This window comes from Anabrus simplex, chromosome 2 (genome assembly GCF_040414725.1).
Source record: "Anabrus simplex isolate iqAnaSimp1 chromosome 2, ASM4041472v1, whole genome shotgun sequence".
Taxonomy (NCBI): Eukaryota; Metazoa; Arthropoda; class Insecta; order Orthoptera; family Tettigoniidae; genus Anabrus; species Anabrus simplex.
This window is the reverse complement of record NC_090266.1, coordinates 703,985,687-705,115,465: the sequence shown is the minus strand read 5'-3', so window position 1 is coordinate 705,115,465 and position 1,129,779 is coordinate 703,985,687. Positions and strand designations below refer to the sequence as shown.

General features: G+C 39.8%; 1 protein-coding gene across 1 annotated transcript; it reads right to left on the bottom strand.

Annotated features, from left to right (window-relative positions):
- Positions 1-257,617: 257,617 nt before the first annotated feature.
- On the bottom strand, positions 257,618-930,816 carry LOC136863663 (rho guanine nucleotide exchange factor 11). The gene is made up of 16 exons (XM_068226029.1): positions 930,612-930,816; positions 637,964-638,098; positions 521,846-521,928; positions 504,713-504,894; positions 496,533-496,592; positions 472,579-472,703; positions 414,622-414,663; positions 383,879-383,928; positions 363,769-364,296; positions 333,441-333,536; positions 324,751-324,855; positions 299,550-299,666; positions 296,404-296,578; positions 278,472-278,767; positions 263,089-263,331; positions 257,618-259,398 (listed from the first exon to the last, which is right to left on the bottom strand). Exons 1-16 carry the CDS (start codon positions 930,814-930,816, stop codon positions 259,285-259,287), a joined length of 2,556 nt encoding a protein of 851 aa, XP_068082130.1. The 3' UTR covers positions 257,618-259,284.
- Between the last annotated feature and the right edge of the window lie 198,963 nt (positions 930,817-1,129,779).

Genomic DNA, 1,129,779 nt, shown 5'->3' with positions numbered 1-1,129,779 from the left:
CGGTGCATTGTTGAGAAATACGGAGGACTTTACCACTTTTCTCTTGCCGTTCACTGTACCTTTTAACACTGGGCTTGAACTCCTCTGCATACCATTCATAAAAAAAGCTGTGAATTCATCCATGTTCTTTTTGCCCTTTGTACACAGTAGAAATACAAGCAACAAGTTTAAAGTATTGAGGCTTCTTGCATTTTCCAGTCACCAGCAATGGTAACCGTTGTGTCCTTCTAGCATTCGCACAGACCATGACCACAATTCTTTCTTTACTATAAATCCTGGAGCTGCAGATTCTTGAAGCAAGTGATTTTTGCAGTATTGATTTCCAATTCAATTCTGTCTCGTCTGCATCATAATCATCCCCTTCAATATCCTTCATTTTCATTTTCTGCAATGTTGAGCAATTTTTGTTTCATTTTACTTGCAGCTCTATCATCACTAGACAAGAATTCTCCCTCAATCTGTAATTCCCTTGTACTGAGCTGTGATTTGAAATTTTTTAAGCAGCCACTACTGGCTTTGAAATCTGAAGACCTGCTCAAATTATTATAAAGTTCTAATGTGTTTTTGCACAGCAGTGGACCTGATATCAGTTCGCCTTTTGAACGCCTTTGCACAAACCACCATATAAACTGCCTGATCAAGAGAGGAATCATTTCCTTCCTTCATAGTTTTTCATCTTTTTGAACCATCCTCAGAATCAAGTTTCGACACAGTTTGCCAGTTTTGTTTTTAATCTGATATCGTGTATATACCTACGTTATTCTGGTTTAAAATTTCTCATTTTGTTGTGTCAATACGTTACAATTTCTTTTAATGGAAGATGCCATGTCTGATACACTATTGCTGTACTGTACACAAACAATACTCAGAGACCACAAGTTTATAAAACATAGAACACAGCACAACACAACTCTTCAACCACCTGTCACAAATTGAAACATTTATAAGAATTTATTGAAGTTTGTGATCAATATATGGTGTAAAACTACACGTAACCTGTACCTGTTCTAAGAGACTTGCATAGGAACTTGAACTTTCCACAAATTATAGATAGTGGGGAGATTTTAAGCAGTTCTTGCGAAAGTTTGTTGACCGAGCTGAAAGCTAATCAGCTTCAGATGATTGACTTACTGGAATCCAAAGATATGGTGTAATCCCACAAATGTACTGTTACAGAGTGACAGAGAGAATATTATTGTACCATCCATTTAACTAAGATTAAGAAAAAGTGCGGGAAATTTTGAGTTCGGATAATTGAAGTTTGGGTTATCGACGTACTAGTGTATTATGTTTAAAATTCAGTGCTTTCTCATCTCTCTCTTTGTACAGGCAAGAGTGAAATGTAGCTTCCTTCAAAGTCCCAGTCCCATTTATGGCTATGACAGTAGGGAAGCTGCTGAGGTATGAGTGGTGCTGAGCAATCAATCAATCAATACTGATCTGTATTTAGGGTAGTTGCCCAGGTGGCAGATTCCCTATCTGTTGTTTTCTTAGCCTTTTCTTAAATGATTTCAAAGAAATTGTATATTTATTGAACATCTCCCTTGGTAAGTTATTCCAATTTCTAACTCCCCTTCCTATAAAGAAATATTTGCCCCAATTTGTCGTCTTGAATTCCAACTTCATCTTCATATTGTGATCTTTCCTACTTTTAAAGACGCCACTCAAACTTATTCGTTTACTAATGTCATTCTACGCCATCTCTCCGCTGACAGCTCGGAACATACCACATACAATGATTCAAGAACAGTAAATTTCCAACTTTTTAATACTTATATTTGCATTAAGCAAATCAGTTAATCATATACAGTACAAGTTTCATTCCATTTGGAACATCCTCAGCTGTAATACAACGCTTACGTGAAATTACAAAGTATTTATTTTCTTTTTACTTAAAATCTACGTGAATTTAAAAATTGAATCAATTAAAATCAATGTGGATGGTTGAATGGGGTGGTGAAATGGGAGGGGAAAATGGATTTACTTATTTCAGCCTATTTTAAAAACTATATTTATTCACTTGAACAGATGTTATAAAATATGTTTTTGTTTCCAGCACTTTTTCACTATGATATATGAGATCCTGCTTGTCTACTAATAAAAAGTGTTTGAAAAATAATTTTCCTTTGTCACTACTATATTTTACAAGGATGTTCCCTTCACTTGTTCCTGCCAAGGCAAATGTTGATGTTTTAATTTTATATAAGTGTTTCTTGAATTCAATTAATTCAGGATCCCTGAAGCTGATTGCAGTCATACTATTATTAAAAGAGCTTCCCCAAAATCTGGAATGAAATAAAATAGGGGATTGCTTTTAAAAGCGCATTTTAACTCTACACAAGGAAACCTATTATATAAAAGAGTGGTTTCATACCTTGTTGTTGACTAAATCTACTGTGTTCATGGAGGAGCGACGGCTGATGCAGCCTTCCGTCTTTTGAAGTAATGATGTGTGTGTTCCAAAGCTTGCTCCATCTTTGGGGGAGGCAAGGCTGCGGAGCGGGAAGGAGGCGTGTATCGCTTATGGTCACGTTTTGGCTTTAGAAGAAGGGGTAGAGAGAGTAGATATACGGGAGGATGGAAGTTTGTTCATTTTCTTTCTTTTATTCTATGTATTGTTTTAATGCATAATGCTTCCAGATGTGATAATATCCCTTTGTTCCTATAATCAATTATACCATTCAGGTTATTACCCTGATTACTTAGTTGATCTAAATAAATATATATATTCCCTAGTGTATTTAGAAGACCACCTTTATTTGTTTTACGTAATGTCAAATGTTGCTCTGTAGTGGTGAACTGATGACCGGTTGCACTCATATGTTGGCCCATCGAGGAAAACATTTTATGCCTCTCGGCATTGACGTGCTCTAAGTATATTACCGTAAAACTGCCTCCAGTTTGCCCAACATAAGATTTTTTGCATTTTAATTTGTAAACCCCTGAATCTAAGTGTTTGTCTTTCCCTAGGGAATTAACACTGTTGAGTTTTAAAAATTTTGCTTAGTATTATTACTGGTTGAGTACGCAATCTTATAGTTACGTTTTCTGAACAAATTCGTTACCGCATATATATTAGGATTGTTGAAAGTGAACCTGGCATATTTATCTTCCTTCTTTATTTCGGGTGTTAGATTAGTATGAAACTTCTGTTTGAATTTTCTGATTATTTTATTTACCATATTAAGTCCAAAACCGTTATATTGCGCTTGTTTATGGATAAAGAGCAGTTCTTTTTCTAGTTCTACATGAGAGAGAGGTATATTAAATGCTCTGCATATGTGACTAGAGTAAGCCGATCTTTTTTGTGATTCCGGATGTAATGAGTGGTTCTTTATCGTAATAGGAGTAAAAGTGGTCTTTCTGTGTATCTTAAAAGTAAACTCTTCCTTATTCTGTCTTACATTTATGTCTAAAGAATTTATAGGACCTTCCTTTTCTTTTTCTACAGTAAACTTTACTCTGGAATCTAATGAATTTAAACTATTGAAGATGTTATCACTATTGTTCACTCTTTGATCTGTTACTATAAAGGTGTCATCTACAAAGCGTATCCATAGATTAAGACCCTCCATTTGTCCTATTATTTTGGTCTGTTTAAGATGATGCACATAAATGTTGGCTAAAATGCCAGAAGCGGGAACTCTGTATATTTTCTTGTTAAATGTGAAATAATTTTGTTCCGAAACAAATTGAAGTGTGTTAGCCTCTTCAGTCCCGAACCTGCTTTTTCATACGATGGGTTATATTTTGCTCAAATAACTTAAAATAATTCACTAAAGAAAAGAAGTATGTTTCAACAAGTTGTTTTATGACGTTTAGCATATATGCTACATCAAGACTCAGAGTTGACTTTCCTACCATTATTATATTTTTCTTTAAATTGTTTTGTATTATTGTAAGTAAACAAAACCACATGTAGTGCTTATGTTACATACGGACTGAGGATATTAATGATGTCTTCTATTTCTGGTAGTCTTGAGTTGTGTTCTATTAAATTCTTCCTAATGATTTTTATTGTTTCATCTACTGGAATATTTGTATACATGTCTTTGATATGAAAAGAACATGTTATATGATGTGGTGTTAATTTAAAACTCTGAAGTACTTTACAGAAATCTACTGAATTTTTTATTGGTGTCTTATTATGAAAAACGTAATGATTAGTTAAAAATGTATGTATGTATGTATGTATTGGGATGTTTTGTAAGTAGGACTGCTACGAAAGTTTATAACTGGTCTTAAGGGTATTCCTTCTTTGTGTAACTTGGGTAAGGCCCTTGCAGTTGGAAGAACATGATTCATATTTATCAGTTTCTGGATATCTTGCTCATTTAATATGAAGGTAGCACTTCTTAGTATTGCTTTTAACTTTTTCTGAGTACATATTGTAGGGTCTCGATCTATTTCTAAAAAAGAGCTATTGTTTAAAAAAATTTCAGTTTTCCTGATATATTCCCCCTTATCTAAAACTACTATTGTTCCCGCCTTATGAGCTTTAGTAATTACTATTTCTTCTTATTTTATTTTGCGTGATATACTCTTAGTGGGTTTAATACTACTTTCAGAGACTTTTAAACCTTTCACAAGGTACAGAATTTTTTTTTTTTTACTTCATGTCTGAGGTCATTTTGGATCTTGTTAGGGAGTTTTTGTATAGCCGTTTCAAATTCCGCAATGGTAGTTATCAATTCTTTTTCCTTGTTCGTTCCTATCCAATTGAAACTTTGGCCTTGACTTAAAGTTTTCTTTTCCTCCTCAGTAAGACTGACTTTAGAAATGTTCTTGACTGGTGTCGTCTACAAAGCGTATCTGTTTCTAAACTTGAAGATTGAGTTTTGCCTTTTTCTTCAATTGACCTGGCATTTTTTAACCGTGATAATTTGTTATTAATGGTTTCTTGTTTCCTACTTAGAATGATATCCATTCCTTCTTGGGTACATCATTGGAATGAATCCCACTCCAAGGGCAACAGTAGTGTTGGAGTTCGGAGATATGCTGAATACATTTTACCATTAAGAAATGCTTTCTTCCTATAAAGGTATTTTATTTCATTTTTCAGCCAAATTCAATTAATCCTTTTTTGTGTATCATAGTGATAGCTGGAGGGTAAGCGTTTCCTTTGGGTTTTATTTAAAAATTAAGGTACTAGGTTATCCTTAAGACAGTTCTTTAAAAAAACTATATCCTTTGCTAACTTAGCTACTTTCACCTTTAGGTTAAAATAGATGTTGACATGTGTATTTGCCTGGTTGGCCTTAAGATTGTGCAAGAAATCAGCTCATTTCCCATATCAAATCCTTTTTACATTGAATCAATAACAGTAAATTTCCACATTTTTGATACTTATATTAGCATAAAACAAATCAATTAATCATATACAATACATATTTCATTCCATTTGGAACATCTTCAGCTGTATTACAATGCTTCGGTGAAATTACAAAGTATTTTTTCTTAAGAACATCTTAATAAGTACCATGTTATACTTAAAATCTACGTGAATTTAAAAATTAAAATAAATTAAAATCAATGTGGATGGTGAAATGGGAGGGAATATAGATTTACTTATTTTAGCCTATTTTGAAAACTATATCTATTCATTGGGTTACAACAAATGTTTTTGTTTCCCGCCCTTTTTCACTATGCCATATGATATTCTGCTTGTCTACTAATAAAAAGTGTTTGAAAAATAATTTTCCTTTGTCTCTGTTCTGTATTTTACAAGGTTGTTCTCTTCATATGTTCCTTCCAAAGTGAACGTTGTTTTAATTTTATAAAAGTGTTTCTTGAATTCAATTAATTCAGGATACCTGCAGCTGATTGCTGTCATACTATTATTAAAAGAGCTTCCCCGAAATCTGAAATGAAATAAAATGGGGGATTACTTTTAAAAACTTTTAAATAAAATCCAAAGGAAATACTTATCCTCCAGCTGTCACTATGATGCACAAAATAGGATTAATTGAATTTGGCTGAAAAATGAAATAAAATACCTTTATAAGAAGAAAGCATTTCTTAATGGTAAAATGTATTCAGCACATCTCCAAACTCCAACACTACCGTTGCCCTTGGAGTGGGATTCGTTCCAAAGATATACCCAAGAAAGAATGGATATCATTCTAAGTAGGAAACAAGAAACCATTAATAAAAAATTATCATGGTTAAAAATTGCCAGGTCAATTGACGAAAAAGGCAAAACTCGATCTTCAAGTTTAAAAGCAGATACGCTTTGTAGACGACACCAGTCAAGAACATTTCTAAAGTTAGTCTTACTGAGGAGGAAAAGTAAACGTTAAGTCAAGGCCCAAATTTCAATTGGATAGGAACGAACAAGGAAAAAGAATTAATAACTACTATTGCGATAGTAGAAACAGCTATACAAAAACTCCCTAATGAGCTCCAAAATGATCTCAGACATGAAGTAAAAGAGAAAATTCCATACCTCGTAAAAGGTTTAAAAGTCTCCGAAAGTAGTATTAAACCCACTATGAGTATATCTCGCAAAATAAAATAAGAAGAAATAGTAATTACTAAAGCTCATAAGGGGGGGACAATAGTAGTTTTAGATAAGGAGGAATATATCAGGAAAACTGAGAATTTTTTCAACAATAGCTCTTCTTTAGAAATAGATCGAGACCCTAAAATACGTACTCAGAAAAAGTAAAAAGCAATACTAAAAAGTGCAACCTTCATTTTAAATGAGCAAGATATCCAGAAACTGATAAATATGAATCCCAGTCATCCAACTGCAAGGGCTTTACCCAAGTTACACAAAGAAGGAATACCCTTAAGACCAGTTATAAACTTTCGTAGCAGTCCTACTTACAAAACATCCCAATACATACATACATTTTTAACTAATCATTACGTTTTTCACAATAAGACTCATATAAAAAATTCAGTAGATTTCTGTAAAGTACTTCAGAGTTTTAAATTAACACCACATCATACAATATGTTCTTTTGACATCAAAGACATGCATACAAATATTCCAGTAGATGAAGCAATAAAAATCATTAGGAAGAATTTAATAGAACACAAAAAACTAAGCCTTCCAGAAGTAGAAGACTTCATTAACATACTTAAATTTGTTTCGGAACACAATTATCTCACATTTAACAAGAAGATATACAGACAGGTAGGCCTCCCTATGGGAGCTCCCGCTTCTGGCATTTTAGCCAACATTTAACTGGATCATCTTGAACAGACCAAAATAATAGGTCAAATAGAGGGTCTTAATCTATGGATATGCTTTGTAGACAACACCTTTATAGTAACAGATCAAAGAGTGAACAATAGTGATAATATCCTCAATAGTTTAAATTCATTATATTCCAGAGTAAAGTTTACTGTAGAAAAATAAAAGGAAGGTTCCATAAATTTTTTAGACATAAATGTAAGATGGGATAAGGAAGAGTTTACTTTAAGGTACACGGAGAACCCACTTTTACACCTGTTGCTATAAAGAACCACACGTTATATCCGGAATCACAAAAAAGATGGGCTTACTATAGTCACATACACAGAGCATTTAATATAAATCTCTCCCACGTAGAATGAAAAAAAAGAACTGCTCTTTATCCGTAAACAAACCCAATATAACGGTTTTGGACTTAAAATGGTAAATAAAATAATCAGAAAATTCAAACAGAAGTTTCATACTAATCTAACACCCGAAATAAAGAAGAAAGATAAATGTGCCAGGTTCACTTTCAACAGTCCTAATATATATGCAGTAATTAACTTGTTCAGAAAACGTAACTATAAGATTGTGTACTCAACCAGTAATAATACAAAGCAAAAATTTTTTAACTGCAACAGTGTTAATTCCCTAGGGAAAGGCAAACTTTTAGATTCAGGGGTTTACAAATTAAAATGTCATCAATGCGTAAAATCTTTTGTTCGGCAAACTGGAGGCAGTTTTACGGTAAGATACTCGGAGCACGTCTATGCCAAGAAGCAAAAAAATTTTCCTTGATGGGCCAACATATGAGTGCAACCGGTCATCATTTCACCACTATAGAGCAAGAAGTGACAATATTATGTAAAACAAATAAAGGTGGTCTTCTAAATACACTAGCAAATATGTATACTTATTTAGATCAACAAAGTAATCAGGATAAAAACCTAAATGATATAATTGATAATAGGAACCCTTTATACGAAGGGATATTATCACATCTGGAAGCATTAGACATTAAAAACAATACAGAGAATAAAAGAAAGAAAATGAACAAACTTCCATCCTCCCGTATATCTATTCCCCCTACCCCTTCTTCTAAAGCCGAAACCGTGACCGTAAGCGACACACCTCCTCCCCACTCCACAGCCTTGCCTACCCCGAAGGTGGAGCAAGGTTTGGAACACATGCATCATTACTTCACAAGACGGAAGGCTGCATCAGCCGTCACTCCTCCAAGGACACAGTAGATTTAGTCAACAACAAGGTATGAAACCACTCTTTTATATACTAGGTTTCCTTGTGCAGAGTTAAAACACGCCTTTAAAAGCAATCCCCCATCTTATTTCATTCCAGATTTCGGGGAAGCTCTTTTAGTAATAGTATGACTGCAATCAGCTTCAGGGATCCTGAATTAATTTAATTCAAGAGAGACATTTATAAAATTAAAGCATCAACATTCCCCTTGGAAGGAAAAAGTGAGGATGACATCCTTGTAAAATATAGAATAGTGAAAATGGAAAATTATTTTTCAAAACCTTTTTATTAGTAGAAAAACAGAATATCAGATATCATAGTGAAAAAGTGCTGGAAACAAAAACATATTTTATAACATCTGTTCAAATGAATAGTCCCAAAACAAGTAAATCCATTTTCCGTCCACCCCATCCAACCATCCACATTGATTATAATTTATTTTAATTTTTAAATTCACGTAGATTTTAAGTAAAACATGGTACTTAAGATGTTTTTAAGAAAATAAATTTCGGAATTTCACGTAAGCGTTGCTAACAGCTGAAGATGTTCCAAATGGAATGAAACATGTACTTTATATGATTTATTGATTTGCTTTATGCAAATATAAGTATCAAAAAGGTGGAAATTTACTGTTATTGATTCATTGTAAATAGGATTTGATACGGGAAAAGAAGCTGATTACTTGCAAACATACCATATAGTCGAGCAGGTCGTCTTCTTTTGCCCAAGTCTTCCCAGCCCAAATTTGCAACCTTTTTTGTAACGCTACTCTTTTGTCGGAAATCACCCGAAACAAACTGGGCTGATTTCTTTGGATTTTTTCCAGTTCTTGAATCAAGTAATTTTGGTGAGGGTCCCATACACAGGAACCATATTCTAGTTCGGGTCTTACCAGAGACTTATATGCCCTCGCCTTTACATCCTAACTACAACCCCTAAACACCCTCATAACCATGTGCAGAGATCTGAACCCCTTTATTTACAATCCCATTTATGTTGATTACCCCAATGAAATCCTTCCTACCGGGCGAGTTGGCCGTGCGCGTAGAGGCGCGCGGCTGTGAGCTTGCATCCGGGAGACAGTAGGTTCGAATCCCACTGTTGGCAGCCCTGAAGATGGTTTTCCATGGTTTCCCATTTTCACACCAGGCAAATGCTGGTGCTGTACCTTAATTAAGGCCACGGCCGCTTCCTTCCAACTCCTAGGCCTTTCCTATCCCATCGTCGCTATAAGACCTATCTGTGTCGGTGCGACGTAAAGCCCCTAGCAAAAGAAAAAAGAAATCTTTCCTTATATTAACATCTAGATACTTACAATGATCCCCAAAAGGAACTTTCACCCCATCAACCCAGTAATTAAACCTGAGAGGACTATTTGTGAAACCACAACCTGACGTTTAACCCCATTTATCATCATGCCGTTGTCTGCTGTCCATCTCACAACATTATCGAGGTCATTTTGCAGTTGCTCACAATCTTGTAACGTATTGATTACTCTATACAGAATAACATCATCTGCAAAAAGCCTTGTTTCTGATGCCACTTCTTCACTCATATCATCTGTATATATAAAATAACATGGACGGACGGACTGACTGACTGACCGACCGATTCATCATCGCCGAGCCAAAACTACTGGGCATAAAGAAATGAAATTTCTGGGATACATTTATATTAGAGTGTAGGTGCTCACAAGGGAGGTTTCTTGGATATTCCTTCGCTAAGGGGGTGGAAGGGGGATGAATTTTTAAAATGAGGATATCTGTATCTCAAGAACTTGAAAGTTTAAAGAAGTAAAAATTGGTATTTGGAATCTCCTTTAAAAATAAGGAAATATGTATTCTTTGGTTTTCAGAAAAAACCTTGATGGGGGTAGGGGTGGAAGATTTGAAAAATTAGTTCAATTTTTTGTATGATTATATCGTCGTTGCCGGTACAAAATTTCCAGTGTGATAATATTTTTGGACATAAACTGACCCGCAGCACATACATTATGAAGAGCGAGAATGCCTTGACAGTATTCACACAATATTGCACCTTAGATGACAGAACCTTACCGGCCAAAGTTCTAAGCTAAAATATTTCAAATAGGAGGTTTTGTCCCGGTAGCGACAGTATACTCGTGTGTTGTTGGGTATTCAGCCCAAAGGCTGGTTTGATCCCCTGCAGCTCCGCCAACAGCTGTCATAAATAGCCTAGGCGTCACTGAAGAGGCGTACTAGGGAAATGATGTTACAAACTTGAAAACTGGTATTTGGAATCTCCTTAAAAAATACATGCATTTTGGGGGGAATTAACTTGGTAGGGGAGGGGAAGAAAACTGATATGAGGATACATATAACTCAAAAGCTGAAGAAGTTACAGTCATGATAATTGGTATTTGGAAGCTCTTTTAAAGACGGCTACTGTCCGTTTTTGGAAAATTCACTTAATTGGGGAGTGTGAAAGGAAGTGAAAAAAATTGAATTATTTTTCTGGAGAAACTTGTATCTCAAAACCGATGATTACAGACGTGAAAATTTATATTTGGAATCTCCTTTCATAATAGAGAGACACGCATTTTTCAGGGGGGGGAGGGCCAATTTAACGGGCTGGGATGAAAAGGAGTTTTTTTTTTTTTTGCTAGGGGCTTTACGTCGCACCGACACAGACAGGTCTTATGGCGACGATGGGATAGGAAAGGCCTAGGAGTTGGAAGGAAGCGGCCGTGGCCTTAATTAAGGTACAGCCCCAGCATTTGCCTGGTGTGAAAATGGGAAACCACGGAAAACCATCTTCAAGGCTGCCGATAGTGGGATTCGAACCTACTATCTCCCGGATGCAAGCTCACAGCCGCGCTTCTATGCGCACGGCCAACTCGCCCGGTAAAAGGAGTTTTAATTCTTTTTATGAGGATACTTATATCTCAAAACTGAAGATGTTACAGATGTGAAAATTAGTATTTGGAATCTCCTTTAAAAACAAAGAAACACGCATTTTTTTTCTTTCGGAAAATCGACGTAAGGGGGTGTGGAGTAGAAAATATGTAAATAAGGAGTTTAAATATGTTTATGAGTATACTTTATATTAAAAACTGAAGCTGTTACAGACGTGAATGTTGGTATTTTGAATTTCCTTTCAAAATAAAGAAACATGTTATTTTTGTTTTCGGAAAGTCCACTTAATGCGGGAGAGGGGTGGAGAGAAGTGAAGAAGAAGTTGAATTATTTTTATGAGTATACATTTATCTCAAAAACTGAAGGGGTTACGGACATACAGTCATTAAAACTGATATTTGGAATCTCCTTAAAAATTATGAAACAAGTATTTTTTTGTTTTCAGAAAATCCAATTAAGGGGCTGAAAAGAATTGGAAAAGCGGGTAAGTTTTGTAAATGAGTACCGGTATATCTACATTATATGTCAAAAACTTAACATGTTAGAGACAAGAAACTTGGTGTTTGGAAAGTCTTTTAAAAAATACACCAACATGTACCTTTTTGTTTTCGGTGAAGGCACTTACCAGGGAGTGAAAAGATGTGAAAAATAGTTGAATTATTTTTTATGAGGATACTTATTTCTTAAAAATTGATGATGTTACAGACGTGAAAAATTGGTATTTGGAATCTCCTTTAAAAATAAAGAATTATGTGTTTTTGTTTCCAGAAAATACACTTAGATGGGGGTGGTGGAAGGACTGATGAACGGGTTGAATTCTTTTTATGGAGATACTTATGTATATCTCAAAAACTGAAGATGTTACAGATGTGGGAATAGGTATTTGGAATCTCTTTTAAAAATAAAGAAATGTGTATTTATTTTTTCGACTTGAGAGAAGACTGTACCTCACATGTACAGTTCTACACTATCTCGCGTGGTCGTCTTAAACCCTAAAGGTAACACCACAAACATGGTTTACAAAGAATTTCTGGGGTAAATGAAACTCAATTTTTGGGTGAGTTTTTATACTTTAGGAATTTTCAGATAATGTCTTAGTACAATGCCGGGGAATGATTACTTTGATCAAAGTACAAAATCCACGCGAGCGAAGCCGCAGATAATTGCTAGTATATCTTCTATATATATAACATGTCCTGACTGACTGACTGACTGACTGACTGACTGACTGACTGACTGACTGACTGACTGATTCATCATCGCCGAAACTACTGGACATAAATGAAATTTTGAGGATACATTTATATTAGGGTGTAGGTGCTCACTAAGGAAGGATTTTCGGGTATTCCGTCGCTAAGGGGGTGAAGAGGGGGGGGTGAAATTTTTAAATGACGACATCTATATCTCAAAAACTTCCAAGTTTACAGATGTAAAACTTGGTATTTGGAATCCCCTTTAAAAATAAAGAAACACTTTTTTTGTTTTTGAAAAATCCAATGCATAGGGGGTGAATGGGAGTGACAAACGGGGTGGAATTAAAAAGTATATATCTACGCCTACAATATATCTCAGACACTTAACATGTTACAGACTTGAAAACTGGTACTTGGAATCTCCTGTAAAAGTAAAGAGTCATAAATCATTTTTTTTAGAAAATCCACTTAAGGGAAAATAAAAAAGGGGGTGAATTTTTAGAATGAGCATATCTACAGTATATCTCAAAAACTTAACATGTTACAGAAGTGAAAATTGGTATTCTTACTCCCTTTCAAAAATAAAAAACACGTATTTTTTGTTTTTGGAAAAACCACTTGGTGGGGGGGGGGGGGGGTGTAGAAAGGACTGAAAAGTGGGTTGAATTCTTTTAATTAGGATACTGAAGACATCACAGATGTAAAAATTGGTGATTGGAATCTCGTAAAGAAATGCATATTTTTTGTTTTTGGAAAATCCACGTAGGCGGGGGTGAAAACATTGAATTAGTAAAATTATTTGTATGAGTCTACTTATATCTCAAAAACTAAAGATGTTGCAGACATGAAAATTGGTGTTTGGAATCCCCTTTAAAAGTAAAGTAAAGTAACACATTTTCCTTTGATTTCAGAAAATCCAATTAAGGGGGGGGGGTGAAAAAAATTGAAAAATTTATTGAATTATTTGTATGAGGATACTTATATCTTATGGGAACTAAAGTTGATACAGACGTGAAAATTAGTATTTGGAATCTCCTTTAAAATAAAGAAGCACACTTTTTAGGCGGAAAATAAACTTGGGGGGGAGGGGCTGAAAAGGAATTGAATTCCTTTTATGAGAACATATCATCTCAAAAACTGAAGATGTTACAGTTGTGATAATTGGTATTTAGAAGCTCCTTTTATAAATTAAACACGTATTTTTTTGTTTTTGGAAAATTCTCTTAAGGAGGGAGGGTGAAAGGAAGTGAAAAACCTGAATTATTTTTATGTGGATACTTATACCTCAAAAACTGATGGTTACAGCCGTGGAAATTGGTGTTTGGAATCTTCTTTAAAAATAAAGAAACACGCATTTTGGCGGGGAATCAACTTAACGGGGATAGGGTGAAAAAGAAGTTTAATTCTTTTTGTGTGGGTACTTATATCTCAAGAAAAAAAATAAAAGGATGCTACAGACGTGAAGATTGGTATTTGGATTCTCCTTTAAAAATAAGGAAACACGTCTTCTTTTGTTTTCGGAAATCCACTTACGGGGTAAAAGAATTGAAATATTCGTTGAATTATTTGTATGAGGAGGATACTTATATCTCTAAAAGCTAAAGATGTTACAGACGTCAAACTTAGTATTTGGAATCTCCTTTAAAAATAAACACACATTTTTTGTTTTTGGAAAGTCCACTTGAAGGGAGAGGGGGTGTAATAAAAGGGAAAAGAAGTTTAATTAATTTTATGAGGATACGTATATCTCAAAAACTGAAGATGTTACAGATGTGAAAGTTGGTGTTGTGTTTTGAATCTCCTTTATAAATAAAGAAACACGTACTTTTTTGTTTTTGGAAAATCCACTTAGGGATCGAAAAGAATTTTAAAAGTGGGTGAATTTTGAAAATGAGTACCGGTATATCTACAGTATATGTCAAAACTTAACATGTTACAGATATGAAACTTGGTATTTGTAAAGTCCTTTAAAAATACAGGAACACGTACTTTTTGTTTTCGGAAAAGGCATTTAACGGGGGGTGAAAAGAAGTGAATAGTTTTTAATGAGGATGCTTATATCTCAAAAACTGATGATGTTACAGACGCGAAATTAGTATTTGGAATCTCGTTTGAAAGGAAGGAACTTGTATTTGTTTTTGTTTTTGGAAAATGGGAAGGACTGATAAAGGGGTTGAATTCTTTTTATGGGGATTCTTATAGCCTATCTCAAAAATTGAAAATGTTACGACGTGGAGATAGATATTTGGAATCTCCTTTAAAAAAACTTTTTTTTATTATTTGAGAGAAGACTGTTTCTCATATGTACAGTTCTAGGTTGCATGGTCATCTTATCCCCAAAAGGCAATAACACAATGTGGTTTACAAACAGTTTCCGGGGTAAATGAAACTCAATTTGTCAGTGAATGTTTACACTTTAGGGATTTTCAGATAATGTCTTAGTCCAGTACCAAGGAACGATTAATTTTATTATTTTACGAAAAACCACGCGAGCGAAGCCGCGGGTAACTACTAGTTTATATATATAAGAAAACATAAAGGTCCAATAATACTGCCTTGAGGAATTCCCCCTCTTAATTTACAGGGTCAGATATAGCTTTGCCTACTCTAATTGTCTGAAATCTATTTTCTAGAAATATAGCAACCCATTGAGTCACTCTTTTTTCTAGTCCAATTGCACTCATTTTTGCCAGTAGTCTCCCATGATCCACCCTATCAACTGCTTTAGACAGATCAATCGCGATACAATCCATTTGACTTCCTGAAACAAAGATATCTGCTATATCTTGCTGAAATCCTACAAATTCAGCTTCAGTGGAATAACCTTTCCTAAACACAAAATGCCTTCTGTCGAACCAGTTATTAATTTTGCAAACCTGTTTAATATAATCAGAATAATCCCAAACTGACTGGCCTGTAAATTTCAGCTTTATATCTACCATCCTTTCCTTTATATGCATGGGTTACTATAGCAAGTCTCCATTCATTTGGTATAGCTCCTTCATGCAAACAATAATAAAATAAGTACTTCAGGTATGGTACTAGATCCCAACCCACTGTGTTTAGTATATCCCCAGAAATCTTATCAATTCCAGCTGCTTTTCTACTGTAGTTTTCAACTTTTTTATCTTATTGTAAATTTCATTGTTATCATATGTAAATTTTAATACTTCTTTAGCATCAGTCACCTCCTCTATATGGACATTATCCTTGTAACCAACAATATTTACATACTGCTGACTGTATACTTCTGCCTTTTGAAGGTCCTCTCATACACACTCCCCTTGTTCATTAATGATTCCTGGAATGTCCTTCTTGAAACCTGTTTTTGCCTTAAAATACCTATACATACCCATCCTTTTCACTAAAATTTGTATGACTGCCAATTATGCTTGCCATCACGTTATCCTTAGCTGACTTCTTTGCTAGATTCAATTTCCTAGTAAGTTCTTTCAATTTCTGCTTATTTCCACAGCCATTTCTAACCCTATTTCTTTCCAGTCTGCACCTCCTTCTTAGTCTCTTAATTTCTCTGTCATAATAAGGTGGGTCTTTACCATTCCTTACAATCTTTAAAGGTACAAACATCTTTTCACATACCTCAACAATTCCTATGAACCCATCCCAGAGTCTGTTTACATTTTTATTTACCTTTTTCTACTGATCATAGTTACTTTTTTTTAAACTCCCTCATGCCTGCTTTATTAGCCATATGGTACTTCCTAATAGTCCTAATTTTAAGACCTTCCTTTCTGTCACATTTATTTTTAACTACGACAAAGGCAGCTTCATGATCACTAATACCATCTGTTACTTCGATTTCCCTGTAGAGCTCATCTGGTTTTACCAGCTCCACATACAGGATATTTTTCCGTCTAGTTGGTTCCATCACTTTCTGAATCAGCTATCCTTCCCATATTAACTTATTTGCCATTTGTTGGTCATGCTTCTTGTCGTTCACATTACCTTCCTAATTGACATTTGGTAAATTCAGATCTCCCGCTACAATCACATTCCTTTCCATGTCGTTTACCACATAGCTGATTATCTTATCAAATAATTCTGAGTCAGCGTCAGTGCTACCCTTTCCTGGTCTGTCTACTCCAAACACATCAAGTTGCTTATTATATTTAGAAATGAGCCTTACACCTAGAATTTCATGTTTGTCATCTTTAACTTTTTCGTAGCTTACAAATTCTTCTTTCACCAGAATGAATACCCTCCCTCACACCATTCCTATCCGATCTCTATGATTCACACTCCAGTTACAAACCATTATTCTCATCATTATTCCATATTGAAAATAGCTAATGAAAAAGTTTACACAAGGAGTAATTTTAATACCACCTATTCAATACAATGTATTCCACTATTGTGTGGTCAAATACACATAGAAATTACCAGAATTCTGGTAATAATTCTGGAATCCCTATTTGACTTCCAGATCCCTGTACCCTTATCGCCGCTCCCTAGACCACCCCGTTTCCCTGAATGTACCTCCCTATTACCCTTCCAAACAAATTCCCTAACTTATACGTACCACTTCGGTTTAAGTGAAGGCCATCTGAGCGCAGATACCTATCTCCTACCCACCCATTAAGCCCTAGAAATCTCACTCCCAGTTTCCCACATACCCACTCCATAGTCTCTCTTAAATCCCCAATCACCCTCCAGTCAGTATTCCTTAAACACCACGCGTGCTGCATTTACTAGATTCCACACATCCCCAACTATGTTGGTACTTATACCAGCTTGCCTTACGTTGTTGGTACCAACATGAAAAACTACCACCTTCTCCTTCACCTCCTCCTCCTCCTCCTCTTCTACATTCCTCAATATCTGCCTCAATCTAATTCCTGGATAACACTCTACCCTGGTTCCCTTTCCTCCACACACTTTCCCCACTTGTCTAACAATGGAATCCCCCATGACCAGAGCGTCAACCCTACCCACCTCATTTGATCCCCTCATCTTCTGGTCAGCCCTATCTTTCCTGACAGCTGCAGGAGCTACTTCCTCCTCCCTTTTCTCCCTCCCATGACCCTGTTCCACCTGTCTTTTCCTATCCTCTACTGTACATTTCCCTTTTCTACCTTTTCCCTTCTTTCTACTTCCACATATCTCAGCAGCAGTTCCCTGTTCCTCATCTTCCCTCTGTTCTACCTGCAGTAACTCGTACCGATTACTCACAGACTCCTGTTCTGAATTCTGATCCTGAATAGAGCTCTTAGCCTGCAATCTCCTTCCCCTTAGAACATTAGACCACCTTTATTCTACAATTCCCCACTTTCCTTCCCATCCCTCTTTTACACCTACTGTATCTTGTACATTGTTTGAGGGAGGCTTACCTTCCTTCCTGTCTTCTGAGAGAATCGTAATTATCTGCCTCAAACTCTCCAACTCCTCCTTCGTATTCTTCAATGCATTGCCACACCCACAGTTCCCACACTTGCACTCCTTAGCCATTCTTTACGGGAAAATGAAAAGAATAGGAAAAATACAATAACTTCTTATGTGCAAAAAAATGAAAGGAAAGAAATATTGTGTAGTATAGTACACAAAAATTACACTACAATGAGGTAATTAATATACTACTACTCTACAATACTACTTAGTCGTACTCTATTTTTATCCTACAACACCCTAACAGGATAAAAACTGCCGTTAATTACTGAATACCAAAAGGAATACATAAGAGTTACACAATTCTGAACTGCAGTTAAGCCTATCCTAAATACAACAACAGAATTGTAGTAAGAGAGTTTCTATAGATACCTCTACTATGATACCCAAATATTTTACAATACTAGAATAAGCATGCTAATTTTTAATAAGATATTATTCGTGTACTACTGTACAGTACACTACAATAATTTTAAACTACGTTCAGATGGATCGTAATTACAGTATCGTATGTTACTACTAAGCACGAACAGAAATGAAAATTACAAGTTTGAAATTTGCAAGAACTACTCAAAGATTACCAACAAAGCTAAATTCTTTTTTTTTTTTTGCTAGGGGCTTTACGTCGCGTCGACACAGATAGGTCTTAAGGCGACGATGGGATAGGAAAGGCCTAGGAGTTGGAAGGAAGCGGCCGTGGCCTTAATTAAGGTACAGCCCCAGCATTTGCCTGGTGTGAAAATGGGAAACCACGGAAAACCATCTTCAGGGCTGCCGATAGTGGGATTCGAACCTACTATCTCCCGGATGCAAGCTCACAGCCGCGCGCCTCTACGCGCACGGCCAACTCGCCCGGTAAGCTAAATTCTAAAGACGGATTATTATTAGTACTGTGCTCTAATAGATACACACGAATATAGCAGCCGAGATATTGTACTATCTAAATATACCGTATCTACACTACAATTCTCAATTGAAATGTGGTTAAATTATTTTTACCGCTGGTGGATTACTATTATTTTCCCTACTACGCGGGACGGAGAACAAAAGTGTCCTTAAATACTGAAAAATAAGAGGTTGTCTACAATAATTTCTGTCAAAACTTAGCCGGGGTCTTGAACTTCAATATTATTGGGATATAGGAGTTTGATTTATGAAAAAACGAAGATGAAAAGTACAAAGTACTGTATGCCGGGAACTTAGACTACAAATTATCGGAATCAAATAATCAGCTGATTTTTAAAATTTGATTACACAACTACCATGTGCATGTACTCTTCGATCTCGTCGGAATGCAGCAACAATCGTCAACAATCCAAAGACTGTTGAGTACCGTAATTATCCAGTGAAATACCATGTATTCTCTTTTAACTTCTTTTTAAATCGAAGTTTACAGGCTTATCGTGTTATTTAATTTAATAAATTATTACTTTCATGATAGTTTGAACAGATATCTATACGAAATACCAAAAAGTTGTGGAAGTTACAACTTCTTATGATAATCTGCCTTTGTAAGTATTATACCAACGAACCTACATATATTTAAAAATATTTTTGAAGTTAATATTATTACCTAAAGTATTTCCTAAACCTAAATTCGAAACAAGGTGCACCTAGCTAGCCTACTTCAGCTAGGAAACATAATCTACTGCACACCAACTGAACTACTTGTTATAAAATTCAAATAAATATCGCTACTCCCATTTTCTACCAACAAGCACTAAACACCAATATATAAATAGCACTAAATGGATCACACACACAAAATTAAAAAATTTCAATAGGTTTTAACTACTAACATTAATAACATTCAGAGCACGATTAGTGCATCTTGAGTGTTATGGAAAGTGCTACACATAAGGTCAGTGCTGCTGCAAAGGCACTTCCTGGCCCAGTGAGGAAAGCAATGGCAAATTGTCACCCCTCATCCTGCCTATTATGCCTCGTGTTGGCAGCACCATCTGTTGTTGAGGATTCCTTACAACCTCAACCTTTGGTGATGCTATTTGTGGATCCAGTCATCCTCCAGGCTGATGACTTAATAAATTATGTTCAATTACGAAGGTTGTGATCATGGAATTTGCTTCATTCCAGTATCACCACAAACACACCTGCCGTATGCCGTATCTGTCAGCATACATCCAATTCTCTTTCACACTTTCATTGAATATCCCAGTGGTGGGGGATAGACAAAAATGCTGACCAAACAAGTCATGATAGCGTGTAAGTCCTTGGCACCACTGTGCTAATGGAGAATGCAGAACTTAATATATACAGTGTTAATTCATGGACTTGGGTGGTGGTGATGGTAGTGATTTATTTTTTAAAGAGGCAAAACAATAGCTCATGTCTAGTGATGACTGCACAAGTTTGTAAAGCTGGTGTTCAGTTGTAAATAATATTTTCATATTTTTAAAATTAAATGGTTTATTCAATGAGTACAGGACTTTATGGAACAAAATTTATTTCAGAGTTGACTTAAACATATTGCATATTAGTAATTTTAGTTTGTTAGGAAACTATTTATAAAATATATGCCAGCCCCATGGTGTGGAGGTAGTAGTAGTAGTAGTGGTGGTGTGCCTGTCTTTGACGGGGGAGGCCGTGGGTTCGATTCAATACCAGTACGGAGATTTTAAATTTGGATGGAGACGTGGAATGAGGTTCACCTGACCCTGTGAAACCAACTGAGGAGCTGGCTTATATGAGTTCATCCAGTCAAGAAAGCCAAGCAATGTGACTGAGGATGTTGTCGCGCTGACCTCGTGGACTCCTGTATCTACAGGCCATCTGGGTGGGCAGCAGTCATTTTGGCAGGCTAAGGCCCTAACGGGCTGTTGTGCCATGGGGCGTTATAAAATATACAGCTTTCTTTATAAGAATCCTGTTCTACATTTTTTTAAACTCTTTTTTGGAAGTAATCACATGGACCCCTTGTTGACCCATGAACACTGTTTGTTCCTGTTTTAGGATGACTGCATTTTACAAATATTAATATATACTTATATCACATACATAAAATTGTATTTTCCTGACATGTATGCCTGCATGATTGATTCTGTTTCAATCCAAATATATACCGGGTGAGTCCGCTGCGCCTTACCTTTTCTGTTGTTAGCACTGCAGCGAACGTCAGTGGTGTGATGTCATAGGTAATAAATTTCATATTAATCCGTATTGAAAGCAATATAGTGTAAAACAAAAGCTAAAGATTTCTACCTATTCATTACTGTTTGTTGTAACCTTTAAAAAGTTACATATATTTGTTAAAACTAGTTTTGGTCTTACCAGAGACTATCATCAGTCAAAATCAAAGTAAAGGCAAGACATGAATTTAAAAAAATAACAAATTTGAAATTCAAGGCAAGTAAAGATTTTAAAAACACTCATCACAATTACATGTCTTGTGCAAGCTCTCAGCTTTCCTCCAATTGGAAGACTGCACCTCACAGAAGACCAGGTGAAACACTAAAATATCAGCACTAGAGGAATCGTCTAGAACTCAGCTCATCGGAAACAAGTGTGAACACAATGATGTTGATGGGAAAGTGTTGAGATGTTCATTTGTTCCCAATAGTGATCATTGAAGAAGCACTTAAAATACCAGCACTTGAATAATCTTCTAGAACTCAGCTCAGCTGAAACAAGTACAGTATGAACAGAATGATGTTGATGGGAAAAAGTTGAGATGTTCATTTGTGTCCAACGTGGCAGAAACAAGCATGGAGGAAAAAATAATTTAAAAATAATATATAAAATAAAAAATGCCTAAGGTGGTGCTGAGGGATGTGGAATGGTGGGTGATGGCTGGAGGGAAAAAAGGGGTTTAGAGTACTTGATATCTTTTTATTGAAAATAGGAATTAATAGATCAAATAAAGATATTTCAGATATTTCATTAAGATTGAAATCGGGTTAAAGAATTGATCCAGTTGGATGAAACAATTCTCAAAGATATTGAGCAGAGTGCCCTTATTAACCATTTTTTAGATATTTAGATCCTGATCAATATTTGTGAATTTATGGTTTGAGTCCATCATATGTTTTCCCATAGCTGAAAATCTGTTATATTTACGTGAATTTACATGTTCTAAGTACCTTGTGTCCAAGTTTCTACCTGTTTGGCTGGTATAAGTGGATGGACAGCTACTACATTTAAGCGTATAAAACACCTGATCTATAGAATTTTTTATTATTAATACTAATTGAGTTTGTGTTGTGTAAAATTGATGCATTATTATTGTCTGTTTGAAAATATATTTTTACATCATGTTTTTTGAAAATGTTGGAAATCTGGCATATCTGTGGATTATTAAAAGTGAAAGTGGAAAATAAGGTTTCATTAATTTTTTCTTCCTTAGTGAGAGTTGTGGAATGTCGATGTCTGACTTTATTTATTATTCCTTCATTTCTGATGGTGTTTAATTCATGTATAAGTTGTCTGTTGTACGGATCTTGCACGTCAGATTTTAATCCGTATCGCCTGCAACTACTCAGGAGCTTCACGGACGAGATTTCGAAACTCTTGTTGATTTCTGTGCATGGATACTGATGCACGTGGCAAATGATCCCGCTTCTGCATCTCAATTTTTATTTTCGGACGAGTCACAATTTCATAATAATGGCTGTGTGAGTCGTCATGATATGTAGTACTGGAGTTTTGAAAATGCCATTATAAGCTTTTGATTGGATATGAAATTTTTGCTAAAAGCATGTCAGCAGATGTTCGCAACTATCTGAATGCTACACACCCTGGTCAATTGATAGGTAGGGGAGGACCTTGATTGCCTGATTTGATGCCACTGGACTCTTCCTATGGGGCTTTTTGAAGGATGTAGTGTACACAGCAGCCGGAAGATTCCGAAAGCCTTCAAAACCTTATTATGGAAGCCTGTGAATCTGTAACACCTACAATGCTATAACGAGCCCAAATGTTAGTTCAACGGTGTGCTTAAACATGCATTATTGCAGAAGGCCATCTATTCGAACACTTACTGTACTAACAGGCTGTTGCTCAGTCAAGCGGATTCAAACCCCCAATTATTCTTTCCTCGTCCAGCCCTGCTTATAAAACATCCACATAAACAGCCCTGATGGCCTAGAACAGTACCAAGATAGATGGATAAATAAATAACCCACGACGTGAGGGTATTCGGATACAAAGTACAAAATGCAAGTAAATTTATCAGGCTTGAGTGGGACTTGAACTCGCCTATCAATACAGTTCTATTAGCAGCACCCTGCTTAACCTATGACACCATGGCAACTCCAGCCAGCAGTTTACCAGAAAGCGTACTAGATGTACTACTTCGGCATCACAAATGGACAGGTGATAGTGCAGTAAGTGGTTAAAGGTGACTGTTGCTTGATGTACAGCAAAGGAGAATTGGTCATCACACCAGCAGCGATGTTTATTGGGATGCCTAACAACAGAAAAAGTCAGGCGCAATGGACTCGCCCAGTATATAAAACTCTTACGTTCTTTAAATAATCTTTCTGTATGACATTTCACAGTCCCATATGAAATTTTTATTCCACACGATGGTTGTGCTCATATTAAACCATAGTTTACAGTTGTCTGGCAGTTGACATGAAAGTAAATTAGATTTCTTTCAGTCTGTAGGAGGTTTTTGTTTTTGGTAGGTTCTCCTGCAAGTTGTATTAATATGTGCTTTTTCTGTTACCGTCTAGAGTAGTTATACACAAAAACGTTAAGTACGAATGTTTTGTAGTAGTTTTTGCTGGGTTTGCATTCAACAGATTGTTTTTAAATTACAAGTATTCTATTGGTTTACCAATATGTCCCAAGTTTTATCTAAAGCGCCTGTTATATCAGCATCCCATGTTGGTAGAGAACTATCAACAACTCAATAAGCAAAGTAATCTCAAGCTGAGGGATATAAACATGCAGATTAAAAAGTACCGAGCGAGTTGGCCATGCGGTTAGGGGTGCACAGCTGTGAGCTAGCATTCAGGAGGTAGTGGGTTCAAACCCCACTGTCGGCAGCCCTGAAAACTTTTTTCCGTGGTTCCCCATTTTCATACCAGGCAAATTCTGGGGCTGTACCTTAATTAAGGCTATGGCCGCTTCCTTCCCACTCCTAACTCTTTCCTATCCCATCATTGCCGTAAGACCTGCCTGTGTCAGTGCGACGTAAAGCGAATTGTAAAAAAAATTTTTTTTAAATAAATAAATAAATAGTAGAATACTAAGAATAAAATCCTGTGGGTCTTCATTTTCCACTAGTGATGGGGTTGATTGGATCTTGGTAGTATTTGTCTTAGTTTCTGAAACAGATTTCTGTTAATTACCTCCTGCTCTTCAGATACGATTTTTATCAGATGAAAAGCCACATCCCTGATGCTAAATGTGTGAACCTCATTCAATAACAGTCCTTGGTTTACAGTATCAAGAGCTTTTGATAGGTCTACATAAACACCTGTTGAATATTTGAAAGGAGTTTCTTAGAATTCACCTGTTGTAATTGTGGTTGAGTTGCTTCCCGAAGCCAAATTGCTTATATTTTCTTAATTTAGAAAGCCACTTTTGCCAATAACCTCTATTAATTTGTGGTAAAATATATACTCTGAGATTTTGCTAAATGTTGAGATAACCGTTAAAATGTTCGGTCCGACAGTGAAGAACCGTTGAGTTCCTTTTATATAAAACCTGACGTGTGCCATCGGTGGCACACAATGTGGTTCGAGATACATGTTGCTTTATATTGCAGTCGGCGTTTTATGCGAGGATATAGAGTAATGCTTCGGCTTTATTAGGATTGTGTACATTGTGTAGCACCGGTGGTTCATGATATAACAAAAGCTGGTGCACAAAAGGCTTGTAAATAACTGTCATTCAATAACCTCCTTTAATATCCAGAAAATTGGCATTTTATCTATTTAATTAAATTGTAAGATTACAAAATTCCATACAGCTATAATAAGCTTGATTTATTCAATTCCAATGCAAATTGGCCTTCATAGTGTAAGAACACAGGTTTTGATTTTTGCTAGGCCTGGTTCAACAATGGTTGGTTCCTCGTTATTATGGAAATTGCAAGTATTTCAGCAGGGTGTCAGATCGGTACCATAGTTTTCTTTATAATCTCATTTCCATACATAGGATTGTTAAACTAGTGCATTTTTCTTTGGGGAAGAGGACAAATGCCCATGATCATAATAATTCAAGGAGCAGCTTCTTTATTTCTTCTTTTGTGCAGTCCTTCCATTTAGTCATTGGTGAGCATATTTTTACTCTTCTAGAGGCAGCGTATTGCCATGCATATCTGTTGGGTTCTGAAATAGTTATATCAAAGATTTCATCATCTAAAATTGCTTATATACTGTAAAAGGCTCTGTTACATCCAAATTATACTGCAGCCCTGGCAGTCCAGAAAAAGGAAATCCCCACATGAGGCTTTCATGTCAGTCCACTCCAAAACATTGTTTATGTGGTCATTATGAATAGCACTTACTAATGTTTGTACTGGATCACCGTCACTCCTTTCTTCGTCACTTCGTTCTTCCTCACTTTCTTCTACCACACTTATGAGGTCACTATCACTTTCAGTATCTGATTAAAAATCTTCAAAATCTACTTCAGTGACCATGAAATTGCATGTACCACCGGTGGCACACAACGGCATGAGATTGCCACGTGATTACGAAATGCTGTTTTGCGTCACCAGTGGCGCACAAACTGAAGTGCGTAAAATGTCTCAATAACTGTTATAATATGCAAACTGACCGTTAATCGAGGGGTTTCATGTGAAAAAATGCATTCTTTGTATAACAATCCAATATCGTCATTCAAGGAATGCAATGCTAAACACAAAACAATTTTTTGGAGGTAAAATTTTCTAATCCTGTACCACTAGCGGCGTATGTTGGGATGAATGTGTTAAAGGCCTAAAATTACCTAATTAAAATTTGTCACCCTTTTTAAACAGTGACTTGATTACAGATAATTTCAAAATGTCTAGGGAATATACCTTCTAATAGATGCATGTTTACCATAGTATAGTTATGATGCCCTAGGTAAAATTCCATCTCAACCTATTGTTATTTTTTTATTTGAGATTATTGTATTTTGTACCTGGTTTCAGAATGTCAGTTTTATCACATGCTTTGTGTTCTGACATTTTTTAATGCTAATAAAGCTATTTATGATATAATTTACACCATTTGTTTGGAAGCTTGATAGCTGTCTTTTTGGTAGTTGCTTTACGTCACACCGACACAGATAGGTCTTATGGCGATGATGGGACAGGGAAGGGCTAGGAGTGGGAAGGAAGCGGCCGTGGCCTTAATTAAGGTACAGCCCCAGCATTTGCCTGGTGTGAAAATGGAAAACCACGGAAAACCAATATCAGGGCTGCCGACAGTGGGGTTCGAACCTACTATCTCCCGAATACTGGATACTGGCCGCACTTAAGCAACTGCAGCTATCGAGCTCGGTAAGCATGATAGCAGAGTGGCTTAGTCACTGGTTTCTCTTCAAGGCAGCCGTGGCTCGAATCCCAGTCAGTGCATTAGACTATTTGAAATGAAAGGTCTTGTCTCCATAATTTGGGTTCCATGTTAAAAAAAGCAAAGTCCCTTGGCTATGATGATGATATGAACAGTCACTTAAAAAGCATAAGCTACCGAGCTCGATAGCTGCAGTCGCTTAAGTGCGGCCAGTGTCCAGTATTCGGGAGATAGTAGGTTCGAACCCCACTGTCGGCAGCCCTGATATTGGTTTTCCGTGGTTTTCCATTTTCACACCAGGCAAATGCTGGGGCTGTACCTTAATTAAGGCCACGGCCACTTCCTTCCCACTCCTAGCCATTTCCTGTCCCATCGTCGCCATAAGACCTATCTGTGTCGGTGCGACGTAAAACAACTAGCAAAAAAAAAAAAAAAGCATAAGCTTGCTTGCTTTTTATTTATACTGTTTTGATTACTGACTATTATATTTAAAAATAAGATTTAACAAAATAATTATTGAATTTCAGTAGCAACTTCAGAAGTTCCTTTCTAAGTCTCATTCAGATCTAAGGAGATATTTTCATGCAAGCTACGTTGCTATTGTCAAGTCGTACATCCTTAGCTATTTTTCATACATCTGTAGCAAGTAATTTGACTCAGATATTCTTTTCTCATAATACCGTTGTTTATTTTTCTTAAGTTTATTGTGGTGTTATATCAAACTTCTTATAGGGTCGTCCCTGACAACTGTAAAAATAGTTAGTGGGACATAAAGCCAGTTTATACTTCCATCATACTCTTTTTGACATGTATCTGACAGTTTAGTTAGTTTAGTGCAGTAATGTGCAGATGCTGGGAAACTGGCAGTGAGCACATTGCATTAGCACAAGAGTGTGATGTCAACCCGCTGTGGTCTCGTAGTCTCAGTTAAAATAATGGAGTTTACTGCGGATGGTTCAAAGGGGAGACTTCAGACTTCATTATTGTTTTAACATGAATGGGAAGTATTGTACTTATTTATGTACGCTCAAGGGGAGGCAAAGTGTTTAATTTGTCATAAAACCTTGAACCAATTGAAGAGATTCAATCTAAAATGACCTGATATCTTTCTTATCATAGTAAGGATTATGATCAATATAAAGATGAAGATCACCTGGCACTAATAAAGCAACTAAAGGAGGAGGAGATCAACCAAGAGGTAGGTATTATACTCACATAATATTTCAGAGTTTATGATTAATTTATGCCTAATCATATTAGCCTATTAAATATAGTTCAAAACTGAATATGTACTGACTACGACGATATTCTGTTATGCATCATTAGCACTTTGCTTGATAGTTCGTAAATATGATTATTAAAAAACCTGAAATTTCCATATATAAGAATTATTTGAAGTAAGGGTAAGTTAAGTGTACGTCACTGTTTACTTTCAGGACAGTGAAATTGTAAATATAAACAATGAGCTAGCCGTCTGCCTCTCCTACAGAGTTTCTCTTCAAATGGCAAAACTCTTACGAAGTTCATCAGATGGAGATTTGATCAAAGACTGTTTAAAGATGGGGGCGAAAGAATTTAGTCCAAATCTGACACAGTAAACCTATCAAGATGGACTGTGAATTCAAGATCTTAGCGAGGATGTATGGGTTGTTGTTATCAGCCCGCAGGTGCACTGGCAAGCGGCTGCTCACGGGCTGTTCTAGCGAGCTAAGCCTGCGCATGCCTGCTTTTAGTGTGTTTTTAGGTTCCCAGGTTTTTTTTTCTTCTGTGGGACATTAATCATTCATTAAAACTATGGCAGAAATTTTCCTGCTATATCTAAGATCACCCTAGGCAATGCTTGCAAGTTTTTCTACAAATTTCTGTAAGTTACTGGTATTTTAAATCTTTCGTCTCCCCCTGCGGGTGGGGGACGCACATGTAGAATACACCCGCGGTATCCCCTGCCTGTCGTAAGAGGCGACTAAAAGGGGCGACCAAGGGCTGACTGAATTAGAACCATGAAACTAATTTTGAATCGTACCATCACGCGGGGAACACCATAGGTTGCCTGTACTTGCAAGTAGTACCACTAAATTCGGTACGAAATAGTTTGTGATTAGTAGCAGTAAAAGCCTGGCCTGGTGGATTCCAGTACCCGTGCGTCGTACCCATGTGTGCAACACCGCGGGTCTGGGCGTAGCCTGTGAGTTGTACCACTATATGAGCAGCACCGTGGGTCTGTGTTGCCTGTGATTAGTACCCACTATGTGAGGAACACCACGGGAATACCGGCGCCCGTGTTTAGTACACACCATAGGTCTGCGTTACTTGTACGTATTGCAATACTTGTGAGTAGTACCATCTTTTGTGGAACACCGTGAGTCTTAGCTACTTCTGATTAACCCATTAGCGCCCAGAAAAAAAATGTTCCTACTTGAATGATATTTTCATTAATTTGTGATGGTTAGGGTATATGAATTGGGAAAATAACACAATATTTTCAAACAAGAATTTATCTTACGAGATATTAGCTGATACCATATGGTATCACTGGGCGGTTACACTGCTATCATTGTACAGGGTACAATAAATTGTTAATATTGTTCCAAACTGTTGACACAGCTCACTGAGTATGGTGTGTAGCAAAACATGTTACGCATAAGCCTACATTACACTTCAGACACATTGTTCTGCCGAATGACTTGCACCCTTCATTGGCACATCTTCTCCTATTGCAGTTTGCAACAAAGTGATTGAGTCCATCAAATCTCAAAGCTGGCATTGTATTTCAGGCAACACTTACTCTCCCAGGAATCTTTTGTGGGACACAATTGCGTTTTAGATACACTTGAACAACTTCTCTACGGATGTCAAGTTGTGATGGGCCCTTGTAGTCAGGAGGAGGGCAGGGAACATCAACACGTTCTAAGTCACCGTCAATCCATTCATAAATAGCTGGATTGGCTAATCTTTCTAGAATCCACTCAGGAGCTTGTTTTTCAGGTTGTTGTTGTTGTTGTCGCTGCTGCTGCTGCTGTTGTTGATTTTTCTCCGTAGGCTGCATGGATGGTGAGAAAGTACTAGAGGAAATTTCAAGGGGTTCATAATCTCCTCCAATACGTTCGTTGTTTGCTAAGCGTGTTTCAGCTGCAGCACACAGCTGACGTCCAGTTAGGTTATGAATCATTCCTCCCTCATCTTCATTGGCTGAATCTTCATCTATGTCAACATTACCATCTGGTGGTTCAATGAAAATGTCCTCAGTCTGATGTCCTAACTCATCGTCTGCTTCCAACATATCCATCACTTCTGATAAGGTCAGTCCACCCCTAGAATAATAAAAGATAAATATGTAATCAACTACATTTAGCACATAAGTAACCTTTGAATGTACGATATAATATTTAAAAAATTACTGTATCAACGGCTTGATATCATAAACGCCCAGTGATACCATAAGGTATCACGCAATTAGAGGCATTGCTGTGTTGTCACAAATAACATTGTTGAAATTCAAATGTTACAGAAGGTTTCTTTGGTTCATCGTCAATGTTATAATATACTGATTAGAAAGGAATAATAGATAATAAGGGCAATATTATACTTACACATATCGAACGTTCATGATTTGCACTCCAGAGAATTACACCTGAATTCATGCAAGCGCTCCCGCCAACAAACCACTCGTAAGTGTCGGAAGCTTCTTCAGGCGCATGCGTCACTTCAAGCCAAAGAACGTATAAAGCTCCAACTAAACCCCTCTTGCGACTCAAGCCAGTACCAGCTCAGTTAAACTTCTAATGTCTCCTGATACCATATGGTATCAGTGGGCGCTAATGGGTTAATACCTCAACATGACACATACCATGGTTCTATTTTACTCGCGACATGTACCATTCTGTGGGGCCTTAGACGTGGATTTTGCACCCCCTTTAGACACCAAGCATCATTCTGCTTTATAAGTGGTTCCTTGGTCGGTAATAATGTTATTTTCGATCTGTATTGAGCCCGATCCACTGGTTTTTGTTTGTTTGTTTTGTGTTTTGTTGAGTTCCTGTCCATCCATTCATTCTTCATGCCATATTTTATTTTTATTTTGGTCAGTGGATGCCTTTGCAATTTTTGTTCTTTCATTTCGTACCATCAGGGGCCGATGACCTTCGATGTTAGGCCCCTTAAAACAACAAGCATCATCATCATCATCAATCTTTCGTCTGTACTTCTCTACAGGCTTATCTATTTTTTGGATGAGTGGGATAAACAGTCCCTCATTCTTGTCTGTGAACATCCCATAAAAGATACTCCGTTACAGTACTTTCTGCACATTTCACATGGGATGTTAGCAATAATAAGATCCAGCAAGGTCTGAGAATATTTTGTTACTCGTTAGTGAGGCCAAAGGATTGGATAGTGTCTTGGAACATCTCCTGTGTTTTGTTATGTTTATTGCAGTCTGTCTTGAAATAATTCATTTTTATATTTAATGACCGTGTTATTTACTGAATCATCATACTTTTGCAAGAACACATCAAAATCCGTGCTTGGTGATCTATGTATCACTGCTAAAAAGATTTCTCTGTCTTCATTGTATTTTATTTGTTGGCTGAATGGTCAGTGTATTTGGAGGGCTCCGGGTTTGATTCCTGGCTGGGTCAGGGAATTTAATCTTAAATGGTTGATTCCCTTGGCTCGGGGACTGGATGTTTGTGCTATCCCCAACATCCCTGCAACTCATACACCACACACAAGACTATCCTCTACCACAATAACATGCAGTTTCCCATACACTACAGATGCTGCCCACCCTTGTTGGAGGATCTGCCTTACAAGAGGCGGCACAAAGGTGGTAATAGCCACATTAAATTATCATCATCATTGGATTTTACCACAATTCCTGGACTTTTCAAAGTTTGGTTCCTTACTACATTTTTAAATATATTATAGTTCACAATTCAACACTTATATATATAATTTGAACGTGTAACACAATATTGTGTGAAAACTGCAATACTAATGCCTATGTATTATACATCAAAAGAAAGGTCTCCATCTCAGGATTACTAGAAAAATATTATTTATGTCATTCCTTTATTTGCATAAAATAGTAATTTATTCAAATAATACAATGATTAAGTCATTGCAGTTCACTGTGTTTGCTGATGGATGGCTTTGTGAAAGTTGTCTCCGTTGATCTTTCTATGCCAGCCCAGTAGAGAGCTCCGTGAAAGTTGTCTGTGCAGATCTTTCTATGTTAGTCCGATAGATGGCTATGTGAAATAAACTTATTACCAGAATGTTAGTTGTTGCTCCATATTGGTTCTAATAAGCGAGAAATAAATGAATCCATCTCAGGATAGTCTATTTCAAAAAGTCCTGTATTATGAAACTTACATTGAATTATTCAGTTTAGGGTTATTAAGCGAAATCTGTATGCACTGCCGAGCATGACATTTTGCTGCGCAAATGATAAATGGATGTTTTTAATTCCCATTCCCACAATGGTTTGGTTTATTTTCCACAATCTCAAATAAACTACGTACTTAAAGGTATGATGCTACATGATAATGATTTCATGAAGGCAGTATAACAGTACAGTGTCCTTTGCATCTTTCTGTGCTACAGAGACTTACAACAATAAAAATCTTCCACCTTTTTGATACTTTGATTTTTATTGTTGTAAGTCTCTGTAAATAGGATTTGATACAGAAAATGAAGCTGATTTCTTGCAATCTTTTTCTGCTAACCATAGCCACATTCTAGGATTAGGTCCTTACTGTTTTAAGATTCAGGGGATGATTCATAGGTATATTGCAGATTTAGTGTCTACTGAAAATTGCTGAGCATTATACAGCCAGCTTTATGTGATAGATTCAAGACTTGCAAACAGAAGTCATTGTAAAAATTCTATAAATTGCCAAGGTTCGAAAATTCCATATGTATAGTCACAATGGAAGTGTAAGATTAAAGGAAAATAAATGGTCTTCTGGAGTTCATTATATTTTCTGTTACTTTTCTCACACTTCCTTTATCATCAGTTCCATTTTTAGTCTTTGTTCTCAGCTATTGCTGCGACAGGCCACTAGTTTGTTTTGTGAAATTAATCCACTCCCTTATTTTTCATTTCTTCTCACAGAAGCAATTTGCTGTTACATAATTATCTACTTGTACTGTTAAATATATATATTTTTATAACCATGTTCAGTGAAAACAATAATACTGGGGTCTATTGAGTGTACTAGATTATTTTGTTGCTTTGTTTGGACAAAGTACTATTTCAGTATAGAAATCTGGTCATAAAGGTTCTGTCATCTATGGTTCAGTATAGTATCATTATATCAGAGAATTCTTCTTAACTTGGGAGAGGTTGCGTTGCAGTTTCTTAGACTAGGTTCATATTATTCACTTCACCAGTTTTATTTTTTCTGCACCCTTCCCACTATACTTCATCTGATCTTAATGGAGAGTTTCAGCAATACTTTCCTGCAGTCCACTGTTGTATGTTAAGTCCAATTACAAACTATTTATTTCAGACCAGATCTTCAGCACTGCACGTGACCAGTTGAATTGTTCATTTTATGATGGATCCTGAAGAAGATAATAGAATTAGGTAGCTTCTGGAGAGCGCAGAGAAAGAAAAGCACAATAGAAACCACAAGTGCATAGAGTTGAATAAGACAGAAAACAAGGAAAGAAAATTGCTTATCCAGGGAGTTGAAGATAAGTATACACAACATCCAAAAGGAATCCAGTGACCGGGAGTCATCTGGGTTGGAATGTCAACAGCCAGTACCATCGAAGTGGGGAAACAAGGCCTGGTCATTGCACCTACTGAGATTGGCACAAACACAGCAAGACCAAGACACAGAGCAGCCTATTTTGGTTGTACATCTCCAAGGAGTGCACATTTTCAGCTTGTCTTACTTGTTTGCAGGGGAAGGAGATTCAACAATGATAAAGGTGTTTTAATTTATTCCACCTATTCAATACTTATATTTTCACGTATAGTTGTTACATAATTAAATTCTTAGTTACATGGGACATGTTTCACCCTCAATTAAGGGCATCTTCAGCCTAAATACAATAATCAAAAATGTAACTAAATTAAAAGTGGAAGTTAAATACAATCATCAAAAATACAACTAAAATAAAAAGTGGAAGTTAAAAGTTTAGTCTGTTATTAAAATTAGGAACAATAAAATTGTGAAAAATGATAAAATAAAAAGATGCTAATGGAAAACTGTCTTATGATTAAACTATAATCTTGTCGGAGACTAAAACTTCTATTAAAATTCTAATTAAAACAGTTCATATAAAATAAAGATAGAGAAATAGATATCATTAACACAGTTGCAGAAGCGGAGGCGAACATATCAAAACTCCCACGCGATGTACAAGATGAAGTAAGATTGGAGTTAAAGAAGAAATTACCCAGACTGGCTAAAGAAATTTATTCCAATTTTGATCCCAAACAACAGAAAACAATAAAAAACATGAAATCGAAAATTGAAGATAACAATATTATAGTAACCAAGGCTGACAAGGGGGGTGCGATCGTTTTGATGGATAAAGATACATATATCAAGAAAACTGAAGATTTTTTTGATAATAACAAATACACATTAGTAACAAAAAATCCGCTAACTAAAATTCAACGCAACTTAAAAGCCTTACTAAAAAGATCCACATCTCTCTTTACTGCACAAGAACAATTAAAACTTGTCAATATGAATCCTAGGCTCCCGGAAACTAGAGCTATGCCCAAAATACATAAAAAAGATATTCCGATTCGTCCGATTATCAATTGCCGTAATTCTCCCACGTATAAAGTCTCCAAATACATTCACAATTTTTTGAAAAGACATTACACTTTTAATAATAAACAACCATTAAGAAATTCCATTGACTTGTGTGACATTTTGCTTGGATTTGGCGTACTTCCAAATCAGATGATGTGTTCCTATGACGTAGTGAATATGTTCCCGAATATTCCGACAGATAAAACTGTTAATATCATTCATGATAATATTTGTAAACACAGTAATCTTAGTAAAATGGAAGTAGAAGAATTCACTAGATTGTTAAAGTTCGTATTAGACAATAACTACTTCACATTTATCAATAATATTTATAAACAGAATGGATTAGCAATGGGTGACCCAATATCGGGCATCCTTGCCGACATATTTATGGATTCAATCGAACACAATGAAATAATAGCAAAAATTAAAGGAATAGATTTATGGTTGAGATATGTAGATGATACATTTGTAATCATAAACAAAGATGTCACTAATAGTCAAGAAATCTTAAATAAATTAAATGAAATCGAACCTAATTTGAAATTCACGAAAGAGGACGAAGTCGATAACTCATTGAATTTTCTAGATATAACAGTTACGCGTAAGGTTAACACTTTTGATTTCCAAATATTTAGAAAACCGACACAATCATCTACAACTATAAACAATTCCTCTTTACACCCGAGTTCACATAAACAAGCATCTTTTCACAGTCTAATTTATAGAGCATTTAGAATCCCTCTATCTCCCATGAATTTGAAGAAAGAATTAAATTATATTAGATACCTCGCTAAACAAAATGGTTTCAAAATAGAAATGATCAACAAATTAATCAATAAAATTAAGAACAAATTATCTACGAATCTGATACCAGAAAAGACCAAAAAAACTGAGTATGCTACATTCACTTTTAATAATCCAGCTATACACCAGATTACTAGCGTATTCAAGAAACATAATTTTAATATAGCTTTTAAAACTACTAATACTAACCAGTCCATATTCTTTAATCATAAAAAAATTAATTATGATAAGAATCGTTATTTAGGATCGGGAGTATACAGACTTAAATGTACTCAGTGTAATTTTTCATATGTTGGACAGACTGGGAGAAATTTTATGACAAGATACATGGAACATGTTAACGCGGAAAAACATAGGAAATACTCAGCGATGAGTTTGCATATGAGGGAGACTGGCCACAGATTTGAATCCATTGAGAAAGACTTAACGATAATTAGAAACATACAAAAAGGAAGAATGCTGAATGAATTAGAAAGTTTATACATCTATTTAGATCAGACGTACAATAAGCAAAAGAATCTCAATGAAACCACGGACAATAAAAGTATGTTACATGAATTAATGCCGAAATTATTAAAGTCAGTTAGTTCGAATAAATTTAGGATACCTAATATATTTAATTCTTCAAACCCTAATACTCCTCCCATACCTACAGATATTAGGCCTACTTCCAGCAATGCAGTTGACTCCGCCCCTTTGTCAGCCTCGCCACATTTGACTCCACCCATCCTCTCCTCCCTTCCGCACTCCCCTATTCCTTCCCCTCCGAGTTCGCTACCGCCTCTGCAGCACAGTTATAACACCAGACTTAGAGCCAACAGACGGGCAGCAACCAACTCAACAGTAGTTAACAAATAACAACTTCCACTTACATGTAAGTCCTCATCTGTTTCAAAATTATGTAAGACTGAATTCTCTCCTTACGTTCAATTTCTTATTTCTTCTTTTCCTTCTCTTACAGAAAACTTATTTCTGCATCTGTTGACATTTTCTGGCAAGGATTCAGCCATTTTATTACCTACCGGTGCTAACGGCCTCTTACAATTTTTCAATAGACGCTTCTGCCTTACTTACTACGAATTTCATCAGCGGCCTTGATAAGATTGTATTCATGACAATCAAGTTTATGCTTGTGTACACGCCCTCATGTTGTTGGCTTTTTATTACTACCACTTTGATTTTCCAATATTTTATATGAACTGTTTTAATTAGAATTTTAATAGAAGTTTTAGTCTCCGACAAGATTATAGTTTAATCATAAGACAGTTTTCCATTAGCATCTTTTTATATTATCATTTTTCACAATTTTATTGTTCCTAATTTTAATAACAGACTAAACTTTTAACTTCCACTTTTTATTTTAGTTGTATTTTCGATGATTGTATTTAACTTCCACTTTTAATTTAGTTGTATTTTTGATTATTGTATTTAGGCTGAAGATGCCCTTAATTGAGGGTGAAACATGTCCCATGTAACTAAGAATTTAATTATGTAACAACTATACGTGAAAATATAAGTATTGAATAGGTGGAATAAATTAAAACACCTTTATCATTGTTGAACTGTTAAATTTTCAATACGGACCTATAATGAGGTTTATAACATGTAATGGGGAAGGAGATGTCGAAGGCGAGTGTGTAGACTTATGAGAAATAAGTATTTACAGTCTGAACTAAAATTTTAAGTTAATTTTGTGATGTATGAAGTATAATGAACATCCACTGACAATTAAAATTTCCCATTAGTATTGCAATGTGTGAAATATTTGTTTTAATTAGCAAAAACCAGAATAATTCCATGTAAACAAAAACTGAATCAGAGAATAAAAATTATATAACAAATAATATAGAACAGTAAAAACAGTATGGTACAATACAGTAATACATCATTAGAAATGACCCAGTGTGAAAGACCTGGCATGACCTCACACATCTTAGAAGTAAACACAGCCTTTCCCTGGTTGTGTTTCTCCAATAACATCATCACGGGCGGTCTTTTCAAGACCAATAATGATTTACATCATTTCCTTTATGACTCATACACTTTAATAGTGCATTCCCCTCCAAAAAAGCATAGCACTTGATATTTTGGTAGAAAGCTCCATTAAATTCTACGTTGAATAGGATTACCATACTTTTTCTATTATTTATTGATTAATTGATTAGGTAGTGTTCTGTGAACATTACTGAGGAAGAACCAGCAATGAATAACATCAGAAAGCTTTTTATTTCAATGTTGTAATCCATTCAAACAGCGATGAATGCTCCCACACATTCCTTATTCATTTCGCGCCAATTATGAAAACAATTATTTCAGCATTGTAGTCTTTCTTGTACCTTTGATGCTGATAGACCAGTATCTGAGCATTACCTAACAGGTTTCTGAGCCATGGCTGTAAGTCCTATGGACTCAGCAAAAGTGGTAGCATTGGTGAATGATGGCTGTAGCTACCGGTATGTAGCATAGTTTACGAATACACCTTTCACAGGCATTCATCGGGCTGTGAAACATTTTCAGAATCATCGTACCTTTCACAGAAAACCTGATTTAGGCCGTCCTAAGTGAACTCCTGGCTTGCAGGATGGCTGTTTGAGGCTACAAGTTTTGAGGAGGTTGAGACTAGAATAGTCTGATGCAGATCCACGATGTAGCTGTGAGTGAGAACACAGTCGGTAGGAGGCTCTGTCAGGCAAACTTAACCTATAGAAGACCAGGTACAGGTCTTGCACTTCTGCCACAACACCGAAGAGACCGTTTTCATTTCGTGCAGGTGCATGAGCATTTGAGTGAGGATCAGTGGGGACACATACTCTTCAGCGACTAGTCCAGATTCAACCTGAAGTCACCTGATGGAAGAGACAGGGTGTGGAGAAAGGCAGGAGAACGCTTTGCCCCCTGTACCTTCGCCGAGATTACACCGTTTGGAAGAGGTTCCTTGATGGTGTGATGTGGCATAACTTCAGATAACCATACTGATCTTGTACTCATTGAGAACAGCTCCCTCATTTCACACAGTTACATTGAGGAGATTCTCATTAATCATGTAATACCATTTGCATTCTCTTTCGATGAAAACTTCTGCTTATGCATGATAATACAAGACCCCATGCTGCTCAGTGTGTCACAGTGTTTATTCGGGATGTCAACCTTCCCACTCTAGACTGACCGGTCAGAAGTCCAGATGTCAACTCTATTGAGCACATGTGAGGCACGATTGGTTGTCACCTTCGGTGCTGAGTTTGCTACAATCTGGCTGAACTAAAGGTGGCGGTGCAAGATTATCAGGAGAATGTACCACAAGAGGACATCTGGGGTTTTGATCAGGAGCATGCCCAGAAGACTTGCGGTGGTAATTGCAGGCAGGGATGGCAACACCATCTATGAATCACATTATCAACATCCAACAAGCTCCCAGTACATTTGCTTAAACTTACATCATTTAAATCAATAATTTACGTAATCAGAAAATCTGTCAGATTCTGCTTCATTTCATATTAAAAATTGTATGTTCTTAAATTGAAATGTTTTGAGCATTGTTGTCTTTGGAATGGGTATGTACTGTAATGATGATTTTAAAAATAAATTTTGCTATCTTAAACTGAGATTATCTTAAAATATCAAGTGTTATGTTTGTGTTTTTTTTTTTTTTTGAGCACAGTATAATTGGATATCTTACAGGAAGAAATACTCAACGAAGTGTGTTGTCCTGTTTTATTGTTTGGCTTAGAACTGAGTAAAACTTTAGACAAGCTGGCTTGATTTAAGTGTTTCCCTCATCAACAGTAAATACCAATGATATTGCTGCTTTCATTGAACTTACCTTACATTTCAGGGAATCAGTTACAAATGTACTTATCTCACTTAAAGTAGCTTATTGAGCTGAAGTTCATACCTCATGACAGTTCATTACCAGACTACTTTTCTAGTGTTTACAATTTACGAAAGCACCCTTGTTAACTTTATTTATCTCCACTTTAATATAGCATTTGATCATAATCTTGTGTCTCTGGGGCACATTAAATATCAGAATATTTGTACATGTTAGTTTTAGTGCTAGTTTGTTTTGCTCACACCATTGTCCCACTGATACCTACAACTTCATCGGTGCTTCCAAAATCCCATGTCTCCTCTTGAGTATTCTCCACAGTTTGCTAATTGATGCTCCAGGATAGACAATGACCAATACAGTAATTTATTTTCCTCATGATTTCTGCAGCATTTCTGCTGGGCTTCATTGTCACCAAATATTGCAGCTCCCAAAACTTCTTCCTTGCACCTGTGTGATGTTTTGGCCTAAATTTTTCTAGCTTCTCATCCTTGGTGTTTTAAGTTTCTTGTGGAATGTGGTCTTCCCATCTGACTATTGAAGCTCTGTGAACCTTATTCTAGTATCTGTATTGGAAAAAATGAAATGGCGTATGGCTTTTAGTGCCGGGAGTGTCGAAGGACATGTTCGGCTCACCAGGTACAGGTCTTTTGATTTGACTCCCGTAAGCAACCTGCGCGTCATGATGAGGAAGAAATGATCATGAAGACAACACATACACCCAGCCCCCGTGCCAGCAAAATTAACCAGTGATGGTTAAAATTCCTGACCCTGCCGGGAATCGAATCTGCGACCCCTGTAACCGAAGGCCAGCACGCTAACCATTTAGCTATGGAGCCAGACATCTATACTGGAGAGTTGCTTGCTTGTGTTCACAAATCTTATTTTGCTACCTTTAACATCTTAAGGGGACTTATGAGTGAGTTTTCATGAAAATACGACCAAGTTACTGAATTTTGTATTTTGCCGAAAATTAGGGCCCAAACCTTTTCTGAAATAAAGAATGTTGAAATTTTTCCCATAGTGCCAGTTTTAAAGCCCTGGCGGTGATTTAGAAATGGTTGTGCGTCATTATTAACTACCTAAGCATGGCACGCCTACCTGTCTCATGTACTGAAACACTTCGGATTTTGTTTTTCATGTCATTGCTAGCAAGTTACAACAAAATCCACTTGCAGAAATGATCAGGCAAGTGTATTTTAACATCTAGGAACAGAAAATTCTCATACTTTACAATTGTAGTCAAGTTATAACATTCTATACACGGGAATGAAATAACCTCTGTCATAAAATATTGAAATAATTTCTTTTAGATTTTGAGTTTTATTTTCTTCATGCCGTCCAATATATCTTTGTTATCAGTAATGAAGTAAATAGAAGAAACTAGTAAATAAATGAGTTGCTTATTCTAATACTATAGTTACTTCCTACCAATCCTTGTCGACATTCGCTCCATATGGGGTGTTTTTGAAATATTTGTCAGTGTATATTGAGCTATGATAAGGGTAATAATTTTTGGAGTGTGTCTTATTATTCCTGGTTTGATACTTCACGCTATTAGTTGTGTAAAAACCAAGTTGTCGTTTGAAAGTTTTGGAAAAATACTGCCTGTTTACCAGAGATTGGCCTCAGATGCCTTGGAGAGGTGCAAGAGAGGGAAAATTCAAAATGCTAATGAGAGTCTCCATAGCATTATATGGCATAACTGCCCTAAAGAAGTCTTCGTTTCAAAGAAGCTGGAATTAGCAGTTACAAAAGCAGTGAGTGAATTTAACATTAGAAGTGGTGCAAGGAACGGGAGAAAACTGCAAATAATCATAACTGATTTGAACCCATGCGAGTCTGATTCGACTACCATACAAAAAATGTGCTGAACAGGGCATTCAGATCTCGCACTGCTTCAACAATAAGATCTAGTAAATCCAGTGGCGGCTCATCGTCAATTCCGCCAGTGGGGCCCGATATAAAGTTTTTGGCCATGAATATGGGATTAAGGCAGGTGTTATTGAAGCGTAGGTTTCTATACTGTACTGTACTGTACTGTACTGTACTGTATTATACTGTACCACAAAACTCCAAAAGACAGTACATATTGTATAGGAAAATATCTCGGCCTAAATATATACGGTACACTAAATAGTTAATAATAAAGAAATAGAATTGAACTCACCAAATGGCACATTAGTTATACAGCAGTTGAGCATGCCTATTTTTCTGACTGGCAAACATTTCAATAACTGTGTTGTTGAAGTTGGGAATTTCACCAATTTCCTCCTTATGATTTGAACAAACAGCAAGTGAATTCAGATTGTTTTGACCCATACTATTCCTAAGATAATTCTTGACCACTTTTAGTGTGCTGAAACTTTGCTCTGCTTCCGCTGTAGAAACTGGAGTAGTTAGTGCAATTTTTAGAGTTTTGTGTACCTCGGAGAACAATTCTTCAAATAAATGTTTCGTGAAGAATGTGAACAAATCACAGGCTGAAGGAATATATTTAAAGGTATCATTGTGGTAAATCACTGAAAGTTCGTTTCTCAATTTCTCTTGAGAAATAAATGGGCTGAAACTCAAAAAAGTATTGACTAAATTCGTTGGGAAAATTTCTCTGAACGTAGCAAACTGTTTCGGATCAATAATTTTGAAACTACTAAATATATGAGACTGTTGGAATCGGTTTTTCATTTGGTTGATCACTATATCACACACTTCTTTGGCTTCTACAGTCATATTTACAACAGAGCTGTATTTAGATCTCTTTGTTGTTGGAGTAGAACATTTATCTTCATCTACCTGATACCTTTCAAGTGTTCTCTCTTATTTCAGAAACAGCTGATTCAAAATGTTGTAATACATTGGATATGATAACTGCATTGGCACTCTGCATCGGAATCGTGTTCTACAAATTATCAACATGTTTCATCATCTCATACAAGAATTCCAGAAAATACAAAAATTCTGAATTGTTAAGTATTATTTTAAACAAAACCACTCCCTTATTGTTACATCATCCCAACCATCTTTGTTCTCAATCTTCTATAAACATTCCAATAAATGTGGTTTGTTTTCATGAACACTACTCACGACCTGAGACTGAAAGTTCCATCTTGTTGAAGAACCTGATTGCAATAAATCACTTCTGTTAGGCGATGAAGAGAAAAACGAAGTGAATCCAGTAATGTTTGCAAAGAACACCCAAACACATTTTATGTTCTTGCTACAAGCATTTCGTATTACCAAATTTAGTGGATGAGCATAACAGTAAACGTACTTGGCATACGGAAAATAATTCTGCATCAGAGCCTGAACACCTCCCTTACTCTTGCGTCACTGTGGCTCCATCGAAGGCATGAGTTATGAGCTTTTCTTCAACACTGAAAGGCTCGAGCAGTATTTTCAGAACCTCGCTGAGATCATAGGCTGTCCTATAGTAACGTTTTCAAAGGAAAGGGATCTTTCAACAGGTTTATTCTTAATGGACCGCAATATGATAACAAATTAACTTTGGCAAGTAATGTCTGTTGCTTCATCTGCCTGCACAGAAACTAAAGTTGCAGCGTTGTTATCTTTGACCAAGTCTTCAATATACATTTGATACATACCTTCTAATCATTCGTTTTGTATAATATGTGACATATATTTAGAAACCGATGTGAGAGTGCCTTCAGATGGTCATCTAACGCACTGTCGAGATTACCAAGAAGATATAACACAAATCTAAGAAATTACACAGTTGACTGAGTCCTGTATTTCATTAAGGCCCCTCAGTGCTAAATCGTGAGTTCTACAAAATGTTAAGCACTCTACTACTCTCTTTGGTATGTGTCTATTTTTTGTGACTACTTCATTATGTTTCTGGACTGAGATTTTGTATGCAAAGTCAGTTTGTGCAGCAATGTTAACAGTCCCAAACATTTTGTATTTACAGGCATTTTCTAAGTGTAGCGCACCTTCCCTCATGTGTTCCAAATCTTTCACGTAAATATTATAGATCCTTACACCCGGTCGTTGACCACAATCCTTCACCACAGTAAAAACAAAATAGACTATTTCTCTTCACTCATTGTTAACCGTGAATTTTTACTGAACCCTGTATTACAGAAAGTTCTCTTTTTCTTGTCATCAAGTTGAGATAATTTGAAATTATTTGGTTGGTAAGCACCTAAACGTTTAACTTGAATCGTTTCTTCTAGACTGAATGAATTGAAGGGGTTTTTTAATAAACAATCCACTCATTTAATCTTAAATTAGACACTCGCTTGTCCAGCAAACAACTGAGAATTGCCATACTGCAATAATCACACTTCTGCGCAGTGGAGCCAACGTTGGGGGGCAGGGGTGGTAAGGCGTTTTCTGTCCCCCTCCACCCAAATATTCTCCTCCTAGATGTTAAGTCTCCTTAAAACGTAGAGTTTGGTAGTATTCGGAGGCTGCTAAGGCATTACATCTGGAGAAGGTGGTAGGTGGTTTTATGTCAAGAAATTAGATTAGAAAGTGGGCATTCCTTCAGAGAACTACATTTCCGAATGGAGACTGTTCAGGTGTACATCTGGTGCTAGAGCTTTTCACATTTCGTATCATGAAATGCATAAGAAGTTGTACAGTTCGGTAATAGGACATTCATTAAGGAAATGCATTTATGAAGCAAGTTCTATTTTTTTTAGTTGTGATTATTTTTGATAGCTTCGCACATAAAACATTCCTTCAAAATATTTATTTATGAATTAAATTCTATTTTTCTGTTTACTTATGCATATTATTGGAAACTCCATACATAAGTCTCGTTCAAAAATGTATTTGAGAAACAAGCTCTGTATTGTTCTGTTTTTTCTGTTTGTGAATATAGGAATGTATGCATTAATAGTTGTTCTTCATTTCACATGCCTGTGTTCAAGCTAATTATGCCCCCCCCCCCCCCATAATTACCCGAAGTCTGCGCTCCTGTGCATCCTGCCTCCACGCACAGCCAAATGAAACGTGAAATACAACCAGCGCTACGGTCCAGCTTCCTCTGGCCTCAAACGACATGAGAACTCGCCAGCAACACCCAGGAACACTGCCACTCTGCCAGGCAGCCGAAGCCTAGGAGGGGATGTAAGCCAGTCGACTAATGCGCCGCTGAGAGCACGTGGGGAGGCGAGGTGTTTGGGGCCAGCAGAGCCTGGCCCGTTCACACGGAACCAAGGCCATTGATGGACTATAGCACTGAATATCATACTCGCTTCATAGTGTTCGCAATAACTACTACAAATAATAAATTACAAAGGTGGGACCTGGCTCCTCTGGCCCTTATAGTAGATCCGCCCCTGAGTATATCTTTTACATAAAATAGCTGTGTCAGAAGAAAAGGTACGTATAAGTTAGGAAATTTGTTTGGAAGGGTAATAGGGAGGTACATTCAGGGAAACGGGATGGCCTAGGGAGCGGTGATAAGGGAACAGGGAACTGGAAATCAAGTAGGGATGACATAAAATTGTTAGTGTTGAACTGTAGAAGTATTGTAAAGAAAGGAATAGAATTAAGTAATTTAATAGATATATATTTACCAGATATTGTAATAGGAGTTCAATCATGGCTGAGAAATGATATAATGGGTGTAGAAATTTTCTCATGGAACTGGAGTGTGTATCGTAGAGATAGGATAGGAATGGTGGGAGGGGGAGTACTCATTCTGGTGAAAGAAGAATTTGTAAGCTATGAAAAAGTTAAAGATGAGACACGTGAAATTCTAGGTGTAAGGCTCATTTCTAAAGATAATAGGCAACTTGATATATTTGGAGTGTACAAACCGGGAAATGGTAGCACTGACATGGATTTCGAATTATTTGATAAAATAATTAGCTATATAGGAAACGACATGGGAAGAAATGTGATTGTAGCCGGGGATCTGAATTTACCAGATGTCAATTGGGAAGGAAATGCGAACGACAGTAAACATGACCAACAAATGACAAATAAGTTAATATGGGAAGGACAGCTGATTCAGAAAGTGATGGAACCAACCAGAGGGAAAAATATCCTGGATGTGGTGCTGATAAAACCAGATGAGCTCTATAGAGAAACTGAAGTAATAGATGGTATTAGTGATCATGAAGCTGTTTTTGTCATAGTTAAAAATGAATGTGATAGAAAGGAAGGTCTTAAAAGTAGGACTATTAGGCGGTACCATATGGCTGATAAATCAGGCATGAAGCAGTTTCTACAAAGTAACTATGATCGGTGGAAAATGGGAAATAAAAATGTAAACAGATTCTGGGATGGGTTTAAAGCAATTGTTGAGGAATGTGAAAAGATGTTTGTACCTTTTAAAGATGGCAAGGAATGGTAAAGACCCACCTTATTATAATAGAGAAATAAAGAGACTAAGAAGGAGGTGCAGACTGGAAAGAAATAGAGTTATAAATGGCTGTGGAAGTAAGGAGAAATTAAAGGACCGAGCTCGATAGCTGCAGTTGCTTAAGCGCGGCCAGTGTCCAGTATTCGGGAGACAGTAGGTTCGAACCCCACTGTCGGCAGCCCTGAAGATGGTTTTCCGTGGTTTCCCATTTTCACACCAGGCAAATGCTGGGGCTGTACCTTAATTAAGGCCACGGCCGCTTCCTTCCCACTCCTAGAGACCTTCCCTGTCCCATCGTCGCTATAAGCCCTATCTGTGTCGATGCGACGTAAAGCAATTAGCAAAAAAAAAAAAAAAAGAAATTAAAGGAACTTACTAGAAAATTGAATCTAGCAAAGAAGGCAGCTAAGGATAACATGATGGCAAGCATAATAGGCAGTCATACAAATTTTAGTGAAAAATGGAAGGGTATGTATAGGTATTTTAAGGCAGAAACAGGTTTCAAGAAGGACATTCGAGGAATAATTAATGAACAAGGGGAGTGTGTATGTGAGGATCTTCAAAAGGCAGAAGTATGTAAAGATTATTGGTTACAAGGATAATGTCCAGATAGAGGAGGAGACTAAGGCTAAAGAAGTATTAAAATTTACATATGATAAAAATGACATTTACAATAAGATACAAAAGTTGAAAACTAGAAAAGCAGCTGGCATTGATAAGATTTCTGGGGATATACTAAAGTCAATGGGTTGGGATATAGTACCATATCTGAAGTACTTACTTGATTATTGTTTGGTCGGAGGAGCTATACCAGATGAATGGAGAGTTGCTATAGTAGCCCCTGTGTATAAAGGAAAGGGTGATAGACATAAAGCTGAAAATTACAGGCCAGTAAGTTTGACATGCATTGTATGTAAGCTTTGGGAAGGCATTCTTTCTGATTATATTAGACATGTTTGTGAAATTAATAACTGGTTCGATAGAAGGCAGTTCGGTTTTAAGTAAGGTTATTCCAGTGAAGCTCAACTTGTAGGATTCCAGCAAAATATAGCAGATATCTTGGATTCAGGAGGTCAGATGGACTGTATTGCGATTGACCTGTCTAAAGCATTTGATAGGGTGGATCATGGGAGACTACTGGCAAAAATGAGTGGACTAGACAAAAGAGTGACTGAATAGGTCGCTATATTTCTAGAAAATAGATTTCAAAGAATTAGAGTAGGTGAAGCTTTATCTGATCCTGTAATAATTAAGAGGGGAATTCCTCAAGGCAGTATTATTGGACCTTAAATGATATGAGTAAAGAAGTGGAATCAGAGGTAAGGCTTTTTGCAGATGTTATTCTGTATAGAGTAATAAATAAGTTATAAGATTGTGAGCAACTGCAACGTGACCTCGATAATGTTGTGAGTTGGACAGCAGGCAATGGTATGTTGATAAACAGGGTTAAAAGTCAGGTTGTGAGTTTCACAAATAGGAAAAGTCCTCTTGAGTTTTAATTACTGCGTTGATGGGGGTGAATGTTCCTTTTGGGGATCATTGTGAGTATCTAAGTGTTAATATAAGGAAAGATCTTCGTTGGGGTAATCACATAAATGGGATTGTAAATTTAATGAATTTCATATGAAATACGACACTATGAATTCTGGTAATCACTTGTGGCATGTAGGACAAGAAGAAGACAATTTCATCCTGAATTTTGGCGCAGTTTTCATGAGTCCACATTTTGCAACTATTGCACTGAATCCAGTCGTCATCATAATACTTATCACATACAATGCCATCAGATAGCTCCTCAATTGTAATCACGTAGGCTAAGTGGACCTCGAACCAGCTCTCAGATCCAGGTAAAAGTCCCTGACCTGGTCGGGAATCGAACCCGGTGCCTCCGGTTGAGGGGCAGACACGCTATCCCTACACTGCTGGGCCGGCCTGAAATTACTACTACTACTACTACTACTACTACTACTACTACTACTACTACTACTACTACTACTATTTATTGAACATAACAGGCAAATTAGCCCCGATACATGTTCACAAGGACAACTAACAACAAAAGAATAGAAGAAAATTTAATATTAAGAGACAAAAATAAATGAACAATAAGGGATAATAAAATGAAAGAAGAAATAATATTAAACAAGAATCTACCCACAAAACAACTAATCTAGCCCTACCCTGACCTTGCATTCACTACATGACCGTCACAACAGATAGTTCTGCAAAAAAAACCGCTGACATTACGTTACAACAGATTCAGCTCCAGTCTTTGTATGCACAGTTGCTTACTTCGCAATCCTTGTTCCTTAACCTACTTATCCTGGAATTAAAATACACCAAATGGCAACAATCGCATGCTGACTTGCGATCTTGCAATCGGTAAGGCCTCTACCTTCTAACTATTCTTTTCACACACTCAGATTCCAAATCCTCCCCACACATTAATTCCGCTCCTGCATTAGCTGTGCACAGCGGAAGCCCGATCACTATCTTACCAAAATTACTAATAATTCATCTCAATTCACCTTTTTTCTCATCCAACCCCCATACTTCCGCACCATACAATACCCTACCGAAAATCGCCGATCTTAACACTAACCTCAAGGTTTTATAACTAATACCTGGATATTTAGCTAGCAAGTTTTTGACTGAGGCTAGGGCTGCCAAACCTCTGCTTTTTGCCCTACTAATCTGATCGTTTCAAGTTCCTTTACTGTTTGACTCCTAAATATTCCAACTTCCTTACTTGTTCCTACCTTTCTCCCTGCAGGACCCATTTCCCGTCCTCGCCTCTTCCTTTGTTTACCTGGGCTACTAGCATTTTAGATTTATTCCCATTAATTCTCAAGTCCCATTTCTTCGTGAAAACCGACACTGCATTTAAAGCTCTCTGCATCCCCCGTGAAGTTAGTCATCAATATCACATCATCAGCAAAAATCAATCCCAGTACCTCCAATCCATTAATTACCAGCACAGCCCAATTGCTCGCCCCATGCCGATTCAAGATATCGTTAATAAATAAAATAAACAATATTGGCGATAATTTGCACCCTTGCTTTAAACCCACCCTAGACTCTAAGGGTCTGCTCAATCTATCGTCTCCCAATTTTACACAAAACCTGACCACCCTATATATTCCCTCCACTGCCCTCGTCATGTTTTCCGAAACCCCCAACCTACCCAATTTCTCCAATAGAGCCTCTCTATTCACCTTATCAAAAGCTTTTTTAAAATCTATTGCTACCACATACACCTTACTTCTAGACAGGCTCCTATGCTTCTCTAAAACTGTCCTTACTATCATTATATTATCCACTGTTCTTTTCTTTTTTCTAAATCCCCCTTGGTATTCTGTCAATATTTCATTTCTTTCGGCCCATTCACTTAACCTGTTCGCCAACACCCCCGTGTAAATTTTACTTAAGGAGTCTAACAGAGATATTCCTTTATAATTGTTCAAACTGTTCTTACTACCCTTTCCCTTATATATTGGACATACAATTCCTATTTCCCATTCCTTCGGATATTTCCCCCCTCATAGATCTTATTGAATTGTTTAACTATGCCCTCTATCATTGTCTCATTTTTGCTAATTTCTTTTCAAAACTTGTTATTTATCCCATTACATCCCTCCGCCGACTTGCCCCTGATTCTTCTTATCACTCTCAGTGTTTCTTCCCTTGTCCAGTTCATAATAGGGAACATGCATGATCCGGGGTTTTAATTAAAAATATGCTAATCTGATTCAAAATTTCATGCAGAATTCAAAAATGTGATCAGAATGTACAAATAATAACTCCAAACATGATAAAAATCTAAATCAATGTACGAAACTGTCACGTGACGCAAGTACGTGATCTCATTGGTCATCATACAGGTTGACTGTTGACTGAATTAGCAGACGAAATAAGACATAGTGTGCTGTGAGAAGTAGGATACACTTCGCGTATTTCTACTTTATGTTAGTGTCTGGTATGGTTAAATTCGAGGTCTATACATTGGATAATAATGTGAGTGGTATATTTTAGACTTAAAATGAACCTTGCGCAGACAGTGAGGCAGAAAACTCGTAAATGGTGCAGAGTTCCGATGTGCAATAGCACATCGCATACCATTCCAAACAAATTGTTTATAAATGTTCCAAAGACGCTAAAACTAGGGAGAAATGGATTTTAGTGAGCCGGAGAAATGCTGGTGATATATCAGAAAAGTCTACAGTTTATTTTTTTGAAGATTTTAACGTAAGATGAATTTGTTTGAATTTTCAATCACTTTTCCATGTCAGCTGTTCTAGTGGTAAAACTTTAAATTTTAATGTATGATGCTTTATTTAAATGCTTCAATTACATCTTGGAATATGAAAGTAATAAACAGTGCATTAATTAATGCTGATCATTAAAGTATTCTCCAAACCTAACCTATGTTTTGGGTGATCCATGTCAAGATAATAAATCAAAGGGGTTATGAACCATTTTTACAGCTTTAATTCTACCAATTTATATTGGCATGTGACAGTTATTTATGTCTTTATTGAAGAGCTTAATTTGTAAAGAAATTTAGGCTATATCTAAATACTCTATAATATAACAAAGAATAGGCGTGTACATCATGAAAGGAAACAACGTGAATTTAACAAATGTATAACTCTACACAAAAACCAATGCTTGTCTGTTGGGGTCTTATAAGTTAACAATGCTCAATTATAATAATTATCATAATATTAATGAAATAAATAACATAATTGCACACAGGTGAAAATAGTGATGTTGGTGTTTAAAATATTATCCAACTTAGGCTAAATTTTAGGTTATACAAGCCAAGTCAATAAACCGAAGGGTAAAAATACCGGGCGAGTTGTCCGTGCGGATAGGAGCGCGCAGCTGTGAGCTCGCATCCGGGAGATAATGGGTTTCGAACCCCGCTGCCGGCAGCCCTGAAGATGGTTTTCTGTGGTTTCTCATTTTCACACCAGGCAAATGCTGAGGCTGTACCTAAGGCCACGGCTGCTTCGTTTCCATTCCTAGGCCTTTCCTGTCCCATCGTCGCCATAAGACCTATATGTGATGGTGTGACGTAAAGCAAACAGCAAAAAAAAATTTAAAAATTTAAAAAAAAAGTCACAGCACAAAGACATTCCTGTATTGAATGACTAAAATGTCACCAGGACACTTTTCTTGCCTGATATGCTCAGCTTGTTAAAAGCCAAATGTAATTAATGTTATTGGCTTTATGCCCCGCTAACTACTTCTACGGTTTTCGGAAACGCCGATGTGCAGGAATGTAGTCCTGCAGGAGTTCTTTTACGTGCCAGTAAATCTACCGACACAAGGCTGGCGTATTTCAGCACCTTCCACTACCACCGGACTGAACCAGTATCGAACCTGCCAAGTTGGGGTCAGAAGACCAGCACCTCAACCGTCTGAACCACTCAGCCCGACTTGTGAAAACTAGATGAAGTCATATTTATCTTTATCATGTTTAACTTTTTCCCTCCACAAAGATATTTAATGTTTCTCTTTCATGGGCCCCAGAAGTGGGTAGGCCAGTTGTCCCAACCATAAATATATATATTTTTTGGGAATGATAGATTATAGCCCTATAGTACTATGATCTTTCTTTCTTTCCTTCTTTCTTTCTTTCTTAATCAGTTTATCCTTCAGGGTTGGTTTTCTCTCGGACTCAGCGAGGGATTTCACCTCTACCACTTCAAGGGCAGTGTCCTGGAACATGAGACTTTGGGTATGGTGATGAAACTGGTGAGGAGGGCCATTACCCCGCCCAGGCGGCCTCACCTGCTATGCTCAACAGGGGCCTTGTTGGAGGATGGGAGGATCGGAAGGGATAGACAAGGAAGAAAAAAGGAAACGGCCATGGCCTTAGGTGCCTGGAGGAGAAGTGGGAAAATACGAAAAACCACTTCGAGGATGGCTGAGGTGGGATTCGAAACCCCTCCACTCAGTTGACCTCCCGAGGCTGAGTAGACCCTGTTCCAGCCCTCGTACTATTTGTTTTCAACTTTCATGGCAGAGCCGGGAATCGAAACTGGGCCTCCGGGAGTGGCAGCTAATCACATTAACCACTACACCACAGAGGCGGACTAGTACTATAATGCTACCTATATGTTTATGTTAGTGCTGAAATCCGATTTCGTACTTTACTAATGCTGAAAGCCCGAAAATGTAATGTTATTCTTTAATATGGGAATCAGTCTAGAAGGAAATGTTGAAAGTGATGTGATATCTATCCAGGTTCGTTGTTATCCTAATACTATGGGTTACAGTACATTGCACGTATATAGAAGACGCCAATTACAAACTTGCTTTTTATCCGCGAATTTCTGCGGCCACAAAAGTCACTATTTTTCAAGAATGATGACATCTACAGTACACATGGTAGATTGTCTGACTGTTCTGTTTTGAACCTTTCTTCTGTCATTTCGAAGTTATTTGCGATCATGAATAATAAACAATCGGCTTTTAGCAACGGCTGATGCACAACGGCTGGTAGAGCTGCATGCAGTACTGGATCGTGATGTCACAGCGCGCCGCTTACGTCAGAGGCCGTTTCACTCGCCTTGCGGAAAGGCACTATTAAACAATTTTTTAATGGTAGAAAACAAGGCAACTTACCACAATGTAATATATTTACGTACTATTTCATTGGTGTACTTTTCAAAAAGAATATTTTTGAAAATTATGCATGTTCCCTATTAGCCACTCTTCTATTCCTCCAAATTACTTCTTCTCCCATCCCTCTCCACCGTTCTTCCCCCTTATCCCCGAGTAATTCGCCTAAATACCTCACCCACTGAACTTCCTCAATGCTCATTCTCTCTATACTCCTTCCACCCTTAATTATTATATTAATCCTTTCCCATACTTTATTCAGTGCTGTTAGTCTTACAATCTTTATTTATGGCTTCAGTTTGTTCCTCTAACCATGCCTTTTTTACCTCACAAATTTTCTTTTTATACTCCTTCCTCAACTTACAGAAAACCTCCTTTTCTGCACTCCCACCTTTCTTTCTATACTCTCCTAATGCACCCAGCACCCACCTCCGCATTCCTTCACACTCTCTATTAAACCATTCTTCACCTTCTTTCTTTTTCCTCCTTCTACATTCTACATTCTGTGCTATCATCTTTATTGGATGTAGCAGCAATTCCAAGGCTTTATCAATATTATTCTCCTCTAACGCACCTTCCAACCATTTTTCAGAAATTGTAATTCCTCTTTTGCTACCCTTTCCCAATCCCATCCCACTTTCTCTGACCATTTATACTTTTTATATCCACTCCCTTGTTTATCCTTTGTCTCAACTTCCTTCCTTATATGCTTCTCTTCACCCCTTTTCAACATAACCCACACTGGGAAATGGTGTGATTGAATCCAGTCTCCTACTTCCATCCTTACAATATCCTCCAACACTCCTTCCGAGCTTAAAACCATATCTATCACACCCTCCCTTCTCGGTAACATAGGTCAATTTCCCCGTACTGTCACCCTCCATCCATCCATTCAGAAAATACAAATTTCCCGCAGCGCACATCTCTAGGAGTTTCTCCCCATAGCTGTTTATAATTTTATCCTCACTACTTCTACTTTTCAACATACACCTTCCATCCTCCCTACTATATACTGGGCTCTGTTCCCCTATTCTAGCGTTCCAATCTCCGAATAACAACACATCCTCTTCTCCTGCAAACTTCTCTCTTATCATACTAATATCCACAAATAGCTTTTCAAAAAGATACTTATTTTCATATGCTGAACTACTAGGATGGCAATATACGAACGCTAGATTTATTTTCTTCACCCTTCCCTCTACCCCTCCCATATTCAATCTCAACCATATGGTTTCTTTCATATCTGTCTCTATATCCACCAGTTCACTAATTTCTTCCCTAATTAGTACTATCATCCCTCCTGGTGCGCTTCCCTTAGTCCTCTCCTTTCTTCTATATTTATATTTAATCAGAAACCCCTTCCATGAGATCTCCCTCCCTGTTTCCAGCCAGGTCTCCAAGAGTGCCACAACATCGAAACTTTTTTTACTTCCCAAAATTTCTTATTTCCTAATTTGTTTATTAGTCCCTCAATATTCACACATCCTATTTTCCAATATAGTTATAACTTTCCCTCTCTCCCTTCTAAGTTTACCGAGCTCAATAGCTGCAGTCCCTTAAGTGCGACCAGTATCCAGTATTCGGGAGATAGTAGGTTCGAACCCCACTGTCGGCAGCCCTGAAGATGGTTTTCCGTGGTTTCCCATTTTCACACCAGGCAAATGCTGGGGCTGTACCTTAATTAAGGCCACGGCTGCTTCCTTCCCACTCCTAACCCTTTCCTGTCCTATCGTCGCCATAAGACCTATCTGTGTCGGTGCGACGTGAAGCAACTAACAAAAAAAAAAAACAACCAAAAAAACCCTAAGTTTCCTCCTCTAATCTTACTCCTTGTAGTTCTCACTCCCTCATCCCCTATCTCCATTCCTCCATTCCTCCTTTTCTTACCAACCTATTCCATTCCATGCCCTCCATATCCTCCATCCCTTTACATACTTTACCCCAAAGGTCTTTTAAACTCCTACTTCTTCCTTTGCTCAAAACTGCTTTACCTTCCTGTCGATCAGTCTTCTCATGTCCTTTCTTGCTCACTAAACCACTGCACTCTGCTCTCACAGTTTCTTGCTGCTCACCCCCACTCACCCCTTCACTGTTCTGATCTTCTGTATCCACACTGCACTGTCCGTTCTCACCTGAGTTGATCTCCTCTCCTTCCTCGTCTCCACTCCTCGTTCTTACTTCTTTCTTCCTTCCATCTTGCCTTGTCATCTCTCCTCCCTCGGAACTAATGCATTCGTCCATCTCCTTTAGCTTCGCCACTGAGTGCTCCCTAACCCATCTTCCGTTTGTCACCACCAACCTCTGACCTCTTATTCAGGCCTTTAGCCACCGATTTCTCACTCTCCACAGATGTCTGTTCAAAATCTTCATATTTTCACTTCCTTCCTTTCCCATGTCTCTTTTCACCCCTACTTTCTGGCCCTGTAAATTATTACCGTTTCTTATCATAATTTCTGCCATTAGGGTTGAGAAAAATTTTACCCTAATTGGCCTCCGTCCTTTAGTTTTTCCCACTCTCTCCACATCGTCTATGTCCACTTCACTGAAGTTTATCTTCATCATATCCCATATGACCTCTACCACCTTGGATATCAGGTCAATCTTGCCTTCCCTCGCACCTTCCTCCACACCATATATAAATATGGCTTCCTTCATTCTCTCCTGCCTGTACCCCTCCGCTTCTCTCTTCATCATCTTCACCTCCTCTTCCAGATTTTCACTTTCCCTTTTAATAGCTCTATTTCCTTCTCATTGTTGTCCACTCTCCTGTTCGATTCCTCAGTCTTCGTTTCTAGCCATTTCTTCATGTTCCCTATCTCCTTTGTCTGCTCCTCCATCATGTCCTTTATTTCCTGTACCTTATCCCATTGACACTTTTCCTGTATTACTTCACTCACTACCACCTTGAGTGCTGCCAAGTCCTCCATGCTGAATTTTCCGCTGATATTTGGGCCTGGGTTTAATTCCACCCCTCCAATAACCAGCAGCACCGCTATCACTGTCACTAACAGCACCGCTTCACCCATTTTTACTCCTTCTTTTCTTAACACCCGTCCATTCTTGGTCTCCTTTCTCTGCTTCACCTGCCATTTCCCAATCGCGGCCCGGTACTGCTCAATACCGACCATGTTTACGGCACGCACTGTACCACACGACTTCACTCCTCGGTTGCTCAAGCTAGACTGATAAATGGGATTGTAAATAAATATATTTTTAAAATAAATAAAAATACAGTCATCCAAACAGTACATACTTCACTTGAATATTCATATTTCTTATCTGGCAAGCTCTTGACATTTTTATGAGGGTGTTTAGGGGTTGCAGTAAGGATGTAAAGGAGAGGGCATATAAGTCTCTGGTAAGACCCCAACTAGAGTATGGTTCCAGTGTATGGGACCCTCACCAGGATTACCTGATTCAAGAACTGGAAAAAATCCAAAGAAAAGCAGTTCGATGAGTTCTGGGTGATTTCCGACAAAAGAGTAGCGTTACAAAAATGTTGCAAAGTTTGGGCTGGGAAGAATGGGGGGAAAGAAGATGAGGCTGCTCGACTAAGTGGTATGTTCCGAGCTGTCAGCGGAGAGATGGTGTGGAATGACATTAGTAGACGAATAAGTTTGAGTGGCGTTTATAAAACTAGGAAAGATCACAGTATGAAGATAAAGTTGGAATTCAAGAGGACAAACTGGGGCAAATATTCATTTATAGGAAGGGGAGTTAGGGATTGGAATAACTTACCAAGGGAGATGTTCAATAAATTTCCAATTTCTTTGAAATCATTTAGGAAAAAGGCTAGGAAAACAACAGATAGGAAATCTGCCACCTGGGCGACTGCCCTAAATGCAGATCAGGATTGATTGATTGATTGATTGATTGATTGATTGATTGATTGATTGATTGATTTGATTGAAAATGACTATAGTTAAAATCAATAATGAAGATTCTATTCTATTCGGTTCGTTACGACACCTGAGGATCACGAGTGACTTGTTCGGCACGTCTTCTTACTTCCCAATACCTCTTCATTCTCTCACTCCTCCTCTTTCTCTCTGCTTCTGTGATCTGAATCTGTATCCTGGTGTCCATTCATCTGTGACCTTCCACGAGCTTTCTGTATTTGGACCTATCCTGTACTGTCATCAGTGGATATTTTTCCTGTGTATGTTCTATGAGTACCATGACTGACATTTCCCGTACAAGGCTTGAAATAATTATCTCCATTACATTAAAATGCTTCTGTAAACAATTATTCATAGGAGACCAAACTCCACCCCGAAGACACAAATTCACCTCCTGTTAAAATTAATTGCTATAAAACATCCTAGCAAAAATGTTCATTTTTATAATTTTATAAAATTTATGAATTTCTGTTGATGCATGACTGACATTATTAACTACCTGTCCCTGATTTTCCACCATTAAACTCTAATTCATAGTTACTGTTGCATTTGCTATTACAAGTGGATTATACTAACACGCAAAAATATACTGCAACGCTGGTTAAGAATACTTCCAACACAACAGCAATATTGCCATACAACTATAGTTGATCAGAACAACTAATTTATGCCAAATAAAAACAAAATAACAACATAAATGTCTTTACTCCAAAAATTGCACCAATGCCAAATGAAGTGTCATAATGGAATGTTGTCATCTTGAAGGTAACACGTTGTATATGCATTTTATCCATGACTGAAAATCATATGATTATTATTTGTATAATTTGTAAAGACTTTGGACCTGTATCCAGTCCTCTCTTGAAATTTCTCCTCCCCAATAACTATCAAAATTATCATAACACACACTAGCATGACCTTTACTTACGTATATATTTTTAACATTCATTATCCCTAGGAATACCAATGGAGGGGGATTTTATACCCACCACCTGCTATTTTTTCCTCTATTTCGTTTAACATTTGAAATAAAAGGCTGTAAAATTTGTTTATTGTTACTAACTAACAATGACACCAAATGGTGTTGTTGGTTTGCTAATTTTTACCGTTTGACAGGGGCATCCAAACATGAGTGGACATGAAGTACATCCCCGTCAGTATTTGAAGTAACAAATGGACTTATTTAGTATTGGCAGTCTTTTTATTTACTTACAGCATTGTTGGCCACACACAGTAAAATTTCAATAGTTTCTCTTTTGTGAAACTCATTGTTGACTGCTACTAGGCATTATTAACTGGATATAACACACATAGTTCTGTGTCTACTCCAAAAGCATTCACAATGAGTAATTTGTACCTGATGGATGCTGAAATATTCTCCAAGATAACTAATTCATCTGAAGATGGTAATAGTGATATTACTGTTAGTGAAAATGGAACTGAGAATAACACAGCTCTATACTGTTCAAAAATGAAAAGTGTAAGAAAGTGAGCTAGACTACCATCACATGTTAATCATGCAAGAGATTCACAGAGAAACACAGTTACAAAACTGTTATCCACCAGACATGTAGAAAATGCAGCAAAAGTTATGATTCATCAGACTGAAAGTAGAACATTGAAAATATTTGCATTTTAACAATAGATCAGTCATCTGTTTATTTATAGGCAAGTCATTGAAAGTTTGACAGCTGATAATGTGACCAAATTGAAATAAGGTGTTCTTGTTGAATGATCTCTTTAGTTGACTGTAAGGAATGTAAAATATGTTAAGTGCTTTTTGTGTAAATATCTCCTATAATAAACATTATAGATTCCCATAAATGTTAAGTGGTGGTCACAAAGTACACCCCCCTCCCTCCCCCCCACTGTTGGTATACAATGAAATCATAAATAGGTTGGCATTCCTAGGGTCAGTCAATTAATTCACCAAAATTAATAATTATCCGTTCATCTACCTCTAGGGCAGGAATGGCGAACCTATGCCACGCGTGTCACTAGGTGACACGCGAAGACGATTTCGGTGGCACGCCACATGGAATTTTTATATACATCTTTTACTACAGACTATACGTATCTCATGTATCGAATAGTCATAGTGTTTTACGTGTAAGAAATAAATATAGACTATCTGTCCATTAGTCAGTTAGTTAGTGAAGTTTAACTTGTGTGAAGTAGCCAGTAGTGGGTAATTATTCTTTGTGTATAACTGTTTATTGAATGTCGTTTGTATACGGACCTCTCAAACATGTTTTGGGTGCCGAAAAAAACAACAGAAACTTAACAGTGGTAGTGACCGGATTCTTCAAGAATAGTGGACAAAGGAATTCGGAGTGATAGGAAGAAGCAATAAAGCTTTGTGTTCCCTGTGTTCGAAAACAGTTGTGGCCCGCAGATTTAATGTAAAGCGCTATTTTGAGACGAATCATTCAAATGTTCATTACATGCCAAATGAAGAAGGAAGAGAGCTTGTTTCACAAAAAATCGAACAAAACACAAAACAAACTAGTTGTTTTGTATCATCTTTCAGGCCAAGGAAAAGATCAGTGCGCAGCTGTTTCCATCTGTCTCACTGCACAGTACAGCATATGAAACTGCTTTCTGACAGTGAGTTCTTGAAAAAGACTTTCTTATTGACGTCTGACGCATTATTTGAAGAGTTTCCTAACAAAATACAAATAATTAACAGAATTAAAGATATGCCAGCCAACAAAAATACTGTCAGGCGTAGAATAATAAGGATGAGTGGCGATGTTTTGGAGCAATTGAAAGCTGATTCGGACGTCTCCCAGATGTATTCAGTATGCCTTAATGAAAGCACGTATGTGACCTTACATGCAAAGATAGCTGTTTTTGTCCGATTTCCTTGTTGAAATATGGTGAGGGAGGAATTACTTACAGGGAGCAGGGAGAACTCCCAGAACCCACGGACCCTATTTGGCTGTGTTTGAATGTTTCTCCGTGATTTAACAGCAGTATACAATGATATAAATAAGGAACTGCAAGGAAAGGGGCATACTGCTGATAGATTGATTGAGATCATAAAATCATTCGGGAAAAAACTTGAAGTATTCATCAGGGATTTTGAAACAAAGACGTTTAAGTACTTTCCTTTACTTAAAGTACAAATTGAATTGATGTCAAAATTTTCAGATCAATGAACTGTTGAAGACAAAAAGTATTTGTAAGAAATATGTGGACATCTCACAAAATTCAAAACAAATGATTTACAACAGATTTCTCCAATTTTGACACTTGGAGAATATATTACGTGTTTTGGTGATTTCCCTTCCGATATCCTGATGTCAGTTCGGCTTCTGAACTCTTTTCTGTTGTTGATCACATCTGCTGAAAGTCTCATTTCGCCTGAATCTCTCTTGACCTGTTCATGAGTGACACTAAGGTCGATTTTTTACTGACCATTTAGAAATGGAGCTGATTGAATTTCAAGAAAGCAGTACATGACTGAACACAGTCGTACAACTTGGTGATGCATTGGTGAAATTCGAGTGTGCTGTTGATGGTGAATACTCTCTCCAGAAGCCAGAGAACTTAATACCTGAACAGTGAAACCACCACCTACAACAATTTTCGGTCGTGAAGAAACTTGCTACAGCGCTACTTACTTTGGGTCATCGTACGCCTGGGAGTAGCTATTTTCTACAATGAACTTTGTGATGGCAACTGTTATAAACAATCTTGTTTCAGACCTAAGCGCTTCTTGTGTGGTGCTGAAGACAACACGTTATGAACCTAACAAAAATGACATGGCTACTAAGATTCAGCAACAAGTTTCACGCTAAATGTGAGAACAATATTTCACTTACAGTCCATTGACAATGTTAGTATTTTCATTGTTATATCTAACAACATTTAATGACGAAATGTGTTACAATATCAGCTTATTATTCTCAAAACTTACGTATCTAAAAATGTATTTTTGATAAATATGCAAAATACGACCACGGAACATGCAATAAAATGTATTTACAAGATATAAATAAATAAATAAATAAATAAATAAATAAATAAATAAATAAATAAATAAATATCATATTATGGAGCATAATTGCGAATTAGGTAAGGAAGTGGGGGGTTAGCCAGTCCTTAAAAGAAAATAAGTGGCACGGTGAACAGTTGAGAACAGTAAACAAGGCTTAAAATGGCACACTACCTGGGAAAGGTTCACCATCCCTGCTCTAGGGGATATAAAAGTACTTCAGTAGACTTAAAAGATGTCAACCTATACGGTAATCAGTTTTAAACTCAGAATAATAATAGTAATATTGTAACGAGTTGACGGGGTAGTATGATCAATTAACACTAGACTGGTAGCTTCAATACTAAGATTTATTACCTACGCACTAAACTACTCAAGACTACACACAACTTTTGCTCATAACACAGACTTATGCAGTTCGTGCGCTCTCTCTCCCTTCGTTTCTCACTTGTTCTCGCACTACACAGTTTTACACTCACACACAAGGTCCCGTGTCACACGGCTACACGTTCTCTCCTTCGCCGACAGTCCGCACTGTAGCACACTAGTCCGATAATCACGGCAGTTCACATACTCCACTACACTGGCAGTCGCTCACGACTGAACCAAACCAACTTCTAACTCAGTCTAACTCTCACTAACTCCAGGCAGGTCGTTCCTCTCTTGTATACCTGCGCTGGCTCTCCTAGAATCATCCGGATGCTGGATGGATCCAGGAACATCGCGAGATGGAACACTCCAGATTAATCGTGGAGTCATTTCCATACTCCTCTGCTACAGGACCGCGAGCGGATGCGAGTGGGGCTTGCCTAGCCTTTAGCGCTGCTAGTGATTGGCGCAGTTGAAGCATAAGGGGTGGGTCTATACGGTGCCAGGCCGGGCCGGGCCCACTGCCAGTTGACATGGCGGACGCTATGGCCATTACACTGCCCCCTCCTCAAGGCTGCTCGTCCCGAGCTGCTCGACGATACGGTGCCAAGCAATCCAGGTGAACAACCATCATCTTCCCTCGGGGTGGCCGCCGTATTCGGTAGACGACATCGTTGATCCTGGTGACGATTGTATACGGGCCTTCCCATTGTGGCTGCAGTTTCGGTGACTTCCCTTTCGTCCGCACCGGTCGGTACAGCCACACTGTCACCTTCTTGGAAACCCGCAGAGTTCACGAGCATGCCATAGCGGGCTTTCATCCTGATCAAAAATTAGATGTTGGCTTTTCAGGCGTTTTGCTCTATTAACCAGCATTTCATCTTAGGTCTGACACTAGACTCGTCAGAGTGGGATGTGTCAGACCCTACCCACTGACGCTGGGGTGTATGCAGGTGAACTTATCAGAAGCCTATTTAAGAGGCACAGTCTGATAACTGCATACGGGAGATAAAACTCCACAATGGAATTAATGCCCGCCTAGCAATTCCAAATGGAAATTCTAAGTTCCCATGGAGGGAATTAGATATTTTTCCACCAATAGAGCATATCAAATATCTGATCAAAAATTAGATGTTGGCTTTTCAGGCGTTTGCTCTATTAACCAGTGTTTCGTCTTAGATCTGACACTAGACTCGTCAGAGTGGGATGTGTCAGACCCTACCCACTGATGCTGGGGTTTCATCCTGTCACTGGCTACCCTTAGATGATGTCGGGCATAATTGTGGATGTCGTTGAGCCGATCCACCAACTCCCATGCATAGTCTGTCGCTGGTTGCTGCTGGTCTGGTGCAGACCCAAACATTAGATCGCATGGTAGGCGGAGCTCCCTTCCGAAGACCATGTTGGCAGGTGTCATGCCCGTCGTCTCATGGATGGACGCTCGATAGGCCATCAAGAAGAAGGGGACCCTCTCGTCCCAGTCCTTCTGGTGCGCCGAAACCACCTTCCTGAGGTGCACTTCGACGGTTTGCACAAAACGCTCCACCATACCATCTGACTGAGGGTGGAGAGGTGTCGTACATGTCTTCCGCACTCCTAAGCGTTGCAGAACCTCTTGCATCAACCTGGACTCAAAGTTTCTGCCTTGGTCGCTATGAAGTTCCCTCGGGACACCGAATCGACAGAAGAAGTTCTTGACCAAGACGTCGGCCACTGTCGATGCCTCTTGGTTCGGGATGGCGTAGACCTCCAGCCACTTTGTGAAGTAGTCCATAGCCAGGAGTAGGTAACGGTTCCCGGAGTCAGATTTGGGGAATGGTCTAGCAACATCAATGGCGATCCTCTCGAATGGTGCTCCAACATTTTACTGCATCATTTGGCCCCTACTCCTGGTACGTGGAACCCGGCTCACCGTGCAGGTGTCACACAAGCTGGCACATCCTCTCAACATCGTTCCTCAAGTGCACCCAGTAGTAACGCTGTTGGGCACGATCTAGTGTCTTATTCACTCCCAAGTGGTCGGCAGTAGCGCCCGCATGCAACTCGGTCAGCACCTCTTTTCTCATGTTCCTGGGGATTATCAGCTGTGCAATGTGCTTCTTTCCGTCAGTTGATTCCCACGTGCGGGTAAGTACCCCGTCACTAACCATGAGAGACGACCACTGGGCCCAGTACGCCTTATAGGTTGGACTGCGTTCTGCGATGTCTTTCCATTCCGGCCTCTATCCTGACTCTACTTCTCGTAAGATCAGCCCGATGTCGTCGTCCTTCAGCTGCTCCCTCCTGAAGGCGTCTCGAACCCATCCTTCAGCGGCGGTGACCCTCACGGCTCGGACGTCCACGATGCCTGCCTGTCTCTCCACTTTCTGGCAGTGTGTACAGTTCGCAGGGCATGGTCTTCTCGATAGAGCTTCGGCGTTGCAGTGCTTCTTTCTTTGTCAGTGCTCGGTGGTGAAGTTGTACTCCTGAAGGCGTTGCACCCAGCGAGCTGTCTGACCTTCCAGGTTTCTGAAGCTTAGGAGCCAGGTCAATGCGCGGTGGTCGGTACGCAGGCGAAAGGCTGCCCATACAGATACTTGTGGAAGTGCTCCAAGGTATTCATGATGGCCAGCAATTCCCGACGCGTCACGCAGTAATTTCTCTCAGCTTTTGATGCCATCTTGCTGAAATAGGCGATCACCTTCTCCTGGCTGTCTTGCGCTTGTGACAGTACCCCACCAATTCCCACGTCGCTGGAGTCGGAATCGACAATGAACTTCTCCCCAGGCTTGAGATATCCGAGGATCGATGCAGTACACAGCGAATCCTTCAGCTTCCGGAACGCAGCCACCGCCTCGCTTGACCATTGGAAAGACCTCCTCTCCTTGGTGAGCTGTGTAAGAGGCTTTGAGATGTCTGCGTAGCCAGCTATAAATCTGTGGTAATACGTGCAAAGGCCTAGAAAACTCCTTAGTTCTCGCTTGTCCTTCGGCACCGGCCAGTCCCTGACAGCTTCTAACTTCTCCGGATTCTTGGCTACTCCCTCCGATGACACGATATGGCCCAGGTAGCGGACCTCCTTCTGGAACAGCTGGCATTTTCCGGGATTTAACTTTAGGTGAGCCCCACGTAGCCTCTCAAACACTTTCCGCAGGTTCTCCACGTGCTCTTTGAACGTGCGTCCCACAATAATTATGTCGTCCAGGTACACGAGGCAAGTGTCGTGAGTTAGCCCTCTCAGCACGGCGTCCATCAGTCGCTCGAAAGTTGCCGGCGCATTGCAGAGGCTGAAGGGCATCACGGTGAAGTGGTAGAGCCCTTGGCCGGTTGAGAACGCAGTCTTCTCCTTGTCTTTTGGATGGAGTGCTACTTGCCAGTATCCAGACTTCACGTCCAAAGTTGAAAATCACTGGGCTCCAGATAATGTGTCTAGGGTGACGTCTATCCACGGTAACGGGAAACAGTCCTTCTTCACTGACGATGACCACGGTCTGTTCGACTCCTCGATGACCCCCCCCCCTGCTTCATGTCATCTAGCATCTGGTCGATTTCAAGCTTCTTCGCTAGGCGTACTCTACTAGGTGGCTGTCAGATTGGAGCGGCGGCACCGGTGTTAATGCGATGGTACACTCTGTCCGTCTTTCCGTAGTCACTTCCGGAAGCAGTGAAAATGTCCTGAAACTCGTGGATTAGTTCCTTAACCTCCCTGAGCTGTCTCGCCTCTAAATGTTTCCGGACCGAGCTCGATAGCTGAAGTTGTTTAAGTGCGGCCAGTATCCAGTAATCGGGAGATAGTGGGTTCGAGCCCCACTGTCGGCAACCCTGAAGATGGTTTTCCGTGGTTTCCCATTTTCACACCAGGCAAATGCCGGGGCTGTACCTTAATTAAGGCCACGGCTGCTTCCTTCCACTTCCTAGACCTTTCCTATCCCATCGTCGCCATAAGACATATCTGTGTCAGTGCGATGTAAAACAAATAGCAAAAAAAAAAATGTTTCCGGGCGTCGGATATAATCTTCCGGAGCTTATCCAATCCTTTGCCTCATTCCAGGCTCTGTGCGTCTTCGTCGTCCACTGGCACGACGCACGTGACTGGTTCACAAGTCCCAAGTTCGGTCCCGCTTGGTACCCTCTGTTCCGTACGGCAGTTCCTCCGCAGGTGGCCACGGTCGCCACAATTCCAGCGGGTCTCCGGCGCGTCCTCGCTTCTCACAGCTCGTATTCTTGGTGATGGTGCCGCTGTTCCCTTCACTGCCTCCATCCTCATGGCAAACGTCAGGGCCTTTCTGAGGTCATGCTCCCCGCTGAGCGTCAGCTTTTGACGGATCTCAGCGTCGCGGAGCCCATCAATGAATGTATAGGCTGCCTCCAGCTGAATGTGGTCCAGAGGCGGCCCATCCAGAACCTTGTGGGCTAGCTGCTCCACATCTTGCTCAAATTCTTGCAGCGTCTCATTAGCGCGCTGGGTCCTCTTCCTTAGCTGGATTCGGTAGGCGGCTGCCAGCTGGTGGTCACCGTATCGGCTGTCGAGCGCTCTAACGATCTCGTCGTAAGTGGCACCAGGCTGAAGGCTGTGTAGTACTTCCGCTGCTGGTCCTTGCAGTCCGGCGATTAGGTACACGGCCCTTTCCTCCGATGTCCAACTGTTGTGCCCGCACACGGTCTCGAATTGAGCCCTGAAGGTCCACCAAGATGTTGTCCCTTCGAAGCGCAGGGGTTTTACTTTCCCAGCGCTGGAGCCGCTGTCACTGCAGGTGGCCCTAGCACGAGTCTCCATGGCTGTCACTCTCGTACGCAGGGCACTTCTTCTTTCAGGTCTCGAACCCCTGACTCCACAACCTGCGGTATTTCTTTGATCTGTTTTCCAACCAGTTCCCGTACGTCCTGCATAATGTCACTCTTTAATTTTCTTTCGAGAGAGCGCATTTCGTGTTCTAATTTACCTTGTCCACTCTTAAGTTCATTTAATTCCAGTTTCATTGTGCTCTTGATTTCGTCCTGTTTGGATGAGAGTTCGGTGAACTTACTGAGTAGAGCCTGAAACTGTTCGCTATCCATTTTATGATTCCTAGTTACGAAATTACTGCTACCAGTCGATCCCACCTCTGACACCATTTGTAATGAGTTGGCGGGGTAGTATGATCAATTAACACTAGACTGGTAGCTTCAATACTCAGATTTATTAGCTACGCACTAAACTACACAAGACTACACACAACTTTTGCTCATAACACAGACTTATGCAGTTCGCGCACTCTCTCTCCCTTCGTTTCTCACTTGTTCTCACACTACACAGTTTTACACTCACACACAAGGTCCCGCGTTGCACGGCTACACGTTCTCTCCTTCGCCGACAGTCCACACTGTAGCACACTAGTCCGATAATCACGGCAGTTCACATACTCCACTACACTGGCAGTCGCTCACGACTGAACCAAACCAACTTCTAACTCAGTCTAACTCTCACTAACTCCAGGCAGGTCGTTCCTCTCTTATATACCTGCGCTGGCTCTCCTAGAATCATCCGGATGCTGGATGGATCCAGGAACATCGCGAGATGGAACACTCCAGATTAATCGTGGAGTCATTTCCATACTCCTCTGCTACAGGACCGCGAGCGGATGCGAGTGGGGCTTGCCTAGCCTTTAGCGCTGCTAGTGATTGGCGCAGTTGAAGCATAAGGGGTGGGTCTATACGGTGCCAGGCCGGGCCGGGCCCACTGCCAGTTGACATGGCGGACGCTATGACCATTACACTATTAATCATAGTCCAATTGAAATATCACCTTAACAACCAATAGATTACCATGACATGACCAAAATAATACATTTAGACATAAACAAAATATGCCTGTCTTGCTTTAAACATAATCTGAAAAGAATGTCATATCTTAAACTACTCTAAAAATGTTAGCAATCTAAAATAATGCTCTCTCTTTCTTCAGCAAAATTCAAACAATAAAATTACACTAAATTAATGGTCATACCTTCTACTGCATTACATACCACTTTAGTACGTGATCTATCTGAGCTTGAGATTAATTCAACACTTATTTTCCATCCTATTTTTGAGGTCTCCGAATATCTTTGAAGAACTAACTCTGGGGCCTTTTATCTCTCTCAATCTCTGTAGGCACTACTGTTAACCACAGTAACATTTCTGACAGGGAAATATCTAACTATCTGCCAGGATCAGTATCACAATATACTAGGACATCATACCTTCACGACGAAGATTTCCTTATGTAGTCAGATAAATATTCTCAATAACCTCATTGTTGAACATCATACTAGGCCTACATTATCAAGACTTCCCCCAAATATAATAATTGGACATGACCTCATCTTATTACAAATCTCACTTGGACAATGATTTAAATGCAAATATGCTGGATTACACACTTGTAGATTTATTTATTTATTTATTTATTTAAGGGAGAAAATTTCTCTTTGCATTGTTATTTCGACACAAGTCTTTAATAAATTTCTACGGAACACTTTTCTGCCTTGTCAACACTTTCCATTTTATTATAATTATCAACCGTACATGTTTTGAGAGCTCATCTGCTCTCTTTCTCAGCGGTGCAAAACATCAAACAAAATCCTTGGACTTGACACATAATTATGTACAATACAGTTATCAACAAAACAAATTATATATATATTGAAATCGTTAAAATATATCTTTTGTGTCTAAACTGTTCACTTACACTTTCTATGTCATTTAGTAAAAACTTTTAAAATAGAATAATTTTCAAATCATAAAATGAATAAAACGTTTTAAGTTGTCATTATATACTAAAATTTAAAGTGCTGTCTGCTCTGTTCTTGAAAACTTCTCCTTTCCTTAAATCCTTATTTACCCACTCCCATTTGACAGGCGAGGGACTACTTGGAAACAACTTGTTGAACAAAACGGAATTTGATGGAGAGCTATCAATCGTCGTCATCGGCCACTACTCGTTTCCGAGAATACGTTTTCCTCCTGCAGTTCTTCATAAAGTCTGTTGGCTCTGTCGAGATATCACTGATGACTGATCAAGCCAATCTTTACATGAAACATGCGGCCACACAAGTCACATCTAAAGGTGGGTGGAGGACGTGGTTGGATCTGACGTAGTTTCCATTTTTCATGTGTTTCAAGTTCTTGTCTGCGACGTGCCTGCTCAAAAAGTGAGACACCTTCTGCAGTAGCTTTGCGCCAGAGAACACGGTTTTGTGCAGTTGTTGCCCAGCTGTTAGCATTTATGTTGGTGCTATTCATAGTCTTCTTAAGCTGGTCTTTATAATGTTTCAAAGGAGCACCTTGAGGCCTTTTGCCATGATCATTCTCACCTTAGAAAAGTAGTTTAGGCAGTCTGCTATCATTCATACGCTGGATGTGATCGACCCATCTAAGCCGATGAGTGATGATGAAGGCTTCTATGCTGTTCATATGCACCCTGTCAAGAACTGTTGCATTGCTCATGTTGTCATCCCATTTGATGTTCATGATGGATCTAAGTTTCTGCTGATGGAAGCGTTCCAATTTCTTTATGTCACAATGGTAGAGTGTCCAGGTTTCACATCTATATAGTAATGTTGTTATGACTACAGCTCGGTACACCATTAGTTTGGTACCGTATATAATTTGAGATCCTTATTCGAGAAAATTCGGTGGGAGAGGCAGCCATAAGCTGCATGGGCAGAGCATATTCTATTTTCCACATCATTTTCTGAGTTGGAGTGTGTAGTTAGAATACTACCATGGTAGGTGAATTGGTCTACTTGTTCAAGAGGTGTTCCTGCTATTGTGACATTTAGTTCAGGGACAGTACCACCTGGTGCCAGCTGTGCAAATACTTAAGTCTTAAGGGTGTTGATGGTCAGACCAAATCGTTCATAAGCTTCCATAAAACAATATTATGGGGCTTATGGAAGAAAGAAAGTAGAACTGGCTGAGTCAGCAAAGAGGATGCATCTGCATGTGCTAGGAGTAAATGCTCTTCGGGTAAGGGGAGATAATGAAGAAGAGATAGGAGATTATAAAGTGTTTTTGATGGGTGTTAAAAAGGGAAGGGCAGAGTCTGGGGTAGGGCTGTTCATCAGGAATATTATTGCACGTAACATAGTTTCTGTTAAGCACGTAAATGAGTGAATGATGTGGGTGGATTTGGCAGTTGGAGGAATTAGGACGAGAATTGTCTCAGTGTATTCACCATGTGAGGGTGCAGAAGAAGATGAAGTTGACAAGGTTTATGAAGCATTGAGTGACGTCATAGTCAGGGTCAACAGCAAGGATATGATAGTGCCAATGGGCGATTTCAATGCGAGAGTTGGAAACAGAACTGAAGGATATGAAACGGTGATTGGTAAATGTGGGGAAGATATGGAAGCTAATAGGACTGGGAAGTGTTTGCTGGACTTCTGTGCTAGTATGGGTTTAGCAGTTACAAATACATTCTTCAAGCATAAGGCTATTCACCACTACACGTCGGAGGGTAGATGTACCATATGCAAAATAGACTATATCTTAACCGACTTTGAATTCAGAAAATCTGTTAGGAAAGTATTGGTTTTCTGAGGAATTTTCAATGATACAGACCACTGTCTGATCTGTAGTGAACTAAATACTTCTAGGCCTAGGATAGAGAAAGTGAAAAATCTGTCTGCAAATAAATAAGGATAGAAAATCTCCAGGACGAGGAAATTAGACACAAGTAAATGGATAGGATTAATGAGAAGTTCCTATCTGTGGACAGTAAGCAGTTTCAGGATATAGAAAGAGAATGGGTGGCATGGAGGGATGCTGTAATAGAAACAGCAAGTGAATGCCTAGGAACAACTGTGTGTAAAGATGGGAAAAATTAACATCTTGGTGGAATGTTGAAGTAAGAGCAGCTTGTAAACGTAAAAAGAAGGCTTATCAGAAATGGCTCCAAACAAGGGCTGATGCAGAGAGGGAATTGTACATATATGAAAGAAACAGAGTGAAACAAATAGTTGTTGAATTCAAAAAGAAGTCGTGGGAAGATTTTGGTAATAACCTGGAAATGCTAGGTCATGCGACAGGGAAACTTTTCTGGGCAGTAATAAAGAATCTTAGAAAGGGAAGGAAAAAGGAAATGAACAGTGTTTTGGGTAATTCAGGTGACCTCAGTAATAAAGAATCTTAGGAAGGGAGGGAAAAAGGAAATGAACAGTGTTTTGGGTAATTTAGGTGAACTCGTAATAGGTCCCGGTGAATCACTGGCAGGTGGAGGGAATATTTTGTAAATCTTCTCAACGTAAAAGGAAATATTCCTGGTGGTGTCGCGAACAACCAAGCTCATGGGGGAGGAGGAAAAAGATGTTGGTGAAATTACACTTGAGGAAGTGGAAAAGGTGGTAAATAAACTCCATTGTCATAAAGCAGCAGGAATAGATGGAATTAGACCTGAAATGGTGAAGTATTGTGGGAAGGCAGAGATGAAATGGCTTCATAAAGTAATAAAATTAGCATGCAGTGTTGGTAAGACACCTTCAGATTGGACAAAAGCAGTAAATGCACCTGTCTGTAAGCAAGGGAACAGGAAGGATTGCAACAACTATCGAGGTATCTCATTGATTAGTATACCAGGCAAAGTATTCACTGGCATCTTGGAAGGGAGGGTGCGATCAGTGGTTGAGAGGAAGTCTGATGAAAACCAGTGTGGTTTCAGACCACAGAGGGGCTGTCAGGATCAGATTTTCAGTATGCGCCAGGTAACTGAAATATGCTACGAGAGGAATAGACAGTTGTGTTTATGTTTCATAGATGTAGAGAAAGCATATGACAGGGCACCGAGGGAAAAGATGTTCATCATACTGTGGGACTACAGTATCAAGGGTAGATTATTAAAATCAATCAAAGGCATTTATGTTGACAATTGGGCTGCAGTCAGAATTGATGGTAGAATGAGTTCTTGGTTCCGGGTACTTACAGGGGTTAGACAAGGCTGTAATCTTTTACCTTTGTTGTTCGTAGTACATGGATCATCTGTTGAAAGGTATAAAGTGGCAGAGAGGGATTCAATTACGTGGAAATGTAGTAAGTACTCTGGCCTATGCTGACAACTTGGTGTTAATGGAAGATTGTGCCGTAAGCTTGCAGTCTAATATTTTGGAACTTGAAAAGAGGTGCAATGAGTATGGTATGGAAGTTAGCCTTTCAAAGACTAAACTGACGTCAGTAGGTAAGAAATTCAATGGAATTGAATGTCAGATTGGTGATACAAAGCTGGAACATGTAGATAACTTCAAGTATTAAGATTATGTGTTCTCCCAGGATGGTAATATTGTGAGATTGAATCAAGGTGCATTAAAGCTAATGCAGTGAGCTTGCAGTTGTGATCAACAGTTTTCTGTAAGAAGGATGTCAGCTCCCAGACGAAACTATTTTTACATCAGTCTGTTTTCAGTTAACTTTGCTTTATGGGAGCAAAATCTGGGTGGACTCTGGATATCTTATTCATAAGTTAGAAGTAACAGACATGAAAGTAGCGAGAGTGATTGCTGGTACAAAAGGTGTGAACAATGGCAGGAGGGTACTCAGAATGAGGAGATAAAGGTTAAGTTAAGAATGAACTCAATGGATGAAGCTGTATGCCTAAACCGGCTTTGTTAGTGGGATCATGTGAGGCGAATGGAAGAGGATAGGTTACCTAGGAGAATAATGGACTCTGTTATGGAGGGTAAGAGACGATGAGGGACACCAAGTTGAGGATGATTAGACTCAGTTTCTAACGATTTAAAGATAAGAGGTATAGAACTAAATGAGGCCACAGCACTAGTTGCAAATAGAGGATTGTGGTGATGTTTAGTAAATTCACAGAGGCTTGCAGACTGAACACTGAAAGGCATAATGGTCTATAATGGTGATGTATGTATGACTGTAAGAAAGCAGTTGAAAAATTCTGTTGAACAGAATTTGTCTAAATATTTTTGTTTTTAAGAAATCTTCTTCTGGATGTGTTTATAGTAACCCAGCAACAATGACAGTTTGCACCTCTGTTTACAGCAGATATGGTCTGTGCCCTCGCAGCCATACAGCGGAAGTTGTCACACCCTTCTTGATCAAGCAGGAAGACTTGTCTCAACTTTTGCCCATCCAAATATATAAAATAGTTCACTTATTGTCATGATGACTGCCACGAGGGGGCACGTCGAAACAATATATTATTATTTTTGATATGCATGTAGACTGAGTACCATTATGAAACTTTGGGAATATATTGTCAACATATCTAACTAAATATTAACAACACTGTTTTCAAAAAAATTGCATTTTCGACCCAAAATCTGATGTATCCACAAAGATGCACACAAATTGCTGTAATTTGGTACACTAATTTATTTAGAACTATTTATCCACACATTACACATTAAACATGCATATAACCTAATTAACTGCCATCACAACAAAACACCACATCAACAAACCACCATTTTAACAACTGCCTATCATGGAGCACATGGAGATTACAATCTTGAAACAGATGACTGCTGACAAGCATGTCATCCTCAACACAAGGTCAGAAGTACAATTCCTGTTAAACCATAACTCCAACTAAGCAATAACTCATCTCTGTCATCAAGATCACCTCCTTATATATGTGCCTGGCCAGGCTTCTAGAATGATATGCCAAAACAGACCTTCTTGTAAATTCTAGAGTACTTAAAGCCCAGATATAATTTAAAGAATATTCTCCGTAGTTTTCATCTACGTAGTGCCATTCTGGATGTTACAGTGTGTTTCACAATGCTGCAGTGGATTACGAATCATATATACAGGTAATAATAAATTATATACTATAAATTACAGGTTCTTACACTAACTAAACATGTACAGCACATGTTTCATGACATAACCTCACAAATAATTCGATCGTATCGTCTGTACATATGACATAAATAATAATAATAATACTAAATGGATGTAAACACTTCATAGCCATACATTACAAGTCATAATAATAATAATAAACATAACCGTTAAATAATAATAATTCGAGCTCGATACTTGCATTATTTACCCATGGGTGAGAGAATATTGTTTTCAAAGTATATTAGTTTATCATACTTGCGTCAAATCACATACATCTCCCCTTATGGATGTTTGCTAATGCAAGGCCATTAAGCCAGTTCTATCCCATTGTAATAGTAAATTTTAAGCTTACATAGGCCAGAAAAACTTCTCCCTGTAGAGGCTGTCATGACTGGTAGGGTGACAAATATTTGTAGCAATAGTCTAATATTGGGAAAGAAATCTTCATTACATAGAGCTAATATATGCAAATTTTGGCCGCCTCCTCTCTTGTGGGTGAGGCAGTGCCCAATTATCACTCCATAATGATATTTCTAATCTTTATTCAGCACTTGTTGATGTGCAATCTGCTTCATTCATTTCCACTGCTTTAATAATTTTGTCTACCAAGATGTTAGATATATTACTGGGGATAACCCCTCTTAAAAGGGACACTTTGTTAACATTATCATAAAGTCTTATTATGGAGTTGACAAAATGCAAGAATAGCCTACTACCTTCCTGAAGCATTCCTCAAGATCCTTAGTTTAAACATTCATTCTTTGAGTTTGCCTGCCACAGATACGTGGGAGATGGATTTCTTCACACAGTGAAGCAGCCATGTCACTTACTGCTATAAAAATGAGTTAACAGTATCCATCAGTATTTTTTCTCTTTATATTCAATCCTCGTATTACAGTGCCAATGTTTGACAGTGCAAGTGTTTCCAAACCAATGATAAATTAGCTTCTTCTCAAAGTCACACCTAAGTTAACAGCTTTACTTAACGTCTCACTATCTGGATCTTCTTTTGTTCAAGAAGCCTTACAACATGTAACAGTTGTTCCTGGAATAATTGAGGCTATCATGTCTTTCTCCCCAATAAGTGAGACAAAATGCTTTTAATTTGGTCTTTTTTTGACTCATTGATATCACGTTCACTAATGACACTCTTTGAAGAGCAGACATTCTTTTTGCCGAAGCAGACAAATGTTGTCATTGATGAGATGATCCCTACGATATTATTAATTTGCCTAATATCACGGTTTTTTTGTAATGCCAAAGTTCAGATGATGGCTAAAGTGCTGTGTAAAATGCCAGGGGTTGCTCTTTTAAAATCATTACTTGCGTTCCAAACATTTTATCTGATATATTTGATCCAACATCTAACACCCGAGTCCAAAAATCTTGAATGTTTAATCAAACTTTTGAACTTTCAACTTTTAAATGTAACTAGATTTGCCTCTGCATGTACAAGCTACTGTTATGGAATGTGTTCAAAAATGAGTTACCCCAAAAGGCAGTTCACTCCGATGTAGCATTTTTCAAAAACTTACAGAAAAGTCGAATACCATGGAAAAAAACAAATTATGAAGATGGGCATGAACATTCACAGGTTGCTTTCAGCGGTGTCAAAACTGAAGAAGCACTATCATTTTTCCGAAAACTATTAAAAGAGGAACATTTGAAAAATTATTACTGTGAACTCATTGAATTATGCATCATGCTTTTGGGGCCAACTGTGGACTTGAATCTAAAAGTATGTCTGCCTGGAGCTTTGCATCATGCAAGATGGATGGCCAGATGAATTTATTCATTAAAGATGCTCCTCTTTCATTCTCAGTTGTCCCTCAGTGTCAGTGAATTGGATGACAAACACACGTTTGCTTGTAATAAAATTATAAACAAAGTGATGGTTTCTGAATTCATCAGTAACTAGAACACCCAACAATGACTTGAGCTTGTTGAAAGTGTTAAACCATTATGAAAAAGGAAATTTAATGATGTCTTCATGTGCTCTAAAGAAATTCTATTCTATCAGCACTTACGGGTTTAAATGAAGAAATTTGATGACAAGGTTTGCAATGACACAAAAATGATGTATGGTTAGAAATCTGCAGCAGGAAACTTTAGGATATGCAAGGAGGTACACTCTTCTACCTGGTGTAGTTACAAACTTTTTGGGTAAGTTTTTTCACGTAGATAATTCTATACAATTAAATATATCAAAATCTATATTAACACTGTCAGTTGTAATTCAGCTCTCGAGGTGAAAGGACACAGTGTGCTGAGCTGGTGATAAGTAGATGAGTGCGCTAAGATGGGAGTTTCAATTAATCAATATAGATGTGCTATAGGCAGGTGGCAGAGCAGATGGAAAGTGAAATCTATTCAGATGATGAACAATAGCTTTAACATCACGCAAATGGTATCATCAGTTGTGGTGATGGTGTTACTAGTGATTGGTGGGGTGGAGTTAAACCTGGGCCCTGTGCTGTCCTGAGAAGATATAGAGAAGCTCAAGGAGGTCATGCAAGAATGTCATGTGAAGAAGACCAAGGAAATATTACTGGACCAAGAAAAAAAAAAAAAGGAATTTAAGGATTTGAAGACCTTCGTACAAACAGAACTTAACAATATCAAGGAGAGCCTACTGTAGAATAAGAACAAGATAGATGAAATGAGGAATAAAGTTCTTGATTTAGAAGAAAGGCTAACGAAACTTGAAGAAAGGTAACTGATACGAGTGAAGAAAGATAGGAAGAGGAACATAATAATCTATGGATTGGTAGAGTCAAACAAAGAGAACTTTAATGACCGTTAGAGATAGTACTTTCTTTAATCAGGGAGAAATTGAAGGTCGAGTAATGAAAGTGATATTTATAGTGCCTTTTGGAATAGGGAGAATCATAGGAAGAAGACTACTGAAAATATTGAAGGGAACAAAAATATGGATTAAAAAAGAATTAGACCAAGAAGAAATGGATAATATGAGAACATTACATTCAGGTCTGAAAGCATTTGTCCATGGAGACAGACTTATGGTAGCAGGTGATTCTTGGAGTAGGAAATGGACTGGTAATCAGCTACGGGAGCTGGAACATTACAGCTAACTAAACACTGACATCAGCTAGCTTTGACACAACCTTTTATCATTAGCAACGTCTCCACAAGAAGTCCCATCTTCTTTTCTACGACTTTCTGATAAATCAACCGTACATATTTTAACACATTTGTTCACACTTCTATTTTAATAACTGACATTGATTTTACTATTTTGAACTCATGCTATGGGAATGGAGCAAACATTCCCCTTGGATGATTGTGCTTTTACACTCAAGGCCGTCACAGTCCTTATGATGTATAAGAAGAGGATCCATTTTGGTTTTAAACACTCAAATGTTCATGATTAACCGCGTTATAATCTTCAAAAACTGTTAATTCGCGGTATTTTTAACGTACTTTCTGTGCAATGTCCCTATCTTAGATGTTATAGTATAACATTTTATGAAATCATTGTCCAACATTTTACTCTGTAGTTTATAAGATTAGAAAGATCCCATGTCCATTCATTTTTAAGATTGATATAGGCTGACGATGCCCATAAAGAAAGGGTGAAACATATACTTATGACTTTTATGTATTATGTATAAATTTTAACCACATGAAATAGTAGATTGTACTGTATTGAACAGGTGGATCTATAAATATTATAATAATATTTGTGATATACGTCATTTTCAATACGAAACCAAACTGAGAATAGTTACTTGTAGCTGGAACATTGCCGTGATGTGTCAGCTATACAGTAGGCCAGCAGCCTAGTGAGTGACTACAGCAGATCGAGTCAGCAGCAGCGTGTATATATAAGCAAAGCAGAGAGAGTGAACTGGATGACTCTGCGTTCAAAACCAGGCAACCCAAAACCAGAAAAACAACTGAAGAAGAAGAGGGGGTTTCTTGGAGGCAAGACAACCCAGGGAGAGAAGAAACATAAGCCAGCGCTAAATTTGAAAGACATTTGGACTGAAAAAGGATTGACAATGTCTGAGGAAGCCAGGGGGTTGGAAAAGGAAATAGTTAGCTCCCCAAGTGGATCTATTATACAGTCAGAAAAAGCATGAATGACGAGAAGTAAGGCCTTGGCTTCAGCAGATGTACCTCTGATTAAATAACTAGACTGGATCGTGGGATTAATAAATATCGAGGGTATATTGAGTAAACTGGGAAATGATGAAGTTAGAGATCTAATGCAAGGTAATGGGATTACTGGGATGGTTGAGACATGGTTGCCGATGGGGTGCAATGTACAAATACCAGGTTTTAAAGTCTGGAGTTGAACAAAACATAAAAGGAACATGAAAGGGCATTACCCGGGAGGGATATTAGTGATCGTAAAAGATGAAACATGTAGTTAGGTAGAGCTGTGGGAATCAGAATGTGAGGAAATGATTTGCGTAAAAATAAATAAAGGTAATCAGAGTGGGAGAGAGATTTTCATAGGTTCTTGCTACAGCCACCCATCGGGGTCCCTGTTTGAGGAGCAAAAAAAAAACTCATATGAAGATCTTATTGAAGTAGTAAACCAGATTAAATTAAAGAATGAAGAAGCGGGAATAATTATAATGGGAGATTTCAATGCAAGGGTGGGCAAGAGGAATCCATTATACAATAGAGAAATTGATGAAATATTAATAGAAGGAAGGAAAAGTAAAGACAAAGAGTTTAACAAAAATGGAGAGAAATTACTGGAAATGTGCACGATGGGGGCTGGTAGGGGGATGAATCAGGAAACTTAATGTACATAGTCTAGTCAGGAGGGAATGCTATAGACCTAATGTTAGCATCTTGGGACATTCAGGTAAAAAATTGGACAGTGTCTCATCATTTCCCAGTTGCTATTTGATTACTGAGAGGCAAAGGAAAACCTAAAGAAAAACAACATTTATCTATATACATAGAAAACTAGTAAGGTATAAATGGAGTGAGAAACATAGAAACAAATTTAAGGACTATGATAGTGGGGAAAACTTGAAATTTTGAAGTTAGGTATTGAGAATATGGTAGAGGGTAGTAACATAGCTTAAGCAATAAGAATGGTTGAAGATCAATAGAAGTAGCCAGCAAAATATATATAAATGCTTGTGAGAAAGAAAAGGGTAAATAAACAAAACTTATGGTACGAGGATAATCCCAAAAACAAGGTCTCCTATTTTTTTATAAATACAGAACTCTGTTCGTGTGGCTGTTGGTCACAATATTGTGAAGAGTGTTTCCCGCACACGCCGCACTGAAACACTCAGTCTTGGCTTGGCAGCCGTTGAGAATGGACCTCCCGTTGGATGTTACTGCCAAGTGCGAAGTGATACCAATATAAATGGTCCATTATTGGACATTATAAATTTTCCAGCTAACTCATTCCTGGTTGCCAGTCTTTCGCCCCAGTGTGCTAAGTTGGGCTTATCAGTTGGTAAATAGCACACCCACCAAGACTCATGGCTAGTGCATACCGTGGAGGCCACTGCGTAGGCTACTTGGAGACACCGGCTCTTTCGAGTTGCTGGGGGGTAAAGATACATGGAAAAGGAATAAAACTGAGAGTTCACTCTGCCTGTACTAGATGATATAAGAACCACAGATGAGGTATTAGGATATATTGAAAAGGGGAAAGGGAGGAAAATTCGGTATTGTCAGTGGAATTACGTATGAATTCTGGAAAGGGCTAGGGAATAATAGCCAGATGCTAGAAATAATAACTAAAATATTTAACAAAATTTTTGATGGCAGAAAAATTTCAAGGTGTTGGCAAGAAGGAATAATAAAAAGGAGGTCCCTGAGGACTGGCAAAAATGAATAGTCATCCCAATTTTCAAGAAAGACAATAAGAAAATATTGAAGAACTACAGGGGAATTGCTCTGATATCCCATGTTGCTAAGATAACGGAGAGGATGCTGGAAAGTAGGATAAGGTTGAGGGTTGAAAATCAGATGCAGGAAAATCAGTTTGGTTTCAGAAGTGGAAGGTCAAAAATAGAGCCCATTTTCATTATGAGACAACTAGTGGAAAAGCATTAGGAGTAGTGGAATGATATAGTGATGACATTCATTGACATTGAAAAGCCATATGACAGTGTCCCCAGGACTAAAGTTTGGGACAGTCTGGTGCAAAAAGGAATTGGACAGGTATTAATAAAAGTGATTGCAACAATGTACAAGGAATGTTGTTGTTGCGTGCAAATACAAGTTGGCAGGACAAGTTGGTTAAAAATCACTAGTGGGCTGAGACAGGGAAGTGTTCTTTCGCCAATCCTGTTTACAATAGTAATGGATGACATCATGAGAACAGCAAAAGCAGCATATGGAGCAAGGGAAATGAACATGTTCTTATTTGCAGATGATATTGTGATTTGGGGGAGCCTCCGTAGCTCAGACGGCGCGTGTCGGCCTCTCACCGCTGGATACCATGGTTCAAATCCCGGTCACTTCATGTGCTGGACAAAGCGGAGGCGGGACAGGTTTTTCTCCGGTACTCTGGTTTTCCCTGTCATCTTTCATTCCAGCAACACTCCCCATTCTCATTCCATAGCATCTATCAGTCATTAATATATCACTTTGGGAGTGGCGACCCCATCGTACTAACAGCCCCTATATATATATATATATATATATATATATATATACATGCTTCATTCATTACATCCCTGACCCGGTCAATGACTGGAAACCAGGTTGTAGGTTTTAATTTCATTTTCATTGCGATTTGGGGAGAAGACAGCATGAATGTTCAAGAACAGTTGGATGAGGTGAATGGGAAGATCGAAGAATGTGGATTGAAAATAAGTGTAGAAAAGAGTAAAATTCTTGTTATGACTAGAGGGGAGAAAGAAGGGAAAGGTCAGATTAGACTTACAGACAATCTCCTGTAAGTAGTGGAGACATTCAAATACCCGGGGAGTGAATTAATGGAAAATGCTCGACTGGATGCTGAAATTAGTAAGAGGATTCAAGCTGGAAACGGTTTCTATCATAGTGTAAGAAACATGTTATGGGACAAAGATGTGCCAATGGAAGCAAAGGAAACAATGTACAAGATGTTTTACATACCCATAACAACTTACGGAGCAGTAACCTGGGCATTGACAAAGAAGGATGAGAGTCGAATACAGGCAGCCAAAATTAAGTTCTTAAGGAGTATGATACAGAAGAGTAGAAGAGACAAAATAAGGAATGAGATAATCTGGGAAGAAATTGGAGTGGAAAAAATGGATGATAGAATAGAGAAGAGCCGATTAAGATGGTTTGGGCACATAAAGCGAATGAGTGATGAAAGCATGCAAAAAAGGTGATGGAAATGCAAGGAAGGAAAGGTCGCGGACGACCACGATTGAGATGGAAGGACACAATTCAATGCAGTATTAGAGAAAGAATCCTGGACTGGGACACAGTGTTGGAGGAGGAGTGGTGGAAAGACCAAAGAAAGTGGAGAGGAACCATATTTGCCCCTCCCTGGCTACAGCTAGATAATGGGAAATGGTGATGATGATGATGACAAAAGAAAGGGGAAAACACAAATAACTACCTTGTTTTATACACTCAGTAAGACTTACACCGGAATTTTGGCAAAAAGTATTATGAAAGCTTTTGATTCTGTGAGCAGGCAGGCTGTCGTTGCGAAGCTGGCTAGGATAGGGATGTCAAATAAAATGATTAAAGCCATAGAAGAACTATATGCAGAAGTGATATGCTCGATTAAAGTAAAGGAAGTTTTAATGGTAGGCAAGATACATTTGAATATTGGACTTAAGCAGGGATGTAAATCATCACCAATATTGTTTATAATTATTATGTAATGGACTGCCAAGGGAAGGAGGATAGGATAAGCCCCTCCTTAAACAACAAAGAAATTCCTGGCCTAGTTTTTACAGATGACATCCTTCTGCTTTCACTAACAACGGTCAGTATGCAAAACAGTTGTAAAAAACTCCTGAATATTGCAGAATATGGCACTTAAAATCAATATCAAGAAAACAAAAGTAATTGTTTGTAAAAGAGGAAATAAATTAAAAGCTTTTTGAAGATCTATTGCTGCAATATATATTCTACCTCCTTCCCTCTTTAAGTATTTATCTATTATTGTTTTAATTTAAATATATTATCCGTGTTCTCATTCCTTTCCTAAATACTGACTGGTACACTGAGAGTATAGTATAGTATACTGATCACTGAAATACCTCGAGAGTTGTTGCAATTCTTTCTGCTCTGTTCGCTTGTTCATAGGTAGGTGCAATTACTGCTTTCATACAATCATAAGGTACCTTACTTTAATTCCATGCTAAACTTACAACTCTGTGAAGCAATTTCATGCCTACATTCCCAATGTATTTCACCATTTCAGGTCTAATTTCATCTATTCCTGCTGTTTTATGGCAATGAGGTTTATTATTTTCCACTTCCCCGAGTGTAATGTCACTTAACATCATCCTCCCTGTGAATTCTGTTCACAATGTCTACAGAAATATTTTCTGTTAGGTTGAGAAGATCTTAAAATACTCCTTCTACCTGGCCATTAATTCACTGGAACCTACTATGAGTTTACCTGCTTTACACAAAATACTATTAATTTCCTATTTCCCCTCCATTTCTAAGATTCATGAACTAGGACATGACTACAGTATCACACACCATGAACCAAACTTGCATAAATAAGTCTTAGAAGGCATGAGTGTAATCAAATTCAAACACACATTGCTTCACTGGGAATGTGGTTTCTCCACTCATTGCATACCTCTAAGTAAGTATCATGCGTGAATAAATATTATATTCATTGAAGACAACTATCCCAATGGTGATTAGTACAAGGTGATAGAAGAATTTTGCTAATGATCATTTCACATTAAAAAAATCACAACCATAAAACTGGATCGCCCAAGATGAAAGGGTTTTATATCATAAACGCACATTCTAAGTGCTCCGTTGCTTTAAACAAGTGATTTTTATCGTATGATGTGTTCACTACTTTAGATGTTTATTGCTAGTTGATGAACGGTGAGCTATGCCATCATGAAAATATTGTCTAGCGCAGGGCCTCTCAGAGTGCACTGTGCACGGTGCAAAAGACGACTTCGCTTGGTTGACCAGAGTGCAGACCCCCACTCCTCGATTTGGAGCAATAGCGCTGTCTCTCTCTTTCCTCACGCCTATCTCGCTTGCTCCGCCTGTCTCTCTCTTCCTCACTTGCTCCGTAGCACTCCAAATCCGAGCCGAGCTTAGCCGAGTAGCCCAGAGACGAAGCATTGGTCCGAGCCGAATGGGACCGATGCACTGTGCACAGGAACTTTGCACCTCAATTTGTACGCGTGAGATTTTAGGCGTTTGAGAGGCCCTGGTCTAGTGGTTCTGACGATGGTGTTAAAGATTTTATCCACAGATGAAAAGTCTGTAAGTTACCATGTCGTAACTGGTTCGGCTTAAATTACTAAATTACTTGTTAAAATTATCTTTGCAGGAAATCAGTTCATATGTACTGTAGAATCATTGCTGCCACTAAAATTTGTCTTTAAAACTGGTGCTCACTCTGCTCAACTTTCACTATCGAGAATTGTACTAAAATGCAATTCCTGATTTGGAATGTCCAGTTAAAACCTCAAAGTCTTCACATAGAAGATGCTACTTTCACATTAACGTTTTCTACCAAAGACTGTCCTTTTCCATACAGTTTCAGTAATTTCACAGTGCTTGATTGCTAACTCAAACAAGCATTTTCAACTTTTCAATGAAGGCTGTCCTTTCCCATACAGCCTCTATCAATTCAAAACTGTATCAAAAAAAATATTGAGTTCATCCACAAATGTATTAACGCCATTACACAACGATAGAAAATTTTATATATAGAGCAATAGTTGATTCAGAAAAGGTTCTTTCTTTCTTTCTTTATTCATTTATTTATTTATTTATTTATTTATTTATTTATTTATTTATTTATTTATTTATTTATTTGAGCCTCCATGACCGCATGCCGGCCTCTCACTGCTGGGTTCTGTGATTCAAATCCCGGTCCCTCCATGTGAGATTTGTGCTGGACAAAAAATGAAATGGCATATGGCTTTTAGTGCCGGGAGTGTCCGAGGACAAGTTTGGCTCGCCAGAGGTAGGTCTTTTGATCTGACTCCCATAGGCGACCTGCGTGTCGTGATGAGGATGAAATGATGATGATGAAGACAACACATATGCCCAGCCTCCGTGCCAGCGAAAGGAACCAATTAAGGTTAAAATTCCCGACCCTGCCGGGAATCAAACCCGGGACCCCTGTGACCAAAGGCCAGCATGCTAACTATTTAGCCATGAAGCAGAGGTGGGACAGGTTTTCAGTTCAGTTGAATTGGAAGGAAATTTCATTATCAACCTAACCTAACCTAACCTAATCTAACCTAACGTTGTCTTGTCACGACTGGTACGGTTTGCAGACTTAGACTTTGTGTATTCTTATTCACTTATGGCAAATGCACATGTAATGAATTTGCTTTTATGTACTACTACAGCATGGTTTCACTTCAGTCTGACAAGTAATAGCAATTTTCAAGAAGGGAGCTGAATTATTTACACAAGGCACAAGAATATGGTTATAGTAATGAAAAAAACCCACAGCCTGTTTCCAGTCATTTGACCGGATCAGGAATGGAATGAATGAAGCCCCCATCTGGCAGCGAGAATAGGAATTGTGCCGATGCCGAAGCCTGTCGCACTTCTTTGGGGCTGACAGATGGAACGAAATGATATTGGAGAGTGTTGCTGGAATGAAAGATGACAGGGAAAACCAGATTACCTAGAGAAAAATTAGTCCCTTCTCTGCTTTGTCTAGCACAAATCTCACATGGAGTGACCAGGTTTTGAACCACGGAATCTAGCGGTGAGAGGCCAACGCGCTGCCGCCTGAGCCATGGAGACTGCAGGTTATAGAAATGCATATATCAAAATAAGGCAGAAATATATAACCATTAAATTGAGTGAGGGTGAGAGAGGTTGTTTACCTCTTTAGTTCCTCACTGAGCTTGAATACCAACTTAATATACTTGGGTAAGAGAACCTCCAATATTGATACCTCTAATGAGGTTTGTTTGTTGATGGTTATATCTCATGATTTCAATATTTAACTACAGTAGTCAAGTTGACAGCAGTGATGAGCGATTAAAGAAAGAGAATAAGGTGGCGAGATTTGCTTTTTAGTGTATAGCCTTACATGCCAAGTACTATACATACATCATCATTATAGACTGTTGTTCCTTTCAGCTTCAGCATACAAGTCTCTGTGTACTTTAAATAATTGTTAGAAACTGAATCTAACCATCATCGTCTTGGTCTCCCTCTACTTCTCATACGCTCCATAACAGAGTCCATTATTCTCCTAGGTAACCTAACCTCCTCAATTTGCCTCACACGACCCCCACCACCAAAGCCGGTTTGTGCACACAGCTTCATCCATCGAATTCATTCCTAACTTATCCTTTATAGTTTTATTCTGAGTACCCTCCTGTCATTGTTCCCAGCTGGTTGTACCAACAATCATTCTCACTAATTTCATATCTGTTTCTTCTAATTTATGAATAAGATGTCCTGAGTCCACCCAGCTTTCACTCCTGTGAAGCAAAGTTTTTCTGAAAACAGACTGATGTAAAGATAGTTTTGTCTGGGAGCTGACTTCCTTCTTACAATATACTGTTGATCACAACTGCAAGTTCACTGTATTAGCTTTGCTGCACCTTACTGTAGATATTACCACACTAGGAGAACACACGTCCTAAGTACGGTACTTCAAATTATCGACTTGTTCCAGTTTTATATCCCCAGTCTGAATTTCTTACATACTGACATCTATTTAGTCTTGGAAAGGCTAATTTTCATACATAATCATCGCACCTATTTTCAAGTTCCGAGATATTAGACTAGAGGCTTCTGGCACAATCCACCATCCAGACCAAGTCGTCCATGTAGGCCAAATTGTTAAATACATTTTCACCTAACTGAATCCCTGCCTGCCACTTAATACTTTGCAGTAGAAGATACATGTAAACTATGAACAAATGTGAAAGATTACAGCATTGTCTAACCCCTGTAAGTACCTTGAACCAATAACTCATTCTACCATCCATTCTCACTGTAGCCAATGGTCAACATAAATGCCTTTGATAGATTTTAATGATCTACCCTTTATCCCATAGTCCCCCAGTACAGTGATCATCTTTTTTCCCTCTGTACCTTGTCATATGCCTTCTCTAGATCTATAAAACATAAACATAACTGTCTATTCCTCTCGTAGCACTCTTCTGTTACCTGACGCATACTTAAAATCTGATCCTGACAGCCGTCTGTGGTCTGAAATCACACTGGTATTCGTCCAACTTATTCTTAACCACTGATCGCACTTTTCTTTCCAAAATGCCTGTGAACACCTTGTCTGGTATACTGATTAACGAGATGCTTGATAGTTGTTGCAATCCTTCCTGTTCCCTTGCTTATAGATAGGCTTTTGTCCAATCAGAAGGTACCTTACTAACACTCCATGTTAATCTTATTACTCTCTGAAACCATTTTATCCCTGCCTTCCCACTATATTTCACCACTAGCAGTTACCCGCGGCTTCACTCACGTGGATTTCGTGATTTGATAAAAGTAATCATTCCTCGGCACTGTTCTAAGACATTATCTGAAAATCCCTAAAGTATAAAAACTCACTGAAAAACCGAGTTTTGTTTACCCCAGAAACTCTTTGTAAGCCACGTTTGTGGCATTGTCTTTTGGGGCTAAGACGACCTTGTGACATAGAACTGTACATGTGAGAAACAGTCTTGTCCCAAGTTGAAAAAACCCCACGATTTTTTATTTTTAAAGAAGATTCCAAATACCAATTTTTCATGTCTCATTTTCATTTTCAAGATATAAGTATTCTCATGAAAAATAATTTAACTAATTTTTCACTTCCTTTCACCCTCGTTAAATGCCTTTTGTGAAAACAAAAAGGTACATGTTCTTGTATTTTTAAAGGACTTTCCAGATACCAAGTTTCTTGTCTGTAACATGTTAAGTTCTTGACATATGCTGTAGATATACCTGTACTCATTTTAAAAATTCACCTCCTTTTTCAACTCTTTTCAGCCCCTTAAGTGGATCTTCTGAAAACAAAAAAAAGTATGTTTCATTATTTTTAAAGGAGACTTCAAATACCAGTTTTCACGTCTATACATCTGTAACACTTCAGTTTTAGAGATTTAAGTCTTCTCATAAAAAGAATTCAACTTTTTCTTCACTTCTTTCCACCTGTCTCCCCCGTAAGTGAACTTTCCAAAAATGAAAAAAGAAGTATTTCTTTATTTTTAAAGAAAATTCAAAATACCAACTTTCACCTCTGTAACAGCTTCAGTTTTTAAGATATAAGTATTCTCATAAACAGAATTCAACTCCTCCTCTACTTATTTTCAAACCCCCTTAAGTCGATTTTCGTTAGTTTTTGAGTTATAAATGTCCACCGCTCCCATAAATGGATTATCCAAAGGCAAAAGAATACGTATTTCTTTACTTTGAAAGAAGATGCCAAATACAAATTTTCATGTATGTAACATCTTCAGTTTTTGAGATGTAAGTATCCTCATAAAAATAATTCAACTCATCCCCCCCCCCCCCTTGCCCATTAATTTTATTCACTGCCCCAAAAGAAGTGTGTTTCTTTATTTTTAAAGGAGATCCAAATACCAATTGATACGTCTGTAACCTTCAGTTTTTGAGATATAATTTTCTCCATAAAAATAATTCAATTTTTTTCACTTCCTTTCACTCTCCCTCTTAAGTGAATTTTCCAAAAACAAAAAATATGTGTTCCTTTATTTATAAAAGGGTTTCTAAATACCAATTATCATGACTGTAACATCTTCAGTTTTTGAGATATCTGTATTCTCATAAAAATAACGAAACTCATTTTCACCCCCCCCCCCCAGTTGATTTTTCCAATCAAAATTAATATTTCTTTATTTTCACAGGAGATTCCAAATACCAGATTTCATGTCTGTGACATCTTTAGTCTTTGAGATATAAGTATCCTCATAAAAAGAATTCAGCCTTTTTTCACCCCCCCCCCCCTTTTGCCCGTTAAGTTGATACACCCACCCTCCAAAAAAATGCGTGTTTCTTTATTTTTTTAAATTTTCCAAATACCAATTTCCACATCTGTAACCTTCAGTTTTTGAGATATAAGTTTCTCGATAAAAAGCATTAAATATTTTTCACTTCCTTTCACACTTCCCCTTTAAGTGAATTTTCTGAAAACAAAAAAATACCTGTTTATTTATAAAAGAGCTTCCAGATACCAATTATCATGGCTGTAACATCTTCATGTTTTGAGATAAATGTATCCTCATAAAAAGAATTCAACTCCTCCCCCCCACCACACCCCCATGTTTTCTTCACCCAAAAATGTGTTTCTTTTTTAATAGATATTCCAAATGCCAGTTTTCATGTCTGTAACATCTTTAGACTTTTTAGATATAAGTACCCTCATACAAATAATTCCATTAATTTTTCAATTCTTACACCCCTTAAGTGGATTTTCTGAAAACAAAAGAATATGTGTTTCTTTATTTTTAAAGGAGATTCCAAATACCAATTTTCATGTCTGCAACATCTTTAGTTTTTGAGACATATAAAAGGTATTCAACCCCTTTTCCCCCCTTTTTCATCCTTCTTTTTGTATTTTCCAAAGCAAGTTCATCTTGAAGTTGTTTTACAGACATATTTTCTAGTATCACTTTCATTTTCTTCTGATTTCCTCTTACACTCGTATTCACTACCGAAAATTTGTCTCACGGTCGCCATTTATCGTATTCACAAAGATCCACACATGAAAAGGTGTCAGTTGTGTACACTGTTTTATTTACAAATTATATACACATTATACACACACATTAATGAATTGCCACCTTGAACTGATGATGATGATGATGATGATGATGATGAAGAAGAAGAAGAAGAAGAAGAAGAAGAAGAAGAAGAAGAAGAAGAAGACTGCCACATTAGCATGTAATAATAATAATAATAATAATAATAATAATAATAATAATAATAATAATAATAATAATAATAATAATAATAATAATAGGTCTAATAATAATACCTACTAATCAAGCTTGATATTTCCACTATTTAGAGAATTGTTTCCAAGTTATACTAGTCCATTACACTTGCATCATCACATTGAAATCGCCCATTACCACTATCCCATTGGGCCGATGACCTTAGATGTTAGGCCCCTTTAAACAACAAGCAAGCACTATCCCATTCTCACTGTTGACCCTACCGGGCGAGTTGGCCGTGCGCGTAGAGGCGCGCGGCTGTGAGCTTGCATCCGGGAGATAGTAGGTTCGAATCCCACTATCGGCAGCCCTGAAGATGGTTTTCCGTGGTTTCCCATTTTCACACCAGGCAAATGCTGGGGCTGTACCTGAATTAAGGCCACGGCCGCTTCCTTCCAACTCCTAGGCCTTTCCTATCCCATCGTCGCCATAAGACCTATCTGTGTCGGTGCGACGTAAAGCCGCTAGCAAAAAACTGTTGACCCTGAATACAATGTCATTCAATACTTCATAAAACTTGTCAATTTCATCCTCATCTGCACCCTTATATGGTGAATACACTGAGACAATTTTAGTCTTAATTTCTCCAACTGCTAAATCTACCCACATCATTTGCTCATTTACATGCCTATGAGAAGCTATGTTGCATGCAGTAGTATTCCTGATGAACAGTCCTACCCCACCCTCACCCTGTTAAGTACAATTTATAATCTCTTATCTCTTCCTCATTATCTCCCTTTACCCAAATATGATTAACTCGTAATGCATCTAGATGCATCCTCTTTTCTGACTCAGCCAGTTCTAGTTCTACTTTCTTTCTTTCTTTCTTTCTTTCTTTCTTTCTTCCATAAGCCCCATTAATATTGATGGTTCCCCATCGAATTACATTTTGTTCGCCAAGTCGTTTCCAAGGAGTCCCTCATCTGTCAAATGGGAGTGGGACTCCATTACTCCCATAGATCCGAGGCTGGTCTAAAACATTCTTAGTGTGCTCTGTGAAACAGGATGCTGCCCTTACTTACACATAGTCGCGGTGAGTATCTCTCCTCTAGCGTATTAGAGACCACGGTGGATTGTAAAATTAGCTGTCGGAGCACAAGGAGGGCCATGACTCGGAACATGGCCGTGATGTCCACTCACATTCCATAGCATGTGGTATACCAACTCTCAGGACCACTTACTAGTCCACTAACTGTTGCCCATGGTTAACGAACTAGGATGTGACTATAGTAAACCACACCACAAACTATTAACAATGAAAGTTTTTATTAAATTATCCATCAGAGCTTGGATGATATCTCGCAAGTATTTCTATAGGATTCGCTGGTGGTACAATCTATTGAGCAGGGCAAACACTATGCTTAACCTTGGCCAGGACAAGGGAAGTAGACTGGTTTGTCACCTGTGCGATTGAGATCTTCACAGCAGCATGTGCAGAAGGCTACAATACATATATACCTAGGTACCTATATCGTCATTAGAGACAATTTTTTTTTTTCTTGCTATTGAGTATAGAAACATCTGTGAATGAAATAAATGTCTTCACACTGCTTGATTCCCTGTCATCTGGCCTAGCTTTTCCATATAAATTTCAAAGTCCACTTGTTTTTTTTTTTAAATCTACAGTTATTTATTTTGTTCTATTTCTTTCTGGTATGAATTCTTCCCTATTTACATTGCTTATTGTTTGGAGCCAGTTTTGAAACACCTCTGTTAAGTTCACTAGACTGCATCATTCCATCAAAATGTGCTCTTTTTCCCAGCTATACCCACAGTTTTTGCAAGACTTTTGCATTTCCATAACTCCCTTAATGCCATCCATTCTCTTCCTATATCCTGGACTGTCTTATTATCAATAAGTCACTATATAGCATGTACATGAAATACTTGTAATGAATGCCAGAGTGGGTATTCCTGAAGGACATGGAGAGCAAATTATTTTGCACCAGTGCAAAGAGATGTCTTGTTGCCAAGAAAATGAGGTCACTTGTCATGAGACCTATTTGCTTAGAGCATGCTTCAAATTTCCCGAGATGTGTTCTATGAATAAACACAATATACTGTTTTACACATGTACAGTAAACATACTTGTTTCATAATAGTGCAATTTGTAACTCTAAAACAGACTTGTAAATTGTAAAAGTATTGCGAGGTTCATAATGTGGCAGTATGTGTTGTGTCTTGTTCTCTGCATGCCGAATGAGTCAGAAGTTACGTACTCCTGTAAACAAACCAGTATAACCATAGACTGTGGTAAAGCATACACTTTGCTCCTTGCCTTGAAGTATTCTGCCTCTGAAGCAAATGATCATTACTGTAAATGCGTGTGTTGTCTCAGTCAGTGTACATGTCCTGTACCGCTGCCTTCTCTGCTCCCACTACTGGTCATGCATTTTCTATCGTGATGACTGAGTTTGCTGGTACAGTCATTCTAAGTGCCTGTTTCGGATGTTTTCTTGAATAGTAATTCTCAAGCCGGGCTGAGTTGCTCAGACGGTTGAGGTGCTGGCCTTCTGACCCCAACTTGGACGGTTCAATCCTGGCTCAATCCAGTGATATTTGAAGGTGTTCAAATATGTCAGTCTCGTGTCGGTAGATTTACTGGCATATAAAAGAACTCCTGCGGGACTAAATTCTGGCACCTTGGTATGTCCGAAAACCGTGAAAGTAGTTAGTGGGACATAAAGCAAATAACATTATTTTGATGATTATTATTATTATTATTATTATTATTATTATTATTATTATTATTATTATTATTATTATAAGTCTCAAAATAATTTATATTTGTCGGTCCAACATTTAATTATAAAAAAGACTAAAGCACTACCAGTAAATGGTAAATTTAGTCATAAAAAACAAGGTACATGTTTCAACCCTATTTGGGTCATTCTCAATCAACTATACATATTGTAAAGACATTTTAAACAGTTATAAAGTATGTTAAACAATTTAAATAGATAAAAAGATGAAGAACATGAAAAAACTAATTCAAAAGTTTTTAAAACACAATGCGCAGTCTGTCTTGTAGCATCTTCCTGCTTCAGATTTAATAAGAAATGACAAAGTGGTTTAGAACAAAACTCATCCAATGCCAAATCAAATGTCTATCAGGTTGGGTTTGAGGAATTTCTCTTGTTCATTATGGATTGTGGACTTCGATAGTAACAGAGAGTGCTTCAAATAGTAAAATAGTAAAATGTCAACATGGAACTTATCACTAGCAAAAGGTGGTGTAGTCTTTTTATGTTTGACAGAGAAACCTAAAAGGAAAGAAAAACTAAATTAGTATGCTATAGAGAAAAAATCAAGAAGATAGAAAAACAAATTGGGTAAGTGATAATATGAAGTATTCACTCCTCATCCCATTGGCCTCATCAATAGGGCTGTCATGTCATCACGTCACATTGACATTTGAACTTACACTGGCAGGCAGCCGCCAGGAGTTATTGTTACAGGGGAGGTGGCAGAGAAGGGGGACTTAAGACTTCTCTGTCAAACAGGGAAGACAAAAATGCTAGTGAAATCAAACGCATCCAGTTCAGTGTTGATATTTTACTATTCGAAGTGCTCTGTCTACTATCAAAGTCCACAATCCATAATGAAGAAGAGAAGTTTCCCCAACCCAGCCTGATAGACACTTGATTTAGTTAAAGACAAGTTTTGTTCCAAACCACTTTGTCATTTCTTATTATATGTGAAGCAAGAAGCTGCTCCAAGACAGACTCTGCGCATCGTGGTTTGAAAACTTTTCAGTGTTCTTCATCATTTTATCGGTTTAAATTGTTTAACATATTTTATAACTGTTTAAGATGTCTTTCCAATATGTACAGTTGGCTGAGGATGACCCAAAATAGGGTTGAAACATGTACCATGTTTTTATATGACTAAATTTACCACTTATTTGTAGTGTTTTAGACTTTTGTATGTTGAAAAGGTGGACCTGCAAATATAACTTATTTTAGAATTAATATTCAAGAATTGTCAAGTCAATACAGAACTGGTATGAAATTCGTTGTTTGTAATGTTTCTGATGTTTTGTAATACTTTTACAACCACGTTTGTTCTAAACAAAGTGTTTTCCTGTACTTGCACAGTCAGTCTTCAGTTCCTTTCAAGATGACTGTTGATTGATGACCAAGAAGCAACAAACAAGCAAGGATTATCAACCTGATATTTGTTAAAAGTGTTTCAGATCTACCCTATATAAAGGTACTTAAAATTTATACTTTGTTACAGTCTCTTTTTGTCAATAGATGGCAGTTGTCAAGTGGGCTACTACAAGAGTTTGTTTAGCCTTTTGAATTTTGAGTTTGGGTAATTTCATGTCAAGCTTTTAACATAAGGTTTTTTGAAATTTTTTTGTATAGGTCAAGGAGACCCATACATTTTTACATTGGAAAGTAACAACTTCAGCCAAGGGCTGAATATACGCTATCTGATCAAAATTATCTGGACACCCTTCTGTACACATAAAGTAGAAACCTAGACTACACCATGACCATTGCTGCTGCTGCTATCAAGAGTGGCTGAAGGTTCGATGTTGTTCAGAACTACAAGATGCCTGCAGAATGGAATGGAGTAAGTCTAGTGACTTCGAACGCTGAATGGTTATTGTCCCCACATCACTAAGCAATCAGTCTTGATGTGGTTTCAATGGTAATTTTTAAGAGGAAGAACAGTATTGCACTATCTACCAGTAATTTATATTTGTATATAAATTAATTTATTTCTTTAAATTTTGTTTGAAAATACAGTGGAATTATATTTTTCCTTAAATTTTCATCAAAGTATCACAGGGTCTGCAGCATCTTATGGTCCTAAAAATACAGTACATACGTTTGGTCTTATTTCGCATTTTGGGGGGTCATATTTAGCAATTTTTAGGATTATATTTGCATGCATATTTGGGTGATTTTTAGGTTCTAAACATCCAAACCCTCCTGATGACAGTACAAAGGTACCAAGTCTGGGCTATATGGTGTGTAAGAAACGTGTTGTCAATGTTGGGTTTGCAGCAAGACACTTGTCACTGGTGACGTGAGGCTTAGCATTATTGTACAATCCCACACTTCTTGTCCTTGCACGCTTCTTGTCCTTGCACACTTCTTGTTAGAGGTCATTGATGTTGAATGGCTTCATTAAGGTGATACATTCACATCTGCACTGTGGTCAATGAAATCTGCTAGAACCTCCATGAATATTCCAAAAGATGGTTACCATTACCTTTCCTCCCCATGCTTTATGCGTATTGGTATTGTATGATGTTTTCATTCCATGCTGTGCATTGTTAGTTTTGGATTAAAGTGGTCAACTCCTGTCTTGTCACCTGAGATGATATGTGGCAAAAAGATCATCACCCTCAGCAGCATAATGTGACAGGTTTGTAAGTAAAGTGGCTGTTCTCTTGAGATCTTGTTATTCAGAGAGTTTCTTTACAACCCACCTGGAGTATGCATTCTTATAGTCCAAATGCTCATGGACATTGTCCCACACAAACTACATCTCGTACTGTTTCAATATCATATGCTTATTTTTTTCCCCCCATGACATAATCGATGTTAAAATGTGTGCCATAAATCGCTGGATGCCCTCTCCATTCTTCGTCTTTCACAGTCGACCCTGTGCAAATTCACACCACCATTTCCACGCTTGTTGGACAGATATCGCTTTCTTTCCGTATACAGGCGCAATCCTTCGGTGAATGTTGACAGGCTCCATGTTTTCTGCCCACAGAAAACTGACCACTGCGCGCAACTCCTGTGACCACTCATTCAGTACCTTCACCATTTTGCAACTGTCACTGTGCCAAGGTTCTGCTTCATCAATTTGTGCAACTGTGAGTCATCTATCTGTGGGACTACAAACTAGTGGATACGTAAGTTGCTGTGAGCTCCAGAATGGAGCAGTTAATGTTTTTGAACAGTAAAGTAGGGTAACTTTCTTTCTGACTTACCCTTGTGTTATTCATCCATTGAATGGAATAAGAGAAATCCAAAACATCAAGGGCAAATTTTCTTTAAATTTGTTGGGTTTGACTTGGAACAATTCGGCATTTTGCAGTGTTCAAGCCCTTTCAATATAGTATTTTATAAGAAATTGCTAAAAAGAGAAAAAAAGAAATATTTTGTGTAATATTGCATGTAATTTAAAAATTGAGTACTTCCGTTACTTGATTTGACACTTTTGTGTTCCTTTCAAATGCCTATACTGTCCTCCTGGGATCCTTTTCTCCTATTCTCTTTGTTCTATCTTCCCAATCTTTTAAGTCTTGTATTTATCTGGCTTTCTTCTTATCCCACACTACCTGCATCAAGACAAGATCTGTCAATGAGTGTTGATGCCCTCCTGATGAAGCTGGGAAGCAGAAACAAGCTCGCCAGGTGTTGAGAAGAGGTGGATGTAGAAGAACTGGGATTGATGACGAGGGAGCCAATCTATTTGAAGATATGTTGATTGTCCTTGTCTAATCTTTCTGTTACTCCCTCATCCCATACTGACCTGCCATTATGTTCGTGTTCATCCTATTATGTATTCCTTTTCTTGTTCATATCTCTTTATATACCGGTACAACTTTATTTAACACTTGTGTGTTCCTTTCCAATGCTTGCACTGATTATTAACCAAGGACCTTCAAAGGAAATGGACACCACGAAGCACTATGAAGAATTATGAATGAAAGAATAAAGAATATATGAAGACTGCAGTACTGTATATTAAAAATGTTACGTGTGGTTGCATAGTTACATATGAGGTGGTCTGTTCGAAAACTCATCTTATCCAGCATAAGTGACATTTTCAAGAAAAGACAAAAACATGTAATTTTTGTAATGCAAGTCTCATTTAACTGTATTACCATACATTCAACTCAAAGGTCAGAGGGTTGTCTTATTGAATAGTTATAAATATAATTAGTAGAACATCAATAAATTAAATTTATATTTTGGATAAGACAAGTTTTAGACCATCCAGCAAGAAAATAAAATATTTTACCTTGCACAACTTACTTAAAAACTAGAAAAGAGGAAAAATTGTGAATATTATGTTATAATAAAGCACTCTAGTACAATAATACACCCGGCACTTCTCTCCTATCAGTATAATGATATTTACTAATACAGTAAGTTAAACACTCCAGTGGATTTATCACATTTACGTCCTATTGATCAACACTCGACACTTGGGGAAAACTCTTCCTTTATAGGCTACACTGCACTTATAATAGAACCAAATTCATCAAGTCATCAACTTCCTCAAATACACTGATAAATCTACTTACATCATATTTATATTTATTTATATTTTTCCTGACAGTTCCAATGTTATTACTCCGGAACCATCTGTAAGAGTCATGATAAGACCTTTGAGTTAAAGCGATTATAAACAACCCTAATAAAATGAAATAAATTAAAAAAATAATAAAACATCACTTTGTTGTTTTTAATAATGTTACTAATGAATTACAATCTCAAATCTGATCTCTGATGAAATCCATAACAAAGAACGTCTCCTTAACATGATTGTCTACCCTGGGATGGATGAAAGTTGCAAGATAACAAGTAGCTTGATCTTCAAGCTCATCAAGTTTGCTAATACTGTATGTAACCCGCTGTAATAACAATGTTCTTGGTTCTATGTCCCATTAACTACGTTTATGGTTTTTGAAGATACTGAAGTGCCAGAATGTTGTCCTGCAGGAGTTCTTTAATATGCCTGTAAATCTACTGATATGAAGCTGATGTATTTGAGCACCTTAAAATACCACTGGACTGAGCTGGGCTCAAACATGCCAAATAGAGCTCGGAAGTCCAGCACTCTACCGCTTGACTTACTCAGCCCTAACCCTTTGTATCTATGGGTTTGTATATTCAGTGTTCTGATGAGAAACTTGAGATATAAAAGAAAAAGTGTTAAATCACTAACTAATGAAGACAAAATTAAAATACTTCAAGTAAACACAATAAGATTGTCCCAGCAGAAATGTATTAATGAGATATCATTGTATTTTAAAGATGGTAACCCACAACTAGAATATTGGACTAGGCATATATGCCGTACTAGCAAGATACCCGTGCTTCGCTACTGTATTATACTGAAATTTATAATTGAATGCTTATTGTATTAGATATATAATCCGCTGAAATTCGCGATCTGACTCGTTTTCTGCGAGAATCCACCAAAATTCCCGATCTGACTGGTTTTCTATGATTTTACGGCACGTTTCCTCCCACTTTTAAATCTTCCTTTCCAGCAATCGATTTCGTACTTCCCGGGCTAGGCTCAGGTATTCCTCCCGGTCATTTGGGTCCATAAATCTTTGCCATCTTTTCCTATAATATTTTTAATATGGATAAAATCCTTCAGGAGATCCGGCGTGGTGTCATATTGGGTGCCTTGGCGGCACTGAACCCGCGGCCGGACTGCATTCTTAGTCATTACCCATCCAGGAGCCATTTCCAGCGCGGTCCGCACATTTGACGACGGTCCGGAATATTATTATTATTATTATTATTATTATTATTATTACTATTATGTGTTGCTGGAATAGCTGATGACAGGGAAAACCGGAGTATCCAGAGAAAAACCTGTCCCACCCCCGTTTTGTCCAGCACGAATGCCACATGGAGTGACCTGGATTTGAACCACGGAACCCAGCTGTGAGAGGCCGGCGCACTGCTGCCTGAGCAATGGAGGATCCTTATAAATACATTAATAACAGTAAAATCAATTGGTCACCTCCTTCTACACCCCACCGCCGTTAAGTTTATTTACCGCCACCCCCCCCCCCACCAAAAAAATTAAAAGAATGCTTGTTTCTTTATGTTTAAGGGAGATTAAAAACACCAATGTTCACGTCTATTACCTTCAGTTTTGAGATAAAAAAAAATTCACTTTTTTCACTTCATTTCGCAATAATCCCCCCCCCCCTTTAAATGAATTTTCCCGCAAATAATACTTGTTTCTTTAATAGTAAAGGATCTTCTAAATACCAATTATCACGACTCCAACTTCTTCAGTTTTCGATTTATGTGTCCTCATGAAAGGAATTCAACTCCTTTACACTCCCACCCTCCAAGATGGTTTCCCCACCAAAAACGCGTTCTTCTTTGTTTTTAAAGGTGGTCCAAATAAGAATTTTCACGTCTGTAACAACTTTAGTTTTTATTAGATGTATGTATTCTCATACAATTCAGACAATTAATTTTTCAATTCTTTCAAACCCCTCCCCCCCCCCCTTCATTGGATTTTCCGAGAATACGTGTTTTTTTCCTTTTAAAGCAGATTGCAAATATAAAATTTCACGTCTGTAACATCTTCATTTTTGAGATATCAGTAGCCTAATTAAAAGAATTCATCACCATTTTCAGTCACTTTTACTCCCCCTCCACCCAAGTGGTATTTCCGATAACTAAAAGTACATGTTTCTTTATGCTTAATAGAGATAAAAAATACCATTTTTCACTTCTGTAACATGTTAAGTTTTTTTTAGATATACTGTAAAAATTCTCATTTTAAAATTTCACCCCTTTTGAGTTCCCCTTAAGTGAAGTTTCCAAAACAAATCACCTATATTTCTTTACATTTACAGGAGATTTACACTCACTCTTTACTCTGTAACATTTTACGTTTCCAAGATATTCTGTAGATACAGTCTTTCAAAAAATTCACCCCAATTTGTCACTCCTGTTTAACCGCCATTAATTGGCTTTTCCAAAAACTAAAAAGTACGTGTTTCTTTATTTTTAAAGGAGATCCCATATGCAAATTATCAGTTCTGTAATATCTTTCGTTTCTGAGATATGTGTATCCTCAATTAAGGCATTCAACCCATTTTTCACCCTTTTACACCCCTCCTATTAGGATTTACAGGAAACAAAAAATATGTGTTCCTTAATTTTTAGAGGAGATTCTAACTACCAATTTTTACAATTTTAAAATTTTAAGATGTAGACACACTCATTTTAAAAAATTCACCCCCCAATATTTGGATTTTCCAAAAACGAAAAAATACGTGTTTCTTTACTTTTAAAGTAGATCCAAAATACCAATTTTCAGGTCTGTAATATCTTCAGGTTCTGAAATATAAGTAGCCTCATGAAAGGCATTCAACCCATTATTCACCCTTTTACACCCTTGCTATTGGGATTTTCTGAAAACAAAAGAATACATGTTTCTTTATTTTTAAAGGAGATTCTAAATACCAATTTTTACATCTATAAACTTTAAAAGTTTTGAGATATAGATACACTCATTTTAAAAAATCACTCCATTTTCACCCCCCCCTCCCATTAATTGGATTTTCCACAAAAAGAAAAATACGTGTTTCTTTATTTTTTAAGGAGATCCCAAACACCAATTTTCAGGTCTGTAATATCTTCAGGTTCTGAAATATAAGTAGACTCATGAAATGCATTCGACCCGTTTTTCAACCTTTACCACCCTACCTATTACGATTTTACGAAAACAAAATATAAGTGTTTCTTTATTTTTAATGGAGATTCTAAATACCAATTTTTACATCTGCAAACTTTAAAAGTTTGGAGATTTAGAGTCACTCATACGTGCTTCTTTATTTTTAAAAGAGATCAAAAGTACCAATTTTCAGGTCTGTAATATCTTCAGTTGCAGAGATATAAGTACCGGTATCCTGATTAAAGGCATTCAACCCATTTTCCCCCATTTTCACCCTTTTTCATCCCTCATATTGGGATTTTCTGAAAACAGAAAAATACGTGTTTCCTTATTTTTAAAGAAGATTCTAAATACCAATTTTTACATCTGTAAACTTTTAAAGTTTTGAGATATAGATACACTCATTTTAAAATTTCACCCCCATTTTCACTCCCTTACCGAAGGAATATCCAAAAATCCTCTCTTAGCGAGCACCTACATCATAACATGAATATATCCCCAAAATTTCATTTCTTTATGTCCAGTAGTTTTGGCTCGGCGATGATGAATCAGTCAGTCAGTCAGTCAGTCAGTCAGGACAAGCTATTTTATATATATATAGATGAGGGACACCAGGCTTCCTCCGGTGACACTTTGAAGCGTTATAATGACTAGCTTAAACAAACCATGAAGGTCACAAACATCAACCCTCAAACCTGGGACACACTTGGCAAGGATCATTCACTTTAGCGCCAAACTACCTTGACTGCTGTTGAGCTTTTTCAGCAAGAGCATCGCCAGCATCAAGAGGTTAAATGACAGGTACACATACTCCATCCTCCCCCATCCATCGAGTGCAAAATTTGTGGGCACATGTTTCACACTAGAACTGGATTGTTCAGTCATCAGAAGTACAAGCACAAACAGCATTGAGTGCTAATGGATTGTAAGTAGGAGAATTTGTTTACTTGGAAACAAGTAGTAGCCAACGACTTAAAGTGATGAAGATGGTAATTCTGTCTGGTGTAAAACCTCCAACATGTTATTTCCATCAATTCTCATTGTGCAAAATGCAAATGCAAGTACACAGTCTCAAGAATTCACTAATACAAATCACAGTATACACTCATAGATGCAAATAACTACTTTGGAGTCTGACAGAATCGTGTTCTATTACACCGCCACAACAATATGCTGCTGCACCCACGGATTACCTCTAAATGCTTATCTATAGCAAACAAGTCAGTATGGGTAGCTAAAACTTGTGTTATTACCATCTAGTAGATCATTCATGCCTATTTACAAAAGATAAGGCAAATACATGCCAAGCACTTTGTGATAACTCCTCGTCAGACAAATGTATCTTTCTTGAAGAAGTCTATTAGCATATCAAGGTCATGTTACATAGAAAACTTTATACAGGGTGTATCAGAACTATACTGATAAAAAAAGGTCAGGGATGCTCTTTGTGTTATGTTAAGAACAATGGTGCAATTTGATTGGCAGAGAAAATTAGGTTACTTTTTTACTTCCGGGCATGCGATTCAAATTGACGAACATGCAGTGTTTGCTATGCCAGAGAGCCAGACACTGCCTGTTGTTGTGCATCAGAGGAGGGAAGGGAAGACTGAGGTAATGCTCGGTGCGAATACACAAGTTTCTTGTTCGTTTCGCATAGTCTCTATCCTGCCTCAGTAGGCAGAGTACAGTTTGTTCTTCACAAATTGACTACTATGTGAACCCTGTAGAAAGAGATGTACCAAGAATACAGGCAGCTTTCCAGCTCATTCGTGACACCAAGTGAGTTGGCCGTGAGGTTAGAGTCGCGCAGCTGTGAGCTTGCATCCAGGAGATAGTGGGTCCGAATCCCACTGTCGGCAGCCCTGAAGATGGTTTTCCGTGGTTTCCCATTTTCACACCAGGCAAATGCTGGGGCTGTACCTTAATTAAGACCACTGCCACTTCCTTTCCACTCTAGGCCTTCCCTATCCCATCGTCACCGTAAAACCTATCTGTGTCGGTGCGACATAAAGCAAATAGCATTAGTGAAATTCGTGATACACCACACATTCTGAACCGAGTCCAAAGGTCGCTACTACACCGTTATGAACTGTGCATCGAAGTTGGAGCAGGAATATTGAACATCTACTCTAATCAAACCATTGGGATTGCATCCGGGAGACAGTGGGTTCGAATCCCACTGTTGGCAGCCCTGAAAAGAGTTTTCCGTGGTTTCCCATTTTCACACCAGGCAAATGCTGGGGTTGTACCTTAATTAAGGCCACGGCCGCTTCCTTCCAACTCCTAGGCCTTTCCTATCCCATCGTTGCCATAAGACCTACCTGAGTCGGTGTGACGTAAAGCCACTAGCCAGAAAAAAACCCATTGGGTGTATTGTTCCCTTCATTTAGCATTTAATTCCATTTAAAATGTTGTGAGTGAAGAGATACACAATTGTGGGGCGGCAGCATTGCATCTTCGAACAGGTTAAATAATAAAGAATGTTACTGCGACCAACAGACGAGAGGGGAAACAATCTGGTACATTCCTTGACTGACAAGTGTGTTATAATTTCAATTTGTTCTTGTACTGTGTGTGCAGTTATGTTTGCTTAATAAACGAACTGTGGATATTGCCTGTAAGATACAAGGGCAATCGCGTGCGACTTGAATGAGGAAACTTGTGCATACACGCAGTCTCTATCATACACATCACTTCCCCTCCCTCCCCTTCTCTTCCTTGAAGCATGGCAGCAGCTTGTGCTCTGGCATAGCAAATATACAGTAAGTTTGTCAATTTGAATTGTGCGCCCGGAAGTAACAAAGTAATGAGAAGAAAAATTTTCTCCGCCAATCCAATTGCATCATCCTTCTTAACATAACGTGAAGAGCAGCCCTGATTTTTTTTTGTCAGTATAGTTCTGATACAACCTGTATATGCAGGCACTTAATTTTTCTTGTAAACAGAATCAAGACCTTACAGCTTTCTTACACTAGTCCAATACAGTATGCAGAAAAATTAGTTTTATATTAAATTATTTCAGCTCTACTTTGATGAGAGGCCTTCCTGTGCTTAACTTTCAGGTTGCCTTAGACCTCTAAGAAGTGTGCTTTGCCACTTACATGTTTGTGGGAAAAATTACACTACAGTGATTGCTTAGTTTTTATTACAAAAATATCTTGCAGTTGTCCCCAGAATGTGTTTAAAACATCTGCTCTTAGTGTATGGTAAATCAGTAGCTTTTATTTTACATAGTGAAAAATGTCCAGAATTAGTAATAATCCCATTATGCTTAATCAGGATATGTATACAGTTTTCATTTTGTTTTACGTCGCACTGACACAGACAGGTCTTACTGCGACGATGGGACAGGAAAGATGTAGGAGTGGGAAGGAAGCAACTGTGGCCTTAATTAAGGTATAGCCTGGTGTAAAAATGGGAAACAATGGAAAACCATCTTCAGGGCTGCCGACAGTGGGGTTTGAACCCACTATCTCCCGAATGGAAGCTGATAGCTACGTGATCCAAACCACACGGCCACTTTCTCGGTGGTATGTATACACTTCTGATATTAAGTATGTGTGTTACGTTCAATAGGATGTTAACTTACACATGCATTATGAGAAATAGAAACAAAGAACAAAATACTATCATTTATGACATGTTTGTGTGTTCATGTGGATGGTTCTTTGGTGAATGAGACAAGCAATCCAACATTCTAGCAGTGAAACTTCAATTATTGCTCTGTCAGTTGGATCAATCAGTAGCCCATCATTATTACGTCTTATATATACAACATAATATTATAATATTACTAACTAGGATGAAAATATCTCCCTTTATTTTGAATAATAATAATAATAATAATAATAATAATAATATACCGGGCGAGTTGGTCGAGAGGTTAAGGGGGCGTGGCTGTGAGCTTGTATCCGGGAGATAGTTGGTTTGAATCCCACTGTTGGCAGCCCTGAAGACGGTTTTTCGTGGTTTCCCATTTTTACACCAGGCAAACATTGGGGCTGCACCTTAATTAAGGCCACGGCCGCTTCCTTCCAACTCCTAGGCCTTTCCTATCCCATCGTTGCCATAAGACGTATCTCTGTCAGTGCAATGTAAAGCCACTAGCAAAAAAATAAAGTAATAATAATTAATTTTGTGGTTATGTTGTCTATTATATAGTTCTACAGTTCTCCCTATTGTAATGTCATTATTTGTTCAGAGCACCTGTTGGCACAATAAAGAGGGTGGTGTTAAATTGTGGTCACTTCTTAAAGAGTAATTTGAATGGCTGAAGCATCTACGTAGTGATACACCATACTGGGAATTTTGTGCCTCTACTTTGCATTAGTACAGTACCGTGACAGGTGTTGCATGAAAATTTCACACAAATATCATATGCGCAGTAAAGAATACTGCATTTGATATAAGCTTCAGTTCAGCACTGTGTTTGAACATTGAACTTTGTTTGCTGTGAGCTGAAAGAGCTGAATGAATGTCTGTGAGGTGATTGTATATTTCCTGCGAGAAAGAATTTTGTTCAAAGTAACCATGTGAGTGCTTTACACATACTTCGGCTTCTTTAGTAGTGATCTTCTGATGCACTAGCTCATACCCTGCCAAACCGCGCTCATTGAGCCAGAGCACCCTGAAGCATCTCAGTGCTCGGCTCAGAGTAGTCCCCACCACTTGACTAGCCATTCCCTCTCTCTCACTTGCTCTGCTTCACCCTTGCATAGCTACGCTGTATGATGTGGCAGGTCGCATTCCAATGCAGTTGTTTAGGAAATATTGCGACTCACATACTATATGATCTAGATGTTGATTCCCATAGGGAACCTGAAATATTTGTTCTGAATGAGTAAATTTATAATACCAATATAGTTGATCCGTTATTGGACATTATAAATTTTCCAGCTAACTCATTCCTGGTTGCCAGCATTTCGCCCCAGTGTGCCAAGTTGGGTTCCTCAGTTGGTAAATGGCACACACACCAAGACGCATGGCTAGTGCATACAATGGAGGCCACTGCATAGGATACCTGGAACCACCGGCAGTTCGAATGCACTATGAGAGACTTTGTCTCATTTTCAAAACTTGGTGCCTGCCTGGCCATCAGATGATAAAGATGTTGATTCCCATAGGGAACCTGAAATATTTGTTCTGAATGAGTAAATTTATAATACCAATATAGTTGGTCCATTATTGGACATTATAAATGGCCAGGCAGGCATCAATTTTTGAAAATGAGAGAAAGTCTCTCATAGTGCATTAGCACTGCTGGTGGCTCCAGGTAGCCTACTCAGTGGCCTCCATGTTATGCACTAGCCATGCGTCTTGGTGGGTGTGCGATTTACCAACTGAGGAGCCCAACTTGGCACACCGGGGCAGAACGCAGAAGCTGGGAAATTTATAATGTCGAATAATGGACCATATATATTGGTATTACATACCACTTAGTCGAGCAGCTCGTCTTCTTTCTCCCAAGTCTTCCCAGCCCAAACTTTGCAACATTTTTGCAACGCTACTCCTTTGTCGGAAATCACCCAGAACAAATCGAGCTGCTTTTCTTTGGATTTTTTCCAGTTCTTGAATCAAGTAATGCTGGTGGGAGTCCCATACACGGGAACCATACTCTAGTTGGGGTTTTACCAGAGACTTATATGCCCTCTCCTTTAAATCCTTACTACAACCCCTGAACACCCCCATAACCATGTGCAGAGATCTGTACCCTTTATTTGCAATCATATTTATGTGATTACCCCAATGAAGATCTTTCTTTATATTAACACTTAGGTACTTACAATGATCCCCAAAAGGAACTTCACCCCATCAATGCAGTAATTGAAACTCACAACCTGACTTTTAACCCCGTTTATCATCATTACCAATGCCTGCTGTCCATCTCACAACATTGTCATTTTTTAGTTTGTTCACCATCTTGTAACGTATATATTACTCTATACAGACTAATGTAAACTGAAGCTAACAGATATGAATATTTTGAGAATGAGTGCTAGTATTTACTAACAGGATGAGTGCTAGGAATATAGGCCTACATGCTGTCAAGTTCCCAGACCTCTGACCCTGTCTTTGATTCCTCCGTTGAATTTGCAGAGCTGTTGCATTCATCACTATCACTATCGAAGTTCAGATCAATTAGATGCTGCCTATTATGTCTGAACTGCACCATTCTTTCTCCAGTTTCTGAACATGGTGGCAAAACCCACTCCACAACGGGTAGAAATTTGGGCACGGTTGATACTTATTTTTGATTCACATAAAAATCTAGCACTGTATTCGTTATCATATATATCAAAACTGTCTACTTTCAAAGCATTTCCATGTGACACTTTCAAATTATTAATCAGACACTAATTGTTCTCTTTTCTAACAGGCTTATCTATTGTTGCTCTAATTCCCAAGTAATTAGCAACTTTATCTGTAGATTTATTCAACAGTATTAATTTTTGTTTCTTCTTTTCATTGTACTTTTCAATTTACGATACAATAAACTCGTCACCCTCACTATGAAGTGTTGAATTTGCTTTCCATTTCTCCATTTTGAAAACACAAGTTATTTCTCATAGCCACTTCAGAATACAACACAAGGAATTGCCCTATATATGCTGATAATGGAGTACCTAGCAGTTCATAGAATCCTGTAACCCATCAATCCTGACAGACCATTAGAACTGTTCCTCATCCTCTACCCATGGACGGACTTCGGATCCCTGTCTCGAAGTTGAAGATCTCGGGGACAGTATAGAGGTTAAATTCAAGAATGAATATATTGAATGGAGTTGTACAAATACATATAGATATGCTTAGGTAATACAGCCGTGTAATGTTAATGAATGAAAAGAGATAATCTAGGAGACTAAAATATGTTAAGGTAGCAGAGGGGAACCTCAAGTATAATGGTCCAATAATTTTGAAGTCAGAGGTATGGGGAGAAGAGGGCTAACTGTGAAATGAAGATTGTGAAGGAACTTGGTTCATTTACAGGAACTTACAGACGGAATGTTGAGAAGTATGAAATTACAGGGTGAAGTAGAAATACTTGATGGTCTCTGATTTGAAAAAAAAATTGAAAAACAACCCATACACATATCTTAATTCTGAACATAAACGAATGTCTTACTTACTCTGTATCACAAAACATTTTCAACACACTTATTATCTTTTGAAAATGGTATCTTTGAGCTGGTGTCTGTTACAATGAATCCATTCACATAATCTTTTCCTTAAGTTCTCTCTCACTCAATGCGACATGGTGAGTTAAAATTCCTTCCTCTCCATTTCATACTTTCCTCTTTAATTCTCTTATTAATCACAGTTTATTTCAATATATGCTTGTCTTAAGGTAGCTTCAAGAATTCAGATGTATTTAAATTGGGGGATATTACATGCTGCTCACTATGAGGAAATAATGCAACCCAGGACTGCCATAGATGATGTTACATTTTACTAAAGTCAGACAGGACAGTCTAGGTTTCAATACCATGTCATTCCAGTTCCAGTGTGCCTGACAATGTATGCGTTCAAGGTCAGTGTCAGTTGTCAGATACTTCTGATGGACCCTTTATGAGAACGTATGTTGTGTGTGTACATATGTCATTTAGCACATAAGCTTGTTCTATTTATTAAAATTTCTGTTATAAATTCATCTTGGGAGTGAGATAGCTGAGTGGAATTGTCACTGGCTTCTCTCTAAGGTAGCCACAGCCAATGCATGTCATGTAATGTCCCTATGGTTCGGTTTCCCCATAAAACTGGAGGTCCTGTGGTTTTGATCACAGTATCAACAGCCATGTAAAACTATGAGCTTGCTTGCTTTTTTAAGTCCATCCTGCCTAATGCTGAGATATTTAGTGACTAGATATATTGAACTTTGCCAATGAACTATATTTAAATGTATGTAGATCACTTCTGCTTATGTAATATTCCTGCTTCTAACACTGTATCATGCCAGTCTTATTTAAATCTAGTAATCTAGTAAGTTATATTTTTCTTATTTCAGACATAACAGGAGTTGAGCCCTCGAGGTATCCTACTCTTAGCTAATAGCAGACTGAATGGCTGGCTGGATTGGTGGATGGAATAAGTCTACCTCCTGTTTGACTTTATCTTTTCCAGGTAAGGTTAAGTTCAAATTAGAGTTCAATATCATAAAATGTGTTATAAATAGCAATATTCAAGATTACAGATTCAGTCTTGACTTGGATCTCTGGATATTTTTATTATGGTAAAATAGCTTGCTGTCATTCATGGTGGCATATAAAAGAATAATTTCTAATTGGTCATCATCAGGGCAATAAAGGTGCTGTAGTTTTTATTATATTTGTGTGACCAAGGAATAAAAATAGAATATAAAAATTTGGAACATTTGTCACCAAGTTGAAATCATCTTGAAGGACTTACATTTGGCAATAAAATATGTATGATATTTTTATTGTGTTATTTGAGTCATCAGTCCATTGACTGGTTTGATGCAGCCCTTCATGACACCCTACCCTGTGCTAACCTTTTCATTTCTACGTAACTATTGCATCCTACATCTGCTCTAATCTGCTTGTCATATTCATACCTTGGTCTACCCCTACTGTTCTTACCACCTACACTTCCTTCAAAAACCAACTGAAAAGTCCTGGGTGTCTTAAGATGTGTCCTATCATTCTATCTCTTCTTCTTGTCAAATTTAGCCAAATCGATCTCCTCTCACCAATTCGATTCAGTATCTCTTCATTCGTGATTCGATCTATCCATCTCTCCTTCAGCATTCTTCTGTAACACCACATTCTCTTTCTTTCTGAGCTAGTTATCGTCCATGTTTCACTTCCATACAATGCCACGCTCCACACAAAAGTCTTCAAAAACATCTTTCTGATTCCGATATCAATAATTTCTTTTCTTAAGAAAGCTCTTCCTTGCTTGTGCTAGTCTGCATTTTATGTCCTCTTTACTTCTGCCATCGTTAGTTATTTTACTACCCAAGTAACAATATTCATTTACTTCCTTTAAGACTTCATTTCCTAATTTAATATTTCCTGCATCACCTGCCTTCGTTCGACTGCACTCCATTACTTTGTTTTGGACTTATTTATTTTCATCTGGTACTCCTTACCCAAGACTTCATCCATACCATTCAGCAACTTCTCGAGATCTTCTGCAGTCTCAGATAAAATAACAATATCATTGGCAAATCTCTAGGTTTTAATTTCCTCTCCTTGGACTGTGATTCCCTTTCCAAATTTCTCTTTGATTTTCTTTACTGCCTGTTCTATGTAAACATTGAAAAGGAAGGGGGACAAACTGCAGCCTTGCCTCACTCCCTTCTGGATTGCTGCTTCTTTTTCAAAGCCCTCGATTTTTATCACTGCAGACTGATTTTTATACAGATTGTAGATAATTCTTCGTTCTCGGTATCTGATCCCTATCATCTTCAGAATCATAAATAGCTTGGTCCAATCAACATTATCAAATGCCTTTTCCAGAAGTGCGAATGCCATGTACGTGGGCTTGTCCTTCTTGATTCGATTCTCTAAGATCAGACGTAAAGTCAGGATTGCTTCACGTGTCCCTACATTTCTTCTGAAGCCAAATTGATCTTCTCCCAACTCAGCTTCAACTTGTTTTTCCATTCTTCTGTAAATATTACATGTTAAAATTTTGCAGGCATGAGATACTAAACTAATGGTGCTGTAGTTTTCACACCTGTCAGCACCGGCTTTCTTGGGAATAGGTATAACAACATTCTGCCGAAAATCGGAAGGGACTTCTCCTGTCTCATACATCTTGCACACTAAATGAAATAACCTTACCATGCTGGTTTCTCCTAAGGCAGTCAGTAATTCAGAGGGAATGTCATCAATTCCAGGTGCCTTGTTCCTATTGAGGTCACTCACAGCTCTGTCGAACTCTGACCTCAAAATTGGGTCTCCCATTTCACCAGCATCAACATCCTCTTCATGTTCCAGAACCAAATTATCTACATTTTTACCTTGATACAACTGTTGGATATGCTCCGGCCATCTTTCTGCTTTGTCTTCTTTCTCTAGAAGTGGCTTTCCATCTGACCTCTTAATATTCATACACCTAGATTTCCTTTCTCCAAAGGTTTCCTTGATTTTCCTGTATGCAGCATCTACCTTTCCCAGGACTATACAGCCTTCGACATCCTTGCACTTCTCCTTCAGCCATTCTTCCTTAGCTACCTGGCACTTTCTATCCACTTGATTCTTTAATCGGCTGTATTCTTTGCCGCCCTCTTCATTTCTAGCATTCTTGTATTTTTGTCGTTCATCAGTCAGGTCTAGTATCTCCTGAGTTATCCACTGATTCTTAGTCGATCTTTTTTTCCTTCCCTAACATTTCTTCAGCAGCCCTACTGACTTCATTTTTCATGACTCTCCACTCTTCCTCTATAGTGTTTCCTTCAGCCTTTTCACTTAGTCCTTCTGCAACATATTCCTTGAAACAATCCCTCACACTCTTTTCTTTCAACTTGTCTAGATCCCATCTTTTTGCATTCTTTCCTTTCTTCAATTTCTTCAACTTCAGATGGCATTTCATGACCAACAAGTTATGGTCAGAGTCCACGTCTGCTCCTGGGAAAGTTTAGCAATCCAACACCTGGTTTCTGAGTCTCTGCCTAATCATAATGAAGTCTATTTGATACCTTCCAGTATCTCCAGGTCTCGTCCACATATACAGCCGTCGTTTGTGGTGTTTGAACCACGTATTGGCAAGGACTAAATTATGATCAGTGCAGAATTCAACCAGCTGACTTCCTCTTTCGTTCCTTTGTCCCAATCCAAATTCTCCTACTGCATTACCTTCTCTTCCTTGGCCTACCACTGCATTCCAGTCTCCCATCACAATTAGATTCTCGTCACCTTTTACAAATAGTATTAAATCTTCTATCTCCTCATATATTCTTTCGATTTCTTCATCATCCGCTGAACTAGTAGGCATATAGACCTGCACTATTGTGGTGGGCATTGGTTTCGTGTCTATCTTGACGACAATAATTCTTTCACTATGCTGGTCATAGTAGCTTACCCGGTGCCCTATTTTCTTATTCATTATTAAACCAACTCCTGCATTTCCCCTGTTTGATTTTCTGTTCATAATTCAGTAGTCGCCTGACCAAAAATCTTGTTTTTCCTGCCAATGTACTTCACTTATACCAACTGCATCCAACTTTAGCCTATCCATCTCCCTTTTCAGATTCTCTAACCTACCACAACGATTCAAACTTCTAACATTCCACACTCCGACTCGCAGAATGTCAGTATCTATCTTCCTGATGATCGCCCCCTCTCGTGTAGTCCCCACCCGGAGATCCGAATGGGGGACTAGTTTACCTCCGGAATATTTTACCCGGGAGGAAGCCATCATCAGTACACCATTCATACAGAGAGAACTGCATGTCCTCGGGAGGCAGTTACGGCTGTAGTTTCCCGTTGCTTTCAGCCGTGTAGCAGTATCAACACAGCTAAGCCATGTTGAGTATTATTACAAGGCCGTATCAGTCAATCATGTAGACTGCCGCCCTTGCAACTACCGAAAGGCTGCTACCCCCCTTTCAATGAACCATTCGTTAGTCTGGTCTCTCAACAGATACCCATCCGATATGGTTGCACCTGCGGCTCGGCTATTTGCATCATTGGGACACGCAAGCCTCCCCACCATGGCAAGGTCACATGGTTCGCGGAGGAGGGATATTTTTATTATTAATAAATAAATAAATAAATAAATAAATAAATAAATTTGGCTATTAAACTCCAAAGTATAGATGCCCATTGAAAAGTAATAATAATAATAATAATAATAATAATAATAATAATAATAATAATAATAATAATAATAATACCGAGCGAGTTGGCTGTGCAGTTAGGGGACGTGGAGCTGTGAGCTTGCATTCAGGAGATAGTGGGTTTTTCAGTTGCTTACTTCCCAGTCCTAGCCCTTTCCTATCCCATCATTGCCATAAGACCTATCTGTGTCAGTGCAACGTGAAGAAAATTGTGAAATAATAATAATAATAATAATAATAATAATAATAATAATAATAATAATAATAATAATAATAATCATCATCATCATCATCATCATCCAAGTCCTTGGTTGAATCGTCACTCTAATGGCCTTCAGTTCAGAAGGAAGGTTTGATTTTTGACCAGGTTGGGGATTTTAACTGCATCTAGTCAATTCATCTGGTTTGGGGGTTGGGTGTTTGTGTTTGGTCTTAACACATGTTTATCACTTTCCAAATAAAAAAAAGTTTTATGTAACACCCCTTTTCAATACAAAACACCCATCTATATTAGATGGGACGATATCTATATATGTTTCAGCCTATCTAAAAGCCATCCTCAATAGAAACTCAAATATTACATTTATGCAAATAAATAATAACACTGATGAAGTGTGTGGAATTAAAATACAATGATAAAAAGGATTAGCAAATGTTATGTCAACCAAATGAGTTTTTAGACGAGAGGATTTTCTACCTCAACATGTTTTTACTTTGTCAATCATGATCATTGCACCCTGCAATAGTATTTGCCTGAGAACACAGGTGAATGTCTGAGCAGATACCTTCTGTACATGCTATGGGGCACATGACTAAATGACATCGTTAAATGTCGGACCACAGGCAATACCTTCCAAGCTAGGTGGGTATTGCCTTGGCTGTGTGGCAGCTATAGAGTCTGCCCATAATCAGTGTTAGTGGCATTCAAGGAGGATACTTTTGGGCTTGGCTGCAAAATGATCAAAGCCTACCTAGGGTGGTCCACCACCCAACTTTTTAACTTTTGGTTCCATATGGGGTACAATCCCATGGGAACATATGCAGCATGCAAAGATGGGATCCAGCTTCCCCAGGTTCCTGGTTTCTACTCAAACTTATAGGAATGATTTTAAACCCGCAAAATTAATCCTGTTTAATAGACACATGGGTGTCTACAGCGAACTAGAAGATTTAATCAAAATTTGCAACAGAAGCTTGTAATCTATATATATATATAAAATAAGAGTTTTGTCTGTACATTGCTCAGAATTTGAAAAGAATGGTATTTCTGTAATGGTCATGTCCACAGTAACAAGAAAATGCATTTTTTACTTTTCCATAATTTCTGTCTGTCTGTCTGTCTGTACACGCATCACGAGAAAACGGCTGAAGATAATTTAATGAGAATCGGAATGTAAAGTCGGGTGATGAGCCGCTACAATCTAGGCTATAAATTATTTTAGTCACGCTGAGTGAAATGGTAGTTTAAGGGAAGGCCTGAAATTTAATTCTCAAATATTTATGTTATTCGTGGTCGTGTCTTAATGAAAATCACTAGACAAAGATGGGAAATAAGTCGCTACAATATAGGCTATACACGCTGAGAAAAATGGTAGTTTAGGGGAAGGCCTAAAATTTAATTATCAAGCATTTATTTTATTAGTGGTCGTATCTTCACGAAAATTGGTATGCAAAGTCGGGGAATAGGTCGCTATAATCTAGGCTATCAATACTGTTATTCACACTGAGTGAAATGGTAGTTTAGGGGAAGGCCTGAAATGTAATCTATATATCTATATATATATAAAATAAGAGTTTTGTCTGTACATTGCTCAGAATTTGAAAAGAATGGTATTTCTGCATCGGCCATGTCCACAGTAACAAGAAAATGCATCTTTTACTTTTCCGTAATTTCTGTCTGTCTGTCTGTCTGTCTGTCTGTCTGTCTGTCTGTCTGTCTGTCTGTCTGTCTGTCTGTCTGTCTGTATGTATGTATGTATGTACACGCATCACGAGAAAACGGCTGAAGAGAATTTAATGAAAATTGGAATGTAATGCCGGGTGAAGAACCGCTACAATCTAGGCTATAAATTATTTTAATCACGCTGAGTCAAATGGTGGTTTAGGGGAAGGCCTGAAATTTAATTCTCAAATATTTGTGTTATTAGTGGTCGTGTCTTAATGAAAATCGCAAGACAAAGATGGGAAATAATTCGCTACAATATATGCTATACACGCTGAGAAAAATGGTAGTTTAGGGGAAGGCCTGAAATTTAATTGTCAAATATTTATTTTATTAGTGGTCGTATCTTCACGAAAATTGGTATGCAAAGTCGGGGAATAGGTCGCTATAATCTAAGCTATCAATAATGTTATTCGCACTGAGTGAAATGGTAGTTTAGGGGAAGGCCTGAAATGTAATCTATATATAAAATAAGTGTTTTGCCTGTGCATTGCTCAGAATTTGAAATGAATGATATTTCTGTATCTGTCATGACCGCAGTAACAAGGAAATGCATTTTTTACTTTTCTGTAACTTCTGTCTGTCTGTCTGTCTGTCTGTCTGTCTGTCTGTCTGTCTGTCTGTCTGTCTGTATTTATGTATTTATGTACATGCATCAATAGAAAACGGCTGAAGAGAATTTAATGAAAATCGGTATGTAATGTCGGGTGATGAACCACTGCAATCTAGGCTACAAATTATTTTATTCACGTTGAGTGAAATGGTACTTTAGGGGAAGGCTTAAAATGTAATTCTCAAATAAGTTACTTATGTTATTAGTGGTTGTATCGATAAATACTACATAGTTAACATAACTTTAGTTATGTCGTAAGTTAGTAGTAGTTATGTAAGAAGTTATTAATGTTCCGATCACTTATGTTTTATACATTGTTACCGTACCGCATATAATCAAAGATATTCATGAATTTGGATTTTTGTTACTAAGTTCATATCAGCGCCAAGTCACGAGAAAATGGGTAAACAGAATTTAGTGAAAATCGGTATGTAAAGTCTGAGAATAAGGAACTACAGTCTACAATATAAATAATTTTGTAAGACACCCTAATATCACAGAGTCGAAAGAAAACGAATGTGAAGGCCTGCAATATAGAAAGCTCATAAACTTTATTAACAATAACATTACATTGACCATAGTTTGTTGTGATGTGCTTTTTGTCTTCTGTTTCTTCTCATCCCCGATAGATAGGATTACTGCAGCGTACCGTTTTTTAAAATTTGCTTGACGTCGCACCGACACAGGTAGGTCTTATGGCGACGATGGGATAGGAAATGAATTGTGGTGTGAAGGAAGCGCCCTTGGCTTTAAGGTACAGCCTAGTGTGACTGGTGTGAAAATGGGAAAACGCGGAATACCATCTTCAGGGTTGCCGGCAGTGGGGTTCGAATCCACTATCTCCCGGATGCAAGCTCACAGCTGCGCGCCCCTAACCACACGGACAACTCGCCTGGTCATACCGACTGTAACATCCTGCCTGTATATTGGCGGGAAGTAGCTGGGGAGTAAGATAACTTTCTTCTTTAGCATGCCCTTCCTCTGGTTCATACATTTTCTGATATATCTGGTACGTAACACACTGGTTCATTATAGTATTCGAGCTATTCAATACCTACTCTTGAGGCACTGATTGGAATGAGTAGTGTGCATATTTAACGGAATAATGACAGAGGAGCGTTCTCGGCAGTCTGCGACCTGGTTATTCCAGCTCTGGAACTTGGGACTCTTAGATCGGCACCATAGTACTGTTCGTTGAAAGTGAGAAAGTGTGTGGTTTTTCATTTGATCGGGTATTTTATATGATAACATATGCACAAGTCCCCTAGATGATTGGTTAGTTAAGTGCAACCATTTTGGCAAAATTCCCATCAAAATGGAAAAGGAAAATTTCTGAATCTAGTTCACAGAGTGATCTTTCACTGCCACCTGATCTTGAACACTGATGAGGAGCTGATGGAAGACATGAAGAATCTTGGTGGGACGCACATTAGGCATGTTAGAGTACTTTCATTGTCTTCCTCATGTTGTCAATGTTACAGAGAAAGTCAAGGTAACAAACTATTGTAGGGATTTGAGGCCATACATCCTTCTCCCCATGGGGTGCTATAACTGCCAGAGGTTCGTGGTATCTCATTGTTCAGTCTGTGCGTTATTCATATGGAAAAGAATCTCATGGTGCAAAGCAGAGCATACCTCCAAATAGGTGCACAAACTGCCCAGGTCTTCATTTCCCTTGGGACAGAAACTGTCCTGAATCTCTTAGTGAGAAGTCCAGGAGTTTGAATGGTCTTTCATACCAGAAAGTATACTATAAGTTTAATTCCTTGAATGCACCTGCCAAGTCACTAGACCTTATGATATAGTAAAGTCTTTCAAGTTCATCGTTTCTTCCAGCAACACCGCGTGAGTTGGCCATGCAGTTAGGGGCGTGCAGCTGTGAGCTTACTTTTGGCAGACAGTGGGTTTGAACCGCGCTGCCGGCAGCCCTGAAGGTGGTTCCCTGTGGTTTCTCATTTTTACACCAGGCAAATGCTAGGGCTATACCTTAAATTAGCGGATAGATGCTTCCTTCCCACTCTTAGCACTTTTCTATCCCATTGTCGCTGTATGATCTATCTGTACCATTGCGACGTAAAGTCAATTGATTTAAAAAAAAAAATCTTCTAGCAACACCTATGAAGATAGCTGTTCCTATGTTGGCAGTTGCTCAATCAATCAATCAATGATCCGCATTTAGGGCAGTTGCCGAGGTGGCAAATTACCTATCTGTTGTTTACCAGTCTTTTCTTAAATAATTTAAAAGAATTTGGAAATTTATCAAACATCTCCCTTGGTAAATTTCCAATCCCTTACTCCCCTTCCTATAAATAGATATTTGCCCCAATTTGTCCTCTTGAATTTCAAGTTCACCTTCATATTGTGATCTTTCCTAGCTTTAAAAACACCATCAAACTTATTCGTCTACTAGTGTCATTTCACGCCATCCTTCCCATTTTCCGAAAAAAAAAATACATGTTCCTTTACTTTTAAAGGAGATTCCAAATACTAATTTTCGCGTCTGTAACATCATCAGTTTGTGAGATATAAGCATTCTCATTTAAAACTATTCACTTCTCTTTTCACTTCTTTTCACCCCCGTTAAGTGCCTTTTCCAAAAGCAAAAAGAATGTATTCCTGTATTTTTTAAGAACTTTCCAAATACCAAGTTTCATGTCTGTAACATGCTAAGTTTTTGACATATACTGTAGATATACCAGTACTCATTTTCAAAATTCGCCCACTTTTTCAATTCTTTTCAACCCCTTAGTGGATTTTCCGAAAACAAAAAACTACGCGTTTTCTTACTTTTAAAGAAGATTCTAAATACAGTACCAAATTTCACGTCTGTAACATCTCCTGTTTTTGAGATATAAGTATCCCCATAAAATGAATTCAACTTCTTTCTCCCTTTTTTCCACCCCCTCTCCCTTTAAGTGGACTTTCCGAAGAAAAAAAATGTGTTTCTTTTTTTTTAAAGGAGATTCAAAATACCAATTTTCATGTCTGTAACAGCTTCAGTTTCTGAGATGTAAGTATCCTCTTAAACAGAATTCAACTCCTTCTTTACTTATTTTCACCCCTCGCTCCCCCCCTCGCCCCCAAGTAGATTTTCTGAAAACAAAAAATATGTGTTTATTTTTAACGGAGATTCCAAATACCAAGTTTCATGTCTGTAACATCTTTATCTTTTAGAGATATAAGTATCCTCATACAAATAATTCAACGAATATTTCAATTCTTTCCCTGCGTAAGTGGATTTCCGAAAAAAAAAGAAGATTCCAAATACCAATTTTCACATCTGTAACATCTTTTTTCTTGAGATATAAGTATCCTCACAAGAAGAATTCAACTCCTTTTTCACCCCAGCCCCTTTAAGTTGATTCCCCCCCCAAAAATGCACGTTTCTTTATTTTTAAAGGAGATTCCAAACACCAATTTTCACGTCTGTAATCATCAGTTTTTGAGATATAAGTATTCACATAAAAATAATTCAATTTTTTCACTTCCTTTCACCCTCCCTCCTTAAGTGAATTTTCCGAAAACAAAAAAATACGTGTTTATTTATAAAGGAGCTTCTAAATACCAATTATCACGACTATAACGTCTTCAGTTTTCGAGATATGTGTCCTCATAAAAGGAATTCAATAACTTTTCACCCCCTCCCCCAAGTTTATTTTTCCCCTAAATGCACGTTTCTTTATTTTAAAGGAGATTCCAAATACCAATTTTCACGTCTGTATCAATTTTAGTTTTCATAAGATACAAGTATCCTCATACAAATAATTCAATAAATTTTTCAATTCTTTCTCCCCCTTAATTGGATTTCCCGAAATCAAAGGAATATGTGTTACTCTACTTTTAAAGGGGACCCTAAACACCAATTTTCATGTCTGCAACATCTATAGTTTTTGAGATAAATGTAGAATCATACAAATAATTTAACTAATTTTTCAATTGTTTTCACCAACAAAAACAAAAACAAAAAAATATGCATTTCTTTACGAGATTCCAATCACCAAATTTTACGTCTGTAACATTTTCAGTTTTTGAGATATCAGTATCCTCATACAAAGAATTCAACCCAATTTTCAGTCCTTTCTACCCCCCCCCCCCCCCCCAAGTGTTTTTTCCAAAAACAAAAAAAATATGTGTTTCCTATTTTTGAAAGGGATTAAAAGTATCAATTTTCACTTCTGCAACATGTTAGGTTTTTGAGATATACTGTAGATGTGCCCATTCTAAAAATTCACTCCCTTTTTTTTGTTCCCCTTAAGTGGATTTTCCAAAAAAAAAAAAAAATCTATGTCTCTTTACTTTTACAGCAGATTCCAAGTACCAGTTTTCAAGTCTGTAACATGTTAAGTGTCTGAGATATATTGTAGGCCTAGATATATATATTTTTTTATTCCACCCCGTTTTTCACTCCCGTTCTCCCCCAGTTCATTGGATTTTTTAAAAACAAAAAATATGTATTTCTTTATTTTTAAAGGACATTCCAAATACCAATTTTCATGTCTCTAACATCTTCAGTTTTTGTAAAAGGTATTCAACCAGTTTTCCCCCCTTTTTCATGCCCCTTAATGGGATTTTGTGAAAACAAAAAAACACGTGTTTCCTTATTTTTAAAGGAGATACCAAATACCAAGTTTTACGTCTGTAAACTTTTAAGTTTTTGAGATATAGATATTGTCATTTAAAAATTTCACCTCTCCCTTTTCACCCCCTTAGCAACAAAAAAATATGTGTTTATTTTTAAAAGAGATTCTAAATACCAATTTTTACATCTGTAAACTTTTAAAGTTTTGAGATATAGATACACTAATTTTAGAAATTTCTAAAAATTCACCCCATTTGTCACTCCTATTTAACCCCCATCACTTGGATTTTCCAAAAACAAAAAAATACATGTTTCTTTATTTTTAAAGGAGATTCCAAATACCAATTTTCATGTCTGTAACATCTTCAGTTTTTGAGATATATGTCTCCTATAAAAGGTGTTCAACACATTTTTCCCCTTTTCCATCCCCCTTAATAGGATTTTCCAAAAACAAAAAAAATATGTGATTCCTTATTTTAAAAGGAGATTCCAAATACCAAATTTCATGTCTTTAAACTGTTCAGTTTACGAGATATAGATACACTCATTTAAAAAACACCCCCTTTTAACCCCCTTAGCGACAAAATATCCAAAAATCCTCCCTTAGCGAGCACCTACATTGTAATATGAATGTATTCCCACCATTTCATTCCTTTATATCCAGTAGTTTTGGCTCGGCGATGATGAATCAGTCAGTCAGTCAGTCAGGACAAGTTATTTTATATATATAGATGTCTTGCAGGAGTCCTCCAAGTTGAGCTTCAGTGGAATAACTTTTTCTAAACCCGAACTGCCTTCTGTCAGACCAGTTGGTAATTTTGCGAACATGTCTGATATAATCAGATAGAAGGCTTTCCTAAAGCACATGTCAAGCTAACTGTCCGATAATTATCAGCTTTATGTTTTTCACCCTTTTCCTTATACACAGGGGCTACTATAACAAATCTCTAGTCATTTGGTATAGCTTCCCATCAACATAGTAATTGAAACCGTGAGGAATTTTCCTCTTTGTGAAACTCACAACCTGACTTTTTACCCTGTTTATTGTCATACAATTGTTTGCTGTTCATCTCGCAACATTGTCGAGGTCTTTTTATAGTCATGCAGACAGTAATCATATAAGTACATCAGATATAGCACTATGTTCCAACCCATTGCCTTTAGTATATCCCCAGCAATTTTATCAATTCCAGCTGCTTTTCTAGCTTTCAAATTTTATATCTTTTTTTTTTTTTTATACATCGTTATGCCCTACTCAGGAGCACGGTTGAACTTGCTTAGCTGATGTGTTGGCCTTCTTTTCCTCCCAAAATCTCTTCATCCTCTCGCTGAGCTTCTTCCTTCGTTCTTCTGTCCAAGTTATAGTTTATGTCTTATTATAAATGTTTTTTTATCATATGTAAATTTCAATACTTTGTTAGTATTAGTCACCTCCTCTACATGGACAGTAACCTTGTAACCAACAATCCTTACATACTCCTGTCCGAATAATTCTGCCTTCTGTAAATCCTCACATATACAATCCCCTTGTTCATTAATGATTTCTGGGATGTTCTTCTTGGAACTGGTTTCTGCCTTAAAGTACTTATATATACCCTTCCATTTTTCACTAAAATTTGGTGACTGCCAGTTATGCTTGCCATTATGTTATCCTTAGCTGACTTCTTCACTAGATTCCATTTCCTAATGAGTTCCTTCTATTTCTCCTTATTTCCACAACCATTTCTAACTCTGTTTCTTTCTAAACTGCAGGCACGTAAGAATAGTATACTGTATAGCCACTATCTAGCCTAATAGCCTTGAGTCAGTCCCCATAAGTTAGGCTGATAAAGCTAATATAGCCTAAGTTACAAGATGTGAGCCCCTGCAGTAGCTCTCTAAATTTAGGTCAATAAGAATTGTATACAGCTGCCATCTCCACCCTACTGCACGTAAACTCTGGCTCAGGAACACCTCTGCGGAGGTTCGGACCTGCCTTTGGGCAGAATAACCCTTACCTACAGCTGCCATCTTGCCTAATAGCCCTTGCATCAATTTCCAAAAGTTAGGCTGATAAAACTAATAGGTCCTAAGTTACAGTTATGAGCCCCTTGGGTAGCTCTCTAAAGTAAGACCCGTAAGAATAGTGTATAGCTGCCATCTTGCCTAGTTAAGTTAGGCCTGTAAGGTTAAGATTGCACTCTTATGAGGTTAGCTCAGGTGTTGAACTTTGAGTCTGTTAGTTTAAGCTTGCACACTTGGGTATCAAACTTGGGTTTTGCTGTCCAGTTGACAAGACTGCACATGTAGCCAGCCATGCCTAGTTTTCAAATCGCTCGCCAGGTAGCCGTACATGCCTCCCTCGTGCGCAACTGCTTCCTGACCCGCACCCACCTGAGTTGCCCATCATTGGTCTGGAATGAACCTAAGTTTCCTACTGTAGGGACTCCATACACGTATAGTTATGAAAAAATATTACCTTCCAGTGTTGGTTGTTGTTATTGCTAGGTTGGAAATGATTGGGATGAAGGAAAGGCTACCAATCTGCATGAGTAAAAAAAAAAAAAAAAATTAATGTCTTTTATTTAATATTTTTACAAAATCACACATTTAAAAAAAACAATACATATCTTAAATACGTAAATATCACTGGTGAAATTTTTGTAAAACCTTCCTGCTAAATCCGTAGAGGGTGCAGAGGTTGCAGGGAATCCAAGTGAATGTCCATTTGTTTAATTTGTATGAAGTTCTGTGTAATTCACTTCCTCAGAGTTTGGATTGGTTTGCCAGGATGAACTGTTTGAATTAAATGGAGAGGATGGAGGTGGTGGAGTTTCATTAGTGCTTGAGTTTGAGATGAAATTTTTTAAAACTTCTCCGCATAGCTCATGAAAAGGCAATCGGTACTGTCGAGGCCTTTCCTCTGTTGTCTCCCTTTTGCTGTCCAAATAGTTTAAAATAGTATCGACATCGGGAGTGACTTCCTTTTGCTTGATTTTATTTTGGAGGTGATAGCATTTCAGGATAATCTGCTGCATCCCCATCACTGTCCACAGGAGCAGCTTCTGTCTCATTGGACTTCGGTAGATTTGACTCAATTAGCCACAGAGAAACATTATCCCAGAGAACTCCAAATTTGCAGCCAATGGCCAATTTTTAAATTTCTTCCCCCAGCCAGTGGTTCCTCTCAAAAATTAGAGATCAGTTAATCAATCAACCAATCAATCAATCAATCAATCAATCAATCAATCAATCAATCAATCAATCAATGAACTGCATTTAGGGCTATCACCCTGGTGACAGATTCCCTATCAGTTGTTTACTTAGCTTTTTCTTTAATATTTTCAAAGAACTTGGAAATTTATCAAACATTTCCCATGGCAATGTATTCCAGTCCCTTACTCCTTATCCTACAAATTAATATTTGCCCCAATTTGTCCTTTTGAAATCCAACTTTATTTTCAAATTATGATCTTTCCTACATTTAAGAGCTCCGCTCAAGCTTATTTATGTAATAATATCATTATCCACACCATCTCTCTCTGTTGACAGCTTGAAACATACCACTTAGTCGAGCACTTTGTCTCCTAACTCCCAGGTCTTCGCAGCCCAAAGTTTGAAGGATTTTCATAACACTACTCCTTTTTTGAAAATCACCCAGAACAATTCATGTTGCTTTCATACAAATCTTTTCTAGTTCTCATATCAAGTAGCACTGGTGTGGGTCACATAACTACTCAGCTTAAAATAACATAGGAATCCCTCAAGTTTTTCCCTTTGAGCTTCACAATTTCATCTGAAACAAACAGAACGAGACAGTATTTTGAAAGAAAGAAGACAATTATGGACAAGTTTTAAAACATTAAAAAAAAAAAAAGTTACCGGGCGAGTTGGCCGTGCGATTAGGGGCGCGCAGCTGTGAGCTTGCATCCGGGAGATTGTGGGTTCGAATCCCACTGTCAGCAGCCCTGAAGATAGTTTTCTGTGGTTTCCCATTTTCACACCAGGCAGATGCTGGGGCTGTACCTTAATTAAGGCCACGGCCGCTTCCTTCTAACTCCTAGACCTTTCCTATCCCATTGTCGCCATAAGACCTATCTGTGTCGGTGTGACGTAAAGCCGCTAGCATAGCGAGTAGAAGGAAGAAGTGTGATCACTCCCCTAGTTCATCGGTTCCTCCACTAGGCCGCTCTCCGAGCAGTATTTGAGCTTGAGCTTACAAGTCAGCATACGAATAAAAGACAATTATTGCATGCAAAATATTATGCTTTTGCTTACCATTCCAGAAGTCAGTTGTCAGGTAGTTTAGATAGCTTCCGGCTCGACTCTGTGGTCTTAGAAGATTTAAGTTCCTTCCTCATCTGTCTTGTTACAAAATAAAATTGACATTCCATATAATGTAACACAAATTTAGGAATAATGTCTGCAACATGGTCATCGCAGCATCCTAATTCTTTCAAATTAATAGTGATACTGTGCAAACTGTCCAAACACTCGTAAAATATATCGCCCCATAGACTATGTTCACAGGAGTGTTTTTGTTCCACTACACTTTCAACTTGCATGAACACATTGTGAACTGCTCTTGAAGGATGGTTGAGGAAAGTGCTGTCAGTGCTGTATTTATTGCTATAATCCCTAATAAATGTGAGGGCTGCGGCAAGTATATCTTCTGTAGGCTTTCCGGGAAGCAGGCTGACACATTTATGACATTTTGTGACCTTGGATACATTGCATACTATATATCCTCGTAGATAATAAATCAAACACACCTTTGCAAGACTGTGGCTATCACTGTTAATTAGACCTAAATTGTTCTCCCAGCCCGGTAAGAGGTCATCCATGTTCTCAGTGAAGTCTAGTGCTTGTCTTATTTTATTTTGTGTGTTTTCTACTACAGCCTTATTTGTCTCTTCTTTCTTCTTAGCCAGTATTCTCATTTGATTGACGAATGATGTCAATGCCAGTTCAAATTTGGGCTCACAATTACTACCTGATAACAGGGCAAGTTTGCTTGGGATATAAATAGACTGCAACATGTGTAAATTCAGAAAATCTGTTGTTGAAGGGTGGTCATCACAACTTAATGAGCGTAGTATACCAAAGTGGTGTTCTAGTGGATCTTGATTAAATTTGGCTGTGAGCACATATCGGAATCCATTATTCCATAAATACTCGGACACATGTATGGTGCTCTCAATTGTTACTTTTAGGGATTCAAGAGTTCTTTCTGAAGCAAAAGTATTATTCTTCCCACTGAGGTTATCTCTCCATTTTATTAAGGTTTGATGCCCTATTGAATCTTAACAAAGAGCCCCTGCTGGTGTAGAAGTATTTAATACATCTATTAGGATGTTTAATTCCCTTGTGAACGTTTCTGTCGGTTCGCTGTCTTCAAATCCCTCCGAGTTTATCTGTCTAAAGAACTTTATGCCATTTGCAACAGAATTACTAAATAACTGAAAAGCAAGTCTCACGTTCATGCACTGAAATGAAGTGGGGTCTATATGTGCAGACGTTAGCATGTGGCAAACTTTCAAACCTGCAAGTTTATGGCAATTATCCATTTCAAAAACTTGTCGATAGAATTTAAAGTCCACAAATTCATTATTGTCATAGACTTGCCTTTTGTCATGAACATTATTTCTGATGCACTTAATTATATGTACAGCATCTGAAAAGGCCCAAAGTCTCCTACTAGAATCAAAAGGATTAGAAATAGAGCTCCCCTTCTTTTCCATTTATTCCTAAACATTTTCACACCTTTTTATTAAACTGACTCCCATCTGAGGCGAAACCTATAATTCTGGCGCAAATTTGCTCTGTGTGATTTATTTCTTGAACCTTCCTCCATCTTTGGAGGCTGTCTTTTACGGGGTGACTTTTGTTTGTTTAATTGTTTTGTGAGATATTGTGGCAAATTGTGGAATATATGAGGGACAGCGCCAGTTTTCAGTTTCCACCTATCTCTAGGAATTTCTACCTGTTTGCCTTGTATTACAAATGAATCTGCTTTAACCCTCGAAATGGCGGTCATTTATCCTGTAGTGGCAGCGATATTTTACCGGTGTTGCAGACTCTTGGTATAAATTGTGTTAAAAATTGTTGACATGTTATACATACATAAACACCACACCCTTTTATCCTCAAAAGTACAAGGAATAAGATGATTATGATACTAAACCTGTTATTTATCATCCATAAAGTGTAAGACCAAAAATGTATTGAATTTGTTTATATTGTTTATTTTTGCAAAAGTTTTGCTATATATAATATGTGTATATTTAGGTAAATTTTAAAAAATAACATATACAAATGGAGCACCAGTTCATAGTAATTAGTTGCCTACAAGCATATAGTTTATAATACTGTTCTTAGCTGGAAAAATTATACTACAATGTATACAACAATTGTATGCTACCACTTGTACATTTCACTCAGTCACTTGGGTGGGTCTTTCTTTTTACTCCACGATTCTCAGGCCTCCAGAAGTGCACTAGTTTATGATAACACCCCTGGTGAATACCACCATTACATCCTGGACACCAGATTTAGACTTCTTCTTCTTCTTCTTCTTCTTTTCTTGCAAGCACACAACACATAGGCGATTGTTATTCTATGGCAACTTTTCGAGAGCATGACAGGGGCCTCCTGCATGACCTGTTGGCCTCACAACTGGAATTGGGAACTGTTCATTTAGCAATCCCCTAACTATACCGACCATGAAGTCTCATCTTGCTAAAGGCTTATCAGTGTTCTTTATGTACAGAATGTATGCGTCAAATAATGTCATATCTAGGAGATTTGAAAAAATTTTCTTCCAGCACCTTCTGGTGGGCCTGTAACAAGAGGCATGGAAAATGCACTTTCTTTATTATCTACACCTCCCGTGAAGGTATTGTACTTATGAATCAGTAGTGATTTCAACCCTTCATTTCCCTTTCGACTCCTTACAACATTGTCCTCAGTGTGACATCCCGTTGTGAGACAATAAGCTGGTTTCCGTGTTTTCGTCTCTTTATAAGCAACTAGTAGAACGTCACCTTGCCTGAAGTAAATGATTTGCCTAGGTTCAAATTTTGTACCAAAAAAAATCTGAGACAGTCCCTTTGAAGATTTATTCACTGTTCCTGTGAGGAAACGATTCAGTATTGCTGACATGAATGCATATCAACACTTCAGATTGATATGAGAAGGAAAACTGGCGACTAAATATAACTGGCTCAGCTGAGACATACGTGTGGCTGATCACTGAGTATGTAGCAGCTAGCACAAGACAGCAGGATTATGACGCTACTTTGGCATCGATTTACACTAGATTAGTGCAAGATGCTATTATACAAACTATTTCATGATTATGACTGAACATTTCTCCTTCAATTGATTCATAATTAGCACATTTCGGTAAATAATAATTCAATGATCGAAACAAAATAAAGAGCATGTCAAAATGCCCGATATCAGGCGTTGCCACTGGACAAACGCATAAAATGCCTGATATCAGGCGTTTGCCACTTGGAGGGTTAACAATAAATTCATCAGAAAAATATGAATTGCACGCATAACACTTACCAAAAAGCTTTTTGCCCTTTCTGGGAATCGCCTTTTCCCATTTTGAAAATTCTGTTTCATTTTTAGGTGGTTTGAAGAAGTGTTTACCTTTCGTAGTTTTGTAGCCAGACTTACATCCTGGAACAAAGCAAGTAGGCATTTTTTTTTGTCGGTATTTTTGTAAGTTTTATAAACTCAACACTATATTTACACTAAATAAGAGAATACCATCACCAAATCACATGCTCTTCACTTTCACGTAACAATAATGCACGACAGTTAAGTTTTTACCTTCACAGAACAACACTACCAAATATAACCATATTAAAACTACAGATACCAACCATCAGATAGCAACGGTGCAGCCCCTAGCGGACGATTCATCACAGTTCTTATACTAGCCAACAGGGAACAACTGAAGAGCTCACACTTTCTCTTCTACTCGTTATGCCGCTAGTAAAAAAAAAAGTTAGATTAAAAATAATAATTTTTATATTTAATGTTTGTGTTTTATATTTTTTAATGTTCATTGTTTGTTGTTTATGGTTTGTGATTTCATTGTTTCAGATATTTGGCTATAGGTGATTTCCACCACACTATAGCTTTCTCCTTCTGTGTTGGGTGCACTACCATACTGTTTCTAGCATAGTTAAAGAATTATGTGTGGAGATGTGGAATGTTCTGCAACCACTGTACTTGGCCGCTCCAGTGGAAGAGTTTTGGAAGAAATCTGAAATTGGGGATAGAGAGCGATGGAATTTTCCCAAGTGCATAGGGAGCATAGATGATAAACACGTGGAAATTAAATGTCCTAATGAGATCTGTTCAATTTTTTCCTGTTATAAAATTTTTTTTCGATAGTTCTCTTGGCTATAGTTGATCCTTACTACAGTTTCATTATTGTTGCTACAGGTATCTATGGGTGGCACAGTGATAGCGCCATCTTCGAGAATTCCTCCTTCTATCATGATTTTGTTGATGAAGGATTCAAATTACAAACTTATTTAATGCGTCCTGTCCCAGACATACAGTCATTGATCATTTTGAATGAAGAAATTATAACAAATGGCATTGTATAGCTCACTGTGTTGTTGAAAATTGGCGTGTAATTTTTAGACCTATTGAGTGTGATATTGATACTGCTGTTCACATTGTCAAAGCTGCACGTTGCCTTCAAAATTTTATCAGACCGAACACAGAAAATGTCACTACAGGTGAGAGAGAATTATCATTAGAAGAAACCATGAATCAACCCGCCAATACTTTCTCCCCTTCAAGGTGATTGAGTTAAAGATCGTGTGATGCTGCCCGTGCTGTACGAAACCGTTTTGTTCATTATTTCATGAATAACTGAGTGAATGCATAATTTATAAAGACAACTAAGATCGTGAATAGAGATGTTAAACATTTTACAAACATTATACTTCTTCTATACTGCATGTATTATTATTATTATTATTATTATTATTATTATTATTATTATTATTATTATTATTATTATTATTATTATTATTATTATTATTATTATTATTATTTTGTTTTTAGTTTCCAACCAAATTTATAATATAAATTAAATGAAACATTTGCTCATTGAAAAGAGCAACATATGGTCATGGTTGATTAAGTATCTTTAAATAATAAAGGTATTTTAAGATGTAGTTTACAAAATATATTTACCTAAGTAAAAATCTATTTTCAGCGATCCAATGTTTCCTTGAATTCACTTAATAGAAAAAAATAAATAAACAAGAGCCAACCATGACTTGCTTTGACCAACTACTGAATTACAAGAATTATATTTTATACATTTTTTGATTATTTGTAATGTAATTTGTGAATTTGCAATTTTGTATGATGGGGTCTAATATTAGTTAATAGAAATATAAATTATTTAACGCACTGCTTTGGCTGAGTGTTTCCCCAATCTCCCTCCATACTTCACCTTTCTTCACTACATATTTGTAGTCTTTATAGCTCATCTATATATATAAAACTAGCAAGATACCCGTGCTTCGCTACGGTATTATACTGAAATTTATAATTGAATGCCTATCGTTTTATGTATAACCCACCGATATTCGCGATCTGACTCGTTTTCTGAGAGATTCCGCCAAAATTCGCGATCTGACTCGTTTTCTGAGAGATTACGGCAACGTTCCTCCCATTTTTCAATCTTTTCTCCAGCAATCGGTTTCGTACTTCCCGGGATAGGTCCAGGTATTCCACCCGGTCAGTTGGGTCCCTAAATCTTTGCCATCTTTTCCTATAAGAATTTTTAATGAGCATCAAATCCTTGAGGAGATCCAGCGTGGTGTTGTCTTGGGTGCCTTGGCGGTACTGAACCTCTACTTTGCGGTAAATTACATCTGCTGCCGTTGTCATTGATGTCAGTATGACCACCACCATTATCGCCCGTAGGCAAGTGCGCAGGACTTCTGGCGATACGAATGACATACTTCCGTGCATTATTGACCTTATTACAGAGGTGAACAATTGCACGGTCATTCATATATGTATCGTTTATTTCAAATATGTTTAAATTTTTTTATATGCCAGAAGAATCTACTGTAATCTAAGAAGATTCTCCAAAGGAAAAGATGGCTCTTGAAAACGAACCCAGGAGGGATTAAAAATGATCGGTTTATGATCAGAATAAGTACATTGAAAATCCACAGCCTGTTTCCAGTCATTCAACCGGGTCAGGAATGGAACGAATAAGCCCTGCCGAAGCATGTCGCACTCCACTGGGGCAATGATTAAATGAATGACAAATGAAATGAAATGATATTGGAGAGTGTTGCTGGAATGAATGATGACGGGGAAAACCGGAGTACCCGAGAAAAACCTGTCCCGCCTCCGCTTTGTCCAGCACAAAACTCACATGGAGTGACCGGGATTTAAACCACTAAACCCAGCGGTGAGAAGCCAGTGCGCTGCCGCCTGAGCCACGGAGGCTCCTTATAAGTACATTAGGAACAGTAAAATCAACTGGTCTCACCTCCGTTTTCACCCCACCGCGGTCAAGTTGATTTACCTACACCCCCCCCCCAAAAAAAAAAACTTGTTCCTTTATGTTTAAAGGAGATTCCAAATACCAATGATCACGTGTGTTACCTTCAGTTTTGAGATATAAGTATTCCCATAAAAATAATTAACTTTTTTCACTTACTTTCACACTCCGCGCCCCCCTTAAGTGAATTTTCCGGCAAAAAGTACTTGTTTCTTTAATAGTAAAGGATCTTCTAAATACCGATTATCTTCAGTTTTTGAGATATGTGTCCTCACGAAACGAATTCAACTCCTTTTCACACTCGCCCCCAAAAATGATTCTCCGCCCCTCCCCCCAAAACGCGTCGTTTTATTTTTAAAGAAGATCTAAATACCAATTTTCACGCCTGTAACAACTTTACTTTTTATTAGATGCAAGTATCCTCATACAATTAATTCAATAAATTTTTCAATTTTAAACCCCCCGCCCACCAAACCTTCATTGGATTTTCCGAGAATACCTGATTCTTTACTTTAACAGGAGATTCCAAATACCAATTTTTACGTCTGCAACATTTTACGTTTCTGAGATATACTGTGGATATAGTCTTTCTAAAAATTCACCCCAATTTGTCACTCCTGTTTAACCCCCATTAATTAGATTTTCCAAAAAACAAAAAAATAAATGTTTCTGTATTCTTAAAGGAGATTCCATATACTAACTGTCTGGTCTGTAATATCTTCAGTTTCTGAGATATAAGTATCCTCATTAAAAACATTCAACCCCTTATTCACACTTTTCACCTCTCCTATTGGGATTTTCCGAAAACAAAGAAATACGTGTTCTTTTATTTTTAAAGGAGATTCTAAATATCAATTTTTACATCTGTAAACTTTTGAAGTTTTGAGATATGGATACACTCATTTTTAAAATACACCCCCCTTCACCCCCTTCCCCACTATTTGGATTTTCTAAAAAAAAAACACTTTTCTTTATTTATAAAGGAGATCCCAAATACCGATTTTCAGGTCTGTAACATTATCAGTTTCTGAGAAATAAGGATCCTTATTAAAGGCATTAAACTATTTTTCACCCCTTTCACCCCTCCTATTGGGATTTTCCGAAAACAAAAAGAATACGTATTTCTTTATTTTGAAAGTAGATTCTAAGTACCAATTTTTACATCTGTAAACTTTGAAAGTTTTGAGGTATAGATACACGCATTTTAAAAATTCACCCCCTTTTCAACCCTCCACTATTTGTATTTTCCTAAAACAAAAAGTACATGTTCCTTTATTTTTAAAGTAGATCCCAAATACCTTTTTTCAGGTCTGTAATATCTTCAGTTTCTGAGATATAAGTATCCTCATTAAAAACATTCAACCCCTTTTCACCCCTCCTATTAGGATTTTACGAAGAAAAAAAAACATGTTTATTTATCTTTAAAGGAGATTCCAAATACCAATTTTTACATCTGTAAACTTCGAAAGTTTTGAGGTATAGATACACGCATTTTAAAAATTCACCCCCCTTTTCACCCTCCATTATTTGGATTTTCCAAAAACGAAAAAATACCTGTTTCTTTATTTTTAAAGTAGATCCCAAATACCAATTTTTAGGTCTGTAATATCTTCAGGTTCTGAAATATAAGTAGCCTCATTAAAGGCATTCAACCCATTTTCACCCTTTTCCACCCTTCCTATTGGGATTTTCCGAAAACAAAAATTTACGTGTTTCTTTATTTTTAAAGGAGATTCTAAATACTAATTTTTACATCTATAAATTTTAAAAGTTTTGAGATATAGATACACTCATTTTCAAAATTACCCCCTTTTCACACCCCCCATTAATTGGATTTTCCAAAAACAAAAGAATACGTGTTTCTTTATTTTGAAAGGAGATCCCAAACAGCAATTTTCAGGTCTGTAATATTTTCAGTTTCTGAGATATAAGTATCGTCATTAAAGGCATTCAACCCATTTTTCACCCCTTTTCGCCCCTCCTATTGGGATTTTCTGAAAACAAATAATACGTGTTTCTTTATTTATAATGAAAATTCTAAATACCAATTTTTACATCTGTAAACTATCAAAGTTTTGAGATATTGATACACTCATTTTAATAATTCACCCCCCTTTTCCCCCTCCCATTAATTTGATTTTCCGAAAACAAAAAAATACATGTTTCCTTATTTTTAAAGAAGATCCTAAATACCAATTTTTACATCTGTAAACTTTTAAAGTTTTGAGATATAGATACACTCATTTTAAAATTTCACCCCCCCCTTTTCACCCCCTTAGCGACGGAATATCAAAAAATCCTCTCTTAACGAGCACCTACATCTTAATATGAATGTATCCCCAAAATTTCATTTCTTTATGTCCAGTAGTTTTGGCTCGGCGATGATGAGTCAGTCAGTCAGTCCAAGTTGCTTTATATATATATACTAGCAAGATACCCGTGCTTCGCTACGGTATTATACTGAAATTTATAATTGAATGCTTATTGTTTTAGATATATAATCCGCCGAAATTCGCGATCTGACTCGTTTTCTGCGAGAATCCTCCAAAATTCCCGATCTGACTCGTTTTCTATTATTTTACAGCACGTTTCCTCCCATTTTTTCAATATTCCTTTCCAACAATCGATTTCGTACTTCCCGGGCTAGGCTCAGGTATTCCTCCTGGTCAGTTGGGTCCGTAAATCTTTGCCATATTTTCCGTTAATCATTTTTAATATGGATAAAATCCTTCAGGAGATCCGGCGTGGTGTCATATTGGGTGATTTGGCGGCACTGAACGCGCGGCCGGACTGCATTCTTAGTCATTACCCGTCCAGGAGCCGTTGCCAGCGCGGTCCGCACATTTGACGACGGTCCGGAACGTTATTATTACCGGTATTATTATTATTATTATTATTATTATTATTATTATGTGTTGCTGGAATGGCTGATGACAGGGAAAACCGGAGTATCCGGAGAAAAACCTATCCCGCCTCCGTTTTGTCCAGCACGAATGTCACATGGAGTGACCGGGATTTGAACCACGGAACCCAGCTTTTGAGAGGCCGGAGCGGTGCCGCCTGAGCAACGGAGGATCCTTATAAGTACATTAATAACAGTAAAATCAATTGGTCTCACCTCCTTCTACACCCCACCGCCGTTAAGTTTATTTACCACCCCCCCCCCCCCAAAATTGAAAGAAGGCTTGTTTCTTTATGTTTAAGGGAGATTCCAAACACCAATGTTCACGTCTATTACCTTCAGTTTTGAGATGTAAGTATCCCCATAAAAGTAATTTACTTTTTTCACTTCATTTCAAACTACTCCCCCCCCCCCCCCCCTTTCCCTAAGTGAACTTTCCCGCAAAAAATACTTGTTTCTTTAATAGTGAAGGATCTTCTAAATACCAATTATCACGACTCTAACTTCTTCAGTTTTTGATTTATGTGTCCTCATGAAAGGAATTCAACTCCTTTACACTCCCGCCCTCCAAGATGGTTTCCCGCCCAAAACGCGTTTTTCCTTGCTTTTAAAGGAGATCAAAATACGAATTTTCACGTCTGTAACAACTTTAGTTTTTATTAGATGTATGTATTCTCATACAATTAAGCCAATTAATTTATCAATTCTTTCACCCCCCCCCCCCCCGCTTCATTGGATTTTAAGAGAATACATGTTATTTTACTTTTAAAGCAGATTGAAATATCAAATTTCACGTCTGTAACATCTTCTTTTTTGATATATCAGTAGCCTAATTAAAAGAATTCAGCTCCATTTACAGTCACTTTTACCCCCCCCCCCCCCCCTCCAGCCAAGTGATATTTCCGAAAACTAAAAATACACGTTTCTTTATGTTTAATAGAGATAAAAAATACCATTTTTCACTTCTGTAACATGTTAAGTTTTTTAGATATACTGTAAAAATTCTCATTTCCAAATTTCACCCCTTTTGAGTTCCCCTTAAGTGGAGTTTCCAAAAACAAATCACCTATGTTTCTTTACATTTACAGGAGATTCCAAACACCCACTTTTTACGTCTGTAACATTTTACGATTCCAAGATATTCTGTAGATATAGTCTTTCAAAAAATTCACCCCAATTTGTCACTCCTGTTTAACCGCCATTAATTGGATTTTCCAAAAACTAAAAAATACGTGTTTCTTTATTTGTAAAGGAGATCCCATATACAAATTTTCACTTCTGTAATATCTTTCGTTTCTGAGATATATGTATCCTCATTAAAGGCATTCAACCCATTTTTCCCCCTTTTACACCCCTCCTATTGGGATTTACAGGAAACAAAAAAATATGTGTTCCTTTATTTTTCGAGGAGATTCTAACTACCAATTTTTACATCTGTACATTTTAAAGTTTTAAGATGTAGACACACTCATTTTAAAAAATTCACCCCCCCCCCTTTTCACCCCCAATATCTGGATTTTACAAAAACGAAAAAATACGTGTTTCCTTACTTTTAAAGTAGATGCCAAATACCAATTTTCAAGTCTGTAATATCTTCAGGTTCTGAAATATAAGTAGACTCATGAAAAGCATTCGACCACTTCTTCAAACTTTCCTTCCCTTCTTATTAGGATTTTCCGAAAACAAAATATGCGTGTTTCTTTATTTTTAAAGGAGATTCTAAATACCAATTTTCACATCTATAACCTTTAAAAGTTTTGAGATATAGATACACTCATTTTAAAATATTACCCCCTTTTCACCCCCTCCCTTAATTGGATTTTCCAGAAACAAAAAATACGTGTTTCTTTATTTTTAAAGGAGATCCCAAACACCGATTTTCAGGTCTGTAATATCTTCAGTTTCTGAGATATAAGTAGCCTCATTAAAGGCATTCAACCCCTTTTCCACCCCTTCTCACTCCTCCTATTGCGATTTTTCCGAAAACAAAAAAATACGTGTTTCTTTATTTTTAATGAAGATTCTAAATACCAATTTTTACATCTGCAAACTTTAAAAGTTTGGAGATATAGATTCACTCATTTTAAAAATTCACCCCCTTTTCACCCTCCCATTAATTGGATTTTCCAAAAACAAAAAAATACGTGTTTCTTTATTTTTAAAAGAGATCAAAAGTACCAATTTTCAGGTCTGTAATATCTTCAGTTTCTGAGATATAAGTACCGGTATCCTGATTGAAGGCATTCAACCCATTTTTCCCCATTTTCACCCTTTTTCACCCCTCCTATTGGGGTTTTCAGAAAACAAAAAAATACGTGTATCCTTATTTTAAAAGAAGATTCTAAATACCAACTTTTACATCTGTAAACTTTTAAAGTTTTGAGATATAGATGTACTCTTTTTAAAATTTCACCCCCCTTTTCACCCCCTTAGCGACGGAATATCAAAAAATCCTCTCTTAGCGAGCACCTACATCTTAATATGAATATATCCCCAAAATTTCATTTCTTTATGTCCAGTAGTTTTGGCTCGGCGATGATGAATCAGTCAGTCAGTCAGTCAGTCAGTCAGTCAGTCAGTCAGTCAGGACAAGTTATTTTATATATATAGACTAGCAAGATACCCGTGCTTCGCTACGGTATTATACTGAAATTTATAATTGAATGCTTATTGTTTTAGATATATAATCCTCCGAAATTCGTGATCGGACTCGCTTTCTGCGAGAATCCACCAAAATTCCCGATCTGACTCGTTTTCTATTATTTTACGACACGTTTCCTCCCATTTTTCAATCTTCCTTTTCAGCAATCGATTTCGTACTTCCCTGGTTAGGCTCAGGTATTCCTCCCGGTCAGTTGGGTCCGTAAATCTGTGCCATCTTTTCCTATAATCATTTTTAATATGGATAAAATCCTTCAGGAGATCCAGCGTGGTGTCATATTGGGTGCCTTGGCGGCACTGAACCCGCGGCCAGGCTGCATTCTTAGTCATTACCCGTCCAGGAGCCGTTTCCAGCGCGGTCCGCACATTTGACGACGGTCCGGAACATTATTATTATTATTATTATTATTATTATTATTATTATTATTATTATTATTATTATTATTATTATTATTATGTGTTGCTGGAATGGCTGATGACAGGGAAAACCGGAGTATCCGGAGAAAAACCTGTCCCGCCTCCGTTTTGTCCAGCACGAATGACACATGGTGCGAACAGGATTTGAACCACGGAACCCAGCTGTGAGAGGCCAGCACGCTTGCGTCTGAGCAACGGAGGATCCTTATAAGTACATTAATAACAGTAAAATCAATTGGTCTCACCTCCTTCTACACCCCACCGCCGTTAAGTTTATTTACCGCCACCCCCCCCCCCCCCCCCCACGAAAAATTTAAAGAAGGCTTGTTTCTTTATGTTTAAGGGAGATTCCAAACACCAATGTTCACGTCTATTACCTTCAGCTTTGAGATATAAGTATCCCCATAAAAATAATTTACTTTTTGCACTTCATTTCACACTACTCCCCCCCTCCCCAAGTGAATTTTCCCGCAAAAAATATTTGTTTCTTTAATAGTAAAGGATCTTCTAAATACCAATTATCACTACTCAAAATTCTTCAGTTTTTGATTTATGTGTCCTCATTAAAGGAATTCAACTCCTTTACACTCCCACCCTCCAAGATGGTTCCCCCCCCCCAAACGCGTTTTTCTTTGTTTTTAAAGCAGATCCAAATACGAATTATCACGTCTGTAACAACTTTAGTTTTTATTAGATGTATGTATTCTCATACAATTAAGTCAATTAATTTTTCAATTCTTTTACCCCCCCCTTCATTGGATTTTCCAACAATACGTGTTTCTTTACTTTTAAAGCAGATTCCAAATGTCAAATTTCACGTCTGTAACATCTTCATATTTGAGATATCAGTAGCCTAATTAAAAGAATTCAACACCATTTTCAGTCACTTTAGCCCCCCCCCCCTCCACGCTCCACCCAAGTGGTATTTCCGAAAACTAAAAATACACGTTTCTTTATGTTTAATAGAGATAAAAAATACCATTTTTCACTTCTGTAACATGTTAATTTTTTTGAGATATACTGTAAAAATTCTCATTTTAAAATTTCACCCCTTTTGAGTTCCCCTTAAGTGGAGTTTCCCAAAACAAATCACCTATGTTTCTTTACATTTACAGGAGATTCCAAACACCCACTTTTTACGTCTGTAACATTTTACGTTTCCAAGATATTCTGTAGGTAGTCTTTCAAAAAATTCACCCCATTTTGTCACTCCTGTTTAACCGCCATTAATTGGATTTTTCAAAAACAAAAAAATACGTGTTTCTTTATTTTTAAAGGAGATCCCATATACAAATTTTCAGTTCTGTAATATCTTTCGTTTCTGAGATATATGTATCCTTATTAAAGCCATTCAACCCATTTTTCACCCTTTTAAACCCCTCCTATTGGGATTTAAGGAAACAAAAAAAGACGTGTTCCTTTATTTTTAGAGGAGAATCTAAGTACCAATTTTACATCTGTAAATTTTAAAGTTTTAAGATGTAGACACACTCATTTTAAAAATTCACCCCCCCCCTTTTTCACCCCCCAATATTTGGATTTTCCAAAAACGAAAAAACACGTGTTTCTTTACTTTTAAAGTAGATCCCAAATACAAATTTTCAGGTCTGTAATATCTTCAGGTTCTGAAATATAAGTAGCCTCATTAAAGGCATTCAACCCATTACTCACCCTTTTACACCCTTCCTATTGGGATTTTCTGAAAACAAAAGAATACATGTTTCTTTATTTTTAAAGGAGATTCTAAATACCAATTTTTACGTCTATAAACTATAAAGTTTTGAGATATAGATACACTCATTTTAAAAAATCACCCCCTTTTCACCCCCCATTAATTGGATTTTCCAAAAACAAAAATACGTGTTTCTTTATTTTTAAAGGACATTCTAAATACCAATGTTTGCATCTATAAACTTTAAAAGTTTTGAGGTATAGATACACTCATATTAAAAAATCATCCCCCTTTTACCCCCCACCATTAATTGGATTTTCTAAAAACAAAAAAATACGCGTTTCTTTATTTTTAAAGGAGATGCCAAATACCAGTTTTCAGGTCTGTAATATCTTCAGTTTCTAAGATATAAGTATTCTCTTTAAAGGCATTCTACCCCTTTTTCACCCCTTTTCTCCCCTCTTATTGGGATTTTCCGAAAACAAAAAAATACGTGTTCCTTTATTATTAATGAAGATTCTAAATACCAATTTTTACATCTCTAAACTTTAAAACTTTTGAGATATAGATGCACTCATTTTAAAAATTCACCCCCCTCTTCTCCCTCGCATTAATTGGATTTTCCAAAAACAAAAAAATATGTTTTTCTTTATTTTTGAAAGAGATCAAAAGTACCAATTTTGAGGTCTGTAATATCTTCAGCTTCTGAGATATAGGTACCGGTATCCTGATTAAAGGCATTCAACCACTTTTTCACCCTTTTTCACCCCTCCTATTGGGATTTTCTGAAAACAAAAAAATACGTGTTTCCTTATTTTTAAAGGAGATTCTAAATACCAATTTTCACATCTGTAAACTTTTAAAGTTTTGAGATATAGACACACTCATTTTAAAATTTCATCCCCCTTTTTCACCCCCTTAGCGACGGAATATCCAAAAACCCTCTCTTAGCGAGCACCTACATCTTAATATGAATATATCCCCAAAATTTCATTTCTTTATGTCCAGTAGTTTTGGCTCGGCGATGATAAATCAGTCGGTCAGTCAGTCAGGACAAGCTACTTTATATATATACTAGCAAGATACCCGTGCTTCGCTACGGTAATATACTGAAATTTATAATTGAATGCTTATCGTTTTATATACAACCCGCCGATATTCGTGATCTGACTCGTTTACTGAGAGATTACGGCAATCTTCCTCCCATTTTTCAATCTTTCTTTCCAGCAATCGATTTCGTATTTCCCGGGCTAGGTCCAGGTATTCCACCCGGTCAGTTGGGTTCCTAAATCTTAGCCATGCTTTCCTATAAGCATTTTTAATGTGGATCAAATCCTTGAGGAGATCCGGCGTGGTGTCCTCTTAGGTGCCTTGGCGGTACTAAACCGGCGGCCGGACAGCAATCGTAGTCATTACCCGTCCAGGACCCGTTTCCAGCACGGTCCGCACATGTTGACGACGATCATTATTATTATTATTATTATTATTATTATTATTATTATTATTATTAGGGTGGTTGAAATTAATTGAATTTAGGTATTATTATTATTATTATTATTATTATTATTATTATTATTATTATTATTATTATTATTATTATTATTATTACTACTATTATTGATGTTCTGGACCCCACAGCAATATGCAAGACTGCTACTTGGCGGTAAAATACATCTGCTGCCATTGTCATTGCTAACAATGTGACCAGCACCATTGTTGCGCGTAGGCAAGTGTGCGGAATTTCTGGCGATACGAATGACATACCTCCGTGTATTATTGACCTTATTATAGAGGTGAACAATTTGACGGCCAATCTCATTCCTATCGTTTATTTCAAATGTGTTTACATTTTTATTTATATGCCAGGAGAATCTACTCTAATCTAAGAACGTTCTCCGAAGGAAAATATGGCTGTTGAAAAAGAACCCAGGAAAGATTAAAAATGATCGGTTTATGATCAGAATAAGTACATCGCAAGTCTACAACATGTTTCCTATCATTCAACAGGATCAGTGATGGAATGAATAAAGTCCCATCTAGCGGCGACAATAGGAATTGTGCCGGCTGCCGAAGCTCCCCTCTGGGGCAATGATTGATGAGTGACAAATGAAATGAAATATTGGACAGTGTTGCTGGAATGAATGATGACAGGGAAAGCCGGAGTATCTGGAGAAAAACCTGTCCCGCCTCCATTTTGTCCAGCACGAATGTCACATGGAGTGACCGGGATTTGAATCACGGAACCCAGCTGTGAGAGGCCGGCGCGCTGCCGACTGAGCAACGGAGGCTCCTTATAAGTACATTACGAACAGTAAAATCAATTGGTCTCACCTCCTTTCACACCCCACCGCCGTTAAGTTTATTTACCCCCACCCTCCAAAAAATAAAAAGAAGGCGTGTTTCTTTATGTTTAAAGGAGATTCCAAATACCAATATTCACGTTTATTACCTTCAGTTTTGAGATATAAGTATCCCCTTAAAAATAATTCACATTTTTAACTTCCTTCCACACTCCCCCCTACCCTCCCTCACAAAGTGATATTAAAGCAAAAAATACTTCTTCCTTTAATAGTAAAGGATCTTCTAAATACCAATTATCACCACTCTAATCTTCAGTTTTTGATTTATGTCTCCTCATGAAAGGAATTCAACTCCTTTTCACTCCCGCCCCCCCCCCCCCCAAGATTGTTTCCCCCCAAAACGCGCTTTTATTTGTTTTTAAAGGAGATCAAAATACCAATTTTCACGTCTGTAACAACTTTAGTTTTTATTAGATGTATGTATTCTCATACAATTAAGTCAATTAATTTTTTCTATCCTTTAACACTCCAAATCCCCTTCATTGGATTTTCCGAGAATACGTGTTTGTCTACTTTTAAAGCAGATTCCAAAAATAAAATTTCACGTGTGTAACATCTTCATTTTTGAGATATCAGTAGCCTAATTAAAAGAATTCAACACCATTTTCAGTCACTTTTACCCCCCACCCCCACCCCCACTACCCAAGTAGTATTTCCGAAAACTAAATATACACTTTTCTTTATTTTTAATAGGATAAAAAATGACCATTTTTCACTTCTGTACATGTTAAGTTTTTTGAGATATACTGTAGAAATTCTCATTTTAAAATTTCACCCCATTTAAGTTCCACTTAAGTGGAGTTTCCAAAGACAAATCACCTATGTTTCTTTACACTTACAGGAGATTCCAAATACCCACTATTTACGTCTGTAACATCTTACGCTTCTCAGATATTCTGTATATATAGTCTTTCAAAAAATTCACCCCAATTTGCCACTCCTGTTTAACCGCCATTAATTGAATTTTCCAAAAGCAAAAATATACGTGTTTCTATATTTTTAAAGGAGATCCCATTTACAAATTATCAGTTCTGTAATATCTTCAGTTTCTGGGATATATGTATCCTCATTAAAGGCATTCAACCCATTATTCACCCTTTTACACCCCTCCTATTGGGATTTAGAGAAAACAAAGAAATACGTGTTCCTTTATTTTTAAGGGAGATTCTAAACACCAATTTTTACATCTGTAAACGTTTAAAGTTTTAAGATGTAGACACACTCATTTTAAAAATTCACCCCCCATTATTTGGATTTTCCCAAAACGAAAAAATACCTGTTTCTTTATTTTTAAAGTAGATCCCAAATACCAATTTTCAGGTCTGTAATATATTCAGTTTCTAAGATATAAGTATTCTCTTTAAAGGCATCCGAACCCATTTTTCACCCCTTTTCACCCCTCCTATTGGGATTTTCCGAAAACAAAAAAATACGTTTTCCTTTATTTTTAATGAAGATTCTAAATACCAATTTTTACATCTCTAAACTTTAAAACTTTTGAGATATAGATGCACTCATTTTAAAAATTCACCCCCCCTTTCACCCTCGCATTAATTGGATTTTCCAAAAACAAAAAAATATGTGTTCCTTTATTTTTCACAGCGATCAAAAGTACCAATTTTGAGGTCTGTAATATCTTCAGTTTGTGAGATATAAGTAGCGTATCCGGATTAAAGGCATTCAACCCCTTTTTCACCCTTTTTAACCCGTCCTATTGGGATTGTCTGAAAACAAAAAAATACGTGTTTCCTTATTTTTAAAGAAGATTCTAATTACCAATTTTCACATCTGTAAACTTTTAAAGTTTTGAGATATAGACACACTCATTTTAAAATTTCACCCCCCTTTTCACCCCGTTAGCGACAGAATATCCAAAAATCCTCTCTTAGCGAGCACCTAAATCTTAATATGAATCTATGCCCAAGATTTCATTTCTTTATGTCCAGTAGTTTTGGCTCGGCGATGATGAATCAGTCAGTCAGTCAGTCAGTCAGTCAGGACAAGCTACTTTATATATATAGATATATAGATATGACCGAGGTTAATACAAGAATATGCAAATATTTATTTCATGACAGTGTGAATAGTCCTTTTCTGCAGTATGAAGATATTTGTATTATGTGTGTTACTCTTTATACTTTCGTTGTTAAATACCCTCTATATTTCCTTGGCATGTATTATCAGTAATTGAATCTGTACTGGAATTAATATGTGCTAAAGGATTCTGTGTCTGTCAGGAAGCATTATAAATTTTATGGAACATCTTCATCCTGTAGAAGGAAACATTTTGCTCGTTACACCCACAGGTATGGAGTGGACCTAAGTATGTGTTTTAATTATTCATTCCAAATACCTTTGTTAAACAATAATGGTACTTAATGTACATACAATGGAATAATGTGTAAATAATAGTTATGCAATTTAGTTCTAAATAATATTTGAGTACAGAAGTATAATCTGTAGTATTATCTCTTAAGACTCAAGCTTAATAGACAATCACTCTAACAAAGGTTACCTAGGCTCGTATTTTAAGGTAAGGTAACCTTAGATATATATTGTTGGCATTTCTTTCTGTTGAGGGATATTGCAAAAAATGTCAGTAATTCTTTAAAAATCTATTAGCTATTCTAAACTTTTGCTTTGTTCTAAAATTCTGTAAAATTCAACATGTATACAATCGATATTACATATAGTTAAATATGAGGGAAATTCATTAAATAATATGAATTTCATTCAAAATATGAAGATTTTGCACTACAAAAAACTGTATATTTCCTAGACACTAGATGATACCTTAGCAATACATCATAAAGTTATTGTAACAATTGAACAGTATGTGCCTGTGCAGTAATTTGTACAACATGTCGATTTGCACCATCAAAGGGGGAGTATAACACTCTAAAATCTACACTAGATTGAAGGTTCAATATGAAGACAGTTGTTTAAGTCAGGGAAGAGTGTAAGAATTGGTTGAAAGATTTAGACATGGATGGTTGGATGCCAGTGATGAATGCCACCAGAGTGGGAGGCCTGTTTGTGTGGCAACTGAGGCAGTAAACAGCAGATCGAGCAGTGAATGAGTGGCAACAAGCAAATTGTTGTTGGGAAAATTGATGCAGAATTCATCATCAGTCACAGATCTGTGTATAATATCATCCATGAAGAGCTTAGGTATAGAAAATTATGTTATCAACGGATACAAAGACAGTTGTTTGGTAAACAAGTGAGCATGACTGACAATCTGTCAAAAGCCACAGCAATTGATGAATTTCATTCTTTCCATATACGTGTTGACACTGTTCAATTCTCAAACCAAAGGGTCCACCTGTTCAACACTTTATCTCATATATTGAGTTATATATTAGCGGATATATACTTATGTTTCATTCCCTATGGGGGAAATCCTCACTAACCTGATAAGCATAAGGTTACAAGGGTAACACTTAATCTGAAGATTGGGCTGATTGAGGAGCCATTTGGATCACTGTTCAAGGTGGCCTAAGTAGTCTGCTATCCACTGCTTCCATATTAGTTGATGACACCGCTGTACAGTTGCCATCTTGCGAGGCGTGATGATGGACCTAAGAGACAGTCTGGTTGAGGGAAACAAATCAATGGATTGGGCGAGTTGGCCATGCGGTTAGGGTCGCGCAGCTTTGAGCTTGCATCCGGGAGATAGTGGGTTTGAACCCCACTGTCGGCAGTCCTGAAGATGGTTTTCCATGGTTTCCCATTTTCACACCAGGCAAATGCTGGGGCTCTACCTTAATTAAAGCCACGGCCGCTTTCTTCCCACTCCTAGGCCTTTCCTGTCCCATCGTCACCATAAGACCTATCTGTGCCAGTGCGACGTAAAGCAAAAAAATATAAATAAATAAATTTTTAAAAAATCAATGGCTCTCTGATTAAGAAGTAATGAGGGGTTAGGAATGCATACTCATCAGGACAATTGTGTATGGTAATTATGGGCCTAGAATTCATACATGCCTCAATAATTATGTTATTGGCTTTACGTCCAACTAACTGCTTTTATGGTTTACAGAGATACATGCCTCATTTTGAGGGAGCAGTGTAATAATCTCTTCAAGGGTTGGAAGAGTATTCCCAGCTAATTTCCTCAGGTGGCTCTTCATGGACTTGATGCTGGCTTGCCATAGCCACCGAAATGAAGGGAGTGAAGAGGAATGAGGTGCCACTTGATTCCTTCCTGTGTGGTGAACTTTGATACAGTGTAAAAAACCTTTTCAGTCTGTCAAATACACTGAAATTACAATATAAATTATAACACTATAAACATATCTGTAAAAATATGCACTATTATACAAAGAATGACATGTTTTGTTTTACACGAACATCCTCAGATTCTATCAAATCACTTAAAACATGCTTATATATGTACAGTATTGTTTACATTGCATAAACTTATGAATGATAGAGAGTTTAGTGATAACATGAACCAGTAATGACAAAAAATAAATGTACAAGTATTAATATAATGAAAAACTTACGTACTTATCCAGACTACCAATGCTAAGTCCGTTGTCACGAACACTATTTCAGGACAGTGGATATGTGATCCTTAGAAACGTGATGACATGACATTTCACTCAGTTTCTTCTTTTCCCCAGTGAAGTATGTCCAAATTCTGCTGTAGGTGTGGCTGCACCGACCACTTCTTGAGATGAATCTTCTTAAACAGCAGCAATGAAAGCCTCGGTGGTTAGGTTGTTTAGGAGCTCAGTGTGGACTGCCTTATCCACATACATATAAACAAAGCCATACAGCACCTTTTCTGTGTTTTGCTGTGGGGGTTACCATATTTGATATGTGAAGGCCCTGCATAGTCTACACCACAGTGACGTGCTAGGTGTAACTCGAGGTATGGATAACTGTCCCATGAGTTGAGTGGTATCCTTGGCCATAGTCTTAAAGCATGTGATTCATTATGTGCCACATGTCTAATAACTGGCTGGCCATTTGATATCCAAAATCGTTGTCACAGTAAAGCTAAGAAAAGTTGGCTCCAAGCATGCGACAACCGTACATATTCATTCCAAATGAGCAGTTTTGCTATGTGATGCTTAACTGTGAGAAAGTATTGCCTTCCCGTGCTGCAAGGCTTGTACTTCCTGAGCATGAGATGAATGCTGTGCAATGCACTTGATAACCATTATCGACTCTTGCACTTTGATAATAGTCAGCGGTCCATACCACCTTGATGTTGCTACCGCCCTCACAGCGTGGTGAAGTCTGAGAACATAGGCAATGACTCGATGCAGTCTTGACTAAGTAGAAAACTTGATGAAGAGTTTCTCCATCTCTGCACGTGTAGCAATGATGCATATTTTTATTCCTCGCCGCTTAAGTATTTCCTAGGGATATGCCGTGGTCGCTGTTGGCCAGCTGGAGGGATCCATCAGTCGCCAGGAGGGTCCTGCCCACAGTAATTTGTTGTCTTGAAGTTGTTGTGGTTCCCTTCCTCTGGAAATTAAGTTTGCTGGATTGTCAAGTGATCCAACATGTCTGCAAGCTTCCTGAGTTGTAGTCACTGGATCTCCGAAACCCTATTGGCCACATAGGTTTTCTAAGATGAAGAGCATGCATCAATCTAGGCCAGAAAATGGTGGTGGAATCTGTCAAGTAATATCGCTGGCTGATTTGGAGATGGAGAACCCTGTAAATCTTGTCCATCAATTGACTTAAAAAGGGGCACCATTCAACACAAGTCCTGGGAGTGACACTTGCTTCAAAGGAGCAAACCTTGATTTGGAAGGTAGTGAATGCACTGATCTGTTTCCACTGAGGCTTGTTTGTCATTGTTATCCACATTGGCCCAGGCATCATACGTTCTTTCTGAGGCATCAGAGAATCCATGCAGTTCTATGCTTCTTTCTGAGGCATCAGAGAATCCATGCAGTTCTATGCTGACACTCATACAATCTGCTGTATCCTCTGTGGTATACGACTTTTGTTTAGTTCAGGAAATTGCTTGTGAGTTTCCAGTTTCCTTCTATCATGTCTGAAATTCTTGAGGCAATGGCTCATGCACTTTTGTAGACCTTAGTTGAATGATTTACATCCAACAATCACAAGCCCTAGGCCTTAATGGATCATAGATGGACAGTACACTAGCCAACATCATCCTATTTTGTCCATACTGCATTCTTATGGGTACAATCTGTGACAATGAATTGTAATAAATCTCTATTGTGGTCCCAGAGTAGGCAAAGAGTCTTCACCGTACCATCTTCTGGCTGCAAGGTACCTGGTTCTCATGAAGTATGAAAGGAATAGCCCTTAACATGTTGGGGTTGTTGGAATGCCATTTCTGGATATGAAACCTCCCCCAGTCTTTAGTAGTAAGGTGATACCATTGACGAGGTATTTTCAGTAGGTCGCTCACATAAAAAGTCTTGTTTAAAAACTTCATTTGCTGAAGGATATTTGTGTTGACCGTCAAGTGCGATCTGAAATAAGCATCAAGTGGCTAAGTATGGAGCTGCTCCAGTGCCATAGGTTACAGTGGTCAAGTGATAGATTTTTAATTGTTGGCTAGGACAACTGCACCACTCTAACCTTTGGAGATCTCTATCAGACTGATTAATTTGAATCTGTCTATACATTTTCTTAATGCAGCAGTCAATGCGTATTTGTGTGTATGGAAGCGAAGCACTATTGATAATAAATCCTGCTGAACTGTTGGCCCACTCATCATTTAGTTGTTCAACAAGAATGAGGAAGTGGTTTTAGTGGAAGCATTGTAGACCATTATGACCTTGGTAGTACTGCTCATATCCTTAATACTGTGTGGTAAGGCATGACTGTGACTAGTTGATAGGATTAATGAGTTCCATATGACCTATCATCCATGAATGCGACGTACTCATTATTAAGATCAGGTTGTTGCTGCAATCTTCTCTCCTAACCTTAACATTATTAAGATTGCCACCATCTTTAAAGGCATTTACAAATGAGCTTAAATGAGTCACACGTGATTTGATGACCGCTCATCTTTTTATAAATGCACGTTTGTCCTTGTTATCCTTATTGATCCAGGCACCGAGGAAATAAGGGTGGGAAGAACCAGATTGTACTCATCAGGTATCGAGCATTGTTGTGGATCTGCTTTGGCACTGTTTATCTTTCCACGATAACCTACTGTTGTCATCAGGGGAGGTTCTCCATCTCTTGTCTTGTGTAGCTGGTTTGCCGCCATCAATGTTGTCAGAATTTTACTTGCACTAGCTATGGCTATGGCTATTTTTTTTTTTTTTTTTAGCAAATGGCTACATGGCCCACATGGTCTTTGTTCAACATAATATACAGTCATTCCTATACTCTGGTTACGCCACACAGTTTTAATCACCAGCCGGTACCACACACCAATTCATAAGCGTCACTGTCATAGCACTTTGTCATGAAAACGATTACAGTAACAAATTTGTACGTATTACATAGCATGGCATTCTCTGTGAATTAAATTATATCCAGCACCAGAGGACCATAAAAGGTTAGCGCTGTACATCATTCTCTCTAGTAGTAATAGACAAAATTTACATACAACATGACCTATTTTATTGCACAAAAACATTAAAACAAAAATACATTCCTCGCTGCTCATCTTTCACACAGGTTACATTGTTTTCGAGTCCCCAAGCCAAGATGGTGCAGTGTCACACTGTGGCTGGTAACGTATTTGGTTCATGATGCTATCTGGCTAAACACATTTCTTTAAAGGGGGGGGGGGGTTGCAGACCACAGGGGGCTCAGATATCAGATACACCAAATAGATGGAATGAAAGCACCCATTGTCTCCAGCTAAGAAGAAATTCAAGACATAGGTATCACCTGGAAAAGTCATGCTGATGGTCTTTTGTGATGTCAATGGTCCTATCTTGATGCACTTACAAGAAAAATTTTGAACTGTGGCTATCGCTCCATACAGTTGGCGAGCAAGGTGTATCTTGGCATATGATCAAAATACTGGGTACCATACATCACTATAAAGGAGCATTGCTGCCTCAGGATAATGACCACCTAATATGGCTGCACACACAATGAATATAATACGTCATCTAAAATTTGAGGTGTTGAAACATCCACAGTCAGTATTTGGCACCTTTGGTTATTCATCTATTTGGACCTTTGAAAGAACAATTTGTAGGGTCAGAAGTTTGCTGGTGATGACAAGTTAATGGATACGATGTGAAGTTAGCTACAGGCTACACAAAAATATTCTTTGCTGAGGTCATCTGCAAGTTTGTGGACAGCTGTACCAAGTGCATTGCAAACCCAAGTTACTATGGCCAAAGTAAGGTAGAAATCCTTTCCATATTCACCCTTGTGAATGGTAAAAAATAAAATTCCTCTTATTTAATGACTAGCCTTTGTAACTGTTACTTTTGTATTTCCATCATCATCATCATCATCATCATCATCATCATAAAATGCACAAGGGTAGCTCTAAAAACAAACCTTACAGATAAGGCAGATCAATATTATTCTTGTCCGGCTCCATGGCTAAATGGTTAGCGTGCTGGCCTTTGGTCGCAGGGGTCCCGGGTTCAATTCCCGGCAGGGTCGGGAATTTTAACCATCATTGGTTAATTTCCCTGTCACGGGGGCTGGGTGTATGGGTTGTCTTCATCATCATTTCATCCTCATCACGACGCGCAGGTCGCCTACGGGAGTCAAATCAAAAGACCTGCACCTGGCGAGCCGAACCCGTTCTGGGATCTCCGGCACTAAAAGCCATATGACATTTAATTTCAATATTATTCTTAACCCTCTTGGAGCTAGGAGCCGATCTGGTCAGCCGTTGACCATCAACTAGAAGAGGCCAGAGCTCTGCCTCCGCTCTACTAACTACTGTAAAGTGCCAGGCTGCTTTTAGTGGAAATATGTGTATTTTAAAATTTGCATATATCTATCGGTGTATGGCAGATACCAGCAAGAAATTTTCTACATGTCAACTATGTAGAATAATCAAGTGATTCAGAGTGATGTAAAGAATTAAAAACATTTTATTGTTGATATTATAGTTGTCAATAATGTTTATTTTCAGGAAAAGAACAACATTTTTGCAGGTTCTGTCTCAATATCTACTTTGAAAAAATCATTTAGAATACAACAGTATATACATAATGGTATAGAGTGTATTTCTTATTGTAAGTCTATAAAATTACTCTGAACAAGAAAAAGTATAAACATTAAAAATAAAAATTCAAACATACGTCTCTAGTAAAAGTAAGATAATTTTAATCACCGATAAAATTTGCGTATATGTAATATAACCATTCGTGGATGTGGGTGGTTCGAAATGACATGTTTTGTTTTCAATTAAACCTCTGCTAGTGTCAACAGTTCGCAAGAAATTCCACTCACGGGCATGGTCATTCGGCGAGTACCAGTTATATCCCTTTCATTCAACGTCAGGCTCAAAACACAGAGTAACTTCTACGTCCTACCTAACTGCATAAGGGTATTAAATTATAATTTATGAAATGAGAAGATTGCAATATAATTTTGGAAGGATATTCCACTTTAATTAACTATTCATAAAAGAGAACTAATAATAATAATTATAATAATAATAATAATAATAATAATAATAATAATAATAATAATAATAATAATAATAACATCAACTTGACTAGACAACATGATGGAGAATAATAAAAAAATCACATTGAATAATCTTTATTGGTTTCCACTAACATATTATAAACATTATCTGATGTTAAATTCATAAAATTCATAAATAAATTAATCACAATATTTCTGAAATTCTTGTCCACGAAATAATGAATTATTAACAGTTCTCTGAAAAATCTGCCAGTCATAAGGTAATTAATTTGTAATCATTCACTTTGTTCATTCATCTGAGTCTTATATCAGCCCACAGTATGCCTTCCCATATCCTATCTGTTTTGATCGTTTAACTATCTAACATACAACTTGAATACCCCAACGATCCAGTCTTCCTAACGTTGCGTAAAAATATAATCACCTGTTAATCAGCCAAAGTGACCAAATAAATTCAATAAATAAACCAATCATGGTGATGACAGCACTCATCTGGAACTTCAGCTCCGCTGTACAAAATAAACAACATCTAACTACTGACATATTCAATGTATACGGTAATATCGGGATGTCCACACTGCGTCTGCTCTCCACCAAAAATTTCCTGTAAGTAACACTACTGCCCAAAATTAACTACTACAAACAGCTACTCTGAATGTAAACGTACTGCAACAGATGACGTTAATCTCTTAAACAACACATCTCACTGTTTGTTCATGTCATTTATCGAAGATCCTCTCAAATTCATCCATTAATACACTCGTCTTACCTTCAGGCCATGCCATAAATTCATATTTCGATGATTTCCACACGCTCAACATTTAATATCTCCGGGATACCTTTTGAAACACTATCATCACGTTGTATAGCTTGCCTATCCGAAAATCTTTAAAACATCGCATGATGAACATCTCATTTAAACCATTACCAATCTAGGTTCATCGACATTCTCGAAGACTCACTACATTACCGTAATATTAATCTCAATAAACCACATTATCATAATAATCACATTACATCACCATAATATACTCGACGACCCTAACATTTACCATATCTTACCTCAAAATGTGCACCATGCCTATATCATCATTCTAAATACACAAGCGCATGTATCCGAAGAACCTCAACTATTTACGTATAAAATCATTTCATAATTGGCAACATACTCGCACTTCACTAAATTATTACGCGACCAAATCATTCTATAGAAGATCTTGACAGTGACATTAGTTACGTGTAATCAGTCATTAGAATTACATATGCAGCACTCAATTTTACCTTATTTATGAATAGACTCTTACAAACATTCAGACAGTATCAGGAAATTCCATAAAAATATTACCACACTTGTATGCCTTCATCACCTGACATTCACGACAAACCGAATTGTTACTCTTACCAATGATCGGGTTATCACTCTCTGACAGATACACAATGACAATCACGTTAGGTTACTCAGGCTGTATACTCTTTAAGTCGCCTAAATCTTATGGTAACAAATGTAATAATACTACAAGCTCTCTACAGATAGAATAAAGGAAGACAATGCTTGGGTACTTATCATTTGACGACTCTGGTGTTCATCCCATCCTTTTGGTTGCGGTAGCCATGGACATTTATTTCCATATCATTGTGGTTATTCCATCTGAACTCGGACCCATCAAGATACCAGTCTTGACTTAGGCCCACATTTCCGCCTTGATTGAATTCATCATAATAATAACAGGTTCGTCTTTCTTCCACACTGAAACTCATACAAATGATATTAATACAGTGCAAAATAGGTTTTAAATTATCTCAGTTTTGTTTACGACACTCGCCTTTAGTATATAAACATTGTTCAATCTGTTATTGAGCTTTTAAAACCTTACAATATCATAAAATTCTTTATAATCTCATCAATTCCTTCTCAACGTGTACCAGAGCTGTTCTTTAGTCAACCTTCTTCGATGTTTTTTTTTTTTCATTCATTATCATAAAAACAAAATCTTATTTTATAATATTACAATAATACTTCGGTTCGCATTTCACGATTCCTACTAAAACTACTATGCTGTAATCTCCCTTACATCTGTTTTTGACATTTGAGGAACATTTTGTCTAACATAGTTGCTCTCTTCATTAAAGGAAATATGCAAAGGAACATACTCTGCCATTCATTCATCTTCTTAATGCATACAATCCATTACTGCGCATACGCCTTCTTGATGATTAAACTTGCACTATTCCAAACCGTTCCATGGCCTCCGCCACGTGACATTCCTAGATCTGAATGTTACATATGAGATTTAACTTCTTCACAGCTGTTAATGTAATCTTCTATTTGCTGGTCTCTATTCGTTTCACAACTCATGTTTTCTTAACTCAATCATCCGAATACCACGGGGTTCTGAGCTTATGAACTTCTCCTGATTTCATTCCATTAAATTTCCTCTTAAATGAGCGAGTTATCTCGGTTTACGTACGTAGTTGGACGTATAGATTGGACGTATTCCTGCTGGATGTGTGCTTCTGCACAGTTTCTGTTGATCTATTTTTATTATAACTTTCAATGGTTCCTTCATACTCGACCTAGAGACCATTGCAAGGTTATAGTATTGATGTATGGCAAATACCGACAAGAAATTTTCTATGTGCGGACTACATAGATTGAAATAAAATCTGAGTTATTAAATGAAATAAAAATTAATAGTTGATATTATAGTTTTTATTTTCAGGAAAAACCTTTTCTATTTCCAGTACCTATTTGAAAAAACATTTGCAATACAACACAATGTACGTAATTAAAAAACCTATGGTGCTACAGCCATGATGGGCCTTGGCCTGCCAAGTGACTGGTGTTCAGTCCAAAGGTCTACAGTTTACAAGGTGCCGCATGGTTAGTGCGACGAATACTCTCAGTCATTATTCTTGGTTTTCTAGACCTTGATCAGCATCTCACTTTCAGATAGCTCCTCAATTGTAATAAATTTGGCTGAGTGAACCTCAAACCAACCGTCAGATCCAGGTAAAAATCCCTGACCTGACTTTGTATCGGACCCATGGCCTCTGGGGGAAAGGCAGGCACGCTACACCTGGCCCTCAGGGACCAGCTTATGCATAATGATAGAGAATTCATTTCTAAACAGAATTCTATAAAATAATTACTCTGAATGAGAAAAATAAAAATTCAAATAATGTCACTAGTTATAGTAAAAAGAAGGAAGACCACAAGATAATTTTACTCACCAAAAATTGTTTAGCTGAAGACTTATCACCAGATACATTATTTTGTTGTCCAATACTTACTAACTGGATCACACAACATTGAAAATTTTCTCCCCCACTTATGAAGGTGCTTATTTGAAACATATCATTGTAGCTGTGTATGGCATTTAGTTCCAATTAAATTTACGTCTCACCGAGCTAGTTGGCCATGTGGTTAGGGGCGCGCAGCTGTGATCTTGTATTCGGGAGATAGTGGATTCAAACCCCACTGCTGAAGCACTTAGGAGTATGGTTGTATATTTACACTAATAGATAACTAACACTTATCACTAACATTAATTGAAACTATACTGACAATAAAAATATTTAAGGCTAATGCAACTTCTTTTGAAATCTGAGTCATCATCATTTCTTCGCTCCAGCAAGCCAGGTGCAGTTGTGTACGAGCCTCCTCCAGTTTGTTCTATCTGTCCACAGATGCTGCTCATACATGCGACACCAGTTCACATCTCTAATTTCAAGGTACTTCATTATCTGTTCTTCCCAAACATCACGAGGTTTTCCTCTTGGTCTCTTCCCAGGAATATTGTGGTCAAAGTATGTTCAAGGAGTCCTGTGAGGGTTCATTCTTTTCATGTGACCATACCATTGCATTCTCTTCACTTCTAGAGTCTCCAGCAAGCTTCTTTCCAATCCAAGCTGTTGTCAGATATCCAAATTCCTTATTTTATCCATTTTTGTTTTTTGTAGACAAGAACAGAGGAACTTCATTTCTGTTGCCTGAAGACGACTCTTTGTTGGTCCAGTAAGTGTTGCTGCTTCCAGGCCATACGTCAATATAGGTACTTGATATATTTTGTACAAGCTGATCTTGGAAACTAACGGAAATGTTTCATACCAAAGTATTTGACATACAGCGTGATAGAATTTGGAAGCTTTCTGTATTCTGTTACTAATCTCTTGATGTATGGTATTGTCTGATGACAGAACACTACCTAAATACTGGAAATTGTCTACAATATCCATCTCCTCATCTCCAATTCTTAGATGAACAGTTGGAGAGTTTCTACTCATCACCAAGCCAACTGTCCTCGTTTTGCTGATTTTGAGACCTAAGGTTGTAAAAGCTTCATGCCAGAGATCTAGTCTAGTTTGTACTTGCACTTCTGTCTCACCCCATACCATTACATCATCAGCAAAAACCAGGGCATTAGTTGTTGGATCCTTTCTCTTAACTGCTTTTAAAACTTCATCCATTATGATTATGAAGAGAAGTGGTGAAAGACAACTTCCTTGCTGGACTCCACTCTTCGTTTCAAACCAACCTGACCTTCCATCCTGAACCTGGACACAACACTTGGTTTCATCATATAATCATTGTACAGGTGCTATGATGTCATCGGGCACTTTCTTATGTCTCAAACATTCCCATATATGCCTGCGTAGTACATGGTCATATGCTTTCTCAATGTCCAGAAAAACAGTTATAAGTGTTTTACCTTTCTCCCAATACCTCTCGTAGAGCATTCTGATGGCAAAAATGAGGTCTATAGTTGATCTATGAGGTCTAAATCCATGTTGTTCCTCCTCAAGTGTAGGTTTAACATATTTTCTAATCCTGCTCTCAAGGATGGATTCGTAGATTTTGAGACCATGTGACAGCAGAGTTATACCTCTGTAGTTGGTACATTTCTTTCTATCACCTTTTATCAACAATGGGATGATGACTCCTTGCTTCCAGTCATTGGGTATTACATTCTCTTTCCAGATTCTATTTAGTACTCTGTACATCCACTGTTGTCCTACCTCTCCTAGTGCTTTGATCATCTCAACACTTAACTAATCTGATCCGGTTGATGTTTTTCAGCTTAGATATTGCTGTCTCTACTTCCAACCATGTCAGACTAGTGGTATTTGTGCTGCCAAAATCATAAGGTTTGTCGTCTAATGGAGTGATATTTTCGTAACAGTTCAGCAAAGTTTCAAAGTGCCTTTGGAACTCCTGTAATATTTTGGTCTTATCCCAAGTCACCTCACCATTAGGAAGTTCTACAGATTGGATAGATTCATTGTGAGTTCTTCTATTCTTAACAATACTGTATAAAAGTTTTTTTATTTCCATCCTGCGTTAATTTGGTAGCCAGATCTTCCTTGCATTTCTGCTTTTCAGCTGCAACCAACTGTTTGACCTGTAATTTCTTCTTTGTATAAAGTGACAGCTTCTCCTCTATTTCATGTTGATCTCCCCGCGTTCTTGCTTGATATAAGGATCTTCTTGCACGGGTTCTGTCATTGATAGCCCTTTTAATATCATCATTCCACCAGGCAGTTTCTTTAGGATTTCTTATTTGAGTATTTTGTTGAAATATAACTTTAAATATATTTTGTTTATCTAGGCCACTTATGAAGAGCTGCACATTTAGTATGTAGGCCTTTATCGCACTTGACACACGCAGTTTGCAACCTCTTCCTCTGTTGCGGAGAGCTAGATACAATGCACCATCATTCTAATTTATCTGACAAAAGTGTTACGCCACACACAGGAATATTCATGATAATTTTTTTGTCCGTTCTCAAACCAATCAGCACTCAGAGATTCAATTATACTGGAGTAGAACTTGAGCCTAGTCACTTTCTTCCTGCTACAGTTTTCTAAATACAACAAATAAGAATTTAAGATCATTCTCGACATGATATTGAATGCAACTTTTTTTCCAGAATTTCAAAGTCCTATGTTCATCTAAATAAAAATATACCATCATGTCATTTGTATCAATGGCCCGCATATAACGATTATAATCCAAGATCACATTAGGTTTTCTCTTGAGTTGATTTCTGTTTCTAGCAGTTGCAGTCACTTCTGTTTATATTGCAGCTCCATGTGTACTTACCACCTCATTTTCTGACATATTTGTTTTTCTGTTTAGATCACACTAGTAAAATTGACCCCTGTCTGAAATATTTATTACAAACTAATTTGAATGGCTTTTTCTCACAGCAGCTGGTAGTCCCTTCCTGTTTTTTCATATAGTGCTGATATTAAATTTTCCAACTGAATATAAATGTTTTGAAAGGGGATTGATGTAAAATAATTATCTGCATAAACCTGAAAATCTTTCATAAAATAATTCCCTAGAAACAGAAGTTTCATCACTACAGTGTAGGCTAGTTCATTATTTTAATTTCATTTTTGTCTTCAATTGATTTTGCTCCTTGGTACATAAAAAAGAAAATTCCAACACAATACTCACTAACTGCATCACACGATATCCAAAATTTTCTCCCCCACTTGTGATGGTGCTTATTTGGCATATATCATTGTAGCTGTGTTTGGCATTTAGTTCCAATTAAATTTTCATCTCACAGAGCTAGTTGGCCATGAGGTTAAGGGCGAGCAGCTGTGATCTTGTATTCGGGAGATAGTGAATTCGAACCCCACTGTTGGCAGCCCTGAAGATGGCTTTCCGTGGTTTCTCATTTTCACACCAGGCAAATGATAGGGCTGTACCTTAATTAATGCCATGGCCACTTCCTTCCCAATTCTAGCTCTTTCCTACCCCATCATCGCTATAAGACCTATCTGTTGGGCCAATGACCTTCGATGTTAGGCCCCTTTAAACAACAAGCATCATCATTATCAGACCTATCTGTGCTGGTGCGACATAAAGCAGATTCATCATCATCATCATCATTTTACAGTTCCAGATTCCCGGGTACTGTTGGCGAGCCTCTTCCATTCTGTCTTTTTGAGTATCATTCTGTTGTTAATGACGTCCTCCAGTGTCCTTCCCCAATCTGCAATGTCCATCTTTACGATGTCCATCCAGTGGGTTCTTGGTATTCCCACCATCTGTTTCTCTGCCACATGTCTCTTTAAGTTAACATATGCTGTCCTTGTTTGTTCCATCCTCATTACATGCCCAAACCACCTCAGTCTGGACATGTTGACCGATCTAACAATGATGTGTCAACCCCAGCTTCCTTCCTAACCACATCATTCCTTAACTTGTCCAGTTCTGCAACCTAGATGAGTCTTTCTTAGTGAGGGTGCAGGTTTCAATACCATAGGTTAAGATTGGTATGATGTACTGATTGAACATCACCAGCTTTGATTTTATTGGTACTTTGGGATCCCAGAGGAATGTTCGCACTTGCTGGTAAAAGTGAGAGCTCTTCTGCACTCTACTTGCCACCTCCTTTGTGGCTAGTGTATCTCGAGATATTACACTGCCGAGGTATGTAAAGCTTTCCATACTTTCTAGTGGATGGTTTCCTAGCATGATGTTCGCGGGTTGTCCCTCTCTGTTTATTGCCATCACTACTGTTTTGAGTTTGCTTATCTTGAGATTGAACTCCTGGAACTTAACCTTCCATTCATTGGGTCTCGACTGTACTTGTTCCTCAGTTCCTCCCCAGATTATAACATCATCAGCGAAGACCATTGCATTTAGTTCACCAGAGGTTTTCTTGATGTTCTTTATTATGTCATCCATGATGGTGATAAACAATAATTGGGATAGTGCACTGCCCGGTTGGACTCCACTTTCGGTCTTGAACCAGGATGAATGTCCGTCACCCAATCGCACACAGCTGATACAGTTCTCATACAGCATCTGAACTTTCCTCACCAGTCCCTCTGGCACATCCCTTTTTCTCAGGCATTCCCATATCTTCTCTCTTGCAATGCTGTCATATGCCTTCTCAATGTCAAGGAAAACCATAAACAGATCTTTGCCTTTTTCCCAATATTTTTCCATTAACATACGGACACTGAAGATTAGGTCTGTTGTGGACCTGTTAGGCCTGAAGCCATACTGTTCCTCTTCAAACTGTGGCTCTAAGATGACTCACAATCTGCTCTCTAAGATTTTTTCAAGAATCTTAAGCCTATGAGAAAGGAGTGTTATTCCCCGGTAGTTGGAGCATTTTTGGCGATTTCCTTTCTGAAACAGGGGTATAATGACACCCTTGGTCCAATCAGTAGGTATCTTGCCATCTTTCCAAACTGCATTGAGCACTCTATATAGCCACTGTAAACCCTGGACTCCTGCTGCTTTAACCATGTCCATGCTGACTTCATCGATTCCTGGGGATTTCCCTTGCGGCATCTTCTTAAGGGCTGTTTCTGTTTCTGCCCATGTAATGGGAGGTTCCTCTGTGCAGGTTTCAACAGCTGGATCTTTTGTTCTCTGATCTGCTTCTGTCCTGTTTAATAGGTGATCAAAATGATTCCTCAGAACCTCTCTGATGTCCTCTTTTTTCTTGGCTTTGCTTTGATGGTTTCAACTGAATTCCTTTTGTTTTTGATCACTCTGAACAATAGTTTCATATTGCCTCTGCTGCCATCCTTCAGTTTTTTAGTAAATTTCTCCCAGCACTTTATCTTCTCTTCTACTACTCTTTTAACTCTCAATTTCTTGTCCCGGTAAACTTGCTCGAGGTCTCCAATCTTCCCCACATCCCTTATCTGTTCTGGCTTGGATTTCTCTCTATCTCATTCTTTTTGTGCTATGTTCCTTACCTTTATTGAGGATCTTCCTCTTTCATTCCACCAGGGTGTCTTTTTTTCCCCTTACTCTCACACTTGTCTTCCCTCAAACCTCTATTGATTCTTTTATCAAGGTGTTTTTAAATCTTGTCCACTCTACCTCACCACTCTCCACTTCTTCTGTAGGCTGTTGTCCTCTTATATGGTCCTGATAGTGGACCCTTTTTCCAATCTGTTGTAGTTCCCACACCTTAATCTTAGGTAATTTCCTGGTTGTTATCTTTGGGACATTAATGTCTTTCAGATCTGCTACTAATAACCAGTGGTCGCTATTGAGGTTCTCACTTGGAATCACCTTGACATTAGTCACAAGTCTACTTCTTTCTTTATCTGTAATAATATAGTCAAGGACTGTCTTGTTCATTCCATCCCAGCTGTAACGGTTAATCTTGTGACTGACTCTTTTGTTGAACCAACTGTTTTTTACAACCGAACAGTTTCTTATGCAGAAGTCTAGGAGATGTTTCCCTTCTGAATTCCTTCTCCCATAGCCATGTGGTCCCATCACCTTCTCATAGCCATGCCTGTCTGTCCCGAGCTGAATGTTGATGTCCCCGATGATGATTGCCTTCTCTTCACCGATAGTTTAGGTCTTCGAGAAACTTGTTCTTTTCATCTTGACTGCAATCCGCATGAGGGGCATACACTTGCACTAGTATCAGCTTCTCTTTCCCAAGGTGAACTTTTGCCTTTATAATCCTCTCATTGATGTACTGGATCTCTGTAATACCATCTAACTCTTTAGATAATATCAGTCCTACTCCATTTCTCATCTCTATGTTGTTACCATTCCAGTAGAAGGTATAGTTTTTCCTAAACTCTTTCTTCCCTTTACCTTTCAGTTTCACTCAGACCTAGGGTTGATATTTTCCTTCTTTTCATGATGTCCGCTAATTCTTCACATTTCCCAGTCAAACTCAGTACATTGATTGTTCCTATTTGAGTGTGTTGTCTTCTCCAGGGGTGTTGAACAATCACAAGGCTTGGCCTATCATTAGGCTATAAGCCATCATACCTGGCGTGGGTCTGCGGGTGCTGTTGTCTACTCCAAGTTCTTTGTTTGCATCCGAGGCTCCTATAAGTGTTGAAAGCGATTGCAGTTACTCTCCAACTGACTTGCTAGGCCTAACATTAGAGAAGATTTTCTGTCAGGGTTATCTCCCTTAGCCTTTGGCAGTCCCCTGCCACATCTGCAAGGCAGCAGCTTCCAGTTGAATTTACGTGTCATTTCCTCCACAATGGCTTCAACAAGCCCCCTAAGTGTGAGGATAAAAAGAAAAAAAATATCATCTGTGGATATTTGCTGGTGAGGAGTATAATGATGTCTAAATAGCCTATTAGCATGGTCTACAAAAGTGTGGATTCGAGCATAGAGATCATAGTTTGGAGAGCCAGGAAGAGAAAGCTTACTGTTGTCAGCTAAATGAAAAAAAAATGTTAAAAGAAGCTGAAATCTATTACTTGAAAACATTTCACCAAACCAAGTGGTAATGAAATGATCTACAGAAATCTGGTAAGAAACAATAGTGAATTTTCTTATTAGTCCCATATTCAGGATGACAGCAATGCACCGAGCTCGATAGCTGCAGTCGCTTAAGTGCGGCCAGTATCCAGTATTCGGGAGATAGTAGGTTCGAACCCCACTGTCGGCAGCCCTGAAAATGGTTTTCCGTGGTTTCCCATTTTCACACCAGGCAAATGCTGGGGCTGTACCTTAATTAAGGCCACGGCCACTTCCTTCCCACTCCTAGCCCTTTCCTATCCCTTCGTCGCCATAAGACCTATCTGTGTCGGTGCGACGTAAAGCAAAAAAAAAAAAAAGACAGCAATGCACATCCTTATTTCATTAATTGTAGTGCATCTCCAACATCAATATCAAAATGAAATGAAATGGCGTATGGGTTTTAGTGCCGGGAGTGTCCGAGGACATGTTCGGTTCACCAGGTGCAGGTCTGTTGATATCAGGAACTGGGTGACAGTTCATTACATGTAAGGAGTTGGTCATTGTAGAGATTGGTCTTGTGACTATAAGATTTAGCAGAGAGAAAGTGAAAAATAATTTGAAGTATGATATGGGTTGAGAATCAGATGGAGGGGCATATTTAGGTCCGGGAAGTTCCTTGAAGGAGAGAGGAGATTGAGGAATGTCAGGTTCATTGGGAGAAATTTCCATAAAATATTCTCCAGAGACATTATCATCATCATCTTTGTCATCACTAGTATCATCTATCACCACATTCACAGTAGCTTTATTACCATTAGAAACAAATAAATGTCTTCTTTAGCTGCGGTGATCCAGGGGGCATGTCCAGTGTAATTTTGTCACTACTCTCTGAACTAAATTCACTATTGCTATCTGATAACAAAACATCTGTGCTAACTTTGCACTGTTCCAAACACTCCATTAATTTATCATCACCAACACTTGTTGAAACAAAATCACATGAATCACTTGACATATTGCTTTCACATATCCACTTGCTTACTGACCGGTTACAAGTAATGAACTTCATTCCAGTTCCATATTAACTTTAAATATCTAGAATAAAATTCTAAAAGAATTTAATTGTATAACGTCCACTTGTTCACTACATGTTTGCCACTTGATAAATAGCTGCCTCTATGGATCAGTGGTAGAGTGTTGACCTCTGGATCCCAAGATACATTCTCCATAGATAAGTTGCATTTCTACTTCCTCATTATTGTTGAAGTTCATTTCCATTACGGTACGACAATTCTCAGCGTACTGTACTGTATTCGACTGCAAATGGGTGACTGATTGAGGAGTCTTCACGTCATGTATTTTTCTGTCCGACTCGTTGGCTGAATGGTCAGCGTACTGGCCTTCGGTTCAGAGGGTCCCGGGTTCGATTCCCGGCCGGGTCGGGGATTTTAACCTTAATTGGTTAATTCCAATGGCACGGGGGCTGGGTGTATGTGTTGTCTTCATCATCATTTCATCCTCATCACGACGCGCAGGTCACCTACGGGTGTCAAATAAAAAGACCTGCACCTGGCGAGCCGAACCCGTCCTGGGATATCCCGGCACTAAAAGCCATACGACATTTCATTTCATGTATTTTTCTGCTTTTTTTTTTTTTTTTTTTCCTCTTAGCACAACCTCCATGAAATGGAGTATGCAACCTTGGGTACTCGCAGTGTTTACATCACCTGTACATCAAATGTAGAGTGTCAACATCATACTGCACCGTGCAACGCAACTGTGCTATAAGGCATCAAATAACAGGTCTTCAGGAAATATTTTAACCCCCAATTTGTGTGCTGGGTTTTAATTATCTGTTTATTAGCATGGTACATTGTGATACATTTTCGAATAGGTCTTGAACAGCTTCATTGAACTTTTGACCAATAAATACATAGTGCCATTAAAAACAAATTGATGTTAGTAGTCATATTTCATTAATAAATTAGGCTATAAGGTCAACTCCCCAGGACTATTTCCCTCTTCCAGTCATATAACTTTTGTATGAAACACTTTTTTGTTAGCTCTGGTATGGAGTTATTGTGGATGTTCAAGAATGAATGTGACACCCTGTATATTGTACATTCAAACTGATACTTGTTGAGTTACCTGGAATGCGCTTAGTAAGAAAACATTTCTTATGTCACTGAAATATAATTAGGCCTATTACCATACTGCAATAGTACAATATCATATGTGATAGACTTTAAGGAATGCTGATTCTGCTTTGAACTTGTTTTTTTCTTCATTGAGGATGTGTTGGCTCTGTATACGTTGTTTGAGGAAAGTACTATATAGAGAAAGAAATATATATTATGATATGAAATAATAATTCCTTTAATATGCAATGGAAAATGCTTGGAATGTTGAATAAGTGTCTTTTTTAATTTTATTATTGGCTTTACATCCCAATAACTACTTTTATGGTTTTTGAAGATACTAAGGTGCTGGAATTTAGTCCCACAGGAGTGCTTTTATGTGCCAATAAATCTACCAAAATGAGGCTGGTGTACTTTAGCATCTTCAAATACCACCAGACTGAGCCAGGATCAAACCTGCCAAGCTGGGCTCAGAAGGCCAGCACCTCAGCCGTCTGAACCACTCAGTTACATGTAATTAATCTCATAATAGAACCGTATTGAGGACAATATATTAAAATTATAAAATCCTTTTATTAACAACCACCTACTCAATACAATACATTACTCACTGAATTATAAAATAATCATTATTTAAGACACCTCATGATTATTTTATAATTCAATGAGTAATGTATTGTATTTAAGACACCTCATGATTATTTTATAATTCAATGAGTAATGTATTGTATTGAGTAGGTGGTTGTTAATAAAATGAACCACTCAGTTCGGCTGGGAGTGGGAAGGAATCGGCTGTACCCTTGATTAAGGTACAGCCCCAGCATTTAATTAGAGTGAAAATGGGAAAGCATAGAAAACCATCTTCAAGGCTGGCGACAGTGGGTTCCAACCTGAATGCAAGCTGACAGCTACGTGATCCAAATCACGCCGCCACTCGCTCAGTATAGATGTCTTTCATAAGGTATGGAAAGCTCACTTTGAGAAACCCCAGGTATATATTCGAATATCAGGAGGTTAAAAGTAAGATTTGTTTTGAGTTCCTGTGTTTAACTGAGGTGGAGGCATCTACAAGAAGTGTGTTCATACTTCATGTGAGGGTAGTTAGTTTCTACTGAAAATCTAATATTTCAGCATGTTGATGATAAAGTAATTTATAGTATGTCCAAGAAGTCATGCATTTCTAAGTCAAATACTGTCATTTGGGGTTATTTCGGACGCAGGAGGTAATTTCAGACAAAACGGTACTGTTTCGTTTCACGGTTGGTCACTCTGAATTTTCCAAGATAGAATTCCCGCGCTCAAATTTTTTGAATTCAAGACGAATTCCCGCGCCAATTTTAGCGTGTATATCCTGCGTTACTTACGACATTGTCACGTTAATAATGGTTGTTGTTGTCGGCTTCATTATAGCCTTGACAATTGGTACGGGAACTTCTTAGTGTACACAGGTATTAAAAGAGTCCAGCTGCTGTTCACTATTGTCTACCATTTGTTCTGTTGTGTTTGAAAGTATCTGTGAAGCTTCTACGAAGTTTATCTTTAAACACTTCGTTCTACTCACATTTTTCTGTGAATCTGTGCAAGGCTGGGGTAATTTCAGACTATTCCGTGTGTGTACAAGAGAAGATTAGGAGGACAGTTGTATTGCAACTACGAGAAAAGTAAACTCGATGCGGCAGTAAATGCCATTAAGGCTGGAAAAATGTCCTACCGCAAAGCCGCGGAGTATTTTCAGGTACCGCGATCGACCCTGGAGAATAAGGTGAGCCGCACCAACCCCAAAGCAATCGGAGCACCACCTGTCCTGGACACTGAAGAGGAGGAAATGCTTGTACACGGGATCGTCCGAGCAGCACACTGGGAATATCCTCTCACTTCAGGTGATATTCGATACGGTATATTGTAAAGGGGTACCTTGACAGGACTGGAAGAAAGGAGAGGAGATTTACCCAGAATCTTCCAGGTGTCGAATGGGCAAGGTCTTCCTGAAAGAAGCACTCCAGCATTCTCTCCGTTCGCCTCTCAGAGAACATTAAGAGAGCTCGTGCTGAGGTTAGCTCGGAGTCCGTGCGCGAATTTTTCGTTAACGTGCAACCCACTCTGGAAAACATTCCACCGGAAAATGTCATAAACTATGACGAAACCAACTTAAGTGACGACCCTGGGAAGAAACACGTGATTGTTAGGAGAGGGATTAAGCATGCGGAGAGAGTAATGGACTTCTCCAAGACAAGTATTTCTCTCATGATGTGTGCAAGTGGGGATGGAAAACTACTGCCCCTGTACGTTTTGTACAAGTCTGAGCATCTGTGGGATACCTGGCAAGAAGGTGGCCCTCCTGGTACCCGATACAACAGGAACAAAAGTGGATGGTTCGATCTACCGATTTTTGAAGACTGGTTCTTAACGGTGGCACTGCCGTATTTGAAACAGCTGGATGGACCAAAAGTCATGATCGGGACAATTTATCGAGCCATGTGTCTCTCTCAGTTGTTCAAGAAGTGAAAAACACAACATTTCTTTTATCCTTCTCCCATCAAATAGCACACACATTCTACAACCTTTAGACGTGTGCTTTTTTGGGCCACTTAAGAAAGCCTGGAGGGATGTGCTGACGAACTGGAAGAAGTGTAAACGTGGGCCTATATCTAGAGATGCTTTCTCATCTCTTCTGAAGGAGACCCTAGATAAGATAGAGGCGCAAAAAGCAGATAATATCAGAAGTGGCTTCCGCAGCACTGGATTAATTCCTCTTGACCCCCAGAGAGTCCTTAAAAGGTTTCCAGAAACATCAGATTCAAATGCAAAGGAATTGTCTTGGTCATCCACTTTCGAGACAGTACTATCTCAAGCTCGTTATGGCTCTGGTTCTACCGCATCATCTCGCCGTCATAAACTGAATGTTCCTCCGGGAAAATCTATCGTGGGTGATCACTTTCGTGACAGTGAAACTGCTGTAGAAAATCAGGAAGAAGTTCCACAGTTATCAGATGACCAACCATGCAGTTCCACACTTGGACTAGAAAGTTTCGTCGTAGTGAACTACGATTACGAGTCTGGGAGCAAGAAACAAACTAGGCAATATGTTGGTGTGACGGTCAACATAGGAGCTCAGGACGTCGTCGTAAAATTCCTACGGTCACGCAGGGGAAGCAAGAAAATGGTTGTGTTTCCGAGTGTCGAGGATAAGGACAAAGTTCTGAAGGACCAGATTGCCAAAATTCTACCGGCACCAAAAGAGAAAAGGGAAATATTCACCTTTGATACAGACGTGTAAATAATCCACACGAATGACTAAACTGAATAGAAAGTAAACTATATTGTATTTTGCGGCAAAGTTTTGTTTGTTTCGTTATGTAAATAAGGAATAATTCTGCTATTTCATGTTCGAAATAACCCCATACATGAGGTAATCGCGGACGGTAACTTAAAAACACTGCCTGTCCGAATTTATCCCAACATATGGGGTAACTTCGGACACATTTTAATATTTTTTGAAACACGACGATGTGCGTTTTCGTATTTCTTCCGGTGTTCATTTTCTCTCTTAGATATGTACCTAGACGTAGAAATTGAAATAATATAAATGAAATTCATTAATAAGGAACATAATAAAACAAAATGCTAAAAGTGTCCGAAGTTACCCCAAATGACGGTACCTTTATTTGCAAATACCGGTATGAGAAATACAGTGACACATGAATTGCAAGTCACTAAAATGTTTTATTACTTAGAGTTTTTATGTAGTCCTCATGACCAGTGGAATGATTAACTTTCCTTGCATAGTCCATTAGGCACTTTTCATACCATTCTACAATTGGCTTACCGATACAGAACCAGACACATCCGTATGCACGAAAAATATTGGACTTACCGGGTATTCCTATGTTCAGAATCCAAATGTTTGCAAAGTGCTCAATATTATTTTTGATTCCTCTTGCTTCTGTTATGCCAGGAGCATATTTTTATCTTCTTGAGGAATTCAGTCCTTTTTGTACCATGAAGTGAGTCACTCAAAATTTTGACATAATGATATGTTGCCAAATCACTCCATTTTGTACGATTCATTCTGGCTTGGAACATCAGCATGAGACTCTACCATAAATATGACTGACTTTCTGCATGGTAAGTATGGTGAATTAATCGAGCAGATGAAAACATGCCATGTGCTTGGGGAATCAAAATGTTTTAGGCAGTTTGGAGACTGTATTTCTAAACAGAGAATAAGCTTAAAACTGTTTGTAAATTCAAATGTACGGTATCTGGTTCCACATCTGCAAACAAATTCCAAACGAACATAGAAAAGTTTAATATACCACACATGGACCAACCATTCTTCTTGCTTCTGGTTACAAGGGTTTTCAAGTTATGCATAACAGAATCTATTAGCAGATAAAAGTTTCTCTTGTGATGAGCACTTCACTGCATTTCTGTATTTTTGGCTTACTAAAAGAGCTATAGCATTTCCAAAAAAAAAAAAAAAAAAAAAAAAAAAAATTGACTTTTTGGACAAACTTTAGATACAAGATTGATAAAAGGAACCATCTGTCTATCTAACTTGCATGGAGTAAAATTACTGCTATTGCTTTATTGCTTAATTTGTAGGAGCTTGAAATATCGTGGCCAAAAATCTCATCCGCTTATTGTGTTTGAAGAAATTCGTGTAACTTGTGTGGTTATTATGTTTGTACTGATGTGTATCCTTGTAATAGGTAAAATTTCTATTTGGTAATTAATTATAATGTATGTGTTCACAAACACTTTCTTGTTTTGATGTTTATGTTATTATAGAGTAAATCATTTGTACAATCATAGTTTATAATTTTTTCATTTGTACAACACTGTATTGTGAATGCATTGTTGTAAAGCAGTTGTGGGACTAGGTCTGTAATAGCTGTGAGTCATTTAGGAATTACATAATATGAAATTAATAGGGAACAAGATATGACTATGTAATAAATTGATAATAGTCACCTCGTCTCCACTGTTACATTATACAATCAAGGATGTCTAATAAAAGTGAAATATTTTTTGACAATTGTTTTCATGTTATTTTTAAACCACAAATGATGTTCTTTATTCTTTATGGCCTTATCAAGAGTTGCACTGATGTATTCACATCAATAGTTTATCACATTGGCTTTGTACTTCCCCAAAGAAAAACAGACATAAGCTATACAATTCTTAAGTACAAGATACTCTGAATTTAGTACAAGTAAAATCCTTTGAAAATAAAAACCACACTAAACCTAGAATGTTCAGTGGCAATACCATGATGTGAATTTATTACAAGAAACATGATAACATAAGAAAGAGTTTTTCTCACCATGAGAAAATTGCAAAAGAGATAAAAATAACTGATTACTACCCTTTTCCATGCAACAAAGATTACAAATGAGTTAAAATATAGTAAAAAAATTGAGAAATTCTCAACACAATATCAGTGCAAGCAAACATTGTAATTGGAAAGCAGTATAGGTTATTGTAGAATAGCAGAACATAACTTTAAAACTACAGCAGTGTAAGTATTACAGGGGCCGATGATCTGGATGTTAGGCCCCTTTAAGCAACAATCATCATCAACATCAACATCATCATTGTAGTTGTGGGTCATACATAGTTAAATCTAATCTTCCTGTATTAAGCAGAATTGATTTTCTGCAAAAATGTTATTGCAATTATTTATACTATATATCCTTCCTAGAAAGTCAGATTATCGTAAGCAACAGAAACACAGTTTTACAGGAGACGAGAAAAACTGTTTTATCATCAAGCAACTTATATTATTGGTACTCTTATATGGTACTTGACTACATAGGCCTACCATGTTTATTCGATTTCCTGTCAAGGAATTCTTGGTTCGAGAATAAATGGAATATTCTATGGTGAATTCAGTTATAAATGTTGTTTACGACAGAATGGTTTTCCTTTATTGGGATAGGTGGAAATGACCTTAGTTACTTACATTCAAACATTTGGAGGTTGCAATATTTATCAGGTAGTCTGAGAAGAAACTTATTATAGGGCTTGAATAATTTTAGACCAGCTTGCCAGAAACTATTTAACATAGATTAGTTATAATGTACATATGACTTCCATAATACTGAATGAACTGTCTCATAAACATTTCACAGAGTAACTACGCTATTCAGGTAATGGTAAATGTTCCACTTAGAAATTTCTCAATGTTAAGCCAGTAAAGAAAAAAATAGAACATAACTAATTTGCAAAATCATTCAAAATTCTTAAGAGCATCTTCAATTTGTACTTTCCTAGTGGTAGTTGCTTGCATACTTGTTTGTCTTCACGTATTGAGTACAGCTGAAGTAGTTTGTATCCTCTGGATTGTTTATTCATTTTTAAAATGCACACAAATACGACACACCAGAATACTGTCTACAATTGGCCAAGCAAGCTGTCCACTGTCAATAGTCCCTACTAATAAAAGTGGTTCATTATAATTTGTTTTCCTGCTTTTGAATGCTACACAGGGTGCTTACAATTACTCTACATTGTCGGTTATGATAGTTCAGAGTGTCACTTATGATAATATGTCGCTTAAAATGAATCGTGGTGGTTACGTTAATTCAATTTTCAGTCTTTTCCAGCCTTAACACACTATCTGCCGCTTACACTACTTTTCAAGTATGTGCAAATGGCTCTATTTGATGCAAAATTACCACTGGCTTTCTAGGGACAATATATACATGTAGATTGCACATTTTAAGACTGATTAATATTATATAATGGGCTTCTTATTTGGTACTACTTTAATTAATTGAGGGATGTACACTTAAGTAACCAAGGCATGCTTTAAAGCAGTGTATCTACCTGAACACTAATCAGGTCCATGTTGAACAAGCTTCAAAACCAATCAGTTGGACAACTTATATCATAATGTCTACTTGCTGGTTCATTATGAACAGCCAGTGGCTACATATTATAAGAAGAGGTGGTGTTGCATAAATGTAAATTTTTGTAGTAATTCAGGGCAATTTGTATTATCTACATATTTAAAACACTATGCTGTTGGGAGAATGGCTGAACTGATATACTTGGCAAAACACTGTAATGAAAGCTCTTGGTGTATAGATTTGCAGAGGGTCTTTAAAATTAAAAATATGTTGTCATACTGTACATTTTTAAATTATTAAAGAAAATATACCAATATCATTACTGGTAACAGGTGAACGTAATGACCATCACACATTTTCTGAACTAGCCAACACACGTTGGAGCCATTTTGTTAGTATTGTCTGTTAAGCTGCCCACACACAATCATCAATTTGTGCAAAGTGCATTTAAATAATTTTATGCTACACATGATGGTGTACAAGAGATGGCAGCATATATGGACGTGTTTGCTAGGTGTTTCACAAGCTATCCCCAGCTGAAGTGGAGCTTCCATACAGTTCACAAAATGGTATCAATAAATTTGAGTAGAGAATTCTGGAGAGATTTTTTTCACATTCTTATCAGCCTCTTTCAGAGTTGTAGCAAGTGAAAAGTGACACTGCACCCTCCAACAATGATGGTAGAATGACATTCTGAAGGGAACATCATAGGGAAGTGCGCACCAAGACAAATTTAAAAAGTAGCAAATGAAGCAAAACAGTAAATAACACCTCAAATTGAAAATAAGGAAACAAGGAAGAGTGCAGGACCTTACCCATAAAATAAGGTTAGAGGTGGGGGATCACTAGGAATTGCAATGGACAACACTCAATGACACCAACTTTAAAATTTTAAAATAAATATATATACTTAAAAGAAAATTCATTTTTACATGTTATCAAATAAAAGAAATATTTAGACCCCGATAAATAAAATGAACTAGAAGGAATGAAAATCTAAGTGGCATCCTTGAAAGTTGGTAAAATAAATAATTTAGTGATAAATAAAATTAATATACTTTAAAATAAAATCATTTCTTCATTTTTAAAAGAAAATCCTGGTGCACCAGATAGCTAAAACCTAACAAGTTACTAGTAAATATTCACAAACAAACTTAAAATTTTAATAAGAATAACAACAAATTATTTAATAGAGGGCTTCCGACACACCCTAGTGGAAGGATCATTCCCCGTAAAACCCACATAATGTAGTACAAACAACGCATCACAATAAACTGAAACTCCACACAACAACCGACCAATATATTAAACACATACCGCAAAGAAATTAAAATAATATCAACACAAATAAATTATGAATTAAATCACCCCACATAGTAGACGTGGTAATTAACAAAAACACGACCCAAAATAAATAATGTAATGAGGCAGGACATGCAACCACAAGAAAGAAAACACACGATCTCGCCTCAAAACCACAAACAATCCATCATTATATTCACAGCGGCACACACCAGCGGACACAAATCTCCACGAGACAATAATGCCCAATTTCAGTTGCGTAACTGCCACACAACGATAAGATAAGATAAGCAAATAACAATCAGAAGAGTAGATAAGGCCAAAGCTATGATCGCTCCACACTAGGGGTGCCCAAACCCTCAATTAAAACCCCAAACTTTACATTGTTAAGGAATTACATCTTTGAAATAAATGTGGGTATCCCCATTTCATAAAGCGATAATGAAATAAAACCACTCGCAGTAATGCAGAAATATACAATCCTAATCCCTAACCATACACGTATCAAGCAAATAATAAAATCTACGAAATATCCTACAAATAATAATAATAATATTTTTAAAAAACAGGGTGATGTTCAGTGCAAACGTAGTACTTAGGTTGGAACACGGGTAACAGGAAGCCGAAACACACAAAATGATGCACCAAACGATAATATGAGAATCACAACATCAGAGAAAAGACGATAATGTGCACCACATTAAACACAGCAATATAAATATGAAATTTACAAATAGAAACAGCACGCGTATCAAAAAACTCAGGGAAAACATACGTAGATACACCAGAAATAAGAATAAACAAAGGGAAACACTAAATTTAGAAAAAGCAAGGACAAATTTTGACGGTTACCTAGAGCAACAATGCACTTCGCTGTTACACTCCACACACTTCAAGTATGAACGCCATCATCAAACAGTGGCCTAATTTCACTTACAATAAATACACTTATAGAATACAGTAACCCACACCAAGAAGGTTATATACACAGTAATAAAACCTAAAGGCGTACATTCATGTTGATCTATTATGCCCAGGTAACCTCCTCGTGTTATACCTAATTACTACGGTACTCACAATTAGGAATTAAAAAACTTACATAATAAACACAAATATACTTAAAATACTGTACAACACATTTAATCTTCCTCGCTAGGTGAGGAATACCCTGTTTAATTATCCAATTCCAAGCGGTTCAGTCATAATAATAATAATTTGAGTAGCAGCGTAGCCGTTAGACATGGCGATTAGCTTCCAGTCACGAGCAAGTCCAACAACAGGAAGATACACTCCACACTTCACCATATGGCGCGACATAGTCTCAACACCGCTACACGCTCTGGCTGAGACTGCCGAAACACACACAGTAGTTGCTATGCACACTCATAGATGGTATAGAAGTCCATGTAGCTGTCCACCATGCAATGATACCTAGTAGGAGCACTACCAAACAGAAAACTATGTGACGAAAAGTCACAATTGCCACGTTTAGACTGAATAGATGACCAATGTGCAAACAGTTCTGAGTGCTCATGCATTAAAATAACCCAAGTCTACCAGATACAAGGTTTTAGTCATCCCATACTCCAAATGGTGTTGAATTCCAGTTTCATATAATCATGGTATAATCACAGCTCCATACAATAACTAGGCCGTGAAGACGAGGTCCACAGCGGAATGAAATAATCCACCAAAACTTACAAGTGCCGATAAGAGACACCATTTAAATATATGTCACGTAGACAGTAGATTGTCCAAAGTATATGACATAACAAGCATATTTAGTTAAATAATGCTTCAACACCTCTAGTAGAATCATAACTTAAAGAATGCTGGTTATGATATGATTGTGGATAAATTAAAAGAATGCAATGAGGATGTTAATAGAGAAATCATTCAAATGAAGATTAATGTACTTAGAACAGCTTACTGTAAGGACTAAAATAATCAAGGACAGTACAAAATTAAATCCTAGACCTGATGATATAAATGTACCTTCCCCATGGTATTTTGATGATACTGATTTTTTGTGAGACTCAAAGTACAAAACATACAAGGAAGCAGCACTATTGGAGAGGTGGATGAAAGTCAGATGAAGAAAGCAGCTTGGTAAGTTTATATTTCTGTTAATTCATAATTTTATTCCACATTTTTGCATTTATAGAAACATTAATATTTTATAGACATGATATAGGCTTTTTGGGCTTATGCATTGTCAAGAAAATAAGGTGAAATTCTTTGCTTTTTGCAGAGAACTTTGCTCTGTGTCTTTAGAAGAAAATCTCTACTGTTCACGAAGAAAACTTCTCCAAGAATGAAAGTTTGAATTTTACTAATAGAAGTATAAGTGGTACGTTCATTCATCACCAGATGGCTCATCGTACACGGTACAGCTCTAGCATTCGAAGTGGAAGCTGACGGCACCATTCAGAATCAGTCTGAGAGGGGGTCACATAACAGATGTAGACACATTATGAAAGTATGACATTGACACAAGCCTGGAACGAAACATCTGGTGATGAGGAACGTACAAATTTGGAAAACACCAAAATGAAATAACAATAGTGAAGGGGACAGAGAAGGGAACTACCTACGTAAATCCTTAATGGCTGGCAACCACGTATTACTTAATTGATAGCCAGTGTCCCTGTTGAAATTGTTAGGATTTCTACATATTTCCACAGCTTCCCATATAATCCTGGACCTGTAGTGTCTAGTGTGTGTAAGAGTTTGAGTATCTTGGAATACGACATCATGGCCCAATGATAGGGTGTGCTGAGCTATTGCTGATTTGCCTGGCTGGTTGAGACGAATATTTTGTTTGTGTTCCTTGATACGAATACCAATGGACCGGCTTGTTTGGCCAATGTATATCTTGCTACAAGTACAGGGAATTTTGTACACCCCAGGATGTATAAGTGGGAATAATCTGTCCTTGGTTTTACCTAGACTGAGAGAAATTTTAGTCACAGTGCCAAACACGGTTTTGATATTGTGTTTGTGGAGGACCTTGGCAATTCGACCTGTGGTGTTGTGAATATAAGGCAGCTAAGCAGTTCCCTTCACTTCTTCTTTCTGTGAGCTTTGCTTGGTCATCTCTCTGGGATGCAGGGCTCTATGAATGTGCACATCATCTAACCATTACCCTTGAACCTGACTTTTTGGGGGTCCATCTCCTCCTGGATATTTGATGGCTCACAAATTCATATCGCCCTCTTGGTGAGTGTCATGAGAATGCCTTGTTTTTGTGCTGGATGGTGATGAGAATCTGCATGAAGATAGCGATTTGTGTGGGTATGCTTACGATAGATGCTATGAACAAAGGAGCCGTCTAGTTTCTTTCTTACTAGAACATCCAAGAAAGGAAGGTATCCATCCAACTCCATCTCCATAGTGAATTTAGTTGAAGGATGTTGCTGATTTAGGTGGTTTCGAACTAGGCCAACTTTCTCAGGACCTTTTGCCCAGACCACAAATGTGTCATCAAGATACCTGCACCAAATCATAGGTTTGACCGGCGCTGAAGCAATAGGCTCCTCCTCAAAATGCTCTATAAAGAAATTAGCCACTACGGGCATATGTGGACTTCCCATAGCCACCTCGTCCATCTGTTCATAAAATTCCCACCCCACAAGAAATAGCTGGAAGTCATGCAGTGGCAAAATAGCTTAAGAATGTCCTCAGGGAACAGATGTTCAATGAGAGATGTGACCGAGTCAATCGGCACAAGGACTCCACTTCAAAACTCACCAAAAGTGCATTAGGTTGAAGGATTGTGGTTACAACTTGTTGACAAAATACAGAGAGTCCCTAACGTATGATTCAGTACGTCCTATGTGTGGCTGAAGCAATTTGCTTAGGTATTTAATCAGAGCATACATAGGAGAACCTCTCACAGTAACAATAGGTCTAAGGGGAACGCCTCCTTTATGGATCTTTGGAAGTCAATATAATCTAGGTCGCACTGCATCCCCTGGGGACAGATGTTTAGCCTTCTCTTTTTGAATTGAGGATTGCATTAAGAACTTCACTGTGGCATTGGACACAAGAGTGGTAGGGTCATGTGAGCACAGTCTGTAAACAGGCTCTGACAATATAGCCGAGATCTTACTTTTATACTCACCAGTGTTCATAACCACCACTGCATTACTCTTTAAGGATTGATGTAGGTAGTTCGCTTCCCTGTCCCCTTCACTATTGTCATTTTGTTTCAGTGTTTTCCAAATTCATACGTTCCTCATCACCAGATGTTTCATTCCAGGCTTGTGTCTGTGTCATACTTTCATAATGTGTGTACACCTGTTATGTGACCCCCTCTCATACTGATTCTGATGGTGCCATCAGCTTCCACTTCAAATGCTATGGTGAACCATCTGGTGACGAATGAATGTACCATTTACACTTCTATTACTAATGTCTAAATTCAAACTTTCATTCTTGGAGAAGTATTCCTTGTGAAGAGTTGAAATTTTCTTCTGAAAATGCACAGCAAAGTTCTCTGCAAAACATAAAGAATTTCAACTTATTTTCTTGACATGGCGTAAAGCAAAATAGCCTATATCATGTCTATAAGTACGGGCTGTGAAAGCATCAATAGTAACATTAATATTTGGTAGCACTGTTCATTTATTAAGAAAATGTATTGGAGGCATAAGAAAATGTATTTTACTTTTACAAGCTGTGTAAGTGGCTACCCCTTGCATTATGTATATGAAGGATGAAGTTACGTTTAAATTGTTCATTCTCAAAATCATGCACTGCATCATTATTGTCGCATATTTTCAAGAAGTCCCATTACATTCCTAATAGACCAAGTGCTGATTGGCTGATGGGCATGTCATGTGACAGGCATTCTGGCATTGGATTTACTGCACTGTGGGGTGTGGGCAGAGCTTGTCCATCATTTTAAGTGTTATTATGGTAATCTAGCTGGATGAGAGATGTGGGATGAATAGGCCCTACTGTACCTTTTATTGCTAGTGAAAGTGTGGTTGTCTTAATCGGTGCGTTGTTATGGTTACCCAATAACCATCCATGCTAGGTAGTTAGCTCCATCTTGTGCATGTTATGAAACATGTGGAGTTGTTTATAAACAAAATGAGCCATGAGCTTAAGTGGCAATTTTTTTTTTTTTTTTTTTTTTTAATTTTTTTTTTTTTTTTTTACATGAAGCGACATGCTGTTGCTGTTTGTGGTATGAACCTTTGGCTAAAATATGTATTTTCAATTGCATTTGGTAAAATATTTTTACCATTTGTTTTACGTTGTACCAAGGTCTAACAGTGACAATGGGATAGGGGCAGGAAAGAAGTGACTATGGTTGGCCCAGCATTTGCCTGGTGCAAAATAATTCAGAAACTGTCTTCAAGATTTCCCCAAGTGGATAGCTACTTGCTCCTCTTGGATTCAAAATATGAACTGCATGCGTGCATGCACAGAGCTTGTAGTTAAGGAGGTGAAGGATGGTTAGATGAAGGAACAGAAGTCAGTCGGTCGGTCCTGATCTGTATTTAGGGCAGTCGCCCAGGTGGCAGATTTCCTGTCTGTTGTTTTCCTAGCCTTTTCTTAAATGATTTCAAAGAAATTGGAAATTTATTGAACATCTCCCTTGGTAGGTTATTCCAGTCCATAACTCCCCTTCCTATAAATGAATATTTGCCCCAATTTGTCCTCTTGAATTCCAAGTTTATCTTCATATTGTGATCTTTCCTACTTTTAAAGACGCCACTCAAACTTATTCGTCTACTAATGTCATTCCACACCATCTCTCTGCTGACAGCTCGGAACATACCACTTATTACATGTTATAAAGCTCATTTTTGGTCTGTATTGAAAATTTACAATTCAAAAATAAATAAATGTATTCATTAATCCACCTATTCAATACTTTAATTTCCACTTATAGTGGTAAATTAGAATTTTTATGGAAGAAGTTTTAGTCTCTGACAAAATAGTTTTTTTTTTTTTGCTAGGGGCTTTATGTTGCACCGACACAGATAGGTCTTATGGCGATGATGGGATAGGAAAGGCCCAGGAGTTGGAAGGAAGCGGCCGTGGCCTTAATTAAGGTACAGCCCCAGCATTTGCATGGTGTGAAAATGGGAAACCACGGAAAACCATTTTCAGGGCTGCCGATAGTGGGATTCGAACCTACTATCTCCCAGATGCAAGCTTACAGCCGCGCGCCTCTACGCGCACGGCCAACTCGCCCGGTACAAAATAGTTTATAGTTTAATCATTGACAGTGTTTCCATTAATATGTTTGTATAATGTATCATTTTTCACATTTTATGTACCAAATTTTAGTAACTAGCTAAACTTTTAGCATCCAACAGTACTATTCTGTTGAAAAGTGTATAACAATAGATTAAATGCCACAGCTATTTAGAGGGAAGTGTGGGTTCAGGCAGTACATGAAATCTAAGCCATCACTATATGACTTGAAGATATAGCATCTATACATTTAAAACACTAGGCTGTTTTTTGTTACAGCAAGATTGAGAGAACAGCTGAACCGATTTACATCGCAAAGCCTTGTGACAAAAGTTCTTGGCCTGTAGATTTGCAGTGTGTCTTTAAAAGCTTAAAAATTTCTTGCCGTACATACATACATATCCCACGTCGTTCCATCGTAAGCTATGGGTCAGTGTAAGAGGCTTCTCCACTAGTTCCGATCTCTGAACTTCTCTCCTTTTTCAGTGCTTTCCAAAGTATGTCCTTGCTTTTCAGTGTCAGTCTTCACCATGTCATTGTACCCGAATCTTGGTTACCCTCTTGGTCTTTGGTCTTCAAGTTTTAGATCATACATTTGTTTTGGTAATCTGTTATCTTCCATGCGTCGCATATGTCCATACCATCTCAGTCGCTGAGATGTTATTCTGTCCTGCAGTTTTACAAATTGAGCCTCTTGCAGATTTCCTCATTACGGACTATGTCCCTCCATGTCTTACCGATCATGCTGCAGACAAATCTCATTTCTGCTGCCTGGATTCTACTGACATCTTTAATTCTCATGGTCCATGTTTCACAACCAGAGGTCAGGATTGGTACGTAACAGGTTTCATGTATGATTCTCTTAAATTTTGTTGGTATTTTCTTGTTCCATATTATGTCCTTAACTATTTTGTAGAATCTACCTGTCTGAATTCTGTAGGAAATTTCCTTGTCTATAGAACCAGAGATAACACTTCCAAGATATTTGAATTTATGGTTCATCTGTAGCCGTTTTTTCCTCCATTTCAATGTGTTCCGTTGGTTGTCCGTATCTTTTCAAGACCATAACATCACTTTCCTTTTAGCTGAAGATGAGTCGATATTCTTTAGCAGCTTCTGTCCAGGAGTTTGTTTGTTCTTGAAGGTCTTCTTTAGATTCTCCCCACAAGCATATATCATCAGCGAACAATAAAATTTCATTTTCTTACTTCCAATGGTTTGGTGTACATTTCTCTGAATCTCGTTCATCACCGTGTTGAAAAGAAGAGGAGATGAAATACCACCCTGTCTTAACCCAGATTTTATATCAAAGGTTTCAGTCATTCCTACGTCCGACTCATTGGCTGAATGGTCATTGTACTAGCCTTCAGTTCAGAGGGTCCCGCGTTCGATTCCCGGCCGGGTCATGGATTTTAACCTTAATTGGTTAATTCCAATGGCTCGGGGGCTTGATGTTTGTGCTGTCCCCAACAACCCTGCAACTCACACACCACACATAACACTATCCTCCACCACAATAACACGCAGTTACCTACATATTGCAGATGCCGCCCACCCTCATCGGAGGGTCTGCCTTACAAGGGCTGCACCCGACTAGAAATAGCCACACGAAATTAAGAAAAGTCATTACTACAGGTGTTTTGACTTGATTGCAGGTATCTTCATTCAAATTCTTGATCCTGTGTATCATGTCATCCTGAATTCCAATTTTCTTCAGTGTTTCCCACACCTTCTCTTTGTTCACAGCATCAAATGCTTTCTTGATATCCAGAAAGGCTAACCACAAATCTTGGTTGTGTTTGTAGTATTTTTCCATCAATTGACGGACGGTAAAGATTAAATCAGTTGTTGATCTCCCCTTCCTGAATCCATACTGTTCTTCGAAGAGGTCCTCTTCAATAAGGGGTCTGATTTTATGCTCTGTATTTCTTTCATAATGTTTACCAACTTGAGATGTTAAAATGATGCCTCTATAGTTTAAACATTTCTTTATATCTCCTTTCTTGAAAACTGGAATTATGATGCCTGTTTTACAATCAACTGGTGTGTCCCCTTCTTTCCAGATCTTACGAAAGAGTCTGTAGATCTAATGTTTTCCAGAATATTTTTCCATTTCTCATTTCTCCATTAATTTCCTCAGCACCAGCTGATTTTCCGGTTTTGATGTATTTCCAGGCATATTCCACATCATTCCATGTTAAGTCTGACCATTGTCAGAGGCAGATTTCAATGAGATACAGCAAATCCTCGATTATCCGTTCCTCGATTAACCGTTCTTGATTATCCATTGCCAAAAAAAAATCTTGATTTTTTAAAAGCAATGTACAGTTGCTCCAAAACTGAATGAATGTACTCTTGATGTCAATAATAATAATAATAATAATAATAATAATAATAATAATAATAATAATAATAATAATAATAATAATAATAACAACAATAATAATATTGGTTTTACATCCCACTAACCACTTTGACGGTTTTCAGAGACACCGAGGTACCAAAATTTTGTCTCGCAGGAGATCTTTTACATCCCAGTAAATCTACCGATATGAGGCTGACGTATTTGAGCACCTTCAGATACCACCGGACTGAGCTAGGATCGAACCTGCCAGGTTGGGGTCAAGAGGCCACCGCCTTAACCAAAATAAAGTTAATGTAATCGAATGGTTAAAGAAAGGTGAACTAGTCTCAAATTTAGCATCAGAGTTTGGTGTGGGTGTGACAACAGTGCAGGACCTAATGAAGAATAAAGACAAAATATTGCAGTTTGCCGCGAGTTCTGACAGTTCACATGGACTCGCTAAAAGAAAAACAATGAAAGCATCATCTTAAAAGAACTGGATGCTGCGTTATTCACATGGTTTCAGCAAAAGGGAGGCGAAGTTGTACCTATTAGTAGTCCGATGATAACAAGGCAAGCACAAATTTTTCACGAAAAGATGGGGATCTCAGGGTCCTCACCAGCGTCCAATGGTTGGCTACAGAGTTTTAAGGACAGACATGGCATTCGAGAATTAAACATCGAAGCAGAAAACTTTAGATATGAGTTAAAGCGCATAATTGAGAGATACAATTTCATTCCAAGTCGTACAATGCCGATGAAACTGGACTTTATTGGAAGTGCATTACCATCTTGTGCTGTGCAAACGCTAGTGGCGACCATAAATTAAATTTAGCTGTTGCCGGTAAAGCAAAACATTTGCATTCTTTCAAAGGAACAGTGCTGAAATATTTCCCAGTAGATTTTTGTCATACCAAATCTGCATGGATGACACGCAATATTTTTAGGACTTGGTTCCATAATAAGTTCGTTCTGCGGGTTCAAAATTTCTTGGCATCCAAAGGCTTGCCATTAAAGGCCGTCCTTTTTCTTGATAATGCACCCTCTCACCCTGTTGATACAGAGTTGAAATCAGAGGATGGAAACATTTTTGTTTCCTGTTTGCCACCTAATGTAACTTCATTAATTCAGCCGATGGACCAAGGCATCATCGCAACCTTTAAGGCGCATTATAAGTGGAATTGTTAGGCCTCTTACTTTCTGAAGAAATGTCGATGGTTGAGTTCTGGAAAAAACTCTTTCTTAAAGAAGTGCTTTATCTTGCCCAGAAATCATGGGATCTAGTAACCGCTCAGAACATCACTCGATCATGGAGAAAATTGTATGTTGATGTTGAAGAGCTCGCTGACAATTTTCATGGGTTCACTGATGAAGATGAAAAAAAAAAAAAATGAGGGATTGATGATCAAAGATATCCTGAAGACTATTGAAAATAACATTCATTTTGGAAAAGTGGATGGAATTAACATTGAGGAGTGGCTTCATACTGACGATGTATTGCCTGGGCATCACATTTTAACTGAGATAAAATAGTAAATAAAAGCGTGAATGGGAACTCGGCAGTCAGCTGCGAAGCGACGAGTGAAAGTGAGGGGGATGGGGAAGAAGAGTGTGTCACAATCGCGTACCACCTCAGACCGCACTGGAGTCAGCTGAAACGTTAATGGAATTCTTGGAGCAACAGGACAATAGGGATTTTTTAGACATTCTTGTAATTAGAAAGCTCAGAATGGGCAAAAAGAAGAAAATAAGTTGTAGGAGAGTGCAAAAAAAAAAGAAAAAGTAACATTTTTTAAAGCAGCTTGACACCAGAAAATAATTATTTGTGATCTGCTAGTAATTTAGGTGTATATTTAGTATGTATTGTTGTAGCTTTGGCTACATTTTTGTTTTAAAGAGTGTTTATGCACTGCATTTTAAGGTTATACGGTATATATTTTATGTACTTTAAAGTCCACTAAAATGAGTAGTATGGATTATCTGTTTTTAATTAACCATTCACCCCTTCCTGGCCATTAGAATGGATAATCGAGGTTTTACTGCAGTACTGTTTTTTTGTGTAGGCTGCATACAGTTTACATTTAGCAACTCATCAAAGTAAGTCCTCCAAGTCTTTTCGATCTCATCATCTTCAGTAATCAGATTTTCATTATCATCTCCTAGCTATCTATTTTTCTATTTTTAATTATCCCATATAACATTTTGTTATTACCATGAACATCGTCTTTCAATTCGTCACTCCACTTGTTCAACCACTTCTCTAGTTCTTTTGTAACAACTTGTTTTGTTTAGCAACCCTACATAGTTCCTTATTATGGTCAGTCCGGTCCTTGAAATATTTTCTACACATGTTGTTCTTGTTCAGGAAAAGCAGTTCCCTTTCTGTCATTCCACCATGGTTTCCTTCCATCTTCTTGTGCCACTGGTTTATCCACATACTTTCTCAGTTATCATTACTAGGTTTTCTTTCAGGTCCTTCCATTCCTCCTCAACTGTTTTATTTTTTGTCTGTCTATGACCGGGCGAGTTGGCCGTGCGCGTAGAGGCGCGCGGCTGTGAGCTTGCATCCGGGAGATAGTAGGTTCGAATCCCACTATCGGCAGCCCTGAAGATGGTTTTCCGTGGTTTCCCATTTTCACACCAGGCAAATGCTGGGGCTGTACCTTAATTAAGGCCACAGCCGCTTCCTTCCAACTCCTAGGCCTTTCCTATCCCATCGTCGCCATAAGACCTATCTGTGTCGGTGCGACGTAAAGCCCCTAGCAAAAAAAAAAAAAAAAAAAAAAAATGTCTGTCTATGGTAGTACTGTTTTGACGTTGTCTTGAAACTCTATTATTCTAGCATTGTCCTTCATCTTCCATGTCTTGAGTTTCTTTACCTGTGTGATTCTTACTTCTTTTAACTTGTTGAACTTGAAGTAGCCAATGAGGAGTCTATGATCACTTTCCAGGGAGACACTAGGAATCACTTTTATGTGTAACAGTCTATTTTGTAGTTGTTTCTCGATCAAAAAATAGTCTATAAGATATTCACTTTTTTTGTTTTTGACATCATGAGTTCCCTATTACAACGTTGTTCCTCATACAGAGATCAAGGTGTCTAGTTCCTCCTGCCTTTCATGGACCCCATCTATGTGCTACTAGAATACTTTCATATCCATCTTTCACAGTCCCTACTTGAGCATTCATATCCCCTATGATAATCGTTCCATCTCTTCTTATTCTTTCTTCTATGTCTTCAAAATTTTCTTTTTCTTCATCTTCACAACCAGTCTGTGGTGCATAGCACTGAATGATATTGATGTTCTGGGAAGAATACAGTTTTAGCATGATGTGAAGAATCCGATCAGAAACATATTTTACTTCTACTACATGTTCTTTCATTTGATGAACCATAACAACACCAACTCCAATTTTTTTGTTTGATCTCCACCTGACCAGAACAACACCAACTCCAATTTTTTGTTTGATCTCCACCTGACCAGAATAGATGATATCCCTCTCTGAGTTCCTTTGATACTTTTCCCTTCCACGTGGTTTCACTGAGTCCCAGTATGTTTATGGTCCTTGTTTTCATTAAGTCTACACATTCCTCTATTTTACCAGTTAGTGTCAAAATGTTTAGCTTGGCAATTTTGATTACAGTCTCATATCGAGTTTTGTGTGTTCTCCTCTTTGGTTGTGATGGAGTATCGGATGTTGAACCGTCATTAATATCATTACCAAGAGGGGAACTAGAGTCATTATTCTGGTGATTACATTATTTCCATTTCCGTTTAGTTTTGAAAGCCATATATTTCTAAATTATTAAAGAAAAATTTAGCATTCAGATTGGCCAAAGTGCTTGCCAGTTTTTCAAGGCCATCTGAACCATGAGAGCACCGAGGCATGTGGCACGATAGGGGAGGTTGAAGGGAGTAAGCATGTGTGCACAGACATCTTCCTGGTCAGTTCTATTTCGACTTCTTCCAGCCTATGTTATAGCAAGTTGCTTGGCCGAGAAAAAGCTATTCTGAGCAATTTTACTGTCTCTTCTGTATGTCTCCCTATAATTGCTAGCTTGAAGTGATTTTAGATCAATTTGAACAATTCCTTCTTTATGTCATCTCTCCCTATATTTGCTAGCTTGAGTGATTTTGGAGAAATTTTAACACTGAGGATGTGAACTTCTTCAACCTGGTAGTTAGTGAAGTGAGTCGACCCTCTACGTCATAATACTGTGCTAATTTTCAATTTTGATTTGGTCAACGTGGTACTGGTAACCAATCAGGAACAACGTTCAATTATTAATGAAATCATTTACATGCTCAAACAAAACAACACAAATGTCAAGGATGCATTTTCCATCAAAGACCCCGGGGGCACTAGAAAAAACATTTAGGATATATAATACAAAAGTGCTTCAATTTAGGGTTATATGTTATATCAGTAACATGGGCAGAAATAGCTGCTGTTTTGCTGCCCAGCAGTTGAACAGTGCACATTATATTCAAAATTCCTCTAAATTTAAATGAGAGTTCGGTGTCTGGATTAAAATTAAATTCCAAAGAAGCTGACGATATTAGATTAGAATGGCTCAGTGTGGGTTAAAGCCCCAATGGCAAACAGTCATTCATTAATGTATGTGAATTGTCTTCCTAAAACATATCATAGATAACAACATTCCATTCCTTCTGGTGGAAACATTATTGTTGTTGGGGTAGATTTCATAAATGTTTTGCCTGTTTTGCCACATGCTTACTGAAAACAATTATTTATTGTATTAAATACACTCCTCTTTGATCCTTCTTCAAAATATGCCACTTACATAAATGTAATCTATTAAATAAACTATTTAAAATAAATATATATTGAGTCCACCTTGTCAGTACACCTTATAATAATAGAAAATTATTTATCATACATGTTTCAGGAAAATCATCCATTCCCTTCATCAAAAGCAAAGAAATTTGCTGATTTTTGCAAAAAATTGGTAACCGCAACTACCCCTCTGTAGATGGTGATGGATCAAATGTTATTGAACTACCAGCTAGAATTTTAGCACATGAAGATATTGTGATTGAAATTTATATCAAAATATTCACTTCTGCAAAATATGTCATAATTTTCTCTAAAGTTGCCACCCAGTAATTCAAAACCATACACTAGCATCAACAGATTAATATTGAAGATGAATACTAGCTACTTCAGTTTCCTACATAATGGTTGAATTCCTTGAAATTTGTTTTTACTATTTGCGTTACGTCACACCGACACAGATAGGTCTTACGGCGACAATGGAATAGGAAAGGCTTGGGAGTGGAAAGGAAGTGGCCATGGGCTTAATTAAGGTACAGCCCCAGCATTTGCCCAGTGTGAAAATGAGAAACTACCAAAAACTATTCCTTGGAATTAATGATTTGCCTCCAGATATTCTTATTCTAAAAACTGGAGTCATAATTATGCTTCTTAGAAATCTGAACGTTTCCCAATGGCTCCTAAACGGAACCAGATTAGGGCCTAACTGTAAGAAGTATTTACAAAAATGGTTTAAATTTGGAAATAATAAGTGGAGATAAAGCTGGACAGAGAGCTCTAATCCGCCAAACTGACTTAACAACATCCGATAAAACATTTCCATTTTCTTTCAAGAGGCATCAATTTCCAATTTGCTTGGCATTTTGTATCATGATCAATAAACCTCAAGGGACATGAAGGTCTCTGTTTAACCTCAGCCAGTTTTCAACCATGGCCAGTTAAATGTTCAATGTCAAGAGAGTGATATTTTAAAGTTGCAATAGTGCCAAAATGTATTTGTACAAGGAATACACTGAGCAAGTGGCTGCACAGTTTAGGTTACGTAGTTATCATTTTACATTCAGGAGATAGCGAGCCTGAACCCCACTGTCGGCAGCCCTGAAGATGGTTTTCTGTGGTTTCCCCATTTTCACACCAGACAAATGCTGGTGCTGTACCTTAATTAAGGCCACGGTCCCTTCTTTCCCATTTCTAGCCATTGTCGCCATAAGACCTATCTCTGTTGGTGTGACGTAAAGAAAATTATCAAAAAATAAAGTACAAGGAATGTTGTATAAGGAAATCCTGCAATAAATACGTACCCCATTGACTGTCATGTCTTGATAGGTTTCAGCTAGTTTTGAGTTAATATCATCTCTGTGCTGAGCCTGTATCAATGGTCACTTGTGTTTTACATGAGACTAACCAGTTGCACCATTGTAGTAACATGCACTTTTCGTTGTGCCTTCCTGCCTCCAACATGGTTTAGTCCAAAGTGATTACAAGCACGATTTAAAGTATTCTCTCTGATGTCAGTGAGCAATTCTATCAGTATCCAATTTTTCCTTCTCCATCTTTATTACTTTTGTGTACACATTTTCACCTGGTTCTTCAGGGATGCCATGCAAAATGAGACAGTTTCAGTGGCTATACTTGTTCCCCTCATCCATATGTTCCCATTGCTCATCTAGGTTTTGCTCTAGTTTTACAATATTGTATTTTTATTTCTTCAGACACTTCCTCCTGGAACACACAGTACTCCTTCTCCAGCAGCTGTAGTTTCTCCTCTTGGCTGGTGCTGCTGGTGGTGCTGGGCACCTCAAGTTGGGCATGGAAATGCTAGATTGTATGTTCAATTTCTGATACCTTCTGTACTACATCCCACAGTGTCATGTTTGATGTCAGCATTGGACAATGATTATTAAAAATAACAACTTTTTATCACCAGTGGCACCTACCTGCTGTTATCTTGCAGATTTATGAGTTTGCCTTGACACACACTGTATAGTATAACTGAGCTGTCCACTAGATTGTAGAATGAACGTGTATATCACATTAATTAAAGACCTATGCTAGTGTTCCCAGAACATATGTTTGCCAAAATCTGAAACTGAAAAGCATCAGAAAAGTACACATGAACCTGTCTTAAGATGCAAGCAAGGAAAAGAAATGTTTGAAAATTAACCTGGTCTAATACATGGAAGTACTGTATGCCAGTGATGGATGACGTCTTGAGGGTAACATAAGTAGCAGGTAAAGTTACAAGAATGAACACAGTGCTCTTTGCTGATACCTTAGAAAAGGGATGTAGAGTGATGTGTAAAAACAGCCTGATGCAGGAAGCAGAATGACTGAAGAATATGCAAGAAGAATCAGTCTGATGAAAAGTACAAAAGGAAAATAATGGTGAGGACATGAGGAAATAGAGGATGAATGGGAACAATTAACATTTGCGGACACAAATACGGACATTATGGACAACTTCAAGTAAAATACTTTGGTACCAGTAGTGAATTAATGAGGGATTTAAAATGGATATGAAAGTCAGCAGGAGGATACAATTTGAGTGTAAGAGTATGTAGAACAAAGATATACTGTACCTGTTATAATTAGAGGATTAATGTACAAATAATTTTACGTGCCTATTGTGAGGTATAACTGGGACTTGGCCATTAAGAAAGAAGAATTAAAATTTATGCAGGTTTTTACAATAATAACTCTGCTTGCTGTAACCACTGGGTGGATTGAGTAGCTCAGTGCTTGCTGTTGCTGCTCCCAAGCCCGGATAAAGGAGGAGGGTTAGTTGACTATGTACTGAGTGAGTTGTAAAAGAGATATCAGCCACAAGAACACCACGAGGCACCTCTCAATCTGAATAATTGAGTTGTAACCAGGTAACCATTCAGCAGCGATCACTCCCACAATGCAATTTCAGCTTTCAAAGCTGGAATGATGGAACATATGCTATAAGAGCAACTACCCCAGGCCCAGGACGCATATAGTCTGGACTTTCCCTATCATTGGATTCCAGGGGATCGGGAATATCATACAGAGAAGGATTGGAGGTTCTCAAAATCTCTTCACCCCAAGAAAAAGAACTTTATGGATACAATCAAAATTAACACCCTGCAAAAACCATTTTGACTCAGAATATTAAGAAAAGGAAAGAAATGGTTAGGAGAGCGTAAGAAACAACTAGTGAAATCATGAAGATTTTTTGGAAGATAAGGTGAAAGCCATCAAGCCAATTAACAACCAACATGCTCTTTGAATGGGTAAAAAAAACAAACAACAACAACAACAACAGCAACAACAACAACAACAACAATAATAATAATAATGGTGCATCATGGCATCTGTACAGGCATGGTGGTGACCTAATGAGGATGAAATGAATGGTGAAGTTGTCATAAACATCCAGTCCCCAAGCCAAGGAAATTCAGTGTTCGAGGTGGTTGATTCTGAGAATTGAACTGGGGCCATCAACCTAATGGCAAGCATTCTATCAATTTAGCCACAAAGCCAGACTTTAATTTGCTAAACCTCAGGCTACCATCTCCACTGATCACGTGTTGAGTATTGATAGTAGCAGAGGCCAGGGCAGTACTTGTGAAGCAGCTTTGACAACACAGCAGGCTTCTCCATTGCCTATTGGCTGCAGCTCAAAACACTTAAGGCTTGATGTTCACTAAACCAACCGTCGAAATGGGGTAACGTAAGTCTAGTGGCAGCTCATGTCTTGCCCTCGAGTATTAAAATCACTTTAGTATTGTAATTCATTATTTTTTCTTTACAACTTGCTTTATATCGCACCGACACAGATAGGTTTTGTGGCAACGATGGGATCAGAAAGGCCTAGGAGCGGGAAGGAAGCGGCCATGGCCTTAATTAAGGTACAGCCCTGCATTTGCCTGGTGTGAAAATGGGAAATCACATTAAAACCATATTCAGGGCTGTGACAGTGGGTTATTCGAACCCACTGTCTCATGGATGCAAGCTCACATCCACACGCCCCTTACAGCATGGTCAACTTGCCCTGTATATTGTAATTCATTAAAGGCAGAGTTTGATAAAACAATTTAATAAAATGAATAAGAAACACTTCAAAACATAACACTGATCATTTTATTTATCACATTCTGTACAGTTATTTTGACAGTATATTACAGGATCAAACAATGTTCATTATAAAAAATTGAAGAAACTTCATTTCCTTTAGAAAATAGAGTTCCTGATTCTTCTGTGATAGTCTTTGCCAGCACATTTATCCAAAGCACTAATATTTTCTGTCCTTAGTGATTTATTTTTGAGGTACACACACACACTAATACCAAGTATTTGCACATTTTTACTGGTACATTATACACTGCAGACACATACAGTCTTTTCTCAGTCATTAAATTAGTTATTTTGTGCAATAGTTATACAGTTTATACAAAATTAGTTATTCCTTATATATATATATATATTTGAGTACTGAAACATCAGAACAACAGAAATTTACTTCACAAAATGTGTATCTTTATCCCCAGTTTAGAAGTTGTCCATGTCCCATCTACAACAAAGGTGTCAATCTCAGAGTGGTTTTAGGACCACAAGTAATGGATTGTATAAACATTTCATGAATGTTATGTATTATGTGTATGCAACCTTGTACTATATACACATTTCTTACATTTTTAGCTATTCATTGTGCATATTACTCATACATTTCTCTAGCCATTATTTCCCACATCTAAGATCTAACTTCTCGTTTCAAACCATAGCCTATGTGCCAATTACCATGCTAGAATTTTGTCAGGAAATAAAGCAATTGACTTGAAATTTGCCCTGACCAGGTTGTTGTTATTGATTCAGGTTAGGGGCTTGCATCGTCTTGAATAATCTCCTGATTTAATTATAGGGCACAAGAGGTTTGAATATCTGTATTATTTTTGGATCTTTGAAAATATGTCCAACTCTCTGCTGATAGGATTCTGTTTTTATTTTAATGAGGCAATTGTAAATAATCAGGCAGAAATTACAATAAAAGTAACCAGGTGTGGTATGAAGCGTATGAAATATTGCAGTTGTAATTTGAAATGCTGGTACCCATAGAACTCAGCAGAGGCAAATTTTCTTTTCTTTGAATTACATAATTTTAATTTTAATGTCATCTCATAGAACACAACCAATAGCCATATGTAAAAAGGTAAACTTTCTGATTCTGATTTAAGTACCAAGCAGAAAAATAGTGGTATGAAGGACTGATCGCAGCTAATAAGTTTGGACTCCATGGGGTATGATCTAATAAAGACAACATATGTCATTACATGAAATGGAAATGGAAATGCGTATGGCTTTTAGTGCCAGGAGTGTCCGAGGACATTTTCGGCTCACCAGGTGCAGGTCTTTTGATTTGATGCCCTTAGGCTACCTGCATGTCATGATGAGGATGCCACAGAAATTAACCAATGATGGTTAAAATTCCTGACCCTGCCGGTAATCGAACCTGGGACCCATGTGACTAAAAGCCAGCACGCGAACCCTTTAGCCATGGAGCCGGACATCTCATTACATAATAAATGTGAGTAAGCAGTTTCTCTCCTTTTTGAAGTACTAAACGTGATATTTCACCCATTGCTTGAATAATGAGCAGAATATTGAGACACCCTGGAAACAATATCTGAGAGAATGCTACGCATTTAATATGGTTTTTATTAATACAGAATATTCTAATTTGTCTGTCAAAATTTAGAGTTAACTATCATGAGGTACTGGTACCTCTGCAGCTTAGATGGTTTGAAGTAAGCCTTTCATTGCTGCACCTTGAATTCTAACAATCAGTCTGCAAAATTTCTAGACAAAGTAGTAGCAGGATGGGTTTTCTGTGGGATCACTAGCTTATTCCAGAACTTTCATTTTATTAATGCTCCATATTAAATTGTCATAACTGTGAAGTTTGTGGCAGATCTTTTGTGTAAAAATACTTCTGTATCTCAGTGCTTGCCTATATCTTGTACCAGGCCATTCCAACTCACCATCTGAGGGCTAGAGAGCCCTGGTGCTGCCCCTTGTCTCTCCAGGGCTGACCCCAACTACTCTCTGTTGCTGCAGCAGTAGTGATGTAAAGAATGCATGCACTGGGTTTCTGACCTTCCCTTTTCAATCATCTCTATCTCATAAAATATGCCATCCAAACACCTCTCTCCCCTCAAATATCTTTCCTAATCATTCCTTCTCTCTCTCTCTCTCCTTCAGGGCTTGCTCTTAGTCCTGAGAGCCTTGGGCTGCACTGGGCCAAGTGAAAATGGTCTGCTTTATACAACAACCCTGCATTTGGCTAGAGTGAGGTTGAGTAGCTCTCTTTTCATCTATTGTTGATTGAATATTTTACTGTTTACTATGTCTTGGAGTAGTGTGCTTGCCTCGTACCTGGAGGCCACAGTAAGCTTCCTGGTCAGGTAGGATAAGGGATTTTTACCTGGATCTTATGGCTGGTTTGAGGTTCACTCAGCCTATATGAATCCAATTGCCATACAAGGTACAGATCTGTATATTTATAGCCAAGGAAATAGGTTAAATATAGAGTTTTGGATTCATTTTCAGTTGGTACATCCCACTACCTACTTTTATGGTTTTCAGAGATGTAGAGGTATCAGAATTTAGTCCTAAAGGAGTTCTTTTATGTGCCGGTAAATCTACCTACATGAGACTGATGAACCTGAGCACATTCAAATGCCACCAGACTGAGCCAGAATCAAACCTGCCAAGTTGGGGTCAGAAGGCCAGCGCCTCATCCATCTGAGCCATTGAGCCCGGCTTTAAAAAAAATTTCAATTCCAGGAAGTTTTTATATTAAAACAATTCAATATAAGTATAGAGACATGAGGTCTTGACATTGTGTCTGGAAATAAAAGAAGATTATAAACTAAAATCTCAGTTATTTTATACTGTAATTATATTTCTGAAAAAATAAGCAAGTTTGTAGTTGTACGTGGCTGTGAAGTCATGACCGTAGCCATGAGATCTCCAATTTTATGTGGTATCTGAGCCACAGTGACATTTCTTTTCAAAAATCCCATACACATTGGCAGGTATTTCAACTCTGGCTGTCTTGGTGGAAAGCCAGCGATGTTGTCACTTGGCCATCATGTCCTCATTTCTGAAAATTATTTCCAGTTGATTACAATTCCTCTAACATAGTTCCTTTGAAATTCAATAAATAGTATGAAAGACTCATACTTCATACTTAAAATGTAATTTATTTTCTCGTACAATCTGAATAAAATTATCATTTCACCTGACTCACAGATATTGGCATTTAGTATTGCTAACACACTTGATTGTTATATAGAACTGATTCTCTACAAACTCTTACTGCTCTACATAATTTACTATGGTTCATGAAATGAATTAAGGTGAGGACAAAACAATAGATACTTCATAACAAATGCATTTTATATTATGAAGGATATGTTCCAAGTGATTTACTTAAAGAAGAAAGTTGTTTGCCTGATAAAACTGTTTATGAATTTGATTTCATTCTTGACAAGATGTTAAGGTATATGATTTGACTTCTGATGTACACAAAAATGAGACATCTATTGTACATATCTTTCTCTTGAAATGTCTCCTACCAATGTCTCATAACGTCCTGTATGCAAATTTTGAAAATATTTGTATGTTTATTACCAATTTCAGTTGTTGATAATTCCTAGGTTACAAGAGAAGAATGCTACCAAACAAAACCAAACCCCATGGCGCAACAGCCCCAAAGGGCCAAGGTCTACCAAGCAATGACTGCTCAGCCCAAAGGCCTGCAGATTGTGAGGTGTCGTGTGGTCAGCACAACGAATCCTCTCGGCCGGTATTCTTGGTTTCCTAGACCGGGGCCGCCATCTCACTATCAGATACTTCCTCAATTGTAATCACATAGGCTGAGTGGACCTCAAACCAGCCCTCAGATCCAGGTAAAAATCCCTGACCTGGCCAAGAATAGAACCCGGCGCCTCCGGGTAAGAGGCAGGTACTCTACTCCTACACCACAGGGCCGGCGAAGAATGCTACAGAATCACATAAATTATCTTCATTCAGCACTTTGTGTCATTGATTCACTTCAGAGGCTAGTGATTTAGTTCGACATCAGTGTTAATGAAATTGCACTTTTTTTTGGTGTTATATTGATGACTTGATATGTGTTGTAATTCCAATTACAGTATTAAAATAAATGGACTGTTTCACAATACAATTGACAAATTACTTGGTAATCCTGAGAACATCAGTTGATCACATATTTCCACTCAGAAAATTAAAGGAGTGAAAACGTATTCTCTTTATTATTAATGATGATGCTCATGAAATAATGATGTTATTGAATTTCTCCATCTGTCTGGTTCCTTGGCTGATTGGTCAGCATACTGGTCTGTGGTTCAGAGAGCCCCAGGGTCAATTCCTGGCTGGACTGAGGATCTGCAGAGTTTTCAACTTGATGCAACTTTTGTGATCTGATGGCATTAAATATAACAAAATGTTACTTCTTGTAAAAGATGCATGATACATGGTGAAAGCAAGGAATTCCCTCAATGCACTATATTCCAAATTCATGCATTCTTGCACATGCATGCCACCACATTGCAGGAGAAGTATGAAGCTACTTTCTGCCTGTACAGTATACAGATCAGTTTCAAACATAAGGGATTTTCTCAAGGTGCCATCAAAAGTTTTGTCTTTTAAGTTTAATTTTCCTGCCACCTGTCCCTGTTCTTACCAGAAGGGGAACATGAATAGAAGCTTGTGAATACTATTGTGGAAACTGTAAAGTAGTGAAAGATGTAGTAAATTTGTTTGACAGCAGTCGAGAAGTTTGCATACAAGCAGCACAGGACCCCAAAATGGAAGGAAAGTTGTGCTACATAAAGTCAAATTTTGGTTACCTGCCTTCTGTTTGAACTTTTTTGGAGGCATTTGGAGCTATGTAGGATTATCAAATTGCTACAATAAAAAAAATTCAGTCCATTTTAGAGGCATTTCCAGCTAAAGATGGAGGGTGCAAGTAAGAGGAAAGATGGGACAGGTGTTGGGAGAAAATGTAGGATGTATATGTTCTAGCCATGAATTATTGTTCATTTAGAAACAGTGAAATTGAATGAAATGAAATGGCGTATGGCTTTAAGTGCCGGGAGATCCCAGGACGGGTTCGGCTCGCCAGGTGCAGGTCTTTTGATTTGACGCCCTTAGGCGACCTGTGCGTCGTGATGAGGATGAAATGATGGTGAATACAACACATACACCCAGCCCCCATGCCAAGGAAATTAACCAATGATGGTTAAAATTCCCGACCCTGCCGGGAATCGAACCCGGGACCTCTGTGACCAAAGGCCATCACGCTAACCATTTAGCCAAGGAGCCAGACAGTGAAATTGAATTAGAACTAAGTAACATTTTATGTTTTAAATATACCCCTATTATGTCAGTTGATGTTGAATGCAGCTATTCAATGTATAAAAGTTTGCTAGATGATGATCGTCAGTCATTTGTTCTTGAAAACTTACAGAAAATATTTGTTACATCTTTGTTAAACAATGAAATTGGATGATAGGCCTAGATGTAACTGATTGTGTTTCGAGTATCAGTGAGAGAATCATTTATGATCAAACCCAGGCCTTTGTACAAGCTAATTTTTTACTTTTGGCAGGACATATTTATCTGCAATCAAGGTGACTGATTGAGGGAATTCCTTTTACGTCATAGGTCAAACATAGGCGATGAACTCTGATGACAGGCTTAGTTACAAGTGATTATATTTGTAGTAAAAATAAAAGAATCATTTATGATCAAACGCCATTATGGTTTATACGAGCTGATTTTTTACTTTTTGCACATATTAACCTGCAATCAATGTCTTTGCATGGGAAAATTCCTTTTATGTCACAGGCCAAACACAGCATTTATTTTATGGCACGGTTAGGTAATTTATATGCCAACTTATGAGTTGGCTGTTTAAAATTATTAATTTCTAGCGTATTCAATACAAGGAGAAATAATATTTTTAGATCATTTTAGGGCAATTTTTTATGTTTATTAGGTCATAAATGCCTTGTCTTTAGTGGATTTTGGGTAATTTATTGGTCTAAAAAATCCTAGCCCTAGTCATAAAACAACAGGAATAGATGATATTAGACCTGAAGGCAGTGATGGAATGGCTTCATGGAATAATAGAATTAGGAGGGAATTAGGATAAGGTACCTACTGATTGGACAAAAGCAGTTATTACACCTGTCTGCAAGGAAGGCAGCAGGAAGGATTGTAACAAGTATCAAGGTATTTTTTGATCAATTTACAGTACTATGCCAGGTCTTCACAGGCATTTTAGAAAATAAGATTCAGCCAATGGTGGAGAGTAAGCTGGACGAAAAATGAGTGAAGTTTCAGTACATAGAGAGGCTGTCGGTATGCATCAAGTAATTAAGAAGTGCTACAAGAGGAATAGGCAGTTATGCTTATACTCCTCAGATCTAGAGAGGGGTTGTGGCAGAGTATTAGGTGAAATTTTTTTAGCCACGCTGAAGGATTCTGAGATCAAGGCAGGTTACTGCAGGCAATCAAAGGCATTTATGTTGACAATTAGGCTGTGTTGTAAATTAATGATAGAAGCAGTTTTAGGTTCTAGCTAGTTGCTTTACGTCGCACCGACACAGATAGGTCTTATGGCGACGATGGGACAGGAAAGGCCTAGGAGTTGGAAGGAAGCGGCCGTGGCCTTAATTAAGGTACAGCCCCAGCATTTGCCTGGTGTGAAAATGGGAAACCATGGAAAACCATCTTCAGGGCTGCCAATCGTGGGGCTCGAACCTACGATTTCCCGGATGCAAGCTCACAGCAGTGCGCCTCTATGCGTATGGCCAACTCGCCCAGTGTTTTAGGTTCTAAGTAGTTACAGGGGTTAGACGAGGATGTAATCTTTCCCTGTTATCATTCATAGTTATGCAGGTCATTCACTGAAATGTATAAAATGGCAGGGAGGGATTCATTTGAGTGGAAATGTAGTAGGCAGTCTGACCTATGCTGAAGACTTGATCCTAACCCAATGAACTTGGATGATGAGGCAAGCCCGCTTGCGAGCACATGGACTACACAACTCAGATGACGAGCTGGGCTCATGCATTGCCAATGCTCAGATATCTTACTACAGTCCACCCAGTTTGTAACAGATGGCTCTTCCATTAAGATTTTCATATATTAGGAGTTTGAGGTGATGGTATGTCAAAGATTCCCTTGTTTGACCTTCACACCACGTGTATAGGGCGACTCGGAAATATTTCAAATTCCTTTCAAGCCTGTAGTCAAAAAAGAGAATAACAGCACACGCGTTTCTGAACACGAGAAATTAGTGAAGTTAATTAATAATATTTTAGATAGTGATTCCGATGATAGTGTAAGTGATGATCTTCAGGAATTAGAAGACGATAATTTGTATGAGGAAATGTTGAGTGTAAATAGTGTAAATGAGTCAGGAAATGTAGGTATCACTAGTGACTCAGAGTGTGATGATGAGCAAAACCTTCATGCCATGCCTCCACAACCAAAATATGCAAAACAGGATGACTGGGTATGGATAAGTGGAGATAATAATCCTACCATTCACCCCTTTACTGCACACAGTGGTGTTTCTGAGTTTTTATTTCAGAAATATGCAGCCACAGCTCCATCAGAGCTCTCCGTCTTCTTAGACTACATGGACTGAATATTTTCTGTAATTGCTACAGTGACAAATAATTATGCTCAGAAGAAACTTATGGATGAGAATAGGGAAAAGGCAAAAAGATGATGAGAAATGGTTTAACACAACAGAGGATGAAATAAAGGCGTACTTTGCTTTGTGTATCCTGATGTCCCAGGTTTGGAAACCGCATATCCAGTTATACTGGAGTAAAGATAGTTGTATTGATACTCCTATCTTTTCAGAAACAATGATCAGGGAAAGATTTCTCATTTTTTGTTTCCTACACTTCACTGGTGATGTTTCAGGTGGTGCTAGTGATAAACTGAAGAAAATTAGGCCTATAATTTCACACTTCTCGGGCACATTTTCTTCGTTGTTTGACCTGTCAGAAAAACATTGCCTTAGATGAATCCCTCATTAAATTTTGTGGTATGCTGCCATACGTACAATGTAATTGCAGTAAGATGGCCAGATTTGGCATAAAGATAGATAAAATTTGCGATGCAAATACAAGCTTCTGCAACACCTTTCATACATATACTGGAAATTATATGATTAACTCTTCCTTATCTGCGAGCACTAATGTTGTTATGAGCATGAGTGAACATTTGTTCAACAAAGGTCACACTCTGTACCTTGACAATTGGTACATGTCTCCAGTCCTTTGTAAAAGGGTTAATGCAAAGAAAAAAGTATTGTAGGAACTGTCAGGCCCAACAGAAAAATATGTCACCTGATATTTCATCTAAAGTACAACAAAGAAGTGAATACCAAATGTGGTTGTCAAACAACATTCTGTGCCTCAAGTGGAAGGATAACAAAGGTGTTCATTTCCTTTCTTCAAAACACACAACAGCAAATATTACACCAACAAGAAAACTCAGGAGAAAACGCAGACAAGTGCCACAGGAAGAAGTAAAGAAAACCAAAACTGGCCCTTGAGTACCAAGATGGGACGGAGGGAGTAGATTTACAAGACCAGGTCACTGCCTTTTTTCCCATCATGAGGCGAACAGTCTAAAGGTACAGAAAAATATTTTTCTATCTTCTAGACATTTTTATTTTCAATTTCTTTGTAGTTTACCATACTTTCTCACAGTCGGAGCACAAGAAACCCTACTACACCGACTTCCCTATGGCCGTAGTGACACATTTACTTGCAATCGTGCAGCTGCCTGATTACAAGGTCAGTGGACGACCTTCACCTAGTGCAACCCCTCTTAGGCAACAAGCTAGAAACAATCCCTCTAGGCAATGTTTTGTGTGTCCAAAAAAGAAGAAAAGAAGTGAGACAATGTGGCAATGCAAGAAGTGCACAATTCCACTACATCTCCCTGATTGCTTTGAAGTCTATCACACAAAAACATCATTTTAAGTGAGTAGATATATTCATTCACCTACTGACAATAGTTTAGGTTAATATCTTGTGTAGTTCTCTTTATGCAATATATTTTCCCTTATGCTGTACAAACAGCTTCTCCACTAGGATTTAAATCTAAGTCAGTGTGATATGCAGGGGTATTTAAATGAGAGTCCATTGGGTTAGTGGGGGACTGTACTTTTAAGTATGGAATCTATTACCTTGGAGCTTGAAACAAAATGAAGTGAGTGTGATATAAAGATTATCATTTCTGAGACTTAAATGATGTTGGTTTTGAAGAAACCTAACAGAACTGAATGCCTGGTAGTGAAAATATAACTGGAACAGTAGGTTCATTTCAAATACGAGGGTCGAGTCATAAGTCTCGCGAACAGGAGACAACACGGAAAATCTAAGATATGCATTTGGAAATATAGGGCATGTACTTATGCATAGTGCTTGAAGACAAATTCTGACTTCAGGAGATTCTCGTAGGAAAGTGACAGAACACAGGCCATTGGTAAACATCGTTTAATTATGGTATAGACAGCAAATACACAAGACTACGTACAAAGAAAAGGTCTCCACTGGTTACAGACCTTCGCAATTATCACCCAAGGTTTCCACTGTGCGTTGCCAGAGGTGAGGCAGGCGGTGAATACCATTCGTTGCATGTGTATCGCTAAAGTGTGACACCTCTCTCCGAAAGGCTGTTACGATGTAGTCTTTGTTAACAAACTGTTGTCCATGTAATGGCTTTCTGCAGCTCTGCATGGCATTGGCGTGCATTTCTGCTGCAGAGAACTGCTATTTTAATATACAATCGTTGCTCCTGCTTGTTGACTTCCATTTTGTGATGCTCTCACTCACCCACTGAACTTGGCGGCATGCTTAGACCCACACTGTTGTTTACATACACCATCTAGTGGTATCATACGCAAGTACATACCGTATGTTTCCAAATGCATATCTTAGATTTTCCATGTTCACAAGAAAAAATATATTTGCCATGACTTACTTCTGGACCTATGAACGTACAATGGTAGTATGTGAAATTGAATCATGGTGTAGCGAAGCTCAGTGAACTCATAGTTGTGATCAACAGTATTCCGTAGGGAAGAAGGGAGCTCTCAGAATTATCATTACTTTCCTCTGATTTCAGACTGACTTTATTGTGCATGAGTGAAGACTAAGTGGACTGACGATATCTTATTTATAATCTGGAAGTAGCAGACATGATAGTAGGGAAAATGATTGCTAGTACAAACAGTGAAGAGAGAGCACTCGCAATGAGAAGGTGAAGGCTATGTTAGGAATGAACTCAATGAAGTTGTGTATATGAACAGGTTTTGTTGGTGAGGTAATGTGAGCAGCGTGGACTTGGCTGTGGAAGGCTGAAGAAACAGAGGTATACCATGGCAATCCCATTTTTAATTACCTATTTAAAGGTAAAACAGGTGGAACTGAATGAAGCCACATAGCTAGTTGCAAACAGGGGATTCTACTTCAATTTTAAGGAATTGTTCTTTACCTTATCTATGTTGGATAAAATCCTGTGAATTAACCAGAGAGGGTAGATTCTCAATTAGGATACTGGTATTAGATGATCATGGTGATGGTTCTGAAGGGTAAGAATTTGCGATACCAAATATCAGGGGGATTTTGAGTATATTTCATCAAAAAATAAAAATGATACACATGATCATTCACATCTATGAAAATTGAAATGATTGTTGAGTGAATAAGTTCAAGAATTAGAGAGCTAAGTAATTATACTAGCAACTATGAACATGCTGCAAACTGAATAAATTGAATGTCCTCTCAATAGATCCTTATCTAAAAATAAATTAATATTATGATTAATTCTAAAAGTTATACATATTTTGTAAAAGAAAGTCCCTTGTGTTTAATTTTGTGTGTTAATGAATAAATACTGCAACATTTTATTCCCTCTGGAACATTAATCATGAAGGATGTTCTTGGCAGATCATCAGATGCTCGGTTTAAGTCGTATGTATTTATATATAGAGAGGAACATAATAGAATGAACACAATGACAGATAAGTATGGAAAGATGCAGTAAGAAAGAGAAGACAACAAACAATGAAACATAAAAGGTCAAGGGCAATCTCCACTTCTTCATGCACTGCTGTCCTAAAATAGAAAAGTATCCCAACAGGATAATTTAAGTACTGGAAAGGAACAACCAAGTGTCAAATCAAGTCAGAGAGAGAAAGAAAGAGATGAGGGGGTGGATGCCATGAAAAGGAACTCATAACAGGATGAACACATTATGAACAGTGTCATTAAAGCAGAAAGTAGAAGATTTGGGATTGATGAGGAACAGTCATAGTTGTTTGAAGATGGCAATATATAAAGTTGTGGAGATTGTTCTTTTATGTTCCCATGTTTGTCCTTGTCTCCTCTATCTATTGATCCTTTGTCCAGTTTACCATACATACCAGTAGGCAATACCAATGACAGAGTATTTATCAGGGGTTTCATTTGGTTTTGAAATCAGATGTGAGTTAGTTTCTTCAAGCAGTAAACATTTTTGTGTCACTTTTATCTCCATATACTGATGAATGAAACAGGCACATTAGAATTAAATCTCCATATTTTTACATGTGGACACCAAAATATACAATTCATGCACACATATCATACAGTTATTGAGTTTGTTTATAACTTACATGAGATGGAAAATACATTAATATAACTACTGTTGCAGAGTTACTCAACTTAATTTATCTTTCTGCAATTCTTATGTGTGTTATTCAGTTCTGTAAATCAAATCAATGTTGAATTGTGGCCAATGCTGTAGTGACAAGTGGTCATAAATATCCCATGTTATTATAGCTGATAAGGTAATAAAATAAGAAGGATCAAATTAATTCATCAATAAAATAGAATTGCAAGATATGGTAATATACCTATAGAAACATTCATACTAACATTCAAAATGTCCGGCCCTGCGGTGTAGGGGGCAACGTGTCCGCCTGTCACCCGGTGGCCCCGGGTTCGATTCCCGGCTGGGTCAGGGGTTTCTAATTGTAATGATTAATATCCATGGCCTGGGGACTGGGTATTTGTGGCATCCTTAATCTTCCTTTCCTCACACACAACATTCCACACTACCGCCATTCCAATTACATGCAGGTTCATACATTATGGTGCCAGTAGGGGCAAAAGATCCACATGGGTCGACGCCCCCCCCCCCAAAAAAAAAATTCAAAATGTAAAAAATATGAAAAAAGTAACTTCCATGTTCCAGTGTTATTCCTCTGACATGTATTCAGTTTTATAATATTAGGAAATGTTTAACATTATACAAAGTTCTCCTTTGCTCCTATTTGATTTATACATATATAACAAAATTAAACATCATGCTGTTCGATATTTCGGATATGATTCTAATTCTAATCTTTCATACATTTGACCTGTTATTTTAGGTACAGTGTTATAGTCACCATGAAGTCTTGTAGTTTAGGTTTTAGTAGCATGAATATTTATAAATGTTACCAAATATGATGAGGTGTCAGTTAGCATTTATGTAATAATTGTAATGTTATTGGCCTTATGACCCACCAACTACTTTTTATGGATTTTGGGGATGTTGGGGTGCCAGAATTTAGCCCTGCAGGAGTTCTTTTATGTGCCAGTAAATCTACTGACATGAGGCTGACATATTTGAGCAACTTCAAATACCACCAGACTGAGATCAAACCTGACAAGTTGAGGTCAGAAGGCCAGCGCCCCATCTGTCTGAGCCACTCAGCCTGGCTGGCATTTATGTCCTCCTTCTTACCTCTGTAATACTTTTCTTGGGACTAATGTGGTTCTTGCTGCCCAAAGGGCTGTACAGAAAATATTTATGTTATCAAAGTAACAATAATAAATATATGCAATGGTTTCATTACTTTTTGAAGTAGCATATGAGTTAGTTTCTTTAAGCAGTAAAAATTCCTCTGTCACTTTTTTATTTTCCATACACTGATGTATGAAATAGACACATTAGAATTAAATCTCCATATTTTACATGTGGAACAGCAAGATATTAAACAATTTACCTAAATTTAATTGAAGTTGGAACTTGTATATCTCTTTTCTGATGAAACTCATTGTATCATCAAACTCGGAGTTCAAGTTGTTCAGTTCTACAGAGAATACTCCTTTTCTTGCTATTTGCTTTATGTCGCACCAACACAGACAGGTGTTATGGCAACGATGGGATAGGGAAGGCCTAGGAATGGGAAGGAAGCAGCCATGGCCTTTAGTAAGGTACAGCCCCAGCATTTGCCTGGTGTGAAAATGGGAAACCACGGAAAACCATCTTCAGGGCTGCCGACAGTGGGGTTTGAACCCACTATCTCCTGGATGCAAGCTCACAGCTGCGTGCCCCCAACCGCATGGCCAACTCGATCGGTACTGAGAATACTAACATGACTGATGTGAAAAATCAATGTCCATATGACAGTTACTATATTTCTTTTGGAATTTGTACAGTGTTACATGAGTACAGCAGGGTTTCAGAAGTAGGTTTGCCACATCTCCTGTTAATGAAGTTTAACAGAGTTTTATCAATGTCTCCACCTGACCCTTTGTGAATAAAATTAAAAGATGAAGGAGCGGAGTTGATGCAGGCTGGAACACGAAACTAAAATTTACCCTTCCATCTTTCTCAGGCAAAGTATACTTCAGTTTCTATCATGGATTAGAGGGAAATGGAATCTATAAATAATTAATTACAAGTTATGTATATGGCTTTTATATAAAATCAGTCACCATGATGAGAAATATATAAAAAATAATGGAAAAAGTAAAAAAATCCTGAACTGTTCTCTATGGGCTGAACAGTTTCATGCCATGCCAGGTCGGATAATGACAGAAAAGACCAAAAGTTTTAAATAATCATATGGATTCAGCTACCCAGTGCAGGAATTTTGTGTAAATGCCACCTAGGCTACCTGCCTGTCAATTTCAATGTTCTATTTTACTGTACCAGATGGCAGTACAATAGATCTCTGTTGGGGAATCTATGGCTGAGTTTAAATAAATCTGTCAAGTAAAAACTAGACATGTCACCAGAGGTCTTTTACATGCTGACAACATAATGATGTGGAGTGTCAAATTAACTTTTTCCTGCCCTTCAAAAATCTGACTACACGTGCCAGGTTTGAACCCATAATCTAAGGTTCTGGATGTCAGCACATGACCACGGATCCACAGAGTTTTATGTTAGAAATAGTTCATGGATAATTGCTAAAATACTTTAAAATTTTCAATATCAATGCCCATAGACTAGCAATGTTAAAAAAATATGATGATTAACACTGACTTTACTATTGTCTTTCAAATGCAAATGGAAAAGTCCCTTTGAAATGTCTACTCAAAGAATAACAACATCAAATCTCAATCAAACATTTTTGAACAGTTGAAAGAACTGTGAATGATTGAAAGCACTGCAATAAGTCACTTCATTAACCATCAAAAGACAATGGCAAGTTGGTATAATTCATAATAATTTAAATTCTATTCTAGCAACATTTTAATATTGAGAGGTAATCAAAATACATTGCAAATGGAAAGTCCCTTCGAAATATCAATCTGTTGGACCTTACTTAATGCTTTTATTATGTTCCCTACTGTATTTCTAAGGTTTCAATGAGCCAAACCAGCAGCAGTTTAGTACCGGTAGTTCATATACATATACATATTTATATACAGTTCTTGAAATTGATGGAGAATTGCTTAATTAGCAGGGATGGTCACATATGTTAAATGATTCAGAAGCTCAGCTGAATACCATCAGAGTTTTTTTGTTTTACATTTAAGAATGTTATCCATAAACCATGTGTTGCATTAACCTGATCTTAACCCTCTTGGAGCAAGGAGCCGATCTGATTGGCTCCTCACCATCAGCTGGAAGAGGCCAGAACTCTGCCTCCACTCTATTGCTGTAAAGTGTGAGGTCGTTTTTAGTGGAAATACATGTATTTTAAAATTCGCATTTATCTACCGGTGTATAGCAAGTACTGACAAGATATTTTCTACATATCTACTACCGGTTCATAGAATAAACAACTGATTTAGAGTGATATAAAGAATCAAAAATGTTTTATTGTTGATATTATAGTTGCCAATAAGGTTTACTTTTAGGAAGAGAAAAACATTTTCACACTTTCTCTCTCAATATCTACTTTGAAAAAATTATTTATGATACAAAATAATATGCGTAATGATATATAATGCATTCCTAATTATAATTCTATAAAATAATTACTTTAAACGAGAAAAAAGCATAAAAAATTAAAGTTCAAACATGTCACTAGTACATAGAAGACAATTTTACTCACCGATAAAATTTGCATATATGTATTGATGTATGGCAAATACTGACAAGAAATTTTCTACGTGCGGATTATATAGTATAAAAATAATTCTGAATTATTAAAAAATTTAAAAAATAATAGTTGATATTATACAGTAGTTTTTGTTTTGAGAAAAAAACCTTTTCTCATTTTCGGTTCCAGAATCTATTTGAAAAAAGAACATTTTACAATAATACAATATACATAATATCGTAAGTTATGATCGTAAGTTATGATCTTCATTTGTGTGTTGACGTTTAACCAATAATGTAGAGTTTGAGGGATGTTCCACCATTCAACACAATATACAATTTATTCAATTATAAGAAGACCAGTTTCGACTCCATGGAGTCATCATCAGTTCTTGGCAAAAATTAAATTAAGGGGAAACTGATAACAATCATCATAATGAAAAATCCATGCACCTATAGGTGGTTACTTGGAAATACATCACTGAGTTGATAGATATTACCTAGAAATGTAACATACACTTGGCAAGGAGAACTTGGAGCTTACAAAGTTCCCAGTTCTGGCTCTAAAAGTCTTGTGTTCATAGAACACGGAACACTGGAATTAAATGTACTGGATTGAATATATATAGAAAACACAATAAGGACACTTATAATGGTGTGGAAAAGAGCATTCCTGGATTGGACAGTCCTGTTTCTGCCTGGAAAAGATTGGATGAAATATACACAATGAAGCAAAATGTATAAAGACATAGATCTAGTCTAAACTGTCACACGTTCATATACACGGAACACTGGGAACACTTGTATTGTTTGATAACACACTCATTCAAATGAAAACACTTATAACCATATGAAATATTGGTGTTACAAGAACGTTTATGGGTTTGACTGTCCTGCTTCCTCTGACTAAACTAGTGAAATAAATAAACATTGAATGTTAAAGATAAACTACTTGGTATTTAAAGTTCGACCAAATTATATCTAAAATCCAAAACAAACCTAAATCTACTCTTATCAAAGGAAAGAAACAAAAAGACAGCTTTTCAGTTTTTACCTTCAACAACGATTCAGTTTACCAAATAACAAACCTATTTAAGAAACATGGGGTAGAAAATAGCATTCAAAACAACCAACAACAATCGTTCTCATTTCCACAATCCAGGGATCATGAATAAATCGGCAAATTTGGCAAATCAGGCATCTACAGATTACAGTGCCAAACTTGTACAGCAATCTACATCGGACACACAGGACGGAACTTTAACACCAGGTACACCGAACACATTAATGCAGTTAAACATAACAGACATTCAGCCATGGGTCTACACATGCACGAATCCAATCATAAATTCTCCGACATAGATAAAGACATGCAAATTATTGAAACCATGGAAAAAGGACTCCTACTCAATATCAAAGAAATATTTTACATATCATTAGACCAATAAGTTAATTTTAATCATAATCTGAATGAATCCACCAAAAAAACAAACATTCTTTACGAGGCCATTCATCCCCTCATCATCAAGACTTATGTAAACAAATGGCTCGGCAACAAAGCACTTCCCCTCCCCCCCCCCCTCTCTCACACACCCATTCCACACCTCAACCAATCCAAAGCAAGCCACACCTTCCCTCCCCCCCCTCTCCCAACCAACAATAGCACCACACGCACGCATACGCGCGCGCACACACACACACACACACACAAGCACAGTTGAACAGATCGCAACCCACTCTTCAAACGGCTGGTCAGCATGAGCGGATACAGAGTGAGTAAATTAATTAAAACAACATTTCATTTTAACTCGAACACACACACAACAGTTTCTCATTCTGTCTTTCTCTTTTTCCTCAGACACCTTCAATGCACGTTTCCATAAGCCAAGGCCATACCATCACCATACTACAACAACAATAGCGACAACAGTAACAACTACAATAGCAAGTATTCCATATTGAAGGATGTTCCCCCAGCTCTTCAACCAGCTTAATTCTACTAATAAGTTCATTCCATCTATCATAAAACACTGCAAGCTCATGTAAACTAAAATCAGCAAGTATCTTGATTCAGGACCGACAATTAAGTTCCATGTTCCACTAACACACAGTAACAATTTTAATATAGACCCAAGATATCTCTTATATACTAAGCATCTCAGACCAGTGTGTAACTTCTGCTGTTCACCAAATGTTTCATGTGCTGTGTGGTTGTAATAGTCAACAAGTCTTTGTTTTTTTAATATATTTTTTTAAAAGGTTCACATATTCTGGTAGATTGTGACAAGACCGCTCGACCAGTCTATGCCAAGTTGTGTAAACATACAACGATATTTTACTCAGATCCAAGAATATTAAAGTGCCAAGTGTTTCACATTGGTGTATAAACTTTCAATCAATTAATTTCAACTGCATTAATGCATTAGTTTCCAGTAGACAGAAGCAGGACCAGCAGTTCTATTCTGTGCTCCACGAACACATGACAATTTTTGAAACCAAAAACCAGAACTTTAAATACCAAGTAGTTTTCACTAGTTTAGTCAGGGGAAGCAGGACAGTCAAACCCATAAACGTTCTTGTAACACCAATATTTCATATGGTTATAAGTGTTTTCATTTGAATGAGTGTGTTATCAAACAATACAAGTGTTCCCAGTGTTCCGTGTACATGAACATGCGACAATTTAGACTAGATCTATGTCTTTATACATTTTGCTTCATTGTGTATATTTCATCCAATCTTTTTCAGACAGAAACAGGACTGTCCAATTCAGGAATGCTCTTTTCCACACCATTATAAGTGTCCTTATTGTGTTTTCTATATATATTCAATCCAGTACATGTAATTCCAGTGTTCCGTGTTCTATGAACACAAGACTGTTAGAGCCAGAACTGGGAACTTTGTAAGCTCCAAGTTCTCCTTGCCAAGTGTATGTTACATTTCTAGGTAATATCTATCAACTCAGTGATGTATTTCCAAGCAACCACCTATAGGTGCATGGATTTTTCATTATGATGATTGTTATCAGTTTCCCCTTAATTTAATTTTTGCCAAGAACTGATGATGACTCCATGGAGTCGAAACTGGTCTTCTTATAATTGAGTAAATTGTATTTTGTGTTGAATGGTGGAACATCCCTCAAACTCTACATTATTAAAAATCCATAGTGCTAAAGCCCTGATGGGCATTGGCCTACCAAACGACTGCTGCTCAGTTCGAAGACCTGCAGTTTATGAGGTAACGCATGGTCAGTGAGACAAATCCCCTCTGTCATTATTCTTGGTTTTCTAGACCAGGGTCGTCCTCTCACCTTCATATATCTCCTCAGTTGTAACCACTTAGGGTCACTTAGGTTGAGTGGACCTCGAACCAACCCTCAGGCCGAGGTAAAATTCCTTGACCTGGCCAGGAATCGAACCCATGACCTCCGGGTGAGAGGCAGGCAGGCTATACTTGGCCCTTGGGGAGCGGCATTTACATAATGATAGAGGACTATATGTGACTAGAAGGTTTAGGAGAGAGAAAGTGAAAAATAAATTGAAGTATGATATAAGCGGAGAAGCAGATGGAGGGGCATGTTTAGGTCCAGGAAGTTCCATGAAGAAGATAGGAGGTTGAGAAATGTTGTCGGTTTCACTGAAAGAAATTTCCACAAAATGTTTTCCAGAGACATTATCATCATCATCTTTGTTATCACTAGTTTCATCTACCACCACAGTAGTTTTAGTGCTGTCAGAAACAAATAAATGCCTCTCTTTAGCTGCAGTGATCTGATGATGATGTTTGTTGTTTTAAGGGGCCTAACATCGAAGGTCATTGGCCCCTATGCAGTGATCCTGGGAGCATGTCCGGTATAGTTTTGTCACTACTCTCTGAACTAAATTCACTATCACTATCCAATACATCATCCGTGTTAACTTCGCATTGTTCCAAAGACTCCTTTAATTTATCATCATCAATACCTGCTGAAAAGATATCACGTAAGCCACTTTGCTGTGACAAATGCACTCACTGAAAGGAGCAATCTCTTACTGACTGGTTAGCAGTATTTTTAAACACAGCAAAAACAACTCCTGTGAAAGTTGTGTCAGGCACACAATAACTTGTAGCCCCTTTACTATAGGTTGTCACAAAAGTATGCACGTCACTATAGTTTGCCAAAAACTATGTATATCACAGAATTTTCAGCCAGCCAATGTAATCAGCTCTGGCAACTTCCGGCTGGATTTTTAAAGGCCAACCTGATTGGCTTTGGCAATTTAAAGGGTGGGTGCTCGCACTACCACCTGGCTCCAAGAGGGTTAACAAATGTTTCTTCAACTGTACTGTTCTCATGCATATTCTGTTACAATACATCAAGAAGGACTATTATATCTGTTCCAATGTTTAAACCTATACACATTTTGTAAGCCAGTGGCATTTTCAGTTATGACTGTTTTTGGTGAAGGTAATATGAAAATAAATATCTGGATTCTTTTTTCAAATTCATGCATTTCCATTTATTAAATACTACAAAATGTAATGTATTTGAAAATATGATTCAGGCATTCATTCCAGGATAACTGGTACCTTTTATATTTGACACAATAATGTAATAATGTTGATTTATTCCATATGATTGTCCTAAACTTTGAGGCTTTGTTTAGATTTGTTTATAAATCAGCAGTCTAGACATTAAGTACAGAGTCTGATCCTGTATTACCATCAACAGCGAACAATTACACACATATACACATACATATTAGTCATCACAATTAATACTTAAAACATACAAAAATAGATAGAAAGAGGTAGCAAACATTGGATTCTTAACAACCAGTGCTGCTAACATTTAAACATTTAATTCACTTATATTTACAATATTATAATATCACAACATTTAACCCACTGTTTCGTTGAAAAAGGGATTAGACGGGCTGAATTCGTGGTCAAATTTATTTTTTCTGATTTTTTTTACATCAAGTCATTTTATATCTCATGCATTTTTTTGTGAAGATTTTAGAATTATAAAACGATTCTTTTTTGAACAATGGCACATAAAGGTGCAAACTTTATCCTCAACATATTTCTTTCTTTCTCCTTCAGCCTAAGATACCTAGTGATTTCATCATCACAGGATCTTTAGAAACCTGTAATATAATGCCATTACAAAATAATGGCTGCAAAACTTAACAGCACAATACTATGATTAAATACTTTCTCATTAATAATAATTTCAGCCGATTTCTTGTTACGAAAAGCAACATCACAAATCTCTGTTTACATGTTTTAGTTACTAATATACCGGTATTACACAGTTCATGCAATGATGATATAATACTGAGTATTGGTTCATGAAAATAATGGCAAAATGTTATGGATGAAAAGTACTACCTATCTCAGAACCCTAACGAAGTACTGAAATTTACCTATGGTAATAAAGATATCTACAAAATGGTGCAAAAGTTGAATGCCAGAAAAACAGCTGGAATTGATATGATTTCTGGACATATACTAAAGGCAATGAGTTGGAATATAGTGCCATATCTGAAGTACTGTAATTATTTGATTAATGTTTGCATGAAGTAGCTATGTCAAATGAATGCAGAGTTGCTGTAGTAACACCAGTGATCAAAGGAAAGTGTGATGAACGTAAAGCAGGTAATTACAGACCAATCAGATTGACATGTGTTGTATGTAAGTTCAGGGAAAGCATTCTTTGTGATTATATTAGACACATTTGCAAAATTATTAACTGTTTGATAGCAGGTAATTCAGGTTTAGGAAAGGTTATTGCAGTGATGCTCAGCTTGCAGAATTCCAGCAAGATATATTAGGTATTTTAGATTTGGGAGGTTAAATGGACTATACCATTGTTAACCTATCCAAGGCTTTTGATAGGGTAGATCATGTGAGACTACCGGTACTGATGAAAATGAAGGCTGTTGAACTAGACAAAAGAGAGACAGTATGGGTGGCTAAGTTTCTAGGAAACAGGAAGATAATTAGAATAGGTGAAGGATTATCTGATCCTGTAAGGATTAAGAGGGTGTTCTGCAAGGCTGCAGTATTGGAACTTTACGTTTTCTTATATATATAAATGATATACTGTAAGTAAATAACTGTAATCACAGATAAGGCTTTTTGCAGATTATGTTATCCTGTATAGAGTTATAAGATCATGAGCAACTGTAAGAAGACCTTGACAATGCTGTGAAATGGTCAGCAGACAATGGTATGTTGGTAAACAGGGTGAAATATCAGTTTATAAGTCTCATCAAAAGAAAAGACCCTCTCAGTTTTAATTACTGTGTTGACAGATTGACAGCACCTTATGGGGATCACTGTACAGTAAGTGTCTAGGTGTTAATATAAGGAAAGATCTTCAATGGGGTAATTACATTCATAAGGTTGTAAATAAAGGTTACAGATCTCCTCATCATAAGATTTATGAGAGCATTTAGGTGTTGTAGATGTAAAAAGAGGGGGCATGTATATTACTGGTAAGACCCCAATTAGAGTTTGGTTCAAGTGTATGGGACCCTCACCAGGATTACTTGATTTGAGAACTGCAATATATCCAAGGGAAAGCAGCATGATTTATTCTGGGTGATTTGTGATGAAAGATAAGTGTTATGGAAATGTTGAAAACTTCGGACTGAAAAGATTTGGGCGAAAGGAGGTGAGCTTCAATGGAGAAGTTGCATAGAATGGCAATTGTAGATGAATGGTGTTGGAATTCAACAGGACAAATTTGTGCAAAACTCATTTATAGGGAAAGGAATTAGGGAATGAAATAATTTACCGAGGGAGATGTTGGATAAATTTCCAACTCCTTTGAAATCATTTAAGAAAAGACTAGATATATGAACTGATAGGGAATCTGCCCCCTGGGCGACAGCTGTAAATGCTGATCAGAGGTGATTGACTGACTGACTGACTGAAAGTAAATGCTCACCCATCAGTCATATTTACAGTTCAATGATGAACTACAATATGGAAAAGAATTGGTTCAAGTACTGTTCAGCTTCTGCTGCTAAGGTTTGATTATTTTTTTATATGAATCTAACCATTAGTTCTTTAGAATAATGGCTATAGTTGGATTGGCAAATATGTACTTCCTTCTTGAACATCATGTCCATTATGTAGCAATGATAAGGTACATATTCAAATTATGCTGACTTTATCGCACTCTCTGTACACCCAATTCTGTGTAATTGAACTTTTTCACTCTGGTGGACTGCTGTAGCAAACATGTGGGAGTGATACCACACAGCTGATGGACTGCTCTAGCAGTCATATGTAGTTCGGCTTTTCTGTGCTTTGCAACACTAGATTGCTGAAGAAATTCAACCTTCATGATATCTAGGAATTGTCTTATGAGTAAGTAGTTACTAGTAGAGTCACCAGATGTCAGGGGCAATCAGTTAGGATGTCAGGGTTCGAGTGACCTTCACACTCATCATTTGCCATGTAATTGCTGTTCCCTGCCAATGTATTCATGCTTCTATAGGTAGCTTCAACACATTGTTGTATTGTATTTCCTAATGCATGAGAAACTGTGTACCACAGATGAAGTTCTTATCTTCATATCGGGTAGTGAGTTTGAAGAAAATGAAGACCAGAAAGATTTAACTCTGCCAATGCTGTGACTGAACTATATATTTTAAAAAGATTGCCAACCTGCCGTGTCTTAACAATGTGAACAAATGTGAACAGTGGGCATGACAGCCACCGTAGGTACTCATCTCTGAAGCCATACGTCCACTCTCGCTTCGCTGGAGGGAAAAGGTTAAGAGTTTGAAACCTAAACATCCTTTGAACAAAGAGGTAAAGGACTGGAGGTATTGCCAATTGTCCTAAACTTACTAGCTGGGTAAATAACAGCAATGGCCCAACAACCTGAATATGTCATGCAATATTGTAGCTATCTGAACAGTTCCAGCTGGAAGCAACAATACAAACTGCTACTGCCATGAGGCTGTAGCAAGATAGAAACTATTCCTCATGTATTATGCATCTGCACTAAAGGTGAACTGCAAAGGAACACATGGCATCACAGAGTGCAGACTGCACTGGCCTCTTTCATGCATTCAAAATAATGACAAGTGTTTCAGGAAGCAGGAGAGTTGATAGTTGCTATTGTTGCAATCGGTCAGCATCACTCTACAGCCTGTGTGTCTGACCCAAGAGTCCAGTTAGGAACAAGCATAGTTCATGCTAAGATGGCTGACCAGAAGGAAAAGGAGATGTATGAGCTCTAGCTGCATACCTCTGTCAACACTACGACATCTCATTAAACAAATGGAAAGTGTGCGACTTACTCTTTGAAGCTAGATGTGGCATATAGTTGTCTGTCTACAAGATACTGACAGACTAGGTCTCCCTATAAATATCCTTAGCAGCATGACCTTAGATGTGATAAAAGACTCCTTAAGGACTCATCACCATCTCTACTTCTAGCCCTCTCTCAGCCCATCAATTTATGAACTACCTTTGGACATGGTAATAGTTACTGAAACTTCAAGGTAATCTTATTTCAAATAGCAATCATTTTACATTTTATTACCCATGATTTGGTATTCTGCATCCTTGTGGTCACCTGTGCTTCCAGGCAATCAAAAATAAAATTTATTTCCCTCTTTACTTATTATTAGAATGATAATACAGTGAAACATTTAAGGAGAACAAATAGGTAAGAATATTTTGATAAATGTAAGCTCTCTGCATAAATTAAGCAGAGGTGAGTGTAATTGATCCTTTCAGCTCTTATGTAGTGAAAGAAATGGTTTTTAGTAATGAATGTTCACAGAAAAGTGTGTTATTCAGCTACTATCTAAAATGTTTACTACTGGAAATCTCTGGTGCAGTTTATAAAAGCAAATATGATCTTTCTTAGACACTACCTGGAATCAAACCATTGGGAAAAATGTCTTATTTTGCTCAGAGCTTTGATCAAAACTATTCATTCCACAGGCTAGAGACCTAGCAGCTCTGATGACTCCCATAGCGTAAGAGACATTTAGCTTTGAGTACGTGCGTGCGTGTGCGCGCGCTGTGTGTGTGTGACCACTTCCGGTCTTTGTATCTGAATGGTGTTGAAAATATTTCTTGCAAGTACTGAGACAGTTTCACAGTAGAATTTTTGTAATAATAAAGTCCATGAAATTTGGTATGGTAGATGAATTACAGTTATGAAAGAGGGATCATTTTGTTTAAACACGGTCATAACCAGTCTGTATAGAGAGCATACATTATATGTGTGGGGACCACTGTAAAGAAGGTTTCGCTCAAACAAGGGATGAGGAGTGGCAACAAAAAGTTAAATTAGAGTTTGCTATACTTTGCTACCTAAATTACCAGGATGAAGCCTTGCATTCCTCTTATACTATTATTATAATACGCCAATACCCACAGAAAAATCAGTGGCTTTATTTAGGGCCCTCACCTAGGTAAATAGTCCTATTGGATGGTTATAGGGAATGGTATCATTTTTACAACTCTTGATATCAAGGTGGCAGTTTTCATATGAAGTATCTTCATAGGAAGTACTAACTTGATTATAAATAGGAAATTGCACTTCAGTCAAATATTTCCACGTAAACTAACTTTTGTAATACTTCTTCATTCTGTACAATATGACGTTATTTCTCGCTATCTTGAATAAAAATGTTCATTATACACTTTGTTGCTGTGAGTGTAAGATATAGCTGTCCATGGGAAAATACCAGCTCTGTGAGAAAAATCCTACATTTTTGAGGATTGACCTTGTGCTTTGTTGGTGGTTATAACAAAAGCTGTGAAGATGGGAAACTATCATCTTTTGTGTGCACTCTTGATGCTCAGTGTGTTGATTAAATCTATTCATTCCAGAGGCTAGAGACCTAGCAGCTCTGATGACTCCCATAGTATAAGAAAGGGACTTAGCTTTGAGTAATTGTCCTTTGTGTAGGTACGTATGAGTAACAAAGTGTACAAGGTAAGTTCATGAAAGAATGGAAAGAAATTATTTTGCAATTTCAGGTTTCTTCCCTGCTGTAGGGATCTCTAAGAGGATTTTTGTCTCCATACATTCCTGCACCCTTACAGCTTAGGGCAACATACATGCAAACTTACAGCTTTGTGGAATTCTTTGTTCATTTTCTTTGGAACAATCAAGTGAATTCTTAATTCCAAACTGCCCAGGTAGGTTTCCTTAAAAGAGAGTCAATGAATACAAAGTATGAACTCTTCACAATAATGAACAATTTCAGATTTTTCAGAAAACCCATTCTTTTCTGGGACCACAGAAGGAATTTCTGATGACTAATTATTTTTGAACTTTTGTGGGTCAATCTTGTAATTTCCTGGATCTTTTAGTCTTTGAGATTTTTTTGTACGAATAGAAGGTAGAGTAACTGGTTATTATTATATAATATATGATGGGTAACAGCAACATTATGGTACTGTAACACCTGTCTTCGGCAGAATAGAACGGAACTCAGAAATTTTTCCGTTAAAGGTAGGTTTCTGGTCAATGAAGGTAGGCCTATGCTATAATAGGTAATTAAATCATGAACATGCTGAGTAAAAAAATAAAATGGTGTACATACCTTATTCAGTATTGTATTTACATATTTCTGCAATGAATGAATACAGTAAAAGCAAAACTTACAATGAACAGAAAAAAATTACTGTACACACAATTCATTTATTATTTTCCAACAGTCAAGGAGAGTTTTCTGCACACATTACTGCTTAGTTGCTCAATATTCCACAAGCACTTTAGCCTGAGAAACCACACCAGGCACATCAGAATCATTTCATTGTAGGGAAAATTGCTGTAGTTCATTTAAACTCTTGACAGCATCTTGATAAGTCTTTAACTTACACTCTTCTTGCAACTCAGTGCTATATTCTTCTTCTTCCTGTGCCTCCTGTTCCCTTTTCTGACTTTCCGTAAAATTCTTAATTAAGCCATCTATATCCATTGTGCCTGTTCCAGGTACACATCACTCTATGTTTACCTAGTCCTCGGCATTGCAATTGGAATCAGCTTCATTAATGTAATTTTGTAATTTCTAGCTGTTCATCCTCATTTTCCTCACTGTCAATAAATTTTCTCATTGGAAACCCACCCTTTCTGAAACACTTTGCCACTGCTTCTGGTAACAACTTCTTTAAACCTTAGCTTATCATCTAGCACTGAGACAGTTTTAGCTAGTTCAGAGGCAGATGACATAAAATTCATGTTGGTGAGCAATGGTTGCATTACTAATGCTACTTACTTTTTTGATGCTGCACTAACACATTGAAGATTTTTGGCGATGGAAGGATGGAAAAGGGTAAGGATTTGGAAGGTAGCAGCCGTGGTCTTAATTATGGTACAGCCCCAGCATTTGCCTGGTATGAAAATATGAAAAACCATCTTCAGTGCTGTTGACAGTGGGATTCAAACCTATCATCTCCTGAATGCAAGCTCACAACTGCGCAAACCTAACCGCACAGCCAAATTGCTTGGTAAAGGTTGCATAAACAGTTTATGATAATGCACTTTAATGTTCTGAATGGCGCCCTGGTCCATTGGTTGAGAAACACTTGTGCTGTTTAGAGGGAACCAAGCAAGTTGTATGTTGGAAAGTTTGATGTGGGGGTGACATGTTGCCCTATCCAAAAAGAAAAAAAAAAAAGAAAAACATGCCAGTTTTGCCATTTCATTTTCCCATTAAATGCAGTTAACTATTCTTCCACGATCTGTGACATCAATCATCTACTACTGATCTGCATTTAGGGCTGTCACCCAGGTGGCAGATTCCCTATCTGTTCTTTTCCTGCGTTTTCTTAACCCGCGAGTAGTCGCTAGCTAGAATGTAACATGAGTGTTCGTGTGTGAGACTTTCTCTCACATTCAAATAATTATGACATTTTTCACAGTTTTGTGGAATGCAGGGCTGAAATTTACTACTGAAATGAAACGCAAGTTCTACCTTATATATTTCAGATAAAAATTAAATGATAAGCTGTTTATTAAAGGCACAAATTACTACTTAAAATAACATATGCAATGTACATAAAAATAACTTCCGTCCTGAAGTTGTAAAAAATAAAACCTCACACATGCATTATATCTAGTTATATTAATGTACAAAGCAAGGTTTCTGAACACAATAACATTTTCAAAAACAAGAAGTGCTCATAATACAAATACTAACACGCACAACAGGAGTAAGTTTCCCGCTCCACTTCAACATAACACCAACGTCATTAGTCGCGCGATGAGAGAAACTCTCATGCAGCGTGCACGGACATACAGGAACCTTTGTTCTGACTAGGGGAGAGGGTGCTTACCCTTCAAATGTGAATCGCTCTACTCACGACAGTTATAAAATCAGCTAGAAGAGGGAACAGTCACCTCCCTTTCATCACTGTGAAGTAATATCACAATAAAATATAATGTAAGAGAAAATCTCATATAGCGACCACTCGCGGGTTAAATGATTTTCAAAGAAATTGGAAATTTATTGAACATCTCCCTTGGAATGTTATTCCAATACCTAACTCCCCTTCCTATAAACAAATATTTGCCCCAATTTGTCCTCTTGAATTCCAACTTTATCTTCACAGTGTGATCTATCCTACTTATAAAGACTGAGCTCGATAGCTGCAGTCACTTAAGTGCAGCCAGTATCCAGTATTCGGGAGATAGTAGGTTCGAACCCCACTGTCGGCAGCCCTGAAAATGGTTTTCCGTGGTTTCCCATTTTCACACCAGGCAAATGCTGGGGCTGTACCTTAATTAAGGCCATGCCCGCTTCCTTCCCACTCTTAGCCCTTTCCTGTCCCATCATCGCCATAAGACCTATCTGTGTCGGTGCAACGTAAAGTAACTAGCTACTTATAAAGACATCACTCAAACTTATTTGTCTACTAATGTCATTCCCCGCCATCTCTCCACTGACAGCTCGGAACATACCGCTTATAATACCAATATAAATTTTCCAGCGAACTCATTCCTGGTTACCAGCGCTTCGCTCCAGTGTTGGGCGCATCAGTTGGTAAATAGCACACCCACCAAGATGCATGGCTACTGCATACCGTCGAGGCCACTGTGTAGGCTACATGGAGCCACCGGCAATGCCAATGCATTATGAGAGACTTTTGTCTCATTACCAAAAATTGATGCCTGCCTGGCCATCAGATGATCAGGTTCCCTATGGGAATCAACATCTATATCAACATATTGCTTAGTCAATGAGCTTGTCTCCTTTACCCCAAGTCTTCCCAACCCAAACTATGCAACATTGTTGTAACGTTACTCTTTTGTTGGAAATCACCCAGAACAAATCAAGATGCTTTTCTTTGGATTTCTTTTCCAGTTCTCAAATCAAGTAATCTTGGTGAGGGCCTCATACACTGGAACCATACTCTAGTTGGGGTCTTACCAGAAATTTACATGCTCTCTCCTTTACATCCTTACTAAAACCTGTAAACATCATCATAATCATGTGCAGAGATCAGTACCATTTATTTACAATCCCATTTACGTGATTACCCCGATGAAGATCTTTTCTTATACAGTATTAACACCTCGGTACTTACAATGATTCCCATTAGGAACTTTCATCCCATCAACTCAGTAATTAAAACTGAGAGGACTTTTCCTATTTCTGAAACTTACAACCTGACATTTAATCCTGTTTTTATACCATTGCGAACTGTCCGTCTCACAACATTATCAATGTCATTTTGCAGTTGCTCACAATCTTGTAACTTATTTATTACTCCATACAGAATAACATAATCTGCAAAAAGCATTATCTCTGATTCCATTTCTGTACTCACATCATTTATATATATAAGAAAACAATGGTCCAATAATACTGAAAATGAAAACCTACAACCTGTTTTCCAGTCATTGACCGGGTCAGGAATGAAATGAATGAATCATATATAGGCTATTAGTACGATGGGGTCGCCACTCCCAAAGTGATTTTATTAATGACTGATAGATGCTATGAAATGAGAATGGAGAGTGTTGCTGGAATGAAAGATGACAGGGAAAACCGGTGTACCCGGAGAAAAACCTGTCCCGCCTCCGCTTTGTCCAGCACAAATCTCACATGGAGTGACCGGGATTTGAACCATGGTATTCAGCGGTGAGAGGCCGATGCGCTGCTGCCTGAGCCACAGAGGCTCTTTCCAATAATACTACCTTGAGGAATTTCTCTCTTAATTATTACAGGGTCAGATAAAGCTTCGCCTACTCTAATTCTCTGAGATCTATTTTTCTAGAAATATACCCATTCAGTCACTATTTTGTTTTGTCCATTTGTACTCATTTTTGCCAGTAGTCTCCTATGATCCACCCTATTAAATGCCTTAGGCAGGTCAATTATGATACAGTCCATTTGACCTCCTGAATCCAAGATATCTGCAATATCTTGCTGGAATCCTACAAGATGTGCTTCAGTGGAATAAACTTTCCTAAACCTGAACTGCCTTCTATCGAACCAATTATTAATTTCGTAAACATGTCTAACATAATCAGAAAGAATGCTTTCCCAAGGCTTACATGCAATGCATGTCAAACTGACTGGCCTGTAATTTTCAGCTTTATGTCTATCACCCTTTCCTTTACACACAGGGACTACTATAGCAAGTCTCATTTGGTATAGCTCCTTCATGCAAACAATAATCAAATGAGTACTTCAGATATGGTACTATATCCCAACCCATTGTCATTAGTACATCCCCCAAAACCTTACCAATTCCAGCTGCTTTTCTAGTTTTCAACTTTTGTATCTTATTGTAAAGGTCATCATTATCATAGATAAATTGTAATACTTCTTTTGTATTAGTCACCTCTTCTAACTGGACATCATCCTTGTAACCAACAATATTTACATACCGATACTGCTGACTGAATACTTCTGCCTTTTGAAGATCATTGCATACACACTCCCCTTGTTCATTAATGATTCCTGGAGTTTATTTTTTGGAACTTGTTTCTGGAATGTCCTTCTTGGAACCTGTTTCTGCCTTAAACTGCCTTATACTGTACATACCGTTTTATTTTTCACTAAATTTGTATAACTGCCAAGTATGCTTGCTATCATGTTATCCTTAGCTGATTTCTTTGCTAGATTCAATTTCCTAGTAAGTTCCTCAATTTCTCTTTACTTCCACAGTTATTTCTATTTCTTTCCACTCTGCACCTCCTTCTTAGTCTCTTTACTTTTCTGTTGTAATATAGTGGGACTTGACCATTCTTTACCACCTTTAAAGGTACAAACCTGTTTTCACATTCCTCAACAATTGCATTAAACCCATCCCAGACTCTGTTTACATTTTTATTCAGCATTTTCCACTGAACATAGTTACTTTTCAAAAACTCCCTCATGCCTGTTTTATCAGCCATATGGTACTGCCTAATAGTCCTACGTTTAAGACTTTCCTTTCTATCACATTTATTTTTAACTACGTCAAAAACAGCTTTGTGATCACCAATACCATCTATGACTTCAGTTTCTCTATAGAGCTCATCTGATTTTCCCAGCACCACGTCCAGAATATTCTTCCCTCTTGTTTGTTCCATCACTTTTTGAATCAGCTGTCCTTCCCATAAAACCTTACTAGCAGTTATCCGCAGCTTTGCTCACGTGGATTTAATAATTTGATAAAAGTAATCATTCCTCAGTACTGTACTAAGACATTATCTGAAAAGCCCTAAAGTATAAGAACTCACCAAAAAACTGAGCTTAATTTATTCCAGAAAGTACTTGTAAACCACGTTTGTGGTATTGCCTTTTGGGGCTAAGATGACCATGCAACATAGAACTGTACAGGTGAGAAACAGTCTTCTCTCAAGTCGATAAAAATTATTTATTATTAAAGGAGATTCAAAAATACCTATTTCCACGTCTTTAACAGAATTCAACTCTTTCTTTTCTTATTTTCACCCCCTCTCACCTTAGGTCGATGTACCGAAAACAAAAAATGCATGTTCTCTTCAGTTTTTTAGATATAAGTATCTTCATACAAATAGTTCAACTAATTTTTCAACCCCCCCCTTAAATAATTTTTCAAAAACAAAAGAATATGCTTTCTTTATTTTTTAGAGGAGATTAAAATACCAATTGTCATGTTTATAACATCTTTAGTTTTGGAGATATAAGTACCATCATACAAAGAGTTCAAAGAATTCTTCAATTCATTCACCCCTCCCTTAAGTTAGTTTTACAAAAACAAAAGAATACTGCATGTGTTTCTTTGAAAGAAGATTCCAAATACAAATTTCCATGTCTGTAACATCTTCAGCTTTTGAGATATAAGTACCGGTACCCTTATAAAAATAATTCAACTCCATATTCACCCCTATCCCCCGTTAAGTTGATCCCTCCCCACAAAATGTGTGTTTCTTTATTTCAAAATCAAATCAAAATCTCTTTATTTGCAAATGAGGTGTCTACCTCGGTGGCAAATGGTACACTAAAATACATTATTGTCAAGCACTAAATATTAAATTAACAAGAGAAGAAAATTTTTCCTATAATACAATATTATACAATTTACGCTAACAATGTTTTCTATTAAACACACAGCTCATCCTTAATAAATTTATATTGTTTACAAAATTCTACTTATAATATATCCTGTCCTACTTACAAATATAGTCAACTGATATACAGTATGTGGAATTGCTTCAAATGAAACTATAAAACTGGTATAACATTAATATTTACATTGCATTTATTTATTTACTATTTTTTTTTTTTTACCCGTTTTATATTTATAAAGGAGCTTCCAAATACAAATTATAATGACTGTAACATCTTCAGTTTTTGAGATATATGTATCCTCATAAAAATAATTTAACTCATTTTTCACCCCAACCCCAAGCTGACTTCCCCCAAAAATGCGTTTCAGGCCGATGACCTTCGATGTTAGGCCCCTTTAAACAACAAGCATCATCATCATCGTCATCAAAAAGCATTTCTTTATATTTAAAGGAGATTCCAAATATCAAAATTCACATCTGCAGCATCTTTAGTTTTTGAGATATAAGTATACTCGTACAAAGAATTCAACTAATTTTTCAATTCCCCCTCCCACCCCATTAGAGGATTTTCTGAAAACAAAGAAATATTTATTTCTTTATTTTTGAAGGAGAAATATTTATTTCTTTATTTTTGAAGGAGACTCCAAATACCAATTTTCACCTCTGAAACATCTTCAGTTCTTCAGATACCACTATAGTAATAGAAAGATTTCAACCCCCTTTTCAGTCCTATTTACTCCCCCCCCCCCCCACAGTTTTTCTGGAAACAAAAAAGGCATGTTTCTTATTTTTAAATGAGATTAAAAATACCAATTTTCACTTCATTCGCATTACCTTCCCAATTGACATTTGGTAAATTGATATCTCCTCCTACAATTACATTCCTTTACATATTGTTTCCCACATATCTGATTATCTTTTCAAATAATTCTGAATCAGCATTAGTGCTACCCTTTCCTGGTCTTTATACTCCAAAGACATCAAGTTGCCTATTATCATTAGAGATGAGCCTTACACCTAGAATTTCATGTTTCTCATCTTTAAATTTTTTGTAGCTTACAAATTCTTCTTTCACCAGAATGAATACTCCCCCTCCTACCATTTCTGTTCTATCTCTATGATACACATTCTAGTTCCATGAGAAAATTTCTGCATTATCCACACTTTTTTGTTGAATCTCCAATCAACATGTAGGTTCCTTAGGTCAATGTTTTTGAAGCATTGTGGCTTAGCAGCCATACTGAACACCAAGGGTTTCTCCATTTCACTTGACATGAAGCCACATCCTTGAATTCAGTCTTACCTAGATTTTCAACTGTCGCTTTAGTGTATTCCTGTAACATTGGACCCAAAATGGAATGATTTTTTGCCCTGACACTAACAAACCACCGGGCGAGTTGGCCGTGCGCGTAGAAGCGCGCGGCTGTGAGCTTGCATCCGGGAGATAGTAGATTCGAATCCCACTATCGGAAGCCCTGAAGATGGTTTTCCGTGGTTTCCCATTTTCACACCAGGCAAATGCTGGGGCTGTACCTTAATTAAGGCCACGGCCGCTTCCTTCCAACTCCTAGGCCTTTCCCATCCCATCGTCGCCATAAGACCTATCTGTGTCGGTGCGACGTAAAGCCCCTAGCAAAAAAAAAAAAAAAAAAGGACACTAACAAACCACTCCCACACTATTTCATTAATGTCTTGGTTTCCAGTTTTCCTACATTCTCTCTTTATTTTTCCACTAGCACAGTTTTGCTACTGCTTCAAAATTTCTGTTTGCTTCTTTAAAATATCGTACACTTCTGTTTTACCTACGTTGAACGTCTTCATAATCTGCATTACACTCAGTTTATCTTGTTCACTAGTACACAATTTAATGTGTAAGATGGAGAACGAAAGAATGAAAACCTATTTGCCCATTTCTTGTTACCGGTAGCTATAGAATCAACTGTTACAACAGGCAAGGGAGACTTTCACAGGGTACCTGAAAATGTTCTAAACACTGCATTCCAGAACTTGGAAATTTTCCGTTAAAATGTGTATTTTGATTGACATTGTCTGTGTAAACACAGTTTCCATTTAGTGAGAGGAATTTAACAAGTTTTCACCTCGAAATTCACGGAAATGTAAAATATTTCCATTTAATCAAGGATCCGTTGAAGGCAGGTTTACTGTATATATTTCATATATTTAAATGTGTGCATGTTACCTGATATTTTGCATTGCTTATATGAGTATGTGTGGCTGAGATTAGGACTTATTCCTCAAGACTCAAGAAGTTTCAAGATGGCGACTACTGTGTGTGTGAGTCTGTGATATCCGTGGTGGATAACGGTATAATATGCAGTGAAAAATGTGGCAAATGCAGAAGAGTAGTTAAAAATGGGATTCTGTGTCGTAAGTGTGATGAATGGTACCATTTTCGTTGTGCAAATATTGTAAATAGGTCTGATATTGATGAAAGTGTGTGGCTGTGTCCCGAGTGTAAACAAACTGGTAGTGAGGTAGAACAACAAGAAAGAGAGACTTACGAATCTATGCTTAAGATAATAGGAGTGCTACAAGAAGACTTATGTGCTCTGAAACTTGAAAATGAAAGCTTAAAGGACAGAATAAAGAAATTGGAAGATACTTAAAGAAGACAGTGGAGAAGAAAGATCGCCGTGGACGGAAGTGACGCGTAGCCATTTTAGGCCTAATGTTAAACATATGGGAGAAACTACGTACAACTTAAAACCGGGAAAAAACTCTTTGCAGTGCCAAAATAGATTTCAGTCCTTGCAACAAGTTCCAGAAGAAGACACATCAAGTTTTCCGAGTAATTTTAAATCCAGTGGAGGTAACCTACAGAAGAAGAAAACCAACCGGAAGTCAAGATCGCCAAAAAATCATCTCTACGCAGACAGTCAAGGGCGGGGTATGGCAGAAGGCATCAAGGATGAGCTGCATAATCCAAAAATTGAGGTTTTAGGACTTATAAAACCAGATGCCAAAACTGAAGACGTCCTTTTAAGTTGTGACCCTGTGTTAGAGAAGGACAACTACCGGTACGTGGTGATTGTGAGTGGTACAAATGACATTGCTGCAAATGAAGGTGAGGAACTAATTACGACCCTCAGAGGTAAGATTTCGAAACTAACTGATTCAAAAGAAATTGTAGTTAATGTGCCACCCAGGTATGACCTTATAGAAGACTCGTGTGTGAACAAAGCTGTACATGATGTAAATATAAAAATCAAGAGATTAAGTACCAGTAAGAGTTTTAGAAATGTCTATATAGTAGGCAGGCAAATGTTCACTAGGCATGGGTTACATCTGAATGGTAATGGAAAAGCAACTCTCTGTAGACAAATTGCTACAATTATCAACAGAGATTTGCAAACTAATATGCACTTAAGAAAACCCATAGGTAGGCTACCACTAAATTGGCATATACAGGGAAACTTGCCAGAAAACCCAGATCCTTAAATCAAGATCTATGTACAAAGATCTGGGTTCCAGGGACGTTCTCAACTCGTGAGTCAAATGTTACCCAATTACAACAGTCAAGTTTTAGGGAGGAAGGGGGGCTGAGATTGCTCTTGGTAAACTGTCAGAGTGTAGTAAATAAACAAATAAAATTCAGTACATTGATGGAATCTTATGAGACTGATGTGGTGATAGGAGTAGACTCATGGTTGAGAGAAGGGGTGGGTAATAGAGAAGTATTTCCAGAAGGGTATACAGTCTATCATAGAGACTGAGGAGATAAAAAGGGTGGGGGGTGGTTATTCTGGTGAAGGAAACTTATTGTTCACATGAATGGTTTACCGATGAAAGGGATGAAATATTAGGGATAAAATTAGTTTGTGATAATATGAAGGAGGTGGGAATTATAGGAACATATAGGGCTGGAAGAGAGGAAAGAGACATGGAAATATTTGAGAAAATAATAGATTATACTCATTAAAACAATAATAATGATATGGTAATAATTGGGGGAGATCTAAACTTGCCTGAAGTTGAATGGAATGGAGCTGCAAGTGAAGCCCATGAACAGAAACTGGCAAATAAGTTAATTTAGGAGGAAGGATTTACACAAGTAGTACAAGAACCGACTTGTCTCAATAACTTACTAGATGTATTCTTGGTTAAACCATGGGAAATTGTTGATAAAACTGAGGTAATTGAAGGAATAGGTGACCATAAGGCTGTAATAATGGATGTAGGACTTGTACCAAAAATGTTTAATAAGAGGGTCACACAAGACAAGAAATTATACAGAAAAACTAAAGTTGGTGAATTTGGGACTTAGCTTAAATCACAATTCAGTTGTTGCATAAGTGAAGGGAGTAATGTGGATACACTTTGGGCTAAATTTAAAGGAATCATTTGGGAAGGAGAGAAGAGATTTGTACCTGTTAGGAAGGGTAAAATGACCTCAGACCCTGTTTATTATACAAGGGAAATAAGGAAATTAAAAAGAAAATGTAGAATAGTAAACAGGAAAATCAAAGAGGGTAGGGAGAATAGAGAAACTAGAAAACAGCTAATGAGGGAACTGAATAGAGAGAAAAAGGAAGCAGAAGAGAAATATATGAATGGCATACTTCAGGAGGGTAATGACCACAAAGGGGAATGGAAAAAGATGTATTCATATATTAGGAATCGAAAAGGAATCCAAATTCCTACAATGGTGGGAGAAGGGGGTGAACACTATTCAACAGATACTGAGAAAGCAAATCTATTTAGTAGGGAATTCAGAGATTCAGTAGAAGATTGTCAGGAGTTGGAAACAGTAACAGAAGATAGAGAGGGAGAGACACATAGGGAAACAAGAAGCTTCTCATTCACAAATGAAGATATTTTCAGAGAAATCCAACTGTTTCAGCAAGGAAGAGCAGCAGGAAGTGATCAAATTACTGGGGAGGTATTAAAGACAATGGGGTGGTACATAGTGCCTTATTTAAAATTTCTCTTTGACTATTCATAAATAATAGTGTAATACCAAAAGAATGGAAGGAATCTATAATAATACCAATTTATAAAGGAAAGGGTGATAAAAGGAAACCAGAGAACTACAGACCAATCAGCCTGACCAGTATAGTTTGTAAAATACTGGAGAGTTTAATAGCAAAGTACATCAGAGGGATATGTGATGATAAAAATTGGTTCATGAGGAGCCAGTATGGATTTGGAAAGAAATTTTCTTGTGAGGCACAACTGGTGGGATTTCAGCAGGACATATCAGATCAGTTGGATTCAGGAGGTCAGTTAGATTGCATAGCCATAGATCTTTCCAAAGCCTTTGATAGAGTGGAACATGGAATATTATTAAAGAAATTGGAGGGAATAGGATTGGATGTAAGGGTTATACGTTGGATAAGAACATTTCTAAATTCAAGGGTTCAGAAAGTCAAAGTAGGAAATAATATATCACAGGAAGGGAATCGCACAGGGTAGTATAATCGGTCGTGTTACTTTTCTTAATATACACAAATGATTTAGGGAACAATATAACATCAAAAATAAGATTGTATGCAGATGATATAATTGTTTATAGGGAAATAAATAACATTGAGGATTGTTCAGAATTACAAAGGGAACTTGAAAGTATCCAACAGTGGGTTGAAGAAAATAATATGAAGGTTAATGGAGGTAAATCGACTGTTACAACATTTACAAACAGGAGCTTTAAAACTGAATTTGAATATACTTTGGAAGAGGTAGTTATCCCAAAAGATGGCAAGTGCAAATATTTAGGTGTGAGATTTGAAAGTAATTTGCACTGGAAGGGTCATGTTGATGACATTGTTGGGAAAGCATACAGATTGTTACATGTCATAATGAGGCTACTTAAAGGATGCAACAAAGAATTAAAAGAAAAAAGTTACTTGAGTATGGTTCGTCCATTATTGGAATATGCGAACAGTGTCTGGGATCCTCACCAAGAATACCTAATAAAAGAAATAGATAGTGTGCAGAGGAAAGCAGCAAGATTTGTAACAGGGATTTCAGGAGAAACAGTAGTGTATCAGAAATGTTAGAGGAATTTGGGTGGGAAACTTTAAGTAGGAGAAGGGAGAAAACTAGACTTATAGGATTATATAGAGCCTATACAGGAGAAGAAGCATGGGGAGAAATCCGTGAGAGGCTTCAGTTGGAAAATAATTATATTGGCGGAACTGACCACAAGTATAAAATTAGAAGGAATTTTAGCAGAAGCGACTGGGGTAAATTTTCATTCATTGGGAAGGGTGTGAAGGAGTGGAACAGTTTACCAGGAGTAGTGTTTGATCCTTTTCCAAAATCTGTACAGATATTCAAGAAGAGAATAAACAGCAACAGAGAAAATAAATGAAGTGTTAGAGGGCATTCGACCAGTGCAAGTTATTGTAAATAAAAAATGTGTGTGAATAAATTAATTACATCCCCTGGTTTAAGCAGTTTGGACAGCCAAGGTAGGGGACTGCCTGTAGGGGTGAAGTACAGTGGGGACTTCGAAGGCCCTGGGACTGCTACGGTAGCTGTGAAGGCCCTTCAGGAACTCTGAAAAGTGGTGGCAAAAGGGGGCTCTAGTTAAGACGCAGCAGGTCGTTATGCTACTTAGGTTCCAAAATGGGTAAAAAGAAAGTAAATAAATGCAATGTAAATTTTAATCTTATACCTGTTGCATAGTATTATTTGAAGTAATTCCACATACTGTATATGAGTTGACTATGTTTGTAAGTATAGGAGATATTATAAGTAGAATTTTGTAAACAATATAAATTTATTAAGGATGATCTGTTTGTTTAATAGAAAAAAATTGTTAGCATAAATTGTATATTATTGTATTCTAGATAATTTTTTTTGCTTCTCTTGTTAATTTAAAATTTAGTGCTTGACAATAATGTATTTTAGTGTACCATTTGCCACCGTGGTGACACCTCATTTGCAAATAAAGAGATTTTGATTTGATTTGATTTGACTTGAAGTATGGCTGTTTCCCATTATTATTCAGGAATAAGAGTAATGATATATGGTAAAATCATATTCTGGATGCCTATTGTCAGTACTAGAGTTTATATCACAGGGCTATCGTCTCGTCCCAGGCCAATGATTGTTGTAGCTTCATGACAAAACAGGAATATAACAATTTTGGAATTACAGGCAAAACATGGCTACTGTTTTAATGTTGAAGGAAATAATTATTATGGCCTACTAGAGGAAATAGTTATCTTGATATAAATGAAGGATGTAATCAAGGAAATAAACTTTTATGCCATTTATGGAAGGAAATGACCACAATGACTGTGTTAATACTGGAGAAGTTACCCGTTATGGTGTTTTTGAAGGAAATAACTAGTGTAGTAATATAAATAATGGGACAAATAACTGTTATGGTACAGTATGCAGCAAAATAAGCAGTACTGAATTTACAAACATGCTCTGAACATCAAACAGTACTGAATGTTGCCAGAAAACTACCATTGCAACAACAAAGTATGCAGCAAGGTGAAGCTACAGCCCACACCAAGAGTTGGTCCCTTGTCCCTCTGCAACAACACTTTGGTGATAGCTTAATTTCTTGTATCCATCCCACTCACTGGATCTCATGCCCCCCAGATGCTTATATGTGGGACAAGAAAGAATCCGTTTTATGGTCAGGTGACCTACCTAGAAATATTTCTGAATTATGAGAGAAGATAGTTATTTGTGTTCTTGTGGCAACCCGTATTTATCAACGTGTTTGACAATCTACAACCGTAATGAACAATATATGAGACGTGGGGATGCTCAGTTTGAACACATGCTGTACCAACACAGTTCGATACATGTGGCCACCATCACCACCTTGCATGTTTTAATGACATATCTTGATGTTAGAGTACTGGAACTACTTGCTTTGCTATATATTCAAAGAAATAGCCACCGGGCGAGTTGGCTGTGCGGTTAGGGGTGTGCAGCTGTGGGCTCATATCCGGAAGATAGTTGATTCGACCCCCACTGTCGACAGCCCTGAAGATGGTTTTCTGTGGTTTCCCAGTTCACACCAGGCAAATGCTGGGGCTGTACCTTAATTAAGGCCACAGCCACTTTCTTCCCATTCCTAGGCCTTAAGACCTATCTGTGTTGGTGCGATGTAAAACAAATAGAAAAAACATTAACTAGCCACTATGATATTATTTAGAGAAGTTACCATAATGGCATTATAGAAAGAATTAACTATTAAATTACTATTGTAGTAGGTACAGAGGATGGCTGCCTAGTTTTACTTCCTCTTAAATAATCACCACCACCACTATTGTACTAGGTAACTAAGATGGTATTATTTGACTGGAGGAAATAACATAATATATTTTGGATTTTTGTTGTGTGAAAGAGATACACTGTAGGGATACTTTATGTTATGCAAATAGTGTACTTTGCTCCATTTCCTTAGAAGAGAAACTCAACTGATCAAGATTGTTTTAACCCTCAAACACACGCGTATGGGGTGGAATCCACCCCGCTTAATTTTATTTCCTAGTGAAATGTACAAATAACTTTCCTCTGCTCTCCCCGCTCTTGTATTTTTCTGGCTGGATCCCCGTAGAAAGAGTCATTCTTACATAATCTATCCTAAAATCTCCAATTAATACAGTAATTCATATTTTACAATACAATGATATGTGGGGTGGAAAGCACCCCCACGCGTGTGTCTCTGTCCTAAGATCTGGTGCGTGTGCTTGAGGGTTAATAATTCTGAAATGTTTGAATTCAATGACCATTACTCTATTAATGAAATGATACCCACAACTGAGAACATCAGGCCTAAAGTGAAAATGGTGACAAGAATTTCTTCTCAGATTATTGTAGCCCATATTGAGCCTACTGGTGATGAATGAAAGTATAATTTCATCAACAGAGGAATACCGTACAATGGGGTGAAGTCGATCATTGTGACATCTCGATGTTTTTTAATTGATGGCATCTTGTAGGTAGATGGAGAAGAAAGAAGAAGAGCTTCTTTGGAATGTGGAAGCTCCATGCTATTTAAGCGATATTCTTTAGATGTTATAATGATGACAAGTAAAGTGTGGTTATGTATTCAATAAGTGTCCGTGTTCAGCATAGTTAGAAAAGGGTCGTAAAAAATCTGTCATCCACTGGTACAATTAATAACCTGACCTCATCACTGACTTTCTTTGGTAACTTAATGTGTTGTTCTCTTTTCCTGCACTTTGGATTACATCCAATTTTCTCCGCATTCGGGCAATGATGCAATATGCTTAATGTTTACATTAGGGTAAAGTCGATCATGAGATGAATATACCAGAAGAAGCCAGGTCCTGTCAGTAAACAAAATTATAATATGGAAGATGAAGAAAATAGGTGTGTTACCCAAGTGTGAGTTTTCTTCCATGCTCAAGAAGGCATTCAGTGTTGTGGGAGCCCATGACAGCTCAACTATTCTTTCTGGATTCAAGGCTTGTGGGATTGTTCCAATAAATCGAGAAATGGTCTTGAAGAAATTGCCAAGCCTTAACCAGGATCCCGGAGATTCGCTAATAGGAGCAGAAAAGAGATGGAGTGATACACTTGTGGAACATCTGCACCAGTCACGAAATGGAGGAACAAGACCTAGTGAAAGACGTCCGGCAAGAGAAAAGAGAATGAATATTGCTGCTGGTAAGGGAATAGTGGTAAATGACCTCCTTGATTCTGATGAAGAAGAACTAGTTGAGACAGCAGCGTTGGAGGAATACTATGATGACGATCTTCATAATGCCGAAGATAATGAAAGTCACTCTGATGTGAACGAGAATACAATTGCAGTTTAAACAATCAAAGTGATGTCAAAGGTGAACTAGACATTTTTTGTGTTGATGATTTCATTGTTTCATTTCCCACTGAAAAGAGACAGAAACTTCGTAGGACAAATTGTAAAAGAAGTTGATAATGGCCACGAGATATCATATCTGAAAAAGGAGGTGTCAAGGAAATATATTTCTCATTTCCAGATGTGCCCGATATTCAAGAAGCATTTGGTAGACAAATAATAATGAAATTGTCCTCAAAAAGTTTGCAAAGGGGACGCTATATCTTTCCAAACATAGATGTCTCCAGTATTGAATGATATCGCAGAAATGTACGGTACAGAACATTAATTTAAATTAAATAGGGATTTTATTTTGTGATTTATATTCCATACTTGGTGTCAAATATTAGTTAAATGTAGTCATTTTGTCATTTTTTAAAATGTTAAATCTTTAACGAAACATTTTAAAAACTAAACTGATGATTGATGTCACCCCACATCATTTATAAAGTCGTTTTTAAGCTGGGTGAAGCTAGGTGGGGTGAAGTCGATCGCACTTTAGACAATAATAACTTCGTAATTTATTGAGATTGCCATGTTGTTATGCAACCTTTAGAAAGATAAAGATTCATTACATATATGTATGCTTTTTGAGAATTGCTTTACTCTATTTTCATCCCATAATATGCAAAAAACTATTTATTTTGATCGACTTCACCCCATTGTACCGTAGTTAATTGAATTTAACTTTTAGGCACTATTAGAATGGTAGTGGCCAGTCAAGTTTCTCTTCTGAGGAAACATTGTAGAGTCTTTGCACAACATAAATGTACTGTTCGCCAACACTTTGTCTCTATCTCAGGAAAAATTCTCAAGATATCATTTCCAGTAAAGCATTATTGGAGGATATGTTCATTATAGTATTGTTGAACGAAATAACCACTGTGATGTTGCTAGGAGATATAACCAGTAGAGTCTGACTGTTCAAATAATTTATTTCTATGTTATTGAGTGAAATAGCCAGTATGGCAGTGTTAGCACTTTCTTTTCCTCAATTTCTTCTAATTACCATCAGTCAATGCATTTATGAGCTAGTCATGATCTTGAGAAACATGTTGGATCAAATTCCACCGTCAGTCATCTCCTTTCAAAAGTATTTCTGGTTGGCCACTGCTGCTAACTTTCAGTTTCCATAATTCAACCATTTCTTCTCCCATTCCCACATTTTTATCACTACTTCTGAAATTACATGGTTGGTAATTAAATCACCTATCCCACTTGTATTTCCAATCAAATGTATTTCACACTGCCTGTCATAATAAAGGAAGTAACTCCAATAATATGAATACAACATCCTTCAAACTCATGCTCATTCTAAGGGAATCCATGTATTCTTGGGTGAGCCAGTCAGCTTGATAAGTGCAGAGTAAGGAATTTAGCCAAGGAGTGAAGCCAAAACTGAAAGATAGGAAAAGATCCTGAACCTCAAAACCATCCACACATGCAAAAACCTAATTGCCTCTCCCTATTTAGCAACCTTTATTGAATTCCAGAAGGCCTACAACTCGGTAAATAGGCAGTCTCTTTTCCAGGCACTCACTGAACTGGGACTAGGCAACACGACACTGAATCTTGTGAAAGCGACTCTGAGCAACACAACATCCAAAGTCAAATTCAGGGAAGACCTGTCAAAGAGCTTAGAGATCAGATCAAGTGTTCCTCTTCAACTGCCTACTATACAAAGTCATTCACGAATATATAAACACCCTAACAGATGACCCTGGGCTGTGAATCGGTTTCAAAAATGACAATCAAACAGTCAACTGCATGGCCTTTGTAGATGACCTTGCACTCCTAGCATGCAGTGTGGAGGAAGCTACACACCAGTTCTCCACCCTCAACCACATAGCAGTTGAAGTAGGGTTGAAAATCACATCAACAAAATGGAGATCATCACCAACATGATATACAAATCCAACTTTCCCCCACTGGAGGATACAGTAAAACGAAGGATTCTTTAAAATACCTCAAAGAATGGATAACCCTGAATATCAGCAAGGGCCTGGGCATGAATAGCAAGTGCACCAAGCTGAAGAGAGCCCTCATACCTGTGTAAGAATATGTACAGTTCTAAATTTTTTCCCCTTAACCTCAAACTTAGACACCACTGTACCATATTGAGATATGAGTACTGTGCACCTCAGAATGCCTAAACATGATCAAAAAGGGATAACTAAAAGTCTAGATATGAAGGATCGAAAGATCCTGAGAAAAATAAAGAGCCCCACCAAAGAGGATGGTATATACAGAATCAGGCACAGCAAGGAGATGTACCAACAACTAGAGAGCATTACAACAGCTAGGCTAATCTTCTACTGTCATGTAATTAGGATGCACAAACATAGACTCACCTTGAGAATCTTCAACACCATCACTAGAGGAAAAGAAGCTAATGCCAAATGAATGAAGCTAATTAGAAAATATCTAGAACAACTAGAAATTGACCCCATGAGATCCAAAACATAGCTAAGTAGTGAATGCTGATCAGAACATCAGACTCTCTCTTGTCACTATAGAAGTCACAATTTTGGAAGGCCCTTGGTCTCGTGTGCGCCTTGGCAAATCACGTGACTTTCATCCAGTAGCATGCAGTATTAGCCTGGTCACCGCTCTGTAATGTGCTGGTTCAAGTTTCAGTGATATTTCTCCACTCTGTCAGTTATAAGTGAATTTTCATAATTTGGAGTGTTGTGATGTTATTGTTTTTTCAACTGCGAGATGGCTGAAGAAATTAAAAGGCTTGCAGTATTGCATAGGCAAATGTGAGAGATAATTTATGTATTTAAATTTAAGAATTTCATCTTATGTTTGTATTTAACTGAGAATAACTGAGAAGTAAACTTAAAAGATCCACCTTTTCAATACAAAATACTGTATGTTATGCTGATCACAACATTCTACTTGGTACTAGTTTCGATGCTGATATGCATCATCTTCAGCCAATCTTGGGAAAAGGCATTTATACATATGTATATACATATAAAAATATAACATTACACTTGGAGACATAGTTAAAATAATATAAGTTACAGCTAAAATGAAACATAAAACTTCTTGTAATCACAAGTTAAAATCCTGATAGTTACTACTCAAGCAACACTCTGAACACTTTAAAAAGGTCATGTTATGCTATTTCATTCAAGTTAAATCCTTGAGAGTCTTGGGTTCAACTTTGAGTAACACATTTTTTTCATTAGATAAAAAATCTTTCGGTTTTGACTAGTATGTGGTGGTCAAATTACGTAAGAAATTCCTCTGCAAAGGATCAAAATCAATCTTGAAAAACTTGTGAACAGTCGCTTGCATTCAGATAATCAAAATTGTCAAGTCTGATGAGGTGGAAACCGTGTTACAACAAAATCCACAAGCCGGACCTGAAGCATGGAAAAGAAAATGTTTGTTTAGAATTGAAACGAAAGAAAAACTGAAAGAATTAAGTAACGTATGAGAGACTCACCTCAGAGGGCCTGTTATGTGACATGCATGCTGAGAAGAAAGAACTGGCATAATGACAAGCTTGAGTAAGCGGAGCGATGTAAGCTGACGTAGGAGGGGAGATGGAAGAGGGGTGGATGGATAGGCACGAGGAGCAGGAAGGGGAGGGGATCTAGGGAGGTTGATGTGGTGGAGGCACGTAGTGTAAGAGACTATTACACATGATACGAAAGACCGAGGTGTTATTTGGAATATTAATTTTTTTAAGAAACATAATAAGAAAATCGAATAAGATCTTTGGTTTTTTCAGAGATATCATTTAAATTTAAGTCTGAATTAAAATATTGATCTAAGTGTATGTAAAAATTTTCAGTAGCATCAAGCAAGGGACCTTTATTTAGAACCTCTAATACCTCGATATCTTGATTTATCTCAGTAGAGGTATGTTTCTTTCATATGTTGGCCCACTGCCGAAAATCTGTGTTCTGCATATCTGATTTTAATGCCATGTCTTGTTTGACCTGCATATGAGCAGCTACAGTCCTTGGAACAAAACCTGTAGACTCCTGATTTTGAAAAAGAATTTCACTTATTTATTGAGGTAGAGTTATGTAATATCTCCAAACTTCTATTGTTAGTACAAAAGGATATAGTAACATTATGCTTTTAAAAGTGAAAGTGAAGGTTGAAAACGTAATAGAACTAGGTTTTTCTCTTGGCAAGGTAGTTTTTATGATATAGATGTTGATTCCCATAGGGAATCTGAAATATTTGTCCTGAATGAGTAAATTTATAATACCAATATAAATGGTCCATTATTGGACTTTATAAATTTTCCAGCTAACTCACTCCTGGTTGCCAGCGTTTCACCTTTGTGTGCTAGGTTGGGCTCATCAGTTGGTACCTAGCACACCTACCAAAATGCTGGCTAGTGCGTACCGTGGAGGCCACTGCGTAGGCCACTTGGAGCCACCGGCAGTGCCAGTGCACTATGAGAGACTTCATCTCATTACCAAAAATTGATGCCTGCTTGGCCATCAGATGATATAGATGTTGATTCCTATAGGGAAGTGAAGTAGTTATTGTTGATTAAGAATCTTAAAATTGTCATGAAGTCATGAATTTCATGTTTGCTTAATTGACCGTTAGCATGTTGTTTTTTCAATAAGTGGAAAAAGTAAGCTGGTTTTTATACTCGGATACATGTTAATGATATCAAAGGAATGCATAGTGTGGTATGGTTGAAGTTTGAAGTTTTATAATTTCTTGACTAGTTCTATAGTATTCTTAATAGATTTATTTGAAGAAAACTTATAGTGTTTACTAATAAACTGCTGAATGAATTGAGACAATCTGTATAAGGGGGTTGGTCTGTAGTTAATAATGGGTCAAATGGGGATACCAGTCTTGTGGATTTTGCTGTTGGCAAACCCGGGTTCATATTCATTAATTTGAGATTTTCTTGTTCAGTAAAAAGAAAATATGTGTTCTTTAAAATCTGTTCTAAATTACATTGAATTGATTGTGTAGGATCTTTCTTAATTACTGAAAAGTTATCATTGTCAAAAAAGTTCTTAGTTTTTTGGAGGTAATCGGTTTTGTTGATGATGACTGTCGTGTTGACCTTATCGACCTTTGTAATAATAATTTGATTATCTTTAATTTTCTTTTTGAGTTTTAGAATTTGCTTTCTTTTGGTGAAGGATTCCTTAATATTGATAGTGTTAGAAGGCATGGTTCTGTTTTTGGAAAGAAATTTTTTATTTAACTGCCTTTTTTACATCCATTCTGATTTTGTTTTGTAACTTACAAGTTACAAGTAACTAATCTCATTTTGTTCCGTATTGAAGATACAATAAGTAAACTCTTTCAAGATTAAAATTATTGTGTCCACTTTTTCAATACAAATATATATTTTTAGTGGTTAAATTCTACATGAATGAAACACACCAGTTAGGGACATGCTTCGCCCTAGTTATGGGCATCTTCAGCCTTCCTAAGGTCAAGAATTAAAAATATAAACATTGGAACTTATAGTAAACTAACTTAATACTAAATACAATTGTCTTATGCTATTTACACAGTTTACAATATGTACAGTATGTACAATAAGTGCATTAACCTTGCCAGAATTATGAACAATGAATTACATTTTTTACAATGACCAGACCTCCAATTGCAGACTGGATTGATCACGACTTGAATTGGGGCTTTTCTATAGTATTGACTAGAATTTATCACTGCGTGAGTTGGGGTTTCTTCAGCTGTTATAGTCGCCTGAGTCATAAGAATTTTTACAACACCGGAAACTTGGATAAAATGATTATTTTTGGCCCAAATGTTGTCTTCGTTTGAATGGATTTCATTTCCAACTACATGTGGACTATAAATTGAATATTAACGATTTTATCCAAGTTTCCGGTGTTGTAAAAATTCTTATGACTCAGGCGACTATGACAGCTGAAGAAACCCCAACTCACGCAGTGATAAATTCTAGTCAATACTATAGAAAAGTCCCAATTCAAGTTGTGATCAATCCAATCTGCAATTAGAGGTCTGGTCATTGTAAAAAATGTAATTCATTGTTCATAAATTCTGGCAAGGTTAATGCACTTATTGTACATACTGTACATATTGTAAACTGTGTAAATAGCATAAGACAATTGTATTTAGTGTTAAGTTAGTTTACTATAAGTTCCAATGTTTATATTTTTAATTCTTGACCTTAGGATTAATATAGGCTGAAGATGCCCATAACTAGGGCGAAGCATGTCCCTAACTGGTGTGTTTCATTCATGTAGAATTTAACCACTAAAAATATATATTTGTATTGAAAAGGTGGACACAATAATTTTAATCTTGAAAGAGTTTACTCTTCGTTTTGTAAGTCGTGCGGCATTTTATTGAAAGCGACTTCCAACTCAACAACGAGCTTGGAAGCTACATTGGCTGAGTTGGAGAGCGACCAATTATGCTTCGGGCCTTTCGAAAGAATTACTTTTTCTTCATTGTTTAAATCAGTTTCAGAGAGGCTGACGATCAGTTGGTGAAATTGTACTAATGTTTCACTAGTAGAACTAGAATTTCTATTGATCTTTGGGAAGGGTTTGCCTAACACTACTTTATATTTGAGCGCTTCGAGTTTCTTTTCTAATGTTATCTGTTTTTTAGACAGTATATTGAATAATTTAAATTGAACTTGATCCTGAAAGATGTTCCACTGAGCTCTTATAAGTAAGGCCGTGGCCTTCAGGTGAGCCTCATACAGGTGGTGATTTAAAAATAATTTTTTCTTATTGAGAAAACTCATCTAATTTTTTAGCCAAAGTCTATTAGTTCTAAGTTGAACTCCATGTTGATGGGAAGGAACACGTCGTTGTTTCATGACACCTTTAAAAAGATTAGGTATCAGGTTTTGGGTAATATATTGTTTAGTGAATTTTATATCTTTGCCTAACTTCCCAATTTTGATTTTTAAGCCTAAATGTTGATAGGCTATCAAACTTGCCTGGTTGGCTGCCGCATCTAAATTTAAGAATTTCATCTTGAGTCTGTATTGAACTAAGGATAACAGAAGTAAACTTAAAAGGTCCACCTCTTCAATACAAAATATGTTATGCTGATTACAACATTTTACTTGGTACTAGTTTTGACGCTGACATGCATCTTCAGCCAATCTTCCCAAAATAATTTATAGGGTGCAATGTTGCCAAAGTTCAGGAGCATGCAACACATTCTTTTGAAGTCGGACTGAGAACTGTTAAGAGGATTGTTGACTCGTTTGTTAACATGACATCTTCTATAAAATGAAGCATTGATTGACATGTGTTTCTTTCTAACCTGAAGCTTTAGGGATGATTTTTCTTACTTATCTTTCTTTTTTACAATTTGTTTTGCGTCGCACCGACACTGATAGGTCTTATGGCGATGATGGGACAGGAATGGGCTAGGAGTGGGAAGGAAGTGGCCATGGCCTTAATTAAGGTACAGCCCCAGCATTTGCCTGGTGTGAAAATGGGAAACAACCAAAAACCATCTTCAGAGCTGCCAGCAGTGGGGTTCAAACCCACTATCTCCCGAATACTGGATACTGGTCGCACTTAAGTAACTGCAGCTATCAAGCTCAGTTACTTATCATTTTAAGGGCTTATTTGCCTCACTATTTTGGGGATGTTTAGAGCCATCAAATCCTCACCTTAATTATGAGTGACAGATGCTATAATTCAAGGGCCGTATAAACTAGATAGCAAGCCCACAATTCTGTACTTGTACTTGTATCGGATATATCAAAATGTAAAACAATCGAAATACAGGATCTCTCATACAGATTAAGACCGCTCAAGCGGCGATTTTATTTTCCGATACGTAAGCTCCAGTAAGGGAGGTGCGTGCAGAGTTCTTGACTTTGCAAGCAGCCTGCACATGTTCGACCTGGCAAGCATCAGTTGCCAATCTGAATCTCAGCTGTTAACATGGTGAGACAGTTATCATCGCAACACCGTATTTCCATATGTAAAAGTTCTGGTTTCAACTTAATGGGTGCATGAACAGTCACAACTCTTGCTATTGGTATGCAGAAGATCCTAATGGTGTTTATGAAGTTTCTCATTATGATAGGAAGATTGGTGTTCGATGTGTTGTTAGTGCATGACGAATAACTGAGCCTTTTTTTTAGAGACAAAGTAAATGCAGAGAGGTAGCAAGATGACATTCTGATGCCATTCTTCTATCAGTTAACGGAAGAAGAATCGCGTGGGTGGTTTCAACAAGATTTAGCCCCTGCTCATACAACAAACGATTCCTCAGGAATTTTTGCAGACAGAGTGATCAATGCTGGTCGGTTTCCCCCTCGTTCTCCAGATCTAACAGTGTGTGATTATTACTTGTGGGGTAAACTGAAAGAAAAAGTGTATCGAATAAATCCTCATACATTAGAGGAATTGAAAGAAAACGTTACAAATGAAATCAGGAACATTACAATGGCAGAACTCACTCACGTCAGCAAGAATGTGGTTACCAAATACAATGCCTGTATAACCCAGGAAGGACGACATTTCCAGCATCTTTTATAGGGTAAGATTTCGTATAAGATTATATGCATGCTTAAAGCAGGTTGGCCGCATGCGACATAGGTTCTGCTGAGGCGGCTGTCATAGTTCAGAGTACAAACACTGTGTGTTTGGTTTTAGTTTATATGAGAAACCCTGTATTAATATACACATGCCATTGGACTTCAGAATGTCTCCAGATAACACACATCATTGTTTTCATTGTTTACATTTGTAGTAATCATTTTTTTAATTACCTGTTAATTTTTTCCTTTCTATTTTAATTTTTTTTCTTTTTTTGACAGTTTGGAATGGACCTAGCATGAAATATTGTTTGTCCTAAGTTTGCTAAGTTTTCTAAGTTTGAACCCGTAAAGCTCGTCATAAGTTATGTAAAAGGTTTATGTTCTCAGAGGAACACATCAGCAGGTAAGGAAAGGACAGGTCTGTAACTCGAGACTCTGCCGCGAAAATCTCACTTGCTGTTTTGTCTCTCCCATTTGGTTCCAAATCTTTTCCCAGATTTGCTGCAACCATCACCTATATCGTCATTAGCCTATTGTTATTTATTTATTTATTTATTTATTTATTTATTTATTTATTTATTTATTTATTCATTCATTTCTTTCTTTCTTTCTTTCTTTCTTTCTTTCTTTCTTTCTTTCTTTCTTTATTCCCTGTAAGGTGGAAGATGTTATAACTCAATATTGCTTATTGTAGATCCTTAACATGCCAAAATTATCATAATAATTATTTTTATTAAAGTTAGCCTTAACAAGACACCAATTCGGCATTTGCCTGAAGTAGGTTGGGAAAGGTTTGACACAGAATGGACACTGAAACTCAACATGGACTGAGTTCGAACTTCTCAATGTTGCCTTCAGCAAAACTCGTAGATGCTTATTGAACACGCATGCTTGCTGCATTACCAGGCTTTTTGTGTTTGTCCTTATTTGTTAAAATTTAAGACAACCTTGATCATGTCAAATTTAAGCATTTCAACAAAATACCAAATACAAATAGAAACGCACCTCTGGTCAGCATGTGGTGAGGAATGGAGGGTTGGCAACATCGCAGTCAGAGAACAAGTAAAACAAACACTGTCGTCTTTTCTCTCTCTGTGCAGTCAAGGGCCTTCCCAAGTGGTTGACTGGTATAACAACCAAACACTCACATCGGAGTAGGGGTGAAACGGACACAGGAGTAAACGACACTCACACAGTGCGAGAATGATAGAGTACTGGGTTAAGAAGAAAGCTTACCAGAGTTAAGAACCATGCTGTCCACAGCTGGCCTAATTGAACCAAAAGAAAAAGGAGAAATTATCCTTTAAATCCTCAATTACATATCCTTATCCCCAGGATCCTTATCTTTGAACCTCAGGATAAATTTTGATGTGTGTACAATAGGTGTCTTTTGTACCTACAATATTTTCAAAAATCCCTATCACTAGAATCTTCATTCACATTTTTTTAAAGAAGACTGCTTAATTGGCAACAGATTATCCTTCAAATCCATCATTTTATTAAAAAAATGCAGTTTTGAAAAAGCTTATTTAATTCCTATTTATCACTAGGGCCGTGCAACAAATGTTTGTTTTTATATGTAGCACTATTATTAAACAAGTGTAAAATGGCTACATTATCAGTCATCTTTATTTTGAGCCTTAAGAACCTCACTATAGTCTACATTTCATTCAATGAAAGGTGAATGTTGCCAGACGAATGAATCGTTTAGCAAATTATTTTAATTAAGAGTACATTTTCTATTTATAAGTAATCTGCAAGTAAGAGTTCGTAGGCAAATACCGATAATTCAGTTGTTCATAACAAAGATGCCCAGCTTACAAGATCAAAAAGTGTTGCTTGTTAGTGATGAAGATTTGTTTCTTTAAAATATGGTAGCAATTTTGTAATGTTGACTTCTAAGACAATGAATGTTATACTAATTTAGTTGCTTTGGGAAATATATATATATGTAACAGGTTACATATGGTAATGTATCTAGATCCAACCACCTCATCGAGTTATCAGTTAGCTTAGCACACTGCTTTTCTAGAGGCCTCAGATGATTTGATCTATAACTCTATGGTACTCTATCTCAAATTTAAGATTGCATCTAGGTCTGAAGTAAGGCTTTTTTAAGCCTTATTAGCATAATAGAGGAGCTATCTGATCTCAAGAAAGAGTAAATTTAGTCTATTAAACTAAATTTTGTAGTAATGGGATCAATTATGTTGACCACAGCACCCAGTCTTAGCTCAAGGAGGGCAGTCAGTGGTCAGTAGGCCAAAATTTCTATGTTCAGATGTGATAATTTACTCTCTAGAGAATGACAATATTGGTGCAATCATCTGTGGGCCTTTAGTATGAAGAAAGATGTAATTAGTTTCCAGTATTTAGCTTGATATTTGGTACAAAAACTGTGCAGTCCTCACTATAACAACTTTGAGCAGAGTATCAAAATCTTTTTTGCCAGTACATGTTTATTAGAAATTTTGGAAAACTAATGAGTGGAAAATTATTTATTGTTTTCCATGAACTCATTATTCAACACTATATCATCATGTTATAAAGCATAGATGAATGTTATCACATTTCAATTTAAACCAACAATTTCATACATAGCATGACAAAATAGAAGTCTATTTACACAAACATTTCATGAGATCAAGGCATAAAAGACACACTCAGTCATTCAACATAGAAAATATTTATCACAAACAATAAGATGTAACATTGTGATTACATTTCATCATAGGATGACATCAGTAGGCTTAACATACAGTACAGCATCTGAAACAGCAAAGACTGGGAAGAAGTAAAGGCAATGCTTTAAGGAAATTTGCTGGTAAATATTATTCCTCTCTTTACAACCTCCAAAATGTTCTTAACTCTTAACCCACTTTACCATGTGCAAACATTTCTTTGAGCTATGGCGATCTTACTTTCTGGGTTCTGTACTTGGTTTCCTAAAAACATTATACCTTCACATCCAGTATATACTAATGTTCTGAACATTCAGCTTACTAGATCCTGCATTAAGCCAGGTCACTTGACGATGGTCATTCCGAGCCAATGCTTCCTCGGAATTTTCAAAACAAATTAGGTCGTATGTACATGATATACAACTGTAGATCTCAACAGACAAGGGAATCTTTTAAACATTATCATTGCAATGTTCAGTTTCAAGGTTAATACATTTCAGTGTATGTAAAAATTGCTATTAAAAAAAACTAGAGTACCATACTGCTAAAATAACTGATACATGTGAATGCCATAAATTTAACACACTTCAAACTGTTCAATGCACACACCTCTTGTTCTTGTTTAATGTTCTAAAACATCTCAATGAGTTATCCTCTGCTTAGATCTATTTTTTCTAGAACATCTGGGGGACTGTTTTGAAAACAAGGTAAACAAATACCAAATTTCCTTGAAGAAATATCTGAATATTCAGAAGAATGGAATAACAACATTTCACCTCATGGCTTGGCAGAAAGCACTCACTGCATTGTGCCTTAAGCAAAACATATTAAGTAAAAATATCTTACTTCTGAGAAAAGAAAGGTTTGAAAATGTTCAGTCTTTCATTGTCAATATCTGCCCTTAGAATAAGAATATTGATCTTTGAAATTATGTGAAGGTCTTGTTAGAGCATCTAGAACAGCACTGTAGGGTAGCGTGAAAATGTAAAAAAACTCAAAGAAATGACAATGTGTTTTGCTTGTAAACCCATAATACACCAAACTGAGTTTCTGCTTTTTGTCTGGTCACATCATGTATCAAGTTGGCACTTGTCTCGCTGGCTGTCATTTTCTTGTGTGCAATCCATCTGAGGGTGAAAATAGCATGTACAGGCTAGCAAAATCTCATCATTTTGCTACAGAAGACATAGCCCATGTATATCTGGTTAAGGATGAAGAAGGAGAACTGCTCCGACAACCTGTGGACGTCTTAAATTGCTGGTGAAAATATTTCAATGTGATTTGCAGTGAGGAATACCTGACATCACATGAACAAGTTTTACATAATGTGACTCTATGACAGATTAAATATGTTATTGGCTTTTGAAATGTATAAAAATGATTAAAATAATTTTTAAGAAAAGAATGTCTTTTCTTACTTTGAAAGTTTCTCAATACTTGTGCCAAATTTTGCATTGATTCACCAAAGAATGTGAAATTCATTTGTAAACATATGGCAGTGATAACAGAACATTAATAGCTTTAATATTAGTCTGGACTCAGAAATAATAATAATAATAATAATAATAATAATAATAATAATAATAATAATAATAATAATAATAATAATCTCTCTCTCTCTCTCTCTCTCTCTCTCTCTATATATATATATATATAAAATAAATTGTCCTGACTGACTGATTCATCATCGCTGATAAAAAACTACTGGACATAAAGAAATGAAATTTTGGGGATACATTCATATTACAATGTTGATGCTATCTAAGGGAAGATATTTTGATATTCTTTTTCAAAGGGAGTGAAAACGGGCGTGAATTTTTAAAATGAGTATATCTATATCTCGAAAACTGAACAGTTTAAAGACGTAAAATTGGTATTTGGAATCTCCTTTTAAAAATAAATACATATTTTTTTGTTTTTGGAAAATCCTGCTAAGGGTGGTGAAATAAAGGGAAAAGGGGGTTGAATCCCTTTTATGTGGATACTTATCTCAAAAACTGAAGATGTTACAGTTATTTGGAATAAACACATATTTTTTGTTTTTAGAAAATCTACGTAATGGATGGCGAACACTAGTGACAAATGGGGTTAATTTTTAAATCTCTACAGTATATCTCAAAAATGGAATATGTTACCGACATGAAAATTGATATTTGCCTCCTATAAAAGTAAAGGAACATGCATAATTTGTTTTCTGAAAATTCACTTATGGGGAAGTGTTAAAGGTGGTATATTTTTAAGGGGACACTATAGTGAAATTTCTAACTTCTACATTTTTAATTGAATTGTTACCAATTTTTTTTTCTGAAGTGTAACTCCTCGGATATAGTAATGCAGCCAACTTTCAATATTCTCCCTGTACAACTTTTTGAGTAGGAACTTTTTTGCTTTCCTTTTACCAACATCGTTAAAAAAAGTTCCCTTGCATCACAATATTTTTCCGTTTGGCACCAAATTTTGCACAAATATGCTGTATAGTTATGCCAACAAATATCAGTATCACCGTTTGTTGTTTGAGAAATATATTGGCCTGTAGAAGTTTTTTAAATGTAATGTTTATTTTTTTAAAAATATGTGTACACACAAAATTTTGGTAGGTCCAAAAAAAGAATTGAATTACCTTAAACATCAAAATGCACACTGACATTTATGCACCAACTATCTAACTACTACTGTGTAAAATTTCACCTAAATAAAACAAAAATTGCATGATAAGGGATTATTTTTCTGAAAGAAATCATGAAGATTTTGCTAAGCCATAAAATGTAAAATAAAAATCTACGCAACTTCACTCACTTTAGAACTGTCCTGCACAACAAGTTTGCCCTTCAGACTTCTTTCTTCTCTCCTCCAGTGATATTTTCATCACCTTATTCTTTTTCCTTAGCTCTATGGTTTCACCTAAGCTCCTTTTCCCGCTTTGCTGATGTCCACAGCAGAAGTTGGTACTGGCATCCCTCTGATGGACTGAACGACTTCGAGTGTTCTAACATATCCCATATTGAACTCGCTTACAGCACTCACAATACCAAGCTGAGGTTTATTCCTAGTAACAAATACTTCTTTTGGACATTTATTCCAAAGAACACTGTGAAGGCTCTCATTTGGATTTTGTGTCTTCCCTTTTGTGCACCGTTGAATAAGTGCATCTGATGCAAGCAAGTCTCTGATATGTTCGCATTATTTCTAAAACTACATCATACAGAATACCACATCTGCTACTCAATTCCTAGATTACATTTGAAATCTAAATGAGAGAGACATAAGAAAGGGAAAGCAGCTACTGGAGGGGCATGCCCAGTAGAGAATGGCACAGTTAAATGCTAGCGCAGCGCCATTTAAAGGAGGCGCTGTGGGCTTTAAAAATGGTGGCATTTAGAAAATGAAAGCATTTTTCGAAAGAACACACATCAGGGTATTTTTAAGAGTTCTAAACCCAATTTTGATATTTTCCTCGAAATTCATGAAATATATATAAATTTTATATCAAAAACTTAGCATGTTACAGACATGAAAACAAGGCGAGTTGGCCATGCAGTGAGAGGCGTGTGGCTTTGAGCTTTCCTATCCCATCGCTGCCCTATCTGTGTCGGTGTGACGTAAAGCCAATAGCAAAAAAAAATATTTAAAAAAAAAAGACATGAAAATTGGTATTTAAAACCTCTTTTAAACGTACAAGTAACACATATTTGTTTGTTTTTGGAAAAAACACTTCACTGGGGGGGGGGGGTTATAAAAAGTACTAAAAAGGGGGTTGATTTCTTTTTATGTGGATACTTATATCTCAAAAACTGATGATGTTAAAGTTATGAAAATTGGCATTTGGAATCTGCTTTAAAAATAAAGAAACACATATTTTTTGTTTTTAGAAAATTTACTTAAGGGGTGGTGAACACTAGTGAAAAATGGGGTTAATTTTTAAAACGAGAGTATCTACAGTATATCACGAAAATGGAATATGTTACAGATGTGATAATTGATATTTGGAATCTCTCATAAAAGTAAAGAAACATGCATAATTTGTTTTCTGAAAATTCACTTAAGGGGAAGTGTTAATGGTGGTATATTTTAAAAATGAACATATATACATTATATACCAAAAAATTATCATGTTACAGACATGAAAACTGGGCGAGTTGGCCGTGCGGTTAGAGGCACGCGGCTGTGAGCTTGCATCTGGGAGATAGTGGGTTCAAATCCAACTGTCAGCAGCCCTGAAGATGGTTTTCCGTGGTTTCCCATTTTCACACCAGGCAAATGCTGGGGCTGTACCTTAATTAAGGCCATGGCCACTTCTTTCCAACTCCTAGGCCTTTCCTATCCCATCGTCGCCACAAGACCTATCTGTGTCAGTGCGACGTAAAGCCAATAGCAAAAAAAAAAAAAAAAAAAAAAACCAGACATGAAAATTGGTATTTTAAATCTCTTTTAAACATAAAAGTAACACGTATTGTTTGTTTTTGAAAAAACAAACACTTCACTGGGGGGGGGGGGATAAAAAGTACTAAAAAAGGGGTTGATTTCTTTTTATGTGGATACTTTTATCTGAAAAACTGAAGATGTTACAGACATGAAAATGTGTATTTGGAATCTTCTTTAAAAATAAACATGTATTTCTTTGGTTTTGAAAAATCCACTTATTGGGGTAGGGTGGGTGAAGAGAAATGAAGAAAGAGTTGAACATGCATTATTTGTTGGGCGGGAGGGAATCAACTTAAGAGGGTCTAAAAGGAGTTGAGTTATTTTTATGGGGATACAAATGATAAGTGGATTTGAAACAATACACCCCTAAGGAGTTTTAACTGGGGGATGAGGAATGATAAAAAAATATACGTTTATATGAAACCGTTTGAATTACGAATTTAAAATGTCAAATGATATCCTAGGTGTTAAATAACAGAAGGTTTGAAACAAATTCATCCACTCAGAGAGTTAAATGGGGGTTAAGATCCAAAAACAAATACTGTATATTCATTCCTTCCTCCAAAACGGTTTAATGTATGAAGACAAAATTCCAAATAGCGGTATATATTTTAAATCCTAGGTGTGAAATAGGAAATATTTTTAAACATTCCACCGATAAAGTGTTAAATGGGATTAGCTCTGTAAACTAAATTATTCATTCCTTCGAAACTGTTTGGCGTACAAAGTTGTGATTTTACAAGTAGGGTCTTTTTTTATGTCCTAGGTATAAAATACCATATACTTCAAAATATTTCTCCCCTAAGGAGTTTAGATGGTAGTTGACTCTCAAAAACACAATATCCATTTTTCCAAAACTGTTTCAGGCATGAACATAACTTTTTTTAATGAAGGGTGATTGTCTTCTATACACTTGATATTAATACATATTTCAAAACATTCACCTCTTAAAAAATTATTCATTCCTCCATTACTGTTCGACATACAAAATCAATATTTCGGAGGTTGGTTGCTTTTACGTTCTAGATGTTAATTAAGATATGGTTTAAAACATTCAAATTCTTCCGTATGGGGTTCAAGTGAGTGGTAGATTATAAAATAAATAATAATTCCCCCAAAACCGTTTGACGTACGAACTGAGGACATACTTTACAGGCTCAGCTGACACTGGATTCTCCAAAATGTAAAATTTTGAATAATAACTTTCAGCTGTAGCGAAGCACGGGTATCTTACTATTTTTACATATATATAGATAACTAGTTCACTCACTCGGTGATCTGTGCAGGAATATCATCTTAACAAAGGGAGAATTTATGTGATTTAACCTTCTTTTGACCTACGGACCTGGAAATGGTGATGTTTATTTTGACTGCTGAATTACAGAATGAAAAAATAAACCATATTGTTTAAAATTTTCTTTAGGAATATTAGCAAATGATGGTGTCTTTTGTTTCTAAGTCGTGGAACATTCCATTGTTTTTATGATCAGTGTTGGAAGTGTAAGAGGACAGGGAGTTTTCTGCATTTTATATAATAATAATAATAATAATAATAATAATAATAATAATAATAATAATAATAATAATAATAATAATAATAATAATATCCTTACAGGCCACGAAGGCCCTTGGAGAGATGGAAGGTAAGGCTTCCACTATCTGCAACCTTGGCACTTGGTGGGGTAGAGTTGTTAGCCCCAGGAATTAACCTCATTCTCATTTTTGGTGTAGGGTGAGTGAACTCAGTGCCATGTGCACCTCCAGAAGTGGAAATCTCATTTCATAAATTTTTCAGCTTCCTGACTTCCTCTACAAATGATTAGACAGACCTGACGGTGCAAATGGAATGTACAGGCAAGCAGAATCTCTTCATCATGCTACCGAAGACATAGCTCGTGGATATCAGGTTATGGATGAAGAAGGAGAACTTCTCCGACAACCTGCGGACATTTTAAATCACTAGTACATATATTTCAATGTGATCTGCAATGAGGAATACTTGCATCTGCCAATCCCTTAAGCTAATCCTGTAGAGGGTGCGGTATCATCCATTACAGCTGTGGAGGTCCAAGAGCTCCAAAATCAAACCTCAGCTCCATGACTACCCACCATGGTCCTAACTCTTTAGGAACCTAGCTCCCACCATTTCCTTCTCAACACTTGATACAGCACTTCCCTATGAAATATGTACAAAATGATAATGAAACGCCAGCCAGTATCCTCTATGAGGGAATCTAGGGCTGCAGAGTGAGTGGTAAAAGTAGTACATCAGATTCTGGGGTTGCTACACCTTTTGCAAACATCAAGGATCAGTCGATGGGTCGCTCACCTCAAAGAATTGGGTCTAAACAGAAATTTCTTATAGGAACTCGTAATGTCAAGACACTTAGCAGAGTTGGCAAATAGACTGAGCTCACAAAAGCTCTGGATAAACACACTGTCAAAATCCTTGTAATTCAAGAGACATGTATCCTATCAGAAGGTATCTCAATGATAAATAGATACTGGATTTTCAAATCCAAGGCCAAAATTGCACCTGCTAATTTTCTATGCACAGTCTTCTTGGTACATACACCCATTATGGATTCTGTAGTGGATTTTAAAGGCATTTTTCCCTGTCTGGAAACAGTGGACTTTAAAGGCATTTTGCCCTGTTGACAACTCTTGCTATTACTGTAAGTGTGCTAACAAGGCTTATACCCTCATCAGTGCTAATGCTCCTTTCAATCAAAACAACTCCAGCAGTCTTGAGAAAGTTGAGACCTTCTGGATATAACTTGATAATGTTCTGTCTGGAATTAGGACTCCAATCATTGTTTTGGGTGACTTCAATGTCCAGTTAGGTAAGGATCAAAATTTTAGATACACCATAGGTGAAAATCAAGTTCATGCCTGAATCACCTACACCTGCAAACAGATAAACCTTTAAATTATGACCATCTACTTCAAAAAGAATCCTAAAAAGTGTATGATATGGCACTCACCCAATGAACTGAATGGTGAAAATCAGATGTTGCCATATTCCACCACAATTCCTGTGAGATATGCAATGTGAAAGTGCTTTGAGCTGCTAATATTGAAGGTTTAATTGATAGTAAAGTTAGAATGGGGTTTGTACCAAAGTCCACACACAGATCCGAAATGCAGAAGATCCATACATTTTGGATCAATGAACTCAAGATAAATCAAAATGTTATTCATGATTCTAGAAAGAGTTTGATTCTCTAGAATCACACAAACGAGAAGACATTTGCGAGAAGGTTCAGGATTGTGCTACTCTAATGATCAATTTAGCAGGAAGAAAGAAACATCCATGGTGGACTGAACAATGTGATAACTGTCTCAAGCCTGGAATCGCTGGAATGAAACAAGAAAATTTAAGGAATTCCTCATCCAACGTAAACTGACTACTAAAGTGATCCATAAGGCAAAATATGCTTATGGAATGGCTCATCTTGAGAACACCAAAGAAACCTATCAGAGGAACAACATTTGTGATTTTAACCATGCTTTCAAGTCCAAACTTTCCATCTATGAAGTCCCTGCACTATGTTTCCAGGATGAGAATGGTAATCTTATTCTTAATATTCATGACAACTATGAACGATTAGCTCAATATTTTGAGCCCATACACAACTGTCATTCTACAGCATCAAAGATTATAATTTCTGGTCCACCCACCATTCCTCCTGATTCTCTTCCTCCTGATCAAGAAGAAATCATCCAAATCTTAGCATCTCTCCCCAACAACAAGACATCAGGCAAGGATTCCATAGTAGCCAAACTTCTGAAAATAGTTGGTCACAAATTTGTTGTCAAAATGGTAGAACTCTTTCATGATATTGTAACCATTCAATTCCAGGCTAATGGGCATGTCATGAGGCCCAACAAGTAATATATGCCATTTTCCACATCATTCTGTGACATATTCGGTCATAATAAGAATTTTTCGTCCGGTCCGGGATACGAGCGGCGCTGTGCTATCTCGGAGGGCAATGCTCTAATTACGTGCACAAAGGGAAAGAGAGCTCAGTACAGCAAATCCTTGAAATTATACTCTCTATTCACCAAGCAATATGGACATAGCATGCCATACGCAGAGAACGCCTGGGTCAAGAGGTGGAGTTTGTTTTACAGGATTTTAACTTGAGAACTCGAGATTCTCAGTGATTTCCCTGTATATTCATGGATGCCAACTCACTATTTTTGTGCATCAATAGTAATAATAATAATAATAATAATAATAATAATAATAATAATAATAATAATAATAATAATAATAATAATTTTGGTACAAGCTTTAGAAACTTAGGAATAAGGATGCATTGGAATCAGCATAATTTGCACTATTTAATGATGTCAGAAGATGTTATACTTAACCCTCTAAGCGCCGACATACTTTTGAAAGCCCATTTGGTTTCCTTCTGAAAAATGCCAACATCCTTTCAAAAGAACGTTCAGTATTTATTTTTTATTATTAAAAGTAACAGTCATTTCCTTTCAGAATTTCCCAATATAGTTAGTTAAAGACTTACTATTTTTGCAATAAACAGCCTCTTTTATTTTCAAGGACATTGTTTCAGTATATCAGTCCAATCAGCAGGCATATTTATTGGCGCGCTTTACTTGGTACGGCAACAACACTAGCAGTTTCGCTGTGCATCTTGTCCACTCTGTGTCTAGTTGCTCTCGATCTTCTAGTTGTTCATTTATTGCTGTGAAAATGATTATATATCCACTCTCCTTGACAAATCATAAGTGTGTTTGAGAGGTCTTGGAAAATATACTTGTACTGAATTCTATTATTATTATTATTATTATTATTATTATTTGTAGTATGTTATGTAAGTGTTTTGTAAAAACGTTTGTACAGTATTTTGTTAGTACTGAAATATAAACCAAACGAGTGTAATTAGACTTGTATTTTTGGCTCATTTGGATGTGTAAAATCATTATTTTTACTACAGATTTATTTTAGGTACAAAATTGATGAAATTTTCAATATAGCTTCATAATAGGTTGTACTATTCAATAAATATGTTCGCGATGTATAAAAGTTTTTTTGTTCTACCTAAATTTTATTGCTAAACTTTTGTTTTGTTTTCTTTATAATTACTATATTTGGGATTTGGCTGCCAAATATTTACTAATGGTCATAAATGAACTGAGTAAGGCTTTATTCATATAGGCAATCATATTAGTAAAATAATAACAAAAATTTCAAATTTCCACCTACAATGACAGCTGAACTGTGAGTGATCAAACAAAAGCTTGCAAAAAATGGAAACTGGCCTGGCGCTCAGCAGTAGGAAAACCGTAATAGCATGCGACGCTCAAAGGGTTAATGAACATATTGGTAATGATGCACATTAGACAGATTTCCATAATGGGAACCAGATGCCGGGCACTCATATCGTGATGGTTAGTCCCCATCTTATACTGGCTCGCACACAAATTCCCAAGAGGAAGCTTGTAAGATTACTAGAGATTCACCGATGTGGTTGACACGAAATTAGATCAGTGAGAAGAAGAATTCAAGATCTACAAAATGAATATTCACGTGACTCTGAAGGATCATTGCTAACAGAGCGATTTGTCACCGGTGGGTGGTGTTTACCCTCTTTCCAGCCGGCGACCCAAATTTACTATAAAGGGAACGCAGACTAGCCCTGAGTATTCCATTCTTCACTCATTCATTGATGAGACTTCATCATTCATTGTGAACCAGTGTTGCTCATTTAGTGTGATTCAGTGCCACCCAATTAATACTCTGTGTTATTCAGTGTTTAAACAAGTGTGTTAGACAAGAGGTCTGTTCCAAGTCAAACCGGTACACGTATGACATAATCAGATATTTCTTGTGTGAAAGAATATCTGTGGTGTGTGAGTATAGGTGCTTCTAATCCCAATATCTATTAAAGGATGCAAACTAGTAAAGTTAGTATAAGCTCACACAAAAAAATATTCAAAGAACGGGTGAGAATTCCAATGATCGCCGTGGCGCTAGTGAGTTAATGACTATATTCTAACAATTATTCTTCTTCCGTAATTAAGGTATGAACAGTAATAGGAGATGTCATTTTAACCAGTTGGAAGTGTTAGATTAGCCAGGAAGTGATGTGTAATTGAACCAGTGACACTCACATAAGAATAATAGAAGTCAGTAATCGTGTCATCTTCTATAATTATATATAAAATAAGAGTTTTGTCTGTACATTGATCAAAATTTAAAAAGGATGGTATTTCTGCATCAGTTGTGTCCACAGTAACAAGGAAACGCACTTTTTGCTTTTCCGTAATTTCTGTCTGTCTGTCTGTCTGTATGTACACGCATCACGAGAAAACGGCTGAAGATAATTTAATACAATTCGGTATGCAAAGTCGGGGAATAAATTTGTACAATCTAGGCCATAAATAATTTTGTTCACGCTGACTGAAATGGTAGTTTTGGGGAAGGCCTAAAATTTAATTCTCAAATATTTATGTTATTAGTGGTTATACCTTAATAAAATCAGTATACAAAGTCAGAGAATAAGTTGCTATAATCTAGGACATAAATAATTTGATACACGCTGAGTGAAATGGTAGTTTAGGGGAAGGCCTAAAATTTAATTCTCAAATATTTATGTTATTAATGGACATATTATAACAAAAATCTGTAGGCGAAGTTGGAGAATAAGCCGCTACAATCTAGGTCATAAATAATTGTATTCACGCTGAGAAAAAAATAGTTTAGGGGAAGGCCTGGAATGGAATTACCAAATATTTCTGTTATTAGTGGCCCTATCTTAATGAAAATTGGTATGCAAAGTTGGGGAATAAGTCGCTATAATCTGAGCTATAAATAGTTTTATTCACGCCGAGTGAAATGGTAGTTTAGGGGAAAGCCTAAAATTTAATTCCCAAATAATTATGTTATTAGTGATCGTGTCGATAAATACTACATAACTAAAGTTATATAGTATTAAATTTCTGATCATTTATGTCTTATACATTGTTACTGTACTGGCTATGATCACAGCGATATTGATGAATTTGGATTTTTGTCCATATCAGCGCCGAGTCCCGAGAAAATGGGTGAACAGAATTTAATGAAAATCAGTATGTAAAGTCAGAGAATAAAGAACTACATTCTATGCCATAAATAATTTTATAAGGCGCCTTAATATCACAAAGTCGAAAGAAAACTAAATGTGAAGCCCTACATTATAGAAAGCTCATAAAATGTATTAACAATAACATTACATTGACCATTGTTTGTTGTGATGTGCTTTGTGTCTTCTGTTGCCACTCATCTCTGATAGATAGGATTACTGCTGCATACCGAGTAATTTTTTTTTAAAATTTGCCTTACCTCGCACCGACACAGATAGATCTTATGGCGACGATGTGATAGGAAAGGGCTAGGAGTGTGAAGGAAGCGGCCTTGGCCTTAATTAAGGTACAGCCCCAGCATTTTCCTGGTGTTAAAATGGTAAACCACGGAATACCATCTTCAGGGCTGCCGGCAGTGGGGTTCAAATCCACTATCTCCGGGATACAAACTCACAGCTGCGTGCCCCTAACCACAAGGCCAACTCACCCGGTCGTACCAAGTGTAACAGTCTGCCTGAATATTGGCGGGAAGTAGCTGGGGAGTTAGATAACTTTCTTCTTTAGCATGCCATTCCTCTGGTTCATAAATTTTCTGATACTAATGATACATAACACACTGGTTCATCATAGCATTTGAGCTATTCAATCCCTACTCTGAGGCACTGATTGGAATGAGCAGCATGCATATTTAATGGAATAATGGCAGATGAGTGGTCACGGCTGTCTGCGGCCTGGTCATTCCAGTTCTGGAACTTCGGATTATTAGATCGGCACCGTAGTACTATTTGTTAAGAGTGAGAAAATGTGCGGTTTTTCATTTGATTGAGTATTTTAAGTGATAACATTGCTTTTAATTGCTACTTTCCTACACATTTCTGTAATGACCTATGTTGACTTCAGTTAGGAAAGCTACAAAGTCAGTCTTTCTGAGAATCCTGTAGTGAAGCACGGGTACATCAGCTAGTGTTACAATAAACTGGGAATCGAGTAGCGATCTCCAAGGGCTACAACCACTACTTGGGTAAGCCATTCAAGTTTATGAGTGGGTCTAGTCATATTATGTTATCTGAAGGCATATAAACAGTATTTTTTCCATATGTATGTGAGTGCTCATTGAACCCTGGAATCTACTCTACCAGAGCGCGCCATTGTGCTTGAGGTGTGGGATTATACTAAACCAGAATGCACCATTGTGCCTGCAATATTTTATCCACGGATCATCCAGAACTTCTGACCATAGGTGATTGCAGATCAAGACATCATGGCGTGACCCCAAAGAAGATGAACCTAGGACTCTCAGCTAATGAGGCATCAGTGATGGAGGCTTAAACCCACAGGTGTCCCTTGGATGATGGCATGGCTACACGCAGCAATGATATTTCTAGGCGTGAAAATCATAAGAGTCGCATAAAATATAACTGTGTAAAGTATATAAATTTCCTGCATTTAATTTGATAATATATAGGTGATGCAATATGCGTGTTTCAATTGGGTAAAGTTGTTTTGTTATTAGTTTGATTTTATGGGTTTCATCTGTAATTGGGGAAAAATCACAAATTTTTCTGGGATTTTGTTTGCATGAATTAGTATGTAAGGCCCCATAGGTTTGTGCTTGAGTGAAGCATTTTTAAGGGTGGAATTGATACTTCAGCAGACTTCATAATTCATTCAAGTTTGATTAATTGAGATGGATCTTCATAAATTTCCAAACATATATTTTATCAATGCTTCAGAACTTAATGCATGCGTCCAGCTAACCCCCCTTTAAATATTAAGGATGCTGACACCTGGAAGAAGGAGATAATGGCTCGAGGTGCAATAATGATTAATATAGTTATGCAAGTGAATGCTACTAAAATTACCTGTCGATTTAGAGTCATCTTAATGCGTATATAACATGGGTATGAGATAGACGTGTGTAAAGTGAAGGGTAAAACAATCTGTGTGAAGGGGTTTAAGATGACAGAGAGAATATTAATAATAATAATAATAACAATAATAATAATAATAATAATAATAATAATAATAATAATAATAATAATAATAATAATAATAGTGATGAGGTGAATAAGGCTGAATATGATTGAAATATTGATAAAATATATTTGAAGTCAGCCAGGAATGAATATTTGCCTGGAGAAAAGCGAGGGAATTGAAAGAGATTTACGTACATATGTCTAGGGATGGAGTGAAAGCCTTCACCCAGCTGACGAGGACAGGCTGCTTCTTAGAGAAAGATTTATGGCCCTCAAAAGGAAAGGAATGTCAATTTTAAGTATCTTGTAAGTATAATTTCCTTTAATACATCGGAGAAAGAAGCTCTGAAATATCACAGTAAATGCAAGGAAACAGCTTTTCACCTCTACAAACCCACTTATCAGTCCTGATCGATCTCACGACAGGCTAAATACTGCTACTGTACCACTGTAGTATAACCTGAAGTCTTATATATTGCTGAATGCTTGGCCCTCACTCACCAAGGTGAGATAGAGAGGATACAAATGAAAGAGAGGGAATTGCTGAGGAAGATCCTCAACCCACATCAAAATTCTGAGAGCTAATATCACCTGAGGTCAAATGCAGAGCTGTACACTAAATTTGAAAACTTCTCACTTTTTCTCATGTTTTATGGCAATGCGTCTCTAATGTCTAACAACAGAATAATGCATCCTTGATCTTCCTATGACTTGTAAACATACACTCTGTGGGAAACTGAAAGGAGGATTTGGTCAGTATCTCTGAGACACTGGCTGAAGAAAGAAGAAAGTTCAGGAACTGGGTACATGGGTTAAAGGATCTTCTGGAAAGTGTGAGAAGACAGCCTGGTGTAAAGTGGTCCAAAGAACAAAGAACTGCATTCTCTTCCTTCAAGATAAAGGAATGCCGGAAATCCAAAAACGCTGACAAGCATTAACCGTAGTCCTAAGATCCCAAAACAAAATGTTTAAAAAATAAAATAAATAAATCATATTTAATGTCTTTTCAGTTACTATCAATTTTAAAACATAACAGAGTATCAGAAATTTTCCTATAAAGGGGCTATTTAACATGCCAGTAAGATTGCTAACACAGGTCTCTGAAGCACTCTAAAATGTCATTCAACTGAGGTAAGACTCAATCTTGCAGCCCTGAGTACGGAATGCAAGATCACAACCAATTGTTATACTCAGTTGCTGACAAAAGAAAAAAAAAAGTCAACATCTGAATTAAAGAGATAGATCACACTGGTGTGAAATTCAGCAGGAAATAAATAAAATAAAAATCATCAAGATGCTGTCAATCGCAAGGATTTAAAATAACAAGTATGTTTAACATAATTAACTACCAACTAATCAACTGTTTCAAACTACCACTCTACCCTATTATATAATTAAGATAAATGCACCAGCATTTCAAATTTTTTATTTTTCTTGTGTTCCTTCTTGTGGGGTTGAAGTAAGGGGATGTTATCCATAAAGGCCTTGTTTCAGAAATCAAAGCTCTTGCCTTGAAAGGGAGATTGGTAGATTTAAATTCAAGGGAATATTACCAAGATCATTAGAAAAATAAAATAATTAAAGAAGAAAAACAGAGGAGAGTAGGAATCAGGTAGTAAAAAGTGGAAATAATAAAGTTGATCAGCATATGGGACTGCAAAGGTAGAAGACAAGGAAATACACAATTAAATTATATAGATAAAAAGACAAGGATTGATAGGTTACTTAGTAAACTATACCATTCATATGTTTAAACTAGCTGTTACTCGCAGCTTCGCTCGCAAGGTTTTAGTAATTTGATAAAATGAATCGTTCCTCAGTACTGCACTAAGACATTATATGCAAATCCATAAAGTATAAAAATTCACCAAAAAATGTGTTTCATTTACCCCAGAACCTCTCTATAAACCACATTTGTGGTATTGCCTTTTGGGGCTAAGATGACCAGGTTACTGGCAGAGCTAACTCTGGAATATACAACATGGAAGTCCACATGTGAGAAACAGTCCTCTCTCAAGCTGAAAACAAACAAATATGTGTTAAAGGAGATTCCAAATACCTATTTCCATGTGTGTAACATCTTCAGATTTTGAGATATAAAGGGGAAGGGGAGAGTTTCTAAATACCAATGCCAGGTCTATAAAAAGAATTCAACTCCTTCTTCACTTATTTTCACCCCTGTTACATGACTTTACTGAAAGAAAAAAAATACATGTTCCTTTATTTTTAAATGAGATTCCATTACCAATTTTAACATCTGTAACATCATCATAAAAATTATTCTTTATTTTTAGAGGAGATTCCAAATACCAATTTTCACGTCTTTAAACTGTACAGTGTTTGGGATATAGATATACTCATTTTAAAAATTCACTCCCCCCCCCCCCCCCTTCACCCTCTTTGCAAAGGAATATCAAAACATCCTTCCTTAGTGAGCACCTACACTGTACTATAAATGTATCCCCAAAATTTCATTTCTTTATGTCCAGTAGTTTTGGCTCAGCAATGATGAATCAGTCAGTCAGTCAGTCAGTCAGTCAGTCAGTCAGTACATGTTATTTTATGTATATAGATGTAACACGGCACAGTAGCATAGCCAGGATCAGCCAATGAGGGGGGTTGTAGTTACAAAATGATGGTAAAACACAATGAAGGTGCATGAATGACTTGTCATTATAAGGACATTGATACAGTTGGATTACAGGTCTGTTGGTTCTACAATTATGTCTCTGAATGATTATTTAGTTTATTGTTTATTTTCAGTCTCTTTTTATTTTATTTTCATAAAAATTCCATGGTGTGGGGGGTTCTAACTCCCAGTAAACCCTGCTGGCTATGCCCCTGACATGGCACCAAGCATGCTTTATTTGTGCTTATTCTTCTATTCAGATTAGCTTTCTAACTTCAGATGACAATATATTCCACTAAATATCAGCATTCCAATTTGCTTACCTTCATTTTGATAAGGTGGAAAACAGATTTTTACACCAACCATGTCTATGGAGCAAAACTAAACCTTTTATAAAAATATCAGGGTATTTCAAAGACCGTGTTACAAATGCACTAAAACAGTCTTGTGCAGTTTCCACCATGATTTCCTTTCTACAAATCATTAACCTAATTTATTAATGGATTTATCAGGCAAGTTAGGTCCACAAGTTTATCAGATTTTGAAATCCAAATTGATGTTTTAAAAGTCTGGATAATTAGTTAAATAACAGTTCTTTTGGAAATTCACAACAAAACTTTCTCTGAATTGATGATTTGTGGAATGAATAGCATTAATACAAATAATGTCCGGTCCCGCGGTGTAGGGGGCAATGTGTCCGCCTGTCACCTGGTGGCCCTGGGTTTGATTCCTGGCTGGGTCAGGGTTTTTAATTGTAATGATTAATATCCCTGGCCTGAGGACTGGGTGTTTGTGATGTCCTTAATCTTCCTTTCCTCACACACAACATTCCACACTACTGCCATTCCAATCACATACAGGTTCATACAATATGGTGCCAGTAGGGGCAAAAGATCTACATGGGTCGACGGCCCGAACAGGGAAAAATAAAATAAAATTATTCACCTTCAGAACAATACTAAGAATCAGCATAGACATAAAATGCTTTTTCATGGACTACTGTATCCCTCAATCTGTATGATATTTAGCAATAGATATTCTGTCAATCCTGTTTCTTTTGCAACTAATTGTAATTCCAACACTCTTAAGCATGAATTATCAGAATAATCCTAAATCTCTAAAAAAAAAAAAAAAACAAGAGCTATTAAAATGAAATGCATCTCTTGTTTAAAAAAATTAATTTAATGTGCCTGTTAAATGATTATGACTACACCACAGCACTTTCCGCTGAACTTGCCGAGATGTTCGAAAATAGATCTATTATCATTTAAGTCAGAAGCAAGGAACTTGGAAATACCAGGTTGCTGGGGTGAACTTCTTTACTCGAATTTCTTAAAAAATAATTCTAGTTCTACAATTTGTCAGCCCCGTGGTGTAGGGGTAGTGTGCCTGCTTCTTACCCAGAGGCTCCGGGTTTGATTCCCGGCCAGGTCAGGGACTTTTACCTTGATCTGAGGGCTGGTTGGAGGTCCACTCAGCCTATGTGATTAGAATTGAGGAGCTATCTGACAGTGAGATAGCGGCCCGGTCTAGAAAACCAAGAATAACGGCCAAGAGGATTCCTCGTGCGGACCACACAACACCTCATAATCTGCAGGCCTTCGGGCTGACCAGCGGTCGCTTGGTAGGCCAAGGCCCTTCAGGGCTGTAGTACATGGGGTTAGTTTAGTAGTTGGTTAGTTAGTTTTGCAATTTGTTTGATTAATTCATTTTCCTGAACAGCCCTCTTTTGCGTGCTTCATTTTTTTCTGTGCATCACTTAATTTAACTCTAGAGGCACTTATTCTGCAACAGTTACTGTAACTTAAAATCACATGCCAACTGACCAGCTTACAATCACTCAGTGAATACAACTGCAAGATCACATCCTTCATCTACTTAAATTCAAAAGGATGCTAGGAGCAATTGTTGACAATATTGCTGACATGGAGATATTCAATAGCCAAAGCATGCCACCCAAGTGCCCAACACTTTTCTCTACGCATTCACCTACAGAATGTCAACAATCTGCAAGTGTTATCTGGCTGACATTAGCGATTATTGGCCGCATACACCCAATCGAGTTAAATGTTAAATCAGTAAATCACTACCTTATAATTTAATAGCAAAGCAAAACATGGTTTAATAGTGATTTGTAGTTTACTAGGTTCCATAATATCTGGAGATAGGAAATGATACCCTACAAAATTCGTTTTAACCTTTAAATGTATTTCTGATATCATTTTTCTATGTTTGAGAACAGCATTTCATAATAGTTTCTTGGAAGGAATTATATGATAAAAAGTATTAAGTAGCGATATTGAATTTTAAAAGATGTTTCCCTCTTTCATAACAAATTTATGAATGTTTTGTAGGCCTTTCAGGCCATAAAATGCTGCCCCCTAAATTCTAAATTGGTAAATATGGGTCTGATAGTGGAGTATTCCTGCCAGGTTTTTAATTCCTAATTTGTAGAATATAGCAAATTGAATTTCCTTAACTAAACAATAGAACACCCTTCATGGCAATTAATTAGCAAAATTTACAGTGTAATGTGTGTGAGCGGACTGTCTGAACCTAGATTAAGTTGATTGAGCAAATACTGTACTGGACCAGAAAACCTTACTATGAAGCATTAGATGAAATACTTTCTGTTGTATTCACTCACTGCTAATGTGTAAATCAAACTCCTAATAACCGAGTGAGTTGCCTATGCAGTTCAAGTCGTATAGGTATGAGCTTGCCTTTGGGAGATAGTGGCTTCAAACCATCCTGTTGGCAGTCTTGAAGATGGTTTTCTGTGGTTTCTCATTTTCATACGAGGCAAATGCCGAGGTCATACTTTAATTAAGACCACCATTGCTTCTTCCCTAGTCCTAGTCCTGGCCTATGCTATCATCACCATAGGATTTCTCCGAGTTGCTGCGATGTAAAGCAAGTAGCAAAAAGAACTCCCTATGGTCATCGACATATTTTTAAAATAAATTAAAATCACATGGAGAAACAATTAATCAAAAATAATGTTCTTGAAGGCTGTATGAATCTTGGATATGATCTACTAACACTGCTCATTAACACTGAATGTGCTATTATAAGTGAAGAACTGAGAGTTGTCAATATAGGAAATATGAATGTAATCAATGGAGCTTGTCTATGTTAGGTTGTAAAATAGATATATTCCAGTACACAGACACCTACAGAAACTTTGTAACCTGTTCAATAGCTTGGTGACTAACTGGATATCAAGAGGAGGAGAATGTTCAGCAGTCTAAAAGAAATACATAAAAATGGGTTGACTTCTCTACACAATTCGATATTCCTGTGTGTCCCTTATGACATAAGTTGCTCATTTTTTACTTGTTTTCAAAGATCATCTCAATCAACCCATAATTTAGACCCTACCTTGCATACCTGTAATGCCTGAGTGCAGAATTGTGGGCATCAATCTCTATACATTTGGTTGGCATTTGAGAATGGTAGAATACACGAGGCACCGTCTCAGTAAATTTAAATGGACTTTGAAGAATTCTCTTTAAAGGGCAGATTCTGGTATCATCCTCATCATTATTATTATTATTATTAAAAAACTTTGTTTTTGTTAGGGTTATTTGTCTCATCTATAACAATAGCTAATAAGGGTTATAGCAATGTAAGAGGAAAGTTGTTCATAGAACATGTACCATAATGTACAGAACATACAGGTAATCTGGCCTAAGGAGCACGCTCTAGGACTCCTTACTTGAATTTCATTAGTTATATACTGGATATGACATCTTTAGTGATCTTTGAATAGCTCCATAACATGCTATTATATAATAATTTGTCTTTGAGAGTCAAGTTAGGAACACATTGAGGACTCCGTTTTTAGTTATTCCAAATCAAAACTATTTTTGTCCCAGACTTAAGATGATGACAGCACACATTATAGTCAGTTGCTGTATTCCCCTCACAAACACTTGGTGCATCAACTAATTCAGCATGTCTGAAATAATAAACAGAGGTATACGAAAGTTTTCACTTTGAATTTTAAAGCGGAGAGTGGCTAAATAAAAAATGAATTCATTTAAAGAATTTAATCTCCATCATGTTTTATGCATTATGTTGACTGAATGGTTTCACACTTTCAATTATGTGGCTTAACTCATTAGATATATGCTAGTAAATTATCTAGATGGCCAAATATTTGTTTTTTAATGTTTCTGTATATTAGGCACAACTAGCAGGTAATTTGTGCTACCACAATAGCAATCAAATGAATGATACTTGAGGCAACCTCACATGGTACCTGGATCAGTAGCAGCAATTGGGAATTAGGAGTGGGTGGGGAATGTAGACAACAAAAAGTACCCGGGTTTGTGCGATATAGCGGGTGGGAGTGGGGTATTAAAATTGAAAAAAGCCACAAAATGGTAAGTTTCTTAATGCTTTCTGAGCGAATTTCCACAGAGAGGTAAAGGTTGACAGTTTACCAATTTAAGTGTGGTAATAACAGTTTTTGAGATTTTGATTCACTACTATGCAATAAAACTTTCACCAAAAGAACAATATTACTCATGTATTACAATTAAATAGAAGTACGGCATGATTATACAATTCAAAATTGTATAGCATTTGCTATAACTAGATCTGAAACTAACAGACACTAAAGAGACTGCCAGACTGATGAATGCATGCGGCAAGCTGGTGAATCATATCTCAAGTGTCCATGACCTTGGCAAAAAATTATACCCCTGCTATCCATCCCCAAAGCACATGCGAATTGTCCACTACTTGCTGTGGCACTATACAAATCGGTGGTTAGTTGCAACAAACATTTTGTGCCTATTTCCACTAATAAGTTTGTTAATAATAATTAAAGAAAATAATGAGCTGATAAGACAACAAGGCTTCTAAAAATTTCTTGTTTTAATAATTCATAGTTTCAGCCGGATAAAATGGAATAAAATGTAATGTTTTCTCAACAAAGTGCGTGGCAACTGCCCTTCCCCCCTCGCCCCTCCTCCCTAATTGCCGCAACTGACCTGGATAACTTTTCACCACTTAAAGAAAAAGATTTTCTAATCTGACTCACTCTCAAAAGTGTTCCCAGCATTATTACTTTTGTATCAACGATTTTATTTCCTTTCGTACAACTCTGTTTTAGGCAAATACTTAATTTTCGATTAACATGGCTGTTTTACAGCTTTGTATAAAAATAAAGTTGGCTCTTCTATTATTTTCATCAGTTCATGGTAGTATCTCTAATTAACACTTGACTGTAATGAGCAAATGATGGCTTAATAACTGTTGTACCAAGTGCAGGGGATAAATAGTTCATCATACACATGTAACCTCAGCAAGTCATCCTGAGCTCTGCCTTAAAGTACACACAAATAATCACACCTACATGCTTATTGATATCCTAGGTTTAGAAGAGCCCAATTTCCATTACAAGAATTTTTAACCCTTCCAAAGTGATTATGAAGGTGTGCCAAATACAATATGCTAGCATATCCTTTATGAAGAAGAGTGGAATACTGTAGTTAACAAATATATACCTTTTAACTTACCACTTCTGCTCTTAAGAGCAACCATTTCATGGTTCAATGCTCACATATCTGTGTGTCTCAGAGAATGTTTATTTTCAGTCTAAAGGCAAAAACGTTTTGGTTAGAGACTAAAAATATGTTTAAGGTCCCTATATTTCTTATTAATAAGGATTTCTAATACCAAACACTTCCTCTAGTTTGTGTTACTTTCTATGAAAATATTCATCAGTATAAAGTTACTTTGTATAATAATCCTAAATACCGTTTAACTAGATCTGAAAAGAACATTAGAATAATCTGTTTCGAATCTACACTTCAGTATTTCATTGAACCATTTTATGTAATCATTATTACAAAGATCAAAATATAGACCTCTCAGCTAATATCAGTGTTGGTATCCAACCTAACAGTTTGACTTGGGACGTTATTCTGGAAGAACTGTTCCATACATCACACAATAAGCAATACTGCACTGTAGACACCACTCACTGGTCAAGTCGAAGACTTCGCACTACACGTGGAGAGCCGTGGTGAGCGGAAAACAGTATGCTGAAGAGTCCGTTTCCATTTGTCCTGGGTATCACGAAGTTTTAAAAGCCATGTTTGCTGTGGAGGAACATATATTAATTAGTTTATGGTTAATTTATAGCAACAAAATATTTATTTCTCTGAACTCAAAATGGTCATAGCGGAGAGTGATGTCCTAGAGATTGACATCAAACAGGAAAATGCATTATCTGGAAAAAGATCATTTATCAGGAAAACTATAGCATGTTAGTCTCTGCTAGGCATGGGTAAATTTCATGCTTGTGATAATTAGAGGTACCTATTAGCCATTTGAAGGAGCAGATACGAATAAGGTTTAGGGCAGTGAGTTATGGAGCTATGAGAGTCAACAGCAAAGATACAATATGAGAATGACTGAGGTATGAGTGGTGCTAGTAACACTATTCCTCTTGAAGCCAGTTCCTGTGATGAATGGTGTGAAGGTGTTGCTCATAGAGCTGGTTGGTGTGTTCATCTTAGTGAGCTTGGTAGACTGAAAGGCAATGGCACCTTCTGACTTGGTAAGAAAAGCAATGTGAAACTACCTGACTCGTCTTTTCCCTAGCATGCCTTTTTAGTGATACCTAGGCTGTCTACGAAGGTGACGGTGGAGACATTAGAGACAATGTCAAAAAACTCAAATTGTCTTTGCAAATTTAGGCTATTATGTCCACCTCTGTGGTGTTGTGGTTAGTATGATAAGCTGCCACCCCCCGGAGGCCCGGGTTTGATTCCCGGCTCTGCCACGAAATTTGAAAAGTGGTACGAGGGCTGGAATGGGGTCCACTCAGCCTCTGGAGGTCAACCGAGTAGAGGTGGGTTTGATTCCCACCTCAGCCATCCTGGAAGTGGTTTTCTGTGGTTTCCCCCACTTCTCCTCCAGGCAAATGCTGGGATGGTACCTAATTTAAGGTCACGGCCGCTTCCTTCCCTCTTCCTTGTCTATCGCTTCCAACCTTCCCATTCCTCCTGCAGGGCCCCTGTTCAGCATAGCAGGTGAGGCCGCCTGGGCTGAGGTAATGGTCATCCTCCCCAGTTGTATCCCCCAACCCAATGTCTCATGCTCCAGGACACTGCCCTTGAGGTGGTAGAGGTGGGATCCCTGGCTGTGTCCGAGGGAAAAACCAACCCTGGAGGGTAAGCAGATTAAGAAAGAAAGAAAGAAACAATTTAGGCTATTATACTATAAATATAAGAGAAGAAAGCAGTTGCCTTCACTTCTTTATATTCCATAACAGTTGCTTATTCTTCCTTCTGGGATTCAGGGCTCTTCAAATGTAAACATTGAAATATTCAAGCTCTTTAAGATTTTTCAATCGTGAAACTACTGGTTTTTTGCCCCATGCTCATCAGTTGAATTGCCACATCTTTCCAAGGCACTGGCGGCTAGTGCACTGTTGAGACACCACTGCAGGCTTCCTTCGCAGGACAATGCGGTGACAGAACATTAGGAGAGATATGTACCTCCATTTTCATAACACTCATAATCAATTACTTTTTTTTACAAGGTGCTTTACATTGCACCAACACAGATAGGTTTTACGGTGACAATCGTCAATGAAATTAAATTATGGTCACTTTCTGGGAACCTAAATTTTTATGTAAAAGCCAAAGGCAAGCATTTATATATGTGGAGGTACATAGCCTAAAAAGCTTGAATATTTTAAAACTCGCAGTCAATGAAATTAAAATATGGCTTCTTTTCTGGAACTTAATTTTTGATAATTCATACATTGTTACAATCTTTCTTTTTACATGGATTTTGGTGTATCCATCTCCTGGATAGTTGAATACAGTTGAACCTGAGTTATTTGTTTATCAAGGTGAAGAGCAGATTGTACGTATTACTAAGAACAACTTACAAATCAGGTTTAGATATTATGTCATATACCCTAATTATTGAAATAACTTTATCTGTTTTCAGATATAAGGTTAAAGGCAGGTTATTTTAGAGATATAAGTTAACAACATAATATGTACTGATGGTTCTTTTAATATATTACATCTGCAACATTATTAATCAACATTTTTGATTTTGCACCCATGTTCTCAAAATTTGTCTAAAATAGTAATTCTTTTACTAATAACTGCACAAAGTGTGGTATAAGCAACTCCAAAATATCCAGCTATTTCAATTTTAGTGATATAAATTTCACTTTGTTATCCAGCGAGTAATTTTCCCTTTTTCTGTTTTCTATGGCCGACTGACAGCAATATAAAATTTCTAATGATAGAACCATAGTTTTTATTACTCATTGTGACAAATGTCAGCTGTCAGCATCATTTTATTGTGTCTTGTATAATTAATCTGCATACAGTTAAAACGGAAGTGTGTCCTGTCCTGAACACGTGCCTTGTAATCTTTCTACTTTAGCTTTATGCCACGTGGTCGCTTCCCATGACCTTCACTGTACCACTGCACTGCACCCTTCCGATATCTGCTGCTAAAGTCCCACTGCGAACAATGCCAAATCTAATGGCCGCATTTTAAACTCACTTGTATTTCGGTAACATCTGCAAATTCAAAGGTCTACAGCATAATTTGAACTCCATTACGTGCAAATGAACTGTATTCCACAAACAGGTGTCTGGCTCATAATGTTTCTCTTTTAGTTAAAAGTAGTGTGGTCACTTCCCATGACATTCATTACAGTACCGCACCGCATCCCTCTGACATCTGCAGCTAAAAGTCCCATCACCAACAGAGATACTTTAATACATCATATTTCTGATTCACCTGTGTTTTGATCAGAGGAATTGCATATGTCAGTGACATTATTTTAATTTATTACTTACAAATAAACTGCATTTAATGAAAATTAATACACATAACACCAAATTATGTATAAATGGGTGAAGTTTACGTAACATGTTTTTATGTTATAATTCGCCGTGATTTACAGAAATGTATGTATAAAACAGAATTATGCAGAACGAGTTATGTATAATCCAGTCTCAACTGTACTTACAAATTCAGCTTGCTCTTCTGCTGAGCATGGTGAGAACACCCTCATTTTTAGCTAGATGGTGGTGAGAATCTGCATAGATATGGCAGTTTCTTTGGATAGGCATGCAGTAGTAGACAGAACGTCCTAGAAAAATGTTTATATTTTTTCCTCATTATAACCTCCAAGAAAGGTAGGCACACATTCAACTCCATATTCATGATAAATTTCATTGACTGATGCTGCTGATTTAGGTGGTGGAAAAGTTTTTAAAACAATACTAAATTTGAATGAATTATGGAATTAAGGTAGGACAAGTATTTAGTATAAAGGTGATAATTTATCTCCAAAAGTTTCTAAAGGCTATTTAGTCACTTATTTGTCTACCTTATGCAGACATACACAGTATTAATTTCTGAAATGTAAATTAATTAGTTTCAAATCTACAGATCTCTGATCTTGCAGTAGAAAGTTATTCACACTTAACTGTATCCACAGCCTAGTCCTTTCGCTCCTCCACTTGTGTCATTCTTCCAAGACCTAGCCATGCTCAAGTGCTGTTATCTTTGGTGATTGATACTCTCCATTTTACCTCATTGTTTATAAATCAGTTTGTATATTTCAGATGAAAATATTAGAGGTCCTGTATAGTACTCAGGTGGGGAGGGGAGCAGAATAAAACTTAGAATGAAAAAGAAGGTTTCGTACAGTGCCTGAGCACTTGCTGTGAAATGTCTTGGGTGAACAACTTATCATTCCCTAGAGCTCAAAACTTATTATCAATAAACAGCAAAGACGTTCTAACCTTTAGTTGGTCTGTTGGTGCCTGGAACGTGTGGATAGTTACAACTTGCTGGAATCGATTTAAACTCACTAATACAAAGGCCGTATCCAATCTGCAGCTGGCACTCTCCGAGACTGTTATGTCATGGATGAAGAAGCGATCCAGAGAGAGAGGCTGCTTGTATACAATGTACCGCATGGATGACTCATTTGTCGATGAGCCTCTGCTACAGGAACTTGCCCAGTTCTCTGACAAGGAGGATTTCTATATGTGAAAGAAGGAATGAATATGTTAATACAGTAAACAGTAAAAGCCAGCTATAACACAGATTCAGTAACTGGGCAGTGGCAGTCTGTAAAAATAAATTCAGGCTAGTATTAACATACTTTGGTGTAAATAAAACATACATCATACATCATCATTATAGACTGTTATGCCTTTCAGCATTCAGTCTGCAAGCGTCTGTGAATTTACTAAACGCCGCCAGAATCCTCGATTTTCAACTAGTGTTGTGGCCTCATTTAGTTCTATACCTCTTATCTTTAAATCGTTAGAAACCGAGTCTAACCATCGTCGTCTTGGTCTCCCTCTACTTCTCTTACCTTCCATAGCAGAGTCCATTATTCTCCTAAGTAACCTATCCTCCTCCATTCGCCTCACATGACCCCACCACCGAACCCGGTTTATGCGTACAGCTTCATCAATTGAGTTCATTCCTAAGTTAGCCTTTATATCCTCATTCCGAGTACCCTCCTGCCATTGTTCCCACATGTTTGTACCAGCAATCATTCTTCCTACTTTCTTGTCTGTTACTTCTAACTTATGAATAAGATATCCTCAGTCCACCCAACTTTCGCTCCCGTAAAGCGAAGTTGGTCTGAAAACAGACCGATGTAAAGATAGTTTCGTCTGGGAGCTCACTTCCTTCTTACAGAATACTGCTGATCGCAACTGCGAGCTCACTGCATTAGCTTTACTACATCTTGATTCAATCTCACTTACTATATTACCATCCTGGGAGAACACACAACCTAAATACTTGAAATTATCGACCTGTTCTAGCTTTGTATCACCAATCTGACATTCAATTCTGTTGAATTTCTTACCTACTGACATCAATTTAGTCTTCGAGAGGCTAATTTGCATACCATACTCATTGCACCTATTTTCAAGTTCCAAGATATTAGACTGCAGGCTTTCGGCACAGTCTGCCATTAAAACCAAGTCGTCAGCATAGGCCAAAATGCTTACAAGGTTTCCACCTAACTGAATCCCTCTCTGCCATTTTATACCTTTCAGCTGATGATCCATGTAGATTACGAACAGCAAAGGTGAAAGATTACAGCCTTGTCTAACCCCTGTAAGTACCCTGAACCAAGAACTCATTCTACCATCAATTCTCACTGAAGCCCAATTGTCAACATAAATGCCTTTGATTGATTTTAATAACCTACCTTTAATTCCATAGTTCCCCAGTATAGTGAACATCTTTTCCCTCGGTACCCTCTCATATGCTTTCTCTAGATCTAGGAAACATAAACACAACTGCCTATTCCTCTCGTAGCATTTTTCAATTACCTGGTGCATACTGAAAATCTGATCCTGACAGCCTCTCTGTGGTCTGAAACCACACTGGTTTTCATCCAACTTCCTCTCAACGACTGATCGCACCCTCCCTTCCAAGATGCCAGTGAATACTTTGCCTGGTATACTAATCAATGAGATACCTCGATAGTTGTTGCAATCCTTCCTGTTCCCTTGCTTATAGATAGGTGCAATTACTGCTTTTGTCCAATCTGAAGGTACCTTACCAACACTCCACGCTAATTTTACTACTCTATGAAGCCATTTCATCCCTGCCTTCCCACTTTACTTCACCATTTCAGGTCTAATTTCATCTATTCCTGCTGCCTTATGACAATGGAGTTTATTTACCATCCTTTCCACTTCCTTAAGCATAATTTCACCAACATTTTCCTCCCCCCATGAGCTTGGCTGTTTGCAACACCACCAGGATGGTTTCCTTTTACATTGAGAAGATGTTCAAAATATTCCCTCCACCTCTCCAGTGATTCCCTGGGATCTATTATGAGCTCACCTGAATTACTCAAAACACTGTTCATTTCCTTTTTCCCTCCCTTCCTAAGATTCTTTATTACTGTCCAGAAAGGTTTCCCTGCTGCTTGACCTATCCTTTCCAGGTTATTACCAAAATGTTCCCATGATTTCTTTTTGGATTCAACTATTTGTTTCGCTCTGTTTCTTTCAACTACGTACAAATCCCTGTCTGCCTCGGCCCTTGTTTGGAGCCATTTCTGATAAGCCTTCTTTTTACGTTTTACAGGCTGCTCTCACTTCATCATTCCACCAAGATGTTTGCCTTTTCCCATCTTTACACACAGTTGTTCCTAGGCATTCCCTTGCTGTCTCTACTACAGCATCCCTGTATGCCATCCATTCACTTTCTATATCCTGAACCTGCTTACTGTCTACTGTTTGAAACTTCTCACTAATCATATCCATGTACTTCTGTCTAATTTCCTCGTACTGGAGATTTTCTACCCTTATTCGTTTGCAGACAGATTTCACTTTCTCTACCCTAGGCCTAGAGATACCTAGTTCCCAACAGATCAGATAGTGGTCTGTATCATCGAAAAATCCACAGAAAACTCGTACATTCCTAACAGATTTCCTGAATTCAAATTCTGTTAAGATATAGTCTATTATGAACCTGGTACCCCTAGCCTCCCGTGTTTAGCGGTGAATAGCCTTATGCTTGAAGAATGTATTCGTAACAGCTAAACCCATACTAGCACAGAAGTCCAGCAAACGCTTCCCATTCCCATTAGCTTCCATATCTTCCCCACATTTACCAATCACCCTTTCATATCCTTCAGTTCTATTCCCAACTCTCTCATTGAAATCGCCCATTAGCACTATTCTATCCTTGCTGTTGACCCTGACCACTATGTCACTCAATGCTTCATAAAACTTGTGAACTTCATCCTGATCTGCACCCTCACATGGTGAATACACGGACACAATTCTTGTCCTAATTCCTCCAACTGACAAATCTATCCACATCATTCGCTCATTTATGTGCCTAACAGAAACTATGTTGCGTGCAATGGTATTTCTGATAAAGAGCCCTACCCCAGACTCTGCCCTTCCCTTTCTAACACCCGTCAAGTACACTTTATAATCTCCTATCTCTTCCTCGTTATCTCCCCTTATCCGAATATCTCTTACTCCTGGCACATCCAGATGCATCCTCTTTGCTGACTCAGCCAGTTCTACCTTCTTTCTTCCATAAGCCCCATTAATATTGATAGCTCCCCATCGAATTCCATTTCGTTCGCCAAGTTGTTTCCAAGGAGTCCCTCGCCTGTCAAATGGGAGTGGGACTACATTGCTCCCATAGGTCCGAGGCTTGCTTAAAATGTTCTGAGCTCGGTAAATACATGAAGCAGGATGCTACCCTACTTACACATAGTCCAAGTGAGGATCTCTCCTCTAACGGGTTATGGACCACCGGTGAATTGTATAGTCCTAGCCGCCTGAGCACAAGGAGGGCCATGACTCAGAATGTGTCCGAGATGCCCACTCCCATTCCATAGCAACTGGTATCCCGACTCTCAGGACCACTTACTAGGCCACTCAGCCGTTGCCCATGGTTCACAAACTAGGACGTGACTACAGTAACCCACAAACATGAACCAATGTAAATAAAATAATGTAATAATAAACTAACACATCTAATTAGCATGAGTGTTAATTGATTTAGTCAAAGATCGAGTGCACAAAACATTTGGAAGTTTACCTTTACCCCTAGACAATGGATACAGATTATTTGTAACATTAACATGGGGTGCGATGTCTCTGTGACTACTTAAGGCTTGGTTTTTCAGGCCTGATGCATGTGAGCTCCACAGCTTGCTGCCTGCGTGCTACTTTCGGAAGAGGATATGGAAGGGCCTGTGCTTTCTTTGCGGGGATGACCATGAAATCTTCAAGAATAAGAAAACTGAGGGAGCCTACAATAATTGTGTTCACCATCTAATATACAGTGAAAATAGATTCAGAAGTTACTTTTCAGACTCCAGGGACTTTTACCACAGGATTCTGCATTTCATTAAAGAAGGTGTTAGCACGGAGCAAAGGAACAGATATGGATATAGTGAATTGAAACTTGGTCACTCAGTTTCGCATCCATTTCATTAGTCAAACTCATCTTGATGCTGGATGAAGAATAGAAACTACTTGCATAAGTCTTGCACAAATCTGGAGGAACAAATCTGTGTGAGATATCTCTGAAAAATTGAGCAGACCGCATACCTTTAAAATCCACTGTTCTTAGCGGCTATATTTTGGGTACGTGCTAACCACATTGATTAATTGGTGAGGTAGCTACACACCTCGTGCTTTGCATGTGTAAAATCTTATAAACGTGCCTTTAATGTTAATGTTATTCTCAATGATAAAATATTAACAAAAGGAGACAAAACAATTTTTATTTTCAAAACCTCCCTCAAACTATTAAAAAATCACATTTTCATTCTTCACTTGACAATTAATAGAGATTTTATGCTTGTCAAACTGCAGCTTTGAAAGACAAATGCTGAGAAGGATAATTGAGGAAAGGGACAGGTCACCTCGGCATGCTATGGGGATTATGAGCCAATAACTTGCACCACTGAGGCTGAAATGTTAGCAAAACTACAATAAAGAGGAAAATTGAGCTACTAATTTAAAAACTACCTGTGGCCTGAAAATTGTTTTGAAACCAGGGTGAAGTTGAAACAAGTCTGCACTACAAACTTGATTTCTTGGAACTGTGGAAGCTCTACCAAGTAGATTACAGAGAACCAAACTCGCAAGAAGTGCTCACATTCCTCCCCCTATGAAAACTCTGAAGAAAGAGATTACATGATGAAGAACTGGGATGCTGTTAAGAGGAATACCAAGAGAGGTCTAACAGAGAGGAAGCCAGTTTTAGGAAGGATCATGTTGGCACAATTCTGTACAATTGTAAGAAGCATCAATGGCCTTCAGTGCTATGCTCCAATAACTACTTCCCACCTGAAAACATTATTGTTGATTTTTCATTAAAAATACACTTTGAGGAAAAGAACCCACAAAAAACTAAAATAATTATTTCTGCCACATGTGTTCTGGAAAGGTACCAGCACAGTCATAGTGGTTAGGTGTTTGTTGAGCGAGTCACAAAAGAATGATAAAAGTGAAATATATTGAATGTCTCATAACTAATTCTTTGGGGCAAGGAATACTAAATACTGACAACAAATTATGTTACTGACAATTTTTAACTTAACTGGAGCAATTTGTATGAAAATAATTCAGTTAGATGTTCCATTTAGTCTGTTCTAGTAGGTCATTTCTCAACATTACATGTATGGAACATTTAAAGTAGTTGTTTGCCTTGGAGATGCACAGGTAGATATTATATTTGACACACCTAGTTCTGGTTCTCCTTTTGCATAAATAAATTCCTGGCCTGACACCTGCTGGTCAACTACAGTAAAAGAAACAATAAAAATACCCCGTGAGACCTGCACAATCACTGCAGTCCTGGATGGCACAGCAAAAGCAGCTCGTTATCACACCAAATTTTTTAAAATCTAACCCCCGCAATCATGTGGGCCAGGTGGGAGAGGGATAAACAGATCCTCATTTGATGACAAGGACAACTTCTACCCTTTTGTAAGGAACAAATTAGAAGGGAGACATAATCACCCTGACAGGCAACTTCAGTGTGAAGGTTGGTTCTGTATATGAGGGGATTGAATATGTGATGGCAATATATGGCACGGGTGAGGTAAATTACAATAATGAATGCTTTTGTGAATTGTGTACTGTACTGAGAGAGAGCTGGTTATAAGTGGGCCATCTTCCCACAAAAAAGTTCTGATAAAGTAACCTGCGTGCCCCTGGATTGCTAAACTAACAACCAAATTGATCACGTAGGCTTTATGTAAGTGGAGAAGATCCATGCTCCATATGCATAATGAAAGAAGAGTTAGTGTTGGAGGTGACTCTTATTTAGACGCAGCGCTCTTACATATGAAAATTAAAGAAGTGATATCAGAATTCAAACTTCATCAGAGAACATTAATTTCTCTAAATTTAAGAACCAAAACACAAAGAACAAGTTCAAAATTGAACTACGAAATCAGTTCAAAGCACTTCCAGTGGCAGAAGATGAGACAGCTGATGAGTGGAGCAATGTCAAGAACATCCTTGTTATGACCAATGGAAAGGTACTTGGCTTTAGAGAATGAGGCATGGAGGACTGAATATCAGAAGTATGGCTGAAGAAAATAGCTAGGAAATATACTCTACTGAAATTAAATCTATGCAAAACATAGCTCTCTCAGTGGATCGGTGACAGAGTGTCAGCCTTCAGGTCCCAAGATTGCAGGCTAAAACCCAGCAGAGATAGTTATTTGAAGGGCAGAAAAAAGTCCATTCATATGAATGGTGCTTTCACAGCTTTATTACATATTGCTAGAACTTGATGAGTTTCTCTATGTGTGTGTCTGGCAGACACTGTGCGATGCCACAACACTAGCTCATTATGATGCATCATTCTTGTGCACCATCCACTGCTGCCTTTGAAAGATCCACGAATTCCTCTTTGTTGCATCACTTTTCGAGCCTGCATTCATATCACATCTTGTGTTATGGCCATTCGCTCCTCGCGTTTTTTGCACACATACCTCACAATTACATCTTCAACTTTCTTTAAAGCATCCTTATTGTGGGCCACTGAATGCCTCTCTTGTAGAGCACATATTTTCTAAGGAATCTTTGTCTTTACAACAATTCTGAACATTGGGCAGTGGTGGACAGCCACCACAGCATTCACACTGCTTCCCTTCCCCTCCTCACCACCACGCGCACGAATGAAACTCATTGACCTCCATTGTATTTGTCTTTATTATACGCAACTAGCTGCTGAAGCCAGCCAAGTCCACTGAATGCTTCTCTTGTAAAGCATGTATTTTTTAAGCAATCTTTATCTTTATGCCAACTCTGACATAACCGTTATTGTTGTCACTTACACTCCTTTGCTTCTGACTGCCTCATTTACGATTATACAGATATTGTAGTGCTAACATAAAAATGCCTGTTTAATAAATAATATTATATTGAGAAATTTCTATTTTACTATTTTATTTCAAGAATGAAGGTATCTGAGTTTTGAGTATCAAGACAAAATGGATATATTGGTATCAACGTAACTAGTATTGACCCATCTCTAATATACACCATGTAACCGAAATTATTGGACCAGGAACACTGATACAGCACTCCGTCTCAAAGTATTTAAAGTTTAAAATACCCGTTGCATGCAAGATTAGCTGACCGCAGCTGGTGAATGAGTTGTGAGCTTGGTGCTGGTCGGTCAACGATAAGCTACGTTATGTAGAATGTTCTATAGTTCCATGCCTGATAACTCAATAAATAAAATTAGCATCACAATTTGGACTACATCACTGTGTAGCCAATGCTAAACTACACATAATTACCAAGTCTCAAGCATATCCATGGAAAGTGGATGAAGTTATTCCAAGTTGAAGTTATAGGGAAATCTTGTGACGTGACAAGCTGATTTCATATGATTCCACAGCCTAGCCATGCTGGCTGACTGTAGGACAGTCGACGATGGAATTCTATCAGTGTGTTACTATGAACTTCGACAGAAATCCATCGCATAAAGATGACTGAATATTTTCTATCAGTTCATATTCCGAGTAGTGAACGTCGGACTTATATTTTTCAAGTTATATTAGAACTGTACAATTGAACTTAGGTTTTGGAACTGTGAATTCAAAACAGATAGGTCTTATGGTGACGATGGGACAAGAATGGCCTAGGAATGGGAAGGAATCGGCCGTGGCCTTAATTAAGGTACAGCCCCAGCATTTGCCTGGTGTGAAAATGGGAAACCACAGAAAACCATTTTCAGGGCTGCCGACAGTGGGGTTCGAACCCACTATCTCCTGGATGCGAGCTCACAGCTGCATGCTCCTAACCGCACGGCCAACTCGCCCGGAACTAGGAATTCATAAATACAGCTCGAAAGCTGATTAACATTTATTCTACATTAGAGTTGAATAGACTTAAACAAGTAGTTCAAATCAAATCAAAATCTCTTTATTTGCAAATGAGGTGTCTACCTCGGTGGCAAATGGTACACTAAAATACATTATTGTCAAGCAATAAATATTAAATTAACAAGAGAAGAAAATTTTCCTATAATACAATATTATACAATTTACGCTAACAATGTTTTCTATTAAACACACAGCTCATCCTTAATAAATTAATATTGTTTACAAAATTCTACTTATAATATCTCCTGTACTACTTACAAATATAGTAAACTGATATACAGTATGTGGAATTACTTCAAATGATACTATACAACTGGCATAAGATTAATATTTACATTGCATTTATTTATTTACTATTTTTTTTTTACCGGTTCTGGATCCTAAGTAGCATAACGACCTGCTGCGTCTTAACCAGAGCCCCTTTTGCCACAATTTTTCAGAGTTCCTGAAGGGCCTTCACAGCTACCGTAGCGGTCCCAGGGCCCTCGAAGTCCCCACTGTACTTCACCCCTACAGGCAGTCCCCTACTTTGGCTGTCCAAACTCCTTAGACCAGGGGATGGAATTAATTTATTCAAACACATTTTTTTATTTACAATAACCTGCACTGGTCGAATGCCCTCTAACACTTCATTTATTTTCTCTGTTGCTGTTTATTCTCTTCTTGAATATCTGTACAGATTTTGGAAAAGGATCAAACACTACCCCTGGTAAACTGTTCCACTCCTTCACACCCTTCCCAATGAATGAAAATTTACCCCAATCACTTCTGCTAAAATTCCTTCTAATTTTATATTTGTGGTCAGTCCTGCCGATATAATAATTTTCCAACTGAAGCCTCTCACGGATATCTCCCCATGCTGCTTCTCCTGTATAGGTTCTATATAATCCTATAAGTCTAGTTTTCTCCCTTCTTTTACTTAAAGTTTCCCACCCTAGTTCCTTTAACATTTCTGATACACTACTCTTTCTCCTGAAATCCCCTGTTACAAATCTTGCTGCTTTCCTCTGCACACTATCTATTTCTTTTATTAGATATTCTTGGTGAGGATCCCAAACACTGTTTGCATATTCCAATAATGGACAAACCATACTCAAGTAACTTTTTTCTTTTAATTCTTTGTTGCATCCTTTAAGTAGCCTCATTATGACATGTAACAATCTGTATGCTTTCCCAACAATGTCATCAATATGACCCTTCCAGTGCAAATTACTTTCAAATCTCACACCTAAGTATTTGCACTTGCCATCTTTTGGGATAACTACCTCATCCAAAGTATATTCAAATTCAGTTTTAAAGCTCCTGTTTGTAAAAGTTGTAACAGTTGATTTGCCTCCATTAACCTTCATATTATTTTCTTCAACCCATTGTTGGATACTTTCAAGGTCCTTTTGTAATTCTGAACAATCCTCAATGTTGTTTATTTCCCTATAAACAATTATGTCATCTGCATACAATCTTATTTTTGATGTTATATTGTTCCCTAAATCATTTGCATATATTAAGAAAAGTAACAGACCGATTATACTACCCTGTGCATTTCCCTTCCAAACTTTCTCTTCCTGAGATACATTATTTCCTACTTTGACTTTCTGAACCCTTGAATTTAGAAATGTTTTTATCCAATGTGTAACCCTTACATCCAATCCTATTCCCTCCAATTTCTTTAATAATATTCCATGTTCCACTCTATCAAAGGCTTTGGAAAGATCTATGGCTATGCAATCTAACTGACCTCCTGAATCCAATTGATCTGATATGTCCTGCTGAAATTCCACCAGTTGTGCCTCACAAGAAAATTTCTTTCTAAATCCATACTGGCTCCTCATGAACCAATTTTTATCATCACATATCCCTCTGATGTACTTCGATATTAAACTCTCCAGTATTTTACAAACTATACTGGTCAGGCTGATTGGTCTGTAGTTCTCTGGTTTCCTTTTATCACCCTTTCCTTTATAAATTGGTATTATTATAGATTCCTTCCATTCCTTTGGTATTACACTATTATTTATGACATAGTCAAAGAGAAATTTTAAATAAGGCACTATGTACCACCCCATTGTCTTTAATACCTCCCCAGTAATTTGATCACTTCCTGCTGCTTTTCCTTGCTGAAGCAGTTGGATTTCTCTGAAAATATCTTCATTTATGAATGAGAAGCTTCTGGTTTCCCTCTGTCTCTCTCCCTCTCTGTCTTCTGTTTCGGTTTCCGACTCTTGACAATCATCTACTGAATCTCTAAATTCCCCACTAAATAGGTTTGCTTTCTCAGTATCTGTTAAATAGTGTTCACCCCCTTCTCCCACCATTGTAGGAATTTGGATTCCTTTTCCTTTTTGATTCCTGATATATGAATACAGCTTTTTCCATTTCCCTTTGTGGTCATTACCCTCCTGAAGTATGCAATTCATATAATTCTCTTTTGCTTCCTTTTTCACTCTATTCAGTTCCCTCATTAGCTGTTTTCTAGTTTCTCTACTCTCCCTACCCTCTTTGATTTTCCTGTTTACTATTCTACATTTTCTTTTTAATTTTCTTATTTCCCTTGTATAATAAACAGGGTCTGAGGTCATTTTACCCTTCCTAACAGGTACAAATCTCTTCTCTCCTTCCCAAATGATTCCTTTAAATTTAGCCCAAAGTGTATCCACGTTACTCCCTTCACTTATACAACAACTGAATTGTGATTTAAGGTAAGTCCCAAATTCATCAACTTTAGTTTTTCTGTACAATTTCTTGTCTTGTGTAACCCTCTTATTAAGCCTTTTTGGTACGAGTCCTACATCCATTATTACAGCCTTATGGTCTCCTATTCCTTCAATTACCTCAGTTTTATCAACAATTTCCCATGGTTTAACCAAGAATACATCTAGTAAGTTATTGAGACGAGTCGGTTCTTGTACTACTTGTGTAAATCCTCCCTCCCAAATTAACTTATTTGCCAGTTTCTGTTCATAGGCTTCACTTGCAGCTCCATTCCATTCAACTTCAGGAAAATGTAGATCTCCCCCAATTATTACCATATCATTATTATTGTTTTTATGAGTATAATCTATTATTTTCTCAAAGATTTCCAAGTCTCTTTCCTCTCTTCCAGGCCTGTATGTTCCTATAATTCCCACCTCCTTCATATTATCACAAACTAATTTTATCCCTAATATTTCATCCCTTTCATCGGTAAACCATTCATGTGAACAATAAGTTTCCTTCACCAGAATAAACACCCCCCCTCCCTTTTTATCTCCTCGGTCTCTACGATAGACTGTGTACCCTTCTGGAAATATTTCTCTATTACCCACCCCTTCTTTCAACCACGATTCCACTCCTATCACCACATCAGTCTCATAGGATTCCATCAATGTACCGAATTTTAATTGTTTATTTACTACACTTTGACAGTTTACCAAGAGCAATCTCAGACCCCCATCCTCCCTAAAACTTGACTGTTGCAATTGGGTACCGGTAACTTGAAATTCCTTACTATCCTGAGTTTCTTTTTCTAGTTGACTGAGCCAGCTTGAAGTACAGCTGGCTCTTTCTACCAGTTTTCCTGGTCAGTATTATAACTCAAGGGAGTTGCCTGTTTTACAGTACATATCTTAAGATTAATAAAATCTAGAACAATATTTGCTATCTTTCGTTTACCTGAATTGTTTAGATGGAGGCCATGTTTTGTATACCAGTATCTCTCAAAACTGCTGCATTCAATAACCTGAGTATTCCGAAAATGTTTACAAATTTTAACAATATCTGTATTGACCTTGTCCACTTGAATGTTCACACAAGAGTCTCTACTCAAACCATGCCTGTGGGGCACGTTCACTACAAAGACGTTAGTGTGGGTCAGCTTCCCTAGTGTATGTTTAAGTTGTGATCTTACATTCTTGGCGTCGTCGTGAGCTACGTCGTTCGTCCCACCGATGATAAGCACTGCATCGCCGCTCCCGAAGTTCCTAGTTGCTGCTTCTACGTTTTCCAGAACACTGCTGATAGAAGCTCCTGGATATATTTCTCCGGTTGCTGCTATATTCTCGTCGTTAATCACTCCCGCAATTCCCCTTCCTTGGCTATCACCAAACACAGCTACCTTCGCTGATTTAGGCCTAACTGGGTCTTGAATCTGAATTCTAGGCCTAAATTTTAAACTCGGCACGGCAACGGCAGCGGATCGCGATGATTTGGTTTTACGCGCGCGATCACTTTCTTCCGGAATTAAATTATTTAGGGCAGAAAACCTATTTCTGATGTTTATTTCCGGAAATTCAGTTGTAGATTTCTTCTTAGCCGGCCATCCGCGAACTACTTGACACCACGTGCTCGAGTTTGTTACTTGTACCGGTATATCACTCGAAGAATGGTCAGTCCCAAATTCTAGCGATCGCAGTCTTTCTTTTAATTCTTGATTTTCAACTTTAAGAGTCTCATTGTCCTTTTTTAGAATGTTTATAATTTCTAATGCACTTTTATATTCCTCATCGACTGTTTTCGGTGCTTCGTCAACACCGTCCCCAACAACTACATTCCGAACACACTCCTCAAAAATCCAGTCAACATTTTCATTAGTTTTTACGTCTCTAGGGCAATTTCCGCACTTATAATGCCACCATCGATCACATGAATCACACAACATTCCATTTTTCACTAATCTTCGACATTTTCCGCACTTTTCGTCACATTTTACAGTTAATTTACTCGGAGAATAAAACACTACGTCGTCATTACCGGGCGCCATTTTGAAAAAAAGAAAGAGAAATTACTTTCTCGTACAAGTGGTTGAAGGTCATGACAATACTATGTGTAGTATTGGACATAACATAGTGGTCTCAGTGAACAAAGCTTTATTTACCTTAATAACTAAATACCCCATATTATCAGGTGTATCATATTATGTAAATATCAAGTGTCATGTTACAATAGCGTGTGAACGGAACTAAATTCATAGTCTGTACGATACTTAACATGTTATAGTCTCACCAACTTGTAAATAATTCTGACAATAGTAGGACGTAACAAAACTTCTTACGCATTTGTGTTCTCTTACTTCATGTACTGTGAAACACATAAGTGAATTATTACTTTGAATTTATTTAAAACTGTGCCCAGTGAAACTTTCAGTTAAAAACTGTGCCAAGTGAATTATTTATTTTCAAAACTGTGCCAAGTTAAATGTTTCTTTTGAAACACTTTAAAAACTCTGTCAAGTGCATTTTGCTTTTGAGAGCACGTTTGATCCCGTTAACATTCAGACAGCAAAATAATCTCTTTATTTTCATAGTGCAGTTATAGTAAAGGAGTGTTTGTGATAGATTCTATTGACATTATACATGGTATGAACACATTTCTTTACTTCCTTCATGAGAACCATTCAAACCATTCAATTTAATGTCAAACTGCAACAATAATCAGCCAAGTGTACACAATCATACCGAATGGGTGAACCCTGGAACTTAGACTCCCCAGACCATCTGCGATCTGCCAGTACTTCCAGAAATTCTAGTCAACGTGGAAATTCATGTGGTCCCATGGTACAGAGAGCTGACTTATGGCATGGGGAAAGGGTACCAGCAGCGAGGGACATTGCCTGCCACAATACAAAGGATGTTCGCTACTGTTTTCCATCTTTGGCTGTATTAAAGGTGACATGCAACTTGTCTTCTTTTATGGATAAACAAACAGTTCATTTGAAATGTTTACTTATTTCAAAAACCTCTCTCTCTGTATGCATTCCAAGCATGGACTGTACACGCCTTGTGTAAATCCATGCTCTCCAAGGTAGCTAAGTACAGGTGTTCCTGGTACAGTATCCAGATACCTGTTTGAAATTGCACTTTCCCTTTACCCACGCCATGTTCCTTATTACTGAGCATTAATGTGGGTTGGGTCCACCTTTTGTCTTTATGATGGCTTTAGCTTTGCTGGGTACACATTCAATGAGGTGTCTGAATGTCTGTGGAGGAATATCAGTCCATTCTTCCACAAGAGCCGAAACCAGAGAAGGTAGTGATGTTGTACACTGGGGTCTTCCCATCCTCCTTTTAGATTCTTGTTATGGTAGACTGCTGGAGAAGTTTGACCTTCATGATATCTAGTTGTTTCCTCAGGAGCCTATAGTTACCAGTAGAGTCACGAGATGTCAGGGACAATCAGTTAGTAGGCAAGGTTTCGCATGACCTTCGTGCTCATCACTTGCCACCTAATTCCTGTTGACTGCAAATGTGCTAGCACTGCTGTAGGTAGCTTCAGAGGGTTCTGGTTCTGTATTCCATAATGTGGAAAAAATTGAATACTCTTACCCTCATAACAGGTAGTGACTTTGAAGTAGATGAAGATGGGGAAAATTTAACACCAACAGTGCTGTGTCCAATGTCACAGATCTAAAAGGAGGATGGGAAGCTTTCCATGAATGAAAATAACTAAACAATACAAAATGATTTGATCGAATTATTCTTTAGAAATTAGTCAACATGTTGTGTATTAACAATGTGAAAAAATGAAAACAAGAAAGTGGTCTGCAGAATATATCTCATACAGCAGGCAGGACTAGCTGCTCCTGGCTCTCGTCCTGAAGGCCTCACTGCAGTTCTAGCTTCGCCGGAGTGAAAAGGTTAACATGCTAGTTTATCATCTGTCTATGATTTTAGACATTTTTCATAGAGGAATTTCATCAACATAGTGTATAAGTTTGAACACAAACCTCTCTTGCTGAAACAGTTACAAATATTACCTATGTTACTGGTGACTGAATGTTAAAAAGCCATGTTTTCATGAATTCCAAATTTGCTGTACGTTAACTCCAATGGTTATATTGCTGATGAAGCAAAGAAATTAAAATAATATTGCAAATAATTACGTCAGCAGTGTATATGACTTCAAATATTGCTTTCATATCACCTGGGCATGTTTTGAGCTTGCAAGTGACATGTATGAATATCATACCAAATGAATTTAATCCAAGAAGATACAAAGCTAATTTTAAAACTGTTGTTGCCTAGAGCCAAAGTTACAAATTTATTCTTAAATAATACATAAGCAATATTAGTAAAAAAGGTTGCAGAAGGTCAGTTTCAGCATTAAGATCCATAGAGTTCATTCTATGATGACATCTAGGCCACTTTATATGGCAGTCTGAAGAATGTGTTGTGACAAATTGTGGAGATAATGGTCTGAAATAGGTAACAGTTCAAATATACTGGGAGAGACCTTCCTGTTCAAACATATGTAACTGATCGTTAGACAAAATTAAATATGCAGAGGTACTCTAACCTTTTTAGAAAGACCTTTCTTTCTTCTAGTGATGAGGAGCATGTCATCAAAAAGGACTACAAACATTTCTTGTGGCTTCCCTGTATCCCATAGCTGGAGGGAACCTTCAATGATTATTTGGCGCCTTGGGCTCACAATGATTCTGTCACATGGTTGTTTGGTCAAGGCTGGCTTCAGAAACTCTGGTACATAGATTTTGGGGTCCAGCTCAAATACTGATGGCCATACAATATTACGTTGAATTTCTAGTAGGCGTTCAAAATTCTTGAGCCATTTCATCTTGTCATCCAGTTCACCTGTGGAAAGATAAGATAACACAGTATTTGATTTACCTACATATTTGGTGATATTAATGACAAAACAACTTATATACTACATCAAAAGTTGATGGTAGTAATTTCAGTGGTTGATCCTTCAGATGGTTAATTTATGAAAACTAATAACTGATAATATTGAATGTGTATCACTACTGTACATCAGTTATTAACAAATAATACACAGTAATCTTCTGATTCCAGTAGAAAAAAGCCTGATGGTCACGACATATTTAATCCTTTGCAGACGATTATCAGGCTTATCCTAACATCGTACTTTTCCGTTCTGGTCGTATCTCGGATTATACCTCCCAGCTGTTTCCAAGGCAACTAACAATTAATAGAGAAGAGGAGCTAAATAAATATTTAATTTATACCATTTAAATATGGAAAGTTAAAAAAGGGAAGATCACAATTTGAAGCTAATGTTGGAAAACTGGGAAAAATATTCATTTATAGGAAGAAGAATTAGGTATCGGATTAATTTACTGAGGGAGATGTTTGATAAAATTCAAACTTCTTTGAAATCATTTAAGAAAAGAATAGAAAAAAAAAAAAAAACTGATATGGAAACTGCCGCCTGGGTGACAGCCATAAATGCAGCGTTTGTGACCCACACCAAGATTACTTGATGTGAGAAATGGAAATGATCCAAAGGAAAGCAACATGATTTGTTTTGGGTGATTTCCTACAAAATGGTAGTGTTACAAAAATGTTGCAAATTTTGGGCTGGGAAGACTTGGGAGTAAGGAGATGAGCATGTTCTGAACTGTACAATACTCGAAGCAGGTTAAAATAACTTATGACGTCAGCAATGTCGCTACTTACAGCGAGCAACACTCTCGCCATAAGGCTCCGCAGTCTTTTCTTAATGCTGGGTGCTCTATAGAGTATTATATATATTCAATAAAGTGCTGTGGTAGTAGATTTATTTTTACAAAAGCCATTTTGGCAACCTGCTAATATATTCCGATTCTTTAACTCATTGCGGACCGTGGACAGCGTAAGACGTTTAAGCTTGCTCCTATGCTGCGGGCCTTGGACGGCGTAAGACGTTTAATATTCCGCGCAAAGCAATGCTGTTTATATTCCTCATCTATGCATTCTTACACCTTAGTCAGCATTACTGATTGTAGCAGGAAGTTGGTTGACCTTTTTGAGATAACTCTCGCGTTGAGTGGGCTCATGTTTATCTTAGCTGTTTTAGCGGGAATATCTCAGCACTTCCTCGCGCTTCAAGACGGTACTTGAGATTCCAGTGCAGTGCATGTTGTTCTTACCGAGTGTAGTATAATGGCTTATAAAACAAAGTTTCTTACGGAAGATTAATTATTAGATATTGTTCACAATGATTATTCTGGTGATGAACTTATTCCTGAAATAGACTCAGATAGTGAAAGTGAGAGAGAGTGACGAGGAAATTCCGATAGGCCTATAGAGAAAAGTAAAGTGCCTGATACATATCATTCTAGTTATTGTCCAACCGTTCCACTATTTACAGAGAATTCAGGTATAAACGTTCAAATAGAAAATGAGCAGGCTATTTTGAGTTACGTGAGTATTTTCATGAATGACGAATTTTATCAGTATGCGTGTGAGCAGACCAATCTATACACGAGTCAAGTGCGGTGCCCTGGCCTTTCACAAAGAATATGATCATGCAATCGTGGAAACCGATTCGTCCAAAATCCTGATATAAAAACGTACTGGACTGAGGACCCTGTTTTTCATATTCCAATATTTTCTAATACAATGTTCTGAATACGCTTCCTTCGTATTCTTTCATTTCTTCACTTCGGTGACAGTAATCATTATGCCGAAAATACAGATAGGCTGTATAAAATTAGACGTATTTTGAAACCTGTGATACCAGATTCACACCCTAAATATTTACTAGAGGTAAGCACAAAGTACCTTTTTCCTAACATTTTATTTTAAGAGTAATTGTAAACTGTATTAAGTGATGCACGTCAAGAGGGCCGGGCATGAAAATGGCTGGTCCAGGCATTCATGTGTCCCGCTCAGGAGCAGGTACTGAACGTGTTAAGAAAGATAGTAACCTACTGTATATAATTCTTTCCAGTATTTTGGAGAATACACATGGGAGGGAGCCGCATAATATTCTTTCCAGTATTTTGGAGGATATAGATGGGAAGGAGACCAGTCTGTGATTCCCTGCATCTTTTTCAGAACCTTTTCATGTATCAAAACAAATTTAGTTTCGTTGAATTTTTCTGGAAATTGGCCACTGGATGTATGTATGGTTCCAGTGTATGGGACCCTCGCCAGGATTACCTGATTCAAGAACTGGAAAAAATCCAAAGAAAAACAGCTTGATTTGTTCTGGGTGATTTCCGACAAAAGAGTAGCGTTACAAAAATATTGCAAAGTTTGGGCTGGGAAAAATTGCTAGAAAGAAGACGAGCTGCTCGACTAAGTGGTATGTTAAAATTCTAAATTCCCATGGAGGGAATTAGATATTTTTCCACCAATAGAGCATGTCAAAAAACAGATCAGATGTAAGGCTTTTCAGGCGTTTGCTCTATTAACCAGTGTTTTGTCTTAGGACTGACACTAGACACATCAGAGTGGGATGTGTCAGACCCTACCCACTGACGCTGGGGTGTATGCAGGTAAACTACTACTACTACTAAACGTTTTCATTCCTCCTCTGAAGGCGAAGGCGGGCCTCTTAGACGGTGACGCCGTCTCTCAGACCGGGAGATTTGTTACGGTGAAGGAGATGTGCGGAGAAGGTGAGGGGGTAGGCGGCCGTCGCCTATACTATGAACTGTCCCGGCATTCGCCTTAGTGCAGGAGAATGGAAAACCATTCTCAGGACAGCTGACCGGTGGGACCAGGAGTGAAGTCCACGCTGTGCCCCAGGCCCATCTCCTGAATGCAGAGGCGCAGAGCCACGTTAGAGCCATGGCCGACTTTCCTCTGCTCGGTTGGCTGGTCAGAGTACAGGGCATATGGAACAACAACCCACTCTGCATATACCGACCGCAGGTGAACATCATTCATTCATTCATTCTAGTCTTTATTCCCCTCCCTGAAGGGGAGGGGCGATCCACCCTGAAGGTAACGCCTTCACTCTTGCCAGGAGTTTCGGCAGGTTGGAGAAGGAGTGATGGTACGGGGAGGAGGGTAATTTGATGTAGGTATGGGATTAGGAGGTGTGTGCGGATAGTATTTAATTATCGGGGATGTGTGCAAGGATTAAATATAATGGAAAAGGAAGGTGGGTAAAGGAAGTGAGAAAATGGAGATTGGGGGGGGCGGGGGGGTTGCCCTTGAGTGAAAGATTTTAGACTTTATTTTATTTCTTGCAGTAACAATAGCTATGATAGGGATTGATTGTATACATAGATTGTAATATTATGTACTCTATGTACTTTATGTACAAACAATGATCTACACATAGTGTACACTAATACAAAAAGAGATATGGGGTTTGAAAATATCCTCCGTAGTGTTGCACTCCGGTGAATTATGCAGGTCTTGTGCCGTAATCTTGGGGAGAATGTCCACTCTCATAGGCGCTATTTGCCGATAGTGTTGCACTGTCTCACATTGTGAAGAGTTGAAGTCTGTGAGGGAGGTTGGTCAAACTGCATTATACTTGGGTTCCTAAACGATGAAAGTGGAAATGTGTGTTTAATCCTGTGTGAATGGCCTGAAAATGAAGATTGAATGCCTGATTGGCTGCTGCTTTGAGATGGGATAATATTAAGGGGCGATGGTATGAAAAGATGTTCATCAAGGATGGTGTTAAAAACCGGATGAGGTCTTCTATGGTTGGTGCTGGGTAGATGGAGTCTGACGGAAGAGTGGGGTTATCTAGTGTGTGGATAGGAGCTATAAGATCTGGGCGGTTTGCAGGGGGAGCTGGGCGGGCTTTGCACTGTCTTGATTAAGTTGTGTGAGCAAGTCCACAGGTGTGGCACTGCGGAGGTTCTCGTTTGTTGGGGCAAGTAGGTGTAGAGTGGGACTGATTACAGTGGCCACAGTTCGCTCTATCGGCGCGACATTGAGCTGTGCAGTGGTCATTATATTGTAAGCATCGCCCGCACCTTATGGCTACAGGAGGAGAAGTACTTGAGGGTTCCACCCGATGATGTTGACGAAAAATGTAGACACCATGTTCCAGCAATCTGTCCAAATCATTGGTGGATGGTAAAAGGAGGCGAATCATGTAGGTCGGTCTGGTGGCGGTTTTAATTCGGATGGATTTCCGTACTACAATACCGTCATCTTGAAGTTCCTTGACTATAGCATCTTCCATGATGGCTGGGTCCACTCCCTTGATCACGCAGCTGAAGAGGTAGTTGCGAGGCGATGGTGAAATACTGACAGACTGGGGGACTTGTTGAAATGGTGCAGATGAACCAAATTGAGCGGGGCTGATGGTGTTGCAGATCTTGTTTGCAGCTTCTTCGCTGTTCACTTTGATGATGATTCTTTGTCCCATTGGGTGGATGTCAGCAATGTCGTCCTTCTGTATACTGAAGTGAAGGAGAGTAGAAAGGATTTTCGCAGGTGAACTTATCAGAAGCCCATTATAAGAGGCACAGTCTGATAACTGCATACGGGAGATAACTCTCCACAATGGAATTATTGCCCACCTAGCAATTCCGAATGGAAATTCTAAGTTCCTATGGAGGGAATTAGATATTTTTCCACCAATAGAGCATGTCAAATCCAGTACCACTCGCAACCTCAAAGTCCGGGACACCCGCATCCGCACCCAACCCACCTTAAAATACCTCGGCATCCTCTTTGACCAGCACCTAACCTTTCGCCCTCACTTTCAACACCTCAAGTCCTAGACGGCCTCCCGTGCCCGACTGGTGCGCTGCCTGGCCGGCACACGGTGTGGTCTGCAATCTTCCCTCCTCCTCCACACATCCAAGACATTTGTCCGACCTCCCATTACCTATGGACTCACCACCTGGGCAGCCATAGCTAAATCCAACCCTAACTTCTATCGCCCCCTCCTTTCTATAGAACGACGCACCTTACTCCATGCCCTCCGTCTTCCATTCCGCTATCCCACCTCGGACCTCCACGGCATATTCCCATTCCCCAAACTTGACGCCTATGTTCTCACCCAATTGCAGCATACCTACCGATGAGCCCTCAACCGCGGCCACCCCTCCCTTAACCACCTCCTCAATGGCCCCCCTCCCCCTCTCCACATTTCATCCAAACACCCTTCCACTTATACCGCTCCCTGCCCCCACCCTGAAGTGATGGCATCCCGAGGACTGTGACCACACTACACCACCTCCCACGCTCCAACCCAACCTCACCAACCACAATAGTCCCCATCCCCCATTAGAAATACTACATTACATGACACAATTGGGAGCACGCACACGCACAGTTAGTTTCTGTGTAATCATTTCATTTTCACTTTATAAACAAGAGTACTAATTCTGTATTTAATCAACTAACCACTGTACATAATGTAATATGTACTGTAATATAATGAACCCCTATGAACATACTGTATTCTATTTAATGCCTGTGTAATAAATTTATTGTTCCACTTTATATACAATCAAGTATTAAATTTGCATCATTCCATTGTGGAAACAATAAACAGCTGCATACATTGTAATGTAATGGACACTTATGACCAAGCACTGTATCATATAGAGCTATCTGTATATATTGTACTGTAAATATTGTAACACTTTGTATTGTAAAATGTTGTAATAGCGTTTTGTTAACCTACCAATGTACCTCCCCAACATCAATTTAAACAGTGAACTATTAATTGTTATTGTATTGTAAATATCATAGTAGCACACTGTACTGTATTATATTGTAATAATGTTTTGTGAACCCACTAATGTACCTCTCCAACACCAATTTAAAACTTTGTACTATCAACTGTAAATAACTAAAGAAAATAAATGAGAGGTAAAAATCCCCTCCCCTCCTCTACAAGTCAATCCTCACCTCCCTGCAACCTACTCCCACAACCCACCAAACTCCCACAAATCACCTGGCCAGAGAGAAGGCATCACCTTCTGAGTGGTCCGCCCCTCCCCCCACCAAGGAGGGGAATGAAAACCTCTCAAATTAAAAATGAGTTCACCTGCCTGCACACATCATATGACATACACAGCAGGCGGCAGAAGGCACAACGCACAAAAAGACATGCAGCAGAGATCCTCTATTTTCTTTTCGGCCGGGGTGATGCCTGATTTGTAAATTGCACCTCGCCCAGCCCAAGCAAAAAGGCTGACATCACAATTGGAAGTTGGCTATATTCACTTGCGTCCTCGATTCTCTCCAAATGGCATCACCACTGCATTTCTCCCGACCGGCCCACATACTGCCTTCACGTCTTCCTGCACAGCTGATGGACCCAGCGCCTGCTCTGACTATGCCTGTTGCACCACCGCTGACATCGTCTCCACCAATGCACTTCTCCCGACTGGTCTACATATATACATCACGTCGTCCCGCCCAGCTGATGGAACCACCGCCTGCTCTGTCTACACTTGTTGCACCGCCATTCGTCCCAGCTACTACCACCACTACCACCACCCCTATCACCACTACAGTCTTAGTTTCTGCCGTTTCTACCTTTCCTGCCACCACTACCATTATGTCTCATCCATTCACTGTCATGACGTTTCCTCCTCTTACCACTCAACACTCTGCTCAACGGTCCGACTCACAGCAACTGCCTGTTGACGAAGTTGCAACTGATTCCTCTACTGTTCCTGAGCATCCACCATTGTCATCGCTGTCTGAATGCACTGCCAATTATACTTGTGTCGCCTGTGGTGTTGATCCTGCTCTTCCAGTCAAAGTCATCACTTCTGCCCTTCATCAAGCTGGACTTTTTGTCACTGGGACCTCCAGGATATACAACTCCGCTGGACCTACATTTTCGGTACGTCTCCACTTCGCTACGCCTGAAGCTGTCAATCACCTGCTCACACATGGACTTCAACTCTTTGGCCGTACTTATTGTGTAAAACCATCTCGTTCTCCTCCTCATCTTCAATCTCTTATTCCCTCACCCCGTCAGCGTCCCCGGCCTTCTGCATCTCCTCTTCACTCACCTCGAAAACGTCTTTGGTTCACTCCACCCTCCCACAGCTCATTTTCCCCATCCCCGCCTTCAACCGATCTTGTCCGTCTTCTCTTAACCTCACTTGCTACATTCTCCTCTACCTTCCATCTCATTCCCTATCAATCCATGTAACTGTGCATTGTACAACATGCCTCTGTCTTTGTATCACTGTGCCTTTATGTAACTAACAAAATACCAATAATGTTATGAATCAATATTTTTAAAAAAATAAAGGGAGCACAGAAAGAGGAAAACCAAGATGCCCCCCAATCATATCTCCCATTTCCATCACCTCTATTTAACCTCTCCCACATAAAGCACATCACCTTTAACCCCGACAACTCTCTTGGCCATAGAGTAGGTGTTCCCTGCTAGGTGGCCCGCCTCCCCCTTCAGGGGAGGAGTGAAAGCATAGTTAGTTAGTTAGTTCACCTACAGGTTGGTAGAAGCAGAGTGGGTTGTTGTCCCATATGCTCTGTACTCTGACCGGCCAACCGAGCAGAGGAAAGTTGGCCACGGCTCTACCGTGGCTCTACGCCTCTGCATTCGGGAGACGGGTCTGGGGCACAGTGCCGGACTTCATGCCTGGTCCCACCCGTTGGCTGTCCTGAGAATGGTTTTCTGTGGTTTTCCATTCTCCTACACTAAGGCGAATGCCGGGACAGTTCGTAGTATAGGCCACGGCCGCCTGACCCCTCACCATCTCCACACATCTCCTTCACCACAACAAATCTCCCGGCCTGAGAGACGGCGTCACTGTCTAAGAGGCCCGCCTCTCCCTTCAGGGGAGGAATGAAAACGTTTAGTAGTAGTAGTTCACCTGCCATTCTCTGGGACTCACTCACAACCTCGCTGTACGTGGACATATCTTCGCAGCAGCACCTCCAGTGTTTTTTGATCGGCCGGGTGTCTTCTTCACATCTATAATAACAGCTCTTGCCGACCTGAATCAGCATATTGGTCGACTCCTAGTTACATGTCAGCCTCCCTATTACGCTCAACAATGACGACGACCACCACCACCACCACAACGACTTCCGCCCTCACCTTTTCCTCCCACCCTTTGACGACTGTTACGTCATCCCAATCCTACACCACTTATGTCCTCATCCTTCTCCGTGCCACACTCTTTTCCTCAGATCGGTGTACCACCTCCTTGCTTTCTGCGCCGCCGTTCACTACCTGTCTCTTCGTCTGCACAGCCACCATCTACGACACCGTCAACTCCAGCCACATCAGCATTGGCTGCCTGTCAACCAACATCAGATACCAACACAGTCTTCAGTTGCGTCGTTTGTGGCGTCGACCCACTCATCTCCGTTACAGAAGTCCAATGCCAGTTACGTTTTCACGCCATACCAGTCTGGAGGGCGTTTTGGATCTTCAACTCCACCGGCCCAACATACTTAGTGCGCCTACAGCTACCCACTGCATCAGCCGTCGACCACCTCATCGCCACAGGTGCCCCGATCTACGGTCGTCTCTATAACGTCGAACCCTCTCGTTCCCCTCCACAATCTAGACATCCCCTCACCACACCACGTTGCTGCACCCGGCCTGATCATCCTCTTTTCAATCACCCCACAACGTCCGTCCACCTTCTCCCCCAATTAATATCTCCTTCCCACTGCCGCCAACACTCGAACATCTCCTACACCACGCAACTATACTGTATCACATCGCTCCACATTTCACCACCTCACCCTTCCACGCAACTTCCAATTAAGCACTCCCATGTAAACGTCCATTTCTTCCCATCTCCATAACAAAGTAACCCGATCTTCTCTTCTCAATAAATATTCACATCGTTTTACCCATCCTCTTCATTCAGCCACACAGCACTGCTCTCTTCACACATCTCCCAGCCCGAGCGAGAGCGTCACTCTCTAGGGGGGCCAATGGGCAGGGAATGAAAACTTAAAAAAAAAAAAATGTTCACCTGCACCCTGTGACCTCGCACACAGGGGCACAGACATCAGATCTGGTTCAAAACACATCAACATCTCCACGCAAGGTCTCTGTTTGTTCGGCCGGGTGATTCCACACCTCTTCTGTTTCACCCCGCCGACTCCAAATACGCATAATGTCCGGACACCTCGTTGGAAGTTGGCCTCCCACCATGTATACCTGTATCATCGAAGAAGTCAACCTTGCACTCTCCGAAGATGACATCCAGACCGCCCTCTGCGGGACCGGCGTCCATAGTGCCATACTGCTGCCCTTCTGTATTTCGCCTTTGAAGACGACCGCAATTGCCTCCAAACAACCGGAGTGCTCATCGAACGCCGCCGACACCGAGTGACCTCTACTCCATCGTATGTATTAGACCAGCTGCCAGAAGATGAACCTGCTACGCCTGTTACAATTGCTTCGCCCGTCGTAACCACACCCCCTCCTCTGTCGCCACCGCCACCGTTGTTCCCTAGTCATACCAACCCTGTTACCACCACAACTACTACCACAACCACCACCACCACCACCACCACCACCTCCGCATCCACCTCCCCAACCATCCCTTTTACCACTATAACTCTATCCCATCCTTTACCCCTTATGATATCTACACTCCCCATTCCTCCCACCACTGATCAAATAAGACCTCAGTGTACAACCCCCCAGCCACCTGCCGAGGGAACAAACACCGGGACTTCAGCAAACACGGCCAATCCACCACCACCACCACCGTCGCCCAACCACACCAATAACTACAGCTGTGTTGCTTGCGGTGTGGGCCCAAGCATTCCTACTGACGACATTGCTACCCACCTCCGCCAGGCAGGACTACCCATACAACGAGCACTTCGGGTACACAAAGCTGATGGCCCAACGTTTTTAGTTCGCCTCCACCTGCCGACGCCCGAAGACGTGAACCGACTCATCACTCATGGGATCCAGCTATGTGGTCGTCACCATCGTGTTGAACCCTCCCGTTCACCTCTCCAACTACGACCCGATTTAGCTCTCCTCGTCGTCGTACCCAGCCGGACCCTCCTCCTGTTTACCCATCTCCACCAGTTTGTCCTCCCTTTCCTCCAACTGGTTACATCCCCCCAACCCTCCCAACGTTTGAACTCCTTCGTCTTCTCATCGCTTCTCTCAATCATATGACAGCCACCCTCCACCTCCTCACCTTGCACCTTTACCCCGGCACTTCCTTCCAAACTTCATCTCTCCCCTTTGCACACCACCTTTTTCCTCACACCCTTCCGTAAATCATCTATGTACTTATTATTATGTACTTATGAATTAAATAAAGCGTTTGTTCAATCCTTAGGCATAGACATAATTCCTATCCCATCTCCTACTTCTTCACATCCTTTACCCACCTCCTTCTTCCATCACATCTCCCCAACCCGCCCGCAGCTCTTGGCCAGAGAGAAGGTATACCCTCTAGGTGGCCCGCCCCACCCCTTTAGGGTGGGGAATGAAAGGATTGTTAGTTAGTTAGTTCACCTGCAGGTCGGTAGATGCAGAGTGGGTTGTTGTCCCATATGCTCTGTACTCTGACCGGCCAACCGAGCAGAGGAAAGTTGGCCACGGCTCTACCGTGGCTCTACTCTTCTGCATTTGGGAGACGGGCCCAGGGCACAGTGCCGTACTTCATGCCTGGTCCCACCCGTCGGCTGTCCTGAGAATGGTTTTCCGTGGTTTTCCATTCTCCTACACAAAGGCGAATGCCGGGACAATTCGTAGTATAGGCCACAGCCGCCTGCCCCCTCACCTTCTCCGCACATCTCCTTCACCGTAACAAATCTCCCGGCCTGAAAGACAGCGTCACCGTCTAAGAGGCCCGCCTCCCCCTTCAGGGGAGGAATTGAAACATTTAGTAGTAGTAGTAGTAGTAGTAGTAGTAGTAGTAGTAGTAGTAGTAGTAGTTCACCTGCATAAACCCCAGCGTCAGTGGGTAGGGTCTGACACATCCCACTCTGATAAGACCTAAGATGAAACGCTGGTTAATAGAGCAAACGCCTGTAAAGCCTTACATCTGATCTGTTAAGTGGTAAGTTCCGTGCTGTCAGCGGAGAGATGGCATGGAATGACATTAGTAGATGAATAAGTTTGAGTGGCATCTTTAAAAGTAGGAAAGATCACAATATGAAGATAAAGTTGGAATTCAAAAGGACAAATTGGGGCAAATATTCATTTATAGGTAGGGGAGTTAGGGATGGGAATAACTTACTGAGGGAGATGTTCCAATAAATTTCCAATTTCTTTGAAATCATTTAAGAAAGGACTAGGAAAACAACAGATAGGGAATCTGCCATCTGGGCGACTGCCCTACACTATGTGATCAAAAGTATCTGGACACCTGGCTGAATATGACGTACAAGTTCGTGACGCCCTCCATCGGTAATGCTGGAATTCAATATGGTGTTGGCCCACCCTTAGCCTTCATGACAGCTTCCACTCTCGCAGGCATACGTTCAATCAGGTGCTGGAAGGTTGCTTGGGGAATGGCAGCCTATTCTTCACGGAGCGCTGCACTGAGGAGAGGTAGCGATGGCGGTCAATGAGGCCTGGCACGAAGTCGGCGTTCCAAAACATCCCAAAGGTGTTCTATAGGATTCAGGTCGGGACTCTGTGAAGGCCAGTCCATTAAAGGGATGTTATTGTCATATAACCACTCTGCCACAGGTTGTGCATTATGAACAGGTGCTCGATCGTGTTGAAAGATGCAATCGCCATCCCCGAAGTGCTCTTCAACATTGGGAAGCAAGAAGGTGCTTAAAACATCAATGTAGGACTGTGCTGTGATTTTGCCCCGCAAAACAACAAGGGGTGCAAGTCCCCTCCATGAAAAGCACGACCACACCATGACACCACAGCCTCCGAATTTTACTGTTGGCACTACACACGCTGGCAGATGACGTTCACCGGGGATTCGCCATACTCACACCATGCCATTGGATCGCCACATTGTGTACGGTGATTTGTCACTCCACACAACGTTTTTTCACTGTTCAATCATCCAATGTTTACTCTCCTTACACCAAGCGAGGCGTTGTTTGGCATTGACCTGCATGATGTGTGGCTTATGGGCAGCCGCTCGACCATGAAATCCAAGTTTTTTCACCTCCCGCCGAACTGTCATAGTACTTGGAGTGGATCCTGATGCAGTTTGGAATTCCTGTGTGATGATCTGGATAGATGCCTGCCTATTACACTTGACAACCCTCTTCAACTGTCAGCGGTCTTTGTCAGTCAACAGATAAGGTCGGCCTGTACGCTTTCGTGCTGTACATGTCCCTTCACGTTTCCACTTCACTATCACATCAGAAACAGTGGACCTAGGGATGTTTAGGAGTGTGGAAATCTCGCATACAGACTTCTGACACAAGTGACATCCAATCACCTGACCACGTTCGAAGTCTGTGAGTTCCGTGGGGCACCCCATTCTGCTATCTCATGGTATCGAATGACTGAGGTCACTGCTATGGAGTACCTGGCAGTAGGTGGGAGCACAATGCACCTAAGATGAGAAACATATGTGTTTGAGGTTGTCCAGATACTTTTTATCACATAGTATAAATGCAGATCAGTATTGATTGATTGATTGATTGATTGATTGATTGATTGATTGATTGATTGATTGATTGATTGGATTGATTGTAATATAAACTCTGTATGTGACATGAAGAAACTGATTGCACAGTATATCTGTAATCTACATGAACAATTGGTCTAGAAAGGTATGATTTTATCTCCAGCAATTTAATTTAGTTTTATTTTTGTTGACTAGTGTTTATAGGGAAATATAAATGACTTAATGATGTTTCTGTTGAATAAAAAGCCCCACATAATGTTTAACTCAAATGACTAATTGATGCAAAAATCTTTCAAAATCTGCAACAGTTCACTAGAAATGACCTATTGATCATCTATTGATGGATAAACCTATGTCATTTGGAACTGTTCACAGGACATGTTCATATATCCCAATCACCAACTTCAATGCACTTTTCAGCTCTCCTGGTAATAGTACATATAGCTCACTGGCATTCTTTCATGAGGGTAGAACTATGAACAATGTGAGCAACTGATTTTTCTCTTGTGTTAAATTTGTTTCTGTAGATATCACTTTTCCTCCATCCCCTGAGACAAAAATCTACTGGAGTACGTTCTGGGGACTGAGGTGACCAATGAACATGACTACCATGCCCAACTCATCTTTTGGGGAATGTTAGATGTAGGTAATGTATCACCTCATTGCTGGAATGTGTAGGGTCTCTGTCATGTTGGAAGAACATGGCCTATCCTGGAGCCAAAAGTTTATGCATTAATATGTCTTTTGTTTCTCTTTAATTTTTGTAAAGTTGTTTGTATGTGTACCATACAAATAGCTGTATTTCCACACATATTGTAAATTGGACACATGTGTATATGACAATTTTTTGCTTGAAATTACTTGATACTTCTGGTACTCCTTATATCAAAACTCTGAAATGTAGATTATGAGAAAATTCCTGTCTGTTGATGAACTTCATTGCAGTACATGAAGTTACAGACATTGTTTTACTAACTTTTGTTATTGTAAAAATTATCAATAAAATAAAACTAAATCACCAGTACTATTAAAGAACTAATTAGATCAACACTCCATTTCAATAAGTTTGTAAGTTGTTCCTATTGGAATTTTCCGAAAACAAAAAAGTATGTGTTTCTTTATTTTTAAAGGAGGTTATAAATACCATTTTTTACAACTGTAAACTTTAAAAGTTTTGAGATATAGATATACTCATTTTAAAAATTCACACCTTTTTAACCCCCCCCCCCATTAATTGGATTTTCCAAAAAAAAAAAAAAAAAAAAAACATGTTTTTTCTTTGTTTTTAAAGGAGATCCCAAATACCAATTTTCAGGTCTATAATATCTTCAGTTTCTGAGATATAAGTATCCTCATTAAAGGCATTCAACCTCTTTTTCACCCCTCCTATTGTGATTTTCCGAAAACAAAAAAGTACATATTTCTTTATTTTTAAAGGAGATTCTAAATACCAATTTTTACATGTGTAATCTTTCAAAGTTTTGAGACATAGATACACTCATTTTAAAATTTCACCACCCTTTTCACCCCCTTAGTGACGGAATATCCAAAAATCCTCTCTTAGGGAGCACCTACATGTTAACCCTTTCAGTCACGCATTTTTTCTATTTGGCCAAAAATTCTAAAATTTGGCACACTTACTAAATGAAACCTTGTGATTAATTATATCTGAGCTTGCAACACCTAAGTCGAGCAGTTTTCGAGATTTTTAATATGCATTGTAATGTACATTGTGACTCGAAGGTTGCAGAGTTCAAGACACAGTTAACATTATTTTTACAGTTTTATTCAATCTCTCCAAGTAAACAGTATGGAAATTAGTCATAAAATAAGTTCCAAAACAATATACCAAAGATTCTAAATAAGAATATACCAAAATAATATTTCTAAAAATCTACCACAAAAGAAAAAAAAAAAAGAAAATTTTTGGAAAACGGCCAAGAAGTAACACAAAAGCTTGGTATTGGCAATTCAGCGCCTAGGATTGCCTTCTAGTTTTCTGGAGACACTAGTTAATAGCACAGAAACAGTGCCTGAAGAATGAAAATCTTTCTTCCTCTACCGATTTATGGAGTATGATAACTCTGGAAGGAATTGCGTTCCCTCTTTATGCAAAGATGAACTTGACATTTCAGATACAAGAAGTGCGTTCTGTTGTTGCATTCTGAAGCCTTGCATCTTGATGCAATTTTTTGTCATCGAACCCTGGCATGTGGTTAATTTGATCCAAACGTACTTCGTTGATTGGATGCTGCCCAGCTTGCTTGTGTCTCTTCACTTCTGGTTCATCACATTCTGTATTGGCACTTGGACGGCATCTCTTTTTAGGCCGCACTTTTTGAGAGAGGATCAAAGATTCACCGATGTGTTGCCTGAAGTGAACCAGGTCCAGAAAGTTCTTTCCTGGTACACTAAGTACTTCGGCATCCCTTTTATATTCCAGCCAGCTGTTGGTGCAAGCCAACCTTTGAGGCATAATGTACATTAGAATGTACATCCCACTTTATAAAAATCTCAGAGTGAAATAAACTAATTATCTGCAGTTTATTTCACATTTCCTAGCATATTAGTCTATTTTATTTAGAATATAATGTTGTATGAACTTCAATCCTCACGTATTATAGCAGAAATTTGCCTTCAGATAACACACTGTTCGCTGACGTCATAAACAGCAAATACGCGGCGGAGCAATTCCTGGTATTTTGCCGGTAAAACCGCCAGAGTCGGGCCAAGTTACTCAGTCGTGACACGGAAGATGTACATCTCAATGCAGATTGTGACTCAACGGTCACACTGCATCAAATATTTCCTAAACGGATACCATAATATCGATGTGCATTATAATGCACACAGTGACCGAACGGGTTGATTGATTGATTGATTGATTGATTGATTGATTGTAATATAAACTCTGTATGTGACATGAAGAAACTGATTGCACAGTATATCTGTAATCTACATGAACAATTGGTCTAGAAAGGTATGATTTTATCTCCAGCAATTTAAATTAGTTTTATTTTTGTTGACTAGTGTTTATAGGGAAATATAAATGACTTAATGATGTTTCTGTTGAATAAAAAGCCCCACATAATGTTTAACTCAAATGATTAATTGATGCAAAAATCTTTAAAAATCTGCAACAGTTCACTAGAAATGACCTATTGATCATCTATTGATGGATAAACCTATGTCATTTGGAACTGTTCACAGGACATGTTCATATATCCTAATCACCAACTTCAATGCACTTTTCAGCTCTCCTGGTAATAGTACATATAGCTCACTGGCATTCTTTCATGAGGGTAGAACTATGAACAATGTGAGCAACTGATTTTTCTCTTGTGTTAAATTTGTTTCTGTAGATATCACTTTTCCTCCATTCCCTGAGACAAAAATCTACTGGAGTAAGTTCTGGGGACTGAGGTGACCAATGAACATGACTACCATGCCCAACTCATCTTTTGGGGAATGTTAGATGTAGGTAATGTATCACCTCATTGCTGGAATGTGTAGGGTCTCTGTCATGTTGGAAGAACATGGCCTATCCTGGAGCCAAAAGTTTATGCATTAATATGTCTTTTGTTTCTCTTTAATTTTTGTAAAGTTGTTTGTATGTGTACCATACAAATAGCTGTATTTCCACACATATTGTAAATTGGACACATGTGTATATGACAATTTTTTGCTTGAAATTACTTGATACTTCTGGTACTCCTTATATCAAAACTCTGAAATGTAGATTATGAGAAAATTCCTGTCTGTTGATGAATTTCTTTGCAGTACATGAAGTTACAGACATTGTTTTACTAACTTTTGTTATTGTAAAAATTATCAATAAAATAAAACTAAATCACCAGTACTATTAAAGAACTAATTAGATCAACACTCCATTTCAATAAGTTTGTAAGTTGTTCCTATTGGAATTTTCCGAAAACAAAAAAGTATGTGTTTCTTTATTTTTAAAGGAGGTTATAAATACCATTTTTTACAACTGTAAAATTTAAAAGTTTTGAGATATAGATATACTCATTTTAAAAATTCACACCTTTTACCCCCCCCCCCATTAATTGGATTTTCCAAAAAAAAAAAAAAAAAAAAATGTTTCTTCTTTGTTTTTAAAGGAGATCCCAAATACCAATTTTCAGGTCTATAATATCTTCAGTTTCTGAGATATAAGTATCCTCATTAAAGGCATTCAACCCCTTTTTCACCCCTCCTATTGTGATTTTCCGAAAACAAAAAAGTATATGTTTCTTTATTTTTAAAGGAGATTCTAAATACCAATTTTTACATGTGTAATCTTTCAAAGTTTTGAGACATAGATACATTCATTTTAAAATTTCACCACCCTTTTCACCCCCTTAGTGACGGAATATCCAAAAATCCTCTCTTAGGGAGCACCTACATGTTAATATGAATGTATCCCCAAAATTTTATTTCTTTATGCCCAGTAGTTTTGGCTCGGTGATGATGAATCAGTCAGTCAGGACAAGTTATTTTATACATATGTAGTTTGGATACTGGTACTTGCACCCAGTTTCTCACTGTACATACCAGTACATCAAAATAAATCGTGGATTATGTAGTCAAGTTGAATTCATGGCTCTGGCTAAGATTTCTTTCCTTAGGTGTGAGTCTGGAGCAGGGTTGACCCTGCCTTATGAGCATAATCAAGACACTATTTCCTACTACAGGTAGTGACCGTGCTTCATCAGATCAGACCCAAGGAAAGCCATCACTAATGATAACTACTTGACCTTATTGATGTTTGTTTTGTCACATGTTAATTTGTGTGAACAAAAGTGGTCTCAACAGATGTTACAAACAAGCAGTGTTGATTCAAAACACAATAATGTCATTAGACAATCTTACTAACCGAGCTTGACAAATGAATAAGTGTATTTGCAAAGACTGGGAGTTTTAATTAGGTGTATGAAAGTTATCAGTCACAATCTTCAGAAATTACATACTTACGTATTGAGTTTTCTTCCGTTTCAAGAATCTGAGCAATCAGATCCCTTTCTGCAGTGTCTTCAGTGCGTGATTCCACTTCCTTGAGAATGAGAGGCACTTTCATAATGTGTTGAACAGGAGCTACTAAGAGATCTGTTAATTGCAACTTTTTACATCGTGGGTCACGACTGCACCACTGCAAGTGAGATGGAAACTGTGATTACTCTGCTCAAAGGAAGAAACCATGAAATGTGTGTAACATAATTGGTTTCAATATAGTTAATGAACTCACGTCTACATGCACAAATACTTTGCGGGGTTAATAGCCATAAGATGTACACACTAACTCACAATATAATACTGTACTTTAATTAATTGCTTGCTACAAGAGTTGATTGAAGGTCATTGAATAAAATGAACTCTGAATTCAATTACACCTGCCACCCTAAGGAAATAAATACATGTGATCATCCTCAGGAGTTATTGACTGTTCTTACAATGAAGGTTGTCTAACTTAATGCCACATGAACTTAGAATATTGTACAATTAGGTGTTCTTTTCATTGGATAATACTTGAAATTGATTGAGACTGACATACATTCTCAAATTTGAACTTTTAATTACCTACTTATGGTTTTCTTTTTAGCAAACTTGTATAACTGTGGGTTGTTAGATGGATTGGTACAAATTTACTTCCAAATAATTCCTTTATTTTGCTGTTGCTTTTTTCACTTTCTGTCTTTTTTTCTAAGTAATTAATTAATGCTGTTGGCTTTACATCCTAGTAACTACTTTTATGGTTTTTGGAGATGCCAAGGTGCCAGAATTTAGTCCTGCAGGAGTTTTTTTATGTGCCAGTAAATCTAGCGACATGAGGCTGATGTATTTGAGCACCTTCAAATACCACCAGACTAAGCCAGGATCGAACCTGCCAAGTTTGGGTCACAAGGCCAGCGCCTCAACCGTCTGAACCACTCAGCCCGGCCCTCTGTTTTCTGAAACTCTCCAAAGCAGTTATCTCTTTCAATAAGATGCTGGAAGTGGTTACTCAGACAATTAGTTACTTTTAAGGAAAGAGTTACAATGGCTTTCCTTCTTTACAAGACTTATATGATTTGGGACAGTGTCTGTAAAACTTCAATTAAATATGTGAATGTGAAAACTGAGCAGCAATGTTTTGTTACTGGATTTTTATAACATGATCTAAACAAATAAATAAAAATATACACTATGTATCAAAAGTATCCAGACCTCCCAAAAACATATGTTTTTCATCTTAGGTGCATTGTGCTGCCACCTACTGCCAGGTACTCCATAGCAGTGACCTCAGTAGTCATTCAACACCGTGAGATAGCAGAATGGGGTGCTCCGCGGAACTCATGGACTTCGAACGTGGTCAGGTGATTGAGTGTCACTTGTGTCAGAAGTCTGTACGTGAGATTTCCACACTCCTAAACATCCCTAGGTCCACTGTTTCTGATGTGATAGTGAAGTGGAAACGTGAAGGGACATGTACAGCACGAAAGCGTACAGGCCGACCTTATCTGTTGACTGACAAAGACCGCTGACAGTTGAAGAGGGTTGTCAAGTGTAATAGGCAGGCATCTATCCAGACCATCACACAGGAATTCCAAACTGCATCAGGATCCACTCCAAGTACTATGACAGTTCGGCGGGAGGTGAGAAAACTTGGATTTCATGGTTGAGCGGCTGCCCATAAGCCACACATCATGTAGGTCAGTGCCAAACAACGCCTCGCTTGGTGTAAGGAGCGTAAACATTGGACGATTGAACAGTGGAAAAACGTTGTGTGGAGTGACGAATCACCGTACACAATGTGGCGATCCGATGGCATGGTGTGGGTATGGCGAATCCCTGGTGAACGTCATCTGCCAGCGTGTGTAGTGCCAACAATAAATTTCGGAGGCGGTGGTGTCATGGTGTGGTCGTGCTTTTCATGGAGGGGACTTGCACCCCTTGTTGTTTTGCGGGGCAAAATCACAGCACAGTCCTACATTGATGTTTTAAGCACCTTCTTGCTTCCCACTGTTGAAGGGCACTTCGGGGATGGCGATTGCATCTTTCAACACGATCGAGCACCTGTTCATAATGCACAACCTGTGGCAGAGTGGTTATATGACAATAACATCCCTTTAATGGACTGGCCTTCACAGAGTCCCAACCTGAATCCTATAGAACACCTTTGGGATGTTTTGGAATGCCGACTTCATGCCAGGCCTCATTGACCGCCATCGGTACCTCTCCTTAGCGCAGCGCTCCATGAATAATGGGCTGCCATTCCCCAAGCAACCTTCCAGCACCTGATTGAACGTATGCCTGCGAGAGTGGAAGCTGTCATGAAGGCTAAGGGTGGGCCAACACCATATTGAATTCCAGCATTACCGATGGATGGCGTCACGAACTTGTACGTCATGTTCAGCCAGGTGTCCAGATACTTTTGATCACACAGTGTAGCTTTCATCTCTGAAAACCCTCATGCTTGTTTTTTCAGTAGAGAAACAATCAACAACTTAGCTTTAATGAAGGTTAAATTTATTATTATTATTATTATTATTATTATTATTATTATTATTATTATTATTATTATTATTATTATTATTATTATTATAGTATAGAATTTTGTTTTAAAAGAGGTTATATGAATGCTCTGTATACACTACCTCAATTTCACCTTCTTTTAATGAAATGTATCAAATATCTTTCTTTCCCAGATACTGTACCTAATTTTCATGATACAATTTATTTAATACCGGTACAATAAATTACATTTCTAAATTGCTGAGTCAAAACCAAATAAGCCACACTTTATGTGTCTGGCCCTGTTTAGGGATGGTAGTTGTTTCTGACTTTTAATGATAATGATAATTTAAGTTGCTGAGTGGCTCAGACAGTTAAGGCGCTGGTCTTCTGACCCCAGTTCGATCCTGGCTCAGTCTGGTGGTATTTGAAGGTGCTCAAATACGACAGCCCCGTGTCGGTAGATTTACTGGCACGTAAAAGAACTCCTGCGGGACTAAATTCCGGCACCTCGGCGTCTCCGAAGACCTTAAAAAGTAGTTAGTGGGACGTAAAACAAATAACAGTATTATTATTATTATTATTATTATTGATAATTTAAGTGCACGTTCTACAAGGAAAGTACTTACCTTTTCAAATTCACAGAATTCAATGTGTCTCCTTAAGGTTTCCAGATAGTTTAATGCATTGATATAGTTGAGAGCATAACAGTGGTATGCCTGAGACACGGAGTCTGCTTCAGAACTCTGGAAAATACAAAAATAATATTCTTGATCTTATGGATGTTATTACTGTTCCAATTGCATGTTCAAAAGGTTTGACTTTGTGTTCAGTACGAAGTTAGGGTTCATTGATCACATTGTGAGATTCAGCAGACTTCCTTGGTAACATGTTTAAAAGAAGAGTGGCTGAGAAGAGAGGAAGAAGAAAACCAAAAGAGTCTATTGTAATAATTTACTGAATAGAAAGAATTGCAAGTCATATGCTGAGTAGAAAGCTCTAGCTCAAGACCAAAATTTACGGTTGCAGCAACGAAGTCTTTAATAATTATGATGAAGTTGATGATGATGTTAATGTTTTATACAGGGTGGTTGGAAACAACGTAAACTGGGTATATGAGCGTTAGAGGATTGGCCATGCTGATAAATAATTTGAAAGAAATAGCTCGATATATTGCACCGTTGTTATTTTATTAGCTGCTTAATTTAGCCAATTAGATTGCTTTGCGGGCAAATTCAAATGCGTTTTGGGCAACATTGTTGCTAAATCTGTACATGACTTAAGACCGGCATGACAGCACCAGTCAAAGAATAAAACTTCACCAGATGAGGGATTTGAATACAGACCTCTGAACTGTCAGAATTGCTTCAAAGCAAGTACGCTACGGTGACACTGGCTGAAACCATCACTGTGTTTGTGTTTGATGCTGATTTCTCGCTAAGGCTCTCAAGCCGTTCTTAAGTTACGTGCAGATTTAGCAACACCGCCGTCCAAAACCCATTTGAATTTGCCTGCAATGCGATCTGATTGGCTAACTTCAGCAGCTGATAAAATGACAGTGGTGCAAGATAATGAATTATTTCTTTCAAATCATTTATCAACATGACCAACTCCCTAATGCTCATATGCCCTGTTCACATTTCTGACCACCCTGTACAGAACATTTGACCTATTAATGTACATTAAATCCTTTGCCCAAAGGCTGTTTGGATCATCAACATCTACACCCTCAGCTTTAATAGAAAGCTCAGATGTAACTGAAGAAACATACCAGGGAAGTGAGGAGCAATGTATTTTCCCATTAATTTTCTCACTCAGCTAGAAGGTGTCACTACATATCAGTCTGCCAAGTCCACTTAATGTATAAACTAACCAACCAACCATATACAAGATACAATGTTCACCACAAGGGCTGGCTGAATAAAGAATTGTTTACCCAGCAATGCTCATATCTCTGTTGCCAGGACAAACTTCTGTAAGAAGTTATACGAGACAATATTGATAATGTCCTGAATCCATGCTTCCAATTCTCCCAGTGTGTAAGTTTTGTATGGCACTCCTCATTTTTTGGTCAGCCAGAGAAGAGAAAAAGTAACAGGGTGAGAGATCTGTATTTCTTGCAGGCCATTTGTGAGGTAGGCACCGTCCCGGAAATGTCTCATCTAAATATGGAAGTATGGCATTTGCAAAGTGTGGTTGTGCCCCATCTTATACAAAAGCAAGATTATCGATGTTTGCTCAGGCAGATAACGTGGGCCATATGCAATAATCAAGCCTCTGAATGCAGCATCCAGAATTCATGAAGACATGCAGAAGATATGGGCTGATGACATTTGTGGCCACAATTCCACACCACACAGTCACGTTTGGATGATTTTACATCTTTTCCACCATCATTTCCGGATTGTATGCTGCCCACTAGCGGCAAATGTGTGCTGAGTGATGAAACTGCTAATATAGGATATGGCCTCATCTCTTCTCTGGATGTTTTGAAACAGTTGAGACCAATCCTCATGCAATCCTGACAACAATTCCCCATGCTCCATTTTGCAGTCACAGTTGCTGTCTTCTGGTGTCAGCTCCCGCTCATGATGGAGTTTCCATGGGCAGAAATACAATTCTTCTTTTAACATCTTCATATCATGTACCTTGAGAGCCTGTTTATGCAAGCTGCATGATGTGTTGATTTAGCTGAGCAGCAGTTGAACATTCCCCATACAATTGGCACATTTTCCTTCGATCAGTATATGGATGGGTGGCCACTTCATCCTGCCTCCTTAACTTTGCGTGACAATTCAATATTGTCTCTGGATGGATTGTGTCATAGCTTCCCTTCACTGTATACCACCATTTCTGAACAAGAAGAAGATAATTCCACCCTTCAGAGCGTGCAGCATTCTGTGCTCACTCCCAAACAGACAGATGGTCAGCCATCTTTTCTTTTGCTGCAGGTACACTCTCTGATGGCTACCACTTGTACTACCAATGTGTGCATGTCCTATTGAAATATATATGTGTGTACACTATTTTCATTATGATTCCAAAGTGTATCAAACAAATCCTCACATATTGGAGGAACTGAAAGAAAACATAATTAATTAAATCAGAAACACTACAGTGGCAGAATTCACTCACATCAGCCATAATGTAGTTACCAGATACAATGCCTGTATAACCCAGGAAGGACGACACTTCCAGCATCTTTTATAAGGTAAAATTTCAAATAAGATTGTTCACGCTTAAAGCAGAGCAGCCACACGTGAGGAAACTGCTGTAGTGCATAGTACAAACACCATGCTTTTGGTCTTAGTTAATATCGGAAACCCTGTAAATATATACTGAATATAATCAGAATATATCCCCATTAACTAGAGTGATTAAATCACATGGCCACACGATTTTACATGCTATGGCTATGGGACCAAGCTCTGTATTCGAGAGACAAGCAGGTTCGAACCTCACCACTGACTGTCCTGAGAACGGTTTTCTGTGGTTTCCCATTTTCACTTCCTGGCAAATACCGGGACTGTTCCTATTCATAGCCTGTAACCGATTCCTTCCACCTCCTTCCCCAGTTTTATTCACCATCATTCATTTCATCTTCGTTAGCTCCACAATTGAGGTTGAAGCCAGGAAAGGCATCTGGCTGTACAAACAAGCCATAAATTCACCTCACTCATCTCCAACCCTGTATCAGGAAATGGGACTTGGGGTAGATATACTTATATTTAAATATTTCTTTACATATATAAGTACATACATACTGCACCTCTCCAGGGCATAATGATTTATTGTAATTCTCACTTGCAATGGCTGAATGGATTATTTCAGATGGGGCCTTCGGAAGTAACCCCGGCATCGAAGTCCCATCACTCCTACTTGAGTGACATGTGCGGCTGAGCTCGAGAGCATATGGGTCAATGGTCTGTCTGGAAAGTAGGCACTAAATTAATTATTTCTAAAGTAGTGGAATCTTAATTATGAGAGGAATACGACTTCACTACTAAATGAGAAGACTTGTCCTATACTTTTAAAACACAATCTTTAATAAAAAAAAGAAAGCACATGTCAAAAATCTATGCGAAATATATCCCATGTAATTTCCGCATACGAGAATATCTATATATATAAAATAAGAGTTTTGTCTGTACATTGCTCAGAATTTAAAAAGGATGGTATATCTGTATCAGTCGTGCCCACAGTAACGAGAAAATGCACTTTTTACTTTTCCGTAATTTCTGTCTGTCTGTCTATCTGTATGTATGTATGTATGTATGTATGTATGTATGTACACGCATCACGAGAAAACGGCTGAAGAGAATTTAATGAAAATCAGTATACGAAGACAGGTAATAAGTCACTACAATGTAGGCCATAAATAATTTAATTCACGCTGACGGAAATGGTAGTTTAGGGGAAGGCCTAACATTTTATTCTCAAATATATTATTATTGGTCATATCTGAATGAAAATCGGTATACAAAGTCAAGGAAAAGTCGCTATAATCTAGGCTATAAATAATTTTACTCACGCTCAGTGAAATGGTAGCTTAGGGGAAGGCCTAAAATTTAAATCTCAAATATTTGTTTTTAATGGTCTTATCTTATCAAAAATCCGTAGGGGAAGTCGAAGAATAATTTGCTACAATCTAGGCCATAATAATTGTATTCACGCTGGGAAAAATTGTAGTTTAGGGGAAGGCCTACAATGGAATTCTCAAATATTTATGTTATTCATGGTCCTATCTTAATGAAAATCGGTATGTAAAGTCGGGGAATAAGTTGCTGTAATATAGGCAATGGAAATGGTAGTTTAGGGGTAGGCCTAAAATGTAATTCCCAAATAATTATGTTATTAGTGGTCGTATCGATAAACACTACATAACTAATGTTATATAGTATTACATTTCAGATCACTTATGTCTTATACATTGTTACCATACTGGCTATGATCGGAGATATTCATGAATTTGGATTTTTGTTACCAAGTCGTTATCAGCGCTGAGTCATGAGAAAATGGGTAGATAGGATTTAATGAAAATCCATATGTAAAGTCAGAGAATAAGGAACTACACTCTAAGCTATAAATAATTGTAAAGACAATATAGCATGCTCACAAAATTGATCAACAATAACATTACATTGACCATTGTTTGTTGTGATGTGCTTTGTCTCTGTTGCCACTCATCTCCGATATATAGAATTACTGCTGCATACCGAGTACTGTGTTATTTTAAAATTTGCCTTACATCGCACCGACACAATTCGGTCTTATGGCGACGATGGGATAGGAAAGGGCTATGAGTGTGAAGGAAGCGGCCTCGGCCTTAGTTAAGGTATAGCCCCAGTATTTGCCTGATGTGAAAATGGGAATCCACAGAATAACATCTTCAAGGCTGCCAACAGTAGGATTCGAATCCACTACCTCCCAGATGCAAGCTCACAGTTGCGCGCCGCTAACCACACGGCCAACTTGCCCAGTCATATGAGTGTAACAGTCTACCTAAATTTTGGCGGGAAGTAGCTGGGGAGTTAGGTAACTTTCTTCTTTAGCATGCCATTCCTCTGTTTCATAAATTTTACGATGCTACTGTCCGGCTCCATGGCTAATTGGTTAGCATGCTGGCCTTTGGTCACAGGGATCCCGGGTTTGATTCCTGGCAGGGTGGGGAATTTTAACCATCATTGGTTAATTTCGCTGGCAAGGGGGCTGGGTGTATGTGTTGTCTTCATCATTATTTCATCCTTCTCGATGCGTTGTTTGCCTACGGGCGTCAAATCAAAAGACCTGCACCTGGCAAGCCGAACATGTCCTTGGACACTCCCGGCACTAAAAGCCATACGCCATTTCATTTCTGATACTACTGGTACGTAACACACTGGTTCATCATAGCATTCGAGCTATTCAATCCCTACTCTGAGTCACTGATTGGACTGGGAAGTGTGCATATTTAACGGAATAATGACAGAGAAGTGTTCACGGCTGTCTGCGGTCTGGTCATTCCAACTCTGGAACTTTGGACTGTTAGATTGGCACCGTAATATTGCTTGTTAAAGGTGAGAAAATGTGCAGCTTTTCATTTGATTGAGTTTTTTATAAGATAACATTGCTTTTTATCGCTACATTCCTACTGAAGTTTTTGTAATGACGGATGCTGACTTCAGTTAGGAAAACCACAAAATCAGTCTTTCTGAGAATCCCTTAGTGAAGCACGGGTACATCAGCTAGTATTTATATATATAAAATAAGAGTTTTGTCTGTTCATTGCTCAGAATTTGAAAAGAATCATATTTCTGTATCGGTCATGTCCACAGTAACAAGGAAATGCACTTTTCACTTTTCCGTAATTTTGGGAACCATGGGCAACGGCTGAGTGGCCTAGTAAGTGGTCCTGAGTGTCGGGATACCAGTTGCTATGGAATGGGAGTGGGCATATTCTGAGTCATGGCCCTCCTTGTGCTCAGGCGCCTAGGACTATACAATTCACGGATGGTCCATAACCCGTTAGAGGAGAGATCCTCACTTGGACTATGTGCAAGTAGGGTAGCATCCTGCTTCATGAATTTACCGAGCTCAGAACATTTTAAACAAGCCTCGGACCTATGGGAGTAATGGAGTCCTACTCCCATTTGACAGGCGAGGGGCTCCTTGGAAACAACTTGGTGAATGAAATGGAATTCGATGGGGAGCTATCAGTATTAATGGGGCTTATGGAAGAAAGAAGGTAGAACTGGCTGAGTCAGCAAAGAGGATGCATCTGGATGTGCTAGGAGTAAGTGATATTCGGGTAAGGGGAGATAATGAGGAAGAGATAGGAGGTTATAAAGTGTACTTGACGGGTGTTAGAAAGGGAAGGGCAGAGTCTGGTGTAGGGCTCTTTATCACAAATACCATTGCATGCAACATAGTTTCTGTTAGGCACGTAAATGAGCGAATGATGTCAAAAAAATCAAAAATCTCTTTATTTGCAAATTAGGTGTCTACCTTGGTGGCAAATGGTACACTAAAATACATTATTGTCAAGCACTAAATATTAAATTAACAAGAAAAGAAAATTTTCCTATAATACAATATTATACAATTTACGCTAACAATTTTTTCTATTAAACACACAGCTCATCCTTAATAAATTTATATTGTTTACAAAATTCTACTTATAATATCTCCTGTACTACTTACAAATATAATCAACTGGTATACAGTATGTGGAATTACTTCAAATGATACTATACAACTGGTATAAGATTAAAATTTACATTGCATTTATTTACTTTTTTTTCTTTTCTTTACCCATTCTGGAACCTATGTAGCATAACGACCTGCTGCGTCTTAACCAGAGCCCCTTTTGCCACCACTTTTCAGAGTTCCTGAAGGGCCTTCACAGCTACCGTAGCGGTCCCAGGGTCCTCGAAGTCCCCACTGTACTTCACCCCTACAGGCAGTCCCCTACTTTGGCTGTCCAACTCCTTAGACCAGGGGATGGAATTAATTTATTCACACACATTTTTAATTTATATTAACCTGCACTGGTCGAATGCCCTCTAACATTTAATTTATTTTCTCTGTTGCTGTTTATTCTCTTCTTGAATATCTGTACAGATTTTGGAAAAGGATCAAACACTACCCCTGGTAAACTGTTCCACTCCTTCACACCCTTCCCAATGAATGAAAATTTACCCCAATCGCTTCTGCCAAAATTCCTTCTAATTTTATATTTGTGGTCAGTCCTGCCGATATAATTGTTTTCCAACTGAAGCCTCTCACGGATATCTCCCCATGCTGCTTCTCCTGTATATCCTCTATATAATCCTATAAGTCTAGTTTTCTCCCTTCTCTTACTTAAAGTTTCCCACCCTAGTTCCTTTAACATATCTGATACACTACTCTTTCTCCTGAAATCCCCTGTTACAAATCTTGCTGCTTTCCTCTGCACACTATCTATTTCTTTTATTAGATATTCTTGGTGAGGATCCCAAACACTGTTTGCATATTCCAACAATGGATGAACCATACTTAGGTAACTTTTCTCTTTTAATTCTTTGTTGCATCCTTTAAGTACCCTCATTATGACATGTAACGATCTGTATGCTTTCCCAACAATGTCATCCACATGACCCTTCCAGTGCAAATTACTTTCAAATCTTACATGTAAGTATTTGCACTTGCCATCTTTTGGGATAACTACCCCATCCAAAGTATATTCAAATTCAGTTTTAAAACTCCTGTTTGTAAATGTTGTAACAGTTGATTTGCCTCCATTAACCTTCATATTATTCTCTTCAACCCATTGTTGGATACTTTCAATTTCCCTTTGTAATTCTGAACAATCCTCAATGGTATTTATTTCCCTATAAACAATTATGTCATCTGCATACAATCTTATTTTTGATGTTATATTATTCCCTAAATCATTTACGTATATTAAGAAAAGTAATGGACCGATTATACTACCCTGTGCAATTCCCTTCCAAATTTTCTCTTCCTGCAATACGTTATTTCTTACTTTGACTTTCTGAACCCTTGAATTTAGAAATGTTTTTACCCAACGAGTAGCCCTTACGTCCAATCATACTCCCTCCAATTTCTTTAATAATATTCCATGTTCCACTCTATCAAAGGCTTTGGAAAGATCTATGGCTATGCAATCTAACTGACCTCCTGAATCCAATTGGTCTGATATGTCCTGCTGAAATCCCACCAGTTGTGCCTCACAAGAAAATTTCTTTCTAAATCCATACTGGCTCCTCATGAACCAATTTTTATCATCACATATCCCTCTGTTGTACTTTGATATTAATCTCTCCAGTATTTTACAAACTATACTGGTCAGGCTGATTGGTCTGTAGTTCTCTGGTTTCCTTTTATCACCCTTTCCTTTATGAATTGCTATTATTATAAATTCCTTCCATTCCTTTGGTATTACACTATTATTTATGACATAGTCAAAGAGAAATTTTAAATAAGGCACTATGTACCACCCCATTGCCTTTAACACCTCCCCAGTAATTTGATCACTTCCTGCTGCTTTTCAATGGTACCAAATTAAACACTTTTCACACTGGATACCATTCTTCACTCGCTTCCTGTTTACACCACACTTATTCCTGATTATTTCGCAAGAGAACCGGGAGCTATCTTCACTTACATCCTTCGCTGACGCCATCTTACCCAATGTGGGTAGATTTGTCAGTTGGAGGAATTAGGACAAGAATTGTGTCCGTTTATTCACCATGTGAGGGTGCAGATGAGGATGAAGTTGAAAAGTTTTATGAAGCATTGAGTGACATCGTGGTCAGGGTCAACAGCAAGGATAGAATAGTGTTAATGGGCGATTTCAATGCGAGAGTTGGGAAAAGAACTGAAGGATACGAAAGGGCGATTGGTAAATATGAGGAAGATATGGAAGCTAATGGGAATGGGAAGCGTTTGCTGGATTTCTGTGCTAGTATGGGTTTAGCTGTTACGAATATATTCTTCAAGCATAAGGCTATTCACCGCTACACATGGGAGGCTAGGGGTACCAGATCCATAATAGACTATATCTTAACAGACTTTGAATTCAGGATATCTGTTAGGAATGTACGAGTTTTTCACAGATTTTTTGATGATACAGTCCACTATCTGATCTGTAGTGAACCAGGCATCTCTAGGCCTAGGGTAGAGAAAGTGAAATCTGTCTGCAAACGAATAAGGGTAGAAAATCTCCAGTACGAGGAAATAAGACAGAAGTACATGGATATGATTAGTGAGAAGTTTCGAACAGTAGACAGTAAGCAGGTTGAGGATATAGAAAGTGAATGGGTGGCATACAGGGATGCTGTAGTAGAAACAGCAAGGAAATGCCTAGGAACAACTGTGTGTAAAGATGGGAAAAGGCAAACATCTTGGTGAAATGATGAAGTGAGAGCAGCCTGTAAATGTAAAAAGAAGGCTTATCAGAAATGGCTCCAAACAAGGGCCGAGACAGACAGGGATTTGTACGTGGATGAAAGAAACACAGCAAAAAAAATAGTTGTTGAATCCAAAAAGAAGTCATGGGAAGATTTTGGTAATAACCTGGAAAGGCTAGGTCAAGCAGCAGGGAAACCTTTCTGGACAGTAATAAAGAATCTTAGGAACGGAGGGAAAAAGGAAATGAACAGTGTTTTGAGTAATTCAGGTGAACTCATAATAGATCCCAGGGAATCACTGGAGAGGTGGAGGGAATATTTTGAACATCTTCTCAATATAAGAGGAAATCATCCTGGTGGTGTTGCAAACAGCCAAGCTAATGGGGAGCAGGAAAATGATGTTGGTGAAATTATGCTTAGGGAAGTGGAAAGGATGGTAAATAAACTCCATTGTCATAAGGCAGCAGGAATAGATTAACTTAGGCCTGAAATTGTGAAGTATAGTGGGAAAGAAGGGGTGAAATGGCTTCATAGAGTAGTAAAATTAGCGTGGAGTGTTGGTAAGGTACCTTCAGATTGGACAAAAGCAGTAACTGCACCTACCTATAAGCAAGGGAACAGGAAGGATTGCAACAACTATCGAGGTATCTCATTGATTAGTATACCAGGCAAAGTATTCACTGGCATTTTGGAAGGGAGGGTGCGATCAGTCGTTGAGAGGAAGTTGGATGAAAACCAGTGTGGTTTCAGACCACAGAGGGGCTGTCAGGATCAGATTTTCAGTATGCGCCAGGTAATTGAAAAATGCTACGAGAGGAATAGGGAGTTGTGTTTATGTTTTGTAGATCTAGAGAAAGCATATGACAGGGTACCGAGGGAAAAGATGTTCACTATACTGGGGGACTATGGAATTAAAGGTAGATTATTAAAATCAATCAAAGGCATTTATGTTGACAATTGGGCTTCAGTGAGAATTGATGGTAGAATGAGTTCTTGGTTCAGGGTACTTACAGGGGTTAGACAAGGCTGTAATCTTTCACCTTTGCTGTTTGTAGTTTACATGGATCATCTGCTGAAAGGTATAAAATGGCAGGGAGGGATTCAGTTAAGTGGAAATGTAGTAAGCAGTTTGGCCTATGCTGACGACTTGGTTTTAATGGCAGACTGTACCGAAAGCCTGCAGTCTAATATCTTGGAACTTGAAAATAGGTGCAATGAGTATGGTATGAAAATTAGCCTCTCGAAGACTAAGTTGATGTCAGTAGGTAAGAAATTCAACAGAATTGAATGCCAGATTGGTGGAACAAAGCTAGAACAGGTCGATAATTTCAAGTATTTAGGTTGTGTGTTCTCCCAGGATGGTAATATAGTAAGTGAGATTGAATCAAGGTGTAGTAAAGCTAATGCATTGAGCTCGCAGTTGCGATCAGCAGTATTCTCTAAGAAGGAAATCAGCTCCCAGACGAAACTATCCTTTACATCGGTCTGTTTTCAGACCAACTTTGCTTTACGGGAGCGAAAGCTGGGTGGACTCAGGATATCTTATTCATAAGTTAGAAGTAACAGACATGAAAGTACCAAGAATGATTCCTGGTACAAGCAGGTGGGAACAATGGCAGGAGGGTACTCAGAATGAGGAGATAAAGGCTAATTTAGGAATGAACTCGATGGATGAAGCTGTACGCATAAACCGGCTCTGGTGGTGGGGTCATGTGAGGCGAATGGAGGAGGATAGGTTACCTAAGAGAATAATGGACTCTGCTATGAATGGTAAGAGAAGTAGAGGGAGACGAAGACGATGATTGTTAGACTCGGTTTCTAAAGATTTAAAGATAAGAGGTATAGAACTAATTGAGGCCACAACACTAGTTGCAAATCGAGGATTGTGGCGACGTTTAGTAAATTCACAGAGGCTTACAGACTGAACTCTGAAAGGCATAACAGTCTATAGTGATAATGTATGTATGTCTGTCTGTCTATATGAACACGCATCACTAGAAAACGGCTAAAGAGAATTGAATGAAAATCGGTATGCAAAGTCGGGGGTAAAGTCACTTCAATCTAGGCTTTAAATAATTTTATTCACGCTGAGTGAAATGGTAGTTTAGGGGAAGGCATAAAATTTAATTTTTGAATACTTACGTTATTAGTAGTCCTCTCTCATTGAAAATTGGTACCGGTATGCAAAGCCGGAGAATGAGCCACTAGAATCTAAGCTATAAATAATTTTATTCGCGCTGAGTGAAATGGTAGGTTAGTGGAAGACCTAAAATTTAATTCTCAAATATTTATATTATTAGTGGTAATATCGATAAATACTACATAACCAAAGTTATATAGAATTAAATTTCCGGCCATTTATGTCTTTTATGCCATTTTTACCGTACCGGCTATGATAAGATATTAATGAATTTGTATTTTTTTGCTAAGTCCATATCAATGCCGAGCCACGAGAAAATGGGTTAGCAGAATTTAATGATAATCGGTATATAGAGTCGGGAATAATAAACTATAGTCTAAGCTATAAACAATTTTATTCATCCTTGATGAAATTGTAGTTTAGGGGAAGGCGCCTAAAAGGTAATTTTGAAATACCTATGTTATTTGTCCTATCGATATGTACCTATTACATAACAAATGTTATAGAGAATACAATTTCTGATCATTTATCTTTTATTCAGTTTTACCGTTCCAAGTGGTATTTCAGAGTCGGAAGAAAACTAAATGTGATAGCCTACAATATCGAAAACACATAACATTGATCAACAATAACATTACATTGACCATTGTTTGTTGTGATGTTCTTTGTCACTTATGCTGCCTCTCAACTCCGATAGATGGGATTACTGCTGCGTACCGAGTATAACAGCCTGACTGAATATTGGTGGTAAATAGCCGGGGAGTTAGAACATTTTCTTCTTTAACATGCCGTTCCTCTGGTTCATACACTTTCTGATACAGCTGGTACGTAACACACTGGTTCATCATAGTATTCCAGCTATTCGATCCCTACTCTGACGCGCTGTTTTGAGCGAGCAGTGTGCATACTTAAGACAGAGGCTCACTTAGTAGTAGTAGTAGTAGTAGTAGTAGTAGTAGTAGTAGTAGTAGTAGTAGTAGTAGTAGTAGTAGTAGTAGTAGTAGTAGTATGGCGCGGTCTAGAATAACAATTTATGCCTATTCCAAATTATAGCACCACAATTCACTAAATAACTCAAAATTCAACCCTGAAATGAGCCGTTTCTTAAGAAAATCTTCCTTCTCTTCACTTTTATTAAGTTCTACATTCATTTTATTCCAAATTAGCAGTGAAGAGGGGGTTTCCCCTCTGGCTCGGAGGAAAAATTTGCCTCCAAGTCAGATTGATTTTTCCGCCGGCAGTGTAGTGAATTGATATTTTCCGACTCATCGGGTACTCCTAGGAAACACATTAGTAAAAGGGCATCGTTTTTGCCCTGGGAGGCAAGCGGGCCTGCCATTACAGTGAAAATTCCCTAACTCAGTCTTCATATGAGAAAATATGTTTGGTGACTTCCCCGTCGCGTTTCTAGGGTGTCGTTAAGAGCTATGCAATTTAATATAATCTTGCTCACAACGTGTACACTACCTAACCTAGAATTCTGTATACAATGTAGAATTCCGTGGCGAAGCACGGGTACATCAGCTAGTATATATATATATATATATATATTGAGCGAGTTAATGTCTTTCACTTTATTCCTTAGTCACATTTTTCACTCCATAAATTTATAATATCGAAAGGGCGGCCCCTTTTGGACCACTTAACACTCGAAGACACTCATTATATAACACACTATAGCACTTTAAACAAATATAATTAAATAAAGGCATATCTCGAAATGGTTCATTATCTTTACATCATGAATTTATACATTCCAAATTATGAGTTGTGATGACCTAATATCATGTTGACTGAGGTGTATAACAAAGCTTTCTTGAGCGCATTTCAAGACATATGAAAGTTGTATCACAGCATTACCTTAGCAAACCATCCAACTATCTTATGAAGTATCAAATCATACATGACGCTTGTTTCATCGGGATATCACTAAGCACTATTTGACAATACATTATTTCAAAACAACGTTGCTTCCTGTAGAACAACACATATAGCGAAACAACAACCAACACAATATACGGCATAAATATTAACACACACTGAAAGAAAATACATGGAACAATATACTTCATATTTACAAGACGAATAATAGATGGAATAGTCTATCTACGGTCACCGACAGTGAGCATAGCCCTCACTGCCGCCTGGAAATGAACCCAAGCTCTTCTGACATGCGGAATGTACTACCTGCAATTCCCTATGGGAGGAATTCTCTCATCTAATGAAATCTTGAGTTTACACGACGGTGGTAATCTCTGAATTGTTGCATGTGATCGTTATATCGTAGAAAGGCAGAGTGAAGAGCCTGCATTACAGTCCCGAGAAGTGATAAAGCAAAACTCCGCTCAGGCTCTTCGCCTCATCAGCAAGCCATAAATCTATCAGGAAGGCCGGCTCATGGCCGCCTTTCACTCTCGTTCCCCAGGCGTAACAGAGCAGTCCCCGCTTCTTCTTCTTCTATTATTATTATTATTATTATTATTATTATTATTATTATTATTATTATTATTATTATTATTGCAGAAAATTATTTCACTTATTTAAATCACTGGATTCTATCAGCATCAATATCATATTCTGGTCCTTATCTACCCTCAATTATCATTTTCATGGTGCGGCATTCCACATCGCACTTAATACACAGTCATTTGGGAAAATTCACATTTTCATCTACCATCGCAACATTTAGGACAATAACCTGCAAGGTAAGCTCCACTCTCCTTCTCGGTATCTCAAACACATGCATGCTTAAAGAGAAGAGTCTACCCTTCGGGACTAAAATTCACTATAACACTCGTGATCTAAATAACACATGATTCACACCCCGCTGTCATATCTGCATCATTTGGTCCCGCAGTCTTCAAATTACAGATTGGAAGGATTTCCTATATTACGTGTGAAGTTCAAGATAAATAACATGAGAACTTTTAGACGACTCATATCGACTTATAAATTGATGATGGCTGGAAACATTCTAATGAATATTAGCCACTTTACATTATGTCACTTCACATGCAATTAATTCTAGGGTCTTATGAATACGTCATGCACTACATTTCCCTAATCATGAATGGAATAAATGGTTATCCAAACGATGAAGAAGATTTCCCTATAAAAATATAATAAGCTAAAATATTACCATACCTTTGAAACAGCGTAACAATTATTTGTATTCTGAAGTACTGACATTCAAAGTTAATTTTTTACAGTTATATCTGTGATCACAACTTTCATGCCTAAAATTTGAAATGTACTCGTCACTTCAGCATTGCGACCAGCTGTCATCAGGCAGGTACAACCATGAGTTTAGGCTGATATCGTGATGGCTTCAATGGTGTGGAGTCCCAGGTTCGCCCGCTGATGGATCACCTGCATGTTGATTGGATCCTTGTTCTGGAAGTTCTCTGCTGCGTAGAGGTGAACACAAGGCAAACTGCTCAAAGGCTCCTTCTGGGTCCGACGATCTCGCTGGTTCAAATATGCAAGTGAGGAAACTGATTTGTTGTAAATGCGTTAGTTTATGTCACACATTATAACTCGTTGCGACTAGAGCTACCTGTGGACTCGAGTACACTAGTCCAGTAACGGTATTATCCTGTAGCCCAGTATCGACGCTACACATTTGCTTATCTCGATTGTTCACAGCTATCATTTCCCTGAAGCTACACACGTTCATCTGGTCACAGTCACTGCATACACAATGTTTAATTATCTGAACATTTTACGTGTTAGTGATTTTTAATCCGCCTAATTCACGGCACTGGCTAATGGTAAGATAGGCTACCCACTGTATTTGAGGGTACCTAGCAGACGCTGCCCACTCTATTGACACGGTAAACAAGCCGCTCATTCTTTCATCAAGTTTACTCTCTGAGTGTACTGTTACAAAGTTATAAATTCTCCTATATCACTTTCCTCGCTTTATCTGACCTGTGCGCTCAGTTACATTACGTGCGTATTATAATAAAATCAAACTGCACTCACATATATCATTTACGTGCTTTCGCACATAGCATTACACTTCACAAGAGTAACCAAATTCACTGCTTCATGACGTTTTGACACGTAATCTGCACAAATCAATATTATTACAGTATTTATAAATTCACTAGCCTCAAATTATATGCACACTACACATTATGATCAATTCACTGAGAATATGATTTATTTCACAACAAATCACAACTAATTACTGAGTCACAACTGCATACTGTATAAAGACTGAATCACAACTATGAGAGACAATCAAACACGGCATAAAGTGCGAATGAATATGAAAGAATACCACAATCGGCTTCAAAGCTCTGTCTTTTTATGGACGGACCGGCCTGGCGCACGGATTAGGGGTGAACCACGCCTATTTGCCAAACATTGGTCCGTTAATAAGGGGTTCTCGACATTGCTTGAGGTATCAAATTAAAGCTTGAATATTCTTCTTTTTACTGATCGATTTTCATTCTGATCGCATCGTAGGTTTGTCTACAATCTCCAAAGCATCATCATATATTTTTCAGGGGGTGGTGCTAAGCCATGGGGGATCCTAGACTTCCCTCGCATTGTCAGAACTCAACATCTGTTTCCAATTTGGCTGCACCCTCGTACACTGCGCAGTTAGTGTTTTATTAATTATGTAAGATACATCTTGGCATTATAGTTCAGCATAAATTCCACTGATTCATATGAATCCTGACTCATAAATATCCATCATGTATTTCAGAACTTCGGTTGTTATTGTTATTATTATTATTATTATTATTATTATTATTATTATTATTATTATTATTATTATTATTATTAAAAACAACTGAAGACTGTATGTTGGTATCAGTGGATCTACAGGGAACTTACGGAGATATACTGTTTCATGTGTTGAGATGACTTCTTAAGTCCCTCCTAGCGACCTAGATCTTCGGTCAAGTGCCTCGTGCCTAGCCTGTTCTCTCTCCCACAGAAAGAGAGCGTTTTTCAAGTACAGGCGAGTGCAAGCCTTCCTTTTTCTAATTACACGCACTGAGACATCAGTCTCACTAGCCAGCAGAGAGCCACTTGTGTCCTAGAACTGGTAAAATATGCTGGTTTAACCTTGACCATGTGATGTATTTGTAGGTGGAGATGGAGCCATGTGTGGACACAGTTTTATTAATTTTATTGTGCTAGCAGCAAGCAGGGAACTGTATCACATGGCCAAGTGTAGCCTCATGGACAATATACACGCCCAGTTTATTCACAAACTTTTGACTGCAAGAGCGATGCACCAATGATCGCTAAGACTGAGTGCGATATCCAATGCGGGAATATCAGCTAAATACACCTCTCCAGGATATGATATGATATAAGCCAAGTGCAGTTAGCTACCATTTTCATACTGATAGCATTCTGATTTTGTCATTACACTGCTCATTACTACTACTTGCTCACTGCAACTTACATTTGCTTTGTTTGTGATACGAGTTAAGTATTATCCATGATGCAGGAATTAACATGGTATAAACTGGTTGAAGCACATTCTAAAATGTTTTATTAGTTTCAGCTCATAAAAGAAGAAACTCACAACTACGAGGACAACATTCTGCAGGAACATCAATGGATCACCATGCTAATCTCAAGAGTAGAATATTCAACCCTGCAGAGGCCTCCAGTGAGGGACTTAAACCTCAATATGCGTGCTTAAACAGATACGCGGCCTAAAATATAATGTGGAGCATCCGAAGAAATGAACGAGTAGGTTGAATAATCGACTCCCATCTACACGATTTAAGTACTTTAAAAAAATTTCTTCCTTCATTTCAGTAGAATATAGTACAGTCATCCTTGTAGAAGTAATATATTTTATTATTTAGAAGTACCGTCATTTAGTATTCTTTCCACTTCTATCTTTATTTAGGTGATGGTAGGATAGTGAATGTCTGCTGTAATCCTATGGTAAACTGTATGATAATAGCAATCATCAAACTTTAAGATTTCAATTGCAATGTTGTTACATAAAAATAATGTGACAAATAATCATGGCCTCTTCAATAACTAATTAATTAATTAAATAATTTTGAGAGTGATTTATGAATTTTAGTACACTCATGTGTGGCATTGAACTTAATTTTATTTATGAATTTTCCATGTGGTAAATGATATCTAGTCATCAACTTACTTTCATGACCTTTAGGATTAAAATTAAAAACCTAATAATAAATTATGAACCTTAATTTTCACGTTGGGATAAACAGTACCCATAAAACATGTTGAGATTGTTTAAATGAAATATGTTGTAGATACATTTGCTAGAAATGCAAATTAGATCTCAATTCAACTAGCTGAATAAACGGTATAGGGTGATACTTAATTTTCATAAATTTGGAGCAGGTAGATATTTACATGATGTGTAGAATGATTTTTAATGAGCACATGTTGCCAGATGAATGCAGCTGGTGGTAAAGTAAATTGTGTCATCATCTTGAGGTGGTGTAGCTCTTTTCAGGCACACCCCCAATGGAGGTGAGCTGCATGTACCATTTTAACCACATACCAGCCCTCGTGTCATTCTTAAATTTCTGGCAGTACCAGGAATTGAACCCAGGCCACTGAGGATGGCAGCTGATAGTGCTAACCATTATGCTATGGAGACAGACACCAGTGGTAAAAGGATAATAATTATCATTCTGGGGGACGCTCAACATACAATTAAATGAATTTGGGGGACATGTCAGCCCAGATACATGTTTTTGATAGGCAGCACTAGACATGAGCTACAATGAATAGCCCTGAAGTTAGCCAAAGCATTGTCTCAAAGCGTGTGGTTAAAATTTGCCATATATGGTAAGTTTTGAAGGGATTTTAATTTCATGATTTTGCATTTTAGATATAATGAACCTCAATGATCCAGCATATTTTGGTAACTACAATCTCTATAGCATCATTAGTGTAGATAGCCCAAGCTTATGTAATTAATGTAAACATCTAATTCGTAAGAAGTGCTTACGAAAAGTAAACAGCAAAATACATCAAGACAAGGAAATAAGTAAGAGTAGTCTGCCCAACACGTTCTTGAAGCAGTGTTAAGTTTCTGACCCATCAGTTCAACTAGCCTCCAGAACAGTACCATAGTGAATATCTTTTCAAGACAGTGTTTAATGTAGTTCTCTATTGTATCTGACATTCAACATCACAGCATTTGGCAGTTCCTTGATGCGTGTGTTGTGTATTCATTAGTGTGAAAATGAATACGTCAGTTTCTTCTAGAGAATAAATTTCCAACACTTGATATAAAAGAAAAGTGCAAAGTAAAGCAGCTTGGCAGGCCTCTCCCCTCCCTGCACATAGTTCAGAAGCAAATTTTTTCCCGTGCTTGCTTTTTGCTAAGGGTAAGGACACGAGTTGGACAACAACAGGAGTATCAGATCTCGGCCATTTAACAGAAAAGATCAATAAGCAAGAAACATCTATTGCACATAAGAGTGCATGTTTGGATCTTTCATTTCCAGGAAAAACTGAATTTAGGCAGCAGCTAACTAGTGCTTTCAGAAAGAATATTGAGAGAAAATAGATATGTGCTTTCGAAGATCATTGACTGTGTGAAGTTCTGTGGTGAATTTGAACTTGCTTTGAGAGGCATATTCAGAGGACTCAGTAATTTTACTTTCGCATTGGATACTACAGTGTTACAGTCTTCAAGGGTATGTTGAAGGACATTCAAAATGACATTCTGGAATGTGTGCTGCTTGTGTGTCGCGAGAACGCTTTAGCTGAAGTAGCTACTGCAGACTTTGTCTCCCAGATAGCAGATGGGATGCCTGATGTGTCTTCACGGAGTCAGTTGGTTACTTCGCTATATATTAGCTAATGGGAACCCTGTTGAAATGTTCTGGACTTTGTTAAACCCAGCAGGAAACGATACCTGCTCACTAGCCAGTTGTGTAAAAGGGGTCTTTGCTGAGGTAGTTGGAGAACACAAAGAAAAATTAATTTCCCAAATATACAATGGTGCCAATATCATGAGCAGCTGACACTCTGGAGTACAAACAATTGTAGGACAAGACTACTCATTTGTATACTTTGTGCATTGTTATGCCCATCATCATCATCATCATCATCATTATCATCTGCAGTTTCCAGCTGTTGGCTGGGTCTGCTTTGTTATGCCCATCAATTAAATTTTATTCTGGCCCAGGCTGATAGCCACAACAAAGAAGTGTGATTGTTCTGTTCCACTATTGGGGAGATCCCAGCATTTTTTTTCTCATTCTCCTTCGAGAATGGCCATTCTTGATGAGGTTGTGGGCAGAAGACTTCCGCAGAGCTCACCTATGAGATGGAACTTTAAATCATGAGCATGAGCATAAGGAAGTCATACTGGAATGCTTGGAGAAAAATTGAAGACACTAGCAGACAAGCAGCTACTATGAACCAAGCACATGGACTGTGCCTGAAAATACACAGCCAATGTTTACTTTGTAGCTGGAGTTCTATTACAGGGTTATGCCTCATGTGGACATTCTATACAACCAACTGCAAAAGCATTCTTCTAACCCTGTATCAGTGCAATGTGTAGAAAGCTCCTTTGAAACTGAAATTTCTAAAGTAAGGTACAGTACAATGTTGACAGTATCGCTTTGGACGAAAATGTGAAAGAAGATAGCAGAGGGAAAAGAAGAAGCAAAAATGGTTATTACTTTAGGAACATTGTGGCAAAGGATGTGTGTGATGTGGTTATAAATCATAGCAAAGAGAGGTTCAGCTTTCCCAACCACTTACTGGCCTCCATGTTCTTTAATCACCAACTCTTCCCATCCATCCAAAAAGGAGAGTCTTATGTATATTATGGAATCCTATCCTTCTCTTGACAAAAATAAACTGAAAACTGAACTGCAAGTGATTTACTGTACTCAAGAAGTGATTTTAAAGAAATGAACAATGCAGCTGACCTCCTTGTTTTATTTGATAAAGAACAATCTCAAGGAAACTTTTGAAATGAATTATTACTGTCCCCATGACAATTTCTGAAGGAGGAAGATGTTTTTTCACTTTAAAGTGGATTAGGACATTCCTTACGAGTAAAATGGATGAAGAAAGACTACCTGCTCTTGCTATGTTATTCATCGAGGAGATGGTCCATAGATTAGCGATTTTAATTAGAAGGTAATGGACTTTTTCACTGCCAGCAACATCAACAACATCAGACAAAACTGGATCAGCTTAAGTTAATTACACCTCATATTATTTTGGTAACTTCCTCAAGCTGCAGCCCTGTGCCTTCAAAGGAAAGTCACCTTGCTAATTAAGCAAATTTTACATCTATGTAAACATGAAGTAACAATAAATTTGGATACATTATTCATCAAAGTAGTGAATTGCCAGATGTTTAATCCATGTGCTACCACTGGACCTGGCAAGAGTAAATCAGCATTCCTCTACAAAACAGATCAAGAGAATTCTTAATGCAGATCTCTCTACCTTAAGTGAATACTTCAGAAAATGGTGTCTGAGAACAAATACCACCAAATCTTCCATCTAAACAACTGACAGGCAAATGTTACTTTAAATGTCTCACTTGATTGTATACCATTACATCACAACCCACACCCAAAGTACCCTGGAGTTAGTCTTGGACTTCCAAGAAATACCTGAACAATAGTGCTGCTAAACCACAGACAAGGAGCAACAAGTTCCACAAACATGCTGGTTCAACTCAGGGAGCTCATGCATCCAATCTGCAAACAATAGAGATGGTGTTAGTATACTCTGCAGAAAACTACTGCTCTTCGGCATGACTGAACAGTCCACAGGTTAAAAAGATCAAAGTAGTTTTGAATCAAACCATGCATATATCCGCAGCGCTGTTAAATCTACTCCTCTGTTTTGGTTTCCTGTGTTGAGTCATATTGAGCCTCCGAGAATAAGATGCCTTAACAACTTGCTAAGAGTACAGAAATATAATGCAAACACAGGTCTTCCAGTCCACCAGGACATTGCTGTAGAATTCAGGAGCCTGAAGTCAACATCACCATCAGTTCAGAGGGCACATATGTTCATCAGCGGGACCTATAACGGAACAGTGGAATGGAAATTTCTATGCACCAGTGCAGCTCTGAATGTTTGGCAAATATTTTTTAAAATCAAGTACCCTCTGGCTAGTTTTAATCTCCCATGAAGAACTTAGGTTGCCTTCAACATAATCTGAATCAACAACGGACACTGTGGCTTGCTACTTTATATGTGGGGTGTGAGAACTTGCCCCAACTGTGACTTTGGTGCAGTGATTTGAACCATCCACCATACTGTAGCAGAATGTTCAAGAAGAGCTTACTTTAGATCACTGGAGGACTTTGTGGTAACATCTACACAGGCCATACAGTGGCTAGACAAACTGGACATACACCTGTGAAATCTATAGGGCTTTGTTTGCTTTCAGTGCTTTGCCCCATTTGTGTACATATATATATGTGTGTAAACAGTGTGTCATGTCTTTGTGTACAATGCCAAAAACTTTTTAATAATGCTGAGAAAGATACGAAGTAATATAAACCATGCAAAATGCCTCTAGTCCTGCGCAATAAAACAGCTGATGTTGGGGTTATTGAACAGTTTTCTGTGTGTGTACGTTACATTATAGAAAAAGGGGGAGATTTGAATGTTCATGAAGACTTTTCAAATTTGATCCAGTTACAAATATAACAGGTTTGGCATTAGCAGGGTCTATTATCATAGACTTGTCAGGTTATGGTATAGACTTAAATTATCTTTGTGGATAAGGCTATGACTGTGTGAATATTACGAGTAGTGGTTTTAACATTAGAACCGCCGGAATATATTGTATACCTGGAACTGCCGATGCAGTCATTTTGACCGCTATTGAAATCATTATATTTTCGTTCTCGATACGCATGGTTACTCATAATTACCATTTTGCCTCTGTTTATGTACATTGCTTTATGATTTTCAATATGTATTTATCAATAAAAAGACGCCATGCACTCATTCCACTGTCGTCAGAAACATGCCGCTTTGAATATGGAGTGAGTCCTAGATTTTCTTCAAGGGGGTATGGCGAGCAATACAACCAGGTGTCATCTTCCCAATCTGCTACAGTCCACTCCCTGACGCCATCAGTACCTAATGGCGCATTATCTGGCAATGGGAGGCTTTTAACTTGGTTGTTGCGTCCCGTATGATACCATGTTTTACGGGTTACTGTGTCTACGGCTGTAATAGAATACAGTAATTGAAAACTCGTCAGTACCTAGCCTAAGAGAGGCATCATTATAATTTGAATACGGTATAAATAATTTGAATACGGTATAAATCAAGGAATTTCACCAAACTTGTTATGCTGATGGTTATAATAATACTAATATCAACTTGCCTTCAATCTGAAGAATCCAATTTTCAGCGTGATCTGAATCACTGTTTTCCGAGTTATCACTTGACTGGTAGTAATCTTCGTATGCATTTTCTATTTTTAGGTCCTTTATATCTGGACCGCATTCTACATCAGACATATCTTCAGGAATGACATGCAATAGACTCAGCAACTGATGGTTTACAACAAAATTTTACTGTAAAGTGACAAGCTGATAGCTGACGAATTATAACACTACCGCAGAAGCAGCGGTCATAATGCTCGTACAATTCATAATATATCCGAGTTCCATTGTTCTTTTTAACATTACTATTGTTGATAGGATAATTATAAGTAGATGATTATATCTCTACGAGAGATATGTGTTATAATACATTTTAATATGATAATTAATACAGCGGTCGAAGTGACCGCTCCGGCGGTACTAGGTATACCCGTTACTAATGCCTCATCCATTGATGAAAAATTAATTATACCTATTTAGTATGGATTTTCCTGTCCACTAATCAGGAAAAGTCACTGCAGCTCAATATCCTACAGTAAAAACTGTAGCCAAAATTGAGTTTGGAAAATGTGTAGCGGTCATTTTGACCGCCTCGGCTGTTTTAATGTTAAAGGAGTTCAAGCTGAGTTAAAGAAGGCCTACCCTCAGGCTGCTTATGTCAATTGTGTGAATTATGAGCCAAATTTGGCCCAATCAGAATTGTACAGAGTCATATCTATTTGAAATTCAGTTGTTATTGCTGAAGATGCTACAAATACTTTCTGCACTTCTGAACAAACAACCAATTTATTGAGAGGAGACGTAAACCATAGCTTTGACTGTAGTGAACGTTTAAATACCTCACAGACCCTACAACGATTGTATGGAACATGGTGGTTCATGGGATTCTAATTGAAAATGTTAATTTCCTTGGTTGCAGACATGAAGCACTTACTATTTCCATGGAACATTATTCAACAGTTGTAAGTAGCCTGCTAAGAATATAAGAAACTTTTGATAAAGACAAATCCATCAAAGCTCATCAATTATTGGCCAGTATGTTATGTGGTGACCTTTAAGTCAATTGTGAAAATGTTTTTTTCTTTAATATATCCATTGTCAATGTCACTGCAATCTATAGGATATGATTCAGTTATGTGTTTGGAACATGAAAATACAGTCCAGCAAACTCTACAGACAAATAGAGATAATGCATATGAAAATTTCAAAATGTTGAGTCTGCTGAAGGTGTTACCAAAGACAATGGAGCTGATTTATGAAAATTGCCAAGCCGAGTGAGAAACCAGAAAAATAGAGAAAACTATATGGAAAGATCAAGTGAAATATTACTGTATATCAGTGTTTATTCCTTTGTTAAATTCCATGTTAAGTGAATTGACTGAAAGGTTCAAATTACACAGGAACACAGTTCACATTGCTTCAAATGTTGGTACCAAAATTTTGTATTGAATGTTAGGGCAAAAAATTTCAGAAGCAGTGATGTTTTATAAAATTGATTTACCAAGTTCAGTTTCTGTAATCAAAGCCGAGTTTGAAATCTGGAAAACAAAATGGGAATCTGTTAAACTCGAAAGCCTCCTTTCAAGCTCCCCCCACCCCCTCATCTTCAATTCCTGGCTGGACTACTGTTGAAAACACATACCTTTATTTCAGAATGTATTACCTACTGTAGTTTACAATGAAAAAAAAAAAAAATGCTGCAATTATTGACTTTTATGACCTTAACACTTTTTATAAGTTATAAACACATCATTGAAAAAGTAATTTCCGCAGGCCGTGTAGGCCCTGGAAGGGGTGGAAGGTAAAGGCTTCCCATATCCGTAACCTTTGCACTTGGTGGGTTGGAGTGGTTAGCACTATGCCTGGTCACCTTTGCCCCCAGGAATTAAACTGGTACTCATTTTAGGTGTAGGCTGCGTGAATCTCAGGGCCATGTGGAATGGAAAATCTCATTTCTTAAATTTTTTCAACTTCCTCCTGGGGAATCCACCCCATGTCCTTACAAGTGAACCGAGCACACATTAACTGCCTTGGCCAGGAATCCCCTTTGGCCAGGCAGCCCCTAAAAATTTCATCTTTTCCCCAAAGGGAAAAATAGGTACTGAATTACTGAAGAAAAACAGGACATATTTCCTATAGTTATATTTAAAGTGAAAGATCAGACATCATCCTGAATATTTTTGGATATGTTGTTAATGTATGATTAGAATACTTAGAGTGGAGAATAACCCTGTAGTTTATGTAACACTAGCAGTTACCCGCGGCTTTGCTCGCGTGGATTTTGTAATTTTATAAAAGGGCAAATCAGTGGTGACTGATGATTTGAAGAAACAGAATGTCAATGAAACTTGCTCAAAATTTGAAGTGAAAAAAGATCACTTGTCAATAGTTCTACAAAATGATTTTGAAAAGTTAATTTATTCCGGGTTCTGTGAAGCTGACTTACCTTCTGGAAGAGTTTCACCAACACATCGATTGTTGAAAATTCTCCACCAGGTCCCACATGTTCCAGTAGTAGACTGATGAACTCCTTGCAAAAGGCATAGGTTACCTAAAAATATATAGGTAATTATATAAATAGTGTTTTTACATCTTGAAAAATATATGCACACTAGCAGTTAACCGCGGCTTTGCTTGCGTGGATTTCGTAATTTGATCAAAGTAATCGTTCGTCGGCATTGTACTAAGACATTATCTGAAAATCACTAAAGTATAAAAAACACCCAAAATTGAGTTTCATTTACCCCAGAAATTCTTTGTAAACCATGTTTATGGTATTACCTTTTGGCTGGGGCTAAGACAACCATGCGACATGTGAGAAATAATCTTCTCTCAAGTCGAAAAAATAAATACATGTTTCTTTATTTTTAAAGGAGATTCCAAATACCTATTCCCACATCTGTAACATCTTCAGCTTTTGAGATATACAGTACATAAGTATCCTCATAAAGATAATTCACCCCTTGATCAGTCCTTCACATACCCTCACCTTCATCTAAGTGTATTTTCCGAAAACAAAAATACATGTTCCTTTATTTTTAAAGGAGATTCCAAATACCAATTTTCACGTCTGTAACATCTTCAATTTCTAAGATATAAGTATCCTCATAAAAAATTAAACTATTTTTCACTTCTTTTCACCCCTTGTTAAGCGCCTTCTCCGAAAACAAAAAGGTACAGGTTCCTGTATTTTTAAAGGACATTCCAAATACAGTAGGCTACCAAGTTTCATGTCTACAACATGTTAAGTTTTTGACATATAATGTAGATATACCAGTAATCATTTTAAAAATTCACCTGCTTTTCCAATTCTTTTCAGCCGCTTAACTGTATTTTCCGAAAAAAAAAAAAAAAAAGTGTTTCATTATTTTTAAAGGAGATTCCAAATACCAGTTTTCATGCCTGTACGTCTGCAACACCTTCAGTTTTTGAGATAAATGTACACTTATAAGAATAATTCAACTACTTCTTCTTCACTTCTTTCCACCTCTCTCCCGCCTTAAGTGGACTTTTTGAAAAAAAAAATATACATATTTCTTTATTTTGATAGGAAATTCAAAATACCAACTTTCACATCTGTACCAGCTCCAGTTTTTAAGATAAAGTATCATCATAAGCATATTTCACCTCCTTATTTACTTATTTTCAACTCCACACTCCTTACATCGATTTTCCGAAAAAACAAAAACAAAAAACAAATGCGTGTTTCTTTATTTTTAAAGGAGATTCCAATACAAATCTTCACGTCTTTAACGTCTTTAGTTTTTGAGATATAAGTATCCTCATGCAAAGAATTTAACTAACTTTTCAATTCATTCACCCCTTAAGTGGATTTTCCGAAGACAAAAGAACACGTGTTTCTTGGGTACTTTGAAAGAAGATTCCAAATACAAATGTTCATGCCTGTAACATCTTCAGTTTTTGAGATATAAGTATCCTCATAAAAATAATTCAACTCCTTTTTCACCCCAGCCCGTTAAGTTGTTTCCCCTTCCCAAAAATGCGTGTTTCTTTATTTATAAAGGAGCTTCCAAATGTCAATTATCGTGACTGTAACATCTTCAGTTTTGATATATATGTATCATCATAAAAAGGAATTAAACCCCTTTTTCACTGCCCCCGCCATGCCCCCCGCCGCGCCCCTGCCCGGCCACCGCCCCGCCCCCGCCCCCGCCTCCGCCTCCGCCCCGCCTCCAAGTTGATTCCCCCTCTCCAAAAATGTGTGTTTCTTTATTTTTAAAGGAGATTCCAAATACTAATTTCCACGTCTATAACATCTCTAGTTTTTGAGATATAGTTATCCTCATTCAAAGAATTCATATAATTTTTCAATTAATTCGCCCCTTAACTGGTTTTTCCAAAGACAAAAGATTACTTGTTTCTTTACTTGGAAAGAACATTCCAAATACAATTTTTCATGTCTGTAACATCTTCCGTTTTTGAGATATAAGTATCCTCATTAAAAGAATTCAACTCTTTTTCAGTCCACCCCCGCCCGTTAAGTTGGTTTTCCCCTACCCAGAAAAGTGCGTCTTTATTTATAAAGAAGATTCCAAATACCAATTTCCATTTCTGTAACCTTCAGTTTTGAGATATAAGTTTCTCTACTTCCTTTCACACTCCCCACTTAAGTGAATTTTCCAAAAACAAACAGTACCCTTTTCTTTAAAAGATTTTCCAAATGCGAATTATCATGACTGTAATAACTTCAGTGTTTGAAATGTATGTATCCTCGTATAAGGAATTCCTCTGCGTTTTCATCCCCCCACCTACCAAGTCGATTCCCCCAAAATGCATGTTTGTTTATACCAAATACCAGTTTTCACGTTTGTAACATCTTTAGATTTTTTTGGTATATATATTCTCATACAAATAATTCAACTAATTTTTCAATGTTTTCACCTCCGTTAAGGTTCTTTTTATGAAAACAAAGAATACGTGTTTCCTTATTTTTAAAGGAGATTCCAAATACCAATTTTTACGTCTGCAACATGTTTAGTTTTTGAGATATACTGTAGATATGCTAATTTTAAATATTAACCCCCCCCCCTTTTTCAGTTCCCCTTGAAAGGAAATTATGTTTCTTTACTTTTACAGGAAATTCCAAATACTGGTTTTCAAATCTATAATATGTTATGTATCTGAGATAATTAGCAAAATATAATCTTTTAAAATAAAACACCCCGTTTGTCACTCCTGTGACACAAAACACAAAAAATATGTGTTTCTTTATTTTCAAAGGAGGTTCCAAATACCAATTTCCATGCCTGTGACATCTTCAGTTTTTGAGATATAGTCTCCTCATAAAAGGTGTTCAACCCCCTTTCCCCCTTTTTTCAGCCCCCTTAATGAGATTTCCCGAAAACAAAAAAAAGTGTTTCCTTATTTTTAAAGGTGATTCCAAATACCAATTTTCATGTCTTTAAACTGTTCAGTTTTCGAGATATAGATACACTCATTTTAAAAATTCACTCCCCTTTTCACCCCCTTAAAACCAAACCACGGGGCGAGTTGGCCATATGGTCAGGGGCACGCGGCTGTGAGCTTGCATCCGGGAGATAGTAGGTTCGAATCCCACTGTCGGCAGACCTGAAGATGGTTTTCCGTGGTTTTCCATTTTCACACCAGGCAAATGCTGGGGCTGTACCTTAATTAAGGCCACGGCTGCTTCCTTCCAACTCCTAGGCCTTTCCTATCCCATCGTCGCCATAAGACCTATCTGTGTCGGTGCGACGTAAAGAAAAAAATCCATGGCACTACAGCCCTTGAAGGGCCTTGGCCTACCAAGCGACCGCTGCTCAGCTCGAAGGCCTACAGATTACAAGGTGTCGTGTGGTCAGCACGACAAATCCCCTCGACCGTTATTCTTGGCTTTCTAGACCGGGGCCACTCTCTCACAGTCAGATAGCTCCTCAATTCGAATCACGTAGGTTGAGTGGACCTCGAACCAGCCCTCAGGTCCAGGTAAAAATCCCTGACCTGGCCGGGAATCGAATGCGGGCCTCCGGGTAAGAGGCAAGGTCGCTACCCCTACACCACGGAGCCGGCATTTTCACCCCCTGAGCAACAGAATATCCAAAAATCCTCCCTCAGTGAGCACCTACATTGTAATATTAACGTATCCTCAAAATTTCATCCCTTTATGTCCAGTAGTTTTGGCTTGGCAATGATGAGTCAGTCAGTCAGTCAGTCAGTCAGGGCAAGTTTTTTAATATACTGTATACTGTAGGTATAGATTTCTCATTATAATAAGAGGAAGAAAAGCATATTCCCTACTTGTGAAAACAAGGGGATGTTCCTTTGAATACTAGTCAACTACAATATACATCACCTCTAAAAATACAAATGAAATAAATAATATCAGTGTATAACATTGTCAACAATATGGTATAACTATTAAGGTACTGTACTCATTTCCTGTAGGTAGATGGCATTACAGGACTGAATTCTGGTACTTAAACATGAGACTTCAGCAGATTTATTGGTAGTTTACATACCTGCTTTTCAGTAAAAATAACAACATATTGGCCTAATTTAAAATTTTTACTTAAACAGATATTACTTTCAATCTAATTTTTACCATGATACCATACTGAAATTGTGACTTATATGCTTCTTCTGAGGTAAATTTTCTGAGGTCCTTTCTTAAGTAAGGAGATACGAGGGCTATTTCTTTCCTGTTGGCAACTATTAATTATAACTTATACAAAATAGATACCACAGTCTCTCAATGTAGTCCCCAGCATTTAGTAGAACCACTTGCCAGCAATGTAGAAGCCATAGTATTGATGTGAAGTAAAAGAGAAAGAGTTAACCTTTTCAATACAAGTTAATATTAAACAGTTACAAAATCATCTATAGTACTGGTACTTGTTTTGATCCTATGAAGGGCATCTTCAGCTGGGTGAAGATTAGTTGCAAGAAATCCATATACAGTAACTGAAGATACATATTAAAAATTGGCTACAAATGTAACAATAAACAAGCACTTATTGAAATATCCTAAAGAACACTGTATATCCATTATTGGATCCAATTGTTTTTGAATGCTTTGTCCTAAGGGAGTTAACACAAAATGCTAAACAGCCAATGAAGAGTAGAGTTAAAAACACACATTAAAAGTGAACAATATTATATGTCATTAAAACAAGCTTCCTTGAAATGATTGAATCTAGTTAAGGTATCATATCTTTAAAATAATACCTTAAACATTCAGATGTTGCATCACTTTTAAATCAGCCATCATACATACACCTAAATTGTCATGCAAGGTAATGAGAGACATATACAGAAAGTATCATCACTTCTTGCACAACACAGGTCATAAGTGATGTTCCATAAATGAATGGTTATACTGCAAATTCATGGTCTATCCTTGGGATATGATATGTGTTAAGACAATGCCATCACAATCCTACACCAGAATCACCATTATCTTCTCAATGCTGGGGTTCTGACATACTTTTGAGTTCTGTTGGGACCCGTTCTAATGCCATTTATTCTATTTGCATTTCAGTTTGGGTTCACGTCTCATCCAATGTTATGATACAGCATAGGAAAACATCCCCTTTGCATCATAGCATCCCAGGTGGGTTTGCACTGCTTCATATTGCTACCATTTTTACAATTCTGTCAAATGGTGTTGAACTCATCACAATGTCATTTTTCTCATGCCAAGGCTGTCTTTCAGGATATGAAACACTGTCGTAGGTACTATGCTTGTCTCTCAGGCAAACTCATGAACTGCTTGGGTTGAATCTATTCCCAGCAACCCACCAACAAGCAGCACGTCCTCATCACTAACCCCAAGGTGATCTGGCCGAGGTATGTCGATAGCTTTGACACAATGTGCCATGGTTCTGTAAGGCAATGCCAACTCTCCACATGCCTCATGAAGACCTTCATGACACTGTCATGCTATATGGCCACAGGCACATATAATTTTAATCCATCTAAGCTGTTTCTGTTTTGAGAATATCTTGGATAATAACCATTTGATCGGTCTCTCACAGAAGAACCTATTCTTCGCAGCACAATGCATGCATAAGAGCATTGGATGGATGAGGAGGTAGTATACGTGAAAAACACTGGTTCCATTTCCTCGTGTATGCCACTAATAAACAGCTCTTGTATTATAACACATGGAAATCATTTTCACATATACATTATGTTGCAATATGAGAAAATCATACATTTATAACTGAATTTATGGAACTGAAACTAAAAACTACTAAAGATAAAGGACATTTGAGCGCATTGTTGATATAATACTTTTACCATTTGAGACAAAATAAATCATTTTAATTGTAGATTATCATGAGATTTCTAAAACATTCATAAAGAATAGATTTTCCTTCTTCTGTAATGAACATGAATAGGGCCCACATGATAGATCACAACTTTTAGAAATTAATCAGAACTTCTTATATTAGAAATATGTTAGTGGCATCCTATTTGAAATATGAGTATTAGACTTCAAAAACTATAACAGTACTAAAAATGGAAATTGCAACACTAAAAATGAATCGATCATTCATGTTATTTTTGTAGGTATGGAATAATGGCCTTTAATTTCATAAATTATGCTTGTTACAGACCAACTGGATTGTTTATACAACACGTCCCATCTGACTGGTAACGAAGGAGCCACTCCAGTATATAGAACAGTGCAGCTTAGTTTCTGGCATTCTGTAAAATGAAGTGGTCCCTTATTAAATATGCCTTGGTGACAGAGATTAGCATGGTATCAATAACTGTTGCAGCTTAAGAGGCTTGGATCGTTGCTCTGTGTGAGAGTGGAATATCTCTAATGACAGTAACTATACATAGCCAACATGCATCTATGGCACATGTCTAAGGCAACAGTCAAGTGAAGGCACACATGCTCGCAAAGCTTGCACGAAACCAATGGATGGACAGGAGCTTTGCATCATTTGGATGGCCGTAGAGTGACTCCCAAACAATACCAGAGCAAATTAGAGCAATTGTGGCACCTAATGTTATGCATAAATAATTGCTGTCATCGAGGGAACCGGAACTGATATAAACAAATAACATCATGTACCGTATCCATCGCAGTCTTCACATTGATTGGAGAATCACCGGCCTACATCTGAGCACATGGCAAGAGCCGCAGGGGGTTTCTAGGAACTGTCATTACCTTGTCTGATTGCCATGTTTACATCAGAGTTTGCTATTTATAGACTGTTGCCAGATGCCATTGATATCAAAATGTAGATGAAATGCCATGATGATATGGATTATGATACAGATTATAGCCTATTCACTGTCCAAGGGACAGAATGAACAAATTGGCCATGTGTTTGGGGGGAGGGGCTTGCATTAAAGAGATAGTGGGTTCAAACCCCACTGCAGGAAGCCCTGAAAATGGTTTTCTGTGCTTTTCCAGTTTCACACCAGAAAAATGCTTTTTATTTTACAAGCTGCTTTACAATGTATACAAAAGCTAAAGGTTTCCACCTATTCAATACTATTTGTTGTAACCTTAGAAAAGTTACATATATTTGTTGAAACTAGCTTTGGTCTTACTAGATACCATCATCAGTCATAATCAATAAAAGTTAAGGCAAGGCATGACTTATAGACAAAATTTAAGAAAGAAGCATTTGTTGCTGAAATTCAATGCACGACAAGTAAATATTTGGATGTCAAACACTCATCACAATCACATGTCCTGTGCAAGCTCTCAGCCTTCCTCAAATTTGAAGAATGCACTCCCCAGAGCTTCATTAGTGTCCTGACTTCTATGAGTTTAAAGGTTTTATTATTATGCAAACTGAGCAAGTGACTGCATGGTTTGGTTATGTATCTATAAGCTTGCATTCAGGAGATAGTGGGTTTAAATCCCACAGTCAGCAGTCCTGAAGATGGTTTTCTATGTTTTCCTATTTTCACACTAGGCAAATGCTGGGGCTGTATCTTAATTCAGGCAATCAGCACAATTGTGGCCTAACCAACATGTTTGGATGAAGTGTGAATCGGGTGTACAAGCATGTTGATGTACTGAAACATCATGAATGTTGGCAGCGGATGGCTCTGGCCACTCTAGACACTCTAGACACTGATATTAGGCTAGTAGATATTAATACCACACTTCATCAAAACATATTGGTTAGGCTATTATTGCGCTGAGAGCTTTAATTAAGGCCATGGTCGTTTTTTCCCACTCCTCGCTCTTTCCTATCCCATCATCACCATAAGACCTATCTGTGTCATTGTGATGTAAAACAAACTGAAAAAAATCCATTTTATCTTATTACACACAACATATCCTGTTATGAGGTCCCACACCAACTCACTGGGGTACAGCTTCCATTTAGCCTTCGCAATATGGCAGCATGGTGTGAACGGATGGTATCATAGAGATTAGAGATACAACATGGCGGGTCAAGCATTAGTGCATGCGACCCGGCATTCTTCAATTTGAATTGATTGCTTGTATTAATACAAAGAATACAAATTTGTTCTTGCGTATTTTTCTGACAAATCATTTGAGAAATTAGATTTTTGACATTTTGAATGTAGGATTGCATTATGTCAAGACCTGACTAATGATCTACTTTGATGTTTCCACATATGTGTACTGCGGTAGCATCATGAGCCAATGCCTCCTGCATGAGCACCTGTTCATGTTTACAGCAAGAATGATTTTTTCGATGGCGGCTGTTGCAGATGTTTGAATTTAGCTGGATTCTGAGCTTGCATCCCTATCAATGTGTAAAGTTGACAAGGAGTCAAGAAAGATCACTCTGGACCAACAAGTGGCTTGTCCAACACTCACCCGGCATACTCAATTGCAGCTTTGCAGTCCCACCGCTTCATGATATTGCTATTTCCATTTTGAGTATTATCATTTGAATTATATTGGAACCTTTGTTATTCAGGTGTTGTAAGCACAGTCAGAAGCATAATTGCTCAATCAGAATGAACTGTTTATGGCTCTAGAAATGATTTGACTCCTATGGCTCAAGGAAGTCTTTATCATTCAACTCATGGCACCAGAATAGAAATTGAAATACATTACATGATATTATTTTGTCTCTTTAAGTAGTGATACAGAAGATGAGAAAGACATCTTATTTATTCACAAAAATTTCAGTGGTAATGCTATCTTACACAGCATAATTCATCCAAGTTTCCAAAAAGAAGTTCAGGCTCAGCAAACATGGCAAACCCTTCTACTTGAATTTTCTTCAACGGCTCCATAAATACCTGTTAAGGAAGGAAAGAAACTTACATTAACCATCAACAGAACTATGCATATTAACAATGTATAGTTTCAAGAGGAATATTTCTTTGCACTTATATCATTGCTACTTTGAGATTTATTCACTGAGAACATTAGTCATGAAACTCTGCAGTTTTTCAACACTACTCAGCATATAGATGATGACTAATTTCTACTGACACTTAAGAACAAGATAGTATTTTGGAATATTTGTGCACATTGTCAGAGATGGTTAGGTCATATCTTCCCTATCATTTTGACAATCATCTTTCAACCTCTATTAATGTAATGTACAGTCTAGTGTGTACAGGCCTGTTTGTAGTAAATATTTAAAAAAGAGATAGGAACAAGAAAAGGAACACATAATAAGACAAACACTAAAGCATGCCAGCATGGAAAGATGCAGTGGCGTATCCTGGAATCTCCACTGAGGCATGCAACTAGTAACCATGCAGTTAACACAATGTATTAAGTAAATTTCAATTCTACTCACCCTAATTACATGTAGGTGAACTCGAGCCAAACAGTTTTACTGTAAGTTTCTGGATTGAATGTGCGTACACAATTATTGTTTTCTGTTTTTAAATTTACGAGGGTCTGCCTCTGTGGTGTAGTGGTTAATGTGATTAGCTGCCACCTCCGGACGCCCGGGTTTGATTCCCGGCTCTGCCACGAAATTTGAAAAGTGGTATGAGGGCTGGAACGGGGTCCACTCAGCCTCGGGAGGTCAACTGAGTAGAGGTGGGTTCGATTCCCACCTCAGCCATCCTCGAAGTGGTTTCCCGTGGTTTCCCACTTCTCCTCCAGGCAAATGCCGGGATGATACCTAACTTCAGGCCACGGCCGCTTCCTTCCCTCTTCCTTGTCTATCCCTTCCAATCTTCCCATCCCCCGCAAGGCCCCTGTTCAGCATAGCAGGTGAGGCAGCCTGGGCGAGGTACTGGTCATCCTCCCCAGTTTCATCCCCGACCCAGAGTCTGAAGCTCTAGTACACTGCCCTTGAGGCGGTAGAGGAGGGATCCCTTGTTGAGTCCGAGGGAAAAGCCAACCCTGGAGGGTAAGCAGATTAAGAAGAAGAAGAAGAAGAAATTTACGAGGGAAGGTAGAGGTCTCCCGGCTTTAACTATTTGAATCTTTTCATCAAACGAACGGCCAGTAAATGGCTTTTCAAACTGATTTACAATTATATCCGTTTTAGACTCATCCATCGTTAATACCATATGTGCTCAAAATATAATAAAACACCGAAAACACAATGAATTAACTCACTAGTTAGCCACAACTCAAGCACTGGAGGTAAGTCACCCCAGTGGCATTGGTCAGTTTCGTCACGTTGGGTTCTCACTGGGGGGTAATCTGTGGGTCCCATTCGCTGTAAAGATGCCGACTTTCTCCAAGTTGCTAACAGATGGCAGAGGGTAGCACGGGTATGAGGTGACAAACTCTGACCAAGTTTCAATTGCAGCGACATCGTTGAGAGGGTTTCAGAACTATGTCTGCCACCGAATGCAATTTTAAGATTGAATGCCTTACATCCTTAACTCCTCCATTCGCTATCTCTTTCTTCCTAGAGTGGTGTAGACGGCGAGACTACACCAGCACCACACGTAGTCAAGCAATGGAACCAGTACAGTTGCGCGGACCTTTTGAACTTCTGAGAGATGAAATCGTTAATATTTGACTTGAAACAACCTAAAATGATACATCAGACAGTTCTTTGTGTTATCATAACGCATGCAATGAATGCCTTGCATTCAAGGAGAATACGCCCCTGGAAAGATGGAGCAACAGAAAGAGGAGACAAGGACAAGCACAGAAACAGCAAAAAAGAGAAGGACAGTCTGCACACCTTCATACACTGCTCTCTTATAGATAGGCCCTCCCCTCATCAGTCTCTGTTATTCTATATCCATCTCTTCCCAACCCCTGATAACTTATTTCCCCTTCACAGCTTCATCCTTGTCTCCTTTTTCTATTGCTCCATCTCCCCACACTGACCTTCCGCTGTGTTCATCCTACTACCAGTATATGTTCATACTAGCAGTTACCCGCAGCTCCGCTCGTGTAGATTTCGTAATTTGATAAAAGTAATCATCCCTCAGCCAGCCCCATGGTGAAGGGGTAGCGTAGCTGCCTGTTACCCAGAGGCCCCGGGTTCAATTATCGGCCAGGTCAGGGATTTTTACCTGGATATGAGGGCTGGTTCGAGGTCCGCTCAGGTATGTGATTAGAATTGAGGAGCTATCTGACGGTGAGATAACACTCCCGGTCTATAAAGCCAAGAATAATGGCCGAGAGGATTCGTCGTGCTGACTACACGACACCTCTTAATCTGCGGGCCTTCGGGCTGAGCAGCGGTCGCTTGGTAGGCCAAGGCCCTTCAGAGCTGTAGTGCCATGGGTATGTTAGTAGTAATCATTCCTTGGTACTGTACTAAGACATTATCTGAAAATCCCTAAAGTATAAAACTCACCGAAAAATAGTTTCATTTATCCCAGAAACTCTTTGTAAACAACGCTTGTGGTATTGCCTTTTGGAGCTAAGATGACCAAGCGACATAGAACTGTACATGTGAGAAACAGTCTTCTCACAGTTAAAAAAAAAAAAAAGCATGTTTCTTTATTTTTAAAGGGGATACCAAATATCTATTTCCACGTCTGTAACATCTTCAGTTTTTGATATATAAGTATTCCCATCAAGAGAATTCAAACCTTTTAACAGTTTTTTTTCATCCCCCCACCCCCAGCTAAGTAGATTTTCTGAAAACAAAAAAATACACGTTCCTTTATTTTTAAAGGATATTCCAAATTCCAACTTTCACGTCTGTAACATCTTCAGTTTTTGAGATAGGCCTATAAGCATCCTCATAAAAAAATTGTTCAACTCTTTTTTCACTTCTTTCACTCCCGTTAAGTTACTTTTCCGAAAACAAAAAATACATGTTTTATTTTTGAAGGACTTTCCAAATACCAAGTTTCATGTCTGTAATATGTTAATTTTTTTACATATATTGTAGATATTCCAGTACCCAATTTAAAAATTCACCTGCTTTTTCAGTTTTTTCAGCACCTTCACATTTCTTCATTTTTAAAGGAGATTCAAAATACCAACTTTCACATGTGTAACGTCTTCAGTTTTGGGGATATGAGAATCCTCATGAATGGAATTTAGCTTTTTCTTCACTTCTTTCCCCCCAATCCCCTCTTAAGTGGACTTTCCGTAAACAAAAATTACGCATTTCTTTATTTTTAAAGGAGATTCCAAATACCAATTTTAACATCTGTAACGTTTTTAGCTTTTATAGATATGAGTATCCTCATACAAATAATTCAAATAATTTTTCAATTCATTCAACCCTTTAGGTGGAGTTTTCGAAAACAAAGAAGATAGGTTTCTTTATTTTTAAAGCAGACTCCAAATACCAATTTGTAAGCCTGTAAACCTTTAGTTTCTGAGATATAAGTATCCTCATACAAAGAATTCAACTAATTTTCAGTTCATTCACCCTCCTCCATTAAGTGGATTTCTCTAAAACCAAAGAACACATGTTTCTTTACTTCGAGAGGAGATTCCAAATACAAATTTTCATGTCTGTAAAATCTTCAGTTTTTCAGATATAAGTATAGGCCTACTCAAAAAATAATTCAACTCCTTTTTCACTTCACCCCATTAAGTTGATGCCCCCTCCCCCAATGTGTGTTTCTTTATTTTTAAGGGTTATTACGAATACCAATGTTCACGTCTGTAACCTTTGGTTTTAGAGTTATAATTGTTGCCATAAAAAGCAATTCATTTTTTCATTTTCTTTCACCCGCCCCCCCCCCCCAAGTGAATTTTCTGAAAACAAAAAAAATCCCTGCTTCTTTATTTACAAAGGAGCTTCAAAGTACCAATTATCACGACTGTAACATCTTCAGTTTCTGAGATATATGTGTCCTCAAAAAAGAAATTCAACTCCTTTTCACCCCCCCCCCCCTTCTCACAAAGGAGATTCCAAATACCAATTTTCACATCTGTAACAACCTTAGTTTTTATTAGATATAAGTATCCTCATTCAAATAATTCCATTAATTTTTCAATTCCTTCAACCTCCCCCCCTCCCCCTGGAGTTTCCGAAATCAAAGAAACACATGTTTCTTTACTTTTAAAGGAGATTCCAAATACCAACTTTCACATCTGCAACATCTTTAGTTTTTGAGATATAAGTATCCTCACAAATAATTTAACTAATTTTTCAATATTTTCACCCCCCCTCTCCCTTTAGGTGGATTAAAACAAATATGTACCTCTTTATTTTAGAAGAAGATTCCAAATACCAATTTTCACTTCTGTAACATGTTGAGATTTTGAGATGTACCGGTACTGTAGATATGCTCATTTTAAAAATTAACCCCCTTTTTATTTCTCCTTAAGTGGATTTTCCAAAAACAAATTGCCTATGTTTCTTTTCTTGTACAGGATATAAGTTACCAAATGCCAATTTTTACGTCTGTAACACATTACATTTCTCAGATATAGTCTTTCTAAAAATTCACCCCCTTTGTCACTCCTGTTCACCCTCCATTAATTGGATTTTCAAAAAAAAAAAAAAAAAAAAGTGTTTCTTTACTTTTTAGAGGAGATTCCAATTGCCAACTTTCATGTATGTAACATCTTCAGTTTTTGAGATATAAGTATCCCATAAAAGGTATCCAACCAAATTTTCACCTTTTCTCACCCCTCTTAATGGGATTTTCCAAAAACAAAAACAAAAAATACATGTTTCTTTATATTTAAAGGAGATTCCAAATACCAATCTTTACGACTTTAAACTTTTGAGATACAGATAAACACATTTAAATAATTCACCCCCATCTCACCCCCTTAGCAATGAAATATCCAAAAATCCTCTCTTAGTGAGCACCTACACTCTAATATAAATGTATCCCCAAAATTTCATTTCTTTATGTCTAGTAGTTTTGGCTCAGCGATGATGAATCAGTCAGTCAGTCAGTCAGTCAGTCAGGACATGTTACTATATATATATATATATATAGATCAGGGCCTCCCCAACACCCAAAATCTCACCCGTGCAAATTGAGGTGCAGAGACTCTGTGCACTGTGCATTGGTCCAACTCGGCTCAACTCGGCTTGACTTGGATTGTGAAGTGTGCTGAGAGCGACGAAGCGTTCGGTGGTAGCCGGCTTGTTGATCAGTGAAATTGATAAGTGCAAGACAACAACATAATAATCGAGCAACCTGTTTCGAAGAAAGCAAAGACTTCCGAAAGTCCATTTCATTCGAAATGGGAACTTTCATATTTTTTTTCAGTCGTAACGATAAAGCCAAATGCTTAATCTGTGAGACAATAATTATTTGATAAGTTAATCAAGAAGATCTATTTTCCAATACAAAGGCTTTGCTCAAATTCTACAAGAATTTGCCGAAGAACGATTTTCCTAAGCTGCATCAAGAAGCAGCTAAGATTATTGCTATGTATGGTTCCACATGCATATGTGAAAGGTATTTTTTCCTGTTTTGACTTGTACAGAAATTAGATTGCATGCGAGTAGGCCTATTTCTAATTGTAATTTAAAGAAGGTCTCAGAATTGCTCTAGGCCGGTCCCTTGTTCCAGGCATAACTGGTATCATCACAAAGAATCAGCGGTGAAGGTGGAGAAGGCGAAGACAGGCCAAACAGGTGAGACAGGTGTAGGGGAAGTGGAGTAGTGGTTTGCAATCTGGTCAACCTAGTAAAATCATCTCCTGCACCTTGCACCGTGTAGTGCACGGGTGCATGCACCCTGAGAAGCCCTGATATAGATGACTTGATTTTGCACTTATTTGTTCTTTTCTGATACGTATATTAACCCATTGGGATCCTTTCCTCCTTTCATGTTGGTTCTGTGTTTCTAATCTTTTACCGTCTGTATTTATCTTTATCTTTTGTTTCTTCCCTTTTCCTGAATTTATCTAACTTTCTTCTTATCCTGTACTTCCCAGATGGAGACTGAAGATCTGTCAAGATGGCTCATCAATGAGTGTTTGATGAAGCTGGGAAGCCGAAATGAGTTTCTTTGTGCTAAGAACAGATGGCTGTAGAAGAACTGGGACTGAAGGGGAGAGAGCTCATCTATTTGAAGACAGCAGCATGTGACGATGTGGAGATCATCCCTTTCTTTTTATGTGTTTGTCCTTGTCTTCTCCTTCTATTACAACAAATGAATTAATTTCTTGTTCCGTACTGACTTACAATTTACAACCAAAAATGTCTACAGAGGAAACTTTGTTCAACATACGTCCACCTATCCAATACCTTAGTTCAACTCCAGCTATCATTAACATCAAGAATACAGGTTAAATAGGTACAAAGACATTTAAAATAAATATTTGGCACATGGATACATTAAGACCTTCTTGTAAAAATCTTGCTGTTTTTGCATCTAAAATGATGATAAAATTCTAACTCTTGATCGTGTTGTATAAAATGTTAGTAGATTCAATTATGAAGAGTGAACATAGAGGCTAGAATGTTCTCTTAGTGCATTGAACATTGTCAATAATATCTAAAGATATAAGGATATTGTTCATGCAAAGGAAGTAATTACAGTGATGCTCAACTTGTAAGATACCAGCAGGACATAGCAGATATTTCAGTTTCAGGAGGCAAATGCTGGGGCTGCACCTTAATTAACCCGCGAGTGGTCGCTATATGAGATTTTCTCTCACATTATTTTTTTATTGTGATATTACTTCACAGTGATGAAAGGGAGGTGGCTGAGTTTATAACTGTCGTGAGTAGAGCGACTCACATTTGAAGGGTAAGCACCCCCTCCCCTAGTCAGAACAAGGGTTCCTATGTGTCCGTGCTCGCTGCATGAGAGTTTCTCTCATAGTGCGACTAATGACGTTGGTGTTATTTTGAAGTGGAGCGGGAAACTTACTCCTGTTGTACGCGTTAGTATTTGTATTATGAGCACATCTTGTTTTTGAAAATGTTATTGTGTTCATATAATACATGTATGAGATTTTATTTTTTACAACTTCAGGACAGAAGTTATTTTTATGTACCGGTACATTGCATATGTTATTTTAAGTAGTAATTTGTATCCTTAATAAACAGATAATCATTTCATTTTTATCTAAAATATATAAGGCAGAACTTGCGTTTCATTTCAGTAGTAAATTTCAGCCTTACGCCCCACAAAACTGTGAAAATATCATATATATTTTAATGTGAGAGAAAGTGTCACGTGCGACCACTCACGTTACATTTCGGCTAGCGACCACTCATGGGTTAAGGCCACGGACACTTCCTTCACATTCCTAAGCCTTTCCTATCCCATCATTGTCATGGGACCTATCTGTGCTGGTGCGGCATAAAGCCATTTGGAAAAAAATAAAAAGTAAATACTAGGCGAAGATCGTCGAACATAGCTGATGGTGTTTACTTATAGGTTACTGTACGGTATTAAACATGAAAGCTGTCCACTGTCCATATTTCTCATGCATTCTCCCTGTATGCTGCCATTTTATTAATTTAATTGTGGTACTCTACAGAGTCCACTGAATATAGGTAGGGATGTGCCTCATATTTCACAATAGGGCCGATGACCTTCGATGTTAGGCCCCTTAAAACAACAAGCATCATCATCATCATCATCATCATCATCATCATCATCATCATCATCATCATATTTCACAATTATTACACATACAACATCCCTCGGTCATGAACACGAAGCCATTTTTGTCGTCTTGATTCCCGGCAATCCCAACATGCCTAATGGCTTAGTGCACACCGTTAATAGTCGAATCACATTGGTCAATTCTGTCAAAGACTTGGCAAATCTTTGATCGATTAGTACATGTTCCAATTCACTTTCAGGACTTTTGAAGACTTCTCAAGACTTCTCAAGTATTGCAAGTGATTTGACAAGTAAACTTGTGAAGTATTGAAAATTCTTGTGAAGTCTTGAACTTGACAAATATTTTATTGTGTATAACAGGCTTTAGAGAGAATGAAACAAGAAACGGCAATACACCCTATACCCTTCAGTAACGTTCAAGTGAAATCACCTGATGTTTCTATCATGGACTCTTGTGCTTTTGTACTTGTGAAAAGTGTATTGGGAAACAGGCATCTTCGCACTGTGGGAGACTTTAAGGAGGAGTGGGAACAGGTAGACATGTTTGTGTTTCATAAAAGTCTTCTTCAGTGGAAAGTGAGGTGCAGAGCTATAACTTGTATGATGGACATTAGAGAGATCATGATCGATGGTGGAGACATGGATTTTCTTAAGGTGAAATTCATTACCAGAGATTGGGAACAACCTGTGTAACTAGTAATTATACCAACTGCGTAAGTTTACGAAGGAAATTATGTAACTGATTTTTGTTTTGTTCCACGGCACTACTTAATAATGTTAAAAAGGTAATTATATCCGAGAATTGCAGTAAGAAAATGCTTTATCTAAAATTATTCAAAATTCCTGGAACATTCTTTGGTAGAATGCATTCAACAACAATGTACATAATAGTTGCAGCCAAGCACAGGGCAATAAGGCAGCAAACTGAGAATTTCCGAAGATTTCCATTTTTATGTTTGTATTTCATTTTTTAGATAATATTACAAAACTCACAAACATGATCATAGTATTTCTATATGGTGTATACTTGTCTATAGGCTGTGGTTACTTGCTGTTAGGTTTGATAACCTCTTTCTTTTGTGTTGCGATTCTAGTGTTATCTGCATCACGACCAGAGCTGGGAAGTAATTGAGTAAAATTTTATCAAATTACTTCTAACAAATACTTTTTTTTAGTAAATTTTATTTGTAATTGTTACTTTTTTTACACAGTGCAAATTTTACTTCCTGGAATAAAATTGAAATCGTTACATTCCAGTGATCATTTCTTTCTAGTAAACAATGTACAGTGCTCTCATTTTACCAGGAAACTTTTGGTTATTCTGCCATTGTCAAACTTCCAGCTCTCTCAACTGCAGAGTGGGAAGCCAGATGACAGGTGACAACAACATCTGTCACTGCTGTGGATTTTCCTCCTTGTATCCCTGTAGAGCAATTCTTCAGTTAATGCAAAGATGTACTCTCCCCGAAGAGGGGCTTAGTGATGAAAAAGTTAAGAACAATTATTTTGTAAATGACAAATTATTTGAAATGCTAAAAGTCACTAACTAAAATATGAATTATGGGAAAAAATAATTTTTAAATTCCCAAAATATTATGTTTAATCACAATGCTTCTATGTTAAAAGGAGATAAACACAAAACGAAGTGATGTCCTTTTCCTAGCAAAGTTTGGAACATACATGTGTATATATACATACTGGTACATATATTGTGTATCTTTGTGTGTGTACCGTAAAGTGGGGTAACTTCGGCCACTGACGAATAGCAATACTTATTGTCTCCTACCTCCTAAACTGAAAAAGATAAACCATTTGCAACAACTGAAATGCACGTACAATAGAATGCTCTATCAAAACTCGGTAGTCCAAAGAACATTGGCGGTCTCATTTTTGAGTCAATCCATTTTTTTTTGCAGCCCCGACTATTGTCTTGTCTGGTACCGGTAACAGCAGAAAACAAACTGTTCTCTAGCCCCAGCATTCGATTCTCCATTCCAGTGGTTTATGGGGTCAAAATGTAAGTACCTACGTCTGGTAACTGATCAACCTAATTTGATGCAGTTTATTCAAATAGGTTCTTCAGGGAATAGTTTTGTGATTAAAGTTGTCCACTTCCGGGGTAACTTCGGCCATGCCAAGAACGTACAGGAAAACATTACGCGGCCACGGGTTTTGTAATTACGAGCCTGTTTACTTCAAGAATGCTTTAGAAGAGATTAATAAAGCCACAATAACAATAAACGGGGAAGTTTATCCCGACAGGGAGGAGAAAGACGGTTCCTATTTTCAATGATAAATAGACGGACATCAGTTGACATGGATGAGGCGCAATTAAGAACTTGATTGACGGCCCAGATATTTTCTAATTTAGAAGACAGTGTATTATGAGAACAGTCTACAAGATTGCTTCTTTTTCGATCTCCTTTTCCCTCCATACTATTGGGCTTTATGATTTTCGTACTTTTTTTAATTATCTTTTGTAAGGTAATTACGCAATGCAACACGTAATTTGTAATATCATACAATGCTTGTATGCTTAGGCTAAATGAAATAGTTTCTTCTTTGTGAAAAATGTGAATTTGATCACTATACTTCTGTTTCACCACAAATCGTTTTAATTTGTTTGTGATTGTTGATACCGGGCTTTTTGCAGGCTTTTAAAAAACATTCACAGTGGCCGAAGTAATACTACATCGAAGAATAACTGAATAACAATTAGAATTATGTTCATATTTAGAAATGAAGAACAAACATGGCAGAACTTATATTATATTTTTCAGAAAATTAGAGGGAATATTTCACATTTTAATTTTAAAAATATACGAGAAAGTGGCCGAAGTTACCCCGTTTTACGGTATCTATTAGAGCATAGTAAGATAAAAGAGTACTAACAGTAATCTGTCTATGCATTTAGCTTTGTTGGTAATCTTTGAGTAGTTCTTACAAATTTCAAACTTGCAATTTTCATTTCTGTTTATGCTTAGTAGTAACAACCTTGTAATTAGGATACGTCTGAACGTAGTTTAAAATGATTGTAGTGTACTGTAGTATACAAGCAATATCTTACTAGAAATTGGCGTGTTTATTCTATTATTGTAAAATATTTGTGTATTATAGTAGAGGTATCCGTAGAAACTCTCTTACTAGAATTCTGTTGTTGTAATTAGGATAGGCTTAGCTGCAGTTTAGAATTGTGTAATTCTTGTGTATTCCTTTTGGTATTCAGTACCGGTAATTGACAGCAGTTTTTATCCTCTTATCTTTTGCACAAGACTGTCCCAAACTCTAGTCCTAGGTATACTGTCATATGCCTTTTCAATATCAATGAATAATATCACCATATCATTCCCATACTCCCATTGTTTTTCCATTAGTTGCCTCATAATGAAAATGGGCTCTATTGTTGACCTTCCACTTCTGAAGCCAAACTGATTTTCCTGTATCGATTTTTAACCCTCAACCTTATCCTACTTTCCATTATCCTCCCCATTATCTTAGCAACACAGTTCTTCAATACTTTCTTATTACCTTTCTTGAAAATTGGGATGATTATTCCTTTTCGCCAATCCTGAGGGACCTTTTTATTCTCCCAGACAATCCTGAGAACTCGATATGTCTACTGCAGTCCTACAGCTCCAGCTGCCTTTATCAACTCTACTGAAATTTCATCTATTCAGCAGTTTTTCCATTCTTCATCTTTCTTACTTCCATTTCAATTTCATTCATTGTAATTTCTTTATCCATTTATTCATCAACTAATTGCCTTTCCTGGTGGTCCGTCGAATGACTGTCATTAGTTCTCATGTGCAGCAACTTCTGAAAATACTCTCTCCATCTATTTCTTATTTCTTCTGGCTTTGTTAATATTATGCCGCCTTCATCTTTCACAAATCTGATGTTTACTTGATCTCTCTTTTTGTTTCTTAGGATACCATACAGTAATTTCTTGCTGCCCTGCATATCATCTCTCAATGTCTGTGTGAATAAGGCCCAGCTTTTCCTCTTTTCTTCCTCCACTACTTTCTTGGCCAAATCCTTTGCCTCCACATATTTTATTCTACTTTCCTCAGTCTTAGATGTTTTCTATGCTTTCCGTGCCTTTTCCTTCACTTTACTCCTTACCCTATCATTCCACCAATGTGTCTCTTTGTCTTTCACATTTCCTGATGTTCTACCACATACCTTTTCTGCACATCCAACCAGTGATTCCTTAAATCTTTTCCATTCATCTTCAACATTCCCTATCTCCATCCTGGGTACCAAGGGTATTATTTCCCTTTGAAATTCTTCTTGTATGCTTTTCTCCTTCAACTTCCATACCGGTACTTTAATTCTTTTCTCTCTTCTTAATGGGAGTTTTTCAATCTTTCCCACTTTCAGTTTTCCCATCACAACTCTATGATCTCCACCAAGGGCTTCTTCAGGCATGGCTGTAACATCTAAAAGGTCTGTCTGGTGTTCTTTCTCGATGATTATATAATCAATCATGGTCTTTGTTTGTCTGTCTCCCCAACCATACTTTGTAATCTTCTGACTGTTCTTCCTCCTAAACCAGATGTTTCCAACAATCATTTGGTTCCTCATGCAAAAATCCACCAACAACTCATCTTCTGGATTTACATTTCCATATCCAAAGGACCCTACAACATCTTTCTTTACTTGTCTTTCCATTCCAACTTGTGGATTTAGATCTCCCATCAATAGCACTTCCTCTAAAAAGTCCTCTAGATGTTCATATATGCAACCTGTTTGTGGGGCATACAACTGCAATAGATCTTTCATGCCATTTTCAAACTGGAGTCCCATCACTATCATCCTATCGCTGACACATTTTGTAGACTCCACATATTTTTGGATTTCTTTTCTAATTATGATGGCAACTCCATTTTTTCCTTCACGTCCCCCACTGTAATACAGCCTGTATCCTTTGTAATCTTCTGACTGTTCTTCCTCCTAAACCAGATGTTTCCAACAATCATTTGGTTCCTCATGCAAAAATCCACCAACAACTCATCTTCTGGATTTACATTTCCATATCCAAAGGACCCTACAACATCTTTCTTTACTTGTCTTTCCATTCCAACTTGTGGATTTAGATCTCCCATCAATAGCACTTCCTCTAAAAAGTCCTCTAGATGTTCATATATGCAACCTGTTTGTGGGGCATACAACTGCAATAGATCTTTCATGCCATTTTCAAACTGGAGTCCCATCACTATCATCCTATCGCTGACACATTTTGTAGACTCCACATATTTTTGGATTTCTTTTCTAATTATGATGGCAACTCCATTTTTTCCTTCACGTCCCCCACTGTAATACAGCCTGTATCCTTCTTTCAGAGGAATCTCTCCCGTACCCCTCTTCTTGGTCTCACACAGTCCAAGTATGGCTATATCTTTTTTTTTCATGAAGGCAACCAGTTCTTCTATCTTTCCTGTCATTGTCAGGACATTTACTGTTGCAATCTTGATGTAGTTTGGTGCTGGTTGCTGACTTATCACAGTTCTCCTAACACCCCAAAAGCTGCGCGTCCCTATTAGCAGGGGACGCCCTAACTTTTCCCGAGGCACCATATCTTTTTTTTCCATTTAGGCTATTGTTATGATGCGCTCGCCACACCCAAAGGCATTTTATACCTACTGTCAGGTTCAAACTTAGGCCGTTCCTAACATGGAGACAGATGCCTTTCGTAGCCACTCCTCTGGAGTACAGATGCTATGGGTTTGCCCCTTCCACCATCTCCACCGTACCGAAGCTCATCTTCTCGGCTGTAGATGCCGTTGACGATTTCACCCATAACCCAGAGCAGGGGCCCTCCATATTTATGACCCCTGGAGAGAGGCTGTCCCAGTATTTTAAAGCCCCCAGGAATTGAGCTACCTGTTGGTCCACGAGTTCTATTGGATATTTCAACCAGCCCTTCATACAGTGTAGGCCCCCTATCTGTCACCTGCGGACGTGTTCTGTAGGTGTCAGGTTCCCCTGGTTACTTTTGGAAGTTAACCTCACCCATATAGGCTGAGGTTATTTGCAGAGCTTTGTGTAATATCCTAGACAATATTTCTTTCCTTTCTTTTTTTTTGCATATAATAAGTTATTTTATTTCTCCTTTTCTTTTCATTTTTCTGTAAAGAATGGCTAAGGAATGCAAGAGTAGGAACTGTGGGTGTGGCCAGGCATTAAGGAGTATGAGGGAGGAGTTGGAGAGTTTGAAGGAGATAATTAGGATTCTGTCAGAAGACAGGAAGGAAGGTAGACCTCCCTCAGACAATGTACAGGATACAGTAGGTGTAAGAGAGGGATGGAAAGGAAAGGTTGAAATTGTAGAAGACAGGTGGTCTTATGTTCTAAGGGGAAGGAGATAGCAGGCTATGGGCTCTATTCAGGATCAGAATTCAGGGCAGGTGTCCGTGAAAAATCGGCATGAGTCCCTGCAGGTAGGACAACAGAGGGAAGATGATGAACAGTGAACAGGGAACTCTTACTGAGAAGTGTGGAAGTAGGAGGAAGGGGAAAGGTAGGAAAAGGAAATGTAGATTAGAGGATAGGAAAAGACAGGTGGGACAGGGTAAGGCGAAGGAGGAAAGGGAGGAGAATGTAGCTTCTGCAACTGTCAGGAAAGACAGGGCTGACCAGGAGGGGAGGGGAGGGGAGGGGAGGGGAGGGGAGGGGATCATATGAGGTGGGTAGGGTTGAGGCTCTGGTCATGAAGGATTCCATTGTTAGACATATGGGAAAAGTGTGTGGAGGAAATGGAACCAGGGTAGAATATTGTCCAGGAATTAGGTTGAGGCAAATGTTGAGGAATGTAGAAGAGAAGGAGGAGGAGAAGGAGAAAGTGGTAGTGTTTCACATTGGCACCAACAACATAAGGCAAGCAGGTATAACCAACATAGTTGGGGATGTGCGAGGTCTGGTAAATGCAGCACGGGTGGAGTTAAGGAAAAGGAGATTTTTATCAGTGGAATATGTGTAGGAGGGATACTGATTGGGGGGTGAGTGGGGATGTAAATGAGACTATGGAGTGAGTATGTGGGAAAATGGGAGTGAGATTTCTAGATCCTAATGGGTGGGTAGGAGATGGGGATCTGCTCTCAGATGGCCTTCACTTAAACCGCAGTGGAACGTATAAGTTAGGAAATTTGTTTGGAAGGGCAGTAGGGAGGTACATTCAGTGAAACAGGGTGGTCTAGGGAGTGGTGATAAGGGTACAGGGATGTCAAGTAGGGATGACATAAAAATGTTGGTGTTGAACTGTAGAAGTATTGTACAGAAAGGAATAGAATAAAGGAAATTAATAGATATATACCAGATATTGTAATAGTAGTTGAATCATGGCTGAGAATTGATAAAAAGGATGCAGAAATGTTCTCACAGAACTGGAATGTGTATCGTAGAGATAGGATATAAATGGTAGGAGGGGGAGTATTAATTTTGGTGAAAGAAGAAATTGTAAGCTACGAAAAAGATGACAAACATTAAATTCTAGGTGTAAGGCTCATTTCTAAAGATAATAGAAAACTTGATGTCTTTGGAGTGTACAGACCGGGAAAGGGTAGTGATGACGCTGATTCATAACTGTTTGACAAGATAATCAGCTATGTGGGAAATGACATGGACAAGAATGTGATTGCAGCAGGAGATGCAAATTTACGAAATGTCAATTAGGAATGTAATTTGAACGACAGGAAGCATGACCAACAAATGGCAAATATGTTAATATGGGAAGGGCAGCTGATTCAGAAAGTGATGGAACCAATTTAAGGGAAGAATATCCTGGATGTGGTGCTGGTAAAACCAGATGAGCTCTATAGAGAAACCAAAGTAATAGATGGTATTAGTAATCATGAAGCTATTTTTGTGGTAGTTAAAAATAAATGTGATAGGAAGGATGGTCTTAAAAGTAGGATATTAGGCAGTACCCTATGGATGATAAAGCAGGCATGAGGCAGTTTTTATAAAGTAACTATGATCGGTGGAAAATGGTAAATAAAAATGTAAACAGACTCTGGGACGGGTTTAAAGCAATTGTTGAGGAATGTGAAAACAGGTTTGTACCTTTAAAGGTGGTAAGGAATGGCAAAGACCTACCTTTTTATAACAGAGAATTAATGAGACTAGGAAGGAGGTGCAGATTAGAAAGAAATAGAGTTAGAAATGGCTGTGGAAGTAAGGAAAAATTGAGGGAACTTACTAGGAAATTGAATCTAGCAAAGAAGTCAGCTAAGGATAACATGATGCCAAGCATAATTGGCAGTCATACAAATTTTAGTGAAAAGTGGAAGGGTATGTACAGTATAAGGCAGTTTAAGGCAGAAACAGGTTCCAAGAAGGACATTCCAGGAATCATTATTGAACAAGGAGAGTGTGTATGTGAGGATCTTCAAAAGGCTGAAGGTTACAAGGATAATGTCCACATAGAGGAGGTGACTAATGCTAAAGAAGTATTAAAATTTACATATGACAACAATGACATTTACAATAAGATACAAAATTTGAAAACTAGAAAAGTGGCTGGCATTGATATGATTTCTAGGGATATGCTAAAGACGATGGGTTGGGATATAGTACCATATCTGAAGTACTTATTTGATTATTGTTAGCATGAAGGAGCTATACCAAATGAATGGAGAGTTGCAATAGTAGCCCTTATGTATAAAGGAAAAGGTGATAGACATAAAGCTGAAAACTACAGGCCAGTCAGTTTGACATGCGTTGCATGTAAGCTTTGGGAAAGCATTCTCTCTGATTATGTTAGACATGTTTGTTAAATTAATAACTGATTTGATAGAGGCAGTTTGGGTTTAGGAAAGGTTATTTCACTGAAGCTGAACTTATAGGATTCCAGCAAGATATAGCAGATATATTTTATTCTGGAGTTCAAATGGACTGTATAGCTATTGACCTCTCTAAAACATTTGATAGGGTGATCATGGGAGACTACTGGCAAAAATGAGTGCAATTGGACTAGACAAAAAAGTGACTGAATGGGTGGCTATAATTCTAGAAAATAGATCTCAGATAATTAGAGTTGGTGAAGCTTTATCTGACCCTGTAATAATCAAGAGGGGAATTCCTCAAGGCAGTATTATTGGATGTTTATGTTTTCTTATATATATATATATATAAATGATATGAGTAAAGAACTGGAATCAGGGATAAGGCTTTTTGAAAATGATGTCATTCTGTATAGAGTAACAAATAAGTTACAAGATTGTGAGCAACTGCAAAATTACCTCAATAATGTTGTGAGATGGGCAGCAGGCAGTGGCATGTCGATAAACAGGGTTAAAAGTCAGGTTGTGAGTTTCATAAATTGGAAAAGACCTCTCAGTTTTAATTACTGCATTAATGGGGTAAAAGTTCCTTATGAGGATCACTGTAAGTACCTAGGTGTTAATATAAGGAGAAATCTTCATTGGGGTAATCACATAAATGGGATTGTAAATAAAGGGTACAGAACTCTGCATATGGTCATGAGGGTGTTTAGGGGTTTAGGATGTAAAGGAGAAGGATATAAGACTCTGGTAAGACCTCAACTAGAATATGGTTCCAATGTATGGGACCCTCACCAGGATTACTTGATTCGAGAACTGGGAAAAATCCACAGAAAAGCAGCTTGATTTGTTCTGGGTGATTTCGGACAAAAGAGTAGCGTTACAAAAATGTTGGAAAGTTTGGACTGGGAAGACTTGGGCAAAAGGAAACGAGCTGCTTGACTAACTGGTATGTTATAGATGTTGATTCCCATAGGGAACCTGAAATATTTGTCCTGAATTGGTAAATTTATAATACCAATATAAAAGGTCCGTTATTGGACATTAAAAATTTTCCAGCTAACTCATTCCTGGTTGCCAGCATTTCGCCCCAGTGTGCTAAGTGGGCTCATCAGTTGGTAAGTAGCACACCCACCAAGACACATGGCTAGTGCATACCATGGAGGTCACTGCATAGGCTATTTGGAGCCGCTGATAGTGCCAATGCACTATGTGAGACTTGGTCTCATTACCAAAAATCGATGCCTGCCTGGCCATCAGATGAGACAAAGTCTCTCATAGTGCATTGGCACTGCTGGTGGCTCCAATTAACCTACGCAGTGGCCTCCACGGTATGCACTAGCCATGTGCCTTGGTGGGTGTTCTATTTACCAACTGTTGAGCCCGACTTAGTACAATGGGGTGAAATGCTGGCAACCAGGAATGAGTTACCTAACTGGAAAATTTATAATGTCCAATAACGGACCATTTATATTGATATTATAAGTGGTATGTTCTGAGCTGTCAGTGGAGAAATTGCATGGAATGACATTAGTAAACAAATAAGTTTAATTGGTGTCTTTACAAGTACGAAAGGTCACAATATGAAGATAAATTTGGAATTCAAGGGGACAAATTGGGGCAAATATTTGTTTATAGGAAGGGGAGTTAGGTATTGGAATAACTTACCAGGGGAAATGTTCAATAAATTTCCAGTTTCTTTGAAATCATTTAAGAAAAGGCTAGGAGAACAACAGATAGTGATCTGCCACCTAGGCAATTGCCCTAAATGCAGATCATTATTGATTTTTTGTCTGATTGATTGATTGATTGATTGATTGATTGATTGATTGATTGATTGATTGATTGATTGATTGATTGATTGATTGATTGATTGATTGATTGGTGTCATTTCAGTCCCCTGCAAATAAAAATGAGTGATTTCCTTAACACTGGTGTTCTGTAAGGTATTTGTGCCGTATATATCGGTAAGCAAGTAATTTCCATATATTTTGTTCAAAATTCGGCGGCAGGAATTTGGAGCGCGGCTATTATTTGCGTCAAGGACGGTACAGTATTCCTGGCTTACAGAAATCTGGAAGTTGGTATTTTTTCTGCCCATTCAATTGACAGATCTGTTCCCGCCAAAACCGAGAATCGTGCCACGTACATATCGCGTTATTTACTTGGCGTCACTTTCAGTAATATCACATGTTTAAGATTGCCGGTGTGAGTTCTCATTGTAGGTCGTTCACGGCTAAAGAAGAGCCCCATATCAATTGTACACCGGGAAGTAAGTAGGATAAGGTCGAGAGTTCCGTACGTAATTGGGGGGAAAATACGGCTCATCTGGAACGCACAAGCAATAACCGCCGTGCGTTTCACCAGTGACGTCCACTGAACCCGATCTACCCCAGCGCTGCTGGGTTGAAAGAAGAATTTGTAAGCTACGAAAAAGTTGAAGATGACAAACATGAAATAATTTTGTATTTACATTTTATTATTATGCCTTAGAACGCTTTCTGCAAAGTTTAAAAACCGTGAACATCTAAGCCGTTCTAAGTACAGCTGTCTCGACAATCCGGTCGCACTACGGTAGTTCAGCCTTTCCAGCGAGCTGGATTTCCTTGCCGGCGCGAAAGAGAGGTACCCCAGCGAAATTTAAGTCGCTTGGTTGACGCATGCACTTGAAGCTTCCTTGTGCTGGGAGTGGGGTGGGGCTGTGGGCCCTCCCCCAACAGCAATTTACGGCGACAGGCCAGCTAGCTTAGATAAGGGATGTTAGTTTCAATACTTGACACTCGAAGTGTTCAGCGCTACCAAATACAGTAGAGACAATACACGACACTTATGGATTTCGCCTTGCTAAAATGGGAGACAATTCGACGGTGGCGCTCCTAGTGACTTATATACGGAAATGGATAAATAAATTACGTCTAGAAAGAAAGTGGTATTGAGATATTAACTTGCTAAAGCAATTCTGGATAAATGAATGAAGAATTATTTAAAAGGTTATTATTCAAAGACTGAAATTAGACATATAAACAAGGTGTGAAATGGACTGCTGTGAAATGGCTTGATCTTTCATTTATGCATTACTTTTTTAGCTTTAGCATACCTGCCTGAAATCTTACGGTTGGATTTGTCTTTTTTCCTCATTTAAAAACATTGTATCATCACATTAAGACATTTGTCAATAAAAATATCGGCACATTCCTTACACATATGATGCAATGAATAAACATTTAATAGCTGGACAATTTTCCTCTTAACATGAAGCCTACTAACAAAAAGAAAATCTATAAAATCCCGGCTTTAATCTGAGAAGAGGGATAAAAGAAAGAAAAGTTTGAAAATGTTGTCGATAGTGATGCTTTGAGGAATATTTACGTACAATTAGAGTAAAAATGTAACATACCCTTGGCTGTATAGTCGAGGATTTTTAAAGTCGCTGGCCTGGAAATGATCTGAACAGATCTTATAATTCTTATACAAGCATAACGTCCCTTCTTTCTTGTACACTTTATCCAAATCGCTTCTGTGACATTTCAAAACCTACAGATCACACCTACAACAACACATCGGTATTGAAGGTTAACTGCTGCACTATACAATAAAATATGCGTATTATATTTTAAGCCCGTTAAAACATGGGTCGAGCAGGTCAGAAGATTATGAAGTACTATATAAATCTCTGTCACTGGAAGAATATATATGCAAACACAATTACTTACATGTTCTTGTCACGAGGGAACCTGAAGAACGACCGCGCATTTTTCTCTACTTCGTAATTACTGCAGCCAAACACAGCATATACCTTTCCCCTCATGTTGAGAGGAGATATCAAGGAATGACACACGCTACTATTTAATTATGTCAACTCACTGAAAACGCATAAATAACACCAAAAACTTCACACAAAAATACACGTGATCTTATGACAGAATCAGTACCGTTCAGGTCTATCCGCTAGAGTGCGCTCCAATAGCTGTCCCTCGATATCTCGCTCAGTGTCGCGTATTGTCTCTACTGTATTTGGCGCTACACACTAGAGACTACAAGAAAAATATCAACATGTTAACAGTATAGCCACTTGCACATCGTCTTACTAATAAAAATAGAGCCAGTTTATGAATTCAATTGTAATATAGAAGAATATATTTTATTTGTGGATTTCGGCATGTATACAGTTTCTTCGAGCAATTCATTGATGGCACATGTAGAGTATGTTTTCCGATAGCCGCAGAAAAATATTTAGGTTGCCCAGCATGAACACAGAGCTAGGCGCGAAGTAAAAGAATTTTGTATAGTGGTATATACTGAAGTTTTGTAGCGTTCTTCTTGGATTACAGGTGAAGATTTCGTGAGTTCTGTGCCATTCTTCATGATTATAACGTGTGTTAGACGTCGTGACGAATGTTTTCCCTCGTTTGTCGTTGATGCACGTGTACTCAGTAAGCGAGTGAAATTATAGAATTTTGGTGACGGTAAAATATCAGATAAATTTTGCTGATTCAGTTTAGGCAAAGCTTTTAAGTTACAAACAAATATTTACTCCCAATGTATTTTTGTGAAAACCATGACTATCACCGGGTGAAACTGTAAGTACATTGTTTAAAATCTGCTCTAGATTACGTTATGATGGTGTCGTCACTGCCGTGAATATCAATTTGGAAATATGTGCGAGTGTGTGGTTGAAAATATTCATGAAAGATCTTTCTCAGGTAGACCTTTCCACGAAAAACGCAGCCTTATAAAATGGTAATGTTGACTTTAGAGAGCGTAGTGGGGCTACGATTGCTTATATTTAAGAACACATTTTTGCTGCTGGGGTAATATGTTCACCGCACGCCACTGCATTTCACGGACAAAAAGCGATGTTTTCAGAAATCGAGAACAGGATATGCAAATATGCGACTGAAAAAATTCAGTTTAGATATGATGTCACGAGTGAAATCTGTCGCTTGAAAGCTCTAGCGAAAGCAAGAAGGTAAAAAATTACGGATTGTAGGACTAGTCGTGCACACGTGTTTCTGAACGAAATAACTCCAGTTTCCATAGAAAAACTAGCCCTGCACAATGTCTCCCAACCTATTATGAAGAAAATGCGGAATTGTGAATTTCCTCATAGTTGTTAATCAGTTTGTGGCAGTGAAATTATATTTAATTCGCAAATTGAGTAATGCAGATCAGGTATATTTATTGTAGTAGTAGTAGTAGCAGTAGTAGTAGGCCCTAGTAGTAGTAGTACCGAAATGGGAAAAGGAGGAGGGTTGGGTGGTCTGGCACCCAGCTGTAAAACTGGTAACGCCGAGTGCTGGGCGGCGGTAAATAACCTGACTCCCTAAAGGGCGGATGGACTCCCTTAGGTGGGATGATAGTCCCCTAAGTGGAGGAAATGACACTGGAATCCATCACTTGAAGACCCAACGGCAAACAAGCGGAGGAGTAACCTCCCACTTCGGTTCCCAACGATTGTGGAGGTCATGCCAGACAGACTGCCATGAAGGCGCTACTCATGAACTGGTAGAGGTTAGGGTACTCTCTTGCCTTTGGGGTGGGAAACTTCCCCTAAAGGCGGATGAACCACATGTGGTCAACGGCATGAAAAGTCCTCAACGACGGACGAGTCGTTCGGACAGTGTGTCCTTACTCGACTGGAATGGCGGACGAAGGCTGTAATGATTAGCAATCCTTCAATCGTCTTGCTTCTCCTTGCCATTAAACATATTTCCTAGTCTTCAAGTAAAGTGCGTTTGTTGATGTGCAACAACACACTCACTCTAAAAGAATTCACGCACAGCAGTCTTCCAACAACGTATGACTTCTTCCGAATGTCCTGCGGCGATCAAGAAGTTGCGACGGGGACAGGATTGTGATGTCTGGAAACCTCTAGTGATAACTTGGCACGTATGTGGTACATGTGTGATCGATCGCCTTGCTTAGGGCTGTGGCTGTAGATCAATTCGATTGCTGCATCTACGTCTGAGCAGTCCTATTTAGGACCCACTCTGCTCATAGTACATAGGGAAGGGGCCAGAAAATGTGCCCTGAACATGGTCAGCCTCTAATATTACCGATCGGATAGCTGCGTCCGATGGTATCACCTTTATGCGGTGGAACATTAAGAAATGATATTTTGCAATATGAAATGTAACAACACTCAATAATGACTCCGCAACGGAGAGAACAGCTACAGTGGGTAGAGAATTAAGAAGAAATAACCGCGACGTAGCAGCACTCCAGGAAACCCGTCCTTCTGGTGAAGGTTAGTTGAATGAACAAGGTGCAGGTTACAACTTCTTTCGGAAGTGGAAAGCTACCAGTGAGCGCCAACTGCACGGAGTAGGCTTTGCTATCAAGAATAATCTTCTCAAGGAACTGTCAGAACTTCCCACTGGATATAATGAACGCCTTATGACATTAAGACTTCGGTTAAATGGCAACCAACATGCCACGGTGATCAGCGCATATGTCCCCACACCAGATCCTGATGATGACATCAAAGAATCATTTTATTCAGAACTGGATGGCATCCTGTCAAACATTAATCAACAAGACAAAATAATCTTACTAGGCGATTTTAATGCCAGAGTGGGCAAGGACAACATTGTATGGAATGGTGTCATTGGCAAGGATGGAATTGGCAGTGAAAACTCTAATTGTATTCGACTTCTTTCAGTACGTGCTGAACATGATTTAACAATCACTAACACCATTTTTCGCCTGAAGAATCGCCTTAAAAATTCATGGCAACATTCTAGATCGAAGCGCTGGCATCTCATTGATTATATAATTGTCCGCAAGAAAGATCTTCGCGACGTTTTGATCACCAAAGCAATGACAGGAGCGGATGATTGTTGGACAGATCAGCGAATTAACAGATCAGTTATGAATTATTCACTATCCCCCCAGAGGAGAATACAACGGAAGAGCTTTAAACACGCTTTTGATACCATGAAATTAGGAATTTCAGAATATGCCTCACAATATAGAGAACTGCTTGGCCCGCCTGGTGGCCGTGAACGTGAAGGCGCTGAAGTCTAAACGGTCTGACACCGAGGTTAGCCTGGTCGAGTCCCGTTGGTAGAAAAAAAATCACCATCAGAATGTTGGCCGGCAGGGTAGGGGAGGTGGTGGTATACAATTTCTAATCACTAGGTTGCGTGCCAAAGCCAGGATTAAATTTCAAATCTCTCCGAAGTGCTCATATGGAGTGAGGGCATATGACGCTGCTGATGGTGATTCGTCCGTCGGATGGGGACGTTAAGCCTTGAGCAGACCCCTTGGTGCTGTTCGACAGGAATAGGCGATGTGGCGGCACCGGGTTTTACCCTCTCCGTACTATCATATATCACGTCATTGATTTCATCCCGTCAGCCTCCACCAAATACCCTCCAACACCTTCGCATTGCGCTTTCGTAGGAATGGTATCGACTGCCACAAGAACTCTTGGACCATCTAATAGAGAACATGCCACGTCACTGCGAAGCATGTGTGGCCGTTTGGAGTAACCACACACCCTATTAACAGCATATTTTTTTGTGGAAGACATTACCAAGTTTTGTTAGTTGCTATCAAAGGTGTGCCTTAGCTATCGGAACTTTTCTGACACTGTTTTATTGGACAAGTTGTGTGACTTAATTATGGTGTGTGTCAGCTTCCGTTTGTTCAGCAATCCGTCTGACATTCCTATCAGACGGTATGGCCTCGTTTAGTGATTATGCTTAACTTTTGGACACTAGTGTAGTGTACCTTGGCTGCATCCTCTCATCAAGCGCAAATATATATATTCGGAAATCCAATTTAGAATCAACCGTGCTGGAGCATCCTTTGCCAAACTACGATCCCAAGTGTTTGACAGTCATGATGTCAGTGTCGCAACAAAGATCCTCGTATAAAATTCGGTTGTACTTCCCAGCTTATTATATGGATCTGAATCCTGGACATGCTACAGGCGGCATATTAACAAGTTGGAACGCTATCAGCAGCGATGTTTAAGAAGAATTTTGCATATAACCTGGCAAGAAAGACGCACAACTGTCAGCGTACTTGAAGAGCCACAGACCACCAGTATGGTTTCAAGACGTCAGCTACGATGGACAGGGCACGTAATACGCATGCCCGACAATGGCATTCCCAAGCAAGTGTTTTACCTTGAGTTAACAGTGGGTAAACGTTGTTTGGGAGATCAAAGGAAGTGATTTAAAGATGTATTTAAGGCTAACGTGAAGGTGTGTAACATTGATGTTAACAACTGAGAGACCTTAGCCCTCAACCGTTCATCCTGGAGATCTTTAGTTCATCGCGGCACACTACTTTTTGAAGAAAACCGCAGGCGAATAACGAACGAAAAGAGACAACGAAGGATGGAAAAAGAACGAAATTCGAGAACAATGGCTTCTCCACCTGGGACTATCTGCCATCTCTGCGGAACATTCTGTGCCGCCCGTATTGAGCTCTTCAGTCACCTACGAACCCGCAAATGAAATGAGTTCTGATTGGAAGATCAACCTACTCGTTTTCGAGTGTTAGCTATTGTAGTACCGTAGTAGTAGTCTATAGCATAGCGAGTACGGCCTGTACTAAGAACTCCGTGGTGATGATATTTTCTTTTTCTATATGTAAATGTATAATATACTTAGATTGCACCGAGAACGCTTTCACTGTTTCTTCCGTTATTATAATAATTTAGCGCGCGTTATGTTTTCCGTCGTCGATATTTATACCTTACCTTACCTATGGCGCGACGGCCCGTTTTCGTGTCATGGCCTCCCCAGTTGCTCTCCGCCATACTTGTCGATCTCGTGCAGCTATTCTCCAATTCCGGATCTTGAAGATGTACACCATCTTCCCATCTGTTATGTGACCTTCCCACAGCTCTTCCTCCTCCAAAGTCTCCTAAGAATACCTTCTTTGGGATTCGGTGTTCTTCCATCCTAATTAGATGACCTGCCCATTTAAGTCTCTTCATTCGAATGGCATGCGACAGGGGTGCCTCCCCATACAGGGAATATAGTTCATTGTTATATCTAATCCTCCATTCCTCTTGCACGCATATGGGTCCATAAATTCTCCTCAGGGATTTCCTTTCGAAGGAATCTCTCTTCTCCACGGCTTTCTGTGGGAGGGTCCACGTATCACTTCCATACATCACTATACTGCGAATGAGGGTTTTGTATAGCATAACTTTTACTCTCTGGTTTATATCTCTACTTCTGAAAAGTGGTAGTACTGCGAAGTATGCTTTGTTGGCAGCTTGAATTCTTGCCTGTATTTCCACCATTTCCTCATTCTTGTTGCTTAGATGTACACCAAGATATTTGAAATCATCCACCACCTCCACTTTGGATCCTTTAGGGACAAGTTGGTCATTTGTATACTTCCTTCTCCAAGCCTGCACCATTAACTTCGTCTTTTGTTCATTGATCCTAAGTCCAATCTCTTTGCCTTCTCTACTCTGGTCTTCAAATGCTTCTTTAACTGTCCTTGTTGTTCTTCCCATCAAATTTATGTCATCGGCATATCCAACTAGTTGAGCTGTTTTGTATAGAAGTGTTCCACTGGTGTCCACCCTTAACTTTCTAATCACTGATTCTAGTGCCAGGTTAAATAGAATTGGTGCTAAGCCATCTCCTTGCTTCAATCCCTGATTCACTTCGAAGAAGCTGCCTACTTCAGTCTGAATTTTTACTCCCACCATCGTATTTCTCATAGTTAATTCCACCAGTCACACCAGCTTTTCTGGTATCTTGAACTCGCTTAATATCTTCATTAATTTATCCCTGTCAGTAGAGTCGTATGCTTGTTGAAAGTCGATAAACATCTGTACCACATCTATGCCCCGTTCCCATCACTTCTCCAACACTTGTTTCACAGTAAATATCTGATCAATAGTGGATCTTCCCTTCCGGAACCCTGCCTGGTATTCTCCTAGAATTTCTTCCGCCAGGGGTTCTAGTCTCTTCTTCAGGATTGAGGTGAACAGCTTATATATTATACACAGCAGTGTGATCCCTCTATAATTGCTACACACCAACTTATCCCCTTTCTTGTATATTGGGCATATGATGCCTTTGCGCCACTCTTCAGGTATTTCTTCTGTATTCCACACACTCACAATTAGATCATATATAGCTTCTTGTAGTGTGGTTCCTCCGTATTTCCACAACTCTGCAGGGATTCCATCGATACCTGGTGCTTTATTGTTTTTCAGTTGCTGTATGGCTTGTATCACTTCTTGCATAGATGGTGCTGTGACTTCTGATTCATTTGTCTCAGTGTTATTCCTTGAGGCAGTTGGTGTTTTCCCTTTCATTTCTACTGGGTTCAGGAGGTGTTGGAAATATTCCTTCCATCTATCTTGGATCCTTTCTTTATCTCCAAAAAGCTGTCCATTTCTGTCATTTCACATGTTTGTTCTTGCCTTGAATCCTTCTTTCACTTCCTTAACTTCTCTGTAAGCCATGTAGCTATTATCTTCTCTAAATTCCTTCACTATTCTAGCCATTTTCTCATTTAATTTTCTTCTCTTCTTTCTTCGACATACATTCCTTACTTCTTTATTCTGGTTTTCAACCTCTTGTTTCTTCACCCTTGTTGGTCTCTCTAGGTATGCTTTATATGCTTTATCTCTTTCTTCTATGGCTTTTTGGCATTCCTCATCAAACCATTCCTTTGTGTTCCTTTTGGGTACAATGTCTAGTGTGTCCTTTGCCACGGCCTTAACGCTTTCCTTCAGAGCAATCCATTTCTCTACCAGCACTTCTGCCATTCTTTTCCCGTATCTTTCTGATACTTCCTTATTCTTCAGTTCAGTAGTATTGTACTTTTCTATCCTATTCATTCCTTCCTTTCTTGTTTTCATAATGCGGCACCCTAAGATTGCCTTAACTAGAAAGTGGTCGGAGCCACAACTTGTTCCTCTGAATGATCTGACAACCATGATATTAGATGCCCATCTTTTCTCCATCATTACGTGGTGTATTTGATTACAGGTCTTTCCATCCGACGATATCCATGTTTGCTTGTGTACCTCTTTATGAGGGAAACAAGTTGACATCACTTTCATGTTTCTGCTGGTAGCAAGGTCAAGCAATCTCTGTCCATTATCATTAGTATTGTTGTGTAAACTATGGATCCCTATTATTCCTTAATATATCTCCTCCTTCCCAATTTGTGCTTTTAGGTCTCCTATTATCATCTTAGCATCGTTTGATGGGATTGGATCTAGCACTCGTTCCAGTTCAGCATAGAACTGATCCTTGACTATCTGTTCCTTGTCTTCCGTTGGTGCATATACATTTACGATTGTTAAGTTATAGAATCGCATTTTAATACGCAGTGTTACCAATCTTTCATTTACTGCCAAAAACTGTAGTACATCATCTTTGGCTTGTTTTCGTACTATACGATATTTATACATCGCATCGATCTTTACCCGTCAATGTACTCCAAACATACAAATTCGAACTAAAGGAAAGAACGTGTTTTCGCAATAAGTGCATAGCCTAAATAACGTGGCCGATAGCAGTTGTTAACTCGTTAAAAATAAAGGCTGAAGTAAGTCACCGCTTAGTTTTAATACTAGATACTGAAATGAAGTAACTGGGTGAGTTGGTCGTGCGGTTAGGAGCGCGCAGCTGTGAGCTTGCATCCGGGAGATAGTGGGTTCAAATCCCACTGTCGGCAGCCCTGGAGATTGTTTTCCGTGGTTTCCCATTTTCACACCAGGAAAATGCTGGGGCTGTACCTTAATGAAGGCCACGGCCGCTTCCTTCCCTCTCCTAGGCCTTCTTCAACCCATCGTCGCCAAAAGACCTATCTGTGTCAGTGCGACGTAAAAGAAATGAAGTCAGAATGTGATACTTTTCAAGATATGGCAGCGTGTATCACTGATTTTTTTGCTAGGGGCTTTACGTCGCACCGACACAGATAGGTCTTATGGCGACGATGGGATGGGAAAGGCCTAGGAGTTGAAAGGAAGCGGCTGTGGCCTTAATTAAGGTACAGCCCCAGCATTTGCCTGGTGTGCAAATGGGAAACCACGGAAAACCATCTTCAGGGCTGCCGATAGTGGGATTCGAACCTACTATCTCCCGGATGCAAGCTCACAGCCACGTGCCTCAACGCGCACGGCCAACTCGCCCGGTATCACTGATTTTGGAGGTAAGATTACAGGCCCTATAGCTTCGCGTCTGTTTAAATTTCAGAAAGGCTGTTCCCACCTAAAATTTTAGCGAAAAGGTGGTCATTACTCTACTGCGGCCTGAAGTATGCTTTTATGATAAACACATGCTGAAGTTATGTTAATTGACGCTGTTTGAGTAGTAAAAGTGAGATGTTTGCCACAGAAACCTCAGGAGTAATACTATTTTAATTTTTAAGAATGAAATTTAATATGCGCTTCACACAGTGTCGGAATTAGAAAATGACTAACGAGTATACAATATACAATCAATCACTTCTGATCTGCATTAAAGGCAGTCGCCCAAGTGGCAGATTCCCTATCTGTTGTTTTCCTAGCCTTTTCTTGAATGATTGCAAAGAAATTGAAAATTTATTGAACATCCCTTGGTAAGTTATTCCAATCCGTAACTCCCCTTCCTATAAACGAATATTTGCCCCAATTTGTCCTCTTGAATTCCAATTTTATCTTCATATTTTAATCTTTCCTACTTTTAAAGACACCACTCAAACTTATTCGTTAACTGATGTCCTCCCACGCCGTCTCCCCACTGACAGCTCGGAACATACCACTTAGTCGAGCAGCTCGTCTTCTTTCTTCCAAGTCTTCCCAGCCCAAGCTTTGCAACATTTTTGTAACGCCACTCTTTCGTCGGAAATCAACCAAAACAAATCGAGCTGCTTTCCTTTGGATTTTCTTCCAGTTTTACTCCAGCTGGGGCCATCTCCTTTACGTTCTCACTACAACCCCTAACTGCACTCATAACCACGTGCAGAGACCTGTAGCCCTTATTTACAATCATATTTATGTGATTACTCCAATGAAGACCTTTCTTTATATTAGCACCTAGATACTTACAATGATCCCCAAAAGGATATTTCACTCCATCAACGCAGTAATTGAAACTGGGAGGACTTTTCCTATTTGTGAAACTCACAACCTGACTTTTAACCCCGTTAATCGTCATACCATTGCCTTCTGTCAATCTCACTACATTATTGAGATAACAATCTTGTAACTTAATTATTACTCTGTACAGAATAACATCAACGGAGTTCATCCACGTAAACGTAAGTTTCGAACAGTTGGTAACGGATTATCGTTTAATACCGATTTTAATGCGTATTTTGGTATCTTTTCTGATCTTTACAAAAAATTGAAAATAACGACAACTTCTATGGCGAATACATTTTCCGCCCTTATGATTTCTTGCTTTAACGGACTCTACTGTATTATTATTATTCAACAAAGCCAAATGTCCAGTAATTAGAAGTTTTCTAAATTCTCCTTAAAATTAGGGTACGGGGATTATTCGCGTTTATACGGTAATTTTACTGATCACTCTTTGAAAAATAACTTGTGATTGTAATTAATAAAGTATTCATCAGGTACCATTCAGTCTAATTACTTTTTCTTGTACTTTTCCCATCACTGACCATGGCACTACTGCTGTTGCTATCATTGCTTCATTTATGAACAAGAGGCAACATTGACATTAAACCCCTATAAATGTCTGACTGTGACTTGATTTGATTTGTCGAACCATCTAGAAAATAAAAGAATGTACATGTAATTTGGGAGATTGTCACATCATCACATGCTTATTTAACAGTCTACAATATGTATTGAGGCTTCTTACATTTTTCAGAATCATGAGATGATCATAGAGGAAGGCGCATTCACTCTGGAAGAGGTCCCATACTGCTTCTCTTCTTTTGCTTTCTATTCGACTAGTGGTTGATACTGGAGACACCAGGAGATCCTTTTCGCTGAGAGTGGATACCAAAGGGCTAGGGCGCAGTGGCAAAGTCTTGTCCAAACCCCGCCACATCGCCTTCGCTCCTGTCAGACGACGCTCAAAACAGCGCTCGCTCTGGGCACGAACCAAGTTGCCTCTAAGCCGCCTGCGTGGTGGTGGTGATGGAACTGGTGGTGGCGGCGGAGGGGGAGGAGGTGAAGGCTCCGGACTGGGAGATGAGCTTGAGCTACCACTACTGCTGGGGCTTTTATGGCCAGCCTTCTCCTCTACATGAGCCACAAATTCTGTCCAACACATACCGCGATAACGGGATAGCTGCTCGTCGTCGAAATCTATAGGTTGCATGCAGCTGAGCACCTCTTCCAGTCCACAGAGACTGCCGGCCTTTCCACGGCTGGACCTCTCGAACTGGAACACAGACATCATAATTCACATAATTTGATTGCTGAATAGAGCCATTCCTTTTAGAATAAGGTAATTAGATTCCTTTTTACCTGAAATCTGGGGACACATTTCAGCTTCACACTATGATCGCTATATCGCAGGTACATGTAGTCATTATTGTTGTTTCTGATGCTATCTTTGGTATTTTTACAAATGTTAATATTCACTATCATTATATAATTTTATCAGTATATTAACTTAAATTATTACAAAATTGAAACAAATATTATTGTTCTGTATTGTCACTTAATCGTTATTGAGAAGTCCACATCTTATCCATATTCAAGAAAACTCTCTCAACAGAAATAGTACTCCCTGGTAAACAGAAACAGAACTTCTGGCAACATATTTTTTCTGATGTTTGGATCTTTTGTAATATGTCTTATCATGAAATAAGATTTGTCGCAAATTCCTGATATGTAATTGGAATGTTTGTGGTAACAATCAAACCTTGATTCTTAAGTAGTCCACATCATGTCCTGAGCCAAGGAAATTCTCTCAACAGTAGCATTATTCCCTGCTAAATGAAACAGAATTCAACAAGATTATGCAGTTGCCAGTTTCTTCTTGAAATGCGAGAAAACATTACTCCATTTTGCACGTATCATATGTTGCCATTGTTCCTTATCTTGATTTACGAATGCCTTCGATGAATATACTTCGTTGAACAGGGCATGTTTATCAAAGGTAATCAGTTTTAATTACTATGTTGGTGGGGTGGGGATCACTGCAAATACCTACAGTAAGTGTTACTATAAGGAATGGTCTTCATTGGGGTAATCATATTAACGAGATTGTTAAGAAAGGTTACAGATCGCTTCACATGGTTATGACGGTATTTGTGGGTTGTAGCAATGATGTAAAGTAGAGGGTGTATAAGTCTCTGGTAAGAACGCATTTCGAATATGGTTCCTGTGTATGGGACCCAACCAGGATTTCTTGATACGAGAAAGGAAAGCAGCACGATTTGTTCTGGGTGATATCCGTCAAAAGAGCAGTAGTGTTACGAAGATTGTGCAAACTTTGGGCTGGGAAGACTTGGGAGTAAGGAGGCGAGATGCTTTACTAAGTGGTATGTTTCAAGCTGTCAGTGGAGAGAAGGCGTGGAATGGCATTAGTAGACAAGTAAGCTTTTTAAAATAATAATGCTATTTGCTTTACGTCCCACTAACTACTTTTACGGTCTTCGGAGACGCCGAGGTGCCGGAATTTAGTCCCGCAGGAGTTCTTTTACGTGCCAGTAAATCTACCGACACGAAGCTGTCGTATCTGAGCACCTTCAAATACCACCGGACTCAGCCAGGATCGAACCTGCCAAGTTGGCGTTAGAAGGCCAGCGCCTTAACCGTCTGTGCCACTCAGCCCGGCCCACAACAAGTAAGCTTGAGCGGATCTTTTAAAAGTAGGAAAGATCATAGTATGAAGATAAAGTTGTTATTTAGGGGGAAAATTGGGGCAAATACTCGTTTATAGGAAGAGAAATTAGGAACTGATTGAGATTTTTGACAAATTTCCAGCTTCTTTAACATCTTTTAAGGAGAGATTAGGTAAACAACTGATAGGGTATCTCCCACCTGGGAGACTACCCTAAATGCAGATCAACAGTGACTGATTGATCGTACGCCGATATGGACACTTTCATTGTGGGAATCCTTCATCGTACTTCTCCGTAGTTGCACGAGCATTCTGTCCTACTTCGCCGTAAATTAAAATCATGTCCAAATATTCCCTTGATGTGAATTGTGCCATGGCTAACAGGTATGTGTTCATTAGCTACACTCCAGCCATGTCCGGGTTACAAACATTATATCGCTCTGCAACGAGACTGCTGACCCTGTGCACCGTTTGCTTCATTGCAAACTGCGTTGCCACATGTTATTTGCTACCATTCAAGTCACAATTTTTTTTTGCCGCTAAACTCATCGAGTCATAGGAAAAATAACCACTAAGAATTTGTTCTTACAGTTATTCCTCGATATTTGTATACCTACTCCATCTTCTTGCATTTGGTGCCATTAACCCTTTACATCACTGATTCTATTGTGATATTATAGCGTAACGGTGCAAGCTATAGACCTGAAACTTTCAACATTGTGATCCTATCCTCAAGATCTCCTAATTGTGTTAATTTGGTGCACCAGTTTCCTTTGACCCTATACATCTCGGCATTATTATCTTCCCTAACTTCGAAGTCACCACCTTGACTTTTGTCACTCACGCCGTATTTTGTTCTCTAGTGAAGTACATCAACACGATATGGAAGGTTTCCTAGTGCAATGCGATTGCTGGTAATTGTGGGCGTTCTTTCCAAAACTCACTATCTCCTATATTTCAATTTTTCAACTAAAAGTGCATGCGTTTTGAGATTAGGCATCCACTAGTGGCATTATTTAATACAAATTATATTAAGTCTCTGTTTGTGTTACTTTAGTCACGTCCTAGTTCATGAACCAAGGGTAACGGCTGAGTGGCCTAGTGAGTCGTCCGGGGAGTCGGGATACCAGTTGCCATGGAATGGGAGTGGGTATCTCGGACATATTCTGAGTGATGGCCCCCCTTGTGCTCAAGTGGCTAGGACTATTGCAATGCACCAAAGGTCGCTAACACGGTAGAGATGAGATCCTCACTGAGACCATGTGTAAGTAAGGGTAACATCCTGCTTCACAGAATTTTTACTGATTACGCTCAGAACGTTTTAAGCAATTCTCTTACCTATGGGGGTAACAATATCCCACTCCCCATTTGCAGGTGACGGAATCCTTGGAAACAACTTGGTGAACAAAAACGATGGGGCGCTATCAATATTAATGGGGCTAATGGAAGAAAGAATGTAGAACTGGCTGAGTCAGCAAAGAGGATGCATCTGAATGTGCTAGGAGTTAACTATATTGCAGTAAGGGGAAATAGCGAGGGAGAAATAGGAGATTATACAGTGTACTTGACGGGTGTTAAGAAGGACAAGGCAGAGTGCGGGGTGGGACTATTCTTCAGAAATACTACTGCACACAGCATAGTTTCTGTTAAGCACGCAAATGAGCGGATGATGCAAGTATATTTGGCAGTGGAGGAATTGTCTCAATGTATGCACCATGTGAAGGTGCAAATGAGAGTATAGTTGACGAGTTTTATGAAGCAGTAATTGACACCGTAGTCAGGGTCAACAGCAAGGACAGGACAGTGTAATGGGCGATTACAATGCGTGAGTTGGAAATAGAACTAAAGGATACGAAAAGGTGATTGATCAATGTGTGGAAGATCTGGAAGCTAATAGGAATGGGAAGCGATTGCTGGACTTCTGTGCTAGTATCGGATTAGCATTTCCGAGTACATTCTTCAAACATACGGCTATTCACTGTATCTTAACCAGATCCATAATAGACTATAAAATCTTAACCGACATTGAATTCAAGGAATCCGTTAGGAATGTACGGGTTTTCCGTCAATATTTTGGCTGATGCGGACCACCATCTGATGTGTAGTGAACTAAATATCTCTAGACGTAGGGTAGAGAAAGTGAAATCTATCTGCAGACGAACAAGGGCAGAAAATCTCCAGGACGAGAAACTTAGAAGTACATGGATATGATAAGTGGAAAGTTCCAAATAGAGCACTGTAATTATATTTAGGATACAGAAAGTGAACGGGTGGCATACAGGAATGCTGTAGGAAAAACCGCATGGGAATGCCTAGGAACAAATTTGTGTAAGGATGAAAAAAACGAACATCTTGGTGGAATGATGGAGGGAGAGCAATTTGTAAACGTGAAACGAAGGCGTATCAGAAATGGCTCCAAACTAGCACTGATGCAGACAGGGAATTACTTGTACGTAGATGAAAGTAACATACCATACCATATCTTTATTTCCTTCTACAACACTACAGATTTCTCCATCAGCTACGTAGAGGAAATATAAACAAATAAACACAAAAAGGATACACTAGTCGAGACTGACATTGCACTTACTTTAACTGTGTCAACGCAGTATCCCCTCCCTTGGATCATCCCCCACTTTCCAACGGCTAACCTGTTGTTATGCGGGGGCCGCGTTCCATCGCCTGTTCTCTTCTTTTCCTCTCTTTCCCCTCTCCCCTCACGGAAACCTGTACTTGAGTTAGGACACTGTCTCTTCTATAATTGCTGACACAGCTAGAAGAATTATCTTGCGGAGCACCTTCACAACACGTCCTTCTGTCTTTACTCTGTTCATTTTTTATACTCAGATGTCACAACAAGCCACCAAGTGTTTAGCATTACCTAACATATCAATAAGAAACAGACAGAAAATACCCCAACATTCGTAACCCCTGTTAAACCCATCACTCCTAAAAATATTTCCTATACTTAATTTCTTAACACACAATTTACTCACTGCACTAAAATATTTACATACACTACCTGCACATTTTCATTCTTTCACAAGCCACCAAATAATTTTTTGCTCATTACCAGTCTGTCTTAACTTGCTTATCTGGTTCTCGCTCAATACCCTTTCATCTCAATCATTTGGTTTCTTTACACTCAACTATCAGATGATAAAATACATACTATTGTACCTTTATTCCTTATCCATCCCTTATTCTTATACAAACCCGTCAACCACCATAAGAAACCACTTCTCGCCGATCTGCCTACATTACTAATTCTTATCCTATTAACTAAACCAATCCTATTAAATATATCTAGTGTCTCTGTTTTCCAACATTCCTCCCTCCAAGTTTGCAGTTGTATATCCCTTACTCTCCTTATGACAATCTTCCACAAACCTCTACCCCTTGTACTTCAGTCTTCATCCCATAAGTACCGTAATCCCAGACCTTCCATAATTCTTTCCACGTTATTAGCCCAGCATTCACTATACCTACTTGGAATCTGATGTTGGAAAGCTGCTTGCAACAGTAAGCCACCTTCCCCTCTCCTTAATCGCTACCAATATCTCAGTACCCTCTTCAGAACTTCTACTTCCATATACTCTCCGGAAATTACTAACTTCCCAGAACTGGCAGTGCAAAGCGGAACACTCATCACCGTTTTGCTGAATCTACTGGCTGTCTAATTTAGATTATCTCTATCTTTTTCAACCCCTCGCACCTCAGCATCATAAAGAACTCTGATTAGGACCACCGTTTTATAAACCATCCTTTTTGTTTCATACCTTATTCCCGGGAATTTGCTTTCTAAGATTTTTATGACTGACATAGTTGCTACTCCCTTCCACTCAACTCTTTAGGTCTGGTCCTCCCATCCCGCTATTTATTAATAATGACTCCCAGATATTCCAACTTATCCACCTACTAAATTATCTCGCCTTGCATGATCCACTTCCTTCTGCTCTCTCTCGTTTTATTTTTCCGGCCTACCAACACATTAGTCTTATTACAATTCATTTTCAACGCCCAGTTATTAGCATATTCTGAGACAGCATTTAGACCTTTTTTGCAAACCTCCCACCGATAACGTTAATAACAGACCCATTCATCCTCTCCATGTCCCTGCAAAATATCATTTATAAATATTAAAAGTAAAATAGGGGATAGTTTGCAACCCTGCTTCAAACCCATGTCACATTCAATCAGCTCACTTACCACTCCTTCCTCGACCAGAATACAGCAGTAAATAGACCCATATATAGCCTCTATCGCACGTATACTTTTTCCTGAGATCCCAACCATTCTTAATTTTTCAACCATCGCACTTCGACTCACTGTATCAAATGCTTTTCCCAACAATTTCCCCTTTAATTTCCTCAGGTTTTTCTCAAGAATCATTCTAACTAACATTATATTGCCAGTCGTCCTTTTATCCCTTCTAAACCCACCCTAAAATCGACAGTATCCCAAGTTCCTCAACCCAATCTCTCAATCTATTAGCCAAAATGCATGTATAAATCTTTCTCAACGAATCCAGCAGAGTTATTCCTCTATAGTTATTCGGAATATTTCTATCTCCTTTCTTCTTATATATTGGGCATATAATTACCTTTTTCCATTCTCCTGGGAACCTTCCATTCTCACACCCTTTATTAAATAACTTTAGTATACCTCCCTCATCTATTTATTTTTCACTATTTCTTTCCAAAATACGTTATTTGTCCCTTTCTATCTCCTGCTGACTTGATCTTCATTTTACCTGCCACTTCCATTATCTCATCCCCTGTTATCTCTTTATTGAGCTGATAGATCTCCACCACTAATCCCCTCTGCATGAACAATTTCCCTCTTTTTTCTCTCCATCTGTCTCCCCCAGGTAATAATTTACGAAAGTAATCCATTCAATCTTCACAGTCTTTGTTTTTACATACCCCTTCCCCTTGTTAATTTTATTCGCTCTTGTCCAAACTTTATCAGGTTGGTTCATTTCACATTGTCTATTTATTGCCTCCGTCTGCTCTCTCTGCCATGCTATCTTTCTCTCATCAATTTTCGCCTTATATTATTTCCTTAATTCACAAAACTGCTTTCTTCTTTCGCTCCCTCCACATTTTCTGAACTCCTTTAGCACTTTCATAACTACTACCCTCAACTTCTTGCATTCATTATTATACAAACCTCCTCCCCATTCCTTCTTCCTATTACTAACCTTTGCAGTCCAAGCTACCCTTTTTATCGGGCACTCGATTAACTCAGTTCCCTTCCGTTACCTTCCCATAACGCCACCTTTCATCCTATCTTAACCGTTTGCATATCGTTTTCTAGCAACTTTTTAAACCTCATTTTTACCTCATCCGACCATATATATTTAGGATACCTCGAACTATTACCTGAGCCTCTCTTACTGCCTCTTCTTTTTACCTCCCCCTCATCACTTCTTAACCTAATATATACCGGACTATGATGAGACTCGATCCAATCACCTACTTCAAGAGTCATAATTCTGTCAAGCATATCCTCCGTGCTGACTACCAAATCTATCACACTCCACCACTGTGGCGTAATATATGTCATTTTCCCTTCCCTATCTCCATTCCACCAACCGTTTAAGATATACATATTACCTGTGCCACATCATTTAAGCAATTTTAAACCATAACTATTGCACTCTTTATCTTCACTACACCTCGATCTCTTCATCTTCTCACCTCCCTCTTTATTATAGGCAAGGCTTAAGCCCCCTATTCTTGCATTCCAATCTCCAAATAAGATCTGTCCATCTTCTTCGTATTTCTCCCCAATCACGTTTATTTCATATAAAAGTTCCTCGAAAAAAATTTCATTCGCGTAGGGCGAATTATTTGGATGGTTGTACAAAAAGGCCAAGCATACGTTCTTCTCTTTATCCTTTCCCCCATCCCTTATATTCAATCTAATCCAGATCACCTCCCCTATCTCATTTTCGATGTTTGCCATTCGCTCACTAATCTCTTCCTTTATCAAGACCACAATTCCTCCGGGATTCCTCCCCATTGCCCTCTCCTTTCTTTTGGTTTTATTCTTCACCACAAACCCTCTCCATGTAAACACCTCCCCTTCTACTATCCACGTCTCTAGCAGGGCTACAATATCAAAACTCTCTACTAATTTAATCACTTCCTCGTTCCCCATCTTACCTAACAAACCTTCTATATTTACAAAATTTAATTTCCATTCTAGTTATGTATTTCTCTCCTCTATCGACCCTCTTCCTTCCTTGTTTTTATCCCCTTCGTTCACGTTACTTGCCCTACTTCTTGTTATTATCGCACATTCTCCTCTCGCGTCCAAACTATCATTTTTACTCATTTTTGAACTCTATTTACTTTCTCATCCCGACCTCTCTTATTCTTCCCCCACAGGTCTTTCAGACTCAAGGATATTCCCCTTGTCATAATTTCACTTCTTTTTTCACCTCGCTCCCCCTCTCTTCTTTCACGATACTCCTCACAGCAGACTCCGTTCCTTCCTTCATCGTTCCCCCCTTCCATCTGGCTTAGTGATCTCTGCTATCTCCATTAACGCCTTCATGTACCTTGGATTCGCTTGCGCTGCTGCTGCCTGCTTGATCATCGCAATTCGGCCTCTCTGAAACTTATTCACCTTGATTTGACACCAAACACCCTTCCTGTTTATGAATAATATCCATTTCCTGCAGCCTTTTCACAGACCATGTTCAAAACTAACTTCCATTCCCTACCACTAGGTGTTGTCCCCTAATGAAAGCACTCAGCCCTTGTTTCCTGGCTCTCATTAGGTGGTTATTTAAATTTCTAATGATTCTACTTCCGTCACTCCCCATGTCTCGTCTCATTCACACATTTTTTACCTCGTAGGTTTTCAAATTTCTAACCACAATATCCGCCATCAAGGTGGATAATAACTTCACTTTAATTGGCCTATGCCCTTTCACTTTACCTACTCTTTCAATATCGTCTATATCCACTTCACTAAAATTAATTTTCATTTTGTTCTGTATTACATCCATCGTCTTGTACACTATATCCACTTTATTTTCTTTCACTCCCTCCTGTATACTGTAGATGAAGATATTTTTCCTCGCGCATTCCTCGCAGCATGTTGCCCCTTCTCTCTTCACCTTCTCCAGCTCCTCTTTCAAAGATTTCACCTTCTTTCTGAAAACCACTACTTCTTCAGCATTATATTCTGTCTTCAGTCTCAGCTTCTCCATTTTCTCCTCCAGTGACCTCCTCATAACCTTAATTTCCGTCGACTATTCTTTCATTAGCTTCTTTATTAGCTCCTTTACCTGGTCAAGTGGACACGCCTCCTTCACAATCTCTTTAATAGTCTCAATTTCCATCCAACCGATGATTCCACTTGGACCGGGGCCTGGGTTCAATTCCACGCCACCAATAATTAGTAAAATTGCCACCACCACTGCCACCGATGCCACAACCATCCTCTTCTCCAGAAATCCTTTGCTTTTCGTTTTTCCTACCATTTTCATACTTCTGCATCTCTGGCATCCTCCAATAACTGCCGGATATGGCGCCAAGGAGATCGCCATCTCTCTCACTAACTGCTCCGCACATCCACCTTCCTTCGTTGCTTGCGCTCGACTGCCGATGAAGGAAACAGAGTGAAACAAATAATTGTTGAATCCAGTAGGAAGTCGTGGGAAGATTTTGGATATAACCTGGAAAGGCTTGGTCAAACAGTAGGGATATCTTCCTGGACAGTAATAAAGAAGCTTAGAAAGGGAGGGAAAATGGAAATGAGTAGTGTTCTGGGTAAATCAGGTCAATTCATGATAGATACCAGGGAATCACTGGACAGGTGGAAGGACTGCTTTGACAATCTTCTCAACATAAAAGGAAATTTTCCTTGTGACGTCGCACAAAACCGAGCTCACAGGAGGAGGAAAATGATGTTGGTGAAATTACGCTTGAGGAAGTGAAAAGGGTGGCAAATAAATCCCATTGTTATAAAGCAGCGGGAATAGATGAAATTAGACCTGAAATGGTGAAATACAATGGGAAGGCAGGGATGAAATGGTTTCATAGAATAATAAGATTTGCATGGAGTGATTGGACAAAGGCAGTAATTACACCTATCTACAAGCAAGGGAACAGGAAGGATTGTAGCAACTACGGAGGTATATCATAGATCAGTATACCTGGCAAGGTGTTCAATGGGATTCTAGAAGGGAGGTTGCGATCAGTGGTTGAAAGGTGGATGCAGGGTGGTTGCAGACCACAGAGGGGCTGTCAGTATCAGACTTTCAGTATGCGCCAAGTGACTGAAAAATGCTACGAGAGGAAGAGGCAGTTATGTTCATGTTCCGTAAATCTAGAGAAGGCACATAACAGAGTAATGAGGGAAAAGTTGTTCGCCGTACTGCGGGACTATGGAATTAAGAGTAGATTATTATAATCAGTCGAAGGCATTTGTGTTGACAATTGGTCTGCAGTGAGAATTGATGATAAGATGAGTTCTTGGTTCAAGTTTCTTACAGGGGTAGACATGGCTGTAATATTTCACCTTTGTTGTTCATAGTTTACATGGATCATCTGCTGAAAGGTATTAAGTGACAGGGAGGGATTCAGTTAGGTGAAATTGTAATAAGCACCTTGGTCTATGCTGACGGGTTGGTCTTAATGGCAGACTGTGACGAGTGCCTGCAGTCCAATACCTTGGAACTTGAATACATGTGCAATGAGTATGGTATGAAAAATAGCCTTTCCAAGACTAAACTGATGTCAGTAGGTAAGAAATCCAAGAGAATTGAATGTCACATTGGGGAAAAAAGCTGAAAAAAGTAGATAATTTCAAGTAATTCGGATGTGCGTTCTCCCAGGATAGCAGTAAAGTATGTGAGATTTAATCAAGGTGCAGGGAATCCAATGCAGTGAGCTCATATTTGCGATCGACAGTATTCTGTAAGAAGGAAGTCAGCTCCCGGCCGAAACTATCTTTATATCGGTCTGTTTTCAGACCAACTTTGCTTTACGGGATTGAAAGGTGGGTGAAGTCAGAAGTTAGAATTAACAGGCATCAAAGTAACGAAAATAATTGCAGGTAGGGACAGGCTGGAACAATGGCAGGAGTGTACTCCGAATGAGGAGATAAAGGCTTTGTAAGTTAGGAAAGAACTCGATGAATGAATCTGTACGCATAAACCGGCTTCGTTGTTGGGGTCATATGAGACGAATGGAGGAGGATAGGTTACCTATGAGAATGATGGACTCTATTTATTGAGTGTAAGAGAAGTAGAGGGAGACCAATACGACAATGTTTCCAGATATTGTCTATGATATACCCTGTAATTCTCTCGCCATCTGTTGAATTGCTTCTGATCTTGTAAGACTGTTGTTGATCTAAACAAAGTTTCTCGGTGGTACTGCGAGTATCACCTTATTCAGGTGGTGCTCCATTCCTGTGTGTAGCTTCAGCTATGAGCCGGTTCACTGAGTCAAAATCTTTAACATAATATATAAACAAAAAATGAAGTTTGCTTCTGGGATGACGGAAAGCCTCTCCTAATGTTTTTATAAGGCTCTGAATAGCGTGAACGTTTGGGCGTCCCTTCCGGAAGCCAAATTGATCTTCAGAAATCATTCGATCCGTTAAAGTCGTTAGTCTTTTGAGTGTAATGTTGGGCAAGAGTTTAAGCCCTGTATTATCTGAGGCTATTCGGTGGCAAGAGTTTGGATCTTCCATCTTGCTTTGCCTTTGTACGGGATTTGGATGATATTGTGGCTTGTTCAAGACGCTGGTTAAATAAGACTGTCCAGCACTCAACAAGGAATGCGCTACTCTGTTTGAGGTATTCATTAAAAGTTCGCCCTGCCACACAGGATTTGCTATATTTTGCATATTACTTCCTACACTTCATCAACAGTAAAACGTTCTATTTTTATTGCAGCGTCAAATACTGGAAGCATATTTGAGAACGTATCCTTGTTCCTCAGAATGGACCTGAAATGCACTATCCACTTATCCATGAATATTTTCTCACGGAATATTACACAAGATGGGCAGTGATGCATAATTTTTTACGAATAGTCCTCTTTTTGGATGAAATGCGATTTCACAAAACTCGCACTACGTAACATCCAACACAAACGAACATTTTCAGGGTTAAATAAAAAAATCCATTCTTTGAAAATGAGGAGATATGTGCCCGTACAATATCCACAGTAATAGCCAGTACGTAAAAAGGTACTGCATGAAATTTGAACCTGCCTCTCCACGACCTGGTCTCTTAACCACAGAGGCGCATGCTTTTGCCGCCCTAGCCAGGACGAGGCCTAGCGTTCAGTATGAAGTTCGCGGACTATACGGTATTTCGTGCTCGTAGGCTTAATGTACGCTTCCTGCTCTAACGTAAATCTTATTCACAGCTGTGATCGTTTCTCGCATTCATTCAGCTTCTATAGGCCTAATTGAATTACCATTACCGTTACCATTACCGCCATAAGACCTATCTGTGTAGGTGCGACGTAAAGCAACTAGAAAAAAAAAAACTAAATTATAAGGGTCTGGTGGACCACCATGTGTATCCTGCTTAATTTTCTTAATCAGATTCCTCTAAGTTACGGCCTGCACTTGCCTCTCCTTCACATTGTACTGTTTTCACTGGGAGAAGTAGAAAATAAGGCTTCTTTTCTCTTTTTACTGAAGGACGAGAACACGACCGTAATGGGCCTGAGGCCAATAATAATATGTTTAGTATATCCGTGTTACAGAACTTATTTTGGACTGAAGGATGTGTTCATTATCGCCTTCAGTTGCTTCTTCATAAAGGTGACTAGTTAGTAGAATGGCATGCCCCATTACTGATGACCCATAAAGCAATATTTTGTGAACAGTTTGTGTCACTGGATGCGCCCATAGAGTATCATTCATAGTTCTGCAGCTTCTCTTAGCAAGATCGTAGATTTGTTCATTTGTATTTTATGGCCACTTGATATTACTTCTAGAAGGGTATAAAATCTATTTATGAGATATGAGTCCACTCCAGTTATTCTTGAAACTGTCTTTAGAACGGAGAAGAATCGTCACTAAGTGTTTACATCGCTCGTATAACCGAGGCCTGTGTTTGGTATGTTAAATGGTAGCGACATCTCTTTCTTTACTGTTTGATGTATGAGCTTCGACTGCTTCTCAGATCTGATCTTGTTGGCCAGTTTTTTGATCATTCATATATTTAACTAGTCATCAAGTAATCGTTCGGCACACTGCTTGATTAAGCTGTACTATTCCCCTCTAGTCATCTCCTTAACATTTGTTTCGGTATCTGGAAAGGGAATAAGCCACTTAGTGACATTTAGCCCTTTGCATCCCCTCCTCTCTAAATCTGAAGAGCCATTGCCACAAAAAAAAAAAAAAAAAAAAAAAAAAAAAAAAAAAAAAAGTGGGAAATATTTCTTTTAAAACATATAGTTCATGAACGTTACTGCAACTTCCATAAATAATGTTTGCTTGACAAGTCCTGACAAATGTAAGAAACAAATTTCACTGTTAGCCCGTTTTGTAACTTCAACAAGCGTTGTGATACATTTTAGTACAAATTCCAACTTTACAATACAATAAATATTTTATTCTTATTCAGAATAACATTTTCTTAATGGAATGGGGCACGTTTCGTCCACTTAGGGCATAAATATGCGTGAAGTATTTCTTTTAAAACATATGGTTCATGAACGTTACTGCATCTTGCAAAAAATAATGTTTGCTTGAGAAGTCCTGACAATTGCAAGAAACAAATTTCACTGTTACCCCGTATTGTCACTTCAACAAGCGCTGTGATACTTTTTAGTACAAATTCCACCTTTACAATACAATAAATGTTTTATTCTTATTCATAATAACATTTACTTAATGTAATGAGGCATGTTTGGTCCATATTAAGACATCATCAGCCATAGTTGAACGATAAAGAAAACATTGAAACAAGGATACATTTAAACACTTTAAAACACTGGGTGATTCTGTTAAACAGTCTTTCAAAATGCCAAACGCTAAACATGCAAAATCAGTTAAAATATGTAAGGCTGGATACAGAAAATGTTTCCGAAACATGCATTTAACTTAAACACTGAAAGCACATTGATGATGGTTGAATTATGCAATTGTTGCGGTTGAGTGAGTTCTTGATGTGTTGATCTTGGGAAAATTCAAATTCCTTTTCAGTTGAAGGCTGATTCGGTTACATATTGAGAGCTGTAGAAGGAATTTATATTTTTTATTTGTCTTTTAACCATGGCTGTTGATGTACTAAAGTGGATGAACATGTCCCATTCTGTTAAGTAAATGTTATTCTGAATAAGAATAAACATATTTATTGCAGTGTAAAGGTGGAGTAAAATATCACACCGTCCTGACAATGTGACTAAAAACACAAATGTTTCGCAAGAGAACATCTGCAATTGTTGTTATGTAACACTTTTACGTTACACACTAAGAATATTAGCCTCAAATGTTTATGTTTACATTTAAAATATAGTACATAACTTGGTCTTGTAAATCATTACAAAGTATTCCACTTCATAACTCACAAAGCACTCACATAGCGAACAAAGTACATCTTTTGCAGGTAAGCCCCCAGAACACAGATGTGCAGTGCATTCAAATGCTAATTTCCGACTGTGGGCAACGCAAATATAATACTATTTTCGAAAGCATCTGAAAAGAGAGAGGCCATGGTAATTAATAAAGAACCGACTGAATAGTTTTCACTTCGTGGTTTTGCTTGTGATCCAGTGTGAAATATTGCAGTCAATTAATATTATTTCGAAACATTTGCAAGATAAATCCATTGACGGTCTGACACCTACTTGAATGCTGGAACAGGTTTAGAGCAGGATTGAGACTTAACTTATAGTGGGAAGGCAGGGATGAAATGGCTTCATAGAGTAGTAAAATTAGCGTGGAGTGTTGGTAAGGTACCTTCAGATTGGACAAAAGCAGTAATTGCACCTATCTACAAGCAAGGAAACAGGAAGGATTGCAACAACTATCGAGGTATCTCATTGATTAGTATACCAGGCAAAGTATTCACTGGCATCTTGGAAAGGAGGGTGCGATCAGTCGTTGAGAGGATGTTGGATGAAAACCAGTGTGGTTTCAGACCACAGAGAGGCTGTCAGGATCAGATTTTCAGTATGCGCCAGGTAATTGAAAAATGCTACGAGAGGAATAGGCAGTTGTGTTTATGTTTCGTAGATCTAGAGAAAGCATATGACAGGGTACCGAGGGAAAAGATGTTCGCCATACTGGGGGACTATGGAATTAAAGGTAGATTATTAAAATCAATCAAAGGCATTTATGTTGACAATTGGGCTTCAGTGAGAATTGGTGGTAGAATGAGTTCTTGGTTCAAGGTACTTACAGGAGTTAGACAAGGTTGTAATCTTTCACCTTTGCTGTTCATAGTTTACATGGATCATCTGCTGAAAGGTATAAAATGGCAGGGAGGGATTCAGTTAGGTGGAAATGTAGTAAGCAGTTTGGCCCATGCTGACGACTTGGTCTTAATGGCAGACTGTACCGAAAGCCTGCAGTCTAATATCTTGGAACTTGAAAATAGGTGCAATGAGTATGGTATGAAAATTAGCCTCTCGAAGACTAAATTGATGTCAGTAGGTAAGAAATTCAACAGAATTGAATGTCAGATTGGTGATACAAAGCTAGAACAGGTCGATAATTTCAAGTATTTAGGTTGTGTGTTCTCCCAGGATGGTAATATAGTAAGTGAGATTGAACCAAGGTGTAGTAAAGCTAATGCAGTGAGCTCGCAGTTGCGATCAGCAGTATTCTGTAAGAAGGAAGTCAGCTCCCAGACGAAACTCTCTTTACATCGGTCTGTTTTCAGACCAACTTTGCTTTACGGGAGCGAAAGCTGGGTGGACTCAGGATATCTTATTCATAAGTTAGAAGTAACAGACATGAAAGTACCAAGAATGATTGCTGGTACAAAGAGGTGGGAACAATGGCAGGAGGGTACTCGGAATGAGGAGATAAAGGCTAATTTAGGAATGAACTCGATGGATGAAGCTGTATGCATAAACCGGCTTCGGTGGTGGGGTCATGTGAGACGAATGGAGGGGGATAGGTTACCTAGGAGAGTAATGGACTCTGTTATGGAGGGTAAGAGAAGTAGAGGGAGACCAAGACGACGATGGTTAGACTCGGTTTCTAACGATTTAAAGATAAGAGGTATAGAACTAAATGAGGCCACAACACTAGTTGCAAATCGGGAATTGTGGCGACGTTTAGTAAATTCTCAGAGGCTTGCAGACTGAACGCTGAAAGGCATAACAGTCTATAATGATAATGTATGTATGTATGAGACTTAACTTCACGAATGCTGTTTTAAAGGAAGCGAAGGAAATTACAAATACTTGGAAAATAGACCCAGTTAAAATAGACAACGTCATTTCAAAAGACTCTTTTATGAGTTGGCGATTGATGAAATAATTTAAAACCCAGAAGAAAGATATGGAATATTTTTATTTAACTTTGGTCTGGATATAATAATCCAGCACCTTTTAGTACGCTATGAAAACATGAAAGATATATCAGCGAAAGTTTCGCCACTGCAGCCGAGAGAACTCGTCAGTTTAGAAGAGATGGACATTATGGAAGAAACAAACACACTTTTGGAATATTATCCAACCGATTTAGCTCCTACCCTTTCTGGGCAGATTATAAGTTTCCGATCTATACTGGCAAAAAATCGGTAACGACCGGCGTCTCAAAAGTTAAGCGGTACCTCTCTCGAATAGTAAGTAACCAGATGTATGACTATCTACAGTCACCTCCGTTGTGACCAGTAGCAGATGACTCTTGACCAATAGCACGTTTGCTTTGTCACTGACAGTCCACGTGGAGTATTTCAAAGGCGTGCCGGTCCTGAAGCTGGCTCGCTTGTCAGGTCTTTAGTGTGGTACAGCTGCACGCAGTTCTGTCCATTCTCACTGCTCGCTCTCAGTTAAAACGGAGAGTTGAAAACGCCGTATCTCAAGACGGGAAAATCCTGGCACTCCGCGGACAAGACATGTAAACACAGCTTGCCAGCTAGGCTTCAAAAGCGCGCCGGTCGTTAACGAGGAAATTCCAAGAACTATTCTTGATTCAAGAAATGGAGAAGATCCGAAGGAAAGCTTTACGATTTGCACTGGGTGAGTTTCGACGTACTGGTAATAGTAGTGTTACGAAAATGTTGCTAAGTTTGTGCTGGGAAGACTTGCAAATAAGGAGTCGAGCTGCTCGACTAAGCGGTATGTTTCGGATTGTCAATGGAGAGATGGCGCGAAATGACAGTAGTAGTTTTTAAAAGCAGGGAAGATCATAATATGGAGATAAATTTGGAATTCAAGAGGACAAATTCGTTTGTGAGAGGAATTGCGGACAGGGACAATTTACTAAGGGAGATGTTCGAATGATCTCCAAATTGTCTGACATCATTTAAGAAAAGACTAGGTAAACAACTGATAGGGAAACTTTCACCTGAGTGACAGCCCTAAATGCAGATCAGTTGTGACTGATTGATGGTTGGATTGATTGATTGATTGATTGATTGATTGATTGATTGATTGATTGATTGATTGATTGATTGATTGATTGATTGATTGATTGAACCTAAGAATACACGACGCAGCATTGGCCCGTTAACGCACTAGGCTGCAGACAAGTCGGTTGCAACTGTTCTTATACCGTCACTTTTTGACGTCAACGCATTATCTGGTCAAAGAGAAGCATTCATTTTTTGGTTTTATACGTTCATTCATTTTTACCTCCTTATTTCTGTTTTACTGCAACGAATACACGTATCCCGAGCCGTGTACCTACAGGAGAAATTATTATCGGACGGCAGGGTAGATATTTTCATGTTAGATTACAAACTGCGGGTTGCATTATCCGAGATGTACAGGGAGTCCCTAAAGTTCGATAACACTTTTATTAATTTATTACACAAAAACTGTAAATGATACAGCTGTCTATTTGAATTCAGTTTGTAAGAAATATATCTAGTGATGATTTGAAAGTACTTAAATAATTCCTTGAGTTTCAGCCCATAGAAGATATGAATGCTGAATCGGTCTGAACAAAATGTTTGAATATTTTTATCAATATCTGGTGTCGATTTAAACAAACTACGTATGTGGTCAACGATATGGCGGTTGTGTTAAGATGGCAGGACGTGAAGGTTATGTTGAAAAACGAATATAAGAGAGTACCAAAGGCTATCTTAGGTCACTGTGCTAGTCGTAAACTTGACCTGGTAATAAACGACCTCATTGAACACTCAGCTACCGGGCGAGTTGGCCGTGCGGTTAGGGGAACACGGCTGTGAACTTGCATCCGGGAGATAGTGGGTTCGAATCCTACTGTAGGCAGCCCTGAGGATGGTTTTCCGTGGTTTCCCATTATCACACCAGACAAATGTTGGTGCTGTAACTTAATTAAAGCCACGGCCGTTTCCTTCCCACTCCTAGGCCTTTCCTATCCCATCGTCGCCATAAGACCTATCTGTGTCGGTGTGACGTAAAGCATTACACATAGCATGGTTCTACTTTCCTAGCGATAAGTACCATTTTGAGGGGCCGATGACCTGGATTTTGGACCCGTTTCGACTATAAGCATAATAGATTCAGCATCGTGCTATAGAAGTAGTCCCTTGGTCAGTAATACTATTGTTTTGTGCCAGCTTCTGCGCATGATGTGAGGCACTGTGGGTCATTTCCACTGATCGTTTTAAATTCCTATCCGTCCGTCCGTTCATTCTTCGTCCTCACGCTTTGAATTCTGGTCAGTGGAGGATTTTGGACTTTTAAGTTGTCATTTCATTTCGTCTCATTTCTTACCATTGGGGGCCGATGACCTCGTTGTTAGGCCCCTTTAAACATCCATCAATCAATCAATCAATCAATCAATCAATCAATCAATCAATCAATCAATCAATCAATCAATCAATCAATCAATCAATCAATCAATCAATCAATCAATCAATCAATCAATCAATCAATCAATCAATCAATCAATCAATCAATCAATCAATCAATCAATCAATCAATCAATCAATCAATCAATCAATCAATCAATCAATCAATCAATCAATCAATCAATCAATCAATCAATCAATCAATCAATCAATCAATCAATCAATCAATCAATCAATCAATCAATCAATCAATCAATCAATCAATCAATCAATCATCTGGCGATGAGGAACGTACGAATTTGGAAAACACCGAAACGAAATACCAATGTGAAGGGACAGGGAAGGGAACTACCTACGTAAATCCTTGATGCCTGGCAACCAGGTATTACTTAATTGATAGCCAGTGTCCCTGTTGGAATTGTTAGGATTTCTACGTATTTCCACAGCTTCCCGTATAATCCTGGACCTGTAGTGTCTAGTGTAGGTAAGAACTCGAACATCTTGGAACACGACATCATGACCCGACGATAGTGCGTGCTCAGCTATTGCTGGTTTGTCTGGCTGGTTGAGACGAATATTTCGTTCACGTTCCTTGATACGAGTACCAATTGACCGGCATGTTTGGCCAATGCATACCTTGACGGCATAAGCCCTAAAGCCTATACCATGTCTATCTAGATGACTGTGTAATTTGAGACGCCATGATGGCTGCAATATAGTGGAAAAGACGAGGACGAAATAACATTAAATTGCTATCAAAAAACACGAAATGGAGTGGTGTATCTGCATTGGCGAACCTCTTTGAACATTTCCACTGAAATTGAAAGCGCGACATTATATCTTGTACATATACGGGTTCGGCAAAGTAGGCACTGCAACAAACCGCATATATCCGGGCTTGGTAGTGTTTGGGCTACCTGTGGCATCTCCCTGGCTTACATAAAATTGCTGTAAGATGTCCCGTAGGATACGACTAAGATACATTTAATTCTTAGCAAGTTGCAAGAAAAGATAAGCGTAGCAAACATCTCTTATATTTCCTAGGATGACATTGTGTAAAACAACTCAGAGAACAACAACGTATGTGGTAAAATAGTGCCTTCAAAGAAGGTGCTTCATGAAACCACTGTTGATCAAATAAATACACTTTCTGTCATGAGTTTTATACACTTAACAACAGAACATTCATGCTAACAACAGGAAAAACACCTAGTTGATGGAACTTACTAATCTGAGAAGAGACCATGTGTTCTTCCCTTTTCTGGAATTAACGCCATCTGGAAAAAGACAGAAACATACTTCAAAGGAATTATAAATATTTGTCTGAAACATATAAACAAATAGCATGCATTTAGTACACTCAAAATATTATTAAAAATATTCCAAACATGCGCCGAATTTTTGGTACAGGAAAATGAATAAACTCAATTTTGAAACATTAAAGGGCAGCGTACACGGCAATCATTAAAGAGGCTCCCGGAGGAGGAAGAGAGTCTGGTATTTTCAATTTGATTCGGCATTATAGTGAAGTGATAAAATAACTTGCATCTAAATTTCATTGCTGTATTCGAACTGTGCACCTCCTTACTATTGCCTTGGTTCTGCCGATGGGACACTAACTGAAAATTCACCATAAGTAGCTCACTTTATTGTGGTACGTTAGGCTTGTGCAATATTCTAGAGGGTAAATATGTGGATGTTATTCTGGTGCGAACGATAATCAATGTACAAATATATTGCATTAACTCTTGAGTCGGATGTTAAGTATACGATTTTCGTATGAAACAATTTGAAACGGTAGATGCTGTATTTCTTGTGGTGACCAACGCATATTCAACGGATAAATTGTCAAAAAATGCTCAGATTTAACCTTAAGTATTTGTTTCTTGAAATTTACTGCCAAATGATATATTATGTACGGAAATATGCATACCTACATATTATTATTTGAGAAATTATTGAAATATATGAAATAAACTTAACTAGAGGGTCCAGTGGAGAAGAGGTGATTGAATGTTAGAACTTTAGCGTGAAAAATACTAGTAATATAAGATATCCAGTTATGGTGGTAATGTGGCTACGACCAAAGGATCTTCCCAAGTGAAGATCATTGCGCGTTTTGTTAATGCAAGTTCTGCCCTCTCCATTGGCTGTAAAGGTAAAGCTCAATCCCAATAGAACAAACAACCGGTGTATTGCAAGGGGACCCCTCTAATCCCACTACTGTTCATCATCGCGACGGCAGATATCACACAGGTAGTCTCGAAGGAAGTAATTCTATATATGTACGCTGATGATATTGTGTTGGCCTCGAGTTCGGAAAGGAAGCTGCAATCTGCATTTGATCTGCTACTGAAATGGGCGGAAGAAAACGAGCTCACCTTAAACGAAGACAAGACTGTGTCAATGACTTTCAGAAAAGGAGGTAAACCAGCAGTTTTTCACACACACAGAAAAATCCTGGAGAGCGTCTCTAACTTCAAGTACTTGGGGGTGACACTCCAGACAACTGGCAACGTCTTTACGCTCCACGTTAACGATAGGATCGGCGCGGCTACGAGGGCCATGAATGACATCAGACAGCTGAGAAAACTCTCCGTCAAAACAGCATTGGAACTCTTTCATCTCAAGGTTACACCTGTCGTAACATACGGATTAGAGAATATCTGGACACACCTCAAGCTGAAACACCTGCAAAAGCTAGAAAATCTAAAGGCGACTTTCTTGAATAAGGTTCTGTGTGTCTCAAAATACACGCCATCAAGACTAGTTTACGAACTAACACGTGAATTATATTACGTGGAAGAGCTCCGCCTCCACCTGCCGCTACAGTCGACACCAGCATACGTGCAACTCATGCAGAACCTGCAAGCAAAGAAGAGAGACATCTGGTGGGATTTTTACATCACTGACGCAATGACCTGCAACGTTTGGAAACGGGGAAATCAGGAACTAAGACACAAGGTCACACGCTTCGCCGTACATGGCTTCCATCATAAGCTGTGCAGGTTGAAGAAGTTTCACCAACCAGACGCAGAATGTGTATGCGAACGCTGCGGCAAATATTGTGAAAGGTATTATGTGACGCACTGTACACATAGACTTGAATCCTTGACGTCTTTCTGTTGTAACGACTAGCCTGCTAGCACTTATAATGTACCTTGTCTGTATCATTCTCTCTTTTGGCTATTAGCTGCAATAAATATTTATTATTGGCTGTAAAGGAGAATTTATTTGGAATACTTTTTCCGTGGGATGTTAGAAGAGGATTGCGATTGAAAGAAACCCCGACGTCTAACTAACTTACGTGCTCTACTTGTCGAGATATTACCGACAACTTGACTCATAATGATATTGCAGTTTATGAAAATATGTTTGAACGTTGATGTTAATTATGTATTACAATTAGACTGATTTTACTGCATTTCTCTCAATTCTAAATTCGGGGGCGAATCAAATGAAAACCTTAAAAGTGTAATACAAATTTCAAAATATCGCGCTGCGGTTTTGTCTTATAATATTATAAGGGCTGTATCTGCTAGGTGGCAACACCGTGCAGACAAGCAAATACCATCGAAGTACCAGTGTAACAATGGTCACGCCATTTCAGACATGCATGAAAGAAGAACATTGATGTGTTATTAGATTTTGGGAAGTGAAGATGCGAAACCTATTGAAATTCATCGACGAACAACGATTCAGTGTGGTGAAGCATGCTTTTCACAGCAGCAACATGACAGTGCATGAAGGTGCTCAAGAAGAAGTTGAACGGAAAGACATTCCAGTCGGATGAATATGAGGTGTAAATGCGGTGCACGAGTGGCTGCCCAAACAACCAAAGGATTTATTTTTCTAGAGGAATCCATGCATTATTTAAGAGCTAGAGATTTGCAATGAACGAAACGGAGACTACGTAGAACAATGATGCAGTTTTACACTACCGCTCATTAATTTCAGTACATCCTGGCATTTAAGATTTACAACACAAATCAAACGTTATTTTTCACAAAAGATAATTATATTAACTTACACATATATAATACAATCACAAACATTATATTTTACTTTCATCAAAGTATCCTCCTTTGGATTTAATGACTGCCTCACAAACTCGAGGCATGCTGTCAATCAGTTTTTGTAGGTATCGTGAATCTATATGATTCCACACATCCTTAACAATATACCAGAGATGTTCCTTGCTGGATATATTAACTTCCCGGACACATCTGTCCACTTAATCCCAGGCAATTTCAATGGGATTATAATCGGGGCGTTGGGACGGTTATACCATATATTTCAGTACTTTCTGTTTTTCCTGTAGTTCGTACAGTATGCCGACCGATGTTTTGGGTCATTACCCTGTTGTAAGGTGAACCCTTTCCATATTAAGCGCAATCCACTTGGTATTGCATGATACTGGAGTATGCGGTGGTACTGCTTCTGATCCATACATCCTTCTATTCTCACAATGTCGCCAACTCTATCTCCGCCAAAACATCCACAAACCATAATAGAACCTCCACCGTGTTTAACTGTAGGTAGAGCACACTGCTAGGCTACCCTTTCCCCTACAAATCGGCGAACAAATATTCTCCTTTTGGTTCCAAAAATCTCGAACTTCGATGAATAACACCTTCGTCCACTTTTCCGATGTCCAATTACGATGTTTTCTAGCCCATTCAAGTCTCTTCTGTTTATATATGGGCCTTAGAAGGGGTTTTCTTGCTATGACACATCCTTTCAAGCCAGCTTCAATCAGTCTCCTTTTTATTGTTGCAACATATATCTTTGTCGTATTCATTTTTACCAATTCTGCACGAATTTGGGGCGCTGTTTGGAATCTATTCCTCTTACTGGTAATTCTGATATATTTATCATCACTTTTAGTTGTTTTACGAGGTCGTCCTGGTCGTGGTATGTCCTTATTGCTACCTGTTGCCTTCTGGCAGTGAACAGTGTATAGGGTGTATTGCACTCTCCTATAGACTCACTACACTGTTTCGCAATTTGGCGAAGAGATAAACCTGTTTGGCTAAGTGCTACAATTGCAGCACGTTTGTCTATGGATATCTTCACTCCTGGAGCCATACTAGCGATGTGCACACTTCAAATATCACGAAGGAACTGACATGCAGGAACCACATGTTATGTATCGTGGCAATGCTTGCCGTTCGCTGCAGATATCACATCACTACAGGGAACAACACAGATGCACCAAATGCGGCGTCCGTCGGCAAGTAGGTAAACAAACATATCCGATAGGTACATAACGTTTATGTACACAACATTGTTTGTTGGATACTATTGTATCTTGATGACCACAAACAAAAATCATGACCTGTGTACAACTGTTGTTGTATTCCTTTGCTTCCTCAACCATACCCACGGTATTAGACCTTATCTATAAAGAAGTAGTTGTCAATTATTGGGTGTATTGAAATTAATGAGCGGTAGTGTATATCATATTCACTCAATAAAATAAATTGAATGAAGTATAGGTTTTAATTTGACTCGCCCTCTTACTTTGCCTCGTTGGGGTGATTTCTGTCGTGCGACACTGCTCATCTTTAGTGAGTGATTCCTGGGACAAGGCCTTTTGATATCCTGTGTTAAAATTACGACCATAAGGTCTTTTCAGTATGATGTAATCGTACAGCGCATGGGATTAGACTATTAACGGTTTACTAAGAATGCTATTTTCTTGAGATAAAATGTGTTATTTACTGCTGAAAAATATGTAGTGAATTCAGTCTGATTTTCCATCACAGAATATGTGCAGTTGAAGACCAACTAATTTTGCAGAATTAACGTTAAACTTAGACGTAAGTATGCTCTTCTCTTTGTTAATTTTATTGATAATCGTAACAGTGATACAACTGCAAAGACTCAAACATTATAAATTTAAGTAATTTAAGGATTACGAACCTATAAGTCATGGGTGCATACATACATAGTTCACTTAGTGCTCTACAACGTGCACCAAAGGCAAGTATTAGGTAGTATCGAAATAGCAAGGACATGTCAGAAACAATCACAATATTACTCTAATATGCAACTGAAAGCCACCCTATGCGTTGCAATATTCAGCTGTGTCTAACGCTACAGAAGCCACACAAGATCAGTATGTTACTAAAAGAGGAGTTAGTACTGACATTTATGGGTTAGGAAGAGGACCATGCCAACGAACTTTTCTAAGAACAGATTAAGTTATAAGCTCACAGTGTAGGATGTAAGAACGAGGTAATTGCCATTACCTTATTCTTACATCCGGATCTTCAATTGAAACGAGTCTAAATATTTACGGGAATGAAGGGAATTTATGTAACATAGTAAGAACAAGGTTAGCATGGGGATTTGGAAATATTTTCTGCATTAATTATGAAACACAACGTATTTTGATTAGTAATAATCTAAGTACTAGAAGAAACTACTGTATCCTATAACAAATCGTGGAACACAGTTCGCATTCTATGCAGTCGCTATGCACTTTATAAGCTTGACAAGAAAGAAAACTAACCTTTACCTCTGTCATCCGCTATCTTGGAGAACAGCTTGATTGTTTCAGGTACACTGCCAGCCGGTCAGCATAAAGGTTTAATCCAGAAACAGTCCCCTATGCATGATTGCATGATATAATTGGGGAGCACATTCAACAACTGTTAAAACTTCCGGTTTGGCATTCTCTGTCTCCGCTCTCAGATGCTCTTACCCTGTGTGGGAAAATTCTGTCCATTTCAAGAAAGCCAACACTACCTCAAACGTTATGTACCATGTACCTCGTAGTTATCAACCGTCTCAGAGCACCCAACGTTGACAAACTATGTGATGCATGTGGGGCGCCCATGCAGCAAGTAGCTGTTGACGGCCAGTACTTCTGCAAGTAAGTGTTGAGTTTGTGAACATTCGTGAAAATACTATCGTCTGGATAATTAAGAAGCCTTACGGTAACGACCGAGAAAATAAGCAAAAATATAAGGCTCCTAAACCCACTCCAGAGACGTTAAATTGTGTCATGGTAACATCAGAAATTTGACTTATTACGATAAGCCAGAAGAAGGGACCTCAGATCACACAACACTACCATGGCCATTTTGAAATAATCAACAGGATGAAGACCCAGATACAAAGTACAATGACTACACCATGGCCACCCTGGCACGGTGTACCATCTGCGTTGGTAATGCTGAAGTGTTCAAATATTAAGACGATGCAATTGAGATCATTTGCAGACCTATAGAAGCTACATCGTAATGGGGCTACTGCCACATTTCTGGATGTTGAAATAAATACACCATTGTCGTCACCTGTAGTTAGTTTTCAGTTAGTCTGCATAATATTGGGTGGTACAACTGCCCCTGTCTTTACTCAAACATATGCAACCAGCTAGGAATTAAATGTCTCTTAGTCCTATCGTGTGCAACATCTTACAGCAATGTATGTGCAGTTAGTCAGATATAGACTTCCCCGTACAATGCAAAAACGCTACAAGAGGCAGTAAGTAAGGCCCATCTCAAAAACACTGTACATTTTTACGTAGAGCGGAGTCCAATACTCCAGTTATTTTTACGAAATGTTACTGTACCGTACAAATCATAGCCACTCCTTTAGCTGTCGGTAGAGAATTGCGCACCTGATTGGTTCAAGAGGCCATTTTATTTTGACAGAAAAGGGTGGTCACCGTATCATAGAAAACGTGATAGGTTAAGACCAATTACAGACATGTCAATTCACCACCATTTTGTATAGTCTCATCACATCGCAAATGATAGAAACGCGTTTTTCACAGTATTTTTATGATCCATGGCACGCAAATGCTGTACAGCAGATGTGATAGCTTACGCCATGTATTTACTACCGTTACATCGTTCAGTAAAGTCGTAAAATTGGACCATAAGGCTGTAACACATCAGTAACTTTATGAAGCGAGAACTTTCGCTCTCGTCGTGAATACAGAGTTGTAAGAGCTAGACGTTCCAGCTGGAAGTAGCTGCGCGGAATTAGGCATGTTTAGATTTACGTGCATAAGCTGCAGGGAGCAGTGAGGGTTCGAAACCTTACTGAGCCATGCTTTTTTTAAATGTTCATTTCGTACACTTCTAGGCATCCTTTACGACGAAGACTTGACTTTTCTTCTTCTTTATGTGTTTGCCCTCCAGGGTCGGTTTTTCCCTCAGACTCAGGGAGCGATCCCACATCTACCGCCTCAAGGGCAGTGTCCTGGAGCTTCAGACTATGGGTCGGGGATAAAACTGGGAAGGATGACCAGTACCTCGCCCAGGCGGCCTCACTTGCTATGCTGAACAGGGGCCTGTGATACCGAATTTTCACGATTCTTTACGATCATTCGGTATTTTATCATTAATGCTGATTTCGTTGACACGAATAAACGAATTAAAGAAAGCGTAGCAAGACCAGACATCGCTGTGAGTAGCCAAGGTAAATGTTTTTAGGTTAGGCTATAATCTGCGGGTTGCATAAAACTGAGTGAATAGGGACAGCTGCACGACTTGGTGTTTTTCCTACTAGCAAAGTTAAAATTTCATGTAAATTTCCGTCTTAAACAAGCCCGTAAAATATCGTGTGAACTTGTGGCGACCAAGGAAACACAAACTTATTAGCTGCACTGCAGTGTATGACTCTATGATCTACGACACTACCCTCCTTTAAATTGAATGGGTCATGACATTATGTAACATTGAATACGCTCTTATTATCCAGGGGTAGTGCGTGGTATCGTTGCGGTGTTGCACAACTCCCAATATTTTTGCACTTCATTTACCGTCTTTTCTTCTAACGTTTTATTTTGCGTGGATATTTTGCTTTACGTCACACCGACACAGATAGGTCTTACGGTGACGATGGGAGAGGAAAGGCCTAGGAATGGGAAGGAAGCGGCCGTGGTCTTAATTAATGTACAGCCCCAGCATTTGCCTGGTGTAAAAATGGGAAACCACAGAAAACCATCTTCAGGGCTGCCGACAGTGGGATTCAAACCCACTATCTCCCGGATGCAAGCTCACAGCTGCGCGCTCCTAACCGCACGGCACGTTTTAGTTTAATAAACCTAACATATATTCGAAAACTGTTAAAACAATCCATTTTTTCGTTCGTTCTTAGTAATGCTTCATAACGGACCAACAAACGCAGCTGGTTTCGAATCAAACTCAGGAGGTTTGCTTTCCTACGGCAACTCCCTAGCGGACAGCGCGGTGCAATGTACCTCAGCAAGGACGAGTCTAAGCCTGCATAGCATCAGGTAGCATGCTCGCCAGTATGGGTCTCAGGGAGTTGCACGAGACTAGCAAGTCCCCTATCCCCGTTAGCTTGCGCCACTCTGCGAAGATTACTTCATTCCTACTTTCTCTCCTCTCGCAAAGGTTATTTCATTTCAATTTTTTAAAGTTACAATTTTTTGCTTTACGTTCCACCGACGCAGATAGGTCTTACGGTTACAATGGGATAGGAAAGGGCTAGGAGTCGGATGGAAGCGACCGTGGCTTTAATTAATTGCCTGGTGTGAAAATGGAAAACTGCGGAAAACCCTCTTCAGGGTTTCCGACAGTGGTGTTCGAACCCACTATCCACCCAATGCAAGCTCACAGCTACGCGACTCTAACCGCACGGTCAACTTGCTGGGTATGATCGTCTTTCATGTCTCTACGAACAGTTCAACGTCACCGTCTCAATTCCTTCTGACCCATTTTCTCGAAAAGTAACGCAATACCTCAGGTCGACTGTCATTACAGACAAGAGAATTCTTTAGAACTACGTAATTGATGCCCCTTGTCACTGACGGAAATTTGTACTGTTTACTAGAATGGCCGACGTCCTTCGTGAAATTTAATATCAACGCACGGAATGTCGTCAGTTAAGCTACGTGTTCAAGTCTCGTCAGAGAAGATCACGTGATCCTAATGACGATTTAACTCCATCTCGGCAAAAGTCCGCCTCCGTAGCGTAACTGTTAGTGTTATTAGCTGCCGTCCTCGGGGGACCGGGTTTGATTCGCGGTACTGCCAAAAATTTAAGCATGGCAGTACGACTGGTATGTGGTTAAAATAGTACATGCAGCTCACCTTCATTGGGTGAAAAGAGCTGCACCACATCGGGATGAGGACACGAGTTTACTTACTTTACTTACTATCTCGGCAAAGAATCACCAATCGACCATATCGACCACCTGTTCATCGGAGAGAGACTCTTTGGTGGCAGCTTTCCTGCAGTGGAGCCCGGCTTCTCGTAATCGTTTACGGACCGTGTATGGACATCCAGGAAAATTGGTCGCCTGTATGAACTCTTTCGTTATTTCTTTCTTAATCTGCTTACCCTCCAGGGTTGGCTTTGGGAATCAGCGAGGGATCCCACCTCTACCACCTCAAGGGCAGTGTCCTGGAGCTTCAGACTCTGGGTCGGGGGATACAACTGGGGAGGATGACCAGTACATCGCCCAGGCTGCCTCACCACAGAGGCGGACTACGGTTCTGCCTTAAAATATATAATATTTGCCTAATGTTCATTCCTGAAAATTTATAGTTTCGTTATACTGAAATTTGTCTTAGAATGTTTAATTCTTCTTACGATTTGTGAACAAGATATCATACTGACCGTATCTCAGATATTAGGAAATAATCTTGGTGAATTCTAAGAAGAATATCTCTCTAACGACTGAGGGTCATTTTGGAAGAAAAGAGACCTACAACGATTTATTGAGCAGAAACAGTGTCAGTCTGAAGCTCAACGAAATGACAGTGATGGAGTGAGAAGACCCCTGAGGCCCTGAGGAACAAGAAGGACTTCTTAAGAGTTCTGACAGGTCTTTAGATATAAATTTATATGGCATGTTTGCATCAATATCTAACGTTAAAGATTTTTATTCTATCAGCAGTGGTCAATGAAAATGAGTCCCAGAGCATACGATCAGTGAACCCGCTAGATTGTTTGAACGTGAAGTGTTTATACTAGCCTGGTACTTCTAGTACGTATATCTACAAACTGCTAACAAGCAGTCTGGTATGTTCTGTCAGCTCTTGAATCCTAATATGATGATAATTGAATTTCTTATAAAGAGGATGTCTTCCTCATTGTCGATAAATTTGGGGTCATATAAATTACCTGGAAATTCTCAATTTGAAGTATAGGAATAGTTCTTCTCGTGAAAACGTTATTGATAGTGTCATCTTACGAGCTAGGGATATCTATATGGTCATTAGTCCTATTATTCCTGCGTGTGGTTTCTGATAATCTTTATAATTGTGGTGCTTTGGAAGTGCATATAGATGTGACTATATATACTTAGGTTTGTTATAGGTGACCTGTGACTTTAAATATTTATTATCATTCCGTCTTGACGGAGAATGAAATATAAATAACTTTTTTGATTTTACACCCCAATAACTAGTTTACGTTCTTCGGAAATTCCGACGTGCCCAGTTTTGTCACGCAGGAATTCTTCTACTTACTGGTAAATTCAGCGATACGTGGTTGGCGTATTAAAGATAGGTACCACCAAACTGAGCTAGGATCTAATCTGCCAAATTAGGCTCAGAAATCCTGCTGAGTTACTCAGCCCGGAAGTAAGAAGAAGACTTGGTGAAAATGCTCATTCATGGTGTCTTTCGAAAGTCACCCGGAACCAAGATCGAATCACACTACTGTTTTCTTCTCAGTCCTATCGTAGGAGTGTGATAGGAAGCTCAGGCACAGATGGTGGTGTTAGTGATAATAATTACGTTTAACACCCCTTCGACTATTATTGGTCTTAGGAGAAATTTAACTGAAAATTCTCTGAAAGTAATTGAAGCATATTTTTCTTCTGTACGAGGTAATTTGAGAAAGCTAGACATATTCGTACCCTAAAATATCTTTTCGGAGATTTCTGAAAAATACTTCAAGTTGTCTATTAAAATATGTTGTCCTGCGAAGAACATGCCAAGCATTTTCACCGGAAGCTAAGCGGAGGATTACTTCCAAACATGCTTGGTTTTAGCCTATTAAACACTGTTTATCAAACTTCGTACTTGTTCTTAGAAATGTTCATATTACCAAACCTATTTGTTGACGCTATGATTATTTATATCAAGCTTATTTTCTGTAATGCTTAAGTTCACCAGTTTACTGGTAGCAGTTACTGGTAGCAGAGCCGACTAGAATTGGAACAGTCGAAAGTGTTGTCTGTCCTATGAATTGTAATTATCTATATTTACCAGCACATTCTCCTGATTTCTCAATAATCGACCCTTTTACGAAATCACTGAATTAAGACATATTAACATACACCAACAGAAAAACAACAGTCTTTATATCCGATAAATTACTCCCCAAAACGTTCAAATTATTCTTTGCAGCTTACAGTATCGTAAATGTAGCGCCCTACAAGGAGAAGCTGGTGCTGTTTACGTCAGTTTCATCGGATTGTACTCAGAACTTATGTACTTATGGCTACATTTAGTTTGATAAATTACCTATTTTCATACCTTCGCTGGCATGACCTAGTGTCTAGAGTGCACTATGTCTTCTGGTGTGGGCTAGAACAAACTTGTTACTTTCATTGACCTGTCTCAGTCTCCTCCTTGGCTTTGACAACATGAAAGTGACCGAGGTAAGAGTGATGCCAGTAATGCCATTCCTTATGCAGCCAGTCCCCGTTATGAATGGTGTGAATATGTTGCTCATAGGGTCGGTTGGTGCAGGATTTTCAGTGGACTTAGCAGTCTGAGATTTAATAGCAAGTTATGGCTCAGTGAAGAAAGCAAAAGGAAACTACCTCACTGCTCATTTTCCTCTTCAGTGACGCCTGGGCCACCTATGAAGGCTGATGGCTGAGCTGTTGAGGTCCAAACCAGCCTTAGAGCTGAGCACTCAACATAAATACCTATTTTTGTAAAGACATTTCTGGTTAGAAGGACAATTATTTGTAACATATACACACACATTGTTCAAAACGACGTATTCTAATACTATGTAATTTCATCATAATAAGCAGTTTGTTTTATTTCGGATGCATATACTGTCTTCTAATCCTCACTGTACAGTCACCACGAAAATATAATCACGAAGAAGATCTTTGAATAATTTTTAAGTAGACAAACTGAGTAATGTGACCAATTAGTCTCTCATTTCTTGACTTACTGCGTGAATGTCTGCTGCAAGGTGAGATCAGTTGACTTAGTCTAAATACCTTTGCGAATTTTATGCTCAACGTATGTGTACTTAGAGACACATTTCTGTACAACTAAGGGCAATTCAGTAGTAATTTGGGATTCCATTGGCTCATTTACTATCTCATGAAGTTATATGTCCATCCTTACCATGATGATGTAATTTTTAATACTTTTTTCAACTAGACAACTTTAATCTCCTTTGGAACCATAAAAATGTATGTTATTCCTGGTAGAAAACAAGTCATTATAATATATTTTTTTTCAGCTAAGCCTGTTTTGATCGTCCTAACTTCAGCAACGTTTTCCTACTTTATGATCAGATCTTGTCCTGAACGATAATTTCTCCTCCGCTGAATGCTTTGTTATGTCATTAGTGGATAGACGAAAGAAGGCTCTGTACGTTTCTTATTCTATTTGAAAATGAAAAGCTTATTGCAGATTGAGGAACGAATTTGTGGCAAATGCTTGTAAATGAGCGGCCTTCCAAAGAAAATCACAAAGTTGAGGAACAAACTTAGCGGTGTTTAATGTTCGGGATAAAGGAATAAAGTAGAAGCATGTTGAAATAAAACATGGATTATTGTAACCAAGTGGCAATGCATTCCTTAACAAAAAAGTACTGTATCAAACTGCGACGAGTCTTAGTTTCATAAATGCGATCCGGTACAGAAATGTTTGAATATGACCACTAGAGATTATGTAAATTGGACAACCTTAATATTGTTAATATGATATGGACACAAAACGCAAGGGACATAAGAACAAAAGGTCATATAATCTGTCTAAAAGTTCTTCCTTTCGCTACTCTATTTGGGGTTCAGGTTATTTAACGCATATTTGTTTTCAAATTCGGTGAAGAGAGGTCCACACTCACGGTGGATGAGTATTGGTGGGATAAAAATACGAAATTTAAAAAGAGAATATAACACCGAAAATATCCCAACGACCACAAAACGGCACGAGATTATTTTTCTAATAGGTTCTGAACTAAGCCACAGTTTACATCAGAGAGAAATTCAGGGGAAGGAAATAAGTAGTTATGACCTTCACTTATCATCTACACAAGTATTACAGGCTTCATGAAGTTCGCTCAGTTGGTTACTGGCCAGTCTGAAAAGGAATAAATGATTATCTTTTGAGTAATGTTTGAACTGCAAATACAAATTTAACAGATCTTTTTGAAATGAGATTTCTCCAAATAGATAGCTCCAGTTTTTCTCTATTGAGAGATTTCAAGGTTCATCACACACAATGGCGTGAGAATGAAAGGTAATTTTCAATAACTTTCAAGCAAACGAAACGTTAAAGTTTAGAGATGTTTGTTTAATTCTATTCGTCAGTTTGAATTATTCAATTATTTATCATTCTCTCTGTACCTGCTCAGAGCTTAGTCCTTTTCGATATTTTGAAAGGACTTTTTATGTACAGTACAGCAGAATTTACAACAATATGTCAGTTTTTCTCTTAATATGAATTTCCACTGAATTAACTTTGTATACTTGGTCTAGTTATCATAAAACCTCGTACAATAAAAGTATTCCCCTATGAACATAGAAGTATTTTCGGCTGATGTAACAGTAACGCTGCACTTCTTAGTGTATATTGTTGCCGATAAAATATTCTAGCAATTCTTAATATCTTGTGGAAATGTAAGTGTTCCCGGATACACTGTGTGAAGATCTGAGACAATGTCTAACATGTTTTGATCAAATGGAAGTGGCACTGCTTAACGATCACTGAATTTTGTCCTTGACAATGCCCTGTTGCCAACCATTACAGCTGACCTTTGTTTCGACTTACCTTCTTAACTATTGAATAAATTATATCATATTTCATGCTGGGGCTTAAGAATCTACAAGGACCCTTATTTTCGGTAATTTATCGATAGCATAACAGCGAGTCACTCGAATGTGAGCCGGCCTTTCCTCCGCTGAGGGACGTAGCAACCTGTGTCAATGATGAAATAAATCCTTTACTAATATTATGTGCGTTATGGTACAGGGTTCTGGAACTAGTATATAATAAACACACGTTTATATGGCAATGGAAGCTCCAAAAGAAGAACAGCGTAACTCAAAGGTTATCAAAATCCTTCATTTCGCGAGACGACTAAGTATGCCTTCAACCTACCCTGGCACCGCATTTCTATCACAACAAAGTAGTAAGATTAGGCGAAGGACCTTGGTTTCTTTGTTTACGTAAAACATTTGCACTATAACAATATATTCATTCCATTGTGATTGTTAAGTCATGGTCATTTTACAGAAGAATGAGACAGAAAAACAGAGCACTATTGGCAAATTTCCTCAATCCGATGTCATATGCTTTACAAACATAGAATAAACGTTGTTACATAATGATGGTTGAAACTTATCAAAACGATAATAAGGTAGAACAAACAGAATAATAATAGTAATACTGACTCCATTAGTGGGAAACTTGTGCCTAGTGTGTTTTAAAATTTCGGCAATCTCATGTTGGATATTTGACAAACACACTCTCATATATTTTTCTACTTTTGTGGATGTCAGTTGTGCCTTCATTTTGTTTTATATTTGCCCAGGCTGATAAACCACGATAACACAGCCAGGAAGTTGAGAAATGAAACAAGACAAGGGCTGCTTTATTTGACAAACGTGGGTAATTTTTTTAGGGAGATCCAGAAGGGAGACATCTTTGAACTTCATCATGAGAGTACGATCATGTTTCAAATCCATTAGCTCTTCTTGTTCTAAATCTTTCATTTCCACAGTTTCTGAAAAATGATTCTGTATCGATTCGTACTTCTTGGTTTCCAAGTCCAGAAAGTACCGACTCAATGTTGACCACAGATTTTGCAATTAGCCTTTCACACAATAGAGTATAGATGAATTAGGATTCTCTTCACGTGTAAGAAAGAGAAACATTTCTGGGTTGCCCCTCCCGAATGGCAAAGATACACGGTAATTTCATCTTGGAGAGCAGCAATTTTGTCAGTTAAAGTTACTTTGCTTATGTGCTCCAAACATATCAGCGAGGTAAGCTAGTTTTGCACACCAGGCTTCATCAGAGAATTGGTCGGGATAGTTTTCGTCATGATCAGTCATGAAGAATACCACAGTTTCTTTTTTGAATTGATATACCTGTGACAGAAGTTTACCTCGAGGCAACCACCTTTCAACTCAAGGCTTTCAACTGTGTGGTATAAAAGGGATTTTAAGTCAGCATCTACAGACTCACACATCTGTGTAACGATACGACTTTTCGGGGAATTCCCTTTAATTCAGTTGACCGTGTGTACAGTATTCAGAACAGTTACCTGTAGCAATTCTTTTTTCCAGTGTTTTGGTCTTTAGAATTTCGCGCTGAATGAGACAGTATAGTAAATATATTCGTGTTCATATTTCTCGCCAATCCTAAAAACCCCTTGAGAATTCCAGTCATACTTGTTGTTGTTGTTGCTAGGGGCTTTACGTCGCACCGACACAGATAGGTCTTATGGCGACGATGGGATAGGAAAGGCCTAGGAGTTGGAAGGAAGCGGCCGTGGTCTTAATTTAGGTACAGCCCCCAGCATTTGCCTGGTGTGAAAATGGGAAACCACGGAAAACCATCTTCAGGGCTGCCGATAGTGGGATTCGAACCTACTATCTCCCGGATGCAAGCTCACAGCCGCGCGCCTCTACGCGCACAGCCAACTCGCCCGGTAGTCATACTTGGAACGAAATCTGTACAAACTTCAACAGATTTGCTCCAAAATGTTCCATGAGTTGTGAAGTTCGAGTCAATAGATGGAAGACTATATATGCCAGTGGAAGATCTTTTAAGTTCCTCGAGGAACAAGAATTGTTTGGTTTCCGAACAAAAGTAACAAACTCCAAATAGTAACATTTTCCAATTGTATCCGTTGTTTCGTCCACTTGAAGGGCATTTAAAACCTTCAGTTTTTAGAAATATTTTCTTCTATACATTTTGACATCTCAACACTACATACTGTCATTTGATTGTGGTATCTTGTCATTTTTATTGATCATCTCATTACCAAACTTTATTCGCAAAATATCTTTCCAAACAGGCTTGAAAAATTTTTTTTTAGTGCTGTGGGCTTTTATTTTATTAGCAATATATTATGAAGCTACCAGAATCATTTCGGAAATGTTTGCTTATTTTTGATGCAAGTAGAGCCTTGTCTTGTGAGATTTTTAGGAGCCTCTTGAAGAAACCAGCATACGTCCCAACCAAATGAGAGTATTTACTTGTGAAATGGCGCTGTATTGTCTTAGCATTAATGCTGAATTTATGTCCACAAACGAGACATTCACATCAAGTGAAACTGACTAACAGATAACATTCAAGTTACTGACTAGTTTTGCAAGCAGTTTTCGGGCACCTCGAGAGGTTGGTATTGATCGACATTGACTTTTATTCATTCACTAATTCACAAGGATCATTTAACGATGTAGAAAGGCTGTCTAATGCCGCACGTTTAGTGTCCGCTCCATAGTATCCTGTGAATCGCCCTTTCTTTACAACGAATCTATCCATTTTGACTAAAGTTCATTCTTAAACACTAAAATGAATACTCTGATAAAACTATTAAGAGTTTATTTCAATTTTCCGTGCAAATAAAGGACTGAACTAACTACAGACTGGTTAGCAACACCTACACGGGGTTGAATACTCGCAATACTACTTATAGGTTGTGCTAGTAACTACAATAAGTTCGTGAGATTTCCGCTGGTTGTTCTAGTAACTAGTCTGGCGAGATTTCCGTTGGGTTGTGCTAGTAACTAGGATAGCAAAATTTCCACTAGGTGGTGCTAGTAACTTCCAGGCAGAAAGTAGATTCCCTGTGAATAATGAGTCGAGATGCCTCAAGAGGAAAATATGTTGTCATTTGGCGGAAAATGTACTTTTTTGAAAATCTGTCGTTTCCCCCCTTATTATACACGGCTTTTTACTAAAAACAAAACCCATGTTCGTGGTTGCGGCACCCTTGTTCAGTTTTTGCGGCAACCCGGTTGAGAAACTCTGGTCTAACTAAACAAAGAAAGTCGTGTGCAATATTTTCAGCGTAAATTCAGTAGGTACACATTTTGAAGTAGTCTGTATTATAGTAATACTTTATTTGAATATATTATAATAGCTTTCTGCTCGAATTAAAGCACACTATTGAATGATTTCAGCAATGCTGTATTTAAATGTACAAAATAATTACAATTATTTGCTCAAAGCCAATGAGCATGCGACATGCAGAAATGTAATAATAATAATTTCATAACAAAATTTGATATCCATCAGGCCAGGAATAAATTAGCTAGAATACGCAAGCTGGGTAATCACATGGTCAAAACTACCATAAAGAGTAGAGAAAAGAAGCCAAAAAGTGTAATTTCTGATTTCATAGTCACATCTTCAATATTATTTCATTAAGTAAACTAACTGTGCATTGTTTATAGCATTAGGAAGTTAAGATAAAAATCTATTTAACTAGGCCTATATCATAAGGAGAGAGAACATTAATAATTAAGTAAGTAATTAATTAATGAATAAATAACAAGGAAAAGAACGAGAGAAATTAGGACAGAAAGGGGGAAAGAGGGAAAAAGAATGAGGAAAGGAACACATTTATAAGATACTTCGTTGCTTATCTTCCTGAGAATGGACTTACATTTACAGAACTTTCAGTAACAGTGTACTCGGTTGTTAATGGGAAAAAATTTAATTCCTTCATCACTTTACTTATTTCACGTGTTCACTTGGAATTCTTGTTATTGAATAGTAAAATTTTGTGGAAAACAAAGTACATTGATTATAATTAAGCGAGCCCTCTCAAAGGAAATTAGAACAAATGAAAGAGAGAAGGAAGAAGATAACACGTGTGGTCCTCTCTCATCTGCTTTTAATTTTACACACATATGGTGCTCATGGGATTCATCAGACGCAGTTACGGAAGATGGTTAGGTACGATTTTGGTGATAGCAAAAAAATAAGTAGCAACATAACATTTGTTATCGTAATTAAACGATTATATTGTGTCTAAGTCGTGTAACATAATAATTGATAGTTTGATGTAATCTCGTGACACCCAGTACTTCTCTTCACAGAGATGTGATCGGTGTTTTCGAGCTGCATCCCTTGCGGATTAAACTGTATCCGAATTGATTCCTGGACTGTTGTTGAACGTTGATCCGAGTTGATTGCCGTCTTGTTGATCTCCATCTGGTCTTTCTCTAATGTGACTTGATCAACTGGAAGACTGTTTTGTTGAAGACCTCATGGCTAACGAGTCTTCTCATAAACGGTTGGGTGGATATTTTGATTACTTGCTCGAGCACTGCGTCAAGGACGACAGTTATCCGTTGACAATATGGACAGAGTTCGCTAGTAGTTATGAGCATATTACTAACAGCTGAGAAGACTTCCACTTGAAATTTAATGCCGCGTTTTACTCCTCTCATTCAAACACATTCCACTTGAGAGACACTTTGAAGGATTTGTGAAGCTGCGAAGTAACAAGGAAAGAAAACCAAAAATTCTAGGTGACACAAGAAATAGAAAACCGGAATAATTACTCTATTGCATACCATGAGTTTTTTAAAAAAATCTTGAAGATTCTGCCACCTGAATAGTGAAATATTTATCTCTATTTCATCTGGCAGTTGCAAGTTTGAATTTTAATTGTGATAATCACTAGAAATCCATTCATTTTAACTATATGTACGGCATTTACAGAGTCGTAAGTCTGTGAAAGATGGGAAAGAAAGTATAGAAGCTCCACATATTGGTATTAAATCAGACGTATCCTTCCTTAAAATCTGGTCATCAATTCGGAATATCCCTTGTTAGAAGCCAGGAATCAATTTGGATGTTAGGGAATCAATTTAGATGCAGCCATGCGATCACTGAGAGCAGTGAAAGTTATGCCACGGCCAGTTTATGTCGAACATCATTTTTAGTTGGATTATAATATTTTGAGACCTTTTCCTTCTGAAATCTCTTCTCGTTCTGATTCGTTATATCACTGTAGAAGTTAACTACAGTTCTGTTTAAAAGTGGAGTAGCAGTGAGGTTTACGAGGCGAGTGGAATTGTGGAGAAGACATTAGAGACCTATTCTTGAGGTGCTTCCTTACCTTCAGGTCACCAGCACTTCGTCCAACCTATCTCAGCGTCATTGATGGGACTAGGATTTAAATTGGCGGAAAATTTGACCTGAGGCAAGGCTGGGAGCCCAATGATGAAAAATGTGCAATCAGGAGCCACTTGAGATAGCTCTGAGGTACTACTACCTTACACAAATAAATCACTAATATAGCAGTCGTTTCTTGTCATTCACAATAATGGACAGAATAATCACCGATCCGAAGAGTTTTATCGCATATATCACGAACGGTAACGGTATTATATTTTGTTCAAAGCGAGTTTAAATCAAATTTCTCTGTTTTATCAATTTGACAAACAATGAAGAAGTAAGATTTTTAAAATTTCTACTTATTTTGTGGTAAAAGGCTGGTTGAGTGTGAGAAAATGAAAAGAACGAGTGTTAGTTGGAACCTCATTTCGCTACTTGAGCAGTTTTTCCAGTTCTACCCGTACATTGCTGAGAACATCGATATTTTATTTCAGTACTAATAACAATAATATACTGAACCAAACTGCTTCGTGTCATTGGCATATGAATAAGATGTAATGAAAAAGTAATAGTTTGGAAAGAAGAGTTCGTATTGAAGCAGGATGTATGTGGAAATCCAGTGCTGCTGAATCATGTCTTTAACGATACATGTGTAGAGGATTGGCGGATGTTGCTTCATAGAGAATGTAATGAAATTTACCATTTGGCAAAGAGAGAAACTTGACACAGAGCTAATGAGATATGCTGGCGGAAATTTTGAACCGACGAATCACAAGGCAGCGCGCAAAGGAATAGCTGGTAGGGTAGCAGTAGCGCCAATGTGATAACACTGCGAAGAAAGGTAAAATCAAGAAGAGATGAATGTAAAACTTAAATAAGACTCTTATAATTCCATAAACATTATCTTGGCAAGCTTGTGAAGTTAAATATGTGTATACCAGAGACGGGAAGTATGGTGCAATTAAGACGGGGAATACCCGACGTATGTATTGTAGCCACACGGGCTGGATGACGCCACGCGCTGACTAGAAGCTTACTCTGAATATTGAAATTGAACGGGTCGGCCGTGTTTTTAAGATCGTCGCCAGAAAAACGTGTAGAGCATTTCTGAAGGCAGGAGTAATAATTTTAAACACTGAATGCGAACTTAATCAGCAGGGATTTTCCCATAAGGGAATTATTACTGGTTACTTGTCACAGATTAATACGTATATATGTTTGAAGTGCCGAGCTATTTGTTATGCAAGCAGTGTTACATTTTATAAATAATGAAGTCGCGAGTCAAGCTAGAACTTGTAAACAATATTAAATAATAGATTCCGGAGGAGAATATGCTACAGAATGAACTGTTACGTGAATGGAGTCTTGAGAGGGATTATTTTATTGTGTTCTTTAAATTGTGTGATAATTGATACTGTATGTTTATATGCTCAGTGATTTCGGACTGTGCGGGACACGAGTTTACAAATTGTGCCGGGAATCAGATTGTGTCGGGACAATGTACTTCAGAAGAAGAACCATGGAGGAGAGCCCTAAGGACTGAAATATTCCCAACGTCATAATGGAGTGAGCATTGCGTCAATGGGCCTACCCGATGACTGAAATGACTCATTGCTGAATCATGGACCGTCGCGAACAAGGATGGGTACATCTCATTTTATTTAATCTCATAGGACATGCACGCCTAGCTGTCTAAATAAATTTGTACATAGTAATTTCTTGCATGTAATATTTAAATTTGTTGGGTTAATTATGTAGCAAGGGTCAGCTAGATTATTATAGTTAATTTGTGGTATTAATGCCTAGGGGGTGTTTATTTTTGTGTATATAATTTTCGTGCGATGGTTTTAATTTGATCTTCGGAATATATTCTTAAGCGTGTGATGAAATAATCTTCTTACAATGATATCAGCGTGTGTTAGCGTAATGTTTATACAGAGTAGATGTCATTGTTTGTGGGAGCATGTTAGTTTATGGCATGTTGCGTGATTATTTTTATCAGTGTTGTGCTACGGACTTGAACCAATACCATCACTGAATATTCCAGTTTTTATTTAAAGTCATCGTACGAGGATAAGTTATTTGATTATGGTCAGGATAGCGATTTGTGCTGTGAGGTAGTTCATGTTTTCGACGTTTCTTTATTGGGTTTATTTTGTGATTTGTTGAGATATGATATTTAAATATTCGGAACGTCAGTGAGAGGAAAAAATAAGCGATAAATATGAGATGAGATATTATGAAACTGATAATTGAAGGCAAGAGATTATGTATTCATGATTAAAGATTTTGAGGAATATTTTTGTTAGTCCTGGTGAGATTTGAACCAGTGAATGTTGTGAGAATTTGAGAATTTGAAGAAGACTGAATACGTACTTGCCTTGTTGCGGAGATAGCGTGCGACACGCTGACATATATGTTATGCCAGAGATACCGTTGATAGATAAATGTTTACTCTCAAATTAAGAGTCTCCTCGTCACTGCGTTCGAATGTGAAAGATTATATCCTTTTGAGATAGGGTCATTGAAGATGAATTATGATGTTATTTTATACAATTCCAATTGATTAAGTAGAACAACAGCGCAAGGTTTTTTGAATATTTAACGTCATCTGAATATCACTTTGGTTAGAAGTCAGGAAATTTCAGGTATACTAAATTGGATGTCTTGAGGGACATCTCTTCGATTCTCGACCGGGTCAATGGAATTGGCGTTTTCACTGATGGTTGTCATTCTGGATTTATTTGTTGATATGTGTGATTTATATTTCTTATATGTGTATTTTGACATCGCAAATTCTGTTTTGCGGCTGTTGTGATTTATTGATTGTGGACTTAGTTCCATACGGTTGCCATGTTTTGAAGCAGGGGTTCCATTCCCACTGCAGTAAAGCCAGTGTAGTTGCAGTTTATTTTGGGATTTGTGTTTATTCATATTCCGCAGGGCCCTTCGCTACAGATTTATTATTAGGGTAATTTATTAACGTATAATGTCCATGTTGGTGGAATATAGTAATGAGACAGCTGGTTGTGTTTGTTTGTGAGACTGCATTTATTGATTGAATTTACTCATGTCTGTATTAGATCAGTTATATCTGTTCGTGTCCGGTTCGTGGTAGTAATTGTAGGGATGATTCAGCAAAAATATGATTTAATAAATTTAATACACTTTATGATTTAATTGATTTGATTTAATAAAACTTAATTTAATTATTTAATTGATGCAATGTAACTTAATTTGGAATAATGATGTCAATAATTTAATAATTAAACCCAATAAGAGGTAATTAAAATGAAATGATATGTAATGATTTACATCGGTAAAGTTTCTGTTATAACCAAGCCGTAAAGATGGATCCTAAAATTATGTAAATGGAGTTTCAACCACTCGATATGTGTTTTTCTTAGGAGTTTTAGATTAAGAGAGAGTGTTGTTTTATGTCAGAGATTTAATGAGTCAATTAAATTTTAAATAAATAGACTTAACAAATGTAATAAATGAAGCATTTTTGCTATCGAAAAATGATACTCAGAAGATATAACCGAATTTTGTAATATCTGTATGAATTATTAAGGGGTTTCAGTTGACCTTGTGAGTTTTTATTAATGCATTTTTTATTGGTAATTCATTTCTTTTTCTTTGTCGTAAACTCAAGTTTAAAATAAATGAGTCTTTGCAAAGGTTCTTATTCGTAATCTTTTATTGATAGTTTTTACTCTTTTATCCTTCCTGCTTATTAATTTAAGTTTCGTTTTATTTTATTGCGAAGTATCACCGGGGATCAGCCGTATACGACCCTGGGATTAATAGCAGGCGCTCAACTGATAGGCTGGAAGGGTAGAGAGGAGTTGTCGCCCAGAACGTGGAGTCGAATTGATCATGGTGATGATGGAAAATTAGGGAAAATTTTGGAAATTCCTAACTTTTGGGTTTCATAATTTTTGATAAATAAGTGACGTGTAAATGTAATTTTATTTTGCGAAATGAATGGGAATAGATCATGAGTACCAAATTATGTGGATACAGATTCATGACAGTCACTTAGTAGATATGCCCAAAGAATAGAGGGATTGTGTTAAATCTAAACGAGGTTCAAGTGTCTAGTTTACTCTTCAAATAAACTTACCCACTGGCAGTAGTTAAATGATATTCGTAGTTTTTTATGGAATGGTGAGATGACCTCAGTCTCATTTTGTGGAAAATTGCAGTAACAAATTCTATGATGTTAGTTTACGACGGTTTGTTTAAGTCGTATTCGCCGTAATGCTGAAAGCATGTATTTGTGTACTGGCATGTACTGTTTGTGAAGTACGTAGTAATTCGAGAGCCCAATGATAGTGACGTGATACCCGGTTATTCGGTTTTAAAATTATTTTTGGGGCATGAGTTCATTGAATATTTTCTGTAAACGTAAAAGGAAGGCTTATCAGAAATGGCTCCAAACAAGGGCCGAGGCAGACAGGGATTTGTACGTAGATGAAAGAAACAGAGCGAAACAAATAGTTGTTGAATCCAAAAAGATGTCATGGGAAGATTTTGGTAATAACCTGGAAAGGCTAGGTCAAGCAGCAGGGAAACCTTTCTGGACAGTAATAAAGAATCTTAGGAAGGGAGGGAAAAAGGAAATGAACAGTGTTTTGAGTAATTCAGGTGAACTCATAATAGATCCCAGGGAATCACTGGAGAGGTGGAGGGAATATTTTGAACATCTTCTCAATGTAAAAGGAAATCATCCTGGTGGTGTTGCAAACAGCCAAGCTCATGGGGAGGAGGAAAATGATGTTGGTGAAATTATGCTTGAGGAAGTGGAAAGGATAGTAAATAAACTCCATTGTCATAAGGCAGCGGGAATAGATGAAATTAGACCTGAAATGGTTAAGTATAGTGGGAAGGCAGGGATGAAATGGCTTCATAGAGTAGTAAAATTAGCGTGGAGTGTTGGTAAGGTACCTTCAGATTGGACAAAAGCAGTAATTGCACCTATCTATAAGCAAGGGAACAGGAAGGATTGCAACAACTATCGAGGTATCTCATTGATTAGTATACCAGGCAAAGTATTCACTGGCATCTTGGAAGGGAGGGTGCGATCAGTCGTTGAGAGGAAGTTGGATGAAAACCAGTGTGGTTTCAGACCACAGAGAGGCTGTCAGGATCAGATTTTCAGTATGCGCCAAGTAATTGAAAAATGCTACGAGAGGAATAGGCAGTTGTGTTTATGTTTCGTGGATCTAGAGAAAGCATATGACAGGGTACCGAGGGAAAAGATGTTCGCCATACTGGGGGACTATGGAATTAAAGGTAGATTATTAAAATCAATCAAAGGCATTTATGTTGACAATTGGGCTTCAGTGAGAATTGATGGTAGAATGAGTTCTTGGTTCAGGGTACTTACAGGAGTTAGACAAGGTTGTAATCTTTCACCTTTGCTGTTCGTAGTTTACATGGATCATCTGCTGAAAGGTATAAAATGGCAGGGAGGGATTCAGTTAGGTGGAAATGTAGTAAGCAGTTTGGCCTATGCTGACGACTTGGTCTTAATGGCAGACTGTGCCGAAAGCCTGCAATCTAATATCTTGGAACTTGAAAATAGGTGCAATGAGTATGGTATGAAAATTAGCCTCTCGAAGACTAAATTGATGTCAGTAGGTAAGAAATTCAACAGAACTGAATGTCAGATTGGTGATACAAAGCTAGAACAGGTCGATAATTTCAAGTATTTAGGTTGTGTGTTCTCCCAGGATGGTAATATGGTAAGTGAGATTGAATCAAGGTGTAGTAAAGCTAATGCAGTGAGCTCGCAGTTGCGATCAGCAGTATTCTGTAAGAAGGAAGTCAGCTACCAGACGAAACTATCTTTACATCGGTCTGTTTTCAGACCAACTTTGCTTTACGGGAGCGAAAGCTGGGTGGACTTAGGATATCTTATTCATAAGTTAGAAGTAACAGACATGAAAGTAGCAAGAATGATTGTTGGTACAAACAGGTGGGAACAATGGCAGAAGGGTACTCGGAATGAGGAGATAAAGGCTAATTTAGGAATGAACTCGATGGATGAAGCTGTACGCATAAACGGGATTCGGTGGTGGGGTCATGTGAGGCGAATGGAGGAGGATAGGTTACCTAGGAGGATAATGGACTCTGTTATGGAGGGTAAGAGAAGTAGAGGGAGACGAAGACGACGATGGTTAGACTCGGTTTCTAACGACTTAAAGATAAGAGGTATAGAACTAAATGAAGCCACAACACTAGTTTCAAATCGAGGATTGTGGCGACGTTTAGTGAATTCTCAGAGGCTTGCAAACTGAACGCTGAAAGGCATAACAGTCTATAATGATAATGTATGTAATGTATGTAAAGAAGTTAGGGACCAGATGGACAATATTAAAGAACATCTGTCAACAGAAATAACCATAGTTAGGGAAGGTTGTGACAGAAATGCTTAAAGATTAGAGAAACCGATAGAGGAAATACGAGTGGAAGCGAGAACTCGCAGTGACAAGTTAGAAGAAAAAATAGACCAAGTTGCCATGTTTTGAGGCAGGGGTTCCATTCCAACTGCAGTAAAGCCAGTGTAGTTGTATTTTTTGGGGATTTGTGTTTGTTTATATTCAGTAGGGCCCTTCGCTATAGATTTTTTATTAGGGTGATTTATTAACGTATAATATCCATGCTGGTGGAATGTAGTAATGAGACAGCTGGTTGTGTTCGTTTGTGAGATTGAATTTTGTTGATTGGGTTTACTCATGTCTATATTAGATCAGATATACTTGTTCGGTCCGTGCCCGGTTCGTAGAAGTAACTATAGGGATGATTCAGTAAAAATGATTTAATAATTTGATGATTTAATACATTTGACGATTTAATAAATTTAATAAACTTAATGATTCAATTGATTTTGATTTAATACATTTTAATTTAATTATTTAACTGATGTAATGTAACATAATTTGGAAAGGGTAACACAGGCCAACTTTATTTTTGGAATAATGATGTCAGTGATTTAATAATGAAACCCAATAAGAGGTAATTAAAATGAAACGATATGTAATGATTTATGTCGGTAATGTTTCCGTTATAACCAAGCCGTAAAGGTGGATCATAAAATTATGTAAATGAAGTTTCAACCACTCGATATGTGTTTTTCTTAGGAGTTTGAGATTAAGAGAGAGTGTTTGTTTTATATCAGAGATTTAATGAGTGGAATTAAATTTTAAATGAACCGACTTAACAAATATAATAAATGAAGCATTTGTGCATATCGAAAAATGATACTCAGAAGATATAACTGAATTTTGTAATATCTGTATGAATTCTTAACGGGTTTCAGTTGACCTTGTGAGATTTGATAACTGAATTTTTTATTGTTATTCATTTATTTTTCTTTGCCGTACTGCCAAAGTTTGAAATAAATGAGTTTTTGCAAAAGTTCTTACTCATAATCTTATTATTTTTTTACTCTTTTATCCTTCCTGCTTATTAAGTTAAGTTAAGTTTTATTTTATTGCGAAGTATCACCGGGGATCAGCCGTATACTACCCTGGTATTAATAGCCGGCGCCCAACGTATAGGCTGGAAGGGTAGAATGCTTGAGATTACATTTATAAGTTAAGAGTTCAAGTATAGTAAGAACCCTTGGATCACTTCCAATCCCTTCTTCTTTACATCTTTTCATAGATATATGATGAGTAAAAATAGAGTAAGCATCACGAATTAATTCTTTGTAAACACAAATAATATAAGTGTATTATCTTCGAATGATTCAAGTCTGTACTATACTGTATTTATATCTATAATAGAAATAATTATAAAGCACACATTATTATTTTCGGTAATCATTGGAGTTAGAGAACGAGAAAGTCATAGCGTGTTATTTTTAGTGAATGGTGTTACATTACCAACGTTTCGGCAGTTAACAGCCACTCTTTGTAAAAATACAAATATGGGACATAGTTTCGTCACAGACAGATGTTTCTAATCACAAAATAATACTTCCCGTAGCACTACAACATTCAATGGACATTTTGGTATATAATTTTATTTTGTATGTTCCACATAAACAGTTTTACAGTTAGTATTGCGAGCAAACTCGCATTGAACAATATCACGATAATTTGACTATTCCGCTGTTATACGAGAAGTAAGTACAACCAGGGCTTTTTTCTGGAAAAAGAGGTGCCGGAACTCACAGGAGGGAAATTAAGGAAGAAGACATGGGATTTACCGAACATTTAAGAAAGTATATAATTTTCATCGAAACATACTTACACTGAATTCAAAACAATTTCCAAATTTTTGACATGTCATCATCCTCCTCAGTTCGTTTTCTGGTCTTGCTTTTTGTATCCATGACTGGATGACGACCTGGTAACAACCAAGTTTTGACGTACTTCGTTGGATCAAATACCGTCAAAGGAGGTCCAACAATTCTTATAATAGTAATGAGGTAATGGTTCTCACTGGCAAAGATGATCTTTCTGGAGTCACAATCAAGTTCATCTGAGAAAATCCCCTTTTACACTCACTTGAAGATATAGTTATTGTGTTGTGAGTCCTCCGAACCCGAGAAAGTTCCCTGGGCATTTCTTCTTTGAATTTCAGATGATCTCTGAAGGCTCGAATAGCTTCTCTTTCATTCAGTTGGAATCTTCTTGCCAGTGTGCCTATTTCTGCTTCTCCATAGAGAATATTTTCTCTTGAGTTTGCTGGCCAATTCTTAGAATCCAGAACTCTTGCACATCTTGACAATTCAGTGTCTTCTTCGGAAAGTAATCTTTTCTGTAGAGAAGTTTTAAGTTGTTCATAGAGAGCATTCGGGGAGAATGGTGGATCATAAATTCGGTTTTTCTTATGCAGTGGAACACCCTTAAACTGTAGATTTGCAGCTGCCTCAAGAGCTTTCTGATAGTAAGGCCCTGGGACAGACCTCCTCTTCTCACAAATATCAACAAGACACTCAATCTTGCAGTGGGTTTTGTAAAGATCAGCATTTCTCTCCTGCAGATCTAAGCTTAGTTCAGACAGTTGCAAAGCATCGCAAATTAATCCCAGATCCAAAATAAATTCCACTGATGTTATTTTCTTGCGAAGACCTTCATAAGTGCAGTTTTCCTTTCTGTCACAACCATCTTTTGATTTACCTCTTCCAAAATGAAGTACCAGTGCTTCAAAATCCTGACAAACAGCCAAAACAGTTTTATAGCTGGATGCAACCCACATTGTGGACAGAATTCTTCCAATTTAAAAAATATGCATCTCCAGTGTAGCTGCACATGACTGGGGCTGCCTTGCATTCTTTGGAGAGGCATGATACATAACATATAATTTGTTCATAAAACTCTTAAATCTATTGATGCCAGAAACCTCTTTCACAACATCGTGTACTGATAATTCCAGTCTATGGCTAGCACAATGCCACAAAACAATGGCAGGAACTCTGTCTTTGGAAAGTTTTGAAACTCCTCCACGTGCTCCGAACATTACTGCGGCACCATCACACGTCAGTGAAACTAAATTTTCCTTTAGAAAATCTTCTGTGAACCCTAGTGCTCCTATAGAAGACATCAAGCTTTTCTAAATTCCATTTGCTGTTACGTCATCTAACTCAATTAAATCAATGGAAAGCTTGACTGGTTCTGGCATTTTTATTTCTTCAATGTAGATGCGAACATATACTATCAGAACAGACTTTTGACTTAGAGTAGTTGATTCATCAAGAATAAGAGAGAACTTGCTCTTTGAATGAAGTACATATTTTATCAATCTTGTTCTCATTTCACTGCCTATGTGGTTTACTATATTTATACAGGCATTACTTGAATGCAAAATTCTCCCCATATCAATCCCGTTCAATTCTTGTAAATCAATTTCAGTTTCAAAATTGTAGAAAGACTGGTTCTTTTTTGCCACCTGATAAGCAGTACGAAATGCTTTACAAGTATCATTTTCTCTCTCAAGTTTTTCTTTTTTCCCTTCTTCAGTTATTTTATTAGCACTTTTATGTCCAGCACTTTCTTTGTGGTCAAAAATCTTTTTCCTGAGAGATGTTAGCTTCCGTTTACGATTTTCTCCATAAGACACAATTTCACAGTTTATCCGCTCTTTTGATAGTCGCATACTCACATTCTTCTGTACACCTAAACTTCCAACATTTTTGCACACTGAGCAACCTAACTTGCCGTCATGAAAATACAACCAATCGTTTTTCTTTACAAAATCTTTCTTTTGTTCTACAGACCAACAACTAGGCCAGGGACTTTGAAATTCACTTAGAACTTTACAGACCGTTATGGAACTCATCGACACATCTGTTGCTTCAAGTTCCACACTTGAGTTTGATGATACTCCAGCTTGATGGACTGACGAACTGCTTGGGCAATTATTGCGTTTGGTGGCAGGCACACAATAATATTCTGAAATTCTTGTCATTCTCGCCTCGTGGTCGACAGATTTAGGTTATGTCTAGTGCCGCGTAAGAAGTAGTACAAACTACGGCTGAGAATGCGACAAACACAGGCAATTATCTACATTAACGAACAACAGTATTCTATATTGAGGGCAATCCAGATGAAACGTAACTAGAACTGGGACCAATACACAAAACAGTTACAAAGTGAGCAAAGAAAGAACAAGAACGAATACCGTATATCCATGCTGCCCGCAAACCGCAAGTATGTTTTCGATTTCGATTGATTTCGATTCTCGAAATAACAAGGCGATATGCGATATTTCCTTTTCAATTAAGGTCATTTAACGCGGGAACAGTAGAAATAATATTTTTAAAATTTCTTAACATGAAAACAATCATATTTGAAGTCTAAATATTTTTTAGAGTTTTGTATCCACGAAGAGGTTCCGGAATGCCGTTCCGGTGCGTTTCGCCAGAAAAAAGCCCTGAGTACAACGATTTAGGTGAAGAGAAGGAAGACAAATACATTTGTTTGTCTCTAGAAGTACATTAAATACATTTTTCCTACGAAGTAAAAATCAGACTATCAAAATATTCTGTCTGTTTACAAATTGTCATGACAGATGTTAAATGTAGCTATATTTAAGTAAGGTATTTCTAATTTAGTATAGTGTTTGCAAGACTGCGTTATATGGTGATAATTCCAAATGTTAAAAAGTTATTCTGTAAGAAAGAAAGTATAAGTTTAGGAACAAGTGTTGATGATGATGATGATGATGATGCTTGTTGCTTAAACGGGCCTAACATCGAAGGTCATCGGTCCTGAAACAAGTGTAGTACTTGAAAAAATCGTTAGTCAAGTTAGTCATGCACTTACTTTATAATGTTGAGCGCTACTGATGTAAAACATCTTATGTAATAACCCTCAAGGAAGATGATTATATTTGACCCCACAGGGGAAACAGTGCCCGTGGGTGACATTATGGGGCTGTATCATGAATGTGGACTAATTCGCAGGGGAATGTCGTGTCTCTGTACTCTGAAAGAGTCTCCAATTATTCTGGTGACATTTCTCAGTTCTTATATCTTAGGACGCACTGAAACGCAATGTGTATTCATGGCATGTTTCCTTAAGGAGGGAATGTGGGATGGTGCTTGTTTTAAAAGACTAATAAATGAGGTGATTTTTGATCTTGAATGAGTGTGCGACTATATAATCAAAACATACATGATATACATTACCACTTTGGTGCAAAACAAACAAGCTAGTTAAAATTAGGTTTGGTATTCACCTGTGTCGGACACAGCAAGGCTAGTCGTGGAGCCGTCTACGTCTGAAAATAGAATTACAAGTGCCATATTTTAGTGAGAGATTTTGAATTAGAGTTATGCTGTAGCAAAAGAAAATTAAATCAATATAGAAATAAACACAATATACTTTGAGGAAATATTCGCTGAAACCTTTCTGTTTTTACGGGAAAACTTTTGGGAAATATCGACCGAATCTAAGGAGAAGTTAGAAGTGAAGCTTCTACGGCGTGTAGAATTATGTACTTTATTTTCCGGGTTGAACCAAGTTGTTGTTGTTGTCTGTACATTGCGTACAGTTTGCCGACGTTTCGAATACATTGCAGTATTCTTTGTTAATGAGACTGAAATACCCCTACTCGATTCTAGGCATTACCTCGGATCGAGTGGGGGTATTTCACTGTTTACGAAAATAATACTGCAATGTATTCGAAACGTCGGTAAACTGTACGTAATGTACAGAAATCAACATTATGTTTCAACCCGGAAAAATAACTAAATAAAGAGAAGTTATAACAAAAAGACAGACAAATTAAACCCAACTAAACAAAATAATGTGAAATATTAAAATAGAGCGTTCTGCTGTCATGTGGACTATGGTCCAGTTTAAATAAGAACTGAAATATTGAATATAAAACAATGTAAAGTTCTCTTTAATATCTTCTATTTAAATAGTGATCTTTCTAGCGAATTATACCAGATGTCCTGATATCTTGTAATGTGTGAACGAAATTCTTCTCTATGGGTTACTAAGTGATCTTGTCCTTGTACATATGTATCGGAGCTTCACTGTTTACTGTCTTACTTCTCTTCACTGCTCCGATCCCCCTCAGTACTTCAACTGCAATATGCTACATTAATGTTGACTTATGAACTAGTCTGAACTTACCAGATCCCTAAAGTATGCGTTGCGAGCTTATTAAATATATTAATAAGAAAGATTACACGATTATATATTGTATGAAATAAGAACGACACTAAGGCACTTCCAACTAATCATCTCCTAGTTACTGTATGTTTTTGTTAAATCAGCACGATCATTAATAGAAACACTTCATATCTATATATCTTACTCGTAATTGGAGATCTTATCACATTATTGGACCCCAATTGATTTCTAATGCATTCCCTCTATACAGTGCACTGTATTAGAACAGATAATTTATGAGTCATATTAGTACATCTAAAAAATCTCTTAGTTGTATCCATAACGAGGTATGAGATAAACTGATCTCCCATTGAAGTAGAACAAGTTAAAGTGGATAAATGCATAAGTATAGGTTAGATACAAAATTTGGGCTCATAATAATATTAAGGAAATATATTGCAACGAAGAAACAATTTAATTAGTTTGAAATTAAACAAAATGAGACTGGAAGTGTTGAAGAGGGACAAAAATCTCCATAAATGTAACTTTTCTCAGGTAAACTAAATTCGTTTCCTCATTCCGAGGTCGTGGAGCTATTTTCAGGCACACTCGCAATGGATGTGAGCTGCATGTACCATTTCAACCACATACCAGACCTCCCGGTATTCTCAAATTTCTCGCAGCACGGGAATCGAACCCGGGCCTCCGAGGGCGGCAGCTAATACCACTAACCCGTACGCCTCACTCTCCGGTACAAGCATGATTTACATGCATAGTAACATTATGAAGAATTAAAAAGAAAAGGTTTTTGTAGCCTAATAAGTGAACACACTTGTATTCCGTACAAGGAAGAATAATCGTTCACATATTATAGCTATCAGGGGATATTAAAAATATATCCTGAAAGCCTTATTGTGTGTATGTGATAATACTTCCTTTCTATAGATTATGGGCGAGAAAGCCTTGCCTCTGACATAAATGAAGTTGAAAGATTGGAAGTAACGGATATTATTATTATTATTATTATTATTATTATTATTATTATTATTATTATTATTATTATTATTATTATTATTATGACTTTCTCTCTTTCTTCCTTTCTTTCTTAATCTGTTTACCCTCCAGGGTTGGTTTTTCTCTCGGACTCAGCGAGGGATCCCACCTCTACCGCCTCAAGGGCAGTGTTCTGGACCATGAGACTTTGGGTCGTGGAGATAAAACTGGAGAGGAGGACCAATACCTCATCCTGGCCGCCTCACCTGCTATGGTGAACAGGGGCCTTGTGGGGGGATTGGAAGATCGGAAGGGATACACAAGGAAGAGGGAAGGATGCGGCCGCGGCCTTAAGTTAGGTACCATCCCGGCATTTGCCTGGCGGAGAAGAGGGAAACCACGGAAAACCACTTCGAGGATGGCTGAGGTGGGAATCGAACCCTTCAGTTGACTTCCCGAGGCTGAGTGAACTCCGTCCAGCAATCGTACCACTTTTCAAACTTCGTGGCAGAGTCGGGAATCGAACCTGGGCCTCCGGGGGTGGCAGCTGATCACTCTAACCACTACAGCACAGAGGAGGACTTTATATTATTATTTTTACAATTTGCTTTATGTCGCATCGACATAGATAGATCTTATGCCGACAATGGGATCGGAAAAGGCTAGGAGTCGGAAGGAAAACGACTGCGGCCTTAATTAAAGTACAGCTCCAGCATTTGCCTGGTGTAAAAATGGGAAACCACGGAAAACCATTTTCAGGGCTGCCTACAGTGGGATTCAAATCCATGATCACCCGAATGCAAGCTGATAGTCACGTGACCCAAACCACACAGCCATTTGCTCGGAAATGGATATTAGAAGAGACTACGAGTTATTCGGCACATCTATTGTAATGTTATTGTATCTCTCTGAAACTGAAAGTGTAGTTATAAAGACGGTATGCCATAGAAATATGGGCGCATTTTAACACGAGTTGATTTATCGAGCTGTAAAAATCAAGGGGTCAAACGACTCCTAGATATTCAGTATAGTCCTTGAGATTACACACAGTACACAGTGGCAGAATGAACAGTAATGTACGTAAAAGTTGCGCTAACGGTTTATCAATGTCTTGACTGATTATGGGAGATCAATCAATCAATCAATCAATCAATCAATCAATCAATCAATCAATCAATCAATCAATCAATCAATCAATCAATCAATCAATCAATCAATCAATCAATCAATCAATCAATGATCTACATTTAGGGCGGTCGATCAGGTGGCAGAATCGTTAGCTGTTGTTTACCTAGTCTTTTCTTAAGAAATTGCAAAGAATTAGGAAATTTATTGAACATCTCCCTTGGTAAATTATTCCAATCCCTAATTCCTCATCCTATAAACGAATATTTGTCCCAATTTGTCCTCTTGAATTCCAACTTTATCTTCATAATGTGATTGTTTCTACTTGAAAAATCGAGCTCGATAGCTGCAGTCGCTTAATTGCGGCCATTATCCAGTATTCAGGAGATAGTGGGTTCGAACCCCACTGTCGGCAGCCCTGAAGATGGTTTTCCGTGGTTTCCCATTTTCACACAAGGTAAATACTGGGGCTGTACATAATTAAGGCCACGGCCACTTCCTTCCCACTCCTAGCTCCTTCCTGTCCCATTGTCGCCATAAGACCTATCTGTGTAAGACCCCTGTAAGTATCCTGAACCAAGAACTCATTCTACCATCAATTCTCACTGCAGCCCAATTGTCAACATAAATGCCTCTGACTGATTTTAATAATCTACCCTTAATTCCATAGTCCCCCTGTATGGCGAACATCTTTTTCCTCGGTACCCTGTCATATGCTTTCTCTAGATCTACGAAACATAAACACAACTGTCTATTCCTCTCGTAACATTTTTCAATTACCTGCCGCATACTGAAAATCTGATCCTGATAGTCTCTCTGTGGTCTGAAACCACAATCGTTTTCATCCAACTTCCTCTCAACCACATTGCACCCTCCCTTCCAAGATGCCGGTGAATACTTTGCCAGGTTTAGTAATCAATGACATACCTCGATAGTTGTCCCATGTCTTCCTAGCCCAAACTTTGGAGCATTTTTGTAACGCTACTCTTTTGTCGGAAATCACCCAGAACAAATCGAGCTGCTTTTCTTTGGATGTTTTCCAGTTCTCGATTCAAGCAATCCTAGTGAGGGTCCCATACACTGGAACCATGCTCTAGTTGGGTCTTACCAGAGACTTATACGCCCTCTCCTTTACATCCATACTACAACGCCTAAACACCCTCATAACCATGTGCAGAGATCTGTACCCTTTATTTAAATCCCATTTACGTGATTACCCCAATGAAGATCTTTCCTTATATTAACACCTAGGTACTTACAGTGATCCCCAAAAGGATCTTTCACCTCATCAACGCAGTAATTAGAACCGAGAGGACGTTTACTACCGAGTGAGTTGGCCATGCGGTTAGGGGCGCGCAGTTGTTAGCTTGAATTCGGGAGATAGTGGGCTCGAAATCTACTGTCCGCATCCCTAAAGATGGCTTTCCGTGGTTTCCCACTTTAACACCAGGCAAATACCCGGGCTGTACCTCAATTAAGGCCACGGCCCCTTCCTTCCCGCCCCTAGCCCTTTCCTCTCCTGTTCGTCATAATGGTTCCTTTAATTTATTTCTCACATTTTCAGTAGTTTATCGTCGCCATAAGACCTGTCTGTGTCGGAGCGACGTAAAGCCAATTGTAGAAGAGAGAAGAAAAAAGAATGAAAATCTTTTCCTATTAGTGAAACACACAACCTGACTTTTAACCCCGTTTATCATCATACCATTGCCTGCTCTCCATCTCACAACATTTTCGAGTTCTATTTACTATTGCTCACAATCTTCTGACTTATTTATTACTCTATATAGTATAATATCATCCGCAAAAAGCCTTATCTCTGATTCCATTTCTTTACTCACATCATTTATATATACTGTATATAGAAAGCATAAAGACGCTGTCTTGATGTCTGTAGATTTAGATTAGATTTTTGACTGCAGTCTCCTGTTACTGTATACAGAGTGTAGTCCCTTAAACTAGTGGTGAAAGATGGTATTCTGAGCATATATCTTCAAAAAATTTACTCCTTATCTTGATTAGTGAAGGAGAAATTAAATCATTAAACATTTTTCGGTTTATGTTTTAGAGAAGCCAGTAGGGTCGATTCCCCTACTCAACACCGCTGATTTCCCCACACCATCTTCGGCTCCAAGGAGCTGTGCAGCCCTGTTATGTAGGCCAGTCTGTGGAGGTCAGTGCTCTCTTCACTGAGTCAGACAATGTTGTTACATATCAGTCTGTCTGTTGAGGATTCAACCCGCCTTATGCCTGATGGTGATGACTCATCATAAACAAATTATTGATCTATAGCACCGAAGTTAGGAAATTAAACTACTGAGTTTTTCCAAGTTGCTTTACGTCGCACCGACACAGATAGGTCTTATGGAGACGATAAACTACTGAAAATGTGAGAAATAAATTAAAGGAACCATCATGACCAAATATTGGTGCGGAGACGGCACAATAACTCTAATAATAATAATAATAATAATAATAATAATAATAATAATAATAATAATAATAATAATAATAATAATAATAATAATAATAATAATAATAATCTTACGACACACTAACTACTTTTATGAGTATGTGGTGGTACCGGAATTTGGTGACACAGGATTTCTTTTACTTGCCATTAAATCCATTGACATAAGCCTGGCGTATATTGATACCTTCGTTTACCACATGGCAGCCGGGTCGAACCCTCGAGAAGGATAGCACTCTGCCGCCTGATGTACATTATTATTATTATTATTATTATTATTATTATTATTATTATTATTATTATTATTATTATTATTATTATTATTTCCACTTACGTAGCGTAACGGTTAGCACTATTAGCAGCCGCCCTTGGAGGCTTGGGTTCGATTCCCGGTACTGCCAGAGATTTAAGAATGGCAGGAGGGCTGGTATGTGGTTAAAATGGCATGTGCAGTTTACCTCCATTTGTTTGTGCCTGAAAAGAGCTCCACCACCTCGGGATGAAGACACAAGTTTTATTATTATTATTATTATTATTATTATTATTATTATTATTATTATTATTATTATTATCATTATTATTATTATTATTATTATTATTATTATTATTATTATTATTATTATTATTATTATGTATTTGAGGTGCTAGTATCCACACAACTTACAATAGGCGGATATGTAACTTGTGAAGTCTTATAAATGTGATTTTCCTTTTCTTTTTCTTTTTTGAAATTCTGTCTTCCAAGGAATATAGCTAGAAAGACACGAACGTTTTTTAAAGAACAGTGTAGAATACACAAATGTATAATTTATATCTGTACTAGAGTTAACTTAGATTAAAGTGATGAATAGGCTATACAATTGAAAAAGTGCATGCAGATTTTAAAATCTTCTGCTAGTGCTAGAAAACCCGCCAGAGCGTCTACAATGTATTAACAAGCATTTTTACTAATGTATCAGTAAGCTTTGCATTCTGATGACTGTATGATTGAGCCCTACCATCGGCAGCCTGAGAATGGCTTTCCATGGTGTCTAATTTTCACATCAGGCCCACCTTAATAAGGCCACGGCTGCTTTCTTTCCAGACCTAGCCCTTTGCTTCATCATTTTCACAAAAAGAATTTATTTAATTATTTACTGAATGTTCTAAACAGTCGGAACCCTATTGTACAAGAGAATATTATGGTTATTGTTTAAGACCAGTAAATACTTTTGCCAAATAATGCTGTTCAGACACATTGTTTAGATTGCATAATGTCTCCTGGTATGGGCTAGATCAAGTTGTTTACTTTCATTGTCCTCTTGATGTAAACAACAACTCTTACGTCCAAAGTACGTGGAGTGAGTAAATGCCGTCAACATATCTTCTGCTAACGTTGGCCCGTGCCTATGTCAGGCAGTACACCAGGGCCTCTCAGGGTGCATACGCGTGGTGCATGCACTGTGCACGGTGCAAAAGACGACTTGGCTTGGTTGACCAGAGTGCAGACCCCCCACTCCTCGATTTGGAGCAATAGCGCTAACTCTCTCTTTCCTCACGCCTCTGTCGCTCGCTCCGCCTGTCTCCCTCTCCCCCACTTGCGCCGTAGCGCTCCAAATCCGGGCTGAGTTGAGCCGAGTATAGCCGAGTAGAGCCGAGCATAGCCGAGTAGCCCAGAGACGAAGCGTTGATCCGAGCCATACCGAGCGGCACCGAGCGACACCGATGCACAGTGCACGGAGCTCTTGCGCCTCGCTCTGCACGCGTGAGATTTTGGGCGTTTGAGAGGCCCTGCAGTACACTGTCGCCACATCAGACTACTGTACTTCAGCTCAGATACGAACACACAGTTGGCCGCTACACGCGGTGAGAGGAAGGTAACGTGCCTGCGTTCCGTGTGTGTTGTAGTGTTCTCAGTGTGTGTTGTATTGAACAGTATAACAGTACTGTAAACAAGTCTAATAACTTTGATAGTTAACTGTAATTCAAGTGATTTCATTGTGTAACTACGCAGAAAACAACACGGCAACAAGATTCACACGTAAAAATACCTAGAAATGTACCTTCGAACGAGACAACACACCTTCGGCATGGGAAACTCATGAATGGATCCAACACTTCTTGAAACTCAATGAGGACCAGATAGAAATGATTCAGCTGGACGACCTAGAAAATGCCGCCTTCATCAAGGTAATATCAACTACTGTTTTTGAAAGACTGGTTTATAACTATCAGGGTACACACAATATGACATTACAGGATGGTCGAATAGGGAAGGTTAAAATCAGTGCTGCGGAAACAGTACAGAAAACGGTTCGAGTGTTAATGATATCCATCACAGCAACAATCTTTTTGTATGCACTTCTACTACACCTATCTCCCAAGGGAATACTATACGCATTTCGGACCTGATGGACACTGATCAAGTAGTAGAACAGCAAGACAGTAATATAACACAGACCCACCAAAGCCAGCGTAACTTGACTTCACAACAGGTGCAACGTGAGGCGGTCTCCCACGAAGAGCGACCCGAATTGACAGTGGAAAGTAGTAGAGATCCTCGCTTGCGTACGCCTCGGAAAAGTGTTGAGCGGATGGAAGACCATACTAAATCACATAAAAATAGTTTGGGGGAAGGTGATTTTTGCCGTTTATCAATCTCATGTTTCTATCGTTACTCTGTCTTCTTGTTATACCTTCAGTTCTAACGACTTTCGCCACTCTTAACATAAACGGAGTGAGAAGTGACACAACGTTAGGTCTGTTGGGACGTTTGCTGATTGATATTCTTTTGTTACAAGAAGTGAACAGCAGTCATTTAGGCTATTTATTTAATTACGATTATGTAGTAAACATTGGTGATAGTGCTCGAGGAACTGCTATTATGTATAAGAAAGTGATTAACCTAACGGACATTACAATGGACCACACGGGAAGAATGTTATCAGCCTCCTTTAATAATATCACGATCATTAACGTGTACAGTCCATCTGGTTCCCTGTTTAAACAGGAATGGACTTCATTTTTCACTCAGGACATTCTACCACATATAGCGACACCGAATACTGTTCTTCTGATGGGCGACTTCAATTGCATTTTACAACCACGTGACTCAACAGGTGTTTTTAACTTCTGCCTAGGACTGCAAATGTTAGTACAAATAATGCAATTGGCTGATGTCTGGGAGACACTTTATGCTTCTCGTGTTGAATATACATTTTGCCGCGGTGATACAAAATCTAGGATAGACAGAGCGTATATCTCTGCAATAAAGGCAAATATTCTAGAATACTGTAGAGTCGTACCAGTTGCATTCAGCTATCCTCATAGCGTAATATTCACGTTAAACGTTGCCAAATTACCCATTTCTAAGCCAGGAAGGGGGATTTGGAAAATGAATAAACATGTTTTTACGACTGAGGAAGATGTTCAGCGATTTAGTGTTACGTATCATCAGTGCAAAAGCAGTCTTTCGCGTTATAGGAATATTATGGACTGGTGGATGGAGAAATTGAAACCGGCTATGAAATCAGTGGCAAGGAAATAGATTATGAACACCGGCGGGAACTTCATTATAGTCTAGAATTCTATGAGCGGGTAATGTGCGATTTGCATTCCAAAGAAAAACGTGGAGAAAATGTGTCCAATGAAATAAAAACGATTAAACAGACCATCTTACGACTCAAAGAACAACATTTAAAATGTCTTCAGCAACACGTTAAAAGATCTTCCCTCCTGGACAAGGAAAGGATATCTTTACATCACGTAGCAAAGATGCGTAAATCGGCTAATCGACAATTTATACACCAGTGGATAGACCCTCAGGGGAACATTCTTAACTCCAAAGATGAGTTGCTACGCGAGGGTGAACGATACTTCCACGAAATGTTTGCAGACGATGACGTGTCTGGCATAGGTGTGGACAACATGCTCTCCCTTGTAGAAACATACGTCGATGAAGACGATCGCTCCTTCCTCATGAGACCTATCACCAAAGAGGAATTAGAAAAGGTTCTCAAGAAAGCTGCTCCTAATAAGACGTCCGGAATGGATGGCTTCCCTTATGAATGGTACAAACGCTTCTGGTCTATGATTGGAGATGACCTTACCCAAGTTCTTAACTACGCATTCCGTGAAGGATTTCCGCCCGCATTTACGGAAGGCATTATTATAATGATTCCGAAGACAATAAGCTGCCGATATGTGTCGGATTATAGACCAATAAGTATCCTAAATACAGATTATAAATTATTTGCTAAAGTGGTAGCTAACAGAATAAAACAGATTATTCCTACACTGATTGGTACTGGGCAAACGTGTGGGGGTCCAGGTAGGATTATTATGCATAATTTGTTGGCTGTCCGTGACTTACTTCTTTATTATTCTGCTTTTCCTGAAGAGCCTGCTGCAATTGCAAACATAGATTTCAGCAAAGCCTTTGACAGGATTTCGCATAATTATCTTTGGAGAATTCTAAGTCATCTTCGGTTTCCTGAACAACTTGTAACGGCCTTGAAGCGCATGTACCTTTCGGCTACATCACGGCTGCTGATCAACGGCCATTTGTCACGTCGAATGCCAATTAATTGGTCTGTACGCCAAGGATGTCCACTGTCAATGTTGCTCTTTATCTTAACCATGGAACGACTTATCGGGAGACTGGACAGCACTCTGAATGGCCATTGTGTAAACAATGAACACTTTACGCTGCGTGCTTATGCAGACAAGTTGACGTTACTCCTTACCGATGGCGATGATCTATCTGACGTGCGTCGGGTGCTGGTGGAATTTTCAACCGCATCAGGGGCAAAGGTAAACTTTGAAAAGTTGTCCCTGCTCCCACTAGGATCGGAGCGACGCACCGTGCAGATGAGATCGGTATTCCTCCGACAAACAAGTGCAAAATCTTGGATATCACCTTCTGCAAGACCATACTACAGACAATAGAACTAAATTGGAATGCTCTCTTGAACGGCATTCGCTTCCAGTTTGCAGAAAATCTCGCACGAAGGCTCAATTTATTTCAAAAAACTTGGTTTATTAACACTTACGCCTTATCTAAAATCTGGTACATCGCACAAATACTACCTGCTCCGCATGTTATCTGTCAACGCATAGAAATGTCAATTGGCTGCTATCTTTGGAAAGGCTTTCGGTATAGAGTGCGACGAGAACAGTTAAACTTAAAGGAACATCTTGGCGGATTGGGACTGTATGCAGTGGAACTGAAATGTAGTTCCCTCTTCGTCAAACACGTCATCAAGTCAATGCATATGAGGGGAGAATCCTTAGATTGTCACTTCATTCAGATAAAAGAAGATCCCATTTTCCGAAGAACCCGTGAATTCAAATATTGTTATAAGAGAGCGCTAGCAATTATTGAACAGCTTCCGCATGACCAAGTCTTAGACGGCTCCTTTGATCACGTGAAACAGCTCTACAACTTCCTGCTTCAAAATAGACACTTCAAGCCGAACTATCAACTAAAACACCCCACTAGGAACTGGAAACTAATCTGGGAAAATAGCTGCAATCGGTGGCTACCTCAAGAATGGAGAGTGTCGGTATACAGTTATCTAAATGAAATCATCCCTACAGGTGAAAACTGAAAAGACATGAGCAGCTGGTGGATGACAGATGCTCTCTCTGTGATTCTACAGACACCTTGGTTCACCGGATTATTACGTGCCTAAATGCTACTGTCATATGGAAATGGACGTTGAAAGTTATCAACAAATTACAGGGTACAGAGTCTGATAATTCTCTCCAACAAGCGATTCTGCAATATGACGTTCCGCAACGATCGAGCAAGAAAAGGAACGTAGTCCTATGGTTTCTAGCCGCTGTCACTCATAATAACCTTTCAGGCTATAAGCAACCAATGTTCCTCACACTCACCGCCTTTCTGGATCATCTGAGGAAGGAACGATGGAGACTTTTCCGACATCAACAGCTTGATGCAGCGTTTGGTCGCCATCTATATTACTTTTGATCTCTGATCAACATAATGGATGTCCTTCGGTCTTGGTTCATTTGGTACACGTGTCTCGTTTGGCTAACTAGGATGCTAGAGACTTACAAAGTCACATCAGTGAGGGACCATTCCAGCTATCAGGTGACCAAATTCCTCAGAAAAAGTGTCCTTCTTTGCCACTGAACTGTTTGGAATACTTTTAATTATGAGTGTTTTAGATACTTTTGTAAGTTTTGTTTCCAAACTATTTGGTTGAACTTATGTTTATACATATCAAATCCAATTATGTAACAAAAACCTAAAATTGTATGAACGTTTCTAAAAATTGGTATAATGGTAATTCTGAACTAACTGTACCCAATTCAAAATAAATTGTATAAAAAAGTACTTATGGCATTAACTGTACAGGCGGACAAATAGTAAGTGGTACTCATAGCGGTGGAATCACGTGATCTGTCTCCAAATTCTGAGTCTACGGCAGATCTCACGAAGGGTGGGCCGAGGATTAAATAACGGATCTATAACGGGTGTTCCAAAACTTTTAGACTGGCATACCATTAAATCAACAATCATACTTTCGCCGTACCACCAAGTAATGTTACGGGGTTTTCAAAGCTAAAATTTAAACTCAGACTATTATTTTATGGCGTAACATCAGTACCTAGTGATTATACAATTAATTAATAAAATGGTAATGAGATGATCTTTTATTGCATTAAAATAATAAATACCCAGCGAGTTCGCGCTGCGGTTAGAGCAAAAAACCCACAGTGAACATTTTAAATGGTAGGCTTCTCAAGCCACGAGATGTGTGCCATTTTGTTAATTTATGGTGAAGCGAGATGTGACAGTAGAAGCGTAGTTTGGCTTTTCCGAGAATGATTTCCAATGGAAGATATCCATGTGACCGGAATTTGTTACGATGCTGAAAATACTTCCAGACACTGAAGTACTACAGCCCTATTTTAGGGAAGGGTCTGTTCACGACAGCAAAGTGTGTTACTGTAGCTGCTGAGGAAGAAATCCTGGATGTAGTAGACTCAATCAATCAATACTGAACTGCGTTTAGGGCAGACGCCCAGGTGGCAGATTCCCTAACTGTTGCCTTTTCTTAAATTATTTCAAAGAAATTGGACATTTATCGAACATCTCCCTTGGTAAGTATTCCAATCCCTAACTCCCCTTCCTATAAATGAATATTTGCCCCAATTTGTCCTCTTGAATTCCAACTTTATCTTCATATTGTGATCTTTCCTACTTTTAAAGATGCCACTCAAACTTATTCGTCTACTAATGTCATTCCACGCCATCTCTCCGCTGACAGCTCGGAACATACCACTTAGTCGAGTCTCTCAATTCTTCCCACCCCAAACTTTGCAACATTATTGTAACGCTACTCTTTTGTCGGAAATCACCCAGAAAAAATCGAGCTGCTTTTCTTTGGATTTTTTTCCAGTTCTTGAATCAAGTAATCCTGGTGAGGGTCCCATACACTAGAACCATACTCTAGTTGGGGTCCTCAACCCTGCCAACATACTTGGATTACGCAACAACTTCCTGTCCCAAACTCTTCTAGCTCCAGCAGACTTAGCACGTCGGCGGATGCAGAGTAGGTTTCGGCTTCTCTGTGGTCCGACCGACCAACTGCCCACGGCTCTACCGTAGCTCTACTCCTCTGTATTCGAGAGACGGAGAGGGGCTAGCCCCCAACGTTGGCTGTCCTGAGAATGGTTTTCCATTGCTTTCCATTCTTCTGCACTAAGGCGAATGCTGGCACAGTTCAAAGTATAGGCCAAGGCCGCCAACCCCCTCAAATTCTCCGAACATCTCCTTCAAGGTATCAAATCTCTTCCTGGCCTGAGAGACGGCGTTACCGTCTAGGAGGCCCGCCGTCCTCTTCAGGGACGGAATTAAAACTTCTTTAGTAGTAGACTTAGCAGGAGGAGTGCGAGGGGGCATTCCCATGAGGTGAGTTTGTCTCACTGCATTGTGCATGGAACACTCACGGAGCATTTGTTGTACCCATAATACGTGCAACGTGTTCAACAACTAGAAGCAGCAGATCTTCCCCCTAGCCTACGATTTTGTCAGTGGTTCATGAAAAAAAACAACAACTTCAACAAACAGATTTTCTCTCAAGAATTTTACCTGTTAATGAATCACGTTCCACATGTGATGGAATACTGAATTTCTATAACACTCATATTTGGAGTGAAGAAAAGCCCTATCATGTTAAAATTCGCTTCCAATATAGGTTCTCATTGAACGTATGGGTAGGAATCACCGGGAACACAATCATTTGTCCTTTTGTATTCCCATCGCATTTGACCGGCCAGCAGCATTTGTAGTTCCTAACCGAAACGTTGTCGGAGGCTCTCTATGACATGAGTACCGTGAGCTGAGTGTGTCTCGCTACATTGTACTATACACCGAACACTTAGGGAGTAGTTGTTGTACCCATAAAACTTGTAACGTGTTCAACACCTCGAAGCAGCAGTTCTTCTCCGTAAGCTACGACTTTGTTACTTGCAAAGAGATACGTGATTTCTTCACAATGGTACGACCTTTCACATTTCTCGGACGGTGCGAGAGTACTTAGACACGCCTTTCTCGGGTCAGTGGATTGGTCGAAATGATCTAGTTCAGTGGCCGCTCAGAAGCATTGATTTGAATTCCTTGGATTTTTATTTCTAGGGCCATATTGTGTACAGGAGTGAAGTGCATGATCCCGTAGACCTCCAAAGGCGTGTATTCGGTGCTTTAGTCACAATAAGGAACGAAATCTCCACGTGTGAACGTGTACGAGGAAGCCAGCTTCGTCTCTGTGAAGCGTGCGTTCGGGCTAATGGTGGCCAAATTGAAGACCTTATGTAAACCGAGGACCTGATTTCCATTTTGAATTAGTGAGGGTTTATTTTTTTCATTTCCGACTCCTACTAATTTTCTTCTGCTTGGAATTCTCTTCAGCAAATTGTACTACCAACTACTAACAGTTACTCATAACAAATAAGAAACTAATTTTTAAATGTACTTGTATGTTTATTTGTTTAAAGGACATCAATAACTGGGATGACATTTTCCGTAAAGGATAATTAAGCTTTATTCTCCCCTATTTCTGTGCGACCCAATTTAAGTCTAGGCCCTGTAACTTTTACGTAAAATCTTGTGTTGTGCATTCTTGTCAACTTATTACTCGGTTAATACCACTTCATTTTTCCATTATCCGTTAATTTTATGAATTTTAGGGACTTTTCCTATATATTAGGGTATGGATTCTTGTCTGGCAGAGCAACTGGAAATTTCTGTCCGTGGAAAAGGCATGATTGAACAGGCCACTGATCTTTGAAATACCTGTAATGAATTCTAATAATAATAATAGTAATCATAATAATACTATTGATAATGTTAATGTTTTTTACGTTCCACTAACTACTTCTTGATGGTTTTCGCAGACGCCGAAGTGTCAGAATTTTTTCTCGCAGGAATCTTTTACACGCCAGTAAATCTACCGACACGAAGCTGATGTATTTGACCACCTTCATATACAGCCGCACTGAGCCAGGATCGAACATGCCAAGTTGGGGTGAGAAGCCAGAGCTATACCGTCTGAGCCACTCATCCCGGCTTGTAATGAATTCTTTCAATGCAAAATTCTACATAGGTTATTGCCTTAGGAAAGCTCAAACATAAGTCAGTTCGAATGTAGTAATAATATTATTTGCTTTACGTCCGTCCTAAATGTTAGTTCTCTCGTCGCCATAAAACCTATCTGTGTCGGTGCGACGTAAAGCAAATAGAAATAAAGTTATTTCTTACCAGACGCCGGAATGACAGAATTTTCTTCCGCAGGATTTCTTTAACGTGCCGGAAGCGAACGACACGGAGTTGTTTCCTTTAAAACATCCTTTAAGGCCACCGACCTGAGTCGCATTTTAACCCGCGAATTTGGTTCAGAAAGACGATTAGCCAACTGAGACACTTAAGGCTGGCAGGTGTGTTGATGGATGAGATTTATCCTGTACTTGTTTAAACCCAGAGCCCCACTTACGAGTTTCAACTATAAACCGAGAATAACACAACAACACCAGCAACAAGACTTAAACAGCTCCTGTCATAATAGCATTACTCGGCGACTGTTACCTCAACCTAATCCTTCGGGGCGATGTTAAATGACTGATTATGGAGTATTACCTGAACGAAATTGACAAGGAAGACCGGAGATCGCGGAAAAATCTCTGTTCCGCCTTCACTTTGTCCGTCACAAGTTTCACATACACCGACCGAAATTTAAAATTGGGATGCAACGTTGAAAAGCCGATGTCTAACCGTTTGATCAATCCCTTAACCCTCCGCGCATTGAGGATTCTTTGTTATTGTTTTTCTATTCCTAGCTATTCTCCATGAACCTTGCGTTCAAATCCTGGTGGAACCATGTGACATGCACTTAGGCAGTGACAGAAAACGTATTAACGTTTTTACACATACTTCCATACCGGGGCTTATTATAGAAATTTTTTGTCCTTTAAAACAACAACCAATCATTCAATCGATTAGTGACTTCCACAATTACTAGGTAGGTTACACAGCACTACCGGTCTAAATATCCCAATCCTTTATGTGAGGTTTCAAGGACAACAGCAATTTGTTTACGTGGGGATTGCACAAGAAGAGCACCGCTATTCTATTATCAGTTGATTCCCTCACCTCCTCGCCCTGACAGCAGGCAAAGTCCTGCTTGGATTACGCAGCAACTTCCCTCGTCCCTGGCCCCTCCAGCTACAGCAGACTTAGTTTACCACTCCTCCTAGAAGAGTTACTGAAATATTAAAATCGTTGACATTTTAATATTCAGTTTTAAATTTAAAGATAGCTGACAATTTCTTCACATATGTTGCAAAAAATAATATCTTGTATACCCAGTTAAACGGACTTCATGTATTTCAATCACACACACACGAGGTATTGTATAATGACCACCCCGCGCCACGAATATTTAGCGCTCCCGGAGCGGGGGGAGCAGCTCGTGACATGCTGGTAGCATGAAATATATAGGGCAGGTCTAAAGGCTTGCTGTTAGTAGTGTCTCCGGCGTCAGAATGGCAAAATCGGCCGATTTCTCCGCGTTTAATAAAGGGCAAATTTTGATGACTCGGCGCCTTGTTACCAGCAAACGAAGCGGCTTGTGGGCTACTCGCGTATCGCTGTTGTGAGCACGTATCGAAAGTGGTGCAACGAGGGCAAACCACGATGCGTTGTTCAGTCGTGTGTCGACAGAGACTCGTTGATCCTAGAGGCTAGCGAAGGCTGCCCTTCATTGTTCGGAGTGACCGTGGGGCCACAATTCAACAAGTAACCAGCAGGTACATCAGGGATGACCAAGCCAATGTTTCCCAGCACTCCGTTCATGGGACTGCGGAGTCGACGAGCCAGTCGCACGCCATAGCTTACTGCACCCCACCGAAAGCAGCGCATCAATTCATATTAGCATACTGCCCATTGATTCACCCTGTTAATGTTGGACCAAATTGTTCCACTGCTCAATGGTGATTCCACGTACATCTCGCAGCGCCACAAGGTTCATCCCTATGTAACACGGCGGTAACTCTAATCGAAAACAAAGGGGTGAAGCAAAACATTTTTTTATGTGTGTGGTTCACATAGGCCGCCACATTCAGCGATGCAATTATTTGCATTGTCAGACATGTAGCACCGGAGAAAAGAGCAGTGAAGTGTGAACGCTTTCAAATGTGGCGCCGACATTCTGAACGTTGAAGACATCATGAGAGTGGTTTTGTCTTAGATTGTTTTTATATTTACTCTCGCCAGTGACATCAGCACGAGTCTTCTTGACCAACATAAAATGTTGCCCTTTCCTGATATGTTCTAGTGTTTACATGAATACCTATCTTGTGTTCGACAGATTGAAAAACTACCTAACAGTATTCGTTCAACGTATTCACATTTCATGTTAATGCACTTTCTAAATAAAATAAACGAGCTTTGTTTTTTCCACTCCTAGCCTTTTCCTATCCCACCGTGCCTCCGTGCTCGAGGCGTACAGCGAAATTTCCACGTGCGCGAGGCGTACGGATGGATAACTTTGATAACAACTTCTCTGTAGCTAATTGGGAAATCCAACTCCTCTCAGAGTAAAGGGGGTTTCGTACCCATTCCAGGCATCTGTTCACATTTTGTAAACAGCATTCTTCGTTCGTCTGTCTTGGCAATCAGTTAAGAATAAAATGAGCGATAGCAGGGCAGTAATGATTAAGACGCGAATGGGACAACCATCCTTGGTGTTAAACGGATATCGATACAGGACACGCAAGGAAAAGGGAAGGACTTATTTCGTGGCTCTGTGTACAACAGAAGAAGTTCCGGTGTTCTCGAGCGTTAAAAACCACTGGAGATCATCATACCATCGAAGGAAGCTACAGGGAACATACTTGTATTCCGAATGTTGCAGATATCGAAATAAAGAAAAGAATGAAGGTATGCAGTTCCTGTTCATCAGGTGTTTCATGTTTGTATTTTTTATTGCTATTGGCTTTACGTCGCACCGACACAGATAGGTCTTCTGGCGACGATGGGATATCAAAGGCCTAGGAGTTGGAAGGAAGCCACCGTGGACTTAATTACGGTACAGCCCCAGCATTTGTCTGGTGTGAAAATGGGAAACCACGGAAAACCATCTTCAGGACTACCTACAGTGGGATTCGAACCCACTATCTCCCGAATGCAAGCTCACAGCCGCGCGCTTCTAGCCGCACGACCAACTCGCCCGGTATATTTCTATTTATATATCTCAATCATTATATTTATAAATGGTCCGACTCGTTGGCTGAATGGTCAGCGTTGAGGCCTTCGGTTCAGAGGGTCCCAGATTTGATTCCCGGCCGGATCGGAGATTTTAACCGCGTTTGATTAATTCTTCTGGCTCGCGGACTGGGTGTTTGTGTGTATTCCAAAACTTTCCTCTTCATATTCAGACAACACACCACACTACTAACCACCACATGAACACGCAATAGTGATTACATCCCTCCATATAGAGTTGGCGTCAGGAAGGGTATCCGTGCGTAAACAGGGCCAAATACACACGTGCGAAAACATTCGCACCCGCGACCCCACAGGTGTGGGATAAAGCGGAAGAGAAACAAATAAATGACTGCCATTCTTGTGTGTAAGTATCTTATAAACGTTATGCTTCAGTGACATGCGAATAAACTATATAATTATGTATTTTATTTCCAGGAACTGCAGAACAAAGGATATGAATTTGTTGCCGAGTTTCCTCGTTATGAAAAAGTAAAGTCGGCACTGTGCAAAGAAAGAAGAATCGCGCTAGGTGCCGATCAGAATCCAAGAAACAGCTCTGATTTCCCAACGAACTATTAACTTTTCCTAATGGCAGTAACTTTCTGAAAGTGGACGATTCTTCTATTATGGACTGCAGGCTGATGGTATTTGTCGTGGAAGAAGCTCGCAATTTAATAAATAACGGCAAGAACGTTTTCATAGACGGGACGTTTGATAGCTCTCCAAGACAGTTCACTCAACTACGAGCATATAGCATTCATGTGGACATCGGTACAACCGAAGACGAGACACATATATTTAACCTACTTTGCGCTTTGCTTCCGGATAAGTCAGAGGAGACATACAAACGTCTCTTTACAGGTATCAGTTTTTGGTCTGGTGGATGGAAACCAGAGACAATAAAAATCGATTTTGAAACCACCGTTATCGACGCTTTACGAAGCGTCTTTCCGACTGCAGCATTATCCGGCTGCAATTTTCATTTTAATCAGTGCCTTTGGGGAAAGATACAAGAGATCGGACTGACACTAGAGTACAAGGAAAACGTGGAGATTCAACGGTTTTGCAAAATGTGTGCAGCATTGGCGTTAGTACAACCGGATTTCATTGATGAAGGCTGGCCGATAATCGTGTCAGACGCTCCACAGTCAGATGAAGTTACCGCATTTTCAGACTATTTTGTTACTCAGTGGCTTGATAATGTAAATGTACCTTTAGAACTGTGGAATGTTTTTGGGCAGCAACACCGAACAAATAATTTTGCTGAAGGCTGGCACAGGAAGATCAACAATATCATCGGGAGAAAATACCCCAATACCCAGTTCGCACAAGTTTCTGAAATAAACGGAACGAGATAGGAGAGACTGGCAACAAGGGGAAAAATATGTGCATATGGTATGATGAAAGACTGAAAAGAGTGCTGCAAAAACTGGAAGAAACCGGTGACCTCAGGGTATGTTTGAGAGAACTGGCCTACACACAGAGATTTGAATAAGCTGATTGGTTGTATCTATTAATATTGTAGTCGTACTGACAAGGAGTTTCCTCTGCACTTTGTAAATATTAAAATTTTTGAATGATTAGAAGACTCCTAGTGAAAATGACGAGATATTTTCATTGATATATCAAAAATAAAAATCTGATTGTTATATTTCTAAGCCTGGGTAAAGTGTGAAGAGAAGTAGTTTTGAGAAAACACTCATTTTTTGCGATATCAACTCTTACACCTTAAGCATATATCCTGACTAACGAGTGGCTGGGCGGTTTGGTTCACGCAGCTGTCAGCTTGCATTCGGGAGGTTGTGGATTCGAATCCTACCATCGGCAGCTCTGGAGATTATTATTATTATTATTATTAAATTATTATTATTATTATATAGATTATATAGATTATATTTTTGCGTCTCTTCAATTTTTGATGATGATGACGATGATGATGATGTTTGTTGTTTGAAGTGATGATTTAGGTTATCAGCCCCTCCTGATGATATTAATTTAACTGTTCTTTATCTGACGTTCATACTACTGGAAAGCTTCATTTAATATCGATGCCGAAGGGTCGTTCTCTAAATACTCTGTAATTGCTTCCTTGGGGAACACTGCTTCTGATTTCTCTCGTTATCTGTTCCCTATCTGAACTTGAAAAACGCTGTACGCCTCAAGCACGGTCCATCGTGTTCATACGAAATACTGTACGCATCAAGTACGAAAATAGTTTGTACGTCTCGAGCACGTACGCTTTGAGCACGCACCCTCCACCTATCTGTGTCGGTGCGACGTAAAGCAATTTTTAAAGTAACATACATTTTGTTGACTTTGCTGCCTGATGTGCTCGTGGGGAAGAAATAATCAGGTGAATTTCTCTTGCCCTCTTGATCCGATTACGTTGGTCCTTGCAGACTCATCTGCCTTCAGGACATGTGTGCCCAAATGCTCTTTCCATCTTTTCCGCCGAGTCGACTGTTGAGGACTTCACCTGTAACCCTGAGTAAGGCCTTATGCAGGTGCTCCTGACCTGAGGAATGGTGGATTCAAGTGGCATTTCTTCCAGGAGGGAACCACCATCCTTCCTAAGAGAAGCCATCCTCTCGAAACCTTTGGCCTCCGCCGCCCGGCACTCGGCTATGAGTCACTAACTTTACGTTCTATTCTAAAACCATTGCGGAATGTCTGGCCAGCCATTCTATCTTCATGCCATTGCAAAGGATTGATCGTGGAAATTACCGCACAATAGTCCTCATTCCCCATGCCAGCAGTTAGCTTGCCATACTCAATGAAAGACTGAAAATCCTTTTACCTCAAATAGCAGACAAACAAAGGCGAAAAAATAGGTTCTGAGAATGAATGCATGTATCATCAAGTGAGAAGACTGGAAGGAATGATGAAGACTGAGTTAGGAATGAGCTCGTTGAATACGAGTCAGTGTACGGTAGATGGCGAGTAGAAGAGGGTATTACTATCTTCGAGGTTTGTGACCTCGGTCGTAGAGAGTAAATGAAACAGATGGAAAAACCTAGAAGACAGTGGTTGGAGTTAGCACTTACGTGTTTGAAGGCAATAGACGTATTAGCAGAAAGTTCTTCGGTGCTAGCTAGCAGCAGAGAATTGTAGAGCCACCTAGTTCGTTTAGAGAAGCTTGCACACGGAAGCTGTAAAAACATGACTGTCTATAATTTGAACTATATTTCGTACGATAAAGAACGGAGATAATTTTTGGTCCGTATTCGCACAAGAAAGTTATTCTGGTATCGATAGAAAATTTGTCCGTTATCTTAGCAATATTGAGCCTAAAATTAATGACGAAGGAATACACTGATGGATAATTTAACAATTTCTTACGAAAAGTAATTTAAATTCAATAAATGTACCTTATCTAAGCTGAAAATTGCAAAGCTCTTATAACTGGATATTTTATCAGATGAACGTCCGGCTCCATGGTTAAATGGTTAGCATGCCAACCTTTGATTTGAAGTGTTCCGGGTTCGATTCCCGGCTGGATCGGGGATTTTAACTTTCATTAGTTAATTCCTCTGGCTCGGGGCTGGATGTTTGTGCCGTCTTCACAATTCAAATCCATTTCAGATGCGCAGGTCGCCTATATGGTGTCAATTTGAAATACCTGCACCAGGTCTCTTTGGAGACCACACGCCATTATTATTATAATTTTTATTATTATTATTATTATTATTATTATTATTATTATTATTATTATTATTATTATTACCAAATGAACGAACAATAATAATTCTAAGATTGCAACACGAGTAAGTACTATTTGAAAGGAATGTCTCAGACACTGATCACTATATATCCAAATCCAAAAGATCTACAAAGCTGCCCCAGAGATGCACTAAGAAAGGATTTTTAAAAATTCAGCTTCTGATCTAGACTTCGGCCCTTTTCGACAATAGCATAGGCTAATATAGGCGAAAGTTGAATTTGTCATACAAGGACGAGACAAAGCTAATTTTAAGTCTTACGACGCGAGGAACAGACGCACGAACGAGCGCTTGGGCAGATTGCGTAGGACATGCAAAAATATTGCAGGAAGAAGATATTATTCTGTGAGATAATTGCATGGTGCTCACTGTCAGTGATCTTACTTACAGCGATACAATCAGACGTGCTCCTTTCTGCGTGTTCCTGTCTCACGTAGAGCAATGCGATTAAGCGTACTTCTGCGCTCTATCAGACAGCTTTTATACATCATACACTTCTTCTCTTCTTTTATCTATATCTCTTATTCTTAATACTCTTCTCCTTGGGTGGGGACGGCAGAATAACATCCACTGGCCCCAGGTACTCTTAGCTTTTGGATCGTGCGTTGGCGACCACGTTCACTTTAGCTGAGTCATGGTATTGCTTTCACCTACTTGTGCCAGGCTCCTCAATTTCATCTATCCTATCCGACCTCTCTTGGTCAACTCTTGTTCTTTTCCGACCCCGACGGTATTAGGTTTCCGGGGCCTAGGGAGTCCTTCATTTTTGCGCCCTTCGTGGCCTTTGTCTTCCTTTGGCCGATATCTTCATTTCTCTAAATGTCGCAACCATTCCATTATTTCCCTCTGGTTAAAGTTAACAGAGGATGGTTGCCCAGTTATACGTCCTCTTAAAACAGTAATCACCACCACCACTACCACCTCTTAATACTTTTCAACTTTTCTGACTCATTTTTGTCAGAACGATATAATTGTTCTACCAGGTTTCTTTTCTGTTTACTTTCAGCTCATGTATAATGTGTTCCTGTTTCTCATAGCTGACTCCATTTTCTTTTCCTTTCTGTAATAGGATTCGTTATGTATGGAGCTCATTTCTACTGGTGGCGTAATGACATGTCATCATGTTGTACCTACGAAGGGAGACGGGTCCTATTGTTTCTAATCCCTATCTTACTTAATCTACGGCACTGACTCGCTGGCTCCTCAGGTGCGGGTTAGTGTCGTACAGTACATTTCTAAAAACTAGCAATAGTTTCAAGTGTTTACTGTGATGCCGTGTGGAAACATATACTGAACCATGGTTGAGTACCTGGCTTACATATCCCTTCCCACCTCACCTGCGAAATTTTGGCTGCTGGTGAGATATACCCTTGCCATATAGTGGTGTATCGTGAAGAGAATGTGATAATACAGCCTGAAGAGGTTATTGATGGAAGGACCATATTACATTTTAAGTGTTTCGGTCCCTTGATTTTTTGAACTACTCATACCTTATTCTGTCCCCCGCTATCGCTTGTCCTGTTCTTACATCACTTGATTTAATCAGCCCTGCAAGCCTTTTGGTCCAGTGCTTGCCACTGGCAAAACTGACAAGGAATTTCCTCTCAGTAATTATCATCCTCTTCCTAAAAATAAGTGTCTTTCTGTTGTGCCTGATGATGACTTGAATTCTCCCTCTGACTCAAAAAAATACCTCAAAAGTTTCATCATCCTATGAAAAGCAAAGAGGAAGAAAGTGCCGCACTAGATTCACAGATACAATTAAAAATGTGTCTCTAAAATTACACACATAGTTAAAAAATGCTGAAAGAAAACCTGTTGTTAATAGGGAGGCTAATCAGAAATACATTGCGAAAAATCCTGCTGTCAATAAAAAAACCTCTTAGGATCTACAATGAAAATAAACTATTAATCCTGCGAAAAACAAAATCCAACTCGATTGTGACTTCAAGAACAACCATGGACAACATAATATGAACGGCAGTAGGCAACCTCCACAGCCAATTGTGACTGGCTGTAGTTAAGAAACTGTGCCATAATAACGAGAACTTCAAAATCGAGTGTGACCGGCAGTAGACTTTCCGTTAGAATGATGACTCCCCAAGATAAGTGTGACCGGCAGTAGGCCTGCCATTATAATGATAACTCCCCAACTCGATTGTGACTGGCAGTAGGAAACGTGGGCCTGACATAATGAAAACTCCCAACCCGAATATGAGTGGGAGCAGGAAAGGGGGCCTGTCATTATAATGTAAACTCCGAAACTCGACTGTGACCGGCAGTAAGAAATGAGGCTGCCATTTTAACGAAAACTCCCCAACCCGAACTTTATATGGGAAACGACATATAGCGACTTCTCCGTGGTGTTTCTCGGGTAACTCTAAGAGCAATGCAGTCTAATAAAGTCTTACTCACAACGTGTATAGTATTTTACCTAGGATTACGTATACAAGGTAGAATTCCGTAGCGAAGCACGGGCACATGAGCTAGTAAATAAAGAAAATCTTCAATGATTAAGTGTTTCTATCATGAATCAATAGTTGTGGACGGCCACTCAAAAAAAGTTTGAAAGCAATCCAACCAGTTACTTTAATTACCGTTTAAATAGTAGCGAAAAGGGTAGTATATAAATAAATAAATAAATAAATAAATAAATAAATAAATAAATAAAGAAATAAATAAGTAGGTAGGCAGATTTACGAAAGCCGACTCGTAAGTAAAAAGGCGATATAATTGTGTATGGGAAAATCTGTAGAGAAGTCGTAGGCACGATCTAACGGCCCTTCTTTATTGAACGCAAGATAATATAAAAATGAATCTGTACTCATAATTGTGAAATTATTCAGGCGTCAGACAGTCAAAATAATTCCTCTGTTTTCCGGTTTGAATAGCGAGCCCGGAGATGTTTTGAAAAAAAGAGTCATCGAGGAATTAATTGTAAGAACCTTTGTGGATGACTTATACTGTACTTCGAGTTGATCATAGGCAAATTCCTATCTCTTTCTTGTGTTATTTAAATGAGTACATTTACATAAACTAGATTAAGTTATTTTAACGCTACTGACATGTATATTGTTACTGTAATTTAATATTTTGTATGAAATAGAGTAGATTGTATGATTCAAGTTTTAATATCACTAGTTTAGACTATTTCATTAATATTATTACGCTTAGTCCATTATTATCATCGTCGCCATAAGACCTATCTGTGTCGGTGCGACGTAAAGCCCCTAGCAAAAGGAATATTATTATTATCGTAATTCTCTTTTCTGCTGCTCAGTATAATAATAATAACAATAAGAATAATAATACTAATAATAATAGTTATCAACATTATGCAAGTGTAGTTGTTACTAATAATAGTGTATTAGGTTAGGACTGATTAAGTATATGAAAGGGAATATATCCCTAACTTTGGCAGGATGAATAAGACATCTTATCTGACTCTAGACAGCTCTGCGTGATTTCTCAAAGGTGCCACTCCAATTCTTGATTTGATCTGCAGTAAAATCTAAATGTGTTTTGGGCACTCTGTAGCTAACATGTTCTCACACGAGACTAATATTGCTGGAGGGTGTATGGGAGACCAAAGCAATGAGCAGTACCACATGCATTACAGCCATAACTTCAAGACCACAGTAATTTAAGATGTTACTATTACAGCACGACTGAAGGACCGTCCAAAGCTTTGGGTAAGTAGGACATTTTCTTTCCTCTGGCTCTAGTATTCATTGGGTTGATAGTCACTTTACTATCAACGTGCTGTAAGATTATGATAAGCTCTTACAAAAGAATCTTGACAATGCACTAAGGTCAATCAAGTTCTAGAATAGTCAACTGCATACTGCTATAAGGATGAAGATTGCCACTAAACTTTCTATTTTTGAAGCCAGAGTACAGATAGACGTGAAACATTTCTCGTACCATTTTTTCTGCGTGTCCTTGCAGCCTGAGTTTAGAAAGAGCACGATCACATCTATATGCACTTCGCTCTCAGTAAATATTTTGTGATAACCTGTAATGCTGTCATGTCTGTTATAGTGACGCCACTATCATGATTAGGAACTAGTTTCGGGAGTGGTGTCTCGAGAATGAAAATAAGCGATCATTTGAACATTTTCCTGATGGGAGTGAAGATAATTCCAGCATGGCTGCTGGAAGTTGATGAAGCTTCTGGATCCTCACGCGGTGCATCAGTTAAAATACAAATGAAAGTTGGATGTACAATTGAAGAAGACTCCATTATAGATAACTATTGAAAGAAACTTTGTCCAAAATGTTGTGGATTATCTCAAAATAATTGCATACGGAATGTTTTAGGTTCATCTCCTTGACTTTCTTACTATAATACATTCTGCGAAATAAAGGTAATTTCAGCTTCATTTCTCCTCCACGCAAACCTCATTCTGGTCACAAAGTTAAAAATGAAACTGCATATAATGCCCCATCGGCAAAGTTCCACTAAATAAGGAGGTGGAAATTTCCTTAATTGGCCCTATTTTCGTAGAAATGTAAGATTTAGTTTTATTTCAGGATATTTTCACTGATTTTAAGTTAGACTGTCACATTCATGCCATTTTAAGACGAAGTTTTGAAAACGTTCAGTGTTGGAAAACCTGAACAGCAGTCATTCTTTTCTGTTCGAGCTTCGTAAAGAGGAACCCCCGGAGTTATTTGTGTTACAAGGTGGGCGAAAGATGTAGCTGGTGAGTCCCCCAGTGATCTCCCAAGGAAAACTTGGAATGGAGGAAAAGTAGGATCTACTTCATTGCAAATCATTCCGCCAAATAATTGGGATCCACTTCAGCGACGGGTTCAGGACCTGAAAACAAGCAAAAATGTTCATGTAAATACATGATGATATCGTTTAATTTATGGTAAGCGGGAAATGTTTAGATTTAAAAAGAAAACTTGAGATATTACAATATACACCGTCAAACACTAGCAAAGAAATATCTGCACTTCGAGGAAGGATAGCCCACACAGCACTTCTTGGTTTATCAGCTTAACTTCGGATCTACTGAAGACAGTGGAATATACCGGACAGTGTTCATAAACTCGTTGTCCTCTTTTTGGTTCTTGAATTATGAATAGCAGGTAATAATGGATTATTCCGTCAGGAAATGGTGTGATGACGATACTTTGGTGCAGTCAAATAGTTAATGGCTGTGCATTTTTTTGGAGCTTGTTGGGACATACGACTTTCTGTCGCGATCTAGGTGTTCGCATATGAGCTTCCGGTGCCATTTGTCCGGATTCGGTTCCATGCTGTGCTAGGGAGGATATAAATCCCAGTGTAAGTGTCAGAACGAGCTGCACTCACATTTGTGAGGTTCACTGAGAACAGAATTGGATTCGAATCTCAGACTCGGTCAACCTAGAAGTATAATTTCTGGATTTAACACTAGATAAAAGCCAGCAAAGTATCCACCACATAAACCACTGTCGGAGCCTTCCGAATCCTCACCCCAGTACATTACAAATATGCCAGTACATACTTCATAGCCTCACAGGTTATCATTCAGAGTTCGCAAGTGCTTAAGTTCATGGAGCTGTTGGCTATTGTCCTAAAGCCTAAACATTAATTGACCATAATGAAACGTTTGCAACTTAGGAGCGAGACTAAATTAATTAGTTTGTTTTCAGGTCCTCTACAAGTATTTTCCATGCCAATAACTGTGTTTGCTGCTTTGTGAAAGGCAAACACATCTAACAAGTTCAACTCGAATACACAACATTTATAAAAGACTCACAAGGACAGAAGGATGTTTAAGGGGATTTAAACTTCTTCCTCTATGTCTCAGTATTCGAAGTTCGTTATTATGTTGGAGAGAAAGTAAACATGAACGTTGTCAGTATTAGTAATAAGACAATATAGAACAGTTTATTCTCTTCTGAACAAGTGTCAGATTGTTACCACGACGAATAGAAATTTCACATGTACAGCATACGGTATTGTTAAAGTTAGGAGTTAATGATGTTCGGGTAAAGGGAGATAATTTTCCTGAATATTTTCCAGTATGTACTTAAAAGCTCTTTCATGGTTATTAACTTATGTGATTACCACGAAATTTATTTTGATAATGGCCTACTGGGATACCTATTTCTCACTTCTGATTTGTGCTGCTATTTGTTCTGTGTATACATACATACATACGTACACTGAACGGCCCAAAGTCATGGGAAGGCAATGCATATGATATTAATAACGAGTTGCTCTTCCGCGAACCCTCAAAACGTCAGCAATACGGCGAGGCATCGACTCTACATGGTGTTGGAATCATTCTGGACGGCTCTGGACCCGCGCATCTTGTACTGCTACCCACAGTTGGTCTTGTGTAGTTAGTGCGGGGTTCATGGAGCGTACACCAGCATCGACGGCATCCCATAAATGCTCTATTGGATAGAGGGATCTGGAGGACCAATCCGTGGTCGTAACTTCTCTGGAGTGCTCCTCCAACCACCTCCATGCCACCACACAGCGGTGACATAGGCGCATTGTCCTGTTGAAACATGGTGTCTCCATCAGGGTACTGTAGAACAATAGAGGGATGCACCTGTCAGCGCTTCCTGCAGCCGGACAAGGGGGCCTAATTGCAACCATGAGACCACCGCCTAGACGAGAACTAAACCACCTCCCGGCTGGACACAAACTTGTTGACACGCAGGATCCATAGCTTCATGGGACATACGCCACACTCTCACGCGCCCATCAGCTCGATACAACTGGAAATGGGATTCATCGGATTATACCACAAGCCGCCACTCTTCCATGGTCCATTGCCGATGCTCGCTGGCCCATGCACGTCGTTGAGTTCTGTGTCGTGATGTCAGCAAAGGGACACGAGTTGGTCGTTGCCTCCTTACATTCCTGGTAGAAATGGGTTCTTAATTCCCAACATTCATCTGGGCGGTGATCTGACTCACAGTAGCCCGTCGAGCACCCAGTATGGTTGTGCGTAGGTGACGTGATGTCCGCTCGTTAAACACCTGTGGTCTTCCCGTGCGGCGGTTTACGCGGGTGGTAACATTCTCTCTGGGATATTGAAGATCCATCCTAGACACTGTTAACCTGGGAAACCCGAATTCGCTCGTAATCTCCGCAGTGCTATGACCCATGCGCCGTGCGCTGGTGGTCATCCCATGTTCAAAGTCGGGTTAACTCGTGACCTGTTGCCATCTTCACGACATTGGTGTCCGTGACAGGCTGCTCAACTACACCGCAGCTAGCCGCAACGCTCAGGGGTCATACACGGCACATTTCCTAATAGGACATCCCTTCTCGTGACTTTCGACTACTCGGTGTACATACATACGTCTTCATTATATACTGTTATGAATTCCCGCGTTCAGTCTGTAAGCCTCAGTTAATTAAACTGAGTGCATCCAAATTTCTCTCTTTGCAACTAGCTCTGTAGCCTCGTTCAATTCCAAACCTTTCATCATTAAGTTGTAAAAAACTGGGTCTAATCATCGTCACCGTCGACACCCTCTACTTCTGCTACCACCCATGGCCGAGCCATTCGCCTGACCTGATCCCACCACCGAAGCCGTTTTATACGTACAGCTTCCTCACTTGAGTTCATTCCTAACTTAGCCTTTATCCCCTCCTCATTCCGAATATCCTCCTAACATATTTCCCACATGTTTGTACCATCGATCATTTTCGCTACATTCATGTCTGTTAGTTCTAACTGATGAATAAGATATCCTGTATCCACCCATACAGCAAAGTCCCTCTGGAAACAGATCGTCTTATGGATGGTTCCATCCAAGAACTCACTTCTTTCTTGCAGAATACCGTTGACCGCAACTGCGAGCTAACTGCATTACCTTTCCTACACCTTCATTCAGTTTCACTTAAGTTAGTACACTAGCATCCTGGGAGAATACACATCATAAGAACGTGAAATGATTCAAATGTTCCAATTTTGTATTCCCTACCCTGCATTCACTTTTCGAGGTTTTCCTCTGCACTATTATTACTTTACTCTTGGAAATGCTAATATGAAATGAAAACCTACAACCTGTTTTCCACTCAATGACCGGATCAGGGATGGGATGAATGAAGCCCCCAACTTGCGGCGAGGATAGGAATTGTGCCGGCTGCCGAGGCCTGTCACACTCCTCTGGGGCAATGATTAATGGCTGACGGATGAAATGAAATAATAGTGGAGAGTGTTGCTGGAATGAAAGATGACAGGGAAATAGGAGTACCCGCAGAAAAACCTGTCCCGCCTCCGCATTGTCCAGCACAAATCTCACATGGAGTGACCGGGATTTGAACCACGGTATCCAGCGGTGAGAGGCCGGCGCGCTGCCGCCTGAACCACGGAGGCTTACAGTAAATATAATATACCAGGAATACTGTTCTAAGTTAGAGTCCCCGATGTGTGAAATAATGTTGCCCGCCAAGCAAGCTCGTCCAGCAGCCTGCAAGCATGCCAGCTGAGAGCGACGAGGAGTTGTGACGTCACGAACTGTGGAACGCGATCAAGGCCACGTTGCGTCTGCCGATAGAATGTTCGATTCTTTCCATCATTAATATCTTTTGAGTGGATTAAGGTACGAACGGATGAACTACATCGTCGTATAGCCCAATTTGTTTTGATTATGACTCCCAAGTTTGAAAGAAATATGCTAAAGATTAAGGGAGATATTAGAAGAAATAAAACAGTTACAATCTCTAGGGGATCCCGCATAAAATGGCAGGCATTTCGCCGGTCAACTCAGTCTACTTTGTACCACAGTCGAGGCCGGACGGTCGGCTGTTGGTCATTCTGCTGCCGTGATGTAAGTCGCCAGTTCAACTCTCCGATGAAATTTTAAGTCCGCGTGCTATTGAACTAGTTTGAGTTCTCTAGCCTCTCACGCTTCAACTCAAGGCATATAACCTACAAGAGGTGCCCCTGTTAAGCCTAGCAACCCAGTGGAAGGTTCGGGTACCCAACCCCAGCGGGAAACTGGGTCGGCGAGCCGATCAGTGCGGGAGGATCACCAATCCGTCATTGAAGCAGGCGTGGTGAATAAGCTGAGCCACGGAGGCTTACAGTAAATAAGTCAAATGATGAATGACATTAAGGTTAATAAATTCTCCGGAGGTAAAATATTCCCACAATCGGATCTCCGGGTGGGAGCAGCTTTGATGTCTCAGAAACAAAGATCTATTACAAAGAAACCTCGAATATTCAATGTCTGTACCTATAAATGTCGTTTATTGCTAGGTAGTGACAGACTAGAAGAGATTGAAGAACTTGGGAATATCAACTGGAGTGTTGTTGGTCTAAGTGAAATACGTCGGAAAGGAGAAGACTGTCTCCTATTAAAATCTGAAAATTTGTTTTATTTCTGTGGCGAGCCAGAAGAAAAACTGAATGGAGTTGGGTCTCTGGGTTTCTAGTAAACCGGAACATCACTGACAAGATATCGGTACTAGAAGGAGTATCCAGCAAATAGCTCGACTGGTTCTGAATGTGTTGAAAAGGTACAAAGTGCAGATTGTACCAGTATATGCTCCCACTTCAAGCCATTCAAATGAAGAAGTTGAGTCCTTTTATGAGAGCCTTGAAAAAATCTGTGAAAAAGGAAGAGATTGTCATTTCCAACTGATCATTGGTGATTTTAATGCAAAAGTCGGCACCTATAAACTTGGCGACTCAGTGATGGGCAACTACGGTATTGATGACAGGAACGACCGAGGGGAGAGACTAGTCCAATTTGCAGAATATACCAACATGCCAATAATGAACACGTTCTTCAAAAAGCATCCTAACCGAAAATGGACATGGAGAAGCCCTAACTTCAGTGTTAAAAACGATATAGACTTTATTCTGTCAAATACGCCTCATACTGTGAAAGAAATCTCGGTTTAAAACAAATTCAATACTGGCAGTGATCACCGACTTGTAAGAGCAAGAATTCAAATCAATGTAAGAGATGAAAGAAAAGAACTCTCAGAAAGGAAGGAAAACGTAATCAGTCTCAAAAATTGAGAAGAAACAAAGAAGAATTCCAAAAAGTCATCCGCAGAATTTTTCAGGAAACAAAGGAAGAAGACCTAGCACAAATGTTAGTTGTAAGTGCACAAGAAGTAGGTGGCTTATGTAAGAATAACGACCAACCAAATAAATTCAGTGACAAAACCAAAGAGAAATGAAAATGAACCCCGGGACACAATAGAATATTCTGAGCTATGTACGACCTTAAGTAGAGAAATGAAAGCTGATATACAGAAGTTCAATGAAGAAACCTTAAGAACAAGTGTAGAGAACAGGGCAAGTTCAAGACAGATAAACGTAAGCTCACAATTGGTAAAAAACAGATCATAGCAATTGGTGGAAACAATGGTCGAATTACTGAAAAGGAGGAGATTTTGAATTTTATCAGAGACTTTTATAGCAGTCTGTTTAGTAAAACAAAGGAAATTTCGATAGCACCTGACCTAAAAAGTGTAACTTAAGTTCCAGATATACTTCCTTCAGAAGACAGATATGCTATAGACAACATGAAGAAAGGAACTGTTGCCGGTGATGATGATCTTTCTGTTGATATTCTGAAGCTTACAGGTGATGAAACAGTAAAGCTCTTGGCTAAAATCTTAACTTCTTGTTTACACAATGCTTCAATCCCAGCATCATGGAATAAAACAAAGATAGTATTATTGCATAAAAAAGGAAGTATTCAAAATATCCAAAACTATCGCCCTATAAACTTGCTCTCTGTTTTGTACAAACTTTTTATGAAGATCTTGTTACACAGAATCTGCTCTACCCTTGACTCAGCCCAGCCAGTTGAACAAGCAGGATTCCGCAGCAGTTTTAGACAATGGACCACATTCTGGCTCTGTGTGAAGTGATTAGCAGAGCAAATGAATACCAGATGCCTCTGTGTATAGCCTTTGTTGATTTTGAAAAGGCATTTGATACAATCAGACATTCAGCTATCTTACAAGCCTTAGATGAGTAGGGAGTTGAGGTGGATTATATCAGAGTTCTCAACAACGTCTACAAAACCTCTTCAGCCTTCGTTAATGTCTGTGAAACAACTCCAGAATTCCCTATCGGAAGAGGTGTTAAACTAGGTGATCCAATCTCTCCAAAGCTATTCTCAGCTGTTTTGGAGATGGCAATGTTGAAGTTAAATTGGGAAGGAAAGGGTATTAGGATCAATGGCAGAAGGCTTAACAACTTGAGATTTGCTGATGACATTGCATTATTGGCAAACGACAATGACGAACTCCAGACATTAGTTACTGATCTTGCCATTGAATGTGAGTCAGTCGGCTTGAAGATGAACCTTTCCAAAACAAAAGTCATGTCCAACAAGTGGGTCGCAGCAGGAATTGTGAACATCAACAACATGCCGTTAGAGAAGGTCAATGAATATATCTATCTGGGCCAGCTGATGAATATGAAAGGTGATATCAGATCAGAAATTTTTCGACGCATTAAGCTAGGATGGCAGGCGTATGGAAGAAACTCAACTGTCTTCAGATCAAATATGTCAGTAAATCTGAAGAAAATAGTTTATGATCAATGGATTCTACCTGTGCTGACTTACGGCTGTGAGGCCTGGACACTGAACGAATTAACGAAAGGGAAACTTAGGACAGCGCAGAGAGGCATGGAAAGGTCAATGCTGGGTTTTAGAAGGGAAGATAAGAAGAGAGCAAATGACAACAGATCAATCACTAAAGTTAATGACATTCTTGAGAGAATAACCACCTTAAAATGGCAATGGGCTGGACATATTGCTTGAAGGGAAGATGACAGATGGACTAAGCTTGTGTTAGAATGGTGTCCAAGAGATCATCAAAGGCCTAGAGGAAGACCGCCAGACAGATGGGACAAAGACATCAAGAGAATGGCTGGTGCTACCTGGCAGAGAACTGCTCGAGACCGTTCTACATGGAGAGGTCTGCTGAAGACCTACATGAGTTCACGACTTAAAGAGGCCACATCATGTTATGATAGAATTGGCTGATGATGATGATGATGATGACTATTGAACTCTGATTCTACAACGCAGCTACAAGACTTAGAAGAATTAAAGTATCATTAGCGTGTGGTAACAGAAGTTGCGTATCAGTTGAGACGTGAACAGTTAAGATGTTTAACTCTTTAAAGGATCAGCGTGATCCGAACTTATATTTCCTCACTAGTACGATACTACGTTACCAAGTACTTAAACGTGATTTTATGTTTGAATTACAAGAGATCATAGGATTTGAATGACAGTGTTTAAACTTTACAAAGTGATTTAACATTGAATGCTAAAAGTGATAAAACTTTGTCGTTAGTGAAACATCAAAACTGTACATAATTTTGTATTAACCCTAACAAGTGATGGAACTGTGCTAATAGCGAAACGTAATTCAGTATGTCAAACTGTACAGGTGATTGAATTTTGTGGTAGTAAAACATCAAAATGCACGATTACTGTACCAAAGTGTTAGAACATTTCGTCCAACTATACGTTTATGTTGCAATCTACTGACATAAGTAGTTGAATTTAACAGTGCTATCAAATTTAGGATTTATTTTCCAAGTGATCAGATTCTTAGAACTGTGGTTAAATAAACTGGTGCAGTTATTATTTCTTAATTATCCAGATAGGACTTGTGTTGAATCCAGGACGGTTCTAGAAAGGACAGTGTTTTCTTTTTCGCCATTATTCAATGTGAACGGGACTAAATTCACAGAACAAATTCTTTAGTTTCATTTTATTTCGAGACTTAATTCGAACTTGAACTGTGTAAAGTTTGGAAGTGGAATATATTATTTTCTATGTCATTATTCAGCCGAAGTTCTCATATTTAACTTTGATAAAGTGACTTATTTATTTTCCATGGCTGATACATCACAGATTTAATTATGAGTTCAATTTAATTTATTACTTAACTCAATCAAGTAGTAATGACTGTGTACGTAAAGTTCAGTGATATTACATCGCAATTATCCAGTGCAATCAAACTGTGAGGACAGTTTATCACCACGTGTGATTTGTTTAAAATCGCCATTAACAATAATTTTGTTTGTGCAGATCAAACACTTTACGAGTCAATTTAGAATCCTAGTGCAGTGTTACACCCATTACTACGAGTGCTCCTAGATCATCTAGATCTTCTAGATATTCTTGCCCTTCCAGAAATTCGAGATATTCGAGACCTCCTCGGAAGATGGTTCCACTATGAAAGAATATTGCGATCCCGCAGTGTACCATAAGAGCCTATATATAGCCGCCATCTTGCCCATTCGCTCCCGGTCCATCTCTCGATGGGTTAGTTCCAAAGAGCTTTAGGGTTCATAATTCAGTGTGTTACTCAAGTCTGCTGAGAACATATTACCATATCAACATTTCCTTCCTGACTGCTACCCTGAGTAAGGATTTCATTAAATTGTGTTTCCTGAAAGCGTGTTATTGACTGTTTCAACCAGCAACATAAATAAATTACCATGGTCCTTTAGGGTCCTGAAACTTGTTTGCTAACGCGGAATTAGACATTACGGACAATTTTGGCCTCATTCCTCAGTTTAGAATACAATTTGCTTTACGTCGCACCGACAGAAGTAAGTCTTGTTGCGACGATGGGAGAGGTAAAAGCTAATATCTTGCGCACGAAATTTCAGCTGCATATAGGACTGGTTTCGCAGCACCATGAAGAAGAATGAATTTGCGACGTATGTATGTTTAGTCCTCAGCCAGAAGGCTGGTTGGATCCTCAACAGTTCAGCCATCAGCTGTCATAGATGGCCTTGGCATCACTGAAGTGGCGTACCAGGGAACGTATAATACAATTTATTGTTTATATTTTTGCGTACTGAATATATGAACACTAGCAAAACGTAATCATTTTCACAATAAAAACATACCTTTGAAAAACAGTAGTTATTCTAGTACCCCTGAATTTTCCACACGTGATAGGCTTTTAGTACCCAGGTATTATTCGTTTGAAATTCTGTAGAAATCAATGAAGCAATTTTGTGGGTCGGTCTCCGTTCCATATACTAGAGAAATTTTATTGTTTTTTCTGTACTATTATATCTTGATTACTCTTGTTACTTTCCTCACGCGAATTTTAACCATCCGATCTCTCCGCACTTTCGTATTCAATAGGATCACATTTATCATAATGAAGTCTACAAAGTTCTTGGAGCTCATCAGGAAATAAGGCTAGAATACAAAACAAAATACAAATGCTCCTATTTGTAAATACGTGACATAAATCAGTATTCGATGTGTAAGAAAACTTCCGCCGTATGCAGTACTTACTGTACATAAAATATTCATTGCTATGCCGTTCTCTGCCGGAAAGCTGGACGACCCTCTATTAGAAACCCACCTCCTTCAGCTCATATAATAAAAATCTAGCAGTATTTACGTTCAGAATTGAGAAGTAGCCGAGTAAAAGTAATCGAATTACTTGAACGATTGCATTCTTTAATAATTTGACTTGTAATCTTTACTTTTTACAAAATGTAACTTTTTACAAAACGTTATTTTTACTTGTAATCGTTACTTTTTACAAAAATGTTATTTTTAAATGTAATCGTTTTTTACAAAATGTAATTTTTACTTGTAACCGTTACTTTTTACAAAATGTAATTTTTACTTGTCATCGTTACTTTTTTCAAAATGTAATGTTTTGTAATCGTTACTTTTTACAAAATGTAATTTTTACTTGTAATCGTTACTTTTAACAAAATGTAATTTTTACGTGTAATCGTTACTAATTACAAAATGTAATTTTTACTTGTAATCGTTACTTTTTACAAAATGTAATTTTTACTCGTAATCGTTACTTTTTACAAAATGTAATTTTTACTTGTAATTTACTTCTTGAAATAAACTTGTAATCGTTACATTATAGTAAATGATGTACATTGCTAGAAGCAGAAACGGGGAAGAATAAATGAAGAAGGTAATTTTTTCAGTTCTATTACAGCAGAACCAGTAACTTCACCAGTGCTGGGTGAGGTACTTTCTTACCTCTCCAGTACTTCAAAAAATATCATCCTTATTCCAACGATATTCTTAAAATTAAACACAGGTATGTTCCAAGTGCCCCTGTAGACCGTTTCTTCAGTAAATGCAAAGATGTATCCCCCTCCGAATCTTCGAGTATTAGCGATAAGAATATTAGAACTAATTAATTTATTTGCCAAGTAAGTGGAAGTCCGCCTCTGTGATGTAGTGGTTAGTGTGATTAGCTCCCATCCCCGGAGGACCGGGTTCGATTCCCGGCTCTGCAACGAAATTTGAAAAGTGGTACGAGAGCTGGGACGGGGTCCTCTCAGCCTCGGGAGGTGAACTGTGTAGAGGGGCTCGATTCCCACCTCAGCTATCCTCCAAGTGGTTTTCCGTGGTTACCCACTTCTCCGCCAGGCAAATGCCTGGATGGTACCTAACTTAAGGCCACGGCCGCTTCCTTCCTCTTCCTTGTCTATCCCTTCCAATTTTTCTATCCCCCCGCAAGGCCCCTGTTCAACATAGCATGTGAGGCCTCCTGGGCGAGGTACTGGTCCTCCTCCCCGGTTGTATCCCCGACCCAAAGTCTCATGCTCCAGGACACTGCCTTCGAGGCGGTAGAGGTGAGATCTTGCTGAGTCTGAGGGGAAAACAACCCTGGAGGGTAAACGTGTTAAGAAAGAAAGATGTAAATGAAAAAATTACATGAACTAAAATAAAACATTTGAGGGGCTGCCTGGCCGAGACGGTAAAGGCGTGCTCGGTTCGCCCGGAATGATGTGGGATCGAAACCCCGTCAGGAAGTCGTAAAATTTAAGAAACGAGATTTCCACTTCCGGTGGTGCATATGGCCCTGAGGTTCACTCAGCCTACACCAAAAATGAGTACCAGGTTAATTCCTGGGGGCAAAGGCGGGCGGACGTAGAGCTAACCACTCTACCCCATTACGTGCCGCGGTTAACAATGGTGGAAGCCTTTACCTTCTACTCCTCGTAGGGCCTTCATGGCCTGTACGGAGGTAACTTTGTCTTTGTAAAATAAAACATTATAGAGAAGCATAATTTCGAAAGTTCCAAGGTATAATGTTCAGTCTTACATGGTCATAATAGCCTCTTAATATCTCTATGCTAAAGTTAAGTCTCTTTTCCTTGCACACTTTTGTGCTATTCCAGCGCAATGCGAACAAAAAATCTGTGATTTCTTTAAGACTCGCGTTCTGTAACGTAATTGCAATTGTAATTTCACTGATTACTTGTTGAAAAAGTTATCTGTAGTCGTAATTGAGTAAAATATTTCTGAAGTAAGTATAATCGGCCCAATTACTTTTTTCATGTACTCTTCTCATCACACACAGTTGGCCGCTGTTAGCGGTGAGAGAAGGTTGTCTGCTTTGCATTCTCCTGCTAGTCGCTCGTGTCACAACAGTGTACTTGTTAAGAAAACTACGAGTTTGTTTCGAGTTCTACTTGTGTGAATTCGTTTAACTGTTTTTTCAGTGAAACAGTGAAAAGATAAGTAATATCATGGCAACAAAATTTGCAAGGAGGAATGCTCTGAAATGCATATTTGAACGTGAGAATAAGCCTTCGGCGTAGGACGTACATAATTGGATCCAGTCACTGCTGACACTCTCATCAGATCAAATCGACATGATCCAGCTGGACAATCTGAAAACCGCAGCATATATTAAGGCAATTTCAACAGTGATTTACGGAAGTTTGATATGTCACTATTCACGGATTCAGAAAATAATGTTAAGTGATGGTCGTATAGGAAAAGTTACTGTGATGCCAGCTGACAGGGTTCAATACCTAATGTTCCCCCGGAAGTGCCTATAGAGTCCATTTCATTAGCGTAAAGTAAATACGGGAAAGTGGTAGAACACAGGGAAGAGGAGTGGTCACAGCAATACCCCTTCAAAGTACGCAACGGTATGCGTGCTATTAGAATGGAGGTAAAAGACCCAATACCTTCCTTCTTATATATTGAAGGCTTTCGTGCACAGGTTATTTATGATGGCCAAACTAGACCATGCCTTGCCTGTAATTCGCCCAGTCACTTGAAACCAGACTGTCCACTTCGCCAGAATCGCTTGGCAGAGATAAGGAATATAAACAATGCCACACTCACACCTGTTAACTCCTCCGTCAGTGAACTAGACCCCACTATACCAGTTTCACCCTCGCCTAAGCGGCCACACAACAACGCCAGTGAACAAGCCCCATGGGCAGATATACACAATGAGAAAAACACAGCACACAACCCCGCTATTGATAGGAATGAATTTCCTTCGGTCACGGAGAGTCAGAATAAACGTATGAAGACTGAGTCGGAATATAACATTTCCAAATCCATACCTCCTGAAATCCATGAACAAATTAATGCAACTAAAAACGTGCCTTCCATATCCTTGGCCACAGTTAACTCCACGCCTGCCCAGGAGTCCATGAATTACCTGACAGATACTCCAAGGACCCCTTTAATCCTGGATCTTAGCCAGACCCCGAACAACGCATCTCTCCTCTCTAGGATGGAAACCGAAATTATGGGCAGTGCCGATACGCCCGATCGGGACTTAATAGATACCGAAATGGCAGAGGAAGGTGTGGAAACTGAAGAGTGTATTGGAGAAGAGAAACAAAGTAAGATGTCTTCACCTCGAATGAGAGACATAAGTAAAACACACAGTACGTCATCCACGGCGGACAAAAGCTTGGAGGACAGTCAACCATCACATACTACCTTAAGCTATAGGGACCCACGTATACGTACAAGAAAGAAGAGTGCCGAGCGGAAAGGGCCTAATTCTAAATCGTCTGTATCTAACTGAATCTGCACCAACCACTACCTGTCGCATCTATAAATAACCGTCTACGCAAACATGAATACAGCTTCTTGGCATTTTGCTTTCCCTCTCTGTGTTGTTATGGTGAGTCTTCTTACAACTTACGCCACCCTTAATATTAATGGAGCAAGGAATGTTACAACTCAAGCGCTGCTTAGTCGGTTCGTGAAGGAATATGCTATTGATATGTTATTCCCCCAGGAAGTTAATGAGGCCAACTTCCATTTCTTATATAACTATGACTATATAGCGAACGTAGGTGATAACTTCCGAGGAACTGCAATAGTATACAGGAAAGGAATTCAGCTCACTGATGTCATCTTGGACCCTACGGGAAGGTTTCTGTCTGCCACCTATAATAACAGAAGATTGATAAATATATATAGCCCATCCGGGTCACAGTACAAACAGGACCGAAACCTATTATTTACAAATGAAATAGTGCCCCATTTAGTGACACCTGGTCCAATAATTCTAGTAGGTGATTTCAACTGCGAGACCAAACAGGTACTTTTAACTTTTGTCCAGGCCTTCAGACACTAATACAGTCTATGTAGCTCAAGGATGTGTGGCAGCAGCTACACGGCTCACATGTCGAATTTACATATTGCCGTGGGGAGTCGAAATCCAGGATAGATAGGATGTACGTATCCACGGCACAAGCACAGCTACTCGATAGCTGTAAGGTGATTCAAGTCGCCTTTAGCGATCAACATAGCGTTCTAGTTCTGATGAAGACAACAAGGAGTGACAGATGCATCATGGAGAAAGGAATATGGAAGATGAATAGGTCTGTTTTCAGTAATACTGAGGATGTCCAACGTTTCACGGAGTGTTATCACCAATGTAAATTAGCGCAAAATCGCTATAGTAGCGTGATGGACTGGTGGACATATAAACTTAAACCTGCCATTAGAACTCTCGGACGGACAATAGCGTATAAGCACAACCAGGATACAAGTAGGAAAATTGAATTCTATGACAGGGTTATGTTTGATCTGCATCACAAGGAACAGAAAGGCCACAATATCTCTTCTGCATTAAATTATATTAAGAGAATTATTTTAGGTATTAAGGAAAGCAGCCTAGAACACCTACAGCAGCACGTAAAAGGCACTTCCCTAATCGAAAGAGAAAAAATATCTCTCTAGCACATTGCCAAGATTAGACGATCAGCCAATAAGCAATTTATTAATCGATGGGATAATGGGAAAGGTACAATGCTCACTACAAAGGAACAGCTCCTTGCAGAAAGTGAGAGATATTTCCGTGAAATGTTTGCAGAAGACAGCATCTCAGAGTTCGATATTGACAGACATCTTCATCATATACAGAGTCATCTAGAAGGAGATGATATCGCACATTTTACTAAAAATATTTCCGAAGAAGAAGTAAAGTGTGTGTTAGACCATACAGCACCAAATAAGACGCCAGGCTATGATGGGATCCCGTGTGAATAAGAAATTTTGGAACATTATCGGTAAAGACCTGACACAAGTTATTAATTATGCCTTCAGTCACAACATAAGTGATACATTTGCAGAGGAAATTATCATCCTAATTCCCAAACTCTCCAGTTGCACGTATATCAATGACTATAGACCTATTACAATATTAAACACCGACTGGCCAAGATTTTAGCGAACAGAATCAGAACTATCCTCCCTTCATTAATTACTAATGGACAGGTTTGCACTATACCTGGAAAAACATCTTACATAATCTACTGACAATTTGTGATGTCACCATATATCATTCAGTGTGTGACAATGCTTCAGGAGCTCTGGCTAGCATTGACCTCAGCAAAGCCTTCGATAAGATAGCACACTCTTATCTTTGAAAAGTTTTAAAAAAGTTTCGATTTCCGAACAGTATCATAGAAACAATACAGCGCATATACCACAAGGCATCCTCACGAGTTATGATAAATGGATTTCTCTCAGCAAAATTTTCGATAAACAAATCAATTGGACAAGGATGCCCATTATCAATGGCAATTTTTGTTTTAGCAATAGAACCCCTGATTCAAAGTTTGAAAAATTCTCTAACCGAACTAACTATTAACAATGAATGCTTCACAGTACGCGCATACGCGGATGACATTACCCTACTGTTGACCAGTGACGAAGATGATAATAATGCACAAGAGATTCTCGAGGCCTTCTGTAAGGTGTCTGGGGCACAAGTGAATTATAGCAAATCCTCATTATTGCTATTTGGTTCAAATGAAAATCGACACATATTTGCCAGCTCCCGGATTCCAATTGTTAACCACTGCAAGATGTTAGGCATTACCTTCAATAACGATATTTCAGAGACGATAGAGACTAATTGGACTTCTGCTCTGAACACCCTACGGTTTCAGCTAAAGGAGGAACTTTCAAGGCGACTCAACATTTTCCAAACAGTTTGGCATATAAATATCTTTGCGCTGTCGAAGCTCTGGAACCTTGCCCAAATTCTTCCCGCCTCACATGTCATTTGCCAACGTGTTGAAATGGCAGTTGGATTTTATCTATGGAAAGGATACAGATACCGAATAAAAAGAGATCAACTTCATCTTACTGAACAGGATGTTGGCTTGCGCCTAATTGCAGTCGATAAATGCACAGCACTCTTTCTGTCACATATCATTAAAGCATTGTACTCAAGAGGATAGGTATTTGATAGTTCAGTGTTAAATTGTGTGTAACAACAAACCTGCAACAACAAGATCCCTTTAGAAGCTGCTTCCGGAACGCCCTCTCCATTCTACAACAACTTCCAGAAACAGAAATTACAGCTGGAAAGTTGAATAAAGCTAAGAATATATACAACTTCAGATTGAAGCAATATAAATGTATTCTACTAGTACAACAGAAATACCCACATCGTGACTGGAAGCAGATCTGGAAAAACCTTTGGAACAAATGGATCCCGATTGAATGGAGGGTATCGTTCTACATATACATAAATGAAATCATCCCGACGGGTGAGAAATTGAAACGGCATGGACAAGTATCTGATGACAAATGCCTGGTATGTCATCAGACGGACAGTCTCGTGCATTGAGTTACCACATGCGACAATGCGGCACTAGTTTGGAGATGGACGCTAAACGCTATCTACAGGATATCGGGGACAACAACAATCAGTGACAGAGTGAGAGAGATACTGAATCTGGAACTAAATCACGCACAGAACGAGACTGGAAACGCTTGCATGTGGATAACAGCCGGAACAATATCAAGGCGTACCCTCAGCAAACAAGTGTGACTTTACCTGGATTTCTGGATCATCTCAGGAAAGAACGATGGAAGATGGTCAGACAGAAGTGTCTTCAAGAAGCTTTTGGAACACATCTTTTTAAATTCTGAGTGCCTTCCTGTTATGTCCCTTGTGTAATATCTGCCAATTTTATGTTAAATGCCGAGTGTTTTGTGTTGGTATAACTGTGTACTGTTCAAGGATTTAGATAATGAATGACAGGAACAATTATGTTTGCTCCTAGTGTGTAACGGAAAGTGTGTTTGGTTGTTTTTTAAAATTATTCTTCTGTGGACGACTTGATGTTCTCCTGTCTTAAATTTTCATTTGTTTAGATGCAACTTATCAACGTTCTGTTTGCGGAATTATCCTAAATTTGTTCTAATATTTTTGTTTAAAAAATTAGAAGTTTGTGTATCTCGTTTAGTATGTACCTAGAGTTTGCTTGTTTCGAAATAGTTGTATGACATTGTCAAAAAAAAATCACAGGTTACGTTTTTAATCATCATTATAGCACCTCACAAGAAAAGCAGCAAGGGGTGTATTGACTCGCACACAGGCAAACGTCAAACGAGTTTCTATGTTCAGAAATGTTCCTGTCGACGGAACCCAAGGTCACAACATCGTAGCTATACTTCAGAACGTATCACTTTGTGCGCTTCCCGCTGCTACCCATGACGTGTCGAAAGCGTGCTGGATCCGCTTCTAAATCTATGGCAAAGCCCCTCGTTGGCAGATACCCGCACAAAAAATGGTTGTAGGCTGTCACTACTGTAGCAAACGAAGTGTTTTGAGGGTTTAGTAGACTTGCTGTCACTACTGCAACAAGCGAAGTGTTTTGAGGATTTAGTAGACTTGCTGTCACTACTGTAGCAAACGAAGTGTTTTGAGGGTTTAGTAGACTTGCTGTCACTACTATAACAACCGAAGTGTTTTGAGGATTTAGTAGACTTGCTGTCACTACTGTAACAGGCGAAGTGTTTTGAGGGTTTAGTAGACTTGCTGTCACTACTGCAACAAGCGAAGTGTTTTGAGGGTTTAGTAGACTTGCTGTCACTACTGCAACAAGCGAAGTGTTTTGAGGGTTTAGTAGACTTGCTGTTACTACTGCAACAAGCGAAGTGTTTTGAGGGTTTAGTAGACTTGCTGTCACTACTATAACAACCGAAGTGTTTTGAGGATTTAGTAGACTTGCTGTCACTACTGTAACAGGCGAAGTGTTTTGAGGGTTTAGTAGACTTGCTGTTACTACTGCAACAAGCGAAGTGTTTTGAGGGTCTAGTAGACTTGCTGTCACTACTGTAACAAGCGAAGTGTTTTGAGGATTTAGTAGACTTGCTGTCACTACTGTAGCAAACGAAGTGTTTTGAGGGTTTAGTAGACTTGCTGTCACTACTATAACAACCGAAGTGTTTTGAGGATTTAGTAGACTTGCTGTCACTACTGTAACAGGCGAAGTGTTTTGAGGGTTTAGTAGACTTGCTGTTACTACTGCAACAAGCGAAGTGTTTTGAGGGTCTAGTAGACTTGCTGTCACTACTGTAACAAGCGAAGTGTTTTGAGGGTTTAGTAGACTTGCTGTCACTACTGTAACAAGCGAAGTGTTTTGAGGATTTAGTAGACTTGCTGTCACTACTGTAACAGGCGAAGTGTTTTGAGGGTTTAGTATACTTGCTGTCACTACTGCAACAAGCGAAGTGTTTTGAGGGTTTAGTAGACTTGCTGTCACTACTGTAACAAGCGAAGTGTTTTGAGGGTTTAGTAGACTTATTTATTAAATTGCTTTCGGTGTTTCACTTTCTCATACTAGACGCCTATTACGCTCTTTTCGTTTCGTTTCTCTTATTCCTTCATGATCCACTTTTCTCCATTCAGGTCTTACTTTTGCACGATTTTGTGGAACCTAATGAAATCTTTATTTTCCATTATTAAGTTTGTTATTCTATACAACCGACCACGACGTATTCACAACGACAGCTAACCTCCAACTGAGCGCGCGAGTCAACACAGCGCCATCTTATAACAGAGTATGACCGAGCTCGATAGCTGCAGTCGCTTAAGTGCGACCAGTATCCAGTAATCGGGAGATAGCGGGTTCGAGCCCCACTGTCGGCAGCCCAGAAAGATGATTTTCCGTGGTTTTCCCATTTTCACACCAGGCAAATGCCGGGGCTGTACCTTAATGAAGGCCACGGCCGCTTCCTTCCACTTCCTAGGCATATCCTATCCCATCGTTGCCATAAGACCTATCTGTGTCCGTGCGACGTAAAACAAATAGCAAATAAACAACAAAACAAACAGAGTATGCATGTGACATCACATATTTAGCACAAATGTTGCCTTACTTTGAAGCACTATTTCATGAAAATGACCTTTAATATTTTCAATTTCCTTTTAGAAACATGTAACCTCCTCTTGTATCTGTCAATTGCGACATTAAACATAATCGTAAGTTAAACACTCTCGCGATATACGCGTTCTATCCAAACACTAAAAACGCCTTAAAAGTTTTCTTTCAATGTACCCGTTGTCGAGGATCGTAAGCCTACGTTAACATTTTGCAGAACAGTTGCTGGTGAATCGCGGAGTTGTGTAGGGGTCGATTGGGAAAAGTTCCCCGTAAGTGTGTGTGTGTGTGTGTGTGAAATCTGTCAGCTATCTTCTTTGAATATGGTGTCTGGGCTAGAATTGGGAAGGGAATGGATTGTGCATGCATGTTAGACATTATTCCGATATTCACATGGAGATGAAGATGGAACATTATTGAAAACCACTCCCAGGGTTACTACTCCCACTGATGAATATCATAAAGTTCATGGTCACTTCTCCCGATGTTAGCCCGAATGAATTACGACTTCGAACGCCAAAACAGATCTCACAAATATAAATCACATATCTTAGTTACACTAGGCTGATGTTTCAAGTCCTTCAAATCATGCATACTCAAAAATACAGAGGAGTGCCAAATAATATACACTCCGGACGCTACAATTTCTTGTAATCTACAGCAGATTCACTCACATTTAATTTAAAACATATAAATGCTTTGTTTGCATTGCAATGCAGTAGAACTTCGATCTCTCGATTAACTGATCATCGGGTTACTCGACGATCTTTCCATTTTTTCAAACAAACCCAGCTAAAGCGCGAATGTTCCCAATAAGACGTTGCGACTTTTATATAGAAGAGACCTTTGTGAGGCCACAGTTGCCATTCACAATACGTAGTATTCTCATCTCTTGAGTGAGCAGGAACCTTTCCAGCTAGTGTTGAGACCAGCCTTGACTTCATCGATTATTCACGAACGTTTTGGAAGGCCTTGTCAACTATAGTCATCTTAGTTTCAGTTCTTACTTTCAGCATAAATATTTTCTGTGACACAGGCTCATCATAACACGTTAATAAGAGGAAATCAAAGTGATGGGGATAAAAAGAAGTTAGAATAACAGCGTTAGTGCTGAAAACAAGTTCTGAGAAAAGGGAGTTTGAAGTTTAGAAGTGAAATAATGCTTAAATGATCGTATAATTTATTAAGAGCTGCATTTATTATAAACTTAGTAACAAAATAGAACAATTCCTGTATCCAAAACACTAGAAACCTCTGCATTAAGGCAAATAAGACACTTAAGAATTTCTAACCAACGCTTTTCTTGCATAAAAACCGTTCTGAAAATATTTAAGTTTTGAATATTTCTCTTTATGACGGAGTTAACACGTATTATTTACAGAAGAATGGAGAAACAAGTTGAAGCTGAGTTGGGAGAAGATCAACTTGGTTTCAGAAGAAATGTAGGAACACGTGAAGCAATCCTGACTTTACGTCTGATCTTAGAGGACAGAATCAAGAAGGAGAAGCACACGTACATGGCATTCTTAGATCTAGAAAAGGCATTCGATAATGTTGATTGGACCAAGCTATTTAAGATTCTGAAGGTGATTGGGATCAGATACCGAGAACGAAGAATTATCTACAATCTGTATAAAAATCAGTCTGCAGTGATAAGAATCGAGGGCTTTGAAAAAGAAGCAGCAATCCAGAAAGGAGTGCGGCAAGACTTCAGTTTGATCCCCTCCTTTTCAATGTTTACATGGGACAGGTAGTAAAGGAAATCAAAGAGGAATTTGGAAAGGGAATCGCAATCCAAGGAGAGGAAATCAAAACCTTGAGATTTGCCTATGATATTGTTATTTTATCTGGGACTGCAGAGGACCTCGAGAAGCTGCTGAATGGTATTGACGAAGTCTTGGCTAAGGAGTACAAGATGGAAATAAATAAGTCCAAAACAAATGTAATGGAGTGCAGTCGAACGAAGGCAGGTAATGCAGGAAATATTAAATTAGGAAATAAAGTCTTAAGGGAAGTAGATGAATATTGTTACTTGGGTAATAAAAGAACTAACGATGGCAGAGGTAAGGAGGATATAAAATGCAGACTAACACAAGCACGGAAGAGCTTTCTTAAGAAAAGAAATTTGCTCACTTCAAACATTGATATCGGAATTAGAAAGATGTTTTTGAAGACTTTCGTGTGGAGTGTGGCATTGTATGGAAGTGAAACATGGACGATAACTAGCTCTGAAAGAAAGAGAATAGAAGCTTCTGAAATGTGGTGTTACAGAAGAATGCTGAAGGTGAGATGGATAGATCGAATCACGAATGAAGAGATACTGAATCGAATTAGCGAGAGGAGATCGATTTGGCTAAATTTGACGAGAAGAAGAGAGAGAATGATAGGACACATCTTAAGACACCCAGGAATTGTTCAGTTGGTTTTTGAAGGAAGTGTAGGTGGTAAGAACGGAAGCGGTAGACCAAGCTATGAATATGACAAGCAGATTAGAGCAGATGTAGGATGCAATAGCTACGTAGAAATGAAAAAGTTTAGCACAGGATAGGGTGGCATGTAGAGATGCATCGAACCAGTCTGTGGACTAAAACAACAACATGACGGAGTTTTCACCCAGATCACTCAGAACTACTATCAGTTTCTATTTAACACACATCATTTTCCAGGTTTATGTCACTTTCTTAGGTAAGTGGTTGCGTAAACCACTCCTGATTTTGTGGTTTTAAGAGCTCATCCAGAGATAGAACATCTGGTCTCTTTGCAGGTGTTACAACTAGTTTAGGCACTTACAAAAGATTGAGCTGCGAGAAATCCAAGCTTTCAAGATTCAATCACGAATGAGAAAGGCCGATAAACAGGAAAGTATGCCTCTGACCCTGACACAATAGCTCGAGTATTATAATTCCTAGGCACAAGCGAATAGACTTCCGTATTGAAAATTTATCACGCCGTGCCTGACGAAACACAGAATCGAGAGCCAACGGTGAATTTTTAATAAAATTTCCAGCCATAACAACATCAAGAGGTATAGGTTGTTGCCTACATTCTTTCATCAACTTTAGATAGTGATCAGGAACTTCAATATTTTCAACCTTTTTCAGCAAAGAGCCACACATCCCGTAGTTTCTGGCGCACTGGTTGTATGAGTGCCCTCCTGTGGGAAAAATATGCTCAATACCCATACGCAAAGATCTGGAAAGCCAAGCACTGAATTTTACAACAGCAGGATTTTTATTCTGGCCTCCGCATGAGTCAGAAAAGAAAACCACCTTCTTTATGCACTTGTATACTTCCAGCTGCTTTACGGTAAAATTGTAAATGTATGAGCACACCGAATGAGGATCCTTTTCAGCTTCAGATTCCAGAAAGCAATAAAAATGACAGTGCACTTTGAAAGTATTCACAATAACCGCTTGTAAAACTGTGAGATAACTTTCAATCTCGGAATCGGGAAATTCTGAGCATAATCAAATTCCTGGATAAGAGTAGTGTCGTTTATAGTATCAGTTTGTCCTAAGATGCTGTATTTCTCTTTCAGGGTTTTGTATGCCTCAACATTTTTTCTTGTTTATTTCATATCTTTGTTTGCATGGGTCATCTGGATTTATTTCTAAAAGCAGTTCACACTCCGTGAGAAAGTCACATACGTCTGATCGTGCCTGTCTGAAAGAGTATTCACTATTCTTCCTCCAATACCTGTGGTATGTGGTAAATTTCATCAGTAGAGGTTTATCTGTCGTGTCTAAGTAGTACTGCTTAAATGAAGCATACACTTTTGTAAAGGTAAGTGCAGGATTCTCGAAATACTTCCTTTTTCACTTAGACAAACTGTCGTGAGACTCTTTATGTGGGATCTAGGACCTGTGTTCCCTAACAAGGTTCCAGACACTCTCACCGATTTTGGTAGGATGTTTGGCATGCTTCCCTCGTTTCTCCTCCATAACTGCACATACAATATGGAATAATCTGTGACAGAATATTTCAAGAACCCATGAAAATTCAGTAGGCCTGTTACTTGAAAACCACATTTCACTTAACAGTGTACATGAACATTAAAATCTACGATACTGTACCTGTTTTTAATGAATTTTGGACCGTCCTCAACCTCACTTCCGAAATCTGCATCGGAGCAACTAAGAATGTTTTGCACACTGGCTTCTCCACAGCTCCTAGTTTTACACTGTAGCTCCAAAAAATACCCCCTAATTGTTTTTGCACGTACACGTGAATTCTTTTCTTCTTTGTAATGTACGCCATTAAAAGTGTGTACTGGAGAATTTTATCGCCAATATCCCAAAACGGAATGTATGGCTTTTCATTTTGTTCCTCTCTGTTCACAATTTCAAAACATCTGAAATGAGTGAATTAAACTGAACATATTTACGAATGGCCTTACTCTTTAGAATTGATTATAATACTTTTTGAGAGCCACATGTTTAGTTTCAAATGAAAGCTTCACGTTCCTCTTTTTACAACATGAGGTTACAAGTTTGAAGTTCTTAGCACGAACATGTTTCTCTGAATGAGACACGTAAGCTCTCCCACTGTTACGATTTCTTTGCAACAAATCAGAAATTTTTCTACGCTTTCTACCCTTATTCTTAGTTATAGCGTAAGCGTTGTTTGCAGTCTTATCACTGCTAGACATTTTGCTGAACACTGACGTGCCCAGCGTGGCGGTAAAGAGTGATTTAGGCGGGCGAAGCATTCTATGCAAGAAGACGGTTGCGCACGGTAAACTTTTATGGCATCTCCTGCCATCTAAGAGCATGATAGAGAAGTAAGTTTTGGTACACATCTGCTGTAGGCTTCAGGCTTTCCACGCTGCACATTCATGTAATAACAGTGTTAGTCGACTAACGCTGTTATTGCACCAAACTCCTCGATTCTAATGTTTGAAAACAGGTAATTGGTGGCCGTGGACAGTAACGACATTGGTGGGGAAGAAGAGTTTGTACTTCTATCCTGAATTAACAGAAACACCTCATACAGTTTATGGTGCAAGAAAATGACACCTCATTCTCGGACATTATTTTACTCCGGAGAATTAGAATGGGCATCAGAAAGAAAACTGTCCGTAGTAAATAATAGCAGAAATGTACAGACTTCTTTAAATAAATACAAAAAATCGATAAGTACACGTGAAATGGATTATCTATCTTTCGATAATCGTCCATTCCTCAACTTCCATTCATTTCTCTGGATAATTGAGATTCTACTGTATCAGAGTTAAGAATGTAACGATCGCGGGTGATTGCGAAATTCTGCAATTTACACTAGTTACTTTGATCTCTAGTTTGTTCCCTCCCGAGAGATATTTGACGATTGTCGTCGGGAGGTCCTATAGCTACCCTTCTTGGTCCCTCTCATTATAAGCCTCTTTTCATAAATGTTGCTGGTATGGTACAAATGCACTACTATATTATATAAAGTCAGCACAATATACGTATTCGGCATATAATAATAATCTGTAAATGTGTTGGCAGTTTAGAATGTAATGAATTCGATAATAGCTACAAATTGAAATATCTGATAGCAATGACTTAATTCATAATCTGAATTTCCATTAGAAGTGTTCTTGACGAGCTGAGTGGCTCAGACGTTTGAGGCCCTGCCTTCTGACCCCAACTTGACAGGTTCGATCCTGGCTCAGTCCAGTGGTATTTGATAGTGCTCCAATACATCAGTCTCGTATCGGTTGATTTACTGGCACGTAAAAATTCCTGTGGGACTAAATTCCGGCACCTCGGCGTCTTCGAATACCTTAAAAGTAATTAGTGGGACGCAAAAATCCAATAATATTAGTATTATTATAACTGTTATTTGTAAATGGCTCTGTTTGCTTAAGAAGTGTTGATAAAATTAGAAATAATGTAATAATACAAAAGTAATTGTCATTGTACCGGGAGGTACACCCCAACGCCGCGTATTTAAATCTAGCGCCTAAAAGAACTCCTCCACTGGTGAAACAGTGAAACTGAACCTGCACCAACTTATAAATTTACTCAGAAGATGTCACCACTAAAATATGATGTAATTTTGTTATTGTGAAGTTTCCTGAACTGACTGCATTTCTACTTGTTTTGTTTGCCATTCATCAACAAGTTTGGACATTCTTTCATAGAGGTCACTATTAAAAACTATGATCATGCACCCTGGCGCAAAGTGAAAGAGCTTTTGATTTAAAGAAGTTTTGTATTCATAAGTTTTTTTAATAATTGATGTTCATTTATTTTTGGGTTGGCAATATTTATCTTTTCTTTCCGCCAGTTTTAAATCCAACCAATCAATAATTTCTGTAATTAATTTTCTACCAATCATAGGCTTCTTCTCCGATTCTGAGTGAAACTTTTGAACTCAACCAATAAAATTCTGTGGGTGTGTCTTGATTATTCATGAATGATCTCGAATCTTCCCCGAAGGTTTATAAACGGCAGATTTTCACGTCTCTGGGCCAATTGATCGTCATCTTACTAAATGTGTGTGTCAAATCAGGAGGCGGGAGGCCTCTTTCCTCAGGCAGCAAAACTTCGACAAGGTAATGGCCACATAACATCTTTCTTCCTTGCTATCTCCGCAATTTAAACCCGAGGGAAAGGTCCGAATCATTAATTATGTAACCTAATTTTCCTAAAAATGTAACTTTCTGCCGGCTAATGTAAGAACTTCATAAAATCTTTAACTGTAATCGAGGATAGAGAGTGATGTACCCTCTCGAGCTCCCCTTCATATTGGTTTGAGGTGACTACGTTTTGTAACTGGTTTTCTTCCTTTCCGTAATGTTCTAAATTATTCGTATACGAGTCACCTCCATAGTTTGGGAATAGCCCCTGTTTCATCGGCCTAGGGCCCTTTAGGTTTTAAGTGTTTATATCTAGGAGTGCAAGTATTCGCCTCCATTCATTTTGTGTTCGGGCCATTTATTTAGCCGTTATTTTGTTCCATGAAGGCCCAGTAGGTTGGGTATTAAATACCCCTGTATAATCCAGAAATTGTAAGTTGATGTCGCCTTTAGTAGGCTTGGAAAACTGAGAGCCTGTTAGCTCTTTTTCAAAGTAAGATTACTGTATGGCTCTTGAAGGCTAGATGTTGTAATTTTAGTAGCAAGTGCTCTTTGAATTAGGGGGATCTCTACCCTTGTATAAATTTGTGCTCTTTTGTAAATTTGAGCTAGGAACTCAGGAAAAGTAAAACGAGGACTTGAAGCCCATGATCTGTTAAAACCACTAATCTTGGATTTTTCCCAATCTTGTTTACCTTGTACCTTGTACCTGTAAAAGTTGTTAAATTTTGTGTTCTGAAAATATAACCTTCAGTTTAAGTTTTTAATTAATTTTGACATTGTAGTTAAACCCATTCACCCCAGCACCTTCTTTAACCTCTTTCTGCTCCACGGGTAACCCCCGTAACAGTCATATATTCAAGACAAATCATTGCATGATAAATCTACTACCATATTAGGGAATGCCTGCCCTCGAATATTATAATATTTCACCAAGAGGAGTCGAGCTCACTTAGATTTTGAAAACTTGCAAACTAAAACCCGGAATAATCTATAGCCTCCCATGTTTATTTAGAGTTTCAATAGAGAGGTAGCGTGAGAAGTGGTGGAAGGTGGAAAGGGGTGGGAAGGGCTGGGGGATAAAATGGAGTTCTCTCCTTCTTTTTTCCTTATAGGAAGAGATACTCACCGACCGAGGAATATGGTACATTACGAAGTTTATTGTTAGATTCATCAATACTGACGTCCATTATGTAGTGTTGACCCTAACTTCAAAACGACCTCAATGGAGCGCTTTTAATCAGTACTGATCGGTCGTCTTCATCATCTGTTGTTAAGTTTAGTTATTTGATCTTCTTCTTAGCATTATTCCAATTTCTTTGGGTTAGCACTTCGTGTGAATTTGCCCAGTTTTGCAGTCGGACGCCCTTCCGACCGCTAACCCTGTTTTTTTACAATTGGTTTTATGTCGAACCGACACAGATAGGTCTTATGACGTCGATGGTATAGGAGTAACAAGGAAGCGTCCGTGGCCTTAATTAAGGTACAGCCTCAGCATTCGCCTGGTGTGAAAATGGGAAACCACGGAAAACCATCTTCAGGGCTGCCGACAGCGGGATTCCAGGTAAATGCTGGGTCTGTTCCCTAATTAAAGCCACGGGCATTTTCTTCCCATTTCTAACCCTTTCCTATTCCACTGTCACCATAAGGCCCATCTGTGTCAGTGTGACGTAATACAAATCGTATTTGTAATTGGGAAACCATGAAAAACCATTCTCAGGGCTGTCAACAATGGGGTTCGAACCCACTATCTTCCGAATGCTAGCTAATAGCTACAGGGTCCGAACCGCGGTAGCTAACTCACTCGGTGTATTTACAGTGTTAAAATAGTAGTAAGTCACTATACCACAGAAGCTACTGAAAATTGTAGTGTTACGGTATTGTTAAGTTATCTGTGAAGTTCTACTGTATGTAAGTACCCTGTAATTGTTGTGCTGCACTACTTGTAATATGATATTTTGTAAATTTTGAGCGAATGCCCAAGTGACTGTGATGTAAATATGTTACAGTACATGTAAGGGGATACATCAAGTTGCTTTCTGTAAATTTTGTGTCAATTCCTACGTGATTGCATCTAATTATTATGTTTCACCAATCGTAAGTCATTTTAAATTATCATGCGTTTTTGTTCCTTGTTTTCATGTATGTATTTTTATTTCCCTTCATTCGTTACCATGAAATTTCTCATTGTGATATAACTTCTTGTAATGTCGTATTTTCTTTATATCATCGTTACGCCTCGAAATACCACTACCTGACAATGTTGAAGGGATAAATACTAACCCGCAACACATATATCACATAGAAAGAAAATTCGTTGAGATTATTCATGCAATACTGGACCTTAGATGACAGATCCTTTCTGGTCAGAGTTCTAAGCTGAATAATTATCACATAGTGGTTTTTCTAGGCGCAACGACGGTATGTATGCATGTATGTAATTTATGTTTTCATTTAATTTCGTTGCCATTGTCTACTATTGTAAACAGACATTACCACCAGGATAGCTCCTATTTACAATTTAGTTAATAATAATTCCGGAAACCCCTTCATCCCTTCGTCTTTTTAATGTGAACCGAAGAGTGCCCCGGTTTTGCATTTCCTAAGACAATACTATGCGTTTATTATTTGTTCGGAACTACTGTACTACCAACCTCTAACACGCATTAACATAATCAGAAAATCACTGTAATGGTTAAAACGCTATTAAGTTCAGAGGTACGAATAGGAAAAGAAATCGATACTTAGAGGAAGAAGTCCAAATGTGGAATATCATATTGTTTTCTCGTCAAAGTAAACAAAAACCCACCCAACTTTTAGATTAGCTTATATTTTAATTATTCCCGTGTTTTGGGGTACAAGCACAGTTGTAAAAACAATAAAATTCATTTACAAAAATTCTGACGTTTTAAAGATATTAGATTACGGGGTAAAAATGTGGAAAATCTCCTTTCGATTTCAGATCTTCGAGGGTTAAATCAAACAAAAATAAAAATGAAGTATTTTTTATAAAAAGTAAACCTGAAAAACACCAGAACCAGTGAACATTTAGTTGATTTGGCATTGTTTTGAGGCAGTTTATCTTACAGAAATCACAAACATAGCGCCATTTATAATAGCCCGCGTAATCTGAGTGTGCCACTAAATCACAAATTTTTCACACGACCCACTTTTCCCCTCTCTTGTATTCAGAATATTTTTCTGAATAGAAAATACATTGTTGGTCCGCATTAATGGGTGTGTTGATCTTTAGAACAGGGTAGATGAATCATCTCTAACGCCGAAAACACTTCCACCGTCGGAATCATGTAATTCTTCATTTCTTGACTGTGATGCCTTCTTTTCCTTCGTTTTTTGCGATGATTTCTTTGCGGCTACAGACAGCTCCAAGAATCTCTGGTATGGGTACGGAATTAACTGTTGAAGAACCAGCTTTTCTTCCTCTGGTCCTTGTTTTTTATTTTCTTAATCAGATATATTTGCTATGTTGTAATTTCAGTTGTGCTAGACGGGGGGATCTTACATTCCTATCTCACCGGTCTGACATTTGAGATAAGCATTGCTAAACAGTTCGGCGATACCCATGTTCGTCACATGGCGTTGATTTACCATCATCCATGTACTGTACGAACCTCTTCAGAGAAGTAGGTCATCAAAGGACTCATTAAAGTTCTATCAAACGGTTGCGTCTTGTGTGTTGCACGGGGAGGCAGGAAAAGGATGCAGACGTAGTTTCCACATGCCAGGTTTATCACATTCAAGTTCCTTGAATGGAGGTAATGGCCGTCAAGAACCGGAAGTACCGGTGAAGGATCTTTGCTCTGTACACGATTGGACCAGTTTCGTCGATGTTGCAAATCCTATCCGGGGAGATTTTTGTCCATTTCTTCTGAGAGAAAATTGTGTCACACTTTCTTGAGTAAATCGCAGTACTGCGAAACGAGATCGTGATTGGTTTACGGAATAAGAAATGCTTTTTGTGTCCCTCCATGGAAAGACGTTTTTCGCATGAAGACAAAGTAATGTTCTCCATTGCAATGCCGAATTCAAGCAGCTTCTGTTCTTTTCTTCAGAGAGAACTGTTTTTCATCCAGTTTTCCTTATGGCTTGATCCGCCTGTAAATCTGATTTGACTAACCTGAGCAAAGTAGTACTGGGAATACGAAAAGTTTTGCTTCTTTTCTTATGGATCGCTTTCTGCATAACAGATTATTCCCACTGCTTTCTAATCCCTGGAGATTTTTACTTATATTTTTTATTATAAGCTATAAATTTCATTTTGTTCCGTACTGAAGTGCAATTATAAGAAATACATTGACAAGAGGGTCTAACTTTTCAATAAAATACCATATATATTGTATCGAAAAGGTGAACCATCTTGTCAATGTATTTCTTATATTTTTGATGCAATATCTAGGAGGAGAAATATTATATCAGGGTACAAATAAAGAATGCTAATATTCTATATTTAATGACATATTGAAATTATGAAATTAAAATAACATATAAAATAAATTAGCTTGAGATTTAATCATTTCCTTTAAGTTTGTATAGTAAGGGTATCATAATACCATACATTCATCACAACCACGAAACAGAAAACCGCTTACCTAGAAACATTTATCTTCCATGTGAAACGGGTTAAACATATACATCCACTCTCAATGCCTTCCAACTATACGACAGCTACAAAAGCCAGTCGGGGGTTTCTTTTAGTATTGTGACGATGTCCACCATTTTATTGTAAGACCTTGGGAGAAGCAAGTTAGCCTGTCCCGGCCGTGAGTGCCGTCACTGAGTTGAGGTTCAGTCCATTCATCGCGCAGCAACCATTGAGGAACGAGCAAGCGTGCAAGGCAAGCCCTCTCTGCCATCACTGCATTATTACAGATCGGAGACCTCACGACTGTAGGAGAATGGACTAGAAGATGAACCCAGATCATTTGGAATCGAGAGGACTCTAGAGAATTCTTCTTTCACGAAGTATCTGGAGGGGCTGGCATCCCTATTTAAGTCGGAACGGATGAGTTTAGTGGTTCATATAGAGTTGTGCGTCAGTCTCTGAGTGACGTTCAGCGCTGTGTGCGAGTGTACTGCTGTGAGTTTACAGTGCACCGGTTCAATGCAGCTTAGCAGTACAGTGCACTGAGTGTTATGTCTGTGTAACTGAGCCTATCGTTCTATTATCTCTTTCGTCGAGGAGTTGAGTCTCTTGTGTCCACCTGCTGTGGATTGAACGTGTGTGTCTCTGGTGCTGCGTGAAAGAGGTTAGCAAGGGACAGTGAACGTAGTCTGTTGTGAGTGTACGGACAGTATATGATGTTCATAATTGTGAGACTGTGTTGTACGCACGCCGTGAACTGGTGGCTGTGATAGTGTACAGCGAGTATAATTGTGGAATCGACTTAGAGAATAAGTGACAGTAGTGGAAGATTGAGTGATGTGATTGTTTTAGTCTGAAAGCGGTGGAGTGAACAACCAGTGTGACTGAGTTAGTGACAGTGTAGAGAGCACGAACTGGGGTAAATGTGTGTACTGTATAGAGTAAGTTTGGGTCCTGGTGTTTCTGTGTAGTGTATAAAGAATTAGCGGTAAATAAATCTTAGACATATAATTCAAACGCTGTCAGTTGTGTTTTAACATACCACTCCCACCACGTTACAATATTTTAGAAGCAGATCACTATTGAGCAACACTTACAAGTCGAGAAACAGTGGTATTCCATATAAATAACCATACTTCATATTTGTACTTCTTCCTCTACGTGAAAAGAGAATATATCACAGTTCTTCTTCTAACACGGGATAACGATAACATTTTCATAAATTTTAGGGTTTTAATTTGCAATAAATATCTTAAAAGTAAGTGATATTATTCCCACTAGAGCATGACCATGTCGATTTTGGTAGCTGCATGATCAGCGCTAGATCACACCCAGGCAGATAAACAAAGAAAATGTAACAGACTTTATACTAATGATCTATACCATTCTTTAACGAAATGGTTGTCAGTGATAGAGAAAAGTCGTACCAAGCAGGTTGTTGCGATGGGTGAGCACCTTACTGTAGACCAGCAGATCACCTGGACAGATCTGCATCGGGGGTATTACCACAATGGAACTGCGCCTTGCCCGAGGGGAACTGCAGTCCGAGCTCCTGCAAAGGGAAGACAGGTCTTCATCAATCATCATGACAGATACTTGAAAAGTGGAGTTACTAATGGCTCACTGCCTTGGTGTTCACGGTCTTTCGTTCTGAATTCTGAAGTCCTGAATGCCTGAAATACTGTGTAGTAACCTGTGTGGAGGTGATGAGTGTATTTGCAATTCGATTGCTTTGAATAGTTATGCACTTTAAAATTCAAAATTATTCACTCAAATATCTCATAAAAATGTCAAAATATGACCGGGCAATTTTCAAAATATGCACCAAAAATGTAAAAATCTACTGTTAGTAAACATATACAGTGAAAACATCAAAATAATGGATACAGGAGTTTAAAATGGAAAATCAGATTTTCTCAAATACTCTCTCGTTGTACATTTCAAAGGAACATTGTACATGTTCATTATGTTAGGAGTTAAAAATGAATCAGAGTACAACAATACCAAGTGTATTTTTATTTGCTATTGTAATAAAATAGAAATGTTACAAATATCTATTCTTTATTTCATTAATGAGTCACAATAATGTTAAAACTTTAATAACTTTCTGCGACAGATATCTGTGTAATCTATGCTCAGCTCCACAACAAGGGTCATTAACACTTGGAGAACACTATTAGTAGTGTATTTGATTTTAATGTTCGACTACGTTTCCTTCAAAATTAATTTCTGACACTCGCCCGATTATAAAGGGATATGATACTAGCCTGCGTCTTCTGATTAAAGCATCCTTCAGATCATCCTATTTCTCTGTTTCCTGATGGCGGTATATATTTATTTGCAAATGATCCCATAAGAAAAAGTCATCAGGGGACATGTATAATGGACAAGCGGAGCTGAGAACATCACCTCTTCCTATTCATCGCCCAGGAATTTATTTAAATATTCTTTGAACAAAAACACTATTGTGTTAAGACGATACAGATTGCAATAGAACATATATTAATAAACGTTAAATTAACATTTCAATTGCGAATGGCGTTGTAAACTGTGTTGAATTACCTGAAGAGGGCTGAACGTTTTATATTTAAACATGTTAATAAACCGTATTAATTTCAAATGTGGTAGTGACCACGTACCACAAAATATTAGTAGCAGTGGCACTTATTACGAACTGTGGTAACCAGAAACAGATATTGTAACCTCTTCTGGAAGATCTTGAACGTGATTGATTCCTTAGGAACTCGCTGCAGTATTGAAATGAGTACAGGAAGTCGGCGACTGATGTGGGACAGACGTGTGTTATTGCCCAACCTTTCAACACGAATTTATAGAGGGATGGAAGTGAATTGTTCACAAAAGTGTGTTCGTAGTGAGTGCTAGACCATTTTTGTTATAAAATTATGTAGTGATTATGTCATATACAGATTCTTTTCATTACATTTTGTTTTGCTCGCTATTTTAATTGGTTTCTTGTTGAAATTCTTCATCAGCCTTGTGCTTCTTTTAAGTTATATAATATTGTTGTTATATTTTGGTGAAGCTTCATACTTTTTTTAAATGAATTTAAAGTTTTGAATTTAAGGAAGTAGTTTTCAGATATGTGATTTAGGTTATTCCTTCTAATTTTTATTTTTTCATTTCAAGTAAACGTAAATCTTTAATATCTACCATCTATTTTAAAATGTGGCATTCTATTTTCTTAAACAGTTCGTTTGATCTAGTTAAACTGTTAGCGTTATGTGATCTTTGTGTTGTCGTTGCAATGGATATCTTTTGATGGGAAGTTAAAATTAGCAGTATCTGTGGGTGTCTGTGTTCCTCTTGTTGTGAATTACTTTGTGTCACGTAAAGGAGCCGGTCGAGGTTGCCTTATGTTCCCGGCTTTGATAATTTGGTTGTAATGTAAGCTTTTGTTTATTTCTGGTTTCTCACGTAACTTCTCTATAATTTATAATTACTCATTCTGTCGTATTTGGTTGGTTGTTATTAAGCAAATTAATTTCGATCCGGACTTAAGGGAAATGTAAGTATACATGCAGGGTATTCAGCCCGAAGACTGGTTTGATCACCCACAGCTCCGCCAAAAGCTGTCATAAATAGCTTAAGCGTCACTGAAGAGGCGAACTAGGGAAATGACGAATGAAGTAGTTTTCGGTTGCTTTCCACACCGAGCCAGAATTTGCTATTACATATCAGGCTGCCGAGCCCACTGAAATGAATGGATCAACCGACTCTATGAGCGATATTTTCACACCATGCATAGCAGGGACTGGCTGCGTAAGGAATGGCATTACTAGCATCACTCTTACCTCAGTCACTTTCATATTGTCAAAGCCAAGGATGAGACTGAGACAGGTCAATGAAAGTAACAAATTTATTCTAGCCCATACCAGAAGATACAGTGCGATCCGAGTGCTAGTGCACTGTAAACACTCCATCTCACCAGCAAGTGCACCTTAGGGAAATAGGATTTGCTAACATTAAAATTAAATTATTGTAATTATTTTCATATTGTAATTCAAGTTATTTCCTTACCTTATGTTATTAAGACTTTTATACTTAACCATTTAAGGATTTTATATTTAACCATTTAAAAATAAGAACCTGTCTTTAAGTTATTGCTTATCAAGTTAATTTACTTTTTATTCTTCATTAACATGTATTTCTGAAATGTATTAAAATTAAAGCTTTAACGTTGCTTTCATTTCAGCCTGAAATACCTCCTCTTAACAACCACGCAGATCCTCGGCATCCTCTACGCACCTTTCCTCATTCTGTGTAACTGTTCCTCTCTTGTGTTTCCTAGTATGGTGGTCCCGATATTCAAAGTACCTATAAAACCAAAAATATTGACCTTCAGTATTGACAATAGCTGGGCCAATTGTTACTTGAAAAATAGTAGACCAAAGTATGTTCTAAAACAATGGGTGTTGAATCAGCATTTTCCTACCCTTTGTTGAGTAGTGTAGCTATGTCAGTTCTGACACAATTACCTAGTAGTGCACTTATTTGGTTTCTTACACTGGTTCAATGACCACTCGGTGAGGTTAAAACGCGGAATAACGTCATAACCTTGCATACGAGAGCAATCCTAACCTCACAGACTCCATTGGAGAGGGCCAATTGTTCAGCGAATGATCTGGTATGCTTTTAACCCTAGGTGAGGTTATGACGTCATACCCATACGTACGATGGCAATGCTAACCTCGCGGACCACTGTGGAGGCGCTCTTGGAGGAGCCAAATTGGTTAGGTGACTTGCAGGTGAGGTCAAGACGTCATTATGACGTGTTAACCTAACCTTGCGCACGAACGGTAACATAACCTCGCATAGGCTCTTTATCGGCTCCCCTTGGAGGAGTTCAATCGCATAAGTGACTTGTAGTTGAGGTTATGACGCCATGATGACGTGTTAACCTAACCTCACTACGAGGAACGCTACCCTAACCTCATAAAGACTCTTTACGGGCTCCCCTTGCAGGAGTCGAACTGGTGAGGTGAATTGTAAGCGTGGTTAAGACGTGTGTTGACCTAACCTTGGCCACGAACGGTAAACTCACACAGGCTCTTTGCCGTCTCTCCTTGGAGGAGTGACGGAGCTGTGACATCTTAACACTGGCGATTTAAAATGCAGACTGTTGGCTAAGAGTGAATTTACCGTGCTCGATAGCTGCAGTCGCTTAAGTGCGGCCAGTATCCAGTATTCGGGAGATAGTAGGTTCGAACACCACTGTCGGCAGCCCTGAAAATGATTTTCCGTGGTTTCCCATTTTCACACCAGGCAAATGCTGGGGCTGTACCTTAATTAAGGCCACGGCAGCTTCCTTCCCACCCCTAGCCCTTTCCTGTTCCATCGTCGCCATAAGACCTATCTGTGTCGGTGCGACGTAAACCAACTACCAAAAAAGAGTGTATGCTTATCTTCACATAACATCATAACTAGAGCTCGGATTTCCATGCACTATCAAATCCAAAAGTATGCATGCATTCATGCACTATCAAATGACAATACATGCACAATAAACTGGAAAATATGCACTATCGAAATTCAGTTCCTCTCGAAACCAACGAAAACTAATTTAATTTAAGTTCATCCGTTTATCTGTCAGCAGTTTCTTAAGCACAGACCTGTCTATGTCACAAGAAGTGACAGCTGCATAAGTAAATGAAGACATTTTGGGTCATATTGAGGTCAAATTGTACGTCTTTGCATCTTCACCACAATACGTCTTTTATAACCTTGACGAACTCAAAATCAGGATTTGAACGGATTACTTCGTTCACCTCTCTACCTGCCGCAGCTTTCTTCCGTTGCAATGAGTGCAGATGATGATGTCTTCAATACAATAACTACTAATGACTGAAGCTGCGATATCATAGATGTGTGACGAGTGACAGTTCCGGGTAGGAAACGCCACGATAACACGCCACGGTTCAGTGCAAAACTAAGGTTTGTAGGGGCTATCTCAGTAATGCGGCGTGACAAAAGTGTGATGAAAGTTTCGTTTTGTTCGTCTAATATAGACGAAAAAATTAGAGGTATTTAGTAAGGCACAATTTACGGCTCAATTTATAGCAATTTATAACTGGGACACCTTATTCCTCACAATTACAGTGATCGATGTGGGGCATTCCGGCTTATGTCAATGTTTACTCAAACAATAGATAAGAAAGTGCTTGGTTAATTGGTTTATAGGACTTCTACCGTAGGTACTAACTTTGGTTGTCAAATACGATGTCAAGAACACATTCTCTCCGTCTGTCAATAAGAGACATAACCTGGAAATGCGGTCCCAGATTCTGCACACCAACATTCGTAAAAGGGATTATCATGCAACTTAACATTATATACGCGCCAAAGTCAGAAGAAAAGTCATATTATGCAATATAAACATCCAAATATTCGCTATTAAATCCAAAATCTTCAAAATATGCATCATGCATGTATTTTGTCATAATAAGGACAAAACATGTAAACATGCAGGAAAAAACAACGGTTATTTAGAATATTAAGTCATAAAACGAATATTTGCAAAGTTTGAGAAGTGTAACCAGTATGCATGGTGTGAGAATATCGCTCATAGAGTCGGTTCATCCATTCATTTCAGCGGGCTCGGCAGCCTGATATGTAATAGCAAATTCTGGCTCGGTGTGGAAAGCAACCGAAAACTACTTCATTCGTCATTTCCCCAGTTCGCCGCCTCTTACGCTTAAGTGGATACGGAGCAGTAATTAGTCACATCATGCACGCTGCATAAGATTCGGATCCCGAACCCAGAAAGCGAGTATTTTTTTTCTTTAAACACAATAGCAATCGTGAATGAACACTCAAAAACACACTTATGTGTGATGTTGCTCACAGTAATTGAGAACTTGTAATAATTATTACTAAAACTCTCATCACTAAACTCTTCAATTAACGTACTTTCAATGTAGTCATGAATATCGTCTACTGAATAAGTGACTGTCAGTGGCGTTAGCAATACTCATCGTAATGGAACTTGTTTATGCCATCACGCACGTTATAGTTATTGTATTTTTCAAACGACACTATTCCAAGAATATGTAGCTGAAGACCGACTTCGATCGGTGGATTAAAGTAGACGGCTGTTTCAAGTCCTTCTACGAGTACAGCGAACGTTCTTACATCGTTGGTCATTAGCTGCACGCTGATGCTCTTTGTTCACTGTCTGTGTTTGATATAAGAACATTAGACATAATTGCACACACATGTGTGTATTCAATTTTGCACGCGGTTTTTATCGTAAACAATGTCTGCACTGCTTCCGAAATAACGTATGAGCTCAAATAGAGGGGTAAGTCTCTATAACTATCGAAATACTATACTTTCGATTTGCTCTTTACGTAGGCAACGTGATGAGTTCCAGGTCCAAGACTGTTGTCTAAGTTGATTACAGCACACTCATATTCACGTGGGCATGCTGGTAGTTGATCACGCATATGAAAACCGCGAAAATAATGAATTTCTAGTTGTTTAGCAAACGTGAAAACTTCTTCGTGTGTTTGAGCTCGATGTGGCAGTGCATCCAGTAGACCTTTTTTGGTGGTATGTAGATACCAAGTCATTTTTGTGGTGCCGTCTGGATGTGTACGCATTTGCCTTGGAATGCAATTGCCTCCATTGTCTTGTTATGGCGTTCACTCTCTTTCAATTGTTGCTTCGCTTCTTGTACAGCACTAGCGCCAACCAGCAAAGACCCAAATGCTGCTAGTCCAGCAAACAGCACTGGAAGAAATCCACCTCGTTTTGGTACAGGAATAATTCGAGCACGTTTACAAAACATTGCTCTTCTCTTAGGAGAAATTCTCGCTCTTGCTGCGGGTAGTGCCTTAGTAATAGCTACTCGCGGAATTTGTTCCCCTCGAATAGCTTTTTGTGCAGCCTTTACAACTTCTTTCCATGCAACAATTTTAGTTTTGTTCTTCATAACTTCAGGATTTCGTTGTTTTACCATTCTGTACACGACTTAACTCGTCAAGAGCGATTTACGTATTGACCGTTACTTGTTGTTTCATTTGTTATATATTATTATGGGCTACTTCATTATTCACTCAGCATGAAGATTATAAAGCATTAAGACACTCTACCTGTTAGTGACATAGTGTCGTTTTCTCATACCTAGTTCTGTTTCAAATACACAAAAACGTCACGGAACATTGTTTCCTTTTACTATTCGATGTATTATAACTAGGGTATCGGGATGCCGCAAGACAAATTTTTTCTCACAGTCATTACGTCTTTAAATGGCATACGCTTCGAGAATATTTACGTTTTCGCAATGCCACTCTATCAACCACTATATATTATTTTACATATTGTAATGCAGGAACTGGTCAAAAGCTGGTTTGAAATATTTTAAATTTAGTGCACGTGAGCAAGGACTGCAACAGGATGATGTGCTTCTAATTCCGTTCTTATTTTTGACGATGTCGCTACAGAACAGCAAGACGTTATTCGTGCATACTTTAGTATGTGACGTCATAAATATGTAGATTGCTTCTATTTATGTCAAACCTGTTCTCGTGTTCCCAAGCAGTTGGTACGTGACAACGCTAATATTATTGTGCTTTTTCGACAAGACGAGCGCAACATGCGCCATGTGTATGACGATCATGTTAACTCTGATATGACATTGATTGTCTTTAAACGTTTGTGTGCGACATGTTAGTCATCGCAACGTTACGGATTTTTAGTTATTGATAAAGAAAGTAATGTTCATTATGGACGGTATCGTATGGGCTTTGATCATTTTATAACCATCAACACAGAATTACAGACTGCACTTGATCAAAACCCGATATCATGTCAGCATCCAGCAAAGAGATTACGCAACATATAATCCGTGCTCGAAACAGTATTCGACGTAAATTTAAAGAGCTTAAACGTATTCAAGCAGATTCTGATTTCTTTTTGAAAACGCAACTCGGTACACCACTAAACAAATTTTTAATTCTACTTCATCGTCCAAGTCTACTAAAAGTTCTGTTTCTGTGCAAACATCTCAAGATATATAGCAGCAATGACAATAAAATCTTGAAGAAGAAGAAAAATAGGAGAAGCAGGATGAGGAAGAGGAGAAGCAGGATAGAGATGAAGACTAGAACGAGGAAGAAGATCTTAACGTCTCCTTGCCATATAAGCGAGTTAAGTTTGTAACTACAGATGTTATAGCTGAAACACTTACTACATCAACACAAGATCTACCTTCTTTGTCTGATGTTATGTTCCTTCCAGAATATCGTAATCAGTTTAAGACCTTTATTTTTTTGCTACTTGCTTTACGTCGCACCGACACAGATAGGTCTTACGGCGACGATGGGACAGGAAAGGGCTAGGAGTGGGAAGGAAGCGGCCGTGGCCTTAATTAAGGTACAGCCCCAGCATTTGCCTGGTGTGAAAATGGGAAACCACGGAAAACCAACTTCAGGGCTGCCGACAGTGGGGAAGACCTTTATTCAAAGTACTTATGAATCACTTTTTCTTTATATAGAAAAGCTTTTTACAAGACGAACAAAACCTACGGTATTCGCTATGAAGACGACTGTTTTTGGATAGGCAATGCAAATGTTAATATTAATGCCTACACTTTCATCGTAAAAGGTGTTACCTATAAACCTACCAAAGGTCTCTTAGAACTTCTTTTCTCTCGAATACCGGACAGAGATATAATTTTTACAAAATGATCTTAAAAATATAAAGCAATATTTTTGCTACTGACGCCACACGACGTAATTACAAGAGGACAGAAGCTATAATTGCAAATAAGAGTCGTAAGTTTGTTTCTAAGCTGTTTCGTTCACATCAACTGTCTACACGCGGTCTGAATTTTATCTACAAGCCTTTGATGCCGTATGTAGACGGAAGATAATGGAATGACTCTAATTTACTCGTAGAACGTTTGCAACTTCGAAGAGCTTCGCAAGATGGTGGCCACACAGGTCACGAATCAGAAATTCTAGAAATAGAGAGAGAGAGAATTACTTTATTACACGTGGAAAAGATGATCTCTGTCAAGCTGACTTAGTAGAAATAATTCCTTACGTCTCTAGCAATAACGGGTATAAGTATATACATACTGTCATCGATTAATATTCTAAGTGTGTTTTTGCACAATGTGTGCATTTGAGGACAGCAGCTCAAGTGAAAGGTGACTATAAAGATATTGTTGAACAATCAAATGCTGCCCAAGGCTTCTTCAAACTGATCAAGGTAATGAGTTTTACAACAAGGTTTTTTCTTCTTGCCTCAAGTCACTTAGTGTTCATCACGACTCTTCGTACAGCAATCTCAAGGCAAGTGTTATAGAACGCTTTAATCGTACGCTCAAAACAATGATGTGGTGAGAATTTGCAGCAAAATATAATTATTGCTGGACTGATCTGCTACATAGACTTGTGTCTACCTACAACGATACACCTCATCCCACTGTCGGCACAAAGCCACGTCTTATTACTAAGAATGCACCACGCTTAGGTGCTATTCATCATGCAATTAAAACGGATGATACACGGCGCCATCGCTATAAAAAGGTGATTTTGTCCGCATAAGCAAAAACAAGCCTGTCTTTGCAAAAGTTGCGTATTAAATTTTACAATCTTTCAGGACAGCTTATTGAAAAAGGATTCTACATCGAAGAGCTGCAGAAGACAAACTATCCTTATCACTATTTAATCGAACCTGTTATTCGTCGTCGTGGTAATAGATTGTACGTAAATGTCTTGGTTTTAATCACAAATTCAATTCATTGATTTATAAAGAGGACGTACTTTAAAACTTGAATTTTCATTCTAGAACCTCTACCCCTCCTCCCTTCTATTACAAAACACAAGTATATACTTGTTAGTCAACACAATTGCTACTAGTTAAGTTAAGTAGGATAGGATTAACATTAGAAATCAAAGAAAACCTGCATTATGTTTCACAAATTGTATTTATTTTAGCATACGCACATTTTTCTTTCTTGAAGTAAATCTGTTTATTCCTTCTCACATAGATTATTTCTGCCGTCTTCGTTGTTTAATGCCACTACCCAGTAAAAGTTTTCCTTTCATTGCACCGGCAACGATAAGCGCTGCGATTTTTTCAGCAACTGTAGCATTACGTGACGTCACACGCTGCATAGTTTTTCGAAGCAAATTTTCATCTGCTGCACGTCTCAGTTCAGGTTTGTTTTCACGTTTACTAGCACGGTAAGCAAGAACGTGGTCTTTGCAAGCAGCATATAACATATTAAAATCAGTATCACCACACGCCAAGCGAACACCAAGTTTAGTGCCGGGACTACAGTATTTGTAGGTCGGAATATTAAGCTCAAAAGGAAGATCAATTGCTTTATTGGTGATTCCGTGCTCAGAATGGTTCTTCATATTTCTCCCAGCACGTGTCTTCATGTTTTTCTGTGCCTACGTGTCTGCTTTCTTCGCAGCCATTGTTAGTATTCATACATAAAGTCAACTCGTTAGTTTTAGGTTTATGATACAGTTTAGTCATTCGACTCGTACGACACTGTCTCACTGAAGATCTCTTAGGTAAACTAACTTGTTCCTGTTGTAGGCTACACGTTTGAAGCTCTGACAAACAGGATCTTGCGTCCACTCACGAAGCACTTTCTCTCAAGTCTTCCTTACAGCATTTGCAGCTACATTCGCTAGAAATGCTTTTGGTATTTTCTTTATCTCTCCTTCAGTAAATGTGTTTTGTTTTTTATTGCAAGAATAGAACTTTGCAGTTGACTTTTCAACTGCATTAAACTTAGTATCAGATAGGAATGACATGTTGCCTTTACTCTACAAATGTTTTTTTCGCACTGTCGGCATTTGAACATTGCGATTTTCATATCTACATATGTTTCTCACCTCCCGCCATGCACTCTAAATTCCGATTGCTGCTTTAATTCTTAATAATGTCGTGTATTTTTATTTTTAGATACCAAGTTCTTCCTGGTATTTGTTATTTTTAATAATTAATGTATAGTGACCAAGCCACCTGTAATCGGAGAAACATCTTTGTTGGTGGTTTGAAATAAATAAATAAATAAATAAATAAATAAATAAATAAATAAATAAATAAATAAATAAATAAATAAATAAATAAATAAATAAATAAATAAATAAATAAATAAATAAATAAATAAATAAATAAATTCTTCTAAATATTTCGTAGGTGTTCTTGTCTGTGAATGTCATTCCTCTGCCGTTTCACCATGGAATGTATAAGCTGTCTAGATGTTTTTGCTCCAATATTACGCTATTCTTGAAGGAGTATGTTTCTCAGTAGCGATTCACTTTATACGTGATTTTTCCTTACTCATAGTCTATATCTAGCTCACTCCATAGATGTTCATTCGGATTGAGATCTGAAGACTGAGCTGGAGTTTTAAGAGTATGTGTGGCGTATTTTAAACAACCAGAATCGGACAATCCCTGCCATATGTTTGCCGTTGTTGTTACGCTGGAAATAGTAAACCCAGTGTCTCAATTCTCTTCTTTAAATTACTTTACAGTATATCCAGATAAGCAGATCTATCCGTATTTCCCTTGATGGAAAATAGTTCCTCAACACCAGAAGTAGCGATATACCCCCAGAACAAAACATCACTATATTCATGCTTAACAGTTGCTTGCTGGGCCTGCATGTCTAGTTCACGCCAAATTTTGTTCTTCCTTATGAAGAGTATAAATCTTATTCTCGTCTCAGAATAACATTCTGTTCCAGAATTCTTGGTCCTCTTCTACGTACTCGTTTGGGAATGCCAACCTACTCTTTTTTACTCTTCTTCTATATGTAGAGTATATTGTAGATCTACCAGGCATAAAGCCATGCTGATATTCACTTATAGCCCTCTTTAGGAGAGTGAAAATACGACAATATAAAATCTGTACACGGATTTTGCACAGAGCGCATAAAATACAGACAGGTCGGTAATTCTCAACCATCGTATCGTCTCCAGATTTAAATATTGGACAAACTCTCTATATTTTCTAGGATTTGGGAAATGTCTGCTTCTTAAGTATCAAATTATGTACTCTCAGAAGAGGAATGCGTAACACTTCAGAACATGCTTTTATGCTGTAGGGAGGGCCACATGATTTTTTTGACTTTATTTTCATAATAGCTGCTTTATATTCACTTGCAGTTATACATTCTACTCCTACGGAATCGCTTTCCAGTAATCGCGGTGTATCCCGAATAGCGGTAAGAAGGTGGAGAAGAAGAGTATACAGATTTAGAAAGCGTTGCAATACCACTGGAAATACTTTGACTATTATCTAATGTAATATTACTAAATTTCATACTCTGTAAGGGTTATTCTTTATGAGTTCGCTTAATTTTTTTATAAAATTCCATGATATAGTATCTTTCGTGATGTTGTTTTGAATTTCAGAGATATAACAATTGTACGCTTTGTTGATTAATGTTCCAACATATTTTCTGAATTTTTTATATACATGATTACTGTGATCAGAATGTGTTTGACGTCTTCTATGCAATTCTTTCAATATGGATTATTTCCGAAGTAAACCAAGCTGAGTATTTGGTTCTCAAACAAAATGCTATTTTGGGGACCGCGGTTTTAAAGTAGGAATTAACTTTTAATTTAAAATGTTCTACTGCTTCATCTACATCTTCGATTTTTCCTAACTCAGACCAGTCCGTTTCTCGAAACATGTTATGTATACCAAAAATGTTTGCTTTCTGAAAATCATACGCTATGGTACGAATTTGCTTTATTCGATCGCGTTCATCTTTTGGTTCTAGAAGTAGTGGAAGCGCAGAGTGGTGTGCATCTCCTGGGACTAATGGATATTGCTCTCTGGTCTCAGTTACAGCACTTACATTAGTTGAAACGAGATCAAGAGTTCTACCATTAAGCTTCAAAACATTATTGAGAGATTCTAATTGATACAGAGACATAAAATTAGCTAGGGACTTGTATGCGATTCCACCATTTAACATATCATAATCTCAACCAACTATTAATGGAACGTTGAAATCGCCTACAAGTATGATATCTTGGCCTTTAAGTTTTCATTAGTTTCAAATAAATTATAAAATGTTAAGTATATTTCTAGATCACAGGCAGGTGGAAAGTATACAGATACAAGGTAATATGTATGATGATGTAACACTGTTTTAATACATACTGTCTCAATATCTTTAAATTTTAAAACTAGTTGCTGTGACATAATCTCCTGATTGACAATAATAAGAACACCTCCTTCCCTCTTGGTATCTATTCTATCTCTACCGATATACATTACACCTATTTTCTTACAGTTCACTATTGCTGACGTCACTACTTAACCATATCTCGGAAATTAACAATACATCATGTTCTGATTCGGTACTATTTACGTAAAATTCATTGTTTTGGTACTGAGTCCTCTCGCATTCCGATAATAAATAGAAGTTATATTAGAATCCATTATGATTGTGAAAGTTAAGTAGTTTTAGTTTGACTTACTGACGTCTTCAAATGTTTTTAGGTTATACACGTACTGGTCTCTTCCCGCTTGCGAAACTTTATATTTTCTGAAGGATCAACCCACAAATACGTGTAGTTCTTCTCATTCTTCAATCTGCGCACATGCCCAAGAATCTTCTTACGATAAGGAGTTAAGTTCTGGTTTATGTAGATTATTCTATTACTTGGAATGCCAAGCTTCAGTGAGTTCAGATTCCTCTTCACTTTACGTCTCCGAATGAAATTTTCTTTTCCTGTTCTCCGCACAAACTTCACAATGATTCCCACTGAAGACTGAATGAGTTGTTTCTTTTAATCTGTGGCAGGTGTGAAACATTTCGTTGTTCACTTCAATGTCCAATGCTCGACCTAACACCTTCACTAATTCCAGCGTGTCTTCTGTTTTCGTTTCAGGAATTCTATGAATTTCGATTGAATTCCTTCTACCATACTGGTCTAAATATTCAAGCTGCAATGTTACATCTTTAAGCTGCGTTTCAAGTTGAAGGTTCTTCTCTTTCAGTTCGTCAATGTTCTTTAAGCACAGTGCTATTTTTTTGATTGTAGCTTAATTAGGTCCGCGGCTGTCAAGTTTCTCGTGAGTTAATTCTAAACTCTTGCCCAGTTCCCGTTCGGTTTCCATGTTCTTTAGTTTCACGTTCTCTAGATTGGTCTATACACTTTCCATCTCAATTTTAACTTTCCCTATTTCATTCTTCAACTTAGTTAGTAGTTGGTAGATATCAAAAACAGATAGCGCATGCCCTTTATCACCACTGCCTACCACCTAACATGTCTTACACTTCCACAACCGTCCCTCCGATTTTATAATTTTCACGTCCTGTCCTCTTAATTCAGCACATTTACTACTTTACCAACCCTGATATGCTCTGCACTTATTTCTTGTGAACTGTTCCATTTGCGAATAGTTTTACTTCGTACTACATTTTACACACGAATTCTTAGCGGAGAATCTGCGAAACGGTGAATCGGTAGTTCAACGGCGATAGTACTCCTTTAGTTTGAAATTGTCTGTTGGTGACAGTGTATTCACAACATATCTACATTCCATTTTAAAATATTTGCGTTGAAAAGGGTTCCTGATAAGTTTACATGAGTATGTTTATCTCCTAAATTTATCAACTTCCTGCGTGGATACTATTGTCCATTTTAAGAGTCAGCTGTGAGAAAGACTATTCAGTTTTTAAATATAGAACGTTACGCCTATGAAAAATATATATCTACTTATTTATCGTGTTCCGTCTCTGAATTACAGCGGTAAAAATGTTTTGCATATTACGATTTCACACGGTATATGTTGCGGTACCTCAAACATGTTTACAGTATGCACACAGTTCGTATTCACTTTATTTGAAATTTTACTGTTCTCTCAGAATTTCGTTGCACACGTATTTATCAGTATGGTAGTAAAATGCTAATTGTCATAAGTACACGCCTTTCTAGCTGCATACACAAGGTATAACACACTGAAATTACACAATTTGAGGGAGCTTCGCCGCCACATAACTATCTACCAACACGCCTTGTAAGACTAATTTCCTGTCAGTGTGCGAATACTTTTGTCCATTTTAAGATGTCAGCTGTGAGAAAGACTATTTAGTTTTTAAATATAGAACGTTACGCCCATGAAAAATATATATCTACTTATTTATATGATTCATTACCTTTATATCTGTGAAGATCTTTTATATTAGTTCTTAGAACTCGTAAAATAATTTGTTCTTGTTGTTACTTGTGATTGTACGAGTATTTATGTTCATGTCTGTAGTACATACACTGCTTATGTACACGTCACAGATCATGTTCCCACTGCCAACTAGGCAATAATTTCGTGTGGCTATTTCTTGCCGGGTGCAGCCCTTGTAAGGCAGACCCTCCGATGAGGGTGGGCGACTGCCAACAAAATGGCGGCTGTAATATTGTGTGATGTATGTTTGTCTCTTAAAATAGTGTTTGTGGCGGGTAATTAAAGGAGTTTGAAGCTTTCCTACGTTATAGTATTGTACATTTCGTAGTGACTATTGAAAGGAAAAATCACGTTCTGCTGGCTAACCTTAAAGTGTTGTGTAATTATATAATTTCTTATTCTCGTTTTGTGGTAGTGTAATTGTAGGTTATGTCACGGAATAAGCAAAAGCAAAAGAATAAGAACAAGAACAGCAGCATGATGGATACCCAGGGTCAGTTAAAGTGTCTCGAAGTGGACGAAACTAACATCCAAGTTGCTGAAAGTGGACTTGACAATCTAGAATCAACTGTTCGTGAAATACTGAGTACTTCTACGTTCTTCGATTGTATCCTTGAGCGACTAATCGATAAAGTAATTGACAGGCTTAAGGACAGCATCGACTTCAATACGAAGATTATTGAAGATCTTAGAAAGGTAGTGAATGAAAAAGATACAAAAATAAAAGAACTGCAACTAGAACTTGAAACTATGAAATCGAAATCTTGTGACGAGATTGATCAACTTAATCAATACTCACGACGTAATAACGTGGAAATTCATGGAATACCAGAACTACAAAGTGAAGATGTATATAAATTAGTCACGAATATTGGGTCAGAAGTTGGCTGTGTAATCAATAAAACAGACATTGACATTGCTCATAGAATTCCAACATCCAATAAATCTCTGCCTAGACCTATTGTGGTTAAGTTCGTGAATAGATGGAAGAAGCATGAACTTATGGTTGCAAAGAAAAATGTTAGGCAACTTTCATCCACTGCACTTAATATTAATGCCACTAACCATACTGTTTACATCAATGACCACCTAACAGCTAAATCTAAAGGTCATCTTAAGAGAGCTAAAGACCTTAGAGCGAAAGGCTTCAAGTATGTGTGGTCAAGGGATGGGAGAATTTTTGTAAGGAGAAATGATACTTCCAGCATTATACATATCAAAAACATAGATGATGTCTTAGCTCTCTCTTCCCCTTAGGACTTAGGTAGGCTATTTACTTGTAGACACATGAAAAATCAACATTATTTTTTATGGAAGGTTCTGAATTCCAACTAAGTGAACTACAGGAGCTTACTAACAAAGATGGAATTAGAATTCTGTACATCAACTCCCAAAGTATTCGTAATAAGTGGAGTAATTTACTTTATACAATACAGGAAGCACAATATCCGGAAATCATTGTAATTGTTGAAACATGGGTTTCCCCTGAGGAAGAAAAATATTTTAATCTAAATGGATATGATGGTCTCTTTTGCTCTAGATCACATAATAGGGGTGGTGGAATTGCCATTTATATAAAGGAACCATATAAGGCTAATGTATTATTATCTATTAACAGTAATGCCAGTTCATATAGTATATTATTAATCAAGATAAAAGGTTTTGTGAATGACATTCACTTAGTAGCAGTATATAACCCTCATACCAAATTTTCCAAAGATTTTCTAAAATGTTTAGAAGATATTTGGAATAAAAGTGGTAAAACATTTTGTATTACTGTTGGTGACTTTAATATAAATAAATTAGAAAATAGTCATATATCTACTGAGCTTCAGAATCTCTGTGGGTGTTATAATCAGAGTTCATGTAACACTGTCTTTCCTACTAGAATTTAATTGACAACTAGTACACTTATAGATCATTTTTACAAAAACATAGTCTGCAAATATAAAATATATAACATAATAAATGATCTGAGTGATCACAATTTATTAATCTTGGATATTAATATTACACCCAAAATGAATACACAAAGAAATTATGTAATTCAACCTACAAAATACCATGTCCCATCTATGGAAAAATACATGTCTCAAACGCCATTAACTATAAATGAAGAGGATAGCTCGGATATCATAACAAATAAATTAATGACATATTTTAAAGAAAGTACTGCTTTAGTTAAAACTGAAAGTCCTAATCTAAATAAGAAAGTTAGACCCTTTTGCCCATGGTTTACTTCAGAGCTGTTAAATTTAATCAAACAAAAAAATAAATTATATTATAAAATTAAAAGACAACAGATGAGATTTAGTATGGGATGTGGCTATGTTTCACAGCAGTTAATACAAGACTATAAAGACATACGTAACAGGGTTACTAGAATGAAAAGAGATCTAGAAAATAATTATTATATCAATAAGTTAAACAGCACAAATAATCAGTGGAAAGTTATTAATAATATTCTAACAACTAATAACAGTAACAATGAAGAAATACAACTGAAAGTAAATGATAAGTTGGTGACTGATTCTAGTCAAATTTCTACTATATTTAATAACTATTTCACTGATATGGGTCTGTCTTTAGCTAAGAAAATTCCTCAGTGTAAATACCCTCACCTTGAGCCTGGCCCATCTAATTCCTTATTTTTAACCCCTACTAATGAAAATGAAATTGAACAAATAATTAATAATCTTAAAAACAGTTGTAGTGTTGACTGTTTTGGTATTAGTAATATTCTTGTAAAGAGACTCTCCAAATTTATTATACCTCACATCACAAAATTAGTTAACAAATCTCTATCAGAGGGTAAAGTACCAGCCAAACTTAAAATCGCCAGAGTTGTACCAATCTATAAAGGCATGGATAAATTTGATGTAAGTAATTACAGACCAATCTCCGTACTACCTCCTTTATCTAAGATTTTAGAACAAGTGGTTAAAAAAAGATTATTAGATTTTTTGTTAAATAATAAATATTTTTATCAATTTCAGTATGGTTTCCTACCACACTCGAGTACCAGTAATGCTATTGAGGATATTATTATTAAACTACAACAAGCCTTAGACTCAGGTATGTTAGCAGCTGGTTTATTTATAGATCTTAAAAAGGCTTTTGACACAGTTGATCATAAAATTTTATTACATAAATTAGAAGCAGCAGGCATTAGAGGCATTGCATTGGATTGGTTTGTTGTTTACCTCTCTAATAGGGAGCAGTTTGTTACATGTAATAATAATCAGAGTAATGTGAAGGTGATCTCAATTGGTGTGCCTCAGGGATCTGTGCTTGGGCCTTTATTGTTTCTTATCTTCATTAATGATATTGGTCACCTTAAATTAAATGGAAGACTATCCATTTTTGCTGATGACACTAATATTTTTTATACAGGCTCTAGCAATCAGGAACTCGAACAAAATATGCAGCAGGATATTCGATTACTTGAAACATGGCTTAATTCCAACCGATTAACGATAAATCTAACAAAAACAAACTACATAAATTTTCACAAACCTTTATATGTATTAAATTTGGATAAAAATCTGCTTTTCTTCAATCAAAGAGTAATGAAAGTGCACAGTACTAAATTCTTAGGACTGATTATAGATGAAAATCTGTCGTGGAGTAATCACGTGGAGACTATCTGTAATAAAATTATCCCTGTGATTGGTATCCTCAGTAGATTGCGATATAAGTTTTCTCGTGGGTTGTTGAAGGGTATTTACTATGCTCTTATTGAAAGCCACATCTCTTATATGATACATGTCTGGGCATGCTGTAATAAAGAATTATTTGGAAAGGTAGAGGTCCTTAGGAAGAGAGCACTAAAAATAATTTTCAAACTGCCCATTCTGACACCGACTAAAGATCTGTATAAATATTGTAATATATTATCACTTCCAAACCTCCGCATAAAGGCTTCTATAATTATGATCTATAAAATTCAAAACAAATTAGTCCGCTCAAACACATCAGTAATTACCAATTCACAGATTCATAATTATGAAACAAGAATTATTTATAATATTCACTACAATCAGATTCATTCCACTAGTTATGGTCAAAACTCTCTTTGGCATTTTTCTATAACTATGTATAACTCGCTTCCAAAAAATATAAAAATGTTACCAACTTTATCTATCTTCAAAAGTAATTTAACTAAATACCTGAAGTAGTATGGTAATTATGGTTAGGAAGCTTTGTCCTATCTTATCTCTTATACCATGTTAAATTATATACTTACTGTATTTTATTTTGTAATCAGATTGTGAATATAGCTGCCATTGTCATTTATTTGTATTGCACCAAGAAGAGCCTTGGCTCAGGTGCCTATATTGAAATGAAATAAATAAAATAAAATAAATACATACATACATAAAATAGTAACGTGAAACATATTTTGTTATCAATAATTTCTGTGGCTAATTTGTAACGCGACAAGGAACATACCTACATTCCATTTTAAAATATTTGCGTTGAAAACGGTACTTTATGAGTTTACAGGAGTATGTTTACCCCCTAAATTTATCAACCCCCTGCGTGGAAACAATCCTGTGAAATCAATTCTTCAATATCGTGTTCCGTCACGGAATTACAGTGCTGAAAATGTTTTGCATATTACGATTTCACACGGTATAGAGTATGTCGCGGTACCTCAAGCATGTTTACAGTATGTACTGCAGGCCAATTTCTGAGACGCATAGTGACGCATAAACCCAGATCAGATTCGATATTTGTCCGATAGGAAGCACTTGTCGTGTTTAACAACACTTTTAAGGTAGGTGGAGAAGAGACGGCACGTGTATGACTGAGGTAAACAGAGCAAGAGTACCCATGTTTGCTGATGACCGCATTCGAATTGCGACTGCAAGAATGATGGCAATACGAGGAAGTTGCCGCCCGTATTGGAGTGAGTTATAGTGATATCTTCCAGAGTTTGGAAAAAGTTCAATGATCAACCAACGGTTACTGATAGACAGTGGGCATCAGTTGAAACACCCTGATATACAGAATGTAACAATAATGTAAGCTAAACTTTCACGACACTTTCCTCACAAGGAGGATGGGTATTTGTTGCTTTCAGAACGTCGTAGGTATATCTTAGTGAGTGTGTGAGATCAAACAGTGGGAAGTCGGCTGCACGACGAAGGACTGATATCAAAGAAGTCTGACCCAATAGCTCCTCTCAGAGCTCATCGTAAGATAGCTCTTCTGAGGTGGGCAACAAGAAAGAGTGGAGACTTACGCTCTTATCTGCAGCATGATAACTGAGAAGTGTCTGTTCAAAAGATGTTATTTCCGCTTCCAAAAAATAAAACAGCATTTTGTCCACATGCATTACAGCAGTTTAATGTTATCGATTGCATTGGGCAATTCAGGCCAGCAATATGTAATTCCTTAAAAGTTGTACCAAACACGATCATGGATACGTTCCACGCGCCTTTTATTTTACGTTTCTTGCGGTTTTCCCACCTTCTTAAAGTGGAAATAGTACGTTTTGAACGGACACTCTTAAATTAGAGTTTGAGACGATCCAGTGACAGCTGGAACGACCCCTTCCTGCTGGAGCGCCATCAGTAGCAAGGTATTTCCGTCACCGTCATGTTTTGGGGGTGGGCTCATGTTTAGTCGACGTACGCCTCGTTTTCCTAACCACGGTTAACGTAACTGATCTGGTGTACAGAGACAACATCCTTCAACCTGTGGTTATATGATTTGCTGCCACTGGGGATGAGGGTTTTACACTAGTGGATGTTAATAATCGTGCCCATCGAACTATAGTTGTAAATCCGTTCCTTGAGACGCATGGTGTGGTCAGCATATTCTGTGTACATAAAATGTATTGAACATGCATAGTGTGAAGTGAAGAGAGCAGTTGTCCACCGTCTTAATTGTCCTGCTAACATTCAACAACTGATTGAAACTGCAATCAAAGAGCGGGATAATCTGCCCCAAAACGCGTTGGATTATTTGTTCAAGCATGCTCCAAAGCCCAAGGTGGCTATACACGGTTTTGATCTGCCACACTATGAACTATAATTTTGTGTTCAAAATACCACATTACGAAGTTTGTCCTTTGTTGCGTTTCTGTTACTTTTGAATACCTGACTGCATGTTGTTTTTTATTAGTATATACTTCTCGTGACTAAGTACATACACATATAAAAATAAGGAGTAAAATAAACCAGAATAAGCAAACCATTTTTGAGCACATTATTTCAAGTTGAAATGTCAGATGAAGCACTCTAATATACAGGTTTGATAATGAGGTACCGTCAAACTTTCAGAACACATGCCTCACACGTAGAAAAAGAAAATATATTATATGGACATGGGTCCGGAAATGCTTTATTTACATGCTAGGCCTCATTTTATACCATTCTACACAGTACAGTAATAATGGCAAACACACAGGAACAGAACGTACAAGCAGTCCAAGTGAAACGTTTACTTACATGAACTGTTCAAAATGCCTTCCATTAGCTTTGAAATGCTGATAGTGTTGATGTGATGTTTAAGCATATGAGATACGGGAAGAGCGTGCGTAGTACTGCAGGAGTGGTAATCAATTACAATTCATGATGTTACTACTACTGCATCTCTATTCGACATTGGATAACATAGTTGATAAAATATGTTCAAAATCCCACTTTCACTCCTCTTAGAAGAGTTTCCGATGATTTTCCACTTTATCTCCAGACGAACGACGGGACGATACCTAATATTTGGTTGGGGGTGGGGTTAGTGGAAGTTTACAATGGCGGTGATAAGTGGTAATAACGGTGCAGCGTCGAGATTGTGTGCGGGCCTGCATTGAGCAAAACAATACTGCTGGCGATATTGTTGAGGCTCCTGACAAATAAGCTCCTTAGAAGAAGCTGGAAGCTAATTACCGGCGAGGAAACCGCCCAGAATGATCTGGCAGTGGAAACTAAGAGAAAGTCCCGCAGTCTTATATAAAGACCAAACCAGGCGAATAATCTTGGGTGAATCAGTCGCGAGTGAACGCATGCAGTTACGAGACGGTTGCGCGTCTGTGACGAGTCATTTCAGCGAGGAGTGAGCACGTCAGACAGTTACGTGAAATACAGTGCGACTTATTAGTTTTTCAACTGACTCAGGCCGTGTGGAGGACAGGAGTTCGACTCGCCGGAAGGCTATGTGTTCGAGTGTGTGTGTGAGTAAAACAAGCTGTAACGAGTGGAAAACTCGAACGCGCGCTATACGCTAGGACCGGGGAGGTGATGCATTGGGAGATCCGAGGTTCGAGTACAGGCATACAGGGCATTTACCTTGAGCGTGGCTTTTCCTCACGTTTCCCATATGTCCTTCACGTACATGCTAAACTAGTGCCATGCATTAGCGAACCCCAATAGTGCGGTCAGCCAGCCACTGTTCCCTAGATGTGGGTTCGTTGCCGGGTGAGAGTGGTGACATTTGAGAGTGTTTAAATATGACTAATTTGCATCGTTCAATGTCCGCACGTCAAGGATCTCTTGCTGGAGAAAATTCCAGTGTCCTTTTCTTAAATTCTGTGATAATTAACAAGACATTAAACAAGTAAAGTAAAGTCTAGAAAAAAGTTACGAACCAGTAAAAGATGTTTTCAAATTACGGACCCGATATAAAGCAGCTACAAAATATTTCTAACTAGTATCAAATACCTTTCGGTTAAAAACCTCTTTTACTTCTTGTTACTCCAATTATCAGAGTAGGTTACCTAATACTATACTTCAATACATCCGCCACTGTGCCCATTTCAATCACACAAAGTCTTGTAGCGGGCTGTCTACATGCAGCAAAGCGTTAAGCGAGAAGGTGGGTCACTGTGCCTTCGGCACTACCCCTTCACTCCTTCCCTCATTTTCAGTACTGGAGTGGTGCAGTATTGATTGTTTATGTCGGGACACCATTTATGTGCACGCGTGTACATTAACTGCGCAGTACATCATTTATGGGTTTGTGTGTTATTGTTCCTTAACGTAGTACAGTATTTCTTCCCATCCTACTTCGGCATGTTTACATAGCGGCTTATCTGTCCTGCGTTGCCTATAGGCAGTTGGAGCTGTACGAACCCACTCCTCGATCGTCATTAGACCAGGCGTTAAGTGCACCGACTATTCTTCTATCCCACACACAGAGTCATTCGAATGCAAATGTTTTACAACAATAACTGTTGTTCAAGCCTATGTAGAAGAAAAGAAGCTTGAGGGTGAAAAACGGAGGAAACCAACGAATTTTCCCACACTTTTGACGGAGGTAGTCCGCCTCTGTGGTGTAGTGGTTAGCGTGATTACCTGCCACCCCCGGAGGCCCGGATTCGATTCCCGGCTCTGCCACGAAATTTGAACCTTGGCACGAGGGCTGGAACGGCGTCACTCAGCCTCGGGAGGTCAACTGAGTAGAAGTGGGTTCGATTCCCACCTCAGCCATTCTGGAAGTGGTTTTCCGCAGTTTCCCACTTTCCTCCAGGCAAATGCCGAGATGGTACCTAACTTAAGGCCACGGCCGCTTCCTTCACTGTTCCTCGCCTATCCCTTCCAATCTTCCCATCCTCGCAAGGCCCCTGTTCAGCATAGCAGGTGAGGCCGCCTGGGCGAGGTACTGGTCATCCTCCCCAGTTGTATCCCTCGACCCAGAGTCCTGGAGGGTAAACAGATAATGAATAAGAATAAAGAATAAGGATAAGAATAAGAATAAGAAGAAGTAAATGGTGGTGTGTTTCACGTTCCTCATGTATGCATTCTGTCTTCAACAACTTGCCATAATAAGTATTGTAATTAAAATGACAGAATACGTCGGGTTAGTTTTTATTATGGTTAAATACGAGATTCGATTACGTGCAATCTTCAAAGGCGAGAATTCTCTATATCTCAAACTTTCGACAACTCAAAATAAAATTCAGCTTCCGCCGTGATTTGTTAGTTAAAACACATACCAAAGATCTAACGGTAACACAGATAAACAATTCGTTTCTACACACACATAAAAACGGTGTTAATTGCTGTTGAATAAGTGAAAGACATGAAACTAGCTTTTGGTTATTCTCTTCAAGCACAGCATAATATCAGGTATCATTCACACGCAATGAATTAGTGGGATCAGACTTGACTGTTCTCCTTCTACTGTAACACAGTTAATATTAGCTCGAAATCAGGCGTCGTCAGCCTAACGATGCTTACCTGCTAGATTTCCTGCAGTAATGGGCAGGGGCAGCAACACCATAGCACGGATTGAAAACTCTGAAGCAATCATAATTAACGGAAATCAATATAAATACTTAAAAAGTATCTTTCTAAATCTATCAATTAATTTACTTTGAAGAGCTCAGACTAGATTTAAAATAGTATAATAATAATAATAATAATAATAATAATAATAATAATAATAATAATAATAATAATAATAATAATAATAATAATACTTAATGGTGTGTAGATTGCGGACATCGTTCCTCTTTGCCAAATTCTAGGCAAGTTTTTCCTTTCTATTATGTCTTCTTCTTTTTTTACATATTGCTTTACGTCGCACCGACACGGATAGGTCTTATGGCGATGACGAGATAGAAAAGGCGTGGGAGTGGGAAAGAAGCATCCGTGGCCTTAGTTCAGGTACAGCCCCCCACCATTTGCCTGGCGTGAAAATGGAAAACCACGGAAAACCGTCTTCAGGGCTGCCGACAATGGGGTTCGAACTCATTATCTCCCGAATGCAAGCTCACGGCTGCGCGCCCCTAACCGCACGGCCAACTCGCCCGGTCTCTAAAAATGAGAAGTGCTTAAGATACTAGTATTTTATTATTCTGAACGAAATGAAGTACAGACTGTTCATATATAGTAAACTGTTAAAAGCATTCCGTGAACTGATTCTAACGAGCGTATACAGGGTGTATCTGAACTATAGCGACAAAATAAATCAGGGATGCTCTTCATGTTATGTAAATAACGATGACGCAATCAGATTGGCGGAGAAAACTTTCCTTTTCGAGAAAATAAGGCTACATTTTTATTTCCGGGCGCGCTATTCAAATCGACAAACTCGCCATATTTGCTGTGCCAGAACGCATGGGGGGATAATGCTTCGCGCGAATGCACAATTTTCTCGTTCGTTTAGCGCAGTCCCTTCCCTGCCCCAGTAGACTGTTCTGTCCAAATTGGCTAATAAGTTTGCGGTGAAAGTTGATGAGAATGGCTCCGCCTCGGTACACCAATGAAGAAATGGCTGATATGCACCTAGCCTATGGTGCAACAAATGGCAACGGGAGAGAAACCACACTGATTTATGGCGTACGAAACCCTAATCGCCGCCAACCTCTTCACTCAACCTTCGTGTGGCAGTAGTGCTCACACTTAAGATCGGTTTAGTGTCATTGGGCCGGCGTTGTTGGTGACTATTTACTTGGGCCGCATGTCCTTCCTCCTTGCCTGAACGGGGAGGAATGCTACCATTTCTTTGTAGAATCACTGCCTGGATTAATGGAAGATGTTCCTCTAGGTATTCGGAAGTGAATATGGCTGTGTCATAATGGCAGTCCAACGCATTTCACTCGCCGTGTTACTGTCACTGGTCACTGTTCGGGAAGATGGGTAAGTCGTGGTGTGCAAGTTAAATGGCCTCCGCGCTCGGCCGATTTAACTCTCATGGACTTTTGTTGTTACGTGAAGATCGAAGTGGAAGGGGAGGAGGTTTTGAACATTTACTGTTATCAAACAATTGTTTCCTTCGTTCAGTATTTCATTCCTTTTACAATGTTATGCATAAATGAATGCACGATGGTGTGGCGGCAGTGATGCATCTTCGCTCATGTTAAATAATAAAGAACGTTACTAGGGCCAACAGACGAGAGGAGAAACGATCTGGTGCATCGTGTGTCTTAATTACTGCGTGTTCTTGCACTGTGTGTGTGCAATTACGGCTGCTTTATGAACCAACTGTGGATATCGCCTGTAAGAGTCCGCGCGAGTCGAACGAAGAAACTCGTGCGTTCGCGCGAAGCATTATCTCACACTTCCCCTCCCCTCCCTTCCCTGGAGCACAGCAGTGGGCAGCATTATGCTCTCTGGCACAGCAAATATGGCGAATTTGTCGATTTGAATCGCGCGTCCGGAAGTAACAAAGTAAGCTCATTTTCTTCTTCTGTTTACCCTCCAGGGTCGGTTTTTCCCTCGAAATCAGCGAGGGATCCCACCTCTATCGCATCAAAGGCAGTGTCCTGGAGCTTCAGACTCTGGATCGGGGGATGACCAGTGCCAGGCGGACTCACCTCCTATGCTGAACAGCGGTCTTGTGGGGGGATGGGAAGATTGGAAGGGATAGACAAGGAAGAGGGAAGGAAGCGATCGTGGCCTTAAGTTAGGTACCATCCCGGCATTTGCCTGGAGAAGTGGGAAACCACGGAAAACCACTTCCAGGATGGCTGAGGTGGGAATCGAACCACCTCTACTCAGTTGACCTCCCATTGATCCCGTTCCAGCCCTCGTACCCCTTTTCAAATTTCGTGGCAGAGCCGGGAATCGAACCCGGACCTCCGGGGTAGCAGCTAATCACACTAGCCACTACACCACAGAGGCGGACAATCTCATTTTCTCGAAAATAAAAATTTTCTCCGCCAATTCCATTGCGCCATCGTTCTTTATAAAGCACGAACAGCATCTCTGATTTTTGTCGGTGTAATTTAGACGCACTTTGCATATATTTTTAATACATTTGAGTTGTTATAATAAATCCATATGAGGGCAACTAATCTAAAAACTGTACCGCTGACAGTACTGCATCGGACTTCAATTTATTTTTGAATAGGCGAAATTAGTTACGGGAACGAAAGCTTCGTTATGGCACCATCATCATCATGTCAAGCGTTCACCTATTATGTGCTTCTTCTCCAAATTTGCCTCCATCAGATACAGTCCTTCATTATCTCTATTTAGTCTCGATCAACTCCTGGTTCGCCCAGATCATGCTCAAGTTACGTTCTCTTTCTAGTTCTGGGTCTTCCCGGGATCACTTTCTTTCTGGAAATCATTCTACTATTGCCCTTTGTGGGATTATTACTTCGTGACCGGCAGAATCAGTCTGCTCGTAATTAGACACGTCTCTCCATCCTTTGTACAACCTTTGCTTCAAATCCCATTTTCTTCTACTAGTCCCATTACGTTATGCATTAAAGATATCAGGACTTTTGTGGCCACTCTTTTTGCCTATCATGTTTCAAAGCCATCGTGTTGTTTATGTTTATCTTAGTAATCTAGGACAGATATTTTATTTCTAAGGTGTTTCTGAGCAGGGTTTTAGTTCTAAAATATGAACCCTTGATGTTGAGATCATCTGCTGAATGTCTTCTAGATGACATCCAGGTCTTCACATAGATATGACAGTGAATGTAACTGCTAGAGTGAGGGTCCCGAAAGATTAATAAACATTAAGTCTGCTACATGTTTCACTTAAAAGGTAAGTTAACGGAATCTGCGACTTAAGACCGCGCATGCCATCGTTCACTATAGAGTGGAGCCTGACTGCACATGCTTCATTTAAGCTTCAGTCAAACAGAAAGCGAACTGTTCGCGCGGATGAAATAACCGCAGACCATCATGGAATGGGGTAGTCCAATATTTTTTAAAAATTTGCTTTACGTCGCACTGACACACATAGGTCTTATGGCGACGAGGGGATGGAAAATTGCTAAGAGTGGAAAGGAAGCGGCCGTGGCAGTAATTAAGGTACAGCTACAGCATTTGCCTTGTGTGAAAATGGGAAACCACGGAAAACCATCTTCAGGGCTGTCGACAGTGGGATTCGAACCAACTGTCTTCAGAATGCAAGCTGACAGTGGTAGTCCAACAGAATGCGGACTAGTCAGGGCGAACCAGTATGAAAAGCAGTCGCAACCAAGAGCACACCAACTTAATTCAATATCTTCTTTCTTGGTTGTAATGTCCAGCAGTTCCTCCGACGAATTACTTCTTCTGTTCGCTTTGAGTAAGCAAAACGAAAAATAATTGGGTGCATAAGATAAATAAAAACGAGATAAGTGTCGTGAATTGATTTAATTTGAAGACCGGTTTTCCCATGTTTTAGCTTTACAGAGTTATTTATTCAACTGACATACGCAACTAACTAAATAAATGCATACTTTCCACGTTTCCGCCTTCTTCGACATATCTTTGTAATCGGCGTGGCGTGTGTCGTAAAAGTGTTCGTGATCACGCACTAGATCAGTTAATTTGTCTTTGTCTTTTGGGGACAGCCCACGCGAATTGTGTAGAAAATTACAAGCGGAAGACTGCCCGCCGCGGACTCGATCGCACCGCCACGTCAGCTCGCGTTCTCTTTGACCCGAATGATGCATTATTACAAGAGAGTCCGACTCGTTGGCTCAATGGTCAGCGTACTGGTCTTCGGTTCAGAGGGTCCAGGGTTCGATTCCCGGCCGGGCCGGGAACTTTAATCGCTTCTGATTAATTCTTCTGGCTCAGGGACTGGGTGTTTGTGTCCGTCCTAACACTCTCCTCTTCATATTAAGACAACATATCACAGTACCAACCACCACAGAAAAACGCAATAGTGATTACATCTCTCCATATAGGATTGGCGTCAGGAAGGGCATCCGGCAGTAAAACAGGGCCGGACTCACATGTGTGACGCAGTTCGTGCTTGCGATCTGACCACGCAGATAGTTCGCTTTCTGCTTGACCGAACCTTTATTCTCTCCCAGGCAGTTCACTTCAACGTGATGCTCCATCAAACGCTGTATACAGTCGGCCCAAAAATATTTGCACACGTACACTTTTAGGGGCTGGTGGGAACAAAAAACCAGATATGTACTGTATGTCAGTAAACAACACACGTAATTGCTACATTGCAGAATATACATTACCAGGCAGTCCAAAGTACCTGCACATACCATCAAAATACAGCTTTACGAACATAAATGTCTCTCTTCTTCAGACCATGAAGTATTGGCATGCACTTGAAATTGATTAGCGTGTTGGTTTCCTTCGCGAAAATGCACAATAAAATAGCTAGTGTGCATTCCTTTTGCTTTGATAATAGCCTTTAAACGCCTAGGTATGCTGGTGATTACATTTCGAGTCACATCAGGGGTAATTTTTGACCATACCTCCATGTCCATGCGTTCCTAAATAAACTCAAAGATAATTTTTGGGGAAGATATCATTTTAAAGATCACAGTTGAGTTTTCTTTCCAGTCCTATTCCCCACGAATTAAAGTGCTGTTTTCCGTACGAACTCGTTGTCTGACTTGTTCGTCGAGATGAGCTCGCAGGTTCTCAATTGGGTTGAGATGGGACTGTGCGGTGGAGTAAACACCCTTCGAGGAGCGTTATACAGTAACTACTTCCAGGTTTTCAAGGCAGAATTTTTTGGATCGTTGTCTTTCTGGAAATAAAATACCCCATCCAGTCCTAATTTCTGCACACACTAGCGAGCACATTACCTCGCTACACGTTGATGTATTTCATATGATCCATTGTACTATGGATTACGCCGGACACATCCCCATACCATGACACCTCCACCGCCATGTTTGGCCGTGGGAAGCATGTGTCTGACTTGCAGTTCTGTGTTGGGCTTGTGCCGCACTTTCTTCCTTCCATCGGATTCGAACACGTTGAACTTCGATTCGTCCGCAAATATAACCTGTTCCAAAATTCGATCGGTTTACTGCTGTATTCCTTCGCAAACTGCAAATAACAAGCGTATTAAACCCATTCAAATCATTGCGTATAGTTTGAAGGTACACTCCCTTGTTGGACATTGAATATCCATAGCAATAGTTCCTGCATTTGTAAACGGTTCTCTCTGAGGGAGGCTGATGATTCGTCTACGCTCTCGGGTTGTAAGGACTTTCGGACATTCAGATCGACGCTTGTTTACTATTGTACTGGTCTCCTTGTATTTTATTAATGATGGTCCTTACTGCAGTGTAGCTAAATGAAAGTTCTGTTGATAGCTTTTCCCTTGTGAATGGAGCAACACTGCTCTATCACGGAACGACACTGCATGTTCCTTTGCCTTAGGACTCATTGTGGCAACTGGCGCATAATACCTCTGCAGACTAGCGAGTGGTCTGTCAAGAACATGCATTGTGTATCGCGTTAGAAAATGGCGTTGCTTGTACCTCACAAGCATCACTAATCCCAGATGCAGTTACCTGTGCCAATACCTTTTTGTATGCAGCAGAGACACATTTGATGTTGCAACAATGTATTTTGATAGTGTGGGCAGGTACTTTGGACAGCATGGCGCGTTATATTATGGAAGGTAGCACTTATATGCGGTGTATATGGAAAAAATATGCCTCGTATACCCACCAGCCAGGAATAAGCTGTTGTGCCAGTACATTTTGGGCCAACTGTACCTTTCGCCCTGACCAGCAAGCAATGGCCCTGCCTGCTACATCACAGATTCCCTGAATGGAGGTTAATAGCAGTCACAATCTCACATATTCAGTTGAAGGCTCGTTCAAAGTCTGCTTGGACACTTGAATAATGTTGACTGAGGACAAATGGGGAGGAGATAATCTGGATTTTCTCTTTATTTCTGTCTTCCTTGTCCTGTCGGTAAGCTATATTATTTTCTACGATTCTTGAATGTTAAGTTAATCACATAAATACTCGACACTTTCCTCTCCATACAATGCACGTAAGACTACCGGCCATTCACACGGATACAGCACATTTAGTGACAAGATTGTCCGGAACAGCAGAGACAAAATCTGAACCAATAAATAAGAGAAACTAAATATTTATCCACAGAAAATTTATAATTACCGGAACTACCAATATTCGAAAATCGCCCATTATTAAGTATGTACTTTCTCGTGTGCTTTTCTGAAGTCAATAAACAAAGCATCCACGTTTATGCCATCAGGTTTGAGTAATAATTAAAAATAAATAAACACGGTAAATAAATTGCCTAACGTGCTTAGCTGTGCAAAAAATTGTCTCCAGTGAGGCGAGTATCCATGGAATGTCCATGAGTTCCTAAATAAACTCAAAGATAATTTTTGGGGATGATATCATTTTAAAGATCACAGTCGAGTTTTCTTTCCAGTCCTATTCCCCACGAATTAATTGTAATGCACATACCGAAAATGACATCGCAGCAACACAAGTCTTTGCTCACACATGTACTGAGTACACAAAGCTAGTGAGTGATGATTACGATATCCCTCATCGTAAACAGGAAACAACATTATATAATTAAATGGATTCACATAGCATGCACTAAAGTTGAATTAGGGCAGCATTGTACAGTATGTTATAGAGAAAAGAGAGTTTATGGTCAATATCTTCAGGATGTCAGCTGATGAGATTCGAGAAACAGAAACTGAGGTTTCGTCCTCCTAGATACAATTCTGTAGCTGAAAATACGGAGTAAGTAAAAAAATAAGTTTATCTGTTTACAATTCGCTTTACGTCACACCGTCACAGACAGGTCTTATGGCGACAGCGGGACGGGAAAAGGCTAGGAGTGGGAAGGAAGTGGCCCTAGCCTTAATTAAGGTACAGCCCCGGGATTTGCCTAGTGTGGAAATGGGAAACCATGGAAAACCATCTTCAGGGCTGCCGACAGTGGGGTTCGAACCCACTGTCTCCCGAATGCAATTTGACAGCTACGTGACCCAACCCACGTAACCACTCGATCGGTATGATAAGCTTCATTCTTTACACAAAACATATTACATTATACATTTTATAAGTACAGATGTATAGCAAACCTCAGATACGACCCAAACAAGGAATCTGCGCTGATTTGTTAAAAGTTTTTCAACTGACTTTTTTGTAGCAAGACAACGCTGACCAAGATACTCTGGAGCTCAGCAAAAGTTGTTCCTTAATTGAGTTAATCTACCTTTTAAATGTTGAAAGAACGTGCTTTGAATGCGTATAGAAATAAAGTTTCTCTTTTCGAATAGAATATTAATCAATTACTTGAAGAACCTTTAAATTACTAGCTGGAAGAAACTTCCTGAATTAGCCTTCCCAGTCTATTACTAAATAAGAAATATTGTAAGGAATGTAAGCAATTAAAAGATATGATGTTGCCATTGATGCTTTCGCGCCCCGTACTTATAGACATGATATAGGCCTTTTTAGAAGCCTTTCTCGAGGACAGTCGAGATTTTCTTCTGATGACGCAGAGCATAGTTCTCTGCGAAACGTAAAGAATTTCACCTTATTTTCTTGACACGGCATAAGCCCAAAAGCCTGTATCATGTCTAAAAAAATGATAATAGTTCATTCTTATTTGAAAGGTAGGTACGGATTTTATCTCGTGTAGGCTATATCTGAGCGTAAAGTATTAATTGGTTTCTTAGCTACGAACTGAAGTTGGCACTTACGACGACAGTTTCCTTTCTTCGGAGCCATCGGCCAATAACTTGGGTGGGATGAGCGCTCGGCGGCGTGTCAGTGCCGATGCTGGAGGTGTCTGTTCCTCCGAATCCAGGTCTTCCTTCTGCGGCCGGCGAGGAAAGTCATCTTCTTGTTCCTCCAGCCTATGGAACACTGTCTCCTGGTCTCCCTGCAACTCACATAAACTCTCATTAAAATACGAACAAACTTTTAAAAAATAATCCAACACTACTTCATTAATCCTTTCGGGCCTGAATATTTTCCCATTGTGATAACATTTTACATATATGTCCTGGAGGGTCACAAAATTACTGCCTAATGGACGCGGCGGCATGTATTTGTCCTATGGATCTAGTTGAGAAATTTGACAAAATCTTTCTTTCACCTCAAACTGTGGCTCGAAGAATAGACGATATGGCCGTTGGTATGGAATAGCAATTAATGGAGATGGCAGCAATTTTGTATCCTTTTCCATCGCCCTCGACGAATCAACCGACATTGCGGACACAGCTCAGCTCGTTGTTTTCATTCGAGGGGTGGATGACGATCATCAGGTCACCAAGGATTTCCTAGTCTTGGTAGCCGTCAAAGACACCACTACCGGTTTCGATGTTTTCCAAGCTGTGGAGGGTGTTTTGGAGTCAATGGGATTAAAATGGGAGCGGTTGACGAGTGTAACGATGGATGGAATTCCTGCTTTACGTGGTCTACGCACGGGGTTCCTTAGCTATGTAAAATTAAAAATGGCTGAGAGTACCCTAATGACAGCGATCCATTGCTTGATACACCAGGAAGCAATCTGCGCAAAAATCGCCAGGCTTAAAGACGTAATGGGAACAGTTGTTGTGCGAATGGTAAATTTTCTTCGCTCCCATGGACTCACGCAGCGTCAATTCAAAGAGTTCTTGGATGACATCGATGCGGAGTATACCGTGCAGAAGTAGGATGGTTGACCAATGCGAAGGTGCTTATTCGTGTTTTTTGCGTTCGGATCGCAAAAATATACCTTTTGTGACATGACTGTGACATGCTTTTTTTTTTGCTAGTTGCTTTACGTCGCACCGACACAGATAGGTCTTATGGCGACGATGGGACAGGAAAGGACTAGGAATGGGAAGGAAGCGGCTGTGGCCTTAATTAAGGTACAGTCCCAGCATTTTCCTGGTGTGAAAATGGGAAACCACGGTAAACCATTTTCAGGGCTGCCGACAGTGGGGTTCGAACCCACTATCTCCCGGATGCGAGCTCACAGCTGCACGTTCCTAACCGCACGGCCAATTCGCCCGGTAAATTGTCACATGAAAGGGCGGCCTGAGGTTCTTTTGTGTGATCCTAAGTAGCGGACTTGGCATTTTTATGTGACATTACTGCCAATCTGAAAACTTTGAACACTTCGCTTCAGGGCAAAAAGCGCAATATCTGCGATTTGGTGCAAAAAATTCAAGCGTTCAAAAAGAAAATTGATTGATTTTATGGGAAAACCAATTACGTGCAAGGAACACAGGGCATTTTCCATTGCTTCAAACAGTGAAAGTAGGTGTCGACTTTGATGAGTATATGCAGGTAATTCGCCAATTACACGGAGAGTTTGAAAAGAGATATTCAGACTTATCAGAACTCGAAGTGGTGTTAGATGTATTTGTTCGACCATTTTCTCTTAGTGAAGACAGTGCTCCACAGTTATTTCAATTAGAGTTGATTGAATTGCAGTGCAATGTTCATCTTAAAGACCGCTTTCTAATGTCGCGAAGTTTAGAAGAATTTTACAGCGGCTTTCCGCAAGAAGAATACCCCCCCTTTTGAATAAACATGCATGTAAAGTTCTGTCAATGTTCGGCTCAACGTACATTTGTGAGCGTTTCTTTTCGATTCTTAAGCTTACCAAAAGTAAACATCGTGCAACGATGAGCGATATAAACTTGCGCAATTGTTTTTTTGCTATTTGCTTTACGTCGCACCGACACAGGTAGGTCTTATGGCGACGATGGGATAGGAAAGGCCTAGGAATTGGAAGGAAGCTGCCGTGGCCTTAATTAAACTACAGCCCCGGCATTTTCCTGGTGTGAAAATAGGAAACCACGGAAAACCATCTTCAGGGCTGCCACCAGTGGAGCTCAAACCCACTATCTCCCGAATACTGGATACTGGCCGCACTTAAGCGACTGCAACTATCGAGCTCGGTGCGCAATTGTTTAAGAATAGCTGTGTCCAGAAATATTGTACTCAATTTGGAGAAGATTGTTTGCTCCAAAACCAAAAGCTCGTAAAAACGACTACGCAAAAGTCACTCAGGGTCTGTACTATCTGTTCATATTGGTAAAATTATGTTGAATTTTCCTCTCAGATATGTTCAAATTTCAGTTTTGAATAAATCACATTATTCTTTACTTAACACTTGATTTTGTGTCTTGTACATTCCATATATCGGAGTACCTTTCGATTTATATATGCGGTATATTTATTATGGCAAAACAGCCCTATCAATATGATGTCAGAAACCCACAAAAGCCGTCGGCCGCACGACTGTACGTACGTATCTAGTGAGCGCGGTCCGAGCACCGTCCGTCTGTCTAAGGTCTCCTCGCTGCCACAGTGTAGTGGTGGCAGGGGAAGGTGCGCTAGTCTGACTGCCCAGTGCTCCCCGAGCGCGCCGAGTGGATGGCCCTGCTATGTAGGAACCCCAGGATTTTTGTTGCCTTGCACCTTGCCTCTTCACACTGTATATTCCACGTTAAATTCTCAGAGATAGTTATGCCAAGTATATTCAAACTAGTGCACTGCAAGATGATATATTTCCCTAGTTTATAACAATTCGTGATGGGATTTTTGGACCTAATCATTCTCATATATGTACACTTATTTACATTTATAATCAGGCTATTTACACCGCGTCGGGCTGAGTGGCTCAGACGGTTGAAGCGCTGGCCTTCTAACCCCAACTTGCCAGGTTCGATCCTGGCTCAGTCCGATGGTATTTGAAGGTGCTCAAATACTCCAGCCTCGTATCGGTAGATTTACTGGCACGTAAAAGAACTCCTGCAGGACTAAATTCTGGCACCTCGGCGTCTCCGAAAACCGTAAAAGTAGTTAGTGTGACGTAAAGCAAATAACATTATTATTATTATTTACACCGCACAACATCGACAGATTCTCCATATCACATTATAGAGCAAGGACGTCTTTCTTATTTCTTATACACCTGTACAGCACAGTATCGCCAGCCTATTGAGGCCTTGAGGATGAGACACAGCCCGGGAGATCGAGAACAAAGACAGTGAAGAGGAGAGTGACGATCACAGAATCTTGTATTACTCCACATGTTACTGGAACAGCCGGTGATCGAGCGCCTCTGTCCGACCCTCCAGAAAGGATCTTATCCATGCCAACAAATTGCCTCCTATGCTGAGCTACTGTATTTTCAACAGAAGCCGCTGATGTGACACGTGGTCGAAGGCTTTGGACCAATCTAGTGCGATACAGTCAATTTGTATCACATCAGGTTGATCCAAGTTAAACTGTCAGTCATCAACGACCTTTGTCAATAACGTTGTGCTGGAACGTCCTGGGAGAAAGCCATGCTGATTGGAGTTAAGCAAATTATTCTCCCGCAAGAATTCCTGCACGAAGTTTACTATCAGCCGCTCCATGCATGTACAGACAACGGATGTTAAAGACTCTGGCCTGTAATTTTAAACCCTTTCCTTGTATGTATGTTCATTGGATCCTCAACAACTCCTCCATCAGCTGTCATAGATGGCCTAGGCATCACTGAAAAGGCGTACTAGGGAAATGAGGAGTGAGGTAGTTTCCCGTTGCTTTCCTCACCGAGCCAGAAGTTGCTATTACATATCAGTCTGCCAAGCCCACTGAAATGCATGCACCAACCGGCCCTATGAGCAACATTTTCACACCATTCATAGCAGGGACTAGCTGCATAAGGAATGGTATTACTAGCATCGCTCATACCTCAGTCACTTTCATGTTGTCAAAGCCAAGGATAAGACAAAGACAGATCAATGAAAGTAACAAAATTGCTCTAACCTATACCAGAAGGCATAGTGCACCGTGAACACTAGGTCCTGCCAGTAAAGGCATACCCTTTGCTTATCGCCCTTTTTGTCTACCGGCACCGCAGTAGCACTTTGCACTCAGACGGCACGGCTCCTTTAATGATGGCGTAGTTGAATAGCACGCACAGGGAGGGGACTACGGCTTCCCCACACTGCAGTAAGATCTGTACAGGTATGTTGTCAGGGCCTGTTGCAGCATGGGCATAAGCTGGCGGTCACTTCGGGCATGGTGAAGAACAAGTTGCAGAAGGGGAGGGGTGGAGGCGATGACCTGACCAAGTGCAAGTTAACGACTGTATTTGGCTTGGCTTAACATAGTATCCTTAAAAATATCGCTGAAAGCCTCGCAGATGTCTTGTGGGTTATTTATAACCTTGCCGTTAGCGTAGAAAGAGCTAGATGATGAATTGCTACGTTTAATTGTTAAGAATGACCACATCTCCTCATTATTTCCACTTATTTTAAGGACATAATTGTTGTAAGATTCGTGAATGAGCTTCTTCCTGTCATTCCTCACTCTCTTGTATCTCCTCCATGTAAGACCGGTGGTGCAACTTTTCCACATTTTATACTACGAATTCATTTTCCTGATCAATTTAATAATGTTTCTAGTGAGAATTTCTCATTTCTTTTACGCGAAATGGTTACTTTCGGTATGGCCTGGTCTACACATCGGAAGAAGGTGTCATGCCATTCGTTCCATACTAAGCCCATCTCTCTGGCGTCCAGTGAGCTTGGAATGGGAAGAAACTGAAGAAACAATGATGACAACAAGTTCCAGTTGGCCTTTTTGTAAGTGTATACTGTTCTTACCATGCTCTTCGAACACGGCTTTTTGAGGTGAAGTGTGGCTCTAATAGCTGAGTGATCACTGGGATAACTTCAGTTTTCTGCACAGTGGATGGCTGATTGGTGATTAAATAGGTCTATTGTAGAGGTAAGGAAGTTGTTCACGAGAGGATTTTTCGGAATAGGAACTGAACATTGCCAGTCTCTATCTAGATTGAAGTCACATGTTACATAAATAGCTTTGTATTTGTGCTGCACACTACTGAATGACTGTAACAGTTGATCATTTATATACTCTACTGATTTCGGGGCTCGATAAACTGATCCTACGAGAAACTTTGCACCATTGCTTGTAAATTACACCCACACGGTCTCGGCGTCAATCTCAAGATGCTTCAAGCGAAGAGGACACAGTTCCGGTTTCATGGCGATGAGCACTCCACCCACTGATGTCCGCGCCTGATCTTTCCTGAACAGGATGTACGAGTCCGGGAACACTTCTCCATCGTGAACAGATGGATCCAGCCATGTATCTCCGACGCACACTATAGGTGGATTTAGTGCAGTGAGGCTCGACGTCAGGAACTGCTGTCTTGAAGACTTTTTTAAACTGCACGCGTTGAAAGATGATATGGTGAACATGTCATTTCCCTCGGTAGTTACACCACTATATGCACTCTGTGATGACATGTTAAAAAGACGATTCGGAGAACTGCGGTAATGAGCAATTCCAACAGTTCCACGATTCTAAACCCGAGGTGATATTTTTAAATGACAGCCTGCAAATACTGGAGGTTGGTTCCTTAATAAACGGAAATATATATATATATATACAGGCTGTTAGGTGTATACGTGCAGATATTTATTGTAGCAATAGAGAACGATGTGACGAACCACTATATATCAAACTTTTAGTAATCCTCGGAAGTTATTTTCGAGAGCAAAGGGGTACGATGTTTTTAGAATAGGTAGTATGCCTTGTTCTTGTGAATGAATAGCTTTCCTTTGGTAACAGGCAAGTCACGCGCCATCCCTGCCAAACTGGTTTCCGTTCTGTTTATGTTTAAGAGCAAATGGACTACTGTGACAGCTGAGCGCTCCCTATTCAATGACACGAGATGTTACGTAATATACTTGCCAAACTGGTTTTATGTTTACGAGCAACTGACCTACGGTAACAGCTGAAGGCTACCAGTCTACAACATGTTACGTTACATTATCGCCAGACTGGTTTGATGTTGTTAGTATTTAGTTTCCGTCTAAGGGGTTTCAGACAACACTAGTTATCGGTTTCGGACCCTGGAGATGTATTGAATTCTCAGCGTTAATACTGGTTCATTTGCTGTTACGTCCTTTAGGGGATAGGGATATCTGTGGTCGTCAGCCCTGTGGTCTAGTGAGTATGGAAATGACCTGAAAACCTGTGTCAGTGCGCGACCTGTACGAGCGTGTGATATAATTATTGGTTGGGATACGCACGCCGGGACGTGAAATGCGGTACGATCCCCGTTGTGCATTGCGTAAAGGTAGAAGAAGAAAGACAGTTCCTTGCGCCAACGAACAAATGCATGGCATAGGATATCCATATGAGTAGAATCAGAATTGAATTATCGAAGCACATCGAACGTTTTGTTTCAAACGAAAAATGGACATATTATACAACTAAGTAAATTAAACGTACCTACATTTCGTGCTTCCTGCCTGGTTGAGTGGCTAAAACGGTTGAGGTGCCAGCCTTTTGACTCCAACTTCGCATGTTCGAACCTGGCCCCGTGCAGTGGTATTTGAAGGTGCTCAAATACGTCAGCCTCGTGTCGGTACATTTACTGGTACACCGAGCTCGATAGCTGCAGTCGCTTAAGTGCTACCAGTATCCAGTATTCGGGAGATAGTGGGTTCGTACCCCACTGTCGGTAGCCCTGAAGATGGTTTTCCGTGGTTTCCCATTTTCACACGAGGCAAATGCTGGGGCTGTACCTTAATTAAGGCCATGGTTGCTTCCTTCCCACTCCTAACCCTTACCTGCCCCGTCATCGCTATAATACCTATCTGTGTCGGTGCGACGTAAAGCAACTTGTCATTCGAGCCAAGACACCACTGTGGTTCAGAATATCCTCTGGTGCTTAAACATACGTTCACGGAGGTCATCCGAAGTGGTTACCTCAGTTCGGTATACTTTGTTTCTCATGTCCCCCCAGGCATAACAATCCACTGGAATAAGGGCTGGCCAATTGATAGTTCCACATCGTCCTGTCTACCGTTGAGGAAATGTCTGCACCATCGTGTAAAATCCACGTGGTTCGGCGTAGTCGAAGCGACACGTCCTCTGAAAGCTCCAGTAACGTACTGTATCTACTGTACAGGAGCAAGATAACATTAATAAAAAGATGTAACCGACCTCCAACTACACCCATCCTGATATTAATTAGAACCGGTGCTGGGAACTGCCTTGTCCTATTGAATGGGGATATTCCACAGCTCATGAGTGGGATATAGTGGGTTCCAACCCCTCTGTCGGCAGCCCTAGCGGTGGTTTACCGTGGTTTTCCATGTTCACACCAGGCAAATGCTGGGGCTGTAACGTCATGAATGCCACGATCGCTTCCTTTCCGATACTAGCCCTTTCCCGTCCCATCGTCACCATAAGGAAAGCTACACCGATCAAATTTATGCAAGTAAGGTGATTGGTACCGGTCTGTGTGTCTGAGACCGTTGAGGTCCTTATCTTCCGACCTCCAACTTGGCAGGTTCAATCTTGGCTCAGTCTGATGATATTTGATGGGGCACACATACGTCAGTCTCGTGTCGTAGAAATACTGGCACGTAAATGAACTCCTGCGATATGAAATTTCGTCACCTCAGCGTCTCAGAAAACGGTATAAATAGTATGTGGAACGTAAAGCAAAATAACGCTAATAAAAAGACGATTGGTCAAAGAGACAGACTTCTCACTGCATCCATCTAGATATTAATTGAGAGCCGGTGCTAGAGGTTGCCTTGGTATACTAAATATTAAACACTCCTTCTATAAAAATTGCCTTATGTGTCACTAATACACCTGACAGAAATTCTGGATTGAGTGCTTGATCAATTAACCAGCGGCAGAAATCCACTCTTAAATCATCACCGAGCTTGATAGTAGCAGTCGCCAAAGTTCGAACAGTATCCAATATTCGGGATGTACTGGCTTCGAATCCCTCTGTCGGCAGCTTTAAAGATGATTTTCCGTGGTTTTTCATGTTCACACCAGGCAAATGCTAGGGCTGTACCTTAATTAAGACCACGGTTGCTTCCTTCCCGATCCTAGTCCTTAGTTATATCTGTCGCCATAAAACCTATCTGTGTCGGTGCGACGCACCGACACAGATAGGTCTTATAGGACGATGGGATAGCAAAGGCCTAGGAGTTGGAAGGAGGCGGCCGTGGCCTTAATTTAGGTACAGCCCTAGCATTTGCCTGGTGTGAAAATGGGAAACCACGGAAAACCATCTTCTGGGCTGCCGACAGTGGGATTCGAACCCATTATCTCCGGGATGCAAGCTCTCAGCCAAGCGTCTCTAACCGCACGGCCAACTCGCCCGGTAATAATAATAATAATAATAATAATAATAATAATAATAATAATAATAATAATAATAATAATAATAATTTTTGCTGCCGGGCAGAGTGGCTCAGACGGTTGAGGCGCTGGCCTTCTGACCCCAACTTGGCAGGCTCGATCTTGGCTCAGTCCGATGGTATTCGAAGATGCTCAAATAAGTCAGCCTCGTGTCGGTAGATTTACTGGCGCGTAAAAAGAACTCCTGCGAGACTAAATTACAGCACCTCAGCGCCTCCAGAATCAGTAAGAGTAGTTAGTGGGACGTAAAGCAAATAACATTACCGGTATTATCAGGTCATTAGGAGCTGAAAGGCAGGGAAGAAAATAGTAAAATATGCGTGGTGTAGGAGGAAACAAGATGAAATGTACTTCACCCGTGCCTACATCGCTCGCAGTAGTTTACTACAGGATAGTATGCGTAAGACCAGAACCAGGTCTCTTTGCGATGAGTCAGGTGTATCTGCGTATTGTGGTTAGCACTAGAGGACAAAGTGTGACAAACAGGTTTTGTGTATAAACATCAAACATGCACACCAACAGACACACACACGCAATGTACCCAAACCAGTACAGTGTAGAATGAAGAACTGCCATGCTGTGTTCAAGGTCAATATCTAGCGTTTTAACAAGCACGTCTTCCGTGTGCTGTGTTCAGCTTGCGCCACGTACAAGGCAATCGCGAACTGAAACTCTAGATTTATAATTTTTGTTACCGGTACTTCAATTTTTCTGCTCGGATTTATGAGAATATCGAACTATCGAGACTCAAAATACTACATCGATTGAGAACTGAACTCCCAACTCAATACGCTGCAGAAATGGTGTAACATCTGACATACCAATGTGAAACACGTAGCAATTGTTCAAGTGACCTCCCTGGACTACTCTGCAGGCTTCACTTCTCCGTACCCGGCGAGTTGGCCATGCGGTTAGGAGCGCACAGCTGTGAGCTCGCATCAGGGAGATTGGGGCTTCGAACCCCAATGTCGGCAGCCCTGAAGATGGTCTTCCGCGGTTTCCCAAGTTCACACCAGGCATTGCGGGGGTTGAACCTTAATTAAGGCCACGACCACTTTCTTACCATTCCTAGGCCTTTCTTGTCCGATTGTCGCCATAAGACCTCTCTGTGTTGGTGCGACGTAAAGCAACTAACAAAAGAAAATCACTTCTCCGAATCCAGTCTTCCGTAATATCCATTGGAGAATTGGCGGGCCAATTGATCGGTCCATGTCGTCCTATTCGCCATAGACCAAAGGACTGATCCAAATGATCACGCAGTAAGCGGCTTATATCAGGTGGTGGACCATCGTGTAAAAACCACATGTTTCGGCGTAGTCGAAACGGAGCGTCCTCTGAAAGCTCTAATAACGTACCTATGAGGAACTCCAGGTAAGATACCCCTATGAACTGTGCAGGTAAGATGATGATAATAATGTCATTGGCTTTACGTCCCACTAACTACTTTCCACGGTTTTTGGGGACGCGGATTTGCAGGAATTTAGTACGATAGGAGTTCTTCACGTACCAGTAAATCTACTGATACAAGGCTGACGTATTTGAGCACCTTGTCAAGACTGGACTCAGAAGGCCAGTGCCTCAACCATCTGAGCCACTCAGCCCGGCAAGATGATTGGTGCAGCACTGCGTAAAGTGCTGGCCTTCTGAACCCAACTTGGGAGGCTTGGTCTTGGCTCAGTCCGGTGGTATTTGAAGGTGCTCAAATACGTCAGTCTCGTGTCTGTAGATTTATTTGCATTAAAAAATACTGCGATCAAAAATTCTGGCATTTCAGCGTTTCCGAAAACCGTGAAAATTAGTTAGTGGAACGTAAAGATATTATTATTATTATTATTATTATTATTATTATTATTATTATTATTATTATTATTAGTAGTAGTAGTAGTAGTAGTAGTAGTAGTATTTTTACGGAAGTTCTAATTAAACGGGTCCATTACAGTCATCATTTTACCTATCGGTACTTACTGTTCAGTAATAAGCCTTCCGTCCGCCTCTGTGGTGCAGTGGTTAGTGTGATTAGCTGCCACCCCCGAAGCTCGGGTTCGATTTCCAGCTCTGACAAGAAATTTGAAAAGTGGTACGAGGGCTGGAACGGGGTCCACTTAGCCTCGGGAGATCAAATGAGTAGAGGTGGTCCGATTCCCACCTCAGCCATCCTGAAAGTTGTTTCCCGTAGTTCCCCCTTCTCCAGGCAAATGCCGGGATGGTACCTAACTTAAGGCCACGGCCGCTTCCTTCCCTCTTCCTTGTCTATCCTTTCCAATCTTCCCAAACCCCCGCAAGGCCCCTGTTCAGCATAGCAGGTGAGGTCGCCTGGGTGAAGTACTGGTCATTCTCCCCAGTTGTATCCCCGATCCAATGTCTCACGCTCCAGGACACTACCCTTGAGGCGGTAGAGGTGGGATCCCTTACTGAGTCCCATGAAAAACCAACCCTGGAGGGTAAACAGATTAGGAAAAAGAAGAATAAGCCTTCTATTAGAAATGCCCGGCGGTAATTCCACAGTAGGTCTTTTTCCTTCGAGCAATGTTCACGATGGATGCAACTACGGTTTTTGAAATTTGTCTCATTAATAACAATTTCACTGAATACTTATAGCCTTTTCTTTCAGTGTCCACCGTCCTTTCAATGACCTAAAAAGTTTATGAATAAGCATAGACAACCCGAATTGTCTATTGTCAGAAATTCATCGTAGACTGTCGCAATAACAGCACAGAAATGTTGCGCCCATATTTCATTTACTTATTAACCATTTCCTTTCCTTTTGTCAGCTTGGATCACTGAGTAATGCCATTGACGTCTTAAAAATCGCACACAAATACACAACACTTGATTCGCACGTATGTGCTTGTACGGATCTTCGACGTCACTGTAAGGATTCTGTGTACTTTTCACACAGAGTACCCTACACCGGTTTTCGAGTACAGCAAGTGACCTGGCACGTGAGTCATCCTCTTCTACTTGCCAAGCCTTTAGGGGAAGTGCACAACAACATGTGTTGGCCTGCGATAAGAAACAGGTTCAACAAGCCCTATACTCGGCTACTGTACTTCCGCTACGCGTGGACAGAATGACATCACCGGCGTATCCTGCTACGGCCGTTCAAAACACATTAGGTCCTGAAATATTTGGCTCAGTTATGGGCAAACTAATAGGACAAGGTAAAAATTACATAGCATATATTATGAGATGTATTTTTCTTAGCCGACTAGCTTAATATCTGCACGTATACACCTAACACCCTGTATATATATACACAGTGTTAATTTCGCGAAGTCTTCCACCTTATCATTATGTTCACCACCTTCGGGTTGTAAATAGGTGTAAAATGTTGGGAATAATTCTTTTTTTCCAGAGATGAAAGAAACTATACATCACAAATGGCTTTACTTTTGAAGCAACTGAGATTTCAACTACAGGATCTTTACCAAAAAAACTAAACCTAATTAAAAAAGTATGGTACATAAATACATTTGCTCTCTCTAGGCTGTGGTATGTCACCCAAGTCCAACCCACACCACATACGATATGTCTACAAATGGGAAAAGGCAATAGGTTCCTTTATGTGGTCAGGCTACTGTTACTGAATGTGACGTAACCGATTAAACCTTCCAGAATGTCTAGGTGGTTTACATGTAGTCGCTGTGGAATGCAAATATGCAGAATTGTTGATTAAACGTATGACTGGTAAACTGGATTTTGGTAAACCCTTTGATAATGTGCCGGCCCCGTGGTATAGGGGTCGCGTGCTTCACTCTCGTCCAGAGGCCCCGGGTTCGATTTCCGGCCAGGTCAGGGTTTTTTTCTCGACCTGAGGGCTGGTTCGAGGTCCACTCAGCCTACGTGATTAGAATTGAGGAGCTATCTGACGGTGAGATGGCGGCCCCGGTCTCGAAAGCCCAGAATAACGGTCGAGAGGATGCTTCGTTCTGACAACACGGCCCCTCGTAATCTGCAGGCCTTCGGGCTGAGCAGCGGTCGCTGGGCAGGCCAGAGCCCTTTCAAGGGTATTAAGTGCCGTGGGGTTTGGTTCGGGTTTTTTCTTTGATAATGTGTATATGTCGTCCCTTACTCTTAATTCTATACGACACAGTCAGGAAATCGAAGTTTTTTTTAGGAAGGAGATGGCAGTAATAATTTGTATGACAGAAAACAGTGTAATACTGCCTGCTTCGAGCACCATTCAGACGATTTATAAATTTATTTTCAAGAACGCAGGTTTATCCCTTATATGCAGCAGAAATATCAGAAGAGGGCCTGGCGAACAATTTGAAAGAACCTTCAAAGTAATTGGCTTCCCGCTGAGTGGCGAACAACAGTCTAGGAGTACTTCTATGGGATTATTCCCACCCCCGAAAAGCTGAAGCGATACGGACTTAGTCCCCAGGATAGATGTCCGGAATGTGAACATCGCGTGAACTAGTCCAACGTGCAAGTGCAGAAGTGATTCGGCGGTGGGTTCAAAACAAATGCAGCATCATAAAAAGTAAGTGGGTCTGATAATGATTATAACGGAATACTGCAAGACTTTAAGTTAAAAGGAGCTCCAGTTCAACAACTAAACACTATGATGTGGCTCACTGCTGGAGAGATACATTTGAATTTTTGTCGGAATATGTTTATTGACACTACTCTCACAGGCTTTCTGGATCACCTTCGGAAAGAAAGATGGAAGGCAGTGAAAGGGATATCTCTAAAATCAGTGTTTGGTAAACATTTGGTTAGGTTCTGAATGTAAAAATTCTGTTATCCAGAAAGATTCCATTCAACTAAAATACATGTTTGTGTGGTTTTTACAGTTGTTGCTTATAGGCTCAAGTTCGACATTAGTGAGATATTCAGAGAAAAATTATTTCATTTTCATGTTTTTAATTTCGTGTGGCTATTTCTAGCCGGGTGCAGCCCTTGTAAGGCAGACCCTCCGATGAGGGTGGGCGGCATCTGCCGTGTGTAGGTAACTGCGTGTTATTGTGGTGGAGGATAGTGTTATGTGTGGTGTGTGAGTTGCAGGGATGTTGGGGACAGTACAAACACCCAGCCCCCGGGCTATTGGAATTAACCAATGAAGGTTAAAATCCCCGACCCGGCCGGGAATCGAACCCGGGACCCTCTGAACCGAAGGCCAGTACGCTAACCATTCAGCCAACGAGTCGGACCATTTTCATGTAAAAATAGCGAAGACGCCTTTCGTTTGTTTGTTCGTGTTTTCCTTTTTGTGTTTTGGATATGTTAAAATATGTGATTATTTTATATGCAGGCCTATTAGGTACACTACCGTGTATAAATAAACAAATTTAAAAGATGGTCAGCGTAATGACCTTCGTTTGAAATGGCCCAGGGTTCGATTCCCGGGTGGATCGGGGATTTTAGCCACGTTTAGCTGAAGGCCTGCAGATTACGAGGTGACGCATGGCCAGCCCGTTATTCTTGGCTTTCTAGAACGGCACCGCTATCTCACCGTCAGATAGCTCTTCAGTTATTTTGACTTTGAACTAGTCTTCAGATCCAGGTGCAAATCATTGACCTGGCCAGGAATGGAACCCGGAGTCTCTGAGTAAGAAGCAGGCTCGTTACCCCTAAATTATGGAACCGGCGGTATTTATATCAAGAATAAATCGTCGTTGCCGGGAGAAAACCTCCTATGTGATAATTAGGGCCCGGATTTATATGCACTAAAAACCTGAAAATATGCATGCAAATATGCACTAAAAAGATAGAATATATGCACGGAAAATAAGGAAATATGCTCTTAAAACATGCCATTTTATTCACTTACCTATTTACAGGTATCATTTATTGCAAAAAGAAGCATCACAATAGGTAACTAGTAGTCTTTCAATGTTTTCTGGAGACAAACTATGTCTGTTGTCCGTCAAAATGAGTTTATAGGCTGAAAATGATCGTTCTACATAAACTGACGTAATTGGACAGTACTTATACATGGGCACCAACGTTTCGGAGCATACATATGGCAAGGATACCCTAGTTCCACTCAAGTATTGACTAATTAATTTAATCTTCTTCAGTCCTGGGTTCGAATTCAACACCTTTTCTAACTTGCATTTAATCTTCTCTCCAATTTCGCCTGGAGTGTAATTAAACGAAGATGCAGCTTTTTAAACGAGATCAAGTGATTCATGGAGGGGAGTACCAGAAGATTCTAAGCTCTCAATGGCTTTTGGAAGTCTAGAAAAATGTGCATGAATGAAATTCACATCTTGATAAACAGTAGCGGTTTCAAACACAACTTTTGCATCACGGACACACGCAATATGTCCATCTTCAAGTTTTGTAACCACTTCTTTCACTTCATTAAAATGTTCCTGATAAAATGATACTGCAGAAAACCATGTCCCCCACCTAGTCAGGACAGGTTCAGGTGGCAAAGGAACTTCAGGTAGACAATCTTTGTAGAACTGGACACGAGCTGGTGCTTTCAGAAACAGTTTCTTCCCACATCCAATTAAATTGTTAACAGCTGGAAACTGTGCGGGGTATTTCTTCTGCAATGCGGTGTAATCCGTGCGCTAAACAGGTTACGTGTATGAGTTTTGGATAAAATTCTTGGAGGGCCTTTGCTGCTTTCAACATATACGAAGCTGCATCTGTGAGCAGTACAAGCACTTTACAACAATTAGTCTCAATTTCAGATGGCCACAATAGTCGCAGAGAATCATTTACAAATCTTGCTATTGTGCTATGGTTGGTTTTCTCTAGTACTTTACAAGCAAGAAGATATGGCATTACCGGGTTCGTCTGGATGTAATTTACCAACCACGAAATTTGCTATGTAACGGCCACACGAATCCGTTGTCTCATCCACCGATATCCAGACACAGTTCCTTCCGATATCGGAACGGATCAATTCCAGGGTAGATTCATATAGCGGAGGTAGGTAATTTTTCCTAAGAGTTGATTCATCTGGTATTTTTTGATTTACACAATATTTCTCGAGAAATGATCGCAGAACTGGATTGTTTAATTTATTCCATGGAATGTTGCTGCATACGATAGCCCTGCAAAGATCATTTGAAAATGTATTAAGACTACAGGACTTGGGCTTTACCTATGTAAGAAGTAGTCGTTGTGGTGTGCTGTTCTTCTCCTCCTTTGCTTTAATATGTGCAGTTGTTTTTGAATGCTGTTCAAGCTGAAATTTCTTTTCACATTTCACTTCCTTTGAGCAAACTTGACAGTACACGATGACACCATCTGTTGAATAGTCCCTATTACCCGACACCCACTGATTTAGTAAATCTCTTCTGCTGCTCTTTTCCTTAGGCATTTTTTAAAAACTAACACTTTTAGAAATTAGATGCAGGGCATTAAAATGGAACGTAACTAGTGAACTGAAGATACTTCTGTCCTGACCAAGTGCCCAGCCCCCTGAGATTATTATCTGCTGTGGTAGAGAAAGGAATTCAGGGAAGTCCAGCCTGCGTACCCACACCTAAACTATCTGTTGCCATTGTCAGTTGTGGAAGTAAAGTGCCGTTACACAGGCAGTCGAAAATACCAACTAACGAGGGATGCACATAAAATAGGCAACTAGCATGGGATGTACAAAACAGATTTATTTTAGTAGTTCTTGTAATTGCCCTTAAATTCAGACATTATATACCGGAATATGCTGCTACGTCTAGAATATGCACTAACCCTCAAAATATGTCAAAATATGCAATTGCATATGCGCATATGCATTTTTAAAAAATCCGTGCCCTAGTGATAATATTTTTGAAAATATACTGACCCGCAGTACATACATTATGAAGAAGGAGAACGCCTTGACAGTATTCACACAATATTGCACCTTAGATGACAGAACCTTACCGGCCAAAGTTCTGAGCTAAAATATTTCACATAGGAGGTTTTGTCCCGGCAGCGACGAAATACAAGTTTTATAATATAGTAGAGAAGAGAAACAATTACCAAGAGGCAAATGAGGGAGGATAATTCAGTGGATAATGGGCATCATGAACAAAGCTCGGAGGAGATAAAGCAAGTAAAGCCAAAGCATTCAACGTAACAAAGATATGTTAAACTTAAAAACGTCCACGGAGAGACAAGAAGCACTAGAGCAATATAAGCCAGCAGTTCTAAATATGAACTTCAGCTCTAAATAGCAAGTTATTAAAAATAAAATTAAGTAAATCAGGAGGAAATTTACTCATGAAGACAAATGTTGTTCATAGTATGTTACGGTTGTGTCGTACATACCATTACCCAATTGTTATTTTTTATAACAAAACTTGGATACGGTATCCTTAGTCAAAACGTGATGTTGGACAGCGAGTTAAGGGATTAAAAGTGGAAACTATACCAACAATGTTATTGATTTTACGTCCCTCGAACTACTTTTATCGTTTTTGGAGACGCTGAGGTGTCGGAATTGTGTTGCGAATGAGTTCTTTAACGCGTCAGTTAATTTACCGACACGAGGCTTGAGAATTCGAACACTTTCAAATGCCACCGGACTGAGCCGGAATCAAACCCAACAGCTTGTGCTCATAAGACCAGCGTTCTACGCTACCCAGCTCATTACCCATTAACAAATCATTAGGTAGAAGCAATTTCTCCCACATAAAGCACAAGTGAATTCCAGTAATTATCTTTGAATAGATCAGACTGAGAATATACCATACCTCGTTCTGCACATTAGGAGACGGAAGATTCATATAGTGGGTGCCTGAATCATCTCTGCTGCCGTCTCGACTTCGAACTAGACCTGGTAAGACAAATATATTGTATTAGAATAACAATACATATAATTATGCTTCAAATAAAAATTATAAGTAAATTATTTAAAACCACGCCTAGGCAGCCCTTAGAATGAGAAAGTACATTTCCTAGCACAAAAACAGAGCGCATTCCTGCAGGAAACAATAAGCGTCAAACTTCGTATACGTCGTCCCATGCTTGAGTTCTTAGAAGCAATTTCTCCCCCATAAAGCACAAGTGAATTCCAGTAATTACCTTTGAATAGATCAGACTGAGAATACACCATACCTCGTTATGCACATTAGGAGATGGATGTGTGTAACTGTACAGTCAAACACAAATAACTGTGGTGCCTTGTTTTTTAAAAGTAACATATGAAAAAACAGCCCTACAACCAAAGGTACTCCTTCCATCCCGTAGCCCTCCCCATCACATTACCACAGGCTTCAGGAGTACCTGAGGCTCAACCTCAAAAACATTACCGACCTACGGTCGTGCAAGTGTACCTACACTTGCAATACGTACCCATGGCCAGTAAAGCAGTAATGTTCGGTCTTTGAATGTTAAAAGAGCGTTAAATTGTGAAAAATCATATATATACTCATTACGGCAAATCACATCACATTCGAGTGTTAGAATATAGAATATAGAGTTATAATTGTTGATATATCTAAAACAATGAACGTAAGTTGAACTTTAGAGCTTGACTTTTCTTCAACAAACGGAAACTAATGATTCATGCAGTAGAGGGATAATATTGAAATATTTGTTGCCTTAATATTTAATATACATTTTTCAATACAGAGTTTTACAAAAACACGTGTAGTTCCATCAAATTATAAAAGTGATAAGCGGAGTTTAGAGCAAATATTCAGCGATTAAACTCGTTCTGAAAACGTAGAAGTGCACTCCACATTTTGGAGCAAACTGTAGATAAACCTGCGTATTAACCAGCCAAGAAATCAAAAAATCTCTGTGATAATGTTCTCTTTCTTTCAGTCGTGCCTGTAGTCGGGGACTCGGAACTAGGGATGGGTTACGAACAGAGTCGCGACTGCTGCCTTTGGAACTACCCCGCCCCCCCAACTCCAGTGACAACTAGTTCCGCGTAAGCCTTAGCACGAGAAACACGTACCTCGAGCAAGTGTGCACAAGTGCGGAGCCTTACAGTGAAGTGGGGAAGCCTGTTTAATTTATGTGTTCTACGTATTATACGCTCAGGTAACTAAAGACATTACGGAAAGATGATAGTTGAAAGGAAAAATAAAATCGCATCATTCACAAAACGATATATTCCAAGACCACACCCTACGAAATCCATGAGTGGATCTTTGAAAATTTGAAACTGGATGAAGTGGAAACTAATTCTCTCCCGAACACAAATAACTGTGATGCCTTGTTTTTTAACGTAACAGATGAAAAAAGAGCCCTACAACCAAAGGTACTCCTTCCACCCCGTAGCCCTCCCCATCACATTACCACAGGTTTCAGGACTACCTCTGCCTCAACTTCAAAAACATTACCGACCTACGGTCTTTACTTTCAGTAAGTGATGAAACATGTAGTTCCAATTTTCGATATAAGGTTAACAATGGTATACGTGCAGTACGTATCACGCTTAAATACACATTCCTTCCTACGAAGACATACAATCATAGTAAAACGTATTCGTACACTTAATAATGAAACAAAAATACTTTACTTAGTACACTTATTGTCATGTAGGAGGCTCACATGGTCCCCAGGCAATAGACCAAGCAATACCATGCAGTCTTAAGACAATTTAGAGATAGATAGAAATAAGGCAAGAACGAGGTGAAGAAAGATTGGTAGATTGTAAGACACGTAACAAAGCTCCTAGAAGAACTACTCCTGAACAGGATGCTGGAATCGTTCAAACTATGGTCAATTCTCAGTTTACGACTATCCGTAATGGGATTGCCGCATTGGCATTGCCAGTAAGCCGGACTACCGTGAGTCGCCGACTCCACGCTGTAGGTATTCACAATCGCCGATCTGCGAAAAAGGGGTGACTTCATACCCACAGAGAACTTCGCGTAGGCTTTGCAATACAAGAAAGTGTTACTCCACGACAGGAATGGGAAATTTCAGTTTGTTTGGAAGAAAAGGTACTTTTTCCGATCCAGGTAAACAGCTGAAGTGCTGGCATCTACTTGGAAAGCGTTATGGAGAGTCCTTTGTCCTGGTATCTAATCAGTCGTATCACGTCACACGTGGCGTATTGGGGTGGATAAGTGGTGCCGGTCCAGGAAAATTGTTAGAAGTCACTCCATATATGACTGCTTGTGAATATGTGGACATTTTAGAAGGTGCTGTTCTTCCTAGTGTTCGAGCTATTTACCCCGTAGAAGAAATTCCCGTTATCAAGTTTGTGCAAGATAACTGCTCTGTTCAAACTGCACATGTAACCGAAGCTTTTTTCAAACAGCATCCTACCGGACGAGTTGGCCGTGCTGTTAGGAGCGCGCAGCTGTGAGCTTGCATGCGGGAGATAGTGGGTTCGAACACCACTGTCGGCAGCCCTGAAGATGACTTTCCGTGGTTTCCCATTTTCACACCAGGCAAATGCTGGGGCTGTACCATAATTAAGGTCACGGTCGCTTCCTTCCCACTCCTAGGCCTTTCCTATCCCATCGTCGCCATAAGACCTATCTGTGTCGGTGCGACGTAAATAAAATTAAAAAAGAAATAAAAACAGTAGTATCCTGACGTTTACGTGCTTGACTGGCCTCCCAAGTCGGCTGACACAAACATAATAGAACATGTTTGGGCAAGAATGCTAAACACATGGGTTTCAGGTCAGGAGAGGACAAGAGCGGCTTTGTTAATGCACTGCCATTGAGTTTGGGCAATCTAAGGATTGAGCCAGACCTTTTCCAACATCTAATAGATTCCATCCCCAAGCGGCCAGAGCAAGTGATCAAGAGTAACGGGGCATGGGCTGGTTATTAATGTTCTCGAAGGGAGGAGGAACCCGTCACTTACATTTTACACAACTCTTTAGTTACTTAATACCCATTTCACAATTAGTTATGTGTTAATTTCCATTTTTCATTTCTTGAAATGATGTAACTATGAACAGTGCATTATGTTTATTATTTTACCGTACGCTTATTTTATTTATATATTTTCTAGCAATAAGAAATTTCTGCAAACATTTGTTAATTTTATAATGATTATTTATGTTTAGATGTTGAAATAATGGCATTTTTGTTGTATTGTTCAAGACACGACTTTGTATTTTATGGAAATTGAATTTTAATGATATTCAGTTATTTTCAGATGTATTTTCTTACTGCTCAAGAAGTAAAATATCTTCGGTTATTTTTATTAAGAAATGCTTGCACAGTTAAAATACTTTATACACCAACATCTTATTTTAGCATATCATTTTGTTATTTATAGAATTTATCGCAATTCTATATCCGAAGTGGTAACTTCAGTAACATCCAGAACAAAGTTACGAACCAGTAAATTATATTTTCAAATTACGACCCGATATAACGCAGCTACAATATACTTCTAACTAGTATCAAATACTTTTTGGTTAAAAACCTCCTTTAACTCTTGATACTGTTATTATCAGAGTAGGTTACCTAATACTGTACTTCAATACATTCTCCACTGTGTCCATTTCAAACACAACAAAGTCTTATAGTGGGCTGTCTACATGCAGCAATGCGTTAAGCGAGAAGGTGGGTCACTGCGCCTTCGGCATTATCCCTTCACACCCTTCCCTCCTGTTTTGTACCGGAGTGGCTTCAACACTACCCCTTCACTTCCTCCCCTCTTTTCTGTACTGGAGTGGGGCAGTGTTGAATGTTTATGTCAGGACACCCATTAATGTGCACGCGTGTACTACCAGAGCTACCCTCACAGAAACAGATAACACTTTGTGAACCTCTCAGCGAACAGTTTCCGGCACATAAGAGTGCAATGACTGGCTTAAAAAGTGACACCACAACACAGTCATTGCAGACACATTCCCCAAAATACAAAAATAAAGAAGGCGATGAAGAAGGTAGTTTAATGGAAACCACCATGTCAAAATCCAACCATGCAGTTAGTCAAAGCGATCCAAGATTTAAAAGACAGGTTGAGGGGAATGACAGGAAGAAAGTAACAAATTTAAGTAAATGTCTTCCGCAGACATAATCTGAAATATATTTATGTGCTGTCCGATAACGCCAAACGAGTATGGAAGCCGCTAATGTACTTTTCTTGGTAACCTTAGCTGTGATGTCAGTAGTTAGCTGCTACGGTACTCGGAATGTAAACTGCCTACAAAGTCAAAGCAAGCAGGTATTGTTAAACGAATTTATAAAAAAGATTATGATTTAGATGTAGTTTTCTTGCAAGAGGTTAAGGTCACGAACTTAGCATTCCTTGGATCTCAATACACTTATATACTCAATGCAGGAGAAAATTTAAAAGGAACTGCCATAGTCTATAGAGCAGGGATAACTATCAAACACCGTGAATGTCACCAGAGTGGAAGAATCTTATCCATACTTACCGAAGATAATACACTGATGATTAATATACATCTACAATCAGGAACACACAGAAGCCAGGAACGGGAAGATTTCATTCGGAAGGCATTGCCTTATTTTCTGCGTCACATTAATGATAACATTATTCTCGGAGGTGATTTCAACTGTGTATGAAATGCAAAAGATCAGACAGGTGAATTGCATCCCTCCCCGGCATTAGGGCGAGTATATCGGGAACTTAGACTTTGTGATGTGTGGGAATTTATTCATGGTAACAGAGTCGAATATACTTCCTTCAAAGGTACGGCTGCTTCACGTATCGACCGATTTTATGTAAATAATAATCAGCGAATCACATCCGAGCAGTATCTGTTAATGTTGCGCCATCCTGCGATCATCATGCAGTAGTGATAAGGACTGCGGGGCACAGAAATGCGGCACAGATGGGAAGGGGTTACTGGAAAATAAACAGCTTCTTATTATTTGACGAGGCTATACGAAATGAATTTTCCTTAGCGTGGTATGACTGGAAACTAGAGTGCGAAGAGGTGAACAAATTTCGATCAAGTCTTGGCTATACAAGTTTAAGCCAGTTATTCATAGTTTTTTTTCAAACGTAAGGGAGTAGAAAAGGCCATCAACAGACGCCATACGTTGCATTCTTATTACGTGATTCTTAACGATCTTGTCACCTGCCAGCAAGCAGGAAATGACGTATCGAATCATTTACCGCAGTAAAACGCCGAATCCCCTTAATTCGGGAAACTATTCTACGAGGAGCAATCATCCGCTCCCGTGCAACATCAGTCATACATGAAGAGAAAGCACTATTGTACCACCTTGCCTCCGAAAAGAATAACGTGAAAAATAAATACATTCACTCGTTAATTAAAGAAGACAATACGATTCTTACCACTACAAGAGGCTGCATTACTGAAACCGAAACATACTTCCAGAAAACATGTAGTGAAGGTGAGGTATCTATACCCGACCAAATCAAAATAATATCCTACTTAGATCACCGTTTATCTGAGGAAGGAAAACCGCAGCAGTCCCGTGCAATTACCAAGGAAGAAGTTCTTAAGGCCCTGCGCACTGCAAGTGACAGATCAGCTCCCGGCCTAGACGGCCTCAACTACACCTTCTACAAAATGTACTAGCCCGTCATTAAAGATACGCTCTTAGAATGAATGAACATTCTATTAAACAACTTAGAAGAACCAACTGGATTCAGCGAAGGAATAATAATTCTCATTCAAAATGTGTCAGTACCCAGAAATTTATCAGACTATCGTCCTATAACCTAAATGCAGACTACAAATTATTTATGAAAGTTCTCGCCAACAGGTTACGGCCGTTCTTGGAAACCATCATCCAGCTGTCCGACTCATTGGTTGAACGGTCAGCGTACTGGCCTTCGGTTCAGGGGGTCCAGGGTTCCATTCCCGGCCGGGTTGGGTGAATGTGTTGTCTTCATCATCATTTCGTCCTCATCACGACGCGCAGGTCGCCTACAGGCATCAAATAGAAAGACCTGCACCTGGCAAGCCGAACTCGTCCTGGGATATCCGGCATTAAAAGCCATACGACATTTCATTTCATTTCATCATCCAGCTAAGGCAGACGTGTGGCATTTCGAACAAGAAAATAACTTTTAATCTCCATGCAATTAGCGATGCTACATTATTATGTAAACACTACCCCCATACTGACGCAGCAATACTTAATTTTGGCTTTGAAAAGGCCTTTGATAGAGTTTACCATGGTTATTTGTTCACGATTCTCGATATGTTTTATATTCCACAGTCAACATATTGTATCATTAGAAATCTATACACTCATGCTCATTCTAGAATACTCCTAAATGGTCATTTCTCCAAACCAATTCCGATACGAAAATCAGTGCGACAAGCATGTCCCCTATCTATCCTCTTCGCCTTAAGTGTAGAACCCTTCATTCGAGCTGTCCATCACATCCTAATGGATGTACCAAGTCCGCACAATATGTTTACTGTCCGAGCGTATGCTGACGATATAACACTTTTATTACGTAACCGAGTCCAAGCGGATCAGTTGATTGACATAATATCTGTGTACGAAAGAGCCGCCAACGCGAAAGTGAATTATCAGAAATCCGTCTTGTTACCACTCGGTACCTGGCCAAACCACATAACAATTGCTGAAATCCATGTAAAAGAAGAAATAAAAATTCTCGGTTTGAAATTTACGGGCAATTTTCAGGAGACAGTCGAAAAGAATTGGACTACAGTCATCAACACTGTCCGGAACACAATGACGACGCATCTCAGCAGGGATCTTAGTGTAATACAGAAAGTATGGCACATTAATTCATTCGCTCTGTCATTTCAGAAAACATACGCAAAGAGCGGGACTTGGAATGCGTTGTTATCTATGGCGAGGATACATCTATCGTATATCAAGAAATCAGCTCAGAAGACCAGTTGACCAAGGAGGTCTAGGGCTCATCGCAGTCTCCGCTAAATGTCAGGTTCTGCTTCTGAGATTAATTCTACTGGCAAACAACGGACTGGGAGATATATATGTACTTTTGGACGTCACCTCAGACTTCAAGCTTCAAACAAGTACTGCATACTATTGAATCCTTCTATCCTCATGTGAATCGGCAGTGCATTCCACCCACGAAAATCATCTACAGTCGTATTTTAAACGGTCATCTTGTCACACCACAGATCATGGAAAAATTCTCCCCCTAAAAACTGGAAAATTATCTGGAAGCAGGTTAAAACTCACGAGATCCCAACAGACTGGAAATGATCAGCAAACAATGCCATCCAAGACAAACCAACTGAGGAGAAACAATTTCTCCACAACTTGGTCCAGTCACCCTTGTGTAAAAAATGAGAGGTTCCAACTACTGACACACAACTCCACAGACTAACACGATGTGATGGTATGATAGACATTTGGCAATGGGCACTTAATATGGTGCAGCAGTTAACATCTTCCAGTAACCCTAATGATATGTACCGTATCTTGTTAATTTTGGACATACCCAACAGGAAAAACAGGTTCGCCCTAGTTTGGCTAACAATGGGCTTTCTTTGTTATGCGCAGACCAAAGATAGATGCTTTCTACAATGTTCTTGGCAGTTTCTGAAGACAGCAAGACAAAAAATCACAGTGTATAATGGTTCTGGAGCGCAGGAGGAATTCAATGGACTTTATGTTCTTAACTTGTGATGGCAGAGCATGTGTACATGTCTGTCTGTTAGGTCATCAGCCCAGAGGCTGGTTGGATCCTCAAATAGCACCACCAAAGGTTATGCGGTTATAAGAAAACCCCAAAAACCAATGGCAGCACCAAAATTAGGCGTACTAGGCAAGATGAGGAGTGAGGTAGTTTGCCATTGCTTTCCTCAGTGGGTCAGAAAGTACTATTGCAGCACGACTGAACCTATGAGCAGCACATTTCATAACATTTAGATGCACTAGTCATGCTCTGAATGTCATTACTCAGCACAACCCATACCCCAGCAACTTCCATATTGTAACAGCCATGGATGTTGACTGGGGCTTCGGTGGAAGCTACACTTAACTTTGGCCTGTGCCAAGAGATGGATGCAAATGTACTGTATCCATCAAGAAATGACAGCAGGCAGACATGTGTACATATTATTTTATTTATGTATGCATTTATTTGTTTCTCGATTTAATTATTTAATTTAACGATGTAATTGTACAGTAGTTATAGGACACAGACGAAAATGAATGGCCTTTCTGTTCTTCATTTTACAATGACAGATCACGAGTGATTTTTATTTTTTTTAAACCTGGATATCCTTAATAGTCGTCCGTCTCTAAAGATTTGTGTTTGTAGTTTTTGGTGTCTGATGTTTATTTTAAACATTATGTCTGTTTAAGCAACACTGTAATTATTTATGTATCCTATAACTTGCCGTAGGAAATAAAATCATTTTTAAAGAAAATCCGTTGATGCACTAACGCCACCTGTGTTGTTTTCGGAGAGCCTTGGATTTATCGTTTCACGTCCCTACCCTGATAGCTCGGTGGTACGAAAATTACAAGAACAAGGAGAACATCATTAGCCATAAAATATTAAATATTTTTTGTGTTATTGTGGTTATCGTTAACGTAGAGTTTTGGCGATAATAATAATAATAATAATAATAATAATAATAATAATAATAATAATAATAATAATTTTTCTTTCTTTCTTTCTTTCTTTCTGTCTTTCTTAATCTGTTTACCCTTTTTGTTTTTTCCTCGAACTCAGCGAGAGATCCCACTTCTACCACATCAAAGGCAGTGTCTTGGAGAGTGGGACTTTGGGTCGGAGGATACAACTGGAGAGGAGGACCAGTACCTTGCGCAGGCGACCCTGGGGGTAAACAGGTAAAGAAGAAGAAAGTTATTAAAGTTCTAAAATTAATTGGTTATTCAGAAAATACCTTATAGATACATTTAATAAAATTAAAATGCTATTTGTTCGGGGCGTCGACCTAGAAAGATCTTCTGCCCCTACTTGCACCATATGTGAGGAACCTGCGTGTATTTGGTAAATGGCGGAAGTGTAAAGTGTTGAATGAGGGGAAAGGAACACCCAGTCCCCAGGCCAGGGATATTAATCATTTACAATTGAAAACCCCTAACCCGGCCGGGAATCGAACCCGGGGCCGCCGGGTGACAGGCGGACGCGTTCCCCCCTACACCGCGGGGCCGGACTTATAAATACTTTACATAGAATAATTATTATTTACACCAGTTGAGAGTGAAATGTGGGTGTGTAAAATGTGTTTCTTGAATGTAACATTTCACACGCCCTTCTTTAAAAGGTAAACATTTATTAAGAGTCAAAACTAAATTACTTAGAATTTAACATGTTTTTCAAACGTAGTTATGTTTCACTTGGAATGTTCAGGATAGATTTTCAGCACTTTTCTCCGATTAACGTAGTTCACAAAAATGTATCATAGTAAAATTCAACCTATATAATTTATGCTGGAATTGTAATAAATATCTACGATATGATTTTACTGAAGTAACACAATAAGATAAGATGGACTTACATATTGGATAATTGATTCATTCACGCTATGTGGCTATGGCGGTTTCCAGCTATACCTCGTACTGGGTGACTTGTGGATTCCTCTACGACATGGCGTTTCTCTTGACCTCCTCCTCCACTGTTTATACAGCCCCACCATGTTGGTGAGATGTGATATTGGGCGATTCCTGGTCCAGAAGTTGAAAGCCATGCTGGTCATAGATGGTAGAGTGTAGAATATTCCAATTAAATTTCTATCATTAAATATGTGCAATAATCACTCCAAAATAACGTATTTCTTGAAAATAAATGTATAATTTAGCACTTCACTCCACAAATGAAAACAATCACTTCTTAGTCGGCTGTACACTAGCACGATTATTCAAACAAGAATATGATTCCTCACCCACGTGCTGAGGTACGGAGGTTTGTCGATCTTCATGCAGTTTAAACAAAAGATTACTGAATGTTATTGAAAAATATATTTACAGATCGTCCCTTTAATGGGGATTATTTTACATTAGTTTTGAATTCACTCACATTTTACAATGTCCGAACTTTTCACTAATGAAAGTGTCCATGTACCTCGTGGTAACATAAATTCACAGTGGCGACGAAAATAACATTAACAATATTAATGAGCTCGGCGATTTTAATTACGTTAGCGATCTTAATGAAAACGAGGATCCGTTCTGTTTTCTTTTTATACTTTTCCTCGTACCCAAACACAGTATATGTGAAGACATGTCACTTAACAGTAGTTTTGGGATCATTCAAAGAAGATAATCAACTCTCAAAACACGTGATCAGGAAATATAGACGTGGAACCTTAATTAGGGGCTAATTAAGGTTACAGTGTAATGAAATCTTAGTGTAATAATCATGGTAAGTCATGGTGTTACACGAGGTGTTAATGTGTTGTTTTATGATCACATTTCTGTTGTCTTGGCCTTCACATTTATTTCATTGGGTATCAGTGTTTTTTCATGATATGTCAGTGCAATTTACTTAAAGCCAAGATTGTAATTTGTGTGTTGATTTGGTGTAGATCTCACTGCAGTTTATTATGCGTTCCTTAGGAAGTGATATGTTTACGATGTAAACAGTAAAGTTAGAGAATTATCTCCTGGCGTACATGGTGTTAGTGTTACATGGTTAGAATACATTCAGCTGTCATGCATATTGGGAGCTGTTTTGAAATTAGGGAACTTACAATGAATAATGCGTTTTTGGACGAATAATGTTTCTTTTAAATGAAACAATATGTGAATAAGTAATGTGTCAAAACTTAATATTTTGGAATCTTGCCAGGTAACTGAAATATTTGCATTATTTTAACATTATTTAATTCTAACCGTGCGGTCAGGGCCGCTTAGAAGTGAGCTTGCATTCGGCAGATAGTGGGTTCGAACCCCACTCTTGGCAGCCCTGAAAATGGTTGTCCGTGGTTTCCAATTTTCACACCAGGCAAATGCTGGGGAAGTACTTTAAACAAGGGTACGGCCTCTTCCTTCCCACTTCTAGCCCTTTTCTCTCCCATCGTCGCCATAAGACCTACCTGTGTCGGTGCGACGTAAAGCAGCTTGTAAAGAAAAGAAATTATAATGGTTTGAATTCAAAGTGAGCTTTTTGAACTTGGATTAAATATCCAACTTCAGATCAGAATAACATGTGTAACTGATGTTTTTAATTTAGCTGCACTGCAGGGCGATGTACCTATTTTTTGGGTTGTTCAAATGGCAATCCAGAGCAGGAGAAATGCAAGTTTTTCCGTCACTGATGTGTTCGTTATTTAAATGATTAATCAAATGATCATCCCCATAGTCACACACATCTTAAGGCTAGGGAGTAAAATTTGGTTTTAATTTAATCTCAACGTATTTATTTTCATATAATTCCTCGATGAACCTTAGCCTCATTTTTTGTGTACCTTATACGACGCTCTAGGTTTAGAAGTCTCAATACGGGTACACTATAGTCACAATCCACGTAAGAGAGGCAGTCACGGCCCAAATAATTAGGAAACGGAAGTGCACATTTGTGAACTTAGGGCCTGCAGGGTCATGCTTCTCCATGCTAACATTTTACAGACTGAGGATACAATAACTGGCTGTAACTGAAAATCACAGCTTTTTTACTTGTAGTCTCACCTTGTTGCTATCTGCTGGATATTTGAACCGTAAACAAAGTATCTGCCGTGGTGAACTGTTCTTGTTTTGTGTACAAAGGGTGATTTATTGCGATCCAGAGTACTTTTTTTAACACAACCTGTTGTTTACGTGTACCTAGAAATCCACCGGTCTTTCATGTACAGTCGCCATAGAACGAAGGCTTGATAATGTATAAGTTCCTCACAGATACACTTTTCTCAGAAACAATAGAAAAACCATGTATTGGAAAGAAGTTTGAATAAGTTGTGCATTTTACATTATTTATTTACTGGCGTTTAGGGCCCGGTTCCATGGCGAATAGTGATTGTAGAGATTATTGTTTAGCTAATATTAACGGAAAAATTTGACATTGAAATTTAAGAAAAATCACGCGGTTACCAGCCCCTACTGACCGGAGTTGATAGGAGTGGTATTTAATTAGCTTCTCCGTTAACTATATGGTTCATGTGGTTGTATGATATTCAGTAACGGGAAGTACATCCAGTCACTGACAGTCATAAAAGCGCTGTCTTACTTATTTTCTTCTTTGTTTACTTTTTATTTATTTACGTCTTTCTCTACATGGTATGGCCGGCCCCTGTGGTGTAGGGGTAACGTGTTTGCCTCTTACCCGGAGGCCCCGGATTCGATTCCAGGCCAGGTCAGGGATTTTTACCTGGACCTGAGGGCTGGTTCGAGGTCCACTCAGCCTACGTGATTAGAATTGAGGAGCTATCTGATGGTGAGATAGCGGCCCCGGTCTAGAAAGCCAAGAATAACGGCCGAGAGATTCGTCGTGCTGACCATATGACACCTCGTAATCTGCAGGCCTTCGGGCTGAGCAGCGGTCGCTTGGTAGGCCAAGGCCTTTCAAGGGCCGTAGTGCCATGGGGTTTGGTTTGGTTTGGTTTGGTTTGGTTTGGTTTGGTTTGGTTTGGTTTCTACATGGTATGACTCAGGCTATGAAGTCTGCTACTATGTCAAACTATGTAATTATACATCTTCATAAACTGAAAATACTGTGCACTAATTATTAGAAATATTATAAAATGTAATTTTATTGAGATTAACCTAAAATAAAAATTTAATTTAAATGAAGTTTAAATTTACATAAATACTAAAATTGAGATCCTCCGTGGCTCAGACGGCAGCGCGTCGGCCTCTCACCGCTGGATACCGTGGTTCAAATCCCGGTCACTCCATGTGAGATTTGTGCTGGACAAAGCGGAGGCGGGACAGGTTTTTCTCCGGGTACTCCGGTTTTCCCTGTCATCTTTCATTCCAGCAACACTCTCCATTCTCATTTCATAGCATCTATCAGTCATTAATAAATCACTTTGGGAGTGGCGACCCCATCGTAATAATAGCATATACATGATTCATTCATTAAATCCCTGACCCGGTCAATGACTGGAAAACAGGTTGTAGGTTTTCATTTTCACTAAAATTGAAACTATTAAAATGAATGTCATCACTATGGTTAAAAACACAATCTACTGTAATATAACCAAACCTTACCTTTACGTAATGTTTTCTAAAAATGTAAATTTATGGATGTGTCGTAGCTTCTTTAAGAGCAAGTACAACTTTCAGTACTCTTTTGAACGGATTTATGTTATCTATGTTTCTAATTTAATCCGGGATAGAATTCCAGGAACGTGTGGTTCCCGGGTCATATGCTTTGTTGTACAGTCGCTCAAAAATAGAATGACGCATGGTGTTGTTTGCTCCTTGCATTTAATATTTTATCAGACTTAACTTCAATTATTATCAAAACAGAATTCACCTTCCATGTAGATAACACCTGTGGATACCCACAACAAACATATCTACACGTTCAATTGTTTCTATGAAAAGTGTCCCTGTGGGGAATGGTACAATACCACACACTCATTCATTTTTTTGAGCGAGCCAGCGTACTAGTGTAATGATTGAGGGTGGACAGCACGAATCGCGTTAATGTCCTGAAGGTGAGAGTTTGATGAAATACATTCTAAGGTAATCCGACTTACTTTGCAGTAATTTACTAAGGAGAGAAACAGCATGGTAGAATACTTACGTCTGTCATTTAATCTTAACCAGGATAACGGACTGAGGAATGGGTTGATGTGGGAATGGAGTGCAACATGTAAAATGAATCCAGTATGGGCTTTGTGCGCCTGTTGAAGTGTAGAGCTAAGTGAATCATTTAACTCATTACGTCACCATAGTCAATATTGGGAGTATTAGACTTTGAACAAGAAATTTCCTGTAATGAACGGAATCCACGTTGAGAAATGTTTGTTACATGTTGTGACGAGTTCAAATAGTTATTGGAAAATCAATCCAAGGTTCTTTACGGAGTCTTCCATTGCTACAGGCTTTCAGTGATGACGGTATATTTACGCTTTTGTAATTTGACATGAGTTTTGTTAGAATTAACGTCGAATTCTTCGACAGTGGCACTACAGAGCAGTTGGGACTCTTGGAACCTGTTAGGTGAAGAAGAGAACGTTGTACTTTGCGTATTCTGGAACACATACATTTAAAAATCCTCTTATAGTGTTTAGTACATTTGAATTTTGTCCTTCATTATCCATAAGTTGTGAGTGACTGAGGAGTACATATATTTACTACAGATATTTCCTGAGGCATGATACGTTTTTAACTAGGAACAAGACAGGCACAAAACAAGATGTGCAGAGGGAGCCAGCGATAAAAGGACTGAAACATAGTTACAAGTCTAGGTGGAAATTTAAAAGCTCTGTTGTAATGAGATTGAAGGGGCCGATAACGTCGCACTTGTCTCCTCTCCGTTCGCATGTTAATATTCGTACTAAGCTGTAGAATCATGTCATTGTCTTGTTTTGTTTGGAGCCATTTAACATATGCCGCTTTCTTTCCTGGATCGCTCTTCATTCCATGTAATGAGTTCTTTCTTCTTTTAAGTCTTTGTTCTCATTCAAACACAGTCGCTCGCGGCAAGTTTCTCATTCTCTTCTATTGTCAATGGGATACAGCGTTATCTCCCTTTTCATACAGATTTGCAATGGATGGGTCTCACAAGAGATGAATACTTTCTCAGTGATATTCCTAGATATATCTGCACAAACCTCGATTAATACACTATGCTAACGTCATGAAGACCATTCTCCTACATTCTATTTTATGATCTTACTAGCATATCATAGAGAAATTAGATTTGCTAGGAGATGAGGTGAAAAACGTTACATATGAGATGTTGTACATCCGTCGTTGATGTCTTAACTTTTGTAATTAAAGCGGTGATGCCAGTGTAATGTTGTTGTTAATATTGAATATTGAAACTTTATTGCAGACATTCCTGAGGTCTTCAGTAACATTTAATCGTCAATCAAAAATGTACAGTACATTCAATGTACATAATCATCCCAATAAAGAATCATATATTCATCAAAACATATTACTTATACAATAATACTGTTTATTAAGTAAATACGAGTGACACGTACAGTAAGGGAATAGTGACTAACTAAAGAAGGAATAACATTTAAATCCCTGATTAAATCCAATAATTAATCAGAGGAATACAAGCCTGTTTCAGTTAGTTTCATTTTTCATGTTGAATTTAATGGAGTTCAGAGAAAACTGCCTATGTATAATTGGTAGAGCGTTAAACATCTTAATGTTCATATGAAAAAAATATTTTTTTGAGTCTTAGTGAAGTTACATAGGTCAGTTTGAAGATTATGCCTATCTACGGTGTTATGGGTATGAGTTACACCTTGTTCAACGAAGAGAGTGTAGTTTTATTTAATATAAATCAAACATTGAAAAATATACAGTGCAGGGTGTGTCATAATTTTTAATGGTCTAAACTTCTGCCTGCAATGCGCTCGATAGGGGAGAAAATGAGCTATTCTAATGGCCTTTTCTTGAAGCTTAAATAATCTCTCTGATTCTCTTTGGTGAGCCCAATTAATTATACCATAAAACGAGCAACTAAATTTTCTACACTCATGTGCAATCTCAATTTTCTTAGCAAGTGGATTTCTTTGATAACTTTGTTTGCAACTTCGTCCACCTGACAAATCCAGTCTAATTTTGGATCAATTAATATACCCCGAAAATTCACTTAGGGCCCTCCTCTGATTTATAACCAGGAGCAAGTGAAACGTTAAATGTCGCATTTTATATGGACTTAAACACAATAAATTTGCGTTACAGTAATCTTCAACTGTCTCCGAAGTAGTTTTTGTTAGATACGTCATATCATATTCAAAGTTTTCTTTTAAAAACAGCCAAATCATCTAAACTAAATCCGTCTACGGAAGGCCCTGTGATGTTATGAGCCAATGCATTAACATAAATTATAAACAAAATGGGCCCGACGGTTGACCCTTGAACCAGGCCATTAGCTACTGGTAAGAATGCTGACGTTGAAATTTTAATGAAACCTTTTCGTACCTATTACTCAAATAAGACTGGGCTAATATGGTAGATGGTTCGTCAAGTATATAAATACTCAATTTTTCTACAATAATGAGATAATGAGGGACTGTGTCAAAAGTTTCGAAAGGTCAAATTGCCTGGTAATTTAATGGAATAAATTGAGGATTTTGAAAAGAAAGGAGAATCGCAGTAGGAGCCAATCTGAATCCAGGAAATATCTCTGAAATCGTATCTATTAACGGACTCTCTAACTTTCCCTGTTGGCAGCAAATTTCTCAAGGTGGATGATTATTCTGTTATGGATCACAGGCTGATGGTTTTTGGAGTGGAAGAAGCTCGCGATTTATTAAATAATGGAAAAAATGTCTTCATGGGCGGGAAATTCGATAGCTGTCCAAGATATTTCACTCATCTGTATAACATTCATATGCACATCGGCACAACCAATGATGCGACACAAATATACCCCATACTTTTCGCTTTGTTTCCGTAAAAGTCAGAAGAGACATATAAACTCCTCTTCATAGGTATCCATAATTGCTCTGGTGGCTGTAAATCCGAAACAATAAAACTCAAATTTTGTAACCACCGCGATCAACACTTTACAAAGCCTTTTCCTGGCTGCAGCATTATTCGGCTACAATTTTGATCTGAATTAGTTCCTTTGGAGAAAAATCTGGACATCAGAGGTCCAGCCATTTCACAAAATGTGTACAGCATTGGCGTTAATTCCACCGGATTTCACTAGTGAAGGCTGGTTGATAATCGCGTTATATGATCCACAGTCAAATAAAGTTATCGCATTTTCAGAATATTTTGTAACTCAGTGCCTGGATAATGAGAAGGTACCTGTAGAACTGTGGAAAGGTTTTGGACAGCAACAATGAACAAATAATATTGCTGAAGGCTGGCACAGAAAGCTAAACAATATAATTGGGAGAAGACCCCAATATGTATTTCTTGATTAAATGCCTGAAACATAAATGGTTCGCACAAGTTTCTTGATAAAACGGAACGAGAGAGTATAACCTGGCAGCAAGAGAAAGAACACATACAAAAGGCATGATGAAATGGCGTTTGGTCTCCGGGAAAGCCTGGAGGAGGTCTTTCGGGTTGACTCCTTATAGGTGACCTATGCGCCTGTGAGGTTGGAGTGCTACGTATGATGAATTCTAGCGCTGAAGACGGCACACACACCCACCTCCCGAGCCAAAGGAATTAACCAATAAAGGTTAAAAACTCCGACCAGGCCGGATATCGAGCCCGCGACCCCTTTCACTAAAGGCCAGCACGCTAACCATTTAGCCATGGAGCCGTACGAGGAAAGGCAAGAAGTGTTGGAAAAACTGGAGAAAACCGTTGACTTCAGGATATGTTTTGGGAGCATTGCCCTGGAAAGAGATTTCAATAAGGTGATTGGTTGTATTAAGTTATCTATAAATACTGCAGCCGTACTGATGAGGAGTTTCCTCTGCGCCTTATAAATATGACGATTTTTGAAATGATTATTTAACTGCTAGTGAAACGGATATGGTGTTTTCGTTTATATGTTCAAAACAAACATTTTGAATGTTATATTTTTTAGTTTATAATAACTTGACAACGAGTTTCTCCACAATTTTTAAACAAGCCGATTAGGGGCAACCGTACCTTATGTGCTGAAGTGCTGCAGCACGTTGTCTATTTGAAAGATACATTACATTAATAATATTATCTGCAGTCAAATACAGCGCACTGAAAAAGCCGTCAGCCAAAGAACAGGAAATCATTCAACTCCCCTCACAACCAGGTAACTAGCCGAGCGCTCAACTCCGGGTGCTCTGCATATCACAGCTCAGCGAGAATTTTTATGCTTATTGCCAGAAAGCAGGAACTCTGGCTTTTGCGCATGCGTGCCCAACTTTTCCGATGTGCTGCGGAAACAACAGCCAAGACATCACTTCACAGAGATTCGTTTGACCACAGAGAGGTAGCACTGGTCACACTGGCATTTCGACAGAAACGAGGTGGCAGGTGGCACCCTATTGACTCAGCGGTAGTATTTAAGAGGGGATCGCTCAAAGCAAACGGGGTTTACACGTATGCTCTTTCTCTTTTTGGCCTATGTGGTTTTTCCCTGATCCTTCAATACCACACCTTAACACTATCCTACCAACACAAACTTTCTAACTCGGAAACCGGCAGATACTCCTTGTATCACTTCCCACTCTTCCCTGCTATCTCTTTTATAGCTAGAAACTGATAGCATGTCGGAGCCAATGTAGATTGAGTCGATTGCCACGGCGAGGGAGCGGGCTACGGGGGCCCCCCGTAAAAAAGGAAGCAAACGGGAAAACAAAATACTGTAGAGGAAGCCATCAGCTGTTCCCGTCAGATCTTTTAATACCCCCAACTTGCCTGTTCCACAGCCACATGTGTAAATCGAACTATAACAATTGTACTTTTTATGTTGTTGAAATGAGGACATGATAATGTAATTTTTTTAAATTACGAAATGTCTAGTTTTTATATTTCACTATAGCATAAGATGTAATTTTGCATTACGACGTTGCTGGTTTCACTTTGAATGATTTTGGTAATATCGAGAAGTTCTGCTTTTGCGCGCTCACACCAAGTGTTTCTGAGTTCATGAATGTTTTGTCATTGCAGATGTTATTGTGTATCAATCAATGAATATTCAAGATAAACTTAAATATTATAATTAAGCGGTCCGCCTATTCAATACAATATATAATTTATTATATCTAGTACATGTTTCGTCCCCTAAGGGACATCATCAGCTAATAATAAATTAACATTAATATATCAGAAATAAATATTAAAATTGGAAAGACACCTTAAAATTTTTGACATTTAAAATAAGATCTTCGAAATGTTGTTAAAATTGTAAGTCATAAGACAGATAAAACAGTTAAATTGTCCATATTTCTCTTGTTGATGTTCTTGGAAAATACCAGTTTTGCTTATAAAATCTTAAAATATCATTTGTTGTAAATAGCACACTTAATTTGAATCTCTTGGTGAAAGATTTGTTGAAACTTAATAAGCATTCCTTAGATGGTATAATAAAATTTAAATGCTTCAGAATTTAAAGTCAGATCGGGGTCGTGATGGTAAAGTTCTGTGTGGTACTGGATATAATTTTATCTGAAATAAAATGAAAAAATAAAAAATAATATAAGTGTAAGTAACGTGAAATGGAAGATGAAATAATATAACGTAATGTAATAAAATCGTATTACTTACTCCTTATTATTGGCCCCGATGTGCGGAGAAGGACTCACTTCTACCGAGGTAAGTGTGCATCTGCTTTAAAGCAAGTACTGGTAGTTGCTACGCTGAGCGGGGAGTGTGGAGGGGAAGTAGGAGCACACCAGAGCCAAGAAATTCAACAGATACTCGGCCATGAGCGAACACATGACCGAATCCAATCACATGTTTACAAACATAGATAATGGCCTTAAAATACTGAAAACCGTAAATAAAGGCCATTTATTAAACATATATGAGGAAATCTACATTTATCTGGACCAGAGAAACAATCCAACAAATAATATCAATGAGCTTTCTGAGAAGTATAACATTTTATATGAAGAACTATTAAAAGAGAAAGTTAGGAAGAAACGTCAGACTCTAACACGTCACACGCTCGGTGACACCCAGGTTGTTCAATTTAGGACACACTCTCCTACTTCCCCTCCACACTTCCCGCTCAGCGTAGCAACTACCAGTACTTGTTTTAAAGCAGATGCACACTTACCTCGGTAGAAGTGAGTCCTTCTCCGCACATCGGGGCCAATAATAAGGAGTAAGTAATACGATTTTATTACATTACGTTATATTTATTTCATCTTCCATTTCACGTTACTTACACTTATATTATTTTTTATTTTTCATTTTATTTCAGATAAAATTATATCCAGTACCACACAGAACTTTACCATCACGACCCCGATCTGACTTTAAATTCTGAAGCATTTAAATTTTATTATACCATCTAAGGAATGCTTATTAAATTTCAACAAATCTTTCACCAAGAGATACAAATTAAGTGTGCTATTTACAACAAATGATATTTTAAGATTTTATAAGCAAAACTGGTATTTTCCAAGAACATCAACAAGAGAAATATGGACAATTTAACTGTTTTATCTGTCTTATGACTTACAATTTTAATAACATTTCGAAGATCTTATTTTAAATGTCAAAAATTTTAAGGTGTCTTTCCAATTTTAATATTTATTTCTGATATATTAATGTTAATTTATTATTAGCTGATGATGTCCCTTAGGGGACGAAACATGTACTAGATATAATAAATTATATATTGTACTGAATAGGCGGACCGCTTAATTACAATATTTAAGTATATCTTGAATATTCATTGATTGATTATAGTCAATACGGGATTAGTATTACTTGAAATGAAGCTGTTGAAGCTTATCACTTGTGATGTTATTGTGTGTATAATTAGTTTTGTATGAGAAATGTGTATATGTGTTGGGGTTTTTTGCGTAGTTGTTCAGTATGGAACACTCAGTGGGAAGTCTCTTGAAAACGGCATATGTTTCTACGTATTTTAATTGTTTGGAGGGGGGATGGGTTACAAGCACACAACTGATTTTCTGCACCAGCCACCACTGAAGTCGATGTTTCAACAGACATAGTCAGTCCTATAGCCTGGGCAAGTTGTTTTGATAATTATATCTTCCACTCATCGATGCAGTGATCAAATGCTACAATAAGTTCCTTACGGTATGGTACAATAGAGTCAACCATGTCAGTATCCATATACAGTGGCTCAAAAAAGTATTGGTCTGCCCATAGCCGTGGTATGAACGGAACAGTGTAGTACAAATAATGGTACATATAATGGAATAACACGTATGTAGATATGTAGGACAGTCAAGTACATCAGTAGGTTGAATATGAAGCCAAGGAGATTCACGCTATTTGCAAACGGACCAGTAATGCTACAGCGTGCGTCATTACACGCCAAAGAAGTATTGGTCTAGTAAACAATATCATCGTGACATCGTGCTGTCTGCCGCAACTCGGGTTCATTACATCTGTGCTGACACGCTGCAAGGTAACATTCAGCATTATTTCCGCGTACAGCTAGCAATGAGAAGGAAAATGAAAGAAACAACCGTGGAAGAAAAGAGGATTGCAGTGCGACTATTTCAATAAGGTAAATCTTCCAAGGACATAAGTGAAATTATTGGAAGAGCTGTTACAACTGTTAAAAATATTGTATACAGGTACAAAAGAACAAAGACAATAGAAAATAGACCAAGAAGTGACCGCCCCTCGAAGTTATCAGTACAAGACTAACGGCAAATTGTGCGTGAATGGCGCAAAATCTTCAACTAAGTGTGCCGAGGATAGCAACTGCGTTACAAGAAGATGTAGAAGTGCAAGCGTCATCTGAAACCATCCAAAATGTGCTACGCGAAAAAAGATATGCGGGCAGAACAGCCCGTAGAAAGCCGTACAGCAGTAAGGCTAACAGGAAGAAGAGATTTGCGTTCGCTAAAGAGCACAGAAATTACAGCTACCGGGCGAGTTGGCCGTGCGCGTAGAGGCGCGTGGATGTGAGCTTGCATCCGGGAGATAGTAGGTTCGAATCCCACTATCGGCAGCCCTGAAGATGGTTTTCCGTGGTTTCCCATTTTCATACCAGGCAAATGCTAGGGCTGTACCTTAATTAAGGCCACGGCCGCTTCCTTCCAACTCCTAGGCCTTTCCTATCCCATCGTCGCCATAAGACCTATCTGGGTCGGTGCGACGTAAAGCCCCTAGCAAAAATTTTTTTACAGCTATGAGGACTGGAAGACAGTCGTTTTTACCGATGAGAGTAAATTTACCATCTTCAGGTCAGACAGACGAGTGACTGTGTGGAGGAAAACGAATTCTGAACTTGAAGAAAAGAATCTGACAGCTATGGTGAAACATGGAGGTGGTTCCCTGATGGTGTGGGGTTGCATGAGTGGGAATGGTGCCTTTATTGAAGGGACTATGGATCACAAAGCATACATGAACATCCTCAAGACACATCCTCCATCAAGTGTACAAAAAATGGGACTCTCAGCAAAGTATACGTTTACGCAAGATAACGATCCCAAACACACAGCGCTGAACACGAAGCTATGGCTGTTATATAATACACCCCGTTGTATGGAAACTCCACCACAATCTCCCGACATCAACCCCAACGAGAATTTGTGGCTCTATTTGGAGCAAAACGTGAGAAAACATGCAATATGAAACAAAGCTGGCCTGAAAGAAGCCTTACTCACCGAATGGAATAACATACCAAAGGAAACTACGGAAACCTTGGTACGATTGATGCCAAATAGGTTAGATGAGATTATAAAGAGGAAAGGTAGACGTACCAAGTACTGGAACGTTCACGAAGGATCAAGAAACTGCGTTGTCTTCATTCAGACCAATACTTTTTTTGGTGGAAAGTAAAAATGGCTGTTTTAATTTATTGTTTTTTAGTTATATGGACATGTAAAAATTATGTTTTCTACAATGCACATGTTACACAAGATGATAAATAATAAAGGATTCTAGTATATGTCAATTTTTATCATCCTTTCATTCAATTCCTCGTCCTCAAATGTAGCATATCTCGACAGACCAATACTTTTTTGAGCCACTGTACGTTATTTATTGGAGGCAAACACTCAATGTCTCCTACGAACACTTGCACCTTATCAATCACTACTGATCTGCATTTAGGGCAGTCGCCCAGGTGGCAGATTCCCTATCTGTTGTTTTCCTAGCCTTTTCTTAAATGATTGCAAAGAAATTGGAAATTTATTGAACATCTCCCTTGGTAAGTTATTCCAGTCCCTAACTCCCCTTCCTATAAACGAATATTTGCCCCAATTTGTGCTTTATCTGACGTTCATACAACTGGCCCTTAGAAAAGTAAGGAATTGTCTCCCACTGTCCGCAGCGTCCTTGCTAAGTACTGCTTCTGGTTTTCCCCGTTATCTGTGTCTTACTTGCACCTCAAAAGTGCTGTACACCTCACGCACGGTCCGTTGTGTTCTCGGGAAATTCTATACGCATCATCCACGAAATAACTTTGTACGCTTCGATCACGTTCGCCTCGACCACGCACCCAGTAACTTACCCTCGGGTGTGTAAAGAACCTCTGCTTAGCTTCACAAAAACTTCACTTCCGTTTCGAGCACCAGCAGGATTCGATTACACTTATCTCTTCCACCCATGCAGCGTTTCATCTTGCTTAAATATCATTCTTCTAAATATGACATTTTACTTCGAATTAAGCAATATAATATTCAAAATAAATACGAATTTTAACACTGTATTGTATAGGAATGTAAGGAGAACGCGAGAATAATTCAAGTTATTCACGAATTTGAATTCATCAAGTTCTACAGTACTGTAGTTGACAAGAATGTGATGTTCTCAATCTTGTGTGCGCACAGTTAGCGTTCAGCAGCCAGTTCATTGAAGGCTCGCAATCGTAACGCGATTTCCTCCGTGTTCTGGCATGTTTTGTGATTGTTAGCTTAACGCATGTTATGTACATTATTGTACTAGTTATGCATTTCTTTAGAATGTGCGACATCTCCGGATAAGTTTATGTTTAAAAGAGAAAACGTTGAAGGTGATTCAGTGACAGAATCTGTGCAAAAATGAAACCGAATCGATTCCAGGCATATGTATCACGAAAAGAGCGTAGCAGGAAACAAGAGGGGACAGGAAAAGTGAGATACTTCTGTCAGTTGAACTGAAAATGCGTGCGTTATTGTCTCCAATTCCACCTGGAATCGAGCTTTCACGTAAGAAACGACAAGCTCAAGTTTCTCGTTTATTGAAAGATCTAAAATCCAGACCTCCATGTAGATCCAGTCTCCCAGTAAAATAAGTATTTTCAAGCTCTTGTTCGTTTTTAAAATCAATGTTGAGTAAAATTACTTCAACTTTACTAGCAATATTGGGAAGGCTTGGAAGTTTCGCTGCACATCTATAATATGTTATTTCTCTTGAAAGTTGGGGATTAGGAGAGGTTATTCCATTGAGTATCAACTTGCAGAATTCCAGCAAGTTGTAGCAGATATTTTCGATTCAGGAGATCAAATCGATTGCTTCGCTGTTGACTTTTCCAAGGCTTTTGATAGCGTAGATCATGGGAGACTACATATTTTACTACACAAAAGAGTAACTGAATGGATGGCTACATTTCTGGAAAATAGAACTCAGAGTAAATGGAGCATTATCTGGTTCTCTAATGATAAAGAGGGGGCTTCCACAAGGCTGTATTATTAAACTTTGATGTTTTCTCATGCATATAAATGATAAGAGTAAATGACTGGAATCACAGACAAGGATTTTTGCGGATGATTTGTTATTATACTGGATAGAATAATAAATAAGTTACAGGATTGTGAGCGACTGCAAAAAAACTTCGGGGATATTGAGATTGACAAGATACAATGGCATGATGACAAACGGGGTGAAAAGTTAGGTTGAAAGTTCCACCAACAGGAAAAGTTCTCTGCTTTAATTACTGTACTGAAGGGGTGATGGGGATCACTATAACTGCCTACGTGTTAATCTAAGGAAAGACATTCAGTGGGGTAATCACACCCACGGAATTGTAAATAGAGGTTACAGATCTTTTCATTTTGTTACGAGTGCATTGAGGGGGTTTAGCAATGATTTAATGGAGAGGGTGTTTAAGTCACTTGCAAAAACCCAATTAGATTGTGCTTACAGTACGGTAAATTCGAACTGATCGGGACACAATAGAATATAGATATGTAAGACATTAAGAAGAGAAATGAAAGCTGATATACAGAAGTTCAATGCAGAAACCTTAAGAACAAGTGTAGAGAACAGGGGAAGTTTAGAGGCAGCTAAACGTAAGCTCACAGTTCGTAAAAAAACAGATCATAGCAATTGATGGAGACAATGGTCGAATTACTGAAAAGGAGGAGATTTTGAATTTTATTAGAGACTTTTATAGCAGTCTGTATAGTAAAGCAAAGGGAATTTCGAAAGCACCTGACTTACAAAGTGTAACTAAAGTTCCAGATTAATTTCTTCGGAAGTCAGATATGCTATAGACAATATGAAGAAAGGAACTGTTGCCGGTGATGATGATCTTTCTGTTGATATTCTGAAGCTTTCAGGTGATGAAACAGTAAACCACTTGGCTAAAATCTTCACTTCTTGTTTACACAATGCTTCAATCCCAGCATCATGGAATAAAACAAAGACAGTATTATTGCATAAACAGGAAGTATTCACAATATCCAAAACTATCGCCCTATAAGCTTGCTCTCTGTTTTGTACAAACTTTTAATGAAGATCTTGTTACACAGAATCAGCTCTACCCTTGACTTAGCCCAGGCAGTTTAACAAGCAGGATTCCGCAGCAGCTTTAGCACAATGGACCACATTCTGGCTCTGCGTGAAGTGATTAGCAGAGCAAATGCATACCAGATGCCTCTGTGCATAGCCTTTGTTGATTTTGAAAAGGCATTTAATACAATCAGCCATTCAGCTATCTTACAAACCTTAGAGGAGCAGGGAGTTGAAGTGGCTTATACCAGAGTTCTCAATAACATCTACAAGACCTCTTCAGCCCTTGTTAATGTCGATGAGCGACTTTAGATTTCCCTATCGGAAGAGGTGTTAAACAAGGTGATCCAATCTCTCCAAAGCTATTCTCAGCTGTTTTGGAGATGGCAATGTCGAAGTTAAATTGGGAAGGAAAGGGTATAAGGATCAATGGTAGAAGGCTTAACAACTTGAGACTTGCTGATGACACTGCATTATTGGCAAACGACAATGACGAACTCCAGACATTAGTTACTGATCTTGCCATTGAATGTGAGTCAGTCGGTTTGAATATGAATATTTCCAAAACAAAAGTCATGCCCAACTTCACAGCAGGAATTGTGAACATCAACAACATGCCGTTAGAGAAGGTCAATGAATATATCTATCTGGGTCAGTTGATGAATATGAAAGGTGATATAAGACCAGAAATTTTTCGACGCATTAAGCTAGGATGGCAGGCGTATGGAAGAAACTCAACTGTCTTCAGATCAATCATGCAAGTAAATCTGAAGAAAATAGTTTATGATCAGTGCATTCTACCTTTGCTGACTTAAGGCTGTGAGACCTGGACACTGAACGAATTTACGAAAGGAAAACTTAGGACAGCGCAGAGAGGCATGAAAGGTCAATGCTGGGTTTTATAAGGAAAGATAAGAAGAGAGCAAATGACATCAGATCAATCACTAAAGTTAATTACTTTCTTGAGAGAATAGCCACCTTAAAATGGCAATGGGCTGGACATACTGGTCGAAGGGAAGATGACAGATAGACGAAGCTAGTGTTAGAATGGAGTCCAAGAGATCATCAAAGGCCTAGAGGAAGACCGCCAGGCAGATAGGACAAAAACATCAAGAGAATAGCTGGTGCTACCTGGCAGAGAATTGCTCGAGACCGTTCTACCTGGAGAGTTCTGCTAAAGACATACCTGAGTTCACGACTTAAAGAGGCCACATCATGTAATGATAGAATTGGCTGATGATGATGACTGTGGTAGCACATTGGCCTTCTCGTTAAAGTAGTCGCGATAGGAATCCCACGCAATACAAGTTTGGATTTCTCTCAAACTTGTACTCTCCCTCACATTAAAACTGAGAGGACACTTGTACGAAAGAATCATCATCAAAAAGTTTGCATTCCCCTCCTTGAAGCGGAGGCGCGGGCCACCTCGTAGGTTACGCCTACTCCCTGATCAGGAGGAAAGAATTAGCATGAAACTTAGTATACCTTGTTCCGTACAACCGAGTGAATTAGCTGCACGGTGCGAACGCTGTAGTGTATCATGTATTCAGGAGATGGTGAGTTAGAACCCCACATTCGGAGGCCTGAAGATGGTTTTACGTAGTTGCGCATTTCCACACGAGGTACTTGCTGGGGCTGTACCACAATTAAGACCATAGCCATTGTCTTCCCGGTCTTCCTACCCCATCGTCGTTGCAAGCATTTAAACCAGTGAAGGCCAAGACTTGAACCCGTTGCGCAATTTCGCGCCCCAGGAGTGCGATCACGATTGTCCAGCACTCCTACTGCGATATTCGGCCAAAGTGTGTGTGTGAGAGAGACGGATGTCTGCTGACAGTCGTGGCAGGCAGAGTTAAGAGATAATTATATATGTGATGAAATTGCACTGCTGAAGCAAAGTCCACGTTCACAACCTTTGTAATTAAACATAATATGATGAATATTAGGGGGCTGATACACCTGGAAATATGAATTTTTCATATTTTTTTTTGATCTCGAATGAAGGAATACACATTTATTTACTTAAATCTTAAGTTTTATACGAAATTTCCAATTTTGACCTCGGTACTTTCATTTAAATTCATGCATGTACTGAACTGTTAGTTGGGTGTCAGTTGTGCTTTCCACCAGTTTTCACTGTTACGAATTTTCTATTGGGAATATTGGTTTGGAACAAAAATGGATGACTCTTCAAGGCATCAGGACTACTTAATAAATGTCCTTTGAACCGGAAATGATAGTCTGGGCTTGTCTTGCTTTGTTATTCTGTGCCTGTAACCCAACCACAAGGTTTTGTTTTGAATCGTGTGAAGTTTGTAAGTGTGTTGCTATGGGTAAGAAAGGTAATGTTTCTAGACGTAATAAGAGGCGTTTTTATGGAAATCAGCATATACAATCCAAACGAGACGCTGATACTCCTTTTTCACAAACTCCTGAAAGTTCCTCTGCAAGAAAACTTGGATTTGAGGTTATAACTAGACGAAGTCCATCTTCAAGTGGTGTTCAGAGGAATAGCATGGAAAGTGATTGTTATGGAATTGCATATTTCCCTTATTTAGTGAAAGCCATCAGTGATAATTTGTGTTGTAAAGTTTGCCACAATCCTATTGAACTATTTGAAAATGCAGTGCAAGGTCTAGCCATTTCATTCAGTTTAGTTTGTCAGTTTTAGTGAAAGGAAACGTTTGTGGAGTTGCCATAAAGTAACTAATGGGATATATGAAATATTCAGAAGAGTTGTTTTTGCAGTTAAGTCACTTCGACAAGGTTTGACAGGTATAAAAACATTTAGTGGACTTATGGATCTTCCACCCCCAGTGAGGCGAACCACATTCACATTCGTTGAGAATAGAATCATGAAAGCTGCCAAGTGCGTAGCGGAAGAGTGAATGAAGAGGGCTGCTGAAGAAGTACAACTTTCTCTTGTTCCTGACCTGAGAGAAATTTCTGTTTCTGGTGATGGGTCATGGAAGACTCAGGGACATACAGTATGTTACGTTATGGAATATTGTCAGTCATCCGAGCAGAGTGTGGTAAAGTGATTGATGTGAAGGTGAAATATTCTTATTGTACACTATGCCAGGGGTGGAAAGGACCTAAACGTGGGCTTAAATATATGGAATGGCTTGAGGGTCATTGTGCAAGCTGCAATGCAAACCACAAAGGAAGTGCTGCTAAAATGGAAAGCAGTGGGTTAGTTGAGACCTTCCATCGCTCTGAAGCAGAGTATAATATAAAATATGTTGAATATGTAGGAGATGGAGATTCATCTAGTTTTAAAACTGGATGTGACTCTATGCCATATGGCCCTGATGTAAAAATAGTGAACATTGAATGTGTGGGTCATGTGCAGAAAAGAATGGGGTACAGACTCAGACAAAAGAAGAAGAAGATGGCTGGCATAAAATTAGAAGATGGTAATGGTATTGGCGGTGTGGGTCGTCTCACTGATGCTATCATAGACAAGCTGCACTGTTATTATGGCAATTACCTTAAGAGAAAATAAAGCCAGCTTGGAAGGAGGAAGGCTATATGGTTCCATGAAGTCTCTACTGACATTGACCCTCAACATTATTGTTGTCCGAAAGGTTCAGGATCATGGTATGGGTGACGTCAAACCCAGACAAATGGGACTGAGAAGGAGTATAAGCACCCTCACCTAATTCCAATGGATGTAATGAAGGCAATGAAGCCAATATACCAAGACCTTGCTGCTACTGACCTAATAAGGAGTTGTCTAAAAGGTCGGACTCAAAAATGCTAATGAGTCCCTTAACAACAAAGTATGGACTGTTTGCCCTAAAAACTCAAATTCCGGGAGGATTGTTGTGAAAATTGCAGGTGCTGAAGCTGTGTCTTCTTTTAATGATAATAACAAAAGTAAACTGGAAGTGCTGGAAATGTTTAGGCATTAAAGTTGGAAAATATGCAACATCTGCTCTGTCTGAACGTCATGTTCCTTGGGTCAAATTTGCTGAAAAACGGCTTCGAGAGTCTTCAAAGGAGGAACGAAGCACAAGAAGGAGTCTGAGGATGGAAGAACATGAAGATGGAGGGTACTACATATGTAGCAGGTGCCTTCTTGTGTTATGTGCAAGTGGGAACGTATATACTATGTTTCGAGTTATTTTCCCAAAAGTTTAATTTTTACACACAAAAAACATAATAACTCAAGAACTAAAGGTCCAAAATGCACGAAATTTGGAATTCCTTTATTGGAACTAAGTTATAGATGATGAACCTCAATTATTGAATTCCTTTGAAAAATATGCTCAGTGCATCTAAAACATCATGTGAAATTCTTAATTTTTTCAATATTCAAATTAATTACCTATAAAAGGGTAACTTATACTTCCACTAAGTTCATAGAGGTTTATCCTGGTTAATTTAGTTTTATCCTTAAGGAAAGAAATAGTTTATGATAATCACATTGATAATTTTCAAGAAATGTTGCTTTGTGTAACAGTCAAGAAATAATTTTTAATATTTTAATATGCAAATTTTATTACACTTGTATATATTGAATTTTAAAATTTTATACATCTAATGAAAGTCAAGCACTTTTACTATAAGTGTACAAAGTTTAATTCAAATCCCTGTTATGGTTGCACAGATATAGAGTAATTTACAAAATGCATGCATTCCAGTTAAGAGGTAATTATGTCTGCGAAGAAATTGCACTGCTGAAGCAAAATCCACGTTCACAACCTTCGTTTCTTTCTACATGTTGCTTTACGTCGCACCGACACAGATAGCTTTTATGGCGACGATATGACTGGAAAGGGCTAGGAGTGGGATGCAAGCAGCCCTAGCCTTAATTAAGGTACAACCCCAGCATTTGCCTGGTGTGAAAATGGGAAACCACGGAAAACTATCTTCAGGGCTACCGACGGTGGGGTTCGAACCCACTATCTCCCGAATACTGGACACTGGCCGCACTTAAGCGAGTGCAGCTATCGAGCTCGGTACACACAACCTTCGTTATTAAACATAATATGATGAATAAATTTTACAGTACCAACACTTTGCATACTACCGAGCTGGATAGCTGCACTCGCTTATGTGCGGCCAGTGTCCAGTATTCGGGAGATAGTGGTTTCGAACCTCATTGTCGGCAGGCCTGAAGATGGTTTTCCGTGATTTCCCATTTTCACACCAGGCAAATGCTGGGGCTGTACTTAAGTTAAGGCCAAGGCCGCTTCCTTCCAACTCCTGGCCCATTTTTGTCCCTTCGTCGCCATAAGACCTATCTGTGTCGGTGCGACGTAAAGCAACTTGTAAAAAAAAAGAACTTTGCATACTGGCACATGCTGAGCGGACTTTTGAGGGAAACAAGCAACACTGTAATTCGAGGTGAGACGTGTATTACGTTTGTACTGTACGTGTGTCCTATGTTTGGAACAAGAGTTCACGATGCATTGAACTGTACGGAAACACCAGGATTTGGTCAGTTTCATATAAGAAAATAAAGTCGCTCGCGAGCATACAATAGATGAAACCGAACGTCGAAAGAACTTGCCTGTGCAATGGAGGATATTGCTGTTGAGGAAGGATTGTTATAAAAATCGAGCACATTTTGCCATTGCAGGAATATATACATTACGATGGTGAGCAGGATATTGCACTGCAGATCTATCAGCTCAAATTGTATGCAATGGGCAACATTCTCAGTCGAAATTGAGAAAAGTATGATAAATTAATTGAAGTCAGTCTCAAGTCCTTCAAAGTAAACAAATCTATGCGAAAACTCTTATTGCCATTTTTGAAGTGCAGAGTAGCAAGGTCGCGTCGCGCAGCCAGACTTCTAACCTTTCCCTCCTCCTCACCCCTCGACACCTAACCAAATTGGCACTCGGTGTACAAAGCAGGAGCGCTGTTTCGCCAGGCCTGCGACATTAAACCCCTAGCAAAAACAGAAATGGTTCCATGCCGTGGTCTTATTTCTTGTCTTATTCCTCAATATTTATTTGTCCAATAAACTTGCGTAGATGTTTGGAAAGTAACAAGCAGCTGTTATGGCAATTTTTAGCGAATGCTCTCATTTAAACTCATTCAAAAATCATTGATATGCACCCTTTCGATGTCGAAGCGCAGATAGATGTCCGTGCTTTTAGTAGCTAATACATCTCTATGATAATGTGCTCCTTACTTTTGGTGGTCTTTGTTCTCGGGAGCTGAGGAACATTCTCTCGTTCACATTTTGTGTCGAGAATTGTGTGTCAATGGTCAAACAATCTAAATTCGCATGAATGACAAGTGCGCGAACTTCCTCCTTAATAATTCATGTGATTCTGGAGTGTATGACAGTGTATGTAAATGGAATCATTTGGGGTTAGCATGAAGGTGTTTCGGGACTATCCCAGAATTTTCTTGAAGTTCATGTGGGAAATTGTGGAGAAAAAATGCACTCAAAACAGTGGCCGAAAACCACAGAGAGGCGGGATAGAACTGAAACCTATTATCCTATATGTGTGGCGCTACGATTAAGTACAACATTATCATAACTACTATCACCTCACCTGATAAAAAGAGCCTCAGTTAATCATAGTTGATACAGTATGCACAGTTGATCGCAAAGTGGCGAGCTGTGTTTATGTTATGTGGTAAGTTGATTGACTGACTGATTTATATAAACCGAGGGAAGGTCGATCGAGTGTGACAACGCCTCCTCAAGATCGGCACATCCGAGTAACAGTGCAGAGGAGACCAACTTAGACTTCTCAACAATTACGAAATTACTTCCTAAGGCCAACCAGGGTCCATGAACTGTAGGCAGTCGGCCCAATTTAGAACTGTTTGGTCGATTCGACGTGCTCTGCTTGAGAATCGTCAATATGCTGAGAGAAGATCCGCCAACTTAATTGTGGTTTGGAGGTATTATGATGAATGTTGTTTAAAGGGGCCTAACATGCTGGTTGGATGGATGGCGTAATGTCATGTTTGTAGGTGAAACTCTGATACCACTTAGGCCCGATATACGGTGACAAAGGGTGTGGAGACGTAAAGGACGCTGTGGAAAGTACCAGCACGTGCATGCATTTGGAGGTGGTGGTGTAATGTTTTGGTCTGGATTGTGCATGGCCGCCGTACACTTCCGATACAAATTCGAGGGATGTTAGCTGCCCAGTGGTATATCGATGAAATTCTACGACCAGTTGTAGAACTCCTTAGGGATGACTATGGTGCTGAAGTAATTTTCGCCGACGACAATGCTCACCCTCATCGACATGCATAGGTGTGGAACTTCATGAGAGAGGCGGGTATCAACCATATGAATTGACGAGCTAATTCACCGGACACGAAGTGAATTGAGCGTGCATAGGACAGGTTGAAGACAGCTATTTTTGATCACCCACAACATTCGCAGGTACAGGCCTACAGAAAAAGAAACAAATCGTCACATGGTGGTAGATAATAGAAAGGTGACACGTACCCCGTACCTTATAAGCATCGGTAACCGACCTTAGACAAGTACAAATATATTTCCTACTGCTGTGTAACAAAATATACTTGTGTTTCCATTTGACATAAAAACTGGAAGTGTGCCCAAATGATTCGTAATGTGCCGAACTGACCGGTAGTTGAACTGAAGCTGTGTGTATAAATCGGCTTCGATGGAGGGGTTTTGTGAGGTGAATGGAGAAGAATAAGTTATCTAAGAGAATAATGGACTCGGCGACGGTGAGTAAGGGAAGCACCGAGCGAGTAGTAACGGTATGCTATAGTCTTAAAACATCTGTTAAGTGAAAATGGGAGAAAGCGGTTAATTAAAATCATCACCCAGTTGGCTGTAGTATGCCTCATCCGCATTGGTAGTCGTCACAACACCACTTTCACGTGAAATGACCCTTATAATCGGCGGAAAGATTGAAGTGCCAGTTTACAGTAATTTGACAGTATGTAATCTGCAAGGTTCATACATTCAGTTAGTGCAGGTGCATCGGAAATGAGATTCACGAAGGCATTTCTTTGGCAGGCAAATAAGATAAAGCAATGAAACTGGTCCACCCACTTCTGAATTTCAGGTGTGTAATCTTGAAATTCTTCGCAATTTTATGAAAAACTTGATTTATTTCCTATGCCGGCTATGACTCAAGTGAAACCTGCATCCACTTAATATTCGTATTTGCTTCGGGAAGTGAATTCTTACAGATTTATGTGCTGCTACTTTGAAGTACAAAATAGGCATCGATATGTTATATTTTTTGAACTTATTTCTAAGCAAGTTAATTTAAAGTGTTCCCACATACAACAATGTCTCTGTAAACACAAAATCAAGCGAATTTTAAACTCATTGGCGCAATAATGGGTTGTCTAGATCAGATACTAGGGCTGACTGGACTATGCAGGCATAAAGTATCAGAGAGAGTGAAACGAAATGGGTCTATGCTTTAGAGTATTTGAGAGTATTGTGTGCTAAAGCGACTGCTAGTGTTCAGTTCATTGGTAGCTTTATCTCCTCATTTCGAAGATCTTCCTGTCAATGTTCCCACCTGCGTTTACCAGAAGTAATTCTCAATGCTTGCATGTCTGCTACCTGCAAATTATGAAAAAGATATAACCACCTTTCTCTCCCGTACAGCAAAGTCGGTCTGAACATCGAAACTAATTTCTTTCTTACAGAATAGTGTTGATCATAACAGTGAACTCATTGCATTAGTTCGCTTTCACTTACTATACTTCTATCCTGGGAGGTCATGTCCAAAGTAATGAAATTATCTATTTGCTCTGGGTTTGTATTTCAAACCTGACATTTTAATCATGGAAATGTTAATTTTCATACTAAGATATTAGGCTGCAGGCTTTCAACACAGTCTGCCACTAATATCAAGTCGTCGGTATTACTATATTTCCATCCAGCTGTATCACGCCCTGCTATTTTATACCATTCTGTAAAGAAAAGAGCAAAGTCATCTCCGCAAAGGCCACGAAGGCCCCTGGAGGGGTGGAAAGTTAGTAGGCTTCCACTATCCGTAATATCGGCACTTGATGGGGTAGTGTGGTTAGCTCTACGCCCGGTCTCCTTTGCCCCCAGGAATTAACCTGGTATTCATTTTTGGTGTAGGCTGAGTGAACCTCAGGGCCATGTGCACGTGGAAATCTGTGGAAATCTCGTTTCTTAAATTTTACGACTTCCTGACCGGGAATCGAACCCACGTCCTTCCCGGTGAACCGAACGCGCCTTTATCGCCTCGGCCACGCAGCCCTTTCGGTAAATAATCCATGTAAATTATGAACAATTAGTGTGAACACCTGTAACCACTTCGAACTATGAAAGAGGGAAAAATTCTCATTTTAAAAATAATCGTGAAATAGCATTTTTTACATTTAAAATTTACTGTTCTCTTTATTAGACTAAATAAATTTCTTCAAGAAATGAAAATACTTGTAACTGAAAAGAAATCATTTTCCCGATGGAACTTTTTGTACAGTTTCACGAGGAGATCTGACAAGACACACAGCACACAACGAACTGAAGTGGGGACAGAAACCAACTGTACAGATCTTCCCACTGTTTCGAACTAACAATCCCGTGGCTAGAATCACGTCAACCGGGCGAGTTGGCCGCGCGGTTAGGGGCGCGCAGCTGTGAGCTTGCATCCGGAAGATAGTGGGTTCGAACTCCACTCTCGGCAGCTCTGAAGATGGTTTTCCGTGGTTTCCCATTTTCACACCAGGCAAATGCTGGGGCTGTACCTTATTTAAGGCCACGGCAGCTTCCTTCCCATTCCTAGGCTTTTCCTATCCCATCGTCGCCAAAAGACCTACTGTGTCAGTGCGACGTAAAGCAAATAGAAAAAAATGAATCACGTCATCAACTGTCAGGTGAAACTATATGCTTAGTTTCTAGTTTCACTAAATACATAATGATTTTTGTGGTCTCTCATCACCAAAATTTCAATCCCCTACATATATGAAAATATATCATGACACTGGATTGTTGGCAGAGGCAACGAATAGAAAGCGTGGCATTCAGTGGGGATTAAATAACCGATTGGAAGAACTAGATTATGCGGACGATCTCTGTCTTCTTGCACAATGTTTTCGGGACATGGAAATCAAACTGAATGACGTAAAAACTTAAGCTAAAGAAGTAGGCTTAAATATAAATAACAACAAGACTAATGAAATTAGCATAAACCATCATAACAATTTTAGTTTGACTCTAGTTGGAATGGATATAGAAAGGGTAGAAGAATATTCTACTTAGGAAGCGTGGTCAGCCAGGATGGAGGTGCTTCTAGAAACGTGGTGAGTCGTATAAATAAAGCCAAAGGAGCTTTTGCACAGCTACAACCAATATGGAGATCCCCTCACATTCGCATGAAAACGAAGCTGAGGATATTGAAATCAAATGTTAAATCTGTGCTACTGTATGGAAGTGAGACATAGAAAGTGACCAAAGATATTACCACAAGGTTAGAGACTTTTGTAAATAGTTGTTTGTGGTACATGATGGGAATATGGTGGCCAAAGACCATCTCAAAAAAGACCTTCGGGGGGGGGGGACACACACAAACCAAAGTCCCATACAGCAACCGATAATGAAAAGAAAATGGAGATGGATGGGCACACCCTGAGAAGACCACAGGAAAGCATCACAAGGCTGGCATTGAGCTGGAATCCGCAAGGTAGTCGCAGGCAAGGTACACCAAAGATTACCTGGAAGAGAACCATGGGCAGGGAGATGGCTGAAGTAAACAAGACATAGAGAGAGGTGAAAATATTGGCGGTGGATAGAACAAGCTGGAGAAATTTCGTCGAGGCCGTACGTTCCACCTAGGAATTAAAGGAAAAAAGTGATGTTAAGTCACATATTTGCTAAAAATTATTACATTACCAGTTTCCTTGAATTCACTTCAGCACCAATTAGAACGAAATGAAGACACAAGTTAAAATCAACCAAAACGAGTTTCTGTACAGCGGCTTTTTAATGACATCATGAGATAGTATTGATTAGTGGCGAATGATTTAGGACAAGCTATTACTCGAACCAGATATCTTCAGACAACAGACTTACAATCGATGTTTCGAACGATGTTATTAAAAGTACAATTTGAAATCTTGAAATGCAACTTTAAGAAAGTCATTCAACTCAAATAATATTAACAGGAAAATTTGTACCACATTTCTGGAAATCCTAGCTGAAATTATGTGAAGTATGTGCAATTTTTGAAACGAAAACTCACGCCCGTGTGGCTAGGATTCATGTATATCTGGAGTTCTTCTGGCTATGATCACGATATCATCATTCATAAAAATCTATAAACTTGTTTCTAACTCTGTAGAATTTTGAAAAAATCTGCAAAATTTGAGAATTCTAGTAACTTGAGGTACTCCCCAAACATCTATTCAACAAGAGCTACTGCGTAATAATAGGCTATTCGTTATAAAGCAAGTTGTTTCCTATTGTTGAATCAAGTTACGACTTTTGTTTCTTCCTCTTTAAATCAGTCTAGATTTTGCATACAAGCTTCAGGAAACAAGATTGAATGGTATTTTAGTGGACCACATAGGCTGAAAAAAGGAAAAAGGAAATGTTATTCACTATTTATTTAAACACTATCAGTTACCCGCGGCTTCGCTCGTGTGGATTTTGTAATTTGATAAAAGTAATCGTTCCTCGGTACTGCACTGAGAAATTATCTGAAAATCCCTAAAGTATAAAAATTCACCGAATAATTGAGTCTCTTTTACACCAGAACCTCTCTGTAAATCACTTTGTGGTATTGTCTTTTGGGGCTAACATGACCAGGCTATTGGCAGAGCTTACTCTGGCACATGCGACAGAACTGTACAGTACAAATGAAAAACAGTCCTCTCTCAAGTCGAAAACAAAATAATAGGCGTTTCATTATTTTAAAAGGAGATTCCAAATACATATTTCCGAGTCTGTAACATCTTCAGTTTTTGAGATATAAGTATCCTCATAAAAAGAATTCATCTCCTTTTTCACTTCTTGTCAGCCCCGTTAAGTGGCTTTTCCGAAAACAAAAAATACATATTCCCTTATTTTTAAAGGATGTTCCAAATACCAATTTTCACGTCTGTAACATGTTAAGTTTTTGAAATATAACTTACTGTAGGTATACTCTTTTTAGAAATTCACCCGCTTTTTCAATTCTTTTCAGCCCCGTAAGTGGAATTTTCGAAAACAAAAAATACGCGTGTGTCTATTTTTAAAGAAGATTCCAAATACCAATTTTCACGTCTTAACATCTTCAGTTTTTGATTTATATACATCCTCTTAAAAGGAATTCAACTCCTTCTCGTCTTTTCACACCCTCCCCTCCCCTACCCCCATCATTAAATGGACTTTCCGAAAACAAAAATACGTGTTTCTTTATTTTTCAAGGACATTTCAGATACCAATTTTCACCTATTGTAACATCTTCTGATTTTGGCATATGAGTATCCTAGTCAAAATATACCAAATCCTTCTTCACTTCTTTTCAACCCCACCCTGTGTTCTTAAGTGGATTTCTGAAAACAAAGATACATATTTATTTATTTTTAAATTGAGATTCCGAATACTAATTTTCACGTCTGATACATGTTAAGTTTTTGAGATATACTCATTTTACAAATTTACCAAATTGTTCAATTGTTTTCATCCCTTAAATGGATTTTCCGAAAACAAAATGTACGCGTTTCTTTATTTTTAAAGGAGATACCAAATACCAATTTTCACATCTGTAATACATTCAATTTCTGAGATATAAGAATCCCCATTAAAAGATTCAATCCCTTTTTCAGTACTTTTCGAACATTTTAAGGGTATTTTCCGAAAAAAATACATGTTTTTTCAATGAAGGAAATTCCAAGTACCAATTTTTACGTTTGTAACATGTTAACTTTCTTAGATTTACTTATATTAAAAATTCAACCCATTTTCACTCCTTTTCCCCCCCTTAATTGGATTTTCCGAAAACCAAAAAATACGTATTGATTTGTTTTTAAAGGAGACTCCATGTACCAATTTTCATGCCTGTAACATCTTTAGTTTTGAGATATAAGTATCCTTATAAAATGGTTTCAATCCTCTTTAGCGGATTTTCAGAAAAAAACTCTTTCTTTATGTTTAAAGGAGATTCCAAATACCAATTTTCACGCCTTTAAACTGTTCAGTTTTCGAGTTATATACATACTCATTTTAAAAATTCATCTCCGTTTTCACTCCTTAACGGCGGAATATCCAAACGTCTTTCATTAGTCAGAACCTACATTTTAATATAAATGCATCCCCAAAATTTAATTTCTTTATGTCTGTTAGTTTTGGCTCGGCGATTATGAGTCGGTCGGTCGGTCGGTCGGTCGGTCGGTCGGTCGGTCGGTCAGTCAGTCAGTCAGTCAGTCAGTCAGTCAGTCAGTCAGGACATATTGTTTTATATAGATAGAAATGTAGGTTCGTTGGTAGAATGCGAACAAAGACAAGTTATTATGAGGATTTGTAACTTTGCAACTTCCGCAGCTTTTACACTCGAGCAGGTAATAGATACGGTATTTCATATAGATATTCAAAATACGTTCAACTATCACGAAGGTAATCGTTTCTTTAATTAAATAACACAATATACCGGTGCATTTGTTTTAAAAAAGAAATGAGTTCAATAGGATATACGGTATTACACTGGAGAAGTAGTTAACAGTCTTTAGATTGCGTTAGTTAAACCAGTATGTGCTCCACATTACCTGACTGTTTCGCCACCTTAGTGTTAGTAGTCACTTGTACGTTCCCCATAGGGATTGTTATCGCAAGGGAAAACCTAAAGTTACGTCAACAAGTGAAGATGAATACTTGGTAGTGACTAGTAAACGCGGTAGCTTCAAAGCAGCGGCCACGTTGACTGAAAAAATAATCAATTGATTTATAAGCGTTCCTACAATAAAGATACTTCAGGATTCAAATCCCAAAGGATGCACTGAGGTTAAACTCCCATTGAGGGCTGTCAGTGAGAGAAGATGATATTGGGACAATAACGCGGAAATGGACTGTACTGTACTTCCGCGGAAATATATGTTATTTACGGACGAATCGAAATGCGAGCTGTATGGCTCAAAACGCCGCAAGTTTGTTGTGTAAAAGGAGAACGTGTGATACTTCAGTGTATATCGACTGTAGTCAGTCATGGAGGGAGTTCAGAGATGGTATGAGACTGCTCTGGCAGCAAAAGGTGAGGGGTATTGTCAAAATGGGGGGAGGGGTTATGAATAACGTCCTGTATCATAACATTTTCCCGTGTCCTACAAAACCATCTGGGATGCGTTTAACTGGTACGGGTTTCATACTGCAGCAGAATAATGATCCTGCATTCATTTGCGCTTTGCGGGAAGTATTTTGAACTGTCTGAAGGGAAGAAAGAACTGAAATATATGGCATGACCTCCAAAAGCACCGAAAAGAACCTTGAATAACGTAAATTCACTGCGGAGCCATTTGCATTTTCGGAGGAACTTAAAAGCACACTTCAAGGAAAAGATGCCTACAGTGTGCAAAGCAGTGATCAAAACAATGGGAGATTACTTAGACGAAAGCAAAAATCAAAAAAGTATTCTTCATTTCCATTAAATACGTCTTTGTGTTTAAACACTACAATTTAACAATAAGTTTTCACTAAATCCTGAGAATGAGAGGCGTTCAAAACCTCTTTAAGTGGTAGATTATTATTAATAATATTGCTGGCTTTACGTCCCACTAACTACTTTTATGGTTTTTGCAGAAGCCGAGGTGCCGGAATTTACTCCCGTAGGAGTTATTTTACGTGACGGTAAATCTACTGAACCAGGATCGAACCTGCCATGTTGGGGTCAGAAGGCTAGCGCCTCAACCGTCTCAGCCACTCAGCCTGGCATATTATTATTATTATTATTATTATTATTATTATTATTATTATTATTATTATTATTAGAACATCAGTAATAAAAGACTTACCATGTTCCATTTACTCAGTGTCAACCAACACTCACTGCTGTCTTGTAACTGGCGTGGTGTAAAGGACCGACTTCCAAGCTCTGGGCACTGACTCGTAGCAACATGAAAGTGACAGCCACTAGTGACCTTTTTTTGACAACTTCAGAGAGATGGCGTAACCTTCTAGGCGGCTCGCCCCACCCCTTTAGGGTGGGGAATGAGAACTTGATCAGACTTTGACAACACTGCAATACGCTACGCCAAAGGTCAAAAGTTGACAGAACGCAGCAGTCTGTGTTGAGTGACGCGGCATGATACTGCCCGCAACACACATGAAGTGATGCTGCCCGCAGCACACAATAAGTGAAGTGAAGGATCTTGATGTGAGTATAATGGTGTGTCAGTAACAGAGACGAAAACGTGTTGCTTCTGCGCAGGTGACGTCACGCGGGGTGCACTGCGAGTAACTGGCTCTGCGGCTACATGGCTTGTCGCTGTTGTATTTCTAATGTGTTTACCATGCGTTATGTATTAAATACGTGCCGTACATAATTTGAAGCTCTTTTATTCTTTTCATTAATCTGCACGGATCATACTTTTGAAAATGCCGGGCTGTGCAGTAGCAGACTGTTCAAGCTACTACAGGAAAACCAAGGATCATACACAAAGTATTTTTCATTCCCGAAAAATGAACATCTTGCCAGACTGTGGGAAAACGCTTGTCGGCGCAGTGATAAATTTTGTGTGAAACACAGTACGTATTTATAATACACGATAAATTATTATATTCTTTATTCGATACATGCCGTGTTAATACAAGGTATGTTATTACGTTATTACTTTAGGTCGAGTTTGCTCGCTTTATTTCACTGTGACATGCTTTGAAATCCCTTTAAGACAACAACTTCTAAGTTATCGGAATAAAAGCAGCCGTGAATTAAAACCGGATGTATGAGACTATACCACTAGGAGGAAAGTGAAAATGGTGACGTAAGGAAAAATATGAACAGCTATTGAAGAATGTATGGGAACTACTACAACAACTAAAAAAGGCAAATGGATAATTTCTTCAATGTTCGAACATACTTCCTTTTTTCTCCAGGGCAAATAAAATTTTTAATGACCCGTGAAAATAAAATCAAGTCCGCCTCTGTGGTGTAGTGGTTAGTGTAATTAGGTGCGCTCCCCACCCCCCGGAGTTCCGGGTTCGATTCCCGGCTCTGCCACGAAATTTGAAAAGTGGTACGAGGGCTGGAACGGGGTCCACTCAGCCTCGGGAGGTCAAATGATTAGAGGTGGGTTCGATTCCCACCTCAGCCATCCTGGAAGTGGTATTCCGCGGTTTCCCACTTCTCCTCAAGGCAAATGCCGGGATGGTACCTAACTTAAGGCCACGGCCGCATCGTTCTCTCTCCCTTGTCATTCCCTTCCAAACTTCCCATCCCCCACAAGGCCCCTATTCAGCATAGCAGGTGAGGCCGCCAGGGCGACGTACTGGTCATCCTCCCTAGTTGTATCTCCCGACCCAATGTCTCACGCTCCAGGACACTGCCCTTGAGGCGGAAGAGGTAGGATCCTTCGCTCAGTCCGAGAGAAAAAACCAACCCTGGAGGGTAAACAGAGTAAGAAAGAAAGAAAGAAAAGAAGGTACAACTGTTCGGCAGCCACAAACAAACAAACAAACAAACTGGCTCCAATGTGTCTCAAGAGGAAATTTAATTAGACCCAGTTACGAGTTACTGAAAGTTACAAATATAATGGTGAAAGAAATTAATGACCTTCACGGTAACTTTGTGGGGAATCCTACATATGTGACAAACTAACAGAGAGAACCATGAAGCCATTACCACCAACGGTGAAAATTCCTCGAGAAGTAAGTTTAACCTTAGCGCGCACAAGATCTTGTATTCGCTTGAAACAGTTAAACAGGAAGAAAATTAGATAAACGTCTAAGAAAATGTCAAACATTATAAACTGCTAGAGCTACCGTATAACGCTTATGTGTAAGGCATTAATTGCATAAATGTAAGAGTAAAATACTTAGAATATTAATGACATAATAATAAACTGACTGTAGTAATATATTAGTGGTCTCTCGATTGTAAACGAATACATTTTGAACGATGCGCTCTCTTCACAGAGCGAGAAATGCTACCGCCTTCCTTGCTTTGCTACCAGCGTGACGTCACTGCGGTAGGCTGGATGCGAACTGACACACCATTATACTTGCATCATGTGAAGGACTGGGTTGTCATTATGGGGTGTAAACTTCAAAGAACTCCGTAAACATGGTATTTTAACAAGCACCTTGTACAATATTGATAACTTAAGATGAGTCGGAATCCTAAATATAGAAAACAGCCTTTTATAAATAGTTCCTTCGTCCTAAAATTATTGAATATTTTATAATAACGTTGGAGTGTAATTTGTTGAGACACTTGTCCTAGAAACAAGTTTTGATGATCATTAAGTTACATATGAAATTGTTTCCTTTTCACGTAGCTCTATCGAAACCTCTCTATTTCCTGAACTAATTGGTGCAGAAGTTGTTGGTTTCCACGAATGTATCGAGAAAGCTCCATTCATTACGTTGGTAGTATTGTCATAATTGGCATGAGAGTACAGTACTTGGTTAGAGATCAGATACTTCACTGTATGAGTTTTTATAACGACCATAACAAATTGCTTTGATCGTAGCTTCTATAAAATCACATTTTCAATATCACATGCGAAACTACAGAATTAATAATAAAAAAATTCTCATCAACGTTTTGAAACAATTACGAAGAGTCACCGGAACAAAATTGTTGAAACAGTTTTCATTTTCTGAATTAGAAGGATTTATATAACATTTATTCAGTAAAAATGACTTTAAGTGAGATGAAATAATAAATTTTATTCAAACCGTAACATTCACTAAATTGATCGCTGCAGTCGCTTAAGTGCGGCCAGTATCCAATATTCGGGAGAGAGTGGGTTCGAACCCCACTGTCGGCAGCCCTGAAGATGGTTTTCCGTGGTTTCCCATTTTCACACGAGGCAAATGCTGGGACTGCACCTTAATTAATGCCACGGCCGCTTCCTTCGCAATCCTAGCCCTTTCCTGTCCCATCGTCGCCATAAGACCTATGTGTGTCGGTGCGACGTAAAACCAATAGAATCCACTAAATTCTGATTTAGTGAACTTGTCTGACATTACAAAGAGCACTCTACAAATGTAGAAGTTGTAGGTGGAGGAAAACGGGCACATAGATTTGGAAGTCTTAATACTGACGAAATAAAACTTCCCTTAAGCTACATTCCCTTAATAGAAAGCTGAACATGAAATTCTATTTCATAATGCCTGGCTTTGTAGGCCTAAGACCTGTCAACTACCCAGTGTACGAGTATTCTGGACCATAAAAGACATTTGTGCATTTTACATCTGAGGGACAGAAGAATGGTTCTTCACAATTGTCTGTGAAAAATCTCCACCGCTTTTTTGCAAATGACATATTACACCACCACTACACCAGTGACAACTGTATTTGTTGTTCTCTCCAGTTACCCCTGTACGCTGTATGAAGTACTCGTAACGTGAGTCCACTGTGCCTACCTAGGTTACTACTAACAGTACATGAGCGTTAATATCTTGGAACATGCAAGTTTGTGTAACTGACACGTGTACAAGTGCTTGCAGTATTCAGTATTCTTAGCTAGGATGGGGCGGATATTCAGAACTAACAATAAGAAAGAATGTTTAAAAATCTAGAGAATAGCAACTCAATATCGACATTGAAAATCGCTGCGGATTGGAATTGAAATCCTTGTTGTCATCCTAATTCTCTCATGATATATTTTATACATCTCAAGAATGGTTGATAATTTTAAGAATAACCAATAATAGAGAAAGATCAAACTAAATATATGTAGAGTATTCCGGAGCTCAAACAAGGAACCATACAAATGACTGCACTCTTGGGTCCTAACTTAGAAAGTCGCATGATCCATATCTCTGTAATTTGGTAGATGGAATGAAATGTCGTATGGCTTTTAGTGCCGGGATATCCAAGGACGGCTTCGGCTCGCCAGGTGCAGGTCTTTCTATTTGAATCCCATAGGCAACCTGCGCGTCGTGATGAGGATGAAATGATGATGAAGACAACATATACACCCAGCCCCCGTGCCGTAGGAATTAACCAATTAAGGTTAAAATCCCCGAACCGGCCGGGAATCGAATCCAGGACCCTCTGAACCGAAGGCCAGTACGCTGACCGTTCAGCCAACCAGTCGGACAATTTGGTAGATGATAGAGAAGAAATTCATTTGGTTTAACCACTTTTTTGCCTAAGAAATTCACCAAAAATTCTTTGCTGATTCATGCCATGAGTTAGGAACATGGCACACTTGGTGCACAAGTTACGTAGAGACTGTTAACCTGTTTTACTGCGTAGTCTATAGTAATATGTACATTTGTATTCGTTAGCTTAAAATTAGGACAGGTGGCGAAGCATTGAAGGGGCTCCCATATGCCTAGGCGGTAAAGGCGAGCTCGGCTCACCCGGAAGGAAGTGCGTTCGATTCCCCGTCAGGAAGTCGAACAATTTAAGGAACGAGATCTCCACTTCCGGATGTGCACATGGTCGTGTGGTTCACTCAGCCTACGCCAAAAATGAGTACTAGGTTAATTCCTGGGGGAAAAGGCGACCGGGCGTAGAGCTGACCACTCTACCCCATCAAGTGCTGATGTTACGGATGGTGGAAGCCTTTATCTTCAACACTCCGAGGGTGTTCCTGGCCTGTATGGAGATGACTTTGCTTTCTGGCCAAGCATGGAAACAAATCGCGACGTTTGACTGGAGTTCATGGGGAAAAGATCGCATTAAAGATGACCACTGTCATTGAAAGGATATTTGAAAGTACCAACATGGCGGTGAATGTGAATGAGGAAGAACTATATCGCTCTGTTGAAAATGAAGTGAATTTAATTAGTAGTATCTTGAATGGTGACAAACGCACAGATAAAAATTGGTGTCCAGAAGTGCTTTCATCTGTGGATATAATTAAACACGCGCTGGAAACCTCCAGAGACAAGTGACAAGGCTGAAAGACGGAAGGCTCAGTAAGCAGCATGTCAAATATTCCGAAGTGCTTCAATCTAAGGGACCTGTTGCAGTAGCTGATACTAAGCATGTAGTAGTTGTATGTCCTAACGATAAAAATGCAGTGAGAGACTCCGAACAGATTTTGGAGTTATTACAAGCCACAACAAAAGCCAGCACGTTTAGGGTAGGAGTAAATAGAGTGAAGAAAATTCGTAAGGAGTCGTTTTAGAGTTACGGAACGAATGAGTCAGACAATTCCTTTCAGACAAAATGCTCCCACCTGAAGGCAACAATTCCGCGTAAGAAGAATACTAGGATTTTCATACTTGGAATTGAGGTTAACTTACCCGAGAACGAGTTAATACAGTATATCACGGAACAAAATCCAGCTGTGCAACTAGTGACGTCTGGTGGCCGGGAAGATATGAAGGTGTGTTTCATGCGGAAGTCGAGAGTTAGGGACACACGGTATGCAGTAGTAGAAGTCAGCCCTGCCATCTTCCGGGCCTTACAGAAATCGGAGAATCTTTACATTGGATACTCTAGATGTAACTTCAAATAATACTTTTCAGTCACTCGCTGTTTTAATTGCCAAGGCTACGGTTGTTTCTCCTCTGATTGTGGAAAGGTACAAGCCTGTATCGAATGCTCAGATGCCCACACTGTCAATGTTTGTCCAAAAACAAAGACTGAGTGTATAAACTGCAAGGTTCAGAACCAGACATATCTCACAAGAAATCAGCAAGGGAGCCTGAACACTAATCATCACAAGATTGTCCAATTTACGGGAAAGTACTCAACATTATAAAGTCGAAAATAAATTAAATTAAATTAAAATTAATACAAATAAATTTGAGCAACTTCAAATACCACCGGGCTGCGTTGCCACTGAAACAGACAAGGGGCTTCTATCATTTAAGCCATTCAGTCCAGCTTACCAGGATTCAGTTCATCTGTAATATAGCTGGGAATCTGCCCTAAATCAATCGACTGGGATGATGGTGATGTCATTTTGTCGGATAAACACTAAATGTGTCACCAGAGATATTTTAGCAACCCACCTCATACGACATGGAGTTTTCCATCCTTCGAAAATTCAACTACCTCTGCTGAGCTTGAATCCACGGCTCAGAGGCCTACACTTATCTACTGATTCACAGAGTGAGTTGGCGGGATATTAATATGCTGAGCTTACTCTAGACTTCGCTGTACGCTCAGCACAAGTCTGAGGTATTTTACTTGATATTATCACTGGAAGTACCCAATTGTTGAAATAAAAATGTGATCTACAGAATCAGTTACAACCATTCTTCTAATAGCAGGACGATTAATAGTCCTTCCAGTCATTCTAAAGGAAGAGGGAGTTGGCATTCGCATTATAACGTTTCGTTCCGAGGTCGATAGCTGTAATCGTTTAAGTGCGGCCAGTATCCAGTATTCGTGAGATAGTGGGTTCGAGCCCCACTGTTGCCAGCCCTGAAGATGGTTTTCCGTGGTTTCCTATTTTGACACCAGGCAAATGGTGGGGCTGTACCTTAACTTAGGCCACGACTGCTTCCTTCTCACTCTTAAATCCTTTCTGTCCCATTGTCGCCATAACACCTATCTGTGTCGGTGCGACAAAAAGCCAATTGTTAAAAAAGGAACGTTTCTTTCATGTTTGTAGCGTCATTGACACGATTTTATTAAATAAAGAAACTCGTACCTCCGTTAATGTGGATACTATTAATTTTGATTGAAAATATAATGCTTTATCTCCAGTCTTACTGCCAGGAGGTCTTCCTTCCTTTCTTAATTTGTTTACCCTCCAGGGTTGGGTTTTTCCTTGGACTCAGCGAGGGATTCCATCTCTACCACCTCAAGGGCAGTGTCCTGGAGCGTGAGACTGGGTCTGGGGGATACATTTGGGGAGGTGGACCAGAACCTCGCCCAGGCAACTTCACGTGCTATGCTGAACAGGGGCCTTGTTGGGGGATGGGAAGACTGTAAAGGATAGGAGAAGTGGGAAACCACGGAAAACCACTTCGAGGATGGCTGAGGTGGGAATCGAACCCCCTCCACTTAGTCGACCTCCCGAGGCTGAGTGGACCCCGTTCCTGCCCTCGTACCACTTTTCAAATTTCGTGGCAGAGCCGGGAGTCGAACTCGGGCCTCCGGGGGTGGCAGCTAATCACGCTACCTACTACACCACCGAAGCGGACACTGCTAGGAGGTAAGTGCTGAATTGAAGAGAAGGGCCGACTTATAGTATTGTTATTTAGACGTGAGGTTCTTCAAGGTTTTATCGTCAATTTCACATAGAGTTTGCGCGATACAGCTAAGTGCTGGAGACTTGAACACTTGGTGCCATGTTGTATATCGGACATGGTCAGCCGAGTGACATACTTGTGATATGGCATATGAAGTTCTTAATATATGTACAGGAGGTTTGGCAACATGGAGGATTTGATCCCGGCTAATTCCAGTGGTATTCGAGGGTGCTCAAATACGACAGCGCCGAGCGAGCTGACTACATGGTTTAAGACATGTAGCTGTGAGCTTACATTGTGGAGATAGTGGGTTCGAGCCCCAAGATTGACAGCCCTGAAGATGGTTTTCAATTTTCACACCCGGCAAATTATGGGGCTGTACCTTAATTATTGTCATGGACATTTTATTCCCATTCCCAGCCCTGTCCTATCACATCGTCACCATAGAACCTGTATGTGTCGCTGCGACGTAGAACAAATAACAAAACCATACTACAGTAGATTTATCAGCACGTAAAAGATCACCTTCGTGAAGAATATCCGGCTCTTGGCGTCACTGAAAACCGTTAAGGTAGTTAGCGGTACGCAAAACCAATAACCTTACAACACTATGTTAGTTTTAGTGCCTTATTTTGGTTGACTCTGTTAGTATTTTGTTGAAATCGCGAACATTTGTTGGCAACATTGTTGAGATTAGAATGTATCGTGTTACAATTGTTTATAGGTATTACTTTTTATGTACTGAACTTTTATTAATATGAATTACTTTTTAGAATTATTTTTTGACTTTTTCACTATGTGAAGGAATGTTGAGTTTACCCGTTTCGGTTTGGATAATTCGGACTAATGCTAACGATTTCAAATATTTAGTCGTTCGTAATGTTAAAATTAATGTTAATAGTTACGTTTTTGATTCCTACCACCACTTTGGTAGAACCTAGTAGCTTCTTGCCGGTGTTTTATTCTCGGCTCTAAGTCTGATTCGGGTATAGAACGAGGTATACACCGCCTGAGGAGAAAACTATGTTAACAATTTTCTTCTCGATTATCCTAGAAGAGGTTTTGCGGTTTTTCCGAACAAGTTTGAGTGAATGGCGGGAATGTGCTCGTACCTAACATGTAAGTCACCAGAATTGGGAAGTAAATGTAATCGAATTGTACTTCTGACGATTATTTGTTTAGTAATTTTTACTTGTAATCTCTACTTTCCCCAAAATGTAATTATTACTCGTAATTTACTTCTCGAAATACAATTGTAATCGTTACATTTTAGTAATCAGTATACATCGCATCGAGTGTTCGGCAAATTTTGAGCGCCAGCACTCGCGAAGTTTCGCGCCAAGGGTATAAAATCAAGGATACGACGCGCATTTGTTCGTTTACTCACAGCTTGTTGTGGTTACTACTTGAGATTTACCGCAGATAATCGTGCACTATGTGGTCGAGAATAGAACCAGAATAAACATTTGACGAGGAAGGGGTTAAGGAATTTCTATTCCTCTATTTGAATAAATATTTTGAATTAGTTGGCCCTGACAATGATGAAAACACGACAGTGACATGCAAACTTTGCTTGGGAGCGATCATTTGGAAACCTTGTTTAGCCTCTTTTAGCCACTTATTGAATAAATAAATAAATAAATAAATAAATAAATAAATAAATAAATAAATAAATAAATAAATAAATAAATAAATAAATAAATAAATAAATAAAAGCAAAGCAAAGTCGTGTCTGTACAGGCCATTAAGGCCCTTGGAGGAGTGGAAGGTAAATGCTTCCACTATCCGTAACCTCGCTACTTGATGAGGTAGAGTGGTTAGCTCTACGCCCGGACGCCTTTGCCCCCAGGAATAAACCTGGTACTCATTTTTGGTGTAGGCTGAGTGAACCTCAGGGCCATATGCACCTCCGGAAGTGGAAATCTCGCTTCATAAATTTTACGACTTCCTGACGGAGAATCGAACCCACGTCGTTTCGGGCAAGCCGAGCACGCCTTTACAGCCTCGGCCAGGCAGCCCCTAAATAAATAAATAAATAAACAAACACAAAATGAAGTAATGACTTTTTTCTTGCAAACTTTACTGTTATTCCAGCTCCATGTGAAAAGCATTTCAGTAATTTCCTGAGATTCGCGTTCTGTGAAGTAATTGTAATTGTATTGATTACTTGTTGAAAAGTAATTAGTCATTTTAATTAAAATATTTCTCATGTAACTGTAATTTATCCCAATTACTTTTATTTTGTACTTTTCCCATCACTGTAAGTCACAAACATTTGCTTCCTAATCCTAGCTTTTATCAGCACGGCACTACACAGACACGCCGGCCACACAATCACACTAAGTGCGGGAGTCTGTTGACCTCAACATTACAAGTCCCTAAAAAATAATCTGCTACAAGAAAAACGTTATTGAAGGAAGTTGGAACCCATAAAATAATATTTGACATTAAAAAAGTTGTCATCCCAAAAATAAATTGACATTTTTTTACTATTTGCTTTACGTCGCACCGACACAGGTAGGCCATATGGCGACGATGGGATAGGACAGATCTAGGAATGGGAAGTAAGCGGCCGTGGCCGTAATTAAGATACACCCCCAGCATTTGCCTGGTGTGAAAAGGGGAAACCACGGAAAACCATCTTCAGGGTTGCCGATAGTGGAGTTCGAACCCACTGTCTCCGGAATGCAAGCTCACAGCTGTGCGCTCCTATCCGCACGGTCAACTCACCCGATAAAAAGTAAAAGAAATTGACATTTATCGTTTCAGTTGTGGTGTTTATCGCTACAACACGTGCCGTTGTTCCCAGACAAAAAGTAATTGACATAGGAAGGTGAGATTTCTACGAATTTGTAAAAAAAAGGAAAGCTTTCTTTACTGGGTAGCATTGACATGACAAATATGGCTGTCTAGAGTTTATAATACAGGATCTTTCACTCTAAATGGGGCCGGCTTCAAGCTCAGAGAGTTGCCATGTTCTCATCTGACCTTCAGCTCGCCCTCTACCCGCTGCCCTACGCCGGCCCCACTTTGAGCTAAAGACTCTGTATAATGCTTGGTTGAGGTAAATATTTTAAATGCACTGGCCTACTTAGTAATTGCATATCTGGTACCAGAAGAAACCTGAACGCATTAAAAAGCACACTTGCACGCCCAATTTTGTTAAATAATACTGTCGTGCCCTATTGTAAGTCAGTAAGAAATGTAGGATTTATAATAACTGAAACGATGAACAGAACTGATGAAGTGACAAATACAAGCCATACAATTCAGAAATCTCCTCTTCCTCACAAGCGCTACTTTTCTATATGCCCGAAACATATTACAGTACAACTGGCACAATCCTTAATGAAAATGAAAACCTACAACCTGTTTTCGAGTCATTGCCCGGGTCAGGGATGTAATGAATGAAACATAAGTAGGCTGTTATTACAATGGGGTCGCCACTCCCAAGGTGACTTTTATTAATGAGTGATAAATGCTATGAAATGATAATGGAGAGTGTTGCTGGAATGAAAGATGACAGGGAAAACCGGAGTACCCGGAGAAAAACCTGCCCCGCCTCCGCTTTGTCCAGCACAAATCTTACATGGAGTTACCGGGATCTGAACCACGGTATCCAGCGGTGAGAGGCCGACGCGCTGCTGTCTGAGCTACGGAGGTTCTACAATCCTTAATATTACCTATAATAGACTAATGCGACACTGCAGTGACATATCTCAAGCCAGTAATAAGATGCTTCAACGGAGTTTTAAACACTTGCCTTAGATTTATATTTAAGCAGCGATATGAATCTCACATTTCACCTTGTTGTAGAGGGTTGTGATAGCTTCGTGTGCACGAGCGTCGCAGTCTTCACATGTTGTCGCTTCTGCATGGAGTTCTAAATTCAAGGGTGCCGAATTACCTTTCTTCAAACTTTAATTACCTCTCCTCGTATCATAACCACGGTACTCAATCTGGATCCTCTCTAAATACATATCTGTCACTCTAGGGCTTTTAACTTCTTCTTCGTAGTCATTGCAGCTAAGGTGTGGAACACCCTCCCTCGTAGGAAATGTAAGATGAATTGCCGAAATCACTTGCTGAGTGCTTCCAACTAATTTTTATGACGAGTGAAGTGTGAATGAGTGCTTGAATGAGAATATTTTCCTAAAAATTAGACATTTATTCGTTAGTTGTAGGTATTTACCGTAATTTCTTCTTTTATTATTACTAAAAACCAGAACTCGGCATGGAGGAACATTGTCATCCAGACGCTACATCATCCACACAATGGCATACGAAGGACGTCCCCATCTTCAAACATCGAGTGCTTCCTGCCAAGAGGTCTAGTCATTATAGGGGCTAACGAACAAGTTGGTCGCTACCAAATTGTGCCCCTCAGCCGCAGTAGAGGCCAGGATGAGAGCACCGAGATGGACGGGAATGCACCCTGGCGTCGCAACGGCGTGACTTCAGTTCTGCGACCCTGTTTCGCCAACTGGAAGCAGACCAAGACCGAATGGGCAACCCAGGATGGGCCTACTCGCCGGGCGCAAACTAGAACAGCGCCCTGGACTAATAACGGCAGCCCGAAGGTTGGGACGGACGCCCCCTGGTGCTCTGAGTTTGCTACCCAAACCTCCCGGTCTGCCAGCACCTCCTTTACAATGCAGATATCCCAATGTGCCTCACAAGACAGGGATCACACCAAGATGGCTGCGCCCGGTGTCGGCACCTTCCAGGAAGGAGAAGAAGAATGGGACGGAGCAACAGCGGGACAGCCCGCACCCTCATGATCTCCAGGACGGGAGGAGCGGTGCTAACAGGACGAGGCTTCCTCCCCTGCCGGCCGAGAAGAGACAGTCACCAGGTCGAAGACGCCCCCCAGCACCAGACAGAAGAAGATACTGGCCCTTCAGAAGAGGGACACCCATTTGCAAGCTAGGACTGCACCAAAGGAGGCAGCCAACCAACAGACCAATCAGGAGAGGACCCCAACGGACCGCAACATTCAGGTAAAATCAGAACGTTCCCTTCTACAGCTGTTGCAGTGTATCCGCTGTATGAGGTAGGGCAACCGCAAGGTTAGTTATGGGCTCCAGGTACGCTACAATCGCTGTTCTGGTGATCAATACCACGCAGCTTGGATGGCACCTAGAGAGCCACTAGAGTGCGCCAATTGAGCAGGAATCCATCCGGCCTCTCATAGCATATGCCCGGTATACAAAATCAGGGCTAGGGCTGAAATGAAGGGGGGCCGTCGCCATGTGCTTGCGCCCTCCAATAGGTCCCTGCCTCGGCAGGCGTGGCCACGTTCTCCGGGATCGGAGACTAGGCACCAGGTCCTAGGATTCCTCGAGGCATGGCTTGGTAATCGAAAACGCACGTGCTAGTCACAGTAGTGCCTAGAAGGACTGATCCCCCGAATAACTGGACTGGCTGGTAATAGGTTACTTGGTTAGGCTACTGCTCTACTTGTGCCTGATACTTGTTCCTTACTAATAATATTACCTGGACTTTTCCAACTCACATCCTTGCATGTTCTATCTACAATTTATCAGGTTTTACATGTAGTCACATTTCTATTTCTGCCTATGTGGTTTTCTCCTGACCCTTACTCCCCGATTACACCGCTATGATACCTCATCACCTCATCTGACCTGGTAGCATGCAGAGCATGGGGACAAGTAGATACTTCCTTCAGTATCACTTACTCTCAATCCTCCCTGCTGCCACTTTATCTTCCTAGAAATAATAACAGTATGTCGGAGGCGATGTAGCTTAAGTTGATTACTACGCGGGGAGTGGCGGCTTCGGGGCCCTCAAAAGAAATACAAGAAAAACGGAAAGGAACACATTTTCCAGTCTGTCGTCAGACAGCCGACTGCTGGCCTTAACGGTCTACCGTCTTGGGCTTCGAGCCTGGAGAACTGCTGAGGAAACCAGTGAATTCTCACTGGGCCAGAGGTTGGCAATTTTTTGGTGGACCGGTGAAGGTTGACTGGTCTAGGGGGAGAGGTTAGCTTCCCTATCGTCCCTAAAACAAAGCATAACTAATCACTGACGAAACCTGTAATGTTTGGTTAGGGCAGTTAGTTTAGGGTAGAGTAGTTAGAGTAGAATAGGTTATGACTTCCTTGATGACGTCAGGGGTTATTGACCCCGGCTGTAACCTGGCACCCGTGGGAAAATACTGATTCAGTTTTCATGGTGCTTCAGAGACGTTTTATGGTGACGATGGGATAGGAAAAGCCTAGGATAGGGGAGGATGCGGCTGTGGCCTTAATTAAGGTACAGCTCCAGCATTTGCCTGGTGTGAAATTGGGAAATAACGGAAAACCATCTTCAGGGCTGCGGACAGTATATACTGGATGCAAGCTGACAGCTGCACGCCCGTTATCACACGGCCAACTCGCCCGGTTCCAACCGGTCTAGCCCTACTGCATTTTACATTCTGTATTTTTATTTCTGTTATTAATAATAATAATGTTATTTGCTTTACGTCCCACTAACTACTTTTACGGTCTTCGGAGACGCCGAGGTACCGGAACTTAGTTCCGCAGGAGTTCGTTGACGTGCCAGTAAATCTACCGACACGAGGCTGTCGTATTTGAGCACCTTCAAATACCACCGGACTGAGCCAGGATCGAACCTGCCAAGTTGGGGTTAGAAGGCCAACGCCTCAACCGTCTGAGCCACTCATCCCGGCTATTTCTGTTATTACTATCTTCTTGTTTGATATTAGTAATACTATATTTTTAATTTTTTTTATTATTATTAATATTTAATAAACAAAAACGAATTACTTTGAGCACGGTTTGTAGCATCTGGCATATTCAATATACAGCATTTGAACCTATACCTCACAAACCTCTGAACGAAATATAGGCCTTATTACACTGTTTCAACAGGTTGTGACCATTAAACTAAACCTCTGTACCAAAATCGTAGCAAAACCTTTCTCGCCATCTGAAATGGAGCTAATAGAATAGAGATCTCAAATTGTATTTAAATTTAAATAACTTATAACTTAGCAAAAATAGAAAAAGGTTGCTTCTGGAATGAATTCTTAACAACAGCTTCGCAAATTTAACCAAGAAGTTACATATTACAGAATAAAATTAAAACTATACGAAATTGATCTCTGGCTCAAAACTATCCTAAATCAGTATAATATACAACTTAATTGCTCAGAGATATAACATCTGACCAGAACTATTTACAGCAGGAGGTAACTCATTTTGAAAATTAATTGTTGCATTCGCTAGAAGGTTTGGAGCATTTTAGTCACTAGCCTCTTATATTAACTGCGTGTGAAACCTGTATGATGATCTGTGGGTCTATCAGGTCTCTGTTTTATAGTTAATACAGACTAGGACTTGGAAGATGGTGAACACGGACTTCAAGCAATAGAGTGACATTTCCCTCTCTTGTACTGAATTGACATATTTTACTTTATTTATTTCTTCTTTCTTCTTTTACTTCATCTTCTTCTTCTTCCCGGACATTCTCCCAATTTATTGGGGCCGGCACTTGCTGTGGCTTTGGCCCAGTGTTACGGCCGTATGTCCCTCCTGACCCCATCTATTTATGGAGGAATATATTCACTCTTGTGTGATTCTGTGGTGGTTGGTAGTATGGTGTGTTGTGTGTACAGTATATGAAGTGTAAGACGAAGACAAATATGTAGGCACAGAACCAGAGGAATAATTAACGATACGCAGTTAAATCAATCAATCAATCAATCAATCAATCAATCAATCAATCAATCAATCAATCAATCAATCAATCAATCAATCAATCAATCAATCAATCAATCAATCAATCAATCAATCAATCAATCAATCAATCAATCAATCAATCAATCAATCAATCTTGATCTGCATTTAGGGCAGTCGCCCAGGTGGCAGATTCCCTATCCGTTGTTTTCCTAGCCTTTTCCTAAATGATTTCAAAGAAACTGGAAATTTATTGAACGTATCCCTTGGTAAGTTATTCCAATCTCTAACTCCCCTTCCTATAAATGAATATTTGCCCCAGTTTGTCCTCTTGAATTCCAACTTTATCTTCATATTGTGATCTTTCCTACTTTTATAAACGCCACTCAAACGTATTCGTCTACTAATGCCATTCCACGCCATCTCTCCGCTGACAGCTCGGAACATACCACTTAGTCGAGCAGCTCTTCTTCTTTCTCTCAATTCTTCCCAACCCAAACTTTGCAACATTTTTGTAACGCTACTCTTTTGTCGGAAATCACCCAGAACAAATCGAGCTGCTTTTCTTTGGATTTTTCCAGTTCTTGAATCAGGTAATCCTGGCGAGGCTCCCATACACTGGAACTATACTCTAGTTGGGGTCTTACCAGAGACTTATATGCCCTCTCCTTTACATCCTTACTACAACCCCTAAACACCCTCATAACCATGTGCAGAGATCTGTACCCTTTATTTACAATCCCATTTATGTGATTGCCCGAATGAAGATCTTTCCTTATATTAACACCTAGATACATACAATGATCCCCGAAAGGAACTTTCACCCCATCAACGCAGAAATTAAAACTGAGAGGACTTTTCCTATTTGTGAAACTCACAACCTGACTTTTAACCCCGTTTATCAACATACCATTGCCTGCTGTCCATCTCACAACATTTTCGAGGTCACGCTGCAGTTGCTCACAATCTTGTAATATTTATCACTCTATAGAGAATAACATCATGCGCAAGAAGCCTTACCTCCGATTCCACTCCTTTACTCGTATCATTTATATATATAGGAAAACATAAAGGTCCGATAATACTGCCTTGAGGAATTTCCTTCTTAATTATTACAGGGTCAGATAAAGCTTCACCTTCTCTAATTCTCTGAGATCTATTTTCTAGAAATATAGCAACCCATTCAGTCACTCCTTTGTCTAGTCCAATTGCACTCATTTTTGCCAGTAGTCTCCCATGATCCACCCTATCAAATGCTTTAGACAGGTCAATCGCGATACAGTCCATTTGACCTCCAGAATCCAACATATCTGCTATATCTTGCTCGAATCCTACAAGTTGAGCTTCAGTGGAATAACCTTTCCTAAAACCGAACTGCCTTGTATCGAACCGGTTATTAATTTCACTAACGTGTCTAATATGATCAGAAAGAATGCCTTCCCAAAGCTTACATACAATGCACGTCAAACTTATAAGCCTGCAATTTTCAGCTTTATGTCAATCACCCTTTTCTTTATACACAAGGCTTACTATAGCAAATCTCCATTCATCTGGTATAGCTCCTCCGACCAAACAATAATCAAATAAGTACCAGGCCTTTCCGCGAATCGAATTCAGAGCTCTCTGCATCGAAGGCTAGAACACATTTTACTAATTTAATAGGTATGATTATTAAATATTCTTTTCTTTAAATTTGCTTTACGTCGCACCGACATAGATAGAATTTATGGCAACGATGGGATAGGAAAGGCCTAGGAGTTTGAAAGAAGTGACGGTGGCCTTAATTAAGGTACAGTCCCAGCCAGCAATTGCATGGTGTGAAAATGGGAAACCACGGAAAACCATCTTCAGGAGTGCCGACAGTGGCGTTCGAACCCACTATCTACCGAATGCAAGCTGGCAGCCACTTGCTCATACTGAATTATTCATTCTACGGACAATCTGCAGGATTTGTTTATAACAGGCAAAGAAAGAGAATTCCAAAAATCAATTCATAAGCAAGATTGTCACGTGACTAAGCTAACAAAACAATACTACTTTGGAGAAGGGGAATAACTCTCAAGGCTGTTGCTATTTTACATCTTTCCCAATTTACGCGGTAACATCACATTTTTGCCTTTCTTCATTACGGCAAAACAGTCAATTACAGTATAAGCAGAGTAATATTCGACTGGCCCGCCTCCGTGGTGTAGTGGTTAGTGTGATTAGCTGCCACCTCCGGAGGTCACGGAAAACCACTTCGAGAATGGCTGAGGTGGGAATCGAACCCACCTCTACTCATTTGAACTCCCGAGGCTGAGTGGACCCCGTTCCAGCCCTCGTACTACTTTTCAAATTTCGTGACAGAGCCGGGAATCGAACCAGGGCCTCCAGGGGTGGCAGCTAATCACGCAAACCACTACACCATAGAGGCGGAACATTATTTAATAATAATAATAATAATTGTACCGGGCGGTACACCTCCACGCCGCTAATTTAAAATGTGCGCCAGTTGAAACTCCTCTGCTGGAGGAAGTCTGAACTTTATTGACGGTATTAATTTTCTACTTTCTCAGAAGATGTCACTACCTGTAAATTTTGGAGTTTTAGAACTGTGTCATTTTTGATGTGTTTTTGTTTTGCTTGAAGTAAGAAGTGTGAACTTTCTCTTCTAGAGGACACTACTGAAGAACTACAATAGTGCACCCTAGTGCGAAGAAAAAGAACTGTTCTTTGGAGAAAATTTTATTTCAAAAGTTTGTTCTTTGTTAAATTTCTTTCAGTCATTGGTTAAGTTGGCAATATTACCCCTTTCTTTCCCCTTGTTTTAAATCTAGCCAATCCCGAATTTCTGAAATTTATTTTCCACCAATAATGTGTTTCTTCTTCATCTTGTGTAGGGGTTTCTCTTTATTCTCCAATAAAGTGATTGTGGGCGGGTGTTATCATTCCCCTAACGCCTAGAACCTTCCGCGAGGGTATATAAACTGCTGATTTTAGGGTCTCTGCGCCACTTCTGTTCCATCTTTCAGTGTGTAAAGTACATAGCAGGGGGCGGGAAGCGCCTCTTTCTTCGGCAGCGGTCAACAACAAGGTAATGGCCAATTAATAACTTCTTTCTTTGCTAGCTCAGCAGTTTAACTCTCGGGGCGGGTCCGAAGCTTTTTCCATTATGTAACCTTCCTTAAAATGTAAAGAAACTTGTATCTATTTCATCTTTTAAACTGCATATCGGGATAGAGAGTGATTAACCCTCTCGAGCTCCCAATCATATTGTTTTGAGGTGAACTTATTTTTCTCAACCTATTCTTCGTTAATATAATATAAATTGTTCTTTTCTGAAGTCACCTCTGTAGTATGGGATTAGCCCTTGCATTAACGGCCTAGTGCCAAGTAGGTTTTAAATAAAGTGTATTAGGAGTGCGGAGAGCCTCCTTTCAAGTTGGTATTTTAGAGGCCATATAATTAACCTTTTCTCACTTAATAGGCCTCAGTAGATTGGGTATTTTACCCCTGGGTTTATGTCCGTTGAGGACAGCTTGAAGGTGGAGTTTGGTGTGGCCTGGGAGAGGCTTAAAGTTGAGAGCGAGTAGTTTTTTTTTGAAAACTGAGTGTTGTATGCCTCGAGGAGGCTTTACTGTGTAATTTGGAGCAAGTGCTCCAGGGTTTGATTGGGGTCTTCTGCCCCGTTGTTGAAATTTGTATATCGTAAAGTTGGGCTAGTTGCTCAAGAATCGTGTTTTCAGGGCTCGAAGCCCAAATCCTGTAAATACTGTAATTGTACTTTGTTGCCTTGCTACTCCGTACCTGCCATTCTTGTTATTTCTGAATTTTGGAAAGAAAATATAACCTTGTTAAATTTTACATTAACTTTAATTCCGTAGTTGGAGACCTATTCACACCCGCACCTTCTTTCACCTCTACCTACCACGGAAATCTCCGTAACAAGTGGTAGCAGAGCGTGGTTGAATGGGTCTCAATTTAGCCCCTTTTGACGGCTAAACCTCGTTTTGTTCCGAACTCTAACGATTTTCTCAGTTGCTGGAAATTTTGATTTTTCCTGTTTCAAAATTGTTCTGTCATCATGCCCGGCCCTCGCGACGTTCTCCATCTGGGGTATTTGCGCAAGGAGGAGTTAATCTATGAATTAACTATTAGAAATGTGCAATCTGGAGGCACGGTTGCAGTAGACACAAACAAGCTTAGAGAGTCCCTTGATTTGCCCATTTCCATCCCCACTTTGGGAGAGAAAGAAATTGACGACTCTCTTTCCACGATCGTCGAGAATATTACGGGGCTAGCTTCTGTAGTTAGTTTTTTTGATGAAAATGATCCTTCTCCTAATAAAATTAAGCGTGTGCAAGCTAGGCTGTTTCATTTTTCAAATAGAGTTAACGATCTGTTGTCTCTAAAGTTGAATGACGTTCAGAAGAAGGAAGCTAGTACGCTGCTTGAAAATATTTCTGAATTATCTAGCAAGGTCACTCAATTGTTAACTGGGGAAGTTCCTCCCAAAACTGATCAACCCGCCACGATGAATGCTGGGAGCGAGGAAGAGCCTCCTAAGGGAGAAGTCAATAGGATAACCGTTGCTGCTCAAACTATCTCTGCCCCATTAGACAACGAGTCTGAACGTCGTAACTCATTGACTAATGTACGTTCTGAATTAACTTCTTTACCACTTAAACCTTTACCGACTATGTCACCTGGGTTCAGTAGTTTGCCCCATCCATTGGCAATGTTGCTCAGGGGTATCTCTAAGTTTTCAGTTAATACCACCAGTGAAGTTATTTCATTTTTAAGATTTTTAGTTGAATTTCAGGATCATGCCCTTGTCTTTTCTCTTTCTCCGTGTCAAATTTTGCAAATAATTTATCCTTATGCAACTGGTATTCTCTCAGACAAAATAGTAAGAGCCATAGCCGAACAGTCATCTATTGAAGATTTTCATGCACATTTGCTTGCAAATTTTATTCCTGCTCGCGCGAGGTCATCTCTGATTCAGAAGTACTATTACCGTGTACAACGCTTGGATGAAAACTTGGCTGATTTCATACAGGACATTAAGTTTTATACTAGGGTGTTTGCTCTTCACTTCCCTGAGGATCAGATTGTACAAGCCATTGTGGAAGGTATTTCACCATCTTATAGATCATATTTGTGTTTCGCGGCGTGCCCACAAACCTTCTCTGAACTTGAAGCATTGGCCGTCTCAGCGGAAGGAGTTAGATACGCCGATTCATTGCGTGTCGCGAAAGAACCCCCGCCTTCTTTTAGTAATAATCGGCCTCCACCTCGCCGACCAGTCACACCCCGTAAATGCTATGCTTGCGGGTCGCCCGACCACCTTCGGAACAAGTGCCCATTGCTCAAATCTAGTGTGACAAGGAATGGAGCTGGTTCATCACAAGGCTGTTTTAAATGTGGGGCCTTCTCACATATCGCCAAGAATTGTCCCAATTCGAATAGCACCCCCTCCTGCTCAACTTCTGGAGCAACTTCCAACGACAATATAATGTGACTAGTGCCTTCGGCTGAGTCGATTAATCCATCTTCCCGAGACTCAGCCCCGGGTAAACAGAGCGAAAAATCAGGGAAATTTCAGTCTTCAAATCCATCCCTTGAATACCCCAAGGAGTGTCTTAGGATTGCGGCGGATACCCCCGCACCGGTTCCTTTTCTTAAGATTGAGTTAAATAATGAACCTGTAACAGCTCTCTTAGATTCAGGCAGTGTTTGTTCGATTATTTCGGCTGAATGGTATTCTAAATTGAAATCTGTTTGTAAACTACCTGACTATGTCTCATCTCCTGTTCAATATGTTTCGGCTAATTCATCTCCATTAGAAATTCTAGGTTCCGTACAGGTCAAAATTCGTATTTTTAAATTTACATGGAAAACCAAACTGTTTGTGGCTAAGCATTTGTCTTGCCCCATCATACTGGGAGCGGACTTTATTTCTCACACTGGTCTTGTGCTCGATCTTCAGAGTAAGTCGTGCACATTCAAATTTGCGTTCAATTGTAAAATTCCCTTGTTAAAGTGTAATTCTGTATCATGCTCATCTATTTCGCCTACCCAGGATGAGATGTTGTTAGACCTTAGACATCTACCTGAGGAGCAGGCTGATAGTATTCGTAAATTATGTCAGTCATTTCCAGAGGTGTTCTCTGATACTCTTGGTGTTACTGACCTTATTGAATACAAAATTGAGGTCACGGATTCAATTCCTGTCCGTTTTCCACCTTATAGGCTATCTCCACCTAAAATGAAGGCTCTGAAAGAAATCATCGATCAGATGTTGAAGGACGGTATTATTAGGCCCTCTAAGTCGGCGTATTCGTCACCTATCTTTCTAGTCCCGAAACCCCAAGGAGGCTTCAGGCCTGTCATTGATTATAGGGCTCTCAATCGGAAGGTGGTGTTGCAATCTGTGCCCCTTCCTGACCTTCATTCTTGTTTTCCATGGTTTCGTAAGGCCAAGTTCTTTACTATCTTGGACTTGAATCAGGCCTATAATCAAATTCCCCTTGCCGAAGAGTCTAAACATCTTACTGCGTTTGCCACGGATTGGAATTTGTATGAATACAACCGCGTGCCTTTCGGGCTCCCCACGGGAGCAGCTGTACTCACTAGGCTACTAGATAGGGTCTTCTCCGACATCAAATTTGAGTACTTATATCACTACTTGGATGATGTCGTCGTATTTTCAGAAACTTTTGAAGAACATCTAGATCATCTGCGAGAAGTTCTCGATCGCCTTCGTAAGGCTGGGTTAACTGTCAAGTTGTCCAAGGTCGCCTTTGCTAAGCCCTCTATGTCATTCCTAGGGCATATTGTGTCACCTGATGGTGTAGCAGTCGATCATTCTAGAACACAGGCCATCCGTGATTTTAAACCTCCCAAGGATATTAAAGGTATCGCCAGGTTCATTGGTATGGTGAATTTCTTCAGGAAGTTTATTCCTAACTTCGCTAATAGAGCGGCGCCCTTGAACCTTCTTCGTAGGAAAGGCATCAAATTCGAGTGGGGACCTTCTCAACAAGCCGCTTTTGAAGATCTGAAATTAGCTCTCTGTAATGCCCCTGTCCTTGCTATGCCTGATTTCTCAAAGAAATTCATCATCCAAACGGACGCGTCGTCGTCAGCAGTAGCTGCAGTCCTTCTTCAAGAGACTGAACTAGGGAGGCGACCCATCGCCTATGCATCTAGGACTCTATCGGTTCAAGAAGCAAAATACTCCATATATGAGCTCGAAGGTTTGGCAGTCTTATTCGCCTTAGAGAAGTTCCGTCTCTATCTGGAACATGTCAAATTCGACCTGGAGACAGATAATCAAGCCTTAAGCTGGGTCTTAGGTAGGTCGCGTCGTACTGGTCGTATAGCCCGTTGGGCTATCCGTATTTCTGCCTTCCAATTCGATGTCAGGCATATCCGAGGTACCGAAAATGTTGTCGCTGATGGACTCAGCCGTATGTTTTCCAACGACATTGAGAACCATGAACCGGTCGATAGTTCATCTCCTCCCGAGTCCATGTTATCTGATGTTAATGCCATCTTAACAGATGCCCCCATGCTTTTTAGGGATATCGAGAAATACCAACGTGAAGATCCGACGCTGGCTCCGATAATGGAAACCCTTTCTTCTGGGGAACACGTTGTCCCTTATGTTCTGAGGAATGGTGTTTTATGTTGCCCTTCGAGGCATGATAAGATGATGGAAGTTGTCGTTCCAGCTGTTCTTGTACCTATGATCTTCAAGTACTATCATGAGACCCCATTAGGGGGGCATCTTGGAATCTTTAAAACTCGTGAAAAATTCGTGAAAGGTTCATCTGGAAGGGTATGGACGGTGAAATCCGTGAACTAGTGAAGGCTTACAAATCCTGTTTGCTTAGTAAACCCACTATGTCCACCAAGGTAGGCCTTCTGTCTTCGCATCAAGCGTCGCGCCCCATGGAACGCCTGTATATTGATTATGTAGGACCTTTCCCCCAGTCAAAGGGAAATGCTAACAAGTTCATCTTTGTGTGCGTAGATGGTTTTACAAGATTTTCCTGGTTATTTCCGACTAAGCTGGCTACCGCTCAGTCCACCATTACTTGCCTAAATTCTATTTTTGCTTCTTTTGGTCCGTGCCAATATGTTGTGTCTGATAATGCTAAGGCGTTCACATCAAACCTTTTTCGTAAATTCTGTTTTGACTTGTCTATCTCTCATGTAACTACTTCTGCTTATTACCCTGAACCATCGCTGGCTGAACGGGTTAACCGTAATCTCAGGTCCGCGCTTATTGCCTATCATCATGAAGATCATTCCAGGTGGGACACGTCCTTGCATTGGTTAGCTTTTGCTTTGAATTCGGCGGTTCATGAATCACATAAGTTTACTCCAGCCTCTTTGATGTTCAAGTTTGTTCCCAACACGCCGCTCTCTAACCTCTGGTCTCTGAGTGACATTCTACCCGAGACAATAGATCCGGACAACATCAAAGATCTTTGGAAGAAGGCTAAAGCCAATCTTAAAGTCTCTCATGAAAAGGTTAGGGAAAGGTATGATCGTGGACGGAGACCCACCCCTTTGAAGGTAGGTGACCAAGTAATGGTCAAGAACTTTGTTCCCGCGGGCAAGCTTGCCCCCAGATTCCAGGGGCCGTGTGTCATTCTTGATTTCCTTACGCCGGTTACGTTGTTATTAAGTAATCCAGCCACCGAGAGGATATTTAGGGTTCACCTGTCACAGGTGAAACCAGTGTAAATTTTGTGTTAACTTGCTTCATATAATTTGAAAGGAATATGAAGGTTATATTTTTTTTGAGTTTTCAATTTTAAGGCATTCTGCCCCTTCTGTAATACTTTGTTTCATATGTAAGTTTTTGTAAACCCCTCCCGCACGGTTAAACTGCCATTCTGTCCTTACCACGGCCATTACCACGCTCCCGTCTCCTGCTATACACACTGTGGCTTGCTTATATTAAATGCCATGGATATCTGCACGCCGCTGGCCCCTCAACCTCTCCACAAAGTCTGTGCCCTCAAAAAGATGATGGTCCAACAATATTCTGCCGCCTAGCTTTAATGTTTCAGTGCCCCCGCAGCCGCGCGGCGCTGTGCCGCGACTGGGTTTGAGGATGGGCCCCCTCGACCCCAGCGAGGACGACATGTGCACGGCGAGCCGGAGCTCTCCTCCCGGCCAAGGCTGATGTGCGGCGCACGACCTGCTACTTGCCCGCAGCCTGTATATCTTCACCGCGGGCGCGGCGTGTTTCAACACCACTGCTCCCCTCATGGTGCGGGCGAGCGGTATCTCAGGGTACTTGAGGGGTCCGAGCGGCCTCTCCTGGACGCAAGCGGCAACGGCCGATCTGGCCATTCAACCTAGTCTACATCAACTACATGGACATTCCAGTTCGACATTACTACCTCCTCTTGGATTTTTCTGCAATACCTGGTGGACTTAGACATTTTTTTTCCCAACTTTAAAAACTAAAGTTTATCTTCTGAATTCAACTTCTACAAGCATAAAGACTTTACTTCACCTGCAACAACAAAAATTTTGAAACTGAATCAAACCATATTAAGAAAATCTTAAATATACTTCTGCAATTAATCTCCACATCTACATCAAAACTTGGACCTAGTTTTCAAACAAATTTCATGTGTCACCCCTGGAGGAACTTTTGGGGGGGGGGGAGGTCTGTACCGGGCGGTACACCTCCACGCCGCTAATTTAAAATGTGCGCCAGTTGAAACTCCTCTGCTGGAGGAAGTCTGAACTTTATTGACGGTATTAATTTTCTACTTTCTCAGAAGATGTTACTACCTGTAAATTTTGGAGTTTTAGAACTGTGTCATTTTTGATGTGTTTTTGTTTTGCTTGAAGTAAGAAGTGTGAACTTTCTCTTCTAGAGGACACTACTGAAGAACTACAATAGTGCACCCTAGTGCGAAGAAAAAGAACTGTTCTTTGGAGAAAATTTTATTTCAAAAGTTTGTTCTTTGTTAAATTTCTTTCAGTCATTGGTTAAGTTGGCAATATTACCCCTTTCTTTCCCCTTGTTTTAAATCTAGCCAATCCCGAATTTCTGAAATTTATTTTCCACCAATAATGTGTTTCTTCTTCATCTTGTGTAGGGGTTTCTCTTTATTCTCCAATAAAGTGATTGTGGGCGGGTGTTCTCATTCCCCTAACGCCTAGAACCTTCCGCGAGGGTATATAAACTGCTGATTTTAGGGTCTCTGCGCCACTTCTGTTCCATCTTTCAGTGTGTAAAGTACATAGCAGGGGGCGGGAAGCGCCTCTTTCTTCGGCAGCGGTCAACAACAAGGTAATGGCCAATTAATAACTTCTTTCTTTGCTAGCTCAGCAGTTTAACTCTCGGGGCGGGTCCGAAGCTTTTTCCATTATGTAACCTTCCTTAAAATGTAAAGAAACTTGTATCTATTTCATCTTTTAAACTGCATATCGGGATAGAGAGTGATTAACCCTCTCGAGCTCCCAATCATATTCTTTTGAGGTGAACTTATTTTTCTCAACCTATTCTTCGTTAATATAATGTAAATTGTTCTTTTCTGAAGTCACCTCTGTAGTATGGGATTAGCCCTTGCATTAACGGCCTAGTGCCAAGTAGGTTTTAAATAAAGTGTATTAGGAGTGCGGAGAGCCTCCTTTCAAGTTGGTATTTTAGAGGCCATATAATTAACCTTTTCTCACTTAATAGGCCTCAGTAGATTGGGTATTTTACCCCTGGGTTTATGTCCGTTGAGGACAGCTTGAAGGTGGAGTTTGGTGTGGCCTGGGAGAGGCTTAAAGTTGAGAGCGAGTAGTTTTTTTTTGAAAACTGAGTGTTGTATGCCTCGAGGAGGCTTTACTGTGTAATTTGGAGCAAGTGCTCCAGGGTTTGATTGGGGTCTTCTGCCCCGTTGTTGAAATTTGTATATCGTAAAGTTGGGCTAGTTGCTCAAGAATTGTGTTTTCAGGGCTCGAAGCCCAAATCCTGTAAATACTGTAATTGTACTTTGTTGCCTTGCTACTCCGTACCTGCCATTCTTGTTATTTCTGAGTTTTGGAAATAAAATATAACCTTGTTAAATTTTACATTAACTTTAATTCCGTAGTTGGAGACCTGTTCACACCCGCACCTTCTTTCACCTCTACCTACCACGGAAATCTCCGTAACAATAATAATAATAATAATAATAATAATAATAATAATAATAATAATAATAATAATAATAATAATAATCATGTTTAAAGGGACCTATCATCTAGGTCATCTGCCCCATCCAAACACGGAATGAATATTCGTACTGTTAATAGACAATCACTTTTACCATTTTTACCAAGTCCGTGTTATAACAGGGATGGTCGAATATTCAAATGTAAGTTCTACTATGAACATCAAACTTAATACATTTTAGGCCGGGCTGAGTGTCTCAGACGGTTGAGGCGCTGGCCTTCCGACCACAACTTGTCAGGTTCGATCCTGGTTCAGTCCGGTGGTATTTGAAGGTACTCAAATACGCCAGCCTCGTGTCCGTAGATTTACTGGCACGTAAAAGAACTCCTGCGGTACTAAATTTCGGTACCCCGACGTATCCGGAAACCGTAAATGTATTTATTAGGACGTAAAGCCAATAATATTATTAACACCTTTTGATTATGTCACTATTAGTATTATCTGTTTTGTGAAAGGAAATAGAAAATACTTTAAAATCATTTTCTGGCTAAACCAATTTCACAAAGAACAGGCATGGTGATTGGAGTGATCAGAAAATGTTCAGTATTTCAAAATCTTTAGCAGTGACGGCCGGTCAAATGGGGTAGGAGATAAGTTACATACAATGCCTCTGCTGCTGAGGATGTAAACAGACCTATTACCAATACATTCGATAACAAAACCTCAGTCGATGTATTTAGCTTAGCTGTTTGCCACAGTTGCAGCCCTCCCAGTGTGATGGCGAGCACGCGCCATGTCGGTGCTGACAACACCAAATGGTAGCCTAGACAACTATAAAATTCAATTTTCGTCAACATTTAGAATGACGGAGGCATTATGATTTCCATTCGCATTTCCAGTTGTCAAACGTTTTGAATGCTGCCAAAAGCGGAATGTGCGTGAACGGCATTTGACAGTTTCTCAATCACAACAGTTTATTAAGTCACCCAATTTCAAACTACTGTATGTAACTTGTAATCATTTCTTACGGATGGTCATTCTTGTCCCTTGTATTTATACTAACATGTAGTGGTACGCTATGTAATTTCTACATTCCACCATTATGCATTCCCATGTTACTGCTATTTTGACCAACCTGTGATGTGATGAGGAACGTAGCGCTGACTACGTCGCACTCATCTCCTATACTGAAGTTTAAGAATGGGTGAAAACAAGGCCTTCAAATACACTCATTGGCCACTAAAGGTAGAGGCATTTGTTTTCTGTGTTATGCGGTGCAATTAGCATTAGTGTGAATGACATGCTAAAAGAAATTCACGGTAGCCGGTTGTTACTGAAAGGTTCACTAATTTTCTTCCTTTTCTTCTTCTTCTTCTTCTTCTTTTTATCTTCTTCTTCTTCTTTATCTATTTACCCTCCAGGGTCGGTTTTTACCTTGGACTCAGCGAGGGTCCCACCTCTACCACCCCAAGGGCAGTGTCCTGGAGCTTCAGACTCTTTGTCGGGGGATACAACTAGGGAGGATGACCAGTACCTCGCCCAGACGGCCTTACCTGTTATACTGAACAGGGGCTTGCGTGGGGATGGGATGATTGGAAGGGATAGACAAGGAAGAGGGAAGGAAGCGGCCGTGGCCTTTAGTTACCATCCCGGCATTTGCCTGGAGGAGAAGTGGGAAACCAAGGGAAACTACTTCCAGGATGGCTGAGGTTGGGACCGAACCCACCTCTACTCACTTGACCTCCCGAGGCTGAGAGGACCCCGTTCCAGCCCTCGTACCAATTTTAAAATTTCGTGGCAGAGCCGGGAATCGAACCCGAGCCTCCGGGGGGGTGGCAGCTAATCACAGTAACCACAACACCACAGAGGCAGACTCACTCAGTTTCAAGGGAAAAATAAAAAAAGCATACCAATTACGGGGCTGATCCCGTGACGTAGGAGTAGCATGTCTGTCCTTTGTCTAGTGGTGCGGGCTATATATCCGGTTCCTCCGAGGATTGAGGCTGGAACGGGGTTAACTTCACCTCATGAGGTCAACTGCGGAGCTGGCTGATATGATAGGGAGTGACCCAGGTCATGAAAGACAAGCAGTAAGACCTAGGCCCCAATTCATAGACAGCATTTATACATAAGTGGAACCCTTAAGTAATAAGGGATCACCGAGCGAATTGGCCGTGCGGTTAGGAGCGCGCAGCTGTGAGCTTGCATTTGGGAGCTAGTGGGTTCGAATCCCACTGTCGACAGCCCTGAAGACGGTTTTCCATACTTTGTCGTTTCCACACCAGGCAAATGCTGGGATTGTACCTTATTTAAGGCCACGGCTACTTCCTTCCCACTCCTTTTCCATCGTCGCCATAAGACCTATTAGTGTCGGTGCGACGTAAAGCAAATTGTAAAAAATTAATAAGGTATCACTTATTGGAATATTCACTTAAATGAGTTTACATTTCATAGGCAACACTCAAAGAGAAACATTTATACAAGTATATGATGAATCTGCGGCAACGCTTCCTGGATCGTGTAGTTCTGGCTATTGAATTGTAGAATGATCTATTGCGTTTTGTTTATCGAAGGACATTGCAAGCCATTTGTTGCAATTTTTGAGGTAAGGGATCGTCTATACTGTATTCGGTTATCGAAATGACTAAAGGAAAATAATACAACCTGGTCTGTAGGAAGTTTGATGTATCCTTTGACGCGGGAAGCCATGATTTCTGAAATTTTTGATATAATCCGACAGATGGTTGGTTGACCATCCTGATATAAATCAGTACTAACCAACTGAAAAAATAAATAAATAGTAATACAGTAACATGTTATTTTTAAGTTAATTAATCAGATAAGTCAATAATATTCTTTACTATTCTATAAGAATATAGTCTTGGTAACTTGTGAAGTTTCAACATGCTTCCAATTAATTACGCCAAATAATAATAATAATAATAATAATAATAATAATAATAATAATAATAATAATAATAATAATAATAATAATTTACCAGGTGTACACCTTCTCCGGCTTTTAAACTGCGCGCCTTCTCCATGGCCATCTATGACAGCGACCAAGAACATTTAAGACTTTCTAAAACTTTATTTTCCGATGGTTAGATGGCTCTGCCATCTATTTTCTAGCGACCTCTAGTGGACTAAAAACAAATTAATTTCAGAAGATATTTCAGTTGTCTTTGGTAAACATTTTCTCTGATGATTGCTGTTTTCATGTACCAAATATGTCAATACTGCACCCATAACCCGGCGGCCGGCTTGAAGAAGATCCAGCGCTAACAGGTAATGACAGAATTTACCTAAACATGTGATTGCGCCGGCGTGTGTTTCGAGGGGAAGATTTAAGCAGTTTTCCTTAAAATCTAATATGTAATCATTTCATTTTTCGCTGAACTGTAGGACCTTCTGCGCAGTCTTCTGACTTAATTATATTCGCTATTGAGGAAATATTTAATGTGAGGGAGCACGAGTAGCAACCCTCGGTACTCTTCCCTTCTACTTTTGTGCTGGGGGACTAAAGTTTTCAACCTCCAAATTTTGGAAATCTTTTCTCGGCTTTAAATTTCCGTCACCCTATTTAGTATGGAATTAGCATCTGTGTCATTGGCCCTTAAGCCCACTTAGGTTCTTGTCTATTCCAGAATGTTCGTTAAGGAGTGCTGGTTTGATCTCCTCCTTGCCATCATGTCGGCGTCTCTGAAAGTCGAAAATATGTTTAAAGAGACATAAAACCAATAACAGTATTATTTTAAAGACACCTGAGTATTTTGTAATTAAGCTTTATATAACATTGAAACAGTTGTATAATTCAGTGTCAGATTCGATTTTTTTTAAATAAACGGTGCGTTATTTCAAGTTGTGTAGTATAGTTCAAGGGAGCAAATGTTTTAATTACTTGTTATCAACTGATTATGGCCTTCATACTCTAACGTCTGATATATGAAGAAATATTGTAGGTACATCACTTTTCCGGAGTTATTCTTGCACAATAACATTTTTCTAGAACTCATAATGAATAAATGTATGAATGAGTAAATAAATAAATAATAAATAAATAAATAAATAAATAAATAAATAAATAAATAAATAAATAAATAAATAAATAAATAAATAAATAAATAAATGTTATTCGCTAAAAACTTGGTGACGTCGATTTGCTATTCTCTGGAATGTTCCTCCCCCACTGCCTCAGTTTGAGGTCTTATTAGGCAGTGAGATTAGACATGCCTGCTTAATGCAGACGAGGTCAAGCAGATCAAAAGTGGAAGGAATAATTAGTGAAAAATTGTTTATGGGAATCACACGAATCAGCTGAAGACAGAAATGCTGAAGCTGAGTTGAGGTTCAGGTGCAATTGTTTCTGCTGTTACTCCGTTTAGGGTGAATGCAATGACCATCCCCGCTACTTACTGCGTGCATAAATTCTTCACTGACAGAGTCATTGTAATGGCTGCACTACAGTGAGTATGTATGTTTGTAACTATTTTGTGTCTTGAGTTGAGAAAGATATCCAGGATTTTAAAGTAAACATACCAGATTATTCAAGGAGCAGATAGGGAAGACTTTTGGGTGAGTTCTTCGCTCTGATCTGAAATGGAATCACTCACTGTCGTAGTACTGTTGGAGAGTAGCTCAGTTGGTACTGTTTTATTGTCAAGTGATACGTGTTGAGTAGTTCAGTGTGTGGAACAGTCACGTGAACTGGCTGTGTGAGTTGTTGGACTTGCCTGGAGTCGAGCCAAGGCTACAATCGTCCTGTGCCATGACAACCAAGGTTCGTGTGTTCGAACCGTGTCTGAGAATAAAGGTGTGTCAAGTGACTCTGGGTGAAACCAAGTATAAAGTGAGGCCCATCCATCAAAACTACGGAAAGGTCGCCCGTTTCAGGCAATTACTAGCCAGCTTGAGACCTGATGTGAGAAATACTTTTGTAAACAGTCACTAATTAGCGAACTGTTGTCATTCGTTTCCAAGTATGATTGTGTATTACCGGGCGAGTTGGCCGTGCGGTTAGGAGCGTGACGTGACGTAAAGAAAATTATAAAAAACAAAGATTGTGTAGTCATCCAACATAATCTTAGATCCATAGAGTGTACAGTGCTTTATTCGTAACAATGATGATTTCTCGGTATCGCTAGCTGCTAGGCGATCAGTTCTTGTTTGACTACCTCTTAGTTTCCTGATACGGGGTCGGGGATGATGTGACTTGAAATTACATGGCATGTTTTTAAGGCCGGATTCCCTTTCAGATGCCAACCTCAGTTGAGGAGCTAATGAAGATGAAATGAATGAAAGTAAATGAAATTGGGAGAGGAAGTGAAAGGAATTGGCTATGCCCTGTGAAATAGGAACTGTCCTGGCATTTGCCTGGAAGAGAAAATGGGAAATAAGAGAAAACAGTTCTCAGGACAGCAGACGGTGATATTCGAACCCATTCGTTTCCCGAATGCAGAGCTTGGTTCCATTGCAGTGGTCTGGGTAAAGTGGACTTGACTCACGTTGCATCGCAGGCCTAGTTAATGTCGACATCGCCATGCAACAGTCCACTTACGCAGCGTTTCCTGATGTACATTTAGTTACATAAAATATCTAGGACCGAGATAGACAGCTGCTGTCGCTTGGTGTGGCCAGTATCCAGTACTGCGGAGATAGCGGGTTAGATCCCCACCGTCGGCAGTCCTGAAGATGGTTTTCCGTGGTTTCCCATTTTCACACCAGGCAAATGACCTTCCCACTCTTAGCCCTTTCCTATCCAATCGTCGCCATAAGGCCTATCTGCGTCGGTGCGCGTAAAGCAACTTGTAAAGAAAATCAAAGTAAGTTTTGGCATGAAGGGTGTGCCAATTCCCTTGTCAGCTATAATATCCCCTGTATAATAATACACCCATATCCCGAGTGTGATATGAGGGATTGACGTATTTAGTGTAATTCAACACAAATTCATACAAATTCACAAAGCGCTGGGAAGCCATAGCGCACTTCCAGCTCAAATTCACAAAGGACCACCCGCAGAGTTGCTAAGTCAGGGGACGTTTCTTAGATCATGGTTTATTGTGCTATGGCAATAAAGTAATAAAACTCTCCCCAGTTGCTTTCCAGGTGTGCCACTAGTCTATTTGGGAAAAAGAGAGTTCGCAAACGCTGGCCTTGAGAAAGGAAACTTCCTCGAAACTTCGCTGTAGTTTTCTAAAGAGAGAATCGATATTTTGCAAGAAAGACAGAGGTAGGCGCACCCCCCTCGGAATTGAAGTGGATTCTCCCACGTTGGGCAGCACCAGCCAATCGGAGCTCTTCATCTGTCAAGGCGCGACAACAGTTTGAGGATAATCAGTCTAGTTTACGCTTCGGTCAACAGCTACACGCGAATTCATGTTCGCCTGAATTCCGTATAATAAGGAAATTTTAGGGAGATTTAGCAGACTAAATCTCTGGTTTATTTGATTTGAACAAGTGCGTCAGGGTGAAATTTTAGGGTCGTGATTACGATCAGATGTGGAGCAATTGAGTTAACTGAGTATTCATTCACTGGGTGACATAACACCACCCACGCGTTCGACCTTTCAAGCAGTTGCTACGATAGGACACGATAATAATGCTGACTGAAGTGGTTGAAAAAATATTTCGATCCTGAAAAACGCTCGATTGGAGCCATCGAACCAGAGATACGTCAAAACTGCTCCAATAAGCCCCTCCTTTGTGCGTAATAAAATAGTCCGGACACGACTTCAAAAACCAGTGGAGAACCAAATCCCGCGTCAGTTCGCTCCTGTGGTTCCGTGTGTGAGTTGTCGAAGCGGTACTCCGCAGATGTAAGTTTTTGTTCATCTTTACTCACCGAGCGAGTTGGCCGTGCGGTTAGGAGCGCGCGGATGTGAGCTTGTATCCGGGAGATAGTGGGTTCGAATCCCACTCTCGCCAGCCCTGAAGATGGTTTTCCGTAGTTTCCCATTTTCACACCAGGCAAATGCTGGGGCTGTACCTCAATTAAGGCAACGGCCGCTTCCTTCCGACTCCTAGGCCTTTCCTACCCCATTGTCGTCATAAGACCTATCTGTGTCGGTGCGCCGTAAAGCCACTAGCAAAAAAATGTCATCTTTACTCAGACAATGTCAGTTGTACTGTTAGAACCAGTGCGGTCAGATATTCAAGTCTACTCATTGTCGTTGGATGTCAATCTCACTTTCGACAAGTAAATCATAATGAAATTGTGTAAATTTAAGGCACCCTAGCCATGCAGCCATGCAGGACAATGCATTAGCGAGTAGCTCATGTTGGATATACAGGTCCTACCAAAAGTTTAAGGACACCTGCATATTTCATGAACATGATTCCTGTCCTTAACATTTTAGTCTCAGGCACACAACTGTTTACAGGGACTAGAACCTATTTATAGGAACATTTGCCAAAATTTTCATTAAAATATCGCTCATTCTTTCGAAGTTATTTAAGTTCTTGTTTATAATAATCGGAAAGAAAATAGCTATTTTTTAATACTTGAGGAGATTTGGGCAGTACCATATGGGCATTACAGTAATAATCTTTGTTATGGAGAAATACAGATACTTGAACAATATTTATGATTATAATAGAGAAACAGAATATATTTCAATTTAAAAATATCCCCCGTTTTATACCTGGCAACAGAATCACAGAAAGTGGTAAAAAAAACATTCCTTCACCTAGGATGGACAGGACATCCCTCAAGCTGCCGATATTATATGTGCCGGGCTGAGTGGCTCAGACGGTTAAGGCGCTGGCCTTCTAACCCCAACTTGGCAGGTTCGATCCTGGCTCAGTCCGGTGGTATTTGAAGGTGCTCAAATACGACAGCCCCGTGTCGGTAGATTTACTGGCACGTAAAAGAACTCCTGTGGGACTAAATTCCGGCACCTCGGCGTCTCCGAAGACCTTAAAAAGTAGTTAGTGGGACGTAAAACAAATAACATTATTATTATTATATTATATGTGCGTTAAGTTATAGCGGGATATCTACAGTACAACGTAACACAAAAACGATCTCCGTAGCTTCAGGGGCCACCTGTCCAGCCAAGGTCAAGGAATGTTTGTTCTTTTACCACATTCGGCGGTTCTATTGCGAGCTATTAAACGAGGGATATTTTTAAAAGGAAACATTTTCAGTTGTTTTATTACAATTATAAATATTGTTCAAGTATCTGTATTTCTCCATAACAAAAATTATTACTGTAATCCCCATCTGGTACTGCCAAATCTCATCAAGTATTAAAAATAGCTATTTTCTTTCTAATTATTATAAACAAGAAATTCAATAACTTCGAAACAAAGAGCGATATTTTAATTAAAATTTCAGCAAATGTTTCTCTAAATAGTTTCTAGTTCTATGTAAACAATCGTATGCCTGAGACTAAAATTTTAAGGTCAGGAATTATGTTCATGAAACATGCAGGTGTCCTTAAACTTTTGGTAGGACCTGCACAGCATTTGAAATGTGTTCCTGTGCACGGAACGTGATAGAGTGACCAGTTAGATAGGCGAAGGCAAACGTAGGACAGTCTTCACATTTCTTAAATTGCCGGGAATTTCATATGCCCTCAAGAAACTTTCAGTGGGGAAGGCCAGTGACAATATTGACAGAACGAGTCAACAGAAGAGGTACAGTAAATGACGCTTAGCCCAGCAGGGGGTACAACCGCTCTTTAAAATCGTCAGCCGGAAGCCGATAGCACAAGGTAGGGTGACCAGATGCAAATATATAAAAAAGAGGACAAAGCTATTTGACAAAGAGGACAATGCCAGATAAGAGAGGTTCAAAAATCCTCCACTTAAGAGTCTGAATTTAGACATGTATCCTAATTTCCACATACCTAAACAAAATACATAGTACAGTCATTAAGTTCTGAGACTGACCGCATGATGGCGCTGTGGTACACTATAGCGCATAGGTGGCGCCGTGGTATGGTACCATGTCAGTTAGTCTCTCGTCCCTGCAAGAGACAGTTGAGTGAATGCACTGGAAGCAGACGTACAGTCATTGTTGTGACGGTGATTTGAATGCGCCCGTCGGACCTTGACATGTTACAGTTTGGACAACGGGCAAACATCAAGTTCTGCCAGATATTAGGTAAAACCGCTGCCGAAACGTTTGAAATGATGCAGCAGGTTTACGGTGAGGATACATTGAGTCGCAGTGTTGTGTTTAGGTGTCACCGACGTTTTGTGCAAGGACTGAACAGTTTGGAAGATGATGTGCGTACTGGTCGGCCACAAACAGTTCGAACGGAACGCAAGATCCAAGAAGTTGCAACGTTGATACGTGCTATCCGCTCCCAATCAGTAGACGATCTCGCAGCAGCAATAGGGGGTCAGCCATGGTTCTTGCCACAAAATTCTGACGGATGACCTCAACATGCCTCGCGTTACCCAGCACAGTGTGCCACGAATCCTGTCGCAAGACCAATGTGATGATCACATGACGATTTGTGACCTTATCAGTAGTGTTGACGATGATCGGACGTTTCTCAACCGGATAATAACTGGAGACGAAACATGGTGTTTCCTTTCAGCGGTGCTCCAGCAGCTATACCAGCGTTAGAAAACGTGCATAACGGCCAACGGCGACTATTTTGAGGGTGGATATGGTTCTGTGTAGGTGTACGCCGTGTAATGCTGCACCGTGTGCAACATACAGAGTCGTGTGGATGCCTATCCTCTAGGCGTCAAGTCTCAGAACTTAATGACTGTACTAGGTATATACATTTCTTTATTATACAGTAAACATACATACATACGTACATACATCATAATTATAGACCGTTGTGCCTTTTAGCGTTCAGTCTGCAAGCCTCTGCGAATTTACTAAACGTCGCCACATTCCTCTCTTTGTAACTAGTCCTGTGGCCTCATTTATTTCTATACCTCTTATCTTTAAATCATCCGGATCCATGGCTAAATGGTTAGCGTGCTGGCCTTTGATCAGAGGGGTCCCGGGTTCGATTCCAGGCAGGGTCTGGAATTTTCACCACCATTGGTTAATTTCGCTGGCACGGGGGCTGGATGTATGTGTCACGATGCGCAGGTCGCCTACGGTAATCAAATAAAAATACCTGCACCTGGAGAGCCGAGTCCTCGGACACTCCTGGCACTAAAATCTATACGCCATTTCATATTTAAATCGTTAGAAACTGAGTCTAATCATCGTCGTCTTGGTCTCCTTCTACTTCTCTTACGCTCCATAACAGAGTCCATTATTCTTCCAGGTAACCTATCCTCCATTCGTCTCACAGTAAACTCTTACAAAATTTAAACAATGAAACTAATTAACACGCCTTGCTGGTACTTTTCTGAAGATTCAGTTGTATTCAGGAGTTTTGGCGTGTCTAACATACATTTATAAAAATATACATGTAAATTCCTTTAACTTATATTGAACCTTTAAGAGTGTTTCTACATATTCTACTTTGAAACGGTTAAACGGTTTCTATTATCAGTTCATTGTGTTGAGATCAATGCAAATAGACTTCCAAGTACTCTGCTAGTTTTAACCCTCAAAGAGTCCCTCGGGGTGTTGGCAACACCCGACGTATATCTGTTAAGTTAAATCTTGGGATCGAGTTCATTTAGCGTGCTGTAATCGCTTATACCTCTCAAAGTGACCTTGATCTGGAAGTGTTCCGCGAGTGCTTAAAATTAGAATTGCTGTGACAGGCGTTGATGCTCTTTCTTCACACGTGGGGTGTCGTCATAACCCCGCGCGTCCACTATCGTAACATTTCAGGTTCAGTGCTCATCTCTCGCTTGAATGGAAGCGAGAATACGCGAACTTTTAGAAGATAAAAGTTGTGAGAAAGGTTTCGATAAATAAGGTCCAAAAGAAAGTGGCAATATTGTGAGGAACTTACTGATATTCTTCAGAATTCTTGACATTGCCGGAATTAACGCGCAAATCATATTTTCTTCAAACAACCCTGAGAAGAAACTTGTACGCCGAATGTTCCTACATGAACTTGGGTGGGGAATTTGTGAATCCTACAGTGCGTAAAAGAGTCTGTACTGAAAGGCTACTGAAGACCATTCCAGAAAAGCGTCAAAACTAGCTGGTGCTGATCACCCCAATAAGACAATAAACGTCCGAGAACGAGCTCCGAAGTAATCACGGTGCATAGAAGCAATGATATAAAGACTAAGTCGTACTGTGAGCGTGATGTGTCTGAAATATATGAGAAATGCGTGTGAAAAATATTATCAAGATTCAGGTGTACTACAAATTGATACAGACGAAGTTTCTGACCTTGTGTTATGTTGAGTGCATTATTACATGTCTTTACTTCAGTTTGATAAGAGACGCATAGGGTGGAATTAAAAATATTAATATATTGATTCGTTTTATACTGAAATGCAGAAACTGAGAAATTATTTCATTTTCATATGCATGGCCTTTTGTATACATATGTGTTGCGCATTTTTAGATTTTCGTATGCTAGTCACTTTTATAAATCTACATTATACATAATAAGTTTTCTTTTTGGAAATATTTTTTTTGCAAGTTGCTTTACGTCGCACCGACACAGATAGGTCTTATGGCGACGATGGGACAGGAAAGGGCTAGGAGTGGGAAGGAAGCGTCCGAGGCCTTAATTAAGGTACATCCCCAGCATTTTCCTGATGTGAAAATGGGAAACCACGGAAAACCATCTTCAGGGCTGCCGAGAGTGGGGTTCGACCCCACTATCTCCCGAATTCTGGATACTGGCCGCACTTAAGCGACTGCAGCTATCGAACTCGGTTTTGGAAAGATTGATCTTGATGTAGGTAGTATTATGAAATGAGAGTTGAGGTGGTGTCAACACCCCGCGCGACTACTAACGTTGCAAATGAGTGCGCGACTCCTTGAGAGTTAATAACTCTGAACTACATTCAACTGACTTACATGAATTGAAATACTTTGCCCATGTCTGACTACAAGTTAACTTGTTAAACACATGGTCATTTCCACTCTCATTCAGGAATTGTTTGAAATTGCAGAACTTACGGAACGATTTCACGTCATCAATTTGAAAGGATTTAGACTTTGTTAGCTTGCAAATACAAAATACATTTTTCAAATCACGATAGTTAATATCACTTCTCAGCGCCATTTATTTAATAGGCTTCCTTCAAATCCCGGTTATTTCCTGTCGCATGTCACGTTGTCAGCTGTCATACATTAACGTGGTTTTCTGACGGGGTATTGCTGACTGAGAAGCATGAAATATACAGAGTGGTAAATAGTGTCTATTATCACAACACAAGGTATGAACAGAATAATCGCATGTGCTGTATATCCAGGTGGAAGAGAGATGACGGTAAATTTGGTAGGACATCAAGCAAGGTTGACCATGAGAAATGATCACGAGACGTGGTCAATGGCCGCCCAGTGAAACCATTCTTATAGCCACGGGGGCCAATGGAGTAACAAATGTCCACTTGTATTCTTTTTCCCACGTAATATTAACGAGACCGACTAATAAATAATCAGAGCAGTTACTTCAAGCCTAAATAATTAATAATAATAGTTGGTGAACCCTCATTTGTTTGTAAATACTGTAATTATTGTGCATCCGCGTGCTTATTTTAGAGTGACGCGGGTTGTTTTCTTTACTTGTACGCCTTTATTTTAAGGGTTACTTTCATTTGATTTTTATGTGCTGTTGATTGAAATAGCGGGTGATTCTATCTCTTTGTTGGAGGAAGAAAATGTTGTATTTGTAAATAACTGATGCGCAATGATGTGTTTATATGTAAGACTAGCAAGATACCCGTGCTTCGCTACGGTATTATACTGAAATTTATAATTGAATGCTTATTGTTTTAGATATATCATCCGCCTAAATTCGCGATCTGACTCGTTTTCTGCGAGAATCCACCAAAAGTCCCGATCTGACTCGTTTTATATTAGATTACGGCACGTTTCCTCCCATTTTTCAATCTTCTTTTCCAGCAATCGATTTCGTACTTCCCGGGCTAGGCTCAGGTATTCCTCCCGGTCAGTTGGGTCCGTAAATCTTTGCCACCTTTTCCTATAATCATTTTTAATATGGATAAAATCCTTCAAGAGATCCGGCGTGGTGTCATATTGGGTGCCTTGGCGGCACTGAACCCGCGGCCGGACTGCATTCTTAGTCATTACCCTTCCAGGAGCTGTTTCCAGCGCGGTCCGCACATTTGACGACGGTCCGGAACATTATTATTATTATTATTATTATTATTATTATTATTATTATTATTATGTGTTGCTGGAATGAATGACGACAGGGAAAACCGGAGTTTCCGGAGAAAAACCTGTCCCGCCTCCGTTTTGTCCAGCACGAATGTCACATGGAGTGACCGGGATTTGAACCACGGAACCCAGCTGTGAGAGGCCGGCGCGCTGCCGCCTGAGCAACGGAGGATCCTTATAAGTACATTAAGAACAGTAAAATCAATTGGTCTCACCTCCTTTGACACCCCACCGCCGTTAAGTTCATTTACCGCCACCCCCCCCCCCCCAAAAAAAAAATAGAAGGCGTTTTCCTTTATGTTTAAAGGAGATTCCAAACACCAATGTGGTCACGTCTATTACCTTCAGTTTTGAGATATAAGTATACCCATAAAAAATTTCACTTTTTTCACTTCCTTTCAAACTCCTCCCCCTCCCTCCTAAGTGAATTTTCGGCAAAAAATACTTGTTTCTTTAATAGTAAAGGATCTTCTAAATACCAATTATCACGACTCTAACTTCTTCAGTTTTTGATTTATATGTCCTTATGAAAGGAATTCAACTCCTTCACACTCCCGCCCCCCAAGATTGTTTCCCCCACAAAACGCGCTTTTCATTGTTTTTAAAGGAGATCCAAATACGAATTTTCACGTCTGTAACAACTTTAGTTTTTATTAGATGTATGTATTCTCATACAATGAAGTCAATTAATTTTTCAATTCTTTCACCCCCCCCCTTCATTGGATTTTCCGAGAATACGTGTTTCTTTACTTTTAAAGCAGATTGCAAATATCAAATTTCACGTCTGTAACATCTTCATTTTTGAGATATCAGTAGCCTAATTAAAAGAATTCAGCCGGGCTGAGTGGCTCAGACGGTTGAGGCGCTGGCCTTCTGACCCCAAATTGGCAGGTTCGGTCCTGGCTCAGTCCGGTGGTATTTGAAGGTGCTCAAATACGTCAGCCTCGTGTCGGTAAATTTACTGGTACGTAAAAGAACTCCTGCGGGACGAAATTCCGGCGTCTCCGAAAACCGTAAAATAGTAGTTAGTGGGACGTAAAACAAATAACATTGTTATTATTATTATTATTATTATTATTATTATTATTATTATTAGAATAATTCAACACCATTTTCAGTCACATTTACCCCCCCCCCTCCATCCAAGTGGTATTTCCGAAAACTAAAAATACACGTTTCTTTATGTTTAATAGAGATAAAAAATGCAATTTTTCACTTCTGTAACATGTTAAGTTTTTTTAGATATACTGTAAAAATTCTCGTTTTAAAATGCACCCCTTTTGAATTCCCCTTAAGTGGAGTTTCCAAAAACAAATCACCTGTGTATCTTTACATTTATAGGGGATTCCAAACACCCACTTTTTACGTCTTTAAACATTTTATGTTTCCAAGATATTCTGTAGATATAGTCTTTCAAAAAATTCACCCCAATTTGTCACTCCTGTTTAACCGCCATTAATTGGATTTTACGAAAACTAAAAAATACGTTTTTCTTTATTTTTAAAGGAGATTCCATATACAAATCTTCAGTTCTGTAATATATTCCGTTTCTGAGATATATGTATCCTCATTAAAGGCATTCAACCCATTTTTCACCCTTTTAAACCCTTCCTATTGGGATTTACAGGAAACAATAAAATACGTGTTCCTTTATTTTTAGAGGAGATTCTAACTACCAATTTTTACATCTGTAAATTTTAAAGTTTTAAGATGTAGACACACTCATTTTAAAAAATTCACCCCCCCTTTTCACCCCCAATATTTGGATTTTCCAAAAACGAAAAAATACATGTTTCTTTACTTTTAAAGTAGATCCCTAATACCAATTTTCAGGTCTGTAATATCTTCAGGTTCTGAAATATAAGCAGCCTCATTAAAGGCATTCAACCCATTATTCACCCTTTTACATCCTTCCTATTGGGATTTTCCGAAAACAAAAGAATACGTGTTTCTTTATTTTAAAAGGAGATTCTAAATACCAATTTTTACATCTATAAACTTTAAAAGTTTTGAGATATAGATACACTCATTTTAAAAAAATCACCCCCTTTTCACCCCCCATTAATTGGATTTTCCAAAATCAAAAAATACCTGCTTCTTTATTTTTAAAGGAGATCCCAAACACCAATTTTCAGGTCTGTAATATCTTCAGGTTCTGAAATAGAAGTAGACTCATTAAAGGCATTCGACCAATTTTTCAACCTTTTCCACCCTTCCTATTGGGATTTTCTGAAAACAAAATATACGTGTTTCTTTATTTTTAAAGGAGATTCTAAATACCAATTTTCACATCTATAACCTTTAAAAGTTATGAGATATAGATACACTCATTTTAAAATATTACCCCCTTTTCACCTCCCCCCTTAATTGGATTTGCCAGAAACAAAAAAATACGTGTTTCTTTATTTTTAAAGGAGATCCCAAACACCAATTTTCAGGTCTGTAATATCTTGAGTTTCTGAGATATAAGTAGCCTCATTGAGGCATTCAACTCCTTTTTCACCCCTTTTCACCCCTCCTATTGCGATTTTCCGAAAACAAAGAAATACGTGTTTCTTTATTTTTAATGAAGATTCTAAATACCAATTTTTAGATCTGCAAACTTTAAAAGTTTGGAGATATAGATTCACTCATTTTAAAAATTCACCCCCTTTTCACCCTCCCATTAATTGGATTTTCCGAAAACAGAAAAATACGTGTTTCTTTATTTTTAAAAGAGATCAAAAGTACCAATTTTCAGGTCTGAAATATCTTCAGTTTCTGAGATATAAGTACCGGTATCCTGATTAAAGGCATTCAACCCCTTTTACACCCTCTTTCACCCCTCCTGTTGGGATTTTCTGAAAACAAAAAAATACGTGTTTCCTTATTTTTAAAGAAGATTCTAAATACCAATTTTTACATCTGTAAACTTTTAAAGTTTTGAGATATAGATACACTCATTTTAAAATTTCACCCCCCTTTTCAACCCCTTAGCGACGGAATATCCAAAAATCCTCTCTTAGCGAGCACCTACATCTAAATATGAATCTATCCCCAAAATTTCATTTCTTTATGTCCAGTAGTTTTGGCTCGGCGATGATGAATCAGTCAGTCAGTCAGGACAAGTTATTTTATATATATAGATTATATTAGTTTAGCAGCCAAACCACTAGTTGTAAGTCAAGTGAAGGCAATATCCACAAAGTATGAGGGATTGCACTGTTGTGTTATAATCGTTGCATTGTTTCATTGTTAGTACAACGCTAGGTCGCCGAACAGACGAACATTTTTCAACTGTTGTGAATAAAATTTTATCTGAAAATAATAACTGATCAGGTGTTCAAAAACTTTGGAATTAGGTAGAAATTTTTGATTTCTTTTGTATGGAGGGTGCTATTGTATGGCTGTGAATCTTGGACAATCAGAGATCAGGATAGGGAACGACTGGAAGCTTTTGAGATGTGGGTGTGGAGACGAATGCTCAGGAATACATGGACTGAAAATAGAACAAACAAAAGCGTTCTAGAAGAAATTCAAGAGAAGTGAGAACTGATATTAACGATACAAAGAAGAAGAGCTAAATTCTTTGGCCACATCTTGAGACACAATACCTTTCTTACCAATCTGCTGGAAGGAAAAATCACGAGGAAGAAAGGCCGAGAAAAAATCTTTCAAGACTTGGCACAGAGTCTCCACTATGGTTCTTATTATGAAATAAAACGAGGAGATGAGGAAAAGAAAGAATGGTTCCATAGACATAGTGTCATTGTAATGAAATGGCGTATGGCTGTTAGTGCCGGGAGTGTCCGAGGACAAGTTTGGCTCGCCAGATACAGGTTTTTTGATTTGACTCCCGTAGGCGACCTGCGCGTCGTGATGAGGATGAAATGATGATGAAGACGACACATACACCCAGCCTCCATGCCGGGAATCGAACCCGGGACCCCTGTGACCATAGGCCAGCACGCTAACCATTTAGCCATGGAGCCGGACAGTGTCAATGTAATATTGCCTTTAGACACTGTTGATGAGAACCGAGATAAAATTGCGACATGGTAATTGGAAATGTTTATACCGTGAAATTTTGCAGTGTCTTTTCAGTCGACAAAATTCTCGAAGGTAAACGAGGCTAAAGCCCGCATACTAGTATGTAGCTCACAATTACTGAAAATTTCACTGTGTGTTAGAGTTGTTATCCACGACAAAGTAACACGTGAGGTCACTTTGTATACAAGAACTCCAAGAGAACGAGATGTTCAACCATAGCATGTTTTAGTAGGAGTCCATTTATGTTCAGGTCCGTTAATCAAGGTCCCAAGGGACACAAATTGGTAAAAACAATATTGTAATGATTTGAGCTGCGTCGAAACGAAGTGTGTGTTTCGTTATGTAAAAAATGCTAGATATTTTAAATTAGCTGTATGGCTACGATACTTCAGGTTTAGTTTTATTTGATTATTTTGACCTCTATCCTTTCATTTAATTCAGAGATGATGTTAAATGTAAATTTGTAGTAAGTTTTGCTACTGGATAAAGAGTGTGAGGAAACGTAGAACCGGTCAAGAGCCCTGTTAAACTAGATTAATAATTTGTTTCCATACTTTACGATTTAACATCTTTGTCGTTTTTATTTTCTATTAATTTATTTTGTTTCAATTAGGGAGCCAGTTTTATTGTCAGTAAGGTAGACTTTAAATTTTCTTTCATCGTATTTTAATCTCCTTCCCTTTGTTATTTTAACTTAATTATTCTTTTCTTTGGTTTAATTTAATTTCCTTTTTTGTTTGTTTTAATAAATTAATTAATTATTCAAAGAAATGTGGTACCTTTATTTCGAGTAGCCTAGCTAGAAGAATAGGATCACTTATGTACCCTAAGAAGACGGATCAGCGAACGGCCTGCGACCCTGAGGTAACAGAAGATAATGTAAATATTTCTAGAAGGCCGAGGCAGAACCGAGGACCCGAGACCCCGCCCACTCATACAGAAAAGATAGGTAAGATGGGTACAAGAAGTAAATTAATGCATCATAGTTCGGTTACAGAGAGTTTTTAAAATTCTGTATGGGTGTAACGTTTGCGGTGAAATAGTGGAATTACCGTTCTTCGCAAGGTTTTATACTAATACATGAAACTCGTAAGGAAACAGATTGCTGCACGCCTTCAGTTCACAAGTTGTACTGAACATGTTAGGCCTAGTCACATTGGTCAAGTACTCAGCGTTATGGAATACGGCTTGAAAACTCACTAGTAGGAAGATACGTGGTTTACTACACTCACTTCAATCTGTTGCATACGCTTGTCATTGCCATGAATTAAATGAGAAAGCGATGAGAAAAGGCAACTAATGTCCCCCGTGATAGCCACAACATTGCCTAGCGAGGTATGGCTACCCTTTTATTGTACAGGGTGGTCGGAATTGACCGAACAAACTCAGCTTTTCATACAAATAAGCGTAATTAAGATAGGAATCAATACTCTATCGCCACATTTGTCACCTGGACACGTGAACGTTTCAATGTTTGATCCTTATGAAAGAAAACTATTTACATGTTAACTCAATGTACGCTTCGACTGCTCGCCTCCATTCTACATATAATACCATTTTCATTTTTATCTGTTTACATTCCGTAAACAAATGTCTTACCGAGCGAGTTGGCCATTTGGTCAGGATCGCGCAGCTGTCAGCTTGCATTCGGGAGATAGTGGGCTCGAATTTCACCCTCGGCAATCCTGAGAAAGGTTTTCCGTGGTTTCCAATTTTCATACCGGTCAAATGACGGGGATGTACCTTAATTAAGACCATGGTCACTACCTTCTCAATACTAGCCCTTTCCCATCCTTCCGTCGCCGTAAACCTTCGATGTGTTAGTGCGACGTTAACCCAGTAGCAAAAAGAAAAATCATGTCCTAGGTCTGAATCCCCACGTTTCATATCTGAGTAGGTGCAGGCTGTACTTATCTGCTCCGTAGCATCAATTTACTTCCTGTGACATTGACATTGCCATTCACATCATGCCATTGTTCTTCGGTCCATTGGGACCACCTGTAACGCATGTTTAATGTTAATGCAAGATTTTAAGCAAGTCTGGTTAATTCCTCTGATTCGGCGACTGAATTTTGTTTGCCGAAAAATTTCTCCATACACATAAAACATAGCACACTGACAACATCCACAGAAAGCGCTATAGTGAATATATCCCTTCACATAGCATTGGCGTCAGGAAGGGAATACGGTCGTTAAACAGAAGTCCACCTGTATGACACGGTTTACACCTGCTATCCACTAAGGCGTGGGCCAAGTGTCGAAAGAAGACAAAGAATAAGAAAAATGAGTTAGAATTACCTTCTGACACTGGTAAAAAAAAGCGAGCAGGAGAAAAAATCCTCAAGATACTACAGTTTTGTTGACAGCAGAAAATGTTTCCGCCCTTGTATATTACCTTGTCCGGGGTCTCACTTATTATCTTGAAGCAATCTATATACAAAGGGCACTAGGAATGTTTTGCAATACGCAAAAACGATTGGCTGGACACCCCTGTTATGGTGAGGGATGAAAAGAGGGGTGAAACCGGTCTAGAAGACAGCAAGGCGCGACCTTCACACCAGTTGTTACCAAGCAGTGGGATTGAAAGCAAGTTAAGATATCAGTGTGGTCTAAAGGTGAATATCGCGCAATTATCCACTACAATTTTTCTCGTGGATTAACTGTTGACCAGTGCCCGGAGGAAATGAATCCTGTGCTGGGGAAAGACTGCCCACATCGGACGATAATTTTCCGCTCGTACAAAACAATCCAGAGGGGAAATTTTGGTGTTGAAGACGATCCTCGTTCTGGGCGACCGTCTGAATCAGTGACTGAGGAAAACATTGAAGCTGTGAGGAAAATGTTGCAGCAAGAGAGGCGGTTGACATATCGGCAGGTGGAAGAGACCCTTCACATCCCTGCACCAGCTATTCATTCAGTTCTACACGACCGTCTCCATGTTAGAAAGGTTTGTTCCCTTTGGGTGCCCCATTCACTTTCAGAGAAACAAAGGGCACGTCGAGTGAAATCGTGCCAAAAAATGCTAAACCGTTTGAAAATGGGACTTCGCGTAACGTCAATAGCATCGTTACAGGTGACAAAAATTGGCTTTATTATTACGATGTCCCAACAGAATCCCACAACAAGGTGTGGCTGTTTGAAGATGAGGGTACTCCTGTGACTGTGCGAAAGTCAAGGTCATTGAAGAAAAGGATGATTGCAGTATTCTTCACTAAACGGGGCATCCTGACTTGGGTTGTGCTAGAAATGCAAAGGACAGTTACTGCGAAGTGGTACAGTGAGACTTGTCTGCCTCTGGTCATCCAGGCTCTCAAGCAGCTCCGTCCAAGGTCACGGCTCAACACTTGGCTCTTGCATCATGACAATGTTCCAGCACATCGTGCTAATGTAACAATGTATTTTCTTGCCAGATCAGGGTTGACAGTGCTTTATCACCCTTCATACAGTCCTGATCTTGCCGCATGTGACTTCGCACTCTTCCCAGAAGTGAAGATGAAGCTCAAAGGGCGGCGTTTTGTATCCGACGAGGAGCTTCTGGCAGTATGGGATCAAGAGTGTGAAAATGTAACCGAAGAAAAGTGGCAGAGTTGGTTCAGTGACTGGTTATGACGTATGGAGAAGTGTTTTGAGTGTGGTGGAAATTATTTTGAAAAAGTATAAAGCGTTCACTCACACTGTAAAACTTTCCTAGTGTCCTTTGTATGAAAGCCAAATACCAATCACTGATTACGAAATCTCCAGATCTAAAAGACCTAGAAAGCTGAAATTAGGAACATACGATCATCTTTTACCCTAGAGGCAACCTAAGAAAGGATTTTTCAAAATACAGCTCCTGCTCTAGATTTAGGCCCTTCAGTAGAATAGCATAGGTTCATATAGGCTAACATATAGGCCTACAAGGACGAAGCAAACCTCCCGACGCGAGGAACAAATCTCGGGACACCGTGTTAAGGCATTTAAACCAACCGTTTTCGAGATATCGGCACCAAACTGCCACCGCTATAGGTCAAAGTGCTAGAGAGCAGATGTTGACAGATTCCGCGAACGAGGTGACAGGAAGCATTACAGCTTTATCTGTCACTCCTGTCAGTTGTCTCATTTACAGCGGTACGATCAGAGCGTTCTGTCAGACAGCTTTATACTGTACAGTGAACTAATATTTATTCGTCATACACATCTTCCTTTTTATATCCATCTTCTATCTATTATTCTTAGTAATTTGCACCTTTTCAGACTAATTTTGGTCACAAACCTATTTTTTCTAGTCTTTACAATATGCTTTACGTCTCACCAACACAGATAGGTCTTTTGGCGACGATGCGATAGCAAAAGGCTAGGAGTGGGAAGGAAGCGGCCGTGACCTTAATAAAGGTACAGCCCCAGCATTTTCCTGCTGTGAAAATGGGAAACTACGGTCAACCATCTTCAGGGCTGCTGACAATTCGGTTCGAATCACTATCTCCCGAATGCAAGCTGATAGATAGGTGGCCCAAACCGCGCTGCCACTTGCTTCCGCTTGCGGCTGTCTCAGTACGATCAGACGTGCTTCTGCATCCTATCATAAAGCTTCATACAGCTCACTGAAGTACCATTTATTCGTCCCCAACTTTTCTTCTCGTCTTCTTTCCTTTTTATTCTTAATACTTTCTACCTTACTGAACGAGTTGGCCGTACGGTTCGGGTCACGCATCTGTGAGCTTGCATTCGGGAGATAGTGGGTTCGAACCCCACTATCGGTAGCTATGCGGATGGTTTTCCGTGGTTTCCCATTTTTACACCAGGCAAGTGCTGGGGCTATACCTTTATTAAGGACACGGCCAATTTATTCCCACTCCTAGCCCTTCTCTATCATATAAAGCAGATTTAAGAAGAACTTTTCACATTTTCAGGCAATAATTATGTATATAATGCTCTGCTCTCGAAAATATTCTCTTGAAATTTCGGTGAATTAAGGCGACACTCCGGAGATAAACATCGATATTTTGGTCATTTTGGTGAACTTTTTATGACTGAAAATGAAATGATCCAGTTTATTTTTTTCTTGTCACGAAGTTATTTCGCTGAATTTAAACAATTTATCACGGTAATAATACTTTGTTTTCCAATTGTAATTTTACATTTAAATCCCATTTTTCTCCCATTATATTCTGCCAAATGTAACAAAATTTGTATGGTATACGTATTGCAGCTATATAAAGAAACCTGCGTATGGAATTTTCGATTGGAGAACTTTTTCAAGTAGTAAGGATTTTTAAGTCCAAAATTTTAGAACGTAAAAATTACACAAACTTTAGTACGATACCTCTCCTTATATAAATTATGTACAGGAAAACTGATACGCAGTGCTTTTAAAAGAAGTATTTTCTACCTAATTACGAATTTAAATTAACATGTTAATTAAATTTTACGAAAAAATGAAATTAAGAATTTCAAAATAAAAGGTATTTTGAAAAAACTCTTAATTGTATATGAAATAAATGTTCGTGATATCTTTATAGGTGACATTCCCACGAGTTTAGTCAAAATCCACGCATTATTTAAAATATAATTTTGTCTCCGGAGTGTCGCCTTAATGAAAGTTAGTGGAAATATGAGTGTAAAAAGAGATCCACAGCTCTAATGATATACAACGATTGATTTCACTTTCAAGTCATCAGCGTGCAACTGGATACCGCGCTTGATGGAGTTATCTGAAAACGATATTTTCATCTCTATATTCGGCAGTTTCAAGAACTTTGTGACTTTAACTAATAGGGCAAATTGTTATCTCAGGAGGTTGCCACTTCCTACATCAAACTTTCCGTGTTCCTATTATGTTAATAGACAGTGAAGTTACTTCATTACTGCAGGGTAACTACGCCACTCAGTGTTGTAGAATACGGCTGGAACCCTCACCATTTGTGGTTTACTACACTCACTCCAACCTCCTCACTACGACAGTTTGTGCCGCGTATAAAATTTTTAAAAATACAGGGAGCTCAGTCTTCCCTGATAACCATCACATAGTGAGGAACCGCTACCCTGTAAATAACACACATTCCTAATGCTGGATATATGACAAGTGAATGACAGTGTCACTTGGCTATCATGCACTCGCACTCATTCACAAACTCTAAATCGCTGGCCATTAAAGCGAATAGGAATATCCTGTCTTGTCATCGTTAAAAATCTCAAAATTATGTCCCTGCATCCCTGAAAATTCTGTTGCTGGACTTTTAAACTTGTGGACTTGATTTTGTCATTATTTATAAGTACAATGTTTCATAATTAAGTGAACCTTATGATTTGGATGGGATTTATGATTTCCTATGTCTTATCGTCACCTTTGTAAGAAACAGGAAGGGGGAAAGGGAAGGAAAACTCTCTTTCCTCAATGTTCTGGTAGTGAAGATGGCCGACTGTAGGTCTGTTTCACACTTACCTGGCTGTCGGATAACCGACATCTAGCCTTCTCCAGCAAGAATGTGAATCCTTTTCACATATGCCCGACAAGCACACGACAGCAGTTGTATACACGTCGCGATTTGGAATGGATCGCAATACGTCGCTAGGAAGATTGGTCTCGTAGATCAGGATAAGGAATAGACTATAATGAGTTCATCCAATCAATATGAAAAGAGACGAGGTTGGGGCATTCTTTATACTGTTTGAAGATTTAAGAAATGACGGGGACAAGCTTTTCAACTATTTTAGGATGAGCGTGAAAACTTTTGACGAACTACATGTAAGAATCAAACATTCCATTCAGCGCCGCAACTCATCCTTCAGAGAATGTAATATTAATTAAAACTTAAATGAGTCCACTGACGAAGCTCCGGAAAAGTGTAACATATTGGGGGAGGTGGAAGCTGTCTCTAAACAGTTTCGTGCCTCATGTTCATAGCACTGTAAGTTAGGAGAGTGGGGTTGTAGTTGCGCTATTAGCGGTTGTAGAATGTAGTATTGGGAACCATGAGGTGAATGGCAGTTATGTAATGTGCTAGGTTGGATTGATTTATACGATACTAACCGACTGATTACTATCAATGGTGTGTGGATATCGATATCATTGGTGATCGCGATGGTAAGATTCAATCGATATACCGTTGCATATAGTCAGTGGAATGTTATTTCCGCTATTATTTTCTGTATTTTAACAATTTAAATTTTAAAGATTTAGAAAACTTGAAAAACCAGGACTTTTTAACCTGAAAAGAAAATCCCGCCGGTCACCCTTCTTACTAACGAATAAAGAGGACATGTCCGGAAAAAGAGGACGCATGGTAATTCTGCTGGGGGCCAGTATAAACCTGTTTCGAGAGGAAACAAAATTATCATCACCTATGCTGGTTGGGGGGACGATTTTGTACCGAATGCCTACGTAAGATCTAAATCTGGCCAGAAAGCAGGGGATTATCACAAATATGAAAAAAGGATGAATGAAAAAATTATGAAAATCGGCTCAGGGAGGCAGAGGGATATTAATACGTAATTTACTACTCCATACTGTCCTCGTTATAGATAACGCTCCATAACACAACAAGCAGCTAACTCGCGGTTCCACATCAAACTCCCCGAGAGGAGAAATGATGTCCTTCTTAGCAGAAAGGGCGATTCCTTTCTACAAGAACGTGCTAAGACAGCAGATATATTCATGAATAAAAATGAATAGACCAGTCCACTACAAGTATATTTTTTTTTGCTAGGGGCTTTACGTCGCGCCGACACAGATAGGTCTTATGACGACGATGGGATAGGAAAGGCCTAGGAGTTGGAAGGAAGCGGCCGTTGCCTTAATTAAGGTACAGCCCCAGCATTTGCCTGGTGTGAAAATGGGAAACCACGGAAAACCATTTTCAGGGCTGCCGATAGTGGGATTCGAACCTACTATCTCCCGGATGCAAGCTCACAGCCGCGCGCCTCTACGCGCACGGCCAACTCGCCCGGTACTACAAGTATAAAGAACGTGGTCATCCTCGCTTTCGTTCCCTATCCATACCCGTATCTCTAGTCACCACGTGCATTTCTCTTCCACCGCATATCCCTCCTGTGTATGCGCACGAGTTGTACCGTATGTTGTAAGATTACGTATCTTCAACTTGTAAATACGTTCAGTACTGAATGCATGTCCAAAGTGAACTATTTACACTTTCATTGTCAATTCATATTTGAGGAATGTCCCTTTAAAATATGCTATTTCCACCTTAAGAAAGTGGGAAAAGTGGAAGATACATAAAATAAAAGGCACATGGAACGTACCCGTAATCGAGTTTGGTACAACTTTTAAGGAATTACATTTTCCTGGCCTGGATTGCCCGTGGCAATCAATAATATTCAAATAACTTATTATAATGCATGTGGACGAAATACTGATTATTTTTTGGAAGTGGAAACAGCCCCATTTGAACAGACACTCCCCAATGACACTTGAATTGTCTTTTACTTCACTTTCTAAGTCAAGCATGCAAAACTGAGCTGAAGATGGCATCGACCGCAGTCGTTGCCAGACTGTTGTACCGTGGCTGCTTTGATAAGTAGCTCTCCCGCAACCCCCATGACACAGCGAAATGTGGAATAGAAAGTCTCATGCTGTGATGGTTTCGTTAACCTCGTATTCAAAAAATAGTGGAGTCAAAAATATCGAAGTTCAAATATTAAAACCACAGTTTGCACAAGGGAAATATTAGTTTCACGCTTTTATTCATTCATTTATTTTTAATCAGTTTTTTTACCTGCCTGACTCCGAATAAAACTAAAATTATATTTATTTGTGGTTACTGAAAGCCATTGGTGATTCTGATAGAAGAGCCCTTACTTCATTAAGAGAAGTATTACCAAATTGTAAATGTATTACTATGAATGTACCGTACGTTAAATAAAATATTTATGTTTTTGATATATCGTTTTTTCTTTTTTTGGCTATTTGCTTTACGTCACACCGACACAGATATGTCTTATGGCGACGATGGGATGGGAAACGCCTAGGAATTGGAAGGAAGCGGCCGTGGCCTTAATTAAGGTACAGCCCCGGCATTTGCCTGGTGTGAAAATGGGAAACCACGGAAAACCATCTTCAGGGCTGCCGACAGTGGGGCTCGAACCCACTATCTCCCGATTACTGGATACTGGCCGCACTTAAGCGACTGCAGCTATCGAGCTCGGTTTTGGATGTATCATCAACATAATTTCATTTATTATACACTTATCTTTATGGGTACAAAAGTTCCCCGTTTCCCATCATTCCTTCCACAAAAATATTAAATATGTGTTATTCATACGCATTCGCAATACGGATGTTTATTATTACAGTTTCTCCGTAATCCTATTATATAAAATCTGTTTACCTGTGAACGAAAATATTCCTTTTAATTTTCCGGGCTGAGTGGTTGAGACGGTAGAGCGCTTGCCTTCTGAGATCAAGTTGGCGGGTTCGATCCCAACTCAGTCCGATGATATTTGGAATTCGCCAGCCTCGTGCTGATAGATTTACTGGCACGTAATAGAACTCCTGCGAGACAAAATTCCGTCACTCCGGCGCCTCTGAAAGCCATCAAATTAGTTAGAGGGACGTAAAACCAATAACATTATTGTTTTTATTATTATTTTATGATCGATCTCGAGAGCCAAGATTAATGGACGAGAGGATTCGGCGTGCTGACCACACGTCAACTCGTAATCTGCAGGCCTTCGGGCTGTGCAGTGGTCGCTTGGTAGGCCAAGGCCATACAAAGGCTGTTGCGTCATGGGTTTCGCATTCTTCTTCTTATTATTATCATTATTATTATCATCATCATTATTATTATTTGTTTTTAATTTCACGTACAACGTGAAATGAACGTATGAATTCCAATATGTAAGTGTCCCAAGGTTATAGCATAACGAATAGAAGAAGAAGTCTCTCTCTCCTCTCACAATATTATTTATTGAATACGGATCGGGTGTTCATTTTCCGCCACGCAGCGCTCCAGTCGACTTTGGCTACATGATCTCCACGTGTATGTGCGATATCTGAAATTTTTTAATCGGTTGGAGTGTTTTGGCGGTGTTCTGTGCAAACGTTTATTGTTTATTGATATACAAGTGCTTACACTATTACTTCATAGTATTGATACCTGAAATGCTATTGTAGGAAGCATTCATTGAAAGGGAATTGAATTTCTTGCCGCGTGATAATTTTCTTATTAATTAATGCAAGTAAACAGCAGTTTAGCACTTTCATTTTCTGGAGTGCTTAATGTCAGTAGAGAAGATACCTTGCAGTTTTGTTCCAGGATGCAGATCGGGATATAGGGACTGTAAAGAGGTAAGATGGTTTTTCATACCGCCTAAAGATAAGGAACATTTTATCAAGTGGAAAATGGCCATACCAAGGAAGGATAGGAAACTTACTGAAAAGTCCAACATCTGTAATGCTCACTTTTCAGAAGATTTAATTGTTAAATTTGACAAATTTGTGATAGAAAGAAAGGAAGTACTTCTCCCAAGAACCAATTGGCGATTGAAAGACTATTCTTTTCCAAATATGTTTCCTAATTGGGCTAAGTATTTGTCTAGTATTGTAACTAAAAGGAAATCCCCCCCAAAAGAAAATCGTATGATAATCTTCTGGCAAAGACATCCCCCAAATGTTCGATTTTTTGATTCTGAATCCCCTTGTGGTATCGGTGATAAAATATCCAGTTCACCAACACGCATACATCCTATGATTCTAAATCTGAAGTGTTAAAATTAAAATAACAATGAAGGTACCTGAAATGGAACTTGGCTAGGGCAAACAAAACGATTAAGTTATGTTTTGCAAAGTGAACTTGGTAGGATGAAACAGAGACTTTCAGGACAACGTGCCTGTCTAGGAAACAAAAAGTTATTGCGGACACTATGTTGCAAAAGTGTCTGAAAAAGGAATCCCAAAGGTATGAGGTATGACAGTGAGTTTCTTTTAGATAGTTTTTTGCTACACATAAAATCACCCAAGTGTTATAGACACTGCTTGAAACATGGTTTGCTGCTCCTTCCGTCTGAGGTGCACTTAAGGAGGTTCTTAAGTGGTTTAAAACGCTCATAAGGTGTAAATAAAATGCTATTGATGCCATTAAAGACTACTGCATTGAAGAAAGGGATGAGAATAAAAAGACAGGGATTGTCATTTTTGATGAGGTGAAACTAAGAGAAGATGTACAGTTTAATGGGTCCTTTTTGTTCATAGATGGATTTGTGCACTTCGGTAATGTAACACCTGAAGACCAGTGTAATGTGTTGGCTGATCATATCCTTGATTTTATGTTTGTACACAGTTAGGTTCAACCAGTTGCTGTCTTCGCTAGTAAAAATGGTACCCCTGGAGAGCTTTTGGCAAAAATATTAATACAAATTATAATACAAATTATAATCCAACTTGAACAGGCAGGGTGTAAAGTGGTAGGGTTCACATATGATGGCAGCCAATCAAACAAACAGGCCTGGAGGCATTTAAAAATATCAGGAAAGAAAGGATATGTTAAGTGTGTTATTTCTCTAACCTGTTGATGGAAGTAGAAATGTATGGACTTTTTCAGACGCAGTACATATTTAAAAATGTATACGAAACTACTTCCATAACAAGCGTGCTGTCCGTGTTTGATATTACACAGTGGACTTTCGCTTTTATGAACTTATGTATAATATTGACAATTCATCAGAATTCGCTGGTGTAAAGGCATGCAGTAAATTGACTTTTGCACATATACATCCAACCTATTTCCAGCGATTGAACGCTCAACTTGCCTTTCAGTTATTTAACACTAGCGTGGCAAAAGCCGTATATTTTTGTATTTAGAAAAATTGGCATTCCAGTTTTTGAAGACAATGAAGTGACTGAAAGATTCACACGGGTATTGAACGATAAATCTGATGCTTTAAATTCCACCACACCATCATTTTCTTTGAGGAAGGATTAGAAACACCAATACATTTTACTAGACAAGTCTGTAATTCTAAATAATTCAGATAGTACTTTCGCTTCCAACAGAAAATTAGAATCATTGAGAGTTACTATTTACAGCACACTGGAATTTGCTGTTTATTTGTGGAGTCGAGGTTTAAACTATGTAGTGAGAGGAAAAAATGTAATCAGCATCCACTAGATGGACATTTTGGCATCACGCGATCACTGACCTGTGATGACTATCCTTCGACAGTTGATTTCTTGCGCTTACACATGTTGCAATCTATGTACGTTCCAGTGAAAATGTTTTATCAAAGGGAGGGAAATCAAAATGAAAACCTACAACCTGTTTTCCAGTCAGTGACCCGGTCAGGGATGGAATGAATGAATCCCTCATCTTGCGGCGAGGATAGAAATTGTGCCGGCTGCCGAAGCCTGTCGCACTCCTCTGGGGCAATGATTAATGACTGACAGATGAAATGAAATGATATTGGATAGTGTTGCTGGAATGAAAGATGACAGGGAAAACTGGAGTACCCGGAGAAAAACCTGTCCCGCCTGCACCACGGAGGCTCCAAAGGAAGGGGATTGTGAAATAAAGACAGAAAGAACCCTCCTTAACATAATATGTCAACCAGATCAGAATTCTGGCAAAGAAGACTGAGATGGAAAATAGGGACATAAAAGCATCAGTGTTGGGAACTATAGAGGAAAAGATTGTTTTTGAAAATGGTTGTGAATGTCTTTCAGTACAGGGAAAAAATCCACCCATCCGTACCATCGCTAGTGTTAAAAGATGTTTGGTTTACAATTTTAGCTGGTTATGTTGTACACCAGGCCCCCAGAATTCTGAAGTGTGCTTCCTGTGTTGATGTTATCAAGACAGCAGCAGTAACAACTAATTCTTTTGCGCTATTTACAAAATTACGGGACTATGGCTCTTAACTGGGACAAAACTATTTGTGCCGCCCTTCAAAGGCATTATTTCATGTCTTGCTTCAGGCAGAAGAGACAATAAGTGCTCACCTCTCATCTCCATCTGGTTTCTGGGGTGACTTGCTTATGATTGCTTGGAGAACACGGAGAACATTGCTATTCAACCTTCAGGCTTGGGGTGTAATGAACAACATGCCATTGAGACTGTACCAAAACTCATCTTTCACTACATGAAGTGTCGTTTCTACTTCAAGATGAACTCTGGAAGGAATTGAGATCGGGGAAAATGTCAAAATCTACCAGGAAATTTTCTAAGGTATCGAACTAATGGTAAGAATTTATAGAAAAAATATGACTACACAGCTTTTCTTACACATGTTAATCCCTCATAAGTTTATACATTTATCCTTTCTTTTTTTGCATGATGGTGAGTTTATGCTGCACTTAAGGTAAGGATGGCCTACATAACCTTGTGATGTGGTATTTTATTCGTGTCCTGTTGATGTGCATCCGGTTTCCTTTAATTTCTTACATGCTTTAACATCACCCTTATTCTAACTGTATTGTATTTGCTTTATGAAACGGAATGCCTGTGATATTGTTCTTATTCATGAAGTGAATTCCATCAGCACTCATACTCAGGAGCCAGTTCACTCAATAACAAACTTGCCCTACAGATTTGATAATTTGATTTCAGGTCACGAGAGGGTGATACTTGTTGAACTTCATTTACTATTCATTTGAAACTCTTGATATCATTATCATCATCATCATCATCATCATCATCATCATATCATCATCTCAGTTCTCTGATATGTTGAGACCTGTATGCGGTCTTACTGCTCTCCCTGAATTATTGAAATATATTAAGATATTATTTTTTCTATAATGAACTCAGATGAATTAATACATGTGAGTGCTTATGTGTATATGTGTGTCGATACGCTGTAATAATTATAGGCCTACTGTATTTCAGGTTGGTAATCTTTGCTTAACGGTTCCAAAAATTTTGTGTTTAGGCCTACTTTTAGATGACGATTTTATCTTGAATGTATGTTGCCATGTGTGTCTGCCCAAGGTACCATTGTCGAAACTGGACTATTACAGGTGAAGACTTATTAAATTATAATTGGGCACAATAAAGCAGGTGGAGATGTCGAACTTTTTAGCGCCTAAGAAGATCTCTCACGGTGTTTTAACATGTAAAACAGGTCGCAAGGGTTTAAAAGTCTCGTAAGCGCTGATGCTACCTTGAAGCCAAGGTCGGAGCGAATGCTGCGCTGCGGCGGACCAGGCGTACTACGCCTGTGATATCAGTTCTTCTTCTATTCGTTATGGTTATAGTATACTATTTATACTGTATACGTGGACACATCTGTGCGTACTACATATTGACTAGCACTAGTAGCAGCTTGTCATGACTGCCATACTTGCACAACACTCTCGTAGTGCCCACCGCCCTTGGCAGGCCTGTTCTAAGTACTTGAAGCTTTCGACATTTTAATATCTTTATCTCCAATATGTATTGCTCTCTTCTCTCTTTCATCTTGCCACCGCATTTGTCTTAACAGTTGTTAATTATTCTAGATATCTTCTATAAGCCGATGATATCAAATTGCTTAAAGACATATCCAATAACAACGGTTTCTTTCTTCCATTCTTTCTTAATGTGTTTACCCTCCACGGTCGGTTTTCCCTCGGACTCAGCGAGGGATCCCACCTCTACCGCCTCAAGGGCAGTGACCATGAGCGTGAGACTTTGGGTCGGGGATACAACTGGGGAGGAGGACAGTACCTCGCCCAGGCGGCCTCACCTGCTTTGATGAACAGGGGCCTTGTGGGGGGAAGGGGAGATTGGAAGGGATAGACAAGGAAGAGGGAAGGAAGCGGCCGTGGCCTTAAGTTAGGTACCATCCCGGCATTTGCCTGGAGGAGAAGTGGGAAACCACGGTAAAACACTTCCAGGATGGCTGAGATGGGAATCGTACCCACTTCTACTCAGTTGACCTCCCGAGGCTGAGTGGACCCCGTTCCAGCCTTTGTACCACTTTTCAAATTTCGTGACAGAGCCGGGAATCGAACCCGGGCCTCCGGGGGTGGCAGCTAATCACGATAACCACTACACGACAGAGGCGGTCAACAACGTTTTACTTGAATAAAAACTGGATATTAATAATTGCTATCAATGGAGAAATAAAATAGCCTGCATTTCAACAATAAGGAATGTTTTATTTTAATTTCTTTTCTGGGAAAAGGACCCCTATTCTTCTTGCTTTTCTCTATACTATTTCTAATTCCGCTGATCATTAACTTCTCATTTACTACATCGAGCTGTTTTTGTACTCCTCTCCTCTTTCCCGCAAATCAGATTTCAGCAACAAACAGTATTGTGCCATTTTTGTACTTTTGTGAGTTCCCTGAGCTGCACCATATGATGTCATACATCACAAATGTTTGCATTAAAGGTGACCATGCATTTCAATTCAATAATTTTGTAGACCATAGCTTTCAGCACTGATATTGTGCTCCGAGGGGAGTATTTGAATACATCCTTTATTTTAGAAATTGTAATCCCCCCCCACACACACACATGTATATCAGCATGTCAATGTGGCTTTTATCCGGGAAGATCTACTTCAGAAAATTGATTAATTTTGCTCAGCTTATTTCATACCCGATGAACAGGATAATTGTATCTGTTGATGCGTTATATGGATTTCACAAAGGTATTTGATATGCTCGATCATGAGATTCCGCTGCTGAAATGATCGAATTTTGGCCTCTCCTCTCAATTACAACAGTTGATTTCTTCTCATTCACCAAACTGGAGACAGTACGTAACGTTTAACCAGACTAAACCAGTACCATATTTGTCAGGCGTCCCTCAAGGGTAAAATCTACGCCCTTTCTTTTTTTGTTTGCTCATTAATGATTGACCAAAATTTGTTAATCATTCTAGATGTCTTCTATATGCCGATGGCATCAAATTACTTAAAGAAATATCCAATAACAACGGTTTAATTGAATTACAACTGGATACTTATAAAATCAATCAATCAATCAATCAATCAATCAATCAATCAATCAATCAATCAATCAATCAATCAATCAATCAATCAATCAATCAATCAATCAATCAATCAATCAATCAATCAATCAATCAATCAATCAATCAATCAATCAATCAATCAATCAATCAATCAATCAATCAATCAATCACCACTGACCTGTATTTAGGGCAGTCGCCCAGGTGGGAGATTCTCTATCTGTTCTTTTCCCAGCCTTTTCTTAAATGATTGCAAAGAATTTGGAAATTTATCGAACAACTCCCTTGGTAAATTACTCCAATCCCTAACTCCCCTACCTATAAACGAATATTTGTCTCAACTTGTTCTCTTGTGTTTAACTTTATCTTCATATTGTGATCTTTCCTACTTTTAAAAACACCACTCAAACTTATTCGTCTACTAATGTCATTCCACGCAGTCTCTCCACTGACAGTTCGGAATGTACCACCTAGTCGATCAGCTCATCTCCTTTCTCCTAAGTCTTCCCAGCCCAAACTATACAACATTTTTTCGTAACCCTAGTATTTTATTGGACATCACCCAGAACAAATCGAGCTGCTTTTCTTTGGACTTTTTTCAGTTCTCGAATCAAGTAATCCTGGTGAGGTTCCCATGCACTGGAACCATACTCTAGTTAGGGTCTTACCAGAGACTTATATGCCCTCTCCTCTACATCCTTACTAACCTAACCTAACCTAACCCCATGGCACTACAGCCCTGACGGGCCTTGGCCTACCACGCGACCGTTGCTCAGCCCGAAGGCCTGCATATTACGAGGTGTCGTGTGGTCAGCACGACGAATCTTCTTGGCTTTCTAGCCGGGGCCGCTATCTCACCGTTAGATAGCTCCTCAATTCTAATCACGTAGGCGGATTGGACCTCGAAACAGTCCTCAGATCCAAGTAAAATTCTCTGACCTAGCCGGGAATCGAATCCGGATCCCCGGGGTGAGTTTGCATCCTTACTAAAACCGCAAAATACCTTCATAACCACGTGCAGAGAACTGTACCCTTTATTTCCAATCCCATTTATATGATTACCCCAATGAGGACGTTTCCTATATATTAACACCTAGATGTTTACAGTGATCCCCTGCATTTCAACAATGGGCAATGCTTTATTTTAACATTTTCTCGAAAAAAGGCCCCCTATTTGTTTAATTCATGAAAGTTTTGGGATTTTAATCAGTGATAGCTTCCCATTTAATATCTATACTGAAAAAAATGACGAAGGAAGCATATATATCATTCGAATTTTTCATTAATATTCAAAATAAATGAATGACGCTAATACTTTACTTTTGTTGTTCAGTTTGTGTGTTAGAAGCAAACTTGAGTAATCTTGTTTAATACGAACGCCTTACTATCAGTCACATATAAGTAAACTTGAAAGAGTTCAAAATGAGTTTCATTATATTCATATTAAAAAATAACGTTCTTCGCACCGGGATAACAGACCGTGTGTAATTGGCTGCTTGAAGAATTTAAATAGAAACCCTTATGTACGCGGAAGGAAATACACATTTTTAAATAAATGTGTCAATGATGTTATTGACAATACAAAAGTTCCGGGAGGCATACGTTTTAACGCCAAAGTGTTGATGCAAGTGTGTAATGGACTGGTATAACTTGGAAACAATTTTCTAATAATAATAATAATAATAATAATAATAATAATAATAATAATAATAATAATAATAATAATAATAATGTTATTTGCTTTACATCCCACTAACTATTATTTTAAGGTCTTCGGAGACGCCGCGGTGCCGGAATTTTGTCCCGCGGGAGTTCTTTTACGTGCCAGTAAATCTACCGACACGAGGCTGACGTATTTTGTGCACCTTCAAATACCACCGGACTGAGCCAGGATCGAACCTGCCAAGTTGGGGTCAGAAAGCCAGCGCCTCAACCGTCTGAGCCACTCAGCCCGGCAACAATTTTCTAAACCCATGGGTAAATAGAAAATATCGAGATCGATTAGTAGGTGTTATTATTATTATTATTATTATTATTATTATTATTATTATTATTATTATTATTATTATTATTATTGTTATTATTATTATTTGTGAGGTGTGGCTATGAAGTTGTTTACGTCTACTAGTATTATTATTTACGTAGTTATGTACGGACTTTATTTGGTATAAATCGTGGTCGTACCAGTTATTATTTGTGTGTTGTATAATTGGTCCCGTGTAACAAAACATGTGAGGTTATGTTACGATACGTCTGTTGTATGTATATTAATACGATTTTATTTAGTGTAAGAGCACGTAATTAAAAGTATATAATTTATTATTACCTGTAAATATGATGTATAAATCCGATGCAATGCTGTGCAACACGGGGTAAGATTCTAGAACAATACACCTTCGTTACTAGGGTTTTACAGTGTACATAGGTTATTGGAGACTCGAGAAGATGGGAGAAAGCATGTTGTGTCATACTTTTCTAGAAACCTGGCCAGGCAAGGTATATAAGGAACCGTCTTGAGAGTTGTTAGGGAGAGTTGTTAACGAAATTCGCTAGTCGAATTCAGTGTGCGAACTCATGTTGTGATTTTATTGTGTTGGTAGTTGGTTGACATGCTAATGTAGCAGTCAAGTGTTTTATTCAAAATGGTGGTTCATCAATGTGTGTGTATAATGTGTATTTAATTTGTAAATAAAATAGTGTATGCAATTGACAGCATCTCGTGTGTGCGACTTTGTGATTACGATAAATGGCGACTGTGTTACAGGACTGAAGAACAATTTTCGGCAGTGAATACGAGTGTAACTGGTAATCGGAATAAAATGAAAGTGATACTGGAAAATATGTAAAACAACTTCAAGACGAACTCGCAAAAAGAAATCTTCCGACGAACGGCGATAAGAAATCATTGAAGGCACAGCTACGAGAAGACCTCATTAAAAACGGTGAAGATCCCGAAAGGTTTTTCATCGAGGTGGACGAACAACTGGACTCGTCATCGGCAGATGAGGTAAATATGACCGCAATGTGTTCCAATCTAATGAGCATGATACAGACACTCAATTCCACCATAACAGAACACATTTTACAAGCTAACTCCGGCTTAATAAAACAGAATGCCATACTTTCAGATAAAATTTCAGACGAAATTTCTCAGACTAATACCGTTTCAACCGGACAAATATTTCAAGTGTACATGCAGGTTTAAAAAGTAGGACAAAGCCTAGAATCAAAAATTTCAACCGTAGATGATAAAATTTCATTCCAAATTAGTAAGGTCACCAACCAATTAACACAGCAGATATCGGACACCAGTTCAAAACTGGGGCAGGTTGAGCAGATCGATAGTAGGGAAAGCCAGCTGGAAAGGGACATCTCGAACCTCAAGGAAGTGGTGAAAACCCAGGTTTCCGATATCAAACAACAGGTTGAGGGGAGAATTTCTGCCGTCGAGGGAAATTTTGGAAGCCATATTTCTGCCAATGAAGGAACGTTAGAAAACCGGATTTCGACCATCAAGGGAGATGTTCAGAATATGAGAGAGGCCATCCTTCACGTGCTAGAAAATAGGCTAACTCGAACAGGACCTATCACCATCCCTTCAACCCCCTCAAACATAGCCGACAATACAGGACACTTATACCCGAAAGCGATTAAAGAGAGCCTTCCAGAATTCCACGGAGACTGGAAGATAACCCGACTAGCTTCATCGAAGGATCGGTCTGTCTAGTAAAAAGGACTAATCTACCGAAGAACATCTTCATTCAACTTGCCACAGCGCAGATAAAGGGGCAAACCGCTACTTGGTGGAATAAGTTGTTGGGCTTGAGCTTAAACTGGACTGACTTCAAGAGGGAATTCCTTGCTAGGTTTAATCCCGAAGGGACGAAGAGCTCTTTGAAAAGGAAGCTACTGACTGATGCACAACCCACCGGCATGAGAGATTGCGCGTTCGTTCTGTAGAAGTACCAGCTCTTCAAGCGGCTGAATCCTGAAGGAGACGAGAACGAGATCCTACCAGACATCGTAGAGATACTCCACTATAAGATTAGACCCCTAGTGAAGGTATGGCAACCGAAATCCTTTGATGATCTGCGTAGGGTCATCGCCCAGTTGGAAGAAGAATACAAGAGTACAGCCACGGAAGGGACCAGCTCGGTTAGGAAATGCTACCAGTGTGAAAGAACGGGACATCTGAAGAACAAACGCCCAAATTTGGCGTCGAAAATACTAGGTCCGGACCATTCTGGATTAAGAGGGGATTAGACCGGGAACAGGAATGTGCCTCAATACCCGACAGACAAGCAGCCCTGGAAAAGTGGGAAAGGGATTGGTCAGATTGTGAGCAGAAGGAGCAACTTAGCCCAGCTAAGATCTTGAGGGTAGGCAACGATAATTTTTCAGCCATTCTCGACAGCCAAGCAAGCCACTCATTCCTGAGTGGGACTGTTGCCAGGTTACTACCGCTTATGAAGTCTCACCGTTTTGGAAGGGTGGTGGGAACAGCGGATGGGGTAACCTATTCCATCCAAGGACAGACTAACCTAACCGTTAAATGCATGGACCTGCCTATTGTAATTAACGTTGCAGTGATTCAGAACCTAATTCCTGATATCACATTCGGTCATGACTTTTTGGTAGAATACAAGGTGATCCTAGACTATGCAGCTCGTGTAGTCTTTTTTGGGAAAAGACAGACATCTCAGGGTCGCCTGGCACGATGGAAATCTCCGGACTCGCAAGGATGTGGACAGTTTATCAAGGCACCCGGCGATAGAACCTGAAGCTAGGAGCACCATATTCGAGAGCGAGTTTCCACGAAAACACCAGAGCGAACCCAATGAACTTCTTATGACCATCAAGAAGGAACTTGATCTGGGAGTAATCAAGCAATGGCAAGAACAAGACAAGACCTGTAGGATCATGACGCAGTAGATTAGGAGACAGAACCCCTATAGTCGACTCGACCCGAGGGAATTCAAAATGTGCTACAAGAACTTCCGTGTTGACGCAGGACTCTTAATGTACAGATATCACCTCTCCGACACGCCTGCAGTAGTGGTGATCCCTAGACAGCAACACGACGGACATCCTCGAGAAGTTCCACGACAGCACTGGAGCTGGACATCGAGGAGGTGAAGAAACATATCAGTCTATCCGACGAAGATTATTCTGGGTCAGCATGTGGAAAGGCATCACTGACTATGAGAAAGGGTGCTTCATCTGCGCTTGCACCAAGGCGAGCAACAGGAAGGCAGATTCCAGTCAGCGAGGAAGACGGCCGCAGCGCCCTTTGGAGAGAGTGATAAGAATTGGCGGCAAGTGGAGGAAACTTATGAGATATGAGATAAAGGTCAGTGATAGCTCTATGCCCAATGGGCTAGGATACGCGACATGAGAAGTAACGAGAAGGCCGAATGCCCAAAATAATCTACGATGAGATATGCAATGAGGATTTCTAATTTTATAATGCCCCAAAGTAATCGACGTGAAGAATGAGAGAATAGAGAGTAAATAAATAATATTCCTTGGGAAATCTGTGGTGATATGAAATAAGTGGGATAAATAAATGAATTTGGGAGATAATAAGTGTATCCTCGGAGGAGAATTAGCCGCTGTAATTATGCAGAGTTATGGGCCTGGCAGCCAGTGAATAGGTATGACCGACCGACAGACCTAGTCGAGCACAATAGAAAGGAAACTTTTTCTTTCATTTTTTCTTCCCTCTGTGCAGAGCGGCGTTCCGTGTTATTGTCGTTTAAGGCCACGGATCCCTGGATTTCTCACTGTGTTTTCTTTTAATAGTTCGGTTTAAGAACACTTGTGCTAAATTATAATATGGTAATAATAACTGGTAGTTAAGAGATGTTCCCTTGTTCAGAATTATGGAGGGATAGATGGTTTAGGGATTTCAGATGTGCGTATCTCAGGCAGAGGGGCCCCGTTCGAATCCGGACGATTGCCGGGTCATGCCAGTATGCGAGAGCTCTGTGCTAAGTTTTCATACGGGGCAGAAGAAGTGTATGTGTTTATGTTTGCCTTTCAGGAATGGCCCATTTGTACATATAATTATTGTTCAGTATATTATTTCAACGAGTTCAAACAGAACCGATGTTCATCGTTGTTTGTCCTGGTGTCAGGGTATACGGTGAGTCCTGAGAATTTTGCTCATTGTTGTGTATTTATATAAATATTTTGTGTGTACTCATGTAACGTAAAGACCCGATTGTACGTGCTAAGAATAGTGTGGATTATGTAGGGGACATCTCCTCAAATGATATGATGGAGGTGATCGACCGAAAGAAAGGAGAATTCTGATATAAATATAAGATGATATTTAATTGCAAGATTTCGATTATACACTGACTGACAGAGCAAATGCAACACCAAGAAGGAGTGGTCAGAACTTTATGCCAATTGCAGGGTAGACTGACGTCACTGAGGTATGCTCATGATGTGAAATGCGCCGCTGTGCTGCGCACGTAGCGAACGATAAATGGGATACGGCGTTGGCGAATGGCCCACTTCGTACCGTGATTTCTCAGCCGACAGTCATTGTAGAACGTGTTGTCGTGTGCCACAGGACACGTGTATAGCTAAGAATGCCAGGCCGCCGTCAACGGAGGCATTTCCAGCAGACATACGACTTTACGAGGGGTATGGTGATCGGGCTGAGAAGGGCAGGTTGGTCGCTTCGTCAAATTGCAGCCGATACCCATAGGGATGTGTCCACGGTGCAGCGCCTGTGGCGAAGATGGTTGGCGCAGGGACATGTGGCACGTGCGAGGGGTCCAGGCGCAGCCCGAGTGACGTCAGCACGCGAGGATCGGCGCATCCGCCGCCAAGCGGTGGCAGCCGCGCACGCCACGTCAACCGCCATTCTTCAGCATGTGCAAGACACCCTGGCTGTTCCAATATCGACCAGAACAATTTCCCGTCGATTGGTTGAAGGAGGCCTGCACTCCCGGCGTCCGCTCAGAAGACTACCATTGACTCCACAGCATAGACGTGCACGCCTGGCATGGTGCCGGGCTAGAGCGACTTGGATGAGGGAATGGCGGAACGTCGTGTTCTCCGATGAGTCACGCTTCTGTTCTGTCAGTGATAGTCACCGCAGACGAGTGTGGCGTCGGCGTGGAGAAAGGTCAAATCCGGCAGTAACTGTGGAGCGCCCTACCGCTAGACAACGCGGCATCATGGTTTGGGGCGCTATTGCGCATGATTCCACGTCACCTCTAGTGCGTATTCAAGGCACGTTAAATGCCCACCGCTACGTGCAGCACGTGCTGCGGCCGGTGGCACTCCCGTACCTTCAGGGGCTGCCCAATGCTCTGTTTCAGCAGGATAATGCCCGCCCACACACTGCTCGCATCTCCCAACAGGCTCTACGAGGTGTACAGATGCTTCCGTGGCCAGCGTACTCTCCGGATCTCTCACCAATCGAACACGTGTGGGATCTCATTGGACGCCGTTTGCAAACTCTGCCCCAGCCTCGTACGGACGACCAACTGTGGCAAATGGTTGACAGAAAATGGAGAACCATCCCTCAGGACACCATCCGCACTCTTATTGACTCTGTACCTCGACGTGTTTCTGCGTGCATCGCCGCTCGCGGTGGTCCCACATCCTACTGAGTCGATGCCGTGCGCATTGTGTAACCTGCATATCGGTTTGAAATAAACACGAATTATTCGTCCGTGCCGTCTCTGTTTTTTCCCCAACTTTCATCCCTTTCGAACCACTTCTTCTTGGTGTTGCATTTGCTCTGTCAGTCAGTGTACTTCATTGCCAGATGAAGTCTGTGATGAGTTGAGATCATTGAACGCCCTTCAGGCGAATCAATTTATTTTGCGTACTGTCTTTCTTTTCTGGTGTGCAGATTTCTATTATGTTAGTGTTGTTAATCCTTATGTTGCAATTCAGAAATACATTTATATTCGTGATCCCATTACATCATTCTTGTCGTTTCTACCCAGTAAATAGTTTAACCCAAAAATCCTACTTTGACATTAGATAAGACTCGATATTAAGTAAATATTTCTTCTTTCTTCGAAAGTCACTACCCCTATTGTGCTCGAGCAATGCCGAGGCTCGCCCAGAAAGTAGGAGGAGGGGAGTTCGAAGCCCATGTTGGCGGTTCTGACCACTCTTCGTTATAGCCTCATCCGTGGTTGTTCATCAGGTTACACAGGTGCACTATTGTGCTTGGGTCTCCTGGTCAAGACCGGTAAAGGTACAGTACGGCAGTGAAAGCTAGGTGGAATCAGTATATCTTATTGATAATTTGGAAACGATCGATGGTAAAATTAGGTGGGAACGGTGGCGGAAGGGCAATCGGAATAAGGACATACAGGCTAAATTACGAATGAACTTGAAGGATGAAGCGGCACGCATATGCCGGCTTCGGTGAGAGGGCGTGTGAAGAAAATGGAGAACGATGGGTTGACTATGATATTAATGTATTCGGTCATGGATGGTAATAGAATTAGAGAAAGACAAAGATGGTCCTTGTGGTACTCAGTTTGTAATGGTTTAAAGATACGAGGTATGAAACTAAACCTGGCCACAGAACTAGTTACAAACAGAGGATTGTGAAGCGATTAGTAGATTCACAGAGGCTTGCAGTCTGAACACAGAAAATCATAACAGTCTATAATGAAAATGTATGTATGATGTAGGCATTTGCTGGCAAGATGTAGTGTTTACAGTGCACTATGTCTTCTGGTATGGGCTAGAATAAAATTATTACTTTCATTGACCTGTTTCAGTCTTATCCTTGGCTTTGAAAATATGAAAGTGGCTGAGGTATGATTGACGCTAGTAATGCCATTCCTTATGCAGCCAGTCCCTGCTATGAATGGTGTGAGAATGTCGCTCGTAGGGTCGGTTGGTGCACGAATTTCAGTGGGCTTGGCAGACTGATGTGCAGTAACAACTTCTGGCTCAGTGAGGAACGCAACGGGAAACTACCTAACTCTTAATTTCCCCAGTACGCCTCTTCAGTGACACCTAGGCCATCTATGACAGCTAATGGTGAACCTGTTGAGGATCCAAACAGCCTTCGGTTTGAATACCCAACATATATTATGTACTAGCAATTACCCGCGGCTTCGCTCGCGTGGATTTCGTAATTTGATCAGAGTATTTGTTCCTCGGCAATGTACTAAGAGACTATCTGAAAATTCCTAAAGAATAAAAACTCACCCAAAAATTGAGTTTCATTTACCCCAGAAATTCTTTATAAACCATGCTTGTGGCATTACCTTTTTGGGCCTAAGACGACCATGCGATATAGAAACTGTACATGCGAGAAACAGTCTTCTCTCAAAACAAAAAATAAATACATGTTTCTATCTTTTTAAAGGAGATTCCAAATACCTATTCCCACATCTGTAACATTCAGTTTTTGAGATATACATAAGTATCCCCATACAAAGAATTCAACCCCTTGATCAGTCCTTCTACTACCCCCATCTAAGTGCATTTTCCGAAAACAAAAATACACGCTTCCTTATTTTTAAAGGAGATTTCAAATATCAATTTTCACGTTGTAACATTTTCAGTTTTTAAGGTATGAGTATCCTCATAAAAAACAAATCAACTACTTTTCACTAATTTTCACCCCCTGTTAAGTGCCTTCTCCAAAGCAAAAAAGTACAGGTTCCTGTATTTTTTAAGGACTTTCCAAATACCAAGTTTCTTGTCTCTAGCATGTTAAGTTTTTGACATATAATGTAAAATGAAATGGCGTATGGCTTTTAGTGCCGGGAGATTCCAGGACGGGTTTGGCTCGCCAGGTGCAGGTATTTAGATTTGGCTCCCGTAGGCGACCTGCGCGTCGTGATGAGGTTGAAATGATGATGAAGACAGCATATACACATACACCCAGCCCCCGTGCCAGGGAAATTAACCAATGATGGTTAAAATTCCCGACCCTGCCGGGAATCGAACCCGGGACCCCTGTGACCAAAGGCCAGCATAATCATTTAGCCATGGAGCCGGACGACATATAATGCAGATATACCGGTACTCGTTTTAAAAATTCACCCACTTTTCCAGTTCTTTTCAGCCCCTCAATTGGATTTTTCGAAAGCAAATAGAAATACGTGTTTCATTATTTTTAAAGGATATTCAAATACCAGTTTTCATACCTGTACGTCTGTAACACCTTCAGTTTTTGAGATAAATGTATACCCATAAGAAATATTCATCTTCTTCTTCCTCACTTCTTTCCACCCCTCTCCCGCCTTAAGTGGACTTTCCGAAAACAAAAAAATACGTGTTTCTCTATTTTGAAAGGAAATTCAAAATACCAACTTTCACGTCTCTAACAGCTTCATTTTCTAATATAAGGTATCCTCATAAACGTATTTAAACTCTTTATTTACCGGTACTTATTTTCAACCCCACACCCCTTACGTCTTCTGTATTTTTGAAGGATATTTCAAACACTAATTTTCACGTCTGTAACATCTTCAGTTTTTGAGATGTAATTATACTCATGAAAGTAATTCAACCCCTTTTTCACTCCCCTTCCTACCCGTTACATTGATTCCCGCTCCCCAAAAGTGCGTGTTTCTTTATTTTTAAATGAGATTTCAAATACAAATGTTCACGTCTTTAACATTTTTAGTTGAAATGAAATGGCGTATGGCTTTTAGTACCGGGATATCCCAGGACGGGTTCGGCTCGCCAGGTACAGGTCTTTTGATTTGACTCCCGTAGGCGACCTGCGGGTCGTGATGAGGATGAAATGATGATGAAGACAACACATTCACCCAGCCCCCGTGCCAGGGAAATTAACCAATGATGGTTAAAATTTCCGACCCTGCCGGGAATCGAACCCGGGACCCCTGTGACCAAGGCCAGCACGCTAATAATTTAGCCATGGAGCCGGAAAACATTTTTAATTTGCTGAGATATAAGTATTCTCACACACATAATTCAAATAATTTTTCAATGCATTCACCCCCTAAGTGGATTTTCCACAGAGAAAAGAACACGTGTTTCTTTACTTTGAAAGAAGATTCCAAATATAAATGTTCATGCCTCTAACATCTTCAGTTTTTGAGATATAAGTATCCTCATAAAAGAATTCAACTCGTTTTTCACCTCAGCCCGTTAAGTTGATTCCCCCCTCCAAAAATGCGTGTTACTTTATTTTTTAAGGTAATTCCAAATGTTCCTTTCACCCTCTCCCCCATTAGTGACTTTTCCGAAAACCAAAAAACTTGTTTCTTTGTTTATAAAGGAGCTTCCAAATGCCAGTTATCACGACTGTAACATCTTCAGTTTTGAGATATATGTATCCTCATAAAAAGGAATTAAACTCCTTTTTCACCGCCCCCGCCCCAAGTTGATCCACCCAAATGCGTGTTTCTTTATTTTTAAAGTAGATTCCAAATACTATTTTTAACGTCCGTAACATCTTTTGTTTTGAGATATAAGTATCCTCATACAAAGTATTCAACTAATTTTTCAATTAATTCACCTGCATAAGTGGATTTTCCAAACACAAAATATTACGTGTTTCTTTACTTTGAAAGAAAATTTTAAAATGCAAATTTTCTTGTCTGTAACATCTTTAGATTTTTGAGATATACGTATCCTCATGAAAAGAATTATACTCCTTTATCACTCCACCTCCGCCCGTTAAGTTGGTTTCCCACCACCCAAACAAATGCGTGATTCCTTATATTTAAAGCAGATTCCAAATACCAGTTTTCACGTTTCTAACATCTTTATATTCTTTTGGTATGTATATAGACATTCTCATACAAATAATTCAACTAATTTTTCAATCCATTCACCCCGCCCCCCCTCCCCCGTTAAGGGTGTTTCCCGAAAACCAAAGAATACGTGTTTCCTTGTTTTTAAAGGAGATTCCAAATACCAATCTTCACGTCTGCAGCATGTTAAGTTTGTGAGATATACTGTAGATACGCTAATTTTAAAAATTCACCCTCTTTTTTAGTTCCCCTTTAGTGGATTTTAGGAAAAAATATTTATGTTTCTTTACTTTTACAGGAAACTCCAAATACCAGTTTTCAAATCTGTAAAATATTACGTGTCTGAGATAATTTGCAGATAAAGTCTTTTTAAAAATTCACCCCGTTTGTCACTCCTGTTCACACCCTATTCATTGGATTATCCAAAAACACAAAAATACGTGTTTCTTTATTTGCAAAGGAGATTCCAAATTTCAATTTCCATATCTGTAACATCTTCAGTTTAAGAGATATAAGTCTCCTCATGAAAGGTGTTTAACCCATTTTCCCACATTTTTCACCCCATTTAAAGGGATTTTCCGAAAACAGAAAAATACGTGTTTCCTTATTTTTAATGAAGATTCTAAATACCAATTTTACATCTGTAAACTTTCAAAATTTAGAGATATAGATACACTCATTTTAAAAATTCAGCCCATTTTCACCCTACCATTAATTGTATTTTCCAAAAACTAAAAAATAGGTGTTTCCTTATTTTTAAAAGAGATCAAAAGTACCAATTTTCAGGTCTGTAATATCTTCACTTTCTGAGATATAAGTACCGGTATTCTGATTGAAGGCATTCAACCCGTTTTTCAAACTTTTTCACCCCTCCTATTGGGATTTTCTGAAAACAAAAAATACGTGTTTCCTTATTTTTAAAGAAGATTCTAAATACCAATTTTTAATTAAAATGTCACCCCCCTTTTCACCCCCTTAGCGAAGGAATATCCAAAAATTCTTCTCTTAGCGAGCACGTACATCTTAATATGAATGTATCCCCAAAATTTCATTTCTTTATGTCCAGTAGTTTTGGCTCGGCGATGATGTCAGTCAGGACAAATTACTTTATATATATAGATATAACCAAACCAAACCAAATCAAACCCCATGGCACTACAGCCCTTGAAGGGCCTTGGCCTACCAAGTGACCGCTGCTCAGCCCGAAGGCCTGTAGATTACGAGGTGTCGTGTGGTCAGCATGACGAATCCTCTCGGCCGTTATTCTTGGCTTTCTAGACCGGGGTCGCCATCTCATGGTCAGATAGCTCCTCAATTCTAATCACGTAGGCTGAGTGGACCTCGTACCAGCCCTCAGGTCCAGGTAAAAATCCCTGATCTGTCCGGGAATCGAACCCGGGACCTCCGGGTAAGAGGCAGGCACGCTACCCCAACACCACAGGGCCGGCTATTTTATATACATAGATGATGTGTAACGAAACTTAAGTAAGTATGACGTAACAACGTCCACTTAGAATAGGCCTATATTCCAAGGGGAGTCGAAGAAAATATAACGGAAGACACCGCAGATTCATAATATCATATTGAAACTGGTTTTTGCTCTCCTCAACAGAAGGAAATTTCACATTCATTAGTTTTTTGTCATCTGTTTTACTGAGCACCAACGCAGAGAGATCTGGTGGCAGTGATGGGATACGACAGGGCTGGGAATGATAAGGACGTGACCGTGGCTTTAATTACGGTATAATTCTAGCACCGGCCTGGTGTGTAAATGGGAAATCCTGGAATACGATCTTCAGGGCTGTCGGCAGTGGGGCTCGAATCCACTGTATCCCGAATGCAAGCTCATAGCTACGCGACACTAACTGCATAGCCAACTCGATCGATATTGATTAGTTTAACAAGGTGTCGACAGTATAATTAACGTTTACACAAGGAACGACCGAGCTCGATAGCTGCAGTCGCTTAAGTGCGGCCAGTATCCAGTAATCGGGAGATAGTGGTTCGAGCCCCACTCTCGGCAGCCCTGAAGAGGGTTTTCCGTGGTTTCCTAATTTCACACCAGAAAAATGCCGGGGCTGTACCTTAATTAAGGCCACGGCCGCTTCCTTCACTTCCTAGGCCTTTCCTATCCCATCGTCGCCATAAGACATATCTGTGTCGGTGCGACGTAAAGCAAATAGCAAAAATAAATAAATAAATAAATAAATAAATAAATAAATAAATAAATAAATAAATAAATAAATAAATAAATAAATAAATAAATAAATAAATAAATAAATAAATATATAGACACAAGAAACGCTGAGATGAGAATATCGAAATACCTGATAAACTAATAAGAAACAGATAGTGAATATTAGGAATGCGGTTCACATATTAAATCTTCTCTACTATCCATAAAGGCCTGTGTTTAAATATTTTCTTCTAGCAGCGAAGTTACCAAGAAATCGGCAGGCGTTGCTGAAGAGTTAAGTTGAACATTGCTTTCGGTTCCATGAGAAACACGGATTTGTGGATCGTAAGAAAGTATCTGGTGACTTGGGCTTCTTGTAACATCTATTTTTATTGGAAATATGTTACACAGGGCATTATGGGACTCAGCAGCAGCTCTGCCATTTAGATGGTGTGAAACTGTGCAAACACACTAAACCACTTTTGACGATGAAGTTCGAACACACCCTATCCCGAATACAAGCTTAAATATACATCCAGCTGTTGGATGGATAATGTAACCGAAGGATAATGATGATATAAAACTGGCGTTGGTTCTTATTTCCAATCATCTGTGGTCGATTTTATGCATCCAAATATTTAGCGCAACAATGTTAGCTATAAGACACCATGATAAGTATCCAGGATATTCTATACCGTCGTTGAAATAATGTGAACTGTGGATAATAAAATATACTAATACTGTAAAGTAATAAAAAATGTCAACAAATGAATTCAGGAAAAATAATATAAAATCACGACTCCCCATCACAAGCGGAAAAGTTGTATGTGTTTGTTCTTCACAAGTTCCAGAGTGAACTTAATATATTTGATCAAATCACCTCACACACACATTTGAATACCTGAGTGCAAGAACTAGATAACAACTAATACGTTCTTAGGAAAACGAGATTTATTTTAACACTACATACATAGAGTTAATTGAATTTTTAAGCTTGATGTGATAGTATAATTGAATGTGCACTACTATTTGAACTTTTAAACTGCTAGTTCATCCAGAAATAAGGAAAGTGTGGGGAAATATATGATGGAATTATCCATTTCTTGCACTCAGATGCTTTCAAGAATGTAGCAAATGGCTTAGAATAAGACAAGTAATGCTTTTCGATGTGGTAATTTTATGAATTATTACATAATTAATTTTAGAGGGTTGTTGTGTGATATCATAAACATCAAGCAAGGGTATTTATAGAATCAGTCCTTAGAACTCGTGGTATGATCCCTCTCTTATTTTCAGAACCAGAGATTCTATAGTCGCTTTTATTTTCAAGATCCGAATACCATTTCATTTGTACAATTCAATCACGCCATCCAAGGGCAATGGAGCCTGCTATAACGTGGATTCATTTAATGTTGAAGTATACTTTTATAAAACTGACACAACAGAAACAGACACATCCGTCCCTTCATAAGTATATGGATTATTTATTCTGAATGATTCATTTCCATTCCTTATGATTTTCTTAAAATTTGATGTAAGTGATACTAAAATGAAATGCCATATCCTAATGTACTTTCGCCATACCAAATTTCTTGTTAGTAGATAATATTATGTCACACCGTTCCCGATGGAACACATTCTACTTCTTGTGCTTCAGCTTCTCAGTATGTGTGAATGCACGATCGCAGGGCATAAAAGAGAGTCCACATACTGGAAAATTACGATATCATTGCTAGTTAGGCCTATCTTCTACGAAATATCCGGAGGTCACCATCATTTATGTAAAAAGTGGACCTTAAACTTTCAAATTGAACCCAGTACAATATAGGCCTAATATTATGCTGTTTACTACTGAACAAAATACAATGTGTATTCCAAAATAATATCATTAAAATACATTTATTAATAGGACCTACTTCCGAATGAAAGCCTGAATTCGCAACATTCAACAATGTTTCATTGCTCTCAAACTATTTCTTTACTCTCAGAAGCAAGAAGGCAACTGAGAGCAAGAACTAATCTTGTAGTTATTATCTAGATCTTGCACTCAAAAAGAAACCAGTTGATGCCATTTATACTGCGTAGGTGTCAATTTCGACGTTCCATTGTACTCTGTCAGATGACAGAGAAAGTGAAACTCTACTGGGTGACTTGTTGATGACGATTTATTAATTTTGTTGGGAAATCACCGACTGTGTCAACAAAGATCCTTCACAAGTTAGCATTGTACGATATGTAGTGCTTAACGGACATTTCACTTTAAATAACCTGAGTTTGAACCGTGATCTTCCGACGTGAAAGCTAATATGCTACCACTGATCCAAAAATTTAAAAATCCGTTCTATTCCGTTAACGTTTCAACACTGTAGAACGTCGAAAAGGATAAGATTTGATTAACTACAGGTTCTGCTCACCTCCGCTGACAATCTTCAGCCTGTTCTCATCGTGGATAGACGTGCTGGTTTGTTGGCAGCAAAAATGGCACGGCGGGTCTCCATCCGGGTAACGTAAGTCTGCTAAATGCTCTACTCCCAGCTCAGGTTCAAGTTCTGAAATAGGAAAGGGAATAAAAATTAATGTCTTTAATGATACGAAATTCAATAAATACAAAAATAGCACCAAGGAGATTCGTCTATTGTAGGAGTTAATTCGCACGAACAGAAACGGGCGGCGACAATCCACCCAGCGTTTCATTCGCGTAGAAATTTTGTCTTACATGCAGTCCTTGGGCACTTCGTCCAGATTAATCTCACTATTTCTTCTTAAGATAAGACTGTAAATGTTGTTATTCAGAAAACATTTTGCGAAAAGGATTACGAAGACACATTTTCAGCAATTGTTCGAAAACTGACCTATCATGGTGAGTACAATAATAATAATAATAATAATAATAATAATAATAATAATAATAATAATAATAATAATAACGTATGTGTACCCCCTTAGTCACATTTTCTGAAACGGGGTCGGGGATGAGGTGAGATGAAATTATATGGCATGTTCTTACGGCCGGATGCATTTCCTTGGTAACAAAGTTAATGGTTTCTTTATTTTAAGATTTGCTTTACGTACCACCGACACAGATAGGTTTTATGGCGACGATGGGAGAGGAAAGGGCTAGGAGTGGGAAGGAAGCGGCCGGGCCTTAATTAAGGTACAGCCCCAGCATTTGCCTGGTGTGTAAATGGGAAACCACGGAAAGCCATCTTCAGGGATGCCGACAGTGGGGTTCGAATTATCTCCCGGATGCAAACTCACAGTTTGGTACCCCTAACCGCACGGACAACTTGCCCGGTATGAATGATGGTGAATGGGATTGGGTAAAGAGGTGGAAGGAATCGGCGGTGTCCTATGATTAGGAACTCTTTTGGCATTTTCTCGGAAGTGAAAATGGAAATCCACAGGAAACCATTTTCGGGACAACTGACGGTGGGGTTCGAACCCACTCGTCTCCAAATGCAGAGCTTGGTTTCATATCCGCAATGCGTTAACACGCGTGGCCACTTCGCGTACAGAAATATTTACATGTTTATCTTTAAAATTGCATGATATTGTTACAAATTGTACCCGAGTTACGATAATTAATATTGTTCTACCCAAGTATAACTGAATAGCGCCACCGCGGGCACGTGGCAATATCGTGACTACGACAAATCGGAAGCCGCTTTTACTGACGCAGTGTGTGCTCGTGCAGTCACGTTGCTGCCTTTAGTTTTGAATGTTGTGTTACGAGATCACCGTTAAAGGGACGAAAGTCCTCTTCGCCGTAGTTTATAAACCTCCAGATATAGTGAACATGACGGAGTTGGAAGCTTGTTCATTCAACCTAGTACCAATTTACGAACATATCGTACTATTAGGAGACTTAAATATAAACTTACTGAAAGAATCAGCTCAGAAGGACAAACTACTTGATATACTATTTTCCTGTAACCTTGCGATTCTCCCATTAAAACCTACCAACCATATGCACTCGGCTGTCGCAGTGTGACTTCTCACATGCCAGGAATAAAAAAAAGTATCTCACAAAAGTTCGTCTTGCGAGTATATCAGGCAGAAAAAGGACGTTGAAGAGTGGCAACATGCCGAGCTGAGTGGCTCAGACGGTTGAGACGCTGGTCTTCTGACCCTAACTTGGCAGGTTCGATCCTGGCTCAGTCCGGTGGTATTTGAAAGTGCTCAAATACGTCAGCCTCGTGTCGGTAGATTTACTGGCACGTAAAAGAACTTCTGCGGGACAAAATTCCGGCACCTCGGCGTCTCCGAAAACCGTAAGAAGTAGTTAGTGAGGCGTAAAGCAAATAGCAAAGTATGACGCCTACAACCTACTCTGGAATGATATTCTACTACTAGACGATATTGACGCAAAAATAGACAAACTAAATTCCCTCATTATTAGTCTATTGATTAGCTGCCACCCCCGGAGGCCCGGGTTCGATTCCCGGCTCTGCCACGAAATTTGAAAAGTGGTCTGAGGGCTGGAACGGGGTCCACTCAGCCTCGGGAGGTCAACTGAGTAGAGGTGGGTTCGATTCCCACCTCAGCCATCCTGGAAGTGGTTTTCCGTGGTTTCCCACTTCTCCTCCAGGCGAATGCCGGGATGGTACCTAACATAAGGCCACGGCCGCTTCCTTCCCTCTTCCTTGCCTATCCCTTCCAATCTTCCGATCCCTCCACAAGGCCCCTGTTCAGCATAGCAGGTGAGGCCGCCTGGGCGAGGTACTGGTCATACTCCCCAGTTGTATCCCCCGACCAAGAGTCTGAAGCTCCAGGACACTGCCCTTGAGGCGGTAGAGGTGGGATCCCTCGCTAAGTCCGAGGGAAAAACCGAACCTGGAGGGTAAACAGATGATGATGATGATGATTAGTCTATACGGTCCGCCTCTATGGTGTAGTGGTTAGCGTGATTAGCTGCCACCCCCGGAGGCCCGGGTTCGATTCCCGGCTCTGCCACGAAATTTGAAAAGTGGTATGAGGGCTGGAACGGGGTCCACTCAGCCTCGGGAGGTCAACTGAGTAGAGGTGGGTTCGATTCCCACCTCAGCCATCCTGGAAGTGGTTTTCCGTGGTTTCCCACTTCTCCTCCAGGCGAATGCCGGGATGGTACCTAACATAAGGCTACGGCCGCTTCCTTCCCTCTTCCTTGCCTATCCCTTCCAATCTTCCCATCCCTCCACAAGGCCCCTGTTCAGCATAGCAGGTGAGGCCGCCTGGGCGAGGTACTGGTCATTCTCCCCAGTTGTATCCCCGACCAAGAGTCTGAAGCTCCAGGACACTGCCCTTGAGGCGGTAGAGGTGGGATCCCTCGCTGTGTCCGAGGGAAAAACCGACCCTGGAGGGTAAACAGATGATGATGATGATGATGATTAGTCTATACGACAAACACGCTCCCAAACGACAAGTGAAAGTGAGTCACCCCCCACTGCCCATAGCTAAATGACGAAATTAAGAATTTGATGGCTCGCTGTGATTCATGGTTACGACGGTACAAACGTACCCGTAACGAATCCGATTTTCAAAACTATCAGGTACTTAGGAACAGAATTAAGCAAGAAATCAGAAATTTAAGTACTTAAACTGTCTTTCAGTTAAACTGAATGCAGGGAATTCCTGGAAAGAACTACGCTCACTTGGTATTGTAAAAGGCCAATAACAGCAATGAGAACCAACTGTTTCCCCAGTCGAGCTTATTACATATTTCTCTGAAGAACGAATCGCGTTTAAACCAATCAATCAGGCAAAATTAAATACGAATCAACCATCCCTCCACTTAACCGTCCTCAATTTTCGTTCCAAGAGGTCACTAGCAACCAAATTAAAAAGTACTATACTCTATTAAATCTAAAGCAGTAGGAATAGATGACACCCCTGTGCATTTCATACATAATATAATAGGCGCTATCCTCCCGATTATCACACATATATTCAATTACTGTCTCAGAAATGGAACTTTCCCTGCACTTTGGAAACAAGCTAATGTCATCCCAGTACCCAAGATGAACGATCCTAAACTGACCTCTGACTATCGCCCAGTTTCTATTCTTCCAGCGCTTTATAAGGCTTTGGAAATACTGGTGTACGAGCAAGTATTGAAATATTTAAATGACTATTCTCTCCTTGACCCATTATAATCGGGCTGTAAGAAAGGGTACAGTACTGCCACGGCTCTCCTTGTCTGTCTGTTAGGTCATCAGCCCAGAGGCTGGTTGGATCATCAAATAGCACCACTAAAGGTTATGCGGTTATAAGGAAACCCCAAAAACCAATGACAGCACCAAAATGAGGCACACTAGGCAAGATGAGGAGTGAGGTAGTTTGCCATTACTTTCCTCACTGGGTCAGAAAGTACTATTGCAGCACGACTGACCCTATGAGCAGCACCTTTCGTAACACCCAGATGCACTAGCCGTGCTCTGAATGTCATTACTCAGCACTACTCATACCCCAGCAGCTTCCATATTGTCACAGCCATGGATGTTGACTGGGACTTCGGTGGAAGCTACACTTTACTCTAGCCTGTGCCAAGAGATGGATGCAAAAGTACTGTATCCATCAAGAACTGACAGCAGGCAGCGGCTCTCCTTAAAGTGACAGAAGACATCAGACAAGCTATGGAACAACGACAAGTTACAGTACTAACGTTACTGGATTTCAGTGGTGCATTTGATGCAATAGACTTACAGCTACTAATTAAGAAAATGGAATCTTACTTGTTTGACCTTTTAGTACTGAAGTTTTTACGCCATATTTGAAAGATCGGAGGCAGCGGGTGATAACTCGCGAAAGAAATTCAGAATGGCGTACAAGGGAAGTTGGCACGTCACAAGGTAGTATTTTAGGACCGTTGCTTTTTACATTGTATATCAATGACATTTCATCTTCTCTAAAAACGTGTAATTATCACCTATATTCTGATGATCTCCAAATATATTACCATTGTAGTTTAAGCGGATTACCACACGCAGTAAAATGCATAAATTATGACATGAAACAACTCAGTGAATATGCTCTCGCAAATAGACTTCTCATAAATCCATCAAAATCGCAAGCTATCATTGTCGGTTCCCAGAAGCTCCTACACAAGATTAACGATTCGATCATTCCTCCTCTACAAATAAATAATCGCACAATCCCGTACAGGAAAACAGTGAGAAATCTTGGGGTGACTATGACTGAAACTCTAAATTGGACAGAACATATCAAAATGTATGTTAGAAGGTGTTTGCTACTCCACACCCAATGAAATTAAATAAAGACATTATACCACTAAATATGCGGCAAAGATTAACACAGACCGTAGTTCTTCCTATCCTTGACTACTGTGATGCAATCTTGGTAGACGCTACTAAAGACAAACTAGGAAACTGCAGCGTATTATTAACTGTTGCCTTAGATTCATTTTTAACCTTAGATATGATGGTGCATAATACTCCTTACCATCAAGCACTGCACTGGTTAAAACCTGATAAGAGACGTGAATATCATATACTTGTCCTAATACACAAACTCCCGCATAGTAACTCCCCCCACCCCCCACCCCCCAGTATATTTCATCTAAACTTCACTTCCTCTCTTCCATAACCGTAACACTCGCTCGGGCTACACTCTGGCTATTCCTGTTCACCACTCTTCTGTGTATAATAAATCTTTTATTGTAACCGGTTCCAGGCTTTTGAATTTCCTGCCAGTAAGGGTCAGGGGCATTGACTCTTTCCTCAAATTTTAAATATCTTGCCGAGACTTCCTGTTGCGAGTTACCGATTGAAGTGTGTATTGGTGTGTTATTGTGTGCGTGTGATTTGTAACTGAAAAATTAAAAATGTTTCTGTTAGTTTTATATAATGTAAACGTAAGGGTACCGGGCGAGTTGGCCGTGCGCGTAGAGGCGCGCGTCTGTGAGCTTGCATCCGGGAGATATTAGGTTCGAATCCCACTATCGGCAGCCCTGAAAATGGTGTTCCGTGGTTTCCCATTTTCACACCGGGCAAATGCTGGGGCTGTACCTTAATTAAGGCCACGGCCGCTTCCTTCCAACTCCTAGGCCTTTCCTATCCCATCGTCGCCATAAGACCTATCTGTGTCGGTGCGACGTAAAGCCCCTAGCAAAAAAAAAAAACAAAAAAAAACAAACAAACAAAAAACAACGTAAGGGTAGTTGACAAGTGTGTAAATTGTAAGTGTATGCGCAAGTGTCTGTGTAAGAGTGAAAAGAGGACTGAATTAACGAGCTAATAAGCTAATAAGCTGTATATTTTGTGGGTGTGTAACTTAAGCTTAATTAGGAAATAGTATAAGTAGTATAATTAGTGCCATGCCCGTGGTGTAGGGGGTAGCGTGCCTGCCTCTTACCCGGAGGCCTCGGGTTCGATTCCCGGCCAGGTCAGGGATTTTTACCTGGACCTGAGGGCTGGTTCGAGGTCCACTCAGCCTACGTGATTAGAATTGAGGAGCTATCTGACGGTGAGATAGCGGCCCCGGTCTAGAAAGCCAAGAATAACGGCCGAGTGGGTTCATCGTGCTGACTACACGACACCTCGTAATCTGCAGGCTTTCAGGCTGAGCAGCGGTCGCTTGGTAGGCCAAGGTCCTTCAAGGGCTGTAGTGCCATGGGGTTTGGTTTTTAGTATAATTAGTAATAGGCAGCCTTAAGGGCCGTGTGCCCTAACTTCGCGACATGAAAGAAGCCATAATAAATAAATAAATAAATAAATAAAAATGCTGTGCAAATTTTCTACAGAGAAATACGCCGATATGTTTTAACTTCCAGGTCTACCAGTTTAACATATGTTATTAATAAGAAACACGTACTTTTAAAGTTAAAATTGTAAAAATATCTCTACGAAGCAATTAAATGTCTTTACGAAGCAGTTAAGGTAGTAAAAACACGAGGCAAGTAAAGAAAGGATTATTTGTAAAGAGTTAAGTGTATTTTATTTTGCCCCTCCAACGAAGGAAACCCAAGAAAATTGTGTGTGTATTACAAACAACTTTCAAATTATTGTAAATCTGTAAATATCGAAAATAAGACACAGGTTCTTAAGACATTTTTTCCTCAAAACCTCTTCAGAAGTCATTTCCGTGAGTGGCGTTATCTTCTCATCAAACACATTGTATACTATGGAGCATATTTATGTACAGTAGCATGATATCTGAAGAATGAAACAAATGCTCATCCGTACTCAGTAACAGGGCATAGATTCTACTAGCAGTGACCGAACTTTACTGAGAGATGCAGTTAAACACCACCTTCCAATAGTTAGAACGTATCTTGTGTTATCATCGAAGTTCATAATTTTCACATTCCGTATTGATGACAATATAATTATTGTAGATAAATGAGGTAATTAACCTAAACAATACAATATATAAAATTGGTACCGGTACTTCAATTTATTTTAACCATGGTACTTGTTTCGGCCTATTGATATTAGGCCATCTTCAGCCATACGGTCTTAAAACACTTAAAAAACGAATTGGCCATGCATATAACAAAACAGATAGCATACTACTTGAAAATAGTTCTGATCTAGTATTCAATATACACTAAAATAAGTCACTGTCTTGAGAATGTAACACAACACTTGAAAATTATTATGATCTATGATTATCAGCTAAGATCTAATTTAACATCAATCTATTCTATCTTAATTTTTCACCAATTGCTTTTAATTTTATACAAGTGTCCAACAAATTATTTATAGATCTTCAAGACAGTGATTTATATTTATTGAAGTATATCAAGACATCATACGTACTTTCAAGTGTTCTGTTACATATCTATTTTTGTTATATGCATGCCCAATTAGGTTTTTAAGTGTTTTAAGACTTTATGACTGATGATGGCCTAATATCAATTGGCCTAAACTAGTACAATGATTAAAATAAATTGAAGTACTAATTATATATTGTATTGATTAGGTGCATTACCTCATTTATCATTTTTAAGTAATACGACTGCATTGTTAACACTGAGATATAAATTTGTGAAAGGCGTTTGGAACTCTTTGGACAATACAATATCTGCACGAAAAAGGGCATTTTCTTAGCTTACAATGTTAAGTTGAAAACATGGATACTTCTTATGTTAGCCTTCCTTCTGAAAACATTAAACCGGTCGTCCGAGTGTACGGCTGAGTGAAAAGTGTCTTGACCTTCGTCTTCGGAGCTACGGATTCGATTCCCGGCTAAGTCGTGGGAATTTGATCGAAAACAGTTAATTCCCTTGGCTTGGGGTCTGTGTGCTTGTGCTGTGTCCAACATCCATGCTACTCCGCCACATTGACATTCAGTTTCCCATACATAGCACATGGCCACCCATCTTCATTGGAGGTTCTGCCTTAAAGGGCTCTCTCCATCCATAACAGCCACACGTCGTTATTATTATTATTATTATTATTATTATTATTATTATTATTATTATTATTATTATTATTATTATTATTATTATTATTATTATTGTTATAACCAAACTGGTTTCTGATTCCGAGTTTCGGCGAATTTCAAAGTGCACGTATTAAGTCTGTCTAGAAAGCTCAGAGTGTTTCATTGTCAAAAGTTAAGAACAACGTACAATATATCAACTTGAAGGATATGTATTAAAATCTAAATCACACTCTTTAAACTTGTATTGATCAGTTCTTTTGTGAGTGCGCACATTCGTCATTAGTTTTTCGGGAGTCTGTTTTAAACCTGTATAATTACTCGGGAACAACACGGAAGGTAGGGAAATTTCTAATTGGCCTTTTGGCAACATATAAATGAAACAAGTTCTTGGTGCCTCCTCCACGCAGCGTATACTTAGCGCCTGGCAGAGACGGTCTTGGCAATGGTCCTTAACACGCTGGCTCGGAAAGTCTCGTTAGTGGAGATATCACCGCACAGTACACAAGATCATTGTCTTCAGTGTACTGTGAGAGGTCTTCTTTCCTTTCCGTTGTTTTTAATTAATCGTAGGGGTCATTGGTCATCAGGCCACTGTATTCGTGTTAGTAGACCACTTGTATTGTTGTTGTTGTGGTGCCTATATCGAGTAAAATCTTCAACTTACATATATTATCTTAACATTCCTTGTCAGAAGAGTGAGAACATTCTTTAAGGTAACAAATAGAGAATATTTAATTAAATATTATATACAAGTGGTCCGTGTATTCAATACAATTTATAATTTATTATATTAGTACATGTTTCGTCCCCTATGGGACATCATCAGCTATAATAAATTTAAGGTACTTGCGTAAAACCACCGTTCCCCGTGATCGAATCACTCCATTTTGGCTCTCTAGCTTTCTCTCCTCTTAAGAGGTGTTACAGTGTTCTCGGATATGAGTTGTAGATAATTTGTACCAGAAGTTTAGGCTACCTTATCATCAGCTTCACGTTACAGGAAGTACGGATAACACTTATTATTGCAAGGTCGGTGGCAGCATGTAAATGCAGTAATTATTTGGACAGGAACTGGGATATGTGCCACGGGACACGATTAAGTTAATACCCCACCGCCGTCATAGCACGTAACTTATGTGGCAGAACAGAAGGAAAGACCACACAGTATAACATCTGTCAGCACCAAGATTGCGATCTTGAATCTTCGAATGGTGCATCTTCCCTGATGATGACGATGGTTGTTTAAAGGGGCCTAAGATCTAGGCCATCGACCCCTGCATCTTCCTGTACTAACGTGAAACGTGATTGTAAAGCTCAGCTATGAAGCCGAATCCTTGAAAATATTATTGTCGTCTTCAAAACACATGGTGACGCAAGAATCAACAGATCTCCACACCACATTGAATTAAACTTAGTAACAGCGTCTGCTGGTTTCTTACGTCACAGATGCCCGGTTGAGTGCCTCAGATGGCAGAGAGCTGGCTCTCCAAGCTCAAGTATGTGGGTTCGTTCCCAGCTCAGTCTGGTGGTATATCAAAGAAGTGAAATACGACAGCCTCGTGTCAGTAGATTTACTGGCTCGTGGAAGAATTTCTTGGCTTTTATCGGAATACGATTTCCGGTTCCATGGCTAAATGGTTAGCGTACTGGCCTTTGATCATAGGGGTCCCGGGTTCGATTCCCGGCAGAGTCGGGAATTTTAACCTTAATTGCTCAATTTGGCTGGCACGGGGGCTGGTTGTATGTGCCGTCTTCATCACCATTTCATCCTCATCATGACGCGCAGGTCGCCTACGGGAGTCAAATCAAATGACCTGCATCTGACGAGCCGAACTTGTCCTCGGACACTCCCGGCACTAAAAGCCATACGTCATTTCATTTCATCGGAATACGAACAATTGTTCGTAGATATTGACCACTCCTCCCAAACAAAGTCCCTAGTCCCAGAAATAATGTTTCAGACTAATCGTTTGGTACAAAGAAAAAGAGTTAAAGATACATAATTACAATACTTTGCACTCTTACCATTATTTTCTGTCATCTAGCTGTTCAACTTCATACTAACCCAGTTAACTTTTCGGCGATATATGATCAATAACTAGCTAGGTAGAAGTAGTCTCTCTGCACAGAGCAGAATGGCTTCGACTACATTCGGGAGGTGGTGGGCTGTTCTGAGAATGGTTTTCCATCCTCCCAACTAAGGAAAATGCAGGTAAAGTTCGTTTTATAGGCCGCTCCACCTCACCCTTTTTCGCACCTGGCCTGAGAGAGAGCGGTACCCTCTATAAGGCCATCCGTACCCTGTCAGCGTACGGAATTAAAGCTTTTAGAACTATAGGCATGTAGTGTATCTGCCAGGTACCTGAAGGTTCCAGGCTTAATTCTTGGTTAGCACAAGTATTCTAATCCTGGTCTGAGGGGTGAAATGGGGGTCACTGAGTTTCGTGGAATCAACTGAACTGCCTGATTTCACAGGCAGCAGGTCGCAGGTATTACCTGCCACGGGCATTACAGCTCTGTACAGTGACGTCTTTCTTTCCGGGCCGAGGTGTTCACTCTTGGTGGTTACCTATTTTCCCACTAGCCAAATGCTGGGGTTGTACCTTAAATTAAGGTAACGGCCGATACCTTCCTAATTCTAGCCATTTCCTATACTTGCGTCACCGAAAACCTTCGATGGGTCAGTGCGGCGTTAATCCACTAGCAAAATAATTTTTTTGAAGGAAGAAAAACGTTATCTTTTTTAACATGCTCAGGGGAGTGGCTGAGGTAAGTTATATTTCGAGCCGAATATTTTCTGTGGACGGAGTACCGGTACATCTGTGGAACATAAGCACATTTTCATATTCTCACATTCTTCCCATCTCTCCCCATTCCGCTGCGTGGTTCAACATATCTGAAGCGAACGGCAACTATTCGTCTGGGAAAGAAAATGAAATGGCATATGGCTTTTAGTTCCGGGAGTGTCCGAGGACATGTTCGGCTCGCCAGGTGCAGGTATTTTGATCTGACTCCCGTAGGCGACCTGCGTGTCATGATGAGGATGAAATGATGATGAAGACGACACATACACCCAGCCCCGTGCCAGCGAAATTAACGAATGATGGTTAAAATTCCCGACCCTGCCGGGAATCGAACCCGGAACCCCTGTGACCAAAGGTCAGCACTCCAACCATTTACCCATGGAGTCGGACGTCTGGGGAACTAGTTCTGTTGATCAGTTGACTCCACAATATTGGCCGTCATCTGCTTGTTTCCTTTATTAATAACTCGTTAATTTCTTTAAGTTCAGTTAGATCCTCGTATCTACGTACGACTTGATTGTTTTAAGTACTATTTTAGACTATTCCTTCTATGTATACTACGTACCGGCACGTATTCGGTCATTCTGTTGGGCAGCAGAATGGTGGTGGTGTACATTATAATACATGCTTCGTATCCATCCACACTGCTACTTCACGATCTGATCGAAAAGTGTGAGGTAGGGTTGATTAGGAGCTTGCGTATGTATTCAAGTTATCAAGATATCAGCAAATTAGAGTTAATAAACTTTAAAGGTGTTTGTTTTAGGATCGTAACACGTGCAGTTTACTATTACAACATCACTCTATTAACCTACCCACTACAGAACATGAACACCATCTTAACTCTAACAGAATGCAAGAGTGAATGGTTTTATATTCCTAATTGATGAATGGAAGTGGAACACGGCGCTCGTTATTTTCCATACTGAATTTCAGCCCCTCCTCCAGGTTCGTTAGCTCCTGTTACATCCTTCTCTTTGGTATACTTTTCACATCTCGTGGGTGAGTTGAATATAATTCCTTATATTGTCTGTTCTATACAAAGCACAAATGCATTTAAAGCAAGCGTGTGGGAATTCCGATGTTGTTAAATCTATGTAAATATACACCGCAAAAATAGTTTTTTTTGCAAGTTGCTTTACGTCGCACCGACACAGATAGGTCTTATGGTGACGATGGGATAGGAAAGGCCTGGGAATGGGAAGGAAGCGGCCATGGCCTTAATTAAGGTACAGCCCCGGCATTTGCCTGGTGTGAAAATGGGAATCCACGGAAAACCATCTTCAGGGCTGCCGACAGTGGGGCTCGAACCCACTATCTCCCGATTACTGGATACTGGCCGCACTTAAGCGACTGCAGCTATCGAGCTCGGTATTTACCTAGTTTGCAATACAGAAGATATCACTGCTTACGGTCTGTGTTAAGCCTGGGCTGGACTATGCCATATCAGGTGAAGGTTGGTAGTAGTGTGTACAGTGCAGTACGGGTTTCAACTAATTTTTACGTTTCATGTGGAATACACTTTTCCTAGTTTTACCGAGCCAGAATTGTGGCGTTGATTAAGGGTAGACATACAGAAGCAGCGGTATAACGCATCGTAGGGGTGTCTAAAACGTGAGAAAGGTACCGTGAGAACTATGATGTGACTGGCACACCGAGAGAAGTTCGACCGACGGTGACAACGCTACGTTAAGATCGGTATAGCTGCGTGAAAGCTCAAAGGAGCCCACTTCGACAGCTCAACAATTACGAGATTACTTCCTGAGGGCATCCAGGATCCATATACTGTACATGCACAAGCTGAACACAATCGGCTTCATATTGCCCAATTACCGAGCTCGATAGCTGCAGTCGCTTAAGTGCGGCCAGTATCCAGTATTCGGGAGATAGTGCGTTCGAACCCCACTGTCGACAGCCCTGAAAATGGTTTTCCGTGGTTTCCCGTACATATTAAGGCTGTACCTTAATTAAGGCCACGGACGCTTCCTTCCCACTCCTAGACCTTTCCTATCCCATCGTCGCCGTAAGATGTATCTGTGTCGGTGCGACGTAAAGCAGCTTGCATAGTGCGAAAATAAGGTCCTTTCGACCGATTCCACGTGTTCACCTGCGAATCGTCATTGTGTTGAGAGGAGAAAATGGACCATCCAATATATTAATTGGGGGTTGGATGAAAGGTGAACTGCAATGTGTGTGCATGAAACACGAATATAATTTACGCCCGATGTACGACGACAAAGGGTGTGGGGACTATAAGGACGCGGCGGAAAGTACCAACATGTTCAAGAGGAGCATTTAGTAAGATGGCGACTACTGTGTGTGAGTCTGTGATATCCGTAGTAGATAATGGTGTAAGATGCAGTGAAAAGTCTGGCAAATGCAGGAGAGTAGTTAAAAATGGGATTCTATGTCGTAAGTGTGATGAATGGTACCATTTTCGTTGTGCAAATATTGTAAATAGGACTGATATTGAAGAAAGTGAGTGGCTGTGTCCCGAGCGTAAACAAACCGATAGTGAGACAGAACAACAAGAAAGAGAGACATACGAAACTATAATTAAGATTTTAGGAGTGCTACAAGAAGATTTATGCGCTCTGAAACATGAAAATGAAAGCTTAAAGGACAGAATAAAGAAACTGGAAGATAAAGAAGACATTGGAGAAGAAAGATCGCCGTGGACGGAAGTGACGCGTAGCCATTTTAGGCCTAATGTTAAACATATGGGAGAAACTACGTACAACTTAAAACCGGGAAAAAACTCTTTGAAGTGCCAAAATAGATTTCAATTACTTCAGCAAATTCCAGAAGAAGACATACCAAGTTTTTCAAATAATTTTAAATCCAGTGGAGGTAACCTACAGAAGAAGAAAACCAACCGAAAGTCAAGATCGCCAAAGATTCATCTCTACGCAGACAGTCAAGGGCGGGGTATGGCAGAAGGCATTAAGGATGAGCTGCAGAATCCAGAAACTGAGGTTTTAGGACTAATAAAACCAGGTGCCAAAACTGAAGACGTCCTTTCAAGTTGTGATCCTGTGTTAGAAAAGGACAATTATGTGGTAATTGTGAGTGGTACAAATGACATTGCTGCAAATGAAGGTGAGGAACTAATTATGACTCTCAGAGGTAAGCTTTCCAAACTACCTGACTCAAAAGTAATTGTAATTAATGTGCCACCTAGGTATGACCTTTTAGAGGACTCATGTGTGAACAAAGCTGTATATGATGTAAATATAAAAATCAAGAGATTATGTAAGAGTTTTAGAAATGTCTGTGTAGTAGATACTTTAGGTCTTGGCAGGCAAATGTTTACTAGGCATGGGTTACATCTGAATGGTAATGGAAAAGCAAATCTCTGTAGACAAATTGCTACAATTATCAACAGAGATTTGCAAACTAATCTGTACTTAAGAAAACCCATACCACTAAACTGGCACATACAGGGAAACTTGCCAGAAAACCCAGACCCTTAAATCAAGATCTATGTACAAGGATCTGGGTTCCAGGGACGTTCTCAACTCAAGAGTCAAACGTTACCCAGTTGCAACAGTCAAGTTTTAGGGAGGAAGGAGGTCTGAGATTGCTCTTGGTAAACTGTCAGAGTGTAGTAAATAAACAATTAAAATTCGGTACACTGATGGAATCTTATGAGACTGATGTGGTGATAGGAGTAGAATCATGGTTGAGAAAAGGGGTGGGTAATAGAGAAGTATTTCCAGAAGGGTACACAGTCTATCGTAGAGACCGAGGAGATAAAAAGGGAGGGGGGGGTGTTTATTCTGGTGAAGGAAACTTATTTTTCACATGAATGGTTTACCGATGAAAGGGATGAAATATTAGGGATAAAATTAGTTTGTCATAATATGAAGGAGGTGGGAATTATAGGATCATACATGCCTGGAAGAGAGGAAAGAGGCATGGAAATATTTGAGAAAATAATAGATTATACTCATAAAAACAATAATAATGATATGGTAATAATTGGGGGAGATCTAAACTTGCCTGAAGTTGAATGGAATGGAGCTGCAAGTGAAGCCCATGAACAGAAACTGGCAAATAAGTTAATTTGGGAGGGAGGATTTACACAAGTAGTACAAGAACCGACTCGTCTCAATAACTTACTAGATGTATTCTTGGTTAAACCATGGGAAATTGTTGATAAAACTGAGGTAATTGAAGGAATAGGTGATCATAAGGCTGTAATAATGGATGTAGGACTGGTACCAAACAGGCTTAATAAGAGGGTCACACAAGACAAGAACTTATACAGAAAAACTAAAGTTGATGAATTTGGGACTTACATTAAATCACAATTCAGTTGTTGGATAAGTGAAGGGAGTAATGTGGATATACTTTGGGCTAAATTTATAGGGATCATTTGGGAAGGAGAGAAGAGATTTGTACCTGTTAAGAAGGGTAAAATGACCTCAGACCCTGTTTATTATACAAGGGAAATAAGAAAATTAAAAAGAAAATGTAGAATAGTAAACAGGAAAATCAAAGAGGGTAGGGAGAATAGAGAAACTAGAAAACAGCTAATGAGGGAACTGAATAGAGTGAAAAAGGAAGCAAAAGAGAATTATATGAATGGCATTCTTCAAGAGGGTAATGACCACAAAGGGAAATGGAAAAAGCTGTATTCATATATTAGGAATCAAAAAGGAAAAGGAATCCAAATTCCTACAATGGTGGGAGAAGGGGGTGAACACTATTTAACAGATACTGAGAAAGCAAACCTCTTCAGTAGGGAATTCAGAGATTCAGTAGAAGATTGTCAGCACTTGCAAACCATAACAGAAGATAGAGAGGGAGAGACATAGGGAAACAAGAAGCTTCTCATTCACAAATGAAGATATTTTCAGAGAAATCCAACTGCTTCAGCAAGGAAAAGCAGCAGGAAGTTATCAAATTACTGGGGAGGTATTAAAGACGATGGGGTGGTATATAGTGCCTTATTTAAAATTTCTCTTTGACTATGTCATAAATAATAGTGTAATACCAAAGGAATGGAAGGAATCTATAATAATACCAATTTATAAAGGAAAGGGTGATAAAAGGAAACCAGAGAACTACAGACAAATCAGCCTGACCAGTATAGTTTGTAAAATACTGGAGAGTTTAATAGCAAAATACATCAGAGGGATATGTGATGATAAAAATTGGTTCATGAGGAGCCAGTATGGATTTAGAAAGAAATTTTCTTGCGAGGCACAACTGGTGGGATTTCAGCAGGACATATCAGATCAGTTGGATTCAGGAGGCCAGTTAGATTGCATAGCCATAGATCTTTCCAAAGCTTTTGATAGAGTGGAACATGGAATATTATTAAAGAAATTGGAGGGAATAGGACTGAACGTAAGGGTTATACGTTGGATAAGAACATTTCTAAATTCAAGGGTTCAGAAAGTCAAAGTAGGAAATTATATATCACAGGAAGAGAAAGTTTGGAAGGGAATTGCACAGGGTAGTATAATCGGTCCGTTACTTTTCGTAATATACGCAAATGATTTAGGGAACAATATAACATCGAAAATAAGATTGTATGCAGATGACATAATTGTTTATAGGGAAATAAATAACATTGAGGATTGCTCAGAATTACAAAGGGACCTTGAGAGTATCGAAGAATGGGTTGAAGAAAATAATATGAAGATTAATGGAGACAAATCAACTGTTACAACATTTACAAACAGGAGCTTTAAAACTGAATTTGAATATACTTTGGATGAGGTAGTTATCCCTAAAGATGGCAAGTGCAAATACTTAGGTGTGAGATTTGAAAGTAATTTGCACTGGAAGGGTCATGTTGATGACATTGTTGGGAAAGCATACAGATTGTTACATGTCATAATGAGGCTACTTAAAGGATGCAACAAAGAATTAAAAGAAAAAAGTTACTTAAGTATGGTTCGTCCATTATTGGAATATGCAAACAGTGTTTGGGATCCTCACCAAGAATACCTAATAAAAGAACTAGATGGTGTGGAGAGGAAAGCAGCAAGGTTTGTAACAGGGGATTTCAGGAGAAAGAGTAGTGTATCAGAAATGCTAAAGGAACTTGGTTGGGAACCTTTAAGTAAGAGAAGGGAGAAAACTAGACTTATAGGATTATATAGAGCCTATACAGGAGAAGAAGCATGGAGAGATATCCGTGAGAGGCTTCAGTTGGAAAAATAATTATATTGGTAGAACTGACCACAAGTACAAAATTAGAAAGAATTTTAGCAGAAGCGATTGGGGTAAATTTTCATTCATTGGGAAGGGCGTGAAGGAGTGGAACAGTTTACCAGGGGTAGTGTTTGATCCTTTTCCAAAATCTGTACAGATATTCAAGAAGAGAATAAACAACAACAGAGAAAATAAATGAAATGTTAGAGGGCATTCGACCAGTGCAGGATAAAAAATGTGTGTGATTAAATTAATTCCATCCCCTGGTCTATGGAGTTTGGACAGCCCAAGTAGGAGACTGCCTGTAGGGGTGAAGTACAGTGGGGACTTCGAGGGCCCTGAGACCGCTACGGTAGCTGTGAAGGCCCTTCAGGAACTCTGAAAAGTGGTGGCAAAAGGGGCTCTGGTTAAGACGCAGCAGGTCGTTATGCTACTTATGTTCCAAAATGGGTAAAATATAAATATGTAAATAAATTCAATGTTAATTTTAATCTTATACCAGTTGTATATTATTATCAGAAGTAATTTCACATACTGTATATGAGTTGACTATGTTTGTAAGATATTATAAGTAGAATTTTGTAAACAATATAAATTTATTAAGGATGATGTATGTGTTTAATAGAACAAATTATTAGCGTAAATTGTATAATATTGTATTCTAGGAAAATTTTCTTCGTCTCTTGTTAATTTAAAATTTAGTGCTTGACAATAATGTATTTTAGTGTACCATTTGCCACCGAGGTAGACACCTCATTTGCAAATAAAGAGATTTTGATTTGATTTTGAACTACATTCGAAGCCGGTTATAACGATTCCGAACGGGCCTGCCAATAATAACGGTCGTTGTAGGCTATAGTCGCACAAACCGGTTTTCTTTAATGCTAAACCTGTAAGGTTTAGGCTACACACTTATGCGGTTCATTAACAGAATAAAGCTTTAAACTTTTAAAAATAAACATACGTGAAAGAAATGCTGTACTTGCAATACAGTATTTGTGGACTGGGGATGAGAGGAATCTTTCTTCTAATCTATACACAGCTAACAATATGTCAGAAAAATGTACAATAATAAGTGAGGAAAGATGTAGCAACAATGTAAATTGATCAATAATGTTCTCTTTGTCCTTCCAAATAGTAGATATCGTTGAGTGTGATACACCCAATTCCTTCGCATTGCTAACGTTTGTTACCCCATTTTCTGTTTGTCATATTGTGTGCGATTTTTCTTCAATATTAAACACTCTTCCTTTCTTTTGCAACATCTCCACAGTTGTGCTCGCCTTGACTATTTGACAGAGACTGATTTGAAATCTACACTCTACTGAAAACAGGAGTTTATAAATAAGCTTTACAATGTTGTCAGTAATTTCCAAATACGTAACAAACAAATATCAACATTGGACGTCATATCCGATACCTTTCTTCCAGAATGTGATAAAAATACGTTGTTTTATACGATATGTCGTAATAAGCGATGTCGTACTAAGCGATGTTGTAATAAGCGATGTCGTACTAAGCGATTTTTTAAATACACTGTGTATATAGGGTTCAGATGGGACCGTTAGATTTCGCTGTTACATCCACTACATTGTTAAAAGCGATGTCGCAATAAACAGTTTCGATTGCATATTAATAAATAATTTTGTTAGAACACGTTTAAATGGATGTCAGTCTACAAGTTGATTCAGAACAACGCCGACAGTGAAAAGGGACGGCAAACTGATCATAGTTCAAGAGGAAGTCTATGTCCGGGAATTCATGGTTTGAGTACTGTGGGGCTTTAAACTTTGACAACACTTTGGACATAGTGATGACCGTGTATTCCATTTGCTATCGAAAACCTCCAACAACCCTATAGGAGTGCTTAAATTACAAAATGGGTTCGAACTGTCGACCTCCATGTTTGTAGGGAAAATGTATGTTGTGTTTTAGTGTACTATCCACCTCCGGTCTCCTCCAACATGCTTGGAAACACCCTGTATTTAATCATGAATTCTCCTGTATTACTCGAAGCTCTCCACATTTCAGTGCTTTTATCTCTAATTTTTGTTACTCTTTTATATTCTTCCTTCATCTTGTAATCACATTTGTCTTGCTTTCCTCGACACTGTTTATAATCCTCTATTCACCGGGGAGCTGGCCATGCGTTTAGAGCCACGCAGCTGTGATATTGCATCCGGTAGATAGTGGGTTCGAACCCCACTGCCGGCAGCCCTGACGATCGTTTTCCGTGGTATCCCATTTTCACATCAGGCAAATGCTGGGGCTGTTCCTTAATTAAGGCCACGGCCGCTTCCTTCTCACTTCTAAGCCTTTTCTATCCCATCGTCGCCATAAGACCTATCTGTATCGAAGGGACGTAAAGCAAATTGAAAAAAAAAAGGATTTAAAAATCCCTACTCGTACAACTTCTCGTTTGCACCAGGCTGTTGTTGGTTTCCTCTCACATCCTTTCTTCAAATCATAACTCTATGAACAAACAGTATGTTCTCCATTGTTGCTCCTTTATGAGTTCTATGTTCTGACCCTCATATCGTTCATGGCCATTTCTTTCGTGCCAGAGAGTAAGAGTCATGTTATATCGGGTCCTCATAGTATAAATCACTGATTTAATTTCCAACAGTTAGCACGAGGAAACGATTATTAAAAAAGAGAAAGTACTATTTTCTGAAATATATTTATGAAGGCCTATTCAAGTCACACCCTCTACAACAGACGTCATCACGTAGTTGGTCTACGGAGCCGGTGTTACTTGCTCCGCTCGGGACGGGTGTTTGTCACGTGACAAGAGAGCAGCAGTCAGGCGGGTTGCATACCTTGGCCGTACTGTACTTTCGCCACTGGCCTTCAGTGCACACTACGTCATGCACTTCCCCTACTTGCTCGCTAAGCTGCTCTTGTTCCTCGAGAGCGGGGAGCAAACTGGCTCCGAAGGCATTTCGCTCTCGATTGACGATGGCTGCTCTACAATATATACTGTCTTTGTTTTTAAAACTTCAAACTTATGTCCTGAAATGCAGCTACTTTTGACTTATACTCTTACTCCCTGGCACGAAAGATTTAATATCATTAAAAAATGAATAATTTGTAGATAATAGCTTTCAGCATTGATATAGAGTAAGAAATTAATTTTACATTATAAAGGTAATCATATTACTATGTGATCGATTTTGTTAGTTACAACTGTATATTGTTTAACGCAATAAAATTATTCTGTCCTATTCCCACCACCGTCTCCTGGCGAAACTTCAGTATGTACGGGAACTAGGTCTAATTAACGAATATAAGACGGTTCCGGGAAGCAGACTACACTTGAGAATGTATTGCGTATAAGTCCATATTCCACACGCAAATGTCGAACTAGTGTTGTTCATTATCGCCGAAGATACAACAAAAATAATGAACGCCATCAATTTCATGATTATTTCGTAGATCATTTTTTAGAGAACTGTCGACATGTGAAACTTTTACCTGTCGATGTTTGAAACTGTCACTTGCCGACATGTTAAACTGTTACCTGCCGACATATAAAACTGTTACCCGTCAACATGTGAAACTGTTACCAGCAGTAAAACGGAACAGAAATTGCTGTTCAGTGTTGAAATAACAGACTGAATTTGTTGTCTGACACAGTTCATCTCATTGTTTACCACTTTATTTAAATAATTAACTGGAGAAACTCAGTACAATGAACATCTGTATAAACGAAGAGCTGTGAACTTGGTAGAAAATCGAAGACATACAGATTATATAACGCTAAATGAAAGAATACTAAAAGCGTTGCAAGGGTTCGAAATCACAAATTACATCAACTATTTTCTGAGAGCAATTATGCACGTTCAACAAATAGAGGAAGATAACGTTATTGGAGTATCATATACAAAATTCTGTCCTTGCAACAGAGTGAGGAACAGTACAAGATACTGTAAACCGTCTTTAAAATGATGCTTTGTATTCAAATCAAAATTAGTAAATACGGGATGCAAATGTGTCAGCGACATTCAATATATGCCAAGGTATGTACATAAAGAAACCGACAAGGACATTTGCATCCAGTTGTTATACACGGCAGAAACTTTCTGCCAGTCCTAAGCCTATGTGGAAGGAAGTTGTAGACTCTAGTTACCCTCTTTAAATTTTCAGTAAGCACAAGCTCATATAGCCAAGTCACAACTTGAACGACGTAACATGATATGAGTTCGTGAATGCCATGCATTCACTAACACAACCCACGTTTCTTTAAGCATTTTCTCACAATAATTGATGATGTCCTGATGTCTTCATATTTTGCGTCAAATTCATAAGTTCAGTTATTTAATATCGATAAGGAATTTCTTTGGGAGGTCTCCAGATGCTATTTCATTTTCTTATATTCCTGTAGTAGGCTGCACACAGCGGAATAAATATGACTTTGAGGAAAAATTGGAGAAAGAGTTGAATGGCCAAAACAACATAGTAATCAGAGATTGAACGCCCATGTTGTCATAGAGAAGAAGAGATATGAGAACGTACTTGGAATGGAAGTATGGGAAAATAGAAATAAGGAGCGGAAAAAATCTTCTGGATTTGTGAAAAAAGAAATGGTATAATGGATGGGAACTCATGGTTCAAGAATACAGAAAGCAATAAGGTAACTTGATACAGCAGTGACTGGTTAAGGAAATCCATTACCGATTACATGCTCTATGACTGCGTAATAAAGAGGAATATTACAGATCTAAGGATGATACTATCAGAGGCCCTAGATAGTGACCACAGACTACTGATAATGGGGCTGAGGATGATAGAGGAAAGAAAGGGGATAGAGAATGAAAAATAAAAATATGGAAACTGAAGAAGAAACTAAGCAAAAATACCAGGGGAAAGTAAGATTAAATTTAACAACAGATAATAAAAGAGCAGGATAGGATTAATGAGAAAGATGATAGACGACGTTAGTAAAAGTTGCAGAGAAAGTTTGTGGGAGAACTAGTAACAGGAAAAGATGTAAGGAGACCCCATGGTGGAACATCAGAGTGAAAGGGGCACTTGAGGGGAAGAATAAACCTTTTAGATTGTGGTTTCAATAGACGACAACGGAGACAAGACAAGAATATAAGACCAAAAAGGAGGGAGCTAAAAGGTGGTAGGAGAAGAGAAGAAAAATGGATGGAAATGCAGATAAAATGATGGAAGAAGATAGCAGAGGAAATAAAAAGTAGTGTATGGAATGGTCAAGAGTAAGAGGAAATGTATGGGGGAGAATGTTATAATCAGAGATAAAAATGGAAGTGAAGTGCAGGAAAAGGAAAAACTCAAAGGAATCCGGAAGGAGTATTTTGAAGATTTACTAAGTCCATGAGGATGCATTGAGGAGGAGAGTATAGGTATGGAGAAAGGTAGAAACCCGGAAATAAATAAAGACTTAACATGGGGAGAAGTGGAAAGGTCGAGGTAAAAGGAGGGAAATTTCCAGGTTTAGATGAAGTGTGCATTGATTTGGTGAAGGTAACTGGAGAGGTAGAAAAACACTGGCTTTATCGTGTGCTGAAAGTTGTATGGAAGGAAGAGAAGACCCCTGAAGACTGGAAGGCGATAATCATACCTAGCTTCGAGAATGGGAATAATTACAGATTTTAAAAACTATAGGGGAGTCACATTGATACGTTACTATACAAAGGTGTTTGAGAAGATTCTGGAGAATCGAATCAGAAATAGGGTGGAAGTAAAGCTAAGAGAAGAGCAGTATGGCTTCAGATCAGGAAGGTCCACAGTAGACCTTATATTCGCAGTAAGAAAACTGCAAGAGCATCACTGTTAGCGGAGTAAGGATCTACTGATTGTCTTCTAGGACACTGAGAAAGCATATGATCGTGTGTGCAGAAACAAGGTTTGGGGAGCCTTACAGAAAAACGGTGCCGGAAAGCAGAGTGAGGGAGGTATACAACGGGAGTGTCAGTTGTGTGAATGTAGGAGGAGAGACAACAGACTGGTTTGTGGAAGAATGTGGTTTAAGACAAGAAAGTGCTCTGTAACCTTTGCTCTTCATTGTAGTAATGGACGAGCTAATGACAAAAGTGTCAAGGAAAACTGGGGAAGGAAAAATGAAAGTGATGCTGTTTGCCGATGACTTTTAAACGGGGGAAAAATGGAAAAGGATACCTAGGAACTGTTAGATGCATGGGAGGATGAGGTGGAATACTGAATGAAATTTAATGCCAAAAGAGCGAGATATTGATCACAACTAGAAAGACGGAGAAACCTAACGGTGGGATAACACTTGGAGGGAAACAGCTTAGGAAGGTAGAGGGTTTCAAGTACCTGGGAGGTATCATAGAGGAAAGTGGAAATAATTAAAAGGAAATAATCGAGCGTGGAAAACAACCGGGAGCATTTATGAAAAATGTCAGAAGCCTGGTGTGGAGCAGAGATATCCCTCAGCGAAGCAAGAGAGTGATATACAGGATGTGCTACTTACCCATTCTTACGTATGTAGCAGAAACTTGGGTAATGGAGCAGAGAGCTGTGACTAGGACACATGCAAGCGAAATGAAATGTCTGAGAACCAGGACAGGATTGACAAGAATGGATAAGATGAGAAATGAGAAGGTTAGAGGTATCGTAAAAGAAGAGCCACTGCAGAACAGGATAGAGGCATCTAGACTTAGATGGTACGGACACTTGAAAGGAATGGCAGAGGAAAGTATACCCAGAAGGATGCACGAAATGGAGATAAAAGGAAAACGTCCAAGATGAAGACCAAGAGACAGGTGGATAGAAGAAGTGAGGAGTGTGTGTTCAGGAAAGAGGAGATGACTGGGCAGGAGTGAAGAGAGAGAGAAGTGGTGGGAAGACAAGGGGAGATAGAGAGTGTCAGTGTATATTCCAAGCAGACCCGGCCAGCAGCTTGAAAATCCGTATGATGATGATGATGATGGTGATGATTATGGTGATGATGTTCCTAACACTTACTACTTAGAACTGAAATAGAATCATATTTTCTAAGAAGGTATTGCATAAATTTTAAAGTCATTCCATACCGTAAATGTTAGAATAAAGAACACTCGCCAACAAAATTTGTTTCGACATGAATCATTTAGTTTGTTAGTGGCTTGTAGGATATGTTTAAAAAGGGAAAAGTTAACACGTGACTACAACATGGAAATGAAATTTACCAACAGATGAAGTTCGCTTCTCCCTCGAGATGAAGTTTCGAGTAGACCAGCATTTGAAATGAAGTTCGCTGGCCTCTAGCAGTTGCTTCCACTGAACTGTTCAAATGTAAATCATACTTCACATTTTTTGAAAGACACCGTACATAGTTCCAACGAAACTTCCTCGTTGAAGTTGAAGTGTTTCTTCTGACGACAGAAATTTCTCGGGGACTAATTTTTGAATGGCCTTCCAAAGACATTAATGAGACTTGAGAACAAGGAATCCAAGAATATATTGCCAGCCATTTTAATAAATGTTTACAGGAATAAACCATAAAATTCATGATTCACTACGGAACCTAATAACTCTAAATTTCGTGGATAATACTTTCCGAGAACATGTAATCTTTCGAAAGGATAATAAGAAGTCTATCCCTCCAGTTATTTAGTATTCCATCTGTATACTTGCGAAGAACCCCTCCCAATTCAAGGTGCGAAATGCATAGTGTCGTTGACATTGTAGTTCACAACATCAAAAATATCAGCTGTTAATTAAAAGCCTTGTCCATGGAAAACGATGGAAAGTTTACATTTGGTAGTTGGGAAAGGCATCTGCCTCTTACTAGCAAGATCAGCTACAGTACAGGAAATAGCGGCTATATTGAACAAAGTGGTCGTTGTTCACAGCAGACTTTGAACTTGCCCTATGAGCAGAGAATAAACGAGTCACTCTACTGATCATACAGTTTAAACAAAGCCCACACCACTGCATCCGAGATTGGCCTTGGCCTCCGAAGCGACCGCTGTTCAGCCCGAAGACCTGCTGATTACGAAATGACGTGTGGTCAGTGTAACGTACCCTCTTGACCGTTATTCTTGACTTTCTAGGCTGGGGCCGCCACCTCACAGTCAGATAGCTGCTTAATTGAAGACCTCGAACATGTTGCCAGATCTAGGTAAAAATCACTTATCTGACCAGGAATCAAATCCGGGGCCTCGCTAACCCTAGACCCTGTGATCGTAACAGTTCACCCTACATATATAAAGGACGAATCCTTTCAGTGTGTTAAACCATTCAGGACGAACATACGTGTAACCACTGTTGAAGAACGCATAATAAATCATCAAGCAGTACAAATAAGATCGTCCTGAATGGCTTCGTAGTTGCTCTTTGCAGCACAGGGCAAAGCCATACTTTCATACTATTTATCACAGCAACTATCTGCACAAACAATGACATTACTAGTATAGTTGATACCTCTGTTACTTCTATATTGTCAAAACTAATGATTTAAAAAAATTAATTTTCCATGATTGTCGATTTCGTGATCCTAGCCTCGAGACCTCTGGTCTTACGTGAATTCTGAACCACAGAGACGAGACTTTTCACTCCAAAAATCCCACACGCATTGGCCGGAATTCGAATCACGGTTGTCTTGATGGGAAGCCAGTGAATATGCCACTCGGCTGTCAGGGGATGCCCGCAGGATGGGACGAGACTGAATTAAGTCGGTTAAAGTAAGAAACTTGTTTTAGCCCATACCGGAAGACACAGCGGAGTGGAAACTACATCTCTCCACACAAAGACTTGAGATTATTATTATTATTATTATTATTATTATTATTATTATTATTATTATTATTATTATTATTATTATTATTCACTACTTTGTGAAGGACGAGGTTGACCTTTTACGAACATCTGAAAAGAATAAGTCCAAAATGATTGGGAAATAAAATACTCTCAGTTCAGGAGATGCCTATTAACATAACAATGAACTTCGTCCAAACCCAACATAAACTGAACTGTGTGCATTTTATCTTAAGTACAATCAGACACGCCGCGAACTCAACATCTATGGCAAGGATTACGTTTAGTAAACATTCTTCATTCAAAATATCATTCTCGATAGTACTCTGACTTACAAGCAGCATTGCCACAATACGAGGCTGAAAGTGGAAGCTAGGAATACCATCCTTCGTAAAATCACTGGTGGAATGTGGGCTCTCAACCAATAACCCTAAGAACGACAGCTCTTGCATTATGTTACAGCATATGTCTGCCCAGTTTGGTGCAAATCTACCCACGCAAACAAAGTTGACAAAGCGCTCAATGAGACATGTAGGCTTGTTACAGGGTGTCTGAGGCCTACACCTCTTGTAAACTGTACCGGCTTGCAGGGATAACGCCACCACATATTCGTCGTGAGGTAGCTGCCAATGCAGAGAGAACTAAACAGGTCCATTAGCAATCCCACCCGCTATTCGGTTATGTACCAGGTACCCCCAGATTCAGATCCAGGAGAAGCTTCCAGAAAACCATTGCAGTCTTGCAAACTGCATCGACTGCAGCAAGAAAACAAATGTAGTTTTCTCCACTTGAGAATAACTCTACCTGGCCTCGCCCTTCAGAAAGAGTCCCACCGGCGCATGAACAAACTTGGATTGTGTGGGGATCACTCAATCTTCTTCGTTCTGGAGTTGGAAGATCCAAAAGCAATCTCCAGAAATGGCACTTCCCTGTCGACAACGTTAACTGCTACTGCGGAGAACCCCAGACCATGGAACATCTACTGGATTGCATGCTGTGCCCTGCATCTTGTACAGTAAAATACCTTCTTCTTGCAACACGAAACGCTGTTAAGGTTACACATCACTGGTCTAATATGGTAAGTGAGTAACTGAGTGAGTGAGTGAGTGGGTGGGTGCATGCTTGAGTGAGTGCGTGCGTTAGTGAGTGAGTGAGTGCGTGAGTGAATGAGTTCGTGCGTGCGTGAGTGAGTGAGTGAGTGAGTGAGTGAGTAAGTAAGTAAGTAAGTAAGTAAGTAAGTAAGTAAGTAATTAAGTGGTGTTTATTCGTGGTGAAATTAGGGCTCGAGGCCATCTCTTAAACTTAACCACAACGTTTAAGAAATTATTTAACGGAAATATAATTTTAAAAAATACAACAAATCATTTTAAACATTAAATAGAAGTGCTAATAGCAAATATGGAGAGAGTAATAATATAAATAATATTGTAGAAACAATCAATCAATCAATCAATATTGATCTGCATTTAGGGCAGTCGCCCAGGTGGCAGATTCCCTATCTGTTGCTTTCCTAGCCTTTTCCTAAATGATTTCAAAGAAATTGGAAATTTATTGAACGTCTCCCTTGGTAAGTTATTCCAACCCTAACTCCCCTTCCTATAAATGAATATTTGCCCCAGTTTGTCCTCTTGAATTCCAACTTTATCTTCATATTGTGATCTTTCCTACATTTATAAACGCCACTCAAACTTATTCGTCTACTAATGTCATTCCACGCCACCTCTCCGCTGACAGCTCGAACATACCACTTAGTCGAGCAGCTCGTCTTCTTTCTCACAATTCTTCCCAGCTCAAACTTTGCAACATTCTCGTAACGCTACTCTTTTGTCGGAAATCACCCAGAACAAATCGAGCTGCTTTTCTTTGGATTTTTTCCAGTTCTTGAATCAGGTAATCCTGGTGAGGGTCCCATTTACTGGAACCATACTCTAGTTGGGGTCTTACCAGAGACTTATATGCCCTCTCCTTTACATCCTTACTACAACCCCTAAACATCCTCATAACCATGTGCAGAGATCTGTACCCTTTATTTACAATCCCATTTATGTGGTTACCCCAATGAAGATCTTTCCTTATATTAACACCTAGATACTTACAATGATCCCCAAAAGGAACTTTCACCCCATCAACGCAGTAATTAAAACTGAGAGGACTTTTCCTATTTGTGAAACTCACAACCTGACTTTTAACCCCGTTTATCAACATACCATTGCCTGCTGTCCATCTTACAACATTATCGAGGTCACGTTGCAGTTGCTCACAATCTTGTAACTTATTTATTACTCTATAGAGAATAACATCATCCACAAAAAGCCTTACCTCCGATTCCACTCCTTTACTCATATCATTTATATATATAAGAAAACATAAAGGTCCGATAATACTGCCTTGAGGAATTCCCCTCTTAATTATTACAGGGTCCGATAAAGCTTCACCTACTCTAATTCTCTGAGATCTATTTTCTAGAAATATAGCAACCCATTCAGTCACTCGTTTGTCTAGTCCAATTGCACTCATTCTTGCCAGTAGTCTCCCATGATCCACCCTATCAAATGCTTTAGACAGGTCAATAGCGATACAGTCCATTTGACCTCCAGAATCCAAGATATCTGCAATATCTTGCTGAAATCCTACAAGTTGAGCTTCAGTGGAATAACCTTTCCTAAAACCGAATTGCCTTCTATCGAACCAGTTATTAATTTCACAAACATGTCTAATATAATCAGAAAGAATGCCTTCCCAAAGCTTACATACAATGCATGTCAAACGTACTGGCCTGTAATTTTCTGCTTTATGTCTATCACCCTTTCATTTATACACAGGGGCTACAATAGCAACTCTCCATTCATTTGGTATAGCTCTTTCGACCAAACAATAATCAAATAAGTACTTCAGATATGGTACTATATCCCAACCCATTCTCTTTAGTATGTAGAATTTACAACATGTACAACATGACAATGTAAATGAAGATGATAATAATTATAAAGCTAACAATAGTAATAATAAAAGAAGGATATACAGTAGAAACCTATACGTAGCAAATACACTTGTAATTTTAATGAAAATATGTTCATTCACGCACTAATTCATACTTCAGTCATCACAGAAGTCAGCTAGAAGTGTTCAGTGAGTGATTTCGGCAATCAATCTTAAATCTCCTACGAGAACGCAAATCGCTATTGTTGGCAGGGAGGGTATTCCACAGCCTAGTGGCAGTGACTACAAAGGAGCATTTGCGAGCCCTGGAACGACGGAGAGATATAGTTAAATAGGAGCCAGATCGTGTACCGCGGTTATGATAGCAGGAGAGGCAATTATCGTTTGATGAAAGGTAATTCGGTACACCTGATTTTAGAACTCCACGCAGAAAGGATAGACCCTAATATGTGGAGACTGCGACGCTTGTGCACACAAAGACATGGCAACTGCCTATAATAAGGTGAATTGTAAGAATCATACCGCACCATAAAATAGAATGCAGGTGTTTAAACTCCGTTCGAGTAACTTATTGGAAATATACTAGAGCTGCGTTTGAGAAGGAAAAGAGATTTCTGAACTTTACGGCATGTATTTGTCACATGTTCGGTCCAATTTAGCGTCTCAGTCATTATAACACCTAAGTTTCTTACTAACGTACAATAGGGCACGACAATATTATTTAATATCACATGCCAACTTTTTAATAAGTTGAGGTTTCTTTTGGTACAAAATATTGTAGTCTGGGTTTTTGAGGATTTATTAATAAGCTGTTATTTTTGCCATAGTCATAGAGCCATCTTAAGAAAAAATTTACTCTGTCAATTGCTACATGTATGTCTTGTGGATGTGAGTGATAAAAAATTTGATGGTCATCTGCATAGATGTGGTACTTACTATATCTCACTGCAAACACAAACAGCAATTACAAGTGGGCCAAAAACCGATCCCTGCGGGACACCCACTGATATATTACGCCATCCTGAGTGCATTGTTCCCACTGATACTCGTTGCTGGCGATCAGTGATGTAGGAGCTAAAAATGGCGTGACTTAATTTCAGATTGTCATTTGTGTATCTGTACATTTTGTTTCTGATTCGAATAAATACATTTCATGAGAAATGGAGAACCCGTCCTCTTTGACCAGGGTTGCCAGGTACTTGGTATAAAAATACGGGACAGATTTGCAGTCGAGAAAATCAATGGGGCTCGTATCCTCTAAGTTGTTAACTTAGTTTCAGAACGGTAAATTTATTATTATATTAGCACAGTTTTAGAACGATAAATTTATTATTATATTAACATCATTGAGTAATTAATTAATTTGCTAATAAATGTATTAAAATGAATACACTGATTGAAATTGACATCCCAACACCAAGAAGAAACAGAGGAATAAAAATATCGTGTGGCTCCAGCTAGCCTGGGGCTGCCTTTGTAAGGCAGAACCTCCAACGAGGGTGGGCAGCATCTGCCGTGTATGGAAAACTGCGTGTTATTGTGGTGGAGGATAGTACCGAGTGTGGTGTGTGACTCGCAGGGATGTTGGAGACATTACAAACAACCAGTCCTTGAACCAGGATAATTAACCATTTAAGATTAAAATCTCCAACCCAGCCGAGGATCGAACACGGGGACCTCACTTTCGGAGGCGATTACGCAGACAATTCAGCAGAGGAGCGAGACGTTTAGAGAAATAACATTTTGGCTAATCATTTGTCAAGATTATATATTTATGTCAGTAAAACTTCCAGGTCACAGGTTCAAGTATGCGCAGGAAGACATGCGACATGATGCTCAAATAATAACCACTGTTCCCCACGTTATTGAATGCAAGCATGCAAACGAGCATGCATTGTGTCGTACAGGTGCCAGATGTCATTTTGTGGGATGAGGATTCACGTTACTTGAAATCGGTTAGTGAAATCGGCAACGGTTAATGCTGACATTGGATGGCGCTGGATTTGTCGTCCCATAATAATCCACACGTCTTCAGTGGGCGAAGATTCTAATGATTTCGCAGACGTAGGCAACAGGTCGACACTCTGTAGAGCATTTCTGGTGACAGCAGCCGTGTGAGGACGAGTGATGGAAAACACCACCTTCAATACTGCGAATGAATGGCAGCACAAGAGGTTCAGTCACCAGTCTGGCGTACAAATCCAGTGTCAGTTTCTTCGGGAAACGACGAGAGTACTCCTGCTGTCAAAGGAAATCGCTCCTCAGACCATAACTCTTGGTGTAGTTCCAATATGTCGACGCCGCGCTGCAGACAGCTTGGTTCAAAGCGCTCGCCTAGCCTCCTCCTTACCAAACTACGGCCACCAAGACAGAAATGGATCTCACCTGAAAACACGACAGATGCGCATTCCGACCTCCACTGAGCCCAAGCTTGACACCACTGAAGTCGCAGATGGCAGTGATTCAGAGTTTTTAACATGGACGTTACAGGACGTCTGGCTCGGAGCTGTACCTCAAGTAATCGACTTGTTAAGATTTCACTGTGTCACTCTGGTGCCAACTGAAACCCTAACGGCTGCTACAAATGCAGTACGATCCACAGCAATGCGGCAAATACGGCGGTCTTCCCTATCCATATTTGCCCCTGTGTGGCCGGGCCACGGTCCTCTTGAGACAGTGCCTTCCCGTGACCGTTGTTGCCAACATCGATGCACTATGGATACATCACTCCCAAGTCTTTCTGCAATATCGCGGAAAGAACAGCCACCTTCTCGCAGCCCTATTACATGACCTCATTCAAACTCAGAAAGCAGTTAATACTGCCTTCTTCGTCTCCTTAAGGGCATGTTTCATTCACACCTACCTCACAGCGTCAACACCGGACGATGACACGAAGTATTTAAAGTAAACTTGCTCTGCAAGGTCATAGTGACGATACTCTTCACTAACTAGCGCGAACATTTGAATAGGCGTCATTTTTCAGATGTGTAAACACGCTTCTCGAATTTCGTTTCTGTATCACAACTAATTCTTGGTTTTGGGATTTCACTTTCCACCAGTGTGCATATACTGAAGCTAACATTTTATTTCATTTCAGCTCGTCGAATTTTAGTACAATTTTTCATTCCACTGAACCAAATTTCAATTCTTATCCATTACTTGTGCCGTTGCTGGCGAGACCTAGTACTTACAGTGCGCTATGTCTTCTGGTATGGGATAGATAAAATTTGTTACTTTCGTTTATCTGTCTCAGTCTAATCCTTGGCTTTGACGATATACAAGTGCTGAGGTATGAGTAATACTAGTAATGCCGTTCCTTACGCAGTCAGCCTCTGTTTTGATTGGTGTGAAAATACCACTAGTTGGGTCGGTTGGTGCGTGTATATCAGTGAGATTGGCAGACTGATATATAATAGCAACTTCTGGGTCGGTGTAGAAAGCAACTGGAGAGTACCTAGCTCCTCAGTTCCCTCGTAGTACTCTTCAGTGACATCTAAGCCATCTATGACAGCTGATGGTGGAGCCGTTTATGTTCCAACAAGCCTTCGGGTTGAACACCCATCATACATCCAGTATTTAAATCATTTACTACAAAACTACCGCGTGTTCATTCAATCCAGAAGCTATGAAAATACAATCTTTCTCTACAACGGAAATCAATGAAATGGACCGAGCACGAGATGGATTATGACTGACAGTCATATCCACCAGGCTGACAACCCAAGAACCACCAAAATGTTAGGTAAAAACTTTCACACCATAGAAAAGGAACCAAAGAGTGAAGAAATGTGCCCTCTTAGAAAGAAAAAAGCATAAAAGGAGGAAAATTGGCGTATATAATTCGAGTTTTAAAATAATGAAAAATACGGGAAAATTGCCGGGAACTTTCCAGTACGCGGGTCATTTGGAGTGAATACGGCACTATTTCGTAAAATCGGGGACGTCTGGCAACCCTGCCGCTGACTGAGTGAGGTGCATGCAACAGGTGAATTGGCCGACGACAGAGGAAGAGCAGAGATTGAAGAATCTCTGACGAGAATAAAATGGGATTGGTGTAAGCTTAAAGTCGAGGAAAGGGCAGCAGCTTGTCTTTCGCTTGAATAATAATAAGAATAACAGGTTAATTATGATTATAGTAACAATAGTAATTAACATGTTCAGCAGCAGCAGCAGCATCAGAAAGCAGGACAGTTAACGAAATTACACTTTTACGTGGCCGCTGATGTCGCAATCATAGCCATGGACTTTCAGTTTAACGTGGAATCCGAACAACAGGGATGTAGCATTTATTCCAAAAATCCTAAATGTATTGAGCGGATACGAAACGTGACCGTGTCAGTGAATGGTGTCATTAAGATGTTTTCAAGAATTGGTGATATTGCCTGCAACTTGTCTCCATATTGCTATACCCTGTCTGGTCTATGGTGTTCTTAGGGTTCACCGTTGGTAATGCGGGAAAGGTGATGTCCATGAAAGTATTTTTTACCTTCGGGAAAGTTACTGAGAAGAGTACATAACATTTTGTCGAAGCAGATATATTTTTCTGTCTTATCATATTTCAGCTGACTGCAGGTGTATTCGACCTCACATCCTGGACCATAGAAAATGAGCACCTCGTGCGACTATCCTCTGTTGGTATACGTCCTAGTAGGTATATTGCCTTTCTCGTTTCCACTAAAAACTTTCAAATCTTCTAATATAAAGAGAAATACTGAATCAACCGGAACTCTTCCCATTTCATTTCATTTCATTAAATTTCCAGTCTAACAATAATTATTATTACCACATCCAGTATAAGTGTCTGTTATAAAGTACACCAAATTATGTATTTTTTATTCCTAATGTTTCTTGTAAGTTTACATCTTCTGAAATGTTTTTCGTACTCATGGATTTCGTTAAAACAGTGTCATCCGTTAGGACTTAGGGGAATTGTTGGTTTTACGTTCCACTAACTATTTTTATGGTTTTAGGAGACGCTGAGGTGCAGGAATGTTGCCTCTCAGGAGTTATTTTACTTGCCAGTAAATCTACCGACGCGAGGCTGGCGTATTTTAGTATTTTTAAATACAAATGGTCTGAGCCGGGATTGAACACGCAAACTTGAGCTCAGAAAGAAAACACTCTTCTGTCTGAGCTACTCGACCTGGCTTGTCCGAATTAGAACAATAAACAATAAACGAATATGATTGAACATATACAGGGTGAATCACCCGGAATATTTCAGATTTATAAGGAAATAAATATTATTTAAATTGCTGAACAGGCATTCCATTTGAATTATAATACATCTTTCGTAAACCTTATAGTCATACGAGTTAAAAGATAGCCGTGGAACCTTACTGTACAGTGAAACTTGTGGATAGAGGTGGATATGCCAAAAATTTTAATAAATATTTTATTAAAATTTCTAACTATGGTGCTCATTTTGTGTCATTGAAAAGACCATCAGGATTTATTTTTCCTAGCAGTGGAAGATATTCTGGCCTCAAAGGTTTGAACTAATTCTCTTATTGAATTAGTTACATCTTGAGACGATCGTGTCACTTTATCTTCTTTCTTACTGACTTACATACATGGCTAGTTGTGAAAAGTTTTAAGTTCGATTTCCGGGAAAATTGAAGTCTTTCTGCCAAAGTATTTAATTGTTTTTTATTACAATTTGTTTTACATTTCACCGACACCAATAGGTCTTACGGTGACGATGGGATAAGAAAGGCCTAAGAGTGGGAAGGAATCGGCCATGGCCTTAATAAAGGTAAAGCCCCCAGCATTTTCCTGAAGTGAATATCGGAATCCACGGAAAACCATCTTTAGGGCTGTCGACAGCAGGGTTCGAATCCACAACCTTCCGGATACAAACGCACAGCTGCGTGCCCCTAACCACACAGCCAACTCGCCCCGTAAAGTATTTAGTTATTAATATGAATGCTGTCATTAATGCCGACCAATAGCCTATATTATGTGTACACCATTTTGGAGGTTGTTTACGAAATAACCAATAGGCCTACGGAAAATCCAATAACACCATAATTTTCATCGTTAAGTCATATAAGTTCCGAAATTTAAATTTTTGTTAATATTTTTTCTCAGGTCGAACGCTGAATATGCTCGTTTTTAAACGTGTTAAACATTGCGTCAAATTTAAGAATTTTGTTACTCAAAAACCCGTGGCCTTATCGAATCCAAATTTTAAAAATATTTGGGATATTTTGTACATTGCTTATACATTTCAGAATTTTATGTTTCCAAGAAAAAAGTATAATGAGTTTTATAAGGTAAGTTTTCCTTGGCTCGGGGTGGTTGGAACATTGCGTTCTTGGTCGCGATGTGATCTTTATATATCCAATGGTTATGTTGTGTGACTGTGAAATATGTAAATGAATTCATTTTTTATATCAGTTTGTATACAGTAGAATAACATGGATCAGTAGCTGGCCGGTGCAGGGAAAGTCGTGCGACGTTGCCGCGATAGCGCGGAACACCTCACTTTGCTCGGTGCAGATTCGAATCTACAAATGTTTAAAAAATAAATTCAGTTACGTATTTTACAGTCACACAGCATAACTAATGGACATAATATATAAAGATCACAAAGCGACCAAGAACGTATTTTTCCAACCACCCAGAGCCAAGGAAAAGTTAACTTATAAAACTGATAAAAATTTCTTGGAAACATAAAATTCTGAAATATATATGCAAAGTAAAATATATTCCAAAGTATATTGTGCTAAAATTTGGATGTGATCAGATGACGGGTTTTTGAGAAACAAAGTCTTGAAATTGACGCAAGGTTGATACACGTTTAAAACGGGCCGTTTTTGCGTTCCATCTGTGATAAGGTTATTGAAATATAAATGAGACATTCTAAACCTGCATAGCCTAACGTGAAATGAAACGAAGAAAATGATGGTGTTATTGTATTTCCTGTAGGCCTTTTGTTTATTTCATAAACAACCTCAGAACTAGAATGCACATAATTTGGTCAACTGCAATTACTTTTGGTAATGCTATTTCTAGCCGAGTGCAGCCCTTGTAAGGCAGACCCTCCGGTGAGGTGTGTAGGTTACTGCGTGTTATAGTGTTATGTGTGGTGTGTGAGTTGCAGGGATGTTGGTGACAGCACAAACACCCAGCCCCGAGCCACTGGAATTAAGCAATGAAGGTTAAAATCTCCGACCCGGCCGGGAATCGAACCTGGGACCCTCTAAACCTAAGGTCAGTACTCTAACCCTTCAGCCGACGAGTCGGACATTATTTTTGATGATAAATATTAATTTATGTTACAATCATAGTTCATTGTTCTATTCTTTATGGTACCACGTAATTCTATGTCACGTCTGTATTTTGTATTGCTGCTGAGCGACGATCCCCCACGTGTGACGTAAAACCTGCCTTCTGTCGTCACCGGCCCGCCTGTGCGTACGACTATTAATATCTGCTCACTAGTCATTCCATGCGAGCAATCAGTGCGTCAACGGGGCATTTTACTTGTTCAATTTGTACAATGTGGAGTGTTCTTTGACATGTGTGTATCCTATTCAATCTAAATTGTATCTAAATGGTGTAGATAGGGTTGGGAAATAGTGTCGATAGTAGGGTAGTTAGTCATAAGCAGTCAAGTGATGTATTCCTTTTTCCTTTGAAAAACTACAAACATCAATGTGCTGCAGTTTATTTATCCACAACTGTGAAGAAACCGATATAACCGCGAGTGTCCACAATGGAGGAAACAAAGACAAGAATTTAATTTTACATGGTTGTTAATATTCTGATGATAGCTAAGAGATTATGAGGAATCAAAGCCACGTGAACTTGATTTTTCATTTAAGAAATCCCACATGCATTCAAACCACGGGCTCCACAGAGAGAAGCCAGTGACTATGTTACTCAGCTAACATTCCCCTTGTAATCCAAGCACACTTCAGATATTTAGATAATTTTGTACTGCGAATAGTCTCTTTCTCTTCTCCTTTCATTTTTCCAATAATTTGGAGCCGTGGATTCGAACCAGTTTTACGGACGGATACTCTTCCTGATGCCAATTCTATGTTGAGGAATGCATTCGCTATTGCGTGTTCCTGTGATAGATGGTATTGTGGTGTGTTTTTAAAATCAATGAAGAGGCGTAAATTAAGACGAACATAAACACTCAGTCCCCGAGCCGGATGCGAGTAAAATCCTCAGTCTCGCTAGGAATTGAACCAGGAACTCTCTGAACTAAAGGTTGCTACCCTGAGAATTCAGCCAATGAGCCGGACATTTGTTGAAAGAACAGTCAACTAATTTTATACACAAGTGAATAATTTTTGGGCTGTAACTCATGTACTACAAAACTGTGTGATATTGTTGGATCAGAAGGACAAAGAACTAGATTACATGGCGTTCTTATATAGTGTCTAGCTACAGTTAATCCCGAGTACTTGTTTATTTACTCTCGTGTAGTTAAACTGAGTCCCAGTAAACCTGACAAAAATGCATGGATTTATAATTTATGCTGTTATGGTAGGCCTATTCTAAATTATTTTTTAAAAAATTGTTTTATGTCGCACCGACACAGATAGGTCTTATGGCAACGACGGGATAGGAAAGGCCTAGGAGTGGGAAGGAAGCGGGTGTAGCCTTAATTAAGGTACAGCCCCAGCATTTACCTGGTATGAAAATGGGAAACCACGGAAAACCATCTTCAGGGCTGCCGACAGTGGGGCTCGAACCCACTATCTCCCGGATGCAAGCTCACAGCCGCGCACCCGTAACCGCACGGCCAACTCGTCCGGCCAAAATTATTTCAAAGTTAATAGATTTTGTTTTCATAGTACACCATGTCATGCTGGCGAGCTAATTTACGAAATTCTTTCCTATAGAACATTGCAATTTTGAAGTTTGACAAAAATATCAATGTTCCGAAATTTTTGTGAACATGCTCTCTGTTTCCACTGCTGTGTCTTAGTCCGACATCTCACGTCATGCACGAGAGAGCGAATATGCAGCGTGCAAGTCTCAGCAACACGGGGATTGATTCACCTTTACACCTTTCTTTGGCAGAGACTCACGCTAACGCATTTTGTACGGAAGGAAGTGACTTTAACAACCCCGCTTGTATGCGCGAGTTACGACAGAGTGGCATAACCAAATATCTACGGATCTTCTTTCTAGGGGCCGTCACGATATTTCCCCTAAAAAGATACTGCAAGAAATCAACTGTAGAAAGAACTCCGTGGAGAATTTTTAGTAATGGTAACAGGTGGAGAAAAGTCTTCATGTGGGCTGATGACCTGGATGTTAGGCTCCTTTAAACAACAAGCATCATTAAGAGTGTGAGATTGTGTTGTAAAACATCCAGCTGCTTAAAGTACACGCCCAATGCTTTTAGACTGAGCAGTGTTGTTACTGGCGGCATATTGTAGAAATGTTAGTCTCATGAAGGGATGCATCATTCCTACAATTATCAGAGTGTGTTGTGTTAATTGTCCATTGGTGTTGGCAATAACTATCAAGTGAAGATGCCCCTGCCCGACACCTTAGTTCTAAAACGGGTGGATGCATAACAAATTAACGCAACTTAGCCTTTCAACTACCACGTTTTGCTCACTCTTATAGGAATACGTCACATCCCAGGATTCCTGGATGTCTCGACAATAGCTGATGCAGGGTTATACAGTATTGTTCACGTTCACGAATATTTACACAGTTACTGGATAATCATGGAAAAGAAACGTTAACAGTCGTTGTCTTTTGGCTCTTTTACCGGAACATAAGAACTGTGTGATAAAGTTACGCATACTGATTCATAGCGAACTGATTTTCACCCTCCTCATAAAAGTATGACCCATCATTCCCCAAAACATTTTAAATATCATATTCTTTCTTGTTTTCCTTACACCTGTGGTAGGTGCAACACTATTCGAAGACGGAAGGCAGCTGTCGAAGCAAAGCGCAAGGTACATAATTACTGTAAAATCCAGTACAGTGATAAAACGAATCGACTATCGTCTTCACATGGCGCATGACATAACCATGTTGACGAATAGAAAAAACAAGTGAGCTGACTGCGTGGTTCGGGTCATATAGCTGTGAGCTTGCATTCGGGAGATGGCGGGTTGCAACCCCAAAGTCGGCAGCTCTGAAGATTGTTTCTCGTGGTTTCCCACTTTCACACCAGGCACAATCTGGGTCTGTACCTAAATTAATGAAACGGTCCCTTCCTTCTCAATCGTAGCCCTTTCCCATCCTTGTATCGCCTAAAACCTACCCAAGTGTGTCATTAAACCAATAGCAAAGGGAAACATAAACAGGAGAACTGCAGCGTTACGTTAAAGTTGTGGTTGGGAGAGAGCGTGACACATCTCAGATCGGAGTTGACACGTGGTTGGACCGCCAGGAGACGTTTGTTGACTCCCGACTTAACTAGGATATGGGATAGAGAAGTTTAACGACAACGCGAAATATCTGCAATTGTTTCAGAGAATTAGACTGATAGGTATACATAGCTCTATTCACGCTACCATTAACGTAATAGTACCCGACGTTGTGTCTCCAATTGTCTCATCAGAGTAACACCTAGAGTAATGAATGACGTTTCGTCAAGTTCAATGGCGAGTGTAGATTCTGTCTTTTAGTTATTGATGGTAAGCTGAATAATTCACTACATTTACCAACGAGATATGAGTCATCTCCTGGCATCCAGATATGAGGTGTTATTAATTAAGTCAATCAGCTGTGGTGAAGATACTGTGAAAACCGAACAGTGCCCAGTGTAAACATAACATAATACACTGTTATTTCTGGGACAAGATTGTTCCTTTTTCCAACAGCATATTACCCGACCATGCACTACAACAGTAAGATAACATTCTCTTCGTCGTATTTCATCAATTCGTGTGGTGTTCGGCAATATTACGAAATTGTTTCCTCAACAAGAACAAACTGGATTATTTTGGACGATATCCCACCAGGTCTCAGAAACCATCAACAGCCGTAGATTAATTTCGTTCGCAAGTGAAACTGTTTAAATGGGGAGCAATCGAAAACAAACTTAACTTCAAATCGTACCATAAACTTCACAAGATCATACTGCTGCTGCCTGTTGCTATTTCTTGATAGATGCAGTATTTTTGAATCTATCTCTTTGCATGGGGAGGAGCAAACTGTAGCTTCCACTGAAATTTCATTTATGGCTGTGATAGAATGGGTGCTGTTGAAATGTAGGTGATGCTGAGTAATGGCATTCACAGCACGACTAGTGTGTCTAGATGTTATGAAAGGCGAAATTCATCGGGTCAGATATGCTACAGCAGCACTTCTTTTATCCAGTGAGAAATGCAAAGGCAAACTGCCTTACTCTTCATCACGCTTTGTGTACCTCATTTTAGCGCAACCACCGGTTTATTGAAGTTTCCATATAACCGTATAAACTTTGGGGGATGATGTTGAGGATCCAATTAGAGTCCGGGCAGAAGAGTTAGCAGATATCTGCTCTATTAGTCACCTAATTTAGGTGCGTGGATGTGGTAAATCTTGACAGTAACCGAACGTAATTATGATCTGACCTTTCTTGTCTTTGGGTGCAGATTTTAAGATGAAATTTGACAGAAGTTTGAGTAGATTTCATAGAATTTGGTTTTCAAATCACAAATTACTCCAATACGCCACCATGGTACGGGAGTTAACATTGTAGCTTCCCGGTTCCCTCCAAAATTTAAGATTGGTTTGAGGGACTGGAACGGGGTTTACTTTGTTAGTTACAAGTAAAATAACTGTGTTCAGATACTTCTCTCGACCATCAATGAAGCAGTGTTCCCTGTCTTCACTCTTGAAAGACCAAAAGCAGGCTGGTAGTTTAACGTGACTGTTAATATCATGATCACAGCTATGAGATCTCCAGTTTTTCGTGCAATCTGAACCACAAGGATACGACATTCCACTTCAGAATCCTACACGCATTTGCCGCGATTCAAATTGCAGCCGCCTTAGAGGTCAGTGATGATGCCACTCGAGTATCACGTCCTTAATTACTTCTTCAATTCTAAGCAAATGAAGGGATTGTATTTAAAATATGGACCACAACCGGTTCATTCCGATGTCAGCCAGCCCATTTAATTGAACATCTACACAAACACGCATACACACGCGCGCGCTCGCGGTAGTTTGGACATCATATTAATACAGGTTATGATAAAGAACTTCCAAGATGATAAAGATGCCCCAAGGCCATTACACCAAGAGACAACAACGTATTATTTCAGCTAAGTTTTGAGTTTGATAACATTTCTAAACAGTTCTTAAATTTGCAACCAAGAAAATGCATGTAAACTAAGTAAATATTACTGAGGGGAGAGTGAATAAAACCACACGACCGTTCGCTACCTTTGGAAACCTTTCGTTGTTGATGAGTACTAAGACACACGTAGTGTGAGCACTAAAACCTAATATGGGCCTTTCATTACATGGTTAAGATATGGAAATTTATACACTAGTCTGTCTGTGTTCAATAACTACAATTTCTTCAAAAGTTCGTTCGTTCGTAATCTGTTTACCCTCCAGGGTAGGTTTTTCCCTCGGACTCAGCGAAGGATCCCACCTCTACCGCCTCAAGGGCAGTGTCCTGGAGATTCAGACTTTGGGTCGGGTATACAACTGGGGAGAATGACCAGTACCTCGCCCAGGCGGCCTCACCTGCTATGCTGAACAGGGGCCTTGTGGAGGGATGGGAAGATTCGATGGGACAGGCAAGGAAGAGGGAAGGAAACGGCCGTGGCCTTAAGTTAGGTACCATCCCGGCATTTGCCTGGAGGAGAAGTGGGAAACCACGGAAAACCACTTCCAGGATGGCTGAGGTGGGAATCGAACCCACCTCTACTCAGTTGACCTCCCGAGGCTGAGTGGACCCCGTTCCATACCTCGTACCACTTTTCAAATTTCGGGGCAGAGCCGGGAATCGAACCCGGACCTCCGGGGGTGGCAGCTAATCACGCTAACCACTACACCACAGAGGCGGTTCTTCAAAAGTACCGTCTTATATTACTATGAACTTATTCTTCTTCTTCCAGGGCCTCGGTTGAATTGTCAGCGTCCCAGTTTAGATTCCCTGCTTGGTCGCGGACTTTAGCAACGTCCAGTGAATTCCTCTTGCTCGGGGACTGGGTGTTGGTGTTTGGATTAATACACACGTCTTCATATCTACAAAACACAACACACTACCGACCACCGAAGAAACATGCAATAGTCAATACAGTCTTCCACGTAGGCTTGACGTAAGAAGGGCATCTGGTGTAAAACATGGCCGAGTGCACAGTCAGTCACAGTGACTACACTGTGGTATGGAAAACGTGGTAGTAGAATAAGAATAAGGATATTATTATGTATATGTAAAAAATGCCTAATTCAGTCTATCATTCGCAGCGATATTAAGGAAACGGGAAGGTTTAAACACCTGAAATTCGTACCTGTTAAAGATTACTGTGTCTACTTTACAACCAGGACTTTAGTACCTTTTAAAGAAAAGAAAACATACGCTTCTTTCAGTGAAGCTATTTTCTTATTCCCCATGATGATTTGGGTACAAAGGTATATCATTCGGCATGAGGTCGAACTACGTACATCGTGATTTCTGTTACCTTCCACACATATTGTATTTGGAGGAAACGGGAACGTTCGAAAGACTAGAACTGGTACCAGATATGGGTTACAAGAACAATGCAATAATGACAATCATATATGAACTATTTAGTGAAAAATACTATCTTTCAGTGAAATGAATGACTTTTTTTTCCATTCATGGGTATCAAAACAATTATTTCCATCGACATGCACAGCGCGTCTGGTGGCGGTGCTCGTTAAGTCATGAAGCATATATTACGGTGACACGGTGATTAGACGGTTTGAGTCCTGTTCGCTGTTTTTTTACCGCTAGAATATTGGCCGGAAGGGTAGGAGAGGTGGTAGTATAAAATTTTCATTCACTAACTTGGATTAAATTTCAAACCTTTCCTTAAGTCATATGGTGTGAAGGCATATGGCGCTCTTATGAATCCTTTACAAGAAAAATACAACGAACCTCTCACGACCACGACTTATGTACTTTTTAAAAGAAACATTCGTTTCTATTAGAGAAGTCGTTGTCGCATATTCGTCATTATGACGTAAGTCTTCTTCTTCTTCTTATTCTGTTTGCCCTCCAGGGTTGATTTTTCCCTCGAACTCAGCGAGGGATCCCACCTCTACCGCCTCAAGGGCAGTGTCCTGGAGGTTCAAACGCTGGGTCGGGGGATACAACTGGGGAGGATGACCAGTACCTCGCCCAGGCGGCCTCACCTGCTATGCTGAACAGGGGCCTTGCGTGGGGATGGGAACATTGCAAGGGATAGACAAGGAAGAGGGAAGGAAGTGGTCGTGGCCTTAAGTTAGGTACCATCACGGCATTTGCCTGGAGGAGAAGTGGGAAACCACGGAAAACCACTTCCAGGATGGATGAGGTGAGAACCGAACCCACCTCTACTCAGTTGACCTCCCGAGACTGAGTGGACCCCGTTCCAGCCCTCGTACCACTTTTCAAATTCCGTGGCAGAGCCTGGAATCGAACCCGGGCCTCCGGGGGTGGCAGCTAATCACACTAACCACTACACCACAGAGGTATGACGTAAGTACACAGCTATATCTATTGGCACCATATCGAACTGCACACATCCTGGCTTCTTCTGCCTTCCACAGATATATTTGAGACTTAAAAACTGGTACCTACCAAGTATGGGTTACAGGAATAATGCAATGATGTCCATCACAATTGAACCGTTCAGTGAAAAATACTATCTTTCAGTGAAATTAATACGTCATTTTTTTCCATTCTGGGCTTTATCACTATCGATTAACATGAGACAGAAAAGCCCATACTGTAGCCGTGGTTGTTAACGCGTCAAATCCTTATGGTCTGACACCGTTTGAGTCCCGTTCGTTGAAAACATTTTTGCCATCAGAATGTTGGTCGGTAGGGAAGTGGTGGTGGTATTATGGAATTTCTGATCAATAGAATGCGTGCCAAAAGCCTGCATTAAACTCAAAACCTCTCCTCATTTCTCATATGGAATGAGGGCCTATGGCTCTTTTGATGGTGATTCGTTTCGGACAGTTGTATGTAGCTTCCTCAAGAGTACGCTGATCCATGGACATCAAAGTACAACTCCGAGATACAGTTGAACTCAATATGGTTTGTAAGGAAATACTATAATACCTGCTTTGATTCCATTCGAATTTCATATAAAACCTGAAAAGTGTAACTTTTATTCGTAAGATATATTAATAGTTCATTTAGAATTTCCAATTACTTTATATACAGTAATTTCGATTGACGTCCGCCTCTGTGGTGTAGTGGTTAGCGTGATTAGCTGCTACCCCCCGGAGGCCCGGGTTCGATTCCCGGCTCTGCCACGAAATTTGAAAAGTGGTATGAGGGCTGGAACGGGGTCCACTCAGCCTCGGGAGGTCAACTGAGTAGAGGTGGGTTCGATTCCCACCTCAGCCATCCTGGAAGTGGTTTTCCGTGGTTTCCCACTTCTCCTCCAGGCGAATGCCGGGATGGTACCTAACATAAGGCCACGGCCACTTCCTTCCCTCTTCCTTGCCTATCCCTTCCAATCTTCCCCATCCCTCCACAAGGCCCCTGTTCAGCATAGCAGGTGAGGCCGCCTGGGCGAGGTACTGGTCATTCTCCCCAGTTGTATCCCCGACCAAGAGTCTGAAGCTCCAGGACACTGCCCTTGAGGCGGTAGAGGTGGGATCCCTCGCTGTGTCCGAGGGAAAAGCCGACCCTGGAGGGTAAACAGATGATGATGATGATGATGAATTTCGATTGACGTAGACAGGGTTATATATTAGTTAACAATTATAGTTAATAATAATAATAATAATAATAATAATAATAATAATAATAATAATAATAATAATAGTAATAATGGAGGTAATAGCAGGGGGCCTGTTTGAGTGGGCGATGAGCTCGCTGCTGCTGATGCGGACTCGCTCGATAGACCACCTCTCTCTGTGTTTCCAGCCTACTGTAGCAGAAAATGTGTTCACAGGATAGAGATGAAAAAGGTTGAAGCTTTGACTAGTCTATAGAAGCTTTGGTTTTACAATCAAAGTGAGAGCCATATGCCACTCGAAGAAGTGACATGAAGGTTGTAGATGGCGGATCTGTCGGATGGTGGAGATGATTGCAGCACTATGAAAAGAATGTGTTGACAGTTTGTTCATCCAGTCACAGACCAAATCAACTATATAACTTTAGCGCTCTCATTTTAGTCTATATTAATCTCGAACTACTCTCACAATGATGAACACGACTCGGAAACCTGAAATGCTCAGAGAAGTGATATTCTCAAGTCTTTAATCACGAGCGTGACAAATTCCAATAAAACAAATTATTTTCTAAGGAACCGAAAGGTTACATTCGCTCCAGGATATGACTGTAAATCTTCGGAGTATGGAGATATGAGGCTCGAAATCCAGTGGTGGAAATCTGGTAGTCAATAATTTCATAATTCTCCATTCTGCTAAATATAAAGTCATTACCTTATTTCAATTCCAGTTCACTTATCGTACAACTACGAGTAGGCTCAGACGATTATAATCACAGATCATTTTAGATGTCCAGCATCAGGTTCTAGAACAGTTTCTATAGCAAAGCCATCTCAGGCTATGAAGGCCCTTGGAGGAGTGGGTGTTAAAGGATTCCTTTACTCGTAACCGTGGGATTGAGTGATCTATGTCTGGCCGTTTAGGTCCGCAGGAATTAATTTAGTACCTTCAGTTCTATCGTAGACTGAGTTAACCCCAGAGCCTCTCCAGAGATGAGTGTCCAATTTCTTTTTCCTGTGGCCTGTTTGCTTCGTCACAAAAGTTTATGTTAGAAACGTAATTGCATGGGCAATCCAATGTTTAAGACAATTTAGTTCTTCACATTCTGTCACGAATCAACCAAGATTATGTTGTAGAAGGTATTATCCAAAGATATACGGAAAAGTACATCTTTTCAGGTGTGGACATACCACTTGATTTGGATATATACAGTTCAGGAAGTAGAGTGGTCTAAAGTAATAGGTGCTTGGGATTTACGTGCATAATTTCATGCTTGTGTTCATACCTGTGTATGCTTGTCCCGTGTGTAGTGAGTGGTTGGCAGATGTAGATTCTGTATTATGTTTCAGTGCTCTGGTGTGTTTTGTGAAACTCGTTTTGAAATATAGGTCAATTGGTCCATTGTAGAAATTCGGACGTTCACTACACTTGAGTTTGTAATCAGCAGGTAAGCCATACTTGCCTAGGTGTCGAATACTTTTTCTGGGTCAATTTATGTTCCGAGTTCTATTCTTTATTCTAAATACCACCTTGTATCTTAAATTCACGAATTTTTGGAAAGTATTTGTGTTCGTGTATCGAAATGTGTTGGCCTGGCCTATATACAGTATTCTTGTTTTGGCGTTGATTTTTCTGTTCTGTATTCACAGAAAGAAGGCAATCATAAAGCGTGTAGTTGTAACCATTACCAAATACGGAGTACCTTTTGGTGTGTAGTTCATTACTGCAATATTCTACATAGTGTAGTGTGTTTTACAGTCCTTGGAATCTGTAGTGTTCGTGCTGTGTTGAACGCTTTAAAGTATCATGGATCAGGATGCGAGTAATTCAATAACACGAGTTTGGTTCGTGAAGACTTGTCAGTGTAATGAAAGTTAGGAACATATTCTTCTTTTCACTTCGCTATGTAACAATCAAATAATTCAGATGTTAGGAAGGAGTCTTTAAAATAACTACATCAGTGAACTAGTCTGAATTTTGTATTTTGTCCCTTCAGCTAAAAGTTCTTATTTGTCTTCGAAGACTAAACAATTCAACAGCCCGGGCTGTCGTCACATTTCGTGATCTAGTGCCAGAATGGCTATATGTCCGTTTTTTCGGTCCACTGCTTCCACACTACCATCACTGCTGTGGCATTATGTCCCATACGAGGAGGAATATTGGGGAATGAACATCCACCTTCACACGAGCCGAACACTCTTGTTTGCTTATGCTGCGCCCTTTTAGCACGACGAGGTATAGTGACTTTTGGGAAAAGGCTTACAGCCTGTTGACTCTGATACACTAATTGGTTGGCTCCTAAACAGTTCTCTATTTATACACTTAACATATCAGTCCAGAGGGTAGTGCTGGGGCCAGGAATGCAAAATCACTCTGCAGTTCTGAGCACTTACTTGTCATATCCTGCTTTTCATTTACTGTATATTTCACATGCTTTTCGACCTTCCTTGCAATTTTCATAAACACGAGTGTATAAGCTGAATTTGATTAAGAGAACTAGTGCGATTTGTATTCACAGTGTGAACAATTGTCTGGCCACATTAACACTTTTGTACGCCTCTTATAGATGACAGTAATTGACCTTCATTTTCTGAATCATCTTACTACTAACTAATCACGCTAAATTATATTTCCAATTATACACTGAAATAGAATCATCGGTAGTCAAACTGCGTAGACTGTTAACTTTCAACACAGACGACATATTTCTAGAAGATTAGCCACAGTATTTAGGTCATTCGCACGGTACACTTCTATCTACTCATCACCAACATCCATAGTACTGGATTATTGATCTCATGAAATAATTAGCAGTTTCCCAGTGTCATTTAAGTTGGTACTTTTGTACAAATATTTGCACAATATTTTTCGAATCTTCCACAAGTCCGATTACAGCATTATGAGACGAACATACCAAATTTTATATTTTCTATTACTCAAGACACTTTGTTCTATAACATCTTACTGATGTTAATCGACTACCGTAGATTCTACTTCGCATGCAAAAACATCATGAATATTGAAAAATAGGGCATATAAAAACGTAAAACGCGTATTAATAACTTGTATGTCAGGAAACATTCTTACATTCTGAAAATGTTGTTTTGAAATTTCTCAGCTTGTTTGTCTTTTCCTCTTGTGATAATACAAGCCGAAAAAATCTATATCACGCTACATTTTCTCTATGACTATCAGTTGTTGATAATCGGTGACAGTTTAATAGACGTCACAGTACGTACTGATGTTTTACGTTTTATATGCCCTATTTTTCAATATTCATGATGTTTTTACATGCGAAGTTGAATCTACGATGGTCGATTAAACATGAATGAGATTCTCATATCGCTGTTGCATTTCTTACAATACAAGGAGGCGTAAACTACGTTCTTAAGTCATAGGATACAACATGTAACTTTAGAAATCCATCCATTTATTACTCCTGTGGTCCTTGGTTGAATAAAACTTCTTTACTCGACCTACTGGAAGACTGCTCAGGAAATCTGTTTTCTTCTGTTGCTGTATAATCAAGCACGGACAACGGCATGAATTAAATAAATGACTTGTATGGATCTTGAAAGTTCGAAATTTTTAACTTCGAGGATGGCTGAGATGTGAATCGAACCCCCTGTTCTCAGTTGACCTCCCGAGGATAATTGGACCCCGTTCCAGTCCTCGTACCACTTTACCAAAAATTCGTCGCAGAGAAGGGAATCGAACCCGGGCATCCGGGGACGGCAGCTAATCACACTAACCACTATCAGGTGCTGCCTTGCCGAATTAAAATAATGACAACAAGTGTCTGTTCATGATGACAGATACTGTGGCTGGAGAGAGTCTTAAAATAGCCATATGATCTATATGACTTGTGTGGCAGAAAATATCAGAGGTCGTTTGCGTGAAGTGAATGCACTTTTTTCATTGTGAATAAGGTCATCCTAAAGGTCCCTTCAAGAGTTGCTACCTTCAAATCTCCTTTGCCTTCCCACTCACTACCTCCTCAACCAATGTTGACTCACTGGGATAAATGGCTTCTTGCAGTGGTGTATTATGCGGGTAACATCTCACGCGTTTCTTTGTTTATTTTCTATCATTATGAAGTTATTCTGCATACGTAAATTATTATCTGACCCTCACTTTCCTTTACATAGTTTGATTGGTACTGGCATTTTTCTTATGTTCACTTAAATGCTTTAAAGTATTTATTTGTAATATTTCGACCAGAAGATCAATTCTTTCTTCCCACACGCGGAAACAAAAATTAATTTGCAGCCTTAAACATAAAGATAAATAATAAGAATGGAATTGAGTTTTCTTAATGTATGCAGATAATCCAGACCTTTGGCGAGGAGGATCCTGTCTGCATATGGGAAGTCATGGAAGCCATCTCCTGCCCATCGGTTCACGCACAATTGGCTTACCTGAAGGCGAACCTCTGAAAATTCCAGGAAGCCACCACTGAGCTGGAAGCAAGTGGCACACCCCTCGTAGAGGCTGTAAGGATTGTTCACAAGATAAGGGGAAGCCCCCAGCAAGCATATGAGAAGTTTGTCTTCGCTTCCAAAGACAAGGTGGACAGGGTTGTGGAGCGAAACACAGTTTGGAAAGATATAACAAGTATTGTCCATGTGCTTCCAGGTGAGATATGTGACGAAACAAACTTGGAACCAAACGAACTGGCTTCACTGAAATTTTACCAACTTACGTCATGTGTAGTTGAGAAATCATTTTCTCAGTATAAGGATATTCTCCGAGAAATTAGGACATGTTCATTGTCAAAAATATTGGTTGTTAATTGGCATTATTGCCACGAAGCTTTAAAAGGGAAGAAAATAAATAGGTTTGAATTAATTAATGAATTAACTAATAACATATCAAAACAAACGTAAAATAATCCTTCAAAACGCCCTCCACTAATATCTGCACATTTCATTCATCGCACTGGATGTTTCTAATTACTCCTTATAAAAAGTATTGGATGGTACGAAGCCGATTGCACAAAAAGTATTCTTCTTCTTCATTATTGGATATTTTCTTCCCGCCTAATTTCTTTTCTGGGCTCCAACAAATGGTAGTCACATGATAGAGATATGATCCAGAAATCTCCAGTGCATTTCCTCCACTTGACCTTTGAAACCAACAGCCGCGTGGGAATCAGAGCACTGTGAATTAGAATTTTGCGCTTTTTGAACGAGAGCCCCTCTAACATTGGCCAAGAGTTCACAGTAGTTCGAAGCACTGATAGTTCGTCGTTCAAGTAGAAAATGAAGCCTCAAAGTGATCTTAAGTGTAACACACCCATGTTCATAAAAACAGAACACCTTGAAAGACTAGAGATAGGAAGTTCATATTCACAGGACATTTGCATTAGTATGTTTCGAAGAAATGATTAGCATTTGAACCATGTCGGCTCTCAGATTTAAGGACCACATAGATATCTCGGCGCACCACCACCGACTGGTAAAATGTGCCTGCGGCTCTTGTTGTCGCTATAAACCGAAGGTAATGGATCAGTGTGACTTGATCAGACGTGCAGGATGCCTCGCAGACGTATACGAAAACCGTACCGTCGAATGAGTGAGTTTGAAAAAGGACGAATTATTGGCATGAAAGAACGTGATGCACCCATCCTGGAAATTGCTGCTCGTGTGGGACGAAGTGTGTCGTCAATGCAACGGATGTGTACAGAATGGGTCACAGAAGGCCGTACAACACGACGAGATGGGTCTGGTCGCACCCCCCCCAGAAGATCAACACCTCATTCGAAGGGCATTGCAGGGCAGATCTGCGTCCTCCTCGGCTTTGGCGCAACAGTGGAACAGTGCAACACATCGTACACTATCAGGAGTGACAGTCCGTCGCCGTTTATTGCGTTCTGGGTTACCGGCATGTCGTCCACTTCTTCGCTTACCTTTGACTAATGTGCATAAACATGCTAGATTGCAATGGTGTATGGAACGACGTCATTGGAGACAGGAATGACAGCAGATAGTGTTTTCGGGCGAATCCAGGTTCTGTTTGTTTGAAAATGCTGGCCGCATTTTGGTTCGCCGCAGACAGGGAGAGAGGCATCACATTGACTGTGTTCGCACGAGACATACAGCGCCAACTCAAGGCCTTATAGTGTAGGGTACTATTGGGTACAGCCACAAATTACAGTTGGTGTGTGTCCAGGGCACTGTGACCAGTTTGACCTTCGTGAATGACACCCTGCGACCCGTAACCATACCATTCCTGCACGACACCCCTGACGCCATATTTCAGCAGTACAGTGCGCGGCCACATGTTGCTGCACGAACACGTGCCTTTTTGTTGTCACAGGATGTCAGACTGTCGCCCTGGCCCACCCGATCACCGGACTTGTCGCCAATCGAAAATGTGTGGGATATGGTGAAAAAACGGCTGCGGTGCTGTGACCCAGTGCCAGACACCAGTGATGAACTGTGGAACGGGGTGAATGCAGCATGGATGGCTATACCCCAGGACGCCATTCGCGCCTTATACGCGTCGATGCCATCACGCATGGAACAAGTTATCAGTGCCCATGGACTACCCAGTGCCTACTAGTCAACATGACACGTGCTGAACCTAGCTGACTGAAATGCTAATCGCGTCTGCAGAACATACTAATGAACATGTCCTGTGAATATGAACTTCCTATCTCTAGTCTTTCAAGGTGTTCTTTTTTAATGGACATTAGTGAACTAGGACGAAGTGCGTTAGTTAGTTAGTTAGTTAGTTAGTTAGTTAGTTAGTTAGTTAGTTAGTTAGGTTAAAACGTTAAGGCTCGATCTTCATGACTATATTTCATGCTTCGAAACCGGATCAGTGCCGAACTGTACACGTCCTATACGCAAAATTTCTGCAGGATTAACATATTCACATGCTACAAACAGTATAACAATTTAACCTGGTCGTGATCACGGTAAGAGAAGCAAGCAATGTAGAACAGACCTAAGCACTCTTATGAACTGTGTAATGTTGCTGCATTGATGAATGTTAAAATACTGTATACGGTGCCCATTTCAGAAGTCTCGCTCATATTTAATCCATATTTGTATTCCTGAAACGTTCACCGAATCTACAATATTGATCATCTAAACAATGTTATGGACGTGGTATAACCTAAAGGATTATGCTTAAAGCATATTAGGGGCTTTATTCAACATTTCTGTGCATAGTAATAGTTAAATGAGGATGTGAAATATGATGAGTAAATGATGGTATATGTTTGTGTGTGTATGAATTAAATAATTCATTTTTATTCATCTTAGTACCGCTATATTACTGGTTGGATATACTTAAAAGCTATATATTTATAAAACAACATGCCCTGACTGACTGACTGACTGACTGACTGACTGACTGACTGACTGACTGACTGACTGATTCATCATCGCTGAGCCAAAACTACTGGACATAAATGAAATGTTGGGGATACGTTTATATTACGGTGTAGGTGCTCACTACGGGAGGATTACTGAATATTTCGTCGATAAGTGGGAGGAAAGAAGGGTCAATTTTTAAAATGAATATATATATAAAGACAGTTTAACAGTTCAAAGATGTGAAAATTGGTATTTGGAATCTTCCTTAAGAATAAAGAATCACGTATTTTTTGTTTGTGGAAAATCCAATTAAGGGAGGCAAAAATAACTGAAAAAGGGCTTGAATCCTTTTTTGAGGATACTTGTATCTCAGAAACTGAAGATGTTACAGACGTGGAAATTGGTACGTGGAATCTCCTTTACAATTAAAGATGCTAGTTGCTTTACGTCGCACCGACACAGATACGTCTTATGGCGACGATGGGACAGGAAAGGTCTGGGAATGGGAAGGAAGCGGCCGTGGCCTTAATTAAGGCACAGCCCCAGCTTTTGCCTGGTGTGAAAATGGGAAACCACGGAAAACCATCTTCAGGGCTGCCGACAGTGGGGTTCTAATCCATTATCTCCCGGATGCGAGCTCACAGCTACAAATAAACACGTATTTTTTGTTTCCAGAAAGTCTACTTATGGGGGTAAAAAGAAGTGAAAAACGGGGTAAATATTTAAAATGAGTTTATCTCATAAACTTAACATGTTACAGACGTAAAAATTAATATTTGTAATGTCCTTTAAAAATAAAGAAACACGTATTTTTGTTTGGTGGAAATCCACTTGAAGGAGGGGGCTGTGTGTAAAGAAATGAAGAAGGAGTTCAATTCTTTTTAAGAGGATACTTATATCCCAAAAACTGAAGATGTTACAGACGTGAAATTTGGTATCTAAAATCTCCTTTAGAGACAGAAACACGCATTTATTTCGGAAAATCCACTTAGTGGTGGAGGAGGGTGGAAAGAAGTCAAGGTGTTGCATTCTTTGTACGAGGATTCGTGTATCTCAAAAACTGAAGATGTTACAGACGTGAAAATTGGTACATGGAATCTCATTTAATAATAAAGAAACAGCTTTGTTTTCGGAATACCCACTTAAGGGTCTGAAAAGAATTGAAAAAGTGGGTGAATAAGTGAAGAAGAATTTCAATTCTGTTTATGAGGAAACTTATATCTCAAAAAATAAAGACTTTACAGACATTAACATTTGTATTTGGAAACCCCTTTAAAAGTAATGAAGCAGGTGTGTTTTTTGTTTAATGGAAAACCTAATTAAGGGGAGAGGGGGTTGGAAAGAATTGAAAAAGGAGCTAAATTCTCTTTACGAGGGCACATATATCTCAAAAACTGAAGATGTTACGGACGTGAGAATTGGTATTTGGAATCTCCGTTAAAAATAAACAAACACATATTTTTTCGGAAAATCAACTTAAGGGGGTGAAAAGAATTTAAAAAACAGGTGAATTTTATAAATGAGTATATCTAGAGTATATTTAAAAAAAATAAATGTTACAGACGTGAAAATATGGAATGTCCTTTAACGATACAGGAGAGTTATTTTTTGTTTTCGGAAAAGCCACTTAACAGGGGGATGAAAAGAAGTGAAAAAGGAATTGAATTCTTTTTATGAGGATACGTATATCTAAAAAACGGGAGATGTTACAGACGTGAAAATTGGCATTTGGAATCTTCTTTAACAATAAACGAATATGTATTTTGTTTTTGTTTTCGGAAAATCCTCTTAGGGGCGGGGGGAAGGAATGATAAAGTGGTTGAAATCTTTTTATAGGTATACTTATATCTCAAAACACTGAAGATGTTACAGACGTGAAAACAGGTATTTGGAATCTCCTTTAAAAATAAAGAAACACGAATAATATATTTTTCGACTGAGGGAGGTCTGTTTCTCACATGTACATTTCTATGTTGCATGTTCCAGGCTTAGGTCTGTCAGTAGCCTGGTCAACTTAGCCCCGAAAGGCAATTCCACAGACGTGGTTTACAAAAAATTTCTGGGGAAAATGATACTTAATTTTTCAGCGAGTGTTTATACTTTATGAATTTTCAGATATTGTCTTAGCTCAATATCGAGGAACGATTACTTTTATCAAATTACGGAATAAACGCGAGCGAAGCTGCGGGTAGCTGCTGGTGTACATATTAGTTCAAAACTGTTCTTACGATTTTCTTCTCCCTGGCCATTCTACCATTAACTGGAGTGGGCACTTGAAGTGGATTTAGCTCAGTTTTACAACCAGATACTCTTCCTGACGCCAAACGTTATGTGGTGTGATGCATTCACTATTGTGTGTTTCTGTGGAGGCGTGTTATAAATACATGCATATAAGTATATGAAGATGAACCCAAACAACCAGTCACTGAGCCTGAGGAATTAACCAAATGCAGTTAAAATATAACCCGGTACACTCTGAGCCTAAGGCCACTACGCTGACCATTCCAAAGAGCTGTGCTCTTATGTTGTATATGATTTGTATTATTATTATTATTATTATTATTCAAATGCATTTTTATCTTATTTAGATTGATGCTTTCACGGCTTGTATTCATAGACATGATGACCTTCTGACATTTTGCCGTGTCAAAGAAAAAATATTTATGTTTCGCGGAGATTTCGCTCTGCGTCTTCATAAGAGAAAACAGGTCTGTACACGACGACGGCTTCTCTGGTGACGAACGGGAGTATAAATTACAATAGACCAATATCAGGTATTTTCAAGTTCAAACTGTCATTGTTAGAGAAGTCTTCATTGTCGACAGACGTGTTTTCTCTTCTGTAGACACGGAGAATAGCCTCCGCGAAAGGTAAATTATTTCTTTTTTCTTTGACACGCCGAAATACCAAAACGATTGTAATAATTTTTTAAAATTTCGTGTGGCTATTTCTAGCCGGGTGCAGCCCTTGTAAGGCAGACCCTCCGATGAGGGTGGGCGGCATCTGCCATGTGTAGGTAACTGCGTGTTATTGTGGTGGAGGATAGTGTTATGTGTGGTGTGTGAGTTGCGGGGATGTTGGGGAGAGTACAAAACACCCAGCCCCCGGGGTATTGAAATTAATCAATGAAGGTTAAAATCCCCTACCCGGCCGGGAATAGATCCCGGGACCCTCTGAACCTAAGGTCAGTACGCTGACCATTCAGCCAATGAATCGGACAAAACGATTGTCATTAATATTTTATATCTAAAAGTTTTTCAGTTTTAGCGTAAAATGGTTAAGTTTACGAGATGGCCACCCATTTTAATTTCGCTACTAATAAAGATAAGTAAATAAAGAAAAACTATATTTGAAGGCTGAAATTTTAATTGAAACCAAGGCTGTTCCATCTGACTCCTACCGAGATCAATAGCTGCAGTCTCTTGAGTGCGGCCAGTTTCCAGTATTCGGGAGAGAGCGGGTTAGAATCCCACTGTCGGCAGCCCTGAATATGGTTTTCCGTGGTTTCCCATTTTCACACCAGGGTAATCCTGGGGCTGTACCTTAATTAATACCACGGCCGCTTCCTCCCCATTCCTAGCCCTTTCCTGCTCCATCATCGCCATAAGACCTATCTATGACGGTGTGATGTAAAACAACTCGTAAGAAAAGAAAAATCGGACTCCTAAACTCAGCTTCCAACAGTTTTCACTATATACCATACGCATACAAACGGACAACATGGTGGAAAACAACCTTGCAACCTTGGTTACAGGGGTCCCGGGTTCGATTCCCGGCAGGGTCGGGAATTTTAACCATCATCGGTTAATTTCGCCGGCACGGGGGCTAGGTATATGTGTCGTCTTCATAATCATTTCATCCTCATCACGACGCGCAGGCTGCCTACAGGAGTCAAATCAAAAGACCTGCACTTGGCGAGCCGAACATGTCCTCGGACATTGCCGGCACTAAAAGCCATACGCCATTTCATTTTTACCAAGATCACGTCCAAAATGGGTGTATGGTGAGCCCAATACTACATGTGTGAACAACGTATTTATTCTCCAAATATTGTAAAACATGAACAATGAACGTGGTAAAGAAAGCCAAGTAAAATGGCTAACGGTGTCGCACGCTGACCACGTGACACTTGAATATCTGAAGGCCTTTTCACTTGGCAGCAGTTATCAAGGGAGAGGAAAGCCGTTAATAAGCTGTATTTGCCACGGGCTATTTTGAAAACATTCGAGGATCGGTGTTGATTTTTATGACAGATAAGTGCTTCTGAATTGATATTGTTTCACAGTTCTGTTTCAATTTATATAGGAGTTAGGCCTCCAAACAAACCAACAAACAAACAAACAAACAAACAAACAAACAAACAAACAAACAAACAAACAAACAAACAAATATTCATTCATTCATTCATTTATTCATTCATTCATTCATTCATTTTGGTACTTTTAGATTTTCATCTTACATTAGATCTCCGAAGAGAGATCCAGTTTACTCTCACATCCGGCAGAGTGAAAAAGAACGTCTGAATTAACGCGCAGGCAGCTAAATGACGTCAAATCTAACTTCCCGCACACGATGGCTGAGGCTATAAGATTATTATTATTATTATTATTATTATTATTATTATTATTATTATTATTATTATTATTATTATTATTATTATTATTATGAATTTGAAGTTAATATTCGTGCATCAGTTGTTTAAAAACATTCTACAAACAGGTTTTAGATGTTTACAATTTTAAAGTAAAACATAAACCTTGTTTTCAAACACTTTTGCTGAGAACCTTATTTTATCAAAACCAATTGACAACGGGCGTGTTGGCCGTGTGGTTAGGAGCGCGCAGCTGTGAGCTCGCATACGGGAGATAGTCGGTTCGAATCCCACTGTCGGCAGCCCTGAGGATGATTTTCCGTGGTTTCCCATTTTCACACCAGGCAATTGCTGGGCTGTACCTTGATTAAGGCCACGGCCACTTCCTTCCCATTCCTAGGCCTTTCCTCTCCCATCGTCGCCATAAGACCTATCTGTGTCGGTGCGACGTAAAGCAACTAGCAAAACCAATTGACATAGAAGGCCGTGGTTTCCACGAATTCGTAAATGAAGCTTCATTCCTTATGGTGGCAACATTGTCATAAGGAGTTTGGCTGTCGAGAGTGTGGTGTTCTGTTGAGGATCCAACCAGCCTTAGGGCTGAAGACTGTACATACATACACAGTTTTTAACACCTGATATTTTCAATATATTATGCACCTATATTTCACAAACTATTGAATTAATTATATTACGAGGGCTGATCGAAAAAGACTGAGACTGATTTTTCCTGTAGCTTCCGTGATAGTTTCCTATCTGTAACATAAATATTTGAAAAGAGCGGGTTTTTATGTATAATGTTCGTAGGCGGCAGCACTCTCCTCTCGGTAGATTGGTAGTAATGCTCTATTTTGTATTCGCTACGTGCATTTCGCGTACCAGATAATGGAGGTGACGCGAGAGGAGCAGTACAGCGCAATCAAATTCTGTTTTCGTTTAAACCATACAGCCACTGAAAGTTACGAAAAGCTGAAGCATCATTTGATCCTGAAGGAAAACAAGCCAGCACAGTGTGGATATCGCCAAAAAAGGCAAGAGTTGATCCATCTGCAGGGAGAGTGATGGTAATCACATTTTTTGACTGTAATGGAATGATTTACCAGAATTCATTTCCCTCTCACACTACTGTTACTACACGTCAATATTGGCTACACTGAAGAAGCACATTGCAACGAAACGACCAGAGCTTTCTCGGACTGGGTGGCGACTTCATCATGAAAATGCACGGCCTCACGTCGCAAATCAAGTGATGTAGTTTCTGGCTCGATTCAACATTACCTGTGTACCGCATCCACCTTATAGCCCTGATATTGCACCCTGTGAATTTTCTTATTCCCATCACTAAAGGCAAAAGCTTAGGGGCATTCGATTTGAGAACTCTGAAGCAGTGCCCAAGATAAATGAGGCGATTGTCAAGGACCTGACAAAGAATGGTCTGCAGCATGTGTTCAAGAAGTGGCAGAGACGCTATAAAAAGTGCATTGAAGTAGTAGGGGCCTACTTTGAAAAATACCATGTAAACACTGAAATGGAATAATATACATCTGTGAAAAAAATCAGTCTCATTCTTTGTTGATCAGCTTTCGTACAACTTTCAAGATAAAACTAAACTACTGAATCAAAGTCGTATCATAGTCTTTCTTATTACTTGAATTAAGCTACATTCATTTATATTATGTTCTCACCAGAGGAAATCCGAAACAAGCAAATATATATCTTCAATATAGATTGTTGTGTCTTTCAGCATTTAGTGTGAATGCCCCTGTGAAATAACGAAGTGCCTGCACAATCTTCTATTTGCAGCTAGCTTAGGGGATTCGTTTAGTTCCACACCTCCAATCGCTAAATCATTAAGAGCTGGGTATAAATATCGTCATCCTGGTCTCCTTCTACTTCTCTTACCCTACATGTCTGAGTCAATTATTCTCCTAGTTAACCTATCTGCTCCATTCGCCTCATATGACACCAACACAGAAGTCGGTCTACGCGCACAGCTTCACCCATCGAGTTCTTTCCTAACTTAACCTCATTCCGAGTATCGTCCTGCCATTGTGTACGTCTGCTTTTACCAGCAATCATTCTCACTGCTTTCATATCTGTTACTTCTTACTAATGAACACGGTATCTTGAGTTCACCGAGATTTCACCTCCGTACTGCAAAGTTCGTCTGAAAACAGAGAGATATCAGGATCGTTTGCTTGCCTGTAATAACTTACCCCTAATCCCATAATCCCTCAGTACGGCTAACACCTTTTCCCCTATTAATCTGGGGTACACTTACTCTAGGTGTACGAAACATCAATATAATACTGCCTATTCTTTCGCAGTATGTTTCAAGTACTTGACGCATACTCAACATCTAGTCCTGACAGCCCCTCTGTGGTCTGATATCACATCGGTTTTCATACAAATTATCCTGAACCAATGATCGCAACTTCCTTTCCAAATTGTTTGTTTGTAAATAGCTTGCCTGCTATAAGTACTAATGACATTCTGTACCTCGGTAGTTGCTGTAATCACCCCTGTTCTCTTGGTTATGGATAGATGCAATTGCTGCTTTCGTCCAATCGGAAGGTACCTTGCTCATAATCCATGGTAATCATGGATTTCATTGAAGGTCACTTACGCCTGGTTCAGGAACCTGCAGTAGGTGCTAAAATTATATTAATATTACGGATTTTTCTGAGATATAGGGACATAAATTCCTAATAAATAAGTAAGTAATAGAAAGATGTTTCTAGAACATGCTCCCTTTAAATTATTAAAAACGTTAATCAAAAACAGGATTTCTTATGGCGACAATGGGATAGGAACGGGCTAGGAGTTTGGAGGAAGTGAACGTAGTCTTAATGAAGGTACAGCCCCAACATTTTTCTGGTGTGAAAATGAGAAACCATGGAAAAACATCTTCAGGGCTACTGGCAGTGAGGTTTGAACCCACTATCTCCCGAATGCAAGGTGATAGCTACGTGACCAAACCGCGCACCCAATTGCTCGGTACGAACAGTATTAAACATTCTGTTAATAAGATGGTCCCTGATATTAGGTTTGGATTAACAAACGGGAGATGAACATTACTAGCAGTATACAGTAAATACAGTATACAGTCTACAGTATAAAGCGATATACATATTGTATTATAAAAGATGACATCTAGTTGTCATAGGTGATGGGTTTAGAAAGAAATACAAGTTCTTGGAAGTGTTCATATACGTTTCTGAAGCCTTCGACCAGATAGGCAGAGAACTAATAATAACAACATTTGAGAACACTGTAGGAGAAGAAAGCACATGGTCTCAAATCATCAAATCTACACTCCATCATAACATATTAAGGATATTCGACGGTATATTTTACTCAGAACCGATTCTGATGATAAATGGTGTACTTCAGGGTGATCCTATGAACTCCCTTATTCGTTCTTGCAGCTGAGGAAATCATAAGAAAAATACTAGACACCGGTGAGGACATAGACGTCTATGCACAGGCAGACGACTTAGGGCCTGTACTACGACAGCCAGATAAAAGTGCGGTATAAATTTATTTGGCAGTTTGGACATTTATCTGGAAGTTCGGTTGAAACCGCGTACTACGACTTTTGTTTATGTGCAATCTGGGAAAATATTCTCGAGTATAGCTATGCCGAAGTTGGAGAGGCTGTTAACGCTCTTATCTGGGACTTTAGCCAAATACAGTAGAGACAATACACGACACTTAGGGATTTCGCCTTGCTAAAATGGGAGACAATTCTACGGTGGCGCTCCTAGTGACTTGACCTGAACAAATCGCGCTAAATTCAAATACCAATGGAAATGTATATACGGAAATGGATAAATAAATTACGTCTAGAAAGACAGTGGTATTGAGATATTAACTTCGAAGTTGCTAAAGCAATTCTGGATAAATGAATGAAGAATTATTTAAAAGGTTATTATTCAAAGACTGAAATTAGACATATAAACAAGGTGTGAAATGGACTGCTGCGAAATGGCTTGATCTTTCATTTATGCATTACTTTTTTAGCTTTAGCATACCTGCCTGAAATCTTACGGTTGGATTTGTCTTTTTTCCTCATTTAAAAACAATGTATCATCACATTAAGACATTTGTCAATAAAAATATCGGCACATTCCTTACACATATGATGCAATGAATTAACATTTAACAGCTGGACAATTTTCCTCTTAACATGAAGCCTACTAACAGAAAGAAAATCTATAAAATCCCGGCTTTAATCTCAGAAGAGGGATAAAAGAAAGAAAAGTTTGAAAATGTTGTCGATAGTGATGCTGTGAGGAATATTTGCGTACAATTAGAGTAAAAATGTAACATACCCTTGGATGTATAGTCGAGGATTTTTAAAGTCGCTGGCCTGGAAATGATCTGAACAGATCTTATAATTCTTATACAAGCGTAACGTCCCTTCTTTCTTGTACACTTTATCCAAATCGCTTCTGTGACATTTCAAAACCCACAGATCACACCTACAACAACACATCGGTATTGAAGGTTAACTGCTGCACTATACAATAAAATATGCGTATTTTATTTTAAGCCCGTTAAAACATGGGTCGAGCAGGTCAGAAGATTATGAAGTACTATAAAAATCTCTGTCACTGGAGGAATATATATGCAAACACAATATTACTTACATGTTCTTGTCACGAGGGAACCTGAAGAACGAGCGCGCATTTTTCTCTACTTCGTAATTACTGCAGCCAAACTCAGCACATACCTTTCCCCTCATGTTGAGAGGAGATATCAAGGAATGACACACTCTACTATTTAATTATGTCAACTCACTGAAAACGCATAAATAACACCAAAAACTTCACACAAAAATACACGTGCTCTTATGACAGAATCAGTACCGTTCATGTCTATCCGCTAGAGTGAGCTCCAATAGCTGTCCCTCGATATCTCGCTCAGTGTCGTGTATTGTCTCTACTGTATTTGATTTAGCTCTTATCGGGGACGCTACTGTAAAGAATCAAGATGGCTACTCATGAAGATGAATCTACATCTGCATGATGCTGTGCGAAATTAAGTTGTTACAATGTAATTTATGTATATATTTATAAAGTATGTCATGCTCCCTGTCCAGCGATCACAGAATTCTTAAAGATTTTCCAAGCGAGCAAGTTGTTGCTACTAAGTATATGACTAACACACAAGCAGCAAAGCGTAAGCTTCATGGGTAGCCGTGGTCGTTAGGGCAGCATAATTTGCTGCTAAGTAGTTTTTCGTGGGCTCGAGTCCCAATAATCTAACATTTTTCTACCTTGTAAATGGCAGTCGGTAGGGTACTAGAGGTGATAGTACACATTTCCTAATCATTAAAATGCGTGTCAAAAGCGTGGGTTCTATTTCAAATCTACCCGCGACGCACATATGGAGTAAAGGTATACGAGGAGGTTATATTTCTTTGAGTTCGAAACAACTTGCTACAAAATTCATCATCATCATCATCTGTTTACCCTCCAGGTTCGGCTTTTCCCTCGGACTCAGCGAGGGATCCCACCTCTACCGCCTCAAGGGCAGTGTCCTGGAGCTTCAGACTCTTGGTCGGGGGATTCAACTGGGGAGAATGACCAGTACCTAGCCCAGGCGGCCTCACCTGCTATGCTGAACAGGGGCCTTGTGGAGGGATGGGAAGATTGGAAGGGATAGACAAGGAAGAGGGAAGGAATCGGCCGTGGCCTTAAGTTAGGTACCATCCCGGCATTCGCCTGGAGGAGAAGTGGGAAACCACGGAAAACCACTTCGAGGATGGCTGAGGTGGGAATCGAACCCACCTCTACTCAGTTGACCTCCCGAGGCTGAGTGGACCCCGTTCCAGCCCTCGTACCACTTTTCAAATTTTCGTGGCAGAGCCGGGAATCGAACCCGGACCTCCGGGGGTGGCAGCTAATCACGCTAACCACTACACCACAGAGGCGGACATGCTACAAAATTATTTACGCTAAAGTGAGATAAATGCTTTCCAGTTACTATTCTCACATTGTATTGAAAAGAAAGAAACTAACTACTTATTCAATGAGCAAACAATAAATTGAATTAATAATAAAATTAATGTTAATGCTATAAAGCATATCGTTATCAAAATAATAATAGTTTCCAAAATTTAATGACACATTGAAAGCAACGGTTTTGTTTTATAAAATTATCCTTGCATTGCCGTGCCAAAATTCAATTTATTACATTATGAATTGTATATTTGATTTCCTGAAAATTATGTTTTCTGCACATGGGGGAAGTTGCCAAACCAGCGACGAATTTTTTGACATACAGTAAATATGTCTTAAGGCTGGCTGGAGGTCATCGGAAAATTTGCTTAACCTGACGCGACAATATGTTTGATGGAAGTGTAAACAATGCAGGCAGTGATGTAAGGTATGGATGGATGGTCAGACAATATTACCTAGCAACCGTGAAGTCTATGTCTTATGGCTGGCTACAATGTTGAATTAGCAGTCGTTGATGGATGGCAATGATCGGTAGATATATTTATGACAAAGTGAAAAGCGGTTTCCTTTTCATTGGTCTACGAAGATGTTGAGTTGTTCTAGGAAACTTCAGGATACTCACGTACTCAAGAATCACTGCCATACAACGCCACATAATTGAAAAGCCCTCGCCGTAACGGCGCCAGCTGGTGTGTGGACATAAGCTGATGAGGAGTACAAGATGTATACATGTTCAGTACATTCAGGCCCTCAGGAGAACTAAAGTTTTTCTCTCCTTGGCATATCGGGACAGGGCAAACTATGTACGGTGTGTAATATAAGGTAATAAAATACAATACGATACAATACATTACAATGCAATACATTCTGCAACGAAGTTCATTGTAACTAGAACTTCGTTTTAAGAAATGAGTAACAATATTTTTTTTGGCTGTTTGCTTTACGTCGCACCGACACAGATAGGCCTTATGGCGACGATGGGATAGGAAAGGCCTAAGAATGGGAAGGAAGCTTATTTGAAGGTACTTTGGTAATTGAGTAGAATTGCGAAATTCAAACTATCAAACAGAGTGACGCATTTCATTATCTCGGCGTCTCTTTCAGTCAGACAATTACTTTCGATGCCAACGTAGTTATTACAAATCCACATAGAAACTCACCTCTTCACTGCTTTTTAAATCTGATCAGAAATTTGTCGTACTGAATAAAGTAATCTGCTGGACTGTTATGTACCCATTTCAAACTGCTGAACTAGCTAAGAAGCCAATTACTCAAATTAATCAAAAGCACATTGAAAGTAATTTTACTGCCACCTACTGACATCCCTGACAACGCCTTATACACTGACAAAATGTTTAAAATTCTTGGACATTTTAAAACATTGTGCGAAGCTTCAGTTCAACATATTAACGCCTGCAATACGTTAATTAAAGCTGGTAACACCTATGTATTCGTAAGTCGGGTCCCATATTAAATCTGGCATAGCTCAAGATATTCAGACGAAATGCAGTGTGAATTTTTTTAAAGTAGTCCGTAGACTGTTGTCTCACTACTGATGTCGTCTAAAAGTATTTATGCAAAATAAGAAACAAGATATAATTAATCTTTTCTTACTTCTATACTGTCAAGAACATTTGCTCCGGGCTGAGCGGCTCAGATGGTTGATTTACTGGCACATAAAGGAACTCCTGGGGATCAAAATTCCGACACCTCGGCGTCTCCGAAAACCGTCAATATCAATTTGTGGGACCTAAAAATCTTTATTATTTTTAAGAATATTTATAGCATGTTAGTGCAATTTCCATTATTCTTAGTTCTATGGAATATTAGTGAGAAAGTTTCAGATGAAATTATAATTTATCTCCAAAGAAAATTTAATAGCCGCCTCTGTGGTGTAGTGGTTAGTGTGATTAGCTGCCATCCCCGGAGGCCCGGGTACGATTCCCGGCTCTGCCACATTTGAAAAGTGGTACGAGGGCTATAACAGGGTCCACTCAGCCTCGGGAGGACAACTGAGTAGAGGTGGGTTCGATTCCAAACTCAGCCATCCTGGAAGTGGTTTTCCGTCGTTTCCCCTCTCCTCCTCAAGGCAAATGCCGGGATGTACCTAACATAAGGCCACGGCCGCTTCATTCCCTTTTCCTTGCCTATACTTTCCAATCTTCCCATCCCCCACCAAGGCCCCTGTTCAGCATAGCAGGTGAGGCCACCTGGGCGATGTACTGATCATTCTCCCCAGTTGTATCCCCCGACCCAATGTCTCACGCTCCAGGACACTGCCCTTGAGGTGGTAGAGGTTGGATCCTTCGCTGAGTCCGAGGGAAAAACCAACCCTGGAGGGTAAGCAGATTAAGAAAGAAAGAAAGAAAGAAAGAAAGAAAGAAAGAAAGAAAGAAAGAAAATTTAATATGTTCCACGGCCTTTGATTCATGGGAAAGAATCACGAATTAGAAATATTCTCACTCACTACTTATACGGCCACTTTATCCCAAAAGCGCACGCTGTAACCGACAGCTGATAGATAAGATACACCATGTTCAATGTTTACTCGATATCTAGGGGTCCTGTTACCATAAGAGACTGCCTAGCGGAGACGGTAAATGCGTGCTCGGGTCACTCGGAAGGACATGAGTTCGATTTCACTTCAGGAAGTCGAGAAATCAACCATTCTGTTTTACACTTACAGTATTCTCTGAAACAAACTGAACTCATCTTGTGTGTTTCTTTTTTCTATTTTTTTACGTCGCACCAACACAGCGCTGTTTTCGTAGAGGCAGGTTTTTCGCGTCGCGCCGGACGTAATGCGCCGAGCGCAACGTAAAACGTTCATGTAGGGTGTTTCCCTAGAGAGCGCATTAGGTTGTCAGTCGGGTTGCGATCTGTGTAGTATTATGTTCTCCAGTGTCAAGGACCATTTTCTGCTAAGGAAAAGAACTAGCAATGTTGGCGTTACTGGATCAGGAGTTGGAGGATGAAGAGGAAGAATCCGTGCTTCGTGAGTGGTCGAAAATTAGGAGATTGGAAGACGGGATGTACAAGGAAATAGCTGACGAAGGAGCATTTGAATTGATGATGACAAAACATTTGATGGACGAAAAGGAAAAAAAAATTAAAGTTCATTTCAGAATTTTCCGTGAGATCTTCGCGTCCATTTTGCTCGTCATCGAAGAAGACTTTTAGTGCAAGATTACAATCTAATCAAGTCACCTGCTGAGAAACTCGGCCTTACACTGAAGTAAATGGCAAATTGGCATAAACCAACATTCAACAATCAACTGAGCAGAGCAAGAAGAGTATCTGAGAAGGCCTTCGGAATCATGTGCACAGCTTTCAGAAATTTTACAAACCTAACAGTTTGAAACCTGAAACTGTAAATTTATTACCTGCCGTGTGTTTACATCATATGCTCTGAGGGATGAGTACTTACCAGCTCACCGTGCCTTGAAGGTGTCGCTGAATTCCCATTAAGAGGATTTCTCTACAAACAATATCATCCCTCTTGCAGGAACAGGTACTTTTGCGAATTCAGAAGAATTTCAGATATGAAGCAGATTTACAGATTATTTCAATAGTGCACATTTTGTTCACTTTGGTGGCTCAGACGTTCTTTGAGCACAATATCCCATAGACTTCAACAAAAACAGTCATTAAAATTAATAATGCCGACTTATATTCAACAGTGAAAATCCACAGCCTGTTTCCAGTTATTGGGCCGGGTCAGGAATGGAATGAGTGACGTCCCCATCTAGCGGCGAGGATAGGAAACGTGCCGGCTGCTGAAGCCTGTCGCACTCCTCTGGGGCAATGATAAATGGCATACAAAATGAAATGATATTGGAGAGTGTTGCTGGAATGAAAGAAGACAGGGAAAGCCGGAGTACCCCGAGAAAAACCTGTCCCACCTCCGCTTTGTCCAGCACAAATCTCACATGCAGTGACCGGGATTTGAACCACGGTACCCAGCGGTGAGAGGCCGGCGCGCAGCCGCCTGAGCCACGGAGGCCCATATTCAACAATAATGAGTTTACTAATGTTTACTTATACCCATTCTTTTGTTCTACTGTGCACGAAACAATAATGAATTATTTTGTGTAATACACTGTCCGGCTCCTTGGCTGAATGGTCAGCACAGTGCTCTTCGGTTCAGAGGGCCCGGATTCGATTCCCGGGCGGATCGGAGATATTAACCTTAAATGGTTAATTCCCTTGACTCGGGGACTGGGTATTTGTGCTGTCCTCAACATCCCTGCAACTCACACACCATACATAACACTATCCTCCACCACAATAACACGCAGTTACCTACACATGGCAGATGCCGCCCACCCTCGTCGGAGGGTCTGCCTTAGAAGAGCTGCACCCAGCTAGAAATAGCCACACAAAATAATAATTATGTAATATATTGTCAATAAAATCTTACTTTTCATGTAGGTGCCTATTTGTTTTGTTGATCATATTGCCGATATCTGCCCAAATCAGTTCTTTACGCTATTTTTGAACTCCGGGTTCTTCAGCTCCCACAAAATTGGATGGTCACTATTTCAATTAATTCTCATGCTCCGCAGCCCTGAAACATGCAAGTTGCGATATTGTGGCCAATGTGTGTATGTATACCAATATTATGAACTGGTTGGTGATATCACGTGATGAACTCTGAATCCAAGTAGTACGCTGGGCGAGACGCAAAAAGTCGTTCGGGGCCAGTCGGCCTAACATGCCGAGCGTTTGTTACTGGCGTAGGAAAACATCAACACTACATTCATATAGAGGTTAATAATAATAATAATAATAATAATAATAATAATAATAATAATAATAATAATAATAATAATAATAATAATAATAATAATAATAATAATAATAATAATAATGTTATTTGCTTTACGTCCTACGAACTACTTTTACAGTTTTCGGGGACGGCGAGGTGACGGAATTTAGTCCCGCAGGAGTTCTTTTACGTGCCAGTAAATCTACCGACACGAGACTGACGTATTTGAGCACCTTCAAATACCACCGGACTGGGCCAGGATCAGACCTGCCAAGTTGGCGTTAGAAGGCCAGCGCCTCAACCGTCGCGTCGGAGCAACTCAGCCCGGCCGTTTCCATAAAGGAGAGGAGGGCGCGTTGCGTCCGACGCGATACAACAAGCGTGTCTCTGGAGAAACAACCCTTTACGGAGTCGATGGGATAGGAAAGGCCTATAAGCGGGAAGGAAGCAGCCGTTGCCTTAAATAAGGTACAGCCCCAGCATTTGCCTGGTGTGATAATGGGACACCACGGAAAGCGATCTTCAGGGCTGCCGACAGCGGGGTTCGAACCCACTATCTCCCGGATGCAAGCTCACAGCTGCGCGCCTCTAACCGCACGGCCACGGTGTTTCAGAATGTGTACCGGTACTAAGAATATGTACCTTCCATTGGTCATTTTTTTTTACAAAATCGTTCTTTTCTCACCAGCTTAATTCAGAGATCCGATCCATCCATCTAACCTCCAATATTCTTCTGGAATGACACATTTCACAAGACTTCTATTCTCTTTCTCGTGGGTTCGAATCCCCGTCAGGAAGTCGTAAAATTTAAGAAACGAGATTTCACCTTTAGGAGTTGCACATGGCCCGGAGGTTCACTCAACCTACACCAAAATTGAGCGCCAGGTTAATTCCTGGGGACAAAGGCGGCCGGGCGTAGAGCTAACCTCTCTATCCCTTCAAGTGCCGAGGTTACGGATAGTGGAAGCCTTTACCTTCCACCCCTCCAAGGGCCTTCATGGCCTGTACGGAGATTGCTTTGCTTTGCTTTTTTTCTATTCTCTTTCTGTTTCAGTGTAATAGATGCGTTGAGTACCTACTATTGTACCGTAACTAATATTATCTAATTAGCTATGACGTACATTTTTGATTTAAAGCAATGTTCGACTAGAATTGTTGAAATTCATTTACAACTAAAGAAAATATAAATATCCATGATCGAAACCCAGTTCAAACCGGCAGCATGTGTATCATACCAAGACCTCAAGGTGCGGTTTCGAGCCTTATACTGTCTAAAGAATTTAAATATTTTCCGCCAATCATTGCAGTGTAACATCGGACTGAGCGGAGTGGCCTCGCATGTTAACGCGCTTGAGCTATGGAGCCAAGTTCTGCATTCCGAAGACGCATGGGTTCGAATCCCACCGCTGGCTGTCCTGAGAATGGTTTACTGTGGTTTCCCATTTTCACTTCCAGACAAATGCCGGGGCAGTTCCTATTCATAGACCACGGCCGATTCCTTCCACCTCCTTACCCAATTACATTTCCTTTCATTCATTTCATCTTCATTAAACCCTCAACTAAGTTTGGCGTCAGGAAGGACATGCGGCCGTGAAAACATGCCACATAAATTCATCTCACCTCATCCCTGACCCCTTATAAGGAAACGGGTCTATGGGGTGGATCTTCACCCATTGTAGGGGTAACGTCGGCACTATACAGTACAGCACGGGTGAGGATGGGGATAGCAGAGCGGTTCAATGGGGCTGCAAGCCGCAGTAAATGGACCATAACTGTTCAGTGTCCATGAACTGTAGATGATTGGACTGAATACATGGCGCGAGGAGGCGTCTGGATGCGTCACGGAATGGATCGGTATGGTATCAGTTTATAACTCCTCTGGCGGAACCTCTTTTAATATAGACTACAAAGGCCGAATCCTAGAAAGATTTCGATGGTGATGATTGTTTAAAGGAACCTTATATATTGGTTACTCACCCCTGCAGATGAGGATAAACATGGGAGATGATTTTACTACCAATGCAAAGAAGGTAGAAGAAAAATATCCATCCTTAACCCCCGAACCTTGGAACAGGCAAAGAGATGCAGGCGGGTAAGAATAATTATAAAATCCACCTAAAAGTAAATGGGGAAGGAGGAAACGGATCCAGCTCTGTAATGTGTTGGAATCGCTACTTGCGGAACTCTTCGGCACTGAGGCGTGTAGTCTTATTGCTGTCATCTGGGGCGCGCCAGAAGCAGGACTACAGCACCCTGACTCCTATGGCAGGCTGTAGGTGCACTGGATCTATTCGAGAAACTAATCCACCAAAAATAAATATAACATAATTGTAATCCCATCAAGATAAGAAATAGCGCTATGTTGTAAATCGAGGCAACAGTTATTCAAATCAATACAGGAGAAACCAGTTTTATTATTAAAATGAAAGCTTTTCTTTCATGCTCGAGTAACCATATCACATCTCAAGGGGATAAACTTTACGGTCTAGCTCCTTGGCTGATTGGTCCACGTATTGGCCTTCGGCTCAGGGGATTTCGAGTTCGATTCCTGCCCGGGGTGGTGATTTTCTTTACACCTTGCTTTACGTCGCACAGACACAGATCGGTTTTTATGGCAACGATGGGATATGAAAGGCTTCGGAGTGGAAAGGAAGCGGCCGTGGCCTTAATTAAGGTACAGCCCCAGCGTATGCCTGGTGTGAAAATGGAAAACCACGGAAAACCATCTTCAGGGCTGCTGACAGTGCGGTTTGAACCCACTATCTCCCGGATGCAAGCTCACAGCTGCGTGCCCCTAACCACACGGCCATCTCGCCAGGTATTATTATTATTATTATTATTAGTAGTAGTAGTAATTGTACTTACCACATCTAAATAATAATAATAATAAGGTTATTACGCCCCACTAACTAATTTTATGGTTTTTGGAGAAACCGTGGTGCCGGAATTTTGTCTCGCTGGAGTTCTTTTACGTGCCGGCAAATCTGAGAACACGAGGCTGGCATATTTGGGCACGTGTAAATATCAACAGATTGAGTGAGGACACAATCCACCAACTTGTACTTGGTAAGTCAGCGGTTCTACCGTCTGAGTCATTCAGCCCCAAACTTATGTTTTATTTTCTCTGTAAGGGAAATTCAACAACATCGACATAATTCTAACAACGCATATAATGGTTTCAGTTTTTGAAGGGAAGTTCGCTGTTCTAACAATACACTGCACAAGGTCACCATACGTTCCCTGGAGGCCTACTCTATATAGCAGGGCCTCTCAAACGCCCAAAATCTCACGCGTGCAAATCGAGGCGCAAGAGCTCCGTACACTGTGCATCGTTCCCGCTCGGTTCGACTCGGACCAACGCTTCGTGTCTGGGCTACTCGCCTAAGCTCGCCTAAGCTCGGCTCTACTCGGTGCAACTAAGCTCGGATTTGAAGCGCGACGTAGCAGGTGTTGCAGAGAGAGACAGTGGGAGCGAGCGAGATAGGCGTAAGGAAAGAGAGAGTAAGCGTTGTTGCTCCAAATCGAGGAGTGGGTGGTGGGGTGTCTGTACTCTGGTCAACCCAGCCAAGTCGTCTTTGCACCGTGCACAGTGCACGCACCAGGCGCATGCACTCTGAGAAGCCCTGCTATATAGCATTCCTGTAATAATTCTTGGAATTGTCTTCATCTCGCAATCGATGTGCCTTGTACTTCAGAAAGTCTTTGTTATGCCTCTACGTAATTCTGATTACTTGTTTTCACAATGTGATTGAGGTAATCTCAAGTCTAGCATCGTTTCAGGTAGGATGTAATAAAAACAGTGGTCAACATTTACACACATCAACAGGTCATTGAAGTATACAGTTCACGGGAATTAACATAAAACTGGATCAGAGTCATGTAAATTTAATGGATTTCTATTAAGTCCTACCCCTCAAGAAGCCAAGAACGAAGCCATTTTTCTACAATATTATATAACTGACTTCTCAGTTAGAAGTTTTCACATAAATCTCGACAATACTGATATATAGGAGCACGACCCCCTGCTGATCTGCATGCTGGAAAAAGTCTTACGGTACCTTCATAAGGTCATCAAGTAGGGTAATTTTGTCCCATTCGTCAGTGGCGGTTCTGTGTAATTCTTTTAGATTGTGTGATCGTTCAGGTCGTCCATAAATAGCTCGTTTTAACGTATCTCAGACATGCCCAATGAAGTTATTATCATTAAACATAAACTTATACACAAAAAACTATTAATTAATTAGTGCACTCTAGGGCATTCCAGAACTGTTCTCCCGTAAACAAATTTTCACTACACACAAAAACAGGAAGACTGTAACAACCAAACCGGATTATATTAGCTGCAGGTTACTGGCGAGACGAAGAATCTGAAACTATCCGAACATGTATTAGTGGGGAAGGGTGGACGTTCAGTAAGTGCACTGCACCAAAGTAAGTTATGAGAACACTTTTGCATTTACTGAGGTGTTATTTCATAGTAATTCATGTTATTGGCTTTGTGTCCCACTAACTACATTTTCGGTTTTCGGAGAAGCCCAGATGCCGGAATTTTGTACCGTAGGAGTTCTTTTACGTGCCAGTAAATCTACCGGCACGAGTCTGACGTACTTGAGGATCTTCAAATACCATCGGACTGAACCAGGATCGAACCTGCCAAGTTGAGGTCAGAAGGCCAGTGCCTCAACCGCCTGAGCTACTCAGCCCGGCTACTGAGGTGTTGAACGCATATGTTTAAAAATGTGTTTTACACTTGTTCATAATATCACCAATTCTTAATCAGTGATCTTTTTAAATTTCCTTGTAAGGCAGACCCTCCGATGAGGGTAGGCGGCATCTGCCATGTGTAGGTAACTGCGTGTTATTGTGGTGTGTGATTTGCAGGGATGTTGAGGACAGCACAGACACACAGCCCCCGAGCCATTGGAATTAACCAATGAAAGTTAAAATCCTCGACCCGGCCGGGAATCGAACCCGGGACCCTCCGAACAGATGGCCAGCCAATACGCTGACCATTCAGCTAACGAGTCAGATGTTATCAGTGATAAGTTTACACAACGTAAATTATTTCGCACATTTACAAGGTTTGATCAAAAGTTCCCGTACTATTTCCATAGTGTCCCCAAAAGATGGCAGCACAGAGTTTTGCTGGAAGATATAGTAACCTTCTACCTTCGTAACGCAGTATGACAGGAGATATTGCTGTGTTAACGTCCGAAGTTGTCACAGTTGTATTTTTGTGAACACGTGTGTGTGTGTGTGTGTGTGTGTGTGTGTGTGTGTGTAGTAGTAGTCTGCATTTACACCATGGACAGAGAGGTGGAACGAATTAGCGCAAAATTTTGCATTAAACTGGAGCTGGGCAAATCGGCCACAGAAGCACTGAACATGTTCGGCAAGCATGTGACGATAAGGCAACGAGTCATACGCTGTGTTTCGAGTGCCATTGGCGCTTGAAAACGAGGAGTGATCTGGAAGACCTTCCAAGATCATCGCCCCGGAAAATGTGGAACGAATTTTGGGAGCGTGTTGCAGATAATCTACTAACGCCGTAATTGAACATTTGGCGTTTCGCTTCCAAGATAGTCCCCCGACTGCTGAACCCTGAGCTGTTTGCGTTACGTCACACCGACACAGATAGGTCTTATTGGGACGATGGGACAAGAAAGACCTAGGAATGGGAAGGAAGCGGCCGTGGTCTTAATTAAGGTACAGCCCCAGCATTTGCCTGGTGTGGGAAACCACGGAAAACCATCTTCAGGGCTGCCGACAGTGGGGCTCGAACCCCTATCTCCCGGATGCGAGCTCACAGCTGTGCGCCCCTAACCTGAACCCTGAGCAGAAGGAACATCGTGTTGTCGTGTGCCAGAATCTCCGTGAAAACGCCATGCCCATCCTTCGGGTCCAGAATCATCATCGGTGACAAGTCAATTGGTATGACCTTAACGTAAATCTCAACGAGGTATGCTTGCTGAAGTATTTTCAATGTGTCTGTCGCTGATTTATAAATTTCGCATTGGCTCGTTGTTACACCTTTCTCTCCATGATGCAATCGCAGACTATCACACGCAAGGGCTCACAAAAATACCACTACAACAATTTTTGATATTAACACAGGGGTGTCTCATGGAACACTATCGTATCAAGGCTTAAGGTCACTGTAGTTGTTAGCGCAACCCTGTGCTGCTATCCCGCGGTTCACTACGAAGTTCGACGGGGGACTTTGATCCGACCTTTTACAAGCATGATATAAAATCTATCTCATAGAATACGAGGCTGTGTTTATAGAAAAAAATTATATTGTTATTAATGAAATGTAGTTTTTTCTATGTATGTTACAGTGTGTACCTAAATTTGTATTTTGCGTTCAAAAGACTGAAAAATTATAGGTTATGTCAAGATAAAACAATTGTAGTTGATGTTCATGTAATATATTGAAATGAAAGGGGTGTCTAGCCGAGACTGTAAGGTGTGCTTGGTTCACCCACAAGTACCTGGGCTCGATTCCCTGCCAAGAAGTCGAAAGATAAAAAAATACGAGAGTACCTCCTTTTTTCATAGTTGTTTGAAGTAGCACTAACGCATTGAAAGTTGTTGGCGACTTAAGGATGGGAAAGGACTCCTTTGGGAAGGAAGCGGTCGTGGCCTTAGTTAAGGTACAGCCCAAGCATTTGCCTGGTGTGAAAATAAGAAACCACGGAAAAACATCTTCAGGGCTGCCGACCGTAGGATTCGAACCCACTGTCACCCGTTTGCATGCCTATTGCTACGCGACTCTAACCGTACGACAAACTCGCGCGGTAACGACAATACCACTTCTGGGGAGGCACGTGGCCCCGAGGTTCCCGTAGCCCGCACCAAAACTCAGTACCAGGCTAATTTCTTGAGGAAAAGGTGGCCGGACATCGAGTTAATTACTCTATCTTAATTACTGCCGAGGTTACGAACGGTGGAAGTCTTTACATTCTGTTCTTCCAAGGGCTTCGTAATTTATACGGAGATGGCTATGCTTTGCGTTTGCTTTTATATGGAAGAAAAGGGGAGACTTTTGTAGCCGAGTCAGTATAGACGTATTTCATTAACCCGGGAGAAGGTAGATTCAGTTCCGTTTAACGAAGTCGAAAAAGTTTCTAGCAAGGCTTCTAATTCTGAAGATCTGTCAAGGAGTTCACAGACTGGAACTTGAGTTAGTTTTCACAATTTGCTTTACGTTACACCGACACAGATAGGTTTTACGGTGACGATGGGATAGGAAAAGGCTAGGAATGGGAAGGAAGGGACCGCGGTCATAATTAAGATACGGCCCCAATATTTTGTCCGTTTTGAAAAATGGGAAACCATGGAAAACCATTTTCAGGGCTGCCTACAGTGGGGTTCGAACCCACTATCTCTCGAAGGCAAGCTCATAACCGCGCACTCCTACCCGCACGACCAACTCGCTTGGCACTATTACAGTTACTTTCAGCCACGTGTTACGTATGGGAATATAGTATGGGAGTATTCATCGGAATACCAAAACTTATCGAAGTTCAGAAGAGGATATTGGGTATACAGGATGAACCGAAATTCGCGCATTCGGGCGTCGCAGCGCAACTCCTCACATGCCAGCAATAAAAAATGTATCTCACAAACGTTCGTCCTGGGAGTATATCCGGCAGAAAAAGGACGTTGAAGAGTGGCAATCTGGCAACACTGTAACCACATGTATTGTAATTACCTCTGTCAGCACACCTTGGTTGTGCTATACATTTGGTGCAGTGGCTAGAGTTTTGGGTTAGCATGCAGAAGGTCGAGAGGTCGATCCTGGGTTGAGGCGTATGATTTATTTCGTAAATATAGTCCAGGTGGTATGGTATCTGGCATCTTAATCGCGTGAATTTCGGTTCACCCTGTATAGAGTAGCTATTGGTCCGACTCACTGGCTGAATGGTCAGCATTGAGGCCTTTGGTTCAGAGGGTTTCGGGTTCGATTCCCAGCCGGGTCGGGAATTTTAATCGCGTGTGATTAATTATTCTGGCTCGGGGACTGGGTGTTTGTGTTTGTCCCAACACTTTCATCTTCATATTCAGACAACCTACTACCCTACCACCCACCACAGAAACACTCAATAGTGATTACATCCCTCCATATGGAGTTGGCGTCAGTAAAGGCATCCGGCCGTAAAACAGGGCCAAGTCCACATGTGTGACACAGTTCGCAACCGCGACCCGACAGATGTGGAAAAGCGGTAGAAAAATAAGAATAAGAGTAGCTATTGGTACAGTGTCTGCAGAGTTGTTTGGAAACAGAGATTGAGTTTTCTTTTCTTTGCTGTTTGTTTTACGCCGCTCAGAAACCGACTGGTATTATAGCGAAGAACGGAAGGAAGGAAGGAAGGAAGGAAGGAAGGAAGGAAGGAAGGAAGGAAGGAAGGAAGGAAGATAATGACCACGGCCCGCAACCTCAGCACTTGTCTGATGTGAAAATGGGTAACCATGGTAAGCTCTCTTCAGGACTGCCGGCAGTGGGGTTAAACCCACCATCTGATGAATGCATACTAACAGCTACGTTCCTCAAAACGCGTGTACAATTCGCTCGATCTATTTGTAAGTAATTGGGGTCACAGCTGGGAAGAAGGCTATGAGACAATCGTATCGTATACGTAAGGTACCGTCCCACCTTACTTCACTTGGAGTTGGACAGAGAAAACAATTGAAGGTCACTCTAGGCTGGCCGATAGTAACATTTGAATGAGATCTTCTCAGATATGGTAGGTGAGGGCACATTTTGTATTTTGTGATAGAGCCGAGAAACAAACCACGGCTAACCACGGGAGAGGCTTCTAAATACAACTCTAGACCATGCAAATGAAGCAACACCACCAAAAACATATTATAATGGTTTCCTCAGTTTGACATTTAAACGTGTAAACCTCTTCACTTGGGACGATAAAATAATCGTAAAGAAACCCATAACGAAAGGAATGCAATCTAATAATCAGCCAAGTATTTGTCTGACAGCTATTCCTGGAGCGCCTGCCCGTCCCTCTTGTTCGCTTACGTTATGAACTCAATCCAGCGTGGAATTGAAGTTCTATGAAGAATTAATTCACCTACAGTTCTGGCTGTCTGGAAACATCTCTATTGCACTGCGTCACTCATACGGATGTTGTAGTTGTAATTACATTATTATTACTATTCATATTATTATTATTAGGTTTGAATCCCGGCCGACGCACATGGAATTATTGGATGACAAGTGATTTCCATGAGATTTGAATTCCCCCTTAAAACCAGAGATCGCTGAACTATGATCACAACGTCACACCAGACAAGCTTACTTAATAATAATAATAATAATAATAATAATAATAATATTAATAATAATAATAATAATAATAATAATAATAATAATAATAATAATAATAATAATAATAATAATAATAATAATAATAATAATAATAATTTGACAATTAGTCCGGTTTATTTGTTCATAAAATAATTAATCATCATTCATAAAAAAAGTTTTTACTCTGTACTATTGTGTGTCATTTGGCAAACCTAGAATATCCTGAGTTAAATAAATAAATAAATAAATAAATAAATAAATGAAATAAATAAATAAATAAATAAATAATTAAATAAATAAATAAATAAATACATAAATAAATAAATAAATAAATAAATAAATAAATAATGTCAGTAAGTCTATGTCACACAGATAACTCATTAAAAACTTCGGCTGTCAGGACGAAAGCTGTTCAGTCAGGTGGCTTGCAGATACTGGAGTGCCATGTAGCCAACGTTACGATAATCTCAACTACACCGCTTGGGTTTCATTTCCGAGTACCCTCCTCTTCCTCCTCACGAGGTTAATCTAACCTCGTTCAAGCGTTTAGTTTAGAATTAAAATCAAGTCCTTGGACGAACCGGTATCGAACCTGCGAGCTCCCAGTTTGAGGCCGACGCCTACTCTTATCTATTTCTAATGTCTCGTTGTTTGTCTAATTTGACAGAAAATGTTACTACACGGTTTTTCGTACATATGTACACTCAAACGTAGACAAGTTGCATTAAGATTTGATCGCGGGGCACTGGGTTCAAGAGGCGAGCACCTAACCAGCTGCTCCGCACAGTCAGATAACAGTAATTATCACAGGTTTATTTGGGACCTTAATACACTTGAGGTTTTGCATGTGTAGGGAACCTGTCTCGTTATGAGTAGGGACCGGATTTTTCGAAAATGCATATGCGCATAAGCAAATGCAAATTTTGTGGGTTTATTGGATTTATTGCATATTCTAAACATAACAGCATAATTCAGCATATACATTTGACATTAAGTATAATTTAAAACGTGTCGAGCAAAATAGGTTTCGCGTGCTTGTTGGACATCCCTTGTAAGCAACTTTCCGAGAAACAGATAACGAGATAACAGTATTTTACGCAAGCATACTGCTTGGCTACTTCAAGAAAGTGATGGGGTGGGACATTCGTTTCACCATCTCGGCAGCCAGCAGCCCGGGGTTAGTTTTGTGAGTAGTTTCTTCGATCATTGTGTTACTTTGTTTTTTAGTCTGTATATACTTTACTCAAAATGCCTAAAGAGAAGAGCAGTAGAAAGTATTTATTATATCAGTGGGTATCAGGTAATAGTGATAGTTCAACTGGTGGCATTGTCGGCTATTGTAAAGTATGCTCGAAGGAAATGTGAAAAGAAATTTCAACTTGAACAACGAGCAAAAACGACTGCTTTTATTACGGCAAGGGAGGGAGAGAAGAACAACACACTACAAACAATTATTACGCATGTAAGCCTCCAGTGAATAGAATTGTCTTATTCTTAAACGCATATTTTTCAAATTTAATGCATATTTCCTCATTTTTTCGTGCATAATTGCATGCATATTTTAATATTTTTTAGTTCATAAACATCCGATACCTAGTTATGAGTTTTCGTGTTTGCTGGTTTATTTTGAACCTTAATACACTCTTGTGTTGTTGCATGTGTGCAGTATCTGTCACGTGTCGTGCGTTGCAATGATGTATCGAGGAGTGCGTGTGAATATGATTATAAAGTTATAGTATTAAGACAGGTGATACGTCACTTGAAGAAATATGCAAGTTGATTCAGTATTTCAGTAATTCAGCATTTAAGTGCACTTTTGTTCTCCGTCCCGCGCAGTAGGAAAAATAATAGTTTTTTTTGCTAGGGGCTTTACGTCGCACCGACACAGATAGGTCTTATGGCGACGATGGGATAGGAAAGGCCTAGGAGTTGGAAGGAAGCGGCCGTGGCCTTAATTAAGGTACAGCCCCATCATTTGCCTGGTGTGAAAATGGGAAACCACGGAAAACCATCTTCAGGGCTGCCGATAGTGGGATTCGAACCTACTATCTCCCGGATGCAAGCTCACAGCCGCGCGCCTCTACGCGCACGACCAACTCGCCCGGTAAAAAAAATTAAAAAAATAATAATAGTAATCCACCAGTGGTAAAACTCATATAACCACATTTCAGTTCAGAATGTGTAGGTACAGTATATTTAGATAGTACAGTACCTTGTCTGCTATATTCATGTGTATCTTTGTGTGTGTATCTTTCGTGTGTATCTATTGCATAGTAGTAATAATAATCTTTGTAAGCATTTAGCTTTGTTGGTAATCTTTCAGTAATTCTTGCAAATTTCAAACTTGCAATTTTCATTTCTGTTTCTGCTTAGTTATTGTAATTAGAATACGCCTGAACGCAGTTAAAAATTATTGTGGTGTACTGTACAGTAGTAGTTTAAAATTATTGTAGTGTACTGTAGAGTAGTATACGAGTAATATCTTATTAGAAATTAGCGTGCTTATTTTATTATTATCCGTAGAAATTTTCTTACTATAATTCTGTAGTTGTAATTAAGATAGGCTTAACTGCAGTTTAGAATTGTATAATTCTTGTGTATTCCTTTCGGTATTCAGTAACTAAGGGCAGTTTTTATCCTGTTGTGGTGTATAAGGATAAAAATAGAGTACGACTAAGTAATATTTTAGTGTAGTGGTATATTAATTGCCCTATTGTCGTGTGATCTTCGTGTACTATCCTAGACTATATTTCTTCCCTTTTATTTTTTGCACATAATAAGTTATTTTATTTTTCCTTTTCGTTTTATTTTTATTTTTTGGCTTTATGAAGCAATTCATACAGGCTCTGAATACTGAAAGTGACTGTTTTAACACATTGTTTCTGCATTTGCTGGTCTGTCATTCGAGTAAATAAAAGCAGATGTGTTTGATGGTCCTCACATTTGATCCCTTATACGTGACGAGAAATTTGTCAGGAAGATGGATCAAAAGGAGAGAGCAGCATGGAGAGCAGCATGGATGACTTTTTTTAGCAGTTATTAAGAACTTCTTTGGTGACAAGAAGGCAAAAGATTGTGTACTTCTGGTTCAAAGGATGCTAAAGGCATTTTGCGATCTTGGATGCAACATGAGTAATAAGACGTAATTCATGAATAGCCATCTTGATCAATTTCCCGAAAGCATTGGGGATGTTAGCGATGAGCAGGGGGACTGCTTCCATCAAGACCTGAAGACAATGGAAGAACATTATCAAGGGCAATGGGACAGACATATGACGACAGACTACTGCTGGAGCATCAAACGAGACTGTCCTGAGCAAGTCCAAAAACGCAAGAGCTACAAGCGCAAATCCTTGCCTGATTGAGTTTTGCATGCCCTATATGTCATATTGCTGCATTAATTACCTTCCAGCTTTATGCACATATCAATGCTACAGTTAAGGAAATTATATATTTGTATTTAATAGTGTTTTATGTCAAACTATCAAGATACCCGTGCTTCGCTACGGTATTATACTGAAATTTATAATTGAATGCTTAACGTTTTCTATATAATCCGCCAAAATTCGCGATCTGTCTCGTTTTCTGAGAGATTACGGCAATGTTCCTCCCATTTTTCAATCCTTTTTTTCAGCGATCGATTTCGTACTTCCCGGGCTAGGTCCAAGTATTCCACCCTGTCAGTTGGGTCCCTAAATCTTTGCCATATTTTCCTATAAGAATTTTAAATATGGATCAAGTCCTTGAGAAGATCCGGCGTGGTGTCGTCTTGGGTGCCTTGGTGGTATTGAAACCGCGGCCGGACTGCATTCGTAGTCATTACCAGTCCAGGACCCGTTTCCAGCGCGGTCCACACATTTTGACGACGGTCCAGAACATTATTATTATTATTATTATTATTATTATTATTATTATTATTATTATTATTATTATTCTGTTCTGGACCCCACAGCATGATGCAAGACCACTATTTGGCGGTAAATTACATCTGCTGCCAATGTCATTGCTGACAATGTGACCAGCACCATTGTCGCGCGTGTAGGCAAGTGCGCGGGATTTCTGGCGATACGAATGACATACTTCCGTGCATTATTGATCTTGTTACAGAGGTGAACAATTGCACGGTAAATCTCAATCCTATAGTTTATTTTAAATGCGTTAAAATTTTTATTTATATGCCAGGAGAATCTACTGTAATCTATGAACGTTCTCCAAAGGAAAAGATGGCTCTTGAGAACGAACCGAGGAAAGATTAAATATAATCGGTTTATGTTCAGAATAAGTACATTGAAAATCCAAAGCCTGTTTCCAGTCATTCGACTGGGTCAGGAATGGAATCAATAAAGCCCCCATCTAGCGGCGAGGATAGGAATTATGCCGGCTACCGAAGCCTGTCGCACTCCTCTGGGGCAATGATTAATGAATGACAAATGAAATGAAATGACATTGGAGAGTGTTGCTGGAATGAATGATGACAGGGAAAACCGGAGTACCCGGAGAAAAACCTGTCCCGCCTCCTCTTTGTCCAGCACAAACATCACATGGAGTGACCGGGATTTGAACCACGGGACCCAGCGGTGAGAGGCCAGTGCGCTGCCACCTGAGCCACGGAGGATCCTTATAAGTACATTATGAACAGTAAAATCAATTGGTCTCACCTCCTTTTTCACCCCACCGCCGTTAAATTGATTTGCCCGCCCCCTCAAAAGAAAAGAAGGCGTGTTTCTTTGTGCTTAAAGGAGATTCCAAATACCGTACGGCTCCATGGCTAAGTGGTTAGCGTGCTGGCCTCTGGTCACAGGAGACCCGGGTTCGATTCCCGGGAGGGTCGGGAAATTTAACATTCATTGGTTAATTTCGCTGGCATGGGGGCTGGGTGTATGTGTCGTCATCATAATAATTTCACCCTCATCACGACGCGCAGGTCACCTGCGGGTGTCAAATCAAAAGACCTGCATCTGGCGAGCCGAACATGTCCTCGGACACTCCCGGCACTAAAAGCCATACGCCATTTCATTTTCATTCCAAATACCAATGTTCACGTCTATTACCTTCAGTTTTAAGATATAAGTATCCCCATAAAAGTAATTAACTTTTCTTCACTACCATTCAAAACCCACCCCCACCCCCCTTAAGTGAATTTTCCGGCAGAAAATACTTGTTTCTTTAATAGTAAAGGATCTTCTAAATACCAGTTATCACGACTCAAACATCTTCAGTTTTTGAGATATGTGTCCTTATGAAAGGAATTCATCTCCTTTTCACTCCCGCCCCCCAAGATGATCCCCCCCCACTGAAAACGAGTTTTTCTTTGTTTCTAATGTTGATCCACATACCAATTTTCACATCTGTAACAACATTAGTTTTTATTAGATGTATCCTCATATAATTAATTCAATTAATTTTTCAGTTCTTTCACCGTTCCCCTCCCTCTCCCCCCATTGGATTTACCGAGAATACGCGTTTCTTTATTTTTAAAGTAGTTTCCAAAGACCAAATTTCACGTCTGTAACATCTTCAGTTTTTGAGATATCAGTATCCTAACTAAAAGAATTCAACCCCATTTTCAGTCACTTTTACCCACCCCACATCCAAGTTGTTTTACCGAAAACTGAAAATACACGTTTCTTTATTTTTAATAGAGATAAAAATACCATTTTTAACTTCTGTAACATGTGAAGTTTTTGGAGATATATTGTAGAAATTCTCATTTTAAAATTGCACCCCCTTTTTAGTTCCCCTTAAGTGGAGCTTCCAAAAACAAATCACCTATGTTTCTTTACTTATACAGGAGATGCCAAATACCAATTTTTACGTCTGTAACATTTTACGTTTCTGATATATACTGTAAACATAGTATTTCTAAAAATTCACCCCAATTTGTCACTCCTGTTTAACCCCCATTGATTGGATTTTCCAAAAACAAAAAAATACGTATTTCTTTGTTTTCAAAGGAGATCCCATATACCAATTTTCAGGTCTGTAATATCTTCAATTTCCGAGATGTAAGTAACCTCATTAAAAGCATTCAACCCCTTTTTCACCCATTTTCACCCCTCCTATTGGGATTTTCCGAAAACAAAACATACGTGTTTCTTTAATTTTAAAAGGAGATTCTAACTACCAATTTTTACATCTGTAAAATTTTAAAGTTTTGAGATACGGATACACTCATTTTAAAAATTCACCCCCCTTTTCACCCCCATTATTTGAATATTCCAAGAACAAAAAAATACGTGTTTATTTTTAAAGGAGATCCCAAATACCAATTTTCAGGTCTGTAATATCTTCAGTTTCTGAAATATGAGTAGCCTCATTAAAGGTATTCAACCCATATCCACCCTTTTTCACCCCTTTTATCGCGAGTTTCCGAAAACAAAAAATATGTGTTTCTTTATTTTTAAAGGAGATTCTAAATGCCAATATTTACATCTGTAAACTTTTAAAGTTTTGAAATATAGATACACTCATTTTAAAAATTCACCCAACCTTTTAACCACCTTAGCGACGGAATATCAAGAAATCCTCCCTTAGCTAGCGCCTACATTGTAATATAAATGTATCATCAACATTTCATTTCATTATGTCCAGTAGTTTTGGCTCGGTGGTGATGAGTCAGTCAGTCAGTCAGTCAGTCAGTCAGTCAGTCAGGACATGTTCTTTTATATACATATTTATGCTAAAATTAAGTGATTTTACTTTTTTGTATTTCAAAACTGTATGCATAAATGTACGCCATTGCATGTTTTTGTGTTTAAGTGGCATATATTATCACCACGACAGTGATTAAGATAATATCACACATTTCTGAGTTGAGATAAATGCTGAAGAATTCGAAAATTTTACATTAACGTGCAAAATTGTTAAAAACGTATTGCAAACAATCTGTACCTTACAGAGAAAAACTAACTTGAGATGTGAAATCAACGCACCCAAATTAGTAAAGAACAAGTTTTTTTTATATCATTGCAACGAAAGTAATACCTGATATTACTGTACCGATTTCCCCATATCTGTGGGGTGCATATATGGATTTGGCCCTGCTTTACGACCGGGTGTTCTTCCTGACCCCAACCCTGCATGGCGTGATGTGATCACTATTGCGTATTCCTGTGGTGTTTGGTAGTGTAGTGTGGACCGAGCTCGATAGCTGCAGTCCTCTTAAGTGCAGCCAGTATCCAGTATTCGGGAGATAGTGGGTTCGAACCCCACTGTCGGCAGCACTGAAGATGGTTTTCCGTGGTTTTCCATTTTCACACCAGGCAAATGCTGGTGCTGTAGGCCTACCTTATTTAAGGCCACGGCCGTTTCCTTCCCACTCCTAGCCCTTTCCTGTCCCATCGTCGCCATAAGACCTATCTGTTTTGGTGCGACGTAGCGCAAATTTCAAAAAAAGTGTAGTGTGTTGTATGAATATGAAGAGGAAAGTGTTCGAACAAACACAAACACTCAGGCCCCGAGCCAGAAGAATTCATCAGACGCGTCAGGAGAGGGGCCCTTGACATTAGTGGATAAAATTAATTAAAAATATACGGAAGTATAATTTTCAACACTAATTTTTGTATTTTTAAACAGAAAACTCCTAATTGGAAGTAGGAAAGAGAGATTAATAACGCCGTTTGTTTCAGTGTAATACATGAATTCAATCCTGAGTAATTGTAATGCGAAGTTGGCGCTTGAGACAGGGCTACACTACACTCCTCAGAAGTTACAACTTCAGAGGACGCGAAATATCGCATAGAGGCAGCTTGTGGTGGGAATACATCAAAGAAGCTGCGCTGTGTTCTGCATTTATTACGCGACTGATTACAAGTGTGTGCGGAAAAAACTTGGGCGACGCTTTGAACATTTAAAAGTGTAATTTAATGCGTACAATTCTCTGACAAAGGTATTCCGTACAGTTCAGAATTCTTACAAGAATAATTTCCTCAAACATTTCGTAAATATTACTTTGTTTGAATGATATTCAACACTTATTTTCGTATATATCTTTAATGATATCCTTATCTACTGAACATTGTTTATTAGGTCATCAGCACAGAGGCCGTTTGGATCCTCAAATAGCACCAAGGCACATATAACATCTAGTGAAGAATAACTGTCAGGTTATGATAACAACCGATGGCGGCGCCAAAATGACGCATACTAAGCAAGATGAGGAGTGAGACAATTCTACTGAACATTAAGTGCGTCGAAACACTGAGGGAGTATGGTGCATGTAAAGCATCTTGTTTTGTACGATGTTGAGTTGACATTTGAGCAGCCATTCAAGTGTTATATGAATATGAAGAGTGCAACCTAACTCATGATATCTCCCTCGAGAGATGCTGAAGCTGGGGTTGGAGTAAAAAGGGTGGCATAATGTAAAGGCAGAAACTTTTATTTAATCACGTGAAGTTGATCTACGTTTAATGAAGGGGAGATTCCTGCGTTCCCCCTTAGCACGTAACGGTTAGATCGATCTGCGTTTATTTCGATTTTAATTTAACGTAGTATTTTCTTGGATTTATGTTTAATATGTACGTTTTCTTGGCAGTATTCGGATTTTAAGTATCGCCCCTAACGGGGACCTTGTAAAGTGTAAAGATGGGCGAGTGTGTACCCTCGTTTCCCTTGCTTCTTCTTGTTTGCTGGCGGCTAAGTTTTAAAGTTGTAAATTCTCCTGCTCCTTTATTTGCTTTTGTTAGTCGTCATGTAGTATGGCTTATCCTCTGCTTTTTTGGGCCATATGCCCTGTTAGGTGTTACTTTCGATATTGTACTTGGAGTGCTTAATGTTTTCAGCCTCCAGTGTTCATGTTTTGTTAGAAGCCTTTCTTAATAACCATTGCCTTTTCTTTACTGTTTTTGGCCGTGTAGTATGTGGTTCTGCTCCTGTAGGACTTTCTGGATCTTTCGATCCACACCTGGAAAATAGCCTCCACATCAGATAAGCGTGGCGAAGGTATTAGCTGTTTCAGTACTTAAGGCAGAATGTATTTGCTGCTTCAAATGTCAGCAGAGGTGCTTGACTATAAGCATGAATGTAATCTCCTGGCCCCGTAAAATGTGTTTGGAAGATATACACTGCAAACTGTGCTTCAGTGTTCGAGACCCGTCCTATGTAACATTGTTCCAGGAGCTACGGCTTCTTTATCTATACTGAATTGAATCTATTTTCTCTCTACTATTGTAATGGCTAGCCTATCTCTAAAAATTGTAATCTTTTTAGACCTATTGGTCTGTGTTCCCTGATTGAATTGTATGAAATGGCAGTCCGTTCTCCCCAATTTGTAAATTTTCTGAGCTTATAACCTGCCCTGTAGCAATTGTCAAGGTTTTCCTCTTGTATAATCTTTGTTGTTCTTGCCTGAAAGAATAAGAAAAGCTAGCTATTTGCTTTACGTCGCACCGACACAGATAGGTCTTATGGCGACGATGGGACAGGAAAGGCCTAGGAATGGGAAGAAAGTGGCCGTGGCCTTTATAAAGGTACAGCCCCAGTATTTGCCTGATGTGAAAATGGGAAACCACGGAAAACCATCTTCAGGGCTGCCGACAGTGGGATTCGAGCCCACTATCTCCCGGATGCGAGCTCACAGCTCAGTAGATCTTGTTACCAAAACTCAAAGTTTGGTTCATACTTTGTCCATTCATCCTCCTCACACGCTTTTTTCCCCTCTCTGTTCCGCGGAGATCACCGTAATAATAATAATAATAATAATAATAATAATAATAATAATAATAATAATAATAATACCACTTGGTATGTGATAGGAGTGGCATCTCGGACATATTCTGAGGCCTCATTGTGCTCAGGTGGCTAGGACTATACAATTCACCGGTGGTCCTTAACCCGTTAGAGGAGAGATTCTCACTGGGACTACGTGTAAGCAGGGTAGCATCCTGCTCCATAGAATTTTTACCAAGCACGCTCAGAAAATTTTAGCAACCTGAGGCAGTAACGGGGTCTCACTTCCATTTGACCTGCGAGGGACTCCTTGGAATCGAGTTGCTGAAAGAAATGGAATTTGATGGAGAGCTATAGATGTTAATGGGGTTTATGGAATAACGAAGAATAAGTGGCTTGGTCAGCAAAGAAGATGCATCTGGATGTGTTAGGAGTTAATGATATTCAGATAAGGGATGATGGCGAGGAAGATATAAGTGATTAATGATTATAAAGTACCAGCCCAAACCCGTCAAAACATGACGGACAATGCGGTAAATATTTAGTGAATGATTTCCATATATAAGACATTCCTTGTACAATTACTTATTGACAGTATTACAATTTTAAGGACGTCGAAATTTCACATTGTTGACATTGCAATATATGCCGTAGCTGAAAACTGGTCGAGGTGAATTGAAACCTGCACGTTCCAGCATTTGCCCTAGAGCTTTTATGATCGTGATATAAAATGTAAAGCGAATTGGAAACTGATGCCACTTAAAAGACAATGGAGGGGTTTTATCTGATGAAGTTAAATCATCTCGAGGGATTACACATCTCTTTCTATTTTGAATGTACAGTTCACTGATCGATCGTTGGGAAGCAAAATCGTAGCTGTTCTTGCCAACGCTACTATATAACACGAAGCCCTAAATTGAAGCACTTTTGTATTAAGCATCTGTGTATATATGTTTTTCCAGTGTGCACGGGACCATCGATGAAAAATGCATACTTGACATTTGTGTTGTTTTTTTGGGGCACGTCAAGGATATCGTTAATATAATTGAAAATTGCTCTTGGTTTGCTTTGAGAACAATGTTGACCAAACCAGAATTTAAAATTGGCATATTAGCAGTTTGCTCGTAGTAAAGGTACAATCCTTCGGGTTTCCATGACAGTAAATTATGACGTGGAGGACTGACGCACTTTACGAACTACCGGAGTGGAAGAAGTACACAGCATTAGTTTTAAAATTACGATATGGAGAGAAGGACTTTCACATTTCTCCGACATCACCTCAAGCTAGCAAATATAGAGAGAGAGTGCTACAAAGAAACAGTATCATTGCGGTGAATAGCTTTTTCTCGACTAAGTGACTCTCTGCAAAACAACACAGACTGGAACATCTGACCAGGAAGACGTCCGACTGCGCGTACGTGCTTGCCCCCTTCCACATCCCTTCGCGCATCGTATGCCTCTACGCTCGCACAGTCCAGGTGGCCTTAAAGTACTGGCGAGCGCTTTGGCCAATCAGAATGCTATTTTTCTTTAATAATTTAAAAATATAGGCAAATATTTTTATGCTTTGAAAGACACTCGGCAAATCTATAGGCCAAGAGCTTTCATCAGAATGTTTTACGATGCCAGTCGGTTCAGCAGTACTCTCAAACTCATGGTAACAAACATCAGCCCAGTGTTTTAAGTATATAGATTCTTATCAGGGATTAAAAAGAAAAGGGCAGAGTGTGGGGTAGGTCTGTTCATCAGGAATACAAAAGCTCGCAACGCAGTCTCTCTAAGGCACGTAAATGAGCGAACGATGTGGGTTGGTTTAGCAGGTGGCGGAGCCACGACATGAATTGTCTCTGTGTTCTCGCCATGTGAAGTTACAGATGAGGAGAAAGTAGAAAAATTTTATGAAGCACTGAGTGTTGGGTTCGAAATAGAACTGTAGGATATGAGGAGGCGATGATGATGATGATGCTTGTTCATAAAACTGGCCTAACATCTAGGTCATCGGCCCCTATGGTACGAAATGAGACGAAATAAAATGACAATTTACAAGTCCAAAATTCATCCGCTGACCAGAAACCAAAACGTGATGATGAATGAATGGATGAATATGAATTTAATCAGCGGATCACCGGGCGAGTTTGCCATGCGGTTAGGCGCGCGCGGCTGTGAGCTTACATCCGGGAGATAGTGGGTTCGAACCCTACTGTCGGCAGCCCTGAAGATGGTTTTCCTTGGTTTCCCATTTTCACACCAGGCACATGCTGGGGCTGTACCTTAATTAAGGCCATGGCCGCGTCCTTCCCGTTCCTAGGCCTTTCATATCCCATCGTCGCTATAAGACCTATCTGTGTCGGTGTGATGTAAAGCAAATAGCAAAAAAAAAAAAAAAATTAATCAGCGGACCCAACACTGATATTTAAAAATAATTCCAAAATCAATCTACTGACTAGAATTCGAAACGACGATGATGAGCAATGGCCCACCTTTCCAGGAACTATCTTAAAGCAATAGTATTTTTGACCAAGGGACTACTTCCAAAGCACAATCCTGAATCGATGATTCTTGTTGTCTAAAGGGGTCCAAAACCTAGGTCAACGGCCCCTCGTAATGGTACTTATCGCTAGTAAAGTAGAACTATTGCATTTCCCATGTTGCGGTAGTAATCAAAAGTAGCGTAGACTCACGGTGTTCCACACGTTATGCCACTGCTCACAAGTATTGTACGTCGCACAGATAACGCGGACATAATGATGTTTCTCACATAATGGCCCCACTCATAAGCAACGCGAACCCATGGTGTTCCTCACATAGGTGTACTAATCACAGGGACTCGTACTATCCCGTGGTGTTCCTCACACTGTGGGTACAAATCACAGGCAACGCAGACCCACAGTGTCGCTCAAATAATGGTACTAATCACAGGCAACGCTCAGACCAGTGGAGTTTCTCACATAATGGTACAAATTACAGGCAACGTAAGCCCGTGATGTTCCACATGTAGTGGTACTAATCACAGGTACAATAAACCCACAGTGAACCGCTCTCTGCTGCTACTGGAACAGGCAGATTATTTGAAGTATTTAGGATATGTACTTTCCCTGGATGGTAGTATAGTAAGTGAGATTCAATCACTGTGCAGAAAAGCTAATGGAGCGAGCTCTCAGCTGCGATTAACAGTTTTCTGTAAGAAAGCAGCCATTTACTGTACGGAACTCTTTTTTTAAACAAAGTTGCTTTACGTCGCACCGACAGAGATAGGTCTTAAGACGACGATGGGATAGGAAATGACTAGGAGTGGGAAGGAAGCGGCCGTGGTCTTAATTAAGGTACAGCCCCAGCATTCGCCTGGTGTGAAAATGGGAAACCACGCTAAACCATCTTAAGGGCTGCTGATAGTGGGGTTCGAACCCACTATCTCCAAGATGCAAGCTCACAGCTGCTCCTCTAAACTTGTCAGACATTCAATACTAAACAAGTTTTACTGTATTCACTTCGTGAAAGTGGCATAAGGCTTGAACATCGTAACGGATGTAAAAATTCCTGTGTTAAACTCAAGATTCTTCTAAATTATTCATGAAGAAACGTTCAACTTCCATTTCCTTCCGAGTCAAACTCTGTTACCGCTAATGCCCAAGAATCCCGCGGGTGAAACCGAAGAAACTTTCATTGTATTTGTGATTAGGTGTTGTACCCGTCCCATCGTTGATGGGAAGATCATTTCGCATTTATATGACTACACTTTTGTCGACCATGTACTGAGCGTTTTACACACTTTGGGAGCCGGGCTGAGTGGCTCAGAGTGTTGAGGCGCTGGCCTTCTCCCCCCCCCCCCCAACTTGGCAGGTTTGATCCTGGCTCAGTCCGGTGGTATCTGAAGGTCCTCAAATACGTCAACCTCGTGTTGGTAAATTTACTGGCACGTAAAAGAACTCCTGCGGGCCTAAATTCCGACACCTCGGAGTCTCCGAAAACCGATAAAGCAGTTGGTGGAACGCAAAGCCAATAACATTATTATTATTATTATTATTATTATTATTATTATTACTTTGGGATGTCTGGGTATTATTTAATTTTCAAGATTTCGCTTTTATTAAGTGGTATGTTGTTTAAAATACTCGTCTCAAAATTCAAACTCAGGGTATGGATACAGGCGTTGTATTAAGTTATATATAGTGACAATGTGAAAACTCAAAAACTTAAATATACCATTTATACTTCCATTCATTCTGAAGTTACAGTCACCGAGCGAGTGATTGCGTGGTCAGCAGCCCTGAAGATGATTTTCCGTGGTTTCCCATTTCCACACCAGGAAAATGCTGGGGTTGTACCTTAATCCAGGTCACAGTCGATTCTTTCTCACTCCTACACTTTGTGCATATGCATATGAACATTTTCTTCAGAAGACCTCTCAGTGTAAACTGAAATACCCTGTGGATGCAGAGGTTCTATTGTTTGTCCTCTGGTAGTGTCGTTTGAAGCCAAACAAATGTCACAATATCTGTCGCCTGCGCGCTTTCTCTTTGAGGGGCAGGCTGTAGCAGTGCGTCGATACTGGGCCACTGCCCCCCATCTATCCCATCGTTGCCATAAGACCTATCTGTGTCGGTGCGACGTAAAGTAAATTGAAAACAAAAAACAAAAAAAAGACCGTCCTATAATTTCAAGAATGATTATTATTGGCAATTCGGTTCCCAGTTTTTGTACGGATGCCTGCGTTTCCAGAGGTTCATTTTACTCAACGTTAAATATCCTATCCTCGGTCTGAGCTGAGTAGCTCAGAAGGTCGAAGCGCTGGCCTTCTGATCCCAACATAGCGAGTTCGATCCCGGCTGAGTCCAGTTGTATACACCAGATACACCAGCCTCGTGTTGGCAGATTTACCAACACATAAAAAGCTCCTGCAAGAAAAATTTCAACACCTCGTCGTGCCCAAGTAAAAGCAGTTACTGGAATGTAAAACTATTATTATTATTATTATTATTATTATTATTATTATTATTCAATTTCTTGGCCTCAAGCAACGTCCACGAACAGAAACACTGCACGAACAGAAACACTGATATCGTGATCATAGTCACGATACTACTTCTTTTGCGTCGAGTTTGAATTACAGGAAAATGTTATTTTTTGAAATATCCGATGTAAAGGTCACGGCGGCCTTGGTCAGAAGCCAGTGTCTTTGTCACTCGGCTATCACGCGCTCCTAGCTCTCTAATCATACAGCCACTACGGTCAATGTTAAATTAGAGCAACATCAGTTACTAGTCCGGTTCCGTTGCCAAATGGTTAGCATGCTGTTGTTTGGGCGAAGGGGTCTCAGGTTCGATTCTCGGCCGGGACGAAAATTTTAACATTTGTTGATTAATTTTTCTAGTTCGCGGACGGTGGTGTGCGTGTGTATGTACTGTCTTTAGCATTAGATTTCATCCTAGGTATAGCCCCATCTTCACACACGTTGGTCACCTATGGGGACCGATTTGGAAAGGTCTGCACCAGGCCTCCTCGGAGGTCATATGCCATTATTTTTATTTTACCTCTTACTATATTTTCCGTGTCTAGAAGCGATTGTTTTCTTTATGGATTAATGAGCCTCATTGTCTCATATTCTAAAGGAATTTTAAATTGTGTACAAACTATTGAGCATTTTGTGCATGTGCATATGAACATTTTCTTCAGAAGACCTCTCAGTGTAAACTGAAATACCCTGTGGATGTAGAGTTTCTATTGTTTGTCCGCTGGTAGTGTCGCTTGAAGTCAAACAAATGTCACAATATCTGTCGCCTGCGCGCTTTCTCTTTGAGGGGCAGGCCGTAGCAGTGCGTCGATACTGGGCCACATTATGGGATAGGGGCTGCGGCCGGGCCATGCAGCATGCATAGCGCATGTACCCAGTTTCCTAGGCGAGCAAGCCAGTCGGAGACTGCCGCCACCTTTAAAAAGTCTTTATTGGAAATTACAAAATAGGTCAAATCTGCCCCCCTGTCTAACCAAGCTAAACATTCCACCTAACTTGAAAGTAACAGTAGCGTAATGGAACATGTAAAAGGAAATTTTCCAGCGTTGTTGGTTCTTGTTGCTGTTGTTGTTGGCGGTGGTGTAGGTGTTTGGAAGAATGGGATCTCGTTGTAATCAGTTTCATGCACTTACTATGTGTGTACTCATGCGTGAAATTCAGTGAGCAGTCGGTTAATCAACGTTCCGAAGATAACATTATAAATCCTAGCTAAGGTGAGTGACATTTGAAGGCATTTAAAGTAACAACATCCAATCATTTACTATATCTATCTATCTATCTATCTATCTATCTATCTATCTATCTATCTATCTATCTATCTATCTATCTATCTATCTATCTATCTATCTGTCAGCCCAGAGGCTGGTTGGAACCTCAAGCAGCACCACGTAATTGTGTGGTTGCAGGGAAACCACAATGAGGTGCGCAAGGCATGGCGAGGAGTGAGGTAGTTTGCCATTGCTTTCCTCACAGTCAAGTAATTTGTGAGGAGAAATTTCTGATGTATAACAATGTTATTGATGTTTGTGTGTGTATTCTCTCTGAAAAAGTGTGTTATTGCAGTGCCTATTCTGGTATATATGGGATAACACAAGAAACAGTCTCAGTGTTCACTATTTGTGCGGCTTGTTGAATGAATGTTCAGCATACTGACCTTAGCTTCAGAGGGCGCCGGGTTCGATTTCCGACTTGTCTGATATTTTAACTGCATATAGTTAATTCCTCTAGTTCGGGAACTCAATACACATGTTCACCTACACCCAACACATAGCACTATTAACCGGCACAGAAACACGCCATAGTGAATACATCCCTCCATATCGGGCGAGTTGGCCGTGCGGTTAGGGGTGCGCGGCTGTGAGCTTGCATCCTGGAGATAGTGGGTTCGAATCCCACTGTCGGCAGCCCTGAAGATGGTTTTTCGTGGTTTCCCATTTTCACACCAGGCAAATGCTGGGGCTGTACCTCAATTAAGGCCAAGGCCGCTTTCTTCCCACTCCTAGGCCTTTCCTATCCCATCGTCGCCATAAGACCCATCTGTGTCGGTGTGACGTAAAGTAACTAGCAAGAAAATCATCCCTCCACATAGGGTTGGTGACAGGAAAGGCGTCCAGCCGTAAAACTGGAGCGATTCCATACAGTGTCAACCCCAGATAACTGGGAAAAAAGGCAGGAGGAAGAATAATGGGAACTATTTAAAGGGAGCAGGAAATCTCTGTCTCACGTATTATATTATTTATTTTAGGTATTTTTTCGCTGTTGGTTTTACTTCGCACCGACTCACGCAGCTCTTATGGCGAAGATAGAACTAGAAAAGAAGCTACAATGGCCTTAATTTAGTTAACGTCCCAGCATTTTCCTGGGGTTAAAATTGGAAATCATGGAAAAAACCTCCTTCAGGGCTGCCGAAAATATTTTCGTAACGCTACTCATTTGTCGGAGATCACCCAGAATAAACCCAGTTGCTTTTCTTTGGATTTTTCCAATTCTCGAATCAAGAAATCCTTGGAGGTTCCCATACGCTGGAACCTTACTCTAATTGTGGTCTTACCAAAGACTTATGGCCTCTACTTTACACCTTTACTACAACCCCTACATACCCTCATACCTATATGATGAGATCTATAACCTTGATTTACACTCCCTTTTGTGTGATTAGCCTGTTGTCATTTCATGATGGACACAGTATGTTTGCATCAGGCTCTTGGCACAGGGCAGAGCAAAGTGTAGCTTCTACTGAAGTTCCAGTCTCATCCATGGCTGTGACAATATGGAAGCTGCTGGGGTATGACTTGTCATGAAAGGTGTTGCTCATAGGGTTAGTCCTGTCCAGCCCAGTGTAGAAATCAATAGCAAACTACCTCACTCCTCGTCTTGCCTAGTTCGCCTCATACTGGTACTGCCATTGGTTTTTGTGGTTTTCCTATGAGTGCATAGCCTTTGGTGGTGCTATTTGAGGATCCAACCAGCCCCTGGGCTGAAGCCCTAACAGACGGACCACAACGAAGGTCTTTCCTCATATGAACACGTAGATGCTTACAAAAATCCCCATGAGGAACTTCCACCCCATCAACGCAATAACTAAACATGGGAGGACTTTTCCTCATTGTGAAAGTCACAACCTGACTTTTCTTTCTGATTACCATCATACTTGCTGTCCATCTCACAATAGTGTAGAGGTCATTTTGCAATCGGTCACAATCTTGTATCTTACTTATTACTCCATACAGTACAACATTATCCACAAATTACCTTTTTACTTATTCCATTATTTATTCATATATATGTATGTAAGAAAATATGAATGTCTAATAATACTGCCTAATCATTACAGGATCAGATAATGCTTCATCTAATTCTCTGTGTTCTGGTTTCTAGAACTATAGCCACCCATTCACACACTGTCTTGTCTTGATCAACCCCATCAAAAGCCTTAGATAGGTAAATAGCGATACAGTCCATTTTACCTCCTGAATCTAACATTCCTAACATCTGAGCCATGCAACACATGTGGTACCAATTTTGAAAATTGCGTCTTAACTACTTTTTACATAAAACGTCGTCATTTCTCTTATCAGCTTCAGATCCTTCATGCTTATAAGTTATTCTTTCACTATACAATAATCAATGTTATTGGCTTTAAGAACCACTAACTACTTTTACAGTTTTCTGGGACGCTGAGGTGCCAATATTTAATCCCGCAGCAGTTCTTTTACACGCCAGTAAATCTACCGTCTGAGCCACTTTGTCCGGCTTTAACCGTACAATAACAGAAAGTTATCATGAACGCTTTATCTTTATTTACAATTGATATCATTTAAACTGTACTATGTCATCGGGTTCAGTACTTAATTATGTCATAAAATGTCAAAGTTCATTCCATCTGTACTGCATCGTCTTTTACGCCACTTCCAAAAAGCACCGTGTCGTAAAATTTTGCTGCCTCTGGTAGAATCATGGTTTGGATAGTACACACCAAAACAACATAAAATGTTCCTATGGACATTAAGAAACATTCAAGAACATTTTAACGTTCTAATCCTTGATATGTTCCAGTACGAAATGAACATCATCATACATTGCCTTCTTTATCGTTCCAAACCTTCCCGATATCTGCTGTGCATCAACATATACCTTCTGTAAGGTTTGCATCCTCACTCGCCTCTTCAAGATTGACTGGGAATTATAAAGTATCGACGACATTATATGACGAACTTACGATATACCTCCTTGTGCAGCACACAAACTTCAAGAAAAGCAGGAATACTTCTCAACAGGTTTCGGTCAGCAGCTGGAATGCCATTACTTTCCCCATTGTCGGTGAGTGGTCGTTTAACATAAGCAAGATCGATGGGATTCCTGTATAGAATTTGTCTAATCTGAGTCACCCATATGCAAGGAACTAGGGCTTTATCTTTCGGGTTCTTATACTTATTCTTCTCAGTTTAAAAAATCTATCAATAGGCATGAAAGAATGGCCTGAGTGAGGGAAGTACAGATACACTCTCTGAAAACGCACCCGAACAGGATGCAGGCAAAATTTAAGCACTTGTCTTATCAACTTGTGACCCCTAGTGTGGATTTAACGATTTCTTTTCCGTAAATTGAGCTCCATTCAGTAAGATGGGATCATCATTCTACCGATATCATATTTTCTGATCCATTTGTGACTTAGCATCATTATAGTAAGGGCCTGGAAGCCATATACTATGCATTTAACTGGATTTCTCAAAAACCTAGGCTTAACAACTTTTGATTCTGGGTGCCTCAATTCAGTGTAGCTGTAGCCATGCTTATGCACAAAAAGTGTTCAAAATGTATCACCACTTTGGCGGCTTTTTGGCTACTGAAAAGCGTATTTTCGAGTGTTGTTCGGAATCGTCTGTGAAGTTATTTATAAGAGAATTTCCTAGCCATGGAAGAAGAACAGACATCATCGGACTCGTAATGATTAGACGTAAAATAAAATAATACGAGACCGTAAGACAGAATCCTGACTCCAAAATTAATACAAAATATCTCTTCCATTACAGCTGATAATATAAACAGGTATAACTTATAGACGTCCGCCTCTGTGGTGTAGTGGTTAGCGTGATTAACTGCCACCCTCAGAGGCCCGGGTTCGATTCCCGGCTCTGCCACGAAAATTTGAAAAGTGGTACAAGGGCTGGAACGGGGTCCACTCAGCCTCGGGAGGTCAGCTGAGTAGAGGTGGGTTCGATTCCCACCTCAGCCATCCTCGAAGTGGTTTTCCGTGGTTTCCCAATTCTCCTCCAGGCGAATGCCGGGATGGTACCTAACTTAAGGCCACGGCCGCTTCCTTTCCTCTTCCTTGTCTATCCTTTCCAATCTTCCCATCCCTCCACAAGGCCCCTGTTCAGCATAGCAGGTGAGGCCGCCTGAGCGAGGTACTGGTCATTCTCCCCAGTTGTATCCCCCGACCAAGAGTCTGAAGCTCCAGGACACTGCCCTTGAGGCGGTAGAGGTGGGATCCCTCGCTGAGTCCGAGGGAAAACCGAACCTGGAGGGTAAACAGATGATGATGATGATGATGATAACTTGTAGACCATCGACCATATGCTTATAGGGATTCATTGTGTTGTTTTGGGGGTGTACTATCCCCGGCCCGATTACTTCCCACAATTTTGAGAACTTTCTGTACAGTGTTAGGCTGAAGAGGGTAATGACAAGGAAAATTAAAAAGTAAATACAGGAAAAATTTCTTATATCTACTATATTATATAGGTGTGCAACCAATATGTTAGATATCACTAAAGGCTGCAAAACTCACGTACTGCGGGGTATAAAGGCAGTGGCTGTATTTGCAATGAACACATCAGACATGAATTTTATCAGTAATCTGATGATGATGGTGATGATGCTTGTTGTTTTAAGGGGCCTAACATCGAAGGTCATCGGCCCCTTATTAGTAATTAACTGGCTCTCTGTGTATATTGATAGTGAACGACAGAAATGCGTGGAACAGCCCTATCGGGTGCAATATTCAAGACTGACAAGAAAAGTATACTGCCACAATCAAGTAACAATAATTTCGTGTGCCTACTGCCAGCCTGACATTTGCAGGCAGACCTACCGACGAGGATTGGTTGTGTCTGCCGTGTATGTGCTGCAGGAATACTGGGGACAGCACAAATACCTCTCCCCGAGGGAAGGAAATTAAGTGTTTAAAACTAATATTCCTCAGCTCTTCCAGGAATCGAACCTGATATCCAAGGACCGAAGGGCAAGACGCTGACCACTCAGCCATAGAGCCAGACTAATTCCGCAACGATTGTGAAAAACCGGGTAAGTGACAATGCACTTCCTAACCATTGTTTTCCTTAAGACTGGTCACGCCTCTCAGCCATGTACGGAAATGCAGTCTATCAGAACTATTGTCGTTGTGTTCATATTCATATGCTTAAGTGTACATGAAAATGAACCTTACATGACTTGCAGCAGAGGCCTGCTGCAGAAATGTATGTATGTTTCCCTCCTACAGTATAATGCATGTAAGATTCATCGTAATAAACTTGTTCTTCCGGGCAAACACATTACTATATCATTCTTTACCATCCATAGCAGCAGTGCATTCTCGAGATATATACATAAATTAAATTCTTATAAATAATTAAATAAAAGGATCCACCTATTCAATACCTGTCTTGTTACAGTAAAAATCACTTTAAAACGTCAGGACATGATTTATCGTGTCATATTTGGCCATCTTCATCTGCTATCAAATATATTTATAGAACGAATCAATGACTTCCCGCAATTACGGGTTACCATAATGGACGAAGTAAAGCCTATCAGGACATAGACATTTTTATCACATATAAATATAGCGATAATATGGTTTTTTAATTATGGATGTCCGAATAAATGAGTGTCATTACAAAGATACGTGTTAACAGGACATACTAAAGACATATCAAAACTACACATCGATTTTAATTGATTGAAGTTCATAAGTTATAATTCACGAGATGTAGCAGTAGAAGGTTGGTTCGGTTTCCGGCCAGGTCAGGGATTTATACCTGCACCTGAGGGGTGGTCCGAGGTCCACTCAGCCTACGTGATTACAATTGAGAAGCTATCTGACGGTGAAATGGCGGCCCCGATCTAGAAAGCCAGGAATAATGGCCGTGAGGATTCGTCATGCTGACCAAGCGCCTCATAATCTGCAGGCCTTAGGGCTGAACAGCGGTCGCATGGTAGGCCCAGGCCTTTCGAGGGTGTTGTGCCATGGGGTTTGGTTTGGGGATGAAAATTATATACGAAAATTTTATGTTCCTACAACCATTTCTCTCTTCTTGACTCAATTAATCCTGACATCCCAATACGAATTATGCTACTGGACTGCCCAAGTGCAACTTACACATTTTAATTTCAACTTCCAAACCAAGCAATGCCATGGAAACGTACAAACAACTGTACGAATTGTTATAACATAGGACGGAAACTCATTGGACGAAAAACAAATTTCTGGACGTAGGAACAAGTGGTCGAATGGCATAGGGTGAAACCTCATTGGATGAAATGTTTCTGGACGAAGAAAATTGGACGAAACGTCTGGGAAAGGAATATACTGTGCTTGTTATTCCGTGGTGCGCGTGTTATGTGACACTATCGCACTATAAATTAACATAAGTGAAAAACAAATTCAACCAATTGCCACAAGAATTGACCAAGAATTATTAGTTATTGTTGGAAATATCTGTTCAGGTTCCTGGATTTCTGTGTAGCGATCAGCAGACGATAGAGACATTTGCAGCGAAATAGAAGTTCTCACCAGCTAATGTGTACAGTAGTTGAATATCTATCGTATGCCATTTTCAGGGGGCAGGCAGACCGCAATACAAAAGCAAAAATATGTTGTCCATTGAGTGTAAAAGTAATAACAATGCATATTGAGGTCACAGTGATTCTGACTGTCGATACAGAGTACTTTTCTAATGCCAAAACGGAGTCGTCGGGTGTATTCAAAAGTCTTCTTCATCTTATTCCACCTCCTTTCCCACACTCTTGTGGGGTAGCAGGTGCGGACTATGTCGTACTTGGCCCTGTTCTACGGCTGAATGTCTATACTGACGCCAATCCTATGCAAAGGCATCTAGGGTCTGTTCAATATTGCGTACTTCTGTAGCGGTTGCTAGTTCATTGTATTATCTTTGGTTAAAAAGTAGCTTTATCGAAAATGTATAACACAATGAAATTATATATATTTCTCGGACATATTTCCATTAAGCGTTTAGTGATTTTCTAGTGGTAACGATATTCTGATAAATTCTGTTCTGTATATGAAGAGGTATGCTTTAGAAAATACCCAGTACCTTAGCCACAAGAGTTAACATGATGCGTATGAATTCTCCGAACTGGCCAGGAATCGAACCCGAGATCCTGAAGAGATAATTTCAGGGTATTCACAGAAGTAATTGTGATCATTGCTAGAACACCAAATATTGTCACCCGAACCGAAACGCATCTTGTGGCAGAAAGGGAAAGGTGTTGTTTGATTATTCAATTTAATAATGCTCTTTGTTTAAGATCGTTCTAGCTACCAATGTCGGGGTGGCGGAATTATATTCCTTCTGGGTTCATTTGACGAGAGATAAGCCAATTCAACATTGTTTTAGTATTCGAACACCCTTGAACGCAACTGATCTCAGCCGGAATTGAACCGACTGTCTTGGGAACTGAAGGATAAAGACTAACCTCCGGCAGGGTTGAGTAGCTTAGACGGTAGAACGCTGGTCCTTTAATTCAAAGTCGGCGGGTTCGATTCCGGCTGAGTCCGGTGGCATTTGAAGGTTCTCCTATGCGTCAGCCTGTGTCGTTGGATTTACCAGCACCTAAAAGCACTCCTGTGGGACAATATTCCGGCACATCGGCTCCTACAAAATTTACAAAAACAGTAAGCGAGACGCAGATTATTACTATTATTATTATGAATGCGATTTTACGTCGTACTAACTTAGATATACCTTCGGCGGCGATGGAATAGGAAACGGATAAGACTGGGAAGGAAGCGATTGGGTCGTAATTAAGGAACAGCCCCGACGTTCATCTAGTATGAATATGAAAAACCACGCAAAAGCATCTTCAGAGCTGCCGATAGTGAGGCTCAAACCCACCATCTCCAAAATGCAAGCTTTCAGCTAAACGGCCCGTACCACTCATCCAACTCAGAAGGTGTACAATTTTTAATATCATTCTCTGAAGTCAGCAAATAATACAAGTAGTGACAGAATTTAACGTACAGTACTTGGCAGGTGATAACTGCTACATTCGGCCTCAGTCGAACGTCACTGTGGGCCAGAATTAAGCGTCTGATATGTGAATTCCTTCAAAACATGGTCTTTCCTCGTAAGGCAAAGAACTGACCATCTTAACGACACAGCATTACAATACATATCTGAACGTTTCAGTTAGTGCAATTTCCTTTCCTCAAAGGTTTTTAATTAATTTCGTGTGGCTGTTTCTAGCCGAGTGCAGCCCTTGTAAGGCAGACCCTCCGATGAGGGTGGGCGGCATCTGCCATGTGTAGGTAACTGCGTGTTATTGTTGAGGAGGATAGTGTTATGTGTGGTGTGTGAGTTGCAGGGATGTTGGGGACAGCACAAACACCCAACCCCCGGGCCAGTGGAATTAACTAATGAAGGTTAAAATCCCCGACCCGGCCGGGAATCGAACCCGAGACCCTCTGAACCGAAGGCCAGTAGGCTGACCATTCAGCTAACGAGTCGGACTCCTCAAAGGTGACCACGACACTAACGAAAAATTTCGTAACGCTAGAAGATACAATTTACGGTTGAAGTTCGAGCCGAGGATTCTCACTCTCCGAACCACACTCCAAGTACTGTTTCCACTAATGTAAAGAGGTAACATAAAATCTACGTCATTCTCCTTTGAAGACCATATATACTGCTACTTAGGTACATTGTATAAATATTATTCAATTCCATTTTTTCATAGTAACTAGGACAGTTTGTCCAGCACCAGGAGCATGACATTGGAATAAAACTGACTAACTGTCTGCAGTAATGAAGTTTTTTATTGACGTCCCATTTTAACAACTTTGTAGAGAATTTGAATGCAATGTGCCACAAACGCGGCCATCGCACTAACATCATTTATCCGCGCATCAAGCTATTTAATGTCGATTGTGGTCGACAATATTGTCCACACATTTTATAGAAGTGTGAGTGATCGCGGGATATGAAGCCTGTTCTTAAGAGAAACACTAAATGTGTCTAATCATCAGGCACTAACCGTGTAAACATTAAAGTGTTGGTACTAGCTTTACCTTACAAAATGCTTGTCCCACTGTTGGGTGACATTTGTAACATTACGCTTGTACAGGAATTAGATTTTGAAATATTAATTAATATTTGCCCCATGGCCGAGGTGCCAATTGAAATATCAAAAGATAATAATAATAAAACTGATACCACAACTAAACGTTAACAGACCGAGCTCGATAGCTGCAGCCGCTTAATTGCGGCCAGTTTCCAGTACTCGGGGGATAGTGGGTTCGAACCCCAGCAGGAGCTCATGGACGGTACATATGAGTCACAACGTATTGATAATCATGCAGTGAGTTCTTTCCTACTGGGTATAACTGAAGTAGGATGCACCACATCACTAGGCATAACCACATATTTCAATTGGCTTTACGTCGCACCGACTCAGACAAGTTTTTCGGTGACGATGGTAGACGACAAGGCTAGGACTGGGAAGGAAGTGACTGTAGCATTAAGTAAGGAACACTACCAGCATTTGCCTAATGTGAAGATGGAAAACCATGGGAAGCTATCTTCAGGGCTATCGACAGTGGGGATTGAACCCACCATGTCCCAAATGCAAGCACACAGCTACGTGATCTGAACCACGCTGCCAACTCACTCGTTCATGAATGCAGTACGATACTTTCTACTATTAGGATACGTTCACTATAACAGTGGTTAACTGGAAATGGGAGGAGAAGTTACAAAAATCGTGCGATATTTGATTGCGAGCAACCCAGAAGCAAACGAAAAAAGCTACTTGTTCTGTTGTGCATTTATAACGGCACTGAAACATTTAATGTGCTCCACAAGTCCTCCGGATATAAACTGTACATACCTAGGTTGAAGAAGGCACCACCTCTGAGTAACTTTCAGCATACGTCCCATGTTTGAAACAGCTGGAAACGAGTAACTCATTCGATTTGTCTAATTTAATCCTGCTGTGCTGACGGATAAAACCTGTAGTATATTTTAAAAAACGAATTTTATTTGTTTATTTATTTAATTATTTATTTAATTATTTATTTAATTATTTAATTATTTATTTATAGTGCTACAGACAGGTAGAAACCTAGTACTGTGAAAGAGAAAGGACCAACAAAATTATATTATTTATAGCCAACTGTTTCATTTAATCATCATAAAAAATCGAATTTAGGGTAATTATTAAACCTTTTCAACTATGCTTTCAGACACGTTTAAGATCGGACTCCTAACGAGTGCTGCATGTTCTAGTCGACTTCTTGCAAAGGCGTTGTATAATAGCTTTATCGCCTCGGTATTAGTAGTTTCCGGCGTTAGTACAGTACCGGTCAAAGGGGGGACGAGCGTTTCTTTACGTCCGTAGGTGAAACCTTAAATTACCCTACACGTGTCCCCCGGATGGTATTAAGAAAGCAACGGCGAAGAGATGAGATCGAACTGTCTGAAAAGACCTCTCGGTCATAATGCACAGAGTAATGAAGAAATCGGTCCTTATCAGGACCCGGAAGCCTATAGCCGAAAAATCGGACCTTCAATTCGAATATGCCATCTTAACATCGAAGGCATCAGCAGAGCAAAATGCGAGTGTCTAGCTAAAATTCTGAAAGTTCAACAGATTGATGTCATTGCGCTACAAGAAACTCATACAGCCAATGATATGCAACTAAGAACAAGAGGCAAGATCCCAGGCTTCAAATTAGTGGCTCACAATAATCACGAGATGTATGGCTTAGCTACCTATGTGAGAAACAATATTACTAACTACGCAGTAGTCGACTTTAGCTCAAGTGATGACATTTTCACCGTCACAATTAAAATCAATAATCTAACAATAATGAACGTATATAAGCCACCAAACACAACGTGGCTCACTCCTCCTCTACCATCCTTACAACACCCAACTGTAATCATAGGAGACTTCAACAGTCATCACACATGTTGGGGCTATCAACAAAATGATCTAAATGGGGAGGCAATTGTTGACTGGATGGACATGGAAAATCTTAAACTAATCTATGATGCTAAAGAAAAAGGAACCTTCTTCTCCGCCCGATGGGGTAAGGGATACACTTCAGATCTTTCCTTTATAACCCAATCCCCAAACTCTCCAAACCAGATACTTCGCTCAGTTCTCAACAGTTTCCCTCATAGTCAACACCGGCCTGTCATACTCCAAATTGGCATGTATATTCCTGTCATTCGATCTTATCCGAAACCTAGATGGAACTTTAAAAAAGCTAATTGGAAAAAATTTAAAGAACAAACGGATGCAAATATAAGATGGATTAAGCCAACCTTTAATAACTATGACAAATTTGTTGGAGTTATAAAAGGTGCTGCTCGGCGCTGCATTCCAAGAGGATGCCGTAAAGAATATATTCCTGGATGGACTGCAGAGAGTGAGAGCCTTCTTAAGGAATTTGAGGAAAATGGCAACAATGAAACAGCCGCAAAACTTATTCAATCACTGAATGACAATAGAAAACAAATTTGGAACGACACTGTGTCATCTCTTGATTTTACCCCCTCAAGTAGAAAGGCCTGGTCTCTCATTAGAAAGCTTGACTCATCAAAGCCAGCTGGTAGACAGAAACTGAGTGTTAACATTAATGATCTAGCCAAACACATGATCTCTATCTCAAAGATCAATAGAGATAACCAAGTTGTAAGGGAAATCCGGTCAGCACTGAAACATAAAAAGCAATTAGCAAAACAACAATCATCCCAATTCTCTTGTCCTTTCACAAGAGAGGAAACCCTAGAAGGCATCAAGAACATAAAATCCGGGAAAGCAGCAGGTATAGACGGCATCTATCCTGAATTCCTGCAACATCTTGGACCTGCAACAATCACTTGGCTCACCAAATTCTTTTCCAATATTTTGGAGACAGGTAACCTTCCTTCACTATTCAAGAAGACCAAAGTAATATCGATCTTGAAACCCAACAAGGGCCCTCTGAGAGTGGAAAGCTACAGACCCATTGCACTGCTAAGTGTTACTCTAAAGCTCCCAGAAAGACTAATATACAATAGGATCTCCGAAACCATCAATAATCTCCTTCCCACAGAACAAGCTGGCTTCAGACCTGGAAGAAATTGCGCTGACCAAATTTTTGCATTGACCTCTCATATTGAAAATGGATTTGAGAATCGGAAGATTAGTATGGCTGTCTTCTTAGACTTATCAGCAGCCTATGATACTGTTTGGCGAGAAGGGCTCCTGCTAAAACTTATCTCTGCCATCCCCTGTGTCAAGCTTACAAATCTCATTGGCAATATGATTAGCAACAGAAACTTTCAGATCTTCTCGGATGATGCAGTAAGCAAAACCTACAAACTGAATGATGGACTTCCACAAGGATCTGTTCTGGCACACTTACTTTTAAACCTCTATACTGCTGACTTACCAACAACTAAGTCCAGGAAATTTATTTACGCAGCTGATATACTACTGGTTAGCCAAACACCAAGTTTTCCAGAAGCTGAACAAATTCTTACAGTAGATCTAAAAAAGCTAGATACATACTTCCAAAATTGGTGTCTGCGTCCAAAGCTCCAAAAGACTGTTGCATCTGTGTTTCATCTCAGAAATAAATTTGCCAACTACAAGCCTACAATAACATTCAGAAATCAATCCTTACAACACTGTCCCTTCCCAAAATATTTAGGAGTCACATTAGACAGATCCCTAACATATAAACATCATATTAACAACACAGCCGCCAAGATTAAAAGTCGGAATAATATTCTTCAAGAATTAGCCGGCACATCCTGGGGCGCAAACAACCAAGTGTTGAGATCTACTGCTCTAGCTCTTTGCTATTCAGTTGCCGAATACTGCGCTTCAACTTGGCTGAATAGTGCTCATACTGCGAAGATTGATGCTCAACTAAATCAAGCAATGCGCATTATAACTGGTTGTATTCGCTCTACAAACGTGGCCTGGCTGCCTACACTCAGTAATATTCTACCGCCTTGCTTAAGAAGGTCTGAAGCTCTTCTAAAACTGTGGAAGAAGACCAGCCAGGACTCAAACCTCCCCGTTCACCAGGATATTACTCAACCTGCCCCTCCACGACTTAAGTCTAGATCTCCACCCTGGCACACTGTACTTACACTGGAAGAATGTGGTTTCTGCATCACGAACGCCTGATTACACCAATGGCAGCAGTCTTCTGTTCCCAATCAACATCTTGTGACTCTACCGCATGTTCAACCTCCCGGATTCCATCTACCCAGACGTCAATGGAGGACTCTAAACAGGATAAGAGTCAATCAAGGAAGATGCGGCTATACTCTTTATAAATGGGGCTGGCAGAAGTCTCCTGGGTGTGATTGTGGAGCTACCTCGCAGACCATCCACCACGTAATTGCCGAGTGTCCACAGAGAGCATTTCAAGGTCCTTTGGAGGACGTACACAACGCAACTGAGGAGGCCTTAAAATGGATCAATGGACTTGATTTGGAACTATAGGTTTCTGCTTGTATATATTGTGTATATATTGTATACTTATTTATATAATCTATCTGTGCACATCATACGATAAATAATAATAATAAATAAATAATAACCGGCCAAAGGTTTAAGATCACATAAATAAATCACGAAATGTCTTCTAGAACCTAAAACTGTGCCACTAGACCTCTGTAATTTTCTTTCTGAGCTCTCACATCTAATAGGATATACCGGGTGAGTCAGCCGTGCCGCGCCTGACGTTTTATGCTGTTAGGCATCACACCGAACGTCACTGGTGTCGTTATGGTCTATTTTCCTTTGCCGTTACTAAGCAACAACCACCTTTAATCACTCACTGCACCATTACCTTTGCAGAAACACAGGCAGGCACTTACACATCAAACTGTCATACGGTTATGTAAAAGGTACGTGCCAACTATGAGCTTTCAGTAGAGTATGAAATGAACTCTATAAGCGATGGCATACTGATAGAAAACGTGTGTGCATTTCTGAAGCGGAAGTAGTAGTCCATCTAGTAGGCTTTCTGGAAACCTACTCGCTGGAGTCGCCGTGTGGTGTCATAGGTTAAGTGCGGTGCTGTTAATACAGCTGCGTTTGGTAGGTGGGTTCGAATTCCACTTGAGCTTGTAAATTTTATTCGCATTTTGTACTTCGAGAATTATCCACAGAGCCAATGTATCCGAATGTTCTCAAGCCGTGGGTTAATTTATTTATTTATTTATTTATTTATTTATTTATTTATTTATTTATTTATTTATTTATTTATTTATTTATTTATTTATTTTGGCACTGTTCTAGGCCATTAGTGCTGCTTATGTGGATGTTTTATAAGCAGGGCTGGACGAGGATAGAATGGTTGACGGTTTGAATCCGCTTGACTGAGCAACAGCCTGTTAGCGCAGTAAGTGTTCAAATAGATAGCTTTCTGCAGTAATGCACGTTTCAGCGCCCCGTTGAACTTCCATTCGGGCTCTTTGTAGCACTGTAGGTGTTAGCGATTCACAGGCTTCCATAATAAGGTTTCGAAGGCTTTCAGGATTTTCCGGCTGCTGACCGTACACTACATCCTTCAAATAGCCCCATAGGAAGAAGTCCAGTGGCGATCGGGCGATCTAGCAGGTCAGGTGACAGATATTCTCCTTCCTATCCATCAACCGGGATCTGTAACATTCAGGTAGTTGCGAACATCTGCTGACATTCGAGGGGGAGTTCAGTCGTGTTGATACCACATGGTTACACGCTTACCGAGGGGCACATCCTCTAGCAGAAAAGGTAGTTGGTCTTGAAGAAACTGTAGGTACCGGGCTCCTGTCAAATGATCCTCAAAGAAATATGGTTCAGTTAGGTGATCGCCCAGTATACCGCACCAGACATTTACACCCCATCGTGCCTGAAATGCTGCCTGCCTTACCCAGTGGGGATTTTCAACACTCCTGTAGTGCATATTATGACGATTCGCAGAGCCATTATTATGAAATCGTGCCCCGTCCGAAAATAAAATGTGAGATACAAACGCTGGATCATTTGCCACTTGCGTCAGTATCCACGCACGGAAATCAACACGAGTTTCGAAATCTCGTCCGTGGAGTTCTTGATGTAGTTGCAGGTGATAAGGGCGAAAAAACTGGAATGCAATATCCTTACAACAGACGACTGACTGATGCTGGCCTGTTGTGCTACTGCCGGGGTACTCGTGTGAGGATTCTCCCGGAAAGTGTCCAAAACCATCTCTCTTGGGCCGATGAACTTCGATGTTAGGCCCCTTTAATCGACAAGCATCATCATCATCAAATCATCTCAGCAGTTTCACCGGACGTAACTGGTGCCTCACCAACAGGACCTGTTCGGGAAAGTGACGAAGTTATACGTAAACGTCGCTCCACCCTCCTAAACGTATTTGCGTTTGGTTGTCATCTATGTGGAAATCCTTCCTGGTACAGGCGCTGTGCTTCCTGTGCATTCTGTCTTGCCGCGCCGTAGATGAGGAGCATGTCAGCATACTCATCTGCTGAATACATAGCGAAGAAAAAACCAGGACTGCTAGGCTACACGAAGTGTCAGGCCGCTACACATTCAATATGCATGCTGTTGGTCGAGTGTGGCACGAATGACCTCTTATTTGATCCTCAAAGTTTCAAATGTGAATTAAAGGTAATTATTTATCGCTCGTAGGATTCGAATCCACCTACCAACGTAACACGTGTCAACACGTCTGTGGTTAGTCCACTACGCCACGGTGACTGCTGCCTCCAGTTTATCAGAAAGTTTACTTGGTGTAAAACTTCGTCTCGCTTCACAAACTCATAGACGTTTTCTATCAGTATGCCATCGCTTTTAGCGTTAATTTCATAACCAATCGAAATCTTGTAACAGGCACGTACATTTTACATAACCGTATGGCAGTTTGATGTATTGTGTAAATATCTGTCGCATTCATGTTTTGGCAAAAGTCGTGCAGTGATGACGCAGTAAGTGCTTTAATGGCGACTGTAGCTTGGTATACGGCAAAGGAAAATCGACCATCACCCCACTGACGTTCGTTGGGATGCCTAACAGCATAAAACGTCAGGCGCGGCTGACTCACCCGGTATGACGCGTGATTTCAGTGAGTTAGTCTAAGTACTGTAGAAGTTATAAATGTGGCAAAGGAAAGGGCATATAAGTGTTTGGAAAGACCCCAATTAGAGTACGGTTCCAGTGTATGGGACCTACACCAGGCCTACTTGATGTGAGAAATGGAAATACCCGAAGGAAAGCAGCACGATTTCTTCTGGATGATTTCCGACAAAGGAGTAGTATTATTTTTTAGAAGCAGGGCCAAGATGGTTGATTTTCTTTGTCTTTGTCACGTATGGCCCAAGGTTTTGGGGCGAGCTATCGGCATCAGCCTTATCTGTCCTGATAGTTTCATTTTCATTCTGCGGATGGCATCCAAGAAACGCGTTTCTGATGCCGATAGCCCACACTGAGACCTATAACAAGAACAAGGGAAAATTTCCCACCTTAGCGCTGGTTTGAAACAAAAATAAGCGCACAAAAGTCGTTGTCGCATTTTATGTAATTTTTATATTTATACTAAAATGGCCCCCACCTATTGTTAAGTCTAAAAAAGAATCCTGGTAGTGATACTTGAAACCAATTAGAGTATATAGTCCATAATGTTTCCAAAAAAAAAAAAAAAATTGACTTTCCCATGTGATCTTCCAACAGTTAAAAATGAATAACGTCTACAATACTTAGCTTAACTCAATGAAATCAGGCGACGTATATAAAATTAGATTCGAGAGCTCAACAAAAAAAATACAGAGGTCTAGTAGCACAAGTTTAGGTTGTAGATGACATTTCATGATATTTTATGTGGTCCTAAACTTTTGACCGGTACTGTAACCCCACAGAGGAGAGCACATTGCATTACGAGCCTCTTGATACCGTTTTGTAATATGAAAACAACGTATCGTTATCTTTGAGATGGACGTTCTTTTTTCTTTGTTTTTACTGTTTGCTTTACTTCGCACCGACACAGGTATGCCTTATGGTGACAATGGTATAGGAAACGGATAGGAGTGGATAGGAAGTTGTCGTGGCCTTAATTAAGGTACATCAGCAGCATTTGCCTGATGTGAAAATGGGAAACCATGGAAATCCATCTTCAGGTCTGTTGACAGTTGGGTTCGAACCCACAATCTCCGGAATGCAAGCTCACAGCTGCGCGATCCTAACCGCACGGCCAACTCGCTCGGTGGGACGTTCTTAACGACTCACCTCATATATCTATTAAATACACTATTTAAAATAATTTTTCGTTGGGTCCGCCTTGTCAGTACAATCTTCTTCTTCTTAATCTGTTTACCCTCGAGGGTTGGTTTTACCCTCGGACTCAACGAGGGATCCTACCTCTACCACCTTAAGGACAGTGTCCTGAAGCGTGAGACTTTGGGTCGGGGATACAACTGGAGAGGATGACCAGTACCTCGCCCAGGCGGCCTCACTTGCTATGCTGAACAGGGGCCTTGTGGTGGGGATGGGAAGATTGGAAGGGATAGACAAGGAAGAGGGAAGGAAGTGGCCCTGGCCGTAAGTTAGGTACCACCGCGGCATTTGCCTGGAGGAGAAGTGGGAAACAACGGAAAACCACTTCCAGGATGGCTGAGGAGGGAATCGAACCCCCTCTACTCATTTGACCTCCCGAGGTGGAGTTGACCTCGTTCCAGCCCTCGTACAACGTTTAAAATTTCGTGGCAGAGCCGGGAATCGAACCCGGGCCTCCGGGGTGGCAGATAATCACACTAACCACTACACCACAGAGGCGGACTCAATACACTTTTAATGCTCGAAAATTACTTATGCATTCATACAGGTTTCAGGGACAATATGCATACATTGCAATATGGATTGTCAAGGTGGACCCAACATAAAAATATCTTAAATAGTTTATTTAATAGATTTAGACAAATCAATACATGATCAAATCAAATACCTATTATGGTTAAGTTTATCAACAATGACCTCGTATTAGCCTTAAAATTTCTGATAATGGATACAATCAAAAATTGGTAGTATCTTTTATGCTAAAAGTGGCAAATATTGTGCGGGTAAAGAATTATATTAAGAACAGACGTATAAAGATAAATGTTAAAAACTCACACCTATCTCAGTCCTCGAACCCGAAGAAAACCATAGGTATAATTAACAGTAAATTACAAATTCATCCATGAGCAACTAATAGCATTTAGGCTACAAGTTCTGTAAAGGACATTTTCACTTAACATAGCTCGCCTTACGACGTTTCTGGGTATGCTGCTCGTCCTCGACGCAGAGAAACCTCTCGGGGAAACCTCACGGGGAACACTGTAAATACCAAGGTAATAATACTGTAGAAGGAATGATCTTCATTGGTATAATAACTTTAACGAGGTTGTTAAGAAAGGTGATGTAAATGAGAGATAATATAAGGAGCCCAATTAGAGTATGGTTCCATTGTATGGGACCTACACCAGGACTACTTGATGTGAGAAATGGAAATATCCAAAGGAAAGCAGCACGATTTGTTCTGGGTGATTTCCGACAAAGGAGTAGTGTTACGAAAATTATGAAAACTTCGGGCTGGGAAAACTTGGGAGTAAGGAGACGAGATGTTTGATTATGTGGTTTGTTTCGAGCTGTCAATGGACAGATTGCGTGGAATGACATTAGTAGACGAATAAGCTTGTGCGAAGATTTTAAAAGTAGGAAAAAATCATAATATGGAGATGAAGATGGAATTCAAGAGATCGAATTGGGACAAATATTAATGTATAGGACAAGGAGTAAGGGATATGCATTATGAAGGGAAATGTTCGATAAATTTCCAAGTTCTTTGAAAATATTTTTGATAAAGTTATGTAAACCATTGATTGGAAATCTGACACCTGGGCGATGGCTAAAAATGCTGATAATTGACGACTGATTGATTAATTGATTAACAGCGAGCAAAGGAATACGGTGATTCAGAGATGTTTTGGGATGGTATCATATGAGGTCATCTTACACCTCTCCTGTTCAATCAAAGTAGGCTCAGGGCTCTTCAGTACTGGATCAACATACTTCAGTCCGATTACAGAACAGTATCACCAATATTCCCAACAGGAATTCATTTTCACAGTCGACAACTATCAGATCCGTAGTGGAGGCATCGTCAATGTCTTTCTTCACAACGCGGTTATCGCCCAAATAGATTGACTCATTGCTCCCCAGGCATAAGCACTGTTGATATCTTTGATTGATTATACAAGGTACTACGTAGATGTAGGACTCTGTAGAATTGTCATTGAGGGTTGGGGTAGACTGGACCAACAATGGCTTGACGGGCTGATGGGATGGCATGCCGGGAATCGATACAAGCATGAGTTACCGGGCGTTAAAAGCGCTGTGATTGGCGTACATAATGCAAAATGAAAAACCAATGGTCTCTTCTTGAAGGTAGATTGGTATTGTGGATTAAATTACTTGTCTCACGACCATTGTTCTGATAAATATAATGAGTTGTTTAGTGCAGAAGTAAAGCAAACACTTTTGGTATATGCATTGCGTGAACTAAACTCTCCAGGAATATTTCATGACATTCAAGTTACATTTTTGATATTGATGATGAAATAATTAAAAGGCGTATTGCTTTTAGTGCCGGGAGTAGTTCGGCTCGCCAGACGCAGGTAATTTGATTTGACGGCCGTAGGTGACCTGCATATCGTGATGAGGATGAAATAATGATTAAGACGACACATACACCCAGCCCCAGTACCAGCAAAATTAACCAATTATGGTTAAAATTCCCTAACCTACCGGGAATCGAACCCGGGACCCCTGTGACCACAGGACAGCACGCTAACCATTTAGCCACTGAGCCGCACATCATGATGATATGGTCCCTTAACTGAGGATGGCGAAGGGGTCATTATGCATAACTAAGAAAGTTTGCTTACATTCGATTTTATGTTACAATCCCGTCACAAGTACACAATATAAACGCAACAGAAACATAATTATTTCTCGAATTGCTCAAAGGAAACAATAATATCTCTTTAATACAAATTTCTCGTCTTTTTTGTGACGTTAGGTACAGCTTGTAAGAGAGCCAGCATTCAGATAGATTTCCGTAATGGAGAGAGCGAAATGACAGAATCCAAATCACGGGTTATATAATGCGGATTACGCAGTGTTTACGACACTTTTCAAGTCTATAGAATGCACTGCTAGCTGTAGAACTTTGAATGGCACATAACAGCACGAAATAGGTTTTCGTGCATTTGACACTTTCAGTGCCACGTAAAGGCTTGCTCTGGAAATGTTTCTGAGATTTTATATTCGCGTCATTTTTACCCAGTTTAAACTTCGAAAGAGCACAATGAGTAATAATGTCTACTTCGATAGACTGTCATAAAGCCAAATTCATTATAGTTTGAAAAATAATTAGGGCTTGACTGTTAGTTTTCAAACAGCTTGTGATGTTTGGAACATCACAGCATGTACTAAATTATCAAACCGTGTAATTAATTGATAAGATGTATATGGGTATATAGGTCATATATAGGTACTTTTAAAATTATTATGTATATATAGGGTTTTAATCATCCATTTCACTGCCTCAGGGGCAGTGTCCTGGACCATGAGACATTGGGTAGGCGGATACAACTGGGGAGAATGACCAGTACCTAGCCCAGGTGGCCTATCTTGCTATGGTGAACAGGGGCCTTGTCGGGGGATGGGAAGTTTGGAAGAGATAGACAAGGAAGAGAAAAGGAAGCGGCCGTGGCCTTAAGTTAGGTATCATCCCGGCATTAGCCTGGAGGAGAAGTGGGAAATCACGGAAAACCAGTTCGAGGGTGGCTGAGGTGGGAATCGAATCCACCTGTACTCAGTTGACCTCCCGAGGCTGAGTGGACCCCGTTCCAGCGCTCGTACCACTTTTCAAATTTCGTGGCGGAGCCGGGAATCGAACCTGGGCCCCAGGTAGCTAATCACACTAACCACTACACCACAGAGGCGGACGGAAATGATACAATGTAGTTTAAAAATGAATAAGAAGGCATTTCATCAGCAACTTCAAACAAGATATCTCCGAGAATAATAATAATAATAATAATAATAATAATAATAATAATAATAATAATAATAATAATAATAATAATAATAATATGCGTTTAATGTCCGCTCAGTTTATATATTTTTAAAGAAGGCGGAATGCTGAACAACCATTAAAATAGGTTCTTTATTTTGCCAGTAAACCAACTCACTGTCCCTCATAGTTTAAGAGTCCTTAAGAAAGTTAACTAAGTGCGCCAGGACTCCATTTTCAGCATTGAAAACAAAAGGCGAGAGCCTAATCAACTACGCCAGGTGAGGGAAGGGGTGTTATGATTGTCGCGTGGCATTGTTACTAGCTTCTCACCAAGGCGGCCGGAGTTCAAATCTCGGCCATTGCATTTGGGATTCTGGAAATGAATATTCACATCTCTGTGGCTTGGATTCCGCGTAAAGCTGGAGATCCCATGGGTATGATAATGATATCAACAGTCACATAAACCTAGAAACTTGCTTCAGCAATGCTGCACAACCAAACTGCTCCAATGAGGAAGAAAATGGAAAATGAAGAGATCCTGCACATAATTATGATGTTCAAAGGCAAATCACGTAAACATTTAGAAAATAAATTGGTAAGATTAGAGCAGACCACGATGAGACCGCCATTTATATACTAAACTAGCTGATGTACCCGTGCTTTGCTACGGGATTCTCAGAAAGACTGACTTTGTGGTTTTCCTAACTGAAATCAACATAGGTCATTACAAAAACGTAAGTATGAATGTAGCGATTAAAAGCAATGCTATCATATAAAATACTCGATCAAATGGAAAGCCGTACGTTTTATCACTTTTAACGAACAGTGCTGCGGTTAGATTGCGGTGCCAATCTAATAGTCCAAAGTTCCAGAGCTGGGATGACCAGGTCGCAGATTGCCATGAACACTCATCTGACATTATTCCGCTAAATATGCACACTGTTCATTCCAATCAGTGCCTCAGAGTAGGGATTGAATAGCCCAAATTCTATGATGATCCAGTGTGTTACGTACCAGTAGTATCAGAAAATTTATAAACCAGGGGAATGGCATGCTAAAGAAGAACGTTATCGAACTCCCCAGTTACTTCCCATCAATATTCAGGGAGGCTGTTACACTCTGTACGACTGGGCGAGTTGACCGTGTGGTTAGCGGTGCGCAGCTGTGAGCTTGCATCCGAGAGATAGTGCATTCGAACCCCATTGTCGGCAGCACTGAAGATGGTATTCCGTGGTTTCCCACTTCCACACCAGTCAAATGCTGGGCCTGTACCTTAATTAAGGCCTAAGGCACTCCTAGCCCTTTCCTATGCCATTGTCGCCATAAAACCTATCTATGTCGGTGCGACGTAAATCAAATAAAAAATACTCTGTACGCAGCAGTAATCCTATCTACCGGAGATGAGGGGCAACAGAAGACACAAAGCACATCACGACAAACAATGGTCAATGTAATGTTATTGTTGATCAATGTTATGAGCTTTCTACATTGTAGGCCTACACATTTAGTTTTCTTTCGACTCTGTGATTTGTAAAATATTTTATAGCGTAAACTGTAGTTTCTTATTCTCCGACTTTGCATACCGATTTTCATTAAATACTGTTTACGCATTTTCTCGTTACGCGGCGCTGATATGGACTTACTCTAGTAACAAAACTCCAAATTCATGAATATATTTGTGATCATAGCCAGTATGGTAACAATGTATAAGACATGAATAATAGGAAATTTAATACTGTATAACCTTGGTTATGTAGCATTCATCGATTACACCTTTAATAAGAAATATTTGAGAATTACATTTTAGGCCTTCCCCTAAACTACCATTTCACTCAGCGTGAATAAAATAATTTACAGCCTAGACTATAGCGACTTATTTCCTGACTTTGCATACCGATTTTCGTCACGATAGGACTACTAATAACAACAATATTTGAGAATTAAATTTTGGGCCTTCCCCTAAACTACCATTTTGCTCAGCGTAAATACGATCATTGACAGCCTAGATTGTAGCAATTTATTCCCCAACTTTGCATACCCATTTTCTTTAATATACGACCACTAATAGCATAAATAGTTGAGAATTCAATTTTAGGCCTTCCCCTAAACTACCATTTCAGTCAGCGTGAGTAAAATGTTTTATAGCCTATATTGTAGAGGCTCATCCCCCGACTTCACACACCGATTTTCATTAGACCACTAACAGCATAAATAGTTGAGAATTCAATGTTAGTCCTTCCCCTAAACTACCATTTCACTCAGCGCGAGTAAAATGATTTATAGCCTAGATTGTAGAGGCTCATACCCTGACTTCACATACCGATTTTCATTAAATTCTCTTCAACCGTTTTTTCGTGATGCGTGTACATACATACGGACAGACAGACAGACAGACAGACAGACAGACACCGAGCTCGATAGCTGCAGTCGCTTAAGTGCGGCCAGTATCCAGTATTCGGGAGATAGTAGGTTCGAACCCCACTGTCGGCAGCCCTGAAAATGGTTTTCCGTGGTTTCCCATTTTCACACCAAGCAAATGCTGGGGCTGTACCTTAATTAAGGCCACGGCCGCTTCCTTCCCACTCCTAGCCCTTTCCTGTCCCATCGTCGCCGTAAGACCTATCTGTGTCGGTGCGACGTAAAACAACTAGCGAAAAAGACAGACAGACAGACAGACAGACAGACAGACAGACAGACAGACAGACAGACAGACAGACAGACAGACAGACAGACAGACAGACATAAATTACGGAAAAGTAAAAAGTGCATTTTCTTGTTACTATGGACATGACCGATACAGAAATACCATTATTTTCAAATTCTGAGCAATGTACAGACAATACTCTTATTATATATATAGATGTTCTTAGAGAGGGAAAGGAAACGTATACTGGGTTAGTGAGTTAAGTTCAGGATAGACCCTATCGTGTGCTGTAAAGGGAGAAAACTTTGCTTCATTTTGGCTGCTGTAGAACCACAGTAGTCCTGTGAGGATCGACTAATCTCGTCCAGCGAACACGAGACAGATTCATACCCTCTGGGAGTGATGCGCAAACGTACGTCATGGCTTTACAACAAAGGAAACCGATGTTGTGCGTGATATGATGTGATTGAACATTTCTTGAAAAATCACATTCATTTCAATTTGTATAGGACAGATGAAGAAAAAAGCATCCCAATTTTCTGAATAATAAAGTACTGCAACAAGACAAGCGTGATAGAACAGGTGTCGGTGGCAGTGGCATGTTAGAATTTTCTATTCTGAATACATGAAGCAGGTAGACAAGGAATTAAATTATTTTTAATTATTAAGGAGGGCAACATTATTTTATGAAAGAGTTTGCTGTCTCTCCCGGACATAGGAGGTTTGTTTCCGGCAACGACAGCGACGATTTGCTGATATGCTTGTCACTCATTTTCCACAAATTCCATTTTAAACAATGTTTTAATCAATATTACGAAATCATTGAAGATATTAAGTGAAATTTTGAACCAGAACTGAAAATGAAGGTGTAGGAGATATACATAGCCGGAACGAGTGCCTCAGACGAGAGAGCGCTGGTTTTTATGAGTTCCCTCCTTAGTCCAGTGGCATATTAAGGTGCTCAAATACATCGACCTCGTGTCGTTAGATTTATTGGGACGTAAATGAACTCCTTGGCACAAATTTCCAGAACCTCAGCGTCTCAGAAGACCATAACAGTAGTTACGAGAGACGTGACACCAGTAGTATTAATATGAAGACACATCGTTGCCATAAGACTTATCTGTGTCGGTGCGACGTAAAGAAAGAAACTCAGAAAATTGGAAAATACTCAGATCTAGATGTTGAGATGAAAGTAGAATAGAAATTAGATTATTTATTTATTTATTTATTTATGTATTTATTTATTTAATTTATTTATTTATTTATTAAGTGGCGAAGCTAGGGCTCTATCTTTCCATAGATATATCCAGTACAGTCTTCTTCTTATTCGTCCTAGCCTTTACGCAGTTACCTTGGATCAACACTTTCTATAGATTTAGCCCACGTTTACGGCCGACAGTTTTGTGGAGGGATGCTTTAACTGTTACGTGTTTCAATGGTGGTTCGTAGTGTAATGTGTTTCTTTTTTTTTGCCAGTGGCTTTACGTCGCACCGACACAGATAAGTCTTTTTTTTTGCTAGGGGCTTTACGTCGCACCGACACACATAGGTCTTATGGCGACGATGGGATAGGAAAGGCCTAGGAGTTGGAAGGAAGCGGCCGTGGCCTTAATTAAGGTACAGCCCCAGCATTTGCCTGGTGTGAAAATGGGAAACCACGGAAAACCATTTTCAGGACTGCCGATAGTGGGATTCGAACCTACTATCTCCAGGATGCAAGCTCACAGCCCCGCGCCTCGACGCGCACGGCCAACTCGCCCGGTAGACAGATAGGTCTTATGGCGACGATGGGATAGGAAAGGCCTAGGAGTTGGAGGAAGCGGCCGTGGACTTAATTAAGGTACAGCATTTGCCTGGTGTGAAAATTAGAAACCACGGAAAACCATCTTCAGGGCTGCCGACAATGGGATTCGAACCCACTATCTCCCGGATGCAAGCTTACAGCCGCGCGCCTCTAACCGCACGGCCAACTCGCCCAGTGTAACGTGTTTCATTTGCATGGACACGTATATTAAGATGAACAGAGACATTCATCTCCCGAGCTAGAGTAGTTAACCAGACAAAGTTAAAATCCCCGACCGGCCGTGAATCGAACCCGGGGTTCTCTAAACCGAAGTCTACTACACTGACCATTTATCCAGCTGTACAGACATATCCAGTATAGTGTAAAATATAAAAGACGCCTGCGAATCTTGACAGAATTCAGGTGGTGGATTTCTTAGCGCGAAATTCAGAGTACTTGACGTATCTAAACCTTTGATATTAGTTTACAAGAGCAGCGAAGGATGAACTACTCTGAACTGAATAGAAAACTGTATTATATGAGTAGTAAGAATTACATAACATTGTACGAACACTAACAAGGATTAATACAGAATGGCATAGATCTTCGAATTCTGTCTTTTGTACCATGTTTCCTAACTTCAAATTTGAAAGAAATTGTTAACTAGGACGAAGATGAAGTAGCCATAGCAGGTTAATATTTCATAACGGATTGACCACTACATCTAAAACATTGGAAGTTAAGCTAGATATACTGTGTAACCTCATTTCGATGGAGCGACAATATGATCGGAATTATTTGTCTAAAAAGCCACCCCTTTGCAGGACAAAAGCAGTGTTGGTCGAGTTGCTGAAAACTCATTACGTGGAGCAGTGTGTTTACGAGAGGAGGACTTGTAATGAAGGCTATGTAAACATGAAGAGGTGGCCAGCTATTGTATCACTTGATCGGTTTTTGCTTAGGTATGAGAAAAATGCGTGGCTCGACTTTATGTTCTTCAATCCATTCCAGACGTGCTTGTCGGAGACAGTTTAAAGCATTTTCGTCTAAAAATTATTAGGGTGAAATATTATCTCTATTAAATACTCACGGCAGCTCTAATTAAACTGATAGTTTGAGAAATCCCTCTGGTGAAGTTTGTGGTCCTTTTAGTTATTTGTCGTAGAAAAACATTACATAGGTGAATTGTATCGTGTTGCGGACAGACTCACGAATCCAATAAGAAATTCTTTCTTTCTTTCTTAATCCGATTACCGTCCAGGGTTAGTTCTTCCCTTGGACTCAGCGAGGGATCCCACCACTACCGCCTCAAGGGCAGTTTCCTGGAGCGTGAGACCTTGTGTCAGGGGAGGAGGACAATTACTTCGCCAAAGTGGCCTCACCTGCTATGCTGAACAGGGCCTTGTGGGGGGATGGGAAGATTGGAAGGGACAGACAAGGAAAAGGCCATGGCCTTAAGTCAGGTACCATACCGGCAGTTGCCTGGAGGAGGAGTGGGAAACCACGGAAAACAACATCAAAGGTGGCTCTAGTCATTCGACCACCCGAGGCTGAGTGAAACCCGTTTCAACCCTCGTACCACTTTTCAAATTTTGTTACAGAGCTGGGAATCGAACACGGACCGCCGAGGTGGCAGCTAATCACACTAACCACTACACCACAAAGGCGGACCTCCAATAAGAAATTACGGCTTAAATGTATTCCGTGTTTATCTCAGAAATCACACTCATCGCTGACATGTTTGTGAACCAAAGGAGGAGAAGAGTTCATTGAGAAACTTGGAAGAGTGATGAGCAAGCATTCACCAGGCTAGTGTTAGTGGCAGGCGCTATAGGTTGGGATAAACAGAGCGTTTGGGAGATAAGTACAAATAACCTTTCGAAAGGTAGGAATGGACGCCCGCAGTTCGTAAAATATGAATTTTTAAAATTATGCGAATGGTTTGTACGGGGGAGGAGCTTGGAGTAGAGTATGATGTTGTGAGGTAGGTAGTTTGCCCCTCGGCTTATACCACCCGCCATACCATGTTTCAGTCAGTATGCATACGTCACGTGTAAGAAGTAGTAATAATAATAATAATAATAATAATAATAATAATAATAATAATAATAATAATAATAATAATAATAATAATAATAATAATAATAATAATAATAATAATAATGTTATTGACTTTACGCCCCACTAACTACATTTTTGGTTTTCGGAGACGCTTAGGTGCCGGAATTTTGCCCCACAGGAGTTATTTTACGTGCCAGTGAATTTACTGAACCCGTGGGGTTTTTCTTGCCTGTTCCCCTATCGGGCGCGTCCTAGGTGGCGGATAGGTGAGCCCCCCGGTCTTGTCTGGAGGGTCTGAGGGAAATAAAATACCCCTCGCGGACCAAAAACAGGTATTGCCAGGAAACGTCTTGAGGCAGTGTGATAGTTACTAGCCCAAGCCAAGGCTTGGAAGTGGAAACCTCGCCCACACATGCTAGAGAGGCATTCATGTTACCTCCGCATTGTTGATGCGGTGGTTCAGGTGAAGTGGTTGCTGGTGATTGAGGTGAAAGCTCACTACGGTGTGCTGGAACCAACACATCACTTTGTCCTACGTAGCCTGAACGAGCCGTGGGTTGGGAACGGGGCGAATCCAACCTAGGAGGAACCCATGGCTGTGAACTCAGTCATGGTAATGCCAAGTGGGAGCTACGTGAGTAGGTCTACTGAAGGTGGAACAAACCTGGTCGTGTTCGGACCAGGGGCAGACTGCTGGATGGACGGCTGAGGGGCATGGCACCTGCTACGGAGTGCCTGAGTTGCGGGAGAACAATGTCTGGCGGAATGCCTCATCCCGGATTGTGAGAACGCCGCTCAGGATCCTAGAAGGAGCAAAAGCCTTACTCTCATATGGAACCATAGACATTCCAAATGAACCACCTTAACAAATACCAAGGGAAGCTATGGAAGCTCCAGAAGAGCAGGTACAGTGACAAGGCCAAGAGGAGAATACGGAGACAGAAGTCTCAGTAGGGCAGGCTGAATCCGAATCTGAAGAAGAAACACAAGGTGCAAGAGGAAAGCAGACTTCTGGACAAAAGGAAACAGGATATTTCACTGAGAAAGATCTGAAGATATCGGCATCGAAACTAAATAGGATGCATATAGATAGACCACCTCGCGCAAGTGCCTACTACAAGGAAAAGAAGAAGGCGAGGAAAGAAGCCAAGATAGCGACTGGACTTCGGTGGAGAAGAAGCCAAGGAACAGGGATCGGTGAGACGCTATGCCAATAACTACGCCCAAAAGGCCAAGGTTGGAGGAAAGCACACAATCAAGTTCGGCTACAAAACCACTCTCCAAGAAACAGAAGGAAGAAAAAGTCATGTCCTTTTCGGAAAGACTATCCTCAGTTAAGGTCGCAATAATACCTAAGACCTTTCCAGATGGAAAACTCAAGGAGGAAGACGTGACTGGATTTTCATCTGCTCTGATAGCACAAATGAAGCCGCTGTCAGACGGATGTCTGCCAGGCTTCCTTGATTCACCAAGGCTGGAAAGTGGAGCTATGGTACTGATCTGTGCAAATCCAGAAAATAAAAGTTGGCCGGAACAGACAGTATCAAATTGTAACCCATGGAAAGTGGAGACCCTAGAGGTGGCGGACGCAAAAAGGTGCTGAACACGACCAAGGACATCACCAAGTTCCCACCACCTTTTGACAAGATGAAAGTTGACGATGTTATTGTCAGAATCAAACAGCACGATACCAAACTTCTAACGCAAGAGTAGAGAGTACCACTTCAATCGACAAGACAGGAAGGACAGGTATAGGTACTCGGTGTACGAACACGTTTTCGTCAGGGCCGAGGAAAGTGATCGCCAATCATGTGCAAGGTGTTGCTATCAAATGACGGCTACATTAATTTCCTGAGTATGAAGCATACGTACCTTAAAAAGATTTTTAATGCATTCCAATAAACAATCAGTTTTAAAGGACAGATAACACATTTGCAACAAGACTACGAAATTTAGCTAATGTTGGCTATATGTATTCACCATAGAATGTATATAAATATATACAATTTTTTTTTGAATTTGCTTTACGTTGCACCGACGAAGATATATCTTATGGCGACGAGAGATAAGAAAGGTCTAGGAGTGGGAAGGAAGCGGCCATGGCCTTAATTAAGGCACAGCCCCAGAATTTGCCTGGTGTGGAATGGCAAACTACGAAAAACCCTCTTCAGGGCTGCCGACTGGGGTTCGAACCCACTATCTCCCGGATGCAAGCTCACAGCTGCGCCCCTAGCCGCACGGACAACTCGCCTGGGTGTGTATAAATATAACATAACTAAACTAATCCTGTGGCTTTTGGGATTGCCAAGGTGAATACTGCCGGGGCAGAGGGCCTATAGATATTGGAGTACACGGTGGCCAGAGTAGGCCTAAGTAGTATTAGTTTACTTTCTTCGCCGAGATCATTGACTCTGACATCAGATACTTCTTCACAAGATTGAAGGAAACCTGTTCCAGATTTCATACCAGATTTAAAATCCTTGGTCAAGCTGGTAATCGAACCCAGGGTCTCCAGATATGAAGCAGACGCGCTACCCGCACAGTACTGGACCAACATTAATGTACTACCCGATCTACTATTAATTCTTCGATATATCTTACCGGACCATTTGCAATGTATTCTGAACGTAAGCCGATGTTTTAAAAAAATATAACAAGTGTCAGTATTAACTTCTATGATCAGACGTGATACTTGAATGTGAGTTTTCTAAGTAGCGCGAGGAACTGGTTGTGGTAAACAGCGCCACTGCCTAATGAGGTGCAATTGAACACGCCTCAAATGTCAAGCGGTTTGGACTGTGCTGGAAATCACTTATATTATTAAATATTAACGAGCTTGTGTGATGATTGCAGTTGTTGTGGCTTAGGTTTAGGGTAGGTATTTCTGGACTTCGAGAAATTAACTTTTGAAGTTTTATCTGAAACGAGTGAGGAAAAGCCAGGAGAGAAACCAGCCTAGGTTCGCTACAGTCAGCGTCTCTTTGATCATTCCAGTTAGCTAGAGGGGAGCGTAAACCAATATGTTTATCGACGAAGGTTGTGCAAATTTATTAAGCCATTTGTTTAATTTTTTGTCGCCATGTTTGGATGATGTGTCATATACTGAAGAGCCTTTACACAGTTTGTTATATGCAATGTATTGCAATAATTTACACACTTTTAAATAGGTCAAGAAGAGTGTATTATAGCGCTGAAGCAATTTCCTAAGAGAATATAATAATAATAATAATAATAATAATAATAATAATAATAATAATAATAATAATAATAATAATAATAATAATATAAAGAGAGACTGAATTGCTAATAGAATTCTTCCTTATTTAAAACAAATCGAAGTATCTCCATACAGGCCACGAGGGCCTCAGGAGGAGTAGAAGGTATCTTTCAGCAATCTCAGTACCGTACTGTGTAGTATGAAGTAATTAACTCTATTACCACAGAAAGAGTTCAATACGCGGGCCGGACCGTGTAGCAGTTAGCTTGAGTTCAGTAGATGGTTGATTTGAACCCTACTGTCTGCATCCTGAAGATAGTTTTCCGTGGTTTCTCATTTCACACCAGGAAAATGCTGGGATTATACCTTAATTAAGACCACGGTTGCATCCTTCCCAGCCACAGCTCTGTCCTTTCCCATTGGCATCATAAGACCCACCGGAGTCGATACGGCATAAAACAAATAGCAAAGTAAGAAGCTATATTTCCAGTTACCTTTGCCGGAGGAATTCACCCGTGTCGGCTGTGCGAACCGCTTTCAGAAGTGGGAGACATGTTCCGAAATTTCTCGATTTCCTGATAAGACATCCAAACCATGTCATTCCTGATGAATCGAGCACGCCTTTATCATCTTATTTAGGAAGCCTTAAAATGTTGAAGGAAGATTTTTCTGACAAATGTGCAATAATAATAATAATAATAATAATAATAATAATAATAATAATAATAATAATAATAATAATCAAACTGAGACCTATTTATTGGCTAAAATTACGTGCGTTCTTACTAGCTCTTCTTTTTTATCGACGAGATGAAGTTCGTCTATAGAATTTTTCTTGTTGAATATAATAGCAAAGTTTTCTTGGTAAGTGTAAGATACTAAAACTAGAACGTACTGACCTGTTACAACTAACCTGTTGACTTATTTGTGCCCTGTTTTTCTCGATTTAGGACACTGTATAGCGTTCACGACCGAATAGAGTGCACACCGCAATTCTTTTCAAATACGAGCTAACGATCGCCTACTCACTGTAACGGCACATTTCAAGTGAGAAAAGCAGTCAGACGCCGTACGTCGGTTCAGAAGAGCCAGTGCAATAACAGGACTAAGAATAGTGATAATGATATGTATTTCACCCGTGTTATTTCAGTTTCACCATAACATAACTGAGCATTTCAACTATTTCATAGTGCGCACGACGGGACTCAGTGTCAAACTGTTACTACTAGAGATCAGTGCAAACCTCCCAGCCAGTGGCGTTGAGGCTATCAGCAGGTTGCCGACAGGCCGTGAGTGGTAGTTTCAGGGGTCAGACCGACTGGATTCTACTCAACAACTGCCTTATAGTCCTGATTTGGCACTTTCTGATTACCATCTATTCGGTAAACTGAAGGTCCCACTTCGCCGAAAGAGGTTTAACTGTTAAATGCATATTATTATTTTCTTCCGACATTTAACAATAATATTTTCCATTTCCCTGGAATGTTTATCCTATAGAAAGGGAGAAATACAAAAATTCCATGTCGGCAGATTGAAATACAAATGCCTTCTTTAACTTTTGCATTTATACAACTACCTTTCACGGTATAAAATTTCCTTTCCTTTCTTTTCCACTGAACAAAATGTTGTTTGCATACATTATGTGTGTTTATTCATTAAAAAAACTGCAGCTTAACCCATGATTCATCCTACTTTGTTGTTTTCAGTTTCTCTCAATATTTCAATCAGGGAGAAGAATGTCAGTGTAATTACTCCAGGCTACTGGTGGAAATCTGTGTAACAGATCTTGTCTTTGTCGAAACAAAGATAAACCTCCATTTTCTGCAAGAAAAATGAAAACCTACAACCTGTTTTCCAGTCATTTGACCGGGTCAGGGATGTAATGAATAAAGCAGATATAGGCTGTTAGTAAGATGGGGTCGCCACTCCCAAAGTGATTTATTTATGAATGATAGATGCTATGAAATGAGAATGGAGAGTGTTGCTGGAATGAAAGATGACAGGGAAAACCGGAGTACCCGGAGAAAAACCTGTCGCGCCTCCGCTTTGTCCAGCACAAATCTCACATGGAGTGACCGGGATTTGAACCACGGTATCCAGCGGTGAGAGGCCGACGCGCTGCCGTCTGAGCCACGGAGGCTCCTCTTTCTGCAAGAATAAAGTGTTAACCTAACGCATCCAGGAAACTCGGTTTCATTTGGTACTGTAGCCTCCGTTGCTCAGGCGGCAGCGTGCCGGCCCCTTACCACTGGGCTCCGTGGTTCTAATCCCGGTCACTCCATGTGAGATTTGTGCTGGACAAAGAGGAGGCGGGACATAATTTCCTCCCGGTACTCCGGTTTTCTCTGTCATAGTTCATTCCATCAACACTTTCCAATACCATTTCATTTCATATGTTATTCATTAATCACTGCCCCAGAGGAGTGCGACAGGCTTCGGCAGCCGGCATAATTCCTATCCTCGCCGCTAGATGGAGCTTCATTCATTCCATTTCTGACGCGGTCAAATGACTGGGAACAGGCTGTGGATTTTCATTTCCATTTTCATTTGGTACTCCACATGGGTCAGTGATCAATTGAGTCTTGAATAATCAAAACATGGATTTTATTGAGCAAACGTGGATTCCAAATTTCGACTCAATACAGCATCATGTAACCCTTTTCCGCTTTTCAATGAACGCCTCAATAAATGTCCAGTGAAGACAGTCACTGAGCCACCAATCTCAAGAGTATTCTATTAACATCATGCAGCACATGAGAAGCACGCACTAGTTCATGAAATTCCTTCTAGAAATACCGACCGGGCGAGTTGGCCGTGCGGTTAGGAGCGCGCGACTGTAAGCTTGCATCCGGGAGATAGTGGGTTCGAATCCCACTGTCGGGAGCCCTGAAGATGGTTTTCCATGGTTTCCCATTTTCACACCAGGCAAATGCTGGGGATGTACCTTAATTAAGGCCACGGCCGCTTCCTTCCAATTCCTAGGCCTTTTCTTTCCCATCGTCGCCATAAGGCCTATCTGTGTCGGTGCGACGTAATGCCACTAGCAAAAAAAAAGAGAAATACCGAAATTATTTTTAAAGCGATGTTGCAGTCGAAGGTTTGAAGGTAGCCGAAGGGGGGTTCGGAACTCCCTGTCCCTCGAGTCTGTGAGAATTCGTCGTTCTGGCCGGTGCAGTAACGTCTTTAGTTACGCTGGTTTTTTCCATGGAAATAAAAGCATTATGGAGCCTAATTTTATTTCTGAATGTCCAGGAAACATTTTTTCCATGTCATATTTAACTTCAAAAATAATATATCAAAATTACTTTTTAAGCATTGTATAATTGTCTATCCACGGCCGCTTCCTTCCCTCTTCCTTGTCTATTCCTTCCAATCTTCCCATCCCTCCACAAGGCCCCTGTTCAGCATAGCAGGTGAGGCCGCCTGGGCGAGGTACTGGTCATTCTCCCCAGTTGTATCCCCCGACCAAGAGTCTGAAGCTCCAGGACACTGCCCTTGAGGCGGTAGAGGTGGGATCCCTCGCTGAGTCCGAGGGAAAAGCCGAACCTGGAGGGTAAACAGATGATGATGATGATGATGATGATAATTGTCTATACTTATTATATATTAGTAATCTGTAAATTGCAACATGAACCCGTGTAGAACAGACTATGAGATTTTATATACATTATCAGACTTCCGTTGTTGGGAAGTGTTCAGTTAAATCCTCGGAACATCACGCAGCTGGAGTTTTATGTTCCTTTTACGTGGGCATAACTCTGTAATGGCTCCAGGCGAGTATAATATCACCTCTGTTAGAGTCTGAGTGGCTGGCCGACTTCTTTCGTTACCCCATTTGATCTAGAGGCAGTTTGAATTTCTCGATTTGTTAATGTTAATTGTATGTCCACTTTATAATTATTTTAAGTATTAGCTTGAATACAAGGTATAAGCCCGGACCAATTTCTGGTGTGATGTAGTGTTTAAAGTGCACTTATGTCTTCAGGCATGGGTCAGAAGAAATTTGTTACTTTTATTGACCTGTCTCAGTATCACCCTTGGCTTAGACAATTTGAAAGTGACTTAGATATTAGCCTACCTGTAGCTATTTCCTGGTATAACCAGAACACCAGCTGCGTGGCATAGCCCACAGTAAAGTGAAGCCTCACCTAATCGGCACGTTTCATAGCATTCAGACGCATCATAAAGTATAAAATTAGAAGGAATTTTAGCAGAAGCGATTGGGGTAAATTTTCATTCATTGGGAAGGGCGTGAAGGAGTGGAACAGTTTACCAGGGGTAGTGTTTGATCCTTTTCCAAAATCTGTACAGATATTCAAGAAGAGAATAAACAGCAACAGAGAAAATAAATGAAATGTTAGAGGGCATTCGACCAGTGCAGATTATTGTAAATTTAAAGAAATGTGTGTGAATAAATTAATTCCATCCCCTGGTCTATGGAGTTATGACAGCCGAAGTAGGGGACTGCCTGTAGGGGTGAAGTATAGTGGGGACTTCGAGGGACCTGGGACCGTTACGGTAGCTGTGAAGGTCCTTCAGAAACTCTGAAAAGTGGTGGAAAAAAGGGCTCTGGTTAAGATGCAGAAGCTCGTTATGCTACTTAGGTTCCAAAATGGGTAAAAAATAAATAAGTGCAATGTAAATCTTAATCTTATACCAGTTGTATAGTATTATTTGAAGTAATTCCAATACTGTATATGAGTTGAGTGTGTTTGTAAGTACAGGAGATATTATAAGTAGAATTTTGTAAACAATATAAATGTATTAAGGATGAGCTGTGTGTTTAATAGAAAAAATTGTTAGTGTAAATTGTATAATATTGTATTCTAGGAAACATTTTCTTCTTCTCTTGTTAACTTAAAATTTAGTGCTTGACAATAATGTCAGTGACCCGCTCCCACCCCCTCCCCAGTCGCCCCCCTCACCCTACCCTTCAACAGCGTCAGCGGGATACATTCTCAGGGAAAGTCTTTCAAGATATCGGCGAGCCCTACAGTGTTGTCATATTAACGCGCAATCGTTAATGGCTCACATTGACGAAATACAATCCCTCTTTCATGATAGTAATACCTTGCACTGCATATGTGTAACTGTGACTTGGTTACAACCCTCACTAAACTCAGGCCTAGTTGAATTAAATAACATGACTTTACATCGTCTAGACGGAAGAAAACGTATAGGGGGAGGGTGTGCTATATATTGGCGTAATGATCTCAAAAATAAAATAGTGGCTTCTTCAGACCAGACAATTCCCAATCGACCTGAGTTTATGTTGATAGAAGTTTTGGCTAACAATCAAAAAGTGCTGATCGGAGTAGTTTATAAACCCCCAGACGTAAGACATATATCGGACCTTGAAATTTGCTTAGCCAAGTTAATTCCACTGTACGAAAATATAATTATACTTGGAGATTTTAATACAAATCTGCTGACTGCGACAAATGACTCATTACATTTACAAAATATGTTCTTTAGCTTAGACATGAACATCCTACCTCTAAATGCTACAAATCACCTACATACAGTAAACCGGACGACTCATACTTTGATTGACTTGATCATAACTAACAATACTCAGAAAGTTTTAAATCACGGACAGCTTGCAGTGCCAGGTATTTCTACCCATGATCTAATATATGTCTGCTATTCATTAAAGATGCCAAAATATGAAACTAAATATATAACACGTAGGGATATAAAAAAATCTGGACAAGGAAAGAATACGACACGAAGCATATCATCTGCCGTGGAACGATATTTTACACATGGATGATTTTGACGTAAAAATAAATAAATTATCTGAGCTGGTGTTAGAACTGTATGACAGATTTGCTCCCAAGAAAGAGATCCGGGTAACTCGATCACCTTCTCCGTGGTTGACTAGTGAGATTAAATCAGAAATGGCAAAGCGTGACTCATGGTACATGGTCCCGGGTTCGATTCCCGGCCGGGTCGGGGATTTTAACCTTCAATGGTTAATTTCAGTGGCCCGGGAGCTGGGTGTTTGTGCTGTCCCCAACATCCCTGCAACTCACACACCACACATAACACACTCCTCCACCACAATAACACGCAGTTACCTACACATGGCAGATGCCGCCCACCCTCAACGGAGGGTCTGCCTTACAAGGGCTGCACTCGGCTAGAAATAGCCACACGAAATTATTATTATTAACTACTGTTTAACCCAAGGAATTTTCCCTACGGCGTGGAAGGATGCCCTCGTCATCCCAATCCCAAAAAAGGATGGACCCAGTATTCCTTCAGATTACCGACCAGTTTCTATCCTACCATCTCTGTCCAAAGTGCTGGAACGCCTGGTACATGAGCAAATCCTTACGTACTTACATAAATATGCTTTACTCGACTCTTACCAATCAGGCTTTAAGAAAAAACATAGTACCATGAGAGCTCTGCTGAAAGTGACAGATGGCATTAGATATGCAATGGACATCAAACAAGTGACAATACTTACTGTTTTAGATTTCAGTAGCGCATTTGATACTGTCGATCCTAGGTTGCTTCTTCCCAAATTACAGTCCTTAAACTTTAGCCAGAAAGTGCTGGAATTTTTCTATTCTTACCTAACAAACCGCCGGCAGTGTGTGGTTGCAAACAATAATAAATCAACGTGGCGAACCACAAATATTGGTGTTCCACAAGGTTCAGTCCTAGGCCCTCTTCTATTCACTTTATATACGGCTATATTTTTTTTTTTTAGTATTTATTTATGAACAAACAGGCTTTCCGCCCCATTACATGTTCACAAAGCAATAAGACACAATATTAATAATTATAATAAAAATAATAATAAAATAATGATAATAATAATATAATACATAAAAATAAAATAATGATAATAGAGATAATAGGAATAAATAATAACAAAAATGATAACAATTCTGTAGCAGTCCTCGGCTCGAGGATCCAGCAAACTCATCACTTGTCCTTATGCCTACAGCAACTTTCGTCACATTCCTTTTCCCTGACCTACTCCCGATCAATACCAAAACATCGACAGTCAGCACTTACATTCTAACCAGCCATAACACAAACAAAAGTCCTCCACGTTCACAACAATAAATAACACAATCCTAACCCAGCAGAAAATCACAATAACTTACAATCAAATTTCAACACTGGTCTCCCTCCACACTTACCTTAAATACCACTTTTATTTCAATGCATTACTACCTCTCATGTTGCAACTTGACCATTATTTAGCCATGCTTGATCTCATTTTAAAACCCAAGCCATGCTCAGCATTACATTTGCTATCGCAACCACCACTCATTCCGTGTCCTTGTGGATTCAGCACATACGTCATCTTCATTGCCCTCTAACTTACTCTCTGTCCAAACCATAACAACCAACATTCCGCAATTGCCCTTCAATCCATCATACACTACATTTACCAACCCGCACTTAATACAATCATCTCTCCAACTCCAAAAGTTTCAGCAATAAATTAAACCATCTCATTACCAAACCATCTTCGCCTATACCAACACTTCTCCCACACCACATTTTTTTTTTTTTTTTCGATAAATCTAAACTAATTCAGCAATAAATAAACCATCTACATACCAACTCCCGGATTCAGATACCACCTCTTATCCACAATTTCCATTCCAGATCCACCTCATATACCTTCCACGTCTAGCTCGAGCAGTCGAGGAGAGAGGTTGCGTAGCGAGGTGCGTGCTGTAAACATGGTTGGCATTGAACAGTACCGGGCCGCTATTGGGAAATGGCAGGCAAGGCAGAAGAAGGAGGTCAGGAATGGATTGGTGACGGACGGATTGAAAATGAGTGAAGCGGTGCTGGTGGTGACAGTGATAGCAGTGTTACTGGTTATTGGGGGGGTGGAAGTGAACCCAGGCCCAAATACCAGTGGAAAATTTAGCGCAGAGGATTTGGCCGCACTCAGGGTGGTTGTAAGTGAAGTGATGCAGGAAAAGTGTCAATGGGATAAGGTGCAGGAAATAAAGGACATGATGGAGGAGCAGAGAAGGGAGATAGGGAACATGAAGAAATGGCTTGAAACGAAGACAGAGGAATCGAGCAGGAGAGTGGTCAATAACGAGAAAGAAATCGAGTTATTGAGAGGGGAAGTGAAGCATCTGAAAGACGAGGTGATGAAGATGAAGAAAGAAGCGGAGGGGTACAGGCAGGAGAGATTGAAAAAAGCCATATTTTTATATGGAATTGAGGAAGGGGCGAGAGAGAGCAAGATTGAGCTGATATTTAAGGTGGTGGAAGCTATACGTGATGTTATGAAGGTAAACTTTAGTGAGGTAGACATTGATGATGTAGAGAGAGTTGGTAGAATCAAAGGTCGGAGGCCAATTAGGGTTACATTGTTCTCAACCCTAATGGCAGATTCTGTGTTAAGAAACAGCAAGAATTTACAAGGGCGGAAAATAGGGGTGAAAGGAGACATGGGAAGAGAAGGAAGTGAAAACGCGAAGATCTTGAATAGGCACCTTTGGAGAGCGAGGAACCAGGGGCTAAAGGCCCGAATAAGAGGTCTGAGGTTGGAGGTGACGAACGGGCGATGGGTCAGAGTTCATTCAGTTTCTAAGCTATTCACTTTATATATAAATGATATCACCAGATCAATTAAGCACTGCAAGTACCATCTTTATGCTGATGATCTGCAAATTTATTACCACACTAGAACTAATAATATACAACAAGCAATATGTAATGTAAACGCTGAACTTGAGCAAATTAATAGCTATGCAATTATAAACAGCCTTAAATGAAACCCCCATAAAACGCAAGCCATTATCATCGGTACATCAAAGAATGTTCACATTTTAAAACAAAATTGCATTCCTCCCGTAACTTTAAATAATACTGTTATACCTTATTGTGAACCAGTTTCTAACCTTGGTGTTATTATAACGGAAACTCTAAACTGGTCACCGCAAGTTAAGAATATCTGCAAAAAGGTTTATTGTGGCTTGCACCTCTTAAAACGTTTCAGAAATGTATTCCCTCGATCACTAAAAATTCAACTTGTTCGGTCATTATTATTTCCCATTTTTGACTACTGTGATGTAATTCTTACGGATATAACAAATGAATTAAGCTTGAAACTACAACGCACTCAAAATGCTTGTCTTAGATATGCCATGTATTTACGGTATGACTCTCGAGTTTCTCCCTACTATAAACAATTATCTTAGTTACGACTAGACGACAGGCGTAAACTACATGCAAATACTCTTGTGTATCAGGTACTTTCGGAAGACATCCCTGCTTATCTCTCCAGCAATTTTCGTCACCTTGGTTCTTTACATCCCCATAATACTCGCTTAGTGTCCCTCCTAGACATACCTGTCCACCGAACAACCACATACCATCGATCATTTACTATCACCGCTTCGGGATGGTGGAATGCTCTTCCCAAAGACATCAAGGATGCTGCATCAAAAAGTATATTTAAAATATTTAAAACCTCCTACCAGCAGTTCCTCGTTAAGTGCTTCCAGCAAGGTACAGTACCTGTATGAGTGGAACGAGTGATTGTGTGTGAAAATGATATGAGATTATTGCACAATAAATTAAATATTGGTTTAATATGATAATTTAAATTAAATTAAAAACATCCATATTGTATTTACGAAGTAGAAGTAGCCTAAAAATAGCTAGTAGTAAGTACAGTATTTAACATAGATCCAGTCATGCAAGGATACATTCAGTTAAATTTCATTTAATATTTTTATTAAGCTTACTAGTATTTTTTACATTCGTATTTCTTTCGTTGTGTATTGAAATTTTTTTCAAACCTGTATTATGTAGGCAGTTACTTTTTCTTTCTTTCTTCTTTGCGTGTATATATTCATATTTTTGTCTTAAAAATTAGTGTTATTTGTAGTTACTGCTATTTTAAATTAATCAATGTCATTATATGGAATAATAACAATATGTGTGTGGTTAAGTGTAAGAAAGGGCCAAGAGCCCTAACTTCGCCACAGATAATAAAGGCTTTATCTATCTATCTATCTATCTATCTATCTATCTATCTATCTATCTATTTTAGTGTACCATTTGCTACCAAGGTATACACCTCATTTGCAAATAAAGAGATTTTGATTTGATTTTGATTTTGATTTCTGCTCTGAATATCATTTACTTAACACTATCCATACCTTAGCGGCTTCCACATTTCCACTGCCATAAATAAGACTGAAAAGAGGTGTGTGGACACGTCCTAACACACCGCAAAATCTACGGGAGTTACTCAGGATTCCCACTGCAGAATGGGATAAATTAGACCAGCAGTGGTTAAATGGACTCGTGGGCAGTATGCCACGTAGGGTGCAGGCTTGAATTCATGCAAGGGGACATGTTACTCCGTATTGAATGAGATTGCTACACAACGGGCTTACCTCAAGGAAAGTGATGTGTGTTTTTGTTAGTTTACAGTCGAAGTGATTTGTTTAGGTTTGGTCGTTAATAAACTGGGAGATGCATTACTTTTCAAGTACCTCTGCAATATTTTGCAGACTGGGCGAACTGGGCGTGCGGTTAGGAGGGCGCAGCTGTGAACTTGCATCCGGGTGATAGTGGGTTCGAACCCTACTGTCGGCAGCCCTTAATGGTTTTCCGTGATTTACCATTTTCACACCAGGCAAATGCTGGGGCTGTACCTTAATTAAGGCCACGGCCGCTTCCTTCCCAGTCCTAGACCTTTCCCATCCCATCGTTACCATAATATCTACAGTATCTGTGTCGGTGTGACGTAAAATAAATTGAAAAAAATATTGTAGAGAATGCCTTAGGACTTTGTTTGGCGGCTGATGCATACGTTTTCTTGATGTGTGTATTTTATTCTCATATTAAGACTCATGACAGTGAACATCAGCACTATTGTCACTGGATGGAGAAGGTGTTTTCCCGGCTTGTATGTGTGGTCGCTCTGCTGCTACTACTGATCTTAGGAGTGAGCGAACCGCTTGAAATAATGCCGGGTGGAGTTTCAGATGAAACGCTGGGACCTACCATCTTAATTCCACCCTGACCTGCAAGCCCGGAAAATATACAGTATTTTATGTTTATCTAGATGGTGGCCAATACGAGGTGGTTGCGGCAAGCATGACAGTCACGATGACAAACAGCTAGTGACGTGCGCGAATGACGCCTGGAATCGCGAAAATCGGTTCCTACGACTCTGCGGTCGCACTCAATGTCGCATGCGAAGAATCGGTTCCCCGATGACGTCACCACAGTGTGCTGGGCGCATTCAGTAGAGTGAGTCGTCCGTATATTAGTGGGTCAAATTCTAACGTGGAATCTATATATATAAAATAAGAGTTTTGTCTGTACATTGCTCAGAATTTGAAAAGAATGGTATTTCTGTATCGGTCATGTCCATAGTAACAAGAAAATGTACTTTTTACTTTTCCGTAATTTCTGTCTGTCTGTCTGTCTGTCTGTCTGTCTGTCTGTCTGTCTGTCTGTCTGTCTGTCTGTCTGTCTGTCTGCCTGTCTGTCTGTCTGTCTGTCTGTACACGCATCACGAGAAAAGGGCTAAAGATAATTTAATGGAAATCGGTATGTAAAGTCGGGGGATGAACCGCTACAATCTAGGCTATAAATCATTTTAATCACGCTGAGTGAAATGGTAGTTTAGGGGAAGGCCTTAAATTTAATTATCGAATATTTATATCATTAGCGGTCCTATCGATAAATACTATATAACTAAAGTTATATAGAATTCAATTTCCAATCATTTATGTCTTACACATTTTCACCGTACCGGCTCTGATAACAGAGATATTAATGCATTTGTATTTTTGTTGCTAAGTCCATATCAACGCCGAGCCATGATAAAATGGGTTAACAGAATTTAATGAAAACCGCTATATAGAGTCAGGGATAAGAAACTACAGTCTAGGCTGTAAATAATTTTATTTTCCCCGAGATGAAATGGTAGTTTAGGGGAAGGCGCCTAAAATTTAATTTTAAATCCCGGTACCTATGTTATTGGTGCTATCGAAAAGTACGGTACTACATAACAAAAGTTATAGACAATACAATTTCCGATCATTTATGTTTCATTCAGTTTTACTGTACCGACTATGATAAGAGTGGTATTTCAGAAGGCCTACAATATCCAAAGCCCTTAACACTGATCCACAATAACTTTACATTGACCATTGTTTGTTGTGATGTTCTTCGTTTCTTACGGTGCCGCTGAACTCCGATAGATTGGATTACCACTGCGTACCGAGTATAAATGCCTGACTGAACATTGGCGGGAAATAGCTGGGGAGTTGGAAAACTTTCTTCTTTAGCATGCCATTCCTCTGGTTCATACATTTTCTGATACTGCAGGTACGTAACACACTGGTTCATCATAGCATTCGAGCTATTCAATCCCTACCCTGAGGCACTGATTGGAATGAGTAGTGTGCATATTTAACGGAATAATGACAGAGGAGTGTTGATGGCAGTCTGCGACCTGGTTATTCCAGCTCTGGAACTTTGGACTGTTCGATCGGCACCGTAGTACTGTTCGTTGAAAGTGAGAAAGTGTGTGGTTTTTCATTTGATCGAGTATTTTATATAACATTGCTTTCAATCGCTACATTCCTACTGACGTTTTTGTAATGACCTATGTTGAATTCAGTTATGAAAACCACCAAGTCAGTCTTTCTGAGAATCCCGTAGCGAAGCACGGGTACATCAGCTGGGTATTTACTATTTCTTTTGTATACAGTATAGTATGATATAACACCCATCTCAGTTAAATGTCTTATTGTCATTGTCATGAATGAATTATGCCACATAATAATGAAATAGCAATTTAACTTGGTAGTCTGGAAATCACATTACACCTTTCGACACTGGGTGTAGTAATCGACATTGTTATTTTTTTTCTAATGTGGTTTTCAAATATCGCTAGTATAAACGTATAAAGTCTGTGGAATTAAGTCACATTTTTAATAAGTGCACAACTTGTTTCGCAGCATACCTGTCTTCCGTTACATTTAATCTGCAATGAACATTTCGTACTGCTGTCCGACTCATTGGCTGAATGGTCAGCGTTGAGGCCTTCCGTTCAGAGAGCCCCGGGTTCGATTACGGGATGGACAGGGGATTGTAATCGCCTCTGATTAGTTATTTTGGCCCGGAGACTGGGCGTTAGTGTTTGTCCCAACACTTTCCTCTTCATATTCAGACAACACATTACACTACACCACCAACCACCACAGGAACACGCAATAGTGATTACATCCCTCCATATAGATTTGGCGTCAGGAAGGTCATCCGGTCGTAAAACAGGGTATAATTCACATGTGCAATACAGTTCGCACAGGTGTGGGAAAAGTGGTAGAAAAAGAAGAAGAAGGACATTTCATACTACTGCTAAATATTATTATGAGAAACTGTTAGAATTACTATTTTTGTTTTCATCACTGCTTAATATTGGTCAAGGTTCTGTCTTCAGTGCAATTGTATTTTGTTAAAGTAGTAGTATTATGACCGGGCGAGTTGGCCGTGCGCGTAGAGGCGCGTGGCTGTGAGCTTGCATCCGGGAGATAGTAGGTTCGAATCCCACTATCGGCAGCCCTGAAAATGGTTTTCCGTGGTTTCCCATTTTCACACCAGGCAAATGCTGGGGCTGTACCTTAATTAAGGCCACGGCCGCTTCCTTCCAACTCCTAGGCCTTTCCTATCCCATCGTCGCCATAAGACCTATCTGTGTCGGTGTGACGTAAAGCCCCTAGCAACAACAGTAGTATTATGTTATGTCATTATCCCCGTACAAGTTTTGATTTCTTGACAATCCATACAATTTGATTAGTTTCAAACAGGGAATCATATTTTTGATCAAATTACAATCGTATTAGAGCTTTTAACTTCAGGGCACTATAATTAGAGCAGGCATGGCTTCTACAGTGATCTGGTTATAAAACAAAACGAACTTACATTACAGAAAACATTCGTGCTGCACGTGCTTACGTATCTGCATCATAGATGGTGCTACTAGTTCCTCGGAATCAATTCCGGAATCGGGTAGCCGATTCCCCAGGCATATGGAATCGACTCTTCGCGATTCCAGTCGCAACCCATCGCTACAAACAGCTGTTGGTGTCCTACTTTTTTCGGTGGGTAAGTATAAACGGAACACTGTGACATTGAAATGGAAGTTCTTACATTCCGTTCATATTGTGTATAAAATTAAAACAATATGTTCGTTCACATTTGTCCGGCTCCTTGGCTGAATGATCATTCTCGAGGACTTCGGTTCTGAGGTCCCGGATTCGATTCCCGGCCGGCTCGGGAATTTGAACCGTATAATATTAATTCCGTTGACTCGTGGGCTGGGTATTTGGGTTTGTCCCAATACTCTATTCTTCATATACGCACAGCGTATTACACTACCTAGCACCGCAGAAACACATAATTATGGTGAATACATTCCTCCTAATGGGAAATGTGGAAATGATATCCACCTCAAATTAATTACGAATGATTATAAATTATAGGTAATTTCCATATTATTATGGATAGGGGGATGGGGAAAAGGGAGAACTTGTGTTGAATATATATGTTTGGTAACCGAAATTATACTGAGCATAGGCCTACATCAATAACATGACCTACATTCATAATTTATAACTTTCATTCCCCTGTTGACGTTTGGTTTATGTAATAGGAATCAGTCGAGGGATGTTCCACAATTTAACATTTTTTGATGATAATACCGAGTGAATCGAAACCGGTCCTTATTTAATAAATGTTACGCATTATATAAAGTGTTGAACGGTGGAACATCCCTCGACTGATTCCTGTTATATATGACCTACATTCACAAGATGGTTTTCCGTTGTTTCCCATTTTAACACCAGGCAAATGCTTGGGCTGTAAATTAATTTTTTTTTGCTAAGGGCTTTACGTCGCACCGACACAGATAAGTCTTATGGCGACGATGGGATAGGAAAGGCCTAGGAGTTGGAAGGAAGCGGCCGTGGCCTTAATTAAGGTACAGCCCCAGCATTTGCCTGGTGTGAAAATGGGAAACCACAGAAAACCATCTTCAGGGCTGCCGATAGTGGGATTCGAACCTACTATCTCCCGGATGCAAGCTCACAGCCGCGCGCCTCTACGCGCACGGCCAACTCGCCCGGTGTGTAAATTAATTCAGGCCATGGCCGATTCCTCCCCACTCCTGGCTATTTCCTATCCCATCGTCGCCATGAGAACTACCTATTGCACCCGTCCACCTCCCGAGTCCCCGACTAGCATTTATCTCAGGGGTGTCGGTTCATTATTTAAATCATCAAATATAAATATAACGGCATAATAGAACACGGGGATGAACGGAGCAACTTAAAATTAAAAGGGGGAAGGCTCGATTGTAACTTGAATTTAAGGACTCCATGATAGGACTAGGAAGTGACTGTTACTTTAAAAAGGGCATTATCTAACTACAATAAAAAGATTATGAGAGTGGTTTCCTTTGAAATAATTTGCCAGAAGGAGCGGTTTATTACGCCATTTGACGTATAAAACTTTGATACACGTGGCAACAATATTTGAATTTACACACATGTTACATATATAAATCACTTGCCATACCGCAAGTGGTATCAATATCTTGCTGCGTTGCTTCTGAAATAAAATGACATTTTGGAGGTATAATTTACGGATCGATTCCATTTGAATCGAACCGTTACTCAAGGATATAGCTTCCTTCTATCGGGAGCCCGAGCATAACCCATGTTACGGTCGGCTTCCCGATTTAACTAAGATGATGTACTCCGGCTATGTACATTTTTCCGAGACCGGTACTCGGACTGGGTAATGTTTCTCGTGAAGTGCGAAAACTGGATTCCACGGACAGTTCCTATCTTACGATATCCAGCTGATGCCATACCAATGAATTAGCATTTACATTTTATTTACATGTGATCTGAATTGTCACCAGTTAGCCTCAGTAGACTACTGCCACAGATGAGATAACGAGGAGCGGAGGGAAATACCGTGCCAGTGACCCCCCTCGCATCGCGAGCGAAGTAAACAAACACGCAAGTATGACTGTCACATCGTCCCATACGAAACCGTACAAAAACGAGGCAACCAAATGATTCTAATATTTTCACTCTCATTGTTCAAACATACGAATAGAGGGATATCGTCACCAAATAATTTAATTCACGATATTATCATCCTCGAAATTATTATTATTATTATTATTATTATTATTATTATTATTATTACTCAACGGTTCCTGGCACTGTCACGTTTGATTAATATCATCATTACTATGCGGGATGCAAACACCAAGTGGTTATTACTGTTATTATTATTATTATTATATCCCTCTCGTGATTATTATTATTATTAATGAATAGGTGACTCAAGATATTATTATTATTCACGTCACTTAAAAAGGTTATTATCATTAATGAACCGGTCACTTCCGCCAAATTATATATTAAGATATCGGTCGCAATTACAAATTAATTCACTGATCAACCAACGACATCATTACAGTTATTATTATGACAATTATTATTAATCTGACCGCGATGCTTTAACATCGTCCTTACATCGTTATTATTATTATCGGTTGCACATTATCATTTAGATTCCCGTTTAACATCCTTATCAACGCTCAATTAATTAAGGCGGTCCAATCCTTTATCTGCAATATTTATTATTATTATTATCACGACATCATGATTGTCCTCACTCGTTATTACAATGAATACAATATACGACCATTTCTGTGGAATCTGAACTCTCATTATCCTTAGATCCGTTGTATCTCAACGAACAGCTGTGCAGTCTATTTATTTCGTACATGCTGTCACGGGTTCGAATTCTACCCGCTGCGTAACTTAGTATTTCTCTGTGACACTGCCCGTACATTTTACACTCATATCAATATCCTAAGTGTCTCTCGTACGGAATTTATTTTCCTCTCTATCTCAATATTCCTCGATTCATTTATTTATTCCTCACAGAATTATCAACTGACTTATTTATTCATTTCGGACATCGTACGACCTTTTATTATCTGACTGCAAATTCTTTCACATTTTCTATCTCATTTGGATCTATGCCTTAGTTCATTCTCCACAAATAATCGTAACATCTTGAAATTATATTTACCAAAATTTGACAATTATGGTCTCGTAATATTAGCACTACATGTTCCGGCTAATGAATCGCAACTTCAAAACGCGACATTTATACGTAAAAAAAATATTGGACCGTAATTTAAACCACACGTTCATTAACATGTACGGATTATTAGCACCGATCTACATTTCAATATTATTATTCGATCAAATTAAATTACCACGCACTTCAATTCCAAATAAAAAAAAAACGACATCCCGTCATTAAATGATTCCCAATAAACTCAACACTTGATCACATAAATTATTATTATCTCCAAATCATATTTTAAAAAAATATCTTCTTTAAAAAAAATAGTTATATTATTTATTTATTATTATTATTATTTAAAAAAAATAATATTTTCGCCTGTAACTCGGTAGTCCACTCTTATATGTTTAACGCATAACCCATTGTACAAAGTCGATTTATTCTGGCACTAATCACTCCAGATATGATTTACTTGGAAATATTATATTAATCGCATCTCACAAATTTAACAACTTCACTTTGAAAATATGACCATATTAATTACAACAAAACACACTTGGTATGGCGAAGCTGGATTTTCCTTCCATGTCATTAAATGGCTCGTTAAAATGACAAAACATAAAAGCACATATCGGGTCTTATTTAACTAGCATAATCAAAATCAAATGTAAAGAAAATTATCGACTACAAAGAAAATAATGAATGCATGCATGACTTAACGTACTACACTATATATACAAATTTACATCTCCAACAAACTGAATACATAAAAGACCCGATTATTTACATTATTATGATTTACTACTGTCCGTGCTACAAATTTAGGATGGGGTCGTTAAGCGACCCATCTTGTTACAGAAGGTAACCAAGTATAATCAAATTTTTCCCATTTTTCCCATCACGATAACATTTCCCAAATATATTTTACAGTTTAGTACTCATCTTAGTTATCGGTATTCCATTGCAGCTTTGCAGACGAGAGGCTTCATCCAGCCCCTCTCTGCGTTTTACTCCTCCATCCTTGATGGCGTAGTTTCACAAAAGATTTCCTGGCACATTATTATTTTATACTCATATCTTGATTGCCACAAACCTTCACCATTTACTACGTTAACACTGTATACTTTAATTTGGATACAACAAATTTCTATCCTAGACCCAAGAATTTAATATATTTACACTATTTAATCTTCGTCCACCTACCGCACAATGGACCTGGACACGTACGACGTGGTGTCAACTATTACGCCCGCCGCGATACGCCCGATTTATACGGCATTCTTGACGTGTTCATTACATCGGTTCGGTATAGCTAAGTACAGGCTACTACTTCCTTAAAGTACTGTTCGTCACACAGTCTATTATGTACGTACTCACGGTGATATATTTTATACTACTCTCTTGCAGGATAATTACTTTACGTCACTGATTATTCATAAATAACAGACACTGTCCTACGTTAACTATTTCCAGATTTAACATGTTGCTTGAGCGCGATCACACTTTACAAACACTGGCGGATGCTCGCGCCATTAAATGACTGTACGTCCGTAGAATTCTAAGTTACCGGCGACCAACAGTTCAACTCCCGATATTCAATTCACGTGTGCTGGCGACCGTCAATTCAGCTCCAACGATTCAAGACAAGTGGCTGGCGACCGTCAATTCAGCTCCGTATATATGGATGAAGCCTTTTTCCCGCGGATTTGTTGACGTCATGCCCCTTAGGGAGGGGTGGATTTTTAATATCGGTACTTGCACTCCGAATTGGAAGTTAACATTTACATCAAATTAATCCACTCCGCTAGCATATCTGCTGGATAAAATATGAACTCCAGGTGATCACAGATTTAGGAGATATGGATGGATTTCGCTCCTCACATTTCGCGCCTTCGTAAGCGTCTCTGACAACGTGGTCTTCTTTCAGCCAATGAGATTCAAGCTGTCCGGTTTCCAAGAAATCCAGCCTTCAATTTAATTAATTTGCCAATAAGTATTGATTATTTTTCCATGCGTGACATCTAATAAATTCATTACATCCATCCGCGTACTCAGATTAATTTATTACTGATTACTTTTGTAGTTACGAAAATATCTCATCCATCATTCCTTAAGATGGTATCACTGAGTCTCCCATCAAATTTTTACTATTGGCCGGCAAGCGGTCACGTGATTTAAATCTCCACCTGCTCGAACTTAGGCTAGCGAACGTACACTCAGCCGCTGTAATTTTCCATGAGGTCATGGAATTTCCGTCCTACCAAAAATATCCCAAGGTCTTACTCATGTGGTGAGTTTTCTTTGTATGAATCTCCCCCTTCCTCTTTCTGACCAAGACTTATTTGTGGACTCTGTATTTCCTTGTACGCCAACTAATGATATTCCCTGCTGTGAAGTAGCTAAAAGTTGTCGGGTTGAGCTAATCCGTCAGGCTCCAGTCTGTCGTCCTTCCTTCGCTCTGATTTCGACATTACCTAAACGAAATATTTTCAAATACACTCCTCTGTATTTCAATAAATGTATCATATTATTTTACCGATCAAATCATGATTGATTATGGGCCTAAGTCACTCGGGTTCATCTTCCTCTTGCCCAGGTAAAAAAAAATCTAGTGAGCATCATGAGATTTTTTTTTTTTTTTTTTATGATGTGTCCTTATCATCACTATCATGATTTGACATTGGATCCTCTGTTCTGCGACGGCTGTTGATTTCGTCTCTCAACATCTGGTTCCTGACCCTTAACTCCTCGTTCTGTCTTTCGATATCATGGATCGCATTGACAAATTCCTGCACGTCTCTGTCTATCTCTCCACACTCTGGACATGGCCTTGCTTCAATTGGTGTATGGATTACTTGGACTTCTTCTTCCCTTCCGTCATCTTCTTCATCCTCTTCTTCGACATCATCTTCTTCCGGCTCGTCATCTGCTTCCTCTCGTTCATCCTCTGCTTCTAGTCACATCTCTTTGTTTCCTTGTCCCGAATCGAACGTCGGTGCATTCGGGTTCAAGTCGCTGCCCCCTTTCCTTGCTCTTTGGAACTGCGAGCTCTCCGCTCCTGTCGCTTCCTCATCACGGCCTCGATCATGGATCGCCTCCTTCCATTTTCTCTTGTTCAGCTCTTCTATATACCGCCTAGACTCTTGGTATCTGTCATCCTTCTCTTGACGAGATCCTCCCTGGTAATATCTCGGGTTCCCTTGATTCCTAGCTGGATACGGCCTATAATTACTTCTCTGGCATCCACGGTATCCCCTGTCGGCTCGAAAATTTCCTTGGTTTGTTTGCCGGTTGCCTTCCGCAAAATTCCTTGGTCTCGTCCATTGTCGCGGCTTCCACTCCGTATTATATGCTCGACGAGGTTCCGGCTCCGTACTAGTTCCCTGGTTCTTCGTACTAGTGGTCTTCGGTTCGATTGTCCGTTCGATATTATTCACCTGTTGGTCCCTGCTCCTAATTTGTCTTGGGTTCGAATGATGCGTTGTGAGGTCTAATTGACGTAATAAAGCCTCCGCATCGACAGCTGTCTGGACATTTGACGCTATCATCATTCGTTGGACCTCGAATGGCAATTGTTTTCCAATGGCGCTAATCAATTCTGTTTCGCTCATTGGATTATCAAGCTCCCGTAGCTTGTGAAATTGTGCCACAAAGTAATCTGAGAATTTCGTGGGTGAAGATGTTGAATATCGTCTGGAGTATACTTCCAGCCTTAACTCCTGCTGTTCCTGAATACTCCAGAACTTTTGGAGAAAAGCCCGCCGAAATCCTTCAAAATCTTCAAAAGTATACAAGAAAGCCCTGAACCATACAGCTGGTGCTCCGTCTAGGAATTTCTCGACTGTTCGCAGTTGTCGCTCTACTGGTATTTTATTCTCACTTATATAACTGGCGATTTCCCGGATGAAACCTTTCGGGGTGACATGCCCACGGGCATCGAACTTTGGTGGCTTGTCATCAGACATCTTAATGACGTGTACCACCGATGTCGGGATAGCACTTGATGACGTAGACGACCCATCTCTGTTTTCAAACTTGAAACCGTGTGTATCAGCATGGGATAGGCCTCCTTTCTTATGAATCCCCTGGTTATCATGGGGTTCGTATTCGCGATATTGGAGGTTAAAATCTTGGCTAGACGCTGATGGTTCCAACCTAGCTTTCAACATCTCTAAGTCTTTTCGGATGTCATCCATTCCGTCGGGATTACAACTGGCTATTTCTTTTGTGCCGGAATTTTGCCCATTATACGCCTTGCATTGTTCTAATAGGCGAACTTCCGTGTCGGCAAATGATTGGCCCTGTTCGATTAGATCTTCCGTCCGCTGGAATAACGCTAAGTTTGCGTCTTCGCACTTAGTTATTCTCTGGCTACGGTCTTCTAAATTTATAGTTAGTTCTTCGACTTTGTTTTTCAGTCCTGCTACGATGACAAGTGTACGTGCGGCTTCCCCACGTAACTCGTTCATGCCCTTGTCATGCTTGTCCAAGGTGCCAGCTATCTGCGCGCATTTTTCTTCTACTTGTCCCCGGACGATGTCATTCTCCTTCCTACACTCATCCCGAATTTCCTCTATGTGTGATTCTATGTCTTTTTTATCAGTTAATCGCAGAGCGGCGAGTTCCTTGACACTAGCGTTCAATTTTTCCTTAATTTCTGCGCGTTCCATTTGAGCCTCATCTCTAACGCGGTCAACCTTTTCATTAACGATGGTAATGTACGCATCCATGTGCACTTTTAATTCGTCTTTCGCGAAGTGACATGCTTCCTGGACTTGAGTTAATTGGTCCCTAAGTTCCTGTCCCATCGCTACGCTCGCGGCCTGAACTGCATCTATTTGTGCCTTGAGTTCTGATTTATTTATTTCACACGCAGCCTGTACTCGGTCGATCTTATTCTCTAGTGAAACACTCGCAGCCTGTACTTGGTCTATTTTGTTTTCTAATGAAACACTATTAGCCTGTACTTGATCTATTTTGTTTTCTAATGAAACACTATTAGCCTGTACTTGATCTATTTTGTTTTCTAATGAAACACTATTAGCCTGTACTTGATCTACTTTATTTATGATTTTATCATTTGTCTGCTTAACTGAAACGCTATCGGCCTGTAATTGGTCTAACCTACGTTCCATTGGACCAATACTTGCAGCCAATGCTTGCATTAAGTCCTCTAACGTGAGAGCTTTCACCTCTCCCTGTCCTTCTACCAATATGTCCTGGGATTGCTCCCCACCGTCGTCAGACATTATAACTTTTCTTGAGAAAGCAAAAGGGCCGATCGGCCTCTCGCCTTGCTGCACACGAAGGAATACGCTACTGGGTCTAGGCCCTATCCTATGACATTATACCCCTACACTAACTTTCATTTAACAAAAAAAAATTTTGACTATAAAACTTGTTTACATTTTCAGGTCATTCAACTTGAATGCTGGCTTGCGCCTAAGATTTCACAATAAACCGCTCCAATATAACAACAACAACAACATTAAAAACAACGACGAAGTTGGAAATCTCCTGCCCTGAAATACGTTAACTTTAATTTATACCATCTCAACCTCTTTTTAAATACCAACTTGAACTGGTGCTCAGTAATATTTTTACCATTTCAAGCCTTCCTAAACAACTGTTTATAATATTCATCTCATGTCCAATGACATTTAAATGGAGTCCTGAATTACCAAAATAATATTAAATTCCATATGGGAAAAGAGAAACATCAAATCTTCGAGCTTATTGAATTTTGAATCATTGCCAAACTTGAAGAGATTAGCAATGGATTATAATAATACACTAGTCAAATCTAGCTCCGTTCGAAACTAACCTTACTCTAGCATGATATTACGTTACAAGTGAACACACACTTGACCGTGATGCGGTCATCAATTAATAAAAATCAAAAATTTAAAAATATAAAATTTGGAAAAAAAAATATAAAAATATAAAAATTGATTAGCAATAAAATTGGCCTCTCTGCCGTTCTTAAAGCAACACGTTGCCGTTCTTAAAGCCCCACTTTGGGCCAGCCATTTTGCACCCGTCCACCTCCCGAGTCCCAGACTAGCATTTATCTCAGGGGTGTCGGTTCATTATTTAAATCATCAAATATAAATATAACGGCATAATAGAACACGGGGATGAACGGAGCAACTTAAAATTAAAAGGGGGAAGGCTCGATTGTAACTTGAATTTAAGGACTCCATGATAGGACTAGGAAGTGACTGTTACTTTAAAAAGGGCATTATCTAACTACAATAAAAAGATTATGAGAGTGGTTTCCTTTGAAATAATTTGCCAGAAGGAGCGGTTTATTACGCCATTTGACGTATAAAACTTTGATACACGTGGCAACAATATTTGAATTTACACACATGTTACATATATAAATCACTTGCCATACCGCAAGTGGTATCAATATCTTGCTGCGTTGCTTCTGAAATAAAATGACATTTTGGAGGTATAATTTACGGATCGATTCCATTTGAATCGAACCGTTACTCAAGGATATAGCTTCCTTCTATCGGGAGCCCGAGCATAACCCATGTTACGGTCGGCTTCCCGATTTAACTAAGATGATGTACTCCGGCTATGTACATTTTTCCGAGACCGGTACTCGGACTGGGTAATGTTTCTCGTGAAGTGCGAAAACTGGATTCCACGGACAGTTCCTATCTTACGATATCCAGCTGATGCCATACCAATGAATTAGCATTTACATTTTATTTACATGTGATCTGAATTGTCACCAGTTAGCCTCAGTAGACTACTGCCACAGATGAGATAACGAGGAGCGGAGGGAAATACCGTGCCAGTGACCCCCCTCGCATCGCGAGCGAAGTAAACAAACACGCAAGTATGACTGTCACATCGTCCCATACGAAACCGTACAAAAACGAGGCAACCAAATGATTCTAATATTTTCACTCTCATTGTTCAAACATACGAATAGAGGGATATCGTCACCAAATAATTTAATTCACGATATTATCATCCTCGAAATTATTATTATTATTATTATTATTATTATTATTATTATTATTACTCAACGGTTCCTGGCACTGTCACGTTTGATTAATATCATCATTACTATGCGGGATGCAAACACCAAGTGGTTATTACTGTTATTATTATTATTATATCCCTCTCGTGATTATTATTATTATTAATGAATAGGTGACTCAAGATATTATTATTATTCACGTCACTTAAAAAGGTTATTATCATTAATGAACCGGTCACTTCCGCCAAATTATATATTAAGATATCGGTCGCAATTACAAATTAATTCACTGATCAACCAACGACATCATTACAGTTATTATTATGACAATTATTATTAATCTGACCGCGATGCTTTAACATCGTCCTTACATCGTTATTATTATTATCGGTTGCACATTATCATTTAGATTCCCGTTTAACATCCTTATCAACGCTCAATTAATTAAGGCGGTCCAATCCTTTATCTGCAATATTTATTATTATTATTATCACGACATCATGATTGTCCTCACTCGTTATTACAATGAATACAATATACGACCATTTCTGTGGAATCTGAACTCTCATTATCCTTAGATCCGTTGTATCTCAACGAACAGCTGTGCAGTCTATTTATTTCGTACATGCTGTCACGGGTTCGAATTCTACCCGCTGCGTAACTTAGTATTTCTCTGTGACACTGCCCGTACATTTTACACTCATATCAATATCCTAAGTGTCTCTCGTACGGAATTTATTTTCCTCTCTATCTCAATATTCCTCGATTCATTTATTTATTCCTCACAGAATTATCAACTGACTTATTTATTCATTTCGGACATCGTACGACCTTTTATTATCTGACTGCAAATTCTTTCACATTTTCTATCTCATTTGGATCTATGCCTTAGTTCATTCTCCACAAATAATCGTAACATCTTGAAATTATATTTACCAAAATTTGACAATTATGGTCTCGTAATATTAGCACTACATGTTCCGGCTAATGAATCGCAACTTCAAAACGCGACATTTATACGTAAAAAAAATATTGGACCGTAATTTAAACCACACGTTCATTAACATGTACGGATTATTAGCACCGATCTACATTTCAATATTATTATTCGATCAAATTAAATTACCACGCACTTCAATTCCAAATAAAAAAAAAACGACATCCCGTCATTAAATGATTCCCAATAAACTCAACACTTGATCACATAAATTATTATTATCTCCAAATCATATTTTAAAAAAATATCTTCTTTAAAAAAAATAGTTATATTATTTATTTATTATTATTATTATTTAAAAAAAATAATATTTTCGCCTGTAACTCGGTAGTCCACTCTTATATGTTTAACGCATAACCCATTGTACAAAGTCGATTTATTCTGGCACTAATCACTCCAGATATGATTTACTTGGAAATATTATATTAATCGCATCTCACAAATTTAACAACTTCACTTTGAAAATATGACCATATTAATTACAACAAAACACACTTGGTATGGCGAAGCTGGATTTTCCTTCCATGTCATTAAATGGCTCGTTAAAATGACAAAACATAAAAGCACATATCGGGTCTTATTTAACTAGCATAATCAAAATCAAATGTAAAGAAAATTATCGACTACAAAGAAAATAATGAATGCATGCATGACTTAACGTACTACACTATATATACAAATTTACATCTCCAACAAACTGAATACATAAAAGACCCGATTATTTACATTATTATGATTTACTACTGTCCGTGCTACAAATTTAGGATGGGGTCGTTAAGCGACCCATCTTGTTACAGAAGGTAACCAAGTATAATCAAATTTTTCCCATTTTTCCCATCACGATAACATTTCCCAAATATATTTTACAGTTTAGTACTCATCTTAGTTATCGGTATTCCATTGCAGCTTTGCAGACGAGAGGCTTCATCCAGCCCCTCTCTGCGTTTTACTCCTCCATCCTTGATGGCGTAGTTTCACAAAAGATTTCCTGGCACATTATTATTTTATACTCATATCTTGATTGCCACAAACCTTCACCATTTACTACGTTAACACTGTATACTTTAATTTGGATACAACAAATTTCTATCCTAGACCCAAGAATTTAATATATTTACACTATTTAATCTTCGTCCACCTACCGCACAATGGACCTGGACACGTACGACGTGGTGTCAACTATTACGCCCGCCGCGATACGCCCGATTTATACGGCATTCTTGACGTGTTCATTACATCGGTTCGGTATAGCTAAGTACAGGCTACTACTTCCTTAAAGTACTGTTCGTCACACAGTCTATTATGTACGTACTCACGGTGATATATTTTATACTACTCTCTTGCAGGATAATTACTTTACGTCACTGATTATTCATAAATAACAGACACTGTCCTACGTTAACTATTTCCAGATTTAACATGTTGCTTGAGCGCGATCACACTTTACAAACACTGGCGGATGCTCGCGCCATTAAATGACTGTACGTCCGTAGAATTCTAAGTTACCGGCGACCAACAGTTCAACTCCCGATATTCAATTCACGTGTGCTGGCGACCGTCAATTCAGCTCCAACGATTCAAGACAAGTGGCTGGCGACCGTCAATTCAGCTCCGTATATATGGATGAAGCCTTTTTCCCGCGGATTTGTTGACGTCATGCCCCTTAGGGAGGGGTGGATTTTTAATATCGGTACTTGCACTCCGAATTGGAAGTTAACATTTACATCAAATTAATCCACTCCGCTAGCATATCTGCTGGATAAAATATGAACTCCAGGTGATCACAGATTTAGGAGATATGGATGGATTTCGCTCCTCACATTTCGCGCCTTCGTAAGCGTCTCTGACAACGTGGTCTTCTTTCAGCCAATGAGATTCAAGCTGTCCGGTTTCCAAGAAATCCAGCCTTCAATTTAATTAATTTGCCAATAAGTATTGATTATTTTTCCATGCGTGACATCTAATAAATTCATTACATCCATCCGCGTACTCAGATTAATTTATTACTGATTACTTTTGTAGTTACGAAAATATCTCATCCATCATTCCTTAAGATGGTATCACTGAGTCTCCCATCAAATTTTTACTATTGGCCGGCAAGCGGTCACGTGATTTAAATCTCCACCTGCTCGAACTTAGGCTAGCGAACGTACACTCAGCCGCTGTAATTTTCCATGAGGTCATGGAATTTCCGTCCTACCAAAAATATCCCAAGGTCTTACTCATGTGGTGAGTTTTCTTTGTATGAATCTCCCCCTTCCTCTTTCTGACCAAGACTTATTTGTGGACTCTGTATTTCCTTGTACGCCAACTAATGATATTCCCTGCTGTGAAGTAGCTAAAAGTTGTCGGGTTGAGCTAATCCGTCAGGCTCCAGTCTGTCGTCCTTCCTTCGCTCTGATTTCGACATTACCTAAACGAAATATTTTCAAATACACTCCTCTGTATTTCAATAAATGTATCATATTATTTTACCGATCAAATCATGATTGATTATGGGCCTAAGTCACTCGGGTTCACTATATCGGTGCGACTTAAAGCAAATTGTAAAAAAATAGAAATGTGTGCATTTCGTATACTGATATGTCACTTCATTCATCGAATAATATCCTGCCAAATAATTATTTCATGGATCCAAAATTGCTGCAGCAACTTTGAAGTTAATATCTTAATAACACTTTATTTCTAGAAGTAATTTCTTTATCCATTTCCGTATTATCATTTGAATTTGGCCCCAAGTTACCTGGTCAAGCCACTACGAGCGCCACTTGCGAACTGCATTCCATTTTAACAAATCTGATGATAATGATGATGATGATGATGATGATGGTGATTATGCCTGTTGTTTAAAGGGGCCTAACATCTAAGGTCATCGGCCCCTCTAACAAATCTAAAGCAGGAAGTGTTCTTGTAGAGAACAGCCTGCCTGAGCAACACAGCATTCTCAGATTGCTGTGGTAGTGTGAACTCGGAGGCTATATAGCCGCTGTGAGGCTTTCTGGATGCAAACCAGCTCAAGACCTTCAGTTTACGATGTACACTACACTTTTCCCCTTTTAACTTTAATATAAGGACGCTACTTCCACATACCAAGCAGCTTTCCAATAGTCTCCGAGAAATAGATCGAAACTGCTTCTGTCCACCAACTAATGTTTAATCTTATTTAATTTATTTTCCGGGTTGAACCGTGTTGTACTTCTCTGCACATCACGTACAGTTTGCCGACGTTTCGAATACATTGCAGTATTCTTTGTCAATGCGACTGAAATACCCCTACTCAATCCGAGGTAATCCGTCTCCCAGGCAGAAATTACACTACTAGAGTGGCCCTGATCTTGGCCTTTTATATCCTAGCCTTTCTGGCTGACGTAAGCCCTGGCTGTCTCGTGAGTATTCTGGAAAGTTTATGTCACAGCCAGGTAGTGGGGGCTTGCCCGCGCTGTTATGTAATGGGTTTGCGGCCCGTGTGTTTATGTTGTGGTCTGTATGTCTTAAACTATGAATGATGGGCATCCAAGAATTACTGATTTTATATCCTTCTTCTAAATTTATGTTGTTCGGATGTTTCTTGATTTCGCTAGCCTCGCGGATTTTCCTTTCCAGATTCCAAGGGATAGCTGCTAGGATCTTGGTCTTGTCAAATGATATTCCGTGCCTAGTTTCGTAGGAATGCTTGGCTATCGCTGAAATATCTGTGTTTTAGTTCTTGGTGTGACGGATATGTTCTTTTAGGCGGGTGGAGATAAGACGTTTTGTCTCACCTACATAACAAGCTCCGCAGCTACATTCAACGTGAAACACTCCAGGGGCCTGTAATTCTATTGTGTCTTTTACTGGTGGTAGATAACGGGCTAGCTTCCGGTGAGGTTTATAGTTAGTTTTTATGTTGTATTTGTCCACTATCTTGCCGACCCTGTCTGTAGTGTTTTTAATGTATGGCAGTATCGCTGTTTTCGGCCGGGTCAGTTCTTCTTTCCCGTAGTTTTCTCCTGCGGCGGCATTTGCCTGGGGAAGAAGCGGGAAGCCACGGAAAACCACTTCGAGGATGGCTGAGGTGCAAATCGAACCCACCTCTACTCGGTTGACCTCCCGAGTCTTAGTGGACCACGTTACAACCCTCGTACTACTTTTCGAATTTCGTGGCGGAGCCGGGAATCGAACCCCGGCCTCCGGGGGTGGCAGCTAATCACGCTAACCACTACACCACAGAGGCGGACCAAAACATGTCTCAATTATTATATTTTTTCGGCGTTTCAGGAGCCTTAGATTGCATTCATATAAGAATATAACCGGGCGAGTTGGCCGAGCGCGTAGAGGCGCGCGGCTGTGAGCTTGCATCCGGGAGATAGTAGGTTCGAATCCCACTATCGGCAGCCCTGAAAATGGTTTTCCGTGGTTTCCCATTTTCACACCAGGCAAATGCTGGGGCTGTACCTTAATTAAGGCCACGGCCGCTTCCTTCCAACTCCCAGGCCTTTCCTATCCCATCGTCGCCATAAGACCTATCTGTGTCGGTGCGACGTAAAGCCCCTAGCAAATATATATATATATATATATATAAGAATATATTGAATGGTGTGATATAACAGTTCGTTCTTTTATTTTTCAAGCACAGCCGCATACATTCAAATTAATCTATAATGTTTGTCTCGTTTTCATGATAAAAACGCTTTTGTTGCCTGTTTTTTAATGCTATTTGTTCGGGGCGTCGACCTACTTGCACCATATATGAGGAAGCTGCGTGTATTTTGTAAATGGCGGAAGTGTTAAGTGTTGAATGTGAGGAAAGGAATGTTAAAGACGACACAAACACCCAGTCCCCAGGCCAGGGATATTAAACATTTACAATTAAAAAACCCTGACCCAGCCGGGAATCGAACCTGGGGCCGCCGGGTGACAGGCGGACGCGTTGCCCACTACACCGCGGGGTCGGACTTTGTTGCCTGTTACTGCATATTTTTACGTCGCGATCTCCACTAACCTCAGCCAAGTATGACAAAATACTATTCCAATAGCCTATAGACTACCACTGTGAGTGGTGTATGGAAATAAACAAAAGACGCTCACTACCAAACGCGCTCAGAAATATCATGGAAACGTGTTTGTCTTTAACAATTATAACGAAACAAATGTTGGGACTCTTAACCGAAGTGCTAAATTACGAACAATTGTTAGTTAACATTTGTTAAGTAAAATTTAACACTGAGTTGAAGAAACCGGGCAATAGAAGTGTAATTCCCTTGAGAACCATTAAATCTGGTTACATTAACAGTTGTTAATACTTGTATGTTGACTATTCAGCCCGAAGGCTGGTTTAATCCTCAACAACTGCGCCATACGTCACTGAAGAGGCGTAATAGAGAAATGAGTAGCGATGCAGTTTCCCGTTGCTTTCCACACCGGGGCAGAAGTTGCCATTACGCATCAGATTGCCAGGCCCAGTGAAATGCACGCACCAACCAAATTTCAAATCAATTGGTCCTGTACGTCTGGCGTGATCGAGCTTGAAGTACAGACACCATATCATTGCAAGGTATTACGCACGTTTTTTTACGAATCATTTCGCAAATCATGTTTTCCGGTTCATATTTGATATAAAACGTAGTAAGACGGATTATAACAAGAGAAGATTAAAAGCATTTGAAATGTGGGGTTACCGTCACTTGCTTCGTATCAGCTGGGTAGATAGAATACGGAATGCGGAGGTATTGATGAGGGTGAATAAATAACTGTGTAGGACTGTTAAGATCAAAAAATTCTCCTACTCGGCCATATCATGAGGCACTCACTTCTTAGTGAGTGGCTCAGACGGTTGAGGCGCTGGCCTTCTGACCCCCAACTTGGCAGGTTCGATTCTGGCTCAGTCCGGTGGTATCTGAAGGTGCTCACATACGTCAGCCTCGTGTCGGTAGATTTACTTTCACGTTAAAGAACTCATAAGGGACTAAATTCCGGCACCTCGGCTTCTCCTAAAACCGTAAAAAATTAGTTAGTGGGACGTAAAAACAATAACGTTATTATAAGAAGAAGTACCGAGGGGAAGATTGGTCCTGGGAAACCACGCACGTCTTGGCTGGAGAACCCGAGATGGTGGTTCGGGCAAACAACTATCTAACTATCACGCGGAGCGTACAAAAAACTGTGCTATCCAGAGAGATCGCTAACGTTCGATGACGAATATGGCACTTGTAGAAGAAGAAGAAGAAGGTCCGCAGGCACCTCATTTTGAAAGTCCCAAATGACTTGCTGTAACATATAATTAAACTTCATTTTCCACTTTCGGTTCTTTACTTATTGCCTACCCTGTAACTTAGGAAGAGGAAGCGGATCCCAGATCCAGTTTGTTTAGCCAATGGTCAATTGAAGCTCATTTGTGGCTAAGTCCGTTTCAGTAACAGCATTAGTGAGAGTGGAGGAAATAGGGGATTCGCTACCGTTCAACACGTCGCTCTTACCAGAGCAAATAAAGTGTAAGCCTTATTCCGTTCAGTTTAATGCAGATGGGCGGCAATGGTACTGAACAGCAGCTTTCTGCTCTTCCCATTTAAACTGATATTCCTGAAACTAGTTAACTTGATTACCTTATAACTGAATTTTAATATGATCTCATTGTTTAACAGTTAGGCCTATTGTAACGGTTCAAATCCCGTTACAAGATAATATGTATATTATTATTATTATTATTATTATTATTATTATTATTATTATTATTCTTATTATTCTTATTATTCTTATTATTATTATTATTATTATTATTATTATTATTATTATTATTATTATTATTATGTCCGTATTATTATTATTTTATCTATGAGATTACTATTATTTTGTTATAATTATTATTTATAATTGAGTATATGCACATATACGTATATGCAGATTGACATTAAATACCTGTACAGTGAGAGTTTCGATGTATCAGATGTTGGATATGACGTTGTTATATTTTGCACTACCGGCGATTCTGCCAAGTCATTGCTACGTCATGGCTACGTCATCGTGAGCTTTTAGAAATTCTCTCAGAGAGTCGGGCGCCCCAGGGGATTTCACGATTACATGCAACAGTTTGAGGCGTTGTGGGAGAATGTCATTGTTATTTCTGGAGATTACGTAGCTGTGTCAACCAACGTCTATAAAAGGTGGGTGCATATTGTAGCGTTAGTCATTAGTTAAACGGAAGCAGTACAGTGAAGAAGTCTACTAGATGAAGAGGCCTCAGTCGGTCAGTCAACGAGTGTGAACGAGAGATGGAGAAGACTCAGTGAGCCATTAATCATTGGTCATTCAGAGAGTGAGGCCAAAGGTTGGTCGGTCACTTAGTTGAAGACACGGACGCAAGGGCTTACCATGGAGTCAGAGAGGGATACTACCTACTATGAGGTAATACCATATTGACTTACAAAGAAGTCAGATGATATGGAGAAGAAGCAGTCACAAGGATGTATCACCAAGTTAGGCGTGACACATCTACAGTAAACACCAGATCAAAGGAATACGTCGTAATTGCACTCAAAGTGTTGAAGGTACAGTCAAGTGAATCAGTGAGGGAAATATTTCGTATAAATTGTTGAATGTCCGGTCAAGACGAATTCAAATTTATGCCTAGTTTATTTCAGTTGCAATGTCATAATTTCATATTCTCATCTGTTTTATCGCAACAAGACTTATTATTTTTTGATATATTATTTAAAGAATATATATTGTTCTATCAAACGAATTCATAGTTTTATTTCATTGACAGTAAAATATCTTAACCTCAAAATTAATGGGGAAACCGAACGCCAATCTCCTTTTCCCAGAACTTATATGGTATGTTGTCAAAAGTAAGCTTATTACCCCACACCCTAGAGATAGTCAAGAGTCTCATTCTATTATTGCTGCACTGAGTGGCAGCTGGCACCCTTCAAATAACGTATGTGTAAGTAAGCAGGTAACAAGTAAGTGTGAGTACAAGGTCCGACGAGTGTGTATTTAATGTAATGAATGTTAATTTTCATAATTTCCATTTTAAATGCAGATATTCAGACTTTTCAAGTTAAATGCAGTTTTATATGTTTGTAAAATTAGTCAGCGAGTTAGGAAAGTCTCGCTATATGGCAACATTCATTATTGCACAGAACAATAGGCCTGCCAATGAAAGGAGTGGGTAGTGACAGCTGCTGACGTCATGGATTTTATATCTGTGCTGGTACCAAATGTACGCTAAACGAGGATGATTCCTAAAAATATATATACAAATAATAAGTTTTATCCAAACTGTAGTTTAATAGACTACCTAAAAAATATCGGTCGCTGGACCTATTCAGAATTGGTACAATGATATGGTATTTGGGTTTGAGCACAAAAATACAGACGGCACCTTTAGCACCAGTAGTAGTTAAATTATAGAAACTGTAATGATGGCAATGAACGATCACAGCTGTGAATAACACGTTAGAGCAGGAATCATACGTTAAGGGGGGACTGCACCAAAAATATGAACTTTTCTTTTACTTGGTCGATTTCAGCCAAATTTTGAAATCATGTTCATCATGTAAATACGTAGCAATGTCCAAGTTTTGAAGCCCAGAACTTCATTGGTCTTGAATTTTCTTTTGTTAATATGATGTTTAATGGTATTCTTGAAAACCAAATTTTTGTATTCAGACCCCAATTTCTACAGTCCGTATTTTAGGTACATTGAAAAGACATACTGCAACAGTTCTATGCACTCATTTTATGAGAAATTGTGTTAATTTATTTTCAGGTATTTTGACATTTCAAACTTAAATTTTTTAAAGGAATGAGGATACCTCATGATTACATTGGTTAACATTTAGGTTTAAAAAGTTGGCATTGAATTTAGAAAATAGCTATGGGAAAATGGATTTTAGTAAAATATTAGTAAATGAATGCTAGTTCAAAGCACATACATATTAAAATACTTCAGCACCATATGTTTTCCCTTCCTGCTTTGGTAGGACTTCTTCTTGTAATTTCAAGACCATGGTGGCCACTACTTCACACTATTTACACTAACGGAAATGATAGAAGTTACTGTACGCAATGAGGCCACGTGTTGGCAGGCACGTCTTCCACGTTTACTGCTACAGTATTCAGAGCTATAACCAATCTTTAGCTACCGCTTTCTCCCACACCTGTGGGGTTACGGGTGCGAACTTCGTCGCACATGTGAATTTGGCCCTGTTTTATGACCGAATGCCCTTCCTGACGCCAACCCTTTATATGGAGTGATGTAATCACTATTGCTTGTTTCTGTGGTGGTAGGTAGTGTGGTATGTTGTCTGAACATGATGGGGAGAGTGTTGGGACGGGCACATACACCCACCAAGCCAGAAGAATTAATCAGAAGCAATTGAAATCCCCGACCCGGTCGGGAATCGAACCCGGGACCCTCTGAAACGAAGGCCAGTACAATAACCATTCAGCCAACGAGTCGGACTCACAGGTAGAACCAATATAACTATAAAAACTAATATTGGCAGTCATGTATACGAGGGTTGGGGCAAAAGTCATGGCAACTATTTTTTCTTGAAGATAACAGTCCGGTTGGAAAATGTGACATATACAGACGAAAGGACAAGGTGTTAATTACATGTGTGGACAATGAATAGCACTGAAATATCGTAACACACTAATTTATTACGGTAGTATACAGGGCAATATGGCCTTTGCGGTGCAAAAGAATAAAAACACAGTACACATAAAGTTGACATGACAAACCTGGGCCTAAAGACCCTCAAAGTAGTCCCCTGCTACTGACACCGCACGCTGCCAACGATGTGCGAGGCGCAGAATACCATCTGCCTCAGCATTTGCCGCACCATGTGTGAATCGGGTCACCTGTTGGCGCACAGCATTAGCAATGTCTTCTCGTGTTGCAAACTGCCTACCAGGTAGTGGTTCCTTAATCCTTCGAATGAGATCAAAGTCACAGGGCGAAATGTCGGGAGAGTACAGTGGGTGCTGCAATCCTTCCCATCCCCAACGTCGCAATACTTGCCCTACACACTCTGCTTTATGTGGTTTTGCATTGTCGTGTAGGATTATTGCACTGTCCGCAAGATCCGGACGTTTCTCCCGAACGCTACGTCATACCTGTCACACCAGGAAGTCCCTGTAGTACTGTGCGGTCACTGTTCTGCCGTGTGGAACAAAATGGCAAACAATGACACCCCTGATATCATACGCAACGATCACCATCAATTTGACTGGGGAACGATTCCGACGGACCTTCTGCCTCCTTGGTGATCCAGCATGTCACCACTCCGCAGACTGACGTTTCAGTTCTGGTTCGAATGCCCTGGCCCAAAATTCAGCGATGGCGATTATTCGCGACAAGAATTGATCGCCGTCCTGTTGCCAGCGTGCAAGGTAGTTGGAGCATATTGCATAGCGCACCCACCTTTGAACTTCCGTCAGTGCATGCGTTACCCAGCGCGATGCGATTTTGCGCAGTTGCAGCTCATTACGCAATATCCTGTGGACGGTGCGTTTCTCGATGCCACTTCCTCTCTAACTCCAGTAGCGTCCATCGTCTGTCTTCATCCAGGATCTGCTCGATGACGGCACGTGCCACGTCGGTCCGCACACTGACAGGTCGTCCAGAACGTTGTTCATCACTGGTTGACACACGTCCTTGCTTAAACTTTCCTACCCACTGTGCTACTGTACGGTATGGTAGAGCATTACTCCCAAGGGCTTCCACTAATTCACTGTGACATTCCATAGCATTTCTCCCTCGGAGAACGGCTATTTTGATGTAAGCGCGCTGCTCAACACGGGTTACTTCCATCTCGGACGACACTCATCAACTGACTGATTTCACAGCCCTCGCTGCGCTACTTCCAGCTATCACAGAGCCATCTGTTGTTCTGCATACACACTATGCCTGCAGAACTTCCACACGACACATACACGTTTGTGATCCGTTCACATATCTACAAGAAAAAAATAGTTGACATGACTTTTGCCCCAATCCTCGTATAATCGTAACACAGTTGCTGTAAAGAGAAAAATAAAATATTTGTTGACGTAACTAGTGCAGATTTTTCTCACTGGGAATCGTTCTATGTTTATGAAATGCAATGAGCGAACATTGGAACAGAAATGTTTGAAAACGGTCTTGTTTCATGGCGATAGAAATCTAAAACTATCTTTGGCAGCTGTCATTGTGGCACGCTCTCTCATGCAGTCCTTATTTCAAATATGTTTTAGACACATTTGTAATTCGAATACAGCCAAACCGTTTTGGGATCTGACAGTAAGCACTCCAAAGATCTGAAACAGCCATTGACAGGTTTTTGTAAAATATGAAGTTTTAGGGTGGAGTTTCCCCTTACACTTGTATAACGGGTGTCTCACCTAAGAGTCGCCAGGCGCTTTTTCTTTGGTGTTTCGGAGCCGGGCTGAGTGGCTGAGACGGTTGAGGTGCTGGCCTTTCGACTCCAACATGGCAGGTTCAATCCTGGCTCAATCGGGTGGTATCTGAAGGTGCTCAAATGCGTCGGCCTCGTATCGACAGATTTACTACGGGACTACATTCCGGCACCTCGGCATCTCCGAAAACCATAAAAGTAGTTAGTGGGACGTAAAACAAATAACATTATGATTATTATCTGATGTTTCGGAAGATACCGTATTTACGCGAATAGCGAATAATGCCCGCATATTTCTTTTAAATTTTAGGCACGAAATTGGGATGCGGGTTTTATTTGCGTCAAGGTTGGCAACATGCTCCTGGCTCACCTAGTTTTCGATATTGGGTGTACAGTGATGCTTTGTGTAACCGCAGATGGAAGAAAACTTGCTTTAATTAATACAATAATATATATATTGTCCATATTTAGTATATTACAGCCATGCAATATATGAATATACTTCTGAAAAATTATGATCCTGACATGTAAAAAGAAAAAGAAAAGTACTTGTCACTTTACAGAAAAGCCATTGTATATGAAATGTAATTATTGTGTTGCCTTAAAAAAGTATGTATTGTATTGTCCCTATCACGAGCCAGAGGCTCATGGGACCTTTTGTCACCAATAAATAAATAAATAAATAAACTCACCCCATATGTCATATTTGAACGAAAAGCAATTCAAACTTTTGACTTAAAACTGCCTTTACATTTAAATAAAATAGTATTTTACGCAGTAATTTAAATTCAAAATTTCTCCGTGTCACGATAGAATGCGTCTTCCGGAACGTGCAGGGGTAGCTTTCCGCACTTTCACTCACTTCGGTGTGTCGACAGTGTGTTTCGTAAATGATAAGTTCGAGTAAAATCGTAGTTCTTTTGTATTCAGCGTTTTAAGGAACGCCACAATATCACGTAACAGGCAGTGTGCGGAGAAGCAGAATCCGCGAACACTGGCGATGCAGACGTTGGCGAAAAAGGGGTGGCTCATATTTATAATCAATTCGTACGCAACGAACAATATTGTCAATGCCAATGAAACTGCATTTTTTATACCTACCCCAAACAGACTTATTAAAAGGAGATGGGGTCACTGTACTGTGTTGTAATGCAGACAGAAGCGGAAGACTTCCTCTCCTCGTGAGAGGAAAGTTTGATAAGCCATGATGTTTTACGGGTGTCGGGTACTTTCCGTGCAAGTACAAGGCATCTAAAAATGCGAACTGTACAGTAATCCAAAAAAATAAAGCACTTGCACAGGGGAGCCAGCATAATTTGTCCTCGTCTTTGAATCGTGTTTTTTCCTTTTGTTGCGTGAGGTTATGTTTGGAAGTGATTTGTCCAAGTTCATTATTTGAATAATGTAAATGCACCTCGTTGTGTACATTTCGGAAATCGTTCTTTCCATAGAATTTGAAAGGATTAAACTGTGAATCAAGGTGACTGCATGCGTTAAAGGGTCTTAGAATACTTTGTGACGCGGCAAGGGTTGGCATTTCTGATTTACAAGAGAAATGCCATGGCGGTAAATCATACAATGATAGTGTTACTGTCCTGTATTGCAATGCAGGTGGAAGCGAGAGACTTTATATTTCCTCCCCTCGTCATAGGAACTTTCGATAAACACGATGTTTTAAGGGCATAGGGTACTTTCCGTGCAAGTACAAGGCATCTAAAATGCATAGAGTACAGTAATCCAATGAATAAAGTACTTGCACAGGGAATACAGCATAGATTTCTCCTCGTCTTAGGATTTTTTCTTTTTTCTTTCGTTGCATGAGGTTATGTTTGCCAGTGAGTTATCCACGGCATATGCGCCTTATTGGATATGTTATGGAAATAATTATTTTCCACGGCATTTGAAAGATAACTGTGAATCAATGTTAATTGCATGCGGTAACGGATCTTAGAATATCTTGGGTCGCGGCAAGGGTTGGTATTTCTGAAGTACGAGTTGGCGATTAATTCGAAATCACGTAACTCGAAGTTCGATTTTTGTCTCTCTCTTATCCTTGGCTTAGACAATATGAAAGTGACTGAGGTATGAGTGATGCTAGTAATGCCAATTCCTTCTGCAGCCAGTCCCTGCTATGAATGGTGTGAAAATGTTGCTTATAGGGTCGGTTGATGCATTTCAGTGGGCTTGGCAGACTGATATGTAATAGCAACTCTGGCTCTGTGAGGAAAGCAACGAGAAACTACCTCACTCCTCATTTCCCTAGTACGGCTCTTCAGTGATGCCTAAGCCATCTATGACAGCTGATGGCAGAGCTGTTGAGGATCTCACCAGCGGAAGCGCTGACGGACTGAACATACATACAAAGACTTCGAATTAACGAGTCTTTACCATATTGCATAACTAATATCCGAGTCCATCGGTGTGTCTGTTTCAAGTGTTTACATTGCACGAAAAGAATTATCCACCACCACCGGTTGTGTTCATATCCGCATAAAAGTGACCGCATGTGAAAAGTGTTTTAGACGTGAAGTGTGACGAATTTGTAAGTAATTTAGGAGAGGATTCTAGTGATGCAAGAGACAACGAATCTCTCGATCTAAAGGGAATCGAGCCTATTGCAAGTTCAGATTAATGAAATACCTAGGCCTACTTGCTAATTTTCATGGCAAATATATTTTGTAGAAGTGATAATGTATTTTTATCATCTCAAATATGTTTTTTATGCCCATGTTACTTCTTCGATGGAAGGCATTTTAGTTTATTTCAGTTTTTCAAAATGAGCCTTCTTAAAATTAGGGTGTGGGGATTATTCGCATAAATACGGTATTTTCAATTTCAGTTTTGTAATGTGTAGGTAGAGTAAGCTCAAACAAAGAACACTCACCAAGTACGTAATGCGACGTCCAGTGTCAATGGAAAACGTCGGCTTGTTGCTCAGTGGAACTGAAATGTTGTTTTAAGTGTAATTTTTAGAGCGGCCTCCGATTAGTCTAGTTAAGCATTCTTTTTAAGGATATTTCTTGACGGTGACAGTACAAAAAGCGGAATAGTTATAGTTTTAATACTTCACTAACGTCTGATTGAGGCTACTTCGTGAAAACAGCACACAGCGCGGTCAGGCGAACATACGTAGCGAGGAAGTGTACCAATATGTGCAATTATTCCCCTTGCTGTCCTGCCACCGTCATTAAATACCATTGAACGTAATATTGCAGTAGATTAATTTGTGGTTGCTCTATCGATGGTCACATAAAATTAGTTTTTAAATAACTTTCCGTTTTCAGTGAGAACCAAAATGATGTTTTCCGTTGACACTGGATGTCCCATGACGTACTTGTTTGAGCTGACTCTACCTACACATTACAGAAACTAAAAACCGAGCGGGTTGTCCGTGCTGATAGGGGCGCGCAGCTGTGAGCTGGTATTCGAACCCCACTGCCGGCAGCCCTGAAGATGGTTTTCCGTGGTTGACCATTTTCACACCAGGTAACCCGGTATATCAGTACAGGATGGCCCAGCGCCAACAAACGGTAACACATGCATGGTTGCCTGAGTATGGCCACCTAGTCAAGGTGGTAAAGGCGAGCTTGTTTCATCCAGAAGGACATCGTTTCGACTGCCCGTCTAGAAGTAGTTAGGCATATGGCACTGATGTTCACTCAGCCCACAGTAAAAATGAGTACCAGGTTAATGTCTGAGGGTAAAGCCGACTGCGCTTAGAGCTAACTCGGTTTGTACCGAGGTTGCGAATAGTGGAAGAGTTTATTTCCCACTTCTTCAAGGACCTTCATGGCCTGTAACGGAGATGTCTTTGCTTGCTTGCTTGCTTGCTTTGCAATTGGGTTTACGTCTCACTAACCACATCAACTGTTTCCGGAGACGCTGAAATATTATCCTGCAGGAGTTCTTTCATGTACCGGTAATTTTACCGACACGTGTCTAGTGTATGTTAGCACAAAATCAAGCGTATTAATTTCACGTGGGCACTGAACCACAATGAAGTGACTTTTCATTTCAAAAATCCCCCTTGCATTGGCTGGGATTCAAAATACGGCTACCTTATTCATAAGCCAGTGGCGAAACCACTCGGCTATCATTTACCCGCCAAATGGGACTTAGAAAGCCAACATTCTATCTTCAATATCACTTGGTTCGATGATTCAATAAATCCAGTTCCTGTATTCGTGTATAATACCCTGTTCATGGCCGGTATTATTTTAAACAACGTCTCCATATTGTTTATGTATTTGTTTTAAACGGTATATTACGGCACCTACAGTATATCTGCAGAGAGGAAATGGGGTTGAATAGCTGACGTCAGTACGTGGCGGCTTGCGGAACAAAAGCGTGGGTCCCGCTACTAGAAGATATATGTCTGTACAGGATGTCCTAGTACCATCAACGGTAACATATGTATGGTTGTGTGAGTATGGCCTCTTGTTATCGTGTAGCAAAACGAAGCCTGTTCACATAAGCTGAGATCGCTTCTTACAACATTTTCAGGCGTTGATATGCCCTTTAGACGCAGAAATCCGATCGCACGCAATACTTATCTCTTCAAGCAAGCCCCACCATATTATAAATGATGTTGGGACAGTATAACTAAGAAGGGGTACTGTACAAGGGCGTAGGGTGAAACAGCAGTGTAGTTAATTAGATCTGACCAGAATTTTGAGTGATGTGGAGAGAAATATGCCAACGGCGTAGACATGTTGAAACACCGGATCCCGTGAGATCTCCGAAGCTAAGCAACGTCGGACATGGTCGGCCCACGTACAGTTGGCAAGAGGGGGAGCCGAAAAGAACAGGCTACTCTACCGCACGTAAACTCAGGTCTAGAATGCCCGATTAAAGGTTCCTGGCATAGATGTGGGGTCAATGACTAGGTTGCCAATGGTTAGGTTTGGATAAAGCTTTTGCTTATTTACGGTATTGGAGCACAAAATACTCATGAGGAGTCATTTATTACGTTTGTTCTTTGGTTGGCGGGTCAATGACTAGGTTGCCAATGTTTAGGTTTGGATAAAGCTTTTGCTTATTTACGGTATTGGAGCACAAAATACTCATAAGGAGTCATTTATTACGTTTGTTCTTTGGTTGGCGGGTCAATGACTAGGTTGCCAATGTTTAGGTTTGGATAAAGCTTTTGCTTATTTACGGTACTGGAGCACAAAATACTCATGAGGAGTCATTTATTACGTTTGTTCTTTGTTTATAATTCCTATTTTCAGGTGGCGAAAATGGAATACACTTTTTTTTCACCGCAAAGTGGGGAGGGGTGACTTGACACCCCTCGACTTCCCTAATCACAACAACTGAGTATGACTGACATGCGCTGTGGTCTAATGGTTATGAGGAGAAACAATGGAGTGTATGGTCTAATTTAGTGGGAAATTAACATACAATAGGAAAAAACGCAGTGACGGAAGGACTTAAAATAAATCATATTTAAAGTCTCTCGTGGTAAACTTTTGTAAGAAACAATTGAATCTATAGATATAATATTTGTTGTGAGTATCCACAGGGTTTGTATCTATATGGGAGGTAAATTATATTTTCATAATAATGAAAATTAAGTCTGATATCATATTAAATGCGAGGAATATTAAAGACCATTCACTCATTCTTTTTTTCTTGAGCGATTATACATGTGTTTCTTTTAACTTTTCAGTGGAGTTTGGGGTATATTAAGTAGTTGATTTTCACATGGCATATTTTACCCATGAATGCTTGTTCTCTTGTTTTAGAACGTGTTCACTGAGTTCGCTCGTAGCAAGGGAAAAGTGAAGACGTGCTTCGGTGTGCTGTGCTGAGCACGCTCGAGTTGTTAACATTGTTATTCAGTGTACTTTAATACTAGTTGTTTGATCAAGCCTGTGTTTATTATTGACATGTCATTTGACCACTACAGTTAATTACAGTGCCCGTGTCAGTGGGAAAATTCAATCATCGATAGTGGTTTATGGGGGGAGGGAGGTCCTCCTCCCGCGTTATTACCGAGTGACATCTACGAAGGTAACATTTTATCTTCGAGAGTAGGAATGGCATTACAGGTTACTTAATTACGCTTCCAATTCTGATGTGGATATGGAATCGACCGCAGTGAATGCTAATGCTGAAAATAAACGAGCCCTAGAAGACTCTGTGGTACGTGCAGATAAAAGGAAAGCCATCAGTCTCAATGAGCAATCAGGTTAAGTTCTATATTCTTCACATGAGTCTCCTGACCTTACATCTGAGGTGTCTGAGTCGCAGTTTCATTCCGAATTCAGTTTTACTAGTTCGAATGGGTCTTACTTGAATTCTTTCAACCGCGTCCCAATTTCGAAATGACGTTATGACACAGCGTTCACTCGGATATCAGTCGAACTCCGCCAGTACCGATCGTGTAATAGGGCAGCCACCACATAATAGATCCAAACATTAAGGATCGTGAACCTTTCTGTGTATATGTAGAAGGCAAATACAAAGCCATAGGCCGTATGCATCCATGACACTCGGAAAATTGCTTCACAATAATATACCCTGTACGAAAGGCAGTATAGAAATATTCAACCTCTTGACGTAATTGAATTAAAATACAAATGAACAGTGCTCTTAATGCCAATAATCTAGTTTGTGCCTCAATTTTTTGCACAGTAACCTAGAGGCTTATATTTCGTCTCATTGCGTACACAAACAAGGTGCAATTTGATCAGTCGAAACGATCCTTGAAGGGGACGAACTTCGTGAAGTAGTAGCTTCTGAATACAGTGTATTACAAGTGCGCCGATTTCTTAAACATGTGGTGCGTGATGGAGTTCAGACCCACATTCGACTAACATTCGATTCCCAAATTCTCCCACAATACATATATATTCATGACATACGATGTGAGTATCCCCTTACCTTTCTACCTAGAAGACTTGTTCAAATTGCCAACGTCATGGCCACATCAGAACACAATGCCGCAGTGGAAGAAGGCGCAGTCACTGCGGTGGACCCTACCCTCTACAGGAATGTGAAGCCAATTTCATGAACTGCCTACACTTCCATGGACAACATTTAGTTACCTACAAGCAATGTTCGGAATACCAACGCCGGCTACGTATAGCGAAGATCGCGGCACAGAATAACACACCCTTCAATGACGCGCGCAGTTTCTTAGAACGCAACTCTTACTCAGCGAACACTATCGAACGGATAATTGAACACGTCTATAATCTCATTACTGTACTGATCCAACAATATTTTTCTCAACCATCTGATTCTTTACAATCCATGGTGATCAAGAATATATTGCTGCAGGACTTCCAATCTAATAATGGAAATTAAAATTCTTCAGTGGAATGCACGGTCGGCTATCTCAAACACAGAAAGTCTAGACAAAGCACTGCACGATATAAAGCCTCATGTTGTTGTCCTGTCAGAAACATGATTCAAACCTCAAAGGTATATAATTTTCGCAAATATGCCACTATAAGGGAAGACCTTGATGACAGATATGGTGGTATGGCCATTCTGATCTACACTACATTACCTCATTACTATCCAACGTAGTGTGCCTTCATAATTTCAACTGATTGCAGCTAGTGTTCAGCTAACTTCTACAATTCCCATGATACTATCTGAATATTGCCCGGCGAAAACAGCAGTCATCTTGGATATTTGGGAGGAAATCATGACTCAACTACCTCCCCCACAGATTATCTGTGGGGACTTTAACGCTCACTCCACAATATGGGGTTGCCAACCAAAAGAAGACACATGACACGGGAGTTTGTATGGAGGTCCTTTGTTGTAGCTTCCTCTAAGGTTGGCCTTCATCCTAGAAATAGTTTATTGCCGGGCTGAGTGGCTCAGACAGTTGAGGCGCTGGCCTTCTGACCCCAACTTGGCTGGTTCAGTCCAGTGGTATTTGAAGATGCTTAATTACATCAGCCTCGTGTCGGTAGATTTACTGGCACGTAAAAGAACTCCTGCGGGACTAAATTCCGGTACCTCGGCGCCTCCGAAAACCGTAAAAGTAGTTAGTGGGACGTAAAGCAAATAACAGTAGTGGTAGAAATAGTTTATCACTTCACCTGGATGATATCTAAGACGTAGACCATGGTCGCTTCCATTTCAGCCCCAAACACAGAGCTAGTTGACTACCAATGCGCATGGGAGTACAGACACTACAAACATACGGGTCATCGTCTACTCCTGATGAGTATTAACTATGTATGCGGACAGTTGACCAGGTCCCTTACATGAAGCAGCTTCAGTAAAAAAATGAAAAACCAAAAAATCAGGTTTAGAGGACAGACCGAGGCAGAAATGGGGCCTGAACGAAAACGAATTTCGACTCAAGGAATTATTATATGCAACATTCTGGTATTCCAGCTGAGTTAACTTCAATGAGGTATTCCCAGCACTCAACAGTTTGTTCATTCAATTCTAAACAGATATATCCTTAATCACAGCTACAATATACCGAGTATATTTCACCACGGTATGTGGCGTGAGTCCCCATTTAAGTTGTAGGTTTATACACCTTTGTCTCATTCACAACGAGACGACTCCTACCTACACTCCAAACCGAGCTCGATAGCTGCAGTCGCTTAAGTGCGACCAGTATCCAGTAATCGGGAGATAGTGGGTTCGAGCCCCACTGTCGGCAGCCCTGAATATGGTTTTCCGTGGTTTCCCATTTTCACACCAGGCAAATGCCGGGGCTGTAACTTAATTAAGGCCACGGCCGCTTCCTTCCAATTCCTAGACCCTTTCCCATCGTCGCCGTAAGACATATCTGTGTCGGTGCGACGTAAAGCAAAAAGAAAAAAAAACTACACTCCAAAGTTCTCAAGAGAGTGAAGCGGTGCTGCTTAAGTAGAGAGAGATCATTAAACTGTTAGAAACACTCATCAATCATTTGGTTTATATCTTCAGACCCAATGACCACATAGGAAAACAATAACATTTTTTTTTCCTGACCTACAGTACTTTATACATCAAAGCTTGTCTTCATGATCTCACTGGCCATAACCATTCTGTAGCCCCTTTGGTGGACTTTCAATTTGGCTGAGAATAGTTTTGTCACAATGTCCTTTACGGTGTACAGTGCACATTGTGTACATTAAGAACGTTGATTTCTTTTACAAGTTGCTGTACGTCGCACCGACACAGATAGGTCTTATGGCGACGGTGGGATGGAAAAGGTCTGTGAGTAGGAAGAAAGTGGCCGTTGCCTTAATTAAGATACACCCCCAGCAGTTGTTTGGTGAGAAAATGGGAAACCACAGAAAACCATTTTCAGGGCTGCCGACAGTGGGGTTCGAACCCAATATCTCCCGAATGCAAGCTGACAGCTACGCGCCCCTAACCACATGGCCAACTCGCTCGGTTTGAATATTTAACTCATTACAGATCATAGTACAAAATGAACTGGACTGTCCGATTTCTTTAACATTTCCTGGGTACTCCTTGTAAGAAATGATGGTTCTAGCGCAAAGAATACTCTTTGGTCCTAGAAGTTAAGAAAATTACACTTTTATTCATATTACTTTAAGCCGTGCCCCGCTAAGTAGTTGATTTGTAATTCTGATTCAGTATCGGGCCGATACTCTTTTGTAGAATATTTCTTGAAATAATTCTGGATACAATTTATTTGTCTACGAATGTCGACAAAATGTCTGGAAAAGGTATACAACTAATTGCTCACATTCGTGGACAAATTATAATCATGCATTTTGCTTGTAGAGAAGCAAACTTGTACCGCGTGTGGTACCAGTGGAAGTATTGGAAATCCAGATAACAATTTTGTATTATTTACCCACAAACGTGGGTTTGTAGCCTAAAGGGGCTGTTAATAATAATGTTATTTGTTTTACGTCCCACTAACTACTTTTTAAGGTCTTCGGAGACGCCGAGGTGCCGGAATTTAGTCCCGCAGGAGTTCTTTTACGTGCCAGTAAATCTACCGACACGGGGCTGTCGTATTTGAGCACCTTCAAATACCACCGGACTGAGCCGGGATCGAGCCTGCCAAGTTGGGGTTAGAAGGCCAGCGCCTTAACCGTCTGAGCCACTCAGCCCGGCAAAAGGGCTGTTGGGTCAGTCACCACTAGAATATAGTACTGAGAGGAGGATACAGGTCTGATTGCTAAAACTAGGTGGCAACATTGGAAGACAGTGAACAGAAACAACTCCATAATCCAGTCAGTTAAAACAAAACAAATGAGTGAATTACGAAGGTAAGTTAAAAAAAGTTTCCCTCATGTTTTGTTGGTGAACAGGAAAAGACAGTTCAAGATAAAGATCACTGCTTTGTTTCAACATTAATCTTTTATTTTTAAGTGACTTTTCTTTCTTCATCGCTATTTTTTAAAATATAATCATGAAAAAAATTAGTGTGGAATGTCCATTGAAAGCGGTGCTAATATTTGCTTAGGTTTAAATGGATGCATACAATTTGTTTTGTTGATTTCCTGTTTCTTTATGTACGCGAACCTAATTTCGTTTCTGATCCGTAATAACTGTGATTGGGATGTTGTTATTTTAGCCGAAGTTGTTGTGGATTTAGCTTTTATGGGTACGTACTTGGGAATGAGCTTTATAATTCTAGACATTTCCTATTAAATGGAATTGATTTGTCAATGTTCACGATTTTGATTTTAAGTGACTTGAGATATTTGGCTTCGTAATTTGCCTGACTGCTCGAATAATTTGTTAGAAAGGAAGCCGTACTTTCCAATGTCAACACAGTTATATGTAACATAATAAAAATGCAGACTATTGTTTAATAGTGTGTTGGTTAGAGGTATGTTGTCATGTAATATTTATGTAATGCGAGTTCACCAGACTGAAAAGCCTTTAAGTTACATTTTACTTGTATTATTCGACATAATCACCAAATTTATTTCAGCATTTAACAACGTAAAACAAGTGCCTCCTTTCTTTGACGATATAAAATGGTATATTGTTCGTTGAACACATTTATCTGACCCAGGATTACATGTCCATTCTTCCATACGATTTCAACAGTGGTATTATTTAACAAGTACGTCTGATGTTGAATGACGGCCACTTCACACTTCTTCTTTCACAATCGTTCGAACCTCTGTACAATGAGTAGTACCAATAAGACACTTGTTGGGCAGACATCACTTTCTTTTCGTACACAGACACAATACTCCTGTGAATGTAGACAGGCTCCATGTTTCTGTATACTAAAATGGACCTCGTCCCGAAACCACTAACTTTGTAACTTCATCTCATGGCAATTATCGTACTGTCAAGGTTCTTGTTTGCTGATTTGTGGACCCGTGCGCAACTTTTGGCGTGACTACAAGCTAACGGATACGTAAGTTGGAGTGAGCATTATTTCTTTCTGAACAATGACACCTTCACCTTATTATTTGACGACCCATCATAGGTAAGTATAGAAAAGAACTGAATAGTGGACGTCCGAAATATGGATTGCAGAAATACTGTGTGCCCTAAGCAATACAGTGAAACTATTTTTAAGGAATCATTACGGAAACCTGCAAGGAAGAATCTCAAAAAGCTCGGAGCGACTCCATGCATACATCTGTAACAGGGACTCTTGCCGTGTAACACTTTAAAACATGAAGTGCTCTTGGCATGAGAGGCAGGTACCTTGTAATAACAACAGAGGTTATAGCTCATACACGAACAGGGTCAAAAGAAACTTTGATTGCTTGGACCAGTATTTTATATTGCGTACCTTCTTCTGATGGTGAGGCGGCTACATTTGACGAGCAATTCAGGAGATTTTAATTAAAATCCTCCAGCAATAAATAACGAACGAACTTCGTTAAGAAGTGAATTATGAGAGGCATCAGAAGGTTGAAACTCTATTTAAATCGTATTTCAAGTGAGGACTTACTGAGGATTAATAATAATAGGTCTAATAATAATAATAATAATAATAATAATAATAATAATAAAAATCGTGGCTCCTTGGCTGAGAGGACAACGTAGCAGCCTTCTGTTCAGTGGGCTCTGGGTTGGTTTTCCACCTGGACGGGTGATTTTAACGACGTCACGTTAATTTCCCTGGCTCGGGGCCTGGAAATTTATATTCATATTTACATATGCCTCTTCATTTACAAACAACACGCCATACTACCAACCAGTATGAAAGTATGTAATAGTGAACACATCGTTACACGTATGGTTGACATCAGGAAATATATCCGGTTGTGAAACTGGAATAGCCATAGTAATAATAATAATAATAATAATAATAATAATAATAATAATAATAATAATAATAATAATAATAATAATAATACCTTTCTGGAAATAGTTTACCCTTCTAGCTTTTTTCCTTCACGCCATCTAAAAGTAATTTTTTAAGAACTTGGTGTAACCGTGATTATGCAGTTAGTCTATCCTTCACGCACTCATTCTGCGCGACTTCTAGCGCTATCACTTGAAACTTTTTGCAGCAATGATAAATTTACTTTTAATGGCTTTGTGCGCCTTCCTGGATTGTGAAGGTGGCGCTGTCTATGACCAATCAGCGCGAAACCTCATATATCTCAGCCAGTATCTCCTGTACTCCGTCGGAACACGGACATAATGAGTCTAACAATCACCGTCTTGGTCTCCCTCTACTTCTGTTCATGACCGAGTCCATTATTCTCCTAGGTAACCTGTCCACCTCCATTTGCCTCACATGATCCCACCTCCAAAGCCGGTTTATGCGTACAGCTTCATCCATCGAGTGCATTCTTCGCTTAGACTTTATCTCCTCATTCCGAGTATCCTCCTGCCGTTTCTCCCACCTGTTTTACCAGCGATTATTCTCGCAACATTCATGTCTGTTATGAATAAAATATCCCGAGTCCACCCATACTTCACTCCCGCATAGCAAAGTTGGTTTCAAACCAAATCGGAGTATAAATATAGTTTCGTCCGTGAACTAACTTCTTTCTGACAGATTACTCTTGATCACAGCTGCGAGCTCAGTGCGATAGCTTTGCTGCAGCTTGATTCAATCTCGCTTACTGTATGACCATCCTGGGAGAATACACATCCCAAATTCTTGGAATGATCTAGCTGTTCCAGTTTGCAGTCCAAACCAGACATCCAATTCTCTCAAGTTTCTTACCCTATTGATTCTTCTTATGAAGTATATAGAGTTTATCTGTTATTGAGATTAATAAATGGCTAGCTTATTTAATTATGCATTATATATTTTATCTTGCTTATTGAAAAAAATCCGGTCCCAAGGTGAAAGGGTATCGTGCCTCCCTTTTACCCTGAGGCCCCGGGTTCAATTTCCGGCCAGGTCAGGTATTCTTGACTGTATATGATGGTTGGTTCGAGGTCCACTTATCCTACGTGATTACTATTGAGGAGCTAGCTGTCAATGAGATAGTGGCCCCGGTCCAGAAAATAAAAATAACGCCCTTCAAGGGCTGTAGTGCCAAGGGGTTTGGTTTTATATAAAATAACTTGTCCTGACTGACCGATTAATCATCGCCGAGCCAAAACTACTGGACATAAAGAAATGAAATTTGGGGATACATTCATATTAATATGTAGGTGCTCGCAAAGAGATTATTTTTAGATATTCCGTCGCTAAGGGGGTGAAAAGGGTGGTAAAATTTAAAATGAGTGTACCTATATCTCAAAACTTTAGAAGTTTTCAGATGTAAAAATTGGTATTTAGAATCTTCTTTAAAAATAAGGAAACACGTATTTCTTTGTTTTTGGAAAATCCCAGTAGGAGGGGTGAAAAGGGTGAAAAGTGGGTTGAATGCCTTTAATGAGGATAACTATATCTCAGGAACTGAAGATATTACAGACCTGAAAATTGGTATTTGGGATCTCCTTTAAAAATAAAGAAACGCATTTTTTGTTTTTGGAAAATGCAATTAATGGGAGGGTGAAAAGGGGGGTGAATTTTTAAAACGAGTGTATCTATATCTCAAACTTTTAGAGTTTACAGATGTAAAAATCTGTATTTAGAATCTCCTTTAAGAATAAAGAATACTTTTGTTTTCGGAAAATCCCGACAGGAAGGGTTAGAAAGGGTGAAAAAGGGGTTGAATGCCTTTAATGAGGATACTTATATCTCAGAAACTGAAGATATTACAGACCTGAAAATTGGTATTTGGGATCTGCTTTAAAAATAAAGAAACACGTATTTTTTGTTTTTGGAAAATCCAATTAATTGTGGGGGGTGAAAAGGGGTGTATTTTTAAAATGACTGTATATATCTAAAGAATTTTAAAGTGTACGGATGTAAAAATCGGTATTTAGAATCCCCTTTAAAAATAAGGAAACATATATTATTTTGTTTTCGGAAAATCCCAATAGGAGGGGTGAAAATGGGTGAGAAAGGAGTTGAATGCCTTAAATGAGGATACTTAAATCTCAGAAACAGAAGATATTACAGACCAAAAAGTTGGTATTTGGGATCTCCTTTAAAAATAAAGAAACAAGTATTTTTTGTTTTTGGAAAATCCAATTAATGGGGGTTAAGCAGGAGTGACAAATTGGGGTTATTTTTAGAAAGACTATATCTACAGTACATCTCAGAAACGTTAAAATGTTATAGACGTAAGAATTGATATTTGGAATCTCCTGTAAAAGTAAAGAAACATAGGTTATTTGTTTTTGGAAACTCCACATAAGGGGAACGAAATAGGGGTGAAATTTTCAAATGAGCATTTCTGCAGTATATCTCAAAACTTCCAAAGTGAAAAATAGTATTTTTATCTCTATTAAAAATAAAGAAACATGTATTTTTTGTTTTCTGAAAAAACACTTGGGTGGAGGGGTAAAAGTGACTGAAAATGGGGTTGAATTCTTTTAATTAGGATACTGATATCTTAAAAGCTGAAGATGTTACAGACGTAAAATTTGTTATTTGGAATCTTCTTTAAAAATAAAGAAATACATATTTTTTGTTTTCGGAAATCCACCTAAAGGGGGGGGGGGAGAGGGAAGTTGAAAAATTATTTGAAGTATTTGTATCTCAAAAACGAAAGATTTTGCAGACGTGAAAATTGGTATTTGGAATCTGCTTTAAAATTAAATAAACACGTATTCTCGGAAAATCCAATGAAGGGGGGGGGAAGGTGAAAAAATTGAAAAATTAATTGAATTAATTGTATGAAGATACTTACATGTAATAAAAACTGAAGTTGTTACAGACGTGAAAATTGGTATTTGTATCTCCTTTAAAAACAAAGAAAAAAAGCGTTTTTGGGGAAAATCTTTTTGGGGGGCGGGGGTGAAAAGGAGTCGAATTCCTTTTATTAGGACACGTATCTCAAAAACTGAAGATTTTAGAGTCGTGATAATTGGTATTTGGAAGATCCATTACTATTAAAGAAACAAGTATTTTTAACGGGAAATTCACTTAGGTGTGTGTGTGTGTGGGGGGGGGGGGAATTGTGAAAGGAAGTGAAAAAAGTGAATTCTTTTTATGGAGATAGTTATATCTCAGAACTGAAGGTAACAGACGTGAACATTGGTATTTGGAATCTCCTTTATACATAAAGAAACCCGCCTTCTTTTTCTTGGGGGGCAGGGGTAAATCAAAGCAACGGCGGTGGGGTGAAAAAGGAGTTGAGACCAATTGATTTTACTGTTTATAATGTACTTATTCTGATCATACACTGATCATTTTTTATATTTCCTGGGTTCATTTTCAAAAGCCGTCTTTTCCTTTGGAGAACATGAAGTTAGATTACAGTAGATTCTCATGGCATACAAATAAAAATTTCAAAACATTTGAAATAAACAATAGGAATGATGTTGACCGTGAAGTTGTTCAGCTCTATACTAAGGTCAATAATGCACGGAAGTATATCATTCGTGTCGCCAGAAATCTCGCGCACTTGCCTACGCTCGACGGTGTGCTGGTCACATTGTCAGCAATGACAATGGCAGCAGATGTAATTTACGGCCAAGAAGCGGCCTTTCATCTTGCTATGGTTTCTAGACCACAAATAATAATAATAATAATAATAATAATAATAATAATAATAATAATAATAATAATAATCATGTTCTGAATCGTCGTCAAAATGTGCGGACCGCGTTGGAAACAGGTCCTGGCCGGGTAATAACTACGAATGCAGTCCGGCCGCGGGTTCAGTACTGCCAACGCTCCCAAGACGACACCTCGCCCGATCTCCTCAAGGATTTGATCCATATTAAAAATGCTTATAGGAAAAGATGGCAAAGATTTAGGGACCCAACTACCTGGACCTAGCCCCGGAAGTACGAAATCGATTGCTGGAAAATGGGAGGAACTTTGCCGTAATCTCTCAGAAACGAGTCAGAGTACGAATTTTAACGGATTCTCTCAGAAAACGGATTAGATCGCGAATTTCGGCGGATTATATAGGGCCTATAAAACGTTAAGCATTCAACTATGAATTTCATTATAATACCGTAGCGAAGCACGGGTATCTTGCTAGTTATTTAATGCGGCTATTGCTAACGTTGTGTAGCCCTTGCACAGCAGTGTCTTCCGTATTTAACTGACTATGAATTAATGTGGTAAAGTGAACTCGTGTCCTCATCCCGAGGTGGTGCAGCTCTTTTTAAGCACACCCCCAATGGAGGTGAACTGCATGTATCATTTCAACCACATACCAGTCCTCCTGCCTTTCTTAAATTTCTGTCAGTATCGGGAATCGAACCCGGGCCCCCGAGGACGGCAGCTAAAAACACTAACCGTTACGCTACCGAGGCGGAGAATGGATGTGGTATAGGATAGTGTTGTGTATGGTATGCGAATTGTTGGGATGTTGGAGACAGCACAAATTATGTGTGCCAGAGCCAAGATAATTAAGTATTAACGATTCAAATTCCACGATGCAACAAGGAATGGAACCCGGAGTTGCGAGAACCAACGGCCACCTAGCCGGATAATAATAATATTAATAATATTATCCTGGATCCTCCGCAAACGAAATCATAAATAAAGCTTCGTGTGTTCCGAAAGGGACCATTCACGCATAATAATAATAATAATAATAATAATAATAATAATAATAATAATAATAATAATAATAATAATAATAATATTAATAATAATAATAACAATAATAATGTGTAGCCTATTTAATTCTTATTCATTTATGATACATTATTATACATTTTGTCTGCCTCTGTGGTGTAGTAGTTAGTGTGATTAGCTGCCACCCCCGGAGGCCCGGGTTCGATTCCCGGCTCTGCCACGAAATTTGAAAAGTGGTACGAGGGTTGGCGCGGGATCCACTCAGCCTCGGGAGATCAAGTGAGTAGAGGGGTGTTCGATTCCCTCCTCAGCCATCCTCGAAGTTGTTTTCCGTGGTTTCCCACTTCTCCTCCAGGCAAATGCCGGAATAGTTCCTAACTTAAGGACTCGGCCGCTTCCTTTCCTCTTCCTTATCTATCCCTTCCAATCTTCCCATCCCACACCTACGCCCCTGTTCAGCATAGCAGGTGAGGCCGACTGGGCGAGGTACTGGTCATTTTCCCCAGTTTTATCCCCGGAACCAAAGTCTCCCGCTCCAGGACACTGCCCTTGAAGCGGTAGAGGTGGGATCCCTCGCTGAGTCCGAGGGAAAAACCAACCCTGGAGTGTAAGCAGAGTAAGTAAGTAAGTATTGTACATTTTACGAGATAAAAGAATACTGGAATGTTTTCCCAGGAAACGGAAAAATTATTAGACACGAGGTCTTTCGTTCGATTACCAACGCTACATCCGGCTCCATGGCTAAATGGTTAGCAAGCTGGCGTTTAGTGCAGGGGACCCGAATTCGATTCCCGGCTGAGTCGGGGATTTTAACCCTAATTGGTTAATTCCAATGGCTCGGAGACTGGGTGTGTTTGCCGTCTTCAGCATGAGACTCCATCATAGATAGGACCCCATCCTCAGACGGGCAGGTCGCCTATACGGCGTCAGCTTGAAAGACCTGCACCAGTCCTCTTCGGAGGCCACATGCTATTATGAAACAACAGCACCAAAAGTTTAGAAACCTGTCTGGTGAATGGCAGGAGGAAGAGAAGCATAATCGAATGGAAAATCAAGCTCTTTCTAACTACAAACATATCTACATGGACTACAATATGTTATAAGGAGAGGTGTTACGCTGAACATGCTGAACATGAAATACAATACGGCAAGTGGGAACTGTTCAATGACAAGAAATTTCCCTAATTTTAAATCCGATGCCATTGGATTAAGATTCTAAATTTAATATCTTCCTCTGTTGTTGCTGATTCTCGTTCATGCTATCACACTACAACCACTTTTAATTAATTTCGTGTGGCTATTTCTAGCCGGGTGCAGCCCTTCTAAGGCAGACCCTCCGGTGAGGGTGGGCGGCATCTGCCATGTGTAGGTAACTGCGTGTTATTGTGGTGGAGGATAGTGTTATGTGTGGTGTGTGAGTTGCAGGGATGTTGGGGACAGCACAAACACCCAGCCCCCGGGCCATTGGAATTAACCAATGGAGGTTAAAATCCCCGACCCGGCCGGGAATCGAACCCGGGACCCTCTGAACCGAAGGCCAGTACGCTGACCATTCAGCCAACGAGTCGGACACTACAACCACTGAAGGTGCTGTACTGTCCGGTGTTCCCCGCCTTCAGCCAGGGAAGCAATGAATAGACATCCTGAACCAGAGCTTAAATAAGTACAGTATTTGCTGCTCCATTTTCCACAACACGATAGTTTCCCAATTGACAACCAGAGACTGAGCAACACCGGAACAGACCATGTCAAGGATTTTCAGTTCTTGTCAGAGCTAGGCAGTGAGCTTATGTCCGGCTCCATGGCTAAATGGTTAGCATGCTGGCCTTTGGTCACAGGGTTCCCGGCTTAGATTCTTGACAGGGTCGGGAATTTTAACCATAATTGGTTAATTCGGCTGGCACGGGGGCTGGGTATATGTGCTGTCATCTTCATCATCACTTCATTCCCATCACGTCGCGCAGATCGCCTACGGGTGTCAAACCATAAGACATGTATCTGGCGAGCTGTACTTGTACTCGGACACTCCCGGCACTAAATGCCATACGCAATTTCATTTTCATTTCATGTAGCTTATTATTTTCAATTCTAGTCCGAAACGAAATAGTTCCCTTATAAAAGAAGGTGACCACATTTTATTATTTATAATAACGTGGGTATTTTACACCGAGGACGATAATATCCTGTGGTAGGGATATTCGCAGATTGGTTCCTCCACCTAAAGGTTGAGGCATGAGTTATATTAGGAGATGTTAGCTGCCAACGAATTGGCAAATACTCGCACGAATATACAATTCCTGAAGTTATCAAGTTATCTTATCGTAAACGTTTAAACCTATGACGAAATGTGTACTGTAGGTCAGTATTTACCAGCATCGCGTTCCGCTAATTATCTCTAATGCAAATCCATGTGTGAGCTATACAGGGTGAAGCGAAATTCACGCACTCGGGCGTCGCAGCGCGACTGCTCACATACCATCAATAAAAAAATGTCTCTCACAAAAGTTCGTCCTGCGAGTATATCCGAGAGGAAAAGGACGTTGAAGAGTGGCAATTTGGCAACACTGTAACTACATGTAGGGTAACTACCTCTGTCAGCACCCATTAGTCGTGCGCTGTAAAGTTGGTGCAGTGAATAGAGTTTTGGGTTAGCATGCAGGAGGTCGAGAGGTCCATCCTGGGTTGGGGCGTGTGTTTTTTATTTCTTAAACGTGGTATGGTATCTGTCATCTTAATCGTCAACGTCGATTGCAGCGGGTCCTCTAGAAACCATTTGCACTTACATACTACGATCCTAGAAATACACTAACATACGTTTTCATTGGTCAGCTTTGAAAGACGCCTTTTCCACGTCGTGGGCGTGAATTTATTCGCACCACTTCATCTACTAGATGCGTTACAGCGAGTTCAGCGTTACAAAATTTTGTAAATGTAGGATACATGTGACCTAAGAAACAGTGTCTTACTGTATTACAGTATGTTATGTTCGATGGAAATTAGCAAACAAAATGCGCCTCAACCCAGGATCGAACCCTCGACCTCCTGCATGCTAACCCAAAACTCTATCCATTGCACCAACTGCACAGCCCAACTATTTTGTGCTGACAGAGGTAGTTACCCTACATGTGGTTCCAGTGTTGTCAGATTACCACTCTTCAACGTCCTTTTTCTCTCGGATAAACTCGCAGGACGAACTTCTGTGAGAGACATTTTTTTATTGATGGCATGTGAGGAGTCGCACTGCGACGCCCGAGTGCGCGAATTTCGCTTCACCCTGTATAGATTAAATGTTGGGTTAGAGGCTGAATATCATCCTAACGCATACAGGTTTTCGGAGACGTTCGTATAGGAAAGAGTATGTTATAACATCTACCATAGTTGGTTCTTTTCCAGTTCAGCATCGATCGCGTTTGAGCGGCAGGCAAATTGAGAGCATCAGGTTTAATAAAAACAATAATATTATTGGCTTTACATCCCACTAACTACTTTTACGGTTTTCGGAGATGCCGAAATTTAGTCCCTCAGGAGTTCCTTTACGTGCCAGTAAATCTACCGACACGACGCTGACGTATTTGAGCACCTCCAAATACCACTGGGCTGAGCCAGGATCGAACCTGCCAAGTTGGGGCCAGAAGGCCATCGTCTCAACCGTCTGAGCCACTCAACCCGGTGGCATCACGTTTAACATTGCCTCCGTGAGTACTATACAGCTTTGGTGGAAAGCTGATGATCTATTCTTGCGTCACAGCTAGATTTATGTCAACGATAAAGAATACCCGATACTGGACGTTGATGATGAAATAAACCTTCAATAGAAGGTGACTGACACGTATTTCAACACAAAGGGCTGTATTAACAACGAAACTTGCCAATGAGTACTTTTCTGATCAAATGAATAGTGTTCAGAACTGTTCTTATTAATTTAAGAGAAATGACTGCGTAAAATGTTTAAAAACAATATTTAGACAATGTTAATTTCTTCTCTGATGTGGTCACTGTCAATACACAAAATACTTCTTTTTTTTAAATTAACAAATCCTGACTTTACATTTTTACATCAAATTTGCATTAAAATGGTGCAATTGCACGATCCTCAAACATATCATAATATTTTAAAGCATGTTTGTAATTTTTTTCTTTTTGCTAGTGGTTTTACGTCGCACCGACACAGATAGGTCTTATGGCGACGATGGGATAGGAATGGCCTAGGAGTTGGAAGGAAGCGGCCGTGGCCTTAATTAAGGTACAGTTATTTGCCTGTACACAAAAACACAGTTGCATAGATTTTTACCCTCTATACACTATATTAGCTAGAAAAAAAACCTGACCGAGCTCGATAGCTGCAGTCGCTTAAGTGCGGTCAGTATCCAGTATTCGGGAGATAGTAGGTTCGAACCCCACTGTCGGCAGCCCTGAAGATGGTTTTCCGTGGTTTCCCATTTTCACACCAGGCAAATGCTGGGGCTGTACCTTAATTAAGGCCACGGCCGCTTCCTTCCCGCACTTAGCCCTTTCCTGTCACATCGTCGCCATAAGACCTATCTGTGTCGCTGCGACGTAAAGCAGCTAGCAAAAAAAAAAAATAGAAAAAACCTGAAAACAATAAATACAGACGTCACTTTACTATGGCAACAGCGGCGGACTTTAACTTTTTTCCTGGTCGGTGCAAGTCCTTACAGCGTCTGCGCTCCACGTAATACTCGGAGCGCGACCGCCGCTGTTGCCATAGTAAAGTAACGTCTGTATATATTGTTTTCAGGTTTTTTCTAACTAATATATTGTATAGAGGGTAAAAATCTATGCATCTGTGTTTTTGTGTACAGGCAAATACCTGTTTTTAAGAAATGTTAATTTTTAGAAAACTATCTGTTACTTATTGGATGACCCTCGTAGGTATAAAAAATTCGATTTCGAATTTGAAAATTAGTGTTTGTTAATGTAAATTTTTAAAAAATTATCTGTTACTTGTTGAATGACCCTCGTAGGTATAAAAATTTCGATTTCGAATTTGAAAATTAGTGTTTGTTGTGTTATTAGTGTTTGCCTGGTGTGAAAATGGGAAACCACGGAAAACCATCTTCAGGGCTGCCGATAGTGGGATTCGAACCTACTATCTCCCGGATGCAAGCTCACAGCCACGCACCTCTACGCGCACGGCCAACTCGCCCGGTATGTTTCTAATTAACGGACCGTACGACAAGTAGGCCTAATCCACTCTCATGTGGAAATTACTCCCATGAATACTACAGAAAATGTTTCTCGTGCAATTTGAAATAGACATATTGGACAAAGGCGAACGGTAGGCTATCATAATTCAAAGACTTTGAGAAATAATTGTAGTAATATTTTTAGATTTAATGGGACTTGAAGGAAACTGGTCGGCTATTGACATTGCACTTGCATTATCGTAGTTATAAAGTAGTTAAAACCTACTGAACGCCGCCTCTGTGGTGTAGTGGTTAGCGTGATTAGCTGCCACCCCCGGAGGTCCGGGTTCGATTCCCGGCTCTGCCACGGAATTTGAAAAGTGGTACGAGGGCTGGAACGGGGTCCACTCTGCCTCGGGAGGTCAACTGAGTAGAGGCGGGTTCGATTCCCACCTCAGCCATCCTCGAAGTGGTTTTCCGTGGTTTCCCACTTCACCTCCAGGCAAATGCCGGGATGGTACCTATCTTAAGGCCACGGCCGTTTCCTTCCCTCATCCTTGCCTATCCCTTCCAATCTTCCCATCCCCCTACTAGGCCCCTGTTCACTATAGCAGGTGAGGCCGCCTGGGCGAGGTACTGGTCATACTCCCCATTTGTATCCCCGACCAAGAGTCTGAAGCTCCAGGACACTGCCCTTGAGGCGGTAGAGGTGGGATCCCTCGCTCAGTCCGAGGGAAAAGCCGAACCTGGAGGGTAAACAGATGATGATGATGATGATGATGATGAAAACCTACTGAAATATTTTAATTTTGCGTGTGTGTAATCTGTTCAGTGCTAATTATATATTGGTGTTTAGTGCTTGTTGGTAGAAATTGGGAGTAGTGATATGTATTTAAATTTTATATCAAATAGTTCAGTTGATGTTCAATATACATTATTACGTTTTCTAGGTTTAGTAGGCTAGCTAGGTGTACTTTGTTTCGAATTTGGGTTTAGGAAATAATTTAGGTAATAACGTTAACGTTTTTTTTAAACATTTAAATATCTGTAGTTTCGTTGGTATAATACTGACAAAGACAGATTATCGTAAGGAGTTCTAACTTCTGCAGCTTTTACATTCGAGCAGACAATGGGAACGGTATATCCGTACAGATGTCCGTTCAAACTATCACGAAGGTAATAATATATTCAATCTAATAACACGATAAGCTTGTACACTTCGACTTAGGAAAAGAAGTTAAAGAGAATACACGGTATGGTATTTCATTGGAGAATTACTCAACAATCCTTGTATTGTTGACGATTGTTTGCTGCATTCCGATGAAATCAAAGAATAGAGGGTAGCTGAGTAAACAAATACTTAATCAGCTGATTTCTGTACTCCGATAATTTGTATTTCCAAGTCCCCGGCATACTTCGTACTTTGCACTGTTTTCAGTTATGTAAAATAGTCTCTAATCGCTGTTTGCTTCTGGTTGTGTCTCAAAAGTCCATTAATATCTAGCGCCTGTCGTATTTCAGAATTCGTTGGTGTTCGAGAAGTTTCGCCAACATCGTCATCATCAGCATCGCTATCTTCTGCCCCGTGTTCTTCATATCTAATTCTGCGGAGGTAACTGCCTCACATATGCCGTCTTTGTCTGTTTCGCATCAGTAATGATGCCCTCATCAATGTTCATCCATTCCTGAAATTCATCTTCCGTTAAGCCTGTTGGACAAAGTTCAACATAACTCTCTTAAAAATCCCCCATACCGGAAACAGTTCCTTACTGTACGTGCTAAGACATTATCCCATGACATGGCTAGAATATGCACGGCATAGAGAAGGCTGGTTGTTTTGGCAAAGGCATAGGCATTAATTTTATGTGAGACCTCTATGTTTCCTGAGATTGTTGTGCGCATTTCATCGCCATAATGCGCTTTCATGGTGTGAATGATTCCTTGATAGCATGGTTGAATTAATGAAGTCGTATTCGCCGGTAAGGAAACCACACTGATTTTCTTGAGCTCACAATTCACAATGCGTGTTGCACAGTTGTCAACCAGAAAAACTATTTTACGGCCCAGCCTATTATCCCACTTCAGTAGCCATTCTTTGAACATCAGGGCAGTCATCCGTACATTAGAGCTGGAATGATAGTTCACTGGAAACTTATTGATGCCTTCAAAGTAACGTGGGTTCTTACTTTTCCCAAACGCTAACAGTCATTTCTTTTCACCAGACATACTCACACAACATAAAACTCTTACTTGTTCCTTGGAGGTTTTACAGCCTTTAGCACTTTCATATTTGAAGAAGTAAGTGTGTTCAGGCAAGGCGCGATAATAGTCTCATACTTGAGAATGACATCCTTGAACACAAATATGATAACATAACCGAATTCATGATCACAATGAACGGAAGATTTTCAATGTTTTAGTATTTTTCCGTACCGTATTTCATAAAACTGATTATATAATACGCTTGATAACATTATGCGTGATTACAATAAACGGCATACACTGTATTTGTTTCCGGATCTTAACCCCCATTTAACTCTCTGATCGGTTAAATTTGTTTCAAACCTTCTGTTATTTAACACCTAGGATATAATACGAAATTTTAACTTCATAATTCAAACGGTTTCATATAAATGCATATTTTTGTCATCATTCTTCGCCCACCAGTCAAAACCCCCTTAAGGCCGTGTTGTTTTAAGTCCACTTCTTATTTGCATCCTTATAAAGTCATTCAACTCCTTTTACACCCCCTTAAGTAGATTCCACGCCCCTCCCCCGCCACAAAATACGTGTGTCTTTATGTTTAAAGGGGATTCCAATTACCAATTTTCTCGTCCGTAACATCCTCCGTTTTAGGGATACAAGTATCCTCAAACAAAGAATTCAACTCAATTTTCAATTCATTTATCTCCCCACCCCTAATTGGATTTTAAGAAAACAAAAGAATACGTGTTTTTTAAGAAGATTCCAAATACAAATATTCATGTCTGTGTCATCTTCAGTTTTCAGGTATACCGTAAGTATCCACATAAAAAGAATTCATCCCCTTTTACAGCCCTTTTTCCAATCCCCACCCCTTAAGTGTTTCCCGAAACAAAAAAATGCGTCACTTTATTTTAAAGGAGATTAAAGATACCAATTTTCAAGTCTGTAATGTGTGGCAAGTTTTTGATAAGCAGTAGATATGCTCATTTTAAAAATTCACTCCCTTCGACAATTTCCCTTAAGTGGATTTTCAAAAAACAAAATATGCGTGCTCCTTTACTTTTACATGAGCTCCAAATACCAATTTTCATGTCTGTAACATCTTCAGTTCTTGAGATATAAGTGTCCTCATAAAAAGAGCTCAGCTAATTTTGAGTCCTTTTTACAATCCCCTTAAGTGCTTTTTCCGAAAATAAAAAACAAACATTTCTTTACTTTTAAAGGAGATTCCAATTACAAATTTTCACGTCTGTAATATCTTCAATTTTGGAAATACTAGCATCCTCATTAAAAATAATTCAACCCCCTTTCAGTCATTTTACCCCTCCCCCCGAAGTATATTTTCAGAAAACAAAAAAATCGTGTTGCTTTATTTTTAAAAGAGATTAAAAATACCAATTTTAACTTCTGTAATATGTTAAGTTTTTGAGATATACTATATATTGCTCATATTAAAAATTCACCCCCTTTAACACTTCCCCTTAAGTGGATTTTCAGAAAACAAATTATGCGTGTTCCTTTACTTTTACAGAAGATTCCAAATACCAGTTTTAATGTCTGTAGCATGTTACGTTTTTGAGATATATCGTAGATATACTTATTTTAAAAATTCACCCGCTTGGTGACTCCTGTTTACCCCCTCCTAAGAAGATTATCCGAAAAAATATGTGTTTCTTTATTTTTAAAGAAGATTTTAAATACCCATTTTCAAGACTGTAACATCTTCAGATTTTGAGGTATAAGTATCCACATAAAATTTACTCAACCCCTTTCTCACCTTTTTTCACAGCCCATAAGAGGATTTTACGAAAAAAAAAAAATACTTGTTTCCTTATTTTTAAGGAAGATTCCAAATACCAATTTTTACGTCTTTAAACTGTTAAGCTTTTGAGATATAGATACACTCAATTTAAAAATTCACCCCCTTTTCACCCCCTAATGAGGGAATATCCAAAAATCCTCCCTTAGTGAGCATCTACAATGTAAGATGAATGTATCCTCAAAATTTCATGTCTTTATGTCCAGTAGTTTTGGCTCGGCGATGATGAATCAGTTAGTCAGTCAGTCAGTCAGGACATGCTATTTTATATACATAGATTTCACAACTCCGTGATGGGGAACTGAACCCATATTCTACAAGTCCAAGTGAGTATTTTTTTGTCGCCTCGGTTAAGCATCTGACATAAAATCTTGAATGTCTACCTACCAACGACAGATGACTAAACTGATTGAGTACAAAGTTTGTGCTATTGTAAACAATGTCCGACTCGTTGGCTGAATGGTCAGCGTACTGGCCTTCGGTTCAGATGGTCCCGGGTTCGATTCCCGGCCGGGTCTGGGATTTTAACCTTCATTGGTTAATTCCAATGGTCCGGGGGCTGGGTGTTTGTGCTGTCCCCAACATCCCTGCAACTCGCATAGCACACATAACACTATCCTCCACCACAATAACACGCAGTTACCTATACATGGCAGATGCCACCCACCCTCATCGGAGGGTCTGCCTTACAAGGGCTGCACTCGGCTAGAAATAGCCACACGAAATTATTATTATTATTATTATTATTATTATTATTATTATTATTATTATTATTATTATTGTAAACAATACCAGCAGGACACCCATTACTGAGCACTTTCAAATTTTCACCTTTTAAAACCCTTTCAGTTGCTGACAGTATCCATACAATGACTGTCAAGAATGAACTTTGGAATGGTTACAAGATCAAGATGTCTCGTCATATCGTCAGGCCATGGAATAGGTAATGCCAAATTTTTGATCACTTTGTCAAAATAAGAAATGTTTCGAAGTAAAGCAGTCTGCCATACGCGTATGTACTAACATAAACATACAGGGGCTGGGCTGAGTGGCTTAGACAGTCTGAGCCCAAGGTGGGGGGTTAGATTCCAGCTCAGCAAGTTGGTATCTAAATTTGCTCTAATACGCCAGCCTCTTGTCGATAGATTTACTGGTACGTTAAGAAGTACTACGGGACAGAATTCCGGCACCTCGACATTCCTAAAACCCAAAAATCGTAGGGATTGTTCATGGGCCATGAAGGAAATACCATTATTAAGCCTTATTCCTGGGCTTTTTTCCAGTTATCTGGGGTCGGCACTTATGTACAATGAACCCTTAGTTTACGAATGGATGCATATGTATATATACGGTTGGACATGTAGGATGTGGGTTCATTTCCCCATCACGAAGTTGTGAAATATAGAAATACGTTTTCCACTTCTGGAGATGCACAAAGCCCTGGTTTTTCTCATCCAAGAAAATAATAAAAATTAATTCCTGCTGGCAAAGGTGGTTGGTGATATCTGTCACTGAACGCTAAATATTGGGAGTCGGCTCGGTTCCTAGAAGAAATGTAGGCTACTTGTAAGGGATTCACCACCCCAGTGGTTGTATAGGAAAGAAAAGTGTCCGTACTGGCATAAATGTCGTAGCCTATTCACATCTGCGTGTATTTGTGGTGCTTAGTGGTGTTATATGTTGTATGTAAGTGAAGACGTGTGTTGGATCTATCACGAACACTCAATCCCCGAAGTAGAGGAATTAACTAAAGTCGGTTAAAGTCCCCAGCCCGGCCTGGAAACGAACCCGGGACCCTCTAAACCGAAGGCCACTACGCTCGCCATTCCATCAAAGAGCCCGAACGATAACATTATTAAACTTTCTGTATGTCTAGCCCCGTTTTCTAATACGGGATCGGAGTTTAAGCGAGATGAAACTATAGTGCATGTTTTTACGACAGGGTGCCCTTCCTGACGCAAACCTCAGTTGAGGAACTAATGAAGATAAAACGAATTATGGTGAGTGGTGGGAAATAACAGAAAACCATTTTCAGAAAAGTCGACGGTGGGGTTCGAACCCACTCGTTTCCCGAATGCAGAGCCACTCCGCTCGGTAATAACGTTGAAATGAAATGGTGTATGGCTTTTAGTGCCGTGAGTGTCCGAGGACAAGTTCGGCTCGCCAGATGCAGGTCTTTAGATTTGATTCCCGTAGGCGACCTGCGCGTCGTGATGAGGATGAAATGATGATGAAGACAACACATACATCCAGCCCCTGTGCCAGCGGAATTAACCAATTATGGTTAAAATTTCCGACTCTGCAGGGAATCGAACCCGGGACCCCTGTGACAAAAGGCCTGCACGCTAACCATTTAGCCACGGAGCCGAACGGTAATAACGTTATTAGACTATTATTAGACTTTAATTACAAATACAGAGAGAGTTATTTTCAAAATCTACTTCATCTCGTTAGAATTGTTTCTATGCTTATGGTACATTATACACTTATGGGACATGATGTCGTGAATGATGAGAGAACACTGTTATAAACCACTAGCGAGCTACAGCCTCTCCCTTTACCAGCCACCGAGTTGGCAGCAGCTAGCTATAAATATTGCTTATTGTGAATGTGAAATATGAACCGATAAAAGACCCAGAACAAATAGACCTGATATACTGCACATAATAAATAATATAGCTAATCGATATTACAGTACTCTCAGCAGCCAACACACGAGCATGAGGAAATATGCTTGCACAGGTGGCCAGTAATACCTGCGTCATTCTGTACGGGCCAAAATAAAACGAAGGGGAATAGTTTTCCTATGATGACTAACGAAAGGTAGTAGAGATGGTTGAGAAAGTTTTATAACTTGGCCTCAGGCCTTGAGGAGACTTCAGTTCCAGTTGGTCGTTACCCACCAATAAATTTATTGGTAACTACGAAATATTTAAGTGTATACGAATGTGAGTCGTTGTTTTGCACGTGCACATTGCAGCTATTATTTCCACACTTCTTTTTTTTCCCTTATGCGCTTATCGAGTGAGCTGGCTACGTGAAGCGTTTGGGAGGTACTGGGCTGGAACACTGTTGATAGACTAGGAGACGGGTTTTCGTAGTTTCTGATTTTCACACCAGACAATTGTCAGGGCTTAAGGACGTACACAGCCACTGTCTTCTCAGTCCTAGTCTTTTGCCATGGAAAATATACCTGTGTTAGTGCAACGTTAAACCACAAGAGAGAAAGAAATTCTTCAACGTTACCTTCTCACGCGGGTCATCCAGGTTCAATTAATGACTTGGTCAGGGCTTTATATGAGCGGATGCCTTTCGTGTCGCCACGACACAAGGATTGAGAACCAAGTGGCTGGACCAGCCCAGCGCCCTCATTCGCTAGCTATGTCCATACTGAATTAGATAAAAAGAGTTTAACCAACATAACAGTTATTGAAATACTCGAACAACACATTCCCATGAAGTTGATTATATATCTCTTAGTAAAGTACAAAACATCAGCCCCATGGTGTATGGGTAGCGCGCCTGCCTCTTACACGGAGACCCCATATTCGACCCCGTCCAGTTCATGGACTTCAAGGCTTATTTTATGCTGTTACTAACACAAAGTACTCGTCTCAGAGGTTAGTCCACTTTCAATGTTTGATTTATCCTTCATATCGACAAATTAACTTTACCAAGAAGGGCAATATGTTCTACATTCTTTTTAGTAGGTTTGAAATAGTTTCAACAATTATTATGAAATTATAAATGATCAAACATTGTATACTTAAATAGACACTCTTCTTGGCGTGTGGCCTCCGAGGAGTCCTGGTGCAGGTCAGTTGGGCTGACAACGTATAGGTGACTTCAGAGTCTCTGAGAATGGGCCCCTACCTATGATGAATTATAATTCTGAAGAAACACCCAGCCCCCAAGACATCGGAATCAACCAATGAAGGTTAAAATCCCCGACCCGGCTGGGAATCGATCCCGGGACCTCCTGTACCAAAGGCCAGCACGCTAAATATTTAACCATAGAGCCGGACAAATAGACACTGAAAGGCACTCAATGATATGTAATGTAGGTATTTATTCGTATAATTCTAAATAATTAGTAATAGAAGTGAAACCCTCTTTGAATGATTTGATTATTTACTTTTGTATTCTAATTCTGACTTGAGTAGAAGATAGTGACTCGTTATCCAGTTCTTTACTCCCACATTCAGACGGTGATACTGACAAAAATAATCCATTAACCTAGACTACTCGTCTGCCAGACTACTTGTTCGAATCAATATCCAAATGTTTCTGAAAGGCTAGCGGTTTTAAATTGTGATTACCACACGAGATTTCCTCTGACATCATTGGAAGGTACCTCAAACGGCATGGTTGAAATCTTCTCAGAAAGGTGGCAGAAGAAAATTACTCTCATAGACAGGGGTCTCTGTTTGAGGGTTAAGTTTAGAATGGGGTTAATTCAGAAAGCCAAGCAATATGGTTGAGGATGTTATCACACTCACTAAGTGGCACGCTAGTATTCTGTAAATGTAGGCCATCTGGCTGGCCAGCAGTCATCTTGGTAGACGTGTTTGTAATATGTAAAGTACCAACTACTGCAGGAATACACACATTTCTGAAATTATGTTCCAATGAAGTTTCATTCGTTGGTTGACGTGTGGCGAACGCTGACACAACTATGTCAGCAACAAATGATAGGTCAAGTTATGAATCTTCTCTTCACCTGGTAAACTTGCGTGAATAAATTCTTGGCCATACCAGTAGATCGCAATAGCGTGTTTTCTTCCTTAAGGTTTCTGTATTTAATTAACTAACACGTAGCTCTACCGAGCCCTCACGGATTCTCTCTGCGAATGGCATGAATTAAACCAGATATGAACTATTAAATGAAGAGTGGGTTAAAAGTAGCCTCCTTTTTAATATTTGCTATTATTGGAGTAAATAAGGATAGGTGGACTAGTTCAATATGTAACTTGAATAGAGACTCGACCTTGTTTGAGAATCACCCTTCACCCATCTTGTAAGGGAAGGTAAGTAACTTGTTGGAAGCATATAAGTGGAAGAAGGAAGTTGTACTGGATAAGGCAGGTCTGTTATACGTACATTTCATTACCAACCTAAATCACCGTACCTATGTGGGCCACATAGCTCTATATGCTGCCTTGGTATCTTACCTCCATGTCTCTGGAGAGGAAGTACAGCACACTTTCAGTACAATTGATGATTTAGAAAGACTACCCTCCTGCTGTTCACTGCCGGGTGTAATTGTTATTAATGGTTATAACAGGAGCAATGAAGCCGTAACTCTTTACATTCTTCCACTTTGGGCTCTGAGCACTGCTCATACAGGAAGTGATTTTCTCCACAGCAGCAATATTGCTCAGTAAATAGTTGACATAAATTCCAGTACCTGTGAAGCTTAAATGAAACAGCATGTCACTCCAGCACCATAAAACTCTCCGCCGGAGAGCAACATTCGAAAACACATTATTATTCCAGTTTACATAGAGATCCTTGGTCTTCACAAAGTTGTTTATTAATCTTCATATTTTTTTAATGAAAAACAAATAGCCGACCTGATTAAATTAGACGGTAAATCACTGACTTTCTCAGTCTAAATTGTCGGGTTTGACCTCAACTCCATCCAGCGGTATTAATTGTTAAGATGCTCAATGACGCCTGCTTGGTGTTGGCAGATTTACCTGCACGTAAAAGAACTTAAGTCAAACTTCTGGTACCTCAGCGTTGCCGAAGACCGTAAAAGTAATAAATGAGGTTTACAATTAGTTATTGTGAAAGAAGGCTATTTAATCGTGAAATTTCCTACATTTCGCCCCAGTGTGGCAGCTGACTAATCAATTGGATTGTCACAACTTTCCAGACACTGGCGGCTAGTGCGTCGTTGAGATACTACTGCAAACCTCCTTTGTAGGGCAAAGCAGTCACGGTGCACTGGTGCACTAGGGTGTTACTTTAATTTTCTCAATCGGTGAAATGAAATGAAATGAAAAGGCATATGGCTTTTAGTGTCAGGAGAGTCCGAGGACAAGTACGGCTCGCCAGATGCAGATCTTTTGATTTGACTCTCGTGGGTGACCTGCGCGCCGTGATGAGGATGAAATGATGATGAAGACGACACGTACACCCAGCCCCCGTGCAAGCGAAATGAACCAATTATGGTTAAAATTCCAGACCCTGCCGGGAATCGAACCCGGAACCCCTGTAACCAAAGGCCAGCACGCTAACTATTTAGCCATGGAGCCGGACATCGGTGAAATGAAATTATGGTTCCCTTGTGGGAACTTATTATATCATCATCATCATCATCATCATCACCACCACCACCATCACAAGCACACAACAATTCTGTTTCTAAGCAAAGTCACAGATGCAGAATGAAACTCCTAACATAACGAGTAGAAGGAAATAGTGTTATCACTCCCTCCCTTATCCGTGGTGGTTAGGGTGTCAGCCACCAGATAGCGCTGGTTTTATTTTGGTTATACTTTGAGATTTTTTGTTTAAATTGAGGCATTGTTCTTAACAAGGTACATGTTATCTGCGTCGAGTTTCAAGCACAGGATATCAATAAACTGTAATAGATGTATTTTTCTTTCTTTTCCCGTAACAAATAGCTAGCAGGTTTAGAAGACGTCATTCCGAGAAAGTAATGCTGGACGAACGTACACGGTCAGGTGCGAAAAAGCACGATTATACTTCAAACTTTTTGATCTTTCTTTAGAAAACCAGAGTGAGAACTGCGCCTCGGGGCTATGCAACTGAACGAATATATACAGTACTAGCAATTACCCGCGGCTTCGCTCGCATGCATTTCGTAATTTGATCAAAGTAATCGGTCCTCGGCATTGTACTAAGACATTGTCTGAAAAATCCTAAAGTATAAAAACTCACCCAAGAATTGAGTTCCATTTACCCCAGAAATTCTTTGTAAATCATGTTTGCGGTATTACCTTTTGGGGCTAAGACGGCCATGCGACATAGAACTGTACATGTGAGAAACAGTCTTCTCTCAAGTGGAAAAAATAAATGCATGTGTTTTTATGTTTAAAGGAGATACCAAATACCTATTCCGACATCTGTAACATCTTCAGTTTTTGAGATATACATAAGTATCGTCATAAACAGAATTCAACCCCTTGATCAGTCCTTCCCCCACCCCCACCTCTATCTAAGTGTACTTTCCGCAAACAAAAATACGTGTTTCTTTATATTTAAAAAATATTCCAAATACCAATTTTCATGTCTGTAACATCTTATGTTTTTAAGATATAAGTGTCCTCATAAACAATAATGCAACTATATTTCACTTCTTTTCACCCTCCCGTTAAGTGCGTTCTCCGAAAACAGAAAGGTACATATTCCTGCATTTTTAAAAGACTTTCCAAATACCAAGTTTTTGTCTCTAACATGTCAAGTTTTTGACATATAATGTACATATACCGGTATTCATTTTAAAAAATAACCCGCTTTTCCGATTCTTTTCAGCCCCTTAACTGGATTTTCAGAAAACAAAAAATACTGGTCCTTTATCTTGAAAGGAAATTCAAAATACAAACTTTCACGTCTGTAACAGCTTCAATTTGTAAGATAAAGTATCCTCATAAACATATTTACTTATTTTCAACCCCACACCTCTTACGTCGATTTTCCGTAAAAACAAATGCGTGTTTCTTTATTTTTAAAGGAGATTCAAAATGCAAATTTTCACGTCTTTAACATCTTTAGATTTTGAGGTATAAGCATCCAAATACAAATAATTCAACTAATTTTCCAATTCATTCACCCCCTTAAGTGGATTTTCCGAAGACAAAAGAACACGTGTTATTTACTTTGAAAGAGATTCCAAATACAAATGTTTATGCCTCCAACATTTTCAGCTTTTGAGATATAAGTATCTTCATAAAAGGAATTCAACTCCTTTTTCACCCCAGCCCACTAAGTTGATTCCCCCTCCAAAAAAGCGTGTTTCTTTATTTTTAAAGACGATTCCAAATACAAATTTTCACCTGTGTAATCTTAAGTTTTTTAAATCTGAGTTTCTACATAAAAGAATTACATTTTTCACTTCCTTTCACTTTCCCCCTGAAGTGAATTTTCCGAAAACCAAAAGTACTTGTTTCTTTATTTATAAAGGAGCTTCCCAATGCCAATTATCACGACTGTAACATCTTCAGTTTTCAGATACCGGTACATGTATCAACATAAAAAGGAATTAAACTGCCTTTTCACCGCCCCCGCCCCCAAGTTGTTTTCCCCCCAAAAAATGTGTGTTGCTTTATTTTTAAAGGGGATTCCAAATACTAATATTCACGTCTGAAACATCTTTAGTTTTTGAGATATAAGTATCCTCACACAAAGAATTCAACTCATTTTTCAATTAATTCACCCCCCTTAAGTGTAATTTCCAAACACAAAAGACAGCGTGTTTCTTTACTTTGAATGAAAATTCCAAATACAAATTTTCATGTCTGTAACATCTTCATTTTTTGAGATGTAAGTATCCTCATGATAATAATTCAACTCCTTTTTCACTCCACTTCCGCACGTTAAGTTGGTTTCACCCCCCCCCCCCACCCAACCTAGAAATGTCTTCTTCTTTCTTTTTAAAGGAGATTCCAAATACCAATTTCCACGTCTGTAATCTTCAGTTTTGAGATATGTTTCTCCAGAAAATAATTCATTTTTTAACTTCCTTTCACACTCCCCACTAAAGTGAATTTTCTAAAAGTAAATAGTACCGTTTCTTTAAAAGAGTTTCCAAATACCAATTATCACGACTGTAACATCTTCAGTTTTTGAGACATATGTATCCTCGTAAAAGGAATTTTTTTTGCTATTTGCTTTACGTCGCGCCGATACAGATGGGTCTTATGGCGACGATGGGAGAGGAAAGGCCTAGGAATCGGAAGGAAGCGGCCGTGGCCTTAATTAAGGCACAGCTCCAGCATTTGCCTGGTGTGAAAATGGGAAACCACGGAAGACCATCTTCAGGGCTGCCGACAGTGGGGTTCGAACCCACTATCTCCTGATTACTGGATACTGACCGCACTTAAGCGACTGTAGCTATCGAGCTCGGTAAAAGGAATTTATAACCGTTTTCATCCCCCCTTCCAAGTTGTTCCCCCCCAATGCGTGTTTCTTTATTTTTAAAAGAGTTTCCAAATAGCAATTTTCACGTTTGTAACATCTTTAAATTTTTTGGTTTATATACATACATTATCATACAAATAATTCAACTAATTTTTCATTCTTTTCACCCCCGTTAAGGGTTTTTTCCGAAAATCAAAGAATACGTGTTTCCTTATTTTTAATGGAGATTCCAAGTACCAATTTTCACGTCCGCAACATGTCAAGTTTTTGAGATGTACTGTAGATATTCTAATTTTAAAAATTCACCCCCTTTTTCAGTTCCCCTTAAGTGGATTTTCCAAACAAAAAAGATTTATGTTTCTTTACTTTTACAGGAAATTCCAAATACCAGTTTTCAAATCTGTAATATGTCACGTGTCTAAGATAATTTTCAGATATAGTCTTTTTAGAAATTCACTCCGTGTGTCACTCCTGTTCACCCCCTATTCATAGGCTTATCCAAAAACACAAAAATACGTGTTTCTTTATTTTCAAAGGAGATTACAAATAACAATTTTCATGTCTGTAACACCTTCATTTTTTGAGATATAAGTCTCCTCATAATAGGTGTTCAACCAATTTCCTCCTTTTTTCATACCTCCCAATGGGATTTTTCGAAAACAAAAAAGTACATGTTTCTTTATTTCTAAATGAGATTCCGTATACCAATTTTTACGTCTGTAAACTTGTATGTTTTTGAGATATAGATATTCTCATTTTAAAATTTCACCCCCTTTTCACCCCGTTAGCGACGGAATATCCAAAAATCCTCCGTTAGTGAGCACCTACACCCTAATATAAATGTATCCCCAAAATTTCATTTCTTTATGTCCAGTAGTTTTGGCTCGGCGATGATGAGTCAGTCAGTCAGTCAGTCAGTCAGTCAGGACATGTTATTTTATATATATATAGATTAACGAACCTACTGTAGCTCTGTCAGTTTGTGTCTGCTGTATCATCGCTTATCACTTTTTGGGATATTTTGTATTAGTAATACAATACTTGCTGCCTATCCCTAAAATGATGAAGTCATATTTTACATTTTTAGGTCACATTCGGCTAGTTTTCAGGACATAGTTGATTGCATATATTGTACTTCTTTAAGTCATAAACTTCCTAAACCTACTGATTATATTATACATATTTAATCTCATTCCATAATATAGGTTATATTGGGCATTAACGTCTTCACGCCTATTTCTAGCATTGATTAGATTAGACATGGACAAATTTATGCCCATTTCCAACATAGCTCAAATAAAACACGAACGTCTTTATGTTGGTCCTTAATACTGATTAGACTAAATAGATAATACATGAACGACTTTACTCTGATCCGAAGTTTTGATTAATAACACATGATTGTCTTTACTTTTATCTCTAATAAAGGTGAAACTGGACATGTACGCCTTTACTTTTATCCCTAATAAATAATAGACAGGACATGGACGACCTTATTCCTATCCCTGGTGAAGGTTAGATTGGACATGGATGATCTTACTCCTATCCCTGGCGAAGTTTAGATGGGACTCGGATAACCTTATTCCTATCCCTGGTGAAGGTTAAATTGGACATGGATGATCTTACTCCTATCCCTGGCGAAGTTTAGATGGGACTCGGATAACCTTATTCCTATCCCTGGTGAAGGTTAGATTGGACATGGATGATCTTACTCCTATCCCTGGCGAAGTTTAGATGGGACTCGGATAACCTTATTCCTATCCCTGGTGGAGGTTAGATTGGACATGGATGATCTTACTCCTATCCCTGGCGAAGTTTAGATGGGACTCGGATAACCTTATTCCTATCCCTGGTGAAGGTTAGATTGGACATGGACGACCTTACTCCTATCCCTGGTGAAGGTTAGATTGGACATGAATGCCTTTACTTTTACGCTAGTAAAGTTTTGATTAGACATTAACGTCTTTACTATGATCCCTAATAAAGGTCAGATTAGACAGGAACGTCCTATATTCTGATTCCCAACAAGGGTTTAATTGGTCAAGAACATATTTACCTTCATCTCTTACATAAGTATCCCACTTTGGCAGTATTGAAACGCTCGGGCGTTGTACTTACTGTTAATATAATAGTTTCCACGCACAAAATATTTACACTGGACTTAGCATTATCGACCAAGAAAAATGTAATATCAACAAGAACTACAGTAAATTATTACCTCTGCGTGATCTCCTGAGAAATCATCGTATTGGACGTAACTTGGTTGGTTGCGTCAGTGAAGTATTGGATAATTTTAGCTCTGCGATACAGGTAGTTTGTTAGTCTGGTTGAATGCCAACAGAGAGATATTGTCGTTAAGTACTTGGCATCCCATTGTAAAGTACTTCGTAATACCTGATGAGTTCCGAGTCATGCTAGAAAAACTGGGTCTTCATTTAATACATTACCATTATAGAGATATAAAAAATGACCGTCACCGACATAATACCGATGACTAGAGCATGAGCATCGTTCCTTGTATGTGGACTCAGTAACAAATCGCAGAAGGAAGATATTTCCTACCTCACATAGTAGAAAATAACAATGTTTATATGTTGAAATTCATAAAATATAAATTCATTAATGGCCTCGTTAATTCTTGTTCCCTATGATCTTTGTTCATCCTAAATGCCGAACTTATCCAGGCGCTTGAGCGATTACCGCAACCTTGTGGAGGCGTTGGCCAGAAAGCTCTTTATGAAGTTGACGCCTTACTTGTCACCGTGACGTGCTAACAATGGAAACGAAAACGATTTTACTTAATTTCTTGTGAAATTGAATTTCGTGTGATATTGTTCAGAAGGTCGTACATGAAATAACAGAAGCTTTACAGGCATAAATGCATTCTTATGTTCATACAGGTTGAACGAAAATTGACATTCAGTAACAACAGGCCGTGTGATAAAGGGAATCAGGAGCATGAAAATGCGGACAGTAATGAACCCTTCAACTCGCAATTTTCTTACAGGTTCATTTTTTTGCTATTGGTTGTACGTCGCACCGACAGAGACAGGTCTTAATGGCGACGGTGGGATAGGAAAGAGCTAGGAGTGGGAAGGAAGCGGCCGTGGCCTTAATTAAGGTATAAAGGTAAAACTGGACATGTACGCCTTTACTTTTATGACCAGTGCCAGGCGGCCTCACCTGCTATGCTGAACAGAGGCCTTGCGGGGGGTTTGCGAAGATTGGAGGGGATAGAGAAGGAAGAGGGAAGGAAGCGGCCGTGGCCTGAAGTTAGGTATCATCCCGGCATTTGCCTGGAGGAGAAGTGGGAAAGCACGGAAAACGACTTCCAGGATGGCTGAGGTTGGAATCGAATCCACCTCTACTCAGTTGACCTCCCGAGGATGAGTGGACCCCGTTCCAGCCCTAGTACCACTTTTCAAATTTCGTGGCAGAGCCGGGAATCGAACCCTGGCCTCCGTGTGTGGCAGCTAATCACACTAACCACTACACCACAGAGACGGAATCTCAATTTTTTCAGGATATTAAATTACGGAATTCCTTTATTTTAAGTGGGTATGTAATTATCGTACTCGTTAGTGCGACATAGTGTGACATTTGATTTCAGTTTTGTTCCACATCATTATTCAAATATGCCAGCAACTGCCATGATTCTCTGACGTCCTTAAATCCCTCTACTATTCATCTCTTGAAATCTGAGCTACGACACTTCCTGTCTGCTTGCGCTCTGTGAAGGCCAGATGAAACCGATTCTGCCGTAATACAACGGTGCACAGTATTTTGATCGCGAACGAGACAGTGCACGATGTGCTAGAAGTCTCCCATCCCGGACTTAAAGGGAAAGGAAATATCTCATCGATGTGAGCACTCACCTGCTACACATGTAATTTGCTAGTGGTCTTTGCCAAGTCATGGTATGTTTTCCCAGTCGTGTCGCAAGCCTAATGCGTGCCAAGTGTCGCAAATGCTTTCGTCGTGAAATGTTGAGTGCGAACTTGTTCATATTGCTAGATCCATAAACTGAAACTTTGTTGACATTTCTATTATCTAGCTTTATATCAGATTGGTTAAGCCCATTCAATGCCCCTTTGTTAAATATGGGGTTCCAGCCCTGATGCCGATAGTAAACAACCTGAGTGGTTTCTCCGGAGGTTTTCACATCTCCTTGAACATAATCACCATCATATTACGATCGTTTGCACTGTAAACTACGTCAAAATCAGTCACTTTGAAACACTAGAATTCAGGTTACCTCTAAAGTTCAGCAACAACAAGTAAAGTCACTACCTGATAGGTGACCAATTGATTAAATGGATGATGTTTGAAAAGAGAATGCTGGTGATGGTGGTTGCTTAAAGACAACTTATATCTTGCTTAATAACTAGTTCTTCCTGGAGGTGGGGGCGTGATATCTGTCACTGGCTTCTCACCATGTTGGTAGGTCCATTCATGCAATAGATATCGGTCATCTCTTCGTTAGAGTATCCGTAAGGTGCCACGACAACAGCTTCAATACCATTACAAATACAAGATGCTGTTGACATCCATTGTGGAGCCAGGTACATGGAATATAAATCTCGATCAACGTTGTAAGGGTATTTTCTCGGAACGGTTGGTTTCCGGACCTATGTATAATAAAACATTCCTTCTTGTTTCATTGTCTATTATATCACCCCTGCATGTTGTACCTATAATTCTGAAGCACCCTGTATCTTTTACTTGCTCGTAGCTTTAAGATTATTATTACAATAATATTCTTCTTCTTCTTCTCCTTCTTCTTCTTCTTCTTATTATTATTATAAGACTGCTGTGTTTATTAATAATTTTTTTGGTTTACGGTCCCCCTACTTTCTCCATTTTCGGAGACGACAAGATGGCGGAATTTTCTCCCGCAGAAGTTCTTTTGTCTCCATAAATCCAACGACATGCCGTAAATCTGCCGGTATGAGCCTGACGTATTTGAGCACCTACAAATACCATCGGACTAAGCTGTGATCGAACTCACCAGCTTGGGATCAGAAAACCAGAGTTCTTCTCTCTGAGCCACTCAGTCCGGTGGTAGTAGAGATATCCTGTCACAGTCTTTGTAATTGGGAATGCTTCTCTGTTATGGACGCAAATAAATAAATAAATAAATGAATGAATAAATAAATAAATAAATAAATAAATAAATAAATAAATAAATAAATACGAGAGTTGGGGTATAAGTCATGGCACCTATTTTTTTCATCACATTTGCACGGTGTTACCACGCAAAGGTCATGTATCCTGAAAAGCATGGCACTTATACACATGGGTACAGCACATGGTGGCAGTGCGTTGGAGAGGTACCACGTACAGGGTGATGGGACTGCAGTAGTGAGTCAGTGACGAGGGAATAACAGCATGGGAAAAACTGAAAAATTCCCCATACTCACCCGACCTGTCTCCATGCTGTTCTGACCTCATCCTCACAGTGGAAGGGCCATAGCTAGGGAGCTGGTTTGGGACACGAGAGGACACTGCCGACGCCGTGAAGCATGAGATTGCAAAATTCGCACATTGCGAGGCGGCTGATAGCCGAAGTCTTCCGCATCGTTGGCAACATATTCTGGACAATCTAGGGGGCTCCTCTGAGGGTTTACCGTAAAGGTTACTGTCCTCTCTAGGAATAGATCTTATGTAGCACAGGGATTTCATGACTAACAGTTTCCTCCCTCTATATGCCATTATTCACACATTCCACAGTACCTTACGCTCCCCACTCCCATCAGTATATTTCTATTTTTCTGGTATATCCCGCATTCGTGCGAAAAATCAGAGTTGCCATGATCTGTGCTCCACCCTCGTGTTATTCTACAAATTCATCAATTATAATTTAATTAGTGAATTTATGAGAAGTCCATACACTTTACTTTCAAAGGCCTACAAATTTCGATTTCTTCCTCATTCATCCAAGGTGTCATATGATGAATATCTGCTGTTGCTATCGGTTTTATGCCGCACCTACTAGGAACGTTCTCATGGCGAAGATAGGATAGGAAAGTTCTAGGACTTGGAAGGAAGTGACAGTGGTCTTAACCCTAGAACTGTCAAACATCGCGCTTGCTATGCAATATAACACGTCTAGAATGCCAACGTCGCATACGCGACGCATGGTACATGCATTCGATTAATCAGATATAACATCATTTATCTGTCACTTAGGCTATTATAACAAGTAAGACATTGAAGACAAAGCTTCAAGTCTTTCATCACACATTTCTCACTTGCCGCATATGACTCAGTCAAGGTCAGGGTAGGTATAAATTCAGCTGATTTTTCCTCACCCCCCGTGGTATCGGTTGCTATGTAACTTCGCGCTCGTTCGCTGTTGCTGACAGTTTTTTGAATTCCTTTCGTTATCTTTGGACCGATTATTTAGTTTTTTATGCTGTTCCTTTTGGAGTGTAATTGTGGGGTGCAGCACTTCTGGAGACCCAGGAGACCTGGCAGGAAAAGAAAACTCTCCGATAATGACTCCGTGTACTGCTCGGCGGCTGACGGAACTGCGTGCAGCTCGGAACGTCTAATTCTTTTGTGGTTTTGTTTCTGTATTTACCGTTGAGAACTTAATATTTTTTAAACTAGAAGAAATTTTTCGTGTTTTGTATATAGTGATTTAAAAAAATGAGTGTTTCTTATTATTAACGGTGAACTTGAAAATATGAAAAACAAAAACTTATTTAATTTTCCAAAATTTTGATTGCCTTATACTCTCCAGATAAGTAAGTTATCTAATATTAGATGAGCATGTTAAATAAAGTTTTTTGAGTAATATGGTGTGCTGCGTGTCAAATTTTATTCTATATAAACGTGCTTAAGTCTGTTTAAAAAATAAGTGTGCAGTGCATAATTAAATGGCGTGGCATTTAGGGAAAAACACTCGACACTTCCAGGGTTAAAAGTATAGCCTCCAACATTTACCTGGTGTGAAAATGGAAAATCAAGGGAGACCATCTTCAGAGCTGCTGATAGTAGGATATGAACTACCTTCTGCCAGATAGAAGGTCATAGCTACACGCTCCCAATCGCTCAGTCAAGTGCTCGTTGCATGGTAACCCTCACAACAACAGGTTAGCCGAACTATCTCAACCCACTAAACACCAGTGCCCATTATAACGTAAAAGAATGGTACGTATTCTCTAACGCTATATCTCTCATTACAAATTTCGAACCAGTTCTTACGTGTTTATAGACAACCCTGCAACTGCTTTTGGAAACTAAATACCAAAATTAAAGTACGAACCTGGCTAAGGTAAAAATGTAAGTAAATAGCAGCTCGCAAAACATAGTTAAACTTGTTCCAGATGAAGAATCCTATTTGTTCGATTTTATGAGTAAGTAGTCCGGCTCCATGGCTAAATGGTTGGCGTGTTGGCCTTTGGTCACAGGGGTCCCGAGTTCGATTCCCCTCAGGGTCGGGAATTTCAACCATCATTGGTTAATTTCGCTAGCACTGGGGCTGGGTGTATGTGTCGTCTTCATCATCATTTAATCCTCATCACAACGCGCAGGTCGCCGATGGGAGTCAAATCAAAAGACCTGCACCTGGCGAGCCGAACATGACCTGGGACACTCCCGGCACTAAAAGCCATACGCCACTTTTTTATGAGTAAGTAAACATTAGTTAAGGTTATAAAGAGATACTCATCTTGGATATAAATTATCTTTTCAACAGCGAGTGAGTTGGCGTCGCGTAACACTGAACTTGAATTCTGGAGACGGTGGGTTTGAACCCCACAGTTCGCAACCCTGAAGATGGTTTTCCATGGCTTCCTATTTTCACACCAGGCGAATGCTGGGGCTATACCTTAATTATGGCCACGGTCGCCATCATCCCAATCCTAGCCCTTCCCCATCCTTTCGTCGCCGAAACCTTTCGATGAGTTAGTGCGATGTTAAACGACTAGAAAAATATCGTTCGAACATTACATCATCACAAAGTGATTCAAATGTGCAGTTAATCCTCGTATCCAGTACATGAATAGGACATGTATCCCGTGTTCATAAAAATGATGGAAATGTTTTTCTTCGAGATTGATGCTCTTTCAGTATCCATTCAGGAGACCAAACTTAATTCTAAAACATTTCTCTGCCTACAGGGAATACTTCAAGTCTGAAAGGGTTTAATTACATGTTGAAATAGTGATTGGCTTGGAGTTTAACGAAGAACGGTGTGCTCAGAAGAAATTTGCATTTCACACGGGATGTTCTAAATGGACTTCAAGCGTACAATTCCCTTCTCATTTTCAAGGAATGCTGAAATGAGTTCTAATTATGATATCGAAATTTATGCTTTAGATATTCCATATTACTTAGGAAAATAATTCAAACTATCGCGTCCCATTCATCGAACAAGGAATAACTAACACTACTAGAGACCTGAAAAGTAGCCAGGATTTTATTTGCCAGACTCTGATATGATAATAATAATAATAATAATAATAATAATAATAATAATAATAATAATAATAATAATAATAATAATAATAATAATAAACTTACACATTGCTCGCACGCCCTGGTGGGGTTGCGGACGCAATGTGTGTTTTGAACTTGGCTCAGTTTTACAGCCAGGTGTCTTTTCTGCTGCCGTTGCTATCTAGAGGGATACATCCAACTATTATGTGTTTTTGCGATGGTTGGTGGTGTGATACTGTGTGTTGTGTTATTCATGGGAGAATTCACCTCACTGTTTGAACAAGAAAATACTACGGCAGAAGCAACACAGTTGAAGTTTTAAAATAAAGAATCGTTACGTGCCAGTCCTGTCGTAGCCCCTTTCCTTATTTCCTGGAAGGAACTAGTGAGTCATCTTGGAGCTCCCAGCCTGAGGACATGTCCAACCTCTCTCTGTATTGTTCTATTCGTCTGGTTCCCCCGTGCGCTTTCTGGAACGGGACACAAGATACGCTACTTTCCTCGCTAGCCACATCGCGAATATTCCGGTACCCATCAAAAACGAAATCCAAACCCGATGGTGCAAGAGCCCAGAAGGACCATGGCCTACCAAGCGACTGCTGCTCAGACCGAAGGCCTGGAAATTACAGGGTGTCATGTGGTCAGCACGACGAATCTTTTCGGCTATTATTCTTGGCTTTTTAGACCGAGGCCACCATCTCACCGTCAGATAGCTCTCAGTTGTAATCACGCAGACTAAGTAGACCTCGAACCATCTCACAGATCCAGGTAAAAATCCTTGACCTGGCTGGGAATCGAAACCATGCCCCCGGGCATTCCTACACCGCGGGGCCGGCCTCGGTAACCATCACCGGAGCTATAAAAAAGGAGGCTAGCCGCGAATAGTTAGTCAGTGCTGGCTTCCGTCAGTGTCCCGCCGGTGTCAGAGGATGGTTATGTCGGAGTATTGCGTGTGTACTGCCTTGGAGTACTGTATGTGCATTACCGTGGACTGCACGCCATCGTGGATTCAGCGTGTGGAACAGCTGCCGTGAGTAGACTTCGAATAGTGCTAACTGTCGTTAGGAGTATTGTAGTGCTTGCTAGTACTGTTGAGTTGCTGCTCTTATATGACCGCTGTTTAGTTGCCAGTGTCAAGTAGTTCCTTGTGTGGAGCGGCCGCGTGAGCTATTGTGTTGACTGTGTGAATTACTGGACTTTCTCTGGAGTGGAACTAAGGTACTGTCATCGTGTGTTGTGGGGGTCAGCAGCCCTGTGATCAAACCTCTGCGTGCAGCTGAGTGAGATGAAAGAGCGGACCGTGTGACCGAAATTGAAATGTAGCCTGTCAATAAGGATTATAACCCATCCAGGTAGACCACGTAACTGGCCGCCAGGTGTGAGGAGGGCACAGACTTGTAAACAAACAAAACTTAGTTGATTGTAGTTATTCATTGTTGAAAAGAATTGCATGTGTGTATTAATTTAGACCACCCTAGAATTAAATTAGAGCTATAAACCATACAGTGCTTTATTCGTAATAGTATCATACGTAGATATGGTCAGTAGGTACCCTATTTTGCATTGCTACAAACTAATATTGAAATGAAAATGAAAATCCACAGCATGTTTCCAGTTATTCGACCGGGTGAGGAATGGAATGAATGAAGCCCCCATCTAGGGGCGAGAATAGGAATTGTGCCGGTTGCCGAAGCCTGTCGCGCTACTCTGAGGCAATGATTAATGAGTGATAAATGCAATGAAGTGATACTGGAGAGTGTTTCTGGAATGAAAGACAACAGGGAAAACCAGAGTACCCCGAGAAAAACCTGTCGCACTTCCGCTTTGTCCTGCACAAATCTCACATGGAGTGATCGGGTTTTGAACCACGGAACGCAGCGATGGGAGGCCGCCGCGCTGCCACCTGAGCCGCGGAGGCTCCGAACTAATATTACGTGCTTACGTGCTTACTCAATGCCCTTGATACCCAATGGACTCGAGCGAAACTTAATACTAGTATCAAACCAAATATTGCACGGCAATAATCACCACTAGCGCGGATTGACGCAACGATATGTGAGAAAAACACTATGTTGGCGGTAAATAAAATGCTCTCTATCTATCTATCTACCTATCTACCTATCTATCTATCTATCTATCTATCTATCTATCTATTTATCTATCATTTCCCTCCACTAATGCCATTTGCGAGCAAATCTATTCAAAAACATTTTTAACAGACAGACCACGCTTCGCGAAAGCTCTTCATCTGACAGACAAATGGCAAGCAGCTAAAGCCCAAATACTTAGTAAATGTCCTTCAGAGTGACCGGCGGGGTGTGGTCATGTAGGTAGTGTGGGAGGTCTGCTTAGCTCTCTCGCTATCTATCTATCTATCTTCCCTGTTCGCTATCACTTCACTGTCGGTAACATATTTAGTTTTTGAGATACAAGTGTCCTCATTTCATATCTTCCCCCTCCCTTAAGCCCCTTAAGTGGATATTCCGAAAACAAAAAAGGACGTGTTTCTTTATTTTTAAAAGATAGTCCAAATACCAATTTTCACGTCTGTAACAGCTTCAGTTTTTGAGATATACTGTAGACTTACTCATTTTAAAATTCGTCACCTTTTCCACTTCTTTTTACCCCTCCCTTAAGTGGATTTTCCGAAAAGAAGAACATACCGTACGTGTTTCTTTATTTTTAAAGGAAATTCCAAATACCAATTTTCATGTCTGTAATATTTTCAGTTTTTGATATGTAAGTATCCTCTTAAAAGAACTGAACCACTTTTCACCAATTTTCATCGCTCCGTAATAGGATTTTCAGGAAACGAAAAAATACGGATTTATTTATTTTTACGTCTCTAAACTGTAAAGTCTTTGAAATATAGATATACTAATTTAAACAATTCACCCCTCACCATTTTATCCCCCCTTACCGATGGAATATCCAAGAATCTTCTCTTGGCAAGCACGTACAATGTAATATAAATGACCGGGCGAGTTGGCCGTGCGATCAAGGGCGCGCGGCTGTGAGCTTGCATCCGGGAGATAGTGGGATAGGTATACCAGCTGCTTCCTTCCAACTCCTGGGCCTTTCCTATTCCATCATCGCCATAAGACATATCTGTGTCGGTGCAATGTGAGGCCACTATAAAGAAAAAAGTAATGCATATGTATCCCCAAAATGTTATTTCTTTCTGTTCAGCAGTTTTGGCTATGCGATGATGACTCAGTCAGGACATGTTATTTTATATATAAAAATATATATAAAAATGGAAGAAATATTTTCTTGGTATTCACAAGGGGCTGGTGTTTACCAGAATGATCTTCGGGTGCATACATTTTCCGTAGTTTCCAGATATTATCAACGAAATACTGATGAGTATTGCGGCTATTCCAAAGGCGTAGAAAACAGCAATATTTTTGCGAAGATACCGCAGGTGATGATCCATACTAAATGTTTTTCTCCTGTTCATCAGTCATGCAATTCATTTGAACATGAAATGCATATTATATGTGCTGCCCAGTCTTTGTCCTGGTCTTCTACTGGTATTTGAGAATATAATTTACATAACTGCTTTAGAGTTGGTATGATTGTACGCCGCTAAAAATTTGGTGTGAATGCATCACTAACATAGCAGAAACTGTTCGGAACGCGTGTTTGCACATCTGAAAGATGACATCTATTCAAATTTACGCTCTAGTCGACGAAGAGTGGTGCTAGTAGCGCCACCGACTATAACTTTGCAAAGCAAGTTTGTTTTAAATACGCGCTGTACATTTCGTGATCGTTATTCATCGTCCGGTGTTGACATTATGAGGTAGGTGCGAGTCAAACATGCCTTTAAGGAGACGAAGAAGGGAGTATCAACTGCTTACAGAGATTGAAAGAGGCCGTATAGTAGGGCTACGAGAAAGTGGATGACTTTTCGTGATTTTTCAGCAAGTCTTGGCAGGGATGTATCCACAGTACATCGGTGTTGGCAAAAATGGTCACGGGAAGGCACTGTCCCAAGAATTTTGGGCTCCCGCCGCACACACACCACTACGGAAAGGGAATTTGACCGTATTCACCGCATTGTACTGCATCTGCAACAGCCATTAGAGCTTCAGTTGGCACCTGAGTGACAAAGAATTGTAAGAAATCGATTACTTGTGGGACTGTTTCGGGCCAGATATCGTGTAGTGTTCATGCCACTAACTCCGAATCATTGTCGTCAGAGACTTCAGTGGTGGTAAGCCAGAACTCAGTGGAGGATGGAGGAGTTTGTGTTCTCAGACGAGAACCGTTTCTGTCTTGATGCCACTGAAGCCCGTAATTTGGGAAAGAAGGGGTCAGATGAACGCTTGGAACCAAGCTGTCTGCGCCTACACAAGGAGTCGGGGTTCTCTACAGAGTGTCGACCTGTTTCGTTGGCCTGCGATATCACGAGTACTTTCGCCCATTGAGCACGTACGGGACATTATGGGACGACAAATAAAGCGTCATGATTTGACTGACCAATTGCAAAAGGCGTGGAACTTCATCCCCAAAATGACATACGGAACCTGTACGACACGATGCATGCACGTTTACATGCTTGCATTAAAAATCGTCGCTACTACCGAGGTTATTAATGTACCACCATGTCACATATTTTGTCGCGCATACTTGAAGCTCTGACCTGAAAACTTTAATCAAATAAATACGTTACCTTGACAATTACTTAGCCGAAATTGCATTCCTATGAATAATGTCTTCTTGTGTTAGGATTTCATTTTCCGCTTGTGTATGCGTGAGTCTGTTACATCATTGGCACACTGATAACGAATATACTCCACGATGACGACCAAGGACGGGGGAAGGTTTTCATTCCCCTTCCAGAGGGGGAGGGGCGGGCCAACTAGAAGGTAACGCCTTATCTCTGGCCAGGAGATTCGGCGGGTTTGGAGATTTGATGGGGTTGTGAGGTGGGGGAGGAGAGGTTTGGATCGGTGGAGGAGGTGGGTGGGTGTTGCGTCCTCTGGATGAGGTGGTTTATTGAGCATTATGTTTGTACATTTTGAATTTCAAGACATGTTTTGACTATGTTCTATTTGTCTAAATGAAATGGCCAGAGAGAAGGTGTTACCTTCTAGTTGGCCCGCCCCTCCCCCTCGGGAAAGGGAATGAAAACCTTCCCCCGACCAGCTATATTAAAGGTGGAATGGTCTCGTTGTTGCGATAATCACCATCATCATCGTTCGGAAGTAAATACATTAAGTCTAATAATTCAGAGTGTCTTTATTTTTAACTAATTTCCTACGATGAAATTTGAGAGGGTTCGGGGAGAGACCAAAGGTTTTGTTAACAGAAATATAACACACCAACAAACTGTATATCTGCCATAGATGCCAATGTTAGGAGTCAGCTGCTGTAGTCTGGTGTTTGACCGGGGTCACTTCACAGTTCTAGTTTAGGGACTGGGACAATGTATACTCAGTCTTATGAGGGAGAAAGCGCAAGTTTCGAATGCGATTGCAATTGGAGTATCGGTTCATGTGGACTCAGTTGACGAGTAGATTACAGAGATGTAGGTACACAATATGTGCCATCGTCAATTATACTTTACGAACACGTACAGTCGCTCTAAAAGAATGAGCGCATGGTACTGTTTGAGATTCTCGCTGGTACGCTTTCCTCGGAAATATCTGAATCTATAGACATACTGCAATGATCGTTGTGGGTATCCGCAGGATTGTGTCCACATGAGAGGTGAGTTATATTATGATAATTCTTGAAATTAAGTTTGGTATTATATTAAATGCGAGGAATCTAATACCATGAGCTCCGTTTTTTTCAGCGGCTATATAGGTTCACTCATCAAGTTCAAAAGTGAATTATGAATTACTGGTGGCTCTTGGTAAAATGTTATGAGAATAAGCATGTCCACGAAGAATAAAATACCGGAAGCAGAGTTCCTGATTATATTAGGCGAAATTTTTGAATGCTTATTCTGTAGTTTCCCATTTTCACAGGAGGCAAATGCTAGGGCTGTATCTTAATTAAGGTCACGGTCGCTTCCTTCCCACTCGTAGTCCTTTCCTGTCCCATCGTCGCCATAAGACGTATCTGTGTCGGTGCGACGTGAAACAAATTTGTAATAAAAAGTAATGCTTGCTGCAAGCAATCTTACGAATCGCACTGGTTTTCAACGTAAAAATTCCGTTGGGGTGGTATCTGAAACTTCTCTAGTCCGAAGGTGAAATCATTGTATCTAGCTACAGTCCAGGAGTATCTAACGAAGTCTGCGAAGATTTCAGAACAGAATTGATTGTGAATTATACATATCACCAATGTATATGACACCTTCGACTGTGGTGTGAAGTGAACGGTCTTAAGGATAACGTGATTTTCAATAAGCTTAAACACCGCTGTGAACTGCCGAAACTTTAGTGCATCGAGTGACTGAACGTAAGAAGTGCATCCGGGAGGGATGATCTTGATTATATATATTCTTATGACGACATGTATGTATATGGATTCCCTTACGATATGTGTGGTCACTTGAGAGGGAAATACAAAGTGGTTGCGTCTTAGAACGTAACTGACGATGACACGTGTGCTTTGTGTAATTATGTTCTACACATCAATCCATTTTATATAACCCACAAAATAAGCCCGCCGGACAAAAAATGAGTCACCCTAGTGCACAGGCACAGATGAGTGCTTAAAGCCCCCCATACAGTACCCAACCCGGTCCGACGAACCAGGCCGAACAAGGTTTGCTGGAAGTTCGGGCACACAAATGTTGCGTACACTATCGAACATGGTTTGCCGCTCAAGGCCCCAACTTCGTACGTCAGATGTTTGCTCAACAAAAGTCTGGTTTGTCGCAGGTTTCATAAATTTAAACACCATCGTCTTATCTGTGTCTGCAGCCTTCATTTTCTTCGATTGTTTTGGCAGAGTATTATCTGGTGGCGTTTTTTCATTCACTTCTTCGTGCATAATGTAGTGTTAACAAAAACAACGAAATAAATGTAACCACAGACCACTGAGACTGACACGTCCACTGTGAGATCAACAACTGAAGCGGGTCACTCGATTGTCAGCCGTGCACCTCAGGTCCGGCTCAAACCGGTTTGATGCGCGCACACACTATCCGACTTGGTGCGCCAAACATTTGTTGCTCCCAGGTTGGCGCGTGTTTACGGCCGGGGTAGTAAACCTGAGGTCCGTCCAACCCGGTGCAGTGCGGTTCACCCGCCACCACACACTATCGAACAGTTGTCCAACCGGATCTGCCATCCGACCAAGTTGGAAGAATTGACGTACCGGGTTGGATAGTGTATGGGGGGCTTAAGCCTGTACAGATGGCGTAGCGAACGACTCCCGTACTAAACCGCACGCGTACTGTCTCTACGTTAGCATAAGGCAGTAGCGATCAGTGAGACATTGATGTTTTAAGTGGACAGTGTACATCAACATGGGTAGATGTAAGGATGTGACAGAGTGGAAAGAAGGAGCAATCGTGTTTGGCCGTGCCCATGGCCATACGGTGCGTGCAGTTGCTGGATTTGCTGGTGTTTCGCAGCGGACTGTTTAACGTGTCTACAAACGGTGGAGTACTACACGTGGCCACGAAACACGACGTCCGAACTGTGGTCGCAAGAAAATCCTGACTGAGAGGGACCGGAGATGCGTTTCACGGCTTGCGAATCAAAATAGCTTCCAAACCCGACAGGAATTGCTGCAGTCAGTGAGTGAAGGTCCATCTCAACCCGTTAGTAAGAAAACATTGCGACGTGAGCTACGTGCAATGAAACATTTGGGGTCGGTCACCTCGCAAGAGGCCATTGCTCACACAGGCACACAAAGCTGCGCGCGGCTAGAAATCATCGAACGTGGACGGTAGCTGACTGGCGGAACGTAATGTGGTCTGATGAATCACGTTTTTGCCTGTGTTTCAATGACGCACTTCGAGTGCACCGAAGGCCAAATGAAGCATTTCATCCTGGATGTGAGCAAGGTTAGGTTCAAGCCGGAGGTGGGTCTGTGATGTTTTGGGGGTGTTTCTCGTATCATGGATTGGGCCTGCTCACTGAACCAGCATGTTTATTTATACATTCTGGACGATCAGGTGTTGCCTTTCAGTCAACATCTGCACGATACGTATTCTATTGATAACCCGATTTTTCAAGATGACAACAGTAAAGTTCATCGGGCTGGACGCATACGTGACTGGTTTTATGAACACTTCCCCATCCTATTACATCTCGACTGGTCCGAAATATCACCTGACGTGAACCCCATTGAAAATCTATCGGACATGTTGGAACAGAGGATGAAACGCCGACATCAGCACCCCGGAAACTTGGTGGAATTGTGCGATCAAATCCTTGGCCAGTGGTTTATTTTGAACTCACTTCCTAACCGAATCCAAGCTGTTATCAAGTTCGGAGATGGAGTTACAAGGCATTAAACGATGCTTGTAATGATTTATCCATGGGTGACTATACGGCTCCATGGCTAAATGGTTAACATCCTGGGTTTTGGTCACAGGGGTCCAGGGTTCGATTCCGGACAGGGTCGTGAATTTTAACCATAATTGGTTAATTCCTCTGGCCCGAGGGCTGGGTGTATGTGTCATCTTCATCATCATTTCGTCCTCATCACGACGCGCAGGTCACCTACGGGAGTCAAATAAAAAGACCTGCACCTGGCGAGCGGAAGTCCTCGGACACATACCGGCACTAAAAGCCATACGCCATTTCATTTCAGGGGTGACTAACTTTTTGTCCGGTTAGCTTACTTGCAAATTACTGAAATATCTTGTTAAATAGCATAAATGAGTTGAGAAGTAGTTTAAAGGTAAAAATTCACCAATTTAGAGCCTTTCTAGGCCTTTCTAGAATGGGTTGTCAGTAGATAATAATAATAATAATAATAATAATAATAATAATAATAATAATAATAATAATAATAATAATAATAATTGTACCGGGAGGTACACCTCAACCCAGCACATTTAAAGGAAGCGCCTTAAGGAACACTATCTATCGAACAAAACGTGAAACTGCTACTGCATAAAGTTGGGACATTGATCAGAAGATGTCACTACTGAATAACTGAGTAATATGTTATTTTAAAGTTTCCTAAACTGATTAGATTTATTTGTTTTGTTTCGGTGTACATCGAGAAGTTTGAACTTTTGTCCATAGATGTCTCTACAAAGAACTGAGGTCATGCACTCTGGTGCAAAGTGGAAGAAAGAGTGATTTAAAGAAGTTTTGTGTTTATAGGTTTTCTCAACTAAATTAATTTTCATTTATTTTCGTACTTCAAGGTTTGCAACACCTCCTTCTCATCCCGACAGCTTTTGAGTCTGGCCAATAACAAATTTTCTGTAATTATTTTTCAGCCAATCATAGGCTTGTTGTAGCTTTTTGTATAGCCAATAAAAATGAGAGGGTGTGTCCGGATTTAGTCCAGAACTTTCTCAAACCCTCCTCTCGGGTATATAAGCTGCGGCTTTTCCAAGTTACCTTGTCTTATTGATCGTCGAATCTCTCTCTCTCTGTGTGTGTGTGTGTATGTGTGTGTGTGTGTGTGTGTGTGTGCAAAGACAAAAGGCGGGGTGACTCATTCTTCGGCAGGCAGAACATCAGTCCAGCGAATGGCCACCAGTATTCTATCTCTGTAGCTATCTCCGCAAACTGCCCCGAGGGAAGGTTCTAAATTTTTAACTATGTAACCATCTGTTTTCTAAAATATAAACTTCTTCTTCTTCTAATTAAAATTTCATAATGACTTAAACTGTAAATCGGGACAGAGAGTGCGTTACCCTCTCGAATTCCCCTTCAATTTTTCTTGAGGTGACTACGATTTTGTAACTGTTTCTCTTCCTGTAAAGCATTAATTAATTTTTCTTTCTAGTCACCTCAGTAGGGTGGGATTAGCCTCTGCATCATCGGGCCACAAGCCCAAGTAGGGTTTTAAAACATGGTTTTCCAGGAGCGCAAATGTACGCCTCCATACATTTTTGAGTTTGGACCAGTAATTTAACCTGTGTAAAGGTATTGTAAATTGTAGGTTGTGCCTAGAGAAGCCAGAAATTGTAAGGTTTTCTGTAAAATTCCCTTGAGTATGCTGTAAGATAATGGGAGCCAGCCTCCTTGGTAAAATTTGGAGAGCATGTAACCTCTCTTCTGAGATTTGTGTAATAATGTGTGGTGCCTTTGGAAGGCCGTAAATTGTAACGGTTGGAGCAAAGTGTTCTAGAAAATTATTTATTAGGAGATATCTCTCCTTACATAACTAAACGCTACATTAGCGACGTTGTAAATTTGAAGCTCAAAGAACTTGTAAATTATCTATTCTCAGGTTTTCTATTCTGGTGTCAAAAGTGTCATTGTACTTTATTCCGTGTTCTTTCACAAAGTAAAGAATTTTGTTAACAATTTCATTTTCTGAAAATAAATATAACATTTATTTCAAAGTTTTAAAAGAATCTTTGACTTTCGTAGATAGACCCATTCAGCCCGCACCTTCTTTCACCTCTCTGCGTTAAAGAGATAACCCCGGAATAATAATAATAATAATAATAATAATAATAATAATAATAATAATAATAATATACCGGGCGAGTTGGCCGTGCGCGTAGAGGCGCGCGGCTGTGGGCTTGCATCCGGGAGATAGGGGGTTCGAATCCCACTGTCGGCAGCCCTGAAGATGGTTTTCCGTGGTTTCCCATTTTCACACCAGGAAAATGCTGGGGCTGTACCTTAATTAAGGCCACGGCCGCTTCCATCCAACTCCTAGGCCATTCCTATCCCATCGTCGCCATAAGACCTATCTGTGTCGGTGCGACGTAAAGCCCCTAGCAAAAAAAATAAAAATAATATATTACTATTTTCCGTTTAACGGATCTTCCATTTTAAGAGACACCACGGTGTCACTGTTTTGTCATTTAGGAGTGCTTTGACGAGCCTGAAATAAACAATACCTTGTCGTTACATCGCACTGAGATAGACAGGTCGCATGGCGACAATGGGACAGGAAAGGGCTATGAGTGGAAGGGAAGTGGCCGTGGCCTTAAGGTACAGCCCCAGCGCTTGCCTGGTGTGAAAATGGTAAACCACGCAGAACCATCTTCAGGACTGCCGACGGTTGTGTTCGAACTCAGTACATCCCGAATCAAAGCTCACACCTGCGCGCCTCTAACCGGACGGCCAAGTGGCTCAGTGCCAGAAATCAATGACATGGGGTTATGGCTATTCAACACCTTCTATATATCACTGACTTCTGCTGGGAACGAACACACTATCTCGGGGGCAGATGGACAATGACTAAGTGGGTGCGCCACAGAAATAATTTTTCAGAGGTTTCTTCACTTCGTCATCAGCTGACTGTCAGGATAAAGAAGTGAACACTTCCTGCTCAATCCTGGATCTGATATGGCCCCTTCTTGACTTATGGTCTACCTGCTTGGCATCCAATAACAGCGGAGAAGATAAGGAAGCTGCAGAGAATACTGTGCCGCGCGGCAAAGCTAAATAAGTAATTCCACCCCGCAACCCCCCTCCCATCCGTCAACGGGCGAGTTGGCCATGCGGTTAGGGCCGCGCAGCTGTGTGCTTGCACCCGGGAGATAATGCGTTCGAACCCCACTGTCTGCAGCCCTGAAGATGGTCTTCCGTCTTCCGTGGTTTCCAATTTTCACACCAGGCAAATGCTGGGGCTGTACCTCAATTAAGGCCACGCCGCTTCCTTCCCACTCCTAGGCCTATCCCATCGTCACCATAAGATCTATCTGTGTCGGTGCAACGTAAAGCCAATTGTAAAAAAACATCCGTTAAGGCTTCCTTCCACTGAGATCATAGCCGAACAATCTGATCTGATCTTCCTCCGAAAATCTGTGTCTGCCTCTAAAGATATTGACCCTTTCCACCACTCTAACACTTACATACCATTCAGTTCAGATAAGAGGAGGAGGAGGAGGAGGAGGAGGAGGAGGAGGAGGAGGAGGAGGAGGAGGAGGAGGAGTTGCTTTTTTACCACCCTTCGATTACACCATTGCCTTCAAGATGGGATTTTATAGACGCTCCGTAAAGCTACGGAACTCGCTCTCAGGACATGGCAAGAACTTCCAAATCCCAAAATGTAAATTCTGTACAAATAAAAACGTTATTTAGAAGAACTGTCTCATGTGTGTATGAGTGTGTGAAGGAATGTGAATGACAGACTAATAGAGAGAAAGGCAGTATGTGAACTCACGAATGAGCGAATGAATGGGTGATTGGAATTGTTAAGTAACTGAGTGAGAAATTATGTTGTGTACAATAATCTATATATATAAAATAAGAGTTTTGTCTGTAAATTGCTCAGAATTTAAAAGGAATGGTATTTCTGTATCGGTCATGTCCACAGTAACAAGAAAACGCACTTTTTTACTTTTCCGTAATTTCTGTCTGTCTGTCTATCTGTCTGTATGTACGTACACGCATCATTAGAAAACGGCTAAAGAGAATTTAATGAAAATCGGTATGCAAAGTCGGGGAATAAGTCGCTAAAATATAAACCATAAATAATTTGATTCACGCTGATAGAAATGGTAGTTTAGGGGAAGGCCTAAAATTTAATTTTCAAATATTTATGTTATTAGTGGTCCTTTATTAATAAAAAAATGGTATGCAAAGTCTGGGAATAAGTCGCTATAATCTAGGCTGTAAATAATTTTACTCACGCTGAGTGAAATGGTAGTTTAGGGGAAGGCCTAAAATTTAATTCTTTAATATTTACGTCATTAGTGGTTCTATATAATTGAAAACTGGTATACAAAGTCGGAGAATGAGCCACTACAATCTAGGCTATAAATAATTTTATTCACGCTGAATTAAATGATAGTCTAGGGAAAGGCCTAAAATTTAATTCTACCGAGCTCGATAGCTGCAGTCGCTTAAGTGCGGCCAGTATCCAGTAATCGGGAGATAGTGGGTTCGAACCCCACTGTTGGCAGCCCTGAAGATGGTTTTCCGTGGTTTCCCATTTTCACACCCATTCCTAAGCCTTTCCTGTCCCATCGTCGCCGTAAGACTTATCTGTGTCGGTGCGACGTAAAGCCAATAGCAAAAAAAGGAATTAATTCTCAAATATTTATATTATTAGTGGTCGTATCGATAAATACTACACAACCAAAGTTATATAGAATTAAATTTACGACCATATAGGCCTATGTCTTATACATTTTACCGTACCGGCTATGATAACACAGATATTCATGAATTTGTATTTTTGTTGCTAAGACCATATCGACGCCGAGCCACGAGAAAATGGGTTAACAGAATTTAATGAAATTCTGTATATAGAGTCGGGGAATAAGAAACTACAGTCTAAGCTATAAACAATTTTATTCACCCTGGTTGAAATTGTAGTTTAGGGGAAGCCGCCTAAAATTTAATTTTTAAATACCTATATTTTTGGTCCTATCGAAAGGTACTAATTTACATAACAAAAGTTACAGAGAATACATTTTCCGGTCATTTATGTTTTATTCAGTTTTACCGTACCAACTATGATAAGAGTGGTATTTCAGAGTCAGAAGAAAAATAAATGTGAAGGCCTACAATATCGAAAGCGCGTAACATTGATCAACAATAACATTATATTGACCATTGTTTGTTGTGATGTTATTTGTCTCTTATGCTGCCTCTCAATTCCAATAGATGGGATTACTAGTGCGTACCGATTATAATAGCCTGACTGAATATTGGCGGGAAACAGCCGGGGAGTTAGAAAACTTTCTTCTTTAGCATGGCAATCCTCTGGTTCATACATTTTCTGTTACAGCTGGTACGTAATACATCGGTTCTTCATAGTATTCCAGTTATTCGATCCCTACTCTGACGCGCTGTTTTGAATGAGCAGTGTGCATACTTAAGGCAGGGGCTGACTTAGTAGTAGTAGTAGTAGTAATAGTAGTAATAGTAGTATGGCCTGGTCTAGAATAACAATTTACTGTAGGCCTATTCCAAATTTTAGCACCACAATTCACTAAATAACTCAAAATTCAACCCTGAAAAGTCCGCCTCCGTAGCGTAACGGTTAGTGTTATTAGCTGCCGTCCTCGGGGGCCCGGGTTCGATTCCCGGTACTGCCAGAAATTTAAGAATGGCAGGAGGGCTGGTATGAGGTTCAAATGGTACACGCAGCTCACCTCCAATGGGGGTGTGCCTGAAAAGAGCTGCACCACCTCGGGATGAGGACACGAGTTTACTTTAACCCTGAAAAGAGACGTTTCTTAAGAAAAGTTTCTTCCTCTTCACTTTTATTAAATTCTACATTCATTCCAAATTTTCAGTGAAGAGGGGGTTTTTCCTCTGGCCTGGAGGAAAAATTTGCCTCCAAGTCAGATATATTTATCCGCCGCCAGTGTAGTTAATTGATATTTTCCGGCTCGTCGGGTACTCCTAGGAAACAGATTAGTAAAAGGGCATAGTTTTTGCCCTGGGAGTCTCCACTATTCGACGCTCTCCCCGCCAAATAGCGACGAAGAGTGTTCACGAATCACGGCTGTCTGCGGCTTGGTCATTCCAGCTCTGGAACTTCGGACTGTTAAATCGGCAGTGTAGTCCTGTTCGTTAAAAGTGAGAAAATATGTGGTGTTCCATTTGATCGAGTATTTCGTATGAAAGCATTGCTTTTAATCGCGCCATTCCTACTGACGTCATTGTAATGTATGTTCATTTCAGTTGGGAAAACCACTAAGAGAGTCTTTCTGAGGATGTAAACAGGCAGGTGGAGAGTGAGTATCTTCCATTATAATGAAAACTCCCCAACCTGATTGTGACTGATGGTATGCAAGCGGGTCTACCATTACAATGAAAGTTCCCTATCTCAGTCGTCATATGAGAAAAGATGTTTGGTAACTTCCCCGTCGCGTTTCTAGGGTAACGTTAATAGCTATGCAATTTAATACAATCTTGCTCACAACGTGTACAATAGAATTCCGTATACAATGTAGAATTCCGTAGCGAAGCACGCCTACATCAGCTAGTACCTACTATATATACAGTAACTCACATAATTATTCGGACACGTTAGTAATTATAGTCTTTGCTACACACTGGCCCTATATTTCAGAGAAAATTTCGTACACACAAACTAGTTTCTGACAGAACCCAGTTAGACAGATTCAACACGACGTTCAAATGTGTACTTTTAGAAAACAGAAGAGAACCAGTGACGACGGAACCTGAGAACGCAGTTAACGTATTCCAACAAAATTATTCGGAAAAAGTCAGTTGCCGTGCAGAAGTCGTGTGTAGAAGAGCCACGGACAGTATGAACGTAAACATTCAGTGTGTTAGAGTGCTGTGTACAACGTAAGGGATAATGGGCCGCAGAGGAAGAGTGAGCACAATCGAACAGCGGCAGCTAGTAATTTTTCACCATGCTAAAGGTAAAAGTTGTCGTAAAATTGCTGAAATGTTACAAATGAAGAAAACTACAGTCTCTGATATTATCACAAGATTCCGGGAGGAAGATAGGATTGACATCTACCGCATACGGGACGTCCAAGAAATTTTTCCTGTGAGGGAAGAGTGTTATATCATCAGAAAAACGAAAAAGGCACCCAAGTTAAGTGCTCCAAAACTCGCTACGGAGATTGCCGCAGACACCGGAAAGAAAGTGCACCCCGAAACAATACGGAGAGTGCTCAGAAGAGGTAACTTTCATGACCGTATTGCAAGAAGGAAGCCCTTTATAAATCAAGTAAATCGGAGAAAGAGAATGCTGTTTGCTAAAGAGCATGTTGAAGAAGACAATGAGTGGTGGAATGACGTTATATTTGCTGATGAGAGTAAATTTAACACATTTCAGTCTGATGGGAGGATAACAGTTTGGCGGCGTCCTAATACTGAGCTTCAAGAGAAAAATCTGAAAGCAACTGTGAAGCATGGTGGAGGAAATGTAATGATGTAGGGGTGCATATCGGCGAATGGAGTTGGTGAATTGGTTTTTATTGAGGGTAGAACGGACCACTTTCAATACGTTAAAATACTGAGGGACAATATGAAAATGAGTGCCGAAGAGATGGTGATTGGTGAACATTTTAAATTTTATCAAAATAACGGCCCAAAGCATATGGCCTGGAATGTAAGGATGTGGTTATTATTTAATTGCTCAAAGGTGCTTCATACTCCCCCTCAATCACCAGACTTGAATATGATTGAGAATCTTTGGGAAAAACTGGATAAAGAAATAAGGAAAACAACAATCACATCTAGACAATAACTGAAAAATGGACTTCAAGAAGAGTGGCAGAAGATATCTCCCGATTACATCCGGAAATTAGTGAAGAGCATGCCAAGTTGTCTCAGGGAAGTAATTATAATGAAAGGAAAGCTCACCAGATACTGAAACTTTAGTACCATAAGTAAAACGGAAAGTGTCCGAATAATTTTGTGCAATATCGGTTTTGATTTTGATTTTGTTTTTTAATAATTATATTTTCATTGAACGTGTTGATTAGAAGAATGTTGCACGTTTAGTTTTTATATTCTATACAGAAACTTGTATCTAAATGATATGAGTGCTTTATTATTACTGAAACCACTAATACAAAGGAAACTATAATAAATCATGTCTGTCCGAATAATTATGCGAGTCACTGTATATAGTTTAAACATTATCAATTAATTAATTTAGTCAAGCACTGAAATATTGTAAATAATATCTCATTTCAATCATTGATCTAGGAAATATTTTATGTGTTCACAGGGTAATAAGTAATACTAATTACCAATACGTATAGAGTAGGCTTACTAAATACATACTGGTAATGATACAAAGCGTCTCACACGTCAAGATGTTTCAATCCCCTTAAATGTCCGGCTCCATGGCTTAAATTGTTAGGGTGCTGGCCTTTGGTCACAGGGGTCCTGGGTTCGATTCCCGGCACGATCGGGAATTTTAACCATAATCGGTTCATTCCGCTGACACTGGGGTTAGGTGTACGTGTCGTTTTCATCATCATTTCATTCTCATCACGACGCGTAGGTCGCCCACGGGAGTCAAATCAAAAGACCTGCACCTGGCTTGCCGAACTTGTCCTCGGACACTCCCGGCACTAAAAGCCATACGCCATTTCCATTTCAATCCTTTTAAATGAGACAACATGTTATGAATTACTTGTTATACTATTTACATTTCTTTGTTCATGTATTGCGTTCTTCTGTCGTTTTGTGGCATATGTTAATCGAAGTATTGCCCACAGTTATTTTCACTGATATTCTTTCGCTCACATCACTTTGCGGTACTCTCACTGAACTCACACCATGTTGAGAAACATTGTCCGTAAGAGCCTGTTTAGCACAGGAGTTGCAAACATGCAGTTTTACCACAGCTACCACTACGTCAAATCATCGCCACCATTTTTAACAAGAGAAAATAATAACAACAACAACAACATTAGCAACACAATTTCAACATTCGGGTGTGACAGCTGAGTGAATAAGATCTTTGCTCTTCATCAAAGGAGCCGACGTTCGAATCTCGGCCAATGAGCATGAGATATTAGAAGAAGGAAATCACATTCCTGTGATTCGGATTTCGCATAAAACTGCAGGCCATGTAGCTTATGGATGAGACTAATAGTCATCTAAACGAGCTCGATAGTTTCGGTTGCTTAAGTGCGGCCAGTATCCAGTATTCGGGAGGGTTCGAACCCACTATCGGCAGCCCTGAAGATGGTTTTCCGTTGTTTCCCATTTTCACACCAGGCAAATGCTGAGGCTGCACCTTAATTAAGGCCACGGCCGCTTCCTTCCCATTCCTAGCCACTTCCTGCCCCATCGTCGCCATAAGACTTATCTGTGTCGGTGCGACGTAAAGCAAATTGCAAAAAACAAAACAAAACAAAAAACAATTAATTTCCCATGAGTGTCAATATTAGCATCGTTTGACCTTTTCCCACTTATTTTTCTCAACATGCACAAACTAACACACTGTAAACTTACTGTGTTTACTCATTCTACACCGCGTGAACTATCTAATTAGTTTATAGATTGGTACCTAACTATGGTTAAAAAGGACTCACGTTGAAGAAAAGTAAGCGACATAACTGCGTATTCTGCACCTAACTTACCAGAGAAGTATAAGGTGAAATGAAGAGCAGATGTAATGGAATTTGAAGACAAGGAAACGATACGAGCATGATGAGGTGATACGATGGGGCGAACATACTAATATACAAAAGCATACATAACATGTTTATGAATACGTCATGGCTCATATCTACTCAGTCGAGCCTTCTGCTGCTGAGTAACACACGACATACATGCTACATTGAAAACGTACCTTTAGTTTTGAATCCTGTTTTCTTAAAGAAATTATCGCAGACATACTTCGAAAACAACTACAGCGTTGAATTTGTCTGATTCAACACAGCCGCGCTGACGGACGAATCCTGTTTTTGTTCTGTTGAGAAAAACGAAGATGGTATCGATATCTCCGTTATTAATAATTCCGCAGAATATTGGAGCATATTGTGTTCACGAGACTCTTAATATTAATCAAGAAGAAAGCAGAATATCAACATTTTTAAAGGATCTAGGGATATTTGAAAAGGATTTTTAACTCAAGCTGTGTATAGGCGTTTCGTATTACTTCGAGTTTGCTGAAAGCTCTTTTAACCCAGAGCACGAAGAAGATTTATGTTTTGCTTTGCTACTTGTTTGACGTCGCACTAAAACATTGAAAGGTTTTGGGGACGGAAGGATGGGAAGGTAGCGGCCGTAGCCTTAATTAAGGTAATGTGAAAATGCCAAAGCACAGAAAACCACCTTCAGGGCGACAGAAGGCGGGATTCGAACACGAAGAAGATGATAGCAGTGTTGATGGTGATGATGATTATTGTTTTATGATTATCACTGGTTAACCATCCCTTCTTAACATTAATCAGAAAAGTAAAAAGGAAGAGGTCCGACCTCTCGAATAATGAAGGTATTCGGAAAAGGAAGGGAAGGGTCATGGAAAGCGTAGTTATGAAAACTTCCTAAGCTTTGCAAACCTAATACCGTCGGTATTAGAACAGAACAGGATTTGACCTAAGGAGATTCGATAGGAAAAATGAAAGTGAAGAGTGTGCACGTTTAAGTGGAAGCAATGTTTTTCTCAGTTAGAGTCCTATCATTGCCAACCTTCGCTCCCAAGAGGTTCCCCTTTTACTTATCCCTTTCGACAGGCAGGGGATACTGTCAGTGTATTCTACCACTCACACCCACAGGGATTTTGCACGAAGAATTTTCTGTGCTCGGTCCATTGAATACATTCCATGATATTCAGCAGCTTGCTTGATGGTGCTCGACGATTCACAACGAACAGTTGATGAGCACAGGCTATTTTATCGGTCAAACGAAAACCGAACACCCGCTAGAACGTGACCATGGAATGGTTTTATTCAAAAGTAATTACCAATATTTACATAGAGTCGTACTCTTCGCTAACTGCGTGAAACATGGTCATCTTACTTCGGGTATGCTGATGACGTTTTCTGTTTTTTGACGAATTCCATGCTTTTATAGGCAGAAATGCAGTCACTATAGTGACATAATAAAACGTTGCCATATCCGGCCATAATAAAACATGCATGTACAATGCATTGCATTCTAACTCGTCTGGCCTCGTCTCAGAAATCAATTGCTGAAGAGTATTGAATACATCTCAAGTCCATACACGGAAAGGCCTTTGTGTTACTGCATAAAATAGCTTACATGAAGATCTGAAATTTAGGAAACGTTATTAGATAAAATTTTCTAAAATGATGCTTAATTACCCTTATCTGTACGTTTGGTTTGCAAATATACTTGAAAAATGTCCTGCTTCTTGGATATGCTTTTTATAACCATACTTAAGATAAGGCAATTAAATATGATAAGACAGCCGGCACGAAATAGCAAAAGATTTACTACTTTCTTCACATTATCGTACTGTAGTTACTGAGGAAATGTGACTGAAATATTACTATTCCGGTATTACGATGGTAAGTTAAAAATTAAGTTTCCCTAATACGGTGTTATTAAACTAAAGAACATTGCCTTATTTCGGCATCACTTATTAATTTTCGATCTGTTCACAATTATTCAAGCTTTAGTCATAGTGTAAAGTGTTTCATTATCTTGACGATAGAAAGTGGCGTTCTGTTCATTGAAATTCTTTAACTGATTCAGCGTTACACGTTTGTTTTCCAGTTCCATTTCATCAATGGCATTAATCAATGCGTCTGATGTTGACGGACCCCCTTTCCGCACTTTGTCTTTCAAGGTCGTTTGAACTTCACAAATTCAGGGCACAACTTCCACACTTGCTGAACTGACATCATTCTATCTCCGAATGCAGGCACAAACTTCCTGTGAATGTAGAAAGATTCCGTGTTTCTACCCTCAGAAATTGATCACTACATGGACCTCCTTTTGTCACCACTCATTCAGTAACTTGGCCATTGTGCAACTATCACTTTACCAAGCTTCTCGTTTACACGACATGTGTAGGATGTGTAATCTTTCTGCAAGACTACTAGATATCAGTTGGACAAGCTGAAGAGAGCTCCCTTCTTTTGTATCTGAACAATAAAACAGGAAACTTACTTTTCTGATTTACCCTCGTACTTAGATCAGATCACATTCAACGTCTCTCTCCGAATGCGAAATGAAATGCGTTATCTGATAGAGAATATACGCAGTTTTCAGTAATATTTAAAGTGGTCTATTTGCTCGTGACCGCTAATCTAAGTAGGAATGATTTATCGAATGAATAAAACTAGGCTCTGAAAATGATATTGAGTATAAACAAGGGAAAATTATGATACTCGTCTTTATGTCTGTAAGGTAGTATAATTTACTCCATACTTATATAACATAAAGCGAAACAAGACAGAGTAAAGCAAAACAAAGTTATCTCCACGTAGCAAAAGATAAAAGCTTCCACTTCCCATAACAATGGTACTAAGCGAGGTGGGGTGGTCATTCCTATGCATGGCTGCCGTTGTCCCCGAGAATTAACCTGGTAAGTTCTCATTTATGGTGTGGTCTGAATGAACCCCGGGCCATGTGTTTCTCCAAGTATGAAATATATTATGACATAATAAAGGACCTGGTAATCTTTGTCTTGCCATGATTATATTCTTGTTCTAGACAAAACACAGCAAATCTACTATCTACGGAATGGATGACATCTTTACGGAACACAGGTCTACCGATCGAAGTGTACACCCTCCATGTATTTTCATATCCATGAGAATCAGTTGTATCATAATGACGTATTTGGGATTTAAATAATGCTGTGATTCGGTTAAAGGCTCGATTGGCTGAGTATCAAAACCGCGGGAAAACGAAATTCAAAGCGTTCTCTGATAGAGAATATAAGCAGATTCAATAATATTTAAAGTGGTCTATTTGCTCGTGACCGCTAATCTAAATAGAAATGATTTGTCGAATGAATAGAACTAGGCTGTGAAAATGATACTGAGTCTAAACAATGGAAAATGGTGATAATCGTATGGTTACTCGGGATACTGCAAAATATTACATTGTTGTATGATGAAGAAAATACATTTAATGAGGCACAGGAATTTTTTTATTTGACGCCATTTAGTGTGCCTGCATGATTTGGACTCTACCAATTTTACTCTACCAGGTGGCAAAGGAAACAGAATACTATTGGGTGACCAACTGCTATTTTTTAATTAATTTTGTCAGGTAAACGCCTAATGCGTTAACAGACATCCCTTATACGCCTGAATTCGCACGTCAAGGGGTGCTGAATGAACATTTCTGCCCCTTCAAGAAACCGATTACCTCTGCCCGGGTTTGAACCTGATCCACAGAGGGAGCTTCAGAGAAAAAGGTATAGCAAGAATTCACGCGTAAAATTAAAAATGAAACTCTTGTCTTAATATGAGTCAAATGAGCAAACAGGTAACGGTATAGATGGAGAGGTTCCTCCAGTATTGTCTCTGATATGTGATGGCACAAAGGATATAAGTGGAGAAGAGTAGCTTCACACGGATTACTCTGTCTCGCGAGTGATTTGTAGGATTATTCCCACACAAAGCAACTGACGAACATACCCTAGCGTTAATAACATTATATTCTCAATTACAGAATTAGGGGATGATACATATAATGTAGCTGCTAATATGAATGCAAGAACTAAGAAATGGCTAGTAGGAACAACCAACGATATTCTCTTGTCTACTACTTTAGTTTAGAAGTGCAGAATAATCACATTCACCTCATAAAGTAGAAAGGAAAGAGAAGGAAGCCGGGCCTTACGGAGCTTACCATCACAATATTTCGTAACTGAAGTAAAGTGTGGTTACATTCAGAAGAAAATCAAATAATATATTCACTGTAGGTAAGTTCGTAGATGCGTTTGCTACCCGGGCACTCACAAAATACAGTATTACATTGTTATATGATGAAGAAAATTCATTAGTGAATATGTACTGTATATAATTTTCTCCCCCCCTTTTTTTTCTCGTATTATGCCATTACAGAGTTCAGGTTCCTTCTTTGATTCATTGTGTCCATTCTCTCCGGTTCCTTAAATTCTCCTCATCTATTTCAATCCTTAGTTATCTTACAGCCTTTTCGATGCTTGTGAGTTAGTAGGACGTAGGACCTCGATTTTCCTATACTTCTTCCCCCTTCTACTCTTTCCTCATGGATGTGCTTGAATTTCCTTTCCCAAATCAATGGTTCATTTTGTCCAAGCCCAATCAACTTCTACGTATCTACGTAATACGTATCCTTCGGTTGGACAGCTCTTATTTCCTTGTTCCTAATATCAGCTTGTCTCCCGCTGATACCATTACTTTCATATTCGCTAACTTTCATTTTGCTTTTACTAACACACATGGGTTTTGCCACGACGATGGGAAGGGAATGGCTAGAACTCAGAAGGTAGCGACAGTGGCCTTAATTAAGTTACAGCTCTCACATTTTCCCGGCGTGGAAATGGAAACCACTTCAGGGATGCTGACGGTGGGGCGCGAACCGTCCATCTTCCGAATGTAAGACTGCAGCTACATTTAGTGTCTTTCACACATATATGTTGAGAAGAGAGCAATGACTGTTGCAACGATCACTTTTTATTCTTATTTATTTCTTCATCATCAAGGTACTGAAATGTAGGCAGGGGACTCGATTATTTTTCTTGATTATGTTCGTATTTTCCTCGTACGTCAATATACTTCTATAGTGCATTCAGTCATTATGATGAGACCAGGGGTAAGGTTTTAAACTACTACTACTACGCAATTTATGTGAACTGGAATCACTAGTGATTTTGAAAATTACCGTATTCTTAGGAAAAAAAGTTAAGCAATTAATTCGTAACAGGAAGTATAAATATATGCAAGAGATAACAAACAGGGGAAGTTCAGCACTAATATGGAAACATTTTCATCAGATGGGTATAGGTCGCAGCCTGACCAAGCAGGCACCCAGTATACCACTTGATGATCTAAATTCTAATTTTACGAAAGCAGCATACACCAATAATAATATTACTAATAATAATGACTATGATTATAATAACTACACCAATAACGATACTACTACTACTACTATTAATAATAATAATAATAATAATTTCTTCAGCTTGTCGCAGTTATTTTTGAGGTTTCTGAAGCCACCAAGGCTTTTTTTATTTTGGGCCACCGGTTTAAGGCCGGAATCCAGCAGAGTTAATCACGACCAATAATAATAATAATAATAATAATAATAATAATAATAATAATAATAATGGATTCATAGCTCATGGACGCTAATCCTTGAACTTGTACAACATGTTCCTTAACTGTAACTGTTGCATTCCATTTTTTCAGCTCTGTCGTGATATTATAACTAGCCTTTCTCATCCGAAATCTCTAATGTTAAACTTGGTTGAAATTCTGTAGATTTCAGTTGCTATTTCCCGGCCATATCATTGAAGTATTTTAGGGGGAAGAATATTTGACTAACAAATGTCTTCATACAACGAGTATAGGCCATATCTAATTCACTAAGTTGACTCCTCAGGTCGACAGCTAGTTGGATCCCCAACACTTCCGCCATCAGCCGTCTGGACGTCACCGAAGAGGCACGCTAGGGAAATGAGTAGATTGTTTCTCTTTGCTTTCCTCACTAAGCCAGTAGGTGTTATTACGTATCAGTCTGCCAAACCTAATGAAATGTATCCACCAACTGACCTTTTGAGTGACACTTTCACACCATTCAATACATTCCTACGGCATACCTTTCTGTGCTGAAACCTCAGTCACGTTCATGCTGCCAAAGTCAAGGATGAGACCGACAATCTTCAAGGAAGTAAAGAATTTGTTCTACACCGTACCAGACGACTACTGCACTACAAAACCTGTATCTAACCAGGAATGTGTATAAGATTTAATTCTCTTCTGTTAATGTACAGATATCGGGTGAAATGTTTTCATTAATTAACATTTCTTTTGAAAGAAATGCATCTTAATCACCAGCTGCTGCTGAAATAATCCACATTTTACTTCCACTTGCCAATATACTGAAAATGACAGTTCCTTGCAACATTAAACTAATGCTTCGATAAATAAATTGAAATCTGAATAGAAATTCTGTAACATTGCCCGAAAATGCCCCATGTACGCGCAGGAACAAGACAAAACCAGTTTGTACCCTGACGAGCTTTGCAGGAAAGGCAGATGACTTGTGGCAGTATCACACTGCCAGGCTGGTTATCCGGCTTCATCCCTCCTGACCGCATGGTTTTGTACACGCATGCACAGAGATGGTATCTCGACATAAACCATTAACACTGCCCCACTTCAGCACTGAAAAGGTGGGGAGGGAGTGAACGGGTAGCTACAGGGTCTCCAGGCATTAGTGTGTAAAGAAGTCAGAGTTATGACTTCTTTGGTCACACTGCTAGAATTCTTGACCGAGCACAATTCCTCTCATATCAGCCACTATTCTTATTCGACCCACTAGGCTGAGTAAGCCTATTTCCGCTCCTCAATGCAGTATTTTAATACTTGGAGGAGCCAGGAATCGACCAACACTGTTCCCATTTCAATAACAACAAAGTCTTGCAGCGGGCTGTCTGGCTGCAGCAATGCGTTAAGCGAGGATGGGGGAGCCATGCTTTCTTTATATTGGGACACCATTTCTGTGTACGCGTGTACCAGTCAAGTAAAACAGCACTGTCAAAAACGACCACAGATGGCTTTCGCCCTCGGTCGAGCTCGGGGCACGAAGAGTTATGGCACGTGACAAAACGAGGGATTACGCAAGGGAAAGAAATGCAATTAAAAGTAAAACATTGTAATTTATTATCTGTTTACTCAGTTCTAAAGTACATAGATACCGTAATCTGTATTTGTCTAGGAATCAGCAAACGCTACTGTACTCACTGTCCGTTTGAGCCTCTATGTACCACTTCGTTCCGAACTACGTGGGGCTTGATGTCTTTGTGGGTTGCTCGTCAAATGGTTAGGGGTTTTCCCATACACGATTTATAGCAACTAAAAGGGACCACTGAACTACAATCGTACCAAAGATTTCCCCACTGCCTGATTTAGACATTCTTCAGTAAGATTCAGTATACTTAGAACATTATTTAATAAAAATGATCACATGTCAAATTCAAATTACAATAGTCACTTACTTTTTGTTCGGTGACCTTACAATAAGTCCGCCTCTGTGGTGTAGTGATTAGTGTGATTAGATGCCACCCCCCAAGGCCCGGGTTCGATTCTCGGCTCTGCCACGAAATTTGAAAAGTGGCACGTGGGCTGGAACGGGGTCTATTCAGCCTCGGGAGATCAACTGAGTAGAGGTGAGTTCTATTCCCATCTTAGCCATCCTGGAAGTGGTTTTCCGTGGTTTCCCACTTCTCTTCCAGGCAAATGCCGGGATGGTATCTAACTTAAGGCCACGGCCGCTTCCTTGTCTATCCCTTCCAATCTTCCCATTCCCCCGCAACACCCCTGTTCAGTATAGCATATGAGGCCGCCTGGGCGAGGTACTGGTCATCCTCTCAGGTTGTATCCCCCGACCCAGAGTCTGAAGCTCCAGGACACTGCCCTTGAGGCGGTAGAGGTGGCATCCCTCGCTGAGTCCGAGGGAGAAACCGACCCTGAAGGGTAAACAGATAAAGAAGAAGAAGAAGTTACAATAAAGTGGATACCAATAATAGCCCTAGATGTATTTCAAAATTAGAGCTGAGGAGATTTCATAGATGTACGACATACGTTCGCCAATTTTAACATAAGTGAGGTAGAGCCTTTTAATACTTCTTAATGGAATTTCAGGGAGAATTTATAAATGAAAGGATTTCTGTGGAAGGACGAATTTAAGTGAAACCAAATTCTACGACTGTGTTCCTGTATTGGAAGGTATCTCACTGAACGCATGTCCGGTTTCGTGGCTAAATGGTTAGCGTACTGGCCTTTCGTCAAAGTGGTCCCGGGTTCTATTCCCGGCCGAGTCGGGGACTTTAACCTTAATTGGTTAATTCCGATGGTTATGGGGTTGGATGAGTTTTTGTGTGTACCGTCTTCAGCATTAGAATACATCATAGGTAACGACCCATTCTCATAGACGCGCAGGTCGCCTATCAAGCGTCAAGGCGAAAGACCTGCAGCAGGCCACTCCGGAGGTCACAAGCCAATAGTATTATTATTATTATTATTATTATTATTATTATTATTATTATCATTATTATTATTGAACGGAAGTCCTGTATGTACAATATCTTCTCTCCACGTCACAACAGGGTATCCTCACAAGTAGGGCACTGTCGCAGGTGGTCAATCATCAGCGGTGGTTTACTATGCATTCGCTCACGAGACAGTGGTTTCTAGGGTTGAGCTTAGCTCGTGTGAGTTGGGAGGGATGGAGGGGCGGGAGAGAAACTCCATCGAACCGCAGCGATTTCGAGATTCATCTTAAGCTGCGCAGCCGTTGGCTGTTCTTCGACTACTTTGTGCCGCAGGATCGATTTACGAGGAGGTGGTTGAAAAGGAAGATTACTGCTCTCTGGGAGTCCTGCGACATTGACAAGTCCATTATTCGCATAATGCAGAACAAGAATGGCGAAAAGTACAATACTGTGCTACTTCAAAACTCAGTTCTTAGCTGAACTAACTTCTAAACATAGTGATCAAACGACCTGATATTGTATTTTTCTCCGTATTCCAGGGAACATTTTCGAGATTGAGATTGTTCCGATTATTTTAGACGTTTAAAATTAAATATATTAAAATACACAAGCGCACTTTACTGCTGTGACTATTTGATTTTAATTAAAGGATACAAATTCAATCCCTCTTCGCTCTTTGTAGCAGAAACAGCCTGTTGAGGGCCTTAGCCTGCCAGGATCAGAGGACATAAATAGCCCAATGCCATTGTCACTGGATTCTCGCCAAGGCGGTCGTGGTTCGAATCCCGGTCAATGCACGTAGGGATTTGAAAATGGGAAGTCACGCCAGTGCTTCAGATTCCAAGTAAAATAGCGGTCCCGTGACAATGATCACGATATCAAAAATACGTAAAACCACAAGCCTGCTGCTTTGGCCTACGAGGACGACTGCTACCCAGCTACAGGGTCTCCAGGCATTAGTGTGTAAACAAGTCAGAGTTATGACTTCTTCGGTCACACTGCTAGAATTCTTGACCGAGCACAATTCCTCTCATATCAGACACTAATCTTATTCGACCTACTAGGCTGAGTAAACCACTTTCCGCTCCTCAATGCAGTATTTTAATACTTGGAGGAGCCGGAAATCGAACGCAGAACCTCTTAGTAAGAGGCAGACGTGCTACACGTACTCCATGGAGCTGGCAAAACAGCTTCAGTAATGATGCATTTTACCACAGTGATCCAGTGGTCAGACCGTTAGCTTCATAACTCGAGAAACCGAGGTCATATTCCCTGAAGTGGTGGTGGTACAGTCCCCTATCTCATAGACGGCTCCTGATAGACTCGGTCAATTTCCACATCAGCAGCAGAGGAATCCATATACGTGTTAAAATAACAATAATAATAATAATAATAATAATAATAATAATAATAATAATAATAATAATAATAATAATAATAATAATAATAATATAAGCCCCTATAGACTGACTATATATCTCTACAGTCCTTTATTTTCAATCAGCTCTGTGGCGTCGTTTAGTACTGCACGTCTTATCTTGGAATCACTAAAAATGAGTCCATCAATCCTCGCCTTGGTCTCCCTCTACTTTTCTTACCTACCATGGCCAAGTCCATTATTCTCATACTAATCTATCCTCCTCCAGTCGCCCACATGACACAGCCACCAAAGCCGGTTCATCCACACAGCTTCATCCATCGCTCGGTATTGAACCCATGACCTTTGCGTCATAAGGAGCCAGAGTCCTAAATATATCACATGGGGCACCATTTAATTTCAGTGCGTCAGATCATGAGGAGCCCTAGTTGCATTTTTACTTCTCACCAGACACGGCACGTGGAAAATGGATGAGATATTCTCATTCTCACGCAACAGAAATTACGTCATCCACACATGTAGAATGTGCAGGGATACACATTAATTTGGCGCGGAACTATTTCAGATGAAATTCTGTTTTAAGGAGAATTGGCGACGAAACCGCCGTGGTAAAGGTCAGCAGAGCGTAGGTGAAACAATTTGGTTGTTAGTGGTAAAGACGTTAGGCCACCTAAATGCTCCAAGAAGGAAAATCGCAGAAAAGATGCGACTGTTTGCTTTAACTCTATTACATCGACCAAAATACAGCGCCTAGCTTATGAGTTAATTTTAAGGCTCAAAATTGTTAAGAGAATCCCTTAATGCTCATCATCAACACCGCTACTAAACTAGACAATGATGTTATTTTAGAATGAGACCTGATTACATTTTTTGTGAGGAAAAATTGTGCCGGTAAACTTTTGGCGGTAAATGCAGACAGCAGGGGGGTGGGGGAAAAATTTATAAAAGCACGCCGCGCCCTTTGTGATTCCCCATTGTGTCCATTGAATTCGAGGCGACTCCACGTATTTCAGAGTAACATATCAAACTAGCGTTTGGAAGACTAAGTCCCAAAAGGGAAGATAGATTTGGCAGAAGGTGACTGTAACATCATCTCCAAGTGGAGATAGGTTAAAAAGGTAATCGACGGTATTCCAAACGTGGAATCATCAAGTAAAGTCAGGGACAGGTAACAGACGGTCATTCTAATGCCGCGATCCTGCAGTTGAAGCTGTAAATATAGTTGTTGTATTATAAAGTATTGCGTTTGCGGGTCGGTGGTTCGACAAACGTGTTCGGTCGGCGCTAGGAAGAACTGTGTGAAGGGCATTTATATATTTATATGTCATTATTTTCAGATAAATGATATAATTATATCAATCTTAAACATTACACTCAGGATAGGAATCCTGATGAAGGGAGAGGCATGTTTTATGAAGCCACTACCTATTGAGATGGCTAGATAAAATAATGGGAGAGGTTAGTAGGCCTTTAACGATGCAAGGGCACGTACGACTTCCACGTATGAAAGCTACCCTTTGTAAAGTGCATTTTTGATTTCATTATGTCACCATTTTGTTTGTGTATCTGTGACGCACTTTGGTCAACCTTTTTATTTCGTGGTAATGTCAGAAGTATACGATGAAAGGTCATTTTATGTTTCTTGGATAATCTGTAGAGCCACGAAACTAGCGTGTGAAATGTTGTACAGTAGTAGATTTGATGGTAGTAAAACGAATGTAAGATGTAGAGTGGGGTAACATTTCCGTTCGTTTATTCCTATATTTGTTGTTTGCCCAAGTTAAGATATTGATTTATCATGAAATTATGTTCAGTGTAAAGTTGCGATTCCCGTAAGTGTAATCCGTGGTTTACCATTTAAAGCGATAGTGTAGTAATGATGGAACGGCAACTGTTGCTGAGCGCGCGCAGTAATGTGGTCGGAGCTGTAGAATTTGTTGAGGAATGTACGAGGCAAAACAGGCGTGTGATTTGTGGAAGGGAAGTCTTATTCCAAATTTCTATTAAAATATGCGTAGAATTGGTCAGGAGAAAATAACGGTAAAATTTTGTAAGTCAAGTTTTGAGTTTCAGTTTTGAAATATTTTGTTGTCAGACTCAGGTATGCGAGGAGAAATGGTTAGTTTGTCACAGATTGTCTTATGCAACAGCATAGTGGATCGCGTAATAGAGATATTCCGTATTATTCTCGTGTAGATAATTTGAGATAGCAAGTGGTTCAAGTCTTGCAGAGTTAGGAGGAAATGTGGCTCAGGTGGTTGAAATCCTGTAGTGTTGAAGTGATGCTTGTTGCCGGGATTTCCATTGTAGAGAACCCGAGGATTTATTTTTGTATTTTAATGGTATGGGAATAGGGTCATTCCATAGTTGGGATCCCACGTGTAACCGTAAGACGTGGTGGCTAAGAACATTTTAAGTGACGTTTTAAATAAAATCTCTTCGTATATTCTGTATTGGTTCAGTATTGTCTTTCACGCGAGTTGTCAACGAGGCGAGTTTTCATTTTGATACAAATAGAAGAGATGACGTGTTTACTTTCTTAAAGATAACGAGATGGGTCTTCCTTCAAACACCTGTTCGACGAGCGAGCCAGTTCGTTTGTCCAAGAGGAATTGTAATTGAAATTTCGTTATTTATAATAAATGTTTGTAAACATATTTCGTTACTTAATAGGAGAGTCGTTTGGTAGAGAACTTTAGTTTCATTACTTACCGGGCTGAGTGGCTCAGACGGTTAAGACGCTGGCCTTCTAACCCCAACTTGGCAGGTTCGTTCCTGGTTCAGTCCGGTGGTATTTGAAGGTGCTCAAATACGACAGCCCCGTGTCGGTAGATTTACTGGCACGTAAAAGAACTCCTGCGGGACTAAATTGCGGCACCTCGGCGTCTCCGAAGACCTTAAAAAGTAGTTAGTGGGACGTAAAGCAAATAACATTATATTATTATAGATTCATTATAGGTGCAACGGGAATGATACTATGTTGTGTTATGTTGTAAATAACCATTTTCAGGGGTGTCAACATTTGAGATTCTATGGTAATGTTGCTTCGTGTTGTTGAGGGTTGTCCAAAGTCATGCGATTGTTTTATTAGAATGTCACAATAGCTTGTCAATCCATAGAGTTCGGGATGGATGAGGTGTTGTTGTTGTTGTTGGTTTCCAAGGCACAAGTGAAGGTTCGTGTGGTATGAGGTCATGCCTGTGGAGATCATTGTGGTGCAGTACTCCAAGCTACACTATGCTAAGCTAATTGCTTTACGTCGCACCGACACAGATAGGTCTTATGGCGACAATGGGCAAGAAAGGCCCTAGAATGCGAAGAAAACGACCATGGCCTTAATTAAGGTACAGCCCTAGCATTTGCCTGGTGTGAAAATGGTAAATCACGGAAAACCATCTTCAGGGCTGCCGACAGTGGGGTTCGAACCCACTATCTCCCGGATGCGAACTCACAGCTGCGCGCTCCTAACCACACGGCCAACTCGCCCGGTACTATGCTAAGCAATGCCAAGCTATATTGTGCTATGTCACGAATAAAAAGCTAAGCTAAACTATGTTAGGCAGCTGTTTAAAGATGGCGGATTAATTGAAGAAGGGGCTTTTTATTGGCCGCTGTTGTGGAAGATGAAGGAGGAGAAAGAAACAGACATAGGAGAAGATTCTGTATACATGAAATAATTGGAAAAAGAATAATTCATGGGGAATTCCATCAATCATTGCATGGAAATGATGAAGCATTAAAAATTGCTTTCGTCGAAATCAGGAACAGTTTCATGAACTTCCATCTATTACTGAGGATGATATTACAAAAACTGAATATGAAGTACAAAACTATAGAAAGTATGGTAAAAATGTATGTAAAAGTAATAAATTATACGTACAATCAATTTCCAAAATTTCATTTATGCCCTTGCCAACAGTTGTCTTTCATGGTTATCTCTCTATATAACATAACATGTTCTGACTGACTGACTGACTGACTGACTGATTCATCATCGCCGAGCCAAAACTACTGGACATAAAGAAATTAAATTTTGAGGATACATTTATATTAGAGTGTAGGTGCTCACTGAGGAAGGATTTTCGGGTATTACGTAGCTAATGGGGTGGAAAGGGGGCTGACATTTTTAAATGAGGATATCTATATCTCAAAAACTTAAAAGTTTACACACGTAAAAATCGGTATTTGGAAAATAAAGAAACACGTGTTTTTTGTTTTCGCAAAATCCCATTAAGGGGGTGAAAAAGGGGGGGAAAATTTGTTGAATACCTTTTGTGAGGATACTCATATCTTAAAAACTGAAGATGTTACAGACACGAAAATTGGTATTTGGGATCTCCTTTAAAAATAATAAACACGTATTTTTTGTTTCTGAAAAATCTGATGAATAGGGGGTGAACAGGAGTGACAAACCGGATGAAATTTTTAAAAAAATATCTAGGCCTACAATATATCTCAGACACTTAACATGTTACAGAGTTGAAGAATGGTACTTGGAATCTCCCGTTAAAGTAAAGAAACATAGATAATTTGTTTTCGGAACATCCACTTAAGGGAAACTGAAAAAGGGGCGAATTTTTAAAATGGGCATATCTACAGAGCATCTCAAAGCCTAACATGTTAAACATGTGAAAATTGGTATTTTTAATCTTTTAAAAATAAAGAAACATGTTTATTTTGTTTTCGTAAGAAACCACATACGGGCGCGGGGGGGGGGGTTGGTGGTATAAAGGACTGTAAAGGTGGTTGAATTTTTTATGAGGATGGTGATATCTCAAAAACTGAAGACGTTACAGACGTGAAAATTGGTATTTGGAGTCTTCTATAAAAATAAAGAAATACGTATTTCTTTTTCTCGGAAAATCCACGTAAAGGGGGCGAAGGAATTGAAAAATGCGTTGAATTCTTTGTATGAGGATGCTTATATCTCAAAAACTAAAGATGTTGCAGAAGTTAAAATTGGTATTTGGAATATCCTTTAAAAATAAAGAAAGACGGATTCTTTTGTTTTCGGAATATCCAGTTAAGGGGTGAAAGAATTGAAGAACTAATCGAATTATTTGCAAGAGGTTAAAACAGGTAGGTGGGAATTATTTTCAACATAAGGAATCACGCATTTTGGGGGGGGGAATCGACTTGGGAGGGGGGAAGAGTTGAATTATTTTCATAAGGATAAATGTATCTCAAAACTGATGATGTTAGAGTCGTGATAAGTAGTATTTGGAAGATCCTTTATAAATATAGAAACACGTATTTTTTGTTTTCGGAAAATTCACTTAAGGGGAGAATGAGAAAGGAAGAGAAAAACGTTGAATTCTTTCTATGGAGAAAGATATATCTCAAAAACTGAAGGTTAAAGACGTGAAAATTTGTATTTGTAATCTCCTTTAAAAATAAGGAAACACGTATTTGGGGGTGGGGGGTGGAATTAAGGTAACGGGCGGGGGGGCAGTGTGTGAAAAATTAATTGTATTCATTATATGAGGATACTTATATCTAAAAAACTAAAGATTTTACAGACGTGAAAATTGGTATTTGAAATCACCTCTAAAAGTAAAGAAAACACGTATTTTTTAGTGAGAGGGTGAGGGAGTGGTGATCAAATTATCGGGCGAGGGTGGGGGTGGCTGGAAGAGGAGTTGAATTGTTTTGATGAGGATATTTACATCTCAAAAACGGAAGGTGTTACAGACATGAAAATTTGTATTTGGAATCGTCTTTCAAAGTAAATAAATGCCTATTATTTTTTCTTCGGAAAAAACACTTACGGGGGGTGGGAGGGCGTGAATGAATTGAAACATTAGTTGATTTCTTTGTATGAGGATACATATATCTCAAAACTAACGATGTAACAGACGTGAAAATTGGTATTTGGAACCTCCTCTAAAAATAAAGAAACATTTTTTTTCATTTTGGAATATTGACTTAAGGGAGTTTGAAAATAAGTAAAGAAGGATTTAAATTCCGTGCATGAGGATACTTATATCTTGAAAACTGAAGCTGTCACAGACGTGATAGTTGGTATTTTGAATTTCCTTTCAAAATAAAGACACCCGTAATTTTGTTTTGGGAACGTCCACTTAAGGGGAAGAGGGGTGGAAAGAAATGAAGAAGAATTTGAATTATTTTTATGTGAATACTTATATCTCAAAAACTGAAGGTTTTACAGGCGTACAGACGTGAAAACTGGTATTTGGAATCTCCTTAAAAATAATGAAACTCGTATGTTTTTGCTTTAGAAAAATCCATTTAAAGGGTTGAAATGAATTGAAAAAGCCGGTGAATTTTTGAAATTATTATCGGTTTTATCTATAGTACCTGTCAAGAACTTAACATGTCAGAGAGAATAAACTTGGTAGTTGGAAAGTCCTTTAAAAATACAGGAACAGGTACGTTTTTGTTTTCGGAAAAGACACATAACGAGGGTGAAAGGAAGTTGAAAAGTGAGTTGAATTATTTTTTTATGAGGATACTTATATCTCAAAAACTGAAAATGTTACAGACATAGAAATTGGTATTTGGAATCTCCTTTTAAAATAAAGAAATGTGTATTTTTGCAACTTGAGACAAGACTGTTTCTCACATGTAGATTTTTGTGTCGCATGGTCGTCTTAGCCCCAAAAAGCAATACCTCAAACGTTATTTACAAAGAGTTTCTTGGGTAAATGAAACTATATTTTTCGGTGAGTGTTTATGCTTTAGAGACTTTCAGATAATGTCTTAGTACAGTGCTGAGGAACGATTACCTTTATCAAATTACGAAATCGACGCGAGCGAAGCCGCGGGTAACTGCTAGTATATATATATCGTTCCTCATTTTTTCTGTTAATGATAGGACATCGAAGACAATGAGATATTTATGAATTCATCTTTGAGCACAATATTTTTCTATTGCTTTAATATGAATTATTGCACTAGAACGACCCAATCACTATAAGAAGTAATTATTATATTTGAGGTTGAGGAAGCACTAAAAATAACGTACACTCACAATTAACACTTCTTTAGTTACTAGTCATCTTCAGAATCAGATGGAGGAAACAATAAATATCGAGGGAGGCGAGCTTTCAGTTGTTGTGAGAGGTTGGTTTTATGTCCATGTTCATAATATGTAACATCAGGAACATTCACCGGAGCGAAGAATAATTTTGGAGTTGGGATGAGTGGCTAAGGCGGTAGAAGGTGGCAGGTTCAATTTCCAAGTGATATTAGGACGGCGCTATGCATCAACCGGCTAAGCACCAATTTTAAAAATAAATGAGATCTCGATGTCGCCTACTGAACCCTTTATTTACCTTGTTGATATATTACCTTTCTTACCTGACAGCGTAGGCATGAGATCTCTTCTACAGGGTCGTTTCCGGGCTCTTCATAATTTTCTGACGGATCGTAAAGGCATTCAGTAATTCAAAACTATCAATGATTGAACTCGTGACTAGGCTGGTATAAATTACTATTTACTTGCACATTGTGAAAGGATTAAAGCTTTCATGAAACACACAACAACAAGTAACTGAAATAGATGGCTTCAGAAGTTTGAAAACAATAAAATTAAGCTTTACGCATTGAAAAGTAATGGCACGCTGGTTCACCAAGTATCCGCTTAACTACCGGAAGGATAACTCTACTGAAAACCACTCTCATGATTTAGGCTGGTTAGGAAAGAAAATTCTTTAAGTACCTTAAATAGATTTCCATGTTAGACCGTTTGTAACACCATTGTGACTCTTGATGGTCCAGCTCTCGTGATAAGAGCTCGGGACTCTTAATACACAGTTCAAAAAAATTAGGGGAAAATGTTTTGAAACGTCTGGTATGTGAACGTTATTTTGGTAGATGGGGTTCTAATGGTCGTAAAGCATACCTTGAGACCTTAGCTACTCAGGATATGTCAAATTGGAGTTATACTCCATCTGTAGGCGTAGCCATGCATTAAACTGTCAGGTGACCCCTCAAAACAAAGTGAATAGCGGTGCATCCGTGTATCGTTGTGAGGTACACAGACTACTGCGGTCATTTCAGCACGTTGTACGTCAACCAGCATATCCCATGGGACATCTTAACGAGGTTCAAGTCGCAAGGGCTATCACTTTGATCCAGGAAGGGTGGACTCTTCGTCGTGTTGCTGTGGATCTCAATGTCTCTCCGTCAATTATTCAACGCTTGTGGAATCGCTACAATGAGACAGGCCAGTTCACAAGGAGGGTTGGACAAGGTCGTCGACGCATGGCAACCCCGCAGAATGACCGATACCTGACCATCTGTGCGTTGCGGCGTCGTTCAGAAACTGCCAGAGAACAACAAGAATACTTCAGGAGGGTCACCGGAGTCACGGTGTCTGACCAGACAGTAAGGAACAGGTTAAGAGAAGTGTCCTTACGACCCAGAAGTCCTGTTCGAGTGACCCGTTTAAAGCAGCATCGCGCAGCTCGCCTTCTGTTTGCCCGTACCCACGTCAACTGGCAACTTCGCCAATGGAGACCTGTGTTGTTCACAGACGAGTCCAGATTTCCCCTGACACAGCGTGATGGACGTCGACGTGTATGGAGACGCTGTGGTGAGCAGTACATGCCAAATGATGTCCAGGAAGGCGACCGATTTGGACAAGGTTCTGTGATGATGTGGGGTGAGATCAGTACTGATGGCTGTACGGATCTTGTCGTCGTCCGTGGTAATCTTACCGCTGCGGGGTACATCGAGCAGGTACTGCTACAGCATGTGTTGGTTACTGGATACGGTGTTGGCCCTGAATTCGTACTCATGCACGACAATGCCAGGGCTCATGTAGCGTGCATCAACAGAGCTCTCTTTTGTGAACTGGACATTCAAGAGATGGAATGGCCAGCACTGAGTCTCGAACTTAATCCCATCGAACATGTGTGGGATAGGCTTGACAGAAGTGTTCGTGGGCGTCCTGCTCCACCACAGATTCTCCAAGACCTTGAACAGGCTCTCATTGAAGAATAGGACCTGATACAGCAACGTGACCCCCATCGAGTTATACGGAGCTTGCCACGTAGGTGTCAAGCTGTGATTAATGCTCGTGGAGGACATACACCCTACTGAAGGTCTCCAACTGTGATAAAAATCCACCCTGGAGGACTGTTATCACTTTGTTTTCGCCCCTATTTGGACATTTCCGTTTGTGTTCTGAAAATGAACGCGAATCTATCGATGTTCTTTTGTATACTTCAACGGTAAAGGATAAAGGTTTACTTGGTAATATACCTGGGTGTGAGGTATTGTTTTGTGGAGCATGGCATACTTTCAAAGACATGTTCCCCTAAGTTTTTTTGAACTGTGCATTTCTAAGAACCGAACACACATGGAAACTAACACATTAATAAAACTGTCTATCTTTATTTAAAGTTCGATCATGGCACGTTTCTCAATATGTAATGTTAATGTTTTATGTACTCCAGTCACTCACATCGTCAACAGATGATACACTTTTAACCCTTATACGCGCTGCTTTGGTTACCTGCAAAGGATAAGTTGCATGCTAGCAATACATTCTCTTACATAGTTGAGTATTGTCACAACAAAGTTAAATCTAGAAATAGGCATACCGAGCGAGTTGGCCGTACGGTTAAGGTCGCGTAACTGTGAACTTGCATTCGGGAGAGGGAGGGGGGTGCTAATCGTACCGTCGACAGTCCTGAAGATGATTTTACGTGGTTTTCCAGGCAAATCCGGGACTGTACCTTAATTTACGCCGTGACCGCTGCCTTCTCCTTACCCGTTACCATCCGTGCTTCGACGTGTAAGTGCGACTTTAAACCACTTGCAAAAAAAGAAAGAAAAGAAGATGGTATAATCGATTTTTCATATAGGAGCGATAAGTGCTTGGATTTTGTAAGAGGAGTAAATGCATATCTAAGCTAGCAAATAGTAAAACCTTCAGCCAGTGCTATTGCACAAACCCTGTGTTAGATAGTAAAGTAGAATTCCAAGCTAGGGAGACCGAGATGGTTCATCATTGGGAATAGGAGGACCATCAATTCCTCCAACTGATGTAAGGAAGGATTCTAGTGACCACCGACTACTGTTGAATGTAAAACTCACAACATGCAGGTTGCCCTGTTTTACCTTCATCAAATGCGAGGAATGTAAAATGAACCTCTGTGTGATCAGAGAAAAAGATGTTCCAAGCCTTTTTCGTGATAATTAACTGGAGTGAGAGGTAAATTTTAAACAATGGAGGTAAAATAAGCACTAAAATGTTTATATCAGAGGATTCATGAGTGTGGGCACTCCCACAGACCGAAGAGTGGTAGTAGCCCCTGAAACTAATTGCACAACTCTACATACACCATAAACAAAAGATTTAAAACTTATCATATTTTGATTTTGAATTGAGGACTACTAACCTATGCATGATGAATACGCATTACTTTGGAATGAAATGAATTAATATTTGAAAGAAATAATAAATTGCGCATTTTAGGGTAATTCTTGTTGAAGGGAAACTAAAGACATGGAGAGTAATCTGCTGGAAACTTAGGCCCTTAGCTTGCATTCGTCGACGGCGATAAACATCGCCTCTACCAGATTTTACATGATAAAATTTTTATTTATTATTTCATCCTTTATCCAAATCATTGAGAAAGATATTGTTTAGCACTCTGTATTACGGTGCATACCATTGACTTTTCAACAATGTGTTCAGGAATTTATTTAAAAGACGCAAGCGGAACTTGTCAATAAAGCGGCTTCCTCAATATCTCCCATTCCTTCCTGTCTTGTTCCGTTCTCTTTTATCTTGCCTTAATATGTCATTGTCCCGAGCAGTAACCATTAACACACACACACTCACAATGTACCATCAAGTATCCTGATGGAAGGAGCTAGGTGTAATTGAAGTGTATGCATGATGATCAATACCAGGTTTCCAGGAATATAATAGTACTGATATTCCACAATCCCTGTGTTAGATAGGAAAGTAGAATTCCAAGCGAGGGAGACTAAGATGGTACATCATTGGAAGAAGGAGGATCATCAATCCCTCCAACTGAAGTAAGGAAGGATTCTAAAGACCACCGTCTATTGTGGATTGTAAAACACAAAACATGCAAGTTGTTTTTAATTTAGTCGAAGCATATATAACGTTCATAAGAAGCAAATAATTACAGATTTTCGTTACTTTGGAAGGCATAACTAAGGAAAGAAGGATCATCATCGTAAAGGTCTTCGAGAGATGGGAATTTAAGTTTCACAACCATCATAAGCGATTCGCTTTATCAGTAATACCAGGAAGAGTAGAAATGAATAGTGTGACAATTCTCGTTGAATCACATGTTAACAGTCAGGTCTTGAATGTTCTCCGCCACCTGCAGTGCTGTTATCACCACGAAGGCAAGGTATAGGGCGCATTGTTGGCTTAAAGCGGCGATGTGTTTATGAATATTCTCCGATATCTTTTTGGTATTAGTATACATGCGAATTTTTTCTGAATTGAAAAGCGGACAATAAGGTACTTTCTTACGAGGGATACCCCTGGGTATGAAGACTCCAAAACAAAGGAAATCCGGCTCCTTAATTATGAAATCTCGTCCTGTGGTTCTTTTTCTTACAAGAGACAAAATATGACACAGTTTTTTTTCTATTTGCTTTACGTCGCACCGACACAGATAGGTCTTATGGCGACGATGGGATGGGAAGGGCCTAGGAGTGGGAAGGAAGCGGCCGTGGCCTTAATTAAGGTACAGCCCCGGCAATTTGCCTGGTGTGAAAATGGGAAACCACGGAAAACCATCTTCAGGGCTGCCGACAGTGAGGCTCGAACCCACGATATCCCGATTACTGGATACTGGCCGCACTTAAGCGACTGCAGCTATCGAGCTCGGTGACACAGTTGTAGTCGCATGTAAACGCGTAAACTGTGTCTTTGATGGCTGTTGATATTGAAGACAATATCAACAACTTTACTCTTAGACTCATGGGGTGGTCACAAAGATGAAAAAGTTTTGCACGATTCCATTGCTGGTAAAAACATCACGCTGAAGATTATACCGCCACAGTGAACTTTTTCTGTCATTGCGAGGTTTATTTTAGAAGATTGGTAGACTTTGTGAGACTTCGGCTAAATCAGAACGAACACAACCTTTATGACACACGCTTCAACGTAAAGCTGCATTCCGTCATTTATAACCAATTATGATCACCAGGATACCAACCGTTGGTTCAAAATGTATGGCAAGCAGCAGGCTATGAAACTAGAGAGGTCTCATTCAGAAAAGTAATACAAGTTGCGTTTAAATCCGTAAAACTTGAATGTTGCTGGAAAGACACTGATGATAGGCAATGTGCTAACCTTGTTATTGTAACTTGTTCCCACTGCCCACGTTACTACTGTTTTGATCGTTTCATTGAGTTTTCACACCTACACAATTTAGAATATTTGGTAATTGATCGACTTTTTTCGTTATTAATTCCTTTTCGTGCCTATTAAGAAACGTTTTGCAATTGTGTTTCCCTTAGAATAAACAAAATTTGTCATTGATATTTTTAACTTGTCCGCCTCTGTGGTGTGGTGGTTAGTGTGATTAGGTGCCACCCACGGAGGCTCAGGTTCGAATTCCGGCTCTACCACGAAAGTTGAAGTCGTACAAGGGCTGGAACGCGTTCGTGTACAAGTTACGCAGAGACTGTTAACCTGTTTTACTGCGGAGTCTATAGTAATATGTACATTTGTATTTGTTAGCATAGAATTAGCAGCCATCCTCGAAGTGGTTTTCCTTGGTTTCCCACTTCTCCCCCAGGCGAATGCCGGGATGGTACCTAACTTAAGGCCACGGCTGCTTCCTTCCCTCTTCCTTTTCTATCCATTTCAATCTTCCAATCCCCTACAAAGACCCTCTTCAGCATAGCAGGTGCGGCCGTCTGAGTGAGGTACTGGTCCTCCTTCCCAGATGTATCCCCGACCCAAAGTCACACGGTCCAGGACACTGCCGTTGAGGCGGTAGAGGTGGGATTCCTCGCTGAGTCCGAGGTAAAATCAACACTGGAGGGTAAATAGATTAAGAAAGGAAGAAAGAAAGGGCAATTTTTTTAAAATTAACTCAATTATATTCGTATGTTTGTTGATATGAAAACTGCAATTAGCCTACCGGTACGTAGAGAGAATAAAGTACCAAATAAAAATGTGATGAAAAAAGATGTCAATGGTGGGACTACAAACCAGCTCGACGGAATGGGAGACCGACGCGCTCCCACGAGCTCTACGCATATTCTAACACGGCTAGTATCCAGTATTCGGGAGATAGCGAGTTCGAACCATACTGTCGGCAGTCCTGAAGATGGTTTTCCGTGGTTTCCCATTTCCACACCTTAATTAAGGCCACGGCCGATTTCTTCCCACTCCTAGACCTTTCCTCTCCCATCGTCGCCATAAGACCTATCTGTGTCGGTGCGACGTAAAGCCCCTAGCAAAAAAAAAAGACCTTTCATATACCATCGTCGCCATAAGACCTATCTGTATCGGTGCAAACTGTAAATAATAATAATAATAATAATAATAATAATAATAATAATAATAATAATAATAATAATAATAATAATAGTAATAATAAACACGTTCGTGTAACTTTTAGTCTATTTAAACCAAAGCGAAATTTTAGTCGATATTTCTCGAAAATGGGGGCGAGTTGTGTCTTAATATTTTGACCTGTAACTCTTCTCACCATGCTCTATAATACCACCAAAATGAATGGAATCCCAGATGATGTGTGCGTTATTTCTCCTTGTTAGTTCAACTAGACACGTAAAGGTTTGAGACATGTTATATTTACTAACGAACAAATTTATGAATTGGGTCATTGCTAACAGAAAAAATATTTCCTACGTATTATTCATCGATTCCTTTGGAAAAGAAAAAAAGTTGTATCTTACTTTGCATCAAATGCACATTGTAAATGAACGCAGCCATGGGTCCAAAAATTTAGTGTACAGTCCTGAAACCTCAGAATAATAAATGCAACGTGTTAGATCATTTTTCAACACGATTCAAAACTGAATCACTACTACTACTAAATGTTTCATTCCTCCCCTGCAATGGGAGGTGGCCATCCGAGACGGTGACGCCGTCTCTTAGGCCAGGAGATTTGTATCGGAGAAGGAGGTGTGCGGAGAAAGTGAGAGGGTTAGCGGCCGTAGCCTATACTAGGAGCTGTCCCGGCATTCGCCTTACGGCAGCAGAATGGTAAACCACGGAAAAAACACTTTCAGGACAGTCGACAGTAGGGACCAGAGCCCCTCTCCGGCTCCCGAATACAGAGGCTTAGACCCATGGTAAAGCCGTGGCCACTCCTCCTCCTCTGCTCGGTTTGCCTGTCGAAGTGCAGAGCTGTCAGACCACGCACAAATCGTGGTCGCTTGTGGGCCGAGACCCACTTTGCACCCGCCGATCTGAATCACTTTGTATCCCAATTAAAAACACATGATCACTATCAGCTGTGCCCAATTAGCTGCACTAGCGCCGCGTAGTGAATTAACAAATAAGCTACCTCCAATCGTCACACAAATAATACTGCACATTTAAACTGCTAATGAGGACTATCAAGCCAAGTGCTCGGTTCATCCGGCAGGACGTGGGTTCTAAGTCAAAACAAATGAGATTTCCACGTCTTGAGAGGCATACCTGGTTCTAAGGTCCAATTGATCTACGGCAAAAGTGAGATTAATTTCCGGTTTTTCAAGATTTCTGGCTTTTCTGGCTTTTCTGGCTTTTCCAGATTAATTAATTCATCGAGTTTACTTTAATAAAGCACAATAAGGGAGCTTTAACAGTTAAATTTTTGGTTTTGATTACTGTCAACTTACATCAAATGAGAGGTAAGCATGCTATGCCAATTAGTGGTGTGGTTACAGGTAGTGGAAGCTTCTACCTTCTACCACTCCAAGGGCCTTCATGCTCAGCATGGACATGGCTTTAACTGCTGATTGCCTTGAGAGATGGTGGAGTGTCGGAAGTTAGCCATAGAAGGGGTTCATCAACCTGCCAGGAAAAGCATTGACACGGGTCGCTCCATCATGCAATCTTTCACACAGGAGATGAGATCTTGATGATTGTGTTGTAGTTTACTTATCTCGTCATCAGAAAATAATAATGATGTTTATAGTTTTACGTCCAACTAACTAGTGTTAAAGATTTCGGAGACACCGAGGTCCTGGAATTTATTCACTCAAAATTTGCTTTGCGTACCAGTAAATTTACCGATACCAGGCTGGTGTATCTGAGAAACCGTGAAGTCCGCTGGACTGAGTTCGGGTCGAACCCATAAATTTGACCTTCTAGCATCTGAGTCACGTAGCCCGGCCGTCAGAAAAAAGTGAAGCGTACATTTCATTTAAAAAATATGTAATTGCTAGACATAGATGGTAAATTTTTTATGTGAACAATTTCAATTCTGGAAATAATGCTGTGGCTTTTCCACATTAATTAATTAAACTAGTTTGCTTCAATAAAGCACAATAAGGGAGCTTTAACAGTTACGGTATGTTATTGGTTTTGATGACTGTCAACGTACATCAAATGAGAGAAAGCATATCGTCGTTGCCGGGACAAAACCTCCTATGTGATAATATTCTTGGAGGTATACTGACCCGCAGCACATACATTATGAAGAGCGAGAATGCCTTGACAATATTCACACAATATTGCACCTTAGATGACAGAACCTTACCGGCCTAATTTCTAAGCTAAAATATTTCACATAGGAGGTTTTGTCCCGCCAGCGACGATATCCCTTTTCCCATTTTCACACCAGGCACCTAAATTAAGGTCACGGCCGCTTCCTTCCCACTCCTAGGCCTTTCCTATCCCATCGTTGACATAAGACCTATCTGTGTCGGTGCGACGTACAGCAAATTTTTTAAAAAGGAATGCATATCCAGAAAAATTAATTTCCATTTTCAGGAAGAAGTAGTAACTTATCAGAAACTGTAAACGTATAAAAAATTGATAAAGGATAACCGATGGCTAGAAACACTCAACTCTGAGATGACCAACATAAGGCCCGTAGGAAGACAGAGAATGTGATGGATTGACTGCGGGAAAACTAGGTGGATGGCAAAGAAGAACGGAATAAAGGCTGAAGTAGAAACATCTCTCATGGTAGCGTGTCTGCCTTTGGGCCTGATGACGTAAAGTATCAAACTAAAAGTAAATTCTCTACCAGAGTGTTTAATACAAAAAAAAAAAAAAAAAAAAAAAAAAAAAAAAAAAAAAAAAAGCATCAGAAAAAAACTTAACGAACTAGACCAATTTTTGAATGTGCTCTTGTATATGTTTAAGCATTGGATTTTATTGTTTGATTTTGCTTCCAACGTATGAATACAATATCCGGAGTCTGGTCAGCTTTCACTCTCGTGCAACCGGGCGAATTGGTTTGGATCAATTAGCTTTCAGCTTGCATGCGGGAGATAGTAGGTCCGAATCCTACTGTTGGCAGCCCCGAGGATGGTTTTCCGTGGTTTCCCAGTTTCACGCCATGAAAATGTTGGGGCCGTACTTCAATTACGGACATGGTTGCTTCCTTACCAATCCTAACCCCCAAACCCCATGGCATTACAGCCCTTGAAGGGCCTTGGCCTACCAAGCGACCGCTCCTCAGCCCGAAGGCCTGCAGATTACGAGGTGTTGTGTGGTCAGCACGACGAATCCTCTCGGCCGTTATTTTTGGCTTTCTAGACCTTGGCCGCTATCTCACTGTCAGCTAACTCCTCAATTCTAATCACGTAGGCTGAGTGGACCTCGAACCAGCCCTCAGGTCCAGGTAAAAATCCCTGACCTAGCCGGGAATCGAACCCGGGGCCTCCGGGTAAGTGGCCTGCACGCTACCCCTACACCACGGGGCCGGCAAATCCTAACCATGTCCTATTGAATCGTCGCCTTAAGACCTGTCTTTGTGGGTGAAATGTAACTCAAATAGAATTTAAAGGAAGAAAAACGAACCCTGCATACAACGAAGTCGACCTCAATACAGCGAAAAGTAAGAATACTCTACTGTCAGCTACGATATCGTGTCGAGTACATTTGGTACATGCGGGAGAGATGTTAAGGACGGGACAGAAATTGTCAATCAGACACCGATGGGAATAGATTGTCCACCATTGAGCTGAGGTTAACAGGCATAAGATTATTTCATGTACAATGTGACCGTGAAAGCTAAATGTTTAATCTGAATGACACACAGCAGGCGACTAGCACACACTGTATAGTTGTGCTGACCTCAGTACCAGACCTGTAGCTCAGATCCTTGACAAGAGAGCCGTAGCTCAATTGTACCGTATTGGTCGCGATATCTAAAAGATGTGGCTTCGGTTCCCACCAGTGATCGACTGGTCAAACTTGTTCTGTACTTAACATGTCTTCGGCACGTACTATAATTACTCAATACGACCTAATAAGCTGAAGCGTGTTTCAAGTACAATGTGGTCGTGAAAATTCAATATTCCAAATGAAGGAAATCTTTCTTTCTTAATCCCTTTACCCTTCAGGGCTGGTTTTTCGCTTGGGCTCAGCGAAGGATCCCACCTCTACCACCTCAAGGGCAGTGTCCTGGAGCATGAGATTTTGGGTCGGGGATACAAGTGTGGACGAGGACCAGTACCTCACCCTGGTGGTCTCTCCTGCTATGCTGAACAGGGGCTATGTGAGGGAATGGGAAGATCGGAAGGGATAGACAAGGAAGAGGGAAGAAACTGGCCGTGACCTTAAGTTAGTTACCATCCTGGCATTTGCATGTAACTTAGGAGAAGTGGGAGACCACGGAAAACCATTTCGAGGATGGCTGAGGTGGTAATCGAAGCCACCTCTACTCATTTGACCTCCCGACGCTGAGTGGACCCAGTTCCAGCCCTAGTATCACTTTTCAAATTTCGTAGCAGAGCCGGGAATCGAACCCGGGCCTCCGCGGATGGCAGCTAATCACACTCACCGCTACGCCATAGAGATGGACATGAAGAAAATTTGGTCCAATAACCCATTTTATTTTTAAAACTAGTAACGATGCGATTGTGAACTCATTGCATTAGCTTTATTGGACCTTTTTTAATTTACCTCTCTATATTGCGAGGATGGTTATCTAGTTGTACTTCCTCTCAAAACAACAATCACTACCACCACTCTCTATAATTACCATGCTGGGAGGAAAAATTACTTAAGTATTTGAAATGATCCTCCTGCACCTATTTCATATTTCCTACGTGGCATAATGATATTCCATGCTCTCTTCCCGACCGATAACAAATATAAATGCTACGATTATATTTCCTTTCTGTAAAGACACGGTTTCGCCCTAAATGATAAATGCCAAGGACACAAACAGCTTCCTAAATTAGTGATTCAAATGTCGTCAGAGGGTCAGTGTCACAATGAGAATGAGGAGGCTGATTCAGGATAACAAAGAAAGCATTGAATGACGCCAAACTGTCATTTGCATCTCGAATTCCTATTCAGAATATTACTTTGCTCGCGTCACCTTCGTCAGTTCAGTTTATCTCAGTAGATTGTTAATCTTTTGTTGAAGAGCCTGTCACTGAAAGTCCTTTGCACTCTGACCTGTTGTTCTATTGTGCTACCTAAAACACAAGTGTAGATGACTGTGATAGGTGAGTGTTACATGTTAAACAAACATACTGGAGATGTCCACAGTAAAATAAAAACGGGGTCAGAGCAGCGTGCTAAGACCTCCTCTAAAGATTTAATTATCCATTCATTAAGAGAATGTAGGTTAGAAGCATTGATTGATTCTTTTATGAAATGTAAATTGGTCGAATGAATGGTTACTTGCTACAAATATCACCCACAGTCAAGCGAGTTATTTATTGGCAAAACTAGCTGTCTCCAAATGGTTACATTTTTCAGGAAACTTAAAAAAAGAAACAATATATTAATTAGGTTAAACATATAGATATATCTTATTGACGTAATATAATTTTTAAAAATCTAGCATAATACGGAACTTTTCATCGTGTAGTTATTTAAAATATTCATATTTCAAGATTAAAGATGGCTGATTTTGAACAAATTGTTGAAAAAGGCCTGGTTTGCAACAAAATGAAGCAATAAAAAAGTAGAATTAATTAAAATGGAAACAGCGAGAACTCAAACCAGTGAAAATTACCATTACCATGCATTTACACGGAATGAATCAAATTAAACACTAATGACAAGATCCACACTTTGGTCACGTGTATCGTCCTCATCTGGGATGTCATCTATTCGTAAAAGGTTATTTTATCAGCGAGTTCTTTATACAACATCAACACTACAAGTGAAATAAGCGTTATTTTCCGATATGCCAATAATGAATCGCGAGAAAATTAAGAGATAATTCGTCGGATGTTATGACGTTTCAAAAGACCGTAGCGCTGAAGGTATAGCCATTGTTTTACTTGACGTCTCCAAAATATGGAAGATCTCGAAAGAGAAATTAATATCCCAAACGTACGATGGCAGCAGTGCAATGGCAGGTAAAAATGCTGGTGTTCACCGAAATGTAAAACAAGAATATCATCATGTCTTCTCCGTCCACTGTTGCGCGCATCAATTAAATTTGGTTCTGCTCTATGCTTGTAAAACAATTACGCAATTTAAAATTTTTGTAGCAAACCTCGCAGGATTTCATACTTTCTTCAGCCGTTTTACTAAAAGAAGCGATATTATTAGAGCAAAGGGTTTCAAATTGCTAAGTGTATGTGAAAGAAGATGGAACTTTTATTCGAGCGTTGTTGCAACAATTATCCTTCACTATGCGGAACTAAAAGTCGCATTTCAAGGTATAGACAGTACTGGGATAATAATTGCTTACATCAGGCAATTGGACTCGGCAATATGTTGAATGATCTGACGTTTTTTCCTTGCTGCAGCTTTATAATTTGATTTTTCAGCATACAAGTGTACTGTCAGACATCCTGCAAAGCAATACTCTAGATATAAGACGCTGAAAGTATGTAATTGAAAATTGCACCAGGCTGTTGAGAAACTAAGTTACGAAGTAAGCCAACTCCCCCACTAAATTCTGCAGGTGAACCTAAAATTACTCTACATGAAGCAGGAACACAGAAATGAGGAGGCTTGCGTTCGAAATAGTAGCCAACATAGTAGTTAACATGGAAACCAGATTCTAGGACTTTCAGAAGCTAGATTTTGCGAAAGTGGTAGATAGGAAAATGTTCGTATTACAGTACGTCAAATAATTTCCTGACATGTATTCTAGAAAAAATGTTTAAAGTGTGTCCATTCTTCCATCATAAAAAACTGACAGGAAAAGTTATGTTCGTTTATGGTTGTGAGGATAAACACCTATTGCCTAGAGATCTCTTCAAATACATAATGCATAATGGATTAAAAGCTGTGCTCCCCGAATGAGTGAAACTAATTTCCTTGCTACATTCAATTCCGGCAATTGCTGTTTCATGCGAAAGAAGCACGAGTACATTGAAACGTATTAAAACGTACCTTCGCAACACAATGACAAACGATAGACTATCCAATTTGGAGGTTTTGGCTATAGAGAAGAGAACCGTTAAATCTTTTTCCAAACGTCGAGAATTCATTTTTAGAGTTAATGACGTCTACGTCCAGGAAAAGGACAGAAGGATTGAACTTATTGACGAAGAAGTTTAATGATCAGTTATCATGTAATTGTTCGCCTATGATCTTTGTCGAATTAGTGTAATTAAAAAATTAAAAGAATAATATGCACGTATTTCTTGATGACAATTTCTGGAATTTTAACAATATAACAATTCCAGGGCACGGGAAATGTCTCAAGGGCAGTGTGCGATTGATATTACCTTTTACCATAAAGGCCATGCAAGCCAGCGTCATGTCCCTCCTTTTCAGTAACTTCGATTGGACTTTTTGTGGTGTTGCCGATTAAGTTTTACTCGGTTGATCTTGCGACTGCGTTGTCCACTGTGCTGGTCTTTCAGACCATGAGTGCTCCCTCGTGCTTTGAAAAATATGGCTCTATCATTATTAAATTTATTACAGTACACAACTCAAAGTTGGGCGTATATTTAAACAAGTTTCATCGTGCTTACAGCGTCAACTGGTAAATCCCTCGATAATGTGGGCTTATTTACTGGTGTTAAAATACGATTGCCAAACATAACAGACCTAATAATAAAATGTATAATACTTCCTAAGGACTCACTAATATATTTATATATGAATTTATGTAGCTGTGAATGTTTCTTTTTATTGATTAAACCAGTCATTTAAAGAAAGGCAGATGTCCGGAAATGTAACTTTTCAGGAGGAGCCGAAAACTGATTTAAAAGCCAATTTTGCTATTTAAGATAAATGTGCGTGTCTAGGCCGTTAGTGTTGATGGTTGTGGCTAGCTTACTTGGTAAAATAAGGAATCATTGTGAAGGACTTTATGGAAAATGCCAGATAAAACTGGATATGTGCCTTTTCTGTAATGGTGGTTAAATTAAAATCAGCTTTGCAGCAAAAATACGAGGTACGCATTTTACTAGGATAAGTTGGACACAGTGTGTCGTTGTTCTACAATAATAATCATTTGAATGACGACAGTCAATCAAAATCATTGTCAGTCAGGTGAACCGTTGGCTATGCAAGTATGTCTTTGAAAAAGTCTTTCTACTCCCTCAGAATGAACACTTCTAGACGCTTTATGTCATTCATCTCATTCCCGTCGATAGGAATTGGTTCTTCGTAGGCTAGTTCCTATGGAAGCTGGACGTTGCTGTCTAGTTTCAAATGGAGGATGTATTCAATAAGGCATTTGATGAAGTATTTTGTCCGTAAGGTTCTAGGATCTTTGGCAGAGTAAGGGAAGTGCATGTATGATGCTGGCTGGAAACGAATTTTCAAGTTGGTAGGCACTCTCTCTTCTTGATATTCATCCGAGAGTCCTCCCCTCTTATACAATTTCGGCCACCATGAAGTAAAGTTAAGAATATCACTAGTCTCAACCAGAATGGTGGTGAACTTGTCATGACGTTTAAGTGCCCGTAAGTTAATTTCTTGTGTCCTCGCATACGGAAATAATGGTGAATGGTATCAAATAGCTTCATCTTCATGAGTATTGCACATAATCGGATTGCAGAATGATTTATGTTCTGTCGTACAGCTACATCAGAGAACAGTGGAAGTTTCTCTACACTCTTTGGTAGGTATTTTTTAATATAGGCTAACAAATGTAAACTGCATACTTCATTGCCACCTTTACAAGTTTTACCTTCGTAGTAAACATAAAGCACTGACGAAGTTGTTTGAAAATTGTGAATGCCAAACACGTTCACCCACAACTGTCGCATGTTGAATAAGTCCTACACGGATATTTTCGGCAGGGGAAGGTTCTGACAATAATCAAAACACAGTTCTAGTATTTCAGGATTACTCTTGCATTCTAATGCAGTTTTCCTCATTACTGAAAGCTACTTCTTTCTTCTGCGTTTATGTACTTCTAGTTCAGCCTCAGCATCTTTCCTAGCATTTCAGTTCAAAAAAGGACTCCTGATCCTCATGATCAGATCCTCACAATTAATGCATGTGTTAATTTGAGGCGGACCAAACGACAGGTCAAAATTATGCTTGAAGTACTTAGCATAGTACTTGTAAATTATATTACTAGTCGGGTATTTCTCCTTGAAAAGGTGATACATCTTCTGACAACTTAAATCGGATGAAAGAATTCTGTACTCTCGCGATGAACAATGTGAGGACGTTACGGTAATGAAGCTATATGGTCATGAAGCACTCGCGTCGAATCTTCACAATGAGCTCTGTTTTTATTTCTTTTGCCTCTCATATCTTTTGGAGATTTACACTGAAGAAGTAAAATTTGGTGCCTCCGCAGGCGTTTGGCGCTGACATCACCAAACAAACTCATAAAAGTCACCTTACAGACTTGCACCCGTTGTAAGTATACTAACACTTCAGAATGTGCCTTACTGATTTTGGGGTTGCAGGTAGGTCTTCTACGTTTTATATGCTCATATTCAAGAAGACTCAATAAACATACAGGGTGGTCGGAAACAACGTGAGCGGAGTATATGCGCGTTAGAGCATTGGTCATGCTAAAAATACGTCGATATCTCGCGCCGATGTCATTTGATCAGCTGCTGAAGTTACCCAATCGGATCGTTTCGCGGGCCATACTGACAAATGAGCATCAAACGCTCAGCCAGTGCCACCGTAGCGTGCTCACAATGGGCGGAGCCTATCAGCAGGGACCTCCTCTGGAGAAGTTTATTTATGCTATTGACTCTCTCAAGCCTTATCAAGCCAGGTGCACATTTAGCAACACCACCCCGCAAAGCTCATCTGAAGTCGACCGCGAAGCGATGTGATTGGCTAACTTCAGTAGCTGATAAAATCGCAACGGTGTGAGGTATCTACGTACTTTTTTCATATTACCGATCAGTATGACCAACGCTCTAGCGCTCATGTACCCGGTTCACGTTGATTCCGACCAACCTGTATATCTAGTTCAACCTTACTGTTCAGTTCACTGTAAAATTTTATTGTATTCATCTGATTATTTTCACCTATTTTCTCAAAACACTTCCTGGTACACCTGAAAAATGAATGACAAGTTATGTAGTCTACCTTGTTTTACAAAGAGACACAGGCCAAGGCCAATGCACACGAACAAATTAAGCAAGCCTTTGTATTGATGAAGTGTGATAAACGGGCATAATTTTTGCACATCAGTTGTGATTAGAATCTTACAGATACAATATTATCAACAAGCAAAGTAGCTTAAGTATAAAAGTGTTGTCAAAATGAAATCCCATAAATTTATTAACTTAATATCAGAGGGACAGAAAATGAAGGGTTATAATTACTTGCAAGTTTGGCCTGTTGTGAGAGCTGCAGCTACTCGTCTTGAATAGTTGACAAATTCACTACCTCTAATGCCTTCTTGCTTTTTCACGTTACATTTGTAATCTTGCACATTTCTTGCACTCTTCTTACGCTTTTTATAGCAACCAGAGCACTACAAACTGCATTAACCGAAGCCACAATTTTGATAATCAAAGTTAGTAAACAAGAGAACGAGAACTCAGCTGTTTGAGCAAAGAGCGGGTAGGTGTTCTGTTACTTCCTGTAAGCAAAGAAGTCATTCAAGAAAGGGCACTTATCCAGGGACATGTACGCTAGTGTTCAATTAATTCTCGGGCCAAAAATATTTACTTCAGGCAAGGAAATCTGTACAGCCCTCAGAACTGCGCAGTACCACCTTACACTCTCTCCTTCATTGGTTAGATTCATGCGGAAGCACCCAAGAGCGAGTGGAGGTGGAGACAGCAAATGACGGGAGATGTAACATGAACCAGACACCCACAGAGGGGAAGTTACTTGCTTCCTCGCCTGCCAACAAGGGCCCATGTTTCGACCTTGAACATGCGGTAGAGAGGGGAATTAAGGGAGGAACTACACGGGCTCGTATGTCAGTTCATTGCGGGTCAAATTCTCCTATTTATATGTAATTATTTTGCGCGAAGGTCGCCTTAAATGTTAGCGGTCTCGACCATGACCATATTGTCAAATGGCATCGCGCACGACCATTGAAAGAAATAATGACACTTATTTTCGTCAATATAGGACCTATGAAATTACTCTACAGTACTTTAATAATATTGCAAACACTGTCAAATGAAGAATTGATGTATTTTTCAGTAAAATATGCACGAATATCAAATTTGGACGCAAGAAATTAAGATGAAGGAAGGTAACCTTCACTAAGGACTTAGTAAGGCGATTCGTGTTTCATTTAAAGACATACTCTTTGACTTAACATAATTATAGGGAATGGGAGAGAAATTAAATGGGATAAAATGGCGTATAAAATAAAAGACAGAGACAATGCTTACATTTAAAAGACAAGTAAATGAAGAATATTATTCACAATCCAAGAAAAAGAATAATGATAAGTGAGTTTTAGTAAATAAAAATAAGATATTCTCATACTATCATAGTAAAACGTCTTAAAGAAACAAAGGAGTGCATTTAAAAAGAACAAAAATAAATAAATAAATTAATTAATTAATTAATTAATAAATAATATGAAAGCTTCCTGCACACGAAAATAATTGTACTTGTATAAGATGAAAAGTAGGGTATAATATTAAACAGTACACTAATTTTCTAGCCATTCAAATGATTGGAGGAAACTAATTTTAAAAACTGAATCTGAATGGTTCTTTATTACTTTGTTAATAGGAAAGGATTTTCATTTCTGGCTTCTAAGGGAGCTGTCTAGCTCTATAGTTATCTTCTCAAGTTGCTCCGATTTTCTGCGAGTTTTAAGGCCCTCCGTGCCCCCATTCTGGTATTTTCTTATCTAAAACCAGACTGTGTGGTGTAGTAAGACGTAGAGTAAAAACACCGAAAAATGTTAACAGTCGCCGACTGCTGAAGCATTTGAACGTCTGTATGCAGCGCCATTGTTTTAGAAGTTAGGAAACACTGAATTACATGAGATATCCCTATTCATGCGAGCCTGATGATGATCAATATACGAATAGGTTGAGGTGGTGTGTACTATTCTATATTGCCAAAAATACATTACAGGTCTATAAGTTATTCACAGAGGAAAACGTACTAAGTAAGTCGTTGATTTTCTTCCTTTTCTTTTCACGAACTGCCATGTGATATAAATATATTCCATGTTATTATGACCATATTTTCTACCTTTATAAAGCCGTTGTATTTTAAACAACTGCTGAGTTTATTTCCCATAGGGCGTGTTATTAGAATTCATAATAATATATTTTTCTTCAACAACGAAAGTAAAAATAACCTGGCATTAAATAATTATGATCATCAGTGATGCAATTACAGTTAATTAATTGTTTTCCTTGCTTAGGAGAAGCCAGTATAGCCACAATGTTCAACCACAGAAACATCTTTATCAGTTCCCGAGAAAATGATGTTGGAAGTGACCTCTGAGTGCATAACGTCACAGGCCACACCTCCTGGAAGACGAACACATGTGACGTTGCCTCGCTTACTTCCCCTTCGTCCTCAGGGTTGACCAAAATATACGCCCAAACGTTACCTGCTTCCCATTCCACCCGGAATTCCTGTGATCACGAGTATACCCTTTCTTCAATGACTTTCAAACCACACACACAATTCAACCTAAAATATCAGCATGTTACTGGTTGGATAAGTATCGTTCCTTTTGTAAAAAGGTGCACCAGGACGAGAAGAATATTAATATGCAATAAATAATCGACAATTTTAACATGTGCCCTTTCTTAAATGACTGATTCAATTTGAAATACCACTTCAGCTCTCTTATTAATGTGTAAGTGAAAAAATACAATTTGGTTAAGATAATTATTCTATTTTATTTTTCCATTTTTGGTATGATCAACCGTGTGTGCCTCTTGAAGGAAAGAAGGAGGTTCCAACCTCTGAAGAATTAAGGGCACAGCCTTTCTAGTAGACTAAAGCTACAGTCGCTCGCGTAAGTATTCGTCCATCTGTTCTTTTCATTCATTGGACATCAAAAATCCATTACAAAGCTTAAGGTATGTTCAGAAACAAATACACAGTGGATATGTAATGTGTACTTACAATAATAATGGCGGAATATACTCTGTTGCACGTGAATACTCTTTAATAAAAATAATAAGTGTGGTTAGGCTAGAAAATGGCAACGCAGAAGTATTCGTCTGCCTTGTGCACTGTCTTGTACAGCGATCACAGCATTGAGAAAGTCGGACACATCACCAAACTCAGTCTATCAGTTATACGGACAGTGTCGTTGAATCACCATCTAGTGCATGCCCCGAGTTCAAGGGGTAAGATAAGGGAACGAACTGTTGTTGAACGCGAACGAATTACCCAACTCAATCAAATCGGTGATTATCAAAGAGTAATTGCTGAGAAAGCAGGAATATCGCGAACTACAGTTGCAAGTATCATTCAGGGACACAAGACCACAGCAACTGTACTAAAGAGAACAATAACTGGACGACCAAGGAAGCTGACATCACGAGAAGAGCGAAGCACTATACGCATTGTCCAGCAAAATCCCCATCCTTCACTGAGAAGAACATCCGCAAAGACACTGTACGACTTGTGTTACACAGAGCTGGTTTGCAGGGGCGTTCAAGCCGGGAGAAGCCCTGGATACGTGAGGTGAACCGTAAGAAGAGGCTTGCGTTCGCCAAAGAGTACGTTAGAAAACCACCGGCGTTTTGGAAACAAGTGTTGTTTATCGACGAGAGCAAATTCTATTTATCTGGTTGCCCTGGAAAGCGACATCTATGGAGAAAGCAGATCGTCGAGCTCCAAAGCCAAAGTCTGCAACCAACCGTAAATTATGGAGGAGGTTCCATAATGGCATGGGGGTGTATTTTGGTGGGTGGGGTAGGTAACTGCAATATACCATCGAAACGGATGGTTAAGAAGCTGTATCTGAAAATATTAAAGCAACACTTAACACCCAGTGTAGCAAAATTAGGTCTTGATAGTGGGTACTTCTTCCAGCAAGATAACGACCCTAAGCACACTGCTGGGGTTGTTATGGGATTGCTACTCTACAATACACTTCATTTGCTGCAGACACCTCCCCAGTCCCCTGACTTAAAACCCCTTAGAACATCTATGTGCGGAATTAAAATGTAAAGTGAGCAAGCAGCGTATTACAAATAAAGAAGCTCTGATGTAATACTTCATGGAAAAATGGCTCAAAATATGGTCCAGAAGTGACAGAAAAACTGGTGGCATCAATGGTGAAACGCCTTCAAGCCATGATTGCTTCAAAGGGACGTTCGACGCGCTAGTGATACTTAGGAAATGACTGTATATTCTTTTAGTTCTTATTGTGGACGAATACTTTTGCAACGTGAATTTTCTGCAAGCAGTGCGATTGTTTTTTTATTTCTTTGAATTGCTAGTGCTTACAGTGCTATACATTATGTTATCAGATGTTCAGATAGCAAATAAAACGTACTATTGTTGGTTTACAATGTCCGACTCGTTGGCTGAACGGTCAGCGTACTGGCCTTCGGTTCAGAGGGTCCCGGGTTCGATTCCCGGCCGGTTCGGGGATTTTAACCTTCATTGGTTAATTCCTACGGCATGGGGGCTGGGTGTATGTGTTGTCTTCATCATCATTTCATCCTCATCACGACGCGCAGGTCGCCTATGGGAGTCAAATAGAAAGATCTGCACCTGGTGAGCCGAACCCGTCCTGGGATATCTCGGCACTAAAAGCCATACGACATTTCATTTCATTTTCATTGGTTTACAATTAATTTCTTTATGGTATTGATGCTATTCGCTATTGTCCTCACATGACTGCGCGGACGAATACTTATGCGAGAAGCTGTATGATTTGGGGGGAATTTAGCACGTTTGTTACTTTTGAGCTTCATTATACCTCATCCTGCCCTACGAAAAATATCACGCATCGCCCCTAGGATATACTTTCTTACCAACTTATTACATCATATTATTCCTAAATTCTAAAGGCTCGGGGTGGCTCAACACAGGTAACCAAAACAGAGTAAATGGTCCTGCTAATTGGGGTAGTTTTCTTCAGAGCTCTCTCGACCTTCATTACATGTGAACTGTTCAAGCACACTGAGGAGAAGTTCTCTATTTGGACGTACAAATTGGGAATCATTACTTTGTCCACAAACGGTAGACGTAAATTTCCTTATTTGCTGGCCTCGTTGGCGCAGCAGTTTAGTCGTTACCCTTCCGTTCCCAAGATGCCATATTCGAGCCCGCTTGCGGTCAGTAGCATTTGATTATGTTAGATATGACAACTCTGAGACACTGACTTCTGGCGCATTAAGGAAATCCTGTCAGACAATATTCTGACTAATCAGCGTCTCTTAATATCTAGAGCAAATGAAGCAATGTTAAAAATATAACTTAATCGAGCTTCCTTAATTGTTCACAGTCTCTACTAATCACTCTTAGAGAGTCTCGTGTTTCTTCGCTGAAGACGCGGTACAAGTAATATCTGCATTTATCCATTGCATACGTATTACACAATCAAGTATTTAAAGACTGAACCAGTTTTAAAAACTCAGACCTTAAGCAAATTACCACAAAATAACCTCATGATTCCTACAGGCTGATGATGCCCTTAACAAGGGGCGAAACATGTCCCTGAGAAGTGTATATAGTATTATGTAGATTTCACTCACGTAGCATGTGGCTTGTATTGAATAGGTGGTGAAAATATAATCAATTATTTTTGTGATAATTTGCATATAGTAAGCTTCAATACGGAAAAGTCATGAGAATTGTCTCTTGCAAACTCAGACCTTCCAACTCCCTGTCCTCATTAAAACATAATCGTGTATTATAATGATGAAAGGGAAGTCAGTTCTGGAAATGGTTTTCCGTGGTTTTCCGCGGCTCTACTTTATTAAACGCCTCAGTCGCTTCCTTCCCTGACCTATCCTTTTACTATCTTAGCGTATGCTAAAACCTATTCGAGTTAATGCAACGTTAAATAACTAGCAAAAATAACCGCAATCACAAGCAAGTCACGAAACGGGGAGTTGTTGCATATCAACATCCTCAAACACAATTCAACTGTGTTCGAGCCCGCTATTTTGGGAGGAAAAGTGCATTGAATAAGTGAATGCGCAACTGAGGTCGGCTAGAATTATAGCATCCTGTCCGATTGGCCTGGTTACGATTCGATTTAAAATTGTTTGGACGAGGTGCACTTATCCTAAGTTCATTCAATGGGGACTAGGTGAAAATACCACTCTTAGCCTTCCTATAAACATTATTTGTGCATCTTTTCCGACTTCCAGTCAAGATGAATGCTGCGATGTACACTATATAGAGGTAAGGTACACTTTCTTCGAATCTTAGCTTCAGTAATTACAAATATGCACACTAATAGAGTCACAGGTTGTTAGACTTCAGAGACACTAACCAACCATACGAGAATGTTCACAGAAATGCCCAAAGCGGAAATTATCAGAAATTTCGAAAAGTACAGGTTCCTTTTACACAATAACCAATAGGAAACAAGTGGTCAGAAGTGAGGGCAATAAAGCTACCAACATAAAATATTGAGTCGCTATCAGTGACATACTTACAACTATTCATTCCTTAATTTTATTCAGTTTCTTGAAGGAAGTTATCAAGACGCCTCTGGATCCTCCGTGCGCTACAACTTTGTTAAACGCATTCCCTTCCTAAGCATAAAGTTTCTCCATTCCGTAGCTAGTTTAAAATAAGCCAGTATTTTCGTAACACGATCATCTCTTAGCCGCGGTGTTGAAATGAAACGATAACAAGCCAAGGCGACGACAAAGCCGGAGAAAGAGCAAGTGCTATTTTAACTAGTCAGTACACAAGTGGCCGCAAGGTTCTACTTAGTTCTCGAGGCACAATGTTCTTTCTTTCGAAGATGAACCTTCAAGGAATTACAAGGAAAGCAAATAATTATATTATTATTATTATTATTATTATTATTATTATTATTATTGCTAGTCCCGTGGTGTTTGGATAACATCAGGTTGTCCCAAAATAATTTTTTATGATATCGGTGCACCCATTCGATTATTCAAAATTTTTAGTCTCCTAAACATTAAAAACCCCATCCATTATACTATACTTATTGTCTTAACATACTTGAAGTCCGACTCGTTGGCTGATTGGTCAGCGTATTGGACTTCGGTTCAGAGGGTCCCGGGTTCAATTCCCGGCCGGGTCGGGGATTTTAACCTTCATTGGTTAATTCCAATGGCCCGGGGGCTGGGTGTTTGTGCTGTCCCCAACATCCCTGCAACTCACACACCACACATAAGACTATCCTCCACCACAACAACACGCAGTTACCTACACATGGCAGATGCCGCCCGCCCTCATCGGAGGGTCTGCCTTACAAGGGATGCACTCGTCTAGATATAGCCACACGAAATTATTATTATAACATACTTAAAGACTTCATCCGGTAATATATATATATATATATATTTTACGAGTTGCTTTACGTCGCACCGACACAGACAGGTCTTATAGCGAGGATGGGATTAAAAAAGTCTAGGAGTGGGAAGGAAGCGGCCGTAGCCTTAACTAAGGTACAACACCAGCATTTGCCTTGTGTGAACACGAAAAAATCGAGCGAGTTGGCAGTGCGGTTAGGGACACGCAGCTGTGAGCTTGCATTAGCGAGATAGTGGGTTTGAACCCCACTGTCGGCAGAACTGAAGATGCTTTTCCGTGGTTTCCCATTTTCACAACAGGCAAATGCCGGGGCTGTACTATAATTAAGGCCACGGCCGCTTCCTTCCCATTCTTAGGTCTTTCCTACCCCATCGTCGGCAAAAGACCTACCTGTGTCGGTGCGACATAAAGCCGATTGTAAAATAAAAATGGGAAACCACGGAAAGTCATCTTCAGGGCTGACGACAGCGGAGTTTGAACCCACTATCTATCGAATGCAAGCTGAAAACTGCGCGTCCCTAACTCGCTCGGTCCAGTTATATACAGTACATCTATGGTCGAAGTTAACGTAGTTCACTCCATCCTACTGCATCACACATATTTTAAACACCTAAATGATGTGCCTTTCAAAACTTCAAATTAATGTGCAAATCACAAGGAAATGTGAAGAGGTGCTTTACTTTTAATGCATAATTTCACCAAACCCACAGAGGTTACACTACCCTATATCATCACTCATGTGTTTAGCGCCCAGCTTTACTTTACACGAAGGTATTCAACATTTGCCAGAGATTCAAGTTTTTGACTATCGGATGGTTGTTTATGGTGATTATTTTAAAATGATATTTGTTCGTAGCGCCCACCTCTACCGATTTTTTGCCACTACATTCACCATATGATAGAAACCTGCGTGTAAATGGAATTTCGGAAGTGTAGAGTGTTGAATGTGAGGAAAGGAACTTTAACGACGATACAAACACCCAGTCCCCAGGCCAGGGATATTAATAATTTACAATTAAAACCCCCTGACTCGGCTGAGAATCGAACCCGGGGCCGCTGTGTGACAGGCAGACACGTTGCCCCCTACACCGCGGGGACGGACTGTTTATGGTGATAAAAGATCCTGGCTCATTGAAGAGCGAAGACATGTTTTTATTAGTTTTAATTGTCCGGCTCCTTGGCTAGGTGGTTAGTGTGCTGGTCTAAGAGGTCCCGCGTTCGATTGCCGGTCTGCATTAGATTTCATCATATGTAGGGCCCCATCCTCACACATGCGCAGGTCGCCTTTTAGGCGTCAACCCGAAAGACCTTCACCAGGTCTCTTCGGAGGTTACACGTCATTTTGATATTAGTTTTAATTTACTGAAGCTATGCAACCCACATGCCACTGGAATAGATATAGTCAACAAATTCAAAAGATACAACGGAAAGTATATGATACAGTTTATGAGGTACGGTATTTAATTTCCTACTGTGAAATAAGCCTATAGTACTTTTCATTATATACGCATTACAAAAAATATTTTTTCCTTATTTAGGTGCCTCCTGAAGTCTACGGTTCTAGGTAGCGTGCCTACCTCTTACCTGGACGCTCTGCGATCAATTTACGTCCGGTTCAAGGATTATATTTCTAAGCTGGAAGTTAGATCAGGGTTCACTGCAGCTCCTGTGACCAAATTAGGAGTTAGCTGATAAGAGAGGTAGCGGACCCATCGCAGTAGCAGGGAAGACTATTCTGCACAGAAATCTCGCAAACATTTTACGTTGACAAACTCGTACTAAAGCAGATGTATTCCATAGTCGCAACACAGGGAGAAGGCATGTTCCATTTAAAGTAATACAGTGATGTATCGTAACTATTCTCCATCATGCGAAAAACTGTCCATCTCCGCAAGAACACAAGCTCTTTCTCTATTATGTTTCTTAACAAGGGTTTTGTTCCTTTGATATTTTACATGGAATGAGATGGGACAGATGATCTGAAACTATATATATGTATGTACTCAGAGACGTTACCTTTATTTTCCACTGTATGTACTATCAGAATATCTTGGTTGATCCTGGTAAATAGATTGAAGCAATCGTATTGTTCCCTTATGAGCTACAGCAGCAGAAGGAAGAGAAAGCGATGGGTCGACAACTAGGAAGGAAGCGAGAGAGATTATTATCCGGACGATTAATTATCTTGGCCTGTCAGATATTTTATTACGTGCGCAGTTAGTGACGGGTAAATGCCTTTTACGATCTCGGAACCATCCTTCAGATATTTATACAGACCAACCAAAATATTATCACCCATCCTTTACGTAGAGTTTCGCTATAAAGAAACCTATATATGCTGTAAGTTCTATGCCGTACCGACTCAGACAGGTCCCATGGCGACGATGAGATATGAGAGGGGTAGGGCAGGGAAGGAAGCAACCGTAGTCTTAATTAATGTGCATCTCCTGCCTTTGCCGGATGTGAACATGGGAAACTACAGAAAAACATCTTCAGTGCTGCTTTTTTTTTCGCTAGGGGCTTTACGTCGCACCGACACAGATAGGTCTTATGGCGACGATGGGATAGGAAAGGCCTAGGAGTTGGAAGGAAGCGGCCGTGGCCTTAATTAAGGTACAGCCCCAGCATTTGCCTGGTGTGAAAATGGGAAACCACGGAAAACCATCTTCAGGGCTGCCGATAGTGGGATTCGAACCTACTATCTCCCGGATGCAAGCTCACAGCCGCGCGCCTCTACGCGCACGGCCAACTCGCCCGGTTTCAGTGCTGCTGACAGTGGGATTCGAACCCTCTATCTCCAGTATATAAGCTAACAGCTACACGGCCGACCCACGCAGCCAACTCGCTCGGTACGATGAAAACTATAAGCAGCTACGAGTGAACTTCTAACGCAGATATAGTTATGCATGTATATCTGCGGCCGAACACAGGTTACCTTAAGGACTCCGTACCCTCTCCTATAGTCTAATATTGTAATCATAATGTTAAGTGTAGTATCTAAATATACGAGAAATCAAGTGTAGATAAGTCAGTTACGTATAGGTGGCTAATTGTTGAAGGAAGGAATGAGAGTCAAGACAGTAAAATATGGGGGGGCATTCAACAATTTTGGAGGACAGCTACATTTTACATTCTATGCTCTAATTTTAAAACGACATATTTTTTATCGTTTTCAAAAGCACTGTGTTTCCACTTCCCCTCATTTTTGACCAAGAGTGCATTTACTAAGGAAAAATTCATTTCACTCGTCGTTGACGTACAATTTCTTTCCAGTCTGTGGGTTACAAGACCCTTGATATAAATGAAAACATATCAAAGTCAACAAATTCTGAAATAATAACATATATATTGAAAATTTATAGTCTAATGTTATCACAATATTTTAAATTTGAAAATAGAGGAAAAATTACATATTCATGGCACTTATTTGTTTTATCGGTTACATGAAATAATTACTTCCTAACAGCACTTGTTGGGCCGATGGCCTAGATGTTAGGCTAATTTAAACAACAAACAAACAAACAAACAAACAAGAATTAGCACTTGTTCTATATTTCAACCTCTGGTGTTATAATTACTAAGTGTAGAAATACTGAAAATCTCAACATAAATAAAACTATTGCATCATTTATTTTGCTTGAAACTGTATTTATCGGTACTTCTCGCCCAAGCCAAATCTTCTTTGTTATTCAGTAGATCCGGAAGTCTGACTCGTTGACTGAATGGTCAGCGTACTGGCCTTCGGTTCAGAGGGAACCGGGTTTGATTCCCGGCCGGGTCGGGTATTTTATCGTTTCTGATTAATACTTCTGGGTCGGGGACTGGGTGTTTGTGTCCGTCCCAACACTCTCCTTTTCATATTCAGACAACATACCACACTACTAACCACCACAGAAACACGCAATAGTGATTACATCCCTCCATAAAGGGTTGGCGTCAGGAAGGGTATCAGGTCGTAAAACAGGGTCAAATCCACATGTGCAACGCAGCCCGTATCCGTGACCCCACAGGTGTGGGAAAAGCGGTAGGAAAAGAAGAAGAAGATTCAGTAGATCCGGAATGCTTTTCCAAAGATGCTATGCCAGCTTCTTCGCACTTTCAAAGACCATACCGTTGGCAACAGTTACGCTATGTTTGTTTGAATCCAGATGGCAGACCAGGTGCGTATTTTGAAAATTCGTACCGATGATGATAATACGAAAATTCGTTCAAATATAAAACGAGACAATTGCGGAACAAATGATGTCTCGCACGGGACTTCTCACAAAATTCCTAAAAATGCGGGACGGTCAGTTACCCTAATTACGTACCACTTGTGAGTGAGCACTCAGATGGTGAAATAATATCTAACATGTCATATTATGGACCATAGTGACGAGGCTGGTAGGTAGTCCCTAGTCGTTGTGAAACTCCTCCAATAACTTCGGACCAGCAACAAAAGCACCAATAAGGAGGCCAATTGCACGAATACTTCTTCTTTTCTTACGATCTGCTTTACGTCACATCGACACTGATAGGTCTTATTGCGATGATAGGACAAGAAAGGGCTAGGAGTGGGAAGGAAGCGTGCGTGGCCTTATTTAAGGTACAGCTCCACGATTTGCCTGGTATGAAAATGGTAAACCACAAAAAACCATCGTCAGGGCTATCGACAGTGGTGTTCGAATCCATTACATCCCGAATAAAAGCTCACAGCTGCGTCAAATAGATTTTCAGAGAGTATAAAATGTAAGGTAACACACTTTTAATGTTATTTGAAACAAAATTTTCGAAAGTGGGCATTTGCTATTAGGTTCTACTAGGATTCAAAATCGTGATAATGTGTATTTATGTTAAGATAACTGTATTAATAAATAAAAATAAGCAGAATTGTTCCAATTACAAACCGGAATTTCTACACTCATTCAAACTTTTAACTTCGTTTATCTCAGTTGCATGATTTTGGACTTAACACATTTTCCTTGTAACTCCACGATTTGTTTGTTTACTGGCCCATGTTCATAGAATAATGATGTTTGTTTATAGTTTATTTGCGTTGAGGTAATATTCTTATACCTTATTCTATGAATACATTTATTTATTTTCCTTTCCGATTTTGTACTCTCACGACTGGCTTCATGTCTGAAACAATGTATACATTTATTTTATAATGAACGGAGGTTAGTTGTCCTCTTGCTTCCAATATAGCGTGCTTGATCGCGGCCGATGTTGGTGGTATAGGAGGGCGTTTAAATTCTACAACCCCGTGCCTTTGAGTTTGTATGTTAAAGAACTCGTCGGGGCCAAAGTTCTGATAGCCTGGCGTGTCTTAAAATCCATAGTAATTGAACGGTCGTGAAAAAAGATGAATTTAAAAATTAATTTATTCTACCAAGAGAAAGTTACTACAATTAAGTGGCTTAAACAATTTACAAGTACTTTAGTTGAAAGGATTTGAAATAGAACATAAGAACGAAAGAAAAGTTCGTAAAGTTACAAAAACACATTTTAACACAGAAATTTCCTTACCAATCAGTAAATCAAATACTTTGAATTTATATTCCATTGTAAGCCTGTGAATTTAACTTGTAGTAATTACTTCCGCAGTAAACTTCCTTTAGTAATGTTAAGACCATGAGCAAAGTGAAGATCAAGGTTATCAAACGTACGTAGTATCAGATTGTATTTCAGTAAACATGCGGTGAATTCTTGTAAAATGCTATTTCAGGAACACGAATCATAAAGAGCTATCGGTAACTTAACATTTCCTTTCCTGGTATTGAAGGACATATTTGAAGAAAATCGCAGCTACCTATGTCATTATTCACAACTTCATGAAGGAGATTTCTGAAGAAAAAAAAAACAGCCTGCTATCGCGTTATTCACACGTGTATGCAGAAGTATTTTACTGGAGTTATCTCTCGTCCATTCATAGTGACGTGGAATACAACTCATTCAGAAATTCTATGTAATGGGCGGGGCATCTGGGAACACTTTTTCTGATATAGTTTGTGATAAATATAACGTAGAAAATGTTTTCGAACTTTCAAATTTTGACTTTTGTATGCCTTGTATTAAGATGGCTATGTGATCAAGACCTGCCTGCTGTCATTTCTTGATGGATGCAGTACTTTTACATCAGTCCCTTGGCACAGGCCAGAGCAAAGTGTAGCTTCCACCGAAGTCCCAGACTCATCCATGGCTGTGACAATATGGAAGCTGCTGGGATATGAATGGTGTAGTGTAATGACATTCGAAGCATAACCAGTGCTGAGTGTTATGAAAGGTGTTTCTCACAGGGTTAGTGGTCCTGCATTACCACTGTCTGATCCACCGAGGAAAGCAATGGAAAACTGCCTCACTCCTCATCTTGCCTAGTAATCCTCATTTTGGTGTTCCCGTTGGTTTTTGTGGTTTTGCTATAAATGCATAGACTTTGTTGTTGCTATTTGAGGATCCAACCAGCCTCTGGGCTGATGATCTAACAGACAGACATCATAAAGACAAATACTCTTCCTAAATATCGTTTTTAATATTTACTTTACATCGTACCTACACAGATAGGTCTTATGGTGACGATGGGATAGGAAAGGGCTATGATCGGGAAGTAAGTGACTGCGGTGTTAAATAAGGTACAGCCCAGGATTTGCCTTTTGTGAAAATGGGAAACCAGGGAAAACCATTTTCAGAGTTGCCGACAACTGGGTTCGAACCTTCTATCTCCTGAATGCAAGCTGATAGCTGCGTGACACAAACCACGGGGCCACTCGCTCGGTAAATTCCATTTTAAACCTTAGGAGGGTATAATAATTATAATAAGCTGATAACTTGGAAATTACTCAAATCCGTCGTGTTTCTGATTAGGAAACCAAATTTTTTATAAGTTTAATTAACCGTAAAATGAATGTCCTCCTTTGGAGATAAATTTTCCTTTATGTAGGCTCCCGGATAATTCGTTACGTAACACGGTAAAACATTTCAATATTTATTTTGTATGTTCTCAGTTTGAGATGTTCCATGTGTAATGCGTAAGAAGCAGCGTTATTATTACTACCTACATTTGATGGTTTTCGGAGACGCCGAGGTATCGGAGGTTTCTCCCGCAGAAATTCTTTATCTGCCAGTAAATCTACGGACACGGTGCTGACGTATTTGACTACCTTCAAATACCACCGGACTGAGCCAAGATAGAACTTGTTATGTTGGGGTCAGAAGGCCAGCGCCTCAACCGTCTGAGCCACTCAGACAGCTTATTATTATTATTATTATTATTATTATTATTATTATTATTATTAGTATTAGTATTATTATTATTATTATTATTATTACATTGGCATTAACCGACGCACTACTGGAGGTGATATCTCTGAGAAAGTCGTCTCAGATCCAGCCAGTCAAGCTGATAAAACGAGAGATCTGATGTTGAATTGGCTTTTCACACGAAATTTACGAAAGTTAAATTTCATTATGACTGGTAATAGTTTATTACTTTCCTTTAAAGGCAAGGCATACGAAATTTGGAGGAGTAATTGAACCCTTAGGGAACCTGGAGTCTAAATAATCAGGCCTCTAGCCATGATTTCCCTGCAGGGGGAAAAGTTAATCCCACGAGATGAAAATCGATTTCTGAACAGAATTCTATTTGCGCTTTTACAATCAGCATGGCTGATGCTTAGCGTGCGACAAAGTTTATTTTTACAATCGCGACTTCTCGCCAGCAATTACAACATTTCTTATAGTAGTAAAACGTGTGGTATGCCATCAGCTACGGTTTCCAGTAATGAGACTGGTTACGTGTTTTTTTCTAACCCGAGGGATATAGAGGGTAGTGCAATACTGTATGCCTTATTAACTTAGCGTACAGGAGTTTTTGTTTAAAATACTGTACCTTACTTAACCTAGGCACTGTGTAGTCAACACTCCTGTTCATTTATTGTATGGGAAAGGAACAATACTAATACAAAAGTAAGGTAAGGGTGTATTCTGCCCGAAGGCAGGTCCGAACCTCCGCAGAAGTGTGCCTGAGCCGGAGTTTACATACGGTAGAGTGGCCTGTTCCTTTCCGCTCCTTCATTCCCTTACCGCTACCAACAGCGCGTGGCAACACATCCACTTCTTGACCGCGCCCAATATTGCCTAACTTCGAAGATCTCACGAGATCCGGTATGTCAACACGGCTACGGTCGTTGGCCTAATACAAAGAAATTGAATAAAAACCTTTTCCATTTACAGAGATGAAGTAAATAGAAGAGAGTAATATAAAAGTGTTGAACTGTGGTAATTTACAATAAGCGTGGCAAGAAAAGCCATACCCATTTAAAGAGAGCTGGAATGTCCTATTTGGCCAATGTTAAAATTGCCGAACATCTGACCCTATATCTCTGAAACCTCTGCTGCTTGAACTATGAAATATCTGCATCCGAATTTGTATCTTATTTTGAATGAACTGAATCAGAATTAAGTGACCTCTATGGTCTGAAGAAGATCTATGTTTTCCTTCTTTTTATAGGCCTACAGTGCTTTCTGAGAAAAGTATATGTTACATAAATTAGTCTAATTGGATACTTATCAGTAGAAAGGTGTAAAGTGCCAAATTTGTAAACGGTTAGCTACTGGTAAGAGTTCTTTTTCTGAAAAAAAATTTAATGGATTCATTTTTGAAAATTAGAATATTGGAACAAAAGACAACTTACGATCGATCTTTAACAGTAGATTGATGATAAAGTCAAAATTACCACACTGAGAAAAAAAAATCACAATTTATGAAAAGTCCCAAAAATATGTACAGTATATATGCTTTACTTCAGATCTTCAAATAATATTCTGTATGTTCTTGCTTGTCCAAATAGGAGATCATGGCTTCCAAATTGTTCGTTTTCTCGAGTAACATAAAATGTAAAGAGAAGTTCACTTGTAAAACGTCGTAGTGTAAGAGCACAGTAAATGATATGAGCTGACAAGATGGCATCTCTCAAGCTAGATAACCTGCAGATAGTGTAGTGTTACGTGACCAGCGTAACGTCATCTTTACCCATACTGCTAGGCATTCTTGACCAGTGTTAATGCCTATAATAATATATATATATATTACATATTATATAATTATTATAATTATTAATTATAATAATAATTAGTATTATTATACTCGGGCCGATGACCTTAGATGTTAGGCCCCTTTAAACAACAAGCTTCATCACAAGCATCAATAACACTTATTTAATTGTTTACATGGTGGTAAATCAGTTAAATCCTCACTAGCGCCTTACAATCGATTTCAAAAGTCCCCGCGCATGAAGTTTTCAAAAGATTGAGCAGGTGGCTGTGCGGTTTCGATCACGTAGCTATCAGTTTGCATTTGGAAGATAGTGGGTTCGAACCCCGTTGTCGGTAGCCCAGAAAATGGTTTTCCGTGGTTTCCCATTTTCACATCAGGCAAATTCTGGGGCTCTACCTTAATTAAGGCCACGGTCGCTTCCTTCCAATTCCTAGCCCTTTTCTATCCCATCTTCACTATAATATATATCTGTGTCAGTGCCATGTAAATCCGATTGTAAAGAAAATGTTGTCAAAGGCGCTAGGGTGGTGAAATACACCCACGTCAGTGTGGTACAAAGCGCATTTAATTGTTCTTTCTAAGACATATTATCACAATATTTAAAGTTATCAAAATACAACAATAATAATGATAATAATCAACATCATAGCAGTACTGAGTAGCTCAGAGACGGTGGAGTGCTGGTTTTCTGAGTCCAGGTTGGTGATTTCGATCCTGGCTCACGTGGCGGTATTTGAAGGGTCTGAGATATGCTAGCCTCATGTCGCTAGATTTACTGGCATTTAGAGGCAACATTATGACACCTGGGGGTCTGCGATAATCGTAAAGGTAGTTATTAACAATTTGCAATAATTTCGTGTGGTTATTACAGCCCAATGCAGCCGTTGCAAAGGGGACGCTCTAATGAGGATGGTAGGCATCTGCCGTGTTCATGTACCACGTGTTATCGTGGTGGAGGAAAGTGTTTTTTGTGTTGTGTGAAATGGAGGAATGTTGGGTACAGCATAAATACCCAGTCTCCGAGCCAATGGAATTAACTGTTTACAATTGATATCCCACGACTCAGAGGGTGCTCCGGGGACTGAAGTCCACAATTGTGGCTATTCAGCCATGAGTCTGGACTAATAATTTTACGCGTTCAACGTCTCTTTTATTCTTAATGGACGTAATCGTCCGACTCGTTGGCTGAATGGTCAGCGTACTGGCCTTCGGTGTAGAGGGTCCCGGGCTCGATTCCCGGCCGGGTCAGGGATTTTAACCTTAATCGGTTAATTCCAATGGCCCGGGGGCTGGGTGTTTGTGCTGTCCCCAACATTCCTGCAACTCACACACCACACATAACACTATACTCCACCACAATAACACACAGTTACCTACACATGGCAGATGCCGCCCACCCTCATCGGAGGGTCTGCCTTACAAGGGCTGCACTCGGCTAGAAACAGCCACACGAAATTATTATTATTATTAATGGACGTAATGACGCTAGGGTGTTGAGTTTTTCTCTAAAAAGTGGATCTTGATGTGTCAAGAAATAAACTGATACAGGTTGTTCCATATTTCGATCACGTAGCCTAAAGCACATGGGGCGAACATCATATCAACTGTACCACTAAGCCACCATATTCCTATGTGATAATTATTCGCCCAGTGAAATGGTACTGTGTTCATCGACTAGATCATTTTCTGCACGATTAACTATAGACAGACAACAATGAAATACCTAGATTCAAAATATGTCACCTTTCTAGCAGTTAATTCTGCAAGAACAAAGTCCTAGGTTCAGTTCCAGGTGACGGCTGTGGAGATAAAGTGACAATTTATACAAAACAGAATATAAAATAATGGTACGTCATTCACACACGGAACAGTTTGTAGCGCTTCGCGTCTCAAATATCGCTCACAATGATAGCGCATTCTTTCATGGATAGTGATTGGATTTTTTTCCATGTAAATGAGCTCCCATTTATCTGCAGTATTTTACTTCTTCTTGTCTGCAATAATCCGAACATTGATACTTACATATACTGTTTACCAGCTAATATTTTCATCTTGTCGATAACATATTTTTCTCCGAGGCAAAAATGGAATATCTCTAACGGTATTTCATTCAGTAGAGATTTTCTATAACAAACACAAGCGGACGACGCAGTGATGAATGAGAGTCTAACAAATCCGGCCGTTGTTTCCAAGCTCTTGATCGACTACGCCACACGATTAATGAAAAAAGGTCTTTTGTTTACATACTGTTGAAACACGCTACATTTCAGAGGAATGATATTGCAAAACAAATGAGAACATCGCTTTATTTTCAAGACTCTTCATGAAACAAGGCTATGCATGAGATAGCTTCCAAATTGTATCACGTTAATAGTTACATTCAATCTGTTAGGGTAGGGTTTTGTTCGAATAAAGGGCTTAGGACGTCTTTGACTATAAGGCTTGTGAACCTGTGTATGCGTGAGGACCGTAAATGACCTAGTCTGTAGTAGCAAGGGAAATCATCGTTGTTTAGAGCAGGCATGTCAAGGTCACGAGCTGATTGACAACTCTGCGTGCACGAGAAACAGCTGTTACGAGCGCTAGCGCAGGACGTTATCAGATAGCGCGACCTGCAGCGATGTCCTATATTACACGTTCATGACTACGCTACTCCGTGCAATACATGTATATATGCTTTCACATAAGGACGTAAATAATTAACCATGTTCAATACGGCATTTGCATAAAATGTGTCGAACAATGTAATCACCGTGTAGGCAATCCTGCTCTTGGCTAAGTGGTTAGCGTGCTGGCCTTTGGCCACAGGGGTCCCGGGTCCGATTCCCGGCAGGTTCGGGAATTTTAACCGTGACTGGTTAATTCCCCTGGCACGGGGACTGGGTGTTCTTGTCGTCTTCATAATCATTTCATCCTCAAAATGACGCGCAAATCACCTACGGGCGTCAACTCAAAAGACCTGCACCTGGCGAGCCGAAGTCCTCGGACACCTCGTGGCACTAAAAGCCATACGCCATTTCATACCGTGCAGGCCTACAAGAAAAATTAATAAAAATAAATCATCTTTAAAGGTTGCCGTAAGTAATGAAATACAAAATAATAGGCATTTAATTTTTAGGGGCCTACCATTGTTAACTCTCCTCAGAACAATTAGAAGCAGAATGATATCGAATACTATGGCGCTACTATATCGCTTTTGTAGCTAAACGTCATGCTTTTATTAAACAAAAGAAAATAGGCTATGATAACATTTTTTACTAGTTGTTTTACGGCGCACCGACACAGATAGGTTTTTTGGCGACGATAGGACAGGGAAGGCATAGGAATGGGAAGGAAGCGGACGTGGCCTCAATTAAGGTACAGCCCCAGCATTTGCCTGGTGTGAAAATGGGAAACCATGGAAAACCATCTTCTGGGCTACCGACAGTGGAATTCGAACACACTATCTCCCGGATGCGAGCTCACATCTGCGCTCCCCTAACCGCACGGCCAACTCGCCCGGTCTATGATAAAATTAGAACTGTTCAAGCAATCATGTTGATACAAATGTACACAAATAAAAACACACACTAACAAATTACTGTGTCAATTCTTATGCCACAGCTTGTGCAGCTGGATGTTACAACTATTACTTGTAGACCAAAACAGGTAACTAGAACCTATCACGGGTATGCCCACAGCCCTGAGTCAGTAACGTGGGGAAGTACAAGCCGAATGAATGGAAGCAACTTGCACCTTCATGCGCGGATATTTCTAGCGCGGGACTGTGCTTACGGCGGGACTGGAATGGAAGTGAGATACTATCCCAGTGTTTACCCGAAGTGCGAGAGGAAAGTACCGTGCCTTCAAAGGAGCACGTGCTGGTGATATATTCTTCAGAACTGCTTCTGGCGTAGAATACGTGCATAGTAGTGTCATGCAAAAGACGCTCTACGCTCGGTTGATATTTGTCGAGCATGACCATGACCGAATTTCCTTCTCAAAGGCGAGGCGAGCTATGTTCGTTCGACCTTGCCCCTTAATACTCGCTCCTTTACGCGTTACCTCACAATCAGTTACGGATAGAGGGAGTTCCCCTACGCCCGTCCTTGCTTCTACGAATGGTGGAGGAAAGTGGTAACACATCAACAATATCTGCTTTGCCGAAATTATTACCGATCAGGCCTAATTTTTTAAAGTCTTCCCCGGCAACGGTGTTGAATGGTCGGAAATATTTGGCACATATGAAAACACGCGTGCTAGGTACTCTTTTCTTTGTATTGCCGGGTAATGCTTGGTGTGAAGCGCTAGCATTAAATTTGCAAACAGTTGTACCGGATTTATACGTTAACAGTGCACAGAAAACCTACCCTGTCTGCTGAGTGTCTGCAGTGACCACAACTAGTAACTTCTTCCAAGGAACAAGAACTGAGCCCATCTCTCTTGATTAGTGTGTATTTACTGTTTTGAATTTTAGCCATAACGCTGTCCATCGATCCACGTGGCATGGTGAACTTCAACTCAATACGAATGGTTAATTCAACCATTCCACCATTCTTTTATGCCTCCATATTCTCGGTCTTCGCTCTTTGTACCCTCATCTCTGGATGAACCACATTACTAGCAACGTGAGTAAACTAAGCAAGGTCGTCCTCCCTATTCAGCCAACTTAGCTTCGAACATGCCCTGTCGAAAGAATTGGAGCAAACTTGGACATTTTAGATTACACGCTCCATTTGTGCGCAATGGTGGTTGCATATACTGCAAGGCAAGTCTTACTCCGCCTTGGTTACCAGTCTCAGGTTCGAACAATGCACGCCACTAGTGTATAGCTACCGTACTGTACTCGGGATGGTGATGGTTACAAAAGTACGAAGTTTTGAAATCGGAATATTTTCTAGACAACACGTACGATGAATGTACTATATCTCACTCTATAGAGGAAAAGCCATTGTACCCAGCAACCAGACTCTGACCTCGGTATGATGCCATGGCATATGGCTAACAATTGATTACTTCCCCGGAATAATGTTGCAATATCCTTTTTATTTACTTCACAGGAGACAGTGTAAATAAATAAATAAATAAATAAATAAATAAATAAATAAATAAATAAATAAATAAATAAATAAATAAATAAATAAATAAATAAATAAATAAATAAATAAATAAATAAATAAATAAATAAATAAATAAATAAATAAATAAATAAATTAATTAATTAATTTTACCCACAAATAAGCATCAAATATAATTTCAGTTTGTTTGGCAGCTACTATTTTAATAATGTCATTCTATAAATTGAAAGTCTAGGTTCCCGAAGAAGGAATTAGATTTATTTTTTCAGCCTTACAGCATATTCTATAAATTAGGATATGCCTATAATATACTTCAAAATGAATGTAGCATATCCAACTCTTATGTTTCAACTGTACTAGAATATTAATACTGTGAGACTATAAATTAAGACGGTGCCTTAAATTTGATATTAGACTCTTAAATCCTTCAAGGTTGGGAGTTCGATCTCCTAGTGGATCACTAATTAAACGGAGTCTATTTTTGGTAAACACTCAAAGGTCCTAGTCTTTTTTTTGCTAGGGGCTTTACGAGGCGCTGACACAGATAGTTCTTATGACGACGATGGGATAGGAAAGGCCTAGGAGTTGGAAGGAAGCGGCCGTGGCCTTAATTAAGGTACAGCCCCAGCATTTGCCTGGTGTGAAAATGGGAAACCACGGAAACCATTTTCAGGGCTGCCGACAGTGGGATTCGAACCTACTATCTCCCGGATGCAAGCTCACAGCCGCGCGCCTCTACGCGCACGGCCAACTCGCCCGGTAGGTCCTAGTCTATTTTTGTGAGGATTCAAAGATTTTGTTTCAGAAGGGAACTCATTCTCTGCAAACAACTTAAAAGCTCTGTGAGGTTTTAAAATGTTTATTCCCGTTTTCTATTTTGCAATGTTGATTGGAGCAATAAAAGGATACAAAGAAAGAAAATAAAGAAAAGATTAGGAAATACACCGAAAATTAGAATTTTCTCTTGTGGTCCTCATATGTCCAGCCCTTCGGCTCTGCCGCTTCTCCTCATCTCCTACCCTTGTGGTACTAATAAGGTCCGTTTCCTGATCCTGGTCGGCGATGACGTGAGGTGAAATATTGTGGCATGTTTTTACGGTAGGATACCCTTCCTGTCGCCAGCCTCATTTGGGGAGCTAGTGAAGATGAAATGAATGAATGTGAATTTTAAAAAACGGGTAAGGAGTGGGAAAGAATAGGTTGTGGCTTATGAATGGGAACAGTCCGGGCATTTACCTCGAAGTGAAAATGGGAAACCACAGAAAAACCTTCTGAGAACAAACCGAGCGAGTTGGCAGTGTGGTTAGAGTCGCGCAGCTGTGGGCTTGCATTCGGGATATGATGGATTCCAACCCCACTATTAGCAAACCTGAAGATGGCTTTCGGTGGCTTCCCTTTGTCACACTAGGCAAATGCTGGCTGGGGCTGTACCTTAATTAAGGTCACGGCCACTTCCTTCCCACTCCTAGCCTTTCTCTCTCCCTATCTGTGTCAGTGCGACGTAGAGCAAGTTAAAAACATTCTCAGGACAGCCGATATAGTATTGTTTGCATTTGGACCTTTATCAGTGGAATTATATCGGAGACAGAAAAAAGTAAACTCCTGTCCTCATCCCGAAGTGGTGCAGCTCTTTTCAGGGACACCTCCAATTAAAGTGAGCTGCACTTACCATTTTAACCACACACAAACCCCTATGGCATTCGTAAATCACTGGGAATACCGGGAAACGAACCCGGGCCTCCGAGCACGCCAAGTAATAGTAATAGACTTTACGCTACGGAGGCGTTATGCATACACCGAGGAACCATAGGAAATGCAATCATTCCAGAATTGCATTTTACGAAAACCAGAAATGCACTTAGGACATTATATGATTCGATTAATAGGATTCTATGCAATTGTACTGAATGACCTAAATTATTAAACTTTATTGTAACTGGAAAGGCCTTTTTATTTAAAATGTACTGTACGTCACACTTACCTATGGTGGCGATAACTGAAAGAAAACTACAAGATATATAGTATATAATAGATGAAAACTTGTGTAAAATGACAGATTTCCATGTATAGTGCTTGCTCCATCATCATACTGTGACTGCGTCGCCATAAGACCTATCTGTGTCGGTGCGACGTAAAGCAACTAGCAACAAAAAATAAAATAAAAAAAATACAGTGACTGAAAGCAGTCGGTCCATTGCTGTCGAAAGTAAACGTTGCCTAAATTGTATACAATCCAACATATGCATGCAACAGATGTCGATTGTATTCAACGTAACAAAATACGTCGGTCACATAACACGGTTTTCTGCGGCATTTCGTTGAAAAAAGTGATTTAAAACAGTCACTTTTCAAGCCTCATTTGCGTAATAAAAATCATTTGTCACAGTTTGATTTCGCAACATGAAAGAACACATGAAAGTCTACACGAAACCACATCAAACTCAAATATATCCATGGGCTGACATAATGCGGAATGCAGCTATACTCTTTATTTGAGATTAGACTGAACATAACGTTTTCCGTGAATAAGTACGGGTGATGAATACTGGTCAATAAATTCAATTGTTCGATAAAACAGGGCATTCAATAGGAGGCTGATAACATTTATGAAGGAATATACTGGACGGAAATCGTCCGTATTACAGCAATGAAGACCGATGACCTAGATGTTAGGCCCCTTTAAACAAGTTATCATTATAATCATCATTACAGCAATGATTGATCCTGCCCGATACTAATGAGAAAGTATGAGCATGTTAATGTCTTGTAAAACATTTCACTTTGATCTTTTTAATACTGACACTAAATAACACGTCCAGGTGAGTGTCACAAAGCAATTTCTGTAAGATAGTCTTTACTTGTTATTGTGTATTCATAATACGCTAACCTGCCTCGTTAAGACGTCAAGTCTCTTTTTCTGACAAAGTGGTTAGCTGGTTCGAGTCCCGATGGTGGAAGATATTTTTCACTGCCAAAATGTTGGCTAGCAGGGTAGAAGAGATGGCGGTATACAATTTCTAATAAGTAGATTACGTGCCGAAAGCCTGGATTCAATTCTAAACCTACCCGCAGTGTTCACGTGGACTAAAGGCACATTACACTGTTGATGGTGATTCATCCGTCGGATGTAGACGTTACGTCTCTCGACAGGAGTAGGCTATATGCCGACATTGGGTTTCACCCTCTCCCTACATCTTCAACATCATTAAATCATCATCATCATCATTAAATCTCAGCCATAGACGCCCAAGAGAGTTTCGGTTTACTCGGTCTGCCATCTAGTGGGGGCCTAGAGTAAAACGGAACGTCGAAATTGACGAGCAGACAGCCAGATGGCGTCAAATTGAAATGTCTGCACAAGGTAGCTGAGGCCATACGATTATTATTATTATTATCATCAACCTACATTCAGATGCTCTGGTCGCCAAAGAGCGTCAAATATAAAGACCTGCACCAGGCGAACCGAATATGTCCTCGGACACACCAGGTAGTGAAGCCATACGGTAAATAAATAAATAAATAAATAAATAAATAAATAAATAAATAAATAAATAAATAAATAAATAAATAAATAAATAAATAAATAAATAAATAAATAAATAAATAATAAATAAATAAATAAACAATAACTATCCGCCAGAGCTTCCGAAATCAATTTTTGTGGAATGTTACCCAGACCCTAGAAGATGGTCTCTACGATTCTAACCCAGATCCCTACATATTGCAAGTAAAATGTAAATTCGTGTCCTCCTACCGAGGTGGCGAAGCTCTTAGCAGGGACACTCCAAGTACAGGTGAGCTGCACGCACATTTTTAACCACATACCAGCCCTTCTACCAATCTTAAATTTCTGGTAGTGCAAGAAATCGAGCCTGGGTCTCCGAGGATGGCAGATGATAGCTCTGACCGTTACACTACAGAGATGGACATACTGTATTACAAGTACACTCACGTGTACAATATTTTTACAAGTTGTTGTACGTCGCACCGACAAAAATAGGCCTTGTGGTGACGATGGAAAGGAAAGTGCTAGGAGCCGGAAGGAATCGGCCGTGGCCTTAATTACGGTACATCCTCAGTATTTGCCTGGTGTGAAAATGGGAAAGCACGTAAAACCATCTTCAGGGCTGCCGGCAGTGGATTTCGAACCCACTATCCCCGGAATACTGGATACTGGCCGCACTTAAGCGACTGCAGCTATCGAGCTCGGTCATGTGTACAGAGACCCCACTAACACAAACCTGAAGACAACTGCGACACTATACTTTCAAACATACCTCAAGAAGCTCGAACAGAATTTAACTAAACACTTATATTAGAGCTAGCATTTGTACCCGTTCTTCACACGGGAATTCTCAGTGGATTACATGTTAACTTCAGGAATGTATGCGAAGTAACATGGCCCTGTTCACACGTTTAGTACAACATGTTGAAATGATATTTTCGTACGAAAGCGCGTAGCAGTAACGTGAAATATGATGAAGCTGAATAAAGTCAAGAGGGAATGATGACGATTTCCGAATTTATTGTACGGTACAATTCCTGGTCCGAAGTTGTGCGATATTCTCCATGGTTCTCAGGTTGCATATTGAATCTCTGACCACTGGCGTGGCGCTCCGACATTGATGATACCTCCCTTAATATCTATCCTATTATCACAAAGAGTAAAATGGCTCTCTAGTTTTTCCCGTTGCCCACTTTGCACGACATGTCCCACGGGACTTGGACTAAAAATCCAAATTTTCGTATTCATTTGCGTTATTGTCCGTTATACGATAAATACTTATATGGAATAAAGGAACACGAATAACATATTCTTAAACGTTTGTTGTAGCCTATACAGTCTTTTGATAGACCTACGATTTACGAAAATATCTGAGAATAATCTTCCTATAAATACCAACTCCAAGTGATTACCATGACATCAGGTGCACCTGATAACACTATCCTGAGTGAGTAGAATCCAAATGCATAGTTTGGTTGAAATAAGTCCAGCAGTTTTCTGCTTTTAGGAACAGACAGACAGACAGACAGACAGACAGACAGACAGACAGACAGACAGACAGACAGACAGACAGACAGACAGACAGACAGACAGACAGACAGACAGACAGACAGACAGACAGACAGACAGACAGACACCAAAGGGAAAAGTTCTACTTCATGTTACCTCGGTGTTCAGATGCATTAGGTTAAAGTCGAGAGAAATATGATGCATCCTCTGATTTTCTCCTGTTATGGATCCTTCAAATAAATGTAGGTCTGCAAGGGTGTCCGTCCCTGGCTGCAGAGTAAGAAGCCCGTAGGAAATAGTAATTTTCTCCGTCATTTGAAGAGTAGGTGAAATTAAGTACATAACAAACATTATTTAAAGTGAAGTAGCGTTTCACATATAGTCTATATATTTTACATATAATCAATAGTGTAATTGAAAGTTGAAAAATGATTTTCAATGATTTTTAAATGATATGCATATCAAGACATGCTCCTGGATGAGTAGACTCTAAATATGAAGTTTGGTAGAGATCTATTCAGTCGTTTACCCGTGATGGTAGAACAAACAAACAGACACAAAAGCTAAAACCTACTGATACGATCTTGAATTGACCAGAAACGGATAAATATATCAAAATTTGGCGAAATAAATAACACTACAGATAACGGACCCCCTCGAATTTTATTTATTAGAAGATTATATTTAAGCTGCACTACTAATCTCACATTTCATCGTTGGGAGTTGTCATGGCTTCGTGTGCGTGAACGTTGCAGTCTCCGTACATTGCCCCTTCTGTATGGAGTTCTAAATTTAGCTGTACCGAATTACCTTTCTTCAAACTTAATTACCTTTCCCCCTATCATAAGCACAATACATGATCTGGTTCCTCTATAATGGTATTTCTTAGTCACTCCCATGATTACAACCGATCGTATTCGTAGTTACTGCCGCTAGGTTGTGGAATGCCCTGCCTTTCAACATCTGAGATTTGCTTTCTCCTAGAAAATTTATGATGGATTGCCGAAATCACTTGCATGAGTGCATTGAGCTACATCGAAAGATTAGTGAAGTTTGAATACTGAATGAAGAAACATATTTTTTTTTTAATGTAAAGATGGAAATTTATTTACTCGTTTTCATTATTATAATAATGTTTTTATAATTGTTATCATCATTTCTAATGCCATGTTTTGCAATGTCCACGCAGTAGTTCATAAATATTTCCATTGTTACTACCTACATTTTTGCCATTAGTACTACTACGTTATTTAATGCCGAGCAAGTTGGCCGTGCGGTTAGCGTCGCACAGCTGTGAGTTTGCATTTGGGAGATAGTGGGCTCAAATCCCACTCTCATTCGCCCTGAACATGGTTTTCCATGGTTTCCAATTTTCACATCAGCCAAATGCTGCGGCTGTATCTTAATTAAGGCCACGGCCGCTTCCTTCCCATTCTTAGCTCTTTCCCATCCTTCCGTCGCCGGAAACCTTCGATGTGTTAGTGCGACGTTAAGCAAGTAGCAAAAATATAATTGTTTAATTTTCTTATGGTTTTTTATTTTTTAAACTTCTATTATATCATTGTAAAATATTCACTTTGTACATCCTAAACGAATTGGTTAAGTATAAAAAGGGGCCTGAGCCCTAACTTCACCACGAATTAAGATGTTATCCATTACAGGACCGGAGAAAATGTAGTTACAAATCCGTACAATTTAAGAATAACAAATAGGCCTAGAGCTTTAGCTGCCTTATTTACCTTAGGAATTTTCTTCACTTATTCTTTTAATTAGTGTTCACGAAAATTGATTTACGGCACCAAAAATGCGTAAAATACTTTAAAATGCAATTTTTCGCAAATACAACTATTCTTAACTGCACCAATATCCAGAAGTAATTTCATTACATCATGCTATGACAGGGCTGTCCAAGGTTTCCATGTACTGCGGCGCACCTGTCTCCTTGATACGGAGGCGCGGATGATATTTGACGTGTACAACAACAACAAAAACAACAACAACAACGAAAACAACAACAACAACAACAACGAAAACAACAACAACAACAACAATAATAATAATAATAATAATAATAATACCGTAATGCATGTAGGCAAATATTGACAGAATATTTTTTAACATATCATTCTTACGAGAAGAAGAAATGAATGATTATGAATGGAAAAAACGGGTAAGGAGGTGGAAGGAGTAGGCTATGGCTTATGAATAGGAACATTCCGGGCATTTACCTCGAAGTGAAAATGAGAAACCACAGAATCTCAGAACACACCGAGCGAGTTGGCCGTGTGGTTAGGGTCGCGCAGCTGTGAGCTTGCATTCTGGAGATAGTGGGCTCGAACCCCATTGTCGGCAGCCCTGAAGATGGTTTTTTGTGGTTTCCCATTTTCACACCGGGCAAATGCTGCGGCTGTATCATAATTAAGGCGATGGTCGCATCCTTCCCACTCCTAGCCCTTTCCTATTCCATCTTCGCCATAAGACCTAACGTTTGTGAAAATTGCAACACCGAGAATAACCCAAATGAATCCAAGTTCTGTGGATGTGTAGAACAGTGTAGCAGCAATAAGTGATTCGGATTCCAGAGAGGTGGGATACACCTAGGCACAGCGGGGCACTGTCTTTTGTGTCCGACAAGGTCAGTGTTAAGCCAAGTGTATTTAAAGTCAAGAATTCCATGTTCGGTCCGTATTGAATAGAGATTACAAAACAATAATTTAAATTGTACAATATCCACCTTTTCAATACAAGATATGTTGTTGATTAAAATTACAACATCATTTATTAAATGGTACAACTTTTCAATATTGTTTCAATTACACATTCAATCCTGAATATTTAGCATAAATATGCTTTATATTTGAACTTGTTATAGATAGTTTTAATTATGAGGGTTAATTGTGTGTGTTTTTACTTTAATGCGTATCTTTGTATAATGATCCTATTTGACTGATGATGTCGTCCATGGATGTTGAAACCGGTACCATTTAATAAGTGATGTTGTAATTTTAATCAACAACATATCTTGTATTGAAAAGGTGGATCTTGTACCATTTAACTTATTGTTTTGTAAAGCCAAGTGTAGTCAGAGAAAAGCTGTCAAATAAGGTGGAAACGTGAAATTAAATGCCAGCGTGCCTCTTCGACGTCAAAGGACGCTACATCAACATGTGAGTCAGCTCGGACGGGGCAGAATGTCCGGTTTCTGGAGAGCGGGTTTGTCATGCCATGAAATTTCGGCTCGTACAGGGCATACTGCTGCGGCAGTGATCCGTGTATGGAAGCAGTTGATCGTATGCAGCGACAAGTGGGTACTGAACCATGCAATATGACCACAGTACGGAATGGCTGCCATCTTGTCCGCATGGCCCTAACGGACCGTACAGCTTCATCAACAGTGTTGACTCGACGCTCGAGCACTGCGGCAGGTGTGAACCTGTCTGCGTCTGCTGCGAATTGGACTGGTTGCACACATGCCATTGCTTCAGCTTCCACCGTCCAGAAACCACAAAAGCATCATACTCCAATAAGCACGTGAACGCCGTCACTGGAGTGTCGAGTGACAAAATGTAGTGCTTTCCGACGAGTCTCACTTCAACCTGTCCTACAGTGATATCCGTATACGTGTTCTACGCTACCGTGGTGAGCGCGATCTGGCAGCCTGCATTGTTGAGCAGCATAGTGGACAAGGACCGAGAGTGATTGTTTAGGGAACCACTGGGTACAACAATCGATTTCCTCTCCTACATATTGAGAGTAATCTGAACAGCAACCGGTGCATGAGGGAGATTTTAGAGCCCGAGATACTCCCCCTTGTTCAGGCAACTCCGCATGCCAAATCTCAGCAGGCCAATACCCTGCCACATATAGCGTGGAATGTGCAAGCCTTATTCGAAGAATGACGGATACCATTGCTTCCCTGGCCTGCACGTTCGCCTGACATGTCGCTCATCGGACGTATCTGGGATATGGTTGGTCGGCAACATGTTCGTTACGGTCCGCCCAGTAACCAATGCCAAAGATTTGTAGACTCGAATTCAAACTGCATGGAGGGAGATTCTGCAGGAATATATCCAGAACCACTTTGATTCCATGCCACGACGTTTAGAGGCGATGGTTGTAGCTCGTTAAGGCTACACGAAATACTGAATAGATAATCTCAATGGTCCCGTAATGATCTGTAAACTTAATCATTTGTGTATTGTCATGTATCTGATCTGTGGTATAAAGTTCGTTTCACTCACATGCTTCCTTCCTGGCGTTGAAATGTTCATAAAAGTTAGTTTAGCATGTTAAGTGAATAAATTAAATAAAATAATAAAGGAATACATAGTTTAAACGAGTCTTAACTATGCGCCGGTAATAAGAGTGCAATGAAACGTGCAGACAGTTTTCCTTCTGTTCTGAAAACTGTTAGTCACGACTCTTCAATTCTGAAGTATAGATAGGAAAGCGAGGAGGAAAGGAAACTACCGTCTCCTCTCTCAGTTTCCACATAGCGAGGAACGGCTACAAGTCAATAAATATACAGTGCATTTCATATGCATATTTGATCAATGGATTATCACAGCCTTTTTCAGTTTGAACCACGTAGAATCCTTCACTTCCAACTACCAGAAGAAAAGAAGAATCAGAGTTGCAAATTGCTCCATCTCAAAACAGGATCTGACAGCAACAACACAAAAAATATACAGAAAGTGATATGAACGCTATACAGCGGCTTAAAAATTATCATAGCAGCCCATGACCTATCGCTCTGAAAATCTGCTGAGTCTTCGTGATCTATCTCCGATCATTTTTTCAAAAATTCTATAAGTAAAATTCTTAGCAGTTACATATGACTTGAATGGAACCTCTGTGCCAATTTCACTCTCATCGGTTTGGTAGTTTCTGAAATATCAAGACGAGTGTGTAAATTATATTTACCATTTTGTTCAGTTTGTGTTTTGCAGGTTTCATATTTAAAATACACCAGACTGTGGTAGTGGTGGCGATTATTGTCTTAAGGGGAAATACTGCGAGATAATTATCATTTCATAGAATTTATCAGAAAAGGAAAACGAAAAATGATACCACCATTTGAAGAATGAAGCTATGGGTAAACGAAAGGGATGAGTTATGAAGGATGTTAAAATGAAAGACTGCCAGGTCTATTAAAACTAACGCCATCGGTGCTGGAAGAGAACAATAGTTGTTCAAGGAAGGTCAATAGGGAAGATGAAAGGAAGGAGCTTACCACAAGTAAGCAGAAGCAATACCACAGTGAGATGCCCTGTTGTTACCATCTCACGCTTTCATGTTGAGACATCCTGAGGAGAAAATCACCCTATCCCCAAACTCTAATCAAAAGAGTACTAATATGACCGAAATAAAACCAAAATATGCATCTATATCACTTTAAGTGTATTTATATATTGTATGAACTGTATTTAAATTTGGTCAAAGATGCTCAGCCCATGCCTAATTGCGATCTATGGTTAAAATTGAAATCAGAAGCTTCTCTCCTCAAAGTGAGCGTTGTTACTATCGATGTGTGGCAGAGGAAACGTGGGAAATAACTTGATGAGTACCTTGTTCCTAGGATTGGAGGACGCTCCTTGGAAATCACAGGCTATTAGAGAAGCCCGAAGTCTCGATATCATTCACTGCAAACGTACAGAGGGAGATACAGCATACTGTCAGTTAACAACGGCATTCTGTTCCTTGCTTTCAGGAAGTAATGAAATGAATAACTTGGAGGCGAAGGGGAACTATTGCATCAAGCGTATATTTTGTCACGTCTTTAACTGTGCATTTTTACGTATAGCTGCTCAAAACGTAGACCTCCGAGAACTCAAATGAAATTATTAAAATCTTCTTTTATTTGAATGTTCATGCCTATGTAAAATTAATCGTTTATTATTTGTACTTAAACAGTACTTGTATTTATTTAAGGTCCCTTTAACTACTGATGGTTTTCAGGGATATTGGTTGTGACACCACAGGCCCTTTCCACTCTAGAGTTGGACTCAAGCAGTTTCCTTCAACTTCAGTCAGTGGAAAGACTACAAGAGTACTATTTTCCTAAGACTAATTTCTGAATTGAAAAGAATAAGAGAATATTTCTATTTTCCAAATAATTTGAAAACATATTGATACCTCTACGTCAACCACTTGAATTCTCTATAGATCGTCCGGTTCGAATTTAAATTGTAATAATGTACTACCTCACTTTAGTGTCCCAATGGCATATAGCCGAAGCATCACTAAAGAGGAATTCGGGAACGTCCAAAATGCTATGATCCAATCTTATTTCCCTCCCTTCCAAATATGGACCGAATATAATAAACACATTATAATTTGACCAATTTAAGGAACGGAAGAGTAAGTCTGCAATAGTAGGTAGGTCTATCGTACAACTGTTTTCATAGATGGTGATGATAGTTCATTGAAGGCCCGACTGCTGTCTTCATGGAAATTGGCATATATTAGTGAAAGCTTATGTTTCTCTCCTCTTTTGTATGGTACTTTACTGGTTTCGAATCTGTTCTAGTACTTTTCAGTAACAAAGGGAAGATATTAAAATGATAACTTTTCTAATAACCTCCAAGTTTTTTGTCCTACAGCTCAATGTTTCCAATTTTGCCCGCTTGTCTTAAAGATGGTGAATATACAAATTGACACTATAGAAAAATCATTCAAGGATAATTTCAATTTCACGGATGATAATGCCCTGTACCTAGACAGAGGATTCAAAAGAATTGAAAGGATTCACAGTTAGTGAGCCAACGAATGTTCGAGAGGCGAACATACTCTAAGGAGAAGAGGTCCGTTCCAGAAATGATGAGTAACGTATTACGGACCTTTGGAGTAGTTACTGCAAAGAAAAAAAAATGGTTTCATCCTGAAAATATGTTTGACTTACTATAGAACACGGAGTGCAAGTAACTTACATTTTCACATAAAACATCAAAAAGACATTCTATCATTTGTTATCCTCACCGAAATGACCTGTTAACAAGATGCCGAATCGGCTGTGTTAATGATAGTTAGGGGCCTAACACCAAAGTCATCAACTCTCCTTACACGGATGTTCCTAATAGACATATTGCTCAACATAATTCTACAAATACTTTCCTGAGAACTAGTTAACACCTTTATTGTGATTATTAACGAGACACGAAGGAAATTCTGATTGTCTCGGTTCTGAATCAGGGTGAACACGTCCTTGATTCAACCCATAAGTCTCGTCTCTTGAAAATGACTCGGTGCTACTAAATTTCATAAGACCTGTGGTACCTTTCCTAGTTGGGCTCATGAGTAATTACACACAGTTAATAATTGTAGCCAATACAATGTCACAGCAATTACTTCGACAGAGATTTCATTATCCTCACTCATTTTAAAGGGAGATGTTTGAGGTAGAGGCCAGTAGATAGTTCACATTTTGTGGATCCAGAATAAATAATTTAACGAAATTAACTATATCTAAGAGTTGGCCATGTCCAGACATGTTCTCCAAATTAAAACTTTGAGATAAGGGTTTTTTATCTGTAAAATCTCGAAATTCAACCATTGTTATTATTCTTGAATAAATGGAGTGGATCATGGATTCAACAAGCCGTAATTAGGCCTGCTTGAGGAAGAACTTTTTAGTAATCATAATATGAATTAAGTAATTATATTTCAAACATTTAATAAATATATTATAAATAGTGAAAAATAATCATAAACGGACATTCTAATTTAGTGTTAGAATAGCAATCCCGGTCAGCTTGATTTTGATACCCAACTCTGCCTCTAATTTAGGTGTGGTCTGAGGGACTGGGACGGGATGCAACGGGAAACAACAACAATTGTAGTAGGAATGCTAAAAGACGGGCTCCTTATCAGAGTGTACAGCGTAACGGCCTTCGGTTTAGAAAGTTCTGAGTTCGACTCCCGACCAAACCGAGTATTTAAAACTGTGTATGGCTAATTCGTTTGGCTCGGAGACTGGGTGTTTATATTCGTCTAATTACACCTACCTTCATCTACATACAACACACCACGCTACTAAGTACCACATAACACGTAATAATGAGTACATCCTCAACATAGTATTGGCCCTATAACCTGGCCAACTGCTTATCGCGTCCCGACCCCAATAACGTGGAGAAAAGTCACGAAGAATAATAAGAAGAAGAAGAAGAATAAGAAGAAGAAAGTGAAATGTATCAATTCAGTGCAAGAAAGAGGACTGTCGGTGTACGAAACCGGACTCTTACTCGGAGGACCCTTGTTCGATTTCCGGCCAAATCAGAGCTATTTTACCTAGATCTAAGGGCTGGTTCGAGGTCCACTGAGCCTACATAAAAACGATTGAGGTGGTACCTGACAGTCATACAGCGTTCCATGACTATAAAATCAAGAATAATGGCCCAAAGAAATCGTCACGTTGACCACACGTCACCTCATAATCTGCAGGCCTTCAAGATTAGTAGCGGTCGTTTGGTAGGTTAGGGCCCATCAGAATGTAGCTCCTGAACAAAAAGTGAACAATGAAGTTTGACAGAACATCACAAATCTTTGTCACTATTCGTCCAATCAACGAGTAGTGGCCAACAGCGTACCTGAAATCACACAGCGAAAATAATAGAAGGGAATTACTTCTCACAATCAGTCACATGACTATAAAACAAGGAAGGGAGCAAGTTAGCGTGTAGTTATAAGTGACGACTGATATCGTGATCGTAGCCGCCGGACCTCCAGTTTTACGAGGAATGCGAACCTCATGTACATGACTTTTCACTCCAAAAAATCTATGTGCATTGCTCGCGATTCGAACTGCAAACTATTTGGTGAGAAACCAATGAAAATGCCTATAGGCTACTACAGCCTCCTCCCACACAAGACCATTTCTTTCGCATGGTAAAATGGAAATTATAGTTGGAATTAAACTTATCTGGCCTCAGTGCTCCAATTTTGTAAGCTCCTCGTTTAAGATTGACCGTATCTTAACGCTTTTAATTTTTTTTTTTGCTATTTGGCTTACGTCGCATCGACAGAGGTAGGTCTTATGGCGACGATGGGATAGGAAAGGCCTAGGAATTGGAAGGAAGCGGCCGTGGCCTTAATTAAGGTACAGCCCCAGCATTTGCCTGGTTTGAAAATGGGAAACCACGGAAAACCATCTTCAGGGCTGCCGACGGTGGGGTTCGAACCCACTATCTCCCGCATGCGAGCTCAGAGCTCCTCGCTCCTAACCACACGGCCAACTCGCCCGGTATGATTGGATGCAAGCGAATGGTAAGCTGAATGCTCAGCACAGTGGAAGGCCCATGCGTTCGATTCGTGACCGGGCCAGGGATGTTATTCACCTCAGACTAATTCCTCTAGCTCGGGGAGGGATCATTTGTGTTCGTCTTAATACATACATCTCCATTTAAATACGACACATCACACTACTAACCACTACAGAAACACGGAATAGTGAATACTGTATTGGATTGACGTCACGAAGTGCAACCGGCCGTATTCTTCATCCTCATGTATTATAAATGCGAAGTAATTAGGAAAAGGCCAGGAGTAATAATGACAATAATAATAATAATAATAATAATAATAATAATAATAATAATAATAATAAGGAGAAGAAGAAGAAGAAGCCGTGAAGTCTCCGCGTTACCTGAGGTTGTCAGTTTGAAATTTTAAAACTTGTGATTTGGAGCCTTTCAGTTTTCCCCTCACGATAATCTGCGTACTGGAAGATGCTGTTACTGCAGCGTCAGTCTAATGAGGGTAATATTTTTTTATAAGTTGCTTTACCTCGCACTGATACAGATAGGTCTTATGGCGACGGCGGGAGACGAAAGGGCTAGGAATGGGAAGGAAGCGGCCGTAGCCTTAATTAAGGTACAGCCCCAGGATTTGTCTGGTGTCAAGTGGGAAACCACGGAAAACCATTTTCAGGGCTGGCGACAGTGGGGTTCGAATATAAGGGTAACAGCATGAGTTGTAGTAAAAGATAATATCATTCTCCCACATGTAATGTATGTTGAGTCTTCAGGCGGAAAGTCGCGCCAACTGCTATCATAGAATAATAATAATAATAATAATAATAATAATAATAATAATAATAATAATAATAATAATAATGTTATTTGTTTTACGTCCATTAACTACTTTCACGGTTTTCGGAGAAGCCGAGGTGCCGGAATTTAGTCCCGCAGGAGTTCATTTACGTGCCAGTAAATCTACCGACACAAGTCTGACGTATTTGAGCACCTTCAAATACCTTCGGACTGAGTCAGGATCGAACCTGCCAAATTGGGGTCAGAAGGCCAGCGCCTCAACCGTCTGCTATCATAGAAAGCCTGGGCGTCACTGAAGAAATAAGTGAAGTAGTCTCACGTTTTTATCGTCACTGAGCCAGAAAGTGCTATTCCACATCAGTCTGCCAGGTTCACTAAAATATATACAGTACACCAGCTGAACTTCACGCCATTTATCATAGAGAAAAGCGTTCCTAGCAAAGCTTATACCTCAGTCACTTTCATGTACTGAAAGTCTCAAATCAGACTAATATAGGCTATGGCTGTGAAAGCAATAAACTGGTTCTAGTTCATATCAGAAAACACAGTCCGCTCACTCTAGGCAATGAATGCTGGCATGGTTAAGTATATTGTGGATATTAACTGAATTATTTGTCACTTCTTCTTCTAGGTCACCGCTGACGTTAACAGTCGTAAGTGCGAAGGAAAGGCAGACTATATTCTGTTTGGAACGAGAGAAGCTGGTTGTTGAAGTTCAGTTAACATTCCCGCCAAAGATATAAACTCAATAAGTGGGAGAGGAATTATTCTCCGCAACATTAAAACAAACAGAACATGAAAGCTAGTGAAGCACACCAGACCAAGAAAAACTGAGTAACTGACATCTAACAAAGCAGTGTTTAAAGAAGTGCTGTGCTACATAGACATGCGTCCACGACTCATAACAGGAAGATATGATTGATAACGAGCAGTAATTCCAGATGGAATTTTACGGTACAGTGAGTCGATTGTTCTGTCAGTGCTAAATTATCCACACACCAGCTGCTGAATACTAGTCATAAATTCATTCACTAATGCAGAAATTTCAACCAGAAAAGGGAGAAATTACTTCCGTAACTATTTATAAGGGAAAACGTCAAAGGGTAAGAATTTCAGACAACGAAAATATTTTTTCAAAGGACACACACACAGTAAGATGATGGCGGAAGAGTTTACCTGAGTTTTGCTGAGTACATCCTGGCGCTAAGAGCTCGGGAGACACTGAAAACGGATACTGTTGAAATTGCAGAGCATCCAGTTGTTCCAGGAGGTCCCGCTGGGCCATCACTAACACAGCACAGTTCCCGCCTGCATGCTGATGCTGGACACTCGCGCGCGCCACTCCGCCAATCTGAGCCAAAGCCAGCGGCATCAGCGGCATCTCGGGTCCACTCGCCACTGCTCGGCGCCGCTAAATATCCCGCGCCTGCGTTACGGACAGTGTCACTTCACACCTGTGGCCTGCTACCAACAGGGGACAGGGGACAGGAGACCGGCAGCTTGGTTTGTGGTTACACTTTCTTTTGAACTTCCGAGACTATAAGGACGGGCGTCTCAGGGATGCATTGGAGGGGAAATATTGATGTTATTAATGAGTAAATCCTGGACTTTTAGCTCATTAAAAATCAACACTTGGACAACAAATACAGGCTAGATTTTTTTTTGCTAGGGGCTTTACGTCGCACCGACACAGATAGGTCTTATGGCGACGATGGGATAGGAAAGACCTAGGAGTGGGAAGGAAGCGGCCGTGGCCTTAATTAAGGTATAGTCCCAGCATTTGCCTGGTGTGAAAATGGGAAACCACGGAAAACCATTTTCAGGGCTGCCGATAGTGGGATTCGAACCTACTATCTCCTGGATACAAGCTCACAGCCGCACGCCTCTACGCGCACGGCCAACTCGCCCGGTAGGCTAGAAATTTATCAAGTAGGCACTTTAAATACAGCTTTAAAACAAACAAACAAACAAACAAACAAACAAACAAACAAACAAACAAACAAACAAACAAACAAACCAAGCGACCGCTGCTCAGCTTGAAGGCCTGCAGATTACGAGGTGTCGTGTTGTCGGTACGCCATATCCCCTCGGTCGTTATTCTTGAATTTCAAAACCGGGGCTGCTATTTCACCATCAGAGAGCTCCTCAATTGAAATCACATAGGCTGAGTGGACCTCGAATCAGCTCTCAGGTCCAGGCAAAACTCCCTGAACTCTCCGGGAACCGAATCCGTGGCCTCCGGGTAACAGGCAGTCACGCTACACCACGGGGACGGCTTAAATACACTGTTACCGAGCTCGATAGCTGCAGTTGCTTAACTGCAGCCAGTATCTAGTATTTGCGAGATAGTGGGTTCGAAGCCCACTGTCAGCAGCCCTGAAGATGGTTTTCCGTGGTTTCCCATTTTCACACCAGGCAATACCTTAACTAAGGCCACGGTCACTCCCTTCGCAGTCCTAGCCCTTTTCTGTCCCATCGTTGTCATAAGACCTATCTGTGTCGGTGCGACGTAAAGCCAATAGCAAAAAGAAAATACAGTGTTAGGCACCAAAAAATACAATTTCATGCAGCTGAACATACATCGTTACTCATCCAAAAATGTGCCCAAATCACATCGATCGTGACAGTGCACTTAATTGGTGTTAAACACTATATAGTATGAAAAGTACAGTAAACATTTATTGGACTACTTTATCCTTAAATTATATTTAATGAATTATAATGAATTCGTCGGACTCATTGCTCTGTGCATATTGATGCATTAATGCCAATATAAAACCAAGTGAAAAAAATAATTCCGTCGTATATATGAATTCTGATCTAAATGTGATACAGTAAGGTACACAATATATGTATGAAAACAAGTGGCGGAATAAATATATTTGAACGAAGTTCCACATTAAGCTTACAAAAAATGTGAACGCATGTTTTCACAAGTAGTGGTAAATGTAACTCGCTACTTATTTTTTACTAGACCCTTCAATTAAAACGGGCCCTTTCTAGAAATTTTAATAATAATGTTATTGGCTTTATGTCCCACTAACTACTTTCAGGGTTTTTGGAGACGTCGAGATGCTGAAATTCAGTCCCGAACCAGTTCTTTTACGTACTAGTAAACCTACCAACACGGGGCTGACGTATTTGAGCACCTTCAAATAACACCAGACTTAGTATCGAACCTCCATAGTTGGGGTCAGAAGGCCAGCGCCTCAACCCTTTGAGCCATTCAGCGCAGCATTTTCTAGAAATTTCTTAGTTATAACAGGACTATTCTAAGGCCTTCGAAGTGAAACCATTTTGTGATATTCAAAACTTTCTATTTAACTGCTGCACGAAAAAAACTTATAAAACACGTAGGCTATAAACTGAGTAGAATTAGGCACTTTTAGACTCCAAAACTTCAAAATATATTGCAACCAGCGAAATAGGCATTCTAGGCATGGTAGAACCTCTGCCAAACTTTCTCATTGCACATAAAAAGGAAAAATTTAACTAGATTTAATTTATCCGTACAGAAAGAAAATATAAAGCCTAAAATCCAAAGTACAGCAGAGAGTCTGAAGGCTGAGTAAGCATTATCATTAATATCTGTTAGATGCTATAAAGAATGTTTAGAGATTTGGGAAGAACTAAGTCCGGCCACCAGTCCCCTGTATCCATCCACTCACCATACAGGCACTCAAAACTGCAAGATTTAAACCTAATATGTATATATATTAATTGATAGTAGTCTAACGTTGTTCTAACTCAGGTTTTCTGAGATGATGGGATAGGAAAGGGTTACAACTGGAAAGGAAGAGGCTGTGCTCTTAATTAAGGTACAGCTCCAGCATTTGTCTGGTGTGAAAATTGGAAACCACCGAGAAACACCTTCAGGGCTGCCGATGACGGACTTCCAGCCCACGATCTCCCAAAATCAGGCTTGCAGTTAGGCGATCCGAACCTCGAAACCATCCCTTTTGGTATTTAATGTGGAGATTTAAGAAGAACTAAGTCCCCCTGCATCTATCCATTCACCACAAAGACACATTCTACATTGATCTACATACATTCACACTTGTTGTTATATGTTAGACTGTTCTGCCTCTCAGCGTTCGTCTGCTAGAACCTGTGTGCGAACTACAACTTTTATCCTTGTGTATTCTAGTTGTGCCGTATTTACCTTGGAATCATTAAGAAATTGGTCTAACATCATTGCTTAGGCCTTCTTCTGTTCCTCTTACCCTCCATGTCCGAGTCCATTATTCTTACAGGAAACGTATCCTCCTTCACTTGCCTCACATAGTACCTCCGCAGAAGCCAGTTCATATGCACAGCTTGATCCATCGATATTATTCCTAACATAGCATTTATCTGCTCAGAAAGCAAGTTCCCCTACCATTTTACCCGCTTTTTTGCGCCAACAATTAGTCTTTGCTTTCTTGTTCGTTACCTCTGACTAATGAATAAGCCATCTTGAGCAAACCTTGCGTTCACTCCCGTACAGAAAAATTCACCTGAAGCCAGAGTGATGTGAAACTAATTTCGTCTGGGATCTCATTTCTGTACTGTCATATATACAGATACTGTCAATATACAGATATTCGAGTTGTCTTTTCCTACCTGGAATTAAATTTTCATGGGTTTCTGCGCAATTGACATCACTTTAGTCTTGGAAATGCTAATTTCCTGCATTTCGCTTCAGGTACCAAGATATTAGATGCATTTGTCGATGCAGTCTGCTATAAGTCCAAGTCATCGGCATAGATGTATGCCAATGGTGACGTTAAGTTTTATTTAGGATATTCTTCTTGTAGGTTAGCAGTAACATATAAACACAAATTTCAATTTTCTACGGTCTAATAAAATCTATCTATATATATATAAAATAACTTGTCCTGACTGACTGACTGATTCATCATCGCCGAGCCAAAACTACTGGACATAAAGAAATGAAATTTTGGGCATATATTCATATTAAGATGCAGGTGCTCGCTAAGAGAGGATTTTTGGATATTCCTTCGCTAACGGGGTGAAAAGGGGGGTGAAATATTAAAATGAGTGTATCTATATCTCAAAACTTTAAAAGTTTACAGATGTAAAACTTGGTATTTAGAATCTTCTTTAAAAATAAGGAAACACGTATTTTTTTTTTGTTTTCAGAAAATCCCAATAGGAGGGGGGAAAAGGTTGAATGCCTTTAATCAGGATACCGGTACTTATATCTCAGAAACTGAAGCTATTACAGACCTGAAAATTGGTACTTTTGATCTCTTTTAAAAATAAAGAAACACGTATTTTTTTGTTTTTGGAAAATCCAATTAATGAGAGGGTGAAAAGGGGGTGAAATTTTAAAATGAGTGAATCTATATCTCCAAACTTTTAAAGTTTGCAGATGTAAAAATTGGTATTTAGAATCGCCATTGAAAATAAAGAAACACGTATTTTTTTGTTTTCGGAAAATCGCAATAGGAGGAGTAAAAAGGGGTGAAAAAGGGTTTGAATGCCTTTAATGAGGCTACTTATATCTCAGAAACTGAATATATTACAGACCTGAAAATTGGTGTTTGGGATCTCCTTTAAAAATAAAGAAATACGTATTTTTTGTTTCTGGAAAATCCAATTAAGGGGGGGGTGAAAAGGGGGTAATATTTTAAAATGAGTGTATCTATATCTCAAAACTTTTAAAGTTTATAGATGTAAAAATTGGTATTTAGAATCGCCATTGAAAATAAAGAAACACGTATTTTTTTGTTTTCGGAATATCGCAAGAGGAGGAGTGAAAAGGGGTGAAAAAGGGTTTGAATGCCTTTAATGAGGCTACTTATATCTCAGAAACTGAATATATTACAGACCTGAAAATTGGTGTTTGGGATCTCCTTTACAATAAAGAAATACGTATTTTTTGTTTCTGGAAAATCCAATTAAGGGGGGGGGTGAAAAGGGGGTAATATTTTAAAATGAGTGTATCTATATCTCAAAACTTTTAAAGTTTATAGATGTAAAAATTGGTATTTAGAATCTTCTTTAAAAATAAAGAAACACGTATTCTTTTGTTTTCGGAACATCCCAATAGGAAGGGTGTAAAAGGGTGAATAATGGGTTGAATGCCTTTAGTGAGGCTACTTATACTTCAGAACCTGAAGATATTACAGACATGAAAATTGTTATTTGGGATCTATTTAAAAGTAAGGAAACACGTATTTCTTCGCTTTCGGAAAATCCAAATATTGGGGGGTGAAAAGGGGGGGTGAATTTTTTAAAATGAGTGTGTCTACATCTTAAAACTTTAAAATTTACAGATGTAAAAATTGGCAGGTAGAATCTCCTCTAAAAATAAAGGAATATGTATTTTTTGTTTCCTGTAAATCCCAATAGGAGGGGTGTAAAAGGGTGAAAATGGGTTGAATACCTTTAATGAGGATACATATATCTCAGAAACGAAAGATATTACAGAACTGAAAATTTGTATATGGGATCGCCTTTAAAAATAAAGAAACAGGTATTTTTTAGGTTTTGGAAAATCCAATTAATGGCGGTTAAACAGGAGTGACAAATTGGGGTGAATTTTTTGAAAGACTATATCTACAGAATATCTTGGAAACGTAAAATGTTACAGACGTAAAAAGTGGGTGTTTGAAATCTCCTGTAAATGTAAAGAAACATAGGTGATTTGTTTTTGGGAACTCCACTTAAGGGGAACTCAAAAGGGGTGAAATTTTAGAATGAGAATTTTTACAGTATATCTAAAAAACTTAACATATTGCAGAAGTGAAAATTGGTATTTTTTATCTCTATTAAACATAAAGAAACGTGTATTTTTAGTTTTCGGAAATACCACTTCGGTGGAGGGTGGGGGGGAGGTAAAAGTGACTGAAAATGGTATTGAATTATTTTAATTAGGCTACTGATATCTCAAAAATGAAGATGTTACAGACGTGAAATTTGATATTTGCAATCTGCTTTAAAAGTAAAGAAACACGTATACTCGGAAAATCCAATGAAGTGGTGGTGGGGGGGTGAAAGAATTGAAAAATTAATTGACTTAATTGTATGAGAATATATACATCTAATAAAAATAAAAGTTGTTACAGACGTGAAAATTCGTATTTGGATCTCCTTTAAAAACAAAGAAAAACGCGTTGGGTGGGGGGGGGGGAATAATCTTGGAGGGCGGGAGTGTAAAGGAGTTGAATTCCTTTCATGAGGACACTTAAATCAAAAACTGAAGAATTTAGAGTCGTGATAATTGGTATTTAGAGATCCTTTACTATTAAAGAAACAAGTATTTTTTGCGGGAAAATTCACTTAGTGGGGGGGAGTAGTGTGAAATGAAGTGAAAAATTAAATTATTTTTATGGGGATGCTTATATCTCAAAACTGAAGGTAATATACGTGAACATTGGTGTTTGGAATCTCCTTTAAACATAAGGAAACACGTCTTCTTTTTCGGTGAGGGCGGGGGGGTGGCGGTAAATAAACTTAACGGCGGTGGGGTGTAGAAGAAGGTCAGACCAATTGATTTTACTGTTCTTAATGTACTTATAAGGATCCTCCGTTGCTCAGGCGGCAGCGCGCCGGCCTCTCACAGCTGGGTTCCGTGGTTCAAATCCCGGTCACTCCATGTGACATTCGTGCTGGACAAAACGGATGCGGGACAGGTTTTTCTCCGGACACTCCAGTTTTCCCTGTCATCAGCCATTCCAGCAACACATAATAATAATAATAATAATAATAATAATAATAATAATAATAATAATAATAATAATAATAATGTTCCGGACCGTCGTCAAATGTGCGGACCGCGCTGGAAACGGCTCCTGGGCGGGTAATGACTAAGAATGCAGTCCGGCCGCGGGTTCAGTGCCGCCAAGGCACCCAATACGACACCACGCCGGATCTCCTGAAGGATTTTATCCATATTAAAAATGATTATAGGAAAAGATGGCAAAGAATTACGGACCCAACTGACCGGGAGGAATATCTGAGCCTAGCCCGGGAAGTACGAAATCGATTGCTGGAAAGGAAGATTGAAAAATGGGAGGAAACGTGCCGTAATCTAATAGAAAACGAGTCAGATCGGGAATTTTCGTGGATTCTCGCAGAAAACGAGTCAGATCGCGAAATTCGGCGGATTATATATCTAAAACAATAAGCATTCAATTATAAATTTCAGGATAATACCGTAGCGAAGCACGAGTCAGATCGCGAAATTCGGCGGATTATATATCTAAAACAATAAGCATTCAATTATAAATTTCAGGATAATACCGTAGCGAAGCACGGGTATCTTGCTAGTATGTTATAAGTGTCGAGACGTTCCGGTCATTTACAGCACTGCAAATCATGGAAATGAGAAAGGTGAAACGTGGGTGTTTTTCCACAAATAAGAGACCAGCAATCACCAAAAACTATAAAATCAATTGCATGTGTCCACGTAATGTATGTACAAAATTTACAAATGTTCATCCCCTTTTCATGAAGGCTAACATCTACGTAGATACTGTACAGACTATTGCACTTGGCTTTCAGTAGTCAGGTTCACTGTCTCAAAGTATAGAACTCGCTATACTCGGCAATCATATCGTTACTTCTTTACAGAGAATCAGTTCAGTACAATGTTTACTTACTGTATGTTTAGTATTACACCATACGTTCCATCTGCAGTTTCTGGTTCAATTAGTAAAACAAACATCTGAACTTGCGCAGTATCTCAGGAAGTCGTAACAGTCCTTATTTCAGTCTCTACAGAATGTTCTTCATCTTCAGTATAATTTTGCAGGCTAATATTATAATATGGTCATTCAGCGTTATTCTTCGACAAAACATCCAACGACAGCCTATATATCAATATTGGATATATTAATCAGAATATACATACTCTACTCGTCGTAGTGTTAATCGCCATATGGGTACAATACATATACATCTTCATTATATACTGTTATGTTTTCCAGCATTCAGAATGCAAGTCTCTGTGAACTAACTAAATGTCTTCCTACTCCTTCGTTTATAAGTGACTTTGTGGCTACGTTTATTTTCACGCAACTTAAATCTGAACCATTGAAAACCGATCCTCTCTACAGCACCTTGGTCACTCTCTATTCCTCTTACCCTCGATGTTCGAGTGCATTACTTTCCTAGGTAACATATCCTCCTGCATTTGCCTAACGTTTGATCCCACTACCGATGCCGGATTATACGTACAGATTCATCCCTTAAGTTCATTCCCAATTTAGCCTTGATTCCCTCAATCCGAGTACCTTTCTGCCATTGCTCCTGGCCGTTTGTATCGGCCGTCATTATTGCTACTTACGTGTCTGTTACTTCTAATTTATGAGTAAGACATCCTTAGTCAACCCAGATTTTAGTCCCGAACAGCGATGTCCGTCTGAAAACAGACCGTTGTTCTGCTAGGTCTGTTCAATGTGGTGTTACTGTGAAACTGAACTGCGTTGACAGCAGCGAAAGGCTACATTTACATTGACATATCAGATAATATCCGTTATATATTTTGATTACTTTGAGTAAACTTTGTGGAGTAAAAAATGGTTTAGAGATTTTGAAATTTCTTACAGTTGTCAATTGTGAACGTAAGAGAACTTTTTTTTTCGATTCGCTATTTGCTCTACGTCGCCCCGACACAGATAGGTCTTATGGAGATGGTGGGACAGGAAAGGCCTAGGAATGGGAAGGAAACGACCGTGGCCTTATTTAAGGTACAGCCCCGGCATTTGCCTGGTCTGAAAATGGGAAACCATGGAAAACCATATTCAGGGCTACCGACAGTGGGATTCGAACCCACTATCTCCCGGATAAGAGCTCACAGTTGCGCGCCCCTAACCGCACGGCCAACCCACCCGGTACTGATTCAGTTCTGAAGAACTTCAGGAGTTATGACGGAAATATTACACTCGCCCAAATTTTGAATATTTTGATTAGGCCTATATCATTGCTGCCCACTGCAAATAACTGTCGAAGGAATATGGACTATACAATCTAAATATCAATTTACGGGCTGTGTTAATATCAACTAAGCTCTCCATAAGTAAGAAACTGCTTATATACAAGTGGAAAGAACTAGCGATATATCCTCTTATAACTTTGAGGTATGTCTGAATTAAGACGAGGGTTCCTTGACCACCCTTACTTCAGTAGTCGGAGAGATGTTGTCTTTCTGTTCCCAAATTGGTGAGTTCGATCCCTACTAAGGGTATTCAAATGTAACAACTCCGCGTCGTTGGCTACCACGTAAAAAGTTCTGCGGACAAATTTCTGAATCTTTGGCGGTTTCTTAAGCCTGAAGCCTAAAAGGGCGTTAAACATACAATTATATACTATTTCGCAAGGCAAACGCAGAGAAAACCATATTCGTCTTACAGGTTTAGCTAATTTTCTAGTTTATTTTCAAGGTAATCAACATTAAATACTTAATAATAATATTACAACTATGTCATGCAACCTATAAATTCAAGTCCAATCTCCGTTCAAGTAAATATAAGCATTATTATACGTTGGTTGAAATGGAAGATCACTATGTGGTGGAGAAAAACTCTGACAAGGGTGACAGAATCCAGTCCTTGATAAAAGAGAAAGACTTTGCCCTAGACGAATTATAGGTCCAAAGATGTCACTAATTGAGCGACTCACTTTCCGCTTGAGACAAAATCAGGAGATTTATGAAGGAGTTGAGAAAATAACCACCATGAGGAAAAGGAGACTTGTTGGCTTTAGTTAGAAAATTTGTAGCAGTGAGGGATGCGCTCGAGAGCAACCTCCCAAGCCACAAAACATGTCCGAGAGAGAGATATAAAGGAGAAATCAGATGTCCTCCCGTGTTGGGAGTGTAAATATAAAGAAAGGCACACATCTGAGAGATAGAAGGACAGGTTACTTATATAAAAGTTGCTTATAGATAACAGTACCAATGATGAATGAATGAATTAATATGTCTGCAGACTACAGTGGCGTAACTGGCTTTGTGTTGTTCTCTTGTTTCAAAGATAGGAAGTTTGAATCCGGCTAAGGTTACCGGAATTTGAGAGTACTTAAAACGCGAGAGGTTGCGCCCGCGGCAGTTTGCAGCACTTTTTAAATATTTGTTAATAATTTCGTTGCTAGCCGCTGTAGGGCTTATGGCGCTCGTTTCATCCCTTCCCTCCCTCTCTTTCGCCTGACGTTGATTATCGTCAGTGTATTGCCTGCTGCATTCCGGAGTAGTTTAAGTTTTCTTTCACTCTCGCATCTGCCGCGGCAAGTTGCCTTCGTGCGACCCCTCACGTAGTGCATTCTTACATGACTGCATTTCCAAGAAAGTTTCTTAAGTAAAGTTCACGAGGTTTATGGTGGCTTTCAGTGAAGTGTGGTGCTGTAGTTTTATCTTAAATTGTGACCAAATCATTCAATGAAATGCACAAATGCAAACGCTGAGGCAATTTGCTCACGCGACATTTCACGCTCTTTAAAACTCACGTAATTGTACCAGATTTTTCACAAAAATCATTATTTTTTTTTACATTGAGAAAATATTGTTACTGGGTAATTATGGTAATACTAGTTGAAAGGAAGTTAAACAGGGTACATATTTATATTTTTGTCAGAGCAACCAGAAAATATCAGCTCAGTAAAATATTAAGCGCGAGCAATTTGCCTGCGCTCGACCAATCGCGTTCTAAACCGGCGCGACCTCTCGCGTGTTAAATGCGGCTATTCCGTATCGATGGCTCCTAGCGCGTTCAAGAACTCCTGCTGGACACAATTCCGACTTCCCAATGTCTTATAAAATCCACAGTTATTGAAGGAACCTGGAATAAATAACACCCCTCTTCTGCCTCTTATACTACACTTTGGAGGGGTTGTGGGTGCAAGCTACTTAACACATGTGATTTTGTCCTGTTTTACGGCCATATGTTTTCCCTTGCCAATTTGAAGGGATGTATTCACTATTGCGTGTTTCTGTGATAGTTGCTAGTGTGGAGTGTTGTGTGTGTATTGAGACAAACACAAACTCCCGGTTCCCGAATGTGTGGAATTCATCAGAGGTGACTAAAATCCCAGATCCTTTCGGGAATCGAAACCAGGGCCCTCTGAATGGAAGGCGGCGTAGAATTACTGAGCCTAAGTTGTGGATTCGATCCTGCGGTATATGAAGGTATTGAAGTACGCCAGCCTCGGTTTGATAGATTTATAGGCACTTATAAGCGCTTCAGAAGGACAAAATTCCGGCACTTTGGCGTCTCCGATCACCGTGGATGTTGAAAGTGGGACGTGAAGCCAGTAACAGTATTACTTCATAAAACGATTTCGTAACGCAATTACTTGTGATTCTCATCATTTGGAAGAAGGTTGCAGGATCGAACCCTGTCACAGTCGGCGGTGTTTGGTGTCCAGACCATCGATGTGTCAGCAACCTCTCTGTGTTATAGGCCTATGCGCAGTGGAACGATTTAATCCAAATGGGGAAAACTTCGAGTAATGGAATATAGGAGCACATAACTATACACTGCAATGTAGTTGCCGTGCTGTACCATTTAAAAATGTTTGAAATAATTATCCTCTTGTTCTGTTCGAAGAACCCGCTTTCGTGCATCCTCGACATCATGAAGTGTGAGACACTTTCACTTGTTCCGCACACCATCCCACATATCAAGGAATGTTGCATAAATGACGTCATGCACCTAGCTCCACAAAATGAAATCCACTTTTTCATCTTTCTCTATACACAAAGGCATAATCCAACTACTTGTCGTTACTATAGCTCCCCTATTCATTCAATAATATAAAATATGCAGCGGAAACGTTTACTAATACTCTAGTGTGAATAAAGCCATAACGTAAACAAACAGCCCTCACCTCGTGCCCTAAGCTTTAATCCCAATCTAGTGAGTCGTAGAATGACTTCTTTGTTTTTATCAGCAGTCAGGCAAGAGTAGATCGTCCCGCCGTACAAGTGATACAGGTTGCCGTCACTTCAGGAGTTTGGATTGAAGATCTGCTTGTCTGTACCACCTACCTGAAGCACGGTGTATGTATGTATGTATGTATGTATGTATGTATGTATGTATGTATGTATGTATGTATTGGTCCACCTCTGTGGTGTAGTGGTTAGTGTGATTAGCTGCCACCCCCGGAGGCCCGGGTTCGATTCCCGGCTCTGCCACGAAATTTGAAACGTGGTACGAGGGCTGGAACTCAGCCTCGGGAGGTTACCTGAGTTGAGGTGGGTTCGATCACAAAATTAGCGAGGGAACATTCGTTTTCGCGGGAACATACTTTATGCCCATCGGCCCAGGCATATAGGCACTCCAAGTCACATACCATATTTCTACGCGACTATGAAGGGCGTCACGAAGAATGTTGTACAACTTCGAAACCTACGATGAATTTTTAATTTTACATAGCGTTTTATGAATATATGGTTCATGTTTGTGGGTTACTGTAGTCACGTCCTAGTTCGTGAACCATGGGCAACGGCTGAGTGGCCTAGTAAGTGGTCCTGAGAGTCGGGATACCAGTTGCTACGGAATGGGAGTGGGCATCTCGGACATATTCTGAGTCGTGGCCCTCCTTGTGCTCAGGCGGCTAGGACTATACAATTCACCGGTGGTCCATAACCCGTTAGAGGAGAGATCCTCACTTGGACTATGTGCAAGTAGGGCAGCATCCTGCTTCATGAATTTACCGAGCTCAGAACACTTTAAGCAAGAATCGGATCTATGGGAGTAATGGAGTCCCACTCCCATTTGACAGGCGAGGGACTCCTTGGAAACAACTTGGCAAACGAAATGGAATTCGATGGGGAGCTATCAATATTAACGGGGCTTATGGAAGAAAGAAGGTAGAACTGGCTGAGTCATCAAAGAGGATGCATCTGGATGTGCTAGGAGTAAGTGATATTCGGGTAAGGGGAGATAATGAGGAAGAGATAGGCGATTATAAAGTGTACTTGACGGGTGTGAGAAATGGAAGGGTAGAGTCTGCGGTAGGGCTCTTTATCAGGAATACCATTGCACGCAACATAGTTTCTGTAAGGCACGTAAATGAGCGAATGATGTGGGTAGATTTGTCAGTGGGAGGAATTAGGACAAGAACTGTGTCTGTGTATTCACCATGTGAGGGTGCAGATGAGGATGAAGTTGACAAGTTTTATGAAGCATTGAGTGACATCGTGGTGAGGGTCAACAGCAAGGATAGAATAGTAGTAGTATAATTGGACAGTTCTGGTGCCACCGCCACCTCCGGCTCCCAGTGGCCGCCTCCACCTCAGCCAGTGGCCTCTTCCAGTACTGCCAACTTAACCTAACTAGCGCGACAGTACTGCCAACTTAACCTAACTAGCGCGAAATTTGAATTTGTAAACAAAGCCACGTGCTTTTTGACAGCTGTCATCGACAACAACGCATCGCTAACCTCAGTACTGCCATCTTGACGGGCCTAAACCTCAGTAGTGCCAACTTAACCTAACTAGCTCGAGATAAACAAAGCCACGTGCTTTTTGACAGCCACGTGCTTTTTGACAGATTTGTAAACAAAGCCACGTGCTTTTTGACAGACAACAACGCATCGCAAACCTCAGTACTGCTATCTTGATGGACCTAAACCTTAGTGGTACCAACTTAACCTCACTAGCGCGAGGTAAACAAAGCCACGTGCTTTTTGACAGCTACGTGCTGTTTTGACAGCTGTCATCCGCCATCTTTAAACCACAAAGCACTGTGCTGCCCTCTATATCGCAGTAGCTGCAAAATTCGTCACCTGTCATCAACAGTGCTGCCATCTTGACGGGTCTAAACCTTAGTGCTACCAACTTAACCTAACTAGCGCGAGGTAAACAAAGCCACGTGCAGCTGTCATCCGCCATCTTTGAGCACAGTGCTGCCCTCTTTAGCTACTTACCTTTGAAATGTGGTGGCGGATAATTTGAAAAATGCTTTTTGACAGCAGCCATATTGCATCGTGCTGCCCTCTTTAGCTAGATACCTGTGGTAGCAGACAATTCCACGTGACAGCAGCCATCTTTGAGCACCGTGCTGCCCTCTATGTGGTGACGGCAAATTCTACGTAGAAACAAACCCACGTGCTTTTTTTGACAGCTACCATCCACCATCTTTAATCAACAGAGCACAGTGCTGTACTCTTTAGCTAGATACCTTTGAAATGTGGTGGCGGCAATTTGAAAAATTCTATGTGCTCTTGTTGGGAAACAAAGCCGCGTGCTTTTTTTTGACAGCTGTCATCCGCCATCTTTAATCAATACAGCACTGTGCTGCGGGCAATTTCGTTAGCTGTCATCCGCCATCTTTAATCTAGAGAGAACAGTGCTGCACTCTATGTGGTGGCGGTAAATTCTATGTGCTTTACAAACCTATGTGCTTTTCTGACAGCTGTCATCCGCCATCTTTAATCCAGAGAGAACAGTGCTGCCCTCTATGTGGTGGTGGCAAATTCCACGTGCTCTTGTTTGAAAACATACTCACGTGCTTTTTTGACAGCTGTCATCCGCCATCTTTGAGAACAGTGCTGCCCGGTGACGGCAAATTCCACGTAGAAACAAAGCCATGTGCTTTTTTGACAGCTGTCATCCGCCATCTTTAATCCAGAGAGAACAGTGCTGCCCTCTATGTGGTGGCGGCAAATTGAAAAATTCCACGTGCTCTTGTTTGAAAACATACTCACGTGCTTTTTTGACAGCTGTCATCCGCCATCTTTAATCCAGAGAGAACAGTGCTGCCCTCTATGTGGTGACGGCAAATTCCACGTAGAAACAAAGCCATGTGCTTTTTTGTCAGCTGTCATCCGCCATCTTTAATCACCGTGCTGCCCTGTGACGGCAAATTCCACGTAGAAACAAAGCCATGTGCAGCTGTCATCCGCCATCTTTAATCACCGTGCTGCCCGGTGACGGCAAATTCCACGTGGAAACAAAGCCATGTGCAGCTGTCATCCGCCATCTTTAATCACCGTGCTACACTCTATGTGGTGACGACAAATTCTAAATGCTTTACAAACCCATGTGCTTTTCTGACAGAGCTGTCATCCACCATCTTTAATCACCGTGCTGCCCCGGTGACGGCAAATTCCACGTGCTCTTGTTTAGAAACAAAGCTTTTAATCCAGAGAGAACAGTGCTACCCTGGTGGCGGTAAATTCCACATGCTCTTGTTTGGAAACAAAGCTTTTAATCCAGAGAGAACAGTGCTACCCTGGTGGCGGTAAATTCTACGTGCTCTTGTTAGTTCGTGATTTAAAATCTAAGCTAGCTGTAAATCCCCGATTCTCGACAGATTCTTAATCCGAGTTGTCAGGAAAGGCAACCAAGAGCTTAGATACTACTAGTTTTGCATCAGGGAGGGCGACTAGTCTTAAAACAAATTCTTGCGATTTAAAATCTTAGTCAGGAAGGGCATCCGGCCGTAAAACAATAGTTCGTGATTTAAAATCTAAGAATTGCATCTAGCTGTAAATCCCCGATTCCCCGTGTTAGACGTTGTAAAACAGATTCTTAATCTGAGTTGTCAGGAAGGGCAACCGGTCGTAAAACTATGGTGTATGAGGTTAGATACTGCTAGTTTTGCATCAGGAAGGACAACTCAACACATTCATGTGATTTAAACACATTTTTATCCCCAAGAGAATCGAACCCGAGACTACCGGGTGAGAGGCATGCATACTGTAGGCTATAGATTTGTCCTACAGACCTCGAAGTATCGGCACAGTCATTCTGAGCGAGTTGTGTGGAATGCATGTGTTAGCTGAAATTGTATACGTATCTTCCGGCTCGACCTTGAACGAAGACACTGATAAGCGGCTTGTAACTCGCGAAGGTCTTCTTAGCTGAGTCCCATGTAAGCTCTTAAAACACAGTACCAATTAAGGTTGTAAAATATTCTGAAATAGCCCTCCTCTGTAGTGTAGTAGTTAGCTGCTACCCTCGGGGGTCCGAGTTCGATTCCCGGCTCTGCCATAGAATGTGTAGCATTTAGCCTATGTAAGTTCCTAACGTAAAATATCATGATTGTACGGAGAGGTTAAAACACACACAGTGCCTACTCCTATCGAAAGAACCTGCACGGTACCGGCATGTAGGCTTCTCCTGGTGAAGGAGCTTGCACATGGTTTAACGCCTCCTATCAACAGCCCTTACTTATTGCTAGCTTTTTTGCACACCCCGCCTCACACCATACGACCGGCTGCCCTTCCTGACTAGGATTTTAAATCGCAGTATACGTGATAAATTTGTTGTAGCGGGTTTTATAACTAGATATCCCGGTACCGATACATAGCCTACTCCCGACTAGAAGAAGCCTGCACAAGGCTTATTGCCTCCATCCGACAAATGAATCAGCATCAACACTCTTGTACTCAAAAAAATCATTTTCGAAGGAGTCTGCACAAGGTTTAACGTCCCCATCAACAGCCCTTACTTATTGCTAGCTTTTTTGCACACCCCGCCTCACACCATACGACCGGCTGCCCTTCCTGACTAGGATTTTAAATCGCAGTATACGTGATAAATTTGTTGTAGCGGGTTTTATAACTAGATATCCCGGTACCGATACATAGCCTACTCCCGACTAGAAGAAGCCTGCACAAGGCTTATTGCCTCCATCCGACAAATGAATCAGCATCAACACTCTTGTACTCAAAAAAATCATTTTCGAAGGAGTCTGCACAAGGTTTAACGTCCCCATCAACAGCCCTTACTTATTGCTAGCTTTTTTTTGCACACCCCGCCTCACACTATACGACCGGCTGCCCTTCCCGACTAGGATTTTAAATCGCAGTATACGCGATAAATTTGTTGTAGCGGGTTTTATAACTAGATATCCCAGTACCGACACATAGCCTACTCCTGACTAGAAGAAGCCTGCACAAGGCTTATTGCCTCCATCCGACAAATGAATCACCGTCAAGTCATGTACTCAAAAATCATTTTCGAAGGAGTCTGCACAAGGTTTAACGTCCCCATCAACAGCCCTTACTTATTGCTAGCTTTTACACACACCCCGCCTCACACCATAGTTTTATACGACCGGTTGCCCTTCCTGACTAGGATTTTAAATCGATATCCCGACATAGCCTACTCCTACCGAAGAAGTCAGCTTAACACCTCCATCCAACAAATGAATCACCCTCAAACACTCTTCAATCATTCTCGCTACTTCGGAAGATAGCGGGTTCGAACTGGAAGCCGTAAATGTTAGGCGAGGGACCTGCGTGATCGTCATTGCATGATCTAGCCGGATGCCCTTCCCGACGGTATAAGTTGCCAGGATTTGAATCGCGTACCCTGACTAGAAGAAGCCTGCACATAGCTTAACGCCTCCATCCGACGAATGAATCACCCTCAACACTCTCCAATCATTCTCACTACTTCGGGGGATAGCGGGTTCGAACTAGAAGCCGTAAATGCTAGGCGAGGGGCCTGCGCGATCGTCATTACATGATCTAGCTTTAGCTCAATACCTACAGGTAAGGAATACCGCGTATGTACCCTCGAGAAGTTGAGGATCACACGCTAACTTTCCAAGGATCGAACTCTTAAATTCTGACACCTCGGTATCAACAGGAGGTTTGAATACGTCAGCCTGCAGGTAGGAGCTCTTGTTTGCATTCGTTCCGACTGTACCGCAGTTGTCAGCTCAGCGATTATCATATCCGCTTGGTAACAAGCAGAATATTTAGCCGCAGCAGTCTGCGCGAAGTGCTCACAGTTCTCTGTATGCGTTTATTACGTACACACACATCTCCCGTCTGCAGTGAATATTATTATTCAGCCTTTATCTTAAGGTAAGGTAGAACTGTTAATTACCTTTTTTTATTTGCAAAGCAACTTCTACGCTAGACATCTACATTCATATATGTTTGTTCTTTTTTTAGGTACCGTTCGAAAGTACGCAACAATTTTATTCATCCCAGTAACAGCCTGCAGCACGTGCATTTTTTTAAAGGTATGTTTTCGAACTTTGAGTTGTAAAGATAATTAGGTTAGATGATGTACCCTACACTACATTCATATATGTTTCTTCTTTTTTTTTAGGTACGACCAGAATATTATCATTCGAGTTTCAGGCTTGAACGCACGCATTTTATACATCCGAGTAACAGTTTGCAGCGCGAAGATTTTAAGGTATGTCTGACCTCTATTCGTTGAAACTTGGTTTCTTCTAAAACATCGTAACTTTAGTCTATTGATAAATAGTTGTTCTCTGTAATCCTCACGCTATAGACGAGGTGCGTACATAGCTATGTCTGCCCTCAACAGGCTGAAACTTGGTTTCTTCCGTAACTTTAAGCTAATCATAAATAGTTGTTCTCTTTAATCCTCACGCTATAGACGTGGTATAATTTCAAACACGCACACATAGCTATGTCTGACCTCAACGGGTTGAAACTTGGTTTCTTCCGAACATCGTAACTTTAGTCTATTGACAAATAGTTATTTTCTTTAATCTGCATGTCATAGAAGAGGTGCGTACATAGCTATGTCCATCCTCAACAGTCTTAAACTTGGTTTCTTCCGAACATCGTAACTTTAAGCTAATCATAAATAGTTGTTCTCTTTAATCAACATACTATAGACGTGGTATAATTTCAAACACGCACACATAGCTATGTCTGCCCTCAACGGGCTGAAACTTGGTTTCTTCCGAACATCGTAACTTTAGTCTATTGATAAATAGTTGTTCTCTTTAATCTACATACTATAGACGTAGTATAATTTCAAACACGCACACATAGCTATGTCTGCCCTCAACAGGTTGAAAGTTGGTTTCTTCCGAACATCGTAACTTTAAGCTAATCATAAATAGTTGTTCTCTTTAATCAACATACTATAGACGTGGTATAATTTCAAACACGCACACGTAGCTATGTCTGTCCTCAACAGGTTGAAACTTGGTTTCTTCCGAACATCGTAACTTTAGTCGTTCTCTTCAATCCTCATGCTATAGGCCTAACTCACAGCCATGTCCAACCTCTATAGGTTGAGCATCGCAACTTTAGGCTAATCTCTATTGGTTGTTCTCTTTTCAGAACTTGTTGCATACGCTGTTCACCTAAACACTTTATTCGAAGAAAGAGAAGACACTATGTTCCCATGCGAGCTGTGTAAGGCAATGTTCACAAGACGTGACAGCTTTGCACGCCATGTAAAAACAAAACATCATCAGCTATCTGCTTGCGACTATAACCCTACTATGTTCCCCTGCGAACAGTGTAAGGCAACGTTCGCAAGACAGGATAACCTCGCACGTCATACACAAGCAAAACACCCTAGCATAACATCTGCTTTATGTGATGTTTGCGGGCTGTACTTCGCTAATGTAGAGCAATACCAGGCTCACTTAGCAGAGGTACATCAAATATCTACTTGCCCTCAGGTAGTAGTAGGGAAAAAGCGTGCAGCTACTGATGTAGCTGTAGAAAGTACTAGTAGTAAAAAACCTAGGAAAAATGAACTTCAAACTATTCACTGCGAGCACTGTAACACTGATGTACCATCTTCGCATTTTCAGGGACACTTACGGAGTAATGCGCATAAAAATAATGCGTGTAGAAGTGGTAGTAACGCAAACATCGAGGAAATTAATACAGCATTTAAAAGTAGGATTGCTAGTTACCGAATTCGCACCAGTCAAAAGTTTCAGAGCACTTCAAACTTTTTAAATTGCGTTCAACCGGATGTACAACAGCTTCTTGCTAAATCTTTGTCCAATCATAGTTTATTTAAAGTTAATTTTGAACTTTTCGCCTTGTACATTAAAAGCACGGATGAATCCGAAATAACGGACATTAAATCATTTAATACGAAGAATTTTGTCATAAGTGAGTCGACTAATTTTGGTGATGTACTTAGGGATGTCTCTAACATTATTTCAACTAAGAGTGAGGGATTTCAGGAAAAGGAATCAGGGTGGGCTTTAGTTGAGATAATGTATCTAGAAGTTAACATCAATAAGTACAATCCCATGCGAGGTTCATCGTACATCGAGCTGCCGACATGGATTCAGCAAAGAAAAGCTGTTGTAAACATCCAAAACAATGACGAAGCATGCTTTGCATGGGCGGTGATGTCAGCTTTAAATCCTGTGAAACGGAATGTAGCGAATAGAACATCATCCTATCTACACTATTCAACGCAGCTAAATTTCGATAGTATAGAATTTCCTGTGCAGATAAAGGATATTAAGCGCTTTGAGGAACTAAATAACATTAGTATCAATGTGTATGGTGTAGAGAAAAAGTCCGTAGTAGGTCCTCTGTATTATGCATGTCATAAGAAGAGTACTCACGTTAATTTACTCTATATTGAAAACAGTGAGAATAGCCACTTTTGCTGGATTAAAAATCTGAGTAGACTTGTTGGCAGTCAGTTGTCAAAACATGATGGTAAAAAGTGGCTATGTGATGGATGCTTGCAGTATTTCAGAAATGAAGATCAGTTAACGAAGCATTCCAAGAATGACTGCAATCATGTACGTACAGAGATACCTACTACAGGCAATAATGTTTTAAAATTTACAAATTTTCATAAGCAGATGTGGGTACCGTTCGTGATTTATGCAGACTTTGAAGCCATCCTCACGCCATGCAACACATGCTCACCTAATCCTGACAACTCTTTCACTAATACTACGCACATGCATGTCCCGTATAGCTTTGCGTATTACATCAAGTGTAGTTACGATAGTACGCTTAACAAGTTAGAGCTGTATCGAGGACATGATGCTGCTAAAGTATTTTTAGAAAGACTTGAAAGTGATGCAGTTCGTCTCGGTCGTATTCTGAATAGTAATATTCCTATGAAGCCACTCACCGACATTCAGTTAAATGATCATGAACGTGCTACAAAGTGTAGCATTTGTGATGGGGAATTTTCCGAAAATGACCCTAAAGTTTTTGATCATGATCATTTAACTGGTTTCTACAGATGTGCCGCTCATTATAGCTGTAATCTTAAGTATAGAGTTCCTAAATTTATCCCTGTAATTTTTCATAACTTATCCGGTTACGACTCTCATTTCATCATTTCACAATTTGGAGCTTCAGATGAAAAAGTAGATATAATCCCTCAGAATAAAGAGCGGTACATTGCGTTTGCAAAGTCTGTAAAAGTAGATGCTGAGCATTCTATAAAACTGAGATTCCTTGACTCGTTTCGCTTTATGGCGAGTAGCCTCGATAAACTTTCTAGTCATTTACAGCCTGAACAATTTACAGAAATTCGACGCGTTTTCCCTGAAGAAGCGCAGTTTAATTTACTTCGGCGTAAGGGTGTTTTTTGTTACGAATATCTCGACTGCTTAGACCGCCTCGAAGAACGTGCCTTACCATCGAAACAATCCTTTTACAGCTCGCTGAATTCAGCAGATATTAGTGATGATGACTATTTACATGCACAACATATCTGGGAGCAGTTCCACATTCAAACGCTGGGTGAATACTCCGATTTATATTTAAAGACAGATGTACTTTTGTTAGCTGATGTTTTTGAAAATTTTCGCTGTGTTTGCATGAACACCTACAGCCTTGACCCATGTCAGTATTTTACTGCACCTGGGTTAAGTTGGGACGCGATGTTAAAATACACGCGTGTGAATTTGGAGCTGCTAACGGATATCGATATGGTGCACTTTATAAAAGCATCCATTCGAGGTGGTCTGAGTCAGTGCAGCGGCCGGTATTCGAGTGCTAATAATAAGTACATGCCGAGTTTCGATTCCAGTCAGGAATCTCGGTATATCGTTTACCTCGATGCTAATAATCAGTATGGGTGGGCGATGAGTCAGCATCTACCGGTGAGTGGTTTCCGCTGGCTGACGCAGTGCGAAATTGATGCTTTACAGCTACACGCCCTAGGTGATGAAGCTGATAAAGGTTATTTCCTCGAAGTTGACTTACAGTATCCTAAAGAGTTACACACTTCTCATAATGACCTACCGTTCTGCCCTGAAAATATGAAGTCCCCGTACATTGCATCAACGACGAAAATGCTCATTGCTAATTTATGCGATAAATCTAAGTATATCATTCATTACCGAAATTTAAAACAGTGTTTGCAGCATGGTTTGAAGTTATCCAAAATTCATCGCGTACTAGAATTTAATCAGTCACCGTGGCTAAAGCCATATATCGATCTGAACAATAATTTAAGAACGAATGTGGTTAACGAGTTTGAAAAAGATTTCTACAAGCTCATGAATAACAGTGTGTTTGGTAAGACTATGGAGAATGTTGACAAACGCGTTGATGTAAAATTGATTACAAACTGGGATAATATTAAGAAAAGGTATGGTGCTAACTATTTAATAAGTAAACCAAATTTCCACAGCTGCACCATCATACATGAGAATTTAGTTATTATACAGATGAATCGTGTCAAGGTTAAGTATGACAAACCTACCTACGTCGGCTTCACAGTACTTGAATTGGCTAAAACACTCATGTATGAATTCCATTACGATTATATGATGAAGAAGTACGCGCATAATGCGCAATTGCTCTACACAGATACCGATTCGTTTATTTATCAAATCAAAACTGATGACTATTACAATGATATAAAGCCTGACTTGGGTAGGTTTGATACGAGTAACTATCCTGCAGATAATCAATATCATCTACCGCTAGTCAACAAAAAGGTTCTAGGTAAAATGAAAGATGAATGTGCTGGGAATATTATCGATTCATTTGTAGGTACTAAATCCAAGTCATATTGCATAAAACTCTTAAATGAATTACAAATAAAGAGATTGAAGGGGGTTAAAAAGAATGTCGTTCAGAATCAGCTAAGTTTTGAAAACTATAACAATTGCATTAAAAGTAATCCACCTGTTTTGCATAAGCAAATGTCTGTCATTAGAAGCAAGAAGCACCAGTTGTACACTCATTTAATTAGTAAGGTAGCCCTTAATAGCGATGATTGTAAACGGTTTGTCATTCCAAATTCTACCAACACGCTAGCCTGGGGGCATAGTAGTATTGATAAGTACTACTTTACATAAACATTATGCTAGAGGTGTGTGTACTTACGTTACGCTGTCTTACATCACAATTCGGGAGAGGAACGCTGGTACGGCAAGTCTAAACTTGTACATTCAAGAATTGCATCGAGAAGTACGCTAGGGTGAAATGATTCGAGATAAAACTTGTACATACAAGATGTAAATAAATAATGTAGAATTGGCATATTCTTTTATTTTAGGTTAGGTATCACCTTCCTCCCGCTCCTTATTTGCAGGATAGAGTTTTTGTTTATTACTCATAGAAGAAAGAAGGTGATGAGCAGTTTCGTGAGTATAGTTCGGTAAGTATCTCGAGAGCAGAATTTTTTTTTGTCAAAAAAGCACATAGCTTTGTAAAGCACGTAGAATTTGCCACCACCGGGGCAGCACGGTGATTAAAGATGGTGGATGACAGCTCTGTCAGAAAAGCACATGGGTTTGTAAAGCATTTAGAATTTGTCGTCACCACATAGAGTGTAGCACGGTGATTAAAGATGGCGGATGACAGCTGCACATGGCTTTGTTTCCACGTGGAATTTGCCGTCACCGGGCAGCACGGTGATTAAAGATGGCGGATGACAGCTGCACATGGCTTTGTTTCTACGTGGAATTTGCCGTCACAGGGCAGCACGGTGATTAAAGATGGCGGATGACAGCTGACAAAAAAGCACATGGCTTTGTTTCTACGTGGAATTTGCCGTCACCACATAGAGGGCAGCACTGTTCTCTCTGGATTAAAGATGGCGGATGACAGCTGTCAAAAAAGCACGTGAGTATGTTTTCAAACAAGAGCACGTGGAATTTTTCAATTTGCCGCCACCACATAGAGGGCAGCACTGTTCTCTCTGGATTAAAGATGGCGGATGACAGCTGTCAAAAAAGCACATGGCTTTGTTTCTACGTGGAATTTGCCGTCACCGGGCAGCACTGTTCTCAAAGATGGCGGATGACAGCTGTCAAAAAAGCACGTGAGTATGTTTTCAAACAAGAGCACGTGGAATTTGCCACCACCACATAGAGGGCAGCACTGTTCTCTCTGGATTAAAGATGGCGGATGACAGCTGTCAGAAAAGCACATAGGTTTGTAAAGCACATAGAATTTACCGCCACCACATAGAGTGCAGCACTGTTCTCTCTAGATTAAAGATGGCGGATGACAGCTAACGAAATTGCCCGCAGCACAGTGCTGTATTGATTAAAGATGGCGGATGACAGCTGTCAAAAAAAAGCACGCGGCTTTGTTTCCCAACAAGAGCACATAGAATTTTTCAAATTGCCGCCACCACATTTCAAAGGTATCTAGCTAAAGAGTACAGCACTGTGCTCTGTTGATTAAAGATGGTGGATGGTAGCTGTCAAAAAAAGCACGTGGGTTTGTTTCTACGTAGAATTTGCCGTCACCACATAGAGGGCAGCACGGTGCTCAAAGATGGCTGCTGTCACGTGGAATTGTCTGCTACCACAGGTATCTAGCTAAAGAGGGCAGCACGATGCAATATGGCTGCTGTCAAAAAGCATTTTTCAAATTATCCGCCACCACATTTCAAAGGTAAGTAGCTAAAGAGGGCAGCACTGTGCTCAAAGATGGCGGATGACAGCTGCACGTGGCTTTGTTTACCTCGCGCTAGTTAGGTTAAGTTGGTAGCACTAAGGTTTAGACCCGTCAAGATGGCAGCACTGTTGATGACAGGTGACGAATTTTGCAGCTACTGCGATATAGAGGGCAGCACAGTGCTTTGTGGTTTAAAGATGGCGGATGACAGCTGTCAAAACAGCACGTAGCTGTCAAAAAGCACGTGGCTTTGTTTACCTCGCGCTAGTGAGGTTAAGTTGGTACCACTAAGGTTTAGGTCCATCAAGATAGCAGTACTGAGGTTTGCGATGCGTTGTTGTCTGTCAAAAAGCACGTGGCTTTGTTTACAAATCTGTCAAAAAGCACGTGGCTGTCAAAAAGCACGTGGCTTTGTTTATCTCGAGCTAGTTAGGTTAAGTTGGCACTACTGAGGTTTAGGCCCGTCAAGATGGCAGTACTGAGGTTAGCGATGCGTTGTTGTCGATGACAGCTGTCAAAAAGCACGTGGCTTTGTTTACAAATTCAAATTTCGCGCTAGTTAGGTTAAGTTGGCAGTACTGTCGCGCTAGTTAGGTTAAGTTGGCAGTACTGGAAGAGGCCACTGGCTGAGGTGGAGGCGGCCACTGGGAGCCGGAGGTGGCGGTGGCGCCAGAACTGTCCAATTATACTACTAATAGTGCTAATGGGCGATTTCAATGCGAGAGTTGGGAATAGAACTGAAGGATACGAAAGGGTGATTGGTAAATGTGGGGAAGATATGGAAGCTAATGGGAATGGGAAGCGTTTGCTGGACTTCTGTGCTAGTATGGGTTTAGCTGTTACGAATACATTCTTCAAGCATAAGGCTATTCACCGCTACACATTGGAGGCTAGCGGTACCAGATCCATAATAGACTATATCTTAACAGACTTTGAATTCAGGAAATCTGTTAGGAATGTACGAGTATTTCGCGGATACAGACCACTATCTGATCTGTAGTGAACTAAGTATCTCTAGGCCTAGGGTAGAGAAAGTGAAATCTGTCTGCAAACGAATAAGGGTAGAAAATCTCCAGGACGAGGAAATTAGACAGAAGTACATGGATATGATTAGTGAGAAGTTTCGAACAGTAGACAGTAAGCAGGTTCAGGATATAGAAAGTGAATGGGTGGCATACAGGGATGCTGTAGTAGAAACAGCAAGGGAATGCCTAGGAACAACTGTGTGTAAAGATGGGAAAATGCGAACATCTTGGGGGAATAATGAAGTGAGAGCAGCCTGTAAACGTAAAAAGAAGGCTTATCAGAAATGGCTCCAAACAAGGGCCGAGGCAGACAGGGATTTCTTTGTAGAGGAAAGAAACAGAGCGAAAAAATAGTTGTTGAATCCAAAAAGAAGTCATGGGAAGATTTTGGTAATAACCTGGAAAGGCTAGGTCAAGCAGCAGGAAAACCTTTCTGGACAGTAATAAAGAATCTTAGGAAGGGAGGGAAAAAGGATATGAACAGTGTATTGAGTAATTCAGGTGAACTCATAACAGATCCCAGGGAATCACTGGAGAGGTGGAGGGAATATTTTGAACATCTTCTCAATGTAAAAGGTAATCATCATGGTGGTGTTGCAAACAGCCAAGCTCATGGGGAGGAGGAAAATGATGTTGGTGAAATTATGCTTGAGAAAGTGGAAAGGATAGTAAATAAACTCCATTGTCATAAGGCAGCAGGAATAGATGAAATTAGACCTGAAATGGTGAAGTATAGTGGGAAGGCAGGGATGAAATGTCTTCATAGAGTAGTAAAATTAGCGTGGAGTGCTGGTACGGTACCTTCAGATTGGACAAAAGCAGTAATTGCACCTATCCATAAGCAAGGGAACAGGAAGGATTGCAACAACTATCGAGGTATCTCATTGATTAGTATACGAGGTAAAGTATTCACTGGTATCTTGGAAGGGAGGGTGCGATCAGTCGTTGAGAGGAAGTTGGATGAAAACCAGTGTGGTTTCAGACCACAGAGAGACTGTCAGGATCAGATTTTCAGTATGCGCCAGGTAATTGAAAAATGCTACGAGAGGAATAGGCAGTTGTGTTTATGTTTCGTAGATCTAGAGAAAGCATATGACAGGGTACCGAGGGAAAAGATGTTCGCCATACTGGGGGACTATGGAATTAAAGGTAGATTATTAAAATCAATCAAAGGCATTTATGTTGACAATTGGGCTTCAGTGAGAATTGATGGTAGAATGAGTTCTTGGTTCAGGGTACTTACAGGAATTAGACAAGGCTGTAATCTTTCACCTTTGCTGTTCGTAGTTTACATGGATCATCTGCTGAAAGGTATAAAATGGCAGGGGGGGATTCAGTTGGGTGGAAATGTAGTAAGCAGTTTGGCCTATGCTGACGACTTGGTCTTAATGGCAGACTGTGCCGAAAGTCTGCAGTCTAATATCTTGGAACTTGAAAATAGGTGCAATGAGTATGGTATGAAAATTAGCCTCTCGAAGACTAAATTGATGTCAGTAGGTAAGAAATTCAACAGAATGGAATGTCAAGTTGGTGATACAAAGCTAGAACAGGTCCATAATTTCAAGTATTTAGGTTGTGTGTTCTCCCAGGATGGTAATATAGTAAGTGAGATTGAATCAAGGTGTAGTAAAGCTAATGCAGTGAGCTCGCAGTTGCGATCAGCAGTATTCTGTAAGAAGGAAGTCAGCTCCCAGACGAAACTATCTTTACATAGGTCTGTTTTCAGACCAACTTTGCTTTACGGGAGCGAAAGCTGGGTGGACTCAGGATATCTTATTCATAAGTTAGAAGTAACAGACATGAAAGTAGCAAGAATGATTGTTGGTACAAACAGGTGGGAACAATGGCAGGATGTTATTCGGAATGAGGAGATAAAGGCTAAATTAGGAATGAACTCGATGGATGAATCTGCACGCATAAACCGGCTTCGGTGGTGGGGTCATGTGAGGCGAATGGAGGAGGACAGATTACCTAGGAGAATAATGGACTCTGTTATGGAGGGTAAGAGAAGTAGAGGGAGACCAAGACGACGATGGTTAAACTCGGTTTCTAACGATTTAAAGGTAAGAGGTATAGAACTAAATGAGGCCACAACACTAGTTGTAAATCCAGGATTGTGGCGACGTTTAGAAAATTCACAGAGGCTTGAAGACTGAACGCTGAAAGGCATAACAGTCTATAATGATAATGTATGTATGTATGTATGTATGTATGTATGTATGTATGTATGTATGTATGTATGCATGTTTTATAAATATTTCCACGTTAACTAATACAATTGTCCGCCTCCGTGGTGTAGTGGTTAGTGTGATTAGCTGCCACCCCCGGAGACCCGGGTTCGATTCCCGGCTCTGCCACGAAATTTGAAAAGTCGTACGAGGGCTGGAACGGGGTCCACTCAGCCTCGGGAGGTCAACTGAGTATAGGTGGGTTCGATTCCCACCTCAGACATCCTGGAAGTGGTTTTTCGTGGTTTTCCACTTCTCCTCCAGGCAAATGCCGGGATGGTACCTAACTTAAGGCCACGGCCGCTTCCTTCCCTCTTCCTTGTCTATCCCTTCTTATCTTCCCGTCCCCCGCAAGGCCCCTGTTCAGCATAGCAGGCGAGGCCGCCTGGGCGAGGTACTGGTCATCCTCCCCAGTTGTATCCCACGACCCAATGTCTGAAGCTCCAGAACACTGCCCTTGAGGCGGTAGAGGTGGGATCCCTCGCTGAGTCCGAGGGAAAAACCGACCCTGGAGTGTAAGCAGATTAAGAAAGAAAGAAACTAATAAAATTAAAATACAATCGGCACATGTTTATTAAAGTGCAATGATGCACAAGTTTTCGAGGGAAAACGCTGAAAAGGACTACGAAATTGGAATAAAAACCAGGAAGTAATAATGAACTGTGTTGTTATGGCTACGCCTCTCCGTATCGTAAACTTCTAAAAGTGGAACATTTTTAAAGTCCGAAGTAAGGTTCTAGTTTGAGCCGAGTCATTGTAAAGTGACATTATTTGCTAAGAAATGTTGAAATGTGAGTTATTTTATTACTGCTATACTACTTCTGAAAGGCTTATTAAGATTATATGAAGTTAAACAATATAGTGCCGCTGGTGGACCCAAGGTGTCCTAACGGAAAACATAGCATGTTCCCAAAACAAAAGTTCTAAACTGGACATTGATGTGTAAATTTTTCCATTGTTTTTGAGACGTTAATACGAAGTATTCCTTTTCGTAACGTATCTTGTACTTGGTAGTTGTTATGGTGTAGACATTCTTTATAAGGAATAGGCCGGGCTGAGTGGCGCAGACGATTGAGGCGCTAGCCTTTTGGCCCCAACTTGCCAGGTTCGATCCTAGCTCAGTCCGGTGGTATTTGAAGATCCTTAAATACTGTGGCTAGCAAGTCTATTTCTGGTTAGTTCGTTATATTTGAGTCATGCTTTTGAGATTTTGAACTTGGATTAATGATATAATTTCTTTTTCGATGCAGACTACTGTCCTTGGTTCCATATTATTCAGTTGTGAACCAGGCACAGCATGAGTGCTATTCGCATGATTATAAGTAAGAGCAGACATCTTGTTTTCGTTCTTTTCCACAACTTGCTTTACGTCGCACCGCCACGATAGAAGAGGAATGGTCTGGGAGTGGGAAGGAAGCGGCCTTGGCCTTAATTAAGGTACAGCCCCACGTCTTGTGGCAACGATATAATAGGAAAAGCATGGGAGTAGGAAGGAAGCGGCCGTGGCCTTAATTGAGTTACAGCCCCACCTGGTTCGAAAATGGGAAACCACGGAAAACCATCTTCAGTGCTGTAGACAGTGACGTTCCAAATCACTATCTCCCGGATGCAATCTCACAGCTGCGCGGCCCTAACTACACGCGCGGTAGAACAGATATTATCAGTGATATAGTAATATACATAGGTAAAGTAGATTACCTTGTGTAAAGGATACTCAAGAGAATCTAATTTATTAAGTGATTGAGCTGTTCAATGTTAATTTAGTTTTAACTAATGCCGATTTTGACGTGTAAATATGATTTCCCAGTGTCCGTTAATGGTTATCTTGGGGTAAATCTTGTCGTATTTATGTCTGTATATGAGATTCTTAGGCATATTCTGCGTTCAGATGGATTTATGTGTTTGTGTTGTGCTTTCAGCTTACTCTTGTTTTGGGCGTTATGATAGACTGATATATTAAGCACCTTTAGTTGTCCAAGTAATATAATAATGCAAATGATTTCATTAGGACTCTTTCTCCTAAACACTAGAATAACATGGGCCGGGCAGACGGTTGAGGCGCTAGCCTTCTGACTGCAACTTGGCAGGTATGATCCTGCCTCAGTCCGGTCGTATTTAAATGTGTCCATATACGTCTGACTCGTGTCGGTAGATTTATTGACACTTAAAGGAACTTCTTCGGGACAACATTCCGGCACCTCGCCGTCTCCCAAAACCGTGTTGAACTGTAGAAGTATTGTAAAGAAAGGAATATAATTAAGTAATTTAACAGATATATATTTACCAGATGTTGTAATAGGAGTTGAATCATGGCTAAGAAATGATATAATGGATGCAGAAATTTTCTCACGGCACTGGAGTGTGTATCGTAGAGATAGGATAGGAATGGTGGGAGGGGGAGTGTTCATTCTGGTGAAAGAAGAATTTGTAAGCTACGAAAAAGTTAAAGATGAGACACATGAAATTCTAGGTGTAAGGCTCATTTCTAAAGATAATAGGCAACTTGATATATTTGGAGTGTACAGATCGGGAAAGGGTAGCACTGACGCGGATTCGGAATTATTTGATAGGATAGTCAGCTATGTGGGAAATGACATGGAAAGAAATGTGATTGTAGCGGGAGATCTGAATTTGCAAGATGTAAATTGGGAAGGAAATGCGAACGACAGGAAGCATGACCAACAAATGGCAAATAAGTTAATATGGGAAGGACAGCTGATTCAGAAAGTGATGGAACCAACCAGAGGGAAATTTTTTTTGGATGTGGTGCTGATAAAACCAGATGAGCTCTATAGGGAAACTGAAGAAATAGATGATATTAGTGATCATGAAGCTGTTTTTGTGGTAGTTAAAAATAAATGTGATAGAAAGGAAGGTCTTAAAAGTAGGACTGTTAGGCAGTACCATATGGCTGATAAGGCAGGCATGAGGCAGTTTCTAAAAAGTAACTATGATCGGTGGAAAACGGTAAATAAAAATGTAAACAGACTCTGGGATGGGTTTAAAGAAATTGTTGAGGAATGCGAAAACAGGTTTGTACCTTTAAGGGTGGTAAGGAATGGTAAAGACCCACCTTATTATAATAGAGAAATAAAGAGACTAAGAAGGAAGTGCAGACTGGAAAGAAATAGAGTTAGAAATGGCTGTGGAAGTAAGGAGAAGTTGAAGGAACTTACTAGAAAATTGAATCTAGCAAAGGAGGCAGCTAAGGATAACATGATGGCAAGCATAATTGGCAGTCATACAAATTTTAGTGAAAAATGGAAAGGTATGTATAGGTATTTTAAGGCAGAAACAGGTTCCAAGAAGGACATTCCAGGAATAATTAATGAACAAGGGGAGTGTGTATGTGAAGATCTTCAAAAGGCAGAAGTATTCAGTCAGCAGTATGTAAAGATTGTTGGTTTCAAGGATAATGTCGAGATAGAGGAGGAGGCTAAGGCCAAAGAAGTAATAAAATTTACATATTATAACAATGACATTTACAATAAGATACAAAAGTTGAAAACTAGAAAAGCGGCTGGAATTGATCAGATTTCTGGGGATATACTAAAGACAATGGGATGGGATATAGTACCATATCTGAAGAACTTATTTGATTATTGTTTGGTAGGAGGAGCTATACCAGATGAATGGAGAGTTGCTATAGTAGCCCCTGTGTATAAAGGAAAGGGTGATAGACATAAAGCTGAAAATTACAGGCCAGTAAGTTTAACATGCATTGTATGTAAGCTTTGGGAAGGCATTCTTTCTGATTATATTAGACATGTTTGTGAAATTAATAACTGGTTCGATAGAAGGCAATTCAGTTTTAGGAAAGATTATTCCACTGAAGCTCAACTTGTAGGATTCCAGCAAGATATAGCAGATATCTTGGATTCTGGGGGTCAAATGGACTGTATCGCGATTGACCTGTCTAAAGCATTTGATAGGGTGGATCATGGGAGACTACTGGCAAAAATGAGTGCAATTGGACTAGACAAAAGAGTGACTGAATGGGTTGCTATATTTCTAGAAAATAGATCTCAGAGAGTTAGATTAGGTGAAGTTTTGTCTGACCCTGTAATAGCTGAGAGGGGAGTTCCTCAGGGCAGTGTTATCGGACTATTATGTTTTCTTATATATATAAATGATATGAGTAAAGGAGTGGAATCGGAGGTAAGGCTTTTTGCGGATGATGTTATTCTCTATAGAGTGACAAATAAGTTACAAGATTGTGAGCAACTGCAACGTGACCTCGAAAATGTTGTGAGATGGACAGCAGGCAATGGTATGTTGATAAACGGGGTTAAAAGTCAGGTTGTGAGTTTCACAAATAGGAAAAGTCCTCTCAGTTTTAATTACTGCGTTGATGGGGTGAAAGTTCCTTTTGGGGATCATTGTAAGTATCTAGGTGTTAATATAAGGAAATATCTTCATTGGGGTAATTACATAAATGGGATTGTAAATAAAGGGTACCGATCTCTGCACATGGTTATGAGGGTGTTTAGGGGTTGTAGTAAGGATGTAAAGGAGAGTGCATATAAGTCTCTGGTAAGACCCCAACTAGAGTATGGTTCCAGTGTATGGGACCCTCACCAGGATTACCTGATTCAAGAACTGGAAAAAATCCAAAGAAAAGCAGCTCGATTTGTTCTGGGTGATTTCCGACAAAAGAGTAGCGTTACAAAAATGTTGCAATGTTTGCGTTGGGAAGAATTGAGAGAAAGAAGAAGAGCTGCTCGACTAAGTGGTATGTTCCCAGCTGTCAGCGGAGAGATGGCGTGGAATGACATTAGTAGACGAATAAGTTTGAATGGCGTTTATAAGAGTAGGAAAGATCACAATATGAAGATAAAGTTGGAATTCAAGAGGGCAAACTGGGGCAAATATTCATTTATAGGAAGGGGAGTTAGGGATTGGAATAACTTACCAAGGGAGATGTTCAATAAATTTCCAATTTCTTTGAAATCATTTCGGAAAAGGCTAGGAAAGCAACAGATAGGGAATCTGCCACCTGGGCGACTGCCCTAAATGCAGATCAGTATTGATTGATGGTCAGAAGTAGTTAGTGTGACGTAATAACGTTATTAATAATAACATGGTTAGGCAAGTCAGTTAATTTTCTTGATTTCTTCACAGATTGTTCCTGAGAAGAACATTAATATAAATTCAAGAATTGATTAATTTCAATGAGACTTTGTTTCCAGTGAATAATTCTGAGCAGTTCACAAAATGTTTCAAAAGTCATGTGACTTTTAACTTATCGTTTTCGGATATAGGATTATAGAACCTCATATTAATGTTCAACGTTTTGTCCTTCGCAGATTCACGATCTGGAAGAAATAACATAAAAATTAAAATGTAAAGGAATGAAATGTAAAATGCATCCACTAAATGTTAGACAGGACAGAAAATAAATTGTATATTTGTCAACCCATTATATACTTTTAGATCTTATTTGAAGCTGTATTTTTCTTTACAATTGTTGAGATTAGAGGCAACGTTATAAGTAATTTCTCATTATGACTTTTAGAGGCTAGGTAGCATGATTTGTGAATAAATCGTTGATACTTTTTAATAACCACACAATTTGTTCCAGAATATTTTCCTTATTATTCCTCTCCTTATTCCTGACACTTTCGGAAGGACTGATCACCCCTGATGATTCGTAGCACATGGTAACAGTGTGTATCTAAGTATGCATGTATGTATGTACTGCAAGTACTCCATACATTGCAAAACTTAGTTTGCAGATTTTTGGGACTGTACTACGAATATGCACGGCAGTGTACGTGCTACAGAGGCCCTTTTTTAATATCTCATTTAAGGAGATTCAGCAGGTGCTCTCATCGTGACGAAGAAGTTATGGAAGGTTTACGATCGCGGAAGGCCTACGAGGATGAAGAAACTGCGCTAAAATAATTCTTCCTTCTCTCTCTCCTCGCCAGTTTGCTCTAATGAGGCGATCAGACCTTCAATCACGCTAATTATGACAGCACAGGGTTATCTCTTAAACTAAATGTTTCAGGGGAATGCAAGGGAAGGTATCTACTTTCATTTAACTGTTCCTTCCTACATTAGGAATATTACATTTCCAGCCAAGCTGAGTGACTTAGACGGCAGAAGGCTCATTTTTATACCTGAAGTTGATGAGTTCTATCCTGGTTCAATTCGGATTTATGTGAAGGTGCTTGTTTTAGTAGATTTACCGGTGGGTTAATTAATGAAATCTCGCGAGAAACATTTTCGGCTTCTCGGTATCTCTGAAAACCATAAAAGTAGTTAGTCTAGTAACGGAGAAAAATATCACCAAGTGTACATTTTGAATACGTATATATATCATCTGTCATGAGCCATGAATTGTCGGCCCCGCGGTGTAGGCGTAGCGTGCCTGCCTCCTACCCGGACGCCCCGGTTCGCATTTCGATTCTCGGTCAGGTCAGTGATTTTTACATGGATCTGAGGGCCGGTTCGAGGTCCACTCAATCTACGTGATTACAATTGAGGAACTATCTTACGTTAAGGGGCGGCGCCGGTCTAGAAAGACAAGAATAACGGCCGAAAGCATTCTGCGTACTGACCTCATGACACCTCATAATCTGCAGGACTTCGGGATGATACGCGGTCGCTTGGTAGGCCAAGGCCCTTCGAGGCTGTTGCCCCATGGGGGTTTGGTTTATGAGCAAAAAATGGGGATCAATTTTTAAGTACCACCACATCAGATGTGGAAGAAAAATGCTGTTGGATATTATCTAGGAACCATTAGAAACAAAAATAATTCTCTGAAATTACAGACAGTCCAACTGTCATGCAGCCACAACTCAAGGAAAAGTGGGTAGTGGACGAGGTCAGCTTATTCTGTGCTAGTGAGAGAGCATCGAGATGCAGTTGTATATTAGCTTACTGCACCAAGGAACACGTGAAACACCAGTGCAGTGTAGGCTTGTGTATTGTAATATGAAAGAATGCAATGAAATTCTAATATTCTTTTTCCCCGAATATTAAAAATGATAGGTATCCAGTATAATCGTAAGAATAAGAGTTCAGTGAATTTAAATTTTAATATGAGGTAAGGATGCAGAATTGTTCATCATGATATATTATTTATTCATTTATTTATTTACTTATATTTTCAGATATATTCAATAGAGTTCAAATATCATTGGTAAAATAGCAATAATAAAATAATTAATTTGGCTTATATTGAAAATATTTGGCTTGCACTCTTAAATGGTTTAATAAGCACTTCATACTGTACTCATTTCCTGAGTGAGCTGTTTTTAATTAATATAATGCGATTTCATACATTACATATATGGAGTTCTGAAAGTCTTCCAACTCAGGACGACATAGAGATTACCCCACTGAATTGTGGCGAAAACTGTTGCTATAAAACCAAGCTGAGAGCTCGAATTTCTTTAGGGCTACAATATACTTGCAAAATGTTTGGCGAAAGGGAGCTTAGTGAATTTAAAAGTGGAAAGGTTGTTGGTTGCTAAATCAGTAAGCAATTAATTAGCGCCATTTCCGTCAATCTCATGTTTTCCAATTCAGTCGAATGTCGGGGACGTGATGGGGAATTGCAAATGGGAAGACATAACCGCAACAAAACCATGGCCGGGTAGACTATGAGTGTTGACAGACAGGAACCGTCGAGCACTGAATAGGCTTGTGCGGGAAAATTTCATTACAACATTTGATAATGATGGCATGTGGCCTTTGGAGAGGCCCTGTGCAGGTCTTTCGATTTGACGCCGTACAGGCGACAGTAGTATTGCAAGGCCGATTCTAAAACAATGGGTGCTGAGTCAGTGCTGATTAAGCATATTCGCACGAGGTCATTGACCCCTAGTAGTATGGGTAGGGGACTCTGACTCGAGGTCATTGATCCCTAGTAGAATGGCGTTGGTGGTTAGCGGATTTTGCGTACGAGAGCAAGCCTAACCTCACAATCGGCATTTTGGAGGGGCCTAACCACACAGACGCCATTTTGGAGGGTCCTAACCTCACAGTCGCCATCTTGGAAGGGCTTAATCTCACATATACCATTTTCAGAGGAGCCCAGTTTTACGGCCAGATGCCCTTCCCTCCTAACCTCACAGTCGCCATTTGGAGGGGCCTAACCTCACAATTGTCATCATGGCAGGGCCTAACATCACAGACGCAATTTATGGAGGGGCCAAGATTTACGGCAAGACATACGCCATTTTTGAGGGGTCTAACCTCACAGTCGCCATCTTGGAGAGGCCCAACCTCACACACGTCATTTTTGGAGGGGCCACGTTTTACGGCCAGATGCCTTTCCCGACAGAGTTTTACGGCTATATGCCCTCCCCGCCTTGGGTCCAGTTTAGATGCCCTTCCATCGACAGGGCCTAGTTTTATGGTTAAATGCCCTTCCATCCTCCTATGGCCTAGTTTTACGTTTAAATGCCCTTTCCTCCTCAGAGACGCCATTTTAGAGGGCCTTACCTCACAGGGCCCAGTTTTATGGACAGATGCCTTTCCCTTCTCCTCATCTGAACTATTTTTACGGCTAGATGTACTTCCCGTCACAGACAGCATTTTCGAGTGGGCTAATCTCACAGGGCCCAGTTATACGGTCGGATGCCCTTCCCTCCTCCACCATCATTCTAGTAGTGTACTCCTGATCTGGCCCAGTTTTACGGTCGGATGTCTTTCCTCCTCATCTGGCCTAATTTTACGGCTAGATGATCTTCCCACCTGCCGATAATCCTAGTAGTGCACTCCTACTGATCTGGCCCAGCTTTACGGTCATATGCCCTACCTCCACCTCATCATCCTAGTAGTGTATTCCTCCTGGTCTGGCCCAGTTTTACGGACAGTTCCCCTTACCTCCTCCTCTGGCCTAGTTTTACTGTCAGATGCCCTTCCCTCCTCTTCATCTGGCATTTAAAAATGATATAGACGTTTATTTTGGTTTGATTAGACGGAATCATATTTTTTAGTAATTAACATTACAATTGAAGAGCTATCTGACGGTATGTTGTTGGGAATTGAACCCCAGGCCACTGGTCGTGCCAGCTAACAGGCTTCGGAAAAGTAGAAAAATTATTATTATTCATCAAACGGAATTATAACTTAATAATTATCATTCATGTTATCCTTACTTCTATGTCATCTATCACCCCGCCAACAAATTGAGGCAATGAGTACAAGAAATACTTATTAAACGTACGGATGAAAAACTCAGTTACGTTTTTGATTATATTTTTATCACTTTCTTGACTGACATACTTACGTTATTGGTATGACATCAAACTGGAGGGCATGATATTGAGGAGTCCTTTTGTCCTTTTACCATCTGATAAGACGAGGGCCTTGAGTTCGGCATTTACCTTTTTTCATTTTACACTTTTGCAGATGAAAGAAGAGGAGGAGGGCACGGTGGACGAAATTTATGAAAATTGATACAGAAGTTTACTTTGGTGTGATTAAACGGTATCTTAATTTTTAGTAATTAACATTATAATTGAAGAGCTACCTTATGGTATGTTTTCAGGAATTGAACCTGAGTCTCCGGTCATGGCAGCTAATCACATTAACCGCTACACCCCAGTATTGGAAATAATCATCGTATAGTCACAAAAAATTATTCTAATTATTATTGATTAAACGGAATCATAATTTTAGTAATTAATATTACATTTGATGCGCTATGTGATGGTATGTTGATGGGAATTGAACCCGACACAGAATCATATTTTTTAAAAATTAACATTTAGGGTCACAGTCACTACCTTCCCAAACCTAGCCCTTTCCCATCTTTCCGTTGTGCAACTGCTCAATCTCTTTATACTGACAAATTTCAATATCCATTCATATTATCTTCTATCATATTCCGTTAAAAGGATTGGTTCCTTGACCACCTTTCTCGCACTTGACAACAAGCTGTTCGATTTTCTATAGTTATTACAGCAGTGCAGTATAGTTCCTCGTCTGTAATATGCGTCTGCATGTGTATCGGTTGTGTATCTTATTGACACATCTGCATACTGTACAACTGCACAATCTCTGCTTTCTTATACTGACAATTTCCATTCACATCACCATCTATGATATTATGACGAAAGGATATGCACATGAGACGGAACATTCACAATCTGTGCAAAAGGTGAAGGGTGTGAGTTCAAGTGTAGTGAGACATTTACATGTACAACACTATCGTAGTGTACTGATATGTAATAATTCTGCTTTTGTAGACAGATGGGAATGCATACACGCAGACATCATGTTTTTACTATTGAACAGAATAAATGTTCATTAATTGACGACCGGACGACCGGGTTCAATTCTCCAACAACATACCGTCAGATAGCGCATCAATTGAAATGTTAATGACTAAAAATTAGGATTCCATTTGTTCAATAATAATAATTTCTTGTGACTATACGATTATTTTTTTCCAACAATGTGGTGCCACGACCAGTGGACCCGGGTTCAATTCTCAACTACATACCATCAGATAGCACATCAAATGTAATATTAATGACTAAAATTATGATTAATCAATAATAATAATAATAATAATAATAATAATAATAATAATAATAATAATAATAATAATAATATCCGACTCGTTAGCTGAATGGTCAGCGTACTGGCCTTCGGTTCAGAGGGTTCCGGGTTCGATTCCCGGCCGGGTCGGGGATTTTAACCTTCATTGGTTAATTCCATTGGCTCGTGGGCTGGGTGTATGTGCTGTCCCCAACATCCCTGCAATTCACACACCACACATAACACTATCCTCCACCACACTAACACGCAGTTACCTACATATGGCAGATGCCGCCCACCCACATCGGAGGGTCTGCCTTACAAGGGCTGCACTCGGCTAGAAATAGCCACACGAAATTAAATAATAATAATAAATGCTGGGGTTGTGCCTTAATTAAGGCCACGGCCGCTTCCTTCCAACTCCTAGGCCTTTCCTATCCCATCGTCGCCATAAGACCTATCTGTGTCGGTGCGACGTAAAGCCCCTAGCAAATAATAATAATAATAATAATAATAATAATAATAATAATAATAATAATAATAATAATAATAATAATAATAATACAGTAATAATAATAATAATAATTTCTTAATGACTATACGATTATTATTTTCAATGCTGGGGTGTAGCGGTTAATGTGATCAGCTGCCATGACCGGAGGCACAGGTACAATTCCTGAGAACATACCATCAGATAGCTCTTCAATTGTAATGTTAATTACTTTTTTTTTGCTATTTGCTTTACGTCGCACCGACACAGATATGTCTTATGGCGACGATGGGATAGGAAAGGCCTAGGAATGGGAAGGAAGCGGCCGTGGCCTTAATTAAGGTACAGCCCCAGCATTTGCCTGGTGTGAAAATGGGAAACCACGGAAAACCATTTTCTGGGCTGCCGACAGGGGGGTTCGAACCCACTATCTCCCGATTACTGGATACTGGCCGCACTTAAGCGACTGTAGCTATCGAGCTCGGTGATGTTAATTACTAAAAATTATAATACCATTTAATCAAACCAAAATAAACTTCTATATCAATTTTCATAAATTTCGTCCACTCTGCCCTCCTCCTCTTGTTTCATCTACAAAAGGGTAAAATGAAAATAGGTAACTGTAAAATGCCGACCTCAAAGCTCTCGTTTTATAAGAGGGTAAAATCACAGAAGGACTCCTCAATACCATGCCCTCCAGTTTGATGTCATATCAATAACGTAAGTATACCAGTCAAGAAAATGATAAAAAATGTAATCAAAATCGTAACTGCTTTTTATCCATAAGTTTAATAAATATTTCTTGTACTCATCGCCTAATTGTGATCGTAAACGCGGTATTAGGTGACATAGAAGTAAGGATAACATGTAATGGTAAATATTATATTATATACCGGCCGAGTTGGTCGTGCGGTTAGGGGCACGCGGCTGTGAGCTTGCATCCGGGAGATAGTGGGTTCGAATCCCACTGTCGGCAGCTCTGAAGATGGTTTTCCGTGGGTTCCCATTTTCACACCAGCCAAATGCTGGGGCTGTACCTAATTAAGGACACGGGCGCTTCCTTCCAACTCCTAGACCTTCCCTATCCCATCGTCGCCATAAGACCTATCTGTGTCTTTGCGACGTAAAGCCACTAGCAAAAAAATTAAATTATAATTCCGTTTGATTAATAACAATTATTTTTCTACTTTTTCGAAACCTGTTAGCTGTCACGACCAGTGGCCCTGGTTCAATTCCCAACAACATACCATCAGATAGCGCATGAATTGTAATGTTAATTACTAAAATTATGTTCCTGTTCAATCAAAAATAATATTTTTTGTGCCTATACGATTATTTCCATTACTGGGGTGTAGCGGTTAATGAGATAAGCTGCCACGACCGGTAGCCCGGGTTCAATTCCCGACAACATACCATCAGATAGCTCTTGAATTGTAACGTTAATTACTAAAAAAATTATGATTCCTTTTAATAAAACCAAAATAAATTTCTATATCATTTTTAAAATGCCAGACGAGGAGAAGGGAAGGGCATCTGATCGTAAAACTGAATCACATCAGAAGTACACTACTATGATGATGTTGAGGAGGAAGGAAGAGCATCTGAAAGTAAAACTAGGCTGGATGAGGAGGAGGGAAGGGGAACTGTCCGTAAAAATGTGCCAGACCTGGAGAGTACACTACTAGGATGATAAAGGAGGGGTATCTGACCGTAAAACTGGGCCAGATGAAGTGAGATGAAGGACATCTGACCGTAAAACTGGGCCAGATCAGGAGGAGTGCATTACTAGGACGATGGGCAAGTAGGAACGGCACCTAACCGTAAAACTAGGCCAGATGAAGTGGGAAGGGCATCTGACCGTAAAACTGGGCCAGATCAGAATGAGTACACTACTAGGATGATGCGATGAGGGAGGGGCATCTGACCGTATAACTGGGCCCTGTGAGGTTAGCCCACTCGAAAATGCCGTCTGTAAGGGGGAACGGCACTTAGCCGTAAAACTAGGCGGGAGGAGGAGGGAAGGGCATCTGACCGTAAAAATGGTCCTTCTGAGGTTAGGCCCCTCCGAAATGCCGCCTGTGGGTTGTGAATGGCATCTAGCCGTAAAACTAGGCACAGATGAGAAGGAAGGAAGGAAAACTGACCGTAGAACTGGGCCCTGCAATGTTAGGGCCTCCAAAATGGCGTCCGTGAGGAGGGAAGGGCATCTAGCCGTAAAACTAGGCCAGATGTGGGGAAGGGAATGGCATCTGTCCGTAAAACTGGACCCTGTGAGGTTAGGGCCCTCCAGAAAGGCCTCTGTAAGAAGGGTAGGGTATCTAGCCGTAAAACTAGGCCAGATGGGGGAAGGAAAGGCATCTGATCGTAAAACTTGGCCCCCTCCCAAATGGCGTCTGTGAGGTTAGGTCCCTCCAAGGAGGGAAGGGTATTAGCTGTAATACTAGGTCGGGAAGGACATGTGACCATAATACTGGGCCGCACAAAAATGGCGTCTGTGAAGTTAGGGCTCTCCACGTACGCAAAATCCGTGGAGAGGGAAGGGCATCTCTCTGTAAAACTGGGCTCAAGGAGCGAAAGGCATCTAGCCGTAAAACTAGGTCGTTAAAGGCATCTGGCCGTAAAACTGGCCATCCTCCTAAAATGGCGCCTGTGAGGTTAGGCCCCTCCAAGATGGCAGCTGTGAGGTTGGAACCCTCCAAAATGGCGTATGTCTGGCCTTAAAACTGGACCCCAAAAGTAGCGTCTGTGAGTTTAGGCCCCTCCAAGGTGCCCCTCCAAAATGGCGTGTGTGAGGTTAGGCCTCTCGAAAAGGGCGACTCTAATGTTAGGAGGAAAGAGCATCTGACCGTAAAACTGGGCCCCTCCTAAAATGGCGTCTGTAAGGTTAGGCCGCTTCAAGGTGGCGACTGTGAGGTTAGGCCCTCCAAAATGGCTTCTGTGATGTTACGGCCCTCCGAAATGGCGACTGTGAGGTTAGGAGGGAAGAGCATCTGGCCGTAAAACTGGGCACCCTCCAGAAATGGCGTCTGTGAGTTTAGGATCCTCCAAAATTGCATCAGTGAGGTTAGGCCCCTCCAAAATTACTACTCTGAGGTTAGGCTTGCTCTCGTATGTAAAATCTGCGAACCACCATAGTCATACTACTCAACCTGGGGTGAAGTTCCTCAGGTCAGAACGCCGTATGCATACTACTAGGGGTCAATAACCTCGTGGGAAAATGCTAACTCAGCGGTGACTCAGCACCCATTATTTTAGAATCGGCCTTACCCTACTACTGGCGACCTGTGTGTTGGTGAGGATGGGGCCCTATCTAAAATGAAATCTAAGGGTGAAGACGTCACAGACACCCAGCCCCAGAGCCATAGGAATGAACTAATGAATGTTACATTCCCCGTCCCAACCGAGGATCGAATCCGGTACTCCTTGAACCAAAGGCAACATGCTAACCATTTAGCCATGCGGACGGAGTATTTGATGCCATAGTGCCACTAAGTGTGCAGGTAGCACCATGACTATGCGCTGGGAGATACTAGGACGGTGGTTCAAGATCAGGCACCCCCTACAAACCGTATATTTCACCAGTACGCTAAATGCTATGTGCCGTGCTGAGTGTCGCAATAAGTTCCAGGTCTGTAAGCGACTGGAAATGTGTGATATGGAAGGTTCGGATGTGGCAAAGCTTTTCAGTCTGTTGAAAACATTAATTTTAACACATACAACGAACGTAAACAATATTGTACATATATACGCATGATTTAAAGTGATGTGTTAGAGTCTGAGGATGTTCTTGTTGAACGAAACATGTCATCATTTGTTTTATTCTTTACAGGTATGTTATAGTGTTATAGTTAGTGTTTTTGACGGACTAAAAAGCTTTCAAGTTGCGTTAACTAAATCGACACTGGAAAATATGAATTCCTTCTTAACACATGTCAGGCGAAAGATTCGTGCCAGACTGGAGAGTGCGCACAGTAAATTTTGCTGTAGACAGGAGGGCAACTTGGGGATGTTTTTCAGAGAAGAGACTTCGTCGACTCGTAGTACTACAGACTAAGTTAAAGGTGAAATGATATACGTATAACAGATCATCTGCGTGTTGTCTACCCTAGGAGATCAGTTCGGAGATGCTCCGTGCCGTAACACGTGGTTTGTTCGTGAGAGATTTGGACAATAACTTTCCAGACAAGGACGCGCTATCAAAAAGACTCAATCAAAATCTTATCGAACACCTCTGGTATGAAGTGCTAGTGTGACTTTGCTCCAGACCCCAACGACACACACCACAACACTTGCGTAGCATGAAGAACGGTTCGCCATTCTCCCGGAGACGTTCCGTAAACTGGTGGACAGCCTCCCCCCCGCAGATTTAAGCTGTAATAAAGGTCCAGGATGGGCTCACTCCACGTTAGTGCTAACATCCAGTATTAAAAGGCCACTACTGGGCAGTATTGTATATACCAGGAACACGCAGAGTCCAGTTTCAAGTGCGGGTCCGGATACTTTTGGTCAAATAGTGTATTTCTTACGTAGATCTTCGTAAATCTGATCAGAGCATGGCAAAATGTAGCCTACACTGCTTTCAATCTCATTTTGGCTGTATCAGTATGGATCCAGCAGAGATATGAATAATGCTGAGTAATGGTATTCAGAGCATGCCTAGTGCTCCTGGATATTGCGAAAAATGTTACTTGTGAGGGCACTCATGCTGCAATGGCACCTCCTGGCACAATGTGGAAAGCAATGATAAATCAAAATTCCTCATACAGCCTAGCAGGCCTCTTTAATGTTCTACCATCTGTTTTGAGGTTTACTTATACCTACATAACATTTGGTGGAGCTATTTGAGGATCCAACCAGTCTCCGGTTTGATAACTTGACAGACAGACCTGAAGGTGGTTCAGGTAGTTGGAGGGAAGAGTAAAGGTAGGGCTATGCGGATATCTAAGTAATAGTATATACAAGGAGAGAAGTGTTTGCTTCTAATTAACGACGCTGATGTTGAGATGATGTACCTGAAGAGAGATGTTATGCAATGTGTCTAGTCTGCTACCGTTAACTAACGATCGGTATTAGAAATTCTAATTCTGTGTGTATTTGAATGTTAGATTCACATTAATAAACAGTGGGAATAATACGCAAATTATTCTCCAGGACGTATCTGACAACGCGCGATATTGATCTAACATTGTTAAGCAAGTAAGCAGGGCTTCGGTTCCTGGTACTATAGATCAGCACTGCGTAGTGCTAGACTAGAATGAAAAGAGATGTCAATTAACGGTACCAGGTGTTCAGTTGGGAAGAATAAGTCAGCACGTTAATATGAACAGAGTAGCAGGCTACTTCTCACGAGTGTCTAGCGGAGCTGACTGACATCTCCACAAAGTGATACAGTTTCTAGCAATGTATACAGTAATTCAGCATTTGTGCAGGACCAGTAAAAACATAGCAGAGCAGTTTGGATTGCACATGCAGAAATAAAAATTAAACTGTCATCCAGAACAAAACGACACACGTGCAATAAATTTTATATGACTGAGTCCTTTTGTACATGCACCCCTGGCAGCTTGATACCTTGGTCATAGAAGATCCCAATCTTACAGTTAGAAAAGTTATCTACTGCCGAAATGGTATCATTACCATCTTAGAGTCGCTTACCACTAAGAAACGTTTTCAACTGCGGAAAGAGGAAGGGGCTTTGGATACCATATCTGGTGAATATGGCAGATGTGGCAAAATATTGTATCCCGAACTAGTAGCAGTCCTGTCGTAGTAGTGTTGCCGGTATGAGTGGCTCAGACTGTTGAGGTGCTGGCCTTATGACGCCAACGTGGCAGGTTCGATCCTGGCTCAGTCCGGTGGTATTTGAAGGTGCGCAAATACGTTGGCCTCGTGTCAGTAGATTTACTATCACGTAAAAGAACTCCTGCGGGGCTAAATTCGGGCATCTCGGCGTCTCCGAAAACCGTAAAAGTAGTTAGTGGGACGGAAAGCAAATAACATTAATATTATTCGTAGTAGTGTTGTCAATAGCCGGTGCCGTGTTGCACAGAAGTTGGTCGTCATTTCCCAGAATTCTGCATAACATTGTCCTGATTCTGGTAGCGGTGATGTAGGTCTAGTAAAAGTCAAGAACATAACATTCTTGACAGTAACTAATTATATGTATGTTGATTTCTCAGTCCAGAGGCTGGTTGGATCTCCAATAGCTCCAAAATAAGCTGTCGTAAGGCTAGCTGCTACTGAAGATGCATACTAGGGAAATGAGGTATGATGCAATTTCCCGTTGTTTTCCTCACTGCGTCATAAGTTGCTTTCATATATATATTGCACCCGTAAGCGAATGTGCATAATTAATGCCTAAATTAAATGTTTAATAATTCGCATATGGGAATACTGCAGTATGCTGGGAAAAGCTTGCAGTCTCACAAAGCAACAGTCAGGCGCCGTTCAGACTGAAAATATATCCACAGAATACGTCTTAAGGCACGAACAGGAAGTAGCTAGCCTGAGTGGTACGTCCAATTATGGTTTATGATGCCGACGAGAGGTGGAAACTTTCTATCCGGTTCCCACGTGAATCCGCACGTCGGAATGCGCCCTGCCTAGAAGAGCGAGTGAGACACGAATAATACCCGTCATCCCTTAGCAGAAAATGGAAGAACCCAAACTACTAAGAGCGTGAACGTCTCAGCCAATCACAAAATTGCAAATTTTAATGTCTTGTCATAGCGGGAATCTACAGCTAGTATTTCGCGATTTGGTGCCTGAAGTAGCTGTGAAAGATTGTGTCCTGACATCCAAGCAATATTTGAGGATTTATCAGTGCAAAAGTGTGGTTAATCGGTGGTTAAATAAGAAATTTTCAACTTTACATGGAAGAGTGGTATCGCCCAGGAAGTGAACAGTCATGGCGGGAAGGCGCCATACTCTTATAGAAAATAGAGCCAGTGACGCGCGCCGTCGTATAAATTAACCTGTGATCGTTTCTCATAACGCAATGTAACACATAAGTCAGACCAAAGTTAGGAAGGTTTTGAACACATTTCCTAGAATTCTAACGTACGGACGTATGATAAATCGGTCCCAAGTGCAGAATTATTACGCCACATCCCTTCCACAGAACTATTTTCGAATTGGGGGGAGGACTGTTTACAAAACCGACAACATCAGTGTGGTGAACTTCATTCTCGTAGGAAACCTCAGTCTTGGAGAATCTTCAGTCTCGTCGGAATTCTTAGTCTTGTGGTGAATCGCAGTCCTGTGAGAATTCGCAGTCTTGTAAGAATCTTCAGTGTCTTATACAGTAGTTGACATCCGAGTGAGTAATGCATTTATTTGTGTGAGTAATATCTTAGCCGAAATGAACATTTTAACAAACTTTTATTCAACTTTAGTTTATGCAGATATAATCAGGCAATTAAATTAACAAATGACAATGGTAGTTATATTCTCAACAGTTGCCATGAATGAACTTAAAGTGCTAGGACCGAGGTGAACAATGAATTTCTTCGTGACACGTAGCTGCATAACATTTCCCTAGTTCACGTGTAGCTTGTATATTTTAGGGAAAAGTCATATTTTGGAGGACGATTATTATAAAATTCTCCACATTATTGGGAACATTACATTTAATTTTTCCACACTCTCATAGAACTATTATTGCAAGTGAGATATTTGGGAGCAGAATTAGTCAAGCCAGTTACAGGGAGAAAAACTTTGTTTCGCTTGTGGAATGCTGCCGCACTAAGACCTTGAGTCCAGTGTTATGGTCAGAGAAGGTGAATAACCAATAATCCTTTACACAAACAAACTGAGAGGGGTGAGAGAGAGACGACAGCAGGCAGGTAGCGGAGTCCAGACTTTCCACTTCACGTCAGGTGCTCAATGCAGTGTCATTGAATATTCTTCGTAGGAGTATTAAAAATGCGAGTGCTAATATAAATATGGACGTGTGCAACGCTATTGTAAAAATGCATCAAGTTTGCGTGTGTGATCTCTTGGATAACCCCATCAGCTTGAAGATGAAGTACTAAATTAGTCATGACGGGGTCCGGAGGATGATCTGATCTGCCTCCAGCACAAATAAGGTAAATGAGCAAAATATAAATACGTAAATATGTAGGACTATGAACAATCGATCATCAAAAATGTAGTTTAGAATTTTAGATAGGATTGTAAATAATTCACGGATCGGATGGTAATTATAAAAATTAGGATCGTAATAATAACAATAATAATAATAATAATAACAATAATAATATTATAATAGTAATAATAATGATAATAATAAATAAGTGTTAGCGAGTGTTATTTGTGCAGTTTCCTTAAGTTAATGTTTTTCATATTATTTCTGGATCATTTTTGAAGTAAGTCATTTTGACATATGAGAATCCTATTTTACTAAGAAATTTACATACAGTGTAGTGCAGATTTTTATGTGATGATAATAATAATATAATTGTGGTAATGAGTGTTATTCTGTTGACGTTTTGATTTTGTAGATGCCGCCATGTTAGTTTAAATGTTTATTTTTGCTGCTAGCGCATTCAGTTTATTATTTCATGTTCTGTAATCATTCTTCAGATGACCGTTTCCGGTAGCTCTCATACTTTGTACTTAGCGACGATCTGGTTGATACGCGAAAGTTAATTTCTTTATTGTAACGTGGTTACATATTTCGATAGCCGTGTTTTTGAGAGGCAATCTCGTTATTTCAGTTAATTAATTAGTGACAGAAAACCATTGATAAGTTAGCTCTGATATTTCATAATATGTGAAACAGTGGATGATCAAAATAACTAGCAAAGTAATAGTAATATCCCTGATGTTCTGCGTTGAGAAATGGAAAGTGTGATATTTGGACCATGTCATGACGTATAATGTCGTATAAATGGATGTGTGAACGACACAGTTATTTCGTCCGCCGGATACGAGCGAGGCCGTATTATGAGTTACTACGTCAAGAATATTGATGAATAAATAGAATTGACAGATGAATAATTTAACCGAGAGTGTTAAATATGCGACGAAATGTGTAATGGTGGTAGGCGGAAAGCCTGTATTGTTTCAAATAGTTTCCAGGGAAAATAAATGCTCGGAAAAATGCAATTTAGAGTCCGAGGTAAATTGTGAACAGAGCAACCGATCAATGTGTGTTTCGACAGTCATGTACAATCATTGATGATACGTTATACTAATAATTAATGCCCGTAAATATTGAATAAGGTCATGTCCAGACATTTTTTATCTGAGGTTAGAAGATTGCCATCAAATTCACATAATTTTGCTACTTGAATCAGGGTAATATTTTATACTCCGATATTGCGCATTTTTATTTTACAATTTTATTAGGCAGCGATTTTTGGGATCTAGATTTTTATTATGATATCATTTCTTTGTATATATTTTGTCACCGTATTATTTTAAAATCTGATACGTGAATAGTGTTTGATTTAATGTCTGTTAATAAAATAAAATGGGTGTAGTCAGGTTATTTTAATTTCAGTATATCTTGGGAGCAGTGTTTCTCCATTGGCATGTTCATTTACGTAAATAAGATTCCATGTGTTAGGGTAATAGATCATCGATTAGTTCATAGTCAAAACCATAGTAGTGGTATGCTCATACCAAAAGACAGTCAGTAATCACCAAGTCGTAGAAATCCACTACATTTCAGTTAAGCAAATGAAGCGATCTTTAATAAGCAGTTGGATCACAAGTGCCGCAGATGACTTACATAAATAAGATGAAATCTGCCTCCATCTAGAGTTGGTACCACAAAAATATGCATTCACAATGAAAATGCAGGCAGCGGCAAACTAGGTAAAGTTAACGATGTAAAGGGATCGCTTTCATTTGAAATGTAAACTTGAGGCACTTGGCCTAATTAATTTAAATATTTTAAGCGTCCAGACTATCACAATTAAGTAAATAAGGTTTAACAAACTAAAGGAGTGGTGGTAGCACTCAGGTATTCAGTTCAATAAATTTTCTTGTTTTCAGCCACGAGCAGTTTAAATATGTGGCAAATGTTATATAACGGAGAAAGTACCATGTTCATGGTTGTTTTATTTTTCCCTCTTTTTCTTTTGTTGTTACACATGGTTAGTGTATTCTATTATTATTTTAGAGTTGGGTGTTTCCCAACTAAATTTGAATATGAGTTAAATAGTTGATAGACATCTCAAGTCAATGTCAATTGAATGAATTAAAATTAACTAATTAATTACTCAAATTTATTTTGAGAGGACATTTTTCAAGGTATTGTAAATCATTTATGCAAATGATGCTGTATTTCTGACCAGTGTTTGAATGTGGCCACGTCATTGTCATGGAGACAGTGGTTCGATGTAATCCAGAATATTTAAATTTAAGCGACCTTCAGTCGAAATTTATTAAGGCAGATAATTAATTTATTGTAATGCAGATCTTTCAATTGTTTTAAATTTTAATTTCGTTTCACATTATTTTATTTTACACCATTTTACTTTAATTTTACACTTTGCAAGATTTTGTTAAATAAACCATTTTATTTATTTAAATTTTAATTCAGTCTTTGGGTACCGTCATTTAATAGTTTAGTTTACCCCATCTTTCATTTCCTCGCCCCCCGATCGACGTGTGGCCCATCAACCCGAGGGATTGAAGGACGCACCACCTCTGAGGAAGAAGAGTCTACATGAGGCGGTAGGTATTTTTTAAATGTCATTATTTTCAGGAGCAGCCGGCGCACATATCAAGAAAGAAGACCACCGCCTTGGGTGCCTTTAAAAGGGCACAATATATATATATACTGTATATGTGTCAAGCCCACAGAAATGCATACATCAACTGACCCTTAACACCATTCATGACAGGAATCGGCTGCGCAAAGAAAGACTTTCTCATACCAATGTCACTTTCATATGACCAAAGCCAAGGATGAGATTGAGAGAGATCACAGAAAGTGAAAAAATATTGCTCAAGCTCTTGCCAGAAGACACAGTGGAATATAAACTCTGTATATCACCAGAAGTGGATCTGTCCTTAAGTAATTCACAACCGAACTTACTTACAAGTTGATGTTATTTCGCAGCATATAGCGTGTGGTAAACTAATTCAAAGCTGAAACTTTGTGTTTCATAGGCCACTTGGAAAAAAATCATGAGCTCTACACATTAGGATTATGTTATGATAACTAAATTTTGTGGAAAGAACCACTAAAACTTTGCCATTATTTTATTCTTAAAGAAGTGCACATTGGCGTACATGTTTTCGTATTCGCAAACCAAAAACTGCGTTTATCTTACACGTGTTTTCACACTCTCCTTGATTTATTTGAATTTACAAACTGTAATCTACAATTCAATTCATGATTAAATTAATTACGTTTACCCATATCAGTGTACAGATCATCGTGAGCAAATAAGGAAGATTTCAGTTTGAATACAATGATCATAATCATGAGACCTCTAGTTCTACATGAAGTATGAGCTTTGGGAACGTGACTTTTCTTTTCATACCACATCCATTTATTGGGTTTGAAGCACGACCGCCGCAGTGAGAGGCAATTGATGACGTCACTCGGATGTTACGTCCTCCGAAATTGGAATCAAAACAATGTATCTTTCAAGTAAGTAAGCAAGAAAGTAAAACAACGCTAGAAATAAGTACAGCAGACGAGAATAAGGAGAATCAAATGGCTGAGATTTTATCTTCAAGTGTCAGGGTAACAACTTTCTATCCACTTCTGCCATTCAGATCATTTCTCGCTCAATCTGCTCATTTCCACCACTGTCTTTGCACGTTTCTATCCCATTTTTTCCAATTCTGTCGTCCCATGAGGTGCAAGATATTCTTCGTCCATCTTTCCCTTCCACTCGCATTTCAGAGATCTCCTTCGCTTTCCATTCTTCTTCCGTTCTCTTAACATGTCTGTACCACTTCAGTCGACGTTCTTCGAATATCATACTCGTCGCTTCCTTCCTTTTCTAGGAGTCATTCATTTATGACTGAAGTCTTTGGACTCTTCTTCTTCTAGTTTTCCCTATTGCTCACCTTAACCCTTAACAATGGACATAGAGTTTTTGTAACACTAATATGGGCGTGAGGTCCGGTGGCCACTAAATGTAATATTAATCTGGTTGATACAATATTTACAAAAGAAGTCAAAGCCAACTTTTATTTTTAAGATATATCTTTAAATTATAAGGATTATCAAATAATTCACGATTCCGAAGCAAGAAATCCCACGTGAACACACCGGCGGAAATGCACTCGTTAATCAGGCAGAGTGTTGAAGCCAGCAAGTGAACTATGTAATATCGATGTAGTTTATTGATTATTAATTTATTATCTATTTGTGAGTGCCTGTGTGGATAAAATGGATAATGTACAGTATGTACGAGGATTTTAAGGTAAGCCGCATGTTACACATTCCTTTAGCATGCAATTAATATTCCCCGTCCTTGCTACGCCACACCCCTCTGCACTCACTCAGCAGTAATACAGAGCCCCATCAGTTCCCTTCCTTTCACTGGATCATTCGCCTGGAAGGACATAGCAGGCCCCCGCCCGCTTCCCAGACTTTTCTACCGACCATTCTACCCAGACTATTTTAGAGAAGGAACTCAAGTCATTCACTCGCGCTCTACTGTGAACGCATGACAACAGCCAGTCCATCGTTGCTCACCTCGACGTAGAGAAGGCGATACTTGAAGACAGTCTAATTCATATTGCTGCTGTAAGTGTGAGTTGGCTCTGTAATTCGATCCCCTCAAGTATGGTTGACATCACGGGATATGACGTTCATGGGTACCATTGGACGAACAGACGAGGTGGTGAGGTTCTCTATTTTGTTAATCTATGCTCAAGAGTAGAATGGTACACCCGTCTACTACTGCCGCAAAAACTGATCCTGAATTTATGTTTGTAGAAGTGATTGTTAATGGTGTAAAAATACTGGATGGGGTAGTATACAGGACTCTTGACGGCGTGCGGGACTTCCGAGATTTAGAAAACAGCTTACAGACCCTATATTATACGAGGACATGCTCGTTTTTAGAGACTTTAACTCAATTTTATTAACCCAGAGCAGTAATGAAATGGCGTATGGCTTTTAGTGCTGGGAGATCTCAGGACGGGTTCGGCTCGCCAGGTGCAGGTCTTTTCATTTGACTCCCGTAGGCGACTTGCGCGTCGTGATGAGGATGAAACGATGATGAATACAACACATACACCCAGCTCCCGTGCCAGGGAAATTAACCAATGATGGTTAAAATTCCCGACCCTGCCAGGAATCGAACTCGGGATCCCTGTGACGAAAGGCCAGCACGCTAACAATTACAGCCAGAGCAGTAACGCCATATGACTACAAAATATTTTAAAACTCTGTAACAACCGCGCGAGTTGGCCGTGGGTTCGAACCCCACTGTCGGCAGCCCTGAAGATGGTTATCCGTGGTTTCCCATTTTCACACCAGGCAAATGCTGGGGCTGTACCCTAATTAAGGCCACGGCTGCTTTCTTCTCATTCCTAGGCCTTTCCTATCCCATTGTCGCCATAAGTCCTATCTGTGTCGGTGCGACGTAAAGCAAATAGCAAAAAATAAACCCTGTGACATGACTATACTACCTCTTAAACCCACCTAGCACGTCCATACTTCCACCATTTCTGCTTATACACTCACGTAACGTAATGGGTCAGTGTGACTTGAGCAGACGTACAGGATGCCTCGCAGATGTATCCGAAAGCGTTACCGTCAAACGTTCAGTTTATAGCGACAACGAGAGCCGCAGGCACATTTTACCAGTCGGTGGTGGTGCGCCGATATGTCGATGTGGACCTTGAACTTGAGGGCCGACATGGTTCAAATAATAGTTTTCTCTTCAGAACATACTAATGCACATGTCCTGTGAATAAGAACTCCCAATCTCTAGTCCTTCAAGTGTGTTTGAAAGAGGGCGCATTGTTCGCATGGGAGAACGTGATGCATCCATCTGGGGAATTGCTGCTCGTATGGGACGAAGTGTGTTGGCAGTGCAACAGGTGTGTACAAAATCGTTTAGAGAAGGCCGTAAAACACGACGAGATGGGTCTGGTCGCACCACCCAGACCGCTCCCCGAGAAGATCGGCATCATCATCCGAATGGCATTGCAGGACAGATCTGTGTCCTCCTCGGCTCTGGCGCAACAGTGGAACACATCGTACACTATCAGGAGTGATAGTCCGTCGCCGTTTATTACGTTCTGGGTTACCAGCGAGTCGTCCACTTCTCTGCCTACCTTTGACTAACGTGTATAAACATGCTCGACTGCAATGGTGTGTGGAACGACGTCAATGGGGACAGGAATGACAGCAGATAATGTTTTCGGACGAATCCAGGTTCTGTTTGTTTGAAAGAGATGGCCGCATTTTGGTTTTCAGCAGACAGGGGGAGAGGCACCACATTGACTGCATATGCACCAGAAATACAGCGCAAACTCAAGACCTTATGGTGTGCGGTGCTATTGGGTACAACCAAAAATCACAGCTAGTGTGCGTCCAGGGCACTGTGACCAGGTTGACCTACGTGAAAGACATCCTGCGATCCGTAGCCATACCCTTTCTGTACGACAACCCAGACGCCATATTTCAGCAGGACAATGCGCGACCATATGTTGCTGCACGAGCACGTGGCTTCTTGTTATCACAGGATGTCAGACTGTTGCCCTGGCCCACTCGATCACCGGACTTTTCGCCAATCGATAATGTGTGGGATATGGTGAAACGACGTGTGCGGCGCTGTCACCCAGTGCCAACTACCAAAGATGAATTGTGGAACCAGGTGAATGCAGCATGGATGGCTATGCCGCAGACCCTGTAATATTTCACCTCTGTTGTTTATAGTTTACATCACTCGTCTACTAAAAGGAATTAAGTGGCCGGGAGGGATTCAATTAAGTGAAAATATAGTAGCAGTTCGACATATATTGACGGCTTGGTCTTAATGGCAGATTATACCAAAGCCTGCAGTGTGATATCTTGAAACTTCAAAATAGCTGCAATGAGTATGATATGAAAATTATCCTTTCCAAGACTAAATTTATGTCAGTAAGTAAGGAATCTAAGAGAACCGAATGTCAGGTTGGGAATATAAAGCTGAAACAGGTAGATAATTTCAAGTATTTAGGATGTGTATTCTCCCAGGATGGCACTATACTAAGTGAGATTGAATCAAGTTGCGGCAAAGTTCACAGCTGCGTACAACAGTATTATGTAAGAAGGAAGTCAGCTCCTGGATGAAACTATCGTTACAGCGGTATGCCTTTAGACCAACTTTGCCTTAAGGGAGTGAAAGCTGGGTGGTCCCCAGGATATATTTTTCATAAGTTAGAAGTAACGCATATGATTGTAGCGAGACTGATTGCTGGTATAAACTCGTGGGAACAAAGCGGGAGGGTACTTGGAACGAGGAGATAAATGATAAGTTAGCAATAAACTCGATGGGTGAAGCTGTACGCATCAACCGACCTCGATGGTGGGGTCATTTTAGGCGAATGGAGGAGGACAGGTTGTGTCTGTCTGTTATGTAAACAGCCCAGAGGCTGGTTGGATCCTCAAGTAGCACCACCAAAGGTTATGCGGTTATAACGAAACCCCAAAAACCAATGGCAGCACCTAAATGAGGCGTACTAGGCAAGATGAGGAGTGAGGTATTTTGCCATTGCTTTCCTCACTGGGTCAGAAAGTACTATTACAGCACAACTGACCCTGTGAGCAGCACATTTCATAACACTCAGATGCACTAGTCGTGCTCTGAATGTCATTACTCAGCACTACCCATACCCCAGCAGCTTCCATATTGTCACAGCCATGGATGTTGACTGAGACTTCGGTGGAAGCTACACTTTACTCTGGCCTGTGCCAAGAGATGGATGCAAAAGTACTGTATCCATCAAGAAACGACAGCAGGCAGGAGGACAGGTTACCTAGGAGAATAATGGACTCTGTGATTTAGTGTAAGGTAAGTAGAGGGAGATGGTTAGACTCAATTTATAACGATTTAAAGATAAGAGATACCGGGCGAGTTGGCCGTGCGGTTAGGGGCGTGCAGCTGTGAGCCTTTCCTATACCATCGTCGCCATAAGACCTATCTGTGTCGGTGCGACGCACAGCAAATTGTAAATAAAAATATTTATTTATTTATTTATTTATTTATTTATTTATTTATTTATTTATTTATTTATTTATTTATTTATTTATTTATTTATTTATTTATTTATTTATTTATTTATTTATTTATTTATTTATTTATTTATTTATTTATTTATTTGCCTTATTTTACTTGTCGCAGTTAAGGCTACACTAAACCAAGGTTAACAGTTATATGAAACTAATACAGTTTACAGTTACAGGGAAACAATTGATAAACTAACCCGTAAAATAATTACATCTGCATTAGGAATTAGTAATAATTGTAGTGATAATTTTAACAGTAATAACAGCTCCAACTAAGGAGAAAGCGAATATTTCTTAAGCTGAATTTTGGAACGATGAGCTTGACGTTAGGCATCGAAAATCATCTGGTATGGAGTTCCAGACCCACGCTGCACCTACCGTGTAGGAGTGGAAGTTACGTTTGGTGGTGTGTGTGTGTGAGGATGGTCAGGATGTTTCTGCTGTGAAAGTGCGTATTTAGTTGATGAGTATCCGAGAGCTTGATAAAACTGGATGCTAGGTACTTAGGTGCAGACGTATTCAAAGTGTTATGCAGCAGACTCAGGGCATCAAGTTACCTTCTCATTTTCATGTTAAGCATAAACAGTTTGCTAAGGCATGGAGTGATATTTTGAACGACATCACACTGAAGATGAAACGAATGCAGCTATTTTGAGCATTTTGTAGCCTTCGGGCTAACTGTGAGTTACGGTCGTTATGCACAATCTCATTGTTGTCAACTAGAGGAATTATTGGAGTGTAGTGGATCTTCATTTTTCACCACCCATACTTTTCAATGCGTTTGGAAGTCTTTGATGGATTTCGGTCTCATATTCTGAGAATAAGTAACGACTCCATTGTGTTCACTTATCGTGAACTTTTTTAAGGTCCAGTGTCAGAATGTTGTTTTAAAGCATTCTATAATTTGTAAACAATACTGAACAAAATCAACCGATTAATAGATTAATATTTTGTGAAAACGAATTTACCTCAAACAATATAATTCCCGTCCAAACTGTACCTTGGGTAATGAACCCATTGCCCTCAGTCTGTTATGACACAGATTTACTCTCATCCTCATTTCCAACCAAGTGAACTGAGTAGTGTCCAAGTCTCCATTAGGCTGACCTCGTCTGAGTAGTGATCCAGTCGCTCGTTTGCTCTGGATGGAAGGAGCTAGCAAGTGCACTGGTAATGCAGCCCATTTACTAAGACGTGAGGGTCTCGTTCTTACAATCTCAAGAGTTCACTGCTCGAGTAATTTTAGTTCCTTAGGCTGAACGTGATACTTTGATTAAATAAAGTTGAATGACGTTTCTGGTTTACCTTGTCTCATCTGCCCATATTTCGTGTACGAAGAGTGCCATCCCATAATTATAGACGTTGATAAAGGAGAACAAGGCAATTAACCTGAGAAGAGAGATCGACTTTCAGCCACAGTCAAATGAGGAACGCCGTTTTGAAACCATAATTTATGTGGTGTGAATTTCCATGTTTGTTTAACTTAATCTCACTTCGATTTCTTACTTTTTGACAGATGGTGTGAGTGTTCGTGCAAAAATTCGACATCGAGTTTTAGGTTATTCCATGGCCCTTAGACATCCACAAAGCATGTTTCGCAACGTAGCTGCGATTTAAGACGTCGGGGTGCTTCTTTCGAGGGATTTGGAACGCAAACATCTTCACAAACGAGATTACGTCACTTACCGTTTTTTTAAATCTAGATGAAAATTGCGATTTAGAAGGTTGCTTTGTCCCCTCATCTCAATTGTCCAAATTCAATTTATCAGGACCTGTTGTCATAAGACGGCATTTTTCGTGCACTCTGCACAGAGAGAACTATTCTCAGTCTACCAGAATCCACTAGGGACAGGTCTCTCACATTCCATGCATGATCAAGTCGACGATGTCTTATCCATAGATGAAAATTCTACATTTCTACATTTCGTGGGTCTTAAACGTTTAAGGTTAGGTCTAAAATCCCTCAAATATACAATAGACTTGTCTATAACATGACCTACCACATCCCAAGCATCAGCAGGTCCACCCCAATCCATGGATGGAAATACTACATTCTATCTAAGAACTGGTGCATCTTAATCTGTTGATGATCAGGTCTAACTTGGCACAAATATGCAAAACTCAAATACATCACAATCTGGAATGGGCAGTAACATGATCTATCGTAACCTACATGGACAGGTGTAGCTGATCCTTTTAAGGCATAGAAATTCTGATTCCGAAATTCTTAAACTGTATTACGTGATTCATAAATCACTGTTCAATTCATCTCCATCACGAAGGGTATTACCGAAAAACTGGTAGAAACTTCGTTTCTTAAAATGGACTATACCAATTTTACTCAACAGAACAACATAGAATCGAGTTACAGTTTCAGTCATATGCTTAGTTTGCAAATCTGTCGAGTACTTTCATATGTTTCATATTTGAAGGCATTAGGCAGAAAGCGATGCGCCGCTCGCTGTGATATAGAGGTTTCGGAGAGTGACTCACGCCTTGTTGAAAAACATGCACACCTCAACCACTTTATGAGCAACTGCTCATTTTCCCGCGCGATAGGAGTGGTTGAAACGGGGGAGAATGGAACAATGCTCCTAAAAATACCCGAACCACATTTTCTAAAGCACTGTGTATGCTAGCATACCAGCGTAATTCATTCTTAACTCGACCACTGCCTCTTGTAAGTACATAGATCTTACATGGTGGAGGACCAAAGAGCCCATCAATAACGTTCTTCGTTCATTTTTGCATCCGTTGTTTCCAATAACCATGCCATTTGGATTTTGAAGTTGTTGATTTCATTTCATGTACTGTGTTCTCATGAGAAGGACAGTCAGGCACTTGAATCATTACAATTTCACTGTATTACCTCTTCTCTTTGCGATTCAACGAAACAAGAGTCTTGTAACTCCGGAATGCTGAACATCATACTGTTGTTTTTCGGAGCCCGCTCGATGTAAGGGCGAGATATACGTGTTTATCAACAAGTCACGCAGCATCACAGCTAGCGATGCATCGCTTTCTGCCTAATGCTCACACATATGGAACACTTTAATATCTCCAAACGTTCTCGTCGGATTTACAAAATAATCACATCGCTTAACCTTTGTTGCCTGAATATTGAAAAATAATAAGTATACATGATTTTTTCACCTTATTCTAATGGAATATGTTCAAATAGTAAATGTTAATACTTTCAAATCATCGTATTAATTTTTGGTATGTTTTTGGGGCCTGGTACTTTTAAGTACCGTCATGCATATAGGAGGCTTCATATTTGGGCAAATGAGAATGTTCACATTTTGGAATTATATCACATTTAGTGTCTCAAAATATTAGTAGAACATGTTTTTCATACCTAAAATTATTACAAAAATGTAAAAGCAAAATTTAAAGCAAATATGTGTAATAAGAGTGAAGTTTCCTAATATTATTGTTCATATGTAGAACATCTTGCATACATCCTATACAGCTGACACATTATGATACTCTGCAAAGCAGTTCTTTTTTTCATTGCAGCAAACAAAAACACTACATGTAGTAAACTTTTAATGCGGTCTTGACAGCACCTTCTTTCTCGAACACACCTCACATCGACCACGGTTTTTTACAAAATCAACAAAATGATTTCCACGATTACTTAGTCTGACATCACTGGGCACAGAATACTCTGTTTTCCTCCTTTTTGGTAGACAAGTTTGCTCTGGTGACTTTGGTGACCTCATATCACGTGAAAGTTTTTCTGGAAGAGGAATCTCTTTCTGGTTCATCAGTCCTAGGGCCACATTATGCTGGAATGCTATTAGAGGGACTTTTTCATGCAAATTACAGTATATGATGTAGGCATTGACAAATGCTATCTCAATCATTCCCAAATAATCTATGCCACCATTTTTGGATCGGCAGTCTAAACCATATACGCCTCGAAGTCTGTCAGCATGGTCCACTCCACCCATGTGCGTATTGTAGTCTTGCACAACAACCGGGCAATCAACAGTAACATTACTTCCGTCCTTCTGTTTCCTAGAAACAGTTGTGGCTTCTGTTCCATGGAAATTAGATGCTAAGCACACACCTTTACTGTCTTTCCCTAGAAAAACACTGATGTACATCGAAGGAAAGCATTACTTTCGGTTTTAGATATGACTAACATGAGACGCTCCACATGGCCTGTCGGAACTTCTAAGTACCTCGCCATTTACTAGCTATATATCCACACCAATTGCAAATTTCATCGACTTGAGTATTTTATTGCATTACAGAAGCATACTTACATGTACTAAGATCACTTGCAGGTCGAATGTAACAATAGGAGCAAAGAAATAATCAATCAAAAAGTCATTTGTTTACAGTGGTAACACTATGACTACACTCCTAGGAATAAAACGATTTCCCGCGTTTTTCATCAATACCAACCTCAAAAATGAAATATCTCTGTTTCAAGAATTAGTTACTTGAAAGTACCATGAGGAAAATACAAGGGTAGGATTTACTGAATAATTACAAAGCCATGAAATATAAGATGGTACTTTAAAGTACCGTCAGGCAACAAAGGGTTAACTCGTCACTAGATTCTCAGTTATTCTACTGGGCGAAATTAGTATAGTCCCACTTAAAAAAAAACGAAGTTGCTACCGCTTTCACGGTAATTACAAATGTGATGGAGACGAAATTGACAGTGCTTTATGAGCCCCTTAATACAAATAAATAATTTCGAAAGAGACAGTAAATATTTTCAACGGATCAGAAGATATTTGAGGTGGACGACGTAGCTGAATAGCCCTGTGTATAAAATACATAAATTATTCATAAATACAAAGGTATGAACGGCCAAACATGGAGAACACATTATTCTCACGTAGAAGAAAATATGTTACATATTTATATGTAGAGATGGACGTGGGTTCGAAAACGCTTTATTTCCTCGTTAGAACTAATTTTCTACAACTCTACACAGTACTGTATGTAAATCATGGGAAACACACAGGAACAGAACGCATCAGCATACCACATGTAACTCTGTCTTACATGAAATATTGAGAACGCTCACCGTTAGCACTGATAGATGCATGAACCCACCATCGCATGGAACTCCGGATGTGCTGATGTATCTCTGGAGTACTGTGCATGCTTTAAGCAAATTATTATACGTCTGCTTAAGAAATATCGTTAGGGAAACATCGAAGTACATGAAAAGCTAATGAAAACGATAAGCTCCATAAACAACAGCAATATTGCCTTACTGTTCAGGTTTGTGTGGTAGCTTCTCAAATTTTCTACGAGTGTGTGGAGTCACGTGTGGACATTCTGAAATAACTTTTGTTCTTAAACTAGCATATAAATTCCTTATGCTTTTGCTAGCAATGCTTCTAGCATAAACAACTTTCTGCGATTTACCTAAGAACAACTTTTAAAAAACTAACCGCCAGAAGCTGCTTACGATTCTGTGACAAGTATATCTTAGTGGATAGTAACAAGAAAGGTCAGGATTTTGCCTGCCTTTTAATTTTTAATAATTCGTTACACAAATAACCTTGGCGGCTCACCCACCCCCTATTATTTAGTTTTATGAAATCCAACCAACATTAAATTTCTCCTTAAGGTCGATATTGCACTGTATTCTGCCTTTGTGTCAGCAATGTAAATGATTCATGGAACTAGCAAAGAAAAACGACTATGTACAAATCCCCCGCCCAATGCCTCGGACCATTGTACAAACATGCAATTTATTGTTCCCTGAAATAAAGCATGTACTCGTAACACGATCGAATTAATAGGTTATGCCACGTTATCTATAATAGTAGAAAGTTAAATGAACTCAGTAATCCAAGATTGAAAACTCTGGCACCTTCGAGGTGGGAGGGCCGTACACTTCTGGCGAATATCGTGGATGTTTTCTTTGTGGCCGAGTCGGTAATGTACTGGTCGCTTGTTTTATCTCAGTATCGTAGTGTAGTGGTTTGGATCTAACCTTATGCAATTTTCTTTCGACCGACAGACCCTACCCCATTGTAACGGGGTCACAATATTTATCCATACCTACCAGGTCACATCATAGCACTTCTTCATTCACTCGCAATGTATTCCAACGACGAGTATGTTGATATGTTGCTAATTTATGAAGAAACAAGACAGAACGCATTCGAGTCACAACGCCTGTACCACAAGCGGTTTCCTGGCAGAAGGCTATCGATTACCAATACGTTCAGAAATCTTGAACTGTGAGACTTGGAAGGGTACCTCCTGCTAGAGATGCTCCTGTAACATTTGGTTCAAATGAAGAGACTATTTTGGACGCTGTCCGGACTAATCATCATATTAGCTCCCGGACACATGCACGACAAACTAACATCAGCAGGTCGTTTGCTGTGCGATAATCGCATATCATTACATTTCACCCGCACCATCTGCAGTTACACCAGCAGCTACGCGGTGTGATATCCATGCTCAAGTAACATTTTGTCATTGGGCATTACGCAGTGTGATCAATGATGCAGTCCTTTCGTCAGGAGTTCTGTTTTCATATGAATCACGATTCCACGAAAATGGCAATGTCAATCGGTACAATATGTAATACTGGAGCGCGGAGACAGGGCACATTTCAAGTACATGGGGATTAAATGTCTGGTGTGGGATCTTCGGAGAGTACATAATCTGGCCACATTTCTTCTAAGGCTATCTAACGGGAGTGTTGTCTTCATTTTTTCAAAATGAACTCCCACGGTTGCTCGAGAACGTGGCACGTGTGACATGGTGGTACATTAATGACCGCTGTAGTCACCACGATTTTAAATGTAAGTATGTAAACATGCAGGTATTGTGTCGTACAGGTGCCGTATGTTGTTTTGTGGGATGGAGTTCCACGTCTGTTGCACATGGTCAGCCAAATCAGCAATGGTTAATGCTGGTATTGGATGACAATGAATTTGTCTTGTATGTGGTCAATGGGTGAAACGTCTGCTGATCTTGCTAGCCAAGGCAACTGGTCGACACTCTGTAGAGCACGATGGGTGACAGCAACGGTGTGAAAGCAACGTTATCCTGTTGGTAAACACCCCTACAGTACTGCAAATGAATGGCAGGACAACCGGTACAGTCACCAGTGTGACGTACAAATCCGCTGCCAGTATTCTTCGGATAACGTCGACAGTGCTTCTGTTGTCAAAGAAAATCACTCCCCAGGCAATAACTCCTTGTGTAGGTCCAGTATGTCGACGCCCCAGACAGGTTGGTTCCAACCGCTCACCTGGCCTCCTCCTTACTAAACTACGGCCATCACTATCACCATAAGAGAAGTGGCTCTCATTTGAGAACACAACAGATCTCCACTCTACCCTCCAATGAGCTCCAGCTTGGCACCACTGAATTCGTAGATGACAGTGATTCGGAGTTAGTGACATAAACGCTACAGGACGTCTAGCTCCGAGCTGTCCCTCAAATAATCGATTTGTTACAGCTCGCTGTGTCAATCTGGTGCTAACTGAAGCTCTAATGGCTGCTGAAGGTGTACTATGATCCGTCAAAGCCATGCAGTGAATACGGCAGTCTCCCTGTCCGTAGTGGCCCTGTACGGCTGGACCTCGGTTTTCTTGAGACTGTGCCTTCCCGTGACCATTGTTGCAATACCGATGCACTGTGAATCCCTGTCAAGACTTTCTGCAACATCGTTGAAAGAATATCCACTTTCTCGTAACTCTAATACACGGCTTTATTCGAGCTCAGTAAGGTGCTGGTATTGCTTTCTTCGTATCCTTAAAGGCGTGTTTGACTCACACATATCTCACAATGTCAACACCAGATAATGACTAACGTTCACCAAGTGTACAGAGCGTATGAAGACACACTTGATTTGCAAGGTTATAGTGGCACTACTAGCACCACTTTATCGACTAGCCCGCAAATTTGAAAAGGTGTCAACTTTCGGATGTGCAAACACGCCTCCCGAATTTCGTTTATCTAGCACAACATCTTGGTGTTGGAATTTCATTTTCTGCCTGTGTATATTCCCGAGTATGAACTCAACGGTATAGGCCTAATTGTACTACGGCAATACATGATCAGGTACCAATATTTTTAGTTTGGCTATACGAGTACGTTGGGTTGCGTAACTCCAAACTACATAAGGGGCGGGTATAACGTAAGGCACTGAGTTATAAACCTGTTAAAAGTGTTTTTCAACAACTGTCGGATGGATGTTCGTGGAAGAGATTGCCAAAGCAGTAACTGTGCGTAAACTACACTAGAAATGGCCTGACATGCGCAGAAAAGGTTGTGGACGACAATAAAAGTAAAAGGTAGTTTTTCTTGGTCAGAAAGTCGGATGAAATGAAATGGCGTATGGCTTTTAGTGCCGGGAGTGCCCAAGGACAAGTTCGGCTCGCCAGATGCAGGTCTTGTGATTTGACACCCGTAGGCGACCCACGCGTCGTGATGAGGATGGAAGGATGATTAAGACGACACATACACCCGGTCCCAGCGCCAATGGAATTAACCATTTATGATTAAAGTTCCTGACCCTGCCGGGAATCGAACCCGGGACCCCTGTGACCAAAGGCCAGCACGCTAACCATTTAGCCATGGAGCCGGACAGGAAGCCAGATGAGGGTGGTGTGTTAGTCCACAGGAATAATAATAATAATAATAATAATAATAATAATAATAATAATAATAATAATAATAATAATAATAATAATAACTGTGCCATAATACGGCCTCTCCATAGTGGTAGGTGCCACTTTTAACGCTTGAAGATTGTGTTATATCTCGGAGGCAGGCAGAGCTGAATGAAGAGTACTTGGTTTTCGAATTTATTAACAGACGTCACTACTTTTTAGTTTAGAGTGCCATCTAGGGACTTGAATTGTATTCTGCTTAGCAGAGTATTGTACCTGTTAAAGTGTTGGTACTCTGAAACCTAATTCTTCTCTTTCTAGTTGCCGCTACTGTCGGTTCAAATTAAATCAACCAACCATCCCCCAGCTCACCCGTATAAATACTGGTAATCTTGGAACTTATGACTCTCTCTCAAAACTTGTTGAGTGCAGCGGCAAGTGAGGCTCTCCTCACAAGATATTACGGACGAGCTGGAGCAGTATGTAACGTAGGTCGCTAGACTTTCTTTATCATATGAACTTGCTTGCGTGTGGCGACGGGAATCTACAAGTGTTATCCTCTAGCATGTAACGGTTGAGTGTGACGCGTTTATCTTAATTTTAATGTAGGCTTTGTAAATTATGCTAAATGTTTTAACATGTAGGTTTGTAGGCTGTCTGCGGATGGAGTGTAAATACCCTAGTGGAAAACATGTTGTATCTTCAGGATGTACGAGTGTGGACCCTCGTTTCCACTGTTCATTTTTTTCCAACTTGCTTTACTTCGCACCAGAACAGAAAGGTCTCTTTTATTAGTGGTTTTACGTCGCACCGACACAGATAGGTCTTATGGCGACGATGGGATAGGAAAGGCTTAGGATTTGGAAGGAAGCAGCCGTGGCCTTTATTAAGGTACAGCCCCAGCATTTGCCTGGTGTGAAAATGGGAAACCAAGGAAAACCATCTTCAGGGCTGCTGACAGTGGGATTCGAACCCACTGTCTCCCGGATGCAAGCTCACAGCGCACGGCCAACTCGCCCGGTAAAGATAAGTCATAGGGAGACGATGGGATATGAAAGATCTAGGGGTAGGGAGGCAGCGACCGTGGCCTTAATTAAGGCACAGCTCCAGCATTTGCGTGGTGCGGAAACGGGAATCCAAGGAAAACAATCTTCGTGTCTGCCGACGGTAGGGTTCGAACCCACTATCTCCCGAATGCAAGTTCACAGCTGCGCGCTCCTAACCGCACGGCCAACTCGTTTACTTTGCTCTTTGGTGACTAAGCTTTCCTATCTCTTTTTTCTAAATTTATCTACATATTTTCGCCTATTAATTCCTTCCTGTCTTAGTCACCATGTAGTATGGCTTATCCTCAGTCTCTCCGGGTCTCTTGCCTCATTAGGTTTTCTGGCGTGTCATGTCGCGGTATTGCTTGAGTGGTTCAACATCCCAGCATATTTTGTTTTTGCCCTTTTCTATTTAACCTTTCATTTTGGTCATTTTCGACCGTGTAGTATGAGATTCTTCTGCTGTGTTTGTAGACCTTCTGATCTCTATTTTCATTATTTCTTGTCAAGCTAAGTAGCTTTAGTGCACCATTCGGGGAACTTACTGTGACAGTGAATCTATGGTCCGTGTGGCCATTGTTAAAGCAATTTAGGAGTTCTACCTCCTCTGTATTGTGTACCTGAACTCTAAGGAAGTTTCAGCTTTTGTGCCGGGTACCAAAGATTCTCTCTGCCAAAGATTGTATCTAACGGTAAAACTAGCAAGTCTTGCAAAATTTATGTTTAATATCAAAGACTCACTACTAAAGATGAATTTACCGTTAACAAGTCTTGTGAAATGGGACCTTCCTCTCCCCTGTTAATTATTAAACTCTAAAGATTACCTTGTAATATATTGTTATTGCTTGTTAATTTTGTTGTTGTGGCTTTGTAAAAGAATAGAAATTATACAAAAAGAAAGAAAAGATAATTTAGCAAATATACTTAAAATTTAAAGTTTTTGTGTGTTCCTTTGTCCGGTCGCGTAAACCCTGTCGTTTCTTCCCATCTAATTCCACTGAACACAATAATAATAATAATAATAATAATAATAATAATAATAATAATAATAATAATAATAATAATAATAAGAAGAAGAAGAAGAAGAAGAAGAAGAAGGAGTATACACATAGCACAACAATTTTGTTTCACCCTTTTGTGCTATTTAACTATGTTACTATCTTGATCTGTCCTATGAAGACCGGAAAGACGACCCTTAGGATGTTTGTAAATATACCCACAACTGCGCGTACCACAACCCTCAGGCAGGAAACCACGCTCAAATGGAAGGTTGTGTTTCAGTTGAAGTTGTAGCACTAGTCTGTAAGCGTTAGAGGTGTAATAATAATAATGCTAATTGCTTTACGTCCCGCTAACTACTTTTGCGGTTTTCGGAGACACCGAGGTGCCGGAATTTTGTCCCGCAGGAGTTCTTTTACGTGCCAATAAATCTACCGACACGAGGCTGACATATTTGAGCACCTTCAAATATCACCGGACTGAGCCAGGATCGAACCTGCCAAGTTGGGGTCAGAAGGCCAGTGCCTCAACCTTCTGAGCCACTCAGCCCGGCCGTTAGAGGTGTGTTCTGAGCAGTGTCTAGTATGGCATGACTTGCAATGTCGACATGTGAACGTTTACCCATAATCACATGATGTCAAGAAGGATGGTCCGTCAACAAGGGCAGTTGTTCGACGTGTGGACCGTAATGAAAGTGATGTGGTTTGAATATGGATGCAAAACCGGGAGATAGGAACTCTTGATGTCATGACTCGCACAGGTCGTCCAAGGGCTACGGTTACAGTCTATGATCCTTACCTTCGAATTCCAGCTCGGAGGAATCCTGAATGCAATGCCACCGAGCTGAATACTGATCTTCCGACAAAGTTCACTGCGTTTCAACTCAAACTGTTAGAAACAGACTACACGAAACAGAACTTTCACTCTGTACGCCCCTGGCGAGGCCCAACTCTCAAACCTAGTAAAGATTGGCCCAACATTTTGCTGAACGGTCTCTTCAGAACTAGCATTGGTCCGATGACCTAGATGTTCGGCCCGTTTAAAGAACAAGCAAAAAATGGTATTAAGTCCTTTCCACCGTCGGCAACGTGTTTCGATGGTATCTGGTCAGGCTTTAAATCTCACACACACCGTCCAGCATTTGCAGCAAGGTGGTGGTTCCCTGATGTTTTGGAGTGCATTATGTGAGGCCACCGTTCGCCACTCCCAGTCATGCAGGGCAATGTCTCTACGGTAAAGTACAGCGACGAAATCCTCCAACCTATAGTGACACAGTATTATTAGCATGTTTGGAGGAGAATTTGTTATCATGGACAATAATGTGCTCCTCTATTGTGCGGTTCTCGCTAATGACTTTTGCTAAGTAGTCGAACAGGTTAGTAGGAAAACATAGGCAGATGGACCGAAACATTAAAAGGAATGGACATACCAGGTGATGGAATATCATGGGATGAAAGACAATCATTAATTACAAAAGTTTAATAGCAACAAGTAACAATAAACATAGTATAATACGGTCGTTTAAAATAAGAATTGGTGATAATTCAAACATTGAATTGAGAAATGTATTTGCTTGAAATGTGTGTCAGAGAAGGAAATACTCGATGGAAGAAAAGAATGGGGGAGCGTAATACAGTGCAAGGTAAAGTTGAATAACTGATAAAATGATGTTTTAAACTTTAGTAACTTTTGATTGTTTAAGATGGTAATAACAGAAAAGGTCGTGGAAAAAATACAAATGTTATTTCACAAGGAAAAATGTTTACTTGAAAACGAGGTAAAGTACCTCATTAGTAAGTTTTAACTCTATCAAATGACGAAGAATCGTGCATCAATAACTTAAAACTGATGCGAGCTAGGAAGCACAGTTCACTAGTCGGTAATATTTAATGTGAATAATAACTGACGTGGAAAGTCCAACCAAGAAGGCATAGCTTAGGTGTTTGCTGACAAAATTATTGTAAATAGATGGTTTAAAAATAATTGAGTTATACAGGAGCTGGCTGAATGGTCAGCGTACTGGCCTTCGGTTCATAGGGTCCCGGGTTCGATTCCCGGCCAGGTCGGGGATTTTAATCGCGTCTGATTAATTCTTCTGACTCCGGGACTGGTTGCATTTGTCTGACCCAACACTCTCCTCATCATATTCAGACAACATACCACACTACCAACCACCACAGAAACACCCAATCGTGATTACATCCCTCCATATAGGGTTGGCGTCAGGAAGGGCACCCGGCCGCAAAACAGAGCCAAATCCACATCTGCGATACAGTTCGCACCCGCGACCCCACAGGTGTGGTAAAAAGCGGTAGCAAAAGGCGAAGAAGAAGACAGGAGTAAAGTGAAGTGTAGGGGATTTTCTGAAAGTTAAACTAATTACAGCCTTTTGTAAAATACTCAACTTCTCAGAAACTGAAGAGCAAGAGTAAGGCGTTGTTCAAACTTTTAACGTATAATTTCACATGAAGTTATAGACCGAGTGTAATTGTCGAAGACTGGATCGCAGATGCGCTATCCATATGCGATTTTCTGGCTGATGGACAGTTGATGGCTGGTTAAAATGTCCTTTGCTGCAGCAGGCAGCTACTGTAAGCTGTTCAGAAGGGGAGTGTTAACAACTTGGCTGAGGCTGCACAATGATCTCAAGTGGAGGGCCCCACCAAGAGACTGCTTGCGCTGGCTGAAGTATAAACGACTAAGTGAGGTGTAGAGAGTTGGCAAGGGAGGCGTATTTAAAAACATATTTATATATCAAATATGATCAATGACATATCTCTTACCGAGCTCGATAGCTGCAGTCATTTAAATGCGGCCAGTATCCAGTATTCGGGAGATAGTAGGTTCGAACCCCACTGTCGGCAGCCCGGAAGATGGTTTTCCGTGGTTTCCCATTTTCACACCAGGCAAATGCTGGGGCTGTACCTTAATTAAGGCCACGGCCGCTTCCTTCCCACTCCCAGCCCTTCCCTGTCCCATCGTCGCCATAAGACCTATCTGTGTCGGTGCGACGTAAAGCAACTAGCAAAAAAAAAAAAAAAAAAAAATAGAAACAAAATATATTTCTTAAATGTCACATATTCAAAGAAATGTAATTTAGGTACGGACTGGATTATCTTTTCTATGCTGTTTACACTTTATTTGTTATCGATTTTCATTCAAATGTTAGAAATTCGTAGGAAGTGATATAAACTAGTTTCATAAATTATTTTAGATAAGGACTTTACTGCACTGTTTTTTCATGTCTCTCTGTTGAGAATTTAGAGTCTGTAATGTGTTCCAATTTCCTGTTGCACTTTCTCAACTCCTGTAACAAAACAAAACAAGAACACCAACAACAAAAATACTACTTATGAGGGAGCACTCCGATAATTTCCACATACTTCGTTGAGTCGGGGAGCAACAAATTTCCGTCCTGTTCTCTTCAGGTATGCACTGTAAAGCTCCTTGTCCAGCTGTCCATCAGCAGTCATTATAAAATGGGCAGTGTGTCCAATAATCCAGAGAGTAGAATTCTGTTTTGTCCTTGGGGTAATGAGGTAATCTGGTCTTATGAATTGGTACTGTCTATTGATTGTGAAGGTAGCCTGTTGAAGGAATGCTTTTGCTTGCATGTACATTGGTCTGGCGCTCAGACAAGTGGTCAGTCTGTGAAGCATTGAGTCACCTTGAGCACAATATGGGTAGGAGTCCGAATCAGTCATTCGTATTCGATGTAGCCGTTCCTTTGTTGGTACAACGCCATGGAGTACCATATACCATGTAAAACACACTTTAGCTGGTAAGTGAGGAGCACTAGAGTTTTTCCAAAGTTCTTGAAAGTCATTGTTTTACGGGACTTGTTTAAATAAACGCATGAGTGGTGTAGGTGTTAGACCATGCGATTGCAACTCAGGTGCTCCCATGGCCCCGGCAGCAGCACCGGCGCTGTGTTATAGCCCCGATGAGGTGGTGGGGGAAGGAGGGGAAGTGTCAGAAACAGAACCACAGGTCGTCAAGTCAGCGCGCAGCTTACGAAAACAATATTATTTATGACAATTCTGTGAACACATAAACAAACAATTTATTCTGTACATACATTGCGTTTGCCTTAAGGTACATTTAGCGTTTAAGTCGATTGTTGACATCGTTTTGCGGCAACTAATTTACTAATGTTGGGTACAATCGATTTGGCAGTAGAAACTCTAAGCACAACTTCTAAGACAACATCAGACAGAGAAGTCCTAGTTCTACATTTATTTAAATTCAGAATTGAAAACATCTGTTCGCATGCATAAGTTGTACCGAACACCGACGTAAATTTTAAGGCAAGTGCATGAAATCTGGGAAATTCTTTTGGATGAACACACCTTTGTAAAAGTAAATTAAATCACCGTTGTAGTTGTAGTACCTGTCCTTTAGGATTGCGTTGCACTGTAGTTTTATCAGCCCTGTTTGGAAATATGATGGTGATTTTCAGGACGCGCTGAAAATGGGGTCATACATATTTCGAGTTGAGGTGCCATATCATTCATTTCTTTGAATTGGGCATTGAATTCATGGTGCAAAATCTGTAATGACGTCTGATACTCCCTAAGATTTTCGTAAGTAGACACATGTAATGATTTTGATGAAGTAAAATTGTCAAAATTGCCGGCTTCAAGCTGACTTTTCAATAACAAACACTGAATTTTGAAAGCAGTAATTCTTTCACACATGGTGCTAATCAATGTGTTTCTCCCTTGCAATTAAATATTTAAATCATTCAAATAAGACGTTATGTCCGCCAAGAATGCGAGATCAGCTACCCATTTTTTATTCCGCAAAGTTAGTTGTGGAGAACCTTTCATCTCCATGAACAGAGCAATTTCTTCCATTATTACAAAGAAGGTTGCTAGCACTTTCACGCAACTTAACCAGCGCACAATACAATAAAAGAGAATGTCGCTACATTCTGCCTCGAGATCTTATAAAAATTCTTTGAATTGCCGATGGTCCAAACCTTGCTTTCTGCAGAAATTTGCACATTTTGACACAGTATCCATAACAGATTTAAAGTTGCGAACGTTTTTTCCTCATAATTGTTCTTGATGTAAAATACAATGAACTGCGTGGAGTAGGTGGGGAACGGTGCAGCGCAGAACTAAGTGCTCGAGTTGGAAAGGCCTGTGTTAGACGAAGTAAATCAGCATAAACCCGACGTTGTGGTACTAACTTGGCTTCCGTCAAATAGCACCATTCTTGCAAATAAATGCGGAGATACTTCAGGACTGGCGCGACAATCCGAAGATCAGGTGAACTGCGCAAGTCCGTCACAATAGACCAGTGTTTCAAATAAGCAGGCGAGAAGCTCCGTTGGTTCATTTCTATTTTTTTCCACGACTCAAGAAGAGGCCTTGACATACAGTACAATGATGACGTTTACCAACCGAGGTCCACCAGCTGTTGGCTGAAGATACAAAGTAGTTAGCGGTACTCGGAAGATATTTCCATACCAAATGTACCATGAACTAGCACGTATTATCTGTCTAGCAAACGTTGCTGGCAATGATAGTACTTGTGCAAGATACAAGCATTGTGATAGAAGGTTTGTGTGCATAGTCCAAATCCTTTGGATTAGAGAGAGGTCTCAGCATTAGAGGTCTTTTGCATAGACTTTTATCTTGTTGAAAACAGGTCCCGAATTTTGTTTATTCATTTCACTGGTCTTTCGAGCGTAATATATTACGAGTATCCTGTGTGTTTCCACCGTTTGTAGGCATGGGAGTTGAGGTAATGATGCCCAGTCTTCTAAGGGAATCATTTTGGATTTATGATAGTTGATAGACAACCCAGATACCTCATTGAACTGTGCGAGAGCACTTCGCATGTGAAGTACATCGTTACCCGATGTTAATATTACATTGACGTCATCCGCGTAAGCAGCTATCGCGAGCTTTGCACTTCCTTGTGTTATTCCTCCTATTTCCTTATGCAGCCTGCAAATGAGAGGATTTAAGGCCAAGATAAACAGCACCATCGAAGCCGGACATCCTTGTTTTACTGACCTCTTAATGCGAATGGTTTTAGTGTGAAAGCTATTCATTTTCAAAATCGCAGATACGTTTGTGTATAGATGCTGAATGTAAGAGATAAATGTGGGACTAAAATATTTAAAACATTTTAGCAAATACTTACTTATGGTTAAAGTACTATATGGCAGTAGGAGTGATTATGATAAACAAAACAAGTTTTATTGAATTAGTCGCGATTAATAATAATAATAATAATAATAATAATAATAATAATAATAATAATAATAATAATACAACTTATTGTTACCATTTTTATTAAGACTTGGTGATCAAAACATATGTTAATTATAACAGAGAAATACGAAAAAAATAATAAAGTTGACATTACCATCTAAAACGTCATGCGAAACAGTTGATGGCTTTTCGGACCTTCCGGAAAAGAGAAGTCACAAGACGAAACGGGCGTTAGTATAACGTCTAATGAGTTAAAGCAGCCATTCATGCAAGGAATACAGAAATTTTAACGTGAAAAGGTAAGATTAACTATAAAATGCAACAAGTTTAGATGAATGATGTAAGTAATGCTACACATCCAAGAGGAATTTTAATGTACTATGGTATTTAAATATCATTGTACATAACTAATGTATATTCGTGCTGCCGTTAAACTTAAAGTTTGCAGCTCATACTGATATAATAATTTCGCGATAAGTGCAAACAACTTTCTTCGTGCTTACGATATCGCTCGACTACAGCGGTCGCCATGCTGTCGAGACATAAGCCATATCGAGCTTGCCTGGGATAAAATGCAGAAGGCTCTTTATAGACATCACGATCCACCAACCACTCTGCGATATCTCCACCGATTCACCATTGAAAAGTGACGACATCAGGGACGCCACATCTACGACAACATTTAAAATCCTCTGCCAGCGTCATCTTATACGCACTTCATGTCTTTCTTGAGTGTGAATGGGATGCATGAATGAGAGTGAACATGGTTGTTTATTGTAACGTGTTTCAGAATTCAGTTGTAGTTTATACTTTAAGTTGTAAAGATTGAACATGTTTAAATTAGGTCATTTCAGTTTTTATACTGTTAGTATATAATAAAATGTAAATTTCTGAAATTCTTAAATTGTAATATTGTAAAAAAAAAAATTGTTAATTAGGTACTCATTTATATACATGATGTGGTTAAGTATAAGAAAGGGCCAGGAGCCCTAACTTCGCCACAATACAGTCGCTTTAATAATCCAGTAATAATAATGAACTAGCGAACAGTATGCCAAGACGAATTGAGGCATGCATCAGTCCAAGGGGACGTGCTATCGAGTATCAAATATACTGGTGTGTGCTGTATTCAGTAGCTCAAATTAAGGAACCAAAGCTGCATTTTCGTAGAGGATCACAGTTGTTGTCTTGTTGGGCAATAAATAACGCTTATAATTGTACCTCTACTTATCTCTACTTTTTTGCTTTTTTGTAAAGAGTCAGGAACTCTTTGGTCCGAGGTGATGTAAAATTATTGTGTTGTGAGTAATAATAACAATTATAATACATGAATTGTATCAAATGTGGTACTGCACTATGAGTTGCAGGATAGGTAAAGAGAAAACCCACGGGACTCATACAAGCTTTTATATGACTAATGTACCGAGCAAGTGGCCATGCGGTTTGCGTCATGTAGCTATCAACTTGCAGTCGGGAAATTGTAGGTTCGAACCCCACTGTAGGCAGCGTGAAGATATTTTTTCCATGGTTTCCCATTTTCTTTGCTATGGGCTTTACGTCGCACCGACACAGATAGGTCTTATGGCGACGATGGGGTAGGAAAGGCCTAGGAGTTGGAAGGAAGCGGCCGTGGCCTTAATTAAGGTACAGCCCCAGCATTTGCCTGGTGTGAAAATGGGAAACCACGGAAAACCATTTTCAGGGCTGCCGATAGTGGGATTCGAACCTACTATCTCCCGGATGCAAGCTCACAGCCGCGCGCCTCTACGCGCACCGCCAACTCGCCCGGTGTTTCTCATTTTACACTAGGTAAATGCTGGGGCTCTTTCTTAATTAAGGCCACGGTCACTTCCTTCCCGCTTTCCTATCCCATCTTCGCCATGATACCTATCTGTGCCAAACCACGTGGCCACTTGTTCGGCCATACCAACTAACGTGTATAGACTTTACGTATGTGTTTCTCATTATAATGGCCTTACACATTTTATAAATAAATAAATAAATAAATAAATAAATAAATAAATAAATAAATAAATAAATAAATAAATAAATAAATAAAACAAGTAAAGTGTCTATTTTTCCTCTGAGTGTTGTCAAGAGTTGATGGTTGCGTAATTAAGTAGACGCTGGACTTCCGAAGAATAATATCGGATATCGGCATTCAGACCATAGCGGACTCTGTGGTGAAAAATTCGCTGGGGATTGTTAGACACCATCTGCACATCAGGCATGAAATACAATGTATTGGATGTTCTTTTTTTTCAAGAAATCAAAAATAGGAAGCCCGCCTGATGGTTGATAATTTTGAATCATAACTCAAAGCCCGGTTGCATCTAGACAAGAGATAAGGTAATTATATAATGTTCATATTGCAACGCGGTTGGCCTCCACGTCCGCCATTTCAATTTCCGACTTTGAGTGTGACCAGTGCGTGAAGCATCATCCGGCCGAGTGCAAGGCCGGCTCCCTCTCTGTATTCGCCTGTGGCAGCGCGAGCGCCAAATGCAAATTACGACAAGTGTTAACCTGGTGTCTTCAACCTCGCGAGGTTTTTTGATGTGTCTAAAAACCGGACTGTTCTGGAACGACTGGCCCAGGTACGTACATCAGGTGAGACAAGCGAGTTAAGTTCTGTGTGAGTTCAATGTGAGTTAGATGTACTCAGTCGGTGAGTTGAGTGCCGACAATCTGAGAGTGAGCCGACAGCCTGTAGAGTGTGTCCTGTACGAGGACTGAGTACTCGTTCCACATGTCTGTCACCATGTAGTCTCATGGACCAGCCACTTTGTAGTGGACGTGTGTGGAAGGGAAGACTGGGTATCGACATGGGGCAGTGAACGGAGGTTCTGCCGGAGTGAGTGAACAGCGTACGTCATCCTGAACTGTGCAACTATCGCGTGCGGGCTGTGAACTGAGGACAACAAAAGTAACTGTGCGACTGAGTGACGCTGTAGTGCTAATGAACGAAGACCGAGTGTAGAGTTAGTGTGAATGAACATAGAGAATGAGATAGAGCGTGAACTGTGACATTTTATGTCCAGTACTCTGAGTGACTTTTTTTGCTAGTGGCTTTACGTCGCGCCGACAGATAGATCCTATGGCGACGATGGGATAGGAAAAGGCTAGGAGTTGAAAGAAAGCGGCCGTGGGGTACAGCCTGGTGTGAAAATGGGAAAACACGGAAAACCATCTTCAGGGCTGCCGACAGTGGGATTCGAACCCACTGCCTCTCGGATGCAAGCTCACAGCCACGCGCCTCTGACCGCATGGCCAAATCGCCTAGTACTGTGAGTGTAAGTTATAATCGGGATATTCCTGCGTGTGCTAATGTATAGATGAAACTGAAATAGTGTATGGCTTTCAGTGCCGAGGACAAGTTCGTCAGATGTACGTCTTTTGATTTGACACCCTAGGCGACCTGCGTGCCGTGATGAGGATGAAATGATGACGAAGTCGACACATACAACCAGCCCCCGTGCCAACGCAATTAACAAATCATGGTAAAAATTCCCAACCCTGCCGGAAATCGAAGCTGGGATCCCTGTAAACAAAGGCCATCACGCTAACAATTTAGCCATGGATCCGGACAAAGTGCAAATTAAGTAATTAGATAATAAATTTTGAAGTTAAATGCTACCAGTTTTCTGAGTTTATTTACACTGACTGACAGAGCAAATGCAACACCAAGAAGGAGTGGTCAGAACTTTATGCCAATTGCAGGGTAGACTGACGTCACTGAGGTATGCTCATGATGTGAAATGCGCCGCTGTGCTGCGCACGTAGCGAACGATAAATGGGACACGGCGTTGGCGAATGGCCCACTTCGTACCGTGATTTCTCAGCCGACAGTCATTGTAGAACGTGTTGTCGTGTGCCACAGGACACGTGTATAGCTAAGAATGCCAGGCCGCCGTCAACGGAGGCATTTCCAGCAGACAGACGACTTTACGAGGGGTATGGTGATCGGGCTGAGAAGGGCAGGTTGGTCGCTTCGTCAAATCGCAGCCGATACCCATAGGGATGTGTCCACGGTGCAGCGCCTGTGGCGAAGATGGTTGGCGCAGGGACATGTGGGACGTGCGAGGGGTCCAGGCGCAGCCCGAGTGACGTCAGCACGCGAGGATCGGCGCATCCGCCGCCAAGCGGTGGCAGCCCCGCACGCCACGTCAACCGCCATTCTTCAGCATGTGCAAGACACCCTGGCTGTTCCAATATCGACCAGAACAATTTCCCGTCGATTGGTTGAAGGAGGCCTGCACTCCCGGCGTCCGCTCAGAAGACTACCATTGACTCCACAGCATAGACGTGCACGCCTGGCATGGTGCCGGGCTAGAGCGACTTGGATGAGGGAATGGCGGAACGTCGTGTTCTCCGATGAGTCACGCTTCTGTTCTGTCAGTGATAGTCACCGCAGACGAGTGTGGCGTCGGCGTGGAGAAAGGTCAAATCCGGCAGTAACTGTGGAGCGCCCTACCGCTAGACAACGCGGCATCATGGTTTGGGGCGCTATTGCGTATGATTCCACGTCACCTCTAGTGCGTATTCAAGGCACGTTAAATGCGCACCGCTACGTGCAGCATGTGCTGCGGCCGGTGGCACTCCCGTACCTTCAGGGGCTGCCCAGTGCTCTGTTTCAGCAGGATAATGCCCGCCCACACACTGCTCGCATCTCCCAACAGGCTCTACGAGGTGTACAGATGCTTCCGTGGCCAGCGTACTCTCCGGATCTCTCACCAATCGAACACGTGTGGGATCTCATTGGACGCCGTTTGCAAACTCTGCCCCAGCCTAGTACGGACGACCAACTGTGGCAAATTGTTGACAGAGAATGGAGAACCATCCCTCAGGACACCATCCGCACTCTTATTGACTCTGTACCTCGACGTGTTTCTGCGTGCATCGCCGCTCGCGGTGGTCCTACATCCTACTGAGTCGATGCCGTGCGCATTGTGTAACCTGCATATCGGTTTGAAATAAACATCAATTATTCATCCGTGCCATCTCTGTTTTTTCCCCAACTTTCATCCCTTTCGAACCACTCCTCCTTGGTGTTGCATTGTCACTGTCAGTCAGTGTATCTACCCCACCAAAACGTAATAATGTTAACTGATAGGAGGCCGATAACTTCGATTCCTTAATATGGGTGGCTATCAGCTGAGTTAGTAGTACTTCGCCTTAAGCAATAAAACACCACTATCACTGCGAGAGTCTTTCATTTTTACTCCCTTCGATGCTCTTCCCTTACCTTTAGCCGATTCCTTCATTCTTCGATGGGGCGGACCAATAATCTTCTTTCCTTTTTCAAAAAATTGGATTTATGTCGTATCGACACAGATCGGTCTTGTGGTGACAATGAGACAAGAAAGGTGAACACACTATCTCCCAAATGCAAGCTTACAGCTGCGCGCCTGTAACCGCACGGCCAACTCGCTCTGTGGACCAATAATCATTTTTCACTTCTGATTACCGTACTGCCTCTCAAAACAATAATCAGCATGAATCGTTCGGCTCCGTTGCTGACTGGTTAGCATGTTGGCCTTTGATTCAAGGTGTTCCGGGTTCGATTCCTGGATAGATCGAGGATTTTAACCGTTATTAATTATTTACTCTGTATCAAAGACTAAATTATTGTACCAACTTCAACGTTAGATTTCATCCTAGGTAGGGATACATCTTCATCGACGCGCCGGTCACCCATGAGTGTTAGCTCGGTTATTTTTTGCTAGTGGCTTTACGTCGCGCCGACACAAATAGGTCTTATGGCGACTGTGGAACAGGAAAGACCTAGGAATGGGAAGGAAACGGCCGTGGCCTTAATTAAGGTACAGCCCCAGCTTTTGCCTGGTGTGAAAATGGGAAACCACGGAAAACGAACTTCAGGGCTGCCGACAGTGTGGTTCGAACCAACTATCTCCCCGATGCGAACTCACACCTGAGCGCTCCTAACCGCACGGCCAACTCGCCCGGTGGTGTTAGCTCGAAACATGAATCAGGTCACTCAGGAGGTCAAACACAACATTATTATTATTATTATTATTATCTGTAACATCTCTACGGCCTCTCCCTAGTGGTAGGCAACACCTTACACTCCTAAATGTGATAAAGTCTCGCGGAGACAGACTGAACTTAACGAAAAACACATAGTTTTCAAGTTCATTAACATATGTCACATGTCACATATTTGGAGTGCCATCTAGGAGCTTGGAATGAACATTGTTCAGTAGAAAATTGTAAGTGTTAGGGGATTGGCATTAAATAGCTCATTTCATCTGTTTCTAAGTTGCCACTACTGTGATTCCAAATTAAATCAGCAAATCATCAACTAGCTCGCCCCTGTAATTCGGAGCAATCTTGGGCCGTATGCATCTGTCTTGATCAATGCTACGCAGAGTGTAGTTCTCCTTACACAAGGCTGCAGGCGTGCTGGAGCAGCTTCTAAGGTAGGCGGTTAAGAATTTACTCTATTATGTGAACTTACTTGTGTGTAGCGAAGGGAAGATAGCAGCCTTCCCCTCTGGCATGTAAGTGTTAACGTCAAGTCACGGTTACCTAATTTTAATGTAGTTTTTTCTAAACTTAATTTGTAAAATGTAGTTTTGTAGGCTTTCTTCCTACGGAGTGTAACCATCCAAGGAGGTGTATTGTAATGTTTTAAGTATGTACGAGCGTTGACCCTCGTTTACCTTGTTCTCTTTGCACTTTGGTGACTAAGTTTTCCAAATTTCTAAATTTTCCTCCTTGTTTTTTGGCCATAATTTTCTTTCCCGTATTAATCACCATTGCTTTCTACCCCATTAGGTTTTATTGCACGTCATGTCACGGAAATGCTTGAGAGGGTTCATATCCTAGTCTATTTTGTTTTCGGCCTTTTCTATTAACCTTTATTTTTTCATTCTTTGTCGTGCAGTATGATCTACTGTTACTGTTTCCTCTGGATGCTTTTGATTCATATCTTGTGTTGTTGCTTCCCTGCTGAGTAAAGGCAGCGGATGTCAATTAGGGCAAAAGCTGATAAGTTTTAAGTGTAGTGAAAGGTACCTTGATGTGAATTCTAGGCCCGTTAAGCCATTGAGATTGCGAGCCTCAGGAAGTCTTCCACTTTGGCGCTTCTCAAAGTTCATCCCTTTCATCTGTTGCTTCCTTCAATTCTCCGAAATGTCAGATCAATTTTCTGTACAAAAATCTAGAACGGCTGATAATTCCGCTGTTCTTATCCTTAAAACAACAAATATCACTACCATCACTGATAGGAATTTTAAGCTAAAAGTAAGTCACTGTACTTGAATGTGGTTCTCCAGCGATCGCGACGACTGGGATGAGGCGAAGCGAGAATACCAAGCCAATATCCATATACAGCAGAGCAGACATATCCAGCAATTACACTCTTTAGTTTCTAGGGGTAAGGTGATGTTTTTAAATAGTAAAATGACTACCGTGATGGCAGGGTGTATTCATAGAGAAGCAAAGAGGATACGTTACAGCTGGCCAGTTTCGTTTAGTTGAAGTAAAGGGACAGTAGAACTTGCGTTCATTAGGACTGAGCAGGTATTCCGGGAGCTTCCTATTATACAAACATTTGACCTGCAGTGAACTAAGTAGCGCTAGGCCTAAGATACGATAGAGAAAGTTATATCTGTCTGCACACGAATAAGGGTAAAGAATCTCCAGGACGAGAAAATTGGACAGAAGCGCATAGTTATAGTTAGTGAAAAGTTCCACAGAATAGACAGTCGGCAGGTTCAGAGTGCAGAAAGGGAATGGGTGCTGTTATAGGAGTGGCAAGGAAATGCCTAGGAATAACAGTGTGAGAAGATGGGAAAAGGTGGAAATATTGCTGGAATGATGAAATCAGGATAGCTTGTAAACGTAAAAGTAAGGCGTATCGAAAGTAGTTCCAAACAGGAACTGATGCAAGTATGAAATTGTGCGTTGATTAAAGAAAACGTGTGAAACAAGTCATTGCATAATCCAAGAAGTAGTCATGGGAAGATTTTGGTAATAACCGTGAAAGTCTTGGTCAAACGACAGGTAAACGTGTCTGGACAGCAGTAACAGTTTTTAGAAAGAAGTCGAAAATGAAATGAATAACGTTTTGGGTTAATAGGTGAACTCAGAGTAGATCCCAGGCAATCACTGGACAGATGGAAGGAATATTTCGAGAACCTTCTCAGCGTTAAAGGAAAGCTTTCTGTTGAAGTCGTGAACAACCGAGTTTATTTGTAGGAAAACAATGATGTAAGTGAAATTACTCTAGATGAAGTGGAAAGAACTAAACTGCCATAAAGCATCAGGAATAAATGAAATTTTGACCTAAAATGGTGTAGTATAGTGGGGAGGTAGCAATGTCTTCATAAAGTACTTGCTTTAGCTTGAAATGTGGTTTTAGACAACAGAGGAGCTATCAGGACTAGGATCAGATACTTCCACGGAGCTCATATAGTGGTAATATAGAGTAGTGAGACTGAATCAAAGTGCAGCAAAGCTAATACAGTGAGCTCTCAGTAGCGATAAACGGTATTCTGTAAGAAATTAGTCAACTCCCTGATGAAGCTCTCTTTACACCGGTCTGTTTTTTCCCCTGGAGTGAGTGTCTAAAATCACAGAAGAAATGTATTCTCTGTATCTCTGGACAATGTTACTTCCCAGCCCTATCATGTTGCGTGTCTTGAAAACTCAACAACGAAAGTGTATCATGAGAACCTCTAATGGAAGACCTTCAATGGCCTTGGGAAACTTCACTGGTTTCTAGTAACATAATTATCCGAGCGCTACTTATAAAAGCAAGACGTGACTATCGATATCGTGATAAAGGCCATGAGGTTTCCAGTTTTACGTGGAATCTGATCGATAGGTACGTCACTTATTATTTCAAGTATTCTACCCGCTTTGCTTGGGATCCGAACTAAGCCTGCGATGGTGAGAAAATCAGTGACATTGGAGCGGAACTTATTTACACGGTTATTCATAAGCCTCACTGGGGTTTGAAATACTGGTATTACTTATTATGACAAGCACATCAAAATGACTCATTTCTTCAGTACAGAATCTCTCCAAATTTACATCCATAATAGGTGCCATTGGGTGCATATAGATTTAGCCTCTAGAGGGCAGTATGCATTGTAACAAAAAATATAGTGGCATTCACCGACGTCAAGATAACCTGCTGCGTCTTAGAAGTTTCATATAGTGGCCACTTCGTGCAAAATATCACACTAAATCTTCTGCAGACAAACAATTCATGAATGATTCGAGAAATTCCACGGGACTGGTAGCCTGTGTGATGAAAAACGAACACACTGGTTAGGACCATCGGCTGAGACCGCTGAGCAAACACCAGGAGCCCTAAAGTGTCAGCAAATCGTGCAAGTCGGGAATTACAGATGTGTCAGACAACTGTCTGGTGAATTTTACGCAACGTTAGCGAGGGAGAACTATACCGGCTGCAGCCGTTGCAGGCGCTTAAAACCCGAGATCTCGATCGTCGCTTGCATTTTTGCGTGGATTTTGAAGAGCGGCTAGAGGACCATTGTTTTGCCAAAAAACTGATTTTTGGTGGCGAGTCTACTTTTCATTTGTCTGACACAGTGAAGAGTCGCGATTTCAGACTGGCACAATCCTCACCTAATGGTAAAACACGTCCGTGATTCCTGTATTTTGGAAGAATTTTGTGCGGTTTATTCATCGAAATTCTATGGACAATTTTTCTTTGTCGAAGGAATTGTTACCAATACAGTATATCTAGACATGCTGTCAGAATGGTTACTGCCACAATTACAAGAAAATAGCGAGGATTTCATTTTACAACAGGATAAGGCACCGCCACATTTTCATCTGTCTGCCGTGATCGTCTCAGTGCCGAACTTGCATGCCGTTGAATTTGACTTGCCACTCGAGATGACTCCCGTCTACTTCCACAGCCTTCACAATCATCTAATTGAATTCCATGTGATTTTTTCGTATGGCGGAGTTGGGGTGTGTACCCACTATGCCACATGATTCAACACAACAGAAACAAATTGTCACGCATGCATTCATTGGTATTGATCGCATGATGTTGAGACGTGTGTTGAAGGAACTGAAATTGAAGACATGGATGGAAGAAGGGCGTAACTCAAAAAACACTCTTTTGAGATAAATGAGTTTAAAGAATTACAACATCAAACACTTTTCTCAGAAATACAAAATTGTGGTATATTATACTTAACTACATTCTTGATTATTTCATAATATGTACACCAAAAATATTTATACATTTTTTGGTTTGTTGTCAATTTTGTATTTTGGAGTTACGCCCTTATTCCATTTTCAAGAAACATTTTCATTGAAAATTAATGTTTTTTACATTGTTGGAAGCATGTAGACAAGTTTTACAGGTTAGAACATTTGACAGGGCACAACATATTATTAGGGGAGTCACTATATCGATAATTTCCTACTCCCACAGATTCAGCTCCCCGGAAAATATTTTCAAACCATGCACGTGCATCTGCGCATAGAAAGCTTACTAAATCTTTAACAACTTTTAATTTTCTGGGTTCAATACCTACACGAGGGACTGGAAAGCTATCCAAATTATCTTACAGACCATATATCCTTCAATAACTGGAACTTGTCATGAAACGTAATATTATAATTCTGGCTTCCTGATACAGTTCCTTCAGGAGAGTGGCATAATATGACATACTTTGGAATTGAAAACTGAAGACCTTTTGTTTGTGGTGTTGCAAATGACAGTGGGCTGAGAACGGCAGATCATTCTGATAGTAAGGATTTAGTATCCGAATCATCTGAGGTTTCATTTGGTAAATATTCACTCTCATCTGCTGAAATATCAGATGTTTCTCCTCCTGACGTTACTCCTGCGTCAGCTGTTTCGAGTCTGATGAGTGATGATTGCTGGCTCGCCCTAAGTCAGCATTAGAGCGTATTTTAAGTCGGACATGAGTAATATTTGGAAGAACGGCGCAACTCAATATAGCACATCACACGCCATCTATTGACACTACCGATAAGCCATTTAGGTAGTATCTAGAAGAGCCTCCAAGGAACGTATATATGCAATTTACCGAATAACGCCACAACCTGACTTAAGCCCTTCTTCCATCCATGTCTTCAATTGATGTCTACTGGGTTCTGAAGTATTCCCACATCGAGTATCTCGAAGGAACATTATACACTTAGAGAGATTCTGTATCTGTTCATATGAGTCGTTTTGCTGTTTCTACCACAGTTATTGCACTACCAATGTCGCACGATGTCCGGTAGTTTTCTTGACGATGAGATGGGAATGGAATAGAACTGGGAAGGATGCCTTAATTACGGCACAGCCCGAGTATTTGCCTGGTGTGAGAAGGCGAAACCACGGGAAGACATCTTCAGGACTGACGATGGTGGGAGGTCGAACTTAACATCTCTCGATTGCAAGCTTACAGCTATGCTACCCCTACCACGCAGCCAACTCGCTTGGTTCTTACGTATATAGAACCCAGGCTGAGTAGCTTTTATTGTAGAACGCTGGTCTTCTAAGTTCAAGTTGACGGATTTGAACCCATTTCAGTCTGGTGGTAGTTGAAGCTGCTGAAAATATGTGTCTCTCCTGTCAGTAGATTTACTGGATAGTAAAGTAACTCGTGTGGGACAGAATTCCTACGTCTCAGCGTCTTCGGAATCTATAAAAGTAGATAGTGAGACAAAAACCTGTAAAACTGTAAAAACTGTAAAAGAACTCCTGGGATAGTCATCAGAACCTCCCCTGATTCCTACTGACACATCCGAGCATTTATGTTGTATCTTGACCATGGTCACTGTATATCAAGTTTTACGTGGAACTCCAACCACAGGGACGTGACTTTTATTTCAAAAAACCCATGTACATTGGCTGGAATTCGAACACGGCCGCCTTGATAAGAAGTCAGTGACCATGTAGGATTATTTACAGTATACTGTGACCTCCAATATAGGCTTGGCGCTGGCTTTAAGCCTACATTCGGAAACATCAAATTCAGGGCTCAGTATTTTTTATTCATTGCATGTTGCACTAGGGTAATTCTTCGTGCCTTCCTAGAGTAGCATTGTCGATAGCGCCACTGGTGGCTTTGACCCTCATTTACCCATGAGCCTGTGCCTATATCTCTTCATGTCCCGAGCCGAAGTTCAGTGAATGGGGGTTGACAGTGTGTGAATAATGTCTATTTCGGTTTCACGTACTAAATAGAAAATGATTTGCTTTATACTAATGCTGCAATAATAATAATAATAATAATAATAATAATAATAATAATAATAATAATAATAATAATAATAATAATAATAATAATAATAATAATTTATTTTATTTATTTATTTATAACTTATCTAAAATACATTTGCAAATATGCAGTAGGATATTATACATTATCTTTGCAATTATTTACACCTGCAAAGCACTTGATGTGCTTATCTGCCGGTGTAGTTGTTTCACATTTATATACAATGTTGCAATCCTTACTGTTTACAACATTAATAAGGTATGTATATTTACATTAGCATTGTAATTTTGTCCTGTGGTGTTAGTTTTTCTTAATCCCTGAAAGTATCACTCAAAATAGATAAGTCTTTGGTACATTTTTCATTCATGAACAAATATTTAAACTGTAATTTTATTATCTATGATCCATAGTTTCACATGTTTTTTTAGTTGATATTTGGTTTTCAAGTGTGTCAATTCTGAGGGCAACTTGTTCAAAAATTTAGGAACTACAACTTGCAGTGTTCTGGATCCATATTTGTTGTAGTATCTCATGACCTGAAAATAACTTACATGCCTCAGTCTTGTTCCAAGTGTATGTTCATTAACAATTCTATATTGTGGCTTCCAGTAATTTTCTTTAATTATGTTGTACATATATAGTTGTTTAACTCTCAAGAACCTTTCTTTCTGATACATCCCTGTTAACATATCCTCACTTAAGCTAAATATTCCTCTGTTTTCATACCAAAAGAATGCTTTGACAACGCGATTTTGTAACATTTGTACCATGTTTATGTCTGTAACAGAAGCTGATCCCCATACACTTACACCATACGATATAAGTGACTCAACAAGTGAATGATAAACCAATTTTAAGCTATCATGAGGTATTATATACTTAACCATTTGCATTTTGAACAAGCTTAGCCTCAGTCTTTCACACAACTTATTAATATGTTGCTTCCATGAAAAATATCTATCTATTATTATACCTAAATATTTCATGTTATCAACTTCCTCTATTACATAGTCACAATTTAATAATAATAATAATAATAATAATAATAATAATAATAATAATAATAATAATAATAATAATAATAATAATAATAATAATAATAATTGTTACGGGGATACCAGTGGAATGCAGAGGTGAAAGAAGGTGCGGGCTGGAATGGGTCTAACTACAAGGCCGAGACACGAATTAAAATTGCATTAAAGGTTATATTTTCGAAAATAGCAAAACTTAACAATATTCACATAAAATTTCAAACTTTAACAAATAACAACAAGTCAAATCACGTACAAGACCAGGAAAGCCAAGATTTAGATACAATTTAACAATCTGGGTCTCAAGCCCTAATTTTTTACAATTTCTGAGCTCTCAGCTCAACTTTACCAAGGTGCATTCTTGTCCAAAGGGCAGAAAACCCCTTCATTCAAGGAGCCTTTGCTCCAAAAACCATATCAGGCCTCCTAGAGGCACTTTTGCCACATATAAAAGAGCTGATCCGCTCTCAATTTTCAGAGCCTATCAAAGGCCACAACAAACTTTACCATTAACTGCCCTCAAGGCACACTTGCAAAGAAACAGGGGTATCTTGTACCCAACCTACTTGGCCTTAGTAGAAAAATAACAGGTTAAGTTAATGGCCCAAAATGCAAAATGAATGGAGGCGTGAACTTGCACTCCTAAACCCACATTTAAAAAAATAAAAGGCACTAGGCCAATGAAACAGGGGTTATTCCCAAGCTATGGAAGTGACTCGTATACAGAATGAATTTAACACATTAAGGAAGAGTAGAAAAACGGTTACGAAAACGTAGTCACCAAGAATGGTTAGCATTGAGGTGGGCGTGTTGTGGATTTTAATCGCATCTGGTTGATTTCTCTGACACGGGTCTGGGTTACTGTGTAGTTTCCACCTCTTCACCTCTTCATGCTCACACTATACAACACACTATCAGCCACCACAGAAGTATGCTATAATGAATACATTACTCTGCATTGGGTTGGTGTCAGGAAGGGTATACCGAACCAGTCGCTGCGGGGTTCGGGTCACATAGCTGTGGGCTTGCATTCGGGAGATAGTGGATTCGAACCCCACTGTCGGCAGACCTGAAGATGGTATTCAGTGGTTTCCCATTTTCACACAAGACGAATGCTCGGGTTGTACCTTAATAAGGCGACGGCCGCTTCCTTCCCACTCCTAGTCTTTTCCTATCCCTTTCATCGTCGCCATGAGACCTATCTGAGTCGGTGCGACGTATAGCAAATTGTAAGAAAAAGCATGGAAAATAATAATAATAATAATAATAATAATAATAATAATAATAATAATAATAATAATAAAAGTACCGTAATAACAATATTATTGGCTTTACGTCCCACTAACTACTTTTCATGGGTTTCGGAGACGCCGAGGTGCCGGAATTTAGTCCCGCAGGTGTTCTTTTATTTGCCAGTAAATCTACGGACACGAAGCTGACGTATTTGAGAACTTTCAAATACCAGCGGATTGAACCACGATCGAACCAGTCACGTTGGGATCAAAGGCCAGCGCCTCATCTGTCTGAGCCACTCAGCAACATGGGAAGGGTATCCGGGTGTAAAACAGTGCCAAGTCGACATGTGGGAAATACTTTATTCAACAAAACATTTTGAAGAGGTTAAGCTTGTCTAGCTGCAATTCCTATTAACACAATCAATCACCACCAAGTAAAATCAGAGTAAGTGTTTTACATTTGGACATCACCTTGTGGTCGCTGCACTGCTATGCGTTGTGTCTACTCAATGAACCTGCTGTTGTTGCGTCATCTGTCCTGACTTTCACTCTTGCACTCTCTGTTCCGAAACTGTCCTGGAGGATCTGTCATGGACGCGTTAACACGGCCAAGTGAGTAAGAATGAACTCGAGCGAACGACCAGCAGTCGTGCGTTTCATGCTTGAGTTAAATGTATGCATTTTAGCATCTCTGAAGCGTGCTCTTAGAAATTGTTGAGTGAGCGCCAAGTCCTCATCTGTTGATCATGATCCATCGCCCTGTATTTTAGTGCACTTAGCAGCACTGACCAACTCTCCACTCAGCCTTGGCTATGTTCCTTCTTCTTTCCTCGTCTTTTCTTTTGTTTTGATTTGTTTTGTTTTTCTTCGTCTGGCATTTTCTTCGAGCCAAACTCCTTGCCAAGACATTAAGGAGTAGACTTTTTTCAACTCTTTCAAAAGGCCGTTAATAAAGTCACGACGCATTACGCTGTCACTTCATTAAGGAACCTGAGATATCGTGGTCTTGTGTACTTACTGTGTGATAAGAGCTGCTATTTTTTGGTGTATGTTCAGAATAAAAGATGTGTATTAAGTACAGTGTTGTCTGTACGGGCGAGTGTATAACTTAACGGGGCTCTAACCACCATAACATTTTCACATTATTGGACAGAATAGTTAATATCTTCGGAACCATACAATTGATATGCATGAAATGTCTACCACATATAATGAATTTACGGAGCACCTGCTTAGCTTTGAAAGGTATCTCGATAATTCCTTTCTTTAATCATTTTCTTCCTATAGGTTTGAAAAGTGCATTATGTCATAAACCACCCATGATACTGACCTTTCTTTATCATCAAGCTGTGAGGAGTAATCTGGTCTTACAAAATGGACTGTTGCTCAATAAACATTATTATTCTTTTAAAGACATTATGACCGCCTCTGTGGTGTAGTGGTTAGTGTGACAAACTGCTACCCCCGTAGGCCCGGGTTCGATTCCCGGCTCTGCCACGAAATTTGAAAAGTGGTACGAGGGCTGGAACGGGATCCACTCAGCCTCGGGAGGTCAATTGAGTAGAGGTGGGTTCGATTCCCACCTCAGCCATCCTGGAAGTTGTTTTCTGTGGTTTCCCACTTCTCCTCCTGGCAAATGCCCGGATGGTACCTAACTTATGGCCACGGCCGCTTCCTTCCCTCTTCCTTGCCTGCCCTTTCCAATATTCCCATCCCTCCACAAGGCCCCTGTTCAGCATAGCAGGTGAGGCCACCTGGGGGAGGTACTGGTCATCCTCGCCAGCTGTACCCCCGACCCAGAGTCTGAAGCTCCAGGACACTCCCCTCGAGGCGGTAGGGGTTGGATCCCTCATTGAGTCCGAGGGAAAAAACGACCCTGGAGGGTGAACAGATTAAGAAAGGAGAAAGACAAAATATTATTTTTATACTATTTGCATTACGTCGCACCGACACAAATACGTCTTAAGGTGACGATTGGATAGGAAAGGGCTAGGAGTGGGAAGGAAGCGGCCGTGGTCTTAATTAATGTACATAACTTAGCATTTGTCTGGTGTGAAAATGGGAACAACACAGACAACCATTTTCAGGGCTGCCGCCAGTGGGGTTCGAACCCATTATCTCCCGAATGCAAGCTCACAGTTCCGCGCCCCTAACCACACGGTCAATTCGCTCAAAAAATAATACGTTTTAGAGGAGTTTTAAAAATATCTTCTAAAATCACCTCATTTTATTCAGTTCAGTTTGAATCACAAATATGAAAGAACTCATACCGAAAATGTTATGTATGGTAAGAGATATGATACGTCCAGAGAAAATGCAACTTTCGTAGGAAATGGTGTAAATATTTGGAAATAAGGGATGAAGTAAAACATGCATCTATAGAGTATGACATTTAAATTCTACTCTGCCTTACAGCATCAAATTTAAAAGCCCATAACATGAAAACTAATACAGGTATCAACAAAAATTCAGTTGATTTAAGTAGATGAAGCTACTATAAATGACAATAATATTTTTCCACTTTTGATGTACTGTAGAACCTTGGTTAGTACCCACTTAAGGGGACTGAGTGAGTTAGCTAAGTTTTATGTAGTGGCTTAGCTGGAAGTTTTTCTTCGAGAAATGGTGAATTCGACCCCCACCATGGACAGTCTTGAAGAGAGTTTTCCGGTCCTCACATCTTCACATCGAGTGATTGCTGTTGTTGTACCGTACCCTATTCCGATCCAGTGTCCATTATCATGCACGCAGCTTTTACGATTATTTTCCAACTGGTTTGCAGAAGTTTAGGCTTGTGTGAATTAACGAAATCTCTTTGTCACCTCTTGGAAACACTGTGACATCTATCACAAGTTTGTAAAAGTATGAGAGTAAATGAACAGGATAATGTAATTCTGATCCTTTCACTATTTCTGAGAGTAGATATATCTTGTATGTATGTATGTATGTTTAGTCCTCAGCCCGAAGGCTGGTTGGATCCTCAACAGCTCCGCCATCAGCTGTCATAAATGGGCTAGGCATCACTGAAGAGGTGTACAAGGGAAATGAGGAGTGAGATAGTTTCCCGTTGCTTTCTTCACTGAGCCAGAAGTTGCTATTACATATCAGTCTGCCAAGCCCACTGAAATGCATGCACCAGCTGACCCTATGAGCAACATTTTCACACCATTCATAGCAAGGACTGGCTGCATAAGGAATGGCATTACTAGCATCACTCATACCTCAGTCACTTTCATCTTGTCAAAGCCAAGAATAAAGCTGAGACAGATCAATGAAAGTAACAATATTGCTCTAGCCCATACCAGAAGACATAGTGCACTGTAAACACTACGTCCTGCCAGCAAAGGCATAGATATATCTTATTTATTATTATTATTATTATTATTATTATTATTATTATTATTATTATTATTATTATTAAATATCCCGTTAGAAAGCCTATTTTACAAGTAGTATATTAGGGATAAGTCCGCCTCTGTGGTGTAGTGGTTAGCGTGATTAGCTGCCACCCCCGGAGGCCCGGGTTCGATTCCCGGCTCTGCCACGAAATTTGAAAAGTGGTACGAGGGCTGGAACGGGGTCCACTCAGCCTCGGGAGGTCAACTGAGTAGAGGTGGGTTCGATTCCCACCTCAGCCATCCTGGAAGTGGTTTTCCGTGGTTTCCCACTTCTCCTCCAGGCGAATGCCGGGATGGTACCTAACTTAAGGCCACGGCCGCTTCCTTTCCTCTATCCCTTCCAATCTTCCCATCCCTTCACAAGGCCCCTGTTCAGCATAGCAGGTGAGGCCGCCTGGGCGAGGTACTGGTCATACTCCCCAGTTGTATCCCCCGAACAAGAGTCTGAAGCTCCAGGACACTGCCCTAGAGGCGGTAGAGGTGGGATCCCTCGCTAAGTCCGAGGGAAAAACCGAACCTGGAGGGTAAACAGATGATGATGATGATATTAGGGATATATATAGTGAGACTAAGTTAATACATGACAATTGAATTTAAAATAGAGATAACTTATAAATGAGGTGGAGTAATTGAGCGGATACTCATCTTGAGCATAGTTTACCATTTGTACAAGTTATATGGGGCAAAAATTAGCTAATGCCATCTTGGAGAACAATCCGTGTGTGAACAGAGTCATGTTATAAATGTCATCTAAATAGGAAATACCGTAACTACAGTGGAAAATCGATATCTCATTTCACCTCGGGAGCTAAATTTTATTTCGAGTTATTCAAATTTCGAAATATAGAGAATACCGTTTTTCAGCATGTATAACACATAACTGAATCATATGTATCTATGGGCTTATAATACATACATTATTTTTCACAGTATTTGAAGATATACAAACAACCTCTATTTTGAAGCATCAGCGTAACTATAACCCTTATTATATTAACCTTTTTAGAAGACAGGATACAGTACATACAGTAGTGAAACTAGAAACATACCTCCGTTAACCCCTTTGGAAAACATCCGTTAGTCTCTTCTGTTTGTTACTGTTAACCTTTCCTCTCTTCATGTTGAAACTTCTCGTCAATACCACGCAGCCGAGATTCGTAAATGGAGCTTGTCATCCGCGACTTCCTGATTTGCTTTCGTACGTGACCGGTAATTAATTCACACCCGAGAAACAGCGAGGCTTCGCCGATTTTCCGATCATTAGAAGTTCTAGTTTCTCGGTTCCCGTCATATTAGCTCCCAGCATCACTGTAAACCTTCATTTACTTGTTAACTGTTCCTCACAAACCACAAATGCCGTATTGCACACTTGATGTTGCACAAAATTCGAGGAGTTACAGAGTATTTTTTTGCTTCATGGGAGGACATATTTGCTTAGAGAAATCGAGAAATTCGTGTAACCGAATTTCGGGTAATAGAGAAATAAATACACGTGGAAAATAGGACAAACGGCCGGGAAATTTATGTTACTTCGAGATACCTGAAAATTCGAGTAATGGTGGTTCGAGATATCGAGGTTCGAGCTATTTTCTTAAAGAACAGTCCTTAATTTGTGCTCTTTCAGCACACCTAGCCAACGGCCGTAGCCGTGTTGAAACACCGGATCCCGTGAGATCTCCGAAGTTAAGCAACATTGGGCGTGGTCACGAGTTGGATGGGTTGCCACGCGCTGTTGGTGGGGGGTAAGGGAATGGAGGAGAGGAAAGGAACTGGCCACCCTACCGCACGTAAACTCCGGCTTCGGGCAGAATAACCCTTAGCTTTCAGCATACCTAATTAGATAGAAATTAAATTTTCTATCTATGGTAAAAAAATTCAAATATGAAAACATGAAATAAGGTCAGTCTTACTCCATTCATATATCAGCGTGCCCGAAAACCAGTCTGCGGGACCATGGTGGACGAGTGACATCGTCACTGGCTTCCCACCACGGTGGCCTTGAAGTGAAGTACGAACAATTTTTGAAATGAAAATTCACCTCCTCTATGGTTCGGCTCCATGGCTAAATGGTTAGCGTGCTGGCCTTTGGTCACAGGGGTACCGAGTTCGATTCCCGGCAGGGTCGGGAATTTTAACCATCATTGGTTAATTTCGCTGGCACAGGGGCTGGGTTTATGTGTCGTCTTCATCATCATTTCATCCTCATCACGACGCGCAGGTCGCCTACGGGAGTCAAATAAAACGACCTGCACCTGGAGAGCCGAAGTCCTTGGACACATCCGGGCACTAAAAGCAATACGCTATTTCATTTTTACCTCCACTATGGTTTGAACTCCACGTAAAACTAGGAGTCTTGTGGCTATGAACAAGATATTACCAGTCGCAGAAATCATTATGTTGGCCTGTTTGTTTTAGCTATATGTTCCGGGCTATGTGGCTCATAGTGTAGAGTTCTGGCTTTCTGAGTCCAAATTGGTGGGTTCGGTCCTGGCTCAGTACGGTGTTTATTGAAGGTACTCAAATAGGTACGCCAGTCTCGTGTCGACAGATATAATGGCATATAAAATACTGTAACTCCTGCGGGACAAAATTCCGGTACCTCGGCATCTCCGGAAAGCGTAAAGGTAGTTACTGGTTCGTAAAAATGTTATGATGATTATTATTATTATTATTATTATTATTATTATTATCATCGTCATCATCATCATCATCCTCAGTGTTAATAAGGCACTAAACAAAAGGAATAATTAATATTGAAAATGAAGCTGTTTCTTGCCCAGGTGATGAATCACTAGAAAATGCGCGGGTTTGATTCTTTGTGAGGAAGTCGAGACATTTTAAACCGAGGCTTAAGTTTCTGGAGCTATTGTACAAACAAACTGAAGATCCATTCAGTGGATAAATCAGCTTCATTCCTGGTGGGCAAAGTCGGTTGCATATAGAACTAACCATTTTGTCGTACTTAGCGCTGAGATTACGGGTATTATCTTCCACACCGCGAGTAAACTCCATGGTGGAAATGTATTTTAAGTTTGCTTTGTAGGAATGAGAGGAAAGTGGCTGTAGTGTTCAGAAAGGCATCGTTATGGCCAAGTGTTTAAAAATAAACCCATAGAAGAGCGTTTCAATGAAGGCTAACCGTGGATTTTGAACCCAGGCTTCTCGAGCGTGTTGGCTACTTGTCCCTTGTGATGTATGTTGCAGGAACCTACCAGAAAACAGAATATCTTACATTACCGACTTTTATAGTCAACGTAAAAGCAAATGACGAGAATAGGTTTATAAACGTCACAAAACAAGCAGCGGTAGACTTCACTTCACAGTTACCAAACTAGTCTCAATCACATGTAGTTGATGTACAAAATTCTACTACTATTACTACTACTACTAAGAACCTCCGTGGCTCAGGCGGCAGCACGCCGGCCTCTCACCGCTGTATTCCATGGTTCAAATCCTGGTCACTCCATGTGAGATTTGTACTGGACAAAGCGGAGGCGGGACAGGTTTTTCTCCGGGTACTCCGGTTTTCCCTTTTATATGTCATTCCAGTAACACTCTCCAATATCATTTCATTTCATCTGTCATTCATTAATCATTGCCCCCGAGGAGTGCGACAGGCTTCGGAAGCCGGCACAATTCCTATCCTCGCCGCTAGATGGGGGCTTCATTCATTCCATTCCTGACCCGGTCGAATGACTGGAAACAGGCTGTAGATTTTCATTTTCATTCACCACTACTACTACTACTACTACTACTACTACTACTACTTTGCTATTTTGATTTACGTCCAACCGACGAAAGGATAGGAAAGGCGTAGGAATGGGAAGGAAGCGGCCGTGGCCTTAATTGAGGTCCAGCCCCAGCATTTGCCTGGTGTGAAAATGGGAAACCACGGAAAACCATCTTCAGGGCTACCGATCTTCAGGGCTGGGATTCGAACCCACTATCTCCCGGATGCAAGCTCACAGCTGCGCGCTCCTAACCGCGCGGCCAACTCACTCGGTACTACTACTACTACTACTACTAGAAGAGATGTGATAGTCGACAAGTATTGCCGCTGGCTTCTCGGTCAGAAAGCCAAGGTTTGAACTTCGTCCAACGCATGTAGGAGTTTTGAAATGAAAAGTAATGTACACGTGGCTATGGTAACGATATTAACGGTCATGTATGACTACAGTTGTCCGGCCTCGCGGTGTAGGGGGCAACGCGTTCGCCTATCACCCGGCGGCCCAGGGTTCGATTCCCGGCCGGGTCAGGTGTTGTTGATTGTAAATGATTAATATTCCTGGCTTTGGGAACTGAGTGTTTGTGTCGTCCTGAACGTTCCTTTCCTCACATTCAACACTACACTTCCGCCATTCCACTTACACGCAGGTTCCTATCACATGGTGAAAGTAGTGGTAAAAGATCTATAGAGGTCGACGCCACGAACAAATATCATTTTTAAAAAAGAAAGAAGGAGACTTTTTTTTGCTAGTTGCTTTACGTCGCACCGACACAGATAGGTCTTATGGCGACGATGGTACAGGGAAGGACTAGGAGTGGGAAGGAAGCGGCCGTAGCCTTAATTAAGGTACAGTCCCAGCATTTGCCTGGTGTGAAAATGGGAAACCACGGAAAACCATTTTCAGGGCTGCCGACAGTGGGGTTCGAACCTACTATCTCCCGAATACTGGACACTGGCCGCACTTAAGCGACTGCAGCTATCGAGCACGGTAAGAAGGAGACTACAGTACGTGAACGCTTACGTTTTGAATTTACTTTGGTTACTAGTTTAACGTCGCACTAACACATTTCAGAATCTTTTTGTGACGCAAGGATAGGAAAGGGCTACGAATGGCAAGGAAGTAGTCGTGGACTTAATTATGGTAAATCCCCAGCATTTGCCTAATGTGAAAATGTGAAACCACGGAAAACCATCTTCAGGGCTATCAACAGTGGGATTCGAACCCACTATCTCCCTAATGCAAGCTCACAGTTGCGCCACCCTAACCGCACGGCCAACTCGCTCGGCCGTTTTGATTTTTATAATAATAATAATAATAATAATAATAATAATAATAATAATAATAATAATAATAATAATAATAATAATAATAATACATTAATAATAATAGTAATAATAGATTTATATGTTTTAATACAAATGTAGCTGCTGACAGTGCTAAGAGACGTCGGAGTGTCAGAATTTTGCTTGGAATCGTTTCATCTGGATTTCCATTTATGTAGGTATCACAAATGCAATGCAGACATAATGTGCAAAGAAGCTTATGAAATATGCTTTAATGAGGAGGCGGACGTTGCTATAATAAGAGTCAACCTCGACATTTACTTTGTGTGAAAAATGAGAAATTGGCTGAGTGGCTCTGATGTTAGTGTAGGCCTACTGGCTTTCTGAGGCCGAGGTAACAAATTAAAATTAATAAATCTTTTCGAGAGCCAATTATTAAGTCCAAATCAACGCCGATTAGGAAGAAAGATGGTGAAGGCTCCGGCCTGTAGTTGTGTGACAACTGATTTATCGGGAAATGCAATGCATTTGAGGGTAATTTAATATATGCAAGCGTTTCATTGTTAAAATTCGTTATGAATGGCATTAGAAGGAGGAGGAAGAAATAAGTGATCTTAATGTGCATCAATGCTATTAACATACTGTTAAGGAAAGAACCAGGTAACTAATGTATTATACAGAAAATTGTAATAAAGGGTGGTTCATCAAAAAGGTATCATGAAAGTACTGTATTACAGTGAGAAATCAGCAAACTCCCTTGAAGAAAGTTTTATATCATCAGTTAGTTAGAACGTTGTATATCACATCATGAGTTCTGTAGTACTTTTGTGACTTAAATACATGACAACTCGAAATATACATTGTTTTGTAAAAATGTGCAATATCAAGGAAGGAACATGTGTACTGTTGTAACTCAAATAACCTTGAATTTCAGGAATAATACTCCTATTATCACATTGAGGAAGCAATGAGGTATTTTAACAATCTAATAAATCCTGCAAAACAGACATATTTTTTTGCACTATGCAAGATGAAATAAAATAATTTGTACTTGGTTTACACAACACGTCTGCATCCTATGTTTCGTCTATAACACATACTCGTATCTACTTCAAACATACAATTACCATAATATCTGCGAACATTACTTTCTACGTCTTATAAAATTGCTTGTATTCTGGCTGTAAATATAGTAGAATTAAAACAGAATGCAGCGGACGAATAGAATTACTGGCAAAGGCAACTCAAGCCTTGGCTGATTACCTTGTATTCTATTCATTATAGAGTATGTTATCCATGGCTGTAGTAAATTATGGTACCGAGCTCGATAGCTGCAGTCGCTTAAGTGCGGCCAGTATCCTGTATTCGGGAGATAGTAGGTTCGAACCCCACTGTCGGAAGCCCTGAAAATGGTTTTCCGTGGTTTCCCGTTTTCACACCAGGCAAATGCTGGGGCTGTACCTTAATTAAGGCCACGGCCGCTTCCTTCCCACTCCTAGCCCTTCCCTGTCCCATCGTCACCATAAGACCTATCTGTGTCGGTGCGACGTAAGGCAACTAGCAAAAAAAAAAAAAAAAAAAAAAAAAAAGTAAATTATGGATTTTTCTCACAAAGATTGCCTGGGGATCACTGCTACAAATTTTAACCAACCGGGCGAGTTGGCCGTGCGGTTAGGGGCATGCAGCTGTGAACATGCATCCGGGAGATAGTGGGTTCGAATCCCACTGTCGGCAACCCTGAAGATGGCTTTCCGTGTTTTCCCATTTTCACACCAGGTAAATGCTGGGACTGTACCTTCGTTAAAGCCACGGCCACTTCCTTCCCATTCCTAGGCCATCCCTATCCCATCGTCACAATAAGACCTATCTGTGTCGGTGCGACGTAAAGCCACTAGCAAAAAAATATTTTCTACGAAATCTTGCTTTGGTTTTAGAGCAGTGTTATTGTGTGAGATATCTCTCTCTTATTATCATTTAGAGGTTATTAAGCTGAATTTTATCAACTGGACATATCATTAATAACTAGAGTAGCACAATTCTATTAGAAATTAGGCCTACCAGGCTATACATAGTGTAGGCTACATGTGATTTTTATTCTCCATCCTTTGAATGTATACTTCAGTACAAAATATACTGTTTGTTACATGTTAATAAGTTAATGGAATTTCACTATAATACCTATCTCTCTTCTATGAAATGATGCTTTGGTTTTAGAGCAGTGTTATTGTGTGTGATATCTCTCTCTTATTATCATTTAGAGGTTATTAATCTGAATTTTATTAACTGGACATATCATTAATAACTACAGTAGCACAATTCTATTAGAAATTAGACCTACCAGGTTATACGTGGTGCAGGCTACATTTGATTATGATCTTCCTCGCTTTGAATTTATATTTCATTATAAACTGTAATGGTTTTTTTTTTTTTTTTTTTTTGCTATTTGCTTTACGTCGGACCGACATAGATACGTCTTATGGCGACGATGGGATAGGAAAGGCCTAGGAAGTGGAAGGAAGCGGCCGTGGCCTTAATTAAGGTACAGCCCCGGCATTTGCCTGGTGTGAAAATGGGAAACCACGGAAAACCATCTTCAGGGCTGCCGACAGTCAGGCTCGAACCCACTATCTCCCGATTACTGGATACTGGCCACACTTAAACGACTGCAGCTATCGAGCTCGGTAAAATGTAATGTTTGTTACATGTTAATAAATTAATGAAATAACAGTATAATACTTATCTCTCTTTTCTATGAAATGAAGAATTGGTCTTTAAAGCATTCTTCGTATTGTGTGAGATATCTGTTCCGTATTACCATGCTTTAAACTGAGATTTGTTATACATGGTATAGGCTAAGTTAATGGAATATCAGTATAATACCTATCTCTCTTCTATGAAATAATGCTTTGGTTTTAGAGCATTTTTGTTATTGTGTGAGATATCTGTTTTGTATTACCATTCAGAGGTTTTTAAACTGAATGGTATTAACTGGACACATCATTAACGACTACAGTAGCACAATCATATTACAAATTAGGCATATCAGGTTATAGATGGTGTAGGCTACCTTACATGTGATTATGATCCCCTTTCCCTTGAATTTATATTTCAATACAAAATGTAATGATTGTTACATGTTAATAACTTTTTTTTTTTTGCTAGTTGCTTTACGTCGCACCGACACAGATAGGTCTTATGGCGACGATGGGACAGAGAAGGGCTAGGAGTGGGAAGGAAGCGGCCGTGGCCTTAATTAAGGTACAGCCCCAGCATTTGCCTGGTGTGAAAATGGGAATATATCAGTATAATACCTATCTCTCTCCTATGAAATAATGGTTTGGTTTTAAGGAATTCTTGTTAATGGGTGAGATATCACTTTTGTATTAACATTCTGAGGTTTTTAAGCTGAATATTATTAACTAGACACATCATTAATAATTACAGTAGCACAATCATATTACAAATTAGGCCTACCAGGTTATACATGGTGTAGGCTACATTTGATTTCTCTTACATGATCCTTGACATTTGATTATGATCTCCCTTCCTCTGAATTTATATTTCAACTCAATGTTCCTTAATTTCAGTAAGTTAATGGAATTCTAGTTTAAGTAGGCCTACCTATCTGTCTTCTAAAATTTAAAACGCTGATATCTCCGATAACGATCTCATTGACCCCGTTGCATAATATAAAATACCCTATAGTGTATTTGATAATATATCACTATAATCAGCAATCGCTGCATTGGAAACAGGAGTGAATTTCGTCCTGTATGCCTATGGTAACCTATCCTCTTTTCTATCACTTTACTCGCGACAGGTTTAGGTAACCTATATCGCTCCAAAAACTTCATTTCTCTTAGTTCAAGTACAGGCATGTCATTTCTTCTCAGTGAAACCTCCTGTCTCTCAGCATTTTGACGGTACGGTATTCTATAGAGCACCTGAACACCAAATACAAAATATCTAGCACCCATTTTTATTTTAAAACACATTGCGGACGGGAGACGAGTTAACTCGTCTGTGGCCGGCCGAGCACTGCGGACGGGAGACGAGTTAACTCGTCTGTGGCCGGCCGAGCACTGCGGACGGGAGACGAGTTAACTCGTCTGTGGCCGGCAGAGCGTTGCGGACGGGAGACGAGTTAACTCGTCTGTGGCCGGCCGAGCACTGCGGACGGGAGACGAGTTAACTCGTCTGTGGCCGGCAGAGCGTTGCGGACGGGAGACGAGTTAACTCGTCTTCACGAGACTCGTACGTTCGATGACAACTATCGAAACTTCTGAAACTAGCTGGCGGTCAACGTTACTAGAATCTCGGTGTTGAAGCTTTTGTGTTATTCCATGAGAGCTTTGCATTACGTTCTTCTTCTGTTTTATGATTCATTTGCTAAGTTTTCCGACCTCATGTTTACATTGTTCAAGGAGCCATATGGTGGGTAAAATGGCGCTTCCCAGACTGAACGCGAGCTTAGATGCAGATGAGATTTTAAATTAATTATATCCGGATAAGTAACCGGATTGCCCCAGTGATGTTGACGACCACGGGTTCGACGTTGAAAGCTATTCTAAAAAAGTGTTTCGGTTGATAAAATGAAATGGCGTATGGCTTTTAGTGCCGGGAGTATCCGAGGACATGTTCGGCTCGCCAGGTGCAGGTCTTTTGATTTGACCCCCGTAGGCGTCCTGCGCGTCGTAATGAGGATGAAATGATGATGATGACGACGACACATACGCCCAGTCTTCGTGCCGGAGAAATTAACCCATGATGGTTAAAATTCCCGACCCTGCCGAGAATCGAACCCGGGACCTCTGTGGCCAAAGGCCAGCATGCTAACAATTGATAACAATGATGTACGCCCTCCAAAACAACGTGACGTAGAGGTGGTCGAGAACGAGGCTGAAAGTGATATTGTGAGCGTAGATGGGAGTATATGCCTATTTATTGTGAAGAATGGGTAGAAAACAATAGTTCACCGACTTTAGAGGATTTCCCAGGACTTCTTGGCAAAATGGTAAGATTTGATGAACCTCAAAATATTGAGTAGTAGGGCTTACTTTTTGTGATGATTTCTTTGAACTTGTTGCCGAGCATACGAAATTGTATCACGAGCAAACTTCTTCACCGCACAAAATATCTCCTAAGTGCTTGAAGTGGCCTGATGTAACGATACGACACGATTATTTTTTGCTTTGTTTATATTGATGGGACAGGTGAAAAAGTTGTATTGGAAAGACTACTGGTCAACTGATCCCCTCATTTAAAATACAATATACAGTGAGTAGAAATAGATTTGAGCAGATACCACACCAGGAAACGTTATTAGGACTCTTACCAAAGCTCTCCTGTGTATTTCACCGTAATCAGTACAAAGTTAGTGAAGCTCGGCTCATTTGTTTCTGTGCATGCGCTATAGCAATATGTTACACAGAAAATGGCCGGGCACAGGGGTTGAGCAGTTTGATGATCAACCGGTCCGCAATGTGTTTTAACACGACGTTGAGCATTTTAACGGGACGAGAGTGCTACGTTAAATTAACAGAGTGTTTAACGGCTCGTTAGTGTTAACGAAGGTTGATGAAACAGTCATTCTGTTAACTATACCGTTAAAGCAGTTTAACGTGACGTTAAATCCTTAACGGAGTTTGATGAAACCGGCCCTTAGTTAAGCTTAACCTGTGCAGCGTCACAAAACTCTACTGCACAGTCGCAATACTACGAATTTTTCACCACTCCCACTCCGTACACAAGTCCTCGGTGCGAGTTGCTCTCTACGGCCATGGTTGATCTAGAGGTTAGCATGATACAAGCATCAACCCTGTGTGTAATTTAACTATGCTGCTACCTTGTCCTGTCCTATGCAGACCGGAAAGACGACCCTTAAGATGTTCGTAAATATACTCACAGCTGCACGTACCACAACCTACAGGCAGAACACCACGCTAAAATGGAAGGTAGTATTTCAGTTGATGTTATAGCACTAGCGTGGAAGTATTAGAGATGTATTATAAGCAGTCTAGGATGGCACAACGTGCAGTGTCAACGTGCGAGCGTGTACGCATGATTACATTATATCAAGAAGGGTAGTCAACAAGGGCAGTTGTTCGACGTGTGGGCCGTAATCAAATTGATGTGGTTCGAATAAGAAGGCGCTACAGGGAGACTGGAACTGCTGATGACTTGCCTCGCACAGGTCGTGCGAGGGCAACGACTGCAGTCGACGTCCGTTACCTTCGAATTTCAGCTCGGAAGAACCCTAAATGCAATGACACCATGCTGAATAATGATCATCGAGCAGGTACAGGTCACCGCGTTGCACTTCAAACTGTGAGGAACAGTTTGCACGGGCCATAAAGTCCCTCTCGACGCACATGGCGAGGCCCAGCTCTAAATCCTAGACATCGTGGGGCGCGGTAAATATGGGCCTAAAAGTATGCTGAATGGTCTCTTCAGAATTGGCATTAAGTCCTATTCACCGATGAGCGTCGAATAAACCTTGTTCCTGACGATCGTCGGCAACGTGTTTGAGGGTAATCTGGTCAGGCTCTATGTGTCTGTCAATCTCTTCAGGCTGTACACCACTCCTCGCCATGCAGGGCAATGTCACGGCAGTAGGATACAGGGACGACATCCTCCGACACGAAAGGACACCTTATCGCCAGTATTTTGGAAGAGAATTCGTCTTCATGTACGATAATACGTGCATCCATTGTGAGGTTCTCGTTAATGACTTCCTTCGTGATCACGATATCGCTCCACTAGGGTGGCCGCCATGTTGTCCGGATATGAACCCTATCGAAAATTAAAGAAGACTGTTTATGCACGTCACGACGCACCAACCACTCTGCGAGGTTTACGCCGAATCACCAATGATGACTGGAACAATTTGGACCAAAATTCCCTCGATGAGCTGGTGGACAGTATGCCAAGAAGAATTCAGGCATGCATCAATGAAAGGGGACGTGTTGGCCGGTGTTAAAGTCACTGGTGTTAGCAGTACTCAGTAATTTAAACTGAGAAATCAAAGTTGTGTTGTTTTAGAAGCTCTCAATTGTTGTTTTGTTGGGCAATAAATAACGCTGAAATGGTTTCTTTGAATGTCTCTCTTTCTATTTTTTGGAGAGACTCGGAAACTCTTTGGTCCAAGGTGATGCAAAACTTGCTTTGATGTGTGTAGTTCCGTGCCCTGAAGACTACAGTTCATTTCCAGGTTCTTTCGCAAATTTACGACGGACTGGAGGATCATCCTCGAAAAAGACAATTGAGAAAAGAAGAAAGTCCCACACTCGATCTTCCAAGACGTAGTCTTCGGTTAGATCGAATTTCGTCTCAAGGTTCATGTAGGGTGGCCTTTACTTACAGAACATAAATACTTTCTTTCGTATCCTTCTACGTACTGCACTGGTAAAATCTAAGGCATATTTCACACGCATTCAGTGGATGGCACTATAAACTTTGTTGTTTTAGGAAGTCATAAAAATGCACTCTTAACATGAAAAGAAGGTTAATTCATTTCTCCGCATAACTGTTAAAAATCTCATATATTTTGAACGAGATAAATTCCACGATCGCGATGATGTCATTTTCTGTTAAGCTTCAGGTGGCGCAATACTGATTAGAAGTATAAGAGTCGTGTAAAATGTCAGAAATTCAAAACGCCATACTTAATGCCGTAAACTCCCCAATAACTTACGCCGATGAGTCATTACATCATGACCACCTACATAATACGATATAGAACCACATTTTGGCTGCGGAACCGCGGCCACGCGATGAAGAATTAATTCATTTAGGTGGTGGAAGGTATCCCGTGATATCTAGTACCACAAGCGCAACAGCAGATTCTCCAGATGGCGTACACTGCTGGGTGGTATTGACGTAGCATGAACCACTTCTCCAAATCAAACCACAAATGTTCAATGGGGGTCCCTATCCAGGCGATTATGGGGCCACGGTATTAAAGCAAATTCAGTGTCATGTCCCTCAATCCAGTACTTCACAATTTTGACGGTATGGCATGGCGCATTGTCCTGTTAGAAGTGTTCATTCCTATCAGGGTACACTGTTGACATGAACAGATGGACTTTACCCCCAATAACATCCAGATACTAGATAGCTGGTACCCTAGCGTATCCCATGAGAACATCGCCCAGACCATCACTGCTCCTCCATCAGCCTGTCACCGCCCGACCATGCAACCACGTGTGATAGCCTCTTATAGAAACCCTCGTACACCCGTTCGCCCGTCGACGTGATGAAGCAGGAATCTGGATTTATCGGACAAGGCTACCTTTCCCTTATCATCCACAAATGAAATGAAATGGCGTATGGCTTTTAGTGCCGGGATGTATCCGAGGACTTCGGCTTGCCAGGTCTTTGGATTTGACGCCCGTATTCGGGCTGCACGTCGTGATGAGGATGAAATGATGATGAAGACGACACATACACCCAGACCCCGTGACAGCGGAATTAACCATTTATGGTTAAAATTCCCGACCCTGCCATGGAGCCGGACTTATCATCCACAGTCCAGTGGCAATGATTTTGTGCCGCTTTCGGTGGAGTGCAGTCAGCAATGGGTATGACTGGGTTGTCTATTCCGCAGTCCCATGTGCGTAAATGTTCGAAGAACCGTGTGCCAGGAAACATTGGCCTGGTCATCATCGCTGTACGTACATATGGCTCCGCGGTCTCCCCGAAGAGTGTGAGTTAGCCTCCGCTAGTCTCTGTCATCGATGAGATCCCATCGAAACACAGCTGGACGACGCGTCGTTTTTTGCCTATCATTGCACAAATTTCGATACGTGCTCACAACAGCCGCAAAAGAGCATCCAACAAGAAGTTCCCTTTCAGAAATACTGGTACCAAAGCGTTGCTATCAAAATTTTCCTTGTGTCAAAAGCGGAGAAATCGGTCGCTTTTCCCATTCTGTAGCCTGATATACTACTAACAGCAAACCTGTAGAACTGCTCTCTAAAGGGCTTATGCCATGCTACCAGCATGTCACGTTTTAGTCTCCCAGCACCGGGCGCGATAAATATTCCTGGGTCGGGGTTGTCATAATACAATGGCTCATAGGTGTATGCTTACAAACAAACAAATAGCTGGCAATCTCGTTAAGAAATCACGACAATGGTATAATCCTGGCGCGGCGTTGCAGATCGCGGGAGACATGTGGGTGCTTCGTTATTAACAGCATTTTCCTTGCTCATTGTATTCCTAACACATGGTCTAATCTTATTTCCACTGTTGTCTTATCGCTCTTTGAGACTATTGCACTTGTTGTTTCCGGCAATGATTTGACACTTGACTCTGATACACACGTTCCTCCCAAAGTATATACGAGTACAACAAAAATGTGACTTTCTTGTGGTCGTGCGGTGTTGACAAAGCTAAAAAAAGAGTTTTGCAGTATAATAGAACCTCGTTTGTTCGGCCTGTTTTAGTCCGGATTCCTCATTATTCCGGTTCCAATTTAGCAAAACAGTAAATAAATTTTATTTTATGCACAAATGATTATTCATTCGATGTGCAGAACAAATAATTTAACGTAAATGACAGTATAGTACTTTATTTTCGAAACTATAATATGAGAGTAAATAACGCGTTTATGTTTAAAGTTTAAGTGATTAATAATTGATTCAAATACAGTACCGTATGTATTATTCTGTACTGGTATACTGAATGATCTAATTATTTATTTTGTGTAGCATGGTAATCTTAATCTGATTGAACAGTCTCGGCTATTCCAGTAAAGACATATGGTTAAGGTTTAAGAAAATATTGCGTAATGGCATTATTTTTCTGTAATCCGGATTTTCGTTAGTCCGCATCACCTCCAGTCCCACGTTCCACTGTGCTATCTTGAGATTAAAATTAGAAATTCCCATGGAGAAGAAGCTGACACCGACATCTCGCTCGTCTGTCTTATGGTTAATGTGAGAAAGACGAGGGAAAGTAGCCTATTTTAGCTAAGCTGTGAAATAAATAAGAGCACATAGAATCTATGGCACAGCGTTCTAGATTTTATCTCAGGAAAAAGCTCATCTAATTCCACATCTGAGAGAAACCCTTGAGGCAATACATGTAATGGATTACAACACAAAAGTACATTACGTGGCGATATTTTGGAGTAGTTTTCTAATATTTGGGAATGCATAACCCCTTCAGTAACTGATCAAACTCAATGAGATCCGGAAAAATAGTCTACAATTGAGGAGTTTCTGTACAAAAATGCTATTTCCACCTTAAGAAGTTTGTGGATAAAGAGCAATAAACGTAAAATAAAAGGCACATGGAACGTATCCATGAACGGGTTTGGCACGACGTTCAAGGAATTACATCTTTCTGATGTGGATTGCTCGTGGCAATCGATAATGTTCAACTGATGATGATGATGATGAGGATGATGATGATGATGATGATGATGATGATGATGATGATTGTTGTTTAAAGGGGCCTAACATCCAGGTTATCGGCCCCTAATGGTAGAAAGTGAGATGAAATATAATGACAAATTAAAATTTCAAAATCATCCACTGACCTGAAAATGAATAGATGGATATGAATTTAAAACAATCAGTGGATCAGACCCAGAAACTATCATAAGCAATAATATTACAGTACTGACCAAGGGACTGCTTCTAATGCACAATCCTGAATCGAGGATGCTTGTTTTCTAAAGGGGTCCAAAATCCAGGTCAACGGCCCCTCATAACGGTGCTTATCGCTAGTAAAGTAGAACCATGGTATTTGTCATGTTGCGGTACTAATCAAAAGTAGCGCAGACTTGCGGTATTCCACACATAATGGTACTACTCACTGGTATTGTACTTCGCACAAGTAAGGCAGACCTATGGTGTTTTTCAAATAATGGCGCCACTCATAGGCAACGCAAACCCATGGTGTTCCTCACCTAGGTGTACTAATCACGGGTACTGGAAAACCCATACAGACTCACTTTCTGTTGCTACTAATCACAAACCTATTGTGTACCTAACACAGTGGCACTACTAGCAAGTAAAGGCGACCCATGGTGTTCCCCGCGTGATGGCACTAATCACAAGTAGTTTCATGGTTCTCTTGGTCGCCCCTTTTAGTCGCTTGTTACGACAGGTTTGAGATACCGTGGGTTTATTCTTCGTTTGCATTCCCCACACACAGGGGGTAGACAGAGCGAAAAAAGAATACAAAGGAAGGGATCCGTCACCTCGAAAAATGAAGTAACGGTCGAAGGAAGGCAAGGGCCACGAAGGGCGTGAAAATGAAAGACTCTCAAGGCCTCGAATGCTCTAATACCATCGAGGTCGGAAAAGAACAAGAGTTGACCAAGGGAGGTCGGACAGGATAGATGAAAGTGAGGAGACTGGCACAAGTCAGTGGAAGCAATGCCAGGACTCTGCTAAGGGCCCCGTGTTCGCCAAACCACGCTCCCAAGTTGGGAGCTCCTGAGGTCCCTTTTAGTCGCCTCTTATGACAGGCAGGGGATATGCGTTCCCTACCCACAGGGGGTTATTCAACTACTTGTAATGCATGTGGACAAAATACTAATTTAGTTTCTGGAAGTGGAAACAGCCCCTTCTGAACAGACACTTCTCAATTATATTATGTAAGTGTCAAGAAAAATGTGTCACTGAGTTTCTACGGCTGGCATTTCGGTTCTAGGAGACATTTCGTGCTATTCGAAGGAGATCTTGAAACTTTTGACTGGTGTACGTTGTAATTGTTTTCTTAGAGAAGTCGATTCAACTATACATACGCTTATGAGAACGTGAAATTAGGTACAATAATTCTTATTTTTAAATAATTCGGAGAACCTTAAAATAACCAGTAGTTTGTAAGAGCCTGGTGTCTCTCTCATTGATCTCGCATCTCGAGATATTATTCCGTTATAACATCGCTAGATTATATGGCATATCTCGTCGTACTGCTCATCCCCTCCTTCCGTCTCGAGACGAGACAAGGCGGGCGGTATTGAATGGCACAACAAGGAAGAGGAAGGGACGCTTTCAGCCACGAGATGGAATGGAGTGGGATGATTCTCTGTTACAAATTCACTGGATGGGTGGAGTGGGTTTCACTACCGGGATAAGCGGGATAGGTCGTGTGCTGTGCTCTAACTAGACGGACAGGAAGACGGGGTGGATTTGTTGGTACAAGGTTCTATTCCTATATTACATTCAGAGCAAGAGGCTTACAGAATTTTATTTTCCGGAGAGTGTGAAAACTTTTAAATGGTCCTTTCTTTCCCTTACAAGCTGTGTACACTTAGCTGACCACCTAACGTTTTTCTACGACTGCACTGATGACCTTGCGGCGTAATCGGTTCAGTGGAAGCACGATCACGGATAAAATCTCCCAAAATTATGTGTAACAACCTCAACAATACTATACACAACAATAAACAGTGGACAAAAACACTGAATAACAAATTAACAAAAAAATATTTCATTGAGAAATCCTTTTTTTTTTTTTGTTGATTTGTTATTGGAACGTAGGTTATTTTACGATTGACATTGTAGCAGCGGGCTCATTACTCGCATTGCCACACCTCTTCAAAACACAAGCTAGTACACTGATGAGACACCAATCCAAGCCTCCTTTGAAACCCAATACAATGACAATGCACTACGGGAGATGCGTACCATTCCTAGGTTTCTAACGTCGCGTCTTCTCAGTTAATGTGCTGTCGACGATAGGACTTGGTCTGGGAAGGAGGTACCCATGGCCTTAATTAAGCTCCAGCCCCAGCATTTACTTTGTGGAAAAGCGAAAACCATGGAAAACTATCTTCAGTGCTGACGACGCTGGGTTGAATGCTAGCTAACAGTTATGTGACTCAAACCGTGCAGCTAACTGGTTCGGTATATGAATCTCCACTTTCTCCATTTCCAAGGTGGTGTTAAACGGTGGTTGCTGTTCTCAGTCGGTGAAATTAAATTATGGTTCTCTACGGGGAACTTCATGTTTGAACACTGGGGCAAATATTCATTTATAGGAAGAGGGGTTAGGGATTGGAATAACTTACCAAGGGAGATGTTCATTAAATTTCCAATTTCTTTGAAATCATTTACGAAAAGGCTAGGAAAACAAGAGATAGGGAATCTGCCACCTGGGCGACTGCAATAATTGATTGATTGATTGATTGATTGATTGATTGATTGTTTGATTGATTGATTGATTGATTGATTGATTGATTGATTGATTGATTGATTGATTGATTGATTGATTGATTGATTGATTGCGTGTAGATGAGATGATTTATTAAAGCATGGACCGTCGATTTGGAGACCGAGGACCCTGTCCAAGCAACCTGAAAATTTTTCCTTTAATTCTAGTTGTGTTACTAGAAAAATTCCTAGAGGAATAGAGGCTCCGACGCCGGTCAAGTAACTATCTGCTTGCATGCGGGAGATAGTAGGTTCCAATCCAACCAATGGCAGCCCTGGAGACGACTTTCTGTGGTTTCCCATGTTCACAACAGGCAAGTACTAGGGCTACCTTAGATGAGGCTACGATCGCTTCCTCACAAGTCCTAGCCCAGTGGTGTGACATCAACGCCATATGAACTGCCTGTGTCGTTACAAAATATTGTTGCCTAGTCGCTAGAAATTAGTAGTTATCTATAGTAGAGCGAATTATTTGTACGTAGTACTTATCTTACAGATTTCCTATGATGATGTTAATCTCATCCCCCACCTCTGGCATTCCTTCTGTCCAGGACAAACCTGGACTGAGTAGCTCAGGCGGTTGAGAACTATATTTCTAGGCCAAGCTGGCAGGTTTGTTTCGGCCAAATGGTGTGGTATTTGAAGGTTCTCAGGTACGCACGCCTGATATCATTGGATTTCCGGTACCTCAGCGTCTTCGTAAATCGGAACAGTAGTCAGTGGGACATAAACCAATAGACCAATAACATAATAATATTATACGTGGACTCTGTACTTATGTAACGACATCATAACATGTTGCAGGCTGAGGGTGACATTAAATAAAGCCCAAACTTAGGTCCCTCAATTGGATTAATTTATGGCAAAAACTACATCTAAAAATTATTATACAGACTGTGTGCTGTAGAGCAGGGCTTCTCAACGGCTGAAGTTATCTTCTAGAGTTTTACGAAACAGAAAGTCATTTCTTTAATGTCAGAGGCTATTGTATCAATTCGACGATCCACTGCCCTAAATTATTGATTGATTGAGAATTGTATCAACTTAAGACACTCGCCAAACTTTTCTCCATGCATGATCGCGAACATTTTCATGGCTGCGGGAAGAAGCAATTTCTCACCAACGATATGTGTTGATTTTGATTTTGCATTTGAATACGATACGTCTGAGGAAGCTCGTAGTGCTTTCTTAGGAACTGTTACCTGCTTTTAAAGGTAAATTATATTTCCTTTTAGTTGTTGCTCAAGGTGCTTAAACAAATCTGCGTGTTTACTTACATGGTCTGGAATTTTTATCCGCAAGTGTCTCTCTAAGTTTCACAAACTTCAAGCTGTCGTTTGCTAACATCCTCAAACAAAGAACGCATTGAGATCGTTCCCGATTATTCAGTGGAATGCTGGTAAAACCTGATGTCGGATGATATTCTTGATACTAACGAACTTTGGTTTTGGGTGTAGAGTTACTGTTGCTGGTGGCAGCAGGAGTAGACGCGGAAGAAGAACGTGTTTTGTTTAAGTTCGAATCTTGTTCCATATTAGGAGTGAATATTTCCGAAGAAAGACAAGCACTCAATAAAGCTCTTCCATGGGATCTATTTTTACCTGGCCGGAATGAGTGGCTCAGACGGTTGAGGCGCTGGTCTTCTGACCCCAACTTGGCAGGTTCGATCCTGGTTCAGTCCGGTGGTATTTGAAGGTACTCAAATACGTCAGCCTCGTGTCGGTAGATTTACTGGCACGTAAAAGAATGCCTTCGGAACAAAATTCTGGCACATCGACGTCCCCTAAACCCGTCGAAATTAGTTAGTGGGACGTAAAAACAATAACATGATCATCTCTTTTTACCAATTCTTATCAGCCACGTGTTCATGGGTATGCCGATACTTGTCACTCACTGTCTATGAACTGATTGCAAAGGCCTGGCTGAAATCGAGTCGACAATGGCGGAAATAGAAGAATCTATTCTTGTAGTGTTGACGGAATGGGCGTGTATCTGTCAAATCTGTCAAATGTTGTCACCAGAGTGCAGCATAACCAGAACAGGTCCCATACGTAATGTGGCTAATGGCGAATGCTAAGCGAATTTTATAGATTCTGACATTTGCAAGCGTGAATAATGCCAAGTACGTGCTGCTGTGTACCGTTGTATAAAACAGAGGTGGGCATAGATTTCCTAAGGATCCCAGTTTGAGAAAATAATGGCTAAAACAAATTCGGCGGATTAAATGGAATCCAACTGACAGCAGTGTTGTTTGTTTCGACCATTTCGCACCCAAGGATTATATAAGCTCTACTTGGCAAGGTAGGACGTGTAATCAGTAACATAGTTTAGAAACTAATGGTCCCCTAAATGCCTGATTGGTACTCAATTAATCGCCTCAGGGTTTTCCTCTTTAATTATAACCTTTAATCCTGTAATTATAACAGGCATGTGCAGTAGGCCTACAGTTATTGCCCTATATATTAGAAAGATCTGCAGAAGTCATAGCCACTCCTAACCTATTTACATTAAATCTTCTTCTTCTTTATCTCTTTACCATCCAGGGTCGGTTTTTCCCTCGGACTCAGCGAGGGATCCAACCTCTACCGCCTTAAGGGCAGTGGCCTGGAGTTTCAAACTGTGGGCCTGGGATACAACTGGGGAGGATGACCAGTACCTCGCACAGGCGGCCTCACCTGCTATGCTGAACAGGTGCCTTGTGGGGGGATGGGATGATTGAAAGGGAGAGACAAGGAATAGGGAAGGAAGCGGCCGTGGCCTTAAGTTAGGTACCATCCCGGCATTTGCCTGGAGAAGAAGTGGGAAACCACGGAAAACCACCTCCGGGATGGCTGAGGTGGGAATCGAACCTAGCGCTATTCACTTTACCTCCCGAGGCTGAGTGGACCCCGTTCCAGCCCTCGTACCACTTTTCAAATTTCGTGGCAGAGCCGGGAATCGAACCCGGGCCTCCAGGGGTGACAGCTAATGACACTAACCGCATTTCAGTTGAGAATTGTAGTGTAGATACAGTATATTAGATAGTATCTTTCCTGTTATATTCGTGTGCAAACGGCAGGTTTCATTTCTATTACAGCATATTAGGACAAAGTAGTACTAATATTAATCTGTATACGTGCTTAACTTTGTTGGTAATCTTTGAGTACCTACCGGTAGTTTTTGCGAATATATAAATTTAGGCCTAATTGGAATTTTCATTTCTATTTGTGCTTAGTAAGAAGCTAGGATTCGTCTGAACGTAGTTTTAACTTTATTGTAGTGTAGTATAGTAACTTATTAAAAATTAGAGTGCCTCTTCTGTAATTTTGAGAAGTTTTGCGAATTTCGAACTTTAATGCTAATTTTCTTTTCTGTTTTTGCTTGGTAATAACCTGTTGTAATTAGATTACGTCTGAACGTAGTTAAAATTATTGTAGTGTGTTGTAGTACTTAGCCTGAACGTAGTTTAAAATTATTGTAGTGTATTATAGCATCTTATTAGAAAGTACCGGTAGTGTTTTTATTCTATTACTGTGAAATATTTTATAGTATAGTACCGTTTCTGTGGTACCAGCATCTGTAGTAACTCTCTTACAAAAATTCTGTTGTTGTAATTAGGGTAGACTTAACTGCAGTTAAGAATTGTGTAATTCTTGTGTATTATTCTCTGTTTCCAGTAATTAAAAGCAATTTTCATCGTGTTAGGGTGTTGTAGGAATAAAAATAGTACAATTAAGTAGTATTGTAGTGTAGTAGTAGCCTATATTAAATAACTTACTGTCGTGTGTTCTTTGTAAACTAACCTAGAAAATATTTCTTACCTTTCATTTTTATTTTGCACAGAATAAGTTACCTTATTTTTCCTTTCCTTTTCATTACTTAGTAAAAACTGGCTAAGCAATGCGAGTGTAGGAACTGTGGGTGTGGCCAGGCATTAAGGAGTATGAGGGAGGAGTTGGAGAGCTTGAGGGAGATAATTAGGATACCCTCAGAGGACAGGAAGGAAAGTAGACCTCCAAACAATGTACAGGATACAGTAGGTGTAATAGAGGGATTGGAAGGAAATGGGGGAATTGTGGAAGACAGGTGGTCTAATGTTATCAGGGGAAGGAGATTGCAGGCTAAGGGCTCCATTCAGGTTCAAAATTCAGGACAGGTGTCGGTGAGAAATCGGTACGAATCACTGCAGGTAGAACAACCGAGGGAAGATGATGAACAGGGAACTGTTGCCGAGAAGTTTGGAAGTAGGAGAAAGGGAAGAGGTAGGAAAGGGTAATGTGGAGTAGTGGATAGGAAAAGACAGGTGGAACAGGGTCATGGGAGTGAGAAAAGGGAAGAGGAAGTAGCTTCTGCAGCTGTCAGGAAAGATAGGACTGACCAGGAGGGGAGGGGATCAAATGAGGTGGGTAGGGTTGAGGCCCTGGTCATGTGGGATTCTATGGTTAGACATGCCGGGAAAGTGTGTGGATTAAAGGATACCAGGGTAGAGTGTTATCCAGGAATTAGGTTAAGGCAGATGTTGACGAAAGTAGAAGAGAAGGAGGAGGCAAAGGAGAAGGTGGTAGTGTTTCATGTTGGTACCTACAACGTAAGACAAGCAGGTATAAGTACCAACATAGTTGGGAATGTGTGGGATCTGGTAAATGCAGCACGGGTGAAGTTTAAGGAAGCGGAGATTGTTATCAGTGGAATACTGTGTAAGAGGGATACTGACTGGAAGGTGATTGGGGATTTAAATGAGACTATGGAGTGAGTATGTGGGAAACTGGGAGTGAAATTTCTAGATCCTAATGGATGGGTAGTAGATAGGGATCTGCGCTCAGATGGCCATCACTTAAACCGCAGTGGTACATATAAGTTAGGAAATTTGTTTAGAAGGGTTATAGGGAGGTACATTCAGGGAAACAGGGTGCGCTAGGGAGCGGTGTCAAGGGAACAGGGAACTGGAAATCAAGTAGGGATGACATAAAACTGTTAGTGTTCAACTGTAGAAGTATTGTAAAGAAAGGAATATAATTAAGTAATTTAATAGATATATACTTACCAGATATTGCAATAGGAGTTGAATCATGGCTGAGAAATTATATAATGGATGCAGAAATTTTCTCACGGAACTGGAGGGTGTATCGTAGAGATAGGATAGGAATGGTAGGAGGTGGAGTATTCATTCTCGTAAAAGAAGAATTTGTAATCTACGAAAACGTTAAAGACGACAAGCACGAAATTCTAGGCGTAAGGCTCATTTCTAAAGATAATAGGCAACTAGATGTCTTTGGAGTGTACAGACCGGGAAAGGGTAGCGCAGATGCTGATTCAGAATTATTTTATAAGATAATCAGCTATGTGGGAAACGATAAGGAAAGGAACGTGATCGTAGCGGGTGATCTCAATTTACCAAATGTCAATTGGGAAGGTAATGCGAATGACAGGAAGCATGACCAACAAATGGCAAATAAGTTAATATGGGAAGGGTACCTGATTCAGAAAGTGATGGAACCAACTAGAGGGAAGAATATTCTGGATGTGGTGCTGGTAAAACCCGATGAGCTCTATAGAGAAACCGAAATAATAGATGGTATTAGTGATCACGAAGCTGATTGATTGAACCACTACACCACAGAGATGGACTACTGTAAATCTTAATCACAAAATACGATCTGCTATTCCATAACATACCACAATGTGTTCATTTCAAGACGCAATATACCTCTTAAGAAGACCTTCCAAAATACAGCTGTGCCTTCAGTATTTGCATGGACAAAAGCAAAGTGGAGCAGTGAAGCAGCAAACAAACGAAAAGCGAGACATGACAGGAGACAGCTACTGTCAATCCAAGGAGGCAAAGATAGCAGTGGCTGTGTACCTCCTGTGAATATCCAGAATGATTTTGAGGTTATTGATGACATTAGTCCCTTTCCAGTTGGTAAATACACTGACTGACAGAGCAAATGCAACACCAAGAAGGAGTGGTCAGAACTTTATGCCAATTGCAGGGTAGACTGACGTCACTGAGGTATGCTCATGATGTGAAATGCGCCGCTGTGCTGCGCACGTAGCGAACGATAAATGGGACACGGCGTTGGCGAATGCCCACTTCGTACCGTGTTTTCTCAGCCGACAGTCATTGTAGAACGTGTTGTCGTGTGCCACAGGACACGTGTATAGCTAAGAGTGCCAGGCCGCCGTCAACGGAGGCATTTCCAGTAGACAGACGCACGTGCGAGGGGTCCAGGCGCAGCCCGAGTGACGTCAGCACGCGAGGATCGGCGCATCCGCCGCCAAGCGGTGGCAGCCCCGCACGCCACGTCAACCGCCATTCTTCAGCATGTGCAAGACACCCTGGCTGTTCCAATATCGACCAGAACAATTTCCCGTCGATTGGTTGAAGGAGGCCTGCACTCCCGGCGTCCGCTCAGAAGACTACCATTGACTCCAGAGCATAGACGTGCACGCCTGGCATGGTGCCGGGCTAGAGCGACTTGGATGAGGGAATGGCGGAACGTCGTGTTCTCCGATGAGTCACGCTTCTGTTCTGTCAGTGATAGTCACCGCAGACGAGTGTGGCGTCGGCGTGGAGAAAGGTCAAATCCGGCAGTAACTGTGGAGCGCCCTACCGCTAGACAACGCGGCATCATGGTTTGGGGCGCTATTGCGTATGATTCCACGTCACCTCTAGTGCGTATTCAAGGCACGTTAAACGCCCACCGCTACGTGCAGCATGTGCTGCGGCCGGTGGCACTCCCGTACCTTCAGGGGCTGCCCAATGCTCTGTTTCAGCAGGATAATGCCCGCCCACACACTGCTCGCATCTCCCAACAGGCTCTACGAGGTGTACAGATGCTTCCGTGGCCAGCGTACTCTCCGGATCTCTCACCAATCGAACACGTGTGGGATCTCATTGGACGCCGTTTGCAAACTCTGCCCCAGCCTCGTACGGACGACCAACTGTGGCAAATGGTTGACAGAGAATGGAGAACCATCCCTCAGGACAGCATCCGCACTCTTATTGACTCTGTACCTCGACGTGTTTCTGCGTGCATCGCCGCTCGCGGTGGTCCTACATCCTACTGAGTCGATGCCGTGCGCATTGTGTAACCTGCATATCGGTTTGAAATAAACATCAATTATTCGTCCGTGCCGTCTCTGTTTTTTCCCCAACTTTCATCCCTTTCGAACCACTCCTTCTTGGTGTTGCATTTGCTCTGTCAGTCAGTGTAATTAGAGGTCTTTACTACTTACTTATCATCGCCCTAACCAAAATACGGCAAGGCTACAATCTACAAGTACTGCAACACAGACTGAAGAAATAGGCCTACAGTTAAAAAGTGAAATTTCTAGTGTATTTCACTTCACCCAAACTAAAATCAAATTTGTCCCATACACTACTGGTATACATAATTTTAAGGAAATGACAACATGCTGCACTATTACACTGGTTTAGAAAGTTATGTGAAATTTTTGTTTGTCTTTTATTCCCTAGGACCTGCATCATATCATCTTAACTCTATAAATAGCCCACCAACTAGTCATTTAGTCGTCCTAGATTTATTCTTTTTGACTATGATTTTTTTAAGAAGGAATTTACCTTACAAAGAGGCGAGTTTCATGTTCTCTACTTCTGTCTCCCAAGTCTCAAACAGTTTTAACAGTTGGATAAGATTAATGTATTTTCAGTGGAATGAGGTAGATATTTATGGCCTTCAAAACAGCTGATGAAGTTTCATATGACGACTGATTTTAAAATTAATAGACTCAACTGAATGCCCCATCAACAAACCATCTCTTACAACAGCTCAACAAGCAACATGCTCCTCCTAACAAAATAGAAACACAGTAAAGGTTTTGGTTGGTTCAACACCAGGTGGGTTAATTTAACATGTTTCACAATGCTATGGAGGTGCAACTAGTGATAGACAGATGATGGAAAGAAGTGACATTCTGAAAAAAGTTCACTTTGTTGATTCCATTATGGCTGATAAGGGATTTGACATACAAGATATGCTTGTTCCTCACGGTGTCACTGTTAACATCCCAAGATATTTTAAGAAAATGAATAGGCTTCCCAGTGAAACTTTAAGAGAAAGGAAAGTAGCCAGTAAAAGGGTACATATTGAGAGACTGATAGGCTTGGGTAAAACATATAAAATACTGATTCTCCAATGAGTCCCTCACATAGTTCGTTGTCATCAGAAATCATATTTGTTATATGCACTGAAATTTTAGAAGAAATATTGTTGGGAAGGATGATTGATTAATAACAGTGAAGTCAGTTTTAACTAACTGTAGTTTTAAAATTCAAGACCTATAAATAAGGAATTTCTAATGATGTGTAGCAATTTCCATTCTACTTGTTGATCAGTTATAGGCTCCTTTTAGGATATGACCGCAGGTGCTTATTATTTTAGGAATTAAGTATAAGAACAGAAATTACGTAAAAATTAAATTAAATGTATTTAATTGTGTTTTTACTTAAGGTAAATTATGTTGCAGCATTAAGATTACAAAAAAAATGTGTTTCACAATGTTTATGAACTCATCTCTTATTCACTGCCTGAGTATAGGAACTCATTTATGATATGTGATTTGTGATGGTTATTGTGAAACATTTTTTGGGGAGAAATCATATATTTAATAAATTCTTCGTTCCTATGAAGAAGGATAACTTTCATGTCCCTGAAGGTTTATATTACAAGTCTACAACGACTCCTTTCAGCACAGTACAGCTGCTCTTGTATCTGATAGTGTAGTATGAGTGATCAGTCTTCAAATCTAGGTTTCCTGATACATCACAAAGATACAAGTATTCCCCAGTTTCACAGGAAATCATTTCATCTCTGCATGTGTATGGACACTTGATTTCAAGAAGTTCATTATCATGCGGAACTCGGTCAGGTGAATCACGCAAGTACTCGTATGGATGTTCTGTGCTTATGAATAATATACACTCGTATGCCTTCATAGAATAAAGTTCCTCAAAATCTTTTACTGCCACAGATTCATATTTTCTTCCATGAACAATAGCAGGTGTGGAAAATTCATGACTTGAACTAAGAACTGTGTTGTGTCAGTACTCTCGGTAAGGTGACAAACTATGATTAAGGTATTCTGATGGAGCGTTCTGTGAACCAAAGTGGATTTACACTCTCTCCCCTAGTTTTAAGTTCCAGATCAGTAACATCTCCTGGAGAAACATCTTTCAACTTTGTAGAAGTTAAGAATTTTTCCTCACCAGATCCAAAATAATCATGATCATTATAAGCAACTTTAATATGTGCATCGGGATACAACTGTAAGACTTACATGGGATTTGGGGATGGATAGTTTGCAGTGAAGTTTTTGGTTAAATTTCTGAAGTACTCATTGTATCAAGAAGTATTTCGGAACTGGTGCGGCCGGGGATCATGACTTCTTATACCTTGAACAGACGACTTGACCTGGAATGTATTTAAAACTAGTGAATTCGCCTTAACTGGGGAGGCTTCAAATTTTTTGCACTTGTGAAAAGATTGTAGCTGGCTTGTACAGGTTTCCTGGCAGATGAAGGAATGGCTGGTATTGTACATTTGTACATTTTACTACCCACACCTGAATAACGTTGCTCACAGTCCTTTAAATATCTTGAAAAACACTGGGCTGTCACAGTCGGAAGGTGTGTACTTTCGTTAACGTCCTTGTATACTACTGCACTTGGTACCTTCAATATGAAAATATCCTCCTCCTCACTCTGCCGATTTTCCACATTAAATGTGACATCATAATCTTAGAGTCTCTAAAGCAGGGCCTCTCAGGGTGCATGCGCGTGGTGCATGCGCGTGGTGCATGCACTGTGCACGGTGCAAGAGACGACTTGGCTTGGTTGACCAGAGTGCAGACCCCCCCACTCCTCGATTTGGAGCAATAGCGCTTACTCTCTCTTTCCTCACGCCTGTCTCGCTCGCTCCGCCTGTCTCCCTCTGCCCCACTTGCGCCGTAGCGCTCCAAATCCAAGCTGACTCGAGCCGAGCATAGGCGAGTTGAGCCGAGCTTAGCCGAGTAGCCCAGAGACGAAGCGTTGATCCGAGCCATGCCGAGCGGCAGCGATGCACAGTGCACGGAGCTCTTGCGCCTCTATCTGCACGCGTGAGATTTTGGGCGTTTGAGAGGCCCTGCTCTAAAGGATAAAATACGAAATGTTACGCGGATATTGACAATTAAAGCATTTATAAAATTGACATTGTACTAAGTATAGGCCTATGTCAAGTTAAAAAAAGTATAACAGCGATAATCCAAACAACAATACCTATTTATAAGTTTACCCTTCCTTCCATGAACTTTTTGCATGTCTTCTTCTGAGTTCCGCCTTCAGCTGAAATAAATTCCAGTTCCCATAATTATTTTTTTCACTCATTTCGATTCCTCACAGAATAGCTGATTGCATTAGAAAGAATGAAGCATGTCCGCCCATTCGTATGCCCCAGGTACCCTTCAGTCTTTACTGCACTCCTGTGGCAGCAACACGAAGTTCGCCTAGAACAGTCCCACTGGCAATAACATTTTCAAGCGGCTTAAGCCCCATTCACAATGCAAACGTAACGTAACGTAAACTTAAAATTAACGTTAACTTAGAAATTAGCGACCATGTTATCTAATGGAACCATTCACAATGCGCCGACGTAAACTTAACTGCGAGTCCGTAAAAGTAAGGGATTGCAAACTCCAAGCTCTTGCGGTTAATTTTACGTTAGGGTTAACAACCAGCCAATCAGAGCAGACCTAAACATTGTATTTTGTGCGCGATATAATGACTTCTTTCGACGAAACACTTGTAATTCTCTTTCAAGATAATCTTTGTGTGTATGTATGATAAAAGGAAAAAGAATTACAAAGACGCTGTACCGAAAAAGAATATCATACATGGAAATAAATATGCTGTAGCAATGAAATCTGACGGTAAATGGCGGGAGACAGTTCGCAGCGCTGGCGACGGGACGAGAGACAATCCCTGTCATAGATAAAACAGTGTCCCGGTATATTTCTTAACATTGACAGACTACTAGTTTGCGAAATCGTTATCATCCAAACATCTCATTGGAGTGTGATAGCTAGGCGCATAGATGTCGGTAAAGGAGACCTTACACCATTTTTTATTAGGAAAGTGGAATCAAATCGTAAGATAGTGTCAAACAGTTCAGGTTTCATCCGCATTAACAAGACGAACTGATGAGGGTAATTTTTTACAGTAGATTACCGAAATCGCCCTGAAATTACCTTCTTTGATTCAAGGGATGAACCCATTTTCTGCATCGTTGTTTATTTTGCCTTTTCATGTACGGTACATAGCTCCCAGGAGTAAAGCAAGAGATGTCTGAAGCAATATGAATTCCGCTACCACGTTGTTTGATTTCATCGATATATTAAAATATAAAACTGCAGGATAGCCTAAAACCCGACTTACGTGCTAAATAACATGGCAGTGTTTTGACTGGCTGCTGTGTACTCTTTACGTTCATGTTACGTTCCTCCATTGTGAATACCACAAATTTTACGTTAATTTTACATTTACGTTACGTCGTTAAGTTTACGGTTACGTTTTCATTGTGAATGGGGCCTTATTGTAATTAGTGGTTGTTAAGTGTTTGCGGGTGGCGGGTGAAAGGGTGCTGTGTGGGAAATGTTACTCACACCTTTTCACGGAATTCCTGCTGGCGAGATCTACTGGTCAGTTCCTGTAAAATAAGACAGCAAAAGTACCAGTTTATTAGTCATCAAAGGTGAAGGGAGAGCTTCCTGCATATTTACACGGATATTATAATCTGAGGATAGCTAAATTTGTTCACGAAGATTGCTACAGATCATAAAATTTAAATATTTCAATCGCAGCCAGCGCACCCTTTTATTACCCTCTGCGCCCCCAATCTTTAAGACCACCGCTGTAGAGGATCCCCTTCTACCATGATCAGGTAGGAACTACGAGCGTCAAGAATAAATATTATTTAATTACAAATTGCTTTATGTCACACCGACACAGATAGAACTTATGACGACGACGGGATAGGAAAGGGCTATATACAGTGTGATTCAGGAGGCCCTTCCAATATCGTTTGCTGCAGCTCAACTAACGTGCACACGGTTGTATGGGTGCTATTCCCTGCAGGCGTACTGTATGGTACTAATGTTCAGTGGGCATATTCTGCACACGATTCTGAACCCTAGCGAAATGTTATATAATCCGTTCGCAAAACATGACGTCTAGAAATCATGTAGCAACGTCCTTTTACCATGTAAATATGTTAATGTCTCGTGCCTCGTGAGCGGGTGTAGCGAAGAGGCGAATCAATGCATAAAACTAGGTAACAGTGCAGTAATTAATATCTTAAGCGCCGAAATTTCTGACGTATGTACTCTGCTCTCATCGTACTACCAACATGCTGCCAGCAGTGTAGCGTAGCGAATGTGGTTAGGCGTTTGCCTAGCAATCAACGGAATGTGCCAGCGGTGGTTCTAATCCTGCATCTACAAATATTTTAGCATCGGTATGATGTTTGAATACTTAAACACAGGCCCACGCTTGCCAAATTCAAACAGTAGAATGACGCCGTTATTCATCGTGTGCCCTGCGCATAGTCCGCTGGTTAGGGCCAGAATGTACTGTAATCTCTGCTGCCATTCGGTATGTTTTAAAACAGAGGAATACGTTGACATGCTCCTCATTTACCGGGAAACAAGACAAAACGCGTGCGAGGCACTACGTCTGTACCAGGAATGGTATCCCGTCAGGTGACACCCGGCTGCTACGGCATTCCGCCCTGTTGAAAGGCGTCTAAGGACAACAGGCGTGATCTCCAACCAGCCACCAGTCCGCGATAGGCCCGTTACATCGGGTGAAACAGAAGATGCAGTTCTGGAGGCAGCTCGTAATAATCCACACATCAGTACTAGGGAGAATGCACGACAGGTGAACACAAGGCAGCCGTCCGTCTGGCGAATACTGCACGAACATAAATTTCACCCATACCATCTTGCGCTACACCAAGAGCTCCGTGGGCGGGATTTAGAAGCTCGAATGGAGTTCTGTCCGAGGCTATTAGGTAGGCTGAACAATGATGCAGCATTCGTATCGCATATCTTGTTCTCGGACGAACCGCGCTTTCACAATAATGGGAACGTCAATCGCCACAACATGCACTATTGGAGTACGTACAATCCTCACTGGGTGCGACAGGTGGTCCATCAAGTACGATGGGGAGTGAATGTTTGGTGTGGAATCTTAAGGGATCGCCTGATTGGACCTTATTTCCTTGAGGGCCATTGGACGGGCCCACGCTATCTGCACTTACTGCATCAGGAACTTCCACTGCTGCTGGAGGATGTGCACTTGCACTATCGTTTGACGATGTGGTTGCAACAGGATGCAGCTCCACCACATTCGACTTTGCCTGTTAGTAACCATCTGAACAAGTAACTGCCAGAGAAATGGATAGGACGAGGATGCCCTGTTCCTTGGCCCACCAGATCTCCGGATTTAACGCCGTTAGACTTCTTCTTGTGGGGATATTTGAAGAACGTCGTTTACACTCAAACGCCGGAAAAACCCGACCAGATCCGGCAACTCATCACGGGCGCCTGCCGAGCAATTACACCTGGAATGCTTCAGCGCGCAAGACGATCTATTGGACACCGGGCCCGAATGTGCATACACCAAAACGGTCATCACACCGAGCATTTTCTGCGATAAAACATTGCCAGGGCAATCGTGTTCCTATTACTTCCGGTCTGTATGTGTCCGGCATGCTAACTAATCGGCCCTACTTGGGGTCACAAGCACATTGATGCACACCAAACTCGCATGAAGGCGAGTGTTGAGCTTATATTGCGTGCGGTACGTATTAAACAAATATTTCAAGCATTTTTGTGATCTTCACCCCGGACTCCAACCTCCCACCTGACATGAAAGCCCGCTCCGGCACGCCTTTACCAACTACACTACTGTTTCGAACGCCACACTGAGCAGCTTATAGCAAGTATTAGGTTTACTGCGGTTATAATATCAATTTATTGTTTCGCCGACGTGTCAGGTTCATATGATCTAGAAGGCACACGCATGTGTTCCAGTGTTTAATATGAGTATAACATTACGGCGTCCTATCATTATGAAGCGGTAAATACCAAGATACGGTAAATACCAAGATATCCAAGATGTTGCATACCGGCAGGGCAAACGTTTTCAGGACGGAAGAAAATTATGGGTTGCATAAAACTACATTGGAAGGGGCGGCTGATTCACGCTGTATCGACTGATGGTGCTAGTACGAGGTGTGTTCAAAACGAAATGGAACTTTTGAAAAAAAAGAGCGCGAAGCGGCAGAGGGAGCACGCTGCGGCTACTGAGTGCACGTAGCGGCAGGCTTAGACAATGAGCTGCCATTTGCCGCGTTTCGTTCTGACAGTTAGTAGGCGAGCTATAGCCGCTGAAGTGAGCACCTGCACAAACTGTTCGTCAGATTAGTGCCGAAGTGACAATGAAAGTGCTTGAAGAACAACGTGTGTGCATTTGCGTGAAATTTTGCTACAAAGCTGGCAAATCTTTCACGAAGACATTTCAATCAAATTTTGAGTGACAAACTTGAGATGCGTCGTGTCAGTGCAAAATTCGTGCCGCATTTGCTGACTGACGTTCAGAAACAGGCCTGTGTTTAACATCAGCCAGGAACTGCTTGCCACTGCCAATGACAATGAAACCTTCCTTACGAACATCATAACAGGCGATGAGACGTGAGTTTATGGTTATGTTGTTGAAACCAAACCGTAGAGGAGATTCAGGATAGTGCGGCAAGAGATCTGCGCGCCATCCCAGAAAGTGCGTTCCAGGAGGCTTTCCAAGTATGGAAGAAACGTTGGGAACGCTTTATTGCCAGTAGATGAGACTACTTTGAGGGGGGACAGTTCTGAAATTGTTGTAAAATAAAGGATAAAAATGCTATAGCAAAAGTTCGGTTTCTTCTCTAACACCCTTCGTACATACGTATCAGTTTGCGAATTTCACCGAAATCTTCATACCCCCGACCCTATAAGCGACACGTTCATACCGTACGTCACAGAATGGCATTACTAGTATTTCTCAGTCAGTTTCACATTGTCAAGGCCGAGGATGAGACTGAGATGGAGCAATGAAAGTATGAACTTGTTCTAGCCTATACCAAGAGATATACAGTTTATTTTGTTTCAGACATGCCCTGTATCTGGGTTTAATTTCCGTGAATCCTACCTGTAGTATTTATTTTGTTCAGAATGCTGAAGAAGTCTCCGATTTGCAGCAGCTTTATCACGGCAGGAAACAGGAAATGAACCACTAGAAACTAAACTGGAAAAGTTAAATCATGTACGTGGTTTATCTAATTGCAGTCTACTGGTGTAATTAATGCAATGTTAATTGTTCCTTTTAAATGCTCCAAGCTAGTAAGTTGAGTACAGTTATGTTATTAGTGGAGAGCAAATTAAGTGATTTCCAGGAAAACTCTGCGAAGGGTGGAAGTAATTAACTGAGAGTAAAAGCATGGACGTACAGTCTCATTATATTAATGGGTAGTATCCTCTCCGACCGAACTGGGCATTGGTAGGCTACCCACATTGGATTGCAGGAAAATCAAATAAATTGTGCTCCTGAAATTTACAAAGTGGACTTTAAGTAGTTAATTTAATTTCGTGTGGCTATTTCTAGCCGAGTGCAGCCCTTGTAAAGCAGACCCTCCAAAGAGGGTGGGCGTCACCTGCCATGTGTAGGTAACTGCGGGTAATTGTGGTGGAGGATAGTGTTATGCGTGGTGTGTGAGTTGCAGGGATGTTGGGGACGGCACAAACACCCAGTCCTCGGGCCAGTGGAATTAACCAATGAAGGTTAAAATCCCCCACCCGGCCGGGAATCGAACCCAGGACCCTCTGAACCGAAGGCCAGTGCGCTTACCATTCAGCCAACGAGTCGGACACTTTAAGTAGTAAAACGATGTACATTTTAGTTCTATTTCAAATTTTCAAGTGGGAGCCGAACAGGGTACAGGAAGAGAAAAACCTCATATGAGGTTTCAAAATGTTTTATTCTGTGCGCCCTTTGGTACTTCCCTTTTTGGGTACGTGCTCTATGGCGACGTAGCTGTTAGCTTGCATTCGGGAGACAGAGCGTTCGAACCCCAATATCGGCCGGCAATCTCAGGATGTTCTATTTCGGTTTCCTATTTCCTCACCAGGCAAATGCTGGGACTGTACCTTACTCGAGGCCGCGGTCGTTTCCTTCCTAAGCCTAGCCTTGGCTTAACCCAACGCCACCATCACCGTTGCGACGTAAAACAAAGAGCAAAAGTGCGTCCATCCGTTTAAGAATGCACTCAGAATAACGACTCTACACTCCACTTTAGTTTTCATATAAGGTGTGTTATTAATTCCTCATTAATCGAAAAGAAGGAATTGAGAAACATTGTTACGGCGTCTCGAAATGTGTCATGCAAGTTGCATTATTGAAGTTAGTACGTCCACATACAGTAAATGCAATCAGTGAGTAAAAATACTTTCTGTAGTAGAAATTTGTGTTCTTTTCTTTTATACAACTAATTTATATGACTATTACACACATATAAACATACGTATATATATACATACATCTTCATTATAGACCGTTATGCCTTTCAGCCTTCACTCTGCAAGCCTCTGTGAATTTACTAAACGCCTCCACACTCCTCTATTTGTAACTAATTCTGTGGCGTTGTTTATTTATTATTCTTAATGTTTATTTTTTATTCAAGAGGCACAAGATACAGCTACACTGAGTAAATTTCACTTGTACTGCCAGCAGACAAATTAACGAATGCAAACATTCATGATAACATATAACAAACATAACAAAAGATAACAAGATCAGGTACACAGCCTACTAATAACAACTGTCCAAATCGAAAACCTTGAGAATGTCCATGTTCATAGCCGAGTCGTCGTGGGGCAAGATGACGGTATCATCACTTCACATCAACATTATTCTACACTTCTTATCTTTAAATCGTTACAAACTGAGACTGACCATCGTCAACTTGGTCTCCCCTACATCTCTTACCCTCCATAACGGAGTACATTATTCTCACAGGTAACCTAAACTCCTCCATACGCCTCACATGGCCATACCACCGAACCCAGTTTATGCGTACAGCTTCATCTATTGAGTTCACTCCTCATTTCGAGTACCCTCTAGCTATTGTTCCCGACTGTTTGTACCAGAAATCATTCTCGTCAATTTCATGTCTGTTACTTCCAACTTATGATTAAGATATACTGAGTCCACCCAGATTTCACTCCCGTAAAACAATGTTGGTCGGAAAACAGGAAGATGAGAAGATAGCTTCTCCGGGAGCTGATTTCCTTCTTACAGAATACTGTTGATCGAAACTGCGAGCTCAGTGCATAAGCTTTACTGCACCTTGATTCAATCTCACTATATTACCATCCTGGGAGAACACACATCCTAAATACTTGAAATTATCTACCTGTTCCAGCTCTGTATCCGCAATCTGACATTCAGTTCTCTTGGATTTATTACCTACTGTCATCAATTTTGTCTTGGAAAGGCTAGTTTTCGTTCAATTGTCTTACTCATTGTACCTATTTTCACTCTAAGATATTACTTTCGGTACAATCCGCTTTTTAGACGAAGTCGTCAGCAAAGTACAGACTTCTTACTACATTTCCACCTAACTGAATCCCTGCCTGCCACTTTATAGCTATCAGCAGATGACAATGTAAACTACGAACAACAAAGGTGAATGATAACAGCCTCTTCTAAACCCTGTTATTTTTCCTAGAAATGTAGAGGCCTCGTAATAGCCCTTCCAGTTTTCAGATAAATGGACCAATATATTTTTTGAAAACATGGTTGTATTTTATAGATTAAGCTTTCAATAAATAAAACATTGATGAAATACGTTTTAGCTACGAAATGAATAACGCTGACGAGAGTGAAACAGTGGAATACTTCCCATTACGCTCTTGTGTGGCCACCTCACCTGTTTGAAGTCAGCGCTCTACACAGCGAGTCATCGGGAACACGACGTATTTCCCAGCCAGCACGCTGATGAGACGGTGACGTAAACCCACCTGCGGTACAGATACAGGCTGTTAGGGGTATATGTGCAGATATTTCTTGTAGCAATAGAGAATGATGTGACGAATCAATACGTATTCATTTTTTAGTAATCGTCGGAAGTTACTTTCGTGAGCAAAGGGATACGATGTTTTTTGATTAGTTAATACGCCTCTTTGACGAGAATGGATAGCTTTGGTTTGTTTATGAATGTGGGCAGCCTGTTCACGATAACAGCTGAAGTCTGGTGCTAGAGGGTCATGGCCAGTTACACTCGATTCTTGCCAAACTGGTTTTGTTCATGTGTTTGGGCAGCCTGTCCAAGATAACAGCTGAAGGCTGGTGCTACTGGATCATGACAAGCTACGCTCCATACTTACCAAACTGGTTTTGTTCATGTGTCTGGGCAGCCTGTCCAAGACAACAGCAGAATGCTGGTGCTACTGGTTCATGACATGTTACGTAAAATTCTTCCTAAACCAGTGTTCTTTATTTACGGGCAGCATGTCCACGATAAATTGTTAGCATTTGGTTTCCACTTCAAGATCTTCAGATGTCCTTGGCCATCAAACTCGGTTAATGGAGATATATCGAATAGCCGATGTTAATGTGGGTTCTTCTGCTGTTAGGTCCTTTAGAGGGCTGATGACCTTCGATGTTAGGCCCCTTAAAACAACAAGCATCATCATCATCAGCATCAGGTCCTTTAGGGGATTGGGATATCTGTCGTAATCATCCCCTTGCTCTAATGAGTGTGGAAATGGCCTTGTCATCTGTGTCGGTGTGGGGTCTGTAAGATTGTATGGTATTATATTTATTCGAGCGTAGGGTTGGGATAGGCACTTCAGGATATGAAGTATGCTACTATCCCCATTTTGCATCGCTTAAAGGGAGAATGAACAAGGCAAAATCATGCTGACGTATAGGTAAACAACATGCCTTGCGTCAAGGAAATAATGCAAGGGATAGGATATCCAAATGAGTAGTGTTGAAAGTCAACTATTAAAGAAGAACAGTGAACGTTGTGTTTCGAACGGATAATGTACATGATATTAAAGTATATAAATTAAACGTACCTACAGTTCGTCCTTCCAAACGAGAAGAACAGGTGTAATCGTAAAATAAAGCATTATAGCTTATTGCTGCGTTTGCAGTGCTTATTAGCCGTATCAATATAAACTTTTGCAGGCTGAGTGGCGCACACGGTTAAAGCACTGGCTTCTTGGTCCTTACTTGGCAGGCTTAATTCTGACTCAGTGTGGTGGCATTTGAAGCTGCTCAAATACGTCAATTTCCTATCAGTAGACTTACTGGCACGTTCAATAATACACCTGGGACAAACTTCCGGCACCTTGGAGTGTCCAGTCAAAATTCCGGCATCTTGTAATCTCCAGAAACCGTAACAAGAAGTTTGTGGGTCGTAAGAAAAATGTTATTATTATTATTATTATTATTATTATTATTATAAAAATTAACCGTCACACTCAAACTTTGTAGCTCATAATTTGTCAGAATACACCAAAGAAAATAGTGTACTCTCAACAACTCCGAATTATTAATCATAACTCCGAACATGACTCCGAAATTACTGGAACAAGTACTTGAACGTCCAAAGTTAGTGTTCTGCTCCTTCACAGGACATGCTTGAAATGTCGTCCATTAGCTCGACGACAGACTTCCATGTGGTAACACCTCCACACATCCACGTTAGCCCTCACAGTTGCGACGGAATCCCAAATACGTTGTTTTAGAGTTACTTCTTTGATGGTCAGCTGACGGGACTATACCGACCGACCCATCGATTGGGGAAGCGGCGTTCTAGCGATCTAAGAAAATACATACTGATGTGAGGAGATGCCCCATCGTGCATGAGCCCATTTGCTTACGTATCTGTAGTGGAGCGTCGTCCAGAAGCTCTGGCAGAGAAGACTGCAGAAAATGGAGATAACTACAGCTAGTCAGTCGTGCAGGCAGCTCCATTTGTCCAAGAAGTTGATCTCCCAAAGTTACAGTCCTAATAATTTTAGAAAACCTGTGCTGGAAATGACGTTGGTGAATGGCATCAGGGTCTTCTTCTGCCCATGTATGGGCATTGTGAAAATTAATTATACCCTCCCAGGTAAAGGATGCCTCATCTGTAACCAACACACTATGCGGAACGTGTACATTACGTTCACACTGTTGCAAGAACCAGGTACAGAATTCAGCTCTTGGTAGGTAATCCGCTTCTTGGAGATGCTCAATTCATTTTTTACAATTTGCTTTACGTCGCACCGACACAGATAGTTCTTACTGCGACGATGGGATAGGAAAGGACTAGGAATGGAAAAGAAACAACCATGGCCTTAATTGAGGTATAGCCCCAGCATTTGCCTGGCGTGAAAATGGGAAACCACGGAAAACCATCTTCAGAGCTGCCGACAGTGGGGTTCGAATCCACTATCTCCCGAACGCAAGCTGATAGCTACCTGACCCAAACAATGCGGCTACTTGCTCGGTGAGATGCTGAACTCTGTGGTAATACTGTGGGTACAGTAGCTGTTTACGCAATCTACGAAGAGCAGTCTAGTTAGATGTACCTACTTGCGTTGCCAAGCTCCTTGTGCTTATAGTCGGTCCATCTTTGACAAGTTGTTTTAAAAATCCTTGCTCCCACCAAAGCTCTGAGGGATCGCGATGAAATCCACGGCACTCGATCCGAGGATGAAGCTAGCTTGAGTCCCGGATTCTTCGGTACACAGCGACGAACGTTCGGCTATTGGAAATACAGCAGTTTGGAGATCGTCGTCTATACAGCTTCCTTGCCACATGTGCTGTTTCTCCAGCTGCTCCGTAAACGAGGTGAATATCAGCTAATTCGGCACATGTAAATGTTTTCATTAATATTATGTAATCAATTGGCCACGACTGTGGGATAGGCAGCAACAATTTATGGCAAAGACAGTGTGGCAGGTAGCGTGGAGCCTACATCCAGTGACGCATTCATATGTTCAGGCACCACCACTGAGTGTAACATCCCTCGGATTGCTTGCATAACAGCTGAGTCAGATCGTTTCTTCATCTGATTGGTATATGTAGAGTTAATAGTGTCATGAGATTAAAATATATTATATTTACAATGAAAACAAGAATACATTTTGGAATGAATCAACGGAGCGAAGTCATACGTAATAACAATCAGAAAAGGAAGAATTGACTACAAGTAATTAATGCTCTGGCCAGAAAACACTTATCAACGTTTATAACTATGGATCTCAACAGGTACATAATGTCCTCAATATGGTGAAATGGATGCTCTAATGCCGGTTTGATTACCTGGACGGTAGAGCGGCGGCCTTTTGGTCGTAATTTGGCAGGTTGAATCCGAATCAGTCCAGTGATATTTGAAGGTGCTTAAATATGTCAGCCCCACATCGATAGATTTAGTAGCATGTAAGAGAACTCATATGGAACACAATTCTGGAATCTCAGTGTCACTGAAACCCGTAAAGGTATTTAGTGGGACGTAAAACCTATTATTATTACTATTATAACTATTGCGAAAGCTAGACCGGTTTACGAGTACACCAAAACCTCGTCTCGCACGTGCGCTGCCATCAGTCTTCCCCAGAGACTAGGAGCAGAACACAGCAACAGGAGTTGGCCTACATAGCAAACAGGTTCAACAAACCATATACTCTGCTATTGTAATTGAACACGTGCCTCAACGATAGGAGGACAGCATGAAATAACCAGCGTTTCCTACAATGGCAATTCAAAACACATTAGGTCCTGAAATATTTGGCTCGTTTTTAGGTAAACCAATAAGACAAGGTAAAACGTACATAGCATATAATGTGAGGTGTACTTTTCTTTACCGACTAGCAAAATACTGCACGATTACATCTAACAACGTGTATAGGCGAACAGGCGGAGGACACAGGGAAGACGAGTTTGGCAGTCACAGCGAGAGGACGCAACGTGCTTCCTGCTGAGTCACTTTGCTTGTTGGGCTTTTTGTTCTTGTCAGTACTAGTCAGGTAACTGTATTTGTTAGTACAAACAGGAAAGAGCAGCGTTTCTCACTGCCAGTGCACTTTTCAGAATACGGCATATTGTGCACTGTGTACACGAATAGAGCATTATCTCCCAGCGCTTCTCAGCGCTACTTTTAAAGTGTGTTTCAAGCACCTACGGAAACGATGGCGGACAACGGTGAAGACAGCCAGGTGAAGATGATGACTGCTATGGAGGCAATCTGCGAGTTTGGGCGCCTCATACAGGAGTCCCTACGGTCACCTGTACCGGCGCTGGAGCACAACACAGAGCCGGAGACACCGGCATCAGAGCTCGAGCCCGAGCCGGACCTGGTACCACGGGAGATCGAGGTGGAAACGGAGCCGTACACGTATGGTTGTGATCCCCTAACGGCTTTTTATTCTCCGAGGGCTGCACGGAGCCGGAGTGCGAGGCGCTGCTCGTCTACTACAGGCCGAGGTGTTCTGTACCTTCTGAAACGTGCCTAATTCTGGACATAATGCTGTGCCCTCTCCACGGGCGCAAGCAGATCTGGACGACCATGTCTGTCGAGAGCTTTCTACCAGGAGGCCTCATCATCAGGCATCACGACCAGGAGCGGATGTGCGACGTGCAGAACGAGCTCTCTATTCTGTTTCAGGTCGTCCGACTACCAGGGAGGGACTGAGTGTTAGGGACGAATGCCGGCGCCCGCGGGAGGAGGGCCGAGACGGAGACCAGGGAAGCCACACCCAGACGCCGAGGAGGCAAAGAAGTAAGGTGATTAATACGGACATAGTCCTAGCCACCCAGCCGGAGAACAACGCCGCCACCACTCAGATGGTGTGCGCGGCCACGCGGAGCCGCAACTATGTGACCCAAGCCGAGTGGTTCGGCTCTGCCAAGTGGACGCAGACTGAGGTCCCGAGGCCCACTACGGTGAAGTGGACGCAGACAAATGCCAAATAGGTAGGGCCTATTACCCGGGCACAATCCGGGAAAGCCCCCCAGATTGCGGACGGCAGTACAGCAGTGGAGGAGGACGACCCCTGGCGTTCGGAGGCTGCTATCCAGGCCCGACCTGCCAGCGTGTCTGTCGAGGTGCAGATATCGATGTGTGCCCCATAGGACAAGGAACGCAGTCGGGTGTCAGCATCGAACGACGCCACCGCCGTCAGCCAGCCGGAGGGAAGCCGTCTCTATAGCGTGACCACCCGCTACCCTAGGGTCACCAGGCCGGGAGGACGGCCGCCAGGAAGAAACCTCTTCGCCTGCCGAGAAGGGAACCCCACCGCCAGAAAGAAGACGCCGCCTGCGGACCAGGAGGAAGAAGACGACGCCAGCCCCCAGGAGAGGGCCGGTCAGGCGCAGCACACGACTGCTCCCAGGACTTTAGTCCACTGAGGAACCAATCAGAGAGGGTCTCAGCGGGTAGCGGCAGTCAGGTGAGACTTGTACGCCCCCCTCGGCAGCTCTTGCAGTGTTTCCGCTCCTTGAGGTGGGGCCATCGACAGGATAGGTGTGGGCTCCTAGTGAGGTGCAACCGTTGTGGGGGTGATCTCTACTACACGGACTGCGCGGCATTTAAGGAGGCACCGGTGTGCGCCAACTGCGCTGTGGGACACCCGGCCTCTCGTCGCAGTTGCCTTGTTTACTTGGCCATAGCGCGGGCGGAGAGGAATCAGGCCCGGGATCATGTCCTTCCCCATCCAGGAGGCCCCCATCTTGGCGGGTTTGGCTTCATTCTCCTGACCTTTAAAACCACGCCTCAGCGCCATCTGCCCAACACAAACCTTGCCTGGTAACGCGTCTGACGTGCAAACAGACAGGTACTCTTGTACTACCATTTTCCACTCCTCCCTGCTATCTCTTTCCTCCTTAGTAATGTATAGCATGTCGGAGCCAATGTAGATTAGTGTCGATTTCCACGCGTGGGGAGCGGCCTACGGGATTCACCCCGAAAAAAGGAAGAGACAGGGAGGACGAGTTTGGCGGTCACAGCGAAAGGACGTACGTGCTTTCCGCTGAGTCACTCTTCTCGCCAGGCTATTTGTACTTGTCAGTACTAGTTAGGAAACTGTACTTGTTAGTACAAACACGAAAGAGCAGCATTTATCATTGCCAATGCACTTCTCAGAGGACAGCATATTATGTACTATGTACACAAACAGAGCTTTGTCTCCCAGCGCTTCTGAGCGCTACTTTTCAAGTGTGTTTCCCGCACCTACGGCAACGATGGCGGACAACGGCGAGGGCAACCAGTTGAAGAAGATGACTGCTACGGGGCCTATCAGCGAGTTTGGGTGCCTCATCCAGGAGGCCCTAGGTTACCTGTACCGGCGCTGGAGCACAACACGGAGCCGGAGACGCTACCAAAGCCGGAGCCGGAGCAGGAGGCGTCGGTGATTGAGGTGGAGACGAAGCCGTACAGGGACGGCTGTGACCCCCTAACGGCTTTTTCTTCTCCGAGGGCTACACAGAGCCGGAGAACGAGTCTCTGCTCGTCTACTACAGAACGGAGCGAACTGTACCTTCTGAAAGGGGCCTAGTCCTGGACAGAATACGGCGCTCCCTCTACGGAGGCAAGAACATCTCGACGACAATATCTGTAGAGAACTTTCTATCATGAGGCCTCATCATTAAGCATCACGACCAGGAGCGGATGCGCGACGTGGAGAACGAGCTCACTTCTCTGTTTCAGGTCGTCCGACTACCAGGGAGGGACGGCGTACCAGTGACAAACGCCGGCGCACTCAGTTGGCGTGCGCCACCCGGCGGAGCCGCGACTGTGTGACCCAGGCCGAGCGGTTCGGCTCTGCCAGGTGGACGCAGACTGAGGTCCGGAGGCTCACTGTGGTGAAGTGGACGCAGACCAAGGCTAACCAGGAAGGCCCTATTACCCAGGCGCAATCCAGGAAAGCGTTTCAGACGGTGGACAGCAGCACAGCAGTGGAGGAGGACGCCCCTAGCATTCGAAGGCTACTATCCAGGCCCGGCCTGCCAGCGAGTCTGTCGAGGTACAGACATCGATATGCGACCCACAGGACAGGGTAAGCAGTCGGCTGTCAGAATCGACCGACTCCTCCGCCGTCAGCCAGAAGTAGGGAGAAGTCGTCTCTACAGCGTGACCACCCGCTACCCCAGGGTCACCAGGCCGGGAAGATGACCATCAGGACGAGGCCTCTTCCCCTGCCGTGAAGGGACTCCCACCGCAGGGAAAAAGACCCCACCCTCAGACCAGGTGGAAGATGACGCCGACGCCATCCCCATCCCCCAGAAGAGGGCCGCCCAGCCGCAGCCCAGGACTGCTCCCAGGACTGCAGTCCACTGAGGAGCCAAGCAGGAGAGGGTCTCAGCGGGTAGCGGCAGTCAGGTGAGACCTGTACGTCCCACTCGGCAGCTCTTGCAGTGTTTCTGCTGCTTGAGGTGAGGCCTTAGACGTGATAGGTATGGGCTTCTAGTGAGGTGCAACCGTTGTGGGGGTAATCACCACTACACGGCCTGCACAGCACTTAAGGAGGCGCCGGTGTGCGCGAAGTGCGCGGGGGACACCCAGCCTCTCATCGCAGTTGCCCAGTTTACCGGGCCATGGCGCGGGCAAAGAGGAAGGAGGCCAGGCATCATGTCCCACCCCCATTCAGGAGGCCCCATCTTGGCGGGCTTCCCCTCATTCTTCGGGATCGGAGAATGGGTACATGGGACTCCAAGGGGTCGGGGCGGTGAAGCAGGCCGTAGTGGCTATTGACGCATGGCTCGAAACCCGACAAGGTCGGCGCTAGTCACGGCAATGCCTAGACGGAGTGATCCCCTGATAACTGGACTGTCGAGAATATGGCTCATGACTTGTGCATGACACTGATTCTCAACTGACACCATCACATGGATCTATTCAGAAACCACATCCTTGCATGTGCTATCAAATATTTGTCAGGTTTCACATGTAGGCTTTTATCTTTTTCCGCCTATGTGGTTTTTCCTGACCCTTAATACCACGCCCCAACACCATCTTTCCAACATAAACCTTGCGTGGTGGCGCGTCTGACGTGCAAACAGGCAGGTACTCGTGTAGTATCATTTCCCACTCGTCCCTGCTATCTCTTTTCTGCTTAGAAATGTATAGCAAGTCGGAGGCAATGTAGATTAGTGTCGATTGCTACGCGGGGTGAGTGGGTTTCGGGGGCCTCCCAGAAAAAATGGAAGAGACAGGCAGGCTCTTAGCAGCTATCCAACGACTAGCCTACACCGTAGTTCGGGCACGGATGTCACGCCTCTTGAAAATGTGCACTGAACTGGTGGACTAATGCTAGCCGGGAGGTTTCACCTCAGGATAAGCTCTGATGATGATGATGATGATGATGGTGATGATGATGATGCTTGTTGTTTAAAGGGATATAATATCTAGGTTATCGGCCCGGACAAGCTTCCTAGCCTCATCCTATCTGCTTTGCATGGCTCTATCACTTGATACATTTTCTTTACTGACATCAGTCATATTAAGATTGTAAACTTATATAATCTTCTGCTAGAACTCTTCTCATGATCAATATAGGCAGTCAATTGTAGTAATATCGATTTGCATTGTGTTCTGGCAACGAGAAACGTTTTGTATATATTAGGTTAGATCTATATATAGGACTATGTATAGTTTTCCAAGGTATCCTGAAGCTTATTCAGATTACGGATTTTATGTACATTCAGCAAAAGAAGGAAGTTAGAGAAGCTTTTATTTTGTACAGAGTGAAAAAGCTTCAACAATAAACATGTTATTTGTGTTGTACAAATCTGCTTCTTTGTATACAACAAACACTAGATGCAGAACTGCCATGCTGAGTGCATTGAGCCTCGGAATACACACTGGCGTTCTACAGACCTACTGTATTTACCTGTACCTTAATGAAAGTCCTTTTGCCTTTCTCTACTCAAAACTCAATTGGTTTTCCTGAAAGATGCCTGCCCAGTTCAGTCCAGAATCAGTGCATATTAGTCAGCAAATATCCTCATGTTATCGCATACCTGCCGTAAGCGGTGACTATGCAAACTGGGCTTTACATATTCAACGACAACCGAAATCATAAAACCCCTGGCAAATGTAAGTACATGAAATAAAGTTTTGAATTTCGTGTATTCAAAGTTGTAATATATGGCAGCCTTACCTCTCAGTATCCTTAAGTGAACATGGTTTTCTAATCACACCTCTCCTTTAGACCACCACCACTAGTCAACAAGTGACATCGATTTGTAACATATTATTATTATTATTATTATTATTATTATTATTATTATTATTATAAATAAGGTGGAGTCCATGTTACCCCAGTACCAGGCCAGTTAGTGAATCTCCTTATTCTTTGAGTTAACCCTTCCGCAGCACACATATTTCAATGTGATGTGGACCGCACACTGGCGTCACACGCATTCCATTTTCTTAATAATAATAATAATAATAATAATAATAATAATAATAATAATAATAATAGTAAATACCTTCGAATGCCACCCTCAACATCGCCTAATCGACTGTGGCCCGATGTCGTTGTTATTTTTATTAATAACTCGCGTGTCATAGAGTGTTCATCACTTAGGGCACCTTTGATCATACCATTAAGTTCTTGCTTGTTTCTAGCGTTTGCAGTAATACCATCATATACCATGGTGGTTGAAAATGTCAGTTCTTATAAAGGCTTAATGAACAAATTTACATCTGCTGAAAATTTAGCATGATCAATTACTCTGTTGAATCTCTGTCCGGAACATGCCTTTTAAATGCATTGATTAGTGACTGGAACCAATATATTGAAATTAATTTAGTATGTTTACCGACTTATATGCTGACATACATACATACATACATACATACATACATACATACATACATACATACATACATACATACATACATACATACATACATACATACATACATGTTTCAACATACACCACTGCCTTTCAGTGTTCAGTCTGCAAGCATTTTTGAATACACTAAGCACCTCAGTCATTGTATATATGCAACCTAGCACAAGGATATTATCTGTCTCTATATCTTCTACGTTGAAATCTTCAACAACTGAGTGAAACACTCGTTGTCTAGCTCTTCCTCTGCTACTGTTCCACACTGTTCATCCCTAGCACAGTATATATTTCTGCCGTACGAATGTTTAAATATGGTGGAAGTCAGCTTAAGAACTAAGGAAAGTATCCTTTCGCGTGTGAGCACTTCTCTTTCCTCTTCACCGTCTCGGCTCTGCCCACCACAACCAATCTGCTACTGACGTTGAGCAATAATGCTCAATTCTCAAATAGTGTAGCATGAAAAGTAACAAATCCCTTTCACCTCGTTGTGCTTTTATTTTGTCCCGCATCTATTCACTCCTTTATTGTTTTTGCCAGTTACATGTCCGTATCATGTAAAGTACATGTTACTGACGAACACTGAGATGGTGAGATTATGAAATTTAATTATTCTTCCCACAAGAGAAGCAAGGTTTCCTTCCATTTCTATATGAGATTTGTGTGATACACATTGGGGTTTAGAACGCAAAGTTTGATGACATAATTATGAGATGCTGCTCTCGCGCGATGACGTTCAGTGGCAGTTTCTCACTGTCCAACAAGATGAAACCATATCTGTGAGTGCGATTGCAAACTACAGCGTGTTTCCAGGAACGTTTTAATTTGTAGATTTGTCATTCGGAAAGTAGAAACGATCTCATGGTCTTTTCAAAACGACAAATTTCCTGCAGGCAGAGAGCAGTTACAAATATAAAGTTAAGATCATTTTATTTCATTTATTATTATCATTATTATTCCACATTATATCAATTCTCGAATAAGCTAAAGATTTTGTCAGATAGGCGCATCCTATATCCATACCATCTTGAGGTCTCTCCTGTTTTATTTACGGCGAGTCCATAGTTCGCATTGAGCTGGCACATACTAATAGATAAACGAACATACGTTTTCTCTCCCATGTATACCAGCTGACTCTCGAACGCCGTACTTTCTACTTATAAATGCCCCGCATGCACAAATGATGAGTGGGGTGTCTACCAACTGATTTTCACAGGGGAACTACTGCCAGCGGGCAGGTTACGTCAGAATATGAAGAGATAAGAAACGGACTGTCGCTCGCAGCATGTTACCGGTCTAATGCACCCCTGGCATTAGTAAACATAAGTTCTATCTGTGACGGTGCGACGTAAAGTCAATTGTAGAAAAGATATATTTAATTGTAATTGTAATTTCAACGCAAGAGAATACCAACTTTACTTTAACCGGACTAAATTATTTCGTTTATATTATGTTACTTTATATGTAAATGTAATTAATCTGCCCCGTGGATTATTCGTAATAATAGTTGTTTTGAGATTTCGATTCAATGCTGTATACCAAAATTTACACCAGGTCTCACAAACATACTACGGGGCATTTACTTAACAAATAACATAACACAAAAAAATAATTTAGGAACGTTGGTATTAGATCCCGTTGAAATACGATTACAAGTGAATATTTATTTTACAATTGGCTTTACGTCACACCGACATAGATAGGGTATATGGCGACGATGAGACAGGATAGGGCTTCGTGTGGAAAGGAAGCGACCGTGGCCTTAAATAAGGTACAGCCCCAGCACTTGCCTGGTGTGAAAATGAGAAACCACGGAAAACCACATTTAGGGCTGCTGACAGTGGGATTCGAAACCACTATCTCCCAAGTGCAAGCTCAGAGCTGCGCGCCGGTAACCCCACGGCCACCTCACCCAGTATTATTAAATAGAAATACGGCATGATTATGCAATTAAAATAATTTAGTATTCGAATACTCACTAAGAAACTAACAGACACTAAAGAGACTGCCAGACTGATGAATGCGCGCGGCAAATGTGTGGATTATAACTCAGTGGCCACGATCTCGGCAAAAAATGTGTACACCTACTACCCTTCCTCACAACACATGCAAAGTCTCCACTACTTGCCGTAGTGCTATACAAATTGGTTAGCCACGACGAACAGCATTTTTTGCGTATTTCTGTCAGTAATTATGTTAATAATTAAATAAACGAAGGAATTAGCAGATAAGATAACAAGGTTTGTACAAACAGCTTTTTAAAAATAATTCCTAGTTCCAGGTGGCTAACGTGGAATAAAAATGTAATGTTTCCTCTACAAAGTGGGGGGGCGGCTGTCCCTCCTCACCCCGCCCCCTAATCTCCACTACTGTTTGTAGACACGCCAAAGATGCAGAAAAGGAAATCTAATAACTTATTAATTTACACACGTGTAGACATTCCACTCGATGGAAGAGTTGCTTGTATGAAACAGAAACTAATACTGTTCGGTGAAGTACGTGTGTAGAAGGTATACTTCTGTTTGGAGCTTCTGTTGCATTCCGACCAGATTGTCCAGATTAAAATAATGTCTGTGTATTCGTCGCTGCTGATCACACTAGCCATTGCTCTTTTTGCAGATAGCAAATATAGTGCGGCTGTACCATACACCAGCCTAGAACTATGCGGTCGAAAACGATGTTTACTAATCCAAGGGGTGCATTTGACCGGCAGCGCTGAGTAACATGCTGCGAGCGACACTCCGTTTCTTATCTCTTCATATTCTGACGTAACCTGCCCGCTGGCAGTAGTTCCCCTGTGAAAATCAGTTGGTAGACATCCCATTCATCAATTGTGCATGCGGGGCATTTATAAATAGAAAGTACGGCGTTCGAGAGCCACCTGGTATATATGGCATGCAGTTTAGTTGACTTACATTTAGCTCCGCGTCCCTCATCGTTTTGATTGCTTATTCACATAATTCACACACGTTCCTGAAACCAAGTTTTCAGCGTCTATTCCTTCAAATACCACTTAGAATAAAATCAGAGTATTGTGACACACGAGCTCGCTTTTCTTTGTACGACTGTCGACCTTTCACTAGAGACCTAGTTTTTTCGTGCAGTTTAAATTCTACACGAACCTTGTAAAGACTGTACGTAGAAACGCCGGTCAGGTGCGCGGTCGTTTTCACAATTTCTTCTACCATCCACTTAGAATTCTCATCCCGCAAGCTACTGTAAACGTTCGAAACAATTTGCTTCGATTTCGTACTTAATTTATCCCCACTTTTATTGGCTTTAAGTTATTTTACAGGTGACTCAAGTGTTGCAGCAGCAAAACCCAAATGTTCCTCACAGCTGCTAGCCATTATGAATATTGATAGCCTACATCCAGTATTGCCAACAGTTCTCGTCGATCAATCTTCAACGTCGTAAAAATTATGCGAACTAATCAGTAAGTTGTTACAATGAAATGAACTCGAACCAGGCTTACAAAGTACACAATGCAATAAAATATCAAGCTCTGTGTATTAATGTTATATTTTGCTACAAGTACCACTCCCATCTACGAATGAAACATACGAGTTGGTAATGAACCCCTTTAACACACAATTTGTGATATATTCGGCAGATTTTTACAGGGTAAAATTTTTAATTGGTCCAGTCAGTTCACCATAATATTTTATCAAACTGAGGGAAGCTCCTGACTTCAAAAACAAGCAACAAACTTAGGAACAACTTACCGCTTCGTGAGCCTCTTTACTGACAGACAGCCTGGTTAATATCAAAGGGACCTCTTAAGACTTGAGTTGACTCGCAGTATACCATTGCTTCCACTTATTTATATACTGATTTTTGTTTGGGAGAGAATTGAAAATCACTTATCAGTCTAAAAAGGGTGGAGAGGATGCATGACAGGAAAAATGTCTTCTATTGGTGGATTTCCCTGCATGATGCAAGGATGACGCTCTGTCTGACGAAACAGTACTGTAAAGTATTCAATGGTCCAAGAAGCCAGTTCAGGCAAAATACACAGGACTTTTCCAGAGAGCTGAAATATTTTGTGGGGCTTAATTGATATCGTGGTGAAGTACACTACAGATGCACTGATGATATTTTCCTACTTTGAAATTCTGCATGGAGAGGACTTAATTCGTCTTCTGTAAATTGTTCGCACTCAGCTTCTTAACATGAAATTCAACAAAACATTTATCGAATGACTTACCTCCTTTAAATGTTGATAATAGAGCAGACATTGAATAAAACATTTAAGATTTCTATTGTTCCCCGTTTACCCACCAGGCAAATGCTGGGACTATACATTAATTAAGATCACGTCACTACCTTCCCAGTCCAATCTACCAATCGGTGTTTTAGTGTGACGTTAATTAAGTGTGCCACTGTTGGCAGCCCTGAAGATGGTTTTCCGTGGTTCCCAATTTTACACCAGGCAAATGCTGGGGCTGTACCTTAATTAAGGCCACGGCCGCTACCTTCTAAATCCTAGGCCTTTCCTATCCCATCGTCACCATAAAATCTATCTGTATCGGTGCGACGTACTGTAAATCCACTAGCAAAAAAATATTAAGTGTGAAGTCGCAAACAACTCATGGGGAGGAGGACAAAGTTGTAGGTGAAATTACACTTGGTGAAGTGGAAGGATGGTAAATAAACTCCCTTGTCATAAAGCAGCAGGAATAGATGAAATTAGACCTGAGATGGTGAAGCATAGTGGGAAGGCAGGGTTAAAATGGCTTCATTGAGTAATAAGATTAGCATGGAGTGTTAGTAAGGTACCTTCATATTGGAAAAAAGCAGTAATTTCACCTATCTCTAAGCAAGGGAACAGGAAAGATTGCAATAACTATCGAGATATCACATTAATCAGTATACCAGGCAAAATGTTCACTGGCATCTTGGAAGGCAGGGTGCGATCAGTGGTTGAGAGGAAGTCGAATGAAAACCAGTGTGGCTTCAGGCCACAGAGGGTCTGTTAGGATCAGATTTTCAGTATGTGGCAGGTAATTGAAAAATATTACGAGAGGAATAGACAGTTATGTTTATATTTCATTGATCTAGGGAAGGCATATGTCAGAGTACTGAGGGAAAACATGTTCTCCACTAAAATCAATCAAATTTATTTATGCTAACAATTGGGCTGGGGTGAGAAATGACAGTAGAATGAGTTCTTGGTTCATAGTTTACATGGATCATCTGCTGCAAGATATTAAGTGGCAGGGAGGGATTCAGTTACGTGGAAATGTAGTAAGCAGTCTGACCTATGCTGACGACTCTGTCTTAATGGCAGATTGTGCCGAAAGCCTGCAGTCTAATATCTTGGAACTTGAAAATAGGTGCAATGAGTATGGTATGAAAATTAGCCTTTCGAAGACTAAATTGATGTCAGTAAGTAAGAAATCCAAGAGAATTGAATGTCAGATTCGGAATACAAAGCTGGAACAGGCAGATAATTTTTAGTACTTTGGATGTGTTTTCTCCCAGGATGGTAATATAGTAAGTAAGATTAAATCAAGGTGCAATACAGCTTATGCAGTTAGCTCGCAGTTGCGATCAATAGTATTCTGTAAGAAGGAAGTCAGCTGCCGGACGAAAATATCTTTCGGTCTGTTTTCAGACCAACTTTGCTTTACTGGATTGAAAGCTGAGTGGACTCAGGATATCTTATTCATATGTTAGAAGTAACATAAATGAAAGTAGCGAGAACGATTTCTGGTACAAAAGGTGGGAACAATGGCAGGAGGTACTCGAATAAGGAAGTAAAGGCTAAGTTAGAAATGAAATCGATGGATGAAGCTGTACGCATAACCCGGCTTGGGTTGTGGGGTCATGTGAGGTGAATGGAGAAGGATAGGTTACCTAGGAGAATAATGGACTCTGTTATGGAGAGATAGAGGGTTAGAGGGTGACCTAGACGACGATGGTTAGACTCAGTTTCCAACGATTTAATGATACGAGGTATATAACTAAACGATGCCACAGTGATAGATTAGCGATCTTCATTTCATTCAACCAGCAAACAAGTAAAACCAGTCAGTAGCACCTTAACGTCCTTGACCTGGTGAACCTGGGTAGAAAGACTAAAGCTATTGGAGTGCTGCTTCGTCAGCTATGTACTGATGTCTTTGTTTTCGTCTAAGTAACACGAGTCCCTCTTCAGAATGATAGCCTGTTGGTAATGGAGGAGCACAGACACACAATGCGAGAGAGAGATCAAAACCTAAATAACAAAATGAACATAGTCTTACGCATTTTACATAATATTAACTGCTGATGGTCTTAATATACGTCAGAGTGCCGATAAATTGTCCCGAAAGTGATTCCGTAACTTAATATTAATGTGCCCTTGTTTGGAAATCCTGTACCGACCAACTGTGAGACATGACAATCTCGTGACTTCGAGCACCAGAGATATGCTTCTAACCAGTTACGTCACCTAATCTATACCATGCACTATATACACAGTTCAAAAAATTAGGGGAACATGTTTTTGAACGTATGCCATGCTCCACAAAACAATACCTCACACCCATGTATATCACCAACTAAAACTTTATTCCTTATCGTTGAAGTATACAAAAGAACATCGATGGATTCGCGACATTTTCAGAACACAAACGGAAAGGTCCAAATAGGGCCTAAAACAAAGTGATGACAGTCCTCCAGGGTGGATTTTGTCACAGTTATAGAGCTTCAGTACGGTGTATGTCCTCCGCGAGCTTTTATCACAGCTTGATACCTATGTGGCATGCTCCGTATAAGTCGACGGAGGTCAATTTGCGGTGTCAGGTCCCATTCTTCAATGAGAGCCTGTTCGAGGTCTTGGAGAGTCTGTTGTGGAACAGGACGCACACGAAAATTCTGTCAAGCCTATCTCACACATGCTTGATGGGACTGAGGTCGGGACTCACTGCTGCCCATTCCATCTCTTGAATGTCCAGTTCACGCAAGACAGCTCTGGTGATGCGCGGTACCTGAGCTCTGTCGTTGTCGTGCATGAGTACGAATTCTGGGCCAACACCGTATGCAGCAACCAACACATGCTGTACCCCGCAGCGGTAAGATTGCCACGGACGAGGACAAGATCCGTACGCCCATTAATACTGATGCCACCCTACACCATCACAGACTTTGTCCGAATCGGTCGCCTTCCTGGACAACATTTGGCATGTAAAGCTCACCACAGCGTCTCCATACACGTCGACGTCCATAACGCTGTGTGAGGGGGAATCTGGACTCGTCTGTGAACAACACAGGTCTCCATTGGCGAAGTTGCCAGTTGACGTGGGTACGGGCAAACAGAAGGCGAGCTGCGCGATGTTGCTGCGTTAAACGGGGCACTCGAACAGGGCGTCTGGGTCGTAAGGACACTTCTCTTAACCTGTCCCTTACTGTCTGGTCAGACACCGTGACTCCAGTGACCATCCTGAGGTCCTGTTGCAGTTCTCTGGCAGTTGATGAACGGCGCCGCAACGCACAGACGGTCAGTTATTGGTCATCCTGTGGGGTTGTCATGCGTCCACGACCATGTCCAACCCTCCTTGTGAACTGGCCTGTCTCACTGTAGCGATTCCACAAGCGGCGAATAACTGACGGAGAGAGAGATCCATAGCAATACGACGAAAAGTTCATCCTTCCTGGATCAAAGTGATGGCCCTTACGACTTGAACCTCGTTAAGATGTCTCATGGGATGTGCTGGTTGACGTACAACGTGTTCAAATGTCCGAAATAGTCTGTGTACCTCACAAAGACACACGGACGCACCGCTATTCACTTTGTTATGAGGGGTCACCTGCCATATTAATGCATGGCTGCGCCTACAGATGGAGTATAACTTCGATTTGACACTCCCTGAGTAGCTAATGTGTCAAGGTATGCCGTACGACCATTGGAATCCCATCTACGGAATTCACGTTCACATATCAGACGTTACAAAACATGTTTCCATAATTATTTTAACTGTATAATAATTGGAATTGTGCGTAGAAAATCTCGTCCCATTAATTCTACCTTCAGTATTCCAACTTATGTAAGGATACCAAGCTCCTATACTGTTCTTTGAGTATCCCTTGCATTGATCACTAACAGAACACGACGTATCTGCTGAGTTGATTTGCCTTCTGTGTAATCTCTCCTCCCACCTTCTAATTACGTGGTACAGAGTTTACACTGTCAGCTTAATGGTTGAATGTGTTTGTTGGTCCAACATTGTTCCTGCCAATAGGTATGACAGTCTCGTGAGTTCCTCAGAATTCATGAATGAATTACCGTACATCCACCTCACTCAACACTCGTTCATATCAGCACAGTTGTTCTCGATGCTGAATGTTGTCATAGTGTACGCAAGCAAACTTCCAGTTGTACATTAAATTTACGCTACATGCTATTTCCATGTGGATGATATTATTATTATTATTATTATTATTATTATTATTATTATTATTATTATTATTATTAAATACCTCTTGCAATAGGGAGATATCCAGATTTTAATACTTAGTGTAGTGTAACAAAGAAATTAAATTCAAATATTAATTACATCACGACAATAACAAAAATACAACAACCAAATACATAAAGAAAGTATTACAAGGAATGATATCGAAAGAAGATAAGACAAGAAATGTAATGATAAAAAGGAAGGATGGGAAGAAATATATCGAAAAGAAGAAAGATCTGCCAATTAAGAATGACGTAAGAGTATTATTTTACATGTTTTACCTAAGACCGACACACTGAGGTTTTATGGAGAAATTTAATGATAAAAAGGAAGGATAGGAAGAAATATGTTGAAAAGAAGAAAGATATGCCAATTAAGAATGACGTAAGAGTATTATTTTACATGTTTTACCTAAGACCGACACAGTGAGGTTTTATGTAGACGATGAGATAGGAAAGGGCTAGGAGTGGGAAGGAAGCGGCCTTGGCCTTTATTAAGGTAGAGAACTAGCATTTTTCTGGTGTGGAGGTGGGAAACCATGGAAAACCATCTTCAAGGCTGCCTACAGTAGGGTACGACCCACTATCTTCTGAAAGCAAGCTCACACTTGCGCACCCCTAATCGCACAGACAACTCGCCCGGTGACATAAGAGTATTGCAACATAATAATTAAATGTAAACGCAAAAGTTATTACGAAATATGGGAAAAACTAAAAAAATCCCTTACATGTAACGTAACATATTTAAAACGCAGCCACTCAGAAATTCACCTAATACTCATAAAGTATTTCATTACAAGTGGTGTAGCACAGCAATAATCACAAGGCATATACAACCTTGGTCAAGTATTTTCTTGTCTCTGTGGTCATGCCGATGAACTAGTCATTTCTTAACAATGAAAGGAAATGCTACCAGAATACCATTTATTCTTTTATTTTGTTACCTTATTATTTTGGTCTGTATTAACAGTTAAAATTTACTTTTAGGACAATGTAGTTCCTATTTGTTAAACGCAGATAATTTTCCTTATAAGAAAACTGACAGAATAAGTCCATTCCATGTACTATGGCCCGATACTCTTCTTCCAAACTTTGAACATCCTGTAGTTTATGTGGATGACATTAATAGTCATCATACTCAGTGGGGATATTCAGCTAATGATATGTGTGGAGAAGAGCTTGCGGATTGATGAGACATCAGTAATGTTTACCTAATCTTCAACCCAAAAGAGAGAGGCACATTCAGATGGAACTCAGATACCAATCTTGACTTATGTTGTGTTTCAAGTGACCATCAGGGTGTCAGTTTACCTGCGATCCGTAAAGTGCTCACAAATTTCCTACATAGTCAATACCGTCCTGTTGTCATAGAAGTAGGCCTTCAGATACCTATTATTAGATCATCTCCACTGTCACGTTGGAATTTTGATAAAGCCAATTGGGATTTTTCTGCTGATCTTGACAGTAATACAAGATGGATTCCACCTAATATCAATAGCTACAGTAGATTTGTTAAAGCTGTATTAGGTACTGCAAAGAAACACATTCCCGGGGGAGTGAGAAAAGAATATATACCTGGATGGAATACAATATGCGAAAAACTTTACAATGACTTTCAGGAGAGTTGAGGAACTGACGTTGCTTATGACCGTCTACATAACTTAAATGAGGCCAGACGTTGTAAGTGGACAGAAACCATAATGACTGTAAACTTCAAACATTCCAGCATAAACACTTGGAGACTGTTAAAAAGTTAGGAGGAGTGTCTCATACACCTCAACCCAAATCAGTTGTGACATCCAATCAAGTTGCCAGACGCATTGCTAGTTTGTCAAAAATCAAACCTGACAAAGATCATAAAAACAACTACTAACACATGAGAAAAGGCAGTGTGGTGATTCATCAGATATCTCTGACCCTTTTACTGAGGAGGAGCTAGTGGCAGCCCTGAAAGAAGTGAAGAACAGAAAAGCTCCTGGATTTGATGGTATCCATCCTGAATTCCTCACACACTGTGGTAAGAATGTAAGGAAATGATTGTCGCAGTGTTTCACAAATATCTTGCACACTGGAAAGCTTCCGTCGGAGTTCAAACGGACTAAGATCATAGCCATCCTAAAACCATGGAAAGCGCCAGGTTGTCCTGAAAACTACCATCCAATTGCTTTGATGAGCGTTTCCTATAAAATTCTGCAGAGGCTTGCATACAACAGGATAAGCCCTCAGATTTTAAGCATCCTTCCAGTCGAACAGGGAGGTTTTAGACCCAGGCGTAGTTGTGAGACCAGGTTCTTGCTTTAACAACCCATACTGATGCAGGGTTTGAAAATAAATTGAAGAGTTGGAGCTGTGTTTATAGACTTCAAAGCTGCATAGATACGGTATGGAGAGAAGGTTTGATGTACAAGTTCATCAAACTTACAGGCTGTAAAGCTAACTCGGAGCTCATAAACAACATGCTATCGAACAGGGTGATCCAGATTGTGATGGATAATAAGCATAGAAAACTTAAAGTGCTCAATAATAGGCTGCCTCAAGGATCTGTGCTTTTCCCTTTGTTATTTAACCTGTATATTGCAGATATACCTTCTACTACCTCCCGTCAATTGTTTATACTGATGACCTTGCTATTATTACTCAACAGTCCACTGTGAATGCCATAGAAGAAATCTTAAGCGCAGACCTTCATAATTTGTGTGAATATTTCCAAAAGTGGTGTCTGATACCAAGCATCAGCAAAACAGAAACTTGCTTCTTCCAACTCAGCAACAGACAAGCCAATGTTACCTTGGATGTCTCATTCACTGGCGTGCCTCTATCACACAACTCCAACCCGAAGTATATTGGAGTTAATTTGGATCGAAATTGTCCTTCAGGATACACTTAACTACGAGTGCTGTTAAATTGAGGGCAAGGAATAACATCACCCAGAAACTTGTCAACATGGGGAGCTACTGCGTCCATTCTTCGATCATCAGCAATGGGTTTAGTCTGGTCAACAGCAGAGTACTGTACTTCTGAATGGTTGAACAGTCCACATGTTACGCAGATCGACACAGTTCTGAATGAGACAATGCGCATCATTAGTGGTACAGTAAAGTATACTCCTCTTTTCTGGTTACCCGATATGAGTCATATCGAACCTCCAAGAAAAAGGAGGTTGAATAACCTGATCCGTGAGTTCACAAAAATATCAGCAAAGAAATGCTTCATAGATTTGACCTTTTGAAATCACGTTTCCCGCCTATACTCAAAGCGAAAGAACTGTTCAACAGAGAGTTTAACGCTTCAGTAGAATTGAGACAGGAATGGAACAATGTAGCTCCGAAAGAGTGGCATTCTCTTTTTATACCCAACATCCACCGGCAGGTTTTGATCTGCCGCGTAACAGGTTTGTTACCATTAATAGGGTACGGACCAGCCATGGGAGATGTGACTCACTTCTGTATAAGTGGGGCATGAGAACTTCACCTAACTGTGACTTTGGTGCGGAGAAGCAGAGTATCCGGCATAGTGTTACCGAATGTCGTAACAGGGCGTACTTGGGTTCGCTGGAAGACTTTGCTCAGGTCTCTAGAATGGCTATAGAGTGGCTGGACAATTTCGATATAAAACTTTGAATATTTTACGTGTCCAGTTGATTGTTTTCCTTTTTAGATTGTTACAACCCAAGCTGTCATTTTATTTTATTTTAAATACATATTGCGTGTTTTGCCATAAGCTAAATAAATAAATACTAACCAACGGTGCTACTGAAGTCGGTGTTAAATAAATTTTATTTTTTATTTCGATTCTGTATACGTTGACTACTATGTATATGGCCAATGACGCAATCATGTCAAAATACAGGTTCTCGCGAGATATCCGAAATGGTTGCAACATTTGACGTAGTCACTTCTTGTGTACGTAATCCACGTGCTATTGGCTAAAGGAGGAACGGAGAGAGATTAGCCAACCTAGTTTCCAGTTGAGAGAACCTTATCATTGGCTCCTGGTCTACCTAGGATCACAGACTACGTTACTAATGCTCAGATTTGGTTAACGGACTTCGCTTTGATTTCCTTTTACCTTGAGTAATTGATGATGCACATTTTTCTCACCCTTGTGTATACTTGTTCATTACGGTTATTAAGCTCTCTGCACTTCACTGTTTTAAATATTCAGTCTCTCACCTCGAAACTGATATAGTGTTGAATTTAATCTGTAGATACACTTCGATCCACAGATTAAAGTGATACGTGGTGCATCAAGACGACAAAGCAACCCTCATCATTTCATAGAAGTTCAACGTAGGAATCAGTTTATTCTCCATTCCTTTACTGCAGCCCCGAGGGTGATGGTAACTGTATGCTTAACAATCATGATAATATGCCTTTGTACTTAACAAGGTGAACGCAATAGAACCGGAAGCGGTTTATTCGACTTTACTGTCCTATTTAACTCAAACAGGGAGCCAGGCATATGGCAATAATGGATCATTGATTTTACGTTTTAACCAGAAGTTATATCCGCCTGTGTTGTGTAGTGGTTAGTGTGATTAGCTGCCATCCCCGGAGGCCCGGGTTCGATTCCCGGCTCTGCCACTAAATTTGAAAAGTGGTACGAGGGCTGGAAATGGGTCAACCCAGCCTCGGGAGGTCAAATGAGTAGAGGTGGGTCCGATTCCTACCTCAACCATCCTGGAAGTGGTTTCCCGTGGTTTCCCACTTCTCTTCCAGGCAAATGCCGGGATGGTACCTTACTTACGGCCACGGTCACTTTCATCCCTCCTCCTTGCCTATCCATTCCCATCTTCCCATCCCCCCTACAAGGCCCCTGTTAAGCACAGCAGGTGAGGCCCCCTGGGCGCGGTACTTGTTATTCTCCACAGTTGTATCCCCCTACTCAATGTCTCATGCTCCGGGACACTGCCCTTGAGGCGGTAGAGGTGGGATCCCTCCCTGAGTCCGAGGGAAAACCCAACCCTGGAGGGTTAACAGATTAAGAAAGAACAAGAAGTTATAATATTGATTTTACGTCCCATTAGGTACATTTTTGGAGATGTCAAGGTGCCGACATTTTGTTTCGCAGGAGTTTCACTTCGTTCCATAAAAGATACCGACGCGAGGTAGATGTTAAGCACCTTCATATACCACCGGACTGAGCCGGGATCGAACTCGAAGTTTTCACACACATACTCACACACAGGGTGGTCGGAAACAACGTGAACCGGGTATATAAGCGTTAGAGGTTGGTCATACTGATAAATAATTTGAAAGAAATAATTCGATATCCCGCACCGTTGTAATTTTATCAGCTGCTGAAATTGGCCAATCAGATCACTTCGCGGGCGAATTCAAATGGGCTTTGCGAGGCGTGGCGTGGCCTAAGACCGGCATGAGAGCATCAGTCGAAGAATAAAACTTCGCCACGGTAGGAGTTAGAATAGAGACCTCCGAGCTGGCAGGATCGCGCCAAATCAAGTTAGCTACTGTGATAACGGCTGAAACCAACGGTGTGTGCGTGTCTGCTGCTGATTTATCAGCATGCCAGTCAAACCGTTCTTAAGTGAGATTTAGCAACACCGCCGCGCAAAGCCCATATGAAGCCCGCTAAGCGATTTGATTGGATAATTTCAGCAGCTGATAAAATTACAACGGTGCGGGATATCGAATTATTTCTTTTAAATTGTTTATCAATATGACCAACCTCTAACTCTTATGTACTCGTTTCACGTTGTTTCCGACCATCGTATATATATATATATTTATACTATTCCAAGTTATCACAATAATTAGGAGCGTTTCACTCATTACACGAGGTTTTGGACTGATCGTATTACTATCCTTGAAATGGAACATTATCTAGTTTGAGCCTTAAACCTAACCTTGCTGCGGGGATAGCGCTTGGGCTGGTGGAAAGAAACAAAGAAGCTTCTAGTTTTAGGTGATTGTTGATATCATGATCATAGACACGGGACCTAATGTTTTACGTTGAATCCAAACAAAGGAGACGCAACATTTAATCATTTCAAAATCCCTCATGCACTGACCAGGATTCCAACTGCGGATGCCGTGATGAGAAGCCAGCGACCATGTCGCCCGGCTGGTGGAGGGAAATTTCTTATGCGTCTTCTAATACAAACTACCTAGTCGAAGACTCGTACTACTGATTCTACGATCTCTCCTCCCTGTGATAATTCGGAGAATAGAGCAGGCTTCAAATCTGAAAGAAATTGGGGAGCACATAACCCTCCTGTAGGGGACATTCAATTAATTCCCTGACATGGACGACTTGGCCCGCTCCGTTGTCTCCGCCAACTGATGTGAATCCTGCAATGTTACTTCTATGGGCGACTCTTCAATGAAGAGCACCAACGTACACAATTGTTTGTTATCGAACGCAAACACCCAACAACAGACGACGCCAGTAGCGACTGAAGGCCGGTCAGTTCTGAGCAATGGTCAACACGAACTCTTTCAGATGAAGTCAAGTCTCTAATACAGTCCTAAGAGCAGTGAATCTTCGATCAAGAAAACTGATTCAGAATGGTTATTCACCACAAATAAATAAATAAATAAATAAATAAATAAATAAATAAATAAATAAATAAATAAATAAATAAGAACTAACCAACTGTGATACTGAAGTCGGTGTTAAATACACTGACTGACAGAGCAAATGCAACACCAAGAAGGAGTGGTCAGAACTTTATGCCAATTGCAGGGTAGACTGACGTCACTGAGGTATGCTCATGATGTGAAATGCGCCGCTGTGCTGCGCACGTAACGAACGATAAATGGGACACGGCGTTGGCGAATGGCCCACTTCGTACCGTGATTTCTCAGCCGACAGTCATTGTAGAACGTGTTGTCGTGTGCCACAGGACACGTGTATAGCTAAGAATGCCAGGCCGCCGTCAACGGAGGCATTTCCAGCAGACAGACGACTTTACGAGGGGTATGGTGATCGGGCTGAGAAGGGCAGGTTGGTCGCTTCGTCAAATCGCAGCCGATACCCATAGGGATGTGTCCACGGTGCAGCGCCTGTGGCGAAGATGGTTGGCGCAGGGACATGTGGCACGTGCGAGGGGTCCAGGCGCAGCCCGAGTGACGTCAGCACGCGAGGATCGGCGCATCCGCCGCCAAGCGGTGGCAGCCCCGCACGCCACGTCAACCGCCATTCTTCAGCATGTGCAAGACACCCTGGCTGTTCCAATATCGACCAGAACAATTTCCCGTCGATTGGTTGAAGGAGGCCTGCACTCCCGGCGTCCGCTCAGAAGACTACCATTGACTCCACAGCATAGACGTGCACGCCTGGCATGGTGCCGGGCTAGAGCGACTTGGATGAGGGAATGGCGGAACGTCGTGTTCTCCGATGAGTCACGCTTCTGTTCTGTCAGTGATAGTCACCGCAGACGAGTGTGGCGTCGGCGTGGAGAAAGGTCAAATGCGGCAGTAACTTTGGAGCGCCCTACCGCTAGACAACGCGGCATCATGGTTTGGAGCGCTATTGCGTATGATTCCACGTCACCTCTAGTGCGTATTCAAGGCACGTTAAATGCCCACCGCTACGTGCAGCATGTGCTGCGGCCGGTGGCACTCCCGTACCTTCAGGGGCTGCCCAATGCTCTGTTTCAGCAGGATAATGCCCGCCCACACACTGCTCGCATCTCCCAACAGGCTCTACGAGGTGTACAGATGCTTCCGTGGCCAGCGTACTCTCCGGATCTCTCACCATTCGAACACGTGTGGGATCTCATTGGACGCCGTTTGCAAACTCTGCCCCAGCCTCGTACGGACGACCAACTGTGGCAAATGGTTGACAGAGAATGGAGAACCATCCCTCAGGACACCATCCGCACTCTTATTGACTCTGTACTTCGACGTGTTTCTGCGTGCATCGCCACTCGCGGTGGTCCTACATCCTACTGAGTCGATGCCGTGCGCATTGTGTAACCTGCATATCGGTTTGAAATAAACATCAATTATTCGTCCGTGCCGTCTCTGTTTTTTCCACAACTTTCATCCCTTTCGAACCACTCCTTCTTGGTGTTGCATTTGCTCTGTCAGTCAGTGTAAATTTTATTTTTTATTTCGAATCTGTTTGCGTTGACTACCATGCATATGGTCAATGAAATACTGGCACAATATCAAGAAAGTATTCCTCTACATGTCTATAAAATAAAGTAAAGAAATTATATCTCTAAGGACACTGATTAAAGATAACTAGTGGAGTGAGATGGTTTATTTGGTTAAACAGATACGATCAGACTAATTTTGTGTTGAAGAACGTGACTGGGTAGTCCTGTGGTGCAGGAGTAGCGAGTCTGCTTCATACCTGGAGGCGGATTCAATTCTGTCCGGTCCAGTGATCCTAATACTGGATAGAGTGCTAGAACGCAGTCTACTCAGACTCGTGAGACCAACTAAAGGGATGTATGATACGAGCGGCAGCGGTCTCAGTCGAGCAAACCAAGCAATGCCGCTGAGAATATTTTCTCTTTGGTATTGTGACATTCCAGTAGAGCCTCCGTGTCCCAGGCCTCTCACTGCTGAGTTCTGTGGTTCAAATCCCGGTCGCTCCATGTGAGATTTGTGCTGGACAAAGCGGAGGCGGGACAGGTTTTTCTCCGGGTACTCCGGTTTTTCCTGTCATAATTCATTCCAGCAACACTCTCCAATATAATTTCATCTCTCATTCATTAACCATTGCCCCAGAGGAGTCCGACAGACTTCGGCAGCCGGCACAATTCCTATCCTCGCCGCTAGATGTCGGGCTTCATTCATTCCATTCCTGACCCGGTCGAATGACTGGAAACAGGCTGCGGATTTTCATTTTCGTTGGGACATTCCAGTATATACAGGCGACATCGTCGGACACCAGTTGTCTCGGCAGGGAACGGCCGAAATGATCTCAATGAGTGATTTGTTGGTTTTGTTTTTCTGTGTCAATGAATATGTGCGCAGTACAATCTCCTATCTTTTTCTATAGCTTTTTTGAATTTGTTTTACGTCGCACCGACACAGTTAGGTCTTATGGCGACGATGGTATAGGAGAGGCCTAGGAGTGGGAAGGAAATGGCCGTGGCCCTAATTAAGGTACAGCCCTAGCAAATGGGAAACCACGGAGAAGCATCTTCAGGGATACCAAAAGTGGGGTTCGAACCCACTATCTTCCGTATGCAAGCTCACAGCTGCGCGCCCCTAACCGCACGGCCAACTCGTCCAGTCCTATAGTTTTGTCTGTACGTTGCTCATATTTAAAACAGAATAGTACTTCTGTATCGGCCGTGTATACAGTAAGAAGGAAATACAATTCTTAATTTTTTAATTTAATCTCTATTTGTCTGTCTGTCTGCCTGTCTGTCTGTCTGTCTGTCTGTCTGCCTGTCTGTCTGTCTGTCTGTACGCGCATCACGAGAAAATGCTGAACAGAATTTAATGATACTCGGTATGTAATGTCGGAGGAAAAAGAACTACACTTTAGTCTATAAATTATTTTATTCTCGCTGAGTGAGATAGTAGTTTAGGGGAAGGGCTGGAATTTAATGAATTTAATGCTGTGAATCGGAAATATTTTCTCCATTTAGCTCAACCACCAACATGCCCGACCTGATTGCAAACTTCCAAATATTTCAGGTAATATCTGAACAGTACGTCTAACGACAGTATAGAACTATTTTACGATATTTTATGTCTCTTTTATGTCTCATTCTTTTTTACCTTTCGGGCAGTTATAAGTAAGATATTCGCGAATTAAGACTTTATTGGCAAGTACAACAACGGCGAAGGAGATAGCCTCTATTAGTAATCATGAAAATATCTGCGTAACCTAAACAATTTTGTACAGATACACGCATGTTATAAGAGAGATTTGGTAAATAATAATGGCTGTAGCCTCAGGAGAGTCCTGGTGCAGGTCCTTCCAGTTGATGCCTGACGGTGACCTGCGCGACTTAAAATTCGTGTCGTAATCCCGAGGTGGTGCAACTCTTTCTATGCGTATTCCCAATTGAGGTGAGCTGCGTGTACTTCTTTAGCCACATACCAGTCCGACTCGTTGGCTGAATGGTCAGCGTACTGGCCTTCGATTCAGTGGGTCCCGGGTTCGATTCCCGGCCGGGTCGGGGATTTTAACCTTCATTGATTAATTCCAATGGCCCGTGGTCTGGGTGTTTGTGCTGTTCCCAACATCCCTACAACTTACACACCACACATAACACTATCCTCCACCACAACACGCAGTTACCTATACATGGCAGATGGCCCCCACCCTCATAGGAGGGTCTGCCTTACAAGGGCTGCACTGGCTAGAAATAGCCACACAGAATTAAAATTTAAAAAGACACATACCAACACTCGTGCCAATCTTAAATTTCTGGCAGTATCGGAAATTAAACTCGAGCCCCCAATGGAAGTGGACAAGTGATTTAATAGAATCTGAGGATTTTCTTATAGAATGAAATTAACGCAAAAATATCCTGTGGTATCCTAAAGTGTTTCCAAACCAAACCAAACCAAACCCCATGGCACTACAGCCCTTGAAGGGTCTACCAAGCGACCGCTGCTCAGCCCGAAAGCCTGCAGATTACGTGGTGTCGTGTGGTCAGCACTACGAATCCTCTCCGACGTTATTTTTGGGGGTTCCAGACCGGGGCCACTATCTCACCGTCAGTTAGCTCCTCAATTCTAATCACGTAGGCTGAGTGGACCTCGAATCAGTCCTCAGGTGCTGGTAAAAATCCCTGACTTGTCCGGGAATCTAAAACGGGGCCTCCGGATGAGAAGCAGGCACGCTACCCCTACACCACGGGGCCGGCCTAAAGTGTTTCCATGAATTTGTATTGTGTGCTCGACAGACTGTTAAATGTTACTGTATAATAACCATAACATTGTCATGGTCCGACTCCATGGCTAAATGGTTAGCGTGCTGGCCTTTGGTCACAGGGGTCCCGGGTTCGATTCCTGGCATGGTCGGGAATTTTAACCATCATTGGTTAATTTCACTGGCACGGGGCCTGGGTGTATGTGTTGTCTGCAACATCATTTCATCCTCATCACGACGCACAGGTCGCCTACGGGTGTCAAATCAAAAGACCTGCACATGGCGAGCCGAACATGTCCTCGGACACTCCCGGCACTAAAAGCCATCCGCCATTTCATTTCATTTTTTCATTGTCGTAGACTCATTAATGAGTTTGTAGAATGTAGTGCATTAAAGTACGGTTTGTTTCTTACGCTTACACTCCCATCTTTACGATAGTGTGTTTTGTGACTTCACAGTATTCGAGATTATAATGTTCTCTTACCTCCCGCCACCAATATCCTTGCACACGTTTCTAACCTTACTTTACACTTGGTTCCTCCTTCCACGGATCTCTACACTTCTACACACGCTAATCGCATCTCTTCAACTTCTACCATATTCTTGAACTTCCCAGTCTCTTTCCCCTCTCGCCCCTACTATTACGTCTGTCTACGTCACGCTTTCCTGCCTATAAATTCTCGGCCATCACTTCACACTTGGTCAGTGTACTACGGATCAATTTGAGACTGAAACTCATTTCGGCTTCTTCTCCATGAAGTGTGTTCAGAGACTTAGGTATGGGGGAGAGACCTTTCGATTTTCTGGGTAAGCCGGTTCATCCCAGTTTTTTTTTTATATAAATTTTTACTTCGAGACTGAGCCCTTTTCTGAAGTAGTAGATGATCCTGTGGACTTAATCCATGATTGACTATTAAATGTTTCTGCTCTCTTTCCGTGTCATTATACCCTCATTTTTCCTTTCCTCTTTTCTTAAACATCGGATTCGCGCTTTTGACCAAAGCGGATAGAATAGAACTTTAGAATTTGCCTGTCGTGCCGACGTGGTGGATGTAGTGAGCTCCCATCCTTTATTATGGAACACCTGTGTCTGTTGTGTGCTCAAGTTGGCTGGACATTTCAATGTGTCATGGCTACTCATGTAAACAGTGTATCTTTCTCCATTTGAACACTTCTCTTTTCTATTTTCAGATCTTAGAATCTCTTCTAAATGTGTGTTATATATATTATGCCCTGCAGGGATACTGTATGGTACTAATGTTCAGTGTGCATGATTTGCTAGCGGCTTTACGTCGCACCCGCACAGATAGGTCTTATGGCGACGATGGGAGAGGAAAGGCCCAGAAGTTGGAAGGAAGCGGCCGTGGCCATAATTAAGGTACAGCCCCAGCATTTGCCTGGTGTGAAAATGAGAAGCCAAGGAAAACCATCTTCAGGGCTGTCGACAGTGGGATTCGAATCCACCATCTCCCGAATGCAAGTTCACAAGCTCACAGCCGCGCGCCCTTAACCGCACGGCGAACTCGCTCGGTGAGCAAGTTTTGCACACGATTCTGTACCCTAGCGAATTGTTATATCATCCGTTCGCAAAACATGACATCTTAAAATCATATAGCAACGTCCTTTTACCATGTAACTATGTTAATGTGTCGTGCCTCGTGACCGGGTGTAATGAAGAGGGGAATCAATGCATAAAACTAGGTAACAGTGCAGTAGTCCGCCTCTGTGGTGTAGTGTTTAGTGTGATTAGCTGCCACCCCCAGAGGCCCAGGTTCGATTCCCGGCTCTACCACGAAATTTGAAAAGTGGTACGAGGGCTGGAACGGGGTCCACTCAGCCTCGGGAGGTCAACTGAGTAGAGGGGGTTCGATTCCCTCCTCAGCCACCCTGGAAGCGGTTTTCCTTGGTTTCCCATTTCTCCTCCACGCAAATGCCGGGAAGGTATCTAACTTAAGGCCACGGCCGCTTCCTTCCCTCTTCCTTGTCTATCCTTTCCAAACTTCCCATCAACCTACAAGGCCCCTGTTCAGCATAGCAGGTGAGGCCGCCTGGGCGAGGTACTGGTCATCCTCCCCAGTTGAATCCCCAGACCCAGTATCTGAAGCTCCAGTACACTGCCCTTGAGGCGGTAGAGGTGGGATCCCTCGCTGAGTCCGAGGGAAAAACCGACTCTGGAGGGAAAACAGATTACGAACGAACGAACAGTGCAGTAATTACTGTCTTAAACACCGAACCTGATGGCGTATGTACTCTGCTCTCGTCGTACTACCAGCATGTTTCCAGCGGTGTAGCGTAGTGGATGTGGTAAGGCGTTCATATAGAAATCAACGAAATGTGCCAGCGGCGCTTCGAATCCTGTATCGTTCAAGTATTTTAGCATCTGTATGATGTTTTAATACGCAAACACATGCCCACGTTTGCCACATTCAAACAGTAGAATGACGCTGGTATTCACCTTGTGCCCTTCGCATACTCCGCTGGTTAGGGCCTGAATGTACTGTAACCTCTGCTGTCATTCGGCGTGTTTTACACAGAGGAATACCCTGACATGCTCTACATTTATGGAGAAGCGAGACAAAACGCGTGCGAGGCACCACGTCTGTAAAAGGAACGGTATCCCGACAGGTGACACCCGGCTGCTACGACTTTCCGCGTGTTGAAAGATGCCTAAGGACAACAGGCGTGAATTCCAACCAGCCACCAGTCCCCGATAGGCCCGGTTCATCGGGTGAAACAGAAGAGGCCGCTCTGGAGGCAGGTCGTAATAATACACATATCAGTACAAGGGCGCTTGCACGACAGGTGAACACCAGGAAGCCGTCCGTATGGCGAATACTTCCTGAACATAAATTCCACCCATAACCTACAACTTTGAGCTACACCAAGCGCTCCATGGGCGGTATTTCGAAGCTCGATTGGAGTTCTGTCGGTGGCTATTAGGCAGGCTTGACAATGATGCAGCATTCGTATCGCATATCTTGTTCTTGGGTGAATTGCGCTTCCACAATAATGGGAACGTCAAACGCCACAACATGCACTACTGGAGTCCGGACAATCCTCACTGGGCGCGACAGGCGTCCATCAAGTACGATGGGGAGTGAATATTTGGTGTGGAATCTTGGGGAATCGCCTGATTGGACCTTATTTCTTTGAGGGCCATTGGATGAGTCCACGCTGCCTGCACTTCCTGCATTAAGAACTCCCACTGCTGCTGCAGGATGTGCCCTTGCACGATCGTTTGACAATGTGGTTGCAACAGGATGGAGCTCCACCACAGTCGATTTTGCCCTTTCGTAACCATCTGAACGAGGAATTGCCAGGGAAATGGTTAAAGCGAGGAGGCCCTGTTTCTTGGCTCACCAGACCACCCGATTTAACGCCGTTAGACTTCTTCCTGTGGGGACATTTGAAGAACGTCGTTTACACTCAAGCGCCGGAAAACCCCGACCAGCTCCGGCAACACGTCATGGACGCCTGCCGAGCAATTACACCTGGAATGATTCAACGCGCAAGACGATCTATTGGACGGCGGGCTCGAATGTGCATAAACCAAAACGGTCATCACATCGAGCATTTGCTGCGATAAAACATTGTCAGGGCAGTTGTGTTCCTATTATTTCCGGTCTGTATGTGTCCGGCTTGCTAAGTAATCGGCCCTTCTTAGGGCCACAGACATATTCATTCACACACAATTTGCATGAAAGCGGTATTAAACTTTAAACAAACATTTCAAACATTTTTGTGACTTCCACCCATGGAATAAAAAATGGCCAACTATACCAAACAATACGTTTCGCGGTAGATATTGCCCTCATAGCTGAAAATAAGAAAGAGGTAGAGATACATCACTAAAGCAATTGAATGATCTACTAATCAATGTTAACAAAAAAAAAACCGAATGTCCGGATGGTAAATGGGATGTTAATGTTTGGTTGGAAGGAGGAAAGTACTCAAGTAAATCAGTTCAGTTATTTGGGAAGCATCATTACATCTCATGGGAGGTGTGAAAAGGACGTCCTTTCTCAAACAGCCCAGGCTAAAGAAGCTTTCAATTTAAAAAAAGCCTGTTGACCTCCAGGGCAATATCCTTACCAGTAAGAAAGCATTTCATTAAGCGCTTCATTTGGAGCATTGCAATCTATGGCTTTGAAACCTGGACTCTATTAAAGGTTGATAAGAAAATAATAGATGTATTCGAAATGTGGTGCTGGTATTGAATGTTACGAATACCCTGGACTGACAAGCTAACAGATGAAGAAGTTCTCAAGAGAGCTGAAGAAACCATCAGTCTAGAAAAAATGATCACGAAAAGAAGATGTCGTTGGATGGGTCATTTACTCCGGCATTCATCATGATGCACCACACTGCTTGAAGGGAAACTGGAAGGAAAGACTAGAAGAGGACGACCAAGCGCAGGGTTCCTCGATGGCATTAAAGGGCGACGTCCATATCAAATAATCAAGCAGCTGGCTCAGGATAGAAGGTCGTTGGACCAACCATCAGGTTGAGGAGAACGAGAGAAAGAAAGTGTCGCTAATCTATTGTAACTTTTTCCTATGTCCCAGTGTTCTGAATGAGTTCGATATTCGACTAGAGATTGACAGACGATTTGACTGTTTTATGCACATATCCATCTGTGGATATTTCTTGAAGGATGTACTATTTTTATATCTGTCTCTTGCCACAGGCCAAGGCAAGATGTAGCTTCCACTAAAATCTCACACTCATTTATGGCGCTAACAGTACGGGACCTGCTGAGGAATGAGTGGCGCTGAGTAGTAGAACTAGTGTACAGGATGTTGTCAATATATTACAAAATTTGCTTTACGTCGCACTGACAGAGTCAGGTCTTTTGGGGACGATGGGATAGAAAAGGGCTAGAAGTGGGAAGAAAGTGACCATTGCCTTAATTAAGGTACATCTCCAGCATCTGCCTGGTGAGAAGATTGAAAAGCACGGAAAACCTTCTTCAGGGCTGCCGATACTGGGGTTCGAACCCACTATCTCCCGAATGCAAACTCACAGCTGCGCGACCCGAATCGCACGGCTAACTCGAAATTATTCAAACATTTGTCATAGCTTAAAATTAATGTCTCCTTTCTATAAAATGACGTCCTGTTCGCTGAGCACCTCTAACTGATTCAGCGTTACACATCTGTTTTCCCGTCCCAGTTCATCAGCGACATGGAAGGCCATTATGCTCTTCACCTTCTTAGTCGTACAAGCCCTTGCAAGTTCACGCCATCACTTCGTTACACCACTTTCTCTCCATATTACAGGCACTATCCTTCTGTGAATGATCAAACGTTCCGTGTTCCTGCCCGTAAAAGACGAATCACTATACGTAAACGCCAGTACACACAATTGGTTGGCAGCGATGTATTTAATTGTATACATTCTCAAAGCCCAGGGATATTCGTAAACAGTAGGTAGCAGCTGGCCGAATAGATGATACTTTGAATCGTGACTCGTGTAGAATAGATATATCTCATTTCAAAGAAGAGGATTTTGAAATAAAGCCATCTTCTGTGACTGCCAATGTTTATGCACTCGAGTGCACATGTCGTAATCACTCGTTCGGTAACTTCGTAATATTGGGACAGTCGCTGTTCCAAGAGTCTGGTTCAGCGACTTGTGCACATATGCGCACTATATCGGCGTGACTGTAAATTACATTGGATACGTAAGTTGGGCCGAGCTCCATCCTTTTGTTTCTCAGCAATAAAGAGATATATTAGCCTACTCAATGTCTTACCATCGTGCTATATCTTTCAAAATTTACGAAATATTTTCACATAAGAATAAAGGTAGGTGTTACATTAGGATACAATGATGATAGTAATGATGATAATAATTCGTTTTTGTAAACATTATTTAAGCTAGATCTACTAGAGAAGCATCATTAATTTGCATTACGCGCACTGATATCCATAAGAATTATACTTCTCCTTCGATAGCATTAACGGTTCTTTATGTCCCTTGCTGTCATTAAAGGCTTAACTGTGCAAAGCTTGAAACATGAATGGAATATCATAATTAATGATGAGCGCTGGAATTTTGACTAATGTATTCACGTTTTCATCTTATATCACAGAACGTGGTTTATAGACCACTCAGCTATATACCACTATGTTTTTCATTGGCATTTTATTTAAATCGTCCCTTATTGTAATAAAGACTTTGGATTTTAAATTATATACAGCCCCATGGCATCTTTCCTACTTCTAATTCCGGAATATAGTAAGTGCACTCTAGAAAATATAGTAAATAAACACAATTCTCGTTAGTGGCGCTCTTTGTTTCCCAAGCCGAGCTGAATAGCTCAGACAGTAGAGCATTGTTTTTCTGAGCTCAAATTATCAGGTTCAATGCCAAATCAGCCCACTGGTATTTGAAAGTGCTCAAATAAACAGGCTTTGCGTCGTTAGGTTTAGTGGCATGTAAAGGAATTCATGCCTGATAAAATTCCAGCACCTCGGAGGATCTAAAAGTCTTAAAGGGGGTAAATAATAATAATAATAATAATAATAATAATAATAATAATAATAATAATAATAATAATAATAATAATAATAATAATTATAATTATAATAATAATAATAATAATAATTATTATTATTATTATTATTATTAGTTTCCGAAGGCACCGGGTTGGATTCCAATTGGAGTGGAGGGCACTTAAAGGCATTTAAATGAAACAAGTCCATGTCATTTTCTTCATGCACGTTAAACAACTCATACGAAATGTATTTCTGGCACTCTAGTGTCTGTCAAGCCTGTTAGCAGTTAGAATAGACGTAAAGGAACTATTTATTGTTATAACACAAGACATTAAAGATGCATGCAAAAATAAAATTCACCAGATGTCGTAAGTTTTTTCAAGAACTAATTCGAAGTTCCTTTATGCATATGCTTCACAGATGGCAACAGAAAAATTACGCGTGCTCTCCAAGACACAGGAAATATATTTGTTGCAGGTTTGTGTTACATAGTACACTTGGAATAGTGATTGTATGAGAACCCTTGTATTCATGAAGTGTTTACTTATTGCCTGTAACAGAGCACAGCTCCAATTCGAACAGGCTTGAAACTACAATACATTTTATACACTCAAACACAAATGATTCCAGAGTAAGAACATACATCCATAAAACCAAAAACCAAACCAAACCCCATGGCACTACAGCCCTTGGAGGGCCTTGGCCTACCAAGCGACCGCTGCTCAGCCCGAAGGCCTGCAGATTACGAGGTGTCGTGTGGTCAGCACGACGCTTCCTCTCGGCCGTTATTCTTGGCTTTCTAGACGGGGGCCGCCATCTCACCGTCAGATAGCTCCTCAATTCTAATCACGTAGGCTGAGTGGACCTCGAACCAGCCCTCAGGTCCAGGTAAAAATCCCTGACCTGGCCGGGAATCGAACCCGGGGCCTCCGGGTGAGAGGCAGGCACGCTACCCCTACACCGCGGGGCCGGCACATACATCCATACATAATAATAATAATAATAATAATAATAATAATAATAATAATAATAATAATAATAATAATAATAATAATAATAATAATAATATATATATTTAAAACACTGGGCTGATTTTTCTTATGCCGATTTTGAGAGAATGGCTGAACCGATGGAAATCGTAAAGCATTCTAACGAACGTTCTTGGCCTGTATATTTTCAAGTTGTCTTTAAAAGCACAAATATATCTTTCCGTATATTTTGAAAATATTAAAGAAAACATAGCATTCTGATTGGCTAATGCGCTCGCGAACTGCCGAGCCCAAGCCCGCCTGAACCGTGAAAGCGCTGAGCGACAGGTACGGTAGGAACGGTGGAAGGGGATTAGGCATGCATGCTTAGTCAGTGCCTTACTGGTCGGCTGGTACTTCTTGGACAGGGAACGCTGTTCTCTTTTGCTGCCCAACTGGTGAACAGTGCACATTACATTCAACATTCCTCTAAATTTAAAAGAGAATTTGGTGTCTGGTTTAAAATTAAATTTCAAAGCAGCTGGCATCAATCGATTAACACGGCTCAATACGGGATAAAGCTCCAATGGCAAATATTCATGCATTAATGTGTGTGAATCGTCTTCTAAAATACACCATAGGTAACGACATTCCGTTCCTTCTGGTGGGAAAATTATTGTTCTTGAGAGAGATTTCATAAAGGTTTTGCCTGTTTTTCCCCATGCTTATCGCCAAAAAATTATTTATTCATAAAACCAAACCCCATAGTGTAACAACCCCGAAGGGCCCTGGCCTACCAAGCGACCGCTGCTTAGCCCGAAGGCCTACGGAGTACGAGGTGTCATGTGGTCAGCACGATGAATCCTTTCGGCCGTTATTCTTGGTTTTCTAGACCGTATTCATTTATGAATATAAAAATCCACAGCCTGTTTCCAGGCATTCGACCGGGTCAGGAATGGAATGAATGAAGCCCCAATGTAGCGGCGAGGATAGGAACTGTGCCGGCTGCCGAAGCCTGTCGCACTCCTCTTGGGCAATGATTAAGCGAAATGAAATGCTATTGAAGAGTGTTGCTGGAATGGAATATGACAGGGAAAACCGGAGTACGCAGAGAAAAACCTGTGCCGCCTCCGGGCTCACAGCTGCGCGCCCCTGACCACACGGCCAACTCACTCGGTGCGAAGGGAAGGTACAGATTTTATCCAGAAGCATGTACTGTTTATAACTACAATTAATGTCTTAACCAGCGGGATATATTTCTGTTCTAAATTATTTAAATATTGGATGTTTTGTATTCTCACTGCGTTAACAAAACAAAATTATATTTTTCAATAACTAATGTATAATAACTGAAACAGAACTATTTCCTAACTCTGCCTGCGGGAGATAGTGAGTTCGAACCCCTCTGTCGGGAGCCCTGAATATGGTTTTCCGTGGTTTCCCATTTTCACATGAGGAAAATGCTGGGTCTGTACCTTAATTATGGCCACGGCCGCTTCCTTCCCACCTCTAACGCTTTGCTATCCCATCGTCGCTATGACTTTTTGTGTCGGTGCGACTTAAAGCAAATTGTAAAAATAAAAAAAAATAATTCTTCACTCATAATGATAGGTCTAATTAAAACCATAGGAACACCATGACGTATGACTACGTTGCTGTTTTTGTTGTCGGTGGGGATGTAGGTGATACGATTGTCGGCAAACAAGAGAAAATAATAATAATGTTATTTGCTTTACGTCCCACTAACTACTTTTACGGTCTTCGGAGACGCCGAGGTGCCAGAATTTAGTCCCGCAGGAGTTCTTTTACGTGCCAGTAAATCTACCGACACGAGGCTGTCGTATTTGAGCACCTTCAAATACCACCGGACTGAGCCAGGATCGAACCTGCCAAGTTGGGGTTAGAAGGCCAGCGCCTTATCCGTCTGAGCCACTCAGCCCGGCAACAAGAGAAAATAGCAGGGACACATTTCACACGGACAGAAAGGACCAAGCATCATACTCTGCCGGGTATTGGTAGTTTGACGACATAGCCGGGAGTCAGACAACCATTATGGTCTTCATACTCGGTATGTTTGTATAATATAATATAATATAATATAATATAATATAATATAATATAATATAATATAATATAATATAATATAATATAATATAATATAATATAATATAATATAATATAATATAATATCATATCAATAACAACAATTTCAGCTCTTGACTGACAGCTGAGTGAATGTTATCACTTCGCTCTGAACATCAGAGGACAGTAAGAAACAAAACAAATACCACCAGACTGAGTCAGGACCGAACCTGCGAAGTTGGGGCCGGAAAGCCAGCGTTTCAACCGACTGAGCCACTCAGCCCGGCTGTCGGGATGAAATTAGCAAAATCCAGTATTGAAAGTTGTAATCGTCCGCCTCTGTGGTGTAGTGGTTAATGTGATTAGCTGCCACCCACGGAGGCCCGTGTTCGATTCCTGGCTATGCCACGAAATTTGAAAAGTGGTACGCCGGGGTCCACTCAGCCTCGGGAGGTCAACTGAGTAGAGGTGGGTTCGATTCCCACCTCAGCCATCCTGGAAGTGGTTTTCCGTGTTTTCCCACTTCTCCTCCTGGCAAATGCCCGGATGGTACCTAACTTAAGGCCACGGCCGCTTCATTCCCTCTTCCTTGTCTATCCCTTCCAATCTTTCCATCCCCCACCAAGGCTCCTGTTCAGCATAGCAGGTGAGGCCGCCCGGGCGAGGTACGGGTCATTTTCCCCAGTTGTATCCCCGACCCAGAGTCTGAAGCTCCAGGACACTGCCCTTGAGGTGGTAGAGGTGGGATACCTCGCTGATTCCGAGGGAAAAACCGACCACGGAGGGTAAACAGAAGAAGAATAAGTTGTAGTCATAAATATTATGAAATATGGAAAAATTCCCTTCGCAGTTATATCTGCAATGTTTCTTCCCTGATACGTACATTTGAAAATTACTTGAAACTTTCTTTTTTCTGAAGTATGACACAAGATACCACATCCTGCTTGTCGTAGGTTTGAATCGTAGACTTCTCTTGTCGTGAACTGTGCTCTGCCAAGAGAGAAGCCCGGAACACTTCCAGCTGTTTGGCACACTGTCATTTCATTGTAGCGCTGTACAGTATTATTCACATTCACCCTAGATACTGTTTTAATTTCCACGCTTGTTTCGTTCGTTTATTGATGGCTTACGACGTTCGAAAGCTTCCCTGCCTGGCGCTGGAATAGCACACTCGGTGCTCAGTGTCGCTACACATCGGGTCATTCAAGAACTACGTGCGGTGAAAGCAAGCAGCGAAAGAATCCAGAGTCTGCTCAGACCGCGCAACAGTTTTAATGAAAGTTATTGTAACATTCTGTGCTGCTATTGTCGTTAGTCTGCCGACCACGAGGGCATTTGCTAATTCAATTTAGTCATTTTATTTTCGAATAAAAGCATATTATGTTAGTGAATACATGGACATACAACGTGTACCAGACACAATAATAATAATAATAATAATAATAATAATAATATTAATAATAATAATAATAATAATAATAATAATAATAATAATGTCGTCCGCCTCTGTGGTGTAGTGGTTAGCGTGATTAGCTGACACACCTGGAGCCCCGAGTTCGATTTCGGAACTGCCACGAAATTTGAAAAGTGGTACGAAGGATGGAAAGGGGTCCGCTCAGCCTCTGAATGTCAACAGAGTAGAGGGGGGTTCGATTCCCACCTCAGCCATCCTCGAAGTGGTTTTCCGTGGTTTCCCACTTCTCTTATGGACAAATGCCGGGATGGTACCTAACTTACGGCCACGGCCGCTTCCTTCCCTCCTCCTTGTCTATCCCTTCCAATCATCCCATTCCCATATAAGGGCTGGGCGTGGTACTGGTCCTCCTTACCAATTGTATCCCCGATCCAAATTCTCGCGCCCCAGGACCCTGCCCTTGAGGCGGTAGAAGTGGGATCCCTCACTGACTCCGAGGGAAAAACCAACCCCTGAGGGTAAACACATTAAGAAAGAAGAAATAACAATAACAATAATAATAATAATAATAATAATAATAATAATAATAATAATAATAATAATAATCACCTCTGAGATGCAGTGGTCAGTGTGATTAGCTGCCACCCCTAGAGACCCGGATTCGATTTCCGGGTCTGCCACGAAATTTGAAAAGTGGTTCGAGGGATGGAACGTGGTCCACTCAGGCTCGGGAGGTCAACTAAATAGAGGGGGGGGGGGGGGGTGTTCGATTCCCATTTCAGCCATTCTCGAAGTGTTTTTCCGTGGTTTCCAGCTTCTCCTCCAGGCAAATGCCGGGAGCTACCTAACTTCCGCTTCCTTCCCTCCTCTTTGTTTATCCCTTCCAATCTTCCCATCTCCACTATCACAGGGCCCCTGTTCAGGCATAGCAGGTGAGGCAGCCTGGGCGTGGTACTGGTCCTCCTCCCCATTTTTATCGCCGACTCACCGTCTCACGTTCCAGGACACTGCATTTTTGGCAGTAGAGGAGGGATCCCTCGCTGAGTCCGAGGGAAACAGTGTAAACAGGTTAAGAAAAAAAAGGAAGAAATAATGATAATAACAAAATGAAGTAGAAGAAGGTAGAATGACATGGTAGATTTAGCGGTTCGAGGAATTAGGACGAGAATCATCCCAGTGCGGTCTTGGTATGGAGCAAATGGGGATGAAATACACAAGTCTTACGACCGAGCAAGTGGCCGCGTGGTTTTTGTCACGTATCTATCAGCTTGCATTCGGAAGATCGTGAGTTCGAACCCCACTGTCGGCAGTTCCGAGGATGATTTTCCATGGTTTCGCATTTTTTTTGTTATTTGCTTTACGTCGCACCAACACACATAGGTCTTATGGCGACTATGGGATTGGAAAGGCCTAGGAATGGGAAGGAAGCGGCCGTGGCCTTATTTAAGGTACAGCCCCAGCATTTGCCAGGTGTGAAATGGGAAACCACGGAAAACCATCTTCAGGGCTGCCGAAAGTGGGGCTCGTACCCACTATCTCCCGATTACTTTATACTGGCCGCACTTAAGCGACTGCAACTATCGAGCTCGGTGCTTTCGCATTCTCACACCAGGCAAATGCTGGGGCTGTACCTTAATTGAGACTACGGTTGCTTCCTTCCCCACTCCCAACGTCGCCATAGGACCAATCTGTGTCGGTGGGACGTAAAGCAAATTGTAAAAACAAGTCTTACGAAGCACCCGGTGGCATCGTAGTTTAGAACAATAGTGTGCTTATTGTTGATTTCAATGCGAGAATTAGAAGCGAAGGATATTAAAAGTTACGGTTTAACGTGAGGAGGATATGGAAGCTAATAGGTATGTAAAGCGCTTACTGGACCTCTGTGCTAGCACGTGATTAGCAGCTGTGAATTCATTTTGCAAATACAAGACTATCCACCGTTACATATGGCAGGGTAGGAACACTAGATCCATAAGGAGCTATATCATAAATTACTTCAAATTCAGAAAAACTATTACGAATGTACAGGGGCAGCCTGGTCGAGGCGGTTTGCACTTCCCGGTTCACCCGGGAGGAGGTGGGTTCGATTCCCCTTCAGGAAGTCGAAAAATTTAAGAAACGAGATGTCTACTTCCGGAAGTGCATATAGACCTGAGGTTAACTCAGCCTACACCAGAAATGAGTACCAGGCTAATTCCTGTTGGCAAAAGCGGCCGGGTGCAATCTAACCACTATACCCCACCAAGTACCTTCCACCCCTACGAGGGCCTTCATGACGTGTACAGAGAAGACATTGCTTTGCTATTATGAATGTACGGATAATCCTATTTTGCTATTCGCTCTTACGTCGCACTGACACAGATAGGTCTTATGGCGACTATGGGATAGGAAAGGCTTAGGAATGGGAAGGACGCAGCCGTGGCCTTAATTAAGGTACAGCCCCAGCATTTGCTTAGGGTGAAAATGGGAGACTACGGAAAACCATCTTCAGGGCTGCTGACGGTGGGGTTCGATCCCATTATCTCACGGATGCAAGCTCACAGTTGCGCGCCCCTCACCGCACGGCCAGCTAGCACGCTACGGATAATCCAGGCATTATTTTATGATAAGAAACCGCTATCTGTTACCCGGGCTAGAACAGAGAAAGTGAAGCTGTCTGCAGATGGATAAGGACAGAGAACCTCAAGGACGAGGGGATTACAAAAAAATACATGGATATGATTAGTGAAAAGTTTAAAGGAATAGACAGTTAGCAGGTTCAGGACATAGACAGATAAATGTGTGGTGCACAGGGATACAGCATAGCCTCTGTGGTTCAGGTGGCAGCACGCCGGCCTCTCACCGATGTGTTCCGTGGTTCAAATTCAGGTCACTCCATGTGAGATTTGTGCTGGACAAAGCGGAGGTGGGACAGGTTTTTCTCCGTGCACTCCGGTTTTCCCTGTCATCTTTCATTCCAGCAACAGTCTCCAATATCATTCACTTCATCCGTCAGTCATTAATCATTGTCCCAGAGGAGTGCAACGGGCTTCGGGAACCGGCACAATTCCTATTCTCGCCACTAGATGTTGGCTTCATTCATTCCATTCCTGACTCGGTCGAATGACTGGAAACAGGCTGTAGACTTTTTCATAGGGATACAGCAGTAGAAACGGCAAGGGGATACCTAGGAAGAACTCCATGTAAAAGATGGGAAAAGCGAACATCTTGATAGAATAATGAAGTCAGGGTAGCTTGTAAACCTAAAAAAGAAAGTGTATGAGAAGTGGCCCCAAACAAGAACTGATGTAGATAGTGAATTTTACATAGGCGAAGGAAACTTGTCGGTAGATGCAGAGGGGTCTCGGCCCATATGTGGCCATGGCTGGTCCGTGGTCCAATAGCTCTGCACTCTTTTTTTTTTGCTAGGGGCTTTACGTCGCACCGACACAGATAGGTCTTATGGCGACGATGTAATAGGAAAGGCTTAGGAGTTGGAAGGAAGCGGCCGTGGCCTTAATTAAGGTACAGCTGCAGCATTTGCCTGGTGTGAAAATGGGAAACCACGGAAAACCATTTTCAGGGCTGCCGATAGTGGGATTCGAACCTACTATCTCCCGGATGCAAGCTCAGCTCTGCACTCTGACCGGCCAGCGGAGCAGAGGAGAGGTGGCTACGGCTATACCGTGGCTCTACGCCTCTGCATTCGGGAGACGGGACAAGGCTGGATCTCACGTCTGACCCCAACCGTCGGCTGTCCTGAGAATGGTTCTCCGTGGTTTTCCATTCTCCTGCACTAAGGCGAATGCCGGGACACTTCCTAGTATAGGCCACGGCCGCCGACCTCCTTACCTTCTCCATGCATCTCCTTCACCGTAACAAATCTCCCGGCCTGAGAGACGGCGTCACCGTATAAGAGGCCCGCCTCCCCCTTCAGGGGATGAATGAATACATTTTAGAGAAGTAGAAAGAAACAGAGTAAAGCGGATCATTTGTAGAGTAGATTATGGGTAAATTTCTGTAACAATCTGAAAAGGATGGGCAGGGGTACTTTTCAGGACTGTAATGATGGATCTCCTCGAGAAAATGGAACGTATTCCAACGTGCTTCATTTTCCAGCCGTGGGCAGCCGTCCTCGATGGGATCACAAGCTAGGTGGCCAAAAGAATATGAAACATGAGCTGATGGTAAACAGAGTTCCTTCACCCTCTGACAGGTATTCACTTTACTGCGCCCGTAGATGCACTATATAGGCTGTATGCTAATGCCGTCGTTGGTGACTAATGGAGGAAAGGAACTTATGTCCTTTCCTATCCGACTTTCCTTAGTCAGCTGCTGTTCTGTTCTGACCCCGACCGTATTAGAATTTTTTGTTTTTGCTAGTTGTTTTACGTCGCACCGACACAGATAGGTCTTACGGGGGCGATGGGACAGGAAAGGGCTAGGAGTGGGAAGGAATCGGCCGTGGCCTTAATGAAGGTGTGAAAATGGGAAACCACGGAAAACCATTTTCAGGGCTGCCGACAGTGGGGTTCGAACCTACTATCACCCGAATACTGGATACTGGACGCACTTACGCGACTGCAGCTATCGGGCTCGATCCGTATTAGATTTGCGAGACCTGGGGCGTCTTTCATTTTCACGACTTTCTTGGCCCACTCTTTCATTCCTCGTAGGGTCGAACTTCTTTTTTTCCTTTCTGATTAGAGTGAGACAGTGTGGAGGTTTCCTAGTTGTACATACTCTTGAAACAATAATCGCTTCTCACCACCATTACCTTCAAACATCCAGTGCAATATTAACTACTATTCCCCGTACAAGGCCTTTCTGTCTTTGTTTATTCACGGTACTTCTTTCTTTGCCACTTTTTCACACTCCGATCGGGCAGTCGGTTCGATCAGTGTCAATATGTGGATTTGGCCCAGTCTTACTGCCGGTTGTTCTTCCAGACTCCAACCCTGAGTTGTTACTTCTTTTTCTGCTAGTGTTCTTTCTTTACAAGTTGCTTTACGTCGCACCGACACAGATAAGTATTATGGGGATGATCGGATAGTAAAGTGCTGGGAGTGGGAAGGAATCGACCATGGCCTTAATTAAGGTAAAGCCCCAGCATTTGCCTGGTGTGAAAATTGGGAACCACGGAAAACCATCTTCAGGGCTGCCGACATTGGGGTTCGAACCCACTATCTCCTGAATGCTAGTGTTTTAATGTCGCATTAATTCGGATGTTTTTCGGGCGAAGATGGGACATGAAAATCTAGGACTGGAAGTAAGCTACCGTGGCCTTAATTGAGGTATAACTCCAGCACTTTCCTAGTGTGAAAATGGTAAGTGTACCGGGCGAGTTGGCCGTGCGCGTAGAGGCGCGCGGCTGTGAGCTTGCATCCGGGAGATAGTAGGTTCGAATCCCACTATCGGCAGCCCTGAAAATTGTTTTCCGTGGTTTCCCATTTTCACACCAGGCAAATGCTGGGGCTGTACCTTAATGAAGGCCACGGCCGCTTCCTTCCAACTCCTAGGCCTTTCCTATCCCATCGTCGCCATAAGACCTATCTGTGTCGGCGCGACGTAAAGCCCCTAGCAAAAAAAAATGGTGTTTCAAACCCACCATCTCCGGAATGAAGCTAGGAGCTACCCAGACTGTACCGCGGAGCCAGATCGCTCGATCCTGTGAGATTTAATGTCACATCAGGATAATAATGTTGTCCTTAAGAAGTCAGCGCATATCCGTTTCTCCCTTACCTGTTACCTACGACAACGAAAAACATGTTAAATCACACAATTTATCATAGTGTATGTTAGGGTGCAATAGAGCGAATATCTAGCTGTCAGAAGGAGGTGAAGGAACTCTCTATGTCATCAGTTCATGTTTCATGCGTAGCGTATCCTTTGGCCGCTTGTTTTCCGATTTAATCGAACAGGGAGGCCCTGGGTTGACAAATTAAACTAATTTTAGAACGTTACATTTTCTCGCAAAGTACTTGTCTGTTTTGCAAAATACTCACAGGCTGAATTTTTAATGTTCATTAGTTTAATGCTAGGCGTAGAGAACACCGTAATAATATTTAAAAATCCAATGTTGATACCGTTGTCTCAACAGATATTGTCACCCTGGGAAAGTACTCTAGTTTCGATTACGGCTCATGAGTGTTTTAGGTGGAAATCTTAGCTACATACATCTGTATAACATGCAAGCCACTCGTATATCAATGTTTACACTGGGACATTTCAGAAATTTGACTGAAATGAGGATTTGTACCTACCACAGTGTTCAACAGCTCTCCCTCACATCGCAAGACCATTCCACATTACAAGCAATGCCTCATCAATCATCACGAATATGGTTTTCCAGTAGTGCGAAGGAGGGTTTATTTGTTTAACAGTCTACGAACTGAGTACTGAAACTTCTCATTTTTGTGTACGCACAGTTTTTCAAACCTCCACTGAAATTCACATATGTTTATTAATCAACGTAAAATCTCGAACATTACTAATTAATAAAGCAGAAAGAAAAATGACTTAAAAACAAGAAATGAAATTACATGTGTTTCAAATAACAAGATAAATACTAAAAATAGGGAAACAAAAAATAATAATAGAGAAGAATGACTTAATGACGTAATAAATTATCTTTGTAATCTGGGTTTCATGGTCGGGACTTTTAGGCCTATATAAGTTATCAATGCCTATGGTGCTCCAGTAAATGATGATATATAATCATGAAATCTACTGAAGTAGGTACAAATCCCCACTTCAGTCAAGTTTGTGACTTTTCCCAGTGCAAGCATACAGTATACGAGTTTCTTTCTTGCATTTTATACAGAGCTTCAATGTTTACATTTTTAAATTTTATTGTTTATAGTGGTTAAGTGTAAGAGAGGGCCGTGAGCCGTAACTTCGCCACAAATGTAAGACAAGAATAAATAAATAAATAAATAAATAAATAAATAAATAAATAAATAAATAAAACACATCCTGAAACAAGTCGTGAGCCGTTAAAGATATTGGCACTTACGTACACCCTCAGTAGTGTTAGCAAGAGGCTGGGTTTACGTCCCGATAACTATTTTTACGGCTTTTAGAGAAAATGAGGTGTCGGAATTTTGTCCCGTTGGTGTTCTGGAGTGTCTTCGTTTTTTCCTCAGAAACATTAATTAATACAGCATGCCGGTAGCTGAATATGGATAATACGAACGTGTAAATTAATCTTATTTTTCATACTGTGCGGAAAATGCGACTGGTGAATATTTAAAAATCCAATGACGTAATAGTGTATGTTAGGGTGCAATAGAGCGAATATCTAGCTGTCAGAAGGAGGTGAAGGAACTCTCTATGTCATCAGTTCATGTTTCATATTGAACCCGAGTGACTTAGGCCCATAATCAATCATGATTTGATCGGTAAAATAATATGGTACATTTATTGAAATACAGAGGAGTGTATTTGAAAATATTTCGTTTAGGTAATGTCGAAATCAGAGCGAAGGAAGGACGACAGACTGGAGCCTGACGGATTAGCTCAACACGACAACTTTTAGCTACTTCACAGCAGGGAATATCATTAGTTGGCGTACAAGGAAATACAGAGTCCACAAATAAGTCTTGGTCAGAAAGAGGAAGGGGGAGAGTCATACAAAGAAAACTCACCACATGAGTAAGACCTTGGGATATTTTTGGTAGGACGGAAATTCCATGACCTCATGGAAAAGTACAGCGGCTGAGTGTACGTTCGCTAGCCTAAGTTCGAGCAGGTGGAGATTTAAATCACGTGACCGCTTGCCGGCCAATAGTAAAAATTTGATGGGAGACTCAGTGATACCATCTTAAGGAATGATGGATGAGATATTTTCGTAACTACAAAAGTATTCAGTAATAAATTATTATGAGTACGCGGATGAATGTAATGAATTTATTAGATGTCACGCATGGAAAAATAATCAATACTTATTGGCAAATTAATTAAATTGAAGGCTGGATTTCTTGGAAACCAGACAGCTGGAATATCATTGGCTGAAAGAAGACCACGTTGTCAGGGACGCTTACGAAGGCGCGAAATGTGAGGAGCGAAATCCACCCATATCTCCTAAATCTATGATCACCAGGAGTTCATATTTTATCCAGCAGATATGCTAGCGGAGTGGATTAATTTGATGTAAATTTTAACTTCCAATTCGGAGTGCAAGTACCGATATTAAAAATCCACCCCCTCCCTAAGGGGTATGACGTCAACGAATCCGCGGGAAAAAGGCTTCATCCATATATACGGGGCAAGGGATCATCGCCAGCACACTTGTCTTGAATCGTTGGAGCTGAATTGACGGTCGCCAGCACACGTGAATTGAATATCGGGAGCTGAACTGTTGGTCGCCGGTAACTTAGAATTCTACGGTCGTACAGTCATTTAATGGCGCGAGCATCCGCCAGTGTCTGTAAAGTGTGATCGCGCTCAAGCAACATGTTAAATCTGGAAATAGTTAACGTAGGACAGTGTTTGTCATTTGTGAATATCAGTGATGTAAAGTAATTACCCTGCAAGAGAGTAGTATAAAATATATCACCATAAGTACGTACATAATAGACTGTGTGACGAACAGTACTTTACGGAAGTAGTAGCCTGTACTTTGCTGTATCGAACCGATATTATGAACACGTCAAGAATGCCGTATAAATCGGGCGTATCGCGACGGGCGAATAGTTGACACCTCGTCGTACGTGTCCAGGTCCATTGTGCGGTAGGTGGACGAAGATTAAATAGTGTAAATATATTAAATTCTTGGGTCTAGGATAGAAATTTGTTGTATCCAATTTAAAGTATACAGTGTTAACGTAGTAAATGGTGAAGGTTTGTGGTAGTCAAGATATGAGTGTAAAATGATAATGTGCCAGGAAATCTTTTGTGAAACTACGCCATCAAGGATGGAGGAGTAAAACGCAGAGAGGGGCCGGATGGAGCCTCTCGTCTGCAAAGCTGCAATGGAATACCGATAACTAAGATGAGTACTAAACTGTAAAAAATATTTGGGAAATGTTATCGTGATGGGAAAAATGGGAATAATTTGATTATACTTGGTTACCTTCTGTAACAAGATGGGTCGCTTAACGACCCCATCCTAAATTTGTAGCACGGACAGTAGTAAATCATAATAATGTAAATAATCGGGTCTTTTATGTATTCAGTTTGTTGGAGATGTAAATTTGTATATATAGTGTAGTACGTTAATTCATGCATGCATTCATATTTTCTTTGTAGTCAATAATTTTCTTTACATTTGATTTTGATTATGCTAGTTAAATAAGACCCGATATGTGCTTTTATGTTTTGTCAATTTTAACGAGCCATTTAAGGACATGGAAGGAAAATCCAGCTTCGCCATACCAAGTGTGTTTTGTTGTAATTAATATGGTCATATTTTCAAAGTGAAGTTGTTAAATTTGTGAGATGCGATTAATATAATAATTTCCAAGTAAATCATATCTGGAGTGTTTAGTGCCAGAATAAATCGACTTTGTACAAGGGGTTATGCGTTAAACATATTACGAGTGGACTACCGTATTACAGGCGAAATTATTATTTTTTTTAAAATAATAATAATAATAAATAAATAATATAACTACTTTTTTTTTGGTGAAGATAATTTTTTTAGATATGATTTGGAGATAATAATAATTCATGTGATCAAGTGTTGAGTTTATTGGGAATCATTTAATGACGGGATGTCGTTTTTTTTATTTCGGAATTAAAGTGCGTGATAATTTAATTTGATCGATTAATAATATTGAAATGTAAATCGGTGCTAATAATCCGTACATGTTAATGAACGTGTGGTTTAAATTACGGTCCAATATTTTTTTACGTATAAATGTCGCGTTTTGAAGTTGCGATTTATTAGCCGGAACATGTAGTGCTAATATTACGAGACCATGATTGTCAAATTTTGGTAAATATAATTTCAAGATGTTACGATTATTTGTGGAGAATGAACTAAAGCGTAGATCAAAAATGAGATAGAAAATGTGAAAGAATCTGCAGTCAGATAATAAAAGGTCGTATGATGTCAGAAATGAATAAATAAGTCAGTTGATAATTCTGTGAGAAATAAATGAATCGAGGAATATTGAGATATAGAGGAAAATAAATTCCGTACGAGAGACACTTAGGATATTGAAATGAGTGTAAAATGTACGGGCAGTGTCACAGAGAAATACTGAGTTACGTAGCGGGGAGCATTCGAACCCGTGACAGCATGTACGAAATAAATAGACTGCACAGCTATTCGTTGAGATACAACGGATCTAAGGATAATGAGAGTTCAGATTCCACATAAATGGTCGTATATTGTATTCATTATAATAACGAGCGAGGACAATCATGATGTCGTGATAATAATAATAATAATAAATATTGCAGATAAAGGATTGGACCGCCTTAATTAAATGAGCGTTGATAAAGATGTTAAACGGGAATCTAAATGATAATATGCAACCGATAATAATAATAATAATAATAATAATAATAATGTAAGGACGATGTTAAATCATCGCGGTCAGATTAATAATAATTGTCATAATAATAACAGTAATGATGCCGTTGGTTGATCAGTGAATTAATTATAATTGCGTCCGATATCTTAATATATTTGGCGGAAGTGACCGGTCCATTAATAATAATAACCTCTTAAGCGACGTGAATAATAATAATAATATCTTGAGTCACCTATTCATTAATAATAATAATAACCACGAGAGGGATATAATAATAATAACGGTAATAACCATTTGTGTTTGCATCCCGCATAATAATGACGATATTAATCAGACGTGACAGTGCCAGGAACCGTTGAGTAATAATAATAATAATAATAATAATAATAATAATAATAATAATAATAATAATAATAATAATAATAATAATTTCAAGGATAATAATTTCATGAATATTCTGACGATAGTGGAGTTAATTATTTGGTGACAACATCCCTCTATTAGTATGTTGAATAATGAGAATGATAATATTAGAGTCATTTGTACCTCTTTATTGTACGGTTTCCGTACGGGACGATGTTACAGTCATACTTGGCGTGTTTGTTTACGTCGCTCGCGATGCGAGGGGGGCCATTGCCACGGTATTTCCCACCGCTTCTCGTTATCTCATCTGTGGCAGTAGTCTACTGAGGCTAACTGGTAACATTTCAAATCGCATGTAAATAAAATATAAATGCTAATTCATTGGTATGGCATCAGCTGGATATCGTAAGATAGGAACTGTCCGTGGAATCCAGTTTTCGCACTTCACGAGAAACATTACCCAGTCCGAGTACCGGTCTCGGAAAAATGTATATAGCCGGAGTACATCATCTTAGTTAAATCGGGAAGCCGACCGTAACATGGGTTATGCTCGGGCTCCCGATAGAAGGAAGCTATATCCTTGAGTGACGGTTCGATTCAAATGGAATCGATCCGTAAATTATACCTCCAAATGTCATTTTATTTCAGAAGCAACGCAGCAAGATATTGATACCACTTGCGGTATGGCAAGTGATTTATATATGTAACATGTGTGTAAATTCAAATATTGTTGCCACGTGTATCAAAGTTTTATGCGTCAAATGGCGTAATAAACCGCTCCTTCTGGCAAATTATTTCAAAGGAAACCACTCTCATAATCTTTTTATTGTAGTTAGATGATGCCCTTTTTAAAGTAACAGTCACTTCCTAGTCCTATCATGGAGTCCTTAAATTCAAGTTACAATCGAGCCTTCCCCCTTTTAATTTTAAGTTGCTCCGTTCATCCCCGTGTTCTATTATGCCGTTATATTTATATTTGATGAATTAAATAATGAACCGACACCCCTGAGATAAATGCTAGTCTGGGACTCGGGAGGTGGACGGGTGCAAAATGGCTGGCCCAAAGTGGGGCTTTAAGAACGGCAAAGTGTTGCTTTAAGAACGGCAGAGAGGCCAATTTTATTGCTAATCAATTGTAATATTTTTATACTTTTTTTTCAAAGTTTATATTTGTTTAAATTTTTGATTTTTATTAATTGATGACCGCATCACGGTCAAGTGTGTGTTCACTTGTAACGTAATATCATGCTAGAGTAAGGTTAGTTTCGAACGGAGCTAGATTTGACTAGTGTATTATTATAATCCATTGCTAATCTCTTCAAGTTTGGCAATGATTCAAAATTCAATAAGCTCGAAGATTTGATGTTTCTCTTTTTCCCATATGGAATTTAATATTATTTTGGTAATTCAGGACTCCATTTAAATGTCATTGGACATGAGATGAATATTATAAACAGTTGTTTAGGAAGGCTTGAAATGGTAAAAATATTACTGAGCACCAGTTCAAGTTATTATTTAAAAAGAGGTTGAGATGGTATAAATTAAAATTAACGTATTTCAGGGCAGGAGATTTCCAACTTCATCGTTGTTTTTAATGTTGTTGTTGTTGTTGTTATATTGGAGCGGTTTATTGTGAAATCTTAAGCGCAAGCCAGCATTCAAGTTGAATGACCGGCAAATGTAAACAAGTTTTAAAGTCAAAATTTTTTTGTTAAATGAAAATGTAGGGGTATAATGTCATAGGATAGGGCCTAGACCCAATAGCGTATTCCTTCGTGTGCAGTAAGGTGAGAGGCCGATCGGCCCTTTTGCTTTCTCAAGAAAAGTTATAATGTCTGACGACGGTGGGGAGCAATCCCAGGACATATTGGTAGAAGGACAGGGAGAGATGAAAGATACAACGTTAGAGAAATTAATGCAAGCGTTGGCTTTGAATAATGTTGCGATGGAACGTAGGCTAGATCAAATGCGGGCCGATAGTGTTTCGGAAATTGTTCAACAAATGAAGGCTAATAGTGTTTCATTAGAGAATAAAATAGACAAAGTACAGGCCGATAGTGTTTCTGATAGACAGGAAATTATTCAACAAATGAAGGTTAATAGTGTTTCACTAGAGAATAAAATAGACCAAGTACAGGCTGCGTGTGAAGTTAATAAAACAGAACTCAAGGCACAAATAGATGCAGTTCAGGCCGCGAGCGTAGCGATGGGACAAGAACTTAGGGACCAGTTAACTCAAGTCCAGGAAGCATGTCACTTCGCGAAAGATGAACTAAAAGTGCACATGGATGCGTACATTACCATCGTTAATGAAAAGGTTGACCGCGTTAGAGATGAGGCTCAAATGGAACGCGCAGAAATTAAGGAAAAATTGAACGCTAGTGTCAAGGAACTCGCCGCTCTACGATTAACTGACAGAAAAGACATGGAATCACACATAGAGGAAATTCGGGATGAGTGTAGGAAGGAGAATGACATCGTCCGGGGACAAGTAGAAGAAAAATGCGCGCAGATAGCTGGCACCTTGGACAAGCATGACAAGGGCATGAACGAGTTACGTGGGGAAGCCGCACGTACACTTGTCATCGTAGCAGGACTGAAAAACAAAGTCGAAGAACTAACTATAAATTTAGAAGACCGTAGCCAGAGAATAACCAAGTGCGAAGACGCAAACTTAGCGTTATTCCAGCGGACGGAAGATCTAATCGAACAGGGCCAATCATTTGCCGACACGGAAGTTCGCCTATTAGAACAATGCAAGGCGTATAATGGGCAAAATTCCGGCACAAAAGAAATAGCCAGTTGTAATCCCGACGGAATGGATGAAATCCGAAAGGACTTGGAGATGTTGAAGGCTAGGTTGGAACCATCAGCGTCTAGCCAAGATTTTAACCTCCAATATCGCGAATACGAACCCCATGATAACCAGGGGATTCATAAGAAAGGAGGCCTATCCCATGCTGATACACACGGTTTCAAGTTTGAAAACAGAGATGGGTCGTCTACGTCATCAAGTGCTATCCCGACATCGGTGGTACACGTCATTAAGATGTCTGATGACAAGCCACCAAAGTTCGATGCCCGTGGGCATATTACCCCGAAAGGATTCATCCGGGAAATCGCCGGTTATATAAATGAGAATAAAATACCAGTAGAGCGACAACTGCGAAACGGTCGAGAAATTCTTAGACGGAGCACCAGCTGTGTGGTTCAGGGCTTTCTTGTATACTTTTGAAGATTTTGAAGGATTTCGGCGGGCTTTTCTCCAAAAGTTCTGGAGTATTCAGGAACAGCAGGAGTTAAGGCTGGAAGTATACTCCAGACGATATGCAACATCTTCACCCACGAAATTCTCTGATTACTTTGTGGCACAATTTCACAAGCTACGGGAGCTTGATAATCCAATGAGCGAAACAGAATTGATTAGCGCCATTGGAAAACAATTGCCATTCGAGGTCCAACGAATGATGATAGCGTCAAATGTCCAGACAGCTGTCGATGCGGAGGCTTTATTACGTCAATTAGACCTCACAACGCATCATTCGAACCCAAGACAAATTAGGAGCAGGGACCAACAGGTGAATAATATCGAACGGATAATCGAACCGAAGACCACTAGTACGAAGAACCAGGGAACTAGTACTGATCCGGAACCTCGTCGAGCATATAATACGGAGTGGAAGCCGCGACAATGGACGAGACCAAGGAATTTTGCGGAAGGCAACCGGCAAACCAACCAAGGGAATTTTCGAGCCGACAGGGGATACCGTGGATTCCAGAGAAGTAATTATAGGCCGTATCCAGCTAGGAATCAAGGGAACGCGAGATATTACCAGGGAGGATCTCGTCAGGAGAAGGATGACAGATACCAAGAGTCTAGGCGGTATATAGAAGAGCTGAACAAGAGAAAATGGAAGGAGGCGATCCATGATCGGGGCCGTGATGAGGAAGCGACAGGAGCGGAGAGCTTGCAATTCCAAAGAGCAAGGAAAGGGGGCAGCGACCTGAACCCGAATGCACCGACGTTCGAATCTGAAGAACGGCTCGGGGCGAAAAAAAAACGCCGAATTTTAACGGAAGAATGGATCATCGCAGAGGTCGATACATGGGTTGTGACCTCTGACGAATTAATTGACGATCCCGAAATCCAAATTTCAAAGGAAATTAAGAGACTACCAGTGATATACACTAGGATCAACCACGTGAGGGTTCGATCACTCATTGATACAGGCGCCAGCGTATCAGTAGTATCCCAAGTTCTGGTAAATGAACTACAATCCAAAATAAACATCCCGATTATCCCAGTTTCAAATTTGAAGATTCGTGGAATTATCCCGGATAAATCCGTCATATGTAAGAACCAGGCATTATTGGACATCGAAATTGGAAATTCAAAATTTGCTCATACATTTATCATCATGAATAAAATCAACTATAACTTGATCCTAGGGGCCGATTTTATGACTGAATACCAGGCTGTGATTGATATGGGGGATAACTCTGTCAGATTTAAGCACAGGGAAGGTATTGAGGATACAACCATGAACCCTCAGTCAGAGATAGGAGAACAGGGAGAAATTTGGAACACCGAAGTCGTGAATCCGCTTAGGACGGACGAAAGTGTCATGAGTGAGACGGATGATCATGTGACCTCTGATGATTATAAGCTATTTGCGGCAGAATTGCAGGAAGGTGAAATCAACTGTGGGAAGGTTATAGCAGATAAAGTTAATGCAGCTGTAATAGGTCCCGAGGGGAAGGAAGATTTATTCACAATTTTAACAAAACATAGCGACACGTTTGGCTCAAAACCTGGAAAAATTGAAAACTTTGAATACGAATTAAACGTGAATGATTGGTCCCCGTATAAGAAGAAATTATATCCAATTGCCGAGAAATTCTATCCCCAAGTCCGCGAAGCTATTAGAGAAATGGAAGCAAGTGGATTGATTTCGAAGTCACCGACGCCATTTTTAAATCCTTTAGTGATAGTGAGGAAACCGGACGGATCAGTGCGCATTTGCCTTGATGCACGTGCTATCAACGAGAGATTAGTCCCAGAGTATGAGCAGGCCCCGCCTATTAAAGAGATCCTGAAGAGATTTAAAGATATGGAATATTTTTCCACTTTTGACCTGACGTCATCGTTTCATCATATACTGTTGGAAGCTAAATGTAAGTTGTTGACGGGATTCTTATTCGATCAACAGACTTATGTCTTTAATCGTCTCCCGTTTGGTATTAAGAATGCGGGTTCGGATCTCATTCGACCTCTTGACCGCAATCTAAGTCCAAAGGTCAAAGAGGCGACTATCATGTATGTGGATGATATCTTGGTAGCTACAAAAACACTTTCGGAACACTTGGAAAATATTAATGAAGTCCTCACCGATTTAGGAAGGCATAACTTCAAGGTCAACCTATCGAAATCACATTTTTGTCAGAAGGAGGTGTTATTTTTGGGTTACCTTGTAGATGGAGATGGTGTGCGACCAAACCCAGTCAAAATTGAGGCCATTAGGATGTTTCCTAAGCCTACTAAAGTAAAACATGTTCGGCAGTTCCTTGGAATGTGTCAGTTCTTCGCTGATCATTGCCCTGATTACACAACCGTAGTAGCACCATTGCAGGACTTACTTAAGAAAAATAATCGATGGAAGTGGGACCATACTTGTGATGAGGCGTTCGCCCAGACCAAGCAACGATTACTGCATAATGTTAAGCTCGGATACCCGGATTTTAGCCTCAAATTCATAATTCAAACAGACGCCTCAACCATAGGTATAGGAGCCGTGTTACTGCAGGAAAACCCCGATGATCCAAGCATAAAGACCTATATTGCCTTCATGAGCCGGAAATTGCGGAAGCATGAGATAAAGTATACTATCATGGAATTGGAAATGCTGTCTATCGTGAGCGCTTTGCAATATTGGAAGAAGATCGTGTATGGTTTTCAGATTGTTATCCGTACCGATCACAAAGCGCTGACGTTCATTATGAAAACCAATATGGCAAGCGAGAGGGTTAGCCGTTGGGCATTATTTATCCAGCAATTTGATCTAACAGTCGAACATTGCCCCGGGAAACTCAATATTTTGGCAGACACATTGAGTCGACATCCAAACCCGGAGGAAGTCGTAATCCACCAAATTGAGTTGATAGAAGAGGATCAGGAGGTCTTAAGGAATCTGAAGGACATCGGAGCGATACAGAAGAGAGATGGGTTCACTAACTTGATGATAGAATTTTTTAACAAAACATTGCAGCCAGACAATCCACAGTATGACAGAGCTAGTAAATTATCAGCGAGCTACCATTATTTGAATGGGGTTCTTCATAAGTTTTTGGATGAGGAACACACGAAACTTCGCATAGTCATACCATCTGAAATGCAAGTACCGGTAGTCAACCATGTACACCGGGTCATTGGACACGGAGGTATAGGGAAGGTTTTGGCAACTATCCAAGAGACATTCGTGTGGGCCAAGATGAACCAAACAGTCCGAAATGTACTACGATCATGTGACGTCTGCCAAAGGATTAAACCTAATCCGTACTTACTTAAGCAATCTCCGCGTCCACTGTTACCTACTGAACCCCGCGAGATATTCGCAATGGACCTGTACGGACCACTCCCCAAGGCCCGTAGGGGAAACCAATTCATCCTTGTTAGTTTAGATGTATTCTCTAAATTGGTAGCCTTGTATCCGCTGCAAAAGGCAAATTCTAAAACTGTACTACGGGGAATTACTTCACATATCATTCCACAGATGGGGAAGCCTAAGAAGATCCTTACTGATCATGGTAGTCAGTTCACATCTGCTGCGTTTGCAAATCAATTACGACAACTAGACATTCAGCATGTACTTAGTTCGATTCGCCATCCCGAATCGAATCCATCAGAGAGGATCATGCGAGAGATTGCAAAATTTTGCAGGATCTATTGTTCCGAGGCACATTGGCGGTGGATTGACGTGGTGCCCATTATAACTAAATGTATTAACACCACGATCCACGAAGCAACGGGCCAGATACCGGAAGTGGTTCACTTTAACAGATATCCGGCCAGGCCATGGCACGATGCAGTAGCATGTCCTGCAGATCCACGCGTATCCAGCGAAATTTGTATCAGAAAGACACGGGAACATTTGGAGGCACAAGCAGAACGACGATTGAGAAGGCTGAGGAATAAACGATTCCACCGTCCGTTGAGGGTTGGCGAGCTCGTTCTAGTAAAGAAGCCTAGTGTATCTAACCCAGAGCAGAAGGTGTACCACAAGTTTTGTAAATTGTTCGTGGGACCTTTCAAGATTATACAAATTTATGACAACAATGCTTACAAAGTTCAGAGCTTGGATGGAAGTTCAGAGAACATCTATAACGCTGCGAATTTAAAGCTTTACCACACGCCAGCAGACCAAAGGGAAGCAGAGGATGAACGAGAGGAAGCAGATGACGAGCCGGAAGAAGATGATGTCGAAGAAGAGGATGAAGAAGATGACGGAAGGGAAGAAGAAGTCCAAGTAATCCATACACCAATTGAAGCAAGGCCATGTCCAGAATGTGGAGAGATAGACAGAGACGTGCAGGAATTTGTCAATGCGATCCATGAAATCGAAAGACAGAACGAGGAGTTAAGGTTCAGGAACCAGATGTTGAGAGACGAAATCAACAGCCGTCGCAGAACAGAGGATCCGATGTCAAATCATGATAGTGATGATATGGACACATCATAAAAAAAAATCTCATGATACTCACTAGATTTTCTTTACCTGGGCAAGAGGAAGATGAACCCGAGTGACTTAGGCCCATAATCAATCATGATTTGATCGGTAAAATAATATGGTACATTTATTGAAATACAGAGGAGTGTATTTGAAAATATTTCGTTTAGGTAATGTCGAAATCAGAGCGAAGGAAGGACGACAGACTGGAGCCTGACGGATTAGCTCAACACGACAACTTTTAGCTACTTCACAGCAGGGAATATCATTAGTTGGCGTACAAGGAAATACAGAGTCCACAAATAAGTCTTGGTCAGAAAGAGGAAGGGGGAGAGTCATACAAAGAAAACTCACCACATGAGTAAGACCTTGGGATATTTTTGGTAGGACGGAAATTCCATGACCTCATGGAAAAGTACAGCGGCTGAGTGTACGTTCGCTAGCCTAAGTTCGAGCAGGTGGAGATTTAAATCACGTGACCGCTTGCCGGCCAATAGTAAAAATTTGATGGGAGACTCAGTGATACCATCTTAAGGAATGATGGATGAGATATTTTCGTAACTACAAAAGTATTCAGTAATAAATTATTATGAGTACGCGGATGAATGTAATGAATTTATTAGATGTCACGCATGGAAAAATAATCAATACTTATTGGCAAATTAATTAAATTGAAGGCTGGATTTCTTGGAAACCAGACAGCTGGAATATCATTGGCTGAAAGAAGACCACGTTGTCAGGGACGCTTACGAAGGCGCGAAATGTGAGGAGCGAAATCCACCCATATCTCCTAAATCTATGATCACCAGGAGTTCATATTTTATCCAGCAGATATGCTAGCGGAGTGGATTAATTTGATGTAAATTTTAACTTCCAATTCGGAGTGCAAGTACCGATATTAAAAATCCACCCCCTCCCTAAGGGGTATGACGTCAACGAATCCGCGGGAAAAAGGCTTCATCCATATATACGGGGCAAGGGATCATCGCCAGCACACTTGTCTTGAATCGTTGGAGCTGAATTGACGGTCGCCAGCACACGTGAATTGAATATCGGGAGCTGAACTGTTGGTCGCCGGTAACTTAGAATTCTACGGTCGTACAGTCATTTAATGGCGCGAGCATCCGCCAGTGTTTGTAAAGTGTGATCGCGCTCAAGCAACATGTTAAATCTGGAAATAGTTAACGTAGGACAGTGTTTGTCATTTGTGAATATCAGTGATGTAAAGTAATTACCCTGCAAGAGAGTAGTATAAAATATATCACCATAAGTACGTACATAATAGACTGTGTGACGAACAGTACTTTACGGAAGTAGTAGCCTGTACTTTGCTGTATCGAACCGATATTATGAACACGTCAAGAATGCCGTATAAATCGGGCGTATCGCGACGGGCGAATAGTTGACACCTCGTCGTACGTGTCCAGGTCCATTGTGCGGTAGGTGGACGAAGATTAAATAGTGTAAATATATTAAATTCTTGGGTCTAGGATAGAAATTTGTTGTATCCAATTTAAAGTATACAGTGTTAACGTAGTAAATGGTGAAGGTTTGTGGTAGTCAAGATATGAGTGTAAAATGATAATGTGCCAGGAAATCTTTTGTGAAACTACGCCATCAAGGATGGAGGAGTAAAACGCAGAGAGGGGCCGGATGGAGCCTCTCGTCTGCAAAGCTGCAATGGAATACCGATAACTAAGATGAGTACTAAACTGTAAAAAATATTTGGGAAATGTTATCGTGATGGGAAAAATGGGAATAATTTGATTATACTTGGTTACCTTCTGTAACAAGATGGGTCGCTTAACGACCCCATCCTAAATTTGTAGCACGGACAGTAGTAAATCATAATAATGTAAATAATCGGGTCTTTTATGTATTCAGTTTGTTGGAGATGTAAATTTGTATATATAGTGTAGTACGTTAATTCATGCATGCATTCATATTTTCTTTGTAGTCAATAATTTTCTTTACATTTGATTTTGATTATGCTAGTTAAATAAGACCCGATATGTGCTTTTATGTTTTGTCAATTTTAACGAGCCATTTAAGGACATGGAAGGAAAATCCAGCTTCGCCATACCAAGTGTGTTTTGTTGTAATTAATATGGTCATATTTTCAAAGTGAAGTTGTTAAATTTGTGAGATGCGATTAATATAATAATTTCCAAGTAAATCATATCTGGAGTGTTTAGTGCCAGAATAAATCGACTTTGTACAAGGGGTTATGCGTTAAACATATTACGAGTGGACTACCGTATTACAGGCGAAATTATTATTTTTTTAAAATAATAATAATAATAAATAAATAATATAACTACTTTTTTTTTGGTGAAGATAATTTTTTTAGATATGATTTGGAGATAATAATAATTCATGTGATCAAGTGTTGAGTTTATTGGGAATCATTTAATGACGGGATGTCGTTTTTTTTTATTTCGGAATTAAAGTGCGTGATAATTTAATTTGATCGATTAATAATATTGAAATGTAAATCGGTGCTAATAATCCGTACATGTTAATGAACATGTGGTTTAAATTACGGTCCAATATTTTTTTACGTATAATTGTCGCGTTTTGAAGTTGCGATTTATTAGCCGGAACATGTAGTGCTAATATTACGAGACCATGATTGTCAAATTTTGGTAAATATAATTTCAAGATGTTACGATTATTTGTGGAGAATGAACTAAAGCGTAGATCAAAAATGAGATAGAAAATGTGAAAGAATCTGCAGTCAGATAATAAAAGGTCGTATGATGTCAGAAATGAATAAATAAGTCAGTTGATAATTCTGTGAGAAATAAATGAATCGAGGAATATTGAGATATAGAGGAAAATAAATTCCGTACGAGAGACACTTAGGATATTGAAATGAGTGTAAAATGTACGGGCAGTGTCACAGAGAAATACTGAGTTACGTAGCGGGGAGCATTCGAACCCGTGACAGCATGTACGAAATAAATAGACTGCACAGCTATTCGTTGAGATACAACGGATCTAAGGATAATGAGAGTTCAGATTCCACATAAATGGTCGTATATTGTATTCATTATAATAACGAGCGAGGACAATCATGATGTCGTGATAATAATAATAATAATAAATATTGCAGATAAAGGATTGGACCGCCTTAATTAAATGAGCGTTGATAAAGATGTTAAACGGGAATCTAAATGATAATATGCAACCGATAATAATAATAATAATAATAATAATAATAATGTAAGGACGATGTTAAATCATCGCGGTCAGATTAATAATAATTGTCATAATAATAACAGTAATGATGCCGTTGGTTGATCAGTGAATTAATTATAATTGCGTCCGATATCTTAATATATTTGGCGGAAGTGACCGGTCCATTAATAATAATAACCTCTTAAGCGACGTGAATAATAATAATAATATCTTGAGTCACCTATTCATTAATAATAATAATAACCACGAGAGGGATATAATAATAATAACGGTAATAACCATTTGTGTTTGCATCCCGCATAATAATGACGATATTAATCAGACGTGACAGTGCCAGGAACCGTTGAGTAATAATAATAATAATAATAATAATAATAATAATAATAATAATAATAATAATAATAATAATAATAATTTCAAGGATAATAATTTCATGAATATTCTGACGATAGTGGAGTTAATTATTTGGTGACAACATCCCTCTATTAGTATGTTGAATAATGAGAATGATAATATTAGAGTCATTTGTACCTCTTTATTGTACGGTTTCCGTACGGGACGATGTTACAGTCATACTTGGCGTGTTTGTTTACGTCGCTCGCGATGCGAGGGGGGCCATTGCCACGGTATTTCCCACCGCTTCTCGTTATCTCATCTGTGGCAGTAGTCTACTGAGGCTAACTGGTAACATTTCAAATCGCATGTAAATAAAATATAAATGCTAATTCATTGGTATGGCATCAGCTGGATATCGTAAGATAGGAACTGTCCGTGGAATCCAGTTTTCGCACTTCACGAGAAACATTACCCAGTCCGATTACCGGTCTCGGAAAAATGTATATAGCCGGAGTACATCATCTTAGTTAAATCGGGAAGCCGACCGTAACATGGGTTATGCTCGGGCTCCCGATAGAAGGAAGCTATATCCTTGAGTGACGGTTCGATTCAAATGGAATCGATCCGTAAATTATACCTCCAAATGTCATTTTATTTCAGAAGCAACGCAGCAAGATATTGATACCACTTGCGGTATGGCAAGTGATTTATATATGTAACATGTGTGTAAATTCAAATATTGTTGCCACGTGTATCAAAGTTTTATGCGTCAAATGGCGTAATAAACCGCTCCTTCTGGCAAATTATTTCAAAGGAAACCACTCTCATAATCTTTTTATTGTAGTTAGATGATGCCCTTTTTAAAGTAACAGTCACTTCCTAGTCCTATCATGGAGTCCTTAAATTCAAGTTACAATCGAGCCTTCCCCCTTTTAATTTTAAGTTGCTCCGTTCATCCCCGTGTTCTATTATGCCGTTATATTTATATTTGATGAATTAAATAATGAACCAACACCCCTGAGATAAATGCTAGTCTGGGACTCGGGAGGTGGACGGGTGCAATATTTCCTGCAAATATAATTTATTTGTTCATTCCAATATGAAGTTTCATTTATGGTGACCCCAGGGCTTTTCACATGTTTCTGCAATAGTGTTACTTCATCCTTAAACATGAGTAGAGGTGGAGGACTTTCTTTTAGAGTAGGTATATTTTTCCCCGCCTTATAATTATAACTTGTGAATCAACTGGATTAATTAAGTTGACCCGGCGAGTTGGCCGTGTGGTTAGGGGCGCGGATCTATAAGCTTGAATTCGGGTTATAGTGGGTTGGAACCCCACTGTCGGCAGCCCTGATCATGTTCTACCGTAGTTTTCCATTTTCACACCAGGCAAATGTATTGGGCCGTGCCTTACTTAAGGACACGGCCGCTTCCTTCCCACTCCTAGTCTTTTCCTATCCCATAGTTGCAATAAGACCTATTTGTGCTGGTGCGATGTAAAGCGACTTGTAAGAAAAGAAATATTTAATTAAAAGAAATTTCCCATTGGCGTAGGAGTTGATTAGGTTTATATTATTATTATTATTATTATTATTATTATTATTATTATTATTATTATTATTATTATTATTAATATGATTATTATTATTATTCGCTTGCTGAATGGCGTTACGAATATCTTGAAAATTTCGGTAGCTGAGGATTTATATATCATCCGCATAAAAGTGGTTGATAGACAAGAGTAAGTGATTATGATGAGCAATCCCGTTAATATAATTTTGATAGGAAGAGGGCCTCTCCCTACAGTTAAGCAGCACTTTAAACATTTACCTGTCGTGACATCTTGTGGAGATACGCTGAACTCTATCTCAATATGAAGTTTTGAAGCCTAGCTGTTCGTAACACTTTCCTGTTTGAGGTTACAATCTAGGAACTTACCGTGGAACTCGAATTTACATTCATTTAATGAGAAATGTAATACAGTAGTTAGACGTTACTTTTGGTTACTTCTAAGAGTTGCTCCTACTGAACGTTTTTCAACCAATCATAGCCCAGCCTGCCATTATAAAAGAAGGTGCGATTTCCCTGCTAAAGATTATCTTGACTGTGGGATCATCGGACGAGTTTCTTACCTCGCTTAATGCAGCTGGCTTGCTGAGGCAATAAGTAAAGTAGGCTCCTTCATCCTAAACTACGTGACTCTAGAAGATTCTAGTGACATCGGGAAGATAAAAGGGTTTCCGTAGAACGTGTTTAGGATTGTGACGTACCTTCTTCAGTTTTAATGTATGGATGTTGTCTACTAAAATTATTTTGGGTCATGTAAGTTTCTTTAAGATTTTCAAGCAGCGAAGGTAACCGCCCTAATGGGTGTTCATTGGGCTGCGAACGGAGTCGCGAAGAGTCGAGACTTCTGCCTCTGAAACCGACACTCTCGACTCCACTGTTGACTCCACTGATGCACTAACGCCATCTAACAACTTATTTCGGAACTGCTTGGAACAATAGTTCCACGTTCCTCCCTTGGTAATTTGTGATACGATGAATACAAGATGATTATTAGCCGGCAAACATTAAATATTGTTTTGGGTTATTACCATCGTTATTGTTAATGTTGTAGGTCTATTTTAGCATCGATGATGATGATGGTGACGATAATAGTAGTGGTAATAATAATAATAATAATAATAATAATAATAATAATAATAATAATAATAATAATAATAATAATAATCTGACAGTATACTTTTAAATAAATGCCAATATTAACTTCAATGACGTAAAACAGAAAGAAAAGCGAGTGCTTAGAGTATGATTTAACAACAAATATTTTACCAAATATTGTGCATCATATAAGCCACCTCCGCAGTCTATGGAGGCCCCGGGATCGATTCCGGCCAGACCAGGGATTCTTGCCTGTATCTCAATTTTCGTGACGATGGTGAAATATGCGCGAATTATATACGGGCGTCATTGGTATAGTTCACTCGTGAAAAGTCTTTTGTGGGACGAACATTATTCACTGTTCATTGTTCGTACTGTATAGTCATCAACATGTGTGGGAGACCACATTAGCGTTGTTTATTAAGGCTTCGTTCACAGTGTTTATTTCTAATGGTCTCATTTATGTTCGAAATATGTCAGTGGCTTTACCGATATTAGATTTGTTTTCATCTTTCATATACAATTCATAATGATTTACCATCGATATTTGTTTATCAATTTCCTGATCACGACAAATACAGACGTGAAATGAAATGCACGTTGCCTACTACGCCGATACTTTTTGACTTGACACGTTTTATTTAATTTCAAATTACACCATTACGCTCGTTGTCTTCGTTAACGATACCGTACGTCATTCTACAATACTCTTAAAAATCCCAATGGTAAAATGAGCAGAAACATGTACAATATCTCACGTTATTTTCCGCGCTTCGACATGCTAGCGGCCCCGCAATGCGCATCAAATTAATTTGGAGTCGCGAGGCTTCATGCAAACCGAGTCCGGTGCTCGGAGTCGATGGCGTCGACACTCTCGATTCGAGGCTTCAGTCACGCCCATCCCTACTAATGGGTATAACGCCGTAAAAGAAAGCACGAGTGTGGACTTTTTTTTTCCGTTTTCTCAAACTATTTTTCTTGTGAAGAGGATTTTGAAAATGTAATTGTATTTTCCTCTTTTTGATCGTTAATATTCCTTCCTTCTAGCCACAAGATAGTATGGGGCTATCCTCTGTTTTGCTGTGCCTCGTGCCCCATTAGGTTTTATTTTCATGCAATTCTAGGGGATCGCTCAGTTGCTTTAGCATCCCTTTACTCTTTTGTGCGTTGGCCTAATATTTTCCGAAGATTCGTTTCTTCTTTTTCGTAATCTGTTTATCATCCAGGTTCGGTTTTTCCTTCGGACTCAGCGAGGGATCCCACCTCTACTGCCTCAAGGGCAGTGTCCTGGAGCGCCAGACTTTGGGTCGGGGGATACAACTGGGGAGGATGACCAGTACCTCGCCCAGGCGGCCTCGCCTGCTATGCTGAACAGGGGCCTTGTGGAGGGATGGGAATATTGGAAAGGACAGGCAAGGAAGAGGGAAGGAAGCGGCCGTGGCCTTAAATTAGGTACCATCCCAGCATTCGCCTGGAGGAGAAGTGGGGAAACCACGGAGAACCACTTCGAGGATGGCTGAGGTGGGAATCGAACCCACCTCTACTGAGTTGACCTCCCGAGGCTGAGTGGACCCCGTTTCAGCCCTCGTACAACTTTTCAAATTTCGTGACAGAGCCGGAAATTGAACCCGGACCTCCGGGGATGGCAGCTAATCACACTAACCACTACACCACAGTGGCGGACGAAGATTCATGTTCGGATTTAAACTGTTCTAGGCCTATATTTGTAGCATGAGTTTAGCTCCTGATTAGTTGTAAATTTTTCTCCTTCAGATGGGTATTTTCATTGGGTTCCCTAAAAAGTAACAGAGCAACGAGTTATCAATAGAGTTCATTATTGCATGTGGGGGCTCGTAGCTCTATTGTCTCTTGTTATGAATTAAGCTCCGAAAGTTGTCGCCTTTAAGTGTGATCGATAACAATTGTTACCTACTTGTTATGATTTCTTGTTAATGAAGAAAAAAATAAACAAGAGAAAAAGGAAAGAAATGTTATTATTGTTTTCCTTTATGTGGTAATTTATTTGTCCAGGCCTATGACCCAGTCACTTCCTTCCCCACACCCTGTGAACCAGCATAACAATCAATACTGATCTGCATTTAGGGCAGTCGCCCAGGTGGCAGATTCCCTATCTGTTGCTTTCCTAGCCTTTTCCGAAATGATTTCAAAGAAATTGGAAATTTATTGAACATCTCCCTTGGTAAGTTATTCCAATCCCTAACTCCCCTTCCTATAAATGAATATTTGCCCCAGTTTGTCCTCTTGAATTCCAACTTTATCTTCATATCGTGATCTTTCCTACTTTTATAAACGCCATTCAAACCTATTCGTCTACTAATGTCATTCCACGCCATCTCTCCGCTGACAGCTCGGAACATACCACTTAGTCGAGCAGCTCTTCTTCTTTCTCTCAATTCTTCCCAACCCAAACATTGCAACATTTTTGTAACGCTACTCTTTTGTCGGAAATCACCCAGAATAAATCGAGCTGCTTTTCTTTGGATTTTTTCCAGTTCTTGAATCAGGTAATCCTGGTGAGGGTCCCATACACTGGAACCATACTCTAGTTGGGGTCTTACCAGAGACTTATATGCACTCTCCTTTACATCCTTACTACAACCCCTAAACACCCTCATAACCATGTGTAGAGATCGGTACCCTTTATTTACAATCCCATTTATGTGATTACCCCAGTGAAGATCTTTCCTTATATTAACACCTAGATACTTACAATGATCCCCAAAACGAACTTTCACCCCATCAACGCAGTAATTAAAACTGAGAGGACTTTTGCTATTTGTGAAACTCACAACCTGACTTTTAGCCCCGTTTATCAACATACCATTGCCTGCTGTCCATCTCACAACATTTTCGAGGTCACGTTGCAGTTGCTCACAATCTTGTAACTTATTTATCACTCTATAGAGAATAACATCATCCGCAAAAAGCCTTACCTCCGATTCCACTCCTTTACTCATATCATTTATATATATAAGAAAACATAAAGGTCCGATAACACTGCCCTGAGGAACTCCCCTCTCAACTATTACAGGGTCAGACAAAGCTTCACCTACTCTAACTCTCTGAGATCTATTTTCTAGAAATATAGCAACCCATTCAGTCACTCTTTTGTCTAGTCCAATTGCACTCATTTTTGCAAGTAGTCTCCCATGATCCACCCTATCAAATGCTTTAGACATGTCAATCGCGATACAGTCCATTTGACCTCCAGAATCCAAGATATCTGCTATATCTTGCTGGAATCCTACAAGTTGAGCTTCAGTGGAATAAACTTTCCTAAAACCGAATTGCCTTCTATCGAACCAGTTATTAATTTCAAAAACATGTCTAATATAATCAGAAAGAATGCCTTCCCAAAGCTTACATACAATGCATGTCAAACTTACTGGCCTGTAATTTTCAGCTTTATGTCTATCACCCTTTCCTTTATACACAGGGGCTACTATAGCAACTCTCCATTCATCTGGTGTAGCTCCTCCGACCAAACAATAATCAAATAAGTACTTCAGATATGGTACTACATTCCAACCCATTGTCTTTAGTATATCCCCAGAAATCTGATCAATTCCAGCCGCTTTTCTAGTTTTCAACTTTTGTATCTTATTGTAAATGTCATTGTTATCATACGTAAATTGTATTACTTCTTTGGCCTTAGTCTCTTCCTCTATCTCGACATTATCCTTGAAACCAACAATCTTTACATACTGCTGACTGAATACTTCTGCCTTTTGAAGATCCTCACATACACACTCCCCTTGTTCATTAATTATTCCTGGAATGTCCTTCTTGGAACCTGTTTCTGCCTTAAAATACCTATACATACCCTTCCATTTTTCACTAAAATTCGTATGACTGCCAATTATGCTTGCAATCATGTTATCCTTAGCTGCCTTCTTTGCTAGATTCAATTTTCTAGTAAGTTCCTTCAATTTCTCCTTACTTCCACAGCCATTTCTAACTCTATTTCTTTCCAGTCTGCACCTCCTTCTTAGTCTCTTTATTTCTCTATTATAATAAGGTGGGTCTTTACCATTCCTTACCACCCTTAAAGGTACAAACCTGTTTTCGCATTCCTCAACAATTTCTTTAAACCCATCCCAGAGTCTGTTTACATTTTTATTTACCGTTTTCCACCGATCATAGTTACTTTTTAGAAACTGCCTCATACCTGCTTTATCAGCCATATGGTACTGCCTAACAGTCCTACTTTTAAGACCTTCCTTTCTATCGTATTTATTTTTAACTACCACAAAAACAGCTTCATGATCACTAATACCATCTATTACTTCAGTTTCCCTATAGAGCTCATCTGGTTTTATCAGCACCACATCCAGGATATTTTTCCCTCTGGTTGGTTCCATCACTTTCTGAATCAGAGTAAACGACAGAGGTCGAAGTACAGAACTCAGTTGGACGTCTTTAATTTTAGTCTTCAACTCTGATGTTTTGTCATCCAGTACTAGATGCTGCCACCTGTTAAGGAGGTGTGAGGGGAAAGTAGTTGCGCAGATGAGCTAAGACGAATTTCATGCAATTTAGATAGTAATATGTCATTATTGGCAGTGTCAAATGGGATGCTGAATTATAGGAAAATTAAGAGAGTCAGTTTTCGTTCGATCGTGCTTCTTTGTTGTCGTCCATTATTCTAACTAAGGCTATCACAGTGCTGTGCACTTTCCTAACAACTGAGTGAAGAAGTTGTCACAGTGAATGTGTTTTCCAATACTGTATCAGATGACTAGGGATTAGTTTTTCCAAGGCTTTTGAGCGGGTTGAACACTACAGTACGATATAGTCTCGACTGATGAATTCACATCTTATTTGATACCACTTGGGTGACGTGCAGCTCAATTGTTTCGTTTAGATCTCGTTGTCAGGCCATGGCCCCCCCATGGCACCACAGCCTTTGAAGGGCCTTGGCCTACCAAGCGACCGCTGCTCAACCCGAAGGCCTGCAGATTACGAGGTGTCGTGTTGTCAGCAGGACGAATCCTCTCGGCCGTTATTCTTGGCTTTCTAAACCGGGGCCGCCATCTCAACGTCAGGTAGCTCCTCAATTCTAATCACGAAGGCTGAGTGGACCTCGAACCAGCCCTCAGGTCCAGGTAAAAATCCCTGACCTGACCAGGAATCGAACCCGGGGCCTCCGGGTAAGAGGCAGGCACGCTACCCTTACACCACTGTCAGGCCATACCACCTTCGTGTATTTCATGATTCGTGCATCTAGTAATACAACTGCTGGAATATTAGAATGTTAAAAAGTACAACTTCGCCGTATGAGTATCTAATTTTTGCAGTAAATTTCTTCAAACGCACACTTAAACGAAATGATTAGGAATTAATATTATGTGTCATGAAACTCCATCGAATTTGCCCGAATTAGAATTAAAGCAATACATGGTTCCAGTAAGATGAACAATTATTCTAATACTATTAATGAGTAGGAAATTTAATGTGACTTGCGAGAAAATTTTACGAATCCTTTATCACAGTGAAATTTACAGAAATGTAAGCGATGAAGTACATGAATAATACTTAGGGTAACGGACTGAGGATCTGAAACTCTTATCATGCTAGTTCCCTCGATATGCACCAAAACTGATGTAATATATTTACTGTAGAAAGGCCGCCTTGATGTTCGTTCTTTACATTAGGGAGGCGAGGATAGGAATTGTGCCGGCTGTCCTCTGGCACAAAGATTAATGACTGAGAGGCAAATTTAAATGATATTGGAGAATGTTGCTGGAATGAATGATGACAGAGAAAACCGAAGTATCCGGAGAAAAACCTATCCCGTCTTAACTTTTTCCAGCACAAATGTCACATGGAGTGACCGAGATTTGAACCACGGACCCAGTGGTGAGAGGCCGGTGCTCTGCCACCTAAGCCACGGAGGCTCATCGTTACATTAGTACAAAACTATATTTAGACTCTCCTTGTAATCCGATGCTATCGTTTGAAGGAAAATTGAATGTAAGCCATAAAACGATAATGTTAATTGTATTCGTGCCATCGTAGTTAGCAGTCTGCTTGGAATGATCCCAATCCCCGGCTCTATCAAATCGGATTTAAATTCTAGAATGTAGTTTGAAATTACTTTCACATAACTCGGTGAAGGTACCCGACAAGCGAAGTATGTTTAACATGTAGTCTAAGCCATTCAAGAAGGGTCCTCCATCTGTATCTTCCAGAAAATGCTGAGATGGCACCTGACATATAGGCTACCGTAGCTTCCTTTCCCACACAAGCCTCAAGCACAAATACAGATATGCATGTATCACAGTCACATATATGATCGCATGGAATACGAACCCACTAAGAACACCGAATTGCTGATCATGATATACAAACATCAGTGTTGAAGTGTATATATAATACACAGTAGTGCAAAAAAGAGTTTCCGACATTGTAAGTGGTTGTATCTAGCTTACTCATTCGTGTACTGTACTTGCCAAGCGGAGAATCTATCGTGGACCAATCTGTTCTTGAGCTAATATATTGAAGGTACCAAAAAATACGATAACGTTGATGAAATTTCTTTATTGTAAAATGGCATCATCATCATCATCATCATCATCATCATCATCATCATCATCATCATAAACAATAACAGCAATAACCGCGTTAACCTTGTTCTTTTTTTAAAATGTGCTTTACGTGGTGCCGACACAGATAGGTCTTATGGCGACGATGGGATAGGAAAGGAAAACTATCTTCAGGACTGCCGACCGTGAGATTTGAACCCTTTATCTCCCGAGTACAAGCTGACAGAAATGTGACTCTAACTACACGGCTAACTCGCTTGGTTAACCTTGTTCCAGGACATTAATTACAATAATAAACAAGTGCATTATCCAAACCTGAATGTTGGCATGTCCTCCAACTGAGCCATGGTCACTGATGCGTCATCCTGAGCAGGAGTTTGCTTGCGGTAGATTGGCCAGTTCCTTCCGTCCCTTCTCTAGCCATGAGCGATTGGGCTACCCAGCCGAGTGATAACTACTGTCTATGATCAAACTTCCCCCACATACTACCTTGATACTCAGTCTCCCTAAAATCCTGCCCCTCAGCTGAATGATCTGCGTACTGACCTTCGCTTCACAGGGCTCCGGTTTCAATTCACGGCCATATAGGGAATTTTATATATGTACAATTAATTCCTCTGCCAAGGTGATTGGAGGTTTGTGTTCGTTTCAATCCGGGGAAAGGTAAGAAGAAGACTCTCTGATGAACTAGTGAACAGAAGATCCATATGTAACTCAAGAATTGGTATTTTTGTTTATAAGTATATCTAAGTTGTCAGTTTCTCGATAGAAAGTACTCAACTCCACGGAGAGATAATCATCCCCATTGTTTCAAAATAAATTATATTCGCATCCGTCTCGGTCGTGGCTGCTACCCAAACAATCTTCATCGTATTAGTGTAATGGATTCTCCTATGTGCGATAAGGAACAAGAAGTAATTGCCGACCAAAACTACATCATTCTCAGTTGCAGTAAATATCGCCAGGCACAAAGTGTATTATATGAAAAACTGGCCCTTAAAGATGTCCCTTTTCCTACCAGTATAATATGTTTACTAAGAAGATCTGATAACAAGATTTACGTAACACTTGCCCATTGTTTACATATGAATAATGTGAAGATCTAAATGGGACCTTTACTGCCGAAGGTTCTTTCGCGTTTGCTGTGCAGTGAATGAAAGGAGTTGTATTTCCTTTCTGTCGAGATATTCCATTTTCTGCATATATTGTAGATATAGTGTTATTTTTTATATGGTACGCACTTTATGTATTCATGGCGTTTTGCTGGCTGTATAGCTACTTGTCGAATGCCAAATAATAAATGAAGTAAGAAAATAACAAATGAGATTGAGGCGTTGGTATAACAGGGGAGGACATTATCGAAAATCCTTCAAGTTATATGAATTTGAACTTCGAAAACCCTTACACCATACAATGAGCCATTATAGTGATTTGTTGACACTTCCCTGTTAGTGTATAGGTGCGCCACTCTCCTCAATTCCACAGCCGCCACAGCTATTTCCACCAATACCCATCCCTCCCTCATTATCGCTGAGCGCTAAATGCAAGCACAGGCTACAAATACGGCATTTAACTAACTAAATGTGAATCGTAAAGCCAGCAAATCACAATCACTCAATGCAATACCAGACATGAGCCACACAATTTAACACAAAACCACTGTGGTCGTGGAGACAATTTGTTTCACATCTTCGTGCAACTCGTAGCCATCATGAATGACTATCGATAAGGTTTACCTCTACAACTATCTGTGTTTCCACAGAAAATAAATAACCACTGCTGTACCTGTACTCTGTGATGGCTTAAGATGAACATATACATGCGGGACATTTCTTTTACAGTTCGTTATAACTTAATATGTTCCTTTTCGATACGTCCATTCAATAGTAAATATATGAATTTTAAGGGTGCCTTTCGGCATTCTGCAGGAGGGCTAGCACAAAGG

Bases quoted from the DNA above. Each gene is read 5' to 3' on its own strand.
- LOC136863663 (XM_068226029.1), bottom strand. From the start codon at position 930,816: ATGCCGCTGATGCCGCTGGCTTTGGCTCAGATTGGCGGAGTGGCGCGC. The intron at 638,099-930,611 runs GTAAACTCTTCC...TTCCTATTTCAG, and splicing joins ATGTACTCAGCAAAACTCAG to AACTTGAACCTGAGCTGGGA. The intron at 278,768-296,403 runs GTAAGTATGTAA...ATCTTTCCACAG, and splicing joins AACGGAAGAAAACTCAATAC to GTGAACTGGATGACAAGATG.